The 1153433-nt window shown below is 42.2% G+C and overlaps 5 protein-coding genes and 5 pseudogenes across 14 annotated transcripts; 4 read left to right on the top strand and 6 right to left on the bottom strand.

Annotated features, from left to right (window-relative positions):
- The first annotated feature begins 81310 nt into the window (after nt 1-81310).
- On the top strand, nt 81311-81464 carry LOC123925323 (annotated as a pseudogene).
- Nucleotides 81465-128621: 47157 nt separating this feature from the next.
- UBL3 (ubiquitin like 3) lies at nt 128622-196230 on the top strand. The gene is made up of 5 exons (XM_045978196.1): nt 128622-128766; nt 185118-185226; nt 189199-189285; nt 192902-192979; nt 193291-196230. Exons 1-5 carry the CDS (start codon nt 128740-128742, stop codon nt 193341-193343), a joined length of 354 nt encoding a protein of 117 aa, XP_045834152.1. The 5' UTR covers nt 128622-128739; the 3' UTR covers nt 193344-196230.
- On the bottom strand, nt 157994-158462 carry LOC123925075 (annotated as a pseudogene).
- A 116254-nt stretch (nt 196231-312484) lies between the features above and the next one.
- On the top strand, nt 312485-388429 carry SLC7A1 (solute carrier family 7 member 1). Of its 8 annotated transcripts, XR_006814909.1 has the most exons (14): nt 312485-312777; nt 349826-349890; nt 364236-364619; nt 367704-367862; nt 369870-370044; nt 376166-376287; nt 376913-377135; nt 378118-378257; nt 380820-380922; nt 382694-382911; nt 383172-383338; nt 383936-384044; nt 384508-385093; nt 386756-388429. XR_006814909.1 is itself a non-coding variant. In XM_045978198.1 (13 exons), the coding sequence occupies exons 3-13, from the start codon at nt 364250-364252 to the stop codon at nt 384609-384611; spliced, it is 1890 nt and encodes a 629-aa protein (XP_045834154.1). In that variant the 5' UTR covers nt 312485-312777; nt 349826-349890; nt 364236-364249; the 3' UTR covers nt 384612-388429. The 8 variants fall into 8 exon arrangements, 7 of the variants coding, with proteins under 7 accessions (XP_045834154.1, XP_045834155.1, XP_045834157.1 ...); XM_045978198.1 differs by having other exon boundaries at nt 384508-388429; XM_045978199.1 differs by having other exon boundaries at nt 364233-364619; nt 384508-388429.
- Nucleotides 388430-395889: 7460 nt separating this feature from the next.
- On the bottom strand, nt 395890-1006366 carry MTUS2 (microtubule associated scaffold protein 2). 3 transcript variants are annotated; one of them, XM_045978371.1, is made up of 16 exons: nt 1006193-1006366; nt 983006-983078; nt 783597-786059; nt 778005-778245; nt 734592-734789; nt 581268-581429; nt 553780-553878; nt 538312-538523; nt 455382-455448; nt 419407-419621; nt 412068-412173; nt 408854-408927; nt 404602-404700; nt 403430-403549; nt 400383-400480; nt 395890-396119 (listed from the first exon to the last, which is right to left on the bottom strand). In XM_045978371.1, exons 3-16 carry the CDS (start codon nt 785814-785816, stop codon nt 395906-395908), a joined length of 4125 nt encoding a protein of 1374 aa, XP_045834327.1. In that variant the 5' UTR covers nt 785817-786059; nt 983006-983078; nt 1006193-1006366; the 3' UTR covers nt 395890-395905. The 3 variants fall into 3 exon arrangements, with proteins under 3 accessions (XP_045834327.1, XP_045834328.1, XP_045834329.1); XM_045978372.1 differs by lacking the exons at nt 983006-983078; nt 1006193-1006366 and adding an exon at nt 791016-791066; XM_045978373.1 differs by lacking the exons at nt 538312-538523; nt 553780-553878; nt 581268-581429; ... (3 more) ...; nt 983006-983078; nt 1006193-1006366 and adding an exon at nt 466865-467252.
- Nucleotides 457742-457842, bottom strand: LOC123925371 (annotated as a pseudogene).
- On the bottom strand, nt 473335-474369 carry LOC123925177 (annotated as a pseudogene).
- On the bottom strand, nt 836637-836746 carry LOC123925343 (annotated as a pseudogene).
- Nucleotides 1006367-1085866: 79500 nt separating the features above from the next.
- Nucleotides 1085867-1102825, top strand: SLC46A3 (solute carrier family 46 member 3). Its single transcript, XM_045978292.1, has 6 exons — nt 1085867-1086216; nt 1086630-1086842; nt 1092418-1093288; nt 1094925-1095008; nt 1097777-1097933; nt 1101480-1102825. Exons 2-6 carry the CDS (start codon nt 1086654-1086656, stop codon nt 1101562-1101564), a joined length of 1386 nt encoding a protein of 461 aa, XP_045834248.1. The 5' UTR covers nt 1085867-1086216; nt 1086630-1086653; the 3' UTR covers nt 1101565-1102825.
- An 11645-nt stretch (nt 1102826-1114470) lies between these two features.
- LOC123925209 (proteasome maturation protein) lies at nt 1114471-1130569 on the bottom strand. Its single transcript, XM_045978421.1, has 6 exons — nt 1130421-1130569; nt 1127796-1127893; nt 1125433-1125493; nt 1122377-1122478; nt 1118743-1118836; nt 1114471-1114641 (listed from the first exon to the last, which is right to left on the bottom strand). Exons 1-6 carry the CDS (start codon nt 1130421-1130423, stop codon nt 1114574-1114576), a joined length of 426 nt encoding a protein of 141 aa, XP_045834377.1. The 5' UTR covers nt 1130424-1130569; the 3' UTR covers nt 1114471-1114573.
- Nucleotides 1130570-1153433: the final 22864 nt, after the last annotated feature.

Genomic DNA, 1153433 nt, shown 5'->3' with positions numbered 1-1153433 from the left:
TCATTATCATCGTCCCTGATTTCCCGATGAGGACAGAGGCCATGGCCAGTGGAGCTGGGCTCAGAGTCAGGGCTCCCTTAAACATCACACTGCAACACTCTAGACAGGCTTATTCCCAAAGAGTTTGTGATGTGGCGTCGCTGTCCGTGTTGGCTCTCCTAGAAGTGCGTGCAGAGAGGACCAATCACCTCACGCCACCAGCAGGTAATTTGATGGAATGGGTTCCATAGTGTGGGCTGTGGACAGACACTGCACCTCACGAAGCTGCGTGACCATGGCTGGAGCTATGCCCAGGCTGGCTGAGCGGTGGAAATCACACCATTGCTGCATCTGCAGACCACTCATGACCGCTAGGACCTCCAGAACTCAGGCTTCTGTGCCCGCTTTCCAGAAGCTTCCTTCTGTTCCCCCGGGAATGATGTCTGTGGCTTCCATGTCTCAAGAATGTTGTTTGTACAAATGATTTTGAAAGTACTGCCCCCTGGGTCGAATCCCCAGAGATTCCGATTTAGCTGACCTGGGGTATGGCCTGGGCATCAACATTTTTTCAAAGTTCCCCAAATGATTCTAATGGGCAGTGCAGTTTGAGAACCACTGGCCTCAGGAGTCCTCTGAGACTGCAGCCGTGACTGTGACCCCAGTCCCCCTTCTCTCCTTCCTGGAGAGAAGGCTCATGGAGCCTAGCCATTAAATAGTACACTCTCAGCACCCCCTGACAGCAAGATAGGGCTGTGTGGTTTCTTCTGTGAGGGGAGACTTGCCTCCCCCAGGTCGTTGCTACCTCTCTCGCAATCCCCCTTCCCCAGGCTGAAGAATAGTGGCTCTCTCTGGGTGATAGAGCAATGCTGTAGATGAACCTGCATCCCAGGACAGCCCGAAGAAGGGTCACCTGCCTGGCCTGGATTGCCCACCTAGCTTTGGGCTATGAAATGAGAGAAAAATGCAGTTCCATCTGTTTGAGCCTTTGTAATTTTAGGTCTCTTTCTTAAAGCAGAGAAGCCTATTTTCCAGGCACTTTTCCTGCCGGATGGCTTTAAAGGAGGGATGAATGCCAAGTCACCTGAGAAGCTTTTCGGTATCTGTCCAGGACCCCCGTCAGATCTAGCAAATCAACATGGCCAGCAATAGGACGAGGCATCTGCTGTTTCGGGGACAGGCTTTGCTGGTTTGTTTGCTTGCTTTTAAGTTCATTGCTAATGACAAATGGAATTAAATACCTTTGACCAAGTAGATTTGATGGAGATGCAAAGAACCAATTAGCCACACGCATAGCGACTGAAATGCCAACAGGCTGATCGGGAAGAGAGATCAGGAGGAAAGGCAAGTGTTATCTGCTCACTGTCTGCCTTCCTGATGTCCTTCTTAAAATTATTTATTGAGCACATACTATGTGGTCCTCTTTTCTTTTTTTTTTATTAAGACTTTTTTTTTTTTTAGGACAATTTTAGCTTTATAGAAAACTTGAAAGGGAAGCACAGAGATTTCCAGCTAGCCCTGCCACCCACATAGGCAAAGCCTCCCCATTATCCGCATGCCCCACCTCAGGCGTATATTTGTTATCGTTGATGAATCTGCATTTGACATGCCATCATTACCCACGCTCTAGAGTTGACATTAGGGTTCACTCCTGCTGTGGCACATTCTACGGGTTGGGACAAATGTGTGATGGCATGTTTCCACCATGGGAACATTAGACCGAGTATTCTCACTGCCCTAAAAATCCTCTCTGCTCCACCTCTTCCTCCCTCCCCATCTTCTACAACCCTTGGCAACCACGGATGTTTTTCCTGTCTCCGTAGCTGTGCCTTTTCCAGAATGTCATATAATTGAAATCACACAGCGTGTAGGTTTCTCAGACTGGCTTCTTTCACTTGGCAAGGGGCATGTAAGTTTCCTCCATGTCTTTCTGTGGCTTGATAGCTCATTTCTTTTTATTGCTAAATAATACTCTGTGGTATAGAGGTACCATAGCTTATCCATTTGGCTACCGAAGAACATTGGATGGCTTCTAAGTTTTTGGCAATTATGAGTACGCTGCTATCAACATCCTTGTGCGGGTTTTTGTGTGGACAGAACTTTCCAACTCATTTGGGTAAATAGCAAGGAGTAGGATTTCTGGATTGCACATTTGTAGCCTTTAAAGCCCCACAGGTGAGTCGATTACCCATCCTGGGGAGGACGGGATAAGGGCAACAGCCAAGACAGTTGGCTGTGCTGATCAGACACCCCAGAGCCCAGGTCTCTGATCAGGTGGGAGAGACACGATGTGCTGAGTAGACCCTGGGCTGGGAACACCCTTTTTCCCTGCCCTGTCCCCAACATCACCTTCCATGGCCCTGGACCCAGGAAGGGAGCTCAGGGGCATTTACCAATTGATTTGAGTGAGCCACAAGCAAAGAGAGGGGGGCAAGTGAGAGGCCTCCCTGTCCTCACTCTTCCAGCCGCAGAACATGCTGGCAAAGCATCTTGTTCTCAAAAGGTTGATATTTTAAATCAAAAAGGGGGGCTTGCAACATGCATATTTACAAATGTCCTTTTTGTGTGAAAGGTTGCCATGGAGACCTGCAACTGTGACACCAATTTATGGCTTAAGAGCACCATCAGCCTCCTTGTGTGAAGCCAGGTAGCCCGCTGGGCCCGTGCTGCTGCACCTCCTGGTTCTGGGTGACACCTGTGGGTGTCTGGGGACAACAGAGGAGGGTCTCTTCAACAGGGAAAGGCTTCCAGGACGAAAGATGCTGCGTTCTCTTCCAGAACAGCTAATTAGGCAAGGCGAGCAGCATCTGTCTCCCTGAGACCAAATTATTTCCATTTCAAAGCCTTCACATATGTGAGCTCCCTGCAACCCTTCTCCACTGCCCCAACCACCAAGTAATCTGGCTTTGGCTGGCAGGACTTGGCCTTCAGAATGCACAAACTCAGTTCACCCTCCAGACTCCAGACGAGTGAGAGGAGCTCCCAGAGCCTTCCTCCAGTGCCCAGGCCTGTTCCTAAAAGCAACCCGGTTCACAAGACCCTTGCATGCTAATACTGTGCCTCTAACTAAACGGAGCTCTTTTCCAAACCATGAAGACTCACACCAAGCTCCTCCTGGCCTGCAACTTCTGGAACTCAGATGCCCAAAACAGAAACAGTAGTAAAACGTTAACGGTGCAGAAACAGTATCAAGTATCGCCCTGTACTCTATGAGAATGTTTCCTACACTTGGAAGTCCAGGCTATCTGCTTTCCAGGGGGAAGGGGGAGTTCTTCTGAGTCCTGACTGGGGATGCAGAAGTGACCCTTGCCTTGTGGTTCTTGAGGAAGAGGACTTGACTTCCATTTTGCTCCTGAGGACTACTGCAAACCGGGAACTGACTGGTTGATATAGTCAGAGACATGGGGCTTGGCCTCTGGGTCAACTTCTTCCCTTCTGAGATTGCGACCTGGTGTCTCCGTTCCCTAGAAGACTTGCCTTCTCTCCGTCCACAGAGGGTCTCCTCTGCTCTCAGAGTGTGGACTGTTCTCAGGACACAGCGCCAAACAGCAGGCCGCCCCAGGGTCTTTCAACGCCTGTTTTCTGAAGTGTTGTGCCAAAGCTCTTTCTGCCCTCTTTTCAAAACAGAAATTAGATTCCGAGGTGTGTGGGTTGACAACTCGCATGAAACACTGAATTTATCCAAAGAGAACTGGCGAATGAGTACCTGGAAAGACTCCTTCACTCCACCCCTGCTGCCCCCTACCCTTCCCTACTTGATATTCGAATCTGGCCCAAGTGTTTTATTTGACAAAGCCCTCCACTGTCCCTGAGGAGGCCTCAGGAAAGCTCACTGAATCTTCCTCAAAGGCACTTCCCTCCTGTGGATGAGAAATGCAGACCAGTCGAGAACCTTCTCGGTTAATGAAGACCAGAAAGGAGAGAGTCCCCGAGGTGAGCTTGAATGCCGAGAGCCGCCCGACAGCCGCCGCTTAATTCTTCTACCTAATTCAACCTAATTCAACTGAAAAAGGACAAGGGCCCTTTGGAAGCGTCTTTGAGTGGTGGTCCATGGTTTTCAGGCCTCGGCCCCAGGAACTGAGTGAAAAGGGTTTGCCATCACTAATTCTCTGCACCTCGTTTTCTGCTTCCTAGAAAGCTTCTCTGTCCCCACAGCAGTCTCTAATTATGTCACTGAATTAGCCCATGATTCATTGCCATTTTCATTTCCCAAACGAAGAGCCATTCTTTTTGAGTTTGTGCAAAACCCTGCCAGGAAATCCTCAATGTTCTGTGTCCGTGGCTAACCCAGATCCCACTAATGGTATCCTGCTCAGGGGCCCGCTGGGCCCGGGCAAGTCTGAGCCTCTGTCTTGTGCGGAGGATCGGAGGGGTGATGGGGGGTCAGGAGAGAGTAAAGCAACCACAAGGCCTCTGGGGTCTGACTGGCAGGGAATCGTATCTAGGTTCCACTCCTTGCCACTTGTGTGACCTCTCTAAATCTCAGTTTCCTAGCTGTGAAGTGAACTATCAGCTGATAGTTCCTATGCCATAGGGGTCTGTTGAGGATTCCGTAAGAGAGCAATCAGACCGATAGTGACTAACACAGTTCCAGGGGTAGTATAATGCTATGATTGTTCATTAATTGCTAATAGCATCCAGGGCCACAGAATTTGTCATTCTCGATATACTATTACCATTGAGCCTCAGTATCCCTCTCCCCTTGCTTCCCCACCCCCAAGCTCCCATTTTTATCTACCATATTGATCCATTCCCTCATTTTGTTTTCTACTGCTGTTGTTTTATCCCAGGCGTATGCACCTAAATAATAGATTGCTTAGTTCGACTTTGTTTTTGGACTTTATAAAAAGAATTGTGGGCTTTCTATAGTTTCTGGGTCTTGCTTTTATCACTTAAGGTCATCATCCAATGTTACGCCAATGCGTAACAGTCGCCCATACGGATGCATCTGTGGTTCATTCATTCTTTTATTGTTGTGCAATATTCTGTCCTCTAAATCTACATATTTATTACTATATACATTACTATACATAGTCATTCTCCTATTCCGGACATTTGGGGGGGGGTGGAAAACAGCTTTACTGAGATAATAATTCATGCATCACACAAGTCACCTACTTGGAATACACACTTTAATGGTTTAATCACAGAGTTCCATAACCATCACAATCATCAATTTTAGAACATTGACATGACACCAGAAAGAAACTTTGTATAGCCATTAGCAGCTGCTTACTAGTCTCTGCAATCCTCCCAGCCACAGGCAAACCCCCAATCTACTTTGTGTTTCTAGACATCGGCCTACTCTGATCATAGCGTGTACAAGGAGTCGTACAATATGCGGCCTTTTGTGTCTGGCTCCTTTCATTTAGCAAAATATTTTCAGGGTTCAGTTATGTTGTTGCCTGTATCAGTACTTCCTTTCATTGTCAAATAATATTCCCTGTTTTATTTATCTATTCATTAGTTTGTGGGCATTTGGGCTGTTTATAGCTTTTTGCTCTTACGAAGTGTTTTTATGAACATCATGCCACATTATTTCCTGGGCACACGTGCAAGAGTCTCTCTAGGGTAAATTCTGGAGCTGGAGCTGTTGAAATACAAGGAAGGCAAATGTTCAACCCTGAGAGATGATGCCAAATAGCTTCCCATATATTGTAACAGCAAACCCCTCACCAGCAAAACAAAAGAGACCATTAACCTACATCCTTGCTGACATTTGGCATCAACAGAATTTCTAGTTTTCAAGAGGACCATTTTATTCTATTTGATTTTTAGCAAACCACCACTCTGCATTTGACTCATTGCCTGATAATAAGATACTAATGGAGATTCAGACCGAAACCACCACCTACCCATATCTCCTTCCATAATTAGCAGTACTGTTCTGTAATAGTTCTAGCTTTTACTCGCTGACCCCGCATTCTGATGTTATTGTGCATACTAATGTTCTTCCTTCCCAGATGGGCTCTCAGAGTCCCTCTCTACCTCTCCCCATGCAGAGAGCAGACACAGGCTGTCCTGTGTCTTTAGTCCTGGTAACAACCACGCTCGCACCCTGCCCCACACACAATACAAACAGACACATTCATACCCTAGACCTCTGGCTGCATCCAGACAGAAGGATGATAGTGCAGGAAGCCGACTCAATGGCTTCTGACCCAAAGAGGAGAACCCTGCTCTTCATCGGCAAAGGCTCATGCCATGAATGCTGGGAAAGGCGGGAACCCTAGGCTTTGCTTTCCACAAGTTACTCATCACTGTCTTTTGTCCGGTTCATCCAATCCAAGGTACAGAATGTCACTATCATTCCCCTGCACGGAATTCTCTCCAGATGCTCATTTATTTATACTCTTTCCCATTAATTTAATTTCGATAATGTTTTGCTCCAGAGGGCTCTACAAAACACTTTTAAAATAAGTAAATACTTCACAGAGAGACCAACTCTAAAAGCGGGGGAAAAAAGAAGTGGAAGCAGAGCCTTAGAATAAAAGAAGCAGGGAGGGAAACCTTTTGGGATGGTGATGGACAGGGAGATCCTTGCTGTCCAAGGCCCCTGGAGGAAGGATGTACAGTCAGCGGAGCCCCTCCAGTTCTTGGCTCCTTCAGGGAGGCCTCTGCGGCAGAGGGCCCTCGGGCCGGCCATCTTGCTCACGTCCAGTGACTGACCCAGGACTGCTTCTAACAGCCTGGCTGTTTTGGCCTGAGCTCCTTCAGGTCAGTCAAAACTTTGCTGGGCCTGCATCACCGTTCTCTTGACTAATCCCTGCCATCTCTGGCTCCCTCTCATGTCCGCACCCCCCAACCATTTCCATGTCTGCTTCTGGAGAGCCTCTTTTTGTGTGACCATATTATTCACTATTTAGCCAACTTCAAGTTGTTTGACATATGGTTATTTATAATTTTTTTTGCAAATATAAGCGGGGCTGAAATTAATATCCTTGAAACTATGTTTTTCTCGTGTTCTAAGACAGGCAATATCCTCAGAGTTAATGCCTAAAATGGACTGGCACATTTTAAAAGGTTAGGCACACTTTATGACTTTAAATACTCATTGTCAAATTGCCCTCAGACATGTTGAGCCAATTACTACTCCCACCAGTAGTGTATGAGGCTTGTAATATTGTAATATAATAAGAGATATATATTTTGGGGACACCTTGGGTGGCTCAGTCAGGTAAGCATCTGCCTTTGGCTCAGGTCATGATCCCAGGGTCCTGGGATTGAGTTTCGCATCAGGCTCCCTGCTCTGTGAGGATCCTGCTTCTCCCTCTTTCTCTGCCGCTCCCCCTGCTTGTGCTCTGTCTCTCTCTTTCTCTCACAAATAAATAAAATTTTAAATTAAAATTGTTAAATTAAATTAAAATATATATTTTTAAATTATGTATATATAATGTGTGTGTGTGTATATATATATCTATATATATATATATCTTCATCCATAGTTTCTGACACATGGCATCTGAAACCCCTATAATTTTCTGTATAAGAACTATGGTGATATCTTTTGTTATAGTATTTAGTTTTATCCCCAGTTCCTGTAATAGCTTCAAAGGGTAAAGGTGAAATGGATGTATTTTGTTATTTATAACAAATTTCAGCAACACTTGGGTTTATGTTAATGAAGTGACTTTTGGGAAGACCAAGGGTTGGGGCTGGTTGCAAGGGGAACCAACCTTATGATTAGAGGGTTGGAACTTTGAACCTCACCCCTTGACCTTAGGAGAGAGGAGGGGACGTTGGAAAAGGAATCAGTCACCAATGGACAATAATGTCATTAATCATGCCAGATTACAGGCAATTGGTCAGAAGCCTGGGTGACAGCCTGGACTTGAGATTAGTCTGAAGTGGGGGATGGGCAGTTACAGGGGACTGAGCCTTACCCTGAGGTGTGTACATGTAGATAGCTTCCGAATCGAGTTAGACCATAGAACACCCAGCAGGTGTCGCAGAATTGCCTGGAGTGGGAGATCTCCCACCTTAGGTGAACCAGTAACGAAATATTCAGTGTGTAGCAGGTGAAGGAAATACACTTCTCCTTTATAAGGGTATAGGAGACAGTCTGTTTCTAAGTCCATGTTTTATGTTTGTAAAAGTTTTTTCCATATATTTTTTGTTTTAATTTTTGTTTCTTTGATTACTTAGGAAATTGAACATTTATTTGTTTGATTGTTTACTTATTTACTTATTTGTTTACTTATTTACTTATTTAAGCCCCAATGTGGGGCTCAAATGCATGACCCCGAGATCAAGAGTCAAATGCTCTACCAACTGAGCCAGACATGCACCCATGAACATTTTTTTAAGGAGGATAGCAGCAAAAGTTAATGTGGAATAAGAACAGATTTTTATTTATTTTTTATTTTTTAAAAAGATTTTATTTATTTGACAGACAGAGATCACAAGTAGGCAGAGAGGCAGGCAGAGAGAGGGGGGAAGCAGACTCCCTGCTGAGCAGAGAGCCCCATGTGGGGCTTGATCCCAGGACCCTGAGATAATGACCTGAGCCTAAGGCAGAGCCTTAACCCCCCGAGCCACCCAGGTGCCCAAGAACAGATTTTTAAACAGTTCCGTTGATTTAGTATAAAGTTTATATATTTAAAGTGCAAAATTAGGTGAGTTTTGAATATGGATACATCTCGGAAACCACCACTGTACTCAAGGAAATGAACATATCTATAACCCGCTAAAGTTTCCCCCAGCCTTTTGTAATCCTACCCTGTCATTTCCCCACTCCCACCCCACCCACAACTCCCCAGATAACCACCAATCTGTCACTATAGACTAGTTTACATTTTCATATATTTTATGTAAGAGAAATCTAGTATGACCTCTACTCTTGTCTTGCTTCCTTCACTACATATAAGTGTTTTGAAATTCATCCATTTGTTGCATAGATCAATAATTCTATTCTTTTTTTACTTTTACATATATTCCATGATATAGATGCACCACGATTTCTGTATCCATTTATCTCCTGATGAACATTTGGTTTGTTTCCATTTTTTGGCTATTAACTAATAAAGCTAATACAAAAGTTCATGTTCCAGAATGTGTATGGACATAGGATTTCATTCCTCTTGGGTACATAGTGTGACATCGCTGTGTCACATGGCTTTAGTTATTTCAGGTGGTAAGTTAAATCTGGTCCCCATGATTCTATCTTGGGTAGAAGCCAACTTGATCATTTTTCAGAATACTTTTTTTTTTTTTTTAAAGAGATAGAGAGTGGGAGTTGGGAGGGGGGAGGAGGGAGAAGCTGAGGAAGACCGAGAACCTCAAGCAGGCTTCATGTCCAGCAGAGAGCATGATGTGGGGCTTGATCTCATAACCCTGAGATCACGACCTGAGCCGAAAGCAAATGTCAGGTACTTAACCAGCTGAGCCACCCAGGCACCCATCAGAATACATGTCTTTAAGACAGGTGAATTGTAGGTGGGGTATCTTGACTCTGATGCTGAACACGTAAAAATGTTTACATTTGTATTCCATCTTTTTCTTTACATCCACCAGGAATTTGACTCCTCTCTCTGAATATCTTTCAGATATTCAGCTATGGCTCTTGCAGAGGACTGGTAAGGTTGTTCCCCTTGGAGTAGCAGCCATTGGCTTCAGGGATTTTATAGCCTAGGGGTGGGAGCTGAGGTATGCCAGGCTGGAAGCTTTGGGCAGGCCTCCCAGGATCTCCGTGCTAGACTGCATTAGAACATTGTTGGACATGGAGCTGCAGCCTTGACTTAAACCAGCTCTGAGACTGTGGTGGGGTAGCCTGGCTTCTGCCCTCATAAATTTTTTTTTCTGTGATACTGTTTTAGATACACAAGTCCATAAGAGAAGCTAAAGAAAATGTCTGGGGTCTACCAGGGGGCCTGGCCCCTGACTGGGGCAATTCCAAGATGTCTGGATTCCAAGAAGAACTATCAATTCTGCTATCACTTTGGGCTTTTGTCATTCCCTTCCCCATCGATGAATTTTTAATTGATATGGGGAGACATGAGTGACTTCCACAAACCAACCAGGGACTTTGTCTTTTGGGCTTGATTTCCAAGGTTTATCAACTGGATTTAGGTGACATCTTACAATACTTCATCTAACAGTCTCAGAATATGCATTCTTCTCAAGCTCATGTGGAACATTTTTCAAGGTAGACCGCCTTCAAGGCCATAAAACACATCTTAACAAATTGTAAAGAATGTAAATCATACAAAGCACGCTCTTAGGACACAGTGGAATTAAACTAGAAATCAATAACGTACGAATAGCTGGAAAATCCCCAAATCGCTGGTGATTAAACAACACACATCTAGATATCACAGGGATCAAAGAAGAACGCTAAAGAGAAATTTTAAAATCTACCAAAATGTGTAGGATACAGCGAGAGCAGTGTATATAAGGAAACTTATATTATTGAAAGCCTATACTGGAAAAGAAGAAAGATCTAAATTAATAATCTAAGTTTCCACCTTAGAAAACTAGAGGAAGAAGAGCAATATGTACTTAAAGCAGAAGAAGAGAAAAAATAAAAATTAGAGCAGATTTATTGAAATTGAAAACAAGAATTAATGAAAATAAAAGCTGGTTCTTTGAAAAATCAATAAAAGTACTAATACCAGAGATAAAATAGAGGTCATCACTACTAATCCATCCTAATAGGCAACTATGAGAACAGCAAAAATCCAAAAGTCTGACAATACCAATTGCTGGTGAAGATATGGAGAAAAAAGGAATTCTCATTCATTGCTGGTGGGAATGCAGAATGTTATAGCCTCTTTGGAAGTGTAAATACAAAGCAAAATGTAGTCTTACTGTACAATCCGGTAATCACTCCCCTTGGTATTTACCCAATATGGTTGAAGACATAACCATTAAAAATTGATACACAAATGTTTATAGCAGATTTATTCATAATTATCAAAAACTAGAGGCAATCAAGGTACCCTTCAATAAATGAATGGATAAACAAACTGCCACATACTTATGGTGGAATAGTACTCAGTGATTAAAAAAAATGGAGAAGCAACATGGGGGGGTAGGGGGATAGGAGAAGAATAAATGAAACAAGATGGGATTGGGAGGGAGACAAACCATAAATGACTCTTAATCTCACAAAACAAACTGGGGGTTGCTGGGGGGAGGTGGGATTGGGAGAGGGGGAGCGGGCTATGGACATTGGGGAGGGGAGGCGAACCATAAGAGACTATGGACTCTGAAAAACAACCTGAGGGTTTTGAAGGGTCAGGGGTGGGAGGTTGGGGGAACAGGTGGTGGGTGATGGGGAGGGCACGTTTTGCATGGAGCACTGGGTGTTGTGCAAAAAGAATGAATACTGTTACGCTGAAAAAATTAATAAAAAGGGAAAAAAAAAATGAATGATCAAGTCATGAAGAGACATGGAAAAAACTTATATGTATATTGCTAAGTGAAAGAAGCCCATCTAGAAAGGCTATATTTTGTGTGATTCCAACTATATACAGCATTCTGGAAAAGACCAAAATATAGAGAGAGTAAAAAGATCAGTGGTTGCCAGGGATTGGAGGGAGGGAGAAGGGGTGAGTAGGTGAAGCATAGAGGATTTTTAGGGCCGTGAAACTATTCTGCATGATGCTATATTCATGAATACATGAGATTATGCATTTGTCAAAACCTACAGAATGTGTAACACCAAGAGTAAGCCTTAATGTAAACTATGGAGTTTAGTTAAAAATAATCTATTGATACTGGTTTGTTAATTATAACTATTAGGTACGATTAGTGTATCAGAGTAACGCATGTTGTTACTAATAGCAGAAACTGTGTTGGGGAGGAAGAGTACGGGGTCCTCTATACTACCTGCTCAATTGTTCTATAAATATAACACTGTTCTTAAAAATAAATTCTACTAATTTTTTTAAAGTACAAAAAAAAATCCAGGTGAAAATCATAAAAGCATTCAAGAAAATCAAAATACACATACACATACCAAAGAAAAGCCTACCTGCTTTCAAATGCTTAATCATGATCTGAACAAATGATCTCAAATCTCACACTCACGACTAGAGTCTGGCTATCCAACCTAACTCAGGCCAGAATCCCATCTTGAAGAAAGTGAGTCCTATTTCCATTTTACTCAGAGGTTCTCCAAACACCGTTGGCATAAATCTTGTTAAAAATACAGAGCCCTGGACCTCAGGCCCAGATATTCTGATTCAACAGGTCTTGGGAGGACTCATTAATCTGCATTTTTAAAATGATTTTATTTATTTATTTGAGAGAGAGAGAGAGCAAGAGAGAGAGAGCGAGAAATTGCTCATGAGCAGGAGGGAGTGGGAGAAGCAGACTCCCTGCTGAGCAGGGAGCCTGCCGTGGGTCTCAATCATGACCTGAGCAGAAGGCAGACACTTAACTAACTGAGCCACCCAGGTGCCCCTCTAATCTGCATTTTAATTAGATCCCTTTGCCCAATTGCTAAAGTTGCAGAAAATGCTTTGTTGTGGTGGGGTGCCCCCTCACCAGAGGGGTGTTCCTCTCTTCTTGGTTTCAAGAAGAGAGATTTTGAAAGCTCCTTGCCATGTTCCCCCACCAAAAGACTGGCTTACCACGCTGACCTGAAAAGTCAGCAGATCTTTGTCTTTTGAGGAACTAAACCCCAGCCTTGCCCAACTGCTGGCTTTATTATGGTCCCATCCTGCTTTGTGTCCAAGCCTATGCAAATGATGATATCTTGTGATGAGACTGATGGTGATAAGATGGCCAAAGAGGGTCAGGCAGGCTCTGGACCCCAAACATTCACTCATTGATTCCACAAATATTTACCAACTACCTGCTATGGACTTGGGACCGTAAGCTAACTAGGTCCTGGGCATGTAGCAATGAACAGGACATAGCTCTTCCCCTCGTGGAATCTCATCTATGGTGTAAAGCAGATAATTAAGCACTAAAATGTGAGGCGTGTCTGGCAATGGACATGCAGAGCTCTGTGGGCGTGTGTGCAGGGCACTCACTGATTCTATGGAGCAGATGTTCTGGAGGGAATCTAGTGGCAGGTGGCGGGCAGTATCTGTGCCAGGGGCGGGCAGACAGCACATTGGGGGGAAGCTGTGACAGGTGGTATGGAGGGGCTTAGACAGTGGCATGCAGAGGGCCAGCAGGAGAAAGCCAGCGGTGCCCCCAGAACAGGATCGAGAATAGCGACAGACAGGTTGCCGAGGATGAGTGTAGACAGGCACCAGGATGATTGGCATCCAAGGGACTTGACAGCTGGTGATACAGCCTCTCACCCTCCAGGGAGAAAGAGATGGGACTACTTTCCCCAGGAGAACTAGGAAATGGGGCATGAGGGAGCCACAGAAAATGTCTCATCACTGGGATGCAAGGCACGCGGTCATCCCAAGGCCAAGGCTGAGCCCGCTTAAAACGAAAAAGGGCAGAGCAAGGCTGATGGCAGCAGGGCTAACTTACTGCTAAACAGAGTGGCTGGCTTAGAACCCCTAAAGCCATTCTTGACAGTGACTGAAATGGTCACAGAGCCTGGGCCTGGCTGAGTTTGCAGATGGAAAACAACTATCATCTCTGTGTGGATGGTGGCAGAAGGGGAGAGGCTCTGGTTCACAGTCCTGCACATATGCTGAAGAGAACTCAGGGGCAATGGAGAAAGAATGCCCAGGCCTGGCAGATCCTGGCTGAACTGGCCTGGATCGGGGCCTGGGCACTGATATTTTCTTAATGAATTCTTTATAATTGATTCTGAAGTCATTTCAGTTTACAGAAAAGATGCAAGAGCATGAAGGACAGCCTCACCCTCTTCACCCAGACACCTTCAGCTATTAACATTCATCTTATTTGCTCTTATGTGAGCATGTGTATGTCTGTACCCTTTTTAAAAAAAAAGATTTTGTTTATTCATTTGAGAGACAGAGATAGCATGTGAGTGAGCCAGGAGGGGCAGAGGGAGAGGGAGAGAGAATCTGAAGCAGACACCATGCTGAGAGTAGAGCCCAATGCAGGGCTCAATCCTGAAACCGAGTTTGATGCTTAACTGAATTAGACACCCAGGAACCCCTGTCTGTACCTTTAACTAATTTTCATTTCTTTCCTAACTATTGAAAGCCTTCCAATGTGTATTTTCCAAAGCATAGTTATCTCTCTACACAACTAGTGTACAACCTCCCAGCAGCAAAGTCAACATTGTTTCAAAACTATGATCCATTCCATAGACCTATTTGAATCTTCCCAATGGGTCTCACAGTGTTTCTTTTTTCTTCCTGGTCAAGAATCTAATTCAGAATCATGTTACATTTGATGGTCATATCTCTTTAATCTCCTTCGATCTGAAACATTTCCTCAGTCTTTCCTTATCTTTTATGAGCTTCATGATTTTATTCAGTGGAGACCCAAACTGGGTCCATGAATGTTTCCTCATGACCATACATGCTTGATGGGAATACCACAGAAGTGACGCTTCACGCCTCTTGCACATCACAGGACACATGATGTCAACCCGTCCCACAACTGGTAACATTAACTTTGATCACCTGGTCAAGTTGAGGTCTCTCAACCTCCTCCATTATAAAGACACCATTTACCCTTTATGCTTAATAAGTAATTTGTGAGAAAATAATCCAAGACTTATGCCAGTATCATGTTTCTCATCAGAGTTTAAACCTCCACTGACCACCCACTGATGCTTCTCACCTGAATTGACACCCCCAATCATGATTCTGGGTTAGCTAGGGCTCTCTGAGAAGCAAACACCAACACAAGGTTAGAAGGGCAAGAGATGCCCTGGGGACACTCCTGTGAGGGTGAGTGGGGAAGGTGGGAACCAGAGGAGAGACGGAGAGAAGTCAGATCCAAATGGTTTAAACACACTGGAGAAGAGTGGGAAGGAAGGAAGGCTGGGGAGAAAAACAACCTGTCATTCAGTTCTAAGACAATTTTGGTAAAGCTACGGGACTCCTTGAGTCAAAGTTACTCTTCAGTAGATTCCCATGTGTCCCAGAGGAAGAGCTTGCCTGAGTATTCCCACTTCTCACAGCCATTGACCAAAAACACATGCCTTGGGAGAACTCGGCAATGGGTGTCAGAACACAGCACCTGGGGCCATAGGTTAGTTATGTTCTCTGCAGTGGAAAATCTGAGAGGAATATTCATGGCCACCAGTGTTGCCAAGTGGTGATTTTCTAATTCTATTATTTCTTCTATATTTCTTGGTTGGGATTCTACTACAAGAATTTTCCCTTGGGGCGCCTGGGTGGCTCAGTGGGTTAAGCCTCTGCCTTAATTAGGCTCAAGTCATGATCCCAGGGTCCTGGGATCGAGTCCCGTGTCAGGCTCTCTGCTCCGCAGGGAGCTTGCTTCCCCCTCTCTTTCTGCCTGCCTCTCTGCCTACCTGTGATCTCTCTCTGTCAAACAAACAAAATCTTTAAAAAAAAAAAAAAGAATTTTTCCTTTACCTCATTTATTTACTTATTTATTTTTGTCCACATAGACTCATGTTTTCTATTTTATTTGAAGAGTTGTAATCCATCTCTATCATTATATATTGTGGTGATCAGATTTTTTTAGATTTGGCAAGTGAGAACCCCTTCAGGCTGGCTTCTATATTCTCTTGACATATTCTCATATTCTCTTTACTTTCTAAACAAAATGTTTCAGATGCTCCTAATTTTTGTATGCCCCAGGCCTGGAATCAATCATTTCTCTAAAGATCTTGGATCTCTTTTAGTATTTGGAAACCCAGATCTGGGTGGCTCATTGTGCTCATCGTTACTAAGATGTTATCGTGTCATTGCTTCTAGGCTCACTTACTGTTCAGAGTTAGAAAACACACACAGGCACACACACATCCATGGATATATAATTTAAAACATACCTCTAATTTCCACTCAACACCTCAAAGTTCTTTCTAGCCTTCCTTCTCTCCATATTTGTGGGTGCTTTTTCCAACAGTGAGAGTGGTAAACCTAGCTTCTGTAATCCTCAATCTATTCAATATTTGCCCAGTCCTTCACTATATAACCCATCTCTTGACCACACTGACCACCTTTTAGTCTTGACACTTCCTCAGCCCTAAACCCTAACACTTGTTCGTCAACCCCTGCCTTTTTGTCCTTGGCCATGCCATTCTCCAAGGGAAGAAAAAGGAAGGGGAAAGGAAGGGAGAGGAACAGAGGAGAGGGGAAGAAAGAAAGACCAAAGGTAGTCACTAAAATGTCCCAGGTGATGCTAATGAGTAGTCAGGACAAAGAAGCAAAGTAGAAGAGAACGGGTAAGATATTAAACTTCAATAGAAACACTTCACATCTGAGGAAGGATTTAGAATTTACAAAGGGTTTTTTTTGTATATTTTATCTTACTAAATTTTGGTAATTATTCTGAGGTAAGAAGTATACCCAGCTGAGGAAAGAAAGGAAACAGAGAATTACTCTAAGTAGAATAATTCTGAAAGTTACCTAAAGAGAGAGTCAGACAACTTTGGGATCAGAAGACCTAGATTTAAGCCCATAATGTTTTCTATTATGCTTTAACGACATTTTCTTTAAATTGGGTGTGTGAAGCCTTTGTGAGCTGAGAAAAGAAAGATCTTTTTCAAAAAAGTAGAATCTTTATCAGATTTCTAAAAATCACATCAAAGAGGAAGTCATCTATTCTATTGAGTGTAAAGACCAAGTTCACTCCAGACACTGGTTAATGATGTAACAGGAGTGAGGGTCTAGGCAACATGCTTACCGGCAGACTGACCAACTTCAAATACAATAATTCATAGGTTACATGGAAGGGAAAACGTCCCACCCTTGATACAGTTGAATAGTAGGGCTTCAAACACACTGTAATATCAAATAGTTAGGACACATCATAGGAAAGCAAGTTCTATATCTAGTTCTCACAGAAATGATGTGACTTGATTAATGCCCTCTAAGACTGTTGACTTCTGTTTCTGCCAAACAAATAAACTCTTTTTGGTTTTATGGGTCACTTACCTCTTGACCATCCCAGGTCATATCCCTTAAGGTTAGAAGATAAGTTAGAAAGAAAATCATTTTAGAAAATTGATGTTAGAAATAAAAAGGTACGAATATAGCTTATGTGTCACAAGCAAGTATTCTTGCCTTTGGTTCTTCTAATTTATAGACTTCATGAAGCCCTTTGGAAAACCCCAGCAGAAGCGCCCATTCTGAGTGCTGATTCCCTAAGGAGTCTTGCTGCTGCTACATATATTTTAAAATGGCATCTCCTACACTTATCTTTTATCTCACTGGATTAAAGACTCAGTAATTAGGCCCCCTTTAAGATGCTGTGAATGAAACTAAAATATGGACATTTTAGGATGATAACTAACTCTGTGAAAATGAAATTACAGTTTAATAAAAACAATGTCTATACCCAGCCTATGCTATTCTTATCTCAAGCAATATTACAGAGCTAAACTCTAGCAAAACAAAAAGTATTTGGACAGCTTTCTCAATTATTCATTTATTTTTAATTATTTTTTCTTCTCAATTTTTTAAATTCATTTTTATTTTGAGATAATTATAGATTCACAGAGTTATAAGAAAGAGGACAGAGAACTTCCATTTATTCTTCACTCAGTTCCCCCAACAGAAACATCTCGCAAACCTATATGACAGCCAGTATGATATTATAAGCAGTATATTGACATTGATACAGTCAAGGTATAGAAGAGTTCCATTACCACAAGGATCCCTGGTGTTACTTTTTCATAGCTACACCCACTTCCCATTCCCTCCAACCCCCCAACCCCTAGATACCACCAATCCATTCTCCATTTCTATAATTTTGTCATTTCAAGAATGTTATATAAATGGAATCATATAATCCATAAACTTTTAGAATTGGCTTTTTCACTCAGTGTAATTCTCTGGATATTTATCTAAATACACAGTTGATTGTATAAATAGTTCTTTTTTAATATATAACTGAATGGTATTCCAGACACGTTGTCTGATCATCCACTCATTGAAGGACATTTGGATTGATTCTAATTTGATGTTATCATTGTTTTTATTTTAGCCATTCTGATATGTATGTAGCAATATTTCACTGCAGTTTTAATTTGCACTTCCCTAATTATTGATGAGATAGATCGATCAATCAACCTGTATCCTCTTGGTAAGATATTTCTTCAGGTCTTTTGCCCATGTTCGAATTGGATTGTTTACTTCTTTACTATTGAGTTTGAAGTGTTTTTTATATATTCTAGATATTAGCCCTTTGTCTGATATGTGATTTACAAATATTTTCTCACACTCTGTACTGTATCTTTTCATCCTCTGACAGCCTTTCAAAGAGCAAAACCTTTTAATTTTGGTGAAGTTTATCAATTTTTCCTTTTATGTATTGTGTTTTTGGTGTCAAGTCTAAAAAATCTTTGCCTAGCTTTAGACTGCATAGATTTTCTCTCTTTTTTTTTAAGTTTTACACTTTTACATTTTACATTTACGTCTATGATTTATTTTTAGCTAATTTTTTGAGCAATTTTTAATTGAATATAAATTTATTTTAATTAAATTTAATTTTTAGATAAGTAATACATTCATAAGTAGAATAAAATAAAATTCTATAAATTGAGAAGTTTCACATCTAACTATAACCTTGTTCACCACTTCACTGCCTGTTTCCATAGAGCACTCTTTCTTATGTGTCCATCCAGGTTTTTTAATGCAAAGATCAACAATGCAAATATGTCATCTTATTTGACCAGTTTGAATTAATTTTTGTATAAAGTGTAAGATGTAAGTTACTCCCTCATTCACTCATTCATTCATTAAGTTAGTAACTTGGTTATCGATGGATTTCCAGTTGCTTCATTTGTTGAAAATGCTATCTTTTTACATTGAATTGCTTGTGCACCTTTGTGAAAATCCAGTTGGACATATTTTGGTGAGTCTGTTTATGAGTTGTCTATTCTGTACTGTTTGATTTATGTGATTATCTCTCTGCTAAATATGCACAGTCTTAAATATTATATTTATAATAAACCTTGAATTTGGGTAGATGATTCTTGCTACTGTATTCTTCCTTTTCAAAATGGTCTCAGCTATTATAATTCTTTTGCATGCCTTTATAAATCTTAGAAAACCCTCATTTATATCCATAAAAACTTTTGCTGGGCTTTTGAAAGGAATTGCATTAAATCTGTATATCAATTTGAAGATAATTGGTGTCTTTACTATGTTGAGTCTTCCAACCCATGAGCGTAATATGTCTCTTGATTTATTTAGGTCTTCTTTGACTTCTTTCATCAGTGCATGTAGGTTTCATCATATAAACTAAAGATATTTAGAGTTATATTTTTTAACTATTTCATATTTTGAGTAGTTACAAAAGGTATTATATTCTGAAGTTTTGTGTGCATATATTCATTGCTAATGCATAGAAATATAATTGATTCTTGTTAAGTTATTCTTCAATCTTCCAACCTTACTGTGCCCAGTTATGGGTTTTAGGAAGTTTTTAAATGTATTTCTTGGAACCTTCTATGTAGACATTTATGCCACCTGCAAAAAGGGACAGTTTTGCTTCTTCCTTTCTGATCTACATCTTTTTTCCCCTTTTTTTGGTGGGGGTTGGTCTTATTGTACTGGCTAGAACTTCCAATACTACACTAAATACATCTTGAATAAGAGAGATGAAAACAGACATCCTTTCCTCACCTTGTTCCCAGTCTTAGGGGGAAAACATTCTGTTTCCTTATTAATAAGTCTCTCATTGTCAAGTATAATGTTAGCTGTAGTTTTTCTTTTTTCTTTTTTCTTTTCTTTTTTTTTTTTTTGACAGACAGAGATCACAAGTACGTAGAGAGGCAGGCAGAGAGAGGGGAGGAACCAGGCTCCCTGCTGAGCAGAGAGCCCGATGCTGACCCCCTGAGCCACCCAGGTGCCCCAGCTGTAGGTTTTCTTCAGATGCTCTTTAGCAAGTTGCAGAAGTTCCTCCTTACTACAATTTTTCTAAAGTCTTTTTTTAAAAATGAATGTATACTGAATTTTATCAAATGCTTTATCTTTAATGATTGATATTATTATGTGATTTTTATTTCCTAACCTGTTATTATGGTAGATTACACTGATTGATTTTTTAATATTGAACCAGACAAGCACATTCTCCCTTGGTCATGGGATATAATTCTTTTTATGTATTACTGAGTTCTGTTGTTGTTGTTCTTTTTTTTTTTTTCTTTTTTTTTTTTTTTTTTGAGAAAGAGAGAGAAAGCACACTCGTGCGAGAGGTGTAATAGAAAGACAGAGGGAAAGACAGAATCCTGAGTAGACTCCATGTCCAATGGAGCTCGATGCAGTGCCTGATCTCACAACCTTGAGATCATGACCCAAGCTGAAATCAACAATAGGATCCTTAGCCACCAGGCATCCTTGTATTAGTGAATTCTATTTGAAATATTTTAGCAAGGGTTTTTGCATCTATACTCACAAAGGATATTGATCTATTGTTTTCTTTTTCAGTACTGTTTTTGTCTGGTTTTGGTATCAGAGTAATACTAGCTTGAAAAAGTTAATTGAGAAATCCTTCACCATGTTCTATATCTAGAAGATATTGTGTAGAATTGGGCCTAATTCTTTAAATGCTCAGTAGAATTCTCCAGTGAAAGCATCTGGACCTTTATATTCTTTTGAGGGGAAATTTTAACCTATTAATTCAATTTTCTTAATAGTTTTAAGGCTATGCAAATTATTTTATATTGAATGAGTTGTGATAGTTTGTCTTCTTCAAGGAATTGGTCCATTTCATCTAAGCTGTCAAATTTTGGTGTCTTTAGAATTGTTTGTAGTATTCCCTTATCTTTTTGAAATCTGCAAGGTTTGTAGCATTATCCCTTTATTCCTGTTATTACTAACTTGCATATTCTCTTGTTTTTCTTTATTATTCTTGCTACAGTTTCACCAATTTTATTGATCTTTTCAAAGAATTAACTTTTTGCTTTATCAAATTGTTCCATTACTTCTCTTTTTGTAACATTGATTTCTATTTTTTATTGTTTTCTTTCTTCTGCCTGCTTTAGGTTTCTTTTATTCTTCTTTACCTAGATTCTTGAGATAGAAGTTAGATTATTAATTTGAGACATTCTTCTTTTCTAAAGTATGTATTTAGTGCTAAGTTTTCCTCTCAGTACTGCTTTATCTGTGTCCCACAAATTTTTATAAGTTTTATTTTCAATTCATTTAGTTCAATATATTTTTAAATTTTCTTTGAGGCTTCCTCTTTGACTCATGGATTATTTAGAAGGGTGTGGTTTAGTTTCCAAGTGTTTGTGGTTGTTCTATCATCTTTCTGTTATTGACTTCTAGTTGAGTTGATCGAGGTCAAAGAACACACTCTGTATGATTTCAGTTCCTTTATATTTGTTGAGATTTGTATTATGACCCAGAATATTGTCTATCTTGGTATATATTTTGTAAGCATTTGCAATAAATGTGTATTGTGCTGATGTTGGGTGAAGTGTTTTATAACTCACCTATTGGCTGATGACGTTGTTAGTTCTTATACATCCCTGCTGATTTTCTGCCAAATTGCTTTATCAATTGTTACAAGATAGGTGTTGAAGTCTCTAACTGTAATTCTGGATTTACCTACTATGCCATTCAGTTCCATCAGTTACTACTTTGTATGTTTTGCAGCTCTGTTGTTTAGTGCATACACCTTAAAGATTGTTATGTTTTCTTGATGGATAGATGCTTTTTGCCACCATATTCTTCTCTGTTTCTGAAATTTTTTTTACTCTTAATTCTACTTTGTATATTAGTATAGTCATTTCTGCTTTCTTTTGATTGCATAATATATCTTTTTTCTCTGTTTACTCTAACCTATATTGTTATATTTCAAGTAACTTAGAATAGATAACATATGGTTGGGTCATGTGTATTAATCCACTCAGCCAATATCTGTCTTTTAATTGGTGTATTTAAACCCTTTACATTTAATGTAATCATTGATCTATTGTTAGAGCTTAAATCTGCCGGTTACAATCTCTTCTAGAGCAATATTTTTATTTGCTCTTTTGCAAATGTAGATATTTTTGTAGTTCTATGAAGGGATACATTCTAACTTGTATCAATCGGAGTTCTAGGAAGATTTCTTATGGTTAGGAAATTTATTTTAAGGGATTGGTTCATGTGATTATGGGGACTGGCAGGTGTGAAGTCTGTGATGCAGACCAGAAGACTGGAAACTCAAGCAGGAATTAATGCTTTTGTCTTGAACAGATTTCTTTTCCTTCAGGAAATGTTAGATTTTGCTTTCAAACCTTCAGCTGATTAGATGAGGTGCCACCTACATTATCAAGGGTAATCAACTTTACTTAAAGAGAACTAATTATAGATATTAACCATATCTACAAAGTACCTTTGCAACCAACACTTGGATTAGTGTTTGATTAAATAACTTGATACTATAGCCTAGCCAAGTTGATACATAAAACTAAATATCACATGCTTTATTCCCTCTACACCCACCTCCCTTTTTTTTTTTTCTACTTAGCTAAGTGTGAAAGCTTTTTAAGAGATGAAATTACATTCTTGTTGGTTGTTTTTCTGTTCAACTAAAACATAGCAAGCTATTGAATCATGGCAGTCCTTGACAGTCTTTGATGTGTTGACCTAATATTCCATAAACTGATGGGTTGGGGGCAGTTGTTAAAACTTATAATGTGAAGCATAATTGAATGGTAATTTGGAATCTCAATCTTGCATTTGACATGTCTCAAGCATTTGAAATTACTTGTTTTTTTTTTTTTTTTTTCCATCCAAGCTTTTTAAATACAATTGCTTTTTGAAGAAAACTGCTCCCTGATTTTGGCTCTCCTAGTCAAAATCAAATGCTATCTGTGATATCTTTTGTAGAAGGACAGTAATGCTTTTCCAACAACTTTGTTAGTTTACCATAACAAATCGGAGACTTGTAAGTATATGACATGCATCATTTTGAAATTGTGAATTAGTGGGACCTTAGAGTAAACCATTTGTGAATATTTGAAAGTGCTGGTTATTAGTAGCCTCTTTTTAAGGAAAATTTTCCTCCAAACTTAAGCTGGAAAACAAGGGAGGTAGTTGTTTGGAAAAGTATTACAACTCCGTGGCTGGTGGGACGCTGGTGCTGGCAGTATGAATGACGTGCATATTGTTCGCAAGGTATTCATACCAATAGGCAGACAAAACAAAAACAAAAACAAAAACCCTCTCATTATAAAAGAAGAAAATGCTCCTATAAGTTAATAATTTCACTAGGGGAGGGAAGCCCTTCCCATTGGAAGCGGTTAAAGAATACAAGAAAAGTAAGTGACTAAGTACAAAATGTAGGCTCTGAAAGTAAGAGAAGCTACAAGACTGTGTGTAGCTGAGAGGAGATTTGGGAAACCTGAAGGTGAGAAAGAGACACACACCGGTCCTATTGCCAGAGACTCAGAGGAGGTGGAGCCTGAGTGAGCATTTGAAGAAAGGGTAACAGGCTTTGTGTGGGCTGACAGTGGAAGGAAGGCATCTGAGCACGGTTGACAGCACAGCAAAGGCATGAAGGAAGAGTGGTGGGTGGGCAGTGAGGGGCTGTGGAGCAGAAGGTATGGACGGACAGAGACACAGGGGTTGCTGGAAGAGAGGGACACCACCCAGGTGACCTGATGTGGGACTCTGGGGAGGCCTGATCCCACCCCAGGTTCTTCCACCCGCATTCCGCCAGGCTGCAGGGTCGCCGGTAGAGATGCGCTCCTCACCCAGTGAGGATTCTCCGTTCTTCCCAATATCCCAGTCAGACTGCAATAGTCCTTGCAGAAGAAACATGGCTGATATCTCACCTGGGTAATTTCTAACAGAAGCCTCAAGGCGTTCATGGATGGAGGTGGAGCCAGGACGAGAGTGGGAAATTTCTATCTCCTGGAGTCAGCTCTTGCTCCACAGCCTTGGCAAGGAGAAGCACTGAGACCCTAGCGTGGAGAGACAGCAACAGGTCAGTTGTGAGGAAGCAGCGTGACCTACGTGCAGTTAGAGCTAAGACTAGGGGTAGGAACCTATGTGCGTGGAGTATTCTACGAGGAGCTAAGCGCCTGAGTGTAGGAGGGCTGCCATGAACACTGGCTGACCGATCGAATAGTGACCAATTCTGGGCAGGTGGACTGGAAGGCAAGCAATTTGCCCTAAACGACCTTGTCATTCTACTACCTGGGCATGTGAATTTTTTTTTTTTTTTTTGAGGTTCAGCCCCTTTTGAGGATCTGATCAAGTTTATCAGTTTCCCAACTCAGAAAAAAATGTCCATTTGCAAATACAATCAATTTCAGAGGATTCAGATCTTCCCTTCTCCCCCCAGCGAACCACAGACTGTGAAACACTCCCAATCATCTTCAAGGAGCAGAAGGAACATTATGAGGAAGAGGGACTTTTCTCTACCACTCCCCCAGGGAAATGCTGGGAAAAGGAGATGGATTTGGGCCCTATATGTATGTTCAGATGGCAATTGCTCCATCACACTTAGGGAAAGCTAGATATCTGGCCTCCTTCCCTTCCCAAGGGGATAGAAGATTCCAGGGGTTTAAGGGTGCTTCTGTTGTACCCGAGTTTTTGCGTCCGAGAGAGCACCAAGGAGCCAACACTGATGCAGTCACATGAGGGTTTATTTAACAAGCTTAAGCTTGGGCCCAAGTATACCCGACACAGTGGAGTAGGGACTTGGACCCCGAATTTAGTTAAGGCAGGGGTATTTATGAGTTCCTGTTACTAAAGCAGGGTGGGGCTTCCTGTCACTAAAGTAGGGTGGGGGTCTCTAGAACCAAATCACGGTGGGTGTTCTTGTTACTAAAGCAGGGTGGGGGTCCTTAGAACAAAAGTAAAGTAGGGGAAAGTTCAGCCCTTGGGCACAGGGGTCTGAGATGGCTGCCGGAGCTAAGATGGCTGTAATTATGCTAAGGCGAAACCTGAGGTGGGATGGCCTTAATTTTTCTCGGCCTCCACACTTCATCCTCCCACATCTCTTAGAATTCATCTAGGGTGTCCATGGAGCTGGGCCTGCATTGCCTGCCTGGCCCTCTGGCTCTAGTTGGAGCTATACACCTATCTGGCTTCCAGCCAGGCCAGAGTGGTTCCTCAAAAGCTCTCTGCTTGCCCCGCAGCTCCACCCATCTTGGGCCAGGCTCTGCCCTAGGGGATCCTAACCTGGACCCATGGACCATGGCACTCTCTGCCCAGCTCTCCACAGCCATCCCCACCTGAGGATGTGCTGCCGCAGAGCCCTGGTTTACCCCTGAGGGGGTCAGGTGTCTGAAGAACCTACAGCCCACCATCCCATCTCTGAATCTCCAACTACTGCCTTCCAAGTTGGAGATGCCTTCTTTAACTTCCTCTACCCCATTCCTTTCTCTTCTGGAAAAATCCAGTTCACTCCTCTATCAGTCGGGGTTCTCCAGAGAAAGAGAACCAAATATATCACATATATATTTATTTACTCATTTTAAAGAATTGGCTCCTGTGGTTATGGAGGCTGACAAGTCCTGAGATCTGCAGTCTGCAAGCTGGAGGCCCAGGAGAGCTGGTGTTAGTTCTAGTCCAAGTTCAGATCTGAAGGCAGGCGAGGGCTGATGTCCCAACTCAACGGTAGTCAGGCAGACAGTGAATTTTCCCTTACACAGCTTTTTGTTCTACTTAGGCATTCTTTGGGTTAGAGGACTAGGGAAGGCCATCTGCTTTACTCAGACTACCAATTCAAATGTTAATTTCCAGAAACACCCTCACAGACACACCCTGAATAATTAAATAACTGGGCCCCCTGGGGCCTAGTCAAGTTGACACAGACAGAGCCATCACACAGGGCTGTGGGGGTGAATTACAAGGAAGCGGAAATAGTCGCTCTGGTTACAAAAGTCAAAAGCAGTCTGAACCAAGCTCAGGGTCATTTCTCAATGGGCTGTTGTGCCACATTGGATTGTTAACAAATCACTTGCTACTTATCAAAAGAGCCTGGGTCACAAGAGAGGTCCCTCAGGGGGAAATGGAGCTGTCGGAAGGAAGAAAAAAAGGGAGAGGGGGGTCGGAAACACGACTTTTGAGAGTGACAACACAGACCCAGACTTCCTCTGCTCCTCACTTGTGCATGGGCCGGTTTGCTCTGCCATGTCCCAGTGAACTGGAAAACCTAATCCGGGTCACCAACCTCCTCTCTGCCTCCTCCAGGAACCAAGGTCCTGGGGGGAGTTTTGGTGATGCCACTGCTTCTCACACTCAGCTGCACGTGGAACTCACCTGGAGTGTGAAAAAACAGACTGATTGCAAAATCATTGTAACAATGTTAAATTTATTAAAGTTAATGGTACTGTAATTGTAAGGAAGAATGTCCCCATTCTTAGGAAGTACATATCAAGGTATTTAGGGGCAAAAGTCCAGAAAAAAATTTTAAGTGTGTGTGTGTGTGTGTGTGTGTGTGTGTGTGTGTAGAAAGAGAGAGAAATGATAAAGCAAATAGATTAAAATGTTCACAGTAGATATAAAGGGCATATGGGTATTTTTGTTATTATTATCTTGCAACTTGTCCATAAGTTTGAAGTTATTTCCCAATAAAATGTAAAAACATTTTTTAAATAATCCTAATTCCCCAGTTCCACCCTACCCCCTCACTCTAGAAGTTCTGGTGTAATTGGTCTGGGTTTTTTTTTTTAAGTCCCAAAGTGACTCCACAGTATTCTCAGGCCGGGTGGCTGAGAGGCGCTTCCCTCCCTCTCTCTGCAGGCACCTGGGCTCAGGGTGTCCTGAACCTGTCTTTAGCCTGGCCAGTCAGCGTTTTAGCTCAAGGTAGCTAGGGACCCACTGGGGAAAGGGGCCCATTGGTAAGTAAGCATGCTCTTTAAAGTCCTTGCTGCGTCGGGGGGGGGGGGGGGGGCAGGAGTAGCTGCTGAATATTTATTACCCTCTCATTTCCTGCAGAGCTGACATTGTGTGGCGGCCCTCGCTTTCTAACCCTTCAGCTGTTTGGGCTGCATTCGTAAGTGGTGGCCTGTTTGCTGGAAAGCCCTACCAGAGGGCCCAGGGATTATTTAAGCCTTTGTGACACCATTGGGTGAGGCCTGCAGGTTGGGGGAGGGGAAGTGGCAAGGGTATGGAGGGATCTCCCTTTCTCCTCTTGGACAGCAGTTGGAAAGAGCTGGGGGACAGGAGACTGAGCTCAGGTGGTGACTTGAGAAGAAGCCCCAGGGGGACCCATGTTCCACGTACACTTTAGCTGAGAGCTGACTTGTCCTTCTTTCCGCTTTCAATTATCAGAAGTGCAGCCTTGTCTAGTCTATCCATCACTTCCTTTCACCTGTCCCTGGAGACCAGCGACATGCATTTGTGAGGTGAGAAAGGCAGTCTGGGGCTGCATAATGGAGCCTTCTTCTGGGCACCATTAGAAGTCCTTAGAGGTGGCACACCTGGCTCTCATTAACACCTCTTAAAAGCATGCTACAAGCCATAGCTGACTCAAGTTCCATGCGTGGTCCACTAAGGGCTGCTGGATCTTTGTCGGCCATATGTCTTCCTCATCTCCTCAATGCCGTATTTGCATGATTTGATTTGTGTGCCCGTGCAGACTGGAAGGCGTTGTCTTTATAGGACTGATTCTCTCTGCTCTGTACCCTACAGCCGTTTCCAGGAGCCGGCAGGTAGCAGGCCAGGATCTAAGTGGGGAGGGGGGCAGTTTCTATTTCATCTTTGTATATGCCTCCCCTCCATGAAATAGGCATCCGGTAATAAATCACATTGGGACCAGGGCCAACCTGAGGGCAGAGCAATCATATCAACCAGATATCAGGAGAGAATCGAGAGGTCAGGGGAGACTCAGGAGCAGAGCAGCAAGTCGGGGTGGGGTGTGCAAAACGGCTGTAGGAACGCATGGGTCCAAACAGCTTGAGGCTGAGCATTGCATCCTCACTACTCAAGCAACCGCCAAAGGTTCCCAGCACCACCTCCAGCCAAGCAGGGTTTGGCACTGTGAGGAACGCAAAGACAAATCGAACATCAAGGCACTCACCCAGGACTGGGCAGCAGTAAGCTAGGAATGGGCCCCGATTAAATGAGATATGGGGGTGGGGCAGTGGTTCTCCAGCTTCGATGGCATCTCCGAGGAGGTGACCTTGGGGTTGGGCTGCAAGAGTGGGGCAGGATCTTGACTGTTGCAGGAGAAAAGTTCTAGACTCTATGAAGGAGACGTGGACCGAATATCCTGGACTAGTTGTAGAACTGGCATAAGGCGCTTCTGCCTCTTTACCTAGAAAGCGACTCTCGAGGATGAGAGCTTTAACAGATCTGGGGCTCTTGCCACTACTAAGCACCTTCTTTTGACCCGTCTTCAGGCTCCACTGGAATGCAAACCCTCAAGTGCTTGATGCGCGGAAGGCAAGAGTTGCCCCAGGTCCCTAACACATTGCAAGGACATACTACAGGCCAGGGGATGGGGAGCTGTTTAGCAGCCTGTTTTTTTGGAGATTATCTCAGATCTGGCTCTCATGAGCAAAGCAGCTTCTGGGTTGCTTTGGCTCTGGACAGGCAGAGGATAAACAAAATTGTCCCAAAGCTCAGGAGGCCACGGTTATCCCAAAGTAAATCTTTGAAGACCTCATTTTTCTTTTCCAAATTTTCCTTTGACATTCTCTTTACGTTAGAGATGCACTGGAAAGCCCTCTTAACTCAAAACACGTTAGCCTCTTCGTTCCTATTTTGGGTCTATAGCTCATACTTTTTGTTGCTTGCATTTCCTAGAGGATTGAATCTGACCTTAACGTCTCATGTCCATCCTATCATTGTATCAGATTGATCTGTTTTGTGAAAATGAAACCATGAGCCAAACACACTCTGGGAGCAGAAGCTGGGACAAGTCAGCCTTCTGAAACTTTACCCATGAGGGAGAGAAGAGGTCTGCACACGCCCCTAACAGAAGACGGGATGGGACAGGACTGGGTGCTGCAGTGGTGGGGGAATGGAGCAAAGGTTTGCAGGCTGGGTACACACTTCCTATCTCCAGCCCAGTTGCTAAGAACGGAGGTGGAAACATCCAAGCAACTGGGGGGGGGCGGGCACCAGACCTAGTGGGATACCTGGGACCATGACAAAGGAAGGGAGAGGGCAGTTAGGGAGACTTATCAGTGTGAAGAATGTTTTTCAAGACTAGAGAAGCAATAGTTATTCTATGTTTCATGCATTTGAGCACTGGATTATTATTCCCCTGTGCTATAGTTTATAACAACTTTCTCAGTGGCAAGTGGGGAAGCTCCTTCAGGACAAGGGCAAAGAGGTTGTTTTTTGTTTGTTTGTTTTGTTTGCTTTTTCCTGAACGCCATAGTGCTCAGGGAAGCATAGAGCTTGTTTCAGGCACCCGATCAAATAATTAAAAAATTACTGGATTGGATCGCCTGAATATCATACACCTCTGACAATTTTTCAAGCATTGCAGTGAAGTGTCAGAGCAAATGAGGGAGAGGCTGACAGCTGTCCAAAGCTTGCAAAGACTGAAACGAAGAAGAGAAAGACCAGAAGAGAAAAATGGTTTGTTTTCTCACTCTGGGGTTAGTACTGAGAAGTTACAGCGCCATTTGTTTGCGATTTATTTAAAGACAGTATATAGGGGGAAAAAATCCCCGTCTTGCATCATTCCTCTAAGTCACAGATGACACTTCTTCCTTTCTTCTGATGTGTTCCTGTTGTGCTATGAAGAATATTCTAGCTTCTTCTCAGTCATGGAAGCAGCACGGTGAGTCCTGGGCCTGCCCATAGGGTGGGAGCTGAGTTAAAGGAGCTCCCCTCTCACATGCTTCCTCGGGAAAATCTATCTCTTGTTACACATCTTATATCCAACTAAATGTCCACTTAGTGCCAGATTAATGTCTCCACTCTCCAAAATGGACTGGAATATTTAAAGCAGAGGTGCCTCAAAGGAATGGGTAGGGTTGACGGAATGGTCTTAATAAAGTTTCCTTCTCCTTGTTATTTCCCCAGGGCACTGAAACCCAGGCATGAGTTGATCCTGTTTCTCCTGCTATTGATTTTGTTGCTCAGCGATATCTTGCTTAGAGAGAATCCTGACTCAGTGGAGACAAAGCTCATTGTGGGTCTGATTTCCACCTCACTGCCTGGACTGTCCCATCACTGTCCCATCTGGGCCAATATCACCAGGGCAATACAGCTGTTCTTATCGAACCTTCTCTGCTCCATCATTCTCCTCTGATGCATTAGAGTGGCCGGTCATGAAGGCACTAATTTCTCAGATGTCGGAACCGAAGCTGCCAGTCCCCAACTCAGGAGCAGGGAGGAGAGGAGTGAAATTACAACCCGCAGGCAGTTTGCATCTGACTTCTCCAACGGGAAGCAAATGCCGTGTGATGAATAATAAAATCATATCCTTGTAACGTTCTTTCTCTCGGGAGCATGAAGTGGTTTGCCAACACAATTATATCACACTTTACAATATTTACGGAAGGCAGGCACAAGTCTCCGGCATCCCTTCTGGACTCCTTCAGGCCCCTGTGGCGAGAACCCGTGGGTCGCTCTGGTCTTCAGCCCTCCTGCATCAACAGCACTGGGCCGACCTTGCCCTTGCCCAGTTCATTGTTAACGCTGCCTTTATGTAAAATAGCCTATGCAGGTGGGAACAATGAGGTAATATTAAAATGTCTTGCTTGCCCAATTGAGAAAGAGGAAACAAAGTATTTCCCAGGGACACAACTCAGAGGGATTAAAGAGTTGCAGATGCTGAGTGTGTCTCTGCCATCTGCTCCTGTACTCGGGTCTCCTCCGCCCTCAGGCTACACTGGCATCCATGTCCGCCATGTTCTGGGCAGAATCCAGCTGGGGACATTCAATGCATCGCTGGCCTCCAACGTCAGGGGACCCTTCCTGGGAACATAGGCAGCTGACAGCAGTGGCCTCGCGGGTCAACGGCAAGGAAATGCCTATTTTCCATCGAGTTCAAACTAGAGCTTAGTGGTTCTGAAACATTTTAGTTCCTCTTTTTCTTCATTTCTCGCTTCCTCCTTTTCTTGCCCAGTGTCCTTTTGTTCCCAGCCCTTTGTGTTTTAATTGGCCTTCAAGCTCAGCTGGATCTGCCCTCCTTTACCCTCTCTCTCTCTTTTCTTCTTTCCATTTCTCTATCATCATTTTGCCATTCTTGTCTGAGGATAAGAGAGGAGAACCAACTCCTTTAGTAACAAGATGACCCAATTTACATTCAGATTTTCAATAGCGTGGTTGCCGTGGCCTTTTCAGATCTTTCTTTACTTGCTGACCCGTTCGAAATCACTGATGAGCAAGCAGGTGGCGGGTATAGAGAAAGTGATCCTCGAAACATCTGATAGTCAGAACAATTTCTATTTATAACAACGGCTTTGGTCAAGTCGAATGTGAATGGTGTTTGATTGTAATCATTTTACTTTTCTGCCTTAAAAAAGGTGGGCAAACCTTGGATCAAATCCTCTTAGGATTGTTCAGCCTTCCTGGCCAAGCTGTTTGTTTGCATTTAGACTTGTTACCTGGATATATTTTTGGATCAAAGAAACGCCAAATCACAGAGGTTCTAGAATGGAGTTCTTTTTAAAGTTGCTTTCATTTGCTATGTCAATATATCTCAAGCAGTCATTTAAAAAAGAAACGTTTTCCTTCTATTTTATTGTTGCTAGCTACTCAACCCTTGATGTTATTACTTCCCTCCAACCACAAGCTCCGGAGGAGAGTTTCAGGAAGCAGGTATCTTTTTGGCCTTGTTTATCTGGAATCCAGCCCTAGCATGGTGCCTGGTACAGTCAGGGCTCAATAAACATTGTTGAGTGAATGAGTGAGCAAGTCAACTGAGGTGGCCATGGAAGGTGCTAGAGGACCGTATGTTGGAATCAAGTGCTTCAGAGCATAATTCTCTGCCTAGAGCAGAGGAAGGTTTTGCTGAGACAACAGAAGACCAGAGGAAGCTGGAATCATTGGTCTCTTGGCCAGATACTTCACCCTAGATACCATCTGAAAAACACATTTCCGATTAGTATACTATATATTTATTGCAACATTTACTATGTGCCAAATACTATGCACAACGACAGGGATATCCAAAAGAAAAAAAAAAAAAAAAAAAAGAATATTGTCTCAACCCCAAAGATTTCTTGGCATAGTAAGGAAAGAATACTTTTTTGAACCAAATGTTATATGCCCATGTATTAAATTTTAGACTGAACCAAATAAATGCTTTATTTAAAAAAGAAAACTGATGAAGCAGTGAGTTTGAATTACCATTCTGTGTGTCTGTATTCTCTCCGTCTTTGCACTGAAATAGCACGAGAAAGGCAGACCATTTCTCACCGACAGCACCTGGAGGAAGCCCTCTATTCGGACTGAGTCCATATTTCCTTCTTCTCTTTGACTATTTGTTCTTTGCCCTTTGCCTATCTCAGCATCCTTTCTCCACAGGCACACCTAGAATTTTTGATGGAAGCTGTCACCAGTGACCAAGTGACTCTTTTCATTTGTGTTTGTCACAGAAGGAGCATATCTCATGAGGACTTTGCCAGTCACACTCCCTGGCCTTGCCGTTACGGTAGGGAAAGTTCTCTTTTCTAGAATTATCCTTGAAAAACAGGCAGGGGCTTTAATCTGTCTAGAGGAGTCTGTCTACTCTGTGAAAGGGAGGTATATATAAAACGACCTCAAAAGGCCAAAGGTGCCATCAGACCAGACAAAAAAGACTGACAAGTTCAGCTTGTTGAGAAATGGTTTATAGAGGGGACTTAGGGACAAAAGCATGCCTTGGACACCCTGAAGACCATTAGATCTCCCCAACCCCACATTCCTTAAGGTCTGCCTTTGTTGTCCTAGAGGCTGGGAGTATAGCTGAGGAGCCACCCAGAAGGAGTATATTTAAGAATAGGTACGTGTCATAGTCATATCTCCAGGGCAAATCAAGAACATTGTGCCCTGAGGGTGTAGTTAAGGGTGTGGTTAAACAAAAGGAAAGAATGTGGGAGCTGGGGTCACAGAAGGTCATCATGGTGGATTTGTTCAAGAGGGATGTCTGGTTCACATACCATCCGTTTAAAAGCATTCTGATCCATGAGCTCATGTACTGTGCTCTGTTTCCTGCCATGACTACCAATGGTTCTTAGTGGGACCATTTCAGATTTGGCCCATCACAGAAACCCAGAATCTTGGAGATGAATAAGACCTTAGACGGCTAACATCCTGCCTGATGCCGGAACTCTCTCCTCAAAGTTCTGACAGATGGCCAGAGTTTACGTTCTGGTGCACGACAAAGAGCTCTCTATCCCTGGAGAGTGCTATTTCCACTACTGAGCACTTTGGTTTGTGAGAAAGCTGTTTTTAGAAATTTGATTCCTTGAACTGAGCTGGAAATCACCTCCTTGCCACTTCCTTCCTTATTTACTTCCTCTGCTCTCCCCTCAACATTTACTCTTTGCTTCTAATCTGTCTTTTCTAAAATAAAACCTATTCATTCCTTCTTTCTCACAACAGCTCCTCCTATATTTGAAGACAATTATGTTTCTTAGTTCTCTTCCTCCCAAGCTAAGCACTCAACCTCTCACCATTTTATGTCTGGCATTATTTCTAGGATCCTCAGCCCCTATACACCCCTTCTCTGGGTACATTATTGTATGTTCAGTCATGCCTCGAGTTGAATATATCTTTCAGTTGTCTTTGGACCAACACACTTTGTTACTGTTACTTATTACCTGTACACTATATTTCTTTTTTTTTTTTTTTTAAGATTTTATTTATTTATCTGAGAGAGAGAAAGTGAGAGAGAGCATGAGCAGGGGGAGGGGCAAAAGGAGAGGGAGGCGGAGAATCTCAAGCAGACTCCATGCCGGGTGCAGAACCCAATGTGGGGGGCTCGATCTCACCACCCTGCGATTATCACCTGAGCCGAAATCAAGAGTCCAACACTTTACCGACTGAGTCACTCAGGTGCCCCTCTGGATACTATATTTCTTTTCTTTTTTTAAGATTTTATTTATTTATTTATTTGTCAGAGAGAGAGACAGAGAACACAAGCAGGCAGAATGGCAGGCAGAGGCAGAGAGAGAAGCAGGCTCCCCACTGAGCAAGGAGCCCAATGCGGGACTCAATCCCAGGATCCTGGGATCATGACCCGAGCCAAAGGCAGTGGCAAAACCGACTGAGCCACCCAGACATCCCACTGTATTTCTATTTAATGGAGCTATTATATTAGCTGTTTAAAGCAACCACATCATTGTATTGTATCACATTAAGCTTTTGGCCAAAGAAAAACTCCAGGTATTTTGAAAAGAGGGAAATGCAGTTAAGCCAATTCCCACCATTATGCTGCTGTGCAGTCAGTTTCTGAACCAATTGTGCTGGTACAACACCACTATATTAATACAAGAGTATCATTTTCTTCAAATGTGTCCCAAGCTTGTTTCTGGCTTGTTTCTTGATCCCAGCCTCTCCTTTCCACCCTATCTGCTGACTGGAATGCAAGGTTTCCAGCCTCAGTGGTCCCCCTTGGACTAAGACAATATCTCTGTCCTTTTAAAATTCTACCAAGTACACCCACAGCCTGTGGGAAAAGCCAATTCCCAGGTAATATTTATTGGATGGCTAAATGAATGCATTTTATGAAGCATTCCTATCAACAGTTTCTTCCCAGAATAATTCAAGGGTATCACCTAAAGCATAAACTCCTTGCCTGTTTTATGTTCTATTTCTTTAGATGAATTCAGCCCAGTCATGGAAAATTCTCCCTAGTTTCCCAAGGATTTGAGGAATTTTCTCTTTATAAAGAAAGGGGCTGGGTGACAATGCTTATCATTGTAATTTAGTTTTTAAAACTACTCTGTAGCATGAAGGTAGAACATTATCGCTCTAATATTTTGACATAAAAAAAGGATGTAGAGAAAAACCCATAGAGCATAATGATAGCCCATGGCACCAGCAATTTATATCAGTATGGCAAAAGCCATTTCTTTGAGTGCTTTTGTCCTGCTTGAGACCAAATGGGCCTTGGGAAAACACTTGCACATCACCTAAATCAGCAAATATTTGCTCCTAAAGAGAGGAGGAGGGGCAGATTTTACTGTCCATTCTGTATCTGTAATTATCAAACCATTTCTGTTTTAAAGGCCATGTAGCCTCTAACATCACCACCCCATGCCAGCACCAGAGAGTGAGCTGCTGTTACTGATTTTTCAGTGAGTCTTGGATTCTGCCCCAGCCATTGGTGACTCTGAACCCAAATAGTTTTCAAGGAAATCATGGTAATTGCTGGGTGGAGTAATGTTTGGGCTAACACAATCCTTGCCAGGTTAGAATTGGGTTGCCCGTTATTCCCTTTCAATGTCTGGAACTAACGTGATGGTTTATACAATGAGGCCACTTGTCTTTAGAAGTCTGTAAGGCTGTGCCTTATCTAGTAACTGTAGGGGAGCAAAATTTGCCACCCAAAAAATGTGTCTCTTTTTGGCATATGGATTATTTTAGGCTGATTATTTTTTAAGAAAGGGAAGACTTGAGGAACTTCTTTTTTTTAATCTCCCTGCTAACTGCCTAAAAGAATTTAGATAGAGGACCTGCTCTAGGAAGGGAGCTATCATCATAGTTATATGATGATAGTTATATCATCGTATCTTATAATATGAACTGGGTGTGACAGACAGCAGGGAACCTAGCAGAACCTGTTTAATCCAGTCCTCTCAATGTCCCACTGTTTCTGGATGGCCCAGAAAACATTTGTTTACCAAACATGTATTCTTTCTATTTTTCCTGGGAATTGCCTTCCTTCCTTTTGGAGCCCCAGATACCTACCCTCTTCTCTTTAGTCCAGAATGACATACATACTTTATTTTGCTTGGTTGTCTTTGGAATACCTCATATTTGTGTGGCTTCCTCATATGTACATAATTAAATCTGATTCCCTCCTATCCATCTGTTTCATGTCAATTTCACTCTTAGACCAGCCAGAAGACTCTTGAAGGATAGAGTAAAAGATTTCCTCCCCAACAAAATGAAAAGGCATGTGGGTATTGTCTTAAATAAATAGAAGAGAGGAAACCTTCAGAGAGCAAGAAAATGGATATGTCTAACTCTCAGAAGAAATGAAAATGGTAAACAAGAAATGAGTTTTCATTTTACTTTCCTTTAGCTATCCAGGCTATTTTAAACCATGGAATGGGAATTTTCAACATCTTGCCCACTTGGGATGGACAAAGGGAGCTTAATTTCCTCATCTATGAAATTTTCCTAAACCTTAGAGCCAAGAAGACATTTATAACACCAAGAGATACTGAATCACTAATGCAGAGAAAGGCTTACACTGGGTGTGGCTTACCATCATTTATTAAGAAGAAAGCAATGACTTCAGTAAAAATGTAACTCAGTCTCCTGTCCTTCAGTTCCCCTTAGATACTATAGAAATGATTGGGGTATAGAAAGGGAAGCTGAGGGAGGGTGTTTGGACCCCTCTGCTTTGAAATAACTATCCAGACCTCCATGCATTGGATTGCCACTCTGTCAACTCTAGGTATCCAATGTTCTGGCAAGACAATGCTTATAGAAGTTAAAAGTACACACTTGGAGTCAGTTAGACATGGGGTCAGATCTCAGCTGTGCCACTTACTAGCTATAAAATAGTGAGCAAGACACTTAAGCCTTCCCAGCCTCGTTTTTTCCTATTGTAAAAATGATAATAATAATGATATTCTCCAAGTCTGCTGTGTGGAATATATCAACTGATGGCTGTTAAGTGCTTATCACAGAGCCTGGCAATGATAAAATGCTTTTTTTAAAAGCGTTAGCTATCATTTTCAAAGTAGGACCATAGATAAAATATACTTTTGACAGTGTGAAGGTATTCCCAAAAGACTTGAACGCATTTAGTGAGATGCTACTATGTGCCTATGCCTGTACCATACATCACACAATACACAAAGGAAAGAAGCTTTTCAGCCTCAACCCCTTTGCTCTGGATTTTCTGTGCTTGCAGTGTTCTGCTCATTAGGAAATTGAAGGTATAAACAGATGCTCCTTTTCTGGACCATGATGATATATTCTTAGAAAGGGTAATTGGAATCTATAAATGAACTTACAATGGCATATTTGTGTTATTAATTTCAAAACCCTCTAATATGTATATATTAGAGAGAACACTTACATACATATATATATATGTGTGTAAGTGTTCTCTTCTTTCCCTGATCTTGTCCACTTTCTGGAGAGATACTAAGCTGACCAAGAAAATGGCATGCTGTGGGGCAGCAGTGAGTATAAGGAGAGGAAAGGCCCTAAATATTCCACATGCCAAATGTTCCCCTCTGGGAGGATGGAGAGTCTGAGGCTATAAGAAACAACAGGACCGGGGCGCCTGGGTGGCTCAGTGGATTAAGCCGCTGCCTTTGGCTCAGGTCATGATCTCAGGGTCCTGGGATCGAGCCCCGCATCGGGCTCTCCGCTCTGCGGGGAGACTGCTTCCTCCTCTCTCTCTGCCTGCCTCTCTGCCTAACTTGTGATCTCTGTCTGTCAAATAAATAAATAAAATCTTTAAAAAAAAAAAAAAAAAAAAAAAGAACCAACAGGACCATGACGCAGATTCCTGAAGGCTCTTGTATCTGTTTGAGAGCTAAAGAAGTCTGGAAGCTTGCTGCAAATTGTGGGTGTTATTTTCAGTTGCTGAGTAAATTATTAAGAGGAACTGAGAAGAGAATTACACATGAGAGTGGAAGGGAGTGGGTGTGCATCCATGCAGGGATGAGAGAGAGAGAGAGAGAGAAAGAGATGGAGAGAACCCTGCCAGGTACTTGGGCCCTTTAGGACATCAGGTCAAAGTAGTTATAGGAGGGACAAGAGAACAAAGGGAGGCAATCCAAGATCTCACCTTCTTTAATACTTCAAGTCTTTTTCTGTATATCTGGGATACCCTGAAATAGGTTCACGTGGAGCTCTAGACACCCCTGTTTTCTGTGGTCATAAACCACTAACCATGAGGATTGCAGGGCGAGGTGGGGTGGACACACGCCCTTACCATCGTGGGTCTGTCAGGCTGGGGGACAACTCAGCGGCTTATTGCTCTAAGGGAATGTTTGGAGCCCTCAGTGACCACAGGACCCTCCTTGCCTGTGCCTGGTCAGTTGGGCGGGGACACATATCTTTGTGAGACCAAGGCTATAACTTCTGTGCTCAGGATAACAGCTAAGCAGAGAACACTAATAATTTAACCCAGCAACTGAAAATAACACCCATAATTTACTTCCAGCTCTCAGACTTCACTCAGTTCTCAAAACAGTTTCTAGAGCCTCGGGGAATTTCTGAACGCCACAGTCTTGGTGTTGACCCCTTCCTGCCTGTGAGTTTTCCCTCTGAGCTCTCCTCCTGACGGGACCAGGAGGGCTAAGGACATAGAAGCCCTGCTTTCCCCCAACAGCTGCCTCCAGCTGCTGCATGAGATTTGGGAGACAGTCTCTTTGAGGGTAATGCCTGTTTCTTTTCAAGGCGAGCTTCATTTGGAACGAACATTGAGTCCAGATTCAGTGTCAGGACTCCCCCATCAAGACCACGGAGGTGGGAAAATGTAGGGGAAGCCATGGGCCCAGGAGGGAGAACACGGTTTGTCAGTCTTCTCTCCAAATGGGAGCTGACCACAGTTTTGGCTGGGAGGACGGAGAGGAGAAGTACTCTGAGTCAATATTCATGTTGTTTCCTAGGCTGACCGATCCTCACTGAGTACTTGGTTTACATGCGGGAGTGAGGAGTCTGCAGAGAGTAAACGCAGCTCTCCTGGATTCAGACAGGTAGAGGAGCCCCTTCCTCACTGCTCCCCAGACTGGTACAGAAGACTTGGAGAAATAAGATATGGGTAGAATGACAAAGGTGGTGGCCAGAGCACATGCAGGGGTCCTGACCACAGCAAGGGGAAAAAAAAAAAAAAAAAAAGCCAAACCAATCTTAAGGGGACAGAGATACCCCCCAAAAAATTTTGATGAATTCCCTTGCCTCTCCTTAGTCCTATGACAGGCTCCAGGCTAGACTCACAGTGGCTACTGCCCACTACAGGGACCCAGTTCCTCCTCCTCATGTCCTTGGTCCCCACACCAGAGTGACCTATATAGAACATACCCAAGTCACCACCATTTATACAGTGGGTCATTTAATATAGAAACAAACTCTTGATTGGTCTCTGATCTGGCTGACCTGTCCTGGCTCCCTGGGGGTGGGAAAAACAAGTTTCAGCCCGAAGCACATGCTCTGTCAAATCCAGCAGGGACCACCAACACTGCTTGTTCTCTGGACCCTGGGCCCTTTCTCACTTGGATAAGGATGGGTGGTCACAAATGTCTCTTTAAAATGAGCTCACTGGGGGCACCTGGGTGGCTCAGTGGGTTAAGCCTCTGCCTTTGGCTCAGGTCATGATCTCAGGGTCCCACATTGGACTCTCTGCTCAGTGGGTAACCTGCTTTCCCTTCTCTCTCTGCCTGCCTCTCTGCCTACTTGTGATCTCTGTCAAATAAATAAATAAATAAATAAAATGAGCTCACTGACTTCCTGTGCAAGAACATGATTTTAATATAAGACAAACAGTCTGTTGTTCAGCAGGTGTTTCCAGAGAAAGCATGAGCTCTCCTGAGCACCAAATACGAAGAGGACGTGCCCCTAGACTTGACACCACTCAGGAACGGCCGAGAAGACGGTTGTGGAAAAATATTAACCCAGACACACTAGGAGACGTGCCCAGGGTGTTCCTTTCCTGAGCACCAGACTTTCCAAGGAGAGGGAGAAGGGCATGGATAATTCTGGAGCCTGAGTGGCAGGGCTCCAGCCCAGTCCACTCTCCTGACTCCTTGCACAGATGTCTCCTGGGCCAGTTGTGCCGCTGCCCATAAAGATACCCATAGATTCCCCCCCGATGAGACATCCTTTCAAGCCTGTCGGAATGGCTAGTATCAGAAGACAAGAGATAACAAGTGTCAGTGAGGATATGGAGAAAAGTGAAACCTTGTGCTCTGTTGACGTCACCTTCTGAGAAAGTAAATCAATATACCAAATACATAGCTGCACCCCCTTGTTCACTGCAACATTATTCACTGTTGCCAAGACATGGAAACAACTTAAGCATCCATCACCAGATGAATGGATAAAGAAAATGTGGCATGTATGAATAGATAGATTGACAGAATACATACAAATGGATAAAGAAAATGTACGTATATTGACACAATGGAATATTATTCATCCATAAAAAAGAAGGAAGTCCTGCCATTTGCAACAACATGGATGGACCTTGAGGGCATTATGTGAAGCGAAATAAGTCGGAGAGAGACAAATGCTGTATGATCTCACTTGTACGGGGAATCTAAAGAAAATAAACTCATAGGAACAGAATAATTGGTGAATTGCCAAAGGTAGGGTGTTTGGGGTGGGGGAAGTGGAGGAAGTGGGTCAGAAGGCACAAATTTCCAGTTATTAAAGTAAATAAGTCCAGGGGATGTAACGTGCAGCAGGGTGACTATAACTAATGACACCATAGCGTCTATTTGGAAGTTGCTAAGAAAGAACTTAATAGTTCTCCTTACAAGCAAAATTGCAACCATGTGTGGGGATGGATGTTAACTAAGCTTGTTGTGGCCATCATTTTACAATATATCATATATCAAATCGTTATGTTGTATACCTTAAACTTATACAATGCTATATGTCCATTATATCTCAATAAAACGGAGGGGGTGACATGAGGAGTTTTCCTAAATACGGTCCCTCAAAACATCTTAACACACGGGCTAGCTTAAGGGCTTTTCAAAGGTAATTCTGTCTGTGACACCTTTGCCCCCTTCACTGATTCTGAAACCTAGCCATTACGGTAGACAGCACTCCCGCACAATCAAGATACTGTACAAAGAGTACAAAGTGCTCTGGGCGCATCTCTAGAACCGACTTGATCCTGAAATGTACATGTGTCTGCTCAGACCCACGTGTGGGCAGAAGAACCGAGTTTGGAAGGGTCTCCAAGAGACGGTATTGGAGCTGGGCCTTGCAGCAAAGATCGGGCTATCCCAGTCAGGAAAGAGAGGAGTTGGAAGCATGTTCTGAAGCTGAGGGCCCCCGGCAGGGTTGTCAGGAGGAATGGGGCGGCCTTGCTTTGACTCCACAGGGGTCCTGCTCGGGGACACATCTTCAGTGTGGGAGCTTAGTTAGACTGGGAGGCTCTCGGGAACACACTTGGTTCTTTTCACAGACAAGCCAGCTGAAGACCGGAGAAGGTCAATGAATTTCTTTTTTTTTTTTTTTTAGATTTTATTTATTTATTTGTCAGAGAGAGAGAGAGAGTGAGCACAGGCAGACAGAGAGGCAGGCAGAGACAGAGAAGCAGGCTCCCCGCCCAGCACGGAGCCTGACGCGGGACTCGATCCCAGGATGCCGGGATCATGACCTGAGCCGAAGGCAGCCGCCCAACCAACTGAGCCACCCAGGCATCCCGGTCAATGAATTTCTTAAGGACGGATGGACTCTGATTGATGGAGAGAGGTAGGAAAGTATACAAAGCCCTCATAAGAACGCGATGGGCACAAACTAACACCTCTTGCTTAACACCAGTAGTGTTTTGCCTGCCTAAAGCATCACAATCGCTATTGTATTTTTATGAAATAAAAGAAGCCGTTAGGGCAAAATGATTTCAGGAGAACTTTCAGAGACCTGGAGGTGGTCATTTTCGGGGTAATTTACCTGGAACCAACAACACAGAAAGTAGAGAGAAGACATTTCTGGTGGTTAGAAAAAGCTGTCTCCTGAATTTTTATGCTAAGCACCTTTGATTAGAGAAGTAAGTTATGTCAGAAAAAAAAATGGGAAAACAGCTAGATCTATAACTAATTTTTAAAAAGTTTGACCAATAAGCACCTCTTTTCCTACAACCAAGGGACAGCTCATTACTTTTGTTAAAAGGCATCCCAAGGGGTGCCTGGGTGGCTCAGTGGGTTAAAGCCTCTGCCTTCGGCTCAGGTCATGATCCCAGGGTCCTGGAATCAAGCCCCACATTGGGCTCTCTGCTCAGCAGGGAGCCTGCTTCCTCCTCTCTCTCTGCCTGCCCCTCTGCCTACTTGTGATCTCTGTCTGTCAAATAAATAAATAAAATCTTTAAAAAAAAAAAAAAGGCATCCCAAAAGAGTGTCTGGATGGCTCAGTTGGTTGAGTGGTGGACTCAGGTCATGATCTCAAGGTCGTGAGCCACGTGTCTGGCTCCACACTCAGTAGGGAGTTGGCATGAGATTCTTTCTCTGCTCCTCCCCCTACTGTGCCTGAATCTTTCTTAAAAATAAACAAATCTTTTTTTTTTTTTTTTTAGGTATCCTGGAAAACTTTCCTCTGGGATGTGCACTGAGCATTGATCATCTGCCCCCACATGGCCTGTGATTTGCGTTGTTGGGAGATTTTCCTTTCCTTGTTTTAGACCTAACTTCTAGAGTAGAAAGTGGGGTCCTAGTCTCAACCCAACCAACAGGACTTCAGAGGTCTTCCAATGTTTCTGCCACCCTTTCTATACGTTGGTAAAAATAAATGGCATCGGCCTTCCTATAGTTTGCCTGAGACCGGAGCCTGGACATTGGAAGCTGAGACATCAGCAAGGTATGCCTTGAAAATGGCATCCTTTGGTCCAGATTATTACATTATTTTCTAAGAGGTTGCTGTTTCCATTGATGGCCTTTGTAACTTACTGGCTATGCTCTTTTTTTTTTTTTTTTAAAGATTTTTTTGTTTAGGTATTTGAGATAGAGAGAGAATGAGCAGGGGAGGGAGAGGATGAGAGGGAGAAGCAGATTCCCCACTGAGAAGGGAGCCCAGAGCAGGACTCGATCCCAGGACCCGGAGATCATGACCTAAGCCCAAGGCAGATGCTTAACCAACTGAGCCACCCTGCTGCCCCTCACTGGAACCTTTGACCTCTGTGGCATATAGGGGATCCAACCGCTGACAATAATGATGTATGACTTCCTGGTGAAGGTAAGGGGAAGAACTAGCTAAAGAAATCCTTAACATCTCTGAGAGGACATTAAAGGGCTTTAAGAGTGTGAGAGAGAAAGGGGACCAGGAAAGGACAGCTCATCAATCACCGCAGGAGTTCAGAGCTTCCCACTGGTGGGATCACATGTGGGAAGGATTTGATGTTGGTAGGGGCTAGAACATGGCCAGAGGCGGCCCCAAACAAAGGGCCCAGTGAGAGGCACTTTGTTTTATTACCACCTTATTTCTTTCTGAAGACTTCTCTTGTGAAGTCACAGCCCTTCTTCAGCACTCCTCCACAGCAACCAGTCTGTCATGCACCCATCCCCAACAGCCTCCTCTCCGTCCCCCACGGCTACACTCAGTCAGCTCAGGGGACCAGAGCATCCTGCTGCACGTGGAGGCCCTGGGCAGAGACTCCCCTCAGCAAGTTCATGACCAGAGAGGTTCATTCAGAAAGCCTTCTTCTCCTTCGACAGGGAAAGGGTGTTTTATTCATCTCTATTTATCTTCTCCTTCCCCCACAGACCGGAGGAGAGTATCCTCTCTATCCTGACGTACACACATGTACGCACTCTGCCGAGGGTAATCAGTATGTATCTGTAGAAAACATTTTGTTGAACAAAGGAATGAAGAAACACAAACTGCGTAGGTTGTTCACAGTTTCCGAGTGGTGACTCACATGTACCTCTTCCACTGGGCTTGAGGACGCTTCTGTCTTCTCTCAGACCTGAGGCCCTGAGACCCGTGGTAGAACCACTGTTCCCTCAACCACCTAATCACTGACACGGCAGCTCCCCTGGACCCCCGCCTCAGAACTTTCCTGCACCCACTCTTCTCTGGAGGTACTCTGGGAACCTGTTTCTGCCTCCCTCTCATCTGCTTCTCTGTTCCCCATCATCTTTCCGTCTCACGGTTCACTATTTTTTCTGCTCCTAAGAGTAACACATAGTCACCACTGAAGTTTGGAAAATAGAATGAAACAAACGAAAACCCTCACTGCTTCCAAAAGGCCCGTTTCCTCCCCGACTTCTCAGCCCACGGGGCTCCCCTCCTCTCTGCTCCTCCCTCAACCTAGTCCTCCTTCCTGGAGGGGCTCTCCCTCCAGCATTTTCAGGTCTCTTCACGGACAAATATTAGCATACGGATTACCATTGTACAGCCCAATTGCTTCTCAATCACGAGCAACCCCAACCAGATTGGGGTTATTCTTAATTTGCATAATTTTGGCAAAGGGGTAAGAGGCACAGTAGGAAACTGGTGTTCTCATGTGTCTTAAAGTAAACACAGCAGAGGCTTGTTCTGGAAAGGAATGTGGTTTGGAAACAAATAAAAAGATAAAATGCAATAGGGGCATGTGGAGGTTTAATAGAGAAAGAAAACCGGCCAGGTTTCCGCAGTGAGTGAGCTCTGTTCTGCCCAGACAGACAGGTACTACCTCAATGAATTCTTGCCATCCCTTCCGGCCTCATATAATGCAGGAATGGTCTCATAGAAGGGCTTCAGGAAAATGGCAGAGTTTGACACAAGAGTTCTCTGAGCGGCCACTTGCTGCTACTATATTTCCTGTACTTCTTCGTGAAGTTTACCAGGCAGCCTGCCTAGGTCCAGTGGAAATGCCGAGTTGCTCCAGAAGACTCTCCATCCACATCCTTCCGGGACACTGTGTGGCTCCCAGGACAATGTGTTCTAAATGGCAATTCTGCACAGAATGGGCCTATGTGGACTGACACAAGGAGGGTCAACGTAACAGAATAATTGAATTGCTACCTCCCCAGAATGGACATGGTGTTGAATCGCCATACAATCCCAAGACTTTGTTCTAGACCCACCATATCAAAAGAGCTACACAACTAGGTACATGAACTCTTTTTAGGATCAGTGAGAAAACAGACCAAGAAAAGTCCTACTGAGGGATTAGAATCTAGAGGATCAGCCAAATTTCCTGAGACTAAATAAATTTTCCAGCATTACACAGGTGTTGGGTATCCACAGATTTTGACTCCCTAATGACCCTGAAGCAGAATTATACCCTGAACTATACACCCAAAGAAAAACCTACACAGAAAGGTTTGGTGAGCAGTGTAGACTTCACTAAAGACTGGGTTAGCAGGGTGAAGAGGGGTTCATAGAACACAGCACACAGTATTTCATGCCCTAATTCCTCATTAGACATCTTTCTCCTAGTCTTTGTTCTTGGCACTAAGTATTTCCTCTCGAAATTGTTCATTGATTTGACAACCTTCCATGGGGTTCAAACTTAGATCTAGTGCTGTTGCTGGGAGCTTCTGCCATTGGGGAAACCAGAAACATGAGTGGATATAGCCCAGAGGAGATGCAAAGTTGTCGGTCAGGCTAGTAGAGACAAGAGGGCGTGTGGGTGTGGAAGGCAAGAGGAAGCAGAGGGAGAGGGGTAGCAGAGGGCATGGCTTTGCGGCCGAGTGGTGGCAGTGATAAGAAAGAGGCAAGGGCCGCAGAGGAGCTTTGCCTTGGTCTGGAGGAGATAGAGAGCCACCAGAGGACTTATTTATTGTTCTTATTTCCATCTGTATTATTTGTCCTGTCCTCTATATGCTCAAGAACTATACAATCGGCCTCCTTCTGCCAAAAACCTGTCATATGTTTGAAAACAATTATATTTCACCACTTGATTTTTACTTTTTTAGGTTAAATAGTCCTGATGCTTTAACCTTTCCTCGTGGGACCTCTTATCCATCACGCATGCTCTCCTTTCATTTGTGTCGTTCTTTCTGGATTGTCTCGAGTTTTTCATATCTTTTGAAAAGTGCCATAATCAAGATGGCATGTGGTTTTCTAAAAGTCTACTGGGAAACATAATAAAATGACTATTTTTCTTTCCTTTGCATGCAACTTTCTTTCTAATGCATTCTAGAATCATGGTGGGTTGTTATCCCTCCTCAACAATAATGCAATAAACTTGGCCTGTTTCCCAGCTTGGGATCAGTGATGAATTCCAGGCCTCTTTCCCCTTATCCTACCTACTAGTCTGCGGCCAACCTTCACTTGAATCAGCACATTTGGTTCACAGCATGCCCATTTGCATTGACCTGCAATCATTACAAACAAAATGATCCATTTTGTTCTATTCATCTTCACTTACATTTTGCCTCAAGTCTCTCATAAGTTCGGGATCCCTTCCCTTCCACTCCCCCAAAATCTGGTTCTAGAAAATAAGGTGCTGGGTGTCTTCTTTTCATGATTTGAAAAAAAACATTGACCAATAAAAGTCTTTGAAATAGCTTAAAGACAAGTTCCAGGTATTCTTGATTTAATTCACCTGAATTACCTGGTTTCTGATTATGATAGAATTCTCTCTTCTCAGGCTCCCAATCAATACTTTTTTCATGTCTTAAGGAATGCCTTGCCTCTTGGGTCTTTTCTGATTTGTTGGGATTTCTGGAGTTGTTTTGAAACCTATCAAGGACAGAAACCTCCCAGTCTCTTGGGAGACTGAGGGAGTTTCCATGATCCCCTACTACCACAACTGTTAAAACGCTGCTTTAGCAAGCTTTTCTTTTTTTGTCAATTGAGAAAAATTAATTTCCTTCCTTCCTGGTGTATATTTAGTTTATCTCATTCATCCATGTTGGGAAACTGTAATGGCATGATTAAATTAAGGTTTTCACAACGATTTGGAGGTGCTTACTGTGGGGCGGAGTTGTCGAGAGATTTTCCCAGAGACTGATAAGCAAGCTCAGGAGAAGTGGAAAGTTGACAGTGATGTGAAGACAGAAATCTGAAGCTTTTTTTTTTTTAACGTATAAGCCATCATTAAGTTACGAAAATTGGTTTACATGCAAATTTTCACTCTGAATTGAGAATTTCCTATCTTATGAAGTTTAGTTGTTGAGAAACTCAGAAAATAATGTTGCCCTTTTTTTAATCCTAAGGAGAGAAAGGTGGAAGAGGAAATAGCACACGGGATTTTTCTCTTATTTGGGGGAGGGAGGAAGGCTTAAGGAGTGAGAGAGCATTATAAGAAAAGCTCAAAGATGTGCCCCTAGGAAAATTTCATTCTCTGGAGAGCATATCTAAATAGAACATTAAATTTTCCAAAGAGCTTCTCCATCTGTCTCTCTCATGAGAAACCCGGCATAGCCGCCCCATCCTATCATGGAGGGACTGGAGCAGAGAGGGCCGGGGAAGGCTTGTCTAAGGGCCCAGAGTGAGGTATTGTCCCTACCACCTTCACTTGGTGCCATTACCCAACCTGTCCCACCCTCTCCAAGGCCCTCCAACCCAGAAGTTACCTCAGTGGAATCCAAGCTGGAGATCCAAAGATCCATAATGGGGCAGGGAAGACACTCTATAATGCCCTCAAGTGGGGAAACCACTCTTTGGAGGCTCCTTCTCCTCTAGAGCCTCGACAGCTGATGACACACGGAAGAATGCAGTGAGCGAGGCCAGGGGTACGCCACCGTTAGTGATGCCAGGAGTGAGGCCATGCCCAGAGCTCTAGGCAATGTCATGAAGGACGAGGGAGAGATTGGCAAGACCAGTGGGGGAAGTAGATGGCAGATAAGGAAGTGGCTGTTCAGGTTTCAAACACCTGACTGACTCATCACCACGTTCATTCATTCATATTTTCCCCCCATCAAGGGTAGACTGAGCACCAGCTATATGCCGGGAGCTGTAGCTAGAGATTAGGGCGCCAAGGGGGATGGGCATGGTCCTGCTCTCCGATGATGCCCACAGCATCTTGGAAGGAGAGTGGAGACAATGACCGTGAGGGTTTGGGCTAAGTCTGTCTTGGTGACATCCTAGCTCTGCCCTTCTGAGTCCTCTCTCAAAGCCACATGTCATTCTATTGCCCTCACCCCTCATAGATTTGGTTGGTGCCCCTCGAAACTCCCATGGCACCATGCCCTGTAGTATGGGCTCCTTTGCGATTCAGCTCTTAAAGATTTCTTTTGTGAGAGAACATCCTTCTGAGATATTGTAAGGGCAGGAATGATGCTTCCTCCATTGTGGGGAGTTTGCAGATATTTTAATTTTTTGCCCCAAGCTAACTCATAGTCACAGATCTATCTTGCTTTTAATTACTTTCCCCCACAATTTTAGTTGACCCTCAAATCCCTAAAGATGGATCCTTTCTTTTTGGAGACTTGGCATATAGCATTTCCATAATGATTATAAAAACACTAAATGATTCCAGGGGTCTGGGTCTTCCTTAAACAAGGTCAGAAACCAGACGTAAGTCTGCCCGCCTATCTGAGGTTAGTAGGACACAGCAAAGCAACCTAATAACGAGCATCTCCCCCACTGGAGATTTCTACGTCATCCACATCTCCACTATCAGTTTCACTTTCTACAGTCACTGCGTGAGCAAGCCTATAATTAGAATAAAAATTTTATAATGGAAAAGAGAAAATAAAAGGGGGAAAGGAAAACACCATAATCAGAATTCCACCACCCGAAACTTAAACAATTATTTCCATGTAGTATGTATTTTTACATAGTTTCAGGTTTACTTTTAAGGACCTGCATGTTCTCGAGTCAGATTCTGAGTCAGCATCACGGGTTCGAATTTCTTCTCTGCTAATTTCTTGCTGTGTGACTTGGGACCAGTGACTGAACCTCCCTGTGCATTCTCTTGCTTCATCTGTAAAACGAGGGTAACAATAATACCTGCCTCATAGGGTGGTTGTGAGGATTAAATGAGTTAATATGGACAATGAGTTACTACGTAGTGAGCACTGGCACGTGGTGAGCTCTCAAAAAATGTCAGCTGTTATGACAAGGAAAGGTGGGAAACATGGGCAGCGTTGAAAAATGAATGTAGCAGCTCAACACGCAGATTTCTGTCATTTATCTACGCAGTAACTGCTGCTTACAAGCAGTCCTCTGGCTGAGCATTGTCTTGTGGACCTGGCGCACTCGTGAGGAAAGCCAGTTGAAGGGAGGATGTGGGAAGGAGGGCCAGGGCGCCTGGAGGGGTGTCTCTCCACAAGAAGCCTCCAGGCAGTGGGTGGGAGGGGAGATGATGGGGAAAGAGGAATGAAAAGGAAGTGGGGATCATGAAAAAGGACGAGGGTAGAGGGGGCTGGCTCAGCCCGCTAGGCACCTCTCTGTCCATTGGCCCTAACTGGTTCCCATTCCTATTATTGTTCCCATTTAGGGGGTTTGGAAGGGTGGGGGAGGTCTGAGCACAGGCAGGATGAGACAGGGAAATAGTCCCTGGCTGAGTTGGGCTGAGTCATTAAGGAGGAAAGGAACTCTGGAACCCACTGGACAGATGTGCTTGCTGTGCTGAGAGAAATTCACAGAACATTCGGTGCCATCTGCGTGGAGAGCTGGCTGTTTGCATGATGCAGTCCTCACCTGAGGAGGTGAAGTATCGGGCTCCCCAGGGTCCCACGCATCTCCTCCATGTCTGGTTAGCTCTAGGGAAGGGCACAGGGGGAACCCCCAAATAGAGCCACGGGCACTTTCAGGAGGCTGGTGAGGAAGCAATCAACCTTCTTCATTCTCTACCTAAGGAAAAAGGGTCAAAACAAAGCGTGCCTGGACTGGGTTTGTAGACAATGCTGGAAATAAAAATAGAAATAAAAAAGAAATATATATGGAAAATATTTAAATTTCTGGCACAAGGAATCATTGTCAATCTCACATATATAAGGAAGGTCTAGTAGGCAGACTTAACCAGATGCCCCTGGGAGAGTTCCCCATCTCCAAATGTGCCCCTCCATCTGTCTCTGTCCCTCCAGACAGGAGGGAGTTGGAGAACTTTCCTGACAGCCTAGAAGGTCTGTCTTAGCACATGATCCTCTTACAGAAGTAACCTGGATCTAGGCAATGTCATCACTGTAGTCCATTTTCAGGATGTCTCCTGAGCTGGTGCCATATGTTTAGATCGCAAGGGCTTGTTTGGGGGAAAGCTTCAGGACATGGTTGGGAAAGAGAAAGGGAGAAAAAGAAACACTCTGGGATAGGATGAGGGGAGGTGGGGGAGTTTGGGCAGCTCTGATTTTCTAGCCTCGGAAGAAAAAAGGGAAAGGGAAAAAATACAGACTTACAGCTTATCTGAAGCAAGCCAAACTGGATTCTAAATCACAGCACTTAAAGCATTAAGGACTGTATAATTCAAACAGTTCTCGACACAGAAGTAAAACGATGACGTTCGAGGCAGAACATAATTGGGCTAGAATGTGCCACTGTCCATTCGGGGTTAACAAGCTTATGTGGGAGTGAAGGTAGGAAGGCTTGTCACTGCACTCAGAAAGCTAGAGGATTAAAATACTCTGCCCCCCTCCCCAAAGGAAAAAAGTCAGAGGAGAAATGAAACAAGATTGGGAAAATTCTAATAACTGTTGGAAACCAGGTGAGGAGTATATGGTGGGGGAGAGAGTCTTATCCTAGTCTTTCCAGTTTCTTGTACATGTGGAAATACCCATGATAAGAGTATTAAAATGATCGGGAGAATAGAGGAAGGAGAAGAAAAGCTTCATTTTATCTGAGAAATTTTGACCTTGTCAGTAATGTTATCTTAAGTAGATTAGGGAAGGGCTAATTCTGTTGGTTAGAGACCAATAATTAATTGGAAATGGGACAGAATGAAAGCCAACATGTTAAGCAGGGGAGATTCTGGAGTAGATAGTTGGGGGGCCTTGAAGACCCACTAGCATACAAACCACTAGAAGGATACCAGAATCACTCATTCTTTGAGCAAATATTCGCTAAGCACTTCCGTGCAGGGGATACAGCACGAGCCAAACAGACATTCCACTGAGCCTCTGGGCTGGGGCTGGGGGATCCCAGCTCCTTAATTCAGCCCCCATTGCTGCTTCTGGTCCCTTCTGGAACCTTCTTTCCAGATACCATTAGTGGACCAGGCAGCTACCACAGGACGGAGGAGCAGAGTACCAACCACCAACATCATCTAGCTTCTACTGAGAATCTGAGCTCTTACCCCGCCCCTGCTCCCTTCCTCTTTAAAGGTTCATTACAGCCAACCCACTCAACCTGCCCTGAAAGAACTAACCCAACCCAGTTCCTGGCCCAGAAAGTCTGGTCACAAGCACAGTATGGGAGGGAACAACGTCTGCAGGCAAGACATACTGAGTTTAGCACCAATCAGAGAGCTACACACTTTCTGGTAACATTTCGCAGGGACCAAGAAGCTGCCAAAGCAGTGGGCAAGCCCCACCGCACTCCACACATTGACCTTCACTTGGTAAGGGCTCTCTGCTGGGCTGGGAAGGCTGCCTGTACCTGCCCAGCCCCCCGCCCCAACCTTACTGTGTCCACAGCCCGCCCAGCCCAATAGCTCTTCTGACTTGGCCGTGCTTCTGTCAATCCTACCTGTGGCTTCCCTATTCAGGAAGGCTGTGCTAGAACGGAAACGTGATCAGCTCCCCAAACAGGCAGTTGCAAGAAGGCATCTGCTCCCTGTCTGTTCCCGCTGTGCAAAGGTCCAGCCGAAACGCTCAAATTAGAGCTTGTTAGCCAATTGTTGAAACACTGCAGCAGCACTCATTTGTAAGCACGATAATGAGAAATCCCAGTATGGAAAGCGTGGGTTTACTTTTAACCCTTCCAAGGCAACACCTCCAAACACCTATGCAATCAGCTGTGGGTTGGGAGAGGAAACGAGGGCACATGCACTCACGTGAAGCAGGAGGACATGACATAGAGGGACAGTGGTTTGGGGACAAATGGCACAGCATGGGCAGAAGTCTCAGTTCCCACTGCTCTGTCTCCGACCTCAAGAAGAGCTGCGGCACAGTGAGCGCGTCCGAACACCACGACCTGTTCCAAGGTTTTGTGAAAGACGCCAAGGGACGCTCCTGCCCTCGCACCTTGAGTGACATCACTGCATGATGGGACCCCCCTTCCCCCTGCAGCGTCCTGTTGTGCTTCTGAACTCTTGTCCGTGACGCTGAGCTCAGCAGGTGCAATGTGCTCTGCGATATTTGATCTCCTGGCTCCGTTTGTGGCTCGGCCGTCTGCGACCGTGTGCATGTGGGCTTCACAGCTCCACCCCAGCCTGGCTGGCCCACGCCTCACGTGTCACCCAGGCCCACACAGCTGCCCCACCTCCGCACACCAGCAACTTCCCGTCCTCTCCTCCCTCTGGGTCGTTTGCTCCTCCCAGGCAGACACTGAAGAGACATCCTGCTCTCCAGCAGGACGGGCGCACTCCTCTAGAGAGCCACAAGGCGTAACATGTGACAAGAATGCTTTGCACTCAGGGGACATCTTCTATCAGAGGAACTCCATGTGCTCCACAAACATTCCCCAGCATAGCACGGCGGTGGGGGTGGGGTGGGGGGATGGGGGACGGTGGGGGACGGAGGGAGGGATGTACCAAGTATGACGATCTCAAGTTTTTAGCTGGAGAGACTGAGGCCCAGGGAGGTAGAATGTGGCCATGGTCTCTTAATGAGTGAGGGGCCAGAAAAGGACAGTGGGCTCCTCCCCTGAGGTTTTCATCAGATTCGCCCCTTTCTGAGCTGTGAGAGCCCGCAGCTTCCCAGACCTGGTCCTTCCTCCCTGGTACAGGAACATTCCTCTGCTTGCACAGATGTCCCTATGCCTGGGCATGCTGGAAACCACACATCCAGCTCAGTAGAAACCCAGAAATGTCGGCTGCGCTGTGGCCAGCATTTGCGTCATGAGGGTACCTCAGTGCTCAGGAGAGATCTACACCCAAATCTACACCTGGGCTGACTTGGGCTGTACGGGTGGGAAAGTGCTGCGGAACTCTGTGGAAAAGAGTTTAGCCTGCAAGTCCCTCTCTCCGATGACACTGAGCGGCTAATCAGAGAGCCTGGGTCAGGAAAGTGGCTGGACACAGCCAGTCCTGAGGTGCGAGGCAGAAGACTGTGGGGGCTAGGGCACCTCCAGGGTGCTCAGGGGTTTGTCAGGCAAAAGCAGGATCTATCTCTTCAGAAAGAGCAAACCATATCATATGTTAGAACCTCAATACCAGGGGCGCCTGGGTGGCTCAGTGGGTTGGGCCGCTGCCTTCGGCTCAGGTCATGATCTCGGGGTCCTGGGATCGAGTCCCGCATCGGGCTCTCTGCTCGGCAGGGAGCCTGCTTCCCTCTCTCTCTCTCTCTGCCTGCCTCTCTGTCTACTTGTGATCTCTCTCTGTCAAATAAATAAAAAATAAAAAATAAAAATCTTTAAGAACCTCAATACCAATTGCTTTCTTTTCCTTCTACTGTCACTGGTACCAATGCTCCATTGCAGAAGACACAGTGGATGGGCCCCAGTTTTCATGGCTCGGTGAAGGCAGCATTGATAGGAAGCAATGCTAACTAGAAGTCACTTGGGTGTGGAATGTTCCATAGGCTGGGGGGGGGGGAGCAGAGGGCGCGGAATAAGTGGGATATAGGATAGTTCTATGACTAAAGACACAGGCTTTGTGTTTCCCAAAGATGACCACAATAGGTCGCCCATTCCACAAGTGACATTATTTCATAGAGAGGTGGGATCTGAGGTTTCTCCCCTCAAACCTGGACAGATACTTGCAACTTCCTCAGCCACTAGAATAGGGTGGACATGATGGGATGTGACTTCCAAGGCTAGGCATGAGGAGCAATGCGGCTTCCATCTTGGTGCCTTGGACTGCTCCGTCGGGGGGATGCCAGCCTCCATCTCCAGAGGCCACCCAACAGCCATGCAGAGGAGGCCCCCTGCCTATAACCACTGCCAGCTTGTCTGGCATGTGAGTGGGCCATCTTAGGAGCAGACTGAATGGCCTGATCCATTCAGCGTACAACTTCAGCCAACTCATGACAGCAACCACACAAGGGACCCCAAGGGAGAACTGCCAGGCTGAGTCCTTCCCGAATGCCTGATCAACAGAAGCAGAAACTATTTTTTTTTTAAGCACAATATTTTGGGTGATTTGTTGTGTAGCATTAGATAACTAAAAACACCATGGGAAGATTCTAAACAGAAGGGTGCTACAATAAGATTTATGTGGGAAGAATCAAGGAAGCCACTATTTATACAGTGGCTTGGAGTGCAGTAAGATTTGGGATAGGATGACCCAGTTATGGAAAATGGCCATAATGGCACCAATCATTCCTCCCTCACAGAGGTGTCATAGGCATTCTCTGGGATACCAGATGTCAAGTGCCTACCAGTGCCTGAGTCAGGTAGAGGCTCAGTAAGGAGCAATTCTTAACTGTCATCACAAGGCAGCCCTAGGCAAAAATGAGAAGGGGGGATAGGCAAGTGAAAGCCATTTTTTCAAGTGAATATAGATGCTTCTCTTCCATTTATATCCTCCTTCCTTTGGACGCCATATCGTTTAGAATTAATCCTGGCCAAAAGAACAGAAAACCCCAAATAGCAGTGGCTTAAGTAAGACATAATATTTTGATCTCTCTATCACCAGAAGTCTAGGGGTAAGCAGTACAGGGATTGTGTGGGGGTGACCCTATGGTGACAGAAACCCAGGCTTCTTACGATCTTTGCTTTGACACATGCAGCTTTCATTCCTAAGGTCATCTCTTGGTCCAAAATGGCTACTGGAGTACCAATCATTACATCTGAATTCCAGCCAATAGGAATGCTCCCTCCATTTAATGGCACTTACTGGAAGTTGCACATACCAGTTCCACTTGAATCCCACTGAACAGAACTAAGTCACAGGGTCACTATCTGCAAGGGAGCCCAGGAAATGTACATAGTCTTTATCCTGTGTGGCTATGGGTGCAGTTAAAAACTAGGGGTTCTGTTACTAAGAAGAGGAAGATGGATATTGGGGAAAGAATAAGCAGTTGGCCAAGGATGTCAAATCCCCTCCGTATATCTATGTATCATTGTAGATACATCTATTTCAATGACTGAAACGCCAGATTTCCAAAGGGGATCTAGGTAGAGATTTGTATTCATCAGATTCTCTCTTTCTCGTGTCTCTGAGATCTCCGACCACTTTTTCCATTCCAGTTACTGCTGTTCCGACCAATTCTGCACAAGCCATGACCAGCTTCTCAAGAACTAGAGCACACATCCCATCCTTGGACATGCATGAGCAATTTCATAGTTCCTCACCTCCAGCCTGGGGCTTCTTTACTGGGTTCTCTCCTGAGATGCCTCGGGACCACATAACATCTACCAGATGCATACCACTGGAAGCCAGGGGGTGGTTACTGCTTGTGGTGCCAACTTCGGACCAGTGGGAGAGAGGAGTCAATGGGTAAACTCTCTCCATCTCTCCTCCCTATGGAAGGTCTGTCCTGAGATGCTGTGATTCAAAGGGCATATCAGAAGATGGTCCCTTAGGATCCAACAACCAGTTGAGTTGGACCACAAGCATGGGCCAGCTCAGATAGGTGTCCTCTTATTGGCTCTCCCTCTTTTGTGCCTCTTCTTCCGGTTCCCTCTCTCTTGTCTCTTGGGGATGGCACTCCCTAGCAGAACAATAGCACCCAGGCTCTGCCGTCTAGGGAAGCCAGGTTAAGGAAAATCTAGCAGGCCAGTGGGTCTCTCCCCTCCATCCAGACTCCCTCCCCTTCTCTTCCCTGTTTCCACATGGCCAGCCAAGCCTGAGTGCATCTCTTAGGGATATATAAGATCCTATTACAGAACAGAAATCAGTCTTCTGGCAGGTTCAAGTGAAGCCCTGTTTTGTCTACTTTTTCCCAATCTTTTCGTCCCAGACAAACTTAGCACCCCCAGTTTGATAAGGTTTCTGGTTATATCAGGTTCAAAGAAAAAAAAAATACACCTTGAGAATTAAAAAATTGGTTGTCTCTGATCAGCTTTTTTATAAAGAAAATTCATTTGCAGAGCTCCTTTTTAATAGACTGAATTGAAAACGTGAAGAATTATAGGCAGAGAATCCAGTTTTCCCAAGAACTTCATTCCAGTTTCCCTGCCCCACCCCCTCCCATGCACTTGGGGTCTGTCCTTTGCTGGGTTCTTCATGGGCACCCCAGTTGCATTTGGGTTTTCTCGCCTCTGAAACACAGCTTAGGGTAACAACTTAGCACTTTTCATTGTGCGCCAATTCTTTTTTTTTTTTTAAAGATTTTATTTATTTATTTGACAGACAGAGATCACAAGTAGGCACAGAGGCAGGCAGAGAGAGAGAGGAGGAAGCAGGCTCCCCGCTGAGCAGAGAGCCCGATGCGGGGCTCGATCCCAGGACCCTGAGATCATGACCTGAGCCGAAGGCAGCGGCTTAACCCACTGAGCCACCCAGGCGCCCCGCATTGTGCGCCAATTCTCGAGGCAACTTCAATTCCCAGGAAGGTAGGTAATGTTCTTCTTTCTTGAAGGGGAAAACCATAAGCATTGAGAATAATCGGGCACTGCTTCCTTCCCCCATTTTCATTCATCAAACTACTTGGATTTTAAAGCATTTGGGGGACATCTGGCTAAAAGAAAATGAGTTTAATAACCAAATGGTGTTATTTTACAGGAATTACAGTAAATGAGATCTTTTGTCTCAAGAGTAGTCCAACCTAATGGGACTTGAGGAGCCAACTACCTCTAATTTCTATGACCACCACCTGCAGAGAGGAGTCCCCACCCTCAGAGTAGCTGAAGTGGGACAGCAAATTCAGATCCGCTGGAAAGTCAAAATCCACCCCAGCGGTGACCATACTTCTGGGACTTACAACACCCACCATCAGTTTGATGTTGTAATCACTCTCTCTCTCGTCTACAAGGGTATCACGGCATCTTACCAAAAACGTTTAAAGGATTTAATGTCATTTTAACTCACCAGTAAAATTGAAGCAACTTTAGGGGCTTGTAAATACGGATCCGGGGTCATAGAACTCTGTTTTCAAAAGTACCACCTTCCCCTCCAGCTTTGATTATGAGACTGACGCGCTACCTACTGTGCTAACGAGGCACCTTCCATCTTTCATTATGTGTCTGATTGACACAACTCCAATTTCACAATGAAATGAAGCCAATACAACTTTTTCTCTCAATCGTGTTTTCGTTCAGGTCTGAGGCCAAATGCAGCTTGGGGTTCCTTCTGTGGTTCCACTTCAACTGGCCAACTGAGCAGGAATTTAACAAGCCATTTTCTTTGGCAATGCCCTTGGTTACACTTCTTGGATTAAAGCTGCAGTAAAATCTAAGGAAATTTTGAAACCTTTGAAGGAAGCATTAACTTGAGGCACCTGGATGGCTCAGTGGGTTAAGCATCTGACTTTGGCTCAGGTCGTGATCTCGGGATTCCGGGATGGAGCTCTTCGCTCAGCAGGGAGTCTGCTTCTCCCTCCTTCTCCCCCTCTGTTCCTCTCCCCACCTCACACCCTTGCCCCCACTCTCTCTCAAATAAATAAAGAAAAAAAAAAAAACAGCATTAACTTTACTTCTTCCTTCTAGATCTAGGGACCCCTGGATAGTTCCTGAATTATTCCCATTAGCTGGAACTTGCCATCTACTGATTATGAATCTTTTTTTTTTTTTTTTTAAGATTTTATTTATTTATTTGACAGAGAGACACAGCGAGAGAGGGAACACGAGCAGGGGGAGTGGGAGAGGGAGAAGCAGGCTTCCTGCTGAGCAGGAAGCCCGATGCGAGGCTCGATCTCGGGACCCTGGGATCATGACCTGAGCCAAAGGCAGATGTTTAATGACTGAGCCACCCAGCTGCCCCTGATTACATATCATTTAAGGCAAGCTCAGTTATTCCAAAAAGTTATGAACCAGCCCTAAGATAACTTTAGCATGGCTTTCCTAAATATTCTCGATATTATGATGACAGCCAGGTGAGAGATTTTTGCTCTCTACCCAGTCGTGCTGGGTCAGTCACGGCGTAGGCAGAACGTGTGTTGTAAAGAGAAAGTTCTCTCACAGAAAGTGTGCCCCCCAGGGTTCACTTCAGGCATAGGGCATTGAGAAAGAGCTGGGCCAAGCAACATCAACAAGGTTAGTAGGCGACATTCAGCTCTGACTTTCAAAAATATTATTAGAAAAAAATATTTTCTCTCGTCCTCCCTTGGCTCCCCTCTGCTGGCGTTTTCCTGAACCTGAAAAATGTATTTGCTCTTTGTAGCGCCCACCCTCAAAGCAGTCTGGCAACTCAGCCAAATTTTCTGCTGAGCCAGCCAGTGGGAACAGACACCAGGGTCCATGGCAACCGCAGGCGTGTATGTGTGCATGTGTGCATGCGTGAGTGTGTGCGTGCCTGCGTTTTCTCTCAGTCTCCTCCTCAGCCAACGCAATGCACACTTCCCAAAACAGAACCCACACCTCCGCCCCAGCACAAGGAAGTAGAGCCTAAACAAATCCTCACGCCAAGTTCTCTCTCCACAGTCAGAACCCAAGAAGAGCCATTAGTTCTAGATGGAAATCTGCCTTCCCAGGTCTTCATTCCTTGAGAAAGAGGGAAGGTCACCTTTGTTTTGAGTATCATGCCCCAGCCTTCTGTGTGTGATGCCTCTATTATTCCAGTCGTCCTACTCTGTGGGGAGAAAATGCTTCTCTATGTTTACTTACTGCCAGAGATTTGGGAATTCCGGAGAGACAGGTCCTAATTAGTCTATCAGGGTCTCAACTACACAGATCTCTTGAAAGGAAGTGTTTTGGCTATTCTCATATCAGAAGCCAGAAGCCTGAGAAAACGCAGAATGCGGAGGCGGAGATATGTTGCTGGCCAGAGAAAGAACCAGAGAAAGAAATGCAAAATGTGAGCCAAATCCCCAAGCAGAAACCACTGTGGTCTCGGCTCTGCCAGTCTCTCACTCAGACGGGCAGCACCACTTCCTGCACTGTAAAATCAGGGTGTCAGACCTGGGTTCTAGATCTTCACAGACTCAAGAAGGGGGGGTGGGGGCTGAACTTCACCCATTCCTGGTCGGTATCAGGAAGTCCCCCTGAAAATCTGGGTCAATAGCCAACGTGGAGGTTTGGTATTGAGAAGGCCTTGTGGCACCTGGCTAAGGAAGATATAGAAAGTCCAGAGAGGAGAGGAAAAAAATCTACCCATGTCAATGGAGTACAAAGATTGTTGTTTTTTTTTTTATATTTTTTATTTATTTGACAGAGAGAAATCACAACTAGGCAGAGAGGCAGGCAGAGAGAGAGGAGGAAGCAGGCTCCCTGCAGAGCAGAGAGCCCGACGTGGGGCTCGATCCCAGGACTCTGGGATCATGACCTGAGCCGAAGGCAGAGGCTTTAACCCACTGAGCCACCCAGGCGCCCCACAAAGATTGTTTTTAATGCAAGAAGGCCAAGCCTCAGGCAAAATTGTGAAGTAACCAGAGTTTCTGTCCAGCTCCTGCATAATCCTTTTTCTCTATCAGACTGACTAAAGGATTTAAAATCAGTGATTTCTAATTGAGATGGGTTTGAGAGTCATTGGTTCTTTTGAATCAGAGGGTTAAGGGCACTTAAGTGTTATTTTCAGTTGTGGAGCCAAAGCCCCCTCCCACTGCCCAGCCTCCAGCAGGAATTTCAGGCTTGAATGAATGGCCCAGGGAAGTGTGTGTGTGTGTGTGTGTACAGCAGTAACTTCAAGGTTCTCAAACCTGATTTCCTTATTTCTGGTGCTGCGGCTTTGTAGGTCCTAGAGGCCAATTCCCCTCCCCCACCTTCTGTTTCTCCCTCCCCCATCTCTCCCTCTCCTTCCCTCCTTCTTTGTTCCCTATGTTCTAGGCTGACAGCCTACAGGATTCCTCAAGAAGCACATTCACACTTCCTGAAGCCCACCTTGTTGTGAGTAGAACTCGTCACCCGGATGACCCAAGCCCCTCAGTGAGAAGACCCCTTCCGAGGAAGGCTCTTCCTCCCTGAAAACAAGTGTCAGAGAGCTCTGCGGGGTAGAGGGGGCTTCCTTCCTTCCCCGCAGCTCTCCTGAGGAGCCCTGGAGCCTGAGGAGCTGGAAGAGCCCAGAACATTCTGGGCAAGCCAAGCTCTCCCGTCTCTGTTTGCATTCCATCTGATGAGACAACTGGCAAACCTCTCCAACGTCTCGGCGGCGTGGTGAGCATGCTGGCCACAGGCTCGGAAGTGCTCAGAGATGACGGCGGCATGGAGCTCAAGGGAGCATCACCTGCCTCCAGCCAGAGATTCCTCTGTCTCTCAGCATCCAGGATATGAGAGAAGGATTTCAGAATCCACCTCCAGCCACTCCCAAATGAATTGCCGAAGAGAGAGGGGAGCAAAAAAGACATGACATCACCAGGCAATGGGCATTTTAAGCAGACAGAGTTCTCTTGTGCAAGCGGGAATTCTTTGAATCCCTGTTGGATGCGACCGCCCAGGATCATCATGAACCGGCAGAGGAGGAACGAGCCGTGGTCACCAGCAGGGGGCGCTGGACCACTCCCAGCCCCAGAGACCGGGAGTAAATGTGAGGGCTGGGTTCCTAGACCGGGAAGTACATCCGCCCAGTTCCCACTCAGGGGCATCCTTGTTGAAAGATGTTGATTGGGGGAGTGGCTAGGAGAAACCCTGAATCACGACGGGTCACTTAGCTGGGACATCAGCTGGCCACGTGCGGCCATAATCATGCACTTAGTGAGCTCGCGCCTGTGCCCTGAGCCGTTTCCTGATACAAAACAAATATTTGAGTATGAAGAGCTGAGTACAGCTGCAGAATGTTTTGTCGACTGCACGTTTTCTCTGCTGCAACTGCAAACCTTGGAAAGCCTTCTTCGTGGCAGTCCGCACGAGAACCTTGTTGCCGTGGGTAGTTTGCGCTGAGTACCAGTGACGTCACATATTAAGACTGTCCTCCCCGGCTGTCTCACTCGCTCCGTTTCCACTTGCTCCTCTGTGTCATTTGTACAATTAGCGCCTAGACAAAATTTTCAAAAGTATCCCTCCCTAAATCAAAGGGCCAAGGGGTTTGGGCTCAGGAGCCACCTCCTTCTCCAGCCCCAGGCCATTCCGATGCTAGCCTGGTGTTCTCAGACTCAGAGAGGGGAGCAAGCCAAGGCCAGGCCATTGGAAGTTTCAGCTGTTCATTCTGTCTCTGCCACAGACAGGCATGCTGTGTGACCTGGGTAACTTACTCAACCTCTCTGGACATGAGTTTCCTGAACAGTAAAACTTCGCCCAAGATCCCATCCATCTAAACCTGTAGGCTTGAATGTGCCTGGACTAGGCCCTGGGGTATTTGGGGTTGTGGGATATGCTCCCAGTCTGACCTGGAGTGTGAATTCCCTGGGGAATGGGTGGGCGAGGTCCTCTACCTAAGCCAGAACTCAGGCTGATAAATGGAGCCGGTCCTCAGGATCACCTGAACATTTCTTGGGCCTTTCATGCAGGCTTTAAGTCACACTCCAGGGTCTATTAGAAAAAAACAGCCACCACCAGAGACCATCCAGACCTAGCATCCAAGGGGCAGGGAGAGAGTGGGAATTCCTCAGGGCAATTGCTCCATAGCCCTTATCTTACTCTGGGGCCTCTATGTTTCCAATACCCATATCTCCAAACACACGCATTCTCTCTCCCTCTTCAGAGATCACATTTCCTCTGCCTTTTGGCATTATCTACCATGTCTCAAATTTAATCAGCTTTTTTTTTTCCCCTCCTTCTTGGCAATACAACCACTGAGCTTGACTCTTATACTAAAGTTACATAAGCCCTACAGTTCAAAGAGAGAATTGAGTCAGCAGGACAGGTCTGACTAAGCATTCCCAGGTTGGCCACAGTGGGGCCAAGTTCTCCAGTCCTTCTTTTGGCCTCATTCCCATGGAAATTCAATGCCCTGTAAGAGCTACAAGCTTTATACATATAATTATGAACAAAGTATTTGAAAAGGCTAGAGGGCAAGAAATAGGAATCTGCATCTCTATATCAGCAATTACCCTCTGCTTATTACTATAATAGCCCATTGTCCTTGTGTCCTCTGCACACACTGGTACAGGCAGGCGGGCCGTTCCCACCCGACCCTCTCCCCGGCCCAGCCCACCTACTGCTGATGGGACCAAGCCTACCTCTCCCAATGGGCTTGAGAAGACAAGTGAGAGATTGGAGGCAAGTGAGGGGGTTGGAAGGATTTCGTGGGCTCATCATCCCCTGCCACTTGTCACCACTTTGTGTTTTATCACTTAGCATTCTATGCTGTAACTTCTCTTGAGTAAATACTTGACTATCCGGGGAATAAAAAGAAGCACCAAGAGGTATTAAAAAGCTGAGTCATTACAGGAGCTTAGAGGGAAGGACAGATGGTGAATTTGGAGAACAAGGGGAAATGAATGTCTCTGGGTGTTAACACTGGGATATTCTGGAGACTGGTTCCCCCAAGATCACAGTTCTTTGCTCAGGAAATAAGGGCTGAAAGGACATGTGGTAGAAACGGTGAACTCTCTAATGATTTTCCGGTGTTCTCAACTCTGGCTCTACATAAGAAACACCTGGGGAATAGAAATTAGTGATAAATGGGCACCACCAACTGAAGTAGAATTTCTGGAAGGTAGGTAGAGTCCAGGCATCAGTATTTCTAAAAGGCTTTTGGGGTCATTTTGATACACAGGGAGGTCAAGAACACCAAAATGTAGTCAGCACTGTTATCTTTACTATATAAGGAAGTTGGGAGAGGCGCCAAACCCTGAAAAGTGACCATTTTTATATTAAATGAATAAGGTACAACAGATATAATATTCACAGTAGTAACAACTCACACTAGGCCAAGCTAGGCACTAAGCTCTTTCCTTGCATAGGCATACTTCATGCCAATACTAATTGCTGTGAAGGACACACTATTATTAGTCTCATTTTGTAGATAAAGCACCAAGGCTTGGGGACATGTTGTAACTTGCCCAAGGCCATAGCATAGTGAGATCTAGTCTATGAAAGGCACGTGGTGAAAGGTAGCATGGCGAATGAAACCTGGGTCTGATCCTCAAGTTGCTACCATCGAGTGGAGCCAATGACTAAAAGTCTGGAGCAGAAGGTGCCCGCTGTCCCGGCGCCATGATGTGTGATGGAACCATGTGATGAAATGGTGGGAGCGAGGGGATTTGTAAAGGCTTCATAGAGGAGTTACGCTGAGTTCTGAAGAAGAAGCCCTGGATGCTGATTTACAGGCCTGGCTGGGGAGTCACAGCAGGAAGAAGGGATCCCAGGGAGGAAGCCCAGTGTACAGAAATCCAGGAAAGCAGATCAGGACTGTCAGGTAGCTAGGGCTGGTTACGATTTGAAAAAGAAGCAATGTAAGGCTAAGAAGGTGAGTGGCTCTACACTGTGTGATCTTTAATGGGATCTAGGAGGCAACTGCCCCCCCCCCAAGAGGTAGGTATGATCAGGGTATGTGATGGCATGGTGTGGCAGAAGGAGCCAGACAACCTGGGAGCCCTCAGGAGCTTCAGAGGGACCCCATACAGGGTTAGGAAGCAGGCTGAGACACTGGGCTCTCTCGACAGAAGAAAGAATGCCAAAGGCACCTGGGAAGATAGTTAGCATACAACCCTATGAGTTTTTTGTTTGTTTGTTTAAGTTCAGGACAAGAGGGCATGAAGTTACAGAAGTCAACTATCTCCTCGGGAAGTCCCTAGATGCCTTGGCGTGGAGCCCTGTTTTATCTCGCCAGCACTGAGCGACTCTGTACTCTTCCACAAACCCCACCTTATTGTCGGGAACCACATCCCTGGCCAGGTCAGACCCTATCAGGGGGACCAAGGTGTCACTTACTCTTTGTTAGCTCCAGTTGTTGTTATAGGTATTTCAGGGGGAAAGACAGGGACAGCGGACTCTACACAGTTTGGGTTGCTATTCATGAATCTATTTAGATACTGTATGTTTTCTCAGTGCCTATGATGGTATATAATATTTGATTTTTCCTACCAAAGAAGAAGTGAGGAAAATGAGAACATAGGATGCTGGGCTAGGTATAACTTTCTTATATTTCCAGAAGACAGAGTTTTTCAATCTTTCCACTGGAGAACTTGTGTTGAGACTTAGGATTTGGGGGTGTGGTCAGTTGTAGCCAACTAAAAAACATACATTTCTTTGCAGTTTTGCGTTTTATCTTAAAATTTCATGTAAATATTACATTCCCATAACACATCCATCCTTCCCTGTTATGAGGTACTGGGGTTATCATGGGGCTTTGCAGACCTCTGGCTCAACATACAGGCCTCCTTTGTACAAGAGACCATCGTCATTGTGCGGCCTAGGACTGGATTATTGATTTACACATGAGTCACTTGAAAGACAGCTTTAAGCTTATCTATTTCACCATGATCAAAGAAAACAGCTTGTAAATCTTCCTTGGTTTAAAAAAAAATTTTTTTTCCTGCATAGGTTAGCAGTTGGAAGATTTTAACATATGTCATGGTAAACACTTTGTGGGAAAATGCTCTTTAATGAAAGATTCTTTTGTTTACAGCAAGTTCTATAGAGATAAATCATACTAAAGTATAATCGCCAACTTCTCCATAGGGCAAAACCTACACAGGGGACTCTCAGGAAGGATGGGACGTTGAAGAGAGGGCCTGGTTATTTGACTGGTACAGGTTGACAGCGGGAAACTACCATTGGCTGAATATCTTTGTGGAAAACGGGGTTTTGTTTTTAGAGCTACTCCCTTATACACAATAGTACCTCTTGCTCCCAAGACTGCGATCTCCAGCTATGCTCTCAATCGCTCCCCTTCTTCCCAGGGTTCTGGTTTCTTCTCCATCTTCAGCTTCTGATCTCTAGCACATTCTTTTCAGCTCATCCCAAAGAAGGAGTTAAGAGATTCTGTCTTCCGTCCCATCTGTCACTTCCTGGTTTTCTCCAGAGATGTTGCATCTTTAATGGAGTATCGATGTCAGGTTTTCCCTGAAGTCCTGACTCTTTGTTCACTTGGACTGAATGAGGGCCTTTCTCCTCACCCATTCTTGGCAGCCGGCTCGCCCCTCCGTAGCAAGGTTATGTTTGGCAGGGCTAACCTTACCTGGGCAACAGTGACGTTCCTCTCCCCCATTCCTCTGCCCTCTGGCGGGAGAGCAATCCCCAGGCTCTTCCTGCCTCAGAATCTGCTCTGATCCCAGCACTGCTCTTCCCAGGGCCAAATGGCATGGAACCACCATGGCTGGATTGGTTTAGGATTTAGAATGGTTTCAGTGCCGGTAATGGTTCATTCTTCATGTTCTAATGGCCAGCCCTTCCATTTTCTTTCCTGGTCAGCCCAAGTTACAGCAGATAAAATATGTTAGTCACTTGTTAAATATTTGTTGATTTTGCTATGCCTCTGTTGGAGCACTGTAGTCGCAGAAATACTCAAACATGAGCCAAGAGGAAAAAATTGTGTGGCGAGCACCCAACTTTAATATCCTGTCGTCTACTTCCTGTTTACTGCCTAAGACTTGATGAACCTGTATGTGCTGCTGCCCGGGGCACATTGCAGTTACCAAAACCCCTGCCAGATGGCTACTTGGTTATAGAGAAGCAGGACTGCTCCTCTCAGACCTTGGGGACAAATTTCAGACCCTTACCTGCCAAAGTTATGTCCTGCCTGAGGGATTTGGGAACTGGCTAGGAGGAAGGCAAACACAAGCAGTCTCTTAACACAGAAGTTTACAGCAAAGGAAGTATGGCTGATGAGAAGGGCCATCGGCTGGAATTTCCTGAGCATAATAAACTGTCCTGAAGGGGATACCTTCAGGGGTCACTTTGGAGACCGTGGAAGCCAAAGCTGGATCTGTTGCCTAACGTTGGGGTCAGGGATGGGAGAATGGTTGGGGGAGGAGATGGAAGCAAGAGGGAAAACACTGGTGTCCCATGAGAGGAGCTCAGGTTATGGGGAGAATGGAACGAGAAACAAGCTAGGTCAACTCAAAGTCCCAAGTCTTAGGGCGTATGGGTGGCTCAGTGGGTTAAAGCCTCTGCTTTCGGCCCTGGTCATGATCCCAGGGTCCTGGGATCGAGTCCCAGGACTCTCTGCTCAGCAGGGAGCCTGCTTCCCCCTCTCTTTCTGCCTGCCTCTCTGCCTACTTGTGACCTCTGTCTGTCAAATAAATACATAAAAATCTTAAAAAAAAAAAAAAAAGTCCCAAGTCTTAGGTAGGTGGGTTGAGGTCCCATGCTGTATTCTGGCCAAGCCCTGATGCCCTGTGGGAAGTAAGGGTTGGGGGAGCCATTCAGGCAGGAGCTTCTCACCCACCAGCCCAGCTTCGAACTCAAACAACAGCAGGGAGTTTGCAGAGCGCGCATGACGACAGTGGCAGACCATCAGGGCAGCCTCATTGAGGAGAGAGAAGTAACCGGAGAGAGAAGGTGGTCCTGGCTAGTAGAACTTTCCCTAGACTCCTTTTCCCACCAGCTCTGAGCTTCTGCTAACAACAGTTGAAAACAGTTACCAAAGATATGATGGGGAGGAGGCTGTGTTATTTATACTGCAACTGCCCACGGTCAGCTTTTCTAGAAAGCAACTTCAAAGCTTTCTATCCAACCATGAAAAATTGTGAATGGTCGTTTCTTTCCAAAAATAAATGTAATTTCAAGAGGAGTGTATCCAAACTAACGAAGCTTTGTATCTGAGTCCCATGCCTTCACTGGATGGACCAGTTAAATGAATCGCATAGGGAGAGCCATTTAGAACTGGCCCCGTTGACAAATGCTCTTCATGAAAGGGGGCCTGGAGTGACATTGTACAAAGATGGTCTTGGGAAGCCAGGCCTTCACTGACGCTGGTCAGAATGACTCACCGTTCTCTACATGTGAATGGGATTTGTTGTCTTGGTTACAGCTAACAGTAATTCATTTCAATGTAATGACATATATATATATATACATCAATGGTGACATCAGACTTGACCCCTTTATGTCTGAAATGCACTGATGCCTCCCGTTGGAGGTCCCATTAGGGCATTATGAAGCACTAGCCTGCTTCGGGCTTTCATACAACCATCTGATTCATAGTTTTTGAAATCTGCTATGTGGCAGACACTAGGCTGTCACTAAAGACACTGAAATGAAAAACTCCGTCCCTGCCCTTAGGGCGTTTAAAATCTGGTGGGAAAGTGAGACCATCCAGTCTACCGAACAGGTCAGGGCATCTGGAATTGGAAGTCACTACAAAGGCAAACCTTGAAAGGCTACACTGTTTAAAGAAGCAGGTCTGGCTTGACTTACAGAAAATGGAGTGGCTTGTTTCCTATGGCCGTTGTAACAAATGTCCCCCACATCAGTGGCTTAAAACAATACAAATGTGTTATTTTACAGTTTTATATATTAGAATTCCAACATGGGTCTCAATGGGCAAAAATCAAGGTGTTGGCAGGACTTTTCTGGAGGCTCAAGAGAGAATCCATTTCCTTACCTCACCAGCTTCTAGAGGCTGCCCACATTCCTTGGCTTGTGGCCCCTTTCTGCCATCTTCAAAGCCAACATCACAAAGACAACAATGCATGTCTCTGACCATTCTTTCATAGTCATATCTCTCTCTGACGGTTGCTGGGAGAGAACCCATAGGATTAGACTAAGCACACCTGGATAATCCAGCCTAATCTCAAAACCAGGAAGGTAATCACCTCTGCCCTCTAAAGTAATATATTCACAAATTCTAAGGATTAGGACTTGCATGTCTTTGGAGGACCATTATTCTACCTACTACCCTGAGGAAAGACTTGTCACCATACATCTCCTACGTGTTTATTTTGTTTTGAGTTGTTTTTTGTTTCTGTTTTTTTTCCAAGCATTATCCCTTGGAGATGCTGTTTGTTATCAAAAGAGCATTTTCTGTGATGGTAGATTCAGGGATAGGCTGGGTGGAGCCAAGGCAAGGGTTGTTTCAAAATTTCCTGGTAGAATGCACAGTTTGGAAAAGATAACTCAGTTTTAGAATTGATATTTGAAAAGTAAAGTCATAATCCCCTTATACAAAGTACATATACAAAGTGCTAACACAGAGGACAGAAGGTAATGCTCAGCCCCATTTTCTTGGCCAATAGCGCTATGTAGAGGGAGTGCATTGCCTCTGTTATCCAGGATCGGGAGCAGGGCCAGGAGGGGTGGGGTAGACACTTCCCTGGGGGTTTTATTAGACTGTTTCAAAAGAAGATTGAAAAGCACTGAATTAGGCCAGGATAAAGGGCTTCTCACTAGTCTCTCCACCTCCACGCTTTCTTCAGTCAAGCCCATTTTCCATTTTGTCCCCACCCAGATGGGCCCTCCTATGAAGAGCTCTTTGCTGAGGCCTCTAATTCACAGTGCAGCTCCCAGGGTGTTCCTGGCAATGCCTGGGATGAGGCAGATCCTCAGGAAATGTTTGCTGAATGAATCAAATAAAGGGAATGACTGCTGTTCAGGTCATTCATTCCTCCTCACAAACCTGCCATGTCTCCCCATTATCTGCTGACTAAAACCTGGTTGTTTGAAACAGTCCCTCCCCTGCCCCCAATGCCTGTTCTTCAGTCTTTCCCCATGTCCAGTTCCTTTCTTTTTAAAGAGTGGTTTGCATTCATTTGGTAAGGGGGCCAAAACAAAGTGCCACAGACAGGGTAGCTTCAGCAATAGAGATTTAGTTTCTCAATAGTTCTGGAAGCTGGAAACTGGATATCATGGCGTCAGCAGACATGGTTTCTGCTGAGTCCCCTCCTTGGCTTACAGGTGGGCGTCTTCTGCCTGAGTCTTCACGCGGTGGTCTCTCTGTGTTTCTGTCCAGATTTTGTTCTTAGAAGCTCACCAGCCATATTGGATCAGGGCCCACCTGAGTAGCCTCATAGGAACTTGATTACCTCTCTCGAGGCCCTATCTCCAAACATAGCCACGTCATAAAGTGCTGGAATGGGGGACTACAACATGTGAATTTTTCGGAGACAGAATTCAGTCCCTATCAAAGTCCAGTTTCTTCACTTTCTTCATAAAACGTTCCATCTCTCTCCTTTCCTCCACTTCCCCCTTCCATCTTCTCTCTACCAACTTTTCCACCTTGTATAACACACCCACACATACTTTCTAAACTCATTTCTCTTCTGAACAGCCATAGCAATAAATGTATTTCTAGTGATGGCACTTACTACTTTTGACCTTGAATCAGATCACCTTACATCATATTTTCTCTTGTCTTATACTACAGGTTTCTGGGTTACTTTCTCATCTGGAATGGAAACGCCTCCTGGACAGACTCAATTTCTAACTAATGTATGTCTCCCCTCACATGGCTTAATACAGTGCCTTGAACATAGTGGATGCTCAAGAAATATCTGATGAGCGAATGAAGACAGTGGAAGATAACCATGAGGTCGTCACTTGAATATGAGATAAGTTCCATATATTATAGATGAATTTGTTTCTTGCTTGAAAAATAGTTCTTAGAGGGCAAGGAACCAGAATCACGTTTAAGTTTGTGGCGAATAAATACTTTCTGACAAGACTAACGAAGCATACCAGAAAAGCTGAGTGGTCCCAATGGCAGCGTAACTCAGAATGGCCGAGAGACAAGGCATGTGAGTACAGCTGTTGAGAGCACCAGTTCAAGAGCTAGCCTGCTTGGCTTTGACCTTGACTCTATGACCCTGAAAAGCTTGTGGAAACTCTCTGTGCCTCGGTTTCTTCACCCACTAATTGAGGATTATATAACAATATGTATATATATATATATATATATATATATTTGTTTAATAGATATTAACAGATATATTTATTATATAAAATATATTATTATTATTATTATATACATAAATCTTCCCCTTGTAGACTCCTCTGGTACTTGGACTAGCATCTGGCATGTGGTAAACACTTGTAAATGTTAGCTATTATTGTCAGTGATTTCAGATGTTTTGAAAGTGTCAACCCCCTCCCCACCCCTGCCACTCACATCCACCCCTTAAATGAGGATCATTATATTTTGGTGCATGAATAAAGAGTTCTTCAAAACTATCACACTTCTACCCAAGGACCTGCAAAATTAGCCCTGGGTATAATTCTCCGTTACGTGTGTCTGGACATTGGGGAAAGCAGGTAGATCTTGTTCACGTCGCGGATGGGCCTTTGTGAAATGTGACAGCCAAGTTCTTAATTATTCTTAGAAATGTCAGAACTCACTGGAAGCAATTGGGCTTGACAGTTCAAGGGCTAATTAACGCCAAATGCTGCTTCTTGGGTTGCCTCATTTGCAATTCTTGGTCACTTATTTTCTTCTATCTTTTTAGAAATTCCTTTCACAGTTTTGTAGAAGCTGAGGATGCCGTGTGCAACAGATTTGTGGGTGGGGGGCGTGTCTGCAACACTGGGGCTCTGTGAAGCTGCCGGGGAGCTGCTGGTATGCGGGGGTGTCCCTGTTCACGTCCGACCCCAGAAATGAAGAGGGGGGCCACAGTACATGCAGGACCACAAAATCACTCTGGCCAAGAACTGACTTCTTCTGGTTCAAGAGCAGGCTTCCTTAACCCCTCTCCCCTGACTCTCAAATGAGAGCATTTTCTTGGGGCCCGCTTCTTAACCCAAAGCCCTCATTCAACACAAAGCAAAAATATGCTAAGTGAAGTAAGTCAGACATAAGGACAACTCTTTTTTTTTTTTTAAGATTTTATTTATTTATTTGACAGAGAGAGAGACAGATCACAGGTAGGCAGGGAGGCAGACAGAGAGAGGAGGAAGCAGGCTGTCCAAGGAGCAGAGAGCCAGATGTGGGGCTCGATCCCAGGACCCTGGGATCATGACCTGAGCCGAAGGCAGAGGCTTTAACCCACTGAGCCACCCAGGTGCCCCCAAAAGGACAACTCTTACATGATTTCACTTACATGAAATATCTAGAATAAGTAAACTCAAAAAGACAGAAAATAGATTAGAGTTTACCAGGGACAGGGGTGGGATGGGAGAAGAGGGGTATGCAGCAGAGCGTAGAGAATTAGTGCTCCATGGACGGGGGCTTTCTGCTTGGGGTGATATGATGGAAGGGTTTTGAAAATAGACACTGGCGCCCGTAGCTTAATGCCGTGAATGAAATTAATGCCACTGACTTATACACTGGAAAATGGTTAAAATGGCAAATTCTGTGTTCTGTGTATTTTAACACAATAAGAATATGTTGAAAGGCAGAAGAAAAAGTCGCCACTGTCCCCAGCCCTGAGCCCGGCGTATAGAGCTGCTCGGACTCCCCCTGATGCTCCAGTAGCACCAAACGACGAGCAGCCCACAGGACACAAGGTACTTGTGCTCCAGCCTCCATACCTTCACACATGCTGTTCCCGTGCCCGAAATATCCCCACCATTCTGTATCTCTGGCAAACTGGCTCCATCTTTCGAAACAAGTCAGCCACTCCCTTCTCTGTCTAGGGTGCTTGACCTCCTCCCTGCTCCCCTTCCAGAAAGAGCTGGTTACTTCCTCCTTTGTGTCATTTTGCACATCAGACTGTTGCTGGACACTACCGCATTCTATCGAGCTTCATTTTCTCTTTCTGAATATCAAGTTATAATGCATACAGGGAAATTCACCCTTTTTAGTGGACATTTAAGGAAGTTTTAGCCAATGCAGTTAGTAGCATAACCAGTACCAGCATGGTTTTATCACCACCCCCACCCCCGCCAAAAGCCCCCCATCACACCCTTCCCCCAGCCCCTGACGACAACTATAACGTCTTGGGTCTCTCTAGTTTGGCCTTTTCCAAAATGTCGTATAAATGAAATCATGCAGAACATACATATCATGGTCTGTTGTGATTTTTTTTTTATATCTGTCCCTTGTTTTAGACTTGAACTCCTACCATCAGGAACCTCGCCTGGTGCATCTTTGCCAAGCCCAGTGTGGGGTCTGTGGTAGGGCCTTGTCCTGGTTGGTGAAATGAATGAGAACGTGATGTTATCAACTGTTTCTAGTAGAAACAACCCCAGTATAGTATCCTTTGTTTGGGGAAGAAGTGGGAGGTTCCAGGCAGTAGTAGGAGCAGCTGGTAACAAGACAGTCCCAAGCAGAAACCTCGGGGAGAGGTGAAGTTTTCCCCGCCCTTCCTTCCAGGTGGCTGATTGGGAGAAGAATGAGTGAGGTGAGGCGATTGGCAACTAGCCGACTGGTCAGTACTGGTCACCTCTGAGCCAGCCCCAGGAAGCCACACCCATCAGCAGAGGCTCTACACTGGGCCGTCCTGGTCCCCACCCAGGACACTTCCTGTTGCTGGCCCCTCTGGGACTCCAGGTCAGCCAGCCTCGGGGTAGCCTAGAAGGTCATTCAGGCGGTACTGAACAGCATCCTGGTGAGGGAAGAGAAACCAGGAAGCTGGGGGGAGTGCGGTCCTGAGAAGCAGCTAAGCTTTGCCCTCGCCTACACCAGCCCCAACCCTCCCCTTTGTCAAACACACACACAGTCACACTCATTCAGAGGATCCTTTTCCTGCTCTAATACTAGGCTGAAGTGGAGGGAATAAGGCATGACAAGTAGCCATGGGAGTTGCTAATTTTCACAATGGTTCTCAGTTTTACCCTTCCTAGAAGACCCTGGGGAAATCCTCAGCCCCACACTCTGATCTTGTAACTGTGACCTAGAAGCAAGAGCCGGCGTTCTTACATTTCTCTTTCCTTCCATGCTTTATTAAATCTTTTATTAGTCCCTCAATGGGAGCTCCTCGAAGGCCAGGGGCATAACCAGTTCCCTGGGTCATTTTGCAAGCACATCCATTATTAAAGACATGCCATAACAGAGTCAGGCCTACATGGCAAACACTAAATAAATATCTGTTAAATAAGAGGATTCACTAATTCATGATCGACTAGTATAGATTATTGAAGCTTCCTACCTACATCTTTCTAAGACCTCAGTTTGGAGTGGCCACTGCCCCTAGAACATATTCCAGGATATAGAAGGAAACAATTCACTCCTTATGGTATTTGTATTATGGTCCTGGAGAAAATGGCATGGGGCTAAGTCTATTACTTCTTATTGCAACAATTGAGAATCAGCCTTAAGAATCACTTCAGTATTTTGTTTTCCTGTGGAAATGAAATTTCAAAAAAATTCCTATCATGGATCAGAAGCTTAAGAATATTTAAAAAAAAAAAAAAAAAGAATATTTTCCAGACTTTTCACATTGGAAGTGACATTTCTTTTTAAATTTGTAGCCCTTGCATCACCAAGCTCACAGATGTGTTTTCACTTTCTCTTTTTAACACTCAAGGCTGTCTAGCCTACAGAAATGAGGAAGCGAATTGGCCCTCAAGTCAAGCCGGTATTCCAGGTCCGGCGGTGCTGTTCAGACAGAGCCCGGTCACGTGTCCAGTGCTGTGATGGAATGGAGCCCAGTCTTCTTCCGGTGACGAGGCCTCTGATCCAGGTCCTCTGCCCCAAATCACCCGCACGTGCCAGGGCATTTCAGAGCAATGCATCATCCCCATTAGATTTGATTGATTGATTTCTCAAGCATGTGCCAGGCACTAGGGGCGGACGTGCCACACTCATGATACGTGAAGGCTTCCTGGAGGGAGAAAAGGCATCTACCAGTCATCACTTGAAGGAACCAGAGGAAGACTCTGGGCCAGGGGCTTCACGGCCTCCCCAGGGACCTGGGACTGTGCCACTATGTCATTAGGCACCCCAGGGTGTCAAATAGGGAGCTGCAAAGGACCCTCTGGGCCAGCTATGACCCCTCTGGCCTGAGGCTCTCCCCATCAGAGGCGACAGGAAGTTGGAAAAGAGCACAGATTTCTTCTGAGCCAAATGAGCTAGCATCCCCGTTCCACTCTGGACTGACTGTGAGATTTTCAGCCGGCTTCTTAAACTCTGTGAGTCTTTTCTGGAGTAAGGGGCTAACATCCTCTGCCGCCCAGGAGGCTCAAAACTTCTCCGTGATGTCTTATATATAAAGAGCTCACAAAGCACACAGAAGGCAGAATGCCCTTCTCACCCCATGCCCACCTCCCAAGGACCAAGAGCCGTACAAAGCATGCCTACGTTATAGGGCGGGGACAACCCAAAACCTTACTATCAGACAGCAGAGGAAGCACCTTTTAAGAGGGACAGGAAATCGGGCAAAATCTGGAATGTGAAACCCTGCAAGGATTTATGCTGAGGTTTGGAGATAACCAAACTGGGGGTAGCCCAAGGGCAATGGTTGTAGTGAAGGGGTTCACTCAGACAGAGGAGGGGGACAGGAAGAAATGAGGGTGTTACAAATAAATATGGTTCCCACACCTTGGCCTATAGCGAGCCCGCTTCCCTCTCTCTCTCTCTCTGCCTGCCTCTCTATCTACTTGTGATCTCTCTGTCAAATAAATAAATAAAATCTTTAAAAAAAAAAAATATGGTTCCCACACCTTGGCCTATAGCTAGCCCTACGTCTGACAACAGTCCCTAAAGCCACAGCATGTGTGATGCTCCACTTGGGGACAAAGCTTCTCTCCCCTGTCAGTCCTGCACCAGCAGGACACAGGGGCTTGACTTCTCCCCTCACTCCTCGCTCCTCTCCGAGACCGCTGATGTCCCCAGGGGTTCACCGAGAGCAGATCTGTGGCAAGCATAAAGAAGTTACAGGAATATACTTGTACGGCAGTCTAAGGAAGTGGTCATTCATCAAGCCACAGAATCTAATTTGAAAAGCCATCTGCCTCTCCCCTCCATCAGGATGCTGTCCTGGAAGACAGAGCTGCCCCCACAACCGCATCTCCTCCTCATGGGCCTAGAGAAGCCAGCCATATGGTGACCTGGGGGTAGGTGGCATGAGCAGTGGGAAGGGACAGGCCCCCCCCCCGCCCTCCCCCCCCCCCCCCCGCTCCTGTGTCACGTGGTGAGGGGTGCGGCTCTGACTCCGAAACCACTACAACCCCCCTCTCCTGGTGGGGACTCACTTCTCCACACTGAGCCAACTGAACATTTTCACTCTGCCCCTCCCTACTCATTCTTTGCTTTGTGCTCTTGGCTGCTCAACTTTTAAAGGCCAGGCCAACCACTTAAATGTCTGTATATTCCCGGCATTCTTCCAGGGGAGCATGCGTTCCTCTGATGGTATACAGGATACCTCCCCAACCCAGTTTCATGGAGGAGACTCGAAAATCACCCAAAGATGGGGGTGACTTGATCATATCAATCATGGAATTCTGGGGGGCATGATGTCACTTTGATTTACCCCAAACTCTAGACTTGATCGTGATAAGCCAAACAAATAAATGATTGATAGTCTCGCTACATAATTCAATCACACTCATCCCCATAGCAGGGAGCATTTGGACAAGGTTGGCAGTTTTTGCTAATTTAACAATTCTGACCCGCTCAGAGGTAGTAGCAATAAGATACTGATTTCCCAGGGGAAATTTTCTTCTGATCATGCATACTGAGCTTGAAGCCTTTAGGCATATGCAGATTCTGAGAATTTTTTTTTCACCTGAAGCCATTTTTTGTTTGTTTGTTTTACTCTGACATTTCAGAGTGTTTATTATATTAGCCTGAGGAGATCACTCCCCACTCTTTACTCTTAGGTCCTCACTCATTTTGTCCCAAGAGTGGGTGTGTTTTTTCCACTACCTTTGACCAGATCTCTAGAAGCAAAAGATGGCAGCTGCCAGGGCTCTTCTTGCCCACAGTTCAGACTCAAGAAGACAGGCAGGTATCTTTACCAGCAGAAAAGCAGGTGATTCGGTTTCATGCCACAAGCTTATGGAAAGGACATCTTTAAAGGATCACAGCTATAATTTTTCCAATAAATCTCAATCAGAAGCTAATTACTAAGCCTCTACCCACCATCTCCAAGGCACACATAGTTATATTAGATAACCTGTAGCTAGTTAGATAAGACTCAGACCAAGATATACTCTTCATTCTACACACCAAGAATAAATCAGTGGGGCGCCTGGGTGGCTCAGTGGGTTAAGCCGCTGCCTTCGGCTCGGGTCATGATCTCGGGATCCTGGGATCGAGTCCCACATCGGGCTCTCTGCTCAGCGGAGAGCCTGCTTCCCTTCCTCTCTCTCTGCCTGCCTCTCTTGTGATTTCTCTCTGTCAAATAAATAAATAAAATCTTTAAAAAAAAAAAAAAAATAAATAAATCAGTGAAGTATCATAAGAGATTCCCAAAAATTTAAGAAATCTAAATGTAAAGTGGATTCAGTCAATATGAGCTTCTTGAGTCTTTTAGCTATTGGTCTAGGATAAAGTCAAAGTGTAGGACTAATGTAAATCAGTCCCATTTGGACTGCTAGGGGAATGTTGCCTTATCTCTGTCATATGGTTTGATTTGTGTTGTGCCACTCCCAGGGAAGCTGGAATATGTGTGGAATCTGTTTGGGAACAGCAAGCAGTGTTTGGAAACAGTTTCCAGCCCAATGGGGGTGAAGGTCTAAGTTTTGAGGAGCAACCAGTTGGCATTAAAGAGAAATCAAAATAAAGACAGATAGGTGAGTATGGTGAAGTTGTTTGCTTACAGTTTTGAACAGGTACATTGTTGGTTTTCTTCTTCTTCTTTCTCATAGCACTAATAGCACCGCTTCAGCCTTGGCTTAAAGAATGGGGAAAGCAGCAGGACGCACTGGGAATGTTTTGGGTAAAGGGCGAGCACTGCGTGTGCTTGTCCTGGTCTCCTCCCCCATTCCAGGCTGCCCACCCCCTCTCCCCCGGCACGTGTCTGTTAGCTTATGATTCTAAGTTTTCATCCATCACATGCTTAAAAATAAGCTTTGCAGGGGCCCCTAGGTGGTTCAGTTTGTTAAGCATCTGAATCTTGATTTCAGCTCAGGTCATGAGCTGAAATGGGCCCCACACTGTGCAGAAGTCTTCTTGAGACTCTCTCTAGGTCTCTCTCTGCCCCTCCTTTTGCTCACACACTCTCTATCTGTCCCTAAAATAAACAAAATAAAAGCTTTTTTAAAAAACTTAGCTTTGGGGCACCTGGGTGGCTCAGTGGGTTGGGGCCTCTGCTTTCGGCTCAGGTCATGATCCCGGGGTCCTGGGATCGAGTCCCACATCGGGCTCTTTGCTTTGGCGGGGAGCCTGCTTCTCTCTCTCTCTCTCTCTCTCTGCCTGCCTCTCTGCCTACTTGTGATCTCTGTCTGTCAAATAAAGAGATAAAATCTTTAAAAAAAAATACTTAGTTTTGCAGATGAACTTGCTCCAAAGCATTTGTGATAGCCTTTGGTGGTGGGGTATGGTAAGTTGTCCTTTGAGGTTGAAATATATCCACCAAAATGATATGCTCAAGTTCTAACCCCAGGTATCTGTGATGCATTTTAGAATGAGGGTCTTTGCAAGTATAATAAACTTAAGGTGAGGTCATACTGCATTAGTGTGGATCTTTAGCTGATAGCTGGCACCCTTCTAAGACAAGGGAAATCTAGTCACTGACACAGGCAGAGGAGAGGCCATTGTAAAGGTGAAGGCAGATGAGGCAGAGGTCAGAGTGATGCATCTCTAAGCTGAGGAAGACCAAAGATTGTTGGCAACTGCCAGAAGCTAGAAGACAGGCAAGGAATTAATTCCTTCTCAGAGCTTCCAGAAGGATCCAAACCTGCCGTTCCTGTTGAAGGGAACCCTGTGTCATCCCAGAAGCAACACCTTGATTTCAGACTTCTGGCCTCCAGAACTGTGAGAGAATAGATTTCTGTTGTGTAAGCCACGCAATTTGTGGTACCGTGTGACATTATCCCGAGCGACTAATACGGCGGTCATCTAGCACAAAGGCCAACATAACTGGAACAAGCTTTATTAGAGCCTTTCCATGTCAAGGGAACACATTTTGGTCTTGATGGAAACTGTATTTTGAAAGGATTGCTCTCCTTGACATTCTTTCCTAGGTGTTTTGGGGAGTTACATGCCTCTGTGCTCTTAAAAATATTAAGCGTGCATGTCCATACCCACATACATTCACTACTCAGTTGTATTTCATCTAAAAAATACATATACCGGAGTGCCTGGGTGGCTCAGTGGGTTAAAGCCTCTGCCTTCAGCTCAGGTCACGATCCCAGGGTCCTGGAATCGAGCCCTGAATTAGACTCTCTGCTCAGCAGGGAGCCTGCTTCCCCCTCTCTCTCTGCCTGCCTCTCTGCCTACTTGTGATCTCTGTCTGTCAAGTAAATAATTTTTTTTAATCTTAAAAAAAATACATATACCTAGGGGGTTTCTTGTTCTAAGGAAATTAATGAATTAATTAATACATTTTCTCAGAAGGTGACCCATGTTACATTTTTGAAAAAAGATTTTATTTATTTATTTGTCAGAGAGAGAGCAGAAGCACAGAGAGCTGCAGGCAGAACAGACAGAGGGAGAAGCAGGCTCCCTGCTGCAGTCCCCGTTCAATGCAGGACTCGATACCAGGACCCTGGGATCATGACCTGAGACAGAGGCAGATGCCCAACCTACTGAGCCACCCAGATGTCCTCTATGTTACATTTTTAACATCATATTTAATAGCTCTGGTACAGTGTTATCCCATTCTCAAGAGCACCAGCCAACCTCCAGCCAGTGGGGGCCCACACTCTTCAAGGCAGTTTGAGGAAGAGTGATCATCCCTTGTGTGGGAGACTTAAGACTTAGAATCAGATCCACTGGAAACTGCACATGTCCACCCAAACCAGAGGCCACATTCACCCATCTTGGTTTCTGCTACCCAAAAACATACAGACATCTAATGACGATTCGGTGATTTGCATAAATGAAAACTCACCCAACGACCACCTGGACCTGAAAGTTAATTTTGTTAAACTTAATGATCAGGCTCAAGGATTAATTTTTTACTGTTCAGTCTGATTTTCTATCATGATGTCATTTTTCACTGGCTCACTGAAACAGCCATAGACTTGTGTACTCAATAGAATTCAATCCTGCTTCCCACACATTCTGTCCTATCATTGCTTTATTTTTGGCTTCTTGGGGTTTTTTGTTTGTTTTTCTGGCTATAACTGATCTAAATAAGAAGAGTAATAGGGAGCTTTTAAAAGTCATTCTATGATAGATCATATTATCACTGGGAAATACATACAATATTCCTTTAAATGAAACAAGAATACAAATCAGTTTATGATTCTAAAAAAACACATTTTAAAATCAGCTTTTTAAAATGGGGAAGTTTCATATAAACTTTTAAAATCTTTTTGAACTAGACAGAGAGAACTTCTGGCATTTTCACAGTTGAGAACTTTATGCGCCCTGGAATTAGCAAGAGAGACTAACTATCCATTACTGGTCAGTTGGCCTGGCAGAATGAAAAAGACAGCCTTTAAAAACAAAACGGCTTCCTTTTTCTGTAGAAAGTGCGTTTTGCCGAAGATGGAATACATATTCATCATATATCTGTATGAAATAATCCTGAGCATACAAACTGACATGTATTCAATGTCAATGTCATAATGTCAAAGTCAACAGGGTTATTTTAGGATGCTGGGAATAAGAGTGACTTCTCCCTTTTAGCTACTCTTCTGTATTTTCTACAGAAATATGTCATTGTATTATAATCGCAAAATATAATATAATTAATTATTAAAATGATCTAAGAGCAAACCTGATGCTATGAAACATGTTCACAGACAGCCAGGAAACAACCACAGTTGACAGAACCTGCTGTTCCACTGTTTTCAAGGATGAGGAGTGGCCCAATTTGGGTGAAAAATGCTCACACCAGGGCCAACAGACAGGCCAGCAGCAGCAGGCTCTCCAGGTGAAGCCCCAGCCGGCCAATGGCCTAAGACCAGCCTTCCCCAGGCTGGAGTGTCGTGGTGTCCAGTTGGCACCATTTTTGTGGCGTCAAGCTCATTTCGTCTTTAATCCCAGCCTGCTTTGATGTGTTCAGATGAAATGCTGAGAATTTTTAGAGCAGAGAAAGCAATGAAGAGTCTGGCTCCCCAGTCTGTCCATCTGGATAGACACACTTTGAATCCAGAGAACTTCTGGCACCTTCACAGTTGAGAACTTCATGTGCCCTGGTATTAGCAAGAGAGACTAAACTATTTATCATAGGGTATTTGGCCTGGCAGGATGAAAAAGATGGTCTTCAAATAGAAAAAAAAAATAGCCTTCCTTTACTGTAGGAAGTATATTTTGCAGAGGATATACCTATGGGCAGAAACATTAATCCTAAGGATATTAAAGATGCTGCTGGGGTGCTGGGGTGGCTCAGTGGGTTAAGCATCTGACTCTTGACTTTGGCAAGGGTCATGATTTCAGAGTCCCGGGATCGAGCCCCATGTCCGGCTCCCTGCTCAACGGGAAGTCTGCTTGTTTCCCTCTCCCTAGGGTCTCCTGTCCCCACCCCCCGCCTCTCTTTGAAACAAGTAAGACTTTTTTTAAAAATTTAGAAACAAATAAAGATGCTGCTAAGGAGGACTTTTATTCATTCATTCTCTACTCACGCACTCACCCATTCATGCCACGAAGCATTAACACGAGCTCTGTGCACTCGCCCTTAAAGCAGAGATTGTCCAAGTGTGGATCCGGCAGCATCAGCCTCACCTGAGAACGTGTTAGAAACTCAAATTCTCCAGACCCAACCCCAGAACTACTGGAGTACAGTCATGGGGGTGGGGCCCAGCACTCAGTGCTGTAACAAGCCCTCCCCACGATCCCCATGGACACTCAAGGTTGAGGACCCCCGGTCTTGGGCATGGGTGTGTTACAGTAGTGTGGGGAGGAGTCAAGTATTTCAAGTAAAAGGAACGTGAATAGGACATGGAGGGAGCTCACTGTTCTAGACAAGCACAGTGTGTGGGGCTGTCCTTTGCCCGATGGACGGGGCTTCCCAAAAGTCATCTTGTTGCCCTGAATGCCTGGTTCGGTGGCAGCTGCGGTATTTATTTCTGTGAAATTCAGTAAAATCACTCTCTTAAAATGTCAGACAATATGCGATCTTCTCAATCCAATATGATACTGATTTGAAGTATTCTTTCAATTTACTTCTAGAATGAAGTCAAAGGACCCAAATTAAAAATACCTGTACTCTTTCTTGCTGATGTTCTCCGATCAGAATGTCTTCGTGCTTTTATGGAATGGCTGCAGTCCGGCCTCCACGGCCCAGTGGTAGTCGGCCAAAAGGTATTCTGGGAACTCGAAGTGGCTCTTAAAGATGTCACCTGATAGGTGGCTAGAGCAACACGGCTCCCTCGGAACAAACACTTTCCACTTACAATGACATACACTTATTTTCTCTTTTCATCTTGTCTTCTTTCTTCCTTATGGCTCCATCCTTAGTTGGGAAAGCAGTAATTCTACCAACTGGCCCTCCTATCCCAGTTAACAGGCCTGGGCCCAGCTGTGTGGGAAGCAAAGCTGCCTGTGATGTGAGCCATGTTGGTCTCCTGCGTCGAAAGGACTTGCTCTGCGGACAATCTGTTGTGTCTCCCATGTTGTCTCTCTCTTGGCCAGAGGGGGCGTGGCTGCGAGGTTAACATGGCCATGCAGAGGCAGCTGGCCGCTTCCTTTCTCACCTCCTAAGGGCTTCATTTTGGATCCTGTCCAAATAGCCACGTTTTGGACAGAATGTGCAAAACAATCCAACTGAAAATTGCTTTCGTTGGCTATACTGTAGATATCATCCTCGTAGGTTTCGACAGGAGGGCTGAGGTTATGACTCCCTTTCCTATTGCGTGTCTTTAGCTTTGCGCAGTGGCAGTATCGTAGCCAATGAGGTTTATCCGAGGCGCGATTATTGCTAATTGAAAACTTTTCCTATTGCGTGTCTTTATTTAAATTCCATTGCAGAACTTCATACCTACAGCTAGTCACAGCCATTGAAAATAATCTAATCACGACCGCTTATTGAGTGCTCGTAACATGTAAGGCATGATAATAGTGTTTTCTGATCTAACCCCAGGACAACTCTCTGAGGTGGGTTTTTTTAGCCCATTTTGCAGTTATGGAAGCTAAAGTTCAGAGAAGTTAAATGATCTGCGGAAGGTTACACAACAGGGAAGATGTGCGACTGGGATTGGAATTCATGTCTGACTCCCTCGTGCTATGGTGCGTCTCTGATACGCCTACAGCGAAGGGGTAGAACGTGACAAGTCATTTGGCTGAACACATGATTCTGTGTTCTCTAAATGTGCTTTGGCCAGGGCTCAGACAAAGCAGTCTAAACTAATGACTACATCTCTGAGGTTTCTTACCAGCTTGAGTTTAATCAAAGAGGAATTTGCCAATGAACGATAGATTCCAGAGCTGGCCAATAAGTTCATCTCACTGATTATGATTATTTGTTAGTTGGTACCTGGCCTGCTGTATCGAGAAGGAGTCGGAGGCCATATGTGAGCCCAGGGGGTAAGGAATGCTGTAATGCATGAGGGATATCTGTCCTAGCCTCAAGAGAAGCAATTCCAATGAACCAGCTACCACATACGTCCTATCTTTGATGTATCCTGCTGGGTGCCAGGATCTAAAAATGTAGGCTCAGCCCCTGAATTTAGATGATACAATGAGACAATAATATTTCATTCATAATGAGGTATGGTGAGGATAAGCTCAATAAAATGTGGTGTTCACCAATTCTGTGGGACTTGGGGACAATGAAACACCACAGTAGGTCAGATTGGAATTAATGATACAGGCATGCCTCATTTCAAGGAAACCTAATTTTGAAGGCCTGAATTCAACATGATAAACGATAAGGTTCTCAATTTTACAAAAGGATGGCTAGGATGTTTTAAATAATAGCATCGCACCACCTTCCCCACACTTGCAAGAGGTTTTTCACAATCCCCAGGACGGGGAGTCGGGCTGAGAAGCTTAACTGTTGGAAGACATTCCTTATTGGAGAGAGGTCGAGAATAGCACTTATAAAGCTGAGACCAGAGTGTTAGAGAAGGGGAACCATGATTCAGTGCATCAAAATTTAATGTACATGACTTTTCAAGAACAGATCTGTCAAAGAAAGTCTTAGGTATCAATATTCTTGAAGAGAAGGAAAATATCAGTGGATGAGGAAAGATCTTGATACCAAATCCTCATAGTCCGTTCAGTTAGGCTGATCTTCACAACACGAGCTCAGAAAGGATGCTGCTGTCTTTGGTGTAATCCAGCATCTCCAGGAAACTTTGGCACATGTGCAGCTAACTTGCCTCTGGAAACAAATCAGAGCCCCAGGGGCTTTGGGACTGCAGGTGACTCAGGGTGGAAGGCTTGCCCAACACCACCAGGGCCTCCCCAACCCATCTGTGGCCATCACCTGAGACAAACTCTCAGGGACCAGACTGGAATTGGACACTATCTACGTAAGCATGCTGGAATTTACAAGAGTTTTATATAACTTTGCTCAGTATACTGTGAAAAGTTGCTTCATTTTCTGTTTCTTTATCTATTGGATACTTTCAACTGTTACAACTCTGCAGGAGTTACTGTTCACTGATTAAAGAAATAATTTCATATTGAGAACATCTTGTACATTCAAAATAATTGGGGGTCTGTTTATATTTAATGAACTTTCAAAGTACATCTGCAATGTACTTTTTACTACCAGAAGAAGGGGTGACCAAATGGCATACAATTGGAGTTTGAAAGCCTGCAAAGCTTATTTGACATTTCGTTGATCATTAATATTGACTTTCCGGAGGCAGTTCTCTTCTGGGTAACGGATCTTGCAGAACATCCCAGATGTACCCAGTGGATCACAGAAGTAACCTCTGAACTGGTTCCATGCAGGGCCAGGAAGCTCTCTATGAGCGAGTAGATAACATTTTCCACATGGATGTGGAAAACTGGAAACATCAACAACTGTACAGCGCTGGTTTCTCCTCCTTATTGAGAGGAATAAACCTGCAGGACAGCTGTATGCACCTATAGAAACTAATATGGGCTCTCTGCAGTCTTGCACAAAATACTAAGAAGCATTAGGTTTGCAAAAATCCCATTTTGGTCCACAAAAGGACTGACCTATCCTTCCTCTAACAATCTCTGCTTCCCTCTTCTGCTCTCCACATCTCTAGCCAAAGAAAAGAACCCGTCTTTTTCAGAGGCCTTTTCATGATATATGGTGAGAAATACATTTCATACTATGACCACGTACACATATTCATATATGTATTATGGAAACAAAAGACCCATGAAAAAGTGGTTATCCTTACTCTGTGGAATGTACTCTGACACTTTCTATTTGATTTCTTTTTTTTTTTTTTAAATCCTGGCAGTTTGGAACATCCGAGTAAGAACATGATGGAAATTTTATAGATCTGGGCTGTCCGTATGGTGGTCACTAGCCACACAGGGCTATTGAGCACTTGGGATGGCTGGTGTGACTGAAGGGTTGGATTTTACATTTTATTTCAAGTAAAATTTAAATAGCCACATTTAAATTTAAATAGCCCCTGAGGGTGGTCTCTGCCTAGGGACAGCATTCTCCCTGCTTGGTAGCATTTTACTCAAGCTAAACATTTACTAAAGCAATTCCAGTCCTAGGAACATACCCAAGGAAAGTGCCTATATCCACCAAAGGACATATAATGAACACGTAAAATAACGGCACAAAACCCAGAATAAGCCCAAGGTTCATCCCCGATAAAATTAAAAATTTTAAGTATAGTATACTCATACAATAAAATATTATAAAGCTACCTCCAAAAAAGAAAGAAAGAAAGAAAGAACTGCTATCATATGGGTATAATGTCTGGGTGAAAGAAACCAGACAGAAGAGCAAAGCTGTATGTATGATTCTGCTTACATGATGATTGAGAGTAGTCAAGATCAACCTCTGGTTATCAAAGTCAGACAGTGGCTGTCTCTGGAGCGGGTGAATTTTTTTTTTCATTGAAGGGTATTTTATTTTTTAATTTAATTTAATTTTGTTTTCAGTGTTCCAAGATTCATTGTTTATGCATTACACCCAGTGCTCCATGCAATACGTGCCCTCCTTAATACCCACCACCAGGCTCACCCACCTCTCAGTCCCTGCCCCTCCAAAACCCTCAGTTTGTTTCTCAGAGTCCAGGGTCTCTCATGGTTTGTCTCGCCCTCTGATTTCCCTCAACTCACTTCTCCTCTCCAATTCCCAGTGTTGGAGGGGGGTGAATATTGACCAGGAAGTCACCTGGAGGAAATTCCTGGGGTGCTGGAAATATTTTCTATCTTGATGCAGGTACTGGTTTTATGGATATATACCTATGTAAATGACTTACTAAGCCATACGTGTAAGATCTGTGTACTTTACCATATATATTATACTTCAATAAAAAAGTTTTAAAGAACGTTGGTCCCAACCACTGAACTGAATGCATGATCCTCTCATGGGTTGGGAACTGCGGTTTGAAGAACAGAGCTAAACAGACAGAGCTCAACATCCCTCCCAAGAGCGCCGTTCCCTCCTGGAAAGGAAGTTCGCGGAGTTTTAAATGGTGTTTTCTTATTCCAGCCTGGATTTCTTTAAATTTGCTGCATGGCTCTCATTGCTGTTCTGCCTTTGCATAGAAGAGCTGATATAAACGTATATAAAATCAAATCAACTCACTCATTACCCCAGTTTGTTTTTCTTTATTTTATATGGTTCCCTCTGTTCTGCTTCTCCCGCCTTTACCTGCTTTGCGTGGTCACAGTATGAAGGTACTCTGTAAGCATGAGCTGGCACTTTAGTTTACCTTCTCCACGTGCTGCTGCCTCAAGACCTCTTACACAGAGACAGTGGACTCATCTAGATGCCCCCAGGAACAGACCACTGAGTGGCAGGAAGTGCTGTCCTCCCTGCCTGGCCAGAAGGGCTTTGGGTCGGCACCACACTTCCTTAATGGCTGACGTCCCGCCTAGCACTGCCCACTTGCTTACAGAGGACCCACAGGGCTGGAAATGCCAGTGCCTCAGGAGGCTCACTGGACACCTGAAGGAAAGAGCAGAAACATCACAGAATGTTTGCCCATAAAAACACTGTGGTGGGAAGTGCCTAGGAGGAGAGAGAAACTAGCAAAGAGCACCTCAAGACCCAAGGGGCAAAGAAGCAGGATAGAGTGACAAGGTGGGGAACGCAAGCCTTGCCAGCATGGAGCTCAGGGAAAATGGGAGTGAACTGTGAATGAGAAGGCAATTTGGGCAGATGCACACGGTGTGAGACCACCGAGGGAAAAAGTGGGGGAGCTACTTAGGGCAACAGTGAAGACAACTGAGAGTTATTAAATGCCTATTATGTGTAGATTCTTTAATTCTTGTGATCTCATTTAATTTTCATAATAACCCTGTGGGATAAGTGACATTCTACCCATTATACAGATGATGAAGTTGAGGCATATTTATGTTGAAGACCTTGGTCGAGGTGCATGACAATTCCTTGAGTGACCCTCTGCCAAGGCAGTAACAATCTGCACCCAGACCATCCACTTCCAGGCCCGCCTTCCCAGATCTCAAATGGGCCTTTGGACTAAGGAAGCGGTAACTTACTAAGGAGTAAGAAGCATGCTCCCTGATGTCTGGCAAGCAAGAGGTGATCTTGTGTGATTAAATCCATGCTATTCTAGCAATTTGAGGCCAAAGAAGATTTCTGGGCTATTGGATATTCATTCTGGTCTGAAAACGTTCCAAGAGATTCTAGTTCTCTGTAAAGAGTCCTTGAAGTCCTGCCCAATCCAAAAGGATCTCTGGAAGGGCAGTATGAGGTGTTTCTGGTCCACTCTGAAGGGTATTCTAGAAGGCAGAGGAAATTCTTCTTCTAAGTTTTCCCAGGGACTTCCAAACCAAACTGTGTTACCCTAAAACTTGATGTCTCAGGGCTTTCCACTGGAATTTCCAAAGTAAACCAGGAATCAAGAGAGTCCCTACATTTTTCCAGGATATGGGCATATTCTTTGGTCCAACATTGGCAACAGTGAATTTGGTCACTGTCTGATGATTTTGAGTCTAGATTCAGATTCAATTCACGGTTACTAAGACCTATGAGGTGCCAAATGTAGTCATATATATTATTTCATTCTTTCAATAAGCCCAGAAACAAAGTGTGATTATTTCCATTTTATAGATGGAAATAAGAGAGATGAAGACATCCACCCAATATCAAACTGCTCATGAGGGGGGACTGGTCACCAAGTCCGGGCCTTCCAGGCACGTGATCTGAGGCCATCCCATTGTGTTGCTCATCTTCACATGGTGGGTGTCCAGTTGAGGGACCTTTGCTGTATCATCATGATCCTTACTTACCAGGCACTGAAAAGCTCATGATAGCCTGTTAGAGAGGAGATAAAGAAGGAGATAGAGAAGGAGATACACCCACCTCACTAAGAGTGCTAGCTTACAGATGGCTCATAACCAGCACCAGAGTGTGACCAATGAGTGCCTGTCCTGCACCAGGTCCTCAGCCCTGACAGTCAATCTCTGATGTCGTTTAGCTTTATGATAAGAATACAAATGGTGGCGCGCCTGGGTGGCCCGGTCAGCAGAGCGTCTGCCTTTAGCTCAGGTCATGATTTCAGGGTCCTGGGATCGAGTTCCACCTCAGGCTCCCTGCTCAGACGGGGGTCAGCTTCTCCCTCTCCTTCTGCCCCTACCCTCCTCCCGTGCACACACTCGCTCTTGCTCTCTCTCAAATAAATAAATGAAATCTTAAAAAAAAAAAAAATACAAAATGTTATATACCTAGAGTTCATCCCAGGTTACTCCTCAATATTTTGCTACTTATGATACCTTTGTGATCAGCCCAATAGAATCTTTAAAATTAAAGTGTTATACTAAGAATACTTCATTCCTGGTGATCATCCTAGGGCTGCAAAAGATGGTATCTTGAGTAGTATTCTAGTCCCTTAAAGTCAAAGAAGTTGTATTTTTGAAGAGGGAGTCAGAATATATATATATATCTGATCCCTATCTGAGAAAACTTCATAAAATAATAGAACTAAAAATAGTCAAGTATTAACCAAACCTTGGTGATTTCACCTCAATTTTCTCTAGAGCATCTGGCAACCAGATGACAAGATTTTCCAGTTTTGTTCAAGTATGTATGAGGTAGATTATTAGCCACATAACAAATTAAATCCACCCTGCCAACATGGTTTTCCAGGTTTTGGGTGAAGCCTAACCATCCCTGAACTGTGTTCAAAGTTGGTGAATACCTCCTTTGTAAAATAGCATTGACTCCAATAGACCGTAAATGATCATGCCTTAGCTCATTGGTGGTCATGAGATAGATGACTGACAAAGTTTGGAGTAGGATGCAAATATTATTCCCTTCTACTCAATAAGTAATTTTTCTGTAAGGCTCGGTGATAAACATTTCATTTACCACACTAGAAAGGGAGATTTAAATGGTTTTTCTATTTAAGTACATACAAAATATATATTTTATATAAAATCAATATAATTTGATTATAATATATTTTAATTACAAGAATTGGAGTGGGAAAAGGCTGGACATATACTTATAAATATTTAAAAATAGAATTCTCTTATATTTGTAATATATAATATGTAATTTATTACACAATTGTATAAAATACCAGCCCCTTAATATGCAGAGTGACGTTTCATGAAGATAAAACAATGATCTATTTACAGCAATGGCGGCTAATCTATGCAGAGCAGAGAAAAGTTGAATTAATTTAGGTAAAACAAACAAAATTGTCTTTTGTTCTCTCTTTAAGATTCAGTCAATAAGGACAACATACGAAATGTTGGCAGTAGAATTTTGTGGTGTTTGCCATTTATATAAAAGGCGGATACAGTTAAATTTTTAAAAAACCGTATTCCAGAAAGCTGTCACCTGATTGTGTGAAAGTTCCTGGTTTTCATCATCCACCCTTTGGTACAATTACGTTTTCAATTGTACTGTTGATGCTGCCAGTTCACAGGGATATTTGTGGCGTACGTGGGGAGTGAGAACGCGAGAAAAATAAGGATAATGAGTTTAAATGAAGTTGGCATCAATGATGGCTGTAGATCTTAGAAAAATGTTTCCTTTGCCAAGAAAAAGGAAGCTATTAAAGTGTGAATAGATCTCATAGAGAGTGTTGAAAATCCACTTGAAGTGGGTAGTGCAACTAACCACCAGCATCTGGGAAACCAGAGTGGTTGCTACTCAGAGTCAATGGGAGCAATATGTCATCAGCCAGGTGTGAGGCCACGGTCACAGGCAGAGTTAGGCCCTTGAAGCAGATAACGGACAACGATGCCTTTGGAGGCTTCACATAAATCACATTCGGCAGAGGGTCCAGGACTTAGTTTGAACAATTGCTTCCACAGTTATGGGGCAGCCTGTCCTGATCCAAACACTCCTTTCTTCAATTTATGATTTCCAGCATTATTAAAGCAACCCTGGGAAGAGATAGGTTAGCAATTAATATTGCATCACTTTCTATTGGCATCCTCAAAGGTTTGGTAAAGCCTTTGTCTTTCAAGGATGGAAAAGAGTTCTCAAAAATTAAAGACTTTTAAAAATTCATGTGAAGGTGAAGGATGGACTGGGACAAGGAAGTACTTACCATCCTGGTGAATGACAGACTATGTCTATACAAGACCAACCATATGGTGGAAAAGAAGAAATTATGTCTTCCAGATGTTTTATCTGCATAACATGAAAAAGTGCTTTGATTGAATTTTTCACTTTCATTCATGTGTTTGATGTTCTATGGACAAAGTCACAGATAGGAGAATATGAGAAGAAAATGAAAGGTGTGCAGAAATACATCATCAAAAATGCTTTTTGATGATAATAAAGTTCCCCTTTACTATTTCAGAGTTTTCTTCCAAGCAAGATTTGATGGGTTTGATATTTATATAAGACATACATTAACATGTTTTTTGGCCTTTAGGAACTGTTGATCTCAATGTCTAAAAATCAAAGAGGAGAGAGCCACAGACTGAGTTTTGGAATGTCCTCATCATAAAAAGCTTGCTCCTGGTGGTTATTTTAGAAAATAAGCCATTAAATCAAAGGAGAAGTTAAAGCAGGAAAACAAAGCTTAAGGGGGAGAAAAATCACGAAGTTGGAGGAAATGTGTGTAGCAAAGGCAGCAGAAGCAGAAAAGCAGAGACACACAACTGTGACACACAACCCTGGAAAGGTCCGTGGGTTGGAGGCCTCATCATAGAGAAATTTGGATGTCAGGTTCAGGAGCTCTGGGGAGCCATTCAATATTTACTTTTAATTTTTTGTTTATTGGAGTCGCCAATAATAGAATTCCTTCTGCCTCACCCAAGTTGAAAGAGAATTTATCAAACAATATCAGGTAGCTTATAGAATCTTCGAATGAGCCAAGGAGTCTGGCTCTAAAACTAGGTAACAGGAACTACTGTCATAAAAACACCACCAACACTCGCAAAGATCCAGACACCTCCCGCACCACCTTTGACAGAAGAATGGATCCCAGTATGCAGGTACCTGCTCTTGATGCTGACTTCTGGTTCCACTTCTCTTGCAGGAAACTGAAGCACTTGAGATTCACAGAACAGACATCATAAACCTGAACCTTAGCTGCAAGGGAGTCTGGGATATGAGGTTTCTCCTTGAGGAAGCCATTGACCCAGATGGTGGGAGGATGTTCAGCAATGTTGGGCAGCCACTAATGACAAATGTCCACTATAGAAATGAGATGACCATAGCTGTGCTTTAGAAAAATTAACTTAGCAGGATTTGTGCGGAAGGACTGGAATGGGAAAAGGCTGGACAGGAAGACAAGTTGGGATCCTGTTGGCAATTGTCCAGGGAAGCATTAATACGATCTTTCATATTAATGCTGTTTGTGGTGGGAGCGCAAGAGGAGGGGAAGATTCTGGAATCACTGCAGACATTTAGCAATGTCAACGACATTTAGCAATGATAGCTGAGGTCAGTCGGTAGAAATAGGGACGTCAAGAGGAGGTGCCATTCTGAGGGGGACAGTTGAGAGCAGCCTGGGACACAGCAAAGTACACTTGAGGTGGACGAATCCAACGGGCCATTGTAAAGACCCGGAGTTCCAGAGAGAAGTTATCTAGATACAGGTATTAGAGTCACCTACAGAGGAATGATAGTTGAAAGAAAAGGACTCGGAAGGTACAGTTCAAAGTCAGTGCTTTTATTCCTTTCCAAAACTGGTTTCTTTTTTTGTACCACTGTTTCTGGTTGTCAGCTTTAGTGATTTTAAGAGACCTTAACCCGGAGCCTTTTCTCCCCCAGCAGAAGAGGAATGAGTGAAAGCCTTGTTCTTATCCAAATAACACATTCTTTTCCATTGTGAGGAGCCAGCCTTCAAATGATTTCCATGGTCTTTGTAGAACTATGTCTTGGGGGTGAGAAGACTTAATTGTTTGTGTCCAGGTGACAGGATGGATCATAAATAAGGAAAACAAAGGCTGTTTTTATTGCGGTCATTTTTCACCTGGTCTGACAAAAAGCTAATGATACAGTTGGTAGATCAAAAGAGTCCACATCACAGGAGAGAAAGTTTCTGAATCTCCAACCTGGACAGGGCTCTATGTGAAAGGAGAGGGAGGGGCTTGTTCCCACGTATTTAAAGCACCACCAGAGCTCCCAGCACGGGGCCTCACTGTCCTACATTTCCACTTTCCAGTCTCCTAACAGTGAGGCTTTCTCTGAGGAAAAAGACCCTCTGGGAAGTGAATGGGAAGCTTGTGACCCACAAAGAGTGAACTAAAAAGTTGGGACCAGCATTTTCTTTTAAATCAAGGGACACTTGTTTTGAAGGGTGAAACTGTCTCAGAGCGGCTGAGCTGTGGTGCTGGGAAAGAGTCCCGGCTCCTGCTCTGCTCTGATCCAGGACCCCAGGGTCCCCAGGCATGGGTCAGGGTCAGGGTTGCCCAGAACCTGGAAGGCTCCTGAAGCTGCACCTCCCTGAAAAATGAGGGTCAATCCGTTGTTCTGGGTTGGTGACCCGGACACAATGTCATGGCTACTGACCTCCTGATGGGGAATCTTCTTAGGAGATGCCTTAGAGAGACCGATCTACCCATATAGGGGAACGCCCTGCCCCAGAATCGACTCTCCTAACACGCCATTTATTTAAGACGATCTGCACGTGCCCAACGGGGAGGCGCCACGGAGACCCAGTGGTTGCGTCTAGCCGGACACGACTTCTCTAGGGCAAACCACCCAACCTCTGCATGGTACGTAGTAAAGAGTTGAGTCCATCTTCGGAACTCTGTCTTCCCAGAATATCAGGCAAAGCACGGCATTATTATTTAATATCTTGGAGCATCACAAACGTGCATTATTCCAAACAGTAACGAACATTGTTCCCGAGACAGAAAGTCCTCTGCCCAACTCGAAAGACACAATAGGGATAGCATGGCAGGACGGGGTGGGGGTTTCCTTCAGGAGGCCAGATGGCTGAAGAGGGTCAGGACTGGTATCTCTGCTCTGCTTAAACTCCAATTGTATACTCTTTCTGCAAAGGGGCCTTCTGCTGTCAAAGGTTTCACAGACGGTTCTAGATGTGGTCACAGATGAGTAAAGGGAAAGGCAAAGACTTGCTTGGCAGAGCTTACACTTCTCAAGTGTTGACCTGGGTTTTAGATTTTTGTGACTGTAATTTTAGATGGTGTGGGACACTCACAGAAGCTGCCTTAGAGGTGTCGGGAGGCAAAGAAAGAATTGCTGTGGACACGGTCCTCAACACTGAAGGCAGACAGTAAGACACAGGGCAGAGCACCAGGAAGAAATCAGTTAGTGGGATATGAATAGGCATGGATTCCTTTCCTTCCCAACTGGGGAATATTCTTAGACTTTTGTGGAGGCTTCTAGGTGCCACAGTAATGGCTGCATTACCATGTTGACCCTGACAATGTCCCAAGGCACTTGGGCCGAGACTCACAGTGCTTCCAACCCTCAGAGGCACAGTGGAGGGAAAAAAATGTGATGTTTCCTGCAGAAACCTTCCACATCTCCCACAGTGGCAGTAAATCTGGGGTCCGCTCTTCTTTTCTTTTCTTTTCTTTTTTTTTTTTTTTTAAGATTTTATTTATTCATTAGACAGAGAGAGGTACATCGAGAGAGGAAACACAAGAAAGGGGAGTGAGAAAGGGAGAAGCAGGCTTCCTGCTGAGCAGGGAGCCCGAAGGGGTACTGGAGCCTGATGGGGTGCTTGATCCCAGGGCCTTGGGATCATGACCTGGGCTGAAGGCAGACACTTAATGACTGAGCCACCCAGGCACGCCAGGGTCCACTCTTCTGCCCCCCTAGGCATTAAGCAAAGCTACAGGAAGAGAGTAAGAAAGATTTTAGTTGGCGCTTGGCCCTGCAAATCGTGAAGGTTATCCCCGTGAGCTCGGCGGCAACCCCCAGAGGAAAATCAGGATTACAAAAGGGACAAAGGTGTCAGAAGAGAGGAGTGAGAAGTCTGAGTCCTCAACTTACTCAAGAAAGGTCTAGGACAAAAAAGAAAGGGAGAACTTGGGGGTAGCGGTCAGCATAGGACGGAGCTCCGGGGTGGCAGCCCCCTGCTGCTCCTTGCTTCACATCAGCCAGCCTTATATAAAGATGTCCTTTACCCACCAGCACTGAGCAAATGTCCCTTCATGGGTGGTCTGATCTGGGCCATAAGTGGAGATGGAGAGAAAAAGATAAAGACACTATGACTTCAGCCCACTAACCTTTCACCTTTTCCCCTGCCTGAGGGTGGTCTCCTTCTCCCCAGGGCTTCAGAGAAACCAAAGTGGTCTCCTTCTTGACAGAAGCAGCTGGAAGCCTTGCCTTTATATCTGGCCTCCTTCCTCTGACAGGCTGTTGGCCAAGAGCACCGTTATATCTGGAGATGCGCTTACAGACCACAGAACATGTAGGTACCAGTGACCCTCACCACAGCCCAGTGGGTGGTTATGGTCTTCATGTTCTCCGTGTGGAAGCTGACATCCAGAGGGGTGAAGAGACGTGTTCAACACCACATCATCTGAAGAAAAAATTACTAAAATCTAGATTTCTTTTAGCCCAGAGTGCGGCGGGGGTGTTCTTGTCCCGGTTTGTGGACGGGGAAGCTGAGGCACCCGGGGCACACCCACGTATCTTGCCCTTGGACCCGGCCTTCAGTGGGAGGTATCAGAGGATGGCGTTCTATACTACAGCTACATTGTATTATTATCTGTCTGCCCAAATCCATTTCTTTTTCTCCCGCTGCCAAAGTCTCTTGTCCCCTCGCAAGCACACTACTGCCATGCACACTCCGAAAACGTACCTTTCAGTTCAGATCTGACCTATTCTGTGGTTGCATTCAGTAGAGCAACGGTCCCCCACCAAAAATGAATATAATAATCATCCGGGGAGCTCTTTCAACACAACAACACTCATCTCAATTGGAGATAGTCTGATTCAGTACAGCAGGAACGGGGCTGGGGTAAGCACAGAGTGATGCTTTGCTGTTTCTGGGATAAATCAATGTATCCTTTCAATTTACCCATTACCCAACTGATCTAACAACAGCCAAGAAATGGGTTAGCAGAATCAGAATTCGTGGGCGGTGAATACTCATCCTGAATATTTTTTCTTCCCCCCCTGCACAGGATAGGTCCTTTTCTCTGCCAATCACACAGTGCACGTGGAAAGGATTGACTGTCCTGCTAACACCCCACCCCCAGTGACACAATTTCCTAACCACCGGCTTCATTCTCCTGTCACGTGTCAGCTTAACCAATAAGCATAAATCTGAGCCTTTCTGGAAAGGATCAAAATCACTTCTGATCTAATAAGTCTAAGGCTGAAGGAGCATGGATAGTTTTTCTCTCTCCCTTGGAGCCCTGAGCCCAGTGATCTAGCTGTTCTGAGGCTTGGCCTGAGAAATAACTCTTCAAGAAGAGTCCTCTCTCAAAAAAAAAAAAAAAAAGAAGAGTCCTCTCTTTTTAAGGATTTTCAAAGACCAACCCCTTATGTGCTTATGTTTTCCCCTGACTTTTTTTCCTACAATTCCAAAGAAAGCCTCACATTGAGGAAAGCTAGAAAGGCATGATTCAATGATGCTCTCAGGATTCCTCCTTCCAAAGTCTTTGTTAATTGTGCCCAGCATCTATAGTGATAAATTTAAAGACACCCGAAGCAGTGAAGCAGCGGGATCCCAAAAACACTAGACTATTGTATTGTCCCATTAAGTTGAAACAATGGAGCAGAGTCTTGAGCCTGTCTCCAGGGCAACTGGAAATGCCAGTCACCGTCAGGTGGGTTTTCTGATGAATCTTTTAAAATGGACTTCCACGTACTTGGTTATTTTAAATATGGAAAAGTTAACTCATAACTATTTAGATAAAATTATGAATACTTTGAATCAAAAATAAATCTTTGCTTTAATCCCAATTTGGGGGGGGAGCATTTTGTTGATCTGTGGCAAAATAAAATTTCTCAGATCAGGAGAAAGAAAAGTCCCCATGAAAAACACAAAATCAACATATTAGCAAAAAAGAAAAAAAGAAACAAACCAAAAAAACAAAACAACCAACATGCCTCCTTTTTTTTTAAACTTAAAAATCTATTTTCCTGTTTAAATATGGCAACATCGTATAATGCTGGCATTCTGAGATGTGGTCTTAAAATCTCTATCGCCAAAAAAACTCCACTTTGCTCTGGACATCAGGCTTGGACCTTCCAGGAAGGCTGAAACAATCGGTTGTAAGTGAGGAGCTCTTAAAACACAGCTGTAGGCCAAGAGCCCCTGAGGCCTATGTAGGGGAAAGCACCACGGCATCCTGTCGGACACTCTGCCCCCAGTCTCTCAGTCTGGCCTTGTCTCTCTCTGGTCCCAGCTGGTCCCCTGCACTCAGCTTTGAATCCTTGCCATGACCTCTCGTGCATGACCACGCATTTTGGCAGCATTTTTCTTGGCTGACCTCAGTATTCTCTTTTGGATACAATTTTAAATCCTTGCTCTCCAGACATACTTAGGATGACTAGGAATAAGAACTTCTAGAGCTGTGCTATCCAAGATGGTAGCCACTAGCCCCGTGTGTCTACTTAAAGAACTTAAAATTAAATTAAATATAAAAATCCAGTTCCTCAGTCACACTAGGCACATTTCAAGTGCTCAATAGCCACCTTCCCTTCCATACAGAAACTTCTATGGAACAGTGTGGATTTAAAGATATTCTCATTTTCATTCCAACCCGAAGGGACTGACAAATTTGACTTTAGTTAACATCTTCTCCAAGTTCTCCCAATTCAAGTAATAGGAAGCCAAAATGACTGGAGTCCAGAATAATCTTGTTATTCTCCTCCTGAGATAGTTCCAGCAGCAGTGGCTCAGAGTTCTTTCAGATGACTCCAGAATGACTACAACACCACTTGGTCCATCTAGATAGCTAAAGATTTCAAACACAACATAGCTAGATCGTTAAGTGATCTAGCTCATTCAGAGCAGCATGGAGAAGATGATTCAGAGAACAGCAGAATACCACATTTATCACAACATGTATGGGCAGAGCCAGACCATGTTGGTTTGCTACTTACTTGTCTATTTATTTGGCAGGGTGCCTGATGTTCCACCATTAGAGTTTTATTCCTTTGGGTGTTACAGGTATCATCTTTTGTCTCTAGACTGGGACAGGGCATGTGGACTACGCTGGTGGGGAGGAGAGAAAGAGACAGAACTCTAGGGCAAAAAGGGTAGTTGTTGATGTTCTCTTGACTTACTGCCACCTAGAAACAACCCTACAGGTGAGAGAGAACAAGAATGAGGGCCAAGAATGCCTCCTCATATATCATATATGATAAGAGAGAAATTATGCTTTAATGTTACTTGTTATATACTCTGCATAGTGTTGGGTCCATAGATATTCAACACATATTTGTGTTGATAGATATTCAATTTTTTTTTAAAGATTTTGTTTATTTATTTGACAGAGAGAGATCACAAGTAGGCAGCGAGGCAGGCAGAGAGAGAGAGAGAGAGAAGCAGGCTCCCTGCTGAGCAGAGAGCCCGATGCGAGACTCCATCCCAGGACACTGGGATCATGACCTGAGCCAAAGGCAGAGGCTTAACCCACTGAGTCACCCAGGTGCCCCGATATTCAATTTTAAGAACAGTTTTAAGATTACTTTAGAATTAGAATCATTCTGAAGCACTTTCATCCACCATAAATTTTAAACTAATCTCTGAAGTACCCAGTGCAACTTTTCTCAATACTTTTTTGGCCTAATGAGTGAAAATCTTCTCTTCCGCATCCCCATCCCAAACAAAATTTCATTTTATTCACTCATTTGTTTATTTGTTCATTCAGCCGCTATTTTGTGTACATACTCAAACACTGTCCAGTCTCTGCAGAGAATACAAAGTTGAATGTACCACTCGGTCTAGAAGCTTGGTGGGTGACCATACAATCCCAATTTGGACCTGAATCTTCTAGAAGAGAAGATTCCTAGCTTTGCTATCTCTGTTTTGTAACCTCCATCCCCAGTCCTGAATCTCAATCTAGTAGTTGGAATTCATCTTGGGTGCCTAATTGAGGACAGTCTAAATAGTAGTGGCCCACACCAGATGGAACTTTATTTCTCCTTAGGTAAAAAACCAGAGTTAGACTTCAGGACCAACATGGCGGCTCTTCTGAAATCCAGGTTCCTGTCTTCTTCTCTCATCAACCGTATTCCACCCTTTCATGATCTAAGATCTATATTCCAGGTGACAGAGAGAAAAGAAACAGAAGAGCATCCCTTCACCCTTTGGGGGTTGGCGTCTTCTTAATCTCATTGGGCAGAATTTAATCCCATGGCTGTACCTTGCTACAAAAGAGAATGGGAAATTCCATCTTTTCTCCATCAGGCTTCTGTTCCAAAAGACACATTTACAATGGGTGATGGAGGGAGGGGCTCTTGGCCAGCTCAGTCATTCAGGGGAGCATGCGACTCTTGATCTCCAGGCTGTAAATTCAAGCCCCATGTTGGGTATAGAGTTTACTTAAAAAATAATAATAAGGGCGCCTGGGTGGCTCAGTGGGTTAAAGCCTCTGCCTTCGGCTCAGGTCATGATCTCAGGGTCCTGGGATCGAGCCCCGCATCAGGCTCTCTGCTCGGCAGGGAGCCTGCTTCCTCCTCCCTCTCTGCCTGCCTCTCTGCCTACTTGTGATCTCTCTCTGTCAAATAAATAAATAAATAAATCTTAAAAAAAAAATAATAATAATAAATAAGGATGCGTGATAGAGTAGACTCCAAACAATCTTTGACACCTGTCACACACTGTGCCTAAGGCACTGTCCCATCTAAGCACACTACCTTCGGAGGCAAAGGTAATAATCCATGCCCTCTGCTGATGGAGACAGAAGTCATTAACCTTCAATGATATTATTCACATCACCAACATTCTTTCAATTGTGTATATTGCAAAATTCTAATCTCATCTTCTGCAAGCTTGTTACTCTAACATAGGGATAAAATGGATGTCAGCGGACACAACTACTAAAACCTTCCATAGATATTAAGACAAAACTCTTGCAGAGGCAATAACAAAGTCATAAAACATGAAAAACAATAAAATTAGAACATCTAGGTTTTTGATAAAAAGTAAAACAAAACATTAAATTGGTCATATTGACCATGGTATTTTAAATTTCCAATTATCCTGGTAATTGCAATAGCTTAGAATAGGACACGGAAAATGGAGAAGTAAATTAATGTTACCAAGAGAACCCTAATTTTTTAGACCATAACTTTGAAATAATTCCGTGTCTTTAGTTTTTATGCATAAAGGGAAGAAACGAGCACAGTGGAAAACACTAGCCTGTGGAATACAAAGACAAAGTCCATGGAGGCTTTGATGTTAATATATGACAGAGTTAAAAAAAAAAAAAAAAAGGCAGAGGGGGGAACGAGATCAGACCTCACTTGCTGCTGTTATTCAGCTGAGGATAACTAAACCACTGCCAGGTTTCCAAGCAGAGAAGAAAGGCATTTTCTTATGAGAAGAACAGTGCTTCTCTTAAGTTCTGTTCAAATCATACCCCAAATACACTGAAAGAACTTCTCTTTAAATTGAGATTTATTGGGGTGTCCAGGTGGCTCAGTCAGTTAAGTGTCTGCCTTCAGCTCAGGTCATGATCTCAGGATCTTGGGATCAAGGCCTGCATGGGCCTGGGCTCCCTGCTCAGCAGACAGTCTGCTTTTCCCTCTCCCACTGCCCCCCACCCCAGCTTGTGCTCTCTCTCTTTCTCTCTCCCTCTTGATCACTCTCTCTCTCCCTCAAATAATAAAATCTAAAAAAGAAAGATAAATAAATTGTGATATATTGAGGATTTTAACTGCTTGTAACCCATGCTTCATTTGCTTTTGCCCCAGTGGTTAATGTCAGATTCCTGTCCAAAGGAAAATCCCCTTCTCGTGTCTCCAAATGTTTCTGAGACTTCATGTGTTCCTTGTACTTGTAGAAAAGCCTGGTTGCATTTCAAAAGGCAGCTGTGGCTCCCCAGTATCCTGACTCTCCTTTCCCCTAATAGAGTGCCACACCTATAGGCCAGTGAGTGGTGGTCATGTCCATGAGCGCTGTGACTCCCCAGCACCCTGCCAGCACTGCTGGTCACTTGCAGGCTCTCCAGCCTCCCACCTCACTGATACAAATCATAGATTCCTGGCCAGTTCTACTGGCAAAATCAGGAGAAAGATAAAGCACAACTGAAACTCAGCCATGGGATAAGTACACAAGGGAGTTATAATCCTGTGGCAGAGACTTTTGTCTCGCAGTATCCTTTCCCCCACTTTTTCTGTAGTAACAGAATTTTTGCAGGATAAAGATTATACTTTCTAGCATCTTCTGCACTTAAACATAAGAGAACATGACTATGTTCTGGCCAAAGAGATATAAGTGAACATGAAAGAAAGGGGTCTTGTTCCCTTTTTTACCCCTTTCCCTTTCTATGGGTGAAAATGTAAATGCAATGGCTGGAGCTCCAGCAACAATCTTGAGCCATGAGATGATCTGGAGAATAGCAACTGTATACAAGAAAACAATAAAAAAAAAAAAAAAGAAAAAGAAAAAGAAAAGAAAAAAGGAGTTTAGATTCTCCTGACACCACAAAGTGAATTCTATCTCAGAAGTAACTATCTCTGGACTTACAGAACATATGAGAAAAGCACTCCATTTTGCTGAAGTCACTGTTACTTGTTACCTGCAGGTAATTTAATCCTAACTTTATGCTACAAATAAGAGCTAGCCATAGTCAAAATAGCAGCAAGGTGGATTGGTTTTTCATCTTCTGGGTTCTCTATTATGATTTTTCTCCCCAAGCTCCCTGTTCTCTGATGCCTTCTGTCTGCCTCTGCACAAATGCCCTCCAATGAAGTCATGCTCTGAAATTTTTCCAGTCATTCTTTTTCTATCCAGATTTACCAATCCTACATCCCATTCTTTCGGGATCTGGCAGGTGACTGAGTAGGTAATGTGGTAATTAAACTTATATAAGTTATTCATGTGAAAGAATGAGTGTTTTAATTCTAATATAGGATTCTAATAGGGGATTGGGTGACTAGACTGGAGGAATGACTAAACGTGGATACCCTAGCAGGTAATTATGGTAGGCATTTTCAGACAGGCAGGTTTTTTGACATTTGATATAAGAAATATAGTTCTGCAAACTGTCAGGCAGCTGCAAGATTACATAGCATGTCAGATTCAATCATGGTTCCCAAATGCTTATTTTGTTCCTTGTACAGCTTGCCCATATAAAGAACCACACCGATGGTGTTCAAAACAAGATACATGGAGCCTAGGTACGATGCAATGTGGAAGTTAACAGTTGGAAAACTCTTCAAGTTTTCAGAAATGATATTCTTTTGATTTTCCTACCTTGGAAATTAGAAAGAGTGTTTGAAAACTCCAACGTCCAACACTACGATAGGTGTTGAGAAGCTTTAGGCTCCTCCCATAACCTCCATCAGCTAGCACTCAACCAGCCAAATAAGCAAATGATCTAAGTGCAAACACCACTTCTAGACAAATCCAGGCCTTCCAAGACAACTGTGATTCCCAACACCCTCCCCTTCAGAGAAGCGGGGGCTATGATGGGTCGAGACAGTATCATTATTTCCTGCATCAAAATCAAATCTAATGATTATGTGTAGTGCAGTAGCGATTTACGGTTATCCTTATGTTCGCGGGCTTTTCTCTAGCTTCTTATAACTCGAGCTAGCTCACAGAGAACTGTGTACTGAGGATATGCAGGAGACCCCCTGAGTCTTGGAATGCTGCCTGAGTAACCACCCACTCTTACCTAGACTCCATTGGCCTCACTTCCCACTAGAAATATAGTAATTTGAGCCTGCATCTTAGACCCCACAGCAACAGCTAATGACCAACATGTAATTGTAAACCAGCTTCCTTGAAGATAGCAGTGAAACGTGAAGCAGCCCTTGGAAAGGAGGGAAGCAAGTAACCTCCCGGTGACCTCTTGTCTTTCCTTTCAGCACCCCTTATCTTGCAGTCTCCCCCTCTTTCATCCCACTACTGTTTATAACAATGGACCCCTGGCAGGAAATGAGTTAAAAAAAAAATCTATGAAAATATCATGTTACCCACAATAAAAAAAAAATTGTTTTAGTTACTGTCTCCTCTCATTTTCCACTTTGAGAAATGTTCCCAATTCTAGAATTGCTGTTATTTTTTAGGCACTCACTCCTCGGACCCCAACCCAGAGTATTGCTCTAGAAGCATGCCTTTTGACTGACAGGCACTCTCCTAGGTATTGTGGGGGACGTATGAGTCATCTGGGACACCACCGGCCCCATTAGCCGGTCGCCTTGTGGGAGACAAGACAGGATGGATGAAACGATTATTAAACAATGTCCATTGAAGATAATGAATAATGATGTCATGCTATGAACTCGTCCTTGAAACAATGTACACGTACATGCCTAAAAATAGAGCTCAGGTGAGTCAGGAGCTAGGTGGGTGGAGAGGTATTAGAACGAGAAAGGTCCAGCGAGGGCCGTGTGAGCCATGCCAACTTCAGGGAGAGTTTGAAGCACTGCTGAAGGCCATTGCTTTGGCTAGAACTGGATCCTGTGAAGGTCTTTGTGCATTTTCAGTTTTCTTTCTTTCTTTTTTCATTTTCTTTTTTTTTTTTTTTCCTCAGGAAGTCTAAAGAGAATTTTCAGTTTTGAGGCACTCGGTAGTGGTTAAAAGGAAAAGGATTCTCATGTATGCCCCTTCTTGCTTGTCGACTTGTGGGAAAGCCACTCAGGTTACTGCGTGGGAATGACCCTTCACCCTCTTTTGTGCCCACCTGCAGGAGAGCTTGCTTCTCCTCCTGGGCAAAATCCTTTGGGATGGGAGGAAAGGAAGGAAAGAGAAACGCTTCCACTAAAAAGCTATTAGAGGGAAGGCAGTGAAAATGAAATGAGGTTTTAATCTTACTTCTAAGCCATATCATGCATATATAAGGTTTCATTCTAATCTTTTAGTAAATGAGCGATAATTTGGATGCTCTAAAGTCAATATTTAATTACCCATGAGTTCAACATAATTTGTCCCTTTGAAAATGTAAAATTCTTGCCATTAGGAAGAAAAATCCAGTCTGAAGTATGATTTTGCTTCTGACTCGAGATTTAAATAAGGGTTTCTTTTAAACACGGTTTGAATTATTGACTTCATCAGTTTATGACATTGTGTTAAATGAGATAGAGAGAAAAACGCCCAGCACACTGGCTGACCGTGTTGTGTGGTCTTCAATAAATGTTAAATTTATTAATGTATAACAAAACCATATAAACTATAATCTGCAATGATACAGATTTATTGAGCATTCCAAATTTCTCATTAACCCATCTTCTGTTTTTCCAATTAGATGAGCTTAAAGTGCATAATGGAAAATGTTGGAAAATGTTCATAGTTGTAGATTATCCTGGACTCCTGAAACTACTAGCTTGAGATTCTGCTTTAGAACTAATTATTCTTGGGGCGCCTGGGGGGTCAGTGGGTTAAGCCACTGCCTTCAGCTCGGGTCATGATCTCAGGGTCCTGGGATCGAGCCCCGCATGGGGCTCTCTCTGCTCTGCAGGAAGACTGCTTCCCCCCCACCACCCCCGCTTGCCTCTCTGCCTACTTGTGATTTCTCTCTCTGTCAAATAAATAAATAAAATCTTAAAAAAAAAAAAATCCTCAAGAACTATTCTTTGTATCCTTTTGTAACCAGGCTCTCTCAGCCAAGAACTCAAAGCTGCAACTTATCATTATCACTCCGTGTCAAACAGGTCTTCCCTGATTGACAAAACCATTTTGCTTCTCCAACGTGGGGAGGGTTTTTTTGCAGATATGTATGGGAAGGAGGTGTCTGTGGGCCATTCATATTTAAAGAAACTGCTGTATGTAGATCTGGGTTAACAGCTGTTACCTTCCAGACTTTCTTTAGTGAGTGATTAGCATCTTTGGCCATTTGCAGGACATTGCTGGCTTTACCCAACAGAAGGACTCTTGGTATAACTGAAACATAGGGAAACCAAACTACTTTGCATGCGATAGAGCTTTCAAACAAATCCCCTGGTTGCGTCTTTGCAAAGTGAAAGACTCTTTTACAAAGCCAATAATCACTTCCTAATGCATGGGTTTTGCAAATCTGGAATTTAATCCTTCAGATTTACTTAAAACAGGTAGACCCCTTCTTTATTTGTTACTCTGAGAGTTGGTCTTTTGGCTTGATTGTAATTTAAAGGATAAAAGAATCAAGATCACATAGCTCCAGTCATGCTGTGGTTTTGGCAGGTTGATAATTCCTGTGCAGAGTAGTAATTTGGTGTCAGTGGAAGGAACATAAGGTATAGAGGTGGGCTGGTGGGACGAGGGGGGACTATGCCACAGAACCGTAATGTCAAGGTCTTGGCACAGCCAAAGTTTGAGTATCTTTGATATTCTTTTTCTTTATTTAAAGATTTTATGTATGTATTTGACAGAGAGAGAGAGAGAGATCACAAGTAGGCAGAGAGGCAGGCCGAGGGGGGCGGGGGATGCAGGCTCCTCGCTGAGCAGAGAGCCTGATGCGGGGCTCGATCCCAGCACCCTGGGATCATGACCTGAGCTGAAGGCAGAGGCTTAATCCACTGAGCCACCCAGGCGCCCCATGATTTTCTTTTTAATTTTACCAGGCTATTTGGAAAAATTACATCCTACAAAAACAAACAGATGAACGCAAACCCAATATTCCGCACAGTTGAAAGAGCGGAAATAGGGGCGCCTGGGTGGCTCAGTGGTTTAAGCCGCTGCCTTCGGCTCAGGTCATGATCTCAGGGTCCTGGGATCGAGTCCCACGTCCGGCTTTCTGCTCTGAAGGGAGCCTGCTTCCCTCTCACTCTCTCTGCCTGCCTCTCTGCCTACTTGTGATCTCTCTCTGTCAAATAAATAAATAAAATCTTTAAAAAAAAAAAGATACACTTCTTAAAAGAAAGAGCGGAAATAAACCTTCCACTGATTCTGTTCATGGTGGTAGCAACAAGAGTGGACAAATCCAGCACAAAAAGAGGTGTAGGCAGAGCAAGGAAATATCTAAGTTGATGTTGTGAAACAAAACCAAGGAGATGGAAAAGGACAAAATGAGTTGCAGAAGCATGTTTTCCTAACCTGGAGAATAGAAAACCAAAGAGCCAGACCTTCTGCCCATCGAGAAAGCCTGGACTGTGTCCTTTACATTTCTCCTTTGTGCCCCTCACTCACATGCTCCTGTCTTCTGTTACCGCCCAGCAATCCTCCAGGGAGAAAAAGAATCTTGCTTTGTCCCTGCCAGACCTTCAAAGCAAACGTAGCCCTTTGTTTCAGAGTTCTTTCACCTTCACAAAATGCTGATACAGTTTCTACAAATCAGAGGAAATCTGATGGTGGGAGTGGGGGCAGGTTTTGCAGAAAAAGAATTTCTTTCCTGCCACCAAGACAGGATATATTTAAAGTCATCTCCTCTGGGATAAATTCTGGTGTGTTGGTGGCCTAGACCCTGTATGCTTTAAGGATTCCTTTCTCGGACTCTCTGCCAAGCAATGAAGGAATTAGCAAAAAGAAAAAAAAAAAATCTTTTCCACCTAAATGCTGCTCCTTTCTCTAGCTATCTAAATGTTTCTCAAGATTTTTTAGCTGAATGTTCTTCAAGGTGATGTATTTTCAAAAGGAAACCTCTAATTCTGACTGTTCAGCTCAATCAACCTCTTTGAACTTTCCTTTTGGGTTCTCAAAATCCTCAGTGTGCTTTACTGCTAGAAATTGAGCAAGAGGGCATTTCAGGGGATCAATCAAAGATAATAGGAGGGTTCTGAGCTTTTACAGTTGAAAAGAATGCTGTTTTCAGAAATCGTGAACAAGAGCACTATTATGAGCTTTTAATTATTTCTATGAATATATTACAAACTCCTCCGTCACTAGAATGTAATAACTAAAAACTGCCTTATAATGAAATTTAAATAAATTTCATTCCATGAAATGAGACTTTAAAATCAGCCAGGCAAACAATGGCATTTTTTTTTTCCTGTTGGCTCCTCAAAACTCTTGTTCCATCAAAACACAAGAGGAATGTTGTTCCTGTCATGTAAGCATGCTATTAACATAATTTTCGTCAGAGCTCTGAGACCCTGGTTATGTAATATTTCCAGGGCAACTCCAACTACTAAAGGTTATTGTGAAATCCCTAAAAAAAAGACAGAGAGAGAGAAAAAAATACTAAATAAATTTGAATACACATTGAAAAGATAGACAGGTGGTATGAAGGATTTTTGGAGGTAGAGGCATCGATTATCCACAACATGATTGTCTTTATTCTATTGTGTACATAGTCAAAATATAAATCTGCCAATTACTAAGAGCTCGAAGTCCTGACACCTAAAAGTGTAAGATTGAGCTTGAAATATCAAAAAGTAAGAAAATTAATGAATGTTTGAAATACAGTCGGAGTTGATTATTTAAGAGTTAATTATGCAATTTCTGGACCTTTTGTTTTTCTTCCCAATTATGCCTGGACCTTAGGCCATTTTTCCTTAGGATCTCCCCAAGATGCTGGGTTTGGCAAGAGAGAGGATACGAAGGTTCATATACAGGTAACTGTTCCAGCTCAGATAAAAATGTTAAAGGGAAATATAACTATAAAAACATACATATGTGGTGACATGGCCTTATAATGGGACAATATACAATCTTTCACTATAGTGTTTACAAAGAGTTACGATACTGACAAAGTGTTCATGGGAGTGAAAACAGAGGCAAGAATCCAAATTCCAGGAGTACAAGCCCAAACATTTAAAAGAAATGGGGAAAACAAAACAGATGGAGAGGGAGCAGGGGGGGAGGTTAGGGTGGTGGGGGAATTTGTTTTCCTGGCTTTACGTTTTTTCAAATGTTTCTAAGAAGGGTATATCACATATGTGGGATACTTAAAGTTGTAAAGGATAAATTCGTGTCTGTGCATACTTTTTCTGGACGCAGTTATTCTTAATTAATCCTTTTGTCATTTTTGCAAAGTTTGGATTTAAAGAAGGCCTTTAGTTACCGATACAAACAGAGATTCCAAAGGACCACTATAGGTATGACCCAGTTTCCCAGACAGGGCGGCTCAGAAGGCTAACTTAGGCAGGGTCTATCTAGATGTAGTACACGGTACCATGTATGTATCTGTTACATGGCTGTCATGATTATTAAGGATTACCTTTTAATGGGTAAACAAAAGATACTCTTTTTATTCCTCTAGGAAAAACCAGATGGCTAAGAGTCTAGGGAGCAACAGCTTCAAAGGGAACACAGGCAGAGAACAGAGGATGGTTCCAAAGGAGAGACTTGCTGTTTATCTCAATGGAAGCTGAGAATCAGAAGAGAGACCTCCTTCTCTGGGTCCGAGAAGTTGAAGTAGGAGCCCAGCCAAATCTGGACTGGAATTGAGGGCCTGGCAGAAACCCTGGTTTGGCATTCAGGAAGAACAGCTCGGCCTAAAGAGGTCTTCACTGGATGGACGAAGATGGACAAAGATCAAGACTTTGATGGAGTCAGGCAGACATCAGGATGATGGTGGATGAAGACCGAGTGGACTTCATCACTCCACATCACAGTTTCTGAGTCACCTGAACTGAACTAGGCTCTATTTTATTACCTAGAACCACCCACCCTGGGACAGATTGCACTCTTGTCAATTACCATCTGGAGGAAAGTTGTTTTCATCTCCATGTTCACAAAGACTGGCCTGCGTGTGTGGTTAGCATGAGGGTGACCTCCCCAGGAGAAAAGTACAGGCAGGTCGGGAGACTTCAAGACAGAGGGAGAAGGAAGACCTTCAAGCTCTTCAGGAGATAAAAGCAAGGCCCCAGACGCCTTTGTTATTGTACCGTGCTTCTGGATATTTCTGCCATAAACAGCAATGCTAATTAAATTGGCATTCCTTATAGCCACCGCTGTAGTTTCCTGGGAACTTTCATATTTTGACATATGAGTTTGTCTCTGTAATACTATCATTGCTCTTAAAATATGCCTCTCTGCCTACTTGTGATCTCTCTCTGTCAAATAAATAAATAAAATCTTAAAAAAGAATTCCTTTAAAATATTCCTTTTCCTTCTATGACCACCTGCTGTGGCCGCTAAAGCGGAACAGTTTGGTGGGTCCTATTGACACTACCTTAAAACATCCAGAATCCAGCCACCTGTTCTCCTCGGCTCCCTCCCACCTAGATAGTTCAAGTCATTATCTTTTCTTACCCAGATGATGATTTAAAAAAAAAAAAATCCTCCAGATGGATGTTCCTGCTTCCTCTCATACCCCTCCATAATCCTTTCTCTATATAGTAGTCAGAGCGATTTAAATAAAACCTGAGCCAAGCATTGACACTGTTCCTGCTGAAATCCTCTGTGGTTTCCCTGCGCATGCGCTTTGCTGGGTCTCTGAAAACCTGCGTGAGCTACGGGTGCCGTCGCCCTCTGCCCCCTCCTGCCCTCTCCCACCCTCTGCCAAGCTCCACCTGTCTCCCTATTTCCTGAACTCACCAAGCCTGTCAGGCTTCCTGATGTCTTTCCTTGGACAACTCTCATCTCTACTGGCTCTCTCTCTATTTCTTTCATTTGATTTTATCACAGATATGTTTTTTTAAGATTTTATTTTAAGTAATTTCTATACCCCACCTGGTGCTCAAATTCATACCCAAGATCAAGAGTCCCACTCTCTACCAACTGTGCCAGCCAGGCACCGCGATCACAGATTTTTTTTTTTTTTAACTATGTTTTCAAATACAATTCGCATTTGGAACTAATGTGTAAAATCATAACATTTTGCTATGTGACCACAGTACTTCGCAACCGTGTCCAAGTCGGCCAGAGCGCACAGTGAGGTAGGCGAGGAGGGGGCTGGCCCCCTAAGACATCTCCCTGGTAACTTTACCCAAATCCAGGTTCTGGACTTCAGTTTTCTCTGGGTTCTTCACGTGGCTTTTCTTCTCGCCATCACAGATGTCCCTCCTCAGAGAGAAGCCTCAGTCGCCCAGTCTAAGTTAACCTCCTCCCATCACTTCGTCCTGTCTCCCAATGTCATTTTCTTCAGAGCATGTAAGGCATTCTGAGGTGACCATACTTACTTAGTTACCACGTTTATTTTCAAGGGTTGCCATAATAAACTGCCACAGACAGGGCGGCTTCCGCACAGAAAGCTTTTTCCGTGTTTATTGAGATGTCATTGGCATACAGTGCTGTGTAAGGTTAAGGATACGGCACGATGATTTGACTTATATATATATCACAGACTTATGTGGCAGCTTGCACAAAAACCACGGCTGCCTTTCTCCTGGGGTCACCACACCGTGCATGCATCCCTTCTGTCTTCCTGTGTGCCCTAATCTCCTCATCTCACAAAGTCCCCAGTCAGATTACAATAGGGTCCCAGGCCAACGGCTTCACTTTAACATAATCACCTCTTCAAGGCCCTATGGCCAAATCCAGTCACATTCTGAGGTACTGGTGAGGACTGCAACATAGAATTTTGAGAGGAACACGATTCAGCCCTTAACAATGATTTATTTGCTTTTTCGCTTACCTGTCTACTAGGATCTTCCCATACTAGAGTTTCAGCATTGCAAGGGCAGCGATTTCTCTCTCATTCACAGCTGCAGCCATGATGCTAACACTATGCCATTTCATGAGACGTGTGAATCATTTGTACTAAGGCAGTGAACAGCCAGTGGTTTTGAATAATTTTTTATTGCCTTTCCCCAATGTACCCTATTTTTCTGAAAGCTTTTTGTCTCCTAAAATGCACTCGTAAAGTTTTTATTAATAGATTTTCTCATGATATAATCAACACCATCACGTTCCAGCCCAGACCCAAGAAATCTGACATTTGAGTCCCCTGAGCAGCCTTATCAGTCAGATGTATACAATTTCTATTAACCATTTTAAAGTGTCGAAAGTATCTCAAGGATTCCTCCCTCCTTTCTTCCTCATCACCATCTTTTCAGATCCCTGGCCTGAAGAAATCTGAGCTGGAAACCCAGTGGGTTAACCCTTCTGGGTTTTGCTCTAAATTTCTCTGATTATGGGACAGTAGATTCCTTCTATGACCAAACTGAGCGAAACCTGAAAATGTCACCCTCTGTGAGAACCATGTTTTGCCAGGTCTGCGGTAGTTATAGTGAATTCCAGACCCTTACCCGGTCAGTGTAGCTGAGCTAAAAACAGAGGCTGAAAGGAAATCATCCACTTAGTTTAAAGAATCCGTGGGGAATCATCCTATTAAAAAATGATCCATTTCAAAAACAGTAGGTCCCTATGCTTTGACTGCTTTGTCTTATCTCGCAGTCAGCAAAAAGTTTTTACAGGAATGAAAATAAACACACCCATGGTGCTATAAATAAAGGGTGAATCGGGAGCCAGCTCCAAGGCATACCAACCCACTAAAGCATGGGGGCTCACCAGACAGCTGTTCTGAGAGCCACAGCACACCCCTGACAATGGAGGGTACCGACGGTTATAATGAGACTTTAATTTTATACTTAGACTCACAAGAATCATCACTACAGCAATTTGTTTGTAAACTTGAGTCTTCACACATTTGATTGCCACAGGAACTAGGACAAAAAACACACACCCACGTAGAAAGAACATACACATACTCTCATATAATTGGAGTTTATATTTTTGGGAAAAAGACCAACCTCCAGCAACATAACTGTCTCAACAACAACAACAAAAATGGATTATTATAATTGTGATTTGGCATATTCCAAGGGGATACTTTTAAATCAGAGTAAACTGGTCTCTTAATTTAGTGACCCTACAGTATAAGCCCCAAAGAACCACCCAATAAGGGGTAAATCACACTTAGGCTTCCAACAGAATCATCCTTCACTTTGTTCAATGTGCAGCCTGGAAGAGAACTTGAATTTGAAATTTGACAAAGACTTCTTTAGAATATTCTCTTTTTTTAAAATTTTATTTATTTAACAGAGAGAGAGAGATCACAAGTAGGCAGAGAGGCAGGCAGAGAGAGAGGAGGAAGCAGGCTCCCTGCGGAGCAGAGAGCCGAATGTGGGGCTCCATCCCAGGACCCTGAGACCATGACCTGAGCCGAAGGCAGCGGCTTAATCCACTGAGCCACCCAGGTGCCCCTTCTTTAGAATATTCTAAAAAAAAAAAATGAGCTTTGGGCCACTGGCTTACATATCCTAGCGGGATTGCGCTTACTAGATAAAGAAGGGCAAAAAGTCACAAGATCCATCCGGGCCTTCTGAGCATTTTACAGTGTCAGCAGATGTGTTTAAGCTCGCCATCATTTTATTCTAATAAATGCTACTGGTGTGATTCAGCTTCAAATAAATGGTAAAACTTTATTCTGATCCCATTTATGCTTTATAAAGCAGAGCTACCTGTAATCCTATTTGTAGAAACTCCCTTCCAGGAATAAGACAAACCAAGAAGAGATGTGATGGATAAATTATATCCTTACAAGAAAGTAAACTCAAAGTCCAGCATTTTATTAAGCCAATAACTTATTTCTGGGTCCCTGAGGCTACTTCTCTGTTTTTGCTATTTATGGAAGAGAAGTGTATATGCATGAGCTAAGGAGAGAGAGGTTTATATTCTTCTAGGATTTTAGCTCCGCTCGGCATCAGTGAGTTAGTGCAAACTGTCACACAGAACATTTTCTAATTGTTACCTGCTTTTACCCTTAATCCTGCTCAGAATGGAACAGACCTACATATGAATCCCAGTGACCTTGACAAAGTTATCTAACTTCTGAGCTCTTTTCCTCATCTGTAAAGAATGGGCAGAGTGAAGTGACTTCACAGGGTTGTCATAACGATTGTAAAAACCAAGGTTCTTTAAGTCCTAAATGACACAGAGGTCATGCGGGGAGGGCTGGCGTCAGGCTCTTTTTTAGCTGCTGCTCCCTTTTCTCTCCATTCTCCTCTTGTCTTTTCCTTCTCCTGTTCTTGCTTTCTGGATACTTAAGACAGGCAGAGAAGTGGTAGAATCCAGGAGAGTTTATTGATGAAGTTCTAGAACCTAGGTGAGGTTCGGTGGGCTGAGGTCCGGAGCCGATGACCAAGAAAGAATTCTTGAGCACGGGGACAGGACCCATGGGCAGAAAGAGCTGCTGGGTTGTGAGGGATGGCAGGTTATGTACCCTGCAGTTGGGGGAAGGTGAGGGGAAGGGAGGTTTCAGTGGAGCTTTCATATGCTAAAGAGGGCCTGCGAGGTGCCTGGAGAGGTGCCAGAGTATCCCGGAGGTCTTCGGGGATACCCGGAGGTCTTCCTGGCTTGATCAATGCCGTCTTTTGGCAAGCCATTAACATCAAGATAGTTGGGAGATTCCTGGTGGGATGTCACAATCCTGCTATCAAGGTCTTTGTTAGAGAGATTTAGGTTCAGAAGAGATTGAACTATATTCACATTTCCTTCTACCTCAGCCTCCTTCAGTTTTGTGTGTGGAGGGGAGGGCTTGAGGAACTGAGTTATTTGCCTCTGGAAATTATCAATAGCACAAAGTAACTTCTTTGTTTGTAGATCTCTAGGACATTTGTAAACCAAGGGCAACTATTTCTCGTTTATGGTGGTCAGGGGTGCCTGAGGAATGCTACACAGATTACCAATGGGAGCGGGTGAAGAGGGGGTGCAAGGTGCCAGCTTTTGCTTTGTCCTCAGCCCGCCTCCTGCTCCCTCATCATTTATGAGGGGTTATTCCACATTCTTTGCCCATTCTGCTACTTGATTAAAGCCTCATGCAGTATGAAAAAGGGCAAGTAAAAGAGCTTCACAAATTCATTCATATCCGCGACTTTGTAATCGGTGTGAATCCCCATGCGCAAATTAACGAACAGCCTGGGCGTAATTTACAAATGGAAGTGCTGAGAGCTAGGAGGAGCCGGAGAGGCTCAGGGGAGAAGCAGAACCACTGAAGGCAGTTGCCTCCGCACTTTGCCTCCTGCCTGGGGCATCTGTTCTTGTCGCTCCTGCGTCGCTGTTAACTCGCTCTTTTGCAAACTTTACATCTGGGGGTACAGCTCTGTTTCTTTTATTTCTCTTCTGTTTATGTTTGACTTTAAAAAAAAAAAAGATTGATTTATTTATTTTAGAGAGAAAGAAGGAGAGAGCATGAGCAGGAGGAGGGGCAGAGAAAGGGGGAGACCAGCGGACTCCCTGCTGAGTGCTGAGCACCACCCCCCACCCCCAGATCCTAGGACCCTGAGATCACCACCTGAGCCAAAATCAAATGTATCACGAGTTGGTCGCTTAACTGACTAAGCCAGCCAGGCACCCTTATATTGGACTTTTTTATGCAGCACATAGGAGTATTTGGGGCAAAGTGTGCTCTGAGCTCCTTAGGATTGAGGGGAAAAGATGACTTTGCTAAAAGATAATGAATCACGGGGATTTTCAGTAATGAAAACAGCTGGGGTTCACTATTCAGATCTTCAGACTGTCGTGCACTACGTGAACTGCCTCAAGTACATCTTTGTTCAAATTGCAGCTATGTTTTGAAGTACTCACAAAATAAAGAATTGTAGGGAAATCCCATGTTAGATTGTTGATCAGTAGGCTATAACCTTTTACTTCAACCTTGCAGGTGATTTAAAACCCACGCATGTTTTCATTTTCAAGCTCAATTGGAGCGTTTATGATTTCACTTCTGTTCGAAGACGGCAAGACACAAATTCCACTAAGTAGACTTATGAAATGCTCTTCTGGGACTCTAACGAATGGACGAAATTACTGTGTTTCTCTTCCATGCGATTCGGATCTCACCAAAGTACTTATATTCCTACTTTAAGGTCACTTGGGTAGAAGACCAGGGATGGAAATGTGATGAAGGGAAAAAATGACAGTGGGAAACATACAGTGAAACATTTCATGAAAAACCTACCCTCAAAGACAAAATAGAGATTTCATCTCCAAATCCCCACAGAATTTTGAAACTCTCAGGACTGGCAGTACCCAGGAGCCAGAAGCAGCTTTGCTTACAAGTCAGAAACATCCTAATTCCCCACTGACTCCATTTTCTTTGCCTACCCAAGACAATCCAATGAATCTTGTAAAGCAATATTTTCCCAATCAGAAGGATGCTAGAAGATGCCTAAGAGATGCAGACCCCAGTCACCTAGACTTCCTAACTTCTTCGGCTTCACAATCCAACTCATAGAGTTTATTGAGCAACTACTATGTGCCAGATTATGACAGCATATCAGCTTAAGCTAGGAATTTAGATGCTTCTAATATTTCCTTTATGTGAGGAATACCTGCCACCTTCTGACCCCCAGATCTTCACTTGGCTGATCCCTTGTTTTCATTTAGTTGTCAGATCTTTTCTGAGAACGTCGTCTTTTCTAAGGCCTCTGACCACCCACCCTAGAGCCACCCCTGGTCCCCTGCACCTGTCACTCTTCATTTCACTACTTTATTTTGTTTTTATTTTCTTTAAACACTTATGACTTCTTAAAATTATCTTGTATACTCATGTTTTTACTTTTTGGGTATATTAGTTGTCTCCCCAACTAAAATACAAGCTTTGTAAGAGCTGGGCCTTTTCCGTCCTGTCCAGGTCCTCACCAGGGGCCTGACACTAGTAGGCAAAGGAGAGCCAAAACAGAGTACCTTCCTACGAAGGCAGTATTCAAACGATGCCCTTCGGACAAGGTGGTCCCCAGTGTCTTCTGCTTATTATTTCTGAGGCTGAACCTATGATTGAGATTTGGGAAGTACATGGACTATTTCTGGGAGGCACTGAGTTTCAGAGGATGAGTAGGAATTAGTTGGGTGACGACAGGAGAAAGATACACCGAAGGAACAAGTCACACAAGGGTAGGGACCCCTGAAAGGTTCTCAGATTTGCAAGTTTTTTGTGCAACTGTAAGAGGCATTGAGGGTAAAGATAAGTAAAAAATTAACGAGGGGGAGAGGGAAGAAAATCAAGGAAGCAGAGGCCAGACACAGAGGAAGACAGGCTTGGGAATTTGGGATGTGGTTGAAACATTTTTAAGCGAGGAAGCAAAAAATATAGAGGGGAGACTAACCAGAGGCTCTTGAGTGAGTCAGACCTGGGTCCAAGCCCCAGATGCCTGGCTTCCAGGCCACGTGACCTACTGTCTGTGCAGCTCTAACACGGAATAAGACTAGAACTCACCTCACACACTAACTTTGAAGGTCAATTCATGCAAAGTTACTTTTCCTTGTGGTAAGCACATAAAAATGTGCAATCACTTTATGCCTGGTTGATGATTATTGGCGACAACAAAATTGTTTGTACATTTTAGAAAGAGCTCTCTGGAATCAGTACAGACTAGATGTGATAAGCTTTAAGATCTCATGACATAAAAAACAGTTCACTTGGAGGGGCCTGGGTGGCTCCATCCTTAACCATCTGCCTTTGTCTCAGGCCATGATCCCAGGGTCCTGGGCTCAAGCCCCTCATCAGGCTCCCTGCTCTGTGGAAAGACTTTTCTCCCTCTCCTGCTCTCCCTGCTTGTGTTCCCTTTCTGGCTGTGTCTCTCTCTGTCAATTAAATAAATAAAATTAAAACAACAACAACAGTTCGTTTGTTTGTTTTTTTAAAACTTTATTGAAGCAGAGTGGATGCATAATGAACTGCACATTTTAAGTATATTATCTGACAAAACATTTTAAGAGTATTTGGAGACCAAATAGGAAAGTTAATTCATTTTAAAAAAATACATAACAATGATGACCTACTATCGACCATTTCAAGAGAAATTGTTTTAATGCCAAAGAAAAGTTGGGAGAACATTCTCTACAAACAAATGGCAAATGTTTAAATTGGAATAAATTACTTCATGGAAAAACCTACTGCATTATTTTCAACATTTTCCCACAGATCAGAGAAAGCCCTATCCTGCATTGGTGTTTGCAACCTCTGACATTCAGACTTTATTAAAGGGTGTGAGCCTGGATGCAGGGAGGCAATCTGGGGGCCAGTTGGTCCCAGGAAGAGCTTGCGAAGAAATAGACCCAGGTTATGGGAGTGGGTACGGAGATGAGGGTGATCGGTTGAAGAAATACTAGGAGGAAAGAATCAGTAGGAGTTGAATGTTGGAGGTGAATGATGGAAAAAGTCAAGGATGGGCTAAGGGAAGAAAGAAGGACGTCCAACTCAGGAGAAGGAGGAGGCTTAGTGGAGAAGCGTGTGATGCTTTGATTTGTAATATGTGAATTCTGGAGTCTCTGTGGGCCATCCTAATAGCGAGGTCTGGTAGGCCATTGAGATGCATGGATCTGGAGCCCAGAAGAGAGGTCTGTACTTGTGAAACAAAATTGGACACCGTCAGGTTCAGTGAGGTATTTGAAATCACTGGAGTAGAGGGTGTGCAGAAGGGGGAGGGAAAAGCAGGGGAAGAAGAGCCCGTGGTATTTTCTTAAGCTCCTCTGACCCAGGGAATTTTAATAAGCAGTCAGGAGAGAAAAGCACCATGAAAAGAAGCAGGTGAGATATTAAAGTTTGATAGGAACATCTCATATTTGTAGAGGGATATAAAGTTTATAAAATTCTTTTTCATATATTGTCTTATTGAATATTTGCAACCAAACTCCGAGGGGAGAAGTACACCCACCCAGGTAAGGAAACAAAGACCAAAATCAATATTTAAGGATCAGATCTAGCACAGAAATTGGGGAAGAAGATGGGGAAGGAGCAGAGTAGTAGTCGGAAAACCCGGGAAGGGTGGTATTGTAGCAAACTGTGTGTCGGTTTTTTAAAAGATAACGATAGTGAATGTTTCTAGAGTGCCTTTTATCTTTCAGACATTGTGCTAAGTGCTTTACAAAGGATTTCATTTGACCCTGAGAACAGCCCTCTGAAGAAGATACTATTATTAACCATATTTTACAGTTGAGATGCTCACATTTGGCTCAGATTAAGTAAACTTGTTCACAGTGCTGTGAGTGGCAGGGCTGGACTCCAGTCCCGCCAGGTCTGATGCCAAACCCATCCAAGAGCAAAGGGGCGGCCATTATGTCAAGGACTCAGAGACCTGGTCAAGGATGACCAGGCCTGAAATGCGTCCACGGCATTTGGCGGTTCAGTATCTTAGCTTGAGAGTCTGGGGGAGGGAGGAGGGAAAGCAAAAAGGACGAATGCCACACTGGCATGGATAAGGCTGTCATGTGTCATCTTGAAAAATGTGTGTCACCTTCATTACAAGAGGAGTCACTCTTGTGGGGTTGAGACAGCCCCACACCACAGCCCTGAGTGAGGGTTAGACGGAGTACACGGGACACACTCCCGTATACTTTAGAGAAGCTGATGATAAGGGAAAAAAGATAGTTAAGAGTGGGACGCCTGGGTGGCTCAGTCGGTTAAGCCACTGCCTGCGGCTCAGGTCATGATTCCGGGGTCCTGGGATCGAGTCCCACGTTGGGTTCCTTGTTCAGCGGGGATCCTGCTTCTCTCTCTGCCTCTGCCTGCGACTCTGCCTGCTTGTGCTTTCTCTCTGACAATAAATAATAAGAAATCTTAAAAAAAAACTTAAAAAAAAAGATAGGAGTTAAAAAGAGTACTGAGGAACAAGGAGACTCATTAATTTTATTAATTAATTAATTAATTTTTAAGATGGGAGAGATGTAAGCATATTACCATGGTAAAGGAGACTTTGCCTGGGATAGTCCCAGCCTCCCTGTAAAATTGTCAACAAGGCCCCCCTTTCCTCTAGCTTTTCCTGGTTAGGACAACACACTGTACGGTCATCCTAGGTAGAAGAACCTTGAGAGGGAGAAGCAGAAGAGAGAAGGGCTGTTTGTTGGAACAAAGTTCTGGAGACAGAGGGAGTAGCTCTGGGTAGGTAGGAGGAGGGCCACAGGGCTTCCCCAGCAGCAGGAGCGCCACGAGGTGACAGTAAATGTAGATGTTAATAGGTCATGGGCTGGATATAAGTTTGTGAGATTTCCTGCTTGACCCTTTTCTCTGGGAAGAGAGCAGCCACGGGGTAAGAGGTCAGCGTTCATATTCATGTTCAATTTGCTTTTCAGTCTCTTAGCTCTGAGGCCAGTCTTTTCCCATAGGTGTTTCCACTGGTCTTGTAATAAAAGGCAGACAGTGTGGGTAGATCCGAGCTAAGCATGAACCACTAGCTGAAAACATGTGCCCTAAGAGAAGGGAATTTATTCCTGTTACGATGGCTATGAAAATGTTGGCCCAGCAGCATAATAGTGTGAGACAATTCTACAGCACGACTGATTGAAAGCGTCTATCCTTTTCCATTGTCATTACCACAGCAACTTATTACTGAGAGCTTACTATGGGCTAGGAAGAGTTCTATTTTCAATCTAAATTTTAGTGTAACATTATAAACGTACACACTTCTGTATTTTTACGACTCTCCCTTTTTTTTAATTGATGAGAAAATCCAGTAACTCATCCAAGTTCACTCACCTAGGAAATGGCAGAATCCCTATTTAAGGGGTGCCTGGATGGCTCAGTGGGTTAAGTCTTTGCCTCCTGCTCAGGTCATGATCCCAGGGTCCTGGGATCCAGCCCCGCATCGCATCGCATCGCATCGGGCTCTCTGCTCGGCAGGGGGCCAGCTTTTCCCCCACCCCCCACCCCCCCCCACCTGCCTGCTTCTCTGCCTACCTGTGATCTCTGTCTGTCAAATAAATAAATAAAAAATCTTAAAAAAAAGAAAAGAAAGAACCCCTATTTAAATCCAGGGCTCACACTCATAACCACTAGGTTATCTTCCCCCTGCTCTCTGTCATTACAATTTGTTGATTTAAGTTCATTTCAGGTCTTCTCCTTTTATCTGCGGCATTAACCAAAAGTTGTCATTATGATACAAATCACCACTGAGTCCCCCCAAAAGAGATGAGACAGTAATCTGATGCAAAGTCTGCTGGCACGTGGGACTAGAGCCACTGTTAAAGAGGGAATCGGTGCCTTGATGGTTGCTAGCCCTTTGAGACAGCTAGGCTCTGGCTGCTCTGTGAGGTCTCTGGTGGGCATGCTCCAAGAAGCATTTGAGAACTGGATCATTCAGTTTAGGAAACGTGGTCATAAAATCCAGCCACGTGGGCCTTTGCCCAGTAAGGCCTGATCAAGAAGTGGATCAGCGATGACAGAGGCCGCCCTCTGGCTCTGATCGTTCTCCAGCTATGGTGAGCTCCCTGTTAATGCGGGGCACACTGGAAACACTCAGGAACAAACACAGGGCTTTGGAGAAATCTCTCCGATTCGTTATTCTGCTCTCTTAAATATTAATATAATATGCAACATGTTTGTTGATAGACAATGTCACTGTCTCCCTTGGTAAATAGGAAAACAATTTGAACAGTGTGGGATAATTATGGATCAATCACTCATAAAAGCTAGTATCAAAAAATGACTAATAGGGGCACCTGGGTGGCTCAGTGGATTAAGCCGCTGCCTTCGGCTCAGGTCATGATCTCAGGGTCCTGGGATCGAGGCCCGCATCGGGCTCTCTGCTCTGCAGGGAGCCTGCTTCCTCCTCTCTCTCTGCCTGCCTCTCTGCCTACTTGTGATCTCTCTCTCTCTGTCAAATAAATAAATAAATAAAATCTTAAAAAAAAAAAAAAAAGACTAATAGTAGAGGCTACCGGGATAAAAAAGAAATTGAATTTACAGTTCATGCCACAAGACTAGTGGTAAGGAAAGTTCTCTTGTTAACACTGATGGGAATATAATGCTGATTTAAGATTTTAATTTTTTTTTAAGATTTTATTTATTTAATTGAGAGAGAGCACAAGAGGGAGAGGGAGAAGCTGACTCCTCACTGAACAGGGACCCCAATACTGGACTGCATCCCAGGACCCTGGATCATGACCTGAGCCAAAGGCAGATGCTTAATCGACTGAGCCCCCCCAGGCACCCTGGGAATTTTTTTTAATTGGATAAAGTTTTACAACTTTTGTCATTAAATTTTTTTTCATTGAATAACTCTACGATGACGGGCTGATTTGTATGAGAATGAAAACCAAGAATAATGTGTTTTATGATACAAATTCAATAATACATCTTATACTTACTTGGTGTGTTTGTCATAACCTAACTCAAAATCATAAAATAATTCAACAATTACATAATGTCACTAGGAACCATTTCATCTCTTTGTTTCTTGGAATATCTTGGCGGAAACTCATTCTTATGCATATTTGAAAATTATAGAGAAACTGTGGCTGCTTATCAAGAAGGTTCTATTTCTTCATTTGTTAGAAAAGATGGAGAGGATAACAACTCTAGGTCCTTCTAGCTTTAGCACTGGATCTTTGATAGGTGAGCAAAAGTAGGGTCGGCTCAGGAAGGAAGGCATTGTGGGACATCAGTAAGAGGCAAAACACAAGTACTACTTTTCTGGTGGCTGATGAATTCATAGACTGCCCAATTCATACTGTTGAATGTTGAAAGAAAGAAAGAAAGAAAGAGCTAGAAATATGTTACTGTTAAAAAATACATTTTGTTTTTTGTCAAAAGTGAACTCCAGCCTTCACACAGAAATTTTCTTCTTTTCTGTTGGTCTATACTCTTAGTCATGGAAGAGCAAATGAGCTAAGCCTTTAGTATCATTTCTGTGTGAATCAGACACACTTCTAGGTCTGAAGATAATATGATAAGGTCATTCCTGATTTTACAGAGATGACAGGAGTAGGAAGTTCATCTCTTCAATGTATGCATGGACAAGTTTCGGGGGGTACTATAGATCTCTGTCAGGCTCTGTGCGACAAAGATGAGTACATCCCAGCTCTGGCCCTTCAGGAGTTGGTAGCTGGGGTAGGTGGAGACCCAGGCACAAACAGAGGGAAAGGTGGATGTAGACTATGAGATGAATAACAAAGCTGTGAATCTGTAGCAAAACTTGGTGCTGTCTCCTCCATCCCTGATGCGGTGGCCCAGAGGCTGCGTTATGTCAGTACGTTTTTGTATATTGGAACATAACTTCAGAATTTCATCAAATTGATATTTGTCCTAAGATGACCCTTTAGGGTTGAGACAGTGAGTGTTCAGTCCAAAAGCAAGCTCCCAAATGAGTGGTCTTCTGAGGAACTAGCAGGTGAACGGAAGTCCTGCTGTTGTCCTTGTGTGGCTTCCTGCATCTCTCTCCCAAGTCCAGTGGGATGGAGAGGACACCCATCTCACCCCGTGTCGGGGACGGGTCAGCAGACGCCCCAGCTGTGAAGCAGGCCTTCTGGACCTCGTCCATACCTGCCCCAGACATTACTGCACTTGCTGCTGCTCTGTTTCTGCTTTCTTAAGTCAGTCCTTCAAAAATGTTTATTTCTTAGGCACAGAAAAAATATTGAAGGGACACCTGGGTGGCTCAGTCGGTTGGCTGTCTGCCATGGGCTTGGGTCATGATCCCAGAGGTCCTGGATTGAATTCCCCATGGGGGTCCCCACTGGGCATCAAGTCTGCTTTTCCCTCTCCCTCTGCTCTTCACCCTGTTGTGTTCTCTCTCGGGCACGCACTCTCTTTCCCTCTCTCAAATAAATAAATAAAATCTTAAAAGAAAAAAGACTGAAATCTTTGAAATGCAAAATGAATAACCACAAAGCATAGGGGTTTTTTGTTTGTTTATTTTTGTGGTTTTCTTGTTTGTTTGTTTGTTTATCTGTTTGGCTTAATAAATTAGCAAAGATAGCCAGGGCCAGCTCCCCAGAGTCTAAATATGAGGGGTTTTCTATCTGGTTGGAGTGGGTGTGGGTGTGGGTATAAAGCTGTGTTTGCTATGCAGTTTGTAGTGTTTTTTGTTTTGTTTTGTTTTGTCTTGTTTTGTTTTGTTTTAAATTTGGAGTGTTTATCTTTTTTACTTGGAGTGTACCTTTCCTTGGAGTGGGGAGGAACTGATGACATTATCCAAGAGGGGCTCACACCTCTCCCTGCCACCACTGTGCACCGGGGCTGTGTCAAGGGCATATGTATGCACCAGAAACAGGTAGCTATAGATACATGTAAGGGCTGGAGCTATTAATGTGGTCAGTATTCTCATCCATAGGTAGCTTTCTGAGCAGGGAAAGAACTTGGCTCTGTAGTTTAGGAACCACAGGAAAGCTCACAGACTTTGACTTGGTGATAACAGTTTCTGGACTCTTTCCTGAACAAGTAATTCAAAATGCAGAAAGGTTTATATGCACAGAAACCAAACAACTGGGAACAACTCTTTGTGTGCTCCAAAAAGAAAATGATTTCCTAAATTGTAGCGTACCGATGCAACAGAATAGCACATAGCATTTAAAAGTGAGGAATAGGAAGGTTAGGTAGCCATTTGAAAACATGTACATTTTTTTAATGTTTAAAAAATGAATTTTTATTTAGTATTACAAGAATAATACTTATAAGGTAATATTATAAGAATAATATTTAATATTATTTAGTATTACAAGAAAAATATACGTATGCCATAAAGATAGGAAGTCACATAACCTGAAACCTGGAAGGAAATACATAAAAAGTGAAAATAGTTTTTCTAATTTCCTAAATTTCTGGAAATTAGAATAGTTTTTCTAATTCCCTGAATATTGATATTACTCTTTATTTTAGAAATAGCAGACAACCTGATGGTTTATGTAGAAGTCCTAAAGAAGTAAAACAAACAAACACAACTAGAACTAAAACATAGGTTTAGCAAGGTTTTCAGAACACAAGGTCAACATATGAAAAATCAACTGTATTTCTACATACAGCTAATAACTGGGAATTTTTTTTTAATTCATTTCTAATAGGGTCAGTAATAAATAAAATTCTCAAGAATAAGTTCCATAAAAGACATGTAGAATGTCTGTATTGAGAACTATTAAACACAACTGAGAGCAATTCAAGAAGACCTAAACAAATGGAGAGGGGTATCACGTTCACGGAGCAGAAACTCAATAGTGTTGAGATGTTACTTCTTCCCATATTGACTTGTAGAACCCATGGAACCTTAATAGCAGCAGGCTGCTTTTTAAAAATAGAAATTTACAAGTCTACTCTGAAGTTTATATGGAAATACTAGGCATCTAGAAGGCCAAAACAATCACAGAAGAGAAGAACAGACCTAGAAGACATATACTGCCTGACTTCAAGAGTTGGATAGACAAAGAGTTCAATGGGATAGACCAATACAGCCGAGCCCAGGAATGGACCTATTCTCATAGAGTCAGTTGATTTTAAACAAAGCTACCAAATAAATTCAATGGAAAAAGAAAAGTTAGTTCATCAAACAGTGCTAGAACAACCATAAAAATACATAATAATATAAATATAAGAGCAGAAGCAAAGTAGGGAACACAAGATAATACCTTCATGTCCTGGAGGTAAGCAGGGAGACAGAATACCATTGAAGAAAAATACTGGTAACTAAGATTTCATCAAACTGAAACAAGCATGCGTATCAAAAGATATTGTTAAGAAAATGAGAAGGCAAGCTAAACTGGGGAATATATTTACAAAGGACTTCGTTCTAGAATACCTACAATGGAATAAAAGAAAGTGTCAAGAGAAAGAAAAATACTGTACAATCTCACATTTATGGAATATTAAAAAAAAAAAAAAGCCTAGAGAAAATACATCCTGGGCTGAATATATATCACGTAGTAGGATGACTGAAAGAATTTGTCTTTGTGGAACTTTGTTGGCAGAACAGAGAGTAGTCGAACAAGCACTATTTAAGGAGTCGGTTCTGGTCTCCCATGAAACTAGTGTCTTCCTGATCTGTGAAATGAAGAGCTGGCAGGTTTGACAAGCTCCAAGACCCCTGAAGAGCTTTTAAATTATGTGGATCCAAGATGTCACACAACAGGACAACTAACCCAATACAGACAAAAGTTACCATCAGACTTTAAAGGCTTTTCCCATTTTTCTATGAAAACAAATATTATCATGACACTTCCCATTGGCTCCACTTGCTCACACAGTAAATCGCAACTGCTTAGCCTCAATGGCAAAGGCCTTGGGGATTGGCCTCCAGTTTCTCTCTACAGCCCTTTTCTAGTCCCACCCCCACCCCTACTCCCAAGCAGCACTCTGAACCTCAGTCACCTCCCCTGTCTGCACCCCTCAGCCTCTAGCCCAGGTCCTGACCCATGCGTTCTCTTCCCAACCACCCGGCTTGCTCAATGGGCCTTCACCTGGTTCAACCGCAGATACCTCACTGCTGCATTTGCCTCATTTCCTACGTGCTTACCAAGTGCCTAGTGCTTATTCCTACAGTGGCATTTCTCAGCTCATCACATGATATTTTAATTTCACATTATCTGTCTCTATCTCTTATTGGACTCTGAGCAAAGGAGAGGAATGTATTGAGAGAGAGAGAGACTGGGGCTGTATCAGAGGTAAGGTCAATGCCCTGGTTGCTAATGATTACAAAGAGGTGGGGCAGGGGGTGTGAGAGACAAGTGTGAATGATTATTCCTTAAACCACTATGTCTATGGCCAAAGGCCACCTGGACAAATCACGGTATCTCCAGGTTATCAGTCCTATAAAGGGAACCTGAGTGGGGAGAAGGAGGAAAGCTGGACTGGAAGGTATCTGGCTTACTTTGTGTTTCTATCATGGTTGTACATGAGAATTACTTGGGGGAGCTTTGAAAACGACCAGCTCCAGGTCTAGCCTTGGAAAGTCTGTCTTAGTTGTGCTGGGATAGGGCTCAGGCACTTGTCTTTTTAAATGGGTCCTCGTAACTCTTATGAGGATCATATTGAGAATCACTGGTTAGGGAAGTGTAGGGTTAAAAGAGCGGGCCATTTTTGCAGTGTGTGTAGGGGGGCTCCTGGGAGTAAATTAAGTCAGCCAGAGTGTCCCATCTATTTCCATGATTTACATGATTTAATTCTGTTCTTCAGATCCCAAACTCCTTCAGATCACAATTCTCAAACCAGAGGAATACAGATGTTCATTCTACGCCGGCAAGAGTAAAGACTAAAGACTTACTAAATCAGTAAGCAAACGATTTCTGCTTCTGGAGAAAAGACCTTGGCCAGTTGTGGCAGGGAATTCACATTTCTTGAGACCCTCTTCTACATTAGGGGTCTTTACATTGATATTAGGGGGCTTCCTGTAGATTGTCTCAAGAGAAAAAAAAATGTCTAACTTACAAAATGAACTATTGAAATGATTCCTGCACTGGAAATAAAGAGGACCAGACCAGCCTTGGGCAAAGTTGGACAGAGGTGGCAAAGGTTGTCTTCGGTGCTCTTGCTTCCTTCCATTTCCGGCAGTCCCGTCGTGTCCGTGCCTCCTTGGCCCCAACACCCCCTGCCCCCAAGCATTGTTGCTGACCTTCCTCTGCCTCTTGTGGCATTTTCCTAGTCCCGGATCTTTAATAACAGACTGGACAGAATAATGAGATAATCAGCCACAGTAATACTTGATTAAAGGTTACTAGTCTCACAGAAAGTAATACTTCTGTCTAGTTAAAATTCATGAGTTGCCTTGAGAAGGCCCTTAAGGAATGATCTTAAGACGGGAATCATTTCAGACCCCTTACATGGCAGATGGGGGAGATACAGTTTTAACAGCTTCATTGAGATACAATTTACATATCATAAAATTCATCCATTTTGCAATAGCCAAAAGGTGGAAGCGACTCATATGTCCATCAATGGATGGATGGATAAATACATACAGTGGAATATTTATTCAGTTTTAAAAAGGAAGGAAATTCTGACACATGCTATACACGGATGAACCTTGAAGACATTATGTTAAGCAAAATAAGCCAGTGACAAAAGGACAATTACTGTATGATTCTGCTTACATAAGGTACAAGAGTAGCCAAATTAATAGAGTCGAAAAGTAGAATGGCGTTTGCCAGGGGCTGGAAGGAGGATGGAATGGGAGTTGTTCAGTGGGAATGGAGACTGGATTCTGTAAGATGAAAGAGTTCTGTGCACAGACGGTAGCAATGGCAGTACCGCAGAGTAAATGTATAGAGTGCACTGAACTGTGTACCCAAAGGAGGTTACAATGGTCAATATTAGGTATAGTCTACCACAACTGAAAATTAAAAAAATTAATTCGCCAATTTAAAGTGTACAACTTAATGGTTTTCAGTATACATACAGAGTTGTGCCACCATCACAATAGTCTAATTTTTAAAAGATTTTTTAAAAATTTTTATTTATTTGACAGAGAGAGATCACAAGTAGGCAGAGAGGCAGGCAGAGAGAGAGGGGGAAGCAGGATCCCTGCTGAGCAGAGAGCCCAATGCAGGGCTTGATCCCAGGACCCTGACATCATGACCTGAGCCAAAGGCAGAGGCTTAACCCATTGAGCCACCCAGGTGCCCCACAATAATCTAATTTTAAAACATTTTCATCATCCACCCTACTTCCCCCCAAACCCTCCTCATACTCATGAGCAATCACCTGGGGAAGATATTTTTAACATGCCATAGGTGTCACTCAACACTCATAGACTCTTAGAAGGGACCTGAGAGATTTGGTCTTACCTCCTCAGATGAAGAAATTGAGGGTCAGGTAAGCAGAGTGTCTTGTCAAAGGTCACACAGCTAATTCATGACAGAACCAGGTCTTGATTTTCTGGGAAGTTCTTTGTCCTGCTACAAAAATGCTATCCCTCACTTTCTTCAAATTGATGCTTATGATAGACAAGTAGTATCTGGAGATATTACTGCTCCCCGCCGAGGGCAACTGGGCTCTGTCTTCAGCCTCCCTTCACATCTGCCTGAGCTAGAAAGCAGAGAGGAAAAGAGTATAGTGGGAAAAAATGGAAACTGTGTTCAATAATGTCCCCTGATGCCTTAATTCTGTTGGGGAAGAGTCATAACAAGTTTTATTGAAAATCATGTCTCAGTCCCTCATAGAAGAGTGATTGGAAACACAGCTAGGTGCAGGGATCTTACTTTTGAAGGATGTGGCGTTTTTGTAGTGGAGACAGGGGTAACTGACAGGAAACAGCAACATCATGGGTCAGCAATGCCAAGGTCCTGGGCTGGCCGTGGTGGTCACAATACCCCTTGCTGTCTGGCTTTTGGAGAGCTGCAGAGGAAGTGGGAGCTGCAGCTTCTGTAAGTCTTGCAGTCTTCTGCTTCCTGTAGCATTTAGGCCCAGCACAGGCTTGACTGAGGAAGTCATTGGATAAAAGTTGGGCTTAGGGGAGCAGTGGATAACTAACTTTGTGAGTGAAAGCCTTCCAAATGTGTTCCAGTATTCCTTCGGAACTCATTGTCAACTGAAGCATTTTCAACTGCCCTTATTTCCAGGAGGGCTGGTGGGGAGGGCTCTGTGGTTGCTAATGGTAGGGAATGAGCAACCAAGTACAAGAGGCCATGGAAAATCATGTAGCTGTAGATCTGGAAATTTCTACACCAAGTCCTGAAGCCTAATTGTGAGATTTGCCCCCCCTCCCTCCTCTTTTTTTCTCTCCTCTGGTTTCTCTGAGAATTTGAGCTATCCTCCTCCTTCCTGGTTACCACCCTAACTCACCACAGGCTAATGTAGGTCGCTTGGAACGTCTCCATCTGGGCTACTCAAGAGGCAAATACTCTAAACGTCCTGTGAGTTTCCACCCTAATGAAACAAACCTGACTGGAGAGACTGCCATGGGGAATGACATAGGTTTCTAGACAACAAGTTCCCTCAGGACAGTGTCTGGATTATTCATTTTTACTGGTGCCTAGCAGAGTGCCTGGATCATGTGTTTGCTGAATGAATGAGTAGTAACATTTCCTATCAAATGATGCATTATTACTTACAAAGTGATTTATTTCCCACGCATTAACTCATCCTTGGAACTGCTCCTACCTTACCCCTGGAAGGTAGGCAGCAAGACTGTTTTACATATGAGGTCACATAGCTGTAGGTTGGCTTTCAGAGTCTAAATCCATTGGCATTCTCATACAGGTGTCTTGAGACTGCCCTTGCTAAAATATTCTGCGAGATCTGAATATGGATTCAGATAGACATTGGTGGATTCTGAATTTTGTTCCTAAATTTGGAATAGACATATTCTTCATCTAAATATAGTCTCACTAATGGTATGATTTTGTGCTACTTGCTAATCACTGTGAGTGTGTAAGATTTTTTATTATTATTACATTTTGAGTTACATAGAATTTAGGGGCTAGCCTGGTAAACTGGTGAATCCCCATGTAGTTTGTAGCAGCTGTTTCCTGATATAGATTTGGCCTGATATACTATTGTACCTAATACAGTTTTTGGTAATTTCAATTAACTAGATTGTAGCTTTATGGACCTAGGTCTTCAAGAAACACATGTTCAAACATTCTCCCTCCTTAATGAGATCCTTGTTCCTGTTGAACTTCTATGACCTTATTGGAAATCAATGATTGCTTCTGATCCTCCAAATGTAATGTTGAAAAGACCTAGATGAAATCACTATACAAAATGCTTTGAGATTGCAGGATGTGGAGAGCGTGCTGTCATTAAAATGAATGATTCTGCTTGGAGGTAAACCGTATTTTCAGTCTGTGTGTATATTGCGCATGAGGGAATTTCTCTGTGCAGAATGATTTTCTCCAAATAATTCGCACGCTCACAGCGTTGCTGGTAGCAGGTATCACCTAGCTCCTAGGTGGCAGCTTGGCTAAAGCAAGCTTTCCTTTCCTAGCAACTGTTGCTAAGAGGGGCGTGGCTAGGGAGTCCAGCTAGGGCGCGTTAGGCCGCCCCCCCGCCACGACGTAGACTACACTTCCCATCATGCTCGAGGGTGGTCTCCGTAGTGACGCACTGGGTGTCCGAGCAGTGGGGAGGAGAGGCGGGGGCGGTGGCGGCGGCAGTGAGGAGGGGCCGTGCTCTCCCCGTGTCCCCGACTTGCGCTCGCTTAGGCAGCTGCCGCCGCCGCCGCCATGTTGGCTTGAGAGGCGATGACAGGAGGCGGCTGCGGCGTTTGGGACTGAAAAGTGAAGGAGAAGGAGAGACAAAGCTCCGAGAGGAAACCGTTCCTGGGCTGAGGAGAGGGAGGACCCGGCCTCTTCCGGGGACCAGCCGAAGTCCGCGTCGGAGGGGAGGGGAAGGTGGCGGCGGGGGGGAGGCGGAGGCAAGAGAGGAGCGCCGAGAAACCGGAGATGATGCGCCCCGAGACCCGACGCTGCCCGGAGGCACCCGCGGCCTGAGCCCCAAGGGGCCGTGGGGTCTCCCACCCGGCCCGAACGCCCCGCGCCCCGCGCTCGCCGCCCCGGGCTTTCGCTTCGGCTCCCAAGTAGTTAAATGCCCTTGAGCGCGGGTTTCCGCGGCCCGGCTCCCAGCCCCGGCAGCGCGAGTTAAGCTGTTTCCCCGCGCCGTCCGCCGGCTCCAGCGCGGCCGCCACTCACTGCTCACGCGTCCATGTGTAGCCACATAGTTATCTATGTACATCCACGCTGGGGCATTTTCCTCCTGCTTAATGAGGACTTGACTCGGGAGCAAGTGTGAATCACTGCCGGGCTGGGAAAGGAGGAAGGCGGATTTAACCCCCTCCCACCCCGCTCCATGTCCGTGTGTCACTCGGCTGGGTCTACCTGGTGCGGCCGGTCCTGGGGCTGCTGCTGCCGCTGACGACGACTGGGGCTGCTGCTGCGGCTGCTGCTACCGTCCCGGGAGTTCTCTCCGGCTTCGGCCACACAGCTCCTGGGGATTGTTCTCTTCGCTCGGAACCTCGGGCAGGCCGGCACTTTGGCTCCGAAATAACTTATATTTTGGAAGGCACATCACGAACCAATCAAGATCGTTAAGGTTGATTGCTTTACCTTGAAGAGTTCTCCTTTTGTTTGTTGTTGTTGTTTTTTTGTTTGTTTTTGTTTTTGCCTCCGGTAAACATCTGGGTGTATATCAAACGGCAAGATGTCCAGTAATGTCCCGGCAGATATGGTAAGTGAAGGATAAGTTACGACTTTCTTTGATTTAATTGTGGTTTCCAATCTTATTTAATCAGAAAGTATGCAGGCGTGGGGTGAGGGTTTGCAGGGGACTGACTGTTGAAAAGCCACGGTGCTGGGAGATTTGGAGAAGTTGGAGGAGGTTCTTGTTCCCCCCTCTTAGGAAGTACCGCTTTTAATATGGCTTTTTCATTTGTTTGTGTTTTCTAAATCATCAAAGACAATGGAGAAGTAAGGGGAAATGTGGCAGTGTAGGTCGAAGTGGAGAAAATATCTCCCTCTTTGCCAGAAATCTTTGAACATTTGTAAAGCTTTTGAAAACGTCAGTGACAGGAGGCAGAGCTGAGGACGGGTGTCCCTACTACATACAGAGGTAGGCAGGGAAACCGGGATCTTGTTCTTTGACACTGACCAGATCATTAATGCAGTAGAGACAAACTTGATATTTTCAAGAAAACCGACGTGTATGTCTTCAAGAAAAAGTCTGCTAGAATTTGCTGTGAGCTTTTTGAAATGTCTGGGTGAACAACTATGGCAACAGAAATATTGAGATGTTTTGGAATTTTCAGAAATCTAGACTGACCGTCTATTGGTACTTAGGAATTTCTAGGACTTTAGTACCAGATATTTAGTAGTGTTACATCATTGGACTTTTAAAAGCTAATAAAACACAGTATTGAGCCTTGATCTTTGAATGTTGAGAACTTGAAACAAAAAGTACTTTTGTTTATTGATGCTTTTCTTTCTGTTTCTAAAGGTTAATGTTTGTTAATGTTTTGAGTCTGTTGGCTAACAGAACCCTGTAGGCTTACAGTGAGAGGAGGTGGTGGATTTGTGAGTTGAAATTACACTTTGCAGTCCTAGGGACAAACATAATGCAATTAACAAGAAGATCTCTAAAGAACTGAAGTTAACATTAGCATTTGAGTGTCCGTGTATTCCAGTGAAAAAACAAAATTGAACTTGGCTAATTAAATTTTTAAATGTCAGATAATTTCTGTAGGAGCGAACCTCATTTACAGACTTAAAAACAAACCTAACTGGCTGTAAATGGCATATTTTGACCTTGGTTTAAAGCCATTTTGCTTATGTTTGATTTGCTATGTGATGTACTATTTTAATGTATCGGAACCACAGTGTTCTGTTGTGTGGCCGCACAGCAACTTACACTCTCCTTCCTGAGTCTTAAAACTCGTGAATTGTCCCTTTAGTTTTTCCCTTCCCTCCTGGCGTGCACATGGGAGAATAGTCTCCTGCCCGACTAAGGATAACCTGGACATGGTTTCCTCTACCCCACTCTTGAAGTTGCCTGGAAGGGTGTGTGGGCTGAGTTGGAAAATGTTATTTCCCCTGTCTGATGAGTATTTTGGGGGCTAATCGCTTCCAGCACAGATTTGTTCCCTAAAGTCTCCGTTTTATATTGTCCGTGGTGTAAGATATGTTCACTCTATTCTGTCATAGAAATTGTAATGAAATAGATTTGTGTCTTTAAAACAGTGCCACCACTTCTTTAGGCCCAGTGATAAAGAAAAGCTGGAATGTGCGTAGCATCAGTTACAAATTGAAATGATTTGGGGAATACCATTTCCAAGTCAGAAGAAGGTTCGGAAGCTAATGTTCGGATCAGGGGAATGGGAAGTAGTGGCAAGGTTATATTAATAGGTACAATTATAAAATATAACTATTTCTGTGTTAGACTGTATTTTAAGGCCTTGATTCGGTGGTGCTTTGAGATCCCTTGATTAAAGGTGATATGCAAGGGCAAAGCAGTATTATGTAATAAACATATAATGCCCTGATGATGCTGTTTCAGAGTATGTCTAATCTGCAGCTCAGATTAGATTGTTCTGAGTTTTTTTTATTTTTTATGTCTCATTTTCAAACTGCTCAACTTGTTGGAAGTCTTGAGGTTTTTTTCCTATGTCACAGCCTCTTAAACCTTCATTTGCTCTTATATCGCATTTTTGCTTAAAAAGTACCTTGATTTGATAAGTGCCTGCAATTCTCAACTTTTTGAAATACAACATGATAAATATGGTTAAAAGTTGTTGATTAGATGCTTTTTGTTTTGTTAAAGTCTTCGTATCAATAATTGACAGTTTGCGTTTACATTTATGACTTAAAGTAAACCATTTCACCACTCTGAATCTTGAACAACCTTAGCCTCCCTACCCCCACCTCCTTCCACAAGCTGACATTTCTTCTGCAACATAACTCCTAACTGATAAGGATATGTACTCTTGGAAGTATGAATGCATACATTTTTGCAATGTGCAGTAAAATGTTCAAGTTTCTAATGGTGACAGCAAGTCTGTGCTATGTAGAAACAAATGTTAGGCTCTTTTACATGTTAATGGTGCTTGTCCTTGTATAGGAAAATCCTAGTTGGGAGATGAGGTGGGGCAGTGAAATTATAACCTCTGTCATTTTTTCATTAGAGATAATTCATTGTTGAGCTACAGTAACTGCTAAATCAATTGATGTTTTTGGTAAAGTCTTCATGTGGCAATGATTGTGACTGACTTTAAAACCGATTTTCTGGCATCTTTTTTTGTTTTGTAAATACAACTCCCATCTCAAATTTGTTTCTAAACATTCAGTAAATTTTTGTGTTTACCATAAGGAGTCTCTTTTTTTTTAATAATCTGAAGTTAGCAAGTTGATCTTTTTGGAGGGGAGTGGCACCCCTAGTGAATGGATTGCTGTACTCTTTAAAAAAATTTACAGTTGGTACTTTAGCAATTAACATTCTGTAAATATGTCCTATATATAAGTGTATTTACATAAAATATTGGTTTTTCTTTTGCTAAAAGTGATTGAGTTTGAACTAAAAGATACACTAGCATTCCAGTATAATAACTTACTTGTGGGAAAAAAAAAACCCTAAAAATATCTGAAGAGAATATCATTGTAGTACATTGTATTTAAATGATTCATTCCTTTATTTATTTTTTTTCCAGCCCAAATCATAATTCATGACGGGGCAGTATTCATTGTTAATAATTGTAGGATGAATTATGCTAATGACTGTAGGTTTTCTGAAAGAAAATGTTTACTCTTTCTGTTAATGGTAAGGCCCAAGTCTGCATAGATAAGGTGGTGATTTTGTTTTCTGGACTGGGAAAATTATCAAGAAATAAATTATTTATAGGAGTATTATAGAAAACATCTGAGCTACTATTTAGAGTTTTGGACTAAAATTATATTTTATGATATTTATAAAATTGAAAGCCCTATGTGAAAAAGAAATTGACACTGTGAGAATATTAGCAAAGCAATTTTGGTATTTGAAACATTTGAATTCATACAACAAAGAAAAGCCCTGTATCTTTTTAAGCTATTAATGTAGAAATTGTAATAGATACAACAATTTTTAGTCTGGGGTTAAGTAAGATAATGATAATTTGAGTTTTTTCATTGGTTAATGATTTTTTTTTTTTTTTTGTAATGTTACATCTCTTTTATTTGTGGAGAAATATGGGAGCCCTCTGGTGGACAGGAAATTACTAAAATGAATTTCCTTTCAGATTGAACTTTTATCACTTTTCCAAGTTAAAGTAAAATGACAGATGTAGAGTATGCCAGGGGACGATGTCATGCTAGAAAAAGGTCCAGAGAAAAGAAAATTTTTTTTTTTTTTTTTTTTTTTAGATTTTATTTATTTATTTGACAGACAGAGACCACAAGTAGGCAGAGAGGCAGGCAGAGAGAGAGAGAGAGGAGGAAGCAGGCTGTCCGCAGAGCAGAGAGCCCGATGCGGGGCTCGATCCCAGAACCCTGGGATCATGACCTGAGCCGAAGGCAGAGGCTTTAACCCACTGAGCCACCCAGGCGCCCCGAGAAAAGAAAATTTTTAACTTTGAAGAAGGAATATATTAAGATTTAGTGCCCCAGATATTCTCTTTACTTATAGCTTCTTTTAATTTTTCTTTCTCTTGCTGGAGCTCTTATTTCAAATATAAGTGGGGAAGTTTTATGAAGCTAAAGGGTAGATAAGTATGTTTACCTATGTAAATATGTGACGATGAACAGTGTAATAAATAACATATCTCAAATGGCATGTTCTTCTAAATTGTCTTACTTGAATATGTCTTACATTTGATGTTCTGAATTAAGACATTTTTCATTAAGAAAACAGAAGACAATTTACCTCAGCTTTGAATGCCTTTTGCTTTCTGGCTCTAAATCCTATTCCAGCTCATGTCCCTCTCCTGTGAAGATTGCTTTTAGTTCATTTCTAGCCCTCAAGGGTGAACCATTTTGTGTCAGTGTGTTTGAGATTCTTCTTATACAGTGTCAAATTTATATGGATATCTGTCTTATATTACATCTCCCATGATTTTTTTTTAAAACAGACATTTAAAAGCCAGTAGTGATTTTCTTTTTAACTCATGGAGCATTCTCTTTATGGTAAAAAAGTAAATATTGTTCCCTATTACTACTACTGATTATGGTGTTAAATATGAAGTGTATGATGCCTGCTTCTGTTACTACTTTGAATATGGAAAATGTATTTTTAACATTAAATCTTGAAATTCTTTTAAATTAGTGGTTGGTTACTGATGGCTCTAATTTTCTTAATATGGAACAGTAGATATATTGTAGGAAACTGAAGTATATGCTTCCTAAATATATTCTTTAAGAATTCCTCTCATTCTGGGGGAAAAGCTGAAAATGACTATAGAATTCTTGGTAATTGGAATCCCTGAGGAGTGTCATTCTGAAACAATAAATTTTCTGATTTCATGAAGGTTATTTTGGAAATACCCGAATCTAACAAGTTGGACTACTATCCTATTTACTTGAGCATGATGTACTGCACATAATTCAACTTATTTTTGATGACCTAGAGCCATCATTTGAGTAATATTGATTCAGTTCAATGTATGTTCTTCGTTGAGTACTTCTTTATGTAACATATGATTATTCTATAAGCTACAACTTCAAATCCTGAGCACCTAATATAGATTGTGAAGCTTTATGCCCCTTCACTGGGTCAGTAATTTACAAAGTGACATGAGGCAAGTCAATTGAGATGTGAGAATAAAAATATTACAAGTCCTAATTATTTATTTTATGCTCCAAAAAGTCAGAGGAATTAAGCTTTTGTATTAATATATGGATTGGCTTTGAGGCTTTTCTAGGTCCACATTCAGATGGTTACAACAAGTGTGGTTTGCTGAGGGAACTTGTGTGAGTTCTGTAATGTGGAGGCCAACAGCAGCACATGATTTTCTCCAAGTTTTTGTGGTTTTTCTGTTACAGTATATTATATAGTTACTTTAAAAAATGCTTTTTAAGGGGCGCCTGGGTGGCTCAGTGGGTTAAAGCCTCTGCCTTCAGCTCAGGTCATGATCCCAGAGTCCTGGGATCGAGCCCCACATCGGGCTCTCTGCTCAGCGGAGAGCCTACTTCCTCCTCTCTCTCTCTCTCTCTCTCTCTCTCTCTCTGCCTACTTGTGATCTCTCTCAAATAAATAAATAAAATCTTAAAAAAAAATGCTTTTTAAAAGAATCTATAATACTTTGAATTGAAATGGGGTGCAGAGGTTCACTGTTAGTATTTAAAAGAGTTGCTAAAAAAAAAGTAAAGCTCAAAGCTGTATTACACATTTTTATTTCACAAAAGAGGAATATTATGGACGCTGATATTTTCCATGATGACAAGAAGCTATCAATATTATGCTACCTAGCAGATATTGTTGAGAAAACAAATACTAAGTTGTCTCTATAAGGCAAAATTGACATTTTAATCAGTAAGTGAGAAAGTATCTGCTCTTCAGAAGAGACTAAGGTTATAGAGAACATTTTGAAAACATGTTTAGACATTTTCAGTCTGTTGAAAAATCTTACAGAGAATTTCAGTGGACTTTGGACCCATTTGTTAGAAACCTAGAAACACATTCTATCGAGCTTGCAAAAATATCTGACATCAGGAAAAATAAAATTTTCATAACACTGACATCTGGTAACTGACTTTTAGCAAAAACTTGTGCATATTTGGTGGTAGACTAGAAGAGTGATATAATTTAGTAAACCAGTAAGTGACATATTCTTCTGTAAAGATAGGTGCATCTTTGTGAACTAAGTTTTTCAGTTATGACTTAAACAGCAGTTTTTAAAATGTCAAAGTACGTTGAACTTCACAAATTAGGAAAGCAAGATTTAAAAAAAATAGACATAATGAATAATAGTGCTCTAACTTAAAATGTTAATAGCAGTAGCATTTTTAGTGATTTTAAGATCAAAACAAATTAGTATTTAACATAGTTAATAGTTAAAATAATATTAAAATCTTTTAATTTCTGTTTTAGTATTTGATTTACAAATGAATTTACAAATGAATATACATATATTGGAGGTATATGCTCAAGTATTTTATAGTTGGTATGTTCAATAAAAAAAATTTAAGAGCGCCTGGGTGGCTCAGTCAGTTAAGCGTCTGACTCTTGATTTCAGCTCAGGTCATGATCTCAGGGTCTTGAGATCAAACCCATGTCAAGCTCCCCACTCAGCCCAGTGTCTGCTTGAGATTCTGTCTTTCCCTCTCCCTCTGCGTACTACCCCCCTACATATGTACTTCTCTCTAAATTGTTTTATTGTTTTAAGAAATAATAAAACAAAATTTAGAAGCCATTGTATAAGATGACTTCAGATTTTTGAGCATTTTAAGTTCTTGTGTTTGATATTTAGGTTTAATGTTTCCTGCCTTGTTGAACAGTTGTGTTTTTCTGTGGTCAGTATACCTACCTATTCCTCTCTAGCTATTTACAGTTGCTAATTCTAATTTGCTGTGGGTGTGGAAAGCAGATTTTCAAAGTTCATTAAAGTATATTAAAAATATCAAATGGTGTCCAAGTAGGGTTTTCAGGAGTTGCCTATAGTAAAGTGCATAATCTTTGTTTCATGGACTTAAGCAGGTCTGTTTTGGCTGCTTAGAGTTCTTTTTACTTGAAGGGCTTATTTTCTGGCTCTTAACTGTGTTTTGCAGAAATGTAGATTTTTGATAGAACTATGTAGATGATTTAGAAAATAAAATTAACATGTACAGCTTTATTTTGAGCGCATAGGAGAGAGAAGGTAGTATTTGTTGTGCACTTGCTGCTATACCAGACAGCTGCTTGGCATTTTACACAATAACATTTTATTTAAAACTCACCATGACCCTGGATAAATACAGTTGGTATACAGCGAAAGAAGCTGCAAGTGCCTACCAGGAGGAGACCACCAGGAATGCAGCGGTAGTGAAACAAAGAAGGTTAATGACTTGCTGTAGCAAGGAAGAGTGCACGCCTGAGAAACCATGCCTAGCCTCAGTAACAGGAAATGCGAAAAGTTTGGGGTAGGGTTTGGGTTGTGCTGAATGATTCTAATGAGAAACCAGGTAAAGTAGAAACTAGCTCTGGATTGTGGACTGTGGGCCCTGAAGTGGAGGTGGGTTTAGTAATTGGATCTGTCAGTGGTCTTTGTTCAAGAGGCAGGAGAAATGAAGGGGACTAGGGCAGATCTAAGTCATTTTGGAACTCTAGTGTGGCGATGGGAGAAATTTTTGTTGCCTTTTGGTCATCTGTTGATCTTGTCTGTGTTTTAGAAACACCACAGTGTGATTATCAGCAGAGGTGAGTTTTACTTTCTCACAGTCTAGGTTTAGAGGGGATAAAGAGGTCAAAGAAGCTAGTAAAAAGGAGAGCTAGGATAGGAATTTGGGTCTGATGGCAGTAGTGATAAACATGCGAATGCGAAGTTCTTTCCCCCTACCATACCTGAGCTAAATCCCTGAGGCAGAATACCTTAGATTCCTTACCAACACCTTGCCCCAGGCATTCACCACTGGCTGGTCTGAGCTAGCCTGGTAGAGTAGAGATGACACCTGTTTTGTATACCTTTGCCAAATTCTGTGTAATCTCTGGGTTGGAATGATTTTAATGAGCATGGGTTGTCTTATTAATTGCTAGAATTAAGGGGATTTTTCTTTAAATTTGTTGGAACTCTGAGTCTTATGTATATACAATAAAATACAGTACAATAGGATTTTTTCTATAAAGGTACCACTTTGAATGTAGAAACTATTACTGCTTTATATATCTAACACAGATTTTTAATGGGTTCAGTGCTTTCAGAGTATTTTGTTTTTTGTTTTTATACTCAAGCTACTTATGTATGGTGCAGATTTTTTTTTTTTTTTTTGGTGCAGATTTTCTATTGACTGATTCAAACCCAGTAGCATTTTTTAATGGTCTAAATAAAGTATATATGTGTGCAATTTTCTATGACTAGATTTTGAGAAGAAAATGTTCTCTCTGCTGATGAAAATTGTCTAAGTTAGGCATTATATTTTTTGTTTATGAACTTAAATTAAGATGGCAGTTCATTGTGTCTAGACAAAATGTACTCATGATATATGTTCAGTTTTTTTCACTTTAATATGAAATTAGTGTTTTTGCCTTAGAAATATTCCTACTTCTATATGCTGCTTTTTTCATTTAGTTGTATATTCATGAACAGCTATCCATACAAATAAGTATAGAACCACATTATACTTTTGAACTAATTCTGATAGATGTACATACATTGTTTAGCTAATTCCATACCCATGGGCATTTAAAAGCTATTATAAGCAATGATATAATGCATATTTTATTTATTTATTTATAAAAGATTTTATATATTTATTTGACGGAGAGATCACAAGTAGGCAGAGAGGCAAGCAGAGAGAGAGTGGGAAGCAGACTCCCCACTGAGCAGGGAGCCCAATGTGGGGTTCGGTGATCCCAGGACCCTGAAACCATGACCCAAGCCAAAGGCAGAGGCTTAACACACTGAGCCACCCAGGCGTTCCGATGTAATGCATATTTTAAAACATAACTCTATGCCTTGCTTGATTCTTTTTTTTTTTTTTTTTTTTAAGATTTATTTATTTGAGAGTGGGGCGGGTGGGGGGAGAGAGAGCACCCGCTAGTGTGAGCATGTGTGCCCATTGGGGAGGGGCAGAAGAAGAGGGAGGGGATCCCAAACAGACTTCCGGCTGAGCATGGAGCCCACAGTTCCGCTGGATCTTGCAACTCTGAGATCATGACTGAGCAAAAACCATGGATCTGATGCTTAACCCACTGAACCACCCAGCCACCCCTGATTATTTTCTTAGGATAAAATTCTTAGGAATGTTGTTGCTCTGTGTTAGATATGTGTTAAAATTTGGGGAGGAGGAGAGTTACATCCTTGAACTTTTAAGTTTAAAACATCCTTGAACTTCTGGATAACCTTAAGTTGTTTTTTATGCATTATCCTATTAATACGTTACATTATGTTTTATTTACAGTATGTGCATTTTTGTTCATCAAAAAGATGGACTAGTAAAGATTTAGTTATCAAACATGATGTCTTCATAAAATGGGCTGGGAAATGTTTTTTGTTCTTTGTAATAAAAGATTGTGAAGATTAATTTTATTTCATTCATAAATGTTTGAAAGAATTCACTGGTGAAGCCGTCTGGATTTTTCTTGTGGGGATTGTTGAGTCTATTTCATATATATATATGACTATTCACAGTTTCTATTACTTGTGTGTCGGTTTTGACAAGTTTTGCTTTTCAAGAGATTTGTCCATTTTATCTAAATTTTCCAACTTGGTTTATGATTTTGCATGCTTTTTATTTATTTATTTTGATGTTCATAGTATCTAGTGATACCTGCTTTTTAAATCTGCTTATTGGTAATTTGTGCTTCCTCTTTATCTTGATCAGTTTTCAGAGAGCCAATTTTCAAATTTAAAATGTTCTTTATTTTCTAATTGGTTCTGCTTTTAGCTTTCCTTCTTTCTAGTTCTTTTTTTTTTTTTTTTAATTTGCTGTTCTTTTTCAAGTTTCTTGAGATGGATACTCAAATCATTATCTTTTTTTTAATTTATTTTTTATTTTTAAAAATTTTTTAAAAATATTTTATTTATTTGACAGAGAGAAATCACAACTAGGCAGAGAGGCAGGCAGAGAGAGAGAGGAAGCAGGCTCCCTGTGGAGCAGAGAGCCTGATGTGGGGCTTGATGCGGGGCTCGATCCCAGAACCCTGAGATCATGACCTGAGCCGAAGCAGAGGCTTTAACCCACTGAGCCACCCAGGCACCCCTCTATCTTCTTTTTTAAATGTATGTATTTAAGTCTATGAAATTTCCCTCTAAGCAACTTTTCCAGTAACTTTAGCTGGATCTCACAAGTTTGATATATCATATTTTATTTATCACTCAACTCAGAATATTTTATTTTATTTTTATTATTATTATTTTTTAAAGATTTTATTTATTTATTTGACAGACAGAGATCACAAGTAGGCAGAGAGGCAGGCAGAGAGAGAGGAGGATTGATCCCAGGACCCTGAGCCAAAGGCAGAGGCTTTAACCCACTGAGCCACCCAGGCACCCCAACTCAGAATATTTTAGAATTACCTTTGTGGTTTCTTTTTTGATCCATGGGTTATCCAGAAATATATTACATAATATCTAAACATTTGGAGGATTTTTTTCTAGCTATATTTTTTGTTGTTGATAATCCAGTTTAATACAACTGTGGTCTAGGATTATTCTGTGATTTTGTGTGCAATTAATTGACACTTGCTTTATGGTCAAGTTTTAGAATATTTGAGTGTTCTGTGCTCAGTGTCACTTAAGTCAATTATATTAATCGTGTTTAAATCCACTGTATTGCTACTTTTTTCTTTTTTTCACTCAGTTGAGAGAAGTGCATTAAAATCTCCAACTTTGTCCTCTTCGTTCTCTGAAAGTTTGCCTTATATATTTTGAGACTAAGTTATTGACTGCAAATAAATACACAATTATATCTTCCTGTTACTGTCATTCTCTAGTAATAATCTTTGTTTTAAAACTTCTTATTTTTTTGGATGTAGTGTACTTTGCTTTTGGCTTTTTCCCATCTTTTTACTTAAAACCTTTCTTTGTCCTTAGAGATGAAGATGAATCTCTTCAAGTATCATATAGTTGGGTTTTGTTTTTTATTAAACTTGATAATTTGTGTTGTTCTACATTTAATTGCCTTAATACATTTTGGGGGCTTAAGTTGAGCATTTTACAATTTGTTTTCTACTTGTACTGTCATTCGTTCTAACATCCTCCCTCATTTCTTGCTTTCTTTTGGATTAATCAAACTTTTTTTCCCCTCATATCCTGGCTCTTAGCTTGTTGTTATAAATTCTTTTATTATTTCCTTATGGGTAACCTTAAGTTTGCAACTTACATCTTTGGCTTGAGTTTGCCATCAGTTACTTCCTTTACCATTTCCAGGAAAATGCAAAGGCCTTAAATACTTGAATCTCATTTCTCTCTTCCATGCTTTGTTTTAGTTTAAACCTCCAAAGACATCATTATTGTCGCTGTTGAGATAATAGTAACACTAGTAGTAGTAGTAATAACAATGTTGTTATTAAAATAGCCATTACTCATTTCACTTTATCCTTACATTTACTGCTTCTGGAAGCCTTCATTTCTTCATGTTTTACTGTATTTACTTCTGGGTCATTTTCCTTTGATATAAGGAACTTTAGTATTACTTTGAGTGCAGGTCTTCTGGTGATAAATTCTCTGTCTTCATATGCTTTAAAAATGTATTTGTTTTACCTTCATTTTTAAGGCGTCTCTTCTTTCTGCACCTTCAAGTTATTTTGTGACTTCTGGCTCCCTCTGTTTCTGTTAAGTCAGTTTTTGGTTTTACTGTTGCTTCTTTGAGGTTACCATGTTTTCCTTTGGCTGTGTTTTAGATTTTATCTTTGTCTTTGGTTTTCAGCAATTTTACTATTGTATGCTTATGTATGACTTATTGTAATTATTTGTAGAGTTTGTAGAGCATCTTGAGTCTATGGCTTGTTATCTTTTGTTTCTTTGGGAATTTTCTTAGCTGGTATTCTTTAAATATTGTTTCTACCCAGTTCTCTCCTTTCCTTCTGAGACTATAGTTATATGTATGTTAGGTCATTTCATAGTTTCTACTCCCACCCTACTTTGTGTTAGTTGGATATTTTTTTACTTATTTCAAGTTCACTTACCATATCTTCTCTGTCCAATGTCCAGTTATACCCAATTATTGAGTTCTTGATTTCGGGTTTGTATTTTGTATTTTGTATTTCAGGCCCAAAATTTACAAAGGCTTAAGTTCTCACAACGTTTTCATCAGTTTTCTTGAGTGTATTAATCATTGTAATGTTCCTGTTTGATGACTCTGATACGTAGAGTACCTGTGAGCCTATTTCTCTTGCCTGGTTTTTGATCATTTGATTCTTTTTTGGAGGACACCTGGTAATGTTTTATTAACATTGTGATGAAAAGTTATAGAGGATCTGAATGATGTTATCTTTCTCCAGGCAGGCTTTAATATTCTCTGGCAGTTAGAAAACATAGGTCACTTTGATTCATCAGTGATTGATGTGACATGAGGCTGAATTCTGGGCCATCAGGAAATTCAAATAGCCTTGAAGTACATAGGCCTTCTGTGGTCTCACTTGAAAGTTTGGAGTAATTACCAAGATGCTTCTTTTTTGATAAGCCTTGGCAATTTTAGGTACAGTTGACCCTTGAACAACAAAGATTTGAGCTGCACAGGTCCACTTACACATATGTATTTTTTCTTCCTGTGATTTTCTTAGCAACATTTTCTTTTCTCTAGCTTACTTTATTTGTTTGAATACATATATAATACTGTTAACTTACAAATTATTGGTAAGTCTTCTAGTCAACAGTAGGCTATTAGTAAAGGTTTTGGGAAGTCAGAAGTTATATACAGATTTTTGACTGCTCAGAGATCAGCACCTGACCCCCATGTTGTGCAAGGGTCACCTATATTGCGAGGCTGATGAAAGTCCTGCTTAAGTTTTTAGTCTCTTTCAGTCTTTTTGCTGGGTTTTCCTGTGTTTCAGTCCATGTTGTTTATGATTCAGCACATTTCTGGGAAGCAAAAACTGAGCAGAATGTTGGGCTTGCTCTTTGAAATTCCGTTTTATCTGAGATCCTCAATTCCTGGCTACCTTGGAAGTACAGAATTCCAGTTTCTTTCTTTCCAGTCCACGGAGACGGATGCAAACTCCAGGATGCTGTTTTCTGCTTGGCCTTTATGCCCTGTACTGGTAGTTGGCAAATAACCCAAGGGGAAAAAGTAGAGATCTCAGCGTGTTTTCCTTCTCTCTGGGCTCTTGGTTCGTAATGTCCGGGTTCTCTTGATTGTCTTTCTATGCCTTCAAATAGCTGGGTTTGCTTATTTTGTATTTTACTGTTTTTTATAGTTTCCGTGGGCAATATGATTGATACTGCTGTTCCCTCATAGCTTGACTAATTGCTTTTTTTTTTTTTTTTTTCAATTTTGGCTATATACTCACCAGTTAGCTCTCTCTTTTATTTAGAATAAAAGTGGCAAAGAAGAGCTACAATTAATTAAATACTTAATGTATGTTACTTACTATGCCACCATCAGCTAAGCAGTTGCTTTAAGTCAGACATCTAAGAATCATCTTTGAATCCTCCCTTTCCCTTACCCTCAGATCTAGTCCATCACAAAATATATCTGGAATCCATCAACGCTCTTTGTCTCCATACCACTACTCTGGTGGAAGCATCATCTGTTTGTCCTGGACTACTGCATTAGTCTTAGAACTCATTCTTCCATTTCCATTCACATTCCCCAAATACATTTCCAAAAATAGCTTGAGTGATGTTTATAAGGCATAAATTGCATTATCTTTCCCCCTGAAAAACAGAAAACTTCAGCAGCTTTCCATTGAAGAATAAATTCCCATAAAGTCACAAAACCTTACCATGGTCCTTCAGAGTGATCATCTGGCTCCTTCCTGTCCCTGAGATCTCTCATTTGACTTATGAGGCTTCAGTAATACTGAGTTCCTCTCAGTTCTTCAAATAAGCTCCAAGCTCTTTTCCACAGTTAGGCTGAGTCTTTGTATATTTCAATCCCTGTGCTTGCAACACTTATTAGTATACTTCTGTGCCTTCTCTATATGGCTAATGCCTTCTTATTTTTTAATGTCTACAGATACTTCCTGACCATATCTAAAGTTGAAGTCCCTTGCTGTCTGGGTTTATGCCTCTGGACTCATTAGCATCCTCCATAGAACTTGTCACACTTTGTATTTATTTGTCTTTCCCATTAGGCCATAGATAGAGTCTGTGAGAGTAGATACGTTATCTTTCATTTGTCACTATAGCTATTATCTAGTATGGTGCCTTTTGTATAGTAATTTCTTTGTGAATAGTTATGTATTAAAGGAATACATAGGAATAATATAAGGAATACATATAAAGGAATACATGACTCTTATAGGCACTGTACAAAGCTTATTACTCGAGAGGTTTAATCCTCCAAGAAAACTCTCAGAACAAGCCCATTAGGTAGGTAGGTTCTAGTGTTAGTGGTATTTTATTCATAAGGAAAGTGGGATTTAAGATGTTTGGTAATTTTCCTGAAGCTACCAGCTAGGTGGGCTTTTTGTGTTCTTGGATTGTTTTTTAATTCTCTAACTTTTGGACCATTATTACCTTACTTATAGCATATCCTCTTTACTATGTCTTATTGCTAATTTCTGTGATTATACAGATATTCTGGTATTTTAACTTCAGCTTCTTGCCTTTACTTAACAAAGGATTTTTGCGGCTATCAAGTATGGTGAATGATTTTTCAAGCTATAAAATCTCTCATTATTTTATGACTGTAAATAGACTGTTACAATCAATTACATATATTTGAATATATTGTATATATTAAGCACATATTTAAAGAAAACATTTTGTCTTTTTTACTTAAAGGACTATTCAGTTATACAGATTTTTTTAATACTCAAAATAATAAAATTTCCGTGATAGCTATCATTTTATATCTATATTTATTAGTCTGATGTAATAATCCTGCCCTTTTTATTTCTTTGCATTATTCACTCAATCAGCAAGTATTTGTTGAGCAAATGGTATATGCCAGGCACTGTTTTAGGCTTTGGTGTACAGTGGTGAATGAAACAAAGTTCCTATCCTAATGGAGCTTACATTTAAGTAGTAGGGAGACGACATTAAACAAGTAAGTAAAAAGTGGAGTATAGTAGGTGTTGGTAAGTACTACAGAGAAAAATAAAGCAGGAAAGGGGGTTAGAGAATGCTAGGAGAGTATGCCTATCTTGGCCAGTTTTAAATATTGTGTTCAGGGAAGAGCTCACTAGGATAATGACATTTTTATATGGATCTGAAGGAGATGGAGAACAAGCCATTCAGTTATCTTAAGAAATCATATTCTGGGCTGTGGGAATACTGCCTCATGATTTCTTTGTTATTTTTTTGTTCGTCTCACTGTTTCTTCTGCCAGTTTTTACCTTAAATTTTTGTGTTTCTCACAAAACAAAAAGTGGTTTTTGTTTATTTTCCTTCTGTGTGAACTAAGTGATTATTACCTTCCTCACAATTTTTTTTTTTTTGCAACAAACATTTATTGGAGTCCTTTGTGCCAGATAGATTCTTTCAGTAGTGGGAGCTGATCAATTTTATCTAGTGTCTCCCAAGTCCGTTTCCTCTAAATTATCTTCCACCACCTTCAACCAAGTCTTCATTCAGACATTGGTCCCCTTTATCCACTGCTATCCACCTTTCACTCAGGTTTGTCTTTTGAAAATACAGATCTCGTCCTTGGACTATTCCTCTTAATAATGGCTGGCTGTCACTTATAGGCCAATCCTGGCCAGACTCCTTAGGTGGTAGCATTAAGGCTCTTAGAGGTTGCTTTCCATCCATCCTCATCTCTTGCTTTTACCCCTTTGTGTTGTGATGAACCCCCTGCTTGACACACATCTTTCTGTTAAGCTTTATGCTTCTCTCTCTGAACCTTGCATAGACTTCTCTTTCTTTACAGAATGCACTGCTTCTCCTTTTTGCACCATTTGTACCTGAGACTTGTTCCCAATTGCAGGGCTAATTCTTGGGTGATATCTTGAAACTTTGTCAGCTACTCAGTCACCCTAAGTATAGCACATGCTGGAGGCTCCAAACCAACTAACAGTTGAGGCAAAGCTGCCTTCTAGGAGAGACCAGGGAATTAGAGTAGTAGGATGGATTTTTTTCCGTCAAGCGTTGGCGGCAGTGTAAAGCACCAAGTCCAGAGAGGTGGGGCTTACATCCTGGTTAGGGCTTAGCATCTCTGGTTCTGAGCCCAGAGATTTCTAGGTAATGATGAGTCTTAGCATTTCTTAGAGTACCACCGTAACACCAGACAAACAAGGCCCAGTCTACAGAAGTGCTAGGTGAAAGCATTGGAATCCTAGTTAATTGGTCTGGAATTAATCTTATTACCTATACGCTAGTACTTATAAATATTTTTAGCTGCTTCTTCTGCTAGACGGATGATCTGCTTTTTGAGGGCCAAGAGGAGCCTTATCTTACTCATCTCTCTATACTCCTGTACCTAGCACAGTGCCTGTTATATAGAGAATACTCAGTGAATGTTGAATTAGCACTGCAGCTTTGTCCAGTAGAACTTTCTGCATTGATCAAAATTTTTGTGCTGTCCAGTAAGGTAGCTGCTGGCTGCATGTGGCTTTTGAGCACTTGCAAAATGGCTGGTGTGACTCATGAACTAAATTTTTAAATTTCATTTTAATTAACTTAAATGTAAATAGCTTTGTGTGGCTAATGGGTACTGTATTGGACAGTGCAGTTATATATGGTTTACATAATTAATTCTCTCAGTGGGTTAAAAAGATCACTGGGTTTTTTGGCTTATCTTCCAAATGGTCCCAAATTACTGAGTGTTTTGTTTTATTTTTTGTGATTTTTCTGTTCTCTTGGTGTCAGCATTAATTTTTTGCTGTTCTCGTTATGTATACTGTCACAGCCCCTCTTTTAGTTTTTTGGATTTTAGTCTAAGTGGCATAGAAAGACACGTAAGCAAGCTTATAGCATTCTCTTTAAAAAGAGCAAATAGTGTAGGAACCTAGGAGTTGTTTTTGACCTCTCTTTAACCCCAGTAAGAATGTGAAATTAGCCCTCAGGAAAGAAGAGAGGGCTGAAAATATAAATTAGTGTACACATTCAACTGAAGAAAAAATCCTATCAATATGACATTACATGAATTCATCAAGGGGGATGGGGGACAGCCCAAAAGTACAATGCCTCCACTTAGAGATAGGAGAATTTAAAAATGAGAACAGGAACAGTTAAGGGAAATTTTTTTCTAAGTTTCATTATTGTGAAAGCCATGCAAGGAAAAACTCAAAGAGGAATAGTGGTGGTCTACAGCAGATATTGCAAGGAGGTGAAGAATAAGGACTAATTGAAATCCATTTGGGGTAATGTGGAGAAGGCTAAATGGATCTTAACTCATTGTCAAGCATTTTACTGTGGTTAAAGCAGTGTTTTCCTTGTAATTCTTCCATATTGAAGTGCTAGGCATAGAAGGATTCATTATGATCACTCTTTTTGAAGTCAGTACTATTTTTTAGTTTCTGTGTCCACAGCTACCTTTTCTCAACCTTTTCTGTCAAAATGTTTTGCTTTGCTAGTGTAGAATCTGGATAGGCATTAATAGTACTTTTTGCTCTAAAATTGATTCTTTTTAATCCTGTACAGGTGAATTTCTCTATTACCTAATAGTAGGGCTGTTGTTTCAGCAGTGATCATTCAGTTCATGCTTTGATGCAGGGTTTACTAAGAGATAATGTTTTGTTTTGTTTTGTTTTAAATTTTCCATACCGAGAGAAAGACAGTTTTGCTAAAAATTGGGGCATCTTGCCTCTTAGGGGTGCTTTCACATTCCAGCTGGCATAGGAAGCAAGCAAATGGCTCTTTCATTTCCCAAAGTGTTGTCTACATTACTCCTTTGAGACTTAGGACAGGCAACCAAGGGGGAAAAATGAGGAAAATACTTTTCCTACATATCTTTATTCTAAAGTAGAGACGAATTCACTCTTAGGTTGTGCATAGTGCAGATGTAAGCGTATTGTATTTTTCTTTTCTTTTTTTTTTTTAATATTTTATTTATTTGACAGAGAGAAATCACAACTAGGCAGAGAAGCAGTCAGAGAGAGAGGAGGAAGCAGGCGCCCTGCGAAGCAGAGAGCCCCATGTGGGGCTCGATCCCAGGACGCTGGGATCATGACCTGAGCTGAAGGCAGAGGTTTTAACCCACTGAGCCACCCAGCCGCCCCTGTATTTTTATTTTCAAATTAGGCCAACACATGAGTCATTTTTGAAGTCTTTGTTTCTCAATTAGAACCACTACCTACAGAGCTGAAGTCTTCCTAGAATAGTTCAAGTAGCCATTCCTGTTGGACGCAAGGGAGAGCAGTCTGCCCTGAAATTGTAAAACCATTTTCTTGTTTCCCAGGTGACTTGACTAACTTATGTAAGTTACAGTTTCCTGGGAAATGCACTAGATATAATCACAAGTGCAAAAGAGATGTCTGAGAATGGGTACATCAGATAGCAAAGTGGCAAGAAGAGTAGTGTCCACCACTTCCATTCTATTTGAAAACAACACAGTATATTAATTTTAGCTAAAGAATAACTTTCCTAATTTGACCGCCCTTGTTTTGTTAGTCTTAGCATCTCTTTTTTTAAATAAACTATTTCGAAGGAAAGGTAATCATAATTATGCATTATCAAGTAGGTTAATGAGCTTGTCACTCAGTAGTAAATGAATATAACATCTTACGTAGTAAAATGAAATGGTATTTATCCTTTCTGTGATCTCTTTTTTAATAAGATTTATTTAATTATTTTAAAGAGAGAAGGTGCATGCATGCGTGCATAGGGGAGGAGTGGAGGTAGGGGGGAGAGAGCATCCCAAGCAGACTTCCTGCTGAGGGCACTGAGCACAACTCAGAGCCCAGTCTCGAGCTCTATCCCAGGGCCTTGAGATCCTGACTTGAGCGGAAATCAAGAGTCTGACACATAACTGACTGAGCCACCCAGGCACCCCCTTTCTGTGATCTCTTCATTTACCTGACCAGTGTTTTCTAAATGTCTTATCTTGCCATTTTTGGGCCATAATTATTTACTTTGTGTGTTTTCATTTACAAATCTGAATTTCATGGACGCCTGGGTGGCTCAGTGGGTTAAAGCCTCTGCCTTCAGTTCAGGTCATGATCCCAGGGTCCTGGGATCAAGCCCCGCATCGGGCTCTGTGCGCAGCAGGGAGCCTGCTTCCCTTCCTCTCACTCACTGCCTGCCTCTCTGTCTATTTGTAATCTCTGTCTGTCAAATAAATAAATAAAAAAATTAAAAAAATAAAATAAAAAGCAAATCTGAATTTCATTGTTTTATTCTAATTTTTTACCTAATTAGAAAGCTGGAGAATTATTGTAAAACTTGTAAAAAAGAAAATATTTTAAAGAAAATAATGCCATTTATAAACCATTACTTAGTACAAATGCTTAATGTTTTTGCTTTCTACCCTCTAGCCTTTTTAGGGCATGTGGTGTGTGTGTGTATGCAATTGATGATTCATTTTAGAGTGTTCTGATTTGGAGAGGTCTTAAAGATCAAATTTAACTATGTGTAGGCAGTTTACATTGACTCATTAAAAAACCTGTAAGTCTTTGAGTTTGTCCAAAGAATAAAGTAAGTTTCTTTTTAACACATCATATATGTACCATTACTTTCTTTTAAGATGCAGTCTTTCTGGGCATTCTGTACAGTCTAATATGAATGTGTCTGAAAACATTTTGCTAATTTTAATTCGTTAATTTCCATAACATCAAATCAAAGCAAAACTTCACCTAAACCAGAGGACTTTAGTAGAATCAGGAGGAGGAATTCGAGTTTATTTATAGTTGAGATTTGCAGAAATGCTTATTTAATGGCTTTCTGATCTCACCAAAGAACTCAACTTTCTTTCTTTTTTTTTTTTTTCTAAACCCCCTCCAGTTAGTACTTTGCTTTATCCTATTTCTAGTTTGGAAATACATATATGGTATATGATAAGATCTATATATATCTTTATAGTACACAAGTTTTTTTTAAACAATTTATACTTTGAATTTTGTTGTAATTTATTTACTCCCCTGTCCACTTGTCAAAAATAAAGTGAAAACAAATTTCCAAATGTATGTTTTATAAAATTTATACATTGTATTTACTTTTTAGAAATCACATTTGTGTAAAGATTATGACTTACTGAGTTTAGTTCCTGCCAGTTATGAGCTACTTTACTTGCCAGATATATTCAGCCAAGGCAGTGTATTCCAGTGGTGGTATTGTTAGTTAGATCAAAATCAGTAACAGCAGCACTGGTTCTCAGTAGTCCTGAGTGAGGGATTTCTACATCTTCTAACTGAAGTAATTTAACAAAGGGCTTTAAAAAGACCATTTGCAGTCACCTGGTGATTACTTAAAAAATACTTTTGGTTACATCTAAATTCCTAAAGAGCATGTTTGTTAATGATTCTGTTTGGGGAATTTATGTGCAATCAGGTAATTCAGATTATGTATTTCTTTATCATGTCAGTATAGTACCATTAACCAAAAGCAAGTTTAAAGAAAGTTAAAGTTTTTATGTGGCCTTGTACTAGAGAAATATTAAGGAAGTAAAATTGACATACCAACCTTACTATCTGTGGAATATATATTCAGTAAATAAGGGATACATTCAATGATTAAAGAATGAACAAGAAAGGTGGTAGAAAATTCAGTCAAAGAAGTTAGCACGTTTTTTTGGAAAGAACAGAATCTTTGAGTTCCAGGTGACATTTAAGATCTGCAAAGAAGTAATAGCACAATATTTATTTGAAAGGTTTTAAAGTTAGGTCTACCTAATAAACTTTTGCAGAATGGCTTTCTAAGCAATTTGATTAGTTACCGCAAAATTGTGATTACTGTGAAATGGCATAGTAGAGCTGTAAATAGGAAACATAAACTCAGTCCTGATATGTGTACAGCTTTGCTATGTCACGAGGAAAGTATTTTCTTCTTCTCTGTGATGAATTTAGTGAAATAAATCAGATATGTCATCTGCAAATAATAGGTTTAAAAAGCACACAAGCCTCAGATATATTGAAACATTGCTCAGATTTCAGTCTTTTGGAGCTTAAGTCATTAAGCCTTCTTGTCTGATTTATGTTATTTTCAATATGTAAAGACAGTTTAGATTAGCACGTATTGAGTGGCCAGATGGGCACTGTTCTAAGTGCATCACACATATTAATTCAATAACATTTCCCTAACAGTGCCATGAGCGGGGTATTGCTGTTATCCCCATTTTACAGGTAAGGAAACTGAAACATGGAGAAATTATGTAATTTACTGGCATCTGGAGGAGTCAGGATTCAGACCCAGTCCTTCTGTTTCTAGAGCCTATTATGTGACAATGTAACACCTCTGGGTTTCTGGGAAGTTGTGCTGTATTATTAAATACTACATATATTAGAAATGAAGCAGTTCATTTTATGTATGCATGTGGTAATATTACAGAGCAATATGGCAGCATTGATTCAGTGAATAATAGCAAAAAAGCTAAAAGGTTGACTTTAATATCTGTAGTATGCAGTTAAATTTACAAAGTTAAAGAGCTGACTTTATTATCTTTAGCATGCAGTTTATTGTTTCTAGCATGGTTGCAGCCTAACATGTTGATTTGAACAATGTCCATAGTTGATTTTTTTAGGTTGGAAGAACAAAAGTAACTTGGAAAAAACTCAAGAAAAAAACAAACAAACCCTTTAATATAATGTTTTAAAATGTCTAATACCACTTCAAATATAGGAACCATGATTGTACAATAAACTCCAGGACTGCAAGGAATCTGGGAGTAGCCTAAAATTCATTTTATGTTACTATAAAAAGTCTGAGGACCTCTCAGATGCTGCTGGTCTCTGGTACATCTTTGTTGCTGAGTCCCTACACTAACACAAGGATCTTTATTAAAGAAGCTACTTCCATGTGTTCAAAGTATTGTAAGTTAAGAGACATTGTTAGGCTTATCCAAACACCATAAATCATTCTATTAAGTTTATTCGTCAAATCTTTCATATTTCCAAAGTGGTTGATATTTCATCCTTGCAGTTGTCTATAGGAAAATCTGGGGGGAAGAGGGTAGGGGAAGGGGATCATTGTCCTTCCTTGTAATGGAAGTCTCTGGTCTTTTAATTAGCCTTTAACATTAATGAATGTTGCTCCTTCTTTTGAGGAGTTTGGATTCTTTCTAAATTGTTTCTCTCTAAATTGTTAATACATTTCTTTCCTAACTCCCTCTCCCCTTTTTTAAAATGATGTCTGTTCTGTTGGAACGAAGAGCACATTTTACTTTAGAAAACCGCTCTAAAACAAGGAATTACTTAATTTGCAGTACCCTAGTATTTTAATTTATTATTATAAGTAAGCAGTAGGTATCTGGGATTGGTTATAGAAAATGTAACTACTTTATTATATCAGGGCTTCTAATTCCATGAATAGGTGGCTTAATTTTTTCCAAATTCTTGGTCCTATTAAAACCATCTCCTTAGTTTATGGACTTGGCAGAAACTTGTGTTCACAGGTGGCTGTGTTTCTTTTGAACTCTATAACCATGTTTCTTTATTCCAGGACTTCTGGAATGGATACATATTGCAACAAAATAGTCTTGCTTGGCCTTTCCTCTTCAATCTTACACTGACTGCCCGTTTTCTGTCCCAAAGCTAAGTGATCAGCTGTACAGTTTGACCCAACTGTTTAAGATTATAACGTTGAGAAAAATGGAGAAAATAGCATGATGAAACCACCTGTATCCATGTCCCAACTTCAACAATTAGCAACTCATGGTCAATAATGTATTATCTGTAAACCTACTCTACTTGCTCCTCCTGGATTATTTGGAAACAAATACCAAAATTATGTGTGATTATATACACACACACACACACACACACACACACACACACACACACACACGTAGGATAGGATATGATATGAGGATAATATGATAAGAGGATAATGACTCTTTAGAAACTACCACAGGGGCGCCTGGGTGGCTCAGTGGTTTAAGCCGCTGCCTTCGGCTCAGGTCATGATCTCAGAGTCCTGGGATCGAGTCCCGCATCGGGCTCTCTGCTTGGCAGGGAGCCTGCTTCCCTCTCACTCTCTCTGCCTGCCTCTCTGCCTGCTTGTGATCTCTCTCTGTCAAATAAATAAATAAAATCTTTAAAAAAAAAATAAAATAAAAATCAAGGTTCTATTAAAAAAAAAAAAGAAACTACCACAATACTTATCACAGGTTTAGAATTAGCAGTAATTACCTAATATTATTAAATATTACAGATATAAAACATAAAGATAAATTTTTATGCTACCTTTTACCTGAAAATGCTGAAAAATTAACATTGCAAACCGTGTTTAGCATTAAAGTGGTTTTTGTCTTATGAACATTGAGAAATAGAAAATCCGTAGGAAAGTTCTTTTTTAATCCCACTTTAGATGATATTCTTAAGAGTTCTCAGTTTTTCTATCGTACATCAGAAAGAAGTAAAAGAAAAGTATTTTGACTTTACTGTCAGAATATATACATTGGCAGTAATGTCAAGCACATACAATCTTGTGATATACGTATTTTGTAAAGTAGGATTTTTTATTTTTTATTTTATTTATTTATTTTTTTTAAGTAACAAGCTTTTTGAAAAGCTAAAGAAATTGCCACAAGATTTAGAAATAGTTCTGGAACAGAGAAATTTCTTTCTGATGATTGATTGGCTTTAATTTGGGAAATCATTAGGTTGCTGTCTTCCTTTTTTATTGAGAGGAAAAGGAAGAAAATAAGTAGTATTTTTACCTCTGGTCAAGTGACCTAAATAGTTTGTTCTCTTTTTCCTTTGCTCTCTAATAGATTAGTATTTATTTAAATAATTGATGTTAAGTGTCCCTGAATTCCTGTGGTTTGAAGGCTTTCCAGATACTATTAACTTTCTCTTCCTGAGTGGAGGATGTGCATGATAGTATCTTTTTTACTTTTAGTCAGTCTAAAATTAGACTTCTTAATCATGAATTAAAAAGCTTGTGAATGTATGTGAACTAGAGGTAGAATATGACTGTATTCTTAATTCTTCGCTTTTTCTGCTTAACTTCCTTTTTTCACTCTTTGATGCAGTTAAGGGTTAATGGAGAGCTAAATATAAATGTTTATAAACAGCTCAAATTAGAAGTTACTTTTTGTGTAACTTTAAACTGAATAAAAGCAAGTGTTTAAAAAATTCCCTGAATCAAATTTAATTTGGAATTCTTGGCTTACAGAGAAAGCAGTTCTTTATGTCTGGTTGCCATTTACCAGGCTCCTGCTTTCCCATCTCTCAAAACCTTGACCCATTTCTGGACTGGAGTAGGAATTAGCCGCATGTACTTGTGAATTTAACAAAATTGGTCTTCTGTTGACCAGAGATTATTTTTTTCTCTGATTATTTTCCGCTTTTAGAGTTGTACCACAGATTGACATTTAAAAAATTAAAAACCTCTAGAAACCTTGTCCTAATACATTTGAACTATTTTGTTTATGGCCCCTTCTTGTGCCTCCCTTGGCTCTGTTCTCTTGTTCCCATCACTGCAACTAGCCTTTTCATCATAGCCCTATATCTCTACCCCCAAGGTGGGTAAGGGACTAAAACAGTGATTAAAATGTGAGAACAAGCCCAAAATGGCTTAACTCATATTTTTAAAAATTTAGGGTTTCTGCTGCCTCTACATGCCTGCCACACAGGAAGCAAAGTAAACAGGGACGCTGAAATTTAATTATTACAATTTATATTTTCTTTTTTTTTTTTTTTTAAAGATTTTATTTATTTATTTGACAGAGAGAGATCACAAGTAGGCAGAGAGGCAGGCAGAGAGAATGAGAGGGAAGCAGGCTCCCTTTAGAGCAGAGAGCCGGACGTGGGACTCGATCCCAGGACCCTGAGATGATGACCTGAGCCGAAGGCAGCGGCCCAAACCACTGAGCCACTCAGGCGCCCCTACAATTTATATTTTCATTCTAAGCATTTAGCATACTACGTTGGTTACTAGTAGTCTTTCCTTATTGACCTTCAAAATCTAAACTAGAAAACACTTTTGTCCCTTTATTCCAGAATGCATGCAGTATAGCAGACAGATTAAATTTATGTTTTCACCTTCTATTCATGATTTTAAAGATGGGAGTGGCTTAGCATTTGGCACTGTAGCTTGGAATCAAGCAGTCCTCAGCACAGAATGTCCACAGGATAGCAGCATTACCACAGGCTTTATCTTGCTCTTGAGGATGTTGCATGCCCTCTAGGTAACTTGTGTTCCATATCTTGAATCAAGAAATGAAGCAACATAGGATAGATAATCCTTAATTTGCGTAGTGTTCATCTATATAGCAATCCCCGCTACCTACAGCTTAGTCAGGACCAACAGAAGAGCAGCAGAGGTCTCAAACAGCAAAAAAATCACACCATTTCTTGTAACCAAATTGATGAAGTTTATTACTAGAAGATTTCAGAGTTCAGCGTTGATGGCACTGTTCTAGACCCTTTTAAGTCTGTGTTGGTACTGTCATTTTAGAAACAGCTTAAAACTGATTATCTCAGTTTTAAGATTAAGATTTTCATTATCTTGATTATCATCAAGAGATCCACTCTCTAGGTAAGACAGAAATGCTGCCCAACGGGCATCTTCTCTGAAAAAACTCCTTACTATTATTAATTGGTTCCAAAAGTAAATTCCCTAAATTCTATGATTATAGTTCCTAATCTAGTCAGTTTCTTCTGTACCACATTGCTTTAGCCAAGAGGAAGAAGGGACCTTATGCAAAATAACATAGTAACAGTAACATTAATATTATTAACTAATACCAAAAAATTGTAGTATATTTACAGAGTACTTTACAATTTACAAAATGCTTTCATTTATATTCTTTTTATTTTTTTTTAAGATTTTATTTATTTATTTGACAGAGAGAGAGAGATCACAAGTAGTCAGAGAGGCAGGCAGAGAGAGGGGAGGAAGCAGGCTCCTTGTGGAGCAGAGAGCCTGATGTGGGGCTCCATCCCAGGACCCTGAGATCATGACCCGAGCCAAAGTCAGAGGCTTAACCCACTGAGCCACCCAGGTGCCCCTATATTCTTTTTAAAAATAGATTTAGATCTCTTCTAAGTCTGAGAAAGGAAATCCTAAAAAGTGGCAGAATTCCTAGCATAGTGTCCCTGCAAGTTTAGGAAAAATATCCCTGAACGTCTTAATTGGTCCAAAAGGCATCATTGTATGATAAATATATCTACAGTGGCTATGCAGACTGATTATTTGATAGTTATTGAATGATGCTAAGCTTATCTGCATTAGAAATGTGTAAATTATGCAACTGTTCACAACTTGAGTTGGCTTCAGAAGATAAAGCTGAGATAAGAATGTATGGGTTGTTTTCTTCATTGCATTAGAGTTCTTCAGACATCTTCCACTGAGTGCTTTTCTGTTTGGATTGGAGTCCATTTAATCAACCTTTGAATGATAAAGTCAGTTGTTTGCCCATGCATCGAACTTATCTTGTAACTTAGAGATAGATCTCATTGTGGTTCGGGAAGCACAATTGTGAATTTCCACAAGCTGCCAGGAATGTTGCCTGAAAAAAAAATTTTTTTTTAAAGAGTGCGCATGCGCACGAGGGGGTTGGGAGGCACAGAGAGGGAGAAAGAGTCTTAAGCAAGCTTCACAGCCAGCACGGAGCTTGAGATCTCAAGACCCTGAGCTCCTGACCTGAGCCAAAATGGAGAGTTGGACTTTCAACCAACTGAGCCACACAGGCACCCCAACTGGAATTTTTGTCCTGTGGTTCTCATTTGAGAAGATAATTCATATTTGGGGCATTCAGAAGACTGAAAATAAAGTGATATTTTTAGTTTTGTTGTAGGTTGTGTACATTCCATGGCTTCTGACCCTCTCACATTTATTTGTTCAGGACGTTTCTAACTTAGTGAAGTAGTTTTAATGTTAATATCTTTTGATTCATGGCAGATTGGTAATTCATGGCAATTTTGTGGGGTATGTGTATTTATAATTTCATAGCATTCAGACTTAGAGGATTTCAGAAGTTTGAAGCAGGTTTATTTTAAGAGGTATCCCAGCCCATCTCTCCCCCACTGTCCACCCCAACCTACTTCCCACTTGACTAACTCCTAGGTCTCAGCTTTAGGAGTCTCTTTCTTTGGGGGTACTGTTGTAGACCCTTTTAAGTCTGTGTTGGTGCTTTTTCTCTGTGCCTGATGACACAAGATTTCTGTTGTAGTGTTGAGTTACATTTCAGTTTCTACTTTTTTTGCCCAGAGTTAGGCCAATTTATGTGGATTGGGAACTAATAACATTCTTTAAATATTTGCTCAACATATGTTTAATGGAAAAGGATAAATTTTTTGTAATGTTTTTGTGTAGGAACAAATACCTTATTCATTTCTACTGGTTGAAGCAAGATCAATTTTATAAAAATACTTAGACAAAACATTTCCCAAATCTTGGTAGTTTTAATTTATGATTTTTCTGAACCAGACAACTTTCTAGAGGGCATTTAAAATTTAGAAAAAATCTCTAACTGTCCACTTGTGGAACTTGAGCTGACTGCAGCCAAAAAACGGCCAGTATTGCTTTAGTGGCCCCTGTAGATCTGAATTCCTAGACAACAAACAGCCTACCTAGGCCATGCTTTCATCAGACTCTGGTCTCTCCAGTGAGAGCATGGGACATGTCCAGCTTAGAAAAGTGGGTGTTCAATAAATATGGGATTAACTGTTGAAAGAGTATTAGTTTTTCTCTCTGTTACCCTGTCCAAAATTTGGCTTGGAATTTCAGAAATACAATTTTTTTTTTAAAAAGATTTTATTTATTTATTTGACAGCGAGAGAGAGAGATCACAAGTAGGCAGAGAGGCAGGCAGAGAGAGAGAGAGAGAGAGAGACGGAAGCAGGCTCCCTGCCGAGCAGAGAGCCGGATGTGGGACTCGATCCCAGGAATTTTACCATTGTTTCTTATTACATATTAGTGTGTATCTCTGTATATTAAGTGATTTATTTATGTGAAGAATAGGAAACTTTGAGCAAACTTTCAGGTTGTTATCAAGAGTTTCATTTCTGGATTAAGTTTTCTTTTTCTTTTTTTTTTTTTTTAAGATTTATTTATTTGACAGATAGAGATTACAAGTAGGCAGAGAGGCAGGCAGAGAGAGAGAGAGAGAGAGGAGGAAGCAGGCTCCCAACCAAGCAGAGAGCCCGACGCGGGGCTCGATCCCAGGACCCCGGGACCATGACCTGAGCCGAAGGCAGAGGCTTTAACCCGCTGAGCCACCCAGGCGCCCCTCTGGATTAAGTTTTCTTTTTGGTTCAATAGAAATTTGTTTTTTCTTTTTCTTTTCTTTTTTTTCATTCTTTTTTTTTTTTTTTTTTTTTTTTTGAGATTTTATTTATTTGAGAGAGAGTGGAGAGATAGCACAAGTGGAAGGGAGGAGCAGGCTCCTCTCCATCCCAGAACCCTGGGATCATGACCTGAGTGGAAGGCAGACGCTTACCCAACTGACCTAAGTGCCCCAGAAATTTGTTTTCTTTGTAAGCCAGAAGGTGGGCTGTTTTAGTTAAGGACTGAAGAGTAAAATATGTGAATATGTAAAGATTTTGTTGCTATGTATGATACTTGAGGTAATTAGATCAACCTATATCTATTCATATTGGCTGTAAAATAAATAATTTCACAAGCTCTATATCCGAATAACAGTACATAATTTTTTTTCCCCTTAAAGCTTCTAAGTTAGACCCAAAACTCATCTTTCCTCTTAGGTTGGTTGTATTCATTCAGAATAGGAATGAATTCCCATGAATAAATTGAGGAGCCTGATTTGGATTATTTCTTTTGTTACGGTAAACATTATTTCATTAGATAGGCAGAACAGTATCACTAATATTCACTGATGACACCTTTTCCTCCAAGGATTTTCATCTTATTTCAAAATGATTTTGGTTTTCCTTCTCCAAAATATATGAGTGTTGTGGTATGTTGATTAAAGTTGCTTTATTTTCACTGAAATAAATGAACTGTGCATAGTGCATTAGAAAATGAGAAATAAATGAGAAATAGCATTTTGAAGCATTGAATACAATTTTTTATATTTTCCTTAACTGAGTTTGCCTTTGTCTTGAGTTGTTTTAGTGTTTATCCAGGCTTTGATTCTTTTTTTTTTTCTGGAACATTCTTAGTTTATTAATCCACTCATGAAAAATCTGCCAGTCATCACAGATAAAGCCACTGCAGCATCTTTACTCCTTCTGTTGTCCAATCTCCAGCTCACTTCTTTTTGCCAGCACCAACACTGGCTTTCACAGTCCCCCTGACTTTCTTCATTCTGTTCTTGCACTCTTTCGCTGTTTTCTTGAGGTCTTTTTTCTTCTCATACAGACCATGTCTTGCAAGTCTATGTTTGGGTTCATTTTTCTTTGCATAATCCAAGGAATCATGCCAAAGCCAGTTGTCTTGCCACCACCAAAATGGGGTCTGAATCCAAATACAAATATGACATCTGGTGTGGTCTTGTACATTTTGGCTAGTTTTTCCTGAATTTCTGTCTTAGGTACTGTTGCCTTTCCAGGATGAAGGACATCAGTAACCATTTGTTTGCGCTGAAGTAGTCTGTTGGTCATGAACTTCCTGGTCCAGATAGTTACTGTGTCGTTCATGATGGCGGCCGAGCTTCAAGCAGCCGGAGAGGAAAAGAGACTCCAGGCTTTGATTCTTATTCAAGGTTACTTCTGAACTCATGACAACAAAAAAAGATGTGTGTCTTTTAAAAAGAAAAATAAAATCTGAGCAAAGAAAAAAGTAAGAGAGAAAACTAAGTAAGGGTGGGTAGAGTCTTGTTCCTGTAGACTCTTTAAAATTATTACAGTTTGGCTTTTATTTGGCTCTGAGCTTCCTGTGGGCAAAGCAAAAATGGATACCTCATTTATAGTAAGATTAACATTGTAAAGCAGAACTTTACCAGTTGCTTAGGAAAAGGAAATTGTTTTTGTTGGCACTAAGTGTGAGATTTCTGACATAGATCTTTATAAAACAGACATCAAGTAATGTAGTAAGTAGCTCTCTCCAAGTAGATATAATAGGGAGTTTTGAATGTCATAAATCCTATTCACAATTTGTTTAAAAGTGATTATTTAAAGAACAGCACTGTCAGTAAAAATATAATGTAACCAAATATATGTAATTTTAAACTTTCTGGTAGCCGCACTAAAAAGTAAATGGGTGAAATTAATAATATTTTTAACTCAATATATAAAATATTATTATTTCAACAGGTAATTAAAATAAAATTAATGGTATATTACAGGTTTTTTTCATACCAAGTCTTTGAAGTCTGTTTATAGCATATCTCAATTTAGATGTTAAATATTCATCAGAAATAACTCAATCTGTATTTAGATTTCATTAAATTTACATTGATAATTATAATTGAATATAATATGAGATATATTAAATATTATTAAGAAATGCAGCCCCACAGTAGGAAAAAAAGAAGTTATTATAGTAAAGCCTAAAACTGCTTCATTGACAGAGAAGCTACTGAATAAAGCATTACCAATCATAAAACAAAAAAATGAATTATGAGTATGCACATGTATCACTGAGTCAGGAGAGATGACAAAGCCAAGGACAATATATCTTTTCAGACAATGGCCATGTATACACAGAAGCAAATTTTAGAATGGAGGAAGTGTTTTTTAATACCTTTTTTACATACAGTTGGTATTAAAGCTAAAGAACTCCTCACTTAGTATTTATAATGAAGCAAATATTTTGGTACAATTAAAAAAGGCATTAGACTGGGATCAGTAAATATATGGCACCCTTACATTTTAGCTTTGCCCACCCCTATGGTCCCCTAGCCATATACTTTGTCTATGACAGATGTGGGGTAATCAGTCACAACTCATGTTATACTGAGCCCAGAGATGTCTTCAGAATCCTTCTTAATGGAGGAGTTTTAGCATCTGCTGTACATGGGTAGGAATTGGCCAGAGTTCTAAACCCCATTTTCCAGCCTGGCGTTAGATATTTTCTGGTTATTTTCTTTTCTAAAGTAGACTAATGTAAAGATTAGTATGTCATCAATAACCACGAAAGAGGAAATAACATCTCACTAACTGAGTAAAAGGCTTTTTCCCCTCCATGACACAGTTTTATCTAATTGAATGACTTCCATGTAATTTACTAACATGGGTACAAGATGCTACTTAGGATGCCCACCAGTTCATTTGAGAAAGGGATTTCTAATGTCCCTAGTTTTTTTGTAAACCCTTCATAGTTTTCTTTAAAAAGTAGAGGGGCACCTGGGTGGCTCAGTGGATTAAGCCGCTGCCTTCGGCTCAGGTCATGATCTCAGGGTCCTGGGATCGAGCCCCGCATTGGGCTCTCTGCTCCGCAGGGAGCCTGCTTCCTCCTCTCTCTCTGCCTGCCTCTCTGCCTACTTGTGATCTCTCTCTCTGTCAATTAAATAAATAAAATCTTTAAAAAAAAAAATAAAAAAAATAAAAAGTAGACTTACTTATTAAGAATGTATTTTTAAATTGAGCCTGTGTGTAATTTAATGTTGGATTAATTGAATGAAAATGGCATACAACGAGTATTTAAAATCATGCCCTATCATTTCAACTTCTTGAATGTTGCGAGGGTTCAAACATTCATTCAGAACAAACTATGGCAGGACAAATTATGTGGAAATTCATAATATTTCTTTCAGTTGTACTTTCTCATTGAAAGAGACTGATTTCTATGAAAAGATGCAAAGCATATGTAGCCATGTATCTCAAAAAGAAGGCAGTATTTAAGGTCCCTTTTCAAAGTAGAAATGACCAGGATTTCATCCAAGAGGACACATGAGAATTTCTCAAGAGGGGGTCCAGCCTATAAATATAATTTGAAAAGTCTCCCTACATGATTTTAAATCTCTACTGCCCGAGGGACTCCTGAGATTTGGGAATTTTAAAAATCTAGCTGGAAAATTAAAATTTGAGTTTATTTTTCAGACAGAATTTTAAGGTGAGAATTACTGTGGAAAGCTAATTGTTCTGTTGTCATGAAATAGCATACATGTGTTTAGTTTGACATTTGTGTTTTTCATAAATATTAGTGTTTCTGAGATTATAAATATTCTTCAATCGTTTGTAGACTCTCTGGAGGGTTTTTTAAATTTTAATTGTTAGTTTAGCTTAATTGAAATGGTCCTGTGCTTCTGAATCAGATGACAGTTTTCATATTTAACTTTCTGATTCTTTTGAGTTAATTGTGATGCTTGCAATTCAAGATTATATGTTATCAAGTTGTTATGTATGTACATACATATATTTGTGGGGCCAGATGCACTTATATTTTGTACGTCAGGTCAATGCAATGTAGAATGATTGAATATATCTTAAACTCTGTTTTCTTAATTTTTGTTGTTTATATAAGTGTATCCATGCTTATTTTAGAAGTTTGGGAAAATGCCGAAAAGGATAAAGTAGAATTTCAAAATCACTAATTATCCTATCACAGATATCCATAGTCCGCAAATATTCATAGTATCCCAGAAATAAGAGCTATTAATATTTTACATGTTCCCTTATTTGTCTCTCTGTCATGCTATAAATACAGTTTCATGTTTTGCTTTTTAAAATTTGCATTTTGGAATGTTCATTTTTTTCAGGATACTAAATATTCTTTAAAAACTATTGTTGAGTTACTCAACTATTGTTGAGTTACTTTCATAAAAAAATATATATATAAAATGTCTAGCATAGTGTTGACACATTAATAAACATGAAACAAATATAAGTTCTCTTAGGGTTGGAAAGGTCTACAGATTATCTTGAGTCTAGTTTAGTATTCTAGCTAGTACATCAAACAGGTAGTTATTATATTGCCCTCTGCAAGCATACTTACCAGGAAGGGAAACTCCTTTCTTTCTTTCTTTCTTTTTTTTTTTCTTTTTAAGATTTTACTTATTTATTTGACAGAGATTACAAGTGGACAGAGGGGCAGGCAGAGAGAGAGAAAGGGAAGCAGGCTCCCTGCTGAGCAGAGAGCCAGATGTGGGGCTCGATCCCAGGATCCTGGGATCATGACCTGAGCCAAAGGCAGAGGCTTTAATCCACTGAGCCACCCAGGCGCCCCAGGGAAACTCATTTCTTCATAAGCTAGCCTGTTTCTTTTATTTCTGGTGCTGATGATTTGCTTTCCTATAATCACCTCCCGTTGGTCCCAGGAATGCCCTGAGAACTACCAAGTATTAGCCCATATACATTCTTAAGTGAGAGACGTTCAAGTCCCTCTGAAGGTAACTTTCATGTCTACTTTCCCCAGTTTTTGCATCTCTGTTTCCCCACCTTCTAACTTTTATTTACAAACATAATTTTTAAAAAATCAGAGTAACGTCAGTTAACCCAGTCTCCCTTTTTCCACACAGATCTTTTCTTTTATAGGTTCAGGTTTATTCTTACATAATTTAAATCATAGCTTAATTTAATATTCTGCTTGATCCCAATTCTGATTAGTTGTGGGGTTTCCCCTTCTATTCTACCATTCTTTCTGTGCAGAATACATATTTTTAAAATCATAATTAAGTTTTACTTTATTTTTTTTTAATTTTTATTTATTTATTTGAGAGCGAGAGATCACAAGTAGGCAGAGAGGCAGGCAGAGAGAGAGAGAGGGAAGCAGGCTCCCTGCTGAGCAGAGAGCCCGATGTGGGACTCGATCCCAGGACCCTGAGATCATGACCTGAGCCGAAGGCAGCGGCTTAACCCACTGAGCCACCCAGGCGCCCCTTACTTTATTTTTTTAAAAAGATTTTATTTATTTATTTGACAGACAGAGATCACAAGAAGGCAGAGAGGCAGACGGGGGGGAGGGGGGAGGCAGGCTCCCTGCTGAGCAGAGAGCCTGATGTGGGACTTGATCCCAGGACCCCGAGACCATGACCTGAGCCAAAGGCAGAGGCTTAACCCACTGAGCCACCCAGGCGCCCTTAACTTTTATTACTTTAAAAGATATAAGTGTTTAATATCAATAGGTGTTTATTAGCTTTTACTTTTAAAGAACTAATTAAAACATACCAGAATTCAATTTTTAATATAAATTTTGCAGTTTAAGCATTTTCTTTTCTAATATCAGATGAATCTGAGACAGTTGTAGCCTTTTCATTCATGGAAAGTTAAAAAAAAATGTTTTCAACTCTTTTTTCCCCCGTATATGGGAGTAACTCATAATAATAAACTAGTCACTGAATTTTTAACATTCAAATTTTTAAAAATTGTGCCACCTAGACATAAACAATATAACCATCCAGTTCAGGTGGCATTTGGTCACAGGTTTATTTAGGTTGATTTCTGACTGCTCATCTGTTACAATTTCTAACACATGCTCATTACCCAGATAGCTAATGCCAGTTAACTATGGTCATAAGCTAAAGCAAAAAAACTAAAAAGAAGCTTAGTTTTATAACTGAAATATATCATATCATATGATATATCATATAAAATAAATGATAATCTTTCTTTGGTAGTGGTTCTTTGGTGTCTGCCTAAAGATTGATGTGTGAGCTTTTTTCCTCAGCCTCTCAGTGTGCCAATTAAAAGAACATCATTTATTTGAATGAACGCGTGTCAGTAGGGCACTGTTGCTAAGTAAGTTGACAGGGCTTGTATTAGCATACCAAAAGATTGGCTTGACTTTTTCCATCCATATTTTCCCATGTTTTAGAAATTTTTATGGCTGTATAATGTTCCATCAAGCTGGTCTGCCATATTTTTCTTTATCTTTTTTTTTTTTTTAATATATTAAACCCATACTTTCCTTTTCATTTTTAAGGTTTTTTAGAGGTAAAGATTTTTATGTCATAACTTTCTTTCTTCTGCTTTTGTTTCGTAATGCCTTATATCAAATGAATTTATAGGAGTGGAATCGATGAGTAAAAGAGGAAGAACATTTTTTACAGATTATGATATTAATCACCAAATTACTTTCCAGAAGTGTTTACACTGTCTGAGCTCCTCTCTCTCCTGAAATTTGTCCAGCCATCAGCCATCGGAGCTCATTCATTCATGTATAAGGACAGAAGGGACAGAAGAAGAAGTTCTTATTTGAAGCTGAAACGTAAACCTCTTCTCATTCATGCAGTTAGAGTGAGAAGGGGAAATAAGCTGAAATTTAAACCTGTTAGTCGTAATATTTTTTTGGTATCTCTTGTCAAATATAGAGGAAGATGTCAAAACTAGTATTTCAAACACATTTTAAAAATTGTTTGTGAAATTCAAGGCATCTGGGTGGCTCAGTGGGTTAAGAGGCTGCTTTGGGCTCAGGTCATGATCTCAGGGTCCTGAAATGAGTCCTGCATCAGGCTCCCCGCTCAGCAAGGAGTGTGCTTCTCCCTCTCCCTCTGCCTGTTTGTACTCTCTCTCTCTGCTTGAACTCTCTATCTCTCTGTGTCAAATAAATAAATAAAATCTTTAAAAAAATAAAATTGTTTGTGAAATTCAGTGACTTATTTGTTTGAATTGACTGTAGAGTATTTGGAGAAGTAAAACCCTTAGATGATCATAAATATAAACATGACAAGGAATGACTGCTCAGCAATTGGACTTTGAAATAAGCTCTTGAAACCATTTGGTTAAAATCATTGGATACTAGTATAGTCATTACTTCCTTTCCCCTTCATCCCAGAATCATTGTAGGAAATTTTATCCTCAATCCATTTATTCTGCCACTGTATTAAATACTTTTACTCTTTGGACTTTTTCTTTCAGTATCCGTATTTGTGGCAAGCCTTGTCCTTTAAGATCTGGGTTTATTTTGAAAGCAAGCAAAAGTCATTCAAAACAAGGTCTGAAATGAAATGATAATGTTAAATGGTGTAATATTTTTCTAGGCTAAAAGAAAAAGCCAAACATGATAGGTAAAACAATAGAGCAAAATTTATGTATATGATATGGAAAGGAGATGATAAAGAACAAAAAAAGTAAAGTAGTCCTTAACTGGGTCTGAAAATACTTTCAAAATGCAAATTTTGATTCCTCCCCACAATGGCAGCAATGGCCTATATTCAATCTAATGGATTACTTGACACTCATCTGCATGTAAAAAGTTCTTTTTTTTTTTGGTTACAGAGTCATAATTTTATGGTCTTTCTATATGGAGCAAAGAAAAAATACAATAGTGTAATTTGTTGAATTTAAATACCATTAAAACATTTTTACTTAACCATAGAATATCTTCAGTTAGTTTTTTTTTTTTTCAGTTGATCTTATTTCAAATGATTTGAAATAGCCTTTTTTGCTGTGTAGTTTAAAAGATGAAGTTACTCCATTGCCCTGGATTTCTCCAAGAATGTGGTTTTGATGATTCAGCAAGTTGAAGTGGTTAGTCCAGTGTTCCTTAACGGAAGTGATATTGCCCCCTAGGAGACATTTGGCAATGTCTGGGGACTCTTTTTGTATTGGCCTTACTTCAGGGAAGGCCAGGTCCCACTGGCATCCAGTAGGGAGACTAGTGGTAATACTACACAGCTTTTAATGCACAAAACAGCCCCTCACAATAAAGAGTTCATTCTAAAATGCCATTCATGGTGAGGTTAAGAAGTCCTGTCTTAGCCTAAGATCTTGGGCTCAGAGGTCGTCAGAGCTGTATTCAGCCTTCCACGTTACATTGGCAAGGTGTTGAAGCTCAGTTAAGCCTCAGTTTTTCTCGTCTGGAAAATAAAGCTAATAATATCTGTTTAATGTAATTGCAGTTAGCATGGTTTCTGACATACGGTAAGCAGTCAGTAAATCTAATAATTGTTGTGAGCACCACCAACAGTAATATCAAACATGTCAAAAATTACTAAAATGGTAAATTTTGATGAGTATTTAATGAGGATCATAACAGTTCAATTTCTTTGCTGAATTCCCTCTTTTGAAAAGTAATTCATTTATATATTCTCTGTGTAATAGCTGTGCTATAGCATACTTAACAGTTTTTGTTTTCTGTGTATCTTATTATATGTGTTTCAAGCTACCTTATTCAGATTTAAATTTTCGGAATAACCATTGTTTAAAGACTGAAAAATTTATAGAATGATTGTAGATGTTCCGAGGATCTTGAGTCTTTGGAGGAATAAGGATTGTTAGTAAGCATATGGACTGTAGCTGCTTCTTTTTAGAGCTACCTCTTCTGTGGTTGCAATAGAGACTGCATTGGTGATCATGGTAATCATGCTATTTTTCTCTTTCTCTCTAATGGCCCCCTGATGATTTTATTGACGTATGTTGGGGAAGATAATCAGCTGGTTCAGTACTTGTACCATGCCTTCATTAAGGATATTTAATAGTGCTGCCACAAATACCCACTCTGTGAAACACTGACTAATGGTGAGAGGAAGTAGAAGGAAGACACAAATGCAACAGATGGGATTGTGATTCTTGCCCTTGAGAAGTTTATAATCTAATTGAGGAGATAGAACTTACATGTTTAATTAATATTCAAAGGATTTATAGGCCTAAATGTATGTCAGCCTCACTTATAAGGTAGGAAGTAACTGAGCAAGATTAGGAAAAGGATAAATCAAGGATTGCCATTTTATTTTATATAAGCTGATTATTTCTTTGATATAAATATGAGTCTAACAGCACTTTAAGGTCTTAGAATTTACAGCAAGTGTTCATACTTATTTTATTCAATCTTTGCAGTAGCCATAAAAGGTAAAGTAATAGTTCTTAAAGTGCTTCCCTAATATGCATGTAATGTGAATGAAATTGTGGATTTGAACATGTATTGGGGAATGTCTTTGTGGAATAGAAGAGTATTAGTCTGTCTCCAGCCCTGCCCTGGCCAGTGGACATAAATGTGTTAGGAGACCTTAAAGAAGATTAGCAGTGTTCACCAGGTAACAGTATCTTTTTTTTTTTCCTTAAGATTTATTTATTTGAGAGAGAGTGTGCCTGAGCGTGAGTGTGTAAGTAGGGGGAGAGGCAGAAGGAGAGAGAGAGAATCTCAAGCAGACTACTCACTGAGCACAGAGCCAGAAGGGGGACCTGATCCCATGACCTGAACCAAAACCAAGAGTCAGGCACTTAACTGACTGATTTCAAAAACCAAAACTTGGGGCGCCTGGGTGGCTCAGTGGGTTAAGCAGCTACCTTCGGCTCAGGTCATGATCTCAGGGTCCTGGGATCGAGTCCCGCATCAGGCTCTCTGCTCAGCAGGGAGCCTGCTTCCCTCCCTCTCTCTCTCTGCCTGCCTCTCTATCTACTTGTGATCTCTCTCTGTCAAATAAATAAAATCTTTAAAAAAAAAAAAAACTTAAGTAAAATTTAAAAAGAATTTTCTGTGTATAAAAATTTTCTGCCACAGAAATTACCTCTGAGGGTTCCAGAAGCCGCTCAAATCTTAGCCTTTTAGCACATGGCTTAATTTTTATCATCTAATTATTTCTATTAGGCCAGCTCTAACATGCCTCTTCCTTTGCAATGGATTTTTTTTTAAAGATTTTATTTATTAATTTGACAGAGAGAGAGAGAGATCATAAGTAGGCAGAGAGAGAGAGAGAGAGGGGAAGCAGGCTCCCTGCTGAGCAGAGAGCCCGATGTGGGGCTCGATCCCAGGACCCTGAGATCATGACCTGAGCCTAAGGCAGAGGCTTAACCCACTGAGCCACCCAGGCGCCCCTGCAATGGATTTTTTTTAAGCTTTATCTTCTGTTTTCTGTTTTCTTGTCATTAAGAATTGAACAGTAGAACTAAATTATTTTTGATGTCATTGAAAATAAAGACTTTAAAAACAAAACAAAACAAAACCCAAACACCTACTACTGCTACTGCAGTTTAAAAAATTGTCCTCAGTATTAATTTTATAGCTAAATGGAAACTTTGACTTGATAGAGAGTTTGGAGTTTTAGTTTAACTTGTGATTGACCCAATTACTTTGCTTGGAGCGATATTGAATAGGTTGCATTTGACCCTTGAACAACACAGGTTTGAACTGCACGAGTCCACTTATATGCAGATTTTTAAAAAGTAAATATATTGAGGGTGATGGGTAGCTCAGTTGGTTAAGCATCTGCCTTAGGCTCAGGTCATGATCTCAGGGTCCTAGGATCAAGCCCTGCATGGGTCGGCGTTCCCTGGTCAGTGGGGAATCTGCTTCTCCTCCTCCCTCTGCCCCTCTCCCTGCTTGCATGCTCTCTATCTCTCAAATACATAAAATCTTTTTTTAAAAAGTAAATATATTGGAAAACTTTTTGGAGATTTGTGACAGTTTGAAAAAAGACTTGCAGATGAATTGCATAGCCTAGAAATATTTTTAAAAATATGCTTTGCCATAAATATATAGAATATATATAGATACTATTCTGTTTTATCACTTACTACCAGAAAATATACAAAAATCTATTACAAAAAGTTAAAATTTATCAAAACTTACGCACACAAATGCAGACCATATGTAGTGCCATTCACAGTTAAGAGAAATGTAAACAAAAATAAAGGTGCACTATTAAATCATAACTTTATAAAATTAACTATAGTCTATACTGTGCTACTATAATAATTTTATAGCCACCTCCTGTTTCACATTATCTTTCCATTTTTGATACCTATTGTTAGTAATATATATAACATCTATAGTGTTTTGTATCCTATAAGATAGTAGTGATGTAGGTACTGACAGATGATTCATCATGTAAATAGATGACATAAACTTACAGTATTGAGAAATATAATACTCTAAATGTATTTTTTCTTATGATTTTATTAATAACTCTTTTCTCTAGCTTACTTTATTGTAAGGATACAGTAATACATATAACATGCAAAATATGTGTTCATTGTTTATGTTATTAGTAAGGCTCCTGGTCAACAGCAGGCTATTAGTAAAGTTTTAGGGGCAGTCAGAAGTTATGTATGGATTTTTTACCATGTTGGGGTGAGGAGATTGGTGCCCCTAACCCCTGCGTTGTTCAAGGATCACAACTGTATATACTTAAAAGAAGCAATTTCAAGAACACCAGCATGGGCGCCTGGGTGGCTCAGTTGGTTGAGCGACTGCCTTCAGCTCAGGTCATGATCCCAGAGTCCTGGGATCGAGTCCCACATCGGGCTCCCTGCTCCTTGGAGAGTCTGTTTCTCCCTCTGACTTTTTCCCCTCTCATGCTCCCTCTCAAATAAATAAAATCTTTTAAAAAAAAAAGAACACCAGCATGATTTCCCAAGGAATTACATACTGTTTTTAGATAGATTTGATTACTCTGAAGTTAAGTTTCAAGGCAAGAGAGAAAGAGGCATTGTAACTAATTTGAGGGTTCACATAGTGTGATCCGTCATGTGTCCACTCCTCTTCCACCTGGAGGGAAATTTCCCACTGGTCTGTTCACTTATACCTGGGTTGAGAACAGGATTTTTATTTCACACTTGTGTCCCCACACAAGGTGGCCCAGGGATCCAGGACTGTTGACCTCAATTGTCCATGAGTTACGAGACCAATAAATAGTCCATACACCCCTCGTCTTTGAGTCAGCGATTTCTTTTCCCTCTCATTTGGGGACTCTGTCTCTTCATTTCTTTCTCTCTTGTTTGAATCATCACTGAGCTTTCTCTCCATTTTCCAGCCCTTCACACCTGCCCCAGTCTTTTTGTCTTCATGGAAAAACTAGTCCAGAACCATCCCACGTGCATAGTAATACATTTTTCTGGTTTGAACTTATGTTAGTACTTTGTTTGAATCTCTGTTTCTTGGGGTGAGGAGATGATGCTACCAAGATTTGTATTACCAAGAGCAGTCAGTTGTGGAGGGAAATTTACAGAAAATGAACAAATGAAAATATCAAGCTATAACCCTGCCTCCAGTAACTATAACATACAAGACAACACTAAGAATTGGAATCAAATGTTAATTCAGTATATTTCTAGAGTGATTTTATAGAAGTTGTGGCAATATTTGCCCTTACAGTTAACTTCCTAACAGGTGTTTTGTTTTTTAAAGCCAGAACAAGTCAGATTTTTTTATTTAGGAAGCATATGTTTTGGAGATGAATGGGGCAGTCCAAGAGCTTCAGCTTACCCAGAGGCTTTGACATATAGTCATTCTGAAGTAAATTTGTATATATGTATTCAGTAAGTAACAGTTCAGTAAATAACAGTGAGGGAAATAATAAAACCATTGAACTTCAGAAGAACCTGAAATATCAAATGAGTCATTTAAAGTAAAACCATGATGTACTCTAAAAAATTTGAATGCTCTGCAGGTTAAACTACTTAAATAACTTTTTAATAGTTATAGATAATTTAATGTAGTGGCTAAAAGCAGGGTTGAGTTGAAACCCAGTTCTGGTACTTCGTAGCTCTTGGACCTTGGGCAGGCTCTTGAGTCTCTGCTTCAGTTTCCTCCTCTGTTAAACATGGGCATATTGATAGTTTTCCTACAGGGTTGCTATGAAGAGTAAATGCTAGATTTAGGTAAAATATCTAGAAGAGGAGCAAGTGCACATAGTAAGTTATATGTGTTTGCGATTATTTTCACTGCACATTAGGTATATTTTAGTCATATTATTAGATAAAATAGACTCTTAGGAATTCTCTGGGAAATTGACAAGGCGTATATAGACTTTTTCTAGAGAAATGTAATCTAGGTTACAAACAGTGGATTTACAAATGAAACCTTGGGACATAAAAGTTTATAAATTAGAATTGTTTAGGATCCAAATTATTTAGTATTTGCTAAATTAAAGCCATTAATAGTAGTTGTTCCCTGAAGGCAGGAGGTCCTGTATACATAAAAGCTTATGTATAAGTGATCAAAATCACTAACTCCATTCATGAGCGAATAGCCTGAATACTTGAATGTGAAAAGAATTGTTTCTAGTATTCAAAGTTTAAGAGCGGCCAAGAAGAAATTATTTTGGCTTCAATAAGTAAGAACTGTAACAGTAACTTTGGGTAGAATTGTACCTTTGTTATTTTGTAGGCCTGATGCATTTAGTTTTTCCCCAAAACTGCTGTCAGAAAACATAATTACATGCATAAGCCAATTTCATGATCTTAGAAGCACAAACTAAAGTGTACCTGCTAAATTCTCTTGCTTTTGGAGGTCTTGAATATTTAAAGATTCACATAGTAGGCCTATGATAAGTGCCCAGTAAATATTTGTTGTATGGATGAGTTATCATACACAGTTAATCCTGTAAGCATGGGAGAAGGGGACATAGAATACCCAGGATGACCAGTGAGTAGATAACTCTTGATAATGGTCCAAAGTAGGATGTTGACAGAGGGAATGGGGGTGAGGGATAGGGAAAGAATAGATGCAGTAAACACTGCAGAAGAAAAATTAATAAAACCTGGTAACTGAGTAGCTATGGAAAAAATAATTGTGATCAAAATAACATTTAAAATCATGTTCACTAGCAGCCTCCTTTGTTAAGGCATCATATGTTCTTCATATCTTCTTCTAACTTCTAGATTCATTAGCTTATTCTCTACATTAACCTTTACCTGAGTACTTACTTTTCACCTAGCAAACAAAACTAAGCTAGACCAGAAAAGGTCAATATACACGTGGGCATGTGCATGATTTTGTGTGTGTGTGTGTGTGTGTGATGGGGGAGTTGGGGGAGTGGTGTTAATAGGGAGTGCCTCTTAGCCTTGTTGAATTGCTTCTGCATAAAATTGGGAAAAATTATTTTATTATATTACCTAAGACAGCAGCTTTTATGCCAATAGTCATACTTTATACAACTTTGAAGATGAATTAAGGACAGTACCTTAGGGATTGGTAATTATTCAAACATGCACGTCATGAATATTCTGAAAATAAAAGAAAATCTAATTTAGGAAATGAAAGTGATAGGAATACTGTCATTAGTTCTTATAATAAGAGGTCCAGAGACTCATTAAATATCTTTCCCAGACTTTTATATCTGTTTTATGGTGTTACTTACTCAGAGTTATTGTTGATATAACTTAGCAACTGCTGAAATTTCTCACATATTCTTTAGATGGTGTTTAATAGACAGGAACATAGGCTATTCACTGGTTTTAAAAAAAACCCAAACATTGCTCAGCATCTAGTCCAAATCCGAGGGTTAACTGAACTGCATCAATTGAAGATTTCTGTCTCCTGGTTTCTTCAAAACCTTACAAGAATCTTCTTTATCTCTGAACCTAAGTTTCTAAATTTGCAATAAGTATAATGTATTTTCAGCTCAGTGCCAGGAGTCCTTTAGTTCTTGAATTAATTCTCTGGCAACGATACTTCCTGCTCTTTCCTTGTCCATGTATTCAGGTAATTATCTAATCTGCTTATAACAATCTTTCCTGTTTATAAATATTTCTTCTCTGGCTGTTAGTCATTTACTTTTTCCCAGGAGCTCACCTGACCCTTTCCTAAACTATTTCTTTGTGAACATTTCCCTTTTAGTTGTAATTTGTACTTTATTACCCTGTAGTTCTCTTTTTCCCTTCTTTGAAATTACCTGCTGTCATTCGTTTTGCTTTCTATATTGTAATACTAAATATTTTTGATATTGCTGGCTTTATATTTTATAACAACTTTTTATGAACTTTCAGGGCTTTCGTGTGTGTGGGGTTTTTTTAATGAATAGTATGCATTCACCTCTAATGACTAGCACTCAATGATTGTGTTAATTAACATTCTTAGATAGTATATCCTACATAGATCTTATGCTATATTTTACTGATTATTGTATCTAATGTTATTTGCTGATGTGGATGCATTTATCATACTCGCTTGTTTCGTTCCCTGTTTGTTATGTAGAGCTCTGCTGCTGAATAATTTGTCAGCCTAATCCTAAGTAAACCGATACACTATTTGTTAAAAGTTCAGAATTTAATAAATAAATAATTAAGGCACGCTTGTATTCAAGTAAGAATCCACGAGTATTCCAGAGGCATTAATTTATAAGTGAGAGCCTCCATATTAAGAGCACATGAGGTCATGGCTATCTGGGGCACCACTAAGTGACAGTATCACTAGTCACAGGTTGAAGCAAATTGTCTGTGCGGGCTGAATAGGACTGCAAAGCACAGGCAGCCTGGAACAATTGTTTTCTTCATGGACAGACAAAATGTATTCTTCTTAAATAGGAGAGCCTGCTATCACTTTTGAATAATGAGTTGACTGACAAACATATTGTAAAGAATAGGATGATTTTTTAAATGTCTTTTTCTTTCTGCCCTCTTCAGAGCAACTGTTTTTCATTATCACTGTGGTCTGTTTCAGGGCTTATGTTCCGTAATAGTTGTGTATGGAAAATGGTGAGTCTGTCGTCACCTTACTGTGTAACAGTAAAAAATACTAAAGTAAATTTTGTCTTGGTAATTATTGGTAGATCTGCTTCCTGGTTATACTACTGTAGATACATTATCAAAATAAATTTTAAGAATATTGTCTGTAGTCTGGCATATTCTGGTGCATTATTCATTCATCTTCTAGCATATGAAGTACCTACTATTTTCAGGCAAAGTAAATCATATGAGGTTAACTCTATGAGTTAATTTAATATGCATTTTTCTTCTTTTGATCTAAAATGAAGATCCAGTTGGGAAACAAAAAACAGCCAAAGGCGTCTCATCTCCACAACTGTTCTTGTTGATATTAGTTAGCAACTTCTGAAGGAAGAGAACTATAAAGAAGTTTCAAGATTGATTTACCACCCTCAAAGACCATGATTTAATTGGAGAGTTAAGACATAAAATGTATCTTGCTATAATAAATGATATGATATATGTAGGATGACCTTATAATTTATTATGTAGGTTGTGATAGTTTTGAGAGTAAAAGGGAGCACTGTTCATCAGAACAGTAATACCACAAGTGTAAATCAGAGTTGTCCCAGGCAAAAATGAATATATAGGACTGCTTCAGCACATGCCCGTGATTGGATAGAAACACTGAGTGAGGAAGGGGCAGTGCAGTCTAGAGTGGTCTCAGGCTTCAAAAAGAGGCTATAGAACTGAGTGAGCAGAATCAGGAATTCATTCCTGTGATTCTTGGCAGGATAGGATTTATAATGAATTTATCAATTTGGCTGGAATAGAAATTTGTTAGGGAAATAGTAGTTGGATTGGACTGAGAAGTTTGGACTATGAACGATGAGATCTTAAGTTACTTAACGTCAGCATCCCTGCTACAACAGGGAGCTGGTAGTACCTAGCTCCTAGGGTTGTATAACAATTAACTGTATACCTTATACAACGTGCTATATACTGCTTGTAAGTGATCAGTAAATGTTAGCTACCTGTAGCACAATGACAAAATTTTAAAGTGTCAAAATTGTCTGGCAGTGTGCACGATGAAGTTTGGGGGTGAGAAAGGCAGCAAAGAGACCTTGAAAGAATCTAGTAACCCAGTAAAGGGGAAAAAAGAGTAAATGATGGCGCTGAGCCTTCAGGCCTGAGTAACCGAGAGACCAGAATTTAGCAGAAATAAATAAGTCAGGAGGGATACCTCTTATTTAGGAAGAAAGAATTTTAAACAGATCAATTTTGAAGGGACAGCAGGCAGTTGGAGAAATGAAATTTGTGCCCCATGGAGAATTGGTTTGGGAATGTTCCACATAGGTGGCCGTTGAATGAAGGGGGTTAGGTGGGATCTCTGATAGAGTGTTGGGGAAGAAAAGATTGAGGAGGGAACCTTGGAAAGCCCATACGTGGAGTACAAGAGGAAAAAGAACAACCAGAAGAGAGGGTCAGAAACAGGAATAGTAGTATTCCCAAAGCATGTTTTACCAAAACCTAGATCTGTGGGATGGTAACAGGTACTATGGGAAAGAAAAATTGGGTCTATGGTTAAATACTGCAACTTTGTTAAAGTTAAATGAATTTGTTCACTGCAAGAATTCTCTTGGTTTTTAATATGTTAACTTATATGGCAAATTTCCAAAACAGGAATATATGAAGCAGTGTTTTGCAAATTCACCTGACCAATGAACTGTTTTCTCTCCCAGATTACTTCATGGAGTGTAGTGTTTCAGAAAATACATTTGGGAAATTACAAAATCCTAATGAGGAAAGACTTTCAAGAAGGAAGGAATAAATTGTGTCAAATGTTACAGAGAGATTAAGGAAGATGAGAAAGGAAAAGAAGCTATTTCATATCTTTTATTAGATGGTCATAAGTGACCTTCAAGAGTATGGTTCAGTAAGTGTGGTTTCCATAGGCAGATTTATAGGGAATTAAAGATCAGAATTAGTGATGAGGAAATGAAGGCACTGGGTTTGCATCATTCCGCCTCTATTAATTCAAATAAAAAATGACTGATTGGAATAACCTGGTCATTGCTGAATGCTTATGTATTCTGCACATATTTTTTTATCATATATAGTAGAATTGTTATATTTCTAAATAACATGCCTATTTTATATTAGAGCTGGGAGGGACTTTCAACAATCATCTAGGACAGTCCCTCAGAGAACCATTAGTTTCACTTTTATAGGGCAAAGGCACACATTAAAATTATTTTGTTTTCTAGCCACAGCTAGGGGGAAAAAAAAAAAAGTCTAAGCCATTTTCCAAAAAAAGGTTCTGGAAAAATATGGCTTTCAAATGTGTGTTTTCAAGATGTCCATCTTAATGTGAGTTTTAGTCAAATATTAAAGACCATCTCTGGAAATACCTTATCCTTTCATACAGCAGTGATGCAGGTATTTAATTCACAGTCATAACTACAAAAAAAAAGTCACTTTGGTGTCCTCTAACAATAGGTCTAAATAGTTTATTTTAATTTAAAACTGTTTCAGCATTTTTTATGATAAAATATTATGCCATAAGACTGATGACTGATTTTTCATTATACTCAAATGAGGCTCCACATCAACATATTATGCCCAACAAATTTGAAATTCAGTAAAGAAACTTTTTCAGTGGCCTGCCTGTGTTGTTAGCCCCACTGCCTGCTGAGGCAGTTGAATGCTTTATAGCAAATTCTGTACTGATTATGTTTTGGTTATCTTTGTTTCTTCTAAGGCATCTAGCGTAGTACCTTGTTTAGTAAATATTTGTGTATTCCATCATTTGAAGCGTCATCTGAAAATAGAATCTTAGGTCCCTCTTCCCCTTATAGATTCACAAAGTCATCTTGGCATATGAAAGATTTTGAGAAGTTTTGCAGTGAAGAAACTTGGAATTTTTTTGTAAATAGTTTTTGGCTTTCAAATTGTAAAATACACATAATATTTATCATCTTAACTATTTTTATACTTTATATAAAGTGAAATACTTTATTATATCAGAATTACTTAGATGAGATTTCTCTCCAACTGTTTTATTATATTTCAGTAATTTAAAACATCAGAGGATCAAGATTTATTATTAATGGGAAATGATTTTTTCAACAAACCGTTGTCTTTGTGATCTTAGCCATTTTTAAATGTACAGTTCAGTGTATATTTGTAATGCACAACCATCACTGCCATCCCATTTCCAGAACTCTTTTCATCTGGCAAAACTGAAAGTCTGTAATCATTAAACATTAACTCTCCATTTCCCTTCCCCCCAGCTCTTGGCAGACATCTTGTTTGAATTTTTTAAACTGGCATTTCCAGATTTATTTTACAGTATATAAGAATGCTTTTTCCTCTTAACATTTACTTATATGCCCTAGAAGTTCTGTCACTCAGAGAAATAGAATTAGTTTTCAGCTAGTGTGTAGCAGATTAAGGAGTATTTTGTCTCAAAAGTTGTGTGAATCCTAAGAGAAAAGCAAGACCTTCTGGAGTGGCTATTTGAATAAGACATAAGTCCAGTATTTAGGAGGATGTAGGGGGAGCTTGGGAGGGTGTTTGGGGAGACACTGAAGTGTGCTAGAACAAACCCAGACCTCAGAGAGGAAACCTGGGCTGTACTATGCTGCTTCGCCAATAACTAGCTAGTCTCCTGGGGCCTCTTTTCCCTTGTCTATTCGCTGTCTGCAAACTGGATGAATTCTGAGACTCCTTCTAGTCTTAAGTATTAAAAGCTGAATGAGTGGGGAAAATTGTAAGAGGCATGAGATTTAAAATAGTACTGAGAATTTGATAATAGCATAGAAGTATGAGGGAAAGAATCTGGGAATTGATACCCCCAGCAAAAGGGCAAGCACTCACCTCAAGGGGAATACGGTGCAAGACTCATATGATGACAAGCCCAGACAAATATAAGAGATATAGAAATGTAAAAGATTGATCCTCTGTCCTACCCTGTTTGATTATAGTTCTAGGTGACTAGAGGCAAGAGAAAGAACTATATAGTAGGTACTAAAATAGGATGTGTGCTAGAACTACTCAGATGAGATACTATCTGTAAGGAAAACTTCTGGTGCATAGTTGATATTCAATAAATACTAATTTCCTTCCCATGATTTTAGGTTTTTAGCCAAAAAATGTACACCATCCTATTTCTACTAACAACAGGAGATGGACGGAGAAAAGAAAATTGTCATCCTCCTGAAATAATGTGAACATAATGTTAGGAATATAGGAAAAGGTACTCTCTCCCTTCCCCAACGTCCTCTTTATTGCTTTGTCTTTGCCAGTTCTCTTTCTCCTATCTATAATTTAATATCTTCAGTGCTTGGTTGACAGAAACAGTAGTACTGAACTGTTGTTCTTAATTAAGTGAGTCATAAGACCTGAAAGTCTTTCTCAAAACAAAGGTTTCCCTAGATACAGATCCAGTGTCCCAGAGAGACTGCTTTGGTTTCATTCAAATTCACTATTTAGTTGATAGTATGTATATAGGAGATTACACAACTACACTTGCATATTGAAATGTGGTTAAAGCAGCTAGTTTGAATCCTACAGTCAGGTTTTAAAATGATATAGAACTGTAATTCAATTTCAGAACCCACATGTTTTCTATTTATAGGATTTGGAACTTGAAAAATTGTAATTTTAAGAATAATTTGCAGGGTTTCTCAAGAAAATACATTGTTCAGTCTTCACATGAAATTTTAATTATAAAAAAGTCTCCCAAACTTATTTTAAAATAAATGTATATTATAAAGTATTTAAAGAGAGAGCATTGTATTGTTAGTATAATGTGATAACTAATGATGGTTATGATGATGACAATGATTGATAACTTGTGATAAGAGCTAATTAGGCACTGACTGTGTGCCAGGCACCAAATGCCTTATAAATTTTGAGTTACATTATTTGATTCTGAACTGTACTTATAAGACCCCAGTGGTTTCTTTGCTTCTTCAGTGATGAGGGAAAAAAAAAAATCAATCTACATTTTCTAGCTGGCAAGTAGGCTAATTTTAATATTGTTGTTAATTCATTTGCATAACTCAACAGTTTCTTGTTTGTGTTCAGTGCTCAAAAAATAATTTAATGAAGAAATAGTTGACAGGGTCATAAAATTTAAAAAGCATTAAATGTTGCATTGGAATGTTGTTCTCTACCTATATTTTTAAAATGAGTTAAATATTCTGGAAATTCACATTCCAACTAACATGAGATGTCATAAAAGTTTTACTTGGGAACTTAAACTGGAGAACTGTCTAGCCTCCCCTTTGCCTATTGTTCAGGTTAGGTAAGTGTTTTTACAAATAAAAAGGAATTCCACTGAGTTTCTACTTATAAAGATTTCTTATTTCATGTATATTAGAATCAACATCATGCTGAGTACTAAAAAGAATGTAAAAAAGATCCTGTAGTTTAGCAAATCCCGGTGTACCTTAGTTTATGACTCTATAATACAAGTAAATTCATAGACAAGAATTCAGGTGTACTTTCTTAGAAGTTAAAATCTGTTTCCGTGGATGCTTTATATAACTTCTTCATAAATAGGATTGCTGCTATTCCAGTGGGGAATAGGAATGCTTCTTAGCTTCTCTAATTCTATTTTGAAATTCTTTTTCTGTTTCTTCAAAAATTTAGTTTCATTATTTCAGCCAGGAGGATGAGGCTCAGGAGGATTTATTTGTGCTGTCCTGTCTCAAACACATGTAAGCCAGAGTGTGTGTGGATTGGGGTGGGGAGTGTGGGGCACCAAGCATTCCATGCACAAGAAACCACCTGTGTAAAGGCCTTAAGACAAGTAAGAACTTGACACTTTTCAGGAACTGAGAGAAGGTACCTGTGGTTGGACCATAGTGAGGGCAAGAGTGGTTGAGATGTTGATGGAGAATAATATGGAGACATTGGTAAGGAATTTGCTGGGACCACCTGGTTCACTTGACCTGAGTGGTTAACATCAAATATTGTGTTGTTAGCACATTCAGGTTCAAATCTTAGCTTATCCACCTACTAAAGTCTCTAAATTCATTCCTACAACTCTAAAATGGGGTAGTAATACCTGCTTCAGAAATGGGCTAGGTGAGTCGTAACTAAGGGCAATACCCGAAATACAGTAAAACCACACAGTAAATGACAGGTGTTAGCATTTCTCCTTCTTTGTTCACTGTGCCATGTAGACCTTACTCTGGATTGTCAGACTCACAGGTCTTCCTTTTGTTGTTTTAAAAATTAATTCAGCTAATTTTGAGCACTTAAAATTTTATATTCTAGCTACCCTCTCCCCCATAATTATGTTTTTATGTCTCTCTCACAGCTTCAAGGTTACAAAATCCTTAAGGCACCAAGCACAGTGTCTGTTTCAGAAAATGTTTGGATAAATGAACAACTAAAAGAAAGTTTATGAAATATATGATTACCATATTTTAGCACTGCCTTTGTTTGAATAATTTGTTTTAAAACAGTCCTATGGGGTCGCCTGGGTGGCTCAGTGGATTAAGCCACTGCCTTCGGCTCAGGTCATGATCTCAGGGTCCTGGGATCGAGCCCCGCATTGGGCTCTCTGCTCCGCAGGGAGCCTGCTTCCTCCTCTCTCTCTCTCTGCCTGCCTCTCTGCCTACTTGTGATCTGTCTGTCAAATAAATAAAATCTTTAAAAAAAAAAAAAAAGCTTTAAAACAGTCCTATGTAAAAAAAGGGGGGGGCACATTTCTCCCTCATTCCATTTTTCTGTAATGTTTAACAAAAATTCAAAATATGCCATTTACAAATCTGTAACTCTAAGAACAAGAAAACATGCTTATCTATTTTAAAATTTATACATTATCTTAAAATAAGTCACTGGTAGAGTTATATCCTTTTTTTCTAGATCAAGTAGCTATTTTCATACAGTGTTATTTTTTAAAAAGCATTATTCATCTTCAAATGCAAATAAGAATAAGACAGACATATAATACCACATAAATCATCAGCCAGCTGAGTGCCAGTTTTTAAAAACATCTTATTTGGAGATATTTATAGATTCACATGCACTTGTTACAAGAAATAGTACAGAGAAATCCCATATACCCTTCACCTGGGTTTCCTTGCTGGTACTGTCATCTTACATAACTGTAGTACAGTCTCAGAGTCCACAGACTTCATTCAGATTTCTCAGTTCTTCGTGCACTTGTTTCTGTGTGTGCATTTAGTCCTGTGCGGTTTTATCACATGTGCAGGTTCATATGACCACTCACCACAGTAAGAGACAGAACAGTTCATCCCAAGTGTCCCTTGTGCTTCCCTTTTATAGATAGAGCCACCTCTCCCCCTTCCCCTCTTCCTAAAACCTCGCTACCACTAACCTCTTCTCCATTCCATAGTTTTGTCATTTCAAAAATATTATATATTTGGAGTCGTATAGTATGTAACCTTTTGGGGTGGTATAATCCCCTTGAGATAAGTTGAGAGCTTTTAAAAAGTGACTTGCAAAGAAAGTGTGACCTCTTAATACTGGCCACTTGCGCTTGCCTTTTAGCAAAAAGCAGGAATAAGCACTACAAAGGCAAAAAAGTTCTTCATTTGAATGTTGGGAATTCCTTCCCTCCCTCCATTTCTCCCTGCCTTCCCTCCTTCCTTCTTTTTCTTTCTTTTTAAGATTTTATTTATTTGATAGAACATACAAGGGGAGGGCAGAATTCCTTTTCTCATCAACCTGTTGATCACTTGGTAGAAAGCAGTCATATTTCTTTTACAGGGCATGGTCTATCTCCATACTTGTCTGTTTCATTTCCAAAGACCACTCCAGTTCATCTTCCACTTTCCCTGTTTACTTCCTCTTTTTTCAGCCTGACGAGTTGAAAACAGATTGTTATGTGAATTAAGTTCTAGAGATTTCTCTAGATTGTTATAACGTGACAAATAGAGATGACAATTTGACCAAAACCTTTTTTTTTTTTTTTTTTTAACTGAAATACATGCATAGGAGAGTTCTTGTCATTTCCATTGGCCTCACAGGAAATGATTAAGGTTGCTACCTCACTAAAAGTCTTGTTTGGATTTTTTTTTTTTTTTTTTTTTTTTGCTTCAGAAGTAACTATGAAATGTATCATTCATTTGGATAATCTGAACACCATCCCTTGGAAATTTTATTACATAATAGGAGCTCCATCTCATATCAAGTCATTTGGAGTTTTGATTAACAGTTTTATTTTTAGACAAGTATGTACATGTAGTATATCACATTTTAAGCTGTAAATAAGAGTTCTTTTTAATCCATTGTCAATGTGTCAAGAATTCTAGGACCCCACAAGCAAAAGTTCTTTGAAGGTATTTTATTGACTTAGCATGGCTTCACAGAAGTAAAAAATATTCATTCATAAATATTTAAATAAATGCAACATAATCTTTTAAGGGAAACTAGCTCACATTTATAGGAATTGCCGTACATTTACTGAGAGGAACTATAATTGACATTTATCTGAATAAGCTTGAGAAAGTTCTTACTATTATATAGGAGTAATTAAGTACTGACCACCCTGGGTATCCAGATGTTTATCTGGGTGATTGCTTTCAAGATTTTTTCTAAAGAAAGCATGGAAATTTAGTGTTTTCCTCCTTTGGTGTTACAGCCCTAGCCTATGTACTGGGGCAGATGTATACTTCTAGTCTCAGAGCAAGGTTGTCACCCAGACATAAACATAGGAACAAGTCTAGACTCATCCAGTAATCTTCCATATCAATAATCCTATCTTTAGCTTCATTTAAAAATTAGGAACAATCAGAATTAATTTTGCTTTTGAAAATGCCTTACTAAATTATAGTATTTTTTATAAACATGTTACTGACAATGAAGATCCAGAGCCTAACAAATTAAGCACTGAGGTGTTTACATGTTGGAACTATCCCTATGTCCATACAACTATCAAAAAAATGATTATTAACCATTCCCATTCTTTTTTTTTTTTTTAAAGATTTATTTTATTTATTATTTTAAGAGCGAGGGTTGGGAGAGGGAGAGAGAATCTCAAGCAGAATCCCTTATGAGCATGGAACTTGATGCTGGGCTCCATCTCACCACCCCTGAATTCACGACCTGAGCTGAAATCAAGAGTCAAGACCCTTAACCAACTGAGCCACCCAGGTGCCCCCTCCCATTCCCATTCTATATAACATAGCATTTGATAAAATGCCCAGAATGCTGAAACCTTCATTTGAATCTTAGTGCTGACCTTTCCAGTCTACATTTCCACTTGCTTATTGAAACTAAAGAAACTAAAATATTAGTCAACAAATATTGAACGCCTACTATATATCACCCATTGTACTAGGCAGCAGAAGTGTTTCAGGCAGTGTATGACTTCACTCAGCAATTTTGATTTGTGGGTTTATTGCTGTTATTTTCAATTTGGGACATAAACTTCCTTCCTGAAGCAGTCTTTAACAGTTATTGTCAGTTTTAGATTGTTTTAAATGTAATATTTGATGATTTCTTAGATTTATGTATTTATAGACTTAGAGTTTTCATATTATCTTTTTTCCCTACCCAAAGGGGTAATTGGGTTCTCAGTAGGTTTTGAAATCTTACCTTGCATCTTGTTTTGAATTTATAGCCCAGAGCTCTACTATGAGTTACAAACTTTAATGTTTTCTGGGGCCAGGCAGGTATCATAAGTGTATGAAGCAGGCCACTGTGAATAAGTAGCGCTCAGTAGAGTCTGTGTCAAACTAAAACATTTATGTCCCCCTGTAAACATTAAAAAAATGTTTTTAAACCTGTCAAACACAGCTAGAGGCCCAAAGTTTCCAACATTCTGAAAATCTAGATGCACATGAGTTCTTTAAACCATTGATTTTGAAATACAAAAATGAAATAATCAGTTTACTGGTAACAGTGATACATATTAGTTTTAAAATAAATGCTGGGAATTTTGCTGCATGAACCATTTATGGTGTGGGTGATGTGTATTATTTAGTTTAATATATTGTGGACACCTTTCCATGTCAAATAATGTAGATCTATACCTCATGTTGTTTAACAACTACAGATTTCCATAGTAAGGATATACCATCAGCTATTTTCCCGTTTCCATATTGATGGATAATAGGGAAAGTCTGAAGTATGCTTTGGCGTTGTCTTTGCAGATTCTAAGAATTAAGTCCTTTTCCTCCCCTTTTTCTTTGTTACTTTTAAACATTACAATTTGAATAAAAGCCCAATAGAAATTAGTTTTAAACTTAAAAGACGATTCTGAGAAAAAGTAGATTTATATCATTTACATAACTCTTAGGAAGCTTGAATTTAATTATTTTTTTTTCTAGTTTAACACATGGCTGAACCATTATGAGGGGCATAATTTCTTGGACATTAATGGCTGGCTAAAGGACCCTTATATAATAGTGTGATTCCATTAAAAGATTCCATATAAATTCATAGTATATTGTATATACTTATCAATATCACATATAAAGAGACAGCTATAAGTAGTGTATCTCTTGAGAACTGAAATTCATATTGTAGAGATCTTACGTTCCTTGCTTTAAGAATCACTCATTACTTTTGTTTGTTTTACAAAATAAATAAGTGGTGCTTAAAATTTAATCATTCTTATAAACTTACTTGAATTTTGTTCAGATGGAACTTTAAAAGTTTCTGGATTGTATTACTGTATTACTGATTGTATTACTTCCTGTATTTATGCTGTTTGGCCTAATTTCAAATTTCATTCTGGTTTAAAAAGGCAGCAAGAAGTTCTTACTGGACATATAGAAAGAGCTTTTCACCTGGAATATAGATTTCTTTTTCTGTTATCTTCTAAAAAACTTTTTATGGAAATAGAATGCACATATAGTTAGAATATAATTTCTAGTATAGAATCTGGTTCTCCTCCATCTAACATGGGATCCAGTCACATCCCAGTAAATGAGGAATTGTTTGTGCTTAGCACTTTTCTAGGGGAGGTATTTTATAACTTACAGTACATTTGAGGCACTGGGAATGGCATTGGCCATGTTGGTGGTAGATAGTAAATCAGTGACCTGGCCTCTAAATGACTCTGTGGTAGGCACCAATTTATTCATTGTAGACTTGGCCATCTTAAAGATCTTCTGGTATTTTTTTAGAAGGAAAAAGTATTGGTAACTGAAGAAGAGAAGCTTGGCTAACCTGGGACCAGGCACAATTCAAACTGGTACAATGACATTCTCTGTTCTTTATATATAAAGAAGCTGGGCTAGTCCCAGGACTCAGCTCTGGACTAGACCCAACTTTTGGGAAGGCCTTATTTCTTCTCTTAACAGAGGCCCAGAAGTATATAAAATCCCACTTGCATTTCTGTAACTTATAGGGAAATGAGTGATGTCATGGTTTTAAAAAATAACATCAAGTTAATTATGGATAGAGAAAAAAATTTTTAAATGAACATTTAGAAATTTTTACAAAAGGTATAAACAAACGTATTTACTTGAAAGTGTAAATTCAGTGGACCACAAAAATTTTAATTCCACTATTTACCTTAGGTTATTCCCTGAGGATGGATCTCTGTCCTTTGTCACTCATAGCTTCTCTGCCGTCCCACAATAAACGATCGGGCATTTGGGTTTAACATATTATTGATTCCTCGTTTAACCATTGTAAAGTTCTTTACTGTTTCTGGTTAATTTGTTTACATTTGAATAATCTTTGTAGGATTAAAAAGTTATATTCATTGTTTCCCCTTTATATTTTCTAAGTAGATTATCAACTAAATTTTTCTTCTGTTTAGTGATGTGACCTGAAGCGTCACCACTTTTGTGAGTTTTTCCATGGAAAATATGTATGCTAAAGTAATAGTGATAACCTACAGAAGCTCAACTCTGAACATTGTTGGAGTAGTTAAAATATAAAAGCATAATGAATTTTGGTTTTCCTTTATTTATTATGACAAACATATATCTGCCCCCCCATATATTTAAACAATGGAAATGAAATCATATGCCAAATTGTCATTCTTTAAGAAGTCTTTACAGAATTTAAATAGATAAAACCAGAAAATAGCATTAGTCATAGTTTAGAATGTGATTGAAATGAAAAGCCTAGGAGTCATTTTTACTTACTTTCAAAATTTCAAGATTTGTATTAAAAGAATCCTTGTCTTCTTTCAGATAAATTTGCGCCTCATCTTGGTAAGCGGGAAAACAAAAGAGTTCCTGTTTTCTCCTAATGATTCTGCTTCTGACATTGCAAAGCATGTATATGACAATTGGCCAATGGGTGAGTGGTGTTTTTTCTCTTGAGAATGAATAATATTAATTCTCTATGCCCTACCTTGTTTCACAAACATTTTGAAAAAGTTATAAAGATTTTTAAAAAAGCAAATAATTGAGAGATTAGTCTTCAGAGTTAAAGGGGAAGGAACACTGTATCTGTCACTTTGTTCTTCAGCTACTTCATTGCAAAATGGAGGGGAGCCAGTATGCAAAATCTGTTTTTGCCTTAGAACCATTTTAATGTGAATGAAAATTATTTTTAAAAAGAAAAACACAAAGTAGCTAACAGATGCCCATAACTTTCATATCAGTAAATCTGTTTATACCAAAACACAAAGCAAAAGATAATAAAAACTGTTTTTAACAAGTTAAAATATTTTCTCATTGGTCTATCCTATCTATAATCTATTTAAAATTGAGTTTGACATAAAGTTAATTTCTAATTCATGTCACTTCCTGTGTCCTCTGAACTACAAGGGCAGGAAGGTATAAAATCCATTTATGCATTGTATTTTCACGTCAGTATCCATGACAAACAAAATTTGAGGGAGTCAGGGAGTGGTATTCTTCCTTTCTCTGATTCTTTTCCATGTGATAAGACTTTGCCTTGCCATCCTACAGTGAGTCTTCAGCTAGTTTTTTTCCTTTGAATTTTCCCTAAGTCAGCTTGGTCCTTTTTAGGGCATGTATTACAGTGATATCAATGTTTCAGCTGATTTAACTTAATTTTACTGGCCAAAGCAGTTTGGACTTTTAAGGGACAAGACTCATTTCAACAAAGAACACAGTATATTCAAAATGAATCATCAGATCAGTGTTTCTCAACCTTAAATAATATATGGAACTCCTTTAGAGGAAAAAAATTCATATAGATTCCCTAGTGCTGACTTAAATTATTTTTATTACAATTTTTTTTAAAGATAGAAACATAAAACCCATTTAAGATGCTTTATTCTTATTAACGCATACACAACCATAAGACTAAAACAGATCTAAAAAGAAAATGCAAATATAATTCTAAAACCAATAATGTTCAAACTAACAATATTAATGATATATTTTTGCTAAAACCAACTCACTGCTTATGCCATGAATATAGTACTGTTGAGTTTGGCATGCCTCTGCTCCTGCTTGCTGTCCGAGGACCCAGTTATCTTCAAATTCACCACAAAACCTTCATTTACAGTGTGCCCAATTGTCATTTAGCCTTCACTTAGCAAGAATGCATTGTTTATGTGTTTAGTCAACCTCTGTTCTTTTCTTACTAGCCTCTTGACAATTAAAGAAGTACTGCTTGGCGCCATAAACTGCATATTTGGGCAATAAATCCCAAGACTGTAGTTGGTTATAAAGTGATTATTTGAATTATCTAGATAATCTCTTCCAGATTATCATTAAAATGAAAACATGGTTTCAGACTTCTTGAGGAGGACTTTCAGAACCATGCCTCTGTTGTTCTTGAACTCAGGATTCATAGACATACATTTAGGAAAAACTGATTTGGACAAATACTTTCAATTGACTGGCTCTTTCTTCCCTTGAAAATTGAGGGACTAGTCAATGTTAGTTCCTAAATCAGGTTAGAGGTAAGAAAGGAATTCAGAAAAGCTGAAATAGGCTAAACTTGGGGCTCTTAGGATATGGGAGTTTCCTCATAGCCAGGCACAACAGTAACTAGGAAAAGCATTTCTTTTTTTTTAATATTTTATTTATTTGACAGAAATCACAACTAGGCAGAGAGGCAGGCGGAGAGAGAGGAGGAAGCAGTCTCCCTGTGGAGCAGAGTCCTATGCGGGGCTCGATCCCAGGACCCTGGGATCATGACCTGAGCCGAAGGCAGAGGCTTCAACCCACTGAGCCACCCAGACGCCCCTAGGAAAAGCATTTTTAAATACTTGTCTAAAAGTGATGTTATACTAAATGTGATGTAGAAGATTACTTTTGTGATATGGGGAGGAGAGGGTGAAGATCAGTTTCGACATCTATGGTATTGTAGAAAAGATTACACAAGACAAAAACGGGCAGTTCCTCTAAAAAAATTTATGTTTAGGGAGCAGCATTATAACTTGTGGTTAAAAAAAAAAGTACTTTTACCTTCATAATTGTTTGACTTAGATATTAGAATTACTTTTAATTCCTTAAGAATCCTGATTAATAGTAACCAAAGGCAGGACTCAAGTGCAGGTGTTTGTGATAAATAGTGTCCTAAATCAGTGAGCCAGCCATCTACCAGCATTGGAAATTGATTGTATCAATCCCACCTTACTTATTGTCACACAGAAATTTTTGAGCCCGGCCTTTCCTAAGTTTGCCGCTTCACCCAGCGACTTTAGGCAATGCAAGGGAAAAAAAATTTTATTTTACCTAAAACATTTAGATTGACAATCTAGTTCTACATTTTATCTCATAATACGTCAGCAAATGTAAATATTTGTTGGCCCTAATAATGAAAGTATAGTAAATATTAAATCAGTAGAAGAAAACACTTGGTGCCATATATTTTTGGAAAGAGTTTTTCTTGGTCTGCTCTTAGGCAGTTTAGTGGAATATAGTTAATAGGTAGGATAGCTCTTACCAGCTCAGAAGTCCAAAAAAAAAAATCTGCTAAATATATGTTACTAGTTGCTAAAATTCCTCCTTAAAACATTGTTCTATAGGTCTCTCTAAATTACAGATCCTGAGAGGAAAAGGTAGATAGCATATTAAACCCAATGAAGTATGTGAAAATCACAACACTCTATATAAAATAATGAAGTATGTAGCTTCAAGTTTTGCATCTCAAAAAAACACTTATAGATTTTTAGAGTATTTTTTTTCTAATGAATTAGACACTGTCATTTGTCTTTATATGTATAGACACTTCCATCTTGACCAGGAATAGTCTGTTAAATGGTAATTTTGGGAGCAGTGAATTCAGAGTAATCCATACTAAGGCTTAGTTGATCTTTCTTCTAGAAGAAGAGTTACCTGGGAGCACTTGTGTCAAATGGCAACAGAGGCATACAAGTTGGGGAGGAAGGACCAGGAGAAAAAGCACCAGGGCGGGGGGAGGTAGAGAAGAAAGGACTCCGATTATTTCTCCTGCTCCATTTCTGTTGTGCTGAGTCAGTGGGAGGCACACTTTTATCAAATTCATATTCATCATTTTGAACACTCAAAAGGAAAAGTGCTCTACTTACCTCTATTCTGTCACTTCTCTTTAGGATATTTTAAACTCATCCTTGTGTTGACAGCTCCTTCCTTAGGAAACAAACACATCATACAAGAATTCTTGAGAAAGATGATAATGGAATTCTCAAATCTTTGTCACAATCAGAGCTTAAATTATTAAATCTACCAGCTAGGGAAATCACTAACCCTGTGCCCTATCACAATATCAGTGTCCTTAACTCATTATTTTAACAGAGTAGTATTCCATATTTCACTATAACAGAAGTTGTACACAAAATGAAATATTCTGCTACCCATCCTACTTACCAGTTTGTTTTTTGATTTTCTTTATAAGCATATTTGTGTATACCTGTAATACTTTTCAAGTTTCTTCTGAATATTTTCGGTAAAGTGAACTTAAAGTTGTATCTTCTATGATGTTTATCATTTGGTTTCAGAAGACAAAATAATAATATTATCCAAAAATAAGCATTGTTAATTTTTTATTTTTAAAATTTGTGTTCTCTAGCTTTATTGAGGTACTTTTTTTTGTTACTCTCTATATCAGTATATTAAAATCTTTGTTAAACTTATTGTCTCTAGCTTCAAATATATATTTTAACAGGTACAAAAATTAGAACATTATAGTATTTTCTGTTAATTACTGGTAATAGTAATTCATTTTCAAATGACATTTCTCTTTTCCTAGGATTAGATTTTTCCCAACTCATTCATTTTAATCTTTAAACTTCAGGACTATAAACAATGCAGTAATACCTTAACACTGTCTCGAAATACACCTAATGAGTTCACTGCTTCTTTTCAGACTGGGAAGAAGAGCAGGTCAGCAGTCCAAATATTCTACGACTTATTTATCAAGGACGATTTCTGCATGGAAATGTCACATTAGGAGGTAATGGTCACCTTTGTAATAAGATTTAATGTCTGTCTCATGGCAGTGGCATTCATTGGTTTGTTTCAATGCTGTTGGCTGATTTTACAAAAAAATAATTTCAAACTCGAATTCTGCCTATTTTGGTAACTCTACTTCTTTACATTTTGCATTCTTTTAAATTTCATTTTAGCACTGAGAAATGTTTACTCCCTTATGAAATAAACTCTCTCATTAGACGTAGGAATCCATACCAGTTATTTTGTAATTTTATTGTACTTCTGGATAATATATGTTAGATGTAATAGTTTAAGTTAAAGCCAGACACACAGAGTAGGCAAAGTTTATGATAATGGATTTTCAGTCTGACTCTGTTATAATTGCCCATCTAGCAGAAATGAAGGTAAATGAGTTTCGCTAGAGAGATCTTGTAGTGCGAGGATTCAAAGAGCAGATTTAGAACCTAGTTACTGGAGTTGTGCCTTGGCTCCGCTGCTTCCTGCTGTGGAATCTGGGGAAGATATGTAGCTTTCTTCATTGATAAAATGGGCTAACAATAGTGCCTACCTCCTAGGTTAAGAGAGTTAAATGATAAATTCAAAGCACTTGAAACAGTACTTGGCACACAGTAAACACTTCCTTGGTATCACTGCTCTTTCTATGTGATTGGAGAAACATGGCTCAATAGTGCCGCCTTATGGGGTACATTCTCTACCATCAGCAGGTTTATTTTGTTTTTAGTTCCTGTATTTCAAATATACTCTGATAATTAGAAAGTTGTAGGTAAATGAAGTGATCCACTTTAATATTTATGTTTCAATATAGTCTGACTTTTTTTCTCTAAACCTATCAATGAAATTGATCAATATAGCTGGGTGTTTGGTAAAGGTTGAATAACATCCAACTATGTGGTTTTTCTGGTCACAATTTTTCTTTTTAGTTTCCCGTGTTCTTGAATGTGAATAATAAAGGAGAGAGTACACAGAGTCATGGTAATTATCTTGAAATACTGGAATGGCTAGTGTGGCAGAGTAGGCTAGCATTGTGTGGCTTGAGACTTGTTCTGTATAACCTTGAATTAGACTTAAGACCAACAGCTGGGAATCAGAAGCAGACAGCTACTATTCAATACAAGATAGAATTATTTGAGTATGTCAAGCTGCCTCAAGAAAGAATAGACCACTAAGGGAAAAGAGTGAAATCCTTGTTACTGGTTACATATAAGCAGTAGGTACAGCCATGGGTGGGGTTTAGTCATTTTGTGGATGGTTAAACCAGGAGACCTGGGCATTCTTTGCCACTCTTGGGATTTTACGGTTCCAGTAAGTTTCAGGTTTAATTTCTTTGTTACCAGGTTTCTTAAAACATAGCCCTGAATCCCCTTTTTTGAGATACAACTTTTTAGTTCCATAGAATTTCAGTCTACTAAAGAAAAGGTGTGATCTTACTAAGGATAAAGAAGATCAGCTACAAGTTTGACACTCAATACATTGCTGTTCATTCTTTCCCAAAATGTGATGGAGAGATGGAGACTGGGGCATTCAGTCAGGAATCAACTGGGATACTTACTTCGAAATGCAGATTTCTACATGCTGGCTAGTTGGAGGAGAGCTCTCTCTGTCTCTCCCCCTTTCTTTTCCCCACCACCCAGTGTACTGCTGAATTGAAATCCTGGGTGATTTTTATGTGAGGTTGAAAACTCCTGTTCTGGGAACACCTGGGTGGCTCAGTCGGTTAAGCCTCTGCCTTCTGTTAGGTCATGATCCCAGGGTCCTGGGAGTCTGCTTCTCCCCTCCTCCCTCTGCCTCTCCCCCACAACTCATACTCTCTGCTGTTTCTCTCTCTCTCTCTCTCTCTCTCTCTCTCTCTCTCTCAAATGAATAAATAAAGTATTTAAAAGAAGAAAAAAGTCCTGTTCTAGATATTGTACAGAGTCATAGTAGAAGCAGAAGCATCCACAGTGAAGGAAAGAGAAAACCTTTTAAATTCTTCCTTTCCCTTCTTTGAAACTGTTATCATCCATATCCACTAATTCTAGTTAAAATTCAAATGGAAAGGAAAAATAATAATCCCCATCAATCAAATCTGTAGCTTCAAATGGTAAGCCACTCAGCAGCTTCCCAGGCCTGTCCACACTTCTCTAAATGTACTTCTCCTTTCACTTACCTGTTTTCTGAGATCTATCTTCCTTGCTTTCTCAAAATGATGATGATGATGAGGGTAATATTTACTGCATGCTTTCTTTGTCCAACGCCCTGAACTAAGCAGTGATCCTTGATTATTTCATTTAGTCAATACAGCTGTAAAGGACAGGTGATAGAATTACTGTCTCTGTTTGCATAGAGGAAACTGAGGCCAGGGGAGCAGGTAGATGACTCGCTCATGACTCATCTCACATTGACAAGTAGTGGAGATGTGATTTTTCAACCCAGATACAGCTTACTAGAGTCCAGGAGATGATAGGAGACTGATAGGCAACTTGAAGTTCAGTCTTTCCCAGTACATTTGATGAAAAATTTTATAATCCAAAGCTCTATTATTTGCATTTTAATGTTAAATCAGCCCTAGGGGATGATCCAAAAAAGGCCCTCCTCTTATTTCATCAAAGTGTGTATTTATGGACCATCATAACTTCAGTTGAACTTGAGAACTTAATAGACCAAATAATGGCTGGCCAACTTGAAGTGAGCTGGAAACTCACCTTGATTATGAATAATATTGAAGATATTTAGGAGCCTTTTTCAATCTAATTGTTAACCACCATCCTATGGAGCAAGACTTAAGAAGCAGGTAGCAGGAGGGTCGTACTTGCTAAGTGATGATGGATGTCAGAACTAAATCATCTCAACTATGGAAATAACTTTTAAAAAGTTAGATATACTGGCTGCTTCTAATTTTACACACAGAATAACAAAGAGATTCACCATGAAACTTAACGTCTGTATTTGCTTAAGTGGTTCGTGGATACATGGTGCGTGTTATCATTCTATGTCTGAAGCATTTCATAATAAATTTTCTTGTTATGAATGAAAAAACCTTTTAAGTTAAGACTTGATTAGAGAACAGCAATCATTAATAATGCCAAGATAGTGGTTCTCTTAAAGTAACCGTTTAAAGAAAATTATTTTCTCATTGAAAAATACAGGGTTGAGAATAAATACTTAAAAATGAGTTTGTTGTTTGTTCTATTTCTACATTATAGTGGCCTGTTCAGTGCAGTAATTTTATTAGGTGCTGCATATTAGACAGATAATTAGATTCAGAAACAAATGTCTCTTAATCTAAACTTTTCCCTAATCAAGAAAAGGTATTCTCTGAAACTTTTTTTTAGCTCCTTTTCTCCTCTGAAGGTTATCTCCGATATTAATTAGTGACGTATTTTCTCTCGTCCCCTTCCTTCAACAGTATGATTATTGGTGTCAAACTAAGGGCCATAGCTGGGCAGAATAATTTCTGAATTGTTTCTGATATTATTAACCCAATTTCATTTTGTAGGAGATGCTCTAACTGGTAAGAAGTTCAGTCTGCTGAGGAGGTCCTGCAAAGAGCAATCGGTTCTTTAAATGGTTTCAGTTCTGATTAGTGATTTCAGTAGGTCAGTATATATGTAACAGACTATCTTCTGCTTTTCCCATAGCATTAAAACTTCCTTTTGGCAAAACAACGGTGATGCATTTGGTGGCCAGAGAGACATTGCCAGAGCCAAACTCTCAAGGTAATCCTCACACTGCAGAGGCTTCTCACTCAAGCCGCGGAGACCGGCACTCAAAAATGGTTCCGTGTTTTTGGACCTTCTGGAGAGAAAGGAAGTTTTCATTGTTTATGATCAGAGCTTGTTAAGCAAATAACCAGACATCCTGGAAACGGGCTATAATTAAAACAGCTATAATTATCATTTTAGCTTTTTAATTAAAAAAAAATTGCAAACGTTAAAAAAAAAATTCTTACTATGTTTGGATGCCCCCACCCCCCCCACCCCTTAATTTAAGCATTTTGATAAACCAGGCTTTTCTGCATTTTCTCCAGGTCAGAGGAATCGTGAAAAGACTGGAGAGAGTAATTGTTGTGTAATCCTGTAAACACTGTCTGCTACGTGTGCTGTGATGTAGTCTTTGTCTTTCATGCTGCTGGGACGGAAGAGACCCAGCGTTGCTTCAGAATCCCTTAGGAAGAGTCTGCCTGTAAACCCATGGAACTGAATGATCTCATGAACACTGTCATCTTCTCGCATCAGAGTAAAAAGAACCAAGAACATTTTTCACTACGATTTTTTATTTCTAGTATCTTTGTTTATGTTGAGCAGTTTTAAAATATGTTGGTTTGTGAATGCTGTCAATCTCCGGGGGCAGAGTTAACAAGTTATCTTTCCTAGCGGAAGCCATTTTGCTGCCACAGAAACGTTCATCACAGAACTAACAAAATCAATATAGTTTGCACTAAAAAAGATTGACATTATTTTCTTCATCAGCAGAATTTGCAACATGGTTTATGGCACCTAGAAATGCTCAGAAATACAATATTCCACACTGGAAAACACTCAGCAATTAATGAAGTTAATTAGTGGGCCAACTGGAGAGGGTGAAATGGAAAAGAAACTGAAATGTCAGGGCGTTCTATCAGAGTCAGCCCCGGTGGCCGCACTGGCACAGAACACACAACTGAGTGTGACTGTTTTCACCACAACACATGGAAAAACAAAATGTGCCTGCTGTTTAAAGCACTCAGCGGAGAGCTGATGAAACAAATTGCTTTTCCTTTCACACACGCACTCCTCAGTCACGCGGTCACCGAGTGCTTGTCCACACAGCACAAAAGGGGTGCGAGTGCGCTTCCTAGCCTTAACGTGAGAGGGTCAATTCCATTCTCGTAGACTTGCATTGCCGCGCAGAGATAATAGAAAACCTCATTTACTCATCAGTTTAATGTATTTGAAGATCTGCAAATTGAAGTTTTCCACAAGTACTGCTCATCTGTAACTGCCCAGTGTCACACTCACCCATTAGAGCTCAAATGAATTCTTAGAATTAAAATAGTTCTCCATAGTAACTAACTCTGTTTCTTTATGTAGTTTGCCTTTGGTATTAGTGCTTGCAATTGTATTAAAACCAAAAGCTGACTTTTAAGGCATACTACATGATTAAGGATGCCATTCTTTTGTTTTGTACCAATAATTTAAAAATTGATATGCTAAACCAATTTGCACAGCACTAAAGCATGAGCTAGTTTCATCTAAACCTGTAAAAATATAAAAGATTTTATATTTTTTCACTGGGAAGAAATTCTTCCTGGATGAAATTACAAATATGTGTAGAATATATTTAATAAAAAACTTATAAAATACCTAACTATAGAACTTAAATATAGATTGGCGTGTAGTATATAGAACAATATTCCATATAAATAACTTTAGCCTTTATAAAAATGAAGTTGCAGGCTGACATTATGTTCTGTACTTAAGTGTCCATGGCCCTTAAAAACATGCAGTGTAAATGGTTTCAAACGGTCAGCTTTGTCTAAAGGTAATCAGGTTATTTTGTTCATTGTCAATGCTTTGATGAAAAGGCTTTATATGCGGTAGATCTACGAAAATATTGTTCATACTGATCAGAATTAAATTTGTATAGAGCAGAGTTTTAAAACGAATGTAAATAGCACTAAACATTTTCTTTCTGCAACCTGTACTTATAGATTCTTTCTGTAAACAAAAAAATATATCGTAGTGCATTTCAGTGCTAATTTTAAAGGTCTTGGTTAAGTCAATTATTGTTTAAGCACCGTCTCATCCATGTTAAAATTTGTTTTCTACTTTTGTTTCTGAATCTTTAAGAAATTTGTTTAATATTCTCTTGTTAGTTTCAGGAGTATTCACAGTGTATCTTTGATATTTAACCTGGTTAATTTGCGCACAGAGCAACAATGGATAGCATTATGCAGTTTCTGATATTACTAAAATGTTGTATTCGGATGTTAAATATTTATATGCTTTGTTGACTAGCTCAAATGTGAATTCCCTTAGTGTTGACTAAAGAGGAAACTGATAGTTACTTAATTGGGCAATTAAGCCATTTATGGCTCTGTTCTTCTTTTGTAAAACAAACTACTGGTAATTATTTTTAATACCTATTTTAATTCTAATTACTCTTCTGTCTTTCCAAAGTTAAAGACTATTAGTTAATTATGATTGAATTTTTATGATGGTTTAAAAATAATTCTCTTTTGGTTTTCAATATATCTTTCTGTGTGTTCTCATGTTATAAATTTCCCTTTTACAAGACCTCAATTTAAAGTTTGCAAAATGGATAAACCGGTTCATTAGTAGAGAAGGAATTATGTCACTTAATTCCTGATAACATTAACATTGTTGTGCAAAATGGAGAACAAAATAAAATAGCAGTAAAATTATATACTGAAAACACCAAAAATTTAGATGCCTTAATAGTATATCCATGAAAATACTCAACTATCCCTTTGAAAATAGTTCCTTGGACTGCCTGAGGTTAAAATATGATTAATCATATCCAAGGCTACTATTTGAAGATCCCTCTGCCAAAAATAACAGCTCACTTACCGAGAGGTAAAGGCTGCATAGATCCGTAATGTAAATAAAGCCTGAATTATGGGCCTGTGACCCTGCCCAGCGCTTGGTATCTAACTCACCTCTTTTACCTAAATTATCCTAGACTTTGTTAAGTGTTCTGGACAAGGCAAAGCTTTTCTTCTTTATTAAAACCTCAGCATGTCTCCTTGATCTGAATTATTTGCTTTCTGTTCAAGATAGGTAGTATCTTATCCTATCATGAAAAATCGAGTATCTAACATCGTCAGTCACATTAAATGAGGTTTTCTCATAACAAACATTTATCCTTAGTTTTATGTCATCTTGACCAATGTTGCAGTAATTTCTGTTCGCTGATTGTGGTAAACAATGTTTAATGTGAAAACAAATTAAAACTTTCATCTGTTGTAGAACATTTTCTTCTTTTAAATGACTTCTGTTTGCAGTTTTGGTGTATTTCCCTGTTCTTTGTTTCTGTTGCTTTTCTCTTCAATTTATTTTTATTACATTCTCTAGTAAAATCACCCTGCACCAGCCTTTATTCTTTCATTTTAACCAAAATCAAAAAGAAATGATCAATCAAAATTTAGCATACCTTCACACCATGGCATGTCTTCAGTTTTTTTCCATTACCATTTTGTAATACAGTCGCTTGTTAGCTGAACAGCAAACAGGTAGGAGGAGGGCTTGAGAGAAGAGTATATAACCTAGAATCATGCCTGAAACAGCTGTAGGCAGCTGGCTGCTAAGTATGGTCTCCCTAGCCCGGGGGCAGTGGGCTTCTTGGCCAGGGCAACAGGTGACCACTGTGCCTGCCCCCCAGCCTCCTGGTGCGCTTTCTTCCCAAGACTGTAAACACATGAAGCTCTTTGAGGGACTTGCTGGGAGGGGCATGTCTTCTGGAAGAGTTCACCAGCAAAATTAATGAGAAACATAGAATCCTTGGAGAGTCAAATTTAAACCAGCACTAGAATATGAAAATCTTTCACTTACTGTTTGGTGGTTTTGACCATTCTATGTCAAATATTCATCCTTTAATATTATTTTGTGTGTTCTGCCTCTTTTTCAAAATCACAACTTTCAAGAAATACTGCATAGTGACACCTGGGTGGTTCAGTGGGTTAAGCATCTGTCTTCGGCTCAGGTCATGATCCCAGGGTCCTGGGATCAAGCCCCTAGTCAGGCTCGGCACAGTGGGGAGCCTGCTTCTCCGTCTCCCTCCCCCTGCTGCTTACCCTGCTTGTGCTTTCTCTCTCTCTCCCTCTCAAATAAAGAAATAAAATAATAATAATAAAGTAAGGCAGACAGTGAGGAGTGCTTCAACATCATCCCCTCTTGCACACTAGCTGGATTCTGATTTTTACACTGTTTGCCCCTACCCCTTCATGCGGCCCGGTGAAGTGTGCCCTTCTCCCATCACCAGGGCTTTAAAAAGCCCATTCCCTTTGGTGCGGTGGGTTCAGGAGTGGGCATGGGACCAATCCTGGCAAATGAAACTGGAAGGGAACTCTGCTGATGGTTTCTGGAGAAAGTTCTCACACTCAAGGCGGCCTTCCAAGAGACTTTTGCCTCTGTACGTGATTCTGTCTGGATGACCTGAAGAAGCCACTGTGGTCTGGGGGCAAAGCCGGTACCCTGAAGTTGCAGGGAGAGAAAAACACCTGGTCCCTGAGGACATGGCAGAGCTGCGTGGTTTGCCCGCTGTGGAGCCCGAGGCTGTCTCATAAATTTATTAGGGTTTCTCCCCACTTCCACTCAAAGACATTCCTAATGATACATAGAAAGGAATGCTAGACAGCAACATATACTCCAACTTTATGAAATTAGCTTGCAAAAGGAGAAAAAAAACTGATTCCGTGCTCACATCTCTCAAAAGTAAATCATTATCCAATTATCCCGAAGGTGAAGGAAAACAATTTTTAAGACACCATCATGGCCACAGCCCAGCTCCACAATCATTTTTTTTTAAACGGCACAAGCAGAAAATGAGAGTTCGGACATACAGATCAAAGATGGAGATAGTAAGTGTCAAACACCCCTGTGCATTGTGTCAGAAAGCCCTGGAATGAAATGAAGTTGACCGAAAATAATGAAAAGTACATGTTCACTGTGCTCGAAAGAAGAACAAAGCAGGAATACACCACCGCTTGTCACTGGCTGTGCCTTAGAATCATTGAGGGAATTTTCATTTATATATATATATGTATATATATGTATATATATATATTTTTTTAATATTGATGTCTAGGCCTCTCACATCAGCCAAATTAAATCTGCCTACTTGTGGCTTGGAGCTGTCGCCTGAATTTCTGCCAATGACCGAAAACAACGACTTCCATACCAAGAATACGAGGGAACACAGCAGAGGGGTGGGAGTCAGTACATTTCAAGTGGGACTAGAAACCCAGCGAGATGGTGGACATGGGAAGCAGGGGCCAGCTATCGTGGGCTCAAGCCCCCAGACCCAGACCACTAGCATTTCCCAATTCTAAGGGAAAATGGGCGAAGGCCGATCCTGTTCGGTTGTCAGGAGCAGAGGGGAAGCCCCAGGCCCTCCACTCCTAATGGCCTTGGCACATGCTGGGACCACAAGAAGGCCCAGACAGTCCTTTCGGTATCCTCACCGCGATCCCCAACCCCCATGTGCCTAGAATGCTGCTTTGTGTTCCCCACTTCCTCTCCTCATTCCAGAAACCCTGTCACCTGACCCTGCGGAATCCAGAATCCAGCAAAAGTCTGCCATATTGCCGCAACCTGGAAGTTCTTGTTCATCTTCGAACCCTTCCTTGAGGGTAGGGTACTACCCCTCGCCTGTAGTCCTAGAAGTACTGTGCTTTCAAAAGTGGCCATTGACTGAGTGCTTGCTTGGTGACAGACACCACTCTATGCTCCTGACCCGGGCTCGTGCAACAGGAGACAGAACAGGCCCAGAGAAGTATAGTTTTTTTTTGAACATCAAGGTTCACTTTCCCCGGGCAGAGACTATTCCTGAAAATATTCTTTGTTGTTCTCTTTTGTTTCTAGAATTAATCTTTGCCCATTGTAGATCATCTCATGACTACAGATGAGTATGAGGAGAAAGAAACTAACCCCCTCATCCAGAACCAATTACTAGGATCTTGGTGAATTTCTTCTAGTCCTCTTTATTAATATGTACACATTAAAATAAAAACAACAGACACCATATACCAAATTTATATACTATATAACAGACACCGTATTCCGAGTTTATATACTATTTTTCTTCTTTGACATAAGTATATCCCAGAATATTAAATCTCCTTTGAAAACATTTGTTGCTAGCTATGTAATACTCCGCTTATAGGCATATCATTTTCATGCATGCATTTAATAAATGTATACTGTTAAAATTACAATGGATTAACACTACACCCTCACCAGAATGGCTAAGGTTAAAAGGAATGACCATATCAAGAGTTGGCAAGGATTTAAAGCAATGCTCATATATTCTTGGTGAGAATGCAATTTAGAACAACTGTTATACAAAACTATTTTGTGGTATCTACCAAAGCTAAAAATATGTATATCTTGTGACCTAAAAATTCTACTCCTAGATGAATACCCAATGGAAAAGAACATGTTTGTCCATAAAATACATATACAAGGATCTTTATAGCCACTTTATACATAAACAAGAAGCAACCAAGTGTCCATCCACAGTAGAATGGATTTTTAAATTATGGAATATTCTTACAATGAAATATTACTAAGCAGCATAAAACAACAAACCACTGCTCCACTATGTGCAATATTATTAAAGGAAGAAGCCAGACATGAAAGAATACATGCTGTATGAGCTCATTTAGGGGCACCTGGGTGGCTCAGTTGGTTGGGCAGCTGCCTTCAGCTCAGGTCATGATCCTGGAATCCTGGGATCGAGTCCCGCATCGGGCTCCCAGCTCTGTGGGGAGTCTGCTTCTTCCTCTGACCTTCTCCCCTCCTATGCTCTCTCTCACTCTCTCTCTCTCAAATAAATAAATAAAATCTTAAAAAAAAAAAAAAAGAAATATTGAACATGTATTGGAAAGACTCACCCCAGGAAACACACAGGCCTGAGCTTCGTGCCCCTCACCCAGGCATCTAATTATGGACACGTAGGCAATTTCAAACATTTCTACACATAAACCAAAAAAAGAAAGTATGAAGAGGGTGCCCAGATGGCTCAGTCGGTTTAAGTGTCCAACTCTTGATTTCAGCTCAGGTCATGATCTTCAGGTCCTGGGATCAAGCCCCATGTGGAGCTCCATGCCAGGCTCCACGCTGGGTGTGGAGTCTACTTGAGATTCTCTCTCTCTCCCCCGTCCTTTGCCCCTCCCTGCAATGCCCCTCCCCCCTCCTCTCCCCCTCCCTTTGCGCCTCCCCTGCAAGTGTCCCAGGGGGGCACTCTCTTTTCTCAAACAAAAAAAGAATAAAGAAAAACGGAATTACTAAGAAAATGTCAAATGCTTGACTATATGAAGAATGAAAAATTTAAAAATCTCCCCAACTTTGTATTTGAAAAATTCCAAACCTACAGAAAAGTTGCGAAAATGGTCCAGTGAAGATGTGTATATCCCTCATCAATGTATCCATCGTTTGTTACCATTTTGCCACGTTTGCTTTCTCTATATATAACTGTATAGAGAAAGAGGTACTTGGAATACAAAGATACAAAGAGTTAAGGGTGAGTCCTGAGTCTTTGAAAGTGCAGATCACGTGTCTCTTTACTCGGAAATCCTATGGCATCTATTTTCTAAGAAATATTTGGGAAATTCCTTTCATATTCAGGAAATTTAAAGTATACTACTTGTAAGACAGCTGATATTGAAATTTCCACAATTCTCCCAGTAACATCCGTTAAGCTGCACCTTCCGCTCCCCCAACCCGTGTCAATCAAGTGTCTCACATGTCATTTGTCACGTCACCTGATCTTTCTCCCAGGGGAATTCCCTGTGCCTTTTGTCTTCCAAGACATTGATGTTATTGAAGGGTCCGGGCTAGTTGTGCAGCCTCTCGAGAGACTTTGGAATGTTTTTACCCCTGCCTCCCTGTCCCTCTTGCTCCTGAGGGACCACTGTCCCTCCCCAACTGTGACTCTCCTGCCATCAGGCAAGGGTATCCACTAGCCTTTCTCTGTAGTCCTCAACCGCACTGCAGGGAAGTGGACTTCTGCCCTCTGGAGGTGGAGAGAGCCGCTCAGAAGTCTTCAGTCTGCGCTCATGGCCGTGAACACAGGCCACCCATCACACTCCGGGGCTGGCACCCATGAGCACAGCTGCCTAGGAAAGCACATCTAAACCTAAGAAACAAACTACCCCGAGCACTATTATTGCTTTGAAATCTTATTCTGGGAACATTATATTCTAAAATTGAGTTAAGCGAAACTGGAGAAAAGGGAGAGGAAAGTAAAGCCACGAAATGTAAGGACCCCAGCCTCTTGTACAGAGCCTGGTTCATACGTGTTTTCTTTCCAGATCATTTCCCCATCGCTGGCTCCAGGCAGCAGGGTGCAGAACATCTGTGTTGTACAAATATACCGCAATTAAAAATCAATCCTACTGTTGATGAGCATTTGGGTGGCTTCTTATTTATGAATAAAGAGGCCGTGAAGATTCCTGTACATGTATTTTAAGGACAAACATATTCTTCTAATATATCCCTGTTTCACCCCAGTGTTGGATCAGAAAATTGGGCACATGTACGACTTGGTAAGCTGTGTGTGATGACTAATTTTGTGTGTCAACTTGACCAGACTGTGGGGTTACCAGATATTATGCTGGGTATTTCTGTGAGGATCGTTTTGGATGAGATTAACATTTAGATCAATAAACTGAGTCAAGAAAATTGCTCTCTGTGATATAGGTGGGCCTGGTCCAATCAGTTGAAAGTCTTAATAGAACAAAAAGCTGCCTGTCCCCCGAATGAGGGAGAATTCTTCCTGCCTGATGGCCTTCAAACTGGACATCAGCTTTTCTTCCTGCCTTTGGACTATGACTGAAAACCATACTTCCTACATTTCAAATCTGCCGGCTTTTGGACTGGAGCTATACCACCAGCTTCTCTGGGTCTCCAGTTTGCCAACTTCTGATCTTAGGACTTTCCAGCCTCCCTAACTGCATGAATCAGTTCCTTATAATAAAGCCCTGTCTCTACATGTACATGCATTCTATTGGTTTTATCCCCCAGGAGAACTCCAACATACTATGCAGCTGATAATTCTTAAAAGGGTTAAAGATTCAGCCACGTGGGGGTGGGTCTGCTACCATAATAGCTCCCAGGCATGTGACATCTTTAGAGATTCCTATCTCACTATTTCTTTTTTGTTCAGCTCTTTATTTTTGTTCCCCCCCTTTCTGTAGCAGGTTTGAACTCTGGTAGGTCTGCATGTTAGAATGTGTGGGATTCTTATATTCTCTGACACAGTGGTCCAGCTGTGTTACTAGAATATGCTGCACCCTTGGGCAAGAAATCTCTTTCCTAAATATAATCAAGCATTGCCTGTGTCCTAAGCATTTGGTAAGCCACCAGGGATCCTGAGTGGAATGGAATGACTACTGCTCTAAAGAAGCCAATTGTCTAGTGGAGAAAGATGCCGAGCAGAACTTACATGTCAGCAATTGTGGTACAACTTGAGAGATACGAGGGTATTGGCACAAGATCTCATGAGGACACAATGGGCAGGTACAATTCAGGGATGGCTTCTTGGGGGAAGATAATGTCCAAGCAGGATCTTTATTATTTTTATTTTTTTAAAGATTTTATTTATTTATTTAACAGAGAGAGATCACACAGAGAGGCAGGCAGAGAGATGGGGGGAGGCAGGCTCCCCGCTGAGCAGGGAGCCCAATGCGGGGCTCGATCCCAGGACCCTGAGATCACGACCTGAGCTGAAGGCAGAGGTTTAACCCACTGAGCCACCCAGGCGCCCCCAAGTAGAATCTTTAATGAGCATGATTTGTACATCATTGTTCAGTGTTCAGCCTTGTTCACAATACCGCAAAGGTGGAAACTATCCAGATGTCCATCAACAGAAGAATGGAAGAGCAAAAGGTGGTACTTTCATCCAATGGAATACCACTCAGCCTTGCAAATGAAGGACATTCTTTTTTTTAAAATTCATTTGACAGACAGAGATCACAAGCAGGCAGAGAGGCAGGCAGAGAGAGAGGAAGGGAAGCAGGCTCCCTGCTGAGCAGAGAGCCCGATGCGGGGCTCGATCCCAGGACCCTGAGATCATGACCTGAGCCGAAGGCAGAGGCTTTAACCCACTGAGCCATCCAGGCGCCCCAAGGAAAGACATTCTGACACGTGCTATAGTGTGGATGAGCGTAGAAGGGAAGTAAGCAGACATAGAAGGACAAATGCTACATGATTCCGCCTACATGAATGACATTGAGGAGGCAAATACGTGGAGACAAATAGTAGAACAAAGGTTGCCAGATGCTGAGGGGAGGGGGGAAAAGGGTGTTAGGGCTTAGAGGGGACAGAAATTCAATTTGGGAAGATGGAAAGCGCCCGGCGATGGACGGTGGTGATGGTGGCACAATGGTGTGAATGTCCATGATGCCCCTTAATGGCACACTTAAAAATGGTTAAAAAGATAAATTTCGTGTTCTTATAATTTTACCACCATAAAAAATAATAACAAAGGATTTTCAAAAAGAGGAGTAAGCATAATCTAGGAAAAGGAGCATGGCAGAGTGCCCAAGAGGGAAGGCAGAAGGGGGTGCACAATCAGAAATGAAGAGGCCATGTGAGCGGGCCACCTAGCTGGGAAGTTATGGCTCAATATGCCTTCAGCATGGAAGGCATGACCTTGATGGAGGAATGAAAAAAGTCGGGGGGGGGGGTGCAAAGGTCTGCAAGGAGTGTGACCTGGGGTACCTGGGGAGCCCTGCCAATGACTTTGGACCTTTCTGGAGATGGTTGCTCAATTAGGTATCATCCACATTTGCATCACCCGGAATGAACTCTGGTCATCATCTTGGCACAATTCCCGCCAGCCTTTCCATCATAATAAATTATAAATTATTGTTTTGGCTTTAAAAATGCTTATTATCCAATCTCAGACCTATAAATACAGAGAACAAATGGGTGGTTGCCAGAAGGGAGGAGGGATGGACAAAACGGGTGCAGGAGAGTGAGAGACACAGGCTTCCCGTTGTGGAATGAATAAGACGGGGATGAAAGGCACCACACAGGGAATGCAGTCAATGGTGGTGTGATGGCGCTGTGTGGTGACAGAGGGGAGCTAAGTCCGGCATCACACAGAGTTGTCTAATCGCTCTGTTGTGCGCCTCAAAGTAGCATTATGCGTCATCTCTATTCAAACTTAAAGATTTTAAAAACAAAATAAATCAAAAAATGCTTTGTTATGAAGATTTCAAACAGTCCAAATGCAGAGACAACCTCAAGCCCCTCACTCACAAATAAGAATATGATCTGAGTATTTTCTATTTATACAGCTGGTGGAGATAGTTCATGGGCACGATCACTTTTATACACTTGGGATCAGATCACAGAAGCTCTCTTTAATTTTTTTTTTCTCTTTAATTTTTTAGGTATTTAGTATCAGTTGATAAAATAAAGCAAAGTGGAGGTGGAAGAATGACTAAGGTCACGTAAACGTTTTTCAGCACAAGAGGGCTCTTTCCCGAAGATCCCTGAAGGGTTAAAAAGAAAGTGATTACGAAGGAGAAAGAAGAGGCTGGGTTATTGTTTATTTCTGTAACTTTCTGTGTCGGTTTCAGATAATCCTGATTGACTCCCTTCTCTAACCGATGAGAATGTTCACACTTCTTCCGTTCGACACTCTCTGAATTTTGTAGGTTGTGGGAGAATTTCAGTATTTTCCAGATTCCTAAGGCGTACACTGTGCTCTATAATTACATGTTCTCATAATTATTTCGTTTTGAGTCTATATTTAAGTGAATTCCATATTCACTTGTCAGTCTTTTATCAGAGCTTCCTGACCCTTGATGGGTTTTGTTTGTTTTTTTTTGTTTGTTTGTTTGTTTGTTTTTTTAAAGATTTTATTTATTTATTTGAGAGATAGAGATCACAAGTAGGCAGAGAGGCAGGCAGAGAGAGAGAGAGGGAAGCAGGCTCCCTGCGGAGCAGAGAGCCCGATGCGGGACTCGATCCCAGGACCCTGAGATCATGACCCGAGGCGAAGGCAGCGGCTTAACCCACTGAGCCACCCAGGTGCCCGGTTTTGTTTGTTTTGAAACCATGATTTATGTTATCAGTTAGTAAGGTTTTCATGCAAATTTTTAAAAAGAAGACTCGTGATACTGTCTAAAGATGTCTGTAGCCTGTACATTTGAATGGCATCTGGACAGGTTATAATAATCTTAGGTCACACTTTCTTCCAGAGCTTGGCAGACATTGATCCGTTGTGTGAGGCTTTGGCGGCTGTGAGGCATTCTGAGGTCAGTCTCATTTGTTTGTTATAGTTGATGGTGATCTTCTGGATGCCCAGAGTTTTCCTCATGTGTGCCTACAGTTCAAAAGCTTCTCCAGGGTAAGCCTTGGAATAGAGCCTAGAGTGTGGAAATCTCCAGGAACGTGGAGTTTGCTTTTAACCTGCACAATCAGTTCTATCTGGGAAGTTTTTCCATATCTTCAAGTACGTTTTTTACTTCATTTGTCAATCCTGTATTTCAGGGACACCAATTATTCTTATGTTGGATTATCTTCATGTCTGCGCCACGGCTATTATCTTCCCTGTTTGCTTTAAGATTTGTGTCTTTTCCGTTTACACTCACTGAGATTACTGCAAGACTTCCTTCCGTATCAGCATTTCGATTTCCAGCTATGTCTGGTCCTTTGGTTTTTAAATGTATACCTTAGCTCTCTAATTATGATGCTCCAGAGTTTGGGGGAGGAGGCAAGAAGGGGGGGGGAATGGAAAGAAAGAAAGCTCAGCTGCGGTGGCATGCGGTCCCTGTGGAGAAGTTCCAACCCTGCCCTCTCCGCCGGCATGTCGCTGAGTGTCTGGAGTCAGGGTTCCCTCCGTCTGGCTGGGGGCACTGTACACCTCCATTTGGGGCTACCCTTAGTGTTCAGGCTGCTCTCCCAATGTAGACATAGTCCTGAAATTCTCATTTCTGCTGCAGAATCAGCTCCATTGGTTACTTTCTCCTCTTTCTCTACCCCTCAAGCTCCTCAGTCTCCCCCCTGACTCTTTGTAAAGTGCTCTTTCTGTTTGCTTCTCAGGCTACTGACTCATTGCTTCAAGTAGTTATTTGCTCACCTGCCTTTTGACAATCATGCCCCATCTTTGACTTATCCTTCTCGCTCACTCATAAATCATATATTGAACACCTACGACAAGCCACTCATTGGGAGAGACACTGAGAGTTCAAGGACAGACGTTACAGTCTCTGTATGCAGTTTAGGATTCACTTGGCTACCCATCTCGTCAGTCACCACCTATTCTCAACTTGCTTTTAGTTACTATTCTCCTCCTCTATCACTCCCCCATCACTCCCACTCTGTGCCATCAATATCTTTGACTTTAGAATATTACAGCAACAGGGGCACCTGGGTGGCTCAGTGGGTTAAGCCTCTGCCTTCACCTCAGGTCATGATCCCAAGGTCCTGGGATTGAGCCCTGCATCGGGCTCCCTGCTTAGTGGGGAGCCTGCTTTCCCCCTCTCTCTGCCTGCCTCTCTACCTACTTGTGATCTCTCTCTCTGTCAAATTAATAAATAAAATATTTTAAAAAAAAGAATATTACAGCAACAATCTCCTGCACGGTCCTTTTTACCCAAGACTTATTGGAGACAAATCTAGACTGAAGAATGTTTTTAGATAAGTCTTTTCAAGATCACTGGCTTCCTAAAATACAGATTCGAAAGGGTACATGCATCCTGATGTTTATAGCAACATTAGTAATAATAGTCGAAGTATGGAAAGAGCCCAATTGTACCTCAATTAAAAAAGTCCATGGCTAAAGAAGATGTGTATGTGTAGACACACACACACACACACACACACACACACACACACACAAGAATATTACTCAGCCTTCAAAAAGAATGAAATCTTGCCATTTGTAACAACATGGATAAAACTAGAGTGCATTGGGGCGCCTGGGTGGCTCAGTGGGTTAAAGCCTCTGCCTTCAGCTCAGGTCATGATCCCAGAGTCCTCGGATCAAGCCCCGCATCAGGCTCTCTGCTCCGCGGGGAGCCTGCTTCCTCCCTCTCTCTCTCTGCCTGCCTCTCTGCCTACTTGTGATCTCTGTCTGTCAAATAAATGAGTAAAAAAAAAAACAAAAACTAGAGTGCATTATGCTAAGTGAAATAAGTCAGTCAGAGAAAGACAAATATCATATGACCCCACTCATATGTGGAATTTAAGAAAGAAAAGAGATGAACATATGGGAAAGGAGGAAACAAAAAAGGAGAGAGGGAAACAAACCATAAGAGACTCTTTTTTTTTTTTTAAATATTTTATTTACTCATTTGACAGAGAGAGAGGTCACAAGTAGGCAGAGAGGCAGGCAGAGAGAGAGGGAAAAACAGGCTCCCCACCGAGCAGAGAGCCCGACGCGGGGCTCGATCCCAAGACCCTGAGATCATGACCTGAGCCGAAGGCAGATACCTAAACCACTGAGCCACCCAGGCGCCCCCCATAAGAGACTCTTATTGATAGAAAATAATCTGAGGGTTGATGGAGGGAGGTTGGTGGGGGATGGGTGATACCATTAAGGAGGGCACTTGTTCTGATAAACACTGGGTGTTTTAAGTGATGAATCCTAAATTCTGCTCCAGAAGTCAATATGGTTCCGTGTGTTCACTAACTAAAATTTAAATTTAAAAAAATCACTGTCTTCCTGACTCCCCTCTGGGCAAGCGCTCATCAGCAACTGCTGACTTCGGACCACATAAATCCAAGCTCCCAGGAACAGCTCTCTGTCCTGGGACTCCAGGCCTTCCATCTGGAGTCAACACTGTGGACTGGCTTCTCCAACATCCATCCCAAACCCTCCTAGCATTCCTCCCTCAGCTGAACGAGTGAAGGCTAAAACCACATTTTCCAGACTCCCACACAGCTGGTTCCAGCTCTGATTTAGGCACCCCCTGTTGGAGGAGGAGGCACCCCATGGATTTCCATGCAGAAGTGAGGTAGGAGGAAAGAGAAACAGGGCCCAGAGCATCCACTCCACTGGCACGGGTTGAGGCAGGGGTGTGTGCTGGGGGTGAGGGTGGGTTCTGGTTTGGAAACAGGGACAGCCGGCTGTGTGGTAGCGTCTTGTCTGGCAGCTTTCTGATCCTGACAGAGGCCTCAGCTCTCCTGGAGCCCACAGTCGCCGCGAGGCTGCAGGAGTCATTCTCGAAGGCTCAGCTCAGAAACAATGGGCTTCTCCTTTCCAATCCCTAAGTCGGACCTGCGGCTGCGTCCTCTCTGCTTACCCAGCTAGCATGGACCCTGGCTTCTGCAGTCATGACCTCTGACTAACGTACTCAGTTTGACTTCTCCCTTCTCCTCAGGCTGGCCTCCCCTCTGGCCAGGGGAGCACTCTATGTGCTCCTGCCCCATGCCTGGGGCTAACCCTCTCCCCAGGGCCTCCAATTCCAGATCCCGAGCTAGCCATGTCTCCTCTGAAGCTTTGCCCCTTACCACCCCCACCCCTGCCCTGTTGGTCCCCACTGGTCCTCTTCACTGGTGGGGAGCACCTCACCGACACAGCAGGCTGCCGAGTCACCTCTTCTGTTCCAGTTGTGATCCCAGAAAAGCTAGTCCTCCCTCTCCTCTGCCGTGAAATGGAGGCCTGACCATGTGAGCAATGCCTTCTCTTCCAGTTCCAAAGTCGTTGAGACTCTAAACCTCGCAGAAAAGCCACTTCCCAAGTCAAGCCGGGCCAAGCTGCTCTTAAACACGTTTCATGTCAGATTCTGTGGCATCTTGATTTCCCGACACCTTTTCCCCCAGGTCGGCTGTGCACACGTGGGATTGTTTATTTTAATTGGCGGGACGAAATCCCTGCAGCTGGCAGAGCCAGGCACCGAGGGATGAGGAGCAGAACTCTTCCTTAAGGCCACTTCCCCTCAGCGCGGTCACCGCGTTCTGGACGAAGTGAGCAGCGCGCATGCGTCCCGTTACCCAGCTCGTCCGCCCAGCTCCCCCGACCCCAGGCCGGGCCTGGCCGGGGAGGGTCCCGGACAAGCTCTCAGTACATGTTCCACGGGACACGGGCGACCAGGCCCAGACGACAGGCTCTGGCCACCGCGGCTCCGCGAAGATCAGCGCTGGGGAGCACCCCTGAGTGAGCTGGGGGGACCGACCTGGAGAGCCACGAGGCCAGTGTGACGCCATCGGTCGCCCTTCTGCTTCAGAAGCACAGGCTGCTCCGATTCCCTGGCTCCCGCGGGGGCTCCGCGGTCACCGGGAGGACGGGCTGCCACAGAGGAATAACCTCGGAGCCCGTCTGCAGGCACGTCCAGCAGGTCGTCCAAGGACACCGGACCCCGCACAGGCGCAGCTGCTTCCATACCCGTTTGTCCCGGCTCTTTTTAGACGGCTCTACACCCAGGGGCCACATCCCAGGACTCGGGCCACATCCCAGGACTCGCGCCACCGCAGGAAGGGCTTCCTAGAACTAGACTGGGGTAAAGCCATGTAAAAAGTGGCCAGTTGGAGAACGCCGGTGCCTGCTTATTTGTGCGTCTTTATATATGTACCCCAAAGCGGCTACTTAAAATGAACAAAACACATAAGCAGATGACCTTTGGGTCAGGGATGACTCCAGATTTGCCCTGTTTCCATCGGCTTTGACCTTTCCAAGAACTGGTTCCTGCGTTTAGGCGCGCGATTGCGCACAACTCGTGCCGCGGCCCCAAACCCACGTGACGTGGAGACCCAGCACGGGCCTGGTCATTCTGGTTCTGGCCTGGCATCGCCTTGGCACCCTGCTTCCGGGGCTTGCCACCCACCTGCCTACACTGCCCACACTCCCTGGTCACCTCCTACAACTGAACCCACTCCGTCCTGGCCCCCACTTTATGAGGGAGGGAGATCAGATCAGTTCCTGAGCGGTGGGGGATGTCGGACATAATTGTATCTGCGCCATAATTACCAAAGATGTTGAGTGAATTTGTCTCTTTTTCTTAATGAATTGCGTTGGCCTATTTATCAGACGAGAGCCCAGCAAGCAATCTGTTCCTTGGTTGCCTGGAAACTCTCAGCTCTGTTTTATACCCATTTACAGCAACGATCTCCAGCCTGCTTTTCTCCTCTTCATCTGCACGGCTGCCCAGCCTTTGTGTAACCTGTTGGTAATGTGGAAAAGGCACAGGCCCCACCGTCAGGCAGATGCGGTTTTTGAATCCCTGGCTTACCATAAACGAGTCAGATGAATGTGGGCACGCAATTTAACTTCTCTAAACATCAATTTCTCCAGGCGAAAATAGAGACGCAGTACCTATCTCCAAGTGGGTTTTATCTTCCCAAAGAGTCAATGAGCTAACGTCTGCACAGAAGCCCACACCTGGTGCGTGCCCAAAAGATGTGAATTCCCTTTCTGTTTTCTTTTCTAAATGAACCCATCCTAGCTGTGTTTTGCTTACCGGTGCATTTGCAGATACCTGTGAGGCATCCATCGTGAACAAAAAAATCACCATTAACATCAGGACTTTGTGGCCCCTGGCCCATAGCTGCTAAGATACCTGACTTGTAAGCAAGAGAACATTCAGAAGCTAGCCCTCAACCAGATGGGGGAAGTGCATGAGACACAAATGCAAATTGGGTCTCTAGCTCAGTTCCCCAAAACTGCTATGGGGATCCCCAAGGCCAGCTCCAAGGAAGAAATGTAGCTGTGGCTGCAAAGCGTCCAGAATGGTCTCTGAGCTGATAAACAAGCATGAGAGACAGAAGGACTCCAGGCTGGCCTGGGAACACATGCTGCGCTCTTTGAAAATCAGTGCCTGCAAGTAGGTCTGTGTGGCTAAGTTTGAGGTATAAAGCACGTGTCTCCTCGTCTGAAGCCTTCTTCCGATTAGGCATGACTTGGAGCAAATGACAACTTCAGCAGCACTCAAACACAAATGTTTGATTCCGCAGAGGTAGAATGAGGCATTCTGGGAGCCACTAGAAATAGGCCTTTCCCCTGTCGCCCAGAAGCCTCCACCATCTTGCCAGGAAGAGAGACAGCCCCCGGGGGACAAGCCACTGAGAAGAATCCCATTCAACAGTTACTTAGAGGAGGGGGAGCCACGTGGCCCCGGGTGCCTGCTTCCTGAGGACGCTTTCCATAAGGCTTTTTTTTTTTTTTTATTCTGTTTATTGATACACACCGTGTCAGTTTCCCTGGGTTGCCAGAAAGTACCACAGACTGGGTGCCTTACACACAGAAACCTGCTTGTCTCCCAGTTCTGGGGGCCAGAAGTCCAAGATCAAGGCACTGGTAGGACTGGTTCCTTCTGAGGCGATGAGGGAGAATTTATTCCATGCCTCTCTCCCAGCTTCTGGTGTTGGCTGGTCATCTTTGACACTCCATGGCTTATAGAAGGATCACCCTGATGGAGGTCTTCGTGGTCACGTGGGTTTCTCCCCGTCTGCAGGCCTGGGTCCAAATCTTCCCTTTTTTTAAGGACACCAGTCATTTTGAATTAGGGGCCCCCTAAGTTGCATGTTAGTGAAGCTGAGGGGGACTGAAGTGTCTGAGATTTTATTTACCAGAACACATGTTTAAAGTGCTCTTTGGCAGAACTTTTGGCCTCTCTATAGAGTAAAACTACATCGTCACCAGGAAAGCTGATAGGCTATGGAACCCACACAGTCCGGTCTGGAATTCAAAATGAAAATGCTGGAAGTTTCAAATAATCACTCATAGTAAGAGTACAATTTTAATTTAAATTGTTTTGGAAATGTCTAGAAGTAAGGCTGTAATCAGCATTCAGATGTTCATGAAAGATTGCTCTCCTAGTGAGGTTTATTAAAATTGTGTGGCATTTGATAGAAGCAGCCTGAATTCCCATAAAATAAATAAGATAAAAGGAACATCCTGTGGTACGGGGCTGAATGGTGTCCCTGTGCCAAATTCATCCGTTCAAGTCCTCACCCCTAGGGCCCCAGGACGTACGTAGACAGATAGGATCTTCAGAGAGGGGATTCAAGTGACAAGGCAGCCTATAGGCCAGGCCCCAGTCCCATAGGACAGGCTTCTTGTAAGAGGACATTAGTGCTCACAGGGGGAGCCCCGGAGACGAGCACCCACACAGAGAAAAGGCCACATGAAGACAAAGGGAAGAAATGCTGCCAATGAGAGAGGCGAGAGAGGCTCAGGAGAAACCACGCCTGCCCACACCCTGCTCTCCTGACTCCTAGCCTCCAGAACTGTGAGAAACCCAATCTCTGTTGTTCAAGCCTCGGGCCGCCGTTTTGTTGGGGCAACAGTAGGGAGCTACTACATTCTTTACTAGTTCAGGAGACTCAGGGTTTTTTCTTGTTTGCTTGTTGGTTTGCACTTGGTTTTGCTTTGCTTCTTAATAGCTAACTTCAAAATAATACCCGAATCCTCACCTTTTCGCCCCCTCCCCCCACCATTTCCTCCCCCCCCCCCCGTGGAGCCCTTGTTACAGTTTGGAGTCTGTGAATCTGCGCATCTAGAAGAGTCTTTTTTTTTTTTTTTATAAATCTTAAGGCATTATATATATATTGCTCTGCACAATTTTTTACTTAATTATATGTCTCTGGGATATGTTGTATTTTGACATTTTCCTTATTGATATATTTTTACATTGTTTCCAGTGTTTGCTAAGAAAGACTTTATTTAAAAAAAAAAAATAGCTCTTTGGGTCGAGCTGGTAGTTTATACAGTCCGGTTTCTTTAAACTTGTAAGGGAACAGGAACAGTATTATCAGCTCGAATAAGCGGTCATGCCTTTGACAAATGCAAACATAACCAAATGTCCAAACCAACCATAACCGAAGTCCTCAGTTTAAGAATTCAACAGAGCCATATTCTTTAATGTCGTGGTTTCAGTGATAAAAACCAAAACACCGAAACTCCGGTTGCACAATGCTCCTTTTTTTCAGCACATACAACTTACACCCAAATCCAAATTGGTTTCTGGTTTATTGGTGCTTAATTCCTTAAAATGTTGATTGAGGGTGGCCAGTAAGGCCCGGTGGGACTCCACTTCTTTAGTCTTCAGCTACAATCTTGGAAAGGTACAAGGCCGGATGACCATTTGCATTTTATTGTTAAGTTGGTGTGGAGCCGAAATGTTTTGCATTAAAATCAACTCGTAGGTTAAGAAAGGCTGATGTCATTTATTTCAGACATCGAGTGACATAGGAGATGTGACAGCCCCTCTGATTTGCCTTTACCTTGGAGAGATTTAACCGTGTTTTACAACACTTTCGGTGCATACCATTGTTTGATTCTGTTTCCAAAGGGCTATTACTTTAACGAGTCATGAATGTTTTGTCAATTATTATTTGCACATTCTACCGGTTCAATTGAGCAGCGACTAGCTTTTATTGGAAGCCTGCAACAAAAGCCAGCACAGGAATCTGAAAGAATGGGTGCCGATTAAAACAGATCTATGAGTTTTTGGGGTTTTTTTAATCAATTTGAGGCAAGCAGGGTGCCGCAGTTCCTAGAGCGAGCTGGTAGTACATTCCTACTAGGTTGTCGTTTAATACACGGCTTCAACTAAATACAGTGATAATTTAGACTCAATTATTTTAAATATTTAGAGGATCAATGAAAACGTGACTTCTGTGGTGCTAAACACTGAAAGCAAGAAAAGCTTTCGTTTTCGGTGGTCATCCACGATCCCATATCAGCTCTCTCCAAAGCGTCACCATGTTCTCAGCAGAGTCTGAATCTACCACGAAGCTGCGGTCGAAGACCATTGAGTCAGGCATCTGAAGACCTTCACCGGTGGTAGCGGTGACAGTGATATTGGCAGTAGGAGCAGGAGTACTCGTGACTCAACTTAACAACGGGAACAGCTGCCGTTAAAATTTTACGGGAATTTGAACTTGAGGTAAGCCTCTGTAGGTGTTCCCGTAGATGAGGTTCTTGTCCCACCAACCAGGGGCTTAACCATCCTAGGAGGCAAGCGTGAGAAGGAGCAGACCTTTCTCCATTTTATACTGGGCTAAGAGCAAGCTGCAGGTGGGAGGGTGCCTCGGCGAGGGGTAACCAGTTCCGTTGTTGAGATCACTCTTCTCCGTCTGCAGCCCAGGACTTGGCTCTGAAGTTCCATCATGGTTCTAGGACAACACAAAACAAATTTGGCCCTTCTTCCTTTTCTCTTAGGAAGGCTGGGGCTGTGTTCTTGCAAAAGCACAATTTTGGGTGATTCCTGCCACGAACTAGGGAGGCAGAGCCAAAAAAGCTTCAATGTCAGACTAGCAGGGGCTCAGTTCCTGGTTCCTATACTCAGTAGCTGTGGGATCTTGGGGGAAACTACTTGACTTCCGTGAGGCCCGATGACACCCACCACCATAGGGTAAGTAGTGATTGAGACACCTGCCATATGTTGCATGAAGGTCTAGCCTCTTCCTCTGGTTGAAAAGTCACATGACCTCAGTTTGGATCAGACATACCAGCCCAGTCAAGATCAGAGCAGGTGAGCTATGAACACCTTCATCAACAAGCCCGATCAAGGTCAAACTTTCTAATCAGCATGAAGTGTCATGTCATAAACAGGGTACCCAGTGGCTGGCCAGTCTCTCCCTCTCACTGCTGTGGGCTGCTGGGGCCAGGCAAGAATAGTGATCACAGAACTGAAACAAAACAACAATGTGGGCATGTTGTCAATAACACTTTAGATTTATAATAAAGTATTAACATTAACACTGATAATATTTTAGAAGATGTTATTTATTTGAGATAGAGTGGGAGAGAGAGCGTGAGGGCATGAGCAGGGGGAGGGGCAGAGGGAGAGGGAGAAGTCAACTTCCCACTGAGAAGGGAGCTCTACACAGGGCTCAATCCCAGGACCCTGAGGTCATGACCTGAGCCGAAGGTAAATGCTTAACCAACTGAGCCAGTCTGGTGCCCCAGCATTAACGCTGATGTTTTCATGACTGCGAAATTTATTAAATAAAAAAATCAGTGAAAGCAAGTATTTTACATCTTACACACAGAGAAATTATAAACATATTACAAGTAGCAATAAAAGCACATATAATTGTTGTTTTATTATTCAAACATTAAATTATTAGGCAACCTCAATGAACACTGAAGTGTTTAGAAATACGCAAAATCTGCATAAAAGGAAGAACACTTAATTATCAATAATTGTTCTTTCTTTTCAGCGCTCAATCTTAAACAAATGGTCTAATGATATCACTGTTGATGATGAACATATTTTTGTTGAAATTTGTGCAGCTACTAGGAAAGCTCATTTTTTCAACTTATGCTTATTCTAAGAAATTGTCAGAAGATAGCGAGGAACCAAATTCCATCTTCAAACAGTCTTGTCCCCTGTTTGATAACTCAAACCCCTGTTTGATCCTTTGAAAATAACTTTTTGGGTTTTGTGGGGAGGATGGCCATCAGCAACTGAAAGTTTTTGCTAACGGCAAGTCGTAGTTTTATTCCCCCAAAGACCATCTTGGTTTTATCTTTACCCTTTTCCTTTTGTTACCTGTAGAGATTCTAATTCAGTTTGCATATTAATTTCAAAGCGATTCCACAGATATGCTACTTACTAGAAACTTTTGTTATTGGAGTATGAATCTTCCCATAGAAATGTTCCTGCTCTAATGTCGTCTACAGAACTTTAGCTTTGTTCTACTTGAAAATTAATCCAGCATGGAATTCTCTGAGTATATCTTAAGACAGTGCACGATCCCAATTCCAGACTATTTAAATATTTTCCCAAAAAGGTCCACCAACACAAGTATCTATAAGCTCAGTCGTCAAAACTAGAGCCCTCAGTGACATACTATTAGCTCCCATTAATGCTATTTTTATGCATTCATGCAAAAACCATTCCTTGAGCCCATATGATCCACCCGGTGTTCTGTTAGCCATTAAGGATAAGTGACAGATGTTATTACCCCTGTCCTTGTGATGCTTCTGGTCTAATGTGAGGTGCAATAAACAATTAAATGAACAAATAATTGCAAATGGTGATTTTTTTAAAAGATTTTTATTTATTTATTTGATAGAGATTACAAGTAGTCAGAGAGGCAAGCAGGGAGAGAGGAGGAAGCAGGCTCCCCGCTGAGCAGAGAGCCTGATGCAGGACTCGATCCCAGGACCCTGAGACGAAGGCAGAGGCTTTAACCCACTGAGCCACCCAGGTGCCCTGCAAATGGTGATTTGTACATGAAAAGCAACAACTGAGTGCTGGGGCAGAGGATAATTTGATCAGCAAATGTGTTTCTGAGGACGTGACATTTTGGCTGAGTCACAACTCCAAGATGGCAACAAACAGGCAATAGAGGAAAATGGTCCAGGCAGAGGTAAAAGTGAGTGCAAAGGCCCTGGGGCAGGAAAGAGCTTTGTGTATTCTAAGAACTTAGGGATGGCCTGTGTGCCTGGGATGGAGTGAGAGAGCAAGAGGCAGGCAGGGATGGGGTCATACATTTAAAAGGAGATACAAGAGAAAGCACCTGGGGGATTTGGAGATGATACTGACCGTATCTTCAGGGCAATGGACAATCACTGAAGGATTTTAAGTCATGAAGTGACATAATTTGTCTTTCAAAGAATACTATGTGGAAAAGTGGTTGAAAGAGGCAAGAGAGGAAGTAGTGAGACCAGTAAGGAGACCACTCAATTAACCACAGGAGACATGACAGTAGCTTTGACCCAGATGGTTGTGGTGGAGACCACAGGGAGACAGGCTCATAGCAGATCTGTTTGAAGGACAGCCAACAGGACTTGCTTTTGGGTTGGATAGAGAAGAATGGAAATGCAAGGGGTGAAGGATGGTCCCCAGAAACTTGGGGACATTAGTAGTCAGGTGGATGATGGCAGATGCTTCATCCTGAGGAGTGGGAGAGAGCCAGATGTAGACTGAGGGGGATGCATCAAGGGTTCTGTAGGCCTGTTTTATCCATCAAGTTCGAGATGCTAAGGAACAATCGAAGTGTTGGTAAAGAGACTCACTTAAAAAGCAAGCATAGAGTGATGGGGTCCGTGATCAAAGGAGAGAGACTGATACAAAGCAAAGGTCAAGCAAAGCTTTATTTCGCACCAGCACCAAGAATCAAACCGACCGGCTGGGGCCATCTCCTACGGAGAGAGCGACCACCCCCTGCCTCACAGACTAGTTTTATAGAGCAAAGGCCATGTGGTTGAGCCTGGCCAATGAGATTGTAACACAAAGAGAAAGTTGCATAGTCATGCTAGGTCATGTGCAGGTGGTCAATTGAATTACAATTTACCCTATAGTAGCTGTTTGAACTAGCCTATCACTCTGGTCAGAATTGGTGCCCTAGTTTGGCACCCAAAAGGCGGGGTTTACATTCTTTGGTGGTTAGGGAGATAGTATGTGCGCTTTACTGATTGGATGTCTCCACCTGGCCTGACTTGTCCTTGCATTCCGGGCTCTGTTACCTCCCCCTGACCTGGCCCGTCCTTGTATTTGGGCTCCGCTATCAGGAACTGGTCGACCATATTTTACTGGTTTCCCAGACTTGCTTTTAAGTAAATTCCCCTGGGGGAGGGGGGGGTTGGGGGTTGGGCAGGGTCAGTTTAAGTTTTACTGCATAAACAACAAAATGGCTGTTTAACCAAGATGGAGTCACTCTGGCTAAGTAGGCCCCTACACAGGGAAAGACTGGAAGAGGGCCCAGACCAAGGCTTGACAGAGCCCAATATTGAGGGAACAAAAGGAGGAGAGAAGCCAGCAGAAGAGAGCCGCAGGTGGGTCAGTGCCGTGGAAGAAGAATGAGGACAGTGGTGTGCCCTCGATGCCAAGGGAATGGTGCTTCAAGAAGGAAGAGGTGGTCGAGTGTGTCGGATAGAGCGACATAAAGGCTAAAAAGTACACTAGATTGGGCAAAATGGAGGTTGTCGGTAACCTAACGCAGTAGTTTCAGAGTAAAGGCAGATATGGGCAGTGGCTAGAAACTCTGGGCAGTGGGTTGGTGCAGCCTGTGTGAACAGCTCTTTCGAAAGCTTGTCCTTCTTGCCAAGCAGGGGGGCCCAACACGGAGCCTCGTACCACTGGGCAAGAGGACAGCCATTTCCCCAGTTAACCACTCTCAGTCCCCCAGCCCAGACACCTCTCCCAAGCCTCAAAGCCTCTTTGTCCCCCTTCATTGCCATCATCCTCATAATTGCACTGGTGAGGGCAGGCATGAGACGGAACCACTTGCTTTTGACCGCTAAGGTAGACATCTCTTGTTTTGTTGGCCCAGATCTCGTCTCGCAGTTGCTCTCACATGTTTCTTTTTCAAATTGTGTTTTGTTAAACTAACCACATTACCGGAAATTGCCAGTGGAGGAATATTGATTTTTCAAAGCAACGCAACGCCTTAGGAAGAGATGACATGCTGTTACCGCCATCACAGAATGGCTTTACTTTGTCTGTGCCCTCTGTGGTGGCCTGGGGGAAAGGATGCGTACTACATTTAAGAAAAGGGATGGAAGGAATTTCATTAAGGGTACGATGCTAGAACACGAAGATTCCAGCTCTTACATAACTGAAGGAGGATAGAAATTGCCTTTCAGGAACAAAAGGAAAGAAATGAAATAAGATGCCGCGAACTTAACTGATGCTTGTCACCAGCCAGTTAAACCTTCCTTTGCAGATCAGGCATCTTTTCTCTGTTTGCACCAAAACTTCAAAGCCGCAGGCTGGCGTCCTGCCACGAGAGTCACTCAAACCACAATGATGACATTTCTTGGAGTTCAGCATCCAACCCTCGTCCCTCTCTCCCTTCATTGTCCCCATCCTGTCACCAAAATGAAGAAAGATAGGAAAGGAGAAAGCTGTGTCCTTTCCCCTTTAAAGCTCCCTGGGCCTCCCAGGAATGTAATATATCCCCCAACTTTCCCTAAATCTCCATGTCCCAACACTTCCAGACAGTTATAAGCCATGAGAATCGGAAGACTCAGAAGAACATATGTCTTTTGCTCTAAAAGCTCTTGTGGAAAGTCCCCCCTATTCTACGGGGGAGGAACACTATCTGCTTTGTTCATTGTCTGTTTCCAATACCTAGTACAGTGCTGGCTCCAGGATCGACAACAGTGTTTCTTTAATGAAGAAACAGGCAAATGAGCGAAGCTTTCTAAGTGGACATATTCAAATGCTAAACACCTGGTCTCTATGTCCATGTGCTTCCACTGGCTCCTAAAGAACTTTCCTCTATTTGTTTTTGTATCTTTATTCCTGGGAAGCAAGAAAGTCAAAACAGCAAAATGACTTTTTGCTGGATCACGAAGCATGAAAGTAAAAGCGTCAGAGCTTGGCAGGTCTGTGGGGCTGATGACAGCTTTGATGGGCTGACTTCTCTCCCAGGGTCTGGTTCGCAATCTCTTCATCCCTCCCCACCTCTCCGTTTCTTTGACTCCCTTCTGCCCCGCACTCCCCCTGATCTCTGGGGCTCAGCTGTGAATCCAGCTGCCTAACGTATAGTTCATGAAGACTAAATTCTTTTAGGATTATGTGAATTTCCTAAAAGATTAGGAAGATAAAAGATAGAAGATCCTTGAGCTCAAAGGAATACCACTGAGTGTGACAATTTCCAAAGGGTGGGAGCAGGTGATTTACAGGGACTTAATTGTCCCACCTCAAATTATTCCAAAATGGTCTCTATATATTCTGGCCATTCATAAGGCCCAGTCTGCTCATTGCTCACTCTGATGGACCAAATTGGGTTAGGACCCAGAGTTGCAAGATCATTTTTAAAAAGATTTATTCATTTATCTTAGAGAGGAGAAAGAGAGTGCATGAGAGGGAAGGGCAGAGGGAGAGAGAGAATTTCAAGAAGACTCCGTGCTGAGCACAGAACCTGATGTGGGAACCCTGAGATCATGACTTGAGTCGAAACCAAGGGTTGGGCACTCAGCTGACTGCACCACCCAGGCACCCTGCAAGATCACCTTTAATGAATAACTACCATCCCTGCATCCATCCATTCATCCATTTATCTCATTCATTCATTCATTCATTCTCTGAAGGCCAGTGGTGAGAAAAACAAGGACATATCAGATCACTAGCAACTTACAGACTCGGGGAGAGAGAGAGTAACCAAATAATCCAGCAACTGAAAGCAGCCCCTCAGATGAAAGGAGTTTATACAGAAGAATCACGGAGGCTGGGTGGGTCTAGAGGTGCCTCCCAGAGGGGTGGGAGTCAAGGGTGGGTAGAAGGCAGGCCCGATTGGAGAAGGAGCTCCTTGAAGGTAGAGAAAGCAGCTGGACTGACTGCCAATCAGTCCTCTGGGTAGACAATCAGCTGGAGATGAAGGCAGAAGCCAGACCATTTAGGCTCTTGGGGACCATATTTAAGAGTGTATTCTTTATCTTCAGATCGATAGGAAGCTGCTGAAGGGTTTTAAGTGGGAGAAGAACAGGGGCATTATCCTGCCTTGATACATTTTAAAATATATTCATGGATTCCTGTGCTTTTCTTCTTTTGCATTTCTAAATCAGCACCTCTATCCCAGGGAGAATTAAGACTGTGCTCTTCTGGATAACAACAGCAAAGACAGTGTCAAGGCTCAGGCACTGACTTTCACTTCGGAGATAATAGTTGTAAAAGCCAAAGTTTTGATTTGTAAGAGCAGAGCTTTTAGTGAATCAAAAGGCAACGTCCAGAAGAGATTGGGGGAGGGGGAGGGGGATACAGTTTACTTAAATGAATAGATAATAAACTGGACTCTCGGCGGGAGGAGGGGAGTGATGAGAAGCAGAAGCCAGAAGGCCTTCGTGGCCGGCAGAAACCACACAGAGGGAAGTGTCAGCATGGAGACCCCGCCCCACATCTGCCTGGGCAAGCGTCAGGGAGCCAGGTGGGAACCTAGCAACACCTGCCAACTGTCTACCTGTTGGAGAGAGAGCAGGGTCTGAAGGTGGCGGGGGCTGAGGAGCTCTCTTTCTCGCTGCCTGCACTTCACCCATCATTAGCCCCACAGAAGTGATTACCGTCTTTCGACTCACACAAACTCTCCCCACCAGCTCAATGGCTCATGACACACGTTGGTCCCCTGCCCTGAGAGAGAACGGTGAAACAGTAACCTGGCTCTTGTCAAATGGGGTACAGCCATGCTGTGGTTGGGAAAGCCCCTCGTTATCTCGCCCGGGGTGAGAATAACAGAATCACTCACTCAGATCGAGATAGTGGTGAAACCCAGCCCCGTTATAAATGAGATTGGCCATTTTCAAAGGTTAACCTGGTTGCTGGCTGGAGAGCAGAAGGCCAAGGAGCCAGTGCTGAGTGCCCGTGTGACCAGACTGCAGCTTATTACGGTGGTCCACACAAAAAATGGCCATAGTTTGGGCTAAGATGGCCGCATTAGGGTTGGAGAGAAGTCACTGGATTCCAGAGATGTACCTGAGGTGAGCAGACAGGATTGAAGGAGCAAGTGAGGAAGCACAAGGCAACTGCCTTTTTAGGTTCCTGCCACAATGGAACAACAGTTGTGATGGTTTCCACTGTGATGTGAGTGAAAAACAGCTCCACATTCTCAGTGGCTTACAGTGATCCTTTATGTTTCTTGTCAGAGGTCTGTAGATTGGTTGGGCATCTCTGCTTCGGGTCTCAGTTGGTCCATGTGTCTCTTATCCTCGGATCTACAGTGACCTGGGGTTAAGTTTTTCCATGCGAGATGGCAGAAGGGCAAGAAGCTGAGTGAAAACACGCAGTATATTCCAAGCCTCTAGCTGGACAAGGCCTAGAAAGTGTCCACTCAGCCAAGTGACAGAGCTCAAAGACAGTGGGGCAGGGAATTAAACTGTCCCAGAGAAGCCATGCAAGAATGAATCGTGAACAAATAATGCTATCTACCTTAAGAATCAAGGAGGCGTCCTAGGTCTCTGGCTTGCCCAGCTAGGTAGAGTGTGGTGCCCTTTCTTTAGAAAGGAAACACGACATGGAAAAGGCTTGGGAGAGACTATGTGCTCAGTCTTGGATATTTGGTTTGAGGTGTCCTTGGATACAAAAGCAGCAGGAGCTACAGAGAAGCCTGATCTGGAGGGATGCATTTGGGAGACGATAGCAAAGACTGCCATCTACTTACTCCTTCTTCTTTAGTATTAAAACATCTCATTTCTACCTGGAGCTGGGATAGTCACCTGGCTAAATTTTAACCAGTGAAATATAGGAAGTGTCAAGCATGACTTTCATGAAGTATCCTAACAGGATAGGGTGTGTCTTTCCTCCTGCTTTATTTCTCGCTGCTGGCAAAAATGTGGTTGTGGTGGTTTAAACCCAAGACGCCATCTTGGAGCATGAGGTAAAAGTCCAATGTCAGAGCAATGAGACAGAAAGAGCCTAGTTCCCTGAAAAGAAATACACTTTAATAGTATTTTGAGTTACTGTCACCTCTAGTCAAACCCCATCCTAATAATCATCCTAACAAGTCGTGGGAGCAAGGAAGTGCTGGAAACCACTGAATTTAATATCAAGATTCCAAGAAGAGAGTATGGAATGAGAAGTGAGGAGAGCCTAGGACAGAGCTCCCAGTTGCTCCAACATGTCACCGCCAAGTAGAGGAGGGAACTACCTATGACAGAGACAGAAAGACACAGACTGAGAGATAGAAGGAAAGTGAGACTGGTTGTCATGAGCATGAAAGGATGAGAGTGTTTTGAGGAGGAAGTAGTTGAAAGTTGGAATCCAGCCGATAATTCAATGGCCGAGGGTATGAACAAAGTTCAGAATATGACAAGGACATGAAGGCATCATGGTTTTTTGATCTGCAAGAATATCCTCTGAAAGATTTAGGAGTAAAATAAGACTCCATTAGGGCTATTAAAACATATTCCTAAAAAAAAAAAAACAAAACCCAACACATAATTCTAAATATTCTTAAACCACCAACTGCCCAGAATACTCATGGTCAGGATATGTTAAGATACTTTCTGAAAGAAGATGAGCAGAAGTGATGGGAAAAAACCGACGAGACTCAACATGACTGTTTTTCCTGACACATCAAGTTTTCCTCTTCACTCCCTCCTCTGCCCCCACCTCCGCCATCATTAGGTCTTCAAACAAGCTTCCACCTTGCCTACCCCTTGTCTTGGGCCCACACTGCTTCTCAGGTTATTGTCTTATGAAAGATAAGAGAACTTCACTCTTTAGCTCAAAATCCTTCCAGGACTCCCCACTGACAATGTTGCCAAGTTTCAGTTTCTTCATCAGGCGTATCTTTCAAGATTCAACCCTGACTTTCTGCTCTCACCTCTCTTACACATGCTGCCTCGGTCACATCAGAATATGAACCCTAGTCACATGAGAAAACCCCCAGGGAGCACTACTCATCTGTGACTAGTCAGAATGAAAAAACGTAAAACAGTGCTGCTTTAAGACACTAAGTTTTGGGATGGTTTGCTCCACAGAAGTAGATAACCAGAACAGAAATGGCTACCAGGAGGGGGATGTTGACATTAAAAACTTGAACCAGATGACATTGGCTTTGGAATGGGCCATGGCCTCTGGAGTTTGGGAGAGAAGGTTATTGGGGCTCATAAGAACAGTGAGAAAATTATTGGCAGTGAGAAAACCGTTATTGGAAACTGGAGAAAAGACCTGAGAGGCGTGGCGGTAGAAAGTTAGCAAGACTGTCACCTGTAGTGAGTGGAAAAGAAAATATATAACGAATGGATAGTGAAACTGACTAAGGAGATTTCAGGCAGGCTGTTGAAAGTGTCAGCTGACTCTTCTCAGCCATGATTGACAAAGGGCGATAGAAATGAACAAAAAGAGGAAATTGTTAGGTTTCAGATATAATTTAGAGAAAATGAAGAGAATCCAGGACTTTCTAGGTTCAAAATTAAACAGCTTGACACTTCCATCCTCCCCAGAGAGTAAGTTATTCCCAAAGTAGGACGACTGAAGATTCTTTCAAGGATGTGGCTCTATTTTAAGACTTCAGAAATACTTAAGGGTGTGCCTCCTAGACCTCTAAGCTAGTCAAAAGATTTCTGAGAATTTTAACAGTGCCGTACAGAATCCTAACTTTAAGCCTAAACCAGACAGGGTTTTGTCCTCAAAAATATTTCTGAGTGTGGGTTTTGTAAACTCCACAAGATTCCTAGGAAACCCACAATGTGTTTGTGAGTTTGAACTAATGACGGCACCATCAGCCTGGACCAGAAGGGGTAGAGATGACTGAAAAATGAAAAGAAGCCTCTAGAGCCTCAAACTTATATGGACAGGAAGCAGGCTAAGGAAGCTCTTCAGTGGCAAACATGAGCCACTTCTTGTAGCAAAGAAAGGGTGATTCAGAGGACAGAACCATGGGAAGTAACTCACTGAAGGTAGGACTTGACCCAAGATAGAACAGGAGGCATACTGCCATCGGCCCAGGTCATGATCTCAGGGTCCTGGGATCGAGCCCCACATTGGGCTCTCTGCTCAGCAGGGAGCCTGCTTCCTCCCCTCTCTCTGCCAAATAAATAAATAAAATCTTAAAAAAAGAAAAAAAAAAGAATAGGAGGCATATATCTAGCTGGATTTCTGAATTACTACAGACCAGTGACTGCTATATGCCTCCCATTTCCCCCTACTCTTTATGAGCAAGAGTGTCTCCTACGGATATCTTGTACACCCCATTGTTTATTGGTGTGTGTGTGTGTGTGTGTGTGTGTAGGGGGCAGATAGCCTGTCTTCAGCTCACAGTATTCCTGTTGACAGGAAACCATTCGAGGAATCCCACCCGAGGAGGGAGCCATTTGCGCCTGCATTGTATTTAGATGACAAAATCTTGACCTTCCCAACAGATCCTTGTGAGTTTTGGGAGCACAGCAAAAGGGTTTGGGTATTTTTGCATGTGGCAAGGATGTGAACTATTGTGCCCTGAGGGCAGCTGGGATTTTCCAAAGACTGTCACAATGGTATCTCCATCCCACAAACTCTTCTGCATTGGGAACTTGCCACTCCCTCATCAAGGGATGAAGATTATTTCTCTCTGCCTGCTTCTACTAGGAAGGCCCTGGGTCAGCTTGACCAATAGAATGCGGCAGAAATGGTGCTGGGCCTCTTCCGGGCATGGCAGCTTCCACTCCCTCTTGAGAGCCTCCATGCTCTGAGGGGCCCACAGAGCCCTCCACGGAGGGGCCACAGCCAGCAGCCCGCATGGACCGTCAGCCACATGAATGCGCCATCTTGGATGTCCTGCTCTGGCCGACCCCTCTAGGGACTGCAGCCCCAGCTGACATCTGACCAAAACTCCATGTGAGAACTACTCATTGAGCCCAGTCAACCCCCGGAGGCAGGAGAGATAATAATAAATCGTTATTTTTACGATACTAGGTCTTGCAGTGGTTTGTTCGGTCCTTAATACTTGTTCATTGAATTTGCCACACAATTCACTGCAACTTGGAATTTCTTTTTTTTTTTTTTTTTTTAAGATTTTATTTATTTATTTGACAGAGAGAGATCACAAGTAGACAGAGAGGCAGGCAGAGAGAGAGAGAGGGAAGCAGGCTCGCTGCTGAGCAGAGAGCCCGATGCGGGACTTGATCCCAGGACCCTTAGATCATGACCCGAGCCGAAGGCAGCGGCTCAACCCACTGAGCCACCCAGGCGCCCCAACAACTTGGAATTTCTGAAGCAAGTAATGAAACTGGGAACAAACACAAATATTTAGACCATGTGCCAACGTGCAAGCTTATCAGCTTTCTGGCTTTAGGTGATAGATGACCCACCTGTAAATGACTTAAATTCGGGGTTGGCAGACATTTTTTTTTTAAAATTCATTTGACAGACAGAGATCACAAGTAGACAGAGAGGCAGGCAGAGAGAGAGGAGGAAGCAGGCTCCCTGTGGAGCAGAGAGCCCGATGCAGGGCTCGATTCCAGGACCCTGAGATCATGACCTGAGCCGAAGGCAGAGGCTTTAACCCCCTGAGCCACCCAGGCGCCCCAGACATTTTTGTAAAGGGCTAGAAAGAAAGTATTTTAGGTTTTGTCCCTGTCACAGCTATGCAACCCCACCATCACAGCGAAGACTGCTGTGGTCAGTAAGTGAACGAAGAAGTGTACCTGTTGCCCAAGAAGGTTTCACTTATAGAAACAAGCCACAGGTGATGTGTCCCACGGGCCATAGTTTGCTGACTCCTGCCTTTAAAAAGAACAGGGATTTCTTATTTTGTAACAAGAACTGAGATTGGTTAATTCAAACAGATCAACAATATAAGCATGAACGTGGGTTCTCTCCACCTTTCTGCTCTGTCATCCCCGATTTTGTGGGTTTAGTTCTCAGGCTGGTCCCCTCACGCGGTCGTGAGGTGGCCGCTCCAAGTCCAGGCATCACGTCCAAACACTCACATCCCCAGTGGGAAGGGAAGACGGCTTCTCTGCGTCCTGTTTAAGAACCACGAGAACTTTCCCAGAGGTCCTCTGGCACACTTTCACACCTCGTTGGCCAGAAGCACAGGAGCTGCCATGGGCTTAGCCTCAGACGGACTCCTCAGGCTTCACCCCATTGGAAGCTTTGCCTGATACAAGAACAAGGTGGGGTTCCCTTAGCAAGGAGTCTAGCTACGGGGTGTGTGAGGGGGACCAGCAATGGCCGCCAGCCACTCAGCAGGGCAAGTAGGGAAGGAAGAGACACAGAAGTCGTATCAGGTTTCAGACAGAGCAGAGGCTGGAAGATAAAAGTACAACAAGCCTTGGGCAACCTGGAAAAGAAAACAGTGAAGCAAAATAAAAATATTCACTTCTGGGCAAGCATCCAAAAAGAAAACCGCCCTGGTGTGGGCTATTGCTGGGTGGAGTGGAGAACTTCGCCCCTGCATAGCTGCCCTTCCCTGGCTGGGGACCAGCCACATGGAGCCCCAGGGTGAACAGGGCTGGGGAAACATGCGGCTGACACAGAACACTACTACGTTTCCAGCTGCATGTGCCCAACCCCGCAGCCGGTCAATAAAAAATAAGCCACACCACCCTGGGGCTCTGGATGGGCCTGGCGGTGTCCCGGTAGGCCCGCGGCTCAGCAGCCCAGGCTCGCACTGGGGACCTTGGTCACTGCGGAACCCACCGGGCGGGGGGAACCGCAGGCGCTAGGAGTTTGAGGAGGGATGGCCTCTGTGGAGCCTGGAGAAGTTTCCTTGTTTACCGAAGGGCAGGCAGGGGCCTGGCGTGTTTGACGCGAATTCCACCAAGCGGCAACCTGCGGATTGCAGGGGGCAAGAGGCACGTGGTTCTCTGGGAAACCCGGGCAGCTGGGCCCAGTCAAGGCCACATAGACAAAAAGCTTCAGCCCTTCGGTGGTGGCAAACAGTGCCGTGTCGGCTGCCTGAGGTGCACTTGAATCCCCACACAGATTCTCCTGCGCCTTCCCTCAGGGGACGCTGCCGGCTCCCCCCTTTGGTCCTGGCACCCTCAGCCCCAGGCCCCACATGGTGAGCCTTCGGCCTGCTTGTCTGTGCACTGCGCAACCCCCCCCCCCCCCCCCACCTGGGACTTCTTTATCTGGACTTTACCCGGGGCTGCGGCCATTCCCGGCCCACGGAAGGCTGTCATCCATGTGTCCACCAGCGGTGATGGGTGGCCTAGGCCGTCAGCTCTGCCAATCCCCTGGGTCGTTAGCGCCGTGGACGTCGTCTCTCCCTCACTCTCCTGTGCTGAGCTGTGGCCTCAAGCTCGCAGGTTCGTGCATGTGAGCTAGGGGCCCGTCAAGCTGAGAAATCCACGATGCTTGTTTTCCCTTCAGTTCTGGCCAGAAAAGTTCAGCAGGGCTTTACCACACAGCAGTGCACACACACACACACACACACACACACACACACACCCCACAGCCTTTATTTGTGCCGACATCGGCCTCGGCCTCCCCATGCCCACCGCGTACAGGGACTGCGCTAGGCCGCCCGAAACTCGCAGTCAGACCCAGTTTCCCCGTCTCCCACCTTGAGCACCGCCTGGGGGAATCCCAGGGGAATTCTGCTGCTCAAAAAAAGTCAATCCCAAAAGGCAACGACCTCGTGATTGCATCGATTTAACACTATGGACTCGAGCAAACAGAAACCAGGGTTGTGGTTTGCGGGGGTTAAGAGTGAGTGAGGGCTGTGGAAAGACAACCTGGGTGACCCCCGTGGGGGCTGAAGTGTTCTGTGTCTTGACTGCACCAGCGTCAATATTCCAGTTGTGATCTGGTTTTTTAGAATGCCACTGGGGAAAACTGAGTCATCTCTCTGAATGATTTCTTGCAGCTGCACGTGAACCTATAATTATCTAAAAATTAAAACTTTAATAAAAATACGCATAATGCTTATCTAGTTGGATCTGAAGTTTATAAAACAGCAACCGTGTTTACCGATTGCTTGCAGCTGTTTATCTGTTTTGCTCATTTACTCGTGCAATGTACCTATTGACCTATTTTACAGATAATAAAACTGGGTACTGGAAAAATTAAGGCCATAAAATGGTACAGAGTCACCGCACCCAGGTCTCCTCTGATAAGGACATATGGTACATTCAGGATTTGAACCAAGTAGGGTTTACTCCTCAAACCAATTCTAGGTACACTTAGTTAAGTGCAAGGATCACCGGCCAAGAGAAGACTAATTCAAAATTATTATTTAGGATTCCTTTGGGGGATGATGGCAATGTTCTGGATTAGATGGTTATGATTGTACATATCTGAGGATGTATTAAAATCCATACACAGAATTGCACACATTAAAAAAGTAAATTTCGGGGTGCCTGGGTGGCTCAGTGGATTAAGCCGCTGCCTTCGGCTCAGGTCATGATCTCAGGGTCCTGGGATCGAGCCCCGCATCGGGCTCTCTGCTCTGCAGGGAGCCTGCTTCCTCCTCTCTCTCTCTGCCTGCCTCTCTGCCTACTTGTGATCTCTCTCTCTCTCACTGTCAAATAAATAAAATAAAATCTTAAAAAAAAAAAAAGGTAAATTTCATGGTGTGTGAATTTTCTCTCAGTTTTTAAAATCTATACCCTCAACAAAAAAAGTTCTTACTGTCTGGAAATAAAGAAGCTGATCTTTGGTGGTAGTGGCGGTGGTAAGAAAATCTCCGAGAAAGAATTCACTTATTAATTAAAGTAGGGACCATGACAAAGACAAAGAAGACATCTGAGGTCCTGCCTCTGGTGATAAGAAGAAGGGGAAGGAGGAACAGGAGGTCACGAAAGGGTGTGGAACTTGAGACAACAGCAGAGGACCTCTAGTAGACCATTAGAAGCCCGCATTCGGAAGTGAGGGCACAGAGGTTCGGGACCCAAAAGCAGGTGAAATATCTCAGGGAGAAAGGATCAAGATGGTAGAACATTTATTAGGAGGAGACAGGGTGGAAGGCATTAATAATCTCCACCAGAAAAATAGAGCTCAGCGTGTAAAATCTGTCACTGAACACAACTGTTCTTTCCTCCTACAAAAGGCTAAACCAGATCCGTTGAGAGAACAGAACTCAGAAAAGCAGAGTAAGAAAAATCACATTCCCTGGGGAAGGACGTCACCTGGTTGCCCTCATCTGCCTTTGTTATTGGAAGGTTTTGGTTGTCCCAGAGGAGACTCTGAGCACAGAAAAGGCAGCTTTGGTGTGGAAAATAAATATTTCTTTTTTTTTTTTAAGGTAAAATATTCTAAAACCCAGATTTTCTTGAGCTTTCAAGTTAAACTTAACGAATCTTATTACTTTACTTACAAATCTATTTAAAGTCACTTGACTATTTACAAGAAGACTTCAGAACATAGTTAAATTCCCTTGACCATTTTGGTGTATCTTTATAATCTAAATATGTTTAATTTTCCTTTAAAATACATCAATTGTCAAATAAACTTTCCCAAATATTTCAATAATGCCTTTATACATATGGTGAGAATTAGCTGCTTCTTTTTTTTTTTTTTAAGATTTTATTTATTTATTTGGCAGAGAGAGAGAGAGAGCACAAGTAGGCCAAGAGGCAGGCAGAGAGAGAGGGGGAAGCAGGCTCCCCACTGAGCAGAAATCCCGATGCAGGGCTTGATCTCAGCCATAGGCTGACCATGATCTGAGCCATAGGCAGGGGGCTTAACCCACTGAGCCACACAGGCGCCCTTATAATTCACTTTAAAACAGTTTGATATAAACTGCGGATATCATGCTGTTTTTGGTTAGTTCAAGCTTCAATTCTACGGAAATCAGTTTTCATTTTTGGGAATTCACGTTCCAGGAATATTGGATTGATCCCAAAGCTCTGATACCCAAATCTTGAGCAATATCTTGGGCTTTAGGAACATGTAGGGTGAATGTCTGAAAAGCATATTATTAGAAAAATTAGTCACTAACAAATTAACATCATGAATATGAGAATGGACTTGTTGATACATGTGATCCTAGACAAAAGGTCCAGAAGCGATGGACCTCAATGATGCAAATAGAGGTGTTCAGAACTAGGAGTTGGCAACAATATTTGAAGGACACACTCCCACCCTGAACAGAGGGTGTAAGCCTCGTGGTACCCGTGGCCTGCGCTGCTCAGCACAACATTCAAGCCTTGATCTGTGAACAGCCCTGTGTCCAGCCATGGCTTTAGGAGCATTCCTGGGCCTGATGCTGACCACGAATGTGACAGAGCCTGCATTAGAATGCTTGTGTGTGTGTGTGTGTGTGTGTGTGTGTGTGTGTGTGTGTGTGTTGGGGGGGGTCAGATGGGATGGGGGGGACCAGAACACCTAAAATATGGGGACCTGGGACACCTGCAAAACTTACAAAATAGATTGGATATACTATTTTGTAACTTTTGTTAATTTTTTTTTAAATGAATGTGGCTGCTTTTAATTATAAGCTGGTAGGAAGGTTGTGGGGAGGGCTCTCTCCCAACAGCATCTACCAGAAAAGACCCTAAGAGCTGGGCCTGTGCATGGCTGTTTCCAGGAGTCCATTGGTGGAAGGGTCAGACCAATGAAGGGGGTTCTGTGTTAAAAAAAAAAAAAAAAATTCCCATTTTTCCTCTTTATTTTCTGCAAGGGTCCTGGCATATCTCTGAGGAGCTGAGGCTCAGCCCTGGGTTACGGTCCCCTCTAAATCTGGCAGAACTCCACGTGAACACAAATGCCTTTTGGGTCAAACTGCCTTCAAATGGTACCCATTACACTGCTCTAGGAAACCAACTCTTGGTGACAGACTTCAAAATGGATTTCCCTTTTTCCACATTCAAATCAGTAGTAAATAGCAAGAGTCCAGATCCTAGGAACATTTACCAAATACCTAATATGCATAAGGCAATTGCATTTATGGTTTCTCCTTTGTTCCTCAGAGAAGTGTTATGAGAAATTTCATATTGTCCCCAGTTTGCATCCAAGGAAACAGAGGACTGAACAAAGACATTTTCTTTGCAGCAATTTCCATGTCTGATGCCCATTCGATGACAAGCCTCCTCCCTCCCTGTCATCTCTGAGCAATGACACAGAATATTCATTTGTCTGGCAATCCAAGGAAACCCAGATGCAATCCCTCAAACGTATGCATTTGGTCGGAGCCATGGGACAGTGTTCGCGATCCAGTCCAGAGGGTTCTGTATTCTTTGGGGGAACAGCTGGGAGGTCAGGAGGAGGCCACCAGTGTGCGCAGATGGTCAAGGCCCAAAAGCAGCAGCTCCAAGGCCAATAGGGAACCCCTCTGCCCGCCAGCTCGCCACTCACACTTCCACCGATTATTCACGCTTAATTTGATCGCTCTTCAGGGAGGTGCCCAAAACTCATGCACACTTTATTCTGGATGAAATATTGGACCAGAAGTCTGGGATACTGTCATCGCAGCTCCGCCGATGACCGAATCCTGAGTGCTCGGCCCACGCCAGCCGTGAGCCCCCAGCAGAAAGCTGCCGGCGTTTGGAGCAGGGCACACAGCGTGATCCATGAGCACTCCCGCTGTCCCGGCCCTCCTCACGGACAAGGCCCTCCCCGTAGTGTCAGCCAGGGCAGACCTTATGGTTCTAGGGCTGGGGATCTGCGGGCATCGATTTAATAAGAGGATAGACTTGGCCATTTAAAAAATAGATCTCTAAGACTATACTTCACTGGATTCTTATCATGAGGGGGAAAAGGAGCAAAGCCTAGTTCCTAGTGGGCTGACCGCCTCGGGGAAGACAGAAAGCTGGGACACTCAACGCCTTCTCCCAGGGAGACCCGGAGGATGCAGGCACACAGAGTTAGAGAGGCTGCGTCTAGTGGGACAGGTCAGGGAGGTGGTGGGAGGCCTTGGGGTCAGTCTAGGAACTCCAGTCCCCGAGAAAGAGCCCCAAAGATTGCCCTTGAATAATTCCCTGAACTCTTGACGCCACTTCAGCCAAGTCCAGGCAGTGGGGGCAGAACCATCATCCATCCTGGCTTCTCCACTGTGGCCAAAGCCTGAAAATACAGAGGCCACTCCCAAGCGGCTCTTGCTAGGAAGCAGAGAAGTTTATACGGTAAAGGCTGACGAAACTGAGATGTATATACTCTCACAATTGGTGGGACACAGAGGGAAGCCAAAGGCTTATGCCCCAAGACTGCATTAGGTAGCAACTATGGGTTGTCATGAACAGTCATGGCCATGACTATGGGTCTAGTCTGGGTAGTAACGTGGATCAGGGAGTAGCTGAGGTCTTAAAGCCCTTTTATCAACATGAACCCAGGCTGACTATTAGGGGTGAGAGGCTGAGCAGTGTGCCCATGATTTTTAAAGCCTTCCCTTGAGCAGTCAGGGTGACTTGGCTAAAAGGACATGAGGGCAATCCCTTCCGATTTGCTGGAAGAGTCAGTGTTTGCTTGCAATAGCTTCCCCTTTCCGTTGGAGCCCAGGGATGTGAGGTCACTCTGCCTACAGGAATCGCTTATTTGGAAGCCATTTATTAATAGGAATCTGCACTCCTAGCTTTAAAAGGAAAAACAAAGGTGTGTGCTGATGCCCATGTATTTGTTCAGACGAAAACCGTAAAGGTATTACTAACGGTGAGATGCAGGCAAGTTATTTACCTTTTTGGAGCCTCTGTGAAAACTAGCTTGCAGGGGCTTGATTGGGTGGAGCAGGGCAGTGCCTCTCAATCTTTAATGCATTTACAAATCACCTGGAGATCCGGGTAAAGTGCAGAATCTGTTCCAGGAGGTCTGGGGGCCTGAGAGCCTGCATTTCTAACATGCTCCCAGGTGATGCTGCCGCTGCTTCCTGTTGGTCTGAGGAGCTGCCTACCAGAACACTGGCCTGTGCACGGTCTTCCCAAACGCTGCTCCCTCCCACAGGAAGGATCCCTACCTGTGGCCCGAGTACATGGTCATTACACAATATCAAATGGATTTTATATATACACACATATATGAACTATAAGGTAGTTTAGGGTAATGTTGACGCTTGATAAATGAGAGCTAGTTTTATTTCACCAATAGCATTGGGGCAGGGGCAGGTAATACTTGATTCTTCTCTTTTCCTTAGACTCTTGGGCTAGTGGCCCCCGTGACTTGGGTCAGGGTGAGACTCTTTCTTCGCCCTCAGATTTGATCAGGGGCTTCTCAGGCAGCCTGTATGCTGCATAGGGAGTGCTCCCTCTGGGTCCCATGTGCAATGACTCCTCCCTCTGCTCCAAGCCTCTGGACCCATCCCACCGGGGTGCCAGGTGGAACATTCAGCCGACAGCTGTGGGGGGCCATGAAGAACTCCGTTTGAAGCTAAGAATTCTGGGAGATAACACAAGGCAGTGCACCCTGCCGTTGGTGACTCCTTGCCTCAAATTCACCCAGAGGCTCATTTAAAATGCTGATTCCTGGGCCTCACCTCAAACCCATCAAATGAGGTTCCTGGAAGTCAACTGGAGGGTGATTTGTATGCTGGATTCCGAGACTTGCTTCTCTGCCAGCAGCCAGGTGTGGGGCAGGGGCGCAGGAAGCATTTATGTGAGTGTGGGAGCTGTGGATGGTTCTCCTTGGAGCAAGGAATTCTGGAACACCTTTATGTTTTCCCCGGGGACAGGAACACCAGTTCTGAGCCCAGCTAAGGAATCCATTTCCTTCCCCGGTGGTACAGAGGTAAAACTTTCTCTCCTTGGAATGCCACACCCATTTCAGAGCAAACCCCTTCCTGGAGCTTTAGGATGATGCTAGAGATGTTGGCGTTATCTTACACATGCAAGTTCCCTTGGGAATACGGAGGAATCTGGACATGAGCAAGAAAGTGAGGAATCTCGTGCTGACGAGAAAACCCCAGCTTGCCAGCCTTGAGTGATCAGGTGGACAATCGCTATGAGACCCCTCTGCAGGGGCTTGCCTTTCCTAGCAGGTGTGGGCAAGGACTATCACACCAGGAAAGAAGAGCCCCCTGGTCTACGCCAGGCCTGCTGGCCATGTCTGAGGCGGGGTGCTCTGACCAACAAACATTTAAGATGTTTTCCACACTCGTATGAAATTGATGTCTCCCCCCCACCCCATGAATGAATTTGGAGATTGTGCCAGAATCAGAAAAGTTTCTGTGGATTTCGCCTAGAATATCAAGGGTCTGTAAATCCTACAGCTGGCTGGGAGCCTACTTTGATGATTTTTAATGCAGAAGAGGATGTATTTGAGCATCTGGCCCCCAAATCGACTACATCTGTCTGCAGCGTTAATTGGTTCGGAAAGAGCTGGAAGACACATGGAGGCTGGTGGATGTAAATAGGAGAAAAGGTGGCAGAAGGGGAGCCAGATGGGTGAGCTCAGACATAAAACACATACAAACAAAAGCTGCCCGAGAGAGCAGAGGGGCACATTTGCATCTGGGGTCCAGAGTGGACCGGCATGCAGGGCCGCCCTGGCTTGGAAGCATCTAGACCCAACGTCTGGCTCCCAGAACAGAGCCTGCACCTGAAGAGCAGGAGTCAAGGTCAGCTTCTGTCCGGGGCCACCCTAGACTGCACTGTGACAGGGAGTCCCACAGGGGCCTTGTTGGCGAATTCACAACACAAACAAATCACAGACGAATCATTCAGTTCCTTAGAGAGCTTAGGCTCAAGGCTGAGACAGGGGTGTGGTCGGAGCCAAAGATGAGGGGCAATGACTTTTTTGGTGACTTTATGTAATTGTCCCTTTTATGTGGTGACATTCCGAAGCAGCATGTAGCAGAGCGTCTTGCACGTGGTGGGACATCACCGCGTATTCGAAGATAGCGATGCTTCTGTTCGGCGATAAAGAGACGTCCTTGTTCTACAAAGCCTTGTTGTGGCAAGGAGGGAATTATAGTTAGAAACATATCCCCTGATCTGTATCCCCTGTTCATCTGTTGAGAGTGTATCATCCAACAGACACAACTTATAGCTCTACCCAACAGAGACGTATAATTAAAAAATAAGACATTTATTGTTCGCTTACAAATACCGAAAACCCTTTCCAGGAGGATCACGAAGAACCTGGGAGGGAGGGTGGAAGTGAGAGTTGACATTGAGCGAGGCACCCGGTTAGCAGCAGCAGAAATAATGACCACGGCCCTTTCAGAGCCATGACCATGACCCAGCCCACGAAGCTCCCGCCAGCCCCATTCTGATACCCTCTAGTTCACGACAGCCCCTTCACGCTTGTCATAACAGCATTGTTTTCTGAGGCTGCTCCTTTTGGAGCTCCCACTGCACGCAGGCAAATTTCATGCTTCCAGGATGAAAAATAAAAATGCCAGTTCTCATCTCTTTAGGGGAAATTAGTCTTATTTCTCCCATAAATCACAAGCATGCTTCAGCTGTAAACAGCATTAGCAATTGTAGAGGTAAATGAACTGCGGTTCCCGGGGAGACCCGAGGTTCCAGATGGATTTGGTAGTTTCGATTTAGGGAAGGGGTGAAGTGGGGTTATTTCACCACTCTCCGCTGAAGGCGGGGTGCACGCCTCTGCCAGGACGGCCCCGGTTTATGCCTTTGCTGCAGTGTAGGAATTAGGGACACCACCCCCGCCCCCCCCGCCACGGAAACGAGTCCCAGTTTGGTTGATAAATTATCACTCCAGCAAAGCACAGATGAAGTAAGGAGCAAAAGCTTGTTTTGTGCAAGCAGCCAGACACAGAAGGCCCCGTGTCACATGTTTCCATGCATACGTGGGCATTAATATACATTCCCTGCGAATTGTGAGGCTAAGCAAATCCATACAGATGGAAAGGAGATTAGCAGCGGCCAGGGCCTGGGGTGTTGGGGGAAATGGGGTGTGACTGCTAATGGGTAAGGGATTTCTTTTGGGGATGAGGAAAACGTTCTCAAGCCGATGATGGTGGCGGTTGCAAGGCTCTGGGAATAGACTAAAAACCACTGAATCGTACTCTTCCAATGGGAGAACTATATCATGTATGAATTATATAGCTCAGTAAAGCTGCCATATTAAATGGAAAGTTACTAAAGAGTTAACCCATAGAAATGCTAGGGGGGAAGAGCAAAAAAACTTGTGCTCTGTCTTTCTGCCAGCGGGCAAGCACTCCGTCCTCAAGGGCCTGTGTCTCCACCAGAGAGGCCAGTCAGTCATTCTGAGAGGATGTGGTAACCCTTGTTGGCCTCTGGAGGGCCCTTCGCACACAACTCCTGCATTTTTATGAGGCTCATAGGAACCAGAAAAGGAGGGTGAGTTTCCCCATGGTTGGTCACTGCTGAGCAGTAGCGTGTGTGGGTTGACCTTGAAATGGTGGAAGGTCTCAGTGAGGACCAGCATCCTGAGGGTGGAGATGAGCAGATACATTAAGAGCCTAATAACAGTGTGTGGCCGGAGGGAAAGTGGCAGGAGATTCCGACTGGGACTTACCCTTCTTCAGTCTTGTCCCTTGCCAGTGGGCTCCCACTGAGGAAGGGGGAAGGAGGAGTTACAGCTGATGGCGGCAGTAGGTGTGGGGAAAGGAGTTTGTCTCCCCAGGGAACTAAACCTATTATTTCCTACGCAGCACAGGGTTGGAGTGGAGACAGATCTGCCCACTTTGGTCAGGAACTCTAGGAAGCAAAGGACAGCAACGAAGAATCTACTTGGCAGGACGACCCCTCAGCCCCAGGTTCTTTGAAAGAGATTACAGGATCTAGAATACACCCAATTCCCAATCCGTCTACCAGCATGGAGATCCTCGTTCAAGGGGAGGGAGTTGAAACTGAAACCTGGAAGAAGACTGAAATTTTACCTTGTACTCTTCTCTATCCTCAGCCCCCGGACACAGAGCCTGGCCCTTTGCAGTGGCTGTTTGGGGGAGGTGTGGACGACGCACACAGGGTTCGCATGAGCAAAAACAGCTACCTAGGTCTAAGACCAGGGTGTTGGGTCGAGACCTCCAACAGAGGGTGCTATACGCCTGGAAGAGCAAGCCTGGGTCCAGCGCCAGAAGGCTGGTTGGCATGGACAGATGATGGAGCTCTTGGCTCAGGGCAGACCCAAGGCAGAGATGTGGTATTGAGCACAGAGCTGGGGCAGCCGGTGAACTCACTGAACACACACACGGGGCAGGGAGAAGACAGGCCCCTTCTCCTGCCTGGGCCTTTCCTCAGCAGTAGGGAAGGAAAGTCAACCCTTTGGGTGGTGGAGAGGATCCACATGGGTTTTGCTCATCAGTCAATCCATAAGTGTCCAGCGTGATGCCTGGTACAGAGAAGGCACACAGTACATATTTCTCCAACGGACTGAATGAACACATGAGTTGGGAAAACGAATCTCGGCTGGCCATATTATTCTCGGACTAGATCTCCATACATATGTTCTTAGGCTATAGCTGTGGCCTTTGCTTGTCTGTCTCAGAAACCAGAGTTATACCTAGGCCTACCCTAGGCCACAAGTGGGGTCTGTCCCTGGGCTGGTCTTTCCACTGGATAGAGCTGAACACTGATAAGACCAATGGCTTTGCAAAGAGGGACATTTCAGGGAGACCAATCCCTACTCGCCCATCCTCCCCACTCCCCAAACCACATGCAAAAACACAGGGTGGCCAGACCAAGGAGGGGCAGCAGGGAATTAGAGCAAAGCCCTCCCACTGGGGCCACAATGTCTTCAGGGGAGGGTGTCCATCTGACCTTGGAGATGCACCCAGGGAATCCAGGAGCCACCGAGGTGGGGCTGAGTATGTCTGCTAGAAAGTACCTCCCCCTGTTGGCTCCTGCTTTTTCACATCCTGGTCCGCTTCTGCCTTTGTTGCACGTCCTCGATTTTCCAGTCTGTCTTTGCCATGGTCAAGGAGATCTGCAAAGAAGAGTGCAGTCAGGAATGGATGGGAGGCTCCAGAATGAGGAGGCAGAGGCGCTACACCAGGCCACTCTCCACGCACCCTGGGCCAGCGGCAAAGACAGCTATCCCCAGGCATCCCCTCCTGGCTACAGTCTTGTCTCTGGGAAGGTCACTCAGGGACAAACTTCCTGAAAACGAACCCGGTGAGTCCCTCATAACCAGCACATTCTACCTGAAAGTGTTGGTTGCTGTGGACAGTGAGAAAGAGGATCCGAATGGTTTCTTTTTTCTTGCAGGTTTGGAGTCCTCTGTAAGCTTGAGTTGTTGAAAGCTCCTGTGAACTCGTTATTTCTTCTCTTTCCTGGAATGAGCTCCACTGAATCCTTTTTTTTTTAAAGACTTTATTTATTTATTTGACAGAGATCACAAGTAGACAGACAGGTGGCAGAGAGAGGTGGGGGAAGCAGGCTTCCTGCCGAGCAGAGAGCCCCATGCCGGGCTTGATCCCAGGACCCTGAGATCATGACCTGAACTGGAGGCAAAGGCTTAACCCAGTGAGCCACCCAGACGCCCCTGAGCTCCGCTGAATCTTAAGATGTCAGCACTAAAGAGGAAAAAGAGTAAGACTTTCCAAGTCTCTCCCTTTATTTACAGTTAGAGAAAGCCAACAACTTTGGTGGCCAGTGACTGACTCCCACCTCAATGCACACACATTCACCGCCCCCCTTCTCGAGGGCACATGTGCACACACACACACACACACACACACACACACACACATGCGCGAAAGGGGAAAAAAAGAATAGTAAGAATGATTCTTCTGTATGTTAAACACCAACTCAAGATCATCACTTTGCGGGGCACCTGGGTGGCTCAGTGTGTTAAAGCCTCTGCCTTCAGCTCAGGTCATGGTCCCATCGGGCTCTCTGCTTGGCAGGGAACCTGCTTCCTCCTCTCTCTGCCTGCCTCTCTGCCTACTTGTGATCTCTGTCAAACAAATAAATAAAATCTTAAAAAAAAAAAAAAAGATCATCACTTTGGCTCCTTGCTTATGGCTATCCTGCTCACATCAGGGGGCCCTGTTGTAACCCTTGGTTTCACGCGCCGGTGGAGCCTTGTCGGCCATCTCACCAACGAATGTGGAGTTCGAACCACCCGGTTCCTCCTCTACTCCTCGAGAACTTGGAAATTGTTCTTAAGTGAAACTGGAAAGTCCCCCTGTAAAGGATGGGATTAGCCACCTGTGGAAATGGTTGGTGAACATGACCGAAGACATTGGAATCATCCAAAACTCAAGGTGACCCCAGGAGGAAAACTGTCCCGTGCTGATAATGCAGTAAGTGGGGGTGCTGCTCATGCCTGTTTAGAGGAGGGTGTTGAGCATCGTGGGAGTGACCCTGTGGGCCTAAGTGCGGCACAAAAAGAGGAAGTCAGTGAAGCCCAATTGGCCATAACATCCCAGCAGAAAGGAAGTGTGCTGGCTAGATCTCTGCACCCTGCCTGGTAAGGTTGACCCCTCCCACCAGAGCTGGGCTGGGAGAAGGGGGCCCGTTCCCAAGGCCTAAGCTGGGAAGCCTTTCTTTCTTTCCTTTTTTTTTTTTTTAAGATTTTATTTATTTATTTGACAGAGAGAGATCACAAGTAGGCAGAGAGGCAAGCAGAGAGAGAGAGAGAGAGGAGGAAGCAAGCTCCCCACCAAGCAGAGAGCCTGATACGGGACTCAATCCCAGGACCCTGGGATCATGACCTGAGCCGAAGGCAGAGGCTTAAACCACTGAGCCACCCAGGCGCCCCGGGAAGCCTTTCTTTCTAAAGATGAACTGCAGCCAGCCTTTGATGTTCTGCCCTGGGCTCTGCCTGCAGAAGGAGAAGGCACTGGGCAGATGGTGGCCTTCTTGTCTCTGTGGTAGTCCTCACCGTAAGTAGGTAACCCCTGATTCTCAGAGTGTGTGGGGATGGCGTGACTGGTGAATCAGGCCCCGAGACAAGGAATAGTAGTCTCCTATGTGAGTTTCCTAGGGATAGCTTCACAAATGGACACAAACTTGGTGGCTTAAGACAATGGAAATGAATCCTCTCACACTTCTGGAAGCCAAGCGTCCAATATCAAGGTGTCAGCAAGGCCAACACACCCTCTGAAGGCTCTCGAGGAAAATCCTTGTTCTCTTCTTCTGGCTTCTGGTGGTTCCAGGCATTTCCTGCCTCGTGGCTGCCCCCCTCCATCTCTGCATCTGTCTTCATGTAGCTCCCTCCCTTGTGTCTGTGTCTCGAACCTTCCTCTGCTTTTATTTTCTGAGGACATCTGTTATTGGATTTATGACCTGTCTGAAATTCAAGGTGATTTCATCTCAAGATCCTAATACTCATTACATCTACGAAGACACTTTTGCCAAATAAGGTCACACCCACAGGTTCTGGGAGTAAGGATTTGGGCGTATATTTTGGGGGACACAGCTGAACCAATAATCACACCGATGCACACCAGAGACCCCTCCCCAGGCCTGTCAAGCAGTGCCAGACTCTGAAAGGTGCAGACTTTCTGAGGGAGAGCCAACTCATGGGACTTTCTGGGGGGCGAACTGCTTTCACTGAGGATGACCATCAATGTTGCGTCTTGCCCTTCCATTAAACTGATTTTGCCACTGGATCTGAAAATGCCATCTGTGAGGACCTGGCTGGCCCACGGCCTCTTCTTAGACTAAATGTTCAGCCTTGAGGATTACATCGCAGGAGACAGGACCTACTTCAACAAAAGGTGAGAGGAATTTTTTCCTCTGCAGTTAATTTCTCAGCAACTACCTAGAAAGAATCTTCTAGAGAAAGCTGGGCATGGAGTCCACAAGAAGCCCAGTTAAACTCGTTCATAAAACATAATTTCCTCATCTTTTCCCCTAAGGGGATCATAAAAAGAATTTGGGCTGACTCTGCCAATCCTAGGTTGTCCTTTTGCTTTGGCTCTCGGCCCTGACAGTGCAGCCCAGTGCCTCCGGGATGGTAGCTCCTGCTTGGACAGGCCCCAGCATGAGAGCAGCTGCCAGGAGCAAGGAGAAGTACTGAGAGGACACGTGCTGCCGCTGAGTGCCTGGGACAGACATAAAGGGGCACAACCTTTACTTACAGGCCGTGGATAAGTCCCTAGTCTCCAGAATCAGTCTGGGTTTGAATCCCAGATCTGCCACTAAACAACAACTAAGTGATCCTGGGCCAACTCCTCAGCGTCCCCAAGCTTCCTCTGAAGAATGGGTGGTTGAGAACATTGTTAATTTTCCAGGTAGACTGCTCAAAGTGTGCCTAGCTCTCAGTGTGTGTGCTCAGTAAGGGCCTGTTTTTACAGTTATTACTACTCAGAGGAAGGAAGCTGGTCACACCCCTTTATCTGACCCCCCCAAAGCTCAGGGCTAATGGATTGGAAACAGAACCAGGAACCAGTGCCCTCCACCCCACAAATCCCTCCACTTTCAGGCCTGTCATTACAAATGTTTTTTCAAACACACAGAGACATTAAGACATTCTCTTCATGATGAAATTTATGTAAAACACAAGGTTGGTTCTAGATAACAGGGAGCCAGGGAAAGGAAGTTTTTAGAAAATGCTCTGCCTTGTCTCCTGACCATTTGTCCTCGATATCTGGAAGAGTCTCTGCTGCCTTCTCAATCTGCAGCTCTCTCATTATGTTCTCTGAGCAGGAACTAATTTCTCTCCAACAAAAGAGCCCAGCATGGCATGTGGAACATTTGACAGAAGGCCTGGCAAGTAGAACTCTGCTCTAGTCTGTGAAAGAAAGGACCAAATGCCTCCCACAGGCAGGGTCCCGACCACATAGCATGACAGGGCCCAAGACACACGGCACTTGGTCCTATGTCTGCTCCCCAACTGGGAAGAAATCAGGATGAAACCTGCCTCTCCTCACTTCCCACACAACACTGCAGGTATTGACATGTTCCACTCACTCCTCACTTACCACCCCCTAATCATGCTGCTTTTCTTTCTTTTCCTTAAATGCCCAAGTTGTTCTCATCTCAGGGCCTTTCCATGGCTTGTGCCTCCTGCTAAATATACTCTTCCTGGGACCTTTGCAAGGCTGGTTCCACTTCATCAATTAGGTCTCAACTCAGAGGTTGAGTAGATGGCATCAGATGATGCCATCTAAATGCCAAATGCCCAATAAATATCTGCCATCCTTCATTTGCAAGTCAAGTAGCTTGTTTTATTTTTCTTCTGTTGGGGAGCAAGATTTTCCTCTCTCTTTGAAGGTCCCTCCAGCAGGATGAAGTATCAAATAGACATGAGACAGCTTAATAGGAGAAAATCAAATTTAATTTTGTACCTACAGGGAATCTCCACAGGCCTGGGAATTCCAAAGACAGTCAGGCAAAATGAGGTATATGTGTCCTCCTGAACAAAGGAGAAGTGGGTAGGGGAGTTCAAAGGGAAAGAATGCAATTCACAGGGAGATGAAAAAGAACAAATGTTTGGTCAAGAAATGTTTGCTGGGCCACTTGGAAACAATGGGACAAAGAGGACTTTGATCAAACAGGCCTTTCTAGGTTCCTCCCTGTCCACCATACCTAGTTCACAGTATAACATAGTTATCTGCGGGGCTAGCTCTCTTCCTGAAGCAAGTCCTCTGTCTAAATTCTTTTTAGGTGCTTGTTAGGAAGGGCCCTGAATCTGCTGGGATTTGATTGCTTTTTAACCCAACATAATCTTCATGACAAAGTGGCCCATCTCAGGGCGGACTGCCCTTGGCCCCTACACTTCATAGTGCTCTGTATTTTATGTTGTCTTTCTGTATCTTTGCAAGTTTACTGTCTGTCTTCCCCTCCAAGATATACTTCCTGGGGATAGGATATACTTCCTGGCAAGTGGTACGTACTGTAGAGTTTCCTGAGTGCTGAGGGTAAAGAAGAGAGGGGATACAAGGACAATTTCGTGGGTGTGGTAGTTACTGAACAGTGAATATCGTCTGGAGAGCTGAAGAAGAATGGAACACCTTTCCAAGTGAGGGTAACCAGCAGAAATGAAAGCTCTGAGCCCGGGATGATGGTGCAAGTTTTGTAAGCTAGGTGGGTTCATACTGAGGTTTAGTGAACAACATCTACTACTATTGCTCTGGAACAACAAGTGCTCCCCAGGGCCTGGATTGGAAGAACAGTGAGGAATGCACCTAGGAGGGTTTTGGTGGAGTCCCGGAAGCCAGGGGAGTAGCGGCTGAGGAGCAGAGCAGGAGACACAGGACAGTGGGGTCCTTGCTGTGTGCTGGAGCAAGCCCGGGAGCCGGAAGTGAGTCACTAGAGGCCTCCAGGGCAAGGATAAGCGGCACCTCCAAAGTGAGAGCCCACAGTCAAGCTACAAGCCCTGACTCTCACCGGGAGGGAGGCGTTCTTTAATAGCTATCTGCTGAGTGAATGGCGGGTGAGTCAATCAGAAAGGGTGGGAGAGGCGAGCTCCTGCAGTGCGGATCCCTGGCTCATCTCATGGAGTGCATCTGCCTCTTTGCCAGGAGCCAAGGTCGCTGCAGCTCGGTAACAAGCGGCCGTGGTTCTCTTGCTCTTTGTGGGATTAAGCTGAACAGTTCACTCCCCATCTGTCTCTTAAGGAAACGGGGAGGATTATCTGGTTAATCTTTCCAAAGCTCTTTGTAGACCTTTTATACAGAATGTACCAAAGATTTCTGGGAGAGTGATACTGTGTTTTGGATGCATGTGGCTATTTTCTTCAGGAAAACTTGGATGGCCTTATTGGTGATGGAGAGGGTTTTCTCACAGTATGGTTCCATTTCTGTTTCTTCACATCTAGAGACTTATAAGGTGAACCGTGTCTTCACGATCTTAATCAGGATCACTTACTCACTTATTGGATTGTAAGCCTTTTTTATTATTGCGTTGTAACAGTTCCTGCCATGTTCTAAATATAAACCCTTTATCAGATATAGATATAGTAGAGATATATAATACAGATAGAGCAATTTTCCCCCAAATCTATGGTTTCCCAATTTTCCCAATTTTCTCAATGGTGTTTTTTTCATGGGCAAAACATTTTATTATTATCAAGTCCAATTTATTCATCTTTTCTTTTATGTTTAGTGTTCTCTGTGTCTTAACTAAGTCATCTTTTCCTCCTTTGAACTTGCAAAGATAATCTCCTATGCCTACTTCTGGGAGCTTTATAGTTTTGGCTATTACATTTAGGTTTATAATCTATCCAGAATTAATTTTGGGGTAGGGTTAAGGTGCGGTCAAGATTGATTTTTTCCTGTATGGACATCCAACTGTTCCAGCACCATTTGTTGAAAATCTTTTGCTTTTCTCCACTGAATTGCTTTGGCCGTCATATCAAATACAAACTCATGATTTAATTGTAGTTCTGTTTCTGGACTCCACTGGTGTATAGATATATCCTTATGCCAATACCGTATTTTCTTGGTTAGTGTACCTTTGTTGTAACTTTGACATTTTATTTAAAATTGTTATTTTACCATTTATAGTTATTTTAGGTAACTTTTGAATCTTGTTCAAAATTGAGTATTCTAAGTCCTTTTTGCTTGCTTATAAATTTTAGAATCAGCTTGCAAATTTCTACAGTAAAAGCCTTCTTGGATTTGATTGGGATTGCACTGAATCCATTCATCAATACAGAGAAAAACAACATCATAACGATATTGCTTTCCAAACTATAGACATGACATACCTCCCTATTTATTTGTGTCTTCCTTAATTTCTCTCAGAAGTGTTTGTATTTTCCAGTGTATACATCTTGAACATATTTGTTAAATTTATCTCTAAATATTTTGTTTCTGGTACAATTGTAGTGTTCCTGTATTAAATTTCATTTTCAACTGTTCATTGTTATATCTAATATATATCTAATTTTCATATGTTAACTTTGTATCTTGCAACCTTACTAAATTTGCTTATTATTCCTAACATTTTTTCGTGAGGTAGGGGGTAGATTCTTTGAGATTTTCTACGTATGCAACCATGTCAAATGTGAACAAAGACATTTCTCCTTCTTTATGTTTTCCTTTATTGCACTGTTTAAGCCCTTCGGTACTCTGCTGTACTGAAGTGGTAATAGTGGAAGTCCTTGCTTTATCCCCTATTTTAAGGGGAAACACTCAATTTTGCAACAATATGATGTTAGTTGTAAATTTTCACATATGTCTTTTCTTAGACATATTATGAGCTGGACAGTGTTTCCTCACCTCAATGCGTGTATCACAGTAACCCCCTGTGCCTCAGTGGGACCATATGGAATGGAAGGCCTCCAGAGTATTTGGAGACAGGGTCTTTACAGAAGTGATACAGCTAAAATGAATCAGTAGAGTGTACCCTAATTCAACAGGACTGGTGTCTCTATAAGAAGAGGAAATTAGGGCTCAGGTGGATAGAGTGAATACCACGTGAGGACACAAAGAGAAGACAGCCATTTACAAGCTAGAGAGAGGCCTCAGAAGAAACCAAACCTGGTGACACTTTCATCTTGGACTTCTGGCCTCCAGACTTGTGAGAAAGTAAGTCTCTACTGAGGAGGCCACTCAGTCTGTGGTACTTGGTTGTGGCAGCTCGAGCAAATAGAGACATTGAGGATGTATCTCTTATTCCAAGTTCACTGAGAATTTGTATTTTCTAAACTTACAAACAAGTGTTGGATTTTGTCAATGCTTTTTTTGTTTTGGCTTCAACTGAAATGATTCTTTAAAAAATTTTGTTGGGGGAGCTTGGGTGGCTCAGTGGGTTAAAGCCTCTGCCTCCGGCTCGGGTCATGATCTCAGGGTCCTGGGATCGAGCCCCTCATCGGGCTCTCTGCTCAGCAGGGAGCCTGCTTCTTCCCCTCTCCTCTCTCTGCCTGCCTCTCTGCCTACTTGTGATCTCTGTCTGTCAAATAAATAAATAAAATCTTAAAAAAAATTTTTTTGTTAATGAGGCAAATTACATTGATTAATTAAATTAATTAAAATAACTAATTTGCATTCATGGGATAAATTCTAATTGATCATGTTATGTTGTCCTTTTATATATTGCTGAATTTGACTTGCTAATGTTTTGTCAAGGATTTTTGTGTCTATGTTAATGAGGAATATTGGTCTGTAATTTATTTATTTTTGGTAATTTTTTTTTTTAAGATTTTATTTATTTGACAGAGAGAGGTCATAAGTAGGCAGAGAGGCAGGCAGAAAGAGAGGGGGAAGCAGGCTCCCTGCTGAGCAGAGAGCCGAATGCAGGGCTCTATCCCAGGACCCTGGGATCATGACCTGAGCCGAAATCAGAGGCTTTAACCCACTGAGCCACCCAGAAAACCCCTGTTTTCTGGTTTTGATGTCCGTATCACTCAAGGTTGGTTTTGATATCAGCATCATTCAAGGTCGAATCAGAGAAACAGAACCAGTAGGAGATGCATGTAAGATTTATTGCAAGGAAGATGAGATTGTGGGGGCAGATGAGGCAAGTCTGAAGTCCATAAGGCCAACAGGAAGGCAGACTAGGACTCCAAGGCATGAACTGAAACTGCAGTCCACAGGTAGAATTTCTTCTGGAAATTTTGTTTCCTGGAAATTTTGTTTCCTGGAATTTTTTCCAGGAAACAAAAGCTCTGCTCTGAGGGTCTTTCAACTGATCAGATTAGGCTCACCCAGAGTATCTGGAATAATCTTCGTTGCCTAAAGTCAACTGATTATGGACTTTACTCACATCTACAAAATACCTTTGTAGCAAACTTAGTGTTTCATTGAATGAACATGTCTAGTCAAGTTAGTGTGTCAAAAATGCCATCATGGTGTTATGCTGGCCTCATTAAATGAGTTGGAAAGGATTTCCTCTTTCTATACCTTTTTTTTTTTTTTGAGATATAATTCATATACCACAAATTCACTATTCGAAGTGTACAATTCTGTGGTTTACTGAAGATTTACAGAAGATTATACAATGATCACCACCATTTAGTTCCAGAAAAGAAACTCTGTGTTCACAAGCAGTCATGAGCATTTACTCCTTCCCTCAGCCCCCTGGCAACCACTAAACTACTCTCTGTCTCCAGGGATTTGCCTATTTGGGACATCTCATGTTAATGGAATCTTACAAATAGGTGGTCTTTTGTGCTGGGTTTCATTCACTGAGAATAATATTTCCCAGGTTCATTCATGCTGCAGCAAGTATGAGTACTTCTTTCCTTTTTAAGTCTAAACAATATTCCATTGTATGAATGTACCGATTTTGTTTATTCATTCATCAGGTGATGGACATTTGGGAGAGGGAGAGGGAGAAGCAGACTCCCTACTGAACAGGGAACCCAACATGGGTGTGATCCCAGGACCCTGAGATCATAACCTGAGCAGAAGGCAGACGTTTAACCAACTGAGCCATGCAGGCACCCCTAAAATGCAATTTATTTAAATTAAAAACAAGAACATTTCACTAATTTGTCCCACCCCTTCCCCCCCACCATCTCTGGCACACCAATCTGCTCTCTGTATCTATGAGCTTCATTTCTTGGATTCATTTATAAGATTCCACATATAAGAGAGATCATGTGGTATTTGTCTTTCTCTGACTTATGTAGCGTAATGCCCTTGAAGCCCATCCATGTTGTCACAAATTGCAAGATTTCATTCTTGATGTTAATCACTTCTTCTTCTTCTTCTTCTTTTTTTTTTTTTTGCCTTTCCTGACTCTTGTGATTACCTCAGTATATCTTGGTATTCATTTTTCTTCTTTTATTGTCATTTTAACTCTACTTTTGTTTCATTTTATTCATTTATTTGTAATATTTTAATAGAGCAATTGATGTCTTCATTGGGAATCTATTTCTTGAGTCTCACACCAACCATTAAATTTCCTGAAGTGGCATGAGCAAAATTAGTACAGGGAAGTTCCCTAACTCTAGGGAACTGGACCACAATAAGATGAGAAGCTTAGAGGAAAAAAAAGAGATTAAAAGGTGAACAGAGGGTTGGAGGGGAGAACGAGAGGAAGACAGGGCGTTGGCAGACAAGAGTTTCAAGAAAGAAGTAATGGTCAAGAGGTGACTTGAATAGACAATTGTCCAAAAAAGACACACAAATGGCCAATAAGTACATGAACAGATATGTTCAACAACACTGATCATTAAGGAAATACAAATCAAAATCACAATAAGATACCAGGTCACACTAATTAGAATTGCTATTATCCACCCTCCCCCCCAAAAGGCCAGCAAGTAAATATTGGCAAGAATGTGGAGAAACTGGAAACTCTGCATTGTGGGTGGCAATAATAAAATGGTTCAACCACTGTGGAAGAGAGTATGGCCTTTTCCCCCAAAATTTAACACAACGTTACCATATGATCCAACACCCCCACTTCCAGGTGTGTACCCCAAAGAACTGAAAGCAGGGACTCAAAACAGAAATTTAAACACCAACGTTCATAGCAGCATTATTCACAATAGCCAAAAGGTGGAAACAAATCAAAAAGGCCATTGTCAGAAGACTGGATAAGCAGAATGTGGTATATACTTACAAGGGAATATTATTCAGCCTCAAAAAGGAATGAAATTGGGGCGCCTGGGTGGCTCAGTGGGTTAAAGCCTCTGCCTTTCGCTCAGGTCATGATCCCAGGGTCCTGGGATTGAGCCCCGCATCGGGCTCTCTGCTTGGCAGGGAGCCTGCTTCCTCCTCTCTCTCTCTGCCTGCCTCTCTGCCTACTTGTGATCTCTCTGTCATATAAATAAATAAAATCTTTAAAAAAAAAAAAAGGAATGAAATTTGGATACATGCTACAACACAGATGAACCCTGAAGACATGCTAAGTAAAACAAGCTGGACACAAAAGGACAAATATTGTACCTAGAATAGTCGAATCCACGGAGACAGTGGAACAGTGGTGAGCGGAGCCTACCAGCACTCCGTGCTGAGTGAATGAATGCAGAGTTTCAGTTTAGGATAATAAGCAGGTTCTGGAGCTGGATGGTAGTGAGGACTGCCACAGTGTGAATGCACTTAATACCCAAAAGTGGTTAAAATGGTAACTTTTATGTTATGTACATCCAAAGGAAGAAGTGCCAGCAAAGGCACTGCTTTTCTTATTTTCCAGATAAAGGAAACAAAGCAGAGACATGGAGGAAACTACTCAAAGTTGCACTAGGGAAGGGCAGAACTCAAATCTGCGCACACAGAGTGAGTTTACAGACTGTGGTCTTGATGATTCACTGTATCATTTCTTTCTAAGGCATTTACTATGGTAATGTCTATAATAGCAGAAATATGGAAACAACTTAAATGTCCAAAAATACAGCTCAGTTGTGAACTATCCATTTAGTATGAGTTTATAAAACCCTTAAATTTATGTTTGTAAAGAATTTTCTAATGACATGGATATTTATTTACACGTTTAGAGAAATGGTGGCACACTAAAATGAATTTACATTGTGAACCAAGTTATAGATTTTTAAATATTCACACTTTGTTTAAGGATGTTGAGCACAAAAAGAAGGAATCCTATCCAAGTTATGAGAAAGTTATTTTAGACTTGTGTTTGCAATGTTTAGATAAGCTATCGAGCTGATCTCCTGCTACCTGATGTAGTCTCAGCCTGCTACTTCTCCGCCATCTTGACTCCTCCCCCTCGAATTGTAAGATTTGAAGTGATTTCTTTTCCATCCTTTCCCTAGTGTTTTCTGTATTAGTTACCCAACTGCTGTGTAACAAATTACCCCCCAACTCAGTAATTTAAATACACAATGAGTATATATTTTCTCTCCCAGTTTCTTTGGGTCAAGAATTTGGGAGCAGCCTGACTGGGTAGTTTTGACTTGCAATTTCTCATTGGGATCAGTCAGAGGTCAGCAGACGCTGTGGTCACTTAAAGCTTGACTGGGTTTGGAGGATTTGCTTCCAGTGTGCCTCATTGCCATGGCTTGCTAGTGGGCTCCTCTCCACAATTATCCTTGAGTGTCTTCACAACATAGCAGCTGACTTCCCCAGAGTCGGGCCTACCCTTGAAATCCAGCAGAATGGCTGCAATGGTAATGCCTTTTATGACCTAGCCTCAGATGTCACATACGGTTCCTTCTACAATATTTTATTAGCCACACAGACTCATTCTGGGTCCTGGAAGGGGACAACACAGGGGAATGAATTCCAGATGGTGAGCATCATTTTGGAGGCTGGCTCCCCCAGTTTCACCCTTTGTAAATGAACGGATGGGAAACGGATGGGAAAGATGGGAATCTTTAAAAATCATGATTAGAGGTCTGGGCTCTGGAGCCACACTGGGTAGGGCACATCCTAACTCATCCACATAAAATGGTTGAATAGAATATCAAAATGTATATAATCCTGAGCAAGATACTTAACCCATATGCTCCTCACTTTCTTCATCTGTAAAATGAGAATGAATATAATAACCAGCTTACAGGATTGTTGTGAGGATTTAATGAGTTAATATATGTAAAGCCCTAGAATCCCACATGACCCATAGTAAGTGCTACGTAAGTATTAGCTATTATTATTATTACTATTATTTTAAAATGTATTTATTTATTTATTTGAGAGAGTTTGTGGGGGAGGGAGAAAGAGAATCCTAAAACCGACCCCCTTCTGAACATGGAGCCCCAGGAAGGGCTCAATCCCAGGCCCCTGAGATCGTGACCTAGCCAAAATCAAGAGCTGGCCACTAAACAAAGTAAGTTACCCAGGCGTCCCCTAGCTATTGTTATTTATTACTTTTAACACCAGAAAATTAACGAACAATCATTTTAAAGTTCTTTGTAGAGTATGATTCTAATTGTGTAAAAAATCTATATATGCATAAAATGGAACTTCACCATTATATTAATGTTACCTGTCTCTGGGTTGTGGGATTATGCAGGAGGTGGGACTTTTACTGTTTTTTCCCCCACCTATGTGATATCTGTGTCTTCTACAGAGGGAATTATTTTTATAATGAGAAAAAATTATTTTATAAACATTCGTATAACATTCAGGACTCATTCAATTGTTTCATTTGTTTGTATCAACAAACATGGAATAGGTGCACTGGAAACGATCTAGTTAAAAATTACTAGTTTCCCTCAACCCGGACTTAAAGGCCCGAAAGCCAACATCAGCAAAAAGAGCTGAGCTTCCTATACACTTGGGATGTATTTTTTCTTCCCATCAAAGTAAGTGGGCAACTCCAAACTGGGTAATAGTAACATGAAGCCTAGCAACTGCTTATATGAGCTAAGTACTGTGGTAGGCACTTGAAGGGACTAGGTCTTTGTGTTTATTTTAATATTCATTCGCAGAAAGGGATTGGATGCTGTGATTTTGTGATTCTCTATACCTCTAGCTTTACAGACTCAACCCCAAAGAAGAATCTTACCCTTCCCCCAAAGCTGATTTTACACCATAGCTAGCCATCTATCCTTCAACAAAGCCATGTAGATTAACCACGTTTAAACGAGATTCTAGCCAAAGAGCTGGTAGGAAGCATGGGGCCAAGTGGTCAGGATCAGGCCCTGCCTGATGCAGGTGGTTCTCCTTGGCACACATGACTTACCTTTAAGTTTTCAACCTTATTATGGTCAAAAGAAGATTCCTCTTGATTGCTACCATAAATCCAAATGGATTTACGTTATTTTACCTTTATTACCAAATACTTACCTTATTTTAAAATGTATTTCTTTTTTAAATAAACTCTTTATTTTAGAATCATGAGAGTTACACAGAAAAATGACAAATACAGAGTTTCCAGATATCCTTCAGCCACTTTCTACTAATGTTACATCTTTATCACCACGGTACACTTGTCAAAACTAAAAAATATACATCAGTACAGTACCATCAATGGAACTCCTAGACACATCTGGATTTTATCCATTTTTTTCACTGATGTCCTTTTTCTGTTCTGAGATCTCACCCAGGATCCTGCTCTGCACTTAGCAGGTCTCTTCAGCCTCCTTTGATTTTTTTTTTTTTTAAGATTTTATTTATTTATTTGATGGAGAGAGAGAGATCACAAATAGGCAGGGTTGGGGGGGATGTAGGCTCCCCGCTGAGCAGAGAGCCTGATGCCGGGCTCGATCCTAGGACCCTGAGACCATGACCTGAGCCAAAGGCAGAGGCTTAACCCATTGAGCCACCCAAGCGCCCTAGGCTCCTTTGATCTTGAGAGAAACTTTCTCCATCTTTCCTTGTTTATTCATGAATTTGAGAGTTTTGAAGGATGTTGGCCAGATATTTATAAAACGTTACTTTTTTTTATTTTAACAAGATGTATTTATTTGAGAGAGACAGGGTGTGCATGTGAGCAGGAGGAGGGGCAGAGGATACAAAGCTTGACACTGGGCTCAAATCCCAGGACCCCAAGATCATGACCTGAGCTGGCTGCTTAACCAACTGAGGTACCCAGGTGTTCCCGGAAAATGTTGCTTAATTTGAGTTTGAGTGATGTTTTCTCTTGATTAGACTAAGGCCACAGGTTTGAGGAAGAGTCCCCAGAGGTAAAGTGCCTGAGGGGAAATTTATATTTTCCAAGATTATTCAAGACTTTAACACTAATGGGATGTTAGGTACGAATTCTCAAGAGGGAAAGCTATTTCTTAGGTAATAAATTTCAAGGAAAAATACCGAAAGGTAACTTTCTCGTGTCTCCTTTGTTTTCCTATATGTTTTCACCCCGGTGACATTTGCTCATCAGAAGTCTGAGTTTGTCCTCAATGTGTGAAAGCTGGCTCAGCAATAAGGGTCTTGTAGCTCCTTCCATACTGAGCGTCTTCAGTTGGGTCAGCTATAGGGGAAGGGACTGGAGTCAACGATGATTAACATAGGTCCCTACTCTTCAGCTCACCGTTAGTTGGAGAGACGAAGTGTTGCAAACTGATCTAAACCAATTTGGTTTCATGATCATCAAGTCCCTTTTGGGAGATGACAGTAGCTTCCAATGATTAGGGTATAAGGAAGGATACAGCTGTCCACGGTCCCACCCCCTCCTTACTAGGTCACTTTCTTTTTTTTTTTTTTTTAAGATTTTATTTATTTATTTGACAGAGAGAGATCACAAGTAGGCAGAGAGGCAGGCAGAGAGAGAGGGGGAAGCAGGCTACCTGATGAGCAGAGAGCCGATGTGGGGCTCCATCAGGACCTGAGCTAAAGGCAGAAGTTTTAGTATATGTGCTGCCGAAGCGAGCACTAAAGGCAGAAGTTTTAACCCACTGAGCCACCCAGGTGTCCTCTTAGGTCACTTTCCACAAGGTGAACCAACTTTTATTAGCAAGCAAGTAAAAAAAGATTTCTTAACCTATTCTGTAATTTAGGTGAAGTCCTTGGTCTCTGTTCTTTCATACCCTCCGACACCTTGCATGAAATTTCCACTAGAGACAAAGGCAACCGTATCCCGACAATAGATCAACTCCATCAAATCAGATGGCAGAAGCCTCCAGTAAGTGCAGGACCCAGGGCCGAGTGGCGTGTAGATTTCAGGTTCTCTCTGTTCTGCCCACAAGAGGACAACAGATGGTATACAGCTCCTTCTGGTCCACTGTATAACCTGACCACCACCCCTTGTATAAGCTAAAAATTATTTCTACATTCTGTACTCAAAAAGCACCTCATCTGGTGCAGACTTAAATAAGAACATTTGAAATTGGGCAACTTTTTCAAAGTTTATCTACCACCCTTGATATACTAACAAGAAGCACCAGGTTGTGGATGAATATTAATTCAGACACATATATTTCACTGTTAAAAAATATAACACAAAAGTTGAAACAAGTTGACCATAGTGTGACAGGAAGAGATGAAGGTCTCTATAAAGTGGTGTAAAAGTCCAAGCATGGAGCTGGAAGGGGTCCTGTTGGGGGCTCAGTAGGAGCGTAGAAAAGTCTACTGAGGGTTGGTCTTCAGCAGAGTGGCTTTTATCAGGGGGCGCAGGAGAAAGGGATTCTGGATAAAGGGAGCCGCCAAGAAAGGGCACAGAGGCTAGACAGTGTTTGGTGTAGGCATGATATGGGACTGCAGAGGGAGGGTGGTGGTAATGGGCACTGGAAAGAAAAGGAAGGTGCAAGTCTTGAAAGTTCCCCCAAACTGAGGAATATGGATTTTATCCAATGGGTAACAGGGAGCCCTTAGATTTTAAGTAGTGTTTTTAAGTACATGACCAAATTTCTATTTTCAAGACACACTTGAGGACAGTGGGAAGCAGAAGGAACTGGAATTACAGTGACCAGTTAGAACTTAAGTAATGGTTCTGTCAGGAGACGCAGACAACACGGCCAGTAAGGGAGAAATCATAAAGTCACCTTACTGAGCGAGCACTGACTCTGAGCTGGGCCCGATTCCAAGTACTCGCCATATATTACATCATTTCAACCTCACAACCTGAAGAAGCTGGTACCATTCTCATCTCATTTGAGAAATAAAGCGAGGCCCAGATCATTTTGCCAGATAAAATAATGGATGCCCAATTTTATGGAACCTTAGATAAACAAGGAATCCTTCTTCAGGATAACTAGGTCCATGCAATATTGGGTTTGTTAAAGCTAGCACTCCTGGGTCCAGAAAGGTGAAGTAAGTTGCTCAAGGACTCACAGCTGCCAAGGGGCAGTGCCAGAGTTGGAATGTGGGGGGGGGGGCAGGTGGGAGCGAGTGCTGGGCTGTGCCCTCCCCGCCCCCGCTGCCCCCGCAGGTAGAGGCAGCCCAGCCAGGCTGTTAGTCATCAGGCAGTCCTTCATTTGCCCTTTCAATCTTCCTCAGAGGGCCTATTTTCTTAGAACAGGTCTACAAACCTCCCATAAGCCACCTTAATGCTTAGAGCAAAATCCATGCCCTGTGACTAAGTAACTAAAATCCCCTGGATCTCCAAAGCTCTCTCTGCCCTAAGGGTTCTGAACCTTTTTAAAGGTTTCCAGTTCCTTTCTCCAGCTAAGCACTGTAATTAGGAACTTATTCAGACCGGATCTGTACACGATATGCATTTACTGCTCTACCTACCTGTTGCTACTGGCCTGGGATATAAAACGCAGAAACAGTTGAACAGATTTAATAAGGTTTCACCAGAGGTGCACTAGAAAATTGTACTTTCAACGTTGGACTGTTTCAAGTATTCAGCAAGTGAATGCTGGGTGCTGGCAATGCAGTGAGGCCCGGGGCAGGATTACTGCCCGTAAGACATTACTTTTCAGAGACTGATGAAAAAAGACAGGTATAAAAAACAGACCCAGCACAATGCAATGGATATTGTGATAAGAGGACGCAGAGGAGGGGGCAGAAATCCACAGCTGGGAGCTTCCAGCTTGGCCCAAGGAAAAGATCTGGAGGGCCTGGCTACTCATTCTGCGATCCTCAGACCTACACCACCATTGGCATCACAATGGATGTTAGCAAGGGAGAGTGGGGACTCCACCTGAACCTACAGAGTCAGAACCTGCATTTTAACAGGATCTAGGGCTGACTCCCAAGCACACTGAAGTTCGAGAAGCATTTTCTTGGCAAACACCAAAGACGGAGGAATACATGAAACTGATGTGGAAGGATGAACAGTTTTCCGGGTGGGGTCCAGAAGTGAAGACCTTAAAGGAAGGGAACAGTGTAAGCAAAAGCATGCAGCTGTGACAAGTAAGATATTCAGAAAATGACTAGAAAACTGTGGTCTATCTAGAGCCCAGTAGTACATGGGAGTGATGGACAGGGAGACTGGAAAGACTGGCAGACCACAGCAGAGGGGGCAAGATTGGGGGATGGCTTTGTTGCCATGGTGAAGGGCTTGAGTTTTTAAATAGTTTTCCAAGCATATAAAGATGTGTAACTAAAAAGTACAAAATAAAAGAATGAGTGTAAGGTATAACGAAGACATTACAGACAGAGCCATCTGTCATTCTCACCCTCCTCCATTTCATTCACCTCCGTCCTTCTTAGACCTAACTACTCTTCTGAATTTGGTGCTTAGCATTTTCTGATACGCTTTTATAATTTTCATACATATGTTTGTATATGCAAAAACTATGTACTTGACTACAACTTGATTTTTTGCTTCAACGTTATGTTCATCGTTGAGGTTTATCTGCGTTCATACACAAGGCTCTGGTTAACTCATTGTTACCTACCTATCACACGGTACTTGTTTGGATGACTATGTCACTATTTCTTTGTCCAGTCTCATAATGATGGATATTTTGTTTCCACTACAAACACTGCTTGAATAAAGGTATTAGGGGTCTCCTTGCACACATGCCTGAGTTTCTCTAGGAAACTTTTCCAGGAATGGAGTTGCAAGTCCTCAAGTATCCTCTCCAGCTTTGCTAGATATCATCAGATTCTTCTCTAAAATGCTTGTACCAGTTTACACTCCTACCAGGAAAGTATGAAGGTACCTTTTTCTCTACATCCTCTCCAACCCCTGGTATTGTCACATTTTAAAACTGTGGCCACTTTGATGAGAGTGGGATGGTAAAGCACTTTCCTTTTCATTTTCTCAATGACCGGTGAAGTAGAACATGACATTTTAAGTTGCTGGTTGCTCAGGCTTTCTCTTCAATGAATTGCCAGTCAGTATCCATTGCCTGCTTACCCACTGGCTTGGTTGACTCATACCGATACATAGGATTATTAACATATCCTGGATGTTCCCCCTTATTAGTTAACTGTACTTAAAATTTTTCTCCTAGACTTCGTTTACTTTCTCATGTTGTTTATGGTGTCTTTGGCCGCACTCATGTTTTTAAATTTTGGCATAATCGAATGAATCTATGTTTTCCTTTGTTGTGTGCGCAAATCTTCGACTTTATTTCCGTCCTTGATGTTAAAAGATAATTGTACTAGATTTTTTTTTTTTTAAGATTTTATTTATTTATTTGACAGTGAGAGAGAGAGATCACAAGTAGGCAGAGAGGCAGGCAGAGAGAAAGAGAGAGGGAAGCAGGCTCCCTGCCGAGCAGAGAGCAGAGAGCCCGATGTGGGACTCGATCCCAGAACCCCGAGACCATGACCTGAGCCGAAGGCAGTGGCTTAACCCACTGAGCCACCCAGGCGCCCCTAGATTTTTTTTTTTTAAAGATTTTATTTATTTATTTGACAGACAGAGATCACAAGTAGGCAGAGAGGCAGGCAGAGAGAGAAAGGGGGAAGCAGGCTCCCTGCTGAGCAGAGAGCCTGATGCGGTGCTCGATCCCAGGACCCTGAGATCATGACCTAAGCTGAAGGCAGAGGCTTTAACCCACTGAGCCACCTAGGCGCCCCTAGATTTTTCTTCTAAAAGTTTTAAGGTTTGCTTTCCACATCTGAGTCCAATTTTTAGGTTTTTGCTTATTGATAATCGTTTGTCTCATGGCCATTTATTGAGTCTTCCGTCCTTTCCCTCTGAGTTGCGCTGTCCCTCTGTCACTGACCACAGTTACATGGGTGCACCATCAGCTGCTGTTCTGTCCACCAGACTGTGTGTCTTTTCTTGCTCCCATGCCACATGGTCCTACTGACAGAGCCTCATAACAAGGGATGGCATCGGAGAGGCAAAATTTTCAAAAGCCCCAGTGATTCCTTTTTTTTTTTTTTTTAAATATTTTATTTATTTGCCAGAGAAGAGAGACAGTGAGAGAGGGAGCACAAGCAGGGGGAATGGGAGAGGGAGAAGCAGGCTTCCTGCTGAGCAGGGAGCCTGATGTGGGGCTTGATCCCAGGACCCTGGGATCATGACCTGTGCTGAAAGCAGACACCCAATGACCGAGCCACCCAGGCACCCCTCTTTTTTATTTTTTAAGATTTAATTTATTTATTTGACAGAGAGAGAGAGTGATCACAAGTAGGCAGAACAGCAGGCAGAGAGAGGGGAGGAAGCAGGCTCCCTGATGAACAGACAGCCCAGTGTGGGGCTCGATCCCAGGACCCTGAGGATCATGACCTGAGTCAAAGGCAGAGGCTTAACCCACTGAGCTGCCAGGCGCCCCAGGCCCAGTGATTCTTGACACTTTGCTCTTACACATGTGCTTTAGAGTTACCTTGTTGAGTTCCACAAACACAGATGTGGGCACAGATGCAAGCATGTGGACACACACATGGAATCACTGAAGTAATGACTTACGGCACTGAGCTTATAGAATAATTTGGGAGAGATCTGGTGTGTTTGAGAAAGTCATGCCATCCATAAACACGGAGTAGCTTTTCCTTTGTTACGACTTGTTACGTTTTACTATATAATGTTTTATAATCTTGTATGTAAAGGTATTGCTCAGCTTCCAATTTTTTTAGATGCCTTACTTTTATTTTCTCTTGCTATTGTAAATGATTTATTTTAAATTATGCTTTCTCGTTTTTGTTATTTTTTTGATGGTTTGTGCTTTCAGAGCAAGTAACTTACAAATATGAACTGATCATTATAAATATAAGTGGATTATTACCAGGTCCTGTTGCTGACTTACCTGTCCAGTGTTCAACTATTGATACAACCCTCTTGTACAAACTCATTTGGTCGTCTGCCCATTTACAAACCCTTCATGTCCCAGTCCCACCATGCAGCTGATGGCCTCTTCCATTCAAGAGCAGTTTCATCTTCCATTTCCAGAAAAAGCAACATTATTTGCTTGGCTCTGTGAGTTCTAGATACATCCAAGAGTCATCTGTAAGAGCAGTGTTAGTTCAGGTAACCTCTTCAAGCAGCAAGGACTAAAGGAACCATCCAGGAGGCTCTTTCCACCTTCCAGATCAGCTCACAGGTTGAGAGCACATTCTATCGAGCTACCCTGAACCCCTAGAGTCATGTCACTAAAATGAAGTGTTTCAAAAGAGATTTTTTTGCCCCTCTAAGTCTTCAATATTCATTTTAACTCTCCTGCAAATGTAAAACACTAGAGGCAGGAAAACTGTGATCTGCCTTGCAGCCCTCCACCCTAAGGGATAACCCGGACCCCACATCTCTCAAAAGGAAAATTCGTACTGGAATATCAAGTCCCCTCGTCTCCATCCATCCCCACACGAACATTGCCTCGTTCCAGCTCCCCTTACCTGCTTCTGTGTACTAGTTTCCTATTGTTGCTGTAATGAATTGTCACAAACTCTACAGCTGAAAACACTGTAGAGTTATCTCATGGCTCTGGAGGTCAGAAGTCCCATGGATTTCACTGCGGAAAATGAATCAACAAGACTACATTCTTTGAGGCCCCCAGGGGAGAATCCTACTCCTTACCTTTCTACGTTGGAGAGGAATATGTTGCTTGGCTCAGGGTCCCCTTCCTGCATCTTCAAAGCCAGCAATGGCCAGCTGTAGTACTCTGACACTGCTTCCTTCAACATCCCTTTCTCTTCCCTTTTTCCCTCATAAGGACCCTTGTGGTTACGGTGGGCTCACCTGGATAATCCAGGCTAACCTCCCATCTCAGGGTCCTCTGTGTAATCACTTCTGCTAAACCCCTCTTGCTAGCGAGGTTCCATATTCCCCGGGCCTGGGGATCAGGATACAAACATCTTTGGGGGTTATTACTCTACCTAGATGCACTTAGGCCCATGCTTTTTAAGCTAAAATTTGTGACTCTTAATCCATTTCATGGTTTGGAAGCTGTCTCTTTTTTTTTCCCCCAGTTTCATTAAAAAATAATTGACATATATCGCATAAAAGTTTAAGGCAACCGGTAAGCCAGTTTGATTTACATCTATTGTGAGTTGATTACTGCAATATGGAACCAGAATTCAATGAACAGGGTGCTTTGTTTCTAGTAAGGTTTCATTGACTAAGGTTTTATATTGTTTCATGGACTTCGGGTTTCACATAGATACATGCATATGTATATATCTCTGTTTATGTGTGTTTGTTACTTGGTCAGTCTTATAAAATCTATTTCTTCCTGGAGTTTTGATGTAAAAAAAAAAAAAAAGAAAAGAAAAGCAACTCTGAAACTTACATAATAGCCTTCTAATTGGTCTTTCTGCCTCCAGGCTCTCCAATCCATCCTCCACACTGCTGCCAAAAAGTTTTTCCTACCAACTAATTGGACATGTCACTCTGCTGAAAAATCTCTAATGGCTCTCATAGCTGAGCTAGATACTCTCTACTTCCAGATCCACGCTATCCACTGTTTCCCACAGGGCTGACCATTATGGACTGCCTCCCCCAGGCACCTTGGCTTTGACCTCCATTTGGGTGTGAACAGTGGGAGGCACTGGAAAAGGTCAGAGGGCTGGAGGAGAGAAGGTTAGGGCACTCTTCCTCAGTTGCTTCTCTGCTGGGCAAGACCAGCTTCATGGGGCCTGTACAGTTGCACAGGGTCCCATGATCGGTTCAACGCTCTGCTGGCATCATCTTGGAACCCTTACTAATTTTTGAACAAGTGGTCTTTTTCTTTTTTTCATTTTGCACTGGGCCCTGCAAGTTACATCACCAGTTCCGCTTTCAGGCCACACATCGTGGAGACGATGTCCCTTTACCAAAGGCACTGCTCCTGTCTGCGACCCCTTTCCTACAGATACAACCACTGGGTTCCAGCACCTGCTTACCCGCTTGCCTCAGCGGTCCTGGCGGTCACAATGACAGCTTCCTGCAGTTGCTGGCCCTGGGCTGCGCGGCTATCCCATGTGTGTTCTCTTTAGCCCTGCCCACCCTGGACACAGTCTCTCTCTCTTTTTTTTTTTTTTTGTTAAAGATTTTAATTATTTATCCGACAGACAGAGATTTCAAGTAGGCAGAGAGGCAGGCAGAGAGAGAGGAGGAAGCAGGCTCCCTGCTGAGCAGAGAACCCGATGCAGGGCTCGATCCCAGGACCCTGGGATCATGACCTGAGCCGAAGGCAGAGGCTTTAACCCACTGAGCCACCCAGGCGCCCCTGGACACAGTCTCTTCATTAAACTTATTACCTCCCTTTCAAGAGTGTTACCCATTTCCTCTTGGAACCTTCACTGATGGTCTGCAGGATTACATCTGCCATCTTGGCATCACTAAGAAGACTTCATGAAGTAGGCCCTCCTTATCTTGTAACTGATCTACCAACTTATCTCATTCACATGGTGACTCAGCTCCTACCTTCTCGTGCTTTCCACAAGTATGTTATGCCTTCTTAGGTCTTTAGTGTTCTTCCATAGAATAAAATTTTAGTTGGGCACATAGCTACACAGATTAAGACAACATATCTCAGCTTCTCTTGCAGTAAGTGTGGCCATGGGACTAAATGCTGGTGAATGTTAAGTAAGTAGAAGTTCTTGTGTGTGTGGCAGATTCCAGGAATCTTTCCTAACAGTCTCCTAGAATACTCTCCTGGCTGGTTCTTCTTTGTCCTTTCTTCCATCTTGAGGTCGGAAACGGTTTTTTTTTACTTAGTCATTTAAAGATTAGGCAGATTAAAAAATAATTTTGGGGGCACCCAGCTGACTCAGTTGGTTAAGCATCTGCCTTTGGCTCAGGTCATGTCTCAGGGTCCAGGATGGAGCCCCACATTGGGCTCCCTACTCAGCGGGGAGTTTGCTTCTCCCTCTGCCTCTGCTCCTCCTCCACTTGCCCATATGCTCGCTCTCTCTCTCTCTCAAATAAATAAATAAAGTCTTTATAAATAATAATAATAATTTTGGATATAAAAGATGTGACTATTTTTTAAATGACATAATGCAACCTCTATACCATAAAACAGATTTTAAAGCTTTTGAAAATACCCATGTGGTATGTATATGAAAGGTTAGAGGGTATATGGGAAATCTCTGTACCTGTCCCTCAATTTTGCTGTGAATCTAAAACTGCTATAAAAAAGAATTAATTTTTTAAAAGCAACTATTTTGAATATCTTCAAACTTTAAATTACAAGTAAGGCCTTAAGAAGTATATAAAGAACAGGTTCAAATAACACAATCTAATCATTATATTTTAAAACCAGAAATCACTACCACAAAATATCTCTAATTCTCTTAAATAATACACACATACCCATATATACACATCATACATAATTCTGGGGTTAAAGAGAAAACCAAAATGGCATCAACATAATATTAAGAATATAATCATAAAGAGGGTTAACTGGATGGCTCAGCTGGTTAAGCATCCAACTCTTGATTTCAGTTCAGGTCCTGATCTCAGGGTCATGGGATTGAGCCCTGCATCAGGCTCCTCCTTGAGTGGGAGGTTCTCTCTCTCCGTCTCTCCCTCTGACTCTCCACTTCCTGACTCCACCCCATGCACACATGTGCTCACTCTCTCTCTCATAAATAAATCTTTTTTTAAAAAAAGGAATATAATCATAAAGAGACCATTACAGACCAAGGGATGAGGATTCCCGTTCTGTTTAGAGGTACCAAGCTACAAGAGAATGTTGCTTCTACCCCTAACAATGACAGAAAGGCTTGACAATCTATAAAATCCTAGCTCTCTCTGGGATCATTTGAGAGTTAAAGTTGGAAGGTAAAAAATTGAATTAAATTCCAGTGGGTTATAAGCCTTCCAAGTTCTTGGATTACCTGGTGTATCCGTAGTCTTAGGAAGGCCCTATGCCCTTGAACCTTGGAGGTAGGGCTTCTCAGTATTCTCGTCCCCATCCCCAAGGGCAGACAACTCTGCAGTGTATTTGTGGGTGGTCTTGGGTGGGTGAGAGCTCCCTCTCCCTCTCCCAGGGGTGGCAGACCTCTGCTTTGTGTCAATACAAGAACCTTGGCTTGAATAGTTTTACGACCCTTCCCCTGGGAAATTGGCTCTTACTTCCACTCAGTCCTCAGTACCTTTGTCTGGGATGGGGTTGGAGTGGTAGGAAACCCTCCTCTAACAGCAGTGAGTTTCTGCTTCTGTTTCCAAGATCAACTGCCTGGACAGAGTTCTGCCCCAACCCCAGCATCAGACAGCTTTTGCTTCTATTCCTTCCCTAGAAACTCTGATTCTTCTCTTTGGTCTTTAGGGCATGATAGAAATGTCACGCAAGTGGGCAGGATTTTGTGGCTGCATGTCACTGAAGGGAACACCCTCAGGTCCCCTGCTCTGCCCCAGTCTTTCTTGTGAACATCTGACAGAGACCTACAGAAAAGAATTGATGAGTAAGTTTGAATGCCCCTTGCATTTAGGGCTCTCAGGGACTCTAAACTGTCGTGTCTAGTCTACATTTGGCCTTGAAGAATGCATTACATTTGAGCTGTTTTCTTCTTCCTGTACTCTGACAAAGGCAAAATAGTCCATGTGTCCCATAGTTGTGAGACTGAGCTCTGTGTCAGGCTCTGTGCTCATTGTGGAGTCTGCTTCAGATTCTCTCTCCCTCTGCCCTTCCCACTCATTTTCTCTCTCTCTCTGTTTCTAAAATAAATAAATCTATGAAAAATTTAATTAAAATAGAATACTAAAAAATGTTTATGTAATCCAGAATAAGACAGGGAAAAAAGGCATAGAGGAACAAAAATCAGAACGACAAATAATAAAATGGCATATGTAAATCCAATTATATTAACACATTAAAATACTGAAGATAAGCCATCTAAGAATGCCAATTAAAAACCAGTGTCGGGTTGGATTAAAAACAACTGCATGGCATCTTATAAGAAATATACTGTGAATATAATGATAACGACAGATTAAAAATAGAAAAATGGGAAGAGTTATTCCATGTAAACACCATTATGAAATGTTGAAATGACTGTATTAATATCAGACAAAAGAAACTCAGAACAATGAAAATTACCTAAGATAAAGAAAGACATTACAGGGGTACCTGGGTGGCTTAGTAAGTGTCTGCCTTTGGCTCAGGTCATGATCCCAGGATCCTGGGATGGAGCCTGGTCTGGTGTCAGGCTCCCGGCTCAGTGGGGGAGTCTGCTTCTCCCTCTGCCCCTCCCCCTGCTTGTGCTTTCTCTCTCTCTTTCTCAAACAAATAAATAAAATCTTTTAAAAAAGAGAGAGACATTACATAATAATAAAAGTTAACTCTCTAAGGCAATGTAACAACCCCATATATGTATGAACTAAAAAACAAATAGTTTTATTGTTGGAACAAATAGTTCCAAAATAAATGAGGCTTAAAGAAGAAATAGCCCGGTCCGCAATTACAGTTGGAGACTCAATACTTTCCTTTGTTCTACTTGATAGAACAAACAGGCAGACCATCAATATGCATAGAGAAGACCTGAACAATGAATGCAACGTATCTGACATCTCCAAGTACTCTACCCAAAAACAGAACACATATACTTTACAAGTTCACATGGAAATTTCACGGAGACAGACCATGTTCTGTGCTCCAAAACATACCTTAAATTTAAAGAAATTGAAATTATACAAAGTATGTTCTCTGACCGTAATGTAATAGCTGAAAAATCCCCACATATTCTGAAATTAAACAACTTACTGCTAAAAAAAATACATAGATCAAGGAATATATTTCAAGAGAATTTCAACAAATCTTTGAACCAAATGAAACTTAAAATACAACATATCAAAATTTGTGGGATACAGCCAAACCAATGTTTAAAGAGAAATGTATAGCATTAAGTGCTCACATTAGGAAAGTCAAATTAAACCTAATCCTGGCATAAGAAAGGAAATAATAAAATGCACAAATCGATGGAATTGAAAGCGAAAAATACTAGAGAAAATCAGTGAAATAAGAAATGGATTCTTTGAAAATAATATTAAAGTTGATAAATGCCTAGACACACTAAGAAAAAAGGGAAGATACAAATTAGTGATATCAGGAATGAAAGAGGTGACATCATTATGTATCTTACAGATATTAAAAGAATAGTAACAAAATTAGGAACAATGTTATTCTAATACATTTCATGACTTACATGAAATGGACAAATTCCTTGAAAAGACGTAAACTCTCAAAAGTCACTCAAAAAGAAACATCACTGAATAGCCCTATAGCTAGTAAACAAATTAAATTTATAGTTAACATTCTTTGTGTGTGTGTGTGTGTGTGTTGAATTTTAATTTTTTTTCAGCATAACAGTATTTATTGTTTTTGCATGACACCCAGTGCTCCATGCAATACGTGCCCTCCAATTACCCACCACCTGGTTCCCCCAACCTCCCACCCCCCGCCCCTTCAAAACCCTCAGGTTCTTTTTCAGAGTCCATAGTCTCTCATGGTTCACCTCCCCTTCCAATTTCCCTCAACTTCCTTCTCCTCTCCATCTCCCCATGTCCTCCGTGTTATTTTTTATGCTCCACAAATAAGAGAAACCATATGATACTTGACTCTCTCTGCCTGACCTATTTCACTCAGCATAATCTCTTCCAGTCCCGTCCATGTTGCTACAAATGTTGGGTATTCATCCTTTCTGAGGGAGGCATAATACTCCATCGTGTATATGGACCACATCTTCCTTATCCATTCATCCGTGGAAGGGCATCTTGATTCTTTCCACAGTTTGGCGACCGTGGCCATTGCTGCTATAAACATTGGGGTATAGATGGCTCTTCTTTTCACTATGTCTGTATCTTTGGGGTAAATACCCAGTAGTGCAATTGCAGGGTCATAGGGAAGCTCTGTTTTTAATTTCTTCAGGAATCTCCACACTGTTTTCCAAAGTGGCTGCCCAACTTGCATTCCCACCAATAGTGTAAGAGGGTCCCCCTTTCTCCACATCCTCTCCAACACTTGTTGTTTACTGTCTTGTTAATTTTGGCTAATGTAACTGGTGTAAGGTGGTATCTCAATGTGGTTTTAATTTGAATCTCCCTGATGGCTAGTGATGATGAACATTTTTTCATGTGTCTGATAGCCATTTGTATGTCTTCATTGGAGAAGTGTCTGTTCGTATCTTCTGCCCATTTTTTGATATGATTATCTGTTTTGTGTGTGTTGAGTTTGAGTTCTTTATAGATCCTGGATATCAACCTTTTGTCTGTACTGTCATTTGCAAATAACTTCTCCCATTCCGTGGGTTGCCTTTTTGTTTTGTTGAGTGTTTCCTTTGCTGTGCAGAAGCTTTTGATCTTGATAAAGTCCCAAAAGTTCATTTTTGCTTTTGTTTCCTTTGCCTTTGGAGACATATCTTGAAAGAAGTTGCTGTGGCTGATATCGGAGAGGTTACTGCCTATGTTCTCCTCTAGGATTCTGATGGATTCCTGTCTCACGTTGAGGTCTTTTATCCATTTCGAGTTTATCTTTTTGTACGGTGTAAGAGAATGGTCAAGTTTCATTCTTCTACATATAGCTGTCCAGTTTTCCCAGCACCATTTATTGAAGAGACTTTTTTCCACTGTATCTTTTTTCTGGTTTTGTCGAGGATTATTTGACCATAGAGTTGAGGGTCCATATCTGGGCTCTCTACTCTGTTCCACTGGTCTATGTGTCTGTTTTTATGCCAGTACCATGCTGTCTTGGCGATCACAGCTTTGTAGTAAAGCTTGAAATCAGGTAATGTGATGCCACCAGTTCTGTTTTTGTTTTTCAACATTTCCTTAGCAATTTGGGGTCTCTTCTGATTCCATACAAATTTTAGGATTATTTGCTCCAGCTCTTTGAAAAATACCGGTGGAATTTTGATTCGGAATGGCATTAAAAGTATAGATTGCTCTAGGCAGTATAGACATTTTAACAATGTTTATTCTTCTGATCCAAGAGCATGGAATGGTCTTCCATCTTTTCGTGTCTTCTTCAATTTCTTTCATGAATGTTCTGTAGTTCCTCGAGTACAGATCCTTTACCTCTTTGGTTAGGTTTTTCAAACCAACTCCACACATAAGAAGGGAAATAATCAAGATTAGAACAGAGATCAATGAGGTAGAAACCAGAGATACAGTAGAACGTATCAATGAAACTAGAAGCTGGTTTTTTGAAAGAATCAATAAGATCGATAAACCATTGGCCACACTAATCCAAAAGAAAAAGAGAAAGCCCAAATTAATAAAATTGTGAATGAAAAGGGAGAGATCACAACTAACACCAAGGAGGTAGAAACAATAATCAGAAATTATTACCAACAGTTATATGCCAATAAGCTAAGCAACCTAGATGAAATGGATGCATTCCTGGAAAACTATAAACTCCCAAAACTGAACCAGGAAGAAACTGACAACCTGAATAGACCTATATCCAGCAACAAGATTGAAGCAGTGATCAAAAACCTCCCAAAAAACAAGAGCCCAGGACCTGACGGATTCCCTGGGAAATTCTACCAAACTTTCAAAGAAGAAATAACACCTATTCTCCTGAAGCTGTTTCAAAAAATTGAAGCAGAAGGAAAACTTCCAGACTCTTTATGAAGCCAGCATTACCCTGATCCCCAAACCAGGCAAAAACCCTACCAAAAAGGAGACTTTCAGACCAGTATCATTGATGAATATGGATGCTAAGATTCTCAACAAGATCTTAGCAAACAGGATCCAACAGCACATTAAAAAGATTATCTACCATGACCAGGTGGGATTCATCCCTGGGTTACAAGGATGGTTCAACATTCTCAAATGAATCAATGTGATAGAACAAATCAATAAGAGAAGAGAGAAGAACCACATGGTCCTCTCAATTGATGCAGAAAAAGCATCTGACAAAATCCAGCATCCATTCCTGATTAAAACGCTTCAAAGTATAGGGATAGAGGGAACATTCCTGAACTTCATAAAATCTATCTATGAAAGACCCACAGCAAATATCATCCTCAATGGGAAAAAGCTTGCAGCCTTCCCGTTGAGATCAGGAATATGACAAGGATGCCCACTCTCACCACTCTTGTTCAACATAGTATTAGAAGTCCTAGCAACGGCAATCAGACAACAAAGAGAAATAAGTTATCCAAATTGGCAATGAAGAAGTCAAACTCTCTCTCTTCGCCGATGACATGATTCTTTATATGGAAAACCCAAAAGACTCCACCCCCAAACTACGAGAACTCATACGGCAATTCAGTAACGTGGCAGGATACAAAGTCAATGTACAGAAATCAGTGGCTTTCTTATACACTAACAATGAAAATACAGAAAGGGAAATTAGAGAATCGATTCCATTTACTATAGCACCAAGAACCATAAGATACTGGGAATAAACCTAACCAAAGAGGTAAAGGATTTTTTTTTTTTAATTGACAGAGAGCACAAGTAAGCAGAGCAGCAGGCAGAGGGAGAGAGGGAGAAGCAGGCCCTCTGCTTGAAGCAGGCTCAATCCCAGGACCCTGGAATCATGACCTGAGCTGAAGACAGCCGCTTAACCAACTCAGCCACCCACGTGCCCCTATAGTTCACCTTCTTCCTACAAAAACCATTCCAACCCCAGATAACTTCCCTGATGACTTCCACCAAATATTTAAGGAAGAAATAATACCAATTCTACACAAGTTCTTTCCTAAAGACAGAGGAGGAGGGATCACTTCTCAATTCATATAATAAGGACACTATTCTGATACCAAAACATGAAAAGAAAATCACAAGGAAACTACAAACCAATATCCCTCATGAACGTTGGCACAAAAATCTTGAGCAAAATACTAGCAAATGAAATCCAGAAAGAAAGGATGTCTTACACTGTTACAGACAAGGAAGTATTTTAAGACTACAGGAGATGTTTGAAACAGGCACAGGAAGTGCCTTGAAGGAGTTCCCACTGGGCAAAGTTGGGACAGGTTTGAACATCAAAAAGAATAATAACAGTAATGTTTTATTGTGTATGGAATAAGAGAGAACATGTGAGTTTAATACTGACACTAAAATAAAAGTACAGGAATAAAAGGGCTTCTTTACAAAAGCACACTAGCCGGTCAGTGTAGATAGAATCCCAGCAAGTCTCAGTGTAGTAACTGCTCCAGGCAGGATCATGAATGGCTGATGAAATAATTGAGCAAAATGTTCTTGGATACTGGATATTCACAGGATGTTGAGGTATCATCCTGCAGATTAATTATAAATTACAAAGATTAAAAAGAATTTTTACAATGGAGAGTTCTGGCAGATGACAACACAAAACAAGTGACCAAATTTATCAGTCATTGCTTCCAAAATACTGTATCATGCACCATCCCCAAACTCAATGACTTACAAATGACAGTCATTTATTTTGCTAATTCACATATCTGTAAGTTGGCTAGCTTTTGGCTGATCTAGGCTGGGTTTGGCGAGGTAGTTCTGCTGATCTTGGCTGGGCTCATTCAATTATAGCAGAGCAGACAGGGAGCTCTGCTCTAGGCTTGGCTGAGGCAGTTCTGATCACACGTGTCTTTTCCTACTCCTGGACCCAGCAGCCTGGTCCAGACATATTCTCATAGCAATGGCAGATGTACAAGAGAGCAGGCCCAACCACATTAACACTTCCAAAGTTTTTGTGTCATATCTGTTAACATCCCACTGGCCAGAGCAAGTCACATGGCAGAGACTAGGAGCGGAACATTAATTACACCTTACGTCTCCATGGGATGGTGCTGGAAAATTATGTTTGACTTTGGTTTAATTAAAAGTTGAGGAGAAAGGAGGGGATGGAATTCAGAGATGCTAAGATCTCTTTGGGAGCTGACATTTTAGAATTGAACCATATGGCTCTTCTCCCAGGAATGGGGCAAACAAGAAGGGAGATGGACATAGAGCATGGGTTTTTTGCCTGCTTCAGGTCACTGGGGTGGCTGGAGTGGTTTTGTCAATAATGCATCAGAAGTGCCCCTACCTGGAGCCTTAATCCCACTTAAGTTATCAGAGAAAAAAATATTCATTACATTTTATAAATACATAACCACTCACAACATATTCATTCAGTATGTCATTTACAATTCAGAGTAATCATAGTGGCGCATTTTAAATCAAGCAGAGGAAGATACATAATAAATGCATGTATTTTTAGAAGCCTGGTTCAGTTTCATGGAAAAAAATAACATATAGCTGAGGAACATAATTGGAAAAGAGATGTAATTCATAGTCTAGGCCAGAAAATTTAATTCATTCTAATATGTGTAAAAGAACAACATGGTGGCTAGAGATTTCTAACTTCATTTCAAGTGATTCATAGACTGACTCATTTCAGTGTGTTGCCAGTTACATCAGGGATGGATTCTGAGGCGGCAAGGTGCTACCCCGTAATATCAGAATGAATAAAAATTCACATCACAGGTTCTATTATGAGGCTGCTGGTCTCTGTGGAACTGCGTATGCAATCTCCGAGGAGACATTTGAGCAGCAGGGAAGGGAGAGGTAGCCTACTTAAAATGAAGACTCACAGGGTGCCTGGGTGGCTCAGTGGGTTAAGCCTCTGCCTTCACCTCAGTTCCTGATCTCAGGAATTGGGCTAAGCCCTGAATTTGGCTCTCTGCTTGGCAGGGAGCCTGCTTCCCTACCTCTCTGCCTACTTGCGATCTCTCTCTCTCTCTCTCTGTCAAATATATAAAGAAAATCTGAAAAAAAAAAAAAAAAAAAAGAATGAAGCCTCATGGGTCTGAAATGGAATATTATGGACTCTAAAAATAGGTGCTAAGTAACCACTCTGTCAGGAAATGATGTATCACAAAGTTAAGCTTTCCACTTATGGAATGTAAAAGGACTTTTCTTTTTCTCCATCATGTTCTGTCTTACAGGGGGAAAAAGTGCCTCTCAGAAAGAGAACGCAAAATCTGTACATGGGGATTCTGTACCTTCTTCATTCATTGGATTTTATTATTATTTTTTTAATGAGATATTTTTGAATCCTTGGGCTAACAGTAGAGTCTCTGTTATATTCTTGGACCAGGGTTCTGGGGACTGGATGCTATGAAGCCAAGGTCTTCACAAAATACCCACACCCCATCCTCACCCTCACCTTCAACCGGTACTTTTATCAAGTAAGTATTGCTCAATTATTCCTTTGAATTACAGATCGTCCAAACATAAGCCATGGCCAACGCTGACAGGAAAGGGAAGGAGTGTGGGTAAAAAAGATTGGGCAAAGGGAAGCATTATGGACTGAAGTATGTACCCTCCCCCGCAAAATGCATATGTGACACCTTAAGCCCCCATGTGATTATATTTGAAGATGGAGCCTTTAAAGAAGTAATTAAGGCTAAATGAGGTATAAAAGTAGGGCCCTAACTCAACAGAACTGATGTCCTTCTAAGAAGGGACACCAGGACACTGGGATAGAGAAGAAGCCATGTGAGGACTTAGCAAGAAGGTGCCATCTGTGAGCCAAGGAGAGAAGCCTCCAGAGAACCAAACCACCAACACCTTGATCTTGGATCTCCAACCTCAGAACTGGGAGAAAATACATGCCTGTGGTTTAAGCCCCCCAGTATGTGACAGTTTGCTATGGCAGCCAGAGCAGACTAACGTAGGAAGTAGCACTTCTTATTCATACACTGGGTGGTGAACCCTAGGATAAACACTCAATACATGTCATTAACTTAATCCTCCCTGTAACAGCCCTGCAAGCTGGGTAAAAGTAGCTCAGAGGGCAGGAGCTTGCTCAGGGTCACAGAATGGCAGACTCTCTATTGGACCTCATGTCTACTCGATTTCAAAGCTCAAACTGTTTTTACTGCGTTGGAGGTTCTCAAATATTGGTATGCTTCAGGATCATTTGGGAGCTTGTTAAAAAGTTCAGAGGCCTCTATCCCACCCAAGATTACTGAATGAGCTTGAGGCAGGGGACCCAGGCTTCTGTATTTTTTTTTCTTAAAGATTTTATTTATTTGGGGGCGCCTGGGTGGCTCAGTGGGTTAAGCCGCTGCCTTCGGCTCAGGTCATAATCTCAGGGTCCTGGGATCGAGTCCCACATCGGGCTCTCTGCTCAGCGGGGAGCCTGCTTCCCTCTCTCTCTCTCTGCCTGCCTCTCTGCCTACTTGTGATCTCTGTCTGTTATTTGACAGACAGAGATCACAAGTAGGCAGAGAGGCAGGCAGAGAGAGGGGGGAGGCAGAGAGAGAGGGGGAGGCAGGCCTTCTACTGAGCAGAAAGCCCGATGCGGGGCTCGATCCCAAGACCCTGGGATCATGACCTGAGCCGAAGGCAGAGGCTTTAACCCACTGAGTCACCCGGGAGCCCTGGGCTTCTGTATTTTTAATAAGTTCCTCAGGAGAGGCTGACACCACCCCCATTCCCCATCCCCCCGCCTAGTTCATGTGGCTGTGTGAGGAAGTTTGCTGTCTGGTGGTTTTTCAATGCTGCATGGGGAGACCAGCAGCTAAGACCAATAAAGCTAGTTTAGCATCTTTCTCAACCTCTCAACTTCACAGGAACTCCAGAAGCTATAATTTTCATGAGCTTTTATTGGGGGGTGGGGCGGTTTCCAGCAATGTCAATTTAAAATGCAAAAATCCACTCTGAATTGACACATGATCTTGGGTAATCACCTAACACTGATGGTCCTTGATTTGCTGAGGCTGTCTTACTCTACAGTCTGGGCTCTTCATGCTATGACTCAGAATTTTTAACATGGCCATTCCTGTGTTCTCTAACCTATTTGCTGCTGTCAGCCACATCCAGTGCAACAAAGTTTCAGCAGGACAAAAATGCCAAATTGTTCTGGAAAGCTAATAACTGCTCCTTAATTCTTCATGTTTTATGAATTTGGAATTCTGTTTACTGTATTCTCATAAAATTTTGTGTGCCCATGGTTATTTCAGGCCACTGAATTATTATTTTGTGCAGGGAACCAGGCAAATACCAGATATTCCTTCCCTGACAAGGCTTCCTGAACTGTCTAATTAGTTTCAAGGAGAAAGATACTCACTTGTACAAGCCAGCCCATTATTTTCTTAACATCAAGGAATATCCTTTCTCAGCATATGTCATCCCTGAAGCTATGGATTTGCAGGGCTGCCTCACCATCAGACAGGAACATAATTTGCTTCTGCGTGGTATTTCCAAGGCCCGATTTCTTATTTCTTGTCCACTATTTTAAGAATGCAATGAATTCAGAAACTCAGTTTGGCTTCAAGGGTTGTTAGCTATTTCCTAACTGTCCCTCTAGGGAAAGGGGAAGTAAGAAGAACGGAGAAGGCAAAAATCAATAGAGTCTTCGTGAATTAGCTCTCTCCCTCCATCACACCATGAACCTGAGTGAAGTGCGATCTTGGCGTAGCAGAAGCCAGTGGGCATCAAAGTGCCAATCAAGCGCAGGTGGGAGACTATGCGGGGGCTCAGGCAGAGGCAGCCATAGGGAAGAGCCGACTTCCCGCTTTCTCTCAGCTCTTCTTTGCCAGGGGGAAACAAATACAGAAAGAACGTTGCTCTCCAAAGAGTCTCTACAGAGAACAGCCTGCAGCACCTGGAAGAAAAATGGGCTCTGCTAAAGGAATCTATGCTAAGGGCACGGAACTGTGCACCTTAAAACGTTGAACGTTACGGTATGTAGATTATTATACCCCGTCTAAAAGAAAGGCTATACCTGGGGCGCCTGGGTGGCTCAGTGGGTTAAAGCCTCTGCCTTCGGCTCAGGTCATGATCTCAGGGTCCTGGGATGGAGCCCTGCATCTGGCTCTCTGCTCAGCAGGGAGCCTGCTTCCCCCTCTCTCTCTCTGCCTGCCTCTGCCTACTTGTGATCTCTGTCAAATAAATAAATAAAATCTTAAAAAAAAAAAGTGTACCAGAAAAGAAAATACACTAAGGGATTTTGTTTTATATACACAAAACAGGAAGAGAGAAGTGTGAGGGAAGAGTAAGGGAACATACACACACACACACACACACACACACAGAGACACGCATGTGCACGCACGCACAAAGAACCCGGAAGTGCCAGGAGACTGGACACCTGGCTCTCCACTCACTGTTTGCATATAGTGTGTGTTTACACATCCCCTGTCACGCGTGGCAACTCTTATGTCAGGGGATTCTCATTCCTATGGAGTCAAAGGACAAAGAGTTTTGTCCCAAAGGCGGCCACAAAATGACAGGCTTTCCAGGATTTGACTAGTATTATCTATTGATTTGACTTATATTATCACTAATTTGACCTATATCTTCTGTTAGTGCCCATAGGATAAAACGGGACCCCTCCTTAGGCTGGATCATGGGACCGCAGCCTTGCTCTCTTCCTCTGTGACCCATGCTTCCCCCAGCAGTGGCTCACCAAACTCATGACCCTTATGAAAAGCTACTTCACCTTAATTATAAACTACTCACATTCACAGCACCTTTGGGCTCAGCTTCGGTCATAAAACCAGCCTCTTTGCTCAGCTTTGTCCTGTGTATGCCTGGGTCATTCAGGTTCCACTTCTCAGCCACCAGCCCTCGAGCCAAGGCACATGCTGGTCCTTCAGGCACAAGTGACCAAAAAGGTTCTAAGGACCCCACCTTGGGACCATTGCCTACCTTGCTCCCTCACTTTCAATGTCCTGGCAAATCTCTGGGCACACAGTCTACGGCAAGTTTAACCAGTCACGGTTCTCTTCAAATATTTTCCCACTAGGATCATAGCTGTCTCCCTCTCTCATGCAAGTTTTCCTTGCAGACATTCCTGTCTCTTCTAACCCAGGGCATCAGTCTTTTCTTCTTGCTGAACATAAGTGATCAATGCCCAGGATGCATAAGTGAAAACTGACATTACACTTAACATTAAATTACATTTATACATATGTAAATGTATGCATATACATATGAAATGGCCTGGAAGGAGATATACAGAGCCAGAGAGAGTGGGTATCTCTGAGAAGGAGAGTGAAGCTAGAACAGGGGCCCAAGAGGAACTACTACTTTGCCTTTGCTATTTGTTTCTATGTATATCTTTATAATTTTTAAAATAGCATGAAATGTTTGATGAGTGGAAAAAATTTTTAAATGCATGGAATAATTCTTGCCTGAAGCTAAGAAAAGGGGACACAGACATAAATAACTCAAGAGGATCAAATTAGCTCCCCAAGCCCTCATATTTGAGTCTTTTCCTAAAAATAATACACTGTGCAATAGTAAGGATATGCAAAAAAAAAACAACAAAAAACCATAAAGAAGAAGGTAATGATCCCAAGTCCTCCTCAGCTAACTTAAGAAAACAAACACTGCCAATACAATGAAAGTGTCCCCCCTAGAACCTCTTCCTTGTCACCACTACTCAACAATTCCAAGAGAAGCGAGAACTACTTGTCATTCCATGACCAACATAGTAACTGATGTAGGAGCTGCTAAGTTTTGCAGATGGGAATTCCAGAAAATGCCTCTCAGGAAGCAGAGAGAAGGGATTTGAGCAAAGCCCTGGGCTGATTTGTTATCGTTTTGTGTTATCTGCATAATGCTCTCTTCCTTTGGCAAGAAGATACTAGTTGGGAGGATGTCTGAATCAAAGTCAGCAACAAGCTCTGTGGGCAGCAGCCCCCGCACCATGACTGGCCCTGCTCCCTGGGAACATGTTTTCCATGATCACTGTGTCCGCCGTGCCCATGGTAATGAGGAGTTGGCTGTCATCCACTCATTTTGCGTGTACGTCACGGCAGGCCACCTAATCAACATTCCACCGGAAGGCGGCTCTGTGACCCTGCAGTTGAATGACACTGTTGCTTTCCGAAAACTGTAAATCAGAGGAAATAGAGATTGCTGGTGAATGAAACCTTTTATGTTCTTTTTTTATTAGCACTTGACGTTGGGTTTTCTCCAGTATCTTTTTATATTCTGCAAGCTCAAGTGTGATGGATATGTCTTTGGAAATTCGTGACGTAATTAAAGACTCTGTCTCCTCTGGATCACTTGCTGGTGGTTACAGGTGTTTTTCATCTTTTTTTTCTTTCAGCAGAGTTGATGAAGCCCAAGCTGATTTTACATAAAGGATGCTCGCAAAGAATGGATGTAAATGAGAACGACTTTTAAGAGTGAAGATTCTGTTTTTGATCATTCTAACCACCACCTCCTCATTTTTGGGGCCACTTATTATTTCCAGCTTTCTTTGTTGTTCGTTTTCCTAAAAGAAATATAATTTAAATAATGCTAAGTACATTACTTTATGGCATGCAAGTGCCTGGTGATAAGGCTTTTAGTTCCCCTCAATTTTATAACTGTATCTAGGCCATAACACATAAATTGTCTAAAAAAGTACCTAGTGCTCTGCCAATTGGCAGCATCGGCTCTACATGTCAATTTGAAAAGGTTTAGATGTAAAGCAATAACATACTGATCCCTGTTATGTTCCCATAATTAAAGAGAGGTGTTCACTAGGTCTGTCTTATCTATCCATCATGGAGTCAGAATGGGGAATGGAGTGGTTCATTGATCAAAATATCAGAATTAGATTGATCTTGGTTCAGATCTCTTCCCTTAACACCATCCAGAGAGTTACTAACTTGGAAAATTAAAAAGACACACACAAAAATCAGCTGAACAACTGAAACATTATTCTTTCTATCTACCATCTATCTATCTATCTATCTACCTATTTATCTATCTATCATCTATCTATCTCTATCTGGAATCATAATACATGACATGAATAATCATATACATCACAATGTGTTATGTAATTTACTAAAAGTTAACTTAAATATAGCCAAATAGCCAGATATACCACAATTTCAAATAATGGTTATGAAGAATGGTCCTGACCCCCACCGCCCCTGTTCCTGGCACAGGGAAGCCCTTGCCGGGGCACAAGACAATGGGGTCCGACTGCAATCATCCTCGTCCTTCACCTTCCTAATTAAGTGTGTCTGATCCGCTTCTTAGTCTCATCCAAATTTTATGCTGATGTGGTCATGACATTTGTCCTAACAAATCAGATAATATTAATGAGCTGTAATTATTTTACCCTCATTTTATAGAAAAAAATAGGCCAGAGATGCTCTGACTTGCCCAAGATCCTGTTAGTCAGTGGTGAAGTCAGAGGTAGAATTCCAAATTCTTAGCCCCTAGTGCACTATGCTTCACCCCAGAATACTCTTGTCTTATAAGACTGAAAGATGCTAATTAAGAAAACACTAATTAATGCTGCACTATGGGAACTCCCGACAGTACATTAAGGAACATCAAGAGAAAACATATCCTTGAGTAGACCTCATCTTTGACACCACGGATCTTCTTTGAGACAGTAAAATCACAGTCTTAGGATGTTTTTAGTGAGGATCGACACTTGCTAAAAAACTGTTTCAGAGAATTCCAGAAACTCTGAAGTCCTGTGGATTTTGTACCATGTTTGGATTTGCCATCAATTTCTCAGTGACTGTGTTAGCATTCCAAGCCAGCTGGGGATAGGCCAGAAAATGAGAAAATTAGCTAGAAGCATCCAATGCCCTTGATTTAATAGCTGCTTTCATGGAGCTAACATCAGGCTCGTTTTGACCAGTCACGATTAATTCTTGCAATGATTCAGTTCTCCTTTGTCACGGCTTGTCTAAAATACTTTGCTTGCATAATCATCTGTCAGAACTTTACTGGTTAAAAAAGAAAAAGACTGGGCGCCTGGGTGGCTCAATGGGTTGGGCCGCTGCCTTCGGCTCAGGTCATGATCTCAGGGTCCTGGGATCGAGTCCCGCATCGGGCTCTCTGCTCAGCGGGGAGCCTGCTTCCCTCTCTCTCTCTCTGCCTGCCTCTCTGCCTACTTGTGATCTCTCTCTGTCAAATAAATAAATAAATAAATCTTTAAAAAAAAAAAAGAAAAAGACTAAGACAACTAACTAATGTAAAGGAAAACGGTATGAAGTTAAGCTCAGGACCCCGCTTCACCTTCACCCTGAACTGGACTAGTGCCCATGAGGTTCAACTGTGCAAGCAGAGCAGAGACATGTGATCCTATCCAACTGAAGCTAACTGTCCTTTTCCCGTTGAGAGACGGTACCCCAGAAGCAGTTACGGTAGGCTGAACTGGCCATTGCTCCAGAGGCAATGGGTTGATCGAGCCCCATAACCAGCAGATCCACAGCTCACACTTGTATAAATTCTCTCAAAGCTGCACTTTGCAAGACGATTCATGAGAGGGAGAGGTTATACCTCTACTTTCACATAATAAGGTTTTCGAGGGGACGGAGTAAGTATACCCTCTTTGGGTTTATTCCTACTGCATCGAAAGCTGGTCCTAATTCTATCTAGATCCAGGGAGTGATCAGAGCTAGACCCCCTGTCCCTTGCAGGCTAACAGGGCTCCGGAAGATTTGTGAGGTGCCGTCTCCTGGGCTGCATGGCTGGGTCCCTGGGATACAGTGTGGAGCATGGCGTTGGCATTTTCCACAGCACTGAAGCCGAAGTCTACAGATCTTCTGAAGAGGACTGAGGGCTGACCAGAAAAGAGGGCTCAAGTTTACAGATTCCTATTCGAAGCCCACAGCCTTCCTGTAGATGAAGGGATTTAAATATACAGTGTGCATGAGACAGGCCATACTGTCCTGCGGCCTCAAAAATAAATCCAGTCATCTTCAACCCCCAAGAGATAGCTCCCTCTCACACTTCACGTGAATCCAAGGTTGGCTGCCGCTCTGCTGCACTGGTCCTCCCCTGCAAATCCCAGCTGCCATGGGGCCCCTTCTTATGACATTGCTGGTTATCAATGCAGAGGGTAAAGAGGACACAAAGTCATGCATTGGCTCTCTGCTTTTGCTCGCATTTCCTGGGCCAAAGCAAGGTTCATGCCCATGCCTACATAAGCCTCCCCAAGCAGGCTAGTGGATATTTATGAACAATAAAACAATCTGTAATACTAATTAAAATGCTCGATTCATAGTTTTCAGCATCTTCCATTCACAGACCTTTTGGTATACCGGAGACTGCCAAGCCTGCCCATTCTTAGCTGTCATTAAAGCCACTATCTACTTGGTGCTTGATGTCTTTTGAACTCTGCTTACCTAAACTTTTTTCCTTTACCTTTATTTACATAAATAATACGCAACTATGTTCTTGTGAAATATTTAGGTGATAAAAATAAAACAAGACAAAAAAAAAATAAAACAAGACAGTATGGTGGTTCCTCAAAAAAATTAAAACTCGAACTACCGAATGGTTCTGTAATCCCACTTCTGGGTACATATTCAGAAGAAAAGAGCAGGGTCTCAAAAAGATATTTGTACATCTGTGTTCATAGCAGGACTATTCACAATAGTCAAAAGACAGAAGCAACCCAAGTGTCCATCTATGAACAAAGGAATACACGAAATGTGGTACGTACATATGATAGAATATGATTCAGCCTTAAAAAGGAAGGAAATTCTGACATGTGCTACGACATGGATGAACCTTGAAGACACGATGCTAAGCGAAATCAGCCAATCACAAAAAGACAAAGACTTTATGATTTCTCCTACATGAGGTATCTAAAGTAGCCAAATTCATAGCAACAGAAAGCAAAATGTAGTTGCCAGGGGGTGGGGGTAGGGGAAGTGCAGAGCTGATGTTTACGGGGGACAGAGTTTCAACTTTAAAAGATGAAACACTTCTGGGGATGTACAACAGCATGAATGTGCTTCATTCACAATATTGAACTCTATACTTGAAAATGGTTAGGATGATAAATTTTGCTATTTTCATTACAATGAAACTTTAAATATTAAAAATAAAGTCTCTTGGATGACCACTTTCAATCTCATTCACCTCCCTCGAGGTGCCATCTGCTTATTAATTTTGATGCAACTATTTCTATGTGTTTACATACACACTTATATAAATAAAAAGGAATAAACAATTTGTGTGGATTTTTAAATTTAACATATTACATTGCATGGCATATATATTCATCAATATGCTTTTTTCATAATGCTGGTATATATTGATCCAGCTATCTTTTAAAAAAATTGCTACACTGACCCAGTGTAGGAATATAATAATATATTTAACCACACTACTTTTAATGGACATTAATGGTTTCTAATTTTCGTACTGTAACAATATCTCTTTGAGCTTATGTGAGAATATTTCTTTATATTAGATAGCTAGAAATGCATTTTTGGATCACTGGGGTGTATTTAACATTTTAATTTATACCACTATGTTGCTAACCAAAACAGCTGAACCATCCACAGTTCAGGAAAATCCATTTCCCCACTTCCTCATTAACGCTTGCTATTATCAGTTTCTCCAATTTTTGCCAAACTGATGGTTGGAAACAATAGCTCATTCCTGTTTGATTTTCGTTTTTCTGACTGCTATTGAAATTGAGGATTTTCATTTAGTTGTTGGTCATTTGTGTGTGTTTCTCGCAATTGTCCTCCCACATCCTTTGCCCACTGCCCATTTTTCTTTTGTGCTTTCTCTTACCAATTTGTAGGAATCACTCATATATTCATCTCTTGTCTTTTAGAATATGGGTTGCAGATACCTTGTGCACCATTTATTTTCCAAAATCATTTATTGAATTTTTTTACTTAGTGGTTCAAAATTTTTTGAAATGACCTTTGTCATTTACTAAACTCTTGTATATACATAGGTCTGATTCTGGACTCTGGCTTCTGGACTCCATATTTAAGAGATCTGTTTATCCCTCACCCTTATGCCACATTTGGAAAGTTACTATAGCTTATAATTGTACTTTGATGCCTTCAATACTCTTCTTTTTCAAAGGAGCCTTTGCTGGTCTGGTGCATACTCTCTTCCAAATGAATTTTTGAAAATACTTGAGATGGGCTGGAAGATTTGGGCTGGGGAAAGGAGTTTTGGCTGATATTGCAATGGATTTACAGGTTAATTTGGGGACAACTGACATTTTAAATATATTGAGTCATCCAAATTAGGAACATGATTTAACTCTCCATTTTCTCAGATGCTCCTTTTGGTCATTTAATAAAATGTAACAAGTATTATATTTTGCTTGCTGGGCTTATTCCTAAGAGTTGTAGAAGCTTTGTTGGTGTTGTGAATGGAATTTTTTTTCAATTACACTTTCTAATTGCTTTTGGTTAGCATACAGGGAAGCTATTACTTTTGATATGCTGATTTTATATCCATCCACACAGATATATTTTTATTGGCTAAATGGGTTTTAATGTATTCTTTTGGATTTTATGTGTGTATAATCTGTCAAACTATGTCAAAGACATTTTTGTCTTCCCTTCTTTTGGATTTTATGTGTGTATAATCTGTCAAACTATGTCAAAGACATTTTTGTCTTCCCTTCCCAATATTTCTATTTCTTATCAAATTGGCTAAAGTTTTCCAGCACAATGAGTGGTATAGCAGCCTTTTGTAGTTGTTGTTCTTTTATACTTCTAATTTTTTACCATTTGATATGGCATTTTCTGTAGATCTCTGGCACATATGCTTATGCAGTCAGACTTCCAATAAGAAACTAATGGCATTCTGAAATAGCATAATCTGAGAAGAATTTGTTTATAAAGGGAATAGAATTAATCTTCATCATTCACGATTCCATATCTGCAAATTCACCTGCTTGTTAAAATTTACTTGTAACTATAAAGTCAATACTTTTAGTGCTACCACACTAATTCAGACACCTGTAGAGTGGCAAAAGAAATTTTGTAACTGACATGCACCCTCCCAGATGAAGCAGAACAAGGCGGCATTCTCCATTCTTGTTTCTGCTCTCCTGCTGCAAACAAACGTCTTTTCACAGTCAACTCAGTGACACCTTTTTTGGATGTCTGAACTTTTGTTGACAATTTTGCTCTTTAAAAGGGCCCCCAAGCATAGTGCTGAAGTGCTGTCTAGTGTCCCTAAACACAGAACAGCTGCAATGTTCTGAGAAAATGTGTGTGTTCATTCAGGCATGAGCTATAACGTTGTTGGCCATGAGCTCAATGTTCATAAACCAACAGCATATATTAAATAAGGTGTCTTTAAAAAGAAAACAGATGTAAAACACGGTTCTGTATTGATCAGCTGACAAAAATGTTGTGACCAAAGTCTTGCAGGACTCTAACCCTATGTTTCCAGGAGGGGCAGTGGTTTAGTACTCCTAATTCAGTGTTCTCGGTGACTTTATAGAACAAGGCTACTGTAAATAAAGAGAATCTGTATTTATAAAGATTTGGGTGCAGAGTGCCCTAAAGGCTAGTGCAGCAACCCAGGTCTTAGAAGCAGCGGCATTTTCATCAACTCTAAGTCAAAGAAAAGATGGAGGGAATGATTACCAGAACCCTGAGGGCAAGAGTCCTGGGTAGTCAGATGTCCTGAGAGGTATAGTGACAGCTCAGGTGGACCTTGCAGGGATGGAAAGAGAGGAACACATCCCTTGACCTCACTCCTCTCCTTCCCTCAGACTTCTTGCTGACGTTCCTCTGAGTCAATTTCAGCAGGAAAGCAGCAGATGCAGCAAGAGGCCGGAAGCGCCCATCTTCTCTATACAGATGAGTGAGGGCTGGACTTTAGGGCACAGGAAATACAGCAGATGATGTATCAACTGAAAGTGAGATCCTTATATTCTTTTTTTTTTAATTTTTTTTTTCTTTTTTACAGATTGAGAGAGAGAGAGATCACAAGTAGGCAGAGCAGCAGCCAGAGAGGGGAGGAAGCAGGCTCCCTGCCAAGCAGAGAGCCCGATACGGGGCTCGATCCCAGGACCCTGAGATCATGACCTGAGCTGAAGGCAGAGGCTTAACCCACTGAGCCACCCAGGCGCCCCAGATCCTTATATTCTTAATTGGCTACTGAGCTTTAAAAAAAAATTACAGGGGTACCTGGACAGCACAATTGTTTAAGGGTCTGCCTTGGGTTCAGGTCATGATCTCAGGATCCTGGGATCAAGCCTTGCACTGGGGCTCCCAGCTCAGCGGGGAGTCTGCTTCTCTCTCCCTCTGCCCCTCCTCCCTGCTCCTGCTGTCTGCTGTCTCTCATCTCTCTCAAACAAATAAAACTCTTAAAAAAAATTAGGATTACTGCTGAATTTTATCAAATTATTTTTCAGCATCTATAGTTTCTTCCATTACTCTGTTAAGATTGTCAGTTATATTAACACATTTTCTAATGTTAAGCTACCTTGTATTACTAGGATAATTCAACTTGATCATCTTGCCTTATCTTTTAAATATACTGATTCAATTTGCTAATGTTTTAGATTTTTTGCATGAATAATCAGTCTAATTTTCCTTTTCAGTTTTGTTATCTTAGTAAATCTAGCCTCCAAAAATTAAATTGGAAGGTTTCCATTTTTCCTAGGCTCTGCAGTAGCTTTTATTACATAGGAATTATCTCTTCCTTGAAGATTTTTTAGAACTCATAACATTTTCTGGGTTTTTTTTTTTCTTATAGCTTTATCAGTTTCTTCTTCCCACTTCACTTTCTTCCCTTGTTTTTCTTTATAACATTATTCTTTAATTGCCAGAATACATGCAATTGCTATAATATGCACAAAATTTCACAATATATCTTCAAAATGATGAAGCTCCCCCAACGCTTGCTGTCATTATCACCCACTAAGATGACCATTATTGATTAACGTGGGTTTGTCCTACCCCATCCTCACAACACTCACATACATACAGAAATAGTGTTTCTTCAAAAATAGAACACACTATTGCAACGTCCTTTATACCCCACAAAAATATATAATATATATCCCTTCAGCTAACAAAGTATAAGCCTCCTGTATATCTCATGAACTAAATATAATATACATCCTTCAGCTACCAGATAAAATATAACTCATTTTTAATGGATACATAATATTCCATCGCACATACATACCATGATTTGATCAAACATTTCTCCCAGATGAAGAATTTTACAGATGAAGAATTAGGTTCTCTTTCTTTATCCTCCCTCCCTTTTTTCTTCCACCACAAATATTGCTCCTATAAATATCTTCATAGGCCAGTACTTCAGTTTCTATAGAATAGATCCCCAAAAAGGGCAAATTCAGAGAGAATACAAATTAACGAGATGTACAACAGGACTCAGTTTTCATCAGAGGTCCCAAGAATCTGAGAAAAAGCTTTCACATTCCACATGCCAATGGATATGCAGGGCTTGCAAAGATGATGGTGAAAGCTGGTTTGGAAGCCTTTTGGCCGACACCCCCACGTAAGAGTTGGAAGTTGGAGTAGAAGAGGCAGGGGCTGAGAGACAGTTTCTCTGGAGAGAGTTCTTGGACAGCAGTGGCACCATCCTTCTCCTCACCCCAAGGGAAGTAGTGCTGGCGTGTCCTTCTCACTTCAAGCTAGTGATGGCTTTCGGGAGCCCACTGTAAGAACTCTGTGTGTGTCCTCTGGACTATAAGGTCATGATGAACTGGTTTCTGACTCTTGCCCCCAAATAATTCTGCAACGAAGAGGCTGACTGCCATCTGCCCTGTGCCTTGTTTCCACTGATGGAGAGGACAAGAAAAATGTGGGTGCTTCCTGAGGACCAGATTTGGTGTGCTAGGACAAGGGCAGCCTAGAGCACGTTTACACCCTGCTCAAAAGGTGCCTGTGAAGCCAGGGGAATCTGCAAACAGGATGTGGAAGGCACCAGCCAGGCTGAGGTAGATATTAAATATGGCCCACTCAAGTGGCCCTCTGCATATTGTAGAAGTAGTGACTGGAGGTTCCTGGTGGCCAAACACTGAGAAAGCGCTCCGTGGGAAAAGAAACGTCAGCTCTAAGGCTCTACCAAGTCCAAAGTGCATCCATCCCTCCTTTTTAACAGCAAGTACCCAGACCAGCAATACCTCTCCTGACCTCCTCATCTTTACCTCCCCCTCCCTAACTTCTGCCTAGGCCAGGAGTGGAGACATGCAGGGAAGCAGAGGAGAAGCCGGCCGGCCCTTCCTTTCCCTCTGCAACACCTGCTGGGCGCAGGGAGGAGCTTTGCACAAAATCCAGGGTTTTGACTTATCTGCAGGACTGAACATTTTAAAAGTTGTTAATAAAAGTGACCAGAGAGGCCTTTTTTTTTTAAGTGGGAGAAAAGGTTATTATGTAAACTACCTAAAATTTTAGCTAGAGAGAAGGAAAAAAAAAAATCATAGCAGAGGTCTGAGGGGCCACGGAGGGGAGAGAAACAAGTTGCTCTTTCTTGCTTCCTTTGGTGGCCTGCTTCTTTACTATTAGGGGCAGATGAGTTATCTAGTGGAAGAGACATTGCCACACTGCGTAAGTTGTATCAAACCACACACCTAGTGGCAAATCATGAGAACGCTTCTTTCCCTGAACCTTTGCCGAGGCTACTTATCTACTCTATCGCAACCCAGATGAAAAAAAAAATTCTGGGGGCGCCTGGGTGGCTCAGTGTTTTGGGCTGCTGCCTTCAGCTAGGGTTGTGATCTCGGGGTCCTGGGATCGAGTCCCGCATCGGGCTCTCTGCTCGGCGGAAAGCCTGCTTCCCTCTCACTCTCTCTGCCTGCCTCTCTGCCTACTTGTGATCTCTCTCTGTCAAAAAAAAAAAAAAAAATCTTTAAAAAAAAAATTCTGTTGTGTTAATTTGCTGCCCTCAGCTCACAGAGATGATCAAGTTCATCACAAAAGGACAGCATCTGGAGGCTGGACTGGACATTAGAAATTACAAAACTGAGAGGGACAGGGGGCCTCTCAAAGCCTTGAAGTGAATTGTTAGTTCCGCTTATTTAGTAGAAGAATTCTCAGATCCATGCCATTCACTAGACTCAAAATTCTTCCTGAAAATTCACCTTTTAAAAGGAAAGATAATCTGCTATGACCCTAAAATTTCTGGCAATATGGTCTCATCATATCAAGATCACTGATTATAGTTACTGGTTCCTACAGGATGCATCTCAAATATTTGGTGTTTTGATGTGCATTAACATCCAGATATATTTAATGAAATCTCACTGACTTCTTCTCATTTCAGTTTTATTCTGTAGCTTTCCCTATTTTAAAACCTCAAATTGTTTGCTTTGAGAATCAAGGTAGGGCTGTTTGTGGTTGGACAGATGACAAGTGTGAGGGCAAAAGGGTCCCCAAAGCGCACAGCTTTGTATAAAAGCCAGTTGCATAAGAGGCTGTCATTACATACATATTTTCGGAAAAATGTATCCAGCTTAGTGAGTTTTATGACTTCATTGTGCATAATCTCAAAACCATTCACCTGTGCCTAAGAGGCAGAAGGAGAAGACTTCCCCTACAACCTCCCGCCCATGCCTTCCTCTTTCTGTGGATCAGAACATGCCAGCCAATTGAACCAGAAAAAAAAAAGAGCAACCAGGGAATATTTTTGAAGAGTAAGACGTATAATTATTTACTCTTACTTAGAGGAAATAAGAACCGACACACCACAATACATAGCGTGTGTTTCTCCTTCAGCAAGACCCTGACTCTTCTTAAGCCCGTGGTATATTACTTCTCTCTCCCCACAAACACAAATTCATCCCAGTATAGCTGGTCTTAACTCAGCACGCTTTCTTAGGATCTCTTTATGTATGACATCCAGGGAGACTGTATAGATTTTGTATGAATTTTAAAGATATTTTACACAATGAGCATGTTTACTATGCAATCTTCTCAGGTCAGCCTCCTTCCAATTAATAGCATATTAATATCACCGTTGAATTTGTCACATACACATTTTTCTAATATTATCTACTCTGTCCTATGGCCAAAAGTTAAATCTCAAGTCCTGCTGCAGAAATATAAAATAAATAAAGCGATCCAATTGCTTCTGAGGGTCATTCATTAATGAATCACATTAGCTGAGGCACAGGTGGCCCATGATGGGGTTTAAAGGACTTTTCTAACTGAAGAAAACCATCTTAGTTTTCACAGAAATACAATCACTGATAGAGCTTAAGAGTATACACCCATAAATGAGAACACCTTCCCCTCCCAAGGGTATTTATTCAATACCTGCTCCATGTTCTTCCAGCTGGAAGCCAACCTTCGTCTCCTCACAGCCAGTCATACACGCTCTGTCTCTTGGATGACGACCGTCCCCTCACTTCCGCCCTCCACTGTGGTAGGGCGCACACCGTACCTAGAGCGCATGCCCTGCCAGCCGCTCCCAGACACGGCTCGGGCGCCACGCACGTACCCACGTGCCCACGTCTGTCTGCACGTCATTCACGTCACCACGCTTGGCAGTCTATCGCCTTGGCAGTCACTGCTGCCTGCTCACGCTTTCCTGATCTTGATCTTGAAATCACCTCCTTGTCTTCCGAGCTTGAAGGCGACTACCATTCCCTCCCCTTCACTTTACTGGTATGTGTTTACTCCTTTATTCGTTTGTTTTGAATTTCAGCAATGTAATAACAGCTTGTAAGAATGTCCACTGGAACCGTGGCGTCTGTGTGCAAAGCCCTCCACTGCATCTCTTACCTACTCCCTGTCACTCCCAGGAGCCACTGCTAACAGTTGTGCATTTTTATCAGTCATACTATGCAAACAAACGTCTGCTTTTGTAGAGGTCTTTTACCCCGATGGGAAGCTTTACACAGTTCTGTGGCTTGCTTGTTTCTTTTTTGTTGTTGTTTTCAAATCATTCGAAAAATGGAAATAATATAGAAGCATATGCTATACAACATAAAAGCCTCCCTTGTGGTATATTTTCCCATGAAGCCGAGTTATGTCATCATTCTGGGTCACACACACACACACAAAGTGATAGTGAAAAAAAGTTCATCATCCAAAAAAGCCCATAAAGCTGTTTGAATCTTTATTGAAGTCTCTTTTTTTTGTCTCTGCAACTCCTTCCCTCTTTACACATGTGTGTATCTGTGTGCATGTGCCCCCCCCCGACATACACAGAGTACTGATGGACATTCAGGTTCCTAGCTGGTGACTGTTGAAAACAGCCCTACAATAAACAGCTTCATGAATATCCACCTTTGTGACATGTGACTACTCGCAGCACAGATTTTCAGAAGTGAAAATGCTGTATTAGCATTTAAGTGACATGCATTTAAAATTATATTAGATCTTGCCAAATTGCTTCCCAAAACAATTTGGTGTCTCACTAGCAGTGAAGGTGACTATCTTCACATCCACATGAACACGGTGCTACCAATCTTTGTGAAGTTTTTTCTTTTGCCAATCTCATACATTAAAAGTAGGATACAGTTATTTAATTTGAATTTTTTTTCTTTCCTTTTCTTTTTTTTTTAAGGTTTTAATTTATTTGACAGAGAGCACAAGGAGGCAGAGCGGCAGGCATAGGGAGAGGGAGAAGCAGGCTCTCCACTGAGCAGGAGGCCCAATGTGGGGCCTGATCTCGGGACCCTGGGATCATGACTTGAGCCAAAGGCATCTGCTTAACCGACTGAGCCTCCCAGGTGCCCTTGAAATTTTTTTCTGTTCCATGTTTTACAAGTATTGTCAATCAGCCTATTGTTTGCCTTTAATTTCACTTGTGATGCCCTTCACTATAAGGAAGTCCTTAACTTTAATGTCGTCAAACTTGTCAAGATTTGCCTTTATGTTTTCTTGTTCTCCTTTTGTTCTAAAAAATTCCTTCCCCAGGCTAAGCTTACTAAAACCTTTATTGTTTTATATAAATACTAATTTAAAATGTGCAAAATGGATGTGTGTGTGTGTGCATGTGTATGTATTTCTGGACTTTTCCCCCATAATGCTATGAATTTCAGCAACAATGCCACTGTATTGTAGTTACCATAGTTTTATAGTTTGTCTTGATATCTGATGTAGAAAAATTCCACTTTATCGTTCTTCTTGGCCAATTTCAGGAAACAACTTGTCAAAATCCATATTTAAAGTCCCAGAAATTTTTAGTTAAATCTCTTTGAATAAAAATTATTTAGAATCAAGTCCATAGTGGGGCAGTGAGCATCTCCTACATGTTTCTGTGAATCTGAAAGACTATGTGTACATGTAAAGTTGTGTGAATGCCTGGGGTTGTGCACATTCCCAGGAATACCTGAAAGAGCCATACGTTCCTTCCTCTGGCTGATCTTCAACCTCTTTGTAAGCAAGAAGTGAGAACTAGGGCAGAGTTCTTGCAGGAGCTTTGAAGATGTGTTTCCACACACACACACACACACACACACACACACACACACTCACACACACACACACACACAACCAAAGGATGAGAAATGTATTGGCTCAAGGCCTGTTAGCTTTAAAGGCGTAAAGGTTAAGGTAGCTTTCCCAGAAATCCAACCCAGTGACTTCCATTGAAATCCCAGTGGTCTGATCTAGGTCTTAATGCCCACATTTAACTATAAAGACATCTGGGAGAGTGAGTGTCTTAGCTCCACACACTGCTGTTACCCAGGAAGTCAGCGTTCTGTGCATAGGAATGGGAGGCTGATCATTGGTGAGGCGAAAAGCAGTACCCTTCACAATGTATTCAATTTCTACCTCTTGGAATTATCTTATAAACCAACAAACAGATTTTTCTCAAAGTCTATGTGGTATGAGTTAGATGGTTACAGATTTTTAAAATGAGTCAATTAAAACAAGATTCTCAATAGTATATTTATGTTCTTGATTATCGTTATCAGAAGAGATGTGTGAGGGGTGCCTGAGTGGCTCAGTCATTTAAGCACCTATCTTCACCTTGGGTTATGATTCCAGGGTTCTGGAATCGAGCCCCACATCTGCTCCTTGCTCACTGGGGAGTCTGCTTCTCCCTTTGCCTCTGCCCATCCCCCCACTGGTGTGCACTTGCTCGTGTTCTCTCTCCCTCTCCTGGGCGAATAAATAAATAAAATATTTTTTAAAAGAAGAGGTGTTTTAGTCTCTTGTCATGATTGTGTTTTTTAGCTGGCAGTACAAGTCCCTTAGAATGCTTTTACTGAGCATCATAGTTAACACTCCTAAAATACTTGCTGTATATCAAGTACTGTTTTCAGTGGCTGACATACATATTAACTAATTTAAGTATCACAATAGCCCTATGAGCTCGATACTGTTACCGTCTTCATATTAAGGGACTTATAGAGACATACAGAGATGTTGTTTAAGTTGTTCAAAGCAAATTAGTAAGTACTAGATAATAAGTACCAGAGTCAAGATTGCAACCAAGGCAATCTGGCTCTGCTATCTGTTGACTAATCCACTAAGCACCACTCAAACCTGACCACCCATCAGTTCTTCAGTATTTTAGGTTCTAGTCTGTTACCTTCATCCGCAAATTGACATTACTTTCTTTTACTGTATACCATCTATATTTATTTATATTTAGCAATATCTCTGCTCACAATTTCTGGTCTCAGACATTCTAATTCCATCTGGTGTATTTTCTCCATATTTCCTTAGAAGTTTCCTTTGTGGGTACTTCTTAATTTTCTCTTAATACATTGAAAATAATTCACTGACTGTGTTATTGTCACTGAAAAATAAGATTTTACCCTTAGGACAGTTCTTGGTACGTAATCTGTTTTTTTTTCCTTGTTGTTTTCCAAGTCTTCTTTTTATCTTTTAAGACCTACAGTGTCTCTGTGTTTTATCTAGCAGTGGACTTTTTTTTTTTTTTAAACTACTTGAGGTTCATTTGGCTTTCCTGTATTTGAGAATTTAGATCTAGAAATACTTAGAAAAAATCTTAGTCATATATCTTTGAAAAATTGTCTCTTTGTACACGCTAGAACTTATAACTGTCATTTCCTTGTTGTTTGGTAGAGTTTCATATTTTACATGTCTTTTATTTTTATTTTTTAAAATTTTTAATTTTTTTATAAACTCATAATGTATTAGCCCCAGGGGTACAGGTCTGTGAATCTCCAGGTTTACACACTTCACAGCACTCACCACATCACATACCCTCCCCAATGTCCATAACCCCACCACCCTCTCCCTAACCCCCTCCCCCCGGCCACCCTCAGTTTGTTTTGTGACATTAAGAGTCTCTTATGGTTTGTCTCCCTCCCAATCCCATCTTGTTTCATTTATTCTTTTCCTACCCCCCAAACCCCCCACGTTGCATCTCCACTTCTTCATATCAGGGAGATCATATGATAGTTGTCTTTCTCTGACTTATTTTGCTAAGCATAATACCCTCTAGTTCCATCCATGTTGCCGCAAATGGCAAGATTTCATTTTTTTGATGGCTGCATAGTATTCCATTATATCTATATACCACTCTTCTTTATCCACTCATCTGTTGATGGACATCTAGGTTCTTTCCATAGTTTGGCTATTGTAGACATTGTTGCTATAAATATTCGGGTACACGTGCCCCTTCGGATCACTGCGTTTGTATCTTTAGGGTAAATACCCAGTAGTGCAATTGCTGGGTCATAGGGTAGTTCTATTTTCAACATTTTGAGGAAACTCCATGCTGTTTTCCAGAGTGGTTGCCCCAGCTTGCATTCCCACCAACAGTGTAGGACCCCTTGCCAGCATCTGTCATTTCCTGACTTGTTAATTTTAGCCATTCTGACTGGTGTGAGGTGATATCTCATTGTGGTTTTGATTTGTATTTCCCTGACGCCGAGTGATGTGGAGCACTTTTCATGTCTGTTGGCCATCTGGATGTCTTCTTTGCAGAAATGTCTGCTTATTTACATGTCTTTTAGATGGTATTCCAAATAATTCCTTTAGTTCACTAATTTTTTATTCAGCTGTATCTAACCTGCTCTTAAATCTTACTGCTTTGTGGCACGTTTTTGTCAGTTGTATGTGTTACAAATACCGTCTTCCATTTTTTGGCTTCCATTTATATTCCCTATCTTTTAGTTTAATATTATCATCCTAATCAGGAGACAGTGGTAAAGCTTCACAGAGATGATGCTCTCCCTTACTATGAGTGTAACTTCCAGAATAGGGAAGTAAGAACCTCTGAAAATTTACTTCTCCAGAAAATCAATGAAAACACTGACAAAAACTGGCAAAAAAACCAACTTTTTTTCCCAAAACCCTGGTTAGTAAGATCTTCAGCAAATTTATGAGTGCTTATTCAAGAAAAACAGCTGACTCTCAGTAAATGGAGTGGACTTGTGACATTTCAACTTGTGCTCATCTCCCTAGTTTTTCAGTAGCCTTGAAAACTAAATACAGTAGCTCTGAACACCAGCAGCCTAACAGATACCAGAGGGGACAAAACGAGTGTGGAGCTTCCAAAAGGACCATCCCCTAAGAATTGTCACTATTCGACCTGTCTCTCAGCCTGCTGAAAAGTTCAACTCTAGGACTTCTTTTTCTTTGTCTTGTTCCTGATGTTAGAAGAGAAGCTTTCAGCTTTTCATCAAGTATGATGGTAGCTGTGGATTTATCGCTTATGCCCTTTATTATGTTGAAGTATGTTTTCTCTAAACCTGCTTTATTGAGAGTTTTTGTCATAAATAGATGTTGAAATTTGTCAAATGATTTTTCTGCATCTATTGAGATCATAAGATTTTTATTTTTCAATTTGTTAATATGTTTTATCATGTTGATTGATTTGCAAATATTGAACCATCCATGCATCCCTGGAATAATCCCACTTGATTATGGTATATGATCTTTTATGTATTTCTGAATTTGATTTGCTAATATTCTGTTGCAGATTTTTGCATCTATATTCATCAAGGATGTTGACCTGTAATTTTATTTTACTTTATTGTGGTGTCTTTGTCTAGTCTTAGACAAACTGGTCCTGGACTTTTGTTTGTTGGGAGTTTTTAAAATTACTGATTTAATTTCATTGCTAATAACAGACTGATTATTATCAGTGTTCAAATTGTCTTTCTTCCTTATTTAATCTTGGAAGGCTATGTTTCTAAGAATTCATCTATTTCTTGTAGGGTGTCCAATTTGTTGACATATAATTATTCATAGTAGTCTCTTAAGATCTTTTACATTTCTGTGGTATTGATTGTAACTTCTCTTTCATTTCTGATTTATTTACTTTGGCTCTCTCTCTCTCTTTTTTTGGGATATAAAATTCTGATTTATTAACATGACACAATAAATTCTTATTTATTTATCATGCTGAAGATAATGTTTTTTTCTCATCTACTGTTCTTTTGATTAGAGGGTCATATACATGGTTTAACAGTTACAGATTATTTTTTCCTGATAAACAAGATATAAAACAAATACGTTTTAACAGAAATAATTTAAGGCTATTTTATCTACATAGACCCTGAAAAAAATGTAAATCATATTATATATTAAGTGCCACAAATAGGTTAAAAATAAAAGTCCCATATTTTCTTCCCAGGGTACAATGGAGCTCATTGCTTAAAAAAATAATTTAAAAAAAGACTATTTCTTTTTTGTTTTTATCTTTAATTATTTTATTTGAATTCAGTTAGTTAATGTATAGTGCATCACAAGTGTCAGATGTAGAGCTCAGTCATTCATCTGTTGCATATCACACCGGATATTCATTACATTACATGCCCTCCTTAGTGCCCATCACCCAGTTACCTCATTCTCCCACCTACCACCCCTCCAACAACCCTCAGTTTCTTTCTTGTAGTTAAGAGTCTTTTACGGTATGTCTCCCTCTCTGATTTCATCTTATTTTATTTTTCCTCTCTCTTCCCCTATGATTCTGTTTTGTTTCTTAAATTCTACATATGAGTGAAACCCTGTGATAATTGTCTTTCTCCGATTGACTTATTTTGCACCAAAAGAGGAGAAAAAGAGCAATGAAACGAAGAGTCGTTTCTTCAAAAAGAAACGACTCTTCGTTTCATTGCTCTTTTTCTCTTTTAGTCTCTATTTCATATATTTCTATGTTGATCTTTTTTATTTCCTTCTTTCTACTGACTTAAGCTTTGTTTTTCTTTTTCTAGTTCCTTTAGGTGTAAGGAACTTAGATCATTTGAGATGTTTCTTGTTTCTTGAGGTGAGTCTGTATCGCTATAAACTTCCCTCTTAGAGCTGCTTTTGCCAGGCCCCATAGCTTTTGAACTGTTGTGTTTTCATTTTCATTTGTCTAAAAGTATTTTTTTATTTCTTCTTCGATTTCTTCATTGACTTATTCATTGTCTAGTATCAAATTTTCTTCCTCTTTATGACTGATCGATATTCCATTGTATGGACATATTGCATTTTATTTATCCACTTATCCATCAGTGGACACTTGGGTTGTTTCTCCTTTTAGCAACTGTTAACGGTGCTGTTATGAATGTTGATGTATGAATATGTGTTTGAGTTCCCGTTTTTCATTTTTGGGGGATATATACCCAGAAATGAAATTGCTGGATCGTACAGTAGTTCTGTCTCGTATTTTGAGGAATTGTCAATCTGTTTTCTAGAGCAGCTGCACCATTTTACCTTCCTACCAACAGTACGCAAGGGTTTCGATTTCTCTGTCTTTGCCAACACTTGTTATTTGCTGCTTGTTTGTTCTTAAAAATAGTCATCCTGGGGCGCCTGGGTGGCTCAGTGGGTTAAAGCCTCTGCCTTCAGCTCAGGTCATGATCCCAGGGTCCTGGGTCCAGCCCCACATCGGGCTCTCTGCTCTGCAGGGAGCCTGCTTCCTCCTCTCTCTGCCTGCCTCTCTGCCTACTTGTGATCTCTCTCTGTCTGTCAAATAAATAAATAAAATCTTAAAAAAAAATAGTCATCCTGATGGATACGATCAATTGAGTTTTTAGTTTCAGTGATTATATTTTTCATTTTTAAAGTATTCATGTTTTTCGAACTCCTATTTTATTTTATTAAGTAATACTAAATATAATTCTGAATGCTGTATTTCTCTATTTAAAGTTTTTGTGTATCAGTTTCTATTGTCTTTTTTACTTCTCATTTCACTCATGGTGTGTGTTTCTTCTCTGTTTAGTTTTTAAATTATTATTATGAATTTCTCATTTCCTTATGCATTTATCTGTGGGAATTCTTTGAGCTTTCAGTTGAAGGTGAGTTCCTCAGAAAGGCTTTGGGTTTACTTTTATAAGTACCTGAGAGGACTTGATAATTTGGGCCTACTTTAAATTTAATTCTGGCTTGAGGTTGTTTAGATTCATAAGTAGTATAAACTTGTACTAAAATTTATGTGGGGAGCAGACTGAGATTATAAATTCTTGAGACTTTTACCCCTTCAATGAACAGCAAGGTCAAGGTTTCTCCATTGTTTCTTTCTGCATGTTAGTTTTTATTTCTTTTTCACCCTAACAGAGAATATCACTCTTGTGTCCCATTTGAATGCAGGAAGGAGTGTCTCCTATTATATTTGCTACTTTTAGAAGGCTTTCAGCTTTTTTTCCCCCTTGCCTGAACCTTAATTAAGATGAGAGATATTTTACATTCCTAGTGGTAAAATGAACCACAGCAAAGGTACAAATTCTTCTCAAATTATTTTGTACTTTAAAGGAAATTCCATTCAACATTCCAGAGTTATGTGTGTGGCAGGAAAGAAATATGGTAAAAGAATTCTAAGAATAAATTCAAGTGAAGGGGAAGAACTTGAGAAAGAATAAATAGGAAGAGGGAAGAATTTCCCTACTTGATATTGAGCTATATCATAACGTGCTCCAAAGGAAATAGTGTAATACATTACTAATAACAACTCAGCCTAGGGGCACCTGGGAGGCTCAGTCGGTTAAAGCAGCTGCCTTTGGCTCATGTCATAATCCCGGGTCCTGGGATCAAGCCCCATGTCTGGCTGCCTGCTCAGTGGAGAGTCTGCTTCTCCCTCTCCCTTTGCCTGCCCCTCCCCTGCTTGTACACACTCTCTCTGTCAAATAAATAAAAATTTAAAGAAAAAAAAATCAGCCTATGCCTTCGGCTCAGGTCATGATCTCAGGGTGCTGGGATAGAGCCCCGCATCGGGCTCTCTGCTCCGCAGGGAGCCTGCTTCCTCCTCTCTCTCTGCCTGCCTCTCTGCCTACTTGTGATCTCTCTCTCTGTCAAATAAATAAATAAAAAATCTTAAAAAAAATAAAATAAAAAAAAATCAGCCTAAATAGCTTAGAAGTAGACCCCGTAAAACATAAGCTTAATGCATAAAGGAGAACTTATCACAAGTCAATGAGAAAAAGGTAGATTATTCAACAAATGCTGTTGGCCAACAGGCTATGTGGTGGAGGAGGTCTATATCCTCACTTTATTGTACATATTAGATAAACTACAATTGACAAATATAATTGACTATAGAAGCATCTGTAAAGTCATATATTGTATGAGTGACTCAATCTCTGGTCAAGAGAAGTTTCTGAAAACAAAAGAAACTGGAGACATAAGGAAAAATAACTAGATAAAAATAGAAAGTTTATATGGCAAAAGTCATAGAATTAAAGAACTATCACCTAAGGAAAAATCTTCAACAGTATAAAAAAGAGAAAACAATTTCTCTGTCCTTATGACATGTGACATTGCTTTGTTAAGCTAAAATATTTTAGTTTCTGCTTTTTTCCCCAAACTCATTTATTCCCCACTCAAAATGTTGCCTCCAGGTATCAAAAGTGTGTCTACTAACCTGGTAAAAGCATTATGATATGATGCTTTCCTTTACTTCCTGTAAATTCAAGTCTCAATCCATTATAATGTCCCTTCAGCCCAAAGAACATCTTTAGTTTTAGGAAACACTAGTGCCAATCTGCTGGCAACAAATTCTTTAAATTCTCATTTATTTGAAAATGTCTTTATTTCGACTTTAAGATTTTTTTTTTGCTGAGCACAAAATTATGGGTTCACTGTTTTTTGCATTTTGTTTATTTGTTTTCTAAAATGTCACCCACTGTGGTCTGATCAGAATCCATATTTTTTTTTCCCATTTGTGGTATGTTCCTGCACTCCCCCACCTTAAAGAATATCTCCAAATTTCTGCAGTTTGACTAGGTAGGGTATTTTTACTTTGTATTTGTACTGTTTCTGGTTTGCTGAGCTTCTTGGATTTATAAATAAGTACTTTGCATCAAATTTGGATTTTTTTGGCCATTATTTCTTCAAATACCTTTTACTGTTAAGTGTGTGATTGCAGGCAGCAACAAGTTTATCTTAGGGCTGCATAGTATGGTGAAGGGGCTGGGATTGGGCTGTGAGGCCCTTTGTACAAATCATTTAGACATTTAATTTCCTCTTCTATAAGACAGAGAATTGTAATCTTCACCTTGTGGGATTTCTTTGAGACTTAAATAGAATGGTGCTTTATAAATGGCACTTTGAAGGTATGAGTAAATGAAGTGCCTTATTCTGTTTAAAGCATTTCTCCAGGAGGAGAAATACACACATATCAATACACATATATCAATTCACATATAATCGGTTATCTTCTATGAATATCCTAAAAGACTCATTTGTTGAATTACCTGGAAAAAAGCAAGGAATATATATACATATTCTTCTGTAGTTTTCAGAGGGGGAAACACAGGAGTTCCCAGCATGGGCCCTAGAGCTCTGGGAGACTTTGCAAAGGCAAATGGGCACACACATTCCAGCTTGTGTTCATCAGCAACCTGCCTTTCCCCAGCTAGGAGAACTGGTCCATTCATCCTAGTGTACTGCAGATGAAGGAATGTGCAAATGTGTACTGCACATGAAGGAATGTGCAAAACCAGAGATGTCTGTGTTGTATTCTCTGCTACCACAAACAAAGCAGTAGGACAGATTTACTGTCGGAATTAATGTGTTCCAGGTCTCTCAGTTATCATTGGTTTAATCTGACAATTGTTTGCTTTAGAGTTTGATGCTTTGTCTCTGTGTAATTTTCAGTACCAGAAAAACAACAGGGTTGTAACTGCAAGAGACAAATAAGGTTTCTAAATTACCTATTTCACTTCTCTATGTTGCCTAGGATGCTAATGTCAGGTTGGAAAGTTTGGCTCATTGTGAGGGAATGTGTGTGTCGGTTGGAGGGAAGGGCTCCTAAATTGCTGTTTCCTGAGTGATTATTTGTGTTGGGCAGATGGAAATCAATGCTAGAGATGAGTGGAACTGAATGAAGTCTACCGGGAGGAAAGATGTGCAGATTAGGGGATAGTGATGACATGTGTTGGAAGGCAGGGGAAGAGAATTCATGTTAGGTGAGAGGGAGAATGGGAATCTGGCCACAACATGAGCCTGCATGCTCATTTGCTCATTCTGGGTGAACGAGTGTAAAAATGTATTGAAATGGTGCCCATGGTCTCTGCCAACATCTATTTGCATATTATTGTTCCTTTTGATTGGCAATATGTCCCATGAATGGGAAGAAAGTTTTGGTATGGACAGAAGGTCAGGCACCACTGCAAATATACTTGGGTCACTGTAGATTCAGTTAAGATGTTTATCCTTCACTTGAAAAAAATTCTACCCACAGTCAATTAGTAAGTCAACACTTATATTGACTGTACGTCAGTGTTTTACGTACAGGGCTTTAAAAACTTAAGATTATTACATGGGAACTGAGATAAACAATCAAAGCATCTCTGCCCCCAAAGAAAGAAAATTCTGAGAAGAGACATTTGTACTTTTTGATTCTGTGACAACCAATTAGAATAACCACTCAGCCAACCTGATAGATGATCAATGGCAGAGTAATAAGCTATTCAGGACAACTAAAAAATAAATCTGTCTGGTGACAGTTAAATAGGAAATCTATTCAGAATAAAATATTCTTCTGAAAATTCTTTAAAACAAAACAAGATGGAAATTGGGACGCCGGGCTGACTCATCCGGTTGAGTGTCCAGCTCTTGACCCTTTTCTAGCTCAGGTCATGATCTCAGGGTCTTGGGATCGAGTCCCGAGTAGGGCTCTGCATTCAGCAAGGGGAGTTTGTTAGAGATTCTCTCTCTCGCTTTCCCTCGGCCTCTCCCTCTGCCCCACCCGCTCGCCTGCGTGCACACTCTCACAGTCTCTCTCTCTCTAAAATAAATAAATAAATCTTTAAAATAAACAAATTAAAAAAAAAAAGGAAAAGAAAACCCAAAAGTACAGCAGTGATCTCAACATTATGGTATGCTGAGTTACCCAGTTTGATCTAGTAGGAGTGTGGGGTTGGCCTGCCTGAAGCTTACTGGCATGAGAGACAAAAGAAGGTTCTGGAATGGCACTCAGCCTAAGGAGAGAGAGTTCACGTCCGCAAGTTTGGTTCAAAGCCAGTATGAAAGAAAGAGGATGTTTCTCATAATAGCCAGGTTGCTCACATTGCATCCTTCAGCTTTGTTTCCAGGATTTCGTGGGAGAGGAGACTAATTAAAAGAAGGGGTAAGACATAACAAGTCTCCAGGCAGTGGGAGCACAGAGCAGCACTGGTGTGTGGTTTGTCCAAGTGTGTATCAGGACTAGCACAACTGAATATCAGGCATCTTTTCTCTACCTGGTATGAGCTTGGAGCACAGGACAGATGTGACTGGGGAGACCCCTGAGGCCAGATGGGAGAATGCCCATGCAATCTATAGATCCTTCTGGGCGCACTGGGAATGGTTTGGGACACATCTGAGCAAGTAGAGGAATGGGAATAGGTGGTGGACAGCACTTTCTATTTTGTCTGCTCACATTGCTTCCATTTGGGAACTACCCCTGCCTCTATGTCCAAGATACGGTGGAACCACCATTCAACCTAGTCCCCACATTGCCGCCATGTCCCACAGAGGTACACATGTGACCCAAGCAAGCCCACAAGAGAATGCCATTGTGCTGGAATCAGGGAAAGGTGCATGTGCTTGGGCTTATGACCCAAATAGAGCATATCAGAGTGTTTCTGCAGGGTTGAAATAGATCCCATGCTGTGCTTCAAGGAGCATCATTTCTATCCCTGGAGAGATTTGGCAGAATATAGCTTTTAGAAAAACTGTAAGATGGAGGGAACAAGACAGACTTTGAAGACCTGACTTCAGCCTTAAGGCAGATCCTAAACTTTTCAGTTATATAACAATGAACTTTCAAAATTTCCCACAGTTGCCTAAATCAGGTGCTATCGAGTGATTCTTGACTAACATGGAAAAGTGATCATTTTTTTCTGGTTTTGACTATTTCAAACTATGGTCGGCTGTGACCAACAAAAACACGAATCTCAAAGAAAGAGGTCAGGGACAGATTGTCCTTTCCTCAGTTTTGTGCCCAATGTCTCCTAGGGAAATTGTTAGTGAGAACAGCACTAACATACAGGGACAACTGGGTGGCTTAGTCGGTTAAGCCGCTGCCATCGGCTTGGGTCATGATCCCAGGGTCCTGGGACAGAGTCCCTCATCAGGCTCTTTGGTCAGTGGGGAGCCTGCTTCTCCCTCTGCCTGCTGCTCCCCCTGCTTGTGTCCTTGAGCAGTGTGCACTCTCTCTCTCTGACGAACACATAAAACCTTAAAAAAAAATGAACAGCAATATTTATCTTTGGGCTTTTTCAAAAACTTGATGGTTTAATGTGATAATTGCTAAATATGATATGCCCAAGAATATTTCCTCTGAAGCATCCACATTTCCCCTTTCCTTAATAGAATCTCATAACTTGGAACTGGGGACACTGATCTCAAACAGACCACAATGTTCTCATTGCCTCTGTTTCCTTGAGAAATGGGGAGAAGGGGTAAAAAGAAGTGGAAGATGTCTTTTGGGGAGAATAAGATTTCTAATTTGTATTCAGCTAGAGAGGAGTTGAGAAAAGACAGTGGGGCTTTATCCTTTCCATCATTACTTCGGGTAGGATCTATGATTCTTTTCTGAAATCCCCTCAAGTAATTCATCATTCATGACTTAACAGATGTTTACAGGCCTCTTCTGGGCAGGCACTCTGCTTAGCACACAACCATGGATGGGTAGGACAGGGCCTTGCCTTTATGAAATTTCAGCTTAGCTGGGGGAAGATAGATAATTAAACAATTACTTTAAATGAAATGTAATGTGTGTTATGAATGGGGAAGTATGGCATGCTAATCAAAACCCTTAATAACAAGTGAGAGATACCAAATTCAAGCTAGTGTAGGTAAACGACAGTGTAACAACCCTGGGTACCACCTGTCTTCAGGCTTGGCTGCATCCAGGGTCCCAACAATGTAATCCAGTCTCTCTGTCCCCATTATCCTCATTCCCTTACCTCTATCTCTGTCTGACTTTTGCTTTTCTTCTGTATCTTCTTCATTCTCAGGCAGGCTTTCTTGCTGGCAGAGATAGCCTTTGTTAACTCTAGAAAAAATCACCTTTAGTACCTGAGATCTCCTAAAAAGAGAGATCCTTTTTCTTCCAGTCCCCATAGCAATCTCCTCAAATATTCAAAAAGTTTTTTGGGGGGTCTACGCTTACTACTGTGTCAATAATTGTGCCCCGAACTTTGAGGTTTTAGTCCTGGCGGGTCCTGTTTGTGGGTCTTTCTTGAGGCTGCTCTAACAATCTGTGAGGTGTACTCTTGAACACTTTTTGGCAATCCCTGCAGATAACATGTGTACCTGGTTAAGAGCATCAAGAAAGGTTTATTGGAGGAAACTGACGTGGGAAGGATGAGTAACAATTCTTGTAACAATAGCTAACATGTATCGCCGGCTTGCTGGGTGCCAGACACTGTGCGGAGCACTTTATGTATATATTCCCATTAATATTCACCACAACTTCTGAAGGAAGAGCGATTATTTTGTCCATTTCAGAGAAATGGAAATTGAGGCACAGGGAAGTTAAGTAACATCCTCAAAACCCCACAGGTAGTAAATGAACAGAGCATTAGATAAGTGAACTGGGGGGGGGGGGATGTTCCAGGTGGGGAGCTGCATGGGGGCAGACCCAGAAGCACCTCTAAGAAGCAGGCTTGGTGATAGATGTGAGCATACTGGGGATTTTAGCATCCCTGTTTCTCCACAGCCCTTCACTTTCTTTCAGAGCTTTGTTTCCAGAGACTGATAAGCCCATTCAATGACTAAGGACCAGGATGATAAATGGCATTAAATTCCCTACCTATATCCAGAACCTTGGCTCAGTGTTCTTACCAAACATCATGCCTCTAACTAAATTGGTCTTTTTGGGAAGGATCACCATGGGTGGCCCGTTATTCCAGTGGTCTTAACAGCAACTACTACATGGTTGCCTATGGCAGTTGTGAGATTCTATTTGGCAGATGGGCTAATCTTAGAGAGTAACTCAACCTAATTAATCTTTAATTCTTCCCTGGGTCCTGAATTTGTTGGTACTGCCATTCTCCGGTTGTTCCCCATTCCCCTTTCCCCATGTTGGAGAACTGTTCCAGACATGGATCAAAACCAGTAGCCACATTTCTGGATGTCTTTCATTTTGTAATAAATAGGTCCCCATCTCCACTGCAAGCACTCTGGGACCCAAAGTCTGAAACCATCCTTTGGAGAAACATGGTGTGCATGTTTCTAGAGCCTGAGGATACGCCATCAGAAGTGGTATATTTCTATTTACAGAGACATTTGGAGAAGAGTCAGCTCTTAACACCTGTTCGGCACAAGTCCAGAACCAGGTAAGTAGCTTGTGGTCATCATTAAGGACAAGCAGTCTGAAATCCTGTGATTGGGAAAGATGAGGAAGAAGGTAACAGTGAGTGAAAAGACCATATTGAGGCATTGTCGGAAGCCTTTGAGGTAGAATGACAACCATCTGACTCTTAGCCACCATGATACTCTTTGGATGAACTTCGCCTTCAGTACACGAAAAACTAAGATCTGCTTTAACCTTGGCTTCTTGAGAGAAACCTTAGCCTATGGTTCACTGTGATGCAGGAATTATATTAAGCATATTTACCCCGACTAGTACGGCACAGGCACCAATCCATTGGAATAGGTACGGGACCATAAACAGTGGTTTGGTTGGACCAGTGCCAGCCAGCTGAATCCCAGCCCCACCCGCGGTGATCACATATTCCCTTTTCACCTAAGAGACAGTACTCAATACCCAATACAAGACAGTCAGATGCCCCTCAATGCCAGTGGCTCTTAAAGGTGGGTGATTTTGCCTTCCAGAGGCCACTTGGCAATGTCTGGAAACATTTCTGGTTGTCGGAGGGTGCAGCCGTCACCTAGTGGTAGAGGCCAGGCATCCTGTTGACTTTTGTACAATACACAAGGCAATGAAGAATTCTCTGGCCTCGGACATCAATAGTGGAGAGAGTGGGAAACCCTGCTCTGGGTAACAACCTCAGCTACCCCGTAGCTGCCCATGGCCTGCATTAGGACCAGTCTTCTCTAGGCAGCCTTGTTGCTTTCTGCTTCTCAACTTGGGGATGTGCCCTTTATTCATATTCAAAAGCCCTTCATAAATACTATGCCCCTGTGGCTTTTTTATCCACTAAGCCTCTTAGCAGTCAGGGGATAAAATGATGAGGCATTAATGAAGGTATTCTGCTGCTATTTCCTTTTATGTGAAGCTTGCATTGGCTGAAAAATATTGATGATAGTAATAATGATGGGTAGCCTTCATGGAGTCATTATTATTATGGTCCAGGCACTGCACACAGGGCCTTTCAGGCTTTTTCTCAACTCTTACAGCAGCTCATTAGCTCATTAGCTCTCCTCTATTTTTTTAGATGAGGGAACAAAGGCCTGAAGAGGTCAATTACCTACTGAAAGTCCCCCAAGTAACTGTCTCTACCACCCGTGTTCTCAGCCACTGCATGGGGCTTGCGGCGTTGATGGCCCATTCTCGTAGAGGAGGAATGTTCAGTGTAAGAAGCAAATGCAGAGACCTCATCCCGAGGCTGTGAGGTGAACGTAGTCGAGGTAGGCATGGCTAGGGATATGGGCGCACTGCTGAGAAAGCCAAAATGTCTTTGCATAAAAGTTCTACTTTTGTTTTGCCAAGTAGAAACTTCTGGGATGTTTGTGTGAGCTAAGATCTCATATATATATATATTTTTTTATCTTAATGCAGCAAGAAAATTTTATGAGCAATGAACATTTCCAGAGTACAGGAGCCACTGTGCTAGGCTTGGCTGAAGTTGGTATCTCCCCCCAAGTGACATGCCTTTCTAGAAATCCAAAGAAAGAGATGGCTTCTGCCAGATCAAATTTCTGCCGAAATTAGCTAAACCCCACAAAAGGTGATGCTGGTGAGCTGTCTCCAGGGGCCACGCGGAAACCTAAGGTCTATAGGCAGACCTTGCCTGGTTGAGTCAGACAGGTAGAAAGGGCAGTGGAAGAGAGTTACAAGTCTGGGTGTCAGGGACCATGACGTTTTCTTTGATTCCTCGTCTTAGTCAGAATGGGAGTAGGAGAAAGAGTAGGAGGATAGAGGAAAGAACACAGAGTAAGAGGAAGCTAGTTTTTGTTGATACCTCCTCTTTCACACATTATCTCATTTTATCCTCTCAACAGTCAGTCAAGGGTAGATAGTGTTGCCCTCTTTTAAGGAGACCGTAAGAGGTTAAATAACTTGATCAAAATCACAAGCTGATGAGCAATGGAGTCCAGAGTCATGCCCATGTCTATCTGATGCCAAAGTCTGCTTTTCCCCACTCTGCCACTCTGCTCGCAGTGGGAAGTAACAGCTTTTTGAGGCTCATAGCAGAGGGCTCCCATCAGCTGAGACAATGGGCTGCCTGTGAGGGCAGCACAGCTAGGAGACTGCAAATGCTATAGACAAGGAGGATGTGGAGAATCTCGAAGGTTCTCCTATCATCCGCACTGGGCACAGGCGTTGAGTGGAAGAGAGCAGCTGTGGGAAGCACCTTGACAGCAACATATTGAGCGATCTGGTTTTAGGTGTTGAAGAGCCCCACACTGCCAGTCCGATGCCCTGACTATGCCTCCACTTGGTCCCATGACCAGCATGGGCCCGTCCCACCCTGATTCTGCACAACCAGAGGTTTGCGCTGCTGGTGCTTAGGTCCTGATGTCTGCAGCTCTGACAGACCTTTGAAAATACGATTTCTACCATATATTAACTTGCTAGGGCTGCCGTAATAAGGCGGTGGCCTTTAAACAGCAGAGATGTCTTTTCTCCCACTTCTGGAGTTGGGGCGTCTAAGATCAAGGTGCCAGCAGGCTTAGGTTCTTTTTTTTTTCCACACACTACAATTTTATTTTTATGGACACATTTGTCTAACAGTTACCGAATTTCTAGGCCAGGTCCAGGTGACAGAAGAGCCTTTATAATTAGTTTATATTGTTTAGATCCGAGGTATGCCGCAAACACATTCTGGAGTGCAATGGGAAATAACATCTTTCTAAAGACAGACTTAGAAATTCTAATCCAGGGGCGCCTGGGCGGCTCAGTGGGTTAAAGCCTCTGCCTTCGGCTCAGGTCATGATCCCAGAGTCCTGGGATCGAGTCCCGCATCGGGCTCTCTGCTCTGTGGGGAGCCTGCTTCCTCCTCTCTCTCTGCCTGCTTCTCTGCCTACTTGTGATCTCTGTCTGTCAAATAAATAAATAAAATCTTTGAAAAAAAAAAAAGAAAAGCTCTATCTCCAAATATAGTCACATTCTGAGTTCTGGGGATTAGGGCTTCAACATTAGAGTTTTAGGGGGACACAATTCAGTCCTTAACACACTCTATAATCCAGAACGTTCTCATATGTTTCCTAAATTTATATGTCAATGGATATAGTATTTGTGTGTTAAAGGACACAGTAAAAGTATGGGAAATTAGTTAAAAACCTTTTCATGGAGCACAGAAAACACTGTGGGAACTCAATAGGAAATATGTACCATTGGCCTTCACATTTGAAGCAATTTTAAACTGGAAAGATGAGTGAGGATGATTCCTCTGTCCGTGCTGACTCTTGCCAGGGCTCAGTTTAGAGCTAACTTATCCTTAGTACCGGAGGGCTGGCCGGGCAAAGCAAGTCCAAGTCCAGGGCTCTAGTTACACAGGGGCCCCAAAAGGTTTTCTTATGAAGAAAACATAATGTTAAAGAAAGAAAAAACATTGAAAGGGGGCGGGGCACCTGGGTGGCTCAGTGGGTTAAAGCCTCTGCCTTCCGCTCGGGTCATGATCCCAGGGTCCTGGGATCCAGCCCTGCATCGGGCCCTCTGCTCAGGGGAGATCCTGCTTCCTCCTCTCTCTCTGCTTACTTCTCTGCCTACTTGTGATCTCTGTCTGTCAAATAAATAAATAAATCTTTAAAAAAAAAAAAGGCATCGAAGGGAATTGGAGCAGCAAGGGAAAAAATGGAAATGATTAAACTTCTTTATATTTGTTTATATATATGTATATTTTAGAGAGAGCAGGCTTGTGGGGGGGGGGGATGGGGAGAGGAGTGGAGAGAGAGGAGGGGGAGGGGCAGAGGGAGAGAGTCTTAAGGAGAATTCACACACATATGGTGCAGCCCAATGTGGAATTCAGTCTCAGGCCCCTAAGATCACCACCAGAGCTCAAATCAGGAATTGATCCTTTAAATGACTGAGCCACCGAGGCACCCTATTATTTTAATATTTTTATGTGTATGCAGGAGACAGTGTATCCTCAACTTCTCAGAGCTCATGCTCTGGATCCCTGGTTATCTGGCACTAAATGCTTGAAAAGCTTGGCGATAGTTGAACAGCAGGCCTGAGCTTGTTTCTTGACAAACCACAAAGGCCAGTAAGAGTTAAGAAGAAATCAGTATTCTTTTACTACATAGATTTTGGGGAGAGGAGGGGACTGGAGGCAGAATTTTATCTTTTGTTTAGACTACAGTCCTGATTTTTAGTAACATCTATTGAGTTTGTTGTAAATTTTCAATGTAGAGTATTGAGGTGAGTATACAAAACAACTAAAACTCCTTCTAGGGACAACATTTTTAGTTTCCATCTTGTTTATATATAGTGTGTGTATAGAATATCTGCTTATCTACATGGATGTAAGTGCATGTGTATATATAGAAAATTTTGCAGAATTATCCCATTCTTACAATCTGAGTACTTCCCACAGCATTAAATATTATTTGAAAACAAGAAATGTAATGGCAGCTTAATATTCTGTTCCATTTTATGAGTGGATCTGGATGTATTTAATCAACTCTTCATATTTGTACACTTACGAACTTTCCTCTTTTGCTATAACGCTGTGATAAATTTATGTGGACATAAATCTTTCTGGGCATCTCTCACATTTTCTTACAGCTATATATTCTGACAAAGATATACATTGTAAGAAAGGCCCTTTTGCTCAAGGGTAGGCACACTGTCTTTGTGGTGAAGAAAAAGCACTTTCTACCATAACACAGTCGTGCATACAGCTGGCTTCAAAGGTCTCCTAAAAATCGGGCAGAGATCCGATTTCATTCTCTGTCAGCTAAAGAGAGTCTAATCCCCTAAACCCAAGGGCTGTACTTTTCAATGCTAATGGATGCCAGGCATGTCACTGTCTCTTCCAGAGGGGCGATGTTTTGTCAAGGTAATTCTTCCCAGTTTGGCCCAGGGGAGAAAGTCCCTAGGATAGAAAAGCTGTATTAATCAGGATTCTTTTGGATATGATTGACAGAGACCCAACACAAATGGCTTTGGCAGAAAGGAGTATCTCTCTGACTCTTGCCCAGGTGGACAGCCACAGTGAGCACTGGAATGGGGACTTGGGGACTATTAACACTCTCTGCATCTCTCACCTTAGACTTCACTGTGTCCACTTCATTCTCTCGGGCTGGCTAATTCCACACAGCTGCAACTATGGCTACTGGTGGCACCTGGCTGACACCTGTCCAGCTCTGCAATCAGGGAGGAAAGAGACTTCTCTTCTTTCCAATATTTCCTGTAGCCAGGAAATAATTGGCTTGGATCAGGGGCCTTCCACCCCCAACAAAATTTCTATGCTGACAGTGATGGGGTTCTGTGACCTGGTCATTCCTGTTGAAGATGCAAGAGTAGGGGAGGTTGGGAGGGACAAGAGCAGAATCTCCCAAAAAAGGGGATAGTGCTTGTTCCAGAAGAACAGAAAGGAGCTGGCCAGGTAAAAGCAGAGGTCTTCTGAAGAATGCAGTGATAACTATGTTCTTTTCCTCCCCACCTGGACCCCCAGGGAATTAGGGGAGTGATGGTTTAACTACTCAGTCCTTACAGGGTCAACTCCTGACAGCCTTTTCCCGCAAAGTTTCTGGTTGTAAGAACACTCCTTTATTATGGATGGTGAAATGCTCCAATTTAGCATTTTGCATGACCCCACAAATCAGTCTAGTTGTTGAACATTAATAGTAATGTTCTCTGCGCATTCGTTATGGTTCCAGCTAGGATGCTAAAGGCTTTCCATGAATATCGTCATTCATTCATCACCAGCACCATAATCCTCATTTTAGAAATGAGGAGAGCAAAACTTGGAGGAAATGAAGTAATTTGTCTAACTATATGTAGCTTAGCAGTAGCAACGTCAGGATCTAAAGCCATATTCTTTAACTCCAGAGTCCACTTGCTTAACCAATCCAGGAAGGACACAGTCTTCAAACAGCAGAAAATGAAGCAACTCTGTTTCTTTGATCTGCTTAATAACAACTACTACTAAATGAATACTTTCAATATGTAGACCTATACCAAGTGCTTTACGTATATATGTGTGTATACATATTCATTATGCACACATATATGCACAAGCATATACATATATACATATTCATTATATTACATATAAATGTAGATAATATACAATAGTTGATCCTTCAGCAACACAGGTTTGAACAGTGTAGGTCCACATATATGTGGATTTTTTACAGTATAGCACTGTAAATGTATTTCTTCTTCATGATTTTTAAGAACATTTTTTCTCTAGCTTACTTTATTATAGGAATGTAGTATATAATACATGTAACATAAAAAATATATGTTAATTGACTGTTTATGTTGCCCATAAGACCTCCAGTAAATTGTAGGCTATTAGTAGTTAAGTTTTGGGAGCACCAAAAGTTATACACAGATTTTTAACTGCCTGGGGGTGGGGTGGGTGGTGGCGGAGGGAGTTTGGTGGCCTAGCCCCATTTTGTTCAAGGGTCAACTGGGTAGTCATATATATATATACATATATGTATATATATATAAAATATATAGTTTTATATATAATATGTAGTATATATGTCAATATATTTTATATATACATGGTATATACTATATACTATAATACAACAGTTTTAGGTTTATAAAAAAATTGAAGGTTATATAAGGAGAGTTTCCATATACTCCCTTTGCTCCACTCAGTTTCCCTTATTGTCACCATCTTGAATTAGTGTAGTACACTTGCTACAGTTGATGAGCCAACATTCAATCTTATTATCTAAATTCTATAGTTTTTAAAAAAGATTTTATTTATTTATTCCTGAGAGAGAGAAAGAGAGAGACAGAGGGAGAAACAGACTCCCTGATGTGAGACTTGATCCCAGGACCCCAGGATCACAACCTGAGCTGAAGGCAGATGCTTAACACACTGATCCACCCAGGCACCCAATTTTATAGTTTATATTAAGGTTTACCCTTTGTGTTGTAAACTCTGTGGGTTTTGACAAATGTATAATAACATGTATGCACCATTACAGTATCATTTGAAGTAGTTTCACTGTCCTAAAAATACCCTGTGCTCCACCTGATTCATCCCTCCCTCCACTTCCACCCATAAGTCTTTGGCAACTACTGATCTTTTTATTTCCCTATAATTTTGCTTTTTTCCAGAAGTTTGAATCATATAGTGTGCTGCTTCTTCATACTGGCTTCTTTCACTTAGCAATATACATGTAACTTTCCTCCATGTCTTTTCATGGGTTGATAACTCCTTTCTTTTCATCAAGAAACAGTATTTCATTGACTGGATGTACTGTGGTTTATTTGTTCAGTCACTTATTGGAGGACATCTTGGTTGTTTCCAAGTTTTGGCAATTATGCATAAAGCTGCTATAAACATTTGTATTTAAGTTTTTGTGTGGACGCAGCTCATTTGGGTAAATACCAAGGAATGCAGTTGCTGGTCTCTATGGTGGGATTGTGTTTTGTTTTGTGAGAAATTGCTAAAGTGTTTTCCAAAGTAGCCATACCATTTTGCATTCCCATCGGCAATGAACGAGAGTTCCATTGCTTCATATCCTTGCCAGCATTTGGTGGTATGTGTGTTTTGGGTTTTAGCTATTTAGTGGGTATGCAGTGGTATCTCTCCATTTTAATTTCCTGTTCCCTAATAACATATGATGTTAAATAACTTTTTATGTGCTTATTTGCCATCTGTATATCTTCTTCAGTGAGGTGTCTGTTCAGGTCTTTTGCCCATTTAAAAAAATGTTTTGTTTTTTTCCTTGTTGGGTTTTAAGAGTTCTTTGTATCTTTGTATATTTTCTCATTGTTGGGTTTTAAGAGTTCTTTGTATATTTGTATACCAGTACTTTATCAGGTATGTGTTTTGTGAAGATTTTCTCCCAGTCCACGACTTGTCTCTTCATTCTCTTAACAGTGTCTTTTATAGAGCAGAGGATTTTAATTTTAATGAAGTCCAACTTAATTTTTTCTTTTGTGCAATGTGCTCTTGGTGTTGTATTTTATAAAAAGTCATCACTAAACAAAAAAAAAACACTTAGGTTTTCTCCTTTGTTATCAACTTCTGCCATTTTTTTCATTTTGTATTTTACACTTAGGTCTACGATTTATTTTGAGTTAGCTTTTGTGAAAGTTATAAGATCTGTGTCTAGATTTTTGTTTTTTGCATGTGGAAGTCCAGTTGTTCCAGCACCCTTTGTTGAAGAGACTATCCTTTCTCCATTGAATTGCTTTTGCTCCTTTGTCAACGATCAGTTGGCTATTTTGTAGATATGTATCTGGTGTCTCTTTTTCTGTTACAGCTTTACGCATATTTTTCTTTTTTTCTCCTCAGCTTTACCAGCTACATATTTTTCATTGTCACCATGAAGTTATGCCCATCTAGCTGGTAGTTCCTTATTTTGCAGATGAGGAAACTGAGGCTGAGAGAGGACAAACATAATTTCCCCAGGCCAGCGGCTAGCCAGAAGTACAGGTAGGGTTGAAAACCACATCTGTCTGACTCTGATTCTCTGCACATTTGTACTCCCTGTGCTGCCTGATGGTGCTAGGCTGGGACTTGGTGTGTCAAGCTTAACCTTACAAGGTACTTTCCAGGGCCTGAATGCCAGCGTCTCCTTTCTGTAGTGGTCTTTGAAATAATGGTTCATTTGCTCCTTGATTCTAATCAAGGTTGCCTGTTGCTCATGGTCCTTCTGGACCTGCCATGAGAATCGTAATCGGCCTGAAATTTAGCTTTATTAAAAACATTCAGCCAGTTTATTATTTTGAACTTTCCCCCTAATTTTTTGCTGAGATCTTGACCATAATTGTTTTTTTCTCTGGCTCACACTGAATCCTTTCTGCCGTGATGTTTCTTGCTTAAGTTTCTTATCACTGAGGTTCTTCTAATATCTTCCTGAAGACAAAGCCTGCTGGGTTGGATTGCTAAACTGAGCATATAGCTAAAAATCCTCTTGGTTAAGTTCTCCCCATATACCCATCAGCGCCTGGAACACTTGCTCTCAGAATTTACACGTTAACTCTACATTCCCTCTCTGTGTTGCCCAAACAGGGCATCTCTACAACCTACTAAATTCTATTTTACTGCCAAAAGTCTTTAAAAAAAATCCCACAATCATATTTTAAACACTAAGGGATAGGCTTCTGATAAGAACATAAGGTTAAAAAAATAATAATACAAGGTTTATCACTCCCAAACAGAGATGAAATTGCTTGCAGAAGATCACACAGCAAATGGGATGGTGGAATTGAGATTCTAATCCAGATCTGGCACAAAGGCAAAGAGGATGGTCCTCAAATTACACCAGGCTTCCTTCTGTGGATGGCTATGTCAGCGGGTGTGTGGGATTCAGGAAAATTTCCAGAACAGGAGACCTCCATAATGCAACTCAAGGGCATCACTTCACCACCTCATAATTGGAACTGTGTTTTTTTTTTTAAAGATTTATTTATTTGACAGATAGAGACCACAAGTAGGCAGAGAGGCAGGCAGAGAGAGGAGGAAGCAGGCTCCCCGCTAAGCAGAGAGCCCGATGCGGGGCTTGATCCCAGGACTCTGGGATCATTACCGGAGCCGAAGGCAGAGGCTTTAAACCGCTGAGCCACGCAGGCACCCCATAATTGGAACTGTTTTAAAATAGCACATACCTAGTTGCTTATTATGATTCCAAACTGTTCATTTTGACACTGTTCAAAGTGCTTTACCAATATTATCTCATTTTTCTGTGTTCATTAATATATTTCTGAAGCCAACACCATGGAGCTATGTATTTTATAAACTGCTAGTGTAGTTCTAAGACAGTTTCATATCCAGTAGCTGACAGTGAGCCTCAATTACTGACAAAGGACACTGTATGTGGGGGGTGGAGGAGGGAGGGGGTTCGAAGGTGTGGAGAAGACTCAGAGGCCATGAACATTGTGCTGTCATTTTTCTGTGCTTTTTGTTTTGTTGTGTGTGTTTGTTATTCACAAAGTTAGAAGGAGGCTGGCAGGATTAATCTATGACTCGCTCACGTCTCCCATGGTACAGATTACTGGATCTCTATAGGTCGTAGTTCTTGTGTGGGGTTTTTGCAGCAAAGAGAGACAACAAAGAAGCAGCTTGTGCAGTGAGCACTGTGGGATTCGGTTCTAAAGTTTTTGCTATCTAGGGGAGAGTAACTCTGGAAGTAAGCCGCTTTGACTAGCCAGCCGGTCAGGTGTGCTTGTGACACAGGCCGATTCAGGCTTCAGGGCCCTTCCTGACAAGGGGCAAGAGTAAGTTATTTATTAAAAACAAAGGAATAGCAATAATAAAATAATCCAATGACAAGTGAAGATTTACTTAAAAAACAACTTTTGAAGAGCCTCCCAGATGTTTTATCTCTGGAAAAGGAGCACTAGCGGCGAGTTCGGTGTCAGCTCCCTGGGGCCCGCCGCTCTGGGCAGCACTGCCCTGCGGCACTAGTCCGACCCGCGAGGTCCCGGCTGTCAGAGGCCCCGAGGATGCGGTCGCGCCGTGAGCTCCGATTGGCGGAAAAATGGCAACAAAAGGGCGGAGCCGAAGCGAAGGCGCGGTGAGGAGCCGCCCGCCCGGGGAACCCCAGATTTGGGCGCCGGGCGCGGACACGCCCCGCCCCCCGCCCCGCCTCGGCCACCGCCTTGGGCCTGCCGTCCCGCCGCGCCGCGCTCCCATTGGTACCCGGCGGTTGAAGCGCGCGATTGGACGGGGCCTGCCAGGGCCGCGGGGCGGGAGCGAGGGGCGGGGGCCCGGCGCGCGGCTGATGAAACCCGGCGCCGGAGCCCGCCCGCTCTCCACGCTCCATTCAGTCGGCGCGGGCAGGTGTGAGTCGCGGGTTAACTGCCGGACGGGGCGCGAGGCCAGCCGGCGTCCCTAACCGCAGCCCCAGCTCCCGCTCCCTGCGCGCCGCGCCTCCGTCCGAGCGGCCGTCCTCCCAGCGGCGCGTGCCGAGCCCCTCCGCGGACTAGCCCGCATCCTGCCACCCGCCGCCCGCCCGCCGCCTCGGTGAGTGCCCGGCCCCCGCCGGCGCCAGGGCAGCTGCTCGGCTCCGGGTCACCTTGGAGGGGTCCCCGGCGCCGCGTGGGGCCGCGGGAGGGCGGCGCGGGGAGCGGCTTGGGTCCGGCGCCGGGGCTGCTGGCATCCTTCGGGGTGGGCAAGGGCAGGACGGGCGCGGGCTGTGAGCGCGGGGCCGGTGCCCATGCGGCTGTCTCCTCCACCGGAGTCCATTTTGGTTCCCTAAGGCGCGCGGCGTGGTGCATGATGCAACACCGAGTGAGTAAGCGTGGACGACCTGGCGCCGCCGTGATGCCGGCCGCGCGCGCCCGCCAGCGACCCCGCGCCGGGACCGTCCGGGTGGTCGCGGTGGGCAGGGGGCGGGAGTGGCAGCAGCAGCGGGTACGTGGGCCCGGCCGGGAGGCATCCGGAGGCCTGCCCTTACATGGCGCGGAGCAGAGCACCCCGCCCCGCCACGAGGTCCGCGATGTGTCATCGTCGTGGTGGGAACCCGCCCTGTGGCCGCGGGGGTGGTCCCGCGGCAGGTGGCCGGCCTGGGGACAGCGGTGCACCCCCGCACCCTGCCTGCAGCGCCCACCTCTCTGCCCTAGAGCTCGGGTCGCGCCCAGGCCCGCCTACACCTCTTGTCTGAGTTTCCAGGGTAATTTTGGGGAAGTTCCCCCCCGGGTGGGCTTCCTTGTGACCCGATTTGACACGTGAAGGCTGAGTTCTTCAAGCCTTCCAGATGGTTTGGAGGGAGAGGAAGTTCTTCCGGCGTAATAAAGACAACCTTTTCCCAGTGTGTTCCTTTCTGCGTAGTAGAAAACTTCCCAAACTGGGCAGGTCGAGTAGGCATTCTAAACCCGTGTGTACACAGAGCAGTCCTTGTGCTGAGTACTACTACGGAATGCTATTTTAGCTCCTTCCCCTTTTCAGTGGGTGTGGGAACCAGATACCAGTGGTGTTTGACTGGTGAGATTAGGATAGTAGAGACATGTGCCTCCAGGAAGAAAACTGCACGTCCCAATACACGTGGTGGGGCTCTCCTAGGGAAGAAACCTAGACTTGTGTTCTATTCCAGGTGTAGTTATGGGAGGAAAGGGTTGGGATTTCAGTCCCTGGTATATTTCCTTTAAAATGTGCTCTTTAAAATTTGGTCAGCAGATAACTGTTTGTTGGCTTGTGGCTGAATTTTCTAATAGTCTTTAATTTGAATTATAATTTACTTGGGAGTTAATAGTAACATTTCTTGCCCTTTATGTTTGGTACAGATAGTAGGAAACCATGATACATTTATTCCCCCGATATTTTTAGTTGGTCTCGGTGGAAATTATCATTATTTTTATATGAACACACCCTTCTGTCATTAAAACAAAAGGTCTTATTTAAGCCACACAATCAAAATAGAAGTTAGAGGACAAAGTCAACAATGGATTAACATAGTTTTCAAAGGTTTAGCATATTATGATCATGTTAATCATTATAGATAAATTTAAAGAGTGTCAAAGGAGTTCTAAGCAAACAGGACAAAACTTAATAGAGATCAGAAATATATGCAGTTGGTTGAATCTGGATTTGGGCCAAACGAGTGCTCTTATCTATATAATTATTTGCTTTAGAAGGAAAAAGGATTGGAAGGCAAGATTGGCAACCCTGGGGAGCTTGTATTCTAAGACACATGTTAATTATATTTGGTATAAGTACATGTTTATTGATTGTTCTAGTCTGGAGTTTTTTTTCTACTAAGATCAGTAAAAATGTGTAATTATGTTGGAGGGCCAAGTATTATGTCTAATTGGATTAATCCTTTTTCATTATTAACCATATATTTGGAGGTATTGGTTTATTAATCCTATGGAGGAATTTGAAGTAAGAATAAGTAATGGAGAGAAACATTTTCCTATATCCCAGATGCATCTTGTAGCTGTTTATCATTTTATCTGGTTCAGGTCCAAGCAGGACCTGTGGATGGGACCCTAGTGTTTTTCTGTGTGATTGGTCTCTTCACGCCTGGGGCCCATCTCTATCACTGCCCTCTTCCAGTCGAGGGCAGATCGCATGAACCATGAGGATTTTGCTTTTGCTCTGGATGAGCTGGAGAACCCTCAGAGGATTACTTGAAATGCTGCATGAAGATTATGTGGAGGTACGGGAAGTGGGCAGGCATAGAAGCAGGGAGACGTGTAACTTCAGTCTGGAATAAAATCCAACTCCAGGTTGTATGTGCACAAGAGAGAGTGACCATATGTCATTTCCATGAGCTGCGATGGCTTGGGCTGGGGTGGTAATGGTAGAGATGGGGGGGGGGGGCTTGAGTTCTGCTCCAACTGTAGATTTTAAAGGGAGACTGAACAGGCTTGGCCCGGGGAGTCCACGTGAGGTGTGAAGGAGGTCAAATACGATTCCAAGAAGTAGAGCTGCAATGGTATTAATGAGATGGGAACGTGGAAAAATGAGCATGTTGGGAAGGACTCTTCTAAAAGTCACAACTGACTTTTTTTTAGACATTTCTGTTCTCAAGGCTAAACTCGCTCTGTCTGCTCAGGGGCCCCTCTCAGGTGCATGCCTGCATTGTAGCCACCTGCCCCAGTATGGTGGCTTCCTTTTTCACCGAGCTGTCTTGCTTCCTCACACCTAACTTAGGGATCTTTTGGTGCTTGCAGACTCCCTGTGCCCCCCGCCACCTTCCAGTAAGCACGTTGGCTGTGGGTTTGTCCCATGGCCAGGATGGGGACCCTCTGCCACACGAGGTGTACCTCCTTTTTCATTCTTGGGCCTTCAGGGCACCTGCTTCCAGGGGTTTCTTGTGCCTTGGGGCAGTGGCATTGGTTCCCAGGCCAAGGTTGTGTCTACCACAAGGGTTCAGGTCTCTTCCAGCCGCAGAATAGAGGTGTACCATCTCTCATGGCAAATTAACAGCCCTGTAGTACGCTTGAGGGACATCTCTCTCCTCTTTCTCCATCATCTTTCTCCCCTGACTCCAAAGCAGCTTTGAAAAGAAACATCCCTGCGGTTGTTCATACTGCATCGGAATCTGTCATGGGAGGTTTAGTGCATTTGCCACCTGTGAGTCAGAAGAACGGGTGACAGATTGGTAAAACAGTTTGGTGGATTGCTAAATATGTTCATCCCACTCGAAAGGCATTCCTTCAGATCTATAGCATTGGCAGAGCTGTGAGGAAGGCTGGTTATTTTACCCTTGGTCCGGAGCCCTTCCTTCTAGGGACACCGGCTCTAGGAAAGACATTTCTGGACACTGGAATAGATTCTGGCATAGGGTTGACCCATCCTGCCACACCCAGTCTTTCCTTTGGCTTTTCCCCTCTGTTGATTATCAGTAAGGGTTCAGACTGCCAGACGGTACATTTGGTGACTGAATGGCGTGAACGAGTTTGAGTCATGTGTGGTTAGGGGCCTTTCCAGCTTCAGTGCAGGCTGAGGTGAGGTGCCTTTAGAGGAAAGAGGCTGCTTTGGGGAGCTGAGGACAAGTAGTGGGCATGCCAGGAACAGCGCCCCTGTAGGCTTCTGGTGTCTGGCTTGGCCACTCTGTGTGCAGCCCGCCAGAGTGGCGTTCAGACTCTCAACCCCGTGGACTTGCTCTCCATAGATGGGGGAAGCCTTCCCTCTCAGCCTCTGGATACTGAAGCTCACAAACTACGAATTCCATAGTATTCTTTGGATGAATAAAGGTCCCGGAATCAATATTGAGAATTCTTTCATGAAGTAAGTTCTTTCTGTTACCAGTCTACTGTTCTGACTATGGCAACCAGAAATCAAGCTCAGGGAAGCCTTCAAAGGCTGCTGCCAGGGGGACGTATCCAAAGGTGGAAGACAGGATATCCCACAGCTTCCCTGGGCTGTGCATATTTCTCTGTCCTCTCTCCCTTTCTCCTGAGTGGATCATGAGCTTGTTCTTCCCTTTTCTGGAGGCACAGAGGGCATGGACAGCTTTGTTTCCTTAACATCCTGTATTTCTCCTCTAGTGCTTTCTCCAGACTGTTTGTTCAGATCACTTGACTGTGAGAACGAACACATCCTTTCCCATTTGTTCAGGAGTGGATCCTACCCTCTCAGTGCTCCATGTGCCACGAATTCTCTATTGTAGCGACCAGCTCCCAGTATTGACTCCGGGCTGCAGGGGAGTGGCCTCTCTGCTCGGCGTGGCCAGCCTGAGTTCTCCAGGGATCATGGGCTGTGGGGGTCACAGGAGAGGCTAGGGCCCCTAATGCAGAAGGGGCTGGGTCCCCATGTGAGGTCTACTGACAGGTAAGTGCCTTTTCTAATGTAGTTCTCACATGTAACTTCTTCGTCATATTGTTTGCCTAATAATGAGCTTCTCCTGCCTATCTTATAGGATTGAGAGGATTTAAGTGAGGTATAATCTAAGTTATGTTCTTGACACAGCTTCTGGCACATATCAACAGCTTAAAATAAGTGTTAACTACTGTACTGGAGAGAAAACTCAGTTCTTTGGTTTAGGTGTGGATGAAATAATTCTCTTTTTTTTTTTAAAAAAAAGATTTTATCCATTCATTTGACAGACAGAGATCACAAGTAGGCAGAGGAAGGGAAGCAGGCTCCCTGCTGAGGAGAGAGCCCGATGCGATGCAGGGCTTGATCCCAGGACCCTGGGATCATGACCTGAGCCGAAAGCAGAGGCTTTAACCCCCTGAGCCACCCAGGCGCTCCTGGAGGAAATAATTCTTGTAACAAGTTTGTTTTGCTCTCTCATCCTGCCAAGGGGTTAAAATATAGTCCCTTTTCCTTGGAATTAGATTGCTGGGGGTGGATGGGGTGCCAGGGTGTTGGGGGGACATTGAGCCTCTGAGGCATCTGCTGACCCAGGTCCAGGATCAGTGAATGTGACCTTAGTTCCTGTACCATTGTCCCCTCTAGCTCTTGGGGGCTCTCTTCACCACTGACCTTTTACAATTGGGGTCATGGGGAGCATTCTGCAGCCTTTTTGCCACAATGGTGAAGGGAGACATGAGGGGAAGTAGTCTCTGGGCCTGTGCTGGCTCTGACTGCTTTGATGACCTTGAAGCCTTAAACTCTTTGGGGACCAGGGACCTCCTGGCTGTGTGGGGAGTCAGATTCCTTTCGGTCTCAGATCCATACACTTTGGGTTTAGCCACTCCTCTGGAAAGCTGAGCTCATGGCTCCATTCCTAGTGCTTGCTTGTCAGTGTGTGTGTGTGTGTGTGTGTGTGTGTGCGTGTGCGTGCGCATATAACACTGAGAATGTGTGTGTGTGTGTGTGTGTGTGTGTGTGTGTGTGTGTGTGTGTGTGTGTTTGGGGGGTTTAATCTGCCCTCATCATAGTCATCCTGACACATTTTGTCCAAATTACCCTGAGGGCTTTGGGTATAGAAACCAAAGCCGAACACTTCACCTCTGTTTTCCACCTTATTTCATCCCTTCCTGAAGGTTACAACAGAAGGTGCCCTAGGGCCTTGGGGTAGGGGTGCTGGGCACCTCCCCGGGGCAGCAGTGGGAAGGCAAGGGAGCAAACCCACTCTTACCTGTTGCTTCCTCACAGTGTTGTAACTGCTGTCTTCCTATCTTTAGGTCTCTTGGAAGTGTATCTTCTTATGTCTATGAAATGCCATTAACCAGAGTCTATTGCATCAAATAGGAAGGCAGGGAGAGGCCCGGGGCTGGGTATGATCAGGACTCACCAGTGCTTACTGAGTGCTCACTGTGTGTGTGGCAGTTCACGTGTTCGGGTAATCCTCACAGCTGCCCAGTAAGGTTGGTAATATTGTTTTGAGTGACATGAAGCAGAAGCTCTGAGAAGCGACGCAAGTTGCCCGGAGGTATGCACTTGGGCAGTAAGTGGCAGAGCGAGGACTTGAACCCTAGGGGCCTGTCTCCGAGTCCCAACCATCAGTGTGCCTTGGGTGTGCAGGTGGCAGCCTGTGCCGGGTGCCCGCCTCCCCTGGGACTGTGTCCTGGCACGCCATGTGCAGCAGGTAGTACCCGGCGGGAGATACAGCATGCACACTCGCCGCTGCTCAGCCCCTCGCCCCCCCTTGCTTCTAGTGAGCCCTGGAGCCGCGCCGCTGGACATGACCCTACTTTCCTTCCGCTCCTGCCGGCCTCGAACGCAGCGCAGAGCTTTAGTGCCCACGGACAGCCATGCAGGGCGCCAGCCAGACCTGGAGCTGCTGGTGTGTGTGGCGGACACTGGCGGGGTGGCAGGCTTCCTGGGTTGCGGTCTGGCATCCTGGTCAGAGCGGAATCGGATGTGGTATTTGCTGCCCAGGCCACGGGGGAGCCCTGTTCACTCCTGCATGTCAGGCCATCTGGGCTCCGGGAGAGCCCTCTGCAGGACGTCCTGCGGGAACTGGGAACTTCACAGAGGAGCAGTCAGCCTCCTTCTGGGGACCACGTCTTGACTGCTGACTTCCCTAGTGTGCTGTGGTGGGCTGCTCCAGCCAGGGTAGCCAGGGCCCTCAAGCTGGCAGGTGGAGCAGGGACAACTTTCTTACTTCTCCTGCCTTTCTCTTCCTTTTCTCCTGGGCTATTCCTGCCTTGTTTGCAAACATTGCAAACTTAAAGAGAAGTGGCAGGAGCAGTGCAAGGCGCTTCAGTCTACCCTTCCTCAAATTCACCCCAATAGTTGTATTTTGCTCCTTCTACCCTTTCTATGTAGGTATCTACGGCTCCATCAGTCGGTCTGTACACACCCATATGCGTTTTTTTCCTGAATGATTTGAGACGAAGCTGAAGACATCATGCCCTTTTATTGACCCCTACAGACTTCGGTGTGTGTTTCCTAAGAATAAGGATGTTCTCTTGCATAACCAGAGTATGATACCCAAATGAGGAAGTTGAACATTGATTCACATTATTATCTAGTCCACGGTCTGTATTTGACTTCCAGTTGTCCAAATAATGTCCTTTATGGTCATATATATGCATAAATACAAATTTTGTGTGTTGGGAGGGGATCTTTCAAAGGAACTATGGTCTAAATTTCTATCTCATAAGCCTCTTTAAGAAAAAATGTTTATGAAAGTTTGAATGCTCATTGTGAAAAATTTGGAAACTACAGAAAAATGAGAGAAGGGGAGAATAAAAATAATGTGTAATTCTAGCAAGGAGGCTTAGCGCCAGGCTGGGTGAAGGGCTTGCACCAAGGTAGGTGTGGACAGCTTTTGCACAGGGTGACCTGGTCACCCAGGCCTACACCCCAGACACTCAAGGCAGGAGCCCATGGTGTCCTTGGGCTCTGGGGAGGAACAGGCTTCCTGTCTGGAGCGTAGCGGAGGGGAGCGTTTTTCCTGTTCCTGCCCACCTCTTGGGCGGTTGCCCACCTGAGCAGGTGAACTTAACCACCTCGGGGTAGGGGAGGGTGGAGATCATTAGTGAACACTCAGAACTTGTTCAAGACGTGAAAAGAAATGTTGCATGTCCTCTCTTGTCCTAGACCTAGCGGAGGGGGAGGATGGGCACGGGCTTCAATCCAGAGAAGTGGCGCTACCCTCTTGGCAAATACCTTGTTGTTATTTAACGTGCTTGTTAGGCTTGCCTCTTGTTGAACCTCTTGGGCCTCTGTGAGCGGGCCAGTGGAGAAATAGGAGGTGAAATTCTAAATTGTGAATTTTGCTCTTTGTCCATGACTGTGTTTCCCAAAAGTTCCTGGGGAAGGTTTCAAAACTTTTCCATGAAGTGTGGATCTTGCTCCTGCATTTCATTTATCCAGGCTGCCCTCTGTGTCATCACGAGCGATAACGGAAAGGGACTCACTTCTTTGGGGCCTGGAAGGGGTCTTCACTGAGTAAATCTGGACTCTGGAATGGTTTTGTTCCAAGAAGCTGCTATCGACTTGTCCGTGGCTCCCCATCCTTTTGTACCTCAGTTTCCCTGAGCTGTAAACCTACATTATGTGTGAAAAAGAGCGTCTGCAGGGTGGGATCAAAAGCCTCAAGTATTTTTCCATGTGTTTATTTTTTCTTCTCCTGCACCAGACCCTCTCCTTGAAGGAGCTGGCCTTGAGAGTGACAGGGTGGGCAGCCGCCCAGACTGTGGACACCCTGCTGAGGCCACGGAACTCCTAACTTGGATGGGCCAGGACCGGAGAGCTGCTCTTCAAAGAAACCCTTTGAAGTGCAAACATTTCCTTTCCTGAAAAGAAGGGAAATTGAAATGAAAACCTATTGTTCTGTGCAGACAATGTTCTCTTGGATCAAAGAGAGAGTGAGGCTTATAAAGGGAGATTCACAAATTAGACCTTAATGTGGTGCATGGTGACGAAGGTGTGACTGTATTGGTGTCCACTGCCCACGCTCCGTGAGTTGGTAAGATTGTGTTTTCCTCCCCTACCTTAGGTCCTAAATCTAGGTTTTTCATGCTGTATTTAACTATGTCTCTTGTTTGTGCTTTCGTCTTATGGTAAGTGTTTAGAAATGTCTTTTCGTAAATTGACACCATAATATTCCAGAATGGAATATTATGTTGCCAATGAAAATGGCATTTTCTTTTTCATTTTAGGGGGGCTGAGGGGCAGATGGTGAGGGAGACAATACCAAGCAGACTCCCCGCCGAGCATAGAGCCCAAGGTGGAACTCGATCCCACAACCCGAGATCACGACCCAAGCTCCAAGAGTTAGACGCTTAACGGACCGAGCCACCCAGGTGCCCCGAAAATGGCATTTTCAAAGAATACTTGATCTTATGGGAAAAACTTTGCCTTTAAAAGTGAAAGTAAGGTCTGGATGCAGTATTCTGTGTTCAATATTATGTTATCTGAGATATATATTTGCACAGAAAGGAAACACTGTTAAAATTGGACTTTGGTTTGTTCAGTGATCTGTGTGTAGCCCTTAAAATAGTGCTCAGCAAGTCCTTGTTGAGTGAATATTTACATAATTAGTAAAATAATATTTTTTACTTTATTTATTTTTTTTAGAGAGAGTGCGTGCGCTTGGGGAAGGGAGGGAGGAGCACGGGGAGAGGGAGAGAGAGAATCTTAAGCAGGCTCCATGTTCAGTATGGAGCCTGACTTGGAGCTCCATCTCACAACCTTGAGATCAGGACTAGGCCAAAATCAAGAGTTGGACACTTAACCGACTGAGCCACCCAAGCACCCCAATAAAACAGTATTTTAAAGGTGGAAGTTTTTGGACTAAATAGTAACATTTTGGCAGGTGGAAAGAACAATAAATTATTTTAAGTTTCTTTTGTACTGCTGCCCTGACATCTCAATTTAGGGTTTATTTTGTTTTTCGGTACAAATATGTTCCACATTTTGTACTTTGGTACAAATCGTATTGTGAATGAGTGGCTTTGACATTTCTAGTTTTGGAATAATCATCTCCTGTTGAAATTAGACTATCAGAATGTTAAAGTTTTTCCTGGGTTGGCTATAAGGTACTTTCACAGATGGGGTAAAATCATATGTTTTCATATACTCTGTAGCCGATGTACCATTGGAACAGCTTATCTTGTCCTGTTGTTTTTGCCTGGTTTGTCCAGGATGTCTTATCTTTGAGTATTAATATTACCATGAGACATTGGATGTACGTTGTCCTGGTTTTGTTTATAAGTTCTTTAAAAAACACAGCATCTCACTTTTACCTGCAATGTAAGTTAGCTTTTGAAAATGGCCCTAGCATTGGTGGGTTTTTGCAGGGCAGGTGAATGGTACAGCCACCCGTACCTGGCCTAGGTGAGATCATTTCATTCCTGTCAGAAGGACAGACGTTCTTAGTTTTCAGAGCTGCATTGGCAGCCTTTCCACCATGCCGTCCACACAGGGTTCTGGAAGCCCGGTCTTTGGGGAAGGCTTCCTTGGGGCCGTTTGGGATAAACTGGTGGCATCCACACACTGGTTCTCCTGTGGGCGGCAGCTTTCAGACTCCTGCGGCTGCAGTCCACAGCAACAAATCAGCTTACACTGTGATCGAGTACTCATATTGGGGCACACCATGTCTAGAGATTAAAATGGAAGTTTTCATGAAGCATCCCTCATTGTTGTACCTGCCGTACACCCTGATAATTTTCCTCTTCTATTGCATGTTAAAAAAAATCCTGCTGGCAACTTGCAGTTTGCAAACTCTGTTAGGCTTGGGCATGCTAACCTGCAAATCCACCTGCCCCCTCCTCCCACCCCCTTGGTGGCCTGAGTTTCAGGTTTGCTGGGCTGGGGAATGGGAGGAATTATCTGTCCAGGCCGGTTTGGACAAAGGCATTCAGGGGGTAGAGGTTTCCTTTCGTGGTGATTTGAGGGTTTCTAACTGAAGTGGATATTCTTTTTGGTGATGATTCCCAAGAAGGTGAACAGGGACACAGGGCAAGACCTGTTTGAGTCCCCGGTGTGGTTTCCTGCTGATGCAAACTGTGGGCTCTGTCTTTTGCTCCCCTCACGTGCTGGTGCTTTTGAAATTGGCCTGGTCAGGCTATGTGTAGTTTTTTCAGAGATGGCCTGAACGTTTGTTAATTTCAGCACTTTGAAAAGTCTTTTTTGAGTATATTTTATTTATTGTGATTTGAAGAAGAACATATCTGAATGATAAGCCTTTCAGAGTTAAAGATTTGTGGGAAGATGAGGGAGAAAATATACTCTAATAGAAATACTGGTTTTTGGACTTTCAAGACAGAGTATTGAATATATAATATTAGTAATAGTGGTCATATCATTAAATAGTTTGCCTTGAAAACTTTGAATGGATTTTACATAAACAAATCTTGCTTGAGAGTTGTTTGAATTTTTTTTTTTTTTTGCTTAGAAAATAAATATTTTTAGGTAAGAAGTCTGTGTATATTATTCTTTTTATTTATTTATTTATTTATTTGGGGGAATTAGTGAGGGGCAGAGGGAGAGAATCTCAGGCAGACTCCCTGCTCAGTGTGGAGCCCCATTTAGGGCTCCGTCCCAGGACCTGTGAAATCATGGCTTGAGCCAAAACCAAGAATTAGATGCTTAACTAACTGAGCCACCCAGGTGCCCCGTGTATATAATTCTTAAAACAATTGTAAATCAAGGGAATTGATTCTGTGAACTAGAGCACAGTAACAGAACAGAATCAGCACGAGATAAGTTGCCTGCTTTGTTGAAACATTGTACAAAAGTCTGTCCTTGTTTCTTGTAAACTTCTCTTATTTATTATGCTTCTCAATAATAATAAATTTATTGTAAGGATTCAGAATACTTAGCTTATAGTCTTTCAAAAATTCATCTGTAAGAAACAAATATTACTACCGCTACTGATACTATTAGGGAAGAATCCTCATGAACTTGATTTTATGCTATTATATATGTTAATATTATGTGACATATGGGATAATCTGTTATTCTAATTGCATAACGCGTCCCTTGTAAATCTATAACCCCAATTTGTAGCAGCTGGTTTTGTTAAAAAAGAAAGAAACAAAGCACTTTTGTCAGGAGACATTTCTTTCTTTCTAGAGGGCAATCTTGGGTGATATTTGGCAAGAACATTCATTAGTTCTTTGAGTAGTCTGAATTAACTGGGAAGAATGTCTCACTAGTCTCAGAGTTGGATACAGTTGAAATTTTGGAAATTATTAGGTGTCGTTCGTGGCCGGATTCAGTCCTAATTACTGAAGGACTCTCTGAGGTCTGTGGGCTGATGAGTCAGGCAAGGGAATTGCCACCCTGGATTTTTTGGGTGATTTTGAGTGAGGGCAAGAGGCTGGGGAGGAGAACATACTCTGCACAAAGACATTCCTGTTGCTTCTGGCTGGCTTCTGTATTGCCTTGACAATCTACAAGGGAGTTCTTGCTGAATCACCTCAGAGAGCCTTTGAGCTGGTGAGAGGTTTGGAGCCTCTTAGGAGTGTTGGCTCCCCAGCAGGGGTCTTTTTCCAGTGAGGTGTGTGACTGTGTGCATGAAGGAAATACCATTTGCCTTGGAGAGATGGTGTGAACAAGGATAGAGAGAAGGGGGGTGATCCCTCCATCCTGATGCTTTGTGGGAACAAGCAGCACTGCCCCAAGTTCAGATAAGTAACAACTCAGAAACCGTCGTTCTCTCCCTTTCTAGAACTGCTCTAGACAGAAGCTGCTCTTGAGCTAACAGGACTTTATGGCTCACTTGATTCTGTGTGCGGGCATGGATATAGGCTCCTCTAAAATTCTGTGGCCTGAAACGATAGTCCTGCTAGGTCTAGACATCACAGGAGGCCCGCACTTACAGATGCACTTGTACACTAATCAGATAAAAACTTAAACCTAGGGACGAGACTAACCGTGTCGTATTTTGTAGTGCACAAAGCAAGAGACTTCTACTATATTGTGTCTGTTGGATGGATTTTGCGGTATGTCCCTTACTTATTACTTTTATTCTTCCGTCACTGTCTAGAAATCATGGAGGTAGGCACCTACGAGGATTAGGCAGATGTAATAGGGCAGGTGTTAAGGAGAGAGCAAAGGGATGCATTTCAATAAGTATGTAAGTTAAATAACTCGCATAATGAAATAGTGCCTTTCGTAGCCTAAGGTCAAACTTCAGGAGGCTCTAAACTACCTAGACCAGTACACACGCACACAGATCCTTCCCTGGGGATCTCCCTGAAATGCAGATCTGATTCAGCAGGTCTGGGGTGGGCGTTTTTAACTGACTCGTGGGACCTCTTGGATGAGCAGGCATCTGCCCGCTGCTAGAGCCTGGAACTAATCAAGGAGATGTAAGCTCCCAAAGACAGTGCTTGGGCACATTTGTCTTTGTGGCTGCAGTACCTGGGGGCAGTCCTTGGTATTGAGTAGAGGTTCAAAAGGTAACCTTTTCAAGAGCTCAAGCAGTTGTTGTCCCAGAGCCCACAGGCTTCAGGGCGCCTAGGATGGAAAGGGTGTGGGGACCCACTGGTATACTCATATCTGACCAGCCCGATTATCTGTTTACAGCCAACTGCAGATAGGAAGTGGTAAGTCGGATCATAGAGGTGGGGCTTCTAACCCTGGAGACAAGTGATAGCTGGGGCCCTAGCAGTAGGAAGGCAGCAGAACAACATAAAAGGAGATGCAAGGAGTAAATAACCAGTGTGGTTTGGGATACTTTAGCACAGCGGCTCCCAGCCCTCCCCATTTCAGGACGTCTATGTGCGCAGTCAGTTTCCCTGTCTGAGAACTGGGGAAAGTTACAGTCCCTCACACTGTAGACTGTGTTGAGGTTTAAATACACCAAGTGAGTTGAGACTGTTGCCCGGTATTCAATAAAGGTAAGCTGTATATTTTATATCAGGGTTGATATAGAAAGGGTTAAGCCTCAGCCATCAGGAGGTTTCTGCCAAGTGAGAAATCCGGTTCCAGAGGCTGCACATACATGTGTTATTACTTGGCTGGTGAAGGAGTAGGTGTAAATTAACATGTGAAGCGATTCCTCCAGAAGGCTGGGGAGTGGTGCAGTGGGCTCAGGAGAGGTTCCTGCTTGTTCTCTCTTAGTCAGGAAATTCTTCATGCAAGAGGTGAATGTCAGGAACTTTCTAATTAAGGGGCAGGGGGAGATGTGCCAAGGGATGGGGCATGGCGGTGCCAGAGTGGGTATGGGAGGCGAGGTTCCACAGCCTCTGCTCAGAAGATATTGATCCAGGATGCCACTTAGCAAAGAGGGCATGCATTTGGGTGGATGCTCAGATATTTAATCTTGCATTTCCTTGTGGTTGGTTCGGAGCATTTGCAGAGATGGATGGCTGAAGGTCAAAGGGATGCTCAGGCATAGATCCCATCCACCTCCTAGAGGCACTAGGCTTAGCCAAGGGGAGAGACTTGCCTTTGAATAGTGGGGGAAGAACTTGGCTGCTTTTGATAGCCATTCAGTTAGAGGCTCTGTGCCTAGTACACATATTGGCATTGGGGCATTTAAAGTTTAAGAAAGAAGGCAAGGCAGAACAGTTTCTTAAAAAGCTTTGATACAGTCCTGTTCCTCCATGTTTCACTGCAAATGCTGTGAAAATGTCCAGAAGTCCTCCAAAGTCCTTGATCTGAATGGTATTCTTGCACCTGCTCACGGGGCAGAAAAAAGGGTGTGTGGGGAGGGGAGAAGCCACGGGAATGTTATTAAATTCAGTGTGTATGATTTTTATTTTTATTTTTTTAAAAAGATTTTATTTATTTGATAGATCACAAGCAGGCAGAGAGGCAGAGAGGCTGGGGGGAAGCAGGCTCCCCGCTGAGCAGAGAGCCCGACACAGGGCTCGATCCCAGGACCTGGGATCATGACCCGAGCCGAAGGCAGAGGCTTTAACCCACTGAGTCACCCAGGCACCCCTAAGAGTTTTATTTTTGCTGTGTTTCCTGGGTTCCTTAATTCATATGCTTATAAGAAGTCTTTCTGTCAAACGGCATGTAGAAACATCCTTTACATTTTTATATGAGATTTGACACTCGACATCACTTCTATAAACACCTGTGAGCCATGACTGGACCGTCTTGGGAGCTCTGGGGATGGCAGTGGTGACGGTGGGGTCAGGGTGTGGGATTGGGAACTGACCCATGCCCTGTCCTCCATGCCCTTTGGTAGTTTCTGTCTCTTGCTTTCCATATGTGTTGCCTTTATGATATCCCATGATGGCCTCTTTTCTTTGGGGCAATCAGGTTTTATTTATGGCGCCTTGTACAGGAATGTGGAGGGTGGTTTGCGATCAGCCTTTTTACACTTTTCAGTCTCAAGAAACCTGCACATTCTTTATTTGTCTCACCAGGCGGTAAGATGAGCAACTTATATTGGGTGAAACTTTGCAATCTGGTCTGTGAATAATCACTTTGCTTTTTAGCACTCATCTTGTTGGCAGAGATAGGTCTCTAGTTAAGCAGAGTGGCCAGGTAAGGAAATGAAGGCATGTTCTAAGGTGTAAAAAATGCCTCGTAAAGAAGAAGGTGCAAGAAGAAGGTGCAAGACTTCATGCACGTCTGTGTATTGTCTGAACACCACAAGGGGTAACTTCTGGAGTAGGGGATGTTTTTATGAACGTGCAAGGAAGTCATATGTGGTAGAAGGGCAGCAGGGGCCCTTGACACAGCCTGGGGAAAGGTGGTTAGCTCCTGGAGCCCTTTGTCCTTTGTTGTCTAGACACAAGGTCCCCCTTGGGACTCATCACATCATCCTCTCCAAGTACCCCCTGATTTGCGCTCCCCCATCAGCTAGACGTGGCCTAGGAGTCCGGAGACCTCCATGCCACTGGCCTAGCCATGGACTAGCGTGATTCTGGGCAAGACTGAGCACTCAGGGCCCCATTTTCTGCTTTTGAATTTAGAAGAGATTGGGTTAGGATACTGTCTTTGGGGGTTCCCCGTCCTTAGCAGGAAGTTGGTGACATTGCACAATTATGGAGCCACTAAAGAGCTCCACGTGGCTTGATGTCTATACTATAAAAGTAGGTGTGGAGTGGGCATAGTGGTGATCTGTTATAGCAGAAAACAGGTGTGGTGTTAGGTCGGCGTGAAGATCTTGACTCAGAAGGGTCACCTTGCCTGTATTAGCTCAGAAACGATGAGCTAGGCTACTCGTGCAGCCAGGGGAGCACAGTGGCTCCTGTTAAAAAAAAAAAGTACCAGGTAACCAGCACCCACATGGTCTGTCTGACTCCCACTGGTTCCCCTCGGGAATGCTCCAGAAGAACCATGCTGGTCACAATTGTGTGTTTCCTAAGCTCATTTCTGGAAAGAGCAAGCAGTCCTAGATGCATGTTCGTGGTCCCATGCCGGGCTGGTGGCTGTTTACCTGTAGACAAGGGCAAGAACTTCCTAGCAGGGGCGGCCAGTTGCCAGGGTCAGGCGCTTGGCAGCAGTGTCCAGTTGTGTGGGGCGTCTCCCGCGGAGGTTTTGGAATGTCGGGATAGGCCATGAGAAGCTTTAGTCCCAAAGGGTCTCTCCAGGGAAGGAGCTTGAGAGAGGTGACTTTTCAAAGGACAGCATGAAGACAGACACAGGGCCCATCATGGGAGAAAGTAAGCAAGCTGGCCCATGTTAACCCGCCCAGCTTGAGTTGGGCATGGGCTCCCAGCAGCAGCAGCAGCAGCAGCAGCGAGAGTGGTCCTCTGCTGGAAACTGGATTTCTGGAAAACGCTTGCCAGTGTTCTTGCTTCTGCTTCGCCTCTACCTCCTCTGAGAGACCTGTTTCTCCTCAGTGGAATGAAGAAAGAGGTCTGATAGAGAAGGGGCAAGTCCTTGCCTGCTACCAGGAACCGTGTGCAGAGAAAAGGGAATATGGGACTTTTTAAAGTTTGCTGCTTTTGACGGGTTGTGACAGAGAACCCGTGTGGGAAGTATTGAAGGGTCATGGCTTTGCCAGTGGTGGTGCATCTTTCTGGGGCATGGAGCGCCTGACTTCCAGGAGGAAGTGGCAGCTGAGGGCTGATGGTCCCAGCCTCACATTGGTCTCTGCTGGGAAGAAGCCTTCCCTTTCTCGCTGCTCCTCAGCCCTCGCTACGTCCTGGGGTAGACTAGCTGAGGGACAGACGGTGGGACACCTGGCTCCTTTCACGGGCTTAACTGCAAGGACCCCCCCTTTTTTTTTTATTTCATTTATTTTTTATTATTTATTTATTTATTTGACAGAGAGAGATCACAAGTAGACAGAGAGGCAGGCAGAGAGAGAGAGGGAAGCAGGCTCCCTGCAGAGCAGAGAGCCCGATGCGGGGCTCGATCCCAGGACCCTGAGATCATGACCTGAGCCGAAGGCAGCGGCTTAACCCACTGAGCCACCCAGGCGCCCCAAGGACCCCCTTCTTAACGGCGTTCTGCCCAAGGTCCTTTAGATTCACCTTAGTGGATGCGACCGGCTGATGACAGAGCTTTCTCAGATGTGCAGATGTGTGTGTATAAAAATAACATGCCGGTGGATTGAACTGCGTACACTCAGCTGTGCCACTGAGTTCACGTAAGGTTCAGAAGAGGACAAAGGAGGGCAGATAGTCAAGTTTGCAAAAAAGAAAAGACTTCGCTTGTACAGCTGAAGTTCAGATGTCTTAAATATCTGCTCTCTGGACAGAAATCCGATAAGGGTTGTATTACAGAAGAAGGGAAATTCCTAGTCTGTAAGTCCCAAAGAAGGCTTTGCTTCTGTTTCGGAATGGAGGGGAGTTTATAAGACGGTTTGCTGGAAGATTTGGGACTGCCTGGTGTGGCAATGCCAAGGGAAGGGAGTTTGATCAGAGTCTGAAACTCCCCGCAGGCCATGGCCAGGTGAGCCGCAGATTCCTCAGCCAGCTCTGGAAGTTAGATTGTCCTTTGTCCGGACTTTCAGTTGTCTTAGAATACGAAGCAAATCGTGCTTTCTGCCTCTGGTAACAAATTGACAGAAGCAGAGGGAGTAGAGGCCAGAAGGGAGGTGGACTCAAGAAGAATGTCGTTATTGATAGTTGGATGGAGCCAGGGGTGTTTGGAGTTTATCACCAATCTTTTGCAAATGCTATCATGGGACATGCCTGCTCACAAAGCAAGCTTTGTGGCCAAAGACAGGACTCTTGGCCGGAGTACACCAAGTCTGACTGAGATATTATTTCTTACGTTCTTGGCTCTCCAAAGCTGGGCTGCGTGGCATTTCGGACAGGAGCAGGACAAACTCGGGGCCTAGGATGCCCATCCGAGTTGTCTTATTTACATTCTGTGGTCCTTATAAAGTGAGTTGCAGCCGCAAGATGGACACAACCCCCTCTTGGAACTGAATTCCCGCACATTCCCCAGCCCTATCTGGGTGTTCGCTTCCACCCTGTCCTCCCTTACCTGGGACCTGAGAGGGCCGTGCCCACACAGGCACGGCAGCCCTGCCCTGGTCCTCACCTCTCCGGCTGCTCTGTGTCTTCTGCACCCACTTCCACCCCCAGTGCAGTGCTTGTAACTGGCTGGTGCATTTGGCTGCGAACGTGGGAGCCCACTGAGTGAGTCTCCCTGCTCCAGCTGACCCTGACCAAGCTGGGTGGGAGTATGGAGTTAAGAGCTGGAGTCCGGCCAGATCGCTGGCCAGAGCTATGGAGAAAGCTCGGGATGCCATCAGGCGCAGTTCCCATTGGAGGGAAGGTGGCCTCAGAGAAGAGGCCCAGGAAAGGGGAGCCTTCAGCCCCCTTTCTTCAGCCCCATCTGACTGTCAAGTTCACTGCCCCTTTAACCAAAGCAGACCCATATGTTACGTATAGAACTTTATTTGAATTCTAGAATTGACCTTGTGTTTCACTGTTGATAATTTGTAAAGTTTCATACTGGCATTTAAATGTAGGTCATTGGGGCGCCTGGGTGGCTCAGTAGATTAAAGCCTCTGCCTTCGGCTCAGGTCATGATCCCGGGGTCCTGGGATCTGAGCCCCGCATCGGGCTCTCCGCTCAGCAGGGAGCCTGCTTCCTCCTCTCTCTCTGCCTGTCTCTCTGCCTACTTGGGATCTCTGTCTGTCAAAAAAATAAATATAGGTCATTAATTTAAAAGATCAGCAATGGACATGACAAGACAGGGCTAAGGCCTCCTCCAACTTAGAGCTACCTGGATGGACTGTGGTGCCAGACAGGCCTGGGTTTTGGCTCTGGCTCTAGTGCTGACTGTGCACAGGGACCTGCTCCAAGCCTTGCTCTGCTCATCGTTCAGGCAGATGCAGGCTTTTGGGGCATCGGAGAACCCAGGGAGCGGCCGACCGGTGCTCTCAGCTCGCAGCTACATCCCTAGCAGTCAGGCAGTGGATGTCCCCAGTTTTCTGTTTACCTTCTAGTGGTGGTGGGGATGGTGCATTTGTTGTCCAGAAACACACATCACAATATATGCTCCTCCCCCAGGGTTCCTCAGCCGATGAAAGGTAAGAACCATCAGTGCAGGTCCGGCGGACAGCCCCAAGCATCTCAGCTCCCTTGCAGCTCGGGTATTCTGCAGTGCCACAAAGGATACACATGAAGGCGTATTGGTGTCAGCCTTTGGAAAGCGGGGAGAGTTGGGGATGCTAAGAAACATGTCAGTTACATTAGCTTATTCCTAGCTGTGAGAAAACTGGTCAGTCTTATGAATCTGAGGTAGCTGATGGTTCTTTTTTTTTTTTTTTAATTTTTTTTTTTTTTTTTTTTTTAAGATTTTACTTATTTGACAGAGAGAGAGATCACAAGTAGGCAGAGAGGCAGGCAGAGAGAGGAGGAAGCAAGCAGGCTCCCTGCTGAGCAGAGAGCCCGATGTGGGGCTCGATCCCAGGACCCTGGGATCATGACCGGAGCTGAAGGCAGAGGCTTTAACCCACTGAGCCACCCAGGTGCCCCCTGATGGTTCTTTCTACCTGTAGAATGCGTTTTATTTCTTGCTTCTGCCCGTCTCATGAGTTGATGCTCTTATTCACAGAAGCAGTAGGCAACATTAAGCATTAATGATGTTTGTTGTAGGTTAATAGTAGAAGGTGTATCTTCAGCTCTGCATAAGGAGCTGTGGGGCCTTTTTCTGGAAGTTGCAAGGCAGGCAGATGGCTCCTCCATGTCAGGACAGAGATCTTCCCTTTGGACCAGCTTTGAAAAAATTATTACTAAGAATATAGACTCCATTTGGAATTTAAACCTTTCAGGCATTGGTATGAAAAGCCTTTGATTTTAATTTGCACATCAACTCCCTTTCAGCTTAAGTCTTTTAACTCGGTAATAAAATACCTAGAAGTCTAGCGGAGGCCTAGAGTGTTTGTTTTATGCCAAGAATTAGCATATCCATAAGCTAAATACAGCTTTCACTTTGTCCAGGCACGAGTTTGTTTGTAATTTCTAAATTTGGGGCCTTGTAGCAGAGTGGAAAGTTCCACAGTAGCAAAGCAAATAAAGGGTTGGTTCTTTTTAAAAATTACAAATATACTGTGGACTTCTCCTAAGTTAGAAAAAGTATACAGTACTCTTTATAAAAATATATGTCCCCCCCCCTTTTTTTTTCTTTTTCTGAAGTTTATTGTTTTGTTAAGGCGTCCCTGGGATTTCTTCCAGCACAGATCAAGGGAAATTGGTGCAGGGTTGAAAATACTTTTATGTTTAAATAAGAAAATCGTGTTGTTCTTAGATGTTTGTTTGATTAAGCGCTCCCATAACTAAGGAACAGTTACAACAGTTACATAAAGGGGCATAGGAAAAAAATGGCATTCTGAGCTAGATTCACTTTAGTTTGGAGGTGGTGGCCTTTCTTCTCTGCTCTATTCGTGTGAATCTTAACATGTGCTTCATCAGGCGGCGTTGCAGGTGTTTTTGTTTGTTTGGTTTAGGTTCTGCCCAGACACTTGTGATTCCTACCGCAAACAATCCTCCACTGACAAACTAAAGAGCAAAGACTATTAGCTCCTGTGGTGATGGCCACAAAGTGTTAGGATTCACCCCAGGCTTGTGTTTTCAATAATCATATGAGATTTCAAATATTTAAAACAAACTCTTCGTGAAGTGTAGAATCCATTCATCCGTTGAGCAGATATTGCTTGTGTGTGGAAGGTGCCAGCCCTGTGTTACCAAAGTGCTTGCCCTTTATGGGGCGGAACTCCTGGGGTTCTCTGCAGATACCGCAAAGATGCAAGCAATTGGCTGAGAACCCTGTTTTGTTTTGTTTTTTAAATATCTGATAAATGGATTTTTAAATTTTTTAATTATTTTTCAATTTTATTTTAATTTTCAGTGTTCCGAGATTCATTGTTAGAACCCTGTTTTTTCAATGATGAAACCAAGGAGAATAAATGCTGTGCTCTCCCCACCAACTTTGATCTGAAAACTAAGCTCTTACTACTGTCCTAAAACTGCCCACAGTTGCCTCTCTTTCTAATGTGATTCAGTGATCTGTCATCCTTCCTCATCCGTTGTCTCTCGGAAATAGTTAATATGGTCGGTTGTTCCCTTTTCCTGCAGATGCTCTCCTTTTCTGGGTCTGTGGCAGGAGGCTCCCTCCAGCCCGCGTGTGAGGAGGAGTCACCACTCAGCTGCTGGGACCAGGGAAGAGCCTTTGTGGAGAGGCAGTCTGTGGACATTGGGGCTGATGGCTGTGGGCAAGGAGGGCATGTGGTGGGGCTGAGATGATCAGGCCTGAGCCATCAGCACCAAGCTAGGGTTATCAGATTTCGCAGATGGAAGTACTGAGTGCCCCATTAAATTTAAATTATAGATAAGCAATGGTTGATTTTCTAGCATAACTTTTTTTTTTTTTCTCTAAGAAAAGTGTTTTTTGGCATGCTTGGGTCACAATTGTGATACATTGGAAAGATACTTACACTAAAGCTTTATTCTTTGCGTGAAATTCAGATTCATTAGGTTTCCTATATTTGGTCTGGTAGCTCTCTGCCAAGCTAGCACAAAGACCTTCCGTGTCGTGGCTCCTGGCACCTTCAAAGGGTGAGGGTGTGGCCGGCCAGGAGACGCATGGAGCCACACTCCTTCCTTCAGAGAGTCCATCTGCTTGTGGACTTTTCCTAGAGTTGCTCTCTTCTTCTCCACTCCCTTCTTAGCCTCCCAGAATGCAAATGTTCCCCACAGTCTCTTACCTGCCTTACTGTCTCCCAGGGAGCTCTGTCCCGTGAGCATGCCCCTCTCTCTGGGAAGCCCTGTCCGGAGCCGTCATGTCAGACTCTCACGCGCCCAACTGCTCATGGGCAGACCCGGGGGCTCTGCTAGACACACTGTTTTGATCTGAGGATATTTTGACTATGTGAATATACACGTTTTCTTAGCAATATCGTCACAGATAAATTGTTGATGAAACTATTTCCCTGAGTGAATTTCAGTTTTATTAAGTCAGTTTTTTTGGAGCACCACTTAAATATTGTATTTTTTCCTGAAAGCGTTCTCATCAGGGTAGATGATTTTCCATTTACATTTTCAGGAAAGGTCTTCTGCATCGGTCAGCCATTCTCCATGGCCGACTCTATTTGGTGTAGCTTCTGCCGCTGTGTGTTCTGTGCCTCTTGTTCCTTCCAAGTCTGGTTTTATTCTGGATCACATTTTGCAGAGTTGGGTTTTACCTACTGAGCTGTCCTCTCTTGGTTGTGTGTATGAGTTAATTGTCTCTAGATGGTCCGTTTGGTCTACTGTGTTGCTGATTCTCTTCTCTCATAGCTTCTAGCCCGTCGGTGTATTACGAACGGACGCAGAGAGAGACTGGTGGGCTCAAACGGTCAGGGCCTCGGTACCTCGGGCCAGCCTCACTCTTGCCTCAGTTCCGGTGCTTCCAATCCCAGACTTAGGATTCGCCTCCCAAATGTGTTTTTCTTGACATCACTTCTTGAGGAACTCTCTGTGTCCCCGTCAAGCAGGCTTGGGGTTTTAGAGTTCACTTTGACTTGCTGTCATCCCCTGCCTCTAATATCCAGTCATTTATTGCATCCTGCTGACCCTCCCATCTCCACATTCCTCTTCCTTTCGAGTCCCACTCCTATGGTAGTGACCTCGGCAGTGGTGGCTTTCGGCCTCCCAGCCCTCCATCCTTCGGAAATCCTCCTGTGTGTTCTCTTGGTACGTTTTTCCATACTTCCTTTTTGCTCTGTTAAATGATAGGCCCCCCTGGGACAGGAACCCCGGAGCTTCCTCCACGCCCTTCAGTTCCTCATGGAGTGCATGAGCTGTGGAATGCTCAGGAAAGGCCTCCTAGATGAAGGATCATGTGCTGCCAGAGGGCCCGGGGCTGGGCTGCAGGACGGGGCTTCTGAGGGCGTGGGTGTGCCCAGGCGTGAGAGCAGGCGGTCTGCTGTGGGCCTCCTCACCTGCCTTTGGCACCTCGTCACCCCGCCCACAGGTAACCTCAGCGCTGGGAGCCAGGTGCTGCTTGGCCAGTGGCCATCTGGCATCCTTCCCAGCGACATTTCATTTGACCTTTCCTTTGAAGAAGGGTTTTGAAGCAACACTGTACACAGAAAGGTCAACAAAGAAGAGTGGATGATATGCCGACAGAATGTGAGTTAAAAGGCAGGAAATGAGGCTGCTTGATATGACCAGGTTGGAGGGGATGAGCGGAAAAAAATGCCCCCGAAATAATTCTTTAATCATTTGTCTTTAGAGACGTAAAGTGGGACATAGAAAACAAACATTTCCATTCAATGTATACACAGTTCGGCAAAACAAATAACTGGGCTTTGTGAGCGTCCAGACCTCCCGGCAGGAGGAAAGGGGCCTCTTGACTGGGCATTCTTTCCCCGCCGGAGTTCAGAGTGGAAGAAGTCAGAGGAGCCGCCCCTGGGGTAGAGCAGGTAAAGCAGAGCATTTTATTTTTCTAAATGAAAGCGAAAACTTCCAGATTTGTCCCAAAAGCCAAACCAGCGAAGGGGTCTCTGGGTGGCAGGGTGTCATCCAGGGGAGGACCCGCTGCCTGTGCCAGATGACCTGCTCACTTTTAAAGGAGTTCTTGCTGATTGTTTCCTGGCACCCGAATGACATGGGGAGATCTAGGATGGCCGGCTGTGGTCCCTGCCAATCCCCAGCAATGCACACATCAGAGGACATGTGTCTGTGCTAAAGAAACCAGGATGTTTCAGTCTTTTAAAATAAAAATCAGTGGCCAAAAAGTCAGTTATTGTTAATTATACCATTTATATAAAATTCATGTGTCTTACATCCATTGGTCTTGTTTATCTTTTTGATAGTTTTAAGCCAACTTACAGATTTCTAGGCAACAGCCCTGAAGTCTTTTACCATATGAATTAGGGAAGTTAGAAATAAACCAATCAACTTATTTTTATGTTTTCAGCTATGTATTTGAATAGTGCCTTGTCAATTACCGAATACCTTCGTATTATGAAAGCGCAGTTATTTTGAGTACGTGATCTTCACATCACTTTGCAGGTTGGCTGGTAGTAAGATCTCTTGTAAATTAAGAAGCTAATAAAACCAACAGCAAACATCTAGCACTTACTGTGTGCCCAGTGCTCTTCAGTGCTAATGTTAATTCATTTGGGCCCCTCCCAAACTCTCAAGTGTCACTTAGTACTATTGTCCTCATCTTGCAGAGGGAAAAAAAGGAATCCAGTCTTAGCTGAGACTTTAATTTCTGTCTCGCCTCTCTGTTCCTTGGTTCTCGCAGACGGGAGAAGGCAGGGGTGGGCTGAGGTGTAGGTGAGGTAAGTAGTATCCTTATCCCAGTTTTCAGGTGAAACAGAGAACTCCGGTGACTTGCCTGTGATTGCACAGCCGGGGTCAGGCAGGGCTTCTGATTTCCTCAGATCAGTGAGCAGGTATAAAATGGGACAGAGGAAAAATCTTTACTCTCTCAGTATGCCTTAAAGTCAATAATATAGCTTGCTGGGAATTGCCAGGCCTTCCCACCCAGGCGCAGGGAGCCCTGGTGTTCTCTCCCACGCCAGGCTCCTAGACAGATAACGTTCACAAGAGGGACCACTGCTCGCAGCTGCCATTTCATTTTATGCCGTAAAGACATGGTGAATGCGCCTGCCTAGGGATTCGCACTCAAGCAGGAGGTACTGGGTTGTGGCTTTGTTGGCCGGTCCAGGTGATGGGCTGATGTACAGGAGGCTGCGGGACAGGAGGCCTTCTGCGCCCGACCCTGGCCTTCTCTGTATCGTGCGACTGGGCCGGCTGTGGACAGACTTGAGGGTGGCCTTGCCATGTTGTTGGTGAGGGCGCCGTGGGGGTGGTATGGGGGGTGTTGCTGGCCAGCCACAGGGGTGACAGAGGGGGCTTGAGGTTGGGGGGGACCTGGCTGAGTAAAGAGCATTTGGGGCGACTCCCACACAACCGCTTAGAGCTCCGATGAGCACCACAGCCTCTCTCGGAGGTTCAGTTTTCTCATTGTTGATCGGCTGTGCGTCTGAAACACCGAGCACAGAGTCTGCGACATACCAACTGCTCAGATATTATTAAGTTGAAGACTTAGGGAAAAAAGCCTTTTTAAAATGCGGTGTCTTGTTAAAACTCATCACTCGACTCTCTCTGGGCATTTTTGAGACCACGCTAGGTCTTAGGGCAGCTCGGGGGCAGCTCACTTTGGAGGAAGAGGGCGAATCATCAGGTGGTCCAAGGCCCCGTCCAGCTGTGCAGGTCTATAATAGAGGCATTGTGCTCCGAGTAGGCCCAGACGGCCCACATTCCCAAGGTGGCAGAAGTAGCTGCAGACATCCAGAACTTGCTGCCCCTAAGGCCGGAGTCATCAGGGCCCCCACAGGGAACAGATGGTGCTCTCAAGCTGGGTAATTGGTGGTGAATTTAGTAAAGCGACTGTTTACAAAGTCAGGGCCAAGGTTAGGGGTGGTCCAACTGTGTTAGTGGCGTGGCCTGGCCTTGCCAGGGGACCCTCAGTGGCCCCGTACCCTAGGCCGGGACAGACGGTGGAAGGTTTGGTGACCACAGCTGGCTGTGTTAGGGAGTGTCTTCCTTCACAGAGTCTCTCCTCCTGCTGGCCCTGGAGAGCTCAGGGTGCACACAGGTGGGCTCCCGGTATGTATTGGAGACGGGTGGAGGGTCCCTGACTCTGGGGCACACAGAAGAGGAGGTGATTTCAGGTGTTGGAGGACGAAAATCATTTAGGTGAGTTGTGTATCCTGACATTTTGGTTTGCTTTAGATAAGACTCAATTCTTAAAATGTGGTTCAGATGATTGGACAGAGGTCCATTTTGAAAACATTTAAACTGATGGCTTCTTTGGTAACATTCCTTCAGTTACATCGGATCCTGAACCTGCATGCAGATGCTTCTCGGTCATTCAGTGTGTCTGGATTTGGGTTGTCTCACTGGTCAACTTAAAGGGATGGGTTAGGTCAGGGCTTAGCAAACTGGTCTATAAAGGGCAGATAGCAAATGTGTTAGGCTTTTGGGGCCAGATGTTTTGAATGAGAATCTTTCTCTTCCTCTTTTTTGGAAAAAGAAAAAGGAAAGAAAATTAAACTGAAAACTTTTAACTTGGGTCGGTAACAAAAGTGAGCCACACGCTATAGTTTGGCAACTCACAGACTGGGTCTCTGTTTCCCTAAGTGCAGTGTGTGTGCCCTGTGTGCAGTTTGAGGGAGGGCACAAGCGAACATTTTTATCTTAATAGTATGTTAAGTAGCAATGGATGTTAGAAAAAATAGAGACCTGATACGTCTGGTGCTCACTCCCTGTACAACTGTAGCCATCAGGGTCCCTGCAGGAAACAGAAGGCCCTTCTGCTGGGCAATATGGAGCTGAGCTGAATATTTGAGTTCAGGTCATTTTGGTGGTACTCCATTTGAGAGTAATACAAAGCTTTCTACAAAAAATATTTAAATTACGGAAGAGGTGGATACCTTTAAGGAAGGATATTATAAAGAAGAGTATGCACGCTACAAAGATAACTGCAAAAACTCACGAAGATTGTCTTGTGACTCTTTCCTGCTACTGGTTTTTCTTGATGGTTTTTTATTTGGGAACTGTTTTACACAGATGAAAATGTTCTCAAGAAATGCCTCAAGAAGAGACTTTGTGTAAGTTAATGGGAGAAAACAAGAGGACAGAGCCGTTTCTCAATTGAGTCCGGGCTGTCTGGTGCCCCTCCTGCCTTGTTCCCCTCTCTCCCAGGGAGAATGGTTCCCTGGGTGGGAGCCCTTTGGAGTCCTAAATCACTCCCTGCCCCTTAGGTTTCCCTAAGCGTTCCTGTATAGAATTGCACCAACACAGCCTGCTATTTCGCCGCAGGAGAACAAATTAAGTCTATCAAAGTACAGAAATTCAGAGGGCAAGGCTTGCAAGTGCTTGCTTAATTCCCTCTGGTAATCACTGGGCTGGCGCAGGCAGGCTCCTCTTTCCTGGACCTGTGCCCCTCCCCTGGCCACATGCAAGACTCATTTGTCTCCATCAGCTTCTTTAGAGCTGCCGCAGGGTCAGGGACACGTCCGTGGGAGGGCAGGGGCGGGCTGACACCTGCCTGCGGTGAGTTGTACCCAGGGCTTGTAAATGCCCAGGAGAGTAGTATGAACTCACTTGTCGGGTGTGCCTGGGCAGACAAAGGACTGCCTCCAAGCCTCCTGAGCATGCCGAACATTCAGTACAGGAAGTATCCCGAAATTTGTTTCCCATACATTTTTCCTTCTAGCTCCCCAAGTTGGACATGTCTTTTCCCTGCGTCACTGGTGATTTATCTGTCCTGGTAGCGCACCTTGATGATCTTTGGAAATTCTGTGCTAGTGCAGAGAGACCTTATTGGATTTTTTTTACTGCTTGATGATCTTTTACTTCCGATCACCTATGAAAACCTTCCCATTTTCTCTGAGATCCGGGCCATGTATGGACAGAGTGAGGGGTGTTTCCTTTGTATCCCGTTGGAGCTCAAAGCTTAACAAAGTATATTATTTAACGGACTGCACTCTTCTTCAGTTTTATTATCCTGTGTCCTGTCACAACGAAGTATCTAGGCCATGTTTTAGGCCTGGAGCTCATGTTGGCAGTGAAACAGAGTGAGAAAAGACCTAGTGCTTGCAGGAAAGGTGTATTACGCCAGAGATAATAGCCCATTGGTAAAACGCCCAAAACAAAATGACTGTTACGTACCATAAAACCCTTGTGTAGGGAGGTGGAGCTCCTTTTACCAACTGCCACCAGCACTGTAATTATTGATTTCTGGGTCGGGTGGGGGCAGAGGTAGAATCAAAACTTGAGGTGGAATTGAAGTACATGGAGAAAGTGCTGCTGTTGCACAGAACTTGGGTGGAAATCCTGGGATCTGCCCAGGTGCCCTTCGTAGGAAACCATGCCGCTGTCTTTGGTGGATTGGGCTCCTCCTAGCTTTTATTTTTTTTTTTAACAGCGCTATTGAATACAATTTAGTACCATAAAGTTAGTCCCATTTAAAGTATAAATTTCGTGGTTTTTTGTTATAGCCACAGTCAGGCAACTATTAGCACAATTTTAGAACATTTTCATCACCCCTAAAAGGAAGCCTATATTCACTAACAGTCACTCCCTATCCCTCTTCCATCCCCTCCCCAGCCCTAGGCAACCATTAATCCACCTTCCGTCTTTATTTGAGACATTTCGTATAAACGTATTAACGGAGTAACACAACATGTGGCCTCTCGTGACTGGTGTCTTTCCCTTAGCGTGGTGTTTTCAGGGTTCATCCACATGGTGGCGTTGGTGTCAGTGTTTCACTCCTTTGTAAGGCTGAATAATGCTTCATTGTATAGGTATTTTGCGTTTTATTTATTCATCATTTGATGGACATTAGGGTTATTTAACTTCTTGGCTATTTTCAGTCATGGTGCTGGGAACAATTGTGTACAGGTTTTTGTGTGGATAAATGCTTTCATTTATCTTGGTTGTATATCTAGGAGTAAGTTGTTGGGTCATATGGTAAGTATGTTTATTTTTTTTTAAGGAATTTTCTTAGTTTTGTTTTTTTTTTAAAGCAGCTCTATTTTTTGTTGTATATTTTGAAGTGTATATTTCAGTGGCATTAAGTACACTCGCATTGTTGTGCAGCCATCACCGTGTTACTCCCCATAGGTCTTTATGAAACAGTCAGCACATCTCTTGGCCCCCAGAAAAGAGAAGTAACTTTGACTTTGACTTGGCAAAGGGGCGGGTTAATAAAATGCCAAATCACTGCCTTTTGAGAGCTAGAACAGGTGAAGGGTCCTTGGCTCAAAACCACAGGATCTGTCTGCATGGATGCTACTGCTTTCTTCTTTCTTTCTTTTAAACATTTATTTATTTATTTTAGAGAGAGTGTGTGGTGTGGGGGCAGAGAAAAAGAGAAACCCAAGCAGGGTCTGTGCTGAGCGCAGAGCGCAACCTGGGGCTCTGTCCCACGATGCTGAGATCAGGACCTCAGCGGAAACCAAGAATCAGAAGCTTGAGTGACTGTGCCATCCAGGTGCCCCTGGTTTGAAAAAAAAATGTTGGTTAAGAGCAGCACTAGGGAGGAGGTGGGTGACTTGAAGAGGCTGCCTGAGAACTGGGAGTAGGGGAACTAGAGAGGTCGCTACTGCCTGTATTCTCTGGGGGAGCCCACTGGGTGTGTTGGAGTGATGACGCTGTCCTTCCCAGGCACCTCTCCAGGGCACACAGCATGAGTTCAAGAGCCTTATTTTCCTGCCTGGGCCCTTACAGGTGGCCTAAGAGAATCCTGAATAGAAGGGATCATTTGTAGCATTTACTGAGTCTCAAGAGAATGTATCAGTGTAGGGCCAAAATACGTGTGTGTGTGTGTGTGTGTGTGTGTGTTTTAGGGGAAACTAACATAGAGCTAGAAGAGATCTTGGAGAAGGTTTGTGTGGACCATGGACAGGAGAGCCTTGACTTCCTTCTGTCCATGGTGGGCTGGCCCCTTGTGCTATCCCACACCTCCACATTTCCCTGCTGCTCAGCCCTGTCTGGGGAGTGCCTACCTTCTTCCCTCAGCCTCGCCAAACCTTCACCTTGGCCTCTATCTCCCCTGACCGCTCTATCCTCGGTCTGTTGCTCTGAAATTCCCCCATGTCTCCTTTCTCTGCTGCTCATTTGGAGAACACCCTGTGGTTTTTGTATTGTATGTGTATGTTTCGTGAGTACCTCTTTTTTTCAATAATATGTCACTTCCTTACTGGCAATGATTGTATTTTATTAAACTCTTTGGGTTCAGTTACTGGTGGAGAGAAACAGAGGGTAGGTGCCACAGTCTACCCCCGCAGCGTGTAGTGAGATAATTCTTTTAAAATATTGACAAACCATGTAATTAAGAACTGATTATTCACACATCAATCAATTGTTCCCTTCAACTGGAGAATTTCTTAAAATAGCAACTCCCCCTGGCTGCATTTATCTATTTGTATCACTCATTAGCTATTTGGCGGAGAAATTTCAAAACGCCAAACAGGAGCCAGTGCATTTGCAGAACGGGATGAAATGAAGGCAGAGTATTTCTGAAATGATATCACTGATTCAGGAACAGTCTCCCAGGAATGTAAGTACTTTTAAAAATACAGATTTTATTTATATGCATAATCTCAATTTATTGCTATTTTTAAACAATTCCATGAGCTGTGCAGTAGTTTCCTCTTTGGACAAGTGAGGAAACAGTTTCAGAATAATTTGCGCGAGCTCACTGAGCCGGTCAGTGGTTGAGCAGAGTTTGAAACCAAAGTCACCTTGAAGACCTATCTTTGCCTCCTTGCTCCCTCGCATCTCATTGCATTTGCTAAGTGGGAAGATCCTCCTTATGTCTGATTAAAGTTTTACTGTAATTATATCATGGCCCACTGCCCTGGGGGACTGATTATACGCTCATGTAGATTTTCAGTAGCATTAAAGGTAATGGGGCATCTGAGTGGCTTTGGAGTCAGATGCATGCAGCTTTGAACCAAGGCTCGGCTTTGAAACTACTTTACATGGCTGGCTTGCCCTAAGTAAGATGGGTGCAACAGCTGCGTAAACAGTCAAGGCCTGGTTTGAGTGTTAGATGAGGTCATGTACATACAGGCCTTAGAGGGGGCTGGCGCCCAATAGCCATGTCGTTGGAATGTGAGCCATTCTTACTGTTCTTGCCTTGAGGGGCATGGCTGGCTTTAGATGGAGTCAGAAGTCAGAGGCTGGTTGGTGAGAGTTCTGAAGGGGGAGGGAGGCAAGTGGCAGCTTGGAGAGTCACTTCTCTGTACCTGCCCTCCCACAACACCTGTCCTCCCTCCCTCCCTCCTTCCTCCCCTCTCTCTTCTGTCAAATCCATGACAGCTTGGGGGAACTTCTGCATTAGGTGGTGAGTTGGTTACTTCCAAATCTTTGAATTTATGATTTCATTTTTCAGATCTCAGGCATTAAGAAATAGAGGTTCATGGCTCCTTGGCGGGCAGAACATGTCAGGGAGAGAAGTGGCCATCCTCCTATGCTGAACACTGCCTCATCTCTGTGCTTTCTCAGAGCTGCAGAGTGGAGATGTCTTTCCACTCCCACACTGAAACCGTGTTTTGCAGAACAAGAGGACTGTTGAATGAAGCAGCAGTGGGATATTTCCGTCACAGTGGGGTCCTTCCCTGAGCTCCTGCACCTCACCTGTGAAGTGGGATGAGGCATTCTTTCTGCAGCCCTTGTGAGCGCAGTGGGACTCAGCCTGCTGGTTCCTTTCTCTCTCAGGGTCCTGCCCTGGCCATCCCAGCACTTCCAGGTTTGACCTTCACCTTCCAAGCAGAGTCATGCAGAGTGCCTGGGTCTCTAGCCTTCTACAAGATACCAGCTCGCCCTCCGAAATGAGAACTCATCAAAAAGTGAAGCATGGCTTAGTCACACCGTGTTTTCTCATTGTTTACTCTTCCCTGTTTTCTTGCCTCTTCGTTATTCTCAGCCCTGGTTTCGGCACGGTGGAGGGTTCTCCAGCAATGCTGTGACAAACTTTCACTTTCTAGTCAATACGCTTGTTTGCAGACGTTATTGGAAGCTTTAAGAAAAAAAAAATCTTAAACCAGTTCACTTTAAAAAGTCCATAGAACACTCTGCAGTGGACCATTTCACACAGTACAAGGCACGCTTTGACTCACTCAGTGCCCTGCTGACACTGCTCTGCTGCAGACGCCGCCCCGAGCGCCATCCGATATTGAGTGGCGTTCCTGGCCTCTGAGCACTAGATGACAATAACGCCTGCCTGCCCCCGACTTGTAGCAACCACAGGTATCTCCAGGCATTGCCAGATGATCCTTGGCGGGAGCAGAAGCAACCTTGGTTGAGAACCGTTGCCCTGTAACCTTAGACCTGACCCTTCGCACCTTCTCTTGCCACCCTCCCTCTGCCCTTGGCATCGCCAGGAGACATAGGTCGAGGGGGAAGAACGGCCTTCACTGGCCTGTTGTAGTACACAGCAAAGAGGATTTGGGGGTGCTTTTTGTGGAGTATTTTGCATCTCGGAGGAAGGTTGAGTCATCAAATTGTGAGTCCAGTGACCTTTACCTTGGTGTAGAATGGCTGGAGTAGTTTTAATTATTGAAGGATTGTGGGGAGGATAAATATTGGCTCTTATTTCCTTGACCACATTTCCTTTAGTATATGTAATTTTTTCCCCTCATAAATTTTATAGAACCACAGATGTCTATATGGAGTCTGTGGTCTTTCAAACAGCATTTAGGCTGCAGTGTTATTGCTGTCTCAGGGAGGGGACAGAACTGGTGTAGGTCTCCAGTACAGGTAGGATTCGGGTGGGCATTGGAAAATGGAAAAAGAGGTAAGGCATTCACATTCTCAGGTGGACGCTGGAATCCGGTGTGTGAGTTTTCCTGGGAAACCACTGAGTAGCAGCTGTGAAGCCCACGGTCAGGGGGTAAGCCTGGGAAGCAAGCACATGTTAGGTGGTCATGGAGCTGTGGAAGTCCCAAATGTGGGTCCAACTGAAGCATAGGGGAACGTGATCTGTCAGACTATTGTGGATTCTGGCACCCTGCAGGTCTGCTCCTTGGGAGTGAATTATTTCATTTAATAAGGGTCTGGTCATTTCTGGGTAGACCTAAAATGCAGTTTTAAGACTGGGAGGCTGAAGGAGAGAGCAGGGATGGCTCCCATGTTCCTGTGGTCCCCTTTGCGGGGTGCAGGCGCAGTCACTGGGGGGTTCCCTGCTTGATGTGGTTCCTGCAGTACCCGCACAGCAGGCTCCTGTGGGGCAGGGGATGAGAGTCTGAAAGTCTCTGGCACAGGGGTGGATCCTTCCCAGATGCCCGGAGGCCTGCCCTGCTGGCTCTGGGGACATTGCAGGTTCCTTTCTAGACTTCAGGCTTTCGTTCCATTCTCCACCTCTTACCCTGAACAGAAAACTGATATCTGTTTAACTACTTGGCAGCCTCTTAGCCTATGCTCCCTTTTACTTTTTTAAAGTTAAAAAAAAATTTCACAGATTATTTATTTATTTATTTGACAGAGAGAGAGATCACAATTAGAGCAGCAGGCAGAAGGAGAGGGGGAAGCAGGCTCTCTGCTGAGCAGGGAGCCCAATGTGGGGCTCAATCCCTGGACCCTGAGATCATGACCTGAGCCGAAGGCAGCTGCTTACTGACTGAGCCACCCAGCAGCACCCCTGTTCTCTTTTAACCAAGAAAAATCTTAGGCTGAAATTTGAAAACTCTTCATGCCAAAGAAAAGAATTAATCAGGGTTTGCTTTTTTAAACTACAAATGCTCCCCTGCCAGGATTCTGACATCCTCCGTGCCCCCTCGGGGACTGGCATGGCCTTTCCATAGGCACTCAGCCATTCTGAGGGAGCTCTGTTCTTGCCAGAGATCTTGGTTCGAGTCAGTAGACATGACAGAGATCGCCTAGTTGCCTTCCACTGTGCTCCCTGTAGCTTTGTTCCTTACCACAGCCCTAGCATCTGCCCTTCTCGTGGGGGGAGCACATACTTGGGTCCCTGGAGCTCCTCCTGTATCTGAAACTCTCATGGAATTGCTTTAGGAGAGCAGAAGCATGCTTCTTCTAGTTAATATTTCATCCATTCTCATTTTTCAAAGAGGGGCTTCTAGTCATAGAACCTAAGCTTCAGGAAGTCAGGGGTTTGGGTCCGATCAGGTCCCTGCTGCATCTCTGGTTTCTAGAACCATATCTGGCACCCAGAACATTTGTGGAATGAAGAACACGCATAAAAACACACTCATAGACAAAGCAGCTGTTTAAGTTGCCAGAAAGTTGGGCATTATGTTTAAAAAATGGCCAAACATTTTTTGGTGCTTCATCAGTGTACCTAATGAAAAGATCTGATTCCTTCTGATATCTAAAGTGTTCCATGGAAATACGCCTCCTGCTGTTTTCATGTTGCTGTGCATACATACGCCCTGTCCAGGTGCCAGGTGCCCCCCATTACACAGAGCCCCGGCGTCATGGCCTCACCTTTACAGCCCAGCTCGTCCGGTGTGCTTGCTGCTGGACGTGTTTATGAAATACAGGAGATCAAATCCTTCAAGTGTGAAGTGTACGTAGCATTCTCATTACTCTGTTTTTTAAAAAAGTGAGTTGTCAAATCTGTTGAAATAGAATAAATCAGCTAGAACATTCTTGGATTAAAGAAAAGCAGTATTAATGAATGTATTTGCTATGCATTCCAATCCTATTAATCCTGATGAGTTCAGCCTGGATTAATGTATGGCATGCTTCTCTTCAGGACCTCTGAGTTGGGCATTAACTACTTGTATACCAGGACAGGAAAGTGTGAGCAGAGTTTTGTGACATGAGCTTGGATCCAGCATGGCCGTGTTCACTTGACTGGACAGCCCAGAAAGCAGCAGTTCTCAAACCGCTTGGTCTTGGAACCCCCTTGTGCTCTGTAATTACAGACTATGGAGGACTTGAAGGAGCTTTGCTTATGTGGGTTGTATGTATAAATGTTTACCATGTTACAAATTAGAATTTAGAACAACTTCAAGTGTTTATGTACTAATCCATCTAAAAACAACAACAATAAATCATTTTATGTTAACATAACATTTTTATGGAAAATATCTAGTTTCCAGAACAACAACAACAAAAAATTAGTAAGAGTAGCGTCGTTTTACATACTTATCAATCTCTTTAATGTTCAACTTAATTGAAGACAACTTGATTCTTATGTCTGATTATGCATCAGTCGGTTTTGATGTGTTGTTTTAGTTGTAATATATAAAGAAAATGTGGCCATGGATAGGTACTTGGAAAAGGAAGAGGACTTCAGGAGTCTTTTTGGACAATTATGGGTATTCTTTTTTGATACTGCACGAAAACTTGAAAGGAGATAGTTGGTTCCACAGTAGAATCTGAAACCATATTGACGGACTTTGTATACTGGAAAATGGGTCTGTTTTGTACTTTAAAAAAAAATCCATTTTCTCCTTTGAATCAGTCATTTGTCCATGTATGATTTTGTTTCAGTGAATTACTGTCTTACTGAATTACACAGATCTTCTGGAGGTGGACACATTTTATCACGTAATTGTTTTCTAAAAACCACATTTGTTAGTGTCGCCGCCAGTATCATCAGAAAACTCTCTAAGTTTTGAGAAACTTTCGAGTTCTGGGTGATGGATGCAGGTTTCCCCAAATTTTAAGTTGTTTGTTTGAAAGCTCAAATTTATCAATGGCAACCAACATTATCGGTTGTTTTTCTTCTAGATTCTGCTCCTTTTATTCCAGACAGAGACCCGATCATGGCTCTTGGCTCTCTCCCTTCCCCAGAGAACAAAGTGTAGTTTTCTTGGCTTGGCCACAAGGGCTTGGATGACTTTGCCCCCATCTCCCAGCGCTTTGACAGTTTCCAGCCTCCACAGTTTTTTCTTTTGTTTTCTCATTCGCTTAAAACCACACACATTTATTGCCTTCCAGTTCTGGATGGAGATCAGAAGTCCGAAATAGGTCTCACCAGGCTCAGGTCCGGGTGTTGGCAGGGATGTGCTCCATTCCTAACACTCTGGAGAGAATCTGGCTCCTTGTCCTTCCCAGCTTCCAGAGGCTGCCTGCCTGCCTTGACTCCTGGTCCCCTGACATGTTCAGAAGCAGGGCGGCTGACGGGGTCTCTCACATTGCATCCCCCGACACTGACTCTCCTGCTTTCTCTTCCATCTTGTAGGGACCCTCACTGATTCTATCAGAAAGTCTTCCTATCTCAAGGTCAGCTGATTAGCATCTTTATTCCTCTTGCAACCTTAATTCCTCCTTGCCATGTAACCTAACACAGTCACAAGTTCCTGGATTGGGGATTTGGACTTTGCGGGGGGCAGGCAGTATTCTTCTGGCTGTCACATTCAAGCGGCTCCATTTTTACGTTCAGCTCCTGCTCTGTATGTGTTGGCTAGACTCATCCTCTAAACATTACTTCATCCCATAAGCCTCTTCTCAGCTCTCCAGGTGGAGCCCATGGACGTAGAGACCCCCATGTGAGCCACACCATCTTGGTGTCCTTGTCGCAGAAATGCATCTGTGTGTCGGTCTCCCTTGCTGGACCGTGGCCCTCTCAGGGTCCTGTGGTGCTTGGCGCATGAGAGGGAACAAGCCGTGTGTTGTTGGTTCCGGGCTGTGTTTGAGATGCTACCGAATGAATATCAGTTTCTTTGCTATGATAATGGCATTACACTTGGGTAGGAGAGTGCCGTTCTCAGGAGTTACCAAAGTGCTTAGAGGTCAAGTGTCATGGTAGCTATCATAGCTCACTCTCAGGTGGCTTCTGAGAACAGTTTATATTTACATAAGGATAAAGCAGATAACAGCAAATGTTAAATATTGGTAAATGTAGGTGAAGACTCTGTAAATGTTCATTTAACTTTTCTGAGGGTTTGGACATTTTCAGAACGGAAGGGGAGGAGAATGGAGTATTGGTGTGGAATGAGCGCAGGTGAGGATGGAGTCGGATTTCGGTTGTGGGAAATCCGTGTGCTGCTGCGGAGGTTCTGGAACTATCCGCGTTGATTCACACCTTCGTGTGCCTCTTTGGCATACTGATAATCCTCTCTGGGTTCACAGTGGTGCAGATTGTATTCGGGAGGCTTCATTAGACCTCTCCAGCTCCTGGGCGAGCACGTGAGTGTGCGAAGTAGAAATGGTAAGATGGAGGAAACGAAGGACTTTATGTGCTGCTCCTCGACGAGCCTCTTCCTAGGACGCCCCCTGCGAAGGTGACTGGTCCCACTTGCAGACGGTGATGACTCCAATCACTCGATCGCATTTGTTGTGGGACTGTAGGGCACTCTGCCAGCTTGTCACAAGAGCACACATCCTACGTTTAGAGCATCCCAGCCCACTTGAGCCCATTGGGCAGCTGCTCCGGGAGAGTCTGCTGCAAAATGCCATTCATGGATGGTGTCCCCCTGTTTCCTGAAGGACCCAGCTGAGGCTGTCTGCCTCTGCTGGTCTCGGTGCTCAATGCCATTGTCAGAGAGGGGATTCACTCCCCTCCCAGCTCCTGGCGAGAGCCTCAGAGCTTGTACTCACCTGCCTCTGTGTCCTAGATGTGTGGAGGTGGCCTGTCTGGGGGATGATTGATACCATCCTTGTTTGAGATAGGATCCTCACTGATGGAGGCCACGTGATGGGATCACTGGTTTGGAAGCCACCTTGTCCATTTTCCTGTCTTGTTCCCCACCTGGTGGTGCTTCACTCCGACCCTCACCTTCCCAGCCACCATGCCATTCATCTTTGTAAGGTGGGATGTCCTTCCTGTTGCTGAGCAGGATGGAGTCATCCCTCCCTGTCGCAGCCACAGGTGTGGCGGTTCTGGAAACCAGCGTGATGGGGCATAATGACTCTTCTTTGCTTTCCAGGAGCCAGAAGCTCCCATCTCATCCCTCCTGAGACGTCTTTGCTCCAGGACCCAGGTGATCCTCAGGTACGAGGTGACGAGTTCTTACATCCTATTTCAGGTACAGTCTGCCCACCTGCATCCCAGCAGGACGGTCTCTTGGGTGCTAGAATATATTATCCCTTTAGTCCTTCTGTTGGCTGTTGACTTTACAGGTTAAGGGACAGCTACTCTATGTCATCGTCTTTTTAAAGCTTATGACTACTCTGCCTTTTCAGAGTCCTCTAGGTCTTCAGGCCCATCCACTCAACAGAAGACAGGCGTGTCTCCTCGCTTTCATGGTTTTATTGAATTCCTACATTTCCTTCAAACAGAACTCGCAATACCCTGCAGATGGCAAGGCTTCTGAACAGAGGCCACCAAGGCGTGCTGTGGAGAGATCTGCCAGAGCCTGCCCCTCCATCCTGGTGTAGATGCTGGTGTGCGGTGTGGTGTGTGGGACTTGGTGGGACCTGCTCTGGGCCAGGGCCCCTGTGCAGTAGTCCTGTTGCACTGTGCTGTGGTTCTGCCTTTGACTCTTGGAGCCTTTGCTTCGCAAGGTCAAGGGCTGGCTCCAGTTGCCTTCCTGCTCTCAAGCTTTTCCTCTTGCTTCTACCCCTCATTCCTCAGATTTTCCCTCTTTTACTTAGGGATCTTCCTGTAGCTTGTTCTTGGGTTCAGGTGCTGTAGTGATCTGCCATAGATCAGTGTATTTCAGGCGGGTCCTTGGAGCCCCAGGGTCCTGAGGGGGCCAAGGAGCCAGGCAGGGAGGGTGGGGGAAGGTCAGGGCTAGCCAGCGGGGCACAGTGTCTCCTGTCTGTGTCAGAGTGGTTCCAGTTTTTTCTGATTCTCACAGTTGGGTTCAGCAGAGGAGGTGGTTTGGGAAAGAAGGGTTCTTCTATTAAAATAGTTAAAAGCTATCACTCCGGTTATTTTTTGATTGAAGTAACAAGTTCACTGAGTATGGGCACTTCAATGTTATTGTCACTATTTTGTGCATTAAAAAAAATGGAGGTAAAGTTTTTTCAGGCATGTGTGTTTATAAAAGAACCTCACCTGATACTTCTCTCTCTGTGTCACATTCTTACAATCCTTTGGACCATTCAGACTCTTAATTCCAAATATAGCTTTATCAAGAATGCACCCATAATCAAGGTCATTCATCCTTCATCAGAGGGACTTTGCAGGGGATATGGCCCATGACCTTTGCCAGAGGGAAGCATCTTCAAGCAGGTGGCCTTGAAATTAGGAGGGCTCTCCATGGCTTCTATGTCCCTGGGAGACTCACCCCTTATTAATGAGGCTATTGCAACTTGTCAATGTCAGAACAAAGGTGTAGGTTACCTTTATTTTTTTTGCAAAGACAGTCAGGAAAGCTGGATCCTTGCCAGCAGGGTCATGGGAGGCTATCCCGCGTTGTGCCAGAAGCCATTGTAGACCTCGGATGTCCTTTTCTTTCCTTCTCCTTTCAGGTCTTATTTAGTAAAAGTGCTTAGAGTGAGTTCATTCTGCTCTCTTCCTCCTCTTCCTGCGGTAGGCAGATGTGTCTGTGCTGTCTTAACAGACTATTTTAGAACCTCTTCCTGTTACCCAATCCCAGAGCTTGGCCTGTGGGTGGGGGGGGGGTGGTGCTGAGTGTTCACCTTGGGGTGAAAAATCTACATCAGATCTGTTTCTCGGATCAGGACACTGTGACAGAATGCGTGGGGAAGCCATCCTTGGTTCTCAGGCCCTTGGGCATGTGTCGTGAACTGCACCTAAATCAGGGGAATTCACAACCTACTAGAAACCACCAGGAGGTAGGCCCTTCTTGAGTGAAGAGAGTCCTACTAGGTGCCAGATGGTGACCGAGGTGGTACGCCCCCTGGAGGCTTTTTGGTCTCTGCCACACTTGTTTGTGCTCCTGGGTTTATCATAACCGTCTTCCTGCCCAGAGGGCAGGCCACCAGGTCGCTTGGTTCCCTTCCATGCCGTTTCCTCAGCACCTAGAAGGGTGGGGAGGCATAGAGTAGGCCTAAGGCAAATATTTGCCGAATGGTTAGATGGTTGCTTTCGTCTTCCTTCCCAGACTGTGTGTACTCTGAGCCCAGGGACGGTGTATTGCTTACCTTTGTCTCTCCTATAACTCCCAGGAGAGTGGCCCCGGGCAGACACACAATTCTGTGAAAAATGACATAATAGTCATTTAATGCATGCCATTTTTCCAGAGGAGGAAAGGGCTTTCAGATCACTTAGACTTAAAGAAAAAATAGTTGCAGGTCAAGGAAACGTTAACTCCACCATTAAAACAGAGAAAGTTAAAAAAATGTTGGGCTCTGGTTTTTAGCTTCTTGAAGATTTAAAGAGAGAACGGACGCCAACTCACTCCCTGCCTCATGACTGGACCGTGGGAGGAGTGCTCTGTCACTGCGTAACAAACCACCAACCGGGAGGCCTGAAACAACACCCATCTGTTGTTTCATTGTTCCTGTGGTCAGAAGTCAGGGCACGGCTTGGCTCACAAGGCTGGAGTCAAGGTGTTGACTAGGGTTTGGTTTTCATCTGGAGGCGCGGCCGGGGTAGAAGCCGCTTCTAAGCTCCCTTAGGTTGTTGGGCAAATCCATGTCCTCAAGGTTGTAGGACCCCAGAGCCCTGGCCTTTTGCTGGCTGACATTCATGGCCATGTGGCTTTTCCACGCGTGGCTCCTTGGTTCATTAAGCTGGCAAGGAGAGGCTGCTAGCAAGATGGAGCCCGATGTCAATGTCACATCATCGCCGAGTGACGTCAGCACCGTTGCCACGTTCTGCTGACTAAAAGCAAGTCCCAGTTCCCCCACACACTCAGGGAAACACAGGAGTGGATCGTGAGGCCACCTTAGAGACTGCTGACCGCAGATCACCTTTACTTGCTCCTTGAAAAGTGATTGCCATCTACTGTCCATCTTTGTGGAAAGTTATTTTAAAATGCTCCTTTGTTTTCTCCAAAATGACCCATGATTTAAATCCTTTAAAGGATCACAACTCTATGGGGTCCATTCATTCTTCTAACCCTTTCGGATGTCCTCTGTGCCGTCCTGACCCTGCTGGGTGGGGGTTGCCCCCACAGCACTCCACTCCACAGCAGGAATGTCAGGTGAAGTAGCCGTTTGTGGAACCCGGCTTTGGATTCCACAGTCCAAGCTGCTTTGGAACGCAGCTGCATTTTGTCACAGTGTTTGTGTAGGGAATGTGGTCCTGAGTCTCAAGTGTGACTGACTGGCTGTGAACTTTTAGAAGGCAAGACGCCCTCCCAGTAATTTTTTTCTGTGGCAGTGTCTATGTAGATAGCGTTATTTGGGGCCTAAGTTGTGATGTCTGTGGGTTACCCTTTAAAAATTCCTTAAAAATAACAGGAGTCTGTGCTGTGTTTCCTCGTTCTCTGGAGATGTGGACCCTGATTATTATAAAGCAGTCGCCAAAGAATGGAGAATTTCATGAACCGCAGTCTGGATGATTGACTGTTGTTACATGGAGAGGCTGTGGGGTCACATTCGGGTAGCATTCCGCAGGGAACAGGGTGATCGGATTGCCCTGGAGTCTCCCGTGAAACACCGCAGGCGGCGCTGCCCGGGACAGAGGACGCGTGGGCGCGCCGTCCCGCACCCTGCAGGAGGCCCACACACCGAATGCTGCTCTCTCGGCCCGTGCAAGGAGTGATACTTGTCCAACTTCCTGGGCTGCCTTGTCCACCTGATGGCAGCCTGACCCGCTGGCAGTCCTCCGCCAGCTTTTGGTGGTGCACGGACCCCTGTGGAACTGGCCATTTGCTTCCGGGGCCTCAGAGTCATTTCTCACCCAGAGAACGGAGACCGTTCTGGCCCCACATACTGGGGGTTTCCTCCCAGTATATTCCTGACGGTAGGTGAGTGCAGCAGGTCATCGCCGGACTTCAGCAGGGAAGGCGGCCGGCCGCCCAAGGAGGCTGTGACGTCTCTTCCAACATTTCAACATTTACACGCTTTTCTTTTGGGGGTGATGGCTTGCGATTTTGGCTACCGGTAAAGTGTCATTACAGGAAGACCAACCATAAAATGCGGCATTTCCTGCTGAGGGGTTATTCATGCATGACATATGCCACATAGATAATTCCCATGGTAACTGTGGGTGTCTGGAGTCTGTGTATCTCCGGGCTCTTTGAGGAGAAAGCCCAGAAAGGGAGCAAATGGCAGGTGAACGTGAAAGATTAGAGCCTTTGCCTGTGCAGAAGTGCTTTATTAGTCGGATTAAAATATGCTCAAAGGCAAACATAATTGATTTGCTCCCCAGAGAAAGAAGGCTGAGCCACGAGCAGTCAGCTGTCCCAGTGCTGTTTCCCCCTCCACTCTGTCCTTCATGATAAGACCAGAGCAATCCTTCCAAGAGAAGGTTTTTGAGATGCTCTTCCTTCGCTTAAAAATTTCACGTTGTCACTTTCTCAGCTGGCCATTCAAGACTCTGGTAAATGTATGGTCCTGCCCCACACGCCTGTCCACCATGGTCACCCCACTTCACCCGGGTCGTCTGATGTGTGTCACGGGCAGTTCAGTGGGCCTGTGCCTTCCCTCCCCGGTCACCTCAGCAGTGACATGTAACCCACAAGACGAACTCGTATCCCTCATGGGTTCACAGAACATGCACAAAACACACATGCCTATGAGTGTCTCTCTTTCAGCCACTACAAGCTCTGAAGAACCTTCGAATCACTCCCTTTTCCCCCCCTTAAATCTCTTCGTTGGAACCCATGTTGCCTTTTCTGGCTTTAGTCTGCTTCCCCAAATTTGATACAGACTTAGGCTCAGAGGATGTGTAGGAACAAGGCTGGTAACAGGTACGACCAGGTCTGCCTATGATGAATCCTTTACTCATGGCTGTTTTTCTAGGTTAAAAAAAAATAGCTGAATATTGATAATTTCCTATGGTTCAACCTAATCCTGGTTAAAGACTATTTAGTTTGGCTCCATGGCTTATAGCACTGGGGGACTCTTCTGGTCCGGAGGGAGGGGTTGATAAAGGTTGTGGAAGAATTTCTTCTTTGTTTTCTGGGTCAGCCCTGAGTGGGTTCCTTTCTTTTCACATTCACTTTTGGAAATTTCCAAACATGCACAAATGTAGGGAGAAAGCATAATGAAATCCCATGCACTCAATTATTCACATCTCCCAGGTAGAATTTTGACATGGATTTAACTTGTCTTTGGATGCTTATGCCTTCCTTTTTTTCCACTTATTTGTTTGTTGGTTTTATTAGAATATTTCCTTCCCCTTAACTCAGAAGCAGTCCACACTCATAGAAATATTATCCATATGCAGAAAATGAAAAATGTCCTTAATCACCTGTTGAGAGACAACTACTTCAGTTTCCCTTCCAGTCCATTCTTTATATAAACTCATATTCAATATGTTATTATTATTTCCCAGCAGTGCTATTTCATGTTTCTCTCTCTCTCTTTTTTTTTTTTTTTGACACTTTATCCCTGCTTTTTTCAGGGATGTAGTATCTCCAACATAATATCTAATCCATCTGCTTTGGCCTGCTCTTTCTAACACATACTTTTCTAAGCCTTGCTGTCTGTATGCTTTCCAGAACTTTCCCTGAAGCCTTGGTTGGGCGCTGGAACCCAAACCACCTACCTTTCCTCACTCCCAAATAAAGTTCCTATTGCCTCAAAGCCCATGGGTCTTGCCCAGCAGCAGGGAAGTAGGTGGATTATGTTAATTTATTCTACCATGTGAATAACTAATTGACTTAATTTTTACAGAGGAGTTATCATTCAAGAAGAGGCTGTCACTTAACCCTTGTGAATCTATTATTTGTAGGATCGGTGACACATTAAGAATTGTCAGCAGCATGGAGAATAAGTTTGGTCAAAGTTGAGTCCGTTGGCACCTGGCGTAGATAGGATTTCTGGAATCCAATGCATATGTATGTGTGTATACACACACACACACATGTGCACACGCATGTGTATAAATTGCCGTCTAACTCCATTCTTACTCTCCTGAGAGGAGTAACAGTTGCTACTGTTGGTCTCTGGTGGGGATTAAATGAATTTGCAATGTGTTTCTGTTGAGGAGCTGGTGTAGAATGTTCCTTGTTTCCCAAGAACCTTAGCCCCTTTGTGAGTCTGTTCTCCAGCTCAGTTCAAGGAGCTGGACCTGATTTTTCACAGCTGCTTTGTCTACCTTGGAACCAGTGCATTTCTAGAAATTCCAGGTTTTTTCACAGAGTTGCTTATAACCATGGGAAGATGGGGAAGCGTGGAAATTTACTGGAGCTTGGCATCTAAGTCTGTGAACTGCCCGGGTTTGTTGAGTGAATGCATTAGTAAATGTAAAAATAGTGGGATTGTGAGTGTGCAGTGAAAGTTAGATCGGTTTTGTGTGGAATCATCTGCTTTGCCCCAGGTCTAGATGCCAGTTCTCCTTGTGTTTTTTTGTAAGAGGACAGTTCTGGAAGGAGCAGCAGAAAACTCTTTCAGGATACCTTGGAGGCCTAGAGAATTAAAGAAGCAATGTTGTGGTAGTAAGTTTGAATTCTGATATTAGGGGAACTTTATTTAAGACATTGCTTTTCCACTTGAGAGACAAACATATAACAGTTTTTAAGGCCCAAGTGAAGTGCTTAACAGTTCATATAAAGCTGACTTAATGAAATCCCCCACTCTGCAGGACCAGGCTCCTGTTCAGTTCTGGTTAATCAGCGTTGTACTAGAGATGCCCACAGAGTTTGTAGATCACTTGGCTTCAGATTCCAGATACGGAACATTTTTGTCACATACTGCAAAAGTAGGTATGATTAAAGGCATGTGTCAGAGGAGCTCTGAGCTCCTGATGGAATGCGTGTTTTTGTCATAATGCATTTCTGTACACGGGGCCAGGGCTTCTGCCCTGATAAAGGACAGCCTTCCCTAGTGATGGAAATGCCATCCAGAGACATAGCTACTGTCTAATCACATCCTGCTGGCTTGAGGAGGAACATTTCTAGATTGTATCTGGGTATCTGGTTTTTGTGAAACCGTGCTTAGTAGCCCTTCCCCTGACTTCTTGTTTTTTATATCATTCTTCAAATTGAGTAGATAATATTGAAAAGATTTGACTATAGCTAAGTTAGGCAAATATCTGTGGCAAAGCCTTGCTTAAAGACAGCCCTGGCAACGGGAACCCTTCACTAATGGGGATTGCCTGCCTTCTGCTACTGGGAGCAGAGACAGCCAACAGATTGCAAACTGAGATTTTGAAGAAAGAAATGAGAATGAGGAATGCCTACTGGTGCGGCAATACTAGCAGCTCTTTGCATTGGAAGAATACTGGATTTGGCTTTTCAGTGAGCTCCTTAATGCATCGTCTCATTTGACCCTCATGTGTACCTGCAACAGTGGGACAGCAGTGCTGTCTCATCTTTAGATCTGGAAACCGAGGGGCGCCTCTGCCTTCAGCCCAGTTCATAATCTCAGCATCCTGGGATCCAAACCCACATCGGGCTCTCAGCTCAGCAGGAAGCCTGCATGCCTCTCTCTCTGTCTGCCTTCCTCTCTGCCTAGTTGTGATCTCTCTCTCTCTCTCTCTCTGCCAAATAAATAAATAAAATCTTTAAAAAAAATCTTTAAAAAAGATAGATTTGGAAACTGAGAACCCCAAACACTGACTTAAAGATAATGAAAGCCTAGGCTGAGGGTGTGACAGGTACTCAAGGTACCATGGAATGGAGCGGGGAAGCTGTCCCTCAAGGCGAGACGGGAGGTGGGGATAGAGCACACCCCATGACATTTTCCTGTGAGGAAAATGGGAATTGTTTCAAGGCTTCGTAGACAAGACTATGTTGCTTAGGTTGGATTTAAACCAAACTGACAACTTTTTACATTTTTATTTGTTTGGAGAAAGAGAAACATACTCTTTGGTAACTCAGACCATTAACTAGTCAGCTAACAAAATCTCTTTTGATAGAGAGACCCTCCTGAGTTGTTGGAGAGTAATGGCGGTGATTACCTAAGATGACGGTCAGTTTCCTGTCTGCTTCCTAACACCGAGCGTCTGCTGTGGGTGGTATGTGTGATGTGGTCCTGTGAATGCTGCTCCGTGCATCCTGTGTGCTGGGGGATGGAGGAGCATTTGGGTGCCGCTCTGCTGGTGGGACACACAGAGACCTTTCCCTCCACCAGTCAGCCTTGCCTCCTGTCCCTGCTTCTCTCCTATACCAGCTCTCCACACCCTCCATGCCTGTTCTCCAAACCTGCAGATCCTGCTTCAGAGGATGGGGCAAGACTTTGGGGCAGAAAGACTTGGGCTTGAGCCCTGATTCCACTGTTCACTGGCTACATGCTCTTCGGCAGGTTACCTGGGAGAAAGTCACAGGAATGACTTGGTCTACGGTGGGCTGGGCATCATTAATTTAAAAAATCTTACCATGTGATTCTCTTGCACACCTAGGGTTGTGAGTGACTGCATTCTGGTAATGCTGGGTTTCCTTATTTCTGGAATGCAGAGTATTGCCAGATAGATACGGTGGTGTGAAGATTAAATGAAATAATTTATCTAAGGGATCTTTCATTTGGCTGATGTCCCAAAATGTTAGTTGTTATTAACTAGTGCTATTTATTTTCCACTTTAAATAGCACATCTCATCACACGTATTAGGACAAATACAGAAACGTAGAAAACGACCCATAATCTGAAAGATAATCTCAGTGTTTTGTTCCTTTACACACCCCTCCCCCTCACCTACATGCTTCTGGCATAATAAAATGGGCTTTTTTACTTGATATTTTCCCAGAACATTAAAGCTGTTGGAAACGCTTGTCTGCCTGCATACCATTTCAGCCACAGATTTGCCCATGACAGATCTTGTTCTGGTTCTTCGGTTAGTATGGCACTGTCCACTCAGCCCCATAGGTGGGTGATCTGCTTGGGTCTCTGTGCTTCGTGAACTCACGGGGCGGTGGCACCACTCACAGCTACCATGGAGCCTGGTTCCCTGCGCCTTTGTGTTCCGAGGGGCCGTCTCATGGTCAGTGTCTGCATTCCTGTTCGCCTTGCTCTTTGCCATTTCTGCTTTGGAAGCTCTTTTGAGTACTTTGCTGTTCCCTGGCTGACTTCCCGACCTGTGCCCAGAAGCTATGCTGCCCTGGTGGGCATGCACCCGAGGTAGGTCCCCATGGCCTCCTCCAGGCCTGTCCCCCTGTGGCTTGGAAGTGAAAACTGAGAGGCGAAACCTCTACTTTGCTGCCTCCTCCTGCTTCCCTCCGTCCAGCAGCTCTGCTCCACTGTGCAGACAGACTCAGAGCTTATGGCCACGTGTAGGGCTGTCCACACTGCTGCTGGCAGCTTTCTGCATTTAGCTCTGCGGAATCAGTAGAAGGAGGCAAGGCATGGATGGCTGGGCTGGGCTCCTGAGGCTTTTTCTAATATGGCCGGAGTGTTAAAGTCACCGAGATTTGGAGGACGGGTAGGCGCTGTGAGGGCGTGTGATCACACTGGATCTAGTGCCTGCCCATGCCAGTTATCTGCGAAGCCACGTTATCTGTGGCCTGTGATAGAAAAGCATAAAGCATCTTTATTACCGAGGCTTCTGATGGAAGCAAGGAAATGCACAGGTGGACTTATGGACTGTACGCCTCTGTCCTTGCCTGATGAAATCACGCCTCTTTTCCTCAGGAAAGGATAGGTGTCCCACACTCTTCAAAGGTTTGCATTATGCCACTCTGCTATTAACAAAGTGCTACTTGTTTTTTATTAATTGAAGGAAATCAGAAGATTTTCACTTTTACAAAATAAAGTCAAAAAGCGAAAATGGCATTCAGCATTTGTTCTGCAGCAAGCTGTTACAGAGGCTGCCCAGATCCGGAGAGCCCAGAGCCATGCTCCTTCCCCGGAGACTGTACTCAGCATCTCAGCATCAAGCCGCCAGAGCTCTGAACTGTATCTGTTGAGTAGCTCTGGTCTATCTCAATTTTCTTGGTGTATCCATTAGCAAGATGTGTCCTAAGGTGTCAGAAAAGCCTAGTGGAGGTGATTTTTTGGGGGTCTGGGAATGCTCAACAAATTTTCCGTGTAAATTAATGGTTGTTTCTTTGCTTTACACCATTTCACTCATGAAGGGTTCCATAACAACACGCTACTTTCAGATAGCAAGGGGGGAGGCCTGAAGTGGCCTTTGAGATGGACAGTTAGACCTTCTCCTTTGGAGTTCCATCACCCGATGGGCCCAGCTCCTGGAGCTGTCATGTTGGCTTACCTCTTGACCTCTTCCCACCCCGACACTCAGCTTCCTGGGATGGGACCATGGGTTTATGCATTTCCATAAATCCTGGCTGTGTTGAGCTTAGGGCATCAAAATGCGGCGAGATTGGTGAGATATGGTAGAATTTAGTGTAGCTGTTGATTGTTGTACAGATTCCTCCCCACAAGAAAGGATGACCTAATCTTCAGGTAACACTTTCAAAACCTCTGTGGCAACTTTCTGCGTAAACCCCAGCAGCAAGAAGTCCGTAACGACCCACCATTGTGGGAATTTGAACGGTTAGATTAGGTTTACGCAGATGTGTGTTCTTTCGTCTCCCTATTGGTTGAATGACCACCTTTGGGGTTTCAACATGAATAGAAATAGTGGCATAATGTGTACAAAATCCTGACAGTTGATGCCACGTGGAGAATATAGTTTTATGCTACTTCTAGGGAGATGGAAAGGATATTCCTTAAACTTGAACCCAGGATATGGCAAATCTCTAATTTTCAGCTACCCTGCTGGAAAGTAGAAACCTGCTACTTGGAGGCCCGTGCCTTCCGTGGGCTGTCCGCGCCCGCCCTCCCAGGGACATTTCGCTGCATTGTTTTTCCAGCGTCTTCCAAGGGAACTGAGCCTGCCCTTCCCCCCGATGGCAGGTAGTACTTCAGCAGTAACCAAGACACGAGCATCACTTTTATGCCAACTGCACTGCAGTAGTAAAAACTAAATAAGAAAAGAACGAAAAGAAAAGTAACCAAGGTAAAAGTAGTGGGAAGTCTCCTGTCACGGTCCATTCTGTGCTCCCCATGCCGTGGTTCACAGAGCAGTTCCCCCGGGCTGCTGGGGACAAGGAAGGGGCCCAGAACTGTCCCCAGAGAAGAGAGCTGCTGTGTGCCCATTTAGGAGAAATGAATTACGCCTGTCTAGTCACGTTTTGTACTCAACAAAGACTTCCCTTTCCACATTACGCTTGAAAACCAGTATCTATATCTAAAGTTAAAGCAATCCAGTAAACTGCCCCCTTAAGTCGAAGAACGTGCTGTGCCCCCAGCATTAGGAAGTGAGTTCCTTGAGCAGGTTTTTGGCTGACAGACGCGTGCCTACCCACTGCTGGTGGTTCATGGGCATTTGTGGTCTCCCTCCCCCCACAGCTCTGCGCGTCCTGGGGGCTCGTTTCGGCCTGGCGCGATCGTGGCACTCTTGTTCGCCTTCTCTTCTGAGGAAGCTCAGAAGTCTGTCCCCAGCATATGTCTGGGCTCCGGTAGCTTTTGCTTCTGCTCCAGACAACAACGGACTTTGGAGAACGGAGTGTAAGTTATGAACCAGCTCTTCCCAGAGCCCAAGACAGAATGGGTCTTGTCTTTTAGAGGATGGCAGATGGCTCATCCCACCTAACCTCCTGCCCCCCCCCCTCCCCGTCACTCTGTGAAAGCCCAGGAAGGAGGATGCTATTTAATTGCCCTGTCTTTGCCTTGTACTGGCTTTTATTGTTTGGGGCGGGGGTGGGGGGGGGGTGCGGTTACTTTAGGCAGAGGACATCTAGGAGGGGCAGTAGGCACTCTCTAAAGGTCAGTGGCATTTACCAGTCAAGGTCAGAACCGGTGTGCGTCACAAGGAGCTTCCCCACTCCGCTTCTCTTCCCTATGAGATTCCTGCCTACCTACAACACTCCCCTCCCTGCCAAAAAGGATGTCCAGGAGTGATTTTACAGGGATTCTGCACACAGCCTAGCGCAGCCTCTTCTGCCAAGGGTTGGGTTGAAATGTGGCCTCTTTAACTCATTATTCAAGCCTTTGTTTCCTGAGAGCTTTGTTAGGATTTACAATCTGACTTGAATAAATCCAGTTAATCCCCCAAGGAAAAAATGGAGAAAAGAAAAGGCAGTTCCAGGAGGAATTACACCCTGAGCTCTCTCACCAGTGCTGGGACCTTCCCCAGGCCCTGGGGCCCCAGCAGGTCTTGACTCTCTGGGAGACTTGCTCGCCCCAGGTGTCCCTCGGAAGCCGGCCAGCATGTGGTCTGCCGGGCTCTGTGCTTGTTCTTCCCTTGCTCACCGCGCCTGCCCTTTGCTGCTCCTGGCACAGCCTCGTGTCTGGGGCCTTCCTGCTGCACTACGCTCCACAAATAATGTCGTCTTTCCTCATTTCCTCCCCACTTCCTCCCCACCTTACAGCACAGTGACGTCATTTCCTTCCCACCTGGAATGCCAGGGCCCTCGATGAGCACTTGGGGCCCAGCGCCTTCCGAGCTCCGCGACCGGGTTTGACCCTTGGCTCTCAGAGTTATTTTTCCTCGTCTTTATAATGAGATCAGAACATAGGACTGTTATTCCTAGCTGAAAACTTCTGGGTCTTGAAGAAGCTTTTTTTTTTTTTTGTCTTCTCTTGGCCAGTCAGATGAAGTAGAGAGAGAGGCCTGTTCCCATTCCTGTGACCGCATGGAGCGCCATGGCCAGGGGCTGGGGGTGGGGGGGGGGGGTACCAGGCCACTCTGCGCCCGGTAGCTGCGGCCACAAGGTGTGGGCGGGCGGGCGGGTTGTGGGCGGTTAGGTATGGACTTTGCTAGATCTGTCAGTCGCCATTCAGGTCAAGGTCAGGTCATTCTGTTTTCTGGTATCTTGATTGTAGCAAGGTGAGGTCCGTGCCCGTCCATGGATGATCAAAATGAAAAAGCAATGATGTTTTTTTCCACTCCAGTAGCTAGATAGCTTCTCTCTGCACACGCTGTTGTTGTTGTTTTTTAAATAAACTCTTTAGTTCAGCACAGTTTTAGATTTATAGAAAAATTGTGGCGCTAGTACAGAGTTCCCATACTCTTCACACCAGCTTCCTCCATTGTTAGCACCGTACGTTAGCATGGGACCCTGATCTAACGAATATCCCTACTTCATTTAGATTTCCGTAGTCTTTCCCGAGATTCTTTTTCTGTTCCAGGACCCCATCCAGGATCCCACATGACATTCAGTGGTCATGTCTCCCCAGGCTCCTCTTGCTTGTGACAGTTTCTCGGACTTCCCTTGTTCCTATGGTCCTGATGGTTTTGAAGAGCACTGGTTAGGTGTTTTATAGGATGTTCTCCATCTGCCATTTGTCTGATATTTTTCTCATAATTAGATGGTTTGGGGAGGAAGATCACAGAGGTCAAGTGCCCTTCTTGGCACATCCCATAATCAAACGTTTGTCGTGGTTGACCATGGCCCCCTGGTCTAGGCAGTGTAGGTAGAAACCTAGTTAGGTCTCTCCACTCTTTTCTGCCCTTTTCAGACTGGCCTCTGTGGAAGGAAGTCACTTGTGCAGGCTACTTGAGGCTGGGGAGCTCTGTTGCATGTCTCTGAGGTGGGCGCTGGCATCCTGGCCCCCTTGGGACGAGCTGCCCAGGCAGGATTGGCCTGTGTGTTAGCGGACTGGGAGTGGTATGTTGGCCCAGGGTGCGGTCTGTGGTCTGCACTCATCCTGGGACTGCGCTCGGCTTGTTCCGGGTGACACGGGTTGGCTGACAGCGGCCGTTGGTGAATGTGTGCCCTCTTGTGATTCATGCTCAGAAGTGGATCCTCTAGCACATTCTCCTAACATTTTAGTCCCCAAGAAAAGGGCTTCCTGGAGTAGTAACAGTTACTCCTAACTTAAAATAATTCAGCATTTTTTCTGTTCTGGACCTAACTCTGTTAACCTGGTTCTTGCTCTCAGGGGATCCTAGGAAGGTTTAAAAAAGCATTGCCATTACTATTCAAGGCATCTGGGTTTTAATAATTAAAATATGGTTGGGTTTGTCTTCCATAACCTCATATTTGGAATAACATCTTGCTTTTCCGGGGGACTTGTGTGATTATTGAGGGCAAGAACAAGGTCATTAATTTGTGTTTCTCATACTGTGCAATTTCTGCCTATAGAAGTCTCTCCCTTAAGAGCTGCAATAAATGTGGAAGTTCAGAGACCTCAAAGTCAAGGCCGCTGGAGGAATTGGCCTCCTGGGCATTTCTGTCCATGCTGGTTAGGCCTGAGATGGGTAGAAGTTGTAGGTGGATGTTCTGATGACCAGTTATAGACTTCTGAGATGTAAAATATTTTAGCCGTCAATGATGATAGAGGACACGGTGGCTGTCTGTATTGCAATAGGAGGAGGTTAATGCGTGGGATAAAAGGCAATAGTAAACGCTTATATTCTTTTTCTCTAGCAGAATTGAACAACACGATGGGGTGCAAAGTTCTGCTCAACATCGGGCATCAGATGCTGCGGAGGAAGGTGGTGGACTGTGGCCGGGAGGAGAGCCGGCTGTCCCGCTGCTTGAACACCTTCGACCTGGTGGCGCTGGGGGTGGGCAGCACGCTGGGCGCCGGTGTGTATGTCCTGGCCGGAGCTGTGGCCCGTGAGGACGCGGGCCCTGCCATTGTCATCTCCTTCCTGATCGCAGCGCTGGCCTCAGTGCTGGCCGGCCTCTGCTACGGCGAGTTTGGTGCTCGGGTCCCCAAGACAGGCTCGGCCTACCTCTACAGCTACGTCACCGTCGGGGAGCTCTGGGCCTTCATCACTGGTTGGAACTTAATCCTCTCCTACATCATCGGTATGTCCCAGGAGGCCTGGACCCGCCCCCTCCCCCGTGCTGTTCTCACCTCCACACCACAGCCACGCTCTCCTCTGCTCCCGAGTGGACCGGGACGAGCTCCTCCCTACGACTGTCCTCCTCCCTTAACTGTGGTACACGCTCCCTTTCCCTTTTGTGGGGGGGCCTGCCTCGAGGGTATCACTCCTCCTCCTGGTCTGTGCCTTGGACTGTTAGTGGAGATGAGCCAGGCCAGCAAGGAGGTCAGTCCTGTGAACACAAGAGATGGAGATTCAGTGGGATGTCCTTACTGCTTAAAAGGAGTGTAGTCCCTTTCAGTATTTTTGATTATTGATTACTAGAGTAAACATATCACTGATAAAGAAAAATTTAGGAAATACAGAAAAACGCAACACAGAAAATAGACTGCCGAATCTGACAACCCAGAGAAATTGTTATTCATTCACTCATTCTTTCAGCAGCTATTTCTTGAGCCCCTCCTCTGTGCCAGGCATTATGCTGGATATTAGGAACACCATGGAAGGAGAAGACAATTTCTATTCAGAAGAGTTTAGGGATCTATTAATATTTTTGTCAACTTAAACGTGTATTTTTTGTCCAGTATGTCTCTTTATTTCTAAAACAACATATAATAAACATTTCTCATGGTATTAATGGTTTTTCCATAGTAATATTCCAAATGATTGCATATCATTATGTAGCTTTATATATGTAGCATAATTTTTTAGGTGTTCTCCTAGAGTACTTAGATTGTTTCCAGTTGTGTAATTATTGTTATAAATAGTTTAATGTCATTTAATGTCTTTGGGCATGGCGATGATTTTTTTCCTTTAAAATAGTCTAAGAAGCAGAATGTGTAGATCAGTGGGCCTGCGATCTCCCGACAGCCCCAGGCTCTCTTCCTCACATTCTTGCTGACCCTGAGCACTGGCATTAAAAACAACCAACAAACAAAAACACTCAAAATACAAAGTCGTCTTAGTTTGGTAGGTGAGAAGATACTGTTTCTCTTGATGTTGTTTGTATTTTGGTTACAACCGAGGTTGAACACATCAACTTAAAAGAGACAAACACCTGAATACAAGAATAATAAGCAAAGGATATGAATGGCCAATTCCTACAAGTAGAAGTATAAATAGGCTCTAAACATTCCATTTATATTTCAGCAAACTTCTTGTAATATTTTCAAAACACAATAAGACGTGGTGGGAATGGCTTAAGGGGCTATGTGCTGCCTGCTGGGATGTGGGCCCCGGGGGCTGTGTGGGGCACCTGCTGCCGCTTGCCCAGGCCAGCTGGCAGAGGGTTCCCGCCAAGCTCTCTGAGCAGCACCTTCCGTCTCTTTTCTGGAGCTCGTGGTACCCAATGACAGCCAGTATAGCTTATGCTTCTAAGTTTGAAAATAAAATTCATAATTTTTTTTTTCAGTACAGCACTAGAATTTATAACCACAAATGCTCATGCAAGCTCAAGTGTCTGAGTGGGAATATAGCTGTTTTACTTTTTTTTAAATTTTTTATTTATGTGACAGAGAGAGAGGCAGGCAGAGAGAGAGGAGGAAGCAGGCTCCCTGCGGAGCAGAGAGCCCGGTATGGGGCTCGATCCCAGGACCCTGGGGTCATGATCTGAGCGGAAGGCAGAGGCTTTAACCCACTGAGCCACCCAGGTGCCCCGAATATAGCTGTTTTAAATGGGCTGTTACGTTCCCAGCGGATTTACCTGAGCATAAAACAAAACCTGAGCAGGAATCGCCCTCTGCTTCCAGACCAACAAAGGAAAGACTCTTTGCCAGCGTGCGGTTTGGATATTGACTCATGCATGTGTTACTGTGGGTGATTCTCAGCCTCAGCTTTTGGGAAGGGTAGTTTTTCTCAGCAAACGTGGTTTTTTTTAAAGCTATGTTTCAAAGATGGGGAGTGAGGAGGCCAGGAAGGCCGGGTAGCCCCTCTTACCCCTCACGGTAGGTTTCAGAGCCTGATCAGCTGTGAGCCGGCCTCCCCTCTGTTGGGGAGAGGGAGAGACCATTTTTTCCACTGGGCTGGTGATGAACAGAACTCATAACAGCCTGGATGCTGAGGATGAAGACACATGGTTAAATTTTTGAGTTGTCAGACACATACTCAGTATCAGACCCACTCGCAACATTGACTCTCGTTCCCCCAGCCATATTCTGTGGATGATCCAGACCACAGTAACTGGCGAGGTCCCTTTTGAAAGGAAAGGAAAGTGCTGTATGTGAATATTGGAACTGTAGTGATGTTCCCTGGAAAAGCAGTGATTTGTTTCAGGTTGAAAGAGCATGCAGCCAACAGTTGTTGGCATTTGGGGTGCTGTGTCCGTTTGTGATCCTCAGGGCGGGGACTGTGGGATGGAGAGGAGGAAGGCTGGGCTGTGGCTGTGGTCAGGCACTTGGGGACCTGTGGACAGGTAGTGGGAGCCCAGGCTTGGGCACAGAGCTGCTGAGGGGGCCGGCACCAACTCCGGGGTGAGCAGGGACTGCTGCTGAGGGGGGTGTTCAGCACACACATGGATCTCCTTGTTCCCTTCTTACTGGGAGAACAGCATTCCCTGCGGGTGGGCACCCTCAGCTCTGCTGTCACGACGATCTTGGAAGAGAAGCTTTCTGAGCCAGATGTCTCAAGCTGCCCACCATAGCCCCTGAGTGGATCATGAGATCAGCTTTGTGGTTTGCCACCAGTATTTCTTTTAATAATGAAATAAAATAAGTAGAGTTGAATAAATACCACCAGTGCGCTCCTCAGGTGGTAAGGGTAAATAGCACTGTTCTGCGAACTGTTGATTATCCATTTGTCTATTGGAAACACAGTACCCGTGCCCATACTGGGTTGTGGTGGGAAGTGTGTTTCTCTCCCGGCCTGTGAGGCTTCCCCAGCCCCATCACTTTGCTGCAGGCGCTAAGTGAGCCTCACTTCCGAGCTAGCACAGACCAGGGTCTGCCTGCCACCACCGGGTCCCAGTGCATCGTCCACCACCCCTGACATGGTAGCTGTGAAGTGGAGCCTGATGACAAATGCTGTTCATTGTTTTCCATCAGTTTCCTCTGGTGCATCTGTTTCATGACAGGTACTTCAAGTGTAGCGAGAGCCTGGAGTGCGACGTTTGATGAGCTGATTGGCAAACCCATTGCGGAGTTCTCACGGACGCACATGGCTCTGAACGCCCCCGGAGTGCTGGCCGAAAACCCAGACATATTTGCCGTGATCATCATTCTCATCTTAACAGGTAAAGCCACACAGTGAGACATGTCAGTTGGGGTAAGGGGCCTCCAGTGCAGGGCAGGCTCCCATGAGGCCCCTTTCTAACTTTTCCTCATCCTCCTTTCCCTTCCTTTTGTTTCTTTCTGTGACGAATGCAGGCATCTTTTTGGTCTTAACAGCTTCTTGTACACACAGGGTGGACCCATTGACTAGCTGTCGAAGCTGCTTGTCATTTAATTAAGAAAAAACTCTCAGGTGTTTGTGTAGCTGTCTGTAGAGTGGGATTTTGTTAGTATGGTGGGCTTTATTGTATAAGTGACCCAGGAATACAAATTCCCTTGACTTAGTGGAAGAGCATTTGTAAAGGGAAGTGGCATTCTTTCACAGGGAACAGAAAGGGGAAGAGGCCGGTCTGGGCACCAGTGTGTGCCTTGGGTACTCGAGAAGTCTTGGATGGTTTTACACCTAACAGCCAACAAAGTGCCCATTAAAGATATGTTTCACGGGACATCGTGGTGACTCAGCCAGTTGAGCGTCTGCCTTCTGCTCACATTATGATCCCAGGGCCCTGGGATCGAGTCCCGCATCGGGCTCCCTATTTGGCAGGGAACCTGCGTCTCCCTCTGTGTCTGCCTGTGCTCCCCTGCTTGCGCGCTCTCTCTCTCTCTCTCTCTCTCTGTCAAATAAATGAGTAAAATCTTTAAAAAAAAATGTTAATGACAGAGTCACAGGTACAGAATTTTAAAATTCCAGATAGTGCTTGAAGATGACTGAAGGCAGCTTCCTCTTAGTGATGTTTATCTGTGTCCCGGCCTCGAGGATGGGAGTTTTGCTCCATGTGGCACTTAACTGTATAAGCATTAAGCTGAATGCAGATAAATCCCCCTTTGAGACTCGAAGATCTTGGATGGGTTCTAAAAACAACATGCCTTATTTTACGCACCATGTAATTGAAATCATCTTGCATAGGACAGTCTCAGCAGTATTTCTGGTCCAGCTGGCAGGAACGTGTATCAGAAATTAAGTTTGCACTGGGAGATTTTCATAAACACGAGAGGGAGGGACGCCAGAGAGAAACAGAGCACAGCACGAGGAGGTGTTCCCTGTGATTAATTGCTCACTTCCCTTCTAGCACCTTCATTTCAGAATCGAATCTTTTATTGTGAAATGCATTTTTTAATTTTAAGTGTGTAAAAGGTGCGCATGGCAGGGCAGCAGTCTCAAGTCATAAGTGGTGGCACCTGGACATGGACACCTTTCCGTGTCTCTTTTCTTCCCCAGCCAGGAGTTTAGCCACAGAAGTCCCCAAATGGTGTGTTTACCCCCAGGTGATCGTGGCCTAAGCCTCCGAGACAGTGTTGTCATGTGGTTTCCATGTGCTTTTATATCACTTGGGCTTTTTTAGTTTTTTATGTGAGGTTATGATCCGTAACTCGTCTAGCTTAGACGTTGCTTTACGTGCATTGAGTCCGATGACAAACCTCATGGGTTGTGGTGCCTTAATCACAGAAAGTTGCCGTTGCTCATACTGCTAACGTTGCACGCGAATCTGAATAATTTTCATATCCGAAAAACCCTCACTCTACCCACAAACTCAGCCAGATGTCTCCTCCTTGGAGAAAAAAAAATTCCGCTATGCCCTCAGGGGAGTCCCAGGAAGTTATGTCAGTGAGTGGAGAGGGTGCCAGGAGAGGCCTTCTCTTCATCCCTGGGAGGGGCTTGCGCTCCTGAGGGGGGGGGGGTGTTCCCCATCGCTGCAGTCCTTGGGTGCCTGCCAGGTGGCATCCTCAGCTCCAGAGGGGGCCTGCGAGACCAACTTTGATGGCTTTGTGAACCACTGTGTGGACTTTGGTTAGTTTGATCCCTGCCTCTAGAAAAATGATTAATTCAGCCCCATTCCCAGAGGCTCACAGAAATCTTAGGAGGTTTGGTGTCGCTTGGATTCTTCTTAACGTCCCTGTCCCAGGAAGGACTCATCAGGCACAGAGTTCACACCATCAGGCAAAATTTTCTTGTTTATGCGCTTTTTCAGGACTTTTAACTCTCGGTGTGAAAGAGTCGGCCATGGTCAACAAAATATTCACTTGTGTCAATGTTCTGGTCTTGGGCTTCATAATGGTGTCAGGATTTGTGAAAGGATCGATTAAAAACTGGCAGCTCACAGAGGAGGATTTCCAGAACACATCCAGTCATCGCTGCTTGAGCAAGTGAGTTGTTTCTCCTTCCTCTCGACATGTGACCATTGATTCGTACTTGGTACTTAAAACAGACACGCACATTGGGGGCATGCAATTGGCCAGAACACTACATGCCTTTTTAAAAAACATAATTTGAATTTGAATTGACTTTTTTGTGCAGTAAAATAGCCGAGGGTGTTTCTTTGGTTTGAAATTTTGTCGAGTTTCATTTCCCTGAACTCGACAATGTATTGTCTGATAAAGGAAGGTATTCAGGAAAACAAAATCTTCATTCTAATTCTGAAATTGTACATAGTTGAAGATCGTTGTCAGACTCACTAAGTAATCTGTTCCTCAAATTCTGTTTCTTGGCCAACCTCTGAATTTGGTTTCAGAAAAGCTTTTCTCTGCAAAGCCATGGTGCTATCACTTGATTATGATTTCTTCCTATTAGTAACATAGACAGAAGAAGAAATCTGGAGGACTCTTATCACAGGCTTTTATCAGAGGTTTTCAGAGTTACTGACGTATGAAAATGTGATTATAATAGTCTTTCTCCCACCCTCAACTTGGGGTGTGTCAGCCCTGAAAACCAGTGACCCCAACACCCTTATATCCTTATACTCAGGATAACCAGGATGAGGGGCAGGTGACAGGCCAGCTCTTAGACCTGTGCTTTTTTAGGACCCTTAGGGAAGTCTCATCGACAAGGTCCAGCTATCTAGAAAATAAGAGCCAACCAAATTAGGATGTATCTTTTGGATCTTTTTAGGTCAGATTTTTCAGGGAATCTGAGGGTCCTAGGATAGAGAATAGAGAATGGGGAGTGAGATTTTTGTCTATGATTCTGTTGTAATTACAACCAAGGGTTACACAGCTCTGATAAGGAGACCCTCCTAAAATGCAGTGTCTTTTTTTTTTTTTTTAAAGATTTTATTTATTTATTAGACAGACAGAGATCACAGGTAGGCAGAGAGGCAGGCAGAGAGAGAGGAAGGGAAGCAGGCTCCCCGCCGAGCAGAGAGCCTGATGCGGGGCTCGATCCCAGGACCCTGGGATCATGACCTGAGCCGAAGGCAGAGGCTTTAACCCACTGAGCCACCCAGGCGCCCCAAATGCAGTGTCTTTAAAATGATGTCTCAAGCCCTGACATGAGTGGCCCAGGTTGACTGGCCCACGAGGCTGCACACAGGCTTGCAGGGATTCACCGGGTTGCTCCGTCCTACCCTAGGATGGGGTCCTCCTCTCTGTGGTCAGAGCTGGGCTCTCCTCGAGGTGAAGAGGGTATGGGAGAGAGTGTGCCCATGCTTTGGAGGGCAGATCCGGAAGACACAGGTATGTCCCTTCTGCCAACATTCCGCTGGTGAGAATCCAGTAGGTGGCCACATCTAGCTGCAAGGGAGACTGAGAAATGAGGTCGTCCCACACTGGAGATCTCAGCGGTCACACGTGAACTTGGTCTCTGGTTCGGGCCCAGCTGTATCTTCCAGTGATCTGGCCACTGGTCAGGCATCGATGTGTGATGAGTGCACTACTAGAACACAAGCAGGAAACTGTTGAATGCGCGACGTATTATATGGTTAACAGTTCAAATAAAAAAGAGCCTTCCTTTGGGAGACTAAATGGTTACAGAGAAATGAGGATTTAAAATTTTTTTTTGAAGATTTTATTTATTTATTTGACAGAGAGAGAGAGATGTCACAAGTAGGCAGAGAGGCAGGCAGGGAGAGAGGGGGACGCAGGCTCCCCCCTAAGCAGAGAGCCCGATGCAGGGCTTGATCCCAGGACCCTGAGATCATGACCTGAGCTGAAGGCAGAGGTTTAACCCACTGAGCCTCCCAGGCGCCCCTTTAAATTTTCTTTTTAAAAGTAAGTTCTATGTCCAAGTGGGGCTGGAACTCCCAACCCCAAGATCAAGGGTCCCATGCTCTACTGACTGAGCCAGCTGGGCCCCGCTGAGAAACGGGAATTTTTAATGTAGCGTTCCTAAGCTTTCCTGAATCCTATGTATGCCAGATTTATTGGTGCTCAGTATCTCAGGGTAGAATAAAGCCAGTTCAAACTAAGCTTGGGAGTAACAGTAGATTTTGAAAACTTGGGGTGGTGATTGTTCATAGGTCAGGAATTAAATCTAGATGGCATGTCTTTTTCCTGGTGGTCGATGGAGATTGAGTATTATTATTTTCATGAAGAGCTTGTTTGTGCTCGCTGATAGTCTTTCCTATCTTGGGTTGTCCTCGCACTCTGGTTCCCGGTGACGAAGGACTGTGCTGTCCCCAGCCCCCAGAGCACTGCCCTGAGGTAGAAGGCTGCCAGTCTGGGGCACGGCTTGCTCTGATTTTGTCAAAACCTAGAAACTTCTTTCTTCCCCTTTTTTTGCAGCCTTAGATTTGTATTTCCGAGCATGGCCATGTAGTCTTGCATGAAATTGCTTGTCTCTCTGAAATAATAGAGCATTTCCCAGCCAAACCACGCAGTGTGGAGAGCTTCAGCCATAGCTGGTGGCCGTTCTCACCCCACTGGGTTGTGATTTTGTGATCTGGTCTCCATGACTGGCTGTGGACGCCCCCGTGAACCTAGAGTCTGTCTGTGGCTTGGTCTGGACTGGGAGTGTGACCCGACAGCCTGGTGGGTTCCCTGCGGCCTTCATCTCCTGCTACTTCTGGCTTTCTTAGCCAGAGTCCCGCAGATGGGCCACAAATGTGGCAAAGTGTAAAGCCACAGCGCGACATGGAACCCCGCTGGGAAGGTTTTGTTGCATATGGTTTCTTGTCAGGGAGGATGGAAACCCAAAAATAACCTTGGCTTCCACGAGATAAAGGTTTTGTTCTCTTAAGTCAGCACCTGCAGGTGTCAGTCCGGTGTATGGCTTCGGTGGCCGGAACTCCAATTCTTGCATCTGATGGCTCTGTCCGTGGCCCCATTCCCAGCATCACTCCGCAAGATGGCACCCAGCAGCTGGAAGGAAGTGAGAAAAGGAGAGGAGCAGCCTCCCTCTCCACTCCATTCCCCTGATGTTTCTCAGGAGATGTGTACCTCGTGTCTGCTTAAATCAAGGGGCTATAGCTCGCAGCTGGAGAGTCAGAGAAACACGCTGTCTTTATTCTTAGTGTTCCTGTGTGTAGCTATAATAATTAAGTTCTATTACTGTGAGGAAGAAGGGGGTATGGCTTTTGGGAACAACTGGCAGTGTATGTTAGGGTGGCAGATGGAAGTCAGAAGAACAGAGTCTTGGCGCTGGATGCTTTCCACGGGTGCTGTGGGAAAAGGTCACGCAGGGGAGAGGACCTCCCGCATCCACACCGTGGAGGCTGCCTGTCAAGGCCTCACCCCAGGCTTGGAGATGTGGTGGCCACAAGACAGCTTTTTCTTCCTTCCTGTGCCAGGTCCCCTCTTTGCTATCCTGGGTGACTGGCTGGGTGGCAGGTGGAAGAGTTGGGCAGCCCAGCTGCAGGTGTGGGGGCACCGGGCTGAGGTCTGGCTTTAACCTGCTCTGCCAGCTGATGGTGGCCGGGTGTGGGCCACGGCAGCCCCCGAGAGCCTGCTTCCCCATGTCTTGGTGCGTCAGTCGCTAGATACGGAGATTCACATAAAGAGCCTTCACAAAACGTTTGTAAATGCTTTGGTTTGAGGCCACATAGAACAGGTTCTGTGACTATTTTATTGCGAGCCGCTTCCCTGGGAGCAGAATACCCAAGTTAAATGTCGAATTTAATTTTTTGAGTAGGTAATGTTTTCTCCTGGTTCATTTGTCATGATGTTATGAAAAGGTTTGTTTTGAGAATTTCTGTTCCCATTCCTTTCTTCATTTGCCTCATTCTCCCACCCTGCCATGGGTAATCGTTTTTATCATTTCTGTGTGTAAGCTTACAGCTTTTATTTGTATAAAAATACAAGTATGTATTTCTATTTATTTTGTATATTACATATATAACTTACATACATACTTTATGTGTATAGTCCCTCTCTTCTTACATAAAAAGTAACATTCTGTCTCCACTTTTCTGCACCTTGCACGTTTCCCTTACTAGCGCATTCCACAGGGCTCTTTGAATGGGGACTGTGTCCTTCGTTGCGGTGCGTGGTCTGAGCACCACGGGGCGCTGGAGGAGCACCCCACAGCTGGTTTCACGGTCGGTGGCTGCGGGAGCTTACATAGGAACAGCCCTTTCTCTGTGGCTCCCCTTCCATGGGATTCCTTCCCCCATCACTTTCTGAGGAGCCGGGAAGGATGCCCTTGTCTTGTTCCAGCTCTCCATAGCTCCATGCTTTCACTGTTACTCCTGCTTCCCCTGGCTGCGTGACGGAGGCGTGTTCCAGCCCTCGTCGTCTCCTGCAGGGCGTCTTTCTGGGGTTGGACGTGTGTAACAGCAGTCCTGACACTCATTATTCTTCGAGACTGTTCCGTAGCCCTTGGTGTTAGAGGGCTTGTGGAGGCAGGCGGGCACCAGGAGGCCTTCCGCACCTGTCTGTCTGTCCCGGCAGGGACAGGGGAGCTGGGCCCAATTCCAGGTCCTGGCAAAGACCTTCCCATGTTCTAGTTGGGGTCAGAAGTTGGAAGGGTCTGCCAGGAGCCCCTCTGATTAAGAGTCCCCCTTTCTTTTCGTCTTCTTATCCCCCTCTCCTGAGCTATTTGACTGTCAACTGTTTTGTTTGGGGCTTTGGCCTCAAACTTTTTATTATAGGAGTCAGCTCACCGGGGCATTCTGTGTTCTTTATGATTTATGGATGTGGTGGGCACGCCCTGTGCCTTGCCGACTTACTTGTCCTGGGCCTCCATTTTTGTACTTGGGGTGTGGGTCACTTCCCTTTGAGTCTGTTAACAGTTTTTCCTACATCTCTCACTTGTGGGCTTCTTGGGGTTTCCCTCATGTTGCTACTTACTGAACTGCCGTGAACCCAGATTGAGGACCTTCCTCATGCTCTGACTTTCAGATTGTGAAATCAAGGATCCTCTAGAAATCAGTACAGGGCTCAACCCCGTTACGCAATAATTGGGATCAAAGTGGCTGTCTGTTTTATTAGTCAGTTGATGAATCCCTCTGAAAGCAAATTGGGCCAATGAGTTGCTAACCCAGTTGACATCTGTTTATAGGACTAGAATATTCTGTATGGCTCTTCTAATGTTAGGAAGCCAGGTGGTCTGGGGCAGGTTGCCCTACAGAGCTGGACAGTCATCAGCCTGCTGAGTTCGGACGGGTGATGGGGAGGTGGTGACCGTTCTCTGGAAACTGCGACAGGAAGCCTGTAGCCCAGTGGCCAGCAAAAGGCATGGCTGGTGAGGGAGGAGCCAGGCCATCCTCCTGGGACTGGGAATTGGGCTGTTTTTCAGGTGGCGGCAGCGGACCAGGGTGGACGCGGCCTAGAGCCACTTCGTGATGGGCAGGGCCTGGAGTGGCCATCCAAAGTACGAGTGGTGGCCGGCCGCGGGCTCATGTGGCTCTTCTTGCCATGGTGCACAGTTTCAAGTCAAGGTTCCACTTCGTTGGAACTGTTTTCTGAACCTTAAAGGATTTCTGGGACTGAAAACCCATACACGGCCATATATTCATTACTTTAGCAATTCTGTCCTGAGCCCCATCCATGTGCCCTTGCCATACTGGGCACTGGTCCCCACCCATGTAGACATCCCTGTTTACCATGTGCATGTGAGTGCTTGTGGGCAGGAACCATTCACTTTCCTTCCCTGCAGTGTCTCTGAAGGTGTTTGAGACTGCAGTTACAGGTAAATATGGGAGACTTTTTAGCATTGTGTCCCTGGGGTGGGGGCCACACACCCATTTGGCAGCTCTGTGTTCCAGAGTATATGTTCTTCATTTGACAGTCCTGGGAGAGAGGCCTCGCTTGTTGGTTTCTTCCCTCTTAACTGTTGGACACCCTGTGTCACAGTCTCTCCCCTGTCCCCAAAGCCAGTATTCAGGGATACTTCTGGAAAGAGCTCAGTGGGTGCCCTTGTGGCTCTGGGCTATGTAAAGGAGGGAGGCCTGTGGCCCGTGGGGTCTGGGGACAGCTGCCTCGGGGATCATTTACTAGGCGTCTGGGAGCCCCAGACCAGCAGTGGCCGGGGGTGGAGGGGACACATGACTATTGGGAACAGCTTTTCTTCAGGACTGTGAAGTGGGTGTTAGGATCTTTGGCTCTTTTTTCCCAGTGACACAAAACAAGGGACGCTTGGCGCTGGTGGATTCATGCCGTTTGGATTCTCCGGTGTCCTGTCTGGGGCAGCGACGTGCTTCTATGCCTTTGTGGGCTTTGACTGCATCGCCACGACAGGTACGGCTCCCGCCCGCCTGCTGGACGGGTCCTCCTCCCTCGTCAGACAGGCTGGGCTAATTTTACCCAGGGGTGCTGTTTTCCTTCCTGTGGGGCTGTGCCGGCTGCGGCTCCTTCACACGTGAGTAACGTGTAGATTTGTAGCTTCCTGCTAATCTTTCCCCCCTTTTATCACTTCCCCAAGTGGCAGCGCCTGGCAGGAAAGCCTGCATCACGAACGTGACTAACTGGTGTGCTGCTAGGCCAGGATAATGACAGCGTTGCTCAGCCCAATTTCATATCTGGGCGTCATCCGGGAGAAACGAGGCCATTAAAAATATTGTTATCCGGGTGATTGAATAGGCCGGGCTCAGTCGGGCCTCCTGAATTTTCTCTGCCAAAGGAAACAAGTCTTTTCCTTGGCTGAACCAGGGCCTAGAGGCCGAGAACACCCTCCCTGGGCATTACGGGTCCTCTGATCCATGTGCGGAGGGCCACCCATGGTTCCCAGAAGCCGAAGACCCCGGTTCCCATGGAGCTGAGCATGTCAGGGGCGTCATTTGTGGGTGGCATGGGCATCTTGTGGGGCTGGGGGGTTGCCCCTCACTGTCTTGCCCTCCTGGGCCCGATTCCTTGCTGCTTCTAGGTGAAGAAGTCAAGAACCCTCAGAAGGCGATCCCCGTAGGGATTGTCGCGTCGCTCCTAATTTGCTTCATCGCTTACTTCGGGGTGTCGGCCGCCCTCACGCTCATGATGCCATACTTCTGTCTGGACAAGGACAGTCCCCTGCCCGACGCCTTCAAGTATGTGGGCTGGGAAGGTGCCAAGTATGCGGTGGCCGTCGGCTCCCTCTGCGCTCTTTCCACCAGGTGAGGCCTCCGAAGCTCTCGGGAGGGTGAGAGGTGGTGGGCTGTGTGAGGCCTGATACACAGGCGTGCCGCGAGTCTCGCTCTTTCCCCCCAAAGAGCCAGCACCCCAACCCTGACGAGGTGGTTTCTCCTCCTGCTGTTAGCAACCATCCCGCAAGTTGTTCTTGGTGTTTTCACCCTGAAGACTCTGAGTCCTACTTTCTGACATCTGCTCAGCAAGGGTCTGGCTTGCTGTCCCCAGCCTTGGCCCCTACAGCAGGCCACCTCTTTGAACACTGTATTTTGGCCCTTAGTTTGGTCATAAAGCAGAGGCTGCCTTAAAAAAGGGAATTAATGCCATTTTTTTAAAAAGATTTTATTTATTTATTTGAGAGAGGGATTGAGCGTGAGAAAGCACGAGCAGAGCGGGAGGGGCAGAGAGAGAAGGAGAAGCAGGCTCCCCACTGAGCAGGGAGCCCAGATCGGGGCTCGATCCCAGGATCCTGGGATCCTGACCTGAGGCGAAGGCAGACGCTTAGCCGACTGAGCCCCCCAGGTGGCCAAGATAAAGTGGCTTTGAATAAGAAACATTTTGCCCCTGATGTTTGCTATTAGCCTGTACATACAGGAAATGCTTGCTAATCGTTGATTTACCACAGAGAAATCCTCATGAGCCCAGTGAGGCTTTTATTTTCTGTTTGATGTAGCTAGAAATACTGTGGGAATAAATACAAAATTTCCTTTTCCCAAGAACTATGACAGATCCCACGCGTGTTTGTTAGGTTAAGCTGTTCTTTCACTGAGCACATACAGTAAGTGCTTTTTCTGGGGTTGATGCAATGAATTTTGTCTGCCAGTCGTGGGCTTCCCCTAGTTTGGAGGGTGGCAGTTCTCGGTGAGGAGTTCAGGGCAGCATGGTTTACCACATAATGATCACGTTAGGACACCTTTCTTCCCGATGGGATAGTGTTACATGTGCATTTTGCCTTTCCCTCCCATCCAGTCTTTTAGGTTCCATGTTTCCCATGCCTCGAGTCATCTATGCCATGGCTGAAGATGGACTGCTATTTAAATTTTTGGCCAAAATCAACGATAGAACCAAAACACCAATAATTGCCACGTTGACCTCAGGTGCCATTGCTGGTAAGAACTGGAACTGATCCCACCTGCCAGTACTTTAACTCTTGAGTTACTGCTAGTCCCTAGGGAAATGCCTTGACTTGTGCTGGTCTGTGAGAAGTTAGAACTGGTCTTCTTAACTTTTGGTTTTCACCCTTGGAGCCTGATTTCCTGCAAGATAACCACCCTTTTGACTAAAGGCAGAGGCCAGTTTTACAGAGGATGTGATGGAATTCTCAGAAATGTTTGAATCCTTTTATTATGATTATCCCCTCATTGGACAGAGCTTGGAACGCACACTATCCCTACAGAGCCACTTGTGTTTCCCGTTTTCTGAACGTTCCTCAGTAGACTTTGGTGGGATGACATCTTCTTGCATGGTAACAAGTCGAAAGACTAGTTAGTACTGGAAGTTCATTCTCCGTGTCTCTTAGCCTGTGGACCCTGAGGGTAATGAGAAGCCCTTAAGATCAGTGTTTTAGGAAATGTGCTACCTGTTCTCCAGGAGACATCGGGGGTGTTGCTGGGGAGGCCGATTGCTGTAAGTTTATAAATAATGACAGGCTTAGAGGAGATTTATCTTATCAAGTATCAGGTTCCTCACTAAGAGGACAGTTTTGACAGCTGAAATCCATACACAAAGAACCTTGGGGCTATGTGATAGTGCAGGGGCCCCTGGTTAAGAAAAGGGGAACATCGAAGGACTGTGCTATTGGTTTTCTATGTTTTCTCCTCCAATAATTGCTTCTCCCAGCCCCAAGAGACAGTCATTATCCAGCCTGTTGTACAGAGAGGTGAAGTGAGGGGGTATACCCACAACGCAAGAGACCTGGCTCTCGGTTCCTGATTTGTTTTTATGCCAAAGTGGCTGACTCCTTCCAGGGTCTTTTTTGGGATATTAGGACATATGATACCAGTTCACCCTCTGTACCACAGGGATTAGTCAAATAGCCACTGGTAAGACATTTGACCATCTTAAATGAATGGATTGTTGTTAATAGTATCTACTCCCTCAGCAAAGTGTGTTTAGTATTGTGGATTAATGTCACATAATGAAAGAAAGCTAGTTTTTCATTATTTAACAAATTTGTTGTATAATTTTACATTCTTGACCATGATCTCAATAGTCAGGTTAAGGGACACCATATGTCAGAATATGACCAATATATTTTAAGAGATGAAGAATGGGAATTAGTTAATATTCTTTCAGGATTTCAGGATTTACATGTAATTTGATCATATTGAAGACTGGCCTTTAATTCCCTTCCTGTGCTGGCCAGGGAGCTCAATATAATCTTTGAAGTGACTGCAAAGTACATGCATTCACCAAACCAGGGTTTACTCTTTCTTTTCATTTGGCACGAGTTGTCAATGGGTATTTGGTTTTCTGAAATCGCCACATGGAAAAAGTCTGGCTGGAGTTTCTTTGTGGGTGGGGACGTAGGCATCCACAGCCTGCACAGCTGGGTGCTGTTCTGACTATCCAGAAGGCCCAGCGTTACTCTTTGATCCTGCTATCTACCCTCAACGTAAATTTGTTTTAGTTGGAGTAGTCCATAGGGACTTGAGAAATATTTGTGGAAAAGGAATGGTTTTGTGTTTCCCAAGTTTTAACTTGTGTTGATTGATGTGATTTGAAAATATCCCAAAGTAGAGCTATCCAAGTTATTGTTTAAATGGGAAACTGGACAAGTATACCCATATAAATAGAGAGATAGACTGTCACAAAAATTACAAAAGATTTTCAAATAAGCATACGTGTTGTAGATTTTTGTAAGTGGGGTCGTGGTAGAGGTACCTGTATTGTTTGGAAATAGCACTGCCTTCCACACTCAGCTGTCTGGGTTAGGAGCCCCTGTGGATCTTCCCAGAGCCCTGGACTTGACCTCATCCACCTGCTCGTCACTGTTGCCTACTGATGCCTGTGTTGGATGATATACTGAGGGAAGCCGGAGACTCTCTGGTCTGCCCACTTTGATGGTGTACATCTTTGCTGGGGTGCACTGACCAGCATATTCTCAGGGAGTGCCAGATGGATGATGAATGAGTGGGTAGGTGATGGCCGAATGGATGGATGGGCAATGGGTGATGGATGGACAGAGGATGGATTGATCCATGGATGATGGGTGGATGGTGTGTGGGTAGATTGATAGATACACGTAACTGTCTATGAGTCTGTGCAGTGCAGAGAAAGATGCTCTGGGCTCTGCCACAAGAACCTAGTTGAGATCCTGACGTTTCCACTTCCTAGCTGCGTGACCTTCGATAAGTCTTCCAACATGTCTGACTTCAGTTTCTCTATCATAGTGTAGTGATAGCTTGCAGAGTTGCCATGACGATCAAGAAAGGTCATGTTCATGGAAGTGCTCTTCATATAAATGTTAATTATTGTTACTCTGTGATTTAATCCTGAGCATTCCTTCTCTTTAAGCAATGTCATCACAATGTCTTTCCAGGGAAAGGGCTGGGGTGAGGAAGCAAGTAAAAGCAGCTCCCCCTGTATACCCTGGATCATGGGTGGGTGGTGGTTCTGGCTATCTGTGACCGTGGGCCATCCATGGATCCTGACGCTTGTCTCCTCCTCAGCTGTGATGGCCTTTCTCTTTGACCTGAAGGACTTGGTGGACCTCATGTCGATTGGCACTCTCCTGGCTTACTCTTTGGTGGCTGCCTGTGTGTTGGTTTTACGGTATGTATGGCTTTTCTGGATTCCATGATAGATAGTGAAGATGTACCCTGTTAGCCTTTTAAAAGTTCAAGTTAATGATTTATAAGGTGTAATTTCAGGTTCCTGGTAGTTCCTTTGGGAACTGCCCTGGAGAGTGTGGGATTTGGTGGTTGAGAGTCTAGTCACAGAAAACATCAGTGAAAAGAGTCAGGGGGCTCACCTTTCACTATCACATGCCCTCATTTTTCTGGCGGGATGTTAGGAGGAGGGAGGTGACAGGTTCTCAGCCCAACTGTTGGGCCTGGTCCAGGAAACAGAATTTTTGAGGGCTTAGGGTAATGATTTCAGTTTGGTCCAGGTTCTTAGCTTGGAGGGTACTGGGGACTAATCCTGGTGGGAATTGGGAGAATCCTTGTATGATTCTTAGGGCAGTGCTATCCTATAGCAACACCGCAAGCTGCCCTGAGAGGAGTCAGTCCCAGGACGTGGCATTGAGTGGCCGAGGTGGGTGTTGAGTAAGACTTCCCAGCTCTGGCCATGCCAGCCTTGTGGACACCGGGCCAGCCCCCTGGAGAGCTGAGGTAAAGCAGTTCAGGGCCCAGGGGTGGTGCCCTGTGTTCTCAGCTCCCTCAGTGTCCTCCTTCCCAGGCACAGCCCTGGGCTCCAGTTGTCCTTTGCTCTGAAAGGACAGGATTCTGCTTCCTCACTACCAGGAAAGGCTTAAGGGAGCATTTATCATGAGAATATGGAGTCATGGAGACTCAGTGTTGGTCACCTGGGAAAAGCCTCATTACTTCTTTTCGGGCATTTATATTGGCAAGGTCATTTATTCCATTTGTCCCATTTCAAGTATGCTTAGCACCTACTCTGTGTAAAACTTGGGCTGAACCTCAGCCGTGGCCATGTAGCATTGGCTAAAACTAGTTTGCTAGCTCTGTGACCGTTTATTCCGTCCTCAGGGCTCGGCCCTGGAGCCTTCTCTGAGGTTCTCCTTATACTCTCATTTGACCAAATGGTGTTGACATAAGCAAATCAGTAAAAAAGGGTTAAATATCTTTATGCTCACACTTAGATTAGATGCAAAATAATTCAGAAAGCACTCTGGTTTTCGTCGCTGGTAGAAAAGATGGGAGCTCTGTTCATTTTGGGTGGGAAGATAAGGAGCCTCGTTTAAAATGAATGCTTTACTTGCAGGAAGCTTATGTCTTGGAAATCATCCACAGGCCCAGTCTTTCGGCCAGCTCTGTAAAGTTGTTTATTCTAAGCCATTTGGAGTTTTAAAATAAATTGATCCAATTAAGTCTCACAAAGAGAATTTCTCAAATCCATCAGCTTGCCGACACATTTTTCTGGCTCTTGGCACCAAACCGGATCCTAATGTCACTGCTTTCTATTTCTGTTTGTACTTTTAGCTCCCTTCAGCCGTAGTTTTGTTGGAAGTGGCCAAATATTGGAAGCATCCAAGGGCCAGTACTACTACTCAGAGCAAGGGAAACCATCTCAGGATATTCCTTTGGTCTGGATCATGGGGAAGGTCAAGTTGCCTCAAATCAGAGGCCCTAAGGAGGAGGGTATTGCCCAGAAGCAGAAACAGAAAGAAGCTGAGGACTCAGATCTCCTCCTCTGTATCTACTTTGCCAGAGAATGCATTGTTCTGACCATCTTCTTCCCATTTTATGCCTTATGTCCTGGGCAACTTACCTTTGAAAGCTTACTGAGAACTTGAGTCAGTGTGTATCTTTTTGCCCAATGAAAGCACATTTTGATGGTCATACAATACCTTTCTTTACAGGTATCAGCCAGAGCAACCTAACATGGTGTACCAGATGGCCAGAACTACCGACGAGCTCGATCAAGTGGACCAGAATGAATTGGTGAGCACCAGTGATTCCCAGACAGGCTTTTTACCAGAAGCAGAACGGTTTTCTTTGAAAACCATCCTCTCACCCAAAAATATGGAGCCTTCCAAATTCTCCGGGCTAATTGTGAACATTTCAACCAGCCTCATAGGTAAGAGCCTGCCCTTCCCTGTAAGGTGTGTGGGGTCCTGCTTGTTGGTATTGCAGGGTTTCTTGTCCGGGGTGGTGGAGGCACGTGCTGGAAGGGATAGAGATAAGCATCTGTCTTGCGGCTGGACTGTGATGTCAGCTACTCTGCCCTTACCGCCAGGGATGGCTGCAGAAACGGAGCCTCCCTCTCCGCGGGTTTGGGGGCTCTCTGTGGGGATCTGAAAGAAGATTGAATTGCACCCCTCTCTCCCTCCCTCTTAGCAATTCTTATCCTCACCTTCTGCATTGTTGCTGTGCTCGGAAAGGAGGCCCTGACAAAAGTGGAGCTGTGGGCCATCTTTCTGCTCGCTGGGTCTGCCCTTCTCTGCTCCCTGGTTACCATCATCATCTGGAGGCAGCCTGAGAGCAAGACCAAGCTTTCATTTAAGGTGAGCAGTTCTGCCTGCAGGGAACCTCCTGGTAGGCCCGGTGGTAGGTGCCGCCGACCCCAGGGACAATGAGTGGGGACCCGACCCTGGAAGAAGGCACCGCTCCCTGCCCTAGCTCTTAGGTGTCAATGGCACAGCTCACTGCCGGGGTAGCTCACGTGTGTCCATCTAATGTATGTGTCTGGCGCATCGCATTACCAAGCCTTAGAGGTGACCAAGGCATCTGCATTTTAGCTTACACAAGTAATAAAGTAGTTCAGTGTTGGAGATAAAGGAGAAGTCCCTCTTCTAGTCCCTTCTTCAACAGGAGATTAGCAAGAGGGGAAAATTAGAGTAGAGTGCACGTTGGCACTTGGTAGCCTCAAACCAAACTCCCACCTATTAGAGTTTGCCAGTGCAGGGGTGTGGCTGTGCGTATGTGTGTGGGTTGGGGTGCACTCACCTTCTCCTCCCCATGTAAAGAGCACAGTCCATCTGTCTCGGGGGTGGGGGCTTTTCTTAGGGCGTTTTTGCTAAATGACTCAAAGGCACCGTCCCCCTGCACTCCACCCCCTACAGACTTGACAACCTGCCCCCCTCACCCCGCTCTCTTTGCAGGTGCCCTTCCTGCCGCTACTTCCCATCCTGAGCATCTTCGTGAACATCTATCTCATGATGCAGCTGGACCGAGGCACGTGGGTCCGGTTTGCAGTGTGGATGCTGATAGGTACGTGAGGTCACGGGTTTCACTGTGATGGCGTCTCTCGGAGGCTCCTCTGCCCCAGGCCCTGAGCCTGTCCATGCTGGTCATTTGTCTTTTCTACAATTTGTGCCTCTTGTCACTGAGCCTCTCTCATTTCCAATCTCAAAGCATAATGAAAACACACGTAGTCGGGTTTTCCCTCAATGAGGAGCTCTTGTGCATTGTGGGTCTCCCCTCCCTTTCAGATACTTTTCATTTTAATTGCTCTTGCCTGAGCTAGTTATGTCATGGCAAGAGTTGAAGGTAACAAGAACAAGGCGATGGGCTGCTGTTGACAGAGCACCAGTCTATATCCGAGGGCAGAAAGTTTGCCCACGAGGGCTGCTTGTGCTGGGTTTGGGCCCAGGACAGGCAGCGTGGAGGGGCTTTCTTGGGTGGGCTTCTCCGCCGGCTGTGTTCACATGCACGCTCTGCTCTCGGCCTGCAGGCTTCGTCATCTATTTTGGTTATGGTTTGTGGCACAGCGAGGAGGCGTCCCTGGCCGCCGACCAAGCAAGGACTCCTGACAGCAATTTGGACCATTGCAAGTGACACGCAGCCCCTCTCCCAGAGGTGGCCACAACCCCGAGGGATGCCCACAGAGGTCCTGGGAGCACCTCACTCTGTCCACCAGTGCGTCGGGACCCACCCACATCTACACAGCCCCAATGCAGCAAACGCTGCAGCTACCTGAAACGCAGCCTCAGCCTGCAGCCTGTGTGTCCTGCTTAGACTCGCTCCGCAGCAGGTGCACGAGGGCCCGTCACCTCAGACAGCTCCCCAGCAGGGGCCGGTTGGCCACAGCTAGCCACCGCGACTCCTAACATCCCTCTGAACATGGAAAGCGGCCCCCGTCTTCTCCAGCTCCGTGTGCATGCTGCTGTGTGCTCAGGCAGAATGGAGGTCACTGTTTCTCGTCACCTTGGGAATCCGGGCCTCCCTCCCTGGGGACCATTCTGGTATTAAACGTGCACACTCCAGACTCTCCATAGCTATCTCCCCACATGGTCCCCAAGGCCGGCCGCAGAGGCAAGGTGAGTACTCCAAAACATACGTCCCCAGCAGTCTCGCCCCCGGAGCCGAAGGACAGCAGTTTACTTTAAAAAAAGGAAAAGCAGGACTGGTTTCCTTCTCCCACTCCTGTTTCCTGCGTTGCTTCAGAAGAGGTCGTGAGGACTGTGAGCTCTCCCCTCCTTCCCCTTCTAGGCAGGGGTTTCGCTGCTTCACCGGACGGCCCCGCCCACTCCCGCGGTGCTGAGGGCAGGCGTTTCCATCACTGACAAGGAGGAAGGGAGCGCCCCTGTGGGGACAGGCAGCAGGACCAAGGCAGGGCCGCCTCTACTCCTGGTGCCCGAGTGTGGGGACGTCCCCCAGCCACACTCTTTCTCTCTCCAGCCCCCAGGCCGGTTCTGGCTGCTTCTGGTATCTCTCGCCAACAGCTGTGTGTCCCAAGCAACTGGAGTGTGGCACTGCATTCCTGTGGGACTGGCCTTAGATTAGTAGAGCTTAGACCGCTGTATGCTGTGGGTCTTTGCCATTCACTAAATCCTGCCCTCTGATGCTTGTGGGTCAGCATCTCAAGTCTTGTAAGGTTCTCAAGGCAGGTGTCCACTCATTCTGACTGACAGTGGCCGGCCCCCTTCGCTGCTTCTGGCCCTGACATCTGTTTGGCCCCTCCTTAGATCGAATCAAACTGAGTCCTCCGTTAGCCTCTGCGAATCACTCCAAATTAAGTTGGCACTTAGTGTTAACTTGGAAAATGACCAAATATTTCCTCGGTGTGTTGTTGGGAGCGTGGGGTCCGCACATGAGAATGTGGGGTCATACTGCTGTCCCTGTCATGTACATGCTGTCCAAGTGTTGTGGGTTTGTATCTGGATTGTAACCTGGCCCTGACCCCCTGCCTCCATCACAGTCACAGTCACAGAGCCAGCTTGGGTCCCTGCACATGGTGTGCTCCCTCCTCGGACCCTGCAGCACCCCACGCTCTCACCCACTCTGCAGAGAGGAGCCCAAGGAAACGAGAACACTGATGCGGTCTTCCTTCCCATGAGAACGTGATTTGGGAGATAGACGGGCCTCCCGTGAACGGGACGGGAGGGAGGAAGGCATGCGGACACCCCAGAAAATGTAAATGCTGCTCTGAAGCTCAGACTCCCACTTCTTCCCCCCTTGTCTGACCTTTGACACAAATCTGGTAGAAATAAGCCTGGTAAATCGACGGCACTTGTCTGATCTCCCTCAGTAGGTTCAGAGAGAATTGCAAGAATTTGTGGGCCAGCCAAATGGCAGGGTCGGTCAGTGGAGGGCTGGTGGCCGGTGGCCAAGAGTTTGGCCTCTGCCCCAGGCCCTGATCACCTGCCTGGAAGCTTTATTCTAAATATCATTTGTGAATGTTACAGAGGGAGGAGCATAAGGGCTCAGAGCATGGGTTTCCAAAGAAAGGTATTTACATTTATGTAGATTGGTGCTGTATAATATTTTGATAAATATTAACTTATTTCATGGGGTTTTGGTTGTCTGCTGTCTTCTTAGAATTTGTTAGCTGTTTGCTTGATTTGTCTGTTACTTTCCCACATAGGCAAAGAGAACTTGAGGGAAAGGTAATATCTGAGAAAAGTGTAAGGGAGAGAGAGAAAAAAAAATTTTTTTTTTTTTACTTTAATATCTCTTTCTGGCTGGAATTTCTGTGCAAGAAAGCAGGCAATAGACTGTATACAGATGACATTTCAGCTGGCAACGTGTCTCCTGCCGACTGCCAAGGTGTGTTTCCCTGACGCCATCCCATGGAACGCGAAGCTCCTGGAGTGGGAGGGTCCTCCTCCCTCACCCCAAAGTGGGAAGTGCCTCCAGAAGGTTCGGAAAAGGACACCTGAAGCTTCCGCAGAGAAATAGTTGTCGTGGTCACTGTGCTTTGATGGAGACTAACTTCCGTTCAGTTGCCAGGGGTTTTTTTCTTCTGTGTATGAGGGTGGTGACGTAAGGACTGATGTTTGGGGTCAGTCTCCGCAGTGCTAGTTAGGCTTTTTCTTAACCCATCCTTCATTCCTTCCCCAGAAATAAACACACACGCACGCCGGGGCATGCACACACAGAGGCAAGAAATAACCACCAGAAATGCCCAACCATTGGCCTCCCTACCCCTCCTAGCAAAAATATGATTATCAGTTTCATGGCTTGGCCAGTATTTTCTACACCATCAGAAATTCCACACTTCTAGAGACGTGGCCTTTGGAAATGCCGTGTCCTCTTTTATCTGTGGCCAGTCGCAAATAGCCACATTGGAAAGACCCATTTGTGGCAAGTAAGCACCCCTTCCTGTCTCCCGAAGTGCCCTCTGCCTTCCCTGTTTTTGTGACCCCATGAAGCCACAGAGAAGCCAACATCGGGGCCCCAGGACCTCTGCTGAAGAGCCGGAGTGTGAGGGGTCTCCAGGGAAGCAGTCAGACTCCGTGGGCCAGTGAGGCTGAGCCTGCTTGCTGGAGGGGACCTTGGGCAGGAGATCGGGCCTCTGCACTCCCCTCACCCCACCCCACCGGCTCACACCCCTTCCACCCAACTTGGGGCCCGATTTGTTTTTCCAAACAGGCCCCAAGTTTTTCCAAACCTATAAGAGTAGATAGGGCCATTTTTCCTAGGGTGTTTTGGAAAGACTCTAAATCGATACTGTTGTCAGAACCCCTCCCCCTCGCACTCCCCCACCTGTGGTTTTGTTCCACTGAGTCAGCTCTCTCAAGAGATGGGCCTCCTGGTCCTGTGTGCTGGCGCTGTGGTTTGGCTGTCACAGGCTGCCTGCCTGCCGTGTGTGCACTCTGGGGGCTTCAGCCGCCCCCAGCTCTCGAGGCTCTGACACACCCCCTTCTGTACCTTTGGCACAGCCTGCGTGTGCACCTGGCTGAGGCCCCGGCCCTTGCTTGTTAGGCTTATTGTACGGCGGTGGGCACGAACTGGGTTACATACCCTCTTCGCGCCACCGAGCGGGTGTTCAGAGCTGAGTGAGTTCTGCAGTCTGTGCGGGATGGTCTCTAGCCTAACACCAGCCATGGCTGCGAGTCCAGGGTCCGAGGGTGGGTTCCTTAGGGGAGTGTGGACATGCCTCAGAACGGCCCCAGCCAGAGTGTAGACAGAGTCACAGGCATTTTGGGGCCATCACCGGGAGAGGACACCTGCTGGCTCTGTGCCGGAACTGTCTTCTGATCTGCGTGTCTCACTTGTACACATCTCATCAAAGCTGATTGTCCTGTCGGCACCCAAAAGCCACGATCACCAAGATGGGAGTGAGGCATCTTCGTGCCAGGCCCCGTCGCCGATGTGTTCTAGCGCGGACAGAGATGTGTGTCTGCAGGCCTGTCTGCGCTCTGCTGGCCATAGATGTGTGTCTGCAGGCCTGTCTGCGCTCTGCTGGCCATAGGTGTGCGACGTTTGTGTGCCTGTGTGCGGAACTGTTACAAAGTTCCTGGCAGATGGAACTAAATATATGCTATGTATGGTTGTTCTGTATAACTTAAGATATGTTTGACATCATAATGAGAGTATCGTATGTAAGGCTCCTCAGGGAGAGAGAGAGAGACATTTTGTCAGACTCCTAGGGACTTTTTTTTGGTGATGAAATGATTTATTGATCCAGTGGTGCAAGAAGCTACACTCCGTATTTCATCATCAGAGTTATGATGCCTGCTGGGTTTTTATGGCAAAAGAAAAAGAATGTCAACTGACTTTGATATTCGTCACTATAATCCAGAGTCTTTCCATGCCCGTTGCTTCATTGAGCATCAGTGCTCTTTTGAGTGGGACATGGACTGGCCAAGGGCCTCAGGGCACAGTTATCAAGGAACCCCCTCCCCCTGACCCCGATGGCCCTGTAAGTGTGTGGAACTGCCGGCTGAAAAACCCCCATGAGATCAAGACCTTGGCTGTCAAGTCCAGCAAATTGATCTTCTCAGGGTAGGAGCAGGGTCCGGAAGCAGGGCTGGGAAGATGCGCTTTGACTTTGTTAATTAATTAACAAGGTATATGATGTTGTGTTTCTCGATGACAAACTTTTTTAAGTTTGGGACTTATTTTCGATTTGAGAAGTTGTAATATATATTTAAAGTAAGTTTCCTGCTTAAGTTGTGCCTTCCAGCGTCGATGGGTCTGAAGCATGGGGTGATGATCCCAGTGAGGGCTGGTTTATTATCAAACCTGCAGAGCTGTGGTTTCTCCAGCAAACTTTTTCTTCTACTGAACATGGAGCCATTATTAAAAGAATTGTGTTTCTTATTATGTAAATTGTATAATATTTTTTGCTTGTTTGATGTTCTATTTTTCTAATAGTTTTCTTATAGTTTCTTATAATTGTAATACTAGATTTAGAATCTGATGCCCACTGCAAACCAGGCTGTCTCTGCTGGCCTCTCCTGTTTTTATTTTAAGGATAAGCATCAATGTCCATCACCTTAAAAAAATGTGAAACTCTGCTCTGTATCCCATTTTTGCTGACAACACTGTATGTTGACAACTTCCTACTATGTGTTGTAAAATCGAATTATTTTGTGGTACAGTATCTCATGCTTCTGCCAACTCTAATAAATTCTATGGCTTCAGCATACACAGTGTGATCTCAAGACTCCCCCCGGTAGGGTCCCCAAGCTTGGCAGCGCCTCACAGAGAGTTCCAGATCCCGCCCTTCGCTTCTTTAGCATCCTCTGCTTCCCCACAGCCCGATGTTGTAATGTTTCATTGGCCATGGGGCATTTGGTGCAAATGCTCTTTCCAAGGTCCAGTCCCTCAACCAGGGAATCCCCCAGCCCTCAGTTTAGGATCCTCTCATGCCATCTCCCCACCTCCCACTCCTTCCAGACTTGGCTTTGGTTTGAGCCGGGCTGTCTTCGCACCCAGATTGCTGCCCCCAGGGGCATAAAGCCGCTCATCCGCCGAAGCCCTTGGGTGCCCATGCGCCAGCCGCCTCGCACCACGCACACCTCAGCCCTGCACTGTCCTCTGCGCACACAGTCTATCCGGGAGGATGGGGTGGGGGGAGGGTTGCAGCTGTCCCTGGGACTGCCTCTCTCCCGCATCCCTCCACCTCCCACGAAGGCAGCCTTTTCTTGGACAGGAGGCCAACTCCGTCCGGGGGTCTTAACTCTCAAGACACTACCAAGCAGCGATTCAATGACCACAAGGGGAAGTTGGTTACCAGGGGAAGTTGTTTGCCAGCGGAAGGCATGGCCCAACCTGGGCGTGTTCTCAGCAGACACCGGGGCCCTAAGAGAGCAGGGCAGGGGGAGTTGCGGCCGGTTCACACCAGGTTTACAGGAGAATCGGTCTGCAAGCCAGCCGCACCCCCCCCCGCCCCCCACCAGCGCCGTCCTCCACTTGGCATCAGGCCACAAAGCTTGGACTGTGCCGCTTCCCTGCTCCGCAGCAGCCAGAGTGTGCCCTGTGGCTGGGGCCACGGCCTGGCAGGAGGCGGACCCCCGCGAGCGATCGCTCCGTGAGAGGTCCTGCTGACAGCTTGCCGGCTCCGCTGGGCCGAGGGCGGTGGGGGCCGGGCCTCGGGGAGTGGCCACGCCGGCAAGTAGCGTCTGGCTCCCGGCGCTCGGTTCCCGCGGCGCCGCAGCGCTACCTAGTGGCCAGCGTGGGTCGGGCAGCCCGAGAAGTAGCCCAGCCCCCGGGCCCCATCTCAGCCATCCATTTGGGAGCCCTGAGCCCCTACTCGGGATTCCAGGCGGGAGACCTGATGGGGAACCACCTGGAGCAAGCTTTCCCTGGCAGTGTGGTTATGAATCACTTCTGGGGAGTCAAAAGCTGCCTCCAAACAGCTTGGCATCGGCAGCACCGAGGAATCCTCCCGAGCTCCTCACTAGGCTGCGTATTCCTGCCCAGCCTTGCACAACCACCAGACAGAGCCGGCAGGGAGGGTTGGGACGCCAACTGTAGGTAACCCCGTCCGCCCTTCTTCAAAAGGGAACAGTTTCATTTTACCAAACTCTGGCTGCCCACTGAGCCGTAAATGCTGCTGTTGAATAAAATGCAATGTGAGTAAAGGCTCAGTGAATAGAAACAGGAGCCGCCGTTGCTAATGAAGGCAGCTCTCTGGCCAACCCGGTCGGCTCTGGATCCTGGTGGCTCTGGACTGAGTTGGGGAAGAGAGACCTGCAGGTTGGACTTTGCCATGGATGCTTGGAGGTTTTGCTCCTTGAAACGATGCAGTTACCGAGTGCCTGCGCTTTACAGTGTGGCAGGGGAGGGCAGACGGCACCACGGCTCCACTACGTTAATTTCCGTGTAGTTAAAACAAGAACCCACTGTGCAGACAGCAGCAGCTGTGCGGGGCTCTGGGAGTGGGTGCCGCAGGACTGCTGCCCTGGGCGGGAGGCGCAGAGCCCCAGGTGGGGCCCCTGGTCACATGCAGCAGGCTGGTCCCAACTCAGGGCTGCACACCATCTGATCCCCGCTCGGTGCTGGCACTGATGAAACTGGGAGATGTGGTGAGTGAGGCAAAGGAGCCCGTCCCTCCTGAGTGCATCTTCCCTCTCCGCTGAGGCGGAGAACCGAGCTCGGTGCCGTGCTCAGGACACCCTGGGTGGCCCTGTTTTTGCTTCAGGAAGTTAAGAGGTTTCACCAACTTAAGTGAATGAATACCCAGGACAGGCTCCCAGCCTTTGGCGGTGGTTTTGTTTTTTTAAGTCTGGGGGCCCAAACTCTCCAACAGGCAGGACTCTGACCCTTGAGGACCACAGACGCAATGACAGGGTGTGGTCCCCGAGTTGCTGCTTGACAGCGGGACACGGATGCTGCATCATGGGGCACCAGCCATGAGAACAGCTCTCAACTCCAGCAGCAGGCGGCAAGTGTCCGGCTTTGAGGTTTCGACCCACACTTACCTCCTCCACCACTCCCCTCCTGATGCGCCGGTCCACATCGCCCGTGTGGGGGTGGCGGGCTCTATACGGGGTCCTGGGCACAGAGGAGGGCACTGAGTGAGCTGTCTTCAAAGATCTCCTCTGCCTGCTGCAGGTGACTTGCGGGAGGGGAAGGGGTTCTCTACAGGCAGGAGGAAGCCAGCGCCGACCTCTTTTCCTACATGTGCCAGCAGGCAAGTCACTTCACTTTGGTGAAGTGGAGGTGTTGCCGGGAGCCTTGTTTCCCTCGTGTGTAGGGGCAAGGACAGTGGAAAGTAATGACTATAAAAGTGGAAGGCACAAGACATCCCGAAAGAGAAAAAACCAGTTTGGGACAGGTTGACAAGGTTTGACAGGTCGATGAGGATTAAGATCGTTAATCAATAGGTAGTCAGCATCAACCATCTGGAGGCGTGGGTGGTTCAGAGGGGAACTGTGGTGGTCCTCTCACGTCCTAAGTGACTTGACATGATTTATCGCCTGTAAGAGGTCCCTTGTTCGGCAGCTGTTCCGGAGGGCGGACTTGCTGGGTTCTCTGTAGAGTAGCTGTCTCTCCCACGTCCCTGCAAAACCCGGGGGTCTCCCTTGGAACCTCAGGAAGGGGCAGGCCCACGTGGACACTGCAGGTGCCAACCCGAGGTGGGGGAGGGGTGGGGGCAAGTGCTTTCCGGTAGAAAGAGGTGTCCCGCCCGCATTTGGGGGAACTACTCAAGAGCTCCCCAGGGTTCTATGTTCCCCCCACCCCAGGCCCTAGCCCCTCGGCTTGGGGAAAGAGCTCACGATAAGGAACTGCAGGACAGTGGCCATTGTCACTGGAGAGACAGATCTGTGATGATCCAGATAAAACTGACAGGATTTAGAACACATCATACTCTCTTTGGGGCAGAACCATAGATCTGTTTAGGTCTGATTTTGAAATCAGTGGTGAGGGGACCGTACTCAGTCTTTTGTGTCCTTTTCCAGCCCCATTCCCGTGGGAACATGCCCCAGCCCATGAAGATGGCCTTGCCAAGCAGAGCCTCTGAGCTCTCCCCGAGTACAGGGCAGGGCTGCTGGGGGTCTTTGCTGGAAGACAGCTGCAGGGCCCCTGGACCTGCTGTGTCTGGGGAGAGGGGTTCTTGGTGACCATCAGCTGCCCCTGACACACGCAGAAAGGGAACGCAGCCTGCCAAACATCTCCCTGCCTGGGGTCCCCAGCCTCAGTTTCCTGGAGCCCAAGAGGGCCGGGCTGACAGGTACATCAAGTGCATATCACAGAAGGTCCCTCAAGTTCATTTTAATATGCTTCAGACACAAATATGCAACACAGAAACTGTAGGGGCCCGATAAATAAGGTGTGACCCCCATTCCAATAATCACCAAGTGGGCCAGCCCGTCAGCCCCCTCCCCTCCGCTGACATCCCCCCACCCTCGCCCCGGAACCTCATCCAGTGTGTGGAGGGCGGGGGTGGGTGCAGGGCTCAGACATGTCTCCCAAACATTAGGAAGAGGCTGGTGAGGTTTGGTGGGTCCTAGGCAGGTGGGGAGGCTACAGCATCGGTCTGTGGAAACCACTGCAGCCCAGGAGGAGGACGGCCAGGAGATTTCCATGTTGAGAGCGGTCCGGGTCCTAATGGTGTGTGGGGCGGGGTGGGGGGCAGGGGCTATGAGGACGGGACACGGTGTCTGCCATCCCCCCGTGTTTGAGGCACGTCATGGGTGCCACGACGAAGGAACGAAGCCAGGGCAATGTGGGAATTAGCTCAAGTACCCAAGGGCGGGGCTGGTGAGGGCAACACTTTAGTTCACCCAGGGAGGGGTTACTTAGTTCTAACATCACTATGACTTTGACTGCAATAGGCTAACACACGGTAGCACATTCTAACATAACACTGACTTCTGTATTGCTGTGTAACTGCGTTTAGCAGGTGTCCAAGTGGTTCCTCCTGGGCGAGCCCAGCGACCGCCAAGTGACGTTTTCGAAGGCGGTGCCTGCTCATAGAATCATAATTGTGTATTTAGTCAACGTGGCGTGATCTACTCTAGCGGAACGCCCAACTCAACATCACAACACCATGCAGAGCTGCTAAAGGAAAAGAGACATGTTTCTTCAATGGGGATCCACTGTGTAGGTCCCGAGGATGGGCAAAGGCCCTTGGAGGCTTGCTAGAAATGAGATGTCCCTGAGGCCGGCAAGCCCAACCTTGACTCACACGAGGAACACAGACCGGGCCTGTCTTCTGGAGGGTCGCGTGCGAGCCGAGCAGGCAGGGCCCCGGGCAAGGTGGCCACTCCCGTGGGGCCATTGCCTCCTGGCTCCCGGACCCTGGCACAGGGGCCATCCCTGCATGAGTCTGCTTGCCTCAGGCAGGCTCAGAAGCAGCCCTGTGCTCGGGACCCTTCTGAGGGGCCGTCGGGAGAAGGTGCAGGGTCTTTGTCGCAAACAGGAAACAAAGGCATCTTTATCGTCACCATATCAACTGTTAAAACTACGTCTTTCTCTGTGTGTCATGCTCCTACCATACCACAGCACTACGGGGAGAGCGTTCGTTCACATTCTACGACTACCTTTTCCAAGACAAATGCCAGTCCAGGAGCCAGGGAGCGCCGGCTGGCCTTTCCGTCGGGCTCCTCTGTTGGGAAGAACCTCCTGGGCCTAAGAAGGGACCTCTGTCAGCTGTGGTACTGCTTGGTCATGGGGCAGAAAATATGCCTGGCTTTTGCGGGAGGTCATGTGATGGTCGAGCACTGCTTGGACCGGATCCGGGATGGAAGGGTCGGTGTTCGGGAAGCCCCTGCTAGAACCCCTGAGCCATCTCAGAGTACAGTGATGGGGTTGGGTTATAGAACCAAACTGATGGGGGGCTGATTGCCTATGAAATGGGGGCCTTCAGGTCATCTTATGGTGGGCTGACCATTTAGAGAATCACAATCGGAGCACCCCAAGGGGGATCCCAGAGGACACTTTCCTACTCTGTGCTCCGTCCGAATACAGATCCTATCAGCAATTTCCCTTCTGGAGGATGGAGTGTGGACTTGGCCAACTCCAAGGTCATCCTCACCCTCACTCCAGAAGGTCATGCTCCTCCATATTTTCCGGAGGGTGCAGTAGCTTCGTGATGGATTCCAAGATGACACTTAGGAAAAAAGCAAAACTTGTGTTGTATTACAAGACTATGGGTGATTCGCTGTCGTGAGTATCATCGGCAAAACTGCTAAACCCTTCCGGGCTTCCTGCTGCTGTCCCTTAGGCACTCACGACAGGAGTATTAATAATTAAAACTCGCGAATGGAATAGGAGTGACCTCACATCATGTTGACTAAGAAGCAGACTGTTCCAAAGGCAGTTACCGTTCACAAATCGCTGGTGTTTGTGTTAGAGTACCACTTCGTGGTAGGCGGAAAGGCGCTTCTTCTTTGTATCTTTTTTTTTTTTTCCTTTTTCTATTTTGGGTAGAAATATTCCTGGGAAGCTAGATAGAAATGCATTTTCATATCCCAATAATTCTTAGGCACAAGTTAGAAAACTGCTGACCTTCACCAAAATATGTCAGCACATCATGTTATAAAAAATGCAATTCAGAACCTCTGCATGTGTATATACGTGTATCTCAATATACACACAGATCGGTGCAGTACACATGATTATTCAATGTATATTCAAAACTGAGCTATTTGTAACTAACCTGAAATTCTGCAGTGAGAGTTCATTGCTCGAGAACAGCTGGGAGTTTCTTTCTTTTGGCTCTAACTACGGTCAAACGTTTGCACATCGGACACTACTGTTTACGCTTTCCTAAGTGCCAACACCAGGACAGTCTTACATGAGGATCAGAAGAGGACTTGGCTTAGGACGCAGCTGTGCAGCTACTGAGCATGCGCGCAGGGCCCGCCGTGGGCCGGCCCCGGGTCCTGACTCCCTCGGGGTGGAAGCTCTGGGTGCGCCGGAGCCAGGGCTCCCGCAGGCTGCGTGGTGTGGCGTCATCTGGGCGTCGTGCTGACTCTGGCGGGAGAGGAGGGCCCCGAGGAGGAGCCACGGTAAACGGGGGACGTGGGGGAGAGTTTCACCGGGCTCGTTGGATCCCCCGTTTGGAGCTTCCAAAGCAGCTCTTCGTTGGTTCGGCTCAATCTCTTCTTCTCCTGGGTTTCTTTCTCCACGTATTCCTGGAGATTAGCATTTTCCTCCGACAGTTGTCTGCGTGAGGAGAACAAGAAGGAGTCAGGTAGCAATCCTGCCGGTGGGCACTGATGGTGAGATTCACCAGGCCGGTGGGCTCGGGGCAAGGGAGGAGGCGGTAGGCACCTGCGGGAGGACAGGGACAAGTGGGACTGCGGTAACCAAGAGCCATGGGCTGAAACGTGATTTCCACTGGTCCCAGGAACACATCTGCTCCCAATAGACTCCCCGTCCCTCTGCCCCATCAGGGGAGGAGCCAGCTGTCCACTGGACAGAGCAAATGCTGAAGGCAGAAGAGGAAAGTAGGGAGGTGGGGAGCTGGTGTGGGTGTGAACCAGGAGGCTGGGAGAGAGTGGCAGTCAACACTGAGGACAGCACGGGGACAGTGCCGTCGGCCTCGGGGCCCCTCCCGGCCTCCCTGCCCCTGGCTGGGGTCTCCATGACAGCACTGCCTTCCCTGGCTGCAAAGGCTGATCTGTGCGCATGCCCGCCTGCTGGACCGGGAGCCCACGGGAACAGGGACCAGAGCCGCCTTCTTTGAATCCCCAGCGTCCAGCCGGGTGTCTGGCACAGAACAGATGCTCGGTTGATGTTTGTTGAGAAAGGGATGTGCTCAGTGAAAAACGAATCAAGGTATCTGTGCCGTCTGTCATGAAGTGGGAGTTGCTCGCTTTGTCATATTTTTTATAAACGACAGCACCTGTGAGGAACTGAGAAAGAGAAGCCCACGTGCGTTTTGCAGCTGGGTGGACTTAGCCCTGGCAGCCAGCTCACTTGGATCAAGCCTGGACTGGCTCTTTGAACCAGGGTGCCTTTGTGATTTCCTGGGGAGGCACAGTGGCTCAGGTAGAGCAGAGGCTCCGGCCCTCCTGCCAAAGTGGGGGGAAAGACCTGCTCCCCTTATATGGTCTCCCCTGTGACCCTCTGGCATGGGAATGGGTCGCCAGCACCCCGAGTTCGGCTGTAGGGCAATGTGTGTGAATGTGTGTAAGCATATGCGTGGGAGCTGGGAGGGGGGCGCACACAAGAGCGTGCGTGCATTCGAGGGAGCATGACCATGCAAGTCCAGGAGCATGCATACGAGTGTGCATGTGTGTGACAGGAAGCACAAGATTGTGTGTGAGTGTGTGCACAAGTGTGTGCTTCCCCTGGTGACCCACGTGGATCCAGTAAGGAGTATAGCTGAGGAGTGGGCCAGGGCTTGGGCGCGGGGCTCGCGGAGAGAGCTCCGTCCTACTGGACAAAATGCAGGCACACCTCATTGTACCAGGCTTCACTTTACTGCAACTTGGCAGACACTGTGTGGTTTTCTAAGTTGAAGGTTTGTGGCAGCCCTCGGGAGAGCATGGCTGTCGGCGCCGAGCTTCAGCAGCGCTGGCTCACTTCACGTCTCTGTCACATTTTGGTAATTGTTGCCGTAGTTCAAACTTTTTCATTCTTGTTATATTTGTTAGGCTGATCTGTGGTCAGTGATCTTTGAGGTTACTACTGCAACTGTTTTGGGGTGCCACGGACTGCACATGTACGAGATCACAAACTAAACCAATGAATGTGTGTGTTCTGACCGCTCGGTCGACCCGGCTCTCCCCATGGCTCTCCCCTCTCCTTGAGTGTCGCCCTGTCCGAGACACAACAATATTGAAGTTAAGCCAGCGAGTAACCTGACGGTGGCCTCTAAGGGTTCAAGTAAAAGGAAGCGTGGCACGTCTCTCCCTTTAAACCAGGGTTTAGTAAGGAAGGCATGTTGCGAGCGTTGCTAGGCTGAGAGCTGGGGCCTCTTGTGCCAAAGAGGCAGCCCAGTCAGGAGTGCAAAGGAAATGTTCTTGAAGGGCATTAAAAGTGCTGCTTCAGTGAACACACAAATGATAAGAAAGAGAAACAGCCTTTCTGCTGATACGGAGAAAGTTCGAGTGGTCTGGAGAGAAGAGAAAACCCCAGCATTCCCTTAAGCCAAAGCCCGACCCCGAGCAAGGCCCTAGGTCTCTGCGATTCTGGGAGGGCTGAGAGAGGTGAGGAAGCTGCAGAGGAAAGTCTGAAGCTGCAGAGGCTGGTCCATGAGGTTGAAGGAAAGAACCAGCTCCGTAACAGAAAGTACGAGGGGAAGCAGCGGGGGCTGGGGGAGAAGCTGCAGCGAGTTCTCCAGAAGGTCCAGCTATGACAGCGATGAAAGCGGCTACACACCACAGCAGGTTTCCAGTGTAGACAAGACAGCCTTCTACTGGAAGAAGATGCCGTCGAGCACTTTCAGAGCTAGAGAGGAGAAGTCAATGCTGGCTCCACAGCTTCAGAGGACAGGCTGACTCTCACGTTAGAGGGATAACACAGCTGGTGACTTGAAGCTGACACCAATGCTTACTGACCTTTCCAAAAATCCTACGGCCCTTAAGAATGACGCTCAACCTACTCTGCCTGTGCTCTAGGAATGGGACAACGAAGCCTGGGTGACAGGACATCTGTTTACAACATGGTTTACCGAATACGTGGAGGCCCCTGTTGAGACCTGCTGCTGAGAAAAACGATCCCTATCAGAATGCGACTGCTCACTGACAATCAGCCAGTCATCCAAGAGCTCTGATGGGGACATACAAGATGAACGTTGTTGTCATGCCCCCTGACACAATGGCCATCCTGCAGCTCCTGGATCACGGAGTAACTTTGACTTTCAGGTCTTATTCTCTAAGAAACACATTCTGTAAGCCTATAGCCATAGACAGTGATTCCTCTGATGGATCTGGACAACAGAAAACCTTCTGGAAAAGATTCACCATTCAAGTTGCCATTAAGAACATTCATGATTGATGGGAAGAGGTCAAAATATCCACATTCACCGGAGCTTGGGAGAGGTTGGTTCCCACCGTCCTGGAGGACTTGGAGGGGTTCAGGGCGTCCACGGAGACAGTCACCACAGAGGTGGTGGAAACAGCAAGAGAGCTGGAGTTAGAAGTGGGGCGAAAAGATGGGACCACACTGTTGCCGTCTCGTGATCAGACTTGAATGGATGAGGAGCTGCTTCTCATGGATGAGCCAGGAAAGTGGATTCTTGAGCTGGAATCTGCTCCTGGTGGAGATGCCATGAAGACTGGTGCGGTGACCAAAACGATTTAGAATCTTACATCAACTTAGCTGAGAAAGCAGCAGCAGGATTTCAAAGATTGACCCCAGTTTGGAAAGAAGTTCTGCTGTGAGTTAAATGCTACCAAACAGCATCCCACACTACAGAGGAATGGTTTGTGAAAGGAAGAGTCAGTCAATGGAGCAAACCTCACTGTTTTAAGAAACTGGCACAGACACACACACCCCCCCCCCCCACAGCCTTCAGCAGCCCCCACTCTGATCACTCAGCAGCCGTCCTCCGTGAGCCAAGACCCTCCACCTGCAATGACAACTCGCTGGAAGTGTAGATGACGGCTTGCCTTTTTTAGCAATGAAGTATTTTTAAATGAAGGTGTGTCCATTGCTTCTTTAGACATAACGGTATTTCACACTTAGTAGACCCTAGGATAGTGTAAATGTGACTGTTCGCTGTACCGGGAAACCATTCATTTGGGGAAAAGTCATTGGATGGCTTCACTGCAATACTTGCTTGACTGCGGTGGTCTGGAACCGGAACCACAGAAGCTTTGAAGCCTGTCTGGAAGCGGCAGCTGGCTGATCAAGCCCAGACTCTGCTTGACTTCGCTCTGACAGCAGAGGGGAGGACCCCCGCATCCTTCCTCGAAGGTTACAGCCCCGCAGAGCAGGGGATGGAGATGGGAACGGGGTTACTCACAGCAGCTGCGTTCGGCTGCAGGCTTCACTGGCTTGGTCACTCCCTGCCGTCCTCACTCCCATGGCCAGGCTGCCCCAGGACAGCCGAGGCTTCCACCCTGCTCTGCGCCAGGGACCTTACGGAGTGTGGTTTCGGCTCATGTGGTTTTTCTCTTTCATATGGGAGCACCCAGCGGGCAGCCCTCTCCAAACTCTCCAGAAATAACCCCTCCGCCTTTCAGCTGTACTGGAGACCCCTGCCGCACGCTTCTGCCAAGTTCACTCATTTTTCCCAAGGTGGGGACCCCTGATATGGAGAGCCAAGACACAGGCTGTGTGGTCCCCGTGGGGTGTTTTCTTCTCGTCTTCCTATGCAACATGCCCAGAACCTGTGTGGGGGGAAGCCTCCCAGCTCAGAGGAACGAGACACAGCGGATGTCAGAATAAGCACAGAGCCCTCCCGGGAGCTCAAGAGCAAAGCCACGTTGTAGGTGATACATGCTTGGTTAAGCTCAGACACCCAGGCCCACCTACCTTGTGACAACAGTGTTCTGGTCAATCCTCGCTTTGAGGTCTTCATTCTGCTGCTGGAGAACTTGGATCTTTTCTTCTAGGATAATGTTCTTTTCTGCCTACAAAGAAAGCAATGATAAGAGGTTCTCCCGAGGCGGTGACAAAGATAAAAGACCAGTGCCCTTGGCTTCTGACCTTTGGAGGATTATCAAGAATAGTGCTTTGTGGGGCACCTGGGTGGCTCAGTGGGTTGGGTGTCCAGCTCTTGATTTTGGCTCAGGTCATGATCTTGGTTGGGGTCATGAGATGGAGCCCCATGTCAGGCTCTCTGCGGAGCACAGAGTCTGCTTGCCCCTCCCCCTCCGCTCCTCCCCCTGCTCACACACGTGCTCTCTCTCTCAAATAAATAAAATCTTCCAAAAAAAAAAAAAAAGGAACAGTGCTTTGCAAACTGCAGTTTGCAATGTATTAGTAGGTTGTAAAATCAAGTTAGAGAGACGTGAGTAGCATTTCTTTTTTAAGCAAAATAAAACAGAAAATATCAGAGTGCACTCTATATAGTAAAAGTATTTGTTATTCATATTTTAGCTATGCATGTTTTTTACATATATGTGTCTGTATATCCATCAGGTTCCTGTGTAGAATACATTTTTTTAGAGATTTTATTTATTTGAAAAAAAGAGTGAGTGAGAGAGCACAAGCAGGGGGAGTGGCAGGCAGAGGGAGAGGGAAAAGCAGACTCCCCGCTGAGCAGGGAGCCTGATTCGGGCCTCCATCCCAGGACCCTGGGATCATGACCTGAGCTGAAAGCAGACGCTTAACTGACTAAGCCACCCAGGTGCCCCTAGAATATGTTTCTTACACTGTGTGCTCCTGCAGTCAGAGACAAGCTGTCAGAGGTAAGTGGACACCATCAGGACCTAGCGTGGCTGATGGCCCCTGGTTCTTCCTGACAGTCAACCGCAGCATCGGCCTCCCTGGCCCCAGCGTGTATGCTCGATATGACATTCTAAATTAACGGAGGGCTAGAAATATAAATAACGTGGACACATTTTTGTCCTTCTGAGGGTATGGGCAGCCAGGAACCTGAAACCTGAGACGGGCTTGGTATATGATCTAAAATCATTATTCTCCTGCAATTTATGCCTTTTTTTCTGTCTGTTTGTCCCTTAGGGGCTTGCGGAAGTACAGTTCCATTCTAAAATAAATTCAGAAATAAATAATAAATAATTTATTTTAAAGATTTTATTTATTTATTTTATGAGACAGAGAGAGAGAGAGAGAGAGAATGAGAGAGAGCATGAGAGGGGAGAGTTCAGAGGAAGAAGCAGACTCCCCCACTGAGCAGGGAGCCTGGTGTAGGACTTGATCCCGGGACTCCGAGATCATGACTTGAGCCGAAGGCAGTTCCTTAACCAACTGAGCCACCCAGCCACCCAGAAATAAATTATTTCTTGAAGAGAAAATGACAAATTCACTGTTCGGTCTTAATCTTTGAGGAGAACTGTCGCCCTTCCAGGACCAGGACTAGGGGTCAGAGCCAAAGGGCTGGGCTCTGTCCCACAAACTTCCCTACAGACTTCATCTTTGCTCCCAGGAAATGGGAAGTGATCACACTGCTTCTTTCTTTATGCCTAGAAAGGCTTCTGGAAGGAGAAGTCATGCATGGTTCCAGAATGCCTGGGACATGGCTAAAAACAGCCAGATAAACCCTAAAGTTTGTGGGGGACTAGACAACTGAATGCAGATGGCTCAGTCTGGAAGAGGAGGGTCATCAGTCCCTGTGTGGGCCTGGCTGGGAAGGACAGGGATCTGACCTTGCTGGGAAACTCTGGGCTGTTGGGAGGCACCACAGGGTCACCACGGCCCAGGATGCTGGTTACTGACAGTCATACAGCTGTCTGCCCCCATCCTACCTGATAAGCACCTGCGGTCTGAGAGGTCTGCAAGGAGCGGGGGAGCTAGATTAAAAGGGGACACGACAACCGAATTCAACAGGTGCATCTAGACAGGCTCCAGGGTTGAGAAATCCAGCTTCAAGGGATATTTCAGACACAAGCAGGGAACTTTACAAGGTAGATGAGATGACCCGTGACCGAGATGGCAAGTTAAGATCTGCTGGCTGGGAGAAAGCAGGATACAAAGGTCTCCCTGTGTGGGGCATGTCCGTAGTACCAAGGAAAAGTTCTGGGAAGTACTAACAGCACTTGGAAATATATTCTAATTTTCTTATTTCTGTTTATCTTCTAATTTTCATAATGCACATCTTTTCTTTTTATAGCATCAACTTATATTTAAATCTAACAGTAAAAAAGGGGTGGAAAAGCCTATCTGAGACCCTTAGGCCAACCTCCCCATCAAGATGGTGTCTCCTTGCAAGCTCGATGCTCTGCTACCAACTTCGAATGACCTGTCTCCAGCTCTAGCCTTTGCACCACCCTTGTGCCTGCCGGGGAGGGGAGTGAGCTCAGGGGGGCTATTTCCCCAAAGGGGCGCCTTTGCTAGTTCTGCAGAAGCCGGGTTGAAGGGGAGGCAGAGGATTATGAGACCAGGCACCGGGAGTCCTGGGCCTGGACTCCCATCCTCTGGGTGAGATACGCCCTCTGCCTGGACCCCCATCTGCATCTGAATCTATGAAAGAAGCCTCTGGATGGTCCCTGCTCCAGTGGATTGCTGTCTGGGGTTAAAGAACAAAGACATAAAGTGCTTTGCACAGTGCCTGGCCTACATCTCCGTGACGCTGCACTTACGCTGGCTCACCACCCATCCCTCGCAGGGAGGAGGGAGGAAGCAGCAGTCCTCCAGGGGAGGAGGGATGGATGGGGATGGAGGCGGCAGTTAGGAGGGCTGCTCGGTTGTGCAGTCCGAGGCCACCTCGAATTCCTTATCAGAATTCCTCGCTTCCTAAGAAAGGTCTTGAGACTTGGCCATGGCATTTTCTGCTCAGGTGTAAGGGATGGACAGGGAAGGGCCCAGCCTCTGCAGACAGTGAGTGAGGACATCTGTGATGCCCACAGGGCCTACCACTCAGGTTACTGGGGCTCTCCCAAGGAGGCAGGCTGACTCACCAGTTTTTCCAGCTCAATAATCTTCTTTTCCTGCTGGTGTATTTGCTGATTCTTCATCTCTAATACCTGCTTCAGACTCTTCATGTCTTCTTCCAAGTGCTGATAGGGAGCCAATGCAATCTACAACAGCGGAGAGCGAGAGCTATTTACCAGGGAGCCCAGCAGAAGCCCAGTATCCCCAGTGCCAGGAATGCAGCAAAATCTAGCCTCCCGTAGCAAGCTTCCCGGTAGGCGCTGGACTGTGAATGTGAGCCCACTCACAGCCTTCCCTGATGAAGATGCTCACTGGTTTCCCACTGGAGATGCTAGGAGAAGTCCAGCTCCCTGGGGAATGAGAGAGGTAAAGCCATCATCCACCAAAAAGTCTGGATGCGGGGAGGGCTGGATGTTACCAAGGGGAGCCCCTGGGGTCAAAAGAGTAAATTCATCACTAGCTTTTAACATGGACCCAAACTGCTTGATTCACCAGACAAGTTGTGATTTGCAGGTCTCCCCTGGGCCCATGCAGAGTGGGGGTGGGGGCATCCTTGCAGGGGAAAGGAGCAAAGTAGTTTAAAAAGCAGAAAAGGCACTTTAGAAAAAGAAATGCTACAGTGAGGTTGCCGGGTATAACGACAAGAACAACTACAACAAAATATAGGGCATTGAGTCAAGAGTTCCCAACAAACCACCTTTTTTTTTTTTTTAAGTATAAATATTACATGGGATATACTTATGCTAAAAACATTCACCTTTTTAATAATTCAAGTTTAACTGGGTGTCACGCATTTTATCTGGCAACCCTCCATCAGTGGGAGGGAGGTTTGCCCGCTTTTCCGGAAACCACTCCACTCCCCCCACTAAGGCAGGTGTGAGTGGTGCCCCTGTACCAGCGCAACCAAAGCTGGGGGAGAATGGAGCAGAAGGGGGGTCCAGGCTGGGGTGCAGAGCTCCCAGGAGCTCAGGGACAGCAGCTGGGGGGCAGTGTGCCATCTGGCAGGGATACCATGTCACTGGAGAAACCCACAGCTGTCTTGTGTGTCAGGAGAGAGGTACTGACAGGGACCTCTGCTGGCCCGCTGTCACTCCAGCCACAGAGCCTCACAGAGGTCCGGTCTCCGGGGGAGACTGCTGAGGGGTCTCCCGGGCTGAGGCCCCTCCTGGGAGCTGCGAGGCCTGGGGAGCGTGACTACCTCCAGCTGCTCTTCCGTGTTCTTCCTCAGAGCCTCCTCAAAGCGTCTGGCTCTGTCCCGCAGAGACTGGCTCTGGAAGGTCAGCGTGTCTACCTGGTCCTGCAGGGAATGACAAGAAGCCCAGCTCAGTCCACCACAGACACAGTGGCCTGGGCAGCTGTGAGGGGAGGGCTGCCCAGCCCGGCGCACTCTTTGCGGGGTCAAGAGATCAGAGGCTGCCTGGATCGCCTGTCCCACAGGCGTCCCCAAGAGGGCGTCACGTGGCATTGAGGCTGCGCACGAAGCGTCCTGACCCTGGGGTGTGGGAGAACTCAGAGCAGGCGGCTCGACTTCAAGGTGCCTCCCCACATGAGTGTGCTGGCCTTCCTCTCCAAACCGGCAGCTTGTGGGAGGGAGGCATCGAAAACGTAATCCCTGACCTCACAGAGGCAGACTCCCAGCAGAGAGACGCATCTAGTCCCCGACTTGAGGACAAACAATCTGTCCATCTCAAAGAAGAACTGTCCTCATTTATAAAGCATTGAACCAACCTTGACTTCCCTTCTGCCTGAGACCCCTCCTCCCACCACCAGACACACTGATTTGGGGTCAAGGATCGAGCCCTTCCAGTTCCACCTGCTGAATGCCCATGGAGTCCACGAACTCTCCCGGTCCCTCTCCCTCTACCTGAAGTTTAGCCCCACTGCTGCCCTTTCCCGGACCTGGGTTATAACTCTTCCTCACGCTGGAGGCAGGGGGACCTTTCTACAGTGCAAACCCGAACCCGTCGCCCCCCCCCCCCCCCATGGAAAACCCCTCCGGCATCCAGATAAAGTGCGTATTTAACACAATGTTCACGTAGCTCCTGCTCGGCCTCTCTTGCCTCCCAGCTCCGTTCTCACTGCAACCCCCGCCCACCCGACTTTCCAGCTCCCTCACAAGCCCTGCCTCCACTGGCCAGGTCTCTGTCCTTCTCCGCTCACTTCTGGCCTCCCTTGTCCTTTCTGGGACTCGGGGCTGGACTGCATGTCCCTGGTGTGAGCCACCATGGGAGCAGAGTCTTTCCTCCCATGTAGACCGTCTGCCCAGTCACACCAGCACTGCTGGCCGCTGGCACACACCAGCCATGGGGCAGCTCTCTGTATGCAGGCTGAGAAGATGATGGTGAGTCGGAGGAGGAACCATTTCCGGCCCTGGCTGCCGGGGCAGGTGCAACTGCCCTCAGCCTCCCTTGCAACCCCAGCAATGCCTGATCACCGCCAGGCAGTGAAGGATGCCGGGCACTGGGCTTTCTCGCAATGCTAGATGGTGCCTGGATTGCACAGAGTATCCCAAAGTTCTCCGCCCCACGACACCGTTTCTGTGACATTAAAATGAAGGGACTTAGGGTCTCCCCAGGAACTCTTCTGACAACAGAAACGGCCTCAGCCCCCTCATTTTAAGAGCGAGGTGTTGTGGGCGCCTGGGTGGCTCAATGGGTTAAGCCGCTGCCTTCGGCTCAGGTCATGATCTCGGGGTCCTGGGATCGAGTCCCGCATTGGGCTCTCCGCTTGGCGGGGCGCCTGCTTCCCTCTCTCTCTCTCTGCCTGCCTCTCTGTCTGTTTGTGATCTCTCTCTGTCAAATAAATAAATAAAATCTTTAAAAAAAAAAAAAGAGCGAGGTGTTGTAATTTATGTAATCCTACATAAAACCCCATCCTGGAGGAAGCCCTGGCTTGCCTGCTTTCTCCATCTCGCCAGAGGACCCTGTTCTGCAAACCATCTTTGGCAGGTGCTTTTTCCTCTTTTTTTCTTTTTCCTTCCTTCCTTCTTTCTTTCTTTCTTTCTTTCTTTTTTTTTTTTTTTTTTTGTTTCCAGTTACTTCCAATTTCATTTTTAAGAAAAAGAAAAGCCCCGCAGTGTCATTAAACACAAAGGCTGGTGCATTAGGGCGACAGAGTTGTCACGGGCAGTCTGCACACACAGGAGCTGGGGACGTAGATCCCAGCCCAGTGCAACCCCGGCTGGGGTCTAGCACAGTCCCTGGGTGGTGCGGTCACCTTCTAGAACGGGACTACACGTACAGCTACGGCTGTACCACTACCCGGCTCCCACACCAGACTCATCCACGCTGTCAAAACAATGATAGACGCATCTGGCCAACGCCCCCTGGGATGGATCTAAAATGTCAAACTGTGTTTTTTCTGCCTTATTCACCATGACTGAAAATAGATCCACAGGCACACAATGGTGCCTCCCAGCAATCAGGCAGAAGAGACTGTTTTCCAGCTTGGGGTGGCTCCTTTGAGTCAAGCGGAGAGGCAGCAAGGCCCAGCTGGTGACCCGGCACAACAAGGGCCACTCAGGAATTAGCCGGTGGCGCGACAGTAACAGCAGTAAATGCAACAGTGCTGGAACTATTATGACTGCGGCGGCAGCTCCTTACTAACATCTGCTGTGAGCCAACCTAATGCTCTGCGCTTCACCTCCGTTATTTCCCTTAATCTGCTCATACCTTGAGGAATGTACTGTTCTCGCCCCCATTTTACAGATGAGTAAAGCAAGGTTCACAAGAGCTTATGTGACTGCCCATGATTTCAAAGCTACTAAGAGGAGGTACACTGGGCATTTAAACTCAAAGCTCACATCTCTTATCCCCAGACCTGTTTCCCTACCCACCAGGAGCCCAGAAAGTTCGGCTTCAACAATCCCGTCCTCTCGGTACCAAACAGCCTCCAGCCCAGATCCATTCTGCCCATGGAGCATTACAACCAAACGGTGTACAGTTCATGACAATTTAATGTTAGTGGCAGAGTGAAGGCTCACATGTGATTCTTTTGGTTTTGGGACTGGAGGGGTTTCTGCTACATCATGGTGTGGTCCTGGTTTATGTCCTGGGGGGGAGTGCATCTGATGGCATGGGATGTGGGACACACGAAGGCAGTTTGGGGTTAGGTGCTGTGGCTGAGCCATGTGAGGACTGCACGGGCATAGTGCAGAAATTGCTGATAGGATCTGTATTCGGACGGAGCACAGAGTAGGAAAGCGTCCTCTGGGATCCCCCCTGAGGTGCTCCGATTGTGATTCTCTAAATGGTCAGTCCACCATAAGATGACCTGCAGGCCCCCATTTCATAGGCAACCAGCCCCCCCATCAGTTTGGTAGGGGGTTGGGGGGGGCTCACAGCAGGTTGTCGCCCATTTTAAAACTTCTGCATAGTACAGGGACGCCTGGGTGGCTCAGTTGGTTAAGCGGCTGCCTTCGGCTCAGGTCATGATCCCAGCGTCCTGGGATCAAGTCCCACATCGGGCTCCTTGCTTGGCAGGGAGCCTGCTTCTCCCTCTGCCTCTGCCTGCCACTCTGTCTGCCTGTGCTTGCTCTCTTGCTCTCTCTCTCTCTCTGACAACTAAATAAATAAAAAAATCTTAAAAACAAACAAACAACAAACTTCTGCATAGTACATTCAGTAGCTGTGACACTGGTTAGCTACACAATCCTGGGTTCCTTTCTTGGAACGCAGGCTCTGTGCAACGAACATTGCCAGGGGAAAGTGTGCCCTCAAAAAAGCAAAATTCCTACCTTTGTCTTACAGTTTTAGTCATCACCTTCCATAATTTCCAGATGTGAGTGCTCCTAATATTTAACAAATAATCTTGTTATAATTGAGGCAACCTTAGTTGGGAACGGAAGCCAGGCCACTGACCTTGCCCTTGCTTCCCAGGCAGCTCTGCCCTATGGATGGGCATGGCCTGGGTCTCCAGAAGGAAGGAGGGAGAAGCATGTGACTGGGGAGAGGCATCATTCTCCCCGTAGAGGTCAGAAGGAAGCCAGGCAGCTCCCTGGCCTCTGAGACCCACGTTTTCTGCAGGTGGGCAGTGGAAGGCAAAGAAGGTTCTTTTCATCTCACCCACCTTCAGGGGATTAAAGCCCCTTTTCTAATTCCCAGAATATATGCTATGAACAACCCCTTTATTCCCCCTGCCTGGAATGTTCTCCTCCTCAAGTCCTCCCTTTCATTCAGACACAACTCAGGTGTCCCTCTGAGCATGGCAAGTGGGGAGCAGTGTCTTGGAACTCCTGTGTGCTCACTAATGGTATCATTCATGGGGTGTATGCCTGTGTTACCTTTTGTGTTGTCTGTCACTGTTCGGGTCACAGCTGCCTGAGCGGACAGTAATTTCTCAAAGAGCAGGGAGTCTGTCCCATTTACCTCTATATTCCAGCGTTTAGTATGGGATCCAATACACAGCAGATGCTGGCTCAAGGTATCAGAGTTAAGAGAATGAATATTAACCTGTAAGGACAGCCGCAGCTTTTCAAAATTTTCTTCCAATTCTTTCTTTTCAAGCTCATGGGTAGACATCAGTTCTGGAGAGAAGAGATCAGATAGTCAAGTTGGTCTTTTGAAAAGGATCAAACAAGACTCTGCCAGACTTAGGATGTAGGTAAATAAGGGACACTGGCCAATAGCTCCATACTTGGAAATTAAATGCAAGGACTAGGACGAAGAAGGAAAAGAAGGGAAAGAAGAAAGAAATGAGGGAGGGAAGCAGAAAGAACACAATCGTGTAGGGGCACCTTGGTGGCTCAGTAGGTTAAGCGTCCAACTCTTGATTTCCGCTCAGGTCATCATCTCAGGATCATGAGATCCTGACCCACATTGGGTTTTATGCTGAGCATGGAGCCTGCTTAAAATTCTCTCTCTCCCTCCACCCTGTCCCCACTCCCTCTAAAAAAAATTTTTAAAAATAGCCACAATCATCTCACGAGCACATGCACACCCATGTGTGCGTGCGTGCACGCGCGCGCACACACACACACATTCTTTCAACCTGCTATACCACCACTCCATATCTATCTGTATCTATTTCCACAGTACTTGTCGATTCTCCAAGTTTCCCTCATGGTAGAACAGCGGGGTCATCAATGTTCAATCACTCCCCTTTCCACCATGATGCAGCAATCTGGGGCTGAAGAAGGTGGCCTTCCAGGGAGCGTGTTGCTGTGAGCGGCCATGCTGCCAGCCTGGGCTTGCTGGGGAATAGCTGTGTGAAGGGAGCCAGGGCTGCACCTGCAAGGACACCTTCGTGGCCTCTGGGCCACACTTGGGAAACCAGAGATCTCAAAGATTTGCTTGAGCAAAAAATTGATATTAAGACACTCGGAGAGAAGGAAGGACTAATTGGACTGGTTCCTCTTGGAGAGTTGGGAACAATTCTATGCTATGAAAAATGTCATTCCAGTAATAATTTGCAAGTTAGGCAGAAAGAGATGTCATGTAAGAGTTATTAGTGAATGGATTCTATTTTCCTCCAGATGGAAAGAGTCTTATTAGCCGGGTGAAGCGCATCTCATTCTAGCTACACAAGCAATTTGTTTTCATCTCATAACTGCATGCAGGAAAGGTCCCATTAATCAGCCAGGATCACATGCTTAGAACAGGAGAGCACTGGAGGGCTGCAATTATCATTCTGGCTGGCATGAGCAGCAATTAGGAAAGACTGTGGTTTCCACTGACCCAAATCTTTTAAGTAAGGATGGCAAAAGTCTCTAAGAAATCCAGTTGTTTATAGCTGAAATTTACATTTGGGGAAAAAAAAATTTGTGCTGATTTCATTGACATAAAGCCATGTAGGCTTCTGGTCCACTTGGCTCTGTCTATGTGATTAGTTTTAATAGTCATTGAAAGCATGGCCCTGATCATAGTAATAAATTTCTTACCTATCATTAAATATGCCTACATTCCCTTGACACTTAAATGCCTTGGATGTGGTATCTAAGTGAGATTTCGTTCACCAGAAAACTCTACCAGGTCTATTTTTATAAAAATACAGAAGCGAAGGGCAACAAACACTGTGGCTCATTGCACTATTTCCATTCAAATTCCCTTCCCAGAGACCATTTTCCTACAGTGCAGTGATGGATTTTAGGACACTTTCAGATGATCCCAAAAACCCAAGATAAAAACTAGTACCTACTCTGGAGATGGTATGAACCATCACTAGTATCTATAATAAGTTTCATTATTTTAAGGTCATGACATTTTGTCCCATGCTTAATACTGTGCTCTAAGACAACGGTTCTCAAATTTGGCTGGATGTTAGAATCACCTTGGGAGATTTTAAAAATCCTGATGGCTAGCCTGCACCCCAAAGAAATTAAATTAGAATCTCTGCAGTGGGATTTATACATCGGTATTTAAAAAAAAAAAAAATCCCCAGGTAGTTCCAATGTACAGCCAAGGGTGGGGATTGGTACTCTAAGTGGGAGACATGCTCTCAGGACATAGGTAATATATTTAAGTAGTTCTCAGGGTAGTACTCTTCCTTGCCTCCAGCCTGGACTTTTTCATTTACTAATAAATCCCAGAGATGGTGGGGCTGATGCTTGAGGGAAGCAAAACTTGAGTATTGATTGTCACACAGTGGGCTTTGTGGTTTACAAAGAACATTTTAAAAATAATTTTTTAAAAATCTGATATTGGGCCACCGGGGTAGCACAGTTGGTTAAGCATCTGACTTTTGGTTTTGGCTCAGGTCGTGATCTCAGAGTTGTGAGATAGATCCCTGCATCAGGCTCTGTGCTTAGCGTGGAGTCTGCCTGAGATCCTCTCTCCCTCTCCCTCTGTCCCTCCCACTCATGCGCTCTCTCTCTAAAATAAATAAATACATCTTAAAAAAAAAACACCTTGATGTTAACTTTCAAATTATTAAAAATCATTAATCTATTTATTGAATTTTATTGCTTTTAATATGCTTTAACAACCAGTTAACTAGGGGAAAAGGTGAAGTGGGGAGAGAAATTGAAAAATAAATCATATATACTAATGGAAATGCATGTTGAAGGTGTAAAAAAGCTTCTTTCACAAAGTAATAATCTTAGTAAGACATGGTAGATGTTGTTACTGTTGTCATGACCCACAAAAACCTCTACGTATTGAAAGATCATTCAAAGTTACAAAAAATGTAAAAAGAAAGATTTGGAACTCCATGGGGAACGTGATGTCTGAGTATGAGGTATGGGGACCTAGATCCAGCTGGACTCTGCTGCGGCCCTAAATACACCACAAGTGTGGGGAAAGTCCACCCATCTCAGGGTTGCCATTTTGTTTTAAAAGGCTACAAGACAAGGTACAACCCAGGATTTCCAGGCCTACTTTGAAAGAGTAGTTCTCCAGCTTTGAAACCCATTAGAATGATCTCAGGAAGCCCACAGCAGCTACATGGGATTGCCAGGTGGGACCCGGGCTGGTGTCCGTCCCCTGGCACAGCTCCTCGGGGTTCCATATCTGGGCAAGTTTGACGGTAAATGCTTCTGAGGAAAGGAATAGTTACCTGGATGGATCCTGGAATTTTCATCTCTTCTTTCCATAAGAAGCAACACAAAAGACACACCAGGATGGAGAGGAAGGGAAACCGGGAAGAGGAGCAAGACAGGAAGGGTGGCAGCAACGTCTTGGCTTGCACAGCCCACCACAAACGGCCGCCCACATCGAGGCTGGTAGCTACCTTGGACTTTGTGGTGGTGGTCATCCTGTAGGATTGCAATGGCAACCGTGTGGTTATTTTCCATCTCTAGAAGAGCAGCCTCATGGCTGGCCGTGAGATCTTCTACCTGGAGGAGAACACAGCTATGGTTACACACAGAGATGGAGGAATGGGTGGCAGGAGTGTCCTCGCTGCTTGGAGAACGCAGTTGGTATTCAACTAGTAGAGCGATCTGTGACCGAAAGGTCAAGGACAAGCCATTTTGCTGAGATGATAGCCATCTTGGTCTTGCACCAAGGCAGGGGAGCCAGGATTTGGTGATGATGTGGTAGCCCCTTAAGTCAGGGGGAGGTCACAGGGAAGTCACCGCCTCAGCCCAGCTGTCTGTAGGAGGCTGGCAGCTCCCAGTGGGGGACAGCTGCCTGAACCCGCTCTTCACTGCCCAAGGCCTGGCTTCTGGCCCACCCCCTTCCCACTCCCATTCCTTCTCCCGCACCCATCATGGAGAAAATGGGGGATAAGGAAAAGAAGAGGGCCCTCTGCTGGATGGTTGGCTCTCTGTTGCCCAGTGGCAAGTGGGAGCATCAGCGCGCAAGACAAATGGAGGGAACTAATGGTCATTAAGCCACCTGCTATTGGTTCCTGCGCTTAACTCTCACAGTGACATCATGAAGTAGGTATTTTTATGCCCATTTCATAGACAAGGAGACCAAGGCTTAGAGGTGTTTGAAATGTTTTGCCAAGGGCTTGTAAATGGCAGAGCTGGCCATCCCGCCTAGGTCTGTCTGACCCCGCTGGTGAAACTCTCTCAAACACACCGTTGTGGCCTACCCCAGCAAGACCCCCACCGGAGATTCAGGATGCTCTCCCCAGCGCCAGGACAGGCCGACAGATCTGTGTGCTCTTGGTGTCCCTGCTTTGCTGTAACCTTACCCTCCAGATCGCAATTTGGACTCCCTCTTCCCCCTGCCCTGGCAACATGGAACTACCCCTCTTTCTCGGGCTGAAGGCACATTTCTAGAATGTAATCACAGGCAGTGCAGTCACTCCAGGATTTTGATTTTGACCCCTCCCAATCTCTGCAAACCACCCCACCCCCAGTGTGTTTACTGGTTTTGTTATTGTTGTGGCTGTTGCTTTAACCTCCAATGGCTGACTTTAAGGAGTAATTTCAACCCCCGCACCCCACAGTAGCAAACCAGAACAGCATTTTCCCAAATTTTTTGTCAGTGAACCAGTGTTAAAAAACACCACCGTACCTTGCACTGTGCATGGGCACACGCACAAAACCAAAGTTCCACGATACAGCTGGTTCCCTTCCTCCTTGAAACCACCTGGTCTTAAAATTTCTATCTCACTTTGTTTTTCAAAATGCCAGTTGCAAGCCATGAAATTTATTTCGTGGCCTACCAGTGTATCAAAGTCTGGCATTTGAGAAACACTGAACCAGGAAAAGGGCCTAGGGCCTGAAGCTCTTGGACGGACCAGGTGAGAACACATTGCCTCTGGCAGGTAATAGCCAGCCATTTCTTAGAGTCCTTCCTTTTTCTGGGGCTAAGTCACAGGCTGACCTTTGACTCGAAGGGAGGAAGGGCTCTCCCCAAGAAAGAATGCCCACTCGGGAAGTGGATGCACCAGAGTTTTTTTATTTTAAAATGGGGAGGATTCGCATTCTGGATAGTGTAATTGCGTAGGAGAATTTGTCGGACTTCTCTCTTCTATGGAAAATGAGAACTTTTCACTGGCAAAACCAACAATGAACTCTACCACGTGAGGAAAGCTGCCCAATCATATGCAAACGGACGTGGTATGCAACGATTTGCTTTTATTTGCCAGTCACTCTTGATTAAACAATCTTTTACTTAAGGCTCAGAGCTATGAATGCACTCGGCAGAAAGGCTGATTACCACAGCACTTAATTGTCCAATTCCTGGTTATATGAGGTTTTCATAGCATCTTTGTCCGGAGCCTTTTAGTCTCCTGGAAAAATAAATCACTGATTTAAAAAAATGAAAAAAATGGAAATATCTTTTCTTTCTGCTTTATGACTGATGTCAGTTAAGCCCATAGGACACTGTAGAAACAAGTAACCCCACATTATTTGGAGTTACGTTACCCAGTTTGGAATAAAGAAACATCTTTCATCAGTCCTTGGTATGGTTCTAATTTATTGGGTTCTTATATAAATTGCCATGGTTGGTTTCAGGAAAGACCGATGAATGCAAGGGCTAGGTTCCAGAAGAGTCCCGCGTGCCCCTGGAGCTGAATATACCTTGACCGGCTATTCTACGTTATGTTTGTGGCTAAACACATGCCCTTCTGGTTTGTTTGAAGGCGGGTTTTTGACTTACTGGTGATAAAATACTGCCCCCAATACGTGAAGGGTAATGTAAGGGCACGAGCTCTCTGCTACGGCCTCTCGAGGTGCTTTTATGAATGAAATACTAAGTCCCTAACCGGAAAGGGCATATGCAAGGAATGGAACACCCAGTACGTTTCGAAGGGAACCAGCGAGAGCCAATAAGCCAAAAATTGGGCACAATAATCCTTACTCTTCAGTATTTAGTAATTTCAGTAAGTTCTATACATCTTTATGGTTTTTAAGGCATAGAGAAAAGAAGGGGCTATCCACTCTTGGCATGCCCTTTTTCGTCATGGTATTAATCCCCACGACATTTCCCATGGCTCCTGGCTTCTTTCTGGAGCACGGGCTCCCCCTCTGAAGCGGCCAGTAAGGTCTCTCAGCCTGAGAAGACTGGAAACCTTCTGAAGGCAGGTGAGAAGATTCAGACAAGTTGAACCAAGGGAAATACAAAGTCATTTTGGGCACACAGATCACCCAGTCAGAGGCAAAAGGCACTAAATTAGGTCAGTCCACAGCAGACTTACGCTGGGTGAAGCATCCTTCTTTTCCGTCTAGAACCCTGGGTAGGGCCCTTGAACCACACCTGGGCCACCCTCCTCCCTCCAGCAGGCAGAGGGAGCTGTGGGCTGTGCCACAGAAGAGGCTATGGATGTGCCCTTGGAAGAGCTCTGGGGGGCCTGCCCTGAGGCAGCTGTTCCCTGCAGCTGGCTCCACTCCCCGAGCCGCTTGCTGCTCAGCGGGGCTGAATTACAGCAAAGCAAAAGCTTGGAAAAACCACCCTCAGATGGGTAAGACTGCAGCTGTGGGGCCATTTGCAAAATACAGTTGTCTGAGGTTTTGGCAATTCACCTCAAAAAGACTGACCTTTAGAATGAGGAAGCCTCAGTTTCACTCATTAAACCCAAACCACACTCAAGTCCCATCTGCGCCCACCCCAGACTCTGCGTTCATAGCTGGTCAGACAGAGGAGCCGGCCCATGTTTACTCTGCCCAGGGCTCTCTTGACGTTCCTTTCTAGGTAAGGACAAGACCCTCCTTCCCTTCCGACCCTGGTATAGCCTCCCGGGCCCTGACTTGGAGCAGGCAGCCAGCCATGCCAGACTGCCCAGTGTGACTTCATCGCATCCCCGGGTTCGCTGTCCCCTCTGCAGCCCAGCACGTGGGCAGCGCTGCCCGGAAGGACCTATCTTCTCTGCACCGCCTCCCCACTGCATGTAGGGGCTCTGGTGCTGGAAGACAGCAGGCCCCTGGGGACGTCATTTGGTTTGATTAGGGACAGTGTGGTTTCTGCTGCTGGCCACTGAACGCCAACCGCACACGACCGCCGTAATGCAACATGATGGACAAAGTGGCCTCTGTTGGTCCTAATTAAGCGCAGGGAGGCTGAGCCTGCCAGCTAGTCTAAAAGGGTGATTTTTTTTTTCCAGGAAAGAGTAGAAGTATGTCCTGGAGAGGAGACAAGGCTGGTGGAAACTCTGAAGAACCAGCACAGTCGCTCAAGAAAAGGCTCCACTTAGACTTTACTGAGCGGAATCCATAATGCATCCAGGAACCCAGTGGTCCCGGAGGAGAGTGACTTCAGGGACAGGTCAGGGAGTAAGACAAACTGAGGAAGGGTCTGGGAGCACTGGGGTCAAAGGTCACAAATCTGGTTACTGGCTACCAGTACCATGGGGGACAGCCGTAGGCAGCCCAGAAGGGAGGGTGGCAAGCTGGACAGAGAAACCGTGATGCTTGGGGCACACGGGGAAAAGCATGTGTGTTGATAGTGAAAATCTGTCCCACGTGCTCTATGTGCTTTGAGAAAGGGGAGCTTTGGCGATCTGACTTTTATTAATGTGAAGCAAGCTAGAAAATGAGAGCTGATTTTAATGAAACACCTTTTAGTCCTGCTTTTAAAATCAAAGTCCTACTCTATCTTGGAGGTCACCAAGGAAAGCCAAGAGGCTTTCCCCATGCCCCCCGATCGTGCCCCTAACCAGAGACTGCAGGACGGGCCCTGCTTTTACAGACCAATGACGCCAGGCCCCCCTCAGCAATTCTGATTTAACTCATGTGGGGTGAAGATGAAGAGGGATGTTTTGTCAGAAGTTCAGGTGTAGGCAGAGACAGACAGTCTTTGATCCTCCAGGTGAGCAGATGGCTGGATCTGTCCTACAGGATGAAACTGCAGTGAACCCAGAGGTCAGCCTGCCCTAGCAGTGAATTCCTAAGTTGAGTTAAAGCCCCTCCAAATCCCACATGTTGAAATTGACACTGCTTCCCCATTGCCAGCCTGGGGTGCTGGGGCACGAGGAGAAGCCAGATTGGTTAACTTGGTTTTTAAGGCTCTAGGAACACAGACATGCTGCTACCTGCAGAGTTAGCATTGCCAAGTGTAGCTGCACCTGCTAAGGAAGACCCACAGGATGTGGAGATCCCTACGTGGGTAATTTACACCCCAGAGCATCCAAATCTCCATGGTGGTCATGCACTTGAGGCTTCTGCTGCACTAGACCAACGGGCATTGATTCTGTCTGCAAATTGGGAATGCAGGACTGACATGCATTTCACCTTCCTCTCCACTGCCTGTGTGCTCTCTGCTGAAGAAGGGGAGGGTCAGGATAGCAGCAGAACAATTCATAGATTTAAATCGCCATCCCCTGCCCACCCCCAAACCAACGGGTTTCCAGAGGTCAGGTTTACCCACATAGAAAGTCTTCAGAAGCTATTTCCCTCATAAAGCTTTCCCCTCTCCTTATAGCTGGAAGTAATCTAAATGTGTCCTCTGTAATTCTCACCCAGTATTATGGTTTCTTGGGTCCTTGTCTCAGAACTGCCCCCAATTAACCTGCAAGTCCATACATTCTGTATCTTGGTATCTCTCCCAGTCGCCTGCCATAATGTCTTGAGTGCAGTGGCTAAATATTCTTTGCACCAATGAATGAATAAATGAATCACTAGCTCTTACAAAGAATTGAGAAAAAGAGAACTCAGAGCCTTCCTAAGGTAAATCACCTCTTAAATGTACACAGGTAGCTTCTGTAACTCATTCTCAAGGGGAAAGTCGGGGCCTTCTTTCTTTCCAATCCCTCCCAGTATCAAATCTCTACAAGGCTGCTCTGGCCCAGCCCAGAGGCCAGGCGAGAGCACATCTCCCAGCGAAACTCCATGAGGTCCCCGCAGTGCCCCACCAGTGGACAGGCTCCACTCAGCTGTGTCTTCAGCTCTTTGGTTCCCATACACAGCATGAGCTCTGCTCGGAGGACTCCCTCCAGGCGCCTTCTCCTGCTGGTGACCACCTCCCTGCCTCCTGGAATCTTCTCAACCAACCCCTAACTGCAGATCAGAAATCTTTTAGTGACTATGGCGGAAAACACGTTCTGTGTAAAACGGGGAATGAACAGCCCAGGGGTACAGAGGCACAGAACAAGTTGGTCTCTGCACGCATCTGAGAGGTACCGAGGGGCCAGGAAATCGGGACGGCTGTGGACGGCAGCAGGTGCGAACGCCTGCTCCGGGGAGCACTTCTCCACAAGCTTAGGAGGCAAGACGCTGGGGCTCAGTTTCTGATCTTTGCCGCAGCGGGTAACCCTAGCTGCCAGCTGCTCTGTTTCCTGGGCTCGGGGTTTAACGCACCTCAAGCAGGCAGGTGTGTCTGGTTTCCACAGGCTTCTAGAAAAGGAGATCGCTAACCCGAGAAAACGAATGAAGGGCCGTCCAGTGGGAGATTTCAAATTACAACCGTAGTGCTTATTATACTCTGAAATGACACTTGTGCCTTCTGCGTTCACAAGCCTCCGGGGACTGCCGTGCAGGCTGTCTGTCTGGAAGCTGTCCAAGGAGGGCAGCCTGGACACGGGCCGCTCAGCGCGCGCCCCGACGTACAAAGAGCACTCTTCACAAATGCCAGTCTACTTTAGCGATGTCGCCCGCAGACACCGTGAAATAACACACCTGTTAGAAGCGGGCATTAGGGCATCAGGGCCTTGGGGGGCTTGGAAGGAAGAGCAGAGGCAGGAGCCAAACTAGCTCTCAGGGGACCCACTGTCTCGCTGCCCGAGCCGCAGTCCTGGAGGGGAGCTGGCTTGAGAGGGTGGCCATGACCCCGGGAACCCTCTCCATTTGCTCCAGGGTGCGCTGCCCTCTTCAAGAAGACTGGCCCGCCGAGGTTAACCAGAGGAATTCATCCCTCATTCAGCAGGTGCGAGCCGAGGGCAGGCACAGCACAGGGCATCATGCACTGGTAGACCTGGCCAAGAATTCGAAGTTCGTGCTGGACGGCATGGGACCCTGGAGCCAGACTGGGTTCCACCCTGACTTTTCCGTGCCCTGCCCTGTGAGTTCTGGCCGGTTATTTAACCTCTCGGTCTTGGTCTTCTCACCAGTAAGATGGGGGTGATCATGGTACCCACCTCCCAGGGCTGTTGCGAGGACTAGGTGAGTTAGTATATGAAGAGAGTTAAGAGCAGTCCCCTGGCACATCACAAGTGCTAGGGACATTTGCTTATGATTATCACTGCCCTCCGTGGAATATACAGATGAGAAATGGGGGACCTGAGTCAAATGTATAGTTCGTTCAACAGCGATAAGTGGCTAGAGTAGGGAGGAGGCAGGAAAAGCATGTATGTGGTGGGGGACGGGCTGTAAGTTTTGAGAAACAAAGAGCCTCACGGAGAAAGTGACTTTGGAGAACAGTCTGGATGAGAGGGAAAAAGGGAGCCATGGAATGTCTGGAGGGAGAGCATTCCAGGCAGAGGGAAAAGTACTCCCCGCCCCCCCCTACTGCTCTCCCCCGCCCCCCACCGTGGGAGTGTGCCTGGGACGTAGGGAGCTGGAGGCCAGGGTGTCTGTGGGGGAGAAAGAGAGGGGACAGCAGGAAGAAAGGAGGTCGGAGAGTGAACTTTCCAGAAGCTCCCCTCCTAGAGCAGGGCTTCTTGCTAAAGCAGCACTGGCCCCCCTCCACCTTGCACCCGTGTGTCCTGACAGCAGAGCCGGAGCCCCAGGCGGACCGACCTGCTCCTGGTGCTGACCGCGGAGGCGCAGCAGCTGGGCGTGGTGCTCCTCCTGCAGCCGCACCAGCTCCGCCTCAAACTGCAGCTGCAGCCGCTCCTCCAGGTCCTGCAGCTCCGCCTGCTGCCGCCAGCCCAGCTTCCGCACCTCCTCCTCCAGCCGCCTCTCCAGGTCCTCTTTCTCCTTCTGCAGTTTCTCGCACTTGGCTGTGTGGAAGGCTGGGGGAGGAGGGGAAGAATAACCCCTTTTAAACAATGGGTTACAGGACCAAAGGCATCACACCCAAGTGTCTTTAATCCCCACCGGTGGATCACCCAGGTCACCGTACAACCAGGGCGAGATCCTCTTACTCCTGCTTCTGGGGAGCTTCACCGTTTGCAAAGCGCTTTACCCTCTACCACATTTGATCCTTACAACAGACCCTGGATGTTGAGGTCGAACCTGAGCCCCAGGGAGCACGTGGACTTGCCCAAGGTCGTCTGGTGTGCGGAGAGAGAGCTGCGAAGGCAAACTTGGGCTTTCTGACCGCAAGCCCTGTGCTCCTGCACTACAGCAGGGCGTCTCCGCGAGCCCACAGACCACAGCCATCAAGACATGGGGTATTTGTTAAAATTGCCCGCTCCTAGGCGTGCTCTGAGTGGGTCAGAGCCCCTGGGGCAGGAACTCAGGATTTACTTTTCACAAGGTCCATGGTGACTCATGTCCATTGAGGTTGGGGACCTGAGTGTCCTTGGAAGCTGGAGACAGGATGGGGAGAGGGTGGGGAAGTGGGGACAGAGGGGAGGGAGGACACGTAGATACTGAAGGCTGTTCCCTCTGGCTGAAATGCCAGGTGGGATGATCTCAGAGAAAGTGCAGGGGTGAGGGAGCTTGGGATGATCTCAGAGAAAGTGCAGGGGTGAGGGAGGTTCACAAACCACCATTCTTCTCCCCCAGAAGGACCAACCGCTCAATGCCCCTTGGCGTAGGCATGACACCCGGCAGAGCCGTGGTGTGTTTTCTGTGCAGGGAATGGGGACAATGGCACAGCCCATACCCTGTCGCCCCACCCCTGCCCCTGCTCTGCTTAGCATGTGTGCTTCCCTAAGGCTGCAGGCAGGAGTGACTGACGGCTTCCATTTTAAAGATCGCTGCCTCCACTGCTGACTGTTTTCAAGAAGGAAAAAAACAGCCTGACCGTCTGCTCAGCTTAGGCCACACGGAGTTGCTTACACCCAGCACACGCACACAGAAAGGTGCTCACACACACCGTGTACGTTCCACAAACGCCCTCCGCTCTGCACGACACGCTGGGGAAACATGGTCACGTACTTCGTAATGGAGTAAGCGCCGGCTAAATGGGATCTGCACCGTGTGTGTGTGTGTGTGGGGGGGGGTAATCAGGAACACACACCCGGGGGAAGCGAGACCGCATTTGAAACATCCTAATCAGGAGTCCCACCCTAAAGAGGCAGCTAGTTCAAGGGCTCCTTTGTCACACTCTGTTCTAAAAACGTTCTTATTCAGCATAGGGATGTTTAAAAACATTCTTTCCCTGGTAAGATGAGTAGTGGATTGGCTGGACACCACGCAGACCCATCGCCCTATGAGAACAGTGTGTAAGCAGCTGGCCAGCCCAGCAGCCGAAGACCGACCCCAGCAGCCTTCCTGCTCTCCTGCTTCACGTGGCCGAGGGTCCCAGGTCCTGGCATTGGCTGGAGGATTCCAATGCGCAGTCTGGAGAAGCTGTTTGTGGGATCTGCCAAGGTAATCGGGGGAACCCAGGGTAGGATGGCGGGTGCTGTCCCTTTCAGGTGTGGGAAATCAGAAAGCGTACCGTCTTAGAGAATTTAAAAGCAATAACCAAACGGACTTGGAGAACTCTCTGCCTCTTAATGTTACCTGGTACCAGCAATTTTGAAAAACGTTAGTGAAAAGTAATCCTCCCCAACAAAAGTTGGCCCAAGTTCCAAACAATTGCTATAGTTACTGTTGAGGTTTTTAAAAATAATTTTTGTGCTTCCAAAAAAAAATCACAGAGAAAACTTGTATGTACAGGACAAATGATTATATAAATGACATTTGTCCCCTGAACCATTTGAAAATAAGATGCTTACCTGTTGTCCCACTAACCCTGAATTCCTTAGTGTATATTCCCTGCAAACAAGGACATTCTCCCACATGACCACGATATACTCATTAAGATCAGGACATTGACCCGACCCAGTAGTACCAGCCAATGCTCAGGCCCACTGAAACTTCACCAATTGCCCCAGTAATATCCTTTCTAGAGAAAGGATCCAGTTCTGAATCGTTAGGTTGCCTTTAGGTGCATGGTCTCCTCACTCTCCTCCAGTCTGGGACGACTGGCACTTATTTTAAAAAAGATTTTATTTATTTATTTATTTATTTATTTATTTATTTATTTACTTGAAAGAGGGAGAGAGCACACAAGCAGGGCAAGCAGCAGAGGGAGAAGCAGGCTCCCCACTGAGCAGGGAGCCTGATGTGGGACTCGATCCTAGCACCCCAGGATCATGACCCGAGCAGAAGGCAGACGCTTCACTGACTGAGCCAGCCAGACACCCTGAACTTGGCACTTTTAAAGACTAAAGGCCGTTATTTCATAGAACGTCTATCAGTTTGGTTTGTCTAATGATTCCTCATGACTAGATTCGGGTCACGTGTGTTTGGCAGAAACATCTCCGAAGCGGCATTGCATTCTCATTTGAACGTTAACCCATAGAAATGAAATTTCTTTTTCAACTGGGTGTGTAGGGAGTCGGGAAGATAATGCTTATTACTGATTATTGCAAGGTTATATGGGAAGTGATCTGTGGTATAAAGGAGCAATGTACGAACGGTCCCTCTAGAGCATCACGTAGGCTGGGGATGCCCCTGCATATTGTTGTCATCTCCGATGAAAGTCAATCTTTTGAGCAAGGTTTACCTAGGGGACAGATTTCTGGGACTGCTAACAAATACTGGCATGAATAACAGACTCAGTCCGAGGCTTTCTGGTGCCTGGCAGTGAGGTCGTGATGGAAAAGGTTGCGGGTTCTCCCTTACGCCTGATCGCTGGAGGCTATGGTCCCTCTAAAAAGGACCTGACCGTAACTAACAGCCAAAGGGGCTCTGGTCTGGAAGTAGCAGCGGGGAAACACTTGCTCTCAGAAGTTCTGGCTCACAGGCTTTAGCCTAGTTCTGGCTTTTCCCAAAGACCCTCCAGCCAGGGAAAGTTATTAGCGGTTTCACCAGGGAATTTAGCTGGTTTAAAAAAAAAAAAAAAAAAAAAGGCTCTCAGGATCCAGAGACCAGGTGAGAGGTGTGTATACAAAGACAGGTTTATCCTGGGGTGACTGGATTTTATTTTTAAATTTAAAAAAAGTTTTTAAAGGATTTTATTTATTTGAGAGAGAGCCAGAGAGCATGAGTTGAGAGGAGAGGGGCAGAGGGAGTGGGAGAGGGAGAAGCAGACTCCCTGATGACCGCAGAGCCTGACACGGGACTTGACCCCGGGACTCTGGGATCAGGACCTGAGCAGAAGCCAGACACTTAACTGACTGAGCCACCCAGTTGCCTCCTGGGCTGACTAGATTTTTTTAATAGCACAGAACAAAGAACACAGAATGTGCATTTAAAAAATAGTGGTTGGAAAAGAAAATAGTGGTTGATGGACTGAGACAAAGTCAAATTGAGTCAAACAGAGGGGCACCTGGGTGGTTCAACTGGTTCAGAGTCGGGATCTTGATTTTTTTTTTTTTTAAAGATTTTATTTATTTATTTGACAGAGAGAGAGATCACAAGTAGGCAGAGAGGCAGGCAGAGAGAGAGGAGGAAGCAGGCTCCCCGTGGAGCAGAGAGCCTGATGCGGGGCTCGATCCCAGGACCCTGAGATCATGACCCGAGCCGAAGGCAGCGGCTTAATCCACTGAGCCACCCAGGCGCCCCGGGATCTTGATTTTGACTTGGGTCATGGTCTCAGGGTTATGAGACTGAGCCTCATATGATGCTCTGTCCTCAGCACAGAGTCTGTTTGAGTTTCTCTCTCCATCTGCCCTTCCCCCAGGTTGTGTGTGCTCTCTCTCTAAAATAAATTTAAAAATCTTTAAAAAACAATGGAGGCAAAAAGAGGAGCAATAATTGTACCTACACTGGGGAAAGATGAGAGTCATCTGACAGAAGGAACAAGGATGCCACTAGATGACGCCTGGGGACACACAGGTAGCCTCAGGGCAGTTTCTGGATTCCGAGGCCCGTTCGGAGGACGCTCTTTATCCTGTAATTTGGGTGGATTCACTTCATAGTGGTCTTTACCCCACGTAGCATGCACCAGTGGATGGGGACAAAGTAGTGACAATATGTTTGCTTTTATTTAAAATAGGTCTACAAAGCACTGCACAGACAGGTGACACAGATGGCCAAAAGGTCACGATGGTCAGCACCATTCCTGAATAAGCACACGCAAACCAAAGTAAGAAACGTTCTTTCATCTCTAAGGCTACTAAAGATATTCTGATAACACAGGAAAGATCTGAGAAAGTAGAATCCAATGGACCATTTGTGGGAATATGATGGGTAAGGCACTTCGGAGGGCAAGAATATCTTCTAACATTGACATGCGAGGGATGGGAGCATGTGGGGAGTGTCAGCTACAGAGCACGGGTGCTGTGCGGCTACAGAGCACAGGTGTTGTGCGGGGGTGATGAAAATGTTCTGAGCAGACTGTGGTGACAGTTGCACGATTGCAGATACACTGAAAACCTCGGAATTGTACACTTTCAATGGCATGACTGGGAAAATACCTCCAAGGATTAATGTAGATGTTTTTACAGAAGGAAAGGTCACACTCTGATTGGAAAACATCTGTATAACAAGGACGAGGATACATGCTGGCAAAATGAAACAGAAATGCAAACCCCACCAATACACTGTCTTACACACACTCACACACACACCGATACCTGCAGAACAGGACGGAACTTGGGGGGGAGGGCAGAGGGAGAGAGAAACTCAATTCTTACTGCCTCTGAACTAGAGATAGAGTGAGCATATAAAGCTCAAATGAAAATAACAAAACGTGCTAATCATGTATTTTGGTTTTGGTAAGTGCTCTTTTGTATGGGAAAGAATTTACTCATTATATAGTCCTCCTATCAGTGTCGTTAATTCTAGGAAATTTAGGCAGTAAGCTGACGCTACAGATTGTGTAGTTGGAAAGAAACAGGTAGAAAGGTAAAGAAACAAATGAAAACCAATCAGTTCACTGGAGGAAGAAATGGCATGACGCATGTCCTTGAAGCCAACAATTTTGCGAGGGCACAAAGTAGCTCTCGGATGGTGACTACAGCAGGATTTGATTTAGGGAAGCAGTCTGGGCTAGTTATAGAAATGATCAGTGCAATACACATGTAGGACAAATCCGGTATATAAAGCGATATGGGTAACCAGTAAAAGAAAATAAATAAATAAGGTAAATCTTTTTTGTGCCATTATGGACCGATATCTGTAACATATCATTAAACAAAAAAGGTACGATGCAGAAACAGTGTGATGATGTAATTCTATTTGAAATGAAATATATCTGTATTTCCACTTGCCTTTTTCAGGAAGTTGTGTGCTTAATTATAGGACTCCAGGTCCAATGAACACCAGCAACAGCATACATTTAATTAAAAAAACCCAAAAACCTATTATTTCTTTACGTTTCAAAAGTTAAAAAAAATTAAAAATTACTATCATAATTGGGACACCTGGTTGGCTCAGTCAGTTAAGGGTCTGCCTTCAGCTCAGGTCATGATTCCAGGGTCCTGGGATCGAGCCCCGCATCGGGCTCCCTGCTCAACAGGGAGTCTGCTTCTCCCTCTCCCTCTGCCCTTCATATGCGCTCCCCCTCCCTCTGACAAATAAACTTAAAAAAACGTTTTTTTAAGAATTACTACCATAACTAAGAAGACAGGGTTTGAAAAGGTTATGGTATCCAGTGGTCAGAACCAACAAGACTCTTCTAACTTACTTGTTATTTTATTTATATTAGTGGCAGGATGATTCATGGGACTGGAAGTCAGAAACGATTGGTTTTCATCCAAGAGCTGTCCCTGAACTACACTGTTGCCTTAAATAAATCATGAGCTGTGAAGCCTCCGTTTTGCTGTCTATAAGGTGGCAAAGTAATCATTTTTTTCACATAGAGCTCCAATGCCCACATTCCCAGTTGCTAGTAGGTACAAGTGAGGGGACCCCTCTAATCTTCCCAGGCCGCCGTGTTGCAAGCCCGGAGCCCGCAGAAGACACTAGATAGAAGAGCAGCTGGGACCCCGGGAGGACAGCTCCAATGAGGGAGTCCCCAGAGAAAGAAAAGTCACGTCATGTCTTTCTTCTGGTCAGTCTTCAAAAATATATCTATTCGGGCATTTTGCAGACAGAGATTAAGGCAGGCTAATTTAGTAGCCTTCCACAGCATCTGGAGTCTTACTTTCATTCATTCTTTCTCTTTTTCTATTCTCGTGAAAGCATTTGGTACTTTATAGTGAGAGACACACACCATGATAATACATCCTTGGAACCTAGGAAGCTGAGACAATAATTTTGAGAATAACAGGATTTTGATTGGCTAAGAATATAGAACACTTGTGATTCACAAGCAGGAGTTTGAAAAGCAAAAGCAGGATTAGAATCTATGGTGCAGTTAAAGCCGAACACATAGGGTGGTGTGTGTAAGAATGTATACGGTGGTGTGTATGTGTGCATATATGCTATAAGACTACATGATATTATTAAAGCTGCATTTAGCACAGATATACGTAATACCACGACACCAACCCATCAGCTCATGAGTGGGACCATGAAGATGCAGGGATCCTTGGGACACCGGCAGAGAAAACTGCTGTGGCGCCATTTGTAAAAAAAAAAAAAAAAGTACTGTGTTAACCACAGCTCATAAATCAACTGAAAGGGGCAGAATTCAGTGAGTAAGATCAATTTTCTGTAAACAAACGGCCGACGCTCTTTCAAATAATTACAACTTTTTATCAGTTTGCCAAAGAGGTAGCAAAGATGGGTAAATACCACGCAGGCTCTACAGCTCAGGACAAAGGTGTAAGTTACACTGCCTTCTGTATCATAGCAAGGGCTTTAGCGGACACAATTATAAAATCATCTAAATATAAAGAAAGGAGGGCCACCTGGGGGGCTTAGGGCCTGCCTTGGACTCAAGTCAGGATCCCAGAGGAGTCCCACATGGGGCTCCTTGCTCAGTGGGGAGTCTGCTTCTCCCTCTGCCCCTTCCCTGCTTGTGCTCTGTCTCTCTCTCTCTCTGACAAATAAATAAATAAATAAAATCTTTAAAATAAATAAAAAATAATGAGAGATGATACTCTGTTTATAAGTATTTATACAGTATGTAAGTATTATAATAGTATAAGTATTAATAGTAACCTTATTACTTACTAATATACTTAATAAGGATATAATAAGTATATAAATAATAAGCACATAAAAATTATGTAAGAATTCTAGTATACCCCATGTCAGTATCTAAGTATTATAAGACTCACTGAATTCCTACACTGAGCTGTTACCCCCAGTACCTCAGGATGTGGCCGTGTTTGGAGACAGGATTCTCACAGAGGTAGTGAAGTTAAAATGAGGGCGTTAAGGTTGGCTCTAATCTAATCTGACTGGTGTCTTTACAGGACCCAGATGCCTATGGAAGGAAGATGATGTGACAGAAGGTGTCCATCTATAAAACCCAAGAGGAGAGAGGCCTCAGAAGAATTAGCACTCTGCCAACACCTGGGTCTTGCGCTGCCAGCCTCCACGACTGTGAGAAAGTGCCTTTCTGTTGTTTAAATCCCCCAGCCTGCGGGACCTAGTAAGTGGAGCCCTAGAAAACTGAAGTAGTCACCACCATCACATACAGATGGAGTGAGATCCCACAGTTACAGAGAAGATTAAGTACTTCTTTGCGGGGGGGGGGGGGGTGGTGGTGGTAATTAAACAGACATAACAACTTTCAAGGAAAAAAATTAAAAATTAACCATAATCTCCCTACATAGAAAAGATGAAATTTTCAATTGCAGGCTCCCTTCGTAGCTGTTGCAGTGGTGTGAATTCTTAATATTCTATTAGGAAATGTCCGTGTCCTGATGCTTAACATTTTCACGGCTTCCTTCGATTCCCCTGTTGATGTACCACAATTTATACTTCCTTATTGCTGGAAATAAGGTCTATGCCACTCATATATTATTTCGCTTTTTCCATTAGGATAACTCCCCAGGAGTGGAAATTACACGGGGTTAATTTTTTTTTAAAGATTTTATTTATTTATTTGACAGAGAGAGATCACAAGTAGGCAGAGAGGCAGGCAGAGAGAGAGGAGGAAGCAGGCTCCCTGCCGAGCAGAGAGCCCAATGTGGGGCTTGATCCCAAGACCCTAGGATCATGACCTGAGCCGAAGGCAGAGGCCTTAACCCACTGAGCCACCCAGCCACCCCTACACGGGGTTAAATTTTATGAGTGTCTTTACACTGTGAAGTTTTTCGTTTTGGGTTTTTGTTTTTTTGTGTTATTTGTTTTGTTTTGTTTTTATGGCAGTGATTCTATAACCAACGAGTGCCCACTAGGGGGAGCCATACTGCCTTTTCATTTTTTTCAAATGCCCTCTGGTGGCGAATGCCTTTGTCTGCAGTTGTCAGATCCCAGGGACGGGCAGAAGGCTATAGGGGTTGGTCTGCAAACAAGCTGTTTGAGTTCTGGCCGCAGTGTCCTTCACAGCCCTACCCTCAGTTCTCTGTAAGACCTTCGTTTTGATGAAAATGTCAAGGAGAGAGAAAAGGACATGAAAGGTCCAGTACTGAACAGAAAAGAGACAGAAGGAGTCAGGGAGAGGGTCCTTTACCTGACTCTTTACCTGCCTGTGTTGCTACCGGTGGGACAGGGTCACACCCACAGGCAGGCTGACAGTCAGTAGACAGTGACTGAACTTACTGAGCACCTGCCCTGTGCCAGCCCCCCCGCGCCCCCCATTCCGTGGCACAGTGTAAGACACAGTCATGGGTGTCACAAATAAGTGAGCAAAACTTTTAAACAGCAACGTTTTAGCTAGCTAAAGCTTTTAATAACTGCAGAGAAGTAAAAGAAGGATGACACTAACAAAGGGCCAGAGAAAAGGCGGGTTAGGCTGAGGCGGGATGGACCAGGGAGGTCCCTCTGGGAAGACAACATCCAGTTAGTTGTGAATGACGAGAGAGGCGGCGCCCAGAGAGCTGGAGGGAGGGAGGCTCACGTGCAAGGAACAGCAAGTACAGAGGTCCTGAGCCCGGAATGTCCAAAAGGAACAGAAAGACTGCCATGGGGCTCGAGTGTCCGTGACAGGGAGAGTGGAGGGAAGTGAAGTTCAAGAGACAGGCAGAGTCAGGTTGTGCAGAGCCCGTGGTGTCTGAGGAGGAGTTGGGGCTCTGCCTTTTCATATTTTTTCAAATGCCCTCTGGTGGCGAATGCCTTTGTCTGCCCAGACAGTCTCAAACGGGGGATAACAAGGGCTAAGTAAGCTTTTACAAGATCCCTCTGGCGGCCGCAGACTACAGGAGCCAAGGATGGGCACAAGAACAGCAATGAGAAGATGCGTGTAGAGTCCCGGCGGAGTTCATGGTCAGGGGAACTACTCTACAGCAGGCTGAGGACTGGATGGACGTGCGCTGGATGTGGGAGGCAAAGCCACCTTGACGTGCTCAAGGATTGGAGGAAAGAGATGAGGGAAGTGAGGAAGCATGAATCAGGTGACTGGCCTGAGCAGTGGGGGACAGTGGTGCCATTTCAGGAGACAGGAACATGGCGGGAGGGGTCCCGCCAGAGAGAAACACCTGGCATTAGGCATCAGACAAAGCTCTCCTGGACTCATAGATGAATGCACACACACCAGAGAGCCCACATTTCCCAGATGCTGGGGGCTTCTCCTCTAGTCCATGGTACCCGGGAAGGGCTTTCCCTTTAGGACCCTGAATTCTGACAAGCCACTTTAATGATGAACGAGGATAAGCTGTATTCAGTGATTTGCAGGCTGTGGTCCATTTTACAAAAGCGTTGAGGTGTTCAAAGTCTGACACCTCAGGAGAGACTCCAGTTAGTAAATCTCTCCCAGGGAAGCCGGGGCAATTGGCAGCTGTGCTTTCCTCCCTGTGGGGGTGGACATGGTTTCTGAAAGAATCCACACGATCTGGCCATGACAAGAGAAAGAGCATTTTCCAGATGTTAGGCGTTTTGACTGCTATGGGACAGATACAGAAAGGTATCTTCCTGAGGTGTGTTTGAAAGCCCCTGAACATTTCACTTACCCATGGGTCAAACTTTGGGAACACAGCCCCAAGAGTGGATGACCATATACAAGACACCTCAAGATTCCCGAACACACGTCATGATGCACCGAAGCCCGCTCCTCACCACTGACATGGTCACCCAGGACTGAGAGTGAACAAGTCTTCCTGTGCTCTGGACCCTGAGGAGCACATCCCCACAACCAGAAGGTGAGGATGTGGGTGTTGTGGGGAGAAGGGCAAGTCCAGGGGGAAGGAGTTGGATGGCGCCTGGGAAGGAGAGGGGACACAGGCAGCAAGCAGCCTGCAGGTGAGGCAAGGCAGGGGGGAGGAGGGAAGGAATGGGGCTGGGCTCCAGCCTCTGCTGACACCCGCTGTGGGAGTTTTAGCACATCGTTCAACCTCTCTGGGTTTCAACATTCTCATCTATAAAATGAGGAGTTAGGGCACGGCACTGTTCTGGGCTGACTATGTCCCTGATCCCCCAGATCATATGCTGAAATCCTAACCCCCAGAACACCTCAGGATGTAACTGCTTTTGGAGATAGGGACCTTGGAGAGGTGATTAAGTGAAAATAAGGCCCTAATTTAGAGGGACAGCTGTCCTTCCAAGAAGAGGAAGAGACAGCAGGGATGTACATGTTCAGAGGGCAGGTGAGGACACAGGGAAAAGGCATCCACCTGCAAGCCAAGGAGAGGGGCCTCAGCAGAAAACAACCAGGGATGTCCAGCCTCCAGAAGCATGGGGAAAGAAATTTCTGTGGTTTAAGCCCCCCTGTCTGTGGTGTTTTGCTAGAGCAGTCCTTGCAGACTGATTCCTATGGGCACTTGGAGTGCTAAGCCCCCTTCCTCTCCTAGCCTTCTAGAATTCTATGGATATTATAATGGTGACCCAGATCCTCAAGAAGAGTCTTCCTTGAAGAAGACAGGGAAGAGTATATGATTTTTTATTATGGCCCTCCCCCAATGGTCCCCTAAAGAAATAACGTTCATCTGCCGGGAAAATGTACACAATCACTCATCTCCATGACATGAGACATTAAGAGGGTAACAGTGCTTGGCATTTGTATGTGTTTTCATTATAAAGTTCTTTAACACACAACACTACCTTGTTTAATCTTCCCAGCAAATTTTCAAGTTGGGCAAAGCAGCCATTTCTGTTCTGATTTTATACAAGAGGAAACAGAGGCTCAGAGGGGTGAAGTCACTTGTCCAAGCTGACACAGCTCGAAAGGGACAGCCAGGATTCGATCCATGGGAATCTCGGAAGTGCTCTTTCTAGCAATAACTGGACTGCTATTCTGCCTTACATTTTGGAAGAAGGGAAACAAAGAGATATAAGGGGAAAAGATAGAGAAATCCCAATTGGTAAGGCTCTTTCACAGTAAGAAACGCCTTGTGCCATTTTGATGTGTTCTCTAAGACAAAGGATGAGCATTTCAACAAATGGATAATGACTGACCTCATAGGTAAAGATAATGTGCAATCGTATAGATAATCTTCTTGGTCTGAGAGGAGAAAAACACAAGGATGATTTATGGAGGCAAAGAACGAAATGGAATTAAGAGGGTCGTTATAATCATATGTTTTGAAAAGCAAAACAATGTTGTCCACATGAGAACTAATAACATTACTGCCCATCAAGAGGAAATGGCTTGATGTGGAAAATGGTTTTGCACAGAGCTGGCTCTTCCTTTCCTCCAGGTTAATTTGGGCTTGTGGAGTTTTAAAGGCCTCTCCAGGCCACACGCTCATCTAATACACTCCATAGGGACCGTTCTGAAGGCCCAGCTTTAGATGGGACAGGTAATGGCTTCATGTGGTTGTTGAGAATATTTATTGCTTTTAATTTTTTTTTTCTCTTTGCAAAATGGCATTGAAAAGATGACCCTTTAATTTTATCTCTAATTAGTCCTTGTTACATAAATTGTACGAGTAACATTCTCTCCATGTAAAACATCCCTTTTAGAAGGAACTTTTAATAATGTCCTGGAAAATGTTTAAACAGTATAAGCTGAAGTTCTGGGCTGCTCTTTACTATGGAGAGAACTTGCCCTACAGAGAGGTCTAGAAAATGAGCTCCCAGGACCCTATCATGTAAGAAGCCCCACAGCTTGGAGTGACCCTATTCTAGAGCAAGTTGCTAACTTCAATCTTCTGTCCCAGAGTTTGGCTGGCCCCTGGCCCTTATTTACTCCTAGGTGAGTATGAGGGTCAAATGTAGATAATACATTTTAATGCATTTGGTGGTAATCGGCTTAACTATCTTCCTTCCTTCCTTCAGGTTGTCAAATGCAGGTACCACCTGGCCTTGGATATTCTGTGTTCTCCACGGGATTTGGGAGATGGCTCTCTGAGGTTTTTCCGGACCTGTGATCATCTTTATTTTCTGTCCGAGGCTTTACTGCCTTAATTTTTTCACAGGAATGGAAGATTAATGTTTTCAATCTTCAGGAGCTAATTTTTTCAAACATGGGCATTCCCCTATTAACTCATCTCAGCCTCTCTTCATTACTATCAAATACAACGGATCCATTCTAAGGAACAAAATGGACCACCTCAAATTCTTCCTACCCACACATTTTTAGATACAGACACAGAAGGAACAGTTTTCACGCAATCGGCCATAGCCCAAAAGTGTGCTTAGCATTAATGGAAACACCTGCCCAATGCCCGGGCTAGACCCACTGCCTTGACCAGTGGACTCCCACGCCACTTAGCACACCACCAGGCAGCTTTCTGTAAACACATGCTTTCTGGAACAAGGCTGAGAGATCGCTGCCTGCAGAGTCAGTCGGCGTGGGAGAAGGCAGCCTGGGAAGCCACTCCTCTTTCAGGATGCCTGGAGTGTTCTCGCCTTCAGACTCCAGGTGATCCCAGTTCCTGGGTTGGTGTCTCTACGGTAGGGGCAAACCCCATTTAATTGGCAACAGTGTCTCGAATAGAACAGCCACTTTTACCGCATCCAAGGGAATCATGACCTACTCGGTGGTGGCTTCCTGTCAACCTGCATACTGTTCCAATTTACACAGTCACCAAAACTGAGGGAACGTTCAGAAAAATGGCCTTCAACTAAAAAAATGAAGACAGCTGTACCTCACTGAACGGAGCCGGGATGAAATAGGGTTTGTGTGTGTGGAGCAGCCGGCATGGTGTCTGCCTGGCTCAAGGCTTGCCCTCACTGGGCAGTGTGCTGATGCCTTCCTGCTCCGAGTGTGGTCCCCTTACCTGGGGGCTTATTAGACATGCAGAAGCTCAGACCCAGTCAGACGGACTGAATCAGAACCTGCATGTGACCAAGATTCTGGGAGACTCCCATGAGAAGCATTGTCTGAGGTCCATGGGGTACCTGAGGGCAGGTGAGGGGGGTGAGATGTCACCCTTAGTGGTGGTCCTCTCTCTGAGTACACAGCTGCCAGGCAGGTAAGGAACTGGCTTCAAGACTATGGATAAAGCAAAAATTCTCAGTGCTGAAAACCCACAAGTACGTCCTTTGTCCACAGTTCATGTTTGGTGAGGCTGTGTGTCACCGAAGCAGCCAGCCTAGACCAAGACCTGCCCGGGGGCTGCAGGCGGGGGGTGGCAGTCAGCATGGAGGGTGGGGGTGGATCTGGCTTCATGAGCTGGTCAAGTAAGAGGAGGAGGGTCTGATGAGCTTTAGAATACAAGCATGGAAAGAACAGCAAGTTAGAGAAAATAAGATAAAATCAAAGTGAGACCAGATGATGAACCACACCAGTCTCTTCTCCTGGTAGGAAATAGGGGCTGGGTGTGTGATCCCAAACAAAACCCAGCAATACCATGAAAAGGTTACAATGTTAAGGGTAGCCTTCCTGACGATGAAGTATAAAGTATACAGAGACACCTGCCCCTGTGGCATTTCATAGAATAGTGCAGAAAATACCAAGACAACCGTGTATGATACAGTCGGAAAGTATGATGTGAAGGGGGGTACTTTTATTTTGGTTCTTTTTCCTGCCACCCTCTGCTGCTCAGAGATTGTGGAGAACCTTGGCTCACGAGCACAGGCCCTCCTGTTAGAGAAAGACAGAAGATCCCTTGAGGTGGAGGTACGAAGGGGTTACTATCTCTGGCAATAAATAAGAAGTGGGTCAGGTGGTGGTAGCCCGTGCAGTGCCTACTATATCCGACAAGCCTCGGTGGAATTCACCTGCTAGGTGTAGGGGGTTCTTAAAGTGACTTCGAGCAAAGTCAAACTCAGCACTGGGAGAGATGAGGAATCTTAGCACACACTGGCCTGGGGATGGACGGAAGGGAGCTTAGCACTAGGATCCCGGCTGGGTTGGAGGAGCCATCCAGCTGGACTCAATAAGGGTACAGGTATCCTCAGTAGGGGACATCTGGAGATTCAGATCAAATCCACCTTGTATCTCTTAAGGCAAGTTATGATGTATTTGCAATTAGGCAAGTTCCTCAGTCATTCTTGGTTCATCCTGTTATTGTCTTCACACAGCGCTAGGTTAGAGACCTCCTCCAAGTGCTGTGGCAGGAGCATGGACTGTAGCGTCCAACAGACTGGGGCGTGAGCTTATTAGTTGATGCTTGTGTGGGGGGGATTAACCCACTGAGCCTCAATTTCCTCTTCTGTAAAATGGGGGTCACACAGAGACTGCCTCTTAGGGTTAGTGTGAGGTTTACATGGAATAATTGAGCGTAGGTGCTTAGGATCTTGTTTGGTTTCTACTAATCATTGGATAAATGATTAGTGATAAATATCAGCTGTTGATTATTTTTTGGGGTCAAAGAATCATTATAACCTTATAAATTGGACTATTTTCCACACTTCATGAATGTTTGGCAGGGACAAAGGATAAAAAACACACATTCCATGCATATATCTAGATGGAGCGGGCCCAACTTGACTTCTGAAGGTAAGGCTCTGGTACTCAATGAGGGTGTAGGAGGTCAGTGCTGCCCTAGCTAAAAATTATTTTCACAGTGTTTGTTCTTACTGCTTTAGATTGCTGCACATCCGTACCTACATGTTGTTTGAGGACACAGTTATCAGATAAGGACCTGACAGCCCCGTCCTGTGTCTCATGAGAGGCTGGGGAGTGGCTGCCTGTATCAAAGCCAAAGCCCGAGATGATCGTGTCCACCTTACCTAATGGATTTGAGGGTGGCTGGAGGCGGTCCTCATTAGTAGAGACCTGCGTGATAATGACCTTCTTAGAATCCCCAAGAAGATAAGTTCCCCATTTTGTTACTGGCTAGTTAAAATATTCATGTCTATTTTAAAAAACAGAATCACAGAGAAGCAGGAGGGGCTTTTCATCACATGAGGTCCCAGAAAATGCAAACATTTCCTTCTCTTCCAGCTTCCCAGAAAAAGGTCTTGGGGAGAAAGGAAGGAAAAGTACATCTGACCAGGAAAGGCACACCATGGATGGCATCACAGCTAACAGGTACTGAGCCCTCTCCACGGGCTGGAGGAGCTCCTGACTGCTCTACGTGCACAGGTTACTGACCTGCCCAAAATCCCTACGAAGTGGGCAAGATCTCTACTCTGTGATCCCGTTTCATAGAAGAGGAACCGGAGCAGCAGAACCAAGTTGGTCCACATTTGTGGCAGTCTCAAGTCCATGCTACCACAGGGTTCTGGCACCCAAAGCCAGAGGCTGTCAGACTCGAGTGGACATCAGAATCACACGGGGGGCTTGCAATTTAGTGGGTCTGGGCAGGGGGCGAGGGGAGGGCCTGAGAACCTGCATCTCTAACGCGTTCCCCGGTGATACGTCAGCTGCTGCTGGTCCAAGCAGCAGGTTGAGAACCACTGCTATAAACATACAGCGCTTCTGTATTAAACTGTAATGCAGACCATCTGAGGATCTTCTAGACATGCACACACTGATTCAGAGGTTGGGGTGGAGCGTGAGAGTTTGCATTTCAAACATGCCACTGGCTGGCGGAGGATGCTGCTGGTCTAGGGACCACCCTCTGAGTAGCGAGGCCCTAGACCCAGTGCTCAGTACTCAGGCCTGTAGAGCGCTGCCTCTGCTGGGGGGTGTAGAAGACCCACAGTCTTGACCACCAGTCTGGTATCTATCCCAGGCTATTGAACATGCTCATCGCTACCATTCTGAGCCATCTGTCTGTCTGACCACACACCTATCTGTTCTCTCCTACCTGGCCTGAGATTCCCTTGCTGACCTTGAGCTGGTGTGTTCAGACTTAGCTCTGAGGCTATGCCCTCTTAGCTAGTTTGAGTCTAAGGATATTGACTTTCCTTCAAAGTTCCTGCCAGTGGCTTCCCATCTTCCTCCCCTCACAGTTGGTGTCACTGGCCCTCACCACCATCATGCATCCTGGGCAGGATGGAGGCCGGCACCTGCTTGTAGCCTCCTCTCCACACCTATTTTCAGCCTCCCAGCCTGTGCCTATGACATACCCATGAATGGTCTGTCCCGGACCATGGCCTTCAGACTGTTCTCAGAGCTGGCAACCATAGACTTCTCCAGTACTCGACAATGGTGGTCATTGCCACTGGGCCTCGGAGTCCCAGAGATGGCTCCAACTTAGCCTTCACCACCACTCAATGTTGATCCCTTCAAATGCTCTCATTTCGTTGCTCAGAAGCAGCTATTTGGAGAAGTGGTCAAGAGGGTGCACTCTAGGGTCAGACTGCCTCGGTTTGAACCCATTGTTATTTTTGGCTGTGTGATCTCAGGCAAGTTAGCTACCTCTCCGCTTGCTTCAGCTTCCTCACCCATAAAAGACCCTCACTGGGCACACAGCCTTGACTTCTACTTCGCTGAGAAAACTGAAGTCAACAGGTGTGGAACCCTACAGTTTCCTATCCTGAAACTTAAAAAATGAATCTTTACTCTGGAAGATTATGTCTTGTCAGAGGTAACCCTCCTTGTTGATTAGTTCTCTCACTCTTCTGTCTCCAACCCCCGCCTTCATTTCTTGCGGCTGCTGTAACACCTCTATAAAATCAATGGCTTAAAACAACTCAAATTTATTGTCTTAACAGTTCTGTGAATACAAAATGGGTCTCATCGGGATAACAACCAAGGTGTTGGTAGGGCTGGGTTCCTTTCTGGAGAAAGAAACCATGGCCTTGCCTCTCCCAGCTTCTCGAGGCTGCCTGCATTCCTTGGCTCATGGCCCCTTCCTCTGTACCACTGAGTCTCAAGGCGGCAGCCAGAGAGAATCCTCGAAGACTGTATCAGCCCTTGCTCCTCTGCACAAAGCCCTCCCCTCGCTCAGGGTAGAGGCCATGTCACCATGATGGCTTGCCAGGTCTGCCAGCATCTGGGCCCCGTGGCCTTCGGACCTCGGCTCTCACTCCTATGTCTCTGTTCACTCTGCTCCAGCTACGCTTGCCTCTTTGCTACTCCCTGAATGCTTTGAGGACTGCGGTTCTCAAAGTATGATCCCCAGGCCAGCAGCTTCAGCAGCACCTGATCCCTTCTTGAAATGCTAATTCTTGGGCTCCACCCCCTGAGGGCTGACTCAGAAACGCTCAGTATTGGGGGTGGGGGGGCTACAATCTGTTTCTCTAGCCCTCTAGGTGGTTCTGATGCCAGAGGGAGGACTGCTGGTCCAGGCACATTCCCACCCCAGGACTTTTGCACTGGCAGTTTCCTTTGCATGGAAACCTCTTCTCCCAGCTCCTCCCCAAACACCCAGCTCTCTCTCTTTGGCCTGGCTCTCAGCCCATGAGCTCCTCCTCCAACTCAGTGACCAGCACCCCCCATCAGAGGTCTAAGGCTTAGTTCTGTGAAGGGCCTTAACCAATCTCCTAAATTTCAATCATTTTAACCTCAATCATTTCACCAGAGTATCTGCACCTTCGTCCTACACCTGCTCCCTTCATGATACATCAGAGTTCTTGTTTTGCCTTTTGGTTGCCAATTTAACAATCATTTATGTTAAATTCTCACTGGTAAAATAACTGGCATGGCTTCTGCCTGCTGGCTGTGTCCTGACTGGCCGTCTGGTGAACTCAGGGATCTATACACAACTCCTTACAAACGTGCCAAACACAATTGTCCTGCTCTCCCCATAGTGAACAGTGAGGGGAATGAAGGGAAGACCCCTGTCATTCCAATAGGTCTCTGCCAAATGTGTTTTGATGTACACTTTCTTTATGTCTGGATGTGTGTGTGTATTTGTGTGGGGTGTGTGTGTGTGTGTGTGTGTACACTGTGGGGTTGTTTCCTTAGTAAATGATTTATTATCTAAAGTCAAGTCCTTTAAAATTTCCCCTATGAAGCCTTCTGAGTTAGAACATCACTGAAGAGAATAGTCTTACAGAAAACTAGGAAACTTTTTTCTGTACAGAAAACTTTCATGTTTTTTTTTTTTTCCCCAGATTGTTGACTTGGAGAAAAGGTAGTGGAATTACATTAAATATGATGAATGTTTTTGTGAACATTTTTTATGAAGAAAAAAAAATCAGTTTATCCCCTGATCTGACTAAATAAATGTCGAATAAATGTCAAGAGGGAGTCCACACTTTTAGCTTTTCCTGGACACCAAGCATCTCGGTCTGTGGCCCCTTCCGGTCCCTCCCCCACCCAAGTCCACCATGATGTCACATCAATGGGATAGGGGAAGCCTTTCATGAACTCACCCCTGCCGTGAACAGCTGAAGAAGAAGAAACAGGGTTTGGGTGGAAAAGGGGAATAAAGCGGATGGCAGAGCAGAAGCAGATCCTGTGCACGGAAGCTCTGATGGGAAGAAGAAAAGTAAACTCAGACCTAAACATTGACTGCGCAGCCTGTTAGGGGCAGGGAGTGGGGCAGGAAGCCCCAGGAGCTGGTGTCTGTGTGTTTGGACTGTCTTGGAGTGAAGGGGTGCCCAGTCCTAGCCTGGGAAACAATACATTTGAGTGGAGAGGCAGACAGTAAAACAGGACAAAAGCATTGTCTCTGAGCTGATGGGAGAGGTAGAACACTAGGGGAAAAGCAGGCATGGGTTTGGAGCCTGGGAACCCCAGTTCAAATCCCTGCTGTAGAACATATAAGCCGGGGCAACTTGATGCTTGTTGCTCTGAGCCTCTGTACTCTCATCTGTAAAGTGGGTGTACCTCGCAGGCTATTTTGATTATTAGAAATCATGCATTTACCCTCCTGGACATTTCACAGGCATACGATAAATGGCAGCTCTGATTATGTAGGACGCATGCCTTATCTGTAAGCATCTGCCACAAATCACAGGGAAAGACAGCCTGGAGTGCGTCTGGTAAGAGATGCAAATGGGAATCAATGTAAATGTGCAGAACGGCATAAACGTTATTCTTATTTAATCCACTGTACTATTTTATTTAGTGATGAGTTTTTCTCGTAAACTCCATCTCCCCACATAATTTCCCCATGTGACCTTAAGCTCCTGGAATACCAGATCTCTTGCACAAGGTATTCAGAAACTAAACACAGTGCTAAACACAGCCCCTTTCCTTGGGTGGCCCTGGTCTAGCGACAGGAAGTGAGAATCGGATGGATGATCAGTGACAGCAATGTGACAGTAATACCATGAGCTAGGGCCACAGAGAATTTGCCACTGAGGAGGAAGGCCCCAATAGGGTGCTGTGGTGGTGACGGTTTCCCGGCAAGCCTGAGGAGGTGGGTGGGTGAAGAGAAGGAGACCAGTTCAGGAAGAAGCAACAGAAGCTGGCAGGACTGGGACGGGGAGCAGCAGGAGTTGTGTGTGGGAGGGCAGACAGTAGTCCTGGTACGCATGCTAGAAAGTCTGAATTCTATTTATTCCATCTAGGATATAAACCTACCAAAGGATCTTTCTTTATCATAGTGTTTTGATTTTCTGGATGAGACAAGAAAATTCAAATAACATGGAAGGAATATGGTGAAGAGTAATTGATTTTCCCACCAAGACCCTCTAGCTAGAGGCAACCACTTTCTTCTCACAGGCAAACATGGTCCTGGTGACTGATGGAGTTTAATCAGGGAAGGAACAGAGAATGGACTCTAGGGGTAGGAAGGGAGGCAAGGGGACTTGTGAGGAGGTTTTTGCAAAAGGAGAGACTACATCACTATAGGAATTCGAATGAGGACATACTTTAAAAGTATAGTTAAGAGGAGCTAGTGACTTGATTATCAAGTATGAGGAGGGGGAGAGATGGTGAGGACTCCCAGCCTTCTGTATTAGTGTACGCTATGAATATGCTGTCAAGAACGGAGACAAAAAGTTATGGTTGAGCCTAACTGTCCCCTGTCTCCTTTTCTTTCTCTTATTCCTGTACTTTCCAAGTTTTTTTTTTTTTTTAATTAAAAGGGCTGACGTGCCAGTCTCCCTGGCAGGTCTGTGTAGCCACGTGACTGCTTGGGCCAAAGGGATGTGAAGAAGTGATACAGCAATGTCTAGATCATATTTTCAGAAGGGAGCTGTTTGCCCTCTACTTTCTCTCCTTCATTTTCCCTCAGACCCAAATGTTCTCCTTCACGCATCAGCTCCAAACATTCAGAGACCACGGCTTTGAGGACAGTGGAACAGACTGTCTGGATGCATGGCCACCCCTGGGTCTCTCCATCTTTAGACCGCTTTGTGAGAGGAAAAATAGCCCTCCGTCTGAGGAAGGCTTGATGAGTATCTCGCAAAACAGTACATCCATTCATGTGGGTGCTTCATTAGCTTAGCTTGTACCTGAATGAAATCAAGAATATAGAAGGAGAAGTAGAGATTTCATATTGTTTTGCTTGGATGTGGGGAGTCGGGGGTGGGTGGAGATGAAGCTATTTGGCTCTGAAGAGTGGTATTGCCTGCGATTCACCGAGAGATGACCTCAAGAGAGACCAGGGCTGGGGACCTGGACCTGGGAGGGAACAGCTTAGGTGGTCGTTGAAGCCGCGGGAGTGGATGAGATCACTCCAGAGCTTGCAGAGACTGAAAAGGACAGAGGGCCTGGAAAAGCATCGGGAGCAAACAGATACTGCAAGAGAAAGCCACTTCCTTCCTTTTATGTTACAATCATCTGCTGCCATGCCCGTTTTTCCCAACTGATTATAAACTCTTTGGGTTCATGGATTATAACTTACCGATCGCTGAGTGAAACACCTAGAATACTTTTACACAGAGTAGGCATTCAAAATTATCTTAAGAACAGCACTTCAAAATGTTTGCTATTAGCAATAGATTTGCTTTCTGGTTTTCCTATTCATGACTGTAGACCATTCTAAGTCAGTCTGTAAGTGCTGCAGTTTAGAAGACTGGTCACAAACACAAATGAGTGGGGCGCCAGGAAGGCTCTTGGCAGCCTTGTGGGAGTCTGTGTGCCCAGGTGAAGGGGGTGGCAGCTGTCCAGTAAAAAGACAAAGAACTCTCCAAAACATGGGCATCCAACACTTCACAAAAGATATTCAAATTGCCATTTAGCACATAAAAAATCTTCAACATCATTAGTGAACAGGGAAATGCGAATAAATACCACAACAAGATAGCCTTCACACCCACTAGAATGGCTAAACCAGTAACGACAGAATTACTAACAATACCAAATATTGACAGGATAGGGAGGAACTGGAACTCTCATTGTTGAGCGTCTCGCAAAATGGTACAAATATTTCAAGAACTGTTTGGGAGTTTCTCCTAAAGTGACGTGCACATCTATCCTATGACCCAGTAATTTATAATGTGGGAACTTAGCTGAGAGAAAGAAAACACAAGATTGTGCAAGGATATTCCTAACAGCCTTATTTATGAGAGCAAAAAAGTAACAATCCAAATGTCCATCCGCAGACACACGGACAGATTGATTTTGGCATGCTCATGCAAATGGAACATACTAAGCAATAAAAAGGAACACACTGTTGATTTACTCAGCTATGTGGATGAACCTCTCATGTGGAAGAAAAGCATGAAGGTATAAAACGTCTGATCCCATTTATAGGAGTTCCCAGAACAGGCAAAAACTAATCTATGTTGACAGAAATGAGAAAGTGCTTGCTTTAGAGGTAGGGGGGGATGGAACTGACTGGAAAGAGGCGTGAAGAAACTTTCTGGAGGGCGGCAAATGTCATAAATCTTATTTGGGGCGGTGATAGACATAAATGTATTCACAGCAAGAGACCATCAAACTGAACACTTAAAAGTAAACAGGGTAAGAACAACAAAACGAACAGACTTTTATATTTATCCACGTGTTTATCCTTTTGATAATCTAAGTTTAGCCCTGTACATCCAAATTCCTATCATTTTCAAAGGATCTTTTTCTCTTGGTATAGAATTCTGTGTGGTTTTTTTTTTTTTTCTGTTTTCTCAGCACTTTAAAAATGTCATTCCAGTGCCTTCTGGCCTGTTTTGTTTCTGATGAGGTTACCTGCCATTCATCCCCTCATTCTCCTGTATATAATGTGTGTCTTTAACTAGTTGCCTTGAACATTTCCTTTTTATCACTGGTTTTCAGTAGTTGATGAGAATGAGCTGACGTGTGATTTTTATGTTTGTATTTATCCTGTTTGAGGTTCATTAGCTTCTTGGGTCTGTGGATTGCTCTTTTAGTTATTTTTTTAATTTTTTTAAAAAAGGTTTACTTTTCTATTTGAGAGAGAGAGAGAGAATGGGGGGCAGAGGAAGAGGGAGAGAGAAACCTAAGCAGACTCTGCACTAAGCGCACAGCCTAACATGGGGCTCAATCTCGCAACCCAAGATCATGACCAAAACCAAGAGTCAGATGATCAACTGACTGTACCACAAAGGTGTCCCTTGGGGATTGCTCTTTTTAAACCAAATTTAGGGTGTCTATGCCCACCATTTTTCAAGTATTTTTTCCCTCCAATTTTTCTCTCTCCCTCCTCCTTTTGCCAATCCAATTACACACCTGCTTCAGACTGGATAATATCTGCTGATTCTCTCCAATTCACTGACCCTTTTACCTTCAGTCTCCAGTCTGCTTTAAGACCTATCCAATGGATTTTTCATTTCAGAGCCTCTACTTTGGGGTTCTAATGTTTCCATTTGGCTCTTTTTTATAGTTTTCATTTCTCTCTTGTGCTTTCCCACCAGTTTACTCATTGTTTTCTTACTTTTCTAAAAGTGCTTGAATATGTTTATAATAGGTTTTACTGTTATAAAATAATAAAATTTCCAACATCTGTGTTATTTCAATATGCATTTCTACCATCTTTTTCCTTGATTATGGGTCCTGCTTCTTTGTATGTCTAATTTTCAAAAAAGAAAATTATATGTTCAGCATTGTGGGTGATAGATCATGGGGAGTTTCCTTAACGAGAGTTGTGTTTTGCTTCCAGGCAGGTAAATTACTAGACTCTTTTGATTCTACCAGGCTTGGTTTCACTCTTTTTAGGGTGGGTCAGTTTTAGTCTGTCTTTAGGCTTGGAGAGAGGTCTTACTCCAACCAGGTCATGGCCCTTATTCCTAAAGCCTAGGCTTTCTCAGAGCTTGATGGATTGCTAAAGAGATCTCTCCACCTCGGCTGGGCTGGAATTCCAATGTCTTCCAGCATGACACAGCCTTTAACACCACCATTCAGCTCCCAGCCCTGCAGCAGCCGCTCTCTGCCAGGCTTCCCAGTGCACACACAACCTACCCTTCATTCAAGAACACATGGGAAACCCCTCTGCAAAGTTCTGGGGCCCTCCTCTACTCAGCTTACTCCTTGCCAGGCTCAGTCCCACAATTTCTAGCCATTTTAATCAGCTCGAACTCTGCTCTCTGCTTCTTCTGCTAAGATGGTGGTCACCACCTGAAGCCCCTCTCTGTCCCAGGGTCTGGGAAGTGGCCCCAGGCAGACAGCTGGGGCGAACATGGGACTCACTTCATGTGTTTCCTTTTTCTCAAGGACAGCAGGTCTATGGTGCTCCCAGTGCTTGGGAACAGGTCCCTCATATACTTTGTCTGTTTTATGGCTGCGTACAGTGGGAAGTTAAGTCCAGTACTGTACTGCTGGAAGCAGAAGTCTGGACATGGGATTTGGTAAAAGCCCCCAAGTGATGCTGGCATGCTTCTATCACCTTCCATGGGATCCCTGGCTAAGAACTGAGGTCCTAAGAAAGAATACGTCATGGAGATGACTGCCCAAGGCTATGTCAGCAAGACGCCATTATTATTTCCAGTAAATTTTTGACTTTGGTCCACTCAGCAGTCTTTTGATTAGAGTTTTAGCTTTCTAGAGACCTGCCTGTGAGGGATATATTTGCCATTGTAAACTAGTAAACTGCTATTTTTTGTTTTCATATCACTCTCTAGTGAACTTAGTTAAAAGCGTTTCCTTGAAAGTCAGAGTCCTTCCTGGTATACTTGCAACACCCCCCCCAAAAAAAGCTGGATTGATTACAGCAGACCCGCCATAGTAAATTCCCTGGGCTCAGCTGCTGGCCTGGTCTCTCCACCTGGAGCCATCATTCTGATTAGCTGAACTCTGACCACATTGGTCATCACAGCTTTTGGTTTATTTTAATTTTGTTTTGTTTGGCTTTTAAGAAGATAGTCATGCTAAGGAGCCCTGAGCTCGTGATCAGGTTTGTTATTACTGAAACCTAGGAAGTCAGTCCTTACTTCGTTACTTGCAACACAGAAATAGTCTGTTTTTCATCTTCTTCATCAGAATTAACTTCCCCAAAACCTAGGTGAAGAAGTACAATTTTGATCAAAAAGAGTGACCTGAATCACAAGGATATAATATACTGTAATTCATGGTACTTTGTTCAAATAAACTGCCAAATTAAGCAAATAGATTAATAGTACTCTTGGACACCTGAATATGGCCCTGGTGATTTTTGTGGCTATTTGAATGCACGAGAATAACTCATCATGACATTAGACAAGAAAAATCAAATGTTAAAAAACTCTGTGAAAAGCAAATCATTGGAGTCTTATATCCCAAACACTGCCCTTGCTTTTTATGCAAATAATTTAATGAGTTTCATAAACATAACTCATCTCATAAATCCAAACTCCTTCCTCTTCTTAGGAATGGCCACATGGAAAATCTGTCTTCACTGCTTTTCCCATTTCCCAATGGAGAGACCAAATAAATGACATCATTAATGCTGTTCTGTAATTGATCTGGTGTATGGAAGAATCACTTCTTTATTCCTTCATTTCCTGTAAGCTCAGCTGTTTTACCCCGAAAAGCTTTTGCTGGATCCCTGCCTAGGTTACAACCCCTGCTCTGAGCTCCCAGACCTCTAGCACTGGGTTTTAATTATCTGCTTATGTCTGTCTCTCCAATGCATAAGGGCTCCACGAAATCAGAGATCACATCACATTCCCCTTCTACTCTTGGAACACTGAGGAGTACCTCTTCTGGGTTCAGTTAAGTTTATCAAGTGATGCAGTGAATGATCCACATTCACTGTGCTAAGCTCCGAGCCAGAGTACCCCACATAAAGAAAAAGAAGAGGGAGGGCACCTGGGTGGCTCAGTGGGTTACAGCCTCTGCCTTCCGCTCAGGTCATGATCCCAGGGTCCTGGGATAGAGTCCCACATCGGGCTCTCTGCTCCGCAGGGAGCCTGCTTCCTCCTCTCTCTCTGCCTGCCTCTCTGCCTAGTTGTGATTTCTCTCTGTCAAATAAATAAAATATTAAAAAAAAAAGAAGAAGAAGAAGAGGGGATCCACATATGAGAAATTCACAAGTGGAAGCAATTACGCTTGAATAATTTGTATGTCATTTAAAATACATATTTTGCAAAATGCTCTTCAGCAATTTTCAGGTTAAGTCGATAGCATGTCATGTCTTTCTCTTATTTTTTTAATTATCTTCCCTCGCTATCAGTTGAGATCTTATAACACAAAGGCAGCATGCTATGGGCATGGTGGAATGAGAGAAGGACCCAGCCCTGTCATTCCTACAGTTACGTCAGTGGGGGGTTGCTTCTACTTTTTATGGGTAACATTTACTCACTGTTAAAACAGAGGTGGTATTATCTATCTTACCTATTTCTTAGGGTTACTGTTAGGATCAAATGAAATAATATAGGAAAGGGCTTTGTAAGCCATATGCCACTTTAAATATCAGATTTATAAAGTCACAACTTTTATCAAAGCAGTTAGTTCTGAGTTTCAAGAAGTTACTTATCCTCGGGGTAATCCAGGGCAGCACTTGGTATCTCCAGCTATTCTAGTCAGTCAATTCAGGTTAGTTAAGGATTAAACTGACAGATTTAAAAATATTAACATGTATCAGAAGAGAAAATTATCATTATTCATAGTATATATTTTAGGGAATTACCAAATGGACATCTCCACAAAAAATAACTAGGATGTTCTGTGTGTATTGACTTAAAAGTCCTTTATAACTATCAAAAAAACATGTTGCTGCCAATTGGAATAAATCATTGTCTCAGAGAAAGTAGCAGTTTGGTAAAATTGTAGCCGATCATGTATTTTCCATGGCAACGAAACCCAGCCTTTGGCATATTTAAGGGAGTCTGCAGTTTTGGTATTACTATGCACTGGTAAGCACCATTTGGGATAGAAACTAAAATGACTTTATAAAATTACATTTACTGGAATAAAATCTAATCATGTCAGTTGACATCACTGGTTTGAATTTTTCCCAGCTCAGAACTAATATCATTTCCCTATAGAGGGGCACGCATTTCCAGAACCCAGCCATGCTGAGTGGTCCATCTTGCAAAGAAAACAGTATATTTGAGGCTCTACCGTCATGCTCCGGTTTCTGACAGGAGACTAAACCTGTTCGATCAAACCCTCTTTCAAATAACACTACTCACCTCTGCGTCAGAGAGCCTAGGTCAGTGATAGTACATACTGGGTCTCTCCCACTTTGTTCAGCAAATTTAATAAGATATCAACTCCGCAATTCAGAGAGAGTTTTGCATCCCAAAGATTTTGAAATATCGTGTTTTTATTTTCATTCAGTTCAATATATTTTCTAATTGACCTTGTGGTTTCCTCTTTGACCTGTGTGTTATTTAGAAGTCTACTGTTTAATTTCTTAATGCTTGGAGTTTTCCCAGATATTTTCATGTTACGGATTTATCGTCTAATTCTGTTATAGTCCAAAACATTTAGTATGATTTCAATTCTTTTATATTTGTTGATGTTTCTTTTATGGCCCAGAATATATTCTATGTTGCTTAATGTTCCATGTGCATCTGAAAAGAATGTGTGTTCTGCTTGTTGGATGGAATGTTGTATCAAGGTCAATTAGGTCAAGTTGGTTGATAGTGTTGTTCAGGTCTTCTGTACCTCTACTGATTTTCTTCCTGCTTGTTCTATCGATACTGAGAGAAGAGGGAAGTCTCCAAACTTAATTGTGGATTTGTCTATTTCTCCTTTCAGTTCTATCCGTTTTTTGTTGCATGTAATTTGAAACTCTACGGTTAATTATATCGGTATTAAGTACTGTTATGTTTTCTTGGTGAGCTGACTCTTTTGTCACTATCTTTTGGTAATTTACTGGTCTGACAGTTTCGTTGCATGATATTAACACAGACACTCCGATTCTTGATTGGTGTTAGCACAGCGTATCTTTTCCCCATCCTTTTAGTTTTAGGTTATTTATGTCTTTATATTTGAAATGGGTTTCTTTGAAGCAGTACATAGCTGTGCCTTACTTTTTTTTTTTTTAAAATCCAATCTGACAAAACTGTCTTTTAATTGGTGTGCTTAGAAGAGATATTTTTATAAATCAGAAAATGTGCATTATATTTTTGTGATCCCAAGATTCATTATTTTTTCTGAGATATCTTCTTGGTTTTGCATCTTGACTCAGGTTTTTTAAAGCTGTGAAAGAAGGAAGACAGAATCCAATCTGACATTTAAGGGAATTATAGCACACTGAGCCCCCACTATTCTGCCAAACACTCTGCTAGATACTTTGCTCTCAATCACCTGGTGTGACAGGACTGTTCCCTCCATCTCACTAATGGAGGCAATGGGGGCCCCTAGCACAGGCTGATCACCGCCCCCAATACACATTCTCCCCTTCTTCTTAGTAACAAAATAATTCACCAAGGTCACCAAGAAAAAAAAGCACATTTCCCAGTCTGTTGTGGCAAGGTTTACCTTGGAACTTAGTTCTGGCCAATGAGATACAAACTGCAGTATAGATCCTGGAAACTTTCCCCCAAACACAGCTGACCCACGTGCTCTGTTTCTTTGTTCCTTCCTTCCTCCATCCTATTACCTGGAATATAAATATAACGACTGTATCACCAACTGTCACACTGGGCTGTAGGAAAATGGGCACAGTCTTGGCGTGGTACAACAGTGAGCTGTAAGAGAACTGAGTCCCCTGGGGACTTTGTAGTGTAAAACCATGGGTAAGCCCATGGGTGCTTACCTCCTGACTTTCACATGAGAGGGAAAAAAAAAGAAAAACCATTTATCTTGAGGAAGCTACCATTTTGGGAAGAGTCTGTTATTTGTCCTGAACTCAATCTTAATGGATATAGCCTCAGGCTAATTACTATCACAGTGTTATATAATTACACTGTAATTCATAGTTTGACAGATTCATACTAACATCTCTTACAGTTTTGTGGGAAAGTTGTATAGAAGCGGGAGAAGCAGCTATTTACTTTGTTTATTTGATTTTTCAATTTGCTAAATTAAAAATGACCGAAAACCAAAATGGTGGTGGGGGTGGGGAAGCCACAGTAAGCTTAGAATTCCAGAACCTGACTCAGCCCAAACCAGCTGTATACACTTAGGGAAGTCACTTAATCCTTCTGAACCCCAAGTTCCTATAAAATAAAAATACCAACACCTACTCCATTGAGTTGTCTGAAGAAGTAAATAAGATGTATCATGAAAGTCAATTATCATATGTTTTCACTTATTTGTGAAACATAAGGAATAACACAGAGGACATTAGGAGACGAAGGGACAAATGAAGGCAGGGAATCGGAGGGGGAGATGAACCATGAGAGACTATGGACTCTGAGAAAAAAAACTAAGGTTTTTAGAGGGGAGGGGGTGGGGAGATAGGTGAGCCCCGTGACGGGTATTAATGAGGGCACGTATTACAGGAGCACTGGGTGTTACACGCAAACAATGAATCTTGGAACACTACATCAAAACTAATGATGTACGGTACAGTGACTGACATAACATAATTTTTAAAAGTCTATTTTGTCCAATATACACAAACACACACACAAAAGACATATCATGTAATAGAGCTTGCCAAGTACAAGCACTACGTAAAGACAAGGTCTTGAGATCATAAAACTAGAAGACATTTCATATATAAAATCATCTCACAAATATACTTCCAGCAGTGGGTAGATGTAGGTGTGTGTTGCTAGTTATAAATGAAAATAAACTGAAAAACCTACTCTAGTTAGGAACTTAAGAGCATAATAAATAACACCTCTGTGCTTACTGCCACAAACTTAGATTTCTATATACCTTTATAGCAAAACTCTCACAATTCTTTAATATCTCCTTTTTTATATCATAAAAAACATTTAAGTATTTTTTGCTTTGTTTCAATAAGCTGACTTGAATCAAAATGTGTATTTAATAATTTAGCTTTCTCTATAATACCTTAGAGACTTAGCCAGAATTATTGCTTTGTTAAACATTGCATGCTTTTTTAAAACTATATTTCATGTTAAGTGTTTTTAAAGTGTTCAAGAGAGATAGAAAGGCAAAGTCTATCTTAAGTCTGAAGCAGGCAGAAAAATAAAACCTGTGTGCCTGACTTGGGATGGGAACAGCTAGAACAGACCTTGCTTGTAATAAGGTCAAGAGAGGAGGGTCTAAGAGATGGTGACGGAAGACGCACCGGAAGCAAGAAGGTGGCTCTGTCCACCAGCATTAGGACTTGGGGGCAGTGGCGGGTAAATAAAGCCAGAACGAGGGCTACTGGGATGATTGAGAGCTTTGAAGACGTGAGGCAATTGCACACCAAATCAGAGAGTAATAGCTTTGCACACATTTGAGGCAGGAATCCAGAGGAAGGCGTACAGTGGGGTTAGTGTTGGTCTACCTTGAACCTTCAGGACTCTGGACTGGCTGAGTGAGCATCAGTGCACCTGGGAGTGTGAGCCAGAGGCTCAGTTTAAAGGCAGCTGTGCACGTCATATGTTTTTTCTATTTGGTGGAGTTCATCTAATTCATAGATATGTTTTTAAGCAATTCATACTTTTTTAAGGTTCAGGTTTCCTAATAAGGCAGACTTGCAGGAAAGAGGACCATAAATACCCACCCGCTGGTGGTCAACAACTTGAAGCATAAGATCTCGAAAGAAGATAATCTGCGTCTAAGAAGAACAGCTTATAAATCTATTTCAGCATTTACAAATATAAGCATGACCCTTCAATTATTCATTATTTGACTTCCCAATTTGGAGAGCACCACTCTGTCTAAAAATTGAGGCTTATATCTTAAGAACTACATTTTCTGGGAATTTAAAAAAAGTGATTAAAAAGTCAAATATCTATTTCTAGCCTCTTTGCTCCTTCTTCCCTTGATGTGGTGGATTCTGGTCCCCTGGAGATCTAAAATGCCCTTCATCCCACAATCACTACTGCTTGGCTCTTCCAAGGACAGCCCCAGTTAAGGTCAACTCCAAACACAAGGTAAGACCCCTAGTCCCTGAAGGGTGACTTGAGGATGAGAAGCTTTCAAGAGGAGGATGACCTCAGAGCCTTGTCTCCACATCCACAGGAGACATGACATAACACAGATGATAGCAATTTTAGCTACTCTGCAGGGACTCAACTCCTAGACCACAAAATGCGCCACCCCCAACTTCACCCTGGTACATTATCGGGGATTCTGGTTTCTTCTCAGGTGTGTGTGTGTGTGTGTGTGTGTGTGTGTGTGAGAGAGAGAGAGAGAGAGAGAGAGAGAGAGAAGAGAAGACACGAGATGAGATGAGACAGAGGGCGAGAGAGGAGAAGGAAAGGAGGAAGGGAGAGGGCAGAGAGAAATACTGATGGAATTTCCTCTTTATAAGGCAATCTTGCTACACGGAGACTAAATCCACCATAATCTTTTATCTTGATTTATAGAAAAAATATCAAGGATCTGTCACATACAGATGAGTTTAGAACAAACGTGAAATCTATCCAAATGATTGGTCCACACTTTGAGAATATATTCCCAAGAAAATGACATGAGGAAAACAGTAATTTACATAACACCGCAAATAATAGCAAAAAATGGGGAAAATCTAAGGGCTCCAAGGAGAGATGTAACTTCTTCTAGTTTGGCAGCATGATTAAATGTTTCATATAACTATTAAATGGTAACTATGGAAAGTCTTTCTCCTCCCTTTCTTTTCTCTTTCTTTCTTTCATTCTTTTTTTCCATGAAAAGAGGAAACAAGCAGACTTTCTTTCCATAGGTGTGCAGAATGGGCCAGGCCTGTGCTCTGGTCATTCCTGGGGCAGCAGGGTAGTTGGCGTTCAGGAATCGTGTTCTTTCCTTTCCTACAGGCATCTATCCAGATCCTAGTCGTCCTGCAAAGTCCATCTCAGACAGCCGCTCCTCCACGGAGCTTCGACTGTAAGCTCCCTGAGGACACGAGTGAGTTGGGGTCACCACTGACCAGTATATAGCTCTAGGTCACAGCTAGCACTCATGTTTCCTTTGTGCAAATCTGAAAGAAGTGCTCCTTCCTCTGGTGGGAGTGGCCCCACACCTGGGCACAGGGCTTGGTGAGTGGCTGAAATGTGGATGCATGTCATTCTCTACTAAGAGAGGGATGCCCCGTTGCAGGGTACAAACGACCCCACCATCCATGGTGACCCTGCCTGGCCTGTGCTTTATCTATCCTAGGTGTTCAGTAACCCAGCCAGGGAGAAGAGAAGCTGGAGACTGGGTCATGAACACCCTTCCAGGCTGGCCAATGCATCACAGAGCCGGCAGAGTAAGCCATCTGGAGAGGATGTAGAAGCTCCTGGACCCCCTAGCCCCGGGCCCCAAATACACATCCTACGCAACTGTGCAAGTCTTACATTTGGCTGTTCCTGAGTTGTGTCCTTTCTAATGCATGCAAGTCAAGTGTTTTTCTGAGCTCTGTAAGTCATTCTGGTGAATTACTGGACCTGCGAAGGGGGTGGTGGAAACCCCTGGATTTGAAGCCAGTTGTTAGAAGCACAGGTGGCCCCTGGAGCGTGTGACCAGCATCCAAAGTGGGGTGGGTCTTGTGAGAGGGGTCCTTAGCCTGTGGGGATGCCCTAACCCTGGACAGTTAGTGTTAGAATTGGATTCAGTTGTTGGACACCAAGTCAGTATGGAAAAATCTCCCACACACCTCATGTCAGAAAACATCACTCATTAGGAGATGTTCTTGAAGTTTATGTAAATCAAGTGCCTACTTAAAAAAAAAAAAACTATTATAATCAGGATTCTCCATCAGTGTGGGATAACACACATCAAAACCTCTAACTGGAGCACTAGTCAAAATGTCTACCTTCTAGAAGATTCTGTGGTAGCTCCACCAGACATGTCACAACTGGGAATGTATTGTAAATATGAAGTGTGCCAGCAGACACACCAGGGGATTCGTTTCTGTGGCTGGTTTCTGAAAGCCCATCTAACCTAGCTGGGAGGGGACTCAGAGATGGACAGCCCTAGCCTGACAGGCCAAGGTGAAGAAAGGAGGAGGATATTCTTTTCCTTTTTCTGGGACTTGGGCCAACTCTATGCATAATTTCAGAGCAGGTGGAATTTGTCCTCTGCATCTTTCCTTTCTGTACCCTTTCCTCTCCCACCTGGGCTTCTCTCCCTAGGCTCTCTAGCTGTCCAAGGCGCTCCACTGGGGGAACCCCAGCCTCCCAGGACTCCCAGCCCACTCCTTGTTTCTGATCAGAAATCCCCGTTCCTTCAATGTAGTTCATTTGTTCTCAAATTTCACTGTACTTTATAAACAGCTGGGAATTAAAGGAAAACAAAACAAAAAAACCCAAGCCCCATTCTCAAATATTTTGATTCCATTGCTCTAGAGGTTTTGGGAACGGTTATTTTAAAAAGCATTGCAGGTGATTCTAATATGCCCCGGGCTGAGACCCACCTCCCCCTACCGCCCCCTCCCCACCAGCTAAGGGGATTCTATCTAGACACCAAAACCCTTTGATTGCATTTATTCCCACCAAGGATGTAAACAACTGATGTGTGCTTATGAGGAGAGACTGGTGGAATTCAGGGTGTTCAAATACGACAGGTTTGAGCAGAATGTTTAGATCTGGGGCACAGGTGAGCCCTGTTCTGGGATCTGCAGTAAAGTCTTCTAAACCATTCTGATTGCTTGCTGCTTCTTCCTCTTCCATGTCTGATTTCAAAACACGTGGAAATTCCAGCTCCCCCCAGCCTCCCCCCTGCTGCCCCTCATGACCCCCATGATGCCCTACTCCAGCCGCCCCCATCGGATTCTGCTGACAGGGCTTCTGGTAAGGAGACAGGATTGCCCATCTCTCTTTCTAGATGACCATTCTAAAATCAACTTTATAAGCTTAGTTCCCCTTTTCCTTCGGGGATATGCCCTGCTGGCCAAGATCTGAGAACTCTCGGACTTTAGAGTTCACAGTAGCTCCCCACACTGCACCGTCTGTCTTCTCTCACGAATGCAGGCTCTGCATTGGCTACGGAAGTTGCTGCTGAAGCATCCACTGGGCTGAGTGAGGGGTAGAATGGTCCAGGCCCGGCTGTTGCCAAGGCCTTCTGCACCCCCATCTCACCCCACCGTTGATTCATTTGGCAGATGATTTCTGGTTCTATTCTTAGCGCCAGGGCAGACATCAAAGAAGACTGAAATACAAAAACTCAGTGTACTCCTTGCGTGGTTCCTGCTGACTTCAGGAGCTTCAGGAAAGGGCAGAGGGAATCGGCACTGGATTGGACACATCCCATCTGGCAGGATCAGGGTACACAGGGTGCACAGCCCTGTGCACAGCCCAGAACCAAAGCCTATCCGTGGGGGTGCCGGCATCGCTCTGGGGAGAAACTCAAATGACTGTGGAAGATTTTGTCCTCTATTTTTAGATTCAAGGTGCTACCAACTAATAGGGAATCTCCTTCACAGACTGCTTCATCAGCATTACCCTCTTTAATCGACTTTCCTTTTTAAGAAGGGGAACCTGAGAGACAGAGAGGTTAGCCAACTTGCTTGACCTGAACTTGGGTCATGGGCCTGCAAAGTCCATGCTCAGAACCACTAAGTCTCAGACAACCTAAAAACTCATTCGAGAAACACACTCACTCGTGGCCCTGGGCTTCCCGGGAGCCCCTCTCACAACCTCCACTCTGCTCCGCAGGCCTTCCTTGGGAAACCTGCTGTATAGGGGCTCAGGCACTGGGGCTCCTGGTCAGGGGATGGTCAGGGGCGGAGTACCCTGTAGCTGGGTAGGGATCACACACAGGCAAGGCTAGGAAGGAGGAATGGTTCTTTATGGCTTTCCTACAGGGGCCTGCTCTCCCCAGAGGGGAGAAAAGCCCATCGTTGACCTAGCTCAATGACAAAATAAGCAGGAAGAAGAAATCCTCCATTAAAAAAAAAAAAAAAGGGAAAAAATAAAGGGGAGGGGAGAAGGGGAAACTGTGTTTGGAAATCACTGTGGGGTCCACTGCACATCTCCGGCCCACGTTCCCCAGGGAAGTCTGGGCTTCAGAGTCAAGGCCTGTTTGCCTGGCTGGCCTGAAGGAAAAGGTGTGGTGCCACCTGCCCAGGATGGCTGGGACTGTTCAGGTCCCTTCACTCGTGAAGGGAGCCACACCTGTGCTTGGCAGGCTGCCCGCACGACCGCATGGGTTGGAGGTGAATTGTTCTCTGTAAAGAGAAGAGAGCAGGCCAAGGGGAAAAGGCCACCCTAATTTCGCCTTTGCTGACTGGTTCCTGGGGAGGCAGACGAACACATCCCCAAGAGACAAATGGGATCAGGAAATTGGAACACAGAGGGCCGCCTCGGTGGCTCAGTCAGTTAAGCAGCTGCCTTTGGCTCAGGTCATGATCCCAGGGTCCTGGGATTGAGTCCCACATCTGAGCCCACACCAGCTGCTCAGCAGGGAGTCTGCTTCTCCCTCTGTATGCTGCTCTGCCTACTTGTGCTTTCTCTCTCTGTCAAATAAATAAATAGAATCTTGAGGAAAAAAAAAAGAAATTGGAACTTGGAAAATACTTGGTCTGCTCTTTGGGTTAGAGGTGAAAGCCCATCCATGTCTCAGACACCCCCAGTCTGGGGATCATCCTGTCACCTGCAAGGTCTCTTCTGGTTCAGAGTGAGCTACACTATAAGCTAGCCAAAGACTAGGAGTTTCGACATGAACCCTAGTGTGTTTAATCCGTCCAGGCTCAGGTTTCTGATCTCGTTCTGTATCATAGCGTGTTTCATGGCTACGGTAGCAGGAAGCCTTGGGATATCCGCAGAGATAGACTGCAGAGAGTACCTCGTTTACCCAGCAAAGCTCTGCGGCTCCCTTTGGAGCTCTGCCGGCGCCGCGGGTACCAAGACGGAGGGTACTGCTCCCAGCACACCACACAGACGGATGTGTGTGCTGCCATCTGCAAAGAGTGCAGTCGAGGCCAGAGTACTTCCCCCGTGAACTGTTTATGAAGCTGTCCTTGTAACAACAGAGATGTACAAATTACGGCTCCCTGCAAGGCTTCCCTAACCCGCCGCTGTGCTGGGGAAGAGGCTTCATTTTTCCAGGCAGTCCTGCCCTGGCTGATCACAGGAGACATAATTGCTTTGTTAACACACATTCACAGGTATCAGGAAAAGACAGTCTTCAGGCTCCTCATTGTCAATGCCCTACTTACCAACTTCATCCCTGATGTTTGCAAGCTCGATTGACAGCTCTTTTTCTTTCACAAGGGCACTTTCATTCTGCGAAGACAAAATGGATACCGAGAGTCCCCTAGTTTTATGCTAGATAAGCACTTTCACATGTTTCATCAATGCATCATATTAAGCAAATATTTCTAAGTGTAGCCCATAGGGAGGCAATTTTCTCATTATATGAGCATAGAAAAAAATCACAAAGCAGAGTCTGACTCGTTCATTTGTATCACATTCAAATCGCAAAGCTTGCAATATAATAATAATAACCCTGGTTGTGCTTTTCTCTGTATTGTTCTCTTGTCTACATCGTCCTACAATACTTTGAGAGCCTACGCCCCGCACAGTAATCACCTGGTAGGTGTTATGATACCCTGTTAATTGTTATCACTAGTAGGAGATTTTTGACCATGAAGACATCCATGCCGTACCTCTCCAAAGGAAAAATGCTTATTTTACCATCTGTCCCCTTACACTTACCCTTTTGTCCATACATACATGGTCGGCTACCTAATAATGAACAGAAAACTTAACATGAAACAGTTTTCTTTGTAAGGAGCCCAACACCAACATTCAAGGTTTCCAAGTTTTTTGTTGCATTTGTCTGCAGCACTAGAAGGAACAAGAGGAAAAGTCCCACTTGAAATGCTTTTCAGTGCAAAGGGCGCCATATGTAATTAAATGACTGCTAAGTTGTTTTCAGATCATATGTCTTCCCTGACATAAAACAGGAGTCCCTGAAGAAATGCTGAATTTGTAATCTGGGTTACGGAGCCACCAGAAATAGTGACATGTGTTATACTTTCATTGTTACTAATAATAACGAGGCAAGGTGAACTATATAAATCTTCTTCACGTTAGAGATACCAAAAATGTAGGCCTTCACACAAAGTCTCTTCCTTCTGTAGAATGTGCTCCCAGAGCAAACATTTCCCAAAAGGGAAATGAAGCTAAAATGTGTACCATATATCTAGCATGAATATTATCAGGGTTGTTTTTTTTTTTTCCTTAACCTCCTTTGACTCCGACCACAGCCCCTGCAAAGAACCGGTATCCAATGGAAATCAGCAGCACGTGCCATCTCATGTCTGTGGCTGTGGTGTCTACACCCAGGTAACACGTGTGCTGCGCTGGGTTGATGGGATGCACGGTCCCATCAGGTTACCCAAAGGATGTTTGCTATGCATCAGGTTACCCAAAGGATGTTTGCTACGCAACGTCATAATGTCACAATACCTAAGTAAAACTCCATTTGCATAATAAACTGAGAGCTATTACAGTCGCAGCCATCAACCATTCTTAGCTTATGTTTTCTTTTTTAAAGAATAATGTAGCAAAAATAAATCCTTTGAAGGACAGAAGACTTCCATTTTATTCATGAAGCCTCATTCCTTCCATCTCAGCCCACAGTATCTTTGTCTTTCCTGAATTTGAAGGCTAGCAAACACGCCTGAGAGTCGATGTTTTCCTAATCACTAAGCAATGCTGCCTCTATGTCATGCCCGCCGCCCAGGGTCATTATGAGGGTTGAAGAAATTAATATGTGCAAAGTAGTTAGAAGGTTGCGTGACACTTAGCAAGCTCTATATAAATGTGAGTTGTTATTCTCTGTTGTTTTCCTTTCATTTCATTTGCAACTGGATAATATCCTACAGATACTAGGGGCTTCTCCATATTAAGAATCTAAATGTGTTTAGAACGGGCATATTCTTATGTTCTGTTTTTTGTTTTGTTTTGCCTTTTAAAATACCTTTTTGGGGGCGCCTGGGTGGCTCAGTTGGTTGAGCAACTGTCTTCAGCTCAGGTCATGATCCTGGAGTCCTGGGATCGAGTCCCATATCGGGCTCCCTGCACAACGGGGGGTCTGCTTCTCCCTCTGACCTCCCTCCTCTCATGCTTGCTCTCTCTCTCAAATAAATAAGTAAAATCTTTAATACCTTCTTGGTGGGGGGGGGGGGTTGGTGGCTCATTTGGTTAAGCATCCGACTCTTGATTTCAGCTTAGGTCATGACCTCAGGGTCCTGGGATCAAGCCCTATGTGGGGCTCCACACTCAGCACAGAGTCTTCTTGTCCCTCTCCCTTTTACTTCTCCCCCAACTCATGCTCTCTGTCTCAAAAAAAAAAGGCTTCTTGGCTCTGACCTGATTCTATTCTAAGTTTGAAGTCTGGTTAACAGGGAAAGAGTTCAATCAGGCAGATCACAGGGATTTTCTATGCTTGTTCTAACACAGCATAATGTGGCCAACTGACATTCAACTTGTTACTACAAATTAAGAAAATGTGGTATTCCAGAGAGGGTAAATTTCAGTATCTACCCTGAAATAACCTTTTTTTTTTTTTCCAAATATGGAATGCCTCATGGATTTGCATGTCATCCTTGCTCAGGGGCCATGTTAATCTTCTCTGTACTTGAAATAATCTTAAACTAGTGAAAAAATTAACTTGTTTCTACTATCAAGAATAATTTTGGGGGCGCCTGGGTGGCTCAGTGGTTTAAGCCTCTGCCTTCAGCTCAGGTCATGATCTCAGGGTCCTGGGATGGAGCCCCGCATCGGGCTCTCTGCTCAGTGGGGGGCCTGTTTCTCCCTCTCTCTCTGCCTGCCTCTCTGCCTACTTGTGACCTCTCTCTCTGTCAAATAAATAAATAAAATATATTTTAAAAAAAAGAATAATTTTTTGGGATGCCTAGATGGCTCAGTCAGTATAGCATGCGACTCTTGATCTTGGGATTGCGAGTTCAAGCCCCATGCTGGGTGAAGAATTACTTAAAAATAAAATCTTAAAACAAAAAAGAATAATTTTTAATCCTTAGTTCCTAAGCACAGCCAGAGAACAGAAATAAAGCTGACCATTGAACAACACAGGTTTGAACTTCCTCGTGATTTTTTTAAATAATATTTTCTTTCCCCCAATTTATTGTACGAATACCATTATCTAATACATATAGTATACATGGGGTGCCTGGGTGGCTTAGTGGGTTAAAGCCTCTGCCTTCGGCTCAGGTCATGATCCCAGGGTCCTGGGATCGAGCCCCGCATTGGGCTCTCTGCTCAGCAGGCAGCCTGCTTCTTCCTCTCTCTCTCTGCCTGCCTCTCTGCCTACTTGAAATCTCTGTCTGTCAAATAAATAAATAAAATCTCTAATACATATAGTATACAAAATATGTGTTAATCAACCATTATCAGTAAGGCTTCTGGTCGACAGTGGGTTATCACTCATTCAGTTTTTGGGAGTCAAGAGTTAATACACAGATTTTTGGCTGTGCAGGGGGTCAGGGACCCTAATCCCTGTGTTCTTCAAGGGTTAACTGCTCTATACTTATCAGTCCCAAAATAGCATTATTAAAGTATTCACAGTGAGACTGCTCAAAGATACAGACTTAGATGAGCTTAGGCAGTGAACAACCAGAACGTAAAACACAACAAACCAACTCTAATTTCTAATGCTCTCATGCGAGCCAACACTTGCTTCAGCTCGAACAGCAGCACCGTCCCCCAACCTGGCCCCAGGGAAAGAAGCCCTAAGTGGATGTTAGTCCTGCCAAGCCATCTCCCAAATGACCATAGATCCCTCTCTACTTTCCAGCCACAGGAAAAGAAGACATTTGAGGAAGGAGTGGCTTAGAGGTCCAGTAAGGAGGACAGGCCTCAGCGGGAGACGGTGCTGATGATGGTAGAGGTTGTGGGTGACCTTCAGACTTGAACCACTTTGATGAAAAGCTAAGGCCTATACTTCCCACCAGGCCTACCCCTCCCATCTTTGCTTTAGGAAAAACACACCGAGAGAATATAAGAAGCAAAAAAAGAAAGGGAGCGGATGGGAAGAGAAGAGAGATGGAAGGGGAAATAGGCAGGGGTCAGGGGAGACTACAGGTCCAGCACCCTCTCCATTTTGGGAGGCAGCGAGGGGGAAAGACTGAAGGAAGATTACCCGACCCCACCCGCATTGCCAAAGTTTTGCAAGCATAGCCTGTAAGCTGTAATACCAACCAGTTTCAAACTAGAGTCCTCAAGTGGCGTACTAAGGAAGGACCGATCAGCTGCCAAAGATTAGCAACCAACCCGAAGATGTCAATGTCAAGAACAACGAAACTCTCGTAAGGTCTGGCTAGTTACTACACTTTTATTAGTGTGAACCTTTCCAAACACTTCACTATGCCCGGCACAGAGCTGGGTAAGCCCGTGACCTCGCTTAGTCCTCCAAATGCTGTCAGGTGGGCCCTGGGTTCTATTTCCCTGGGGGAGGACAGAACTGAGGCTCCATGGCTAAGCAACCAGCCCCTGCATGTCTGGCTAGGAAAAGGTGAAGCCAGAGTCCATACTCTTTGCCGACCACTAACACAGTGGGAGGGCCTCCTCCTCCCCATGCTTATACAGACTCAGCATCAAGATCCAAACCCCACGGATCCTCAGATGGGATCTGAGCACAGAGCTTCGTTCCTAACTCTGAGTGAGTCGGTGCCAGCGCCCGACTACTTAAAAAAAAAAAATCCTTGGTTGGATTCACACCCATCCTACCACTAGAACTACCATCCCATCTCCATGGTATTGATTTATGGGTCGCAAGCCAGTACCTGTCTGGTAGAGCGTACTGGGGCTGTAAGACCTGCTAGGGTGGCCATTCTGCTTTCCCCATCAGCTGTCCCTAACCCCTTCTGGGGGCCTGCTAATTCATTCCTCCTGAAGATGCTGGCTCAGCCCAGCGCCGCTTGCTCAGGCCAGCCTGTGCGGATTGGCGACAGTCCTTCCTCCTTTAAGTGCTTGTTTTTGAAATGATACCAACTCTTCTAATTTACGAATTTTCTGCATCAGTGAAGTCACTTTTTGTTTCCTGCAGAATGACATAAGGCTGCCCTGCAATGGAGTGAGTCAACAATGAGCACTGTAGGAACTCCCTTCCTTAAGGCAAGAAGGGAACCTCAAGAAACCTTCCATTTTCTCCACCTGCCTCTAAGTTAACCCTCCTACCCATCATGGCTCAACAGATTCCAGCAGTGATCTTGCGAGACCCCTAGGTTCTGTCGAGTACCCAGGCGGAAGGCCGCCCCAAAGGCTCCCTTCAAAAGGATGTCATGCCACTGTTCCCCTTCGCTCCCCAACCCAAGCCGGTCCAGCGTGATGCCATGGTGGGATGAAATTTGAGCAAGGCCTCCTCCGAGGGCCCAGTGTGAGATCAGTGCTTCCCTACATGGGGAATGAGTGGAAAATTCCTTACTGGTGCCAAGCACATGAGCTCCTGCTTTCACTCCAAAGGCCTAAAAATAGAACTCAGTATTAACCATCCAAACTAGCCCGGTGATACTGTCCAGAAGTCGCCAAGTCTAAAAGACCATTCCTCTGCAATTACTGTTTACTCCAGGACAGGCTTCACTGGAAATGGACCCTTGGGGAACATTCATCTAAGCCCCATACAACAGCTGTGTCTTCTTAGCCACCTCTTTTATTTATTTGGTCACGCACGTACCCCTCTGTTGCACACTGAGTTCTCTATTCTCTTTAGCGCGATAGGCTGTATTCACAGATGGAATCTGAGATGAGCTAGCCCCATAAAACATCCAACTCTCCCCCTCTACCTCTAGCCTGGAACAGACCACTGCAAGTCGGCTACGGCGACGCCTACGTTTCTTCTCACGTTCGGCTCTCCGTGCTAAGGTGCTCACAGACCATGGGGGGGGAACTGCTTTCAATCTTTCCTAGTGACAGACACAAGCCTGGCAAAGCATACAACCTGCTAATCGTTCCACCAGCTTCAGGTAACTGGGTGCGTGGCCAAGCCCCAAGCCAGCCTGCCACATGCTGTTACCGTAACGTGCTCGGTGGACGGGAGTTATCTGTTCAGGTGGCTGATGTTACCCCGTGAACTTGGTGGGAACAGAAAGTGAAAACGTCCCTCCTTGTTAGCCTCGCCCATGCGATTCTAGCCTTGGGCATCGGCCACCTAAGCTCCTCCTTGAATCAGAAACCAACAGAACACTCCGCTTCTTATTAAAGCTGAGCGTTGGGGGAACGGAGGTATCTTCACCCCCAACCCGTCAATCCAGAAATAGGGAATCCATACAAAACAGCACCGCTCTACTCAGTGCCTACTATGTGCCAGGCAGACAGACCAGGCAGGATATTTCTGCCTTCAAGGAGTTGAAGAGTCTCCCAGAGAGTCAGTAAGTGAAAATACAATTATAAAACAATGCGTCAGAACTCAAGCCCGCGGGGCCGTCTCTGGAGAATTCCTGAGCGGAGGATGAACATGCAGGAGGAATGTGGGAGCCCCCAGGTGAAAGCCGGGAGGATCCTGACACAAAACAGTACCGCAGGCTATTTCTGGGAACCTGTGTCTCCTCTATCATAGGGGTCCTTCTCTTTCTCTCACCTGTTCCTGCCTCTGCTCCGTGATTCTCCCCAAAGGAGTTCTTGATCAGCTACAAGGGCGCTGATGACAATTTCATAAAATTCACTACAGTTCTGAGTGTTTTAACCAGCTGTCCTCTCCCCCCATTAAAAATATATACATGTAAGTCCACAGACTCCCAACTAATATCTCATTTTTTCTATCCTTATAGCCTGCCCTGGAGTCAATGCAGGTAAAACCAATTCAACTAGGCAAGTTGGGCCACCTTCTCAGGTTAAACACAAGACCCACACAGGGAATTAAATAAGACATCTATAGAATTCTGCTGTTTGAAGAAACTTCCAGATCTTTTTTTATTGTGAATTCTGAAATTCAAAGTGGACATACACACACATGACGTTACAAAGAGGTTAAGTTTTTCATTCTTTCCAGAAATAATACTGCTTTTCACCCATGGCTCCATGAGTTGAGGTTAGGCTTTAATTCTACGTGGCAGAACTTTGTCTTCCTAGGGAAATATTTTCTTTTGTATTTCAAAATGAATTACACTAGGAGACATCAACAGAACGCTTAAGTCTTCAGTGTGGTTTTCGTACCACCTTTTGTGAACGCTGCATTCATTTTTAATATGAATACTGGGAAGATTGGCCAGAGTCATAACTCGGCTCTGTGGAAAATTCCTTTGGGAGGTGGACTGACCTTTTGTTTTTCATTTCAGTTATTATGGCTTTAAGGCAGCACCAATGCCCTGCTTTGACTCAGTCAATAAATATTATTTTTTTCACCCATAATTAATATAAGGCACTGTATTTTTGTGTCTGCTCTTCTACTCTGCAATAAAATTTAATATAGACCGGTCAAGAGAAAGTATCCCTCACATTTAATATTCTTAATTACGTGTCAGTGTCTACTTGTGTGCAAAATGAACAAAACCACATCTTGCTTTAAAAGAAATCAGAAAGACTAAACTTAGGGTGCATCACCCAGGCTTTTTCCTGTATATTGGTGATTACAAAATATCTAGCTTCCTAAGATGCTGTACTTAATAAGGCAAGGCCAGACCCCACCTGGATGACTAATCGACAACTAGAAAGGACAGAGTCTTAGGGGCTGCAAGCTGAAGGAATGTGAATCCACAGAAGCAATGCTGGGACATTCTGGATCGCAGGGAAAGCAAAAGAAAGGAAAATGAGCCAGGGCCACGATTTTTAATTCCTTTATGCGGCACCCCTACAGAAGTTTCTTGATCTTCCGGGATGTTATCTTATCACCGTCCCAAATTTATTACTGTCAGGTACCAGATGCCTGGGAAGAACAGTGAGGTGTCTTCTCCCAACCCACACCCCTCCCAACAATGTAGATAAAAGGTAAAGTAGACCAGCCTTTGCGATTATCATCAACACATGTAAGATTAGGGTGAAGATATGCAAAGTAACCCCCCAAGGGTATAGAACAGTACCTAAGCCAGCAAGACAAAGTGATCTGTGGAGGGAGCAAAAGGAGCTTAGAAAAGGCCATCATCAAGGCAGGGGACAATCACGGAGCCTTCTCAAGTTTCCGGCTGGAGGGGCGATGGGACACAGACACATAGGCTCTGAGGCCACTGAATGCCTAAAGACCATAACTTGCTGGCTCAGATTCCATTCTCATCAAAGCTTCTTATGAAGCTGGACTTTTGACTCTGAAAAGAAATACATGTTTCTCAGGCTTGTTATTGTTTGTTTGCTTGTCAGTGACATTTCTTATTGTTAAAAAAAAAACAAGTTGGCACTCTAGTTTACATCCAGTTTATTTCTCTCAATAACTCAATGCTCCTAAGAAGGATCAGCTCTGGAGGGCTAAGGGTAAAGAGTTTCTGTGTGTGCAGAGGTGCTGGCTGGATCCTGCACCCAGACTTTGAAATCCATCTGTGTGTCCCAACTGCCTTCCCTGGTCACACCTTTCCTTTCAAAATACTTAAAGAATGAGTCTTTCTATAGATTGCCTCTCTGTTCGAAATCCCAAGATGGATTTCTACTGCTTATAACTCAAGTTAAAAAACTTGGGTCTGGCTTTCAGCCTGGAAAATATTTCCCCAACACTCCCTATGTGCCTTCCCCCTGTGTTTAGTCTCATCTTTCATCAAACGGGACTAACACACCTTGACTCATGCACTTCTTGCTTAGAATTACATTCCTGTTCCTCACACAGTTCATTAAAACTCCACCCCATTCCTCAAAGTGTAGTTCATGTTCCATTTTTTTCCAGGAAACCTTGCCTAAGATTCCAGCATAGATTTCTCCTTTCCCTAGATTCCAGAAACAGGCATGGTCAGTATCACACGACTTTCACACTCAGTCTTCTGCTAATGCATTAATTGGTCCACATGTGCTATTGTTGCTTCTCCAGCTTGTAATTTCTCTGGGCAAGATGGAAGTACGACCCACCAAATAACTGGTCAACGCCACAGGGCAGGCTGTGCCCTTCTGAGACTTCTCTGACAGCCCTCATAATAACTAGGCAATAAATCTTGTAGATACTGTAAACCAGTGATAAATATTGTCCATGAAGAGGTTTTTTGAAAAGCTGAAAATACATAAAGCACAATCAGCTTTAAAAAACCATTTGTTCATTTAACACATTTTTTTTTGAAAGATTTTATTTATTTATTCATGAGGGATAGAGAGAGAGAGGTAGATGTGAGGGAGAAGCAGGTTTCCCATTGACAGGGAGCCTGATGCGGGACCCGATCCCAGGACCCCAGGATCATGACCTGAGCGAAGGCAGACGCCTACCCATCTGAGCCACCCAGGTGCCCCATAACACCTTTTTATTTATTTTATACTTCAGGCAAGATTCTATACTTTGTCCCAGTAAATGAAGGCAAAAGCAGCATCTTCGGGTTTACATTTCTTAGCCTCATCTCTGAAACTATTACTTAAAAATATCTTTAATTGTCCCACGACTCTTTATAGAACATATTGAAGCTACACTGTAATTAGAACTTGTTCTAACATTTCAAAAATTGAGTTCTCAAAATTAAGTTGTTTTTTTTTTTTAAATTTTGTGCCCATATAAAGTTCTGGGGAAATGTTTCTTTCTTTTTTCTTTTTTCTTTTTTCTTTCTTTTTTTTTTTTTTGTGGTTGATTAGGCTGATCTAAAGGAAGCAATATTTATCAATTATTTCATCAGGCCTCTTTGAAATGTTGATGCTGGGATTGTTAGAGCTAATGAACAGACTGGTAGACTTCACCTTGGGATTTAAAGAAGCTGGAGACTGGAGAGGAATCCCATAATACCCTCAGCATCCAAGGGCTGGTCCTGTAGGTAACCCCTGAATAAACAAATGATTTTGGCATCCTGCCTGTGAAGGTATCCTTAAAAGCAGTCAACGAAATAAAACAATGACTTTTTTTAATTTTAAAAAAGAAAATCCTCAATTCCTAAGATGAGCACCTATGACTATGTAGTTTCAAAACCTCCCTAGGGATATGCTCTGAACTATGGCCAAGGAAATTCAAGACATATGGTTTATACCTAATGAGAAAGTTGACAGATGGCAGTTTTTAAGTTTTCATCCGGAAAGAATAATTTGCAATAAGTTTGAAGTTGCAAAGTAGAAACATTTAAAAGTTAACTTAAACATCACATTGCTGAAGAGAAGACATACTATTTGATTTCCAAAATCTCCAAATTAAAGAATGACACAGGGATGATTATTTTCCAGAACTTGACTTGAAACCCAAAAGGAGGACGGAGTCACTTTAAACTATATTTTCTCAAAGAAGGCCTGAGGATGTCAGCTTCTATTTCTAAAACTTTTGAACTATGACTTAGTAATCTGGACATTATAATATTGTTGTACATTCAACAAATCCTTCCCTTTTATTACAACTACCGTGACAAAGCTTCTTTCAACACCTTTTGGTGACCACTTCTCTTGAAAAAGGGCTTAATCATTTCAATATCGAATTTGCAGATAATTGAGTGCAAATGTCTTTTATTTCTATTTGTTAAAAGCTCATGAATGTGTATATAAATATTTTAGTTCATACTCATGGTAGTAAAAGCAAAACCCATTGAAATAGTTACCCCTACTGGAACAAAAGTACGGGTAACTTTTAAAATATCAGTGTAATTGTCCTAGGTCAAAGTTCATAAACAGAACTGATAACGAAGATGTTCCCAAGTGACCTCCTTGTAATGAGTTTTATTTTAAGCTATTTATTTTCCTTCACCTGGTCACACACTATACCTCAAGCTATCTATATAGCCAATGCCCATGTGGGTAGAGAAGAGGCAATTTCAACCCTTTATTAGGTCCCATTTCATGCATCTTGGAGAAATCCAAATGTATGTGAGAAGAAAATAATCACAGAGACAAGATTTCGTGCTAACATAATTTCTAGTAGTGAAATTAACAGCATCTCCCAACCTCTCTGTAAGCCCAGAAGCAAATGTCAAAAGCAAAGAAAGGCTTTGTGTTGGAATTGTCATACAGTTCTCACTTGCTCCTGCTCTATTCTCAGGTCCCTGGCTGTGAATTTTCGTGAAGACTCGAATACACCCTCGGACTCCGGCGCTGCTTAAGGTTTTACCTCTATGTTATTCACCCCTATGTGATGCAAAGAAGTACAGCGAGGAAAACAGCGCCCTGCTTTCTTTTCTGACCTTAAGAATATAAATTACAAGGATGGATGTGGTTTATAAAAAAGAGTGGCAAACTTTCAAAGTTAGCAGTTGGCCAAGAGAAGTATGTCTAGCTCATCTAAATTCCCCACCGGAGCGTCTAGGGTTTCACAGGTACATTAAAATGCATTAGGAATATTCCAAGGATTTCTTGGCAGTCTGGATTTCAAGATGTTTGAGCGGAGCCCTGCTGTTTCGGGCAAATGCAACAGCTGCATTTAAGACTGTAGGAACAGAGAATTATGTAACGCACTGCAGAGTAGGTGAGACCAAATGTTTCTGCAAACGGCCCTCACAATCCAGCACACTGGAACCCGTAAGGGCAGCCTCGGGCTCACCAACAAAGCGCACACACATAGGAGGGGAAAGAGACAGAGGTGGCTGGCTCAGGCTTTCTCTCTGCTCTTTCAAAGGAGGGAGGGGAGAGGAGGGAGGAGGAAGGCAAGTACCGTCTTGTCCAGGCACTGAAGGCAGTTATAAGGCTTGGAGCAGCAGTGGCCCATCCCGGCAGGCTGGCTGGCAAGGGGCCCTCCTTCATTCAACGTGTCAGCGGGTAATTCCTAAGGCGAGGTAATGGCTCAGGCGAGAGGGGTGCGCCGCCGGGAGCTGTCACAACTTCCATGTGGTCCCCTCGGCTACCTTATTTCTCCTAATAACTTCAGGAATCCGGAGCCGGAGGAACGGGAGGAGGAGCGCAGCGCGGCGGCCGCGTTAGGCTCCCGCTGCTGGGAGGGGCAGGGCGGGAGCTGGGAAGGGAGGGACAGGCGGCTGGGAGGGTCACTTTGCCCCTGGAATCCTCCGAGGGAGGCAAACCGATAGTCGCAGAACCAGCGAGCATTTCCCAGCGCCTGCTCCCAGGGAGGCCAGCAGCCTGCCCTTCCCGGGCGCCGCGGCCGCTCCCACCCTCCCCTGAGCGCGCGGGTGCGCCTCTGCGCGCCGCAGACACGCCTGGAGAGGACGCAGGAAACACAAAAGAAGAGCCTAGTCTTCCAGGGGTGCTCTGGGGTGAGCCCTGCGGGAGGCGCCGAGAGGCGCCGGGAGGGACTGGGCTCTGCTTGAATACAGGCTTGCTGTGTTCCTGAGAAGTACAGATACCTACAGGCGTGAAGTAAATGGTCTTTCCTGCATAGAGCTCCTCCTCTGAGTACTGCTTGCTGCTGGGAACCACCAATGGCTCATTTTCAAATCGGTGTGCCTTGAACAAATTTGCCTTATTTGATGGTATCTTTGTAATTGAGATATCATTGTGGAATCGCTTGCGGAGGCAGACATGCACGGACCATTCAAGTGGTTTAAGTAATTAAAATTGGGGTTTGGGACAAATCTTTCTGCTGGGCATATTAGCATAAAAGCCCTAGAGGGCTTAATCTTTCTAGGCAATGAGTAATTTTTCAAAACAGTTAAAAATCAGAAAGATAAGGGGATGGAGGCAAAAGTCTCCCCCCCAAAAAGAGATGTGGTATTGAAAACATATAAGTTTATGTAATCTTAAAAATAAAAGAGGCAAATAAAATAAAATAAAAGAGGCAAATGTTTACGAGGTCAACTTGATAATTCCTGATAACTCAAAGAAGAAACCCTGCAATGTACCACATGAAGAAATGTACAATTACCTCTTGGCCCACTAAATTTGTAAGATTATGAGCAGGCAATAGTTGTAAAAATTAGATAATTTTACTAACTTGAGATCTTCCAAGGAGGTTTGAATTAAGGAGTACAGGCTATTTCAATTTGCTTGGAGAGAGGACAAGGATATTTGGTGATCAAATACAAACAGACTGAAAAGTGTGCCCTAAACTTGAAAAAATAAGTTCAAACCTTTCTTCAAATCTCACGGGTAAACACTTGGGTAACAATTATACTCAAAACAAAAACAAAAACAAAAACAAAAACAAACAAAACAAACCACCAAAAAACTAACAGGTAACTTAGTAGAGTTGTTTAGGAAGGAAACGTGGCTGTATCTACCAAAATTGTATGTACGTATTTAAATTAAATTCCTATCAAAATTTTAAATGTATATCTCCTACATTAATACTCATGTAAATATGCAAGGATATATGCATAAGGATATTCCATTTAGCACTATTTCTAATAGCATAAAAATGGGAAACATCCTAGATATCCAGCACTTTTCCACCATATGGAAACATTGTTGAATGAGGAAATAAACTTTTATAAAACACAAGCCAAACTGTACACATAAACCCACTTGTAAATGTCCAGAAGAAAGCTTCTGGGAAAATGCACACTGTGCAGAGAAGAACATCTTACGCTTGGGGAAGGGGAAATGGAGCAAGGGAGCAAATTTCCACTTTTTTTTTTACCCTCTTGCCAGCACGTGTGTGTTTGTTTTTTTAAATTAATTAATTAATTTTTATTGTTTGAAAATAGAGAGCGCTGGTGGAAGACAGTGAGCACAGCCCAGGCTAGGTAGGTCCTGTCAGAGGCACAAGCTTCCCTCCCTCTCACACAATCTTGGTCTCTGAAGCAGGAAGCCTGGACACACCTCTCAGAGGGAGAGAAGCTCATGCCACCCTGAGCTGAAACCTGCACGGAGAGCTGTTCCTGGGACTTTGGAAACTTTGGGAGAAGACCTTTCTATTGCAAGAAGCAGTGCCTCGGTGCACCCATGTTCACAGCAGCCCAAAGGCAGGAACAACCCAAGTGTCCACTGACTGATGAATGGACAAGATGTGATTTATCCATACAGTGAAATATGGCTCAGCCTTAAAAAGGAAGGGAATTCTTCTACCTTCCTTTGCCACGCATGCCTCTATGCGGATGTAACTTGGGGACATTAAGTGAAGTAAGCCAGTCACAAAAAGACAAAGAGACTGTATGATTCCACTTATAGGAGGTACCCAGAGCAGTCAAATCGGTAGAGACAGAAAGTAGAAAGGTGGTTGCTAAGGACTAGGGGGTGGGTATTTGCAAGATAAAAAGAATCCTAGAGATTGGTTGCATAAAATGCAAATGTGTGGCATGCCCCTGAGCTCATGTTCACTGAAATGGTTAAAATGGTAAATTTTTTGTCATGTGTATTTTAACCACAACTATCTATCTGTCTGTCTCTATCTATCTATTTTAAAGTGGTGGTTTGCATTCTACCTGGAGACAGTCCTTGCCCAAGAAGTACCTATCTGATCAAGTCACGGATAGAGCAAAGCCCCTGCTGTAGAAGGAACCAGCAGGACCTGGGGAGGTGCTAAGAAGAACCACCGTAATGTACTTCTCCCCACAGTAACGTAAAGCATGCCTTCTTTGGCACAACTGTCTTTCTGCACCTTAGGAAACTGTTTCTTTCTCCATTAGAATGTAAATTGCTCCATACTAGAAAATTACTTCTTGTTCTTGGATGATGCATGGGAGCGCTTGCCCACCCAGTGGCCCATGGGAGATTAGGGTGGGATTCAGGAGGCTGCACAAGAAAGCCAGGATTCAGCCCCCCCCCCCCCCCGCGCCCTTTTATTCACAGCTTATTATTTTTAACACTTACTAATAGGAGATATTTAAAACCACTGTACTTTTTAATTTGCATTTCTTTGCACAAGTAATTTGTTCCTTAGCAATACGCATTTTCTCTTTTGTGAATTATGTATCTATAGTCTTTGCCTGTTGGTATCCTAGGGTTTTTAAAGTTATTTCTGTAAAGCTGCCTGAATTTTCTTTTTTATCAGTTTCAGAGGTAGAATTTAGTGATCATCAGTTGCCTAAAACACCCAGTGCTCATGACATCAAGTGCCCTCCAGCTTCCCTTCTTGTGCAGAAGGCAGTAAGGGCAGGCAGCTGGGTTAGCCCAGCCCACCCTACGGTTAAGATCTCAGCACAAATAACCGGGATTTCGAGAGACGCACTAATGTCCTAGAGTTGTGCCATGTTTCTTTCCTTAAATGTTAAAAAGCTTGAAATCTACTAAAAAATGGAGGGATAACTACAAAGGACCTTCATGTATATCCATTTCTAGTTTCAACAGTGGTCAAGATTTTGGCGCATTTCCTCTATTCCCCTTTTTTCCTTGTTTTTTTTTTCCATGCCTCCAACCCCCAGATTCAGCAATTACAGAGATTTTTCTTACTTTATTTCCATGTGTCCCTTTGATTTTCTTGAAGTATGTTGAAGCAAAACCTGGCACACTTTATTTTTTTTATTTTTATTTTTTTAAGATTATTTATTTATTTATTTGACAGAGAGAGATCACAAGTAGATAGAGAGGCAGGCAGAGAGAGAGAGAGGGAAGCAGGTTCCCTGCTGAGCAGAGAGCCCGAAGCGGGACTCGATCCCAGGACCCTGAGATCATGACCTGAGCCGAAGGCAGCAGCCCAACCCACTGAGCCACTCAGGCGCCCCCCTGGCACACTTTATTATGCACTGGTAAAAATTATGAACATTTTTATATAATCACAATGTCATTAAAACACCAAACAAACACCAAACAATACATCCTCGGCATCTAATGGCTACTTCATAACAAATTTTTCCTGATTTCTCAAATTATTTTGCTGGTTTAGCTGGTTTTCTTGAGAAACTAGGTCCACAAACTACACTTGGTGTTGTCTCTTAGACCGAGTTTGTCAGCCCCAGTGTCCTCCTCCCACCGCCCTCCCTTTTTTTTTTTTTTTTAAGATTTTATTTATTTATTTGACAGAGAGAGATCACAAGCAGGCAGAGAGGCAGGCAGAGAGAGAGAGAGAGAGGAGGAAGCAGGCTCCCCGCCGAGCAGAGAGCCCGATGGGGGCTTGATCCCAGGACCCTGAGATCATGAGCTGAGCTGAAGGCAGAGGCTTTAACCACTGAGCCACCCAGCTTCCCCCGCACCCTCACCCCCTTCTAACCAACCCCCAGCCCCGCCCTGGGAGTTGACTTGCTCAGAAACTGGGTTGACGGGGCGCCTGGGTGGCTCAGTGGTTTAAGCTACTGCCTTCAGCTCAGGTCATGATCTCAGGGTCCTGGGATCGAGTCCCGCATCGGGCTCTCTGCTTGGCGGGGAGCCTGCTTCCTCCTCTCTCTCTCTCTCTCTCTCTCTGCCTGCCTCTCTCCCTACTTGTGATCTCTATCTGTCAAATAAATAAATAAAAATCTTAAAAAAAAAAAAAAAAAGAAACTGGGTTGACTGGCCTGTAGATCGTCCCACATTCTGGTTTTTCCTCTTTGCTTCCTTTGTCATGCCATTTCCCTTGTACCTACATCCCTGAAATGAAATGCTCTTGCGGCTGGATGAGATTCAGGTTTCATTTACTTGGGCAACCACATCTCAGCTGTGATGCTGTGTGTGTACTATACTATATCCCTCCAGGAGGCACATGATGTCCGGCTGGCCCATTTTTAGTGAGGCTACAGTGGGTCAGATGTGACAGCTTCACCTCCTCCTTGTAAAATTCCCCATCAACATTTCCTCTGACGGTGTCATCTGTTGGTGATGATTCCTGAATCAATTATTTCACTGGGACTTAGAATAGGATGTTCTGATCCCATCACACTTCTGCATTTACTAGCTGGAATTTTTTATGTAAGAAAAAATTTTTCATCATCGACTAGGGTGACTTCAGTTCCCTGCAATACAGTTTATTACAGGAAAGATGGGATCAGTGCTTAATCCTTTCAAGTTGCCAATTTTTTGAAGGAAGACTTGGTGCTGTGATGGTACCCAATGAGGTTGTTTTCTTTCTCTCACTCTTTCTAATATCATTATAAACATATTTTTATGTTAATACACAAATGTGTCTTAGTCAGTTGCATTTATTATCCTTTTTAGATGTTCAGTTAATTTCATCCCTGGCCAATCAGAGCACCTTCTTGTTGGTCTCTGTGCTCTTTTAACACAACTCTACTCTCCTCGCCTTCTGTATCCTAGGCTCTTCTCGGATATTTCCTGCTTCAGGTCTGGGAGTAGCCATCCCGACTCCATGAGCCCTGGCTCCTTCTAGTTGGGAATGAGAATTAGATATTAAAATCCAGTGCCTGTTTTTTGTCTCTTGAGGGCCACCTGGTAGGAGTAAGATTTTCCTTGCAGGAAGTGACGTCCCCCCCTCCCTTCCCACCCCCAGACAAAATGTCCTTAGAAGAGGTCACTGAGGAAATCAGGATGGGGCCCTGGGCTGGGGATAGGAAATGACAGCTCCTTCCCTTGGGCCTTTAGAAGAGGAAAAATGCTCAGTGAAACTTCCTTTGAGGGAGATAAACTGGACATATAACACGGTAGCAAGCCCAGGGCTAGGGAGGGAGGTACCCTCCACCATAAAATTTTCTAAGGAGTCTCCAAAGTGTCTGAATATCTGAAAAAAAGACTGAACTTCTTGAAGACATACAGAATGGGGGTTTAGACTACTGTAATTTGGCATAAAAGGAAGCTGTGACCTCATAGGCTGGTGAAATCTGGGACATTTTGGTTCTCAATATTTTAAAAAGTTTGAGATAGTTTTAATTCTTTGCATATTTTCATACACTGGAACAGTGTAGAGTGAGACTTTAGAAAAGTTAGAAGGTCTGTTGGTATATATCTTCAGAGAAAACCTTATAAATGCTCTATGTTTTAGAACAGTAACTAATTTATTTTAATTTTTAAATTGTATTTATTTTTATTTTTTATTTTTAACCAAAGATTTTTTTTTTTAAAAGACACATTTATTCAGCGTCATGATCAGACTATTACATTTAGCAATCAACAGCATGGGTGCAAAAAAAAAAAATCTACATTAAAACCCTTTGTTGGAATGCTTTACACTTTCCACAGAACAGAAACTAAAATAACCTGTTACACAATTAGTCAGTCACAAATACAGTCCTCGAGTTTTTTTGCCCATACACATGAGTATTGTCTAAAACATGTCTTCTTTGTAGCAGCTGGGCCCTGCCACCACTGTGCTCAGCTGAGTTCACAAATCTGTTGTAACCTGTAGCTTCCCTGTCCCTTCTCTGGCTCTCCTCTCCTGCTAAGCTTTGTTTCCTGACAGCAATTAAAACCTTCTGCCACTGCCGTAGCTACTGCTGCTGCTGGAACCACCATAGCCACCTTGGTTTCTTGGTTTGGCGAAGTATTGGCCTCCACCACCATAAGGGCCAGAGCGTTTGCCTCCAAAATTGCCTCCTTTCATGGGTCCAAACTTTGAGGATTGATTGTTGTAATTGCCAAAATCATTATAGCTTCCACCACCTCCAAAGTTGCTTCCATCATCACCAAATCCGTTCTAGCCGTCCCCACTGCCACCGTATCCACCCCCACCTCGACTGCCACCAAAGCCACCTCGACCACTGAAGTTTCCTCCGCGACCAAAGTTGTCATTCCCACCAAAACCACCTCCACGACCACCACCAAAGTTTCCAGAACCACTTCGACCTCTTTGGCTGGATGAAGCACTAGCCATCTCTTGCTTAGAGAGCGCTTTCCTTACTTCACAGTTGTGGCCATTCACAGTATGGTATTTTTGAATGACAGTCTTGTCTACAGAATCATGGTCATCAAATGTTACGAAAGCAAAACCCCTCTTTTTGCCACTGCCTCGGCCAGTCATGATCTCAATCACTTCGATTTTCCCATAGTGTTCGAAATAATCTCTTAGATGATGTTCTTCAGTGTCTTCTTTAATGCCACCAACAAAAATCTTATCCACAGTTAAGTGGGCACCAGGTCTTTGAGAATCTTCTCTTGAGACGGCCCTCTTTGGTTCCACAACTCTTCCATCCACCTTGTGTGGCCTTGCGTTCATGGCTGCATCCCCCTCCTCCACAGTGGCATATGGGACAAACCCCAAGCCTCTGGAGCGCTTGGTGTTTGGATCTCTCATGACCACACAGTCCGTAAGTGCTCCCCATGGCTCAAAATGGCTCCTCAGACTCGCATCGGTTGTTTCAAAGCTCAGACCTCCGATGAAGAGCTTCCGCAGCTGTTCAGGCTCTTTGGGAGACTCTGACTTAGACATGACGGCGGTGGGAGGGGAGACTTTAACGATGCTTACTCGGCAGCGTCCATGGGAGAAAGGAGTAATCTAACCTAACCAAAGATTTTTATTTGACTATATTGTTTCAATTTTTATAATAGTCATACACTATCCTTAAAATTAAAAATAAATTTGAAAACTTTTGAAAAATATTGTTACTATGTACTATAACAAAGCCTTATAAAAATTGGGAAAATGTATGTTTTTCACTCATTTTTAGAGCTTTTGCAGTTTGAATTTTAAATTTTCTCTCTCTCTCTCTTTTTTTTTTTTTTTTTTTTTTTGCCAATGATGAATCTTCATTGATTATTAACAGATACCAAGCACTGTGCTCAGGGCTTGCAAAAACCCCTCCTGGAACCCTCATAAAACAGTATGAGATAAGCCCTATTATCCTCTGCATTTTGCAGACAAGAAAATGGAGGCTCAAAATTGCGCAACCTAATCTGCCAGGTGAACATAAAGCTCGGAAACAATAGAGTGCGGTCTTCAACCCAGATCTGACTCCAAAGCTTACGCCCTCAGCCACTGTGTTTTACTTACTGCATTGCACTTGTTGAGTTCAAGGCATTTTTTTTTTAATCTGTAAGCCATACACAATTGCCAGTTTGTGTTATGTTTTAATCTAGATAAGGGATCTGAGCATATGAAAATATAAAAGGAAATTCAAACACATTTATGAAATAAATATTTTCAGAACTTGGAACAAGTGTCTCTACTACAGTTGTTTTTTTTTTAACATACATTTACAAACCCATGCGCACATCACTTTAAATTGACATAGCAGAAACCATGTGTATGAGTCAGTGTTAAAATGTTCAATTTTATTATTTCTGTTTGTCTTCCCTAAAGTTGGACTTCCTTACCCCTCTCCCACCCATGATCACCCCAGTCAGGTTCAAATCTCCTTCCAGTCCAGTCCAGTCAGACTGGACTCCCCAGCCCAGACAGACTGGACTGTCCAGCCCAGCCACTTCCCCTCCTCTGCCTTGATCCTCCCATTTAGAGGGAATTTTCTCCTCTCTGTGACATCATGACATTCTGTAACCTTGCTCTTGCTAATGACATTCTGCTTCATGTGGTAGTAATTGTTCCTATCTGTCTTCCCCTAAATATCACAGCCCCCTTGCTGTGCCTCACTTGTGTTCACACCCGTCACACCCACAACACTAGCAAGCTGCCTGGACAACAGGTCCCAGAGACATTTCCTGGGTGATGTGGGATGGGACTTCCAAGGAGTCAAACCAGATAAAGGTGGCTTCCCGGCAGAGGCATTTTCATATTTTGTGCAGTTTGTAAGCCATGGGGTCGCTTGCAGGAGGTCGACGAGGTAGAAACTGTATCACTGTCTCACTGTTTATTTCAAAAGAAAACCATGAAAAATCCTTATGAAAGAGCCCTTTACAGATTGTCAAGGGAACCATCTGTTTATTTTGGTTCCACGGTCTCTGCCCCTCCTTTTCCCATGCATCTAAAATACAAGCTGCAGTTCTCGCACTGGATTATAGCAAAGGGGACCGCCAGGAAAATATGCGTATCTTTTACCAGGCACAATCCACCTAGAGATTTAATGCAGTGGGACTGGGCCGAAAAGGGAAAATACAAAACAGAAATCTTGAACTGGAAATGATAGGGGCTTACGATCATCCGCATATAGAGAAAAGATGCTCTCAATTACCTTTGATGTAATACCCAGGATTTAGAATATTAAAGCGATACTATGAAAAAAGAAACAAATGACATATGTACTGTTCTGTTCTGAGAGACTTGTAAAAACAGAGTCATAAAAATGGCATTTCTCTGTGATATCCAAGTAGGAAGGTTGCTACTTCTATAGGACAATCTTTTTCCTAGTCTGCTGGTTTTTGGCAGTAACTATTATTTTTTTTTTCTGTTAAGTCAGTGAGCAGGATGACTACAAGAGACGCATCCTCCTTAAGTTTCTGCATTATATTCAGAAGAAGTTACAAGTCTTCGAAGAGAAGTGAAATTCAAAATGAGGGGCGCCTGGGTGGCTCAGTGGGTTAAAGCCTCTGCCTTCGGCTTGGATCGTGATCCCAGGGTCCTGGGATCGAGCCCCGCATCGGGCTCTCTGCTCAGCAGGGAGGCTGCTTCCTCCTTTCTCTCTGCCTACCTCTCTGCCTACTTGTGATCTGTCAAATAAATAAATAAAATCGTAAAAAAAATTCAAAATGATCTTTACTAGCTGGATAAATAAGATGGACATGATTAGAAAACTGATGGGCAGAGTCAGATACAGAGGTGGGAAATAGCTGGCAAAGCCCAAACCTGCTTCCGTTCATCTGAACCATATTAGATGAGAAGGCAGATCCCAGAGGACATAGAGCTGAACCAACAACCTAGCTGCCATTATTAAAAAAAAAAAAAAAAAGGATGAAAGAATACGGGCATTAGAGTGGTATCCATTCCAGCACCCTCATCCTCCTTATTCTATTGTAGGGCAGCAGCAATCTCCCCACGAGACTGGGGCCACTGTAGGAGAGGGAGAATGTGTCACTGGTTTCAGCATATGGCTTCTGGCCTTTGGTTAAGATTATTCTTCCACCCCTCAACCAGGTTAGGGTCCTTAGAGAAACCTCTATTTTTCCTTTGTAGCATTCCTCATTAAGGCAATTAAATGTAGTTATCCCATATGTTAAATGTCTGTCTTCCTAGTTGGTCACCAGCTTCATGAGAGCAGTGACCCCATCTGCCTGTAAAGATACAACTCTATCCTTAGCACTTAGCACAGTGCCAGAGACAGAGTAAGTACCACTAAATGCTGAATAAATACATTAAAGGTTGAGTGGATTTACTCTAGTTAAATTGAAGAACTTCAGGATAGCAAGACCTGCTGATAAACAACAACACAGCTGTTGCTTTAACATCTGGAGGGTATTTAAACCCTTTGAAGAACCGTAATCCTCAGGCCCAATGGCCTTAAAGCTAGATCAACAATCTGACCATCTCCTACCCCTCTGCTGTAAGTATCCTGGTCCAAGCCACCATCCTGTCTCTTGGATCATGGCAATAGTCTCCCAACTGGTGTTCCTGTTCCTACGTCCAGTCTATACTTAACAAATTTGACTAAAAGATATATTAGAAGTGAAAGTCAGAGTATGTCCCTTCCCTACCCTCTATCCTCCGATGTCTTCTCTTCTCACTCAGAATGAAAGTTAAAATCTTTTCAATGGCCCTTCAGAAATTGGCCTTCTCTTACCTCTCTGACCTCATTATCTAGCCCTCTCCCCCATCAGTTAGCACAGGCCATGCAGTGCCAGCAGAAGGCCATGCTGGCCTTCTTACAGTACCAGCAACACAGCAAGTCTTTTAACATGCTGGCATCCTGCTCCCATTGGTCCTTATGCCTGGAAAACCCTTTCCCAGATGCCCATACCTTGTTCCCTAACCACTGTCACCTTCTCAGTAAGCCTTTTCTTAACTATCTATGTACATTTACAACACACCCTCATCTACTCCAGTACTCCCTACACCTTTTTTCCCTGATTTTTTTCTTCTCTGTGGCACCTACCACAACATGTTTATTTGTTTGTTTTTTCTTTAATTCACTGGGACTTGGGCAGTCTGTCACTGTTGCATTCACCACTTCGAATGGTGCCTATTAGGAGTACTACCGAATAAATACTTATTGGGTTAATGAATAAATGAATAAAGGCTGAAAAGTGAAAAAAGGTAAAGGGTACGAATAATGTCTTTAAGAAAAAGAAGAAGGAACATTCTACTGATACGGTAGAGATACAAAAAAGAGAAAGAATATAAAGACAATAGAGCTACGTCCAAAGCCCCAAACATTTCTTCAAAATTGACAAGGCATAACAAGAAGGAAAAAATAGGATACATAAAAACCACATTCTCGACATAATTTAAGAATACAGGATGTTTAGATCCAAGTGTGGTCTAACAAATAAAAACTTGTAGGTGTGTGCGATCTCAAACGGCAGTCTTTGCAATGAAGAGCTGCTGGGGAAGCAGAGAGGCACAAATGAAAGGAGAAATACCCTATGGCAATTGGGTGGTGATGGGAAAAGAAATTTAGAGGGAAGTTTAGGGCCCTGCCAGATAAAGAACATTAAAAAATCAGAGGAGACAGATCCCTGGCTCCACTCACTCCCCCCAAACCATTCAAGAATCCGCACTTTGCTATACGGATGGAAGAGGGCATTACTACAAGAAGAGCCCAATACTACAAAAATGGGCAGAAAGCAATGAATAAGCAAATACAGACTTCTTACAAATAATCCTCGCAAGATCAAAACTACCTCCACTGACTAAAATTGCCTCCAAGAAAACAACCATGAAGCAGAAGAAAACTATAAAAGAACACTCAAAACTGAATTCAACATATAAAAAATAGCATTTGGAGAGATGAAAGAAAAGATTTTCCATGAGAAATACATGCACTAAGAACAGAAATGGACAAAACCAGGAAATAATAAAAAGACAGTGAATTTCAAAAATGGAAGAAAAGATAATTATCTTAGAAATGAAGATTAAATTACAAGGTGCCCATGAAAATAAAATTATTTAACAAGGATGCTTAGGTGGATTATTTGGTTAAGTGCCCCACTCTTGATTTTGGTTTAGGTCTTGATTTAAGGGTTATGAGATCCAGCCCCGTGTCGGGCTTCACACAGGGCTTGGAGCCTGCTTAAGCTCTCTCTCTCTCTGTCTCTTTTCCTCTGCACCCACCTCCCCTGCCCACACCTGCTAATGTGTGCCTGTGACTGTGCTATCCTTTCCCTCTGTCTCAAAACTTACAAATAAATAAATAAGGAATAAAAAAACACAAAACAACTTAATTTTTAAAAATGTGTAACGAGGATTTTTTACAAAGTCAAGCTATCCAAGTATCAAGGCCATAGGAAAAGTTGGGAACACATAGGACGTGACTCTTTCTTTAGAATAACATAGAGCCTAGAGTCTGAGGTGCATCAGACTAAGAGGTGACTGGAAAACTTGCAGCAGAAGAACTGATGTGAACATTTATAAAGAGGATTGTCAATCTAAGCCAAAAACAAATGTAAGAACAAGGGTAGAAGACTGATGTACAAATGCTATACATCATAACAAATAGAAATAATACAACTAAAAACTGGTAAAGGATGAAAGAATAAAGAAAGTAAAATAATCTCATTAGTTATCATGTGGACAACATGATAGGACATGTGGACAACATGATAACTGGTGGGAGTTAAGGATCTAGTTTTAAATGACAAACCAGATGGTCAAACGTTACCTAAGAAAACGAGGGACTATGGACTATGGACATTCTAAAAGGTGTAAGTACTCATGTAACAATGTGAACAAAAATATAATGCTCCTAAATTCTGTTCTTTAAAATTACAGAACCACAGGGGCACCTGGGTGGCTCAGTCAGTTAAGCATCAAACTCTTGGTTTCAGCACAGATAATAATCTTGGGGTCATGGGATTGGGCTCTGAGTTGGGCTCCATGCTCAGCATAGAGTCTGGTTGCGATTCTCTCTCTCCCTCTCCCGTCTTCTTCCCCATCACCTGCTCACACAGTTGCATGCATTCTCTCTCTCTCAAATAAACAAATATCTTTAAAAAATTAAAGAAGCAACAACATGAGTGGACCTTATGTTAAATGAAATAAGTCAGACAGAAGAGACAAATATTGTATGATTATACTTATATGTGGAATCTATAAAACAAAATAAAATAGAAACAGACTCAGAGGTACAGGAAACAAATTGGTGGTTACCAGAGGGTGGAGGGGTTGGGTGTGGGCCACCAACACCCATTTACAAATGGTATAAACTTTCATTTACGAAATAAATAACTCATGGGGATGCAATATACAGCATATGGGATATAGTCAACAATATTATAATAACTTTGTATGGTTATAGATGACAACTAAACTAATTGTGGAGGCCATAAATTAAAGAGCAAAGAACACAAATTTTTAGAAAAAGAAGCAGAAAATATAATATAATACATGCAATTATAAAACATTATAATAGAAATGAGATCTAACATATCAGCTATATTGATAATATATATTGATATATGATAACATATCAGCTATATTGAAGGACTAAATTTACTAATTAAAAGCAAAAAGATCCTAAATTTTGCTTAAAATGTGAAACACAATTATATGCTATATCCTCCAAATGTATAAAACAAAATGATTCAGAAGAGTAAAATATAAGTAGATGGATAAAGGTATTCCAGGAAAGTGGACACAATAACAAATAGTAGTAGCAATCCTGGTGTTCAACAAATAAGAATTCAAGCCTGAAAGTGTTAAAGATAATGAAGAAGGGTACCTTTTATTGCTGAAAGCCAAGTATACAATGAAGATGTAATACTTATGAATATCTACGCTCCAAAGAACATGGCAACAAGATTTATGTAGGAGATTCACCACGCTTAGTTCAAGACAGATTAAGTGGACAAACAAAACAAAACAAAACAAAATCAGTTAGGTAGGTCTTATAGATATATATTGCACTTCGTATTTTGATAATGTAAGTAAACATACCTTTTAATCAACGGCTTTTGAGCCATTCATAAAAACTGATCACTAGGAAAATATCAGAAGGTTCCATGAATCAAAAATGTTACAAACAAAACACTCTGATCACAATGTACCAAAGTAGGAATTATTTTTTTAAAGATTTTATGTATTTATTTGACAGAGAGAGAGAGATCACAAGTAGGAAGAGAGGCAGGCAGAGTGGGAGGGAGAAGCAAGCTCCTGGCTGAGCAGAGAGCCCAACGCACAGCTCGATCCCAGGACCCTGAGATCATGACCTGAGCAGAAGGCAGAGGCTTAACTCACTGAGCCACCCAGGTGCCCCTAAAGTAGGAATCCTTAACCAATGAAATAAAAACAGAAATCTTAAACAAAACTAAAAACCAAAAGGTCATCCATTTGAAAAATTTAAAAAGCCTCCTATGTGACCACTCTTAAATAATAGTAAAACACAAAGTGAAATCAGAGTTGTTTTTTTAAAGCACAAAAACCAAAAACACTAACTCGTGGGATACACTAAAAGCAGTTTTTGGAGAAAAACTAATAGCAGGAAATGCTTTCATAAGTAAAAAATAAAAAGGTGTAAATAAAAAGATATAAATACTTAGCTGAAAAAAAACTAGCAAATAACAACAACAAACTAGACCAAAAGAAGGAAATAATAAAGACAAAAGCAGAAAGTAATGAAATAGAAAACAGGAAACCAGTAGACTTAATTGAAAAAAAGTGAACAAAATAGCAAACCACTAGCTAACCTGAACAATAAAAATAGAGGGAAAGCACAAATAAAATAAGAAATAACAAAGAGTGACTGGAAATAAGAATTAAAATCATAAGAGGCTTTGTTGCAGACCTCTATACAAATACACTTGTAATCCTACCTTAAATCTATTATTTTTTTTTTAAGATTTTATTTGTCAGAGAGAGAGAGAGAGAGAGAGTGCATAAGCAGAGGGAGTGGCAAGCAGAGGGAGAAGCAGGCTCCCTGCTGAGTAAAGAGCCTGATACGGGACTTGATCCCAGAACCCTGGGATCATGACCTGAGCTGAAGGCAGATGCTTAACTGACTGAGCTACCCAGGCCATGACCTGAGCTGAAGGCAGATGCTTAACTGACTGAGCTACCCAGGCATCCCTAAATCTATACCTTTTAAAAGAAATTTAGGTTACCAATGTTGAACCTATCAGAGAGAGAAAAGATTTAAATGGAAGACATTTCCACAGAGGTACAGAAACAATTAAAGAAGTGTCACACACAAAAAAAGCATTAGGCCACTGGTCTTCTACCAAACTTTCAACAGGCAGATAGTTCTAGTGTTCTATATATTGCTCTAGAACATCGAAGATTATGGCAGGCAGACTATTGCCTCTCTTCCCCCAAAAGATGTCTGTATTTAAATCCCTAAGACCAATGACTATGTCATAAACATGGCAAAGAAGGATTAAGGTTGCAGGTAGAATTAAGATCGCTTATCATCTAACCTTAAAGCAGGGAGATTATCCTGAATTATCCAGAAGGGCCAATGTAATTACAAGAGTCCTTAAATGTGGAAGAGGGAGGCAGGACAGTCTGCATCAGAGAGATGTGATGAGAGAAAAACCAGATCTCCATTGGCTTTGATAATGGAAGGAAGCCATGAACCAAGGAACATGAGTGGTCTCCAGAGGCAGGCAAAGGCAACAAAACAGATTTTCCCTGAGAGCGTACAGAAATGAATGCAAACTGCCAATATCTCAGTTTTAGGTCAGTGAGACCCACTTTGGACTTGTGACCTCTGGACTGTTAGATAAGTTTGTATTGTTTTAAACCATGGAGTTTGTGATGATTTGTTATAGCATTAAATAGGAAACTAGTACAAAATATTAACACAAAAATAAAGGAAAACTTTCTCATTCTTTTTATAAATTGAGTATAATCTAATTTTGATACCTAAACCTGATGAAGACTCTACCAAAAAAGTAGAAGAAAAAGTAAACCGCAGACTGTTATCACTTATGAATATTGATATAAAAGGATTCACTAAAATATTAGCAAATAGGATCCAATACCACATAAAGAAAATAATATACCATGACTAACTGGGATATATTCTAATAATGTAAAGTTGTTTGAATATTAGTAAATCTATATTGCTAGACCTAAGGGCAAAAATACGATTATCTCCATAGATGTTCGAAAAGACTTTGACAGGGGCACCTGGGTAGCTCAGTTAGTTAAGCATCCAATTCTTGATTTTGGCTCAGGTCATGACCTCAGGGTCATGAGATCGAGCCCTGTGTTGTGCTCCACACTCCATTGGAATCTATCTGCTTGAGATTCTCTCTCTCCCTCTGCCTCTGTCCCTCCCCCTGCTCTTTCTCAATAAAATCTTAAAAAAAAAAGTGCAGTGACGATAATCTAATACCCATTTCAGGTAATAGCATTGAAGGAAGTAAGAATTGAAGGAGGCTTTCTTAACATGATAAAACACCTTAACATGATTAAAAAAAATAATAGTCCTAAAGCCATTATCTTACTTAAATGTGGAAATGTATAAGAATTTCCATATAAATCAGGAAAAAGGCAAGGATATGCACTACTTCCACTTTCTTTTCAACACTGTACTAGTGTTATTAGTCAATGCAATAAAGAAGAGAAATTAATCCTAGGCAAAGATTCAGGAAAGAAGGCAAACTGTCTCCATCTTTACACTGTATAGCAGTATAACTGGAAAGCTCTAGAAAATCAGTGGTCAATGAAAAAACTGACTCAAACAGTGAAAACATTCAGTAAGGTAGCAAAATATGAAATTAACAGACAACCCATGTAACTTCGTTTCTTTTTTTAAGATTATTTATTCATTTATTTGACAGATGAAGATCACAAGCAGGCATAGAGGCAGGCAGAGAGAGAGAGGGAAGAAGGCTCACCGCGGAGCAGAGAGCCCGATGTGGGGCTCAATCCCAGGACCCTGGCTGGGATCATGACCTGAGCGAACACAGAGACTTTAACTCACTGAGCCACCCAGGTGCCCCACCATGTAACTTTCATATAAACAAATGGTATCTAGAGAAAATATAGAAGAGAAACTCCAATTTACATTAACAAGAAAGAAGGTTGAATATATAGGAATAAAGTTATCAAAAATATGTAAAACTTAGAGGAAGAAAACTTAAAATTACTCTAGAAAGACATAAAAATAGGCAAATGGAAAGCATCTCCCATGACTGAAGGGTGCTTCAGCATTCTAAACATGTCAGTTCTCAGTTAATTGATGCAATCCCATTAAAGATACCAACAAGCCTTTGTATTACAGAGTGAGACATATTGATACGAAAGATTATGTGGCAAAAGAAACATGTAAGAATATCCAGGAAAATATTAAAAAAGAAAATCTATGCCAGGGGACTAGACCTATCAGACATTGAAACATACTACAAACCTTGTATAATTAAATAGTGTGGCATGGGCCTATGAATAGACCATAGATCACAGAGCAGTAGGAGAGAATAGGAAGCCTAGAAATAGAAGTGAGGATGGAAGGAAATTTAGTATAAAATAAAGATGGCATCTCAACTCATTGGGACCAAGATAAACTTTTAGTAAAGGAGGTTGGGTAGCCATTTGGAAAAAGATACAATTAGATCTATACCTCATGTCATATCCAAGAATAAACTTCAGATGAATCAGAGGTCTAAATTTAAAAGAAAAGCCAACCACACAAGTTCTGAAGAAAAAAAAAAAAAAAGAACGGATTTCTCTATAACAGTAATGTGGGAAAGACTCTAACTATGACTAAAAATACGGAGGCAATAAAAAGTTTGTATAAATTTTTTTGTAAGTTTGAATGGTAAAAACTACCATAGACATCATCAAAAAGCAACTATCAAACCAGGAGAAAATATTTGTGCATGTGTCACAGATAAAAGGTAATATCGCTAGTATGTAAAGAACTCTTTGAAAATGCAGAATCATAGATCAAAAACCCAGCAGAAATATGGGACGTAGATAATTTACAAAAAATAGAAAAATAGCTCTTATACATAGGAAAATTGTTCAAAATTTCTTGTAATTAGAGGAATGCAAACTAAAACAACCTTGAGATACCATATTTTACCCATTGGATTGCTAAAATGAAAAATATGACAATATATTTGACTGGTAAACTTTGGGAAATACTCTCTCACATTGCTGGTGGGAATACAAACTACAAATCTTTCGTAGGAGGGTTTGGTAAAATCTAACAAAAGTATAGATGTTCTTACTTTTTGACCTAGAAATTGTACATCTGGGATTTTACCTTGAAGATACACTTTTAACGACACACAACCTTGTTCATTACAACATTGTTTGTAGTCAAAAAATATTAAAGAACAACCTAAATGCCCATTTATGCAAGAATAGTTTCCTAAGTTATGATACATTCATGCAATGGAGTTCTATGCAGTTTTTCATTTAAAATGGAATGAAGATTATACACGCCTATTTGAAATGAGTTCTAAAAATATTGCTAAATGGCAAAACAAAAAACAAAAAACAAGGAGCAAAAGAATATCGATACTGGTAGTATGTTATCCTCCAAGTAAGAAAGAACAAAAGGAAATAAACATATATCTTTTCCTTCCTAACAAGGATAATGGACAAAACACTAATCTCACCCCTCTAGGGTGTTGATGGGAATGAAGTAGAAAGAATGAGGAAAGGGAGTAGGATAGAAGGGATGAAGAGAGCGACACCTCTTTAAGTATACTTTCTCATGTGTTCTGACGGTTCAAGTCATGTCAATACATCACATACTCATTAAAACAAAGAAATAATGAAAGTCAACTGGGATATGTGGGCAACTCAAAATGGAATACATTTTTGTTTTTGTTTTGTGAATGAATAACATGCCCACACTGAAGCAAAGGGGGAAGAAGAAAATACAGTAACTTTGGAGCACATTATCTTGACTACATGTTATAAGGCTAAAAACAACAAGTGGGTGAACAACTGAAACTACTTTGTGTTTATTCTAAGAAAGTGTACAAAAAATAAGTATATTGCAGACAATGAGAGCCATGTTTCTCACTGTTGAGGACAGACTAGAATAAACTCTGGAGTGTTGGGTTGGAATTGGAGGTCTCAGAACAAACCTATGTGTTAAATAAACATAAGTACATAGATGCATAGAAACTTGGTAAACGACATTGATTTCATTACACGCAAGTGAGAAAAGGATGGATTTTGGGGGGAGGATGGTGTACCGTTTAGTTTTGTTCTTTCCCAAAACACAACAAAATACAAGCAATAAAGAAAAATGATAAGTGGACTCCCATTAAAACTAGAAATTTGATCATCAAAAGACAATAAAGACAAAGTGATAATCAGGTCAGAAACTGGAAGAAAATTATTGTAATACATAAAAATTATAAATGATGAGTATCCAGAATATGTAAAAATTATATCTAATCAGTAAGAATAAGACAGCATAATGGAAAACAGAACAAAGAATCTGAAGAAGCAATACTTAGAAGAGGAAACCCAAATGATTCAGAAATATAAAAAACATACTCAATCCATAAATAATCAATGAACACAAATAAAAACTACCATGAGATAACAATTCACATCAGCAGACTGGTAAAAATTCGAGTCTGATATGTTTCTCTTGGTCAGGATGTGAAGTAAAGTGCACACTCATCATAGCTGGTAGAATAAATAGTATAACACTTTGGACAACAATGTGATTGATTATATAAGAAAGTTGAAGATATATACACACTTTGACTCAGTCATTTCACTTCTAAACATATACCTTAGGGAGAAATTTTTGTATATGTACACAAGTTGACATATTTAAGAATGTTTAGTTCATTCTTAATAGTGAAAAATGAAAACAATCTTAATTAAATACTGGATATCTTAATATGATATAGTCACACAGTGGAATTCCATACAGCAGAGAAAACAGATGAATAAGATAACATGAATCAACATGGAAACATATCAAAATCATGAGTTTGTGTGTAGGATGATATATACAGTACAATGTTTCTGTGATCAAAAACATGCAAAAAGCAATGTCACATATTGATTATGTTATAAATATTTATGTGGTAAGAATATAAAAAACTTTTTGGGGTTGTAATACCAGCTTTCAAGATGGCCCCCAGTGATTGCCCCTTCCGGTATTCATAGCATTGTGAAGTCCTGTCCCACACTGTATTAGGGCTGGTCTCTGTCGTCAACAGTACATGGCAGAAATGATGGTAAGTCACCTCCAAATCGGGTTATAAAAAACTGTGGTTTCCATCTTTAGCATCCCATTTTCAATTTCTCTCCGATTTGTTGCTGGAGAGGGAAGCAAGTTGCCATGTTGTGAGCAGCCCCAGGGAAATGCCCACAGGGTGAGGACTGAAGTCTCCCACAAGCGAGGAACCGAGGCCTGCCAACGTGTGAATGAGCGTGAGAAGTATTCTTAGCCCCAGTTGAACAGTGAGAAGTCTCGGACAACAGCCTGACAGCAGCCTCATGAGAGAGCCTGAGCCAGAACCACCAGTCTCGACCAGCTGAGTCTCTCCTGCACACCTGACCCTCCTCCTTTGCTCCTCCCCAACCTCCCACTCTCTCTGTCTCTGTCTCTCTAAAATAAATAAAATCTTTAAAAAATTGTGATGCTTATAAACTTTCTAAAAAGCCCTCATATCTGGATAATAAATACATCAAGAACAGGTTGTCAATATGCTTTATTATTTTTTTTAAAGATTTTATTTATTTATTTGACAGACAAAGATCACAAGTAGGCAGAGAGGCAGGCAGACAGAGGAGGAAGCAGGCTCCCCCGGGAGCAGAGAGCCCGATGTGGGGCTCGATCCCAGGACCCTGGGATCATGACCCGAGTCGAAGGCAGAGGCCTTAACCCACTGAGCCACCCAGGTGCCCCTGTCAATAAGCTTTAAAGCTGAAAAATTTTATATGGGTTCTGGTAAAATTATTTAATTAGGAAGCAGATCAAAATGCTTAAGCCATAGCTACTTAACATGATTATAATGTGCTGATTATTCAAATGAAATCAATTAGTCACAAATTCCCCCAAGAACATAAAATTACTCCCTAGTGGCAGAAAAACTGGCAATTTACTCTTTCATTAAATATATGCTGGGCTATTTTCTTTTCCTGAAAACATGGCAAGCAACTGAATATTTACTAGTCAGTTTATACAGAAAGATCAGAAGCCGTTTAGCTCTACAACCAATATAGGAAAGGTGAACAACAAGAAAAACTTCTTGGGACCTTAATAACTCCATGTAAATTTTTTTTTAAAAAATAAAAAACAAAACAAAACAAATGTCCTGTCATTAGTGAGATTGTCTCCAGTGGCCCCTCACCTGGAGTTAAAGATTCCAGGAGAATGGGCTATCAGGAATGCAGAAGGAAAGGTGGCTTCCCTGCTTATTAGAAGTTTAGCTTAAAACACAATTTTGAGCATATCTACTTTTTGGTCATTGCCCAGCAATTTTTCCTTGCCTTCTGTTTTGTTACAAGGACAAGCACTAAGGGGAAGAGGAGAAAGCACATCTGGTCTCTACCCAATCTTCATCCGTTCTTTGTTATGTTCATAATGGAAGTCTACCCTCCAGAAATAGTTCTGGAAAGCTGAGATGACATGGCGCTGACACGGGGGATGGTGAAGAACTGAGACTCCCAGTTAGGTGGCCTCAGTCTGGGGAAAACAAGCCATGAAAGCCTTCTGTGGTTCTAAGGGCCATGTTCAAGTGGTGTCTCCGTAGAAAGAAATGAAGCTTGGATCTCGAGTCAAGGAGCTTGCCCTTTATTTTGTTGACCCTCTGACCCTGGAGAGCATCTAGAAGATTTTTTAATAGGGAAGGGACATAAGACTGGTGTTTTAGGCAGCTCCCTCTGTGAAGCAATCAGAACTTGAGACAGTTGACATGGATGGAATGTCCTAAAAAGATAAATATAGATGTAAGAATATATATTTATGAGAAAAAATTGGAGAGGAAAAAAGGCAAGGAGGGTGTACTAGTCCAGTATATGCAAACCCAGTTATGTATATAATGTATGGTGTATAATTTTACAAAGTAAAAAATACTGTTCATGTAAAGAGATTTATTATGAGGAATTGGTTAATGAAAGCATGCAGGTTGAAATGCTCCACGATCAGCTCTGTGATAGCTGGAGACTCGAGAGGGCTGATGCTCTGGTTTCCATCTGAGCCTGGAGGCCCTGAGAACCAGGAGGGCTAGTGTTTCCATGGAGTCCAAGGGCAGGAGAGGAGAGTGGACAGTGTCCCAGCTGAAGGCAGTTAGACAGAAGGAATTCTCTCTTACTCAGCCTTTTTTGAGTAAAAGGCTGTTTTGGATCAACTGACTGGGTGAAGCCCACCTACACTGGAAACCACATTCTGTTTTAGGCAGTCAGCTCTCTCAAATGTTAACCTTATCCAGAAACATCCTCACACATACACCAGAATTACATCAGAGCAAATATCTGGGTACTAGATGGCCTAGTCAGGTTGACATAAAATGAACCCTCACAGAAGGTTTTGATGACTATGGTGCCAAAATGAAACAGAATAAACAAGGTTAGGAGAACTGATGAGCGCTGTCTGGGTCAGGGCTAGAGTTTGAGGTCACACATGTAGTGACCAGATAAGGATTACCCAGGGATGAGGTGAGAAAGAGTAAACCAATTAAAAAAGAGAGTGAGAGGAAAGGTAGAAAACAAGGAAAATCAGAAGAGTGTTGTATCAGAGGCTAAGGAAGTAGTTTCCACAATTCTGGGGTGACCACAGTGGTCAGCGAAGAGATTCAAGTTAGGGAATGAAAAATATCCTTCAGTTCTGGCAGTCAGGCTCTTGCTGAAGATGCCATCCTTCAGTGAAACCAGTGCCCACAGGGAGGTGGGAATGGAAACTGACAATGGGTGGGAAGCAGAGGGGGGACGTGGAGAGCAGGCGCTGTATTTTTGGGAAGTGAGCATGTTTGGAACATGAGACCAGTTGGGAAGGAAGGAGAAGCTAAAAAATAAGTGACCAGGGACGGTGAGTGGAGCAGGGCCCCAAAGCAGTGGCCAAGGACTCTGATGAAGAGGACAAGCATGCATGTAGTGTCAAGGGGCAGGGGGAGAGGAATTAAATTAGAATCACAGGAATGTGCTACTCATCCTCTGAGACTGATGAGAAACAAACAAGGATTCATAGAGATGTATATGATTTTGTAGGGGAGCCAGGGTGGGAGAAACTGGGGGAGATCATGCTTAATAGTCTTATTCTTCATGAGGAGGTAGAGGGCAAGACCCTTTTGCTGAGAGAGAGGTGAACCTTTAATTTAAGAGGGTGGGTGGAGGATATGTCTTTAACTCCCCTTCTTCCCTTCAAAGTTCAGGTTTAAGTTTGTAAGTATTTATTGGAAGGAAATACAGAGAAGTGAAAAGACAGTATCACAGACCCACTTCCCAGAGGACTGGAATATATAGAAGACTTAACAGCTCTGAATGGCTCAATAATATAAATTATTCCACAGGCTGTCCTGGCGATCTTATCATCCCTCAGTAACAGGTGTTCCTTGCTTCCCTCTTGCTACTGTGCTATATGAGCAATTCAGCATTTTCCTACACTTTCTATTTGTTTTCCTGCAACTGCTATATTTCCTTTCTCTTTCATGTTTTATACTTACTCATGAATTGTACTCCTTGCTGCTTTCTCTTTTTCAACTTTGGGTTCTACTATCATCTGCTGACTTGATTATTATACCTCAGAAACAAAGTCCTTATGAGGGAGGCTCCTTTGGTTCAGACAGACATTCTCTAGTACAGCACATGCCATTGGATAGAATTCTTGTCTCAGGCAATGGTCAAATTTGTTGGGGCTTTGGGGCGGTTTCGGTATGAACCATGGTGACCTAATAAAAAGGCACTCAAATATCATAGGTAACTCTTACAGAGGTGGTTGTGAGCAGAATTTGAAAGGAGTAACAAATCCATGCATGGATCTCATATTCAGAAATGTGCAGAACTAAATGAAAAAGATATGGATAATATCTGCTGTGCATATTATAGGTAAAATGCTAATATTTCTAATATGTTATTTATCATAAATCAAAAAAGCAAAAGACAGCCAGAGGGGGACAAAGAGAAACAGAGGATGTGGACATGCCCTATCTCCTTTGAAAAATAGCAAAGAGCACATGATTTGAAATTTTAAAAAGGTATACCCATGCCTACTCTGACAATGCACCATGTGTACCTCTAAATTACTAAGCATGCTATTTTCTGGGGAGAGAGTATGCTTAATACTCTCTTATAGGAATGAAAGCAGTTTAGCCTAAATCCTGGCTATTGTTGACAAAGGGACATCTTATGACCCCTCATTCAGTACATGAAAGAAAAAAAGACCAGATTTCAGATTCCAGAGTAAATGATAATCTGCTCTGATTAGATATTGTCTTTTCAGTTTATTAAACAAATGTCACAGCAATAACATCACAAGATCTACTCTTTCCCACAACCTTGGGTTTTTACCTCTTCACATAATTTCTGTGCTGCCCAGAGATGTTCTTAAGGTCTCCAACACATTCATGAGTCCCTCAGATGCAAAGTCCACATCATTCTGTCTTCTTTACTGCTGCCCCCTCCATTGTCTTACTGGAGTTCCCCATTCATACTTCATACTTGCTGGCCACTTGTTCATATACACATCCATTTCCAGATACAACATTCCTTCTTCCAAGTCAGACCTGCTTTCTGAGATTATTTTTTTCTCATTTGGAAGTTCATTTATTGAGAGCCAGTAGATGGGTGACATCTAAAGTTTGTCTAAAAATGTCCCCCCCCAACCCAGTTATTGAAAGACAGTTTCACTTGGGAGTCCTGTAGTAGGCAGTTGGGTAATTTTTCCCCGTTGTTTATTCCACTGTTCTCTGGTCTCCATCATCTCCAAAGAGATAACTCTCAGTCTGTGTTGCTCTTTTTTTTTAAATTTTTTATTTTTCAAATTTCTTTCCAGTGTGCCAGAATTCACTGTTTATGTACCACACCCAGTGCTCCATGCAATATGTGCCCTCCATAATACCCACCACCAGGCTCACCCAACCTCCCACCCCCCACCGCTTCAAAACCCTCAGATTGTTTTTTGGAGTCCATAGTCTCTCATGGTTCATCTCCCCTTCCAATTTCCCCCAACTCCTTTCTCCTCTCCATCTCCCCATATCATCTGTGTTATTTCTTCTGCTCCACAAATAAGTGAAACCATATGATAACTGACTCTCTGCTTGACTTATTTCACTCAGCATAATCTCTTCCAGTCCCGTCCATGTTGATACAGAAGTTGGGTATTCATCCTTTCTGATGGAGGCATAATACTCCATAGTGTATATGGACCACTTCTTCCTTACCCATTCGTCCATTGAAAGGCATCTTGGTTCTTTCCACAGTTGCTGACCGTGGCCATTGCCGCTATGAACATTGGGGTACAGATGGCCCTTCTTTTCACTACATCTGTATCTTTGGGGTAAATACCCAGTAGTGCAATTTCAGGGTCTAGGGAACCTCTATTTTTAATTTCTTAAGGACTCTCCACACTGTTTTCCCAAAGTGGCTGCACCAACTTGCATTCCCCCCAAACAGTGTAAGAGAGTTCCCCTTTCTCCACATCCTCTCCAACACACATTGTTTATTTTGTTAATTTTGGCCATTCTAACTGGTGTAAGGTGGTATCTCAATGTAGTTTTGATTTGAATCTCCCTGATGGCTAGTGATGATGAACATTTTTTTCATGTGTCTGATAGTCATTTGTATGTCATCATTGGAGAAGTGTCTGTTCATGTCTTCTGCCCATTTTTTGACAAGGTTATCTGTTTTGTGTATGTTGAGTTTGAGAAGTTCTTTATATTGATGCAGAAAAAACATTTGACAAAATCCTGCATCTGTTCCTGATTAAAATACTTCAAAGTATAGGGATAGAGGAACATTCCTCAACTTCATAAAGTCTATCTATGAAAAACCCACAACAAATATCATCCTCAGTGGGAAAAAGCTCACGGCCTTCCCGTTGAGATCAGGAACATGACAAGGATGCCCACTCTCACCACTCTTGTTCAACATAGTATTAGAAGTCCTAGCAACAGCCATCAGACAACAAAGAGAAATAAAATGTATCCAAATTGGCAATGAAGAAGTCAAACTCTCTCTCTTTGCAGATGACATGATTCTTTATATGGAAAACCCCAAAGAATCCACCCCCAAACTACTAGAACTCATATAGCAATTCAGTGACGTGGCAGGATACAAAGTCAATGTACCGAAATCAGTGAATTTCTTATACACTAAAGATGAAAATACAGAAAGGGAAATTAGAGAATCGATTCCATTTACTACAGCACCAAGAACCATAAAAGATACCTGGGAATAAACCTAACCAAAGAGGTAAAGGAGCTGTACTCGAGGAACTACAGAACACTCATGAAAGAAATCGAAGAAGACACAAAAAGATGGAAGACCATTCCATGCTCATGGATCGGAAAAATAAACATTGTTAAAATGTCTATACTGCCTAGAGCAATCTATACTTTTAATGCCATTCCGATCAAAATTCCACTGGTATTTTTCAAAGAGCTGGAGCAAACAATCCTAAAATTTGTATAGAATCAGAAGAGACCCCGAATTGCTAAGGAAATGTTGAAAAAGAAAAACAAAACTGGGGGCATCATGTTGCCTGATTTCAAGCTTTACTACAAAGCTGTGATCACCAAGATAGCATAGTACTGGCATAAAAACAGACACATAGACCACTGGAACAGAGTAGAGAGCCCAGATATGGTGATCAACCATATGGTTGCCTGGATCAATTCTATGGTCAAATAATCTTCGACAAAGCAGGAAAAAATATACAGTGGAAAAAAGACAGTCTCTTCAATAAATGGTGCTGGGAAAATTGGACAACTATGTGTAGAAGAATGAAACTTGACCACTCTCTTACACCATACACAAAGATAAACTCAAAATGGATAAAAGAGCTCAATGTGTTGCTCTTTTCATAGATACTCTCCCCCTGCAATCCCCATGATTGCTACAACAGTCTTCTGTTTGTTTTCTGTGTTCAACAATTACACCACACAGTACTTAGGGAATGGATTTATTTTATTTACTTTGATTCATTTTTTTTTTCAGTCGGAGGATTCATGCCACTTATTAATTCTGAAAAATTCTTGGTCATTATCATTTTCAGTAATGCCTCCCCCAATTCCCTCTATTCCTTTTTTCCTGGAATTCTCATGACATACGTTTGTCTATTTCATTCTGTTTTCCAAATCTCTTAATCTCTTTGATATTTTCCATTTTTTTGTTCTTTTGGGCTACATCTTGCGTAATTTCTTCAAATCTGTAGTCCATGAATTATCTGTTCTGTAGAACTCCCCTATTAAGTTTCAATTATTATGTTTTCAAGTTTGAGAATTTATACTTGATTCTTTGATCATTTTTTACAGTCTCTGAATCATATTTTGGATTCTGTCTCTTTAAAAAACCCATAATATGCATATTTTTGGGGAACACTGTTTATGATCATTTTAATACTGGAAATCTTCTGGACGTGGCTCTGTTGTTTGTTATTTCTGCTGACTTTAACATGAGACTCCTTGTGGATGTGTTTTGTGATTTTAAAAAATATTATGTGCTCCTCTTTTTGGAAATCTATCCACAAGAATTCTTTGAGGCCTCATTTGAGAATGAATTCCTCTTGCGAGGTTTTGCTTTTCCCCAGACCCCAGGTCATTTCAAATTTGAATTCTTGGCTTACAGTTTTTTAAGATTAGGCAAATAGTATAACGAGGAACATGTGGGCTGGCCAGTGGTTCGAAATTATTAGGAAAATTTTCCCAATTTTTCTTTGTACCAATGTGATCTTTAAATTTCACTTTAAAATTATACAGTACAACATATCAAACATGCAGAGAAGTATGGCAATTAATACAAGAGAGATGTGGACATATAATAATACCAAGATCAAATCAATGGTTTTTGTTTGTTTGTTCCATTTTTTTTCTTTCAAATTTAAAATTGTTTCACAATTCTCTTTCTTTCTTGGAAAAACGTGTCAATTTACATTAGCAAAATATAAAAATTATGTTTAAAGAGATTGAATACATGAGCCAAGGTAATGATTTTATTTGAATACATATGAACTGAAACTCAGTTTTTTTTGTTTGTTTGTTTGTTTTTTCTTTTGAAACTCAGTTTTTATGAGTGGGATTAGGGGTTTTCATTAGGGCTTGAAGGGAGTGGTACACATTTGAAATATTTGAGGGGAAATGGAGGAGAGGATAAAAACAAGTAAAAGGGTTGATAAGCAACAGCCCCGAGAGCACCACTGTGGTTGAAAGCTCACAACCACAAGGACCCATGGGGCACTGCCCACATATGACTGTGGAGTTCCGCTTGGTGTGTCTGTCAGAAGGACAAAGAGCTAGGGAACCCATAGGCAGAGTAGTTTCCGGAAGTGCTTCTGAGATTTAAGGTAAATACAAATCCCGGTATCTTGTTAAAATGTTGTATTTTGTAGGAAGGGAAATACCCAGACGTTCTGACGGATGTTGGCTGCAAGGCCATGGTAGACACTGATACCAACTTTCCAGGTGCACCCCTATTAGATTAGGAGCATATGGGAGTCAGATAATTAATGGCATTGTGAACCAGGTTCAAATAAAAGTGGGTCCCCTGAGTCCCTGGAACTCCGTGATTATTTCCTTAATTCATAAACGTATGATCAGAATGGATGTACTAACAGTTAACAGACCCCTCAAATTGCTTCTTTTGCATGCAGAGTAAGAACTAGTGAAGGAGCAGTCCATAAATTGTCTCACCCTGAGTAAGGTAGCAAATTACAAACAGGATTGTATCCTAGAAGGAAGGGCAGAGGTTAGTGCCACTCTCAAAGACTTAAAGGATGCAAGGCCAGTGTTCCTCATCATAACCCCCGTTTATTTTTTTTTTAAGATTTTATTTATTTATTTGTCAGAGAGAGAGAAAGCGCACAAGCAGGGGGAGCTGCAGGCAGAGGGAGAAGCAGACTCCCTGCTGAGCAAGGAGCCCGATGCGGGACTCGATCCCAGAACTCTGGGATCATGACCTGAGCTGAAGGCAGATGCTTAACTGACTGAGCCACCCAAGTGTTCCTCATGTGCCCCATTTAATTCATCAGTCTTGCCCCTGGGGAAAAAAAACAAAAACAAAAACAGATGGATCATGGTGAAACACACTGCCCCACCACAAACCTAACCAAAGAGCAGGCTGACTACGCCTGGTGTGGTAATATTTACTAGAGTGGATGAGCATAGATTCTGGTGTGTTGTATGTGGCCAATCAGAGCAAAGCATCTGAAGCAGTTAACTCTCTATGGGATGAACAACATTATTGAGTAAAACCGTGCCCCAGGGTCCTGATGGTTCTTCTGTTCACTGTCATAGTAAGGTCTGTGGACTTAGGCCATGGAAACATCTGCAGAATTGGGCCACTGAATTGATGAACTCATATTAATCCAACCAGATGGGCAAAAAGTGGCAAGTGCAGTGAAGTTCTTGTTAAGATACATGTGGTCCAGAAGGAAGTGATAAACTTTTCAAAGATACAGGGGGCCAAACATTGATAATGTTTTGAGGGGCCCAGTGGTCTATGGCAAGACCCAACATTTCCTCCAAAGTAAAGGATCATTTATTGTACCTTGTACTTCCTAATGTTAGGAAAGAAATCAAATCCTTGGTTTTTGGAGTTTTAGAGGCAGCATATTCCTCACCTGGAATTACTGCTGTGGCCCATTCATTAGGTGACATTCAAAGAGTTCTGGAGTTGGTCTCGGCCATCAGAGTTCCTAAGAGCCCCACCATTTTCCTAGCTGGCTTTGTTTTCCTGGCACACAATTCACTCATAATTCATGTGCTCTCAGATCTGTGTCTCAGACTGCTTTTGGAGCACTCAACCTAAGGCCAGTTCATGGAAGGAATGAGGTCTTACAGGTAGGTGGGGGAGGGCTGGGTTTTATTTGATGGTCAAGGATTACGGCAATGAAAACAAACCACTGTTATATGTAACTGGCCTCAAGTATCCTAACTGGATACAGATCCTGGACAGGGGCTGCCCCATGGGCCTGGGTAAAGACTGCCTTCGAGTGAGCGGAACAGTCTGAAAACCTCTTTCCGTTCCCTGGATGCCAGCTTGTCATCTCCACAGTAGTGTTTGGTTTTGGGAACTGCATACATGCCATACACATATTTGGAGAAAATAGTTCTGAACAGAGGTGCCGCAGTCCTTCCTGCAGTCCCATATGCTGACTTGGATTTCTTCCTTGGATTCTATGTAGGCATGATGGTAGCTATATAATAAATCCTTCTGGATTTAATTTCATTTAAAAACTCTATCTAGTGCAGTACCAAGCACTGTGATAGTCACAATCTTCATTCCCAATATTACATTTTAAAAATGTATGTTACAAATTGTGTGGTGTTTTGTAATAATTATTTTCATGTCATTAATTCATTCAACAAATATTACTCTATGTTTTCTATACATCAGGCACTATTCTAGGCTAAGCTAATAGTGACTCTGGGATTTTTGCCACACAGCGTTTTTCTATACAGATTTAAATGCCAGCGAACCAGAGTTATTATAGATTGATGGTATATTCTCTGTGCTTGTGTTTTTGAGTGTTTTGGGAGGTGGTACTCTTTCCTTCTTTGGATTATCTGCTTCTAGATAATGCAAACCATGTGACTGTGCTTTTAAAAAGTCTTTCATCATGTCTGGCACTGTTCTTTCCCCAGTGGGTGACTGAGTGACATCATAACCACAACTGAGGACAAACACATAAAAATGCAAGTTCCCGAGTCGGCAAACAATTATGATTAGTTTCATGAGGCTTGTAGAAACAAGACCCCGAGACTGTGTCAGTGCAGTTGGGCGCCACTTAATCCATTTCAAATCTGACAGCATGAGAGACAGACAAGGACTTTTCTCTCCTCTTCTCAGCTTTCCACTGATGAATTTTGCAGGGCCCCAATTTTAAAAAGATCTGAAAGACACCATATTTTGAAAGCACAACATGACAATGTTTCCCCTACATAATGAATATATTAATGAATTCTGACAGAAAGAGTTATGTCCCTGTCTTCTTAAAACAGCCATTTAAGCAAAACAAGTAGCATCCCCTGAAGGGGTTGTTAAGTTGCAGTACAGCAGAGCCTAGCGGACTGATGATAAATATGGATTTCAGGCAATCTGATTCATAATCCTGGTCCTGCCATGCATAAATGCTGTGGATTTTCTTAATAAAGCAAAACTCAGCTGGGACTCCATAAGTACCTCTCCAGCGAGGACACCTCGCCTTCTCAAGTGGCCCCATCCCCCAGTTTTCTCGTCTCACTAAACAGCACCACAAATCACTCGCCCTCCGACCAGGAACCAAGAAGACATCTCTGATTTCTCTCTTTGCCTTCACTGCCTCCCTGAAATCTAATCCACCCACACTGTTTGCTCCACCTTCAAAATATATCCAAATTTACTTTTCATCCCCTGCACCGTCATCCTGGTCTGACCCACCAGACCTCCTACTTGGGTTATGTTCACCATCTCTAAACTGATCTCCCTGCCTCCCCTCTAGCCTCTCCCCCATCGTTCTCTGCAGAGTGGCCTGGGTGTTCTCTCAAACACATAAATCAGTTCATGCACTATCTATGTGAAAACCACCCAGCGGCACTTACCGCAACAAATAAGCCACTTGATGGATGATCTGAGTCCTCCTTAATGCTTGAGCTTTATTTCCTTCTATTTGCCCCCTTATTACTGGCATTCCAGCCACAACTTCTTGTTATTTCTCGAACACCTCAAACCCATTATTGTCTCAGGATCTGTGCATTTCATGCTTCCTCTGGTTGGAACATTCTTCCCTCCATGTTTTCACAAGGTTGACTCCTTCATAGCATTCAAATCACCTCTTCTCTGATTACTGCCAAGTAACCCACCCAATCCTCAGATACTCCTTATGCCATCACCCTGGCATTATTGTCTTGGTGGTATTTATAATCACATGAAATTATGTTATATGAAATTACATTATGTTATATGAAATTATACCTGTGTTTATGTCTTTCCCACTAGAATACAATGTCATGAGGACGGAAACTCCACCTTGGCTTTCCAGAGCCTAGAACAGTGCCTGGTATCTTGTATGCATTCAGAAATATTTGTTGAATGAATTAATGATATGAAAGGAATCATTGTAAAATGCTATACAATTTATAACATACTTTAAAAAATGTAACATTAAAAATAAGATTGTGACTCTCACAGTGCTTAACAGAGATCTCTTTTTTAAATTCTATTTAATTCAGGAAGGATTGGTGGCACCGTTACGTGTGCTCATCACAGTACTGACCTTGTGGACAAAATCTAATGGGAAAACAACCCGAGTCCCATCTTCAGTGTCACCCAAGAACTGTGTCCTCAATCCAGGTAGGGTCTGGGTCTTGGTGACTGGTTGGCAACATGACAAAGGAGGGAAGAACTCGACATCTCACTGAGATGCTGCACAATAGATCACAGGGAGACCTGCAGGCCCACCAGTAATAATTAGGAAGTTACGAGTTAATGGTGAGTATCCATTTTGGGAGAGAAGGCTAAGCTAAAAGTTTTCCAAGGTGATAGTTCTACCTGGTCTCTAGGAAACACAGCAATAGGTTTGCTCAAGGTCATTCCAGGGATTACTGTCAGAAAAGGAAAAAACAGAGGGCTACGGGCTTTCGACTCTGTGCCATTTTCCAGATCGAAGTTTGCCAAACTGGGCAATATTTTGGACAGGCCTAGGGATGACTAGAAACTGCAACATATCAAGACAATAATAAAGGAATCTAGAAGTTTTGGTTGACTACAAGTTGTTATCCTGCATTCTTTGTGACTTTGCCTCCAGCTGGCCCTGGAAAGAAGACGTGTGCAGTTACGTTACCTTCGCTCACACTTCATTGAGGAATCCTGCAAATATGTTATGTATGGATTTCTCCAGTTCAGTCCATGAAAAGGGACAGACATTTTTTCTTTTTTTGACTACAACCATTCTGGATTCCCAAATATCTGCTATCACTGCACAGATGATACACTTAAAACCATTTTTAAGTGTACAGTTCAGTGGCACTAAGGACATTCATATTGTCATACAACCACCACCATCATCTCCAGAACTTTTTAGTCTTCCTGAAATGAAACTCTGTCCCGGTCACACACTAACTCCCCAGCTCCTGGCCACCACCAGCCTACATTCTGTCTCTGTGAATGGGACTACTCCAAGCACCTCACACACACCCACTTCCCAGTTTTATCAATTGCTGAGCTAGGAATGTTTTAAAATGTTACTGCGCCAAAACTCAGATAAACGGAGGTACCTGGGTGGCTCAGTGGGCTAAGCCTCTGCCTTCAGCTCAGGTCATGGTGTTGGGGTCCTGGGATCGAGCCCTGCATCAGGCTCTCTGCTCAGCAGGGAGCCTGCTTCCCCTTCTCTCTCTCTGCCTGCCTCTCAGCCTACTTGTGCTCTCTTTCTCTCTCTCTCTCTGTCAAATAAATAAATAAATAAATAAAAATCTTTTAAAAAAAAACTCACATAAATGTACAGCAAAAGTGAAATTTACAGTATGTAAAGGATTCCCCAATATATACCTGACTTAATGAAAATTCTTGCTTAATTTCCCCAGGACCAGATTAGTCCAGAGAGGATGTGACGGGAGTTGAGGACTCTTGTCTCAGCTGAATGTCCCTATGGTGTGGGGACTTGACTGTTTTCCCAGTGCTCTGCAGAGATCTCAAAGACCAGAAGTGCACGTGTGACAACAAGGATGAACTTGGAGGACATCACGCTGAATGAAAAGTGCCGGATGAAAAAGGACAAAGACTGTGACTGCACTCGTCTGAGGTATGAGCAGTAGTCAAATTCACAGGGACAGAGAGGAGCATGGTGGTTGCCAGGGGCTTGGGGGAGGGGAAACTGGGAGTCAGAGTTTAATGATAACACAGTTTCAGCTGGAGAAAATGAAACAGTTCTAGAGCTGGATGGTGGTGAAGATTGCACAACAGTGTACTTAACACAACTGAATTATGTGCTTAAAAATGGTCAAAGGGTAAATTTTGTTTCATATTTTATTTTTTTATTTACTATATTTATATTTCACAATAAAAAAAACTGAAAACATTTGAAAAAGGATGGAGAGTGTTAAGAAGGTCCCTAAACCTCTCAAGGGTACTCCCAATCTAGGATATTCCCCCACCCCCAAAGTTGTCTAAAGATTAGACCTACCTAACTTAACCCTCCTGCTCACTACACGTTGTATGTGACCACAGTAGACTTCCTGTCACAACATCACCATAGCAGAGGGCTGGGGAGGGAGTAACCCTGGTATTGTGACACTTGTTTCAGGTGTAACCAAAGCCCTTGGTTTCACCTTGAGGTCCATTGGGCCTCAAACCAACCGTAACTATGAACAGCTCTTCAGGGATATCTCAAAAGTAATATGGTAGAACCATCTGTAGTGGCTCTGCTCCTAGCCAACACCTATTTCAGCCCAATAGGAACCCCAAAACATCTTTTCAGGCTCAGTGTAAGAGCATCTCACAAACCCACTGTTTGATTAATTGATTTCACTCACAAGCTACTCTTGATGCTCTCATAAACCCCTAATCCTACACATGATTCCCTATACATTTTTCCTTCCAGAAGTTTCTATTTAAAAAAAAAAAAAGACTATGGTCAAAACCACCTTTGGTTTCTCCTTTCTATTGGTAAAAGGAAACTATGATTAAAGCTTAGATCAAATTTCAATGAGAACAGAAGCATCGAGTATGTAACCATGTGCATGAGATCTTAATAAGCTTAATTTAGAGGTTGTTACTGTTATGAGAAAAAAAGGGGGTGGGTAGATGCAGGTGGCCCTTTGTAACGGCAGTATGAAATACTGCTGGGGGTGAGACAATAGCCTTGAGCAAGTTATATACAGTAAGACATAAAATATGGGCCTATCTTTTTCAGTTCAAATGGATACAAGAGCTGAGGATGTGTCCATCAAAAATTATACACCAATGGAGTCAAACTCAAATTCACTCAGAGGTGCTAATCCAATATAAGTCATTCATAAATCTAAATGTCCTAAGACATTTCCCCTATTTGCAATGCCAGCAAAGGTGGTTTAATTACTTTTCAGTTTTAAAATAAAATGACCTGTAATGGGAAAGTCAGAATTGACTTTGATGATTATAAAAACAACCTTTGGGAAAATGTCTATTCATGTCTTCTGCCCATTTTTTAATTGAAGTATTCATTTTTGGGGTGTTGAGTTTTATAACATTTTCATATATTTTGCACACTAACCTTATATCAGATGTTATTTGAAAATATCTTTTCCCATTCCATAGGTTGCCTTTTAGATTTATTGTTTCCTTCACTGTGCAGAAGATTTTAACTTGATGAAGTCCCACAGTTTATTTTTGCTTTTGTTTCCCTTGCCTCTGAAGACGCATCTAGTCAGAAGTTTCTATGGTTGATGTCAAAGAGGTTACTGCCTATGTTGTCCTCTAGGATTTTAATGGTTTCCTGTCTCACATTTAGGTCTTTATTCAACTTTGCATTTATTTTTGTGTGTGGTGTAAGAAGCGGTCCAGGTTCATTCTTCTGCATGCTGCTGTCCAGTTTTCCCCACACCATCTGCTGAAGAGACTGTCATTTTGTCATTACATTGTCTTTCTTCCTTTGTCAAAGATTAATTGACCACATAGCTGTGCGTTCATTTCTGGGTTTACTTATGGCTTTCTACTCTGTTCCATTGACCCATGTGTCTCTTGTGTCAATTCCATGCTATTTTGACCACTACAGCTTTGTAATATAACTTGAAGTCTAGAATGTCTCCAGCTTTGCTTTGCTTTTTCTTTGCCTTGGCTATATGAGATCTTTTGTGGTTCCATACAAATTTAGGACTGTTTGTTCTGGCTCTGTGAAAAATGCTGTTGGTATTTTTTTTTAATTTAAATTCAATTAGCCAACTATAGTACATCATTAGTTTTTGATGTAGTGTTCAATGATTCATTAGCAGCTGTTGGTATTTTGATAGGGGTTGCAATAAATGTGTAGATTGCTCTGGGTAGTATAGACATTTTAACAATATTTGTTCTTCTGATCCATGAGCATGGAATGTCTTTCCATTTGTTTGGGTCTTCTTCAATTTCTTTCATCAGTGTTTTATAGTTTTCATGGTAGAGATCTTTTACCTCATGGTTAGGTTATTCCTAGGGTATCTTATGGTTTTTTGGTGCAATTGTAAAATGAGACTGATTCCTTAATTTCTCTTTCTCTACCTCATTATTGGTGTATAGAAATGCAAGATTTCTGTACATTGGTTTTGGATGCTGCGACTTTGGTGAATTCATTTATCAGTTCTAGCAATGTTTTATGAAAGTACTGAATCGCTAAACTGTACACCTGAAACTAATATTAACACTGTATGTTAACTAACTAGAATTTAAATAAACACTTAAAAAATAAACAAAAACCTGTTTTTAGCTGTTTTGATAACTCAGAAGCCAAAATAAAATAAGAAATTCAAGCTCTGTGTGTGTAGACAGAGGCAGACTTTAGATCCTAGAGAATGAAGATTATTCTCAGTAATCTCTTTGCCTCAGTCGATTAACAAGGAAGGGATCTAGTTGATGTTTTGTTGGCCTCCTATCTGTAGACGTGCTGCATTTTACTAAATGGTCCTTCATTTTACCCACAAAATTAATCTCATAAACTACAAAAAAAAAATAAGAGAACAAAGCCAACCTTCCTGATTTTTTCTATTCATGATATTAGCAAATTCACAGTAGCCTGTCACAGTGCTAAACGAAGGTCAACTAAGGGAAATACGCTGGGGTTGAGAATAGACCTGGAATGACTTAGAACCTCCCCATCCTGGCCATCTGCCCAGCCAGTGGGTTAATTTCACGTAGGCTGGTCGAGTTGTGCAACAAACCATTTGGGCTTTGGGTCCACAGGGCTGCAATTTCATCGGGCAGTATGACAAGGTTCTGTGCCCCAGTAAATACATGCGCAGAGAAGCATCGACACCATCATATGGATGTGACATGTATGTGCTGTACATTTAGGTGTGACAGATGCAGAGAGTTCTCGGTTTTTATGTTAATCGGTGTAAATTCCTCTAACAGGATTTTAAAATGCTGACTGTGCTGATAGGACCTCAGTTCCCTAGACTGTGGATTGTACCATTTCAGTCTCAGTAAATGGCATCATCATCAGCCACCCAGCTAAGCAATCGGAAGCCAAGCTCTCTCTAAACACCTCTCCTAAGCAGCCCCAATGCCAATGCTGCAACCAGTCCTACTGACTCCTGCCACCCAGGTATCTCTTCATGTTATCGGCTTCTCCCCACACCACCGTTATCCAGGATGCTGTCATCTCTTGGATCCTCATTCTAACAGCCCCCTCCCCACTGCCCTCCCTGAATTCACTCTGTCCCCTCCAACCTCTGCTCACCCTCTGGAGAGTAATCTCCGTGGGCACACAAAGCTGATTGTTAAACATCATCTCTAAAGCCCATCCTGCTCTCTACTGTTCTTAGGATGGTACACCATGCATTAACCAGCTCTACCATCCCCACCAGGAGCCTCTTTCCAGAGCCTCGTGGTCTCTTCTCCATCCATTCTTCATGCTACGGTCCTACCATCCTTCTCCCATCACAGGGGCTTTATGCTGACCCTCCTGCTGCTTGGGATATTCATCCTTTTCCCTCCTCATCTACAAAAAGGATCCTTCGGTTCTCAGCTCAGTCGTTACTTCCTTAGATGTAATTCTCTCCCTCTCCCTCCTAGGAGAGGTAAGCTCTGCTCTTACGTGTTCTCACTGTACCCTGTGCCACCCCACTGGCCCACCCATTATAGTTCTGATCTTACACATACCTGTAAATTCAATGAGTTTACTTATAACCTGTTACCCCTACCCACCAGCTCCATCCCCAGTGTCTACCATCCTGCCGAGCACACAGCAGGCTCTCAATAAATACCTGTGGAATGGAGAAATGAAAACGTCAAGATTCTGGGGCTTTAAATGTTTAAATCTTTGGAGTGGAAGGTCTACCAAGACACATGGCAAGACTATTGGCAAAAGGAGCTGGTCCAGAGACACTTCCCTTGGTGTATGGTGGGAATAGTCCTATCAGGAACAGTGAGACTGCTTTCCATAGAGCTCTAAGCTCTGTCACGCATTCAGGAAAGAGCTGCTATGACTTTTCTATTTTTAAAACCTTTATTTAGAATGCAGGCTTACTAGAGTTACTCTCTTCTATGGGAGAATTGGGCAGCAGGACTCAGTTGCTCAAGGATATGTTTATATGTACATATACCTGAAACGAATATAACACTGTATGTTAATTATATTTGAATAAGAAAATGTAGAAAAAATTCAACTTCTCGTTAAAATTTGCTGACAAACACAACATGACGAAAACTCTGTCCTTGACCAAATTTTAGTCCAGCTCTCGTGAGTCCTCTTTATGACTAGGCTTCTGTGGACCTTCTTTTCAGCATTCCTAGCACCCTTTGGCCATCAAGAATCATGCTTTATTAGTTTCCCAAGAATCCCCCCCTTCCCTGATATCCTATCACCTTCCACATCTGATCAAATTGCTCATCACACCCTTGATACCTGATGGCCTTGGGCTGCCTTCAGCAAGAATCTAGTCAAGTCCTTTTAGCAAGAATCCTCCTGCCCTTGAGGTCTTCTCTTAGAAGTTTTCAGTCCCTTCCTCCCTCACTCTGCTCCTAGACTGTTATTCCCAAGCTATCTTTGTTGTATTTGGAGTCAGTCCAGTCTCTTTCCTCTGTAGTGATAGTCATGATTTCTGTCATGGAAGTCCTGAATAAAATCGTCCTTACCATTTTCACAAGTAGCAGAACAAGAGTTTTGTTTTGACAAAAGGAAAGCTTTACCTGGTGAGGGTCTTACACTTGGTGTGTTCTCTCATTTGTTCATTCCACCCACTCGTTTATTCAAAGCATTCTAAGTAGGTAATTCTTTCATCCTTCTCACAATCAGTGAGGGCCCCTTGCAATACCAGGCTTCTTTTGAAATGAGCTCTATGTAGTGAAGCAGGGTGCCCTGTTTGAGACCGAGTCTACCTTTCCCAGTGTGGAAAAGTGCTGGGAAGGACTTGATCCAAAAGCTAAAACAACCATGATTTTCTCTGAACTGGTGGGAGTCTTTCTTCTCTTGTGGCAAATCAGGAAATGCCTCACTTTGCCTCATGTCTGGATGAGATGTGGTTGGTGATTTTATCACGGACGGCTCTGTCTTGTAGTCCATCTGTCTCCAAGATGGTGTGAATGGACAGACCAGTAAAGGGAGGACTCCAGCAATGGCCGGCAATAGGCAACCAGCCCTGAAGACTTGAGTACAGGGGATAATGGGACCCACTGCCAAGTGTGGCTGTGATGGGGTAGGGAGCTAGAGGAACTCTCTATCCCCCCTTTTCTGAAGGGTAGAGGAAGACAAGTAAACCCTCTTGATTATCCCCGACATCTCTACCTACTGCCCATTCTCTACCTGGGAACTTGGGCAACTAGATCAGGACAACTCAGTCATCTGTGAGTGTGGCAGGTCCCGCACCTAGGGCTGTCCCACCATCATTCCTCAGAGGACAGGGTCAGGCCCAAAGAGTTACCCTATAGGCCAGAGGGACACTGAAACCAGAAATGATCTTCTGGTTGGACCATAAAAGAACACGTTTTGAGAAAGCATTCTGATTGAATGACCTTGTGTTTCTTAAAAAATGTTGACTTTATTTTCAGCCTGCCTTATGGGGCTCCTAAGACTTTATCTCATCTTGACAAACTGTACTCCGGAAGCTAGTGTGGTCTTGTTCCCTGCTGGACACTGCGGCCCCAACACCACGCCTGGCACACCTTTGACACAGAAGAACAAAGTAAGGAATGGATGAATCTAATGGGTTGGGGTTAAAATCCAGTCCTAAAACAGGTGTTACAAACTGATACGGTGGTTCCCCCTGCCCCCCAGTTGTATTTTTAAAAGTACAGCTAAATGCTTTTAGGCCACTAGACTATTTAAGCAGGGATTGGAATCTGTTTTCAGTTGGAAATAAGTAAGGTTAGATGGCTTCAATGAAGACAGGCTGGTCATAGGAACAGGGCCATGAGCATTGTTGGCTGCGGTCCAAGCCTGGGGCTGCCTTGTTTGACTGGTTTGCAAACTGAGCAGTGGAGGCTGTGTCTTGTGGAGGTATTGGCTCTCTGCAGTATGTGTCCCTGGAGTGATGTCAGCAGCTGTGGCTGGACAGGCCTCATGTACCCAAGCTGTTGTCAGGACTGAGATAAGGAAAAATCCACAGAGAACATGATGCTCAGCAATCACAAGCGGCAGAGGCCTTGATTTTCATGCTGCAGCTCTCAAGGAACACAGACGAGTAATGGACATGGGAATTCTTCCGAGCTCTTCTCATCGACACTTTGGATTCCCTCTCTCCGGACTGGAACAGTCCCCAGAGTCTGAATGCACATGCAAAGTTCTGCATCCCCAGCAGAACTTGGATTACAAAAATATGGTGATTTTACTGAGTGCGGACAAAAATCATGGTTATATCAGAAAGGTCAGATAATATCAGGAGTCTGATGAACATAAGATTTCCTCTGGGCTTGGATAAGTAAATGGAACCCATCATTACTTTGTTTTGTTATTAAAAAAAAAAGTATCTTCCAGGAGAAGAGATGATTATTCTTTTGGCTGTCACATTTCCCTTGCTGTTTTCCTCTCACAAAATATATTCATGCAAAGAGATGTTTTATAAATACACACAGATTATTTTTTTCTCCTTCTTTGGGAATTTTGCTGTGGTGCACTGAAAAATATTCCTTAGCTCAAAAGCATTTTTCAAAATGCAACCCGTACTTGAGGTTTCATTATACACAATATAGGTCAACTTATTTTAAATGGGCCCCAAAGTGGCTGTCCCTGAACTAGTTTTATGCTCCGCACCAGTGAGTTTCCCTATTACTGAGACAGAGTGGACAGTTAGAAATTAAAGACAAATGCTTCCTCTCTGCACGTGGCCTGTAGATGATTTCCAAGACAGTGTTAAGCTGAGGGAACTGAAAATGCTGATCTGCTGGGTGTTAGGGCTCCTCTGCTAGCAGACTGGGAAGCAAGTCCTCCTTCAGCATAGACCATGCCCGTGGCTGCTCTCCCACTCTCTTCCCACACACACGCCTTCTGAGGGGCTCGAAACCCACAGGGACCACACCGCTTCTGACCCCTGCAAGACGGGATGAAGACAGCAGGGCTGATGAGACAGGAGTGCAAAGCTGAGAGCCCCAGAATGAGAAATATTCTTTACACGGACATAATTTTTATTCAAATCAGAAGACATTTTTCCACGTGTCTGAAAATTTGAGAAGGGCCACTTACTCAGTCTTTCCTTAGAAGCACATTTCTGCCTTGGTTCTGTATGTTCCTTCACATGCAGGGTCTCCAGGTGAGATCACAGAGTCACCCCCAGCAGGCCCCCCCCATAGTCCCATAGCTGGGACTGCGTGGAAATGGACATCATCTCCATTAGGCCCTCACATCTATTTTTTTTTTTAAGATTTATTTATTTGACAGATAGAGATTACAAGTAGGCAGAGAGGCAGGCAGAGAGAGAGAGAGGAGGAAGCAGGCTCCCAGCCAAGCAGAGAGTCCGATGCGGGGCTCGATCCCAGGACCCTGGGATCATGACCTGAGCCGAAGGCAGAGGCCTTAACCCGCTGAGCCACCCAGGCGCCCCCCTCACATCTATTTTTAAGTTTCATTTTTGCCAACTGCTTAAAGCCTTGCATGAGGAAAAAAAAAAAAAAATATATATATAAATACATACACACACTTAATTTTCATGTCATTTGAACTTGTGTTTGCCATTTTCAGTGAGTGACCTGTCCTTTCCCAAGACCAGAAACCAGTGAAATAGAAAGCCAATTCTAAGAATACACATCTTGTCTTTAGATACATCTCTGAGTTAAGAGGCTGGGCTCTGTGACCCAAAGGCATCTCATGTCCACAGTGCCCATGGTTTTAAGAGTGCTGGTTCTATTTAGCCTACTTGACATCTTTGCCTGATGTCTCAGAGCCACTTCAGACTCTCTGTGTCTGACAGCCCAAATCATGAACCTTTGCGGAGACCTCTTGTCTCTTCATTTCTACCTCAGCGAATGGTACCCCCATTCACCTGGCTCCCCAGCCAGACACCTAGACCTCAGCCCTGATAGCTACCTTTTCATGACCCTATTCCCTTTTTTTTTTTACAGTGGCAGGAAAGGCAGAGGGAGAGGGAGAGAGAGAATCTTTTTTTTTTTTTAAAGATTTTATTGATTTTATTTGACAGAGATCACAAGTAGACAGAGAGGCAGGCAGAGAGAGAGAGAAGAGGAAGCAGGCTCCCTGCAGAGCAGAGAGCCCGATGCGAGGCTCGATCCCAGGATCCTGGGATCATAACCTGAGCTGAAGGAAGAGGCTTTAATCCACTGAGCCACCCAGGCGCCCCGGAGAGAGAGAATCTTAAGCATACTCCACACCCAGTGCAGAGCCTGATGGAGGGCTCGATCTCACAACCTGAGAGCATGACCTGAACCAAAATCAAGAGTTGGATGCTTAACCAACTAAGCCACCCAGGGACCACTACCCGTATTCCAACTCATCACCACCCTCTACTCAACTTTCCTCCTAAACATCTCTCCAATCATCCATAAACTTCTGTCCCCACACCCATCATGTTGGTCCCAGCCACTACCAGCCTCTCCCATCGAGACTACTTCCACAGCCTCCTGGATGGTCTCTCTGAACATCTGTTCTTGAAATATGAGACTTCTCAGTTCACTATGTGGAGACTTCTTTTCACTTTTAGAAAAGGACCAGGATCTCCATCATTGGTTAGACTCTGGACGATTGTGGCCTGTCCACCACCTTCCCAGCCCCAGGCTCTACTGGCCAACACTCACCTCCTTCCACTCTATAAAACAACCCCCCTTCCCCTCTGGGGTGATTTTTGCACACAGCCGCACCACCCCACCCCAATGTTGCCAATTTGTTCCCTGACCTCCTCCTTTAATCTCAGAGCTCACATCCCTGATCTCCCAGACTAGGTCATAGACACCACTACTGCTTTGTGTATTAATTACTGTGGCGACTGGACCCATCCTTCTACCAGAATCTGAGCTCTACAAGACCATAGACCTTGTCTGCTTTGTGCCCTATTGTATTCTTCTGGGCACAGTTTCGGCCCAGAGCAGATCACTTGATGAGTATTGTTTGAATGGACAGTCGTTGTCATGAAGTGGTAGTGTATCTGAGCCACGTTCACATATATGGTCTCAATTCACCCTCATGAGAGTCTCATTGTACAGATGAGGAAACAGAGAGAGGTTCTGTGACTCTCCCAGGTCACAGTGCTGATAAGGATCGGGGATGAACCCTGTTTTCTGATCCCTAATTCTGTGCTTCCTCTGCTGTGTTCTCTCGCTTTCATCATGCTAAGTATCATGCTAAAGGTAAGCTACTAGGAAGCAGCAGAAGGCAGCAATGAACAGAGGCTTTACCTTGAGGGCAAACTCGCTCCCGATTTCAGCTCTGTCCTGACTTACTTATGTGACTTCATGCAAAGCACTTCACCTCTTGCTAATGACAGTGCCCACCACAGGGTTGGGGAAAGGACTAAACAGGACTAGGGGCAGGGAGCCCATACCCAAGTGCTCAGCACATGGTAAGCATAGATAAATGTTAGCTCATGAGAATGATAGGGAAATAGTACAAGAGTCCCTCTTAGTTCCAATGCCTATAAGTAATTCCTAGTATTCTGGCAGGTTATTTTCCATCCTTAACTATGCTATATGCTATGAACACTATAGCTTCTGATTACATAGTATCCAACCCCTTTGTTTCATTGCCCTAGAAATCTTAGCCATTTTTCTTTGTTGGCCACAGTTGCAAACTTTCTCCTTGCTCAGTCTAGTCTACTTTATGTGCTCCAGATTTTTTCCTGGCACAGAGCTTCCACTCTGTTTCTCAACTCCAACACCCCCTGCATCTGGGCAGAAGCCCAGAAATCCACCTCTTCAGGACCCTTGTTATAGATTTCCAGCAGCAGCAGAAAGGATTCTAGCCAGATGCAGATTCTAATTTGGGCTGTTCCACTTCTTTCTTTCCTCACTATGTTCAATCCTCCTAAAGTCAAGGTAGATTTTCCTAGAAGGGAATGTGAAAGCAGTTAGTCACAGCTATTCCCAGCATGGGATTTATTCTTTAGCAGCCTAAACTGACCTCTGTTTTTTCTTTGCTGATAAAGGGGAGCGCCCCATAAGCCATCTTGGATCCATACTTGGATGCAAACTATTACAAGTAGAGGTTTATGGCACATCCAACACTCTACAACCACCTGCTTATGCCAGAGAAATGAGTATGTTGGGGGAATCCCCCTTCCTCTTGGGAACTCCTCTCTTCACAATCTGTTGCTTTTAAAGTTAAAGCAGATGTTAATATATGTCATTTCAAATTACAAAACAGCTTCCTGGGATACCAATAAGGTCAAGGTTTGGGATTTTTCTCCAGTATCAACTCAGACTTACAGCCGCCCTGTGGCAGGACCAGCTGACCACGCTGATGCCAGTGTTACTGTGTCCTTCTCAGGCTCTTGACCTCCCCTGCTGTGGGATAGGGGTCCCATGAGAACCGAGTGACTGGCGATCTTCTTGCTGTGTGAGAGTGGTGTGGAACAGAGGGGAAGAACCCAGGTTGAGGGCCAGATGCCTTCAATTCCTGGCTCTGCTGGAAGCCTTGGCTAACTTAGCCTCTCTGAGCTCTGTTTTTCCAACTGAGGAAAGAGATTATCTCATGTACATGGCCCTCTACCCCCTCTCCCCACCTCCCTGCTTGTGCTCTCTTCCTTTTCTTGTGCTCTCTCAAATAAATAAAATATTTTAAAAATAAATAAACAAAAATAAAACCCCCCTCCTGGGGTTTTCCCCCCTCCACTCCCTCCTGGGTTGATCCCAGGGGACTCATGTCACTGATCATGGTGAAGCAAGGACTTGCTGGCTTCTGGTTCTCCTCCCATCTCCTTTCTGGGCTGGCACCCTTTGAGCTATGACTCTTCTGGAAGGATCCTGAGAGTGTGACCAACATCACACCTGCTGCTGGGTAAAATTATATCTAAAGGTCTGTGGTCCCTGGCTCTGTACTCACAGCATCCTAGAAGGACTGAGACCTCTATTTGTTGGGTTCATGCAGGTCCCTTCTCCATCTTGTATTGGAAGCTTCTCTATTTCCTGAAGCTTGCAGGATACTTGTTCTGCCCTTACAACCACTCTCTAGCAACCTCTGTTCCTACACTGTGGCTGCAGACAAGTCAGTAAGGTTTGTAACTACCAGGAGTCCAAGTGGGGTGCAAAGTAAAAGTCCCCACCACTCTGGGATCCCCCAAATTATGGTGGGGCTTCCACTAAGTTTCAGTCCCTCCTCTAGGACTCAGCCCTGAGGCAGGTGCAAACAGAAAAAGGCTGAATCTTTAGATTCTTTTGGAACCTTATTTCTCCTTTCCAGCATGGATAATTGCACTCTAATTGAGGAAGAATGGGAATTCTCCCCTTGGAAGACTTTATGGTCTCTCAGGTTTTTCAGGATGAAGCTGTGAATATGTGTGCTCGTTGAGCTCTGTGGCATGCTATGGGAAAGGTGCCTGTGTGCCCAGATGCCCAAATCAGTGGCAATAAATGCTCTGAATTGTACTTACCACAAATGAACATTTCACACCATGCCCTACTACAGATGCAACCTATTTCCATACAGAAGTGAAAAAATCACCCCCACCAAGCACCAAATACATTTGCCTTTCCTGTAATTTTCAGATGAGTAAGACTTAAAAGACAATCAGAAAATGATGCAAATTGTCCTTTTTCTTTTTAAAAATTTTTATTTTAAAAATTAACAGAGTAAAACTATGTTGTGTGTGCATGTGGGGTGTGTGTGTGTGTGTGTGTGTGTGTGTGTGTGTGTATGGTTCCATACATTTTAAAACATTTCTAGATTTATGAAACTACCATTGCAACCAGGACACAGAAGGTTCATCAGTCATTAAAAAGTCCTCTTTGCAACCCGCCCCCCAACTGACCCTTGGCAACTACTGATCTACGTTCTACCACTATAGCTTTATCTTTTAGAAAATGTCATATATACGGAATCAAAGAACATGTAGTTTTTTGAGATTACCTTAGTTCACTCAGCAGATGTCTGAGATTCATCCAAGTTGCCCATGTATTAATAAATTATTCCTTTTAAATATTTGTTTAGTCTGTGGGAGTCTGTGGGAATATCCCCTCTTCATTCCTAAAGCTGGTAAGTCTCTCTCTCTTTTTTCTTTTCTTTCCTTCTCTTTCTTTCTTTTCTTTTTCTTTCTTCCTTTCTTAGGCTTATGATAGGTTTATCAACTTTATTAACTGTCTCAAAGAACCAGTTTTTGTTTTCATTGAATCTCTATTATTTTTCTGTTCCCAATTTCATTGATTTCTCTCCCTACCTTTATTATTTACCTTAATTTGCTTACTTTGAAGTATTTTTGTGCTATAATTATGCTATATGCTATGAACATATATTCTTTTTCATTAAGTGTCTTGAGGTGGAAACTTAGATTATTGATTTGAGACCTTTTTTCTTTTCTGAGAATTTAATGCTATAAATATCCTTCTAAGCACTATGTTAGCCATGATCCACCAATTTCTGAATGTTGCATTTTTATTTTTCCTCAATTTAAAATATTATCCAATTTCCCTACAAAAAAGACTGGGTTTTGGTCCACAGGTTATTTACAAGTATGTTATTTAATTGCTAGATGTTTTAATATTCTCCTGTTATCTTTCCCTTACTGATTTGTGTCTAATTTCATCAAAGTCAGACAACATACTTCACATCGTTACAATTATTTTTAATTAATTCATTTTATGACCCAGAATATGGTCTATCATTGGCAAATGTTCCTTTCTTGTCCACTTGAAAAGAATGTGTATTCTGCTACTGTTGAGTAGAATATTTTATAAACAACAGTAAGATCCTGTTGGTTGATGGTGTTATTCAGTTCTTCCATATCCATGTTAATTTTCTCTCTACTGCTTCTGTTTACCATTGAGAGAGGGATGTTAAAATCTCCAAACATAATTTTGGATTTCTCTTTTTTCTCCTTTCAGTTTGCTCTATTTTTGCTCAATGTATTTCAAAGGTCTGTTGTTAGCTACACAGGCATTGAGGATTGTTATGTCTTCTTGGTGAGTTGACCTTTTTATCATTATGTAAGAGCCCTTTCCACCCTGGTAATTTTTCTCTGCTCTGTCGTCTACTTGTTATCCGTGTCTCATATCAATACAGCCACTCCAGTTTACTTCTGATCTGTGGTTCCATGTTATATCCTTTTACTATATATATATATATACACACACATATATATATAGTAAACTGTGTGTATATATATATATATATATATATATAGTGTAGTATACTATATATATAGTAAGCTGTATATATATATATATATATACATATATATATCTATGTATATATAGTTAACTATATATACATATATATATTAGAGTGAGTGTCTTATTGACAGCATATAACTGGGTTATGTTTCCATACATACTCTGACAATCTTGATCTTTTAGTTGGCGGGTTTAGAGCCAAGGTCAGCAAGCTTACTATAAAAGCCAGATAATAAATATTTTGGACCTTGTGGCCTATATAGTCTCCTGCACTACTCAGCTCTGCTACTGAAGTGAGAAAGCAGCTGTAGTGACTATAGAAAGGAGTGAGTTTGGCCATGTTCCAAGAAAACCTTATTTACAAAAACAGATTTGACCCATAGGCTGTAGTTTGCTGAAATCATTACATTATATTTAATATAGTTATTGGTATGTTTAAATTCAGAGCTACCATTTTATTGCTTCTGTTTCTTCCTTCTGGTTTTGTTCTTCTTTTTCTACCTCCATGCCTTTTTAAAGATTATTTGAACTTTTTTTGTACCCAATTTTAACTTATTCATTGAATTTTTGGCCACACCTCTTTGCATAATTTTTTAGTTGTTGATTTCAGAACTATAATACACAAATTTAACTTCTCACAGACCAATTAAAATCAATATTTTACTATCACGAGTGGAATGAAGAAAACTTACTGCCACATAGATCTCTCTGCCCAATTTCCTCTACGTGGTAATCGTGTGAATCACATCTATGTATGCCAGAAACCCCAGTAGATCATTTTTGTTTCCAACTTTTACTGTATTTTATTTTTAAAATAATATGTAAAATATTTCATTTATTTGAGAAAGAGAGAGCTTGAGCATAGGGGAGAGCCAGAGGGAGAAGCAGACTCCCCGCTGAATGGGAAGCCTCATGTGGGGCTTGATCTTGGAATTTTGGGATCATGACTTGAGCCAAAGGTGGATGCTGAGCCAGCTGAACTAGCCAGGTACCCTGATTTTACTGCATTTTTTGAGACTGACGCGCTACCTACTGCGCTAACGAGGCACCTTTTACTGCATTTTAAAGAACTCAATAGGAAAAGAATAGTCCATGGTACACCCAGCTATTTGTTATCTCTGTTGCTCCTCATTCCTATTGCTCTAATTCCTTCTGGAACTTGGATGGGTGTCATTTCCCATCTGTCTGGAGACACGTCTTTTAGATTGGATCTGCAGACAAAAGATTCTTTTAGGTGTCCTTCATCTAAGACTGTCTTTCTTTCAGCTTATTTCTAAAGGATAGTTTCCCTGGCTATTGAATTCTAGGTTGATGGTTGTTTCTTCCAGCACTATGAAATGTTCCACTGTCACCTGGCCTCCATGATTTATGATGAGAAGTCTGCAGTCATCTGAATTGCTGTTCCTTACAGATAATATTCAATAAGGAATATGAAATTCCTTACAGGTAATAAATTTTTCTCTGATTGCTTTCAATAGATTTTTCTTTGTCTTTAATTTTCAGCAGTTTGATTATGGTATGTCTGGGCATGGATTTCTTGGAACCTGTTTGAGTTTTACAGAACTTCTTGAATCTGTAGGCTTATGTCTTTCACCAATTTGGGCGGTTTGGGCCATTATTTCTTCAAATATTTTTTCTGCACATACTCTGTCCCTCTGGTACTCCTATGACGAAATACTAGGCCTTCTAATATTTTCTCACAGTTCCCTGAGCCCATTTTTAAAATCTGTTCTCTTTCTATTGTTCATGTTGGATGATTTCTAATGATCTATAATTTCACTGACTCTTTTTCCTCTGTCTTCTCTATCTACTGAGTTTTTATTTTGGTTCTTGTATCTTTCAGTTCTAAAATTTTCATTTGATTCTTCTTTATATCCTCTATTTCTTTGATAAGACTTTCTATCTTTCAATTCATTTTATGTATACTTGGCTTTACTTCTTGAAGCATTTTTAAAAAAATGTTTGAATTTAATGTCTTTGACAAATAAATTTGATATCTGTATCATCCTGCCTGTGTGCTGACTTTTCTCATACAAGTTGACATTTTCCTGGTTCTTTATATGTTGACTAATTTTAGATGGTGTCCTGGGCACTTTGAATATTATAATATATGACTCTGGGTCCTGTTTGAATCCTATGGAGACTTGATGTTAGGCAACTGAACAAGAAGTTTTCAGGCTACTAGTTCCATCCAGCCTTCTGTGGGTTGTGCTTCTAGCATCAGTTTAGCGTTCAAAGCCTTTGAAGTGCCATTAGAATCTGCCTCACATGTGCACAAACAATGACCAGTCTGGCAGGTGGGTGGTGGCCTATCCTGGAATCCAGTTCTCAAAGTCTACGTATGGTATTAGGGTGAGATTCACGCATATATAGCTCAGGGGTCAGCTCAGGGGTTTATAAACCAATGTTAAAGGGTCATTTTCCCAAGTTCCTTCTTCTTCCCAATGCCTCAGTTGTTTCCAGTTCTCTGGGGCTGCCCATTTTCATTCTGCAGCCAGAAAACTGGGACTTTAGTTATCCCACTGTGCTGTGTACCTCTCACCTTATGCTTGTATCTGTGGTTAAATGACAGATGCATAAAGAGGGAATAAAAGCAATGGGGATTTGCCTCACCTCTTGGAATACAGCTCCTCCAAGCAGAGAGGAAAGCTCCCCAGCCTCAGGGTCTGGCTTTGGCAGGTTCCTCCTGCCACCACTGCTGCAGTCATGACCACAGGCCATGTGTAGGTAAGGGGTAGGAGCAAATGAAGAAAGAATGATTTACTTAATTCTCCCTGAATACTAGGCGTTCTTTTTCTCACTTTTCCTGAAGCCCCCTCTGCTCATGTCCAGTCTGTTTCCAGGTAGACTACACTGAGTGTAGTCCAGGAGATATTGGAGAGAAAAACTTGTAAACTCACACCAGTTCTGTGACACTTCAAATTCTGGTCTTCTTTCCAGTCTGCCTGCACATATTACTTCTCAGAGTTCTCAAATAGTTACTCCATGCATTCTGCTCAGGTTATACAGCTGCCTTCAGTGGGAGAGATGGGTTGGAATGTGTGTTCTTCATCTTGCTCAGAACCAGAACTCAATTTCGGATCTTTTGGATCACTTGATTAGTCTTACCATTGTGTTTTCACACAAGAAATGGTCATTCTGAAGGTTAGCTTATTGTCAAAAGTATAAATGAGGATCTGAAGAAGAAAAAAATTCTGACCATATAAAAAAGAAAAAATTCTGAACATCTCGGTCTGAAAAATTGCTCAGGTCTTTACTTTTGGGGGGGAAATATAGCATCTCATTGATCTTATTTAATAGCCATCTGGGGCACCTGGGTGGCTCAGTGGTTAAGCCTCTGCCTTTGGCTCAGGTCATGATCTCAGGATCCTGGGATCAAGCCCCACATCAGGTTCTCAGCTAGGTGGGGAGCCTGCTTCCCCCTCTCTTTCTGCCTGCTGCTCTGCCTACTTGTGATCTCTCTCTCTCTCTGTTAAATAAATAAATAAAATCTTTAAAAAAAATAGCCATCTGAGGCGGAGAAGTAGCAGCCTGAGACTACATCAGGTAACAGGAGATCAGCTCGATAGCTTATCTAAACATTGCAAACACCTACAAATCCAACGGGAGAGCGAAGAGAAGAAGAATAGCAACTCTAGAAACAGAAAATCAACCACTTTCTGAAAGGTAGGACTGGCGGAGAAGTGAATCTAAAACGACGGGAAGATAGACCGCGGGGGGAGGGGCCGGCTCCCGGCAAGCGGCGGAGGAACGGAGCACAAAATCAGGACTTTTAAAAGTCTGTTCCACTGAGGGACATTGCTCCAGGGGCTAAACCGGGGTGAAGCCCACGCGGGGCCAGCGTGGCCCCAGGCCCCGCAAGGTCACAGAAGGATCGGGGGTGTCAGAGTGTCGGAGAGCTCGCAGGTATTAGAACGGAGAAACCGGCTGCAAAGACAGAGCCGAGGACTGAACTCTCAGCTCGGGGTTACCTTGAACTGGTCGCGGGCTGGGTGAGCTCGGAGCGCGGCTAGAGGCTGGGGATACGGGAGTGATTGGGTGCTGTCCTCTGGGGGCGCACTGAGGAGTGGGGCCCCAGGCTCTCGGCTCCTCCGGGCCGGAGACTGGGAGGCCGCCATTTTCATTCCCGTCCTCCGGAACTCTACGGAAAGCGTTCAGGGAACAGAAGCTCCCAAAAGCGAACCCGAGCCGATTACTTAGTCCGGCCGCCGGTAAGGGCGGTGCAATCCCGCCTCGGGCAAAGACACTTCAGAGTCACTACAACAGGCCCCTCCCCCAGAAGATCAACAAAATATCCAGCCAGGACGAAGTTCATCTATCAAGGAGAAAGCAGATTCAATTCCTAAGACAGCAGAGCAATTCCAGAGGAGGAGAAAGCAAAGCACGGAACTCATGGCTTTCTCCCCATGATTCTTTAGTCTTGCGGCTACTTCAATTTTTTTTTTCTTTTTTCAATTTTTTTTTTCTTTTTTCAATTTTTTTTTCTTTTTTCTTTTTTCTTCTTCTGCTAAATTTTTTTAAAACTTTTACCCTTTTCTTTTTTAACGTTTTTTGACTAGTTCATCTAAATATATATATTTTTTCTTTCTTTTTTATATTTTTTTATTTGTTTTATTTTTTAAATTTTTTTCTTTTCTTTTCTTTTCTTTTTTTTTTTTTTTCCTTTTTTTTTCAGAACCTGTTTTTTATCCCCTTTCTCCCCCCCACAATTTGGGGTCTCTTCTGATTTGGTTACAGCGCATTTTTCCGGGGTCTTTGCCACCCTATTAGTAGTTTATTTGCTCCTTCATATCCTCTTATCTGGACAAAATGACAAGGCGGAAAAAATCACCACAAACAAAAGAACAAGAGACAGTACCGAAGGCTAGGGACCTAATCAACACAGACATTGGTAATATGTCAGATCAAGAGTTCAGAATGACGATTCTGAACATTCTAGCCGGGCTCGAAAAAGGCATGGAAGATATTAGAGAAACCCTTTCTGGAGATATTAAAGCCCTTTCTGGAGAAATTAAAGAACTAAAATCTAACCAAGTTGAAATCAAAAAAGCTATTAATGAGGTGCAATCAAAAATGGAGGCTCTCACTGCTAGGATCAATGAGGCAGAAGAAAGAATTAGTGATATAGAAGACCAAATGACAGAGAATAAGGAAGCCGAGCAAAAGAGGGACAAACAGCTACTGGACCATGAGGGGAGAATTCGAGAGATAAGTGACACCATAAGACGAAACAACATTAGAATAATTGGGATTCCAGAAGAAGAAGAAACAGAGAGGGGAGCAGAAGGTCTATTGGAGAGAATCATTGGAGAGAATTTCCCTAATATGGCAAAGGGAACAAGCATCAAAATCCAGGAGATGCAGAGAACCCCCCTCAAAGTCAACAAGAATAGGTCCACACCCCGTCACCTAATAGTAAAATTGACAAGTCTTAGTGACAAAGAGAAAATCCTGAAAGCAGCCCGAGAAAAGAAGTCTGTAACATACAATGGTAAAAATATTAGATTGGCAGCAGACTTATCCACAGAGACCTGGCAGGCCAGGAAGAGCTGGCATGATATATTCAGAGCACTCAACGAGAAAAACATGCAGCCAAGAATACTCTATCCAGCTAGGCTATCATTGAAAATAGAAGGAGAGATCAAAATCTTCCAGGACAAACAAAAACTGAAAGAATTTGCAAACACCAAACCAGGTCTCCAGGAAATATCGAAAGGGGTCCTCTAAGCAAAGAGAGAGCCTAAAAGTAGTAGATCAGAAAGGTACAGAGACAATATACAGTAACAGTCACCTTACAGGCTAATAATGGCACTAAATTCATATCTCTCAATAGTTACCCTGAATGTTAATGGGCTAAATGCCCCAATCAAAAGACACAGGGTATCAGAATGGATAAAAAAACAAAACCCATCAGTATGTTGCCTACAAGAAACTCATTTTAGACGCGAAGACACCTCCAGATTTAAAGTGAGGGGGTGGAAAACCATTTACCATGCTAATGGGCATCAGAAGAAAGCTGGGGTGGCAATCCTTATATCAGATCAATTAGATTTTAAGCCAAAGACTATAATAAGAGATGAGGAAGGACACGATATCCTACTCAAAGGGTCTGTCCAACAAGAAGATCTAACAATTTTAAATATCTATGCCCCTAACGTGGGAGCAGCCAACTATATCAACCAATTAATAACAAAATCAAAGAAACACATCAATAATAATACAATAATAGTAGGGGACTTTAACACTCCCCTCACTGAAATGGACAGATCATCCAAGCAAAAGATCAACAAGGAAATAAAGGCCTTAAATGACACACTGGACCAGATGGACATCACAGATATATTCAGAACATTTCATCCCAAAGCAACAGAATACACATTCTTCTCTAGTGCACACGGAACCTTCTCCAGAATAGATCACATCCTGGGTCACAAATCAGGTCTCAACCGGTATCAAAAGATTAGGATTATTCCCTGCATATTTTCAGACCACAATGCTCTGATGCTAGAACTCAATCACAAGACGAAAGCTGGAAAGAACCCAAATACATGGAGACTAAACAGCATCCTTCTAAAGAATGAATGGGCTAACCAGGAAATTAAAGAAGAATTGAAAAAATTCATGGAAACAAATGATAATGAAAACACAACAGTTCAAAATCTGTGGGACACAGCAAAGGCAGTCCTGAGAGGAAAATATATAGCGGTACAAGCCTTTCTCAAGAAACAAGAAAGGTCTCAAGTACACAACCTAACCCTACACGTAAAGGAGCTGGAGAAAGAACAAGAAAGAAACCCTAAACCCAGCAGGAGAAGAGAAATCATAAAGATCAGAGCAGAAATCAATGAAATAGAAACCAAAAAAACAATAGAAAAAATCAATGAAACTAGGAGCTGGTTCTTTGAAAGAATCAATAGGATTGATAAACCCCTGGCCAGACTCATCAAAAAGAAAAGAGAAAGGACCCAAATCAATAAAATCATGAATGAAAGAGGAGAGATCACAACTAACACCAAAGAAATACAGACAATTATAAGAACATACTATGAGCAACTCTACGCCAACAAATTGGACAATCTGGAAGAAATGGATGCATTCCTAGAGACATATAAACTACCACAACTGAACCAGGAAGAAATAGAAAACCTGAACAGGCCCATAACCAGTAAGGAGATTGAAACAGTCATCAAAAATCTCCAAACAAACAAAAGCCCAGGGCCAGATGGCTTCCCAGGGGAATTCTACCAAACATTTAAAGAAGAACTCATTCCTATTCTCCTGAAACTGTTCCAAAAAATAGAAATGGAAGGAAAACTTCCAAACTCATTCTACGAGGCCAGCATCACCTTGATCCCAAAACCAGACAAGGATCCCACCAAAAAAGAGAACTACAGACCAATATCCTTGATGAACACAGATGCAAAAATTCTCGCCAAAATACTAGCCAATAGGATTCAACAGTACATTAAAAGGATTATTCACCACGATCAAGTGGGATTTATTCCAGGGCTGCAGGGTTGGTTCAACATCCGCAAATCAATCAATGTGATAGAACACATTAATAAAAGAAAGAACAAGAACCATATGATACTCTAAATAGATGCTGAAAAAGCATTTGACAAAGTACAGCATCCCTTCCTGATCAAAACTCTTCAAAGTGTAGGGATAGAGGGCACATACCTCAATATTATCAAAGCCATCTATGAAAAACCCACCGCAAATATCATTCTCAATGGAGAAAAACTGAAAGCTTTTCCATTAAGGTCAGGAACACGGCAGGGATGTCCATTATCACCACTGCTATTCAACATAGTATTAGAAGTCCTAGCCTCAGCAATCAGACAACAAAAAGAAATTAAAGGCATCCAAATTGGTAAAGAAGAAGTCAAACTATCACTCTTCGCAGATGATATGATACTATATGTGGAAAACCCAAAAGACTCCACTCCAAAACTGCTAGAACTTGTACAGGAATTCAGTAAAGTGTCAGGATATAAAATCAATGCACAGAAATCAGTTGCATTTCTGTACACCAACAACAAGACTGAAGAAAGAGAAATTAAGGAGTCAATCCCATTCACAATTGTACCCAAAACTATAAGATACCTAGGAATAAACCTAACCAAAGAGACTAAGAATCTATACACAGAAAATTATAAAGTACTCATGAAAGAAATTGAGGAAGACACAAAAAAATGGAAAAATGTTCCATGCTCCTGGATTGGAAGAATAAATATTGTGAAAATGTCTATGCTACCTAAAGCAATCTACACATTTAATGCAATCCCTATCAAAATACCATCCATTTTTTTCAAAGAAATGGAACAAATAATCCTAAAATTTATATGGAACCAGAAAAGACCTCGAATAGCCAAAGGAATATTGAAGAACAAAGCCAAAGTTGGTGGCATCACAATTCCGGACTTCAAGCTCTATTACAAAGCTGTCATCATCAAGACAGCATGGTACTGGCACAAAAACAGACACATAGATCAGTGGAACAGAATAGAGAGCCCAGAAATCGACCCTCAACTCTATGGCCAACTCATCTTCGACAAAGCAGGAAAGAATGTCCAATGGAAAAAAGACAGCCTCTTCAATAAATGGTGCTGGGAAAATTGGACAGCCACATGCAGAAAAATGAAATTGGACCACTTCCTTACACCACACACGAAAATAGACTCCAAATGGATGAAGGACCTCAATGTGAGAAAGGAATCCATCAAAATCCTTGAGGAGAATGCAGGCGGCAACCTCTTCGACCTCAGCCGCAGCAACATCTTCCTAGGAACAACGGCAAAGGCAAGGGAAGCAAGGGCAAAAATGAACTATTGGGATTTCATCAAGATCAAAAGCTTTTGCACAGCAAAGGAAACAGTTAACAAAACCAAAAGACAGCTGACAGAATGGGAGAAGATATTTGCAAACGACATATCAGATAAAGGGCTAGTATCCAAAATCTATAAGGAACTTAGCAAACTCAACACCCAAAGAACAAACAATCCAATCAAGAAATGGGCAGAGGACATGAACAGACATTTCTGCAAAGAAGACATCCAGATGGCCAACAGACACATGAAAAAGTGCTCCACGTCACTCGGCATCAGGGAAATACAAATCAAAACCACAATGAGATATCACCTCACACCAGTCAGAATGGCTAAAATTAACAAGTCAGGAAATGACAGATGCTGGAGAGGATGTGGAGAAAGGGGAACCCTCCTCCACTGTTGGTGGGAATGCAAGCTGGTCCAACCACTCTGGAAAATAGCATGGAGGTTCCTCAAAATGTTGAAAATAGAACTACCCTATGACCCAGCAATTGCACTACTGGGTATTTACCCTAAAGATACAAACATAGTGATCCGAAGGGGCACGTGTACCCGAATGTTTATAGCAGCAATGTCTACAATAGCCAGACTATGGAAAGAACCTAGATGTCCATCAACAGATGAATGGATCAAGAAGAGGTGGTATATATACACAATGGAATACTATGCAGCCATCAAAAGAAATGAAATCTTGCCATTTGCGACGACGTGGATGGAACTAGAGCGTATCATGCTTAGTGAAATAAGTCAATCGGAGAAAGACAACTATCATATGATCTCCCTGATATGAGGACATGGAGAAGCAACATGGGGGGGTAGGGGGATAGGAGAAGAATAAATGAAACAAGATGGGATTGGGAGGGAAACAAACCATAAATGACTCTTAATCTCACAAAACAAACTGGGGGTTGCTGGGGGGAGGTGGGATTGGGAGAGGGGGAGCGGGCTATGGACATTGGGGAGGGGAGGCGAACCATAAGAGACTATGGACTCTGAAAAACAACCTGAGGGTTTTGAAGGGTCAGGGGTGGGAGGTTGGGGGAACAGGTGGTGGGTAATGGGGAGGGCACGTTTTGCATGGAGCACTGGGTGTTGTGCAAAAAGAATGAATACTGTTACGCTGAAAAAATAAATAAAATGGAAAAAAAAATAGCCATCTGAATCTATTTCATGACTTGTCCTGAGCATGGCAGAAAGTCTTCCAGGGATGGGATGTCTTGAGGCATGGAGCAGAGTCCTGACCCTCACAGTTAATCTCAGTATAGCCAGCCTCACAGTTAATCTCAGTATAGCTACAGTTGTTACTTAATTTAGGGCAATGAGAAACCAGTAAGATACAAGTGCTCCTTCACTCACAGTGCCAAATTACTGAACGAAGCATGTCTTATCATTGCAGCCACTGAACACTGTCCTTCATTGATTGTCAGAAGTGTGACATCCCAGCATGAAATCAAGATGCTGTTTTGCCCTGCGATTTTGTTCTGTTGGCATTGCCAGACATGCAGAGATAAGGAAAATCAAAGCAGAAATGCTCTCACCTCTGCCTGAGAAAAGGTTGTGTGTTAATACCCCAGTGATCTTGAGGAGAACTGCCACTTTCCATGCACCCCTGGTCAGAGGCAAGGGCTGCATTAAATGTCCCACCTGGTTTCTTCTTGCTATAATGCTGATCGGCAAAATGCCTTTCTGTGTTATTTTGACCACGATAAATCAATTTGATGTTTTTGTCAATAAAATATCATGGTTAAAAAAGTGGAAGGAGCACGGAAATTGGAGGCATGAGACCTTAATTCTATGCTTACTGGCCATCAGACCTTGTGCCAGAAACAACTTCTTTTTCTCTGTTTCTTTATCTGGAAAATGGGAGTACTCCCTTGAGCTCTCCCACCTGTCTTTCTGCTAAGAGAACAAAATGAGGTGCTCTGAAACTCTGCTGTGGGATATCTGGGATTTTAAAAAAATATTTTACTTATTTATTTGACAGCCAGAGATCACAGCAGGCAGAGAGGCAGGTGGGGGTGGGGAGAAGCAGGCTCTCTGCTGAGCAGAGAGCCCAATGTGGGGCTCAATCCCAGGTCCTGAGATCATGACCTGAGCTAAAGGAAGAGGCTTAACTTAGTGAGCCACCCAGGCACCCTGGGATATCTGGGATTTTCTTGAGGGAATACCCTGTATCATATCCCCTTCTTTATTCTGAGACTTACCAGGTGTGTGTTAAATACTTGACATATGAAATAAAAAACAATGGTATGTGATAAAAGCAAGCTCAATTATCTATAAAATGGGCATCAAAACATCTACATTAGAAGGTTAATGTGAAAATTAAATGAAACAATGTAAGACATAAAAAGGTCCAAGCGGCACCCAGGACACATTTGATGTTTATAATTCCTACCCCCCTCCCCCAATCCTGAAAGCTTTACAGAAGATTTTTGAGATGAAAGCAATGAGGTTCTCAGGATTGCAACAAGTGAACATTATCTAAATGCAAAAGTCACTAGACCCAAACAGAGTCAGCCTAAAATACCAACAACTACCTTAACGCCTTCCTTGTCTTTGGAGAATTGACCCCTTCGTCATTATGTAGTGCCCCTCTTTACTGCCAATAAACTTCCTTGTTCTGAAGTCTGTGTCTCAAATTAATATAGCTATTCCCTATTTCTTTTTTTTTTTATTTATTTTCAGCGTAACAGTATTCATTGTTTTTGCACCACACCCAGTGCTCCATGCAATATATGCCCTCCCTATTACCCACCACCTGGTTCCCCAACCTCCCACCCCCCCGCCCCTTCAAAACCCTCAGGTTGTTTTTCAGAGTCCATAGTCTCTCATGAGAGACTCCCCTTCCAATTTCCTTCAACTCCCTTCTGCTCTCCATCTCTCCATGTCCTCCATGTTATTTGTTATGCTCCACAAATAAGTGAAACCATATGATACTTGATTCTCTCCGCTTGACTTATTTTACTCAGCATAATCTCTTCCAGTCCCGTTTGCTACAAAAGTTGGGTATTCATCCTTTCTGATGGAGATATAATACTCCATCGTGTATATGGACCACATCTTCCTTATCCATTCGTCCGTTGAAGGGCATCTTGGTTCTTTCCACAGTTTGGCGACCATGGCCATTGTTGCTATAAACATTGGGGTACAGATGGCCCTTCTTTTCACTACACTTGTATCTTTGGGGTAAATACCCAGTAGTGCAATTGCAGGGTCATAGGGAAGCTCTATTTTTAATTTCTTAAGGACTCTCCACACTATTTTCCCAAAGTGGCTGCACCAACTTGCATTCCCACCAACAGTGTAAGAGGGTTCCCCTTCCTCCACATCCTCTCCAACACATGTTGTTTCCTGTCTTGCTAATTTTAGCCATTCTAACTGGTGTAAGGTGGTATCTCAATGTGGTTTTAATTTGAATCTCCCTGATGGCTAGTGATGATGAACATTTTTTCATGTGTCTGACAGTCATTTGTATGTCTTCATTGGAGAAGTGTCTGTTCATATCTTCTGCCCATTTTTTGATATGTTTATCTGTTTTGTGTGTGTTGAGTTTGAGAAGTTCTTTATAGATCCTGGATATCAACCTTTTGTCTGTACTGTCATTTGCAAATATCTTCTCCCATTCTGGGGGTTGTCTCTTTGTTTTGTTGACTGTTTCTTTTGCTGTGCAGAAGCTTTTGATCTTGATGAAGTCCCAAAAGTTCATTTTTGCTTTTGTTTCCTTTGCCTTTGGAGACATATCTTGAAAGAAGTTGCTGTGGCTGATATCGAAGAGGTTACTGCCTATGTTCTCCTCTAGGATTCTGATGGATTCCTGTCTCACATTGAGGTCTTTTATCCATTTTGAGTTTATCTTTGTGTACGGTGTAAGAGAATGGTCGAGTTTCATTCTATTCCTTATTTCTTTTGATTAGTGTTAGCATGGTATATCTTTCTCTATTCCTTTACCTATAATCTGGGTCATTATATGTCAATTCAGTTTCTTGTGAGTGGGTGAGCCTCAGCGGGCTAATGCCACCCCACACTGCTGCTGGCTACAAGCAAGCTCCTCAGAAGTGGGGGGAAGAGGGCAAGTGCTTTCACACCAGCCTCAGCGCCACTTAACATTCCTGGTCACCTGCTGGAAGGGACCTCCATACTGCCCAGCAATGCCCTGTTTCTTGGACACCCATGAAAGTCCTTCTTCCCCACTAGCTCTGCCCACTACCCCAACTCTGCACCGCATGGCCTGCCCACCTCAGCACACCTACAGTGGCCACCTCACCACTGAAAAAGCAGAAACAGCAAGTGGCGCACCTCATCTTAACCCCCTGCCATTAAATCCACAAACAGAAAAATAATAATAATAAAAAATAAATTTAGGTTTCTTGTGGATATTTAAGTTTAAAAACATCATTTTTTACTATCTTTTTTTTTTTTTTTTGAGAGGGAGAGAGCATGAGCAGGAGAGAGAGACTCTTAAGCAGGCACCACACCCAGCATGGAGCCTGATGGGGGGCTTGATCTCACAATGGTGAGATCATGACCTGAGCTGAAATCAAGAATCAGACTCTTAACCAACTGAACCACCCAGGTGCCCCAGTATCTCTGTCTTTTAATTGGTGTGTTTAGACCACTCATATTTGATGTGATTATTGATAGACTTGGATTAATATCTAACTATCTTTTCCATTTGCTTTTCTAGGTACTTTTCTATTAATTGCATTTATTCTTTCTCTTCCCCAACCCTTTTCTTGGGCTTCCTTTATGCTTATAACATAAATATATCATTCTGTATCTGTGTTTCTTTTAAACAGAAACAAGAGGCAAAGTCAGTTAAGCATCTGACTCTTGATTTCAGCTTGGGTCATGATCTTAAGGTCATGGCTCTGTGCTGAGCATTGAGCCTGCTTGAGAGTCTCCCTCTCCCTCTGCTCCTTCCCCTGTTTTCTCTCTCTTTCAAAAAAACATACATTTAAACTGAAACCAAAATTGGGGACCTACTTTGAGCAGTTATATCACCTCCTGTCTGTTGTGTTAGTGCAGACAGTATTTATGATGATAAGTCTCTGTTTCCAAGACAACACTGTAATGTAATAAAGTCTCAACACTTTTGAATTTCAAATGTTTCTCTTTCTGTTCCTGGTAGAGCAAAAGTGGTGGGCTTTCACTCTCCAGGGACTGAATTACAGATACAGACTGTTTGACTCTTGGGTTTGTGTGAAATGTAATTGCTTTTATGAATTATCTCATAGGCAACCTGCTTGCAGTGTACAACATTTGTTTTATTTTTGCAGTCTCAGTAATTTGTCAGGAATAAAATGAAAAATAAAAGTGGTTGTGTGTTTTTGGTTTCAAACCCAGTTTCAATTAAGTTTGTGGAATAGGTCTGTAGTTCACGTGTTCGTGAACAGGAGGAGGGCAGCGCTTGCTTTTTGTAAGATTTCCTGGAATTTGCAGTAGTGTTTGGCATGTGCTCTTCTCTCTGGGCACAGACTTTCACTTCCAGACAATGCCCTGTAGATGTCACCATTGCCACTTCTCCCAGGGTAAAGTGCCTGCCTTCAAAGTATAAGGAAGAAAGCCCAAACTCCGAAACCAGCTGATTGTGGAGAAACCAGGACAGTCTGCTTGTCCTTGCCTGTTCACAGGTTCTCCTCTGAAACTGTCAAACTCCTTCTGTATCACTTTCATCCACTGTATGGTACCTGGTATTATAAATCACTCTCCCCCTTGCACAAATTCCTCCCTCATTTGCCTCTGTGAGGTAGGATTCTGATGTTTTCACCACTCTTTTCTTTCTTTTCCTCTGGACCCCACAGGACCGCTGTTGTCTTTTCCCCTCTGTGTACACTCTCTTGTCACTCTCATTCCTTTCTATGTTGCTACTATATAAATGGATCCCAAGTTTTCTAGAGCTTCTTTTTTCTCTCTTGATATCTAAACCCATGTTTATCTCCCTAACAAGACTCCAGGATCAGAAGACAGAAAGAATCTTGAAAATCAACAGCCAGGGGCTGTATCAGGCATAGAGGGATGCTGCAGGCAACACAGTCAGCACAGACAGAATGACAGTCATCCATAAATTGAAGTAATTTAGAAGCAGAAATTCTGAACCATAGTTAACTATATAAAAAATAGAAGCTCCTCCCACCAGAAATTCCTAAGAGATTAAGAGAGACCTAGGATGCTCCTGAAATGAGGAGTGGGACTCTAGACAACTTCTTCTGAACCTCAAAGAGACATGTGATATTTGAGTTAAAAGCCTATTTTGGGGGAAAAAAATGCCCATCCCTATGAGTCCTTTGGAGCTGAATCTTAAGAGTTCCTGGATACAGAGTATGCAGTTCCAAAGACACTTAAAAGAGAACCCATGACGTCTTTAAACATTTCTGAGTTAAAAACACAGAATACCTCCAAAGTTCTTAACACTTTCCATGTCACAGTGTTGTGATTTTTTGCTTGGGTGTTGTTGGGGTTGGGGTGGGGAGGGTTTATCACTCATCCTCTAGAACATCTTGTCCTAGTTCAAGCCTCAATGAGCTCCCCAATTGGCCCACCACCTTCGTCCTTGGTCCTCTATCTACTGTCTCCTTCCCACCAGACCCTGATCCTCATTCTGTCCCTTCTCACCTCTTGCCTGGATTATTAGCAATACTAGCAGAGCCCCCTAATCATTTCCTTTGCCTGGAATTTTCTTTCTACTGTCCATCCCATATGCTGCTACCATAATGATCTTCCTAAAATTCAGCTTCAAACACTTTAGTCGTCTGTCCAAAACTCTCAGTGCCTCCTGACTGCCCCAAAGAGAGTCCCCTCTCTTCACTTTGCTGTTCAAGTCCCCAAACCCTTCTGCCTCATTCCTGCATGTCATCAGTCCCACATTCCAAGCTTTAGGCAAAAGACTCTCCCCCCTCTACAGAACTGTCCTGTCCTTTCCCAGGGCTATACCACCTGCAGCATGGGATCCCCCCAGCTCCACCTGCTGAAATCGTATTGCTGTCGGAGGCCACTTCATAAGCACCTGTCCTCTCTGAGGGACCCCAGTGATCCTGGCTGGAGGAATAGCTCCTTCCTGTGGCTCCCTTAGTGCCCTAAGACGTCCATGCATCATGATCTGAACAAGTGTATCTCCTCGGAAATTAGAAGTCAGGGTTTGACACGTAGTTTTTAAATGTTCCATTTAACAAACAGGTGTTGGGTTAAAAAGTATGGTCAGGGTGGACAGGGAAGTGTCCTTGGAATCGGGCATAATTCGGACTGTATGTGGGTTGAGGAAGAGGCGGAATGCGAACCATAGAGGGAGGCTCTCAGCATTACTTTCTGCAGGCAACAGGTGTCTCACGCAAGTCCATGCTCCCCACTCTTGCCCCTGGTAGAAACGCACAGAACAATCCACCATGACACCTGCCCCTTTCAGGAAGCAGATGTCAAAAGGAAGAAAGGAGGGGGCTCAACCTCATTAGGCAGCTTTCTCTCTCTCTCTCTCAAGTAAGTAAATGAACAAATCTTAAAACAATTAACAATAACTGAGATTTAGAAAAGTTAACAAACTCCTCTCTCACAGGAAAAAGAGTCTGGAGCTGAGGCACCCATATCTCCCATCTCCCAAGCTAGTATTGCTCCATTAAAGTTATCATTCCAGGGTGCCTGGGTGGCTCAGTCATTAAGCTAGCCTGCCTTCTGCTCAGGTCATGATCCCAGGGTCCTGGGATTGAGCCCTGCTCCCTGCTCAGCGGGAAAACTGCTTCTCCCTCTCCCTCCACCTGCAGCTCCCCCTGCTTGTGTTCCCTCTCTCGCTGTCTCTGTCAAACAAATAAATAAAACCTTAAAAAAATAAAGTTATCATTCCTTTGACTCGCTTTTACTTGGAGGGATGCTTATAGGAATTCATTTATTTCAAAATAAATTTCCAGTGATGTGGAAGCAGAGACCATCAGAGGGCGTGGGTCTAGATCGGGTGAGTGGCATGGCCTTGTGGCGTGCCGTTTCCACTCGGCTCTGCTGCCTCCCCAGCCTAGAGGACAACGACACCAAACTCTGGATCTCAGCATATTTTAAAGGCATGCACTTTTACGACAGAACACTTTTAACCAACTGCTGACCAGGCACTGGGGAAAACCTCTTCCTTTCAAAAGCAGCAAATGAAACTCATCTTTCTTCTCCCTTGGCATCCATCTGTATTCGAAAGGGGTATCGTTTAATTTAAAAAAGGAAACTACTTATGACAAAGTGTAAAAGATGAACTGAATGGGGACAATTTCTGCCTTAGTCAAGTATCTATTGTTACCTTTTTATTTATTTACTTACTTATTTTTTATTCTGTCCAGTTAGCCAAGATATAGTACATCATTAATTTTTGATGCAGTGTTCAACAATTCATTCAGTGCTCATCACAACACGTGCCCCCCTTAATACCCATTATCCGGATGCCCCATCCCCCCAGCCCCCTCCCTTCTGTAACCCTCAGTGAGAAAGTGGAGCCCTCTTACATTGTTGCTGGGAATGCAAGCTATTATTTCCTTATTATGAAAGTTAGCTCTTATCAGGGACCAGTACTGGGTATCTTCCATAAAAGCTGAGAAGACTTTGCAATTTTAAATTTTATTTTCTACCTACCATGATGCTTTCCAAGAACCCCATCAACCAGGGGTTCTTATGACTTCAAAGAGCTACTTGGCTTGGTTGGGAGTTCTACTTTTTGATACTGGGAATATATTGAAGTTTGGGGGCTGTGCTAAGAATTTCTTAACCTAGAACCATAAAAGTAAAAGCAAACATTGTCCCAGCAAAGTACTGTAGCCACATTTACTTTGGTGACACATAACATTCTTCCAGAACAGCAATCACTGAACCGTCCTTGTACTACTTTACTAGCATATCCCACTAGTTACATGCTGAAGAATCATCAGAAATGCTTGCAGTCTCTCTAAGCCTTCTTTAGTCAAGGTAAAATTAAGGGAATAGAAGATAATCACAGAGCATTATCTATAAGGAGAGGGACACCAAACACTGTATTTAAATGGTCATTTTTTTAGGATTTAGGGAGCAACAGAGAGCTTACTGCTTTCAAATTTTGATTCAGCTCTGAGAGCTCCACTCAATGGGAAAGTCTCTGAAATACAAAATCCTTTGGCTGGAGGATATAATGGCTTCTCGGCTGCGTTTGGAGCTCTAGGGCAGACATTTATCCTGATAAATCCCCGGGTTTTAAAATCTGAATGTAGCAAATGGCCAAAGCCAGCAAGCATTTATTTTACGGAGGGATTCTCTGCCTGTCTTCTCTCTCCTCCCCTTTAGCCCACACCCTACTCCGACCAAACAACAAAGCCAAGCGCTCTGGAGCATGAAGATGAATCTGGGTAGTCTTCCTGATGAGGAGCTTTCAACCTGTTACAGAGTATTCGCTGCATTTTGGAAGCGACTCCTGAGTGCCTAGGTCTCTATTCATAAATCATTAATATACCAACAGCTTAAAGAGAGGCAGGACAAGAGACTTTGAGTGTCCCCTTCCCTCTCATGCATACGCTTTTCCATCATCTTTACTCATCTAGAATCCCACCAGTATCCACCGTGGCTCTTCCAAGTCCGCTTCTTAGACCCCTTACAGTGGCCTTCCCATGCACAATAATTGGGCTTGCGCCTGCGCACATAACCCCCTTTTTATGGCAACAGGTTAAATATTGCCGTAGACAGTTTTCTGGTATCATCCTGTCCAAGTGTTAACTTTGTGATAACTGTCTCGCTTTCTGTTTCTTCCAATTATGTCTTTTTCTCCTCAGTTACAATAAAGGCGTCTTGAAGGTGAGCGAGGCAGAGGAAGAGATAGCACGTAATCTTGTGGGAAAACATGGGAATTGAATATGGAACAACCGGTCTTGGTATCGTGGCTCCCATCCCTTTCTAATTATGTGGTCTTTATTTATTTATTTTTAAAGATCTTATTTATTCATTTCACAGAGAGACACACAGCGAGAGAGGGAACACAAGCAGGGGGAGTGGGAGAGGGAGAAGCAGGCTCCCTGCTGAGCAGATAGCCCGATGCTGGGCCCGATCCCTGGACTCTGGGATCATGACCCAAGCTGAAGGCAGACACTTAACAACTGAGCCACTCAGGGGTCCCTAATTATGTGGTCTTTGGAAGGGCTACATAATCTCCCTAGGCTCAGTTTCCTCACCTGTCATATGAGGAAATATCTAGACCAGGTAGGGTTGTTGTGAGGGTTATAATAATATGAATATTATAACTATATACTATATACAATTATATATTATATCTTTTTTCAAAAGATTTTATTTATTTATTTGACAGAGAGAGAAAGAGAGAACAAGCACGGGGAATGGCAGGCAGAGGGAGAGGGGGAGGGAGAGGGAGAAGCAGGCTCTCCACTGAGCAGGGAGCCTGATGCAGGGCTTGATCCCAGGACCCGAAGGCAGACACTTGACTGACTGAGCCACCCAGGCACTTCTATATCCTATGTATCTTATGTATACCATAGTATATATATTGTCATATTTACAATATATACTATATTATGTATATGTATATATACACATAAAATATATCTAAAGTGTGTAGGACATTAGAGATGGTCAATAACCAGGAGTGATATTGTTTTTAAGGAGTTCTGCCTTTCACTTTTTTTTTTTTTTTTTTAAGATTTATGTATTTGAAAGAGAGAGAGACACAGTGAGAGAGGGAACACAAGCAGGGGGAGTGGAAGAGAGAGAGGCAGGCTACCTGTTGAGCAGGGAGCCGGATGCATGGCTCGATCACAGAACCCTGGGATCATCACCTGAGCCGAAGGCAGATGCTTAACGACTGAGCCACCCAGGCACCCCTGCCTTTTACTTTGTTGAGTCCTCCATGGAAACATTCATAGGGTATAAACAGCATTAATAAAGATCTACTAACAAAAGTGAGTTGAAATGCTGAAGTTGAAATATATAAACTATATTTAAAAATATACACCCTAACTAACAACAGAAACACAGATGCAGTGCATAGTGAATACAGCAAAATATTAATAAGTATTAAATATAGATGATGGGAGTTCAGATGTGCTTTCTACTCTTCTGAATTTAAAATTATTGTTTGATATAAGGTCAAACAGTAAAAGCAATAGATATATATGTGTATATATATATATATATGTACAGGGGGAAAAGAAGGCTGATGCATTATTAGTTTTATTATAAGCTTATATAGTACACAAATGTTTGACATTAGTTTTCAACTCTTTTCTGCCTAAACTATTTAATACTAAATTTAAAAAAAAATTAAAACCCATCATCTACTACCACAGTTATAAAGCCAAAGATAAAAATGATGCAAGTCAATGTGAAAAATACTGAATAAGTATAATAAATCTTTCTAACAATAAGATAAAATAAACGCACCTTCAGATGTAACTTGTATAAAACTTGATGGTACGGGGCAAGGCACACCACTTAACAAGGGACCGTCATCTGAATTATTTCCCAGATCGGCCACCAGGGGCTGCTCAAGTAGCATTCCTGGGACCCAGGCAGCAAGAAAAAGATAAAAATCATTCAACCTGACCCCAAGAAGTGCAGAGTCGGAGAGTGAGGCTCATTACTACACCACCCGGAGGCCTGACACCACAGATTTCAGCAGATCTGTCTGGCCTATGGTGAGGACGATGCCTTGCCGCAGGGGCGGAGCTGCCTGGAACCAGAGCAAGCCTGAGGCGGCTGTTAGCACCTCAATGTGGCAACTTGGAATCCCCGGACCCTGGGCTCGGGCTGTTCCCGGCTGACAATTTTCACAGCTGCTCTGCAGGAGCTGTAAAGCATGGGGCCGGAATGCAAAAGTCTTATCTAGGCTTCTAACTCCTTTTTTCTAGGGACTTCACATACACTGAGACATACTCTCAATACTTCCTTAATGGTATCAGCACATTCTGGAAAAACATTCATAGCAGCAGCTGAATAGCTAGACTCGGAAATTATTTCCATCCTAAAGTACACGCCAGGCCAAACTCTTTATGAACAAGTATAGAGAAAGAAGAAGAGCTTTGTAGGTCTACTTTAGGTCTTATTCATCTCAACTGAGAGTAAAATATTTGAGGGCAGGGCCTTGTCAGATTTCCTCGTACTCAAAAAGAAGGTTTTGCTCAATAACTATTTGAAGTAACTTCACTCATTCATTTATGACATTCTCACAATAACCTTGTGAAGCATTATTAACTGTATTTGAAGTTAAGGAAACAGAGACTTAAGGATGACCAGTCAGAGGGGACTCGGCTAATGGAACCAGAGCAAGGGCAAGGATATTACTCCTTTTGGTGATGTGACGAGGCTCAGAGAGGGGCAGTAACTTGCTCAAGGTCTCACCCGTAGATGGAAGTGAAGACAGAGCTGACTCCTTGCTGGTCCCATGCCCTCTCTACCGCACCATGCTTTATCGACAAATCTGCTACAGTATAGAAACAATACAGGCGTAGACTTCCAAAGACACACGGTTGAGCCTTCTAACCACAAAAGAAGAGAGATACTGCCTTTTCAAGCTGGCTATGGAGGTGTACCTCTGCTTTCCTAGGTGCTCCACCCCACCTCCCACCTCCTGGTCTAATCTGGTACTACCGGCAAACTCTCAAATCAACCATCTTAACCACGTAGGACACATGGCAGCCTCTGTGGAAACCACTTCTGTTCAATTACGGACTTTTTTTTTTTTTTTTAACACGCCCATTTTTAGTTCTGGAGTTTATCTGGGGAGAGAGTTGAGATCAGAAAGACAGAAAAGCACACGCTGTGTGGGAGGTGAAATGCCATGGTGGTTTGGGAGGCCTGTCTGGGGTTGCTGGTTGTGATTTACTGAAAAGAATATGAAATTCATGTCTGCCATCCGTCTTGCTGAAATGTCACGCTGAGTGCAACTGGAGTAGTAGCGAGGTCTGAAGGCGATGCCTACAAATCACGTGCTAGACCTTTGTGGTCTCTGATTTAAGAGCCGTATGTATGCTGTGGAGAAATAAAACTCTTGGTCCGTGGGCAGCAACGAATATTCCGGGTCACAGAACTACTTAACTATGGGGAACCAACCCTTGATTTCTGCCCAGGAACTCCCTTCTCTGCCATAATGCCATAAATGGGGTCCAAAAGTTCCAACTTGGGAACACAGCATGTATTACCAATATGTTATATCAATGTCTGTTGATATGTGTAGCCATAGAAACATCTCTCAAGGATTGGTTACATGATGAGTACTGGGTGATGTATGGAAGAGTTGAATCATTATATTTTACACCTGAAACTAATGTAACACTGTGTGTTAATTATAGTGGCATTAAAATTTTTTAAAAAAGGATTTGTTGGGGCACCTGGGTGGCTCAGTGGGTTAAAGCCTCTGCCTTCGGCTCAGGTCATGATCTCAGGGTCCTGGGATCGAGCCCCACTTTGGGTTCTCTGCTCAGCAGGGAGCCTGCTTCCTCCTCTCTCTCTGCCTGCCTCTCTGCCTACTTGTTATCTTTGTCTTTCAAAAAATAAAAGTAAAAAAATATTTTAAAAAAAGGAGTTGTTAAGACAAGAGTAGAAGTAACAGAAGAGCAGAGTAACGAATCAATGTTATCATTGACCCTCGATGGACAACCCCATTCTTTTCTCTTTATTAAAGATGTGACAGTCAGAGGAAAATACATACCAAGCTAAAGAACAGAAGACAGGCCTCTCTTTCTCTCATAAGAAAACTGCTCAATATGTACCATAGCAAGTTAGGCCCATTGGCCCCTCCAAAATGTGCCTGTAATTTTAATTCTTACAGGGTTGGGTGTAGAGTGACCCGAGCTGTTCAAGGCTGACAGCCGTGGTGTACCTGCCAGAAAGGAAGGTAAGCAATTCAAAGTGGTCATTCATTGTGAACATCGTGGTTGGGAAAGAGGCTGAAACTATGGATAAAACTGAATTCTGTTCTTCTTGTCTTTCACTACACCAACAAATTGCTAACTGGGTCTTTCTGCTGAAAGTTTCAAGTGAAATAGAAAACCATCACCACAACAAGGCAGGCTTCTACGCTGGGAGGGGGTGGGTGTAGGATGTCTTCCACACTTTAATGTTCAGGTGGTAAACGACACCAGGGATGTAGAGCTATTTAACATTCTTCTGCTTTTCTTCTTTAAAGTAGCCAGACACTTAGCTAGCTCATTTTCTTATTTGGAGACAAGCATTTGCAAAGTATTTTTACTTCCTCCCATTTATAGTTACCAGAAGGTCCATATATGAAACTCAGAATGCCTTATGGGTTCTTAACATGCTGATTCATAATGTTTAAACCTCGAAGGTAAATGTTCATCTTCTCCCCCAAACATGCCTTGGCTATTTCTTGCTGGAACACAAATGCATTCCTTTAGACACCAGGCTCCCGTTAACCTCTGCTCCGCGACGAGTGGCGGGAAAGCTGAGCTACATCACGGCTAATAACAGACTCAGTGTGTGGATGGCTCCAGGAGCCTCTGGACAACTCTGCTGAGAAGGAACCAGCTGTCTGCATTTTCAGAGAAACCAAAGGAGCAGAGAGGATGCCGTCCGCCCCATGCTGCTCCGTGAACACCATGAGCACGGCCCCAACTCCTCCGTCACGATGCCCCCAGACCTGGCACATCCCATCTCCCTTCAACAGCTATGGTGGAACAGCACAGTGGTCCTGCCTCCCTTTTGTTTGAAATGTGAGGAAATTTTAGAATTTGGCCATTTCGTCCCTAAAATGACAATCTCCTGTTCTGTTTTCTTCCAAGATCTCACCTTCAAAACGTTCATTTATATCTTCTTTGTTTTTTTAAAGATTAACAAAACTTTCCCTTTTGAAATAACGGTTACTCAGTCATTCTTCCCAGAACGATTTCTCTCACACATCCATATAAACTTGGCTTCCAGGACGTTAGATACTGCTGCTGGAGATTTTGTATGACCTTCTGAAAATCAGATCGATCTCTAACCCTAAACCCAAACTAAGACTCCCCCCCTTCGCCCCCCAACACAACTACCACCATCACCACCCTCTTCTCCAGCAAAAAGCCCCTCGACCTTCCCCGAACACAGCCTCACCTTTCTGGAGAAATACTGAGTGGACACGGCGAGTGCCTGGAAGCCACACACGGCTCTCCGCAGCTCCCCCTGCACGAGGCCCAGCTGCCGGGCCTGCTGCTGGCACCTCTCCTTTAGCCGCTGGACCAGCTGCCGCTCAGCTTCGCGGTTCTGCAGGTCTGGCTTGGGGGAAAACCCATTTCGGGGAGCTGTAGTCCTCTGCTTAGGGTATCCTGTAGAGAAAAAACAAAAACAAAAACAAAAAGAGTTGCTTTGTGAAAAAACATTCATCCCAAACGTGACAAAAGCTCTCGGGTACCGAAGGGTTTCACTCAGAGCAAGTGGCTGAGAAGGTTGGTCATTTTGGGTACTGACAAGAAAAAACAGAAAGGGACTTCCAATGTGTCCTCTGTTTATGTGGTTCTCAGTGCAGAGTTTCACGCTTAGGAAAAGATTAACAGAAAAAGTGGTCAGCTTCCTTCCAGCTCACTGCATTTTTTCTAGGTCTGCTTAGAGAGACTGATGCAAGTTCTTGTTTTCTGCTTTTTGGGCTTTTGGGGTTTTTTGCTTTTCTCCTTCAAGGGGATTACTCTGTGAAAATGTCTATGGGAAATAAATCAGTCAATCCAGCTTGAAGTCAGAATTAGAACCTAGCAACCTTTGAATTGGGCATCCAGGAGTAATGCCTACATGTCCCCCACCCCTTCCCTCTCTTGCTAGCATTGCTCTATAGACCCTCTCTTTGTTATGAGAGTCAAGCCACATCTCTTATGACTGCTCCAGCGATTTCTAGCTTTAAATTCCTACAGCCTCGGTGTCCTCCAAGATATTCCCCCCACATGCTCACTCATGCCACCCCAGGGCTAAAGGTCCAGTCCAAGCCCCCATAACCTCCACCTTCTACTGGGAAGCCCTGCTTCTTCTCATCTCTCCCTGCACCATAGCCAGAATGATCTCTATGAAAAAGTACTGTATGGTGACTAACATAATAAAAAAAGTAATTAATTTTAAAAAAGAAAACAAGATCTAACCTTTCGTCAAAAGGAAAATAAATAAATAAATAAATAATCCTTGACCTGCATGGACCCCTTCCCGCCGTTGTGCTCCACTGAGGTAAAAAATGAAGTGCTCCTTCCTTCCCATGGCCCACAGGCCCTCTGAAGTCCAGCTCCTGCCAGCCAAACAGTAGGTGTGGGGAGGCCACAGAGGAAGGAACCAGAAACTCCACCTGGGGCTGGGGATAGGGTAAGGGATGTTTCAAAGAGAATGACTATTATTTAGGTGGAAGGTTGGGGGGGGCAGGTAAAGGCAAGGCCCCTAGGAAGATCTCACTGATAAGCAGTCCATCATGGTCAAAGATGGGGGGGTGAGTGAGAGTCTCCCTCAGAACCCCCGTGCTTCCAGTGTGAGGCTCAGACCCAGCCTGGCACCCACAGAAAGCCTCAGTGGGGGACGGAGGACCTCTATTCCCCAAGAACATTCCTTCCCTTCCTCAAGTAGAGAACATGACATGGACACTGAGCACACAGTCATAAACAAACTTTAATATTTCAAAAGCTCTTTTGTCTCTCCAGTCCCTCCAAAATATCAGGGAGTAACACAGAAAATAAATCAGAAAAGGGTCCTGCCATTTTCTAGATGGATCAGCGAGAAGTCTGTCTAGAACGAATAATCATTTCACTGTCAGTAGCACATTCTGGGGCCTCACCAAAACCAGTATTCTTTCTCGTGCTGTCAATGTGTGCTAAGTACTTCTATAGTTAACTCCCTGAAGTACCGTTCTGTCACTTACTTTCCTGTCCACCCGCATGTCATACTGTTCCCAGGACGGTACGTGAGGACAGTTGCATGGCCTCATCGACCATCTTGGAGACAGAGAACTTATGTCAAAAGAAAAATGACTGACACACAGCCAGCTTCACCTGTTTCACTAAAGATTAAGGAGAATTTTGTTTTTTTCTACTGTCTTCTCCTAAAAGCCAGCACGTAATGGAGCTAAAATGCTAACTGGCTTCAGAAGTGAGGCTAAGTTAAGGGAACATGATGGAAAACTTGCAGAGGGCAGGGGTCCCATGGAGTTCATGGAGCATGTGCTTGGCCCTGCGATGGGATGTGCTGATGGTGACTTACTTTTGACCTCCTACACCCATGTTTCTCTGGAAGAGCCAGAGAAATGCTTTAACTGAGGGGTATGCTGTGCCGCCTGAGCACACTTCAGGTGCTGGGAGGTTTTGTTATCCTCTCCTTCGGTTCCTTGCAGTGTTTACATTACTTCTGGGGTGGTCGAAGGTTCGAAGCAGGCAGGCACGCCTCTGACCTCTCACCACAGTCAGACAGAGCCTGTTTCCGGGTGTTTGGTCTCTTTCCCAAGAATTGGTCTCCTACAATAGCCTTCCGATTTCCACTCAGTTGAACAAGGAAGCTGATTTAATGAATAAAGACCTTCCACATAAGGCTTATTGATGGTTTTGGAGTCTTTAAATGAAGTGATAAAGATTGGAAATAACCAGTTTTTTAATGACTGGTTCTGGTAGTCTTCCTAACTCTTTTTTTTTTTTTTTTAAATGTTTATTCGAGAGAGAGATATCACAAGTAGGCAGAGAGGCAGGCAGAGAGAGAGGAAAGCAGGCTGCTCGCTGAGCAAAGAGCCCGATGCAGGGCTTGATCCCAGCACCCTGGGATCATGACCTGAGCTGAAGACAGAGGCTTTAACCCACTGAGCCACCCAGGCGCCCAGTCTTCCTAACTCTTAATGAGGCTTATCCCCATAGCAACTCTTTGACATGAACTATATGAACTGAAACACCTAGACCAGTGTCTTGCCATGACCTACACATGAGAGCTGATTTCATATGCACACTTCATGTCTGTGTTTTGTGGGGAAGCAAAATATTTGACTGCTTTTATTGAACACCTACTCTGTGGATGACCTGTGTAGTAAGCTCCAGGGGGAGGGCACAGCAATGAGGCCCCATCCCTGACCTGAAGTCATCCATGGTCAGAGCGGACCCAGCTGGGTCTGGAGTCCACATTTCTAACTCCTTGCCCTCAGCTCTTCCCACATCAGCACAGTGTTTAGCTCACTCTGCAGCATCTCTGACAGATCTCACAGGTTTGGGGCATACTCTAAATCCAAAACATCCTCCCCTTATCTATCTCAATCTCGCCCCAATCCCAGCTCCTCTTCAGAGATCCTACTGGCTGCATAACTCTGATTAGGGGCAGATAGAATCTGTGATGATCCCAGCGACAACTGGCAGCTCAGAGGAAAAAGCCAGTAACCTTAAATTCTCACAAAGGTGAATGCAAGCTGTTTGCGTGCAAAGGCAGAGCACTGGGGAGAACGCAGCCCTTGAAAATGGAAAGAGAATATTAAAAATTCATCCGCAGCCACCCACTCACTATCTAGAGGATTCTAATGGATGGAAAGTGTGGTTTAATCTTAAAGCTGGAGGCTTAACTGGCATGATAAACAAACAGGCAACATTGGAATCTGCCTATTTACAACATCTGAGAAGGCCCTTGACCTTAACCCTTGTAAATAAGAATGATAGGACGCAACTTGGATAGATAGCCTCCTGGCTTAAGGAAAAAGCACTTCATGAGTTTGGCCAATGTCCTAGCAGAATGGAAATCGGATTCTTGCAAACTGGCACCAGCGGACCCCTTAGGAAGCACCGGCGCCCAGTTTTTCATGCTCTTGGACAGGCTTTATTTTTCTTAAATGGATCTAAATTTATTCCGGAAAATTTTGCCAGGTAGCACACTCTTTTTCCCACTTAGTTCTGGCATTTGTTTCCGTGAGGTTGGCTAGTGGAGGGGGAGGTGGGCAGCAAATGGCGTGAGGGTAGGAAATTTCCTTCCAGTCAGTCCTGAGCATGGGTGAGGGTAGGAATGACTAAAATGGATATCAACCGGCAATGCTCTAGGAAGGAGACATTCTCATTTCCCTTTCCACAGAAGGTGTAGATTCTTTGCTATACTGATATATAAATGGACTAAAAAAAAAAAAAAAAAAAAAAACCCAGGAAGTTATAATCAGGGTTTCCAAAGCCAACTATGAAAACTTTGTCACTATCATCCACTCTCTAGGCAAAATAAAAATTGACATAAAAATATTCTCATTTCCAGGAAATTTCTTATTATTTATAAGAAGTACAAATATCATGGTAAATCTGAGTTTTTCTCCAAAGGTTAAAAATCATGGTTTAATAATATTATAACATTGCTAGAATTTTACATTAAAATAGAGAACTGCTTTTAGCCAAGATGGAGTGAGAAGGATCAAACTTAGCCTCTGATCTGAAATTAACCCAAAAAACTCAGTCAAAATAGATAAGACCATGGTTTTCAAGGTATCAACATTAGGCAATGAAGCACGGGATACCTGAGCTGTAAAGCTAAGGAGATGATCAGCCAATTTCCTGGAGTGACTGTCAAGACCAGGGAATGAGGCTGGGACCTTGTGGTTTCCCTAACTTGAGAAAATGGAGTTGAGGGCTCAGGGAGCCGAGGGCTCAGAGGTTACAAGGCAGTATGGCAGGGAGAACATCACTTCACCGAGAGAGCACTCTGGACACGTGCAGAGGCTCCCCTGGAGTTTTCGGACAAGGGCATGACTGAGAAGGGAGTATCCAAGGCAAGGGAAAAAAAATTCACAAAGGACTACAGGGAATAATTCCTGTGAGCTCATGGCGGTTCAGAATCTGTTCCTGTTTTCATCAGCCAGAGTGGAAAACCTCATAATTCATGAGGCAATAGGTTGAACACCTAGAAGAGTCTTGACTTGGTAGTTGGTAAAATTAGCTCTGGACTGATCCCTCGTTGGGACCTGCCTAACAGAACTGACAAACAAAACTCCTTCCAAGGAACATAGTTTTATTTAAGAATAAAAGCTTAAGAATAGTTACAGGAATATAAAAAATCCACTAGCCAACAAGGAAAATTTTAGAATGTCTGGCATCTAAAAGAATTCTCAGGCATGTAAATAAGTAAGGATATATAACCCATAATAAGGAGAGATGTGATCAATTGAAGCCCACAAGAAATGACACAGATGATTAACAGTTATTCATAACTACATTCCATATGTTCATGAAGCCAGCAGAACTGCTGAATATGTCAAGTATAGACAAACCAGATTTTTTTAAAAAGGCCTAAATAAAAATTCTAGAGATTGAAAGCTCAAATGTCTAAAATGAAAAACACAGAGAATGGGATTAAGAGTAGATTTAGATTTAGACATGACCTAAGGAAAGATTTTAACATGAGTGTTCAAAGCAGCATTACTCAGAGTAGCCCCAAACTGGACACAGCCCCAATATCCATCCATTGATGAATGCAAACCAAATGTGATATATCCACATAATGGAATATTATTCAGCCCAAACCAGGAATAAAATACTGATTTGTGCTTTGACATGAATGAACTTCAAAAACATTATGCAACATTGAAGAAAAATATAAAAGGCCCCATACTATACAATTCAGTGTATATGTAATGTCTAGAATAAACAAATCCATTAAACAGAAAGTAGAATCGTGGCTGTCAGGGGCCCTGTGAGCTGAAAATGGTCTCTAACTGACAGCCAGCAAGGAGGCAGACACCTCGGTCCTTCAACTGTAATGAAGTGGTTCTATCAATAACCTGAATGCATTTGAAAGTGGATTTTTTCCCTAGAGCCTCCAGTCAAGAACTTATCCCAAATGACATCATGATTTCACCCTTGTGATACTCTCAACAGAAAATCCACCTACACCAGATCTGGGTGTCTAATCTACAGAACTGTGACCAGTAGAAGAAACAAATAGGTGTTATTATCTTCAAAAAGAAGGAGAGGAAAATTAGCAAGTATACTATAAGAAAAACTCTCCAAAATGCAACGCACAGAGAAAAATGAACAGTGTTGGAGTTCCTGTCAGTTAAAGATCTGCCTTCAGCTCAGGTGGAGATCCCAGGGTCCTGGGATCAAGTCCCGTGTCAGGCTCCCTGCTCAGCAGGAAGCTGGCTTCTCCCTCTCTCTCTCTACCCCTTCTCCTGGCTCATACTCTCTCTCTTTCCCTAGGTTTCTCTCTCTCAAATAAATAAATTAATAAAACCTTAAAAAAAATGAACAGTGTTATCTTTGGAGAAACTGTGGTCAACTTCAAGTGGCCTAAAGTTTGTACAATTGGAGTCCCTGAAGAGGAGGGCTTAGGCCTGAACATTTCTGAAGAAATAATGGGCAACAATTTTCAAATTTTATGAAAACTGTATATTCACAGATCTAAGAATCACAACAAACCTCAAGCACAAAACCAGGAAAAAGAAGATACCAAGGTGTAGTGTAATCACATTGCTCAAAACCAGTGATTAAGAGAATAGCTTTAGAAAAGCCAGCGTAGAAAAAGACAATCATGTACAGAGAAACAGTGATAAGGATGACAGTGTGTTTTCACTGGACACCATTCAAACCAGGAGACAGCAAAACAACATCTTTAAATACTTCGGGGCGGGGGGAGGCTGACCTGAATTCTGAACAAAGTGACAGTACTTATGAGAAAAGAAGGTAAAAAAAACCAGAAAGATTCCACCACCAGAAAACCTCCGCCACCAAGGAAGTCAAAGAAAATTCTTTAGGTAGAAGAAAAATGATACCAGATGGAAATCTGGATCTGCATAAAGGAACAAAAAGTACTAGAAAAGAGAACTACGTGAGTAAATCTAAAATAACATTTTTCTTTTTCTTTTTTTGAACTTCCCCAGATGAAAACTTATTAAATAAAACAAATCTTACTTAAATTAGTAAGTAAAATAAATTAGTAATACAATTTAATATGTATGTTAAATCTGTTTCCCTTTGAGATACTTTTTTGTTATTGTTTTCTCTTTTCATATTTAAAATTTAAACTTTATTTAACTATGTCCAATTTCATTTTTTGTTTTTTTCTGGATATTCTGATATTTTTTATTTGCTTTTAACTTAATCTAAGTGTTGCTTAACAAATTTTTAAAACTTTTTTTGCTGGAATATTTTAAAAAATATTTCAGCTATTAATTTCTACAAGTAGTGTACCACAGTTAAATAATCTCTACTATTTCTGTTTATAATAAATATTAAGTCTCTTTTTAGCTTGATAACTAGCTATTTTTTCTTTTTTTAAACAGCAATGGTTTATTAGTTACTGGTTAGATACAATTTTTTGTTCTTTTGAAATTTAGTTATGATTCTTTTATTTTATTTAAATTCAAGTTAGTTAACATATAGAGTGTATTAGTTTCAGAGGTAGAATTTCATGATTCATTAGTTGCACATAATACCCAGTTCTCATTACTTCAAATGCCCTTCTTAATGCCTATCACCAGTTACCCCATCCTCTCACCCCCCCCAGAAACCCTCAGTTTGTTCCCCATAATTAAGAGTCTCTGGGGAGCCTGCATCTTCCGTCAGTTAAGCTTCAGCTCAGGTCATGATCTCAGGGTCCTGGGATCAAGCCCCGAGTTGGGTTCCCCACTGACTGGGGAGTCTGCTTGTTCCTCTCCCACTCCCTCTGCCCCTCCCCCCCACTCACGCTCGTGCTCTCTCTCCCATACAAATAAATAAGATTTTTTTTTAAGCGTCTCTTATGGTTTCCCCATCCCTTTTTTATCTTATTTTATTTTTCCTTCCCTTCCCCTATATTCATGTTTTGTTTCTTAAATTCTGCATATGAGTGAAATTATATGGTATTTGTCTTTCTCTGACTTATTTCACTTAGCATTGTACATGCTAGTTCTACCTGTGTCATTGCAAATAACAAGATTCCATTCTTTTTGTTGGCTGAGTAGTATTCCATCATATATATATACCACCATATCTTCTTTATCCATTCATCTGTCAATGGACATCTGGGCTATTACCATATTTTAGCTATTGGGGTAATTGTTGCTATAAACATTGGGAAGCAAGTGCCTCTTTGAATCACTATTTTTGTATCCTTTGGATAAATAACAGTGCAATTGCTGGGGCATAGGGTAACTCTACTTTTAACTTTTTGAGGAAACCCCATACTGTTTTCCAGAGTGGCTGCACCAGTTTGCATTCCCACCAACAGTGTAAGAGGGTTCCCCTTTCTCCACATCCTCACCAATATCTCTTATTTTCTGAGTTGTTAATTTTAGCCATTCTGACCAGTGTGAGGTGGTATCTCATTGTGGTTTTGATTTGTATTTCCCTGCTGATGAGTGATGTCGAGCATTTTTTCGGGTGTCTCTTAGCCATTTGTATGTCTTCTTTGGGAAAATGTTCATATCTTCTACCTCTTTCTTGACTGAATTTTTTGGGTTTTGGGTGTTGAGTTTGATGAGTTCTTTATAGATTTTGGATATTAGCCTTTTGTCTGATGTGTCATTTGCAAATATCTTCTCCCATTTGGTAAGTTGCCTTTTAGTTTTGTTGATTATTTCCTTTGCTGTGCAGAAGCTCTTTATCTTGACGAAGTCCCAAAAATTAATTTCTGCTTTCCTTTCCTTTGCCTCCAGAGATGTGTCTAGTAAGAAGTTGCTGTGACTGAGATCAGAGAGGTTGCTGCCTATGTTCTCCTATAGGATTTTGATGGAATCCTGTCTCACATTTAGCTCTTTCATCCATTTTGAATTTATTTTTGTGTATGGTGTAAGAAAGTGGTCCAGTTTCATTCTTCTGCATGCTGCTGTCCAGTTTTTCCAACATCATTTGTTGAAGGGACTCTCTTTTTTTCCCTGGGATGTTTCCTGCTTTGTTGAAGAATAGTTGACCATAGAGTTGAAGGTCCATTTCTGGGCTCTTTACTCTGTTCCACTGATCTATGTGTCTGTTTTTGTGTCAGTAGCATACTGTCTTGATGATTACAGCTTTGTAATAAAGCTTAAAGTCAGGGATCGTGATGATGCCTCCAGGTCTGGTTTTCTTTTTCAACACTACTTTGGCTATTTGGGATCTTTTCTGGTTCTGTAAAAACTTTAGAATTGTTTGTTCCAGCTCTGTGAAAAAATGCTGGTGTTATTTGATAAGGATTGCAGTGATTGTGTAGACTTCTTCAGGTAGTATAGACATTTTAATAATCTTTTTAAGTTTTTTTTTTTTTTTTTTTTTGACAGATAGAGATCACAAGTAGGCAGAGAGGGAGGCAGAGAGAGAAAGAGGAGGAAGCAGGCTCCCTGCTGAGTGGGGCTTGATCCCAAGACTCTGGGATCATGACCTGAGCCAAAGGTAGAGGCTTTAACCCACTGAGCTATCCAAGTGCCCCAACAATATTTTTTCTTTCAATCCATGAGCATGGGATGTTCTTCCATTTCTTTGTGTCTTCCTCAATTCTTTCATAAATGTTCTGTAGTTTTTAGAGTATAGATCTTTTACTTCTTTGGTTCGGTTTATTCCTAGGTATCTTATGGTTTTTGGTATAATTGTAAATGGAATTGATTCCTCAATTTCACTTTTTGTTGATTCATTATTGGTGTAAAGAAATGCAACAGACTTCTGTGCTTTGATTGTATATGCTGCGACTTTGCTGGATTGTTATATCAGTTCTAGCAATTTTTTAGAGGAGCCTTTTGGGTTTTCTACATAGAGTATCATATCATCTGTGAAGACTGAAAGTTTGACTTTTTCTTTGCCAATTTGGATGTCTTTTATTTCTTTTTGTTGTCTGATGGCTGAGACTAAGACTTCCAGTATTATGCTGAACAGCAGTGGTAAGAATGGACATCATATGGTTTCACTTACTTGTAGAGCATAAGGAATAACATGGAGGACATTAGGATAAGGAAAGGAAAAATGAATTGGAAGAAATCAGAGGGGGAGATGACCATAAGAGACTATAGACTCTGAGAAACAAACTGAGGGTTTTGGAAGGGAGAGGGGTAGGAAGTTGGGTGAGCCTGGTGGTGGGTATTAAGGAGGGCACATATTGCATGGAGCACTGGGTGTGATGCATAAACAATGAATCTTGGAACACTGAAAAAAAATAAAATTAAGATGTTAAAAAAAGATAAAAAGATAACTTAAAAAAAAAAAAAAGAATGGATATCGCTGTCATGTTCTTGACCTTAGAGGAAAAACACTCAGTTTTTCTACACTGAGGATGATATTAGCTGAGGGTCTTTTGCATATGATCTTTATTATGTTGAGGTATATTCCCTCCACCCCAGCTTTGTTGAGGGTTTTATTATGTTAAGGATGCTGTATTTTCTCAAATGCTTTTTCTGCCTCTATTGAGAGGATCATCTGGTTCTTATCCTTTCTTCTATTAATACAGTGTATCATGTTGATTGATTTGTGGATGTTGAATTACCCCTGCAGCCCAGGAGTAAATCCCACTTGGTCGTGGTGAATAATCTTTTTAATGTACTGTTGGATCCAATTAGCTAGTATCTTGTTGAGAATTTTGCATCCATGTTCATCAAGGATATTGGTAAAAGACATTTTTCTTATTTAAATCTCCTTGAAAGAAAACAGCACTGATAACCAACAATGTAGTATAGGTTTATGGTGCATGTGGAAGGAAAGGGTTTGGTAGCAGCACGAATGCCAGGAGAGAGATGGAAGCATACAGTTAGAAGATTCTTACAGTTGACCCTTGAACAACATGGGGATTAGGGGTAACGATCCCACATGCAGTTGAAAATCCATATATAACTTCTGGTGATTCCCCCAAAACGGAACTACTAATAGCCTACTGTTGACTAGAACCCTAACCGATGACATTGATTAATACATATTGATTGATTAACACATATTTTGTATGTTATATGTAGTAGATACTATAATCTTACAATTAAGCAAGGTAGAGGAAAGAAAATGAGAGTAAGAAAATCATAAGAAGGAGAAAATACATTTACAGTACTGTACTGTATTTACTGAGGAAAAAAAATCAGCATGTAAGTGGACCCATTCAGTTTAAGCCTATGTTGTTCAAGAGTCAACTGTACTATATGTGAAGTGATACAATATCACTTCAAGCCAGAATGTGAAAAGTTAAAGATAGAAACTATGAAGCCTAAAGCAACTATTAAAATAACCCAATAAGATACAGAGAGCTAATACATCAATAAAGGGAACAAATGGAATAATAAATATTCAGTTAATATGAAAGAAGGCAGTAAAATAAGGAAAAAAAGAAAAAAGAACATGTGAATTGGATAGAAAATAATAGGAAGGTGGTGGACTTCATCCCAGTCAAATCAATAGCATGATATGTACATCAAAGGCAGAGCTTTCAGATGGGAGAAAAAAGAGCCATTTACATGCTGTAAGAAACCACCCTAAATATAAAGAAACAAACAGATGAAAAGGAGAAGCATGGAAGGAGGTACGCCAAGCTGAACTAATGGAAAACTGGAGTGCACAACTAATACAGAATAAAGTAGATTCCAGGGAAAACAATATTACCAGGAATAAAGAGTGTCATTTCCTAATGATAAAGAGGACAATTCATCAAAATGATAAGCAATCCTAAATGCTATGTACCTAGTAGCAGAGCTTCAGAGCACAGGAGGCAGATAATGATAGAATTGAAACGAGAAACAGACAAGCCCACAATTACACTCGGAGATTTCAACAGCTTTTTTCAGTTATGAATAGAACCTGAAGACAGAAAATCAGTAAGGATATAGAATACTTGAACTATGCCATCAGCCAACTTGACCTATGGCATCTGTAGAACACTTCACACAGATACAGCAGAATAGACATTTTTCTTAAGTGTGTATGAATCATTTACCAAGACAGACTTTGTTGTGACTCATAAAACATGTCTCAATAAATTTAAAAGGATTCAAGTCCTCCAAAGTATGTCCTCTAACAACAGTGGAATTAAATTAGAAATAAAATCAGAAAGGTCTCTGCCAAGTCCCAGATATCTGCAAACACAATTCGAAATAATCTTGAGCAAAGAAGAAATCATAAAAGAAAATTTGAAAACAGTTTGAATCCAATGAAGATGGAATCCAACATATCAAAGTTTGTGGACTATAGCTAAAGCAGTGAATAAAGGGAAATTTTTTGGTACTAAATGTACCAAAATTTTCTTAAAAAATGTATTAGAAAAGAAGAAAGATTTTGAACTAATGATATCAGCTAGCTAAACCCAGTTGAAGCCCAGTAAAAGAAATCAGGAGCCCAATGTGGAGCTCAATCCCAGGACCATGAGATCGTGACCTGAGCCGAAGGCAGATGCTTAACCAACTGAGCCACCTGGGTGCCCCAACTCTAAATCTTTCAGAAAGAAATGTTGAAGAAAATCTTTGTGATCTAGGGTGACACAAAGATTTTTTAGGTAACTTCGAAAATATGGTCTATAAAAGAAAAAAAAATCAATTGGACTTCAGGAAACTTAAGAATGTGTACTCCTCAAAAGCACGGCTGGGAGAATGCAAAACAAGCCACAGATTGTGGGGCGAGATTGCAAATCATGTAGCTGAAAAAATTTGTATCCAAAACACATAAAAACTCAAAATTCAACACGATGGGAAAACAGCCCAAGTAAAAATGCAAAATACTTGAATAGATATATATTTTTTAAGAGAGCAGGAGGGGAGGGGCTGGAGGGAGAGGGAGAGAGGAGAATCCTAAGCAGGATCCTTGCCCAGCACAGTCTGAAGCAGGGCTCAATCTCACAACACTGAGCTGAAGTCAATTAAGTAGACGCTTAACTGACTGAGTCACCCAGGTGTCCCTTGAATAGATATTTTATCCAAGAACATATACAGATGTCAAATAAACATAAAAAGATGTTCAACATCATAAGACCATTAGTTATTAGGAAAATGCTGGTTAAAACCACAGGCAATACCACTTCATACCTCTTACGATGCCTTTAATTAATTTGGCCAAACCAAATACTGGCAAAAATGTGGAGGACCTAGATCTCCCACACACTACTGTTGGGGTATAAAATGGTATAACCACCTTGGAAAACAGTTTGGAAAACCTTTTAACATTTTTAAACGTTTAAACAAATAACTGCCAAATGACTTGGGCATTCCTTTCCTAGAGGTTTACCTAGAGAAGCGAAAGCAGATGTCCCGATCAAGACTTGTACAAACATGCAGAGCAGCTTTATTTACAATAGCCAAATCCTTGGGGTAGAAACCCAAAGGTGCCCTGATGGGTCAATGGATAAATTGTGGTATCTGCACACTGAAATTTTATTCACCAATAAAAAGGAATGGCCTACTCCAAGTAATCATGCTAAATAAAGGAAGCCAGAGAAAAGCAGAGCACGTACTACATGATTCCACTTATAGGAAATTTTAGAAAATGTAAACTAACGTATAGAGATAGAATGCACCTCCCTTTGGGGGGTGCAGAGGGATGAGAGGGTGGGATTACATAAGGGCACAAGGATACGTTCTGAGATGACAGATATGTTTGCTATCTGGATTGTGGTGATGGTCTATGTGTATTCGTGTGAGAATGTATCAAATTGCATGCTTTACAAATGTGCGGTTTATTAATTATACCACAAGAAATATTCTTTGAAACTGTAACACTGCACACTTCCCCTTGTTCAATATTTACTTGGTATAAATATCTTTCATGTTTAACCTTTCAATATTCTTCTATTTTAGGTGTGTACTTTGTAGGCAGCCTAAAGCTAGATTTCATAGCATATACCATGCATTTAATAAATACTTTTTGACTGTTCAATAAGTGAATCCAGGCTGGTAATCTAAATCTTTGATTTAGCCTAGAGAATGTAGTTCATGGACCTTCATTATGACCTCTCTAAACTCATTTCTAAGGTCTTATTCTATTCTTTCAACTTCTCCCCTCTCCCTCCTTTCCTTCTATCCTTTTTTTTTTCTTTTTCCTTTCTCCCCTTTTTGCCTTCACTTTCATTGACTGAAATTTTTTTTTTAATATTTTATTTATTTGACAGAGAGAAATCACAACTAGGCAGAGAGAGAGGAGGAAGCAGGCTCCCCGCGGAGCAGAGAGCCCGATGTGGGGCTCGATCCCAGGACCCTGAGATCATGACCTGAGCCAAAGGCAGAGGCTTTAACCCACTGAGCCACCCAGGCGCCCCATTGACTGAAATATTTTTTACCCCTCATTCTAACCTTCCCCCCTACTGGTTCAGAACTACATGCTCTCTTTTATTGATTATCCTAGAAATGTTAGCACATATAGTTTGACTTAACAATGTTAAAAATTACCCAATACCTTTACTCTCTTCCCCCAGAACTGAAGGACCTTACTCAGTGGCTTATTTCCTTGAGTGTGTAATGATGTTACATTTTATTCTGCTGTGTGCACACAAGTGCTACAGTGTGTTAAACTGAATTTTCAGACCACAGCGGCAGCATGGATTCTGGCTCTTAAGTTGAGGCAGGGCGGATTGGGGGTGAGGAATCCCTAATGGAGAATTTGTCTCTCTTCCCTAACTTCTCTCAGAGCCAAAGATACAAGAGGCTAGGCTCGTCTTACGGGTGAATTTTCTTTTTCTTCCTAATTCATTCAGTGAGGGTTGGCCCTTTGGAAATTCCAGATGTATACACGGTCCTCCTCTCCGCCGACCTCTGGCCCTATTTAGGCACACAGTTTTGTCTCCTGACCCTCTCATGTGGGGCTTGGCTTCTTTCCTGTACATTTTCAATTAACCAGAAATATTAGCTAGTTCTCTATTCTCCAAGCTTTCTGGTTAATAGAGTAGTGACTAAGAATGCAGCTGTGGGATTCAGAGTGGCTGGGATCTAACTGAGTCTCTACTATTTATTTTCTGTGACTTTGGGCAAATTAATGAAAATCTCTGCACCTCCATTTCCTTGCATGTCAAGGGAGAGGCAATAATCATGCCTGTCCCAGGCCTTACAGGCACTGAATAAATTAAAACACTTAAAGAGCTTAGAACAGTGCCCAGTGTCCTGGGCTACAGTAAGAACTCAAACAGTAGCTGCTATTATTGCTACAATTTTTGTGCTTACAGAACACATTCTGATGTTAGACTGCATTCTGTTCTACAAAGGGGTTAATGCCTCACGATATGAATTTTCGTGATATGAATGATCTTCAACTCTCAAATGATGTTACCTAGTTTATTCATATCTAAAGGTAAATAAATGATTTCCTCGTTGATGAAATCGCAAGTATTTGATATCTGTTGTTTCTCAATTTTTCTTCTTTTTAGAAAATATGATTATCTCTGGAGGTTAGATCTTCAAAGTCTGTTTTTCGATTATAAACTATTTCTACATGCTGTCGGAATAGCAGATACTCCTACACGAGAAGATTCTACCACTTAAAAGTAGCACGGTAATATTTCTTTTCTTTTTTCTTTTTTTTTTTTTTTTTCCAACATGAACCAGATGATGATGCCAACAGCTGGTTCATTTCATCTCGAGTCAGAACATACCAGTGCAGTTACGTCAAGCTCTGGAACCCATCACACACATGTCATGGACTGGCGCTGCTCTATTAATGACACGTGAACCAAAGAAATTACAAGTCCAAGCCTTCTCCCCAGATGGCACCGATCACATTTCTTAAATACCTGGTGAATGAAGCTTGGTGGCTGAAGTCACGGCTCTCTTAGGAGATGAAACAGCAGGTTTGTTAACATCTTGATCTTTCTGTACTTCTTTCTTTGATCCTAGACGAGTTGAAAAAGAGAAAAAGAAGGAAAAGAGCTAGTTATAATTGAAACGGTAACACGAGTTGTTTGTGGCAAGGGAGGCTTCACAAAAGGCAAAGGAAACAAAGTAATATTTGGCTGATTTGTTGCTATGGTCACCACCCCCTGTGCTCCAGGGAGGACACACACATTAGAGCAAAGGGAATTTCCTTGCAGTGGTCAGGGGAATCAGCACACTGCTGCCACCTCTGACTTGATGAAAAACACCCCTGTCTCTGGGGGTCACTGCGCCCCAATGACTCTGACAAACTATCTGGGAATTAAACGTGTAGCGTCCTCAGCCACCAACTCAGCCTGCCCGCCTCTTCCTGCCCCAACACATTTTTCAGAAGACACAGATGGAAGCCGGAGCCAAACTCAGCTGCTAATGACTTCAGCATCCCTGAGACCCGAGCCACGGGGGACGTGGTCTGCTTCTAATTAATTTCCATGCAGCTGGGCCACAGAGGTGACCTGAAGAGCCTCTGAGCTCTCTTGGCTGCAGCTGAGCCTTCGTGGGACCTGCTGGCAGAGCTGGCCCCGGCAGAATGGGGTAACCTGAGCACAGCGATATAAGGACAGCATGTTCTTCTGCCCGGGAGCACAGCACCATTTCCCTGTGTATGCCGGCCACGGACCCTCACCTTCACATCACCTTCGTCAGAAAGGCCAAGGACCGTGGATGGAGGAGTAGAGAAATAGCCCAGACCTGGACGTACCCAGTCCTGCCTCCACAATTTATTATGTCATTTTAACAGTAAAGCTTGGGGATGGTTCCTGACAAAGAGAACACGTCCCAGTTCCCACTCCCCAAAGCCTGAGACCTCATTCCTCTTCCAGAGCTAACTGCTGGTGGCAATTTGGTGGTTATTCTTCCAGATATCTTTCTAGGTACTCACAAATATTATCTACACATATACAAACACAGGTGTTGGCTAGCTAAATGAATCATATATGGTAATTTCTTTTTACATATCTATACTTTGAAAGCTCTTTTTCCTATCAGTGTTTATAGATCTTTTGAAAGTGCCACATATGAGTAGGCAAAAAATGCACTGTAATTTATTTCCCCACCGTCCTACTGATGAACATTTCGATTGTTTGCAAGTTTGAGCTATTTAGATAGCAACGTGTGCTGTAACGTACTTTCTTCTACTTGTTTCTTTGCACAGAGGGACCAGTATCCTTACAGGAAAAATACATACGAATGTTTTTGCTGGATTAAGAGTCTGCTCATTTGCTGTATTGCTAGACACAGTCCGGCTGTCTTCCACAAGGAGCTACAAATTTATGCTCCCAGCCAGGAGTGCATGAAGCTAACTCTTTCTGCATGCCTCATACCCTACTGACTCAAAGCCTCAATCATTTTCACTTTTGCCAGACACTTAGAGTCTTTTCATATGGGTCATGTGCATTTCTTTGTTTGAAAATAGCCTAATTAAATCCTCTGCCTGTTTTTCTTACTGATGTATTAGGAACCCTTCGAGTATTCTGGATATTAATCCTTTCTTCGTCTGCTATATAAATTACAATTTCTAGCCTTTCACTATTTGAAATTTATCTATAGTATATTTCATTGTACTGTGATTTTAAATTTTAATATGTTCAAATATATCAATTTTCCCCTTTCTATAAGAGCACCATTATAGCTGATTTATCTGTGTGTGTGCATATGGATATATGATGGTGGGGAGAGATTATTCCAGGAGTTTGGAGAGAGGGGCTGGTATGTGGATCCAACCTCCCCATCTTTCACTCTTTTCTGGCCTGACTGGGCTCCCACTCCCCCTACACCATCAGACCTGCCTCACTGCCCCTTCATCCTTGCTCCCTGGCTTTCTACTCAGCCACCCACAAGCCTATCACCATCTCTGCTTTACTGCTTTTCGACAGACTCTTTTCATCCCGTTGATTGAACCCTTCTAAAGCCTGAATTCTCTCTTGTATTCTCCCCCATTGCTTTTTTCCTTCCTACTCTCAATACGCTTCGCGGCATTTAGTTAACATCCTCCCAGCATTTCACATCCCAGTAAGTGGCACCATCATTCACTCACTGTGCTCAGACCCCAACACTAGGAGTCATCCTGGTATGTGTCTTTTCTCCCTACCCCTATACAGCCCATTAGCAAAGCTTGTTGTTTCTTCTCTGCGTACATCCCAGGGCTGCCCTCTTCCCTCCCCTCTGCTGCCTCTGCAGAGCCCAATGCCTCCACTTCCTTGTCCTCCCCCACAAGAGGCTCCTTCCTGATTTGCTGTTCCCACTCCTGTCCTCTGCAGCTCATTCTCCCATAGCAGCAGAATAATTATTTCAAATCTAAGTTAGAACAAGTGATTCCCAATCTTGAAATCCTCCGATCACCTCCCAAGATACTCAGAATGAACTGTAAACTCCTTGTCACATCTATGAGGCCCTGGAGACCGGCTCTAGCCAACAGAAATAGAAAAGGAGCAGCTTGTGTCATGTAAAATTTCCTAGTAACAACATTTAAAAAGTAAAAAAGCGTAGTGAAATGGACTGTAATAACATTTTTATTTCACCCAACATATTCAGTGTCACTCTAACATCTGCCACTGACCGCATTTTGAGTTCTCAACAATGGCCCACGAACCACCAGCCACCATACCATGCAGCTCAGCCCCAGATGAGCTGGTCTCCTGCCTACGCCACAGACACTGTGGTAGCTAACTTTATGTGCCCACTGGACTGGGCCACGGGGGGACCAGGCGTTTGGTCAAACATTACTCTGGGTGTTTAGATTAGATTAGATTAAATTTAAATGGTAGACTGAAGAAAGCAGACTGCCCTATCCAATGGGAGTAGGCATCGTATGATCCGCTGAAGGTCTGAGCAGAACAAAAGGCTGGCTAAGAAGGAACGTTGCATGCCTGACTGGTTGAGCTGGGACATCAGTCTTCTGCCCTCGGACTGGAACTTACATCACCAGCTGTCTCTGGATGTCTGGCTTGCGCGCTACAGACCTGGGGACTTTTCAACCTCCATAAACATGTGAGCCAATGCCTCATAAGAAATCTCTTTTTATATATAAAGTATTTACTTATGGGTGCCTGGGTGGCTCAGTGGGTTAAAGCCTCTGCCTTTGGCTCAGGTCATGGTCCCAGGGTCCTGGGATCAAGCCCCACATGGGGCTCTCTGCTCCGCAGGGAGCCTGCTTCCTCCTCTCTCTCTGCCTGCCTCTCTGCCTAGTTGTGATTTCTCTCTGTCAAATAAATAAAATATTAAAAAAAAGTATTTACTTATAATAACAGATTTTATATTACACAATACATAAATTATATATATTATAACATACATATTTTCTATATAGTCTGTCTCTCTATAAAATGTATTTCACGCACATGTACACATATCCTACAGGTTCTGTTTCTCTGGAGGGCTCTAACACACATGTGGCATCACACTGTCCCTGCTCAGTACCTCCGGCCATGATATAGTGCTGAAGCCACGCCTCCTCCCATTCTCCACTCAGCTCTGTTTAACTAGAATTCCCTCTGCACAGAATATGCTCCCCTGAGACCTTGAGCACAGTTCATGCATCCATTCATTCAGGTCTCTGTACAAATGATAATCCTCAGAGAGGCCATGCCTGATACTACAGGTTAAACAGCCTCCTGCCACCTGCCACTCTCCCCTATACTCGCTTCATTATTCTTCATGGCGTGTATCATACCCGTAACACATGATACCCTCCTCTCTTTGTTTATGGTCTGCCTTCCCCACTGGATCACGAGTGTCAACCCCAGGATCACACTCATCCCGGCCCAGTGTGGTCATTCAGTCAATTCTGCCTCCTATCCCCTCCTTCCCACTGGGCTTCTTTCAAGATGTCCTGTCCAGGCACATGGGGGCTTACAGAAGGCAGGAACCTGGGTCCTGAAAGCCATCACCTCACTCCACTGAAGCCAGACCCAGCCTTCAGAGGACCCCATCTATGGCTCACTTTACTCTTTGCATCCCACCTTCTGCTCAGATTTTAGGTATCAGCAAATACGGAAAACTACTGAGACTCATGGGAGTTGAAATGTTAAAAGCCAAAAGTATGCATTAAACACATTACTTCAAAAGAAAATTAAACATGAATATTTATTCAGTGTTTCAGTATTTTTTATTCATCCTTCATGGAGTGCAATTTGGCTGCTTCCATCAAAAATTTAAATACTGACATACTTGACCTAGCAATTCTGCTCCTAGAGATCTCTCTTTGGAACCTCTGAGCGTTACCTTCCATGGCTGTTGGGGTTTTGCTGCTGTGCTTAAGGGAAAAGGTTGTGTGCAACGAGACTTCATACGTTATTCACAATAATAAAGGAGAGTAAATCATCAAAATGCACACTGGGAAATGGTTAAATAAATGGTGGTATAGCCATACCATGTACTTTTATGCAGCCATTAAAAAGAATGAAGTAGTTCTATATTATACCAGCATGGGAGATGTCCATGATGAATAAAAGAGCTAGCTGCTGAACTCTATGCATGGTATTATCCCATTTTTATAACACAAAATATTATCTGTATTATACTTTATATAAGAAGATTTGAAACAAGGCACCAACTTGTTAATAATGGTTACCTCTGAGCAGCGGGATTGAGGAGATATTACTTTCTATTTGACCCTTTTTTATAATGACCACATATTACTTTTATAATGAGAAATAAACAATAAAAGGAGTGAAACCAAAACCAAAATGAAAATAATTTGTCTGATCCATGAAAAGATGAGGAGAGAAAATGAGCCTAGTGCAACCAATTCTATAAGAACAACTTTGATGGAAGTCTTCACGGTCCCTCCCCCAGGAACACAGTGCTGCCTAGAAAACTCCTGCGTGGTTCTGGGAAGTTTTGATGGCACAGAAAATTACAGCAATTAGTCAATGCTTTCTGTACTTTTTCCAGTTTTCTTGCAAACCAGACTCAGCCTTAGTGATTCTGAAGTGTACCATGAGCTTTCACCTAACTGTAAGATATCTGAGCATCTGGGAATGCCAGAGGGGGTTGAGGTCTCATGGTTTTCCTCCTGCCCCTCAGGACAGTCTCTCTGTCCTTCATTGCGGCTTCCTCCTTTGTCTGCACTGGAGGAAAGCTGCCCCAGCGTCTCAGCTTTCTCCCATCCACGCTTCTGGATGTTCTTGACTGCTCAGTAGTCTTGCATCCCCACGTTGCACACGCTGTCAGGCATCAACTCTGTCATTTCCAATCCAGATGGGCCCAAACATCTTTCCTGAGATCCAGACTTGTTTTTAGCTGCCAACTAGATATTACCACAAGCTACTAGAAGACCAGGTCACCATGCCCCGCCTGGAATGAATTTTCTTCTTTTCAAATAACTCCTCTTCCTAGATTTTCTTTCCTGGTCAGTCATCCCCCTGGTCACCGAAACCAAAAGCCAGCAAGTCTTCTTCTCTGAGCTCCATCAGTCACTACTTCTCTCTCCCGTAAAGCAGCTCCTGAATCAGGCCTGGTCCCCATTCCCCCTTTTTACCCTAGCTCAGTTCTCATCCTTCCTCACTGGGACAGCTGGAAATATCTAAGTGATTTCTCAGTCCCTCTCTCCATCTTCATATTTACCTGGCTCATCCTTCCTACCAGCTCCAGGATGATCTTTCTTAATCGTTACCCAGCCCACATGATTTTCATTTTAAAGCCTTTCTAAAGCTTTCTGTGGGCTTTGGTAGCAAGTCCCAACTCAGCGGCATGGGGTACGCAAGCTCCGGAGTCCTGCTTCCTCTGCCATGGGCCCCTGCAGTGGCAGTAATTTACATGGGACATCCTGTCTTCACCTGGGCTGTTGTCACAGGATGGAGGACCAGATATCTCCTTTGGCAGCTTTGGCGCATTCCTGATCATCCTCAGATTCAGCTCATCTCTCTTCACTGAAGGCTTCTGTATTATTCCCTGTTGCCACTGGGACAGATGACCACAAATGAGTCCCTATCACTTCTTTATGAAGCTTTCCTTAATTTCCTCAACTCCTCTTGAATATTTGTCTTTCCTTAACCCCTGTTCAGCTTTCCTTGCTTTCTTTCCCCTAGTGCAGACTACATACCTCTAGTGACATCTCCTGTTTGGCCTGATCAGCTTCTTTTAAAGCACCCATGCTCACATAAGGGGGACTAAATGGGGGGGACTAACACTTCCCTCCTCATGGGCCATGTGATGTATGTGTTGAGCCGGGGGGGTGGAGTGTGCTGAGACACCTGGATCTGGAAGGGTGCCTGTGACCCAGGCCTGCCCAGTCAGAGCTCTGCATCATGTTGGCATGACAGACCGTCCTGGTTTGAGAGGAAAAACAAAACCCATATTGAGATAATGAGAGCCTTTAACTTAGAAATTTTGCTGGAGGGGCACCTGGGTGGCTCAGTGGGTTAAAGCCTCTGCCTTCGGCTCAGGTCATGATCTCAGGGTCCTGGGAGCGAGCCCCACGTCGGGTTCTCTGCTCAGCGGGGAGCCTGCTTCTCCATCTCCCTCTGCCTGCCTCTCTGCCTGCTTGTGATCTCTGTCTGTCAAATAAATAAATAAAATCTTTAAAAAAAGAAAAAGAAATTTTGCTGGAATTACTAGAAAAGGATTCTTTTTCTGATAGATGCCTGAACTGGTAGGACGTAAGCCTGAGCTTCCCTTGACCATCTCTGACTCCGTTTAGGAAGAGCCTTTGTGAGGCACCAGCAAAGAGAGGGGAACGTAGGGACAGGAGACAAAAAAAACAACAAAAAACTAAAAAAATAAAAAAATTCACGATGTCATTGTTTAAAGATATGGGTACAGCCGCATCTCACATTAGTAATATCACCTGAACTTTTCAGTTACGTGACCCCAAATCCTTCTGACCTTTTGCATTCATCTTTGGCTAAGCCAGTTTGATTAGGTTTTGGGGACTTGCAACCAGGCAAGGCCTGAGAAGGTCCATTGGAGAAAATAGCTCCTTAACAGATCTATATATGCTCATTCTTATGGGCTCATAATTGCTCAAAGCTAATTCTTGTGTACCTCAGGCACCTGGAGACTCAAGAGCTATATAAAAGAACATATGTATACAAAATCCAGAGCCCTCTCGTGCTTTTGGGGAGGAAGGAAGAAGGTGCCAGGAGGGGAAAGAAATGCCAGCCTCACTGGAATCAAAGGATAAGATCACAGTTTTGATTTGAAACCCTGTTACTGATCATATCCACCCCAGACAGTGACTGTACATTCAAATGGTCTTAAAGTATTAATGCTATACATAAAAAGCAGCAAAAAGCCTCCCAAAGGTCAAAGTTGAAGGCTTCTGCCTGGCAATCCATATACAGTTGCTCAGGGGAAAAAAAAAGAAAAATAGTGTAAAAGCTCAGTTTCTCATGTGGACAAGACCCTCCACAGTGACATGAGTGACTATTGCAGCTGCAGGGAGAAGACCCATTTGGTGTTTTATTCCTGAGATGGACATCATAAAAATAACTAACACCCCATTCATCATGGGTGCTTAAGGCAGAGACCACTAGCCAGGCTGCCTGGGAGTCATGAGAATACGAGGAAGGCTGCCCAGTGGAGAATGATGGGTTTGCTTTGAGAATGAGGTTGGCATCTTAGAAACAAAATATGATGACAAATGACAGTGGGTCTTTCAGGGTTCTGACTGAGCACCTTGAAATGGGGAAAAAAGAGATTTAAGATAGTGGTTAGAAGAATGCTATACACGTTTTCATAAAACTCAATAAGCACGCTGAAAAAACTCAAAGGGGATTTTTACAGGCTCTGAACCTCAGACAACAAGAGGCCACAAGTGCATGTGAGTCAATCTAGTATAAGGAAGGAAAGACAGGAAACCAAAAAGGATAAAGAAATATACACCGCAATAGACTTTATCTCCCACCCGTCTGACAGTCACACATTACGCACCTGTCAAAGCTAACCCACTCCCAGACAAGGAACATGAAAAACCATGGGAGGAAGGTGGAGAGGAGCCAGAAGAAAATGGAAATGCGAATGTGCCAACAATGCAAGTAATTATTTCAGAGCCAGTGTACCTGAAAAGAGGTAAATAGGAAAAAAACCGAAGAATGCAATCATGGAGCAGGGATTCTGATGTCACTTACAAGACAAATGGAAGGTGGGAACATTTCAAGGGAAGATTTATAGAGTTTGAATAGAATCAAGCATAAAAACATTAGATAAGAATGTATCACATGATATATTCCTCTGTCCCGTCCACAACATACACTAACTCATTCATTATTAAGCACCAGATACGCATCAGGCACTGTTCCAGTGAAAGCCAGTGGGATGAGCTGTCGTGGAGGTCATACTTCCGGTGAATGTACATACTCGTGCTCATCAATGCTGGGAACTCACTGGCAGTTGCTTCCACGTATGTTGTCTCGCTTTACCCCATTTCTAAACTCTGTTGCTGTTGCTGCTGGTATTATTACTTTGCAAATGAAGAAAGTGAAGCTATGGAGGTTGTAACCTGTCCCCATTTACCAGTCCATGGCTGAACCAAGCTCTGGACCTGTGACTTCCTGCTGTCATTTTATCCTGCATTTCCTTGCAATGGCCCCAGTGAGTCCTGAGACATAATGAATCCTATGGCCTGCCTGCCCACCTGTACTCAGAAGGACAATGAATCCAGATGAGTCTGACCCCATGTGAGAGTCTAAAGGATGGTAGGATGGGGCCCAGGAGAGAATATTCAGAGCGGAGTCAGGGGAGAGGGCAGGAGCACGTAGATGCTGAAGATCTTCTATTTTGGGCAGGGACTAAGAGATCTAAGAACAGCTCAAGACATTTGTTTTCTAAAGCTGGAGGCCAGTAAATCCCTACCTCCTTTTGACCCCATGACCCAGCCTGGTGTGGGTCTTTTTGTGTTCATAGAACTGGGCACATGGTAGTTTTAGTCTGCAAACCCTCATCTTCTGAGTTCTGGGAAATTTCTTGAAGTGGTACTTGGGCAATTTCCTCCCCTCTGACTTCTCTGTTTCCCTTTTTATGGAACTCATATTATTTGTACTCCAAATTTATATCTGTCATTCAATCAATCGATAGAATTAAGTACACACACACACACACATATATCCATCCTATACATAAATGTCTCTTTTGCGTTATCTCCCATGCACAGGGCACTTAGTACACTCAAAATTGAACTTGTTACCTAACAAAATGTGTCAGTCCTGCCTTCTCTCAGTAAATGTGTTTTAGGGTTAAACCAAAAATGTCACTTTCATCCTCATTTCCTCCCTTTTCCTCACTTCTTCACATGTAATAAAATGCCAAATCCTGGAAATATAATCACATCTCTCTCTTAAATTTAGTCCACTCTGTTTTCATAGTTACCACAACTTCATTCAGACCGGTGTCACTTCTCTTGTGGAATTCTGAAGCAGCCCCCTTCAGCCTCTGGTCTCCAGTTAGCTCTGCTCCTCCTTGTCCTTCAGATCTCAACCTAGAGGTCTCTAGATGCTGCGGTCATGCTCTGTGGCCACACCTTTATTATACTCTAGACCCTCTACCTGTCTACATTCCCCATTAGACAACACGTTACAAGAGAATTGCCCACTCAATAAACATTCATAAACAAATGAGTTGGTATTATTCCTAACTAATTATATTCTTCCTCTGGGGGAAATGAAATCAACCTTCAGATCTGACGGATTCCTGACATTCTGAAATCTCTCGTTTTCTTCTTATTTCTTCTCCTGTACTTCTCTCTCCCTACCTAGTAAACAGGCATGTCCTAAGTGAGTAATGAGAAATCCCTTTACACACTGTTAGAAACAAAATGGGTGAAGCTTTGAATGTGACGGATGGAAACAACCAGCTCTCCTGGGGCATCACAACACCGCATGATCTCTTAGGTCCTGAGGAAATGTGAGTCAGTCAGTTGTGGTGGGAAAAATACTTTGTATTTTTGAAACTATACAAACAGAGATTAGGGTTTTTTACTCATTGTGGCACTTTCAGTGAGGTGAGGCTAAATGAAAGAAATGGTCTGGATTATTTGTCTCATTTGACCTAAAGATTTACTTTCACGTTAATTTGAAAGCATAATAAAATTGTGCTTTTCAGAGCTAACATTTTCTGCAAATAAATAAAAGTCCCTAGCATGGTCTACTTAGAATTAAATAAGGACCCTCATGTTAGAATTCTGCTGTTTTACTCCACAGGCTCCAGCAGCCCTTTCTCATTTTCTGAACTATTTATTCCTTAAAAGATCCTTCACATTCCTTTATTCATTCATTCATCATATATTTATTGGGTGGCCCCACTGTACTTTATATACTAGCTGCTGTAGATTCCAAGGTGAAAAGACAAAATCCTTTGTCTGAAAGTCACCAATTAGTGGGACATGTAAATAAGTACTGACATGAGAATGTAGCAAGTGCCAGCCTAGAGGCCTGACTCAAGATTTCTCTCTGGGAGCTCCAAGGAGAAGCTGGGTAGCGTTTCCCCAAAGAAAGTTACTCTTGAGCTGAGATGGGAAGTATGCAGAAGAATTGCCAAGAAAGAAAGGGTACAGTCAGGACGGGGATCGTGTGCAAAGATATAAGGGGGTATGGGCCAGCCCACGCAGGGCCAGTGGGGTGGAGTCTGAGACTGGAAGCTTTAATTCTTGGGTCCAACCTACCTTGTCTCTGGCCCTGCCAGCATCTCCCACTTCACTAGCAAGATGAACATACTGTTTCCCTCCAGCATTTCTGAATTCCCCTGAAAATCCAATGCAAGGCTAAAAAATACCATGCTTCAGTTACATACTTAATATGCTACATATGTACTTGGGTCCTTTTTTAAAAATGTGAAATTATAAACGAGATTGAGGTTGCCAACGAATGGAATGATGACTAATGAAAAAAAAAAAAACAACGGAAACAGGAAGTTAAACTGTTACTGGCTGCTGCTGCATGGAGTTTAAGTTTTCTGACTAAGGAGACAGATCAAGACTCAGTCATCGCATGTCAATAAATATTTAAATACGTTACTTCCATTTTTATAAAATGTTACATGTTCATTGTAGAAAAATGAGCAAATACACTTTTTCTTCATTTCTGCCATTCCTCACCTAACAACAGCCACTATGAACCCACTGAAATGCATTATTTCAGACCACGTTATGTGTGTATATATATTTTTCTTAATATTATAATAGTTTCAAGCATTTTCTACTGTGAAACATACTACTTAGAACTTAGTCCTACTGTTTAATAAGTAATTGAAAGCAACCACTCAGGAAGTCGTCACACAGGTCAAGAACTGGAACGTTCAGACATTACTGGCATCCAAAGCTCATCGCGTCTCAAGCTTCTTTCTTCTCACTCGAAGAAGCCACTGTCATGCTGGTTTTGGTCATGATTCCTTGCTCTTCTTCATCGTTTTGCTACTCCACATGCACCCTTAAGCAATATCCTAAGTCTGCTAAGTCTTAAACTTTTTATCAATGAGACCATACTGTAAATATTTTGCTGTCTTGCACTTTGTACTGAACTTTGAACATTGTAACATTCATACAGCCCTATTCATGATCACTGCAAAACAGTGATGCGTGGTGTGCATATATCACAGGGTAGCTGTTTGTTCTGATGGAAGTTTGAGTTATAAGCAGCGCTCCTTTGAACATATTTGCATGTGTCTCCTGATACGTGTGTGCACACGTGTGTGTGTGTGTGTGTGTGTGTGTGTGCACGCATCTCTCATAGACGTACACACAGAATTCTTAAGTCAGGTACAAACATCGTAGGGCAATGCCACAGTTACCAAAGTGGCTACATCTGTTTCCCTGTTTCCTGGCAAGACTGAAGAGGAGCTTGTCACATACTACATCTTCACCAACCCTAGGGAAGGTCAGATTTTAAAAGGTTGCCGTTCTGATGTGTGTACATCCCACTGTGATTTGAACTGCATTCTCCTGGTTACCGATGCAGTTCAACACCCTTTTCAGATATGTATGGAACATTTGCTTTTTTTCTTTTGTGGAATATTGGTCAAGTCCTTTGTTCCTTTTTTGCCTGCTTTGTTTTGCACTGACTTATACGAGTTCCAATATAATTTTGTAACCTTTAAAAAAGAACTTAATATGTTATGATCATCTTTCATGAGAATATTCATCTACAAAATTTTTCAAATGGAAACTATTACTAATTTGGTAGCTTAACTCATAATTGAGACGTAGACATTCTAAAAACCAGGAAATGTGGTTAAAAATACCAGTTATTTTAGGGGCATCTGGGTGGCTCAGTGGGTTAAACCTCTGCCTTCGGCTTGGGTCATGATCTCAGGATCCTGGGATGGAGCCCTGCATCATCGGGCTCTCTGCTCAGCAGGGAGCCTGCTTCCCCTCCTCTCTCTGCCTGACTCTGCCTGCTTGTGATTTCTCTCTCTGTCAAATAAATTTAAAAATCTTACAACAAATTATTTTGAAGTTGGAAAAAAAAAAGAAGTTGGAGTTGGAAGTAGGAAGAAGACATAATGGGGAGGAGGTTGTTTTTTATATTAGCATATCTTGTTTAGGGCCCTGATGCTCAGCTCTACTGTTTGCTTAGTTGTGTGACCTCAGGCAAGTTTCTTAAACTCTCTGAGCTTTGTTTCCTCAGGTGTAAAATGGGAAGTAATAACCGTAGCCTCCAACATTAGGGAAGAATACAATGGTAGAGTGCATTAAAAGTGTTTACCATAATGCCAGGCACTTTTAAGCACCCCAAAAAACAGTACTTACTAACAGTACTAACAAGTTAATCCTTAATTATTACAGATATTTGTCTAGAACCTATAGATTATAAGCACTGTACTGGTGTATGAAATCATTAGTGAATGAGGTTGCCATTATTCCCTTTTCTCCAGTGAGATATCCAAGGTCAGAAGGGTTCAATCATTAAGTCAAGGTCACATAGCTATTAGAAGTGTGACCACAACCGGAATGTGCATCTAACTCCAGAGCTTATTCCCTAGTTCCTCCGCTGTCCAAATTCTACATGATAGAAATTTACTGCAGTTTATTAATAAAGTTGTTCCATTCACTGGAAAAATTACATGGATAAAGAAATGTCCAAGGTAGCTTTCATCTTTTTAAAACCTAAAGAGGTATAGCCAGTTAAAAAAAAAAAAGATCAAATTTTAAAATGTCAAATAAAGGTCCTAGAATTCCACCCCCAGCCCCAGGTCATGTGCGAAAACGTGCTGCATGCTGGCAGCCAGAGCAGGCTTGTCCTCTGGTGGTTGGTGTTGGTCACAGCTGCCATGTGAGGGGGCCCATGCACTGTCAGAATTACCTAGAGCCAGGGCTACAAAAATGGGCACCAGATGCAAGTGAGAGCTTTGCAGTCTGCTGTCCAGGCTTGAATTCAACCCTGACCTATGGTTTTGTTGCTTTGGGCAAATTACTTGATTTCTCTATTCTAGCTTCCTAATCTAGAAAATAGGATTAAGAAGAGTACCTGTGTATCATAGGTTATATATGAGAAATGAGATGACGGGTATGGCTAAGTATACAGTAAGTACTCAACAAGTGCTGATGGTTATTATCATCGTTGCTCATCATTGAGCCTCACCTCGGTTTGGCCTGTATGATATTGAACCCATTGTCCCAGCTCGGATCCACAGCATGACTTTGTGATGTTGGTTTAAGTTGCACATATTGAATAATCAGGAATTCAACTCTATCCTTTCCCCAGTTCTCTCCTGCCATGTAGACTGCTCAAGAGGCAGAGTTTCTTCTGGGGCAGAGGACTCTGTATTTCAGAGTCCTGTCTCCGGTGGCCATTACTGGCTTCTCACTTACAATGTGGGGCCCAGGTAACCTCAGGGAAGCCATAAATAAATGAGATGACACATGGTTGCCAGCAAATTACTTTTCTTTTATCTGACACAAGCATAGTTCTAACCACATGTAGGCTTCTTGGGGTCTCATCTTTCCTCTAAGCCCTTATATAACAAATATGGCTTCCTTCATAAGAGAAATTCCACTTGATCTTCTTGTGATATTATATATTCTAAAGTCCTACATCTTAATCAAGGTCATATTTAACCAACCAATCTTCCAATAGATAAATGAACGTAGGATGTTAGAAAAAGAAGAGGCTTTGGAGGAAGACCTCAACTAAAATCTTGAGTTGGCTACATAGTAACTCTGATACCGGGAAAGTCACCTTTCATCATTTGTAAGAAATGAGGAAAGAGACTCCACAGCACTGCTCCTGTGTTCAGGAAGAGCATGAGTTTAAAGCAATTAGGGCAGAGTCTCTTAATACTAGGCAATAAATTGTAGAGATCATGTTCATGATGATGGTGGTGGTCATCAAGATGGTCAAGACTTAGGCTAGTGAAGGACTCATCATAGCTAAGCAATCAATACATGGTCATCTTGAATGAGAATCAGGTGTCTGGAAAGTGATTGGGAGAAGCAGGGCAAGGAGAAAGGCATCATAGAGAGAACAGTTTGCATGAGCAAAAGCACAGAGATATAAAGGACTTTGGCTTATTACAGCAGTGTAATGTGGTGTCATGGAAGAAAGAAGGCTGAAGTGTTAGGCAGGCACACTCAGGAAGGGCCCGTGCCAAGCCCAGTGACACCATACCCCATAGGATTAATGAGGTTAAAATGGTCACCAGTAAGACCTCCATGGACCTCCCCCTTCTTCTTCAGAGGAACATTAACCCTATCTTTTAGAGGAATGGGAATGAATGGGAAGAGCTCTGGCTGGCCTACACCCATGGCCTCAACCACTGGTGGCCAGATGGACCACAGGGTGTCTGACAGTTACCTCTGCCTCATTATAATATTAAAATCTCCACCCAAGAAAGAGTATAAGCCTCATTAACATAACATGATGCACGTATAGATGTGTTTCCTAAGTATGCATGTACCACCTTATGGCTACCTCTACATGCAAGAACAAGACTCCCCTTTCTAAATATTTATCCTAACCCTAAACAAAAGAAACACACTCACCCCACTTGGGTCATGGGTTTGTAAGTTATTCCCCTCAACCTCATTTGCTGCAAGTAAAATTTACTTTGTGCCCCAACTCCACCTGGGGTAGTCTCTGCCTATAGCTCACCGAGGAGCAAAGTCAAGTTAGTTGGGTTACACACAGAGTCTGGATCTGTGCCTGGAAGTAGGGGGGACCCACTCAAAGGTCCTAAGCAGGGGAGAAACAGGATAAACTCTGTGTTTAGAAAGGTGAAAAGCTACTGGGGAGAGTGATAAGGAGGGATTTAGATGCCTATGGGCCAGGCTGATTGGTGATTACTGACTAGTAAAGTGTGGGGCCCCAAGCAGTTTCAATACAAATATGCTGATTAATGGATTAAAAATGAACACTTTCTAATGTCCAAGAAGTATGCCATTTTTCTTTAGTTATATTAGAAAATGATGACTGGCATTTGTCTCTTTCTTATATTTGCATTTTTTTCTACTCCCCATGAAGATCATAATTAGTATGAGGCAGTTCACCAATGTAAGCTAGCCAGTAGAATACACAAATCTAGAGAGAAATGGAAAGTCTTAAACACTGACATGGAATTAAAAGTTCCACGTTCATCATGCTAAGAGATGGCACGACATCATGGTACCGATTTGCATAACAACGCATTTAAAGCACAGAAGGCAGAGTTGTGAAACACATAAATGTCAGAAATCACAATGGAAAACACAGCTCTGAAAGACCATTTGCATTCATTACTGCTGGACCAGCTCCCGCAGCTCTTCGAGGCTGACAAGCAGAGTGGCCAAAATACCAGGTGCGTAACCTTTTAGATACGTGTGTATACTCTTAAACGAAAGTTGGGTTTTTGTGCCCTACTTTTGAGCATCCACCACAAAACAAAAGGTTTCACACCAGCCCGCAGGGTGGCTTAATAGCGAGGTGAGTCGTGGCATTTTATAAAGTCTCCTCTGGGACTATGGGTTGTCCCCTAATGCTTCCCAAATCGCCTATAATAGTCTTGTTTTAATGAAGGAATTTGAAAGACAGCCAAGGAAGACAAATATTTCTTTCCCCTTATGGGATCATTCTATGGCATTTAATCAATTATAATTGGTAAACAACACTCTAGCCCACTAAACTGTCAATAGTGGGTGAGGTCATCAAGAGTTCTAAACCCAAGTGCCCTAACAACAACAACAACAACAAAAATGAAACCATCCCAAGGAACCGCTTAAGGGACAATTTTTGCATAATGATTAAATCCAAGGTGACCTCAGCAATTAAATCAGAGATTTTGAAGCAGTTACGAATTTGCTGTGTCATTTTTTCTTCATGTGGTCTTTTGACTATACCACAGCCAGCAAATTCCTCCATAAGAGGTGTGCAGGGGGAAAGGTGCGTGTATAGCTTTTCAATTTCAGTTCTAATTGTTAGCAGCCCTAGTCCATGATTCTGAGGGGAGTGCGCCTCAGGAACCCTAACACTGACAAAGATGAAATTGCTATGCTTCACCTGCATGGAATGCTGTTCCCCACCACTGCTGTCTGGCACCTTCTACTGATCCTTTAGGTGTGTGTCTGTGTGTTTTCAGCACACTACGTTATCCATATAATATATGCCTTCATTGTACACTCATTCCCCTTTCACAGCATAAGTATAATTAAATAATTTAGCATGGAAGTACAGATTCTATGTTTTTTTCTTACACCCTCAGATCCACAGGGACAAAGACTGCCTGTCTCATACATCATGATTTCCCCAAGTATCCAACACAGCACTCAACTCAAAGAAAGGGCTCAGTAAATATTTGTTGAGAGAGCAGATGCTCACCAACCAAATTCCGCCTGTCCTCACCCCCCAGATGACTGAGTTGACGCCACTGTCAGGACTTGTGATTAACAGCACTTCTTGGCCGGCTGTGAGGGGCTAGGAACCTCCCACTGCCAGCAGGAAGAGCAGCAAACAGGCCTCCTAGGACACCCAGCAATGATGAAGCGGACAGCTCCTCTTTCCAGACATTCCGTGCATCATCCCCAAGGTGTTTTTCTGTCTCTGTGACCTCATGCAAAGGAATGGCCTCAAATTTATTGTCTTTATTTTTCTCCATTAAAGAGTCTTTATAAACACTTCTACTCTGCTCTATTCTCCTCTATCCCCAACCTACTGCAGCTCCCCCGTTGGCTTCACAATGACAAATATGTTGAAGCTGTATTTGCAACGGAGACTCAGCCTCAGGGAGAACAGTCAACACAATACAATAACATGGTCTATACTGAAGAGCCCAACACAGCTTAATTGCTTTGAACTTGCCTCCTTCAGGGGCCACTCCTGGGAGGTTTCTGAATAGTCCTGAGTCAACATGAGCTTCCATATTGTGAGGTGCCATGACTCGTTCACTATCAGAAAAATAACATGTTCTTGGAGCTACTTCTTTTAAAAGAGCATATATTACAGGCTACGGTAAGAACAATCCTCAAATCTTCTAGAACTAAGATTCCAGTAGCAGCTAAAGTGATCCTTTCACCTGCCCTGTTTTTTTTCCTAAAGCAGAATATCTTATTTCAGCAAGCTCTTCCTCAACCTCTTCATTTAAGATGTGCTCAGAAAAGAGAAGTAATATTTGGCCAGACTGGAGGGATGGCGGGAGCACCTGGGTGAGTAGCTCTCTCTGGTCCACATGCACGTCAAAGGCTCAGTAAACACACACTATAAGAATGTGGACCAAATACTTAGATTTTTAAATGATAGTCTACCTGGAAATACTTAAACTTGTGGAATTTAATTAAGAAATAACAATCTGTTTTTAAAATCATAAAATGGGATTTTCATAATACAAGTGGAGTTTCTGTAGCTTGCAGAGTAACAGCCTCAGTATTCCCAGACTTTTTTTCCCTCAGACAACAAGCTACCAACTGTTCCTTTTCTGCGTAACAACAGGAAATCCTTCCATACCTTAGGCTGAATAAAGTAATTTTATTTTCTATAATATATCATGTCAACAACAGAATCAGAATGCATATTGACCAAGAAATAATCGATCTTCAGATCAATATTTTCAACTGGAAGTATTTTCCTCTTTGCTACAACAATTGCAAACCAGTTTGAAGAGTCAACGAGTGAAGTTATTGATGTAAAATTATAGGGATCAAGGCACTGTTGAGTTTCGTATTTGAAATGAACCACAGAAAAACATTTCATGAGAATTTTGAGGAAAAAAGGACTATTGAAAGACCAAGGCTACATTTCTAAAACTCTCAGGAACCTTCCTTTTGCACACCCATTGACAGGATATTCAGTACTTTTTTTTTTTTTTTAAATCATGAGCATTCAATCTACAACTTGCTGTTGTCATTGCACTGATGTCTATGAGGTAATGATCATGATTAACTTAACAGGAAGACAATATTATGGGAGTGGGTCATATTTTACAGCTCCAACCATATTTAATACAGCGCACTAGCTCACAGCCTGTGTCTGAAAACCCAGGGAAGGAAGGGCATGGGTAGACCATAGAATTACTGGAGCAGGGTTGCCTAGGTGGCTCAGTTGTTAAGTGTCTGCCTTCAGTTCAGGTCATGATCCCAAGGTCCTCAGGTCGAGCCCCGCATCGGGCTCCCTGCTCGACAGAAGCCTGCTTCTCGCTCTCCCAATCCCCCTGCTTGTGTTCCCTCTCTCACTGTCTCTCTCTGTCAAATAAATAAAATCTTAAGAAAAAAAAAAAGAATTATTGTAGCAGGTCTGAGAAACTCTGTGGGAGGTCACTAGCATTGTCCTACAAAGAAGAACTCAAGTCTCTATGATGTAATTTTCAATGGTAGTTATTTCAATAAATGTGATTAACTGGCCTCCACTGGAGTAAGACTATGTAAGGAGCATGGCACAGAGGTTAAGTATGCAGGTTTCAAAGTCAGACAGACCTAGCCTGATTCCCACTCTACTATACAGAAGCTATATGACCGTGGGTGGGAGGTGGCTATTTAATGTTTCAAACCTCAGTTACCTCTAGAATTAAGTGAGGCAGAGTATATCCACCCCTAACCATCCTGCATGGTACATAGAGGATGCTTGATAAATAGATCTTTAAAAAGGAACAAAAGGAAAAAAAAAAGGACTTAAAAAAACAATTTTGTTACTTATATGCTTGGTATCTGAAACATTCTGCATCCTTCCAATCAGCAACAGAATACTGCACTTAAAACCAATGTCCATTTCCTTGCCCTCATAAATTAAACCGAGACAACTCTCCCTTGGGAGAGCCAGATTATGCATATGCTAACCATTTCCTTCTATGGCTTCTCCAAACTCTTGCTTATTGAGGAAGATTCCATAAAGGCACTCCTAGATCATATTATTTTAGCTTCAATTTAAAAAATCGCTTCAAACAATTCCTATTTAATATTGTATCATTGATTTAATTGACTTATGGCTATAAGAAATAGCTACTAGTCAAAATATGTCATGTGTAAAGCCATATTCCAGTGTGACTCAGTATTCCCACTTTTAGGAACCTATCATAAGAACACGCATGCAAGGGAATGGGTTCATGTAGCAGGCTTGGACTGCTCAAACACTGTCCATTCTCAGGAAGGGCCTGTTTTTTGTTGTTTTTTTTTTTAATTGTTTATTTACAGCGTAACAGTGTTCATTATTTTGGCATCACACCCAGTGCTCCATGCAGTACGTGCCCTCCCTATTACCCACCACCGGTTTGTCAACCTCCCACCCCCCCGCCCCTTCAAAACCCTCTGGTTGTTTTTCAGAGTCCATAGTCTCTCATGGTTCATCTCCCCTTCCAGTTTCCCTCAACTCCCTCTCCTCTCCATCTCCCCATGTCCTCCATGTTCTTTGTTATGCTCCACAAATAAGTGAGACCATATGATACTTGACTCTCTCTGCTTGACGTATTTCGCTCAGCATAATCTCTTCCAGTCCCGTCCATGTTGCTACAAAAGTTGGGTATTCATCCTTTCTGATGGAGGCATAATACTCCATAGTGTATATGGACCACATCTTCCTTATCCATTCATCCGTTGAAGGGCATCTTGGTTCTTTCCACAGTTTGGCGACCGTAGCCATTGCTGCAATAAACATTGGGGTACAGATGGCCAGGAAGGGCCTGTTTTAATAGACTGGCCCCTGGCCAGCTCCTGCAAGCTGAGCCTTTGGAATGTTCTGACTGATAAAGTGTTCTCTAAGCCTTCATGAAGACTTGAGTCACACTCTACCAGTTTGCCTAGATGGTTTATACATTCAGCAGGTGGCACATCTCTGTGACTGACCCATAATAAAAACCCTGTACAATCAGGCTCAGGTGTTATGCTATTACACATCACTGTGGGAGCAATTAAACACATCTGTGATATGCCACTGAAAGGATTCTTGGAAGCTTGTGTCTGGTTTCTTCTGAACTTTGCCCCATGAATTTTCTCCCTTTGCTTTTTCTTCTCTCCTTTCCCCACCCCTCCCCTCCCTTCTTTTCTTTCCTTCCTTCCTTCCTTCCTTCCTTCCTTCCTTGCTTCCTTCCTTCTGTCTTTCTTTCTTCTCTGGATCCTTTCACTGCTACAAATTGTAACAAGAAATAAAGCAAACTCTGGGTCCAGTGAGTACGTCTAGGAAATCATCAAGCCCGCGGGGCTCCTGACAAACCCAACAAAATGTGTTTTTGCAAAATCAGTTTATTGCAATTAATTGTTTCATGATACTGAAACACTGAAAACAATTTAAATGAACAGGAGATAAAAGTTCTACAAATTAGGGTAAATCAATATAAAGTTTTTGTAATATCACTAAAAGCAGCATTTTCATATATTTGTCATGACATTGCAAAATGCTTGGGATATAAAGTTACCTGAAAAAAAGCAAGATCCAGAACTATATATAAAGCTTCAATCTAAGTATGAAAAATTTCCCTACCTGTACAGAAAAAGACTAGAAGGAACTATGCTCATATATATTAGAAGCTATTCATGGACAATGAAGTTATGAAATAGTTTATTGCTTCCTTTTTCTGTATTCTTCATGCTTTCTCCTCAGAGCAAATTATTATCCTATTTTTACTGAGTTATTTTTATATATTTCAGTGCCAAATGAAACACATGTATGGAAAAGTTCTAACAATATGGAAAGAAGATTAAAACCGAAAAATGAAAATTTTCTTATTACAACTTCTCCTTTGTTGGATACCACTCTGTTAATAGCTGTTAACTACTTAAATGATATTTTCTACACCTTTTCTATAAATACGCAAAAAAGGCATAGATGAAAAAGATCTATTTTTAGTTTGGGTTTGGCAAAAAAGGGATTTTCTGCAGCTTTTTTTCCTTTAACAATGTACTATGGACATCTTTCCATATAGAACTATCTCATTCTGTCGAAAGATTACATAACAATGTAGTGAGTTTATGTATCATAGCTTATTTAAATATTTTGATACTGACAAATATTTAGATTGTTTCCAATTTTTTAGTATTATAATCGAAATTGCAAAAAAAGTGCCTATACTTACATCATTGCTGCCTAAGCAAGAATTTCCATGTGAGAGATTCCCAGAAGTATAAGCATTGGGTTACACATTACATACACTTAAATCTTCATGGATGACAAACTGCCCTTTAAAAGCTTATACAAATTTATATTCCTATTAATGCTACTATAGTGTTCATTTGCCATATTTTTATTAATGCTGGTTATAATAAACCTTTTTAATTTTTTCTAATCCAAATGAAAATGATGGTATGTCACTAAAAAAAAAAACCCACTAAATGTATTTAGTTACTAATGCTTTTGAACATCGTTTGATATGTTAATGGCTATTATTTTGTACTTCTACTATGTGAACGGCCCTTCATATCTTCTACCTATTTTTTCCAATTGAGTAGTATTTTTCCTATTTGTTTTCAAGTAACACTTTCTTGCAACATTTTCATTCAGTTTCTCTTAATTCCATGATGCCTTTCATTGTAGAAGTAATTATTGAAATAATTTTACAAACAATTAAGTTTTTACATAGTTAAATCTTTAAGTTTTTAAACATTTCTAGGTTTGTTTTCTTTCTTTCTTTCTTTTTTTAAGATTTTACTTATTTGTCAGAGACAGCAAGTGTGTAGTGAGCACAAGTAGGGGGAGCAGTGGGTAGAGGGAGAAGCAGCCTCCGCTCTGAGCAAGGCGCTCAATGAGGGACTTGATTCCAGGACCCTGGGATCATGACCCAAGCTGAAGGCTGACACTTAACCAAATGAGCCACACAGGTCTCCCTCCAGGTTTCATATCATGTTTAGAAACGCTTTCCCTATTCCAAAATTTTAAAACTACTTTTTAATTATTTTATTGTCAGAATAACTATGTTTAAGACAAAGTTGTCACTATGTTGTTCAACATATACATTTTTTAATTCACAGAAAGAACTCTGAAAATCTTAAAAATCTGAACCAAGAAATAAGTTTCTCTCTTCTGAAGAAGTGACATGATCCCCCCACCCTGTATTTTTTCATCCCATACTGTTTCTTCTTTTGCTCTTGTAGTCAGGAAATTCTAGGCCTAGTTTTATCAGGACTTTCTTTTTTAATTAATTGGAGTTTCATCCTTGAATCTGTGTTATTCTGTGCCCTTTACTGAATGCTACATTGGATCTTTTCTGAAGTTAGAAAGCAGTTAAATTATAAGTAAATTAGAAAATGATTAAAGAAATAACAAATGGAAAGTGATTACATGAATAAATAATAAAAATCTATTATATTTAATTTAAACTTTTTCAGGTCATGGTTCTTAATCCATTTTACTATGAATTCTTGGTCTGCTAGAATTAACTGGAATCCTACTGATAAGATTATGATCTCTTGCTGTCACTCTATTTATTAGTTCATAATTGTTTACCTTATTGAGAGCTTCTTAAAAACTAGAACCATTTTAATTATCCCTGAATCTGAGTCACCCTACGGCTTAAAATAAGCACTTTGATGTTTCTTGAATGAAAGAACCAGAAAAAAGTCACTCACAAAAAAAAGCTCACATCAGAAATCTAGGTTGAAGACTACAGCCCAGGTACTCTCCGGGTATGTTCTATTGTGGGTACGGGTTGTATCTACAATTGTGGGTGACAGTAATTAAGCAGATGCCCTAAAGATAGAAGAGCTCTGCCATCATTAGCCTGGAATCACCAAGGGAAAGAAGCAAAACACTGTAGGTTAGAAATGTTTCCAATAACATGGGTTAAAACAAGGGTTGGCATTATCTAAGTAATTAAGAAACCCAAACCCCTTGCAGTCCCAACAAATCCAATTATTTGGGATTTAATTGTAATCTGTATGCCCACCTTCTGCTTTTTAAGGAGCCTATGACACAAGGCAATGTGAAAGCTGATTTTGTTTCCAAAACTAGATTTTATTTAACTTAGACATCCAAACCAATGCAATAAATGCAAAGCTAAAATTCAGCGATAAAATTTTTCTTTTACCAATTTATTGTTTCATGTCCTGAGTCTTGGTTTGCTTATCTGTAACTTGTAAAATAATACTTTTCTTCCTACCTCTCAGAGTTTTAAGGACAAAATTAGATTTAGTACATTAAAGTGTATTTATAAAGTAATACAAAGTAAAAGAGAATTCCTGTTATCAAAATCACATGGCTTTCAAAAATCTCTCATGTGGCTGAAATATTTAAAAAATTAATGAAATTTTATGGGCCTCAATGCTGTCGCTTCCTTTCTTTCTCTCCTCCACACCTGACATATCTGATTTCCATGTAATTGGACTTCAGCTAAAACAACCACTCTTTCAACACATTTTGCTATATTATTACATAATACCTTCAGTATATACTAAAGTAGAGATGCTAGTCTAGTCAGTTTCATGTATTTATTGATCAGCTTCAACAATGTGTAATATACAGTGTTGTTTCATGTTCTGTAAACACGCTCACTCCACCTGCCATCACCCTGAATTACTTCAGAGTAAATCTCAGGGAGCCTACCATTTCATGTGTGAATGTCTAAAATACGACTTAAAAAAAAACAAAACACAATTACTATATCATGCTTAAAATACTAGCCGTAGATTTACATTTCCTCAGTTATCTTCAAACAAAGTTTTTTGGGCGTGTTTATTTGAACTGGGATGCAAAATAAGATCCATACTTTGCATTCCCCCTCCGACTCTTTTTACCCCCCAACTCGTTTCTTGCTTCTTGTTTTTTACAATTTTTGTTGTTGGGTAAATCAGTTGTTTTGTCCTATCACATTTTCCACCGTCAGGGGCTGCTAATTCGATTTCCATGGTGCTAATTAATATGCTTCTCTGCCCTCGTTTTTTCCAGTAAATTAGTATTTAGACCTAGAAGTTAGTTCAGATTCATTTTGCCCCCAAAACTAATTCACAATGTATAGATTTTCATCAGTACAGTTTATAACACCCAGTTGTATCTTTCAATTGTATCTTTAATTGCCTTCACCCCTGATTCACTAGCAGCTGTGAAAAGATATGCAATCCCATCTTGTTAACCAGAATACTTTTATAAGAGAAACTTCCCTTCATTAACTATTTGGTTGTCTTGAGGTACAGACCGAGCAGAAATTGAAATGTTCTATTATTTTCCTCATCTACCAGCTTTCAAAAATAACAGGTGGTTTCTAAGCATTCTCCAAAGTGACGAGTTTCTGCCTATCTTTTGTATCATTATGCCCTGTGGATATACATATATCTTGGTGAATATTAATCTGCTGCAGCTGTTATCTTATTGCTACTCAAACTTTTTTTTTTAAAAACTGGTAGGAGCTTATTCGGTTTAACACTTGAGTCCTTTTGATAGAACTCTAGCAGTCTTTGAATTCTTCTTGGCTTTCTGGAAAGGAGAGATGCTCTACAGGTCCCCGCAGAAGCAGGCATTTCTTCAAGGACCCCTGTCTCCCTCTACTGGGAAATGTATTTAGAGATCACAGTCGAGGCACTGTTTGTGCCCTTTATTTTTCCTAGTCTACTTTTGGAAAAGATTCCTAGAGGTGGGACTGCTAAGTCAAAGAACAAAAATGCTCATGCAATTTTATTAGATAATGCCAAATTCCCTGCACAAGCTGCATCTTAGGTTGTATCCCACCCGTGATGTATGAGGGTGCCTCTTTCCCTGCAGCTTCCCAACAGCAGATGTTTTCAATCCTCTGGAATTTTGCTCTACTAGGTGACATATTATAGCCCACTGTAGATTTACTTTACGTTGTTCTTATTATGAGTGAAGTAGATTACCTTTTCTATTTTTTTTAAGTTTCATTTATTTGAGAGGAGAGAGAAAGAGCACAGGCAGGGGAGGGGGCAGAAAGGCTGGGAGAAGCAGACTTCCCGCTGAGCAGGGAGCCCAACATGGGGCTCGATCCCAGGACTCTGAGATCATGACCAGAATGGAAGGCAGATGCTTAGCTGACTGAGCCACCCAGGCATCCCTACATTATCTTTTCACGTGGCTTTTTCTAAGAACAACTGCCCAAATTCCTAGCCTATTTTTCTACAACAGTGGTTCACAAAATATGACCCCTAGATCAGTAGGAGTAGCATCACCTGGGAATTCATTTAGAAATGCAAATTCTCGGGCTCCATCCCAGATCTACTGAATGGGAAAATGTGTACTACTAGAAGGTGATTTTTGAGGGCCTATCATTACTTGATAAAAGCAAGGTAAAGAAAAGTATGTACAGTAGACTACCTTTTTCCTAAACAATAGGGACATTATGTATATATATATAATATTAATTATTATTATTAATTACTGAATGAGATACTCTGGGGATAAGGCCCACTAATCCATGGTCTAACAAGCCTGACAGATGATTCTAAAACACGAAAATTAGAGAAACTTGCCTATAGGGTTGATTCCACATCTTATTTTAACTTCCCTTAAACTTGCCTAATTGTTTTCTATTGAAACTAAGGCCAAACTGTTAGTACCCTGGAACTGAAAGATTCAAACGCCATGTGGCATTCATACATGCATTGGTTGGTGTATTCAACCCTTAACGAGTAGATGTTAAGGATCACTATAGATCACTGTGGCAGGCAGCGGGGATACGGGGCTAAAGCAACACAGACATGGTCCCTGGCCTCCAGAAGCTTTCCTTCCGCAGAGAGAGAACAAATTAAGCAATTTAAGTCTTACCTAAGAGGGTTCCAAGGTGTTACTGCATCCTAGAGCAAGGGGCTCCAGAGAGTCTCGTGGTCAGGGAAATGCAAATTAAATGAACATTGAGGTAGTATTCTATTCCCATCAGATGGACAAAGGGATCACAACTATTCCTTACAGGGAGATGGGTGGACATGTAAACCACTGCAACAACTCTGAGAAAGAATCTAGCGATACCTATCAATGCATCAAACACAGCCATCCATTCCCAGGAATCAGTCCCGCAGAAAGAACGCCTCTCGTTCAAGGCCGTTTGCTGCAGCATGTTCACAGGGGCAAAGCAAGCTAGTTACAGAGTTACATTCCGCAGTGGGGAATGGTTGAAACATCATGTTATATCCACACCAGGCAGCCACTGAAAAGAATGAGCCATGCCATGATTTGAAGGGGTTTCTATAATGTACTCTTTGAATAAGGAAAGCAACATGTAGAAAAGTGGGGATAATAAATCCTCAGTTTTAGAACCTCCCATAAGCCCGTATGTGTATGCTGTATGTGAATATTTGAGGATAGAAGAAAAATATGGAAGACTAGATACCAATAGGGATAGGCCTTTTACAGTGGATTAGGGCTCAGCATACGTCTTCCCTTCTTCTTTGTGTACTTTCTTACCGTGCAAGAAGGTGGATGGCTCAGAATTGTAAGCTCGGGCACCCCCCGAGATGGGTGAGATGGGGGCCACATGTAGGCTGCCTCGACAAGCACCTTCACTGGTTACGCCTTGGCACCAGCTGACGGCCCTGCTTCAGGTCACTAGCTTCATGGGTGTGGAGGGGCAGGGCATCCCTTCTGCTGGCCTGGATCCAGCAGAAACAGCTTGTTTCTGGAGTCTTTCTCGGGTAGCTGCTGCTCCTTGGATCCCAGCTCTGGGGGTATGAGCCTGGAGCCAGAGGTGTGGAACAGAACTCCCAGATCCCTGTAGAGCCCGCAGCTCGTGTGGGGTTCCATGACTCACCCCTGGAGGTGAAGTTGGAAGCTTGGTCCTTAGTCCTTCCAGTGATTTCATCAACGTGGGACTCCAGAACCAAATGCCAACCTGCCCTAAAATAGTTTCTTTTTTTTTTCCCTTGCAATCAAACTACATGATTCAATGGGTTACCAGCTGGGGAGGAGTGACAGTTGCGTAAGAAAGTACCTTGAAAATCGTGGTATATTGTTGTTATTAATTTAAATGACATTTAACACTCATCTGTCATACCATCTAAGTAACTGATGTACAGGGGGTGGGGGTGCTTTGAAAAGACTCTTTTATGTAGAAAAGGCACTCCACTGTGGAGCTTCTCCAGGTCACACAGTCTTACCAGCGGGTGTAGATGTGGATTTTGGTGCCGGAAGCAAACTCCTGCGGGGTGTTGTCACACTGGGGGTTGCTGGAGGGGCCGCCCGGCTGGCCCCCTTGGGTGTGTCTTTGGAAGGCAGAGCTGCCTTCAGAACCGGCTGGTCTTCATTCCCAAAGGTTGACCCTGTGGGAGGCAGACAGTGTGTTAATTATAACCTCATGAAAAATGGATGGACCCTTCTTGCCATTTCCAATTGCCAGCCAATCCCAATGCTGTCATCTGCTTTAGAGCTTGATCTGACTCTTAGTGAGTGGCCTTGAAAAACATTTCTCTGGGACCAGAAGTGGAGAAGAGCTCCCTTTAATCACCACAGCAAAGTCTGTCATTCAAGTCCTCTGTGCAAGGGACACCGCAAAAGACAAAAGCAGCCTCTGAAGTTTTATACGTGTGTGTGTGCGCACATACTCACACACACACAATTTGCTTATGTGGATGTGTAACTGTACATACGTACAATGTGCATTTATTTGATAACTCACAGAGGATGAACAATCCTATTTTTGAAAACCAGTGTGTGTGACCCAGGAGAGGTGAGAGTAAGAAAAAAGACTCGTGCATGGGCTGCTGTTCCTAGAAGCTTATGGAGAACACCCTGACACGTGAGTGATTTGACCTTCAGAACGAGAGGCTTGGGGTAAAGGTAGAAGGGTATGGAACATGGGGACAGAGAATCTCTCTGACACCCACGAAGTTTTTTGCCCGAAAAGCTGAGGTGTCACCAAACTGTGAAGCCCTGAATTAGAGCCTAGCTGATTGCAAAGGCAGACGATGCCTACTGATATTTCAGGTTACTATTCAGTATAGAAACCGACTCTGTGTCTAAGGACAGTTTGTTTACGAAGGACTGCTCTGACACTCTGAACATATGGCACACTGGGATAGGTGTCAGGTTTAAATGCACGAGGCCCCAAGTTTTCTTCCAGATCTTTCCAAACCTGCTGTGGCTTATACATCTGTCCTCTCTTAAAGACAATGACACCACCATCTATTCCCTGTTAAAGGATCAGTCTTTTAAGTATACTTCTGAGTACAGCTGCAAGGCCTAATCCACGAAATTAAGCTTGAATGTATTGGAACCACGGCTTGTTTGGAATTAAACTATCTAGTTAGAAACGTGACCATCTACCATGGAAACTATGCAATGACAGCTGGAAGAGGTATACAGAATTTTAGTGAAAGATTAAATTTTTTGTTTTCATCATTTAAAAGGATAGGCATAACATTTTATTTAGATAGGGCCTGCATTAAATGATAACATTATTCAAATGGCTTTAATATCCAAAACATCCAGGAATTTCATTCAATCACTTAGAGTAAGAGATTGCTGATTTCCTCCCTCTGAAGACCTGAAAGTCTGTTTAAAATCGGTGCGATTTGTTTCGTTTCTACAGAAAAGTGTATTTAGGAAAGAAAAAATAAAGAATGCCCTATTTCCCAGCCCAGAGCCTATGTCCTACAGTTCTTTTCAGGTCTATGCAAGTTTTTCCATAGTTCTAAACAGGGCTCGAGAACACATTTGATCTAAGCCAACAGAACAAATGCATCGAAACTTCACTGAAAGGATCTGCACTGTATCCTGAATGTCGAATAAAGAAGTAAGCACCTGTTTGATCGAAAAACTTCTTCAGGAAAATGGACACCATGCACCCGAAAACAGTAAGTCTTAGCTTCTGAATCATCCACTGGGCTCACCAGTCCAATCCCAGAATCTAGAGGCTCTCTGGAGGTTTGCAGGACATTACAGACAGAAGGAAGGGGCCCAGCCACTGGACGGATTTCACATGGAACTATGCGCTGTTTAGCTTACCACTGACATACTGCTGGAATAATCTACTCACTAAAATGTGTAGTGGAAGCTGAATTGAACATAAAAAGTTTCACACAGAATCTTTCACTTAATTATTAAAGTTTCTTAAGAGGGAACTGTTTTGTATAATTTGTAAAGTTCAAATGCCCTTTTATCAAATCCTCTTGCACCTGGCATCATCCTCAGAGGTGAAATTTATTATTCAGAGAACATGTCAATTTAGAGATTTGGCAGCTTTCCAGGCTGGGAAGGCATTCATCTATTTGAAGTACGAAGTGTCAAGGAAGCTATGTGGGTGAGGTACGCTCCTCTGAGAGTGGTCTTGAATTAACAAAAAAGAAAATAAAGTAAAATAAAATAAAATAAAATGGAACTCCTTTCTTGTCTATCATTGGGGGACCCAGCTGGCAGTTCACAGTATCGCTCTTTGAAAACCAGCTTAAGTCAGCCAGTAATTAAAGACTCATTTTTTAGTAAATGGAAAGTACTCAGAATGGCTGCTGAATTCTAGAACGTTCCGGCTACCTCACAACCATGCAGGCAGCATTAAACCGTCACTTGATAAGAGGAAGAAAATAACTGGAAATAAACAACTATTTGTGTGAGCCAGAAAAAGAGTGGCCGTGGTTCATGAGTCTAATCCAGTCCCCGAATCTGGCCTGAATGATCCAGGTTTTCCCCTGGATGAAGGGTGGAGTCTGAGGAGAAGGACAACTGGGGTTGTTTCTCCACCTCCCGCATCTCTGCCCCTGCATTTCTTCATCTGCAAGTGGGGATGCTGGGCACGGACCTCACAGAGCCACTGTGGGAAGTAGAAGAGCTAAGACAAGGGGATTTTTAAATGTCAAGGCAAGAGTTAGTACAAGGAAAGAGTGGTGTCTGGTGCACAGTGAGCTCTTCCGTGTTAGTTATGAGCACACGCAGGCTAGTTTTCAGTTCAGCGGTTGGTCATTACAGCAAATCAGTTTTTCGTGGGGACTTGGAACGAATCCAGGGACTAATATCAGGTGCGCTGCTCCAAGTGAGAAGAAAGGAAACACTGAAATAAATCTGACAGCAACTGCAGGATGTGAGGAGATACAGTAGGATAGTCCTTAAAAACCTATGGTGAACTACTGGAGACACACGAAAAGGGGAGAAGCAGGACATTAGGGACCACCGGGCTTGAGAGTATTGGACGCTGCAGGTTCCACTATGAGTGATACTGTTGGGACCCAGGGCATGAGCGTGGTATCAAAATGGCTTTCCAAACCGCCTGCTGCAATTTGCACCCACCACAGGTAGTGACTGTCAGACTTCAATGAATGAATGAAATTGGTTTTAATTTACAGGTCTCTGACAGGCAGTGAGGTGGAGCACTTTTTTCAAATCCAAGTACTTTCTTCCATAAGATACCCACTCATAACCTCTGCGCATTTTTCTATTAAAGTATTTTATTTTCCTTATTGACATATAAGAGGTGTTGTTTTTTTTTTAATATCCTGGATATAGATCCTTTCTAGGTATATATTTCAAATATCCTCTCAGTCTTTGACTAGCCTCCACAGTGATGGTGCCTTTATTCAGAAGTCTTTCATTTTATTTATTTATTTATTTAAGATTTTATTTACTTATATGACACAGAGAGACAGCGAGAGAGGAAATACAAGCAAGGGAAGTGGGAGAGGGAAAAGCAGGCTTCCCGCAGAACAGGGAGCCCTACGCTGGGCTCTGATCCCAGGACCATGAGATCATGACCTGAGCCAAAGGCAGATGCTTAACTGACTGAGCCACCCAGGCGCCCCAGAGGTCTTTCATTTTAATGTAGTTGATTTTTCTCAGTCTTTCTCCCACTTGATTTGTACCTTATGTGTCTTAACTGAGATAATAAAGATTTCTCCTATGTATTCTTCTAAACGGTTTAAAACTTTGTTTTGCACATTAGGTCACTAATTCACCTGGAACGGAGCATGGAGTAGGGACTGGATGTGTGGTTGCTATTTTCTATATAGACAGCCTATCCCAGCCCTGTACATTAGACAGTCCATCTCTTCCACAATATCTGCACCGTCCTCTGCTGTGTGTCAAGATTCATACAGGCCTGATTTTTAGAATAAGCTAACAGCAGCCAAATTTAGGTAAGTTAACAGGGTGCCTGGGTGGCTCAGTTGGTTAAGCATCTGCCTTTGGCTCTGGTCATGATCCAAAGATCCCATCCAGGAATCGAGCCTCAGGATCGAGCTGAGTGGGGAGCCTGCTTCTCTCTCTCCCTCTGCCCCTCCCCTTCCACCTTGCTCATCCTCTCAAATAAATAAAATCTTTGAATTTTTTTTCAGTAATATAACATAACAAAAATTTCTCTCTCAATCATGAATCATCTCACACCGGCAATCTGGATGACATGCCATCCCGGGGAGCTTTAATCCAGGCAGGAGCTCAGGGACTCTGGCTCCTTCCATCTTGTGTTTTTCCCCTGCTCTGGGTTTCTCAGGAGACATTAATATGCAGCTGGTATATGGGGAGGAAATGAATCATGCACAGAAGGATTTTTTGAGGTCAGGCCTGGAAGCAGAGTGTATCACTTCTACCATGAGTCTAATGGCTGGGAAATGTAGTTTAGTTTATGCCCAGGAGATAAAGGGAATCATTTCATAAACACAGAACCTGTTCTGCCACATGAGGCTCCATTTCTGAACTCTATATTCTGTCTCATTGATCTCTTTCTCTATTACTATACCAATACCATAGCATATATATTTATTGTCATGCAAGACTAGTACTGGCATATTGAACCAGTATAAGACAAGTACCTCCAACTTGGTTCCTTTATTTTGCAATTGTCTTGACCCAAATATTCTTGACCTTTCTCTTACATATAAATTCTAGTATCTACTTGTCAAGCTCTAGGAAAAGTGGCCAGAACTTCCAATTAGATACGGTTAAATCTTCTTTCTGAACTATAACATGCTTGAAGGAAGAGCAAGCCAGACCCCATGAAGAACAGCAAACCTGTGCTGAGCATTCAATTATACTCTAGGAGCCATGTTAGATGAAAGAAATACAAAGAACATGGAGATCCATGAAAAAGCAAACACCAAATAAGTTGTTCTAAAAAGATGCAGCACTAAACGACACAATAAAATAATGATAACAGATAAATAAAATAAAAATAGGCAGCACTGCTCCTTAAGGGATCAAAAGCTGGATTTCAACTTTGGGTTGAAGTGAGTCTAGTGGGTACTGGCATGTAGTGGGTAGGGCTGTCAATACCCTTGTTCAGAAGACATGCAGAAATATAAGAGACCATGGAGAACAAGGGCTAATAATTGTTAGCTGAGGGGTATGAGGGCAGGGAGAAAAGATAACATCTTTTGTCAACAGTCACATGTCATAAAGGGAATTTCTCTACACCATTCTTAACTCTGTGAGTTGCCAGCTTATTCTCCTTCTTTCCTTTTTCGATGCCAGTGATGCACCCTGGACTTGTTACATTATTGCCACTGAAACATGAAGGTATTCCTCTGATCATAGAAACTAAAAGATGATAGCCTCCTCTTTCACTGCTGGACCCTGGCCATCTTTTTGTAAATACCCAAATCATCATATCATCAACTTACTGCTTGGAAGACAAGCTCTCCTTCATTAGAGGTATATGCAAGGTATATGCTCTGCATGGTTACAGACTCCAGCCGGGTCCAGGTGAATATATAAACCGAATTGTGCTATATTTTTCTCTTTAAACCACCAGGCTTGTTCAACACTAAGAGTCCTAGGATCAAGTAATTTCTCTTTTCTCTTTCCAGTACCACTCCTAGAGTTCCTTCCCTGCAATGCTTACATCCCTGAACTCATGGATCAATTCTATCAAAATCTCATGGAGTTGAACCCCTACCTCACACCATATGCAAAAACTAGGATCAAAGACCTAATATAAGCACTAAAATTATAAAACTCTTAGAAGAAAACACAAATGGGGGTGCCTGGGTGGCTCAGTGGGTTAAGCCTCTGCCTTCAGCTCAGGTCATGATCTCAGGATCCTGGGATCGAGCCCCACATTGGGCTCTCTGCTCAGCGGGGTGCCTGCTTCCTCCTCTCTCTACGCCTGCCTCTCTGCCTACCTATGATCTCTCTCTGTCCAATAAAAAAAAAAAAAGAAAACACAAATGTAAGTCTTAATGACACTGGAAGTAGATAATCATTTCTTAGATATGACACCAAAAACACAGATAACTAAAGAAAAAATAGATAAGTTAGACTTCATCAAAATAAAAGCTTCTGTGCTTCTGAGGGTGCTATTAATAAAGTGAAAAGACAGCTTACAGAACTGAAGAAAATATTTCCAAATCACTTATCTGATAAGGGTCTAGTATCCAGAATATATAAAGAAGATTTATAACTCAACAATAGAGATAAGTAATTCAATAAAAAGTGAACATAGAATTTGAATAGACATTTTTCTTAAGAATATATACACATGGTCAATAAGCACATGAAAAGATGGCCAATGTCATCTTTTAGGTGACAACAGGGAAATACAAATCAAAGAAACCATGGTAAACCCACTAGGATGGCTATAATAAAAAAGACAGACAATAGCAAGTGTTGGTGGAGATGTGGAGAAACTGGAACTTCATACACGCTGGTGGGACTGTAAAGTGGTGCAGGTACCTCAGATGACATAAGACAGAAAAGAATATTCCTCTGACCCACTACTGCAGTCCATCCATTATAGCAAAACAGCAAGTTCTGACACGAGGAGGATGATACTCAACTCCTCCCTGAACCCCTTCACCCTCATCTACTCTCACAAAATTAGGTGTAAATCTGAGCTTCTCTGTCTGACACCACATAGGGAGGAAGACACATGCAAATTCAGGCCACAAAAGGTGGTCCTAGAGGCAGGCACTAGGGGGAGGATGTGTGAAGGGCACTGATATTCCCCTGCGAAGAAAGGAGAGATGTCTACTCCACCGCCTCAGAAGGGTAATTCTGGCTATGGCTGAGGTCAAGGTGAAAAGTTGGGTTTTGAGATCCATATTCCAATGTGCTCTTTCACTTCTTCATATATTGGAATACCAAGAAGTTAGCTTGATTCTTAAAAAGAAGAAAGAATGGCAATGAGGGACAGATGCTAACCAGACCAGAATGAGGTTCTTAAGAGGAAGGTTGTGGAAGAAAAGCAAAATCATTATTAATAATATGAAAGCATTACAGCCAAACCTTAAGAAACATGTTTCATTGATTTTGAATATTTATACATATTATAATGATTAAACTCCTCTCTTCACTGATTTTTTTAACAATTCTCAGCAATCAAGTTGTATAATGTTCTGGCTGCATGATTGCCTAATTGATGCATATCTCATGGATTTAGTAGTAGTTATCACTCAGTGGCAAAATTTAGTTTAATTATTAGAGTAACAACTGAATATTTCATTTCCCACCTTGTGCATATTTTAACCTAGGTGTTTATTTTATTCTCACATTAAAGAGCTAAAGGGAACCCCCTATCTTAGCATTTCACCAAAGTTAGTTCTTTGTGAAAAATGAAGTAGACTAAGCCTCCTAGGTTCCAGGCTCTACACTAGGCAGGGGGCTCAGGGCAGACATGGTCCTGACCTCACACAATGTACCTTTTCCAAAAAGGGGACACCCACACCACAGACAAGTACACAGACTGAAAGAAACACAAGATGCAGAGCTAAAGGGAGACTCAGGGGTGAAGATCAAGCACTTGGAGAAGGCGTCCTGGAGGAGGAGACGCCGAAAGGAAACATCACTCTCAGCTGCACCCTAGCACTGGAACTATTTTATTCTTTAATATTAATGATATCATTATCGTTCTAGAACCTTAGGATCAGAATGCCAAAGTCATCCTTGAATCTCTCTTTCCCTTTCTTCAACCAATGCAAGTCAATGTGCTTCCATTTCCAGGCCGGACTTCATATTTCTATTCCGTCTCTGCTCCTGTGGCTAGCCTCTAGGCAGTCCCTTGGCACCTCTTGCAGAGACAATGGTGTCGACACCTCTCCTCCACCCCCGCCCCCGTTCAGTTCACCCTCTTCACTGTGCCTTGTTGTTCTTCCCAAATAGAAGTGGCTCAACATAGTCTTCCAAAGTACCTCACAAACTGTTTTCTGCTGTTCAAATCTTCCATTATGTGGTCCCAGCTGTCTTTCCTGCCTTACTTCCTGCTCCCACATCAAGGGCAGTATAAACTGGAGGCAGGATTCCCCCGACACTTACTGCTCTGCTAGAATTGACGCTGTGCTTGGGCCCTGCTGCATGAACGAAGAAAGCACTCAGTGCCACTGTGTCCTGGGGCGAGTGCTTCCTGTCACAGATACCTCTTTTTCTCAACTTCTGAGCCCACAGGATCTCGAAAAGCTTCGCATGTTCCCCAACGGCACCCGTGAATGTAGTCACATGGAATGAGCACAGCCAAGGTGGGTATTTTGTTGTTTCAAAGGTGGGGATCGCCTATGGTGTGGTACGGTGGGGTTTGAGCACTTCTGAAGACAATAAGCAGAAAGGCAAACATCAGCACTTAGGCAAAAATGCGTGAAGGGGAGAGGAGGTAGAGGCTTCCAGGGGCAGAAAAAATAAGTCCGGGGGATGAAAGGCACATCCTAGGGGATAAGTCAGTGGTACTGTAGTGTGTTGGGTCGGTGGGCTCCTGGAGTGCAGGAGGAACAGTAGAAATGACTGCCAGTCCAGGCAGTCTTCCAGCCTCCTCCCCTCCCTTTTCCTTAACCCTTGACTCTCCCGCCAAAAGGATGTATGCCCAGGTCACAGCTCTATAGGTAACCCAATACCTATGCAGGAAACAGAAGTATCAGGACACCCCACCCCATACCCTCCAATCACCAAATACCCTACCATATATGGATGTGAGCCCATGCCCTGCCTTGGCCCGAAAAAAGACCCCGCCAACTCCCTCCCAGTGCGACTTCCCCCACTCCCCTTTCCAGAGTCTCGGAACCTTGCCCAAGGGTGCCCACCTCCTCCCGGCACAACTTTCCTGGCTCCCCTTCTCCTGATCCCTGAAACTTCGCTGGAGAGTACCTTTAATAAATCTTGCCTTGCGCCTGCCCCGCCTGGTGTTGTGTTTATCTAGCCTATAAAACTTTACATAGTGATGTGGTCTGGTGACAGAGGGGAGCTCCGCTCGCAGGGAGCAACGCATAGCGTATAGACCTGTGGACTCACTGTAACATAATGTAACATTGTGTGTCTACCATATCTAAATAAAAAATTTTCTTCAATGTTTTTTGTCTTTCTGCCCAAGCACTATGATCTTTCTCCCCGAGAGGGTCCCATTTACCTAATAGTTTTCTTCTCTATCACATTTCAAATTTTGTTTTGGTCTCACTTAAGCATGAATCTCTGGGTTTTTTTAAAGTTTGAAAGGCTAATAGTTAAGTGGTTAAACTGCCTGGGTTCCAACCCTGGAGCGACTTCTTACTAGTTGTCTGATCTGGACAAGTTGTTTAATTTCCCTGTGCCTCATTTCATCATCTTCCAAGGGGGGATAGTAGCGGTACCTACCAATTAGAGTTGTTGCATTGTAAAAGTTATTACATGTTCAGAATAAAGTGTTCAGAACAGCGAATGGCACACATAAGCGCTCAGCAAATGGTAACATTGACATCTGTCCACTAACCCGACACGGAGCCCTCATGTGAAGCCCATCAGCCCCATCAGCCTATCCTCCCTCTTCTTCCAGCCCCCCATCTCTCATCTCATCTCTCATCTCTCATGGCTTTATATCTTTCCAAGGCATTAACTGGGATCCCTTCTAGGGGTCTGGTTCTGAACAGGCAGCTCTAGAGAACTGTGGTTCTTTTGATAGCCACCTTTCCTCAGTAGCCTAAGTCCTAATGAAAGAAAGAGAAACATATTGTCTGTTTCCCTACTTCCTCTCGACCTAGAGCAAATGGTGACTTCTCACTAAGCCAGGAGAGGGCCTCAGAGTCTTTCTTAACACACACTTCAGGAAGCCAGTAAATGATCCCAGCCCTGGACCAGAGAACATACATATCTTCATACGATATCTTTGTATGCTTACCACCCTTACTGGGTGGGACATATCCTCATACACTCAGCATTCTTACTAGGTAGCAGGGCACACTTCTACAGGTCAGGGGCTGTCAGGGAGAGGATTCCTCTAGGGCCGAACAAACTTCCTGGACTCCTGCGGCAAGGCCTCAGCTCTTAAACTCTTCTGGCTGGGCCGTGACAGTAAGATTAACGGTAATAATAATAAAAGTACCATATAGCACAGTCATGAACACTAGAGGCTCTGTCCAAATTCAATGCCAGATTAGAAAGTTACTAGTAACATTCTCTTTAAAAAGAGCGTGTGTTGTGATGAGTCTGGGTGTTATGCACAACTAATGAATCGCTGAACGCTACATCAAAAAATAATGGTGTACTATATGTTGGCTAACTGAACATTTAAAAAAGCTAATTAAGCCTCTTTTATGAACTGGCGTCTTAGGTACCCTCCATCTTTAGGTTACTGTAAGAATAAAAGGAGAAAGTGAAGATTAAGCACTTCTGCCGCATGTCTTGTACTCGATAAATGGGAGCTCTCATCGGCAGTGGGAGCCCCGGCATCTGCAGGTAAAGCTCTCTTCTCAGCCGGTTTCTTCAAGCCCCGTCTATCTCAATGACACCAAATGGCACCACATTTTATGAGATCCTATTCCCTGCATCCCTATGGAAGTACCCTCAAGACATCCCCAACCCCACCGGATCCCCAGCAGAAGCCGACGGTTCCAGCGAGTAGCGAATGCTGCCTTCAGCAGCACGTCCACCTTGGCAGGTTCCCACTGCCCCAACAGGCAGTCTTCCCAGTGCCCCCTAGCCCAGGCATAATCCCCCGTGATTTCTACTTTTGACCATGATCACAACTACGGCATCACAGAGGAGAAAAATACCTTTGTCCCCACAGTTGTCTATCCTCTCGCTGCCCCCAGGCACCCAAGAAGAGCTTCCACTTTTCCCTCCAGAGTCCATACTAATAGCAAAGAGGGTCTCTTTCCTATTTCTTTGCAGGAAATTGGGGGAATTGGGGTGCAGGTGAACTGATAAAGTGAGATTCAGAATGCAGGGACACAAACATCGAGGGAAAGCAGGCCTGGAGGATGGTCTCCCCGAGTCCCCCATCTGAGAGACCTGTCATATTCTGTCACTTGGGCAAGTCCATAAGGCCTTCACAGCCTGATTATTTATTTATTTAAGATTTTATTTATTTGACAGAGAGAGAGAGCACAAGTGGGCAGAGTAGCAGGCAGAAGGAGAGGGAGAAGCAGGCTCTCTGAGCAGGAAGCCCAATGTGGGGCTCGATCCTAGGATCCCGGGATCATGACCTGAGCCAAAGGCAGTGGCTTAGCCAACTGAGCCACCCAGGTACCTCCCTTCACAGTCTGTTTTAAATGCCTCCTTCAGGATAGCATCTTCTCTCCGTTCCCTTCTAGGTAACAGAGCTAGTCTAAGGAAGACCCAGCTGGTTAACAAAGAAAACAAAAGCCCGGGGTAATAAAAGCATCTCTCTTAAAATCCGCAGAAGTGGAGGAGTCAAGATGGCGGAGAAGTAGCAGGCTGAGACGACATCAGGTAGCAGGAGATCAGCTCGATAGCTTATCTAAACATTGCAAACACCTACAAATCCAATGGGAGATCGAAGAGAAGAAGAACAGCAACTCTAGAAACAGAAAATCAACCACTTTCTGAAAGGTAGGACTGGCGGAGAAGTGAATCTAAAACGACAGGAAGATAGACCGCGGGGGGAGGGGCCGGCTCCTGGCAAGCGGCGGAGCAACGGAGCACAAAATCAGGACTTTTAAAAGTCTGTTCCACTGACGGACATTGCTCCAGAGGCTAAACCGGGGTGAAGCCCACGCGGGGTCAGCGTGGCCCCAGGCCCCCCAGGGTCACAGAAGGATCGGGGGTGTCAGAGTGTCGGAGAGCTCGCAGGTATTAGAACGGAGAAGCCGGCTGCAGAGACAGAGCCGAGAACTGAACTCTCAGCTCGGGGTTACCTTGAACTGGTCGCGGGCTGGGTGAGCTCGGAGCGCGGCTAGAGGCTGGGGATACGGGAGTGATTGGGTGCTGTCCTCTGGGGGCGCACTGAGGAGTGGGGCCCCAGGCTCTCGGCTCCTCCGGGCCGGAGACTGGGAGGCCGCCATTTTCATTCCCGTCCTCCGGAACTCTACGGAACGCGTTCAGAGAACAGAAGCTCCCAAAAGGGAACCTGAGCGGATTCCTTAGTCCAGCCCGCGGTAAGGGCGGTGCAATCCCGCCTCAGGCAAAGACACTTGGGAGTCACTACAACAGGCCCCTCCCCCAGAAGATCAACAAAACATCCAGCCAGGACGAAGTTCATCTATCAAGGAAAGCAGGTTCAATTCCTAAGACAGCAGCGCAATTCCAGAGGAGGAGAAAGCAAAGCACGGAACTCATGGCTTTCTCCCCATGATTCTTTGGTCTTGCGGTTAATTCAATTTTTTTTTTCTTTTTTCAATTTTTTTTTCTTTTTTCTTCTTCTGCTAAATTTTTTAAAACTTTTACCCTTTTCTTTTTTAATATTTTTTGACTAGTTTATCTAAATATATATTTTTTTTCTTTCTTTTTTGTATTTTTTCTTTATTTGTTTTAGTTTTTAAATTTTTTTCTTTTTTTTTCTGAACCTCTTTTAATCCCCTTTCTCCCCCCCCCCCCCCACAATTTGGGGTCTCTTCTGATTTGGTTACAGCACATTTTTCTGGGGTCTTTGCCACCCTTTTAGTATTTTATTTGATCCTTCATATCCTCTTATCTGGACAAAATGACAAGGCAGAAAAAGTCACCACAAACAAAAGAACAAGAGGCAGTAGCGAAGGCTAGGGACCTAATCAACACAGACATTGGTAATATGACAGATCAAGAGTTCAGAATGACGATTCTGAACGTTCTAGCCAGGCTCGAAAAAGTCATGGAAGATATTAGAGAAACCTTCTCTGGAGATATAAAAGCCCTTTCTGGAGAAATTAAAGAACTAAAATCTAACCAAGTAGAAATCAAAAAAGCTATTAATGAGGTGCAATCAAAAATGGAGGCTCTCGCTGCTAGGATAAATGAGGCAGAAGAAAGAATTAGTGATATAGAAGACCAAATGACAGAGAATAAGGAAGCCGAGCAAAAGAGGGACAAACAGCTACTGGACCACGAGGGAAGAATTCGAGAGATAAGTGACACCATAAGACGAAACAACATTAGAATAATTGGGATTCCAGAAGAAGAAGAAACAGAGAGGGGAGCAGAAGGTCTATTGGAGAGAATTATTGGAGAGAATTTCCCTAATATGGCAAAGGGAACAAGCATCAAAATCCAGGAGATGCAGAGAACTCCCCTCAAAGTCAACAAGAATAGGTCCACACCCCGTCACCTAATAGTAAAATTTACAAGTCTTAGTGACAAAGAGAAAATCCTGAAAGCAGTCCGGGAAAAGAAGTCTATAACATACATTGGTAAAAATATTAGATTGGCAGCAGACTTATCCACAGAGACCTGGCAGGCCAGAAAGAGCTGGCATGACATATTCAGAGCACTAAACGAGAAAAACATGCAGCCAAGAATACTCTACCCAGCGAGGCTATCATTGAAAATAGAAGGAGAGATAAAAAGCTTCCAGGACAAACAAAAACTGAAAGAATTTGCAAACACCAAACCAGCTCTATAAGAAATATTGAAAGGGGTCCTCTAAGCAAAGAGAGAGCCTAAAAGTAGTAGATTAGAAAGGTACAGAGACAATATACAGTAACAGTCACCTTACAGGCTAATAATGGCACTAAATTCATATCTCTCAATAGTTCCCTGAATGTTAATGGGCTAAACGCCCCAATCAAAAGATACAGGGTATCAGAATGGATAAAAAAACAAAACCCATCAGTATGTTGCCTACAAGAAACTCATTTTAGACGCGAAGACACCTCCAGATTTAAAGTGAGGGGGTAGAAAACAATTTATCATGCTAATGGGCATCAGAAGAAAGCTGGGGTGGCAATCCTTATATCAGATCAATTAGATTTTAAGCCAAAGACTATAATAAGAGATGAGGAAGGACACGATATCCTACTCAAAGGGTCTGTCCAACAAGAAGATCTAACAATTTTAAATATCTATGCCCCTAACGTGGGAGCAGCCAACTATATCAACCAGTTAATAACAAAATCAAAGAAACACATCAATAATAATACAATAATAGTAGGGGACTTGAACACTCCCCTCACTGAAATGGACAGATCATCCAAGCCAAAGATCAACAAGGAAATAAAGGCCTTAAATGACACACTGGACCAGATGGACATCACAGATATATTCAGAACATTTCATCCCAAAGCAACAGAATACACATTCTTCTCTAGTGCACATGGAACCTTCTCCAGAATAAATCACATCCTGGGTCACAAATCAGGTCTCAACTGGTATCAAAAGATTAGGATCATTCCCTGCATATTTTCAGACCACAACGCTCTGAAGCTAGAACTCAATCACAAGAGGAAATTTGGAAAGAATCCAAATACATGGAGACTAAACAGCATCCTTCTAAAGAATGAATGGGTCAACCAGGAAATTAATGAAGAATTGAAAATATTCATGGAAACAAATGATAATGAAAACACAACGGTTCAAAATCTGTGGGACACAGCAAAGGCAGTCCTGAGAGGAAAATATACAGCGGTACAAGCCTTTCTCAAGAAACAAGAAAGGTCTCAAGTACACAACCTAACCCTACACGTAAAGGAGCTGGAGAAAGAACAAGAAAGAAACCCTAAACCCAGCAGGAGAAGAGAAATCATAAAGATCAGAGCAGAAATCAATGAAATAGAAACCAAAAAAACAATAGAAAAAATCAATGAAACTAGGAGCTGGTTCTTTGAAAGAATCAATAAGATTGATAAACCCCTGGCCAGACTCATCAAAAAGAAAAGAGAAAGGACCCAAATAAATAAAATCATGAATGAAAGAGGAGAGATCACAACTAACACCAAAGAAATACAGACAATTATAAGAACATACTATGAGCAACTCTACGCCAACAAATTTGACAATCTGGAAGAAATGGATGCATTCCTAGAGACATATAAACTGCCACAACTGAACCAGGAAGAAATAGGAAACCTGAACAGGCCCATAACCAGTAAGGAGATTGAAACAGTCATCAAAAATCTCCAAACAAACAAAAGCCCAGGGCCAGACGGCTTCCCAGGGGAATTCTACCAAACATTTAAAGAAGAACTAATTCCTATTCTCCTGAAACTGTTCCAAAAAATAGAAATGGAAGGAAAACTTCCAAACTCATTTTATGAGGCCAGCATCACCTTGATCCCAAAACCAGACAAGGATCCCACCAAAAAAGAGAACTACAGACCAATATCCTTGATGAACACAGATGCAAAAATTCTCACCAAAATACTAGCCAATAGGATTCAATAGAATTCAATAGGATTCATTAAAAGGATTATTCACCACGATCAAGTGGGATTTATTCCAGGGCTGCAGGGTTGGTTCAACATCCGCAAATCAATCAATGGGATACAACACATTAATAAAAGAAAGAACAAGAACCATATGATACTCTGAATAGATGCTGAAAAAGCATTTGATAAAGTACAGCATCCCTTCCTGATCAAAGCTCTTCAAAGTGTAGGGATAGAGGGCACATAGCTCAATATTATCAAAGCCATCTATGAAAAACCCACCGCAAATATCATTCTCAATGGAGAAAAACTGAAAGCTTTTCCGCTAAGGTCAGGAACACGGCAGGGATGTCCATTATTACCACTGCTATTTAACATAGTACTAGAAGTCCTACGCTCAGCAATCAGACAACAAAAAGAAATTAAAGGCATCCAAATTGGCAAAGAAGAAGTCAAACTATCACTCTTCACAGATGATATGATACTATATGTGGAAAACCCAAAAGACTCCACTCCAAAACTGCTAGAACTTGTACAGGAATTCAGTAAAGTATCAGGATATAAAATCAATGCACAGAAATCAGTTGCATTTCTGTACACCAACAACAAGACAGAAGAAAGAGAAATTAAGGAGTCAATCCCATTTACAATTGCACCCAAAACTATAAGATACCTAGGAATAAACTTAACCAAAGAGGCTAAGAATCTATACACAGAAAACTATAAAGTACTCATGAAAGAAATTGAGGAAGACACAAAGAAATGGAAAAATGTTCCATGTTCCTGGATTGGAAGAATAAATATTGTGAAAATGTCTATGCTACCTAAAGCAATCCACACATTTAATGCAATCCCTATCAAAATACCATCCATTTTTTTCAAAGAAATGGAACAAATAATCCTAAAATTTATATGGAACCAGAAAAGACCTTGAATAGGCAAAGGAATATTGAAAAAGAAAGCCAAAGTGGGTGGCATCACAATTCCAGACTTCAAGCTCTATTACAAAGCTGTCATCATCAAGACAGCATGGTACTGGCACAAAAACAGACACATAGATCAGTGGAACAGAATAGAGAGCCCAGAAATCGACCCTCAACTCTATGGTCAACTAATCTTCGACAAAGCAGGAAAGAATGTCCAATGGAAAAAAGACAGCCTCTTCAATAAGTGGTGCTGGGAAAATTGGACAGCCACACGCAGAAAAATGAAATTGGACCACTTCCTTACACCACACACGAAAATAGACTCCAAATGGATGAAGGACCTCAATGTGAGAAAGGAATCCATCAAAATCCTTGAGGAGAACACAGGCAGCAACCTCTTCGACCTCAGCCGCAGCAACATCTTCCTAGGAACAACGGCAAAGGCAAGGGAAGCAAGGGCAAAAATGAACTATTGGGATTTCATCAAGATCAAAAGCTTTTGCACAGCAAAGGAAACAGTTAACAAAACCAAAAGACAACTGACAGAATGGGAGAAGATATTTGCAAACGACATATCAGATAAAGGGCTAGTATCCAAAATCTATAAGGAACTTAGCAAACGCAACACCCAAAGAACAAACAATCCAATCAAGAAATGAGCAGAGGACATGAACAGACATTTCTGCAAAGAAGACATCCAGATGGCCAACAGACACATGAAAAAGTGCTCCACGTCACTCGGCATCAGGGAAATACAAATCAAAACCACAATGAGATATCACCTCACACCAGTCAGAATGGCTAAAATTAACAAGTCAGGAAATGACAGATGCTGGCGAAGTTGCAGAGAAAGGGGAAACCTCCTACACTGTTGGTGGGAATGCAAGCTGGTGCAACCACTCTGGAAAACAGCATGGAGGTTCCTCAAAATAGAACTACCCTATGACCCAGCAATTGCACTACTGGGTATTTACCCTAAAGATACAAACACAGTGATACGAAGGGGCACGTGTACCCGAATGTTTATAGCAGCAATGTCTACAATAGCCAGACTATGGAAAGAACCTAGATGTCCATCAACAGATGAATGGATAAAGAAGAGGTGGTATATATACACAATGGAATACTATGCAGCCATCAAAAGAAATGAAATCATGCCATTTGCGATGACGTGGATGGAACTAGAGGGTATCATGCTTAGTGAAATAAGTCAATCGGAGAAAGACAACTATCATATGATCTCCCTGATATGAGGACATGGAGAAGCAACATGAGGGGTTAGGGGGATAGGAGAAGAATAAATGAAACAAGATGGGATTGGGAGGGAGACAAACCATAAATGACTCTTAATCTCACAAAACAAACTGGGGGTTGCTGGGGGGAGGTGGGATTGGGAGGGGGGAGGGGTTATGGACATTGGGGAGGGTATGTGCTATCATGAGTGCTGTGAAGTGTGTAAACCTGGCGATTCACAGAACTGTACCCCTGGGGATAAAAATACATTTTATGTTTATAAAAAAAAAATTGGAAGGGGTGCGAACCATAAGAGACTATGGACTCTGAAAAACAACCTGAGGGTTTTGAAGGGTCGGGGGTGGGAAGTTGGGGGAACAGGTAGTGGGTAATAGGGAGGGCACGTATTGCATGGAGCACTGGGTGTTGTGCAAAAACAATGAATACTGTTACGCTGAAAAAATAAATAAATTTAAATACTGGGAAAAAAAAATCCATAGAAGTAACCAAGGAAGATGAAAGCTGGCATCACCCAGCCCAAGACTTCTGAACTCTCAGCACACAAATCACTTAAAACTTAATCTTAATTTGAGACATTCTCTTTAATATTTACCAAGTCACATTTGCAAAGGAGAGGACATAGTCAAATATTGATGGGGGTTAGTTACTTTAAAGACCGAGGGCTAATATGGCACATCAGGAGACTTTTGGGTAATTAAAAGCAACTTTTCACCATTCCCCTTTTATATCAATTAGACCAGTTGTAACAAATCCCTTTTCCCTATCTGAAGTGCTTAAAAGCTTGAGCCGTCATCCATGAACACCCTGGTTCATCACTGTGTGAGTCTTTTAGTAGTTAATACCTTGGGGAAAATATTTAAACTGGAGCATTTTAATTATACGCTTAATATGGGAGTTGTTAAAAGATAAGAGCATCTGATTTGAACTCAATTTAAATTCTGCTAAAGTTATTAATATGGTATAAGAAATTATAGGAATGATCAAGAGCTTCTGTACTAGCTTTTATTAATAGAGCAACAAGAAAGTTTAGCTGCTCCATTTCTAGAGCTCGGATCTAGTGCTCTATTATAGTCTCCTTTTTTGTGTCACAGATTTAATTAGCTGTTTCCAGGTACCTGGGGGACTCGTGGATTATTCCATGTCAAACACGGCTTTAGTGAGCCACAGTATGGTAGCCGACCAAGATCAAACCCTGAGAAAACAAGTCAAATGTTGAAAAGTGGCTCATTGCAACTGAGCCCCAACCCCCTTTCCCATATATTTATTAACACTAGAGGGACTGCGAGAAGCAGTCAGATTGTACCATCTAGCAAGAAGTTGTGGCACTCTTAAAAAGGGAGGGCACGTACTGCATGGACCACTGGGTGTGATGCCAAAACAATGAACACTGTTATGCTGTAAATAAACAAAAAAAAAAAAAGAAGAAAGAAAGAAAAAAAAAAGAATAAAGGTGTTGAGCAGGATTGCCTAGTTTCAAATCTTGATTCTGCTACATTTTTGCTGTGTGACCTTGGGCAGCTCATTTAACCTTTCTGTGCCTCAGCTTTTTTATATGTAAAATGTGACTAGTCATACAGCTTATCTCATATGTCGTAGTGCAAATAAAATAAACTAACAGAAAAAAAAAAAAGAACCTTTCTACTTAGTAGTTTCTGGGGAATACGAAACCTTTAAGGAGCAGAGTCTCTTAGGAGATGAATAGCATATTGGCTTTAAGATGTGTGCCAACTTGTAAAGCAAAATAATACTCATCCCTTGGTCTCTGCGAATTTTCTGCTTAGCGACATCACTGTTCTCGATCCACTAGATACCAATAGCACTCTCTCCCTGCCCATCCCCAGACTGTGACAATCAAAAAATGTCTCCAGACATTGCCAAATATCCTTTGGGGACAAAAACCATTCCCAGTTGAGAACCACTGCTCAGGTAGAAAGACTAAAACATTTAGGCAAAATAGAGTACTTACTTGTCTTGGTGGAAAATGAGACAAGTGATATCTAACATCTTGCTGAGATGCCTTGATAACGAATTTTTTAATAATTCTCAATAGTGAATTTTTGGTTGGCCCTTTGGATGAATGAGGACTGTATAAATATGCTGCTTTGATACTTAAAGATGTTTTAATAAAGCTTCCCTGCTTTTCGTATGTGCACTCAGCTCCATCTCAGTCAAGACTGGGAAGCTGGGCTGCAATCTTCGTATTTCTGATGGCCCCAGTCCAAAACTTTGAACCCCCAGAAGCTGCACTAAAGTCCAAATAAAAATATCTTGAGAACATACATAGCAACTGATGTCAACTGAGATTGCACTGGTGGGGGGGACCCCAACAGGAGACAAATGGTGATGCTCTTTGATGGGTTTAAATCATCATGGTTTAACAGAGAAGTGTCACTCCTTGGAAGCATCCCACTGAGAAATAAACAGTTTTTAAAGCCCTAAGATTGGTGGACTTACAAGTCAAACCAAAAGAAAGTGAGTTCACTTTGCTTTCCTCTGGCTGTATTTCTGGCTATCGGCTCAGATGAAAGGGGACCATGGTCTTGGAACCCCATGAGAACATGGTGGCCCTGAGACAACCATTTGTCATCCATGTCCTCAAAAGGAGCAAGCACGACTGGGATCAGCAGATCATGCATTTCGTATCTCATACAGGTAAGCACTAAATAAATCGTCGTCTCCCCTCTCCAGGGTTCTGAAAAACATTATGCTCATTTCTTAGCTTATGAACACAGTCCTTTTCTTGAAAGTCTTTTCTAATACAAAGTTTCAAAAACTGAAAGTCCTATTTCCATTCTTTTTTATGGGCTTAGCTATGTCTAGGACGTGCTCTCCCCGCCATCAGTCGTGTCAAATAAAATCTCCACTATTTAAAGTCTATCACAAAATCATTCAAGCATCATTCAAACTGTTTTTGCAAATTACGATAACCTAGTAAATGGACTTTACAACCCCTTTAAAGCCTTCCAGATTTGTGAGATATAAGCAAAGGCTCTAGTTGGCCACTTCACACAGGGAATTTCCTCAGGGAAGGTGCCAGCAGCCTCCACCTTAAGCCTAAGGCAGTGAAGCCAGGCCTTCCAGATTTTTTGAACCTCTGAAACCAAGCTTGTGCCCCACCCCCACCCCCGGGGAGCTTCGACTCTTGCGCACACTCCTCTCTCTCCACATCCTGCAACAGAGCCAGTCTTCGGCCAGATAATGGTGAGGGGGCACACCAGGCCAGGCAAACACCTCGGTCTCCCCGAGTCTCTGAGGGGCAGGGCATCCCACCATCTGCACTGCGTCTGGGTGTCACTATGCAATCACGCCTTCTCTCCATGTCAGCCCCCAACCTGAGCAAGGACCAGCAGATGAGTTCCCTTAACCTTTTTGGTTTTGTTGTTGAAAAAAAAAAAATCTAAAAGACTGGAGAATATTTGTAAATAGAAAACAATATAAATATCTATTATTCATAGAGCACAAAATTCATAAATCAAGGTTTATAAGAGGAAGTGTTTTAATTCAGAGTAAAATCTGGATTCACCATTAGTTATAACATATGGCTGAAAAAAACAGAATCGTGAGAAAGCTTTGCCTTAATTAAGGGGCAGTAGCCGTGGGCCTGGTAGGTGTGGGTAATAATGCCCAGAACCTTCTTTGTGTTCCACCCTGAACAGTAACACCCCAAAGGCTGTGTGTACAGAAAGGAAAGAATGGGACAGTCTGCAGCCTTGGGGCTCAAGCAGTCTTGGAATAAATTGTTTCCTAAAATATGTATGAAATGCAGCACCTGCCAAGGTCTCTTCCCTACGGAGGCTTCTGGTGATGTAGTAGACAGCAGATAGAAATGAAATGCTGGGCTACTCCAGCGGGGAAATTTTTTATTTTAAATAGTGGCAAATTCTGACCATAAATGTGATCAAGGCATGTGTGGTAAGCAGGATTCTAAGAGCTTTCTCAAGATGCCTGGTCCCTGAAGTACACCCCTTGCATAATTCCCAGGGTGGTGAATATGACAGGTGCTACTCCCATGACTAGGTCATGTTACATGACACATTTGCCATCAAGAAACGGAGAATACCTGGGTGGGCCTGACCTAATCACATGTGTCCTTTAAAAGCACAGCATCTTCTCCAGTGGAAGGCAGGAGAGAAAGTCAGAGATTCGAAGCACGACAAGGACTCAATACACTGTTGATGTCTTGGAGATATAGGGAACCAGTAACAAGGAAGGAGGGCAGCCTCTGGTTGCTGACGGTAGTTCCTGACTGATGGCTGGCAGGAAGAGGGGGACCTGAGACCTGGACCTGCAAAGAATAAATTCTGTCAACTGCATGAGCTGGCAGGTGGATTCTTCCCCAGAGGCCTGGAGAAGAGATTTCAGCCTTTGAGGTCTTAGGCAGTGAGCTCCATTCTGCCATATGGGAGCTAATAAGCAGGCGCTGTTTCAAATGGCTTGATTGGGGGTGCCTCTGTTGGTTAAGTGTCTGTCTTCGGCTCAGGTCATAATCTCAGGGTCCTGGGATCAAGCCCCATATTGGGCTCCCTGCTCTGTAGGGAGTCTGCCTCTCCCTCGCCTCTACCTCTCTCCTGGCTTCTGTGCTCTCCCACCACCCCCTTGAATAAATAAAATCTTTTAAAAAGTTACTAGGTTGTGGTAAGGCGACAATAGCAAACCTCTGAAGGTTCCTAGTGCACTGGCCAGGTACATGTGACCAGAGTTAGTCCAGCCTGGTAAGAGGAGAGTGGGGTTCAGAGGAAGGCGGGGACAGACTGGGACCCACCCTGGGCACAGTGTCTCACATGGACTTGCAGAGGCAACGCTGACCCCCTGAAGACGGCGACCCTAATAGAAAGTGCACCTATGCTAGACAGTCTCAGAGAAACCGCTCAATCTTCCCAAATCCAAGCTTCCTCACCTGTAAAATGGGTTCTGGTACAGATTTAAAGAAATAAGCCAGATCAAGCCCCATCAGAGTTCCTGGGGCAGCAGATACTCACTGAAGGCTACCTTCTCTCTCCCTTCTAGTCTCTTTGCCACCCTTCTCGTTCCAAAACACAAAGCTAATCATTTCCCAGTTGCCAACCATTCAATGATTCCTCACCTCTAATGTAGTAAAATCCAAGCTCCTCAGGAGCTCCGAGACCAACTCCCTCCTTGAACTTTATGGGCCAACCATACTGGACTAGTTACCATGCTGTGAGTCAGCCATGCTGACTTGGTGGCTTTGTTGCCTTTAAACAAGTGGTTCTTTCCATCCTGAGCACATTTCCCACTTCTCTCCTACCAGATGAACTTTGTTTCATTCTTTAAAACCCGAGTCAGGTATCACAACTGGAGTCAACCGTTACGAGAAGGCTGCAAACAATGGTCCTTCCACCATGCTCTGACGTACCAAAGTCCTCCGCACACTTTTCTACACGTGGACTTGCCACATGGTTGTGTTACCAAGTTCAGGCTCAATCCTGAAGGAAACAGGAAGCCACTGGAGGGTTTATTCAAAGCAATGACAGAGGTGCTCATTTTGGGAAGGTCGCCACAGTCATGGAGTGGGAACGTGGATCTGACTGGGACGAGACAGGAGACAAGGGAATCATCTGATGCTGTTTCATTACACTGGTGAGACAAGGTCAGGATCCAAATGAAGTAAGCCCCATCGTAAAGAGTACTGGGGTACATGAACTGCTTTGGAATAATGACGGGAAGAAGACAACTTGAGGGAAGAAACATTTAGAAGCAGGTGAGAGGGGCCCACAGAGTCCCCACATAGCATCACTGGTTTGAGAAGACCAGCTGGTCTAAGTCTTTAAGGGGCTATGATGTGCTCATGAGCCCTAATTTGGACTGGCTCCAAGCTGTGACAGGATCCTGAATGAGGCGTGAGGGAAGTTCATTTCCCTATAGAGAAAACCGGTTCAGGATCAATTAAGATTGGAGCAAATCTCGGCAATTGTAAATGACTTACTTGTCCTTCAGTAGTGGAGATGTTGTTTGCTTTTTGCAAAGCGTCACCCATTTTGAAACACTGGTATTAAGTCTCCTCCTTCTTTCTTTCTCTGGTTTCAGCGAATGAAATACCGGTCTACTCTGTTCAAGATAGTCTCAGAGCCATATATACAGAGATCTGATAAACACCTCGGTAGTGAGAATATAATGAGATGATCAAAGGCACCACCCTCTATAGCCCCTGCCCAGGCTCAGCCTGAGCCCCTCCCTGGGCCCCCTTGTGCCCTGAGCTGTCAGCACTGGGGCTCAGGCTCACCCACCTCCCCCCACAGGAGCTGGCACCAAGGCCCACTTCAATGCCTTAGTCCTGACCACTATGCCTTCCTGGGGAGCTGGCTCAGGGCCAGATGTCCCAGCGCTGGCCACCAGATTCCTAATCCGGAGTTGCTCTCTGGCAGATACAAAGACACAGCCCTGTTATCAACTGGCTCTCCCTTGCTCTCCACCACCGACTGTCATTTTGATAAACTCTGCACACAGCTAGGACACCCACCAAGTACCTTTCATTTCTGATTTATTGCTTGATGCTATACTAATACTCCAGTCCCCTTCTAAGGGAAAGCCTGCCACTGCTCTGATGTCAAGGCCTGGGAGAAACAGGAGCCCATACTGACCAAAGGGCTAATGCTGGTCAAATATTTTTATTAAGTACCCATGTAGATAAACTCAATCTCTAATCTTCTGCTCATTTTGCAAAAACCAAAACTAAGGCCGGGTCATTTGAACCACAGCAGATTACAAAGACAGTAAATGCAAACTTCATATTGAAATCTGTCTGACTCCAAAATCCCAGTCCTTTCCACAATTCAAGCCAGCATGTACGGAAACCGAAGGTGGCTGGGCCTGGCATCTATGGGTTCACCATCAAGACATCCCTCTCCCCACACCCGAAGTTCCCACTCCCTCCAGCCAGCTCCCAGGCTGGGGCTGACAGCTGCCACACAGCTCTGCCTTATGGGTAAAAGTTTTGATTCCACAAACCAGAGAACAGCGCTCTCCTGTCTTCTTCAAATCTCAAAAGCTGAATCCTAGGATTTTAAAGATTTGGTCCTTTGGAGAGGTCTTTAATTCCTCACAGTGTTACTTAGTCTTTGATTTGATCTTCGAGACAAATGTATCACCATCACAGAACCACACCATCAAATGAACGGAGGAGAAATTTAGAACCGGTATTGAATATGAGTGCGTTCTTTTACCTTTGTGTGTAAACAGTCAGAATTTCAATTCTGGGATGACAGTTTGACAGATGGACTCCAGGGAGCTGCAAGCAATCAGCTCCTCCACCACAGGAGGAAATCCTTACTTAAGCTTGTCGCAATGAAAAAGCCCCAGGATTGATCCCCAAAACAAAGGCCAAGGTTTATCCCCATCCTTGCCCTAACCCAACTCTTCATCTCCACTCCAGCGAGGCAGCTTCCCTTCCCAGTCCTGCTTACACCTGCCTCCAGCTCTGGGGGCGGATGGGGCTGGGGGGTGGGGGGTGCAGTTAAAGTGGTGCATTCAGAGAATATTAAACTAGGAACAGCTTAATGCTGGGGCAAGGTTGCGCTGGGGGCAAAAATTATTTTGCTGGTAAGCTAGGGGATACTCAGAATTTGGCATCTCTCAGGGGGAAAAAAATCAAAGAACATTTGATTCAAGTAAGCAATTCTGTGCAAGAAAAAAAAAACCTTTTAAAGTGGTGGCATGGGTCTTATAACTTTAATTTTTTTTTTATTTGACAGAGAGAAATCACAACTAGGCAGAGAGGCAGGCAGAGAGAGAGGAGGAAGCAGGCTCCCCGCGGAGCAGAGAGCCTGATGCGGGGCTCGATCCCAGGACCCCGGGATCATGACCTGAGCCGAAGGCAGAGGTTCCAACCCACTGAGCCACCCAGGCGCCCCAGGTCTTATAACTTTAAAATGACTGAACAGGGGAGAGAGAGGGGAGAAGGAAGGAAGGCCTATGAGTACCTGGGTTGACTCCTGGCTCAACAGGCCGCTTTCTAGCTCGGGATCAACAGCACAGAAAGCGGAAAGCATGCAGAAGGAGGTGAGGTAGAGGTAATCTGAGCTGGCAGTGTTTGCACATTCTGGGAAGTGCTACCCTATTTTCTTGTCACAAGGAAGGAATCACTGGGGCAAACATGGAAAGCTAAATGGATTGGAGGGTTAGAGGAGGTAAGCGGCACTTACTTTTAAACTGAGGTGGGAGTGGGAAAGTCATTTCAGAAGGGAAATCCCACTGCCTATACCTGTGAAATGCGGAGAATTAAGAGTGAGCCTCTGCGAAGCTGCAGCCAATGGGTAAGTGCCTCCATATTCCAGATAAGAAACCTCAGTGTCATGAAGGCTTAACTTGCACTGCAGTCTAAGTCAAGGTCGCTAGACAGCCAAATACTGCCACCTGGTCCTGCCTTAAACAGTTCTCGAATCCATTCTTCCATTCCATCCTGCAGCCTGGGTCTGGGTCCAGGCCATCTATCTCTGTCTTCCTATCTGTTGCTTGTTTGTTCGCTTATTTCACTCATTCACTCATTTATCTCATTCGATAGGCCCCTCTGTGCCAGGGGAAGTCCACAAAATGCAAGTCCCAGTGGAACCAAATACAGCACAAGGAAGACATTATTACACACGTAATAACAGCAACTGCCCCCCCACAACTTTGTCTCCATTCAGATTCCCTACTTGATTTAGTTCTTTTTTCTAGTTCTTTTCCACAACTTTCCCTGCCTCATGTTTATGTATTTATTTATTTTGAGAGGGTTTCACCCTGTTAGAATGGAAATCTGGGAGATGTTGTCTGTTTTGTTCACTGATACAGCTCAAGCACCTTAGAACCTTGCCTGGCTCATAGAAGACATCTGTTAAATACCTCTTGAATGGATGAATGAACATGGTAAAGCCTATGGAGGAAAAGTATAAGAGATTTTGGAAAAGAGTAACTACAAATTCTAACCTAATATGGGGATTCAGAAGGTCTGGAAAGACTCTTCAAAAGTCACATGGAGACTGAAACTGAAGAATGAAGTTAGCTAAGAAAATAGGGTGGGAAGCGTTTGGGGAGGTGGGGAGCACGTGCAAAGGCCCTGTGATGGGAAGGAAGGATGACAATATCACGAAATGGTGACACGAGGGATGGGGGTGTTGATTCTGGCTGAACCTGAGTCTGGTAAGGCAGGGCCTGGACCACAGAGGCCTGTAGATTATGGTAACATATCTGGCTTTCAACCTAAGAGCTATGAGAAGCCACTGAAAGGTTCTCCCAGAGGAGTGACAATCTCATGTGCATTTTCCAATCATTTTTCACTCTGGTTTGGTGAGGAGACAGCAGGGCGGTTATGGAGAGAGGGGTACGTTTTTGTGGTAGTCCAGTTCTGGATGTGACAGTCATGGTGGGAGAGACAGACAGGAGGACAGATTCAGGAAACACCCGGCAGGTAAAATGGACCGGAATTGGTGGTGAATGGATGTGGTGGAGGAGAAAGTTCTGGCAAATGTCTCCCAGGTGTTTGCTCTCAACAGCCTGGAGGATGGTCTCATCACTTACTTAGATAACATGTCTTAGAGCAGGGGCCGATTGCTGGGAAAGGGGGCAAGTCATAGATTCAGCCTTGGGCAAATGGGAGTTTCAGATGCTTGGCATCATTCAGATAGAATTTTGAGAGAAATACTCCGTTTCTGTTCAGACCTTCCACCCTCAGGGAAGTCTTCCTGAACCATCCTCAGAAACACCCTCCCCTAATTGTCAGGAGCCTCTACTACCATGGCAGCTCCCCCAGCAAGGACTGTATCTGCTTTGGTTGCTGCCATATCCCAGCATCTAGAACTGTGCCTGGAATACAGTGAGGACTCAGTAAAATGTATCAAATGAATAAAGGAGCTCAGGACTGGGCTGGAGGTAGAGAGTGGGAGTGGGCAGTGAACAGAGATCCTCCGAGGAGCCAGTGGATGGATAAGATTATTGGAAGAAGGTCAAGGATCCAGGATAAAACCCTCAGGAGAAATGGGGGTGGGGGGAAGATACCCAAAATGTAAAATGAGGTGTTAACAATAAAAGTACCAGGGAGGCATATTTCGTATATGTATTTCTCTCTCTCCAGATTACCCTTCTGGTTAAATGTTCTTTCTGCTCTAGCTCATCAAGAAATTTTCTTGCAACACCTAAAATCTTACTTCCATTTCAAACCAATGTGTCCTCTCTGGTCACTCACCTTTTCTCAACATGCAATTCCTGTGGTGTATCTCACTCAGTGTGGCCAGGACACTCTGCGTAGAAAAGGTTAATTCCTGGGGTGAGTCCCAAAGGTTTATGTTTATGTATTAGTATTATTGTTTGGTTATGTGACATTTTAACTAGACCTGGTTTAAGAACTCAATTAGAAAATACAATGTTTTCAAGTAAATAAGTATTTTTTTATTGTGTTATGTTGGCCACCATAAAAATAAGTATTTTTAGAAAGATTTTATTTATTTATATGAGAGAGAGTAGAGGGAGGGTCAGAGGGAGAAGCAGACTCCCCGCTGCACACAGGGCCCAAACTGGGGCCTGACCCCAGCACCCTGAAATCACGACCTGAGTCAAAATCAGATTCTTAACCTACTAAGTCACCCAGGCACCCCATAAACAAATATTTCATGCTCCAACTAGAGCCATGCCTTAGAAGTACTTCTCCACCAGTCCGGAGAAAAGGGATTATTATAAGTGCAAAATTAGTTTAGTCAAGAGCTAAGGATGAATGGACAAACAAAATGTGATATTTACAGCCAATGGAATATTATTCTGCCTTAAAAAGGGGTGAAATTCTGATCCATGCTACAACATGGATGAATTTTGAAGACATGCTAAGTGAAATAAGCCAGTTGTAAAACACAGATACTCTATGATTCCAGTTAGAGGAGGAACCAAGAATAGCCAAATTCACTGAGACTGAAAGCAGGAAGCCTGGTGGTTGTTAGGGGCTGGGAGGGAGGGGAAGGGGACAGGTAGTGTTTAATGGAGACAGAGTTTCAGTCTGGGAAGATGAAAGAGTTCTAGAGACAGATGGTGGTGATGGCTGTTGAACAGTGTGTGAACGTACTCAATTCTACGGAACTGTACATTGAAAAATGGCTAAAATGGCAGGTTTTATGTTATGCCTATTTTACTACAACTGAAAACGTACAAGCAAGCAAACAAGCCAAAAACCTCATAACACTCCAGATGAGAGGCATTACTAGCCTGATTTCACAGGTAAGAAAGCCAAGGCTAAGTGATAGTAAGAAACTCACCTGAGTTAGGTGCCGAGCTCTGGTGTTCATTTCATGGTGAATTTTGTTGTTCGTACTAACGTGGCCAAGAGATCTGGTGTTCCCTCTGCAATTTCTGACCAAGCCTCACACACAGCTTTAAACTGTAAAGCACATACAGTCACCTACTTCTTGTCCTTCACTTCGAAATGTCAGTGAAAACAGGGAGCATCGCATGAAATCTGAAAGACCTGGTGACTGAATGTCTGATGAATACTCGCCCCGAGACATAGGCCGATGCTATCGGCAGGGGAGTAGAGCTCCATCGATATAGGCTGTCTGCTCAGGTCTATGGGGATCTCACACCTTCTCAGCACTGAACATTATTTTTTTTCATGGGTAAGTGTTAAACTGGAATTCATGGACGATAAAAAAAAAAAATTAGAATTTCTTGGTACTTAACTAAGAAATTTTCCAATGTATATTCAACTTGTAATTTATCTGAAGAGACTAGAGGATGACGCTGATCAACATTTTTTCAAACCGAGAAGATATATTTAAATGAAATATAAACTCAAATTTCCAAAAGCCTTCAATCAACATCATTCCCTGCCCTCTGAAAAGGAGGGGGAGGAGAGAAAAGTGAGCGCCTCCACGTTCCGTGGACCCCAGTGTCTTCAGGCCCTCCCGCTAGTGAGGCGCAGTGCCTCCGTGGGGAGTGGAACGCAGCGAGAAGCGCACAGGTGATCTGGGGGCAAAATTCGGCCATGTGGGAGAGAGAAAATAATTCTGTTGTTTCCAAAGACAGATGAAGACAATGGGGCAACTCTGAACTTTAAGTAAACGAGAAGCACATTGTTCTGGACAGCTGTGATCAATAGCCCTGTTCTGAGGCCTTTAGGAAAGTGTGCGGGTAGTGAAGCTCATTGATTTTCCTGTTCGAAATCTACAGCCAAACTCTCTGGGGTTTTGATAACAGAACAAAATGCTCTCTGGACAGATCAGGAGTTTAAGAGTCACTGCAATCACAACATAATGCAAACATTTCTCCGTAAGCATTTTTTCCCCTCTTTCTCTGTTGAGAATACTATTTTGCCACCTGTTTGCCCCTACCCATTCCTATAAAAACCTCAATATTTCTCTTGCTTAATTTCATTGCTTACAAACCCAAGGGCCCTTCAGCAACAGTTACTCAGAAACTTGTTCCTAATGGCGTGAGTGTTGGGAGGGAAGAAAACCACAGCCGGGTGCTGGGTGGTTTCAGCACGGTGAGGTCTGCGGTTGTCTCTCTCTTAAGAACCTTCATTAGGGGGGCGCCTGGGTGGCTCAGTGGGTTAAAGCCTCTGCCTTCGGCTCAGGTCATGATCCCAGGGTCCTGGGATCCAGCCGTCCTGGGATTGAGCCCCACGTCGGGCTCTCTGCTTCGCAGGGAGCCTGCTTCCCCTCTCTCTCTGCCTGCCTCTCTGCCTAGTTGTGATTTCTCTCTGTCAAATAAATAAAATATTAAAAAAAAAAAAAGAACCTTCATTAGTGGGGCGCCTGGGTGGTTCAGTGTGTTAAATCCTCTGCCTTCAGCTCAGGTCATGATCCCAGGGTCCTGGGATGGAGGCCCACATAGGACTCTCTGCTCAGCGGGGAGCCTGCTTCCTCCTCTCTCTCTCTCTGCCTCCTCTCTGCCTGCTTGTGATCTCTGTCAAATAAATAAATAAAATCTTAAAAAAAAAAAAAAAGAACCTTCATAAGTGACCACGAGAGAGCTGCTCACTCCCTGCTCGGCAGCACACCCTGGAGAAGCCCTAGATTAGCCGGCTCTTGCCTTGTCTCTGAGTTCCAAGTCTTGGGCACTGTGAGATCTGAGCCAAGGGGTTCTGGGAGCTTCTGGCTCTTGACATTCTCTTTTGGGGGACACTGGAGGATCTGGATGACCCAGGGCCAAGGAAGGCTAGTCTCAGGGCACTCCCAGGTAAGTCCTTTCTCTTCTCACAATTTCCATTCTGAGTCTCTGGTCCTGCCACTATATCTGTTTCCCTGCTTGCCAGAAATTTCCCTGCATCTTGTCCTCGGTAAACCATCCCCTGGGTCAATACTTCCAAAACCTCAGTTGCTCCTGCAGCACCGGTGCTGGTTTTGGCACCCCTTTTTGCTGCTCGGCCATTATTTACTAAATATTCAGAAAATAAACTCATGTTGTAAAAACTTAAAATACATTTTTATAATAGGTCTTAGCATAAGCACACCACTATCATTTTCCACAAATTCAAGGTAACTGTTCAGTGACATGCTAACAAGACCGTATTAAAATCAAGCTCTATCCCTGAGGCTTATTCTCTCTTCTCTGCTGGGGGGGGGGGGAGACGATTATGCGTTGGAGGGGATCTTTAAAGAATGGCAGCAGAAATGAGGACTTTCTCCTTATTTGGCGGTAAGGATAGAAAGAAAACTGAAGCAGGATTCGAGTTCTCACACTTAACGGTCCCTGTGACCTAATGCAGTTCCCAGTTACCCAGCGCCAAGCTGTGAGGATCACTTCCCTTCCACACCAGCTCTGCCTAGAATACACTGTGGACTTCCTTGCTTACCCAACACCGATCTCTTCGAAGGATTCCTTTTTCCTCTGCAGCCTTCTCCCACCTAAGTGTCTATTCTTCCACGGGCCACAGCCTCTAGGGAGTTGTGTTGGGGACAGATGTGCCATCTCTGCTCCCCTCATTCCAACCCGACCCATCGAGGAGCCACCACCTTCCTGTGAAATTCTCCACTCACCTGAGGACACACCTTTCCTTGTCTCAATAATCCTGTCCCGCTACGACGACTGTTCCCGCTTATTCCTCAAAAACAATGGCATCGGGCTCTTTTTTTTTTTTTTTTTTGTCAGAGAGTGAGCAGAGGCAGGCAGAGTGTCAGGCAGAGGCAGAGGGAGAAGCAGGCTCCCCGCTGAGCAAGGAACCTGATGTGGGCTCATCTTTCAACATCCCAAGTGAAGCCCCTAACAGGATACTTTCAATATCCAAATGAATTATCCATCTAATACTCCAACCTAGTAGTTCTTTTACTTCTCTAATCCAACAGACTTTTACTTTTAATCCACCTCGTTCAAAGTTACCACAGCCAAGCACGCTCACCTTGGACCAGATCCATATTAGACTGTAAATCCCAATATGCCACACCCGGAAGTTTCCATCCTTCCAGTGTTCCCTTGCCCCTAACCTCACAATCATTTTACTGGATGGAATCTCAGGGCCCATTCAGTCTCCATACCCTTCATGTTCTCCCAATCAGCCTCTCCTGCTTTCACTTGTTTCTCTGCTTATCCTAGAATCCGTGGCTGAAAACCAAACTGTTCCATCAGTAGGGTCTTTCACTTCACCGTCCCATCCTTACTGAGTCTCTCTTTGGCAAAATCAGGCCCTGGATCATGAATACTAAGTGTTTTCCCTCCCTGCTCCTGGGCGGCGGGAGGAAATGGCCCGCCCATGTCCATATATCTGTGTTAGAGCTGCCGTAACGCTTGTGTCTCTGACTGCAGAAGGGCTGCGAGCACCTGTGGGCCACCGCTCATCTGCCTGTCCGCTCCCTTCGGCATGTATTCCAAAGTTTTGCCTCTTTTCCAAAGCCATCTAACCTCAACACCCCACCCTTTGCGATTCGCCTCACCCTTCCATTGAGAAAGTGGAGCTAAACAGGCCCCTACCTCTTCATCTACTTCTGCAACCGTAAGCCTGTCTGCGAACACAGTCACCCTCACCTCTGGTCTCAGATTCAGACACCCTCCTCTGAGTGGAGGCCGACCCCTCCACATTGTTATTAGTCCCATCTGCTACCATCTCCTTTAGAATATCATCCCATCAATTATCCCAGGGCTTTTCAACCCTGCTGCGAACTAGGATCACCTGCGGAGCTGCACAAATTGTATGAACATCTGAGCCCTACTACCAGACCAGCTGCGTGTGAGTTTCTGTTTTCCTTAAGCAGCAAACCCGTTACTGCTCCCAGCCAAGTGGTTCCAATAGGCGGCTGGGGCTGAGAACGCCTGATCAGTCCTTCCCTCTTCTGTCTGCAACCCTCTTCCTTCCCTGGCTTTCTGCTCCAAGCTTATAAACACTCTCAAGTTGGTTACATCGAAAAGAAAAATCTTTTCTTGATGTTCAGAGACTTCAAGGCTTTAATCCATAGAGCTCTTGAAAGAGTGGCCCCTACTTGAGATCCTATGAATCACAACCCTGCAATTTCTAAAGCCACTACAAAATGGTTTCCCACATCTCCAAAGCTCTGAAAACATATGTAATCAATAGCCTCCACATTCCCATACCCAGGAGACATGTTTGATCTCATCCTCCTGGGCTTTCCTTTTTGTTTGTTGTTGTCCCCCACCTTGACAGTCTGCCCAGGGGCTTCTGTGCCTCCCCTCTGAGGGACAGAAAAAATAATTCTTCGAAGGCAGGGATGATGACATACTCCTTTATGCATCTGTAGGGCCTAGCACAAAGATGCTCAAAAAATGTTGATATGAACAGAAATAGAACCAGCAGGGCTTCCCAAGGGTTTTCTACCTTGGAAAACACCAGGGGACAGGTTGGATGATAACCAGGGTAGTGATATCAACCAAAGAGGTAATTCAGAGAGGGAAAGGGACACTGAAATAAATATACAGTGTTTTTGAAATATTTATTACCAAATAATCAGTTTTAAATTATAATATAGTCCTATTAGCTGCATAGATAAAATGTGATATATCCATAAATTTGAATGCTACTTAGCGGAAAAAAAAAAGGAATGAACTACCAATACATGTTATGACAAACCTCAAAAACATTATCCTTGGTGAAAGAAGTCAGACACAAGAGATGATATACGGCATTGTTTCACTGAGCTGAAATTTTCAGAAAAGGAAAACTTACAGAGATAAAAAGCAGGTACCTGGTTGACAGCATAAATGGGCATCAGGGATCTTAACAGGGTGATGAAAATGTGATAAAAGTAGATATGGTATAAAACTGAGTAAATTTACTAAAAGATCATTGAACTGTGCACTTGAACTGGGGAATTTTATGATATGCAAAACATACCCTAATAAAGCTGTTAAAATTAGACAAATATAAATTTTTTTCTATTTATAAAAAATATAATCCAGTTTTAATAAACACTACTTTCAAAAGTAAAATTATTTCTTAAATTTCAAAATAACATATATCTGAGATGACCACTATACCGAATGGGACCATGAGGTGAGCAGAGATGAACGGCAGAACACCTCACAGACCAACAACTCCCTGCCAGCACAGAAATGGGCTGGTCTCTGGGATTAACGGGACAGAGCACCAGGGAATAAGTCAATTTACCTACTGTGTTAGCCCAACACCCACAATTTTTCCTTCACTTAAAAATTAAGTATCTATTATATCCTAGCCATCATCCTAGAGGTTAGGGATAGAAGATGAGTAAGGAAGGGTCCTTGCCCTATAGACACTTGGCAGCTTACAGGACAAAAAAGACTTAAATGCAATCCCATGCAAGATGTGCTTTTTCAGAAATATGCACTGAGTAGGTAGGGGTTTGAAGACAGACCAAAGTGTCAATTCTACCTATGAGGAGGAGGAAGGCAGATCATAAGGCTTCCAAGGGGATGTGACCCCTGGAAGGTGAGGGCAGGCTAGCATATGGCAGGCACTTATTAGGCACTGGGCATGGAAATCCCTGTCCCTTTTAAGTGAAAAGGCAACAAATGAATACGCCTTTACAAAATGAGCTGATTGCTGAGAAAAGACAAGAGTAAGGTGTTGGGTGGCCTGATTTTCATTTAAAGTTGCTACAGGAGTATGTCAATTACAGAGTTAGGAAAAGAGAAAGTGACAGAGGGAAGTGGATAGCTCTAGGTCACACAGAAGGTGGCAAAGCTCAGAGCTGAGAACAGCCTCTCTGGATGTTCTAACCCAGGTCTAGGGCGCTTTCTTGTTGAATGATCTCCTTTTCATAATTACAGATTAGGACAACTCCATTTGATTTATGTTAAGTTTAAAATTATATTAACTTTTTTTTCTCTTTTGTCAATATAATTTAAAAACAAATATTTTAACGTCTTTTAAAAAGCTAGCAAGAAAGAGAATGGAGGAATGAGGCATCTCTTGCCATTTAAAAATATTATAATTTTTCTTTTCTGGAAGGTTCGCTTTTATGTATAAAAGTTCTCATGAAACTATCACACCTACTGACTCTTAACCAAAAACCAAAAAAAGCAAATCAAAGGTAAAAGGACAGATTAGAGGTACAAACAAAGTTCATCGAAAAGACTTTCTAAGATGAAAATCCCAAGGAAGGTAAAAATTGCATTTGTTTGCTGAGAATACTCATCCCATAATCAGAACCTCACCAGGTGGGAATTTTAATCACACGAGATAGCTCGGCACTCAATCACTTACAGAGGACAATACACTGAAATTTTTAGAGTGCATTGAGAATCCAATTAAAGAAAAAAATTAATCTTTTATTTATTTTTGCCTTACACTGACAAAAGCTTAGTTCTTAGGGTTACAATTGTGATTCATGCTGTGCAAAGGCAATTAAAACAACAAAAGTGGGAGCAAACTCACTGGGCACTGGAAGCAAAGATCAGATATTCACTGTCATGCTAAGATTCCTTCCATCATCATTACAATGGCATCAAGCCTGCAGATGGCTTCTACAGCAGCACATCAGGTAGCTGGGATTTCATAGGCTAGAATTCTTCGTGTTGACAAGAGTCCTGCTAATTAGACCAGAGTTGTCAGCACACTCTGCCTGTGGGGCTTGAGGGGAGGCTGGGTTTACAAACACCTCTGCAGTAAGTAATGCTGGGAACCGGATTTAGACAGCGCTAGGAAGAATAAAATGTATCTTGATGAAACACTGGTCATGTTGACTGCAATTCTCAAGGCACCCGTGGAGTCTGTTCACTGACTGGGCCACTGAAACAAAATTACTTCTCTTTCCAGAAGGACTTGGAATCCAAACCTGATGGGTTTATCTTGCTTTGACTTCAGACTTTCCTAACCCTGGGAGGTCTAGACAGGGGCTTCAGAAATCCAGAAACCATGTGCACAGTGAATGAGTATTTTTCTGAGAATCAGTTCCATAGGTTTTTGTTTGTTTGTTTTTTAAGATTTTCAAAGGAGTCTGGGAGCTTCCCAAAATTTGAGAATCTCTGGGAATGCACCCACATCTCTCTAGTCTGGTGAGTTCAATCCCAAGAATCCAACAAATGGCCTGACCCCTAGTTACCCCAAGTAGCACAGAAGGAAATGCATACTCTAGGTATTCTAAGCTCGCTCTGTCCCTCCCACTAGATCATGAATCCACTGGCGATTAAACCGATTCTGTATAGCCTCCAGTGCAGTAACAGCCCTGTGATGGGTTCTCAATAAGAATCAGTTCGATTTAACTGAAGCCAATTAGTAGAAGGAGCTATGTCATGTATAGATCATACAGCGATATATTTATAGAAGCCCCAAACCAAACCATTAACCATGGGATGAATGTGATCATTAATCCAGGCTCCCAGACAAGGGTGTGCATGGGCCTAGAAGGTAGGGATGCTCTTCCCTTTGTTTCTTAAATGTGAAAAATGTGGATAAAATAGAGCAAAATAATTCTTAAGACACATATTTGAGCTGAAACCAAGAAAGGGAAATTTCCAGCTATAAAACATCAAGAAAGAATCAATATCCCAGAAGCAAGCAGGAGTGGAAGCCGAATGACTCATCTACCTGACATGCCTTTTGTGGGGTCCTGACAGCTCTGTGGGAGCTGAGTCCAGACCACAGACCACAGACCACAGACCACAGGGGCCTGGACTGAGCTACTCACCTAAAACAAGGCACTCAAGAACCAGAGGATTCTACCTTCAACTTAGAGAAGCAGCAAAGAAGCTTGCCATGTGCATGAGGCCTGGGTAGCTGGGTCACCAGAGAAATCGGAGCCCCCTTGGCCTGGGATGGGTTGGATACTGAGGCACAGGAAACCTGGACTGAGAAATGATCATAAAAATGGATCCAGAACTAGCCAAAGTCCCAGGGGCCCTACTGGAGACACAAAATCATCTCTAAGGTTGTTTCTATGACCCAGAGAACACAGGACTGTTCTGGAAAGCCACTACATAGAACATGAGCTCACAGTCAATAAATTAAAATTAAATTAAAAACTGTTAAAATCCTTTTAAATCACTTTCAATGTTCGCTGTTTTATACAAGGACAGAAATACCTAAAAGAAACATGAACTAGATCTACTGGAAAGTTTTTATTTTTTTTATTTTTAATATTTTTAAATTGCCTATTTTTTTTAAAGATTTTATTTATTTATTTGACAGATAGAGAGATCACAAGTAGGCAGAGAGGCAGGCAGAGAGAGGGGGGAAGCAGGCTCCCTGCTGAGCAGAGAGCCCGATCCAATGCGGGCTCCATCCCAGGATCATGACCTGAGCCATCATGACCTGAGCTGAAGGCAGAGGCTTTAACCCATTGAGTCACGCAGGCACCCATCTATTGGAAAGTTTTTAAATGGTTTTCGAAACAACTCTTAGATTAAGTAATCATCAAAACCACATGAAGACAGCGGACTTCTAGGAATAAACTATGTTTTTTTCTCTATTCATCTTTTTATCTGTTTCCTGCTCTTCCCAAAACAGTAAGAATTGGCGATTTTCTTGCTTGACAATACCTTTCTCTGTTTCTATTTTTCATAGTGCTGGGACTAGACTTTTCTAATATTGTATGGGATTTGGGTTTGCATTTTGAAAGGAGTAACACGGGCCTTACTACTGTCATTTATTAGAAAATAGTTAAGTCTATTCTGGCTAGGAAAATTGGTGTTTTACACTATTCATCCTAGCTTTCTAAGTTCTTTATACTGGGGCTTGAGTCCTCAGGAACCTTATGGGAAAAGGTGATTGGCTGAGGTCAGGATTCTGTGTCTATACACAGTTCTAGACAATAATATGATTAAATAGCACAATCTCACCCTAATTGTTTAATAAAACCTACAGAATACCCTCAAAGATATATCCAGGATGAAATATACCTTCTGTGCTGAGAGAATGAAATAAATGAAGTAAACAATGAACAGAAGAGGCTATAAAAAGTGTAAGGAAATATGCCCATGGAAAGCCAAAAGGCTGATTTAAAGATTGGAAGAAAGTAATTAACTAGGAAAAATGAAAAAAAAAAGATTGATTAATAAATTAGAGATTTTTTTGAGAAAACAATCTCATATGCCCTACAAACCTCTAGCTAGCCAAAAACAAAGCAAAGCAAAACAAAACAAAACAAAAAAACAAACGCAAAACAAAGAAAATACCCCAAAAACAAACCAAACAAGTATAAAACATTGGCTATATGAAGGGAAGATGGAGAAAGAACTCTGTTCATGTGTTAGGGAATTTGAGTGACGTGGGTAATTTTGTAGGAAAATGTGTTATAGATAAGTGGGATACTTACATAAGCCAAAAAACAAAGGAATCACTAAAGAAGCTGGAAATTACTGATTTGTGATAAACTCCAGGCCAAGACAGTTTCATGAGCGAATTAGAAAGAATCAGTATGCCAATTAGTTCCAGAATACAGAGAAAAATAACTCAGTATTAGAAAATCTTAAAAAAAAAAAAATGGACTACATCAAAAATCAAGGAGAAAAATTACAGGAATCTGTTGATTATTGACCAAAGCAAATACCTGACAAAATTCAACATGTATTCCTGATTAAAAAAAAAAAAAGACTGAGTAAAAATGGAATAGGGATAATTGGTTAAAATGGCAAAAGTATGTATTTCACACCATTAGCTTGAACCATTACGATTTACACTAGAAGCATTCCCGACAAAGCCCAAAAATGTGATAAAAATATTCATTTACATCATTATTTAATATGATTTAAAAACTGCAGCCAAGTTTTGAATATTAGAAATGAAAATTATTTATTATTTGCACATGATATACTAACATACCTAGAGAGTCCAAAAATAACCAACTGAAAATATAATCAGTAAGCATTCAGTTAAATCATGAGCTAAAAATTCAAATAACATAGTTTTCTTAGTTCAGGGAATAATGTAAAAGATTTCCTTCAAACTATTTACAAATAAATTTTTAAAAATTATATACACATTTACGAAAATGAGACTAATAATAAAAAGAAGTACTAACTCCTCTTTTTGGGAGAAGTGGCCTTGAAAAAGTGGTTGTGACAGCCCTTCTTGAAGAAGAAATTTGTGAGAGTAGCTGGGGGCATGAGGAATAGAAGAGGAAGAGCAGGGGGTGTACTGCCACGGGGATAAATGTTACAGTATTATACGGCAAGAAATGGGCAAATCCTTAAAATGGAGAGCTCAGAAGGAGAGCCCAGCAGGTGATAACAGTGGCATTACAAACTGATGAAATAAGGACCTATTCCCTAAATATGCAATTGGCTAGTTATTTGACTCCAGGTCAAGTTTGACCCCATTCTCAGGCTTTCTACCAAAACAAATTCTGGCTGAACCAAAGAGTTCTATTTTAAAGACTAGAAGGAAACTTGGCTGAGCAAAAACCAAGATCTGAACCAAAATAAATAACTGAATATGCCAGGAATGGGAAAATCTTTGTTAGCAACATTAAACAACAACAAAAACAGAATTAAAGATGTATACATTTTACTACAAAAAATAAAAACATAAAACTCCTACTGTGAATGAAATTAAAAATATAAACAACATACATGTAGGAAAAACACTTATAAAATATAATACACAATTTTACTAATCCTAAAATAAACTTTCTATAAATTAATAGGAAAAAGATGAACATGCAAATAGAGAAATAGGTGAAATATACATAGGTAATTTATAAAAGAAGAAATACAAAAGGGCAATAAATGTGAAAAGACAGACTCATGGTTAATCAAAAACACACAGGTAAAATTATGTGATGTCATTTTCTGCTCATCTGACTGGCAAAGATACAAGTCTGACAATAGTGAGTGTTGTTGTGGGTGTGGAAATAGGCAAACTTGTCTATGCTGGTGTATGTATAGTGACCTTAGCATAAGGAAATTTGGCTAATTATATCAATTAGCATTTTGCATAATCCTTGATCCATTTAGAAGAATCAATCTACAGAAGGCAACTGGTCATATACAAAGTTGTGGTGTTGTTAATAACAGTGCAAAGCCCCCCAACAACCTACCCCCTACACAAAATCAAAGACATGCATTAACAGAGATTTCAGTTTCCAGTTCAGAATGTGAGGAACTTGGAAGTCATCACTCCCACCCACACAGCAAGAAAAAACTGAACTTCAGATCAGCAATTCTTCTTAGATTCGTCAGAAAACTGAAGTCATAGGGCAAACAACTTCCCCCCAAATTGGAGAGATGACAAGCAGATACAGAGAATCACAATGTCCCAGAGCGGAAGCCCACAACCAGGTATCTCTGTAGAAACCAGTGCAGTGGTATGAAGACCTATAATGTAATTGGGGGGGGGGGGGTGTTACTGGAAGCTTAGTGGGGACATGTTTGAAAGTTAAAAACTCCAGTGATATTCAGTCTTAAGGGAGCGCATACACTTCTGTGAGTTTCATTTACCTCCAGGAGTCCTAGCAAGTTTTCACACTGATGATCAGAGGAAGAGCCCGTTGTCCTTCTGGCAGTGGGAGAGGAGAAGCAGGCATTTTTAAAATAAGCCCAGGGCGGGGCGCCTGGGTGGCTCAGTGGGTTAAGCCACTGCCTTCGGCTCAGGTCATGATCTCAGGGTCCTGGGTTCGAGCCCCGCATCCGACTCTCTGCTCAGCAGGAAGCCTGCTGCCTGCTTCCTCCTCTCTCTCTCTGCCTGCCTCTCTGCCTACTTGTGATCTCTATGTGTCAAATAAATAAATAAAATCTAAAAAAAATAAAATAAAATAAGCCCAGGGCATTGTATTCTTCTTTTTTTTTTTTTTTAAAGATTTTTTTTATTAATTTTGACAGAGAGAGATCACAAGTAGGCAGAGAGGCAGGCAGAGAGAGTGAGAGGGAAGCAGGCTCCCTTCAGTGCAGAGAGCCCGACGCGGGACTCGATCCCAGGACCCTGAGATCATGACCTGAGCCGAAGGCAGCGGCTTAAACCACTGAGCCACCCAGGCGCCCCGCATTGTATTCTTCTTAACAAGGCCTGCCTACAAGAGAAATACTTGACCAGAGCCTAACCAACTGTTTGCTAGAAACATGGATGTTAAAGGTTCATATGGGAGGTCTAAGAAAGAAATGAGGAACATGTTACTGGAAATTGGGGGGAAAGTGATTGTTGTTATAAAGTGGCATAGAACTTGGCTTAATTGTGTTGTGCTATGTTGTGGAAAGTAGAGATTGTAAGTGATGCATCTGGATGTTTAGCTGAGATGAGTTTGAAGCAGTGTTGAAGGGGAGGGCTGGTTTCTCTTTGCTGTTTATAGCAAACTACAAGAGGAGAGAGATATATTTAAGAAAGAAGTGTTATGCAAAAAGGAACCAGAACTTGAAGATTTGGAACATTCTCAACCTATCTGTATTGCAAACAATGAGGAAGCATGAGCCAGAGAGAACACGAAAGTGGCAGCTAGACAAGCACTGGTTAAGGGAAGTAGGCATCCAATTTGTGGGGCCAACCAAGCTTCTGAGGAGAAGTCTATTAGTCTAAAAAATAGCAAAAGTAATTAAATAAATAAAAATTAACTCTAGAAACAATCTACATGTTTTCCAGTAGGAAACAATGGTAGAATCACACAACTGAACACTGCGTTGTCATTAGAGTGTGATATGTGGTTATATTCATCAGTAAAGAATCTCCTGTCGGATCATATTATGTTGTAAAACTGCTCATGTATTGTGACACAATCTTTTACAAAATTAACTATCCATCAGTTTATGTGCGTATGTCAATATAGAGCAATGTCTGGAAGAACCAGGCAGTGGTCAGAGGGGGCAAGAAGCATGCTTGTCTGTACACCACTGAATCCCCAACACTGCACGGAGTAGGTACTCAATAGATGTGTCTGAAGGGAAAAATTGAAATAAATTCCTTTGTATAGTTGTATATACTGTTTGACTTTTTTTTTTTTTTTTTAACATGAAACCATATTATCACTGTAGTGGAACAGGGACTGGAAGCTATTTTCACTCTAGAAAAGTCAATCTACATACTTTAGGGCAAAACTGGTGATTGGCTCTTGACACTGTTTGAAATTCATTGAGTAACTGTTCAATTCCCCATTTTATCTTTGAATGTAGGTCCAGCCCTATGTAGCTTTTCTTTCCAGAAGCACCTTACAAAAATAATTGCCTATTACTTCTCTTCACCATGTGAGGTACAGCGGTGCAATATTCCATTTCAACCGTTCAAATATCTTTTTTTCAGATGAGAATAACCTTCTGAAATGGGATTGACTAAAATGGCTCTTTTTGTTTTTCCTCCCAAAGCATTCAAAGCAGTTGTTTTCCTTCTTTTTCTGTCCACCTCCAGGCGATATGGTAGCTTTACCTCTCCCTTTCCAGATGATGGCAGAAACGCTTCCCTGGAAATAGCAACTTCTTAGCATTAAAACGCTGAGATGGGATCACCACAAATACAGAATGTCTGTGTGCGACTGAAAATACAAAGTCACATTTCTGCCAGCACACACTTTGAATTACAGCTTGTCACGGCATCTCCAGCAGACTATTCGTGGTAATAAAATTGCTTATCTTTGTGCTTCAGCTTATCAGATTGATAAAAATCTATCATAAATTGATAAAAATCTATAATGACATCAACATTGACTACAATATTATCTACTTTATTTATTATCTATTTATTTTTATAATCTCTATTTTTATTTTATTTATTTAATTAATTTATTTACTTTATTATCTATTTATTTTTATAACCTCTATTTTAAATTTATAATCTCTATTTATTATTATTATCTACTTTATATCTGGGAAAATTTACGTTGGGTGCATTGTCTGACTCAGTCCCAAGAAGCCAGTGGGGTCAAGGGTCACCATCTCCACTGGCGGCATCATGTCTGTTCTCCCTTCAGGACTCTGCCTGGGCCAACTCCACCCCTTGCTCACCTACTCCCCACCATGCCAGGCTCAGGATGCTTCCACATCACCAACAACTTTTTTAAAAAAGTGCAAAAACCAAAACCCTCGATAAATGGCACTGGACAGTAATAGTTGAACCATCTCCCAGTTGGAAGGAACAGCGTGGAAAGAAAGGTTAAACCTTATTTACCTAATTTCTAAAAAGGTTAACAGCAAGGCCAACATGACTGTGCACACACCTTTCCCAGGATATTCGTCAGCTCTGCTGTGAAACAACCTCAGAGTCAGTCCAGCCCAATGCCTTCAAATCCCTCCGGAAAGGACACTCTGAAAGTTTAGGACACTCACTGTCAAGTCCCTCTGGGTTCAGCTGAACCACAACATTAAAAACAATAAAAACAAAAAGTAATTCTAAATTCAAACACTCTAACTCTTGTGAGGAATGCTGTACTCCCAGAACAGGTCATGTGGACATTTCTCTTGGAATAGTGTTATAAAATAAAAAAAAATCAAAACAAAACCAAACAAAAACTAGCTACTTGAAAGAAAGCAGAAAGTGGATGGTAATTATTCTGCTTAATTCTAGTTCTGATAATGTGGGAAACCCAGATAATACTAACTCCATCTTGTCTCCCATAGTCGTATCACTTGGGGTAAAAATGAGAAAACATGGCTAGAACTCCTCAGTTAATTCAGGTAAAAAGCTGGGCATTTACAACCGCCAATCACCAGACCTTAAACATTTTTGCTTTGACTATCTGGTTATAGCAGGGTTTTGCGTTAATGGTACAGATCAAAAATATTTTCTACTAGGGGCGCCTGGGTGGCTCAGCAGGTTAAAGCCTCTGCATTCAGCTCAGGTCATGATCCCAGGGTCCTGGGATCAAGCCCCGCATCGGGCTCTCTGCTTGGCTGGGAGCCTGCTTCCTCCTCTCTCTCTCTGCCTGCCTCTCTGCCTACTTGTAATCTCTGTCAAAAAAATAAATCTAAAAAAAAAAAAAAAAAAATATATATATATATATATATATATATATATATATTTTCTACTAAACCTGTAATGTCCTGAAATGGGAGTCAAGAGTCTAATTTCTGGTCTGAATTATTTCCCTCATCTGCTGTTTATTTTTGATAAGCTTTAAGGTTCCTTCCAGCTCCAACATTCTTGGAGTCTATGATCACTCAATACTAAGATTCCAAAAGGACACCTGCAAGCCAAATCAACCCAACAGACACATTCTGTTTGGCCCACCCATTGTTTTTGGAAATCACCAAATTGATTAACAATATTCAAAATTGAGGGATTTCACCCCAAATCTGAATTTCTGGTTTTTCTTGTTGTTGTTGTTGTTTTAAATCACAAGATCTGGAAACACTAAATGATCCCCGGCTGGAGCTGGGCGATGGCTTCCATCCTTAAACAAGACACTACTTCTTCAGTTTGCCACAGTCCCACTGCTCTTTACTGTCCACACAACTCAGAGGTCAAAGTCAGTTCCCATCGGTTGTCATGCTATGATGCTTCTCTTACACTTGAATGAAAAGAAGTGAAAAATTTCTTGTATCCATATTAAAAGCAGAAAAATGACAGATTCAAAGAGCTGAATGTGCCATAAAAAAATGTGAGAAAGTAATATTCTTCACTTCCGCATAAAAATATGGTGGGAGTTTAATATTCAAATAAGCCTGTCTGCACTGGAAGAACACAACATAAGCTGCCACTTTGAAATGAACCACAATAAATGCTGGCATTTGTGACGAAAATCAGTAAAATGAGAAAGCAACCTATTTTATTTGTTTCTATTAGGAACCATGAGATGGGTTTCTGAAAGTGAAGGAAATGTCTGCTGCAACTCTGAAGGAATGGATTGAGTGAAAAAGTGTCTGGGCATTCAGCCTCTTAGGGGTGGTGGGTTTACAAAAATGTGTATTGAGTGTAGCTATAGTTATGTATTCTGAACAGGCAGGAATAACCTTGTATAAATGTAAGGGCAATCTGAAACAGGTGTTCAGGATATTGATGAATTAATAGAAACTTAAAAGTTACATGAAAAAGACAAATCACTTGTGATATTTTCTAGTGCAACTGATGAGAGCATTGTAAGCCACATTTATTTGTGGGGCAAAGAAACTTTGGTGTGACTGAATTCTTAGACATGGTGCTCATGAAACAGCAGCAGGAAATTATTTATTTTGGTAGGTTGAAAAAATTTTAATGATTTTTTTTTTTAGAAGTTTAGCATAGTAAGCATATCTAAAGATAGTCTTTTCTGTGGGTGGTAATTTCATGCCATCAAACAACATATTCACGTTATGTAACATTCAACAATATATTTTTTTAATATTTTATTTATTTATTTGAGGAAGAGGGGGAGAGAGAGAGAGCAGGGGAAGAAGCAAAGGGAGAGGGAGAAGCAGACTCTACAGTGAGCATGGGGCCAGACATGAGGCTCAATTTCAGGATCCTGAGGTCATGACCTGAGCTGAAACCAACAGTCAGACACTTAACTCAGAGGTACCCCTCAACAAAATTTTGAAGAAAAATTTAAGTCAATTTATTGAATAATTCACCAAGAAAGGCTTTGCCCTGAAGAGTTAAGAACAGAGCATAATAAAATTCTAAGTTAGAAACAGTCCTATGGCTTGAACCATAGCAATTCAGTTCTTGGCTGGATGAACTGGATATATGATACAGTATTTAGCTGTGCTATATAAAGTCAGGTGGTAGTGCTGGAAATTTTTTTTCAGTGTTGAAAGGAATAAATTTATTTTCATCAGGCAAGCAAAACTGTGATGGTGAAAAAGTAGATCAAAGACGTGGCATTCTTGGTGATGCTCCGACTCATCTAAAATACTTTGAATGCTCTTCTGTTTAGATACTCACAAGCAATACATGAATATAGGGACTGATGGGTAAAGTCATCCAATATGAATGATTTAGTTCATCTTCCTATTCTCTAATCAGTCTCCAGAAATGAAAATGAGGGCCTGAACTCTAGTCCCCAAACTGTAAAGTTGAAAACAATTCCTCCAAATTGTTATCTGACTTCAAAACTTAGGAGAATAAATTACCAATGTGTAATTGACATTTTTCATTATTATATGTGTTCAGTCTGCTTCTGATTATGAAGCAGTGGCTTGTATCAGGTCAACTTTCCAAATGAAAATATCAACAACCATAAAAATTATACAAAATACATAATTTAGCTTCTTGAAAGCATTAGAGAGCAATTAAAGTAGCCAGGATTTGAACAGACAACATACCAGCATGAAGAAAAACACAGAAGATGTTTTTCTTAGATATTTCCTGCTGCTTTCCCCTCTTGGAGCCTTTGCTGATCTGTAGTACAGAGCAGCAACCTAAGCTTCCAGCAGTCTCACAAGGTGATATTGTCTGTTTTTTTGTTTTTTGTTTTCCTTCTCAGTTTTCGGTTATTTGGTCCCCTTTTCTGGAATTCCCCGTAATTTTTAAACATAATGCTACTTTTTGTATATGAAACATCTTAGAGACAATGTTGTCTCATCAAGAAAGGATCCAGTTTTTCCTGGCTGCCAATAAGAGAACAGGCAGATAAACGATCAGATTTAGACAATACAAATAAAGAAGAAATGTACACAGATGAAAATGAGCCACTTCTGGAGATAGTGAGTTTCTTATGGTGATAGGCCAATGTTCAGAAATTTGACCAAGCACTCTGTGGAAGTGTCTCATAAAGGATTATGGTGTGTGAAGTATGATTGGATTAAATAATCCTTGAGCTTCCCTTACAAAAATGATTCTGTGGGTTTTGGAGGCAAAAAACTAACATCCTAAAATGAGACAAAGTATAACCCAAACATCCCAATTCAGCTAGATTTCATGCTTCTAAAGCAACATAAAACAGGGAACAGATTCATCTATATCTCTGTTGTTAGCAATTATATAGCTATTGCAGAAAGGTCAAGGGGAAAGGAAATTGGATTTAATATAGCGCATATATTTTTTTTAAAGATTTATTTATTTAACAGACAGAGATCACAAGCAGGCAGAGAGGCAGGCAGAGAGAGAGGAGGAAGCAGGCTCCCTGCCGAGCAGAGAGCCCAATGTGGGGCTCGATCCCAGGACCCTGGGATCATGACCTGAGCCAAAGGCAGAGGCTTTAACCCACTGAGCCACCCAGGTGCCCCTAATATAGTGCATATTAAAAGTATCCTTGATTCTGGACCATGGCAAAGCAGATCAAGAAGACAGACTGTTCTTATTCATGGCCAAGAAGAGAATAAAATAAAAGATGAGAGACTAACGTACTTTACAACAACAACAAAAGAATGTCTCAGATGCAGAAGTTACATAAAAGCCAGAGGTCAAGACAAGATTAAAGCCAATGACCAAGATGGAACTGAAGAAAAAACCAGGATTCACTGCCAAAAGCTAGAGGTCAAATCAAGTGATGCATCAAAAGTAGGAGAGCCAGCAGAAACTGAGCCTTAGAACCAACGTACCAAAGTCTAGTGAGCCTTAAAAATGACCACAGCCGGGATGCCTGGGTGGCTCAGTGGGTTAAACCTCTGCCTTAGGCTCAGGTCATGGTCCCAGGGTCCTGGGATCGAGCCCCACGTCAGGCTCCCTGCTCAGCGGGGAGCCTGCTTCCTCCTCTCTCTCTGCCCGCCTCTCTGCCTACTTGTGATCTCTGCCTGTCAAATAAATAAATAAAAATTAAAAAAAAAATGACCACAGCCTATCTCCGTCAAGAAGCCCCTTTATGTTCACATTGTGGCAGAAGCAAAAGAACCTCCCAAGAGTGCAGGTGTGTTAGCAACTGGAGGCAGTGTCATGGCTTACAGCCTTTACATCTTTACAGTATGCATGCTGCCATGCCCGTGTACAAGGCAATGCCCAGCAGCTCACAGGGCCATGCTGTAATGGGGTAATGTATTCTATCACTTTCTTGTTGAATGCCATTCATTAGTCCAGTTTTTGCCATGTCATAAATATTGTTGGGTCGGTGGCTCCGGGAATGCAGGAGGAACAACAGAAATGACTGCCGGGGCCGCCATCTTCCAGCCCCCACCCCCTTCCTCAACCCTTGACTCTTCAGCCAAAAGGATGTATGCCCAGGTCATGTCTCCATGGGTAACCTGATACCTATCCATACCTTCCGATCACCAAATACCCTACCATATATGGATGTGAGCCTATGCCCTGCCTTGGCCTGATAAAAGACCCCCGCCAACTCCCTCCCAGCGTGACTTCCCTGACTCCTCTTTCCGGAGTCACCCAACCTTGCCCGAGGGTGTCCACCTCCTCCGGCGCGACTTTCCTGGCTCCCCTTCTCCTGAGCCCTGAAACTTCGCCTGCGTGTGCCTTTAATAAATCTTGCCTTGCGCCTGCCCCGCCTGGTGTTGTGTTTACCTCGCCTGGGAAACTACAAATGTCACTATACGTATATTTTACATAGCAATGCTTTTACTTCTAGGAGACAATTCCCAGGAGTAAGACTGCCAGGTGAAAGGGCACATATATTTTTAATGTTAACAGGTACTGCCAAATTGTAATTCTTTTAATATAAAACTGGATATATTTGGGGAAAAAAGGCAAATTTCACATTATTTTTTGGAAACCATATAAACCTTCAATGAGCCATGGGACTTCGAGCCATCCACACCATAATATTCTCTAGGAAGTGGGTTTTCCCTTCTCTGGTATGTTTGAGAAGTCCCAGATTACATGAGAGAAACAAGTGCGTTAACCTGTAGGAATGGTATGTAACTCTTGTTTGGTGGCATGTACAACAGCAAGCCTGACACCACTCCACTTGGGGGACAAAATAACTTCTCCCTTAGAGACTAGAGTAATAACAGCCCCTCCTGTGATTTTATCCTCTTGTCTTTCACAGAAGAGAAGACTCACAGCCCAAGGAGCAGAAGTGTCCTCAAACTCTCCTCAGCACGTCGGAGAGAAAGATGTCAAGGGACAACTTCTTAGCTCCTCCCTGGCTGGAAGAGAAGCCAAAAGGCTCCAGTCTCTCTCTGCAGTCACGGGAAACAGGGTCTTTGGTCATCTGCCTTAACATTACAGATACATCCTCCGTGAAAACGACAGGTTCAGAAGATGGCTGGATCTATTGAGATCTCAATGTTTCCTGAGATAACAGGGACTTTTCTGTTTGCGATAGAGCCAACTCTGTTACCTCCAGATCAGGATCCCAGGACTGAGTGAGGAAAAGAGAGAACTCAAGGATTTCTGCTACCATTCAAAAAACTGTCACTGGGGGCGCCTGGGTGGCTCAGTGGATTGGGCCGCTGCCTTCGGCTCGGGTCATGATCTCGGGGTCCTGGGATCGAGCCCCGCGTCGGGCTCTCTGCTCCGCGGGGAGCCTGCTTCCTCCTCTCTCTCTGCCTGCCTCTCTGCCTACTTGTGATCTCTCTCTCTGTCGAGTAAATAAATAAAATCTTTAAAAAAAAAAAAAAAAAAAAAAAAAAAAAAAAAAAAAACTGTCACTGCTTGCCTTGAAAGGATTCTAAGATCAAACATCATCTTTACAATGCCTTAGTTTTAGCATTGAAGTAAAGCTTTACAAGTCACAGGGCTTATCCGTGTGGTTGTTGATTTTCTCTATATATTCAAATGACTTTCTTTGGCTATGCAAAGACAGAGAGAGATCCCTTTTCCTCAGCAAAGATTTTAATATTAAAGAGGCCTCAGGTGTAAATAAAAGCAATTCAAGCTTTTAAGAACTTATTTCCACATTCTATGAATCCTGATGATCTCTACTGAATCCTATAGTCTTGGAAGCTTTGGAGAAAAAAAAAAATGTTTATTTCATGTTTAAAATTTAAAAAACATTAAAAAAGGAGAAAAGAATCTAGACCCTGTTTTGGGAATTCACACGGAGCTACCTTGAAGTATCAAGTGATGGTGCCCTTTGACAGTGTGTCTAGCTCTCTGAATTCTTCATATGAAAAGCTTTGATATTTTAATATTAAAAATCTAACGGTGTCATCTTTTCCTCTCCATGGTATAAATGGGAACCTGAAAAGCAACTTAGAAGTTTAGTAGTTAACTTTGGCCATCATGTCAAATACTATTTGGCAGAACCCACAACGAATTATCCCCAAGTATTTTACACCACTTTCATCATTTAAACGTGCAACTTTTTATTGAGCTAAAAGTGAACATAAATCTGAGAGATCTGTGAAGAACCTGTACTGTTATCTTTTTTTAATCTGAGAGGGGTTGTTTCATTAGCATGTTCTAGGATAGGCTGACATGATGATGATGAGACACAGGCTAATATTAACTCAGCAAAACGCCACAAAAGTGCAGCCAGCACTAACTTAAATTTAATATAGCATTTTGGGAGACACAGCCTTAATTCTAACAGACATACCAATTACAGGTTGATTCTATTGTTACACTAGAATCGTGGAGTAATAAAAACAGGGAGTTTATTAAAGAGAAGCACAACTTATTGACTCCGACTGTTGACAAGTTGTTTAAAAACAATTACACAGGGGGCGCCTGGGTGGCTCGGTGGGTTGGGGCCTCTGCCTTCGGCTCAGGTCATGATCCCAGTGTCCTGGGATCGAGCCCCGCATCGGGCTCTCTGCTCCGCGGGGAGCCTGCTTCCTTCTCTCTCTCTGCCTGCCTCTCTGCCTACTTGTGATCTCTCTCTGTCAAATAAATAAATAAAATCTTTAAAAAAAAAAACAAAAAACAAAACAAAACAAAAAAAAAAACAATTACACAGGATTTAGTATATCCTGGATATGAATCACTCTTCATTATAAATGCCATCTTATTGTTCTTGTTCCAAAAGGCAAACCAGGTATTTAGTAACAGAAAGTATTCTTTCCATCAGCAGATGAACACAGTGATAATTTATCACCAGCAAAGCCGTTAGACTTTCTGACACCACCTTACCTAAACTGGTAAAAACACTTTGATGCTAATTTGGTAAGACAAGAGAACTAAAGAGAATTCATCTCGGTTATTTAAATCCTGTCACTGATGTCCATGCCTTATGGCCCAGATAAACTATTCAGATGTCTCTTTCTAATCATGTTTCCTGAATTAATCTTTCAGCTGCTGGATCATGATATGATTCACTGAAAGAATGCCACCCTCCATTCTACGACCATAAAGACAGATGGAAGCAAGGGTTGAAAGGATACAGAATTGTACTGTGGTGATAGACAAATGTTAGGATAACACCATACAACTTTGAAAATTATTATTTTTTTAAAATCGGGTTTGGGGACAAGTCAGGAAAGCAAAATATAATCACACTTTGATGTATATGCTCTGCTCCCAACATATGCCAACGACAGATTTAAAATATAAATAGAAGTAACCATGGTCATCTTCCAAATGAAGACAGAATTGTGAATCAGAATTTGAAAAGAACAGGAAGCTGTGGGAAGGATCCACAAGGCTCCCAGTCTGAAAGAAGCTCCTATGGGATGAGGGACACACACGGCTGCACTGTCTGAGGCAGTCAGCAGAGAAGCAGCTAGCCTTGTAAAGAATGCTGAACAAATCTGCTCACCGCAGACGTAGAGAAGTTGGAAGAAGCAGATAGAGCCTGATGACCCAGAACCACAGCAGCCCCCTCACTTTCCACAATGTCCAGGTACGGTCACTCGATCAGGGATAATAGATAGCATCATGGCACAGGGACTCAAATCCCTTGGGAAGACCTCATTCTGGATTGGAGAACCCAGAGTTTGGCAGGCAGACACAACCATAAATAAGGAAGGTAAACATGGTGAGAAAAAGAAAAACCACTGTAACAACTAAATGAGCCTGTGAACAAAAGCTGCAAAACACAGTAACACCTTTAATGCTAAGAAAGACAGCCACCAAAATCCACAGGAGTTTACAGTGAATGAGTTCATTTTACGGACTAGTCTGACAAAGATTTAATATAAATATGTTCAGAGAAATAAGTCAAAACATACCCATTAAAAAAAATTGACAATAAGACATTATGGGATGAGAAGAGGCAAAAATGAAACACATTGGATACAGAAGAGGACTGACTGGAATTTTTGCAAGTGGAAAATTTAGCCATTTAAATAAATAAAACCAGTCCATGTGGGATTAACTCTAGTCTGGATAGTGGAAATGAGATCTGGTGAATCAGAAGAGTTCTGGGAAATCCATCACACCACAAAAAGACAAAGAGGTAAAGGGAATAATTAAGCAATCTGAGATGAAATTAGGAGAAATATTTGAAGAGATAGCAGTAGGGAAATTATAAGTCACCACAGACAGTCATACAAAGGCTGTGAAGAACCTTTCTGAAGTAAATTACAAAATGTTACCAGAAGACATAAAAGTACATTTGAATATAGGCAAGGATATACCATCTTCGGGGAAAAGAAAACTTAATAGCATAAACATCAGTTCTCCTAAAATCATTCTATTAGCTCTAAGAACGACTGGACAAAAAGCCTAATGCTTTTATTTTTTAGCTGAACAAGTTAATCCTGGATTTCATATATAAGAACAAAGGCCCAAACATAGGCAAGATGATAAGAAAGAGGAGTGAAAGAAATTTCCTTGCCAGACCTAAAAACTTAGCACAAAGCTATAGTAATTAAGACAGTGTGGTGTTGGCATAAGGGTAGGAGAATGCATCCCAGTAAAGGGCTCAGAAACAATCCTACACACAAGTGAAAACTGGTGCTGTGGCAGTGAACCATGGACATGTGTAAAGACAGACTCCTCAAGAAACAGTTCCTGGATCGCAGGCTATTTCAAAAGAGAAAAGTGAGGGGTGCCTGGGTGGCTCAGTGGGAAGTCTCTGCCTTTGGTTCTGGTCATGATCTGAGGGTCCTGGGATAGAGCTCCTCATCGGGCTCTCTGCTCAGCAGGGATCCTGCTCCTCCCCCCCACCCACCTCTCTGCCTACTTGGGATATCTCTCTCTCTCTCTGTCAAATAAATAAATAAAATTTTTTAAAAAAGAGAGAGAGAAAAGTGAGTGAAGTCTCTGCCTCACCAACTGATCATTTGTAGGAAAAAAAACCCTGTAATATGAAACGTAGAACTTCAAACTTTATAGAAAAACATACTGGGGAAAAGAAAAACATGGCCAGAGAAGAATTTCTAAAGAAACACAAAAAGCACAGGCCATAAAGGAAAAGATTGATAAAGCTGATTAGCATTAAAATTTGAAACTTCTATCCAAAAAAGATGCCCTAAGACACTTAAAATATATTTGATATCCATATAACCAACATAGGATTAGCAACCAGAATACATAAAGAAGCCTACAATAAGAAAGAAAAAGACAAAATCTGAACAGAAAAATGGAAGTATATCAATTGGCAGTGTAGAGCAGAAATCCCGACCACAAAAAGTATGTATGAAAAAGATGTTCACATAAGCATTCCTGACTAAAAATCAGGAAAATGAAAATTAAAATAATAAGATACTATTTTCCCTCAGTTGGGCAAAACAGAAAAATCTAACAATAGCAACTCTCAGCAAAAATGGGGAACAAACCCTTTATACAGTGCCAGGAAATGTGAACTAACTAGAATATCTCTATGAATGGCATTTGGTCATAGCTGGTAGAAAGAACTATGCATGTACCCTACTGATCCAGCAATTCTATGCAGGAACTTTCTTAACAAGTGGTTCTCATCTGAACCATGAAACAGAAGATAATTTGCAGGATTATCTTCTCAAATCTCCCAAGGATGGTGCATAACTAGCACCATCCTTGCACAGGTGAGAAGCTAATTCATATGTAAAATGAGAAGCTAATTCATATGTAAAATGGGCATAGGGTTAACTCTCCAGGAAACCCTGGGTGAGCAGCACTCAAGCTCCCTTGCCGCAAATAGTCTAAGTGAAATAGACTATGTGTCCGGGGCACTTGGGTGGCTCAGTGGGTTAAGCCTCTCCCTTCGCCTCAGGTCATGATCTCAGGGTTCTGGGATCAAGCCCCACATCGACTCTCTGCTCAGTGGGCAGGCTGCTTCCCCATCTCTCTCTGCCTGTCTCCTGGCCTACTTGTGATCTCTCTCTCTATCAAATAAATAAATAAAATCTTTAAAAAAAAATAGACTACGTGTCCATCAGCAGAAGAACGGATATACATACTGGACGAACAACATAATGCCCATCAGGAAAACCTCAAGCTATATATCAATACGGATATATTTCACAAATAATGAAGAATTTTTAAAAAGTAAGCTGTGAGTATTACATTTAGTCTGATACCACTGGTGTAAAAGTTTAAGACACGTAAAAAATACATATTTTAAGTATAGGTACAAGTATGTGTGGCAAAATAGGAAACACAAGCGAGGGGATGATAAGCAGCACATTCACGATGGGAGAGGAGCGTGGGGTTGACAAGACGTTCACAGGAAAATCCACTGAACTAAAACACTTTATCTCCTTAAAAATCAAATTACGGAAAGTATTAATATCTGTTAAACCTTTCTGGTTGGAACATGGGCGTTTGCATTATTCTTTATGCTCTTCCACATATTTAAAATAGCTCTTACTTAAAAAAAAAAAAAAGATTAAAGAAATCCAAAAATGTAAGTCTTCACATTTTCTGATCTGTCACAGCTGCAATAGTTCAGTTTGTGTAATGTCGCCTTGATTATTCTGACAGCCTCTGTGATTCTGGGCTTGTAGCTCTCAAATTCGTCTTCCTCCCTTCCCTGTTGCCAGAGTGAGCTCTTTAAAACATAAATCTGATCACATTGCACAGGTCAGCCTGCAGAGGCATGGTCTTTACGATTCTCTGTAAGCACGCAGCCTTTGATGCAGCCCAGATATCCACGTCCAGCACCATCTCCCAGTTCCCCCTCATCTGGTGTTTCCAAAATGTCAATTTCTTTTAGTCCCTTTGAACACATTACAGTGTTTTGCTACTGTCCTTTTGTTTCACTGTCCTGAAACACAGCTCTGCCTTTGCCTTCCTCGGCATGAACGGTTGATTGGTTCACGCTGGGTTGGGTACCTTCCTCCAGCCTCCATGGAGCTTTGGACGTGCCTCTCTTTTGGAATTTGACACTTTGAATATTTTTAACACCAATCTGAAGGATGCTGACTTATTGGTTATTGCAGTTCTTCAGACTTATACAGTGCCTGGCCCAGAAGTACTTAACTGAATCGAATGGCATGTTCTATATTTACTGCTACTTTGCTCTTTTCTGGTTCTCCATGATTCAGTACACTGTCTCACTGCACAAGAACACAAGAAATACACTAAGGGACTGGGGTGGTCACTCTCCTATCAGCTCCTATGTTGGTTAGAAACGAAAGAGAGACTGTCAAGGTATATTTTAATAGGATTTCTACAGGTAGAAGACTGGAAATGACCCCTTTCCAATGTGCTATTCATTGGCCTACAATGTAAACTTATGCTATTGACTCAGTCTCCCCGAAGACTTCATCTTGGAAGAAAATGTGGAATGTGTTGTTTGATTAGCTCCTCCCTTCCAGCACTTCCCACAGCATCCTCTTCCCACCGCTTCCCTTCACACCCAGCATGCCCTATTGCCACTCTCTTACCTTTTAATTGACCTTCCCTGCGCTTCATCTACTCTGTTCCTTACGTAATGAATTGAACTGGAGGCAGCTTGACAGACTATGGCCACAGAGATAATGTACCATTTAGGTCTGGAAATAAATGCCTGAAATGTAATGTATGGGAAATGTGACATGCTTAGCATTTTTATGGGGCAGGTTTTGTGTCCTGAGCAGAATCACACACCGATTATTCTGTCTACTTACTAATTCAGATCTTTTCCAAAACAAACGTCTCACTAAATCTCAAATGTTTTAGAAAATTTGACCCAAATATTTAAGATCTAGATGAAGTTTATGAGCATACACACAAACTTAATTACTTAATTTGACTGATTTACCACTCAATAAACTTTGCCCAAGTACCATCAGTGCTATAATAAAATACTACAGCACAAAGTAAAATTTGAGATTTATGTTCATCCTTATGGACTTCTATGCTATTAACATCCCCTCCCAGCTTATTTACCACTTGGGAAATAACTCACTGCATTATACTCACTGCTTCCCTGACAAATATGTTTTTATAGAGGCCATGCACAGTCTTATTCTCGTTATATTGGAGACCTCACTATGGTGAGAGGGAAGGTATAGAAATTGATGATAATGCAAGTTCATAGTCACGACCAGCTACCACACAACCATAGCCATCCAGAAAAATCAGGAAGGACACTCAGGGAAAATATACCCTGGAGTATTTATCCGTTTTTCTAGGTTTTAATGGAAGGTTCTTGTGAGCAGGGAATGGTGGGCTGATAATTAGATATATCTCCAGAATTTCCCAGGCTCATCATGCGGTGAGAAGTCTGGGGGTTCAGCATCTCCTTGATCCAGCTGTGGGCTCTTGGGCATAACAGCCCAGTCATCCTATAGCCCGAGCCCATCAACTGCACTCCAGGTAGCCCACCTTCACAAGTGCCACAAAAGAGTCTCCAGAAGCACAGAGAACACAGACATATGTCCCAGCTGCCAAGATATCAAAATCTCAGTTATGCTGGTACCCAGGGTGATAGGCTTTAATTATCACCTTCTACCTTAACAACTACTGCTCATCGCTGTTTTTATACCTGTAATTCTCTTCCTAAATCAGATTCCCTGTGAGTCAATTATGTAAAAAAAGACAAGAAAGAAAGAAAGACAAACAACATTTATATATTGGAGATGTTAGTGGCGGCGATGGAATGTGAAGCCACTGAGACACTGACATTTTTCTGACATTTTCCCATTTTTCTTCAGCTTATTGTTGTCTAAAGAGATGCCCTCAAACTCCAACTGGATTTCTGAACTCCCAACAATGACATGACTCATAACGAATACAACTTGGGCAAGCTGAAACACTAGGAGATTGTGGAAGGAATATTCGAGAACGCCTTTGACCATGATCTTCTGGGCTTCTCCACTTGCAGCCATGCAGCAGCTGTAAGGTGGTGTTACTGGCTTCTGCACAGGACTCCCAGCAGTTCTTCCTGAGTGAGCACACCGATGTTAGCAAGCCAACAGTATAGAGTCTTCTTAGGGTTAATCTCTTAAATTTGATTGTCTGTATTAAAAGGGAAAAATGTGGAATGACAAAAGTCTACTATGATGAGGATATAGATCATGGTAAATGTCCCCCAGCCAACCAGTAGTCAAGGTTTCACAGCCCAGGAATGCCTGGAAAGCAGCCCTTTGCTGACAGATTGCCACAACACTGTCTCCCTGGAATGACAATAAACTAAGTTATATATGTGCAATGCTCTGGCCTGAGAATGGCAGTGTGGCAATTAGGAAAATAATGCCAAGGGAGTACACCTCTCCCCAGGCAGCACTGAACTACTGCATCAGAAACTAATATAGTGCATTTCCCTGTGCTCACCCATGCCTACCACCCACAGATATCTCCTGGGAGTCTTTGCCACGGCCATAGTGAGGCCAAACCAATTCCAAGACAGGCAAGTTCACCAATCAGCTCTTTGGCATGGACTTAGCAAAGGTGACAGAGCATGAGGACCATGGATTCTGGAGCTGTGTGACCTGGTTTGAATCCCAGCACCACCACTTGCTAGCTTCATGAATGTGACAGGTTACTTAAGCTTAATTTGCCTCAGTTTTTCCATCTGATTAATGGGTTTAAAATACCATGTAACCCATGGATGGCAGAGGGATTGAGTCAATATATGAAAAGCACTTGGTATTAAAAATGCCATGTAAGTGTCAGGTATCACTGTGTTATTTTTCTTATGACTAGAGCATATCAGAGCAGAGCAAATAGGTGGGTCCTTTGAGGGTTAATCACTGAAGAAACCTTCTCCTCCATGAGCCTAACTGCCTAGGGTTCAACTCAGTTGTGAAATAGAGCCTCCCACCTTAACTCAAAGAGCAATAAATTATGGCTTAAGTAAAACAAAGTAAAATAAACCAAAAGCTATGTGGTTGAGTTACATAAAAGAGCAAAAGATTAGTCAAGTAAATTGGTAAATTAAATAATTAGAAGGGAAGTATCTCTTTTTTCTCCAGTGAATTCTTTTTTTAACTGCCCCCTTGACAGGACTAGAGAAAATTATTTTCATGTTAGGTGGATATTACCAGCTTTAATGGTTTAACTAAAACAAAGATAGCTTTATCGTTTTATAGCCTTCATATTATGAGAACACGAAAAGTTATTATGATAGTTTAACTCATGGGACCATGGTGTAACATAAATATTAAAAATCATAATTGTTTCTTTCCTGAGGAACAAAAAAGATCTCTATGACAAAAAATTTACTTTTGGTTTTCTATCCTCTTTAGACATTTCTAAAAGTTCCCAACAACGAATTCTGGGACCTAACGTTTCTGAAAATCCTGAACATTCTTTCCCATGGTCCTGTGTGCCACACCTTCTAGAGATGAGATAAACACATAATTTATAGACGTAGCCCAACAGCCCAGGCTCTTGTGGGGGTTCCTGGGGACCCTCTGCATAGTGACCAAACACTGGTGTTTCTCATTTTGATGTTTTCTGAATTCCAGAATCTGTGCATGGTCTGTTTACCCCTGTGGTGCCTTAGCAGGGGGTTGAGGAATTTCAAGGCTGAGCAAGGAGAAAGATGTGACATGAGAGGGGAGTAGCACACACATGCATTACTGGATGGTGCTCTGACAGCCTTGCATGCAGGGTAGGCCTCTCGCAGAGGAGACTGTCCAGAGGCTATTATGCAGGGTTGCTACTTAAAGGGGAAAGAAGGCAAAGGAACTCCTTGGGAAGAGAGGGATGGGAGAGGGCCCTTGTGTCACGTTGCTCCGAGGCACATTAGGAGTCTCAGTGTCAGAGTGCTCTGCAGGGCAGCAGCTGCTAGGAATCCTTACAGCCCACAGCTTATCTGTGGTTTGTAGATGTTGGGCACAGTTTTGCTGGGTATGCAAAGCAGGCAGGCTCTAAATGGCTAAAATTCTGCTTATTTGGGTTTTCAAAACAATTAGATGTGTAAAAATTTATGTTTGGTGCTAGTGGGCTTTTGATCTAATAAGTCTCAGCCTGCTGTAAAGAAATAAACAGCTTGGGGGCCAAAATACAAAGGCCATTTTTGGCTCATTCACAGAACATGCCTATTTGGTCAAAGGAACTACAAGACATATATCTTTGAAGATAATTGCAAATGACACTACAGATAAAGGGCTATATAAAGAACTTCTCAAGCTCAACACCCAAAAAACAAATAGTCAGGTAAAAAAAATGAGAAGAAGACATGAACAGACACTTCTCCAAAAAAGACATATGAATGGTTAACAGACACATGAAAAAATATTCAACATCATTAGCCATCAGGGAAATTAGAATCAAAACCACATTGAGATACCACCTTACAGGGTACCTAGGTAGCTCAGTTGTTAAGCATCTGCCTTCTGCTCGGGTCATGATCCGAGGGTCCTGGGATTGAGCCCTGCATTTGGCTCCCTGCTCAGCGGGAAGCCTGCTTTTCCCTCTCCCACTCTCCCTGCTTGTGTTCCCTCTCTTGCTGTGTCTCTCTTTGTCAAATAAATAAAAATCTTTAAGAGAGAGAGATCACCTTACACCAGTTAGAATGGCAAAAATTAACAAGGCAGGAAACAACAAATGTTGGGGTTGATGTGGAGAGAGGGGAACCCTCTTGAACTGTTGGTGGGAATGCAAGTTGGTACAGCCACTTTGGAAAACAGTATGGAGGTTCCTCAAAAAGTTCAAAATAGAGCTACCCTATGACCCAGCAATTGAACTACTGGGTATTTACCCCAAAGATACAGATGTAGTGAAAAGAAGGGCTACATGCACCCCAATGTTCATAGCATCAATGTCCACAATAGCCAAACTGTGGAAGGTGCTGAGATGCCCTTCAACAGATGAATGGATAAAGAAGATGTGGTGCATATATACAATGGACTGTTACTCAGCCATCAGAAAGGATAAATACCCACCATTTGCATCAACATGGATTGGGCTGGAGGCTCGAGGAGATTATGCTGAGTGAAATAAATCAAACAGAGAAAGTCAATTATCATATGGTTTCACTTATTTGTGGAACATAAGGAATAGCAGGGAGGACATTAGGAGAAGGAAGGGAAACATGAAGGAGGGAAACCAGAGGAGACAAACCATGAGAGACTATGGACTCCAGGAAACAAACCAAGGGTGTTAAAGAGGAGGGGGTTGGGGGATGGGTTAGCCCAGTAATGGATATTAAGGAGGGCACGTACTGCATGGAGCATTGGGTGTTATATGCAATGAAACATGGAACACTAACTCAAAAGCTAATGATGTACTCTATGGTTACTAACATAACATAATAATAATAATAATAGTAATAATAATAATAATAAAAAGACATACATTTCCTGACCAGTATAATTTATATTGAATGGCTAAGTCATTAAACCTAGGGACTTACTGGTAATTTCTGGTTCTTTTGCTATTCCAACACTTCACTCCTCTGAATAAAGCCATAGTTCCTGTGTGAGAAATTCATGTTTACTCCACTTCTCCTTGATGCCTTGCAATTGAATCAAGTCTTACAGAAGACCCATGAAAAACACCTGAGTTCCTTGATAAAAATAAAGATTCTTGGATCCCAGCTGCCCGATCAAATCTGTATTCCTGGGAGGAGAAAAATCAGTAATGTCTAATTTTTTTAAGTTCTCCAGGTGATGGGAAGCCAGGCTGTAAGCCAAGATTCTAAAAACTTCCATGGGGAAATGCAAGATGTGATTTCTGCCCTGAAGGAATTTTCTTGTTGTTTTATTGAAACAAGACAGATGCACTTTGGAAACAGAAGAGCAAGGGAAAATCTTCCATTTAGGCAACAGAAAATCATGAATGAAACTACAGAAGTCAGCACAGAAAGTCACCACAGAATGGGCCATTGAGAAAAGCACCATAACCTCTATCAGGGGTGTGTACTGAGAGGTAATGAAATATTTAGGCTGAGTAAGTAGGCTGGACTGGAGTCATACTATAGAGTTGACCAGAAAAGAGAATACTGACCAAGTGTGGCAGGAATAAGAAAACATCAAAAGATAGGAGAGTGTCATCAACAAAATACCAGTCTGGATATAAAGCCTCTTACCATGACCAACGGGTGCACAGAAATGAAATGAAAGACTTGCTGGAACTTTGCTATTAGGAGAGGTTTCCTTTTGTCGTGAAATACATACTTTTAAGATGCTGTACATTTGAAAGAAAAATAAAGAAAACACCTATAGAAGTAATGTACTATGTGCATGATTAGAATATAAACTGTATCTGAAATATTGGAAGTACATTTATAATAAGTAAACACATTGTTCAGTACTTGAAATGGGGCTAATGAGGGGAAAATACATAGTATGGAACAAAAAGATATATATAACATGTCATATTAATAATTTTTATATTGATCACATGTCACAATGATAATATTTTAGACCTACTGACTTACATAAAATATATTACTAAATTAACTGCACCTGTTCCTTTTTACTTTTTTTTAATGTGACTACCAGAAAATTAAAAATTACCTATGGGGCACACATATGTCTACTGGGAAGTGCTATCCTAGAAGTCCTCCAGTTGGATTCTATGCCACCCCTGAGTATACTGGAAATTTCCTACTGAAACATCTTTTAGATGGTAAGACTATAAACCTGTAAATAAGATGTTGTGGTAGCAACTTTGGCTCACGCAGTCTTACCTCTGGATATTTTAAGAAACATTAGGCATTGATGCTCCACTTGTCCTGTTCACATTTTTTACTGACTAAGCAATGCATATAGAATAATTAAGGAGATGGTGTAAAGGATGCACAGTGCATCAGCCTCCTATGTTCCCAGGAGCTATTATAATTATACTCTTCCTACCTGGATAGTATTCAAAACATACACAATTAAAGAATGTCCGTTACTGTTGTTTGGTGAATGCAAATAAGAATATTTATCTTTTAACATCTAGCAGCCAACTGGGGAGTGTTTTCCTTTAAAACTAAATTCTGCAGGGGCGCCTGGGTGGCTCAGTGGGTTAAAGCCTCTGCCTTCAGCTCAGGTCATGATCCCAGGATCCTGGGTTCGAGCCCTGCATCGGGCTCTCTGCTTGGCAGGGAGCCTGCTTCCTCCTATCTCTCTGTCTGCCTCTCTGCCTGCTTGTGATCTCTGTCTGTCAAATAAATAAATAAAATCTTAAAAAAAAAAACAAAACAAAACAAAAAAAACTAAGTTCTGCAAAATGTATTATCAGTTTATATCTTAACAAATCATTGTTTGCTTGACTCCATTATTTTGCTTTTTCATCCTTGCTGCAAAAGATTTTTTTAAAAAAATCACACTGAGTGAATGAAAAGTTCTTTCACTTTCTCAGAATGGCATAATCAGCTTTCTTACCTTGCAATGCTTTGTTCAGTTGAGGATGTTATTTTAAGGACAAAGCACTTAATTCCAATTTTGTGTACTATATATACTCAAGACTTCTAGTCAAATGTTAAAATGTAAGTTTAAACAGAAGCATTACAATGTCTGGAGGATAGATGCTCTGAAATTCTTTTCTTACCCTTCACCCAGTGGAATAAGGAATTGCATTATTAAAGATACTGACCTAAAATGAGTATCTAAATCTCTCTGAATAAAACTACATTACAAGGTCAAACTATCAACAAATAAGACATTTTAACAACTAAAAAGGGAATAATTATATCTTACATTGGCAGGGTACCTCAATTATTTCTAATATTTCATCTTTTCAAACGCTGTGAGGTAATTTTATTGATGAAACATTAATTGATTTCCTCAAGGAAAGAAGGGAAATAAACACTTGTTGAAACTCTATATGAGAATATGGATTAAGCACTTTCATAAAATTACTTCATTTAATCATATCTAATTCCAACAGCTTTGAGACAGGTGAAATTGCCAATTTCTAGTTGACCATACAGAATCTCAGATGGCTAACCACATAATAGTGAGGAAGAAATTACAGATATCAACTCAGCTCTCTTTGTTCCAAATCCAGTATTATTTCCAGTGCTATGAAACTGAAAGCATACAAGAATTACATTAACTCTTTTAAGTACAATGAAATTACTATGAAAAGGAAAGAAATCAAAGCTAGAAGACAGAAATGCACCAATTTGGAAATGAATCTATATATGCATATCAGGGTTCTTAAACCCTTCTTTTGAGGGATAACAGTAAGATTATTCATTCTGTGATTCACTGGTTACTAAAGGAATAAAATGATAAGAAAAAAAAGGGAAGCAGATGTGGCAGGAAAGCATAAAGAAGAAAAATGCATAATAAAACCTTGGAGGGGTGTCAATACATTCAGAATAAGGCATACAGAAATGGGGACCATTTCTCTTCCAGTTTGTTCTAGCCCAGACGGGAATAATACCAACAAGGTTGAGATGTCAAATGCAACCTTGAAATGGGGTAGAAGGAGGGAGCTAAGTTCTTGTTTCTTCTGGTTATTAGTAAGCCTATCATTGAAGATTTTAGGGCAAAAGAATTTCAACATAGATTTTTAGTCTTTGTACAACCAGGTTCAGAAGTTAAACCAAATTAAATTAATTCTGCTAATAGGTAAAGCAAACTGGAATGGGAACTGAAGTACCATCATGGAAATGTGTTGTAGCATGAAGACGGCCAGGAATGAGTAAGTTTCAGTGTAATACTAGCTAACATTTTTTTTTTTTCCCTTTTTATTTATTTATTTTTTTCAGCGTAACAGTATTCATTCTTTTTGCACAACACCCAGTGCTCCATGCAAAACGTGCCCTCCCCATCACCCACCACCTGTTCCCCCAACCTCCCACCCCTGACCCTTCAAAACCCTCAGGTTGTTTTTCAGAGTCCATAGTCTCTTATGGTTCGCCTCCCCTCCCCAATGTCCATAGCCCGCTCCCCCTCTCCCAATCCCACCTCCCCCCAGCAACCCCCAGTTTGTTTTGTGAGATTAAGAGTCATTTATGGTTTGTCTCCCTCCCAATCCCATCTTGTTTCATTTATTCTTCTCCTATCCCCCTAACCCCCCATGTTGCTTCTCCATGTCCTCATATCAGGGAGATCATATGATAGTTGTCTTTCTCCGATTGACTTATTTCACTAAGCATGATACGCTCTAGTTCCATCCACGTCGTCGCAAATGGCAAGATTTCATTTCTTTTGATGGCTGCATAGTATTCCATTGTGTATATATACCACATCTTCTTGATCCATTCATCTGTTGATGGACATCTAGGTTCTTTCCATAGTCTGGAATTCATTTAGTCATAAGCCTGGGTCAGTACCTATAATAATAGCTTTATAAACATCTCATTTAATGCTCAAGGCATTTTTGTTTCTAGGAATTTGTCCATTTTACCTACATGATCTAATTCTTGGTAAACCATTGGTTATAGGATGCCCTTATAATCCTTTTTATTTCTCTAAGGTTGGTAGTAATGTTACTCCCCTCTTCCATAGCTGATTTTAGTAACTTAAATCTTCTTTTTCTCTCTCTCTTTTTTTTCTGTTTGTCAGTTTTGTTGTCTTTTTTCTAAGAATCCACTTTTGGTTTCATTGATTTTCTCTATTTTTTCTGTACTCCGTTTCATTTACTTTGTCATTAAGGCTTAATTATGCCCTTCCTTATGCTTGCTTTTTATCTTTGTCTGCTCTTCTTTTTCTAAGCATAGAAGGCTAAAGATTTGAGATCTTTCTCATACTTTAATATAGGCATCCACAGCTACAAATTTCCATCTAATTATTGCTTTGGCTGTATGCCATAAGTTTTGGCTTGTTTTATTTCTATTCATCTCAAAGTATTTCCTAACTTTTCCTTTGTGATCCCCCCCCCTTTTTTTTTAACTCATTGGTTATTTAGGAGTGTTTGGTTTTTTAATTACCCAAATTTCTTTCAGCTATTTATTCCTAATTTTATTCCATTGTGATTCAATAACATGCTTTGTATAATTTCAAATTTTAATCAATTTGAAATTATACAAAGCATGTTATTGAATGTTTCCATGGCTAAATTAATTTATGAAATAAGTTTAACCTTATAATTAAAAAAATTAATTTTAAATTGATTAAGGCTTGTTTTATAGCTAAACATATGGTTTGTCCTGAAGAATGTTCCAAGTGCTCTTGAGAAAAATGTATGTTCTTCTACTGTTTAAGAGAATGTCCTGCAGAAGTCTATTAGGTCTAGATGATTTACAGTGTTAACAGTTTTCCATTTCCTTGTTGAACTCTCCAGGTGCTCCATCTATTATTGAAATATGAGTATTGACATTTTCAACTATTATTGTTAAATTTTCTATTTCTCTCTCCAATTCTGTCAGTTTTTATTTCATGTTTTCCAGGGTTCACATTATTTGGTGCATATATGTTTGTAATTGTTATTTATCCTTGATAGATTGACCTTTTTTATCATTTTATTCTTCTCTCTAGTAACAACTTTTATCTTAAAGTCCATTTTGTCTGATATTAGTGTAGACACTCCAGTTCTCTTTTAGGTACTGTTTGTACCTTTTTCCATCCTTTTATTTTCACCTATTTGTGCCAAAATTAAATGTCAAGTTCTTCTTTTATAGACGACATACACTTGGATTACATTTTGTTTTGTTTTTAAATCCAGTGTTCAATTTCTTGTAATTAGAGTGTTTACTCCATTTACACTTAGTATAATTATTGATAAGATAGAATTTGTTTGCTGTTGCTATGTTTTCTATAAAATTATATCTTTTTTTTTCTCTCCTCCATTATTGATAGCTTTCTTTTGTGTTAAATAGGTATTTTCTAGTTTACCATATTAATTCCCTTTTCTTTTATTGAAGGACTCTTTTTAGTACTGTAGGGAAGGTATAAGAGTGACAAATTGAGTTTTTGTCAATGTGGGAATATTTAGTTTCTCCTTTATTACTGAATAGTAGTTTTGCTGAATTTTGGTTTATAGTTTTTTCTTTGAGCATTCTATTTCATCTACTGCCTTCTAGCTTCCATGGTTTTTGATGAGAAATGAGCTATTAATATATCTGAGGATCCCTTGAACTTGTGATGAATTGTTTCTCCTTTTAAGATTCTTTCCCTTTGTTTTTGTTTTTGTTTTTTTTTTAAAGATTTTTTAAAGAGAGAGGGGCAAGTGAGTACATGTGATAGGGGAGGGGCAGAAGGAGAGGGGGTGAAAGAGAATCTCAAGCAGACCCCCCACTGAGCATGGTGCTTGACATGGGGCTTGATCTCATGACCCTGAGATCATAACCTGAGCTGAAATCAAGGGTTAGAAGGATACGGAAACAGGGCAAGTAAAAATGCCATAAAACTCATTGATCTTACTGAGATCTGGCTGTTTTCTTTCTTCTTTTAAAAATATTTAATTTATTTATTTATTTGAGAGAGACAGTGTGCATGAGCAATGGTGGGGCATGGGGGCAGAGGGAGTCTCAGACAGGGCTCAATCCCAGGACCACGAGATCATGACCTGAGCTGAAGGCAGACACTTAACCAACTGAGCCATCCAGGTGCCCCGATTTGGTTGTTTTTCTTGAATGGACACTCCCCAGGTTGTTGTAAGCCTTTGGTCAATTTACAGAACTCTGAAAATGTTGACTGTGATCATTTTGCCAGTGTTTTCGTTGCTTTTATGAAGGGGAATATTTTCAGTAATCTCTCTCCACTCTTTTTGCTAACATTACCCAGCCAAGTTTTCACAAAAGTATCAAAGCAATTCAATGGGAAAGGGAAAGCATTTCCAAATATATTATATTTGGCTAAGTTAATAAACTGGGTATTTCTTTTTAAAAATGAACCTTGGGGTACCTGGGTTGGCTCAGATGGTTAAGCATCTGCCTTCAGCTCAGGTCATGATCCCAAGGTCCTAGGGCCGAGCCCCATATCAGGCTCTCTGCTCAGCAGGGAGCCTGCTACCCTCCCTCTCTGCATGTCTCTCTGCCTACTTGTCATCTCTCTCTGTCAAATTAACAAATAAAATCTTTAGAAAGAAAGAAAGAACAAACCTTAACCCTTAATATTTACTGTAGACAAAAATTAATTTTAAACTGAAAAGTTTAAAATATAAAATTTTTTTAAAGATTTCATTTATTTATTTGACACAGAGACCAAGTGAGAGAGAGAGAGCACAAGCAGGGAGAGTAGGAGAGGGAGAAGCAGGCTCCCTCCTGAGCAGGGAACCCCATGTGGGGCTTAATCCTAGGACCCTGGGATCATAACCCAAGCTGAAGGCAGCTAGTTAACTGACTGAGTCACCCAGGTGCCCCTAAAATATAAAGTTTATAAGGAAAACATTAGAGAACATCTTTACCACTGAAAATAGCACAGGTTTCTTCGACTCAATACAGAGAAGAAAACTATATGGGTTTCCCCATAAAAGAAAAAAGCATATATTTTAAAATAAAAGAAACCATAAAAGAAAAAAGCATATATTTCACTTTTAAAATTCTGTCATCAAAAGACACTGGTCATAAAGTGAAGAGACAAACCACCAATTACAAGAAAATATTTGTAAAACATTTATCTGACAAAGAATTTGTATCTAGAATATATAAAGAACTCTTACAACTCAGTAATAAAGTCAAACAACCAAAGAACAATGGAGAAGTGTTCTGAACAGATATTTCACAAAGGACCATAAATGAAAAGTCAATACCCACAAGAAAAAGTGCTCAACATTAGCCACAGGGAAATGTAAATTGAAACTGGAAGAAAATAATATAACCTCACCAAAATGGCCAACACTAAAAAGACTGACAGCAACAAATGTTGGCAAGAGTCTGGAACTACCAGAACACTCATACATTGTCACTTTGAGTATAATATGATACAATGACTTTGCAAAAAGTCAGAAAGTTTCTTCTAAAACTAAGTACATACCTACCTAGCAATTCTACTCTCATGGATTTACTCAAAAGAGATGAAAACAAGTGTCTATCAAAAGGCTGAACATCCTTAAAACCACTAAATTCTAATGCCAAAGCAAGTAAACTAAGGACTTCTTGCCCCAAAGTCATTTGTTTGGGGATTAAAAATAGCAACACTTTGCCTAGAAGAGCTATGGAGCTTTGGCATTAAGACCCCAACTTCCTACAATTACAGGCTGTTCACACCTGGGCTGGGGCCCAATGTGGTTAATGGGCAGGCTCAGGGGTCCCTAGGAACTCAGGTGTGATAAGGCACATGCAGCAGCTGGCCTCCCTGACCATCACATCATTGCAGCCAGGGTGTCAGTTTAGAACGCCTGAAGAAAATTACACTTGTCCCCTGTGGAGATGATGGACCTATCAGTGGGGCACTCTTTGCCACCTGGGGCTGACAGGACACACAGTAGTGAGGACCAACGTGTGGATATAGTAACCACCGGGCTGGTCAGGAGAATGAGGTTGTGGTTGTTGTCATGGCATCCATGCCTCGCTCTCTGACGCTAGGTCTCCACAGTTTTTGAAATGGTGAAAAGGGACAGAATTGCATGTTCACTTTTTTGGGAGGATTTTAACACTTTTCAGATCTAGCCTACGAAAGAGAGGAGAGAGTGTTGTATGGTGAGATAAGGATTTTTTGAGGCGATACTAAAATGGGCAGACTTAAAATTGAGTGGATATACATAAAATCACTTTTCAATCAGGCTCTTAAGACTTATCATGAATATCTATGTAATAGAGGAGAACATGATTTATGGAAAATTACCCTGTCATTAGAAGACAAGGGCACAAGTGTACTAATGAGGTCAGAAGGCCTACCGGGAGACATCCCCTCTTACCTGGCACTGTCCTACCATCAGTAGCCAAATCTGATAACACATGACCAACCCTGTCTCCTTGTTCCTAACAGACTGGACCAGAGGTGACTGCAGCACTCAAGGGAAGCCAGTCTATAAGCTGGTTGGTGACCTGTGACCTGGAACTAAATGATGAGTTGGGATAATTGGAAGCTTGAAGAAAACAGATAATAGATCAGGACCACTGTGTCAAGTGCTGCAGATTTGTCCAAAGATATAAACATGCGTCCACAGATACCCATGAAAGTTCAGTCTCTCAGGAGAAAGATAAGGCACTTAGTTTCCAAAATTTGTGAACTTAACTTACGATTTGCCAATGTAGGTCTGCGATTTAATTTAACCACAGCTTCTATCTTTGCCCTACATCACATTTTCCTTTTTTTTTTCTTTTTTAATCTTAGGGATGTTTGCTTTTTTACAATAGTTGTGTTGAGTGATTAAAATCAATATTGCGTATATGTGTTCTGTGGCCTACTTCCTATGTGCTTGGAGGTCCTAAGGGTCAGTGACCCACTAAGCATGTGCTTCATGAGGCATCTCATTATGAGTGGAAAGATCAATCAGCTGTGGCAAAGTGGTTATGAAAAGCTAGCCTTTGAGGAATAACTTCTCTCTCCAATATTAAAGATGCATAAATTATTCAACCCTATAGAAGAAGGTTTTGCAGAGAAATATTCAAAGTTATTACAAATCACTTTTCCTTTTGAAAGAACATCTTCATTTGGAAACCAACCAAAGACAAAATGTTAATCAACCAAACTTAGGACTGAAAAAACTTTCTTGTCACTTAACACATTTTATGTTCCGATTTCTGGATAAAGTTTGTTCACCTCAAACGCCTACATGGTATTGATGCCCAAGAACACAGCAACTGTTACTAGTTTTTAAAGAATTTATTTATAGCTCATCCGTAAAATTTCTCCTCAGTCTGAGAAAAAAATTCCAACCGATGTTTTTAAATGAAAGAACCTGTTTTTATACACCAAGTGATATAAACCAAAAAATGTGTAAATCTAAATAACCTGGTCAAAAAACCATAGGCCCAGAGGTGCCTGGATGGTTCACTCAGTTAAGCATCCTGGGATCGAGTCCTGCGTTGGGGCCGGTGGGGGCACGGGGGGGGGGGGGGGGGGGAGTGCCTGCTCAGCGGGGAGCCTGCTTTTCCCTCTCACTCTGCCACTCCCCATGCTCACTCTTTCTTTCTCTCAAATAAATAGGTAAAATCTTAAAAAAAAAATCACAGGTACAAATTTTAAGCAACATTTTATCTACTGGAATCAAAGTGCAAATCAAAGGTATTTTCAGATTTTCCAAATAAATTAAATTAAATTTATATAATTATATATATTAGTATATATAATTATATTAGATAATTATATATATTAGATAATTATGTATATTATATAAATTAAAAAATCACTAATTTTTCAGTTTTTTCTTTTTTTTTTTTTCAGTTTGTTTTTAATTGATTAAGAAAAATATTTACTGTGGCGCCTGGGTGGCTCAGTTGGTTAAGTGTCTGCCTTCAGCTCAGGTCATGATTGCAGGGTCCTGGGATCGAGTCCTACCTCAGGCTTCCTGCTCAGCAGGGAGTCTGCTTCTTTCTTTCTCTCTCCCTCTTCCCCACCCCACTGCTTGTTCTCTCTCTCAAATAAATAAATTAAATTTTTTAAATTTAAAAAAAAAAGATATTCACTTCCTTTTTTTTTTTTTTTAGAAAAATCCCATGGGTTGAGGATGCATTGTGTCATTGTACAATATTTAGTTCGCTGAGACTAGGGATAGGAATTTCGGAGTCCCTAACTGAAAACCCCTCCTCAGTCATCCAGAGGGATGCTTTCCCTCTCTCCTCTAAGGAGGAACTTCTCCGTGGTTAGATCATAGCTGTTGCTAAATATTTCCAATGTCGCCCGAAATAATTTTTTTTCTTTCTTTTTTTTTTTTTTTTTACAAAATGTAGTCCAGTAATCAGGACTGATCTGTTAAAATCTTAACTACATTTATATTTAAGTTTGCTTATTTCTTTTCAGTCCCATACAACTACTTCGCATCAAACTACACTAATCCACGTTCATCAATCCCTTGTGTTTAATGTAGAAGTAACTTTGGATAGTAATAAGAGGCTTATGCTTTCTAAATTCTTGGGCCTTTTCTTTTGGTTCATCAATACCCATGTGTTATTTCCCATTTTGACCTTTGGCCAATGTTCTATTAAACCAATGAATGCAAATAAAGTTACACTACAGAAGTTTCAGAATGTGTGAGTAAAGATTCCCAGTCAATAGCACGGATCTCCGAAAAAAACAAGACAAAACCAAATCAAACCCAAAAAACCCAGAAAACAGTGATGTAGGAAAGCCAGGGCAGACATCCACTCGGAGAGTTTACACTTCTCTGGCTTTGTATCACATCCAGCTCAGAATCCACTCTTGTGCCTGATACCCAGTTTGTTTACATTCTGGTGCTCCTGCCTGATTTACTAACCTCATTAAATCTTATTCCATGAGTACAAACCCCTGCTACATAGTGCTAAGAGGACACCAGATTTTCCTATATTATTGTGTCAAATGTGATTTAGTCAATTAGACTCTCTAGTCCCCAGTGCTTCCCACATAGCAAGGAAAAGAAAAAGCATTTGAGAGACTTAAAATCTATACATAGAAATGAGAATGTCTTAAGTCTATCTCCTAGAGAGATAAGAAGTACTTTATGTTCCATTAAACCAATGGTTTTCCTTCAGAAATGATTTTGCCTTGCAAGGCAATGCCTAGAGATATTGTCTATCATCACATCTGGGGTAAGAGTGACATTGGCACCTAGAGGGTGCCAGCCGGGATGTTGTTAACCATTCTATAATGTACAGGACAATACCCCACAGAAATATGTTCATAGTACTTGGTACCTAGTACCAAGTAGTATGAAGTACTAAGGACTTCAGAAAGCTTGCTTTTACAGAATAATTCTTAACTCCAGTTTTGCAATTCTTTGAGTATCTCTGAGCATTCAGGAATTTTTAATTTTTAAAACTAATTACAATTTATTTTAATTTGGAAAACAATATAAGCAATATGGTCATCTGAGTAGGGCTCACCAAACAATGCTGGCAAGGCAACAAAACTTAACAAGTTTCAATTTCACGGATATAAATATTTTAGCCAAATTAAACAATTAAAAAATTGATGTGATTGATGCTGCTCAGTATTCAATGTGGCTTGACTCATAAGCCAAATGTCCAATAGTTCACTGTAAAGTTCTATAAATATAAAGCAAATCAGGTGATTAGAATGAGCTCTTATGAAGGATCACAGGCCAGTGTCTGGACTCTCCAGATAAGAATACAGCTCTAAGACTCAGACCTTTTATGTGTTGCCAAGACTCCTGGATCCTAGAGGGATTTACTGTCATCATATATTCAAGGCTTTGGATCTCTTTTATTCTCAGAAAGAATGGAAATAAAGCAGTGTATAAGAAGACTTAAAAGATTCTGGGAGATAACGGTTGAAGGTCTCCTTGCGTCTGGGTTCCCCCAGTGATGTAACTCAGGGTCCTCTTCTGAGCACACTTTGGGGATTCTCTCTGATGTCGCAGGCAGTCCCCTGGCCAGAGCTGTGCTGACTCAGACTAAGAAGGACCCATTCCGGTCTGTGGAACATGGTTGGGTATTTTCAAGCGTTTTAGGACCAGAAACCTCCAGGAAGGAAATAGGTTTACATTTTAATTTAAACCAATTGCTGTTCTTCCTACTCTAAAATCTATTTCAGAGTTGGCAAACAAGTTTCATTATAAGTGCCAATTTCAATCTGTTGAAAGCAGTGTGTAGAGTAGTGTAAGATTTCAGGCCCTGGAGGAAAGAGTTCTGAGGTCAGTCAGTGAAGGCTGGACAAGAAGTGGCTGCCCTTTTAGATCAATTTCCTGTAACTTTCAGGAATGAGAATTTAACATCCCACCCAGCCCTACAGCCTATAATGATTTTCTTTAAGTTATGATTATTATGTATAGTAGCCTCTTCTCAGTTGTTTTCCTCCTCTAAATGAATTCATTTGTCTCTTCCCTTTTCTATCTACACTTACTCTCCTTGTGATCTTATCCAGTCTCCTGGCTGGAAGGATGGCTTAAAGGCTAATGACTTCCGAAATCTTATCTCCAGCCCACACCTCTCCCCACTAAACTCTAGACTTGTGTATTCAATTGCCTCCTCTACCGGTATGTCTAATAGGCATCCCAAATGTAAGATGTTTAAAAGTGAACTTCTGATTTCCCCCTCAAACCTCTTCCTTTCTCCAATATGGTGGCCATAAGTAGAGTAAGGATGGTATTCAGATAAATCATGGGGTGAGACGACCCACAGCCAAATGCCCAAGTATTGGGGCATGGAAGAGGTCCAAAAATCTTTTCACAGTCTCTCTAAAGTAAACCGAAGACAGTTGAGGGTAAAAAGTCACCATGCCTGCTAACAGCCATGATATAGGGCATGGGAAGGGAGGGTCTCAGGGCAGCTGAGGTGCCAATGAAAGCCACAATACAGAGATGGCCCAGCTAACCCAGAGAGCTAGTTAAGCCCTGGGAGCAGTTGCATATGCCGCCTGCACCAAGAGAAGAGACAATGGAAACCACAGTGTGGGGGGTGTTGTGATCATAAACGCTGATATGAAAGGCCAACCAGGATGAGACCACTCACTGTGATAGGACCGTATGTGAACCAGACATGTTTGCCCTCCACCATGATGTCACCTAACCTGCTCTCTGTAACTGACCACCAGTGGGGCAGGGGGAGGTAGAAGAAAAACTTCTAGAGGAAAAAGCAGTGTAGTTAGAGTTTTAAATCTGTACTGCAAAAATAAATAAATAAAAAGGGGGGAAAAAACCCTGAATGAATTGACTATTATCCAAAAGACATTTTTGACCCTCCAAAAAGAGCTATCTGAAGCAGCAAAATTGTATTCTCTGTTATCAGCAGAAACGGCTCATGACTAAGTTGAGTTCAGCTATAGAGAAATGAAGGAAAATACGACTATCTTTATGACCAAGTTGGGATTGCAGATTTCAAACCCATTAAACATATAAAGAGAACATAAAACTACACGTGGCTTTGGGTGAAAAGGCCAATCTGTCTCTTCACACTTGTACTTCAATGTTTACACAAGTTATAAATTGAAAATATGTGTGAAATTTAAATAAATGCTCACCAGCCACCACAGGATGCAACCAAGTCTCTGTTTTAAGTTTCAAGAAAAAAGATACATAAAGCATGTTACTGAGAGACTGTATAATCGAGCTTTGTACTTCCAGAAAGCATTTGTTGGTCACATGCGCATGAGGCGAAAGGTGTATTTCTGTTAGCAATACCCTATTGTCTTGCTCAGAGGCAATCATTAGTGTGTTCAATACACACAGTGATCTCACAAAACATGGGAAATATTGTAACCCTCTAATGCCACAATGCCTCCCCAAGTCATCAATGTCTGCACAAAGCAGCGAAGACAGATATCTACACAGGCTGCTTTCTTTGTTACCACCCTAAAGCAATTTTTTTTTCCAGCATACATATCAAGTGGAGACTATACACTGTCTAATGGCTATTGCAACAGAGCATTGTCATTTTCTCTTCTGTTAATGGCTGTGCAAGTTTCAAATGGAAATGGACTATCATCATGAAGGGAGGGCCAGCAAATCCACCTCCCTGGGGAAGAGCAGAATCAAACCTCTCTCCTTTATAATTATCCATAAATATTTATGTTTTACTGTCCATTAATCTTTACATTCCAAAATAAGAGACATATTCTTATAATATGCCTTTCATTATTCAAAGAAAAAAAATTAAGCTTCATGTTTGTAATGTACAAATAACATTGGATTTCAGTGTCAATGTTTCTGTTTTAAATTATTTTCAGCTTGTAATAAAAGAAGGGGAATTTTCTAAAAACAGAATTAAACCAGGATATGGTAAGAATCTAAAAAATATGATTCTCAGTTCCTGGATATGTATAAGACTTGCATATTCCACCAAGATTCAAACTACCCATTTGATTTATGAACATGTTATTGACTGAAAATATAACTGAGGCATAAAGAGGCTGAATGATTGTCAGCCAAAGGAATAGTGGGCTGTTCTAATTTAAGGGCTGGAAAGATGCTGGCCAGTCCCAGTGCAGCATTTTACATCTACTCTGCAAATAGTTAATCCTTATAAAACATAAATCTTAGGGAACTTAATTTTCATGAAACACTGGCCATAAATAATCATCATTGTCCCACTGAAACAAAGGAATGAGCCCTTCAATTTATTCCACCCAAGTTCTGCAATACTATGCAGAAGGGGAATTCTTGTCCACATCATCACTGGGTGTTAGAAGGAAACTATAATTTGCTGCAAACCAAATTAGGTGATAAAGTCATAATCAACGGAGGGCAAATATATTTATTAGGCAAATGTGGGGTAATTTTAGAATGCAGTACAGAATGAAGTTTGGCTGATCTTTGATTCACAGATCACTCATTTTTACAGTTCAAATCCAACCCTGTTTCCATGGAATAAAGTACTCCCAGATTCCATAATTCAATATGGACAACCATGACAAAACTAATGAACAGAGCATGCAAGGTACTGTTCTCGTTCTGATGGCTCACTGGTTTTTGGTTTTTTTGTTTGTTTGTTTGTTTGTTTTAAATGTCAAGGCTTTAACAGTGTGAAGGATTTCTCAAGGGTAAAACAGTAAATAGAAAAGTGCCAACTACCATGGGACCTTCCTTCTATTGTCATCAAGAAATTGGTTTCTTGATCATCTCAGAGGTAAACAGCATACATTAAGAGTGCACCCAAACAATATGTCCCATTATGCAAAATAAATGGGCGAGGCATATCATTACATGTCCAGGTAGCACAGAAACATCTGGGATCAATGAAGCATAGTTTCCCATAAAGTAAAGAAAAGCTGATTTAAGGGGGAATGAGCATGAAATTACTATTAACTTATAGGCATGTTGTTTCAAATTAATATGAAATCAAATGAAATCAGACCACCTTTGCTGATATAGTCTGTATTCCCCGAAGAAAACAGGGAAATACTGTCTAAATACTCACATAGGAAGGTGAGACTAAAAACAATTAAAACCTGAGTTTAGGTCTAAGAGGCTATCAGAAGGTAATATATATAAAAGATATGCTTTTGCCATGTTAATTTCATGAAATAAACAAAGGGGTATCTTCTTAAAACATAAGTTTATTTGAGGCACAAAATAAAAGTCAGAAGAGCAATATAATCTCTTTGAATGCAGTACCAATGCACTCATAATTTTCTCAGAAGGTTTCGAATAATTCATCATCTTGACCTTCCCTGGGTGGGAATCGATATGCTATTTCCATCCTAATCATTCACCCTGAGTTATATCTTTTTTTCCTAATGAAATGGGAGATGTTTAACACAGTACCAAAGGTCTCAATATCTCAGATTACTAAGCCACATTTCCACTCATGGATGAAAAGCATAAATAGCCAGGAAGTAACCCAAAATCTGGAGATTTATAAACCAATATGTAAATTACAATGTGAGGTAGAACCAATTCTCAAATATTCAATGTCACACAGATTTCAGAAATTTAGTTTATTTCCTTAAGACCATTAACATGGAGACCTAAAAAGAAAACAAAATAAACTCTAGAACTGAAGCAAGTTGCTGGAGAATTGAAACCAACAAGCCCTTTAGCCTTAGTTACTTAGTTACTACTCTGGGACGTGAAATGGCCAAGTATCCCATCCTTTCTCATTTTCTATTTGCAAATCGAGAAATCTTCAGAGTGGAACGTCTCACTCCAAGAGAAGATTGAGGATACAGAGATATTGATTTTAATCTCTTTTACCAAATATCAACAAAGAAAATTAAGCTACTGAAAAAGAATTGTAATTAAAAAAAAATGAACAGGTGCAATTATTTTTAACCAAAACAAACAAGTCCCAGAGAAAAGAACGGTCTAGAAGGGTGCCTGGCATATACGAGGCAGGCGGAGACAGGACCGGACGAATGGGAGAATGTCATTCAATGATTCCTATGCTCTGTAACTGTGATGTAATCTATAAGCTCCATCCAAAATGAAAATGCAAGCTCCCTTGTTTAAACATTATTGCCAATTTCAAGATGGTGAGAGCAGAACACTAAACCAAGCAGGGGGCCCTTCTGAATTCAGGCCTCAGTGTAGCTGCCAGGGGCATACACCCGCCAGCCTGGTCCTGTTCCTACCTGGATCATCTGAGCTGTCTCCTGGGGCTCTCTCAGGCTTCCAGACCACCCCGGGTCTGAGGGCAGACACAGTTCTTCCCTCTTCCTTCCCCAAAGTTTCTGAACACACACAAGGCTTCATCTTAATGTGCTCCTTTGGGTTTGGTCCTCAAATCTCCTGCCTTCCTTTCTCATTGCAGAATAGTACAATCATGCTATCTCCACTCTATACCCTAGCCACTTCTCACCTACCCCCAGATGGCTTCTGCCCCCTCCACAACTTCAGCACCTTGCAATTTCTAAATCCAATGGACACTGTTTATTTCTTACTCATATTTATATACATTTGTTTACCACACATGCATTCATTTATTCAACATATACTTAAGGGCTCCTGTGACTCAGTTATGATGCTATCTATTTGACAGTGTTGACAGTAGTCAAAAACAATAGTGCAGATGCGGGCAAACACACACAGACTGCTCCCAGTGGAGAGACTGTACCCTGACTTCCATGAAGCGTTCTTCTCCTGAATTCCCTCCTCCCTGTTTCCTCCCTCCTCAACTCCCTACATTAATTCTTCTCCCCCCTTAATGTTGCCATCATCCGGATTCCCCAGTTTATGCCCTCTTCCTGGGGCTCTGACATTCCCACCACTTACACACCATGGGTTTTTATGGCTACATATTTACTGAACTTGACCTAGTTCTCTGCCTACATATCCACTTGCCTGCTGTCTATTTTCATCTAGATGGCCCACATACACTCCAAACAGAGCCTGTCCTGATCTGAACTTATTTGTTTGAGCTTCGTTTTCTTTCTCTTTGTAGAAGAGATCCGCTGCATGGATCACACCTTAACGTGATTTTGTGTGCTTGTCTGTGATCCCATACTAGCCTGGAAATGTCTCTTTGTCCCTAATACAGTGCCTGGGACTTGGTAGATGCTCCAATTTTTTGTTGAGATAAACACTCTCCCTGCCTAGGGCTCTTTTTGTAATTTTATCTCCTTGAACGATTTCAAGCTTGAGTGTGCAATTGAATCTTATTATAATAAATTATAATGCTAATTTCAGTCAGAGCCAAGAATCCTAAATCGGAGAAGACACTGAAGTGGACATTGCCAACATTTAATTCCCCATGAAATATCAGGCCTGACTAATCCTTTAATTCATTACACCATTTTATTCAGTTTATTAAATGCTTCAATTTACTGGGTGACTTTTCTTTTCACAGGCCAAAGTGCATTTACATGGACAATAGTAAGTCCTTGATGTACTGGATCCTAAATAACTAAAATCATGAATTGTTTTGGCCCCGTTTTGACAAACCACTTTCAGGGGGGAGTTTGAGGGGGGAGTGACCTCAGAGATCATGGAGTACTGCACCAATACTTTTTTTGTTGTTGTTGTTGTTTATTTACAGCATAACAGTGTTCATTGTTTTGGCATCATGCACCAATACTTTAAAAATGACAGGACTGAGGCTCAGTACAGTGAAATGACCTGTCAGTGTCTCAGGGAGTTAGTAGCAAAGCAGTCATGAGATTCCAGACATAGATTCCTAATAATAGGTGTTGTTTTCATGACCCCTGTGACCCCCAAATCACCCTTTGTCTTCAAACCTGATGGCAGAGACTGCTGGCTCTTTCTCTATTTGCACGTTCTCCTTTCACAGAGTAATATAACCCCATAATTTTAGTGCGGTACGTGGCCAGCTAGAAGAAAAAGGACACTTCTCAGCCTCCCCTGAGGCTTGGTAGGACCACATGGCTACATTCTGATCCAGGAAATGTTAAGTGGAATCGTGTTGAGCATCTTTCGGATACCACTACTCACTGGAATGCTGCCATAAGGATCAGAGTTCAGGCAGCCATCCTGGACCATGCGCTAGAGGCACTGACCTGAAGCTGGCAGAGAAATATAATAGGAGGAACTTGGCTCTCTAACGCCAAACCAGTAGAGCCTTCCAGATTCTCTAGGTCCCTTTCGCATTAGAGAAAAATGAATTCTATCTTGTTTAAGCCCTAGTTGTTATGGATTTTGTGTTACAGGCAGACATCCCTAATCCTGACTTAACCCACATGCCCTACCTTTTCCTCATTTCACCTCCTCTACCCGTGGATCTCCCCTCTGCCACTACAATCAGGTCCATTTAATCTTCCAATGGTTCCCAGCAGCTCCGTGTCTGCCCCTCCCACCACATAAGTCTGTCGCTGCTCACTCGAAAGAGGAAGTTGTCATACAGATTCTGTTTCAGCCTCATCACCTGGGCCTTCTACATCAACAGCACACGAAGTCTGCTGGTGTTGAGAATGAGTATCCTCCGGTCAGGCAGGATTCCTATTCACTAAGTCAGGATTTAATTGTACTCAATATTCTATTTTTGTAGGACAAAGAGAACAATGAAACATTGCAGAAAGGTTTTTGACTAGAACCCAAACGATAAAAAATTCTTATCAGCTCTACATTAACTAGGAAGTCTAATTCACTAGAATCCCTCCCCGATCCCCATTCACCAAGCCTTCCAACAAAATCAAAATCCTGTATTTAAAAAAAAAAAATCCTGTGTTTCCAAATCATCCTGATTAAAATATGTGCAATATCCACAGTTTACAGATGAAAAAGAGAAAAATGGAAAAGGTATAGCATATTTCTAAAAGCCAAACCCACCAGGCAGTGAACTTCTTATCTCTTGATGTAGACTGATGGGATTTTTGTTCCCTTTCAGTTCAAGCCTGGAACAGCTGCCACACTTTGGAAAGATGGTTGGTTGGTTGGTTTGTTTTTTAATCAATGGCCTCTCAATATAGAATTACTTTACTGCTACAACAACAAAAGACACACACTTAATGAGGAAGAGAACAACCAACATCATCTGGGGCTGGGGGTAAAACTGGGGTCCTTAGCATTTCTCCAAGCTGCCTGTTAGCCCTAATGTGAGCTGAGAGCCTCACCAGACACTCCAGAACCTGAGAACAAATGCCCAGCCCCATTCAGAGTGTAGGGGCAGTAAGGAAACCAGATAGGTGAGCTCTGTGGGAAATGGACATAAAATTACTAATATTTGTCCTCAGTTTTATAGACAAGGCATTTCTATATCCATCCTGTCACTTTTTTTTTTTTTTTAAGATTTTATTTATTTGAGAGACAAAGAGGGAGAAGGAGAGGGAGAAGCAGACTCCTTGTTGAGCAGGGAGCCCAACTCGGTACTCAATCCCAGGACCCCAGGATCATGACCTGAGCCAAAGGCAGACACTCAGCTGACTGAGCCACCCAAGCAGCCCTCATCCTGTCAATTGATTAAAGAAATTCAGCCTCAGTGTTTCTTTCTGGAATGATGACTAGGAGCATAGGGTTGATGAACCGCGAGTAGAAATTGACCTCTAATGCGTAGTGCTCAGTTTTGTGTAAGGGTGTCAGTCTCATGGGGGCAAAGTTAATATAATAGTCACAGCGATAACAGTAAGAAGGTTATCGTGCAAGCTCCACATTGAGTGGAGCACGCAGTCATACTTATATGTATAAAATATACACACATGTCTAATTATCTATCTACCTACCTACCTAATCGATCTATAATTTGCCCCCAGCCCCAGCACAGTCCCATGTATACAATGCAGATATTCCACTAACACTTCTGACATACATGCAAATTACAAGCCTGTCTCATCTTTCTGATAGAAGCTTACTGCAGCAAATACTGTCTCTTATATTATTAGTTTTTTAAGATTTTATTTATTTATTCGACAGAGAGAGGCAGGCAGAGAGAGGGGTGAAGCAGGATCCCCGCCAAGCAGAGAGCCTGATGTGGGTCTTGATCCCAGGACCCTGAGACCATGACCTGTAAGGAAGGCAGAGGCTTAACCCACTGAGCCACCCAGGTGCACCGTGCCTCTTACATTCTAACATCCAATATAAAAGGATGAATCACATACTCAAGACCATTTGATTTCTAAACAACCATTTTTATTTTACATTTAAATGCTAAGAATCTGTTACCTAGAGATCCACACCCTTTCTGTGTGCTTCACTTTTGTTCCTGTGAAATAGAAGGACATTTTACTAGTGGACTTATGGAACATCCCATCCTGGGGTTAATTTTCCACTTTATGATCAAAGCTCACTTTTATGAAATGCCAGGTGGTGATCTATCCTCTTGTCTTTGCCATCTATGCAGTTTCAGGAGAATTAGCGAGGTCTACTTTGGATTTCATTTGCTGTTTTCCTCCCAACAAGCCCGGGGCACAGATATCAGAGCTGAGGCAGCTGTCCTGTCAAAAGCTTTGGGCAGACAGATCACAAGCCTAACAGGAAAGTCACCTCTTTGGTGAGGACTATCTACATACGATTGAGCTGCCGGTATCAGGGCCGGATTGACAAGCACATGACCTAGAAATGATACCGACGGTACATATTTTTTTCACATGCACACATGGATTAATCAAGTGAGAGGAGCCAAATTTGATGGTGTATGCAAAACATCAGCATTCTCCACCCCTGGGGGCAAAGCTTCAATCGCAGAATCAGGGTTTCCCAGCTTGAATTCTTCCTCCTGCTCTGAACTGTAATGAGTGATCCAGGAATAAAGATGAAGGGAGGAATGAAGAAGGGGCAATTTGTTCACAAGCCTGGAAATAAAATATTTTGGCTGTCAGACCTGTCATATTTGAATGCCTAGCCCAGCTTCCTGCCTGAAAATGAGGGCTTCCTTGTTTGTTCTGGAAATTACCAGATGAACGTGGGTAAGATTAAGTAAGCGAAGGTACAGGCAGAGATTTTTGAATTGTGAATTCTGACCCTGGCTTTCACACTGCCTATGTATTGATAGGTTATTTCATCTCTTCAACTAGAAGATGAAAAGCGAAAGGCAATTGTGTTTCTTGAAAGAGTGCTGAGGGAGAGAATTCACAAAAGAACACTGGCTTGGACTGTCAAAGCCAAAGTTTTTGATAAGAACAGAGTATTATCGGGGCGCCTGGGTGGCTCAGTGGGTTAAGCCGCTGCCTTCGGCTCAGGTCATGATCTCAGGGTCCTGGGATCGAGCCCCGCATCGGGCTCTCTGCTTAGCGGGGAGCCTGCTTCCTCCTCTCTCTCTCTGCCTGCCTCTCTGCCTACTTGTGATCTCTCTCTGTGTGTCAAATAAATAAATAAAATCTTAAAAAAAAAAAAAAAAAAGAACAGAGTATTATCTCATATTATTTATTGAGAGGCTGCAGAACAACGTGCTTTCCTAAGCGCCCAGACGTGCAGCGCTCAGCTGAAGTCTAAAATGTCATCAACGTCCATAATAAACACAAATCATATTCAAGGGCTGTGAGGTTTGGAAAGTCAGCAGTTTCTTGTTTAGTGGCCTAAAGCCAAAGGCAGTCATTTGCGTAACAAAAATATTCAGATAATGTTCTGAATAAACTCTCCTCTTCATTTTCTGGGATTTAGTAGGTTGTTTTGGATTGTTTCAATGTTAGCTCATTAATTTAAATATCAAATAAATTTGTCATAATAGGTATACTATGTGTCAGCTGGTATAAATGAAAATGATAGTAGCTCAACAAAATAATTTTTTGCTATTTAATTTTTTTAATTTATTATTTTGTTTTTTCAGTGTTCCAAGATTCATTGTTTATGCATCACACCCAGTGCTCCATACAATACGTGCCCTCCTTAATACCCACCACCAGGCTCACCCACCTCTCACCCCCATCCCTCCAAAATAATATTTTTTACCATGTGACTTTTAATTGAAGTGTAATTAACATATAATGTTGTACTAGTTTCAGCTGTGCAATGTAGTGACTCAAAATTCTATAGGGGAGCCTGGGTGGCTCAGTGGGTTAAAGCCTCTGCCTTCGGCTCGGGTTATGATCCCAGAGTTCTGGGATCAAGCCCTACATCGGGCTCTCTGCTCAGCAGGGAGCCTGCTTCCTCCTCTCTCTCTGCCTGCCTGTCTACTTGTGATCTCTACCTGTCAAATAAATATTTAAAAAAAAAATTCTATATATTTCTCAGGGCTCATCTTGATAAATGTTCTCTTAATCCCCTTTATCTATTTCACCATCCCCCCCACCTACCTTCCCTCTGGTCATATTCAACTGGTAACCACCAGTTTGTTCTCTGTATTTAGGAGTCTGATTTTTTTCTCTTTTTCTTTGATTTGTGTTGTTTCTTAAAACACACACGAGTGAAATCACACTGTATTTGTCTTTCTCTGACTTATTTCACTTAACGTTATACTCTCTAGATTCATCCATGTTGCGGTAAATGGCAAGATTTCATTTTTTAAGGCTGACTAATATTCCATTGCATGTATATACCACACCTTCTTTACCCATCTATCTATCGATGGTTGCTTCCATATCTTGGCAATTGTAAATAGTGTTGCAATAAACATATGGTGCATGTATCTTTTTCATTTTCATTTTCTTTGGATAAAGACCTGGTAATAGAATTACTGGATCACATGGCAATTCTATTTCTGATTTTTTTTTATTTTTTTTATTTTTTATTTTTTTCTATTTCTGATTTTTTGAGGAAACTGCATACTGTTTTCCACAGTGGCTGCACCAGTTTGCATTCCCACCACCAATACACAAGAGTTCCTTTTTCTCCATCTCTTTGCTGATACTTGTAATTTCCTGTGTTTTTGATTTTAGTCATTCTGATAGGATTGAAGTGATATCTTACTGTGTTTTTAATTTGCATCTCCCTGATAATTAGTGATGTTGAATATCTTTTCCCATTTTTCTGTTGGCCATCTGTATGTCTTCTTTTAAAAAATGCCTATTTAGGTCCTCTGCCCATTTTTAATTGAATTATTAGGGGTTTTGGTCTTGAACTGCATAAGTTCATTGTATGTTTTGTATATTAACCCTTTATCAGAAATATCATTTGCAAATATCTTCTCCCATTCAGTAGGCTGCTATTTTGTTTTGTTGATGGCTTCCTTCACTGTGCAAAACTTTTATTTTGGTGCTGTCCTAACAGTTTAATTTTGCTTTTGTTTTCTTTGCCTGAGGGGACATATCTAGAAAAATGTTTCTATGGCTGGTGTCAAAGAAATTACTGCCTATGTTTTGTTCCAGGAGTTTCATGGTTTCAGGTCTCACATTTAGGTCTTTAATCCATTTGAGTTTATTTTTGTGTATGGTGTAAGAAAGTGGCCCAGTTTCATTTTTTTGCATCTAGCTGTCCAGTTGTCCCAGCATCACTTATTAAAGCGACTATCTTTTCCCCATCATATATTCTTTTTTGTCATAGATTAGTTGACCACACATCACCATGTCCCTTTTGTACTTTGGTAAAAAGGAAACAAAAGCAGTGATTTTTGCTTCCCTCTTTTCTCTCTGTGCATATACCCCTTCTACTTCTTTTAGTATTATACATGCATGAATTTGAGAAGGTAATGTAATTTTAGTTAGGTCCTTTATTGTGGCTTATTCTTAAAATATACTCTAATTTTAACTTGTCTGGTTGAAATAAGACAATTCAGAAGATTGAATTATTTTCTAATGGTCAAATTTAGAAGCCATGTAGATGTTCTTAGTTACGAATATTGGGAGAAAATGCAGTACAATTCAACTTCCTTAAAGCACTAAGCTAGTTTCATTTAGAAAGCAGTTTCTTAAAAAGAGAGGGAGAGAGACTGCATTATTAGAAGTACTTTGTTTTATCCTAGAAGAGAACATATGTAGTAACCTCTTCAACACCGGCCACAAGACATGTCTCCAAAGACAAAGGAAACAAAAGCGAAGATGAACTTTTGGAACTTCATCAAGATCAAAAGCTTCTGCACAACAAAGGGAACAGTCAACAAAACAAAGAGGCAACCCACGGAATGGGAGAAGATATTTGCAAATGACAGTACAGACAAAAGGTTGATATCCAGGATCTATAAGGAACTTCTCAAACTCAACACACACAAAACAGATAATCATATCAAAAAATGGGCAGAACGCATCCGGCTCTCTGCTCGCCAGTGAGCCTGCTTCCCTCCCTCTCTCTCTGCCTGCCTCTCTGTCTACTTGTGATCTCTCTCTGTCAAATAAATAAATAAAAAATTAAAAAAAAATTTAAAAAAAAAAAATGGGCAGAAGACTTGAAGAGACATCTCTCCAAATGGCTAACAGACACATGAAGAAAGGTTCATCATCATTAGCCATCAGGGAAATTCAAATCAAAATCACATTGAGATACCACCTTACACCAGTTACATTGGCCAAAATTTATAAGACAGTAAACAACAAGTGTTGGAGAGGATGTGGAGAAAGGGGAACCCTCTTAACTGTTGGTGGGAATGCAAGTTGGTGCAGCCACTTTGGAAAACTGTGGAGATTCCTTAAGAAATTAAAAATAGAGCTTCCCTATGACCCTGCAATTGCATTACTGGGTATTTACCCCAAAGATACAGATGTAGTGAAAAGAAGGGCCATCTGTAACCCAATATTCATAGCAGCAATGGCCACAGTCGCCAAACTGTGGAAAGAGTCAAGATGCCTTTCAACAGACGACTGGATAAAGAAGATATGGTCCGTATATACTATGGAGTATTATGCTTCCATCAGAAAGGATGAATACCCAACTTTTGTATCAACATGCACAGGACTAAAGGAGATTATGCTGAGTGAAATTAGTCAAGCAGAGAAAATCAATTATCATATGGTTTTACTTACTTGTGGAGTGTAACAAATAACATGGAGGACATTGGGAGAAGGAAAGGAGAAGGGTGTTGGGGGAAATAGGAGGGGGAGACGAACCATGAGATACTGTGGACTCTGAGAAACAAACCGAGGGTTTTGGAGGGGAGGGGGGTAGGGGGTTCAGTGAGCCTCGTGGTGGGTATTAAGGAGGGCATGTATTGCATGGAGCACTGGGTGTGATGCATAAACAATGAATCTTGGAACACTGAAAAAATAAAATTAAGTTAAAAAAAAAGTACTTTGTTAAAAAAAAAAAAAGTGTTCGGTAAAGGTTTTTGTTACCACTGCATCAACTTTGTGGAAATTCAATTTCTCATGGTACTTAACTTTTCCCTGCTGTCCTTAGTAGGAAAAAAAAAAAAAATGTGTAAGAGCAGTAGGAATGGCTTCTTAAATATTTTGCTTTCACCCAGAACGCAGTGTTGTTAATGTTGCATGGATAGCAGCCAATTTCTAATCCACAAAGTTGATGCAGTGGTAACAAAAACTTTCATCGAACACTTTTTTTTTTTTTTTTTTTTAAGCCAAAACACTTATGTCAAGGTACAGCTACTGGGGAAAATCGAATGCTGCTGTGAGTGTCAAAAGAATGGCCTGGACACTCATCCTACTTAGAATAAGGATGCAGAGTTTTAAGTTTTGTGCAATATCTGTTTTTCTAGGACTAGGATTTTATGTTAAATAACGATACTTCTGGATTAAAAGCAGCCAATGTAATGGCAGCCAACTAAATAAAGAGAAGATTCTACAGTGAGAAGATGAGAGAGGGGCGCCTGGGTGGCTCAGCGGGTTGAAGCCTCTGCCTTCAGCTTGGGTCATGATCCCAGGGTCCTGGGATCGAGCCCCACGTCGGGCTCTCTGCTCGGCAGGGAGCCTGCTTCCTCCTCTCTCTCTGCCTGCCTCTCTGCCTACTTGTGATTTCTGCCTGTCAAATAAATAAATAAAATCTTTAAAAAAAAGTGTTAAAGTAAAAAAGAAGATGAGAGAGACCTAATGTACAGCACAATGATTATAGTCAACAATACTGTATTATGTACTTTAAGTTGGTAAGAGACTAGATCTTAAATGTTCTCACCACAAAAAAGAAAACTCTATCACGTGCTCAAGGTGGTAGGTGTATTGAATTAACATGCTATATGCCTTAAACATTCACGTATGTGTCGGATAGATCTCAAAAAACTGTCTCTGCTACAGGGTCTTCTCATCAAAACACAAACATTTTATCTGAAACATAAAAAGAGTTCTAAAAGAAATGTCTTTATATCGATGAATTAGCCACTAAAAAAAGGACTGGTCTCACATTGCCTGTCTTCACTTCCTTCCAAAATTTTTATTAAAGCCTCAGTATAGACAAAAAAGAGTATCATGATAAGCAATTCTTAAGTGACACTTGGACTATATACAGGTTGAGAGAGATTATTAAACAATCTCAAATGTTCTAAAAGTGCAGCCCTGATAAAAGCTATGAAGGAAAGAATGCAAAAGGGGATATCCTGTGTGTGGCTGGGGTTGTGTGTCTGAGGGTTAATCTGGCTGGGGTTGTGCGTCTGAGGGTTAATCTAGTGGAGAAGGTCAGGGCAGCCTTTCCTGAAGATGAGATGCTTGATCTGAGATCTGTTAACTTTATGAAGAACGAAAAGAAATATAAGTCTGGGGGTGGGTGCCGAATATGCAAAGGCCCTGGGTCAGCAGGGAGCAGGTAAGCACCTGAAGAATGGTCAGGACTGCCCTGGTGGACAGAGTGAGGGCAGCCTGGCGCTAGAGAGCAGAGAGGAAACAGAACTCATGGTACCTCAGAGATCCTGCTGCTCGGAATAGTTTGTATTCTAAGAGCCATGGCAAGCCACTTAGGTTCAAGCTTTTCAAAATTTTCCTGATTACAGAGAAATATTCAACTCTGTTCTTAAATATATAAACCTTTAAGAAGTTTTTCAGTACTTTGTAATAATACATTTCTACCTCAAATGAAACTTCTTTTCCATAATTTCAAGGGTTACATAGAAAAAATATATATGATATTATCTTTTCATTGATCATTACTAGTAGAGCACCCTAATTTTAAATTATTTTTACGTAAGGTGGACAAAAATTATTTCCTACTTGAAACTGATTCATAAGACTAATACATAATTACTTGTGGTGTTAGGATTTCCTCAGGGAAATTTTTTTTTCATGAAAGTACTATTTTAAATATTTAGTGATATTTATCATTAGTCTTATCATTAGTCATTTTCTCTTTGCGGTTACGTCACCAAAATGCTGTGAATTAAATTCTCATGCATATTACCCGTAGACAAAGGATGGGAATTCCTCAAACCATATTACATGATAGATTGACACTAGAAAGGGTTTTCTCCAAAAACGCTATCAATAACCAATTTTGAGTCCAACATCCTCGAGTACCACAGTAGTTGACAATCACTGAAATCATTAAGATTTATTTAAAACACCTGTCTTCCCACCACAGTTCACATTAGCCAAAACTGCTGTCAAAAGTGTAAGCTCAGTGCATAGTGCTGCTAAATTTAGGACAGAAATAACAACGCAAACCCTATGAGCAAATAAGACGCCACCAGGTAAAAACGGTGCGGAGGAAGCCTGGAAGGCAAAGGAAGAAGGGACCCTGCAGCTGATCGGGGGCATAGGGTCCCTTCTGGTTGGGATTCCCAGGGCAGTGTGTCTTGTGTATGCTGTTAAACCCTGCTGTCCCGTTTCATCCTCCAGTCATCTTGCCCAACCACCCATAAGCCGGTTTGGGTAGATCTTGTGGTGTCAGGGAAGAGAAATGCCACATAACAATTAATTTATCTTCCCCCATTCTCGTGGGGATGGGGTTTGGGTGGGGGGGGGGAACCTGCACTACAGACTTGCTCTGGCTTCTCAGAGTTGTTTTCAAGGCAGTCGAAAAAGAGCCAGAACTGGAGGAATCAGCAACATTCAACAAAAGGGTGCTTGAGCTCTGGGCACAAGGATGTCCTCATCCACATAAGGATTGAGGACTCATGATTCCTGGTGTGGAGGGAAAGATCACAGAGATCATTCTCAAGCCCTTTCCCTCCTAGGTATGACTGCCTTCATCATGAAGTCCAAACAAGTCGCACATGAGGATTGCAATACCGGTTATAAGAGCTACAGAGAATGGGCTGCACATCCCTACGTGGGCCTGTTCTGGACACCTGGGCCACCTGGGGCCATCCAGGATGGACTGGCCCTTCTAGAGGTGCTGAAATGAAGTCAAACCCTGGGGGTCCTCTTCACTTCATCTGCCCAACCTCCATGTGACCGTTCGAAGAGGCCCCAGAGCCAAACTCAGAAGGGGAAGTGAACTCACAAATGCGTGTATGGGCACACGTGCAGGAACATATGTGTACACTGGCGTGCTGACCCATCTGCAGTGTGGGGCGAAAGGAAAACTGGGTGCTCCTTTAGAGCCTCACTAAAACAGCCTCCTGTATTGTGAACCAAGTAGAAAAAGTAAATAAAAACTGACAACAACAACAAAAGTTAATAAAACTCGATACCCGCTTGCCTCAATCTGTTCCTACATTATTGTCAGCCTCATGAACCTCCCCAAAGGGGGATGCAATGCCTGGCCATGGACCAGGAATAGTTGGCTGTTTCCCATGTACAGTAATAGCGGGTCATAAACCAAACTAATGGCTTGTTTTAATTAAACATTTGGTATTGTTTGTTGGGACATTTTTAACATTATTTTTGATTGTTAAACATATTGCATTAGGAGATTATTTACTTGATTACCCCTGGTGCCCAAGGTGAAGGCTTACTCACACCACCCCAGTCCTGGCCCTGTGACACGCACCCCAGGCACACACATCACCATGCATACAACCACAGGCACGAACACAAATAACCCCCACGTACACAAAGGCTGGACTGGACAAGATCTCACTTTTAGGGAGCGGAAGAGACAAGACACAAAGTGTATTTTCTTTTTTTTTAATTTTTTATTTTTTGACAGAGAGAAATCACAACTAGGCAGAGAGGCAGGCAGAGAGAGAGGAGGAAGCAGGCTCCCTGCCAAGCAGAGAGCCCGATGCGGGGCTCGATCCCAGGACCCTGGGACCATGACCTGAGCTGAAGGCAGAGGCTTTAACCCACTGAGCCACCCAGGCGCCCCCAAAGTGTATTTTCTAAGGCCTTCAGAATCCATTTGGCTCTCTGCTCCTTCATAGCCCCCAGCAGACAAGAATCAAAGCCTTCAGCTGTGTTAAGGACCAACAGCCAGCCTCAAGCACGCTGAGTTTTACTGAGATCCTCCCGGGTTTGATGTGCTCCAGTAACTCAACAGTCCACCAGAAAGCTGGACATGAGGAAGCTCTCATTTGCCATTTGCCATTTGCAATGGCATGGATGGAACTAGAGGTTATCATGCTAAGTGAACTAAGTCAATCTGAGAGACAATTATCATATGATCTCTCTGGTAAGAGGAATTTGAAAGGCAGGGCAGGGGACCATGGGGGGTAGGGAGGGAAAAAAATGAAACAAGATGGGATCAGGAGGGAGACAAACCATAAAAGACTCTTAACCTCATGAAACCAACTGAGGGGTGCTGGTGGGTAGGGCATAGGGATAGGGTGGCTGGGTTATGGACATTGGGGTGGTTATGTGCTATGGTGAGTGCTGTGAAATGTGTAAGCTTGATGATTCACAAACCTGTACCCCTGGGGCAAATAGTACATTACATGTCAATAAAAAAAAATAAAAATAAATAAAAATAAACATTTAGCTTTAGAAAATAAATAAATAAATAAAAATAAAAATCCTTTGCTGACCATACCTGTACACTCTGACTTAGACTTATGCTGTCCCTTATCACCAAGAACCTTATCAAGTTAACAGTGACATTTTCACTTAAAAAGAGCCAGAATAATATGATTCTTTTTTTAAAAGATTTTATTTATCTATTTGACAGACAGAGATCACAAGTAGGCAGAGAGGCAGGCAGAGAGAGAGAGGAGGAAGCAGGCTCCCTGCTGAGCAGAGAGCCTGATGCAGGTCTCCATCCCAGGACCCTGGGATCATGACCTGAGCCAAACGCAGAGGCTTTAACCCACTGAGCCACCCAGGTCCCCCCAGAATAATATGATTTAGAAAACATTTTTTTTCAGTGGACAGATGAGGTCTCTGTTTTAACTTGATCACGGTGGTTTGTATTTGCCTATTTGTTCAATAAACATTTTCAAAGGAACTGACTGTCCACACATAGACCACCGTTGAAGGGTGTCAATAAGCCCCTTAAATTCATTATATATGAGGGTGCTGTTTAATATGATTCTACTCTTTGCTAGGAACAGACACCCCCCCCCCCCCCCCCCCCCCCGCCGAATGCGGGATACATTCAGGCCCAAGCAGAAAAAATTCCTGCCTCTAAGAAAATTAAATTCTGTTCCATGCAATAACAAAATAAATCAATTATAGAGTTATATGGTATGTGGACAGGTGGCATAGTGCCCTCCCAAAATTTATGACCATTGGGAAACTGTGAACATGACATTATTTGGGTATAGGGTCTTGGCAGATGTAATCAAGTTAAGCTGAGGTCATACTGGTTCAGTGTGGACCCTAAATCCAGTAAGACTGATATGCATATGAGAAGAGGGAATTCTGTACACAGAGAGAGACACACAGAGGGAAGACAAATGATGCTGTTGGGCCAAAAGAGGTGGGGGTTGTGTTGACCTCATGTAGCTCACCGGTGGTTTCAGGATCTTTGGGTAAAATCCTTATTAAAGTGGGTTTGAAAGAGAATGGAAGAATTTGGTACGAGTATGGACAAAACTATCATAAAGTTTTGCTGAAAAGAGGAACAAATTATTAATGTTACCTTATAACAAAATACTGGAATATATCAAATTGGTCAAGTTCTTCAAGTGACCATATTAGTAATTAACCTATTTCTTATAAATACCAAGCCATAACAGAATACATATACTGTGTGTCATATATAAATAATAGATGCTAAATAATTATCCAAATATATGCTACATCATTTATGCAAACATAAGAATTATGTAGCTTTTTAAATCGAACTTTTTATTTTGTGATCACTGTGCACTCATATGATGTCATCAGGAAGAATACAGAGAGGTCCTGTTACCATACACACAGCTTCTCCTTGTGGTAATGTCTTGGAAAACTGCAGTATAATATCACAACCAGAATATCACCATTGATACACTGCCCTAAAGCTCAAATTTCCCTAGTTTTATCTATACTCTCATTCATATGTGTGTGTGTTTGTACCTAATTTTATCACCACCATAATTAAGATACAGAAGGATTGCTTTAGCTGTCTGGATAAGTGTGCGAAGTGGCATTGTTGCTTTAATCTGCATTTTCCTAATAGCTAATGAACTTGAACATTTTCTCACATGCTCATACACCATCTGTGTGCCTTCTTCAGTAAGATGGATATTTGTGATTTTTGCCGGTGTCCTGTTTGGATTTTTCTTACTGTGGAGTTGTAAGAGCTCTTTATGTATACTAGTCCCCTGTTAGATGTATGGTTTGCAAATATCTCCTACCAGTCTGTAGCGTGTCTTTTCATCCTCTTTACAGTGTCTTTTGCAAAGTAAAAATTTTGCATTTTGATGAAGTCTAATTTATCAATTTTTTCCTTAATGGATTGTGCTTCTGAAGTCTAATCTAAAAGTTATTTTCTTAGTCCTAGATCCTAAAGATTTTTCCCCATTTTTTTCTTAGAAGTCTAATGGTTTTATGTTTTAAGTCTGGAGTATGTATGTGCCCATGCATGTACATATGTATACACACACATGTATACACACATCATTCATGGGAGACCAAAACTTATTATAAAACTACCCACTGTTTTTTGGCATATGTCCTTCTACTCTTGTATTTGTGTTATAAATTTTATACTTCTATGTGTTTTCTAAAAGTTTACACACACACACACATATTCATCGATGTATGTGTATGTAAACTTTAAAAACACAAAATTAAGATTATATCACCTGACTTTAAAAAAATTTTTATTTATTCATTCATTTATTTATATATTTAGGCAGCATGAGCAGGGGGGAGGAACGGAGGGAGAGGGAAAATCTCAAGCAGACTCCACGCTGAGTGTGGAGCCCAACACAGGGCTCGATTTCATGACCCTGAGATCACGACCTGAACCCAAATCAAGAGTTGACCACTTAACCAAGCCAGTCAGGTGCGCCTCACCTGAGTTTTTCAATAACAATCATGAACATCCTCTGTAACAACATTTTCAAAGCTTCACAGCGTCCCACCATACAACTGTTCCAATCTGTTTACTATATATTCCATGGTCAGTTTCCAAAGTGTTTCCAAAGTGAGGTTGTTTCCAAAGTGCTGCTCTACCAAACTGAGCTTCTACATTTTCTACATGTTCAGGGCTCTGCTGATTTCTGCCAGGGTCCTCTGGTGATATGCCTACTCTGGAGGTGGGAGCTTGGAGGACAGGCCAGGTGTGCTGAAGAAGAGACCCTGGTCTCTCCCCTTGCTTCTCATTACTGACATCCTGGGACAATGGGTTCCCTGAGCATCTTGAAATTTAAAGAATTCAAAACTCCAGGGGGTAGTGAGGAAGGCTGGGGACAAGGACACCAGAGCAGATTTGGAAGCCAGCCAGCTGCAAGGAGTTGTTTGTCTTTTTTCCCCACACTTTGTCCCTTCTTGAGAGGCAGGCACAGTGTGTGGCTGAATCAGTGGACCGAGGCAGAAGTGACAGAAACGTGTGTCCTCCTTATTTCTTTCAGACTTCCTGAATGTGACAAAAGCAAGGAGGTGCTTCTTTTCTTCTGTGGCTTCCTTGTTTGACAGAAAATAGCTCTCCTGAATTGTTAGGCTCTTCTCTCCCAGTCCAGCCCCCTCTGTACTCCTGTACTGCCAAGATCTGAGAAGACAGCAGTGATTTCCAGCTTTCCAGACTAACCTGGAGTGAGCCTGGATCTGCCATTTCCTACCTTTTAACTGGCAAAAATGAAGTAATAACTCACCTTATGGCATCATCCTGAGGATTAAATAAGAAAATAAGTGAAAAGAACCCAGTGTCCAGCATTTAGCAGGTCTTCTAGAATTGGCAATGTTTTGATCGCTCTTGTTGGGGATTCCTCCCAGGGATCGAAGTATTCAACCTCTTGGGAGCAGAGACACTTAGGGGAGACCCAGAGGGCCAGCCCCCCTGAAGGGAAGCATTTTGATTGTGCCTGTGTGACTGCATTTGCTGTAGTCACTAAGACTGTGATGTTAAAATCCACCTTGAGGAGGCGCTCATGCCACGAGTCAGTGTTGAGTTTTAAAGTCCTTCAACCTGGCTTTCATGTTTCCTTAGAACTTCTTCTATTTTTATTGTCTTTAAGAACCCTTTTTAATAAACTTGTTACAATGTTAATTGGTGTTATGTCGAACACCGATCTTTCCTACCTCGTTTTGAGAGCAGTGATTTACACGTGCTCACCTAAGTGTGAAGATTCACCCTTAGGGTGTGTGTTGGAGATGCAGACTTCTGGTTTAGCTTTGCTGATTCTGACCAGTGGCCACACACAGTATTTCCTGTTTCGCCCCTGATTTAGGGAAGTAAGTCTCTCTAGGACAGAGAGAGATGTCTGAAGTCTGTAGAGGTCGTGGTCAGGAAAGGCAGTGTTGGAACTCAGTGTCATGGGTACTCTTTACTCCTTCAGGGTACGTACTGAGTTTGGTTACCATGGTTCAATGCTGAAACAAAAATATTACCATTTTCTACATTATGTAAAATCCGCATATTTATTTGTGGGTCCGTTTTTCATGTAAAGATATTAAAAAGTCAAAAACACCAAGTGTGGGTGATTATGTGGAGAAACTGGAACTCCCGTACACAGATGGAGGGAGTAGGGCGCATTGTCAGAGCTCCTTAGAGAGCATTTTGCTAAATTAAGAAAGAGTGGAGATGTGGAGATGTGCAGGTGACCAAACAATTCCACTTCTAGACTCACAGAAACAGTCACACGTGCAAGGAGACGAACGCAGGTAAGCTCATTAGAGCACAGTTTGTAACAGCCCCACACTGGGATCAAACCTCAATGCCTAGGAGCATGAGGTGAAACAGACACTATGGAGTTTGTCAGCGTCATTGCAGTAAGAAAAATTAGAGCTTGTGGGTATGATGAACAGGGATGAATATCACAAATGATGGACAAAGAACAGAATACAGACCCCTCTGATATCTCTATCTAGTATTTAAAGACAGGATACTCTTTGTTACGCGCTGATACACGTTATTTCCATGATGTGCCCAGGAAGTATACACAGCAGTGTCAGACTCCAGGGTGCCTTGGGGACGGGCGCTGGGGAGTGTGACTGGGAGAACCCACGGGGCTTCCCCTCTGTCTGCATTGCTTATTTCAAAGGAGATTTGAAATAAATTTGGCAAAAGTGAAGATTTACTCATTATGAGTGCCAAGTATATGGATGTTTGCTATTCTCTAGTTTTCTTGGTTTGGAAAACCTTAGAATAATTTTTTAAAAGTGATTAATACAGATGTTTTTCAATACTAGGTACTACACTACGTAATGCAATTACCTAGGTAATGCACTAAGTATTGCACTAGGTAACTGCACTAGGTGATAATTCTTCCCATTCCAAAGGGCTTTGGAGCTTATGAGGCTTTCCCCCAGGATGCTCAGGGTAGCCCAAAAGTAATCAAAGGGAAATGGCTCTCTTTGAAGCTCCAAGCAGCCAGTGACCCGCTCTAGATCACACATCCAGCAAGAGGAAAGGCAAGGATTCAGACCCAGGTTCCAAACCTGCACCTCTGCTCCCTCTTCATCCAACACCCTTCTAGACCCCTTCATTAGTAATGCGCACTTCTGTGCCTTGTAGCGCATAACCTGAGATAACCTGAGAGTCTTCTGTCAATGGCAGGTAGAATTTTCATTTGATATATTCAAGCAATATATTCAGGGTCATATAGTAAAGCAGTGCTGGGACCTGTAACTGCCACCCATGAAACACTTTCGTGATTTATTCTTTTTTAACCACTGTCAACCTGTCAGTTTTTAGAACTAAAAACTAGGTTTATAAACATTTGTAATCCAATTCTTAAAAACACTTTAACATAATTTGTTGGTTACATGATTATTCATGGTCCTGAAAAATGGCAGCATCCTAGATTAATTAACAGTAGGGCAAGGGCTAGGTAATGAACTGTGCCATTAACGTTTTAGTCTTGGAAGTTGTAGCAATGGGTGAGAGTAGTAGTTAGCCAGTGTGCCTGTGCACTCTTTGTGGCTAGTGTCCATTTTGATTAGTTTCTGCCCATGCCTCCCAAGTCAGCATCTGTGGTCTACCAGTTGTTAAGTATCTTAATATCACCCCACTGTGATGCAACACCAAGGGGGAAAAACACAGAAGTCAAATTTTATTACATTATGATTACAGTCATAGGAGATATGTATACATATAAGAAATATCTGTACACGCACAATTGAGTTAGGTGGTAAGAAAACTGGACAGATACGTGAAAAGAATGAAACTGGACCACTTTCTTATCCTATACACAAAAATAAACTCAAATGGATCAAAGGTCTAAATGTGAGCCCTGAAGCCATAAAACTCATAAAAGAAAATACAGGCAGTAATCTCTTGCAACATATTTATAGATATGGCTCCTCAGGCAAGGGAAACCAAAGTAAAAATAAACTACTGAGACTACACTAAAAAAAAAAAAAAAAAAAAAGCAAAAGCTTTTCCACCGCAAAGGTAGAGGTAAACCTACTGAAATGTGAGAAGGTGTTTACAAGTGATATATCTGATAAGGGCTCAATATCCAAGTTATATAAAAAGCTTATAAAACTCAACACCAAAAAAAGCACCCACAAAAACAAAAACAAAAAATCATCTGATCAAAAAATAGACAGAAAACCTGAATAGACAATTCTCCAAAGAAGACATGCAAAAGGCTAACAGACATATGAGAAAACAGTCAGCATCACTGACCATCAAGGAAATGCAAATCAGTAGCACACTGAGACATCACCTGTCAGAGTGGCTAGTATCAAAAAGACAAAAACAAAACAAAACAAAACAAAACAAGTGATGACAAAGACGTGGAGAAATGGGAACCCTTGTGCACTACTGGTGGGAATGCAAACGGGTACAGCCATTGTGGAAAACAGCCATGGATTTTCCTCAAAAAATTAAATACAGAAATACCATATGATCCAGTAATTCCACTAATGGATATTTGCCCCCCGCAAACACTAATTCAAAAAGGTACAGGCACCCCTATGCTTATTGAAGCATTATTTACAATGGCGAAGATAGAGGAGCAACCAAAGTATCCATCAATAGATGAAAAGATAAAAAAAGATGTTTGATTTATATTTATTTATACTTTTAAATATATGTATGAAAAATGTGTGTGTGTGTGTGTGTGTGTGTATATAATATTACTCAGCCATAAAAAGAATGAGATCTTGCCATTTGCAATAACATGGATGGACCTAGAGGGTATTATGTTAAGTGAAGTTAAGTCAAAGGAAAAAGACAGGGGAGCCTGGGTGGCTCAGTGGGTTAAAACCTCTGCCTTCGGCTCAGGTCAGGATCCCAGGGTCCTGGGATGGAGCCCCACATCGGGCTCTCTGCTCAGTGGGGAGCCTGCTTCCTCCTCTCTCTCTCTGCCTGCCGCTCTGCCTACTTGTGAACTCTGTCTGTCAAATAAATAAATCTTAAAAAAAAAAAAAAGGAAAAGACAAATACCATATGATTTCACTTACATGTAGCATCTAAAAAATAAAACAAATGGACAAACAGCCAGACTCATAAATAAGAGAAGTAGGGGTTGTCAGAGGGTGAGGGACCCATGAAGTAGGTGAAGGGGATGAAGAGGGACAAAATTTCAGTTATAAAATGTGTAAGTCTCAGAGAAGAAAAGTGCAGCATAGGGAATATGGTACATAATATTGTCATAGAGCTGTATGGTGACAGATGGTGACGACACTTACTGTGACGAGCACTGAGTACTCATTGTGTTGGATACCCAGAACACGCGCTGGATTCCCGGATTGTGTTGGATTGTGTTGGATACCAGAAACATGCAACATTGTATGTCAAATGTACTTCAGTAAGAAAAAAGAGCAATGTTCTGAAAGAAAAATATGTCTACACACATAGCTGAGTTAGGGTGTTAGAATTCCTGGTGGCTTTCCCTCGACAATGCAAATTTTCTACAGTCTTACACTGATTTTGTAATTTGAAGATGAAGTATTGGAATCCTTTTTGGGACGGTATCTAAGTTCTGAGTCTGCCGCTTTATGATCCTGTCCTTCACTTTTCACCCCATTCTGCTTGTCCCGCGAGGGCACAGTGTGTGTGCTGAGGCACTGAAGCCTGGTGTGTCCCCGGAAGCTGGCAGACAATGGGTCTACTTTGTTTCCAGTGATAAGATCAAAGTCACTGGACTTACTTTATGCGTTTCTATTTTGCCAAGGGCACTACAAATTATATAGAGATATGGAAAGACCAAATGCTATCAGTCCCTTTTAATGAAATTCTGATCCTCTTAAGCTCCCCCCCCCCCCATTCACTCGAGTCTTATTTTCTTATTTTCCCTATTGGGGTGTGAAACTCACACAGCTCTTCAAGACTAAAAAAGCACATGGAAGAAAATACAGTTTCACCCAGTATAGGTAAACCTTTCAAATCTTCTAAACCCTTGTGATGGTATTATATTTTATCTTTATCAACCTTCCTAACCATGAGAATGCATCTTACAATTTGGAGAAATGAAATGGGAACTTTCAAGCACAGGTCCAGTCTTCCTGTTACAGATCCCTGTGTTCAGGATGCCTTGCTCATCTCATGGCGTTTTATTCCATCAGCAGGAGCCGGCATCAGTGAAACTCACATTCTTTTCCACTTACAATGTCGACGGGGGCTATTTTAATGTGACTTAATCTTCGTACCAATGATTTTTCTTCTCTTCTGGAAATAATCAGTTTCATAAAAATTATAGATTCCATATATACAGTTATGAATTGTTAATAGGTAATACATAAAACCCAATCCAGCTCAGCCATATTAAATAATTTCAAGTGGGATAAATCTATCAGACAATTAACTGTATAAGCAAAAGCTGTAGCATATGGCATAATGACAGGTCATTTGAATTCGTTTCATGCGTTGCTTTTCCTGCAGAAGTATCTAGTAACGTCCCGATACTTGGCCTTTTATCTGGCGTTCTAATATTAGCTGTGCAGAAATCCCATTCTACACTATCACTGCAAAAGTATATTATTTATGAAATTGATTCCTGGTACATTGTGTTGGGAGAAGGTTAACGGTTAATTGATTTAGCTAGTGGAAGGATTTGCTATGTTTAATAATGCATAAGATGATGGCCTTTTAATTCACTTATATTTCTAGAAAGACCATAAACTTCTGCAAAATTATAAGAAAGATAAGTAAAATGATTATATAGATTAGTTCACGTTGCTTTTAAATATTTAAAAAGCATCTGCAAATTGAAAAGTAACCAAACAAATGAATTCAGATATTAAACAATGATACAGTTGATGATGAAATTCCATAGTTTAAAACTTGTTTTCCCACAAATCTTAGATGTCCTCAAAGAAGAATTTATTTTCTACTAAATTGGTCTACAAAACACAGTATTTGTGTGTAATTTTCATCCTTAGAACCAGTAAGTACTGTGACAGGAAGTGACCATCATAATGCACAGACCTCCAACATCTGAATACTTTAATTTGCCACCCACCCTTCAAAACCTTTTGAATGAGGAAGATTAGAATCCTTTCCGAGACTAAGTCTGGCTTTTCTTCCAGCCATGTGGCTACACTTAGGACTCTTAAAAAAAACCCTACAGGGGCGCCTGGGTGGCTCAGTGGGTTAAGCCGCTGCCTTCGGCTCAGGTCATGATCTCAGGATCCTGGGATCGAGTCCCGCATCGGGCTCTCTGCTCCGCAGGGAGCCTGCTTCTCTCTCTCTCTCTGCCTGCCTCTCTGTCTACTTGTGATCTCTCTCTGTCAAATAAATAAATAAAATCTTTAAAAAAAAAAAAAAAAAAAAACAACCCTACAGCTGTATCTATGTTTCTTCCAACCAAATAAAACTCAGAGACTCTGAAATGTTACAAGATAAAATATCACCTAATCTTTTTTCAACCAAAGTGAAACACTGTTAAATAAAATGGAAAGGGAGGAAAATTGGAGAGAATAAGGGAGGGGCATACCATACTCATTCAGCAAGAGCCAAGCCGGAGAACAGGCAGAATGGGGTCAAGTCCATGGCATGCGGGCAGCCAGAAGCCGAGTGGGGTTGTCCCAGAGCTGGAGGCAATGCTGAGAAAGGGGGAGCCACCAAGTGCCGGGCACCCTTCTCCTCTAGGAGATGGAGGCACACAGTGGGAAAGTGTTATGGGCCAGGAGTCTCTGGGCAGCCTTTTCAAGCATTTGTAGTTTTAATACTAGATCAGGAGAGGTTCCCCATGATGGTAGAGAGATGTTGGCAGAGTGGCAGCCAGAATGTGTGTGTGAGGGTGGGAGGGGCAGAGTGGAATGGGCTAATTTGTTCCCAAAGGAAATAAAATATGTGTGCTTGAGCGTGGTTAGTTAAATTTGATCTACCATGCAGAGCTGGAAAACGTGTTTTTTAACTAGGTACTGAGATGTCTTTAGGCTCTTCATGGGTTAACAGTAATGACAGGGCAATTGTCCTGTCCTGTCCAACCAGAACATTTAGCTTCTGTTTGAATGTACCACTACAGTTCACCCAAGTGTCAAGACCCACCAGCCAATTTACAAAGAACTCTGGACGCTTAAGTGGAAAGAATTATGGAATTCATCTGGAACAACTCAAATGTTGTGTGTGTAAATTTGAAATTCACAGGGTTAGGGGAGTCTTCCAAGGTCACACAAAAGATCAGTCTCTTAAACCCATCAAGCACTTTCCGTTCACACATTAAGCCTCCCAAATAAGAAAAATGAAAGCATCTCAATCATACTTTCAGGAAATTCCTCTCTATCCTAAAGGCTCTTAAAATATTTATTATGGTGATTACTTAGTCGCATTCTTTAAAGAAAATTCATTGGAAACAATCGATTCAAAGTGAGTATTAGCATTGTGCGTATACAATCCTCTTTTCGCATGCTCTATGGTCTGGAATCCAGGAAGAATCTGGTTGCAGATTGGGACTCTGACAGACCCTTGGGACTACAGAAATCATACAAGATCAGTTAGCTAGTGGTTCCCATTTTATCGGCTACAGGAGTTTTCCAAGGGGAGGGTTGGTATGTGGATATCATAAGGTGCCAACCACGAATTTAATGTAAAGAATGTTCCTAGGCTCATCAGATGAACATTACTTCCCCCTGAATGTACTTCACTTATGGTTAATGAGTGTGGCTTTGAATCACCTGAGTAGCAGATTCTGCTTTGACCTCGTGATATAGAGGCTGTATCTGAATTTCTTTTACAATGGGTATCATTACAGCCACCTTGCTAAAGTAACCAGAGTATCTGCAACCACTGTTGCTACCTTTTAGAACTTCCTCTGATAGCTCATTGGTGTTTCCATCCTGACTGGATGGACTGCCACCCAATAATAATTCCCCAATGTATTTGTTCTTATTCATTCATTCATTCATTCAACAACCACGTATTGCATACTTAATATATCCTACACTACACTAGGCATTCTGCACAAATTATCATTCATCCTCAAAACAATCCCGCGGGGCGCCTGGGTGGCTCAGTGGGTTAAGCCGCTGCCTTCGGCTCAGGTCATGATCTCGGGGTCCTGGGATCGAGTCCTGCATCGGGCTCTCTGCTCAGCAGGGAGCCTGCTTCCCTCTCTCTCTCTGCCTGCCTCTCTGCCTACTTGTGATCTGTGTCTGTCAAATAAATAAATAAAATGTTTAAAAAAAAAAAAAAAAAAACAATCCCGCAACATCGATTCCATTGTGCTTCCCATGTTAACGATGGGAGACCAACGAATGCAGGTCTATGTACAACAGTGCACCCCAGTCTGCTTCACCAAGAAATGTGAAGATTACAAGCCAAATGTCATTAGTCTTCATACTGGCCCTCAGTCACACTTGCATAGGTACGAAGTAGCCTTTCTTGTTGGATAATTTATCCCAGTTGCCAAGCAAACATTTTACTCCTGGAATGTTTACCCAACATTAAAAAGGAGGTCTGATGTGGAGTTCAGAGCGGCAAACATTGTGCAATTCTAACATAATGATGGCAGCTGCTAATTTGGTTGCGTGATTACCTAGAATATGAATTGTTTAGTAATTTTTGTTTTAAAAACATCTGTAAAGAGCTGACATCTTTGGATCAAGAAACAGGAGTGTGAATCTGTTTTGAATTATAGTAAGTGCTTCTCAAAGATTTAATTCCCAGATTCGTTCTTAAAATGATCTTGTTTCAAACTGAATAAGAAAGCCAGGCATTGATATGAGTATTAGCAATGAAATGCCTGATACCCCAGTTGCAAAAGTAGTAATATGTCAAGAATATTTGCGCCTCATGTTGTGGCTGCACACTTTGGCCAAGGCAAAGGGGAGACCCTCAGAGATCATGATTCTCTCTTGATTGCAAAGGCACTGGTATTCTTTGAGTAGGGGAAGGATTTATTTGACACTTTATTTTAACATGAATTTTTATGAAGTGAGTTAAGTAATGAAATGAGAGAGCTAGAGACCAAAAACAACAACGAGGGTTTACAGCAAATCCAGAGGCAACACTTCATATGACAGTGGGAGACAGAATAGGTTATGGCATCACCCCCCTGGGTCAGGGGGACCAGGCTGCCACTTAGGGACAGACGTTTTGCCCTGGAGTCTGAACCAACCATGCGAAGGTGTATGTTTTGTGTTACCGTGAATCGGTTAACGTTTGCTTCTAAAATGATTTAGGCTGACTGTATTTGCTATTGTAGCTGAAATACAAGCACACACAGAGAGATTTCTATGCAGACATTGAGTGTTTTGACAAAAATTACAGAGGTGGGTTCCCTAAAAATTTTATAGGATTCTTAGAAGGCGATGAGAGGGCAGGGTGGGGGACAGTAGGCGATGTAACACTCTAGAAGCATTCTCCGCTGGGCTTACTTCAAACCTGTTCTTAAGAGCTCGTTCTGCTGAAAAGAAAACTAAACTGAAAATTCACTTGTATCAAAGTTCATAAATAAAAGCAATGAGATTAAGTGGCGATAGTAATTACCATAGTAATTGTTCTCATTGCTCTTATTTGTGAACTTTGATACACGGTAACAGCAGGACAGCAAAGTACATGAGGAAGACAGTCCTACCAGGTCCAACAATGAAGCCATCCAGTAACTTACATTTGAGGCTGTAACCAAAAGTGCCAAAGAGGAAGATGAGTAACATATCTGATAACCTCCTGAATTTGTTTCCGATAGACTCTTTGTGGGGAACCTCTGATACATGACAGGGCAGACAGATCGTGAGGTGTGACCATGCCCTGTAAGTCTTCCTCATGCTGTTTACGAGCTGTGTAGTCTCTAAGATTGCAGGTGGCCTCTAGACACCAGCAAACAGCCAAAACCTTCAGTTATATAGCCTCAAGAAGGTAAATCCTGTCAACGACCTAAGTCAGCATGCAAATGAATTCTCCAGTTGAGCGTCAGGTGAGGAGAGAGCCAGTCAACACCGTGACCACAGCCCTCTGAGACGCTAAGCAGGGAACCTGGCTGAGCTGGGCTGACACTCTTGACCATGGAAACTGAGAAATAAAGTTAGTTGTTTGAAGCCATATTACATAGTAATAGAAAACTAATACGATTACTTACTCGAGGGGTATATAGCCATATCTGTTTACTTTTCTATCCCTGTCACTGGACTATGAGCTATTTTAAAAAATAGGGGCTGTGTCTGGGTTTACTTGTATTCCTTACTCCCCTTGGTGTCTGACACACAGACAGTAGGGGTGTGCTGAATGAATAACCCAGTGAACAGACGAATGGACGCATGAAGGAACGGCCAGGGCGCTGTGGCATTCCAGGGCGTGCGCCGGCTACCATGACACACTGCTCTTCCCTCTCATATCTCTTGGTTAGTCAACATGCTGAGGAGACTGAGCCTATTTCCTTTTCTCAGCAAGTCATTTATCTTCATTAAAATGGAGCTGCTGTCCTATTTTCTGGTCATACTGTTTGATCAGATCCTTCTGGAATATTTTTGTAGAATTCTCTGTGGCTTTTCCCAGCCTACATAATTTTATGTCATCAGCTACTTCAATGAGCTAGCTACTTTTCTTCAACTAATTATTTCAAATGTTAGGCACCAATTCCTGAGGCACCCCATTAACTTCTTTCTGTGAGGGGAATTTGCACAAATTTCCTTTCTCTGAACCAATTTAAATCCACACGAGAGCTTGATTTCTCATTCCGTCATTAGCAGTCATAATTGTATTCAGATTTTGGATGATGAAAATAACTTAAGCCAATTATTTTGTTTATTTGTGTCAGACCCAGTGATAGACTTGCTATGTAATCCCCATTTTTTAGATAAGACAAGAGAGGCAGAAAATGTTTTGGAAGTTAACGTGTAAGTCACGTATTTGTTCAGCGAATAATTTAAGCACTGACAATATATGGAGCACCATACTTCAAAAGGAAGGAAGGAAGCCTGACAGATCTCTCTTGTCTGCCTTATTAAATTATAAACTCTCCTGTTTTACTAGTGCTTTACCTGTGTCTTCATTTTATTTTTTCTATTAATAGTTCCACACAAAAAGCTAGACAGAAGCCTTCATCCCCTTATCCCTAGAAAAATACAACATCTTTCTGTTTGTGCTTCTGGTTTATCCTGGCCTTTGTTTATCCAACTCAGGACTTAGAGACTATCTTGCTAAGCCCAATTGTAATGCTTCTGAGGACCTTATGAGGGACTTTCTTATGCCTATTATTCAAAACACAGGTATTTTGGTTCTGTAAAAGACCCTTTCAGACATGTCATTCACCATTCCGTCCCAATCTAAGATTCTCTGTTAATTTTTTCCTTTATTTCATAATCACAAATTCTCTAGATCAGCCAAGATAACGAGCCTACTGCGTCTTGGAGCAAAACTCCTTGCCTACTTGCATTTTGTGCCGTCCCTTCAAGCTAACGTGGCCTCCCAGCTTGTGCTTAACAATCTGACTTTTCTGTCCTCCCCTAAAAGTATGTACAACATTCACCTGCGAACCACCTTATCCTACTCTCATTTGGCCTTAACTCTTTTTCTCTCCTACATCTGAACTTTCAAAATGTGCCGACATTGTTATCAGCGGTCCCTGGGCCGGCAGCACTAGCATCGCCCGGGAACTTCTTGCCGGAAGCACAGCATTTGGACTCCACTTCAAAAGCACTGAATCAGGGGCGCCTGGGTGGCTCAGTGGGTTAAGCCGCTGCCTTCGGCTCAGGTCATGATCCCAGGGTCCTGGGATCGAGCCCCGCATCGGGCTCTCTGCTCAGCAGCAAGCCTGCTTCCTTCTCTCTCTCTCTGCCTGCCTCTCTGTCTACTTGTGATCTCTGTCAAATAAATAAAATCTTAAAAAAAAAAAAAAAAAAAGCACTGAATCAGAAACACCAAGGGGAAGTCCCAGAAAACTGTTTTTGCAAGCCCTCCACAGGATACTGACGCACTTTAAAGTTTGAGGACCACGGACTGATACATGCATGCAAAAATATAAGGAAAAATATATATATGAACACATACACATACAATTTCCAAATGGTTTGTCAATGTACATAAAGCTAGATGCCCATTTATATTGTAAGCTGTTTCAGATGGCAGGAAACATATCATAAAATTTAACTAGTATTATGATTGTTTTTTGAATACCCATTGCAGCTAGAACAGTTTCTTGCACAAATTCAATGCTCATTACATATTTGGCCAAATACCACTTGACTCTTTATCTTGGTTCATGAACATTTAAGCATCTTTGACCAAAAGGGTGCACAGGAAAGAAAATAAATGAAGCACATTACTCCTATTAAATATGTATTTGCAACTCTGATTAAGGCTGGCAAGACCCAAATTAGTCCTACACACATAGCTCTTTGTCACGGGGTTCCTACACGATTGTGTAATTACATCTTCCCAAGGCTCTTGTCACACTGAGCTGTTTGGTTCCTCCCCCAACAGCATCTCTAGGTGTAACTTCTACCTGGAATGTCCCTCTCTTTTGTTCCCTGTTTGCCTGGGTAATTCCTCAGTACCCTCCAAAGCCCATGTCAGGAAGCTTCTCTGCTCCCCATTCCATCAGAGAGGGACACCCCTCCCTTGTGCTTCTGAAGTACCCTGTATTTAGTCCTATTCTGCCACTAACCACACTCTATTGTGAAAACATTTCCACCCATCTGCCTGTTCCACTACATCTCAAAGCCAGGGCTCCCATAGTTGCACTCCAGGGTGTGTCTTGTAATTGGTGCTCCACATTTATGATCAAGAAGAAAAAAAAAAAAACCGGTTAAGATTTATTTCAGGTGTAATTAAATTGGCTACGCTTTAATTTCCTCAAGAACCAAACATGAATATATTTCATTCTACCAACAAATTTAGGTTCAGAATTAGAATGGAATTTATTTCCTCAGGTCCCTGAAGGGGCTGGGGAACCCCAAGGCTGTCTCTGTCCCACTCCTGATACCTAGTGCGTGCAGACACTGACTCACTCCAGCAGGCAATACCAGTGGTCCAGAAGCATGACGTCAGACTTGGGATAAGCAAGTTCACAGAACTTCGCTGTACTTTCAAGTACAAACTGCCGCCACCATGGAGATGTTTGCATATGGCTGGTTCCCGCTAGTAAACCCCCTTTACTGTCCACCACATGGGTTTTACTTAAAATTGTGCAGACCATGGGTCGTCATGCCCAGCAGAGCATTCTCTATTGACTGGGAGTTTCTCATCCCCTCACAGGGCACACAGGCAGGCAGAAGTGAACGAACAAATGAAGACACCTTTGGGTGATCATCTCCCATGCCAGGAAACCCTCGGTCTATCGCTTGGGACGGAGAACAAATTGTTCAGAACACCACCAGGCACTAGCGAGCCATTCCAAATTTAGCTGCAGCACTGAGGAGTAATTCCTGTTCTCCTTCACTGTCTCTGGCAGGCTGTCTGACAGGACACGGGACTGCAGAGAGGTCAACCTCACAGCAAAGTCATGTTTTCCTTGGCTCACCACAGTCTGTGAGCAGTGCCAGAAAACATAGGGGCGCTCGGAGCAGCCCAGAGAGTCTCTGGGGCCGGTACCCCTGTGGGAAGATTACCTTCACCTTCAGTGGGCACTGGTCTCTTGGCTTTTTCCTAAAAGTCTGAAGACTCCAAATGTAACGTTTTTCCTCATTTATTCTTAAGTGAGGGTATTTCCCACCTTTAAGAAACTGCTCATTTTGATGAAATCAGGAAAGATGTGATGCATATATTCATAAATAAACCCCATCTCTATTTTGATGGAAAAGAGTTAAAATGAGTTTTTAAAATGGCCTCTGGCTAGCAGCCCCAGGGTTGTGTCTCATCTGTGAAACTCAGAGAAAGAAGAAAACCCTCTACAAGGACAACCATTACTGCAGAGAACCTAGCATTTCAACTGAGTGTTTAGAAAAACAGTTGCTAATTACAGAGCAGGTGATGCTTGACAGAGAACATCCAGCCTGGGAAAGGCTGGCTGATGGACAGAGGGCCCAAGGTAAGGGGAGGAAAGTTATTCCTCTGCCTTCATCCACCCACTGTCTCAGACATCCACGACCTGCACCAGTCAGAGGCGGAGGGGTGCAGGAATGAGGAAATCATGATGCATAAAATACCAGAGCTAAGTGTAGAAACCAATGCAAACAGACACAACTCTAAATAATTTGCAACATGGGACAGTTTTTCTTTAAATGTAATTGGTCCCTAGATCTGAAGCCACAGAGGCCAAGAAGTGGAGTGAAGAGAAGAAAATAGAAGAGTACAAAACTCTTTGTCTCAAGTAGGGCTGATTTGGTAAGAACAGGGTAGTCAGAGGGGAGGAGGGCAGGGGATGGGTGAAGCGGGGGATGGGAATTAAGGAGGGCATGTGTCGGTGATGAGTACCTGGTGACGTATGGCAGTGTTGAGTCACTATACTGTACACCTGAAACTCATATTACACTGAATATTAACTATCTGGAATGAAGATAAAAATAAAACAAACACTGCCACCTTATCTGGTAGTAAAATTTAAACTAAAATAAACACCATCAGGACTAATGTGAAATACAATATTAATAAAGTTACCCACCTCTTCCTATTTCTAAGAAATAAAAAGTAGGTTAAAAAAAAAGAACACCAGGGGCGCCTGGGTGGCTCAGTGGGTTAAAGCCTCTGCCTTCAGCTCAGGTCATGATCCCAGGGTCCTGGGTTCAAGCCCCGCATTAGGCTCTCTGCTCTGCGGGGAGCGTGCTTCCTCCTCTCTCTCTCTGCCTGCCTCTCTGCCTACTTGGGATCTCTGTCTGTCAAATAAATAAATAAAATCTTTTTTTTTTTTTTTTAAAGATTTTATTTTATTTATTTGACAGAGAGAGATCACAAGTAGATAGAGAGGCAGGCAGAGAGAGAGAGAGAGAGAGAGAGGGAAGCAGGCTCCCTGCTGAGCAGAGAGCCCGATGCGGGACTCGATCCCAGGACCCCGAGATCATGACCTGAGCCAAAGGCAGCGGCTTAACCCACTGAGCCACCCAGGCGCCCCAATAAATAAAATCTTTAAAAAAAAAAAAGAACACCATAGCCAATAAATATATATTAATTGATATAAGAATATAGTTATAACAATGGTAATACACATCTTGAATCAGTAGAGAAGGAAATGGATCATTTTACATGCTGTTTTAGAGTCCCCCAACCCCGGCCAATCATTTACTATGAATTAAAACTAGAGTCTTGCCTAGATCCTCAAATTAACTGTAGAGAGCTAAAAATGTGAAACATAAAGCATGCAAAGTGCCAGAAGGACACAGAAGTGAACGATGTAGAAAAGAGCTTTCTGAGTGTTACTCCACCATGAACTCCAAGAAAGAAAAAATATTCATGTATGGTCGTGGGCCTCGTGTTTTGGGTTTTCTTACCTGCAAGATGGGGTATAATAAAAGAACCTCTCTCCTTAGGGCTGTACACGTGTGAACACATACAAGGATGCAGCTTCCATGACACAATACGTGTTAGTACCAGCATAAGACCAGGCACAGAGGAGCTGCTCAATAAATACAAGCCAAAAAAGTGACGGGAAGAAATTGGATATGGCCTAAATATCTACAGCCAGAATTTGGCTCCATCTATTTGGGGAACATAATGCATCTGTTAAAAGTCATGTGGTACAAAAACAGACACATAGATCAGTGGAACAGAATAGAGAGCCCAGAAATCGACCCTCAACTCTATGGTCAACTAATCTTCGACAAAGCAGGAAAGAATGTCCAATGGAAAAAAGACAGCCTCTTCAATAAATGGTGCTGGGAAAATTGGACAGCCACATGCAGAAAAATGAAATTGGACCACTTCCTTACACCACACACGAAAATAGACTCCAAATGGATGAAGGACCTCAATGTGAGAAAGGAATCCATCAAAATCCTTGAGGAGAATGCAGGCGGCAACCTCTTCGACCTCAGCCGTAGCAACATCTTCCTAGGAACAACGGCAAAGGCAAGGGAAGCAAGGGCAAAAATGAACTATTGGGATTTCATCAAGATCAAAAGCTTTTGCACAGCAAAGGAAACAGTTAACAAAACCAAAAGACAACTGACAGAATGGGAGAAGATATTTGCAAACGACATATCAGATAAAGGGCTAGTATCCAAAATCTATAAGGAACTTAGCAAACTCAACACCCAAAGAACAAACAATCCAATCAAGAAATGGGCAGAGGACATGAACAGACATTTCTGCAAAGAAGACATCCAGATGGCCAACAGACACATGAAAAAGTGCTCCACGTCACTCGGCATCAGGGAAATACAAATCAAAACCACAATGAGATATCACCTCACACCAGTCAGGATGGCTAAAATTAACAAGTCAGGAAATGACAGATGCTGGCGAGGATGTGGAGAAAGGGGAACCCTCCTCCACTGTTGGTGGGAATGCAAGCTGGTCCAACCACTCTGGAAAACAGCATGGAGGTTCCTCAAAATGTTGAAAATAGAACTAACCTATGACCCAGCAATTGCACTACTGGGTATTTACCCTAAAGATACAGACGTAGTGATCCGAAGGGGCACGTGTACCCGAATGTTTATAGCAGCAATGTCTACAATAGCCAAACTATGGAAAGAACCTAGATGTCCATCAACAGATGAATGGATAAAGAAGAGGTGGTATATATACACAATGGAATACTATGCAGCCATCAAAAGAAATGAAATCTTGCCATTTGCGACGACGTGGATGGAACTAGAGCGTATCATGCTTAGTGAAATAAGTCAATCGGAGAAAGACAACTATCATATGATCTCCCTGATATGAGGACATGGAGAAGCAACATGGGGGGTTAGGGGGATAGGAGAAGAATAAATGAAACAAGATGGGATTGGGAGGGAGACAAACCATAAATGACTCTTAATCTCACAAAACAAACTGGGGGTTGCTGGGGGGAGGTGGGATTGGGAGAGGGGGAGGGGGCTATGGACATTGGGGAGGGGAGGCGAACCATAAGAGACTATGGACTCTGAAAAACAACCTGAGGGTTTTGAAGGGTCAGGGAGGTTGGGGGAACAGGTGGTGGGTAATAGGGAGGGCACGTTTTGCATGGAGCACTGGGTGTTGTGCAAAAACAATGAATACTGTTATGCTGAAAAAAATAAATAAAATGGGGAAAAAAAAGTCATGTGGTAGATATATATTTACTAATATGGACAAATATTTACTATGTATCACTGGGGATGGAAGGAAGGTGAAAATCAGTTTTCAAAACAGTTGGGTGATCCTTTTTCTATTTTAAAAAATTAAATGACTCATGACACTTATTATCACCGTCTTAATATCACCATAATCTTGACTTTTTACGTGACTTTGATCATTTTAACTCTTATTCCAAAATATTATTCATGCATTTTGGCTTAGTTGTAGCAAAACTGCTTACACGTTTAGCTTTTAAGGGATTTGTGTTGACTTTGGCTGAATTTTTGTGGTTTAAGATTTATTTATTGAGGGAGGGGGAGAGAGGGAGCGAGAAACTCAAGCAGACTCCTTGCTGTGTGAGGAGCCCTGCGTGGGGCTTGATCTCACAACCCTGAGATCACAACCTAAGCCGAAAGTAAGAATAGAAGACAACCAACTGCACCACCCAGGTGACCCTTAGTGGAGTTATCTTAAACCCTATATTGAGATACAATTTATATACCATAAACTTCACCCACTTAAACAGTACAATTCAATAGTTTTTTAAGTATATTTACAGAGTTGTGAGGGCTATCACTTCACATGATGTAATATTAGAATATTTCATGGTCCCTAAAAGAAACCCTGTATTCATTCGTCACTCCCCACAGCCACACCCTACTTTCTAGTCTTGTCTTTGAATTAGGAAGTTTACATTTATAGATTTGTATTTTAAAAGCATCCACACACATGTATATCTAAAATACATGTTCTAGAGTCACTTTAATGTTTGGGTTGAAACCTGCATGTATGAGTCATGCAGGCGTAGTCTTGGGAGGTCATCTAATTGCCCCGTGACTCATTTTTCTCATCAGTGCAATGCAGAAAATGATGTCCCACCTCATAGGCTCATGGTGAGGGTCTTCGAAATGAGAAAAACTGCACTAAGTGCTCAGCATAGCATTTAGAACACAGGAAGCGCTCCATAAATATTAGTTGTAATCATTCTACTCATCATCCCCGTCTCTGGAGAATTGAATGAGGGAGGATTTTATTTTGCACTAGGCACACACTGATATTTTCCAAATTCTCTCCAGCGAACATGTATGGTTTTTGTGGTGAAATAAGAAAAATAAATTCTGTCTAATGTCATGTAGGGGAATGGTCAAGTAAGTGGAAAGTGAGTGGGGTACCAGACTTATTGAGCTGGAAGTGCAGTGGGGCATGTTTCAGAGCCCTTGGCCCCAGGAGCTCCTGGTGACCTGGAACCAGCCCTTGATGCTGTGTCTGCACCAGAGGCCTCAGGATGGCCTGTGTCCCTCTGAAAGACACCGCTCTGCCCTGCCATGGCCGTGGAGGCAGTTGGCCCAACACCATCAGTGTCCTGATTGGAGCATCTGTGCCCCTACCCTGCTGTTTGGCTCTACCAGCAGCCCTGCCTGTATGACCCAGGTGTAACACCAACCCAGGGCAGGAGGCACACAAAACTGGGCTTCTGAGTCCATGTGACTTGGGTTCAAAACCGTACTGTTATTTTCCAAAATGTATAGGCCTCAGCTTCCCTTACCATCAGCTACCTCCGTGACTGGAAAGAACTTAGCTCAATGCCTGGGATGGAATAAGAAGCCAATGTTATCATTAATTATGCTGTTACTGTTACTATTACTTAATCTACGAAATTCTTACCTGGGGCCTCAAGGACTCCAAAGCATCACCATGCTTTTCTGTTCATGGCATCCCCATGACACACACAAGGAATATCATAAAAGCAGATGGGTAACTGAAATATTGAGTGCTTCACACATTCCAATCACCACCTACTTGAGGGCCTACTATGTGCCACGCACTGTCGCAGGCACTTGGGATACACTGACGAAGAAAAGAGACAAGGACAATCAGTACACATTAAAAGAAGTAAATTAAAGGTTTATGTTAGATGGTGCAAAATGCTTGAGCTAAAGCAACGACAAGAGGTTAGGGTGTGCTGGGGGGCGAAGGCTATCATTAATGGGGGTTGATTGGAGCAGGCCTCTTTGGGAATGGGCACTGTGACAAAGGGTGGAAAAGCAGACTTGAAGGTCTGGGGGAAGAAAGAGCTTGAGAGGTTTCAACCGGGAGTGAGCCTGCTGTGCGGCAGAGTGAACAGCAAGGAGGCTGCTTTGGCCAGAGCAGAGTGAGCGAGGGAGACATTCAGGGAGGAGGAGGGCCCCATAACATTGCAGCCATTTCAATAGGGTCTCTGGTTGCTGAAGGTGAGGTGGGCAGGGAGATGGGGTAACTGGGTGATGGGCATGGAGGAGGATACCTGATGTCATGAGCAACTGACAAATCACTAAATCCTACCTCTGAAACTAATAATACATTATATGTTAATTAAATTGAATTTAAATTGAAAATTTAAAAAAAAAACAACATGCAACTCCGGTGTGTGAGGCTGACTTGATCTTGGGGCTCTGAGTTCAAGTCCCATGTTGGGGGTAGAGATTACTTAAAAAAATAATAAAAATTTTAACATCCCCCCAGAAAAAGGATTCTGGCTTGATTCTAATGAAATGGGATATCTGAGAATGGAGTAGAACTTGATCTGACTCAAATGTATTAAAAATGATCACTCTGGCTGCTATATTCCTTGCCTAAGAACTTTACATCTGCCTTTTTACTGAAAAATAAAACTGCAGCTTCTCTGCTAGAGGGGACTGCGATCTATCTCCTTACCGCAGCTATTCGGGGATGAGAGACTGTGGAAAAATTAATTACAGACAGACATGCTTCATTTTATTGCACCTTTTAAAAAAATTGTGCTTTGAAGAATTTTTTGCAAATTAAAGGTCTGTCATAACCCTGCACTGAGCAAGCCCATTACTGCCATTTTTCCAAACACATTTGCTCACTTTGTGTCTCCATGTCACATTTTGGCAATTCTTGCAGTTTCAAACTTTTCTGTTATTATTTGTAATGGTGATTGGTGATTAGTAATCTTTGATGTTACTCTAAGTGTTTGGGGGCACCCTAAAACACCAATATAAGATGGTGAAATTAAGCAATAAATGTTGTATGTGTTTTGACTGCTCTATCGACTGACTATTCCCCCATTTCTCTCCTCCTTGGGCCTCCTGTTCCCTGAGACACAATACTGAAATCAGAAGTGAATAACTCTACAATGGCCTCTAAGTGTTCAAGTGAAAAAAAGAGTTGCATGCTCTTTGGGACGCCTGGGTGGCTCAGTTGGTTAAGCAGCTGCCTTTGGCTCAGGTCATGATCCCAGTGTCCTGGGATCGAGTCCCATATCGGGCTCCTTGCTCGGCAGGGAGCCTGCTTCTCCCTCTGCCTCTGCCTACCTCTCTGCCTACTTGTGATCTTTCTCTCTCTGTCTCTCTCTCTCTGACAAATAAATAAATAAAATCTTAAAAAAAAAAAGAGTTGCATGTTCCTCACTTTAAATGAAAAGCTAGAAATGATTCAGCTTAGCGTTAAAAGTCTGGACAGGCCAAAAGCTAGACTTCTTGCACCAAACAGATAGTCAAGTTATAAATGGAAGAAGAAGTTACTGGAGGAAATTAAAAGTCCTACTCCAGTGAACACACAAATTAGAAAGTGAAATACCCTTACCACTGATAAGGAGAAAGTTCGAGTGGTCTGGAGAGAAGAGCAAACCAGCCCCAGTATTCCCTTAAGCCAAAGCCTGATCCAGAGCAAGGCCTTAGGTCTCTGAGATTCTGGGAGGGCTGAGAGAGGTGAGGAAGCTGCAGAGGAAAGTCTGAAGCTGCAGAGGCTGGTCCATGAGGTTGAAGGAAAGAACCAGCTCCGTAACAGAAAGTACGAGGGGAAGCAGCGAGGGCTGGGGGAGAAGCTGCAGCGAGTTCTCCAGAAGGTCCAGCTATGACAGCGATGAAAGTGGCTACACACCACAGCAGGTTTCCAGTGTAGACAAGACAGCCTTCTACTGGAAGAAGATGCTGTCGAGCACTTTCAGAGCTAGAGAGGAGAAGTCAATGCTGGCTCCACAGCTTCAGAGGACAGGCTGACTTACGTTCGGAGCTAATGCAGCTGGTGACTTCAGCTGAAGCCGGGGCTCACTGACCGTTCCGAAAACCCTAGGGCCCTTCAGAATGACGCTCAACCTACTCTGCCTGTGCTCTAGGAATGGGACGACGAAGCCTGGTGACGGGACGACGAAGCCTGGTGACAGGACGTCTGTTTACAACATGGTTTATCAAATATGTGGAGGCCCCTGTTGAGACCTGCTGCTGAGAAAAACGATTCCTATCCGAATGCGACTGCTCACTGACAATCAGCCGGTCATCCAAGAGCTCTGACGGGGACATACAAGATGAACGTTGTTGTCATGCCCCCTGACACAACATTCATCTAGGAGTAACTTTGAGTTTCAAGTCTTATTCTCTAAGAAACATTCTATAAGCCTATAGCTGCCATAGACAACAATTCCTCTGATGGATCTGGACAACTGAAAACCTTCTGGAAAAGATTCACCATTCGAATTGCCATTAAGAACATTCATGATTGAAGGGAAGAGGTCAGAATACCCACATTCACCGAAGCTTGGGAGAGGTTGGTTCCCACCGTCCTGGAGGACTTGGAGGGGTTCAGGGTGTCCACGGAGGCAGTCACCACAGAGGTGGTGGAAACAGCAAGAGAGCTGGAGTTAGAAGTGGGGCGAGAAGATGGGAGCGCACTGTAGCCGTCTCATGGTCAGACTTGAACGGACGAGGAGCTGCTTCTCATGGATGAACCAGGAAAGTAGATTCTTGAGCTGGAATCTGCTCCTGGTGGAGATGCCGTGAAGACTGTTGCAGTGACCACAAAGGATTTAGAATCTTACAACAACTTAGCTGAGAAAGCAGCAGAAGGGTTTGAGGAGATTGGCTCCAGTTCTGAAAGTTCTATTATGAGTGAAATGCTACCAAACAGCATCACATTCATGAGAGGAAGAGTCGATTGATGTGGCAAACTTCAGTGTTGTCTTATTTTAAGAAACTGGCACAGCCACCCAACCTTCAGCAACCAACCCCTGATCACCATCAAGGTAGGACCCTCCACTGGCAAAAAGTTTATGACTCACTGGAAGCTCAGATAATGGTCAGTATTTTTTAGCAATAAAGTATTTTTAATTGATGGTGTGCACATTTTTTAGACATAATTGTATTTACTGCACACTTAATAGACCACGGTATCATGTAAACACAACTTCCAAATGCAATGGGAAACCAACAAAATTCATCTCTTTTTTGTGATATTCGCTTGTTGCAGAACAAAACCTGCAATATCTTCGAGGTATGCCCATATTCAAAATCTAAGCGTGTTCCCGCTTCCTTCAATAGGGGCTTCCAGGGAATGCTCAAATCCTGCTCTCTTCTTGGACATTATTTTGCCCACCTTATGACAGGAGCAAAGACTATCTTGATCCTCTTGCTATGGCTAAACAAAACTCATGGTCACAGAGCACTGTGAAAAGATGAACAGCAAAGGTTCCATGATAGCAGTGATTAACCAACAAGCCGAAAGGGCTACTCCAGTATTGACAAGTGTCCTGGGGTTTCATCTAAATGTAAAAATAAAATCAACCCTCTTATGTAACAGGAGTACTGGCCCATGACTTCCCCTATTCCCGACCTCCATTTTCTTTCCTTTTCTAAAAATTACATGCCCAGAAGTTATTTATAACTGGAATTTTATATACCCTTTGATCACTTTCACCCATTTTTCCATCCCCTCTGCTCTGTCTTTGACAACTACACCAACCTATTCCTTGTTTCTACAAGCAATTTTTTAAGATTCCATATACAAATGAGATCATACAGTATTTGTCTTTCTTGTCTGACTTATTTCACTTAAAACGGTGTTCATCCACATTGTCATAAATAGCAAGATTTCATTCTTTTTATGGCTGAATAATATTCCTGTGTGTGTGTGTGTGTGTGTGTGTGTGTGTGTGTGTGTGTGTGTATCTCATATTTTCTTTATTGATTCACCTATCAATGAATACTTAGGTTGCTTGCCTGTCTTGGCTACTTAAATAATGTTGAAATGAACAGGGGAGTGTAGAGATCTTTCTGAGATAGTGATTTCATTTCCTTCAGATTTATACCCCAAAATGGAATTGCTGGATCATAGGGCAGTTCTATTTTATATTTTTTGAGGAACCCCCATAGTATTTTCCACAGTGGCTGCACCAATCTATATTCCCACCGAAAGTGCATTAGGGTTCCCTTTTCTCAGCATCCTCACCAACACGTTATCTCTTGTCTTTTTGATGAAAGTCATTCGAACAAGTATGAGGCGAATTATCTCTGTGTTGTTTTGATGTGCCTTTCCCAAATGACTAATGATGTTGGGCACCTTTTCATGTACCTGTTGGCTATTTGTATGTCTTCATTGGGAAAATGTCCATTTAATTCCTCTACCCATTTTTTAATCAAACTGTTGCTTTCTGTTGTATGTGTTCTTTACATACTTTGGGTATTAACCCCTTATCAGGTGTATACTTCGCAAATATTTTCTCCCATTCTGTAGGATGCCTTTTCATTTTGTTGTTAGCTTACTTGGCTGCACAGCTTCTCAGTTTGATGTAGTCTCACTTTTTTCCCCCTTTTGTTGCCTTTGCTCTTAGCATCAAATTAAAGACAAAATCATTGCCAAGACCAATGTGAAGGAGCTTACCTCCTATGTTTTCTTCCAGAAGTTTAATGGGTTCAGGTTTTATATTCAAGTCTTTTAATCCACTTTGGGTTGATTTTTTTGTGTAGTGCAAAACTGCATTCTTTTGCATGTGACTATCCAGTTTCGCTATCATTTATTAAAGAGATTATCCTTTCCCCATTGTATATTCTTGGCTCCATCATCATAATTTAAATGACCACATATAACTCTATTGTGTTCTGAAGAGAGTATTTTCTACTTCACAAAATTAGCACCCCACACCAAACATAAGCAAAAGGGGCTGCCAAAACCATCATCCTAGACACAAAATAACTTCCTTTACTAGCCATGGCTCATTTTGTCCTCCTGTCACTCACAGTCACCTTCCGCCAGCTGCTGAAATAACATACTTTCCCAACCAGGTGGATTCTCATTGTTTAAATAACGATGATATGCAGAACACCGGGAAAATGCATTCTAAATAGATGATCACCTGCATTCTGTTGCATAGGGAAATCGGTCTTCAGAAAAGATTGCCATCATGAACCAAAATTTTTGGCTTATAACTCCAATTGTGAAAAGAATAACAGGGTACTATCCTACAAAGTCTGGGCCCTGGTCCAATGCCAGAAAAAGAGAACTATAGTTCTCCCCAATAACACATCTAAATGACAGCCAGTCCTTTCTGAATCTTAATGTCATTCCAGGTGAAAAAACAGACTGCCAGAGAAAAATGGTTCCATGACAATCCCTGGGTTTATGAGTAACCACAGTACTAAATATTTACAAACCAGAGAAAGTGTACAGAGGGTCCATCATTCTGTAAAATTGTGCTTGCCACAACATTTGGAATAAAGAAATGCTCTACAAGGCCCCATGTTTAGGGCAATGGTTTGAACAAAGCCTTTGTTTTATCATTTCCAATCTCCTTTCAAATTGGAGCCATCTTTTGATTTAGAATGTAAAAGCATCAACGAGGAAACGTTTCTTCTTTCTTAAATTTCTCATTTAATCACGAATATATATATATATATATTTATTTATTTTAAAGGTTTTATTTATTTATTTGACAGGGAAAGAGAGCACAAGCAGGGGGAGTGGCAGGCAGAGGCAGAATTCTGCAGGCTCCTCGCTGAGCAAGCAGTCTGACATGGGACTCAATCCAAGGATCATGACCCGAGCTGAAGGGAGATCCTTAACTGACTGAGCCACCCATGTGTCCCAACCACTGAACATATGTGTATGTGATCATTTTTACATATGAGTGAGACACAGGAGAATCAAAGCTGTAAAATGGTCCTTTCTGATAAACACAGATGAAGGCAGTATGGCATTCTTTTATATGTGTACCAATTGCACATGTATTACATGCTGTCATCAAAAGTTTTAAATAATGGTAAGAAAAAATTAAAATTGCCACAGATTAAAGATATTCACTATCTGATTTAGGGAAGTGACATTTTTCTTCATCTTTGCTTATGCAGACATTGACAGGATTTTTCTTTCCTTTTTATTGAGATATAATTCACATTCCATAAGGTAGTGCTCTTAAATAAAAAAACAGTATTGAGATTTCATTTATATTCAACGAAATCTATTTTTATCCCTACATCCTAGGGTACTTTACAATTTAGAAAAGGTGATAATCCCGAAGATCTCTTATACCCAGCCCTTCCTCCCCATATGGCCACTGTCCAGTTATGGCACCTGACACCTGTCCTTGGGCCACTTTCTTGTCTCCTCTCCTTTAGTTTCACCTTCCCCAATCCACTCTCCATACTGTCATTCATGTGGTCTTTTAAATTCACAAATCTGTGTCATTCCTTGCTGAACCTTCTTTCATAGGGTTCCGTCCACTGAATTGTTGCATTACCTCTAGTACTGAATGTCTTGCGTGGCCGTGCACCCTTTAGGGTCTAATCCTTTTGGCTTCCCACACATCAAGCCTCTGTGAATTCACATTGCTATTTTGTCTGTTCCATCTGATAAATTCTGCTTTTCTTTCAAGCTAGTCTCGTCTTCTTCCATCACCTTTCCAATGTCCCAAGCAAACTACACACTTCTCCCATAGGCTCACTTTCTCAGTACACACTTCCCTTATAGCATCTTACAAACGTCTGCTTCATTGTTGCTCGCCCCAGCTGACTGCAGCTCTCATAAACTGGAGATGAGGTCTTTTCAGATTGCTATGTACAGTTGTACTAAGCATGTGGCATACAGCAGAGAGCCGATAAAAGCATTTGTTGAATAGGTTAATGTTTTCTCTCCGGTTTTACTGAGGAGTAATTGACAAGTATAATTATCTATATATATTTAAAGTGTACAACATGAGGATTTGATATATGTATACATCCTGGAATGATTACCAAGGTCAAGATCATTAGCACAACTGTTACCTCATACAGTTAACTCTTTTGTTTTTTTGTGGTGAGAATGCTTAGGATCTAGTCTCAGCAACTTTCAAATATATAATACCATTATTAATAACTATTAGATTCTCAGAACTTATTTTTCTTACAACTGATAATTTTTACCTTTTGGCCTGCATCTTCCCATTTTGCCCCCATCCCCAGTGTCTAGCAACCACCATTCTCTTTGTTTTTATGAAATTGACATCCCCCCACCCCACTTAGATTCCACATATAAGTGAGATCATACAATATTTTCTTTCTCTGTATGGCTTATTTCACTTAGCATAATGCCAGCCAGGTTTATCTATATTGTCAAAAATGGCAGAATTTCTCTCTTTTTTATGGATAAAATATTCCGGTGTGTGTGTTAGAGAGAGAGAGAGAGAGAGTGTGTGTGTGTGTGTGTGTGTGTGTATCACCTTTTCTTTATCCATTCATCTGTTCATGGACACTGAGGTTGCTTCCATATCTTGGAATTTTCATATTACTTCCTATTATTTCATATTATTGTAAATAATGCTACAGTGAACATGGGAGTGCAGATATCTCTCGGAGAGTCTGTTTTCCTTTCCTTTAGATATATATCCAGAAGTAGAATTGTTAAATCGTATGATAGTTCTATTTTTCATTTCTTGAGGAACACCCCTACTTTTTCCTTAGTGGTTGTGCCAGTTTACATTCCCACCAAAAGATCACAGGGATCCCTTTTTTCCACATGTTCACCAGCATTTTTCATCTTATCTCTTGTCTTTTTGATAATAGCCATTCTAATAGGCATGAGGTGATACCTTGCTGTGGTTTTGATTTGTATTTCCCAACTAAAGATGTTGACCACCTTTTCATGTACTTGTTTGTCATATGTATGTTTTCTTTAGAAAAATATTTGTTCAGATTTTTTGTCCATTTTTAAATTGAGTTATTTGTTTTGTTTTGTTTTGTTTGCTCTTGTTGTTTGAATTCCATAAATATTTGGATATTAACCTCTCATCAAACATGTGGTTGCAAATATCTTCCATAGGATAACTTTTCATTTTGTTGACACTTTTCCTCTGCTGTGCAGAAGCATTTTAGTTTGATGTAGAATGCCTTTTTTCTTTGTGTTGTCTTAAGTTTAAGACATAAAACTTACATCTTTAATCCTTTTGAGTTTTGTGTATGGTGTAAGATAGGGGTTCAGTTTCTCCAACACCATTTCCGGAATATTCCCATTGTATATTCTTGGCTCCTACATCCTAAATAATTGATCATATACACATGAGTGTCTGTTTTATGCCACTAACATACTGTTTCGATTAGTGCTATAGCTTTGTACTATAGCTTGAAATCAGGAAGTGTAATGTCCTCACCTTTGTCCTTAGTTCTCAATATTGTTTTGGCTATTCAGGATCTTTTGTGGTTCCATGCAAATTTTAAGATAGTTTTTTCTACTTTGGACAAAATATCATTGGATTTTGATAGAGATTTGATTACATCTACAGATCATTTTGGGTAACATGTACATTTTCACAATATTAAATTCTTCCAATCCATGAGCATGGAATATCTTTCCATTTATTTGGGTCTTCTTCAATATTTTTCATCAGTGTCTTGTAAGTTTTCAGTGTACAGGTCTTTCACCTCCTTGGTTAAATTTACCAGTTAAATGAATTAGTTAAATTTAATTTAAAGAGTATTTTATTATTTTTATGGTGTTGTAAATGGGATTATTTTCTTAATTTCTCTTTGAGGAACAGTTCATTGCTAAAATATAAAAATGCAACATTTTTGTTTGTTTGTTTGTTTTTAAAGTAGGCTCCACATCCAGCCTAGACTCCAATGTGGGGCTTAGAACTCATGACCCTGAAATCAAGAACTGAGCTGAGATCAAGAGATACTGAACTGACTGAGCCATCCAGGCACCCCTGCAACTAGTTTTTGTATATTGATTTTGCATCTGGCAATTTTGCTAAATTCATTAGTTACTTCTAGCAATTTTTTGGTGGAGTCTTCAGGGCTTTCTATATAATATCATATCAATATTTCTTCCTTTCTAATTTGGATACCTTTCTTCTTCTTGCCTAATTACTATGGTTAGAATTTTCAGTACTAAGTTGAATGGAAATAACAAGAGTGGTCATCCTTATCTTGTTCGTGATCTTAAAGGAAAGGCTTTTAACTTTTCATCATTGAGTACGAGATTAGCTCTGGACTTGCCAAACATGGCCTTTATTTTTTTTTTATTTTTTTTTTTTGCACTGTTTCCCTTTTTATTTATTTTTTTTTCAGCGTAACAGTATTCATTCTTTTTGCACAACACCCAGTGCTCCATGCAAAACGTGCCCTCCCCATCACCCACCACCTGTTCCCCCAACCTCCCACCCCTGACCCTTCAAAACCCTCAGGTTGTTTTTCAGAGTCCATAGTCTCTTATGGTTCGCCTCCCCTCCCCAATGTCCATAGCCCCCTCCCCCTCTCCCAATCCCACCTCCCCCCAGCAACCCCCAGTTTGTTTTGTGAGATTAAGAGTCATTTATGGTTTGTCTCCCTCCCAATCCCATCTTGTTTCATTTATTCTTCTCCTATCCCCCTAACCCCCATGTTGCTTCTCCATGTCCTCATATCAGGGAGATCATATGATAGTTGTCTTTCTCCGATTGACTTATTTCACTAAGCATGATACGCTCTAGTTCCATCCACGTCGTCGCAAATGGCAAGATTTCATTTCTTTTGATGGCTGCATAGTATTCCATTGTGTATATATACCACATCTTCTTGATCCATTCATCTGTTGATGGACATCTAGGTTCTTTCCATAGTCTGGCTATTGTAGACATTGCTGCTATAAACATTCGGGTACACGTGCCCCTTCGGATCACTATGTTTGTATCTTTAGGGTAAATACCCAGTAGTGCAATTGCTGGGTCATAGGGTAGTTCTATTTTCAACATTTTGAGGAACCTCCATGCTGTTTTCCAGAGTGGTTGGACCAGCTTGCATTCCCACAAAAACAGACACATAGACCAGTGGAACAGAATAGAGAGCCCAGAAATCGACCCTCAACTCTATGGTCAACTCATCTTTGACAAAGCAGGAAAGAATGTCCAATGGAAAAAAGACAGCCTCTTCAATAAATGGTGCTGGGAAAATTGGACAGCCACATGCAGAAAAATGAAATTGGACCACTTCCTTACACCACACACGAGAATAGACTCCAAATGGATGAAGGACCTCAATGTGAGAAAGGAATCCATCAAAATCCTTGAGGAGAACGCAGGCAGCAACCTCTTCGACCTCAGCCGCAGCAACATCTTCCTAGGAACAACGGCAAAGGCAAGGGAAGCAAGGGCAAAAATGAACTATTGGGATTTCATCAAGATCAAAAGCTTTTGCACAGCAAAGGAAACAGTTAACAAAACCAAAAGACAGCTGACAGAATGGGAGAAGATATTTGCAAACGACATATCAGATAAAGGGCTAGTATCCAAAATCTATAAGGAACTTAGCAAACTCAACACCCAAAGAACAAACAATCCAATCAAGAAATGGGCAGAGGACATGAACAGACATTTCTGCAAAGAAGACATCCAGATGGCCAACAGACACATGAAAAAGTGCTCCACGTCACTCGGCATCAGGGAAATACAAATCAAAACCACAATGAGATATCACCTCACACCAGTCAGAATGGCTAAAATTAACAAGTCAGGAAATGACAGATGCTGGAGAGGATGTGGAGAAAGGGGAACCCTCCTCCACTGTTGGTGGGAATGCAAACATGGCCTTTATTATGTTGAGGTACCTTCCTTCCATAATTTGTTGAGAATTTTTAATCATGAATGAATTTTTCAAATGCTTCTTCAGCATCGACTGAAATAGTTTTATAATTTTTAATCCTTCATTATGTTAATGTGGCAGATCACATTTGCTGATTTGTGTATGTTGAAACATTTTTGCATTCCAGGGATTAATCTCACTTGATCTTGGTGTATGACCTTTTTAATATGCTCTTGAGTTCCATTTACTAGTATTCTGTTGATGATTTTTGCATCTAACATCATCAGGGATATTGGCCTATAATTTCATCTTCTTGTGGTTCCCATCTTCTTTTCCTTTTTTATTCAACTATAATTAACATAGCGTTATATTAGTTTCAGGTGTACAATGCTCATCATGATAAATGTACTCTTAATCCTTTCACCTATTTCACCCATCTCCCCCCACCCAATCACCTCCCTGCTGACAACCACCAGTTTGTGCTCTATATTTAAATCTGTATTTAAATTTTTAAATTTTTTAATTTAAATATTTAAATTTTGTCTCTTTTTAATTTGTTTATTTTATTTCTTAAATTCCACATATGAGTGAAATCATATGGCATTTTTCTTCTGACAGACGTGTTCCACTTTGCATGATATCCTCCAGGTTCACCTATGTCATTGCAAATGGAAGATTTTATTCTTTTTACAGCTGAGCAACATTCCACTGTATATATGTATATGTATATTATATGTATGATACTTTCTTTATCCATTTATCTATTGAGGGACCCTTGGGTTGCTTCCATATTTTAGCTATTATAAATAATGTTGCAATAAACATTTTCAAATCAGTGTTTTGTTGTTGCTGTTGCTGTTTTTTACAATTATCTGGTGCACTTTATCAATGGTGGGAATTTATGTGGATAACTGACAGTTTAACAAGTGTTTAATATTTAACAAAAAAGCCTTTATATATATTTACTTTACTTTGTCCATCCAGAGGAAGCTTTCAAAGATAGTACCTGTGGAAAAAAAACCTTTTTATATTATTCTATTTTATGTCCATGAAAACTTGAGAACTCAAGTTTATAGAGTTTGGCAATATTTTAAAGACATAGTTATCTCCTATTTTATTTTCTTTGGATAAATACCTAGTACTGGCGTTACTGGCCTATGGTAATTCTGTTTTTTTGTTTTTTGAGGCACCTCCATACTGTTTTCCACAGTAGCTGTAAGAGCTTCATTCCCACCAACAGTACACAAGGGTTCCTTTTTTCCCACATCCTCACTAACACTTGTTGTTTCTTGTATTTTAGGTTTTGGCCATTCTGACAGGTGTGAGGGTGATACCTCATTGTGGTTTTGGCTTGCATCTGCCTGATGATTAGTGACGTTGATCATCTTTTCATGTGTCTGTTGGTTACCTGTATAACTTCCTTTGAAAAATGCCTACTCAAGGCCTCTGCCCATTTTTTAGTTGGACTATTATTTGGTGTTGAGTTGTATAAGCTTTTTTTTAATATATTCTGGATATTAATCCTCACCATATATATCATTTGCCAATATCTTCTCCCATTCAGTGGGTTGTCTTTTAGCTTTACTGATGGTTTCTTCCACTGTACAAAGTTTTTCATTTTGGTATAGTCCCAAGAGTTCGATTTTGTAGTGTGCATCTTTAAAACCATACCATGTCACAGACAGGATGAAATTATTACTCCCATTTTCCACATGGAAAAACTAAAGTACAAGGTGATTTCATAACTTTTATTTTACAAAGTTAGGATTCACACTTAGAGCTTAGCTCTAAGTTCAAATTCTTTCTGTGGGACCAAAGCCAGCCTAAGCTGCTGTGAGGATGGGGAAACTCAATCTAATATCCTGGCTCTCTTCCAAGCATTGTGTGGCAATTACATCTATGCCTTGTCAATCTGTATGGGGCCACCACACGCAAAGCTTGCATTCTGGTGGGTATAGCATTGCTTAATGTCCTATTAAATGACTAAAGTTCAAACCCAGATCACTTCCATATCCTAAGTTTCTCTTTGCCCTCATCTATGTAGTACAACCCCACCTCCTGCTTTCTCAGTCCTTAGTTGAGGATATCACGCTAAAGCTCTAATGATCCCCTTTGGTTCAGCCCCCATACCTCTTTTTGGTGCTGAGCCCTTCCTTTTCTCTCAGGGCCAGAGAGGCACAAAGACTGGATAGGATCCTTGGAAGACACAAAACACTGGCCTCCACTATCTGATCACACTGGCCTTCCCTTGGACTAGAACCAAAGACATTATTTCCCAAAAATCAGGAGGCAGAATGAATAGAGTTCCTTCCAAAAGGAGAAATGCCCAATACATTTCTCTCCCTGTGAGGTTATTTTTAGTTCTTCAAGTGTCTCTGAATCCAAACATTTCAAGGAACTGCCCAAGCTCATAGTTTCAACATGTTCCAACTTTGACAAAATACATTACCTCATGCAGAAATAGATCCAACCAGTCCTAATTGTCTTGTGGACCCACAAAGCCAGCTCAGAAATAGGATCTTTATCAGTCCTGGCAGTGTCTAACGATGATTTCTAAGTACTGGTGGCTCACTCAGCAGGGTTTGGCTTTGTACTAGACGGATAATCAATGAAGAAATAGCCGAAACAATTGTCAGTGCAATATGACTTCCAAATGGAAAATAAAGATGAAACATTACAGAGAAATCTGAACCTTCAAGTAAGTACACATCACAAATCTACACAAGCATCCTCAAGAGCTTATCTGGCCTCAGCCTGGGTTTCAAAACAAACTTCCTGCCAAAATTTTCAAAGAATCCTATTATAGGAAGAAAAAAATTCTTATAAAGGATCAAGTAGGAAAAAGAGTCATCCGGCTTTTAACAGCTGCTTTATAAACTGTTCTTATCCAAAAGATACACATGTAGGAAAATTAAAACGCTAAATCCCGCCATGAGTCATAGAGAAGTGAAAAGGGTAAATCATGACCTCAGGTATCTCTGAAGCCAGTGGGCAAAGGGGAAGGCGAAGGTAACAACTTCAACCCCTAATGGCCAAGACCAGGAGTGAGAGAGAGACGGTTCTGCATGGACTCCATCTGTATGGGTAATGAGAAATCATCTGACAACGAGGAGAGCTCCTCTCTATACATAATCCTTTTTATTATGCTCAAGGATATGGCATTATACATTCTGACTTGCCCCAGCATTCATTTATTCAATATAAATTGAGTTGTGGGACAGGAATGTGGAGGGACGTGGCTCCTGCCTGTAGACAGCTGTCGGAGCAGAGGAGATTCAAAAAAACAAAAAGGGTACAATGCAGCATGTGCCTGCTAGGAGAGGCTGAATCAGTGAGCCCTCTCCCAGGGAACAGAACCAGTAGAAAATGAACACATGTCTACATGTGTGTTCATGCATACATACATTTTCATATAAGTGCATATATCTATGTCTACATATACACATACACACAGAGATACACACAGACATACAGAGAGAGAGATTTATTTCCAGGAACTGACTGACACAATCATGGGCTGGCAAGTCCAAAATCCCTACTGCAGGCCTGTAGGGCAGAAACTCTGAGGCAGGAGTCCACGTTGTAGCCTTGGGGCAGAACTTCTTCTTCCTCAGGGAACCCTCAGTTTTGTTCTTATGGCTAGTGAAATGATTTGATGAGGCCCATCCAGATTTTAGGGGATAATCTCCTTTCCCTTAAGTCAACCGATTATAGATGTTAACCACATCTATAAAATACGTCCACCGTAACACCTGGAGCAGTGTTTGAGGGACTCACTCGTACCTAGTCATGTTGATGCAGAAACCTACCACAGGGTGGGGGGGGGGGGGAGTCTGGGGAGCTACAGGAGAATAAGGATGAACTCTCACACTTGAACTGGTGTGTGTGTTGGGAGGGGATGTAAAATCAAGTAAGGCTTGTCTGAAGGAAGAGCTATTGGAGACTGAGAGGTTGGAAAGCAAGTAAAGAAGTGGTGTGGGAAGGGCCAACTGCTAAGGTCATAGGCAGGAAGCAAGGGGGCATGTGAATGGGACCCCCATGGGCCCAGAGCCAGCCCCAGAGGCAGAAAAGTGAAGGTGTTGAAGCTGAGCACCACAGCGTTGAAGATGGATTGAGAACTATGTGCCAGGCACCACTCAGTGTAGTTTACATGCATTCTTTCTTTGACTCATAATATAGGAGGGAGGTACGCTACTAACCACATTTTGCTGATGAGAAGCTGGTGTACAGAGAGGCCAGATAATTCCAGAGGTCACATAGCATCTAAGCATATAGGTAGAATCCTAACCCAGGCCTTCTAATTAAGAAAGACTCGCTGGGTCATAGAAGGAACTAGGTACAGATGGAGAAAGTACTTTAGATTTGGACAGAAACAGGAAAAAAACAGCTAAAGATGAATACACAGAGAGGTGGAGAGCAGTCAGAGAGGCTTTCCAGAGAGTGGTGGAGGCTTGGGGTAGTCACTGTGGCTAAAATGGGATGAGGGAGGAAAGGAGGAGAACTACAGCCACAGATAAGCATAGAGAGCAAAGATTTCAGAGGCCGGCCCCTTCCTGGTGTGCCCATAGGTGGGAGATGTTAGTGTGGAATTGAAATTTACTGGAATCACATAGGCAAGGAACCGAGAGACAGGGGCTGCATGGATCGACTACATGGGCTCCTAGGAAAGGGCAGAATTTAGGTTGAGGAAGTCCCAGTGCTAAGACTTCCCACCAACCCAACTTTGGGCATTTGGAGAGAGAGAGAGAGAGAGAAAAAAAAAGCAAGTGTCAAAATCAGTCACATTCTTAACTATACTCCCCCCTCCCCTGCCCCATTCTGCTCTAGATACCTTCATTTAAATACAGTGAAGACTGTAGTCACAGCAAAACACACAGCTCTTGCTCTGAAAGGAAAAAGAATCCCCTTTCTTATTTAGGTATCCCTTTGCCAATCCAGTTGAGGGACGTCAATGTTGTACATTTCCCACAGGCTCTATTTTTGTGGCTCACAGGCATTAGTAAGGGAAAGTTCGCTCATTTTAGTCTATTCTGTTGCTCTGCACAGGAAGTACAATGAGTAATCTAAGTACTGCCCCCCCCCCCAAGCTTAACCAAAAAGAAGCCCTCTGGATTTAAAAATCCATGCTTAAAGAAGGTTTGCCATTTAGTGGCTTTATTTCGCTGGGTGATTTTAGAGCTTCCCATATAAAGCTAATAGTCCTCATAGTGTCAGTTCCCATGTTACCTCCAGTCTCCTGAAAGACCTAGTGTGCTTTAGCAGAGAAAACAAAACATGGGGGCAACCTCATGAAACACTCTTCTCGTAGAAACAGCATAGCACTGTTCTCAACAATCCAAGTGTTTGTATTTTTAAATAGAGTAGGTAAAAATGAAAACATTTAGATTCAACACTTCTTCTAGCACCTTAAGAGCTATAAAATTAATGTCAGATTTGTTCTTCTTGTCAGCAGTGATAAGTTGCTTGGCAACCCCAAGTGTTTCTTGGGTTGAGATGCAAACTACTGGAACAGCTACTCATGTTTAAACCAATGAAGCTGCTCAAGAAGCTGAATGAGATGCTTATCACAGACCCACATCTCATATTAAACAGAATATTTATCCGTTAAGATGCTCCCACTATTAGATGTAATAACGATGCCCCATTGACCCTACAAGCTCTTCCAAAGTCATCAAAATAACATACTGGCCCAGCTGATCAAGTTTTCTACTTCCTCAGTAGCTACTACATCACTGGCTCTCCCCAGATCATTTTGTTAATTGTGGTAAAATACACATAAAATTTACCATCTTGACCATATTTTAAGGGCGCTGTTCAGCAGTATTAAATATATGCACATTGTTGTGCGACCATCACCATCATCCATGCGCAGAACTCTTCTCATCTTGCAAAACTGAAATGCTGTATCCCTTCAACAACAACTCCCCCAACCTCCTCCCCCACCCCCTGGCAGCCACCACTCTACTTTCTGTCTCCATGAATTTGACTACTCTAAGTACTTCATATATGTGGAATCACACAGTATCTGTCCTTTTTTTTTTTTGGTCTGGCTTTCATTTAGTATTTCCTCAAGATTCACCCATGTTGTAGCATATTGCAGAACTTCCTTCCTTCTGAAGGCTGAAAAATATTTCACTGTATGTATATGCAACATTTTGTGCATCTCTTCCATCATCAATGGACATTTGAGTTGCTTCCACTTTTTGGGTGCTATGAATAATGGTACTCTGAGCAGAAATATGCAAATATACAAGTATCTGCATACAAGTATACAAATATACAAATATCTGCTTTCAGTTCTCTGGGATATATACCTAGAACTGGAATTACTGGATTATAGGGTTATTCTGTTATTATGGGGGGAACTGCCATATTGTTTTCAATACTGGCTGCACAATTTGACATTCCTACCAGCAAAGCAATCTTTCCATATCCTCACCAACACTTCTTTTCTGTTTATTTTTTTTTAAAGTAGCCATCCTAATGGGCGGAAGGTGGCTACTGGATTTTATGTAACCTTTTTCTTTTCCTTTCTCTACCTCTGCAGGCACTGCACTCTATTTTAAGAATTCACATTAAATGGAATATCTATCCCCTCCTCCACTAATCTATGACCTCCTCAATCACAGGAACCAAGTCACATTTATTCTAAATACCCCTCACTCAAAACAGAAAGCCAACAATATGACTGGTTCTGAAATAAAAATTTCCTGAATATCTCCCCCATTGCTTATTACCAGTGGAACATAGTTTTCAAATATAAATTCACAGGATATTGAGAAAGATCTTGAATTCCAGGCTAAGATGCTTACTCCATCAATAAGTACAAACAATTATTGTTATTTCTGCAAGAGGTTGCTATAATCAAACCATTGTGACCAGAGCACCTAAAGTCAAGGAGTCTAATTACCTGGCTATGCAGTCACATCTCAGGTGGGGGCAGTGTGTGTCTGGATGTGGATGGCAGCTTAGGGAATGAAGCAGAAGCATCCAGGGGAGAACCAGGACTGTGCTCTGAGAAACTACAGTTTTATTCTGGAGGGGAAACGTCCAGTTTAACATAGAGGGTCTCAATTTCTGATTCAAAATATTTTTTTCCTATTTTTAGTCTGTGAATATTAAAAGTAGAAATAATAATTTGGGAATTTAATAAACGATTAAACCTCAAAGTGAGAAGAAACAATGGAAATTGAAATTAAGTACGTGATGTATCACAATGCAGTTAAAAATCCATGAAAAACAAGAACATAGAATTGGTAAATGATACAAACAAGAAACAATCATTAAATATTAAGTACAGTGAAAGGAAATGAAAAAGATACTCATTAGAGAAACAAAATCAATGAATGCTGATTATAAACTTAAATGTTTCAAGTATTGATAGAATATTAACATAAAATAGACATTAAACAACTGAGCCATATGAGAATCAAAGATAAGCAAATAGGTCAGAAATGATCATTTTGATCCTTAACCACGGTTTTTAAAAATTACTTCCAACTTTTAAACATTTACTTAGCACCTAGAATACAGCAGGGATGGAATGACCCACTGGGGACACGGCCGAGCCAGTGACTGGGAAGCTCATAGTCCAGTCAGAGGACCATCAAGTACTGGCCACAAAAGCTCCATGTGATCAAATCCCTGTGACAGAGCTTAAAGGGACTAATGGAAAGAAACGACGATATGAGTGAGGAGGTGAATTTGTTTTATCTCAACAAAGTGTCATCATTTAATTTCTTTTCTCTGTTTCTGATGGTTAGGCAGATGGAAGTTTCAACTCCTATCAGCACCTCTAAGAGATCATTAAAGAGCTGTGTTTAGAGCCTGATTCTTTACTAAATTACCTCTCTCCCTTCTTCAGCTAGGCACCGAGATTAATAGAAGTGGAAATCTATGAAGTGGATTCTAGACATTATAAAAACATGATGTCTTGTTTCAATGAACAGATGCCGCTGAGACGGGAAATAGAAGGAAGCTAGATCTTTCCAAAGTAGCTACAAATATGGATGTGAAAATTATGTCTTGCACTAAATAACAGGAAAACATATTCTCAGTTTAGTGATCAGCAAGTGAGAGGAAATGTGGCCGTAGGCAGTGACAACCCAGAAGGGTGAAGGCCGACCTAGACACCCTTCCTCACTAACTACTCTCCCCGTTCCACCAATCCAAAGACCACTGTCCTCTAAGACAAAGATAGCTCAGTGCCTTCTGCCTCCAAAAAGCCTCAACTGCTTAGCTAGGATAGTTGCCACGTACTATTGAGTCCTTGCCCCCACAAGGCAAGGCCCCTTGTGGGGGCAAGGACGCAATTCAGGAGAAACTGTGGCATTAAATGAGTACAAATTTCTGCTCAGAATATATTTGTACAATTTAGTCATATTTGCACTACAATTTATAGCTTCTGGCCCCCAAAGAGCCCCCAGTTCATGCTGTCCTTCCCACAGCATGATGGAGAATGAGGTCAAGGGCAGGTTTGTGGAGTGGGGTCTTCTCCATGGAACTTCTGTGCTGTCTCCATGCTGTTGTATTAGCAGGAACTACACCATGTGTGGATTTATGATTATTACTACAGTTCTTTATAAAATTTCCCATATTTACCTATATGTCATGCCTGTACAAAATCAATCTATATATAATTCCTTACCTAAAATTCATTTTATACAAGCAAGTCTTTTCTTAAAAAAAAAAAATAATGCAACATAAATACAATCTCTTTAATACCTAGCCCTCAACTACATGTATTTCTGCCCCATTGCTCAAGGACCCAGCACAGGATGAAAGCAGTATTTAATATTTCTCAATATTTCTAGAGTATTTTTTTTTTCATCTGAGAGCAATCAGAGACATTTTCAGGGATCATGCCTGACAATATCTGTCAAACCTGTACTGAGGTAGTTTTCTTAGGGATAAGTGCTAGTTATTTCTTATCGATGTCTCATAAAATATCTATATTGTTACCTCTTGAAAAGTAATAAGGAATTATGGGGAATTTTATCGTCACTGAAATAATATTCCCTTGAGAAATAGAGAATGATGGAAAAACCTCAAATACTCTTACTTTTCCTTAGGGAAGTGATGTGGCATTTTGTTCCATGCACCGTCTGTTCCAGAAGACGACATAACTTATAAAAGAGGCTTTTATCAAAGTCTTCTCGGAACATACGCAGCTTCTGCTTTTTTCTTGCTAAATTAATTATTTTATACAGCCTTCTTTCATCTTTTAATTTTTCAGAATGTTGTAGAGATTATTTCTGCCTCACTTTGATCTCTGCTGCCAGAAGCACCTGAATTCTATCATAGAAGGAATTATAATGCACAGCAGGCCCCTGGGGGGCATCAGGCCGACCTTAGGTGACAAACACCCCCTCACCTCACACTGTAATGTGAACTCCCTCTCAAGTCCCATGTATTGACGTGAGTTATTTCACACGTTAGGGAAGGGGTTTTCTTTATGTCCTTCTTTTAAAGATGCGATATATTTCTCTCTTTTCTTTTTTTTTCTTCTCACTTCACTCACCATGTTTAGAAAATACAAGTGAACAAACATTTTTAAAAGTTTCTAGTAATCCTATTAACATTAAAGTTGAAATGAATCTAGGCATTTAAATTTTTTATTGAGATAGAATTGACATGTAACATTGTATTCGTTTTTGGAGTATAATATACTGGTTTCATAAATGGATGTATCATGAAATGGTCACCACAAGAAGCCTAGTTAACATCCATCACCTCACATAATGAAATTTTTTTCTTGTGATGACAACTTTTAACATTTACTCTTTTAGCAACTTGCAAATATACAACATAGTACTGTTAATTATCATCGCCATGCTGTATACTTACCTTTGTTTTATTAATAAAATAGGTCATGCATACTTATTGATTTGATTTTTTCCATTTAAATTATCTTGAATATTTATGAATAAATATGCATTTATAACAACACTTTCAAAGTTTTCATGGTATTCAACCATAGGTATGTATATGCTTTGTTTAGCCAAATATTCTTTAGTTGTTATAATATTTTGCTGCTATAACAAGAATGAATGAATATGAAATACATATATATATCTGTTGGATTACGTCCTTAAGATAAATGCCTTAAGTGGAATTGCTTGAAACAAGGTATCCATGATATTATTATTCATGATATTAAATATTTTAAATATTATGAAAGTACCTTTCTTAACTACTACACCAACTTGTGAATTCAACATCAAGCTTATACCATTTCCCACAAACTTATTATTATTCTTGTCATTCTTTTCAATCATCATCAGCCTAATAATAGGAAAATGATATTGTTTAACTTGTTTTATCATGTCAAAAAATTAAAAGTTTGTTGGTTATTAGCTTCACTTTTTTATGAATGTCCACTTATGTTCTCTGCCCTCTTTGCTACTGAACATGATTTACTTATGTTTATTTATTACTAATTTACAAGAGTTCTTTAAATATTAGGGATAATAATCATTCTTCACAATGGTTTATAAGCGTTTTCCACATTTTTGCTTGTCCCATAATATTTTTTATCATCTATAGAGGTTCTTAATTTTATTTGGACTAAAGAATTGAAAAGAACTCTCTTTTTATATAGATTGAAGTGACTCAAATATTCTTTTAATCTTTTCCTGTATGGCTTCTGTTATTGGTGTGTCGTGATTGAAAGAACTTTCTCCACCCTTGGGATTACACAAGCAGTCACCTGCGTTCTCTTCCGGTGTTCTACTTTTGTTTTTATGTTTACACTTAGGATTCATCTTGAAGTTTTTTGTTGTGATATGATAGGTATAGAGATCTAACTTCTTTCCCCAATTCTACTTATTCAAAAACCCACCTTTTCCATACTAAATATATAGCATATATAAGGGGTATAGATACTGTATATAAACTACATCTAACTGAAGAGACTGACTGAGTGACTGACCTGGGTTTATTTCTGGATCTGCTATTCCACTCCTCTGAGATGACTATTTATATTTTAATAATTTCAAATCTTTCAAAACATTTTTTATTTTTTAAAGATTTTATTTTATTTATTTATTTTAATTTATTTAACTTAATTTGCTTATTTAAATTTATTTAAGTTTTATTTATTTATTTGTTTATCTGACAGAGAGAGCACAAGCAGGAGGAGGATCAGAGAAGAGAAAGAACCAAACTCCCCGCTGAGCAGGGAGCCCAATGTGGGGCTTGATCCCAGGACCCTGGGATCATGACCTGAGCTGAAGGCTGCCACTTAACCAACTGGGCCACCCTGGTGCCCCACTTTCAAAATATTTTGAAGATTTTACTTATTTATTTATTTTATTTAGAGAGAGAGAGAGAGAGCATGCAAGCAGGGGAGGGGCAGAGGGAGAGGGAGAGAATCTCAAGCAGACTCTACACTGAGCGCGGAGCCTGATGCAGGGCTGGATCAACCTCATGACTCCGAGATAATGATCTGACTCCTAACCCACTGAGCCAGCCAGGCTGCTCACTATCAAAAAAACTGGAAGGGCAAGTGCCTCTTCATTACTTTTCTGTTTTAAATGTTTTCTGGTAATGTTCGTTCACTTTTTCTTAGAGGTGAGTATTAGAATGCGTTTGTTCAGTCCTACCGGGAGTTATCATTGCCACTGTGGGTAACACACCCTTTAGGTGAGCAGAGGGGGAAGGTTTTCTCAATCTCCTGACAGAACAAAGTTTTGCCATCCTGGAACAAGACGTGGGCTTCCATTTATTCAAATCTTCTTTTCTATCCCTCGGCACCATTGTAGAGTTGTAGAGTTTCCTTCACATATCCGATCGTTTAGTTTACTTTCTGGATTTTTGTCTCTTTGTTATGATAATTCAGAGCTCTTTTTTCCACCTTATACTTTTGGCAGTTACAGAGGAACGTTATTACTTTTTTTATCCTGAATGCCGCAACTGATCTCTTTACTAATCGGTTCTGAAAATGTTTCAGTTCCTTTGACTTTCCATGAACAAGATTATTACCATCAAAATGACTGTCTTCTCCTCAGCAGTATTTACATAATGTGGCTTTTCTTTGAATAATTGGCTTTGGCTAACATTTTTAAAAACAATAGAAACTAACAGTGGTAATGGTAGATTTCCTTGCCTCACTCTTAACCTTCTATAGGAATGATCTGGCCCTCCTCTTTTTTTTTTTTTTTAAAGATTTTATTTATTTATTTGACAGAGAGATCACAAGTAGGCAGAGAGGCAGGCAGAGAGAGAGAGGGAAGCAGGTTCCCCACTGAGCAGAGAGCCCGATGTGGGGCTCGATCCCAGGACCCTGAGATCATGATCTGAGCAGAAGGCCGAGACTTACCCACTGAGTCACCCAGGTGTCCTGATCTGGCCCTCTTCTGACATTTGCTAATTGCATATCTTTATGAAATTGTACCATCTCTTGGGGCTATAACTATAGACTGATACTTTGGATAAAATGTTACACAACTATATGCTTATAAACCAGACAACACACCACAGTGGCAAACCCGAGGGTACTTTACAGTATCAGACGCTGGTCTATCAGCAGTCGCAGAAGCAAGTAAGGGCTCTCGAGGAGAGAACACTGAATTAGAAATAAGGAAAGTTCTTTTTGTTTCTGATTTTCCTACAGAGTTTACTTAACTTTTCACATTCACAAGATCATAATATAATTTCTATTTGTCAGACATGTAAGTTTATAAAACTTAAGGAAATAAATTTTTAAAGTTACTATCACAAAAGATGTATTTCCAAAATAGCACATAAAAGAATATGTGAAAACTTTTTGTCATATGTGCTTCTGGAATTCAAAACTTATACCATTAGCTCTGTAATTATATCACAGTATACACTAGACTATAGCCCCCACACCATTTTTTAATGAAATATATGTAAGATACAGCAAGAAAGAAAACTCTCAGTATAATCCTACCACTATTAAGATTTTTTTTAAGTTGGTTTTTGAGCTGTGTTTTCTTCAGTTAAAGTGGCCTGCTGTATATTCATGCACTGAGACTTGGCACTTTATCCTCTAAGCAATGTTACTGAAAGAACTTGGGTTTTCTTATGTGGGAAAATGTAACATTAGTGTTTTAGAGATAGATATAGCTCTGTAATTATTAATTTTTACTGACAGTACTGTGTAGAGACAACACAACTTGTACTTTCTGAAAATGTGATAAAGGAAAAAGTATGGGAAACATCAAGGTCTTTCCTTACAGTTCTTGAATGAAAATGAGCAAAGGAATAAACTCATGTTCTAGGGGCACAGGAATCTCGAGAACCTTCTGCTCTGGGTCTTAGGGCCAGAGACGCAGAACCCATAAGGTATTTCAGAAACCATGTCCCAGCTCTCACTTTATAGGCAGGACACGGGACACCCACACGGGTCATGTTGTTTGTCCAAGGGGACAGTCCAGCTCCATACTTAGATCTGTGTTCTCCGAGTCACTGTTCCTTCCACCTCGCTGCCTTCCCAGAAGTCCTTGAGGAGCACAGAGCTCCCCGATTTCTGTACTTAGCTTTCTGTACACACTTAGATTTCTGTACACGTGCTCATACTCCCACCCTCACTGGCCTCTGGGAATTGCTCCCAGGGAACGACTCTGTCAATGGGCTCCCATGCACTGGGGCCAGCTGCACTCAGCTTCCTGTTGGTACTCAGCCAAGGGAACATCATGGGAAAGGTAGATTCTAGTCACTGCCAATTCCTGTCACTGGACCTCAACGATGGCCTCTCCCGATCCTTAGACTCAAGCTACTCCTGGACCTAGGGCACCTTTCTCCAGGAGATCCCAGAGCAACATTTAGTGCCTTTCGCCCTCATGTGCATCATGGGAGGAGGACATCAGAGCTAATTTCTAGCCCTGGGTCCATAACTAACTCACCCTGGGATGGTGACAAAAGTCATCTCTCTTCTCCCGACATTCGTCTCCTCCTCCAAATAGTGATCGTGATCACCTGGAGGATATCTAAGGTGCTAGTGTGGACATTCTGGGCTTCTGTGATGGTAAACAAGGGAGAGACAGCAGAGGACGTGCGGAGAAGGGAGCCGGTGCTGTGTACCAAGGTGCCCAAGGGATATAAAGGACTGTCTGAAAGGCACACACATTTCCTGCAGAAGTAACCAGTCTCTAGCCACTGAGGACACCTTTCCTCGACTGCAGCAACTGCTGGAAACACTGCTTCTTGACCTCTGGCTTAATTAGCATATCTAGTCAGTGAAACCCATCTGACAGGCTCCATCTGGGCTCATTTGCCTCCCATAACAAACCTTACCAGTGGCAACAGAGGTCTCCTATGTCAGCACCGACGTTAGAGGCCCACCTTGGGGCTGCCAGCTCCCGAGACGTGCTGGGCTTTTTCATTCTCTCATCAAACGGGTCAGAGGAAATAGGTGTTGGCAGCTGAGAGCTGAGGCTGTGTGAGGTGCCAACTCCTCACCACACACGGTTCCTAACAGAGTGTTGGGGAAAAGATCTAAGCCTCCGATTTCTGTCTCAGTGGCTGTGGTAAGAGATTCCGGGGTGGTTGCTTTCCTGTCACACTCACACGTGGCCAGGGCCAGAGGTGGGGTGGGGAGCCTTCACGGGGCCTTTGGGCAAACCCGCAGTGAGGGTGCATACAGACACACAGACACACCTACGTGTACAGGAATCTGAGTGAGGATCCCTGGATTAGCGCTGTCACAGTTAACCAGCCTTAACCGGGGAGAGTGTGTAGGGGCAGGGCATGGAATACTTAGCCACACCCCCCACCCTTAGCACACCAGCAGGGCAGTTACCAGCAGATGCGGAAGGAGAGCAAGGCAGCCCTTCCCTCCACTCTTGGAGCTGCTGGTGGCCGTCCGCTGCCACACAGGGGTGCTTAGAGGGATGGGCCCTAGGCAGGCTCAGGCCAGGGAAGAGCATGCTTACCCAGCAGTCCTCCTGAGTGGCAGCAGGGAGATGTAAAATGCTGTGGCCACAGCCTCCACGTTTCTGTCAGACAAATCCATCCATCTTTACCTCCGACCCACATTAAGAAGCTACGTAAGGAAAAGATTGTAAAATACTTCATTCTTTGCCCACAGAAATGCCAATACATGGAAAGAGGAAAAAAACACTCAAATTAGAGAAAACGTCATGGACACGGTAAAGAAATGCTTTCATGTGGAAGAGAAGAGGGGGATTTTCAGAACTTATTGGAGAAGTAACCCCCTTAACAGTACTGCACCAGAACCCTTTGCTTTGAGTCAACTTTGAATAGGTACATAAATAAACCACAGATTATGGGCCCTGATACAAGAAACCGAAATTGTAATGTCTTAGCTATACTGGGAGAAGGATCTTACCAGTTCCTTGGGGAGGAAGAACTAGACATTTATATCAAAACCTACCACATATAATCTAAATTTATTGCAAAAATTTAGGGTGAAGAGAATACATAGAAAATGCATCTAATCCAATCTTATACATTTAATTATTCTCAGCACATCTCTGTTAATCTTCACAAAGTTCTGAATTGCTTAAAAAGTGAATATCAGAACTAAACCCCACAGAGCAGAGATGCTGGGGGTCGGCCAGCAGGCGTGGAAGCGGACTTATGGGAGGCTGGCTCACATTTCCTTTATGCCTCGATGTACTCCAAGTTCAAAATAGCACATTATTCACAGATACCCATACATTAAAACAGCAATGACTCATCAACGACGCTATAAAACCTGCTTGAGCTAGTTGAGATCATATACTGTTATGGCCTCACGACTATTCACTAGAATACATACATACATCCTGTTGTTCAGCTTAACTTTATGAGACTTTTTTAAAGTCATTTGGAGAGAGGGTCACATATCACCAAGCACAAATGCCTCATCTTAATGCTGAAGCACCTGAGACCAAACAGGAGAAGTGGCTTGCATAAGGCCACAGAGTTCCTTAGTAAGAGAGCTGCGGTTAGGGCCCAGTGTCCCCAGGGACCCATTGGGGTCTCTTTACATATCAGTACCTTGCTCAGGGGAGGAGAAAACCACAGTGAAATAAATTTTCATATATAATTATGAAAGATAGATTTGATAGAAAGCTACCAAAGATACATTATCTTCAGTGTGTATACAAACAATCTTTCCAACATTTCAACCAGTTTTCCGTGTGTGTGTGTGTGTGTGTGTGTGTGTGTGTGTGTGTGTGGTTTTTGACAAGCCCAACTAAACTTAAAGGAAAATGAAGAACACTGCTTCTTATGACTTATGGTCTTATGACTTGGTCTTATGACTTATGACTCTGACTATGGTCTTGTGACTCTGACTATTGGTTATCCTGAAGCATGTGGCTGGGAGGCACGCAGCCTGGTCAAAACCATGCTTACATAACACAGTCAGGAAGGAACTTTCAATGCCAATGACAAATTCACAAGTGCATACGCTGCACAATGACATTCAAACCCCAGCTGGTGAATCTATTTTATTGAAATCACCAAAGGAACCAAAACTGTCTCATATAAAACCTACGTATATTCAACTGTGTAAGAACATTCAACAAAATATGTCAGCTTAGCACCCAAAGTTATCACAGCCACCAGAGAGAAATTTTGATGTCTACTGGTTGAAGAGACACATAATAACAGCAGTAATAGCATTAATGGGATCTAGACACTCTTGATAATGTCTACAGTATTCCATTTTAGCTGGTGGCACTTGCTAGCAGATAAAAAATCTATACTTCATTTACACGGTATGTTTCTCTCATATTCCATCTTATTTTCAATTCAGACTGCTCTTGTTCAAGAATGTACAATGCAAGGTGCCTAACGCGATTTAATAGTTCTATTATCTGCCCAGAAAATTCCACAGGGGGAGATCTGCATTTCACAGAAATGAAGTTCTCTTTTTATCTTTAAGCACCCACTTAAGAATATTTTCTGAAAGGCTGAACAATATTTCATTACTAGTCCAGCACCTCTCTTACTTGAAAAATACAAATGTCTGCATCTCAAGAGATCCAAAAAGCTACCTGAACCCTGGGCTTTTGCTTTAGCTCTCATTGTGTCCCCGCCTGGCAGGGAGCAAGGGCAGGGGAGTTGTTGAACCGGAAGTCTTCAAGACAACCAGAAGGAGATGGATGGGGCACTGACAGCTCCGTATCTCTTTCTTGATTACTCCCCACCACGGATATATTACCTCTGCGCCTCATTCCCTGCACTTTCCTCCCTTCCCCTCCCCCTCCAGCTTTCTTTTGACCGAATATGTTATCTTTCCCATGCCCCCTTTCCCTTCTAGTTTGGATCCTATCTAACTCTTCCGAGATATAGTGGGATTAAGTTAATATATTTACATTCCATGAAGGTATTCTAAACAAAATGTTAAATTACACATACACTGCTGTTTTTGTATGTTAAGACAATGGCTCTGACCCCATCATTATGGACCACGGATTCCATCTTCTATGACCTGGTTTTATGATCAGTGGTATGAACTTATGAAACAATTAGTTAGGGGTACAGGTAACATTTGTGGTTTCAGAAAGGTCTCCTCAGCCCTAACTTCTACACAAGACTAAAGGGATCAAGTAGGAGATCTTTTTCAGTCATTCCAAATCTCAAAGATGTTAGGATCAGAAATATTATTATATCTTTTAGAAAATCCGAAGTGATTGGATGGTGCTGTCCAATAGGATAGTCACTGGCCATGTGGCTATTTAAAGTCATTAGAATTAAAGGAAATTTAGAAGTCAGTTTCTCAGTTCCCCCAGCCATATTTCAATGGCTCAGCAGTCCCATATGACAAGCAGCTACTGTACCGGGAGCACAGATACTGAGCACGTCATCTTCCTAGAAAGCTCTACTAGGCAGAAATGTTCTGGAGACACGTGAGGATCCTATTACAAATGTGCAAGTATGAAAATTCCTTTATTGGCAATAATAATTAGGACCTAATTTTAGAAGATAATTTTACCCTTTTGACCACAGCAGTGAATTTTGTCTCCAGTTCTTGAGCCAACTACACAGACTTGCCATAAAACCAGGGATTTCTGATGGTCATCCATGGAATCTCTTAGGGCTTGGAACAGCAGGACTGGACAGGGAAGGGGAGAGGCAGAGATGGCTTGAGGCCCTGTACTACCCTTGTCAACAAGCATCTGTTTCCAAGGAGTTATATTTAAATACCAGTTTATGACTCAAAGCTTCTGAGAATCATTATATATTCCCTCTGGAATTTGAATTGCTCTTACTTGAAAAATACAAATTTCTGCATCTCAAGAGATCCAAATTAACTTACAGTATAACAGGGACAACACATGGGAGAGAAGTGTGGTCCACCACGTCACTGGAGACAGTCGTAAAATCTGATAGATTGTTTCCAGTACACAATCGTGTTCTCCAGCCTCAAGCTAGCCTTTGGCAGCCCCACAATTCTCCCTCCATTTCTTATCGATGCATACTGTATTAATCCAGGTGACCATTATATGCTTTCCTACTTTATGAAATCCCAACTGCACCATGTTTGCTCTTTGCAAAAACCCTACTTTGTAATTACCTGGGACACATGAAGCTATCTAATGTGAAACTCCCTGGTGCTCTTTCTTCCTGTCCAGCTTTCCTCTCCATTCATCCTTCACCTCTTTCTTTCTCTCTTAATGGTTACCTTTCTGAACTTGTATTTGATGTTATCCCCTCCTGTATGCTCCAGGCATTACTCCATCCGTCATCCTCATGGGCTTATATCTTTCATGGCTTCTTCATCACGGGAACCTTCCTCTTGGATCGTAAACATTCTTATCTTTGCTTTTAAAAAAATGAGGGGGGGGGCGCCTGGGCGGCTCAGCCGGTTAAAGCCTCTGCCTTAGGCTTAGGTCATGATCCCAGGGTCCTGGGATTGAGCTCCGCATCGGGCTCTCTGCTCAGCAGCGAGCCTGTTTCCCTTCCTCTTTCTCTGCCTGCCTCTCTGCCTATTTGTGATCTCTGTCTGTCAAGTAAATAAATAAAATCTTAAAAAAAAAAAAAAGTAAAAAAACGAGGGGGGGCGGTTAAACCAACCACAAGACAACTTTCTCTGCTCCTCCACTGGGTCTTCATTTTTCTCCACCAAACATCCTAACATTCACATGTTTTCTCCATCCTCACCTGCCTTACCCCCTTGTAACGTGATTCCTGCCTTCATATGTCTGTTCAAACTAACATCAAAGCTCCCAGTGATTCCTAATCACTAAATCTGTATTCCCACTCTTCTCCACGTTGAGATGGTCAGTCTGCGCAGCACAGACTGCAATGGCTGACCATCTCTTTTCCATGAATGTCTCTCCTCCCTGGGCTCTCCTGATGCCCCACCCACTCGCTGGCCGTGCCTTCTCTGGTTGTTCCCTGCTCCTGATCTAGACGGTCATGCCCTGCATGTGTCCCATCCCTCTTCCCACCTAAGGGCAGTCATGGCTGCTCTCTTTAATGTCATTCCAGTATGTCTGTAAATCTGGATGAATTTATATGAATGCTTTTCTGGGACCCTGACATGATGAGAGCCTCTCAGACCCCGCTCCGGAGCTCACAGTTCTGCAAGTGGTGCCCTCATCCTCATCCTTCCTGCCACTCACCCTCACAGTTGCTCTTGACCTGTCAGGTCTGACTCTATCACATTCAACCCTTTCTTTTCATCCCTACCACTGACCCTTATTTCAGGTTCCCACTAATCTTCGCCTCCCAACTGCTGCCTGTTATGGGACCAGAGAACCCACTGACATCATGAAATTTATTCTCTTTCTCACTGAAAGCAGAAGGAATTATCAATCTGTGACCCCTGTCTACCGCCTCGAGGAAGGTATTATTACAAGGATCTTTATGAACCTTCCCAGAAGACAGTCGCACATGTTATGGCAATACAAGAAAGCATGTACTGTTGGCAAAGTTCCTGTAAGAAGTCAATATGAGTCTAAAAGTTATGCTCAATTGCTTTTTATTATTTCTTCTCTGTCAATGCCCCTAGTGGTGTTAAGTTGTGATGGAATGTTACCTCTGACCTATCCTTTCTGTGAAAGCTAAAAGCAATCAAAGGCATGAAAACCCCTGCCTCCACACTTTCCATCTCTTGTAGTCCTTGACGAATAATCCAAGAGGCGCCATATTAGGGAGAATGCAGGGGCAAAAAGGGGACTTCCAAGAACCTCATAGCCCTGCATCTCATAGATTAAAAAGCAGGGCAGTAAAAGCTTTGGGCTGCTGTTTGTTAGTGTTCTGAAATTTCTATCTCATATGACAGGGAAAAAATAACAAAAGGAAGGTCTGGTCAGAAGGAAAGCATCCCTAATTTTGGCAGTGCTAAGACCACTCACACCCGGTCTCTCTTGTCCAAATGCCTTGGCTCACAATTATCACAGTAATTGTTCTCAAATACTCTTCTGATTATTCGCCACTTAAGAATTGTAAATGGTTCCATAATTTTAATAGAATAAAATCACAGGATCCTAGCTATTGAGAGCCAAAAGTGGCCAATTTGTTTAATTCAATCTCTTCCAAATTTATAATAAAAATTCTGAGTCCTCTGGGGTTAACTGAATTTCCCCCCAAATTATTCTATTATCATAAGTGCTGATTTTGATGCATATTATGTACACAAGTGTGGCATATTTCTTACCTTGACCACTTTTCCATAGTTCAAAGTATCCACTTTTTATTAAATACCTTGAAGAAGCTAGAACATGCTAGACTACAGCACTTATAAACCTTTGAGGGACAATATGACTTCTAACATTGTTGCTCACATATCTGAATCTAGGTAGATAAACTAGGTGTTACTTAAGCAGTAAAGAAAATACTTTCATTCACAGGCAATGCTGCATAGAACTCAGAAGAACGATGTCTTCCTGTGTAAATGAGCGTGAAGGACGAAAAGAAAGAAGAAAACTGAACGTGTGGGAAGAATCCGGAAAAATAACAGCAAGATTCAGTGAAAATATTCTATTTTTTCCTTATCAAGAATACTTTAAATTACATAATTACAGATTCCAGGGAAATAGATATTTAAATCCATCAGTGACATGTGTTTGACTTCCTCATTTCCAGAAAAAATCAGAGGCTTATTTCGGTTTTTGTTCTCAACTCTTCTCTTTTCCCCACCCACCTACACCAGACTGAGATCTCCGACAAAGTAAAACCCTAGTACAATGGAAATTAGACTCTAGCAAAATGAGAAGCTGAAGCTGCGTGAGGCTCTTTACGCACGACGGAATCAAATGCTCCCACTTTTTCCTACAGACATTAGAATGGCGCAGAAATAAAATCAGATCCAACTCTCAGTTTCTATTTCGAGCAGAGGTTCTAAATGCCATCAGCTTCAATTAATGGGCTATGTCTTAGTCACCTTGCATAAATATGTTTCATTTAAAGGGAACCCAAGTGAAGGTATTTCCTTAAATGATCACATGCTAAATAAGGGCTTGGCAGAACCCCTTTAGATAAAGAAAACAAAACATGACTTTCTTTGTCTATATTTCATTAATTTCTGAACAGCCTGAAGCTTACAGCCCAAAAGAGACCCCCATGAAAATCGATTTCTAGAACTGTCACCTTCATGCCGCATAAGTAACAGAGGTTTCATCTTAATGTTCAGAGAGGTATTCGCCACACATGGCAGAGGGGAGTATAAAAATTTAGAAATGAAATAGACATCATCTCCCTGAATTCTATATACGCATTAACACGTTCTTTACCCCATGTCAGACACAGTTAATCCATCATGGTCATTTTTCCAACTGAGCTTTTAAAATCCTTCTCCACATAGAATTTTAGGCACGTGGCCAAGGAATGGAAATGATGTTGAGCCACTGTCATTATGGCTATACTAGGCTCTTTTCTGAACGCTGTGCATTCATTAATTTCATTTAATATTCCCAATCCTACGGTGTTTTGTTACACTTCCTTTTATTTATTCTTATTTTACAATGAGAAAACAGAGGCATGGAGAGATTAAGTAACTTGCCTGAAGTCACAGAGCTACCAAACGGCAAAGGCAAGATGCAAACCCAGGCAGCCTACCTCCAGAGACCACATCCTTCACCACTATGCTACACGGTGTTTTTTTTTAAGATTTTATTTATTTATTTGACAGACAGAGATCACAAGTGGGCAGAAAGGCAGGCAGAGAGATGGGGAAGCAGGCTCCCCGGTAAGCAGAGAGAGCCCGATGCGGGACTCGATCTCAGGACCCTGAGATCATGACCTGAGCCGAAGGCAGAGGCTTTAACCCACTGAGCCACCCAGGCACCCCACTACATGGTTTCTTAAGATATTAAAGCCAATACAGAGAGAAGATGGGATTTTAATCTTTTATGGAAATTTTCAAATATACAAAAAAGGTAAATAGTACATGAAACCCTCATAGTTCCATCATCTAGCTTCAAGGATCATAAAAAATTTACCTATATTTTTTCATCTTTTTAGGGGGAGGAAGTGGTGCCTGATTATTTTAGCAAAGCCAGAACACTGTCATTACTTAAAATGTGGAATAATTAAGTCTGAAGATACAATGCAGTAGCGCTGAGATAGCCAGGATAGGATCTGAAGGGGGTGAGGACTTTCCTCACCTCCAACTCAGGAAGGTTAGGTGCTCTCCTCTTCATATATCTCCCTTTTTTTCCCCACTCACCAAATGCTGTGCAATCTTTAGCCATAGCAAGACTCACAGTTCCCTATATGGATTTCTTTTCATGCTTCTATCTCCCCATTGGATTCTAACTTTGCAAGAGTAAGATCTTGGTGTCCTGATCACAACAGCTGCAGCACTGAGCTCTGTGCTCACCCTACAACAGATGCTGAAAGAGGGCTGGACTGGGGAAGGGAAATGGACAGTCCTGATAATCACAAAACCAGAGAGCCAAGAAAAATGAGGCAGTTCAACGAGACATGGTTTCTACCAGAATCCCCCTACCATAATCCTACCTATCACTCCCCAAATTTCACTTTATCTTACTTTCAACCAAAAATGGTCAATTTAAAAACAAAACACTCTAATCCCATCTCTGGGTGGACATGATCATTATCTGGAGTGTTTTGAAATGGAATGTACAATGTCAACGAGGCTTAATCTCAAATACGCAAAAGCTTCTCTGAAATCTGACCTCACAGGTCCCTTTAGGTTCCTTTTATCATGAATAAAAAATGACTCCCTCTTTGCCAGTGGAACATGAGACAGATTAATGATTGTTTTGGTAAGAGTTATTTATGATACTTCTTGCCAACCCTGAACTTACTTAAAATTCATGTTAGATACAGAAAATCAAATGTATTATTTATGTAAATGCATTTTATGATATTCATGAGCATGAATGCTGAAGTTAACATTACAAAAAGCTTTCATATTAACCCTTATTTTCATTGATTAACCTTCCAAAAGGGCTAGTGATTTTCCATTTCAGATTATTATCCCTAGAGTCCAAATCCTATTTGATAATCAAAAGAACATCTACTTACTTAAGTATTAAAATAAGAAATAAAACTCGAGGATTTAATGAAAATATCTAATCTCTCCAATTGAGAGGTCTAATTTTCACAACTCTGAAACTCTCTCATGAAAAGTCTCAATGGTAGGGTTTTGGGCCAATTCTCTGGGAGTAGCTGCAAGGAGATACTTAGGTTATTAGATATCTGAGAGACTATTAGGTCAATCTACATGATGATTCACCTCTAAATATACTTGAAATGACCTATTATCTTTTCTACTCTTCGAGTAGCATAAAATATCTCTAAGTATACCACAGTCAAGAGAAGCAACGTTTTAGAGATTCTAGAAAACTTTGACAACCGCAATGATGATGAACTCCACCAACTATCAAGACCCGTGAAACTCTTGATTAAAGTGAAAATAAGTTCCCACCGTAAAATATTTCTGAAAGCTGCTCGACTGACATTCAGGGGTCTCTCTTGTTCCATACTCTTATATAAGAGAAGAGGTAAGAAAATTTCTATTGGCAGAGAATTTCTCCTGAAATTCTTCTACTGTAAAGGTCATGCTAGGTAGCATGAAGGATACTAAAATTATTAAAAGACATAGCCCCTATCTTCAAAGAGCTTATAATCCACAGGGTAGACAGCCCAGAGAAACAAATAAGTACAATGAAACAGCATGTGGTAATCCACAAAAGGGATGCAAGCAAGGAGCCATAGGAGTTCCCAAGAGAAAAGATGGCTTCAAGTTCACAGATGAAGGAAGATTTTTTTTTTTTTTTTTAGAGGAAGTGGCATTTGAATTGCACAAGAAAATGGAAGAATCTACAGAAAAATTTGGTTGGGTGAAGAGGGAGAGCATTCTGGAGATGGTTTACACCAACACCACAAAGGCAGGAAAGCACAAAGCCCTCAGAGAAAAAAATGAACAATTCTGGTTGGCCTGTTGAGGGAGTACGTGAGGGGATGGTATGTGGGAGAGGTGAGAAGGAAACCCAGCAGGTCAGGGAGGACCTGAAACATCCAACAAGGAATGGAAGAAAGCACAGGGGCACCATGGAGCCATCAAAACAGGGTGAAAGGGAAAATTATCTAGGACCATGTGCCTTACAAATTACAGTGTGATGATTTACGAGGAATGCTTTAGGTGAGAGGTACTACAGATTTAAACTAAGATAAGGAGAAGAACAAGGACGGATTACATGACAGAATGAGACCTGACCAGATTTGATCACTGAATAGAAAGGAAGGCAAAAAGAAGGTGAGAAGCAATGCTGGTCCTAAAATTTCCAGGCTCAGTAGTCGAATCACAGATATCATTAACAGGCAGAACAATGGTGAAAGGGGGTGCCAGTTTGTAAAAGATAACAAAAGATTCATTTGGGGGAAATGTTCACTTTGGGGCAACCTGGGTCAGCCTTCTTGGAGATGTCTGGCATCATATGAAATGGGGGAGGGTAGTTCTAGAAAGAGGTCAGGGTGCAGATATGGAGTTGGTAGTGTGGCCAAAGTTCTGAGAGCTGAAAGCATGGATAAGATGAGCAAGGGGAAGCCTAAAGAACTGGAAGAGGATGCATCACGAAATGTGCATGAGATGCTCAAACATGTTGGCCTCAGTGTACAGAAGACAGGCGATGCCACAATGAACTGGCAAGTTGCACAAGAAATGGAAAGCCCTCTAATTCAGGAGGCTTTCTGGATGCACCAACAGCTCCCTTACAAAAGATCTCTCAGAGCCCATCTCTACTTCCCAAAATGCAACCCCTCTGAGAAACTCCCCAGTCACCCTAATCAGAACCTAACCCTCTATCCCAACCCAGGAATGTCGATCCAGGTTTACATCATTTTAAAGCTGTGGACATATACCCTTGTGCCACGATCATTTATACAATGTCAGTCTCTCTGTCCCCCTCTCCAGCTGCATTTCTACCTCCCCCACACTCTACTACCTCCCTGCATCCAGGGTGGTAGAGGATGGATTCTACATGGCTGAGACTCTGGTCCAGGGGGCCCATGCTCTCTCCATGATCCACGTTCATTGTCACCCGCCCCTCAGGACCCAGGAAAAGGAGAGAGAGAGTTGAAGCTAAGCCAAAGTCATCCAGGAAACACTAAGTTCTTAAAGAATCATTGAAAAGTGTCCTAAATACACCATGTTTTTGTCAGTGTGGACACCATTCGGATATTTCATACACACATGAGTATCTAAAAATACAAGCCATAACTTCCAAGGAGCTCCTTATTATAGTCATGCTTCAGATTTTGAGACATCTACTGTACCACATTATAATTCCTAATGACTGTGGTATTCCTAAAATGACCCCTATGTTCATGTATTGTTTGAAGAAAGGCCAATGTTCCAAGAAGGAAAAAGGAACAAATTCTGATATCAGGGTAGCTGTTTTGATGAGCTAATAAACCCACAAAGCTTTGCTCCTAGGGTTTCATTTAAGGACTTTCAGCTCTTTCAAAGGCTTCATATTTTACTTAATCCTCATCGTCAAAGCAGCATCCCTCCACTAAAGAACAGAAACAAAAATTTTTTGACATTAAATCTAATAGCAAGTATAAGCAGAGTGTTAACAGTACTAAGATATCAATTCCAATAAATGAGAAGGTTTTCCAAGGTCTATTGGTGAAGTACAAATTTTACATATAGTGAGGTGGTAAATAATTTCAAGTCAATTCTAAATTAAATAAAAAATAGAATTCTGAATACATATTACCTTTATTTTTTTTCTTTTCAAATTTTTATTTAAGTTCTAATTAGTTAATACACACAGCAATATTGGTTTCTGCAGTAGAAACCAATTCAGTAATTCATCACTTACAAGCAATACCCAGTGCTCATCACAAATGCCCTCCTTAATGCCCATCCCCCATCTAGCCCATCCCCCACCCACCTCCCTCCATCAACCTTCAGTTTGTTCTCTATCATTAAGAACCTCTTATAGGTTTCCTCTCTCTCTTCCCCCCTCCCATATGTTCATCTGTTTTGTTTCTTAAATTCCACATATATCATACAGTATCTGTCTTTCTCTGACTAACTTCCCTTATCATACTATATACTAACTCCATTCATATCTTGCAAATGGCAAGATTTTATTCTTTTTGATGGCTGAGTAATATTCGTGTAAGAGAGAGAGAGTGTGTGTGTGTGTGTACATGTGCATGTGCCTGTATACCCCATCTTCTTTATCCATTCTTCAGTTGATGGACATTTCATTTCTCTCCATAGTTTGGCTATGGTTGATAATGTGGCCATAAACAGCAGGGTGCATGTGCCCCTTCAAATCTGTATTTTTTATTCTTTTGGAAAATACCTAGTAATGGAGTCACTGGGTCATAGGGTAGCTAGCTCTATTTTTAACTTTCTGAAGAACCTCCATGCTGTTCTCCAGAGTGGCTGCACCAGTTTGTGTTCCCACCAACAGTGCAAGAACATTTCCCCTTTCTCCACGTCCTCACCAACACCTGTTATTTCTTGCGTTCTTAATTTGAGCCATTCTGTTGGGTGTGAGGTGGCATCTCATTGTGGTTTTGATTTGTATTTCTCTGATGACGAGCGTTGTTGAGTATCTTTTCATGCTGTCTTTCAACCATCTGGATGTTTTCTTTGAAAATGGTCTATTCATGTCTCCTGCCCATTTCCTAACTGGATTATTTGTTTTTTGGGTGTTGAGTTTGAGAAGTTCTTAAAAGATTTTGGATACTAGGGTGCCTGTATTGGGGTAGCTCACTTGGTTGAGCCTGTCCTCAGCTCAGGTCATGATCCCAGGGTGCTGGGTTCCAGCCCCACATCAGGATCCCAGTTCAGCAGGGAGCCTGCTTCTCCCTCTGCCTCTCCCTTTGCCCCTCCCCCTGCTCATGTGCTCCCTCTCTCTCAAATAAATAAATAAAATCTTAAAAAAAAAAAGATTTTGGATACTAACCCTTTATCAGATAAGTCATCTGCAAATATTTTCTCTCATTCTGTAGACTGCCTTTTAGTTTTTTTTATTGTTTCCTTCACTGTGCTGAAGCTTTTTATCTTGAGGAAGTCTCAATAGTTCAGTTTTGCTTCTGTTTCCCTTGCCTCTAGAGATCTGTCTAGTAAGAAGTTGCTATGGCTGAAGTCAAAGAGGTTGCTGCCTGTGTTATCCTCTAGGATTTTGATGGCTTCTTGTCTCACATTTAAATCTCTTAACTATCTTGAATTTATTTTTGTGGATGGTGTAAGAAAGTGGTCCAGTTTCATCCTTCTGCATGTGGCTGTCCAATATTCTCAGCATTATTTATTGAAGAGACTGTCTTTTTTTCATTGGATAGTCTTTTCTGCTTTGTTAAAGATTCGTTGACCATATAGGCGAGGGTCCATTTCTGGGTTTTCTATTCTGTTCCACTGATCTCTGTGTCTATTTTGGTGCCAGTACCATGCTGTCTTGATAAGTAACAGCTTTGTAATGTAGCTTGAAGTCTGGAACCATGATGCCTCCAGCCTTGTCATTTTTTTTTTTTAAGATTTATTTATTTATTTTAGAGGGAACATGAGCAGGGGGATGGGCAGAGAGAAGGGGACAGAAGCAGATCCTGCAACTGAGCACAGAGCCTGACATGGGGCTCAATCCCACAAGCCTGAGATCATAACCTAGCCGAAATCAAGAGTCAGATGCTTAACTGACTGCGCCATCCAGGTGTCCCTGCTTTTCTTTTTCAAGATTTCTTTGGCTATTCGGGTTTTTTTGTGGTTCATACAAATTTTAGGATTGTTTGCTCTAGCTCTGTGAAATATTCTGGTGATATTTTGATAGGGATTGCATTAAAAGTGTAGATTGCTCTGGGTAGTATAGACATTTTAACAATGTTTGCTCTTCCAATCCCTGAGCACGGAATGCTTTTTCCAATTCTTTGTGTCCTCTTCAATTTCTCTCATAAGTGCTTTATCGTTTTCAGGGTATAGATCTTTTATGTCTTTGGTTAGGCTGATTCCTAGATATCTTACACGTTTTTGGTGTCAATACATATTACTTTTATTTTTTTTAATACATATTACTTTTAATATGAAGTCTTTAAAGTAGGAGTTGTTTTCCCTGGCACATTATGGCTCTTGTCTCTCAGGGTGCTCGGCATCCCTCTCTGGTGTCCTCTGAAGCAGAGGTGAGAGAAATGCCCTAAGTACACCTGGAATTATTCTGTCCACACCTGTCAGCTCTTCTTTAGCAAAAGCTGCTGCCAAGGGAACAAAGCTCAATTCATCTTGAAATTATTATTTTTTTAAGAAATCAAGATGTTAGCATCTTCCTTGGAAAGATATATACCATGTGAGGTTTTTCTGCTTGTTTTTTTTTTTTTAATATTTTATTTATTTGACAGAGAGAAACCACAAGTAGGCAGAAAGGCAGGCAGAGAGAGAGGAGGAAGCAGGCTCCCTGTGGAGCAGAGAGCCCGATGTGGGGCTCGATCCCAGGGTCCTGGGATCATGACCTGAGCCGAAGGCAGAGGCTTTAACCCACTGAGCCACCCAGGCACCCCTGTTTGTTTTGTTTTATTTTGTTTTGTTTTAAATCACTCATGGTCCCTCTAAAAGAGCAATATGCCACTGGGAATTTTACTACTAAAAACTATGACAGATAGTTGCTCCTCTACTTAAAAATCTCCAGACTGTCAATATACACACACATCTAAAAATAGGAGTTCCACATTTGTAAAAAGTTCTTTATTGTAGTCGCATTTCAGATTTTGAGACATCAACTGTGCCATGATGGAATCTCTAATAACAAGGGTATTCCTAATATGAACCCCGTGTGAAAGCAGGTCAGAGACGCAGAATATTGAGGAAACCAAGTGAGCAAAAAACCTCTCAGAAACTGCCTACAAACACATCCAGATGTCATGTAATGTACTGCTTTGAGGAGTAACTAGGCAGACCAAAATTTAGAACCGCAAAAGTACAAATGTGGCGTACATCAGCTCTCTAAACCCAAGAAACACTAAAAAGCAAGCTCAGAGAAAGGAAATTAAAAAATCAACCTCAGTCTCAAATTCTACCCTCACATCCCATCCTGCTCTCTGTCTCTTTCCATTACTACTTCAGCCTGATTCAGCTACTGTAATCCCTCCCAAACAGCCCTGAACATGAAAACCTCTAAGACTTCCCCAGCCTTCCGGCAAGTTCTTGCTAACCAGCATCTGAGATGTCATGGCTTCAGATCCAATAACAATGACTTTGAAGTTGACAGGCTGAGATGGGCTTTGGTCATCAAAGGCTCAGCTGAATGGGGCAGCCTCCAGATCTTCTTTAGAAACAGTGCTGTTTGTGATTTAGTATGAGACTATTAATTCATATAACTTACAATATCAGTCTCAGGAACCAGGCCTAGAGTAGCTTCTTTCAGCTAAGGGGGACCTTTCTGGGCACAGAGTGAAGAAGTTCAGCTGCACCTTTTTAAAATTTTCAACATCATTTGGTTAACTTTTAGAAATCAAGCCAAGTATTCCACAAAATGAAGGCATTACAGGTAATCCCAGGTAACTAAAAGGATTCTCACCACCACTAATTAATACAAGTTTCTTCTAACACCTGATTTGGATCTTTCTTTGACTTATGTAGAATCCATGGAGCAAAGGGCTCCTGGAATCAGTCCCTGGATAAGTCATTTTCTATATTTAAACGTCCTTTTCTAGCACGTCAACTCCTTGTAACTGAAAAAGGATAGGGCCAAACAGGCTTTTTTTCTTCAGTAGATTATTTTCTAAAATCCCAACAATGGTAGATTAAAATAGCTAAATCAAATCTTTCATACACAAAGAAATGAAAGTATTACACCCACATGCCAATCCACCTGCACCAGGACGGCCAGAGGGGCGTATCCCACAGGGGAGCAGCAGCGCCCCGCCCACTTACGGTTGGCCAGCCGGCTCTGCTCCGGCTGTGCGCTGTCCACGGACTGGGTGCTGGAGACTGAGGACACGCTGGAGCTCCGCACAAAGCCAAACGCCGCCAGCTTGGCTGCTGGGAGACGTGAGTATCCGGGAGGACGAAGTCCAGATTTGGGTAGATTGGATTTTGCAGCATTTGAACCGGAGGCTTTCTTTAAATCCGCTATAGTGAACGAAAACCAAGCCAAACAAACAAAATCAGTTGACAATAAGATAGAGAATACATGGACAGTGAACATTAATCTAGCTCTATCATAAACAGGCCACAATTAATCTTGTAGGATGTGCTTCAATACATTCACAAACACACCTTTATGAGAAAGGCCCCTCACAGTGGGAGCTTCACGGAACTCAAATAGAAGGAGAGGCAGCAGGCAGGTGAGACAAGAACAGACAGCTAGTTCTATGATATGACCATAAATAAAGGTATACAGTGCTTAGGAAGCTGAATGGAATGAACACTTACTGTTTCACGTTACCCCAGAATTGTGAAATTGACATACTCTTGAAATCTGGCATGCAGTGGGCAAAGAGCACCTTCGTGGCAAATATTCATCAGCAATTTTAAATAGTATGTGATAATTCATGACAAAGAGTCTTTTGCTAACATTCTGTTGGTTGTAGGAATGAGGTGGGCACAGACTGCAGAGCTGGTCGGGTGTAATTCAGTCTCTGTCATTTACTAGCCATATAACCTTGGAGTTGATCCAACACTTTAGAACTATAGTCTCCTCCCACAGAAGGACTGGAGGAGATAAAACTGGCCTCAAAGGTGAAATATAAATATTATTGCTTGTAACAGAACTTCAGAGATGCTCCAATTAATATTGTTTTTTTCTCTTTTCTCCATGATTTGTTTTCGTGTAAAACTAAAATTCAAAAAATAAGCTAAACTTTAAAATAAGTTCCCAGATATGTGCAAAGCCAGCTAATTTTGAAATTATAAAACATCATGCTATAAATCCACCATCTCGGCATGATGGTATCCAAACTGGGCTCTGTTCATGGCCATTACAATGATCATCTCCACAATATAAGAAGCCTTTCAATAGGGGCACCTGGGTGGCTCAGTGGGTTAAAGCCTCTGCCTTCGGCTCAGGTCATGATCTCAGGGTCCTGGGATCAAGCCCCGCATCGGGCTCTCTGCTCAGCAGGGAGCCTGCATCCTCCTCTCTCTCTCTGCCTGCCTCTCTGCCTACTTATGATCTCTGTCTGTCAAATAAATAAATAAAAATCTTTTAAAAATAAAAAAAGTCTTTCAGTATCAGACAGAACCAGTATGTTATCACACACAAATGCTCTTTAATATTCCTTAAAAGGAAAAAGAGTCAAACGTCCTAATATTCTGTATAATTGTCCCAGTCAAGCCATTTAGCAACTTTCACCTGCACTATTTACTATGAGTGCTGATATACAGATCCTTCAGGAATGTTCCTCATTCTTTACTGTCTACTGAAAGATTAACCAGGTTGCAGACTAATAATTAAAAAAACCATTGCTTTTAAAAAATTGATGTCTAAAAATCAAAAAGGAATCTACATTAGAAATAAATCTATGTATGGAAATCTGTGGAGAACCAATAGAGGCCAGTCTGGTCCAATAGTGCCTCTTCCTCTACAGGAGCTCCCCCTGGGAGTGAGGCTGTAGCCAGTTGTATACCCAGATGAAAGCAGAATATGCACAACTATGGTTTCCTGACTTCTGGGTCAGGACTAGGAAGAGGAGGAATCAGATGAGTGCAGAGGGAAGAGGGAACAGGGATCTGGGGCTAAAATATTCCCAATTCAGTTCTGTTCTTCCGCTTGTGAAAAATGTTCAAATATGATGAGAAATAACCACTGTTTAATAAGAGTAATGGCCCTTCTGTAGCAGCAACTAAATGTCAGGTCAATGCCTTCAATTGCTGTTCTATCATTTTGCATACTCTGAGATGATATCCCTAGGACAATGAAAGTGTCCCCATATATCAGATACCTTTTTACAAAAAATTTATACCAATGCAATTTTGGATAACACTGTATATCAGCAAAACAGATGTTATACAGTCATGTGTGATTTCAATAATCGTGTATAATAATCATTTCATCATGTTTTGATACTAATTTCAGTTATAGAGGAAAAGAGTATAACTTCTTTCCAAACTCAATTAATCAATAACTGATTTAAGATGACACAAAATCAAGTGAGAAGAGTATGAATAAATGTTTTTTTTCTAGAAAACTCGTATTTCAGAATGAAGGAAAGGTCAGAATTTCCAATAGGATACCTTGGCCTATAATAAACATTCATTTACTATTTATTTAAGAATGAAAGCTAGACACTACTGGGTGGCTCAGTCAGTTGAGCATCCAACGCTTGATTTTGGCTCAGGACATGCTTTCAGGGATGTGGGATCAAGCTCTGCATAGGGCTTCATGCTCAATGAGGATTCTGCTTAAGATTCTTTCCCTTTCCCTCTACCCCTACCCCAGCTTAGGCACTTGTACATGTAGAGTCTCTCTCAAAAATAAATAAACAAATAAATAAATAAATAAATTCCTTAAAACATGAAAACTAAGATTATTAAATCATTACTTAAGACAATAAAGGCACTGATAATGTTCAAAGAGGAATTTATTCTATCCTACCCTTACTTATATTTATTGATTGCTCATGTCATCGGTAGAAAGGTAACCTGAACATGTAGAGAGGAATCTCGACAACACAAGATCTCAAGTAGACATGAAGAAGGTGTCTAAGGGAGTTCTGGGCTTTCACTTTCCCTAGTCCATCTTTCCCTTTTTTAAAAAAGTATTTTATTTATTTGACAGAGAGAGAGATCACAAGTAGACAGAGAGGGAGGGGGAAGCAGGCTCTCTGCTGAGCAGAGAGCCCAACGTCGGCTCGATCTCAGGACCCCAAGATCATGACCCGAGCCGAAGGCAGAGGCTTAACCCACTGAGCCACCCAGGCACCCCCATCTTTCCATTTTATTTATTTATTTTTAAAGATTTTATTTATTTATTTGACAGAGAGAGAGATCACAAGTAGGCAGAGAGACAGGCAGAGAGAGAGAGAGAGGAGGAAGCAGGCTCCCTGCTGAGCAGAGAGCCTGATGCGGGGCTTGATCCCAGGACCCCGGGATCATGACCTGAGCCGAAGGCAGAGGCTTAACCCACTGAGCCACCCAGGTGCCCCCATCTTTTCCTTTTATTAAAGGCACATATTGTGAGTGTGTGTTTGCGTGTGTGTGTGTGTGTGTAGGCTACTTGTAGGAGTATGTCTTACCCCAACTGCCTACATAATTTTTCTAAATTGAATGTAATCCATACATCAAGTTGCCATCCGGTGGTCTCTCATTCTACCAGATACATCTCACAAATAGTTTACATACCTTCAGGGTTTGGAAGAACAGGTCTCAGTCTTTGGAAATCACCAGTGGTTTTGACAAATTATTCCATCAAATTTAGCTGAAATCTGCAGTAGCCAAGCTTGCATGACACTAATATAGCCTGCTATGTGAGTTGAATACCTCCACTGGTCTCTCCCGCATGAGAACCAGGCTGGAACGGGGCTCTAAACTTCGCTTTCTAAACAAGCACTTCCATCACTCTCCTTGAGGGAACCTACGGAGCTCACTTAGGGGTGACGACGTCAACAGAAGATGCCATATCAGCCTGGGAGATGTGCCCTTCATTACATAGGGCTGCTCTGACTGAATGTGCCTTAATTTAATCTTAGTTTCTCACAGAAGGAATTTACTTCTAAAAATGTGTACTTTACTATTTTCTCAAGAGCAGCATGTGAGAATAATATATTTTTTCAAGTATGTAGTGTCCTTGGACTATTCAAGAATACCGCCTTTGATGGAAATAGCATATCAAAGTGCACAATAAGCCCTCAATAAACAAATGATAATAATTAATGTTTAATAAAACTGAGCAGACACTTAAGAGAGACATCTTCCACGATGGTGGCATGAGAAGCTGAGAAACTTCATGGACACTTTCTCCAGTGAAACAATCATAATTAGTAAAAAAAATTATTTTAAAAAAACCACCACCATTTAAAGGTTCTAGAAATTGTTCTAAGGGTGTATAGCAAATAAAGAAACACGTATATATGAAAATCTACTAAATCACAGAATGAACAGCCAGATTGGTTGACCCTTGAGCCTGACCCGCTCCTTTCCTCCTCTGTAACCCTGTCCATCTCAGCATGAGGAAAGTTCTGCTCTGAGTGGCTGGGACCAAGGCAACATTATTCCTCTCCTCCTGGTTAAGAACTACCATATCTCACTGGGAGATTTCCCTTTCCTCCCTCCCGCCAGGTCCACGTTGCAGAGACTAAATGACATGCAAGCAAGAGGCTAAGACGTTGGGGGCCCTCCCTTCACCCAGCCCCAAGTAAAAGGACAGAGGCACTAATTCAGGCACAGCAACCCCAAAACACTGGGGCCCTAAGCACTGTTGCCCTGGCTCATTTGCAGGCTAGGGGTTCAATATCAGGAGAGGTAAAGGGAGAAGGACAGAAGCTAGTGCCCCAGCCTACCACTGACCTGTAAATCAGGACTGGCACTCCTAGAGCAGCAGACCACTGTCCCCACCACAGTCCCCCAGCAGAGTCATAACTAAGTGATTTGCCCAAAGGCAGAGATAGGCCATAAGAGCAAAAATCACTGCAGCGCTCTATAATGTCTATATTAAAAAAGAAGAAAGATATCACATCAATAAAACAATCTTCCATCTAAAGACACTGAAGAAAAAAGAGCAAACTAAATGCAAGCAGAAGGAAGGAAATAGTAAATATTACAGTGGTAATAAACATAACAAAATAGAAAAGTAAAAGAGAAATTCAACAAAATCTAATTTGGCTTTTAGAATGATCAACAATGTTGACAAACCTTTAGTTACACTGATCAAGTAAAAAGGAAAGAAGACTCAACTTGTTAAATGAGGAATGAAAGAGGGGACACACTACTAATCTTACAAAACTAAAAAGAATTATAAGCGAATATTATGAACAACCTAGTGAAATGAACATGCTCCAGAAAAAACACAAAGGAAAAACGGGTATAGAAAATCTGAATACACTTACAACAAAGAAATTGAATTAGTAATCTAAAAACTTCCTCCAAAAAAAACCCTAGACCCAAATGTCGTCAATAGAGAATTTTATCAAGCATTTAAGGAATTTGTACCCATTCTTCACAAATTATTCCAGGGAGGATGGGGAAGGTAGAGAGAGAAACACTTCCAAACTCATTCTGAGACCACTTTTACTTGATAACCAAAACAGACAAAAATATAATGAAATAAAGAAAATGCTTACAGATGTAAAATTCTCACCAATATATAGCAAACTGAAATCAGTTACATATAAAAAGTATTACGTACCATAACCAAGTGAGATTTATCCCTGGAATGAAAGATTGGTTTAAGATGGAAATCAGTGTACTATGTCATATGAAGAAAACAAAGAAAAATCACATGATTATCTCAATAGATGCAGACAAATCACTTGAAAACTTCCAAGAACATTTCATGACAAAATGTTTAACAAACTAGGAATAATAGAAAAATGTCCTCAACTTGATAAGGGGTTGGGGAAAAAATCCATAGCTAACATCATAGTCAATGGAAAAAGAATGAATGCTTCCCCCATAGATCAGGAACAAGCCAAGGATGTCTGCTCTCATCACTTCTACTCAGAATTTTATGGAAGGTTTTAATCAAGACAATTGGGCAAGAAAATTAAAAGGCATGCAGGCTGGAAACAAGAAGCAAAACTTTATCTGTAGATCACACGATCTTGTATACAGAAAACCCTATGAAATCTACTAAAAGCTGACGCAAAAGCCCAGGGCTGCCTCCTTTGGCTCTGGCACACAAGTCAAACTACACAATCCCCTTCCCACACCCTTGAGAATTCCATCTTGATAACAATAAAGTAAGCTCAGTCAGTGTCCTTCCGTTGCTCTCTCAAGTCATTTCATATGTGAGAGGCCTGCACTGCTCTCCCCAGACACCTCAGTTATGTGAGTAGTAACTCCCTCTTAAGCCGCTTTGTGTATGGCATCATCACTCTTGACATCCAAACCAAACTTTGGGTGGAGGTCCACCCTATCTCCTCAGGGTGACTGCAACAACAGCTGGTATGACCAGGGTGCTGAGACAATGACCCCCACCACTGGGAACCTTTCTTCATGTTTTGCTTGCTAGCTGACCCTGCTGCCTATAGAAAACACACACTGGGGCACCTGGGTGGTGCAGTTGGTTAAGCACCTGACAATCGGTTTTGACTCAGGTTTTGACCTCAGGGTCATGAGATCGAGTTACATGTTGGGCTCTGTGCCGTGTGCAGAATCTGCCTGGGTTCTCTTTCCCTCTCCCTTTGCCCCTTCTGCTCGTGTGGCTCTGTGTCTCTCTCTAAAATAAATAAATAAATCTAAACACACACACACACACACACACACACACACACAAGAAAGCATGCATTTGGAGCTGCTGCTCGATTTCTAGCCCGAGCTTTGAGCTGTACTGCTCTGACCTGCATTGAGTCCTACAAAGCTTCCGTCACAGATTAACCTGACCTTCATTGGAAGTTTCAATAATTATTTGGTTTTTCAGAGACAGGAATGTGATTGGGATGGGGTCCTTTGTGTGGCCTTGGGTCATGTATCTTGGCCTGCACCTATGTTTTAGAATGCGGTTGTTAACTGATGCCAGGCTTGGGAGAAAGACTACCTTTTGCTGCATACAGGTCCACTGGGTGATCACTCATGAAAAAGCAGTCCTTAGAGGGAAAAACCACGCACAAAAGAGAAAAAGCAGTATGTGAAGTGCTGTGGTCTGCACTCCTGAAAGCAAATGGCTCCACAGGCCCCTTAATTACCTCTGTTGCTGCTGCTGCCCATGTGTCTGTCCCAGCAAAAGTCCTGATCCTCAGGGTTAGATAGAAAAACATCCAGGCCATCTCTGTAGCACAGGGTTAACTCAAACCCTCCTTAAGCTTGGGATCCTTAAATCCCATAAAATAACACTGTCATGGGAGAGGCCTCCAACCCTGATGATACTAATCAGAAGCTCTCGGCTGGGTGGTGGTGGGGGCGGGGGGGAGATCTACAAATATAAGGGGAGTAAAGAGAAGCCACAGTAAAAACAAGGGAGAAAGGAATACAGGGGTGGAGGAAGCAGGGAAGAAGCCTGGTTTTGGCAGAATTAAAAACAAAACAAAACTGAAAAAGACCTCTACATATGGACCCAACTGGAAATTGAAATTTACTAAAAGAGTTTATACTCCAAAAGATAAAAGGGCACTGACTTTTGTACATCTATTACATAGCTTCTGAATTAATCTTAACATCTCCTTAAATGTACTAATTGGCAAAACTTTATGACTTTAATCAATACTGGGGCTCAAACTATAGTTGTACCTGGGGATCTCATTAAACTTAAATAATATATCCCCTATAATATTCTTTAATCTTAAGGTAGTTAATGAATGAGAAATAAAGGAAACATAGATATGCTTCATCTTAACTATGAGAATTATCATCTTGCCTCAATTTCCCAGAGTCAGAGCATTCACTGCCCTGAAATATCCCATAGTGGGCATGAACACTCTGTGATTAATAAATTAAGAGAAAATTAAAGTTTTGACCCATAAAAACTTGGCTTGACAAAAATGGAACCCTACAGACCATACCTCCAGTTAAAGCAGTTAATAGGACTTGCTATAAATTAAAGCAAGGCCTGCAAGAATTGAAACACGTTATATAAGACCCTTACTGCTCATTTAACAAGACAATCTGGCCCATTCTTAGTCCCTCAGTCCCAGTTTTCCTTCACTTCTGAAAGGACACAACATACCTTTACATAGCGGCTACCCCCGCAGGACCTCCACAGCCTTGTCATCGCACACAATCTTTACGGGCTAGATCTTAACTGAATCCACTTTCTCCAGGAGCATAGGTCTGATATTACAATGATGACATCTTCCCTTGAGGACATTTATATGACACACTCATTCAAGACATATAAATACAAAGACACTCATCAAAAAGAGATAGGCCACTGTCTAACACTGTGTGCAAGGCCCTGCCACCTTAATTAAATTCTTACAAATTATTTGGTAAACTGGGGGGTACTCATCCCTGACACTGTCATGAAACTGCTAGTGGTTCTTTCAACACCCAAAATATTGAAAGAACCCTGGGGTCTTTTAGACTCCTTTGGGTTTGGGAGGTAAAATATTCTTCATTTGCAAATTTTACTTAAGCCCATTTATGCTGTTACTTGCAAAGAGGCTCACTTTGGGTGGGATCCCTTCCAACAAAAGGCTCTAGAATCTGTCCAAAGTGCAATCAGCACATACTTTGATTAGTGCCCTCAGAGACACTCTCAGAGTAGAGGCTTTAGCAACCTCTCTCATGCCTTCTGGTGCTCCTAGACCAGTAATTGTTATAAGTTGCTCATGGGTTTCTGGTCTAAGAAACTGACCTTCTTGGCCCTGCAATATAGAATGTTAGAGTGGCACTGGCTGGGCACCTACTGGTCTCTCCTGAAAAGTAAAGCTCTCATCTGCCCTGAACCTGTGACCCTCCATACCAAGGTCCCCAGTATGTCTTAGGTTCTAAAAGTAGCATCCCATAAACTCAGCATAGGTAGCCTGGACTTCTTGCTACAGGATGGAACCAAACTTGGGCCCTATGGCATAGCCCACCTGCAGAAGGCACTAGCCTCCTTATCCTTAGTCCCTTGCCTGATGTCACGGTGTTAGAGGACATCGCTCTTCTCCCCAGACCCACTGGCTACCTGTAGAGTCTCTTAGAATCAACTGATGAACAGCAGTGGGAGTTGGTACACTTTATACAGGTGGACCCCTAACTGTCACACATGACATGAGCTGCTGCTTTTCATCCTGTAACCAAGGTGTTTCTGAAAAGGATGCAACCCAAGCGTACCACAATTAGACAAACTCCAAATCATCTAACACTGGATGCTCTGGTCAAAGTCAGATCCATCTGCACGTTTGTACACTCTTGGGCCATTGTCATTGGTCTGACTGTTTGGTCCAGCCAGTGGCAGCAGCAATTCCTTATTCAGAGTTGTGCTCTTTAGGGTTAAAAATTTTTTTAAATAAATGAGAATCTTTTTATGTTACAGAGACCCAAACAATAAAATTAAGGTCACACATATTTCTACGCTCCCTACAGCCACAATGCAAACTCTCACCATGACAGTCCTTATCCACTTCTGGATTTCCAAAAATTACTGATAGTGAACATGGCAATCATTTTGCTTCTCAGAATAATTAACACTGGGCTCTTGGACAAGACATTCAATGGACGTTTTACCTTCCTTAATGGCCTTAGACTGCAAGCCTCATAGAGCACTATAATGGCATACTAAATAACTTCAAATTCAATTAAATACAGCACATTTCAATCACCAAACATCAGGGCTCTCTGGCTCCTCCCATCTGAGAAGGCTCACAGCCAAGCATAGTATTCCCCTCTTGGCACCTATGGGAAGTCAAACCACTCAAATGCTGGCCTGAGTACGGAGCACTCACCACACCCCACTCCCTAACCACTAAAAAACTCCAAATGAATCTCCTTTCTTTGCTCTCTTTCAAGCCATTTGGACCTCCTTGGTAGATGTGCTCTGCTCTCCCTGGAAACATGAATATGTACCTATGTTACATAGGTAATAAAGCTTTTTACATCCTCTCGAGGTATGTTTGTGGCATTACCAATCTCCACTGTGAAAGAGAAGCAAATTGAGGGCACTCCATCTCATCGTCTAGGGTAGCTATGCAATCACCTCACTGGTAAAGTTCCAGTTCCAGTTGGACTTTGAACAGTACAGGTTTGAACTGTATGGGTTCACCTATATGTGTTTTCTTTTTTTCAATAAATACTGTACAGTATTGCAAAAGTATTTTCTCTTCCTTATGATTTTCTTAATAACATTTTCTTTTCTCTAGCTTATTCTATTGTAAGAATAAGTATATAATATGTATAAAATACAAAATACGTGTTAATCAACTGTATGTTGGCTTCTGGTCAACATCTAACAGTAGTAAAGTATTTGGGGAGACAAAATTAACACACATATTTTTTATTGCACTGGGGAATTGGTGCTCTTAACCCCCACATTCTTGAAGTGTCAACTGTGTGTGAGAACCAAGGTGGAGGTTTTTAGGGTTTTGGTCTGTATGAATTTTACTTATACCAGCATGGTTGAAAGTACGAAATGCGCTGCTTCTAGACTATTAAGCTATTTAATGAAAAAGCTACTCTGTGATATTTCATTTTGCTTTACTATAAATCAAAACTACCTGAGTATTTTCCTAATACTAAATGAGAATCTGAGCAAATGTGGGGGTTTATCTGTATTTTTAAGGTGCTGCACCAGGAATAAACTCAACAAACAAAGTGTAAAATGAATTCTCTGAAAACTAAAACATTATTAAAATAGAGAATACACAAACGGAAAACATTCTATGTCCATGCATTAGAACTTTCACTGTTGTTAAAATGGCACTACTCCTCAAACTGATCTACAGATCAATGCGATCCCTACCAAAATCCTAGCTGGCTTCTTTGCATTAACTGAAAAGCTGGTCCTAAAATTCATGTGGAAATTCAAAAAACACCGAGTAGTCCAAATACTCTTGAAAAATAAAAACAAAGCTAGAGGGTTTATACATCTAATTTCCCAAATCTCAGGACAAAGCTAGAGTAATCAAGGCTGTGTGGTACTAGCATAAGAACAGACACTCAATGTGAGAGAATGGAGTTTCTAAAAATAATCCAATATTAATGGTCAATTGCATTCCAATAAGGCTGCTGTGTCCATTCAATGGGGAAAAGAAATGGTTTGTCAACAAATGGTGCTGGGACAACTGGATGTACATATATGTAACAAGAACTGTAGCCCACTACATCTCGTCATCTTAAAAACAACCTCAAAAATGGGTTAGAGACTTCAATAGAGATGCTAAAACTATAAAATTCTTAAAGCAAAACATAGTTCTATATCTTCGTGACCTCAATTAGGCAATTAAATATAAATAAAATAAATATTTATAATATTTATAAATATTTATATTTATAATAGATATATTTATATTTATATAAATGTATATTTATATAAATATAATATTTATATATAATATATAAATATAAATATATTATATATTATAATATAAATTATAAATATAAATATATATTTATAATTTAAATATTATTTATATAATAAATATATTTATTATAAATAAATATAAATATAATATAATATATATTTATATATAAATATATATTATATATTATATATAAATATATAATATATATTTAAATATTTATAAATAATTATTAAAATAATATTTATAAATAAATAAATAATCAGGCAATAATTTCTTATGTGTGAGACGAAAAGCATAGGCAACAAAAGAAAAAAATAAACTGAATTTCAACCAAAGTAAAAGCTTTCAAAATTAAAAGCACCGTGAGACAGCACGTCATGCCTGTTAGAATGGCCATCACCGAAAAGATAAGAGACAAATTCCGGTGTGGAAGCAGAGAAGAAGGAAAGCTTGTGCACTGCTGGCGGGTTTGGAAACTGGTACAGCAACTACGGAAAACGGCATAGAAAGCTTGCAAACACTAAAATGATCCAGCAATTCCACTTCTGGGAATATACCCAAAGGCAAGGAACATTAGAAAAGATAACTGCGCCCCCATGTTCAGAGTAGTGTCATTTACAATGGTCAAGACACGGAAACAACCTGAGTGTCTGTCAATAGATGATGGATAAAGAAGTCATTTTACACAGACACACACACGGGAATATTATTCAGCCATTAAAAACGAGAAAATCTGCAACAACATGGATGGAATTTGAAGGCATTATGCTAAGTGAAATAAACAGAGAAAGACAAATACTGTATGATTTCACTTGAATTTTAAAACAAACAAAACAACAACAACAACAAAAACAAAATGAATTCACAGAAAAAAGATCAGACTTGTGGTTACCAGAAGCAGGAGGCTGCCGGAGGGGGGAGCTGGAGAAAGACGGTCAAAAAGACAAACTTCCAGGGGCGCCTGGGTGGCTCAGTGGGTTAAAGCCTCTGCTTTCGGCTCAGGTCATGATCCCAGGGTTCTGGCATTGAGCCCCACATCAGGGTCTCTGCTCCGCGGGGAGCCTGCTTCCCCCCCCTCTCTCTGCCTGCCTCTCTGCCTACTTGTGATCTGTCTGTCAAGTAAATAAATAAAATCTTAAAAAAAAAAAAAGACAAACTTCAGTTATACGATAAATAAGTACTGGGAGATGTCATGTACACCGTGAGGACTACAGCTAACACTGCTGCATGATATACAGAGAAATCATCTAGATCCTAAAAGTTCTCACCCCAAGGAGATAATATTTCCCTTTATTCTTCTTTCTTTTTGTTGAACCTGTACGAGAAGATGGATGTTAACTGAACCTCTTACAGCAACCCTTTCATAATATATGTAAACCATACCATCATGCTGTATGTGTCAAAGTTGTACAGTAATATACATCAATTCTCAGTAAAACTGAGAAAAAAATGTGAAAGTTTTATATTCAAAAGACACTATCCGGGGCGCCTGGGTGGCTCAGTGGGTTAAAGCCTCTGCCTTCGGCTCAGGTCATGATCCCAGGGTTCTGGGATTGAGCCCCACATCGGGCTCTCTGCCTGCTTCCTCCTCTCTCTCTCTGCCTGCCTCTCTGCCTACTTGTGATCTCTGTCTGTTGAATAAATAAATAAAATCTTTAAAAAAAAAAACAAAAAAAAAAAACCAAAAAACAAAAGACACTATCCAAGAAGTGGGGGGTAAGGACCAACCTAAGAATGGGAGAAAATGTTTGTAAAATATATATCTGATGGCTTTCTAGTACCCAAAATATATGAATAACTATGTAACTTGACCATGAAAAAAAAATAACTGAATTTTTTTTTAAAAATTTGACAGACAGAGAACACAAGTAGGCAGAGAGGCAGGCAGAGAGAGAGGGGAAAGCAGGCTCCCCGCCAAGCAGAGAGCCCGATGTAGGGCTCGATCCCAGGACTCTGGGATCATGACCTGAGCTGAAGGCAGAGGCTTAACCCACTGAGCCATCCAGGCACCCAAAAAATAACTGAATTTTAAAATGAGGTCATCATTTGAGTACATATTTCTCCAAAGAAAATATGCAGAGTGCCAATAAGCCTATGGCAAGATGCATAATATCCTTGGCCATCAGGAAAATGCAAATCAAAACTATAATGAGAAACCGCCTCATGCTCACTAGAATAACTGTAATCAAAAAGACAGACATTAACAAGTGTCACAAGAATATGGAGAGAGTGGGACCTCATACACTGATGGTAGGAATGCAAAATGGTGCACCCTTTCTGGAAAACAATCTAGCAGTTCCTCAAAACGTTAAACATACAGGTAGCTTGTGCTCGATCAATTCTACTTCCAGGTTTATTCCTCAGAAAAATGGAAACCCCAGTCCCCACATGAATAGTCGCACATGAATAGTTCATAGTGGCATTGTGCATAACAGACAAAAGATAGAAAAATACAAATGTACATCAACTAAGGGATGCATAACCAAAATGTGGAATGCCGATGCCAATACACTAGAATATATATTTTTTTGCCAATAAAGGGAATTAATTAAATACTGATTCATGCCATAGTACAGATGAGCTTGAAAACATTAATGAAAGTGAAAGCAGCCACACAAAAGGCCACACACTGTATGATTCTGTTATATGAAATGTCCAGAATAGGCAGATCTGTAGAGATAGAAAGATCAGTGGTTCAGGGGCTGGGGTTTGGGGAAAACGAGGAGTGCCTGATTATGGGTACAGGGTTTCTTTCTTTTTAGGTTCATGTAGATGTTCTAAAATTGATTGTGGTAATGGTTGCACAATTCTGTGGATATGCTAAAATCCACTGAATCGTATCATTTAAAAGGGTGTGTTCTATGTAGCATATGAGTACATCTCAATAAAGCTGTTTTACAAAACAAAAGTTGTGTGTTTTTTTTTTTAAATGAAAAAACATCCTGTATTTATGGATTGGAAGGCTTAATACTGTAAAGATGCCCAAACTACACAAAGTAATCTATAGATTCAATGCAATTTGTCAAAATCCTAAACGCATTACAAAACAAAAGTTTTTAAAGAAGAATAGAGAATTCCTGTCTTTGGTTCAATAATAGGCTCACACTACGGTAGAGCAATGGCTATTCCAATCTCTACCAGTATCTTCACTGTCAAGGGGCCTGTATCAGATAAAGAATTTGGCCTATCATTGTGAATCCTCCCCAGAAAAACAGGTAAGTGAATGTTATATTTGGAATAGCAGATCAGAAACCCTCCTAAATGGATATAACCTTAACGGAGAAATTAATTAAAATAACTACAGGGGCGCCTGGGTGGCTCAGTGGGTTAAGGCCTCTGCCTTTGGCTCAGGTCATGATCCCAGGGTTCTGGGATCGAGCCTCGCATCAGGCTCTCTGCTCAGCAGGGAGCCTGCTTCCCTTCCTCTCTCTCTGGCTGCCTCTCTGCCTACCTGTGATCTCTGTCTGTCAAATAAATAAATAAGATCTTTAAAAAAAAAAACTACAAAATTCATAAGCATCTAAAAAAGTCTTTTCTAGGATCCAATATCAAAATCCCATGCACTGAAGCCAAGATATATTCACTTAGGTTTATCAAGTCTTTATATTCTTGCAACATTTTGTCAAGAAAAAGGATAAAAATTCCTGTTTGAACAACAAAAGAGATTTTGCTGTCACTGAATGTTCAAATGATGTGTTGCTCTTTCAAAGTAATACTGTTTTTCTTTTGAAAGATAAATCTTTGGAAGAATGCAAACCTTCACATTTCAATAAAAACCGAAGCAAGCACTAGATTTGTTCTTACCTTTTTTCCTTTTTGTGATTCTACTTTGAGTATATATTTAAACAAATTATCTCTGCAGAAATATCTTAATCAGCTAGAACCAGATCATAGTGCTTTTATGATTCAATATTCTATTGATAAACGTCCATCCATCATTGTCCAACATTCTTAATATCCCAGGCAGGAAAGCAGACTTTAAAAAAGTAAATGCAGGGGTGCCTGGGTGGCTCAGTGGGTTAAAGCCTCTGTCTTCTGCTCGGGTCATGATCTCAGGTTCCTGGGATCGAGCCCCACATTGGGCTCCTTGCTCGACAGAGAGCCTGCTTCTCTCTCTCTCTCTGCCACTCTGCTTATTTGTGCTCTCTGTCTCTCTGTCAATTAAATACACAAAATCTTTAAAAAAAAAAGTAAATGCATATTAATCCAATTTGATATGTATTCAGAGACTCCTACCGTGAACAAGCACTTCACGAGGTGCTGGGGAAATTCAGAAACAAAGAAGGAGTGCTCCCCAAGTGGGGCTTACAACCCCACTGAAGTGGAGGCCCTCGCTCGCAAGTCCCCACAGCCTGAGAGAAAGGGGAGAGTAAGACCGGAACAGAGGTGGGCCCTAGTGCTACAGGAATGAAAGAATTAAATGAAGGTAAAATCAAGTAGAATGATTCAGGGTTTGTCTTCGAGGCCCATTTTTTCCTTATAATTTTATATGGGAAAAGTTTTTTTTTTTTTTCTGGCACATTAATAACCTATACTTAGTGTAGGGCAAGGTATTATTTGAACCAAACTATTTTATTTTTTTTAGATCTTACTAGATCTTCCTAGTTGCTTTCATACACAGCTTCTTTTTTCTCAGATCTTCTGTAGAGAGGTGATTTGCTTTGTTCACAGGGCTAAGGAACAATTCCTCTCTCACCTTGCTGGGAACCAAGCACAAAGAGCAGCTGTTTTTGCTAAGTTTCCTTCACAGGGGGAAGCTGTCAACAGAACTCTTTAGTATGAAGTCTGCAACTCTCCCACAGGAGAAAAGAAGGACAGAATTAAACAAAGCAAGGGAAGTGGCATGTTTTAGGACTGTACTCCAGATCTGGGTTTGATACAATTGCCCATCAAGTGTATAATCTCAGGCCAGCCTCAAACTCTTTGATCCCCTCAAGATGGCTGTCCTCTACAATGATCTTCACCTCCTAGCATCCCTCCTTACATAGTCCCCTTCCACAGTGAGTCCCCTCCTACTGACCTGTGTGACTCAGAGAACACTGAGGGCGTGAAACCCCTTGGGCTATATTGTAAGCAGCTTGCTCCTCAGGTCCCGGGCTGCTCACCTTGGGGGAAGCCAACCACCATATCATAACCCTCAAGCAGCCTTGTGTAGAGACCCATATGGGGGGAACTGAGACCTTCTGCCAGTAGCTAGCACCCACTTTCCAGCTGTGTGAGTGAGCCACTTTGGAAAAGGGTCCTCTAAGCCTCCAGGTTTCAGACGACTGCAGATTAGCTGACATCTGACTCTCTGGATTTGAGGACAAGGCTCAGCTCAGTGGAGCATTCTCTCTACCAGCTCAGGGATGCCTCAGCTTTACCCAGGGATGGTCCCAGTTTTAGCCGTTAGAGTCCCACATCTTGGGAAACACCTGAACACCACCAGGCAGACCAGGATGGCTGATCGCCCTAGATTTATAGCTCCCGGGCTTAAGTAGCAACTTCAACATTCACAGCATGGCTGTGAATCCGGATATAAGTGGAAGCCCAGAGTCTGAAGAATGATGAAAATAAGGGAGATATGCCAATAAGAATGATATGGAATGAGCTGCCAGCCAGAGGGAAGGGTATATTCTCTGCTCTGATGATGATCTCCTCATCTCAGGAAAACCAAATCATTAACACTGAAAAGAAGAGTGCCAGTTCTGGGAAAACTTACGAGCCACATACAAAAGGATGTAGCTGGACCCTCACTCCCCACCAAATGCAAAACTTAACTCGAAATGGATGACCGATCTAAATTTAAGAGACAAATCTCTAAAACTCTCAGAAGGAAAAACAGACCTAAATCTTCATGAACTTGAGTTAGGCAGCGCCTTCTTAGATATAATAACAAAGGCATAAGCAACAAAAGGAAAAAAATACACAGAAACTGGACATTATCAAGGATTAACACTTTTTTAATCCAAGGGATTCAATCAAGAAAGTCAAAACACACCCACAGAATGGGGAAAAACATTGCAAATCATATATATAAAAAGGGACTTGTATTGAAAATATGCAAAGAACTCTTGAAACTCAATCCAATTGAAAAATGGGCAAAGGTTCCAAGTAGACAATTCTCCAAAGAAGATACACAAATAGCCAATACACATGTGAATTTTCCAACAAACACATAATCCCATGCTCAACATCACTAGTCATTAAGGAAATGTAAGTGAAAACTGCAATGAGATATACTTCACATCAAGAGGCTGATGATAACAAATGTAGGAGACGCTGTAGAGAGATCAGAATCAGGCACTGACGATAGGAATGTAAAATGTAAAATGGTATAACAGTCTTGGAAAACAGTCTGGCCATCCCTGAAAATGTTAAGTATGGAGTTACCTACAATATCTCAGAAATCCTACTCTTAAGGACACACCCAAGAGAAGCAAAGACAAATATCTACACAAAAACTTGTATAGACATGTTTACAGTGGCATTATTAATAACAGCCAAAAGTGGCTAGAAGAATTCAAATATCCACCAGCTAATGCGTTTACAGATAAACTGGGGCCTATTCATACAATGAAATATTATTCAGCAATGAAAAGGAATTGTTACGAATGGAATTATGTTCCCCCAAAATGCGTACGTTGAAGCCCTAATGCTCAGTGTGACTGCATTTGGAGACAGGCCTTTAAGGAGCTCAAATAAGGTCACAGGGATGGGGCCCCAATCCAATAGGACTGGGGTCCTTACACAAACAGGAAGAGACACTTAGAGCTCTCTCTCTGTACATTGGCAGAGAGAAAAGATTGTGCAAGGACAGAAAGAGAAGGCGGCCATCTGCAAACCAAGAAAAGAGGTCTCACCAGAAACTAATCCTGCTGGCACCACGGTCTTGGACTTCCAGCCTCCCAAATTGTGAGAAAATAAATTTCTGCTGTTTCAGCCACCCAGTCAGTGATACTCTATTATGACAGCTGAAGCAGACCAATACAGGACTCAAGTACTTATATATGCTACAAATCAGATGAACCTTGAAAACATGAGGGCAAGTGAAAGAAACCAGACCACAAAAGGCCACATCTTATAGACTCCATTATGTGAAATGTCCAGAATAGACAGATCTACAGAGACAGAAGGCAGATTAATGGTTACCAGGGGCTGGAGTTTGGGGAAAAGTGAGGAGGACCTACTAATGAATATAGGGTTTCTTTCTTTTGAAAGTCACAAAAATGTTCTAAAATTGACTGCACAACTCTGTGAACAGACTTGAAACCACTGAATTTACAGTTTCCATGGGTGAATTGTATGGTATGTGAATTATATTGCAATAAAGCTGTTACTTAAGTTGTTATCAAGAGAAGCAGAGAGACAGAGACAGATAGCATGAGAGCTAGCCAGCTAGTTAACTAGCTTCTGGAAAGGAGATTAAAGAGGCAAGACAGAGACAGGGAATGAGGGAGAAGATGGATGACTAGATGAGACATTTGCAACCCAGAGGAGAGATGAGTGACCAGAGGTATCTGTACCATCAGCCAGCAGCATGGACACTGGACAGCAGCAGGAAGAGCCATGCGATGAAAATTGCTTCAAGGAGGGTAAAACTGGGGAAGTAGGAATAAGAAAAGAAAGAGGAGAGAGCTGCGTTGCCTCTGGCATCCTCAGTGCAGCTGAGCTCAAGAAACACCCAATGAACCTACACTAGGTGTCCTGCGAGCTCTCGCAAAATAAAAATAAATAAGATCTAGTCACCGTTCACATGGACGCGAAACTCGTACCAGAAAATCCCAATGAAATATGCTCAGCGCAAGAGAGGCAGGAGCCCAGAACTGTGGGAACACAAAGGGGACGAGGTGCTGAGTCCAGCCTGGGCTCAGATCGAGCTGTTGGAAGAGGTAAGCTTGAGCCAGCTCACAAAGGGTACACAAGGAGCAAGTCGAGTGAGGTACAGGAAGAGGGAAGAGGGCATTTCAGGGAGGAGGCTGCTGAGCAAGGCGGGGAGAGCCAGGTCTGATGGTGGAGAGGGAGGCTGGAGGAACGTAACTGACATTAAGGTGCTTGGGGCTTGGTCTCTCTCCTGACCAATCCTGAGCAATGGAGGGCCAGTAAAGAATTTTAAAGGAAGGAGAACGGGTTTGATCTGCTGTATGGAGGATGGGTTAGAGATGGGCAAAACTGGATATAGGAACTCAGCTGGGAGACAGTAGAGAAGGCCTGGCATTCTGAAGGCAGGAAGGGAGTCGAGCAGATATATTCAAGTTACAAACCCAGCAGGTTGTGGTGATAGATTAGCTGGAGGGCCGTGGGAAGGGTGAGGAGAAAGTGATCGTCTTTGTTACAGGAACAAGAAAAGACCTACTACCTGCAAAATCTTGAAGGGAACCCTAGTAGTGAGGCCATGCCCCACTGAGATCATGCACACCTGAAAATACAGTAATTTATAGGACTTTAGGAAAATCCTTCTCACTTCAAAAAGAATCTAAGGGAGCTTTGGCCAAAAGAGTCCAATGGAAGGCTCTCCTGCAGACAGCCCATGGGGTTACGGCCTGTGCTCAGCAAAGCAAACCCCAGAAAGGTCCACAATGAAGAACATGTGGACACATGACGCCTGAACAGGCAAGGATGTGGACATATTGGTGGGGGGAAGAGGGGTCCGATCTTACACCTTACACAAAAACTCTCTCTAGCCAGAGGTAAAGGGCAAAAACCCAAGAAGAGCTTTGGCTAGCCTCATTACAGATGTGTCCATGATCTGAGAACAGTGAAAAGAAAAATGTAACCGATAGCGGTGACTCACTGTATTACTGTTACTCAGGGCAGAAAGTGCAACGACTCCAAGTGCCTGCTCGGGCGGGTTAATGTGTTTGGAGCTATGAAGAGATTGGTCAAAGGTGAAAACAGAACATTGTGCTAAATGAGCAATAGATCTGCAAAACCAAATGACCTATCCTAGTTATTCAGTGTGTCTTTAACTGAGGTCCAATCTCAAGATTTAATATCTTATAATAATCTAAGAAGCCAGGGCTAAGCATTTTTGGATGGTTCAGATAACGAGGATCTGAAGATCTGCATTTGCATGTCTAGATGTTGTTCAGTCATCTCAAGTGGCTGCATTTAAGAGAGTCACAAATATCCAGTGGCGTATTTTCCATTGCATTAGACTAAAACAGCCACTAGGGAGAGTTAACCTATGGCATTTGGTCTGCGTGTAAATGAATCAGAGTTTCCGCGTAGGAAAAGGGACTCAGAAAGGGGTAGGGTCAGGAACAGGCATAAAAGAGTGCTGCAAACAGGAAGGAAATCAGCAGAAGGGACAAGGACTGTAAATGCTACAAATGTCAGAGTTTTGCTGCTGGACAGATCTGCTTATAAATAGAAGCTGTCTGAAAAGAGAGGTCAAACACCGGTGACCTTGTACGAGGCACACCTCACCGAGGGAGAAGGCTTCATTATGTTTAACTGACTCTAAATCTAATGCTCAACTGCTGGGGACACATGCGGGTTGATAATGTCCTTGGATCCTGTTTCTGGGAGTGATTCTCAGGGAACTCAGCAGAGACTCAAAGCTAATTGAAAGGAACAATATTTTTATGAGCAAATGCTGTCGAATCATCGGTTTCTTTTTTTTTTTTTTTTTTTTTTAAAGATTTTATTTATTTATTTGACAGACAGAGATCACAAGTAGGCACAGAGGCAGGCAGAGAGAGAGAGGAGGAAGCAGGCTCCCCGCTGAGCAGAGAGCCTGACGCGGGGCCCGATCCCAGGACCCTGAGATCATGACCTGAGCTGAAGGCAGAGGCCTTAACCCACTGAGCCACCCAGGCGCCCCGAATCATCGGTTTCTGACGAAAGGCTTTAGCATTTGAAAAAAGAGGCAAAATTAAAGCGCTTGCTCTATCGGCTAAGGAAAAAAACTCAGAAAATGATAACGTGATGACATAACACGTCTTTTCTATGGAGTGCATTTAAAAACACAGTTCTCATAAGGCTTTTACCATCCTGACGAAACAGATTTATTTTGTGGTCCTGAACGGCACCCTGGGAGGGGCTACTCATCCACACTGACTAGATTTAAGGAGACTGCCAGCTCGGGGTGGTAGACAGAACACAGCAATGCTTATCCCCTTTTATCAAAGATGTCTTGCACTGAAAGTCATTCGATTTTAAGAGGTACAAGTAAGAAGAACAGCCAACATTTACTGAGTTCTTTCTGCTGAGCACTTTACCTATTTTGACCTAGCATGACAGAGAGAGAAAACAGAAAGGTACTTACTAAGCCAGCTGTTTCAACAATTCTGAGACCCGGAGTGCAGACGGAGGCCCCTGGCTGCCGGGCGAGGAGGAGAAGCAGAGCCTGCAGCAGACTGGAGAGCGGTGCTGCAGTGGAGCAAGCAGCCTGCTGACCTCCCAGCTGGGACTGCCAGGGGCACAGAGATGCAGATCCCGGTGCAGGGGTGGGGGGGGGGGGTGAGGGGGGAGATCTTGGAAGTGAGTGAGGGAGCAGCCTTAGGGAGGCATGCAGTGTCCAAGACCCAGGTACTTAGCCCCCAACCCCCTCCTCCGCCCCAACCCCCCGAAGAAGAGGAAAAACACCTCTAAAGAGTTTGAGCAAATGAAATTCAAGTTCATCCAATTCCACAAGAGAATGATCACGAATAATTTCAGGAAACCTTCCAGCATAAAACAAACCACAAAAATTAACAAAACAGAAAGAAACGGCCCTAAAGATAGAGAATTGAAGCAACAAAATCTATCTTTTAAGAAAGGTTTAATGAGTATCTTCAGAGAAATCTGGGAAGATATTACAACAATAAAACAAAGAACAATATACTATGAAAGCAGCAATCAGAAATCGTGAAAGCGTTCTTGGAAATTGGAAATACCAGAACAATTCAATAGCAGGATTAGAAAAGAAATCCAGAAAGGTTTTCTAAAATGAAGGACAGCATGAGGCAAGAGAAAACAGGTAAGGAAAAGCAGACACAAGTTATCACTTTGGGAGGTCCCCAGACTAAGTAGTAGAAAATCCAGGAAGAAAGAGAAAACAGGGCTATAGAAATCAGTAACACAAGATGATTGCCCAAAGCTGAAGGGAGACCCAGGTCTTCTAACAGTTTAAATACTTTGCAAGATAAATCAATCACTCCCTTCTTTTTCCCTCCCTTTCTCAGCCCCAGTCTCTCCATCTGTCTCTGTCTCGCTCTCTTACTCCTCCTCTCTGGTGGACACATGAGCACACACATGTGCATACAGACTTGAGCGCACACATGGAAATTTCTAAAACACTAAGGATAAGAAAAGACGCTAAATTTTTCAGAAAGGAAAAAACAAATCAGGCCTCCGTCAAAAAAGTATTTCTCAGACTGGCATTAGGTTTCCTTTGAGCAGCTCTGGAAGTCTTTACATTTTGAAAGAAAATAATTTTCTACCTAGAAAATAATTTTTAATCTAGCAAACGCAAACTAAAGATCATTTCAGAAATGCAAAAACTCAGCTAGTTTGCTTTCCATCAACTTTCTTTTTGGATATTACTGAGGATGTTTTCCAGCAAAACAAAAAAGAAAACCAAAAAGGTGGGGCACACGGATCCATCCAAGGAAAAACAAAAACGACAAGAAGTTCCAGAAGAACAACATGTCGCTGAGAGGGCCAGCAGAGCCGCAGGACTTAAAGTCCCAGAAAGGGGGATGAGGAGAAACAGAAAAAGACATTCTGAAATAGAAAGACCAGGACACAGTGGCTGTCCAGAAAATATTGATTACATGATTCCTTCTCTCACTCCAGTTTGAGACTCTACCCACACATACCACTCAAAACTCTCCAACTTCAGAACCTGTGCTTTGAAGTCATGTTTCTACATGGGTTTGGACTGAAGAGAAGAATGTATAAAGATGGGGACATGGGCCCTTGCCATACTATATAAAATCTAGGAAGACGAACTTTGCGCTAGGGGCTCATACAAAATGATAAATCAGTCATGTGTCTTGAGATTCCACATCAACAGAGGTCAAAGGTGGTCAAACAATAAAATCTAGATCATGCGTCTTCATCTTCACCATCATTTTAAAAAAGCAAATAGTAATGGACCAAGAAATCACAAGGGCCATACCCTCAGCTGGGTCTCATTAGAATCAGTAGTGGATTTTTTTTTTTGCCTGTACAGGTGGGCTACAGCTGGCATGCTCTTCCTTGCTTTTTGTTCTTTAATTATTTCCCCTTCCAGTCTATTCTAGTGAGAAGTTCACTCACAGGTCATGAGTTAGTCAAATTCACCTCCTAAAACCCATCTACTACTCTCCATCTCCCACCTACCACCACCTGATATGGGCTACCATTTCTGGTGCAACAGCTTCCTTAAATGGTCTGTGTCTCTAATCCCTCTTAACCCACTCCACCCCATTCCTGTCCCTCAGTCCATTCTCCAAACCTCAGTCTAAGTGATATTTTACAAAATGATATAGGGTCCTGTCAAGACATTGGTTAATACTCTTTATGGCACCACCTTGCTCTTAGATGAAAAGCACATTCCTTGGGCCACTTAGGTGGCTTAGCTAGTTAAGCATCTGACTCTTGATTTCCACTCAGGTCATGATCTCAGGGTTGTGAAGGGTTGTGAGATCAAGCCCTGTGTCTGGCTCCACACCCAGCATGGAGCCTGCTTAAGATTCTCTCTCTCCCTCTAAAATAAATAAATAAATAAAATAAAAGGGGCCCTGGGTGGCTCAGTTGGTTAAGCATCTGACTCTTGGTTTCAGCTCAGGTCATGATCTCAGAGTCATCGGATCCAGCCCCACCCACACTGGGTTTCTTGCTCAGTAGGGAATCTGCTCAAGGATTCTCTCTCTCTCGCTCTACCCTTCCCCCTGCTCATGTGTGCACAAACTCATGTGCATACTCTCTCTCTCTCTCTCTCTCTCTCTCAAATAAATAAATAAATAAAACTTTTAAAAATAAAAAAATTTTAAAAATTATTTAAAAAGACAAATTCCTTAACACAGTCTGCCAGGTCTGCAGCAACATCTTTTTTCTCATCTTTCCCTGATGCTCTGCATTCCAGTCATTCCCATCTTCACACATAACCATTCCTTCAGCCTCAAATATCCTCTCACTCCCACTACTGCCTCAGCGTCCCTCACTCCACACCTTAGATCCTTCACCCTTTACACCTTACTACATCCGAGTAACTTTCTTCGACCCACTCAGGGTTAGATTCCCCTCCTGCATTCTGAGCTCAGACCATCATCAGCATTCATTCGCACTGTATCATTACTGCCTGAGGGATCTCTTCTGTCTTGTTCAGGGTTGTATCCTCAGTGCCTAAAACAACTTAACACACAGTAAGTACTCAGTAAATGTTTATTAAATATACAAACAGTGTTTGTCCAAGTAAATAGAAAAAAACAGTTGTTATGCTGCCACAACCACTGAAGTTGACCTTTTAGGTCTGGGCTTTCTAGGTCTAGGTCTTGAATTTTGAATAAATGTCTCCAGGGCATTATCAAGCTTGCTCAGTTGCAATGAAAGTAAGCCAAAGCTAGGACAGCTTTGTTTGCTGAATGCACAATGAAAATACACTCACTGTCAACGTCCGTTTCAATAGTAGGTAGAAATGGATAACGTTGAGAGATATATGAAGACAAACAGCAGAACAAACTGAATGGTTCCAACCAAATCGTCTTCAGCAGTCTCCAAGATAAGTCCCAGGGTCATCTAGTCTCACTAAGACACCAAAGGAATTGTATTTAGGCCACGTCCTCTTTTACCATCTCAGTAATTCACCAGTATGTCTTGTCGGGATGTTTTCCCATCTGACATAAAACTTCCTTGCTAAAAACTATAGTGCCTATGAAATTAAGTAAAGCCCAGTGGTAAAAATAGTGAAATGGCACTTAGGTGATGTTGATAAACTGTTCTCATTCTTAACATGGGAATCAACTCTTTGCCCACTCTGTTCTTCACCTATTCCTCTCCTTTGTCTTAGAAGAATAGATGTCCTACTTCTCTTCCAAGGTTTACCCATATGCATGAGACCCTGATCTCATTATTTAGCACCTTCTGGGGATCCCGTTCTAACAGTTATCACCACCTCTCTCCAACTTCTCCCCATAGGCCATGCCCTTGCATTTCAAACTAGCTCCAATCTCTTCAACCATGCTCTACAAAATAAAACAAAACCCTCCCTGGCTTCCCCCTCCAGCTAGCACCCATGGCTCTGTTATTCATCAGCACATTTTTAGAAACAGCAGAATTTATCCTCATTGCTTCCACTTCCTCAATTTTCATTCACTTCTCAGCCTACGAATAGGTGACTTCCACACCCACATTTTACTAAAATTGCTATTCAAAACTGGGTCACCAACTGCTTCCTAATTTCCAATCCCAACAGCCTCTTTGCATTTTTCCTAGCCTTCTTGTGTGAGACAGTTTTGACCATTTTCTCTTTGGGAAATTCCCTCTTCCTTAGATTCAAACACTACATTTTCCTGGAGCCCCCCCATGACCTTCTCTTCATTTTACTCTCCCTCTCGGTTTCCCTGAATCCTCATCCATTGTCATAGCTTCCACCCATATCTAGAGGTAATGATCCCCAACATTTATCTTTAGTTCAGGTTTCTCTCCAGTCCACACCCCCCCCCAAAAAAAGATATCCCCCAGTGCTAATTACTGAGTAACTGGTCCCTATAAGGGATCTGAATCACCCCAACAAAAACAGGTACACATACTATTTTTACCCCTTAGCCTGGCAACCTCCTATTTTCCTTCAAAATTCAGCTCAACTCATCTAATTTAGAAAATCTTTCCAGAGCCCCTATCTGCATGGACAGAGTTGGGTCCCCTTCCTCATGTGTATTCTCTATCTCTCCATCAAGCATTCCTCACCTCCTATTATAATTACAAATTCATCTCTCATCCCCACAAAGTCATGGACTATACCTTTAATCCCTACAGCCTGATACACACAAACCAGCAGCCCACATTCCATAATAGGTCCTCCAAAAAATCTTTAAATAATTGAATAGTTGAGTAAATAATATAGTGAATAAAGGAATGAATCTGATCATCTCAAAGATTGGCAGTTCTCTAGAACAGCTGTCTATCGGTCAGCAAACTAGCCCACCACAACTACTACCATAGGCTAGTCATTTGTTTTTGCAAAGAGTTTTATTGGAATATAGCTATGCTCATTCATTCACATATTGTCCATGGCTGGTTTTGCATTACAAAGGCAGAATTCAGTACTAACAGAGACTGGATGGCATACAAAGCTTAAAATAGTGACTATCAACATTCTACTTCTATTAGTGCTGGAGTGCTAATGATACTGGAACATGTTTGCTCAATGAATTCATGCTTCACCAGGCCTCATTCTTTTTATTACTAATTCTGCTAGAATGAGAAGAGGCACAGAAGATTCTGCTGTTCTCTGGGGTATCCAAAGAACTTCACGCCAATAATCCTTCACAGACACTAAATTTGTTAAAAATTAAAACTAGTCTTCTAGCACAAATAAGAAGATTAAGAATTATTATGTCTTGGCACCAAAAAGGCAAAAATCATAAGGGAAGAATAATGCCATGACCTTAGAATTCTTAACTTCAAAATACTGAGCATAAGCCTAAATTTTGCTAAATAACTGATATTACATGATGACCATGTAGACTTCTGAACAAATATTAACTGTGCTTGTGTTTTTAATTGCTCTGATCAAATTTACTTGTTCTTTATGATATGTTATATTAGCTTCATTATCTGCATTTTAAAATGTGGCATGATTCATCCTGCCTTTAAAAAAAATTAAAGAGGGGGTGCCTGGGTGTCTCAGTTGTTAAGAATCTGCCTTTAGCTCAGGTAATAATCCCAGGGTCCTGAGACTGAGCCCTGCATCAGGCTCCCTGCTCAGCAGGATGCCTGCTTCTCCCTTTCCCACTCCCCCTGCTTGTATTCTCTCTCTCCCTGTCAAATAAATAAATAAAAATCTTTTTAAAAAATTAAAGAGGAAAGCTTACACAGTATGTCAATTTCTAAAATGAAATTTGTTTTAATAAGCAGAATTCATAACAAATCTGTCTGTAAGTTGAGGAAACTTGCCCCAAGTTCTCTTATCTGATTGAACTCCTCTGGTTACTTACAGAATGGAGTAACACACAAAAAAGTCCCCTTCTCAGCAACACTGGGTGTATTTCTTTCCATGAGCACAAATTACATCCTGGCATGCTGTACACTGTATAGGTTAACATAGTTTACATAATGCTTTAGGTCAAAAGAGATTTTTTTTTTTCTGGGAAAGAACATAAAATACGTAAGTCTACTTCAAAGGCAGTGCAGAAAAGTACTGTCCTTTTAGTCCCTAGAAGTGAGGGACCTAATAACAAATTTTTTTATACATGATCTTGGGTTACTAACACAGATTTTATGTTCACCTGAAGGGAGATAAGAGTTCTGCTATACTCTGAGCACTAAAACAGCATGTTCAGTTTCATACCCAGGCCTGATGACAGTAAAATTTCATAGACTTATGTATGACTGTGAAACCAGAAAGCACTGCATATAAAAACACAGAAATGATGTAAGAGGTAAGGAAGGGCTTAGGTTCATTTATCCCTCCGTGGACAGTCATATCAAGATCTGTAAGACTAAAGAGTCTTAGGAGATAACATTAACTTATGACATTGACACTCTGGAAGAATCTGTACTGGGGGTAGTATGTACTTAATGCATGTCCCAATTCTCGGGCCCCTTTAAAGCCACGATGCACCTGATGGTACCCACCGAGTCAACACAGGAGTGGAAACATCAGGAATTCTTCCTGAAGTCTAAGTCACAGCTTACTTGCCTGTTAAAGACCTATGAGTTTTCCTGAGGATTGAATAAATGTAAAATATGCAATTTCTGTATCAAACCAGGTCTTAGAATCCAGAATACGGGAAATCACTTAAGTTTGGAAAAGTACAAATGCTGAATTGCAGGGTGCAGCAGAAGGGTTGTTTCTAGCTCTGGTTCTCATCTGCCAGTGTGATGGTGAGTGACTATGTGAAATAACGATATGAGAATAACCAAAGTAAGAATGACAAGAGAATCCTGACCTGTTGAATATGTGATATCAGGTAAAGACAAAATACAACCACATATAGACATTTTAAAAGTATTCTCGAAATAATAACAAAAAGAGCCCCTATAACCACTACATAAACAGCCTGGAACTGAAAGAGTAAACACAAAAAGAAAAAGGCTTTATTAGATAAAACAAACACTATCCGATGTTAACAATCTTTGAAGAATATGTAAAAAAATAGTTCCACCTGTGAAATTTTAATTGATACGGAAATTGCCATAAACAACTAGAAAACAAAACATACGCAACTAATGTTTTCAGAAATCATACAACAGCTGGCACAGGACTATGATCCCTTAGAAATGGAAAACAATGAGGTGAGCCCCATCATTGCTGACCTTGCCGCCTAGGAACACTTTCCACACCACAGCACAGGAAAGAGAGACTCAGAGAGTCCATCCACCACAGTGATTAAAGACACAGAGATCAAAGTTTGGAAACTCCAAGGCAGTGAGAATGTGCAGAGGGAAATAAGCAAACAAAATGTTCCAAAAATCTGCATTAGAGCCTCCCCTTGAGTTTTTGGATAAATATCAACTGTGCATGTGTAAAGCCAAAATCCTATAAGACTAAGAACAAATTTTGAGGAAAGAACAATTATTAAGGAGCTATGTGAAAAACAATTCCCAGAATTTACACAGCTAGAAATTTTTCCACTTCCTTACAGGCAAAGTGGAGAGACCTTGTTGAATGATGAGAACTCAACAGAGACTCCAGAACTTAGCTCAGATTAAAGATGACTTTATACCACCCCCAAAAAATTTAAACAAGCCTTCCTGGATCAAACTAACCAGTGAGTAACCAAACTGCCTGCCAGAAAAAGTTCAATACTCTAAGAAAATAGGACAAAATGCAGCATCAAACAAGGTAAGATCCAAATGTCCAGAATTACTAGAAATTGCTAGAAATAATAAGATAGAAATAAGATATAATAAGAAATAAGATAGAAAAGAGGTAAATATAAAGCTGAACATCACAGGGGGAGAACTGAATTATATTTAAAAGACCTAAAGGTGCCTGGGTGGCTCAGTGGGTTAAAGCCTCTGCCTTTAGCTCAGGTCATGATCTCAGGGTCCTGGGATCGAGCCCCACATCGGGCTCTCTACTCAGCCGGGAGCCTGCTTCCTCCTCTCTCTGCCTGCCTCTCTGCCTACTTGTGATCTCTATCTGTCAAATAAATAAATAAAATCATAAAAAAAGACCTAAATGGAATGTCTAAAGGAGAAATTAAAAAATATATGAAATGAAAAGACAGACTGGAAGAAATCAGAAGCAATTAGACACTGCAGAAGAAAAGATAAGTAAACTTGAAAACATAGCAATAAAAAGTATCAGAAATGAAACACAGAGAGAAAAGGAATGACAAAAAATTAACAGAGCCTCAATGACTTAACAGGCCAAAATACACATATATATGTATTTATATATATTTATATATACTATTTAGAATTACATACAGATAAAAATATACAAAAATACATACACATATAAATAAATATATACACCTATATGTACCTACATATATCTACTATATATCTATATATATCTACTTAGAAATACATATTTATATAAATATATAGAAATATATACATATATAAATACATAATATGTCTATACATGTGTATATATATGCATTCTGTATACATCTATAGAGATATACACACATGTATATATACATATATACATATACATTGATACATATATAGTTATGTATATTGTGTATATATTATATACAGATATATATGCAGAAATACATATACATATGTATATACAGACATATATACACACAGAAATAACACATACATAGACACATATATGGCTACATTTAAATATAAAATATAACAATATAGTATATAATATATAATATAACAGTATAAGATATGTAATATATCTAATATGTTTACACTATATATTTTATTTTATACATGTTATATATAATATTAATACTTACATAATTTGTAATATTGTATATATTCAACATTTGATAACTAGAAATACACATATCAAAGAAACTTGATAAATACCAAACAGAATAAACAAAGGAAACAAGCCCAATGCACATGCTAAGCAAACTGCTGGAAACCAGTGATAAAGAGAACCAGAGACAAAGAAATATAGAAGACTTCTTCTCTGAAACTATGAAAACCAAAAGACAATGAAATAAAATCTTCAAAGTATTGAGAAAACATTTTCAATCTAGATTTCAATACATAGTGACATGTTTTAAAAAAGAGGATGGAAAAAAAAAAGAGGATGGAAGACTTCTATGGACTTATAAACAATGGAAGAACTAATTACCAGAAGCCCACACAAGAAATGCTAAAGGAAGCTCTTAAGGTAGATAAAAAATGATACCAGATAGAAATGTGGATCAAACAAATGAAAAGCAACAGAGGGGTGCCTGAGTGGCTCAGTGGGTTATGCCTCTGGCTTCAGCTCAGGTCATGATCCCAGGATCCTGGGATCTAGCCCCACATTGGGCTCTCTTCTCAGCAGGGAGCCTGCTTCCCCCTCCCTCTCTGCCTGCTGCTCTGCCTACTTGTGATCTCTCTCTCTCTGTCAAATAAATAAAATCTTTAAAAAAAGAAAAACAATAAAAATAGTAAAATATATAGCTAAAAAAATGATATTTTTCACATTGTGAAACCTTTTAAAATATAATAACTGCTTAAATCAAAATTAATAACAATATATGTTAGGGATAATAATTTAAGTAGAAATAAAATGTATGAAAATAGTAACAAAGAACAGGAGGGTTCAGAAATGGAAGTATATTGTATTGAGATTCTTATACTATCCATGAAATGGCATCTACGGTAAGTTAAAGATGTATATCGAACTTGTAGAGTATGGATTGATAAACTTTTTCTGTAAATGGCAAGGCTGTAAATATTTTAGGCTTTTTAAGTCAAACATCTGTGTTGCAACCACTAAAATCTGTCATTGTTGTATACAAACAACCATGGACAATATGCAAAGGAAAAAAGCTTGGTTATGTTCCAAAAAATCTTTATTTACCAGAAAATAAAGCCGAATAACAAGTAACAAGGTAACAGGTAAACAGGTGGAAGCCTGATCTTACCCATCAAACAGTATGTCAACCAGTGGCATAGGGCAGTCACTAAAAGAAAATAAGATAGAACCATAAAGCCAATAATGGAGACAAAAATGGAGTCTAAAGAATGGTTAACCTAGGGGCGCCTGGGTGGCTCAGTGGGTTAAGCCTCTGCCTTTGGCTCAGGTCCTGATCTCAGGGTCCTGGGATCGAGTCCCGCATCGGGCTCTCTGCTCAGCGGGGAGCCTGCTTCCCTCTCTCTCTCTCTCTGCCTGCCTCTCTGCCTTGTTGTGATTTCTCTCTGTCAAAAAATAAATAAAATCTTTAAAGAAAAAAAAAAAATGGTTAACCTAAATGAAGGTAGTAAAAGTAGAAAAACCAAATGGTGAAGATATGGATCAAATAAAAAACAAATAACAAGATGGTATATTTAAACAACCATATTGATAATTTCAATAATTATAAGTGATCTAAAGACTCCAATTAAAGAGCAGAGATCAGTACATTGGATTTTAAAAGCCCACTTTAAATAAAAAAACATAAATATATTAAAAGTAAAATAATGGGAAAAGATTTACCAGGTAAATACTAATCAAAAGAAACTAGAATGGTGCTATACTATTATCAGACAAAGTAGACTTCAGAACAAGGAATGTTACCTGGATAAAGATGTATAATTCATAATGAAAGCAGTGATTTTAAGAAAAAGCCATGAAAATCCCAAATGAGTTTATACAAATAATAACAGATCTTTAAAATATTAAGCAAAAATTAGTATAACTGAATTTTTAGAATGCATGATTATCTTTATTAATTTCACCACTCCTAAGTAATTGATAGAATAAAATATAGTAAAAATAAAAGGTCTTAAATAATACTACCAATCAACTAGACCTTCTTAACATTTATAGAAAATACACCAACATAAGCCTATTTTTGGTCATTAAAGTAACCTCAATGAGTTAATAAGGACTCAAATCAAACAAAGGATGCCCCCTGACCACAATGGAACTAAATCAATAATCAGTAAAAGGGTATCTGAAAAATGCCTAAATTGGGGGGAATTATCAACACAAACTAAAAAGTCATAAGAGTCAAAAAAAAAAAAAGTCACAAGAGAAATTAGAAAATCTTTTTAACTGAGTGATAACAAATACAAATACTCCAAAGCCACAGGATATAACTAGAAATTAAAACCATAAAAACAAAAACACCTTGGCAATAATGTAAAAGAACATAAAGTGTATTGAGGATTTTACTTGTAGTAAAATGCACATAACCTAAATTTTATCATCTTACCCATTTTTAAGTGTACAGTTTATAGTGTTAAGTATTGGTGCCATTGTTGTGGCACCAATCTCCAGAAATTTTTAAACTTATAAAACTGAAATTCTATACCCAATAAACAACAACACCCCATTTCCTCCTTCTCCTCAGCCCCTGAGAACTACCATTTTACTTTCTGTCTCAATGAATTTGACTATTCTAGGTATCTCATGTAATTGGAATCATATACTAATTTTCTTTTAATGATTGCCTTATTTTATTTGATATAATATCTTCAAGGCTCATTCATGTGTCAAAAATTCCTTCATTTAAAAAAAATTTCCGGGGCGCCTGGGTGGCTCAGTGGGTTAAGTTGCTGCCTTTGGCTCAGGTCATGATCTCAGGGTCCTGGGATCACATCCTGCATCCGGCTCTCTGCTCAGCAGGGAGCCTGCTTCCCTCTCTCTCGCTCTGCCTGTCTCTCTGTCTACTTGTGATCTCTCTCTGTCAAATAAATAAATAAAATCTTTAAAAAAAAAATTTCCTTCATTTTTAAGGTTGAATAATATTCTATTATATGCATATATCACATTTTGTTTATCCAGTCATACATGGTTACAGGGACACGGGGCTGCTTTTACTTCTTAGATATTGTGAATAATGTTGCTATGAATACATAGGGATTTTTTAAATGTCTAAAATGTTAATAAACTAAAAAGTCATGCTGAGAGAAATTAAAGAAGGTCCAAATAATTAAGAGCTAGACTATGTTCAAGGATTGGAAATCTTAATGTTGTTAAAAATCTCAATTCTTGGGGCGCCTGGGTGGCTCAGTGGGTTAAGCCGGCTGCCTTCAGCTCAGGTCATGATCTCAGGGTCCTGGGATCGAGTCCCGCATCTGGCTTTCTGCTCAGCAGAGAGCCTGCTTCCCTTCCTCTCTCTCTGCCTGCCTCTCTTGTGATTTCTCTCTGTCAAATAAATAAATAAAATCTTTAAAAAAAAAAAAATCTCAATTCTTCCCAAATCAATCTCTAGATCTTACACAGTCTCAATCAAAACCACAGCAAGTGTGTGTGTGTGCCTGTATACATACATATATAGATATATATATGTAAACACACACACATATATACCCACACACACTTATTTATTTATTTATTTATTTTAGACATTGACAAGCTGACTTAAATTATGACTGGAAACTTAGATAATCTACAATAGTCAAACAATTATTATGAAAAGAAATAACAAGCTGTGAAATTTATACAGCCTGATTTCAAGATTGCTTACAAATCCATAATATCCAGAAGAGTGTGCTACTGGCATAAGGAGAGACATATAGATCAATGGAACAGAATGTAGGGTCTAGAAATAGACTTAAATTTACATGGCCAGTTTATTTCTCAATGGAAAAAGGGTAATACTTTTAAGAAATGGTGTTGGAAAAACTGAACATCTATATGACAAAAAAATTAACCTTAATCCATATTTCACACCACACATAAAATTAACTCAAAATGGATCACAGCCCTAAAACTATGGAACTTCTATAAAATACAGGAAAAAAAATCTTTGAGACCCTGGGTTAGGCAAAATTAACTAGATAAGAAACAAAAATCATAAATCACTGAAGAAAAATCTTATACTAGAATTTATCAAAATTAAAAGCCTATTTTTTAAAGCTGTGAAGAAAATTAAAAGAAGCAAATATTTTTGAAATACATATGTAAAAGAGTATCTATATTTGGAATATATAAAGACATTTTACAACTGAATAATAAGAAAAACAATCAGATTTTTTAAATGGTCACAGGATTTGAACAAATACTTCACCAAAAAAGATATATGAATGCAAATAAACAGATAAAAACATGGCCAACACCATTAGCTTTAGTGAAATGCAAATTAAAAATAAACAGTCTTTGGAGTGCCTGGGTGGCTCAGTGGGTTAAAGTCTCTGCCTTTGGCTCAGGTCATGGCCCAGGGTCCTGGGATCGAGCCCCACATCAGGTTCTCTGCTCAGCAGGGAGCCTACTTCCCCCTCTCTCTCTGCCTGCCTCTCTGTCTACTTGTGATCTCTGTCTGTCAAATAAATAAATAAATAATCTTAAAAAAAACCCAACAACTTAACAGTCTTTACAACTGATGCCCATTAGAATGGGAAATATTAAAAAGACTAACAATACTAGATATTGGTGAGGATATGAAGCAACTGGAGCTCTGCAGACTCTTCATGGCTTTGTAAGATAGGAAAGCCACTTTGGAAGACAGTTTGACGTCATTTAAAATTGGACATACTATAAAAAACAGCAATTCCACTTCTAGGTATTTGCCCAAGAGAAATGAAGCCCTATGTCCACAAAAAAAAAATCTGTATTTTCATTTGTTAGCCAATAACTGACAAAGTCCGTCAGTAAGTGAAGAGATAATCAAATTGGGGCACCCCCATCCATTCAATACTCAGTGATAAAGGGAATGAACTACAGAGAAAGGCAGCATCATGGGTGGATGTCAAAAATCTGAGTGACAGAAGCAAAAATAGGACATACGGTGTGATTCCACTTATTTGAAAATCTAAAAATGTAATTTACAATAACAGAAAGCAGACCAGTATTTGTGTGGGGTGCGGCAGTAGGAGTGGGGATTATCTGGTAAGGGGCAAAAGAGAAATTTGGGGGAGAGTGGAAAGACTCCTGTGTCACCACTGTGGTTACAGAAGTACACAGAAGGTATATAAAGGTATATTAACTTTGACAGGCAACCCTCCGAAAACTGGATCCTGGCATTTGCCCCTGGGGAAGGACTGAAAGGGTCTGTCTAGCTGCAGCTGAATGGCAAGGCTCTGTGATCCTGTAGATTAATAATGTGAACTGCTCACCATACAGATCTCAGTTTGGGTACAATTTCTCTGAATTACTAGATTTTGACTAATAATGTTACTTTTTGACTAGATTTTGACTGGAATGTTACTTAATCACCCAAGTCTTATCTGTGTAAAACAAAAAGGAAATAAAAAAAAAAACCCTCATAGCAAGCAACCTCCTAAGTTTGCACACTAAATATTGTTTTACATAATAATCACTCTGCAGTTGTAATTATCATGTGCGTCATCATTATGCATAAGTTGTCAAAATAATTCTGTCTACAAGCTCAGCCTTAAAACAAGCCATTCTTTTCACTATGGCATGACATGGTAACTTTTCTCCCCACAGCCTTGCACGAGACATCTTTCCCTGTTCAGACAACAGCTTTCTTAAGTTCTTTTTTTTAAGATATATTTTTATTTACTTGTTATATCTTTTTTTAAAGATATATTTTATTTACTTGTTAGAGAAAGGGAGAGAGTGCGCACAAGCAGGGGCAGTGGAAGGGAGAGGGAGAAGCAGGCTCTCCACTGAGCAGAGAGCCCGTTAGGGAACTCCATCCCAGGACCCTGGGACCATGACCTGAGCCAAAGGCAGACGCTTAACCAACTGAGCCACCCAGACATCCCACTTTCTTAGCTTTTATTTATCTTCTGAAATGCTGTAGCAGTACGGCATTCGGATGCTTTATTCATTTGTGTGGACCATTTTCATTTAACTTTCTTATCTAGGCCGTTCTTTCCAGGCTTGTTGATTTTCTTAAAGCTGAGGAAACAGACCTTAGAAAATAACCCTAGATGCTATTCAGTGTACTGACAGCAATAAAAGTATCAATTACCTGCAAAGTTAATGGATTTTTATTGTGACCCATAACACATTTGAGGTCAGCTGATAGTGTTGTCTCTGGGTCATATGCAACAGAGAGGCAGTTTTATGGGAAATTCTGTGCATTAGTGCACAGTCATTCCAAATTATCACAAATATTTTTTCAGAAGCTCTGAACAAAACAAAATTATTCTCATTCTCATTGATAACTGTAAGCATCATCTAGCATTTCTGCTATTTGCCTCTTACATTCCATTCTTACATTAATTTACATTACATTACACTTGAGTGGGCTACACTTGAGGGTCAACTTCCTTTTGTCTCTCCGGCTGATCAGCCTTTTTGTCCCCATGATTCCATTTATATCGCTCTTGTAAAGATAGTCAATGACTTCCACATTGTCTCCCTTTTCTGTCCTTTTACTACCCAGTTCCTCAGTGGCTATCAAAATCACTGACCATTCCTTGCTTCTTTGATACACTGTCTTCTCCTGGCTTTCAGGACAAAACACTCTCCTGGATTTCCACTTTCTACCCTGGCTGCTGATTCCACTCTTCTTTCCTAGAACTCTCTGAGTTCCCACTTCAACCGGTTTCTCTCCAAAGAAGGTTGGAAGCTGTAGAGCTGCTTGTATTGTAGTGTCTCCTGACATCCAACCTTGCAGACTGATTGTAAAGATGTCTATCTTCTCATTTAGCCCTCCCTCTCTGCTGTCCTGTGGTGAAAACTGAGGCCATGGACACTCCTGACTTCTGCACGCGTATCCCACCCCATTGTTCCAAGCACAGATTCCCCAGGGTGAGTCCCAGCTCTATGAGCTCCACTGACCTGTCCCCCACCTGCAGCTAAAGGCATCCTCTTCAGGGGCTTTCCCTACTTGACAGCCCCTCCTCAATTATTATGGTTTAGATACACAGATAGTTCTACATTTGTTAAAGACAGTATCTACATTATCCTTCTGGTGTTTGAGGGAGAGACTTGTGAAAAAAGAAAATGGTGAAACTTCTTAACTCCACCATCTTTATTAAGGTCATCTCAAGAAAACTAGAAGTGTTGAAAAGAGATAGGAGAGGAAAGAAAGAAGAGAAGAGAGAGGAGAATAGCCCTAGAGACTCCTCTAACGGTTCTTTCATTAGACTCTTTGCCAAGCATCTCCACCAAAGCATGTTTAAGACTGACATCTACACAGATTTGATCCTAGGGCTCTCCAGAGGTGCATGAACACCAGACTCTAAAGTTTACAGTCCCCGCAACCCCACTTTGCCTTCTTGGGGCCTCCCCAGCATCAGTACTCCACCATAGCCCCTGTTGCCTTGTGCAAGGTCAGCTAAATTCTCCAGGGAGAAAAAAAATAAGCAAACAAACAAACAAACACACACCACAATGGATGTCCTTGGAAAATAGATTAATTTTGATTAAATGCATTACTAAAATTTAAATTCACCATGCCTCCCAGACATAGACTTCCATTGTGCCAAGAGTTTCAAAACCTTATAGACTTTTTCACATACTACTTCAGTCTAAAGGGTATCACTGTAAATGGTAACTGGCATTATAATGAGGCAGGTGTTGACAAACTTTTTTCTTAAAGGGCCAGAGAGTAAATATTTTAGGCTTCTGGGCAATATCTTATGTCTATTACAATGACTCAACTCCAAAAGCAGCCAGAAGCAAAAGGAGAGATAAGTGGGTGAGGCTGTGTTCCATTAAAATAGATTTACAAAAATAGTTGTCTAGCCTAAGGACCGTGGTTTGCCAGAAAATCCACAAACACTGGTCTTATTCTTGATCTTATTCTAGATCCTGCAGTGTAGTAAGATTTAACACAGGCAGTTCGATGATGTAGTCTAGTGTGGGGGTTAAGAACATGAACACAGAGACAGTCTTGAGTCAAACCTCTGCTCTAGTTTATAAGCTGCATGGTTTAAATTATTTCACCTAAATTCCTCTCCCTTCACTTCTAATACAAAAATGACAGTCATACCTAGCTCAACCTAACATGTGTTATATAACCCTCCAGCAGCACCCCTTGACCCCATTAACACTTCTGCAGCAAGACGCACAGATATTCACACGAAGCAGTATGAATGAACATACAAAAATTGAGAATGGTTATGGTTATGGTCAGGTAATGCCAATGAATCAATGAATGAAAGCCTTTTGTTTTCACAGGTTTTTAAATTTCAGAATTATATATTTGGGATCTTTAAACTTGTGTTTATCAGTTATATCTTCTTATTTTAAAACTCATTGTGGGTTTTTTTTTTTAAAAAGACTTACTTATTGGAGAGAGAGAGAGAGAGAGTACACACATGCACAAGCAGGGAGAGGGGCACAGGAGAGCGAATCCTGAAGCAGATTCCCCACTGAGCACGGAGCCTGACACAGGGCTCCATCCCAGGACCTGAGATCATGATATGAACCAAAACCTAGAGCTGGCCACCTAACAGACTGAGCTACCCAGGCACCCCTAAGTTCATTGTTTATGCCCTTTCATTGTCAGTCATTGGAATCTTGATGTTTTTCTTCCTGATTTAATTGTATCGCTAAAGAGAAGTCCATTTTAATGTAGCCCAATCTGCCCACATTTACTTCTGTGATTTGGGCTAACTCACAGTAAATGTGCAATCAGGGATTACTGAGCAAAAGAATGAGTTTTTCTTTTCCTCCACAGCTCTGTGAATCCTCGTTTCTCCCCGGCTGGAAGATTTCTTTCAGGGAAGAAACAAAATGAGAGATTCCTTCCAGAGGTGGCCAAGAAGAGCACATGACAAGAGGTGAGCTTTCAGACTGTTTTACCATGGAATCCTAGCTGTCTGGCTTTTCCTTGACATTTTTGCTTCCAGAAGGTTGGTATGTAGCTATTTCCCTTCATTTCCTGGGAGAGTCAGAAAGTTAAGTCCTCCTACCTCTCAGGTTAAGAGACACTATTAGTAGTTTTTTTAGCAGATAATGACTTTGGCTCTGCATTTAATGGATCTTCATGAAATAATTTTTAAAAAAACGATAATGTTGGAGGGGAAGAGACTATCTCCTCAGAAAACATGAAGAAAAACAGAAGGATTTCTACAGAGAGAAAAGAGTTAAGTGAATCAGGCATATTGCCAGAGCAGGTCCTGGTAGCCTGTGGGACTCGAGCAAAGTTGCCCAAGAAGGGAAAAGACCTGCTGCCTGGAATATACCAAGCAGGCCAAGCAAACGGCCACTGGCCTGGTTCCAGGGCCCAAGGGCTAGTGGGAGCACAGTCATCCCACCCAAGCCCCCAGTCTCTGGAGTAAGAACTTCTCTGTCTCCGTATCCAGTATCTGACAAGATTGTCTCAGAGCCTATGCCAGGTGATCCTTCCAACAGCAGGAAGAAAGGTTTTCACATTCTCAGTGTCCTGCAGGAGTGATAGCCATCATCGTCACAAGGCTTTGTTAGGTCCCTAGCGATGACCCATGTGGACACATATCTCTCTAGGTATCTGAGATGGTTGGGAGTCTTGAAGGAGCAGGGGTGGAGGAGCCCCTTCTATGTGTACTTCTGGGGTGACCTGAACTCTGAAGCACTGTCACCCTCATCACAAATGTGTGAACACAAATAAGTCACCCTCAGGAAGAGCTCCAGCTGCCCGTGTCTTCTGGGCAGTGGAATTTTTATGCAAATGGTATATGCGTAAAGACTTCTCATTTCCCAAAACTTGACTAGTGTTAAATAAATCTCAACTAAGTGGGGCGCCTGGGTGGCTCAGTGAGTTAAGCCTCTGCCTTCGGCTCAGGTCATGATCTCAGGGTCCTGGGATCGAGCCCTGCATCGGGCTCTCTGCTCAGTGGGGAGCCTGCTTCCCCTCCTCTCTCTCTGCCTGCCTCTCTGCCTACTTGTGATCTCTGACTATCAAATAAATAAATAAAATTTTAAAAAGAAAATCTTAACTAAGTTTATTTTTAGTGGTTTTAAATTTTTCCAAATTTTATGCATAAAGTAAAACTATTAACCTTGGGTATATCATGCTATTCAGAGCTCATAATTCAAACCCATATCAAATTTATCAGTTACTGGTGAAGGTGAAATCATACTGGAGAGAATGGCGGCCCAGTGAAGAGGAGCACCATAGCTTTAAAGACCAGCCATCTGCTGACAACTTATGCTTTCGGATCTCCAGCCAGCCCTGTCCTCTCAACGCGGGCCTCCTAGATGCAATGCTTTATCCTATAGGATGGCTAAGGGCATTTCAATGGCAACATGTCCTGAGTTAGCTCCTATCCTCCCCTTCTAAACCAGCTTCTCTCCCTCTAAGTGGCAACTCCATTCCCAGGGAGTCATTTTCCACTGCCGTTTTTCTCTCAGAGCCCACATGCAGTCAGTCAGGAGACCTGATGTGCTCTACCTTCTCACTGTGTCCCATCACTGCCTGCATGACCTCTTGCCTGCTCCCCCCGCTTCATGCTCTGTCCTCATAGACTCAGAGGGATCCTGTGTCCACAAAGGCCAGATCACGCTGTCCCAGGCCCAAAGCCTCCAGTGGTTTTCTCACTCAGAAAAAGTCGAATCCTTGGAATGGTTCTTGGGCCTTATGTAATTCCCCCCTCCCTGACACACAAATGCACCCTGCCAACCTCCTCATTTCCCACCTCCCCTACTCACTACCTACTATTCCCCTGCTCCAGTCTCTAGGCCATCCTGCCACCTCAGGAGCTGTACCCTGGCTCCTCCCTCTGCCTGGACACCACCCCTGATACGCATGTGGTTCCCTCCCTCACCTCCTCTGGGGACTGGTTTAAAAGTGAAGTCTCAAACACCCTATTGAAAATTGTAGTCTCCCTCCTTCTTTCCCAAACCTCCCATATCCCTCCTCTATGTTTCATTTCCTTCAATACTAGTTACCTCTCCCAACACACCAGGTAATTTATTTGCTCATTAAAAAACAAAAAAGGCTGTCCCCATACCAAAATTCAAGCTCCACGGGGGCAGGGATTTTTGTCTGTTGTCACTGCTTTATCCCCCACACCTAGAACAGAGCTAACATTTAACAGTCCCTCAGTAATAATTCTTGAATGAGGGACTGAATCACATAATTAACTTACAGCACCTCTGGTAACAACAGGTAGGCCCATCACAATATACATATGTCATGAGAACCATCAAAAATAATTTGATTTTTATGGAAGTGCTTGTCAAAAAAAACTATTAAGAAAATCTACTTAAAAGTTATTCTTGGTCAATAATTACCTCAGTAAATGACAAATTTATGAAGTAATATAATGGAAAATAGGTTAAAAAAAGTTCCCTTCCATTGACAATAAAAGAAATGCAATAATAATAATAATAATAACAACAACAACAGGAGGAGGAGGAGGAGAAGGAGGAGGAGGAGGAGGGAGAGGTGGAGGAGTGGTAATACTCAACACTGGCAAGGTATGGCAAGAAGAAGAACTTCCAAGAAACACTCGTATGAAAATAGTTGTTTCAAGTTTTCTAGAAAATTCCTTGGCCTTAAAAAAAGGTTTGGATATGCTTTTATCCAATCATTACACTTCAAATGACTGAGCCTAAGAAAACAATAGGAAAGAAGACAAATAAGTATACACAAAGACTCAAATCACAAAACCACTGAAAATAGTGTAGACTAAGCAGAACTCAAGTGCCAGTAATTGGGCAATGACTCAGTCAATTCGGACACAATTCCCCAACTTCTCCCATTCTTCCCATTCCTCAATCATGCTGCCCCTGAATGCCTGCATCCCATCCACATAATTCTTTTGGCTGTGATTTCTTAAAATACTGTGCTTCTTGCTTTCATATTTATAATTACATATTATAATAAATTATAAATTTAATTATAAAATTAAAAAATTATAAATAATTTCATATTTATAATTTGGCATTTTTGATCTGTTTCATCGATTAGACTGTAAAACGCATAAAAGCAGGAGCTCTCTGGTTTGTTTATTGCTGGAGTGAACTTAATTGACCACTTCTGGCCCATCATAAGCACCCCAAATTTATTGAATAAATGAACACAACAGAATATTATGCTGCCATTTAGTATTTTTGGAATACTGATGACCTAGGAAATGTCTACAACGTATTAATAGAAAAAAATACAAAATTCACATTCAGCATTATTTTCATTATAGAAAAATGCACAGAAAACAATCACACTGGAAGGAAAAGCTCATAATAATAACTCTGGCTGGGTGCTAAAAATATGTTAAGTATTATTACTACCTTTGCCATATTTCTCTATGTTCAAAGTGTTTTACATTGGGGATGTATTAGGTCATAATAATACCTAAAGCCTAGAGGGAACCTCAGGAGAAGATGACTGGAGGCAGGCAGCAAGTCAGTGCAGACAGGCTCAGGAGGGGACACTGGCCAGCCATGGCAGAGCAGGAAGACAGGGCTGGGAGAGGCAGCAGAGCCTTTCCGTAAGTAATTATGGATGGTCCAGACTTGTGAACAGACGAAGGGTGAGAGGGTCAGTGCCGGGCTCTAGGAAGATCTCTCTGGCAAATTACAGCCCCCTCTCTGTTTCTGTGAATTAAGTTGTATTGAAACCCAGCCACACGCATTCGCTGATGTGCTGTCTGTGGCTGCTTTTGTGTTCAGTAGTTACAACACGGACCATTATAGCCCAGAAAGCCTAAAATATTTACCATCTGACCCCTTACAGACAAGCTTTGCTGGCCCCTGGCCTACAGGCTGTAGCAGAGAAAGAAGAAATCACAGGAAGTGAGGAGGTGGTTACAAAGGGCACCTTTTTTTCTTTTGAAAGATTTTATTTATTTATTTGACAGAGATCACAAGTAGGCAGAGAGTCGGACAGAGCAAGAGATGGGGAAGCAGGGTTCCTGCTGAGCAGAGAGCCCGATGCAGGGCTCGATCCCAGGACCCTGAGATCATGACCTGAGCCGAAGGCAGCAGCTTAACCCACTGAGCCACCCAGGTGCCCCCACAAAGGCCTCCTTTTTAAAGGTGATGTGGAGGATGACTGGTGCAGACAGAGGAGTCTTGGCAAATTATCTGCATCGAGAGGCAGATGGAAGAGCAGAAAAGGGCTCCTCTCAGAGGGTGAGAGGCACTCGTATATCAGAGAGCTCCCGCCCTTTTAGAGAGTTACTATTTACAACTGCAGCTGGGAAAAGCAGTAAAGGCTGGATCACTTACCCGCAGGATCAGAGCTGTAGAGGCTGGCGGCTGCCGCGATGGGTCCCGGTGGGTGGATGGCACTCGCTGAGGACCTCTGACTCGCAATCAGGATCCTGCTCTTTGCAGATGGTAAACGGGACATTGCGCCCAATCCCAACTGGGGCTTAAGGAGCATGGCTGACCGATAGAAAGTTGGCGGAACTTCATAATGAGTGTAGGAAGGAGAGCAAAATTCTTCTTTTCCGGGGCGTTCTGTAACCTATGATAAATGAGCAGAAGCTTAATCAGAGAAGCTCCCGTCCCAGGACAAGGATGGAACATGGTCTGGGGACCGAGGCGCCAGCAGTGGCCGTTCCAGCACTGCTGAGTTGCTCCGCCACTGACCACTTACCTTCTCTGGCCTTTGGGGTTCTCAGCTCTAAGTTAACAATACAATTGGACGACCTTGCAGCTCTCTTCCCGTTCTAACGCACTATGAATCCACACTTCACCGGGAAAACAACTCACTGTACAAGATTTTTAAATCTGACTGCTACAAAATCATTGCAATTTGACTAAGTAGTCAGTCTATAAATACACAATTTCAGTGAAGCAGGGAAATAGTTCAGCCAATGTCCATAGATTATGAAAGTCTAAGGAGCAAGGGCACAATGTTTACAGTAACCTACTCTTAAGATAAGCAGGTGAAACTTACCAATTTCTGTTAGGTCTTTACTGGGCTATTTAGGAAATAAAATATGCATTGTGAATGTGGGAGGCAAGGCTGTTTGGAAGAATAAAGCAGTTGATGGAAAAATATGTTTTCAGGCCTCTATAATCTGTTTACCCAATTAAAAATGAAAGACTGGGGGCACCTGGGTGGCTCATCGGGTTAAGCCGCTGCGTTCGGCTCGGGTCATGATCCTAGGGTCCTGGGATCGAGCCCCACATCAGGCTCTCTGCTCAGCAGGGAGCCTGCTTTCCTTCCTCTCTCTGCCTGCCTCTCTGCCTACTTGTGATCTCTGTCTGTCAAATGAACAAATAAAATCTTTAAAAAAAAAAAAAAAGAAAGACTGTTGATCACCTCATCTGTCCTCCCTAGGAAGGTGGGGTGTCCATGAATGTTTGGTAAGTTTCACTACAGTGGAAGTCCCAGGATAGAATCGTGTTGACTGCTAAATGAGTAGCACCTAGAATGGTGCCTCGTACATAAAGTCAATAAATACTTATTCAACAAAGGAATCATGTTTCCATTCCTACCTAAATTTAATAGGGCAACAATCCCATTACTTTTCCCTATAGTTAACAGTCTGGGCTAGAACACAACCTATATGCCTTTTATATGTACGTAATTCTATATTCACAGAGACTGTTCATATTATCAGTGTCTCTTCATATTAAAAATGAAAAAAAATAAGGCAACAAAATGATTTTTATTTCCTTTAAGTTTAAAAAAAAATAGTGCCAGAGGCTATGCACGAAAAGATAAATCTGTGAACTCTGCTCTACATCGTAATATATCTTATGGGTCCAACATTTATCCATTCAGGAATCACAAGCATTTAACAATATTCTTTAATAGGCGCTATAAAGCTTCGATCTAAGCTGTTGAAGAGAAAAACTCCTAATTTGATACTCTTCTAATGTTGAAACAGATACAAAGTTTTCCCCTTAAACTGACATTATTGAAACAAAAGATTAGACCTTTAAAGTTTTATCATAATGACAGTGTAACACATGCATGATTGCTCTAGTAGATAGGCTGAATTCAAGCCACAGCAAATTATATTCCTGTGAAAGACATTCTATTTCTCCTCTCTGGTAAGACTTTCACCATTCCCTGCTTACCCACTTATTATCAACCTTTGGCTTTTTTATTGTACTTATGTTCCTCTATTTTTTGGTTGTAGTTTCTAAAATTCTGGTGCCACTGCTCATTGCTTCTCGTACATGCTCTCAGGAAGAAAGGATTTCTACCCCACATCTGTCAGGTTCCCAGGACTGCAATGTGCTGATGTCAGTAATTACTCAGATCTTGGAAACTGGGGAGTAAAAAAAAAAAACCATCTTGCTGTATCACTCAAAATGACCTCAATGATTTCAGCCACTTCGGTGCCTGTCACTTTGTTGGGTAGTTTGTCTCTGATGAGATGTAACAAGTTCTTCATGAACTTGTTCATGCCTAATTTGTGTGTTTTTGACAAGACAAGGGAATCTACCAAAAAACTTCACACTCATTTCTTTCATCTTTACTGACAGAATATAACAGGTGTCACAGCATACCTATGAATACATAGCACTTCACCCCAAATGATTTTTTTCCCTCCTTCCCTAATGGAGTATTTTTAGAGAAATAATTTTGAAAGCAAGCTAAAAGACCTTGTAATTTCAAACTCCTAAAATCAATCAAGGTACACAAACAAGTTCTTAGCAGAACCAAGAACTTAGTTCTTAAGTAGATTAAGATCTTAGTAGACTGCCCTAGTTCATATGTGTCCTGTCCTGCTTTCAGTGTGTTGGGCTGGACTGGGCAGACACACGGTAAATGAGAAGGCTTATTTGAGAAGCCACAGAGAACCCATTGGGAGATCTACTGGGAGAGGACTTGTGACAATCTGGCTAGGTCACGGTACGCAGATATTTGGTCAAAGATTATTCTAGATGTTTATGTTTTAAAGAAGAGATGAGCATTTAAATCAGCAAGCCCTGAATAAAGCCAATTATTCTTCATCATGTGGGCGGGTCTCACCTAATCAGTTGAATGCTTTAACGGAAAAAGACAGACCTCCCTTAAAGAAGACAGAAATCTGCCAGAAGGTGGCCTTTGAACTTGAACTGCACCTCTTCCCTACCCACCCTGCATACTTTGGACTGGCCAGCCTCCACAACTGCACAGGTCAATTCTTTCAAGCCTGGATAGATACTTACATGATACATACATATGTCTCTGTATTATGGGAGTAGGAAAGGAGATCAGCCCTAATCAGACATCTGTATGTTGCAAGTACACAAACTCACCCCTGTCCTCTCACCCCTTTTCCCTTCTTCCCACCTCTTACACCAAAAATGCAAAGGGATTATTGAAGGCATCAGTAGGAAAAAATGCCCCAGAGACCTCAGGATAGGTGCAAGCAGAAAACAGTCTAAACCAGGACCACACCTCGCCTTCCCTGAGACACATATTTTAGCATCCTGCCACAAGCAGGTCCAAGACGATCTTCAAAGCCACTTCCGGAAGCTCTAAATGTCTGTATTTTTCCTGTCAATGGAGAAAGGACACCCTCTCTTACAAGAGCCTTTCCTCTGACTTCATTTCTACTAATGCTAACCAGCAAGAATCTGTCAATAGTGACCGAAGAGTCTGGAGCCAGTTTGGGTTTGTACTGTTAAGACTTTCTCATTTATTAAAAATATACATGACTTCTACAGTTAAAAAATACTTCTGTTGCAACTAGTCAGAAATGTATTCTTTGCCCTGAGACTGGGTGAAGCCATCCTGTGGTGAGGTGGGGTTCACTGGCAGGGAGAGTGGCTTTGGGACCTCCCTGCATCAAGCCTGAACACAGGAAGGGGACCCACTGGGTTTCCTCAAGTTGCAGCTCTAGGAGCAAAGGCCAAGGGCCAGTCTATTGATTAAAAGAGGATTACAACAGAAATTGGTGGATAGGGTTTTAGAAATTTGAGAAAGACTCACATTAACCAAGCTCAGAGACTGATGTATAAGAGCAAAGTGGAAATCTGTCCACTGTTGGTGAGAGGCCACGGCCTAGGGCCAGACTCTTTATGTCCTTTGGCTAGAACATCCTCTCACTACAGACCTCTGTGTGAGAAGCTCAACTAAAACAGGATAGCATGTAGCCCTGAACAGCAAAATGAGCCCTTACTGCAAAGACTGACCCCTAGCCTCTCTAGCTGGCCTTCCCTCTGCAGAGATGTGTGGTGGGAAGCCTCTCCCGCAGGCCCAGAGTCAGAAGACAGTGAGTGAGCTGTGTGATTCAGAGCTAGCAGCCTGCCCCAGGGCAGAACAGACGGTCAGCTGCTGGGACACCTGGTCAGTGCTAGCCTTGGTCTAGATCAGCTGCGTAGAACAGATTCACCTCTTTCGTTGTGCCAGAGCTGACAACTGCCACTCTGAGCAGTACATTCTGTAAATATGTCAATATATTCAATCAACCTGAGGTCCAATTTTGGATTGAGCCTTACTATTTCTAAGAAGCTCTGATCGACTTTTGTTTGGACCCAACATACAGGAGTTCGTAATTCAGCCATTATTCAACCTTTTCTGACCACATTTTCATTATGTCAAGCAGTGTTCTAAACTCTGGGGATCCAGCAAAGAACAGCAACAACAACCAAAATAAAACAAACAAAAAATCCCAGAAAGACATCCCTCTTCTCATGGATTTTACATTCTAGCTGATGCAGCAAAAACAGGGAAAGTATACATGCCTGATGGAGATAAGCACTAAGAAACTAAACCAGAGAAAGGCGTCTCAGGGAAGGCAAGGTGTCTCTCCAAGGAAGTGACATTTGAACAGAGAGAAAAAGTAAGGAGTTAGCCACTGGGATGTCTGGAAGTAGAACTGCAGGCAGAGGGAAGTGCAAAGACCCCGAGGCAGCAGAGGGAGAGAAGGTGAGCGGAGGAAGGAGAGGAGTTGGGGAGGTTAGGAGACAGACTGAGTCCATCCTAAAAGCTGAGCCAGACTACATACTTAAGCCTGTGTTCTGAGTTGGCCTGGGCAGACCTCAAGGATGTTAGGGAGAGAAGTGATCTGACCCAGCTTTTACCTGATCACTCTGGCTGCCATGAGGAGATTGGTTCAGGAGACAAATGTGCTTTCTGAGCTCTGGGAGGAACTCACCACTGCACACAGAAATGAGAGGGACAGCACAGTGACGGAACTGGGAGGGCGAGAAGAGCCCCTCAGCACTGCCCTTGTTTTCTGTGGCTTCAGCTGAGTTACTCAAATCCCTCCAAAGTTGCTTCTTCATGTATACAACGATAAAAACTGTAATCCTCACCTCCAGAAAATCACTATAAGGACTAGTGAAGATTGATAAAGATGAAATGTTATGTGATGTAGGCTCAAGGCATAGCTGGTGCTCAACTAAATGTTAGTTGTAATTATCATTTTGACTCAAAACAAAGAGCCCAGGCCTAACACATTATTTGCTACTCACTGTGGTTTTCCCATGTACAAATGTGAGATTCTCCCATAAGGAAAATATTCCCCCTGAGAGGATGAAGTCAGACCAATTTGAACAATATATTTATTTTGGCCTTGTCCTCCCCTTGATCTGGCTTATAAAAGACTTACATTGACTTGTTTAAACATGGAAGCCAATTGAAATGCATACTTATCTAATCTCGCATGTATTGGGCTGAGCGGAATTCAAATGAGGCTGCTTAGATGTTAGCTACATCCCATCAGGACCGTCAAGCTCTTCTGGTCAAAAATGCCCACTTGGCTACAAACTCCTCTAAGTTAAAACATCCAGTTCTGTGCACGTGTCCATCAAAATCCGCAGTTTGCTAAGAGAGGATATTCTGTTTTCACAGTTCACACTGAAAATGGGAAACAAACTTTACAGTGTTTGACTGAAAGTCACATCACAATGACATTCTCTTACCTCCTGCAAAAACTTTTCACTCATTTGACTGAAGTGGTGTCCTGGGGGCTTGATCCCGGACACCATCAACCCAGAACTGAAGACCCGCGGCTTTTGCAAGTCCGGCTTGTACTTCTCATAGAGGCTGGCAGGTGGTTTCAGCTCACCGCCCACTGCCTTCTCCTCTTTGGGAAGAGGCATGGTACATGTGGGCGGAGCGTAAGGAAGCCCCACTGGAAGCAGCGAAGTGTCCACCTGGCCAAGGGCCTGAGGACTCCTCCTGATGTAGGTGATGATCTTGGGCCTCACGTGCTTGGGCTTGGGAAGAACGATGGGCTTGGGTTCTGTCCTTTCTTCTGTTTTTTCAACCTGGTGGTTCTCCATCCCTTCCCGTGAGGAAGGGGTGTCCTCAGAATGTGGGAAGACAGGCTCAGGGATCCCAGGGGCGCAGGTGCTCTTGTCAGGCACTTTCGGGGGGGTGTTCAAAGACCACGCATTCTCAGTGGGGGGCGCAGCCACCGAGGGTGACCGGGCATCCGCACCTAATGCGCCTAAGTCCTGAACACTGCTACTAGGTGGTGGAGGCTGGTGGGTCACATTCACAGTTGTCTCTGGGTGGAGGGGTACCGGGCCACTGAGAAGAGCACCTGCTCCCCCTGGGGTACGTTCAGTCTTTGCTGCATTTTCTAGGAGGTTCCTATCTTCTGCAACAGATGTAGTGGTCTCTTTGCTGTCCCCTACTTCTGAGCTGCTGCTCTGAGGGCCAAGGGGTTCAGGGACCCCCGTGTTGCTCTGTCCAATGGAAGGATGTGAAGTACAAACTGCTGTACTGTCCATGTCCCCACTGACCTGTGCGCCGTCCTCACTGACGCCTGAGGGCCTGCTGTCAGGTGGCTCATGAGGAATAAAATGTACACGCACATCGCCTGCTGAAATGCCAGGAGATGCCACTTCGCCCAGCTTCCTGGCTGCCCCTGATGACATTTTGCCAGTGGGCTGCTTCTCGGCTCCCCAGGAAGCAGGGCCTTGTGCAGGGGTGGTCGGAAGAGAAGCCTCCTCGCCAAGGTGGACTGCTCTCTTGTCCTGCTCGCTGCTGCCTCTTCCCACACCAGTGTGGTGGCCACTGCCCTGGGACAGGCCAAGGGCCCTGGGGACGGCCTCCTGCTGTGCTTTCCCAACTGGCTCCTTCCTCTCGAGGGGTAACATGCTCCCTTCCTTGAGGCATCCCAGACTGGCCTGGAGTGACTTGAGCTCCTGCCCAGCCTTGGGCTGGACCAATGTCAGCTCTGGCTTGAGTTCTCCTTTTCCTGGACCTAACTGTGCTTCTGGCTTACTCAAGACTCCCTTCAGGGATGAAGCTGAATCTGGCCCGGGATCTGGAGGGGCGGAATGTGATGCGCTCCCGTTGCTAACTTCCGGTCCATGCCCTCCCTGCATCTGGGTCTCTGAGGGGGCAGTCTCCTTGGCTGCTGAGGTAGATGGTTTAGGATGACGTGCGCTCTTTCCCTCTGAGGTGCTGTCTGCTCGAGGAACAGATGCCCCTGGAGAGGGGGCAATGCACATCCTCTGCGGCCCCTCCCCGCTCCTGGGCTCAAGACGTGGGGCTTCAGGGGAGTCTAGGGGCATGGGTTGCAGACGTTGCCAGGCCAGGCTCCCGCCACGCTCCCTCGTGGACACGTCCACGACCACAGCAGGGCTGCCTGCTCTTTCCAAAGAATGCCTTCGCAATTCCTCATTGTCAAGGGTCTTTGCCAACTTATCCTTAGGAGCGTGGCGGGGAAGGTCGGCGTCCCTTGTAGCCAAAACCTCGGGACTGGCCTCTGCTATAACGTTCCTCCAACTTGACAGACTTGGTCCCTGAACACTGCGAGGGGTCTGTAGGATATCTGTGCCTCTCTCCACCGTGTGCTCTTCATTGAGTCCTCCGTGGACAGTCGAAGAATATTTAAAGTCTTTCAGGCTGGCAGGGCCAGCCTGCGATCCTTTCCCAAAGCCCTGAAGTTGGTGGAATTCCTTATTGAAATGGGTACTGTTCTCTGGCTCGCTTGAATTTGCATTTCCAATTTCATCTGTCCGGTCACATGTCTCAGACTCATCATGAGAGGAACTGACCTCCAACATGATTTGATTGGCATTTGTATCTCCCAGACTTAGGATACTCTCATTATTATTTTTCACTCCATTTCTGTTGTCCCGCAACTGAGCGTAACATGATTTCTTTGGAGCCACTGGGACACTCATTTTCAGCCCTTCACTGGGGGCTGCTGGCCATGCAGTCCTACTTAATGGAAAGGGGCTTCCTTCAAGCTGCTATTTGATTAACAGGAAATTCTCAAGCTGCTTGTTGCCCCCTGACAATGTCACGTTGCCATACTACTTTAATCATTTTCAGAGCAGTCTTAAAACCAAGCATTGTCTTGACATACAGGGGGATGACTTATCTGTTAGGTTCCTGCCGAATGAGAGCCAATTAGTCCATAAGACCTAGAGAGAAATAAAAATAAAATCGTGTTGTTGGCACTGACAAATAGAGATTCTCAGGAGAAAAAAAGCATGGAAAACACAGATTTATTCATCACTTTCGTATTATTATTTCACTCACTCAGCCCATAAATTTCTCAAAAACTTTTCCGATAGGGTGCCTGCTGGCCAAATATGGGGAAATTAAAACATAAAAATGATTAATGTCAGAAATGTGTTATAAAACATATTAAATCTTAAATTCAAATTTTAAAAATCCACAGGATCATACTGAGACTGATGGAAAAGGCTGGAGGAGAAGAAAAAGCCCTTCCTCACAGAATAATACCAACTAACATGAGAAAAACCATGTAGTTAAGGAAAAAAATCACCATTTTGCAATCACCAAAGTAATCGTTATTTTGCAACCAATGGTCGCTAAAAACATGTGAAAGATTGTTGGGGAACAGGATATTCACAGAACCTTAAGATACCATTCTCCAGATTATTTTTATTTATTTTTGAGAGAGAGAGAGAGAGAGAGAGCGCGAGCAAGCGTGGGTGCATGTGAGCTGGGGGTGGGGAGGAGCAGAGGGAGTGGGAGAGAGAGAATCTGAAACAGGCTCTAAGCTCACCATGCAGCCCAATGCAGCGCTCAATCTTATGATCCTGAGATCATAACCTAAGCCAAAACCAAGAGTCAGACGCTTAAGTGACTGAGCCATCCAGGCACCCCAAGATTACTTTATTTCTTACAAAAATATAATGTTACCTTTATAATGGAGAAATCTGGTAGATCCCTCCCTTAACCAAGTAATCAAGTTTAACACCCATGATGGAAACTGATCTCATGTGCTCCTGATATTAGGTAGTTCTCAGGGCCTCACAACACCTATGTGGTATTCTTGCTATAAAGGTTCAACCTCAATTTAATCATGAGGAAATAATCAGGCAAATTTAAATTGATGGGCATTACAAAATAACTGGCCTGGCCTAAACCTACCTCTAAAATGCCCGTGTGTATCTGCATATAATGTGTGCTCCCTGACTGGATCTTAGATTAAAAAAAAAAAAAAAAGGGGGTGCCTGGGTAGCTTAGTCAGTTAAACATCCAACTCTTGACTCTGGCTCAGGTCATGATCTTGGGGTGGTGAGAGCAAGCCCTGCATCAGGCTCCACACTCAGTATGGAATTCTTAAGATTCTCTGTCTTCCTCTCCCTTTGCCTTCCCCACCCCACCCCTCGCTCTCTTTCCCTCTCTTTCTCAAAAAAAAAAAAGTTAGCAAAGGACATGATTGGGACAATTAGAGGTTTAATATGTATGGTATATTAGGTTAAGGTATTTAATCAGTATTAACTTTCTTAGGTGTATAACAGTATTGTGAAGGTATGAGAGATATTCTTTGTCCCTGGAAGAGCCATGCTTTTAAATACGACATGCCTTTAGACATGGCACATGGTAACTTACTCTCCAATGGTTCAGCAAAGAGAAAAGTATGTGTGTGTGTGTGTGTGTGTGTGTGTGTGTGTGTGTGTGTGTGAGAGAGAGAGAGAGAGAGAGAATGGAACTGTGCCAAAAAATTTGCAAACTTTGGTGCCCCACCAAAGTGGGGCAAAGTTGTAACACCTATAACTGTTCTACAGGTTTGAAAATTTTCAAAGTAAGAATTTGGAGGAAATCTGATCCCAGCCTTCAGGGCCTGCATGATCCAGCCCCTACACATCTTCCCAGCCACACCTCCCACTGCTCATTTTCTTTCTCTCCAGGCTACAGGCACACTGTCTTCATCCTTCACATCACCGGGCACCTCCCTTCCGTCTCTTCCATACTCTTCCATCTACACAGAATATGGACTCTTCTCCCAACATTATCTAACTCCTTTGCGGTCTTCAGTTTACAGTATGAATACCTCTTCCTCCAGGAAGCCTTCCCGACCCACTAGAACAGATTAGGTCCTTCTATGATGAACTGTCACAACATCCCATATTTTTACTTAAAAAAAAAAAAACTTCTACATGTGCTAAACACTGAAGAAAATATTGTTCGATGCCTAGCATATGCATTAGGTACTTCATATGTATTTGTAGCATGAATGAATGAATATATGAATGAATGATGAAGATCAATGTTATTTCTGTCCTCAAAGAGCTTTAAATCTAGTAAGAGTATTTAAGTTTTGATCAAAGTAGATTCATGGATCATCAGTAAATCTCTCAATTCAAGGCCAACATTGCTTTATCTATCACTGTTGAGTGCATTTTATTAGGCACTGGGATGGGAGAGTTGAAAAGCAACAAGGTTCTGCTCCATCCCCAACTCCCCCAGGGGGGATTCAACATTAACATCTCCCATACCTTCCTCTTCATCCACACAAACACACATGAATACATATGTACACCCTACATGGAAGGCTGCTGTTATGTTTCTGCTGAATTAGGTTACATGGCAACCCACTTGTCTCCCTTCATCCCTGTTTACTATGTAAATTCATCTATTCAAAAGATTACATGTGCATGCATACAAACATACATATTCATGTATGTACAGACACATACGTATATATGAATGGATGTGACCCAGAGAATGACATCACAAATACCTGAGAACAGGACTGAAAAATCACAATACACAGCTCCCTCCATGCTCTTCTCCAGCCCAGCCCCCTCATCTGTCTCCTAACGTGATCTTTCATTTGACACCCTACCATTGGCATCCCCCAGAACCTCAGCTGATAAAACGTTTTCTTTCATTTCTTTTGCATCTACTATAGAAGCATATACTTTTTACATAAAAGAGATCATTTCCTATAAGCTGGGGTTTTGTGTGTTTTATATGCCCCCTTCTCCTCTCACCCCAAGACACATTAACATCCTGATGTGGATTTTTCTATTTCTTTCCCCACATCCATCTAATCCTACCCAAAGACACACACGCACACACACACACATGAAGGCGTTTTTGTTGCCTGCCATACTGCTCCCCTGTTCCTTTCCTGGGGCACTGTCTCCATCCTCCTTCTTCTGCCTTCATCCCTGTCTCTCACGTTCCTCTTCTCCTTCTCTGTCTTCTTCCAGGCCTATCGTCAGTAAGCCAGGCATGCCCTGGGTCCAGTCCCACCACCATACAGCCCTCAGGCCTAACAAAGATGCTCATACTCTGATCGCAGCCTCAGTTCCCTGACACAGAGGGATTATCAGTGAACCTATCTTTATTTCTTTATTCAAGTTAAAAAAAGTGTTTTCCTTGAAGATACACATATCCTCTGGGCACAGATATAAAAAGCATGTAGGCAAATCAATAAGACAGCAGTTTAAAAGTATGCTCTCTGGATCAGAAAGTAGGTATCCCAGGAAGCCAGGGAGAGCAAGAAATCCCACCAACATGGGCCATCCTCAGAAAGGTAGTGCCTCTAATTCTCTGTGGGCAGAATTATAAGCATGAGACCAAGAGTCCTCAGGTTTGAATTATCAAGGCTGGGGGGTAAAAAAGAAATGAATTCTTCTCAACAATGATAAACAAAACCAGAGTATGGTACACAACAATCCACAATGTGATTGCTAGATAATAACAAACAGCTGTCGAATCCCTGTCTTGCTAGGAAGAGCTGTATTTTAATTATGGAATTACATAATAGTTACTTTTTTGTCAGTGAGCAACAAACGTTACTGAATGGTAAGGGAATGGAAAGCTAGAACCTCCTAGGGGCCAAGTATTGTTCTCAGTTAGAATATATATTTGTAAATTTTAATTTAAATTTTAAATTATAATTTTGTTTAGTCTTTAATTTTAAGGTAGACTATTTAATCTTTGTAATGGCCTCCAGAGACAGACCTTAACATTCCCTCGCTTTTTCCTTTCTTTCTGGGTAAGGACATGAAAGCACAGAGAGGGTAACATTTCCAAGGTCACTCAGTCAAGAAGTGGCAGGATAGGGACTGAGACAGGAAAAGTAAAATCCATGCAGAAAGTGGAAGCTTTAAAAGGAAAAGCTGGGGTGCCTGGATGGCTCAGTGAGTTAAAGCCTCTGCCTCGGCCTGGGTCATGATCCCAGGGTCCTGGGATTGAGCCCCACATCGAGCCCCACATCAGGCTCTCTGCTCAGCAGGGAGCCTACTTCCTCCTTTCTCTCTCTCTGCCTGACTCTCTGCCTACTTTTGATCTCTACCTGTCAAATAAATAAATAAAATCTTTAAAAAAATGAAAAATAAAAGGAAAAGCTCTCTATTGGTGAAACTATACAGGTTACACAGTAAAAATAAAAGGAAAAGACACTATCATAAAGATAAAGAATAGAAAAGCAAAACCAGAAACAAAAAAAAAAAAAAGAAGAAGAAGAAGAAGAAGAAGAAGAAGAAGAGAAAGCTCACACAAGAAAAAAAAAAAAAGGCATTTAAAACCTTCTCCAGGGCGCCTGGGTGGCTCAGTGGGTTAAAGCCTCTGCCTTCAGCTCGGGTCATGATCCAGGGTCCTGGGATTGAGCCCCGCATCAGGCTCTCTGCTCAGCGGGGAGCCTGCTTTCCCCTCTTTCTGCCTGTCTCTCTGCCTATTTGTGATCTCTCTCTCTCTCTGCCAAATAAATAAAATCTTAAAAAAAAAACAAAAAACAAAAACCTTCTCCAATTACAGAAGGCAAAATTATGTACAGGAGGTAGTTTTCCTGTTTCTTTCCCTTTTTCCCAGGCTTCACACCTTCCTCCTAGAGTTCCATGTCAGGAGATCCATCAGCTTTCTTGACAGCCCATCAGCCCTCCAGAGCCACCATCAAACTAGCCCAGAGTGGAGATCCGCACCTGTAGAGCAGTACGATACATCCTTCCACCAGAAACAACCATTCAGGTATCTGTAAAGAGCTACTGTGTTCCCTTCCTCCTCCAAACTGATTCTCCTTATTAAAAAACTTAGATTCTTCCAACTGTTGGAGCAGGTTTAAGAAACTCCCACCATCTAAATATACACCCCTCCGAAGCCTGGATACTCACAGCTGCACACAGTACTCCAGCTCTAGGGGCAACGTCCAGGGTCTCGGGAAAGCAAGATCTTTGCTCACCTGGTTATACCTCTAACCACGTGATCTAAGAGTGGCCTTTCCATGGCCACATGAATCACCCTGTTAATTACATATCATCAATTAAAATGCCAAAGTACCATATGAGTCACTGATAAACTACAGAGACTCAATCCTAGAAACCTATAACTGGCTTTTTGGATCCATGAGTAGGACCAGAAAAGTGTACCTCTGGAATTTCATCTTGTTGGTCCAGGTCTACTGTTCTGTCCTATTTAAAATTTTGGGGGCCCATCCTTAATTTTTGATCCAAAATATGTGCCATCCATTCTGTTTTCAGACTATCTTTAAAGAAGTCCATGTGCCTTTCTGATTATCATTCATTTCACTGATACCAATGTCAGCAAAATAGGGCAGGGGACAAAGCAGTGGCACCTGGCACCAGGGAGAAGTCATTCCATGATGGTCCTCATCTGTTGATAAGCATTCCATGGGCACGTTCACACAGGCACCGTTCCACCCACTGGGCCCAGCAGTTACTACCCATCCCCATGTTGCCCATGAGATGTTCTAAGAGAAGACATTTTTGTCTAACGTGTTGCTGAAATAATTAAAGCGTTGCCTGTCCTCCAACAGAGGAGAGTAAACACAAGTGAAGAAATCTACTGCAGGCTGTTCTACACATTACCCAGTGTTCTCCCTGAGGATCACTGTTCTTTTTTCTCGGTACTCATAACTCAACAATTACCAGTGCTCTTTAAAATCTAACATGAGCTCCACATCAGGCTCACCAGGATGAGTTTCAAAGTAGTTTCAGCACTACATTGTCCCCTTGCCAACAAACAAAATGTCTTTGCCCGTCTTTATCAATCAGTCATGGCTGTAGCTCTCCCCAGCTCACAGTCTCCCTTGATGGGTTTGACCATCTCATCCAGAACCCTTTTAGTTGATGCATTTACATTTCTGAATCATCAAGTGAACTAATAACATCGTCATGCTCATACGCAATCTCTTCATCCAGCTTGCACTTCAGCTTCCTATTACCGTGTTTGTTCTGCCCGGCACAGCAGGAAAGGCATTCTCAGATAAAGAGAAACTCAGTAGACCCAGCGCCTCTGTGCCACCCACTAATGCGATCGGGAGTGGCTGAATGACAAACTTCCCAGCCTGACATTCAAGGTCTGATGACTGCTGGGCCCATATATGCTTTCAGACTTAATCCCCCTTGCTCTTCTACTTAAAATTACACCCCTACCCAAAAGCTTCACCTTTTGAGCTCAAGGGCCACCTTCTCTTTGAAAACTTTCCTAAATTTTTCCTCTCCCCTCCCAAGAAGACACAATACTGTCTCCATGCCATGAATCCCCAGATCTTTCCTTTTAGCACTATGAAACTATGCCTTTTAAACGATAGTTATGTATATCCTATCTTCTTATAGTTAAGTGTGCCTTTTTATTAGTTACATGTGACTTATTTTTATTATAGTTACATATGTATGTCTAATTTCTTTATTAAACTGTGAGCTCACCAGCTGGAAGGCTAACAGCTCAGACACTTCTGTTTCCCGTGGGGTGTCTGGGACAGGCACACGGGACTCAGGAACTCAGGATGAAGCAATCTCTTCTCAACCAGAGCTCATGTTTAAATCACTTTTAGGAAAGCACAGGCTCTATTTTTTTTTTCCTTTTCAGTCTTCTAAGATGGAGATTCTAAGGCCACCCTTCCCAGCGAGCAACTGATTAGGTACCCTCACCTCAGGAGGGTTGTACCAGAATATTCAAGGGAGATTATGTAGAAAAATACATTCTGATCATCATTATCTGATTTATATTTGTTATAATATTTAATTTGAAAATAAATAAAGTTGAGGGGATTTTCGCGGTATTAAAAAGGGAGCTGGGTTTTAAAGGACTGTAAAACAGTGTTGCGCAGCCTCCTTTAGCTGCCAGGTCGGCCACGGAATGCTGTATCAGTGTGTGAATTTTCATATAAATATTCAAGCGCTGTGCCTTTGAGTATAAATGCAATTCCATCCAACTTAATAAAATGTATCTGCCAAAGAAGCTCCAACTGCAACTCCTACCATGTGATAAATTATCCTTCAGAACTTCAGGACACTGGAAAATATATTAAGATAGGGACCCAATATTCAACAGTAAATATAACAACAAGGCAAAATAGTCAAAATTCCAAATTTCAAATTTCAGTTGACATTTTTTATGGACCAGAGATTTGGGGTCTATAATGTTCCACCCACATTTAGTAGGCTTATATTATGTGAAGTTACTTGCGAATACTTACCTGCAAAGTCAATGTATTCATCTGATTTAGAAAGTTCGTCTGCCTTTTCTGCAGCTGTAATTGCTTAACAGCCAGGTTCTTGGTCCTATCATAAGGCTATGTTTATTTTCAACAGGCACAGTACAGGCATCCTAAAAGGTGATGCACAGCCGACCAAATGTGTTACAAGTTGTTTCACTACAATGTGGTTACAGGTTGAATTACTGGTTGAGGAATGGTAAATATGTGTTCGGGGATGCTGTAGCTATCTGTAGTGCTGAATTCTGTCAAAGCATGTGGAATCATGTAAAAATATAACAGCTCTCCGGAGCCTGCTCTACTCTCCTTAGCTATGTACATCACACGAGTAGTACATCACATTTTATTCTAATACAGAAACAAGACTGTGCTCAAATATATGTATTTGGGAGGGTGGTAGCAGAGGCTATTTTATTTTTATTTGACTTCAGTTAAAAAAGAGTGAAGAAGAAAATACATAGAAGTGAATTGCTGCTATGTGCCCCTTTATAGAGAGCCAAGAAAGGGGGCAACTTGACTTTATGTAGGTTAGATCAATCATATATTTAAGCAAAACATTAAACTGGTACCTAAGGATTCTCCAATAAAAACACTACATCTTGCTCTACAATAAGCCTCATTTGCATTGCCAAAAAAAAAAAAAAAAGTATTTTTTTTTCCCCTTAAAAAATGAATTCTTCCCCTCCAGGACAGAATTTCACCCAGAAAATATAGGGTGTTCATTTCTTGCCTATAAAATAGCTTAATGATTATTTTGCTTTGTTTTTTTTCTTAGATGATTTTTTTTCCAAAATGGAAATGCTTACCTTGCCAATTATCCAAAAAATGGATCTTGTATTTTATCCACTGAGCCACCCAGGCACCCCCTGGATCTTGTATTTTAAAAAAAGTTAAATATATCAAAGCCCCTTACTTCCACCCTAAGGAAAGAGTTTGACATTCAGTGCCCCAGATTTTTTTTTATACTCAGGGAATGAGTTCTCTAGCTCCAATTTTTCATTTTGCATGTCATGGATATATCCTCACTTAAATACATATACTAAATATTCTTTATCATTTTTTAAAATGGTCACTTTTGGGGCACCTGGGTGGCTCAGTGGGTTAGGCCTCTGCCTTCGGCTCAGGTCATGGTCTCAGGGTCCTGGGATCAAGCCCTGCATCGGGCTCTCTGCTCAGCAGGGAGCCTGCTTCCTCCTCTCTCTTTGCCTACTTGTGATTTCTAACTGTCAAATAAATAAATAAATAAAATCTTTTTTTTAAAATGGTGACTTTTACTATAATTTACCCAGCAACCTCCCTGTTGTTTAGACTTTTTCAGCTTTTTCCTCTTAAAATAATTTTTCACAGAAAATTACTAAATGCTTATGTCTATTGAATTCCTTATTTTCCTAGGATCTATCTCTTTTCTTAATTTTTTGAATCCAATTAACCTATACATAGAACAGCATTAGTACAGCATTTTAATACACAACTCTGAGTTCTGTGAGGGGTTTTGTTCTGTTTACAGGTCCATCTCCCGTGCCTAGACTATATGCCACGGCCTGGCCCTTATGGACGCACTGGAATAAAATGAAGACATACGGCTCTCAAGAAAAAACGTCTCAGTGTTCAGTCTATCCCTCCCTTCCTATTTCCTGTTCCACCTCCTCTCTCTCAAAACTTTGTAACTACAATGACCAGATCATTCACCCTTCAAACAGGGTCAATTTTTTTCTTGTTTATGAATTTTTTCTTTTTTTTAAAAATTAAAGTATTATTTATAAAAAGTGAAGTTCACTCTTCTTACCACACAGTTCTGCAATTTTGGCCGACATATACCGTCCTGTGACTGCTAACAGCATAATCTGCGAGCTCTAAAAACTCCCAAAGGCCTTGCGCAAGTCAACCATTCTGTAATCCCCAGCCCCTGGCAACCAGTCAACTTGTTTCTGTTCCTACGGTTTTCCTCTTCCAGAATGTCACTTAAACATAACGACACAGTATGCAGACTTTGTGTCTAGCTCCATCCGTGCATCTGAGATTCAACATGGAGCCTCGTCTGTCAGCAGTCTCTTCCTTTTCAGGGCTAACTAAATTTCCATGCTCTGTACCACAGTTGGATAATCTGTTCTCCAGCTGAGGGACATCTGGGTTATTTCCAGGTTTGGGCAACTACAAATAAAGATGCTAGAATGTTCATGTACAAGCGTTGGTGTGACATTAGACCCCTTTGGAGAACTCAGACATGCTAAACCACACAGAACGCCGTGATACCAGCCATAAGCCGGACACATGGTCACCCTGTGGAGAACACACCTCTTGCCACCCAAGACTACCTGACCCTTGTGTTTATCTGTCTGTTTACTATCTGCCTCCCCTCATCCCACATAAGCTCTGGGAGAGCAGGCCCCTGCTCCTCTGTTCTCTGCTCTACTCTAAAGCCTAGAGCAGTGGCTGGCACACAGGAAGGATTCAAAAGCATTTTTTTTTATTTTATTATTTTTTTATTTGTTTATTTACAGCATAACAGTGTTCATTGTTTTGGTACCACACCCAGTGCTCCATGCAGTACGTGCCCTCCCTATTACCCACCACCGGTTCCTCAACCTCCCAGCCCCCCCCCCCGCCCCCGCCCCTTCAAAACCCTCAGGTTGTTTTTCAGAGTCCATAATCTCTCATGGTTCATCTCCCCTTCCAGTTTCCCTCAACTTCCTCTCCTTTCCATCTCCCCATGTCCTCCATGTTATTTGTTATGCCCCACAAATAAGTGAGACCATATGATACTTGACTCTCTCTGCTTGACTTATTTCGCTCAGCATAATCTCTTCCAGTCCCGTCCATGTTGCTACAAAAGTTGGGTATTCATCCTTTCTGATGGAGGCATAATACTCCATCGTGTATATGGACCACATCTTCCTTATCCATTCATCCGTTTAATTGGATATCATTTGCTCAACATGGGGAATTCATTTTCAACACTTGAACAGCATTTACTGCTACCAGGTGCTGTTCTCAACGTTTTATTGCATTTAGTCCAGAAAGATCCTCTAACTAGATATCATCACCTCATTTTACTGATGGGTAAACTGAGGCAGACTGCGGTGAAATAACTTCTGAAAGTAAGTGGAAGGGTTGAGATCTGAAGCCCCGTCCATGCTCTTAAGCCACCATGCCATGCTTCTGTGGAATCATCAATTTTTGAAGTTGAAAGTCTAAAAAGAAAAGCCTTGTCATTTTATTACTTCGCCTCTGGGAAGGTTACATTCGTATGCCATTTGCATTTCTTCTCTCACACTACATATCTCTGGAGTGAAATTATTATAATTTTTTAAGTAGGCTCCATGTCCAGCATATAGCCCAATGTGGGGCCTGAACTCATGACCCTGGGATCAAGACCTGAGCTGGGATCAAGAGTCAGATGCTTCACTGCCTGAGCCACCAGGCATCCTGAAGTGAAATTATTTTTAACAGTAAGCATGGGAGACAAGCTCTTTCCAGAATTCAGAATTCTAGAAATTCTCCCTAAAGAGAGAACAAGATATTCATGTTTAAGGACATGTTCCAGGGAATGAGGGCCACACAGAAGACCTCCTGGCCACCCCCTGCCTCCCAGGGCCCATCCCCAGCCCTCCCAAGCACCCCCCCTTTCTGGATTATTAATTCCATCATCTACCTCCTTGCCTAAGATGGAAATCTAAAAGCTTCCTTGCCTGTTTCCTTTAACTCACACACCACCCATCACTGAGGGCTATCAGATAGACTTCCCAAGGCCTTTACCAACCCATCCACTTTTTTCCCTCTCTGCCACCACATCATCTCCCGCATATGCCACTTACAAATCTCCTACCAGATCTCCTGTTTTCCAGTCTTGCTTCTCTGATGAGCCATTTCGCCTTCACAAGGCATCCAGAGTGATATGCTGGCATGTGAATGCTCATTTCACTGCCACAAAGCCCTCCCATGTCGTCCTCGCTTGGACTTGTGTGGCCCTACATGGCCCTATGAAACCTACCCCCTCCCCACACTCCTGCCCTGCAGCCTGTCCACAGACTCTGCATGGCTCTTCCCTGATTACACACTCCATGTGTGGCTCTCCACATGGCTGGACCCTTCTTATGTATCAAGCTGGTCCTAAATGTGCCTCCCCAGACAGGCTTTCCGTAAGATTCATCCTCTGCCCCCAGTTATAGTCCCTGCTTCTTCCACAGCCCACCTTAGTTATTCTACACGTTTATTTGTTCAGTGTCTTCCTCTCCCAACAGGACATAAGCTCCACGCAATAAAGATCATATCCACCCTGCTCGCCATGGTTCCACAATGACCGGGACAGTGTCCAACACACCGCAGGCACTCAATAAACACTGTTCGGTTATTAATATGATACCACAATGGAATCTTTTCTAACTTACTTAGCTCCCTGGGCGATGCCTTGCTGAGCATGTATCCATCACAGAGTATCACTGAGTATTTGAGATGGAAAGAAACAGAGACATTAACTAGTTCAAACCTCTCATTTTTACATGAGGAAGCTGCATCCCAGAGAGACTTAGTCCAAGTCCACCAGCTGAGGCCTGTCACAGCCGGGTGGGGGCCGGGCTCCCCACGTCCAGGCTAGCACTCGGCCCCCTTCTACAAACTGCAGCTTCCCAGAAATGGGGGAGAGGAAGGGTAGAGAAAAAAGGCAACATGGACAAGGATTCAAAGGGCTTTGAGACACATCCAACTGACCGAGCACCAGCTGATAAAAAACACAGGACAGGGAACAACAGGAAATAAAAGATAAGTAAAAGAAAGGTCCTAATCCTCAGAGAAACTGCGATGTTCTGAGGGAAAGGGGATACAATGTATACAGAGCTAATAACAGTGGTAATAAAAGCAACGCAGGGTGTAATAAAATACGCTGTTAAAAACAAGACAAATTCTAAGCACCACATAACAGTAAGAAGAAAGCAGAAATTATAATGAGGGGCTGGAGAAAATTAGATCTTTGCCCCTTCTTCCAATTTATGAATGTATGCATGTGGGTGTGTGTGTGTGTGTGTGTGCGTGTGTGTGTAGATGGTTTGACAAAGACTCCAGCCAGCCACCAGACACACACATATACCAGAAGTGTTGTGGCATTCAAGGCCTGGGTTTTGGGTTTGTAGGTGATGCTGGGGTCACATGTCCCCCATTATTCCCCAGTGACCCAGTTCTTTACCATCTCTTTACCTGTTTTCCCCCACTGGTGAAGAGCCAAGAAAAGGAAGGTTTCCAGCAATTGCACTACTAGGTATTTATCTGAAGGATACAAACACAGTGGTTCAAAAGGGCACCCTCACCCCAATGTTCATAGCAGCAATGTCCACAACAGCTAACCTATGGAAAGAGTCCAGATGTCCATCATCAGGTAAATGGATAAAAAAGATGTGGGGTGTGTGTGTGTGTGTGTGTGTGTGTGTGTGTGTGTGTGTATGGAACATTATGCAGCCATCAAAAATGAAATCTTACCACTTGTAACAACATGATGGAACTAGGGGGTATTACACTAAGTGAAATAAGACAAGCAAAGAAAGACAATTATGTGATTTCACTCATAAGTAAAAATTAAGAAAGAAAACAGAGGGTTTTGGAAACGGAGGAAAAGATAAAATAAGATGAAATTGGGGTGGTGGGGGGGGACAAACCACAAGAGACTCTTAACCATAGGAAACAAACTAAGGGTTGCAGGAGGGGAGGGTAAGTGAGAATGGGATGGGGTAACTGGGTGATGGGCATTAAGGAGGGCACGTGATGGAATGAGCACTGGTTGTTACATGCAACTGCTGAATCACTGACCTCTACCTCTAAAACGAGTAATATACCATATGTTAATTAACTGAATTTAAATAAAATAAAAATAAAAATAAAAGAATTCCAATTCTAAAGAAAAAGAAAGAAAAGAAAAAGAAGGCTCTATGAAACTCAAATCTGCTTGCTCCAGAAAGGATTTCATGAGGAAAGGGGACAGAACAACAGCTGAAATGAAGCCAGGGGTTTATCTATGGCTCTCCTCTCTGCTTACTGGAAAAACAAGCTTATCTGTTCTGGTGAAGGAAGAAAATGCTGTCATCTAGTTTAAAAAACTGGCAGTTTCAAAAGGTAGCAAGAACAACTGAATTTGACTGTCCAAGAGCTGGTGATAAATTCTCCACTGTTCTTTGAGACTGCTGAGAAAAGCTGATATCCTGAAGACTAATATTCTATCTACAAAATACTAGGTAGGTTCCAAACTCTTGCAATAACATTATTAGGTGCTTGTGTTTATTAATAGGAGACTAAAAAGAGACAGAGACATTAAATCTAGACATTAAATCAAATACTTTTTGATTTAAGAAAACGGAAATGTATTTACATATAAGCATTTCCACTGACATCCCAAGGGCTCAGTCAGACGAGGGTTTTTGTTATAGTCTTGTTGGAGGAATGTTTCAAATATCGAATTCAAGTGTACGCTTTCAGGGAATATGCTTTCTCCTCCAATGGCTATTTGGCCTTTTAATGCACACCTGGCTGCTTCACTGCCTGACGCCGGAAGGCAACTGAGGACCTACCCTTAGAGGATCTCTTCTTACTTACCTGCCCAAGTACTCATGTAACACTCTGATATTCCTTAATATATTTCTTTCTTCATTTCTAACCACAAATACCTTATGTGACCATTCTCCACAAACCAACTTCCTTCTTTCTTTCCTGCCACTAAGTTTTATGGCCCAGTCTTCTTCTACAAGGTGGATGACGGACCACTGAGTTACAGGAGAATCCTTAAATCTACCTGAGCAGGTAGGATGAGAAGCTGATTCCTGGCAGGGTGTCAGGATGTGGTTTGACTTTATGGACACTGAGAGGTCATGCAGCTATTTCCTCCAACTCCTCTGTTAGGCCCCACTCAAGCCAACTTCTCCAAATGGGTTTATTTCAGATCAGTAAGCATGCTTGAGCTGTATGTCCTAGACTCTCTCCTGTGTATGTGGGTAGGCTCTGAGAACGGACATCAACATTCCTGACAGCGATGGTACATGACCCTCATTTATCTGCAGGACTGCACCCTGTATGCCTCAGATTGTCCGCTATCTGAAAGGAAGCAAGAAATCTTTCCAACTTCATCAGGGATAAAGTGAGAATCACCTCCAGCTCAAAAGCCTGCACCGGGTCACTGAAGATGGAGCTCTTTCAAATCGTTTTCTTTCTGGAAAATGAATTTCTTCTTTCATCAGAAGCACATAACCCATCTTCTGTCATATGAACTAGATAGCTAGAAGGATAACACTAAAAATTTAACACCCTGCTGCAGCCCAAGCAAAAGAAGTCTGCAAACAACCGGAGAGCAGATAAATGAACAGCATGGTGACCTGCAAAAAACTCCAACTGCATGAAAAGGTATTTACTTTCATGCCCCGGGGATTTTTGTTCCATGTCTCTGTATTTTCATTAATTACGCTATGTAACAACAAGGCATTTTGGATCGCCATGCTCGGAATGTCTTTATCTTTAAAGAAGAGATAAAGCAATGAAGATAAGCAGAAAAGGAAAGAGTATATCACTTAGTTTGGAACCAATTTAGCCTAGAAACATGCAAGAGAAATGAATGATATATGCAGGGAAGAATGAGTAGTTTTCCTATACAACTGAGATAAAGGAATGATATTGCTTTAGTTGATGTGATAGAATCCTCCATTTCAGCAGAACTCGAAGAAAAATAGTAAACAACAACAACAACAAAACCAAAAAATCCCACAAAAACAAACTCTTATATTCTCAACAAAATTCAAGATAGCTTTCTCAAAGAGTAACATGTCCGTGTGTATTCAAACAGACCCAACCTATAATCCCAGGGTGGAAAACTGCCTCGCTGGCATTTCCGGGGTAAGGCACAGGCTTCATGCATCCTAATGATCAAAACAGATAAATTTCATAAGCAACAAAAATCAAACATTCCCAGAAAGAACAAACTTGAATAGCAGCATTTTAATGGGCATGTTTTTAAGATCTAAAGTCACAGTTTAGAAATTCACTTTTAAACAACATGAGATACCCCCAAATCTATTTCAATCCAAGACTTTAAAAGAAATGCCATTAAGTCTCATGCTTATCTTTCAAATAAAACTGCCAAGAAGCTACTCATTAATTCACAGTCACATCCTCTTCTATGTATGATCTGTGTGGCATGGAAAAGGGAGCAAAGTGTTAAAATGCCCTCCCTGATGCATGGTTCTGACAGCTTCCAGAAAGGCCCCTGGCCCAGTGTCCCTGGGCATTTCTCCTCTGACCTGGGCAGCTCTCCAAGGCTGCAAAAGCAACCCAGAGAGTCCGTCATCCAATTTCTGGGACTAGCATATTTACACACAGACTAGTCTCCTGAACAGAACAGAAATTTGTTCCAGTTTTACTAGTAGGGGCCCTTCCTAAACTAAAGTGTGGAGAGATCTCTAAAGGGCAGGAGAGAACAAGAAATTGTTTGACACTGCTCTCCATGGAGGTACTCTCTGACCTCAACAGGAGTCGTGGTGCCCTGAGTAAATCAGAAGAAAACTCCTCCCCAGCAGCTTCCTGACCACGCAGACCGGCTGGGCACAGGGCTCCTGAGAGCGGGTGGTGGTGACTGGCCAGACTCCAGGGGAAGGAAGTTAGAGTGGCACTAGCCTGAGAAAGTAAATCTCTGCAGCCTGAGATCCTGTCGGGGAAGAGGGAAAGAGAGTGGTAGCCCTCTACGACAGGTCCTCTCATTAATGAGAAAAGAATAAAATAATACTAGACAATTGATACAAATTTGCCATTCCCTGCCAGATTTTGAGTCCAAGGAGACCAGGGGAGAAAAGACAAGAGAAAAGAAAAGGAAAACCCAAAGGACAATGAAGGTGAAAATGAAAATTTAGGGAGCAGTTTCTTTGCCTGGAATCCCGTGTGTGTCTGTGTGTGTGCATGCACACGCACATACACATTTGTAAATATTTTATAACTTTATAACTTTTCATCCCCATGCTCTCAACACCCCAGCGACAGCAAGGGCATACAATACATAGTGCATGGCTCCAGATGTCCATCTCATTCCTAAATATGAATGAGCAGCTAAGAATTCCCAAACATGTAAGAAAGCAGCTGATAAAAAAGACAAGGAATTTACAAAATACCCAAAACAGAAGAAAACCTTCTAAAATCTCGTTTTAATTTACATAAATAAAATCCACTTTTGGGGTATAGTTCTGAGTTTTCACACCTGCAGAGTAGCCATCAACACAATCAAAATACATTACAGTTGTACCACGCCAAAATTTTCTCATGTCACCCCTTTACATTCAGCCTCTCTGCCACCAATACTGATCTATTCTCCATCCCGGTAGCTTTGACTTTTCCAAAATCTTATACAAATGTCATAAAGCATGTAGCCTTTGAAGTGTGGCTTCCTCACTTTTAATATAGACAAATATAGATAACAGCATCATTACTAATAGTGTTAGTTAATAATAGTGTTTTGTTAATAATAGTGTTTTATCAATATACTTTGTTGTGATTATATGAATATTAATATTCATACAGAATGCATACCGCATTCTAGGTCTCTCCACATTATTACACGTATTAATAGTTTGTTCCTTTTTACTACCGAGTGGTAGTCCCCTGTATGACTGTACCACAGTTTATTTATCCATTCACAAGGTGGAGAACAAAAGAGAACATTTCAAAGTTCTAGTTAATTCCCTTGGAGCTATGAGTGTCTATAAAACAAGAAAGGGACAAGAAAGGGACAAGAAAGAGAAAAAATCAGAGCTCAAAAAAATGAAAAATAAATTAAAGTGTAAAAGTCAATAGAAGGCTTTAAAGATAAAAATCTAGGAAATCTCTCGGAAATTAGAACCTGAAAAGGAAAGACTAACAAAGACAGAATAGTTAGTGCACCCAAGTAGAAGCTATAAATTCTAACAGAAATGCAGAAATAAAGGAAAAAGAAGAAAACACAGGGTGAAAATTACCAAAGAAACAGAACAAATTTAGCACCAGATTCTTGGCACCAAAGAACACAAGTTTAGAAAGGCTCACCAATAGTCTAGAAAATAAAAATTGTCATTTGGCAAGTCACGGTATCATGTAATTTTAGTGCCCCAGGAATTAAACGAAGTTCCAGAGAGATAAGCTACATCACAGATAAAAGGAATTACACTGGCAACAGATTTCCAAACAGTAATAACAAATATCTAATGTCAGGGGAGCAATGTTAACACTCCAGGCAATAATAATTTTACTTAGAATTCTATATCTTGCTAAACTATCAAATCAAGTGTGAGTACTGAATAAATTCATTTTCAAACATGCAATAATTCAAATGCATATATTTCCCAAACCTCTACAGAATATGCTTCTGGAAAACGAATATATGCATGAAGAAGTGAGGGGATCCAGGAGAGGGGGACCAAAAGAAAGCCGCAAGAAGACAAGGGAGCCCAGGTCCAAAGATAAACCCATTTGGACTGGGGCAGAAGGGTATAGGAGGCAGATCATGCGAGAAAAATGCAGCTGGTGGCCCTGTTGTGTTTGGGTATTTGTGTTTACTAAGCATTCTGCAAGTTCTTAGAACTCTCTTCTCTAGCTGACAGGGGAGGCTGTTTCTTCTTTGTCCAAGAAACAACCCCTCCAGGCTCCCCCCTTGGAGGGCAAAGGAAATGGCCCATGGTGACAGGGTTGGCAATATCAGAAATGACTAAGTCAAGTGCAAAGGGGTGGACATCAAAACAAAATCAGGCTCTAGCCAGCAAGGAAGAAGAGGACATGGTTGTTGGACAGCAACTCGCCAAGCCCCCATGGGGCTGGTATTAATCTGAAGGAGCCAAAGTGACACGAGAAAAGAAAGGAATCATCATAGTATACTAATGGGCTCATTAGTCAATTATATGTAATCATGTACAGAGTTACTGCTGATTTATCCAAATTTTGGAGGCTGGGGAAAGGGAAAGCATGGGAGTCTTCAGTAGGGGAGCTGAACTCCCCACTGCTGTAAGGAGAAACCAATGGATGGTACCCAAGAGAAGATCCAGAAGGAGATCACATTTGGACAAGGGTTGGGCTGGAGATCAGAAGAACCACAAAATGATTTGAAGTCTGTTGCCTCTTTGGAGTAGGGTTTGAAATAGAGAAGGCAGGCAGAGGACTGCCCTTTCTTGTTATCTTTTTATCACTATAATAAAAGTTTAAAAATTTTAAACCACAGATTCCTCATGGAATATTTAAAGAAAATGGAAGCCAAGTGTGAAGATTTAGAACATTTTAATAATGAACTAAAGTTACACACTCATTAAAAAGACCCACAGAGTGACTTTTCAGTTTTCATCTAAATTTAAAATTAAGTGATCTAAGGCGATCGCTCTACTGGATGCCCAGAAAGCCACAGATTGGCTGTTCTTACCGAAACAACAAAACAGCTGAAGCTGAAGCTGAGTCAGCAGGAGGAAACACACTCAAAATTCTGGTTTGCTCAGAGAACAGCAGACCCTAGATTCACTAGTGACCTGAACAGGTGAATTGAGACGGTGTTCCTTCTGCCCCTGATCTCAGAGGGCGAATTTTGAAGGAACGCTCACCTTATTTAAGGAAGTCACAATTTCAGAAGAAAGTCATGGATTTGGATCCACCTACACCAAATTTTAACACTGTCCAGCTGCCTGGAGGGGAGTGGCAACTCGGAATATCTCTGAATTACCAGCATGGTCTATCAGATGTCATGCTACCCAGAAGGCCCCTGTATCATCACTTAGAAAGATAATAAATATCTACCTATTGTCAGAACGCCATGCGACCACCACGAACATGAACTCCGGTCCTCCAGAAGCAGGAATAAGGTCCTCTCGAGTATGGCACCCTGTGCTTTGGATCGGCTGCTGTCATCCTCGGGCTATGTCACTGCTTGCCAATCTCAGCCTGTTTCCTCAACGGCATTTTAATGTAGACTAAAATCGCAGCTAGTAGTAGCACGTTCTGGGGAGGCTGGAAGTAAGACATGTAACACGTGGGGTGGGGATTAAATAAATGATGCTATTACTGCACCGCGTGAGAAAAATATGTACAGCTTCATGGCTGATGGTTGACTAGGCAACAGAAAAGGTAATGCCCGCAGGTACAAGAGCAAGTTCAGGTCCTGTGTGTTCTTGCTTGTTCCTATCAGCATCTGAGCAAAGTGCCCTGCATTCACGCCTAACTTTTGCAGCGGCTCTGAGCATCCTCCCTTTTCCCCTTGCTCTTCCCTCTCTGGGCCCATTCCCAGCCTCAGCTCTAGAGCTGCTCTGGCCTCCACCTCCCCTCTGCCTACGTTGTCACTCTGCCCTGCCCTAGAACTTACGCAGCCCATCGACACAGGACGAACATTTAGTTTTGGTTCCAGAGACGAGCTCCCCTGTACAGTAAGGCACTGGTCAACGTGTCCCTTAGGCAGAATCTCATCTTTGAAATGATGGGCTATAATCGGAGAAGACAAGAACTGGCACCATGGGCCATCTGCCTGTTGGCGGTTTCATTTTGAAAGAACAGATTTCATAATACCATTCCTTTTCAACATTCTCTCCACGCCACACGTTTCCTGGAGAGCAGATGCTGTGCCTAGCAGAGTCTTAGTACCTGCAAGCACTCTGATGAATACGAGGTACTCACACTAGGTTAATTTTGGTTAGGGAGAAGCAGGGTGCCAACTGTAACATGGAGACCATAATATGCCCTGTGCACCCCTGCCAAAGCCAAGTTCCCTGCTTGACTGTGGCCAGAGGCCAAGGGCCTACACTTTGCGGCTACGCCTTGCTCACGGCACTTACTTCCTTCAGTCCTGACTGTGCATAGTTATTTCTGTGTGTGCCCAACCTTCCACACCTCCCCACCCTGCTTTGTTCTCAAGAGCTGGTTGCTTGGTAGGGCAGAATCCTTGCCTTTCAGCATCTGAAAATCCCTTTACCAGACCTTCCCAGAAATAGGCATTCCATTAATCTCTGTTGAATCACAGATAAAACTTGTGATTTCTGATGGGGGTAGGGGTGGGCAAGCACTGCCCTCCAGGCTGTGTTTGTGAATTGCAGCCCCACTTTGACTGCTGGGCTTGGTACTCCCCCTCTCCTGTCCCCCAGAACTTCCACATCGCTCTCAGCCACAGGGGCTTGGACCAACCAAAGATGGAAATCCTCACTGCAGGAATGCCCTTCCCCCTCCCTGGTCTGTTAAGTCTGTGGCGTCGCCATGACCTCATCAGCCACACCAAGGTGCACACCAGGTAACAGGGAAATCCCTCTCCCACCTGCTGAACTCCAACTCCTTTGTGTCTCAAAACCTCTATCAAGAACCAGGCACCCGAGTTCCTCAGAAGCCCTAAGCATTTTCTTAATTCCTTTCTCATGACCCGGACTGCTTTCTACCTGGTACAACTATTTTATTTTATTTTTTTTAAGATTTCATTTATTTATTTGACAGAGATCACAGGTAGGCAGAGAGGCAGGCAGAGAGAGAGGAAGGGAAGCAGGCTCCCCGCTGAGCAGAGAGCCCAATGCGGGGCTCGATCCCAGGACCCTGGGATCATGACCTGAGCCGAAGGCAGAGGCCTTAACCCACTGAGCCACCCAGGCGCCCCTGGTACAACTCTTTTCTGCATCCTTGTCTCTTCTTCTCTACTAGAGTTTCATCATCTTGAGACCAAGAGCCCCGCCCAGTTCATCTCTGTCTCCCTCAAACACTGGCAAACGGCCTCATCCAGGGCAGGTTCCCACTCATATTTGTTGAAATGAATATTGCTGTTTAAGAGGCATGAGAAATTGAAACCCTGCTACTTTCTAGCAACGGTCCTGGATTTAAACTTTCCTATAGAGCTATACAAACATTCTGAACTAAGATATTGGGTACTTTCTGATGATACAATTGGATTTCTGTTTGGAAACCACAAAGTGTATCTTTCCATTACACAACAGATGTATACTTTCTTCTTTTTTGCCTATTTTGGTGTCAAGGCAATAAGTATCATTCTTCCAGGATCTACTTGACAGTCATTTAAAGAGCAGAGCTGTAAAAAAGGTCTCGTACATATGTAAGCATTTTGTGCATAAAGCTACTCATTGTAAGTATTCTGAATATACTGCACAGAAAACACGGTAGGGCAAGATTTTCAAAGTGGAGTCAGTGTAGTAAGTCATGACCCACATTTTAAAAAATGCGAATCTAATAGCCATGGGTGAGTATTGTTTCCTGGATACTTTTTCAGCTAAGACTATGTGTATATGTGTGTGTACATGCATATCCTTTCTGGGTTGCAGACAAAAATGTTTGAGCAACACTGTTGCAGGGATATTTGTCATCATTTCTGCCTGCTGGGAACCAGATAAACTTCCTATTTTGGGGTAATTCTCAGTGCTGTCAGTCTTGGTGGAGGTTGGGAATCTCCATCCCATTAAAGAGGCAAAAGGAGGGAACTCCCCATCACGCTTCCTCCAGGAAAGTGAGCCAGCTCTGGTCAAATGGATGCTCTCGCATGGGGCTCTTGAATCTCAGCACAGTGCACAAAGACAGAGATGACGGCGAAGTCAGATGTGAGACAGCCCCGCGAGAAGCTGCGCAGGAGCAGAGGTGGTGCCTGGTACAACAGCAGGAGCAGAATAAACTGTTGGTGCAGACCAGGCAAAGGACAGGGATTTGAATTGGGACAAAGGGCGTTAAAGACAAATCCCATGAACACCTTCTGTGTGGACTTAGGGCAGAAGCAAAGGAGACCGGCAATCCAAAAGCAAGCTGAAAAGGTACAGTGAGACGAGCCCAGAGCAAGGTTAAGAGCAGGAACTCTGGAGCAAGACTCTCTGGATGTGAAGCTGGACTGACCAGCTGGGTGAACCTGAGTTACTTAATCTCTCTGTGCCTCCGTTCTGCCTTCTGTAAAATGGAAACAATGGTAGTACCTAACTTAGAGTTGCTGTTATGAGAATTAAATTAGCAAATCTATGCAAAGGGCTTTTAAAAAGATGCCAGGTACCCAGTAAGCAGAGTAGGATTGTTTGTTGTAGAAATTTAAAGAAAAAAAAAAAGTCCTGTCCAACCCAACCGCTACAACAAAGCTGTTGCTTTGGGTCTAATTTGGGGAATGAACTTCTAGTATGTTGTTCTTCTTGGGCTACCTTCACTCTACTTTTAGTTCTTTGAAATTCTGTAGGGAAAGGCTTTCACAGTAGGATCTATGCACAATTTCGAACCTAATCTTCAAATATCTCACTTACTCACATTATCATTTGTGAATTTAATCCAGAGCCAAAGTTCAGTGATGACCCTTATTACCTGGCATCACTGGGGAACTTAGGGGTTTCACATAAGTTAATTTTCTAGCAATTGAAGCACATCTAAGAGCCAATGCCCATAAAAGTTTGAATTATGTTAATGGCTATATTGTATAATTCCCTACTTTCTTCAAGTAGTGCATCAAAACTAATCTTGTTTTTCCATGTGGATTTCAATGATTTTTTTTTAATTTTTAAATTTTTTTATAAACATGTAATGTATTATTAGCCCCAGGGGTACAGGTCTGTGAATCACCAGGTTTACACACTTCACAGCACTCACCATAGCACATACCCTCCCCAATGTCCATAACCCAACCACCCTCTCCCTGGCAACCCTCAGTTTGTTTTGTGACATTAAGAGTCTCTCATGGTTTGTCTCCTCCCGATCCCATCTTGTTTCGTTTATTCTTTTCCTACCCCCCAAACCCCCCATGTTGCATCTCCACGTCCTCATATCAGGGAGATCATACGATAGTTGTCTTTCTCCGATTGACTTATTTCACTAAGCATGATACGCTCTAGTTCCATCCACGTCGTCGCAAATGGCAAGATTTCATTTCTTTTGATGGCTGCATAGTATTCCATTGTGTATATATACCACCTCTTCTTTATCCATTCATCTGTTGATGGACATCTAGGTTCTTTCCATAGTTTGGCTATTGTAGACATTGCTGCTATAAACGTTCGGGTGCACGTGCCCCTTCGGATCACTACATTTGTATCTCTAGGGTAAATACCCAGTAGTGCCATTGCTGGGTGATAGGGTAGCTCAATTTTCAACTTTTTGAGGAATCTCCATGCTGTTTTCCAGAGTGGTTGCACCAGCTTGCATTCCCACCAACAGTGTAGGAGGGTTCCCCTTTCTCCGCATCCTCACCAGCATCTGTCATTTCCTGTCAGTCGATCATTTTCTAAGAACATCAGTCATTGGGCAAATGTTGTATTACAGTGATGGCGTTAAGGATTAAGCACTGTGGTGTAAAGATCTGTTTGCCCCTGAACTATTATCTCAAACACAACTGTCTCTTTCACTTCAAATTTTTTCTGCATCTTTCCCTGCTAGGACTTAAGAATTATGTCTTGCAGCTCTCACTACTCCTGCCTCATAACATAACTTTTATGTTATGCAACCACATTGCAACAGATATGAAAGTTATGTATTAAGCAAAATGGGTCCACTGTCCATTGACTCTGGTGTGGGCATGAGACTCCAGCAATAGGCAGGAAGTTTACACTGCACATTGTGTCGAATCTATTTAGCCTACACGCTAAAAACCGCACCTGGATTTTTACTGTTCAGGACAGCCGAGGATGCCAAAAGGGCACATGATTTTGACTAGTGACGAGTGGTGGTTGAAGGTGAGGAAGGCAGGCATCAAGCTCCAGATGCATATAGAAGGCTGCCTACTCCACATCTCCGCTGTCGTAATTTCATATTTCTTCTGAAGCAAAAGACCATAACTTAACAGCTTAAAGCAACACAAATTTATTACCCTGCAGTTATAGAGGTCAGGTTCCTACAGGCTAAAATCGAAGTGTCGACAGAGCCATGCTCCTTCCGGAGACTCCAGCAGAGAATCTACTTCCCTGCCTTCTCCAGCTAGAAGCCGGGAAAATGGATTTCAGAGAATGTGCAAAGGTCACCCACAGTGCTTAGCTTGTGGCGCCTTCTTCCACCTTCCAAGCACATCCCCGATCTCTGCTTTGGTCATCACGGCTCCCTCCCTAACTTTGCCGTGCCTGCCTCCCTCCTATAAGGACCCTTGTGATGACATGGGGCCCACCTGCCTCACCCAGGATAGCCTCCCCACCTCAACATTCTTGACTTAATCACATCTGCAAAGTACCTTTTGACACAGGCATCCCCAGGGCCATTATTCTGCCTGACACACCCACACAGGCACTGAACACATCCCCTGCTCAGCACACACAAAATTAAGTTGCTGCTCTTCCCATCCAACCCCACCACGTCTGCCCACATCTGTTCCATCCACAGGCTGCCTGCATTTTTGTTGACAGCATGTTCATTCATCCAGTTGGCTTAGGACAGATAACTTGCAGACTCCTGCATCATCAAGTTCTGCCAATTATTCTTCCAAAAAAACAGCTCCAGCATCTGACCTCCTCTCCCCACCTCCATGGCCACCATCTCCTCTCAATGAGATCGCTGGAACAGCCTCACACAGGGTCTCCCAAATCCTGCCCTACAGTCTAATTTCAACCCTGCAAGCAGAGGGAGACTTTTAAAATACAAATTAAGTCATGTCATCACTCACTTCAAACCCCTCCAATGGCTCTTCATCCCACTCAGAGGAAAAGCCAAAGGCCTTATGACAAGTATCCCAGGAAGAAAGAAAAGCATGGACAAAGGCTCAGAGGTGAGAAAGCACAGTTTTCCAGGAACTGAACACAGTTTAGTGCCCTGAGCAAAGACGAGACAGGGAATGAGAGATGAATGTGTGCATCTGGGCACAGATCTGGTCCACACGTTAAGCAGCCTGACTCTACACTAAGGGCATGGGAAGCTGGTGATGGGTGTTCAGCAGAGCCCTGGCACACCCAGGTCTACCATTTGGGAAGGCAGCTCTGGCTGCAGCTTGAGGTGTGATGGAATGACAAGGAGGGACGCTTTGGGGTGAGCCTGGCAGAGGACAGTGACGGCAGAAGAAAGGGGGCAGGGGCAGCTTCCTGGCCACTTAGGAGGTCAAGGTCAAACACTGGTGAAGCTCAGATCTGAGGTCAGGGATGACCTGTGATTCTTGACATGACTGAATGGGTACACAAGATGGCAGTGTTCATCAGCCTGATGGGAAAATCAGCAGCTGCACTGACTGGGCATGACATGAGGAGACCAAGTGTGGGAGATATTCATGTCAACAAGATGGAAGGTTAATGACCATATGGAATCTGGTGATAAGAAATGCTGGCTGGAAATGTGTATTTGGAGGTCTCTGGTTTGCAGCGGGTTATTTAAATATGGAAATAAATAAAACTATCCCAGATGAGCCTACAGAAGGAAAAGAGAAGAGGACTCAGGACTGAACTCTTGAAGGGGAAGAGAAGTCCACAAGGGAGACAGAGAAAGAATGGCTGGAGGGTTATGGGGGAGACAGCAGAAGCTGGTGTCGCAGGCTGTGTGCAAAGGAAATCAGCATTTGTAAGCGAAGCCTTCACCAGGGTCAGATACTGCCCACAAGCTTAGGAAAAAACTCCTGGAAATGTTCTGCTGGATGCAGCATCAAGTATGTTAGAGACCCTGACAAAAGCAGTTTTCGCAGAGTTCAAGCCAGACTGCAAGATGGAAGGAGAAGGGAAGAAAGCGGGAGAGAAGAACTCGGTGCACCTGGCACGGCCTGGAGGAGAGAGGGAGCATCTGACAACGTCAGGGAAGAATGGGTCTCGGGGGTGGGGACAAGGGGCAGTCCAAGGAGGTTTTCACTTCCTCTATCTTCTTTCTTTCCTTCCTCTCTTCCTCACTTGCTTTTGAGATGTCAGTGCTCCTCCCATTCTGATGGGAGGAAGCTATCAAGGAGACAAACAGGAGATCATCGAAGTGTGAGGTCTCTGAGGAGGGGAGAGAAGATGGGACACAGAACACGGGCAGGCAAAGTCACCTTCAGGCCCCTACCCAAGTGCCACCTTGTCAGAAAGCCGTTCACTGACCTCTCTCTGTGCAAGGCACTGGGTATAAAATGGGAAACGAGATGCACCCCCCCCCCCCACTTTCAAGGAGCTTCCAGCCATTAAGGGGAGAGGAGGCCACTTAACCGAGTAACGCTGGCATGTCACACACTGTGGTGAGTGCTCTGCTGGGGCAGCAGGAGTGTGATCAAAGCAGCCGGGCTAGAGCCTTCCAAAGGCCCAGAGGGGCGCGGGTGGATGTGGGGCTGACAGCTAGACACAGTCTTGGGACCATCCAGGCACAAGCCAAGCTATCAGGGTGGCTATGAACTACCGAAAATACAAATACGAAAGAAATATCCATTAGCACCTTCCTGGAAATGTGACAGGCATAGAATCTGTGTACGGCTTTCAACACCGCTAACGTCCAGTTCTCATCGCTCCCTGCGTATGAGGGAGGCTGTGCCAAGGCCTGCATTCCTCTCCTGTCTCCCATGGGAGCTCACAACCTGTTCTCCCCCTCAAGGAGAGAGCAGGGCAGCACACACAGTGAGGGACACTGTCCTTCAGAGCCGGGCATCCCTCTCCCAGAAGCCCTGTGGGTCAGTGAGTGGGTCAGGGGAGGAAATCTCCTTACTGGGGCAGGCAGCCCAGGACACCAGCACTCCTAATGAGCAACCATGCCCAAGACCAGATCTTCTCTCCATTCCTGTCCCTGAAGAGCAGGTGGAAACCATCTCCTTTCCCCTCTGCCCATTCGCCTCCCCTTCCCTTCCACCTGCTGGCAAAGGCTGCACAGCCAGGCAGGTCCCGAATCCCCCCTCTTCCTCTTCCTCTCCCTCCTTTTCCCCAGTTCTCACATCTGTTCCCTTTTGGATCTGAATCCAAATGATTACATCCATGTGTCACAGAAAATAAAACAGTCAAAATTAGCATTTCTTTCCTTGGTTGTCCCCTGCCGGCCTCCCCTGGGCAGATCACTGGCTCTATCCTTCCCTAGCTCAGGAGAGGTCTGGGACTCAGAAGGAGGAGGGCAGGTGCTGCCTGTAAGACACTTCCCTTCCTGGCTTCTGTTCCCAAATCCTCAACCCATGGAGGCAAGAAGGTTTCAGGCAGAGGAGAAGCCTCCTGTGAGAACTACAGCCAAATGTGTGTATGGGGCAGGTGGGGGGTGGGTGTGTGTGTGTGTGTGTGTGTGTGTGTGTGTGTGTGTCTGTGTGTGTGTGTGTGTGACTGAATGAGTTCCCCAAAGTAAATTTCTCAGGCCTGAGAAGGAAAGAGGGCTGGATTCCTGGAAGAGGCTTGGCTCTGTGCGGGTCTTGCCCCAAAGCCAGCAGAGCCTGGGAAGTGAGGGCTTTGGCAGAGCCCAGGCTGGGCCCATCAGTTGACAGGTTCCTGGGGCAGAAGACAGTGAGCAGAATGGCTAACCCCAAGGGACTCTGCACCATCTGAGAGGTGACTGCTATGAACCCTAATACCCATGACCAGAGGGTTGTCCCTCCTGCTTGGGTGCTGCCTCCAACCCCAAGACATCTGCACAAAGAGGAAGGAGGGAAGAATATGTTTTAAAAAGGGGGGGGCACTAAGATTGAATCTCTGGCTAGCCAGAGCAAGAAAGGCGCTCAGAGTCAAAACAAAATTATAGAGAATGAAGAACCATAGCTGAGTTTCGTAACTGGTATAGCACCTGGAAGGATAAAACCAGAGAAAACGTACTGAGAAGTCAAGTCAAACACCTGCCTGGCTTGTGCTGGTCAGCACAGGCAAGTCTGGTCACACACGAGGCTCTGCTCTATTCCCGACGTCCTCTCCTGCAGGACCACCAGCCCCCCAGAAACCAAATGCGTGTGTCTATAAGTCGAGCCCTTACACTAAGCATGCTCCAGCCCACCTACTGCCTGCTAGCCAGGCCTCGGGTCTCATCTGGCTCCTTCTAGCACAAGCCAGAGGCTTCTTTCGAATACATGACTGTGATCATGTCACTTGTCCATGAGGGGCTCACTTTTGCCCATACAGCACAACCCAAACCATAAAGCCCTTCCCTCTCAAGCCACAGTTGACCTTGCCAGTATCATTCTCTTCCTCCCCATCTCCATTCTCCCATTTGGATTTTCTCTTATCACATAGAAACATGCCACTCTAGGAACATACCAGCTCCTTCCAAAGCCCTAGAACTCTAAAGTCTCCCTGCCTGGAATCCACATGCCTCCTGCGCACCTTGTGGCTGGCACAGGACAGACAGTCAACAAATGTCGAATGAATGAATCATGCAGCGAGCCCCCAAACCACCAGACACTTCCCAGTATGTCTCATGGGCAGAAGATTCTGGTATCCTCCTTCCACACAAGCCCCTAGTGAAGAAGCAGTGCAGAGGCAGAAGGTGCAGACCATGGGCCAATTCTGTCCTAAAGAGGCATTTTATTTGACTCTCCCAGTGGAATGATATGAACTCATTATCGACAAGCATAAATCAAGGAATTCTCCATAAAACTCCATAAATCACCCAGATTCCTGACTTACTGGAAATGAGGCAACAGGGCACAGATGGCCCACTGATCCTGCATAATATTCCCCCAACACCCCACATCCTCACCCTCACACTGCCCCTCAACAGAAGGTGCAAATTGGCAACCGCCCAGCCTCATTCTCCCAGCTAGAATCTGGCATGTAGACCCCGTATGGCCCCTGCGGACACCCATACATGCCTCTGGAGTAGGCGACCCAATCCTTATCACTTGCTGACTCCGATTCACTGACTTCTTCCATTCTCATCACCCATAGCCAAATCTAAGCCTCATCCACATCTTCGAGTTTGCTGTGGGGCTCTTTTCCTGGGTGTGGGAAACTGGTGATGGACTCGACCACTAGGCCTTTTTCTTTTTTTTTAATTTCTTAGCTGTATATATCTGAACTGTATGTGTTTACCTAATATTCCCGCCTACATTTATCCCTTTTCTAAAAGGGTGGCACTATCTTGGCTTCATTTCCATAAGCTTCTTTCCCTGGTTAGGTCTAGGGCGAGATGAGAAATCATCCCCAGGGGCCCTGATTATCAAACAAGGATTTTCCTTTGCTGCAGAGAGTCCCGGACTCCTTCTCAAACCAGCAGTCAACCCCACCCGCAAAATCCCAGCTCTCCGCGCTCTCTGGGCCTCGGGAATTTTATAATGCGTGCCTGACAAAGCATCTTAAATTACAGGGAATCAATATAAGTCTCCCTCGCAGACACATCTAAGCCGATGAAACTGTTGACAAGAAAGCATTTGCATCCCTTGATTAGAATCTGGTCCAAAACCAATTGAATCAAAGCCCTGCAAAGCTGTTCCACAAACAATTGCTTCTGATTACAAGGCAAGCGGAATGAGCAACAGCTTCATGCTGTAAAGGGACTTGTGTCTCATATTAAACTAGTATTTCAGGCATGAGCTTACATCAAAACTACATTCCATTCAGGGGGTAAATGCAACTCCATCCCCCCGAATTATCCACAACCATCTCTAATTTTTAGTATACATAAATATACTCCCCTTTAATAAAAATGCTTTCTCTGAGGAACACCCTGGGTCTTTGTCTACTCCTAATGCATCTCTTTGCATGTGTGATCATTAGTGGACAGTTAACGTTCTTGTACTTAAAGTGATCATTATATTTTTTGAAATAACTGTCCAAATTCAGTGAATATTTTGGACTTGTTCCATTCACTAAGAGCTCTGTTAGTGGCTATGTTTAGACTTTAATCTTTTTCCTGATTCATCTCTTTGCTCACAAATGCTTTTCTCGAATTTTCTCCAAAAGGGATTTGTAGTTGCTTTTTGGTGGGGCCAATAGACCCTGAAAGGTAAAGAGATTCCTAGAATTTTGCTGTGCAGAGCTGGGACACTTGGGCTTTACAACACATTTGTCCAGAATCCGTTTCTGAGGTAGCAGACGGACTTGCAGGAACATGAAGGCACAGGGTGATGGGGCTGGGCAGGGGCCTCTCTCCTCCCACTCTGCTGGAAAAGTGAAGCACGAGCTGAATGCCCACAGTGGACACAGTGGAAGTCTCTAGGCTCTTACGCCAAGAGCCTTTGGCTGCTAATCTACACACGATGTGCACACATCCTCACTTTTGTCCCCACAGTCCCAGAAGCTGAGCCGTTCCTCTCCCTGGGCTCTTAGGCTGTCCCTTCCGGTCTCTTTAGGGTCCTTATCCTCCAATCATTTCAGCTTCTATGACAGAGGCTCTCAAAGATGGTTATACACAAAAACAGAAACCACCTGTTTATTTGAAACAAGGCTGATGCCCGGGTCCCATCCTGAGACGTTCTGACTTACCTGTCCTAGGGTATGGCCCTGGGATTTAGGATTCTATTGTTCAGCCAAGATACAGAGCCATTGCTCTCCAATGACCTATCCCCCAGCCCTAAAGTCACAAACTCCAGCCTATGTGTCAAAATGGCCTAGGGACATGGGGGGGGGGGTGGAGGAAGGGGGAGATGTAAAATTCACACAACAAAAAATTGGCCATTTTAACCATTTTTAGGTATGAAGGTCAGGTCTGGGTCATTAAGTACATTCACGTTTCTCAGCAATGGGATGTATTTTTTATGGAAAAAATTATTATCACATTTTTATGTGCTTATAATTAGGGATGCCGCACATAAAAATCCAGATGTCTGGAGTCTGGCAGCAGAAAGCTACTACAGCGTCCCGGCAATAGTCACCTGGGATAGTGCGACTGCTGCCCCTACAGACACGGCATGTGTCTCAGGGTTGCTGGTGTCCCAACTGATCCCCTTGAAACTACTCCTACCCTGGCTCCCACAGACAGGCTTTTTTTTTTTTTTAAAGATTTTATTTATTTGACAGACAGATATCACAAGTAGGCAGAGAGGCAGGCAGAGAGAGAGGAGGAAGAAGGCTCCCCGTGGAGCAGAGAGCCCGATGCGGGGCTCGATCCCAGGACCCTGAGATCATGACCTGAGCCGAAGGCAGAGGCTTTAACCCACTGAGCCACCCAGGTGCCCCCACAGACAGGCTTTATTTTGGTCTATCAATAGGGTCAGACCTCCTAGGCCCTAAAAATGCCCTGTGTCCTTTGATCCCATGTCTGTCTCCAGCTACCCCTGTCTCTTTCTCCTCTCTCCTTTACCTCCCCTTCATCTCTCAGAGCCCTGAGATCCAGCTTGTCTCCCTTCCACTTCAATGAACCCACCCTGGCAAAGATCAATGATCTCACGTCACCAAACCCCCAGGACACTGCAGTCGTCCCTAATTCCCTGTGCTGCGCTGGACAGTCTCAGATACTGTATCCTTCTGGAACTCCGATGTCCTCCTCCTCCCTCTCTCTCCCCTCTTCTCCACATTGTCACCCAGGCTTCCACCCTTGGCCCCCAGCACAGGAAGACTCCTTCCATGCTTGTAGTTCACCGCAACTCAAAGGACAATGAATCCCAACACAGTGGATTACTCAGGCGCTCCGGGAGAGTCTGAGACCAGGGGTGAGTTCCCAGCGCAGCTCTGTCACTTCTGAGCTGTCACTTTGAGACAGTTATTCCGCTCAAGCCCCAACCAAAAAAAAAAAAGGATAATAATTCCCACACCAGGACACATGAAAGAATGTGTACAAAGCTCTGGATTAGAACCATGACTATCCACAGAACTTTCTGTGATGAAGGAAATGTCCCCTATCTATGTCCAGCATGGAAGCCACCTGCTACGTGTGTCTACTGCACCCTGGAAATGTGGACAATGTAGCTGAGGAATTAAATTTTATGTAGTGTGAAATTTTATGTAGTTTTAATTTTATGTAGTGTGAATTCATTTTAAATTCCATAGTTCCCTGGGGCCAGCGATTTTCTATTAGACAGTGCAACTCCGTAGTGATGAACACCAAATAGGCATCAATAAGCACAGCTATTATTATTGCCGCTATTAACAAAGGGAAAGATCATAGCAAAGCTCTCCCTCAGCCCTCCCAGCTTGAGTGTCAGCCTCTGCAGGAGCAGACCTCAGGCCACTTGAAGCTAGTCCTGTTTGAGGAGCCTACGCTCCCGTGACCGACATTCATCAGGGGCCACAGTAAACATGCAGGAATTGTTCTGTCCTGGTTATTCCCGTCTGGTGAAGAGGCAGGCCTGTGGACACAGTCTCCAGGACCCTTGGGATGGCATCTTCACTACGACCCACCAGGAAGGGGCCCCAGCAGCTGGGCTCCCCTCTGGGGCCATAGGCCGGCGACTGGCTCCGCCCATCTGGCATGTGCAAGAGGGGCTATGCTCTATGCAGCAGAGGAAGGTTCTAGGTCCTGTGTCAGTTAACATCACTCTGTGACTCCCCATCACCCTGTGATAACCACAATCCAGGTGTCCTTTGGATACTTTCCTGTGTATGCCCTTCAGGCCAGCACTAACTCTAAACTGATAACCACAATCCAGGTGTCCTTTGGATACTTCCCTGTGTATGCCCTTCAGGCCAGCACTAACTCTAAACTGATAACCACAATCCAGGTGTCCTTTGGATACTTCCCTGTGTATGCCCTTCAGGCCAGCACTAACTCTAAACTGAGGCCAGAGTTTCTGTCCCCTGGCTAAGGCCCACTCCCTCTCCTGACCCATCCTCCCAGCTGATGGTCTAAGCCATCTTGGACATTTCCAAACACCAAATCCAGATGCATTAGATCCAAATATCTTGTAGCACTATTAAAGGAAACCTTGGAGTTCATCTTCTATCCTTTGATTGTGCAAATTAAGAACCCAAATGAGGTTAAGAGAGGGTGTATTCAACAGGGTTCTCTTGAGAAACTGAACCAACAGGACAATGGAGTGCATGGGTGTGTGCTTGCGCAGGGGGAGGCAAGTAGAGAAGGACAGCAAGAGAGATTGTGGATTAATTTTAATAAATTGGTTCATGCATTGATGGAGGCTGGTTAAGTCCAAATCTGCAGGGTAGACCAGCAGGCTGGAGACCCCGGGAAGAGGCAGTGTTGCAACAGAAGTCCAAAAGTCAGCTGCTAGAATTCCATCTTGCCAGGGCCAGGAGTGTTGGGGCTGTGGGGGGTGGGGTGGGGGAAATGCAGGGTAGGGCAGGGATGAGACAGAGCAGTCTTTTGTTCCATCCAGGCCTTCATCCGACTGAATGAGGCCCACTCACATTAGGGAAGGCAATCTGCTCCACTCCAAGTCCACTAATTTAAATGTTAATCTCATCTCGAAGACACCCTTCCAGAAACGTCCAGAATGATGTCTGACCAAGTATTTGGGCACCAAGGCTCAGCCAAGTTGGCACACAAAATTAACCATCATTTATGCTGATCCATAAAATTACCAAGGTCACGGAGTTAAAATCCAGGGAAAATCTAAGATAAGCTTTAAGAAATACAAGAATATAATTTCCTCCTCGCTAAAAGTCTTCTAAAACATAAGAAGCAAAATCTGATAAAAAAAAAAACAACCTGATTTGACATAAGCAGCAGCAGTATAACTTATGAACATCTATTACAATAGTAACAAAATAATACACGGTTACCATTTATTGAGTTACTAAGGACCACACACTTTACACACAGCGGATGATATTCAATCATCACAGCAAACCTATAACGTCGTTGTGGGTTTTTTGTACTAACTCTGGGTTACATTTTCCTAGAAGTAAAACTTTGCATAGTATGCATGTCTAGCCAGATTCAAGGATGCATTCAAGTGATTTTTTTTTTCTGTCTAAAAATGGAAACCACAACATTAGGCACCGATATCTAGGAACGTCCGTATATCCTTCTGCACACTAAAATACAGTATCCTTAGGTTGCTGGCATCAGTATCAATCACTAAAGGCTGCCATATGCCTCAGCTCTTTGGAATCCCCTCCCAATCGAGGGCATTCCTCAACCATTCCAAAATAAACCGAAGCTGTACATTTGCTAATCTGAGTATATTCCATTATTTCAGACAACACAGTCACTACCAAAGTCCACAATCCCTTATCCGCAATCCTGAACACCAAGGGATCGGAAAAATGAAATGTTTTTATAAATCATTTGAAGGCAAACATTACCTAAACTGATAGGAAGCTATAGATAGTCTTTTCTTCAATCCCACTTAGCGAAGATGTCCAGAGTTTTTATTTCAGAACTATTAATGCATCTGATTGCAGGATGTTGCCCGAGGCCCTACTGGAATGTCAAGTTCTATATAGCAGAGACACAATCCAGAAATCTGAAAAAATACAAATTCCAGCACATCTTTGGCCACAGGGATTTTATACAAAGTATTAGGGACCCACATTATCCCCATTTCACAAATGAGATCAACAAGGTTCAGAAAGAACCCAAATGGAACTTCCTTAGAGGTCAAAGGCAGTCCCGACATTCTTTTTTTTTTTTTTTAAGATTTCATTTATTTATTTGACAGAGATCACAAGTAGGCAGAGAGGCAGGCAGAGAGAGAGAGGAAGGGAAGCAGGCTCCCCATGGAGCAGAGAACCTGATGCGGGGCTCGATCCCAGGACCCTGGGATCATGACCTGAGCCAAAGGCAGAGGCTTTAACCCACTGAGCCACCCAGGTGCCCCAGTCCCGATATTCCTAACACCACTGTAGCCTACCTATGATGCCCTTCTACATACGACCCAGAAGTGAGCTGCAAGCTATGTGCATCTGTTTGGGTGACTGGGAGTTAGAAGCACTGAAACAGTAAATGATTTGCTCAAATACATGTGGTTCTCAAATACATGGGAGAACTCTCGTGAACACCTCTTTTATTGGGAAGAAACCAATTTTCCCCACAAGAAACGAAGGGAGGAAGGAACATTTTGGTTGGGGAGGGGTCTGATTTTCCCCAAGAGACCCAACTACGTAAGATTTCAAGAATCACTGCAGACTCCTACCCTTCCCCAAAGATCTCGAAAGTCTTCTCTTCTCTCTGAGTGGAAGGAAGGCACCATTCAGAATCCAGCAAATTCCCACGATTCCTCAACAATCATTAACTCAAGGGCATCACGTAGCAGCAAGAGCCAGGGAGGCATGGAAGGCTTGTCTCGGGGAACAATGAAAAGGGAAAGCCAGACTCTGTCGTCAAGTTCCCCTGAACACGGGGCTGGATACAGAGAAGAAACAAAGTGGGTCAGAGGCCAGATGGGTAAAAGAGCAGAGAGATGGAGCGAGCCCAGAGCAAAGCAGGAAGAGTCCAAGCCACAGCTGCCATTCTAGGGACAGTCGTCAGGCTCACCCTGGAATGAGCTGTGATTCAAGGTCAATGTGTTTAGCAGCACTGATAAAGCAGTCACCCCCTTACCGTAGTTCCACAAACACCCCAGCATCGTTCACTGACTGGGATTGGCTCTTCCTTCTTACTCACTTCCTTCTATTGTAAATGCTTTCGGTAAAACAGCTGGTGACCTAGGAATGCACAGAGGGAGAGTGGCTTCAGAGCCAAAGATCTCAAACTTGCACCTGAATCACCTGGGAAGTGAGGCTCAGCTTCCTGGGCCCCACCCCATGGTTTGATTGCCCGGGCCTGGTGTGGGGCGGAAGAACTTTCTCACAGGCTTCCGGGTGCTGCTGCTGCTCTAGAAAAGTGCCGACCAATGAAATGACAGTGTGAGCCAAGCACGTAATTTTAGATTTTCTAGTAGCCACATTTGGAAGAGTAAAATCCAACCAGTGAAATGAATTTTAATAATGTATTTTACTTCACCCGATATGCCCCAAATGCTATCGTTTCAACATACCAAGATAAAATAATAAAAGGAGGCATTTTATATGCTGTTTTTCATAGTAAGTCTTCAAAATCTGGTATGCATTTTATATGTGCAGCAAACCTCGTTTGGACTAGCCACCTTTAAAGTACTTAATAACCACACGTGGCTTCTGGCTATAGGTACCGGACAGCATAGAAGATGGACACTGCCTGGGAATGACAATGGACACAGTGGGGGGATTAGCTTGAGCCCAGGTAACAGTCACACGATGTATGGGAGACGTTAGACATCTGGGAAGGGCTGGAGAGGTGGACGGGATCTCCTAGGGAAATAGATCCTGAAGGACACAAGAGTGGGGCCTCACACTTCACTCAGTGAGACAGGAGAGGACGACACCCTGGGTCCTCATGAAGTCTACAACTCAGAGTGTTCTCTAGCCCAACCATGGCCTCTGCCTAAGTCCTAGGTGGAAAGAGCCTTATGCTAGAGAGTGAGTAAACCCTAGAACAGGGGCTTTGTTAAATACAGCAGTAGGAGCTCAAGGAAGCCCCTTGAGGTAATCCATGTAGCCAAGAGAGGCCCAACCCTGCTGCTGCCTCCTCCCTCCCGATGAAGTCAAGGGGGATGTCCTGTACTAGATGGCTCTGGGGTGGGCCCAGGGCTCCTCCCCTGCACTTCCAGCCTTAGACCAGAGAGAGTGCATAGGTGGTAGGACCCAGGCCACCACCACCAGCCAGGACCAGCCTAAATACAGGAAAGAAAGCAGGAAAGCCCCCAGAACCATCTGCAATTCATAAGACCCTCCCTGGGAGGGCACAGGATTAAGAGGGTTTGAGAAGGACCAAGTGACCACTCACTCACGGCTCTCTAGAGAAACAGGAAAGGACAGAGGTAGCAGCAGACGCTGACTGCTGAGCCTGTCCTCTGGCTCCAGGTCTCTCAGCACACCGGCTTTACCTTCATTTGTAGGACAGCACGCAGGGTACTAAGGACACCCAGCTTCACAGAACCACAGTGCATTTGCCTTTAGTGACCAAGACTCTCTATGAAGTGAGCGATGATCCTCACAGGTGTGGAGCCGGCCCTCATCACGGCGCTGATGGCCTCCTCGAGACCGCCTGAGGGAGACTAGACACCCACCTGCTTCAGCTTCCTCCTCTAGGCCTTGTTTCTCTAAGATTCTCTTTATGGGAAAATATACATAACATAAAACTTACCATTTGAAGCATTTTTAAGTGTACACCTCAGTGGTATTGAGTACACACACATCGTTATACAACCATCACCACAATCCATCTCCAGAAAACTCTCATCTTCCCAGGTGGAGACCCTGTCCCCATGACATACTAAGTCCTAAGTCCTCATTCCCCTCTTCCACACTGACCATCAACAAGCATCCTCTGTGACAGCCTAGACTGATCCACTGCACAAGAATCCTTTCCCAACCCCAAGAAGAAATGAGATAGAATCCTCAGATCATTAAAAAAAAAAAAAAAAAAAAAAGGCTGAGCACTGGAAAGGAGTCCTCTGAGTTCCTCATTCCCTCCAGGTAGAGCAGAGAACAAGACCTGTTAGTATCCACGTGAGCCTCGCAATAGCACTCTCCCGGGCCAGGCCAGCCCTGGACTCCCGACACTGGCATGTGCGAGATCCCTGAGCAGACCAGACAAATCCGCACAGAGCCAGGCTTTCTTGAGGCTGCAGGGCCACCACCAACCAGAAGAATGCAAGTAACACAAGTGGCCACTGGGCAAGAGGCCCAGTGACAGATGCCACTCAGGTCACGCTACCCTTGCCCAGAAAAGAACGCCCAAATCAGGCATGACATCTTTGCCAGAGCTCAAGGGACACAATACTGAGTAGCTTTACTTTTAAAATTCCATTTCTTTTTTCATTTGCTTTTATTAAGGTATAATTTGCATACAGTAAAATGTACCCCTTAGAGCATACAGTGGAGTGGTTTTGGCAAACACGTACACAGCATACATGTGATGACCACTACAATCAAGATATGGAACAGTTCCTTCACCCTCCAAGATTTGCCTCTTTACAGTCAAAGCTCCTTATGCCCCCAGCTCCTGGAAACCACTGGTCTATTTTCTGTTTCTAGTGTTTCACATTTTCCAGAATATCTTAGGAGTCCAATCATATGACAGGTAGACTTTTGAAACTGCCTTCTTTCATTATGTGTAACTGCTCAAGATTGACCCACGGGGCCTCATGAATCAGTATCTTTTTCATTTGTATTGTTTTACTGCAGTAAAATATACATAACATACAACTTACCATTCCACATTTCAGTGCACAGTTCAACAGCATGTTGCCCAGCCATCGTTGGTAAGTTTACTTTTAAAGGCTGGTCTCAATAAATGATTGTTTTTGAATTTTAATTCCATCCAAGTTCCCTGGAGAAAAATGTGAACGATTCATAGCACATTCTGTTGGCAACACTATGAGTAAGTCAAGATATGTCCCAGGTGGCTAGAGAAGTCCTGGCTCATGCCTGTTGGCCCAGTGTGATTATTCATAGAGTCACTTTCACTCTTAAAAGTTTGGATGATAAGCTACATGGCCAGACAGGCCACAGGGAAATAATTTCCCCCAGACATTCCTGGTAAGAGACTAAAAGAAAAAAATTTTGAATGACAATGTTATAGTCTATCAAATTGCAACTGTCAAAATTACAAATACATTTACCTTCAATCCAACAATCACATTCCTGAGATTTTATCCTACAGATACACACTGCAATATTATAGGAGTGTTTGTAATGAAAAACACTGAAAACGATCCAAGTAGCCATCCATAGAAAGCTGATCACATTAACTATTGCGAATCTACCCCAACCCCAGAAGAAATACTATACAAAATGCAGAAACCCTCTATGCTCTCATCCGGGAAAAGCTCTAGAATATACCCTTACATGGGGAAAACAAGGAAGAACAGTGTGTATAGTGTGCTACCTGCAGTGTGGAGGGGAGGGGTGGAAATATGTTTGTATATGTTTGCATACACGTAAAGAAATCCCCCTAAAGACACTGGGAGTATATACAGACAGACACTGACCCAGCTACCTACAGGATGGAGTGCAAGAACAGGATACACGTAGCAGTAAGTCTCCTAATAGCTCTTTTTTTTTTTAAAGATTTTTTTTTTTTTTTATTTATTTGACAGTGAGAGAGAGAGATCACAAGTAGGCAGAGACGCAGGCAGAGAGAGAGAGAGGGAAGCAGGTTCCCTGCCGAGCAGAGAGCCCGATGTGGGGCTAGATCCCAGGACCCTGAGATCATGACCTGAGCCGAAGGCAGCGGCTTAACCCACTGAGCCACCCAGGCGCCCTCCTAATAGCTCTTTAAATTTTTTCAATTCTAAGTGTAGTATTAGTTTAAATAATTAAAAGGAAAAATGCTGGAAAAAAAATGAAAACAACAGAAGGTAAAATGTCCCTTAGGTACTGTTACGCTGAAAAGAAATTAAAAAAAAAAAAAGTGAAAAAAAAATTTCCCTTAGGAAAAGAACTAAATTTGATGGCCTGGACTGATTGTTATAATCAACGTATATCCAACATTCACAAAATTAGTAAGTTAACCTGTTAAACACTGAATGTACCCCCAAAGCCTCAAAGAACCTAAAAAATGACTTTCTTTTCAAAATCCATCATGTAGTTGAGCTAAACACAAGAAAGTTCCTTCCGATGATACGCTTGAAATTTAAACACGTCCCCCCAAAAGAAACAGTATGTCTCCCTAATCTTCTTCTGGATGCCGTGTTCAATTCTTTTGAGGGAACAATGTTTCTTGACACTGGAATCAGCGTAAAGCCTCTCAACAGGTTGCTCCAAACTTAAAAACATTTCCTTAATTTGTTTCAGTTTGTGCATTAAATGTTATCATGAAAACAATTTCCAGCATCACGAATGTTCTATGAAGTGACGAGTACAAAAGACTGCTTGATATTTGATAAGACCTAAACGAATTTTTAAGTATGCTTGGGTGTAAAACATAAATGTATTAATTTTCTATGGCTATTTTAACAACAACCTCCCCCCAAACTTAGATATGTAACACACACATACACACACACAGGTTTATTATCTCACAGTTCTGTAGGACTGTGTACCGGCTGAAGTCCACGTATACCATAGTCCAAAGAGGTCCTCTGCTTAGAATCTCACAAAGCCTAAATAAAGGGCTGAGTTCCTTAATGGAAACCCTGGAGAAGAATTAGCTTCCAAGTCCATCTGCTTGATTACCGGCCAAATTAATCTCCTTACAGTTATAGGACTGAGGTCCTGTTTCCTTGCTGGCTCTCAGCAGGGGGTTGGCTTCTGCTCCAACATGCTACTCATACTCCTCATCTTTTCCATGTGGCGGGCCAGTCCCTCGTTTGCATTAAGTCTCTGATTTCTCTTCCTTCTGCATCTCTGAACCCACCCACAGGAAGTTCTCTGCTTTTAAGAGTTTATGTGATTGGCCTGGGCCCACCTTGATAATCTCCCTAATTTAAACGTCCATAATCTAAATCACACCTGTAAAGTCTTTGTGCCATGTAGCACAGAATACTCGCAGGTACCTCTCTGAGGGGCCATGACACTTCCCGCAAAGAATTTTTTGAAATGCAAATGTGATGAAAACCTGTAAATATAATAAATAATAGAAGGTAGGACATAGGTTGTCACTAATGCACTCTAAATGTGTGTGGCCTATACGTGTGTCAACCATATATAAATGGGTATAGACAGACATGTGAATACTTATATACAGTTTACACTTTTTTCTGGTATTTTGTTAAAACCCTCTGGCAAGTCTACAGGTGACCCCAGCTCAGCAGAGAGAATTGAAGAAGAGACTTCACAAACCAAGCTAAACCAAGTCAACTGGTCAAGACAGTAGTTATGGGATAGAAATGAATGCCAAGAGATAAGTCACCACGACTATCTACCGTAAAAGTAGGTCAAGGGAATCAAGAAAAGAATTGTAAAACTGAAGCCAAAATCAAAGCCCACACTTCAAAACCAACGTACTAACAAGGCCACTAGAAGACATCGTTGTGTCCAGGAGGCCTCTCATCTTTCTGGCAGTTATGCTACCGGGGATCTTGAGAAATTGGGCATTTCCTAAGGTATTAAACTCAGAGCCTTACCCAAGCCTGCTACTTTTCCAGATTCCTTTTCCATTTTGAATCCAGGAATCACTTTGGACCCAACAGAGCTGACTCTAAGATCACCACAAAAAACTAAACTGATGGTGACTATATGTTTTATCATTAGACACTTCTCTTAACTTCCCAATTTTATTTCTAAATCTTGTCCTCAAGACAATAGAACTAAATGTTCTTTCAAAAAAAATTAAAGGACTGTTTCCTTAGAAGAAACAATATACCTTTAAAAATCCAGTGTATTATTTAATTTTCATAATTTATTCTTTAAAATGGAAAGGGCCTGATAGTGTTTCCAGGATGAAAAGACACCATTAATTTTCAATGATAATTCTTGCTTATAACAGTGATTCTTGGAAAAGGACAGGGCAACTCTAATTAGACAGCTTTCTGGTTGAAATATGACCATGGAAGTCATACCTCTCAATTTAGAGTACTTAACAAAGGTTTTAAGTCCTCAACTACGGTTAGTCATGCTACCTACCTTAAAAAGTCTCTCTCAATTAAGCTATATTTTTTCATTATGTTCAATTAGCCAATGTACAGTACATCATTAGTTTTTGAGATAGAGTTTAACGATTCATTAGTTGCATATAACATCTCTAACCTCAGTTCTTAGGATCTGGAGTCATCCTAAATGCCCACTGGTACTCTTGGCAAAGTCTGATCCAGCATCTACAGAAGCTCTGGGGAGTAGGGGAAGAAGGGACTTGCCACCTTCCTGAATGATTCATGGACTAATGAGCAGGTTGCTTTCTACAGCCCAAAGGAAAAGCGGTCACATTGGAAAGGTCATATTGAGGCGGTAGATCCCAGGAACGGTGCCGCCCTGGCTGGCTGGCCTCCAGTGATCTCAGCTGTCAGAGCCCAACAGATTTTTCTAGTGTCCCTGGCAAAGATTTTGGCAGATGGTGCAGAGTCCATGTGGCCAGTCAAGGGGAGTGGAAGGGGGGTGCTGGTGAACAAGGCTGGAGAACCAGGAATGGAGCCCATTAGGTCACTGGGGCCAGAGGATGTGCTGCTGCCTTCCAACGAAAGAATATTATCGTGAGTAATCACACTCCACAGGACATACATTCCTACAATGAATCTGAGTTTCCATTTTAAAATAGACTGTAATCATAAACTTCCTGTCACAGTAATTTCCAAGAGGCGAGAGTGATAATTCTCCATCAAGTTCCAAAGTAAGAAATTCATGCCTGCTGAGAGCAGACAAGAATGCCATAAGGATTCATACAAGGCCAGGAATATTATTTCTACATTTTAAGGAGGAAACAAAGGCATAAATGATGCTCCCCTTCCCATTCTTTCTTCCTGCAAATAATGTTAAGCTCTTTGTTTTATGTTGCTTAATCCCATAGTCAAAGCTTGTATTCCTCTGTCCTCTTCCTTGGATATTCTACTTTGTTATTAATCAAACTGTGTCTCCAAAGTGAGGGGTCAGGGCTCAGTCTAGATCATCTTTTTCCAAACTGTTTTGTGGAACTAGGAAAATCCTCTTTTCACTAGTACATTAGCTAAGACATTTGCCTATTTCACTAAACTTTCTATGTTCTTAATATACTCTAATGAATGTCAAGTGTCAGAGGAATGCTTAAAGAAAGAAAGAGCAGATGCGGGAAGAGAAATGCAGTAGAGAAAATACAGTTCTTGAATTTGGCAAAGAAATTCTACATTATGAAGGAATGTCGCCATGCTTTGCGCAGTGTTGAAGTTCAGAAGTCATCTTTCTACCAGCATGTCCACTGTTCACCCATGAGTCTCTCAGAGGGCACATGGCAGCCCCAGAAAGAGGTAGCAGACATATTATGACTGGCATTCAAGTTGTGATGCTGAGAGGTTAGGTTTATAAATTCGTATTTGTAAACTAAAAACAGTACACAAAGATGATACTTTTCTGGATGTGTAATGGTTGAATTTACCATTAGTAAGAAAAAATGCATCCTGAACTTCACCCACTCATCAACTGAATCAGCAAAGTAGCTGTTCTAATGATCTTTTTCTCTGTCTGCAACCCAATGAAGGGAAATAAGCATTTATTTATCATTTTGATTGCAGTAAATGTTTTCATTTCCACCTGATATGATAGTAAAATAACATGATGTTCATGTGAATCTATGAAAGGTCTGTAAATAGCTGTTACTCACAAAATCTGTTATGCCAAGTAAACACTTAACAGAAAGCAAGTAAAGATAGTCACCATCTTGCCAAATGGGTTAAACTCTAAAATTTTGGGTAGAAGATGTTAGGAACTAAGAAAATGATCTCCCATAAAAAACAGAATAGATGGTGTTTAAGTTTCCGGATTAACTTCCCAGAGTCAATTTAACTCATTAATAGCTGATTGATCGTAACGACTGCTTGAGTTCCAGTCGTTAAAATTTTCCTTCTCTTCTCCTGAAAAGTATTAACCTTGGACAAAATTTTTAGAAACGCATCAGGTGTCTTTGCTTTCCTCTGAGCTCACTTTTAAGTGCGCCTCCTCACCCTCCATTCCTGGCACTGTCCTCCACCACCCACGGCGGCCCTCCCACTGATGGCAGTCCAACTTCCCTAAACTGGTCCATGGAGCAAATGGCGGATTTCTCAAACTTCTTGATCCCAACCTCAGGAACCTGATTCACAGAACCCTGGAGCTGGGGGCACGTAGAGAACCTCTGATCCAGTCTTTCCCCCAAACTTACTCCCCTGGAAGTAATCCACACCAATGTAAGCATGCTAATCAATCCATAATGTATCCGAAGACAACTACATTTTTTTTAAAAAATTGATTATTAACCTAAAGGATTATGTAATTTATGGAATTCCAGGAAGTATAAGCAACAAAAAATAAAATAATCTAAGCCATCTATAGTGAGACATTTTGAACTCTGAAACCCCACAACAGCAGGCTGCCCCAGCATCAGCCCTTCTCAGGAAGCACCGTTACTCACACCTACCACCCCTCTCCACCTGTGAACTCACAGACCAGTTAAGAACTTCCACGGGTTCCACAAGAGCTGACAAGGAGGCACACAATCTCTGGAAGGAGGGGGTGAAAGAGGGAAGATGGGGAGAGGGGCTTCTAATTCTGGAGTTTACAAGCGGGTAGGGGAGGAGAGGAGAGGGGAAGATGCTGGTTCTGTTACTGCAGCTGAAAGAGCAGCCCTCCTAGCTGTCTTCTGTCCTGCAAGACAAGGAATCTCACTTAACTAAAACTCCTACTTTCATAAAACTGGTGTGACTCAAGGTCAACTTATTGGGTTGAAATAGCTGAAAATAGTACATTGCATGATTTTCAATGAAAAAGACACAGTAGTGAGATTTTTTTCATCATAAATTTCTTAAACCTAGTGGGACTCACTGTCTCCTCACCCTTCCTTATGATAAACCTGCTTCCTCACCTGCATTCAGGAATCCAGGATTGTATTTAACTTCTTCCTCTCTCTCTCTCACGTCTCAGACCCCTTTCACAACCAGAGATTTGTTAAGAATAGGAAATCTAGGGTTTCCTGGGTGGCTCAGTCAGTTAAGCGTCTGACTTCGGCTCAGGTCATGATCTCAGGGTCCTGGGATGGCGCCCCGCTTGGTCTCCCTGCTCAGTGGGGAGTCTGCTTCTCCTTCTTCCTCTCACACTGCCCCAACCCTAATTGTGCTTTATTAAATAAATACATCTTAAAAAAAAAAAAAGAAGAAGAATAGGAAATCTATGCCTATGGCACAAAATTCAAACATGGGGGGATCGAAGTCCCTAATTGTGCTTTATTAAATAAATACATCTTAAAAAAAAAAAAAGAAGAAGAATAGGAAATCTATGCCTATGGCACAAAATTCAAAACATGGGGGGATCGAAGTCCCTCTCCTCCTTCCCTTCCCCCAACCACGTATTTGTCCTGAAAGAGGCAGCTACTTCCTTCCAGAGTTAGTCCATGCATAATCTTTCTACACAATCAGGAGTAGCATAATATGCACATAGTTTCTGTATCTTTCTCCTCATACCCTCTGATCTGTCCCAGTCCACGTAAAGCTGCCTTTTTCTTCATAACAGCCTTTGTAAACTATTGTGGATATGTAACAAAATCTAATCACTCATTCACCAATAATCATTCTGATTATTTCCAATAATGTGCTGGTGTTATTAACATGCCCTGCAGACTTTAAGTTTTAAATGTTTCTCATAACCACTCTTTCTTGTATCATCTTACCAGGTGTATTTCCACTGACTTTATTCTGTACCTCACCAATCCCCTGCGCCCACCCCACTATGGCAACCATGTCACTGATGCCCCCTAATTCTTACCTTCCGCAGCCACCGTTCCTTCTCCAAAACGAACTACAAGCCACGGAACTACAGCGCTGTGCATTTCTGTCCCAAGCTTTAATTCTTCAACAGCCATCGCTACATACTCGGTGAAGACCCAGCTAATCAGCACTGTCCTCTGTCCCAACCACCGTAGTCATATCAAATTAGTAACACCAGACTGTTTCTGATATGTACAACATCCAACATGTACAACATCCAACATCAGGCTGCTTCATACTTCCCTGCCTTTGCCTGTTCTGTGCCCTCATGCTGGAACATGCTCCCATCTTATCTCATGAACCTTCAGGACCACACGCGCACCACCTCCCAGGAATACATTTCTGAACAGTCAGGATGGCAGATGAGCTTCCGTAGCTGCCTGCGCCATCCTCGATCTTCTGCTGCGTGACGTCACAGTGAAATCACTACCCAACCACCTTTTCTTCCACTGTCCGATGCAGGAAGGAAGGAACCCTGCACCTTAACATTGAACAGCAACAGGCGCTGAAATGTCTACTGCAATGAGTTGGTAGGGAAAGGAGAGAAGCTGAGTTTCCAAATGGCAGAGGTGATCAAGATGTCACTGAGCCTCAGTTTTCTCATTGCAACAACTGGAGATAATGACATTTTCCACAAAGAGTAGTGACAGAAATTAAAGAAAGTAATACGCATCAATCCCTTGGAAGAGTCCCTGGCATACTGAAAGCCCTTGACAGATGTTGTTTGGTGTCAAGAAGAAGAAGGACGATTGGAAAAAGACCTTCGGGTTGGTTGGCCAAACTGTGACCATGGTCCTCTCAAGAATTTTCCCAGCCTAAAGCAAGCCTGCAGGGATGGCCATGGTGCTGGGCACGTGACTGGAAACTCCCGCTGTAGGACGGCTTTCAGAAATCACCACGGAGCACCGGGGAAGGAGCCAGGAGGAGACCGACAGTATGGCTGCACAGTGATGGCAAGGGTCCTGCTGGACACGTGGGTGCCTCTGTGACCCAGGCCAGCAGGAAATTGAGTTAACAGGAGGAAAAGCTGGAGGCTGCTGCAGAGGAGGGTCAGGTCCCAGGGGGTGGTGGGCGGGCAGCGGGAGGGGATCCAGGGAATGGGAGGGAAAAGAACTATAAATGGCTCTGAATTCATTTTAGAATCAGGACACTTAAACATGTTATATTTTGGTGCCTCTCACTGCTAGGGTTTGGAAAGGGCTGTGGTGAAAACTCCAAACTCAACACTAACAATTTCAGTGACATCCTGCTGCCACCAATCCAGTTGGGCTGCCTACTGAGTTAAGTGCGGAAGAGTGTTAATTGTTCTAGAATTTCCTCGGCAGTGCAATTTCCTGGGCTTGATCAAATACCCCATATGGAACCTCATTTTCTTCTTTTATGACTGAAGGATTATCACTCAGGCCTCTCGTTTCCCCCAGGGAAGCAAAGGCTCCAGATGGGCCAACCCCCGTTATATGATTTTCCAAGAGCTATGCATATTTTCTTTGTATACAGAGCTTTGCCATTTATTATTCATTCTACTGACTATCTAATCTATTAATGTGCTGAGCTTTCTTTATAAATCATGAATTAGCTATGTGGCATTTTGGTGAACAGTAAAACTGTCAGGGTGTGACATGTGGAGAGTCTTATGTGGCAGAAATTTCCCTTTGCTGTTAGACCTCAGAAAACAACACAAAACTGACAAACGTGACTACATCTTCTTCTAACTCTAAGATCCTTAGTTTTAAGAGAACATAGGAGCTGTATGTTTTCATTATTCATGTATTCATTCATTCAACAAACATTTATGACAAACCTACCACAAGAAGACTGTGTTAGCTATTAAAGAACAAAAACAAAAGTAATTCAGTATTTCACACATCTTTCAACACCCATCTATCCAGCTACAAACAAGGAGAATGACAAATTAGGCCACAAGCAATCAACCTTCCTTTTCATGAATTTTTTAAAAATTTTAAGCCATTTCACAATTCTGCTCACCTAACACAGAAACTGCAAATCAGTAACTCACAGACTAATTCAGATAGAGTCTGGTTGGCCTAATTTTTTAAAACTTGGGTCAGTGGGGACACCTGGGTGACTGGGTCAGTGAAGCATCCAGCTCTTGATTTCAGCTCAGGTCATGATCTCAGAGTCATGAGACTGAACCTGAATTTGGTCTCCATGCTCAACAGAGTCTGCTCAAGATTCTCTTCCTCACCCTCTGCCCCTCCAAAACTCTCTCTCTCGCTGGAGATATATAGATAGATAGATAGATAGATAGATAGATAGATAGATAGATAGATACACATACATACACACACACACACACACACATATGTATGTATACATACATACATACATTGTGTGTATATATATATATATATATATATACACACAGTGGAGATATATATATATTCATTCCAACCACACACACACACACAGACACACACACACACATCGATTCCAACCAAAACAAAAATACGTGTGTCAGTATTTTAAAATCAAAATGAAGATACTTCACAAGATTCTTACAAACATTTTCACTTTTGAGGAATTTGAGAGACAGAGTAGGGGGTTGGGGGGAAGGGAAGGAAAAAATGAAACAAGCTGGGATTGGGAGGGAGACAAACTATAAGAGATTCTTAATCTCACAGAGCAAACCAAGGGTTGCTGGGGGTAGGGAGAGGGGGGTGGGGTTATAGACATTTGGGAGGGTGTGTGCTATGGTGAGTGCTGTGAAATGTGTAAGCCTGATGATTCACAGACCTGTACCCCTGGGGAAAATAATACATTATATGTTAATAAGAATAATGAATAATAAAAAATACTCCGCTTTCTCTTAGAAACACATGAAAAGATCTAGTAACACTGGGTTCCCATTGCCACAAAACAAAAATCCCCTCCAACAGACACAGAGCTGTCCCTTTAGGTCAGCACTGCCCTCTCCAGAACCCACCACTGCTCATCACCTCTGAGTCGGGGAACCCGTCAGCCACCATTCACCACCCCTGCTAGTTCCCTGCATTCACACAGGTGTCACAGGTGGAAATAAAGCATAGACAGAGAGGGCAGTCTGACTCAAGGAAACCGAATCACTTCACTTTCCACCAGTGAAGAACTGTCCTACATGTAATATGTGCAAATACACCCAGCACGCTTTACTCGGTTATACAGAGCTGTAGGCTCCTGAGAGCATCTATTTTCAGCAAGGGTAACCAGTGCTTATAAAAACAGTCCCATCAGATGCTAGACAGCAGCGAGCACCATGATTCTAGTCCTTTTCTAAGACTAAAGTCCTTCACATCAGATAAAATATTAGATATTCCTCACCTTCCTTCTTCCTTATCAAACTAGTAAGGACCCCAACCTCCACTCTGCACTTGCCTTGATTATTTTTTCCATGGCTATACAATACTGGGCTAAAATAAAAAATATATACCTGCTCCCTGTTCACTTACAACACTCAGAAACGACTTGTCCTCAGTCTCACTGGTAACCAGGAAAAGCAAGGTAAAATTACAATTAGAAATCGTGTCACAAAAATCCAGGGATAGAATGTAGTAAAACACGAAGGAACACTGAAAATAAAAGTCACTTTCAAGAGTAATTTGGCAACAAACAGTAAAGTTGAAAATACATACACCCCATGACCCAGCACTGAGACTTGTCCCATACGCCTGAGAATGGTGGGTTTCAACCTTCTCTTACCATTGTCCTCAGTAAGAAATACAACTGACATCATAACCCAGTGCACCTGCATACATACACACCGGCCTAAAAATTTCATCAGATAACTTACCCTTATAATAATGTATAGTGAAATTTTTATTTTATGTAATATGTAATTTATAACTCACCTTTCTTGTATTAATATTCAATGTTGGTTGCAATCCATTCCATTGATTTCATGACCCCTTAATATATGTTAGTTTGAAAAACACTGGCCTAGAGGCTCCTTATCATATGTGCCCATGGAATTCCTATGTTTATCAGAAATCCTGTCATATTATTTTTGCTAAAAGTGAAAAATTAGTTTCAGTGTTCATCAGAGCAGATAGGAAAAATAAAATTCTATATTCGTATCATATCCATATCGCAGAGCAGTGGAAATGAATAAACTACACCCAGGTATCCACTTCAATAAAGCTTCAAATAAGTATTAAGTTTTCTTCTGGAAAAAAAAAAAAAAAAAAGGCAAATGACCTAAGCAGAGTGCAGGTTGACTTTATAATTTTTTTCAAAAATTTTATTTATTTATTGGACAGAGAGAGAGATTACAAGTAGGCAGAGAGGCAGGCAGATAGAGAGGGGGAAGCAGGCTCCCTGCTGAGCAGAGAGCCAGATGTGGGACTCTATCCCAGGACCCCAAGATCATGCCCTGAGCTGAAGGCAGAGGCTTAACCCACTGAGCCACCAGGTGCCTGCAGGTTGACTTTAAACACAAAAAAGAGAACTATATATTTCTTTGAATACATGTGTATCAGTATAAGGATACCTACTTCTGAATAGCAGTTTTCATGTGGAGAGGGGTAGAGGGAAGGGACTAAGGTAAGAATTTGAGACTGTAGCTATATCTGAAACGTTTCTTTTAAAACCTTCAGCAGATGCAACCACAACAACAAAAATCCAGCAGCTCTTTATTTGAGGGTGCATACAAGAGGAATTATTGTCTGTATTAATAGATGTTTAAAATCTTTCATAAAATAAAATTTAAGAAATAAGATTTACAGAATCACCTTTTCAAGGTACATATGTCTCCCATAAGACAGGAGGCAAACCTCTAAGGATGAGAAGGTCACCCTCTAACACACTGCAGTGTTCAAAATTTGGGATGTCAATAAAAGGTTCTGACTTTAAGATTTAGGTCCGACTGCATCATGAAGAAGGTAGAACTAACCAACGTCGTTGTGCTTTTAGAATTATTTACAATTAGACCCTGTAAGCCTAAGATCATTTGGGAGTTTTGAACATTCAAGGTTCCGCTCCCAAATGCATGCTGCTTATTCTAAGGCTTCGGTGGTTGAAATGCTGCCTGGTGCTGAATAGGCATGATTTTAGCTGACTCCTCGCAAGGCCACCTGCTGAAATAACGTAGAAGGACTTTGTGGGGACCAATTACTTTGTAGATTAATAATGCTGACTGTTTTCTGTGGCGGAGGATCACTTCATCGCAGAAGCCATTCGTGACTGTACCTGTGACTGCTGTGATTCCAAGGGCGGGCATCTCCCCGCACATCCTCACCTGCAGACAACATTCCCCTGCCCTCTGAAGACAGCTTTGTCTGTGCAGATCTAAGATGTGCTGAGCTGACCAATTCAATTAGCAATAATCACGCCTCGGATAAACCTCATTGGCTACGATACTGCCACTGCGCAAAGCTGAGCTGACCAATTCAAAATTGGTTTGATCGAAGCAAAGATTTCTTTCTTCCCAATAGTCGGTCTGTATGTAAAGTCTTAATACCCTGCCCCCAGACTCAACCCTATCTACATCTTGTGAAATTTAGAAGTTCTCCTTAATATTAAAATCACAATTCATATGCTGGACCTGACCTTGGCTATTAACACTTGGGATCAAGCGTTACCACGAATTATCTAGCATAGCTGGTTGCATGCAGCACATGAATTTCATCCGTGACTTGATTTACAAAGGAAGCTTTGGTTATCACAGAAAGAATGTGAAAAATGGGATAAGAACACCTAAATGCATGTCCTGTTTTGGCTGTATGGAGGCTTTCTTACTTTGGTCAGTCCCTTCATTGTTTAGGACCTCAGTTTCTTTGTCTACACTTTCTTGTATGTTTAATGAGAGCTAAATGAGCCCGTCAGTATGGGGGAAGTTCTGGGGAAAATAGAAAGCATTATAAAAACATAAGGTGGTGTTCTTATTAGTGCTAACAGCAGTATATGTAATGTCTGTACCCCATTATATAATGCAAATAAACATCTGAGATTGCTGTATTTGCACATAATGGCTCATTCAATTTTTCTAAAGTTCCTCTTGCTAAAATGCTAATGGGTTTAACATTTCTCTCCACTATTAATTTGAATTTATTAAAATGTCTTTTTCAGCTAGGGAGAACATGCACTCAGTTTCTTTCTTTCTTTCTATTTCTTTTCAGCGTAACAGTATTCATTGTTTTTGCACCACACCCAGTGCTCCATGCAATATGTGCCCTCCCTATTACCCACCACCTGGTTCCCCCAGCCTCCCACCCCCGCCCCTTCAAAACCCTCAAGTTGTTTTTCAGAGTCCATAATCTCTCATGGTTCACCTCCCCTTCCAATTTCCCTCAACAACATTCTCTTCTCCATCTCCCCATGTCCTCCATGTTATTTGTTATGCTCCACAAATAAGTGAAACCATATGATACTTGACTCTCTCTGCTTGACTTATTTCGCTCAGCATAATCTCTTCCAGTCTCATCCATGTTGCTACAAAAGTTGGGTATTCATCCTTTCTGATGGAGGCATAATACTCCATCGTGTTTATGGACCACATCTTCCTTATCCAACGGATATCCTTATCCGTTGAAGGGCATCTTGGTTCTTTCCACAGTTTGGCGACCGTGGTCATTGCTGCTATAAACATTAGGGTACAGATGGCCCTTCTTTTCACCACATCTGGCGGCATCACGTTACCTGATTTCAAGCTTTACTACAAAGCTGTGATCACCAAGACAGCATGGTACTGGCATAAAAACAGACACATAGACCAGTGGAAAATTAGAATAGAGTAGAAAAAGTAGAGTAGAAAGTCCAGATATGGACCCTCAACTCTATGGTCAAATAATCTTTGACAAAACAGGAAAAAATATACAGTGGAAAAAAGACATTCTCTTCAATAAATGCTACTGGGAAAACTGGACAGCTATATGTAGAAGAATGAAACTCGACCATTCTTTTACACCGTACACAAAGATAAACTCGAAATGGATAAAAGACCTCAACATAAGACAGGAATCCATGAGAATCCTAGAGGAGAACATAGGCAGTAACTTCTTCGATATCAGCCACAGCAACTTCTTTCAAGATATGTCTCCAAAGGCCAAGGAAACCAAAGCGAATATGAACTTTTGGGACTTCATCAAGATCAAAAGCTTCTGCACAGCAAAGGAAACAGTCAACAAAACAAAGAGGCAACCCATGGAATGGGAGAAGATATTTGCAAATGACAGTACAGACAAAAGGTTGATATCCAGGATCTATAAGGAACTTCTAAAACTCAACACACACAAAACAGATAATCATATCAAAAAATGGGCAGAAGATATGAACAGACACTTCTCCAATGAAGACATACAAATGGCTATCAGACACATGAAAAAATGTTCATCAGCACTAGCCATCAGGGAGATTCAAATTAAAACCACATTGAGATATCACCTGACACCAGTTAGAATGGCCAAAATGAGCAAGACAGGAAACAACATGTGTTGGAGAGGATATGGAGCAAGAGGAACCCTCTTACACTGTTGGTGGGAATGCAAGTTGGTGCAGCCACTTTGGAGAAGAGTGTGGAGATTCCTCAAGAAATTAAAAATAGAGCTTCCCTATGACCCTGCAATTGCACTCAGTTTATTTCTTAAAACAAAACTCTGAGGATTCCTTTGAAGGTTTCTATGTCCCTTGACAGCAAAGATGATACATGGATTTCCATGCCAAAACCGTGGGGCTTGTTTTCCTCAAGAAACAGCTTATTCTGGTGTGTTTCAGTGGCCCTGAGCCATGTGTCTGACCTCAATTCACCAATATTAAAGAAAAGGACTACAGACAATGAGTCAGTATAATGTTATTACTTAAAAAAATAACCCTAAATCCAGATAGCTTTAAAATGTTTTCGAATGATTGAAACAATGGCCATGGTCGCCAAACTGTGGAAAGAACCAAGATGCCCTTCAACGGATGAATGGATAAGGAAGATGTGGTCCATATACACGATGGAGTATTATGCCTCCATCAGAAAGGATGAATACCCAACTTTCATATCAACATGGACAGGACTGGAGGAGATTATGTTGAGTGAAATAAGTCAAGCAGAAAGAGTCAATTATCATATGGTTTCACTTACTTGTGGAGAATAAGCAATAACATGGAGGACACTGGGAGATGGAGAAGAAGTGACCTGGGGGAAATCGGAGGGGGAGACAAACCATGAGAGATTGTGGACTCTGAGAAACAAACTGAGGGTTTTGGAGAGGGAGGGTAGGAGGGTGGGTGAGCCTGGCGGTGGGTATTATGGAAGGAACATATTGCATGGAGCACTGGGTGTGGGGCATAAACAATGAATTTTGGAACACTGAAAAGAAATAAAATAAAAATGAAAAAAAAAATCAAAACAAAATTCTCCCAAAGCATTTTTAAAATTCTAAATCCAGCGCTAATTTCTACTTTCGGGGGGCAGGGGGAACAGGTTTGGTAAGAATATGCAGTACTGATTCGTGTGTAAATTCTAAATAAAAAGACTGGTGATTTAACAACGTGAATCCCTAGTATTGTTCTTACCCCTTTTGTATTAGCTACCCTTGCTAATCACAGATCCCGCATGATAAAATGCCTCACAGGTGCCGTCACTCTGGGCCCTGCCCTCAGCATGAGCACAGGAGGGCCCATAACCGTAGCATCTCCCAGTCACTAGCACCCATCAGGCCCCAGAGAAATGCGTGTGGCCCCATCTCTGGCCTCATGGCCTCATATAAAAAGCGCTAGAATACAATCAGATTTGGGGGCTATGCTGCCCACCTGGGACTAGGTGCTGTGTCAGAGAGTAGGGATACTTCCAAGGCAGGGACACTGAGGTAGAGCAAAGACTCCGTTTTCAAATCTTTCCTCTGAGCTAACACAAACAGAATCACTCCATGAAGAAAAGATTTCCCAGTGCGGTCAAGCCTCCAGTGTCTTGCATCTCTTCCCGTTCTAATTCATCGCGCTGAAGCAGAGGCAGGCAAATCGTCCCGGAAAGTATGGAGAGTTGGGTGCTATTTTATAGTAATATATTTACTTAGAGTAAGTATTGTAGGTTTTGCAGGCCACGTGGTCTCTGTCATGACTACTCTGCTGCTTTAGCGAAGAATAATTGTATTGACAAATTTGATTTCGTGAACTACACTCTCCAGTGTTTTTTTTCTCCCACCCCAGCTTTACTGAACCACAAGTGGCACAAGCCATTGTGTAAGTTTAAGGTGTACAATAGGGTGACTTGATACACCAGTGTACTGTGAAACAATTACGGTAAGGTTAACATGAATATCTCGTGAATTAATGTGAATTACCTCAGTGTGCGTGCATGTGTGTGCGCGCGCATGCGCACGTGTAGTTAAGAATATTTAAGATCTACGCTCTCAGCAACTTGCAAGTACATCATGCAGCATTAACTATAATCACCCTGCTGTACATTAGATCCCCCCAAACTTGCTCATCCTAGAACTGGAAGTTTGTATCCTTTGACCAACATCTCCCCATTTCCCCCAGCCCAACCCCAGCCCCTGGCAACCACCACTCAACTCTGTTTCTGTAAGTTTGGCTTTTTTAGAATCCACATGTAAGTGGGAACATACAGTATTTGTCTTTGTCCCACTTATTTCATTTAGCATAATGTTCTCAAGGTCCATCGATGTTGCCAAAAATACAAGATTTCTTTCCTCCTCATAGCTGATTAATTTTCAGATACACCACACTTTCCTGATCCAGTCATGCACAGATGAGAACTTAGGTAGCCTTCATGTCTCAACTATAGTGAAAAACGCTGCAATGAACAGGGCGGTGCAATATCTCCTTGAGATAGTGATTTCACTTCCTCTATTTATTTTTAAAGATTTTATTTATTCAACAGAGAGAGTGAGAGAGCGAGCACAAGCAGGGAGAGTGGCAGGCAGAGGGAGAGGGAGCAGCAGGCTTCCCACTGAGCAGAGAACCCATTGCGGGGGCTCAATCCCAGGACTCTGGGATGATGACTGAGCCAAAGGCAGATGCCTAACCAACTTAGCCACCCAGGCACCCCGTGATTTCATTTCCTTTAGATGTAGTCCTAGAAATGAGGTTGCTGGATCACATGGTAGTTCTATTTTTAATCTTTTGAGGAACCTCTGTACTGTTTTCCATAGGGCTGCACCAATTGACATTCCCACCAATGCACAAGGGCTTCTTTTCTGTACATTTTCTTCAACACTTGTTTTCTCTAGTCTTTTTTGGTAAGAACCAATCAAACAGGTGTGATATCTCATTGTGGTTTTGATTTGCATTTCAATGATGTTGAGCCTTTTTGCATGTACCTGTTGGCCATCTGTATGTCTTCTCTGGAAAAATGTCTATTTATATTGTCTGCCCATTTATAATTGAATTACTATTATTATATTGCTATTAAGTTACAGGAATCCCTTATATATTTTGGATAGTAATCCCTTCTCAGATATATGGCGTGCAAATATTTCCTCCCATTCTCTAGGCTTCCTTTTCATTTTGCTTCTTTTGCTATGTAGATGTTTTTAGTTTGATATAATTCCACTTGTCTCTTTTTGCTTTTTCTTGTTTGTGATTTTGAATTTTACTGCATAATTTGAATCTTTTAGAAAAGAAGGTAATTTAAAAAAATTTTAATTTTGAATTTTTACATTTACTTTTGTTTACCTTTTGATGAAATATATTTACATTTCCTATGCTTTGGATACAATTACATTTTATTTTTTAATCCTTTAGATGATTGGTAATGGGCATAAGTGAAGACTGTTTTAGAAACAAATCTTGAAAGTGGAATTCAGAGAAGAAAAAGATTAAAAGTCTTCAAAGCAACAATCTGTCTAAATTTTTTGAATGTTAAAACATAGTGACTTGGCTTCTAGAAGTACATTACTCACATAAAATTCATGAACAGCACATTACAAATTCTTTAGTTAATGAAAATCTAAAGTCTGAGTTCTGAACTGGTAAGAAGAAATCTCAGGAATTTTATGTTCTTTATTAAATCAAGATTTAATTCAATCACTGGCCCATTGTTATGCATGTACTAGTAATAGTACAAAATAATAAATTCAGTCAAATTTGATAATTTTCTGACATTCATTCATGTAAAAAAATCATGTTACACGTCTTTCTTTTGTCATTGCAACAACATATTTGTCAAAGTAGGGTAGTGAAACATTTTATTAAACAGGTTATTACCTCAAATTTTAAATAAGTGAATGGTATGAAGTCTCCATGTGAACTTTGTCCCAGCCTCATGGTATAAAATATACTTTGGTTCATCCAAATAATGAAAAATATATAAACATTAAAAGTTAATTTTTGAATACTATTTTTTGTGGAGAAATATATTTGAGATGTAGTGTTAGCTAAACATGTTAAGAATCACACTCTAGAAACTTTACATGTAACTAGGCCACAAGAAGATACTTGAGGAGACTTGAAGGAATTATGCCTTAAATGTTATTAGAAGGGATATTCTTGTGTGGTGGCATCATCATTAATTTTTATTTACCACATATTCCACCTGTGTAAACAGTAAGCCATTGTTTAGATAACCAAAAAAAGCAACAAATTTTATTAAAATAAGCAACAAAGCTTAGTTCTTCCCATGTCTTCAACATTATCATGTTCATACATGTTTTTATATAATGCTGTATCCTTAGAATAAAATAAGCTAGAAAAAAGAAGATGTTATTAAGAAAATCAAAGGAAGAGAAAATATACTTATAATACTACATTGTATTTATCGAAAAATTCTGCATATAAGCAGAAATAAGCAGTTCAAACCTGTGTTGTTCAAGGAACAACTGAACTTCCTTTGCAACAAATTGTTCTCTCCATATACATAGATTCCTGATTCCCAGAACATGTGCTGAGATACTCTTTCCAGGGATGGTTAAAGTTTTGCACAGACATGTCATCTGGGCGTCAAGGGAAAATGTGCGTGAAATGGGTAGCTTGGGCAAAGGAAAATGAAAATGTCCTCGGGGCTCTAACTCAGGATCCCACCTCCATTTTCACCAATTTTTAATGCTATGAGCCAACTAACTAGCCATGGTAGTGCTTTTGGTCAAGAAGAGCTAGAATGTCACTCAAAACACAAAAGAAGCTTTTTCATGATAACGACAGTGATGATGACAAGGATGATATAAACAGTGATGCTTTGATTCCTCCATCCTGCCTTCTATTGGGTAAAATCAAGAGTTTCTTAATACACCAGCAAGACTACGAAGATAAAAGTGGGATAGAGTGCAGACAATAAACCGTAATTATACAACAGTTGCTTTAACCTTCCTGGAAGATTCCTGATTATGAATAGACAATTTCAGCAAATGCCTCCCCTGCCCCATTCTAAACAGGAGCTTGCTGAAGATGTGGTATTAATATAGGAATCAGGTGCAGGGGGAGTTACATGTTGAAAGCAAAAGAAGCTAAATTTGTTTGCATAAAATCATCTTAATGACTAATGACACCACTGATTCCTGCCCGTGATAGGATTAATGCAGTAGCAACTTACTTGAAGTATATTATCCACACATTGTAAATACAGTGCCTGGTATGTCTACACGGAGTTTCATGATGCAGTTAATGATTTGTAGCATACAGAACTGTTATTCAATGCTATTGTTGCCAACCCATGGCAGTAAGTATTCAGGATTTACTCATATTTACCACATCTAATCAAGGAGAATTTTGTCACTGTTCTCAATAAATTCAGCTTGTTTAGGTTTACCCTAAGGAAGATTACCCCCACATCAAGAAACACTGCATAATTTGTAAACCTCTAAAATATTTCAGAATGCGTATTATTTCCATAGGGTATAGCAGGTTTGTGATGCCAAGCACCGAGCAACTTCAAAGTTTGGGAAATGTTTAAAACAGGGTAATCAATTCTTGAGTTAAGGTGGTGGGTACTAAGGAGGGCACGTATTGCATGGAACACTGGGTGTGGTACATAAACAATGAATCTTGGAACACTGAAAAAAAATTTTAAAAATGAATTAATTAAGGGGCGCCTGGGTGGCTCAGTGGGTTAAAACCTCTGCCTTTCGCTCAGGTCATGATCCCAGGGTCCTGGGATCGAGCCCCGCATCAGGCTCTCTGCTTGGCAGGGAGCCTGCTTCCTCCTCTCTCTCTCTCTCTGCCTGCCTCTCTCCCTACTTATGATCTCTATCTGTCAAATAAATAATAAAAATAAAAATCTTTTAAAAAATAATAAAAAAAGAATTAATTAAAACACCAAAAACAATATTATCTAAAAGTTTTTTTTTTAAATCTAGTAATTTCCAAATCAAAGATGTGGAGGTAAACTGAACATCTTCAAGCAAGCCTCTCAAATAAGAGTTTGTGACCATTAGAATCCACTCTTCTAAGCACCTACAGAATTTTCTAGGAATTAAGAACTTTTCACTATTTTGGTGAGGTCATCTCTTTAATTGACTAAACACTATTTGTAGGTTATCATAAATATAACTAAATGACTGAAGGCTCTTGCTTTTAATTATTACCCTATTTCATTATTATTATTTGGTTAACAATGCTAGGATAAGTATAAACCTTTTTTTTTTTTTTAATTTTCAGCGTAACAGTATTGTTTTTGCACCACACCCAGTGCTCCATGCAGTACGTGTCCTCCCTATTACCCACCACCTGGTTCCCCAACCTCCCACCCCCCCCCCACCCCTTCAAAACTCTCTGGTTTTTTTTTTTTTTTTTTTATTCATTTGACAGAGAGAAACCACAACTAGGCAGAGAGGCAGGCAGAGAGAGAGGAGAAAGCAGGCTCCCCGCGGAGCAGAGAGCCTGATGCAGGGCTCGATCCCAGAACCCTGGGACCATGACCTGAGCCGAAGGCAGAGGCCCCAACCCACTGAGCCACCCAGGTGCCTCCCTCTGGTTGTTTTTCAGAGTCCATAGTCTCTCATGGTTCATCTCCCCTTCCAGTTTCCCTCAACTCCCTCTCCTCTCCATCTCCCCATGTCCTCCATGTTATTTGTTATGCTCCACAAATAAGTGAGACCATATGATACTTGACTCGCTCTGCTTGACTTATTTCGCTCAGCATAATCTCTTCCAGTCCCGTCCATGTTGCTACAAATGTTGGGTATTCATCCTTTCTGATGGAGGCATAATACTCCATAGTGTATATGGACCACATCTTCCTTATCCATTCGTCCGTTGAAGGGCATCTTGGTTCTTTCCACAGTTTGGAGACCATGGCCATTGCTGCAATAAACACTGGGGTACAGATGGCTCTTCTTTTCACTACATCTGTATCTTTGGGGTAAATACCCAGCAGTGCAATTGCAGGGTCATAGGGAAGCTCTATTTTTAATTTCTTGAGGAATCTCCACACTCTTCTCCAAAGTGGCTGCACTAACTTGCATTCCCACCAACAGTGGAAGAGGGTTCCCCTTTCTCCACATCCTCTCCAACACACGTTGTTTCCTGTCTTGCTCATTTTGGCCATTCTAACTGGTGTCAGGTGATATCTCAATGTGGTTTTAATTTGAATCTCCCTGATGGCTAGTGCTGATGAACATTTTTTCATGTGTCTGATAGCCATTTGTATGTCTTCATTGGAGAAGTGTCTGTTCATATCTTCTGCCCATTTTTTGATATGATTATCTGTTTTGTGTGTGTTGAGTTTGAGGAGTTCTTTATAGATCCTGGATATCAACCTTTTGTCTGTACTGTCATTTGTAAATATCTTCTCCCATTCCACAGGTTACCTCTTTGTTTTGTTGACTGTTTCCTTTGCTGTGCAGAAGCTTTTGATCTTGATGAAGTCCCAAAAGTTCATTTTCACTTTGGTTTCCTTTGCCTTTGGAGACATATCTTGGAAGAAGTTGCTGTGGCTGATATCGAAGAGGTTACTGCCTATGTTCTCCTCTAGGATTCCTGGAAAACTATAAACTCCCAAAATTGAACCAGGAAGAAATTGACAACCTGAATAGACCGATATCTAGTAATGAGATTGAAGCAGTGATCAAAAACCTCCCAAAAAACAAGAGCCCAGGACCTGACGGATTCCCTGGGGAATTCTATCAAACTTTCAAAGAAGAAATAACACCAATTCTCCTGAAGCTGTTTCAAAAAATTGAAGCAGAAGGAAAACTTCCAGACTCTTTTTATGAAGCCAGCATTACCCTGATCCCCAAACCAGGCAAAGGCCCTACCAAAAAGGAGAATTTCAGACCAATATTACTGATGAATATGGATGCTAAGATTCTCAACCAGATCCTAGCAAACAGGATCCAGCAGCACATTAAAAAGATTATCTACCATGACCAGGTGGGATTCATCCCGGTTACAAGATTGGTTCAACATTCTCAAATCAATCAATGTGATAGAACAAATCAATAAGAGAAGAGAGAAGAACCACATGGTCCTCTCAATTGATGCAGAAAAAGCATTTGACAAAATCCACCATCCGTTTCTGGTGAAAACACTTCAAAGTATAGGGATAGAGGCAACATTCCTGAACTTCATAAAATCTATCTATGAAAGATCCACAGCAAATATCATCCTCAATGGGATAAAGCTTGCAGCCTTCCCGTTGAGATCAGGAACACGACAAGGATGCCCACTCTCACCACTCTCGTTCAACATAGTATTAGAAGTCCTAGCAATGGCAATAAGACAACAAAGAGAAATAAAAGGTATCCAAATTGGCAATGAAGAAGTCAAACTCTCTCTCTTTGCAGATGACATGATTCTTTATATGGAAAACCCCAAAGACTCCACCCCCAAACTACTAGAACTCATACAGCAATTCAGTAACGTGGCAGGATACAAAGTCAATGTACAGAAATCAGTGGCTTTCTTATACACTAACAATGAAAATACAGAAAGGGAACTTAGAGAATCGATTCCATTTACTATAGCACCAAGAACCATAAGATACCTGGGAATAAACCTAACCAAAGAGGTAAAGGACCTGTACTTGAGGAACTACAGAACACTCATGAAAGAAATTGAAGAAGACACAAAAAGATGGAAGACCGTTCCATGCTCTTGGATTGGAAGAATAAACATTGGTAAAATGTCTATACTGCCTAGAGCAATCTATACTTTTAATGCCATTCTGAAGTATAAACCTTTTGTTTTTACCAAACATACTAGAATTCTCTTTGTAATGATATCAACTTTGGGCACTGTCTGGTTAGTCAATGTAATGGTTAATTTTATGTGTCAACTAGGCTGAGTTATGGTACCCACATTTGGCCAAATACTAGTCTAGATGTTTCTATAAAGATATTTTTAGATAAGATTATTCCTGAAATCATTGAAAGTTGAGTAAAGCAGATTATCCTCCATAATGTGGTGAGCCTCATCCAATCAGTTGAAAGCCTTTAGGGAAAAGACAGGCTTCCTAGGGAAGACATTATTCTATCCTTAGTCTGCCTTCAGAATCAGGCTGTAACATCAGTTCTTCCTTGCGTCTACAGCATGCTGGCCTGCCTGTGGATTTTAGACTTGTTCACTTATGGAGATGAGCCAATTCTCCTTTATTCCCCCCTCTGCCCCCCATATCTATATCTGTATCTATATCTATATCTATATCATGTGTGTATGTATGTATATATATGTATATGTATATATACAGTACACATACTATATATATACACACACACATACACATATATACACATATCTATATACATTCATACACACATCCTATTGATTCTGTTTTTCTGGAAACCCAACTAATACTACTAATCACAAAGGCATGGAATCACAGTGGCATTGAATTATGGACATTCAATGCAAAGAAGCTTCCAAGTGTCCTCTTTCATAACCAATGTATGACCCATTACATACCACAGATGGGAATCACTGCACACTTAAGACAGGTGGACGGGAGCAGAAACTCACTTTAAAGTCCAAACATGGAGACTCAAGATCTAAGCCCATAGATTACAAATGACAGAACATGAACAAGTGATTTCACTGCCACATTACAGTTTCCTCGTGCACTGAATGGGGCACCTGCTACCACTCCTGTCTACCTCTGGAGGCTCTAAAGAGGATTAGGTTTACTAAAAGAACTTTGTAAACTCTAAGGAAATGTAACATTGACAGGAAGTGCTAGAAGAATACAGATGATAAATCACAACCACCCCTTGAACCTCATTATGATGATGTGGTTATAACAAGAGACTCTTCCCACTTTGTTACTAAAATGGAAAGTGACACACATATGCCATAGGGTGACTGTAATTGCTTTGCTGTTCATCAGCTAAAGGGAGCAATCACACACAGACCACATGTTTCTAAAATGGGAGCCACATCAAAACTGAGAGAACATATGGGACTATCAGATATACATGCACAGCACGAGACCCTGCCAAGATGAAGTGGGTTTGAGCTTAGGGATATAGTGATTCTGATCAGATACGTACAATCAAGAAAAGCCAGCCATTACTACAAGACATGGGACTTTGGGCACTTGGGTTCTTGAAACCCCAGAACAGGTGTTAAAAACACATAAAACCTTCCTATACGTCATTAAAGCTCAGGCAGACTAGAATACTAAACCCTATTCACTTGGGGTCCCTCAAAGCAATGCAGAAAGTGGCAACAGAATTATTTCTCTCCAATAACAACTGTAACTCTGTAGACACACCTGCAGTGACTGTCCTTTATAATTCATTTGAAAACTATTTGAGTACCTCCTAGATGCCAAGAACATCTTAGGGACTGTAGCCTCAACAGCAACAAGACAAGACTGGTAGGTTTGAGGACGTTTCTCCAAAGATGAACAAAAGGCCAACAGATATGGGGAAATATGCTCATCAATAATCATCAGGGAAATTCAAATCAAAACCACAATAAGATATCACCTCACACCTGTTAAGATGGGTATTACTTAAAAAAAGAGAGAGAAAAGTATTGGCAAGGATGTGGCAAAACTGGAACATTTGTACACTATTGGTAAGATTGTAAAATCGTACAACCACCATGGAAAACAGTACAGAGGCTCCTCCAAAGATTCAAAATAGAACTTCCATATGATCCAACAAGCCCACTTCTTGGTATTTACCAAAAGAACTGGAAGCAGGATCTCACAGAGCAATCTGTTCTCCAATGTTAACTGCATGGCTATGCACAATAGCCAAGATATAGAAGCAACTAAATGTCCACCAGTGGACAGGTGGTTAAAGAACATGTGGTATACACATGCAATGAAATGTTTTTCAGCCTTGGAGCTGGTTCTTTGAAAGAATTAATAAGATTGATAAACCCCTGGCCAGACTCATCAAAAAGAAAAGAGAAAGGACCCAAATAACTAAAATCATGAATGAAAGAGGAGAGATCACAACTAACACCAAAGAAATACAGACAATTATAAGAACATACTATGAGTAACTCTACGCCAACAAATTGGACAATCTGGAAGAAATGGATGCATTCCTAGAGACATATAAACTACCACAACTGAACCAGGAAGAAATAGAAAACCTGAACAGGCCCATCACCAGTAAGGAGATTGAAACAGTCATCAAAAATCTCCAAACAAACAAAAGCCCAGGGCCAGACGGCTTCCCAGGGGAATTCTACCAAACATTTAAAGAAGAACTCATTCCTATTCTCCTGAAACTGTTCCAAAAAATAGAAATGGAAGGAAAACTTCCAAAGTCATTTTATGAAGCCAGCATCACCTTGATCCCAAAACCAGACAAGGATCCCACCAAAAAAGAGAACTACAGACCAATATCCTTGATGAACACAGATGCAAAAATTCTCACCAAAATACTAGCCAATAGGATTTAACAGTACATTAAAAGGATTATTCACCACGATCAAGTGGGATTTATTCCAGGGCTGCAAGTTTGGTTCAACATCCACAAATCAGTCAGTGTGATACAACACATTAATAAAAGAAAGAACAGGAACCATATGATACTCTCAATAGATGCTGAAAAAGCATTTGATAAAGTACAGCATCCCTTCCTGATCAAAACTCTTCAAAGTGTAGGGATAGAGGGCACATACCTCAATATTATCAAAGCCATCTATGAAAAACCCACCACAAACATCATTCTTAATGGAGAAAAACTGAAAGCTTTTCTGTTAAGGTCAGGAACACGGCAGGGATGTCCATTATCACCACTGCTATTCAACATAGTACTAAAAGTCTTAGCCTCAAAAATGTTTTTCAGCCTCTAAGAGAAAGGACATCCCACCATATGTGACAACATAGAGGAACCTTAAGGACATATTGCTAAATGAAATAAGCCAGTCACAGAAAGATAAACACTACATGATTCCATTTATACTAGATATCTAAAAACAGACAAACTCATAGAAGCAGAGAGTAGAGTGTGATACCCAGGGTCAGGGGGAATAGGAAATGAGAAGTTTCTAATCAATGGGTACAAAATTTCAGTTAGGGATTTCAGTTTCTGATTTGATATGTAAGGAGTTTGGAAGTCCCTACTCTATCCTAACAATAAGTAAAACTGAAAAGACTGAAACATCCACAACTCTTCTTGGATCCAAAAGACTGGAGAGGACCCAGGGAAAACCTAAGCCCCCAAGAATGGAGAGATAGGCAAACACCACTTTCTTGAGCAGGGATTCAAGAGCAGAAACTGCTTCAGGAACAAGTGCTTGGGTAGGAAAACTTGGTAGCTGATGGCTGCTGGAGGCTCAATGGAGACAACTCTAAGAGTTAAAGACTATAGGAGGACCCATTCCTGGGGGATCCCACAAACACTGTGAGATTTACCTCCAGGAACTCGACCAGGTTCCCACAGAAAGTATCAGAAAAACAAACCCTCTTTTTTCTCGCAGGGGGAGAGGAAAAGCTTCTGTTCTTAAGAAGACTTGTCCTCAGGGGGAACGTTAACTAGTTTCTGTGGGAAACTAGTTTCTATGGGAAACTAACTGGAGCCTAATCTACTGTGGCATTCTAGAGGCTGAACTGACCCCTAGGGGAAGGGACATACCCAACCCCAGCCAACCTGTCTCACCTAAGAGGGTAAAAATAACTTAAGAAACACTTGTAAAGCTCACAGTGCACAGGGACAGGCTTGCTAAGAGACTGAGACCTAAGGACGGGATGACAGAATGCTCCCCTTCCCACACACCTCACCACCACCTCACCAGAGGCCTATTTACAGCAGAACATCAAGTCTGGCTGTGAAGGAAAAAATCACAAGGCACACCAAAAGGCAAAAAAGACAATTTGAAGAAACAAAGCAAGCATCAGAACCAGACATGGCAGGGATGTTGGAATGATCCCACCAGGCATTTGAAACAACTATGATTAATATGCTAAGGCCTCTACGGATAAAGCTGCAGCATGCAAGAACAGATGGGCATCGTAAGCCGAGAGATGGAAATCCGAAGGAAAAAAAAAAAAACGAAGAGAAATGCTAGAGATCAAAAACACTGGAACAGAAATGAAGGATGCCTTTGATGGGCTCATTAATAGACTGGACATGGCTGAGGAAAGAATCCCTGAGCTTAACATCTCAATCAGTAAGTTCAAAAACTGAAAAGTGAAGAGAAAAAGTTTCAGTGGCACAAGATGAATAAATTCTAGAGATGCGCTGTAGGACATCACACCTATTGTAGACAATGCTGGGTTGTATGCTGGATTACCTTGGGTTGATCTTATTTAGGATTCACTCAGCTTTTTGAATCTGTACATTTACGTCTTTTGACAAATTGACGAAGTTTTCAGCCATTATTTCTTTAAGTGCTTTTTCAGCCCATTCTCTTTTCTCCTGTTTTTGGAACTCCAGTGACATGAATATTACATCTTTTGTTAAGAGTCCCACAGGTTCCTGAGCCTCAGCTAATTTATGTATTTTCTCTCGGTTGTTTAGATTGGTTAATTCCTATTATTCTATCTTCAAATTTACTGGTTTGTTTTTTTTTTCTCTGTCACCTCCATTCTTTTGTTGAGCCCATCCATTGAGTTTGTTTTTTTAAACTTCAGGTGTATTTTTTTTTTTCAGGTGTATTTTTCAGTTCTAAAACCTCCATCTGGTTCTTCTTTATAGCTTCTGTTTCTTTTTTTTTTTTCTTTCTATTTTTTCTTTTTTTTTTCATTTAAGTATTTTTAATTGTTCTTTGAAACACAGTGCTTACTGAGATTTAATTCTCATACCATAAAATTCACCCTTTTAAAGTAGAAAAATCAGTAGTTCTACTATGTTCACCAAGTCGTGCAACCGTCCCTACTACCTAATTCCAGAACATCTGTATCACTCCAAAATGAAACTTCATACCCATTAGCAACCATTCTTCTTTCCCTTCTTTCTCGTCTCCAGAAATTATTAACCTACTTTCTGTCTCTACAGATTTGCCTATTCTATACAGTTCATATAAACGGAATCAAACAATGTGTGAATTCTGTGATGGGTTTCTTTCACTTAGCTTAATGTTTTCAAAGTTCAACCATGTTGTAACATGTATAGTAGCTTTTGCAATTTTATGGTTGATAATTTTCTATTATATGGATATATGACACTGTTTATGCATTCAAGTGTTTCTAAATATGTAGCCAAATTCTTTCAGTTTTTGGCTATTATGAATAACGCTGAATATCCATGTACAATTTTACGTGTGGACATTATGTTCTCAAATCTCTTGGGTACATACCTATGAGTGGCATTACTGGGTCATATGATGACTGTTCCACTTCTCGAAGAACTGCCAAACTGCTTTCTAAAGTGCCTGCTCCATTTCCTATTCCTACCAGCAATGCATGAGGGTTCTAATCTCTTTACATCTGTGCCAACAATTCTTAATGTCTTTTTGACTACTGCAATCTCAGTGGGTATAAAGGGGTATCTCACTTCAGTTTTGATTTACCTTCCCCTAATAGTATTGAACATCTTTTCATGTGTTGTTGAGGTATTTTTATATCGGCCTCTTTAAAGTCTTTCTCAGAAAATTCTAGCATCTTTCTCATCTTAATAGTGGCATCTACTGTTTCTTTTTTCTCTCAGTTTGAGATCTTCCTAGTTCTTGGTGGGACAAGAGCTTTTTATTGAAACCTGGACATTCAGAGTTTTATGTTATGAGAACCCCTTATTTAAAAACCTACTGACAGTGCCCTGGCAGAAGAAAGTGAGGGTGAGGATACTTGCTACTTTACTGATGGGATGGGCTATAAGTCAGGCTTCCCATGTGTCCTCCAATGAACCATGCAAGGATGTGAGGCCTCACTACCACTAGGAGATCTGGACTTTCCACTACGTCTCCACTGACACCACCGTAGTTGGGAAGCAAACGTGGGACTTATTACTGGCAGGTGGGGTGGACTCCAGGCTCCTTACAGAGTCTTCTCCGACACCCTGGCAGTGTTGGGGAACACCACTGCGGCCCTACCAAGGGTGAAAGTCTAAGCTCCCCACTGGGCCTTTGCCGGTGTGGATGGGTGGGAGGACACACTTTCCTCTGTGGCATCTGACTTGAGTACGGGGGTCATTGTCTATTGGTTTTCCGTCTTGCTGATGTGCTCCTTTCCTGGCCCACTGGCTAGAGAAAGCAGGCTTTTTTGAGACTTTTTAATCTGTGCCCACTGACCATTGTGGTTTGCTGGCTTCTTCTGCTCCAAGTCTGGGATACAGGAGTAAATTAAGAAAACCCAGGAAATTCACTCTCATTCTTCAACACCCATAGCTGGCTTGCTGCTTTTTTCCCACCTCTGGCGCCTTTCTCCTGTTTGTTTTTTACATAAAGCACAGTTTTTAGATGTGTTTGGGAAGAACATGGAAAAGCAAGCCTATGACATCTTTTCAGAAGCAGAAGTCTTTTAAAAGTTCCAGCCTATTTTTTTAGACCAAATTTTTTTTTTAAAATAGGGGGTTAAATCTTTTTTTTTTTTTTTTTTCTCATTTTATTTATTTTTTCAGCGTAACAGTATTCATTCTTTTTGCACAACACCCAGTGCTCCATGCAAAACGTGCCCTCTCCATTACCCACCACCTGTTCCCCCAACCTCCCACCCCTGACCCTTCAAAACCCTCAGGTTGCCCCAACCTCCCACCCCTGACCCTTCAAAACCCTATCTTAAACATAGAAATAGCTTTAAAGTGAACTATGTATTCCCTTATCCTTTTGCAACAAAGGCCACTAAAATTAATTTAACCTTCCTGACAAGGCTCAACAACACAAATATCCATGGCCATATAGTTACTCCTCTAGACCCACTTTAAGTTTACTGTGCAATAAGCACTTTTCTGTCACATTAGATAGGACCTGTTGACCCAATTTTCGAAGTTCCTGTGATTGCCTGTGCCTTTTTCTATTTCTCGCTCTTGTCAGTGTGACTGCCTCCAGAGAATCCCCACACCTTTTAATCTGCTACTTTTAACAGTGTGCAGGCTGAGAAACCAGACAGCCAAATCCTTTAGAGATATTTTTAAACAATAGTAAACAGATGAAGAATATCAGACTCTCCCCCTCATGCACATATTTCCCAACATCTGTTTGGGCTACTCAGATGTCCTTTTGGTTTATCTACAGCTACCTCATTATATCCCAGTGAACTGAAGTCAGACAATAAATTACTCCAAATAACACAAAGTGCTATGGTAAGAAGCTTCAGGTCACCTTCATTGAGATCAGACCATCACGCCGTAAGCTTTGGAAAACCAGGACACCCATGTCAACTACAGACTGAGGGGGAAAGGTTCTCCTGGTGCCATCATCCTGGGCAGGCGACCTGAAAGCATAGACAAACTGGAAACTGGGGATTCTAAACTACTATGCTAATCAAGCAGGGGGAACAAGTCATATGTGGATACCTAATGAGCACTTGAATATTTTTGTTCTTCCTTTATTACTGTTAGGGTATAACCAAAGCTGACAATTCCAGCACAATGGGTCAGACGGCCTGTTAGCTTCCAGAAATGTGCTCTTATCAGAAAACATGTCCCAGAGGCACAGTTTTTCAGGCTACCAAGGCAACCAATTTGTTAAAGGCTGAAGGTATGGCTTAGCCTCATGCCTTGTACCACATGCATATCACTAAGCATAATACTATGTTTCTGAGTTCCACAACACACACACTCAGTCCTGACATCAGACTGCAGACAACATGCCCACCCATGCTCCTGTGAGAGAATACTGGGTCACCAAGAGAGTATGAGGGCTAAAGTCAGAGGTCAACATTCACTTCTTAGCCCTAGCAAGTTATCTAATATAAGGAAAATACCCCAGTTTTACTGAGCTTTGGTGAACTTTAAAGAAAAAAACCACCATGCAAAAGTGACATGGATATTCAATGAGTGGCAAATACCACTGATGTCACTGATTTTTCTTTGTGCAATGTGGTGCCATCTTTTAGCACACATGGAAAGGCAGATGCAAAACTCCAGATCATGGAAATCATCACATCTTCTCTAAGATGGCCTTCTTCCCACAAATTCATCTAACCAGTTTCCATGACTTCATCCCACACTCTGTCACCCATTCCCTGTCCTGCCCTTTAATCTTCCAACTTACGGTATCTTGTTTGATGGTGTTCTTGGTGTTGTTGTTGTTGTTGTTTTCTAGTCATGCATACTCTTCCTAGAGTTTGGGTCTCTATTCCTAGTTTCTAAACACTAGTCCCTCTAATCTCAGGGCAATAATCCTGCCTTTCAAGTCTCCAATTCTATTAGATCCCATTTTCTTTGGAAAGAAAGACTTTGATGGAAAGACCTACCAAGTCCTGGTGGGATGCTCCACACAAAGGTGGGAAACCAACATAGAGTGGGGGTGGGGTAGGGAGAAGACCAGAAGGAGCACTGGGTTGCTGCAACCAATCTGAACTCACATTACCAATAACTGAGGTTATTGGTAAGGACCAATAACCTGTGCAGAGAGAAGAACCTCAAGCAAAATTACTACCTGGGAGCTGAGGATAAGAGTAGGCAAAGCCTGGTAAGAATTATAACAGGGTGATCCAGTGATTAAATAAAGAAAATTCATAATGTCTATTAACAAGTAAAAAGGTAAAAACCATGATCAACTCAAGACATTCAGAAAAAGTATTTGACAAAGAAAACACCCATTCATGATAAAATTCTCAACAAAGTAAATTTAGAGGCATACCTCATTATAATAGAGACCATTTATGAAAAACCCACAGCTAACATCATACTCAATGGTGGAAAAAAAATGAGAACTTTTCCTCCAAGATTAGAAACAGAAAAGGATGGGGTGCCTGGGTGGCTCAGTGGGTTAAGCCTCTGCCTTCGGCTCAGGTCATGATCTCAGGGTCCTGGGATCAAGCCCCGCATCGGGCTCTCTGCTACTCCCTCCCTCTCTCTGCCTGCCTCTCTGCCTACTTGTGATCTCTGTCAAATAAATAAATAAAATCTTAAAGAAACAGAAAAGGATGTCCACTCTCACCACTGTTATTCAACACAGTACTGGAAGTCCTAGCTACAGAAATCAGACAAGAAATAGAAATAAAAAGCATCCAAATTGGTAAGGAAGAAGTAAAACTTCCTCTATTTGCAGACAACATGATCCTATACATATAGAATACCCTACAGATTTTACCAAAAAACTACAAGAGCTGATATATAAACTCAGTAAAGTTGCAGATGCAAAAACAATGTACAGAAATCTGTTGCATTTCTATACACTAATAATGAAGTAACAGAAAAAGAAAGAAATCCTTTTTTTAAAAAAAAGATTTTGTTTACTTATTTGAGAGAGATAGAGAGTCCAAGCAGTGGGAGCAGCAAGCAGAGAGAGAGAGGGAGATACAGGCTCCCCTCTGAGCAGAGAGCCTGACATGGGGTTGGATCCCAGGACCCTGGGATGGTGACCTGAGCCGAAAGCAGATGCTCAACCAACTAAGCCACCCAGGTGCTTCAGAAATTAAGAAATCTTATGTATAACTGCACCAAAAGGAATAAAATACTGAGGAATAAATTTAACTGAGGAGGAAAAAGACCTGTTCTCTGAAAACTACACACTGATGGAAGAAATTGAAGATGAAACAAGTAAATGGAAAGTTACTCTATGATCAAGGCTTGGAAGAACCAATATCTCCTTTTTTGGTGGGGGGGATGGATTTTTTTTTAATTTTTTATTTATTTATTTTTTTTTATAAACATATAATGTATTTTATCCCCAGGGGTACAGGTCTGTGAATCGCCAGGTTTACACACTTCACAGCACTCTACATAGAACATACCCTCCCCAATGTCCATAACCCCCCTCCCCCTCTCCCAACCCCACCTCCCCCCAGCAACCCTCAGTTTGTTTTGTGAGATTAAGAGTCACTTATGGTTTGTCTCCCTCCCAATCCCATCTCATTTCATTTATTCTTCTCCTATCCCCTAACCCCCCACGTTGCATCTCCACGTTCCTCATATCAGGGAGAGCATATGATAGTTGTCTTTCTCCGATTGACTTATTTCACTAAGCGTGATACCCTCTAGTTCCATCCATGTTGTCGCAAATGGCAAGATTTCATTTCTTTTGATGGCTGCATAGTATTCCATTGTGTATATATACCACCTCTTCTTTATCCATTTATCTGTTGATGGACATCTAGGTTCTTTCCATAGTTTGGCTATTGTGGACATTGCTGCTATAAACATTCAGATGCACGTGCCCCTCTTGATCACCACGTTTGTATCTTTAGGGTAAATACCCAGTAGTGCAATTGCTGGGTCATAGGTTAGTTCTATTTTCAACATTTTGAGGAACCTCCATGCTGTTTTCCAGAGTGGTTGCACCAGCTTGCATTCCCACCAACAGTGGAGGAGGGTTCCCCTTTCTCTGCATCCTCCCCAGCATCTCTCATTTCCTGACTTGTTAATTTTAGCCATTCTGACTGGTGTGAGGTGATATCTCATTGTGGTTTTGATTTGTATTTCCCTGATGCCGAGTGATGTGGAGCACTTTTTCATGTGTCTGTTGGCTATCCGGATGTCTTCTTTGCAGAAATGTCTGTTCATGTCCTCTGCCCATTTCTTGATTGGATTGTTTGTTCTTTGGGTGTTGAGTTTGCTAAGTTCCTTATAGATTTTGGACACTAGCCCATTAGAACCAATATCTCTTAAATGTCCACACTACCCAAAGCAATCTATGTATTTAACGCAATCCCTATCAAAATACCGAAAACATTTTTCATAAAACTAGAACAAAAAAATTCCTAAAAATTATGTGGAACCATGAAAAACCCAAATAGCCAAAGTAATCTTGAAAAAGAACAAAACTAGAGGTATCATAATCCCAGATTTCAAAGCTGTAGTAATCAGAACAGTATGGTACTAGCACTAAAGCAGACACATAGATCAACAGACAGAGAGTCCAGAAATAAACCCATGCATTTATGGTCAATTGATCTATGACAAAAGAGGCAAGAATATACAATGGGAAGAAGTCTCCTCAACAAATGATATTAGGAAAACTGAACAGGTATATACAAAAGAATGAAACTGGACCACATTTTTATACCATACACAAAAACAAAATAAAAACAGATTAGAGATCTAAATGTGAGACTTGAAACCAGAAAATTCCTGGAAGAAAACAAAGGCAGTAATTTCTTTGACATCACTGTATAAACATTTTTCTAGCTATGTCTCCTCTGGCAAGGGAAACAAAACCAAAATTAAACTATTAGGACTACAACAAAATAAAAAGTTTTTGCACAATGAAGGAAACCCTCAACAAAATAATAAGGCAACATACTGAATGGGAGGGGATACTTGCAAAGCATATATTCAAGAAAGGGTTAGTATCCAAAATATATAAAGAACTTAACTGGCACACAAAAATAATCCTATCAAAAAAAGGGCAGAGGTTTTAATTTGTATTTCCCTGATGACTAATGATGTTGAACATTTTTCATGTACTACATACATGTTGGCCAACTGAACATAATAATAAAAAAAAAAATGGGCAGAGGACCTGAATAGACGTTTTTCCAAAGAAGACATAGAGATGGCCAACAGACACATTGAAAAGATGGTCAACATCATCATCATCATCATGGCGATGCAAACTAAAACCACAATGAGATATCACTTCACATCTGTCAGAATGGCTGAAATCAAACACAAGAAATAACAAATGTTAGAAGGTTGTGGAGAAAAGGGAACGCTTGTGCACTGTCGGTAGGAATGTAAATTGGTACAGACACTGTATAAAACAGAATGGAGTTTCCCCAAAAAATTAAAAATAGAATTACCTTAGGATCCGGTAATTCTACTATTGGGTATTTACCCAAAGAAAATGAAAACACTAATTTGAATATATATAGATATAGATAATGTGTATATATTGTGTATATATACATAATGATATATACACATACATACATACATACCTACACACACCCCTACGTTTATTGTAGCATTATTTACAATAGGCAAGATATGGAAGCAACCCAAGTGCCATTGACAGGAAGAGATAAAGAAGGTGTGATATATACATACAATGGAATATAACTCAGCCATCAAAAGGAATTAGATTTTGCCATTTGCAACAACATGGACAGACCTAGAGGGTATAACGCTGAGTGAGATAAGTCAGTTGGAGAAAGATACCATATGGTTTCACTCATGTGTGGAATTTAAGAAACAAGGAAAACAAAGAAAAAAAAGACAAACAAAAAAACAGATTCTTGGGGCACCTGGGTGGCTCAGTGGGTTAAGCCTCTGCCTTCAGCTCAGGTCATGATCTCAGGGTCCTGGGATCGAGCCCCACATCAGGTTCTCTGCTCAGCAGGGAGCCTGCTTCCTCCTCTCTCTCTGCCTGCCTCTCTGCCTACTCGTGATCTCTCTCTTTCAAATAAATAAATAAATAAATCTTTAAAAAAAACAAACAAACAGATTCTTAAGGAGAGAGAACTGGTTACCAGAGGGGAGGAGAAAAGGGGATGGGTAAAATACACAGAAGGGATGAAGAGTACACTGGGAAATGTACAGAACTGCTGAATCATTATTTCGTACACCTGAAACTAATATAACACCGTAGATTATACTTGAATTTTTTTTTTTTTTTTTAAGAACAAAGCAAGGTGTCCAGGTTCCCATGACTGGCAGAATGGAGAGGGAGCATGTCATAAAGGCCTGCAGGAATCCTCTTACAGGCAACAGACTGGGGGCTGGCAGACACTTCTCTTCCTGCGCTGGGTCAAGTGGGTGCTGGAATTGTGGCTGAGATGTGAGAGAGCGAGTGTCAACTATAACCTCACCACAGATGAGGACAAAAAAGAATGATGGAGACAGTGGAGTGTGAAGGGAGGTGTGGGTAAGAAATGACGGGCATGGAAGTTAAGCCTTCATTCCAGCAGCGAAACCCATCTCCTCCATGAGCATTAGTTTTCCCAGACAGGGACACCCAGAAAACCTCATAAATATGGGTCACTCTGAGCTCCTCAGTTACATCAGAATCTTTTTATGGCAGCATCATTAAGCTATTTCTAGGGAACAATTAAAGATAGCCTAAGTGGGCCACCACATTGCTGTCCGGCTGGCTCCGGCCTGTGTTAGTGTAACTCTAACAAGACAAACGCCTTCCATAAATGCCATGCTACATGAAAGCCTACTCTGCATCCCTCTAAATCTGTCTTTAATTTGTATTTATATTTTTAAGTCAATTTAATTGTTCATGGGCTGCATTATCCATGAGGTAAACTACATTACGCGGAACTTCACAAAAACCGTTCAAAGCCAGGCAGCTGGCGGGCACGCAGAGGTAACACGCATGGAGGGGATGGTGTGGGAGGGCATGGAGGGCACAGCCTTTGGACCTGAGCAGACCAGAGTCTGAATCCTACCTCTGCAAATAAACATGACCCTGGGAGAATCACTCTCTCGAACTTCCGTTTCCTCACGTGTAAAACCAGGACCTAGTCACTGAACTTCCAGACCTTTTGCATATAAAATGCCTAATGGATCTTGGCAGCTGGCCTTGCTCAGTGAGTGACAGCTGTTTTAGAATCAATCAGGAGAGCACACGACAGATGAAGTCAGGGTTATGAAGGGACTTCTGGGCATCTTCCTCTTCAACCACCCTCAAGGAGAACTTTCAGACATGAACTCGGGGCGCCTGGGTGGCTCAGTGGGTTAAGCCTCTGCTTTCAGCTCAAGTCATGATCTCAGGGTCCTGGGATCAAGCTCCACATCGGGCTCTCTGCTCAGCGGGGAGCCTGCCTCCCCCTCTCTCTCTGTCTGCCTCTCTGCCTATTTGTGATTTCTCTCTCCCTCAGTCAAATAATTAAATAAAATTTTAAAAAAAGAAAGAAATGAACTCAGCCTCATGGATCAGTCCCCAATTCTGACCACTTCTTCCTAACCTGATCACTCCCTCCCTCTCCTCATGCACCTGCTAACACCCAATGATCCCACATACACACCTGCTTCCAGCATTCATGTTCCTGGAAGGGCGCCTTCCCTCATGCTCCAAATGATTACCAGCTCAAAATCAGACCTGTGCTTCATGGCCCCACTCAGATGAGATCTACAGGGAGAGGCCCACCATGATACGCTCACAGCCCAGAAACTCAGAAGTGACCACACCCTCCAGAGTGGTCACTTAGGAATACATTAATAAATGAACGAATCATTCCTCTTTTCAAATTTAGTCTAATTGTGCTCACTTAGAATATACTACCAGAGGCTCTGGGAGCACGGCATAAGAGGTGGAGAAACTAATGGAAGCTGACAATGTTGTTTTGTTTTTAGCCCGGAAAACCTGAGCAGTCTGTATCATCTGCAACACTTTGAAATTGAGAAGTGACACACTGGGATCTTAACTCAGACTTGTCAGCACTCAGGGTGTGAAGCCAGATTCTCACTACCAAACTCCCTGACATACACTTAAGCCACTGAGAACTTCTTGAATAAAGATTCTATATTTTCCTGTGGAAATGACTGGAAATGACACAAACATTCATCTGGGTAATTAGTAAAAATGAATGTACTTTGAAAACCCCTTTTTCCCTGAAATTTTAAGGTAATGGGTAAAACCTAAATATAACACTCTCTACCAATAGAATTTAAATATCACTTTGTCATTATATTAAAATTTTATTCATACTGGCATATCTCAGGAGTCTCTATTCTGTCCCACTGATAGATTTGTCTATCATATTGATTTTATTATAATAGCCTTTATAGTATGTTTTAATATCTGATTAGAGAAGTCTCAACTTTCCTTTCAGTATTTTTTTTGGACTTTAATAAATGCTGCTGGCACTTTCAACTGTCTATTTGGAACAAAATAAATTTCTTACACCACATGTAAAAATAAATCACAGATAAAGGAAAGGCTAGCTGCCAAAAATGAAGCTATAAACTCTTAAAAGAAAATCTAGGAGACTGTGTATATAACCTAAAGATGCATGGAGATCTTTTTATTAAGAAAATAAAGAAATATAAAACAAGAGATATATTTTACTACATAAAAATTTAAAATTCCTGTTTAGCAAAAGTTATCACAAGCAAGGTCTAGGTACAAACAATAGGTTTGGGGAAAATATTTGCAATAAACATTTTAAAATGCTACTATCAATAATATGTAAAGCCCTCCTAGAAAGAGATACAAAAAAGAAAAATAACCCAATAGAAAAATGTGCAAAAAGATATGAATAGGCAATTTTCAGAGAAGCAAAGATCTAAAAGACCAAATATATGGAAAACCACTCAGATTTTTCCACCCAGACTAGCAAAAGTTACAAGGAAGATTTAACACCTACTGCTTACAGAAATGTCAAGGAAAGGACATGCTCCTAAATTGCTGGTGGCAGTATAAATTGCTATAGAACTCTTCGAAGCAATCTGGCAGTATCTGGGGCTAAAAATACACTTTGATGAGATTCCAACTACTGTATCATTTTCTTAAAAATAAAAACAGTACAAAAGGATAGATATACAAATAGTGTTTACTGTACCATGATTCCTAATGCCAAAAGAAGGAAACAAAAGGAACGTTTATTAATAGGGTAAAAGTTAAATAAGTAATTTTGGTTCTGTACCATGGAATATTATACAGCCATAAAAGAATGAATTAGAGCTATACTAGTTAAATTATAGGTACTTCTATGAGGTTTTGTTAAATAAGAAAATGAAGATACAGAAAAGTATGTCAAATATGATACTGGTTAATAAAGGAAATAATTATTCCCAAATCCTCAGATATTTACAGGTTTTTATGTTCATTTGTGGTTATCTGGGCATAGAGGAGAGCACAGGAGGATACATACCAGGTAATTAACAAGGTTACCTAGGGTGATGAAGAGAAAGTAAGTGCAAACAGAAAAAAAAAAAAAGCGCCAAAGAACACCTAATGTGTCTATGATCATATGTACATATACACATACAAGCTGTTCTCATAATCTAAAAAATTTTTTAACATATATATCCTACTACCTATATCTGTGCTCTTTTATAGCCTATAAAATCCACACATGCACGTGCGCATACGCACACACACACTCTGCAAGGTAAAAGAAAACTGAAGCTCAGAGATATTAAGCAGCTTCTAAGATTTACAAGTTAGTAGCCCAACAAGGTAGTGGGGAGCAGCCCAACCTATACTTGGGTTCAGCACTGAGCTTATTATATATACACACTCCAAGGAGAGTAGTGGGGAGAGGACATCTGTTACAAAAGAGAGAGCTGTATGCAGGTCCAGGAAAAGTTGGTTACTTTCCTCCCCCCAACACCTGTGAAACGAGCAACAGCTGACATTATCATAATGAAAGCTATGTGTTACATGTCCAGCACAGTGCTCTAAAGTATGTTGCCAACAAAGTTATAAAGCCTCTTCTGACATTTAAACAGATTGGAAGCAGTGATTTTATGAGATTTATAGAAATAAGCAATATTGAAATGAGGAAAAAAGCCTTAGAAGCCAACAAGACTAATTTTCTACCTAATAGTGAATCCCGCCCACAGATTCTCTGGCAGGTAGGTGCCTGCCATCTGCTTGAGCACTTCTAATTGAAGGGAATGTCACTATCTAACAAGACAGCCCCTTCTGTTATTGAACAGCCCTGAAGAGTTATAAAGTTCCCTCCTATATAGAAACAAAAATTGCCTCCCTGTGACTTCCACCTCGTGACCTCAGCCTTATCTTCTTAAAACAGAGAGATTATTTAAAATGATTCAGGTTATTTAGAATCGTTTGAAAACACTCTTAACCGCCATGAGGTAACATTATTTGCTTGGAGGTTATGCGTAAGTCACACGAATCAGTAAATAGTCTTTTAGTGAAGTACCTGGGCACGAAGTTCCCACTCTGAAGAAGGTCAGAGTCCAGGAAAATTAGTTTGCTAATGAAAAGGAGTTAACATCATGCTCAATAATTTTGACTGCATTTTGACTGCATTAGCCTTTTCACAGGCTAACTATCAAAATGAACCGTTATCGCTGAACAGGAAAAAGACAGTCTGTAAATTCGGTTTGAATTTCTTTTTTTTCAGATGTTATTTATTTCAGGGAGAGTGAGGAAGAGAGAGAACACAAGCAGGGACAGAGGGAGAAACGGACTCACTGCTGAGCAGGAAGCCCGATACAGGACTCCATCCCAGGACCCTGGGACCATGACCTGAGCTGAAGGCAGATGCTTAACTGACCTACGGAGCCATCCAGGCGCCTGTCAGTTTGATTTCTAAAGAAAATCTCCCTGAAGGTATAAACAATATCTTATAACAAGTTATAGTTTCAATGGGCTCACTGAAATGTACAACTTCCAAGAATAATAAATTGTTTCTTTCTCCCACTACCCCCAAGAAATTACCATTGGGAAGGTGTCTTTAATTCCTGTGTGAAAATTTAACCATGCAACCAATTCCTTCCCATTTTAAAAAAAAGATTTGGAAAGTTCCCTACCAAATCCTTTCTCAAAGAAAAAGTGGCCAATATGTCAATTTTATATATATATATATAATTATGTTTTTTTCCTCAGCGGTACCTTTCCATAAAATCAACACTGGCTACAGTGTGTTCCAAAGCAATGGTCCAGCCTCCATCTTTCAGGTTGTTTAACCATCACATGGCACCCAGGAGCAGAAAGCCAGGCCTTCAACACACCCATGCATTCAAGAAGCAGATATTCCTTTCAGCTGCATGGCTTAATACCCAAAACACTAAATTGTGGCAAAACTTTAATTAACAAATTCAAGACTCACATTAGGATGCTCATATAAAGTAACGTTAAGCCATATGTAAGCCATGGAGATGAGAGTGAACTCAATCACAATAAAGAAACATATTTAGTTAAGCATTTTAATTATTGTTTATTCAGAGGTGCACACACGTGGCATCGAAGGCAATTAAAATTCTCCACAAATGGAAAAATAGCCCTAGCATATTTCTTCACTTACCATCTTATAGCCTCCAATTAATTTTATTTCCCCAAATACCTGCTCACAACCTACTCGCATACTTTTTGCTCCCTCTTGAAAGAAGTCTGCTCCTCTGGCTGTACTAACATCCCAGGAAAAACGGACCAAGTGAGCACACTGTGCAAGAGCATCAGATGTGCGCGCTTGATACAAGACTCCATCCAGGAGCCTATTCGAAATGCAGACCCTTGGGCTCCACCCCAGGCTTCATGAATCAAAATCTGCATTTTAATAAGATCGCCAAGTGGTTCCCAAACATATTAAAGTTTCAACAGCACCTGCTTTGGACCAGTAGGTCTCAGAGGGGGGTCCCAGGACCACCACCACCACCAGCAGCAGCAGCATCACCGTGGAATTGCTAGAAAGGCACATTTTTGAGCCCTGCCCTACTGAATTAAAATCTCTTGCCCATCTTGGGTGGTTTTTTTTTAATTTTTTTTTAAAGATTTTATTTATTTATTTGACAGACAGAGACCACAAGTAGGCAGAGAGGCAGGCAGAGAGAGAGAGAGAGGAGGAAGCAGGCTCCCTGCAGAGCAGAGAGCCCAATGCGGGGCTCGATCCCAGGACCCTGGGATCATGACCTGAGCCGAAGGCAGAGGCTTTAACCCACTGAGCCACCCAGGCGCCCCCATCTTGGGTGTTTTGACAGACTCACCAGGTGACCCTGGTGTACTGGAAGGTTTCTAAGAAGCACTGCTTCTTAGAAAGACAAGGAAAATCTGTATTTCCTTAGACAAAGAAAAAACTATTTCTGTGACCCACCACATAGTAAATTTAGTACTGAATGATGTGGTTATAGCATGAAAGCAGGACTAGACAATATGTAAGAAAATGGCTTTGGCTGGGTTCCAATAAAGCTTTACTTAGAGACACTGGAACTCAAATTGTATATAATTTTCATGTGTCATGAAATACTGCTTTTGATTTTTTTTCCCAATCATTTCCAAATGTAAAAACCATTCTTAGTCAACAGGGCACACAGAGAGACCAGGGGTGAGCCAGACTGGCCTGTGGGCCCTAGGTCACCTATCCTTGCTGTAGACCATGTGATGATTGTCCCTAGTTCCCACTGACCAAAGTCCTTAGGTCATCCCACAAGATGGATGCAAAGCAGACGGTAAAGCAACCTTGCCTCTCAGCAAAACATTAACATTTAAAACATACACACACACACACACACACACACACACACACACACACAGATTAAATTAAATTAAAAATATAAAATAAAACACATTTGTGATTTGGTGGAAACCTTGCTGAGAACATTATCCCAATCCCCCATACTAATAATGCTCAGGAAATAAAGTGAGAGTCTGTTAAGGAAGTGTAATAATACTTGTGAGCTTTTCAAAACTTAATTACAAATGTTCACAGGGCTAAAAAAGCAAATGAAAGAACCCAACCGATTCAGACAATCTGAGTCCAGCCCATCTTTCTAATCTCATCTCTATGTCCTAAGCTCCAACTGAAGGCAAACCTCTCTACCCAAACCACAGTCCAAGTAGGCCCATGGATCTCTCCAGCCCCTGCCTCCACCTGAAAAGTGCTGCTCCCCTAGCCCCATGGCCAAATTCAAATCCTACTCATTCCTTAATGTCTGGCATAAATACAGCTCCTCCACAAAGCTCTCCCAATCCCCCGGCTAAAAAATAATCCCTCTAGAGTCTTGCATCTCTATGATTCTGATTACCATATCCTATGCTTCATTTGTAGGCTTTATTTATTCACTAAATTATAAGCTCCCTGAGGGCAGGGATATCAAATTCATGTTATATTTCATTAAGCACATTAGGCCCCTAGCAGAGACACACAGTAGTAGTTGCTTACCTATTTACTGACATGGTGGGTATTTAGTGGAAGCGTTAAAAATTATCACAGAAACAGAACCAGCTACTCTCATTGTATCCCCACACCTGACACTTTATCTCCAAATTGTAAAAAAAACTTCCTTGCAAAGTGGGGAATTGTGTGCATACCCACAAAGCTGACACTTGCAAACTGAGAGCTTAGGTAGGCTGCCCCATTCAGAAGTTCTCAAGGCTCCAACCCCTGCAGAGCATCAGCTGGACACTTGCCAGGAATACAATTCACAAAGCCCACACCCCACTCAGGTGTTTCTTTTTACTTAGAGAAGGATACTGAACTTGGAAAGTTCTTACCATGCCCTTTGAGTGAAAATACAGATAGATGATTCTTTGATGTTGTTTCTTTCAGACACTCTATGGTCCCACAAATCCTTCTAAGATTTTGAGTTCACCCAGTGCTTACCCCTCACCCCAACTCAACCTGACTATCCAAGCACAGGCACTGAATGTGGGCAATTCAGCTACTTCCACCAGGTAAATGGCTGGAATGAGCAGGGGCGTTCTGGAGGCATTTCATTATCTCAGAATGTCGTGATGGAATGAAATGTCTGTAATGTACAGAAAGCAAAAAGAAAAGACAAAAAGATCACAGAATTATTGATTCCAGTGGTGCTAGCTGGGCAGCCATTATTGGGAGAGCAGAGGTATTTCCCAAGTCCTGCTTGGGGGAGGGGGGTTTAATTAGGCTAAGAGTAAAATGGCAGGCTTGAAAATCAAGAAGATTTTCACCACAAAGCTATTCAACTGGGATGGGCTGTTCTGCCACATTGGGGAGGGGGGATGCTTACTGTGTATTTATTAGACTTGCTTTGTTTCCTGCTTGTCACAATGAGACTAAACTAACTTATGCCCAACGGAAGATACTAGTAAGAAAAATAAGAATTTCCTTCTGATAAAGAAGATGTGGTACATATATACAATGGAATACTATGCAGCCATCAAAAGAAATGAAATCTTGTCATTTGCAACGACGTGGATGGAACTAGAGGGTATTATGCTTAGCAAAATAAGTCAATCAGAGAAATACAATTATCACAATCTCCCTGATATGAGGAAGTTGAGAGGCAACGTATGGGGGTTTGGGGAGTAGGAAAGGAAAAAATGATACAAGATGGGATGGGAGGGAGACAAACCATAAGAGACTCTTAATCTCACGACACAAACTGAGGGTTGCCGGGGGGCGGGGGGAGAGAGAGGGGTGTGTGGTTATGGACATTGGGGAGGGTATGTGCTGTGGTAAGTGCTGTGAAGTGTGTAAACCTGGCGATTCACAGACCTATACCCCTGAGGCTAATAATACATTATATGTTAATAAAAAATTTAAAAATTAAAAAAAAAGCATTTCCTTCTGAGAGAAATTTTACCATGTGTTTTGATTCTTTCCCTTTGCCATACATTTTCCTTCACAGTGGTGTGTATGTGTTTTTCAGGTTAACTTTAAGAATTGTCTAAACTATTTAAGTCAATATTTGCCAAAGATATGAAAGAAACATGTCCACATTCATGGACTCTGAGAGATCTCAATTGAGGCCTACTTTGCAAGTCCAAAAGCAAAGCCTACCATTACACAAGAGCATCAAAGAGGAAATTCTGGCACCAAGAGGAGCACTCATGCAAGCCACATACTGAAGGCAGCCCCACTAAGGAGAAATTCAGTGAGAAGTGTTAATACCAAGTGGTGAGAGCCTTAAATCTTCCAAAAGTGGAAAATGGAGAAGACTGATCTATAAAATCATGTGTTCCCTTTAGTGCAACTGATTCAAGTGGGTGCAGGGTTCCTCTTCCATGGCCATCTGTAATAACAGATGACCTAACGCATGGGCAGACAGCACTAGGAAAAATGTATATGGCAAACTCACAGGCTGGCCCCAGGATAGAACCTAAGGGAAAGATCATCAATATAAATAAAACGTCCGAAGTAGTCTTCACTACAGTTGTGTATTTGTAATGCATTTATAATAATAATTAATTAAAATAAATATGGTCCTCAAAAGAGCAATTTTAAACACAGATAAATCACCAATTTTTATAAACAGGAATAATACCAACAGATGGATCACCATTATAATTACAGTGATTCTGCTTGTTTTCATTTTATAGAAAACCATGAGGAATAGCTCTGGGAGAACTCTGACAAACCTGAGACACATGGTAGTGAGAAAGGGACATCACTCTTGCTTGGGGATGCTTCTTACTCTTTCTAAACCTGGGCTTCCTCATTTGTAAAAGGTAGTTAATTTTAATACCTAGCTCACAGGTATGCTGCAAGCATCAAATGGGTTAGGAGATGAGAAAAGTGCTCTGAGAACGCTAAAGCTCTCTACGAATGAGCAACTTCCACATGGGCATACTTCATGTCAAATGAATGAGGGGCGACAATTAAAAACAGTTGACTAATTTCTGTAACTGCTATTCCATTTAAACGAAGTGATAATATCTGAATTTCTAATTGAAAAAATAGCTAATTATTCTTAATAGCACCCTCCAAAACACTGAACATTTTCTAGTTATGTAAAAATCTGCCCAAAAGCAGAGAGCAGACACATGATACAACACAGATGGGGCTACTGGCCATATTTAAAGTAGGCTTAAAATGCTGATCAAGCAATCTCCCTCAAGACACAGGCCATGACACCCTTAAGATCTACTGAAGAGTTAGATTGGTGAAATGCACCGCTTACAGCAGTCCTATTCCTCTGCACCCCTGAATGCCACTCCTTAGCGTGCACTTATGTGCACACCCCTGTACCCACGTGCACACATGCACACAAGCACACCAACACACACATACATACAAGGGAAAATAAAAGCATGCTGACAACTCTAGCTGGGTTAGTTAACTCAAAGCATCCTCGACTGCCGGTTGTTTTTAACTGAGTCTTCCAATCGATAAAATGTCAATAACAGAACTTTTTCTGCATAGAAGATACTTTGGCTTAACCTGGCAATATTAAACGATAAAAACATGAATCTCAAAGGAGGACCTGCTACGGAAGATCCCTTTCGCTTTCTGTTCTTGGGCACTAAATAAACGCATGACTGAATGAATCACCATCCATAAGACACAAGCCAGCTCTGTCTCATGAGACCAGCACATACATTTTTTTTTTAAAGACAGAGATATCGTACGTTAATACAGTTTATAGTAAATACCATGCCAGCCTGGATTTCAGTGACAAGCTGTAGGATTTAGCCAGCTCAGACCATTCAAAGGACGATGTAATCATGAGTTTCAATTTTTTTTTTTTACTGAGGTATAATTGACATACAATATTAGTTGCAGGTGTCCAACACAGTGATTTGACATTTATACACATTACAGAATGAGCACTGTATATCTAGTTACCATCTGTCACCACACAAACTTAATATACTGTCCATAGTCCCCACGTTGTGCATTACATCCCCATGGCTTATTTATATAACTGAAACTTTGTGCCTCTTGATCCCCTTTACCTATTTTGCCCACCCCTCACCCCACCTCTCCTCTGACAATCATCAACCTATTCTCTGAATCAATGAGTCTGGTTTTATTTTGTTTGGTTCTTCTGTTTCTTAGGCTCCACATGAGTGAAGTCATCTGGCATTTGTCTTTCTATAATCTATTTCATTTAACAAAAGAGCCTCAAGGTCCATCCTGTTGTCGCAAATGACTCGAGTTCATTTTTTTTTTTTTTAAGATTTTATTTATTTATTTGACACATGGAGAGAGATCACAAGTAGGCAGAGAGGCAGGCAGAGAGAGGAGGAAGCAGGCTCCCTGCAGAGCAGAGAGCCCGATACGGGGCTTGATCCCAGGACCCTGAGATCATGACCTGAGCCGAAGGCAGCAGCTTAATCCACTGAGCCACCCAGGCGCCCCACGAGTTCATTTTTTATGGCTAAGTATTATTCCATTGTGTATATAGAGAAAATGTGTACATACCACACCTGTGTTCTCCATTCACCTATCAACGGACACTCAAGTTACTTCCGTATCTTGTAAACAATTGTAAATAATGTTGTGATAAATGGGATGCATCTATCTTTACAAGTTAGCGTTTCTGTTTTCTTCAGATAAATACCCAGAAGTGGAATTACTGGTCATACAGTAGCTGTATTTTTAATTTTCTGAAGAACTTTCATACTGTTTTCCATAGTGGCCATACCAATCCACATCCCCACTAACAGTGCACAATGGCTCCTTTTTCTCCACATCCTCACCAACACTTACTTCTTGTGTTTTTTATTGAAGCCATTCTGACAGGAGTGAGGTGACCCCTCATCAGAGTTTCGATTCGCATATCCCTGATGACTAATTTCTTAAAGATTTTATGTATTCATTTGAGAGAGAGAGAGACACAGAGAGAGCACAAACGGTGCGGGTGGCGGAGGCGGAGAAGCAGAGGGAGCCCGGCCTGGGGCTCGATGTGGGGCTCAACGCAGGGCTTGATTCCAGGACCCACCAATCACCATCTTAACCCTCTGAGCTGCCAGGTGCCCCTCCCTGATGATTATTAATACTGATCACCTTTTCATGTGTCTGTTGGTCATCTGGATGTCTTCTTTGGAAAAATGTCTATTCAGATCTCGTGCCCATTTTTTAACTGGATTATTTGTTGTTTTGCTATTGATTTGTATGAGCCCTTTATATATGTTCAATATTAGCCCCTGATCAGATACATGATTTGCAAATATTTCCTCCCATTCAGTAGGCTGCCTCTTCGTTTTATGAACAGTTTCCTTTGCTATGCAAAAGCTCTTTAATTTGATGTCGTGCCATTGGTTTATCTGTGCGTTTGTTGCCTTTGCCTGGGAGACTGGTCCAAAAAGATACTACTAAAACCAATGTCAAGAAGCTTACTACCTATGTATTCTTCTAAGAGTTTCATGGTTTCAGTTCTTACATTCAAGTCTTTAATGCATTTGAGATAAGTTTCAACTTTTAAACAAAGAAAGAGAAACTAAATGATCACAATTTTTCATTTATACCCACAGATACTTAATAAATTTTGTGGCAAAAACAATGTTACATTGACACAAGAAAGAGTAATAGAACAGAATAACTCAGAAATAAACCTCATTATATATAAAAATGTAATATGTGACAAAGAATCTATCATCAGGAAGGGAAACATTGTTTAATAAATGGTTTAAGGAGTACTAGCTAGAAATTTGCGTTATATATATATATATATATATATATATATATATATGTCTATAAAATTCAGGCACCCCGTTCCAGATATACAAAATTAATCTGACACCATTTCATATTTAAAACCATAAAAAAAAACCTTGGGAAAACAAAAATAAAACACAATTAAAAATATCTCAGCCTCTAGAGGTGACACTTTCTTTGCTTGGAAACTGCAGAGAAAAAGCAGCACAGACTTGCTACATAAAAATTTACCACCACTGTGTTTTTTTAAAAAGCAAAAAAAAAAAAAAAAAAAAAAAAAAAAGACTACAAAAAGTAACTTTATTAAATAATACAGTTTTATTTTTGTTAGATAAACTGATTTTTTTTAAAAAAGCATTTACCCTCAAGAGTTAAGCAAAGTAAAGGATAAAAAGCACTCTGATGTGTCCTATAGAAAAAAGCTCCTTAACTGGGCCCCCATCTTTCAGAACTCAAGCTCCACCTTCCCTTCCTATCATATCTCTAGCCTCCAAACCCTGCATTCTGTGTTCCTGACACACTGAACTATCTGTGGTCTCCAGATCAGCCAAAGGTCTCTCAAAGCCCTGCCTTTGTGCGTTCACTGTATGGAGTGGCCATCTTCCCATTCCTGCATCTAAAAATCATCTTTCAAAACGTTCATCTTGGGGCACCTGGGTGGCTCAGTCAGTTGAACGTACAGCTCTTGATTTCAGCTCAAGACACGATATCGGGAACATGGGACTATAGCCCTGAATCAAGCTCCATGCTCAGTGGGGAACGTGCTTCTGATTTTCTCTCGCCTTCTCTAAAAAAATAAAGCAAAATAGCTCAACTGACCTCTACCAGAACACCTGTCAGTATCCACCCCTATCACCACACGCTAACCTGTCCTGCCCAATACCATTCAGAAGAACTTTCTGCGATGGTGGAAATGTTCCTATCTGTGGCAGCCACGAGCCACATGTGGCTATGAAGCACTCGAAATGTAGCTAGTGCAAGTGAGAAACTGATCTTTTAATTTAATTTGAATTTGAACTGCCATATGTCAATAGTGACTCTCACACAGCACGTATATCTAGACTGAGGTCTTCAGGAGTTCCCTGACTTTGTCTTATTTATGTCTGTGTCCCCATCACTAGACCGATGCCAGGCATACAAGTGAGAAGGTGGCCTTCTCCAAGAAGAGAGCCCTCACCAGGGAACTGAAACTACCGGCACGTTAATCTTAGACTTCTTAACCACCGGACTGTGGGAAAATAGATGTTTAATTTTTAGGCCACCCAGTCTTTGGTATTTTGTTGTGACAGCCCAAGCTAAAACAAGCAACTTGCCCCAGATCATACAGCTAGTAAATGTTTGGGAAGGGATTCTAGACAATATCCCAGAAGAATGTGGGTATCATGTTTTAACTATCTTTGTAAGCTTTTTGTGATATGCATATGGTTAAATTTCTAATTTATGCTTCTTCCCTAACAATGTATCTTTACATAAAATATTTTATTAAAGTATAACATACATACACAAAAAAATGAGTAAACAATTATGTCAACCCAAAGAGAACATCCCAATGCAAATACAATCCAAATCCTAAAATCAAATATTCCCAGCACTCAAGAAGTCTCATTATGTGCCTTCTCACACTCTTTCCTGACTCTTACACTGCCTTCCTTATAAGCAACAACTACTCTGACATGTTACACAGTGTTATTAGTTTTGCCTATTTTTGACCTTGATAAACAGTGAACTCATACATTATGTACTCTTGCGTGCCTGGCTTTATTCACTCAACACTGCTGTTGAGATACATCCATATCATTGTATCTAACAATAGTTCTGATTGCTACAAGATTCCACTGTAAGAATATCCCACAGATTGCTGCTGGTTTATTCTTTACTGAAGGATATCTGAGTTGTTTCCAGTTTGGAGCTGGTAGGAATAAAGGTGCCATGAACATTCTTGTATAGGTCTTTTGATGCACAAACAGGAGTCCCCCACCTTACCCACAGTTTTACTTTCCAGAATTTCAGTTTCCCTTGGTCAATCACTGTCTGGAAGCAGATGGTCCTCCTTCTAACATAGGATCAGAAGGCCAGGAGTAGCCTAACACTGTTATGATGTTTGTGTCATTCACCTCACCTCATCTCATAACATAGGCACTCACAAGAAGGGTGAATACAGTAAAATATTTTGAAAGACCATATTCACATAATTTTTATTATGATATATTATAATGGTCCTATTATTATTATTAAGATCTTACTGTGCCTAATTTCTGAATTAAAATTTATCATAGATATACAGGTATAAGAAAAACATAGCATACATAGGGTTCAGTACCGTCTGCAGGTTCAAGCATCCACTGAAGATCTGGAACATATCCCCCAGGGATAAGTGGGGGAAATGCTGTATATGACACATTTCTCTTGGCTATATTCCTAGGAATGAAATTGCTGGACTATAGGGGATTCAAATATTCAGCTTCTAACAGTTTTACATATTGGTGTACCAATTTATACTCCCACCAGCAAAGTATAAGAGTTCTAATATTCTCTCATGCTATCAGTATTGATATTTTCATCTTTATAACTCTAGTAATTCTGGTGTGTGTGTGTGTGTGTGTGTGTGTGTATCTCATTGTGGCTTTGCTGCATTGTCCTGATGACTAATGAAGTTGAGCATCTTTTCTTTCTTTACTGACCATTGAGATATCCTATTTTGTGAAGTGTGTGTCAAATCTTTTGCCTACATTTCTATTGAGTTGTTGGTGTTATAAAAGGAGTTTTTTAAATATTGTGAATATTATACCTTTGTCAGTTGCATGTATTACAAATATCTTCTCCTCTTGGCTTTCCATTTCAAACTCAATGATCTTTTTCTGATAAATAGAATTTCCTCATTTTAATGCAGTCCAGTTATTTTCTGATGAGACTGTTGGTAGTGAAAGTGTCAATATTTGAAAACTCTGCATGATTCAGTGGATATTTCTCAAGTAACCAAATGCAAGATATTAAAAAATCATGCATGAATAAAAGAACATTCAAAATATAAGATGAATGAATTTTAACATATTATGAAAGGTTCACTGAAATGATTTCAGATTCCACTTTGCAACAAAGCTTTACCATTTGTCAATGTGGTACATATAAGAATACTCACAATTATGGGAAAAGCCATTAAAATAGTCCTCCCTTTCCTAACTATATATTTTTATAAGCTGGATTTTCTTTATATGTTCAGCCAAAACAACATATCAAAACTATCAGATATGCTGTCTTTTGTTTCTGTATCTTCTATTCGTCTATGAAGCCAGACATTAATACAATTTGTAAAAATATAAAGTAATGATACTCTTCACATTATATTTTTGCTTGAAAAATAGTTATTTTCCACAAAAATGTGTTATTTGTATGAACGTGCATTTTGTTTATTGTTGTTTTAAATATACTTATATATGTTCATAAATATTTTAAATGTTTTAATGTCTACATACACACCCATATACATTATAATACTATAAAATTTATATTTTATATTAAAAAAAAGCTTTTTGGAGTTCTCAATAATTTTTAAGAGTGTAAAAGGTACCTAAGACCAAAATATTGGGGAAGTGCTGGTATAGCTGTTCTGTCAATTATTGAGAGAGGAATGTTAAAATTTTCAACCATGATGAAGTATTTATCAACTTCTGTTTTTTTCTTTATAACTATTAGTTACCTGTTTATTTACAATAACGTTCATTCTTTTTTTATCTCCAGCAATGATCCTTATCTTAAAGTCTATTTAGATGACAGTAATTTAGTTACACTAGCTTTCTTTTCCCTCTCTATGATTTTAGCCATTATTGTTCAAATATTGCAACTCCCTCTCTTTCTCTCCCCCTCCCTTTCTCCCTCCCTCTCCCCCTTCATTTTCTAGGACTACAGATATATCTATAAGAGATCTTTTTACCATGTTCTATATAGCTTATGCTCTTTTCTGTTTGGTACTTTTTCCCCCTAATTGTTTTTCATCTCCATGCTTTAGCCTGTACATTATTTTAATCTGTTTTGCAATGTACCATTTCTCTCTTCAGCTGTATCTAACGTGCACTTAAGTCCACTGCTGAGTTGTTAATTTAATTTATTTAAACCCAGATTTTTACACTTTCAACTTTCAGTTCTATTCTCTGATAGTCTTAGGTCTAGTCCAATTTTCCATCTTATTTAATTGCCTGAATATGGTAATCATAGTTAAAGCCTGGGTTTGATAAAACCAGTAACAGTGTAACCCCCAAATAGGGTCTGTTTCTTTTGTCTGTTTTATCTCTCAGTTTTCAGTCAATTCTTACATTTTCCATACTTAATTATTTTTTATTGGAGGCTAGAAATTGTGCATGAAAACTGTTAAAGATAATTTGAGACTCTGAGGAACTACTATATTTCCCCAGAGGGGAATTTACTTTTGCTTCTGGCAGGCAATCAGGGTAGAGAAGATTGCTGGATTGAATAAGAGATTATGCTAAGCTTCATTCTTGCAAGGGTTGGCCTATTTCCTGCTCACCCATACTTCTAGATTATAATCTTTTAGGTCCCCCAAATAAAAGCATGTATTTATCAGAACCTCTCATTTTTGGTGGGCTCTGAATTGTCTTTTTGTGCCCTGCCTACCCATAAATCTTCTAGAAGCTTTACTGAGTTTAAAAGGAATACGCCCCATAAGGAAACATGGTGCCAATAATCAAGCTCATTCCTCTGGGATCTTGACTCCACTGCCCTTATTACACTGCTAGCTCTCTGGTGCACTTCAAAAAAGCATGGTTTCTTTAAATTATTACCGAGGTAAAATTCAATAAAATGAACCATTTTAAATAAACAACTTAGTGACATGTAGTACATTCATAATGTAAAACCACCACTTCTATGAGTTCTAAAATATTTCTTTCACTGCAAAAGAAAACCTCATACTTAAACAGTTACCTCTTAGTACCCCCTCTCCTCAGCTCCTGAAAACATCAATCTGCTGTCTCTATGGATTTACCTATTATAACTATTTCATATAAATGAAATCACACAACATGTGACCTCTTATGTATCTGGCTTCTTCCACTTAGAAGAATGTTTCTGAGGTTCACCCCCACTATAGTATGTATCAGTACTTCATTCCTTGTCATGGCTGAGTAATATTTCATATTGTGTGGGTGTGTATGTGCATGTGTGTGTATACATATATACACACATGTGTATGTGTGCATATGTATCACAATTTGTTTATCCTTTCATGCACTGAGGGACATTTGAATGTTTTCACCTTTTGGCTACTGTTAATAGCACCATGAACATGGATATACATACATATGTTTTATTTAAATTTGGCCTATTTTTTTTTTTTAGCTTTTCTAGTTCTCAGCAGGTGAATTATTTTGCAGGAAATTAGTCTGCCATTGACAGAAGCATAAATCAAATTTAAATCTTATTTTTAATAGTTACAATATAAAAAAAATTGATCTTCGGAGGAGGAGTCAAGATGGCGGAGAAGTAGCAGGCTGAGACTACATCAGGTAGCAGGAGATCAGCTTGATAGCTTATCTAAACATTGCAAACACCTACAAATCCAACGAGAGAGCGAAGAGAAGAAGAACAGCAACTCTAGAAACAGAAAATCAACCACTTTCTGAAAGGTAGGACTGGCGGAGAAGTGAATCTAAAACGACGGGAAGATAGACCGCAGGGGGAGGGGCCGGCTCCCGGCAAGCGGCGGAGCAACGGAGCACAAAATCAGGACTTTTAAAAGTCTGTTCCACTGAGGGACTTTGCTCCAGAGGCTAAACCAGGGTGAAGCCCACGCGGGGTCAGCGTGGCCCCAGGCCCCACAGGGTCACAGAAGGATCGGGGGTGTCGGAGTGTCGGAGAGCTCACAGGTATTAGAACGGAGAAGCCGGCTGCAGAGACAGAGCCGAGGACTGAACTCTCAGCTCGGGGTTACCTTGAACTGGTCGCGGGCTGGGTGAGCTCGGAGCGCGGCTGGAGGCTGGGGATGCGGGAGTGATTGGGTGCTGTCCTCTGGGGGCGCACTGAGGAGTGGGGCCCCAGGCTCTCGGCTCCTCCGGGCCGGAGACTAGGAGGCCACCATTTTCATTCCCGTCCTCCGGAACTCTACGGAAAGCGTTCAGGGAACAGAAGCTCCCAAAAGCGAACCCAAGCCGATTACTTACTCCAGCGCCGGTAAGGGCGGTGCAATCCCACCTCGGGCAAAGACACTTGAGAGTCACTACAACAGGCCCCTCCCCCAGAAGATCAACAAAATATCCAGCCAGGACGAAGTTCATCTATCAAGGAGAAAGCAGGTTCAATTCCTAAGACAGCAGAGCAATTCCAGAGGAGGAGAAAGCAAAGCACGGAACTCATGGCTTTCTCCCCATGATTCTTTAGTCTTGCGGCTACTTCAATTTTTTTTTTCTTTTTTCAATTTTTTTTTCTTTTTTCTTTTTTCTTCTTCTGCTAAATTTTTTAAAACTTTACCCTTTTCTTTTTTTAACGTTTTTTGACTAGTTCATCTAAATATATATATTTTTTCTTTCTTTTTTATATTTTTTAATTTGTTTTATTTTTTTAATTTTTTTCTTTTTTTTTTCCTTTTTTTTTTCTTTTTTTTTTCAGAACCTGTTTTTATCCCCTTTCTCCCCCCCACAATTTGGGGTCTCTTCTGATTTGGTTACAGCGCATTTTTCTGGGGTCTTTGCCACCCTTTTAGTAGTTTATTTGCTCCTTCATATCCTCTTATCTGGACAAAATGACAAGGCAGAAAAAATCACCACAAACAAAAGAACAAGAGACAGTACCGAAGGCTAGGGACCTAATCAACACAGACATTGGTAATATGTCAGATCAAGCATTCAGAATGACGATTCAGAACATTCTAGCCGGACTCGAAAAAGGCATGGAAGATATTAGAGAAACCCTCTCTGGAGATATTAAAACCCTTTCTGGAGAAATTAAAGAACTAAAATCTAACCAAGTTGAAATCAAAAAAGCTATTAATGAGGTGCAATCAAAAATGGAGGCTCTCACTGCTAGGATCAATGAGGCAGAAGAAAGAATTAGTGATATAGAAGACCAAATGACAGAGAATAAGGAAGCCGAGCAAAAGAGGGACAAACAGCTACTGGACCATGAGGGGAGAATTCGAGAGATAAGTGACACCATAAGACGAAACAACATTAGAATAATTGGGATTCCAGAAGAAGAAGAAACAGAGAGGGGAGCAGAAGGTCTATTGGAGAGAATCATTGGAGAGAATTTCCCTAATATGGCAAAGGGAACAAGCATCAAAATCCAGGAGATGCAGAGAACCCCCCTCAAAGTCAACAAGAATAGGTCCACACCCCGTCACCTAATAGTAAAATTTACAAGTCTTAGTGACAAAGAGAAAATCCTGAAAGCAGCCCGGGAAAAGAAGTCTATAACATACAATAGTAAAAATATTAGATTGGCGGCAGACTTATCCACAGAGACCTGGCAGGCCAAAAAGAGCTGGCATGATATATTCAGAGCACTAAAAGAGAAAAACATGCAGCCAAGAATACTCTATCCAGCTAGGCTATCATTGAAAATAGAAGGAGAGATAAAAAGCTTCCAGGACAAACAAAAACTGAAAGAATTTGCAAACACCAAACCAGCTCTACAGGAAATATTGAAAGGGGTCCTCTAAGCAAAGAGAGAGCCTAAAAGTAGTAGATCAGAAAGGTACAGAGACAATATACAGTAACAGTCACCTTACAGGCTAATAATGGCACTAAATTCATATCTCTCAATAGTTACCCTGAATGTTAATGGGCTAAATGCCCCAATCAAAAGACACAGGGTATCAGAATGGATAAAAAAACAAAACCCATCAGTATGTTGCCTACAAGAAACTCATTTTAGATGCGAAGACACCTCCAGATTTAAAGTGAGGGGGTGGAAAACAATTTACCATGCTAATGGGCATCAGAAGAAAGCTGGGGTGGCGATCCTTATATCAGATCAATTAGATTTCAAGCCAAAGACTATAATAAGAGATGAGGAAGGACACTATATCCTACTCAAAGGGTCTATCCAACAAGAAGATCTAACAATTTTAAATATCTATGCCCCTAACGTGGGAGCAGCCAACTATATCAACCAATTAATAACAAAATCAAAGAAACACATCAATAATAATACAATAATAGTAGGGGACTTTAACACTCCCCTCACTGAAATGGACAGATCATCCAAGCCAAAGATCAACAAGGAAATAAAGGCCTTAAATGACACACTGGACCAGATGGACATCACAGATATATTCAGAACATTTCATCCCAAAGCAACAGAATACACATTCTTCTCTAGTGCACATGGAACCTTCTCCAGAATAGATCACATCCTGGGTCACAAATCAGGTCTCAACCGGTATCAAAAGATTAGGATTATTCCCTGCATATTTTCAGACCACAATGCTCTGAAGCTAGAACTCAATCACAAGAGGAAAGCTGGAAAGAACCCAAATACATGGAGACTAAACAGCATCCTTCTAAAGAATGAATGGGTTAACCAGGAAATTAAAGAAGAATTGAAAAAATTCATGGAAACAAATGATAATGAAAACACAACAGTTCAAAATCTGTGGGACACAGCAAAGGCAGTCGTGAGAGGAAAATATATAGCGGTACAAGCCTTTCTCAAGAAACAAGAAAGGTCTCAAGTACACAACCTAACCCTACACGTAAAGGAGCTGGAGAAAGAACAAGAAAGAAACCCTAAACCCAGCAGGAGAAGAGAAATCATAAAGATCAGAGCAGAAATCAATGAAATAGAAACCAAAAAAAAAAAAAAAAACAATAGAAAAAATCAATGAAACTAGGAGCTGGTTCTTTGAAAGAATCAATAGGATTGATAAACCCCTGGCCAGACTCATCAAAAAGAAAAGAGAAAGGACCCAAATCAATAAAATCATGAATGAAAGAGGAGAGATCACAACTAACACCAAAGAATTACAGACAATTATAAGAACATACTATGAGCAACTCTACGCCAACAAATTGGACAATCTGGAAGAAATGGATGCATTCCTAGAGACATATAAACTACCACAACTGAACCAGGAAGAAATAGAAAACCTGAACAGGCCCATAACCAGTAAGGAGATTGAAACAGTCATCAAAAATCTCCAAACAAACAAAAGCCCAGGGCCAGACGGCTTCCCAGGGGAATTCTACCAAACATTTAAAGAAGAACTCATTCCTATTCTCCTGAAACTGTTCCAAAAAATAGAAATGGAAGGAAAACTTCCAAAGTCATTTTATGAGGCCAGCATCACCTTGATCCCAAAACCAGACAAGGATCCCACCAAAAAAGAGAACTACAGACCAATATCCTTGATGAACACAGACGCAAAAATTCTCGCCAAAATACTAGCCAATAGGATTTAACAGTACATTAAAAGGATTATTCACCACGATCAAGTGGGATTTATTCCAGGGCTGCAGGGTTGGTTCAACATCCGCAAATCAATCAATGTGATAGAACACATTAATAAAAGAAAGAACAAGAACCATATGATACTCTCAATAGATGCTGAAAAAGCATTTGACAAAGTACAGCATCCCTTCCTGATCAAAACTCTTCAAAGTGTGGGGATAGAGGGCACATACCTCAATATTATCAAAGCCATCTATGAAAAACCCACCGCAAATATCATTCTCAATGGAGAAAAACTGAAAGCTTTTCCGTTAAGGTCAGGAACACGGCAGGGATGTCCATTATCACCACTGCTATTCAACATAGTACTAGAAGTCCTAGCCGCAGCAATCAGACAACAAAAAGAAATTAAAGGCATCCAAATTGGTAAAGAAGAAGTCAAACTATCACTCTTCGCAGATGATATGATACTATATGTGGAAAACCCAAAAGACTCCACTCCAAAACTGCTAGAACTTGTACAGGAATTCAGTAAAGTGTCAGGATATAAAATCAATGCACAGAAATCAGTTGCATTTCTGTACACCAACAACAAGACTGAAGAAAGAGAAATTAAGGAGTCAATCCCATTTACAATTGTACCCAAAACTATAAGATACCTAGGAATAAACCTAACCAAAGAGGCTAAGAATCTATACACAGAAAATTATAAAGTACTCATGAAAGAAATTGAGGAAGACACAAAAAAATGGAAAAATGTTCCATGCTCCTGGATTGGAAGAATAAATATTGTGAAAATGTCTATGCTACCTAAAGCAATCTACACATTTAATGCAATCCCTATCAAAATACCATCCATTTTTTTCAAAGAAATGGAACAAATAATCCTAAAATTTATATGGAACCAGAAAAGACCTCAAATAGGCAAAGGAATATTGAAAAAGAAAGCCAAAGTTGGTGGCATCACAATTCCGGACTTCAAGCTCTATTACAAAGCTGTCATCATCAAGACAGCATGGTACTGGCACAAAAACAGACACATAGATCAGTGGAACAGAATAGAGAGCCCAGAAATCGACCCTCAACTCTATGGTCAACTAATCTTCGACAAAGCAGGAAAGAATGTCCAATGGAAAAAAGACAGCCTCTTCAATAAACGGTGCTGGGAAAATTGGACAGCCACATGCAGAAAAATGAAATTGGACCACTTCCTTACACCACACACGAAAATAGACTCCAAATGGATGAAGGACCTCAATGTGAGAAAGGAATCCATCCAAATCCTTGAGGAGAATGCAAGCGGCAACCTCTTCGACCTCAGCCGTAGCAACATCTTCCTAGGAACAACGGCAAAGGCAAGGGAAGCAAGGGCAAAAATGAACTATTGGGATTTCATCAAGATCAAAAGCTTTTGCACAGCAAAGGAAACAGTTAACAAAACCAAAAGACCACTGACAGAATGGGAGAAGATATTTGCAAACGACATATCAGATAAAGGGCTAGTATCCAAAATCTATAAGGAACTTAGCAAACTCAACACCCAAAGAACAAACAATCCAATCAAGAAATGGGCAGAGGACATGAACAGACATTTCTGCAAAGAAGACCTCCAGATGGCCAACAGACACATGAAAAAGTGCTCCACGTCACTCGGCATCAGGGAAATACAAATCAAAACCACAATGAGATATCACCTCACACCAGTCAGAATGGCTAAAATTAACAAGTCAGGAAATGACAGATGCTGGAGAGGATGCAGAGAAAGGGGAACCCTCCTCCACTGTTGGTGGGAATGCAAGCTGGTGCAACCACTCTGGAAAACAGCATGGAGGTTCCTCAAAATGTTGAAAATAGAACTACCCTATGACCCAGCAATTGCACTACTGGGTATTTACCCTAAAGATACAAACATAGTGATCCGAAGGGGCACGTGTACCCGAATGTTTATAGCAGCAATGTCTACAATAGCCAGACTATGGAAAGAACCTAGATGTCCATCAACAGATGAATGGATCAAGAAGAGGTGGTATATATACACAATGGAATACTATGCAGCCATCAAAAGAAATGAAATCTTGCCATTTGCGACGACGTGGATGGAACTAGAGCGTATCATGCTTAGTGAAATAAGTCAATCGGAGAAAGACAACTGTCATATGATCTCCCTGATATGAGGACATGGAGAAGCAACATGGGGGGGTAGGGGGATAGGAGAAGAGTAAATGAAACAAGATGGGATTGGGAGGGAGACAAACCATAAATGACTCTTAATCTCACAAAACAAACTGGGGGTTGCTGGGGGGAGGTGGGATTGGGAGGGGGGAGGGGGCTATGGACATTGGGGAGGGTAAGTGCTATCGTGAGTGCTGTGAAGTGTGTAAACCTGGCGATTCACAGACCTGTTCCCCTGGGGATAAAAATACATTATATGTTTATTAAAAAAAAAAAAATTTGGAAGGGGAGGCGAACCATAAGAGACTATGGACTCTGAAAAACAACCTGAGGGTTTTGAAGGGTCAGGGGTGGGAGGTTGGGGGAACAGGTGGTGGGTAATGGGGAGGGCACGTTTTGCATGGAGCACTGGGTGTTGTGCAAAAAGAATGAATACTGTTACACTGAAAAAATAAATAAAATGGAAAAAAAATTGATCTTCAACTAGTCATTAATAAAAAGGCATTCTTTGGAGTATAAAACAAATACTCAATTTTAAATAATTTGATAAACATTTGGAAACTCTTTGTTGATGGTCTTTAAGGACTATCTAAACTTTCCTTAAACCTAAATACAGAAACAATTAGTAGTGTAAAAAGCACTCAGCCCCAGAGACATAAGCTACATGAATTAAAATACAAAAACGCCCTTTCATACAAAAAAGAGATATCCTTGAGTATTTCACAGGGGGAGGAGGGAAAAAGAGAGGGAAGCAAAACATTTAGACTCATAACTACAGAGAACAAACTGAGGGCTGCTGGAGGGTGGTATTTGGGGGAGGGGGGTAAAAAGATGTTGGAGATTAAGGAGGGCACTTGTGATGAGACCTGGGTGTTACATGTAAGGGATGAATCACTAAATTCTACTCTGAAACCAATAGTATACTACATGTTAACTAGCTAGAATTTACATAAAAACTTGAAACAAACAAACAAAAAGAAAGTAAAAAAAACCAAACAAGAAATTTCCAACTATCTGTTGCTCCCACATGAAAAAAGTACAACAGTGGCTACAAGATATTGACATTTAATAATTTAACATTTGACAGAAAAGAAATGATGCAATAACATACAGAACAGTAACTGGACGCAAGCAAGTCAGACTCTCAGCCCAGTTGAGAAGAGTAGGTTTCAAGACAGAGAAAGCCAAAGGTACAGGGTGACAGACACTTTGAGGGTTGCGAGGAAGATGAAATGCAAATACAGAAACAGACTTGGCTTGACAAAAAAGACAGAGATGGGTAAGTGCTGTCCCTGATTACTTTGGTTAGTTCCTCATGAGTCTAGAAATGTCAAATAGAAGGAAAAAAATCACAAATGTGGAAAACTGATTTCATGCTTTCTTTCTTATTACTGTACACCTACACTATTGAAATAAATGAAGGGTTAATTTGACAAGCACAGCATTAAACTAAGTGTTCACTTTTAGGATTCCCATTTTTTTTTCATTCACATATCTTATTAACTAGTTTATAAAATAAAAAATAAATGGATAATAAAAAATCTAATTTTATTCAATGGTAAACAATGAAAAATAAGTCACCTTACCATTCCACAGGATTCCCATTTTAAAGTAAATAAAATTATCTCACTTGTCTTTCAGTGTCCAAAATGGAAAGTCCTAGTAGCCCAAAGCCCTTAGCCCATTGGCTTATTTAATTAGTCTCTGGTGATATAGGTAACTGGCACGGTTAAGCAAAAACACTTGGCCTTTTTGTGGCTTTCTGCACCTCAATTTCCCCAATAACAAAATCCGTTCTATTTCTAGAACTGAAGGTCCCATGTAGGATGTTTGGGAGAATCTCATAGTTCTGTACTCTATATGCTAGTAAGAAAAGAAAATGAGGAAAAGTATTTTTTTTTTTTTTTTTTTTAGTAGAGAGGCAGGCAGAGAGAGAGAGAGGGAAGAGAGAGCAGAGAGCCGGATGTGGGACTCGATCCCAGGACCCCGGGATCATGACCTGAGCTGAAGGCAGCGGCTTAACCCCCTGAGCCACCCAGGCGCCCCAAGGAAAAGTATTTTTAATATAAAATTTTTAATGTTTTTATTTCCTCCAGATTACAACCCCTATAAACTCTAACCCTCTTTGTGTTAAAGAGGGCAAGAAAACATTCTCACTTTATCATAATAATCAAAAGAACAGAGAAATCCTTCTCTTGCTAAATCCTTTAGGGAAACACAATATATTTTTACTGAATTCAGTCATGTTTAACAACAAATTAAACTTTAATTTTCCTATTTTTAGTGGCATCCATGCCCACGGGGTTGGATTAGGGAAACATCTTTATTCCTGGGCATATAAAACCAGTGGATAAACATGGATATTTGGGTCAGTGGTTGGCCATCTATAAAACTGCCCTTTTGTAAAAGGATTCAGGTGGCTGAGGTCCCTGGTCTATTCCCAACTTGGTATATTCTCCCCAAAACATATTCCAAGCCCCTGCCTTTTGTCCTAGTGACTAGCAGTCCTAAGTACTGGAATCTCTGGTCACAGCAGCCTCCACTGCCCAACCCAGAAACCATATCCTACAGCCACAGGGAAAGCAATCGGCTCCTGCACCCAAGGTCACTCTAGGCCATGTTCCCAGGGCACACACAGGGGTCCACCTTCCCTGGCCCAAAACAGCCAGAAAATTTGGCTTAGTGCCAGGATGATGTCAGCGGTGGAGAGTTAGGGAGTCTATCTTATGGCTTTCTTCTCCTGGGTACCCACTTCATTTTTTTGACCTGAAATCATAAAAAAACTGCTCCCTTCAATTCTCCTTCGACTGAAACTATTCCTTCCACAACTGTAACAGCTTCCTTAAGAAGAAAAAACTCATAGAAAAAAGGACATAGAAACTCATGTCATATTCTTATAGCACATAGGAACAAAGTGAACTACCAAGAAAGTGAAGTTAATAACATTAGAAAATATTAACAGATGCGCTCCCCTTGTCCCCCACTACCCACACTTTCTCCAGCGCACAGTCCCACTCAAACATCCAGGCACTCTGCACCATCTCGTCAGGATCGAGCTCTCAGAGGAAAACAGAGACAGCCCAGTCCATTCTTGGTCTTTGGGTTTGCAAAGCCTCAGGTGACAGAAGAGAACACCTGCTGAGGAAGAGACTGGCCCACCATACCCACACACTCCTTCCACCAGTGCTGCAAGACAGGAGAGATTCTCTGGGCTGACTGAGTTGGAGGCGAGACCAGGAGCGGGTATATACCTGGCTCCTGAGGAAGGTGCTCTGCACTCTTCCTCCCCACAGTCCACACTGGGCCCTCGAGGCCTCCAGCAAGTGAGCTCACCAGAAGGCCCAAGTGCATGAGGAAAGGAAAAGTCTGCAGCACCACCCCTCCTTAGTTGTGAGCCACAGACATCCCTAAAGACTCCTGGCAACAGGCGCCATTGGAGGCAAAAAGTAGGTCAGAAGAAAAATTAGAGAAATCAATTTTATCTCCAAGGAAAATATGCAGCCGAGGGTGACCTGCATTACAATAGTAAAAAGAAAAAAAAGAGTTCCAGGTCAAGTTGACTTGCAGGCTTGTCAGAGGGTCTGGGGTGGGGAAGGTGTCAGAACGCTGGTGCGCTCCCCCTACTTCCCTGTTAACATCACAGAACCCCGTGAGCATTACCACGTCACATCTCGCAAAATCTCCATAGCGACTACAAAGGAGCACAGTGGGAAGTAAGATCTAAGATCAAGTCAGAGTCACTCTCTTTATTTCCCTAATACAAAATCTGGCCTAAAAAATAATCATGTCTGGTCTTGGGGCATTTCCCAGAAACCAAGCAAAAGCAATGATAAGCATGTTAACTCCACCTCAGCATCCAAACCTTTGGAACATTATAGGAGAAGATCGTCAGAAAGCAATCTGTGGAAACTTAAGGAAAGGACTTGCCAGGAACAGCATAAAACTCAAGAACTTAATCAGAAAGGGACAGCATGTGATAATTATTGCTGTCAGTAGAGTAACTTCTACAACTCCATAAATGTCTTCGAGAGAACTTATCTACAGAATTTTTAAACCCAATCGAAAACAAGTGTTGGGGAGGATGCCGAACTACTTAGAACTATCACACAGTGCTGACGAGGGTATAAATTGGAATAACCACTTTTAAAAACGGTTTGTCAGTATCTCCTACAACTAAACATATGTGCACCCTACAACGAAGCCATCTCACTCCTGAGTGTATTCAAAGAGATGTTAGTACTTACATTCACCAAAAAAATACGTACGAAAATGTTTATAATGCATTATGCAAAACAGCCAAAAGACTGGAAACAATCCAAATGTCCCTCAACAGCAGAATGGATAAAGTGCAGACTATTCATCCTTCACAGTAATGAAGAAAAAAACAATGCCATATGCTGCCAACACAATGTTCAGCAAAAGAAGCCAGACATGCAAGAGCGTATACTCTATGATTCCACTAGTATGAAGTTCAAGCACAGGGAAGATAATTCTATAGCAATAGAACAGTGGTTACCTTGAAGCGGGGAAAGGACGGGCACGGGGGAGCTGCTGGAGTGCTGGAAATATTGTGCATCTTGATGTGGATACTAGTTACACAGATTTATGCATATGTCAAAATTCACTATGCCATGCCCTCAAGCTCCATGCATTTATTGTATGCTTTGTTTAATCGTATGTTTTTTAAGACTCAATACAAAAGTAAACTTTTTTTTTTAATTTTATTTATTTGACAGAGAGAGATCACAAGTAGACAGAGAGGCAGGCAGAGAGAGAGAGAGGGAAGCAGGCTCGCTGCTGAGCAGAGAGACAGATGCGGGACTCAATCCCAGGACCCTGAGATCATGACCTGAGCTGAAGGCAGCGGCTTAACCCACTGAGCCACCCAGGCGCCCCTAAAAGTAAACTTTTAAAAACACCAATCACATAACATATTCACCACGAAGATGGCCTGCTATCAGCAACATTAAACAGTTCTTGTGACCTAACAGTATGATGGTGAGGGAATCAGAAAGGGCCCTTCTCTCTAGAAATACAAACTAGAAAACACAAACATGAACATGCAGAACCACTTAAGGAGTACACAAGAGGGAGAGAACATGTGAAAACAGGATGCAATGGAGGGGATAAACTTTTAGCAATCAATGTATCTCCATTATGTACATTAGGCTGACTTTCGTACCACAGTGCACAATTAATCTATTGTTTACAGGCACGTGTAATAGATTTATTTCCTTTCCTGGCAAGAACCTTAACTTAATTATGGTATATGGTAGAAGAGTGAGGTCTAGTTCGGTTAACGCCACTCCTGGGAAATGTCATCTGATAACATAAAATGCACGTACATAAAAGCCTTCAGCATTTGTTGCATTTAAAATTTATATCAATAATTTCCCATTTCATTAATCTAATTGACTAACAGCTACCCAGGCATGAAGTCAAGACATCATGAGTCAATTTCTGCCTGAGAATCCCATATAAACTGCATCTCACAGAACAGCGGTCACCATCATCTGGGAAACATTTCCCTGAAGGCGCAGCACAGGGAGCAGAAATCATAAAAAGATCTCTGGATCAGACAAGTGTGTGGCCTCAGTGAAATGACTTATTACCCTGAACCTTGGTTTTCTCCTTTGCTAAACGGTGGGAAATAAGACACATCTTTAAAGAGTTATTGTACAAATGAAACAAGGTAGCAGTCCCAGGACTCTAAACTCCATGCCAGCAGGCCCCAGGTCTGTTTCGCTTCACCTCAGTGTGTCCAGTCCAGTCACACAGCAGAAATCCCATAAAGGTGTGTCACAATGGTTAATTTTGTGTGTCAACCTGGCTAGGCTATGGCATCCTGTTGTCTGGTCAAACACCAGTCTAGATGTGGCTGTGAAAGAACGTTTTTTAGTATGGTTAACATCTGTGATCAGTTGAGTTAAGGAAAGCAGCTTACCCATAACATGGGTGGGCTTCCTCCAATCACTTGAAGGCCTTAAGGCAAAGACAGGTTTCTCAGCATGGAAGGAATTCCATCCCCCGACTGCAAGAGAAACCCTGCCCTAGAGATTGCAGACTTGCCAGTCCCCATGGTCTAGAGCCAATTTCTTAAAACAAATAAACCAGAGGATAGAGACAAGATGGCAGAGGGGTAGGGAACCTCACTGCCACTGGCCCCCTGAATTGAGCTGGATATCTACCAAACCATCCTGAACACCCACGAAAACAGCGTGAGACTGGCAGCTTCCAATGCTCCAGATTTTCCTTGGGTTCATCTTGCCTGAGTCATGGTTGATATTTTGGACTCAACCATCCCTCAAGAGAATGACTGGAAGGAGGAACTCCCAACAAAGGAAAGAACCAGAGACAATGGCCTCTGCCACAGACTTAATGGATATGGATCCAAGGAAGATGTCAGAAAAAGACTTCAGAGTAACATTTATAAAGTTGCTATTTAGGCTGAGAAAAGTATTAGCAACAGTATAGAATCTCTAAGGGCAGAATGTAGAGCTGCTGTCGCCAAAATTAAAAATGCTGTGAAGGAGACACCGTCTAAACTGGATACTCTGAATGCCAGGGTAAATGAGAAGGAAGAACAAATTAGTGATCTAGAAGACAAGCTGGTAGAAAGGAAGGAAGTCAAGAATGATAGAGATAAAACAACTAAAACTCATGAGATCAGAAGTAGAGAGATCAATGACACCATGAAACATTTAAAGTCAGAATTATTGGGATCCCTGAGGGGGTGGAGAGAGAGAGAGGATAAGGACGTATACTAGAGCAGACCATGGCTGAGAACTTACCTAATCAGGAAAGAAAAGAAGGATCAGTGTCCAAGAGGCAGAGACGACCCCTCCCAAGATAAATAAAAACAGACCAACTACCCAGTATGTAATAGTAAAACTTGCTAATCTTAGAGCCAAGGCAGCTATCCTGAGAGCAGCTAGGGGGAAGAGATGTCTTACCTATGGAGTGAGGAATATCAGAATAACACTAGACCTGTCCACAGAGACCTGGCAAGCCAGAAGGGGCTGGCAAGACATAATCAGAGTACTAAATGATATGAACATGCAACTAAGAATACTTTATCAAGCAGGACTCTTATTCAGAATGGATGGAGAGAAAAATAGCTTCCAGGACAGGTATAAAGTGAAAGGATATGTGACCACCCAAGCCAGCTGGGGTGGGGGTGGGGGGTTCTATAAAAGAAAAAGACCCCAAGAGTAATATAGACTGGTAAGTAACAGAGATAATCTACAGAAACAGGGACTTCACAGGCAATATGATGTCACTAGATTCATAGCTTTCAATAGTTACTCTCAACGTGAACAGCCTGAAAAATGAAATGGTACAGGGTTTCAGATTGGATAAAAAGACAGGACCCATCCATATACTGCCTACAAGACTCATTCTGAACCTAAAGACACCTCCAGATTGAAAGTAAGGGGATGGAGAACCATTTATCATGCAAATGGACCTCAAAAGAAACCTGGGGTAGCAATTCTCATATCAGACAAATTGGATTTTTAAACCAAAGAGATGTAAAGGAACACTATTATCAAACTTAAAGGGTCTATCCCACAGGAAAATCTAACAATTTTAAGTATCTATGCCCCCAGTATGACAGTAGCCAACTACATAAGCCAACTGTTAACCAAAATAAAGAATCATATTGATAATACTACATTAATAGTAGGAGACCTCTCAGCACTGGACAGGTCATCTAAGCAGAAGATTAACAAAGAAACAAGAGCTTTGAATGACAAATTGGACCAGATGGACTTTGTAGATATAAAACATTACACCCCAAAACAACATAATACTCACTCTTCTTGAATGCACATGGAACTTCCTCCAGAATAGTTAACATACTTGGTCACAAATTAGGTCTCAACCAATACCAAAAGATTTAGATTATTCCCTGCATGTTATCAGACCAAAATGCCTTGAAACTGGAAATCAATCACAAGAAAAAATTTGGAAGGAATTCAAACATGTGGAAGTTAAAGAACATCCTACTAAAGAATGACTGGGTCAACCAGGAAATTAAGGAAGAACTTGAACACGTCATGGAAACTAATGAGAATGAAAGCATTCTCTCCAGAACCTATGGAATACTGCAAAGTCTGTCCTTTCAACAATGTGGCAGGATACAAATCAAAACCACAATGAGATACCACCCTACACCAGTTAAAATGGCAAAAATTAACAAGACAGGAAACAACAAGTGTTGGCGAGGGTGTGGAGAAAGGGGAGCCCTCTTACACTGTTGGTGGGAATGCAAGCTGGTACAACCACTCCAGAAAACAGGATGGAGGTTCCTCAAGACATTAAAAAGAGAGCTACCCTATGACCCAGGATTTGCACTACTAGGTATTTACCCCAAAGATACAGGTGTAGTGAGAAGGAGCGCATGCACTCCAGTGTTCATAGCAGCAACATCCACAATAGCCAAACTGTGGAAAAAGTGGAGAGGCCCTTCAACAGATGAATGGATAAAAAAAAGATGTGATTCATATATATAATGGAATATTACTCAGCCATCAGAAAGAATGAATACCTCCCATTTGCATCAACATGGATGGAACTGGAGGGGATTATGCTAAGTCAAATAAGTCAAGCAGAGAAACAATTACATGGTTTCGCTCATATGTGGACTATAAGGACTAGTGTAGAGAACCATAGGGGAAGGGATGGAAAACTGAAAGGGGAGAAACTGGAGAGAGAAATGAACAATGAGAGTCTATGGACTCTAGGAAACAAACTGAAGGTTTCGGGGGGGGCGGGGATGGGGTCACCGAATGATGGGCACTAAGGAAGGCACATTTTGTGATGAACACTGGGTGTTATACACAACTAGTGATTCATTGAACACTACATCACAAACTAATGATATACTATACAGTGGCTAACTGAACATAATAAAAAAATAAACAATTAAAAAAACAACAAATAAACCAATCAATCAATCATGAGAGAGAGAAAGGGGAGATACTGCTATCTCTTGACTCTGCTTCTCTGAAGAACCATGACCAGGACACACACTGAATGAACATAAAGCACCTAGAACCAAAGTGAGTCTGCAGCATAAAAACAATACATTGTTAAAGTCTTACCTTTCTATCACTTCATTGGGTTAATTCTCCACTGTGCAGAAAGTGTGCCCTTATTTTGCATGTGTATCTCATGTTTTAATTATTAAAAACAGCCGTAACGTACTGATTGCCTGCTGACTAGGAGGTGAGTACCATACTGTCAAGAATGTTTTATTTTGGGCACAGAACAACAGTGTGAAAGGCAGGTAATTCTAGTCTTGTTTTACGGACACGGACACAAGCACGGAGTGTTAGCTCTCAACTGCCAAGGTAATACCACAGCATAAGTCCCCAGATCTCAGTGGCTTAGGACCCCCATTTGTTTTCTCATCCATGTGCCCATGGCTTTAGTGGCTCCTGCGGGCCCCAGGTTCAGGTGGGTGGGTCCACTGCATTTCTCACCCCACGTCATGTTCTTCTCAGCACTCATCACCCAAACACGAGCCCAGGTACACATGTGCATTCAAGTCTCTATCTGCTTTCCACTTGCTGATGCTTCACTAGCCAAGGCAAGTCATGTTGGCTGGGCCCAAGGTCAAGGACAAGGGAGGGCTATGTTCCAACAACACGCAGCCACAGTCCAAAAGTATAATGCAGCAACAGCAGGTGAAATGTTGGGCTCAATTGTCCCATCTACCATCATTACCTTGTCCAAAGTCATAGGGAAGCCAGTTAAAAAGGACACTGGCCCATCAGACTCTAGATCTGCCTGCCTGATGGTTGGAATTCTTCTAGGACAAATGGCTCTAGAAAGGCAGTGATTCTTAACTTCACTAACAGGAGCTGTTGCAATTACCTGTATACGGTTTTCAGCCAGCAATGGCCCATCAGCCATCCTCCATCCGCAATCCCATGGGTGCCTTATGGTCATTAATAGGTGTGCCATCCCTCAAGTGTGCTGGCACTAATACTAACCACCATTTACTGTACCCAACCAATTAAAAATGTTCACACTCTACTCCACTCCAGTCCATGATCCAGGTAGAATTCTCCTCGGGAAACAAGGCAGGTAGTCAAAAAATCAATGACTCCTCTAACCTAAAGGTCCCTTGTCTTATTCAAATATATCAGTGCCCCAAGAAGTTTAAAAAAAAATCCCTTAGATACATATTATGTTCTTCTTCGTCAAGTTAACAACCATTTCCCTATACACTTCTTCCATAGTAACCTTCAGTTCATACCCAAACAGAAGGACCCCAAACTCTGAATCTGCCCAGTAAGGACACAGAAGTGCTCCTTCTGAAAGAAGGAAGAAAATCGATGCTGGAACTGTTCAGTCGTGCCCGGACAACCACATTTTAGTGGATAAGACACAATACTGGTTTTCTCAAAGACAATCTTCTCTTTAACAGATGATGTGTTACAAACACACCTACTTTTACTACATCAGACTAAAAAGAAGTTATCCTGAAGAAGGGAAAATTGAAGACCACAGCTAACAAACCTCTTTTTCCTAGAAAGTTTCTCATATAAAAAAGAGATGACTCATGACTGACGTAGACCTTCCAGAACTCAGTGCCATCTGGGATTATGCTCTCTCCCCTCCACTCCCTGCCCTGCCCCCTCACCCCTTCATCTCAGACTTCTTGTTCTGTTCTCCCTGCCTCTCTTTCCTCCTCATCCATCCAACTCTCCCCTGCCCAGCTCACCAGACCTTTCTTCATGAAGCCCTATCCAGATCATGAAACTGTCACCCTCAAAAGCACATGATGGCTCCCTAATCCTTATACAGGCCTCCCTCTAGACCCCGTGTTCCTCCAGAATCAGCTGCCCAAAGAGTAGGGGTTGTGTCCACCGTGACCACCACCAGGGCCCACACAGCCAGCACATACACCACACCCAGAAGGTGATGAGAAGTGTTACAGTGACCAAGCCTGGGTTTCCAGACTCAGTTCCTACTAAATAAAGCTCCCTCTCATACACCCTGTATTATAACCAAGTTCTGCTGCTCCCTAAATGCAGCACACCCCCACCCCTTTGCTTACCCTGGGCACTCAGCCTAGAAGGATATTTCCACCTATTTTCTATGCATCGAAATCCTTATTTCAGGTCAAGCTCATATGTCAAGTTTCTGGACTTCTCAGATTTTCCCACTGAAATCATTTTATCTCTGTTTGGAACTAATTTCCTAGTGCTTTGTACTATTGTTTATCTGTCTGTCTCTTCCATTATAGAGAACTTAAAGGCAGCACGTTAAAAAAAAAATACATCTTTGTATCTTCTTTGTGTTTAGCACAGCAATTCAAAGACAGTAACACATACAAAATTTTATTAAAACTTAGGCTGCAGCAAAACTCATAAATTAAGCTTCTATGTACATCAACCAAAAAAAATTCATATGCTATACATGCTGTACGTTTAAGTTAGAGAAAAATTCATGACTGTAAACACCATTACACCTAGTTATATCCCACAAGTATAACAAAATCTTGATTATCTGGTATCTCCTAGTCCCCAATATCCTAGTAAAACAAGAATCTAACGAACTAACAAAGATCAGAATCCCATTTATACCCACACTGCAACAACAAACAAATGAACAACAGTACACATTAAACTAAAAAAGCTCAAATGGTCTACAGAAATCATATTCTAGAATAAATACACTGTTGTTACTTCAGCAACTGAACGATTTCACTGATATAAATCCCTTACATCAGATTTCACATTTTGCATTGCAAATTGTACCATAAAATTTTCAGTACGTTTTTGTAAAGATGATTTGTGGGGATTTCTTAGCAAAATTTTGAATATTTAATAGATGGCTGAGAAAAACTATTTTCATTAAAGAGGTTAATTCAGAATGCATAATCAAGTACAAAATTAATTCTACGTTTTTAAAAATAACTTGGAAAAAGAAACCACCATTAGACAATAAGATGGCTGGCTGCTAGCTTCTACACCATCCGTGACTAAGTTTATGGGATTAAAACGTGAAGGGGAATTTACCTAATTAAAATTAAGTACAACTTATCTTATTTGATTAGCTGTCCTTCACACTCTTGGGCCCCATAACTAAATGCCCTGGTGACGGCTCTTATACACAGCTGTCATTTTAATGGAAATATACTTCAGTAAATTCAGCATATTTCTGTCCACTTCCAATTGTTACTCCATGTCAATCTCATTTAACAACCAGAAAAGCCATTATGAACTTGTCAGCACTTTAATTTCCCTAAATGAATTTAATTGATTTTTTATTACTCATTTAGCATTAACATCATCTTCTCCGAATAATGAAGTACAACAAAATTAGCTGTCATAAATGCCCACTATGTTTAAACCATACCTTTTAGAAACACATTAGATAGGGATTTGTGTTTTCAACAACTTGCCTCCACCTTGACTGTTAGGAAGAAGAACATAATGATGAGAATCTGAGAATGTCTGCCCTTGGGAAGGAAGCGGGAAGGCAGGGTATCAGATGTGGGAAAGACAGCAACCAAAACAAGGCACTGTCAACTCAGGCAGGACAACATGCAACAAGCTAAATATTAGTACGCAGCATTTGTATCCAGCATCCAGAGTATCAAGATCTTGGTGATGAATAACAATGTCAAGGTGGCTTTCTCTTCATTTTAATTCCCACAATCCTATCTACTTTCTTTTGGTTTCATAACACTAATAACCATGCACCACAAGAAAAACACCTAGTATATGTTTGCTATTAGCAATATCTTATTCTAAGAGCTTTGCATACATTGTTCCATTTCATGCTCTTAACACCTTTATATATTTCTGCAGTGAGTATACAGAAAAGTGAGGAATCAGAGGTGAAGTACCTTGCCCAAGGCCTGAAATTTGTAAACAGTGGAACCAGGATTCAATGCTATGCCATGGACTCAGATCTGGGTCCTTAACAGCAAAGTAAAACTGCCTTCACCAGTGTGAGAGGTCCTTGGTGTGGGGAGAACAAGATCCACCACAGAGAGATGGAATCCCACAAAGCTGCCAGATGGCCATTAGGATTTAGAAAACATAGTACTAAGTACTTAATAAATGTTCAAATACCTTAAAAGTAGCCTACAACTAGTATTTCTTCCTAAAGTACAATCAACTGTCACTTCTTAAATTATTTTAAATGGCATTATATGTTCATACACATTAGCATCAAACTCATTTTCATTTATTCAATGAAAATATCAGTCTTACATAAAACAGAAAATACAGGACCTTAATCCAGAATTCATCAACTATTCCATTGTTAAATGAGTAGAGGCAGAATCGTTGTATTTCAAATTCTCTTCTTGAGGGAATTTCAATCCTATTGACTTCTGCAAGGTTAGGGATGGTCAACAGCTTTCTGTGTCAGAATAATTAAGCACAACATTCTGATTCTGGGTAAAAAACAAAAGTGATCCAGAATTGCCTTGTTTGATCAAATCGTGCTATGGCCGAAAGGCAGCCAAGGCATCTCTCATCTCCTTCTCATCTCAGCATTAAAAGGAGGATCTAAGATAATTAACAGAAATAAAATTCCTTCCTTTGAATTAAAGTGTATAATGAAATCAATCTTACTAATGGAGCACATCTTGCCTAATAAGACAAATTTGATGCTGGTTTATCTTTCCAAGTAGCAGGCAATGTATGTGCCCTTTTTTATAGGAAAAATGGTCATCAGATAAAGATCTCATCTGCTCCTCTACTAATTCCAACTAATCTTAAAGTGATTTCTATACTTTTTCCACTCCTTTTCAGTGCCCAAAGTACAAGAATTATCTCAAAATAATCTAAAGATTCTCCCTTGACAGAGGGCTACTGGGCACTGCTTCAAGTGACTGAAACTGGGAGACCAGATGGCCACCATACTCCCCTTCCGCCAGGACAAGCACTGACCACAAGCCTAGTACCAGAGAGGAAAGGGCAGTGCCAGCCCAGCCCACCATCCCCACAGAGGGGCAGCAGACCTCCCTCTCCTTTATTCCCAATACATATGGACTCAAACTTTTGTCTTTATATTTTTCCAATGAAATGGCGACACCAGCAAAAGAAACTCAGTCTACTGGAGCTGTTACCTTGGTCCAATGCAGCCAGCCTCCATACGTTTGTACTGTTTGACTGCAGGATTGCTCTCACAGTTTTTCAAACAAAAAGAAGGAAAAACAAAATGGAAAAAAAATGAAAGCTAAACAACAAAAAAAAAATACATGAGTCTGGACAAGATGGCACAGTCTCATTTCTCCTTGCCTCTCCCCATTAAATATGAGCTATGTTTGTAAGGACGTTATAACTCTCAAGAATTAAAAAAGGCGAAAAAAGGAGGAGTCAAGATGGCGGAGAAGTAGCAGGCTGAGACTACATCAGGTAGCAGGAGATCAGCTCGATAGCTTATCTAAACATAGCAAACACCTACAAATCCAACAGGAGAGCGAAGAGAAGAAGAACAGCAACTCTAGAAACAGAAAATCAACCACTTTCTGAAAGGTAGGACTGGCGGAGAAGTGAATCTAAAACGACGGGAAGATAGACCGCGGGGGGAGGGGCCGGCTCCCGGCAAGCGGCGGAGCAACGGAGCACAAAATCAGGACTTTTAAAAGTCTGTTCCACTGAGGGACATTGCTCCAGAGGCTAAACCGGGGTGAAGCTCACGCGGGGTCAGTGTGGCCCCAGGTCCCGCAGGGTCACAGAAGGATCGGGGGTGTCAGAGTGTCAGAGAGCTCGCAGGTATTAGAACGGAGAAGCCGGCTGCAAAGACAGAGCCGAGGACTGAACTCTCAGCTCGGGGTTACCTTGAACTGGTCGCGGGCTGGGTGAGCTCGGAGCGCGGCTAGAGGCTGGGGATACGGGAGTGATTGGGTGCTGTCCTCTGGGGGCGCACTGAGGAGTGGGGCCCCAGGCTCTCGGCTCCTCCGGGCCGGAGACTGGGAGGCCGCCATTTTCATTCCCGTCCTCCGGAACTCTACGGAAAGCGTTCAGGGAACAGAAGCTCCCAAAAGCGAACCCGAGCCGATTACTTAGTCCGGCCGGCGGTAAGGGCGGTGCAATCCCGCCTCGGGCAAAGACACTTGAGAATCACTACAACAGGCCCCTCCCCCAGAAGATCAACAAAATATCCAGCCAGGACGAAGTTCATCTACCAAGGAGAAAGCAGATTCAATTCCTAAGACAGCAGAGCAATTCCAGAGGAGGAGAAAGCAAAGCACGGAACTCATGGCTTACTCCCCATGATTCTTTAGTCTTGCGGCTACTTCAATTTTTTTTTCTTTTTTCAATTTTTTTTTCTTTTTTCAATTTTTTTTTCTTTTTTCTTTTTTCTTCTTCTGCTAAATTTTTTTAAAACTTTTACCCTTTCCTTTTTTAACGTTTTTTGACTAGTTCATCTAAATATATATATTTTTTCTTTCTTTTTTATATTTTTTTATTTGTTTTATTTTTTAAATTTTTTTCTTTTCTTTTTTTTTTTTTCTTTTTTTTTCAGAAACTGTTTTTTATCCCCTTTCTCCCCCCCACAATTTGGGGTCTCTTCTGATTTGGTTACAGCGCATTTTTCCGGGGTCTTTGCCACCCTATTAGTAGTTTATTTGCTCCTTCATATCCTCTTATCTGGACAAAATGACAAGGCGGAAAAAATCACCACAAACAAAAGAACAAGAGACAGTACCGAAGGCTAGGGACCTAATCAACACAGACATTGGTACTATGTCAGATCAAGAGTTCAGAATAACGATTCTGAACATTCTAGCCGGGCTCGAAAAAGGCATGGAAGATATTAGAGAAACCCTCTCTGGAGATATTAAAGCCCTTTCTGGAGAAATTAAAGAACTAAAATCTAACCAAGTTGAAATCAAAAAAGCTATTAATGAGGTGCAATCAAAAATGGAGGCTCTCACTGCTAGGATCAATGAGGCAGAAGAAAGAATTAGTGATATAGAAGACCAAATGACAGAGAATAAGGAAGCCGAGCAAAAGAGGGACAAACAGCTACTGGACCATGAGGGGAGAATTCGAGAGATAAGTGACACCATAAGACGAAACAACATTAGAATAATTGGGATTCCAGAAGAAGAAGAAACAGAGAGGGGAGCAGAAGGTCTATTGGAGAGAATCATTGGAGAGAATTTCCCTAATATGGCAAAGGGAACAAGCATCAAAATCCAGGAGATGCAGAGAACCCCCCTCAAAGTCAACAAGAATAGGTCCACACCCCGTCACCTAATAGTAAAATTGACAAGTCTTAGTGACAAAGAGAAAATCCTGAAAGCAGCCCGAGAAAAGAAGTCTGTAACATACAATGGTAAAAATATTAGATTGGCAGCAGACTTATCCACAGAGACCTGGCAGGCCAGGAAGAGCTGGCATGATATATTCAGAGCACTCAACGAGAAAAACATGCAGCCAAGAATACTCTATCCAGCTAGGCTATCATTGAAAATAGAAGGAGAGATAAAAAGCTTCCAGGACAAACAAAAACTGAAAGAATTTGCAAACACCAAACCAGCTCTACAGGAAATATTGAAAGGGGTCCTCTAAGCAAAGAGAGAGCCTAAAAGTAGTAGATCAGAAAGGTACAGAGACAATATACAGTAACAGTCACCTTACAGGCTAATAATGGCACTAAATTCATATCTCTCAATAGTTACCCTGAATGTTAATGGGCTAAATGCCCCAATCAAAAGACACAGGGTATCAGAATGGATAAAAAAACAAAACCCATCAGTATGTTGCCTACAAGAAACTCATTTTAGACGCGAAGACACCTCCAGATTGAAAGTGAGGGGGTGGAAAACAATTTACCATGCTAATGGGCATCAGAAGAAAGCTGGGGTGGCAATCCTTATATCAGATCAATTAGATTTTAAGCCAAAGACTATAATAAAAGATGAGGAAGGACACTATATCCTACTCAAAGGGTCTGTCCAACAAGAAGATCTAACAATTTTAAATATCTATGCCCCTAACGTGGGAGCAGCCAACTATATCAACCAATTAATAACAAAATCAAAGAAACACATCAATAATAATACAATAATAGTAGGGGACTTTAACACTCCCCTCACTGAAATGGACAGATCATCCAAGCAAAAGATCAACAAGGAAATAAAGGCCTTAAATGACACACTGGACCAGATGGACATCACAGATATATTCAGAACATTTCATCCCAAAGCAACAGAATACACATTCTTCTCTAGTGCACATGGAACCTTCTCCAGAATAGATCACATCCTGGGTCACAAATCAGGTCTCAACCGGTATCAAAAGATTAGGATTATTCCCTGCATATTTTCAGACCACAATGCTCTGATGCTAGAACTCAATCACAAGACGAAAGCTGGAAAGAACCCAAATACATGGAGACTAAACAGCATCCTTCTAAAGAATGAATGGGCTAACCAGGAAATTAAAGAAGAATTGAAAAAATTCATGGAAACAAATGATAATGAAAACACAACAGTTCAAAATCTGTGGGACACAGCAAAGGCAGTCCTGAGAGGAAAATATATAGCAGTACAAGCCTTTCTCAAGAAACAAGAAAGGTCTCAAGTATACAACCTAACCCTACGCGTAAAGGAGCTGGAGAAAGAACAAGAAAGAAACCCTAAACCCAGCAGGAGAAGAGAAATCATAAAGATCAGAGCAGAAATCAATGAAATAGAAACCAAAAAAACAATAGAACAAATCAATGAGACTAGGAGCTGGTTCTTTGAAAGAATCAATAAGATTGATAAACCCCTGGCCAGACTCATCAAAAAGAAAAGAGAAAGGACCCAAATCAATAAAATCATGAATGAAAGAGGAGAGATCACAACTAACACCAAAGAAATACAGACAATTATAAGAACATACTATGAGCAACTCTACGCCAACAAATTGGACAATCTGGAAGAAATGGATGCATTCCTAGAGACATATAAACTACCACAACTGAACCAGGAAGAAATAGAAAACCTGAACAGGCCCATAACCAGTAAGGAGATTGAAACAGTCATCAAAAATCTCCAAACAAACAAAAGCCCAGGGCCAGATGGCTTCCCAGGGGAATTCTACCAAACATTTAAAGAAGAACTCATTCCTATTCTCCTGAAACTGTTCCAAAAAATAGAAATGGAAGGAAAACTTCCAAACTCATTCTATGAGGCCAGCATCACCTTGATCCCAAAACCAGACAAGGATCCTACCAAAAAAGAGAACTACAGACCAATATCCTTGATGAACACAGACGCAAAAATTCTCGCCAAAATACTAGCCAATAGGATTCAACAGTACATTAAAAGGATTATTCACCACGATCAAGTGGGATTTATTCCAGGGCTGCAGGGTTGGTTCAACATCCGCAAATCAATCAATGTGATAGAACACATTAATAAAAGAAAGAACAAGAACCATATGATACTCTCAATAGATGCTGAAAAAGCATTTGACAAAGTACAGCATCCCTTCCTGATCAAAACTCTTCAAAGTGTAGGGATAGAGGGCACATACCTCAATATTATCAAAGCCATCTATGAAAAACCCACCGCAAATATCATTCTCAATGGAGAAAAACTGAAAGCTTTTCCATTAAGGTCAGGAACACGGCAGGGATGTCCATTATCACCACTGCTATTCAACATAGTATTAGAAGTCCTAGCCTCAGCAATCAGACAACAAAAAGAAATTAAAGGCATCCAAATTCGTAAAGAGGAAGTCAAACTATCACTCTTCGCAGATGATATGATACTATATGTGGAAAACCCAAAAGACTCCACTCCAAAACTGCTAGAACTTGTACAGGAATTCAGTAAAGTGTCAGGATATAAAATCAATGCACAGAAATCAGTTGCATTTCTGTACACCAACAACAAGACTGAAGAAAGAGAAATTAAGGAGTCAATCCCATTCACAATTGTACCCAAAACTATAAGATACCTAGGAATAAACCTAACCAAAGAGACTAAGAATCTATACACAGAAAATTATAAAGTACTCATGAAAGAAATTGAGGAAGACACAAAAAAATGGAAAAATGTTCCATGCTCCTGGATTGGAAGAATAAATATTGTGAAAATGTCTATGCTACCTAAAGCAATCTACACATTTAATGCAATCCCTATCAAAATACCATCCATTTTTTTCAAAGAAATGGAACAAATAATCCTAAAATTTATATGGAACCAGAAAAGACCTCGAATAGCCAAAGGAATATTGAAGAACAAAGCCAAAGTTGGTGGCATCACAATTCCGGACTTCAAGCTCTATTACAAAGCTGTCATCATCAAGACAGCATGGTACTGGCACAAAAACAGACACATAGATCAGTGGAACAGAATAGAGAGCCCAGAAATCGACCCTCAACTCTATGGCCAACTCATCTTCGACAAAGCAGGAAAGAATGTCCAATGGAAAAAAGACAGCCTCTTCAATAAATGGTGCTGGGAAAATTGGACAGCCACATGCAGAAAAATGAAATTGGACCACTTCCTTACACCACACACGAAAATAGACTCCAAATGGATGAAGGACCTCAATGTGAGAAAGGAATCCATCAAAATCCTTGAGGAGAATGCAGGCAGCAACCTCTTCGACCTCAGCCGCAGCAACATCTTCCTGGGAACAACGGCAAAGGCAAGGGAAGCAAGGGCAAAAATGAACTATTGGGATTTCATCAAGATCAAAAGCTTTTGCACAGCAAAGGAAACAGTTAACAAAACCAAAAGACAACTGACAGAATGGGAGAAGATATTTGCAAACGACATATCAGATAAAGGGCTAGTATCCAAAATCTATAAGGAACTTAGCAAACTCAACACCCAAAGAACAAACAATCCAATCAAGAAATGGGCAGAGGACATGAACAGACATTTCTGCAAAGAAGACATCCAGATGGCCAACAGACACATGAAAAAGTGCTCCACGTCACTCGGCATCAGGGAAATACAAATCAAAACCACAATGAGATATCACCTCACACCAGTCAGAATGGCTAAAATGAACAAGTCAGGAAATGACAGATGCTGGAGAGGATGTGGAGAAAGGGGAACCCTCCTCCACTGTTGGTGGGAATGCAAGCTGGTCCAACCACTCTGGAAAACAGCATGGAGGTTCCTCAAAATGTTGAAAATAGAACTACCCTATGACCCAGCAATTGCACTACTGGGTATTTACCCTAAAGATACAAACATAGTGATCCGAAGGGGCACGTGTACCCGAATGTTTATAGCAGCAATGTCTACAATAGCCAGACTATGGAAAGAACCTAGATGTCCATCAACAGATGAATGGATAAAGAAGATGTGGTATATATACACAATGGAATACTGTGCAGCCATCAAAAGAAATGAAATCTTGCCATTTGCGACGACGTGGATGGAACTAGAGCGTATCATGCTTAGTGAAATAAGTCAATCGGAGAAAGACAACTATCATATGATCTCCCTGATATGAGGACATGGAGAAGCAACATGGGGGGGTAGGGGGATAGGAGAAGAATAAATGAAACGAGATGGGATTGGGAGGGAGACAAACCATAAATGACTCTTAATCTCACAAAACAAACTGGGGGTTGCTGGGGGGAGGTGGGATTGGGAGAGGGGGAGCGGGCTATGGACATTGGGGAGGGGAGGCGAACCATAAGAGACTATGGACTCTGAAAAACAACCTGAGGGTTTTGAAGGGTCAGGGGTGGGAGGTTGGGGGAACAGGTGGTGGGTGATGGGGAGGGCACGTTTTACATGGAGCACTGGGTGTTGTGCAAAAAGAATGAATACTGTTACGCTGAAAAAATTAATAAAAAGGGAAAAAAAATAAAAAAAATAGGAAAATAGGGCTAGGAAGCTCCTGCACAATAAAGTAATTATTGGTAAAAAAAAAAAAAAAAAAAAAAGGCGAAAAAATTTCATTTGATCAACTTAATTCCTTTTCCTTTTCTTCCCTCTCTTGCTCCCCTTCCCTTCCACCCTCTTTTCTAAGCTGTTTTGCTTTCAGTGTGTTACTGGTAATGAAACCTAGAAATGAAGCAAAGGTCACCCAAAGCAGAATGTTGAAAGGTGTACAAAAGGAGGCAGATGCTTAGGGACCTTAGGACTGAAGGAACAACAGAGTGGCAGAGTGCCTTAGGATCCCCCATCCAAAAGCAGAAGGCAGCCCAGACCTGGCATTTCCTGATTTTCAACCTAACAACAGAGGGCAACCTATGTAGATTTATTCCTCCCCTGAATCACAAGGGAATCCTACTGACAACACCATGTGAGCCAGGCAAGGGGGACAGATAGAGACCCCTGCGAACTGTAAATGGCCTGGGGAAGCATTCTTCTCCCAGTTAGGCAAGAATAGAACCTCCACTGAGGAATATGGAGGGGATGGGGTGATACCTTCAATAACGGTGATTCTACTACAGAAGGTGCCTAGGAAGCATCTTTTCCCCTGAGGGCCTAAGATTCCCCTCTCCCCCTAGTGGGACAGGGGGCCAGGAACCAGGGGCAAGAAGGATCCCTCCACAACAATATCAAGCCTGGGAAGTACTCTACATCTCCACAGGCAGGGGATCCTACCACCACAAGTCATCTAGCATGAAAGGCTACTTTGTTCCCATGGGCTGGAGACTCCCTTCCTTGCTGAGAGACACAGTGCATCTGGAAAGCAGCAGTAAAAGGGATCTCAAGACAATAAACAGCCAGGCAGAGGAAACATCACTGTCCCCATGAACCAGAAACACTCTTCTTCCATCTAGAGGCACAAAGTGGGCTGATCAGACTAAGCAACTTCCACCTCCTCAGGCAGCACCAGCAGGGACCAGTGGGAGTCCCAGTGGCACTAGATACACCAAGCATGCTTAAGAATTAAATTACCATTCGGGCGCCTGGGTGGCTCAGTGGGTTAAGCCGCTGCCTTCAGCTCAGGTCATAATCTCGGGGTCCTGGGATCGAGTCCCACATCGGGCTCTCTGCTCAGCGGAGAGCCTACTTCCCTTCCTCTCTCTGCCTGCCTCTCTTGTGATTTCTCTCTGTCAAATAAATAAATCTTTAAAAAAAAAAAAAAAGAATTAAATTACCATTGGAACAGAGCCCACAGAAGTAGACCAGGATCTGTGTACTAAACCTAAAAAGCATGACTGCCTTCCAAAATAAAATATTTAAATAGAATTTTAACAAAATAGCCCAAACATCCAAAATACAATTGAGAATCACTCATCACTCCAAGGATCAGGAAAACTGCAACTTGATTTGAGAAAGTACAACCAACTGGCGTAAACAGTGAGATAAATAATATGCTGGAATTATCTGTCAAGGATTATAAAGCAGCAATGATAAAAAATGCTTTGGCTAGCTATTACGCATTTTCTTTAAAAGAAATGAAAAAAATAGAATTGAAAAATGTAATAACAGAAATAAAAAACCCAATAGGTGGGGTCAATAATAAAGTGGGATGACAGAAAAAAGAAACAGCGAACTTGAGGATGAACAAAAAAATCTACCCAGTCATAACATAGAGAAAGTAATCTGAAAAAAAATTATCAGAGCCTCAGACACCTATGGGACAATACGAAAAGATCCACCAATCCTATCTTTTGGAGTTCCAGAAGGAAAAGAGAAAGAGAGCAAACTGAAAGAGTATTTGAAGAAATAATGACTAACAACATCCCACATTTGGAATCTACAGAATCAAAGAAACTGATTAATTCCAAATAGGGTAAACACAAAGGAATCCTCACCAAAACATATCACAAATTTCTCAAAACTAAATATTAAAGAAAAATCTTGAAAGCAACCAGAGATAAACATTAGAGCACCTATAGGGAAATACCAATTCAGTTTTATTCATCTGAAACCAGGGAGGTCAGAAGGAAATGGCACAATGTTTTTAAGTGCTGAAAGAAAGGAACCCTCAATAACAAATTCTTACACCACATCCAGTGGTCCATTCAATATGTGCCCTCCTTAATACCCACCACCTGGCTCAAAAAAACAATGAATTCTGTTACACTGAAAAGAAATTTAAAAAATTTAAAAAATTTTTAAAAAATAACAAATTCTTTATCCAGAAAAACTCTCCTTCAGGAATGAAAGATAAATAGACATTCTCACATGAAGGGAAATTAAAACAATTCATTGCTAAAAGACCTACCCTTAAAGAATAACTAAAGCAGGTTCTTCATACAAAGGAAATCATGAAGTCATAAAAGAAGATATCTTAGATGAAATGGATCCAGTTTCCAAAAACCACAAACTACCACAACTCACCCAATATGAAAGAGATTATTTGGAGAATGCTATAACTATTGAAGGGTTTAATTCATAATGGCAAGACCTCCCAAAAGGAATCATCAGGCTCAGGTGGTTTCATTGGAGAATTCTATCAAATGTTTAAAGAATTAACACAAATTTTATACAATCTCTTTCAGAAAGTAGAAAATAAGAGAACACTTTCTAGCTCGTTTTAAGAAATCAGTCTTACCTGATACCAAAACCAGACAGTATAAAAGAAAAAAGAAAAAAAAAAAAGCAATCAAACCCCAAAACTACAGACCAATATCTCTCATAAATATAAGACTCCTCAACAAAATGCTGGCACATTTAATACAACAGTATACAAAAGAATTCACACCATGACAAAGTTGGATTTATTCCAAGTATGAAAAACTGACTGAACATTTGAAAAATCAATCAATGTAATCCACTACATATACAGCCTACAGCCTAAGGAAGAAAAGCCATACCAATTGATGTTAAAAAAAAAAAAAAAAAAAAGCATTTGACAAAGTCCATTCATGATAAAAGCTCTCAGAAAATTAGGAGTAAGGGGCACTTCCACAACTTGAATAATAAGAATGTACAAAAAACCTAGAGCAAATATGCTTAACAGTAAAAGTCTGGATACTTTCTTCCTAAGATCAGGAGGAAGTCAAGGCAGTCCATTCTTCTCACCACTTTTATTCAACATAATTCTTGAAGTTCTATCCAGCACAATATGACAAGAAAAGGAAATAAATTTGGATGGAAAAAGAAGCAACAAAACTGGGGCGCCTGGGTGGCTCAGTGGGTTAAACCACTGCCTTCGGCTCAGGTCATGATCTCAGGGTCCTGGGATCGAGTCCCGCATCGGGCTCTCTGCTCAGCAGGGAGCCTGCTTCCCTCTCTCTCTCTCTCTCTCTGTCTGCCTCTCTGCCTACTTGTGATCTCTCTCTGTCAAATAAATAAATAAAATCTTAAAAAAAAAAAAAAAAAGAAGCAACAAAACTACCCAAATTTTCATATGACATGATTTACTATGTAGAAATTCCCAAGGAAACTACAAAAAAAATCTCTTGGAAATATAAAATGAATTCAGCAAAATTGCAAGTATAAGATCAACAGATAAGTATCAATTTTATACCTACATACTAACAAAAAGCATGTAGTAACTAAAATTAAAAATACAATACTACTTATAATTTTTCCAGAATAAATGAAACACTTAGGTAGGCACTTAACAAAACATATACAGGATCTTTTTGGTGAAAACTATAAAATGCTGATGAAAGAAATCAAAGAAGATCTAAGCAAGTAGAGAGATATATCATTTTCATGAATTTGCAGAATCAACATGGTAAAGATGTCAATTCTCCCCAAATTGATCTGCTGCAATTACTATCAAAATCTCAGTGAGGGTTTTATTTTTTTGTAGACATAAAAAAGCTTATTCTAAAATTATACAAAAAGTCATAGGCTCTAACCATAGTTAAAACAATCTTGGGGGGGGGGAAGATAATAGAAGGAATCACACTACCCATTACCAAGATTTACTATCCTGTTACAATAATCAAGACAGTTTCATACTAGCAGAAGAGACACATTGATCAATGGAACAGACTAGAGAACCCAGAAACAGACATGAAAATATGTCTAATACATACTTGACAATGGGGCAAAAGCAACTTGATGGAGGAAGAATAGCCTTTTCAACAAATGATACTGGAACACTTGCACATCCATAGCCAGATTTAACCTCAACCTAAAGCTCACATCTTATACCAACAATTAAGTCAATATGGACCACAGAGGTAAATGTTTAAAAAAAAACTGTAAAATTTTAATTTAAAAAACACAGAAGAAAATCTTTGGGGATCTGAGGCTAGGCAGAGCTCTTAGTCTTGAACCAAAAGCACAATCACATAACAGAAAAAACTGATAAATCGAACTTCATCACAATTTAAATATCTGTTCTGTGAAAGATCTTGTTAAGAGGATGAAAAGATAAGCTACACATCTGTGATTTGCAAACCACATATTTGAAAAGGAATTCATATATAGAATATATAAAGAACTCTCAAAAGTCAACAGCAAGAAAACAATCTCCAATTCAAAAATGGGCAAAAGACATGAACAGACTTTTCTCCAAAGAGGATATACAGATGGCAAATATACACATGAAAAGAAGTTCAACATCACTCACCAAAAGAGAAATGCAAGTTAAATCTGCAATGAGATGTCATTACACATTTATCACAATGACTAAAATAATAAAATGCTGCTGAGTACGCAGAAACTAGATCACTCATCCATTGCTGGTGGGAATGTAAACCAGTTTAACCGCTCTGTGTCACTCCTTGGCAGCTTAAAACAATAAAAACAACCACAAAACTAAACTTTCAAATACCATACAGCCCAGCAATTGTACTCTTGGGCATTTATTTGAGCAAAATAAAAATTATATTCACAGAAAAACCATACATGAATGTTATGAGCTGAACTGAGTTCTGTCTACCTCCAAATTCATATGTTGAGTTTGTTAACCTCCAATATCTTAGTATATGACTGTATTTGGAAACAGTGTCTGTAGAGAGGTAATAAAGGTTCCAGGAGGTCATTGGGGTGGATTCCATCTAATATGACTGATGTTCTTATAAGAAGAGAAATTTGGACACAGGCACACATGATGACACAGGGAGCTGGTGACCATCTATAAGTCAAGCAGAGAGCCCTCAGAAGAAACCAAGCCTACCAACATCTCAATCTTGAATTTCTAACTGCCAGAAGTATAAGAAAATACATTAAGACATTCAGTCTGAATGTCTGAGGTACTCTGATACAGTATCCTGGCAATCTGATCTAATGAATGTTCATTTTTGTTTGTAATAACCCCCAAAAGGAAACTACCTAGGTAACTTTTAAACAAATGTGGTACATCCATACCATGGGATACTGCTCAGTGATACAAGGAAAAAATTATTAATCCACACAACAATGTGGATTAATAATCAGGGAATTAAGCTGAGGGAAAAAAGAGACAATACTAAAAGGTTACATAGTGTAGGACTACAATTATTTTGTCTTCTTTTTTTAAGATTTTATTTCTTTATTTTAGAGAAAGAGAGAGAGAACAAGCAGAGGGAGCAGCAGAGAGAGAAGCAGACTCTCCACTAAGTAGGGAGCCCAATGTGAGGCTCGATCCCAGGACCCTGGGATCATGACCTGAGCTGAAGGAAGAGGCTTTAACCCATTGAGTCACCCAGGTGCCCCTAAATAAATATCTTTTAAAAAAAATTATGAAGAATGCCCAGATGGTGACAGCAGCGCATTAGGCCACACATGGGGCGCTGGACAGGATGCCTGCCTGTGAAGCTGGCCCTGGAGTGAGGGATGGTGGATAAGCTGAGCTGATGGGACTCTAATGAGCTCCACAGATGAGTATTAAGAAATGTTACCAGAAGCTCTGTTAGAGCTTAAAACTCCCCTTTGTCTCAGCTTTGCCATCCCACAGTGTGGAATATTCCTCAAGGGTTGTTGAAGCCAGAACCCTGCTCTTCACCCAGTGGTTCCTCCTCCCGTCCTGAGCACAACACTGAAGACCGTGTTATTATTTTGGACACGATGAAAAGCATAGCTACGTGACCAACCCCTTCCTCTCTACTGACTGCAAACATTATCTCTTCAAAGAAAATGAATGATGGCGTCTAGAAAGAACCAGCTTACTGCCGTGTTAGCTGGGGGCTTGGCACCCATGAGGGAGTTCGGTGACAGTTGTACCAAAACTTCCCTCGTAGGTTTAAATGCCTCAAAGCAATGTATCACTTCAAGTATAAAAAGCAAAATAGAAATCACTGTGGAGGCAACATATTTTTATTTTAGACATACTTAAAAAATAATACTATGCAGTAGACTGAAAATTCTGGGCACTCGAGTCTGACTTCGCATGAGCGGCGATGTGTGGTGTCATCTTTGGTTGAATGTCTCATCTGTCAGTGCGTAGCCTTTCCCTGTGAAGTAATGATGAGTTCAAATATTTGCCTACCCTCTGGGTGGTTAAGGAGAATACTGGAATAGTGCAGACTTGACGAAGATGTAAACCTTTTATTTAGCAAAGAATTCAGATTCTCTTTATTCCTCCCTTTTCTTCAGAGCCTACCACATCCACTCCGGCCCAGCAAAGGTGGTGTCTCAGTTTTACTTCTTTAGGCAATAAACACATTTCCCCATGGCATTGTTTAACTTTTTATTTTGAGATAATTGTACATTTACACACAGTTATAAGAAGTAATAGACATATAGCATATTATCCTTCACCTAGTTTTCCCCAATGATAATATCTTGCAAAACTGGAGTACACGATCACAAACGGGGTATTGGCATTGATAAAGCCACCAGTCTTATTCAGATTTCTACAGTTCCGCCTGTATTCATTCGTGGCCTTATGTTTAATTCTTTGTAATTTTATCAGCTGTATAGATTCACATGCGACTACCATCATCAAGATTTGGAAGTCCCATCACCACAGGGATCCCTCATGTTATAACCACACTCACTAAAATATCTCTCCCATTATCTGTAACCCCTGGCAACCTCTTACATGTTCTTCATGTCCATAATTGTGTTATTTAAAGACAAAGTAATTGTTGGGGCACCTGGATGGCTTGGTGGGTTGAGCCTCTGCCTTCAGTTCAGGCTCTCTGCTCAGCAGGAAGCCTGCTTCCTTCTCTCTCTCTGCCTGCCTCTCTGCCTACTTGTGATCTCTGTCTGTCAAATAAATAAATAAATAAAATCTTTTTTAAAAATGGGTTAAAGATACTATTTATTTGTTTATTTGACAGAAAGAGCAAGAGAGCACAAGCAGGGGGAGCAGCAGAGAGAGAGGGAGAAGCAGGCTTCCTGCTGAGCAGGGAGCCAGATGCAGGACTTGATTCCAGGATCCTGAGATCATGACCTGAGCCGAACTGGGTGCTTAACCAACTGGGCCACCCAAGTGCCTCTGGAAATTCTTTTTTTTTTTTTTTTTAAGATTTTATTTATTTATTTGACAGAGAGAGCAAGAGAGCACAAGCAGGGGAGCAACAGAGGGAGAGGGAGAAGCAGGCTCCCCACCAAGCAGGGAGCTTGATGTGGGGCTCAATGTCAGGACCCTGAGATCATCACCTGGGCCAAAGGCAGAGGCTTAATCCACTGAGCCACCCAGGCACCTCTGGAAATTCTTGAGAAGTTTTTTACAAGACAACCCCACATATTCATTCTGCCCTTAGTCCTACAAAGTATACAACTGTTCCTGACTCAAACATGTCTTAGAGTGTCACCCCTCGCCCCTTCCCCACAAGACTTCCAATCCATTCTCCTAGAATGCCTTCCACTTCACTGCCTGCCAGAATCTAACCTCTTCCTTTAACCTCCAATAAAAATCCCAATTTCTTCCCTGACCACCTCTGTCTCACGTCCTGTATCATCTATTACCTATAAAACTATTTTAATAATCAATCACAGCCTGCACCAAGACACAGCTGATAAAATGTTAATTACATTTTCTTTTGTCGTCTCGTTTTCACATTTTTTTTTGTCCCAGATCTCAACTCGATTAAAATTCAGTGAAGGCAGAGAAAATTGTCTCGCACAGCACTGTCAGAACTTACTGAGACGATGAGAAATGTTCCCTACCCCTGCTGTCTCTGAGAGCTGAGCTACTACACCAAATGAGGACTTGAAATGTGTGTCGTGCAACTAAGCAACAGAATTTTGTTACTTCAGTTCACTTTAATGAATTAAGCTTAAATTTACATGTGCACTGGTGGCTAGTGTCTTGGATAGAACAGGTCAGACGCTTCTCTGTAGCTTCTCTAAGGCCTAGTGTGGAGATGTGCACAGAGGGAACAACTCAGCCATTCTGATGTGATTTCTCAAGAATTTAACACTCACTATCATGGAAAGTATATAGAAGTTTTTCAGGAAACAAGTGTTCAATAAGTTATATTCTAACTCTTCCCATGGCTTCAAATACTCCTGGTAGTTATAGACTATCTATTAATATTAGTTAATCTAAAAAATGAATGCAACTCTCTAACTTGCTCAAGTTAATACTGGAAAATTGTGTGGCTTCAAATTAAGGATACTTAATGTATCATTTTCTTTTGATTACAGAATTCCTCAAAATATCATCCTATATCCTAAAATTCCAAAAGAAGCCCAGCTCATTCTTGCGCAAATTAAAAAAAAAAAAAGTCAAATAAAACTCATGAAATACTGCCTAGTCCTCTAAGAGTCTAGGACAGTGAAAAGTTGATGATACATTCTCTTCCAACAGGGCTGTAGCCTCAGAGATCTGTGAAACCACTCCCTAAAGACTCCCCCTCTTTTTCACATCTGCGAGGTTCAAGAACCCAGCTAGGACCCCCTCCGCATACTTCCTCCTTTCCCCTTTGTTGTGCTACACAGAACTTGGTACACACGAGGCTGGCCTTCAGACATGGAACAGATGATTTTTTAGGAGAGCTAAAACTGACAGGTGGATTTCCATCTTTTTGAAATGCTTTCATGCTTCTCTTGACCTTTACTGTTTCAAATTGTTATATCTTAGGTACTACTTCTACTGCTCCAGGACCTCCAACACTGATTAATAATCAGAAAATAACCAATTCATCAGTCTTCTGGTATATCCAAGAACTTTTGTATTTAGACATTATGCCAGTTAAGTTGGTTAAGTAAAAAGTTAAGTTAGTTAAACACCCAAAAGGCTGCAAGTTTCCATACCTAAAGCAGTCAGTGCCCCAGGTTCCAAGGAATTTTTTTTTATTCTTAAGCAAAGTATCTTCTCTCTTTTACTAGAATTTGTCTCACACACACAGACCCAGTTTTCGTCCTCAGCCTGTCTCTAATATTTATATGCCAAAAATGCATTATTAACACAACCTCAATAAGAAAAGGTGGAACATTTCTATGTGCTAAACACGTGATTTCTAACCTTCCATTGTACTTTTTGCAAGTCCTGCTTGTGGTGGGGCCATATTCGTCAGTTTAGGCTGCCATAACAAACTATCCACAGACAGACTGGCTTAAACATCAGAAATGTATTTTCTCACAATTCTGGAGTCTGGAAGTCCAAGCCCAAGGTGCCAGCTGCACTGGTTTCTGGCGAGAACTCTCATCCTGACTTGCAGATGACTTCCATCTCCCTGTGTCCTCATGTGGCACACAGAGCAAGAGCAAACTCCGCTGCCTCTTGTTATAAGGGCACTGATGCCATCATAAGGGCCCCATCCCCATGACCTCATCTAAACCTAAGCACCTCTAAAAGGCTCCATCTCCAAATGCCATCCACTGGGAGGCTGGGGCTTCGATTGATGAATTGGGAGATACGATTCAGCACACACAAAGGACAGTAATGAGGACGAAAGTTAAACGCTAAGTAGTGACCTCCCCCCAAATAAATGATACTATCCTAAAAGTTCTCAACAACATCTTATTCTATGTGCCTTTTGCCCATCTCAGAAAAAGAAAGTGTGACTTGCTGTACGTGCAAAATCCCAAGTCTTTAACAAACACAAATGATGTGTGCCTGGATCCTAGCTCTACTATATATTTCTTTGAGTCATAAAAATTTGCAAATCTGCACATGGCAGAAACTAAGCCTCATAACTCAAGGATATAAATAATTATAATCATGTTCTATTCATATGGAAAGCCTATTTAACCTGTCTTCTCATTCAGCCAGCTGTAGCTTTAAAAGCCATTTGGAGGGTATCTCAATACTCATGCAATCTCTCTTGGATGTTTCTGAAATCCGAGCTCCTCCAAGGAACCAACAAGACAGTGTCTTGGGAAGCCCTGTGATTCATGGGGTACTCTTATATTTCAGAAAGAGTCTCAGAACTACTTGCTATCCAAACCACAGAAAAATTACCAGGCATAGTGAAGCTACAAGAGATGTATATAATGATTCAACCCACACCCAGCAGCAATAAGACTCTTCTAACCACAGAGCAGATCAGTGGACCAATGGCTTTGCCTTTAAGTCTTAGGAAATGATTACCATTCTTACTTGTCTTGGTTGTCTTGGTCCTTTCCCATCAATACCTGCCCTGTGCCACTTTCTACATTGAACTGGGCACAGAAAGAATCCTGAAAGATCTCAAAGCATCATGTGGTCAGGACTAAGTTCCTTCCTGCCTCTCTGGGTTCTTACCTCTTGCCAGTTCACTTACTGAGCATCTTTCCAAAGTAGTTTTGTTTCTGGTTTTTTGTTTTTGGGGGTTTTTGTCTAGTTAGGATACTTGACTCTGACTACAGCTCTGATACAACAAAGGCATGCTAAATGTCTGCAGTGGCTTCCCACTGCCTGAAGAAGAAAGTGCAAACTTCATTCAAGAAGCTCATACCAGGGGCACCTGGGTGGCTCAGTGGGTTGAGCCGCTGCCTTCAGCTCAGGTCGTGATCTCAGGGTCCTGGGATCGAGCCCCGCGTCGGGCTCTCTCTCAGCGGAGAGCCTGCTTCCTTTCCTCTCTCTCTGCCTGCCTCTCTTGTGATTTCTCTCTGTCAAATAAATAAATAAAATCTTTAAAAAAAAAAAAAAAAAAAAAGAAGCTCATACCACCCATTATTTAACCCTCCAAGGTTATTTGCTGCTACTCACTCTCTTGTCCAGCCACACGGAATGCTGTTGGTTCTTCATGACATTCCAGGCTATCCTGCTTTCAGACACTGGCTTATGCTGTTCCCTGTCCTGGGAATGCCCACCACCCTCACCCACCTACTTCCCAGCCATCAACATCACTACACACCTACCTAAACTCCACATGCGGAATAAAAATGATCCGCGCTCTGGAGCCATCGCTGGTTTCCTCCACATGGAAGTTCTCCTCCCTGTGAATCCTCCTAGAACCAAGCAAGTGTTCTCCTACACATTTCAGCACCCTCTGCATTGCAGTCCTGAACATGAGGTTCATCTCCAGACCCTAAGCTCCTTAGTTGAGTCCCCCAAATGTCTGGACAATGTCTTTTACACGTAGGATCTTACAGAAATAAGGAGAAAAGGAAGGTGAGAAAGGGGGAAAGAGGTGGGTCAGGAAGGAGAAAATGCCCAACCCCATGAATCTCTTATCCACGCACATCAGACAATTCAAAATGTAACAGCAAATACATGAACTAAAGAATGAACTCAGAGTAAGACATTAGGTATGTTCTGCAAAAAAGATATGTTTTTGCCTGGTTTGGGGATCAGGGTAATGCTGGCCTCATAAAAAGAGTCTGAAAGTTTTCCTTCTGCTTCAGTTTTTTTAAACAGCTTCAGGAGAATAGGTATTATTTCTTCTTTGGAAGTTTGGCAGAATTCCCCAGGGAATCCGTCAGGTCCGAGGCTCTTGTTTTTCAGGAGGTTGTGATCACTGCTTCAATCTCATTACTAGATATTGGTCTATTCAGGTTGCAATTTCTTCCTGATTCACTTTTGAAAGTTTATAGGTTTCCAGGAATACATCCATTTCTTCTAGGTTGCTTAATTTATTGGCATATAACTGTTGATAATAATTTCTGATTATTGTTTCTATTTCCTTGGTGTTAGTCATGATCTCTCTGTCTTTTCATTAATAATTTTATTAATTTGGGTCCTCTCTCATTTCTTTTAGATGAGTTTGGCCAATGGTTTATCTACCTTATTGATTCTTTCAAAATACCAGCTTCTAGTTTCATTGATGCGTTCTACTGTATCTCTAGTCTCTGTCTCATTGATCACTGCTCTAATCTTGATTATTTCCCTTCTTATGCATGGGATTGGCTTAATTTGTTGTTGATTCTCCAGTTCTTTAATGTGTAAAGAGAGCTGGTGTATTGTGGATTTTTCAATTTTTTTGAGGGAGGCTTGGATGGCAGTGTATTTCCCCCTTAGGACTGCCTTTGCTGCAACACATAGGTTTTGGACCGAAGTGTCTTCATTCTCATTGGTTTCCATGAATTGCTGAAGTTCTTCTTTGATTTCCTGGTTAATCCAAAGCCCACCAAAAAGGAGAATTTCAGACCAGTATCCCGATGAACATGGATGCTAAGCTTCTCAACAAGATCCTAGCTAATAGGATCCAACAGTACATTAAAAAGATTATCCACCATTGGGGTGCCTGGGTGGCTCAGTGGGTTAAAGCCTCTGCCTTCGACTCAGGTCATGAACTCAGGGTCCTGGGATCAAGCCCCACATCGGGCTCTCTGCTCAGCAGGGAGCCTGCTTCCTCCTCTCTCTCTGCCTGCCTCTCTGCCTACTTGCGATCTCACTTTCTGTCAAATAAATAAATAAAATCTTAAAAAAAAAAAGATTATCCACCATGACCAGGTGAGGTTTATCCCTGGGAGGCAAGGATGGTTCAGCATTCACAAATCAATCAATGTAATAGAACAAATCAATAAGAGAAGAGAGAAGAACGACATGGTCCTCTCAATGCAGAAAAAGCATTTGACAAGATACAGCATCCATTCCTGATTAAAATGCTTCAAAGTACAGGGATAGAGGGAACATTCCCCAACTTCTATCTATCGATCAAAATCTATCTATGAAAAACCCACAGCAAATATCATCCTCAATGGGGAAAGGTTGACACCTTCCCTTTGGGATCAAGAACACGACAAGGATGCCCACTCTCGCCACTCTTATTCAACATAGTATTAGAAGTCCCAGCAACAGCCATCAGACAACAAAGAAAAATAAAAGGTATTCAAATTGGCAAGGAAGAAGTCAAACTCTCTCTCTTCGCAGATGATATGACTTTATATGGAAAACCCAAAAGATTCCACCCCCAAATTACTAGAACTCATATAGCAATTCAGTCATGTGGCAGGATACAAAATCAATGTACAGAAATCAGATGCTTTCTTACACACTAACAATGAAAATACAGAAAGGGAAATTAGAGAATTGATTCCATTAACTACAGCACCAAGAACCATAAGATACCTGGGAATAAACCTAACCAATGAGGTAAAGGGGCTGTACTCAAGGAACTACAAAACACTCATGAAAGAAATTGAAGAAACAAAAAGATGGAAGACCATTCCATGCTCATGGATCAGAAGAATAAACATTGTTAAAATGTCTATACTGCTTAAAGCAATCTATGCTTTCAGTGCCATTCTGATCAAAATTCCACCAGCATTTTTCAAAGAGCTGGAGCAAACAATCCTGAAATTTTTAAGGAACCAGAAGAGAGCCCAAATTGCTAAGGAAATATTTGAAAAAGAAAAACAAAACCAGGGGCATCCTGTTGCCTGATTTCAAGCTTTACTACAAAGCTGTGATCACCAAGACAGCATGGTACTGGCATAAAAACAGACACACAGACCAGTAGAACAGAGTGGAGAGCCCAGATACGGACCCTCAACTTTATGGTCAAATAATCTTCGACAAAGCAGGAAAAAATATACAGTGGACAAAAGACAGTCTCTTCAATAAATGGTGCTGGGAAAATTGAACAGCTATGTGAAGAAGAATGAAACCAGACCATTCTCTTATACCACACACAAAGATAAACTTGAAATGGATAAAAGACCTCAACATGAGGCAGGAATTCATCAGAATCCTGGAGGAGAACATAGGCAGTAACCTCTTTGACATTGGCCACAGCAACTTCTTTCAAGATATGTCTCCAAAGGCAGAGGAAACAAAAGCTAAAATGAACTTTTGGGACTTCATCAAGATCAAAAGCTTCTGTACAGCAAAGGAAATAGTCAACAAAACAAAGAGGCAACCCACAGAATGGGAGAAGATATTCATAAATGACAGTACAGACTGTACAGGGCTGATATCCAAGATCTATAAAGAACTCCTCAAACTCAACACACACAAAACAGATAAGCACATCAAAAAATGGGCAGAAGACATGAACAGACACTTCTCCAAAGCATACATACCAATGGCTAACAGACACATGAAAAAATGTTCATCATCACTAGTCACTGGGGAGATTCAAATCAAAACCACATTGAGATACCATCTTACACCAGTTACATTAGCCAAAATTAACAAGACAGTCAACAACAAGTGCTGGAGAGGTTGTGGAGAAAGGGGGACCCTCTTACACTATTGGTGGGAATGCAAGTTGGTGCAGCCACTTTGGAAGACAGTGTGGAGATTCCTGAAGAAATTAAAAACAGAGCTTCCCTATGACCCTGCAATTGCACTACTGGGTATTTACCCCAAAGATACAGACATAGTGAAGAGAAGAGCCATCTATACCCCAATGTTCATAACAGCAATAGCCACAGTTGCCAAACTGTGGAAAGAACCAAGATGCCCTTCAACAGACGAATGGATAAAGAAGATATGGTCCATATATACTATGGAGTATTATGCCTCCATCACAATGGATGAATACCCAACTTTGGCATCAACATGGATGGGACTGGAAGAGATTATGCTCAGTGAAATACGCCAAGCAGAGAGACTCAATTATCATATGGTTTCACTTACTTGCAGAGCATAAGGAATAACACAGAGGACATGGGGAGATGGAGAGGAGAAGTGAATTGGGGGAAATCAGAGGGGGAGACAAACCATGAGAGACAGTGGACTCTGAGAAACAAACTGAGGGTTTTGGAAGGAGGAGGGTGAGGGGTTGGGTGAGCCTGGTGGTAGGTATTATGGAGGGCACGTATTGTATGGAGCACTGGGTGTGGCACATAAACAATGAATTCTGGAACACTGAAAAGAAATTTTTAAAAAATGGTATGTTTTGGGTTAAATATATTTTTTTAGAGTTGGTGGTTGTTCTAAAAGAGTAACCTCAGCCATGCCTCAGGGCCCTTGCGTTTGCCTAGAGGGTTGCCCCTTTCCTCTCAGCTTGGCATATGTTCAATGAGACCTCCGTATGACTCAAGCACCAGCTTCCCCATGAAGCCTTCACAATACATCATATGACAGCCTCAAACTCCACCCTGCCGAATGTACTCATTCATCAATGAATATCCCATGCATTCTCTATGCTGGGTAACATACGGATTATGGTAGATATTAGGTAGTTCTTGGGAACAGAAATACTAATGAGACAGCCACTGCCTCAGGGAGTTTGGGGTAAAGAGTTTGAGGGGTAGAGATGATTATAACAGGCTACGATTCATGAATCTGGAAGTCCATACAGGATGCTCAGGAAACAGGATGGGAAAACTTGGCCCCAGCCTGGTGGAAAGGGTCAGTGGTTAAGGAAGGTTTTCCAGGGGAAAATAACACCTAAGCTGGGTCTTAAAGAAAAAGTAAGACTCTGACAGACACAATGGGATATGTGGGTGTCTGAGGGAGGGTAGCTGCTAGAGATGAGACTTTCTTGTTATTTTTACTTGTTTTCTCCTTTCAGAAGGGCTGTTCATAACAGCCCTTTTTTGTTCCCTTAGTCAGGAGTTTAGCATTTACAAAACGCCTTTATATTTTTTAAAGATACCTCCCAGGCTAATAGTCTATGATTCTGCTCTTTCGTACGTGCACATGAGGTTTTTTAATAGGTAACACACTGGATCTATAACGCTAGGAAGATGAAAGAGTATACAGTACAAAGTAAGTTGGCCAGCCCTGCCCTTCACAGAGGCACCACAGGTAGTTTTCCACTTCTTTAAATTCATGTGCCTGCCTCGTAATGGAAACATTGGCTCCTTCCACTTCTCACCTGCAACTCTGGCATCTGAAAAGGCACTGGAGGCTTCCAGGCACCAGGTGCTCACAAAATTTACGAACACTAATTAGTAGCAGCAAAATGTGTGCCAGGTGTCCTAGGACAAATCTCTGCTCCCACAGCTTCTTCGCATGTAAAGAGATCGTGTTGCGCTGAGCAAGTCAGGGCTAGTTCGGAGGAAAAGCTGACAGTTTGTAGGAATGAGAAAGAGAATGCTCCGAGAGATATGGGGCAGCTCCCTCCAATTATGTATGAGGCTATACTGGAGAAGAGAGATTAGAGTTGGCCTCCACGACATCAAAAGATAAACTGGAGAGGAGGGGAGGCAGTTATGGGGCCCCATGGAGGCTAAGATGGGGTGGAATCCCCAAGTGGTCCCATTCCAGCCAGGGTCACAAGGGAGAGAATCAAGCACAAAAAAAAAAAAAGTATGAGACTGGATGACAAGATCAGTGCTTCTCAAAGCAAAATACATATCCCATTAGTAGAGCATGATCTAATTCTAGCAGGTATAAAAGTGATTTTTTTAAAAAAAATATGTTCATGGTTGTTACAAAAACAGAATAATAATAGCTAGGATTGTGTGCACTTCATATGTGCAAGGTACTATGGTAACTGCTTTACAACCTTATTTTTTCACTGAATCTTCATAAAAACCCAATAAAACCAATCATATTATTGTCCCCGTTTTACACTTGGGAAACAGAGACACTAAGAGATGGAGCAACTTGCTCCAAGTCAGTATGACCGGACAGAGGTGGCGTGAGAATTTTGGCCTCTAGGCAGTCCAGCTCCAGAGTGCAAGCAGCAGCAGCACCAAATCCAGACATCGTGCTTAGGATGAAACTAAGCCAAACATAGGATACAATCTAGAGTAAAAACTATTAAGTAACTAATAGTGCAAGTAGTTCTCAGAAGTAACAAAAATCGTGAAGATAGTCTCATCACCGATGTTTGAAATGCACTTATCTAGATGTTTCAATAAGGTCTCTTCCCATCCATCTTCTAGAATTGTAATATAACTACTAAAAACTCATAATTTAGGCCATTCTGTGGTTACAGAATGCAAATCATTAGACGTGAAGCTGTGTGGCAGAAATAGACGCTGTTCCAGGGACACTACTGGGCTTTAGTGTCCAGTAAAAAGTCACTACATCATGCACAAACAGTCCTAATAAGCTGCCCGCTGGAATGCAGGTATGGTCCCCAGCCAAGTGTCATTGGAGAATCCTTAGCATCCTGCATCCCCTCACCCCAGCCTCACGCACCCCACTATATATATGGAACATACATGCCCTCTCATGTTCAAACTCTACTTAAGAGCAGAAAACACACACACATACTAAAGCGGGAGCTTTAATGAGTTCATGCCAGGTTTCCATTTGCTACTCTTTGAGACGGACCCATTTTGCTACTGGTTATGGAAACACTTAGAATGACAAATTTGAGCATTTTTGAGTATCATGCTTTTCCCATGACTCCCCAGGCATGAGTACCCTTCTCTCCAAAAGGGGGGAAAGAACCCTCACCCTTTCTTTTGAAATACAAATCCCAGTGCACAGCATAAAGCACTGCTCTGTGTTTAACATATGTTTGCAGTACATACATAAACAGGAAAAACATGGAAGCCTTAAAAACAAGACACAACCATATTCAATGCACATTTCAGCTTCATTGCAACTTCATAAGCCCTGCAACAGAGTGAGAGTAATTATCTAATAACTAGGCAGCTCACCCAAATCTGTGATGACTTAGCTGTAATTAGAAAGTCGGAAATAATGATCATGTACCTGCAAGCCCAACGCGAGCGTAGAGGAGAAAACACCAGTGTGCGAATGAGTCTAAGTTCTCCGGGGCAGGAAATGCATGTGTTAATTCAACCATCTCCTCCAGTCAAGTGAAGCCCTCAATGCCTCTTTTCCCCCACCTGAATGGAAAAACCACCAACATGAGATCCTTTCTGTTTTTTCTGAAGCCTGTCCCAGAATGGGGAGCATGTGAGAAGCTACCCTCCTGGGAAGAGCTGAGAACAAGTGAACAATGAGCCTGTCACCTCCATCATCACAAAGATTTAAAAGGAAATTGAAATAAATGGACTACATGAATGCACCCTCCTTAAAAACTAATTACTTCCATGTAGATTCTTGGTTATCAGACTTCACAATCAATTACTATTTTTATTGGGGAGGGGCAATCAATCCAGCATATAATTTTATATTTTTTCTTTAATGAACCTTTTCAAATGAAGCACTTTATCCCTTACCCTTTGCCCTAGACATTGACAACACAATATTAAATGTAAAGGATGAGACCCAGAGGTTGATTGTAATAGCTCAACGGAACAATTTTCTCTTGAAATATCTCTTGCTTTTCAGATGTCATAAGATCTATGCAGGGCCTCCAACCAGAGTAATAATCGACAACATCTCTGATTAAGATGCCAAAGGGGAAATGAGATGGGTTTTCTTCATCTGATATGCTCTCATTCTGTATCAGGCACCACTCTTGCCTTTCTCTCTGCTTTCACTGTCCTATTTAGAGCATTTTCATCAGTGTTTCAATATCTATTTTTGTTCTGCTCATAAAAGTCATTTAGTGCAATGATACATCCAAATATCCTGCAAACACCAGGGAATTAAGCTCTAGAAAGACTCAATCCACTCAGAGCACAAACATACAATGGTCAATAGTACAAACCAATGGCGTTGACAGAGAAATGGACTGTGTTTTGTAGGGTCACAGGATTAATTTGTTCTGCCACAGAAGACAGGGGTAGAATTAAACGGGTAGGGAAGGTTTTCAAGAAGAGGAGCACATGAGCTGTGTTTTGGTAGGAAAGAGAGGGTGGAAAGTTTTGTAGTACCAGAAGAAAAACTTGAAGATAAGCAGAGCCCCAATGTATATTTTGTCCTGGAGAAACAGCCAAGTGAGCAGATACTTCACAGAGTTTGGGACATGCTAGGTTAATCATGCCTTTAGCATATGCAGGTTGGGGGCCTGGGGAGGAAGTCTGGAGGTTATGAGAGAAGGAAGAGGTGGAAATCACTGCCCAGATGACAGCTCTGAGAGGGAGTGCCATGAGAGAAGAGGTCAAGAACAGACCTCACACTTCTGTGGTCACACTAGACATTGATTCTCTCTCCTAGTGCATGAAGCACATTCCCATCATGGGGCCTCGGCACACACACCCTTGGTCTAGAATGCTTCCCCCTTCCTTTCACCCAGTATTGCTCAGGTCTCACGAGGCTTACTCTGAACCCTCTTCTCATTGCTCTGTAGATTTCCTTCACAGGGCTTAACAAACTGTGTGTGTGGGATTATTTATTTCCTGTCTGCTCCCCACTAGACCCGCCTGGCTTTGTCTTCCATGTCCAGCATGAGCTCAGGCACACAGCAGGTGCTCAATAAATATTTCTTGAGTAAAAGAGAAAAGAACTGTGGTCAGAGAGACTGGAGATAAATCAGGAATTAGTAGCCTCCAGGGGGCAAGAGGGAACCATGTATTAGGGAGAAGATAGTCAACAATGAGGAAGTTACCCAGAGAATAAACATGGTTAAAACAACAAAGAGGCTTACCTCTAGAAAACCTGATGGGCATGATTAAATTTCCCAAGGCAATAGTCCAACCATAAATCAAATCCCTTCGGTCATGTCATATTATCTACAAAATTAAGGCCAAACTCCCTAGCGGGAACCCAAGGCCTTTCTCAACCCACCAACCTCCGACTCAAACCTTCATGTTGGCCAACATGAGTTATTCCCTGGCTCAAACATTCTGACTTCTATCCTTAGGCCCCCTGGCTCTCTGACCTGCCAAATCCTGCAGAGATTTCAGAAAGCCATGGGAAATGCCAGTTCCTCACCTAAGTTAGCCTACTCCTCAACTGTTCCAGCCCATTGTGATCGTGCATCTAAAGTCCTAAAACAGCTTTGGTCTACATCATTCACATACTTGATATATTTTTTAAGTCTGTACATGCTTTATCTCTGGGCAAGTTCCCTGAGCAAGAACCACATCTTATACTCACTTCTATCTGCTCAAAAGTGCCACATTGAGGATCTGCACACAGGTAACACTTCCCTGCGGAAGGTCACCCCAAACTGAGCTCCCCCTCTGTCCCCCCCCCACACTCTGCCCCACCTCAGCCAAGGACATCCACAGCTCCATCTCTTTCCCTTTGGGAGTCTTTTTTGATACCTCTTATTCTCGTCCACCTTGTCTCTAATCCATCAGCAAGTCCTGTGGGCCCAGTGTGGAAATATATGGCCAGAACCTGAGCACTCACCTCTGTAAAATATATGACCAGAACCTGAGCCAACCCTCTGTAATCTCCTGCCTGCATTACTGCCACAGCCTTCTACCCAGCTCCCTGCTCCCTTCCCAGGTCCCTTCAGCCTCTTCTCCACAAAGCCTCCAGTGATCCTTTCAAAATTAAATCAGATGATAATTCTTCTCTACTTGAAACCCTGTAATCTCCTCTAACCTCAAGCAGTCAAGCAAAAATTCTAACAACAGCTTACAAGGTCCTTCCAATGTGGCCTCTATATTCTTGTGACCTCATTCCTGATTGTCTCCAGCCTCCACTCAGTCACTGTGCTCCAGATGCACTGGCTGCTTAGATGTTCCATGCACACAGCCCATCCCTGGGCTGGAAGACCTGTCGTTCCCTCTATCTGGAATGCCCTTCCTCAACACGTCTGCAAGCCCCACTCTTCACCACATTCAGATGACTCTATGAGGCTCTCTTTAGTGACCGGATTCAAAACACCAACCTGTCCAAACACATCCTATCACCTTTCCCTTCTAAATGGGTTTCTGTAACCCTTATCAGTATCTAGCAAACATATAGTTTACGTATTTTCCTTGATTTTGGTCTGGTTTATCCACAGCTATATCCCCACTACCCAAAATATAGTCTGGGACCAATTAAGAACTCAAAAAATATTTATTGAATGTATATAGAATCAATATTCATCTGCTCTCTGAAATACAGTATTTACTATTCATCTTTAAGACAGATCCATGTAAATATGTACTGTACATACTTCCTGCTTATAAATCAGGGCTGTCCAGAGCTAAAGAGGAATAAAGATGATGAAGACTGTCATACTCCTAAGCTTGACCCAAAGCCTGCTCATAGTACACACTTTGCTGCCTCTCCCAAACACGTCTGGATCCCAGTTCAGGTGTATATGAGCTGTCTAACCTTGGGAAAAGCATTACATGTGCCTGGGCCTCAATTTCTTCTTTTGGAGGACACCTCACCCCCAGGAAGAGGACATGTATAAGAGTATCTGGCACAGTGGCTAGAGCACAGGCTTCAATGCAATGTTGATAGTCAGTGTTAGCTCCTTGCTCTTCCCTTTATCCACAGAGGTAAATACTACAAATATTCTCCTTGTTGGCCTCGTGGCATCATTCAGTTGCCAAGAACATTTTTCAATCTAGTTGAACACAAAAGTCTGTATTCTCATCAAATTTTCTCACTAATATTTACCAGATGAGATGTGTGTGTGTGTGTGTGTGTGTGTAGTCATTGCAAAACAAGTTAAAAAACAATATGTGAGGGGCATCTGGATGGCTCAGTGGGTTAAGCCTCTGCCTTCGGCTCAGGTCATGATCTCAGGACCCTGGGATCGAGCCCCGCATTGGGCTCTCTGTTCAGCAGGAAGCCTGCTTCCTTCCTCTCTCTGTCTCTGCATCTCTGCCTACTTGTGATCTCTCTGTCAAATAAATAAATAAAATCTTTTTTAAAAATGTGAATGAAGCTTTTATTTCTTTAAAGATTTTATTTGTTTATTTGATAGAGAGAGAGTGACCACAAGTAGGCAGAGAGGCAGGCAGAGAGAGGGGGAAACAGGCTCCCTGTTGAGCAGAGAGCCCGATGAGGGGCTCAATCCCAGGACCCTGAGATCATGACCTGAGCCGAAGGCAGAGGCTTAACCCACTGAGCCACCCAGGTGCTCCGAATGAAGCTTTTATTAAAACAAACCTGTATAGCTGTACTCTTCCACATTCTGAACCCCAGGCAATCACTAATCTATTCTCCATCTCCATACTTTTATTAAGAATGTTGTAATACCGTGGCTAACTGAGCATAATTTTAAAAAAAAAAAAGAATGTTGTATTAATGGAATATTTAACCTCTGGAGATCCTGCCAAGTTGTTGCAAGTATTAAGCATTTGTTCCTTTTCACTGATGTGTATTAGTCCATGGTGTGGTCATACTACTACGCAGTCCACCCACAGAAAGGACATCTGGGCAGTTTTCATTTTTTTGCTATTCTGAATAAAACTACTATGAACATACGTGGACAGGTTTATGTGTGAATGTAGGATTTCATTTCTCTAGGATAAATACCCAATAACACAATCACTGAGCTGTACCATGAATACATGTTGTGTTACAGGAAACTGTCAAACTGGATTCTGGAGTGGCTACACCAGTTTACATTGCTACTAGGACTATATCTGTGATCCAGTTTTTGTGCATTCTCAGAAGCATTGGATATTGTTGCTATGTCTGTTTTAGGAATTCTGGTAGGTGTATAGAGATGTCTCATTGTAGTTTTTTTTTTTTTAAGATTTTTTATTTATTTATTTATTTGACAGAGAGAGATCACAAGTAGGCAGAGAGGCAGGCAGAGAGAGTGAGAGGGAAGCAGGCTCCCTGCCGAGCAGAGAGCCCGATGCGGGACTCGATCCCAGGACCCTGAGATCATGACCTGAGCCGAAGGCAGTGGCCTAAACCACTGAGCCACCCAGGCGCCCCTCTCATTGTAGTTTTAATGTGCACTTCCCTCATGGCTAATGATTTGAACATCTTTTCATGTGCTTATTTGCCATCTGTATATTCTCTTCAATGAAATGTCTATACAGTCTGTTCAGGTATTTGTCCTTTGCCCATTTTCAAACTGGATTATGTGTTCATTATTGTTGAGTTTTGAGAGTTCTTTATATATTCTAGACATTGTCCATTTTTTGGTATGTTTAGAAATATTTTTTCTCCTAGTCTGCAGTTTGTCTTTTTATCCTCTTAAAAAAATATTTTGCTGAGCAAAAGATTTTTATTGTGGTTTGTCTTTGCATTTTCTCATGTTGTCTTTTGAAAAGCTGAAGCTTTTAATTTCAGTGAAGTCTGATATATTAATGTTTTCTTTTATGGGTTACACTTTTTATGTAGTATCTAAGAAACCTTTTCTAGTGCAAGGTCACACATAAAAGGAAACTTCTAGGAGCTTCACAGCTTTAACTCTTACATTTAGATCCGTGATTCACCCTGAGATAATTTATGTGGTTGGTATGAGGTACAAGTCTAAGTTCCCTGTTTTGCATATGGATATCCAATTGTTCAAGCAATGTTCGTTGAAAAGATTTTCTTCCTTCATTGAAATACTCTGGCCCTCTGTCAAAACTCCATTGACCACAAATGTATAAGCTTATCTCTAGACTGTATTTTTCTCTTCCATTGATCTTTATGTCCATCCTTAAGCCAATACCAAATTTGGTAGTATAAGTCCTTAAACTATATTCTTCTTCAAAATCAACTTGGCTTTTCTAGATCCTTACCTTTTCCATAAGCACTCCATTTTTATAGACTTAGTTTCATCAAAAATATTTAATCATAAAAACAAATATGTAACTATAATCTATTCTAGAACTCAACCTTTTTTGTAAGATTTCTCTCAACAATAAACCATACTGTACTATTAACCACGTGAAACTGTCATCCTTCCTTAAACTGTCTGCCTACATTTTCAACTAATACAAATGGTTGAAACTTACTAATACTTAGTCCCATAATAAAAGTGCGGGGGGGGGGGAATCTATGCACAGGAAAAACAGAATCTGGAATGAAATACTCAAAGCATAATCTGATTACTGTAGAGTAGTATAACCAATGGCAACGAGTTTTTCTTTTCCTTTTTACATATTTTCCCAAATATGCATATGTTACATTAAAGTTTATTTTTTCTATCATAAAATACATAGATCTTTAATATTTAATTTCCCTTTTCTTCTAACCTTTGCTTTTTGGTGGATAAATACAGTGTTACCCTTTGAGCTGTTAGCATAAATATGTTGGAGTGTTTACCGTGAGTCCTGGACTTTGCTTTACCATTTCACAAAATCCAAGATAGGACAACCAACTTTATTAATGCTCTACTCTATTCATTTACTGCTGTGTTCCATAAATATTCAGGGATCATCATCGCTAGATTTATTCTGATCTTGACAAAATATGTTTTATATTTTCTCATTGGCCTAGAGTAATATGCAAATAGGAAATAATAATAAGCAGAAAGGAGGGAAACAAGACTTCCATTTCACCAATGGTAAGTGCTTTTTTCTTATTTTTCAGAGTTGGTGTGAATTAAACACAATGAATACGGATTTAAACACAATGAATTAAACACAGTGAATACAGATTTCTTCCTTAACTCATATTATTAACCAAAATGTGTTCAACAGAAATGTTAAGACCAAATGTTGGTGAAATAAAATTTCAGCAAAAGGTGCCTATCTGATGAAAATGGTGGAGTTTTTCAGTAGCTGAAACTCTCTCTTCTTTCAGTGTATCCTGTCCCTCCTAAATTCATTTGTTTGCCTCAACCCCATGATCTATCACTTCATATGTTATTAGTACAAATATCTTCACCTTCTTGCCCCCTTGCCTCTCTCACCTGCATCAATTCATCCACCTCTACCTTCTCTGTCTTCCTCTCATGGGTTTTGAGCACTGAGCCTGAAAACCACAAAGCTATGCAGCAGTGCTTACATACATCCCTACTGTCAATGGCCTTTGGACACTCAACACTAAAAGGAAATTCTTCCATTTCACTTCAGAGAGTTCTCACTCCAATCAATTTTCAACACCTAGATCATCAAGGGGTTCTATTATTCAATGAAGATGGCTGAAAACTCTCTTAAAGCATATGGGGCAATATACCCTGTCTAGGAGACATCTGCTCTCTTGGATTTGTAGCAACATTTCAAGAATGTATTCAAATATGGAGAGCCCCCAGGTCAAGTTTTCAACATCAAGGTTTCATATCGCTGTACATGAAATAACGGTCCACGAGAAGTCCAATGGCAACCAATGAAACGTGCATTCTTAGAAGTAAAATGATACCTCATAGACCCTGCCCCAACTTTTTATAAAGATTTTATTTTTATTCATTTGAGAGAGAGAGAGCACATGTTGCGGGCACAGGGAGAGGGAAAAGCAGACTCCCCACTGAGCAGGGAGCCCGGTGCAGGGCTCGATCACAGGACCCTGAGATCATATCCTGAGCAAAAGACAGACACTTAACCAACTGAGCCACCCAGATACCCAGACCCTGCCCCACCTTTAATACTATGTACGATCCTACATTTAGGTTCTAAAATTTGAACATCCTTTTTGGGTTTAGCAATACAGAGGAACATCAAAGTTGGGGGAAGAAAAGTAGGTTTTAAATAGTAATTAAACTTTATTTCCCACTGGTTCCTGAGGTAATCTGGGGAAAAGGTCATCCCACCTAAGTTTTCCTGCCTGCCACCAGGGACATCAAGAAAATGTATTATTTTTCAAGCCACAACCTCAATGTTTGAAAATGTCCTGGGCCATTATGCAAAAGGCCACTAAAAAGTAGGGTTGATCCTCACATTTATCAATTGAATTCTTTCAGACCAACAAAGCATGCACCCTAATCCACCAGCCATTACTGGAAGGATCAAGTGCAAATCCTACACCATAAACAGAGAAAACACAGAGGCCATGGTCTATACACAGAAGGCCAGTAGTTTCATTTCAAACGCAAGGGAAACACAGTTTGACAGTGGTGAAACAGAGAAGCCAGCACCTCTTAGGCCTGTGCTGCCTGCAAAAATTCTACTATATGAATATATTTATTTTAAGTAACCCAACAATGGCGTCAGCAGTATTCGAATTTAATCATAGTGTATGACATTGGGAAGTAAAATATGCATGTGCCCAATATTACTACAGATCAGTGGGAAGCTTCTGTGTATCTTCTTACAGATCCGTTTACTAAAGCAACCTCATCACTACATTAGTTACAGGATTTACAGTAATCTCACACTAAATTCACTTCTTTTAACTGAGCAAGTGTCGACAAGTGATGTGAGATTTTATGGTTCCTACCATATGCCATCATTATAATATGACATTCTCTGTTATACTTCCACTGGCTTACAAATTATAAATGATGGATCCGGTTCATTTTCTTAGTTTTACTAAAAATAAGCCCTTGGTGTGCCTGGGTGGCTCAGTGGGTTAACGCCTCTGCCTTCGGCTCAGGTCATGATCCCAGGGTCCTGGGATCAAGCCCCGCATCGGGCTCTCTGCTCCATGGGGAGCCTGCTTCCTCCTCTCTCTCTCTGCCTGCCTCTCTGCCTACTTGTGATCTCTGTCTGTCAAATAAATAAATTAAAAATAAAATAAAATAAAAATAAGCCCTTAGCCTGGGATATGCTAGTCAAATTATCTAAACACTTACCTATCAAATTGTTTTAATCATAAGTTATTTTTAATGATTCTATTAATTATGAAATAGCAAGAGTCTATTTTTTCAAAGGTTTTTAAAATAGCATTTAAAAGTAAGAGGATGGGGAGACGGGGAACCTTCTTAACACTGCTGGTGGGAATGCAAGTTGGTGCAGTCATTTCGGAAAACAGTGTGGAGATTCCTCAAAAAATTAAAAATAGAGCTACCTTATGACCTGGGAATTGCAATACTCAGCATTTACCCCAAAGATACAGATATAGTGAAAAGAAGGGCCATATCTACCCTAATGTTCATAGCAGTAATGTCCATAATAGCCAAACTGTGGAAAGAGCCAAAATGCCCTTCAACAGACGAATGGGTAAAAAAGATGTGGTCCGTACATACAATAGAATATTACTCAGCCATCGGAAAGGATGAATACCCAACTTTTGTATCAACATGGAAGGGACTGGAGAGGGTTATGCTGAGTGAAAAAAGTCAAGCAGAGAAAGCCAATTATCATATGGTTTCACTTACTTGTGGAACATAAGGAATAGCATGGAGGACATTAGAAGGAAGGAAAAAATGAGGGGGGAAATCAGAGGAGGAGACAAACCATGAGAGACTGTAGACTCCAAGAAACAAACTCAGGGTTTTAGAAGGGAGGGGATGGGGAAATGGGTTCACCCGGTGATGGGTATTAAGGAGGGCACACATTGCATGGAGCACTGGGTGTTATATGTAAACAACGAATCTTGGAATACTACATCAAAAACTAATGATGTACAGTATGGTGACTAACGACATCACAAAAAATAAAATTAAAATTAAAAAGATAAGACAAAACAAATTAAAAAAAAAAGATAAGACAGTAACAAGCAATGTATAACTGTTTGTTCCCAAGAAACAAAAGCAAATATATGTGTCAAATATACTTCAATAAAGAATTAATATATTAGTTTTATTTTTTAAATATTTTTTTAAATTTTATTTGACAGAGAACACAAGTAGGTAGAGAGGCAGGTGGAGAGAAAGGGGGGGCAGCAGGCTTCCTGCTGAGCAGAGAGCCTGATGTAGGACTCGATCTCAGGACGCTGAGATCATGACCCCAGCCGAAGACAGAAGCTTTAACCCACTGAGCCACCCAGGCGCCCAATATTAATTAGTTTTAAAAAGCAAACATAGAGTTTGAGAGATAAAACCAGAAGATAAAAAATAAATTCATTTAATAAATGTTTATTAACAACCTATTATGTGCCAGGCATTGTTTCAGGTACTGGGGACATAACAGGAAGTGTAGGGGATACTGTTTTGGTCATTCACCTCTTTCCTAATAAAACCTTGATTTGTTCCAATGCATCCCCCTCAGAAGCTGGTCCCACTCCACGTTCCACTGGTGGTCCTGACTGACCCAAAGATAATCCCACTCCTATCACCAAAGATGGGTTCAGGAATGAACCTATGACTCAACGTAGACCAAAGACACACAGAGAGTGCTGCTTTCCTGGGGATTTCTGAAAAAGACTTTCCTTGATCTTGTGGGGCCTCCAGGAAGTAACTCTCTTTTCATCTGGACAATATGTTGAGATGAGAGGCTAGGAACTGCTGCAGCCATCCCTAGGATGGCTAGAAGATCTGGAGGATATCCACATGGCAACGTGGCTGGAACCTCTGGATGATGTCACACTCAATCCTACCCTACCCTACCTTTAGGCTGCCATATTTATGTGGGCCAATAAATCTCATTATTTAACTAACTGAACTAGATGTTCTTATGAACACATATGAAGGCAATTCTTGAAGGGAAGACATAGCCTCTTTGCTTCAGAATGTATAATCTAGGGGAGAACACAGACACTGATCCAATATTCAAAACTGGGCTCCTTAATTCTGAAGGAAGGCAGAGATGGGGGTGAAAGATAAGAAGTGCAAAAATCCTCCTGAGAGAGAGTCATGTTTCAGCTGTTAGCTAAAAGATTTCAATACAGCATCTCAGAGTAACAGTACACAGGCAGCTGTAGGAACCGGGGCCTTTCTGGCATTCTGCCACCCATCCAAGTCTCATCAATTTTTAAATTAAAAAATATTTTAAACAGGTTTTAGTAGACAAAACAAGTAATGAATAAAACATTCTAGAACATTACAATAAACATACCTACAAAATAATCACTTAAAAAATAACTGTAAATCCTTACTGGTATAGTCTTAATCTCAATAAACAGAAACATATTTTTTTTTTATTTAAAGATACAGTTTTATCATTCTTACTAACCCCAAGTTGTCGAAATGGTCATCAGTATTCTTGAGTCACACCAAGTGATCAATTACAGAGTTCAGCTGAACAATTTTCTCCCAGGGAAGATGCTAAATCCATTATCAATCCAAGAGCACATATTTACCTACAGCATATATTTTCCTTCCACAGTAGCACAGACAAAGTTAATACTTTAAAAATTAAACAGTAATATGAATATAGAACGCTTAGCACATAAGCTTAGTAGAACAGCAATGAAAGGACATACTCTGGATACTAAAACAAAACAAAAACTGAATCTATTTAATCTAAATTTTGAGTTCCTCCAACAAAGAACAAGTTCAATTGGACTCATGTATTCATTTATTTAATACATTTTTACTGAGCACCTATTATGTGCTAGGTATTGTGTTACTTTGCTGGTTGACAGGGGTACGCTGAATCTTTCCTTCATAAAACAATGTCTTGAGGGGGCAGATCATAAAATAATGACATAAACCTGTGTAAATTACAACTATGATAAGAATTTCTACAAAAGAACAGTTTGGGAGATCCTATTTATCTCAGAATAATTGATACCAAACCAAGAGCCTTCAGAGTGAACCCACTTACAACAAAGTTCTCACAATAAGTTGAAAAAAGAAAGGATAATTTATGTGATATCCAATGCCCAAAATTACCTACAAGGACCTATCACTCCTAGCATTCTTGTCCTTGTATGTTTCCACTCCACAAAGAACCAGAGTTGGTCTCATGTGACTAACAGTCAGTGGAAGTCACAGTTTGGTGACTTTTGATGTTTGGTCATAAAGGGCATTATAGCTTCTGCTTGGGCTTCCTGGAACACTTGCTCTTGAGAGGACTGGGCGCTGTGCCATGAAAACATTCAAGGACCCTCACAGAAGGACCCATATGGGGAGCAACTGAGGCCTGAGATAAACAGCCAGGAGTACAAATGAGCCATTCCAGCCTATTCATGGCTACCGATGACTGCAGCCTCAGCTAATATAGGACCACAGCCATCTAAGAGACTCCAAAAAAGAACTACCTAGCCAAGCCCTTCCTTTATTTGACAGGAGTAAATATTCCCTGGTAGCATGTTCAAGAATCTCAAAGATGAGTCATTGAAATATATAGTTCCTCCCTCTACTTCCATTCCTCCATTTTGGTCTGCTGGTAATGCATTTTCTAAAATTTTCATTCATTTAAAAATGTCTTCATTTTGTCTTTGAAGGGTGTTTTCATTAGATCTAGAATTTTAGGTTGGCATTTATTTCCCTTTAGTTTTTTAAGCACATCGGTGCATTTTCTTCTGGCTTTTACTGAGTCTCTCAAAGTCACATGTCAGTTTCACTTCTACTTGTCAAAGGGAGGGGTATTTGGGGTTTATGGAGTCTCTTGAATCTATGATGTCTTTCATCAGACTTGGAAAATTCACAGCCATTAACTCTTCAAGTATTGCTTATGCCCCTCAAGTGTCCTGTTGGATGGCTAACATGGTTCTCAAACTTAACATATTCAAAACAAAACTTTTGGTTTTCTCTCCAAAACCTACTATTCTCCAAATCTTCCCCAACCAAGTCAAGAACATCACTTCTACACAACCACTCAGGACAAAAACCTAAGTATGCTCCTCAATTCCTCTTTTTCCTCTAACCTCCCCCCACCCATTGAATCCACCAACACACATCTCTCAAAACATATTTTAAACTTACCCGGTCTCCCTCAGCTTCCTGCCATCACCCATCTCATATTAGACTTTGCCCAAGGGCTCCTCACAGGACTTTCTATAGTCCACTGTCCACATATAACCATGGTTGTCTTTCTAGAGTATGAATCAGGTCACATCCTTCCTTGCCTTCCAGACAGTCCCCATGCCTTGTCCCCTACAATCTCTCTCATGGGCTGCCTGGACAAACTCCTATATCTTTCTAGGCACCATCCTTGACCAACTGCAAATTAAACCAAATTGGATAAATCCCAACTAACCGACAAGCTGATTCACTACCAGAGGCATGGTTACCGATAACTGAGGATCACCCATGCAAGGAGATGGTGAACAGCGCAGCAGGAAACTTGAGCGGAGAAGGGGCCAGAGGCTGTGATGTGCAGTTCCACTCTAGCGGGCCTTCTTTCCTCCTCCCACATTTGTCATCTGTCTGCTTCTCCCAGGGAGGCCATTTGTCCAACCATTTGGATAATGGAAGTAATTTCAAGACTTTTTATTACTCCAACAATAACAAGATTTGGATTCTTCTTTAAGACCAAAGTTTCTTTTTAAAGTCAAAATTTCAATCTAATAATATTCCACATACCATTTTACTACTGTATAAAGAAATCAGAGTCCACATCGGCCCACAAGTGAACATTTGAAAGTAATTCAGATACCTGAAGTAATTGACAGTTCCTATGTGGTACAGAAAACAGTCAAATAAACAGTCAAATAAAATACAGGGATCTGCTCTGTTCGTTTTTGGTTTTACTACTGTTTGTTAACAAAACCCTGTGAATATTACTGAAAGAGAAAAGAGTCCTTCTTAGTGCTAATAATTGATTTACAAATGGACCAATGAAAGTCTGGCGATTGTAAAAGCACATTAAGGACCAATTAACATGAACTGGAATTTAAGAGCTTTTTAAGGGCCCTATGAGCAACGCCAATTTGAAGTCATCTGAAGAATGAGCTATCAAACTAAGCTCAGTGGAAGTTAGGAGAATCAGCTTTAATTACTTAGCTTTGTGGACTGAAAAACCTGGAGCAAGTTAAGAGAGTGAGGTCCAACTGGGGTAGGAGTTGGAGCCAGGGTCAATTCTGAAGAGCTCTTCAAGAGCTCTAAATGTGCCTTTCCTTGGAGGAGGATTTACAACTGATTTGTAGACAATCAAATCAACCTTGTGTAAACACGACATCTGTGTGGTTTTGAAAGAGAGGTTTCTCATGAGAGACTGTGGACTCTGAGAAACAAACTGAGGGTTTGGGAGGGGAAGGGGGAGAGGGTTGGGTGAGCCTGGTAGTGGGTATTAAGGAGGGCATGGATTGCATGGAACACTGGGTGTGGTGCATAAACAATGAATCTTAAAACACTGAAAAATAAAATTAAATTTAAAAAAAAAAGAGGGCTTTCTGGCAATAGTCCTGTACTGCACTTGCGTTCACCAACTTTCTCTTTCCTGCCTGCACCCAGGAGCTAACAGAGCCAAGGAGCACCGAGCACACATGGACGCCACTGAGAGGAGCCTGAGAGATCATGCTGCCCAGTGCTTCCTGAACTCTGGTCTGAAATAAAGTTTTTATTAATCAGCCTATGGTGATTAAAAAAAAAAAAAAAAGACATACTGTGAACTCCTTCTAAAGCTCCATCTCTCCAGGACTGACAGTCTGGGATTATAGCTTTCCTACTTTTCTGAGGTTAAAATGTCCTTTCTTTTATGAACTCTCCACAGGCAATAAAAGCAAGGAGACCATGACTTTAGTGATGGTGGTGGATGAGGAGGAGTCTTTTTTTTTTTTTTTAAAGAAAGGTTATTGGCAAAAGAACCCCTGGACCACCTAGTCCCTAAAATTTAAAAAAAAAAAAAAAAAAAAAAAAAAAACTTTTTTAAAGTTAAAGATGCACTGAACTATTCCAATCTTCCCTCTCTAAGGTCCGAGTCCTACTAATGAATGGAAGTCTAGCACCAGGAATGATATAAGCAGTAGCAAACCGCAGCAAACTGAATGGAAGGAACACCCTGGGCGGATGGAATCCAGGGCCAAGAGCGTAACAACTGGGGGTGAGTCACCCCGTTCTTCCCCTGCAGATCCAAGTCCGAAAGACGAGAGAAAAGCTTACTAGATCTCCAGCGTAAGCAAAAAGGAAACCGTCAGTGCTGTCATTGATTAAGGTATCTCTTGATGACCCGGGTGAACGTTAAACCACCACAAAAATGTAAGTTCCAGTGAAAGAAACAGATGAATCTGTCATACACGATAACATGGCTATAAGTTAATAAGTTACCCATTATCATAGTGCAGTGTGACTTTCCACCTGAGTAAGCTAAAATGAACATCTAAAACTGACTTGGTTCTTAAATTGGGAGAAAACACTGTTTTTCTGACATCCATTTCTTCCTCCTTTTTTCCTTAAAGTAGCCCTGGGGTCCCTTCATCTCTTTTAGAGGCAACGATGAACAATATGAATAGAAAGTTCTTTGAATTTCTGAGAAGTAGGTACAAAAACTACGCAGTTGACCACGTGTTGGTGTTTCTGGGGTGTCCTTCCAAGCATCATAAATGTCCCAGGACATCAAACCACCAGGGCCCTGGCGTCTGAGCCAACAGCACCTATCGTGGTGACGAGAGCGGTTCAGAAAAGGCTTGGCACTTCCAATTGCTCCCCTGGGCCCTTCTACTAGAATTTCAGGAAAAAGAAAAGAAGCTGATCACTGTGACAAAACAGTAAACATGGGACATAGGTACAATGGTGGCCTGCATCCTCATGACAGCTGAACAGAACCGCTCTGCTGGAATCACAGCCATCGGCTTATGAGAAAACCACACTCCCTGCCCCCCAGTAACTTCCAATATTCTTCACCTCATTATTGAAGGAAACCCACACACATGGAGTAAGAGGTACAAGAGAATTTAAATATCATAGAACTGAAAGACAACATGAGTATTCTAGTATGAAAAACACTAACACTTCCTCCCACTGGATTTTTCATAAGCAATACAAAGTGATTCTCTGGCAGAAAAGATAAGAAAATCATTGGTGAAACTTTCTCTAAGAGATTATTAAAGTTCTGAATGACACTTCTTCTCCAGAAGCACCTGGCTACATTTAGCAGGTCTAGAACTTTCACTTTGTATTGTGGGTCAAGGTAGTGCCTCCCCTTTTTTTTTCTTATAATTGTCTCTTAAACTTTTAAATCCATGATAAATCAAATATAAAGGGGCAAATAGAAAGAAAAGGAAAAGAACTTCGGTTACATACCTTAAAGGGTTCAAGACATAAGCAAGTTTTATTTAGTAGTAGCAAAGATACACATCATTGCCTAATATAAAGAACAAAGGTCTTTTAGAAGCTAAACATCTGGCCATTCTTGGTAACTGCCTTATAGGAGATCATACTGACATATTCTCTCACTCCCCATCTGCCCTCCTACACATACCGTCTGCCACTAAAGTACAATAAGCATGATTTAAGACTTTTACCTATGTTTCCTGGGCTTACAGGGATTTAGGGATAATTTATGTAACTTGAACATTCACTCAGATTGCAGGTATAAGATACTGCATTTTGATGCATTCCTGATCCTGTTACTATCCTTAAAAATTTTACTAGCATTTAAAAATTAATTCTACAATTTCAATCAGTCCTCAACTGTACATATGTTTTAAAAGGAGGATGCAGAAACTTTTAGATGCAGCCATGGAAGTCATAGACAGAAGGATAGCCAATAATCCTTCTATCAATCCTTGTGTCAATTAATACAAGACAGAAAAACATGTCTAGCACTCAACCAAAAATAAAGCCTAAATTAAAACTATAAGTTAAAATGAAAATTACACAGTTTGTCCAAAAACATTCTTTGCGGCCATTCTCTCAATCTTATAATAAAAAAACTCTCTTTAGAATGAAAAATACGTGAAGAGAGTTTAAAATTAAGTGGCTCCTTTGAACCATTTAAAAATTAAATTTAAAACTGAGCTGAGAACTAGAATCATTTTAGGATTTTAATACAGCACATTTCCAAGCCCTAGTTTCTAACAGTCAAGAAGCACGGAGGCCACGGGGAATCCATAATAAAACCCAGAACAAGCCCTGTGCCAAGAAGCAGGAGGCAGCCCACCGCTCTTTGTTCCTATCACGCCCTTACCTGCCACTGCGATCATCATTTGTGCTTCCAACTGTTCGAAGTTCAGGAAGATGATGCTCCAAACATCTGAACTGCACCAGCAGCAGAAGAAAAAAAGTCACTTGCCTTAAGATGAGCTGTGGTCAGTTTCACATTTAAGCTCAAAGGAGATCAAAACGGGAACTGGAGCTGTAAACGGCACCAGGGACAGCAGCCACCCTCTCATCCACAGGCACAAAATGCTGTGCACACATGGGCTCCCGTGCAGATAGTGAGCATCTTCTCGCTAATTAGCATCAGAACCACCTAGCTGGGGAAGCACTAAAATGCAGTCCTCATGAAAAATTAAATGCACAGTCAGTGGATGCCCGTCCCCCTGCATTTACACTTGTAAGAAACAATGACAACAACAACAATAACAACAACAACAACACACATTTTTATTGGCTTTTGAAATGAAGAAAAGTGAGAATCCAAACTCCAAGCAGAATTTCTCAACAACCTCCGATGGTTTGTTCCCAGTTTTGTTTTCAAGAAAAAGGTTTGGCTCATTTGTCAAGGAAATCACGAGAGAAAAATCATTAGGAAGAGCTGCAGCAGCTGAGCTCCTAAGAGACCATCGCTCTAGTGCACCCTGTCCCTCTAGAATGTCACCCTGGGGAAAACCCGAGGGGCTGTTCCCGTTGACACTGCTCTTTCTGCGCCAGCCCAGTCAATGGGCTCGTTTGAAGTGCAGTACCCTCGAAATACCACGGTCCCTCCCATGGTATAGAAGATCCCCCCATGGGCCACAATCTTGAATGTTACGTAGCACAGGTTACATTTTCTCCCCATTGAAAATGGGCAGCCCACGGTGGCCACTTCGTGCTAAAACATTTTACATAACTAGGCTCAGCCGCTCATTATCAAGCACTTACAGAGGCGCCGTAAAGTCATGCCTGGAAGCACAAATGGCTGAGTGCGGCGTGCCAGTCTGCCAACTTAATACGAAGATCTCGTACTTTCTGAGAGTTTCGTCCCTTTAATTTGGTTCTGACGCATGAGTGAGATTCTCACCCAGTGGACTAGGGAAAGGGCTAGAACCAGAATGAAAATCAAAAGGACTCCATTAGTTCAGCGTTCAAGGCTCTAAAGCAATGTCTCTTTAAATCAGGGGACTTCATGTCACCAGCAGCCGAATCTTTAACAGTAGTTATTAGAAATGTAGATTCCTGAACCCCAACCCAGAGCTACTGAACCAGAATCTCAGCAGACAGACCCTGGAAGCTGTACTTATATTTCTCATGGACATTCAGATTTGTTCCATGAATGACCAACTGCTTCAGAGACAGTGTGAGCTCCTGAACACACACACACGCACACGCACGCACACACATTCACTCCCTTGCAACTTTGCGGTTATATTCGCTTGAAAGATTTTATATTTTATTTCAAACTTGAAGTCAAGTGAACAAATAGGGTTTCATATTCTTTATAAGAGAGGAAAAGATAGCAAGTGAGCAGGAGCAGGGAGCAGAGGGAGAGGCAGAGCAGGCTCCCTGCTGAGCACGAAGCCCAAAGTGGGGCTCGATCCCAGAACCCTGAGATCATGACCTGAGACGAAGGCAGAAGCGCAACTGACTGAGTCATCCAGGTGTCCCTGGTTTCATATCCTTAAAGAGTTGCTGTGTCTAGACTGACCAAAAGTTCAATTACTGGCAGCTGTAAACTATGTGCATGGGGACAAAAATTGGTGGGTAACAGGGAGGGCACGTACTGCATGGAGCACTGGGTGTGGTGCGAAAACAATGGATACTGTTACGCTGAAAAGAAATTTTAAAAAAATAATAAAAGAACTGTGTACAATGAAAAGACACAGATTCAGTCAATTGCTTCCCCCAGGGGAGGACTACAGTGAAAATGCCTGATACAGAAGTAACCGGCAAACCCCTCATGTGGGAGCAATCTAAGTGAGGTATTCTTGTTCATTGTTTTTTAAACCCCACAATCCTTTTTCCCCCCCGTATTTTTTTTTCCATTTTATTTTATTTCTTTTCAGTGTTCCAAAATTCATTGTTTATGCACCACACCCAGTGCTCCATGCAATACGTACCCTACATAATACCCACCGCCAGGCTCACCCAACCCCCACCAAAACCCTCAGTTTGTTTCTCAGAGTCCACTGTCTCTCATGGTTCGTCTCCCTGTCCGATTTCCCCCATCTCACTTCTCCTCTCCTTCTCCCCATGTCCTCCATGTTATTACTTATGTTCCACAAGTAAGTGAAAACATAAGATAATTGACTTTCTCTGCTTGACTTATCTCACTCAGCAAAATCTCTTCCAGTCAAGTCCATGTTGATACAAAAGTTGGGTATTCATCCTTTCTGATGGAGGCATAATACTCCATTGTATATATGGACCACATCTTTATCCATTCGTCCATTGAAGGGCCACGACTCTTGATCAAGTACAATTTCAGACCCACGCCTTTGAAATCTGCTTTTCATTTAATTTGGTCATTGCCACTACCATCACTGGTTTTTGAAATTCATGGTCTTTAGCTATTGATTTAATGAATATTAGCTTTTGTTTTATCAGTTTAGGACCTGTTTGACATATATTCAGTGGGAAAAAAATACACCAGAAAAGCCTTTTGAAAGTTTTTGTTTGGTAGGTTTTTCTCCACAGCTCATTATAAAGCATTTCACATACCACTGAGAAGGAAAGTCCCCTAACTCTTTACAGGTAACAAATAAATTGGATTATAAATTATAGAACAGTCCAAGCTTTATTCAAAGAAACTGGATTCAGGATTCCACACAGCAAATCCTAAAACAGCAGTTGAGCCCCTCCCTCCTCCCCCACCAAAACTTTCTCACCTCCTCTCCTTTGCCCAAACTCTTCCTAGAAACCTAGAGGACGTAGTATGCTCATTTTGACACACTTACATCCTGAAATTGTCATCTTCGATATTCATTTATTTTTATCTATCTCATTCCAAAATGAGAACGGAGGCAGTCTATATAAGATCATTATAAATACTGCCACTTCAAATAGACAATTGGCGCAAACAATGCCCAGAGGTCTCACATTTATTTTGACTCAAAATATTTTATCGAACCCCTAGATATTCTGTTCCTTCTAATTCTTGTCCTCCTACACACACACGGCATCGCGGGAAACAGGGTTTTATTTTTAGAAGCTATTTTAAAAAGAAATGAACACCTTTCCCCGTGTCCTTTTCTGTTTTGAAGACCTCTGCTGTGTTGATGGTTGGCACTCTCAAGTTGTTTTGTTGGGTTCTGAGGATATGACAAAGGACTGCTTACTCCTTTCAATGCTTTCATGGAACACTCCATAAGGCAGTTTGGCTTTCAATCACTCAGATGATAAATTCTTACAGAAATGAACCCAACAGAACATAAAGCCCTTATTCCATTATATTATTCTGAAATGGAATACTAAATCAAGTGGCTACCTTTCTTGGCAAAAAAAAAAAAAAAAGTACCAGAAATATCACATACATCACATATACCATCCAGAGATGGTGATTAATTGAACTCCCACAGAACCACCCACAGTCTAACTTGGGCCTCTTGGTGACCAACGGTATTCAATGGTAAGACATCTAGCTGGAGTTAGGGGTACTGCGTGGGAGCGTGTCACTCCCAGTGTCTTTAAAATAGTCCATATGAGGACTGGATATAGTTCCAAGTCAACCAATCCCCCTGTCTAATTAATTGGATTGGCCTTTTATAGCTAGGTTCAAGACATTGACAAGTAAACACAAGGTCAGTGAGGACAAATAACGGGAACTCAGTAAAAGTGTGTAATGAAGAAGGAAGTCAGTGTCTCAGACACCTGAGGACCTTCAGTTACCTCCTGTCCCCCCATCTATCTGCTCAGTTTTTCAGGGCCACTAAACCACCCAGGTGCTGAGTAGGACCTTGTTAGCAGTGACAAGAGTAGAAGCCTGGTTAAGTTACAACAGATGCTCCTCGCCTCACCCACCTGAACAGCCCGATGAGCCTGGGAAGGCCAATAGCTACAGGTCTCACACACTTGCTGTGATACCTTTTTTTTTTTTTTAAGATTTTATTTACTTTTTTGACAGACAGAGATCACAAGTAGGCAGAGAGGCAGGCAGAGAGAGAGGAAGGGAAGCAGGATCCCTGCTGAGCAGAGAGCCTGATGCGGGGCTTGATCCCAGGACCCTGAGATCATGACCTGAGCCGAAGACAGAGGCTTTAACCCACTGAGCCACCCAGGCACCCCTCTGTGATACCTTCTTAAAGCACGGACTCTCCTGTCTAGATGTGAGGATAGCTCAAATTTTGACTTAGGCGGGTAAATCTGATAAAAATCTGAAATCAGGTTAACCTTTCTTTCCCCATAAAATACTCTAGAAAACAAACCCTGTCCTGTTCCCCTTCATGGACCCTTATACTTGCAGTGGTTAAGCTGAAAATCAACTTTATGTTAAAACACATCTGTTTTCAGCACAGCCAACAAAGCCTGTGGCACCTGCAAAACATCTTTCTGTTAAAATGAGTTCTCCTTCCCTCCCTGGAAGGCCTACTCCAGGCAAGCAGAAGCAGGTGCACACACGTCTTGCTGGACCCACCGAGGAGGAGCAGAAATGGCTGCCCGTTAATACTAACCTTTTTCTGTCTAAGGTCAAAGTCCTCTGGCTCTGCTGGAACGCTTGCAAGGCTGGGTACTAGAATGCCTGAAGTCATGCCTCTATGGGTTTCTAAGTGATGGCTCATGGAGGGAACCTCGGCTCAAGGATGATTTGTGTCCATCTCACCAGTTTTCCAGTTGCCTGGCTGTGTCCCTCAGACCAGCGCACTGTATGAGTGGGAGACTGCAGATGACCAGAACCTTTTGAATCGGGAAGGGAGTGAATTTTAATAAATTATCTGCCTGTCTGTGAGACAAAGCAGTCAGCAGGACAGCTCCTGAAAGAGGAAGCCAACTGCTCAGGAGACAGAGGAAGGATGGAAAAGGGGGAAAAAGAGCAAAACACTAAATGTGTTGAGCTTGGGACCCCTCTCCCTGGATAAAGATGAAGTTTGTGACCAGAATGCTCTCCTGCACGATACTGGGTTGTTTAGGAACAGAGAGGAGACAGCATGTGAAGGACAGTTTGTCTTTCCTGTAATTTCTTCTTTCTGATATCCCTTGGTAATGATAATCACCTAAATATATGCCATTTGAAATTATGAAACGAATAACAAAATGTTAGCATCATCCCTCTAATACGAAATATTTATCATTATGTATTTCTTTTTTATTCATACACATTTTGTATATAGTAATTTTACACATAGTAATTACACATAGTAATTTTGTATATAAGATTTTTTTTTCAAATATTTTATTGATTTGACAGAGAAAAATCACAGCTAGGCAGAGAGAGAGGAGAAAGCAGGCTCCCCACGGAGCAGAGAGCCCGATGCGGGGCTCGATCCCAGGATCCTGAGATCACGACCCGAGCCGAAGGCAGAGGCTCTAACCCACTGAGCCACCCAGGCGCCCTGTATACAAGATTTTTACTCCTAGTTTTCAGTTCATAGCACATGAAATTTTCCACATTACAATGCTGTTTAGAATCACTTTTAATGACATCATATTCATCCAGGGGATGTGTTCCACGCCCTTAGCTTTTAAGACATTTCCAATTTCCCACTGTTACAAATTAAACTGCAACAAACATCCCATGGGTAGATGGGTTTCCTTTCTGGGACCAGCTCTTTAGACAAATTCCCAGAAGTGGGACACCAAATCACTAGATATTCACACACTGACTGACCTACGGATTGCCTGTCAAACCGCTTTCCAAAAGTTTTACACTAACTTATGGTGCAACCGAGAAATGTACAAGAGTTTATCTTTGCCAGTCCAAGTATTGTTTTCATTGATTTTCTTCAAGTTTAGTACATAAAAATAGTAGCTTCTCTCTAGTTGCATTTATTTGCCCCTACTGAGACTGACCTATTTTCAGACATTTATCAGCTCCACTTCTTCCAAACTATTCTCTTTTTTTTTTTTTGCCATTTATCTATTTATCAACTTGGATAAGCTCTTTGCATAAGACACATATTAATAACTGATTATATTGGCTGCAAGTATGTTTTCTACCTCTGGCCACTTTGTTTTCACATGAGATTATTTTATGTGCTCAGTACCTTGGTCTCTCCTAGTCCTTGAAAGTCACCTGTCCTCCAGGGAGTTCATAAATATTACATTCTATTTTCTTCTAGTCTTTCTAGTGTTGGAGTGTGTTGTTGTTGTTCCTTATTATTTAAGCACGTGGAATTTGGGTATATTCTATCAGGTACCACCCTCAATAAGTATTTTGCAAATTTCAAACCAGCTATGTTACCAATATTGTTGAATAACCCAGTACAGGCTGATTTCTGTTCAGACTGATTTGTCAGACTGATTTATGAAGTCCCCTTTCATACACATAGATTAAAATCATGTGTGGGGTGAGGAGGGTGTGTATGTGTGTGTGTGTGTGTTGGAGTCTATTTCTGATGAAATTCTTTTGGAAATATTAGCTTCTCCTATGTTAAGAACAAAAATAGAAAGAGTTTTGTTTACCACATAGTTTTGGAAGTTGGGTGTATATGGGGAAGAGAGTTGCAGCAAAAATCTAAGTGTAGAGAACCTATGGGGAGTTCTCTGGGAATCTCCAGGAACTAGGTCTGGGAAAACAAGCCCGGGCATTCCAAGTGGCCACACCTCCATTCAAACCACTAGAGCCATTCCCTTCCAAACATGTGTCCCTCAGGTTATTGAACGAGGAGAATATTTGCCTTCTAGGTTTCCCCTAATCCTTCCATTCACCAGTAAGTGCCAAGTGTCTATTATGTGCCAGGCACTGTTCTAGGCTCAGCAAAAACTCCTAATTTGTGAAGAGTATTCCCAAAGTTCGTATTTTGGCCTTAATACAATAGCAGACACTGCCCGCTGATTGCCTATTAAGTGCTATTATAAATGCACACAATCATCTCATTTAATCTTGAAAGCAACTCTTGGGCTGCTTGTTCTCACCATTTTAGATAAAAGAAACTGAGCCTTGGAAGAGCTAAATGCCTACACAGAACTAGGAAGCAATGGAACTGTACCCACACCCGGCCTGTCTGGCCTCCCAGCCTCCCAACTCCATGCAGAGCACTAATTGTGCAGGGCTCCACGTGGATGGGGAGGCTACCTGCAGTTAGTTCTCTGACACAATGCTGGCAATCACTTATTAAGCAGGCAATTAATCTACATAATCTCACATGCATATTTTAAAAGTACAAATGCACTCCGCTCCACCACATATCACTTTCCATTTTATGCCTCATCCTCACTCCTGGGGAATACTTGCTCTGTTTATGCTGGGCACTAGGAGGACATCCCCCTGTGAAGGCTGATGGAGACACTCCCCAGCATGGAGCATGGCCCTTGACTGGCCCTGGCCCCGTGCAGCAGAGGTTCACCTGTCTGTATCTCCCCAGCTCTTTGAGACTGATAAGGTTCTTTAACAGACTGCTCACCTGGTAAGAGCAGCATTTGTTACTGATGGAACTAGCAAAGGACCATCTGCATGCCGCTGGCGGGAGGACTCCTAGAACCCAGTCACACTACGGCTGTCCAGCAGAGCCATCATGGGCATGACACCTTACACGAGATGTGCGGGCTGCATAACCGTCCCATCTGTCCCCATGGGGAACAAAAATGTCTGCAAAGACTGCCCAGGATGAGATTTCACAGGCACATGAGAAGCTCTCCCTGAAAGCAGTACAAGAATGGCCTGTCCCAATTCCTCCAGGATCTGCACACGCAGAGAAACATGGAGGAGAATGGAGGGAGCTAGCAGACTCCAGCAGCAACTTAGGGCTAAAGGAATGAGCCTATAGATGTCTGGGTGGCTCAGTCCATTAAGTGGTTAAAAATGTCCGACTCTTGATTTGGGCTCAGGTCCTGGTCTCGGGGTCATGGGATCGAGCCCCAAGTCGGGCTCCGAGCTCCAGACGTGTCTGCTTCTCTCCTACTGCTCCTCTCCCCAGCCCCCCTTCCACTCATGCACTCTCTCTAAAAGAAATAAATAAAATCTTTTAAAAAATAAAAATAAAGGGATCAGCCTAGCACACACCCCATTTTATGCCAAAATGAACAAGACACAGTAATGTTTTACTAAGATGCTCTCTACCTCTTGCTTTCTCCTTAGGACTGAAGGCAACATAACCCATCCCCAGTCGGGGTTTCCATGCTCTAACAATTACTCTGGTTTCTCCATCAGTCTCATGTGGCATGTCTGAAATTGTCAAGACCTGGGCCCCTATTCCAAATCTCTCCTTCTAACCTCTCAGCTGAAATGATGATCCATAAATCCTCAGGTGTTCCCTGCTCTTATCTTCTCAGACACAATCTTTTTAGAAGGAAGAAAGTCAGATCCCCCAATTCCTGTGAAAAGCTGGCAAGAGGGGTGACTGCCAGGAGTGCTGATTCAGTTCTCTTCCAACAAATGAGGTGTCTGCTTGTTTTCACAGAAAATGAAAAGAGTTACCTGGAAAGAAGCAACCGTGCTTGCTTAAGGGAGGAGGACCCTCAGTAAAACCTAGAGATATTACTTTGATGATCTCTCCAAATGGAAGTTTTCCGTGAGGATGGCAGAACACCCCAGCAAATAGCATTGAAGCCAATTCTAAACCCATCTTGTCAAAGACCTCTACCACTTTGTCTAACTGATCACAGCTAAATGCAAGCTAAACCCCTCCCCCTGACTCAGCCTTCCCCAGGTTCAAAGTGTTGCAGCACAAATAGGCAGAATGGAGTTTATTGATCAGCAAGATTAATTCTGAAATAAAAGCCAGCGGTCTGCCTCTTACTGAGCTTCAAGCAAGCTGAGCTTTGGGGGAAACATGTTACAAGAAAGGCTTGTGCCCCTCTCCCCACCTGATCAGCAGGCTATGTCCACGAATCTTGATCATCCCACAGAAACATTTTCTTGAAGCAACACGCACATTGTCCACACTATGTCTTTTCTCTTTGTGTTCTGGTTATCCGTGTGCTCCGTAAGTAAACACAGTCTTTCTTAAATCAGTTACAGGATGATTACCCCATGCCTTTAAAAATTCAGGACGTTTTACCTCAGTAGTTAAGTTTAATAGTAGCTACTTGTGATCCACATTACATTTGAGTGTTGCTAACTCATAAAAGCCTTAATTACTAGAGTTTAGAAAGCTGGCAGACATCCACACGCATCGGGCCTCCAGAAGCCAGCATATGCCTAATGAACACCGAGTCCTAGAAAGCAAAACACCACCCAGACAGGCCCAGCTTACAAATGGGTCTGTAAACACGTTTCTCCATAGAAGTGACTAGATTGGAGGAATGAAGTCCCCTAGCTGTCCCCAATGTGTGTTTGTTCATGATGTCTGCGAAGAATCCAGCCATGCTAAAAAACTGTGGGGACTGTCTGCAGAAGTGACCCAGGACAGAGCCTGTGGCAGCCCACGGTCCTCACACACCGGACCCGGGTCTGAGGCGCAGATGACCCCTCGGGGCACTGCAGGGAAGTCCAACTGGTGTCCAACCCCTTGGCTCAGTTTCTCCCTTGGTAAAATGGAAGCAGCAACACCTAATTCAGAGCTACAATGGGCACGACACCAAACGTGAGATGTGCGGGCTGTGTGAACAGCAAATGTGATGACTGCACAGGGCTTAGCTCTGCACCTGGGCTTGAGAAAGGCTCCAAGAATGACAACTTAGAAATCACATACCATCTACGTTCCCACTTTCCCCAAAAGGCAACCTCTTGATATCAGTTTAAAGCCCTCTTGCACCCTGGTTTCCTCCTCTACGTGTGGTGGTCTTTACCTTCTCCCACCTTCTCCGCTCCCCCTGCCCACCTGAATGCAGCCTGGTTCAGGAAATGAGCACAGAAGACAGATCAGAAGATCTGGTTTCAATTCTAGCTTTCCCACCTCCTCATCCAGCAAATGTTACCCGGTCTGAGCTTGCCCCCCTCCCATCCTGCCCATTTTCCATCTAAATCTTAAACATTGTTCAAAATTTTGCAGAAAGCCGCCCCCACCACATGCACACACATTCCAAGTTAGGGCCTCTTACCTCATACTCTGACAATCCTCATGCATGGCTCAAGAGAAATTAACATCTTATATTTGAAAGTATTGTTCCCCCCTCTATAGGTGGTGGGCACACATTATAATTTGGTTTCTAATGTCCAATGCAGCAAAGTACTCAAAATGCATTTTGATAATAATGCATAGTGATAATAATAATAATGGCTAATGATAATGTATTATGATAAATAATGGATAATGGTAATATTGTCCTGCCTGTCCTACCTACCTGGGATACTCAGGGTAGATATACACATTGGAATAACTACATGAAAGTGGTTGGCCGACTATTAATTGCTCTGTAAATGTTAGTGTTGATATTATTTTATACAACAGGTCAGTGAAAAAGAAAATTTGCAATTCAGTGTTCCTGCCTTTGGCCACAACCGTGGTATAACTGACCTGTTATAAATATAGTGGGGGAATATGATGTGAGGCAGAAATGCCTTTGGATCCCTGCACAGCTTCATTCAAGAATCCTTCCTATAAGAGAGTTCCAACCTCAGGGCAGATGTACACTTCCTTACACTCCTAAACAAATGAGGACCTTGCTTCCCAGGGAAATGGCATACCCTCACCCACTGGCTTCTTTCTTCTCATTCTTTGATCAGCTGGATCCCCCCATCACCCATCCAGAGCACCACTCAGTGCTGCTGTGACAGCAAACTGGCTCCTGTCGTGGGATTAGGACAGCAGGGGCCACGAGTGGCTTTGTGCGCCACGGTGTCCTTGGTGCCCAGCCCAGGGCCTGGCACACAACAGGGTCTCGAAGGTATTTATGGAAGAAATGGGTAGACAGGTGCTGACTACTAACATTGCAAGTACCAAAGTGAAACTCTAAGGTTGGAATCTGGGCAGAAGCAAACTTGGACTTGAGTAAGCCTCTCCCCTGAACTTCATTTGTCTTTGTTCTCTCATTCCATACATACTTTACCTACTGATCATCAAAGTTCCACTAACAAGATCTTCACACTTGTTGCTTTCACAGCACTGTATCAAATGTATTTTTGTTCCTTTTTTATTTGTTTAAAAAAAAAAACTTGAAAAGGGCAGCTCTGAAAGGGCAGCTCTGTAGTTTGACTTTCAAAACTAATATCTATTTCCCTCTTTCCCCAAAAGACAGCCCGGGTACTTGCCGCCTCCTGGTGTTAGTTTAAAACCTTCTGGCTTCCTCTCTACCCTACTCTATCCGTTTGATATCTTTACTTCTCTTTAAGAGCCAACTTTGTTCCTGTCCAGTCACTACTCCAATTCCCCCATGACCTTTTCCTGAAAACTAATCTCTGATCTTTAGTCCCACCAGAAAGCTCACAGACGGTATGACTTCAATCTTTTGGATTTTTAAAAAGGATCATTAGTTGGAAGGTGAAATTTCTAAGTTGAAGAAACTTGTCTTTGTCATTCAGAGCTATTATCCTCCAAAATTTTCTCACTGGTTCAACACTCCCTGGGAGAAAGCCCTAATTTTATACCAAAGGTGGCTCTCTTTCACAGTATTAATCGCTATAAATTAAAGTTAACCTTGTCTCAATACATCCAACACCAAGGTCCTAACCTCCCAGCTGAGCCAGGCAAATGGGTGACCAGCCTCCTTGGCAACATCAATACCTCCTTAAAGAGTTAGTGGCCAGGGGCACCTGGGTGGCTCAGTCGGTTAAGCATCTGGCTCTTGATCTCAGCTCAGGTCTTAATATCAAGGTCATGAGTTTAAGCCCCATGATGGGCTCCACACTAAGCATGGAGCCTACTAATTAATGAATATGAGTGAAATCATACGATATGGTTTTTATTTAGTGGCTGAGAAGTTGTGTTCTGACCTGTCAGAATGGCTAAAATTAACAACTTGGGAAACAACAGATGTTGGCAAGGATGTGGAGAAAGGAGAACACTTTTATGCTGTTGGTGGGAATGCAAACTGGTGCGACCACTCTGGAAAACAGTATGGAGGTTCCTCAAAAAGTTAAAAATAGAACTACCCTAGGACCTAGCAATTGCACTACTAGATATTTATTCAAAGGATACAAACATAGTAATTCAAAGAGGCACATGGACTCCCAGTGTTTATAGCAGCAAAGTCCACCATAGCTGAAATATGGAAAGAGCCCAGATACCTACCGACAGATGAATGGATAAAGAAGGTGTGGGGTGTGTATACACACACACACACACACACACACTCACACACACACACACATGCTGGAATATTACTCGGCCATCAAAAAGAATGAAATCTTGCCATTTTCAACAACATGGATGAAACTAGAGGATATCATGCAAAGTGAAATAAGTCTGTCAAAGAAAGACAAATTCCATATGATTTCACTCATATGTGGAATTTAAGAAACAAAACGGATTAACATAGGGGAACAAAGGAAAAATAGAATAAGATGAAAATTGAAAGGGGGGCAAACCATAAGAAACACAACTCTAGGAAACAAATTGAGGGTTGCTGGGGAGAGGGGCTGGGGGATGGAGGAACTGAGTGATGGGCATTAAGGAAGGCACTTGATGTAATGAGCATTGGGTGTGATATGTAACTGATGAATCCCTGAATTCTACCTCTGAAACTACAATAAGTAACAAGTTACAATTGTAACTTATTGTTACAATAAGTAACAACAAAAAGAAGTTGTGTTCTGGAGCCAGGTGGCCTGGCTGAATGACAGGCAGGCCTCCTATGGCTGTGTGGTTAAACGAGTTTACATGAGTCTCGGCTTCCCCATCAGCAAAATGCTCTCAGTAACAGCATCCACAGGATAAATGTGTGGTGAGAATTAAGTGTGCTGGAGAACGTGGCACTGGGCAGAGTGTCCGGCCCGCCCTGGCCCAGCCCAGCCAGCTCTCCAGAAACGACAGGAGTCTCCTTCTCCACAAGCGTTGTTTGGATTTGGGGTCGGTTTCTGTTTTGTTCCCCTTCACCTATTTTGTGTTGTTTGGGTACTTTAAACTCCCTCGTTCTGCTTCAGCAGGGATTAAAGTTCAGGATATGCGTGCAACCTAACAAAACCGCAGAGAAAGCAATCAAAGATGCTCTGTGGTACTCATAGGGAGGAACTCTGTTCTCTGAGTAATGAAAGTAGTCCTTTTATAAATCCTCCTCAGGCTATTTTCAGATTAGTCAGCTAGCCAATAAATGCACGATTTGATATTCTGTAAACAAATTTGTCAAAGAGATTTCCCCAGATCAGCGGCAGAGCTCCCAAAGCAGGCGCAGATGCACACAAGTGCAAACATCAGCAGTGGCCCGGCTGCTGGCGGAGTGCGGAGAGCAGCTGCTCGCAGCCGATGGATGTTAGCGCTCGCCCAGCCTACCCGCCACCAGCTCTTCTGAGGCTGGACCTGCTCTGCCGACTGCCGGCCCTGGGAGATGCCCTGTCCAGGAACCAGGAGCTACCGCCCTGAGATGCCTCCGATTCGGTACAGACCCCACTTAACTGGGTTTTCCAGATGTACACAGTCCCCATGTGCTCAAACAGTGTCGTGTGCCAGCTAGATGCAAAGGGTCTGACTTGGCAAGGCAGCAAGTTCCAACCTGGGGCTCACGATGACTTCTCAAGGGTACTCACTGAGAAGGCATTGGTTCACACATCCTTTTCTTCTCTTTGTACTTTTCTCCCAAATTGTACTGCCTGGGGCCATTTTTCCTCCACACAAACTCCCTTCTTCTGTTTTTGTTTTTGTTTTTTAAGAGTTTATTTATTGATTTGACAGACAGAGATCACAAAGAGGCAGAGAGGCAGGCAGAGAAAGGAGGAAGGAGGCTCCCACTGAGCAGAGAGCCTGATGTGGGGCTTGATCCCAGGACCCTGAAACCATGACCTGAGCCCAAGGCTGAGGCTTAACCCACTGAGCCACCAGACACCCCTTGTTTTTGCTTTTTAAAGAAAAGCACACCCTTCACACACCCTGAATCTTTCTACAGTGCACTGATTTGGGCTTTAAAATCTCCCAGGGACAAGGGACAATTCCAAATATTGGCCTATCGATAAAGACTGGAGTATCAGCACCAGCAAGACAGAACACACTTGAAGTATCTGCAGCAGAGGGAATCAACTCTGGGAACTGGTCACACAGATACAGGAGGAGCTGAGTGACTAAGGGAACTGTGGGGCAGGACGGGGAAGCCACTGCGGGGAGCCGCCACCAGCCATCGGACCACAGCCTGGGGCCAGCACCCCCAGGAGGGAGCCAGAACCATGAGGCCATTCAGTGGAAGAAGGAACCACCAGGGGATACCACCAAAGTCTGTGAGGGAGAGAAGCAGAGGGATGGCGGGGGTGGGGGGTGGGGGAGGAAGGAAGGAGAAGAAATGATCTCTGGCTCTTCCCATTCACCAACCCCCACTGAGAATCTACCAAATTACCTGGTAATTTTATTCCAGTAGCTAGATTAAAAAGAGTCAGAGTGACATAACCAGTTTTATTTTAAAACATCAATATTTACAAGAACCTAGGGATTACTTCACAACTTTTTAAACTTATGATCAAATTTCCTTATATTCACTTTTTTAAAAATTTAAATTCAATTAGCCAGCATACGGTACAACATTAGCTTCAGACGTAGTGTTCAGTGAGTCATCAGTTTTGTGTAAAACCCAGAGCTCATCACATTTAAAAATGTGAGGGTACATGAGATTTTTCCAAATTCTTTTTTTTTTTTTTTGAGGATTTCATTTTATTTATTTTTTCAGTGTAACAGTATTCATTCTTTTTGCACAACACCCAGGGCTCCATGCAAAACTTGCCCTCCCCATTACCCACCACCTGTTCCCCCAACCTCCCACCCCTGACCCTTCAAAACCCTCAGGTTGCCCCAACCTCCCACCCCTGACCCTTCAAAACCCTCAGGTTGTTTTTCAGAGTCCATAGTCTCTTATGGTTCGCCTCCCCTCCCCAATGTCCATAGCCCGCTCCCCCTCTCCCAATCCCACCTCCCCCCAGCAACCCCCAGTTTGTTTTGTGAGATTGAGTCATTTATGGTTTGTCTCCCTCCCAATCCCATCTTGTTTCATTTACTCTTCTCCTATCCCCCTACCCCCCCATGTTGCTTCTCCATGTCCTCATATCAGGGAGATCATATGATAGTTGTCTTTCTCCGATTGACTTATTTCACTAAGCATGATACCCTCTAGTTCCATCCACGTCGTCGCAAATGGCATGATTTCATTTCTTTTGATGGCTGCATAGTATTCCATTGTGTATATATACCACCTCTTCTTTATCCATTCATCTGTTGATGGACATCTAGGTTCTTTCCATAGTCTGGCTATTGTAGACATTGCTGCTATAAACATTCGGGTACACGTGCCCCTTCGGATCACTATGTTTGTATCTTTAGGGTAAATACCCAGTAGTGCAATTACTGGGTCATAGGGTAGTTCTATTTTCAACATTTTGAGGAACCTCCATGCTGTTTTCCAGAGTGGTTGCACCAGCTTGCATTCCCACCAACAGTGGAGGAGGGTTCCCCTTTCTCCACATCCTCGCCAGCATCTGTCATTTCCTGACTTGTTAATTTTAGCCATTCTGACTGGTGTGAGGTGATATCTCATTGTGGTTTTGATTTGTATTTCCCTGATGCCGAGTGACGTGGAGCACTTTTTCATGTGTCTGTTGGCCATCTGGATGTCTTCTTTGCAGAAATGTCTGTTCATGTCCTCTGCCCATTTCTTGATTGGATTGTTTGTTCTTTGGGTGTTGAGTTTGCTAAGTTCCTTATAGATTTTGGATACTAGCCCTTTATCTGATATGTCATTTGCAAATATCTTCTCCCATTCTGTCAGTGGTCTTTTGGTTTTGTTAACTGTTTCCTTTGCTGTGCAAAAGCTTTTGATCTTGATGAAATCCCAATAGTTCATTTTTGCCCTTGCTTCCCTTGCCTTTGCCGTTGTTCCTAGGAAGATGTTGCTACGGCTGAGGTCGAAGAGGTTGCCGCCTGCATTCTCCTCAAGGATTTTGATGGATTCCTTTCTCACATTGAGGTCCTTCATCCATTTGGAGTCTATTTTCGTGTGTGGTGTAAGGAAGTGGTCCAATTTCATTTTTCTGCATGTGGCTGTCCAATTTTCCCAGCACCATTTATTGAAGAGGCTGTCTTTTTTCCATTGGACATTCTTTCCTGCTTTGTCGAAGATTAGTTGACCATAGAGTTGAGGGTCGATTTCTGGGCTCTCTACTCTGTTCCACTGATCTATGTGTCTGTTTTTGTGCCAGTACCATGCTGTCTTGATGATGACAGCTTTGTAATAGAGCTTGAAGTCCGGAATTGTGATGCCACCAACTTTGGCTTTGTTCTTCAATATTCCTTTGGCTATTCGAGGTCTTTTCTGGTTCCATATAAATTTTAGGATTATTTGTTCCATTTCTTTGAAAAAAATGGATGGTATTTTGATAGGGATTGCATTAAATGTGTAGATTGCTTTAGGTAGCATAGACATTTTCACAATATTTATTCTTCCAATCCAGGAGCATGGAACATTTTTCCATTTTTTTGTGTCTTCCTCAATTTCTTTCATGAGTACTTTATAATTTTCTGTGTATAGATTCTTAGTCTCTTTGGTTAGGTTTATTCCTAGGTATCTTATAGTTTTGGGTACAATTGTAAATGGGATTGACTCCTTAATTTCTCTTTCTTCAGTCTTGTTGTTGGTGTACAGAAATGCAACTGATTTCTGTGCATTGATTTTATATCCTGACACTTTACTGAATTCCTGTACAAGTTCTAGCAGTTTTGGAGTGGAGTCTTTTGGGTTTTCCACATATAGTATCATATCATCTGCGAAGAGTGATAGTTTGACTTCTTCTTTACCAATTTGGATGCCTTTAATTTCTTTTTGTTGTCTGATTGCTGCGGCTAGGACTTCTAGTACTATGTTGAATAGCAGTGGTGATAATGGACATCCCTGCCGTGTTCCTGACCTTAACGGAAAAGCTTTCAGTTTTTCTCCATTGAGAATGATATTTGCGGTGGGTTTTTCATAGATGGCTTTGATAATATTGAGGTATGTGCCCTCTATCCCCACACTTTAAAGAGTTTTGATCAGGAAGGGATGCTGTACTTTGTCAAATGCTTTTTCAGCATCTATTGAGAGTATCATATGGTTCTTGTTCTTTCTTTTATTAATGTGTTCTATCACATTGATTGATTTGCGGATGTTGAACCAACCCTGCAGCCCTGGAATAAATCCCACTTGATCGTGGTGAATAATCCTTTTAATGTACTGTTGAATCCTATTGGCTAGTATTTTGGCAAGAATTTTTGCGTCTGTGTTCATCAAGGATATTGGTCTGTAGTTCTCTTTTTTGGTGGGGTCCTTGTCTGGTTTGGGGATCAAGGTGATGCTGGCCTCATAAAATGAGTTTGGAAGTTTTCCTTCCGTTTCTATTTTTTGGAACAGTTTCAAGAGAATAGGAATTAGTTCTTCTTTAAATGTTTGGTAGAATTCTCCTGGGAAGCCGTCTGGCCCTGGGCTTTTGTTTGTTTGGAGATTTTTGATGACTGTTTCAATCTCCTTACTGGTTATGGGCCTGTTCAGGTTTTCTGTTTCTTCCTGGTTCAGTTGTGGTAGTTTATATGTCTCTAGGAATGCATCCATTTCTTCCAGATTGTCCAATTTGTTGGCATAGAGTTGCTCATAGTATGTTCTTATAATTGTCTGTATTTCTTTGGTGTTAGTTGTGATCTCTCCTCTTTCATTCATGATTTTATTGATTTGGGTCCTTTCTCTTTTCTTTTTGATGAGTCTGGCCAGGGGTTTACCAATCTTATTGATTCTTTCAAAGAACCAGCTCCTAGTGCACATGGAACCTTCTCCAGAATAGATCACATCCTGGGTCACAAATCAGGTCTCAACCGGTATCAAAAGATTAGGATTATTCCCTGCATATTTTCAGACCACAATGCTCTGAAGCTAGAACTCAATCACAAGAGGAAAGCTGGAAAGAACCCAAATACATGGAGACTAAACAGCATCCTACTAAAGAATGAATGGGTTAACCAGGAAATTAAAGAAGAATTGAAAAAATTCATGGAAACAAATGATAATGAAAACACAACAGTTCAAAATCTGTGGGACACAGCAAAGGCAGTCCTGAGAGGAAAATATATAGCGGTACAAGCCTTTCTCAAGAAACAAGAAAGGTCTCAAGTACACAACCTAACCCTACACGTAAAGGAGCTGGAGAAAGAACAAGAAAGAAACCCCAAACCCAGCAGGAGAAGAGAAATCATAAAGATCAGAGCAGAAATCAATGAAATAGAAATACAAATTCTTTAAGGAGGTACATGAGCAAGAAGTTTATAAAGACCTCTGTGCTACAAAATATAAAGATAAGCTTTCCCTCCTTCAGTGGGTTTCCCAGACTAAGGAGAAGGAGGAGAAGAAGGAGGGCCTGAAGCAATCCTAACTGGGCTCCTCCTCTCCACTTCTCCTCTCCACGTGATCCTGACAAATACCCAGGAGGCACATCTACTTTACAGACCGGGACACAGGGCCTGAGAGGTTCAACAAGCTGCCTAACGTCACATTTGTACGTGACAGAACAAAGATTAAAACCAGACTGTGGGCTCTCACTCATCATCAGGAACATGCACATCAAAACCATAATGAGACAGCCCCTCACTTCTGTTAGAGTAGCTGTTATCAAAAAGACACAAAAATAACAAGTGTTGGTGAGGACATGGAGAAAAGGGAACCCTCACGTACCGCTAGTGGCACAGCCACTACAGAACAGCATGGAAGTTCCTCCAATAGTTAAAAAGAGTCAGCTGTACCTCAATCTTTAAAAAAAAGAAATTAAAAATAGAACTACCATATGATCTAGCAATTCCATTTCTGGGTATTTAAGCAAAGGAAACAAAAACACTAAACCCAGAAAGATTAATGAGCCCCCATGCCCACTGCAGCATTATTTACAAGAGCCAAAACACAGAAGTTCCTAAGTGTCCACTGATGGGAGTAATGGATAAAGGAGATGTGACGTGAGGATGCCTGGGTGGTTCAGCTGGTTAAGCGTCAGATTCTTGATTTAGGCTCAGGTCATGATCTTAGGGTCATGAGATCAAGCCCTGCATCAGGCTCCATGCTCGGCAGGGAGTGTGCTTAAGACTCTCTCTCTCCTCGTACCCCTCCCCCACACTCACACATGCACATATGAGCATGTGTGCTCGCTCTCTCTCTCAAATGAATAAATCTTAAAAAAAAAAAAGACACACACACCAAAATATTTTTCAGCCATTATAAAGGGAGGAAATCTTGCTGTCTGCAACATCATGGGCAAATCTTGAGGACGTTAGGCTAAGTGAAATAAGTCAGAGAAAGACAAATATCATATGATGTCACTTACACAGGGAATGTTTTCAAAAGCTTCACAAATACAGAGAACATACTGGTGGTCGCCAGGAGCAAGGGGAGGGGAGGAAGGCAAAATGGGTAAAGATGGTCAGAAGTTACAAACTTCCCGTTAAGTAAGTCTTGGTAATGTAATGTATAGCATAATGACTATAGTTAATAACACTGTGTTATATATTGAAAATTTCTAAGACAAATCTTAAAAGTTCTGATCGACAGCATGGTACTGGCACAAAAACAGACACATACACCAGTGGAACAGAGCAGAGAGTCCAGATATGGACCTGCACCTCTGTGGTCAACTAATCTTCGACAAAGCAGGGAAAAATATCCAGCGGAAAAAAGAGTCTCTTCAATAAATGGTGCTGGGAAAATTGGACAGCTATATACAGAAGAATGAAACTCAACCATTCTCTCATACCATACACTGAGATAAACTTAAAAGGGATGAAAGACCTCAATGTGAGGCAGGAGTCCATCAAAATTCTAGAGGAGAACGTAGGCAGTAACCTCTTTGACATCGGCCACAGCGACTTCTTTCAAGACAAATCTCCACAGGCAAGGAAAACAAAAGTGAAAATGAACTTTTGGGACTTCATCAAGACAAAAGCTTCTGCACGGCAAAGGACAGGTGAGCCTGGTGGTGGGTATTCAGGAGGGCACGTACTGCATACATCAACAATGAATCTTGGAACACTACATTAAAAACTAATGATGTATGGTGACAAATATAACACAATAAAAAAATTCTATTTTGGGGCACCTGGGGGGCTCAGTCTTTAAGAGTCTGCCTTTGGCTCAGGTCATTATCCTGGGATCCTGGGATCAAGCCCCACAACAGGCTCGCTGCTTGGTGGGAAGCCTGCTTCTCCCTCTCCTGCTCCCCCTGCTTGTGTTCCCTCTCTCGCTGTATTTCTCTCTGCCAATAAATAAATAAAATCTTTTTAAAAATTCTATTCACACATTTTAAAAAATTCTGATTACAGGGAAAAAATTATAATTATGTGTGATGATGGATATTAAACAGACTTGTTGTGGTGATCATTTCACAACATATATAAATATGAAACCATTATGTTATACACCTGAAAGCAATATAATGTTATATGTTAATTATATCTCAATTTTTTAAAAAAAACCCAGACTTTCCTAATTCTACAGTTACTTATGTGGGGGGAAATCACTCCCTGATTTCAAAAGCACAGAAGGAGTATGATATAAAATATGCCCTTCACCAGCATTTCCCAAACTATAATGTAGACACAAATCACCTAAGAATCTTGTTGAAATGCATATTCTCATTCTGGAGGTCTGATATGGAATCCTAAGATTCTGCATTTCTAAAATGTTCCCATGCTTGGGGACCACATTTTAAATAGTGCACCCCTTGAACTGTGGGCAGGAAGTTTTCTTGGGTAGACACCCCTAACAGAAAGATACTTTGAGCATGCATCCCGCAACAGTGTATACTTATTTATAAAGTGCCTGTATATACACATACATATATAATTATGTACATGTATAAATTGTATACATGTTTTCTGACCTGTAACTAAAATGACAAGACATACTATCCAATTAGGACAAGCAAGCTACATTGTTGCAGTAACAGACATAAATCCTCATCTGAATAATCTTCTTGATGATTTTGAATTTTTGGCCAGTCTTGTCCAATAGGATTAGGTTATCATTACTTCTTAGTTGGTTAAGCAAATGCTCATGCAAGGAGTAGAAACAGTGTCAGTTCTGCCATTTCTTGATGTTCATTTCCACTTTCACTTGTTAGTATCATGGTATATTTCTGTTCTTTAAGCCACTTACCTATTTTGTGAAGGTTAATTTAATTAAAACTAGATAATGTAATTTGTAAATCTACTTAACCCTGCACACACAGTCTGCAAAAGGGACAAAGATCTGCAAAAGGGACAAGGATGTCTCTTCCAGACAGACATGACCTCCCAGCTGCTCCCCCTGCATATCTCAGTTCAGATCACTACAGATGACCAAGTGAAGCTGTGTGTGTCCACCCTTAAAGCAAAATATAAAGAAGTTTAGTTTCTATCTCATCCCCCATCCCCAAAGGAATTTTACGGCCTCCCCACGGCACCCACTCTGGACCCAGCCCACAAGAGATGAGGCTCTGTGTATTCCTGCAAGAACACAAAAAATGAGATCATTTTCACAGTCAATGTGCTGCTGCCTTCATGATCAAATGCATGTTCAACAGTTTAACAAATGCATAATTAATAGAAGAAAGTATTTCATATGGAATTTTTCTTTAGGTACCTGCATTTTTAAATTTTTTTATTTTTTTATTATTTTTTGTTATGTTAAGTTAGTCGCCATACAGTACATCATTAGTTTTTGATGTAGTGTTCCAGGATTCATTGTTTACATAGAACACCCAGTGCTCCATGCAATACCTGCCCTCCTTAATACCGACCACCAAGCCAACCCATCGGATTTTTTTCACCCTTTTAAATCGTGCTCCACACATACACACACACTTTGAACTTCTCCTTCCCTCTCCTACTTTTAAAACTTCCAACTAAATCCAAAGTATTTGAAACAACAAAACATTTTATTTAGGTGTTAATTCCAACACAAAATCAGATCTACTTCAGATAATCTGCCATTTCCTTGCCATACATATGTGTGTGGCACACATATGTGGCAAGGAAATTTTTTCTAAGGAATTTTTTCAAAGGAATTTAGAAATCTTCTAAATTTTTGTTGCTGGGAAACAAATATACTTAGAGCCTTTTGAAATACTTGGAAGCCCACATTTTAATTTCATTTTTCACAAGCCACTGAAGACAAACCTCCCAACTACCATTCCCAAACCATGTTTCTCCCTTACCCTCATTCACTTTCTCATCTAACAGATACTCATTCTCTCCTGTGAGCCAGATCCCACGCTAGGTGCTGCAAACAGAACAGAGGACAAGACTTGCTCCTAGAGCTTACACTGCAGTTGAGGCAGACAAACAAAGGGCTCTGTAATGGAGGAACAGTGTTCAGAGGAGAAGTCAGACTACAGAGAGCAGAGAGTATGAGGGTGCTACAGATCAGGGCCCTTCCGAGGCCCCCCTTCGAAGCCAGCTGCATACTATACATGGGCAAGGGATCCTGCAGGCAGAGGGGGACCACACAGGCAAACTAAGACAGGAAAGTGACTGTTATGCTTGAAGAACATCGAGGAGGCCACTAGGTGGACCATTCGGAGCATGGGGGTGAAGCCCTGGGTAGCTGCCAAGCCAGTGGAGAGTTAGAAGCAGAGCAATGATGTCTGAATGAAGTTCCAAAGGCTCACTCTGGCTTCGGTGTGGAGAAGACACTTAGAGGAGCAGAGTACAAATGACAGACACCCACAGTTTGGCTCCTTGGGGAAGCAGGGCCCATGGCTCTAAGACAGGCACAGGGTCCTCTGCAAGAGCTTCCAAGGGGAAGCATCAGGGGCTCCTCACCTGCACTCGCCCCTTCCAAATAAACATGCATTTCCTTACCAAATCCTCCTCCTGTGATGAACAATTTTAAGAAGCATCCCCAGAATTAAATACACTTCAGGTCCCTGGTTAGAGCCCTTTTCACCTGTACCACAGTTGCTGCGCCTTACATCTCCTCCTAGACTCTAAGCTCCTGGAAGGCAAGGACCATATCACCTATAACATAATTACGTTTGTATCCATGATATACACATAGTACCTAATACACAATAATCAATAAATATTTTCCAAATTGTTGTTTTAATATTTTATTTACTTTTTTGAGAGGGAGAGAGCGAACACAAGTGGGTAAGGGGCAGAAGGAGAAGCAGGCTCCCTGTTGAGCAGGGAGCCCAACATGGGGCTCTATCCCAGGACTCTGGGATCATGACCCAAGCCAAAGGCAGACACTTAACCAAGGGAGCCACCCAAGTGCCCCGATATTTTCAAAACTATTACACACAAAACACACACGTTGGGGGTGGGGGGCTGTTAACAATGTTTTTGAAACAAGTAGTCTGATTTCCTTTCTTGTAAGTCAGAATCAACCCAAGGGCTTCCAGCACACTTGGTTATCTAAGATGAATTCCATCAATATCAGTATCCAAATGCATGTGTTTGCATGATGGTATTTAAATATACAGTTTAGAATCTTTCAGAATCACTAGTCCTGCAGGTAAATTACACAAGCATTGTGCGTTTATTTCTCATAGGTCCACTCCAGATACATGTCCTCACCTTTCTCTACTTCCTACACCAACATAAATAAAGGCTTTTGCTGGAACAGGAATATACTTTACTGCTAAGAGACAGGAAAAAACACAGCATTGAAACAACCCTCAGAGATACCTCGCAGCTCTTGCAGAACAAACAAGCTTCAGGCAAGAATAAGCTTTCATCCTTTTCAGAATATGTTTTAACTTGCAAATAAATGATCATTGCATTTAATAGCGATATTTCTCTCCTCTTTGGCAAATGAGAGATACACTCAGCTGCACACAAAAGGGGGAAATTTACATCCAGAAATAAACGAAACCATGGTAAACGGGCAACTGAATATTCTGAATACAAAAATCAAGGTAAATTTTCTCTACCCAGTGGTCTCATATGAATGGAAAACATGTACTTGTAATAAGGACAGGTTTGATAATGAAATTTTAACACCCAGCATGAGGTTTAATTTTAATGTATCTGTCTGAGATTTTGCTGTAAAATGAATCAACTGTCTAAAGACCGACCTCAGGGATGGTTTAGACATCCCTAAGAAATGCTGCACAAAGAATGAAAGTTCTCTGTAGCAAAATTAAACTTCATTTTTACAAGTCTCTTCTTCTACTTCTGCTTCACATTTTAATGTTAAGCATACCCTCCGGGCAATTTATGTTCTTAATATCGCTCTTCTAAATAGAGGTGATCAAACCCACTGCTGTTGGGAATTTTTTCCAATACCACTAAATTCCCAGCTAAATTTGCTGGGGAGAGAGGGTCCCTGGTGATTCTGACAGGAGTACTGAGCCCAGTGGGGTTGGCTCCAGCCAATTAGCAAAGCGTGGCCTCACTGCCTGAGCTTACACCAAGACCAGGGCAAAGAAGGAGCTGTCCCTGCCTTCCATGTTGTACATGGACCCTGAGGAAACAAGAACTGGCTGATCTCCACCTGTATCCAAAAGCTAGAATGGGGTCCTGTCCATAGGGAAATTACCTCTGCCTAATATTAGGATAGCCATTTTCATTTCTGTCTGGAGTTTGCAAGACAAGCTAAAAGCACTTGGCACTACTTCTTTGTCCAGGTAGGTTCTGTCAAAATCAGATCTTAAGCAAGCGGGCAGGGTGCTGAGCACAGACTCTGGCCAAAAGTCCCTTGCCTGGCAGGCATTCATCCAATGGGTCCCTGCTGGACAGAAGGGCAATGCTTTCCTGTTCTTAACTGCCTGCTTCAGTAATCATAACAAGATGAATTTCTCTCCAGTTCATGTTTTTCTAAACACCTGAGGTTTCTATAGAATGGAGTCCTCCTGATGCTCTCCTTATCTCTACCCACCTCCTCGCTCTGGGATTCACATCCCAAATGCAATGTGCTGGCAACTGTCCCCTGTAAGTTCTGATCACAGCGATGACTGCAAGTTATTGCCTGGATTCAGAGGAATGAGGGGATATAGGACTCACTTTAACTCAAATGGTTAAAAATTTATGATGCAGACACACTAAGAAAGGATTCCATAAAAGACACAGAACTTGGGCTGAGTCTTGAAAAAAAAAGGGAGGGGATGGGGGGAGCATGAAAGTGGCATTCTGGACAGAAGACCGTGGGGAGCAGAACCAGGTACAGGTAGCGCGAAGCATGTTTGGACAGTGAGCAGGGAAATGGCTGGAGCAGAGGGTTCCTATAGGAAAACAAGCAAGAGAGACACTTGGAAAAAGCTTTTCCCAGCAGAACCAGCACAGATGGCGGCCATGAGGCAGGGCAGGGATCCTCTGAGCTTGTGCTCATTTGATCAGTCTGCGTCCCTGGCCAACAGTAGCACTACCATTAAGCTGAGTTTCTACTTCCTCCAGGGACTCTGTATTATGCCCACTTGTTTTCCTACCATAGGTCTGTGTTGAGTTGGCTTTTTGGTACAGCTGTTTACTTGTACCATACATATTCCTCTGTGGCTCCAGACCGAGTGGGCTTTTGTGAACTTCGGCTGTGCCTTCTGCCTGTTCAGCTTTCCAAACAAGCTGATATTACAGTCAGTGACTTTCTACCTTCTCCCTTTGCGAGAGCCAGGTGTCTTATTTTACTGACTTAACACTCGCTTTGAATCTTTGAAATGACTTTGTCAACCTTGGCAGTACACTTTTCATTTTGCCACCCGTGAAAGTACAAAAAGAGTATTTGGAAAACAAATAAAATGCTATTATCTCTAGGAATATATGCAATAATGCATTCATACATTCATCCAACAAATGCATGTTAATTGTATACTATGTTACAGGGTCTGTCCTAGACACAAGAGATATATTTCTAATGTTCTCCAGAATATGCTAAGCAATAAACAATGTATCTTATGAACTAATGTAATAAAAGCGAGCTTGTTAAGGCCTTAAGTGACACATCAGAACAGATGGACATAATAATAGTGTAATATTCCATCCTAAAGCAGCAAAATATAAATTCTTCTCAAGTGCACATGGGATATTCTCCGGATAGATCATGTTAGGCAACAAAACAAGTCTCAACAAATTCAAGAATACTGAAATCATATAAAGCTTCTTTACCAGCCACATGGTATGGAACTAGAAATCAGTTACAAGAAAAACTGGAAAAACTATGAATACATGGGAATTAAGCAACATGTTACAGAACAACTACTGGATCATAGAATAAACCAAAGAAGAAATCATGAAACACCTAGAGACAAATGAAAACAGAAATACAGTATACTAAAATCTGTGGGATGCAGCAAAAGTCATTCTAAGAAGGAAGCTCATAGCACTAGAGGCCTACCTCAAGAAACAAGAGAAATCACAAACAATTTAACTGTATACCTACAGGAACTAAAAAAAGGAAAAAATCTGAAAGTTAGCAGAAGCAAGATTAGAGCAGAAATAAATGAAATAGAGACTAAAAAGACAAGAGAAAAGAACAATGAAACTAAGACCTGATTCATCGAAAAGATACATAAAAGTAAGCAAAATTGGGGTGCCTGGGTGGCTCAGTGGGTTAAGCCTCTGCCTTTGGCTCATGTTCTTAGGGTCCTGGAATCGAGTCCCACATCGGGCTCTCTGCTCAGCAGGGATCCTGCTTCCCCCTCTCTTTCTGCCTGCCTCTCTGCCTACTTGTGATCTCTCTCTTTCTGTCAAATAAAAAAATAAAATAAAATAAAGTAAGCAAAATTTTTTGTTAGTTTCAACAAGCAGAAAAGAGAGAGGGCTGAAATAAAGCAATTCAGAATGAAAGAGAAGTTATAACGAATACCACAGATATACAAAGAATTATAAGAGACTGCTAAGAAAAATTACACATCAATAAACTGGACAATCTATAAGAAATGGATAAATTCCTAGAAATTTATAATCGTCCAAGACTGAATCAGGAAGAAAAAGAAAATCTGAGTAGACTGATTATACATAAGGAGATTGAATCAGTAATCAAAACCTCTCAGTGGGGCACCTGGGTGGCTCAGTGGGTTAAGCCTCTGCCTTCGGCTCAGGTCATGATCTCAGGATCCTGGGATCAAGCCCCACATGGGGCTCTCTGCTCGGCGGGGAACCCACATCCCCCTTTATCTCTGCCTGCTGCTCTGCCTTCTTGTGATCTCTCTCTCTCTGTCAAATAAATAAATAAAATCTAAAAAAAAAAACAAAACCTCTCAGCAAACAAAAGTCCAGGACAAGATGACTTCACTCATGAATTCAAACATTCAAAGAAGATTTAATACCTATCTTTCCAAACTCTTCAAAAACAAACAAACAAACAAACAAAAGAAGAGGGAAAGCATCCAAACTCACTTTATGAAGCCAGCACTGCCCGGATACCAACATCAGATAAGGACACCACAAAAAAAGAAAATTTCAGACCAATGTCCCTGATAAACATAGATGCAAAATCCTCAATGAAATATTAGCAAACCAAATTTAACATCCTAAACATTTAAATGTATTAAAAAGGATGCCATGATTGAGTTTTATTCCAGGGATGGAAGAATGGCTCAAAATCTGCAAATAAATCAATATGATACACCACCTTAACAAAATAAAAGTAAAAATAATACGATCACCTCAACAGATGACAAAATTCAACATCCACTCATGATAAAAACTCTCAACAAAGTGAGTATAGAGGAAATGTACCTAAACACAATAAAGGTCATATATGAAAAGCCCACAGCTAATATACTCAAGAGTGAAAAGCTTTTTTTCAACATAGTATCAGAAGCCCTAGCCACAGCAAGTAGGAAGAAAAAGAACTGAAAGGCATCCAAACTGGAAAGGAAGAAATAAAACTGTCACTAATTGCAGATATAATACTATACATAGAATACCTAAAGACTCCACCAAAACCACTGTTAGAGCTACTTAATGAATTCAGTAAAATTGCAAGATACAAAATTAATATGCAAAAATCTACATTTCTACACATGAATAATGAACTACCAGAAAGGAAAATATAGAAAAAAATCTTATTTATAATTGCAGGGAAAAAAATACTTAGGAATAAGTTTAATGAAGGATGTGAAAGACTTATATAATGAAAACTGTAAGATACTGATGAAAAAAATTGAAGAAGACACAAATGAAAGATATTTTGTGTGCATGGATTGGGAGAATTAGTATTGTTCAAATGTCCATAATACTCAAAGCAATCTACAGATCTAATGCAATCAAATTTCAATGGCATTTTTCATAAAAATGAAAATGCAAACTATACTATACTATACTAAACTATACTATAAAGCTATAGTAATCAAAACATATAGCACTGCTATGAAAACTGATACATGGATCAATGGAACAGAATAGACAGCCCAGAAATAAACCGATGTATATATAGTCAACTAATTTGCAACAAAGGAAAAAAAGAATACACAATGGAGAAAAGACAATCTCTTCAATTAATGATATGAGGAAGGGCACCTGGGTGGCTCAGTCAGCTAAGTGTCTACTTTCAGTTCAGGTCATGATCTTGGGGTCCTGGGATCAAGCCAGCAGGGAGTCTGCTTCTCCCTCTCCCTTTAACTCTCCCCCTGTTCATGTGTGCACGCTCCTTCTCTCTCTTTCAAATAAATACTAGAAAAATTTAAAAATAAAAAATAAATGGTATGAAGAAAAATAGACAGCTATATGCAAAAGAAAGACCAGAGCATTATCTTATATCATATGTAAAAATTAACTCAAAATTGATTAGATTAAGGCAGGCACATGTTGTGATGAGCACTAGGTGTTATACACAACTAATGAATCATTGAACACTACATCAAAAACTAATGAGGTACTATATGTTGGCTGACTGAACATAATCATTTTTTTACTTGATTAAACATTTGAATGTAAGACCTGAAACCACAGAACTCCCAAAAGAAAACATAGGCAGTCAGTTCCTTGACATTGATCTTTGTCATTTTTTTTTTCAATCTGATTCCAAAGACAAGGGAAAGAAATGCAAAATTAAAGAAATAGTATTGCATCTAATTAAAGGCATCTTCAGGGTGAGAATGCCACCAACAAAATAAAAAGAAAGCCCACTTACTAGAAGAAGACATATGTAAGTCATATATCCAATAAGGGGTTCATATCCAAAATATTCACAGAACTCATACAACTCAGTAACAGAAAAGCAAACAATCCAATTAAACAATGAGCAAAAGATCTGAATGAACATTTTTCCAAAAAAGATAGTTCAACAGGTACATGAAGAGATGCTCAAAACTAGTAATCATTAGAGAAATCCAAATCAAAAACATTACATACCAACTCACACTGGTCAGAACAGCTATTATCAAAGTGACAAGAAATAACAAGTGTTGGCAAGGATGTGAAGAAAAGGGAACTTTTGTGCATTGATGATAAAAAATGTAAACTGGTGGGAGTGAAGTAGGAGGACCCTAGGGTTATCTCATCCCATGAAAACAACTAGATAACTATCAAATCATCCTAAATACCACAGAAATTGGCCTGGAGACTGATAGAACAAATGCCACAACTAAATGGAGAAAAGAGGCCACACTGAAGAAGGTAGGAAGTGCTGAGATATGGTTTAGGGGAGGAACAGACCACAAGTGCTGCAGAAGGGAGGGAACTGTGGTCCTGGAGAAGGGTGAGAGAGAAAGGAGCACACAGAGGAACACACAAGAAGAACATCTCCCCAAAGGCACTAGCTGGGAAAATGAGGGGGGACTGATTTTCAGAAGTCCTAAAACCGGCAGGATTTAAAGCCTGGAATTTTAAAGGTCAGCAGGCTTGACTGGGATAGAGTCCTGAGGACACTGCCTTACTCCTGGAGAGAGGCAGGCAAACAACCTGAGGTGGGGCCCGGAGGGTGGGCGGTAGGCAGACAGTGTGGAAACCGTGATCTGAAGAACACCAGGGGCAAACAATGAGGAGATTATTTACTCATCTTGGAGAGCATCCCTGAGAAACAACATTCACAGAGATGTCTCTCTAGAACAGGGGAGCTGGCTGGCACCATTTCCCTCCTCGGCCCCTCAGCATAAACCCAGAGCCACCTGCATTAAGCAGCTGATTGTGCATATTTAAGGAAAGGGCTCTAATAAGGAGAGACTAAAATAATTCAGAGGAAACACTGAGCCCCACTGCCTGGCACGCTAGAGGGACTGCCCTTCTCAATCAAGCTTACCTTGGTCCCAGTGTGGCAGGCTCCTTCCCCAGAAGACCAGCACAGGCCTCTGCCCGAACCAGAGAGTTCTACAGGGTCTCAGCTCTGGTGGAGTTGGTGTCAGGTCTCATTTCACAAGAAGACCAGAACACACCTAGTTAAAACTTGCCACATTCAGGCCTGGGACCAAACATTGCCTATAGTGGTCAAGGAGTCTTGCAGACGACTGGCCTGAAGGATAGAGCAACCAAAACACAATAGCACACACCAGAGCCACTCCCTGAAGTGCCAGGCCCTGGGCACTATGCGACCTCGTCTTCATAAAGCCACTACTTTCAATAGTAGGAGACATACTGGCTTCTCTAACATAGAGAAATAGGGAGAGACTTAGACAAAATGCCAAGACAGAGGAATTTATCCCAAATGAAAGAACAAGATAAGGCTATGTCCAGAAATCTAAGCAAAAAGAATATAAGTAACATGCCTGATGGAGAATTTAAGGCAACAATCATAAGGATAATTCACTGGGCTTGAGAAAAGAATAAAAGACATGGGTGAGACCTTTACAACAGAAATAAAAGAGTTAAAAAAGAATCAACCTGAGATGAAGAATACAATAAATGAGATTGGAAACAGGCTCAATGCAATGAACGCAGGCTGGAAGAAACAGAGGAATAAATTAGTGACCAAGAAGACAAAATAATGGAAAATAAAGAAGCTGAACAAAAGAGAGAAAGAATTATGAAACATGAGAATAGAGTTAGAGAATTCAGTGACTCCATCAACCATAATAACATTTGTATTATAGGAGTCCCAGGAAAAGAAGAGAGAAAAATGGGGCAGAAAATTTATTTCAAGGGCGCCTGGGTGGCTCAGATGGTTAAGCCTCTGTCTTTGGCTCAGGTCATGGTCTCAGGGTCCTGGGATTGAACCCTGCATCGGGCTCTCTGCTCAGCGGGGAGCCTGCTTCCCCCCTCTCTCTCTGCCTGCCTCTCTGCCTACTTGTGATCTCTTTCTGTGTCAAATAAATAAATAAAATCTTAGAAAAAAAAAAAAGAAAACTTATTTCAAGAAACAACAGAAAACTTCCCTAATCTGGGGAAGCAAACAGATATCCAAATCCAGGAGGCATAGAGAACTCCCATAAAAATCAACAAAAGCAAACCAATGCCAAGACATATTGTAATTAAATTTGCAAAATACAGTGATGAAGATAAAATCATAAAAACTGCAAGACAAAAGAAGTCCTTAACTTACAAGGGAAACACATAAGGCTAGCTGGAGATTTCTCAACAGAAGCATGATATATTGAACATGCTGAATCGGAAAAATCTGTAGCCAATAATACTCTATCCAGCAATCTATCTCCTATTCAGAATAGGAGAGATAAAGAGTTTCCCAGACAAACAAAGACTAAAGGAGACCATCACCACTAACCCAGCCCTGCAAAAAATACCAAAGGGGATTCTTTGAGTGCAAAAGAGAGACCAAAATTTACAAAGGCAAAAAAGGATCAGAGAAAATCCCCCAAAAAACAACAGAACAAGTAATAAAGTGGCAATAAATACATATCTACCAAAAATTACTTGAATGTAATGGACTAAATACTCCAATCAAAAGCAATACTTATATCGGACAAACTAGATTTTATTGTTCTTATTTTGTTTTTATCTTGCTTTGGTATCAGAGTAGTATTGGTCCCATGGAATGATTTTGAATGTGTTCCCTCTATTCCATTATTTGTAAGATTTTGATAAAGACTGTTATTTATTTTTTTAAATGTCTGGTAGAATTCACCAATGAAATCATGTGGTCTTGTGCTTTTCTGTGCTGGGAGATTGACTCCTAATTCAATTTTCATTCTTATTATTGATCTAAGAAGATTTCCTATTTTTTGCATTCAAGATTCTTGATGCAATCATGGTAACTTGTGTGTTTTTAGGAAATATGTGGATTTTTTCCCTAAGTCATCTGATTTTTTAGCATATGATTGTTTATAGTAATCTGCTATCACATTGTATATTTCTGTGGTTACCTATTATATTACTTTCTCTTCCATTTTTCATTTTGGTTTTTGAGTCTTCTCTCTTTTTTTCTTAGTTAATGTAGTTAAAGCATTGCCAGTTTTGTTTGTTTATCTTTGGAAAAACTTGTCATTACCTTCAATGTTTTGCTATCATTTATTCTGGTCTTTATTTTATATATGTCTGATTTTTCTTTGTTAGTTCCATCCTCCAGTAAATTTCAGCCAAATTTCTTCTTTTTCTATTCCTTGCGATTTAATATTGCTTATTTGAACTTTTTTCTTAAAACAAGCATTTATTGGATAAACTTCATTCTAACACCCACTTTTGCTACATCCCATAGGTTTTAGAATATTGTATTTTTTTTCTTTTGTTTTGAGACATATTTTGATTTGCTGTTTGATTTCTTATTTGGCTCACTGCTTGTGCAGTACTGTGTTGTTTAATAGTTATATATTAAACATTTAATATTTACCAAAAAGCATGAGTTGATGCAGCTATTATGGAGAATGGTGTGGAAGTTCCTCACAAAATTAAAAATATAACTTCCATATGATCCAGCAACACCACTACTGGGTGTCTATCTAAAGAAAATGAGAACACTAATTCAAAAAGATATACGCTCCCCTATGTTCACTGCAGCATTATTTATTAAAGCCAAGGCCTGGAGATAACCCAAATGTCCATCAACAGATGAAAGGATAAAGAAGCTGTGGTATATATACAATGGAATACTACTCAGCCATAAAAAGAATGAAATCTTGCCATTTGTAACAACATGGATGGACCGTGAGGATATTATTTTAAGTGAAATAAATCAGAGAACGACAAATACCATATGATTTCATTAATACATGGAATCTAAAAAACAAAACAAAATGTAGACTCCTAGATATAGGGAACAGACTGGTGGTTGCCAGAGGGGAAAGAGGTTAGTGGAGGGATACAAAATAAGTGAAAGGGATCAAGAAGCACAAACTTTCAGTTATAAAATAAGTAAGTCATGGAGATTAATGAACATCACAGAGAATATGGTCAATAAATGCGTTAACTTGGTAGGGTGACAGGTGGTAACTAGACTTATCAGGGTGATCATTTTGCAATGTATACAATATCAAATCACCATGTTGTATACCTGAAACTCAAAAAATATTATGTCAATTATGCCTCAATTTTTAAGAAAGCTTGTTATTTAAAAAAAAAAAAAGGCCCTTCAAAACCCTCAGGGGTGGGAGGTTGGGGGAACAGGTGGTGGGTAATGGAGAGGGCACGTTTTGCATGGAGCACTGGGTGTTGTGCAAAAAGAATGAATACTGTTACGCTGAAAAAATAAATAAAATGAGAAAAAAAAAAAAAAAAAAAAAAAAAAAAAGGCATCAAAAGCCAAAAAATAAGGGAGGTCACCAGTGAAAAACTGCTACTAATCATCCTACATGCAGTGTAGCCTCCAACCCCCTTTTGTTCAAAATCATCTTTTTAAATATCTTCATGGGAACACTTGATGTGGGATCTTGTAAAATTCTCTAGTGAGTATGAGCAATATAGTCTATTCGTTCAGACCAAAATTTTGCCACATTGGCACAACTGCTATTTTGGGTCAGAAAATCCTTTGTGGGTGACTGTCCTTTGCATTATAGAATGATGAGCAGCCTTCCTGGCATTCCCAGTCATGACAACCAAACATGTCTCCAGACATTGCCAATTGTCCAATGAGAAAGACAGCAAAACTACCCCTATTGAGATCTAGATCATTCAGGCCAAAAATATTCTTTAGTCAATAGCAGAAAGATTGATGGAGAAAAAAGGCTTAGAATATTGTCAAGTGATCATTAATGCAAAGCTTACCAAAAGACTCTTCTATTCAATTTTCTTTAAACTCAACAATCACACCCCCTTTTATTGAAAATATTCCAAAATATAGTTGACCCTTGAACAACATGGGTCTGAACAGGTCGATTATATGTGGATTTTTTTTTTTTACAGCACAGAACTGTAAATGCATTTTCCTTATGATTTCCTCAGAAACACTTTCTTTTCTTAGTTTATTTTATTGTAAGAATATAGGATATAACATATATAACACAAAATATAAGTCAATCGACTGTTTATGTTCCGAGTAAAGCTTCTGGTCAACAGCAGGCTATTAGTAGTTAGGTTTAGGGAAATTAGAAGTTACATGTAGACTTTCAAGTGCACAGGGGGAGTCCCTTCTCTAAACCCCGCATGTTCAAGGATCAACTCTGTTAGTCTCTTGTCCTGCCCCACTAGACACCACTGTGAATAATTTATTTCTTTTGACTCTTCTAGCTCTTATAGTAGCTAAAATTATTTTTCAGGACAGGAACTACTGTCATACAGTAGTACAGATATAAAACACCAATGTAAAATCAATACTGATTGATCCCCAGCCATACTAACTGTAAGAGGCTTCGAAAGAACGGAGGAGAGGTGACCTGTCAGTCTCGGTGCCATGTTTCTGCTTTAAACCATTGTTCACGTATTGGTCTACCCCATCAGACTGTAAATTCTTAGAAAACGGAAACTGAATTTTATTTCTCTTGTGTTTTCAGTATCTAGCATAGTAAGTATCACAAAACAGACATTCAATAAATACTTATATACCTGAACTACAGAAAGAGTAGGGAGCAGGAAATATAGATAAAACATGGAGTGTGCAGAGGGCCCTGCATTTCTGCTGAGGATTTTGACAAGACCCTGTAGGTCTACATATGGGGTGGTCAGATATGAGGGCTGAGCCCCACCAAGGGAGGAGGCTCAGGTAAGTAAATGCCAGCGTCTGCCAGGAGAGAAGGCCTAGCTGTACTTCTTTTTTCTTTTTTCTTTTTTTTAATTTATTTGACAGACAGAGATCACAAGTAGGAAGAGAGACAGGCAGAGAGAGAGAGGAGGAAGCAGGCTCCCCCGATGAGGGGCTCGATCCCAAAACCCTGGAATCATGACCTGAGCTGAAGGCAGAGGCTTAACCCACTGAGCCACCCAGGCGCCCCCTAGCTGTACTTCTCATGCCCACTCTCCCCCCAAGGCTGAGTTTTGCAGACAGTGGACACCCAAATGCTGGAGTGATACGGAGCCCACCTGGCATTAGAGAGTATAACTCCAAAGTAGCATCTATCTTCAGGGAAGCTTCCTGGTTTTCTCAGACGGTGCAGATGGAGGAATTAGGCCAGGGAGGGAAAGAAATGAGGCCTTCCCAGCAAAACCACCCTCCCAACTCCTAACTGATTCCCCAGCATTTGCCAGAGCAATAACAAGACAGAAGACACAGTACAAGTAACAAACAAGAAAGATGGTGACAAATTCAAAGGAGTCTTAAAAGTCTCAAAAGTTACCTTTAATGTCTTCTAGAACCTACCGTACTAGGCCTGATAACCTACTGAGTCCACCTCCTGACTCCTTCCTGCCCACGAGTCTTTTTCTCTTTTCTCTTGAGCCAGTCCCTGTCCTTCTTCCCTTGCAGGCTCTCATGCTCCCGTTTCTTCCCTCTGAGAGGCAAAACTATAAATTCCACACTCATCCCCACCTTCTTCTCTGCACTAGATCCAACCAGGAGAATAAAGATGCCATCAAAAAATTCAAATGACGTTGACTCTATTTACAGAGATTCCAAACTGTCCATGCCTGTTTCAGCATATCCCCACTTACTCAAGAAAGTTACCTTAAGCTGAGTTGCTGGCAGACTTGTCTTACCATCCTAAATACAGGCCACTGCACTGACTCACCCAGGATCTAGGGACGTCAACTCTTCCATGCCATTCCCATCTTAAATGAGGAAGACCACAAACAACGAATCCCGCCCTCTGTGCCTTGCTCAGTGTTTTCATCCACCAAATATTTACTAAGGCCCATTATGTGCAAGGCATTGTGTAAATAAAACTGGAGTGAATGAGCCATGGACCATGCCAGTGAAGAGGCATAGCGTCCAGTAAGGAAATCACGTATCTGTGAATAACTACAGCACAGGGTAGAAGGATGCATCCCACACAAGACACTGATGAGGTGTTACAGAGCTGGGAGCTTCACAGACTGCCATTTCTGTCATGTCTGCCTTTTAGGAACACGATGAGTCCTAATACCCTTTTCCTACCAAAATTCATTGGTTTTGTTAAGTGTGCATTTTCTTAATAAATGAAAGACTGCTTTGTTTTCTGAATGCATAACAAGAACTGCTTCTACGTGAAGTGGAAGAAAACATGAGTTCTTCTGACAAGCAGTCTATTAAAAAGCCACCGTTAAGTGGCATATTGTTTGCACATTTATGATAGTCTGTGGGGATGAACCTGCCCAGATCATTTAATTTCTTTTAAAGAGGAAAAAAAAAGAGTACAGAACTAAAATATTGAAAGGACACATACAGCTTTTGACTTGATGGACTCAGAAGTACATCCGTACATTCTGGCTGATGTTAAAATGCTCCAATGAACTGAAATACGTCTTAGAATTTACAGTTGGCCAAGTGTTTCCAATATAATTCTTTCATGCTTTTTAGTTATTACAGAAAATCACTATTTTTCTAAATTAAACTCTGAGGAGAAAAATGCCCTGGATTAGAGACCTCAAAACTTAGTTTAGATTTCCCCATGGTTTGTTCTCACGTGGCTTCTACTGGCTTCTATGTTTAAGAATGTTGGTTCATTAACAAACTGGTTCAGCACAGTTATATAAATTTATAAACAGGCTCCTTGGTGACAAATCATAAATTAAACAACCCTCCTCCTGTATAGGACTCTTTAATATGTCTTATTTTGAGAAAGGAGCTGGGGAAAAAATATTTTTTTTTTAAATGTAAGTTTAGCAAGTCTAGTAATGTCAGCTTCTCAAAGGAGACTTTTAAACATGATCTTACTTGGAAGGGAATGTAACATTTCCTTTGTGCCCAGCACTGTAACATGACTAGGTGCTCTCACTTGTTAACTCATTGGATCCTTCCCGACCTACAGGACATGTGGTAGCCCATTTTAAGGGAAGAATGCAAGTCAGATCAAATGCTATGATACAACCCAGAACGTCACCAAACTCCACAGCCTCCTTCGTCATGGCTTGCCCATGACCAGTCTAGTTCCGAGTGACAAACACAACAAGCTGTCTATATATAAAAAAACGTGGGGGGCGCCTGGGTGGCTCAGGGGGTTAAAGTCTCTGCCTTCGGCTCAGTTCATGATCCCAGAGTCCTGGGATCAAGCCCCACTTTGGGCTCTCTGCTCTGCAGGGATCCTGCCTCCCCCTCTCTCTGTGCCTGCCTCTCTGCCTACTTGTGATCTCTGTCTGTCAAATAAATAAATAAAATCTTTAAAAAAAAAAAAAAGTGGGAAGAGGAATCCAACTTATCGGGGACCCTCCTGCAAAGCCAGTACTTGAGCTGAGTAAGTTCTATGCCATGAATAAAGGATTGCTTCTCTCCAGTTTCTTAAATGAAGCTTAGGTCTTGCCTTGATCTCTCACTAGGTCTCTGCTGCGGAAAGAATCAGAGGACTATGTGCATCTTCAGTTGAGATGGAAGAAAAAGGACCTCACATCCCAGAGCCACCAGCCTCCAGGCTGCCTTACTCGTTGTGCAAACATTCATTGAACGCCCAGCATGTGTCAGGCATTCAGTGTGGAGGTATGGAAAACAGCAGTGAAAAAGCGAACGCCAGCCCCCCATCAAGTTTACATTCCAGGGATGAGCAGGGCCTACAGGAGCAAGATCAGAAAATGCTGGAGATCCCTGCTCCCTCCACCACCCACAGGCCAAGGCTGCTCCCCAAGTTACGCTGGTTAACAATCACTTCTGAAAAGGCCATTCTGCCTATCCTGGCTTCTAAGGGGAATACCCTCAGCCTGGCAGCTGAACATCTCAGTCACACACACACACACACACACACACACACACACACGGCATTTTAAAAGATCAGGATGCTAAGCACAATGAATAATAACCATAAAAATATGATGAAAAGTCAAATACAAAATCTTTTCAGACAAAAGCAAATCTTAAAAAGCCATTTAAAAAAAAAAAAGTCATTTAATTCATTCTCCTATCATTAGAACCAAACTCAACCTTCAAAAGAAAGACAAGGATATGATCTCCAGCTGATCTCTCTACACAAGATCCCAAGCTGCTGCCCCAGGAAATCCCTGCCAAATGGCTGATGTCAGCTCAGGTTCTCAGTGTTTCCAAGAGGAAAGGGGTAGGAGGAACCCACATTGTACTAAAATGTATTAAAAGTAACTCATAAAACGTGTGAATAGCCCAACCATTTTAAATCCTCCCGTAATTTCTGTGATAATTTTAAATACAATGAACTCATCTGACAGAACATGAGTAGCACAGGAACTCTTCCAGGAACCCCACTGTAAATCATCATCAACTGGACACGTGTTCCCGTATCACCCAGCTCCCTATTATCGGCCTCAAATAGCAGGAGGGAAGCCATTCCGTTTGCCTACTGGTGCGCTTACCCATTTAATTACCAAAGATGCCACAGTGCCAGTGTGATCCAGGCCCCTGTGTGTGTGTGCCCTGATGACCTACTTTCATAAAATCTGGCCTCGCCTCAAACAGAACACAGGTTTAATTCCCAACTAGAGAGGCCAGATAACAGTGTGTACCTAACAGTATGAGCAAGCAGTGCACGGAAAATTGCGCAGTCTTGTGCACGTATAAAAACAGAGAACAAAGAAACCTATGCGGTTTCTATCATCTTAACAGGATCAACCAGGTAATGTTTATTGACTCTGCCTCTCCTCGCCCCAACAACCAATTCCCGAAAACTCTGGGCTCTTGATCTATGAATTTAAACATTAAAAATGTGTCTGGACTTCTCCTGTGTTTTCTAAGAAAAAGATGGATATGGGGAAAATATTAACCCCACCTTCCCTGAAATAAGGGACTTTAAGACCCTGGGGCTTCTAATCTATCCTCAAAATAATGCTAAAGCAGAAAATAAGACACACAAACTGCTGAGTTTCTTCACATCCTCAAACATCTGAGGATATTTCAGTCCTAGTTGACATTTTGATATTTTAGAATCACAGGACCGTCTTTGGTGGGGGGGGAAAAAAAGCCCCAACATATTCTTTAAAAACCTCTGAGGCCTCTGGGAAACAAACTGCAACCGACAATTCCCTCACATCTCATTATGTGGTGCAAATTTATTTTTAGGCTTCCTCTGGCCTTGTTCAGCTGGTGCCCTCTAATGATAGAACTGTTTGCTCAGTTTTAGAGCAATTCTGTGTATGAAGCTATCGGGCTCCATATTACGAGGGCCGAGACAGGCTAGTCTGAAACACATGGAATCTGAGAAAGGGAAAACCCTTTCAGGAGTCTACGGGATCTCATCCAGCATCCAAAGGGGCAGCGCAGCAAATGTCACGGTGAAGGGCATGGCTGGCTGCACACACCGCAGCTGGAAAATGAGGGAGACGGCATCCTCACAGGGTGTTTAAGGGGAAAATGAGGAAAACAAGTGTGGTGGGCTCTGCACAGCACCAGAGCAAGAGAGCGCTCGCTGTGTGTCACACCTTATTAGCATTTAAACACTGTCAAGTGATTTCACTCCATTAAGCAGCCATTAAGTCCACCGCGCTAGATACCTAATAAAACCACCTCCATCACATGAGAACCTGCTAACATTGCTTTTTAAAGAGCTACTCTTTATGTCTAAATCTCTCTCACAGCAGAGTATGTACATCTTTATATAACCAACATAAAGAATCTCTGATTTAAAATAATCGAGACAATCATTTGGGGCATGTAGTGACAACAGTTTTAATCCAAAAATTATGGAGATTAATGAGAATGAGAATGCTGCATTGTTGTTAAATGTCATTCTGTGTCATTTTAACATTTGTTAGGCGAGTGCTTTCACAAAGACTTCTTTAGCACTTTCTAACAGCAAATGTTACCCTCCCTACTGAAGGGTAAGGAAAAGGGAACAACGAATTTATTAGCTTAATATCACAGGTGCCAACTATTAGACCCCAAAACATCTTCCTACTCTCACTCTTCCCTTGGTATTCTAAAGGGAAAGGGAAAAAAACAGACATAAAATCCAGACATCTAACCAATTACCTGGAGGAGGAGGGTACTGATTCATAAAAGCCTCCTTTCCCCACTCACCCATTTTCCTTCTGCTCCTTCCAGTCATTAAAAAAAAAAAAAAAAACTACATAATATCTTTCTTCAAAACACAGATCATGTACATATGACGGGGTAGGGAAGAAAGGTTTCAGATGTAAATAATAACAGGGTTCCTTCCCCCAACATGGTTCTCTGAATGATCATGTGTTCCTCTACTTCTGTATTCAGAGTATCAACCCCCCCACACACACAGAGACACACACACACACACTCAGAGTATCAACCCCCCCCACACACACACTCAGAGTATCAACCCCCCCACACACACACACACTCAGAGTATCAACCCCCCACACACACACAGAGACACACACAGAGGGAAGAAAGGTGGGCCTTGAGCAAGGGTATGGGAAATAAACATTGACGTTCACTGGAATTACAATTCTCTGAAGTCTCGGGGCGCCTGGGTGGCTCAATGGGTTAAAGCCTCTGCCTTCGGCTCAGGTCATGATCCCAGGACCCTGGGATCGAGCCCCACATCGGGCTCTCTGCTCCACAGGGAGCCCGCTTCCTCCTCTCTCTCTGCCTGCCTTTCTGCCTAGTGTGATTTCTCTCTGTCAAATAAATAAAATAAAATAAAATAAAAACAATTCTCTGAAGTCTCTTTATTGTTATTCGTAATGTAAGTAATGTCCTTTAGGGGAAGAAGGGATAGGTAGATGATAAAATAAGAAAACTCGCTTGGCATTCCACGAAAGGGAGCTCCTTGAATTTCCCTCTAATCAATTCTTTCATCAACACCAAGGAAGCAAAAGCTTCTTCTCAGGCCCTGTTGGTTGTTTCCATGACCTGGCATCTTCTCCACCTTCCATTTCCTTCTTCAGAGGAGTCAACATGATGGCGGCCCCCACCATCCCTCCACCAGGTCCCTCGCGGCTGCCACCACCACCCTGAACACTCCCACAACCACTACCATCTATCCATACCACATTAGGTCTTCTCCCCATCTGTTCTTCTTGTCCTCAAGAACATAAGTTATCAGCCACCTTCTCCCCCTGTAGCCCTATCTCTCACCCTAAAATACTGCTGCATCCTCCTTACCCTGTATTTGTCAATCAATATCTACCCATTAACATCAACTTAACAGTATTTTGTCTCACCAGAAGATTAATTTAAAAATCTGTTAAAGGGACACCTCGGTGGCTCAGTCTGTTAAGCGTCTGCCTTCAGCTCCGGTCCTGTTCCCAGGGACTTGCATTGGCCCCTTGCTCAGCGGGGAGCCTGCTTCTCCCTCTGCCTGCTGTTCCCCTGCTTGTGTGCACACTCTGTGTCTCTCTCTGACAAATAAATATATAAAATCTTTTTTTAAATAAATAAATAATAAAAATCTGTTAAGTAGGGAAGACCCATCCATTCTGAACACCCTCAACATTTTGAAACAACTTCCTTTAACTGGGGAGGAAAAAAAAAACACACCCAAGTTTAAGTGGTCTTTGAGAACATGACCACCACAGAAATGGTAATCTACAGAATAAAGCCCACTTGAGTAATGTTGGGACTCAGAAAGTACATATTCTATGTCACTAAATCACAGGAACTCAGTCCTAAATTTGATATAAACATACAAGTTTAGGTTTTCATTTCCTAGTTTTTACCCCTAGAAATCTCAGGTTACCAAAACCACAGAAGCTGCTGTCCCTCTAAGTTTCTTCTATGTCACCCAAGTGTCCAGTGAAAGCTATACCCCACACTGTTGTTTCTCTCCTCTGTCCCCAATGACCACACTTAATAACAAGCTTCCCTTCCTTAGAGTCTACCCTGAATTGAATCCCAATAAAGCAAAGCCAGCCTGGTGGTTGTTCAAGTTGTACACTATGCAAGTCCGCCACATTTAAGGGGCCACCAATCGCATCATTAGCATCTCTACTCTTTCAAAAACTGTATATCTTTGTTACAACATTGAGGATTTAAAGATGGATAATTTGATTATTTATATTATAATTTTCCAGCATATGGCAAGAAAGTGTTTTGTTCTAAAAATCAGTATAGTTCAATGATTTTCCATCAGATGGAAGTAAAATGTTTGTGGAAGGGGTGCCTTTGTCTAATTTGCACAAAATGCCATATGGGCCAGCAGCAGCCCTCAGAAAAGCTTCTCTCAAACATTTTAAACTTTCTCTGGTCTTGGCTGTTCACTAAAGCGTCTGCTCTTGGTTTCATAAACTCTGTTTGCACTGCATTAACTACCCCCCTCCCACCAATCTGGGCTTTCTCTCTCAATAACTTCAGCTATCAACCACATCCTCTCCTCAAAGCAAGCCCCTAAGTATTAACTGCATCCTCTTGTCCTATTTCTGTCAACTGATATTACTAAACACATGTTAACAATAAAATAATAACCTTTTGTCCAAGATTAATTACCGCTAGAAAAGAGATATCCATTATAGACACATTCCACAAATTTAACACTATTAACAACCATGTTGCTTGAACTTGAATTTCATCAATATCTGAATATATTCCTTACATTTTTTAAAGATTTTATTTATACATAGAGAGAGAGCATGCATGTGTGAGCAGGATGTGGAGCAGATGGAGAGGGAGAGAGAGAATCTCAAGCAGACTCCATGCCCAGCACAGCACCTGACACGGGGCTCAATCTCACAACCCTGACATCATGACCTAAGCCAAAATCAAGAGTCAGATGCTTGACTGACTGAGCTACCTAGATGCCCCAGATTCCTCACATTTTTTTAAAAAGCAGAATTAAAGTAAGTTTCCATATTAGAATTTATTTTAATTGACTTTTCTCATTGATAATATTTACCAAAAATTTACGACCAGCTATTTCCTTTGCATGCCAGGAACCCAAGTCAAATGAAATCATAACAGCGAGCCACGTACTCACCTTGACCCCCAGAAAAGGAGTTTTACTGCCATTGGTGACAATTTGCCCTAGTTGACAGTCCAGGTGTGGAAACCTTAAAAAAGCAAAAGACAGAGGAAAACTTAGAAGAAAGGAGACAGATTTAGGAAAATACAACCAGTTACTTCATGGTAATACTGCTTCTCCCTGAAAAAATAAAGTTAGTTCAGGAGTGCCCTCATCTCTGCAGTAACTGCACCACAAACAAACTCTCTATAAGTGCTCTTCATAAGTGAAGTTATTCCACAAACTCACCATTTTTCCATTAGCTGCATCTGGGATTTCAGAGATTCTTCCTCTTATTTTCAGATTAATCCTCAGTGAATACATGACTTCAATTTTCTTTCTTTTTTAATCCCTCAAGTAGTTAATGACCTGAAAGCTGATTCTTAAATACACCATAAAACTGAAGCATCTTAAGAACTTAAGACTTGGCTCTTGTCAGGGGAAGAATAACTCTGATGCATGAATAATTATGTGTGTTTGGTAATTCCTAATTTTCTTAAAGGGCACCAAATTTATACTTTATTATACTTCTTATTCTTATTCAGAAAAAAATAAAGAACTAGAAGAACTATGAGTTCCATAATATTTTTTTAAATGGCTCCATACCCAGCACAGAGCCCTTTGCAGGACTTGAACTCATGAGCCTGAGATCAAGACCCAAGTCAAGACCAAGAATCAGACGTCTAACCAACTGAGCCACCCAGGTCCCATGACTATAGTAATATTAATTAAGTCTATAATAAAATTGTATTTTAAAAAACAGCAAAAAAATACTTTCCTCTCTAACTTGTCAAGTAACTTTAGTTTTAGGTAGTAGAAAAAACACAAATTTTCCACCAAGATGCTACTGCAGTAGATGCCACAGAATGTCTGCTACTATTAACCGAAGTCATATAAAATTGGTGATATCCAACCATCGTTTACCTCAAAAGCTGATAATTTCATCACTTTTCCAAGCTAAAAAAACCCAAAAAACAAACACCACCACCACCAACAAACAAAAACAGAAATAAAAAACAATAGGATTGGACAACAACTTAATCTTGAAAACACCTATTGTTCAGCACGTGTCATTTCCAGTGGTTTGGGCATTAACCGCTTCCATTAGAACCTAGCATCTTTCTGGTACATGAAATATAACAAGTGAATTGCCTCCGGCATTTGGAAGGGCCTGAGTGTATCTCCTCAATTCTTTTTTCCAACCCAGTCTATTCACTGCCAACTCCCTCTCAGCTTCCCCCTTGCAACATTAAGACCTTCTCCAAGACTCTTAATGTGGCAGAGAGAACAGTTGAGGGCTAGAAGGCAAAAGATGATGGTAAGAATGCATCTCTCTAAGAAGGGAAGGCCAAGGGGAAAGCATGTCAGAGTGAGTGAGGAACAAGGGGCATGGGGAGGAAAGCAGAAGGGTTGCCCACTCACTAATGCAGTCCTTACGCGGTGGTGAGCATCACACCACGCTGGGAATTAAACAGGTCCAAGTCCAGATGGGAAGAAGGGAAAGTTTACTTCTGTCTAACGTATTTGGTAACCTATTTTATCCTAGGAGCTACCACAACCAGGCCATCCCACCACTGCTATGAACACGACCACCACCACAAGACCATCACAGCCACCCCTACCACTACAGACGCGATGCAGGCATGCACACCACTATTGGAACTCCAAACCAACAGAATAGAGGCCATGTGAATGCCCTAGATACAAAAATGTACCTCTTGACACAATGTATTTTCTTTTTAAAGATTTTATTTATTTATTTGACAGACAGAGATCACAAGTAGGCAGAGAGGCAGGCAGAGAGAGAGGAGGTAGCAGGCTCCCCGCCAAGCAGAGAGCCCGATGCGGGGCTCGATCCCAGGACCCTGAGATCATGACCTGAGCCGAAGGCAGCGGCTTAGCCCACTGAGCCACCCAGGTGCCCCATACACAATGTATTTTCTTCTGAGGTGGAGTAGAAACGGTCCTAATGATTTCCCTCTACCAGGAAACCCATTAAATGAGCAGCCTACATGAGCTGCTTTGTTTTTTGTTTTGTTTTGTCGCAAGAGTAAGCAGCCAATTGCAAAATAAGCTTTTTGAACTCTTCTTAGTACCATTTATCTAGTTCATGTTCCCTAATTTTATACATTAATTTTTTATTTTTTTAATTTCTTTTCAGTTTACCTGAATTCATTGTTTATGCACCACACCCAGTGCTCCCTATTTTTGAAAATTAATTATCTAAAGAAAAGTTGTGGGGTCAAACTCTGCATTCTGACTGCAGAGCCCCAGCTGACATGCTAGGCGCAGCCTATCGTTTGTTCATATCCAATCAGAATTTTAAAACACGTAAGACCGGGAGAGGAAATGCACAAATAGTAAATCCTACCTTCAGAGGCACTCTTGACTGTTCTAATACCAACCTTCCCTTTAAAACAGAGATATTACCATAAAATGTGGATCACTATAATGCAGAAGATATATGCGTTAATGATGGAAATAGCTAAATGATAGCACTAAGAGTAACAGCTGATGGAAATCATTATTATTATAATAGGTACGCCAAAAATAAAGAGCTACTACAAATATAACAGCCCGGAATTAACAGACCAGTTGGAATTGCACCACCCATTGTGAAAGAGTTGGAAACTGATATTATGTTAATACAGTGATGGACTAAGAGTATGAACACAGTTAAGGAGTGTTAGCTCAGGTATGTGAAGACTATATGCATGCATGTGTGGAAGCTACCAGGTAATAACTAAGCAGAGCCACTCTGTGAAGAGCTAGAGGCTGCCTAAGAACCAACTGGTCAACCTCTTATGGAAGACTCCTGGGTCACTGGTAATTATTACTGAGATTAGAACAGGGTCTGCAGGGGCGCCTGGGTGGCTCAGTGGGTTAAAGCCTCTGCCTTCGGCTCAGGTCATGATCCCAGGGTCCTGGGATGGAGCCCCACATCGGGCTCTCTGCTCCGCGGGGAGCCTGCTTCCTCCTCTCTCTCTGCCTGCCTCTCTGCCTAGTTGTGATTTCTCTCTGTCAAATAAATAAAATATTTAAAAAAAAAAAAAAAGAACAGGGTCTGCAGAACATCAGCAAGCAACAAAACAGGGACGCTGCCATAAAAGGCAAGGAAAGCAGGTGTTACCTAATGCCTTGGAGTCCTATATAAAAAGACTATATAACTCAACACCAAAAACAAAAACAAACAAACAACAAATAATCCAATCAAAAAATGGGCAGAAGACATGAATAGACATTTTTCCAAAGAAGACATAAGGATGGCTAAAAGACACGTAAAGATGCTTAATCACCAGGGAAATGCAAATCAAAGCCACAATGAGATATCACCTCACACATGTCAGAATGACTAAAATTAAAAACACAAGAAACAATGAGTGCTGGTGAGGATATTGAGAAAAAATAACCCTCATGCCCTGTTGGTAAGAATGCAAACTGGTGCAGCCATTGTGATTAACAGTATGGAGGTTCTCCAAAAATTTTTAAAAAGAATTACCATCTGATCCAGTAACTCTACTACTGGATATTTATCCAAGAATATGGGAACACTAATTTGAAAAGACATAAGCACCCCAATAGTTACTACAACATTATTTACAATAGCCAAGATATGGAAGCAACCCAAGGATCCATTGATAGATGAATGGATAAAGAAGATGTGATACACACACACACACACACAATTACTCAGCCATAAAAAGAAATAAAATCTTGCTACTGGCAACAACATGGGTGGAACCAGAGGGTATAATGCTAAGTGAAATGTGTCAAACAGAGAAAGAAATATCACATGATTTCATTCACGTGTGGAATTTAAGAAAAAAACAAATGAGAACTTTAGAAAAGAGACCAAAAAAAGAAAAAGAAAAAAAAAGACGACAACAACAACAAAAAAAACCAGATTCTTAAATATAGAGAACAAACTGGTGGTTGCCAGAGAGGAGGCAGGTGGACAGATGGGTGAAACAGATGAACGGGATTAAGAGTACATTCATCTTGATAAGTACTGAGAAATGTATAGAATTGTTGAATCAATAAATTGTATACTTGCAACTAACATAACACTGTTAATTATACTTGAATAATAATTTTTAAAAAGAGGGAAAGCTAAATTTAGTTAAAATGATAGGTAAATTTAATGACTATTTTTTGAATTTATATAAAAGGACAAAATGAACAGAGAAATTGCAAACAACCATATCTTCCCCACACAGAACGGTTCATTTTTGAAGTGAGCAAAAAACACAAAACCCTAAAGCACGATTTTCAAATTCAGAAATTACATCAATCTGATCTTGGTCTTGAGCTACAGACAATATTTTCAAACAACAGGACATAAAGTCAGGGAATTGGTATGCAGACTGCTTATAAGTTTGGTTTGGTGTTAGAACAGTATTCTTGGAAAAACCAATTGTGTTCAATTTATAACTGATGTAACCAAGTATTTATTAAAGTGCATCGTGGAATACTACATAGCAATGAAAATGTTTGATCCAAACTACATCCAAAACCATGGAAGAACCCATAAAATAACATTAATGTTATTATAAGATAATAAGATATTATAAGATAAGATAATAAGATATTATAAGATAAGATAATAAGATATTATACACCATCCCATCCATTTATGCAAAGTACAAAAACAATCCCAATGAAAGGACTGGGAAAGTGACCCTTGCACATGTGCAAAACTGAAACAGGAGCATCAGCATCACCAAGGGAATCTAGTAAACACAGGGATTCCTGGGCACTACCCTGATGCTTATTCCTGAATTTCAAGAATTTTATTTTTTTGCAATGGGTACTCTGGAGCACGGCCTCATTAAAGAACCAGCGCTGGGCAACAGATGGAAACTACCAGAGAAGCAGTTTCTCCATTCAAGAGTCTGGGCTAGACCAAGAGACGCATCACATATGCTAGTCCACTTACCTAATCGTCACAGCAACTCTCTAGAGATTTCAGTACCCCAGTTTTGCAGGAGGTGACTGAGGCCAGTCTGAAAGGTCAAGTGACTAGCCAAGATGCTAACATGACAAAGAACAAATGTCACCTCGTGACTTCCTTCTTAAGAGTTGGTGCAGCCACTTTGGAAAACAGTGTGGGGATTCCTTAAGAAATTAAAAATAGAGCTTCCGTATGACCCTGCAATTGCACTACTGGGTATTTACCCCGAAGATAGAGGTGTAGTGAAAGAAGGGCCATCTGTACCCCAATGTTCATAGCAGCAATGGCCACAGTTGCCAAACTGTGGAAAGAACCAAGATGCCCTTCAACGGACGAATGGATAAAGAAGATGTGGTCCGTATACACAATGGAATAGGATGCGTCCACCAGAAAGGATGAATACCCAACTTTTGTATCAACATGGATGGGACTGGAAGAGATTATGCTGAGTGAAATAAGTCAAGTAGAGAGAGTCAAGTATCATATACTTGTGGAGCATAAGGAATAACATAGAGGACATTGGGAGAAGGAGAGGAGAAGTAAGTTAGGGGAAATCAGAGGGGGAGATGAGCCATAAGAGATTGTGGACTCTGAGAAACTGAGGGTTTTGGAGGGGAGGGAGTGGGAGGTTGGGTGAGCCTGGTGGTCAGTATTAAGGAGGGCACGTATTGCATGGAGCACTGTGGGGGGGGGCATAAACAATGAATGCTGGAACACTGAAAAGAAATAAAATACTGGGAAAACTGGACAGCGATATGTAGAAGAATGAAACTTGACCGTTCTCTTACACCGTACACAAAGATAAACTCGAAATGGATAAAAGACCTCAACGTAAGACAGGAATCTATCAGAATCCTAGAGGAGAACATAGGCAGTAACCTCTTCGATATCAGCCACAGCAACTTCTTTCAAGATATGTCTCCAAAGGCCAAGGAAACAAAAGCAAAAATGAACTTTTGGGACTTCATCAAGATCAAAAGTTTCTGCACAGCAAAGGAAACAGTCAACAAAACAAAAAGGCAACCCACGGAATGGGAGAAGACATTTGCAAATGACAGTACAGACAAAAGGTTGATATCCAGGATCTATAAAGAACTTCTCAAACTCAACACACACAAAACAGATAATCATATCGAAAAATGGGCAGAAGATATGAACAGACACTTCTCCAATGAAGACATACAAATGGCTATCAGACACATGAAAAAATGTTCATCATCACTAGCCACCAGGGAGATTCAAATTAAAACAACATTGAGATACCACCTGACACCAGTTAGAATGGCCAAAATTAGCAAGACAGGAAACAACGTATGTTGGAGAGGATGTGGAGAAAGGGGAACTCTCTTACACTGTTGGTGGGATTGCAAGTTAGTGCAGCCACTTTGGAGAACAGTGTGGAGACTCCTGAAGAAATTAAGAATAGAGCTTCCCTATGACCCTGCAATTGCACTACTGGGTATTTACCCCAAAGATACAGATGTAGTGAAAAGAAGGGCCATCTGTACCCCAATGTTTATTGCAGCAATGGCTATGGTCGCCAAACTGTGGAAAGAACCAAGATGCCCTTCAACGGATGAATGGATAAGGAAGATGTGGTACATATACACAATGGAGTATTATGCCTCCCTCAGAAAGGATGAATACCCAACTTTTGTAGCAACATGGACGGGACTGGAAGAAATTATGCTGAGCAAAATAAGTCAAGCAGAGAGAGTCAAGTATCATACGGTCTCACTTACCTGTGGAGCATAACAAATAACATGGAGGACATGGGGAGATGGAGAGGAGAGGGAGTTGAGGGAAACTGGAAGGGGAGATGAACCATGAGAGACTATGGACTCTGAAAAACAACCAGAGGGTTTTGAAGGGGCGGGGGGGGGGCGGGGAGGTGTGAGGAACCAGGTGGTGGGTAATAGGGAGGGCACGTACTGCATGGAGCACTGGGTGTGGTGCCAAAACAATGAACACTGTTATGCTGTAAATAAACAAATAAACGAATAAAAAAAATGTAAAATGTAAAAAAAAAAAAAAGAAAGAAATAAAATAAAATAAAAATAAATTAATTAAAGCAAAAATGAACCACATATACATGTAAACATAGTAAATCTATTTTAGAGCAAGGAAAAACAGATAGCAAATTTCAAATAGTTATTACATTAAAAAAAAAGTTCTTTAGTGTTGCCCACTGCCTAACATGTAATATATTCTAAACTCCTTTGCAGGTACCCTCCAAAAACTTGGCCCCCGACCCTACTTCAACCACACCACTCCTTCAGCCACCCATTCATAACCATGCTCTGGCTAAACCAACCTTCTTTTTTTTTTTTCTAAGATTTTATTTATTTATTTGTCAGAGGGCGAGAGAATGAGCCAGCACGCAAGCAGTAGTGAGCAGCAGGCAGAGGTGGAGAGAGAAGCAGGCTCCCTGTTGAGCAAGGAGCCCAATGCGGGACTCAATCCCAGGAGCCTGGGATCATGACCTGAGCCGAAGACAGCGGCTTAACTCACTGAGCCACCCAGGCGCCCCTAAATCAACCTTCTAAGCAGTTTCCTGGGCAGGACTAGTTCAAGCCTCCCTGACTTTGCCTTTGCCCTTTATCTCCTCATGTTCCAGGGGGAGCTCAACCTTCTTCTCTTTATGAAGCCCTTCCTGACCACCACTGATCCCTACCCAGTTAGAACTGACCACTTCCTCTGATGGGCACTATAGTAGTTAGAACAATAAAGTAAGACTTGTCTCCACTATTACCTGTCTGCTCATAGATATGGGCTATATAAATTTTGAGAATAGACATCAGCAAATGTTTTAAAAATAAATGCAGTGTTAGAGCCAAAACCAGAATTTGAACCTGGATCCAACTCAAAACCAGTGTACTACGCTGTGTCTCTTGAATCTGATTTTATAAAAATAACTCCATAACCATCAGTACAGTAGCCACTCAGTCACGTGTCTCTACGGGACGCTTGGGATGTGGCTAGTCTGAACTGGAATGCACTGTAAGTTTAAAATACACACTTTCAAGATTCAGTATGACAAAAGGAATATAAAAGATTTCAATGTGTTAAAATGATAATATTTTGGATATGTTTGGGTAAGTGAAATGTGTTAAAATTAATGTTTCTTTTTGTCTTCTTTTGCTCACATTTTATTTCCATTGAATGGTGTTACTCTATGAAGTATGACCTTTCTCACTGATAAATCTGTTAGGATGACGCTAACTGTTCCTAGCGATTACAGACCACAGACATCCAACCGCACCGCGGTGTCACGTGGCGTGGCCCTGCTGGATATAGAGAGTTTGCACCTACATTCCAAACTCACAGAATATGGCTTTCAGAGTTCTATCAGGTCGCTGAGGTTCTTCTCCACCATCAGCTGTTGGTTCCTCCACACGTAACTCCTAAGGTTTGTAATCCTCCAATATATCTATCTTATGAATTCTGAGGCAAAGACCTGTAGAAAAAAGCAGGGCCAGGACTAGGGGGAGGCCAAGCACTTGCCTCAGGCACAAAATTTATTTACTTTTAAGATTTTATTTGTCAGAGCGAGAGAGAGCGTGAGTGAGTGCATGCGTGGGGGTTAGGAGCAGAGGAGAAGCAGGCTCCACATTGAGCAGGGAGCCCAATGTGGGACTCAGTCCCAGGACCCTGGGATCATAACTGAACCAAAGTGAGATGCCTAACTGACTGAGCCACCCAGGCATCCTTCAGGCACAAAATTTAAAGGAAACCAAAAACTCAGGAATAGAGAAAAACTCAGGAATCAAGATGAATAATAATAACAGCATTGCCATGTAATTCACCTACTGTAAAATTCACCATTTTAAAGGGTATAATCCAGTAGTTTTAATATATTCATAATGTTGTTTAACTATTGCCACTATCAAATTCCAGAACATTTGCATTATCCCCAAAGAAACCCCATCCCAATTAGCAGACACTCTACCGACCTCTCTATGCCCACCGCAGGCAACCACTAATCTGTTTTCCATATAATTTTGCCTAATACGGACATTTGATATAAATGGAATCACATAATATGTGGCCTTTTGGGTTTGTCTTCTGTCAGTTAAAATGTTTTCAAAGTTCACCTATGTTATACCATGAATCAATATTTCATTCCTTTTTATGGATCATAATAGTCTATCAATACACCACATTTTGTTAATCCATTCATAAGTTAATGGATATTGGAATTGTTTCCAGTTTGGAGCTAGTAGGCACACATTGGTGTACATAAATGTTCATTTCTCTTGGGTATAAACTTAGTAATGAAATTGCTGGGTCATCATGTAACTCTATGTTGATAATTTGAGAAACTAGTAACTGTTTTCTAAAGTGGCTGCACCATTTTATGGTCCCACCAGCAATATATAGGGTACCAAGTTCTCCATATCTTTACCAATACTTGTTATTATCTTCATTTTTTATGTTAGCCAGGTTAGTGAGTACGTTAGTAGTATTTCATTGTGCTTTTATTTTCTGTCTTCCTAACAACAAATAATGTTGACTGCCTTTGTATATGCCTTGGCCATTGGTATGACTTCTTGGAGGAACATCATCTCAAGTCCTTTGTTCAATTTTTTAGTTATTTGTCTTTATATACTGAGTTGTAAACATTCTTAAATATTTTGAGTATATGTTCCTTATTTGATACATGATTTGTAAAAAATTTTTTCCAATTCTATGGGTTGTCTTTTTCTTAATGATATACTCTAAAGCACAAAAGTTTTTAATTTTTATGAAGTCCAATTTATTTATTTTTTCTTTCATCATCTTTTTTATTTATTTTCAGCATAACAGTGTTCATTGTTTTTGCACCAAACCCAGTGCTCCATGCAATACATGCCCTCTCTATTACCCTCCACCTGGTTCCCCAACCTCCCATCCCCCACCCCTTCAAAACCCTCTGGTTGTTTTTCAGAGTCCATAGTCTCTCATGGTTCATCTCCCCTCCCAATTTCCCTCAACTCCCTTCTCCTCTCCATCTCCCCATGTCCTCCATGTTCTTTGTTATGCTCCACAAATAAGTGAAACCATAAGATACTTGACTCTCCCTGCTTGACTTATTTCGCTCAGCATAATCTCTTCCAATCCCGTCCATGTTGCTACAAAAGTTGGGTATTCATCCTTTCTGAGGGAGGCATAATACTCCATAGTGTATATGGACCACATCTTTCTTATCCATTGGTCCGTTGAAGGGCATCTTGGTTCTTTCAACAGTTTGGCGACTGTGGCCATTGCTGCTATAAACACTGGGGTACAGATGGCCCTTCTTTTCACTACATCTGTATCTTTGGGGTAAATACCCAGCAGTCATCACTTGTGTTTTTGATGTCCTATCCAAGAAATTACCTAATCCAAGATTGTGAAGATTTACTCCTGTTTTCTTCTAAGAGTTTTTGTTTGTTTTAATTCCTGCTTTAAGGTCAATGATCCATTTTGGATTAACTTTTGTGTATAGTGTAAAGTAAGGCTCAGCTTCATTCTTTTGCATGTGGAAATCTAGTTATTCCAGCACCATTTGTTAAAAGGACTATTCTTTTTCTACCAGATTGTCTCATCACCCTTGCTGATAATCAGTGATCATAAATGTAATGGTTTATTTCTGGACTCTCAATTTAATGCCACATATCCTTAAGACTCTATTTATGCCAGTAACACACGATCTTTATCACTGTAGCTCTGTAGTAACTTTTGAAACCAGGAAATTCAAGTCCTTCAACTTTGTTTTGGTTTCTCAGGATTGCTCTGGCTATTCTGAGTCCCTTGCATTTCCATATAAATTTCAGGATCAGCTTGTCAATTTCTGCCCAAAAGGCAGCTAGAATTTAGATGTGAATTGCACAGACTCTGTAGATAGAGAGCACTGCCATCTTGACAATATTGTCCTCCAATCCATGAGGAGGGAATGTCTTTACACTTATTTAGGTTAACTTTAATTTCTTTTAGTGGTATTTTATAGTTCTTGGTGTACAAGCTTATGTGTTTTGCTAAATTTGTTCCTAAGTATTTTATTCTTTTTGATGCTACTGTAAATGTAATTTTATTTCATTTGCAAATTATTTGCTGTAAACATACAGAATTGATTTTTTGTTTATTGATCTTACATGCTGCAATCTTGCTAAATTTATTAGTTCTGAGTGTGCAGTCCTTAAAGATTATCTACATACAAGATCATGTCATCTGCAAACTGAAATAGTTTTACCTCTTCTTTTATAATCTGAATGTCTTTTATTTCTTTTTCTGGCCGAATTGCCTTGGCTAGAATCTCTGATACAACACTGCATAAATATGAAAAAAATCAGGCATCCTCATCTTTTCCTTATCTCGAGGGGAATGCATTCAGTCTTTCACCATTAAGTATTACATTAGTTACAGGGTTTTAGAAAATGCCCTTCATCGGCTCAAGGAAGTTTCTTTCTATTTCTAGTTTTGCAAATGCATTTATCAGGAAGTGCTGTTGGAACATGTCAGGTGCTTTTCCTATGCCTATTGAGATGATTATGCAGTTTTTGTACCTTATTCTATTAATAAGGTATATTCCAGTGATTTTCATATGTTAAGCCAATCTTGCATTTAGCAGATAAATCCCACTTGGTCATCGTATAGGAAACATTCCGTATGTTGCTGGCTTCAGTTTACGAGTATTCTGCTACAGATTTTTGCATTTATATTCATATCAGTTTATAAAGTTGACCCTTGAACAACAGGGGTTTGAACTGTGTGGGTCCACTTACATACAATTTCTTTCTGTAAATGTATTTTCCTTATGATTTTCATAATAACATTTTCTTTTCTCTAGCTTACTTTATTATATATAACAAGTATGTAGAATACATATGACATACAAAATACATGTTTGACTGTTATCAGTAAGGCTGCTAGTCAATGGTAAGCTATTAGTTAAGTTTTGGGAGAGTCGAAAGTTACACATGGATTTTCAACTGCATGGGAGGTTGGTGCCCTTCACCCCTGCATTGTTCCAGGGTCAACTGTACTTTCCTTGTGATCACTTTGTATGGTTTTGTTACACTGGCCTCAAACAATGATTTGGGAAATGGCCCTTCCTTTTCCATTTTCTGTATGAGATTGTACTATACTATTGTTAAGGCTTCTTTAAACATTTGGTAGAATTTACCAGTGGAGCCATTTGAGCCTGGGCTTGGCCTTGTGGGAGGTTTTTCATAACAGTACTTCAAAGTTTCTATTTCTTCTTGAGTAGTATGGTCATCTATGTCTTCATAAGAATTTGTCCATTTCACCTAGGTTATCATAATTTGTTGACATAAAATTATTCATAATATGATCCTTTTTATTTCTCCAAGGTGGATAGTGATGCTCCTTTTATTTCTGATTTCAGTAATTGCGTCTTTTCCTTTTTTCTATTGGTCAGCCAGATAATGATTTGTCAATTTTGCTGATTTTTTTCCAAGGCACTAATTTTTGGGTTCACTGATTTTTTTTTTCTATTGTTTTCTATTCTCCATTTTATTCTTCTCTAGTCTTTATTATTTCCTCTCTTCTACTTTTTTGGTTTTCTTTTGCTCTTCTTTTTCTACTTCCTTAAGGTAAAAGGTTAAGTTTGATTTGTGATCTCCCCTCTTTTGTTTTTGGGCTTTTTTCCCCCAGTTTAAGCTATAACTGACATACAGCATTTCATAAGTTTAAGGTGTACAACATAATGACTTAGAATATATTGACTTACATATATTGTGAATTATCACAGTAAGTTTAGTTAATATCCATCATCTCATATAGATACCAAAAGAAAAGGTTTTTTCCATCTGATAAGAACTTTTAAGATTTACTCTATTAAGAATTTCATATACTATGTTAACTACAGTCATCATATTGCACATTACATCTGCAATATTTATCTTATAACTGGAAGTGTATCTATTCTGTGTATTTTGACCACCTTCATCCAATTCTTCCACCCCTCATCACCACACTACCTCCAAAAATCACAAATCTAATCTCTTTTTCTATGAGTTTGGGTGATTGGGGTTTGGTTTGGTTTGTTTGTTGTTTGTTTGTTTTTAGGTTCTACACCTATGTGAGATCATACAGCATTTGTCTTTCTCTGACTTATTTCATGCATTTTAATTCCCTCAAGGTCCATCCATGTTGTTGTAAATGGCAGGATGTCCTTCTTTCTATGGCTGAATAATAGTCCCGTGTATCACAACTTCTTTATCCACCTATCCTGACTAATGGGCACTTACATTGTTTCCATGTCTTAAATACTATATATAATGATGTTATGAACATGGAGGTGCAGATATCTCTTCAATATAGTGTTTTCATTTTCTTTGGAATTCTTTCCTTTGGATATATTCCCCAGAGTGGAATCACTAGATCATATGGTAGTTCTATTTTTAATTTTGGGGGTAACCCCCTACTGGTTTTCATAATGGCTATACCAAGATACATTCTCACCAACAGAGCACATGTGTTCCCTTTTCCCCACATTCTTGTGTGTGTGTATTCTTGTATATAACCCCTTGGCAGATATATGGTTTCTAAATTTTTTTCCTATTCCATCAGTTGTCTTTTCATTTTTCTGACGTTTTTGTTAATATAGGCATTCACAGCTCTAAATTTCCCTCTAAGCACCAATTTAGGTGCCCAATTTAGGGCAACCCATAAGTTTTAGTACATTATGTTTTTGTTTTCATTCACCTCAAAATATATTCTAATTTCCCTTATGATTTCTTCTCTGACCCACTGGCTATTTAAGAGCGTTAATTTCCACATTTTGTGTATTTCTGAATTTCTTCTACCATTGATTTTTAAATCATTCCACCATGATCAGAAAACACTTTGTATAATTTCAATACTTTTAAATTCACTGAAACTTTTTCTGTCACCTTATATGACCTAATACAGTCTATTCCTGAGAATTTCTATATGCAGTTAAGAACAATGTGTATTTTACTGTGCTTATGTGTAGTGTTCTTTGATGTCTGTTAGTTCTAGTTTATAATGTTGCTCAAATCTTCTACTCTTTGTTGAACTTCTGCATTGTTTCAATCCATTATTCAAAGAGGGATATTAAAATCTCCAACTGTTATTGTTGAATTTTCTATTTCTCCCTTCAATTGTTTTTGACTCATATATTTTGGAATCTGTTGCTATTTGCACATATATTTGTAAATGTAATGTCTTCCTGATAAATTGACCTTTCTATCAATATGTAATGACTTTCTTTATCCTTTGTAATAATAACTTGCTTAAAGTAAATTTCTCTAATATTAGGATGGCCACTACAGCTCTCTTTTGGTTACTGTTTGCATGGGATAGCTTATTCTGTCCTTTTACTTTCAAACTATTTGTGTTTAAATATAAAGTGATCTGTCGTAGAGAGAATATAGTTAGATCATGCTTATTTAATTCGTCTGCCAATCTTGGCCTTTTTATTGGAGGGTTTAGTTCATTTACACTTAACATAAAAACTGGTAAAATTTAAATCTGCTATATCATTATATTTTCTTTATGTCTTATACCCTTTTGTTCCTCTACTCCTCCATTACTGCCTTCCTTTAAGTTAAATATTTTAGTACACCATTTTAAACCCCTTGTTGTTTTTTTGATTATATATTTTTTAGTTATTTTCTCAATGGCTTATACTACCTTTTATGTTTTCTCATGTACTTACATTTACTTACATTTTTATATTTCTTCTATGAATTTGGGTTATTGCCTAAGTTTCTTTTGTTACAACTAAAAAGATTCCCTTTTATATTTTTTGTAGGGAAGTCTGCTAGTGACAAATTATCTCATTTTTCTGAGATGTCTTAATTTTTTTTTTTCTGAAGGATACTTTTGCTGCATATAGAATTCTTGATTGGTCCTTCCTTCAGAACTTTGACTATGTCATCCTATTACCTTCTGGCCTCTGTGATTTCAGATGAAAAGCTAGCTATTAATCTTATTGAGAATCCCTTGTACACAATGATTCACTTCTTTCTTACTACTTTACTTTTTTAGCTTTTGACAGGTTTGACTGTCTGAGTGTAGATCACTGTGTTTTTCCTCCTTGGAATACACGGAGATTCCTGGGTATGCAGATTAATGTTTTAAATGAAATTTGGCAAGTTTTTGGCCGTTGTTTCTTCAAGGATTCTATCTCTTTCTCACTCTTCTTTCTGGGACTTACATTATGCAAAAAAAAAAAACAAAAAGAAAAACAAAACTGTATAATTTCAGTCAATTTACTTCCAAATTCACTAATTCTTAGTTCTGCCTATTTAAATCTGTTGTTGAGCCCATCTAGTCATTTTTTGTCATTCCAGTCATTGTACTTTTCAACCTCAGAACTTTTGTTTTTAGCAACTCTTCTCTTTATTAATATTCCCTATTAGGTAAGACATCATTTTCATACTTTAATTCTTTAGACATGAATTCCTTTCCCTCTTTGAATACATTTATATTCACTAACTTAAAATGTTTGTCTAACAAGTCCAATATCTGGGCTCTCTCAGGGACACATTTGGCTTTTTTCCCTGTATGTGGACTATATTTTCATGTTTCACTGTATGTGTTATGTGTTTTTAAATAATATGGCACTGGATTTTAAATAATATGGCAATTCTGAAAATCAGATTCCATTCTCCATGAAAGGTTTATCATTAGTGTTTGTTGATTTGTTAATGATGATGCTGTTTGTCCATTTCCTGGACTAATTCTATAAAGTCTGTTACCACATGGAGCTGCTTAAGTCTCTGTTCAGTCTGCTTTAGTGATCAGCTAATGATAAAACAGAAATTTCTTTAAATGCTTTGAACTGATGATTCACAGCCTTTGTTGGGGAGTTCTATGTATGTTTCCACACATGCTTTCTATGCTGTGATACACAGTTTACAACTCTGCCTTAGCTTTTTCTTCTTGTTTGTTATACAGCCTCAGTGTCAGCCAGAGGTAACAGATTAGGGCTTTCTCAAGTCTTTCTTGGGCATATGTATAAACCTGCACATATACAGGGGCCTTCTAGATACCAACAGATATGTCAAAGTTTTTCAAATCCCATGGATACCTCCTATCCCAATTATTCCTTTTTGTGGTCAACCTCTTGTCAACCCCAACTAGTACAGTTGCCTCAGGCACTTGCAATGTTAAACAATTGCTGCTAATTGTTTTTAACAAATGCTCTAAGGCTGTTCACACAGAATGAGTTCTGAGTCCAGTAAAATAAAAAAAAAATAAAATAAAAAAAAAACAAGCTCTGAAAATGGAGGTTTTCAATAGCTACCAGACAGGTCCTATAATGACAATTTTCTGATAATGGGGCTGCTAAAGAGTTGAGAGCCTGTGCTGTCCCTCCACTAGCTTTTAGTTTTCAAGGGTACTGTGCTAGGAAGAGATAATGGGAGTAAGTTTAAATGTTACAAAGTTCGCTGTTCTTTTTTTTTTTTTTTTTTTTTGATATTTTATTTATTTGACAGAGAGAAATCACAACTCGGCAGAGAGGCAGGCAGAGAGAGAGGAGGAAGCAGGCTCCCTGCGGAGCAGAGAGCCCGATGCGGGGCTCGATCCCAGGACCCTGGGATCATGACCTGAGCCGAAGGCAGAGGCTTTAACCCACTGAGCCACTCAGGCGCCCCGAAAGTTCGCTGTTCTGAAAGTCAGTCTATTTTCTTGAATAAATGCTCCTGGAATTTTTGCAACTCTTTGATTCAATTCCAGAGTTCTAAAATCATTTATTTTGACAGTATTTGCCTCAGTGAAATTTTGTTCTCACTGCTATTTTGGAGGAGAAGACTTACAAGAAGTCCTTACTCTAATATTCCAGATGTGACTCCAAGATAAAGATTTTTTTAATAAAAATACAAGATGAATCAAATATCAAAATTTTAAATTCATACATAATCAGTAACAGTGCTGTACCATGCCATACTGGAGACTGACATCAAAGGAAAGATCAATAACACTGATCTTGTCTCTTTAAAAATTTGGCATTTTGCTCATCATGAATTTTTGCACTAATTTTTTTTAAAGATTTTACTTATTTATTTGACAGAGAGAGATCACAAGTAGGCAGAGAGGCAAGCAGAGAGAGGGAGGGAAACAGGCTCCCCACTGAGCAGAGAGCCCGATGCGGGGCTCGATCCCAGGACCCTGATATCATGACCAGACCTGAAGGCAGAGGCTTAACCCACTGAGCCACCCAGGTGCCCCTAATTTTTATTTTTTGATGGCATTAAAATATCATTTCTTTTTATTGCTCAGGTTTTTGATAACTCTTTAAATTTTGCACCTGAGGCAAGTGTCTGACCGGCCTCTCTCTAGTCCCAAACTTAGAGAAAGGCAATTTTCAGACATCTCTGCTTTTTAAAAAAAATTCTCCAAACTGAGGTATCAGCTTTAATTCACTTTTATATTCCATTACAATATCTTGGGCTGTCATCAAAATAATAACCCCAAAATCTAACAGAAAAGTTTCAATGCAAAGTAGGGGTAGAGGACAAAGTAGTTATATTGGACTACTTTCTTAAATCTTTTAGTAGTAGCATATTATCTCACTCCGTATAAAGCTCATTACTAGTTACGAGTTAAACTAAAACAATGTGGATTCTTTTTAAAGAAATACTTGTTGGAGTCTGTAGAATTTATAAGTAATGTTTGGTGTATCTGCCATGCATATTTTGTAAGATATTAATGCAACACTAACATAAAAATTCATCAGACTTACAAATATCAATTTCAACCAAAGTATTCCTTTTATAATTTCAGTTCTCAAATTGGCATCCCCAGAAAATAACTAATGGAGATATAAGCATTAGGGACAAAAAACATGTTTGGCTTAATATGTGGCAACATTTCCAACCTGAGAAGACAATCGTTTGTGGAGAAAGACTGCCTGTCTTGACAAGGTATTTTGAGTGAGTAATTTCAAACAACATAATACAAAATAATTAATTCCGAATGATTTGAGATTACTTCCCCTACATTGGCATTTAAGAGATAGTGTTCATATTAGGTTTTTAGATTAGTACTCTGCTGTAATAGTCTGGTTAAGTGTGGAAATTTAACTTCCCTCTTAAGTGTTCATTATTTGCTTCTGCCGTTTTGTTATTTCTTGTAATCATGACTCCATACTCCATTTTTTCCACTGTGCTTTTGTAAAGCATTTAAAATCACTATATCAATATTAGCCTATTTCTGGACAAATTTATTTCCCTTATTATGGTCTTTAGAGAAGCTAATACACCATGTTGGCTTTTCATTTCTGGGGGTGAGTCAAAGTTCCCAAAATCAATCAATATCAACCTGTCATTAATACTGGCTTGGTCCTAATCACATACACCACTGACAGCTTTAATGACTGTGTGTACACAATGTGTTTTGGTTACTAGCTATCAGGCAGTCATCTGGGCATACAGGAGCCGCATCAGCCAAAGAGAAATTCCCCTCCTCAAAACCTAACCCCAGCTGCCTTTAGGCCACAGGGTTCTCTCCAGCTCAGTTTCACCTCAGAAGTTGCTCTAGGTTTTCAGCATCTCCACATTCCCCAAGAAAGAGTAATGTGGTTCCCTTTGTCAACATCCTTATTCAGGACAGTTCTACTTGTTCCTAGGGAACTGCAGGGAGCCTAGGCAGAAATGCAACTTTCCTGCTGGTCCCTTTCCTGCAACAAGCCAATGGGAACCATCAATGAAAACAGACAACCTCCCTCCAACTCCCAGTTCACGTAATGGTGCAGAATGGATTCCAAGTCCCCGAGAGACCCTCAGTTAGAACCAATGCCAAGTCACCACACCACCCAGAGTCCCCAGAGCAACACCACCACTCTCCTGACACAGCCTTGGGCTGCTGAAGATGAGTGTCCAAGGGTAGGCCCAAGACACCACCACAACATAATTATAGAGATGGGCTGCTGTTACGGGGAGGCACTGGCCATCAGCGGTAGAGTCCCCCACAGCTGTCCGCAACACCAGACCTCCCTGCTGCTCCTCCCATGTGCCAGGGGAGTTTTGGTCTGAGGGCCCTACACAAGCTGTTCCCCAATGAGCAAAATGCTCCTCCTCATATGGCCATATGGCTCATTCTTCCATCTCCTTCAGGGCTCCACTCTATATCCCTTCTCAGAGATGCCTTCCCTGACCACCCTCCTCGACCACAGCAATTCCCTGCCCTGTAGTCCTTCCATGATTTACTTTTCTCTGAAGCACTATCCCTACCTGATATACTGAATATTTATTTAAATTTACCCATTACACTGTGAATTCCTCAGGGGCACAGTTTTCATCTGTTTTGTTCACTGCTCTGTAATACCTAATGCCTAGAACAGCATCAGGCTCATAAAGACACTCTAGACCATGTGGTGGATGCTATTATAGAAAACAAAGCTGTGGGGCACCTGGGTGGCTCAGCCGGTTAGGCATCTGCCTTCGGCTCAGGTCATGATCCCAGGATCCTGGGATCGAGCCCCACATCAGGCTCCCTGCTCTGTGGGAAGTCTGTGTCTCCCTCTCCCTCTGCCTGCTGCTCCCCCTCCTTGTGCTCTCTCTCTGTCTGTCAAATAAATAAAATCTTAAAAAAAAAAGAAAAGAAAAGAAAAACAAAGCTGGACACTAAGGGCAGTAAAGGCGGATTTTATTCAGCATATACTGCAAAGGGGGAAAGAGACTTCAGTACAGAACTGAGCTTACCTTCCATCCAGGTAGAGGTGACTGGGTGTTTTAAAAGAAGAATGGGTGAATAAGGGAGAACGAGCAGAATATATAAGCAGAGTCAAGGAGTGGGGTAGTCAAGGAGTCAGTGTCAAGGCAATTAGGCCATCTGCACCTGCTAACTGGCACTTGTCAAAGTTAGGTTCCCATTGAGACTGGGAGACAGAGGCCCTATCCTCCCTAATGATTACAATTCAAAGGAATGGCTTTTAGGTCTTTGAGAAAGACACTCCTGATTTGTAGGAGATACATCTACATCTCAAAGGGGCAGAGAAAGGATTATGGTTGTGTTTTTCCAATAAATACTCAATGAAAGGGATGTCAAGGGCCCATAGTCAAGTGTTAGCTGGTACAAAGAGTAAATTCTTTTGGCAGCCTTGGGTTTTTTCAAACAGCAACTCAAGGGGGGGATGGGTCATCCCAGAGACATGTCTTAGGCTGCTAGAAGCCATGTTAAGCGTCAAGTGTCTTAGTGTGTGTCTGGGGTGGGGTCTGGGAGGAGTGGGCTATAAGTTGCAGTTCTTACAGACCAAGGCTGGGGTCAAGAGGGGTCCTCGAAGGAGCTTCACTAAAGTTTAGTCAAGGAGAGAGTCTTTGAGCAGGGGAGTGAGGAATGGATGGATGGGGTTTAAGGGTTGGTGGAAAAGGGATCAAGAAGATAAGATCTGAAGGCATCTGAATTCAGACAGGAAGTAGAAATCATGTCAGAGAAAAAGGGACAATCCTCCCCTCTTCTCAACAAGTCCCTTTCAAACATTCCAGCAGTGGACACAATCAGGTTGTTAATGGGGCAAGTCATCAGTGCATGTGAGTTCTCCCATCATGCACTTGTTTCCCACAGAATATTCTCCATCCTTGAGTTTGCTCCCTATTTAAAATTCGTATTAAAGACGGATCCTAAGGAGTTTACAAAAAGATCTCCTAATGGAGCTGATATTATCTGTTCCTATTAACTTTTTATTAATGAAGCTTCTTGTGGTAATTTCTTACTCTTTCCCCTTGGCAGCCTGCCTCTGAGATGTGGAAAGGCTTTAACCCACTTCCTCCCTTCCCCGCTCCCATCTCAGCTTTTCTCCACTTCCAACTCACACCCAGATCCAAAAAAAAACCCATTTGTGCAAAATCACGAGGCAAAGGTTTGGTTCTCCAGGTAACCAGCCCCCAGCCCTGGGTTACAGCACTTCTCTCTTTTTCAGCAGGTCAACTACAACATTGGCCAGAGTTTGGTTTTTGTCTTTGTGTAAGACTGTAGATGTTAAAATAAGAAAAAGCATTTTTATAAGTTAACTTAACATTCAAACATAATTGAGAGCCAGAACAGATTCTGAGTTTGCAGAGCATTACATTTATGTGATGGAAGGTAGGGGGGCGGGGAGAGTGTCGTTCCTATTTAAAAAGCATCCAAAATGCAAATATAAAATTAGGTATGACCATGCGAACACAATGCTCGTAGCCTTCCCAAGGGGCTCAGAAGAAGCCTGCATGAGGGGCCCTGAAGCTTAAGATTCATTAGCTTTCTGGTAAATCCGCCTCTACTGGGAGAAATAAAAGACTACAGTGGTTTATACCGCAGCATTAAAATCTCTAGAAAACTGCTAAGCATAACAGCATTCTATTACATCAATCCTCTAGATGCTATTCTTATCTCTCTTTCACAAACCTCCATCCCTGCCGTTCCCACTAATTTGGCAGCGGCAATTCATTATAAAAGTACATGGGCTGGGTTGGGGTTGTGCATCCTTCCCCTATTTGGGCTCCAACAATCTAGGACTGTGTCAATTATGTAATAGCCAAAACAGGGAGTTTCACAGAGTAGGAAAAGCATAGTCGTAGTTCTTACATAAGCCTTCATAAACCATCCATAAGAACTGAATATTTGGAATTACATAAGGTAGACAGAAAGCACTGAGTCAGCAGCCAGGTCTGTTACCAACCTTAAAAACAATAAAAAGCTTTTTGCACTTCATTTACTAGTCTACATTAAGTTTTTAATTAGATTTTTTATAATAAGACTTGATTATCTTTTCGTGCACACCGAAGGAATACCTTGACGCTACTTCTCAACTTCACTCTTACCTTGGAGCAAGGAAATGTCCCACCTAGGACTTCTTTACGTATTTTACATGAACTTATAGGTCCCTGATAGACAACAATGATTTCTGCAGGTTTAAAAAAAAAATCATCGAGGAAGACCTTTGGCTACAACACAAAAGCGTACATGCTATAATTCTTCGACACATCTTCTTTCCGATACCATTTTCCTCTCCCCCAATTTTCAACCACTTATTTTTTTTTTAATTTATCTTACACCCCTGTAGCCACATGCTGGGCTACAAAATGACAAATTAAAAGAGACAGTGCTATCCCATGGGTCTCAGCCCCGGCTGCACAGGAGAATCACCAAGAGAGCGAACATTACATATGCCTCAGCATCAACCCAAACCATGATATATAAGTTGAAAACAGAAAGGAATACTGAGGTGGGGGCACAAGAGGGGGGTGCCTAGACATCAGAATGTCTGATGTTTTCTATTTTTATCTTCTTCCCTAAAAAAAAAAAAAAGCCATAAATACGAGTAGAGATTTTATTGAGGGGGGGATCTTTAATAACTGAGAGCTTACAATTACTAAGTTTCCATCAGATACAAAAAGAAAACCATTCAATAGTTTGAAAGCCATGAAGGATATCTGTGGGATTTTTTTTTCATCTTTATCAATCAGTAATCAAAAATTTTCACCAAGTTTCTTAATAGCCTTTACAGAATCTATTTTACTTTTTAATGTTTGGCAATTCTGTCTAATAAGTTCAGCGAAAAGGCCCTATAATATCTTAAAGTGTACCTCGAGCTAAGACCGTGCTTCTCTTCAAGCAAAGTTTTGGTCTGAAAATACAGTTCTGACTTATCTTCAACCCTTCTCCTCAGATGCTCTGGTAATCACTTTTATAACTTTACCAATGAGCAAATATTTTTTAAAGCACTTACATAACAGAGAGTACAGGCGCCTTTGGTACCCTGCCAAGAGTACTTCTTTCCATGTTTGTATTTAAAATAGAATGGTAGTAACATCACTTGTGTGCCTGAAATTCCTTCTGTGCACAGGCTCAGAATGGAAGAAAAAAAAAAGAAAAATGGATGTAGCAAACCGCTTCACTGCTTTACCATCATAAAGCTCAGAGGAAATAACACATTCATACTAAATTAAGACGAAGACACAGAACAAATTATCCAAAGCTGGAGGTGGGGGGAAGAACTCGACTCAACGAACCTACCACCCCTGCTGAAACAGAGGATGTTTAACCTGGCAGCGGCGAAGGCGCCCCACGAGCCGCAATACCCCCGCCCGAGCAGGTGATGTGGGCAGGAAAGAAGAAGTGCTAGGAGGACAGAAAAGCCGAATAAACACTGCGCTTGCCCTGAGCCCGGCTGCAATCGCTCCCTAACTCCGTGCACCTGCCTGCCGGCGCGTTCCAGAAGACAGGCTTGGCGACCCAGCCCGACCCCCGCTGCACCGCGCGGAAGAGGATTCGCTCACCTGGGTGGGAAAGAGCCAAGAAAGATGTCCAAGGAGCCGCCCCTGCCCTAAATGGGACTCTCATTCGGGACCCGGTTCCCACACGCTTCCTCCGCCTCCTCCTCCGCCTCCTCCTCCTCCTCCAGCTCGAGTTTTCTACTGACCGACAGGTCTGGACTCCGCGGGCCGGCCACGGAGGTCCGAAAAGGGAGGGGACGCCCGACAAACTTGCCAAGAGGAGCCCGCGGAGGCGGCGCAGCCAGGGACGCCTCCGCACCTGCAGCGCGCCCGCCCGCGCCGCCCCCCGGCCGCCCACGCCCGCCGCGGCTCCCGCAGCGCCAGCTCCGCGCCCCCGCACTCACCTCGCGCAGGCACCGCCCAGGCCGCCGCCCCCGCTCTGGGCGCTCGGAGGCCACCGGCGCCCGCGGCCGGGGCCCGCAGACGGCCCGCCCGGGCGCGCCCCGGCTCGGCTGCCGCGGCTGCCGCTCCTCGGGCCGCCTCGCCCGGACAAAGACGAGCGGCGGGGCGGGCGGCGGCGAAGCCCGAGCCTCGGAGCGCGCCGCGCAAGCCGGGTGCCTCGCTCGCAAGGTGCGGTCCGCGGTGACAGCCGCCGGGCGGCGAGCGGGCCGCGCTGGAGGGCGGTGCGGGGCGGCAGAAGCGCGCACCCCCTCCCGGCCGCCCTGAGACGCACACGCCGGGGCTGGGGCACCTCCTCCCGGCCCGGCGCCCCGCCGAGCGCAGCCGCAGCGCCCTCTGCCGGCCGCCGGGCCTCCGTGCGCGCGCCGTCCCCAGGTCCAGAGCGTCCTGGCGGACCCCGGGGAAGGAAGGAGTAAAACCGAGGGGGCGGGGGCTGCAGGGCAGGGGGCTTCGAAGAACGGGATCTGCTGGTTTTCTCTTAGGACAGAAGAGGGAGGATCTGCGAATTCTGTGCAGCTGGAGGAATTTGGGGTCAGCAGTGGGAAAAACCTGGAGGGCAGTAGGAGTCCTGATTCCCAAGAAGCCCGAAGTTCATCTTTAGAAACGGCTGCAGAAAAGGCAGGCGTTTCCTTCTAGAATCAGGTTTTTCTGTGCCTGACACTGTTCCTGGGGTTCCAGAGAACTTGGCCACTCTTCTGAATAAACACACTGACGTTTCAAAGTCCCTTCCAGTACTACCTGAAATGTTCCCGTTTCCCTAAGTAGTGCACCTAGAAGCTTTGAAAAGGCAATCGAGATCGAGATCAGAGAACTTCTCCCTCTGTGGAGGGAGCGGAATAAACATTTACCACTATGAAAATGAAACGGTGATGCTGGCCTTCGTACTATTTCGGCGGTAAGAGGAGGTCTTTTACAAACTACCATGCTAAGCAGTGTTTTATACAAGTTAACTCTTAAACAAGCTGAACTGCTTGGTAAAGGGAAATCATGAACTCGCACCTTTTTTCCACAGTCCTTTGAAATCATTCTATCAGATCTCCCTTTCCCTCTGGAAGAATCTAGGACAGTTTTCATAGCTTTTCTTGTCACTGTTATGTGTTAATAAACAGATGATTCGCCGGTATTAAAAAGTCCAGTCCAACCCAAATCAAAACTTAGTCTCACTCACTTAAACCTTCCTCCTTCCTCTCCCAGCAACCACCAGCTGGGCATGACCCAAGCTGAGAAGCCTGCATTGGGAAGGGAACATCTTCTTTGTTCTACATCCTTCCAGCCAGCTCTGTGACGGCTGGTTCCACCAGGACGGCATGGTAGGAAAACCCTCCAAGTCAGCTTTTGCTCTGGTGGCCCACCTCACACAGACCTTCTATGTCTTCTAGTCACTGTGCTTGTCAGGCTGACCTAGCTAGCTAGTTTCCACCATGCCCATGCTGACCCACAGAAAACATCTGGCATTTTTTTTGCCCATCAGACTAGAAGTGCAGATCACTGCCCTGCAGTACACCCCCCTCTTTCTCTGGTGGTAAGCTCTGATGAGTCTCTTTCCATGATGATTCTAATGTATGATTCAAGCACCCATCTCTGGGTTCAGGCATGGTCCCGATCCCCAAATGAAACACAAGTTCTCCAGTTAGTTCTCCAGGAGCATACCTTTTTTTTTGCATCAAGTGGCTGAATACTTCCCCCTCGTCCCCCAACAGCAACCTATAATTCTCATTGCCAATTTTCGCCCTGGATCACTGTCCCCTTTCCTTATATTTGGGCCCAAAACAACAGAACCTATACTCAGTAAATCCTACAAGGATGGTCCAATGCCTCTATTTAAAATGTGGAACGTGCCTGCGAGGCTCAATTAAGCATCTGCCTTTAGCTCCTCATGATCTCCAGTTCCTGGGATGGAGCCCCACGTGGGACTCCCTGCTCAGTGGGGAGTCAGCTTGTCCCTCTCCTTCTGCCCCTCCCCCCATCTGTGTCGGCCACGGAGGCACGACACTCTATCTTCAGAGTAGAGCTGATAGCCTTCGGCTAGTACACCTTCTGATCTACCAGAGCGCTCACGCCAAGGTCATACAACCCGCTGCATGGCTGAACACGGTGGGAACACCAGCACCAGGCCATTTCTGTCCAATGGAAGACTGATCTAATGCGCAGCCTCTGTTCCAGAACTCCCCATCACCCTGCCAAGGCTCTCTCAGGATAGCACAACACTCTGAAGCTCCTCCCACCTAATCTTTCCCCTTTCTCTCTCTCCTGCATCTCCAGCCTTGCATGACAGTGTGAAGGCTGTCCTCACTCATATGCCAACCTCCTCCTCCCTCCTGCACAATTTTCTCAACATCTGTTTGCACTTCTACTTCTACTCCTTCTTGGTATCTGTCCCCTCAGAGGTCCCAAACTGGGACAGTTCCCAGCACTTTATTCCAGATAAGTCCCGTTTTAACATCTGGTTATGCTCACCTTGAGGAACTGTGAAGGGGCGCCTGAGTGGCTCCGTCAGTTGGGTGACTGACTCTTGGTTTCAGCTCAGGTCATGATCTCCGGGTCCTGGGATCGAGCCCTGTGTGGGGCTCCCTGCTCAGTGGAGAGTCTGCTTCTCTCCTTCTCCCCCTCCCTCTGCCCTTCCCCACCACATGTGCACGCTATCACGCTCTCTCTCTCTCAAATAAATAAATCTCTAAAAAAAAAAAAAAAAATCTGTGAGCAGAAGAATAGACAGCTCTTTTGAGGAAAAAATATCATCAGCAGATATCTTAGTATATAGGTTTTTTCTGCCCCTCCCCCAAAGAAGAACCTGATAGAAGGACTTGGATGCAGGGAGATTGTTTTGGTAAGTGAGCCAAGGAAGCAGGAGTGTCAACACTGAAACACTGAGACAGGGAAGTATGAAGAATCAATGTGAAGGTGTCTCTTCAAGGCCACTGCTATACACAACAATGCTCAATATCAATGAAATCTCCGAGAAGCTTGCACAGTTCTCTAGAAACTGTCACTCTAAAGACATGGGGCTGACCATCTACCATCTGGCTCCTGTTCTCTGTGAATTGGAACTGTTTTGGGGGCTTTAACTCTCACACATGACCAGGCACCCAGGACATGAGCAGCCGCCTTGAGGCAGAAATACAGAGTGACTCATGCAGCATCTTGGAGGTGGGACACTACCACTTTGAGTCCCAGTTCATAACTGGGGCCATCAGAACTACGGGTCAGGGTGGCCGAGGAGATGTGGGACAGGGCGTCATAAATGTCTGCTCTAGTGGGTCTCAGGAGTACTTTCCCACTCCCTTACCAGACTGGGGAGCATGTAGGTTAGACCAAAGGCAACTGCCTAGTGCAATTCCAAATTACAAAAATGCTAGTGAGAAAAGACAGAAAAAGGGTAGAGTGGTGTCTGCAAATCATGAATGATGCTTGGCCAGACACCGGTGTCTTAGTCTGTCCAGACTACTATAACAAAAATACCAGACACTGGGTAGCTTATATACAACACGCATTTCTTCCTCACAGTTCTGGAGGCTAGGGAGCTCAAGACCAAGCTGACAACAGATTGGATGTCTGGTGAGGGCCTGCTTTCTAGATAGCTGTCCTTCTGCTGTCGCTTCACAGGAAGGGAGGGTAAGGGAGCTCCCTGGAGTCTGTTTCATAAGGTCTCCCAGAATTCCTAGAAATGGAACCGTTTGAGCTTGCAAGCTGGTACACGCAGGCCCTAGCTCATCGCTCTGGATGTGGTCCAGAGTTCTACCCTCATGACCTAACCACCTCCCAAGGGCTCCACCTCCAAATACAATTATGTTGGGGGTTCGGTTTTAACACATGAATGGAGGGGAACACGACCACGGTAACCAGTCTGCCATATGACAGGACCTTATTAAGGGTCAGTGTCTATAAGAAGGAAAGGGAACCAGGATTGGACAAGGAGAGTCATCAGATTATGACTCAAGCCCAACACAGAATCCGCCAGACCCTGGGGGAGCTCTGGAGCTCCTGAGCACAAACTGGTCCATTTCTAGGAATTCTGTGAACCACTTATTACACACAGCCATTATTAGAGATTAAATTACAGGGGCGCTTGAATGGCTCAGTTGTTTAAGCCTCTGACTTAATTTCAGCTCAGGTCATGATCTCAGAGACCTGAGATCCAGCCCCGCAGTGGGCTCTGTGCTGAGCCTGGAGCCTGCTTGGGATTCTCTCTCTCCTCCTTCTGCCCCTCCCCACTCTACCCTCTCTCTCCTCTCAAAAAAAAAAAAAAAAAAAGAAAGAAAGAAAGAAAGAAAAGAAAAGGAAGAGAAGAGAAAAGAAAAGAAAAAAGAATGAAAAGAAAAGAAATGAAATTATATAAACTTACAGGAGCACCTGGGTGGCTGAGTCAGTTAAATGCCTACCTCCTGATTTGGGCTGGGATCACGAGATCACTCCCACCCCACGCTCCGTGCTCAGTGGGAAGTTGGTTTGTCCCTGTCCCTTTGCTGCCTCCCACCCCCACTCATGCTCTATCTCTAAAATAAATAAATAACTTTTAAAAAAGATAAAAAATTATCGAAACTTACAATTTTATATATACAATATTAAAAACAAAGTTAATAAGCGCTCATCACTTCCATGACTTTGCCACCTGTATACCACTCCTGAGTTTACTTACAGCTAGCCTATCTGTAGAGTGGCCACGCTGTGTGACCATGGGCTGCTGGGGATCTCTTTCCAACTTTGCATTTAGTGGAGCTTGAAATCACTGAGGGGGACAGTCACAGCACAGAAATCAGCAAACAAATCTGGGTTTCCCATGTACCCCCCAAGAAGCCAAGTGTTAACCATTGAAGAGCACGCCGCTGTATAAATGACAGGGTCAGAGCTGTCGGAGAGTAGGCTACCTGGCCGGATCTTCATGTCCCCTCCTGCATCAGTCATTGGAGAAGGTGGGCTCTTGGACCAGGGGGCTCTCTGCAGGCGCCAAGGGAGCAGGAGGCAGGCACTCATGGCAGCCCCAGTGGCTGATGCAACAGGTCCCTCACGGAAGGCGATCGGGGCCAACCACCTCTGTATCCTCCACAACTGACATAATAAGGTCAGTTAGCCAACTTTCTTATTAACTTTAAATACTTGCTTCTTCTGGAGGGCATCCATTTTGTTTCCAATGTTGTATCAATGTGCCTTTTTTTCTTAGTTCACTCTGCCCAAGGTCGGCCTCCGTTTTGTCTTTTTCAGGACACCTTTTGACTTTATTGATTCTACTGGATTTTATTTTAAAAACTGCATTAATTTCTGCTCTGATGATTATTACTTCCTCTGCTCTGTGTTCTCTGGGCTTATTCTCTTGCTCTTTTCCTAGCTTCTCAAGCTGAAAGCTTAGTTCATTGATATTTTCAGTCTTTCCTTTTTCAAACAAATTCCGCACACATTTTTCTCTGCTCTGCATTTGAGATCAAGTCATAAGTTCTTAATTTCCACTGGCATTACTTTCTTGACCCTGAATTATTGAGAAGCGTCTTTTTACTTTCCAAATATATGAAGTTTTTCTAGATATCTTTTTCTTATTCATTTCTAACTGACTTGCATTGTGGTCAGAAAACATGTTCTCTTTGATACTGCCTCTTCGGAATTGATGTAGACCTGATTTGTAACCTTTCCATAAATACTTGGTGTTCTTCAGAAAAATGCCTAGCTTCTAATTTTTAGGTTCAAGGTTCTATGTGTGTTCACTGGGTCAAGTTCTTAAATTTGGGGTCCAGATATTTTATATATTTTTCCAATATTTTGTCTCCAAGAGCTCTGAATCTCCAAGAGCTCTCAATCACTGAAGGGGAGTGTTAAAATCCCCTGCTATGATGGTGAATTTGTCCATTTCCCTTTACAGTCCCATCAGCTGCTGCTTTACGTATGCTGAAGCTATGTTATTAGGGGCAAACAAGTTTCAAAACATTAGACAGCCCCAGTAAATCATATATTTTAATAGTATGTAGTGGCTCTCTTTCTCCCTAATACTTTTTACCTTAAAATATATTTTTTCTGATATAAATTGTCTTCTGATGCAAATATTGCTATAGCAGCTTCCTCTGGATTAATAATAGCCATATATCTTTTTCTGTGTTGTTTTGGGTGTGTTTCCTATAAATTTACAATTTCTGGTTATTTCTAGTCAATCTGACAACATCTGTCTTTTTATTCGTAAATACACCGCATTTAAATAATTATTATGCAATTATATCATTATTTATATAGTTGAAACTATTTCTGCCAAAAATTTGTGCCTTCCATTGATTTTGCTTTTCTTTTCTTTTTTTTTCATCTTTTTTTTTCTGCCTCCTTAGACTGATAGAGGGAAATTTTGCATTGGTTTATATTTCCCGTTATAGAAATTATACACTCTATTTGTTTTCTTCCAGTAATTATCCTTAAACTTATAACATGTGTAGCTAACTGGAAATTCTAATTTTTTTAAAGATTTTATTTATTTATTTATTTATTTGACAGACAGAGATCACAAGTAGGCAGAGAGGCAGGCCCAGAGAGAGGAAGGGAAGCAGGCTCCCCACTGAGCAGAGAGCCCCATGCGGGGCTCAATCCCAGGACCCTGGGATCCTGACCTGAGCTGAAGGCAGAGGCTTTAACCCACTGAGCCACCCAGGCGCCCCAGGAAATTCTAATTTTTTACATCTCTGTGCTTCTCCTGAACAATAAAGGACTTTTGAGCACTTAAACTCCATTTATTCCCTGCCCATATGATATCATGCAATATTTCAGTGGATTTTTTTACAATGCAAGTTAGACAATATTATTATTATTTTATAGTGAGACTTTGCTTACCAGTCCTTGAATCTCAGATCTTCCTTCTGGGATCAATTTCCTTCTTTCTGGAGTACATCACCAAGAATTCCTTTGTGAATGCTTACTGGCAATAAACACTTCGCAGTCTGGTTTCCTAAAGACATCTTCATCTCATTTCCATCGTTGCACAGTTGTTATCCATGCCTAGGATTCTAGGTTACCAATTACCTTCTCTCTGGGCTTCTGTTCTGCTACAGGGAAACCGGCTGCCCCTCCAGTTGTTACTCCTTTGAACATGACCTATCTTCTCTCCATCGACTTTTAACATCTTCCCATCGTCTTTGTTGTTCTGTTGCTTCTTTATGTCTAGGTGTTGCTTTTGTATTATTCCTCTTGTTTGTGATTCACTGTATCTCTTGCATGAAAGAATTCTTGTCTTTTACTAATTTTGGAAAACTCCACAATACTATCTTCTAATATGATTTTCCCTATTCTGTCCTTCTGGAATTCCAAATGAATGCATGTTATACTTTCTTATTCTAGGGCCTCTTAGTCTGTTTTTCTTACTACCTATTTCTTTTCCTCTCTGCTGTCTCTTGTCAATTCTTTACAATTCCCTCACACTTCTACTCCAGTTTGCCAATTTCTCATCAGTAGTGTCTGTTCATTAGTTTCATTCTTTAAACTTTTCTTAATGGTCTCTTTGATTCTTCTTCATTTCTTAATGTTTCTGTTTACATTTCTTCAAATCCTAGTCAGTTCTTCTTAAAATGTGTGTGCTTGTTTTATAATCTTTTTTTCTTTTCTCACATTTTCAATTCTCTGCTTATTTTTAGTATACCTGTTAAGAATACTTCAATATTTTTTTACATTTGATTACTCCAAGACCTGAAGTCCTCAGGGATCTAATAATATTATTTGCTTTTTCTGCTTACTCTCACTGATTGTGGGTGATTTCCTCCTATATTTAATATTTTTTTATTTAGAAATTGTATTTGCTTTCCTTCTGGATTTCCTTTATTGTTGGCTGGGTCTTTTTACAATGAGGTAGCCCTCAGAGGCTTTATGCAAGTGGTCTTAGCTCCACATCTCCTCCTGTCTGAAAAAAAACCTACCCGACCCATTCCAAAGGAGTCCAAACCCTAGTTTGCAGGCAGCCTACTCACCTGCTTCTCACTGAATATGTGCTTACTATTCTGGCTTCGGTCTGTCTTTTTCCCTGAGTCCCTGGTCTGTTTCTCTTACTCTCTTACGAGCTTAACTGTACACTAAATTATATGATTACAGCCCAAGTTCTCCTAAACACAGGACATGAGAGTCTTATGCGCAGGTAGTTTATTTAGGAAGTGATGCCAGGGGACAGCAACAAAGAGACCAAGGAAGGAAGAAAACCAACATTAAAGCCCATTATTAGACAATATCAACAATACCAACAACAACAAAATTGCTCATAGAACAGATTGTGGCTGCCAGGGGTAGATGGTGGTGGGGCAGGGGAAATGAGGAAAGGGATCAAAAGTTACAAACTTCTAGTCATAAAATAAATTAGTCCTGGGCATGTAATGCATAGCATGGTGACTACAATCAATAATACTGTATTGCATATTTGAAAGCTGCTAAGAGCATAGATCTTAAAAGTTCTCATCACAAGAAAAACAAGTTGTGTAACTATGTGGTGATGGACATTGGTAGACTTATTGTGGTGATCATTTCACAATATACACAAATATTGAATTTTTTAAAGGCTTTATTTATGTTTTTGACGGAGAGACAGCAAGAGAAGGAACACAAGCAGAGGGAGTGGGAGAGGGAGAAGCAGGCTTCCTACTGAGCAGGGAGCCCCATGCGGGACTCGATCCCAGGACCCTGGGATCATGACCTGAGCCAAAGGCAGACACTTAACAACTCAGCCACCCACAAATATTGAATTTTAAAAGACTCATTACAGAGTTAGTCACTGCCCCAGAGGACTTATGTTCAATCTTTCTGGTTTGTTGTAGAATGCATCTGAGCTATGTCTCGTGGCACCACTCATATCTCAAATGCTTTCCATTAAGTCCAGTCGATCACAGCATTCCCTTCATGGTGGTGGCCAGTAGTAATCTCTATGAAGACTTAATACAAGTGAGTTAGTGGAACAATCTATGGCCTCTTCTGTTGCACACGTTTCCTAGAAGGTCACTGATAATTAGCACCTTTGTCCTCCAATTCCTATTCCAGATTTTCTTTACCCCTGCTGGGACTTTGACCTGGTTAGGTTGCTTAGATAGTAGGGTAACCCTGACCCTCCCTAAAGGTCCTGACCCTTAGTTTGTTCTGCCTGTGTGAAGCCATGACTGCTCAATTTGCCCACTTGCTGTTATTGCTGGGCATGGATGCACCAAAGGATGCCCAGTGGATCTCCTGCATCCCAGGCATACTCCCCTGTGCCCCCACTGGGCAGCAACAGTTCTAGTTCCTCTTGAGAACCATGATCAGCATTTCCTTCTCTTGACTGCTGGGCTATTGCCCTGGGAATCTCAAAGTGACAAGATAGTAGTTGCAGCTTCAAGTACAGTGGCACAATTGCAGTGAATCAGAGCCTCTAATCCTGCAAAGTTCAAGGTTTCACAGGAAGCACGAATGATGAGTGGGTCACGGGGAGTGTTGGTAAGAGGGTCTAGTTCTACTTTTACCATGTGGCTCCTGGACCAATGCACTCTGGCTAGTGATCACGTAATACCACCCATAAACCAATCATTTAGCACATGTACCACTGTGAAAAACTACAAAATAAATGTGTGTGTGTGTGTGAGTGTGTGTATGAGTCTGTGTATGTAAGGTATTTTTCTGTTTCGGCTGAGCTGAGAGCTGACTTTGTACAGCCTGGAGCAGCAGAGAGATGGTGTGCGTGGATCTTAAGGAGTCCAGCATAATTCTGTGAAGCATTTGCCCTTAGGTGAAACTTTTACTGGCAATCAAGTAAGCAGAAACTTCTGTCCTCCAGCAAGAGTGAGAGGGCTGCTTCTACCAATCCAGATGGTTCCAGGAAGTCTGGAGATTCAAAAGACAATCTTGCCCATGCAAATATCTCTATCTGTGATCCAAGACCCCAATTGTTTCTCAGCAGGGCCTACCTGACATGAGAGACCAGTTGAGGCTACGCCTTTAGTTTCCTCTGCAACTCTGCCACAATCTTCGTAGTTATTTTTGTCCCAAACTGCTAAACACATTGCCCATGCTTATCCACTGCAGGACAGAATCCTAACTGTTTTGATGCCACTGCACGCCAGGATTGTCATTCTCAATTTAGACTAGCGATGGAGTCCTTATTGCTCTCTGATGAAAGAGTGACCCAGCCCAAATCCCATCCTAAGGATCTGCTCATTTCTAGAATTGCATGGAATACCCTAAAAGCAGAGCCTGGGGGATGCGGGGAGGGAAGCTGTGTCCAGAGAGTTTACTGGGTAAGTGATTCTAAGAATGAGTTATACGGAGGAGAACTGTAGAACACAAAAGGAGAGGAAACTAATAATGAATGCATTACTGAGTTGGCCAAAAGGTGAATGGTTTTAGATCTTGCCAAAAGGTGAATGGTATTGGATCTTGCCAAATCTTTCTAAAGAATCTGTTATGGAACGTATCTCAGAAATGTCCTCCTGGAAGAAGGATTTATTGATTGACTGGTTGATTAATTGGCGTCCATTGATTTGTTGGCTTCCATTTCCTTTTGGCCAAAGATGGTCCCATGAGTTTTAACTCACCCGCTCTTCCAGAGTACACATGTGTGAGAGATGCACTGTTCCTGTAGGTACCCAGGCCATGATGTGGGCTGCTCCTTCAGGGAGGAAAACAAGAGATACCCAGAACCAAGGTGAGGTGGTGTCTGGTTGTACTGAAGTAGAACGGGTCTAAGCCTCGTGAAGTTGGTTACTGCAATAGCAGCTGGAGCAAATGGTGAGACCAAAAGGACCCATGGAGGCCCACAGCAGATATCAACTCTATATTTCACAGCAGTTTTAAATGTCTGAGCCAGTCCTACCATACATCTGGAAGGGAGAAAATCTAACTTATCTCTGTGAATGCATCTATGGAGGGAGCTAGAGAATTTCCACACTGTGATGGGAAAAGCACGGAATGTGTCAAACATCTGAAGGTGTTGTATCCAGTCCAATGTTGACCATGCAACCTAAGCAGGTCACTTAGCTTCCGGGCGCCCGTTTCTCAATCTAAAAAGGGGAATAACAACACATGCACAATCCCCTTACCGCCCAGGAATCAAAGAGATTATGAGTGCAAAAGCATTTATACTTTGCAAAGTGCAATATAATAGCAATATCATTTATGATGAGGATAAATATTTTTTTTAAAGATTTTATTTATTTATTTGACAGAGAGAAATCACAAGTAGACAGAGAGGCAGGCAGAGAGAGACAGAGAGAGAGAGGGAAGCAGGCTCACTGCTGAGCAGAGAGCCCGATGCAGGACTCGATCCCAGGACCCTGAGATCATGACCTGAGCCGAAGGCAGCGGCTTAACCCACTGAGCCACCCAGGCGCCCCGATGAGGATAAATATTAAGGCTTATTCTTGGTGGCCTGATTGATCCCCGCACCCATCCCCCAAAACCATAACTATGCTGAGTCCTGGATTTTCGGTAAGAAGAAATCGATATAGGATAAATGCTTGAGAGAAGGAAAGAAAAAATAGTAAAGCGGCCGTGATGGTATTCTTTATTTTTTTTTTAATATTTTATTTATTTGACAGAGAGAAATCACAACTAGGCAGAGAGGCAGGCAGAGAGAGAGGGAGGAAACAGGCTCCCCGCGGAGCAGAGAGCCCCATGTGAGGCTCCATGTGGGGCTCGATCCCAGGACCCTGGGATCATGACCTGAGCCGAAGGCAGAGGCTTCAACCCACTGAGCCACCCAGGCGCCCCCGTGATGGTATTCTTTAAAATGAAGCAGGTATGTTGCAGTGGTGTACTCCGTCACAAAATGTAACCAGGGGCCAGGGGTGGGAAAATTGGAACCTTGGGCACTGTTGGTGAGAATGTAAAATGCAGCAACTGCTCTAGAAAATAGTCTGGTAGTTCCTCAAAAAAAAAAAAAAAAAAAATTACCATATGATTTACCATATGATTCAGCAATGCTCCTTCCAGGGATAGACCCAAAGAATTGAAAGCAGGGACTGGAAGAGATATTTGTACATCACTGTTCACAGCAACAAGATTCAAAGGAGCAAAAAGGTTAAGAAAAAAAGAAAAAAGAAAAAAAACCCAAGGCATAATTGACAAATGAATAAACAAAATGTAGCACATACATATCATAGAGTAGTATTCAGGCCTTTAAAAAGGAAGGAGTTTCTGATACATGCCATAGCATGGGAAAACCTGGAAAATATGATAAGTAAAATAAATCAGTTACAAAAGGACAAATAGTGCATGGTTCCACTTACAGGAGGCACCTGGAATAGTCAGACTCACAGGGACAGAGAGTAGAAAGGTGGTGGCCAGGGGCTGGGGTGGGGAAATGAGGCATTGTTATTTAATGGGGACAGAGTTTCTGTTTTGCAAGATGAAAAGAATTCCGGAGGTGGATGGTAGTGATGGTCGAATAACAAGGTGAATGTACTTAGTGACATAAAACTGTACACTTAAAAATGGTTATGACGGTAAATTCTATGTTATGTGTATTTTGCCACCTTTTTTTAATGTAACCAATGAATAGAAGAAGGGATGGTTTTCATAACAAGAGCACCCACTGCATCAAGGATCAGGGGGATCCTCCCTGCCTCCTTCCCAGGCCAGGTGACCTAAGGTCTGCTAGGCACTGGGGCCTGGTCCTGCATTAGGTGTGAGCTGTGCATGCAGCTCCTCCCCATCAGTGACAGGGAGCCCTACCTCCCATTCTGAACATGGCCTCCAGCTCCTAGGCCAGCGGATCACACAAAGCCTAAGGGCAGGCTTCCCATCCCTCCTGGTCGTCACGCAAGAGACTCTGGACCTCCCAGCTGCTCCTCATCCCTCCACCACCTGTTCTGCAATTCCAGCCTGGCTCTGGGAAGAACGGAAAAGCTTTCACTCAGAGCCCGGAAAACAGAGCTGGAGACTAGAGGCAGACTTCTCAGTCTTCTAACAGTCTCCTGAAGTTGGCCTTAACTGTCCATCTTTCTCTTCCTTAGCATGGTTCATTCATCCCTGGCTACAGTTTATAAACACTTAACACCACCTCCCATCGGTATAGATCCCATAATTGGCCGCCGTTCTCGAAACCTGCCTTGATTCCCACGTGGCTGTAACATCCAAGAGTTCAAAGACATCTCACTTCCTTCTAAAATCTGATTAGACTTTACACTCCTACAGGTAATAGCCTAAAAGACAGGGCACAACTGGGTTGACTGGGTTTTGCCCCAACTACGCACCTTCTCTTCTTGTGTTTTCCCTGAGAGTCTGTTTGTCCTCCAATCTGAGACGGCTCCAATGATACAAATGGGACAAAAATAGTAATTTCTGTCCCTAGATTCAAGAGAAATTCCCCCCGGCAGTTATATTTGGAATGGCTAAAACAGCAGTAAAATAAGAATGGTTGCAATCCTGTTAACGCTATGTGGATTTCTAAAGCATTATGAGTCTCTTGAGGATCTGGAGAGAGTAAACAACCTCATGATCTTGAGCACTCCCCTCCAAAAACAAATCATTGCATTTTCTTCAGTGTTCTTTAATGTCTTCCAGGAAGCTCTTACAATATTCTGAATATGGATCTCGAACACCTTTTGTTAGAGTTATTCCTCACGTGGCATGTCGCCCATTGCCTCCAAACCATTGCCTCCTCCTCTTCCTGAGCATAGAGCTGTCCAACAAGTCTATTCATTCCGGAGGAATGGTGCAGCTCCCAGGTAGCTCCTGCTTAAAGAAACATTGCTTATCCCAGACTCAGCTTTTCCTCACATTGTACTGACCATAACAGTGATGTGGGAGTGGCCCAGCTTTGATCATTCAGACGAGTACACGGCTCTCTGGAAGGACCTGACAATGAAGTAGAAGGACCGTAGATCTCTAGGTGACCTGTTGCATTAGTGCTGTCCCGCTAACCTAGATGAGCCTCACATAAAAACCTCTCTTATTAAACCATGATATTTGGGTATTTATTATGGTGTGCTATCTTTCTTATGCATTGTTAGATTCTGTCTAGAATATTTTATTCAGGATTTTTACATCTACGCTTAAAAATGAGAACTGTACGTTCCCTTCATTCTAGTGTTCTTTTCTTGTTTTGATGCCATTGAATACATTAAGACTATTTCCACTCTTCCCATCCTCTGGAAGAATTTATGTCAGATAGAATGATCTGTTTCTGGAAAATTTAGCTGAACTCATCTTTAAAGTCATCTGGATCTCATGTTGCTCTTGTTGGGAAGAATTTTTACTATCAAGTAATTGGATTTATTTAATATTTTTCTTGTTAAAAAATAAAAAGTGCTATTTCAATGCAGTTTTAATTTCTGCTTTTTATGTTACTGAAGAGGTTGATCATCTTCTGGTATTTTGTTAATTGTAGGTTTCCTATTTCGTGATTTACCAGCTCGTTGCCTTTTCCCATTGTGATCATTTAGACTAATTTTACTTTCCCTCTCACTGTGGATAGAATACGATTCCCTACCCCAACAATGTTGTGCTTGGCCATATGACTTGCTTTGCCCAACACAGTGTTAACGGACATGACATAAGCAAAAGGCTTTATGGCTCAGTTGGGAGAGCATGCAACTCTTGATCTCAGGATCATGAGTTTGAGTCCCATGTTGGGTGTAGAGATAACAAAAAAAAATAAAATAAATACACCTCCAAAAATAAAAATAAAAAAAAATACAGGATGAAACGTAAAAGTTAAAAGGGGGCTTGGTGTTAAAAAACAGAAGATGTAAACAACAACATCAAAACAAGGACTCAATTTCAGAAGGTTTTAACTGTGCTTGCTCAGACTGGCTAATAATCTTGCACTTTTATCATCATCATCATCAGAACCAGCCCTGAGAAATCATTGATCTTAGAGTGATGACAGACACCTGGAATAGATCTGTACCCCTACGGCATCCTGGAGCCAAACCCCATGAACTTGCACCCTGAAGCAGAGTCACCTAGCCCCGTCCAACCTAAACCAGTCAAACCAGAGTCTGACTTAGGCTAGCAGACTTACGTGAGAATAAATGTGTCATTAGCCGCTAAGTTTTAAGGGGATTTGTTACTCGGTGTTATTGCAGTAACAGCTAACTGAGACATCTATTTATTGGGATGTCAGAGAATCTCTTATCAATTTTCCGTAATTATTACCTTATATAATCTTTACATACAGTTATAATTAACTTTATATAATTACTAGTTTAACACTATAACTATTCCCCCTGTGTTTGGTATTTTGATGGTGTTTCTTTATTTTACATAAGGAAACTCTCATTTTTAATTAAATTTGTACATCTTTTCCTCTGCTGGCTTATACACTTTTGAACCTAAACAGTCTTTCCCAATTCTGAGATTGAATAAATAATCAATTCCATTTTCTGTTCTTCTAAAACTTAAAAGATACGTAATTCTATAATCTACCTGGAATTAGTGAGGTATATTAATCATTCTTAGATCCTCTTATTTTTTTTTTCCCCTGAGTTCAATGGCATGTATCTGAGAGTCCTAAAGTTAATCCTATTTCTAGTTGGAAAAAATGTTCAAATTGAAAACTCATTAAGATTATATAACAGTCACCCTTTCAGCTAACACGTTTGTTTTTGCCTTCAATTTTTAATTAAATTAGCATACCAATTTAACGATTCCAATTACTCTGTGCTTAACCAAGATGAAATTAAGCTTTCATTTGCTGTTCAATCCCTCTAGACAATTTAAATTTGCCACGATGTTCTAATAATCCACATCTCTGTTCCTTACTAACCAAAATAATTTAATATCTTCCCCAAAATTTTTACTAGTAAATGTTGGTTGACTGATCAATAGACTGGAAGATTGTACTGCATGACACGAACATGACCGTGGGCTGCCCGTTTGATTAGCTTCTTGTCTCTTTCCTTTCTCAGTTAGGCCACAACCAAAATTCAATTCATTCAAAATCTTGTACCAGGTTATTCTCTATCTCTCATTCTAGGTAGTTCCTGGAGGGCCCAAATACCACCACCTAAGAGATAGGAAAGTGGGAATAAAATACATTATCCCCAGTTTCTAAACAAAGTTATTCCAGCAATGTGATAAGAAAGAGCACTGAACTAGGACGAAGGGGCCTTGGGATCTAAGTCCAGTTCTTCCGAACACCCAGCTTGGGGCTGGTCACTTCATTCCTCAGGGCTGTAATTTTGCCCTCTGTAACTTGTAATGGGCCATCACATTACACAATTGTTACGTCCTTCCTGGTAGTCTACTGCAAAACTGATCGGGATTAGAGTCTTTTCTTAGGCAGTCACGTTGCATAGCAATGGACAACGGGGCCTTGGAGTCAGACAGAGCTGGCACGGAGTCCAAACTGTCAGTTACTAGGTTAACAATCTTGGGTAAGTTATTGAACCCCCGGATGCTCAGTTTTCTGCGGGAAGTAGAATGCCTCTCTTGCCAAGTTGCTGTGAACTTTAAATGAGAGGAGTCGGATGGAATTTGTGCTACAGTGTTGCACGGAAGAGTCTACATGAGGCTCTCAGTTGTGTTGATGACACCCAGCCTTACACACAGGACACAGAGGGTGACCACCTTGCATTCATGCTCCACATACATCTCTCCCTCTCTCTCTCTCTCTCTCTCTCTCTCACATACACACACAAACACACAGTAAAGGAACTGAAGAGAACAGGGGTCCACCAATTTTAACTGCGTTCTTTCTTACGGTTTTGGTACCATCATTGCCAAAAAGAGAGTCTATGTTAGAAGCGGTGATTTAATGGCTAAACATTAAATTCTTGACATATTGCAAACATTAAAGAAATATTCCCTAGGTAATTCTCCCTATATCCAATGAAATGAAAAATTGCCAGATATGTTGAACTTGGAAATTGGAGTGATTCAGTTCTTTAAATTCTGAAAAAAAAAAAAAAAAGGTGCTATTAATGTGTAGGTCCATCCATATTTTTTTTAATTGTAAGGAATATTTCATACACAGTAAGTAATATTACGTGATGGCACAATAAAACAGAATCACCCACGGTTCAGAATGTGGTTTCTGCTGTACTTCACATCACACACCAGGAAATTACGGTTTTGTGATAGCTCCTTTCCAAACGAAACTCACCTACCTACAAGGCATCTCACTTAGGAACTGGCTAGTCAAACCTACAACAGCCTTCAAAAGCCCAGAGGGAGAACATCAATGATCATTTCAATTGTAGTTTCGAAGGGGTTTTGAATTTCTGGATTGGAAGCATTTTCTTCAAGATTTTGAGGTAGCGGTAATGTCTAGTTCACCCAGCAGAGGGCAGCAGGACCCACAGGAACGCGGCAAGATGTTCATTGGGTTTTAAAACAAGGTCCTAGCCTAGCGGGATGACACGGTTCCTGACCAAGGAGGGCACCAGGGGTCACTGCAAAATGAAAAGAGGGATCCTTTGTTCAAAGACCAAGAAGAAAGCTTTTCTTTCTTCTGTAGTCTCTCTACCTGTCATGTGTTTCGTTATTTAATATCAGCTCCCTCAGGCCTGGGGATCTTCCCGCCCTTACCCCTACCTGTGACAGGCAGAGGGTGCGGTCTGACCCCTGCTGGCCCTTCTACCACCGGACTTGGGCCCAGGGGAGGAGAGCTGGGTGACCCAGCACGCAGCCTAGGAGCAAGAGGCGGCAAGAGGCAGAAACCCACATGAACAGAGGCTCGAAGCCCCTGGCAGAGGTACCACCGGCCCGTGGGACTTCGCTCAAAGACCACAAACACAAAGATAAAACTATTTAGCATTTCAAGATGACTACCAGGGAGCCTTAAAGCCAAGTAGGGGCCCCTTTGGAGTGTGTGGCCCTGTGGGACTGCCCTGGTCTGGGGCACCGTCCACTCTCTGAGCCCAGCCAATGCTAACAACCTGGGAGCCCCTACATCCAGAGTGTGCTGTTACCTGTGTGCTTTCCAGCAAAGGGGCCACAGCTCCCCCATGATCCTTCCACCATCAGAACAGAAACCACCACCACTGCTCAATCTCTTGGCCTGTTCATTCCAGCCCCACTGGTCTCCTTGATGTTTCTTGAACACCCCAAGCTTCCTCTCAGAAACATTTGTCCTTCATTCCACCCTCCCGTCCCCCCAGACTGCTCTTGCCCCAGACTGGGACACCCTCCCCCCTTCAGAATTCAATTCAGATGTCACCTTATCAGGGAAGGCTTCCCAGCTAAAAGAGCAATCCCCTTCCCCAGGTGGGTCTGATCCCTTCACCAACTCTATTTTTCCTTAGAGCGCTGTCATCAATACCTGATGTATATATATATTGTCCAACGGGAAGGTCCCCAGGAGCAGGATTTTTGTGGGATTTTGGTCCACGACTGTATCTCCAGCTGCCGGCACAGTGCCTCACATATGCATCAACACTCGAATATTGAAATGAGAATAAATGTCTTGACAACCCACTGTCTGCTGGCAGCAATGCCCACCCATGAGACAAAAGGAAAGACCAAACAGCAACCAGGGCAGGTCCTGCGGGATGTACCTGTCAGATCAGCAGATGGCATGGGAAAGAAGATCCCTGCAACTGCGTGCAGATTCGCTCGGAAAGAACAATGCCGACTTTGCGTTGTACCTTTGTATTTTCCCATCACCAAATCTTGACATCTGTACGACGTCCTTGGAGAGTGACTGCTTCATTCCATTTACAGGTGAAATAAAAATAGCCCAGAGAAGTAAAGAATCTTACTTAAAGTCACACAACTCGTAGTGGCAGAGTCAAATCTAGAGACCAGAACCCAGAACCCTTGACTTTTATTCTTGGGCTCTTTTCTGACCTTAAGCTGTCCTATATGTGTGGTCCCCACCTGAGCTTTTCATTTCTATCCCAGAGTCAAGAGGTTAGACTTGCTGCCCCCAAGAACTCTACTCATGGCCCACAGCATCTTGGGGAGCTTCTTCAACCTGTTTGCAGAGAATGGTCTGCTTGGCCTTGGATTCAGTTCAGGGTCAACGTATCAACAATTCTTTTTTTTTTTAATATTTTATTTATTTATTTGGCAGACAGATGTCACAAGTAGGCAGAGAGGCAGGCAGAGGAGGGTTGGGGGAGCAGGCTCCCTGCCAAGCAGAGAGCCCGATGCAGGGCTCCATCCCAGGACCCTGGAATCATGAGCTGAGCCGAAGGCAGAGGCTTTAATCCACTGAGCCACCCAGGCATCCCGATCAACAATTCTTCATTAGCAAGCCCAAGCATATGATGTTTCCAAGCAACTACAAATCTAATGTCAAGAGAAAATACAGGGAAGTGCATTATGTGTTGTGAAATATTGCAAGAGACAGGCACAACCTACGTTTTGTAACTCTTTAAGTGTTTGCTTTCTAAATGATCACTGATCTCTGGGCCCTGGGGAGGTCATTGCCTAGCCCTGAGCAGGGCACTTGTTCCAGGCCCATATACTTCAGCTAATTAGCCACAACTACATTTCACACGAGGGTTCCCTTTGTGGTGATAGTTAATATTCAGCAGGAGAATAGACACTCTTTATTCCTTTAATTGTGTTTTCCTAATTAAATTGCAAATAGCAATTGCTTCTTACCCTTGAACGGAAGATCTTAGATTTCATTATTGGGTTCCTATGCTCACACTTTATCTTAACTATTTTTAAAATCTTGGCACAATTGGGGCGCCTGGGTGGCTCAGTGGGTTAAAGCCTCTGCCTTGGGCTCAGGTCATGATCCCGGGGTCCTGGGATCGAGCCCCGCATCGGGCCCTCTGCTCAGCGGGGAGCCTGCTTCCTTCTCTCTCTCTCTGCCTGCCTCTCTGCCTACTTGTGATCTCTGTTAAATAAATAAATAAAATCTTTAAAAAAAAATATTGGCACAACTAAGTAACCAGATAGACTTTATATCATAGACATATTTTGGATAAATGTAAAATTTCCTGTTTGACAATAATCCTCACAACATGGTTATCTAATAGTGTTTGATGTATTATTATTATAAAAGGGGTGAGAATAATACCCTTCAGTGTAACTACGCAAAATGAAATGTACCATACCCTTATCTATGAACTGCTGTTTCTTGTTTCCTAATCTTTGAAAGGGAAGAAATTTCATTTACTCTTCTCTACCTAAAGAAAGATAATGATTAATTTAATCCTCTTGGAATAAACAAAAATATTATAGAATTCTGGCAAGCAAAGGTATCATATTAATAATATAATTGTTTACAATGTAGCTATCTCATAACAGATCAGTAAAGATGATGAGATTTGTAGCATGTGGAATTTTAAAAATAGAAGAGACCCCCAAGGTGATCTGCCTCAAATTCATTTAATAGAGGGATAAACAAAAATGCAGGAGTAACAGATTACACCTATTTTAAAGTTTTTTTTTTAGAGACTAAGATTTTTTTGTTTTGTTGCTTTTTTATGTTTCAGGGTTTTATTTAAATTTTAATTAATGTAGGGGCGCCTGGGTGGCTCAGATGGCTAAGTGTCTGCCTTCAGCTCTGGTCATGATCTCAGGGTCCTGGGATCAAGTCCCACGTCAACCCCCCACTCAGAGGGGAGTCTGCTTCTAGCTCTGCCTCTCCCCACTGCTTGTGCTCTCTCTCTCTCTCTCTCCAATAAGATACATGGGAATAAACCTAACCGAAGAGGTAAAGGACCTATACTCGAGGAACTACAGAACACTCATGAAAGAAATTGAAGAAGACACAAAAAGATGGAAGACCGTTCCATGCTCTTGGATTGGAAGAATAAACATTGTTAAAATGTCTATACTGTCTAGAGCAATCTATACTTTTAATGCCATTCCGATCAAAATTCCACCAGTATTTTTCAAAGAGCTGGAGCAAATAATCCTAAGATTTGTATGGAATCAGAAGAGACCCCGAATTGCTAAGGAAATGTTGAAAAACAAAAACAAAACTGGCAGCATCACGTTACCCGATTTCAAGCTTGACTACAAAGCTGTGATCACCAAGACAGCGTGGTACTGGCATAAAAACAGACACATAGACCAGTGGAACAGAGTGGAGAGCCCAGATATGGACCCTCAACTCTATGGTGAAATAATCTTCGACAAAACAGGAAAAAATATACAATGGAAAAAAGACAGTCTCTTCAATAAATGGTGCTGGGAAAACTGGACAGCGATATGTAGAAGAATGAAACTCGACCATTCTCTTACACCGTACACAAAGATAAACTCGAAATGGATAAAAGACCTCAACGTGAGACAGGAATCCATCAGAATCCTAGAGGAGAACATAGGCAGTAACCTCTTCGATATCAGCCTCTTTGATATCGATATCGATATCAACTTCTTTCAAGATATGTCTCCAAAGGCCAAGGAACAAAAGCGAAAATGAACTTTTGGGACTTCATCAAGATCAAAAGCTTCTGCACAGCAAAGGAAACAGTCCACAAAACAAAAAGGCAACCCACGGAATGGGGAAGATATTTGCAAATGACAGTACAGACAAAAGGTTGATATCCAGGATCTATAAAGAACTTCTCAAACTCAACACACACAAAACAGATAATCATATCAAAAAATGGGCAGAAGATATGAACAGACACTTCTCCAATGAAGACATACAAATGGCTATCAGACACATGAAAAAATGTTCATCATCTCTAGCCATCAGGGAGATTCAAATTAAAACAACATTGAGGGGCGCCTGGGTGGCTCAGCAGGTTAAAGCCTCTGCCTTCAGCTCAGGTCATGATCCCAGGGTCCTGGGATCGAGCCCCGCATCGGGCTCTCTGCTTGGCTGGGAGCCTGCTTCCTCCTCTCTCTCTGCCTGCCTCTTTGCCTACTTGTAATCTCTATCTGTCAAATAAATAAATCTTTAAAAAACAAACAAACATAAATAAAATGGAAAAAACAAACAAACAAACAAACAAACAAAAACAACATTGAGATACCACCTGACACCAGTTAGAATGGCCAAAATGAGCAAGACAGGAAACAACGTGTGTTGGAGAGGATGTGGAGAAAGGGGAACCCTCTTACACTGTTGGTGGGAATGCAAGTTAGTGCCGCCACTTTGGAGAACAGTGTGGAGATTCCTGAAGAAATTAAGAATAGAGCTTCCCTATGACCCTGCAATTGCACTGCTGGGTATTTACCCCAAAGATACAGATGTAGTGAAAAGAAGGGCCATCTGTACCCCGATGTTTATTGCAGCAATGGCCACGGTCGCCAAACTGTGGAAAGAACCAAGATGCCCTTCAACGGATGAATGGATAAGGAAGATGTGGTACATATACACAATGGATTATGCCTCCATCAGAAAGGATGAATACCCAGCTTTTGTAGCAACATGGACGGGACTGGAAGAGATTATGCTGAGCGAAATAAGTCAAGCAGAGAGAGTCAAGTATCATATGTCTCACTTATTTGTGGAGCATAACAAAGAACATGGAGGACATGGGGAGATGGAGAGGAGAGGGAGTTGAGGGAAACTGGAAGGGGAGATGAACCATGAGAGACTATGGACTCTGAAAAACAACCAGAGGGTTTTGAAGGGGCGGGGGGGTGGGAGGTTGAGAAACCAGGTGGAGGGTAATAGGGAGGGCAGGTACTGCATGGAGCACTGGGTGTGGTACCAAAACAATGAACACTGTTATGCTGTAAATAAACAAATAAAAAAAATTCAACAACAACAAAAAAATTCTAGTTAATGTATAGTGAAATAGTAGTTTCAGGTGTAGGACAAGTAACCTCCTTAATGCCCATCCCCCCCACCCATCAACCCTCAATTTGTTCTCTATAGTTAAGAATCTTGGGTTTGCCTCCCCTTTTTTTTTTCTTTCCTCTCTGTTCATCTGTTTCCTTTCTTAAATTCCACATATGAGTATAATCATATGGTATTTGTCTTTCTCTGACTGACTTACTGTGTCTTCTTTATCCACTCATCAGTCGATGGACACTTGGGCTCTTTCTTTAGTTTGGCTATTGTCGATAATGCTGCTGTAAACATCGGAGTGGAGGTGCCCCTTCAAATCCAGATTTTTGTCTCCTCTGGGTAAATATCTAGTAGTATAATTGCTGGGTCATAGGGTAGCTCAATTTCTAACTTTTGAGGCGCCTCCATGCCGTTTTCCAGAGTGGCTGTGCCAGTTTGCATTCCCAATACACTAAGATTTTATAACAAAGTAGCATTAAAGAGGGAATGTTATTCAACTCATCTAGAACCCATCGCAAGGGTGAGACAACTAACATCTTTTATAGGGGCTCCAGATTGTTACAGAAGCTTCTTTAAGTATTCTTCATAGATCAGTTTTTCCAGATCCTTTGCCATCCTGATTGCCCTTGATAAATTCTTAATTGTCAGTATCCTTCTCAAAATACTAAATTCTCAGTCCCATTTTCACCACTACAGGGACTGTGGGGTTGGCAAACCTTTGAAACCTAGGTAAATCTAAGTAATGCAAATGGAAAGCACGTCCATTTTTGGAACCCCTGCATGAGCTAAAACCCCAGGCCTCAGCGAGGTAAACTGCTTTACAACAAGGAATGTCTCTTCTTTTTGTCTGCACATGTCCATCTCTCCTACTTCTGCAACAGCACCCCAGTTTTCCTTGGCGGAGTTACCACTGTCTTCATTGGAGAGAACCCTGGAGGGACGGTCAAGCCAGATGGCCCGCCCTCCCCTGGCCATGACATGGGCATGTGACTCAAGCTGGACCAGAGAGCCACCTTCTCTCTGGCATTTTGACCCAGCAGAAGCCGACTGTCCTGAGTGGGGATGCGGAAAAGACATTTATGGTGTCCTAGATCCTCCAAGTGATTCTGGTTTGGGGGCTCCCAAACCCTGGTTCTTTAACCTCTCCTTTCATTGTCTGAGTACACCATGTGTTCCCAATAAAATTCTTCTTTTTGCCTTTGGTTAAAACGAAGTCGGTTTCTGTTGCAACGAACCAAAATCTGCACATGGCACACCTGGCCTCTGGGCTACTTCCTGCTTGGTTTCCCTTCGCGTTTCTGTCCTTCATCCTCTCCCATCAGAGAAGGGATTGTGTCTGCCCTGCTCATTGCCAGAGCTCCAGAACGGAGAATTGTGTCCATAACATGGGACGCTCTCAAGAAATAGATGTTAGATGCATGACTGACACACCATTCCCTAAATAATCCTGTTGTTTTGACACCTTTGTCAACATACTTTGACAAGTAGCTTGGGATAAGAAACCGAAAAAACAGGATTTTTTTTAGATAATCTGTTTCTTTATAAACATGAATTCATGAAAGAAAGGGAGGACAGAGTATTTAAGGTTCTGTGAGAGAGCATTTAAGAACTGGTCCTCACTAACTAAATGCAGGTCCTGTTTTCTGCCAAATTAGCCTCAGATCTGAGCAGCTGGGCAAAGGATGGAGAAGACCTTGGGAACGAGTGGGTGGTTCAGCTCATTGCACCTTGGAGGAACTGGGCCCTGTGTGGGGGGCGGGGGGGGGAGGGCGGCTGTAGCCGTTGTGGCCACAAGCACCCTCCCCCAATCCCAACAAGCCAGGGTGAAAGTGGTTCAGCAGAAATGATCCATATAGAAATGGCTTTGTGTTTCTGAACTCGCTTTGTAACCCATGGTGATTTTACTATGGGCCTAAAGCCAGTCGTGGTTTAAAATGAACAAGGAGAAATAGTAAGAAAGGAAAGAGATGTGCGGATGGGATGGTGGTGGCCAGTGTTTGCAGACAAAGATAATTAGGTAAATACAGAAGACATAGGCACAGTAAGGAGATGCTCACAGGCTTCCCAGCCCCTGATACGATACACACAAAATGGGAATCAGTAACACAATGGAGGCCTTTAAAGGACTATCGAGAGGATATAGAGTAAAAGCCCTATATTAAAGAAGAAGGCTCACCCAAAACTATAAGATACCTAGGAATAAACCTAACCAAAGAGACTAAGAATCTATACACAGAAAATTATAAAGTACTCATGAAAGAAATTGAGGAAGACACAAAAAAATGGAAAAATGTTCCATGCTCCTGGATTGGAAGAATAAATATTGTGAAAATGTCTATGCTACCTAAAGCAATCTACACATTTAAAGAAGAAGGCTCAATGAGCTCTTCCACCTCGCAGAGGCCTTACCAGAGACGCCCATTGATAATGACTAATGTGAAGTGAATGTCTGTCGTGTCCCAGACTTGAACACTGCTGGGGAATTTGCATGCATTTTCTTATGTGCCTACACAATCTTCCGGGATGGATACCACCACAATCTCCTACTGTGCAAGTTGGGGAAAGTGGGGTTTAGAGAGGTGCTCAAGGCTACACAGCTAGCAAGATTTCAAACGGATAGAAAGAGATGCTAGTCTGGAGAGAGGGATAAAGGATAGAGGCTAGTAAGTCCATTTATCAGCCCACATTATGGCTGTGAAGGAGAAATTTCTGGAAAAGATTATGCAGGGAGAAAACCAGCTAACAGGTAACAGAGTCTAACAGGATTCAAACTGCCCAGCTTTAGTGGGAAGATGGATGTGTCTTGAGCCCTCGCAAAGGGGCTCATTTACCACCCCTTCGCCTCTCTGTCGGTTCATTTCAAACCATTCCCCATCTACCCTCAACCAATAACACCTGCCATTCCTCTGTAGTGGCTTAATCTAAGAAACTGCCATGAGTTCTGTGGGTGTTTCACTAAAAAAGAACAAGAAGTGTTTATTTCAACCTGTCCTCAGAAAGCAATCATGCCTCTGAGTCTTGGAAACTTGACTTTACCCCTGACCCAGAGAAGCAAGAACAGGTCTTTGGAGGAATCCTAAGTTTTCAGGAAGAGAGGGCATGACCCCTCCAATGCCAAGAAGATCCTCTAAAAAGAGAGTCTCTCAAAATGCTGTCCCTTAGAAAAAATAATTATTTTGACCCTTTCAAGTGAGTCCAGGAGGTCAAATCTATTTTCATAATAATATGATGTTCTTTTTCACTTTCATGCTCTTAATCAACAATGTACATGGAGCTGTCCAGAGGCTACCTCCTGCGGGAAATCACAACACAAAAGCAGAGAGAGATATCAGAATCTAGATATTAAGGTGATTTACAAAAAGGTAAAAATAATTCTTCTTAGTAAGCTTTTTTGCTTTGGAAAATATTAATTTTACACAAAAAAACCTGTTACTTATTTGAATGTATAATAGGCTTGTTAATATTTTTTAATAAATTAATAAAAATTTTGAAACTTTCTCAGTTTTCATTTCTGGCATAGTAAATATTGACCGCCATAACCTCCACAGACAAGAGCTCTTAGGAGTGCTCTGTAACCTGTAAAGCAGATGTGATGAATTCCACGAGGGCTGGAAGCCTGAGCCCTGCTTCCATGCGTCCTGTTGTGGCTGGACCCCCATCAAGGTGAATGGATGTGGAGGCTGGAGTATAAGTCCACAAGGCTCAGGGTCACCAGTGAGTGTCTGCCGTGGTTAAACAGCCACCAGTGGGGAGGCCCAGTGGGGACCAAGGGCACCACTCCAGCCCACCTGAGCAGCCAGCTGGACTGGACATCCACATTGTACAATGGAAGCACAATCTGGGATAATGACAGCCAGTAATCTACACCTCTGAGACCATGTAAACCCTGGAATTCTGTTAGACAACTCAATACAGGAGGGTACCATGAGTCCCACTAATTACCAACATCGGCTATGCCACCAACCAGGAAGTAGGGACTTGGAGCCAGATTTGGTGTGTCATAAAACAAAAAAGCCATGTTTTGTGCACGTGAACATGATGAAACAAATCTGTATCTACTGCCCACTTTCTTTCCACATTGCTGTCATCTTCCAAACTTCCTGTCTTGCTTCATCATTTATTGAAGACTCCACGATCTGGCTCAGTCTTCCTTTCTGCTTCTAGGCTGAGGAAATGAAACATCTTTTAGAATGACCATAAAAACCTAAGTCTTCTATTGTCTTGACCTCCTATCAGCAGCAACCTTCTCCTCGGAGGCCCTTCCACTCCTTCCCTCAGCCATGACCTGGACCTTCCCATTGCCTGGATCTACACATCGCCTGGACCTACCTGTCCCCTAGAATCCTAGTTCCAGCATCCATGTTATGACCACACCTTCATCCTCCCAGCTGGATGACCCAGTTACTTCCTCAGCATCAGTTCCTTCCCTTTGTCTGGCCCTCTAGCCCCTTCACCCTTCTCCCTCACCCCCCTCTCCTGTCAACACTCCCTTCCTAGCTTAGACCCAACATTTCACCCTGTCAAACATCTCTTGGCATTCTCAACAAGCTCACATCATCGTCTCTCCATCACAACCACCTGATAAAACCCAAGCCCCGGATCACTCCCAACTACTGGCCTTCTTGATGCTCTTAAGCGCTGAGGAAGAAAACCATACAACCTTACACACTCTGGTGTCTGTCCCAAACAGGGCTCACAGCCTTTCCAGCCAATTCTGCCATGTTGCTTTCATTGATTCTCCTTCTCCTCTTCCACACTGGCTACCTCAATCTCCCTCCTATTTCCTCAAAGCACTAACTCCACCACTGTCCTCTTCACTCTTGGGTGATGATCTGGCCTCTCGCTTTTCAAAGAAAATAAAAGATAATGGAAAGGAATCTCATAAACTTTCTGCATCACTCCCACAGACTTGGTTCCAATCACATCCCCCTCCTTCCCTCAGTTACAGTAGAGAAGACCATCTATTGTTCAAAATCCCATCTCTTCTTTCCTCACAGACACATATCCATCAATCACCCCCACTCTGTGCTGTATCTTCAGCTTCTATCTCCAGCAACACATAAATCTCAGTATCTGAAAATAAAGGGAAAGGAAACCTCTCCTGATCCACACCCTCCTCCACCCATTTTACCATATTTCCCTTTGTCACTTGTCTGTATTCCTTCTCCTCCTACTATACTCTTCAATAAATCATAATCTGGCTGAAAGTCAACAGATGTGTATATCAATTACAAGTCTTTATGTTCAAGTAAGAGAACTCTAACTGCCTTAGGCCAACAAGGAATCATTAAGAAAGAAATAGAGCAGGAATCATCAAGAATCTGGATGACCAGGACCAAAAGAAATGCAGAAACCAGGACAGCCCTAGGGGGTTGGTAGCAACAACTATTCAACAGCCTGGTCAGAGCCTCACTTTTGAAGTGAATGAACTTTGGACACATTCTTGTACCTCTGCTTTGAGATCCAAAGTCCTAGGAGACTACCCAGAATGCACACAGTGGTGAAGGAAGTTGTCTAAAAGGAAATGAAAGTGCTATAATAAAACTATAAATATTTATAAATAAAACGAAAGGATACTGGGTGGCAAAAACAAAAAGCAAATATCCACTTCAACTATGTTCAAGCTTTTTTAGCGGACATCCTTGCAGCAGCAAACACTGCTTATCTGTGGTTAGGAGACTCAAATGTGAGCTCCATGAGGACAGAATCTCCAGAATCTTGGACAGAACTTACTATACAGAATGCACTTAATAACTACTTGTTGAACGTTGACCACTCATCCTCTTGAAATCCTTTCTTCCTTGGCTTCCGTGATATCATGCTTTCCTGATTTTTCTGAGTTAGTCTCCTGGGACTGGTGTAACAAATTACCACAAACCAGGTGACTTTACAAAACAGATTTATTCTCTCACCGTCTGGAAGCCAGAAATCTGAAATCAAGGTGTCATCAGGGCCACGCTCCCTCTGGGCCCTAGGGAAGAATCTATTCCTGGTCTCTTTCAGCTTCTGGTGGCTCCACGCTTTCCTTGGTTTGTGGCCACATCACTTCCCTCTCTGCCCCCATCTTCACATCATCTTCTCTGCATATATATAATCTTCCTCTGCCTCTATCTTATGAGGACACTTGCAATGACATTTTGCCCTCATGCAGAAAGTCCAGAATAATCTCAGCTCAAAATCTTTAACACCCTCCTACCTCTCTGGCCATTCCTTGCCCTTGTTTCCAAGCTCCTTTGCCTGGATCTGAAATTTTTGTTCTTCCCAGAATTCTGTTGAGCCCCATTTTTTTCTCATTCCACGCATTCTTTCTGGTAAATCTCATTCCCCACCCCCCAAGATCTCAATTTCCAACTACACATTGATAATTTTTAAATCAATATCTTTAGATCAGAACTTTCTCCTGAAAACTAAACCCATATAACCAACTATTAGAAAATTTGGCTTGGATCTTGGGTGTCTCAAAGAAACTCTAAATGTAAACATCCAAAAATGAGCCCATTGTCTTCCCCCAAAACTATTCTGTTCCTGTGTTCCTATGTCAGTTAATGGGACCAATTACTTAAGCCTGAACCTTGATGTCTCCCTCACCTTCAAATCTCTCATGCAGTCAGTCCTAACTCTTGGCATTGCACCTGCGAAATATCTTTCCAATCTGCCCAGACTCCACACTATCATCTTCATTCAGGAAAACCTCCTACCTATCTCTCTGGTTCTAGTCTTAGCTTATTTCAACTAATTCTATCACTATGGCCAGAATGATCTTTCCAAACCAGGAGTCTGATCCTATTACTCCCCTTGCTTAAAAGCTTTCAGTGATCCCCCAGGGCAGACTGTATTTTCCAAAGACGGTTACAGTATCTTCCATCCCACATGATCATTAGTAATATCACCTTGCCTCTCCCTCATCAAGTGGTAGAAGCTACTTCCTCTCCACCTAGAACTGGGCTGGTCTGAGTGACTTGCCTGTAACCCATAGAATGCAGCCGAAGGGATGCTCCAAAGTTAGGGTAGAAGGAGCTTGCAGCCACTGTTCCTGTCAGAACTGCTGACTCACAGAATCTCTGCACATAACAAAACGGTCATTGTTTTAAGCCACTAAATTTAGGGTGCTTTGTTACACAGCGATAGATAACTGAGACATCCTCCAACATCTCCAAGGTAAAATCCGAACTCACTAATCAGTCCTTCATGACTCCCCACCTCCTCCAAGTGCAACTCTTGCCATTTGCCTACTGCAGTGCACCCTCCAACTCTACCCACCCCCATGAATCCGTGAATTCTCTGAACAGCCATGTGCCCCCACCTGCGAGCTTTGTATGCTTACAGTCCCTGATTGGCTAACGCATCCCCTCGCAGTCTCTCTCTTCCATTTCCACTACAGAAGCCAGAGTAGAAAACACCTACACCCAGCCTTCTTGGCAGCCAGAGGTGGTCATGTGTGACCCTGTCTGACTCATGGATAATGAGCCATAATCTGCGGGGAGCCTCTAGGAAGGCTTCTGCTTTCCTGACGGAAAGGATAGACATTGTTAATGACACTTCCTCATTTGTTGTGGCTTCTAACACAGAAATGACGCTAGGGTGGCCACAGGGATCTTGCAACTGTGAGGGAATGCCAAGAGAATGGCAGAGACACGCAGAGATCCTCAAGATGCAGAATCAACGCCAGCAGCTAACTATGCCAACGCCTTGTGATGTGACAAGAAATCAACTTCTGCTGCCTCACGTCAGCCTTAATCATTCCCTCCTCCTTGAAACAAAAGTCATTCCTAACTGACAGCATGTGATTCCTTCTGCCTGGATGCTCTGCCCCTTCCCTTTATGTCTTTTCCAGCTCCTGTCCAAGCTGAGGTTTTGGCTCCTCCAGGCTGTCTTCCTTGTCTGCACCCACACCCTATTACCGTCCCAGGAACATGCCCCACAGCGTCTTGTATTTCCCTTGCTCTAGCATAACACCAAATACATACATATATATATATATATATATATATATATATATATATATATATATATATATATGTATTTGGTGTATCCCACTATGTTATAGGCTGAATTGTGTCTCCCCTCCCCAACCCGAATTCATATGGTGACATTCTAAGCCCTAGAACCTTAGAATGTGACTGTATTTGGAGACAGGACCTCTAAAGAGGTATTTAAGGTTAAAAGAAGTCGTGCTGGTGGGCCTTAATCCAATATGACTGGTGTCCTTAAAGAGGAGAAATTCGGACACAGACACAGAAAAAGAAAAGAGGTTGTGAAAATGCCTTAAGAGAATGACTATCTACCAGCCAAGGAAAGAGGCTGCAGAAGAAACCAACCCTGCTGACACCTTGATCTTGGATTTCAAAATCCAGAATGGGGAGGAAATAAATTTCTGTTATTTAAGGCACCCAGTCTGTGATATTTTGTTATGGAAACCCTAGTAAACTAACAGACTGGCCAATACGGCCAAGTTGATGGGACATCACTGCCTTGATTCGATTGTTATGTAAGACTCCATCAGAGCTGCAGAGAGTCTCCTGGCCTCTAAGACACAAACAGCCATGTTGTGGACTGTCTATGGAGAAAACCAGATGACAGGGAACTATAAGCACCTCTAGCAACTGAAGGTGGCCTTCAACCAAAAGCAAGTAAGAAGCCAGGGGCCTCAGCTCTATAACCATTAGGAAGTTAATTCCATCAACGGCCATGAAAGCCTGGAATACAACTTTGAGCTCCCAATGAGAACAATGCCTGGTTGATTCCTTGATTACAACCTTGGTGGAAAGAAGACCCTGCTAAGCCATATCTGGACTCCTGACCCATGAAGACAGTGAGATAATAAATGAGTGTTACTTATGGGGCACCTGGGTGGTTCAGGTGGTTAGGCATCCAACTCTTGATTTCAGTTCAGGTCATCTCAGGGTCATGAGATCGAGCCCAGCCTCAGGTTCAGCAATCAGTGGGGGGAGTCTGCTAGAGATTCTCTCTCTCCCTCTCCCTCTGCCCCTCCCCCTGCTCATAAGCTCTCTCAATCTCTCTCAAATAAATAAATAAAATTTTTAATATAAATAAATAACTGTTACTTTCAGTGGCTAAGTTTGTGGTAATTTGTTATGCAGCACAGAAAATGAAAAGGTGTCTGATGATGAGATTTCCATTTCCTGGTAGGGGAGATGGGGAGCTGGTGGTATCCATATGAGTTCATGCTAGGAATGTTCACTGGAAACTCAAGAGTCACACTGAGCCCAAGAGAAGAAAGTAGAATGAGAAATATAGTGCAACTCTCTACCATCCCAAAATAGGTTTTCTTCTTGAGGTTCGATGGATAATTAACCTGTATAATATAATTTGAGGAACACTAACAAGCTATCAGCCCCAAAATTTTTGCCCCCACCTACCTGTCCTGACATCTAAGATATCCATCTGCAAGGCAAGGAAATCTTTTTTTTTTTTTATTTGATATATATAGAGAGAGAGATCACAAGTAGATAGAGAGGCAAGTAGAGAGAGAGGGGGAAGCAGGCTCCCCGCCGAGCAGAAAGCCCGATGCGGGGCTTGATCCCAGGACCCTGAGTTCATGACCTGAGCTGAAGGCAGAGGCCCAACCCACTGAGCCACCCAGGCGCCCCGGCAAGGAAATCTTTATGCAATAAGAAGTATTCTGAGTCCTTGTTTAAAATGCACAAGCCTGAGCCTCAGCCCACCTCCAAATCTAAGTTTACATTTTTAACCAAGCATATCGTCTGATGGTACCCCTAATACTTGCATCTAGGAACTATCCTTTAAGGAACACTGCCTTATACACCTTTAGGAGACATGCACATTGCAATTAGAATGATGTGGTCAATCTCTTGGACATGTAGTTTTTTAAAAAGACTTTATTTATTTATTTGAGAGAGAAAGAGAGAACACATGAGTTGGGGGAGGGTCAGGCCAGAGGGAGAGGAAGAGAGAGAATCTCAAGCAGAACCACACAGAGCACAGAGCCCAACTCCAGGCTCCATCCCAGGTCCCTAAGAACATTGCCTGAGCCGAAATCAAAAGCTGGTTGCTCAACTGACTGAGTCACCCAGGCGCCCCTCTTGGACATGTAATTTATTTGAACTGTCTTGAGGAGAAAGCTACTCTCCCCGCTTTGTCTCAGAGCTCATCTGGGAGCCGCATCTCGCTCTATGTCTCCGGTCGGGACTTACTGCCAGGTTTTCTGGCTGCCAAGGACTTCAGAGGAGTGTTGCTGAATCACTCCACCCACACTCCACCTCTTCTTGCCCTCACCTTCCCTGCTGTACCTGGATTTCAGGTGTCTGACCAGTGTTCCATGGAGCTGTAGGACTACCAAAGGGCAGCTGTCCCTTGTGTTTCAAACTAAACACGAGAGAAATGCCATCAACTCCCTCTGGCAAATTAAACCAGCCTGGGCTGAGAATTGTGTAGGCACCCGCTCACAAGTTTGTTCTGCTTTTCACCCAGAAACCTTGAAACTGCTTCCTTCAAATATCATGACTTGGGATTAATCAGCATTTTGAGGAGAGTCCAAACATCTCACTGAAAGATTTTTTTCCCTTGGTTTGAGCTACTTTGTGTAATAATATATGTAGAGTCTCAGGGAAAATGATGTTTGAAAACAGTGGCTGTGAGGGGCACTTGGATGGCTCAGTTGGTTAAACATCCGTCTTCGGGTTCAGGTCACAATCCCAGGATCCTGGGGATCGAGCCCCCTGTGGGGCTCCCTGCTCAGCCCGGAGTCTGCTTCTTCCTCTCCCTCTGCTCCTCCTCCTGTTTGTGCTCTCTCTCTTGCCCACTCTCTCTCAAATAAAAAAAAAAGAAAGAAAGAAAGAAAGAAAAGAAAAAAAACAGTGGCTATGAGATGGGGGTATAGGCTGAGCTTGGTCTCTCCCTGACCCCAAAGGATAGAATTAATTGTGTGCTAAGAGGAAAGAAAGTTTTTGTCTCTGAAAAATAATTTACATCTTGGACAAGTACTAATTTTGCAGATTATGAGACCAAACCATATGGAAAACTTTGTGCTTCTGTCAGTGACTTAAGAAAAAAAAAAAAAAAAAACTTAAACCTTTGCATTTTATTATTAGAACCGGAGTTTTTCTATATGAAATCACCACTGAAATAATAAATTACATATAACATGTAATTCTCATTTATTGCAAAATCCAGGTCTATAGAATATTCTGTACTAACAATAAAAGCAATGGCCATCTTACATTTTTGTTTAACTCTACAGTTCACAAACCCATTTTATGTATCCTCACGGCTGTCCAGTGAGGCAGACAAACAAGGAAGAGAACAAATGAAAATGAGCCTCAAAGACCTCTCTGCTTGCCCCACGTACTTCCACTCTTTTATATCTATTCTTAGGCTCCTGGAAATGACCCTGACGATAGTTTCATCTGGCCCTAACTTTATTTTGTTACAGGAAGAGATAAAAATTTTGAGACAAATCAACACATTAACCTTCAGAAGGAGAATTATTTGCACTCATGTCTTTTTCCAAAAAGGCATTTAATTTATGACTAAGTTACCCTGTTTGTGTTGTTGCTGTTTTGTTTTGCTTTAATCTCTTTTCCTTCCTTCTGAGCCTCCCCAACCCTGCAATCCACGGTACTCTGGGACAGAAGGGATCAATGACATAAAGTTGTCAGGCGGAGTGAGCAGCTGTAGTTAACAACTGCCAACAAGTCAGGAAACTCATTAATTAGTAAGGGTTAACAGTATATTTTATCTTCAAGTATCTCAAAGATCACTGCCCATTCACTTCGCGGCTCATGTAGATTACCTGGTGTCTGGTGATATTCTTCTAGATTGAGAGCAAATTTAAGAGTAAGGCCCATGGCTTAGTCAGCCTTTGGCCCCACACGGCCTAGTGAAGTACGTGGCTACTCGATTAATGTGTGGTAAATCTGATTGGGTTGGATTGCAAAATCCTAGGTCCTGCCAATGCAGCAATAACCAAGGAGACCAGATGTGGTATGACATACTGCTAAGTCAACCAAGCACCCCTGGCTGCTTGGTTCTTCTCGCGGACTCCCAGTCAATTCCTTTGCCTATGGTACTCGTGCTATTGCACTGCCCTACACACTTCTCTCTCCCTGACCAGACTGGGAGAAGGTAAGAGGCCAGAGAGGGGATGAGAATACCCAAAGAGACTTCCTTGCACTTAAAATGGCTCATCCTGGCCTGTTTGTATCCAGAACTGGCCTTCTGGTGTCCAGAACTGAATATTCTTCAGTGACCGTCTATCATTTATAAATATCAAGGTGCATACAATCCTCTTACAGAAAAACAATCTGTGTATCGAAAATGTTTCTATTTCTGGTCAATATTGAAACCTGAATTTTTATACAGCTATAATCAATGATTTATACTATACATTATGAGTGGGTTCATTTTTTACTGACTGTAATCTATACACTTGTGACATTAATGCTTACATAGAACTTTATTATATTGATGTATTATTGTTTGCTTAACATTTGCTATGCACTGCTTACTTAGACTTCTCCAAATTTCACTAGCATGAATTATGCTACGATAAACGTATTTATGCAAACTGCCTTCTTTGTATTTTAGTATTCCTTAGATTTATTTCTGCAGACTATATTCCTAGTAATACGATTAACAGGGCCAAGAAATTAAAGGGCAAGCACACACATACATATAGCCATGTTTTTTTTACAGAGGTTGAGAACAATTTTTGGTTTGTACTGGGCACCTTTTTAAGGCAAGACTTTTAAAAATCTTACTTTTAAAAAGTGGAGATCATGGATATTCCTCAAAAAGTTAAAAATAGAGCTACCCTATGACACGGCAATCATTCTATGTATTTATCCAAAGGATACAAAAATAGTGATTCAAAGGGGCACATGCTCCCCAATGTCTATAGCAGCAATGTCCACAATAGCCAAACTATGGAAAGAGTCCAGATGTCCATCAACAGATGAATGGATAAAGAAGATGCGCACGTGCACACGCACACACACACACACACACACACACACACACACACACACACACAGGAATATTACTCAGCCATTAAAAAGGATAAAATCTTGCTATTTGCAATGAGGTGGATAGAACTAGAGGGTATGATGCTAAGCGAAATAAGTCAGTCAGAGAAAGACAAATACCATATAATTTCACTCATATGTAGAATTTAAGAAACAAAATAGATGAACATAGGGGGAGGGAAGGAAAAATATAAAAACAGAGAGGGAGGCAAACACCATAAGATACTCTTAACTATAGGAAACAAATTGAGGGGTACTAGAAGGGAGGTGGGTGGGAGATAGAGTTACTGGGTGATGGGCATTAAGGAGGGCACTTGAGGTAATGAGCACTGGGTGTTATATGCAATTGATGAATAAATTCTATCCCTGAAACTAATAATATACTGTATGTTAATTAAATTGAATTTAAATAATTTTTTAATTTGATAATTAAAAAGTTGGGGTCTTAGGGATGCCTGGTTGGCTCAGTTGGTTGAGCATCCAACTCTTAATCTCAGTCGAGGTCTTGATCTCAAGGTTGTGGGTTTAAGCCCTGCACTGAGCTCTATGTTGGACGTGGAGATGATTATTTTTTAAAAATTGAGATATTAGAATTTAAGGATTGGAATGGAAGACTTTTAAGAGGTCATGTATACCAGCTTCCCCAAGGATTCAAAAAGATGCCTTCTTCATCACAGTTTTTTGTTGTCACAATCTGTTGTGATATGTAGTTTAGGTTGAAGTATATGAAGAAAATCCAAACACACAAATATATGATTATAAAAATATAAGTATTTTAATCATCTTTTCATATAACTTTTGGTGATACTATAAGAAATTATAACAAATGGGGGCACCTGGGTGGCTCAGTGGGTTAAGCCGCTGCCTTCGGCTCAGGTCATGATCTCAGGGTCCTGGGATCGAGCCCCGCATCGGGCTCTCTGCTCCGCGGGGAGCCTGCTTCCTCCTCTCTCTCTGCCTGCTTCTCTGCCTACTTGTGATCTCTCTCTCTGTCAAATAAATAAATAAAATCTTTAAAAAAAAAAGAAATTATAACAAATGAGTAGTTGCAGTGTAGAGTTTGACTCTATATCAGTGAAATTTTCATTCTCTGTTGTGTTAAAATTAATTGATCTGTCTTGCACTTTGAATGACACTGTTACTTTTACTTGATTTTACAACATCATAAATAGGTCAATTGGAAAATTTTGGTTCACTAGTAATAAGAGATCCTTCAAATGTAGACATATTTTTTATATAATTAAAAAATCACATTGGCCCAGGACCAGATGGCTTCACTGGAGAATTCTATCAAACATTTAAAGAAAATTTAACACCAACCCTTTTCAAACTCTTCCAAAAAAATGGAAAAGGAGGGACACTTTCAAAACTAATTTTATGAGGCCAGCCCTGCCATCATAACAAAGATACTACATCTGACAAAGATACTACTATAAAAGTAAACTACAGATCAATATCTATGATGAATATTGATGCAAAAATCCTCAACAAAATACTCAAAAGGCATATTCAACACACATTCAAAAGATCATATACCATGACCAAATGGTATTTATTCCTGGAATCAAGGATAGTAAAATCAATCACTGTAACACACATTAACAGAATGAAGGACAAAACCACACAATCATCTTAATCAGTGCAGAAAAATCATGTGGCAAAATTCAATAGCCTTTCATCATAAAAACACTCAATAAACTAGGAAAAGAGGAAATTACCCCTACATAATAAAGGCCACTCTATAAAAATCCCATAGGTAATGTCATACTCAATGGTGAAAAACTGAAAGCTTTCTCTCTAAGATAAGGAACAAAGCAAGGATGTGCATTCTTGCCACTTCTATACCACACAATACTAGATGTCCTTGCCAGAGCAATTAGACAAGAAAAAGAAGTAAAATCACCTAAACTAGAAAGGAAGAAGTAAATCATCTGTGTTTGCAGATAATATGACCTTAGGAAACCCTAAAGATTACACACATGCACACACACACACACCTGTAAAACTAATAAACAGATTCAGCAAAGTTGTAGGATACAAAATCAACATGCAAAAATCAGTTGCATTTCTATTAATTTATATACATTAATGAACAAGTGAAAAGGAAATTAAGAAAGCATCCCATTTACAATAGCATCAAAAATTAAATATTTAGGAATAATTTTTTTAGGATTTTATTTCTTTTTCTTTTTCTTTTTTAAAAATTTTTATTTATTTTTTAAATTTCTTTTCAGTGTTCCAGAACTCATTGTTTATGCCCCACACCCAGTGCTCCACGGAATACATGCCCTCAATAATACCAACCACCAGGCTCACCCAACTTCCCACCCCTTACCTCTCCAAAACCCTCAGATTGTTTTTCAGAGTCCACAGTCTCTCATGGTTTGTCTCCCCCTCCAATTTCCCCCAACTCCCTTCTCCTCTCCATCTCCCCATGTTCTCTGTGTTCTTTCTCATGCTCCACAAATAAGCAAAACCATATGATACTTGAGTCTCTCTCCTTGACTTATTTCACTGAGCACAATCTCTTCCAGTCCCGTCCATGTTGATACAAAAGTTGGGTATTCATCCTTTCTGATGGAGACATAATATTCCATAGTATATATGGACCACATCTTCCTTATCCATTCAATATTTAGAAGTAATTTAACCAAGGAGGTAAAAGACTTGTACACTAAAAAATAAAAACAAAATAATGAAAATTTCAATTTAAAAAGAAAATTTAAGGGGCGCCTGGGCGGCTCAGTGGATTAAAAGCCTCTGTCTTCAGCTCAGGTCATGATCTCAGGGTCCTGGGATTGAGCTCTGCATTGGACTCTCTGCTCAGCAGGGAGCCTGCTTCCCTTCCTCTCTCTCTCTCTGCCTGCCTCTCTGTCTACTTGTAATCTCTGTCTGTCAAATAAATAAATAAAATCTTTAAAAAAAAATTTTAAAGACACAAATAAATAGAAGGACATTCCATGTTCCTGGATTGGACATCTTAATATTGTTAAAATGTCTATGCTACCCAAAACAATATATATCTCACTGCAATCCTCATCAAAATCTAAATAGTATTTTTTGAAGAAGCAGAAAAAATGCCTAAAATTCATATGGAATCTCAAAGGACCTCAAATAGCAAAAACAATCTTGAGGGAGAAAAAGAGCAGCAGGCCTCACACTTCCTGATTTCAAAATATTACAAAACTTATTGTTGGATGTCACAAGTTTGCTATTATTTTCTCTGCTTTGTATAATTGAAATTCAGTTATTTAAATTTTTTGTTTTTTACTAAACCTTTGTATAAGGTTATGATGGAAGAGCTTATATCGTTGTGTTAATGCACATTTTTGTAATTAAACCTTAAGCACAGGACAATAGAAAAAAAAAATATTACAAAGATATGGTAATCAAGAGAGTATGGTATTGACATAAAGACAGACCTATAGACCCATGGAATAGAATAGAGAGAGCCCAGAAACAAACCCTCACATATCTGATCTTCAATGATGGGGAAAGGATAATATCTTCAACTAAATGTATTGAGAAAACTGGACACTCTCATGGGAAAAAAAAAAAAAAAGAAGAAGAAGAAGTTGAATCCTTATCTTTTACCATCTGCAAAAATTAACTCAAGATTGATTAAAGAGCTAAATGTAAGCCCTGAAACTATAAAACACCTAGAAGAAAACATAGGAGGAAAACCTCATGACATTGGACTTGGATATGAAACCAAAAGCATAGGCAATAAAAGTAAAAAATAGGTAAATAGGACTACATCAAACTTTAAAACTTCTGTGTGTCCAAGGTAACAATCAATAATCAATAGAGTGGAAAGACAACCTGTGGAGAGGGAGAAAATATTGGCAAACCATATGCCTGATAAGGGGTTAACAACCAGAATACATAAAGAACTCCTACAACTCAACAATAGAAAAACAAAAAATCAAAATTTTAAAATGTGCAAAGGACTTGAGTAGACATTTCTCCCAAGATGATATACAAATGCCCAACAAGCATATGAAAAAATATTCAACATCACTAATCATCAGGGAACGCAAATCAAAACCACAATGAGATATCATCTCACACCCATTAGGATGGTTACTATCAAAAGAATAAATGGAAAACAAGTGTTGGCAAGAATGTGAAGACACTAGAACACTCGTGTACTCTGGCAGGAATGTAAAATGGTGTCACTGTTCTGTGGCTCCTCAAGAAACTAAAAATAGGATTACCATGGGATCCAGCACTTCATTTCTAGGTATATATCCAAAAGAATTGAAAACAAGATTTTTGAAAGATAGGTGTTCATCGCAACACCATTCATGCTGCAAGTCCTGTCAGTTGTTGGCTTTGAAATGACAGGCTCATGTCATTCCTTCTCAAGAATAGGAAATACTCAGGTATTCAATTTGACTGCTAAGCATTCTTTAAATAAAACTGGGGCCCCACAGGAAAAACAGAGCAGCGAGTGCTCACATCGCAAACAACTGAAGCACTCATCCATCATGTCAGTGTACAGCAGAACTGCTTTCGGTGCATTTCCGTTTCAGCACAGAAAATACTAAAAAGACATGGAGTCAAGGGTTGATGTTTAATAAACTCAATTTTGACTGCTTCATCGAGGATGTTCTTAAGTGAAATGCATTTTTTTGAACCAGGAGTCCACGGTAGTGAAGAACACAATGGCTACTGGTACGGCTTGGGGCCACTGCCTCATTTCAGAGGTAATCATCACTGTTCCACAACAGATCACCATAGCCCTTTAGAATTTACAAAGTCAATTTTTCTACGACTCCCATTTAATACTGACCATAACACTTGTCATCATTCATCATTAACAGATCAGGGAGACAGAGCTTGAGAAATTGTCCCCCAAGTCTTCAAGGCTACCAACTGGCAGAGTCAGCTCTTCTGACATAAAATCCCACCGTGTTTTCACTGGGAAACATCAGCTCTCATCCCATGACTTGGCCCCTCAGAGCCACACACGGTGCAACCTTGTGAAGGAAGGTCGTCTGTCTCAGGGCCTCTGCAGTTCTCTTTCCACTCTATTGAGACAGGACGTGCTCCTGCTTCCAGACGTCTGCCCCATCCCACTGCCGTCTTCATTCTCCTCTCCTGAAGCCTGCTTGCCTCTGCCTCCCTCAAAACCGTTTATAGTGCTTGACATTTGTTCCATGCATGTGAGTTTGATAAAGCATGTCCTCATTTATCATCTCCTTTGAATTTTTTTAAATGGTATTAAGTTTTTTATTTGAATTCCAGGGGCGTTAACTTTTTTTTCCCCATCTCCTCTGGATTTTGATCTTCAAACTACTTGTGAAACAGTTTCCCATTCCAACTTTCCACAAGGAAAAAGATACTCTGAGGGAGTCATTTGCCCAAGTTCTTACAGCTCATCTTTCTAGGGTCTAAGGAAAGGGTTCCTTAAGATCGTTCCAATCTCTAATAGACTAATTTATAAGGAGGTTTCAAGGATGGGTAACTCCTTTACATGTTCCTTCCAAGAACATGTATTAGCTCTACAAAAGAGAGGTTTTAAAAAACAAACAAACAAAAAACATTTGTGTCTATGAAATAACTTTCCAGTCTTAAGACTCTTGCCTAACCTTACCATTTATACCTCTCCAGAAGAATAACTACACGGACAACTGCGGCTGAACCATGGAGAAATACAAATGATCATAAATTTGCAAGTAAAGGTTTCATGGCTATACATTTTTGCAAATTTAAATGAAGAAATATAATTTTTTTAATATTTAATGTATTTATTTGACAGATCACAAGTAGGCAGAGAGGCAGGCAGAGAGAGTGAGAGGGAAGCAGGCTCCCTGCCGAGCAGAGAGCCCGATGCGGGGCTCGATCCCAAGACCCTGGGATCATGACCTGAGCTGAAGGCAGAGGCTTAACCCACTGAGCCACCCAGGCAACCCTAAGAAATCTAAATATTTACACTTAAAAGTGACAATATCATCCACTGCCTACCTTCCGCCTCACGATGACATCTGAACGAGGCATGTGTCCTCCTCGGAGGCTCCAAACCCCAAAAATAATACAGTATGTAAGTTTGGTCGGATACCTGCGAGAGCATTGACAGAAACTGGTTGAACAGAATTTAATAATCACGTTCCTTTAATCGCCACAGAACATTCCGTAGGATAACTAAATGCCCAAACTAAACCAAGAAGAGTTCAAAGAAAAAAGCGGAGGAGCCTAAACCTGGAAGGCCGAGCCTTTGAAGTTCTTTTACAAGGCTGTGGCCAGGGGAAGGAGTCCTTTAAACTGAGGAAACAGGAAGTACCTAGATTAAAAAGTTTGTGACATTTCCTAGGAGGGGGGTGATCTTTCTAGAAGCGCTCTTCCAGGAAACCGGTCCTTTCCCACCTAGATGCTGAGGTTTCCTGAGAAAAAGTAAATAACCTCTCCTTGCCACCGTGTGGAGCTGAAGCAGAGCTTGCCCCCTTCTAGATGTTATCAGCACAAAGGAAGGGAGGGGCGAGTTTGAAGGAAGGGTCGGGGAGAGAAAGGCGGCGTGAAGAAGGTGGCAGAGCCGGGCACAGATGGCAGAAAGGGGGCCGGTAGCTGAAGGTACTCACTGCGACACGTGTGCCCTTCAGGGCCGGGCTCCACTCTCCCAAGGAGAGCCTAACTGGGCCCTACGCACACTGCAGGGGATGCCTCCCTCGGGGCCTGGGACAGGACATCCAGTTAAGACACGGAGCACTGGGGGTCTGAGCCCTGGAAATGAAGCCGTTCTCATAGGACTCCAACTGGCTCCTAGCCGCACCAGAAGCAACCGGCCCGAGGGCAGCGATTTTGCGTGGACCACAGTGTCCCCTGGTGGAGGCCTGCTTGAACAGCAACCCTGTGGGCGGTGGGCTGGGCGAGGGGGGAGTGTACCTCCAAGACAGGTGCGAAGATACAACTTGCTTTACACGTAGCCTTAGTCCATCTTCCCAAATATCAGCTTACTTAGTTAAAATATGCTAGCTGCTACTATATATATAGATATACATATACATATATACATAGATATACATATACATATATACATATATATATACACATAGATATGTGTGTGTGTGTGTGTGTGTGTGTACACACATACACACTCTGCTTCCCTTTTAAGATTACTTCCCCCACTCATGTTCCGCTAAAGCAGACTTCCCATGGCATTTAACCGGTTCCACCCTTCCCCTGGATGTAGATCACTCGGACGTCTCTCTTTCTCCATATTTTACCCTTCACGCTCCTTAGATACCCCTTCTCCAGCTTCTCCAGCTTCATCTGTCCCCTGAAGCCCCAGCATGCTTCTCCTATTCTGATCGGGTATAAACCCAGCTTGGCTGATACCTCCTCTTCGCAGGCCCCTTCTGATCAATCCTGCCAGGCCTGGGACAGAGGCAATGTCATGCGGGGAACCCATCAAGATTTCTTAGTGTTGTTTATATTTGCGCAAAGCTTCAGATACATCGCTGGTATGGCCAAGGGGCCCACTTTAGTCACAGGTGAGGCCGTGAATGCTCAGAGGGTCTGTCTACATGGCTTATAAACTTACAAACTGATATGACTCTCTTATAAACTCAGGGCATATGAGGACAGCCAGGCAATGGCTCAGACTCGCAAAAAGTGGAAAAGCCGATGAGAACAAGCGAGCAAACACGTTTCCATGCAGGGTGTTTGTTTCTGAATATATGAGATTCACAAATCAATAAATATATGAGATTCAGCATTATTTCTGAAAAACTGAATAAACAGTATTTTTAGAGAAGCAAGATTAGTACTTGCCTTAAACCAAGAAATCTGATTTTATGTTTGTAATAGTTAAGACATAAAAAGAGACGCTATTTTCCTCGTAGTAAGTCTATTTCCATACCTATAGTTATTTTTAGGGACCTTTTCCATAGAGGAACTGAGATAAATGTGGAGTTTCTCAGAAGTGTGAAGAACAGTTAATAATGTCTGCTGAATCCTGAAACATTTGGAGGTCTCACAAAAGAAGCCTTGTACTATTCTTTTTTTTTTAAGAGGCAGACTTTATTTATTTATTTATTGAATAGAGAAAGAGAGAGAAATCACAAGTAGGCAGAGCAGCAGGCAGAGAGGGGGAGGCAGGCTCCCTGCTGAGCAGAGAGCCAGATATGGGGCTTGATCCCAGGACCCTGAGATCATGACCTGAGCCAAAGGCAGAGGCTTAACTCACTGAGCCACCCAGGCACCCCTAGCCTTGTACTATTCTTTTGATAATTAGAAAAGCAAGTAGGAAACAGACCCGAATAAATATATATAAGATAGAAAAACTAGTCACTGTAAATATAAGAAACAAGGTAATTCTTTTAAACTTCCACTGTAAAATATACCTCAGACAAAAAAAAAAAAGTACTGAATTTAACCCCAAAAATTCTCATCTTAGATATCAGAGGCATGCCCCTTCTGGCAGAGGATCAGGGCATGCAGGAAAATGTGAGCGTCTGAAAGATGGTTATAACGTGTATTAAAGAACTAATGCAAGCCTCAAATTTATTTGGCCCCTGGAAAAAATGTTTGTTTCTTGGAGAATTTCTGGGAAATGACATTAGATCATTCTAAAAAATAATCCCTGGACGTTGGCTTGTTGACAGCCAGCATAAACACTGCATCCCCCTGGATCAAAGCAACGACCCCATCAAAGAAAAATTAGGCAACACCAGGAATTCAATCTTTCAAGTGATTAGATAAATGCCACCGAAAGGAGAGACAAGCATAGGATGTCTGGGAAGGAGGTGGTAAATTTGTTTCTAAAGCTGAGAATTAAAAAGACATTTTTTAAGTTTTTTTGTTGACTTGTTTTGTTTTGTTTTTGAGAGAGGGAGAGACAGCGAGAGAGGGAACACAGGCAGAGGGAGTGGGAGAGGGAGAAGCAGGCTTCCCGCTGAGCAGGGAGCCCAATGCAGGGGCCAACCCCAGGACCCTGGGATTATGAACTGAGCCGAAAGCAGATGCTTAACTACTGAGCCACCCAGACACCCCTTAAAAAGAAATTTTTTAAATAATCATGATAATAGTAGTAAACTAGTCTTTATTGAGCATTTTGGAGGTCCCAGCACTAGCAGCTACGAGCTCCACACATACTATTTCATTTTTTTAATTTATTTACCTATAAGGCAGGTACTAACATTAGCTGCACTTGATAGTTGAGTAAGCTGACGCACAGAAAGGTCACCCCCTTGCTGAAGGCCACAAAGGCAGCCTGCCACGGTCTGACACTCAGCTAGGCTATGTTGCCTCCTTTTGGGGCTGCTGAGGATGCTGACGCTTAGAAGCGCGTGCTAAGTAAGAAGCACTCTTCCAAGTATTTTCCAGGTGTTAACTCACTGAATGCTCACAGTAGCCAAGGAAAGCTACACTGTTGTAAGTCCGTATTACAGATGGGACGTGGGAGCCCAGAGAGACCCAGGACCCCCCAGAGAGTTAAGTGCCACATTGGAACTCAGACACAGGAGATCTGAGCTCAAAAGCCAAAATCTCAGTCACTTCCTAACACTATCGCTCATGTAGAACAAGAAATTGGTTTCGGTGTTCGCAACGGCGCCCTACAGAAATAAGTCAACAATTGAAAGCAACAGGAAGAATGTTTTCTTTATGCACATTCATTTCGAACCCGGGAAGGACTGGAGAAAAACGCGGCAGGGAAGGGCCACAAGATGATTAGATTTTACATTATCAGCTACTGGTGATGTCAGCAGATGTGACACGGTGAGTGGAAGATTCTGGAGAGGGTTTGGTTGGTCATGGAGTCGAAGATGTGGCAGACCACGACAAGGAGGCGGCAAGCAGGACCTGAGATTCTGTGCCGACCACAGGGATCCAAAATTCATTACTAGATGGGACAGAAACAATAAAATAACCAAGTTGTTGTACTAGTTAATTCCTCCCTCACCAAAAAAAAAAAAAAAAAAAAAGCTTACTTCAGTGCACTTGAGTTAATCCTCCTTCTAAAGAAGAGTGTACGTGACCAGATGGTTTACCACATCTGTTTAACAGCTGCACGCAGTATAGCTGTGACCTTGAGAGAGGTGACGGAAGCATGAACAGGAATGCATTATAGACATTTAAAGTTACTTTTGTTAATAAAGACTTATGAAGTCCTCACAATGTACAAGAACTAATTTCAGCTCTTAACTGACCTAGGAGCCAGCCGTTTGAGATGAGGAAGTGATTTCCAGTGGTGGTGGTTATAGTAACAGTTTCCTTCAACTTGAAAGAACTTGCCCCTCCTTCCTACCCCCTACCTCACAACAGAAAATGAAGACCATACCAAAAAGACCAAAAAGTTGTTTTCCTAGCAGTTCTGGGCTTGTGGATGATGGATTACTCCATCAGCTGAATGCCGGTGGATCAGTCAGCAGAGACTAGGTTAGGCTGTGGGAGCAATCCCCCCCACACACACACCACACACACACACACACACACCTCTCAAGGGCTTAACACAACAAAGGTTTATTGTAGTTCATACTACACGTGCAGTGTGGGTTACAAGATGTGGTGATGAGGGCGGTCTTCTTATTGGCACCGTCCAGGGTTCCCGGCTGCTGGCTGCTGGGGAACCCCCCCGCCACCCCACCCCAGGGAAGTGCTTCCATGATACTAGAGGGATGGGAAGACAACTGTGGACAAGCTCTGAAGGTTGCCTCCTGGAATAGCATACAAGTCCCACCCACATGAGTGGCCAACAGAAGTCACATGAGATGCCTAACTTTTTTTTTTTCCAATATTTTATTCATTTGACAGAGAGAAATCACAACTAGGCAGAGAGGCAGGCAGAGAGAGAAGAGGAAGCAGGCTCCCTGCGGAACAGAGAGCCCGATGTGGGGCTTGATCCCAGGACCCTGGGATCGTGACCTGAGCCGAAGGCAGAGGCTTCAACCCACTGAGCCACCCAGGCGCCCTGAGATGCCTAACTTTAAAAGAGATGACAAATTACAAACTTAGCAGGTGCCCAGAAAGGGAGAGAACTGGACTGTTTAATCAGGCACAGCCTAAATGACTATGAGGTTGAGTAAAGGCAATTTGATGTCAGAATCAGGACCTTTTGATTACCAGAAACAGCCGGCGCCCTTTGTGGATCTCAAACTAAAGGCCCGTGTAAAGAGCAATTTGAGAGGATAATAGGTCATGTTTCAGTAGGGTGGTGTTTATACAGGGAATGAACCCAGTGGAGCTGGTAGTTGTCAGTGACTAGAGAGACAAGAACAACAGAAACCCATGGCTGAAGAACTTGCAACTGAATCCTGAAGTTGCCAGATGCGCGTGGGCCGTCGGGTCTCAGAGGGAGTGGCATACAGGGATGTTAGGTAGAGGAGACATCTGAATCCATTTTGCAAACAATCCTCTGACACTGAATAAAACATGATTCTTTAAAAAATTAAAAATTAAAAAAAAACCCAAGCAGGAGTCTTAATGAAAGCAATCAGGTAAAGGGCAAAAACTACTCTGGTACAATCTGGCATGTGGCCGCAACCTCTCCACCCAGGACTTTATGACTTTGGCCTTGACCTTTGACTCACTGAATTTCCAAAATCCCTGGTGATCTCGATGCCAGAATCCTGGGGCAAAGTGAACTTTCATTCCTGATAAAATGTAACTAACACCTTTTGTGAAATACAAAATTCCTGGCAGGACCACGAATATGGGAAGAAAAATGAGAGCTCATCATGAGAGGGACGTATCCATGGTGCCACCCATTCCCCCCCAGAGGAGGCTGTTATCTCTAAGGCCTGGATTTCTCTGTAAATTGGGAACACTGTTGTCTGAGATGAAGCTGTTGAGTTACCCACCATCTATGCCTGTCCCACTGCTTTCTATAATCCCACTAGAAAGCATAAAGCACATCTTTAAATCTCAAAACAAGGATTTAGCTTGATTGATAACAGAGCAAACAGGTGGACGGCTGAGAGGGTGAGGTTATTAGCTTAGGCCGTCTTCTTGCCCCAGAGTAGGGCTTTCTGCTCTCAGGCTAGGAGGGAACGTAAAGCACCAGTTTGCCTCTCTTGCTCTAACTCTACTCCAGGCAGTGCCCCGCCTCCACCCCCTCCCCGCCCCTGTGCGAAATCAGCCTCACCCTCTGAGTTTCTTCCAAATAGAGTCCCAGGCTCCGCCCCAGACATGCTAAACAGCAACCTGCGTTTTAACAATTCCCCAGGTGATATGTAAGCACTCTGAGGTTTGTGAAGCTTTGTTCTCCAGAGTTTTAAGCCACTCCTGAAAGAAGCCTCTGCTACGGTTCTCTATCGGTTCTCTATCGAACAGAAGAAAGAAAGGGGCCAAATTCTTCCGGCCCTTCCTCCTTTCCCATCTTGTTGTCAAGCAGTCAAATTAATACCAACCACCCAGTTAATAAGTCTCCTGCCTCAGAGCCTTTTAAAAAACAGTGAAAGACAAATGCCATATGATTTCACTTACATGTGGAATCAAAAAAAAACCAAAACAAATGAATAAACAAACAAATGAAAAGCAGAATCAGACCTATAAATATAGAAAACAGTTGCCAGATGGAGAGGGGGAGGGGCAAAATGGGTGATGGGGAGAGTGGAAGATAAAGGCTTCCAGTATGGAAGGAATAAGTCACCGGGATAAAAGGTACAGCACAAGGAATCTAGTTAACTATATTGTAACAGCATTACATGGTGACGGGGTGTGTGGGGGGCGGATATGCTTGCGAGCATAGTATAATGTATACAGTTGCTGAATCTCTATGTTGTACGCCTGAAACCAATGTAATGTTACGTGTGAACTGTAATCAAATTGGGAAAAAAAAAAAAAAGGCCTCTACTTGCATGAATGGAACTATACCTACCACAGACAGTTCCATTTCAGTATGTCCCTGTAGAAACTCAAAGTATAACTTTTTCCCAACACTTGGCTCCATATACACATAAAATTACCTCTCCCAGACGATTCATTAGGCACACACATCTGACCGTCTTATTTCTAACTTTATTCTTCCCTCCACCACCATTTGCCAAGTACAAACAAGGATCAGTGACAGTGTACATAACATGTATTTCTATTTACAGGGATTCAATGGAATGTTGTCTTTTTTTTTTTTTTTTTTTAATTGCTTTGTTTGTTTTGCTTGCGACTAGCTGGGCAGTCTGGACCGTGTCCTGCTTCACTGTACCCATCTGGTCTGGTCTTGTGTCCAGGTCTGAATGCCGAGAGACGCCGCTGGGGAAGAAAGCTCAAGTGACCTGTTCTCCTTTTTTAAACAGTTATGAGCTGTCACATTTTACTTTAAAATATTAATGCTTGGTGTCAGAGCAGTTTTGTTTGGAACTAAGGTTTTATTGTGCTAAGGAAAATGCTATGGTAATGTCCGTGTCCATGACATCTCCACCTGCTTTGGGGATTTAAATGACGCAAGAGAAGTAGATGTGATACTCAAACTCAAGGAGCCTGAGTTTAAAAAGATATCTTTGTTTCACTGCCATTTGCTTCTAAATGCAAGACTCCATTTTCTGCCTTCAGAAGCTGAAGTGGGTACCGTCGGCGCACGTGTGTGTTTCAGTAGGTGGCGACCCAGACACTATGTTCTCTGGAGGATTTCCATGACATACTGTTCTCAAAAGCCTTTAAATAATCCCTAGTAAAACCGAGAGACTACTTCCAGGTGACAATAGGACTGGAAGTGATATGACGTTTGTACGTGATGAGCTACTCATTTTTCTAAAATAAAGAATCTTGTGAAAAGAGGAATTGTGACTCGTATTTACAACAACTTTTCGTAAACATCCCCAAATTCCAGGCACAAGACAAAAGGCATGACTCATATCACAGTAGGCATTACAGCCAGGGAAGTGGCCCTCGTGAAGATTGCTTCCCTAACGCCTGAGAATGGCTCTGAGGAGATCTGTAGGAAGCTGATAATAGGTACTTCATCGAGGATCCCCAGTTGAAATCTGGTTTTTGATCAAGAGCATTTCCTTAGCTAAAAATGTCCCGTTTCCAGACCTTAATTTGATTTTTTTTAGTGGATCATGACCGAGCAGACCAAAGCCTTGGCGGGGGGGTGGGGGGGAACAGTTATGAATGACTGTAATTCTTTAACTTGGGTGGTCATTTGAATCCTCGTGAGATGATCTTGACGGGTCTAGTTTGCGTTGTCCCACATGCTGGGGTTTCTCAGGGGGCTGGACGGTGCTCTCCCTCTCAGATCTCCTCAAAGTCTCATCAGCTAGCCCACCACCTCGCCTGCAGGAGGCATTCCTAGGAGTGAAGGCGGCAGCTTACACAGCAGCTTGCTTAAAAAGGTCGCATTCAGAGGGCCCATTCTGTCTGAGTGGGGTGAGGAATCTCCATTTTTACAGACATTCCAGATGGTTCTGAGGAGGTGACCCTCCTATAAGTTTAGAGAAACACGGGCTGCTACCTACTTAATTCCTCATCTTTTAAAAAACTTTACACCAAAACTGAGAAAGGAAGTGTTGACGAGAATGCAGCGAAATTGGAACACGTCAAATAGCACAAGTGTTACGGAAAACAGTGTGACGGCTCCTCAAAAAGTGGAAACTAGGGGCGCCTGGGTGGCTCAGTGGGTTAAAGCCTCTGCCTTCGGCTCAGGTCATGATCTCAGGGTCCTGGGATCGAGCCCCACGTCGGGCTCTCTGCTCAGCGGGGAGCCTGCTTCCTCCTCTCTCTGCCTGCCTCTCTACTTACTCGTGATCTCTGTCTGTCAAATAAATAAATAAATAAATCTTTAAAAAAAAAAAAAAAGTGGAACCTAAAATCACCATATGACCCAGCAATCCCACTTCTGGGTACAGACCTAAGGAATTGAAAGCAGGGTCTCTTAAGAGATATCTGTATGGCATGTTCATGGCATTATTTGCAAGCCAAGAGGAGTACGCTACCCAAGAACCCATGGGCAGAGGAATGAATAAACAAGATATCACATACACACAGGCAGACTGGAATTTTTATTCAGCTTGTAAGAGTTAGGCCATTCTGATCCGTGTGGCACCACAGATAAACCTTAAGGGCATTCTGCTCAATGAAATAAGCCAGACACAAGAGGAAAAATACTATAGGATTCTGCTCATAGAGGTCCCTGGAGTAGTCAAATTCAGAGACAGAAAGTAGAATGGGGCTTTCCAGGGGCTGGGGGAGAACGGGGGAAATCAGGAATTATTGTTTAACTGGGTACAGAGTTTCAGTTTTGCCAAATGGGTGGTGTTAATGCTTGGACAACAATGTGGATGGACTTATTACCACTGAACTGTATACCTGTCGTGGTTAAGATGACAAACTTAATGGGGTATGTGTTTTACCACAATTAAATACTGTAATTAAATATACTCCAAGTCCCTGAAAGGGAAAGAACATTGTGCAAATAACAAATGATGGGCTCTGTGCGTTTGCATTTCAGGTAGGTCAAAGTGCGCTTAAGGAATCCAGGATCCACAGAGCATGAAGAAACTTGTTCCAGGTCAAACAGCTAGTACATGGCAGAGCCAGGATCTGAATCCTCCGTGCCCACCCTGAAGTCTCCACACCCATGCCCTCTGCCCTCTCTGGCTCATTTCTGTTTGGGTGTCAAGGAGGAAAAGATAAGAGTCACCTTTGGGGCCTATGTCTGAGGCCTGTGTTGGGGCCTCTGGAAGATAAGGCATTAGCTGCAAAAGTGGAAACGGGGAGGAGGATGTTATGGGGAAGAGGGTTGTTGGAAATGTTGGCGTGGCATTGGAGAGGGTGGATTTGGAAACTGTTGTTGGGTTAATTAGTAAAAGTGCAAAACAGAAAGTAAACAACAGAGAGAGAAGAAGGAAAAAGGCAGGGGGCACCTGGGTGGCTCAGTGGGTTAAGCCTCTGCCTTCGGCTCAGGTCATGATCTCAGGGTCCTAGGAGAGAGCCCGCATTAGGTTCTCTGCTCAGCAGGGAGCCTGCTTCCTCCTCTCTCTCTCCGCCTGCTTCTCTGCCTACTTATGATCTCTCTCTGTCAAATAAATAAATGAAATATTTTTTTTAAAAAAAGGCGGAAATGGGGAGAGTGAGAGAAGCCAAGAATCAGAACTAGAACCTGTGGAAATGCCCATTCTGTGTTTAGGGAGCAGACTAGGAAGCAGGGTCCAGTGATGGGGAGAGAAAAAAGGTAGGGGGAGCTTCACAGCCAGGCTCTTCCACGGCAAACCACAACTCATGGGTTAGTCATGCAAATTAATATTTGTACAGATATCCCAGGCTCCGCACATGTGAAATCTTCATGAGAGCTCTGTGAGGTCAAGTAGAGGAGTGGCATCGTGTTCATTTTATAGACAAGCAAAGTGAACCACAACAATATTGGCCAGTTTCTCAAGGTCATGCACCAACGCTCAAGTCCAAATCTCCCAAGTTCAGACGGCCTCTCCTTTCCGTTACCAAGGGGGCAGGGGAGCAACAGGCAGCTGCTGGTAATAAGGGGATGCATCACTGATAGGGACAAAAATGTTAATCAATAAAACAAACTATAGATCAGCCTGCTTTTTACATCAACACGCACTGACATTTCTACACACAATTCACCTCTGTAAAAAATCTTTCCGTGGGATAGCACAAACAACTGCTGTGGTTACTGGTGAATTTTACTAATATAAGGAAGCTTCACACAAGCACACCTCAATTACTAATCCTTCCATAATCGCTGTGTTCTATAAGGAAGTTAATTTGGGGAATCCCTTATTATTCTGACTTACACGGATTCATCTACAAGCAGCCATTTGGACGATACCTTGAAAACGGTATGGCCCCACTCAAGTTCGCTTTGGACCCATTTTTGGTCTCCAACCCTGTAATACAGCGTGCTACTGTGTTTCGACTGCAGATCCCAAATAAACAATGACAGGATTGTGAGGATACAAATGAAAAAACAACTTGCGTTACTAAGATGTTATTTTACATAACCATGCAGAATTCTTCTGTGTGTTTGAAATATGAGAGTGATACAGGGCGGCAAAGTGCAATATTTTTGTCTGATACATGCAGATTTTAGTTCATATCTAAAATAGCTTACTAAATTTGGATCGCCTTCCCACCCTCCCCAGCCTCCTGCTGCCCAGGACCTGTATCCACACCTTGAGAAGGGTCAGGGATGGATGCCTGGCTGCACAGAGAGCACAGAGAGGTGGGGGCCACCGCCAGGCTCCACCCCTTTTCCCTCTGCTCCTCAGTTTGGCCTGCAAAGACCCCCCCCCACCAGCAAGGAGAGCCTCCAGCTGCCAAAGCTCCCAGGCATCTGCCCGTGGCCTGTCAGGATTTTCTCTGTCACCTCTCCCCCTTTACCTGGAGAACAGAGTGCAGAAGGCTTTGGGAAGTGCGAAACAGCTTCTCTCAAACAGGCTAGAGCTCCATATTCTAGAATGGCTAAAAATAATCTCAAGGTCTAGGGGAAGAAGTGGATCCCAGAAAAGCATTTGTCCCAGGGAGCTCACACAAATAGCAGTCCATTTCCTCAAATGTGGCTTAAAATAGAAATTGAGCAAGCTAAGCATTTTGAATTCATCATTAAGAGATTTCCATATTCTGTCACAAACACATTTTTTTTGGTCTTGGACAAAATTGACATGTATGTTCCCATGCTAAAGTTTTATGATTACATATAGCTCACAAACACTTACATATCCTCACTCATGTACATATATACATCCACATACACAAAATTGATACTACATTATTCACATATATAAACATGTATTTAATAACTATATCTTTCTTTTCTCTTTTTTTTAAAAAGATTTTATTTATTTGAAAGAGAGAGACAAACGGAGATAGTGAGATAGAGCACAAGCAGGGAGGAGAGGGAGAACCAGGCTCCTGCCGGGCAGAGAGCCTGACATGGGACTCGAGCCCAAGACCCTGGGATCATGACCTGAACCAAGGCAGATGCTTAACCGACTGAGCCACCCAGGCACCTCAATAACTATATCTTTCTATGTGTATATTAGTCTGGTCTCATGTGTATCTATATACGTGTCTATTTATGTCTACGAAAATCAAGCAGATGCTGGTTGGGAGTAGTCTTTGGAAGAATATCTGATATAGGAATGCAATGTATTTTCAAGACACATCATTAGATGAATAGATTGTACATATTCTTCCTCACAGAGCTTACTGCAAAATGCAGAAAAGGGTTCAGTTTCCCCTAGAAGTTAAAAAAAAAGGTTTACTTCACCCCCAAAAAAATTAAAAGAAAATAATTCCTAATAAAAGAAGACTTACAGATGAATGTAAATTATGAAAAAGAACTATATGAAATTATCTTCAACTGAGTATTAAACTGTCAAGGGTCTGAGGTAAGTACAGTTAAGCAAATATCCAAATACTATCACCTAGGGAATTCTCTAGTAGTGCACATGGATTAAAAGGCTCTAGATAAGTCCCGCATGCCCAAGGAGGGCTCTGAACCTGGTAATACCTGATCCACCAGCCGGTCTTGGAGTTTCAAGACAAATCTAGTTCAGACTTTGAATCCCAAATCAGGATTGGAGTTGCTTTAGAGAATCCTTGAGAGAGGGCAATTTAGTTTCTGTGAAATCTCTTTATGTTTTTATATTGATTTCTGAGCATATATCCCAAATCTGCCCTGGTCCCCATCAGAAGCCCCCAGTGAACGTCTAGAACCTCCCCATGTCCCAAAGCCTTGAAACTTGACCAAAACCAGAGAATATGGTAGTGGGTTCTGCAGCCTGGTCCTGAGCGAGTTCCAGAGCACTGGCTTCAGAGCAATCTCAGAATTCATGTCAAGGCTCCCTGCAGTCTTTCACTGGACTTAGTACCAAGGTCTGCAGGATCCTTCATTCTTCTGTAACATCTTCCTGCAGATAATCCCAGCAAAGGTGGGGGAAATGCACACTGTTCTGCTGGGGCTCCACTGTGAGGCGACAGAAGACAGGGGATGGATCTAATAGTGAAATTCTGCTGCTTTCTCCCAAATTCTGAAAAGGTTTTCCTCCAAATCTTTGAGTTTCCTGTGCTTATTACGTAGGTTACGTATTTGGCTCAATGTGATTTTTTTCTTAGGCACATATATAGGACTCCTAGAGGAAACAGGACAGACATAAATATACTAACTTCTTGTTGAGGCTATAGGTTCTGTGAACAATAGCAGCTGCCAGTATGAACAGAACAACTGAGAAATGTTACTCTTTTTGTATTAATATTACAAACATAATCGTTATGTTTACTTCATAGCTGTTTCCAAAGAGTTCAAAAGGATTTTCAGATAATTTGCAAGAGGTTCTCAAACCACTGGTTGTACCAAGATCAGTTTGGGAAGCCCTGGTCCTGGGCAGCTGACGATTTAGTCCCCTGCATCTGCCTCCAAGGTCACTATTTTGCAGAGTAAGGACAATTAAGCATAAATCTTTAACTGGTGCCTGTTGAAAGGTATGCTGCATTTGATGACCAGATAAACAGAGATAAATAGATTCCCATGGCTGGGGTGACCCTTGGTAGCAGGACCTAGATTTTCCCTGATGTCTGGGAGCAAGGCCTCCATCACCAGGTCCTCCCTAATGTGATCAATGGCCTCCTTCCCTGACACATCTTCCATGATAAGTTTCAATCTGAATATAACTTCTGCATATCACTTCTCCATCTGCTTCGTAGAACTTTAGAGCCAGATTTTTTTTTCCCCTTTACTTCTTTCCTATTCCCCATGGTAGAGTGCTCTACTTAGAACAGATGTTCAATAAAGAATAAAGTCTCGGGGTGCCTGGGTGGCTCAGTGGGTTAAGCCTCTGCCTTCGACTCGGGTTGTGATCTCAGGGTCCTAGGATCAAGCCCCACATCGGGTTCTCTGCTCAGCAGGGAGCCTGCTTCCCTCTCTCTCTCTGCTTGCCTCTCTATCTACTTGTGATCTCTCTATATATATCAAATAAATAAAATCTTTAAAAAAAAAAGAGTAAAGTCTCGATTAAATTCACTCCCTTGTAATTTTTCATTGCTGTGATTTTGATGACCTGAAATCATTTCTTGGTTTGTACAAGGGTAGGCCGAGAGAAAGGGAAACTGTATTGGATCTCTGGGAGCTGTGGCAAGGAGCTAACTGTGGCCTAAGAACAGCAAAATCAAGCACATGATGTGTAACTTTCACTTTTATTTGAGCCCCTGCACCCTTTGACTATGTCAGGTAACTATTAGTCCAGGCAAGTCCTATAAAAGGGACCTCAGAGACCACCTAGTGAAACTATTCACCTCCACTGAAGGCCCTCCAGCAGTAAGTCCTGTGAAGTGTAGAACTCTATGCATTTTGAGAAAGCTTTACTTAAAGATCACATGTTAGGCCACAAAACAATCTCAACAAATTCAGGAAGATTAAAATCGTATCAAGCATCTTTTCTGACCACAGTGGCGTGGAACCAGAAATTAATTTTAAGAAGAAAACTGGAAAAACACAAATATGTGGAGACTGAACAACATGCTACTAAAAATCAATGGGTAAATAAAGAAATCAAACAGGAAATCAAAAAATAACTTGAGACAAATGAAAATGGAAACACAATTTTCCAAAATCTATGGGACATGACAAAAGCAGTTCTAAGAGGAAAGTTCAAAGTGGTACAGGCCTACCTCAAAAAACAAGAAAAATCCAAATAAACAATTTAACTTTGCACCTAAAGGAACTACAAGAAGAACAAATAAAGCCCAAAGTTAGTAGAAGGAAGGAAATAATAAAGATAAGAGCGGAAATAAATGAAATAGAAACCAAAAACAAAAAAAGAAAGCCCAACAATAGACAAGATCAATGAATCTAAAAACTGGTTCTTAAAAAGATAAACAAAATTGATAAACCTCTGCCCAGACTCATAAAAAGAGAGAGAGGCCAAATAAAACCAGAAATTAAAAGAAGAAGTTATAACTGAAACCACAGAAATACAAAGGATCATAAGAGACTATTATGAATAATGCATACCAAAAACTTGGAAAAACCTAGAAGGGATAAATTCCTGGAAAATACAACCTTCCAAGACTGAGTCATGAAGAAATAGAAAATTTTAAAGAGACTGGTTGTAAGTAATAAAATTGAATTCATTTTAATTTTTAAATTCCCCAAAAACAACAGTCCAGGACCAGACAGCTTCACAGATTAATTCTACCAAACATTTAAAGAAGAGTTAACACCTATCTTTCTCAAATTATTCCAAAAAATTGAAGAGGAAGGGACATTCTGAAACTCATTTTATAAGGCCAGCATTACCCTCATACCAGAAGCAGACAGACAGCACACAGAAAAAAAAAAAAAAAATTAAAGGCCAAAACTGTTGATAAACGAGATGCAAAAATCCTCAACAAAATATTAACCAAATTTGGGGCACCTGGGTGGCTCAGTGGGTTGGGCCGCTGCCTTCGGCTCAGGTCATGATCTCAGGGTCCTGGGATCAAGTCCCGCATCGGGCTCTCTGCTCAGCGGGGAGCCTGCTTCCCTTCCTCTCTCTGCCTGCCTCTCTGCCTACTTGTGATCTCTCTCTCTCTGTCAAATAAATAAATAAAATCTTTTTTAAAAAAATTAACCAAATTTAACAATACATTAAAAGGATCATACACCATGATCAAATGGGATTTGTTCCAGGGAAGCAAGAATGGTTCAACATCTGCAAATCAATCAACATGATACATCACATTAACAAAATGAAGGATAAAAATAATATGATCACCTCAATAGATGCAGAAAAAGCATTTGACAAAATTCAACATCCATTTATGATAAAAACTCTCAACAAAGTATACACAGAAGGAACATACCTCAACATAATGAAGGCTATATGTGACAAGCCCACAGCTAACATCATACTCAACAGTAAAAAGCTGAAATCTTTTCCTCTAAAATCAGGAACAGACAAGGGTTTCCACTCTCACACTTTTATTTAACATAGTACTGGAAGTTCTAGCTACACCAATTAGGCAAGAAAAAGAAATAGAAATCATTCAAATCGGAAAAGAAGTAGTAAAACTGTCATTATTTGCAGATGCATAATATTATCCATAGAAAACCCTAAGGACCTCACCAAAAAACTGTTAGAACTAATAAATGAATTCAATAAAATCACAAGATGCAAAATTAACATACAGAAATATTCATTTTTCTATATACTTATAATGAGCTATCAGAAAGAAAAATCAAGGCAATAATCCCATTTACAATTGCATCAAAAAGAATAAAATACCTAGGAATAAAGTTAACCAAGATCAAAGACCTGTACTATGAAAACTATAAGACACTGATGAAAGAAATTGAGAATGACACAAATAAATGGAAAGATATTCCATACTCATGGATTGAAAGAATTAGTATTGTTAACATGTCCATACTACCCAAAGAAATCTACAGATTCAATGCAATCCTTAATCAAAATTCCAATGGCATTTTTCACAGAACTAGAACACAGAATCCTAAAATTTGTACAGAAACACAAAAGACCCCAAGTTAGCCAAAACAATCTTGAAAAATAAAGCTAGAGCTATCATTCTCCCTGATTTCAAACTATACTACAAAGCTATAACAATCAAAACTGTATGGTACTGGCATGAAAACAGACATATAGATCAGTGGAATAGAATAGAGTGCCCAGATATACTCCTCTCTCTATATATATGGCCAATTAATCTATAACAAGTGGCAAAAATACACAGTGGAGAAAGAGAGTCTTTTCAATGAATGGTATGGGGAAAACTGGACATCTACATGCAAAAGAATGAAACTGGACCAGTATCTTGCACAATATACAAAAATAAATGCAAAGTGGATTAAAGACTTGATATAAGACCTGAAACCATAAAACTCCAAAAGAAAAATAAGCTCTTTGACATCCATCCTAGCAATATTTTCTTGGACCAGTCTCCTCAGACAAGGGCAACAAAAGCTAAAATAAATGAATAACATTCCATCAAGCTAAAAAGTTTTGCACAGCAAAGGAAACCATCAACAAATTGAAAAGACACACATCTGAAAAAGGGTTAATGTTCAGAATATATTAAAAAAAAACCTTACACAACTCTTACCATGATGAGCACTGAGCAATGCTGAGTTGTTGAATCACTATATTGTACACCTGAAACTAACATAACACTGTGTGTTAACCATATTGGAATTTAAATTAAAAAAAAAACAAAACACTAAGCTGAGAAATCTATGGCCAATTATTGTGACATTTCTCTTCAGCCAAGTAACCAAGTAACTAATAAGAGACTGAACAAACACCTAGGTGAAAAGATGTCTAATAATTAACAAGCCACTCTGCCGTATTAGAATTAAATTATTGGGGCAACTGGGTGGCTCAGTGGGTTAAAGCCTCTGCCTTTGGCTCAGGTCATGATCTCAGGGTCCTGGGATCCAGCCTCATCAGGCTCTCTGCTCAGCAGGGAGCATCCTTCCCTCCCCCTTTCTCTGCCTGCCTCTCTGCCTACTTGTGATCTCTGTCCATCAAATAAATAAATAAAATCTTAAAAAAAAAAAAGAATTAAATTATGGCAACTGATTAAAAATACTATCATTTTGTAAAATCAAATAAAACTAAGGCAAACATCTTTGGAATTTTCAAAATTGCCATAAATTAAAAATTGTGACCCCCCCAAAAAAGATACAACTTAATATCAAAAAAGCAAACAACCTGATTATAAAATGGGCAGCAAATTTGAATAGACATTTTTTTCAAAGAAAACATACAGATCACCAACAGGCACATGAAAAGATGCTCAACATTACTAATTGTCAGGGAAATGCACATCAAAACCACAATGAGTGGGCGCTGGGTGGCTCAGTGGGTTGAGTCTCTGCCTTCTGCTCAGGTCATGGTCTCAGGGTCCGGGGATCGAGCCCCGCATCGGGCTCTCTGCTCAGCAGGGAGCCTGCTTCTGCCTGCCTCTCTGCCTGCTTGTGATCTCTGTCGGTCAAATAAATAAATGAAATCTTAAAAACTATATATATATATATATATATATATGTATGTATACACGTACATATATATAAAACCACAATATATATAAAATCACCTCATACTTGTCAGGTGGGCTAATATCAAAAAGACAAAAAATAACAAGTGTTGGTGAGCATGAGGAGAAAAGGCAACTGTTGTGCACTGTTGGTGGGAATTCAAACTGGTGCAGCCACTGTGGAAAACAGTATGGCGATTCCTCAAAAAATTAAATATAGAACTGCCAGCAATTTCGCTTCTGAGTATTTATCTAAAAAAGCCAAAAACACCAATTTGAAGAGATCTATCCACACCTATCCCCATTGCAGCATTATTTACAAGACTTGTAGCCAAGATTTGGAAGCAACCTAAGTGTCTATCAACAGGTAAATGGAGAAAGAAGATGTGGTATATATAGACAGATAGATATAGATATAGATATAGATATAGATATAGATATAGATATGGATATAGATATAGATATGGATCTTACTTACCCATTAAAATAAATGAAATCTTTCCATTTGCAACAACATGGATGGACCTAGAGGGTATTATGCTAAGTTGAATAAGCCAGACAGAGAAAGACAAATACCATATGATTTTGCTTATATATTTTATATATATATAATATATATTATATATATGAGTCTAAAAAACAAAACAAATGAATAAACAAAACAAAAGAGAAGCAGATTTGCAGATACAAGTAACGGACTATTGACTACAGAAGGGGTAGTGGTTGGAGGCGGGCAAAATAGGTGAAGCAGATTAAGAGGGACAAACTTCCAGTTATAAAATAAATAAGTCATGGGGATATGATGTACAGCATGGAGTAACATTGTGATAACATTGTATGGTGATACATGGTAGCTAGACTTATTGTGGGGATCATATTATAATGTATACAAATATCAAATCACTACGATATTCACCTGAAATTAATAGGATACTGTGTGTCAATTATACTCTGTAGGATGCCCAGCTGGCTCCGGGTCACGAGTTCAGGCCTCACGTTGGTGGGGCTACTTAATTAAAAAAAAAATTATACTCCAATTAATAAAAGAAATTCCTTACAAAATTGAAAAAAGGACTTTAACTCTCTCCATTCTGACCTCTCTATCTGTATTTTCTAACTAAGTTCTCCTTTCCAGTTTATCTCAACTCAGGCAAAAGACCCATCCAGCGGGTAAAGCATCTTGTGACGGGAACTGAAACCACCCCCTCAAGCAGTAAGGACTGCCCTGAGCCAGCAAGACCCTGCGTGACTAACTCCAGGACAATGACTGACCCAACTTTACTGGCCACCTGCACGCACCCAGTGACCTTTGTGCCACACTTTCTTTACACAAACCTGGAAGCGTTTTCAGCACTTTGGAGAGTCTTTGAGATGGGAGTCCCCTGTCTTCCCAGTGTTGGCCTCACTGAACTAAATTCCTTCCTTGTGTCACCCCCACTACTAGCCTCTGCCCTTGCATTTCGTCAGCAGTGCCTGGATGAACCTGGCCTGTCTAGCCCTCCCCAGAGCCAGGGCCTCTTGCCTGTTATAAAACAACAACTAGAACAGAGGCTCTGAGAGCCTGGCCCCCGTCTCTCCATTTCCACACTGCTGCGTCCCTAAGGCCTGGCACAGTTCTCAGCACAGAGTAGGGGCTCAATAAACACTTAAAAAAAAAAAAAAAGGCAGAGAAAGAGACTCCAGGGATGGGCAATTAGAGAAAAGGCCATGTGAGGACATAGGGAGAAGACATCCATCTACAAGCCATAAACACGGGTCTCAGAAGAAACCAACCCCGCGGGCACCTTGATCTTGGACTTCTAGCCTCAAAACTGTGAGAAAATAAATGTCTGTTGTTTAAGCCTCCCAGTTTGTGGTATTTTGTTACGGCCACTGAACAAACTATACACACCCTCCAGGCCATTTTTCTGGATATGTGAGTTGTCCTCTGGGAAGGGACATCCTGACGGGTGAGGCAGTTCCCCTCATCTGAGGCACTGATTTCCCAGGCAGGGTCTGGATCAGCTGCCGAGAGAACAAGGCTGGGTCCCGCGGGGTCTGGGCTGTACCCCACGGCACCTTCTGCAGCAAAGCGCCCCGAGAGGGCGATGAGCCACGAGGACTGAGATGGTTATAAGGAAAATACAACAAGGATGAGGACAGTATTATGGGAATCAATTCAGTGATTTGCCATCAAAGCCAGGCTCAATCTTAAATAGATCTGCATTCACAAAGCAGCAAGTCAGAATCTGGAGGAATCTTAAAGACCATCTCAGCAAACCCCTTATTTAAAAGCTGGGGGCAAAGAGGCTCAAAGAAGTCGAGATTCTCTCACGACCCAGAAGGAACATGAAAATCAAGGTGGACCCAAGATTCCGGCTTCCCAAGGTTCTCTCCAAGATACCCTGTCTAGCTAAAACTGATTTGGCAGTCACCACACCACACCACACTGGCTGTAAATACAATATAAAGTTTCCGGCTTAAAAACAAAGCCAAATATAAATTGCACTGTGTGTAAATTTGGTGGAGTTAGTCATCTATGACTCTGTCCCGGTGGGGAAAATTTGGAAGAGCTCAGTATTCATTTCACAATATGCGCTGACTGACCCAAAACAGCAGGAAACATGGAGCGAGCCATTTTTTGTGAATTTGTTCCAGGTGGAAACAAGATAGAACAGATCTCTCTCTCTCTGCCTTCTCTCGCCTTATTTCCTCTCCCTTCCCTGTCCCCCCACTCCTCCTCCCCTCCCCCTTCCCTTTGCTTTCCCTCTCTATTCTGTCACATTATCCGGACGTCTTAGGTCAACAGAATCTCATTGTTTAATATAAGCCAACAGAGTTTCAGTCAGTTCAGAGGTGATAAAAAGCTAAAACGCCGAATAGCTACCAGCCCTCAGTAAATGTTAATTTTCTTTTTTGCTGTAATATTTGTGCAACATCTACTTTATAAATCCTTTTTTTCCCCTCTTATATAGATTTTCCCAGAATAACTAAGAAGTCCTTACTGAATCAGTGCATTGCAAATCCTGCTATTAAAGGCTTCGGACTTCTTTCAGACGCCCTGACAGAACTCTCTCCGGAATGTGACAGGGTATCAACAACTGACTCAGTTGCCTAAAAGTTGCAGAAACTCCAGACACAAGTGACTTCAACAGTAATGAATGTATTTTCTCACATAAAAATAACTGCCGAAGGAGAGTAACCCTCCCAATGTAAACAGCATTTTGCTAGATGTAATATGAAGGGCATTGGCTGAAAAAGGAAAGAACTGGTAAGTTGGCAGCAAATGCTCAGACCAAAGTGGAGAGAAAGTCTGAATCCAGAAAGGGAAAGGAATCCCCAGTCACTCTGCCCAGGACCTTTGCTGCATTCAGCACAAGGACTTCTCAGATTTGTGTTCCGAGGCCTTCCTTCTCTGAGGGAGAAATCAATGCCCAGGCAGGAGTCTGATTGGAGTGCCTCCTATAGGCTGATACTCCAAAAGGTCCCCTGTCAAGGTAAGTGTGAACCAGAAACAAAACTTCCCTTTCCCCCAAGATCCTTGGGGACCTCGCAGAAAGTTGTTGGACACTGATTACAACTAGAAGAAAAAGAAAGAGAAAAAGAATGGTCCTGCCTAGAGGGGTCCCGACTGCAGCCCCACCCTCATTGCCTTGAGCAGATTTGCAGGCCTAGTTTCTTTCTGGAATTTCAAGCCAAGTATTGGGTTTAAAGAGTCACTGATGGGTAGAGCCCCAGGCATCTCTGGCAGAGGCAAAAGCAAACCCTTTGTGGAGGAAGCACCTCCATCCCGACCTCTCAGAAGCCCTAGATATTTTTCTAGGGCCATGGCCTCTGCACAAAGATAAATGGCAAATCAGGAAACAAGGCTCCATGAGAAAAAGCCAGCAAAAACAAGAAAGAGCAGGGGTGCCTGGGTGGCTCAGATGGTTAAGCGTCTGCCTTTGGCTCAGGTCATGATCTCTGGGTCCTGGAAAGGTCATGATCTCCTGGTCCTGGGATGGAGCCCTTCATCGGGCTTCCTGCTCAGCAGGGAGTCTGCTTCTCCCTCTGCCTCTCCCCCACAGCTGATGCTCTTTCTCTCCCTATCTCTGTATCAGATGAATAAATAAAATCTTCAAAAACAAAAACGAGCAGAAATAAATAGACCTACACAAACTTTTAGAACTGTTATCAGACACAAATTGTAAACCAACTCTATTGCTGTGTTTCAAGAAAGAAACAAAGTCCACAGGAAAGGTTGCACCACTGTTGCACGGTTCAGCAACTCAATAATTCATTCAGCGGTCTAAATACTTCTTTTCTACATTGGCTGCCATCCTCAGCCACTTGTTTCTCCTCCACTAGCTCTCCTCATGGTCATAAGATGGCTGCAGCTGCTCCAGGTTTCACAACCACAGAACTTCCAGAGGCAAAAAAGAGAGGGTATGTTTCCACAAAGCCTCTTTTAATAGTGAAGCATCCCAGCTGACTGGGAACACTTCATGGGCCAGGATTATATCCCACGCCCATAGCTAAGGTAATTACAGAGGAGGGAAGTGACTGAATGAGATCAATAATGATTCAGCTGCTGGGACTAGGGATGGAGGTCCTATGCTAGGGCATTTGTAGAGGAGGTTAAATATATAAACGAAACTCAAGCTCTAACAGCAAGGTTAAAAAAAAAAAAAGTATATGTGATGGGGAGGGATGGAGACAGGAGGAGGAACCCCTCTGCAACAGCCTCCCTTTTCCCAGGTTTTCAGTTGCTGATAACATTTTCTAAGGCTATGACCTTTGGCCTCCCCTCATCTGACAGTTGCTCCCAGTTGAGTTTTACCTCTGTTATCCCCTGCCAAGGAAGCTATTTCAACACCTGTGGGATGTGCCTGTGGCTTTTGTTACTCTTGTGCTGATTATTAACAGTTAACAGGAGGGGCGCCTGGGGGGCTCAGTCAGCCGAGTGTGTGACTCTTGATCTCCGGGTCATGAATTCGAGCCCCATGTTGGGTGTAGAGATTATTTTTTAAAAATTGTTAAACATTTAATATGATAGTCTTCCAGTTCTGTTTTCCGGGTCCTATTTTATGGCTTGTGAGGAATGACACTTTGTATAATCTACTTTCAAGGCAAAGAATTTGCTGACAAGTTTCAATTCTACATGAATCAATAATAAGACTGAATTTTGACTACTGAGCGGTTCAAATATACACCTGAAAGCTTGGGAAGAATCAAAACTCAGTGTGTGGAAGTTGAAGGAGGGGAACGGGTACTGGTAGCCTTTCTGGGGCTGCCAGAGTAAGATAGAGACTGACATTTCAAGGGTGTGTCTCATCAACTTCCTCCCCCTCTGGGCCCCAGCTTGGCCCAGGAGAAGGATGGTGGAATTCCTCGAAGAATGTCACTTCTCAGAGGTCAGGAGGATCATACCTCCCCAGGGCCCACACCCAGGCTTATTCACTAAGCTGTCCCTGGCAATAAAGCCATAAATATCAGAGTGACCCTACATCCTTGTTTCCTGGTATGCACCTGTTGTCTTGGCACAGTTATGAGCATCCTTGTCACTCTAAGAAATGTCCATGTCTGGAAAAGAAAATATGTGGTCACCTTCCCCAGAGTCATGAAATTGTCCATATCCTAGGACTCTGCTCATTCAATTCCTGATCCACCCCTCAACTACTGAATTACCCCACACCTTTCCTATGGGTGGTGGGCACCTTCCCCGGGAAGTCAGGGTATAGACTTTAGACAGCCCTCAAGATCCTGGCCCCAACCTTAGGGCTATGCTTACCTTTCTGGGCCCTGCTTTTAACGTGTCATTTCTACTTCTATTGTCATTGCTTCACCCTTTTATTATTACAGGTAAATTTTGTCTTGGAATTTAATATTCTTGCCTAAACAGTCCCCCGGCTCCTCTCCCTGTACTTTGATCTGATATACATTATTAATCCTATGTTTCAGACTTGCCAACCAGAAAAATTCAGTTCCCCAGTCAATCAATAACTGTTTGCCAGGGATTTTGACTTTGAGAGAAAATTAAATTTGAGTATTTCTAATAACCCTCTTAGCTCCCAAATGTTATGGCATTAAATGCTAACATTTAATGTTAGAACATTAAAATTAGAATTTTAGAACATTAAAATTAAAATTAGAACACAAGGAAATATGATAGTTAGGGACTGAATTGTGTACCCCCCAAATTTATACGGTGAAGCCCTAACCCCAAATGTGACGATTGGGGAGTAGGGCCTTTAAGGGATAGCGAAGGTTAAGCAAAGTCATGAGGATGGGGCCCTAATCCATATGACTGGTGTCCTTGTACGAAGAGGAAGAGACACTAACGATGCTGCCACTCAGAGGAAAGACCACATGAGGACACAATGAGGCGATGGTATCTACAAGCCACGGAGAAGGGTCTTAGCAGAAACTAAACCCACCGACACCTTGATCTTGGACTTGCAGCCTTCAGAACTGCGGGAAAATAAATGTCTGCCATGTCATCCTCCCAGTCTATAGTATTTTGTTATGGCAGCCCGAGCAGACAAGTGTAAGATCCACTTCTTTCTCACTAATTGTTTACCATCCACTCATGGTTTTCAGACACAGAAATAAAAGGGTAGCCAGGAAATACTCTGGGCCTTTTGTAGCTTTCTTGGTGCACGACTTTCACCTTCTTTAATGTCATCTTTAGTCCCTGTCCTGGACTGATCTACGCAAAACTGCTGTATGTGAATTTTGTGTCTTTGTGTTCTGTTGCTATTGGTCAACCAAGAGCCTTGGAATTACATGGACAGCTCCCAGTATGCTAACCTAGGATTCCCCGTTAACTCCCTGTCCACATGAAATCACTCAAGCCCCACAAATCCCGCTCTGTGGGGCTGCTGGGAGTCCTGCCCGGGGCCCCTGCAGGTCTGAAGCCCTTGTTCCCCAGCTGCTGGCATGTTGGCAGTTCAGGCTTTCTCCAGAAGACAGTAGCCTCACTCAAGGTACACCCCACGCCAAGGGCAGCCTCTGCTCCCTTCTTGTCTCCTCCTATAGTCTCAATGTCTCCCCTGCAACAGGCTAGGGACACATCTACACAGGGCCTTGTATTAGCTGGTCCCTCCGTGGGAATGTTCTCCAGCTACCTACATGGCAAACTTCCCCCCTTCCTCCAAGTCTCTGCTCCCATCTGTCTTCTCAGTGAGACCGTCCCCATCCCCCAGCACAATCCTATAACCTGCCCCACTCCACTTTACCCCAGTGTGCCTGGCTCTCCTTCCTCCCCCATTGTTTCCCCCCAGAACACCCACTTCTAATCTATGGTGTAGTCTTCATGTGTGCTGTCTCCTCTGCTAGCAAGGTAAGAGTCTGTTTGGTTCACAGATGTCTTCCAAGCACACAGTGGGTACACGAGAAACCTTTGTTGAATTTGTGTGACAAATTTTTCGTCAGCTTACGCAGGGATATGACTTCATTCTTCATGGGATCTAACTGCCTAACATCAGAAAAAGCCATGAAGAAGAATATGTTGTCTTCTTTACACATTGGAGACCTTATGCTGCCTCAGAAAAATCTGAGTCTCAAGGTCAAATGCCATAAAAGCAGTGCCATAATCCCTAGCATATTTGACAACTATGACCAGTCATTTTTTTCATACTCCCTTAACTATAAACAACAAAGTTATTTTCAGTTATTACCAAAACTAATTCTATGTTTGTACTTAATTTGGTATTTGTCTGCTTATTCCTTCTTTAGTTTTAAAAAAACTAACAATAAAAAAAAGAATAAATTTTCATTTAAAGACAGAATTCAAACTCTGTGAATACATCATGTGGGAACCAAATAAAAACATTAAGTCCAGCCCACACTCAGGAGGAAGAAAGTGGGATCCACATATTGAAGGGAGGAATATTGAAAAATTTATGGACGTATCTTTTCTACATATGGAAATTATTTAGAAGCAACACACAGATTCTGGAGAGAGAAGAATTTTATCACTGATGTTGTTTAGAACTGCTTGGCCGAAGTGGGTAACAAAAGGCAACCATCTTTTATTCATTTTTATTATGTTTTCACATCACATCCTTCACAATGGACCCCTTGCCTCTACTCAGGTAAGAGTAAACCACGTGGTAAACCACGGAACAGAAGGAAAACATAGATGTAGAAGATGTTAAGACGTTATGGGTTGAACTGTGTCCTCCTCCAAAAAGGCATGTTGAAATCCTAACACTCAGTACCTCAGAATGTAACCTTATTTGGAAACAGGGTCATTGCAGAAGTAGTAAGTTAAGACGAGGTCATGTTGGAGTAGATCGCCCCCTAACCCAATATGGCTGGTGTCCGTGCAAGAAGAGGCGACACAGAAACACAGACACGCAGTGGGAGCACTCCTTGGTGTTCTTACGATGAAGCATCTGGAGGCCAAATGATGCCAAGAATTGCCGGTAACCACCAGAAGCCAAGAGAAAGGAATTTTTTTTTTTTAAGATTTTATTTATTTGACAGACAGAGATCACAAGTAGGCAGAGAGGCAGGCAGAGAGAGAGGAGGAAGCAGGCTCCCCGCTGGGCAGAGAGCCCGATGCGGGGCTCTATCCCAGGACCCTGGGATCATGACCTGAGCCAAAGGCAGAGGCTTTAACCCACTGAGCCACCCAGGCGCCCCAGAGAAAGGCATTCTTCAAAAGAAACCAACCCTGCCAACACCTTGATTTCCGACTTCTAGCCTCCAGAATTGTGAGGTTAAATAATTTTCTGTTAGTGTAAGCCATCCAGTTTGTAGTCCTTTGTTATGACAGCCCTACCTTTGCTATGACATGTAGCTCTCCAGGAAAATCTGCAGTCGCCATTTTGTCACTTGAGCTACTCAGCATGGGAACACCATTCCTATGAAACTGAAGAGAAGCTATTCCCCTTTTTCCATCCCCAAAAACTGCATTACGGACACCTCACCCAAGCGTGACAAGTCAGATTCTCCCTCTGAGACTCTGAATCTTGAAAGAGGTACTAAGTCATCAGTTTGTGACTGTTGGTAGAGGCTGTAGAGAAACACTGCAGCCAATGTGCCAAGACAGCTACGCCAGCCTCAGTTCTCAGCGGACCATGCCTGTGCCAAGTTCTTGGCTTGGTTTTTCCATGACTCTCCAGGCTTCCTATTGATTCTGTGAGCTCATATCCCTCTAGAAAATTCCATCTCTGCTTAAGGGAACCAGAGTCAACTTGTATTATTTGTAACCAGGAATCCTCACTGAAACACCTTAGAAGTGGGTTGTTAAGCCAAATGCCTATTGTAGTTTGGCGTCTTGTATTTACCTAGTTCTTTCCTGCTGTCAAACCTTCTGCATTCATTCATTCATCCATCAGATGTTTACTGGTTGCCTTTACAGCCCCAAATAGTAGGTGTTTGGAAAACATGGCCTATTAAGACATGACCCCTATCCTTAAAGAACTACAGCCTAGTCCAGGGTAGAACAGTCAAGAAAACAGAGGATTATGATACAGAGTGGTAAGTGCTATGGTAAACAGAAAAGGTACCTAACTGATACATGGGGAGAGGAAGGAAAGTTTCCTTGTGGCCACTGATTCCTGAACTGGATCTTGAAAGATAAATGAGATGCCTTGGCAAAGCAGAAAAGGGAAGAGGAGGGACATTCCACTAAGTGGAGGGAACTTTGCAGATCAGAACATTACATTAAATACATGAAACTCTAGGTATGGAGTGGCAAAAGCTGAAGCTGTATTTGGATTTTATCCCAACAGCAACCTATAACCACCACACTAGAGAGAAAGCAGCCAGTTTTATATTTGAGACTGATTTTTTTTCTGGTGACAGGGCCAATAATTAATAGGAATGGAGCAGGACTGAAAGATAAGAAGACCAAATGTGAAAGTCCAAGTCATCTAGGAGATTTCAAAAAGACAAAGGCCAGAATGGGGAGGGTAGCAGATGGCAAAGATGGGAAGGATAGGACAGACTTGAGATGAATGGAGGTATTCTGAACTCTCTGCTTGCAGTAAGCAGGGCACCTCTAGAAGGACACAGACCACTTGTCTTGTTCATCACTGCCCAACGGAGTATCTAACACAGAGAGGCAATCAGTACATTTGGATCTGCCTTTAAGTGCAATGGTTCTTTTCTTGGCCATGTTCAGTCTATTGTGGAGTCCATCAAAGTCACTCTTCATTTCTGTTACAGTGTTCTTTATTTCTAGCATTTCCTTCCAGTGCTTTCTTAGAGTTTCCATCTTGCTGCTTTCTTGACTCACCTGTTCTTGCAAGTTGTCTACTTTTCCCCAAATAGCTCTTAAAATATTTATCGTAAGTATTTTAAATTGCTGGCCCAATAATTCCAAAATCTCTGCCATACTTGCATCTGGTTCTGATGTGCTTCAGATTGTGTTTTTGCTTGCCTTTTAACATGCTTTGCAATTTTTTTTGCTGAAAATCATATGTGATGTGTCAGGTAATAGGAACTGACATCAACAGAACTTTGGTAAGAGTTTTTCTGTTAATCCAGCTAGGGTTTTAGGCGGTCTTTAATCTCTGTTATAGCTGCAGGCGCCAGAGGCCTCAAAGTATATAGGGTCTGTGCCTTACAGCTCTTTCAGTTACGATCCACTTCTGTTTTACCGGAGCTCTGCTGGTGCTGGTCAAGTGTGGGCAAAGGGAAATGTTCTTATGTAATCTTGCAATTAAATATCATCAGTCCTTTAGTGGACCTGCGTTCCTAGGCTGTGACCATCGCAAGTATTAAGGTTTTTTTTTTTTTTTTTTTCCTTTCCTCAGGTGAGACAGGAAGGCTAGAGGGGGCTGGAGGCATGGAAATGCCCTTCTCCAGGTAGGACGGTCCCTTCCCTTATAAAGTAGGCCTTTGTTATAAGAATGCTCTGGACATATTTTTTTTTATTTACATATTTGAGAGAGAGAAAGAGAGCACGAGTGGAGGGAGGGATAGAGGGAGAGGGAAAAGGAGAGGGAGAAGCAGACTCCCTGCTGAGTGTGCTGATGCTGGGCTCTGGTCCCAGGAGCCAGGAGCTGAAATCAGGCACTTAACCCACTGAGCCACCCAAGAGCCCCTAGGCATAATTTTAAATGGTAAATATTCCCCTTCCTCTGCCAGAGCCATATGGGGATCATTTTTGGCTCTTCATCCTGAAAACCTGGTGAGGTTTTTGGAGATAACCACCCTCCCCCCCCTCCCCAAAATGGGGCAGATACCAGGAATTTCTTACTCTCAGGCTAGACTATATCGGGCCTCCAGGAATTTATCGGAACGGTCAGTTAAGTGTTCCCACCAGTTTATGGCTCTAGTGTCTTCCTTACAGATAAGATCTTGGTTGCAGCTCGGGACTGGCCTGTGGCTCCAGACTGTGGGATGCAGCTCCGCCCTCTGATCTCCATCTCTGCGGGGGTCAAGAGAAGACATTTTCAGCTTGTTCAGCAGTTCTTGCTCTAAGGATGGGAGTGATGACTTGCAAGCTCTTCACACATCGGGGCTGAAACCAGAACTCCCTTAGTACATTCCTGTTGAACGAATAAAGCACAGTAAAAGGTGTGAATAAGCATTTGTGGAGGGAATGTATTAGAGAGAGGAGTCAGGATGAAGCCTGGGTCTGGCTGGTGTGAGAAGTGGAACACTAGATAGGGAATATAGTGGGATAGCAGATACTTGCGAAAAGGAAATTAAGAAGAAAACACAAAAACAAAACCCTTAACAGAGATTTCTGCAGAGCACCTAGGTGGCTCAGTCGGTTAAGCGTCTGCCTTGGGCTCAGATTATGATCCCACAGTCCCGGGGGGAAGCCCTGACTCACACTGGGCTTCCTACTCAGTGGAAAATCCACTTCTCCCTCTCCCTCTGCTCTTTCTCCCTGCCACCCCTGCTCGTGCTCTCTCTCTCTCCCCCCCTCTCTCAAATAAATAAATACAATCTTAAAAAACAACAACAGAGAGTTCTGCTTAGTTCTGCATACTTGCTCCAATTACCTTTCCACACTTTACAAATCTATTATCAGAGTTATGGGGGGAAGAAAGAAAGTAAACCATAATCCAGGAGTCCAGGATTGGTGTGAATGCTGGTAAGACAACTTCTATCTCCTTCCGTTGAAGATACCCATGGGGGCGGCCCCCATCAGTGTCAGCCACGGTGGTGTGACTGCCCTGTTTTTGTAACCTCTGGAGTGCAGCGGCATGGAGGCCACTGTGCTAAGACCTGAGGGACCTGGAAGCAACCTCGGACTGGAAAGACAAGATAGTACAGTTAACCTCCTGGAGCACCGGCATGGGTGGGAGGCTCTCCTGCGGGGCCCTCCTTCTTAAACTTCTTAACTGCCTTCTACACTCCTCCTTAAAAACTCCATTCATTTTCTGTTTAAAAAAATAATGGAGGAAGGACCTTCAGCAGCAGGGTGCGAATTCCCAGGAGGATCCTTCCCACCTCTCTGTGAGCACAGCGCTACCAAACAGCAAATACAGTGTGGGAAGAATAACACAGTCACTCACTTTGGCTTCGGTTGTCTTATGGGTAGAGTTAAAATGTGGACTAGAGGGGCGCCTGGGTGGCTCAGTGGGTTAAAGCCTCTGCCTTCAGCTCAGGTCGTGGTCCCGGGGTCCTGGGATCGAGCCCCGCATCGGGCTCTCTGCTTGGCAGGGAGCCTGCTTCCTCTTCTCTCTCTGCCTGCCTCTCTGCCTAGTTGTGATTTCTCTCTGTCGAAGAAATTAAAAAAAAAAAAAAAATGTGGACTAGAGGGTTTCACGTTCTTTGAGTCTCCACTGTTGTGTGCTTCTGGTTTTCAGGAGGTTGACCTAGGCAACCTGATAGTTCACCCTGGCTGCTCCATTCATTTCCCAATAGGTAGTTCTCATTCTCGAGGAGCTTTTCCGGAGAAAGAACTCTTGATTGTCTGTCAGGAGTTGGCTTCCATCCTGTCTTATCTTGGGTCACCAGCGACAGGCCCGGGATGTCAGTTTGCCCTGTGGTTGTTGATTCAACTGTGAAGCTATAGCACTTCTTGGAAAGGAATCAACTTTTGAGAGTCCTGAGGGCTTTTTTTTTCATCAAGCTTTGTAACAAATGTAGGTGATTTTTGCATGTTTTGTTTTTTTTAAATAATTTCCCTCTCTCATTTCTTTTTCAGTAAATTCTTAAAAAAAATTCTGATTACAAAACAGTATGTGCTCGTTGTTGAAAACGTGGAGAACACAGAAAATTATACCATCTGTGATACTGAATACATAATAAAAATTGTTAGTAATCCTATCATTCAGAGATAATTGCTATAAACACTTGGCATGTTATGTTATGGGATTTTTTTCTCTATATTCACATGTATACTTACATTTTTTATGGAAAATTGTAATATACTCCCTTTAATTTCCTTTTTGTCTCAATGCTATAGTATAAAAAAATTTCCATGTAATTAAATATATAAAAATATATATTCCATGTAAATAAATAAATATATAAATATATAAATTAAATTTATATATGTAATAAATATGTATTAAATATATATATACTTATACACACATATATATACACACTGTACTAGCCTTTCTATATATACTGTTATATATATGCAGTATTCCTCTATTATTTTATTCATACAACACAGTTATAGTTGCATAGTGTTATATATTTGGGACTTTTCAAATTATCAACAACCTTGTAAAAATCCAAGAAGCTAAATTTCTCTATCAATTTATTATTATTTTATGAATAGAACTTGCTGGGGCAGATAATGTGGATCTAAAACAATGATTTTAATGCATTTTGTTACATTATTTTTCTGGAAAAAAAAAACTTTAGCCATTGACTTTTCACCAACAGTGTACAACAGTGTACACACCAACAGTGTGTTCCATTTGCCTCAGACTGGTCAAATGAATTTTATCTTAAAAATAATACCTTTGCCTATTTTGAATGTGGAAGATGACATTTTAATTGTTATCCTAAGATGAGTATATTTGATTACTGATGGGAATGAACATTTTTCCCCCTCTTTTTCTGGTAAAGAATAACATTTCAGATAGAATTACAATTAGTTTTGAAGTTACACATTTTAGACTGGTTTTATTAATAAAACCTTTTCATTTCTGTCATTATTACATAATATGTTTGAATAGTGTTTGTAACCACAGTTTGCTGAGTACTCTGGTACATATTTCTTTTAAGTGATTCAGCAAGAAAGCATGTAGTCATAAACTCAGTCCCTTAGAAAAATAAATATATCAGATAATTATTCTCTGATTCAAGGGCAGATTCTGTGTACAGTTCCACAACTTGGGAGCACTGAACAAAATCATCTCGTTTCATTCATTTGACAAAGATTTACTGAGTTCCCACCGTTGCTGTAGATGTGGACAGTCTTGCATGAGTCAGTCATGGTTCTGTGCTTACAATTCTAGTGCAAGGAATAGATGACCAAAAAGGGAAACATACAAATAAATAAAGTAATACAGAATGTGAAGTCTTAAACAAGAATCTGTTGAATTGGAGCATAGCAGAAGAGAACACACTTTACTAGTTTGGCAGGATGCTCAGAGAGGACTTCCCTAGGATGACATTCAGGTTAACACCTAAAGGAGACGTATGATAACCCTGATGGTAGGAAGGAGTTCAAGGGCACAGAGATGGATAGTGGCCAGATCATTTGGGGCCTTGCAGGGTATAGCAAGGAGGGTGAGCTTTGTTCAGAATTCAATGGGGAAGCCACTGAAGGGTTTCAGGCAAGAAGATGGTGTGATCCTTCATCTCTCTTAAGATGATTGTGCTTTGTTGCTGTATGTAGAATAAAGAGTAGAGGTGGAGTGCTTGAGTAAGAATCTGTTGCAGCAATGTAGATGAGAAACTATGGGGGCCTGGGGGAAGGAGCTGGACACAGGAGGAGGAATAATCTTAGAAACATGGAGTCACACATGCATGAATTTAACTGACTCTGCTGACTCCAAATCCTTCCCATATCCAACCTCATTAAAAATGGGACTGACTCCTCTTTTTTTTTTTTTTAAGATTTTTATTTTTTATTTATTTGACAGAGAGAGACCACAAGTAGATAGAGAGGCAGGCAGAGAGAGAGAGAGAGGGAAGCAGGCTCCCTGCTGAGCAGAGAGCCCGATGTGGGACTCGATCCCAGGACCCCGAGATCATGACCTGAGCCGAAGGCAGCGGCTTAACCCACTGAGCCACCCAGGCGCCCCGGGACTGACTCCTCTTAAGAGAGGAAGATGGCAGTTGCTCTGTGGGGTCACAAAAGGAAATGCCAACTGGAAGCAGTCACCGGGTTCTTCCCTATAATTTCTCAAACATGGTAGGATGTGTGTCTTATTAAACAAGATTTAGATTCAAATCCAAACATCACTGAATACCCACCAACTGTCAGACTGTGTTCTAGAAGCTTTCACATATACCCTATTTCACCTGCTATGACTGAAAATAAAGCCATGCTTAAGTTGCCACACAAATAAAGGAAATTTGATTTATGAGAAACCCATTCATTATTCTCTGGGCGCTCCCCTCCTTGGAAAGTAAGACCCTTTGCATGCATACTTTGTCCAAATGAGTCAGTCTTGTTTACTTCTTTTATGCTGAAAAAAAAATTGAGAAGTCTGATCTGACTGCCTAAGTTTCTCACTTCTGTTTTTGTGAGGCTGGTACAGAAAACAGTACAACCAGCTGTCACATCTAAGGACCTCTAGCCACTGCACAGACCCAATTACAACTCAAGTGACAAATATTTTCACGTACAGAAAAACAACCATTTTTCTTAAGGAACCCCAAGGTCCAAGATGGTGAGTCAGAACAGGATATAACACCATTACTTTGTTCCCAATTGACCTTCCCCTAAGATGAGACAGGCCCTGGCACTGGCCTGGCTTTCCAGCCCATCCCTTTCCCTCCACCTCTATCAACACTACCACCATTATGGTGGATTTCTTCTTGAGGGCCATTATTGTCCATTTCTGACACTTAGCTTATTCTGAACCATCCCAGCACATCAAAAGTGTTACCATAACTTGAACCACCAAAAGGAAAGAGCCAGGATTTCTGACTGATTAAAGAAATCCTTAGTCCCTTTGTTAAGATTTACAAGAAGAGAATATCTGTTTTGGACATTTAAATTGATGCAGTGGCTCTTTAAAATAGCAGGTGGAAACTCTGGGTGTCAAGTTCAAGAGCAGCGAATGAGCTTGAGATTTGGCAGTGATGGCTGTCTTGGTAGTTGAGTCCCAAGTGAGGATGTGATTGAATGTGGAGAAGATCTGAGGAACTGGACATATAGTACAGTTTGAGAAGCAAGCCCGCCAAGGAACTGAGAAGGAGCTCTTAGGGTGGTAGAAAGATACAAATGTGTCATGGACCCCAACAGGAGAAAAGATTTCAAAAAGGAATTTGTTCTACAGCATCCAAGATAACAGAGGTCAAGAAGCCAAGGACTGAAGTCAGGTTATTAATCTCTCAGATATATAAAACTTATTCAGGTCTGTTTTGGCATGTTATTGATCAAGATTATATGATCGGATTACATTCCCTTTCAATAATTTGTGCTTGTAGTTGTATGATTAGACTTTTATCAGCACAGTACTGACAATCACCTGCTAAGTGGTAATCGGTATAAGGAAGGTCATTTCATCACATCTTACTCTGCTGATTTTACCAGAAGTGAAAAAGCCACTTTCCACTTGAAATATTCTGTTTTGGTTTTGCCACTTTTCTATGGCACTGCCTGTACAGCATGGGTTCTTCTGAGTTTGGTATATCTATTCACCGATCAGGTAATAACCCAATTCTCCCACACTTGTCCCCAGAATACTATGAAAACATTTTGAACAACATGATAGGGCATAGTCTGGTCTCTACTTAGCTTGGGCATATCATTTATATATTTAGTTCACTTCTTTTCTCTTGAGTCTGACATTATTAAAGTACTTTTTGTTGGACCCAGTGTGATCATAAGCAGAAATACAAATACACAAGATATCAAGTGTCAATTTCAGAATATGCTTACATTAAAATTTCTAGGTTCACTGAACAGAAAACACAAAAATTCAAAATCCTCCTGGAGACCAGGTGACTCATGTTTCAGAAACACGGCCAGGGAGATTATGCCCAATCAATGGACACTCCTCCTTTCGTGCCTAGACTTTATTTTTGATTTCTGTCTTTAAGGGAAGAAGGCTTGAGTGGGAACCCATGAGGGGCAACAACAGCAGTAGGTGAATAACAATTACTGGTCTGTGATGATATCCATAGACTTCATTTTGAATCATTATTACTCCTTTCATATATTTTCATCTTTCCTAAAAAATAAATGAGTATTTCTTTGGTAATTAACTAGGGTGTGCTAACTTTTTTTGTTTCATCCTCAGCACCTAGTAGAGTGACAGATTCCAACTGAGAGTTAAGGTTTTATAGCTTCGTACACACTCAAGTCCTTTATATTATTTGGGGGGAGGAGGAAAAAGGCTCGCATAACAAAAATTATCACATTGAGATATGCAGTGGAGAGTAAATTAAGAAGGCCTGGCTCTCTCCATGTGTAAGAACAGGGACAGCAAAGTATGGAAGTACTTTGACGGTAATTGTTCCTGCCCATAAGACAGAGCATCTCTTAAATGCCTTTTCCTTTCTCTTGATTTTCATGAGAAATCACGGCCTTGGGGACAAGGACAGCATTAGAGCTAACTGCTGACATTACTTCCTCTTTCTGTGTCTATGGTAGGATTTCACTTTTTCACATGGCCCTGTGGCTTGCTTGGGCCAATCAAATGTGAGCAGAAGTGGTATATATCATTTCTAGGGGGAAATCTGTAAAAGCTGGTATCAGATTCACCATATTCTGTTTTCTCTGCCTTGATGTCAGTGATGATATTAAGATGATGGCTTCATCAATCTGTGTCCATGAGTAAAAGTGATCAGGAGTGAAGTTTTCCAGTGACTGAAGATGGACAGGAAGATCAAGAGATATACCTTTGTTGTTTTAAGATACTGAGACTTGGGGCATGTCCTTGACCTTGATTTTATAGGCCAATCACCTGAAGTGGTCATTTTCCTCCTATTCCAACAAGAAGGTCTCAGTGGGCTAAAACCATTAGGAAGTGGATATGGCTAGCATGAAAAATAGATATTATTTTAGTGGGAGAATGAGATTATGCTGCACTTTACAATTCACAACAGCATTTTTGCATAGGTTATTTCATTTCTTCTCTCTTGTGATCTTGGCAAGTCGTCAGATCTCTCTACCTCTCCCTTCTGGACCAACACTCCTTGGTCAATCAGCTGCTCTCCCTGCCCACCCCACTTCTAATGTGCCCCTAATTTAGCACTTAGTACAGTGTACTGCAATTTTAAAATCTGATCTGTCTTCCTAGGAAACTGTGTCCTCTTCATTATTGTGTACCTTCTCTCCAACCAACACCCATGCCCCCCTGTTTCATACTCATGATAAGAGCTTCATAAATGCTCACTTGCAGAAGCTGAGAAGTGGCAGGTAGTTACAAGTAGCAATCAGGATTCAAATCTAAGACTTCCGACTCAACATTCTAGTGACTTAACTATCATTTACTGAGCACCAAGGAAGAGAAAGCCCCTCTGACCTCTGGATACTGACCTTGATGTTGCTATGAGCTCCTCGGGACCACCACAATCTGTGGACTAAAAAAAAAGATTTCACAGAATAACATCAAAGCCATTCAATCACCATGGTCAAGACAAAAACAAGACCACTCCACAATCTTGTCTGAACACAGATCAGGAACATTGCTTAAACTACAAAAATGACCAAAACTGCCTACTACAAGCTGCTTCTTCATCAGTTGTGGCTTTAACCTCCAACTAGCGTTCACTACTTCTTACTAAGGATTAAAGATACCCAATCATAGAATCATCCACACTTCTTGACAGCATTCAATACAGTGCCAGGCTTTGCCTTCCTGAACTCTTTCCACAGTCGCATATGCCCAAATTCCGTAACCAATTCTAACACCGTTACTGAGATACCCCATTGTTGCCCATTGTGCCTGCCTCCTCCTCACCAGAACTATCGAACTTCAGGTGCGTTCTGGTGGGCTTGTTGGAAGACATGTCCAGTCCCTCCTTTGCTCCAGGGCTATTCTGTACACACACACACATGTTGAGGGTTTCATCAGAAACCCTCATTAGGTGTGGGATTGTGATGCCCACTTGATAAAGAAATGGAGGTTCAAGGACATGAAATAATTTGCGCCAGGTCACACCACCAGGAAGAGCCAGAGACCATATTTCAGACTTGCGAGGAGCACTCTCTTTCCCCCACTCACACGGGAGCTAGCCATCTTCTGCGTTTCTTAGGGTACTTGCCCTGCGACCCGGATGCTACGGGGAGCTGCACCCCAAACATGTTACTTTTGCAACCGATCTCCTGTGTGAAAAAACGATATCCTGGCCCAGAGACGTTTTCCACCGCAGAGCCCTGGAACGAGCCCCCGGCGCGGCCCAGCTTGCGAGCAGCCGGGAGCCGGCAGCGGGGAGACGCGGGGTCAGCCTGGGCCTCTGGGGGCGGGCTCACGAGAGTGACGTTGAAAGGACCAATCCCCGCGAGGGCGCCAGCCACGGGGCCCAATAGCAGGAGAGCCTGGCGTGACAGTGACAGCAACGCCGGAGGCAACACCGGCGTCCCAGCGGCCCCGCCTTCTCGGCGGGCGGTGGTGCTCGGCGGGAGGGGGCAAGTCTCTGCGGAGCACGGGACCGGCGGCGGACCCACAGACCCACCCACCGGCCCCCAGACAGACTGCGGACGGGGCAGAGAGCAACCGCGGTTGCCTCCCGCAGCTCGCGGGGACCGAGTCCGCAGGGCCACCGAGGAACCGAGCGACGGCTGCGCAGAGATCTGTCGCCGAGGCCACTCTGGACGCAGGAGTGCGCTTTCAGTGGTTTGCTTTAGAATGAAAGCTTGAGTTTCCCCGACAGGTGCATTTGGTCGAATTCAACGGAAACTCCCCTCCCCGTCCCTGCGCGGCGGTGCCGATCCGGCCCCCGACCCAGACGGCGGTCAGGGTCCCCAAGGCGTCCCGGGCCGCCTCGGCCTCGGGAGCGTTTGCTGCTGGGGGGTGCCCAGGGAGCACAGGACACCCCCCAAAGAGAAGACAGTCCCCAGAGAGCCCGAGCCCCCAAAATGACCGGACCCGCTTCTAGCCTGGCAGGAAGACTGTAACCGTGGGGTGAGTTTTAAAATGAGAGAAAAAAAATCCCTTTATGATTGAGAGCTGCTTTTTTAAGGCCCCCCCTCCTGTCCTGTTAAGGAGCCGCAAAATAACAATAACAGTTGCGCAACTGTCGTGATCTCAGAGGAACCTCGCTGTTTCCCTTATGAAAACCGGCTGGCACTATACAATGTGGGGACTGTAGTGAGATTATTCCAAACGAAAATGACTGACAACTTATTAAAACTACTTTAAGGTGGCATGAGTCCTGAAAGGTCATAACTCTTAAAAATAGTGCGACAGTCTGAGGTTTACTGCTACCCTATTCCAAAGTAAAAATTAATCTCTTAGGAAGTGCTTACTGCTTTCTGCTCACTAGTTTGCCTGTTTACTCCACAGAATTCCTCTAACATCCCCATTCTTTTTCATAGAATTCAGCTACCTACCCAGGCAATATGAAGATTTTCTTTGTAGAACCTGCCATTTGCCTTAGTGCATTTGCTATGACTCTGACCTCTCCACTGACAACACAGTATGTGTATAGGAGACTATGGGAAGATACAGGCAACTACAGTTTTGTATCTGACAGCAATACTTCTGCGTGTGGAAAAAACAAAAGCAGCCCCATTTTCGCATTCCAGGAGGTAAGAAATTAAGCTATCCCTAAAGTGTAATAAAAGGGGAATGTGTAATGGGGTTTTCAGTGAAAGAGGGCATTGCGCTCATCATTCGTTGATCTCTCAAGAGTCATCTCAAAACTCTTAAATCCCAAGAGCCTTTATTCAGTTCCCCTGTTCGAAGTTTCATGACACTTTGAATCTGCTTCTTCTAAGTAAAACCCCCTTCTTCTGTGACATTTTCTGAGAAAATTTCACCCTACTCTCATCTCCCCAGTGGCTGTCCCCTTCCTCCCTCCACATCCCCGCACTGCCCCTGAAAAGCCTGAAGGTTGGACCAAGGCCAGCTGGAAGGAGTACTGCGTGGCCTCAGTGGAGTCAAACAGGGTACTTCTGCCTTTCCTCTTCTACTGCATGTACATGACCCAGTTTTCAATGACCCCCAGAATGTAACCCGTCACTGAACACTGGGGCCAGTGTCCATCATGGGCTGGTCAGGAGGTAGCATGTGTCATTCCTCATTTACTGTTACCAGATCAGCTCTGACTCTCAAATGTTGAGGAGGAGGTTATCTGTGGAGGAGAGCACTCGCTTTGGTGCTGAGGGCACTGAAAATATTTAGCCAGACATTACAGAGCCTTTCCTTCTGCCTCTCTAGCCTCCTCCCTCCAATTTTTATTTAAAACAGGAGGTACATCGCCATTCTCCTGCTCCCTCAGAGAGTTCTTATCAAAGTCTGCCAGTGTCCAGATGCAAAGGCGATGCATTCAGATTTGGAATCCCCCCCCCCACCAGAAAGCCTTAAAAGCACACCACACTTACAAACGTTGAACTGTTCCCCTAGAGGATATTTAGTAATGGCAAAAGAGAGCCTTCCCAAATCAAAGGACAAGAAGAGTTTAAGGGAATTCAGATCACCTGCCAGCTGGCCCTAAGATTTTCTCCTCAGCAGAAGAGAATTCAGGTGTGACTGGAAGGTGAGTCTGAGGCCTGGAAAAAATGGCAAAGGGCCCAGAAGGAAGGCTCTAGCATTTCCGGAGGTGTTCCCCAAGGTGTCAGGTATAACCTCACTGGGCTGAGGCCTGGCCGTTTGGCACAGCTTCTGCTGTTCCTCATTTTCTCCTTTCCACGGAAGAAATTTTCTTGGAACTGATAATTACTGGGAAGCCATGCAGACATCAAGGTTCTGACCTAAAGTGAGGTCATAGAAATAGAAGGGCCAAGGGTCGTACCTCATGGTTTTGTCTCCGGACTTCAAGAATGTTTCCTTTTATATATATGTGTGTGTCATTCCCAGGGAGTGAAAAGGTTCTAAAGGCTCATCAGTTTCTATATTGGATTCTGTGCTTTCCTTCAACAGATACCCGGGAGCAATGGGAGGGACAAAGGGGAAGAGGACATGAATGTCTGGAAAAAATCTTCCACCCTTGCCCTCCTAGAGTAAAGCGAGACAGGCTGTGGTTCAGTCACCTTGGTGGCCTCTGTGACTGTCCAGGTGATGACTATTGGGCCCCACTGGCCTTATCTAGTTGCTGAGAGCCCCCCCCCCCATTGTCCAAGCAGTGGTCTCATCTTGAAGATTTTTGCTGAACATTTAAGTTGATGATTGTTTTATTAATTAGATTAATATTCAAGAGAACATACTGCCCTAGATCCCTTCCCTTAAAGTCAGTGTTCTAGAGCTACAAGTGCTTCTTCTTAGACTGGGGAGCTAGAAAGCACCACCGTCTCAACCCATAACCAAGACAGGTCAGGTGGGCCACTCACCGTTAGTTCCTCGGGAAGGAGGAACTCTTCTGGTTCCCAGGAGGCATCACCATCACCTTCAGTACTTCCTTCTGGCCCCTTTTCTGGACACTGCTCCTGCTCAGTATAAGAATATTCTCTTACCTCAGGTGGCTGGGTGGCTCAGTCAGTTAAGGGTCTGCTTTGGGCTCAGATCATGATCTCAGGGTCATGGGGTTGAGCCCTTGCTCAGCAGGAAGTCTGCTTCTCCCTCTGCCTCTGCCCCCCACTTGTGTTCTCTCTCTCTCAAATAAATAAAATCTTAAAAGAGAGCAGGGTCAGTCCCTAATAAATAAATGATTTTTGGGGGGAGTTCAGGTTTTTCTTTGCCACTCCCCCAAAAGACCAATTACTTATAAGAAGAGTGCATAACACAATAATGTATTGAACTTCTTACTGTTATACCGTATTTATTTATCCTTCTATAAAACAAATATACACATGGACACATGTACTGGAATGCAAGATAATGATACACATTTCAGGGTTCAGATATAAGAATAAACTGAGCTATTTCACTTATACTTAACATTTTGAAAGTCTGTATGAATAGAAGTTTTATTTTTCAATCCACTGGGATTGAGATATAGATAGATAGATAGATTCACACACACACACACACCCACATATCCATATAAATATTGATCTACACTGTTGAACCTTCTCGGATGGCAATTACCATTTCCCAAGTCAAGAGCCTTTATTCAGTTCTCCTACTTTTCAAAACTTTGAGTTTTCTGAGTCTTGTGGCTAGAAGGTACACCCATATACTTCTCCTGGGTAAGATTAGTCTCTAAAGGATGTCTTAACAAAATGGCAAGGCTCTGGGAAGGAAATTCTTGGCTGAGGGAGAAGAGGTAAGGATTCTAGGCATGTTTGTTGACTTTTGCAGAGGAAGGAATTTTTAAGCCCCTTCCCAGATTAACTGACTGGTTCTGAGGTATTAAATTAACCATTGTGTTCTGTTCTCTTCAGGTACTTTCAAGATAGGGACCCCTATTTGAGGGGACAAGTTGGCATTAACCAGATCATGAAGTTGTTCTTGTTCAGTAATTTTTTTATAAACCTTTTAATAACGAACACAATCCCTTATTACCAGCAGATAGGGAATATTTTCTACTCAATTATAATTACACATTTTAGCCTATGAACTTGTGACTTTTTAAAAACTGATACTCCTTTCCTTAAGTATACCTGTCTCTTATCTTGTCATTCCATTCAGTCTTCACAGGAAATAGCACTTCTTACTCTGATTTCCCTCATTTACCCTTATCTAATATATAATTATTGTTCTCCAGAGTTTAAAAGGTATAGTTTGCAGACAGGAGACAGAAGCCAGGATGTGGGGGAAGGGTGGAAATGGGAGGAGATGTTCCAAACTGGAACATCTTGTTGACAAGTTAATTAAAAAATAACCGTTTCATTTACTTCTTTATTCAGTAAGTATTTACTTGATGGCTTTTATATCCGTAGATGGCTTTTATATCCGTAGAGATACAGAGATGTGCTCAGGAAGGCTGACCTAGTAAAAATGAAAACAGCCAAAGTTGATGAAGCACTAACCTGCAATAGATCTGGGCCATGTGCCTTATACTGACATAGTGACTCGAAGTGTAACTCTCAGGAGAGCCTGCAAGATAGGGACTCTTGTCAGATGAAGCTATCGGGACGAATGATTTGGTCAGGATCACACACAGCTAGCAAATCGCAAGACCCATTTTACTTGCTTATTCATGCATGCACCCAGTATCTAGGGCACGCTCTGTGAAACACTGTTGTTGGAATGGTGATACTGTGGTGAAGAAGACAGGGTTCCAGCCCTCCTGGAGCTGAGATTGCAGTGGAAAGGGCACCCAGTGAGCAGTTCAATTAAAAGAACCCATCCTGTTGAGGGGTGGCAAGTCTCTAAAAAAATACAGCCAGACGAGCTCACGGAGCGCTGGGTGAGGGTTAGTGTGGTTGCTCCGAATTGTGTGATTAGTCAGAAGGCTTCTGAGGAGGTGGCATTTGAATTGAGGAAGTGAGCTGTGTGACCAGCAGGCAGAGGGAACACAGCAGGCACAAAGGCAAATAGCATGGGAGGTTTGAGGGATGGCATGTGGCTCAGGGAAGCGAGGAAGTGGAGATGAAATCAGAGAAGTCATGATGTCTGGCCACCCACACCATGGCAAGGAATTCGGATTTATTCTTGCATGAGGAAAGCCACTGGGGGATTTTGAGCAGAGGAGTGACATGGGCTGATGGTGTTTAAGGATCACTCTAAAGTGATCTATGTGAAGAACTGATGACATCTGAATCTAGACTGATCTGACTCCAGAGCTCTTAATCCTTATGCCAAAGAGTGTAATTGGGAAATGGTAATTGCCATCCGAGAAGATTCAACAGAAGGAGAGATTACATCTGTTTGGGCATTTCAGGGAAATCCAAGTGGGACTTGACTATGGACTGTGCCTGTAACATAGGGTACTGGGGGAGTGAGTGGAGATAATGCAAAAGAGTGGGGTTGGACCGCATCTCGGTGGTCTAACGTAACAGACGAGGAGTGTGAACTTTCTCCAGCAGGCTGTGGGCTGAGCAGCTCAGAGACATGCCGCTGGTGTGTTTTGGCAAGACCCTCCCACCATTAGCGTGTATGATGTGCGAAGTGAGGAGGCTGGCATCATAGACTGCACTGAGGAGAGCACCAGCTAGATGCTGGGGCAGTCCAGGTGAAAACTATGAGCCCTGTCCTTCCAGGGGCAGCTCTCGGACTGTGAAGAGGTAAAGGATATCAGAAGCACTGGGTGTTGGTGGGCCTGGGTGAAGGGAAAGGCCAGAAACAATGATGACTGAAGTTTTGAGTCTGAGTGACCAGAACATTCCCTGACCATATGAAATTGCTTGCATTGTTTGACTATATAAAAATAAACATAGGCTCACTCTTTAAAAAAAAATCATTAATTTTAGTATTTGATATTTTTGTGGTTCATCAGCTGTTTTAGGTGCTTTCTAAATATTACATGAATCTATTTTTAAAAATGAGTTTAGTAATCCCTAGTAGAAAAATAACATACTCTTTATATAAAATTTGGAGGACACAGAGAGAAGTGGCAAACAGGACATGCTTTTAAACCACCCAAAATTCTTCCCACCAAATAACTAGCGTAATGATTGTAATGTCTTTCAGTCTGTGTGTGTAGCTGGTGGCTTTGGTCTTCGGCAGAGTCAGGGTTATCTTACTCCTCAGTTCAGTTCATGGCATGCTGCCATCTTTAGTGCAAAGCTGCTCTTTGGGTTTTATCTTATTTTTTAGTAAGTAAAGAAATAGATTAGAAACTTATTTGTGGAGACACATAAGAACAAAGCAACCGAGTGCTTCCTAAATAAAGGTCTATCAAATAGGATATTTATATGTGACACTCATTCACCTTTAAGTAGACAGAAAAATCTATCACAGGAAAGGGTATCACTCTTGCTTTCAGCAGTGGGCATGATCTCAGTGCTAACTGTTTAGAGAAGACAGAAAAATCATTATATGACTAGTCCCAGATGTATTAGGGTCTGTGGATCTCCTATATAAGACAGACACACACCAATACACAATTTTCTGTTTGTGAGTTCAAGTTCCCACCATGGTACTTGCATATGACGCCTGAGCTTTGATTACTGTATTGTCTCTTGATATTTGCTTTGTGAACTGGATGAAGATTCAGGCTGTATCAAACCCACACTCCTTATTGGGGACCTACTGGAAATGTAAAGAAAAATATGCACTGTAATATTTCTGTGAATTTGTCTATATTTCTGTAAACACATTGTCTTTTTTGTCTCTTTGCAGGAAGTTCAGAAGAAAGTGTCTCTTTTCAATCTGCAGATGGACATAAGTGGATTACTTCCTGGTCTGGTGTCTACGTTCATACTTCTGTCTCATAGTGATCATCGAGGACGAAAATTCCCTTTGATTTTGTCTTCTGTGGGTGCTCTGGCAACCAGTGTTTGGCTCTGTTTGCTTTCCTACTTTGCTTTTCCATTCCAGCTTTTGATTGCATCTACCTTCATTGGTGCCCTTTGTGGCAATTATACCACATTTTTAGGAGCCTGTTTTGCCTACATAGTTGATCAATGTACAGAACAGAAACAAAGAACAATTCGAATAGCTATAATCGACTTCATACTTGGACTTGTCACTGGATTGACAGGACTGTCTTCTGGCTATTTTATCAGAGAATTAGGTTTTGTGTGGTCCTTTTTAATCATTGCTATGGCTCTTACTGTTAACTTGATTTATATTTCATTTTTTCTTGGTGATTCAGTGAAAGAATCTTCATCTCAGAATGTTTCCATGTCATGTAGCGAAGGCTTTAAAAACCTATTTTACCGAACTTCCATGCTTTTTAAAAATGCTTCTGGTAAGCGACGATATTTTCTCTGTTTGTTACTTTTTACAATGATGACTTACTTTTTTGTGGTAATTGGCGTTTCCCCCATCTTTATCCTTTATGAATTGGATTCACCACTCTGCTGGAATGAAGTTTTTATAGGTTATGGATCAGCTTTGGGTAGCGTCACATTTTTTAGTAGTTTCCTAGGAATATGGCTTTTTTCTTACTGTATGGAAGACATTCACATGACCTTCATTGGGATCTTTACCACCATGGGAGGAATGGTTATGACTGCTTTTGCCAAAACAACATTGATGATGTTTTTAGGTAAGTCACAAATGGAGCCTTAGAACTTACCATGTATTTATGTTTATACCAAATGAATTTAATCTGTTGGGTGATACACTTTCAATATAAAATTCTCTAACACAATCTAGTTCAAGTAAGGCATTTTGTTAAAAGCCAGTTATCCTGAAAGTGAAAGCCAATTTGCTTTTAAAAAAAGCAACTCACTGAATAACCACAGTTTCCCAAATTTGCATACTTGCCAAAAAATTGTTTTGAGGAACATTCTTCTTTAAAAGAGCTTTCGCCAACTTGAATATTTCTTGAAATGCTGAAGGTTGGGGCACTTGGGTGGCTCAGACGGTTGAGTATCCAACTCTTGATTTTGGCCCAGGTCATTATCTCAGATTTATGAGATGGAGCCCTGCACCAGGCTGTCCACTAAGCAGGGAGTCTGCTTGAGATTATCTCTTTCCCTCCCCACACCCGCCCCTCTCTCTCTCTTAAAAAAAAGAAAAATGCTGCTAAAAAAGCTACTTTCCATAAAATTTTTAAAGAGCATTACATAAAGTAGATTCAAAAGATTTGTAAAATTCATATGTATTGAATATATTCAAGAAGATTCTTTAAAGACAAGATTTTGCAAATTGGTCATTTCATGAACTGGCTTTTGATAAATCCCTTTTTGCCAAATTAGACTGCTTCCTTAACTAACTGTTCCATAAGTGACTTCTGTAGGCCTTGAGTGAGATGCTGCATTTGAAAGAGCTAAGGGATCTATAGAGTGGGCATAGAGAAAGGTCCAATTCCATCTTTTTCTACAAAGACACTATCAACCTCTTACTACCTTGCAGGGAAGCAGGGCGACCAAATAGATTTGGGCTTAATATCCATTTATAGTACCAGGTGATTTGGGCAAGTTACTTAACTACTCCAGGCCCTCATTTACTCATCTGTAATATGGGCACAGTAACAGAATTCACCGGGTTATAATGAATATTAGAAGAGATCACTGTAAAGCACTTAGCACAATGCCTTGTATTCAGTAAATGTCAGTTCTCCCTGTCTCCTTTAGAGTTTCCAAGACCAAGTAAGTTGATCTATGTGAAAGCACGTTGAAATTTTAGAGTCATCAGCAAAAATAATATATTGCTATTTTAGCATATAACTAGAGATGCTATTGACTATTAGGGGCCCATAATGTAAGAGGAGAGGCAATCTGTGTTCATGAAATTATTCCACACAAAGATGAAGAAGCAGAAAGATAAAGAACAAATTTATCAATACGTGCATCAAACTAATAAAGAATGCGGAGGAATGCCAAGTCTGAAAAAGGACAAACAGAAAACAAATGTGAAAAACTAAGTCACACCTCGCTAAATGAGAGTTTGCTACAATAATCAGGGAAATAGCAGATCAGTCCCAGCTGGCGATTATATAGATCTGGACCTCAAACCTCCCTGAACTCTTGTTCTGAGCACTGAAGTAAGAAAGTAAACGAAACTTGAACTGGCCTGTCTACAGGGTACCTGTGTATTCATTAAACAGAAGTCTATAATTAGTTACTTCAGTCCTTAGGTGCAGTGAGTTAGGATGCTTAGAGAGAAAACATTTCACATCGAAAATTGACCACTGGTTTTCGGATTTAGCCTGTGATTTCCCACCATTTCTCTTACAGTGAGGCTGCCATTCCTTTTCATTATTGTGCCACTCTCTGTTCTGCGCTCCATGGTATCGAAAGCAGTTCGTTCCACTGAACAAGGTGAGTTTAATTTGCCGAAGGAAAATCATGAATTTACAATCTGTACCAACTCAAATCTATGTATGACCTTTGTTTGGTTCTTCAGAATATTCTACAGCCCTTTTCCTGCTCAGAACTCCTTTAGAACTAAGTGGTAAGTTCTGTGTTTGGAAGAGGCTTATATTCAAGCAGGGCTGCCCCTGGCCCAGGTCTCCTGCTTTGGAGGGCTTGCTGTGGCCAGACCCTGCACCAAGAAGAGAGGAGTGCTCAGAGCTAGGCAGATGCTGACTGGGAGCCCACCACACCTACCCCTTCTAGACTACGCTTTGGGTACCAGGACCCCTGTAATTCCTAGCCAGATAGCTCTGGGTTCATGTCCATGAGGGCCTGGATGGTGCTCTTCCTGACTCTTTTGCCTGAAGGTTGAGTGACCCCATTGTGCTCCCCCTTTAGACCATAGGGGTTGCCTCTATGGGTTTGCTCGATCCCAGGACCCTGTGAGATCATGACCTGGGCCGAAGGCAGAGGCTTAACCCACTGAGCCACCTAGGCGCTCCCCAAAATGGGATATTTTCGTGAAATGTTATGCACTTTAAAGTAATCAGGGAGGGGAAATACTGCATAGGGTTTCACTAGCCTCTCACTATCCCTATTACCTTGAATAAGAAAGGAGAGAAAACTAGATTTGGGTAATTATTTTGCAATCTCTGTGCTCTGTACAGCTGTGAAGCTCCAAGATAAAGCCACCCTGGATGACCTCTTATCTGGTCACTACCTGCACGCTCCTTGTGATTATAAATTGGAACACCATAAAAACAGACTTGACTTTAGAGATCTATTGAATTAAAAAAAAAAGTATAGAAAATAAACTAACCTGCACTTATTATTTAATCCAGTTTATCTATGGCGACTATTAGACAAGTTGAACTGCTTGTAGAAGTTAAGCAACAAGGAAACCCTACTTTGTAATAGTGTGGCTGTTTATGCCAGACAGACATACACCGCATGATCAACTTCTGTCAAGAATGGATTTAAGCCATTGCATAATAGGACTAGAACAATCCAGTCTGTCTTCCGTGGCACTGTGCCTAGCTGCAGCAAGGGATCAGAAATATAAGAAAATAATAACACAGTTAGATAGGGAGGAGTATTTCCTCCCTATTAAACTGAACTTCATGTCTTATCATAAAACATGGAGATAGTATTGCCTTTATGCTACTTGCTGATTGGTAACTGGGCTCTTGAATTAAGCCTTTATTCATTCACTTGACAAATATGGATTAAACAGATCTACCATGTGCCAGGACAGATTGTTTACTGCTGTGTACAACAGTAAACACAGTAGATGCACACTTGACATGAACAGAGCTTTCATTTTAGTTATGAGAAGACACATATATGAAAATACAGTGTTCTTCAGAGCTGTTTGTTTTTTGAACATGTGACCTGTCATTCAAAGAAGAATGAGGAACAACTTATGAGAATATATACTAGGGTAAAAAAAGCTTAAACAGATAAAAATCAATACACAGCACAGTCTACTAGACTAAGACCATGGGGAAAATAAGAACATAGACACATGAACCATAATCCAGTTATGAAAGGTGATCCTCAAGCTTGCCTTTTCCTTCTTCTCTGTCCAATCAAATACAAGTATTTACATGATTTGCATTGTTTGTAAGAAAAATACATTACCATTTACCATAGAGAGGTAAACTTGGCAAAGTGAGGAAGAAGCACAATGGCTTAATCCAACAGTCTGCCGAAGCTCCACAGAAACGTATCCTGGGGACATCATGGAGAGTGGAAAACTGTCACAGAACTTTGTATCTGGTGATGCTAAATTTCACAAAGAGGAAGAAAGGTACATCCTGTCTAGAGGTTTAACTGCTTGGTCAATGTGGTCTTGGATTCCAGACAAAACTAAAAATCGGTAGAATGAATGAGCCCTTTTCTATTATGAGCCTGGACTAGCCATGCAGCCACATTGTGCTTCTCGAATAATGTTCCACAGCCTATTGCCCTCTCCCAAACGTGGGTAGAGCAAGCGTGACAGACAGCAGCGGTCTCCCCACTCAGTCTTGCCAGCTACTTCCGAATGGAGGCGGTTTCAAGCAGGGAAGGCAGAACAGAATCATGCAGCATCAAACCCTGGCATAACGAGAGCACAGACGCGTACTTGAGTCATGCAGAGGAATCTTGTGGACTGGATTTGTTGTCACTTTGAAGGGCTCAAATTCAAACTGCAGAACCTATATGCAATCATCTGTCTTTGTCTGCAGCTGTCACTTTTGCCAGATCTGAGAAGCAGATGAAAAGAATTGCTCTAACTTTCAAAAGGCCCCAGGGTGGGACCTTTGCTGGTAGGAGCCACCTGAGCATACCTATACGGAGCGTGTCACAGATGTCCCCAGCTTAGGGAAAGAGTGGGAGATAATCTTGAAGGACAATGGTAGCTGTGGCTATGTGTGAGGCTGTGTAGGGAGAGGAGACTGGATTTCAAATGGGTCAGCGGCTGTTGCCTCTTACCTTTGCCCTACTAACTCCAAACCGTTGTGTTTTCAATATCCTCACATCCTCTATTAGGTCAGGGAGTACTGGTGTCCTTAGTTCCTTCACCTGCAGAATGGGTTACCGGCTTCTCAGGGATTTAGAAAGTATAGCTTTAGCTCGCCGAGCAGTGCCCCACGTTTGCTTTTTTCAAGGAGGAACGATTTTCTCCCTCGTTTTGTTTATTGTTTTGTTACTCAGTCATTTCCCTTTCTCCCTCCACACCCAACCCCAAACAGGCACCCTGTTTGCTTGCATTGCTTTCTTGGAAACACTTGGTGGAGTTGCTGCAGTTTCTGCTTTTAATGGAATTTATTCAGCCACCGTTGCTTGGTACCCAGGCTTCACCTTTCTACTGTCTGCTGTTCTGTTACTAATTCCAGCCATCAGTCTATGGTATGTAATTATTTCTAATCATTTTATCAAAGGATAGGCGGATTAAGTGAATTCCCTAACCTCAAATTACATAAACTGTTAAAGTTGTTAAAAAACAAAATTCAACTGAGTAACTTTTTTTTTTTCTAATTTATTTTTGTTTTAGAGAGAGAGTGAGTGGGTGGGGAGGGCAGAGGGAGAGAGAGGCTTAAGCAGGCTCCATGCTCAACATGGAGCTGGATGTGGGGCTGACTCTCACAACCCTGAGATCATGACCTGAGCAAGAACAAGGGTTGGATGCTTAACCGACTGAGCCAGCCAGGCTCTCCTCAACTGAGTAACTTTTAAAGATCTAATTGGCTCTACTAATTGATTCATGAATTAGGCAGCATCCCATTTAGCAAGCAGAGGGAAGCTCTGCGGAGCTATGCTGAGCAGAAAGTTTTCACAGAATGGAGGGTGGATCAAGAAGTTATTAGCAAAAGAGCAGAAATAATTGGTTCAGGCAAAGTCACCTTCCCTTAAGGAGAAGAGCAGGGAGTCTTATCAGATGGATGACCCAGTCTTCCTTTGGGGAATGGAGAGGGCTTATGTGGCAGGGTCATTGGTGCTGATCAGAAAACTCTTGCCTGAGTAGTGAAGATTCTGTGTCTGGGGGAGGCTGGAACTGCAGTTAAGTTACATTTTCAGTCCAGGTTTGATAACTTGGCCTACCTGACGCCATTTTGGACCTGTGGTTTTCTTTTTAACAAAGTTTTACCTCAGAATGTACTTTTCTCAATAACTTTTAGACATGAAGACATCTAATGATAATGTTGGAAACCTAAGAATAAAGAGACAAATGAGAAGGCTGACCAGAACTAGGAAAAAGAAAGATTGGGTCAAACTATAAATAGCTATTCCATCTCTTTAAATATCAACAACTGATTAAATTAGCAACCAAGAATACATATATATATAGAGAGAGAGAGAGAGAGATTCAAACTATGATTTCCTAGCGTATAATATCCTCTGAGGGTCAAAGATTACTATAAGACAGACTTTAATATGGAGTCTTGGGTTGATGACAAGAGCAACGTACGCTGAATATCAGGAATTTTCTTTCCAGAGAGTTGGCTTATTTAATGACTCCCTTTTTAAAGGTAAATACCCAAATAAATACAAAATACTAAATTCTATTTGTGACTAGTACATAGAATAAGAAGACCAAAGTCATACACGTAAGAGTATAATATTTCTCCCTTTGCCTTTTGGTTAATGAGAAGTATGATCTAACTAGGTTAAGTGTTTGCTAAAATGCCCAGGTATCAGAGTCAACACATTCTGTGGGGCCAGCACATTGAGCTGAGAGCACACTACCCTCTCTTTGCTGGGCTTTGACCATTCCACATGGCTAAGAGCACCGTGTGGTGATGGGGGTCAGTAGCAAGTGGGGCACAAAAGGCATCTCTGCTTTCTCCTGAGCACTGGGATGGGCTGGGGTGGGGTGAATAAGGGTGAAAATTACCAGTGTACCCAGGCCTTACACATTCTGCCAAGACTGTGAACTCCTTAACGGACTGCCCTACATTTACTCATAGTAGGACCGCAATACATATTTCTACAGAATTTTGACCCCTAGATCTGTGTAAGAGTATAATAGTATTTACAGTTCCTCTGTAATTTTGATGAAAAGTTATTTTTACTGGGTATCCTTTTTAAAAAAGACTATTCACCTATTGAACTGGCGAAATTAAAAATACTTGCTGTGCTAATGAGTACACGATGAGACAATCTTACACATTACTGGTAGTGATATTATTTGGCACTATCATTTTTGGAAGACAATTCGTAAATGTATATCAAAAGCTTTTTTAAAAGTTCAAAGTATTTGGCCCAGTGATTCCTTTTAGAAATATATCCTAAGGAAATGGTCAGTAATGTCTAAAACTTATAGTTGACCCCTGAACAACAACGCAGGTCTGAACTATATGGATTCACTTAACATGCAGATTTTTTTCAATATATATAGTATTGTAATGGATTTTTCTCTTACAATTTTCTTTTTTTTTTTTTTTAAGATTTTATTTATTTATTTGACAGAGAGAGATCACAAGTAGACAGAGAGGCAGGCAGAGAGAGAGAGAGGGAAGCAGGCTCGCTGCTGAGCAGAGAGCCCGATGCGGGACTTGATCCCAGGACCCTGAGATCATGACCCGAGCCGAAGGCAGCGGCTCAACCCACTGAGCCACCCAGGCGCCCCTCTCTTACAATTTTCTTAATAACATTTCTCTAGTTTTATTATAAAAATACAGCAATATATATTATGTTACATAATATATATATTATTACATATATATATATCGACATACCATATATGCATATATATAGACATACCAAATACATGTTAATAGACTGTTTTATGTTACTGGTAAAGTTCCCAGTCAATAGTAGGCTATTAGTAGTTAAGTTTTTAGGGCATCAACAGTGATATGAACTGCATGGTCACCCCAACCCCTGCATTGTGCAAGGGTCAACTGGTATAAAGGTGTTTATTAAGACAAAAAAAATTTTTTAATGACCAAAATGTCCAACAAGAGAATGATTAAATAAATCATGATGCATCCACAGCATGAAAAAAACATTAGTAAGAATTGGGGAGTATAAAATGGGTAATTTTAATTTTATTCTTCATATATTTGTACATATCTGTTATGAACACATATGCAGCTAGCTAAAAGATAGCTATCCTTTTAATATTGTTTCTAAAGTAAATGTAGATGGTCTTCCGAGATTTTTTTAATCCTATACTGTTCAATATTTTTAAAAATAAAATTACATGTAAATAAAATCTTAAAAAAAAAATAAAATTACACGCAGGGGTCTGGGTGGCTCAGTCAGTTGGGCATCTGTCTTCAGCTCTAGTCATGATCTCAGGGGATAGAGCCCTGCATCAGGCTCCTCACTCAGCAGGAAGTTGCCTTGTCCCTTGGCCCCTTCAGCCCTCTGCTCATGCTCTCTCACAAATAAATAAAATCTTTAAAATAAAATAATATGCCTTTTTTTTTTTTTAAAGATTTTACTTATTTACTTGAGGGGGAAGGGAGGGCAGAGGAACAGGGAGAGAGAATCCTAAGCAGGCTCTGCACTGAGCACCAAGCCCCGACACAGGGCTCCATCTCACCACCCTGCGATCATGACCAAGATCACGACCTAAGCCAAAACCAAGGGTCAGTCGCTTAACTGAGTCACCCATTCTAGATGTCTTCTTGTCCCAGCTCAGTTACGGGTACTGAATGTGAATTTCAGCCATATCTATAGTCATAACTACTTTTTGTGGACTACAGGATAAACAATGGGACAGATGGACATTTTAGGTACCTAAAAAAGAAAAAAACTGTATATTTTTTATTTTCAGAACGCTATGCATAGTGAAGTCAGCTGGACTCAAAATGCCATTATGTTCCGTCTACATATAATTTGCATAATTTATTGGAACCCATATAATCAGGGGAAAGATAGAATATAGATTATTTATTTATGTACCGCCTTCATCACAATTTTAAAATGTCTTGTTTGCTTTTGCAGTGTGGTCAAATGCACCAGCTGGAATGAAGGAAGCTATGTACTTCTTACAGAAGAGGAATCCAGTGAAGACACTTCAGAGAGATGATTAATTGAGATTAAAAAAAAAAAAACAACTGAAAGTACACATCATATACTCTGACTTCTGAGGAATGTAAACTGGTTCCATAATCAATATTTCGTGACTAATCAATGTTACATGTCCTTTCTTCTAAACTGAAAAGTGAGAGAACTAGCTCCTGGCTCTAGCTCCTTACAGTATCATGCACTTTGAGCACTCTACGAGTATCATGTGATAGATTTCCATAGACAGAAGAACAAATCTCAAAACACTTCCCACTTTTGGATTTAGGAAAGAAACTGAAACTTCACAGTATAAAGAGGGATTAAGAAACTTGACACAATCAAAAGCAATAATCTCCTGACATACTCCAGTCTCATGCTGAGACCAAGGAAGGAGAACTAACTCTATACCTCAGTTTCTTCATCTGCAAAATGGGTTTGTGACCTCTTGAAGATTTCAAAGGCTTAACTGTTCAAAATTATGATGAATGATTCACTGACAGGAAAATAATGATAAAACATTCAAATATTTCTAGTACAATCGTACCTCTGCTTGGATAATGCTTTGTTTTCTAGAGCCCATCAGGTTGACAGTGAAAGCTTTTAATAGATTCAAAACCTTAAAATGGAATCACTTTAAATGATACATATTTTCACTTTTCCTAATATGTTTCATCAGTGACAGGCATGATAATAATTAGATAGGTAACACAGGGGTCACTGGAAAAAAAATCATAAAAAATTGTTTATAAAGAAATATAAAAGCTGAGTGAACAACCAATCAGGAACTAATATTATAGAGCCAATATTCATTCCTTACTTTTTATCAAAGAATAGCCATTTCTTACTGCCTTAAACTCATCCTGAGACCCACCCTAGTCCATGAAAACACATTCTTTCAGGCCTTCTGTCTTTCTATATGCTGTTCATTTGCCCTTCCTCCCTCGGGACAATGAAACTTGATTTTCAGCCAAAACACTGCTTCCTCTGCAAGGTCTTCTTGACACTTCTTCCCTACTCCTGTAGTCCCCCCCAACCCCTGCAGGGTGCCCACAGCACTTTCTGTATTCTTCATCCTAGCATCTTCCATTGTCTCATAATATTTGTTTTCCCTACTTGACAATGAGCACCTTGAGGACAGGGACAATCTTTGATTCCTCATTTTATCCTCAATAAATGTTTGTTGAACTAAATACAAAATTTTGTTTTTGCTTGTAAAAATAATTTAAAACTCCATATTTAGTAATGTGTCATGTGACATATTTAATAATGTGTCATGAGAGTAACCACTGGTATCATGCCACAGCCATTAAGCCAGCCTGAAAAATGTGCTAGCCTGTACACTTTTTAAATTGGTTTATAGTATTTTTACCAGTCCTTCAATGTCTTTTATGTTATAAGTTACCATATGTAGTAACGCAAGTGCCTTGAAGTACAACTAGATGATTCTTCGTAATCTCTCTTGAACACAGAGTTTTCCATTCGACACACTGTTTACAAATTTTTCCTGTAGGGTAATCATGATTGCTGGACTAACCAAGAGCACTCAGTGTAAAATATTATAAATGTTTATTTCCAAGACTATTCCTTTTAAGTCTACCTAATGTCTTCTGGAAGCCCAGGTAAGAACTGAGTGCTTTCTATATATATATATTTTTTTTTTTTTTTCCTTCCTTTCAATGCTCTTTCCACACTAAAAAATACTTTATGGCTTGCAAAGTGTTCCTCTGTATCAACTTATTATATACTCTCTTAATAACTCTGACAAAGTAGATATTCATTTTCCTCATTTTACAGACAAGGCAGGTAAGTCTCCGAGAGACCTGACCATAGTTACTCAACTACTACTAAGTAGGAGCATCACTCGGAGATGGTGTTGGCCCTACCAAGATTCTTCATAGCTAAGGTATACATGTTACAGATTGTAAATCCAACCCAACGTGGAGTATGAAATGCCCCCCAACACATCAGCACTACTGTACCCAACTAAACTGCCTACAATATTGCCTTTTTTGTGGTTAGACATGATGGTCTATAAAGTCCCTAGCTCAACCTTCCATGATTTTACACTCTTCATCCAAACTGAAGAGAGTATGGATGGTATTATTTCATACAGTTAAGAGATAAAGAGATGGGTTTGTATTTGGGCAAAAACTATTTGAGATGCGGTAAATCAGGGCATTGGACCGAGATGGCCCAGGGTAAAAATGGAGCATGAAGGAGTTTAGTCATTTCCAAAATACATATCCCAAGATACGATTAGTAAATGTGATGAAGACTAGAGAAACACATAAGCTGATCAGGGTATATAATCAAGCCAGAAATGAAAAAGAAAAAAATACCGCCACCTAATCTCCCATAATGTGACCTAATTACCTGATTGTCTGAAGGAAGAATTAATTAAATGATCTGTCTCTGTAGAGTCCATATAAAGGGAAAAAAAAGGAAAGTCATGTTCCTTTTTATCCAGCACTGTACAAGGGGTGTTAGATATATCTAATAGAAATGAGTACTCCTGGGCGCCTGGGTGGCTCAGTGGGTTAAGCCACTGCCTTCGGCTCAGGTCGTGATCTCAGGGTCCTGGGATCGAGTCCCGCATCGGGCTCTCTGCTCAGCAGGGATCAGCAGGGAGCCTGCTTCCCTCTCTCTCTCTCTCTGCCTGCCTCTCTATCTACTTGTGATCTCTCTCTGTCAAATAAATAAATAAAATATAAAAAAAAAAAAAAAAGAAATGAGTACTCCTATCACTACAGAGTGGGTATTTCTGAGGTTAGACTATTCAGTAGGTTCATTTATACCCTGTATTGCACAGCGTCAAGAAATCCCTTTTAAGGAATCGATCTCATTTACAATTGCACCAAAAAATTTGTAAGATACCTAGGAATACACCTAACCAAAAGGTAGAGGATCTGTGCACTAAAAACTACAGAACACTTACAAAAGAGATGTGTCTTAAAGACACAAAGAAATGGGAAAACGTTCCATGCACATGGACTGTAAGAACAAATATTGTTAAAATATCTATGCTACCCAAAACATTCTACACAGTCAATGCAATCCCTATCAAAATACCATCAACATTTTTCACAGAGCTGGAACAAATAATCCTAAAATTTATATGGAACCAGAAAAGGCCCTGAACAGCCAGAGGAATGTTGGAAAAAAAAAAAAAACAGAGCTGGTGACATCACAATTCCAGACTTTAAGCTTTATTACAAAGCTGTAATAATCAAGACACTATGGTACTGGCACTAAAACAGACACATAGATCAATGGAACAGAGTAGAGAACTCAGAAACTGACCCTCAACTCTATGGGCAACTAATCTTCGACAAAGCAGGAAAGAATATCCAACGGAAAAATGGGAAAATTGGACAACCACATGTAGAAAAATGAAACTGAACCATTTTCTCACACCATACAAAAAGATAAACACACAATGGATGAAAGACCTAAATGTGAAACAGGAATCCATCAAAATCCTAGAGAACACAGGCAGCAACCTCTGGGACCTCGGCTGCATTAACTTCTTGCTAGACATGTCTCCGAAGGCAAGGGAAACAAAAGCAAAAAGGAACTATTGGGACTTCATCAAGATAAAAAGCTTTTGCATAGCAAAGAAAACAGTTAACAAAACTAAAAGGCAACCTTCGGAAAGGGAGAAGATATATGCAAATGACATATCAGATAAAAGGTTGGTATCCAAGATATATAAAAAACTTATCAAACTCAACACCTAAAGACAAATAATCCAACCAAAGAAGACACAAAATGGCCAACAGACACATGAAAAAGTGCTCAACATCACTTGGCACCAGGGAGATACAAATCAAAACCACAATAAGATACCACCTCACACCAGAATGGCCAAAATTAACAGGTCAGAATTGTTGTTGAGGATCCAGAGAAAGGGGAACCCTCTTACACTGTTGGTGGGAAGACAAGCTGGTGTAGCCACTCTGGAAAACAGCATGGAGGCTCCTCAAAAAGTTGAAAATAGAGCTACCTTACAACCCAGCAATTATTCTACTGGGTATTTACCCCAAAGATATAAAAGTAGTGATCTGAGGGGCATCAGCACCCCAATGTTTATAGCAGGAATGTCCACAATAGCCAAACTATGGAAAGAGCCCAGATGTCCATCGACAGATGAATGGATACAGAAGATGTGGTGTGAGTGGAACAGAGTAGAGAGCCCAGATATGGACCCTCAACTCTATGGTCAAATAATCTTCGACAAAGCAGGAAAAAATATACAGTGGAGAAAAGACAGCCTCTTCAATAAATGGTGCTGGGAAAATTGGACAGCTATGTGTAGAAGAATGAAACTTGACCATTCTCTTACACCATACACAAAGATAAACTCGAAATGGATAAAAGACCTCAACATGAGGCAGGAATCCATCAGAATCCTAGAGAAGAACATAGGCAGTAACGTCTTCGATATCAGCCACAGCCACTTCTCTCAAGATATGTCTTCAAAGGCAAAGGAAACAAAAGCGAAAATGAATTTTTCATCAAGATGAAAAGCTTCTGCACAGCAAAGGAAACAGTCAACAAAACAAAGAGGCAACCCACCGAATGGGAGAAGATATTTGCAAATGACAGTACAGACAAAGGTTGATATCCAGGATCTATAAAGAACTTCTCAAACTCAACACACACAAAACAGATAGTCATATCAAAAAATGGGCAGAAGATATGAACAGACACTTCTCCAATGAAGACATACAAATGGCTATCAGACACATGAAAAAATATTCATCACTAGCCATCAGGGAGATTCAAATCAAAACCACATTGAGATACCACCTTACACCAGTTAGAATGGCCAGCATTAGCAAGACAGGAAACAACGCGTGGTGTGGGTGTGGTGCAAAAACAATGAATTCTGTTATGCTGAAAAGAAATTAAAAAAAAAAAAAAGATGTGTGTGTGTATACACACACACACACACACACACACACACACACAAACAATGGAATATTACTCAGCCATCAAAAAAATGAAATCTTGCCATATACATTGACATGGATGGAACTAGAGAGTATTATATTGAACTAAATAAGTCAATCAGAGAAAATAATTATCATATGGTTTCACTCACATGTGGAATATAAGAAATAGTGCAGAGATCAAAGAGGAAGGGAGGGAAAACTGAATGGGAAGAAATTAGAGAGGGAGACGAACCAAGAGATACTATAAGAAACAAACTGATGGTTCCTAAAGAGGAGGTGGGTGGAGGGATGGGCATTAAGGAGGGCATGGGATGTGATAAGCACTGGGTGTTATATGCAACTGATGAATTACTAAACTCTACATCTGAAACTAATGATGTACTATATGTTGGCTAATTGGATTTAAATTTAATCCTCTGGTTATTCAACTTCCAAAAATCCTGCTGATGAGAAGAGGGTATCCTAGGTTCAATTCTCTTTTAATAAAATGCCTGCATTATCAGAATCACCCCAAGGATTTTTTTGTTGTTGTTTTTTAAATCCCTGGAAATTCTGATTCAGTCAGTCTGGAGTGAGGTCTTAGAATCTATTTTTAAAATTGTGCCAGGTGACTGATATACATCCAGATCTGGAAACTACTGCCCTAGATGAGTGCTGCTCAGCCCTATTCTAAATGTACATTAGAATAATCAATGTGGGATGGGCAGTAAAATAAATATAAATAACAACCCTTTACAGGGACCAGTGGTTTTTCAGTCTTGGCTGCCACAGAGAATCACCTAGGGAGCTTTTAATACTGCCAGTGCCCAGATCCCAGTCCAGGGCAACTAAACTGGAATTTCTAGGAGTGGAGGGAAGACATCAGTATTTTTTCGAATGTTATCCATGTGATTCCAAGATGGGGCCAGGGTTGAGAATCATTGCTCTAGATGAAGGGTCAGCACACTTTTCATGTAAATGGCCAGAGAACAGAGAATAAGTATTTTAGGTTTTATGGGTTATATAGTCCATCACATTACCTACCTGCCACTGTAGCACAAAGCAATCACAGACCATACATTAATGAATGTGCATAGCTGTACTCCAATAAACAAAATAAGCAGCCTGCTGAACTGGGCAGTGGTTTGCAGAATCTCTGTTCTAGATGGAGAACACACATATTCTGGTTACTGGAAACTGGACAGATATGTCCTTCATTGTAAATATTGGCATTTGAAATCACAGAATGAATAAAATAAATATATATCTCTTGGTATAGTTCCTGACTCAACAGGGGCTTGAAAAAGCAGTCTCATTTGATAAGCTCAAGACAGTCTCATGATCCAGATGGACTCCGGTTGTGCTGACAGAAGTAAGTTTGTGGACGTACATAGCCTCAAATCATTACTTAGGGACTGCTTTCTTGGGGATGATATGTAGCTAGAATATGATCAAGATGGGACCTAGCCCAAGTGGTTTCATTGCCAAACATTTAAGGAATAAACAAAGCAATTCTACACAAGCATTTCCAGAAAACAGACGCAAGGAACACTTCCCAACTCATTTTATGAGGTCAGCATTATCCTGATGCAAAACCAGAAAAAGAAATTACAGAACTTCCTTGACTTATGATGGGGTTATATCCCAAGGAAGCCATCATAAGTTGAAAATACCCTAAGTCAAAAATGCATTTAATACACCTAACCTAAAATTATAGTTTAGCCTAGTCTACTTAACCATTCTCAGAACTCCTATATTAGCTTAGAGTTGGACAAAAATCATCTAACACAAAGCCTATTTTATAATAAAGTGTTGAATATCTCATGTAATGTATTGAATATTGTACTGAAAGGGAAAAACAAAATGGCTGTCAGTGTGCTGGTTGTTTACTCTCATATTCACGTGGCTGACTGGGAGCTGCTGCTGCCCAGCATGGCGACAGGATCCTACCATGTACTGCTAGCCTGGGAAAAGATCAAAATTCAAAATTCCAAGTGCAGTTTCTACTGAATGCGTATCTCTTTCACATTATTGTAAAGTCAAAAAATCATTAAGTCTAACATTCCAAATCGAGGGCTGTCTGACGTGAAAAGTGAACTATTGTTAAAAGAATAAAGAAGTCAGGTTAGGTGACAACACTTTAACACTTCATGAAGGCAGGTCTCCATCTGGAGAGTGACAAAACGGTGGGGAAGGCAGAAAGGTTTCACAGAAAAAAAAGTAAGGAATGAGGAAATAAATAGAGAGCCTAGAGTCAGCCTGGGGATTGGCTGCCTGGATATACGGCATTTCCGGTAAGCAGGGCATTTACAGTGATACATTTCAATACTACAGACTAGTATCTCCCATGAACATAAACAAAAAATTCACAACAAAATATTAACAGATCAAGCAATATATGAAAAAGATAATACATCTGACCAAGTGGAATTTATTTGGAAAATACAAGGCTGGCTCAACCTTTGAAAATCACTTAATGCACCATACTAACAGACTAAAGGAAATTTAAAAAACAAAAACAAAACAAAACAAAACAAAAAAACACCACTCACAACTATATCAATAGATGCAAAATTTTTAAAAATTCACAGTCCATTCATGATAAAAAAAATTTCAAGAAACTAGGATCGAGCTGATAAAGGGCATTAACAGTAAAAATCTTCCATAAGATTGGGAATAAAGCAAGGATATCCATCAATTTTATATAAATTATACCTCAATAACCTTAAATTAAAAAGCCTAAATTGATGCCTTGAAGCCAGCACTAATATATGTTTGACGCCCTTGGTAAAGATATCATTCATTACCTAGCTTATCTTGGGAAAGCCGGTTAGGTAGCCAGTGAATAGGGAATTTACATAAGGAAACAAAAAATCCAAAGTTTCTGTCTCTCAAAGTATTTGACTTCCTCTTTCTATACCAGTTGTTCTCAGAGTGTGGTCCCTGGATTAGCAACATCACCACCACCTAAGAATTTGTTAGAGATGCAAATCCTCAGGCTTCAACTCAAACCTCCTGAATCACAAGCTCTGGTAGGGGGAGAGGGGCTCAATCTGTGTTTTTAAAAGTCCTCCCATGATCCTGATGCACAGAAAGTTTGAGAACCACTGTTCTACACGATACTAAGGACCTCCGGCATCTCAGCTTTACTTAGCGTGGCCTGTGTTGAATCCGATTTTGCAAACTATTAAAACTACATCTATCTTCTTGAGTTAAATGTATCTAAAATTATCTTGTATAAGGGGATCATACTGATATTAAAAAAGCACATTCGAAAATCCATTCTTTCACCTGTTCCGGAAATTTCTGAAGATGTAAATTAACAGTCTCGGAACTCTTCCTACATGTTAGATTTCTTCGGATTTGGCCTCCAGGGGGCATGCTGGGCTCTTAACCCTAGCTATGGGTTTGGGAATAGAGTGCCATAGAATGCCATGGCAACAGAGTAATTGTTTTTTTCTGGTAAATGGACACCCTCAAGTGAAAATTTCTTAAAAAAGAAACACCCTCCTTCTAAGTGAAGAAATTGCTTCCTTCCTCAATCATATACCCACTTAATTCTCAGGGTCCTAATCTGTGCTCCAATTTTCATACATCTGATCCCGAAAGGCAGTGACTTCAACAGCTGTGCTAATTCTGGAGCCTCAGATTTGTTCTGGCTAAGTACTATACCTGTAAGAAATGGCATTCTTTAGGCTTCTCTAGGTTGCTATGTGGATTTGAAATTGTTACTTATTTACTCCAAACTTTTCAATACAGCCAGAAGCAGCCACTCCGCCATCCTGACTTTTTCACATTCTTGTTGCCTAGAACCTTGCTGTAAATTGGGCATATGATTTCAAGTGGCCAGACAGGATAGCTATCTTACAACTGCCAGCTGAAGATGGCTAGATTTCCCACCTAGATTCACTGCCTAATCTAGCTTGGGTAACCAATTCCTACTTTCCACAATTCTCTGGGGATGTGTTCCCCATAACTCCAACTATCTGATGCCTATTACTGTAGCATTCAGAGATCCTGACCAGAAGCAACAAAATGTACTGTTTATCTTAAGCACACTGGATTCACTGGCATGCCAACACAGGCTCACAGCTTCAATAAAAAGCCAAAGAACGGGTAAGAAGGCAATCAGGAGCCAAAGAAAGCTACAGAGATAAAGCAAAGCAACACAGCAATAATCAAGCAGCACAAAAGGGCACTGCTTCTGCCAGGGATGACTCACCTCACTGTCATCCTCATGCCCTTGTGGAGTCCAAGTCCAAGGATTTTGACTGGGCGACTCAGGTCACATACCTGGTCCACAGGGCACCAGGAGCAGAAAGGCATGCCCTCTTAGAATTATAGAGAAGGAGGCACGCAGGATCTTTCCTCAAGACAATGCGCAGTGGAGGAAAGGTGATCCCCCTCAATAACTGCGATATACAGAACTAATGAATTGTTGAACACTACATCAGAAGCTAATGATGTACTATATGCTGGCTAACTGAACATAATTTAAAAAAATAAACAAAAACAAAAAACAAAAAAGAACTCAAGAGTGTTCAGAAAGTGAGAGTGAATAGACATATGAATTCTACAAAATGGAAGATGAAATAAAGGGTAATGGAATGCGGAATAAAGCTAGCCTTACCTATCTTTCCTCAAAGCTAAACCGTTACAGAATATTTAAAAAACAAACCAAGAAAGTCACCTTATTTTCAAAATGGCTAAAAAACAAAGGAAGTGTTATTTTTCCTGTCTTTCCTGTATCATATAAATCCACTCCTGAGTAACCAAATGGTAGATGGCAGTAAGTTTCCTTCTAAGTAAATATTTTGGCTAGAAAAGTGAAGAGGGAATGACAGTTTTAGAATCACCATTTTGCAATCCCTAATAAAGAAATGGATGTATGCACTGGGCATGGCTGCCCTTGCGTGTCCGGATCTCGTGACTTTCTCATGTGATCAGGCAAAACATCAGTAGTATCAAGTTTAGCAATGTTCCTTTCCCCCTGTAACTAACGTATTTCTTTGATCATAACTTCTTTGATAACTATAATTACGGTAACACTGAAACTAAAGTATCTTAAGTCTATTCAATACCCTGTGAAATAACAAATTAGGAATGCTAAAAATTACATCTAGTACTATAACCTCCATATAATTCTCTTTTCAAATTAAAGGTCTGCGTATTCATCAAAATGGTTAGGTTTAGGGGCACCTGGGTGGCAGTTGGTTAAGTGTCCGACTCTTGGTTTTGGTTCAGGTTGTGATCTTGGGTTCCTGAGACTGAGCCCCACACAGGGCTCTGTGCCGAGTGCAGCGTCTGCTAGTTTCTCTTCCCTCTCCCTCTGCCCCTCCCCACCTCATGCACTCTCTCTCTCTAAAATAAATAAAATCTTTTTTTTTTAAGATTTTATTTATTCATTTGACAGAGAGAGAGATCACAAGTAGGCAGAGAGGCAGGCAGAGAGGGGGGAAGCAGGCTCCCCACTGAGCAGAGAGCCCCATGCAGGGCTTGATCCCAAGACCCTGAGACCATGAACTGAGCCGAAGGAAGAGGCTTAACCCACTGAGCCACCCAGGTGCCCCAATAAATAAACTTTAAAAAAAAAAAAAAATGGTTCCGTTTAGGGCATCAAAGACAGATAGGGATTTTAAACTTTTGGAATCTCCTCCATAAAGATAGAAAAATAAATGGGGGGAAACTTGGTTTTAGAAAAATTTGTCAGTCCATAATCTAGATGAAATACTGACACAGTTTCTCAAGACTCCTGTCCCCAAAAACCAGATTAAGTAATTGAGGCAAAGATTTTTCACAGATGCTCGAACCCTGGATGAGAGGTTCTTAGGGAACAAGACATACACAAGGTCCCAAATTACTATTTCACCGATTATTTATTAGTTGTAAAAAGGAAAACTGTACTCATACAATAGAAAGTTCTGGCAGCCACCACCTGTTAACCAAGTGATCATACTGAGCAACAGCAATCAATGAGACAACCTAACATTTTATGGCTCCTGATGTGATGCAGTTTTAAGTACCTACCACTACATTTGTAGACTGCTTCTATTTTAGACTGAATCTCTACAGGAGAAAATAAGGCAATCTGATAATAGGTGAATCTCCATGATTATGTTGGATGTTTTGTATTGTTTGTTCAGTTTTTCTCTAAGTTTGAAAGTTTTCAAAATAAAAAGCTGGTGAGAATATAAGTTATGTTTGTAACATTTCCACATAAATACAGAAAACAAACAAAAAGGGTGGTGTAAGTCTTAGGTTAAAATCAATCCATCTCTCCAAAAATAATAAAGCCCAAGCAGAGTTGAACCAGAATTCTGCCTGGTCCTTCACTGACCCAGAGCCATATCCTCTGTGACCTCTATTTTGTCACAGAGATGAACAATATAGCTTCTTCCTGTCTCTGCTAGGTCAAGACACAGAAAAGAAGCAAAAACACAAAGTACAACTGACAAAGCACGTCTACCAGCTCCAGAAATAAATTCGAGATCTGGAAGTAAACTCTAAATTTTCAAAACTTGATTTATCTTTAAAAGAAAAAACATGTTAAAGTTCCTTTTACTTTTTCAATCAGGAAATAAAACAAACCCTGCTGAAATTTGATTCAAAAACTAATGAATGGTATGTTCATATTCTTTAATATGACTTTAAGGATCTACAATAAAATAAACAAAGTACAGGTTTAAGTAAGCATTTATTGCACATGAAGGAATCTAAATTTGTTTTGAAATCATGAGCTAAATTCTAAGTTCCATGAAGTCACACCATTTTTGTCTTCTTTTAATTGAAATAGCAAGTCAAAATTTAGTTTATACTTAGATTTTATGTGTTTGATAAAAAAACATTTAACCAATTATAAATTCCAGTGGAAGATTATACACAACACAGTCTGTTTTTCAAAAATAATCTACTTGTTCAGATCATCTTTAACATTCTTGAAATGTCTGCACTCAAAGGAATAACAAAATATAGGGGAGCTCTGGGTTATACTTATGTGTACTCCTGAAAGAGGCTTAACACTCAATGCAAAAGACAAAATTATGAAAAATGGCCACCCTTTCATCTTTATTTTGTACAAATGGTAGGAGAGAAAAGGTCTGTTCATAGTGAAAGCCATCCCACAGTGTGTGTATGCCAAATGGTGCTTACTTTTTTGCCAGCCCCCCAACACTTCCGGACAATAAAAGCTACAAATTCCTTTATTCTCATACGTACTGGAAGGCTTAATACAGAATTAGATGGCACCCTCATTAGGTATGTTTCTATCCTTTAGTGTGAATTTTGTCATTTTAATCTTAATAAAATGAATTTTAACCAGCCACCAATCTATGAAGTTCCTCATGAATCCAAAGCTGTTTTGCATTCAAAACAGAAACAAGGAAAATAGTAAACTAATTCTTTAATAAAACCACAGCATCTGAAAGAAAAAAAAAAAAAACCTAGAGTTTGACACCTAGGCACATAACTCAGATCTGTAGCTCTTACAAAGGAACCCAAGTAACACCAACTTCAAGCACAGAAAGACTGAAGAGATTAAGAAATAGCAAACTTTTCAGCACAGAAATTAACTGATGCTAATGACTATTGCTAATATAGAGGCAAAAGCAAGCAAAGAGGAAAGCAAGCATAAGAATCGTAGGTTCTGAGGCCTGGAAAGCTTTTCAGAAGTAATCCTGGGATCCACCCCAGACCACTCCTGTTGGAATTTCCAGGATTCAGACCCAATACCAACATTTTTTCTACAAGATTCCCAGGTGATTTTGTATGGATCCAGGGATAAGGGTCACTGGTATAAATACAAAGAAAGTATAAAAGAGGAAAAGGAAAGAAAAAGCAAAAAGACCTTCAGAAAGCACTAATCACAATTACCAACTTCTGTTTAAAGGAACAGCTTTTCTCCTTAAAGCATGCTCATTAATTTCACAGTACCCTCTACTGGTAAGGAAGGATACACAGTAAATTCCAAATGATCACAGATAATATTTAGGCAAAAATTTTCATGTGTCAGTACTTTTAATGTTGTGTACATCAAGTTATAGTAAAAAGATGACTATAAACAACATGCAGGCCCTCTATTTTCATGAACAGCACAAGAGATTACAGTAAACCGAGTTTATATTCCACCATCAAGTGTGGTTCTCCCATTAGTTCACTTTGTGACGGGTCTGAAAACAAACAAAAACAAACATATTAAAGATTCTCAAAAAAAAAAAAAAAAGATAAATTCAATGATACTACTCACATGAAAATCTAGAGTAGGCAAAACTGACAGAAAAGAGACTAGTGGCTGCCTAGTGGGGCCAAAGGTAGGTAAGTGACTGCAAAGGGACCAAGGAAACTTCTGGGGTGATAAGCATTTTATATCTTGACTGGGGACACTTACACAGCAGTACACATTTGCTAATATTCACAGAACCGTACACTTAAAACGAGTACCTTCTATTATGTCAATTATATCTCAATACAGTTGTTAAAAAAAAGCCAACAACAGATTGAAAAAATTCTCCTTTTTCAAAATTCAAGCCTTCCAGTGGCTTCCCAGATGACTCTAGGAAATAATCTCTAATTAAAAGATTGAGCAAAAGTCTCTTAATCTAGTTTGCAAAAACATTTTATTTCTATTGTTTTGTGCTCTGTTACATATTATATACACATACACAAACATTAATCAGAATTCAAGACCAAGAAAATCTTTAAAATCTTCACTATCTTGTTTTTAGAGAGCAATCAGACAAAGTCTATTCTAACTGAACAGTACACATAAGGGAGCTTTTAAAATTAATGGCAACAGTAAGCTTCCAAAAAACAAACAAAGCCTTTTTCTGTTTCTGCCCCCATTTGGATAAAAAGCCAATGAACTGTAAAATCAGTTTGTAAAAATAAATAACCATCCATATTAAAAATTACAGGTCTGGATGATTCCTCACTGATCTCCTCAGAGACTAGAGATTCTTGTGTCACATCAGTTCAGCAATCTACACACTCACTTTCTACACTCATCACACAACAAAGTAGCCTTAGCAACAACTGCCCCTGCTATCCTCATTAACAGCAGAGTAACTGCTATATAAAAGGCATTCAAAATCTAAACTTATTAAAAAAAAGTCTCTACCATGAGTACAAAGAATAGGCAAAGATGTTTGCTTATAGCACTGTTTTGTGTTAAGTGAAAAAAGACGGGCACCCGAGTGGCTCAGTTGGTTGAGCGTCCAATTCTTGATCCAGTTCAAGTCATGATCTCAGGGTCATGAGATTGAGCCCAAGTCAGTCTCCGCACGGAGCCTGCTTAAGGTTCCTTCTCTCCCTCTCCCTCCCCCAACCCACTCACACACACCTCTTTCAAAAATTAAATTTAAAAAAAAAAAAAAAAGTGAAAAAAGCGTCCAGCAATAAATGCACTGATGTATAATACATACTTTAAGATACACACAGTACGCCAGTCGCATTAAAAAAAAAAAAAACCACTAAGCAATGCCGAATATTTCTGACTATATATATTAGTATATATGTATATATGTATATACTGACTATATACATTAGTATATATGTATATATATATACATATATATAGTATATATGTATATATATACTATATATATACTATATAGTATATATATAGTATATATATAGTATATATATATAGTATATATATAGTATATATATGAAATATATATATATTTATATATATATAAATATAAATATATATATAAATATATATAAATATAATATAATATATAATAAATATAAATATAAATATATATATAGTATATATATATATGAAAACACAAAGAAAAAAGTCTGGAAGGAAATATACCAAATGAAAACAGCAAGTAACTGAAGAATAGGGAAGACAAATGGGTGTGGGGGGAATCATGGAAGACCCGAGTTTCAAATATAATGTTTTAAAGTGTTAAACAAAGAATACATTAATTTTTATGACAACTTTCTTTTAAACTCTACTTTAAGCTCTGACTTTAATGCACTGCATGCTTATTAAATAAATCACTTACACCAGAAAACAACACACCACATCAGCAAGGCAATGGCCTATGGTTCCAGCACCTGCTCTGCCGCTACCTTGCTGTGAGAGACCAAGAGGGAGGACTGAGCCTCTCCATCAGTCTGTTTAACCACCTTAAAGTGAGGGAACTCAAGTAAACAGAAGACCCCTTTCAGCATTAAACGTCTAGTTTTGACTTTACTATTGTCCCTTCTCCTTATAAAATGTGCAGATTTTTCTTGGTCAAGTACTTCCCGGATGAGTAAGCAAAACCCTATCACTTCCAACACTTACCTCAAAACCCCTCTGCCATATGGGCCTTCTTAACACACTCTTATTGTGTGCTGGGAGATAATTCTCTATGGGTCTCTCAAAATTCTGTCTTAGATACACTGCCTGCCTTTGTTCTAGACTCTCTCTCCAAAATTGTTTCTGAAGTGAACCCCCTAAGAAGACAAAGATCACGACTCTTCTGGAGCACAGAACAGAAAGACTTAATGCCTATTATAAAAGATTCAGATGTCCTGATCTGGGGGTTCCTCTACCTGTAATAAAATACACCGTATAGGTGGTATCACCTGACCCTCTTCTTGCTACTCTGTGGGAGCTAGAGCTCAGGGAACCAACAGGAAAGCTGATACCCCAGCTACTGCTGCTGCTGTGAGTAATAAACTGTCCTTTGACTCCAGGAGTCTTGTCTTCTGCCAGGATCTATGAAACCAAGGCAAGCTAACTAGTTAGCTTATAAATAAGAAAACATCTTAAAACCCTTCAGAGTTCTTCAGCTGTTCTCTCAGGTTATAGACCTTTAACATATTGGTTGCTTCTTCTGCCTAAAATATTCTTCCCTTTACTTTCTGATTAACTAATTCACACATTTTTTAGGAAATCAAGTTATCTGTCATATTCGGAGAAGTGCCTGCCTCTCCCATCCAACAACAAACTCTACCACTATCCCTTTTTATTCCTAGAATTTATCAAAATTCATAATTATATATTTAATTTATCTGTGTAGTGTTTACCTCCCCACATAGAAAGCACAGTTTGTCTTGTCACAATTGTATATTTAGAGCCTAGTCCAGTGCCTGACACATAATAAATGTTTGACTGAGTAAATACTTAACAAGCACCTCTCGCTTTCTTTATACAAAATTACAGGAGTTGATTTTTAAATGAATGTATTTTTATAACTAATTTAAAGACAAAAATATAGCGACAAGAACTATCACCTTGCTAATTTAAAATGAAATGTAAGTTCAATGTAAAAAGTTTAGGAATTCCAGATTTCCCTGCATCCAAAAAGCTCCCTCAGGAACGATTCTCAAAGGGGAGGATCACCAGACTTCTGCTGTGTCCACAGCATTTCCTTACTGGACACCAGCAGCCAAGCAAAGCTACTATAATTTAATCCTGTTGGGTTTTCTGTTTCTCCTGAACTGCTGGGGCATAATGAACAGATGCAATACTTAACAGAGTTATATTTGTTTATCTTCCCCAGAACCAGAAAAAACAGAGGATGCTGTTTGGATTGTTCTTACTTAAAAATTATTTATCTCATCTATAATAAAATTATTCAAGGAATTTTGTTTAAAATGACAGATTCTGGGCGCCTGGGTGGCTCAGTGGGTTAAGCCTTTGCCTTTGGCTCAGGTCACAGTCTCAGGGTCCTGGGATTGAGGCCCGCATCGGGCTCTCTGCTCGGCGGGAAGCCTGCTTCCCCCTCTCTCTCTGCCTACTTGTGATCTCTCTCTCTCTCTATGTCAAATAAATAAATAAAATCTTTAAAAAAAATTTTTAAAAAAATGACAGATTCTTCTTTCCTGTTCACCACCTATAGAAAGCACAAAAACTCTCTGAGGGTGGGAGCTATTTTTTAAAGAAAACATTTCTGACTTTTCCTAGTCATTTTAAAAACTCGTCATATCCCACAAATATTTTGAATACTGAAACAAAAACCATTGTTTAAGCTACCCTTGTAATACTGAATTAGATTCACACATCAGACTATAATTGCAGGACATGAAATGAAGGACTATCATCAACTGACTGATAAAGACTACAACCTCAAAACTCCATAAATTTCACCTTTAAAACCAGTTAAAGAACAGTTATTACCATTGAATTTTGTCTTATAGCAATGAATAAACATAAGGGATCAATCCAATGAGCTATAAGCTCCATAAGGGTGAGGATGCTATCGGTTTTGTTTGCTTCCATTGCCCTGTACATTATTAGGGCTCCATAAAAGGTGCTGAATGACACTTACCATTAAGAATATCTTCAAATCCAATAGTCTCATCATTACCCCTCAAAATATCCAGTGAAAGGTTTGAGCTTGGAAGAAATGGAAGACGCTGAACCTTCATGAAAAATATGAAAGGGCAAAATAAGAGAAAACCAAGGGGAGAAAGAAAACAATATATAATCTAATTTCATGCTCCTCGTTCTTTACATATAAAATTCGCAAAGCTACAAATAAAACACCAATATTACCAGTGGTAAAAACACCAATTCGTATTTTAGACCCAAATCAATTTTTTAAAATTCCTTAAAACTTTATTCAAAATATATAAAGACACTGAAAATTAGTTTATTAACACTTAATAATCCCATCAACTTTGCATATATTTTGGGGCTTGGCTTCTGTCCCAAGAAAACCACAGTATACACGTGATGAAATGCAAAACCCCAGATCTAACGTCGTATCTATTTCCTAATAAAAGTGGGATAATCAAACTCCTGAAGAAATTCCAACTCAGTAAAAGCATTATTCTTAGTAAACTGATTACTTCACTTTGTATGTTATTTTGTATTGTCATTATAAAAAATGTAAGTTATGACCCTTAAAACAGTTTGGCTAACCAGAAAGGAAGACCAAAGTCACTTGTGGGGCCTTTAAAAAACACAGTACCATTCTGAACTAGTGTTATCTACCTTTCTCAAGTGTTAAATATATACAGTGCAGACCAAAATGTAAGTACACAGTGGAGCAAACACAGGCTGCGGAGTCAGAGACCTGGAATCAAACTGTTCTACTACTTAAAACACTAGTTACCTGATCTGTCTCACCGTCAGCTTCCTCACCTGGGAAACAGGTTAATACCACCTTCCTCTCAAACATGCCAGATGATATGGTGTAAAGGATGTTTATAGTATAGTCATGGGCATATACTTAGTATTCAATAAACTTTTATACAGCCAAATGAAATTTTCAGTTTTTGTGTTGTTAGCTGTCTAGCAGTCATAATCGGAAACAATGCAGATTACTTTGGATATTGACAAAAGAATGCCAAGAGTAATACGCGGTCCATACTACAAGATACTAGTATTTTAAAATAATCATAACTCTGAAATCTAAGGGTGCTGTTAAGATAATTTCCCCAAGAAAATATATCCAGACTAAAAATATTTTTAGTTACTAATGGCCTATAGTGTTTGGGATGAAAAAAATTCTCTAGGTTGTCAAAATTTTAAAAAATATTATTTAAAATATACATATATATTTTTATTTATATTTACTTATAAATATATATACACACACATACACACACATCTCTCTTTCTTTCTTTAAAAGGAAAGTAGGGATGACAGAGGAAGAAACAAAAATGAAGCTTTTAAGTTAAACCAGAGAGTAAGGGCCTGGCAGGTACAGTTTGATCAGATATAGCCCTGAGAAAGGACCAAAAGCAGGGATGAGCAGACAGCTGTTACACATTCCCATAAGCAAGAACTGCAGTAGTACAGGGATAAGGGAAAAAAGGGAGGGAACAGAATTTTGGGCAAAGATTTCTGAATTAAATGGGATTAAAATTTTAGGGCTGATACATGAGTCATTAAGTAGCTGGAATGTGAGCAGCAGAAAATCAAAGCGAAGCTAGCGATTCTGTGCCACATTTGTGTCATTTCAATCTTCGAGGAACCCTAATAACCACACATTGTTGTTATGGTTAACTCCATTTCACATTAAAAACAAACAAATGGGGGCACCTGGGTGGCTCAGTGGGTTAAAGCCTCCGCCTTCGGCTCAGATCATGATCTCAGGGTCCTGGGATCGAGCCCGGCATTGGGCTCTCTGCTCAGCAGGGAGCCTGCTTCCTCCTCTCTCTCTCTGCCTGTCTCTCTGCCTACTTGTGATCTCTGTCAAATAAATAAAATCTTAAAACAAACAAACAAATTATCTGAGGCTCACTAACTTATTTAAGTTCTTAAGACTAATAGATGGTGGAGCCAAGATTCACATCTAGATTATTCTGACTTAGAGCCACACACGCTCTTTTAGAACTTGATCTTTGGAAAAAAGTTTTGAAACAGCTTCCACAATGACTTAGCTAACATAGTTGATGACATTAGTAGAATGTACTGAAAAAAACACAGTAGTAGGAAGGACACATATAAAAGCCAAAAGGTGAGAGAAAAACTGAATCAGGATATGCAAGTAGTTTTAGGAGGCTACGAAGTATGGTGGAGAACAAGGAGAGACCAGTTCATGGACAGAGCCATGTTAAGGAGCTGAGTTTTAATTTGAGGGCAAAGTGAGGGGAATGACATGGTCAAATCTGTGTTTTATAAAGATTATTGTGGCTAGAGCATCTACAATGGTGGGAGGACAGCAGTGATCCAGACGAAACACAGTAGGCAATCAAAACCAATGTAGTAGCAGTGGTGAGAACATGTAATTGACTAGATGAAGGGAGGTATGGGTGGAGGGTAGGGATGTGGTGCAGGATGAGATAACCACAGCTCATGCTCCAATCTCTGCCTCAGGAAGCAACCTATTCATATGTGATACAGAGTATGTGAAAAATAATGAGTTGTTCTGTACTTAGACATGCGAAATTTGAAGTGCCTGTGGGACTTCCAATGGAGAAGTCTATAGGTTTATAGCTCATGAGAATTAAAACTTGGGAGTCATCAACATATAAATGATACTTGAAGTTATAGGAATAGAGAGGAAATAACAGGATGAAAATAGGACTGGAGATGGGAACAAAAAAAACAGAATTTCAGGGTGAGAAAAAAGCAAAAGGAATCTATGTGGCAACCCCAGAGAACAAGGTTTCAGAGATGAAGGGGATATGTCCCTTTCACATAGGAAAGTGTGGTGTCCTAAAAGCCAAGGAAGGGAAGGAGTCACTGGTGTAACATACCACAGGGCGATCAAACAAAAGGAGGGCATACAGATATCCACATTGTTTAGGAGCAGCTTCACTGGTGCGATGGGAGCCAGAAACCAGTGGGTTGAGTGAAATAGTAGGTAAAGGAGTATACAAATGGAGGCAACTTTAAGGCGCTCAACCTGCAAAAGCACAATTAGTGAGAGAGAAGGTGCTATAAAGGGACTGATAGAAGTTTTGTTTTAAGAGATAAAAAAGGTTAGAATGAATGTAAACACTGCTGATGAGTCTGAGCAAGTAGACAAAGAGGATGAAGCTATCAGCTATAGGAAGAATCCATGAAAAGGGAGTTCCCTGACGTAGTGTGAGATGACAGAATCCAGAGCACAGGTCAAGGCAGGTCTTACATACTTGGAAGGACATTTTTGAAGATCTTATTCCTGAGCAACAGGTGCACTCGGCTACATACAAACTGCCTACATATAAACATACAACCACATGCATACTCCTAGAAGCATTTCAAATTCAATGTAGCCCTCCCAAAAAGAGAAAACCATGAAAGTAGATGCAGAGAAGTTTTGGCACCAAGCTCATAATCTGAAGTTTTCCACGTAATGTCTTCTTTTTTCTCTATAAAGTAGAAATCAAGGTCATATCCTGGAAAGGGGCAAAGTAAAATCGACTGCAGAAAAAGTAAGGGTTATGGGGCTAGTCCTGGAGAAGAGTCCTTCCAATCCACAGCAACACACATGTGGAAAGCGTCATAACTGACATCCATAAACTCACCTGCTGCACTGCCTTGAATTCCATTTGCAATTTTAGTGGAGCAAACAGACCCTGGATGTTTCTTAGTGTAGAAAAATTCATTTTATCTTGGTTGAGCTGAAACTACAAAGGCAAACAATGTAATTTTGAATGTTACATGCAACATTCTGCTTTCAAAACAGCACAAATACGTATGTAGCACAACACTTAAAGAATTTTAATATCCATAAATGAAATTAAAACGAAGTACTTTTATTAATTTTGTCAATAAATTTTAGAACATAAATGTCTGTTTTATCCAGCATGCACATGTACTTCACCAATGTAAAATTATCACCTAAAATTTGGATTTATAAAACTGATAAATGAAGGAATGTTTTTCATATTGAAAAAACATTTACAAAATATTTCAGTGTTTTTTATTAGAATTACCACAAAACTGTACAACAAAGGAAAGGTATAAATGAGATCTAGAAACAGTTACATACAAGTGACAAAAATAGTGAGTTTCTAAGTATGCAAGTATGTAATTCAAAAGATTTCACAAAGGAAATAGTCTAACCCATGATACCACCCTGTTAATTAAGTACAATGTTTAAACTCCACTTGTTGGGGTAATAGATTCCCAAGTGGCAGGGAGACCTAAAACTCTAAAGTTTGTCCAGTTTGTATTGGGTGCTACTAAGCAATTTTTTTTCTAGAATCATACTTTTACTAAACACTAATATTACTTCTAAAAAACTGACTGCAATCTAATGTACTTTAGGCAAAATGAATCAACTTGACCCATGAATCCTAATCTAGTTTCCCAAAATGGGTAGTGGATATGATTTGCAGACTGCTACAAAGGTCTGTCCAAGTTAAAGTACTTACAGTAAGATAAAGTGACCTCTGTGATCAATTTTTATTATACTACATTCTCTTGATAAGATTTTAGGTCACGGGCAGGGGAAATAATTTTGATCAAAAACCTACTAAGAGATTAGTGCCCACTTAAGACATGACCAGGGGCCATATACATTAAGTCTAAGATAAGGTACCCCGTTACATGGTTTTTAATTACTTTAGCTAGAGTACAAAATTTTAACGGACAGTCCTTATTATGGGTATATAATCTGAAGTTCTCACTGAAGGATTTCTGTTAAATATTGAGCTATCCTCATAAGTAAATACAGTTTTATGTAAAAAAATCAATTTTATAAACTTTGATGAATATGCCCATCTTTTAACATGATGTCAAACTATAATTATCAATCAACATGTATTTAATTATTAGCAACCACAGGCAAAATGAGAATTCAGCTTGGTGGCAACATACCACAAAACAGTCTGCCATAGAGGAGGTAATATAATCGAATTGGGAAGACATTACATATAGATCAGGGCTTCTCAACCCTTGGCACTACTGACATGGTGGGCTACACAATTATTTGTTGTGGTGGATGGGAACTATCCATTACATTGCAAGATGTTTAGCAGTGTCCCTGGCCTCCATCCAATTGATGTCAGGGGACCAAAGACCCTTCTCTCCCAATACTACTTGTGACCGTCAGACATTCCAAATGTCCCCTGGAGGAGGTAAAATCATCCCTAGCTGAGAACCACTGGTATAAATAAGGATGGTCATCTTCCACCACTGTCACTACTACAGCTCCCGACCATGGAGAGCTACTGTAAGCCAGCATATGCCAAGGCATGGGCTATCACTAACTCCATTTTACAGATGAGGAAACTAAAACTTAAACAGAGATGAAGGAATTTGCCCAAGTTCACTTAGCTGCTAAGTATGGTGTCAAGAATCTACACCTACATAGTTCAATTACACAACCCATGCCAAAGGACTTATAATAGTAAGTGGCACAGAATTTCAAGAGACTGCCATTAGCTGGTTAAGTGATTAAGAGACTACACAGAAGCAGCTGATGTAAACTGAGTCTCAAATGATCTATGCAATTTTTAACTCTTCATCACCATTTGGGCCAGTGTCACATGTAACTGCTCAGAACTGAATCAATATTCCAAATCTAATGGCCAGGCTAATACTTGCGAAAATGAGAATGTAATCTCCCTTGATTTGAGCCCCATATTACTAGTAACAACACTGCACCATCTTCCTGAAGTAGTAAGATACTTCTTTCTTCCTGCTCTGAATGTGTATTTAGCAAGTCTTTGTCTTCAGAACATGTATACAGGATATACCCTCTTTGGGTATATACTTCCCTAAGTATTAACCTGGTTAATACTGGTCCACAGCTATTCAAATGTCTGCTCCTCTACAAAGCCTCCCAGCAGCTCTCTGCACAGGTGGCTGCTCCACCTTGGTCCTCTATACCATTTTATGAAGCCCCTATCCACTGCTTGTCCTCCCATTAAATTTTCAGCCCCTCAAGGGTGGGGATTATGTCACACTCATCTGTGTACCTACTGTGCCTAGCAAGAGAATACGACCCTCAGTAACTTGGAGATGCAGGGCTTGAGAAAGAGGTCAAGGCTAGAGATATGGACCGGCAGTCAACAGCAAAAATGGCAGAGGAAAATTATAAAGGAAAACAGGGTCATCAAATGAGGAAATATTATGAGAGGAATGGAAAGGGGGATTGGTCTTTAGAAATGTCCATATAGGGGTGCCTGACTGGCTCAGTCGGTAGAGCATGGGACTCTTAATCTCAAGGTCTTGAGTTTAATCCCCATGTTGGGAGTAGAGCCTAATTAAAATAGTCCATAAAAAAGACAAAAGAAGAATGTGTAGAAAAGAAGCCTTAGTGAAGCAGTTTAATGATAATTCAAAGCCTGCTCTATAAGGATACTATAAGGACTCTTAATCTCAAGGTCTTGAGTTTAATCCCCATGTTGGGAGTAGAGCCTAATTAAAATAGTCCATAGAAAAGACAAAAGAAGAATGTGTAGAAAAGAAGCCTTAGTGAAGCAGTTTAATGATAATTCAAAGCCTGCTCTATAAGGATACTGACTTCATGGTCAAATGCTCAACATTAAAATTATCTTAATAAATGAAATTATGTATTACTAAAAGTATATTCTTCTACTAGAGGATAAAAATAAAAACATGGATAACATACATTTTTTTCTGATAATTCAAGAGGATGACTGGGCAAAAGTTCATTTTTCACACAAGGAAGGCTGAAAAAAATATTTAAAAGTAAGATTATAAATCACTCAATTGCATCTATCAACAGGTATAACTGGTATATCAATAGGTAAAACGGAATGGCACAAGGGAGTTTTTAGGAACAATGACACTTCTGTATCTTGATTATGGCAGTGGTTGCAGATTGATATATTTATTAAAATTCGTATTACTGTGAATTATAATGAATTATATAACACTTTTTAAAAGGTCAAATTTACTATATATGATAAATGTTTTAAAACCTATCAATTAGGGACACCTGAGTGGCTCAGTTGATTAAGTGTCTGCCTTCAGCTTAGGTCAGGATCCCAGAGTACTGGGATCAAGTCCAGAATCCGGATCCTTGCTCAGCAGGGAGCCTGCATCTCCCTCTGCTTGTGCTCTCTCTCTCTCAGACAAATAAATAAAATCTTTTTAAAAAGTAGCAATTATATATACTAGTGGTCAATTCAGTAGGGTGAACCCTTCGAAAAACAGTGTTAAATGATGACCTACGTCTGGAAGAAATTTAACAAAGTATGTTTAAAATTACTGTTATTTGATGACATGCTTCCTATATTATATAAAAAAATCCAGCGGCACCTGGATGGCTCAGTCAGTTGAGTGTCCAACTCTTGGTTTTAGCTCAGGTCAAGATCTTGGGGTCGTGGGATTGTGCCCCACATCAAGCTCTGCACACAGTGAGGAGTCTACTTGAGGATTTGCTCCCTTCCTCTCTCCCTCCCCACACTCACATGCCCTACCCTGGAATAAATAAATGAATGGAATCTTAAAAACAACTACACCTGGGCGCCTGGGTGGCTCAGTGGGTTAAAGCCTCTGCCTTCAGCTCAGGTCATGATCCCAGGGTATTGGGATAGAGCCCCGCATCGGGCTCTCTGCTCAGCGGGGAGCCTGCTTCCTCCTCTCTCTCTGCCTGCTTCTCTGCCTACTTGTGATCTTTGTCCGTCAAATAAATAAAATCTTAAAAAAAAACAAAAAACTACACCTCTTTTGTTCAGGTCTATGCATATTCAATATTTAATGTATTTTTAATAAATACATGCTGAACAGTATGTTTGACATTTACTAAGTACCTACTATATAAGGTAATACATTATTAGAACCAAGTCACTGGTCTTTAACACTCTAGATACATAAAGAGGACTATGCTTATTGCCAAAATGGGATTTGAGAGCTGAAAAGAACCTGCAACAATCATTTATTGCACACTGTCTTTGTACAGAACATTATCCTAGAAGCAGAATTTGAAAATGGTCGTGTTCACAGCAATCTTAAAGTCTAACCGGGAAGAAAAAGGAGCATTTTATGTGGAAAAAATATATATACGTATAAGAAATCATCAGAACCTGGTTACTGACTAGTTTTATGAATTTGATTATACCATACCATAAATCAAATTATATCTCCAATTCCAAAGACTATAAACTGCATCTTTCACTAGAAAATGGAAAGACAATAATGAAGCATTAGGTCTGTCCCCAGACACCACCATCAGAATGACATTTTATTATAGTAAGACCAAAACACCTTAAAGTTACATATAAAATTCAAAACTTTAAAACAGATGTTTACAGGGGTAGGCACTATCCTTATATGATTGAGTAGAAAAGCAACCTGTCAATAAGTACCAGAAATTGAGACCTAAACATATAGAAACATGGAGAAAATCAAAGGAAGGGGTACAACTGTGTGCTGAAGCTAGAAAAGTAAAGTAACGGCAATTAACACTTACTGCGGGCTTACTAATGTCAGGGACTGTTCTAAATATTTTTCATGTATTAACTCTTTTATTTCTCAAAATGCAATTTATACTATTAACAGCCCTATTTTACAGATATAGCTATTAACACATAGAGAATTAAGTTAACCTGCCTGAAGTCACACATCTAGTGAAGAGAAGAGCCAGAATCAAAACCCAGGCATTCTACTCCTGAGTAGGCTCTTAACTACTGTGTTCTAGTTTCTCGCAGAGAAATTACTCCAGTAGTTAACAAGGACACAAATGGCTCTCCAAGTTAGCAGTAGCAAAAAGAAGAACCCTACCAAGTCATGCTACTGGGTAACAGCTCCTTGAAGCATGCCCTATCCTGGCAACCTACTACTGTTAAGACTTTCTCTATTACAAAAAGCATCCACTCCCACCCTCCCCAAGTCTAAGGTATACTATTTGCTATGTCCCAAATTAAATATATATTTATGGTATATCAAAATAGTTAAAGAATACTGTCAAAAAGAATTCACAGAAACATTTTATTGTAACAAAGTCAAAGTCACAATTCCCCCATATACCCTTTTCGAAGAAGATCATGACTTTCAAAAGGTCCACTTGCTGAAAGTTCAGTAACCGGAATACTGTCCTTTAACTGAGATCCAAGTCCTCTGGCATTCTACAACACAAATAAAAACACTATTAAATACAAAAAATGTTTTAAAACTCACACTGAACATCTACATAAAAAACACTGTATAAGCACTAGACAAAAAAAATAAAGTCTCTGCCCTCAAAGGGCCCACAGTCTAGACAATTATGATGAGCCTTTACATTATGGTAGAATGATTATACACTGCACATTAAATAATATCAAATTTGGGGGTAGGAAGGAGTCCTGATTGATCTCTGAATACTGTCATACTGAAAGGCATTCCAGGAAAAAAGAACATGGGTAAAGGTACAAAAATATAAATAAACAAGCTATAAGCAGTTTGACATGACCAGCTAACTACATATCAAGTAAACCAAAGCTGGCAAAATGAAAAAAACAAAAAGACTTAAACATGCAAAGAAATTCAGGTTTTATTCTGAAATTGATAGAGAGCCTCTGAGGGTTATGAGAGGATCAGATTTACTTTCAATGGAAAGATCCCTTGCTTAGGTTGGAATGACTAGCACAGAATGAAAAGAGTCGAGGATAGAATCCTGGGGAATACAATTCCTTAATGAAGAACAAGAAAGTAGGATTAAGAACAGGCTAGCTAGAAAATGTGGTCACAGAAGCCAGGGGAAAAAAGAGAGACATTCAAAAGTATTTGGTCTTTAGAACAGGGTACTACCAATGAAAAATCAATCTAGTCAGTACATTATAAACAAAACCAAAGAAGAACAAAGACTCCCAGTATATCTGGTATTGGTTTATTATCACCCTACGCATCTATACCATAAAACATTTGATCACCAAATATTTATTAAACATCTACTATGTGGCAGGTACTCTGGTAGCTGCTGAAGATATACACCTACCTTCCAGGGTTTAGTCTAATGAAGATAAATTAAACAAGCAAATAAATGCAATAAACATTACAACAGGTAAAACACAAAAGCTGATTTCTAATCACTTGTTGCTCAAGTACAACATTGCTGTAATTCTGCAAAAAATGTAAAACAGCTACAGGTAGTTTGGTATCCCCTTACACTATTATAGGAGAAACTACTCTGAGAAACCAGCATTTTAAATTGATTTCTTAATTTATCTGTGTATTTTATGTTGTCAGGTACTTTATCCTGTTCAGAGTTTCTTCCATCTACCATTCTACTTCAGGATCTCACACCTGGATAACTTTAATAGCACTTGATGGGGTCTTGCTGTCTCCAGACTTTTCCATTTTCTACTTCCGCAAATCAAGGTTTTCCTAAAACGTACAATATCTACCACCAAGCTGTTACAAAACCTTTCACTGATTTGCCAATGTCTTCTTTGAAAAATAAGTCCAACATCCTTAGCCTGGAAATCAAGAACCTACAAAACAGACTCCCTTACAGAGAAGTCAAGGTTGATCAGGAAAAGAATGTGGAACCTAGAGCAACTGTCTCTAACCCACTATGTGACTATGATCAAGGCATACAATCTCTCTGGCCCCTTTTACTCATCCCTCCAGGTGCCTGAACTCTTTCCACATCTAGAGTTATATGACTGTACCTTCCAAATATATCTCCTGGTACTTTCCCACATAAACATTCTCCTCTCAGACTGCTTTGTTATAAAGCAAGAGAAGAAAAGTTTCTTCTACACACAAAGAAAAGGAGAATTCGGATTTCTGGGCTTTACTGTTATGATTTCACCCAGTTTCCTTCTGTAAAATATCAGGATTGGTACCTGATGTTTCTACTAACGCAGCAGAGGAAAACAAATCTACGAAAAGTTAAGTACCACTAGACCTCAAAGTGTTTATAAAACCTCTTCACAATGACCAGCAATATTACCAACAGAAACTTTCCAGATTTAGATGGCCTAATATCAGAGTCAGGGGCCGCGGCCATTCAGGAGTCTTTCCCACGCATCCCAATTTTAAACTTAGAAAGATAGAAAGTGGGTGGGAGTGGGGAGGATGCACTAACAATACTGACAAACGGGGAGTAACAACCGTCTCGATTTTCCCCCCTCCAACTTCTGGCATACTACAGGTTCCCCAAAATGTCTGTAAAAGTGAGAGATAAAAAGGAGACTTTATAGCTGGGTTTGTTAGCAAAGCAGTTCCGCGGTCTGGGGTGAGTGAGGAATTCGAGGGCTCTGGGACCCCAAGGTTTGCCCCTCATGGGAAGGGTAGTCAGTCGGCGCCGCCGCAGCACACACCACAGAACAAGGCTGCCCTTTCCGATTTGTCCTTGCCAGCTCGGCGCCAACTATGGGGAAGGGACCGGGGCGTGCTGGGGGTCTCCGGGTTGAGAGGGCGCACATCGAAAGAAACAAGTGAAGGAAATGAAGCCGAAGCGCTCCTCGCGCTTCGTGCCGGAGCCCAGCCCGGACGACAGCCCCGAAACCCCCAACCCCGTGACTCGACAGATCATGGCGCCCGAGGCCGGCCTCATCCTCCCGCCGCCGCCGCCACCCCGGGACGAGATAGGAGGAGGAGGCCCATTTCTCCCGGGCCAGGGTCCCGAGCCCGCCGGGAAATCAGGTCGTGCAGGGTCTCACTCACCATCTTCCCTTGCTCTGTGAACAGCCTCTCAGCCCCGTTACCGTCAGCCGGCCCCGCCGCTCACTTCCGTTTCCGGGGTCCCCCCCCCATCCGCCGGAAGTGCGTCCGTCCGGGCGAGGAAGGAAGGAGGGCGCGGGGCGCTCGTAGGGAGCCGCGCGGGGCCGGAGCTCCCACGCTTGAAATCCCGAGGGACCCGGGGCCAAGGGCGCAGTAAGGGTGTGGGCTGGGAGGAAGGCGGGGTCGGGACGAGACGGGCCGGAGGGGAGGGAAGACGAGGACCTCCGCTTGATTAATAAGCATCTGCCGTTGGTACAGTATTTGGAGATGGGCAATGTGCTTTGGTAGATGCGTCCCCTTATTTAATACAAAAGCTCGTTAAAGTGGGTACTACATTTTTCGTGGGGGTAAACCAAGCATAGGTGGAATGAATACTTTGCAGTCTTTGAGCTAATAAGGCAAACGTAGAACACGAGGCTTTGCCAGTTTATTTTTACACATCATATATTCAAGACCTGCTATGTTCAAAATCCTGTCCCAAGGCCAAGAATACAGAAATGAATCTGGCTGCTGTGGTTCCTGGGCTAGAGGAGCAGCGAAGTTGGTGGGGGTGGGGGGAGGGGTGACATCGAATGAAGTATGGTTGATAATTACAGACATATATTGGGATTTTATTTATAGCAACACAGTTCTAAGTGCTTTACATGAACGATCTCCTTTAATCCCTTCAATCATCTTATGAAGTATGTACCACTGTAGTCTAATTTTACGGTCAAGGAAAGCAAGACAAAAGAGGTTAAATATACTGAAGAACCCATAATCCATATATATAATGTGGTAAAACACTCTGTCACCGTATAATGGAGGTGACTTAAGGAATTCTTGGGCTGATAGTGAAAGGATAGAAAGAACTCATTTGGGATAGGAGAATATATGAAAACATCACTGGCATTTGCTTAGGTAAAAAAAAAAGTGGGAAAGGAGGTATGTAAGGCTGAAGTTCAGAAAGTAAGGTAGAGAGTAGTGGGAGATGAGGCTGTAAGTAGATGGAGGCAAGTTTATTATGGAGGCCTCTGTGCCAGTTAAGGATGAGGCTTTAAGAAGCCATTGAAGATTTTCTAAGGAGGGAGGCTATGGTCAGATATGTTCTGTATATCTACAACTATGGTCCTACAACCTTGAAGTACCAGGGTAGTCCAGATTTCGAATATTCTGCACTGTTGTCCTTATCTTCTGTCTCTGCATATCTACCTTGAGATGTGAGTTTGAATGTTTTATTTGCATCTTATTCCTTACACTCAGTTCCATCTAAGGAGCAATTTTAAAACTGCAACTCTTAAAAACAAATCACTTTAATGTTGATTCCTCATGATTGAGTTATTAAATTTTTGTTGAGCTTATAATTCTGGAGCTAAAGAGAAGAAATAGCCATTTCCCTATACTTGAGATGCTTTTATTTTCCTTAGGGAGTAGACATGGTAAGTAAATGTGGTAAATGCTTAATAGAGAAAGGGAGTTGGATCAGGAAGTGGTTGGGAACAGGGAAAACAGGCTTTTGAGGAAGAGGAAATGTGGAAAGGCAGAGATTTGCCAAACAGCATGTTGTAATGTGGACAATGAAGTTTTCCATGTGTTTGGAGTTCTGGGGGAGGAGGGGAACAAGATGAAACAAGATTGGAGGGATTGGTGGGGGTAAAATAAAGGGCCTGTATGGTATGCTGAAGTTTGGGTCTCTTTCTTTCTTTCTTTCTTTCTTTCTTTTTTTCTTTTTTCTTTCTTTCCTTCTTTTTTTTTTTTTTTTTTTTTGAGAAAATAGGCAGTGATGGAGGCCTTTTCACAAACATTTGACATAAAAAACAAAATTCTGGCGGCAGCATGAAGAATATACTGGAAGTGGGAGAAACTAGGAACCAGGATACCATTTAGAGTATTGCAGTAGTCCACAGAAGAGATAGGGTAGAAAGGTATCACAGCACATTGCAGAGACTTTGAGAAGCAGTGAAAAGTAGTGATGGACCTTAAGAAATACTAGAATTCATGAGGCAACCATTGGGAGGAGATCTTGCTGTGGAGACAAAAAAGAGATGGTCAGAGAGGTAGAAAGAAAATCAAAGTGCCATCAAAGAATCCAAAGGGGAAGAGAGCATTGAGAGGTTGAAAAGTAGTTCAAAAGAGAGGTTAGAAAGTAGTTTTAAATAGCTTTTAAAAGTTCATAAAGTCTTGAAAATAGATCTTTAATGACTGATGTGAAGGTAATTTCTGTAGAAACGCAAGGAGAAAAATTGCTTTCTTTTGAACCATATACACACACCCATGTTTATATCCTTCTAAAAAGGTTTATTACAGCATTAACTAATACAAGTCAGTGTTGAGTGTGCTAGTTTAAAGAATTAAGTTAGATTGGATATTAGAATGGTTTAATATGTTTGCTTAGGCTCTATGGAGAATAGACTATTAGTAATTGTTAACATCCGCTATATGTCAAGCCCTATCCTTAGTTCTTGACATACTTCTTATCACTTAATCTTCAGTTATTCTGTGAGGTAGGTACTACTATCATCCACATTTTATGTAAGAAGCAAGCTCATGTGCATTGTAGCCCAACAAGTACTCTATTTTACTTTACTTTTTGTTGTCTTCCTTGACTTTACTCTTAAGCTCTTCTGGTAAAAATATTTGTTGAATGCCTGTTGTTGAACATAGCAGAAGAAACCCATCTAGAATGCAGGATGAGAGCAGGTGAATGAAGACAGCCAGGCAACAGCTCAGGCTGGTATAAAAGCATGCTGAGTTGAAAAATGCCCGTGGCATTGGTTGAGTCTTCATCCACTCAAAAGTAAAGAAAGGGTGGGGTAAAGCAAATGTATGCATTTCACTGTTTTAAAAGATTTTATTTATCAAAAGAGCCTGAGCAGGGGAATGAGGGAGAGGAAACCCAGTGTGGGGTCTGATTCCAGGACCCTGAGATCATGACCTGAGCCAAAGGCAGATGCTTAACTGATTGGGCCGCCTGGGTACCCCACCAATGGATGCATTTCAAAGAAGAGGTAGTTGAGTGATAAATGATCAAGCAGTAAAGTGGGGAGCAAGAAGTCGTGTTGACATTTTTCTTGCTCTGTAAATTAGGGAAATTTGAGATTTGTACTACTTTGGGTGAAAGAGTAGACACCACTGGACAGGCTTTTGAGGAAAGTAGCATCGTTTATGAGAAACCTAGCTTTCTTAGTTAGGGCTAAGATGTGGGAAGAGAACTTGTGGCAAATTTTAAAAATACTGGGAAATCTAGTTGCAATAAACTAGGGAAGTGTAGTTGAATGATCCAGGGGACTTAGTGATGGGCTTTCTGAAAGGAAGACCAGTGAGTTGCAGGTTGAAGGGATAAGCATTTAATGGTACCAGAGGAGTACAGGGAGTAGAGAAGTCAAGGCCCTCTCCTTTATGCATTGGATGTGACCCGTACACTACCATAACCTTTAGCACTTAGTTGTGTTGATCTATTTCCACATCTATTTCTTTTCAACAAGCTTCTGCACTCAGGGGCCATGTCTTACATATTATTGTATCTGTATCTGGCACACAGAAAGAACCAGTAAATGTTTATTGAATGAAAAATGTGGGAAAGAGCAGATAAATGGAAAGTTGTGGCTAAGAGGCAAGACTAGGCTGGCTCATATGGTTGGGAAATGGGTTGAGGTAGACATTGGTGATCCAAGAAGACTTATTTGAAGAACTTTCCAGAAGCATCTTCCTGGGCCTGGAGCCCAACCTTAAAGCTCAGCACTATAAGCTAAGGCCCTAAATCCTTATCTGGTTCCAATTATCCCCTTTCCCTCAGGACTAGACTCAACAAAAACTGGCACCTTACCAAAAAGTCTGCAATTCTGACATCCACTAGCAGTAAGAGCCACAGGGGTGTGTGTGTGTGTGTGTGTGTGTGTGTGTGTGTGTGTGTGTGTGATGTGATCCCACCTCCCTCTCCCCCTCGCAGCTACAAATTCTGGCCAGTCCTGCGTGTGTGTGTGTGTGTGTGTGTGTGTGTGTGTGTGTGTGATGTGATCCCACCTCCCTCTCCCCCTCGCAGCTACAAATTCTGGCCAGTCCTGCGTCGTCTTTTTTCTTCCTGGACTCTGACAGTTCTTAGCCAGATGGATTCTTTTGAGCTCTGAAAGCAGGATGGGGGGATTTGGAGAGGGTCAGGCAACAAGGGTTGGTGACAGTGGTTTTCCCTCAAGAGTTTGGTATAAAAGCATGAGAGCTCCATTTTTTGAGAAAGATGGAAGGGAGAATTAATTAGTGTAAAAACTTTGTAAAACATATTCTCTAAGGTACCTATTGTATGGCTGTGTAAGTTTCAGATACTATGTTCCCCTATGAGGTTGGGGAGGGAATTTTTGTGAAGAGGTGGTACAAATCTCGACTAATAAGAAAGTTACTATGTCTCAGAGGACCTGAAAAGAATATATAAATTATAAATAGTACACCCAACCCTTCTTTAAATTATCTAAATTCTTGTAGTGTTGGGAAAGGCTCAATGTTCTTAATTTCAGAGAAATCATATTTACACATCTGTCTTTGCAAGTCCCTTCATAAGTGTTAAGGGATGGAGAAATACTTTACACCCAGTTTATTTGACAGACCCTTTTCTTTAACCCTAAGAGATGAGTGTTTCATATTTCTCTTGAAATACTTGCTGACTATGATTTCAGATGGAGTTGCTTTTAAAAGAGTGTCCTCTGAATATGAAAAGCTGGGTTTTGAGAATAAGTGCTAAAGACTCTTGAATCCAGGTGTTTTGTTTTACTATTTTACATCTGCATTGCATCAGACACAGCAGAAGTTAGCATTCCATTTTCCCTGCTTTCGTAGCCCCATTTCAGGTCTGTGCTTTTGAAAAAGTGGTTTATACTTTCATCTAAAGAGTCTTTATTTATTCATCTGTGGAGAGCATACAATTTTAGATTAGATGCAACAAAATTTAAATTTGAGCCCCATTTCTATTACCCTTCATTTACCGGCAGCCCACATGTAGAATCATAGAGTCATGTTAATACCAGCTAAAGAAAAATTTACTTCGGAAGGCTGATCTGTGAAAAACATCATATAGTTGCATATAGAGCCAAGTATGATATACATGTACACTGGATATTTTTGATTCAGATGCTGTTTTTGGATACTAGGGTCAGTCTTCTCCCCTGGCATGAGTAATTGAGGGGAAGCTTTTGTATTTTTGAAAATACAAAATTTTGTCCCTTGAAGACAGTTAAAAACTGGAGGAGAGAAAGTTTACCTATGTTCAAAGCATACTAGGAGGTTACCTCAAAAGCAGCTTACACTAATCTTTTTCAGAATCAGAAAGCTGATTTAGAATCTAAAAACTAAGAAAGACAGCCCGAGTCATTCTGATCGTATGGTTGGTCTATTTGAGGGTTTTTTGTTTTGTTTGTTTGTTTTTCCTTATGGGAGCAATACGTGCTCATTGTAGAAGATTAGAAGACACCAAAAGGCAAAAAGAATGAAATCCAGAGCAGAAAGAACCACTGGGAATGGTGTGGCTTGGAGATGTCCTTTTATATGACAGAATATATCTGTTTAAAAAAAAAAAAAAAAAAAAGATTGACTCTGTTTTCTAAGTGAGTTGGGAAGTTTTCTCTTGGCTTTTTTCATGACCATGTTTTTATTTAATGAAATATGTCATTCTGCAGCCTTGGAAAACATCCTTCCTTTACTCCTTCAAGAATGGTGAATTACACGTAGGCTGTTTACTTGACATTTTTCATTCTGTCAGCATGGTAGGATGCCAAATGACTGTTCTGAATAATTTTCAAAGGTATGTTTTTTTGATACATTGCCAGGGAAATCATAACTCTTAAGTGCTCTGTAACCCTAACCATACAATTGGATTTATGGATAGATATTATGTTCCCTGTTTTGTTGTTTTCTCACTATTTTGGTATCAGGGATTGTTGCCAAAGTTTATTCAGCCTCACTCCATCTATTAAATTAGAATGTACAACTAAGTTTACGCAATAGAGTATGGAAGAAAAAAGAAGACCTGCTTGTTTATTGTTCTAGTTAGGTGTTTTTACATCAGCAAGAAAGAAAAGTATTACTTCTCAGTGAAATTGCCTAACAAATAGGGTATCATGGTTAACAGAATAATTGCCTGATGCCTGGGTCATTAGGAAGAGCTCCCTGCCTTATTCCAAAGCATCTTCCATAGTGCTACCAAAGATGTTTTGGCCCCTAAAATTCAAATCTATTACTTAAAGCTCTTCAATAGCTTCTTGTTGCCCACCCTACAGCGTTAATTTCAGATTCTTTAGCAAGCAGGCCTTTTGTGATCTGATTGCCAACTTCATCTCATTCTTAAATCCTTTACTCTGCTCATATTAAATCCCTTGGAATTCTCTGAAGATGTTGTGAATTTCTCGTCCCTGTAGTTTTACTCCAGTCCTCCCCTTTTTCCTGGAAGGCTCTAGTAGCAGTGTCTCGGGGCAGGCATCACTTCCTCTAATGAAGCCTTCCCTGGCTTCCTCTACAGTCCTGCTTTTCCCCTTCCAGGGAGACGAGATTTGTGCCCCATTGCATATATAGTACAGAAATCCTATCACAGCATCTGTAACACATTGTTGCCCTTCTTGGTTTCGCATATACCTCTCCTTGTTAGACTTGTAAAACTTGTAAACTCTATTCACCATCTTTGTTGGAGCTGATTGTATCCTTTGGTCGCTCTCATCTTTCATTAGGAACATTGTAATCGCCTTTCAGCTGGCCTGCCTGCCTCTCCTGGCTCACCTGTTCCCTAATCCATTCAACACATCATCACCACAGTCGGTAGACTCAATGAACAATGGCTGCATGTTTCAAAGGCCTGGTGGTTGAGCCTGGGTGAGATTAGCTCAGGGCACAGCTAGCACTGGGTCTGATTTGTTTCCTATAGTAAGTATTAAGGCTGCTGAGAGATTTCAGAAAGCAGTGGGGGAAGAGTCAGGAGTTCAGTAGGAAAGTACCTGTGAGAAACTAATGAATCATGCAAGTCATAGATCCAAAAAGGCAATAAAGTATAAAAAAACCAAAAACACAGTCCAGGGGATGGAGGAGGGAGGGATGGGTTAACTAGGTGATGGGAGTACACTTGTCATGATGAGCCCAGGGTGGTATACAGAAGTGTTGAATTACTAGATTGTAAACCTAAGATTAATATAACACTGTATGTTGACTAACTGGAATTAAAAATTAAAACAAAAACAATAAAAACACTGTCCAGTGACCTTAAGTAATTGCAAAATTCTTTGGAGCTCAGAGGGACCTACAGTGTGAAGATACAAAGAGCAACAGAAGTCAAAGTCTTGTCAAAATACATTCCATGAGAACCTGAAATTACAAAATAGTGTAGTTTGTGTATGACTAATTACAATACAAAATAATTTCTTCCTTTACCACTATATTTATTAAAGGATTGTTCTGAGACATCCTTTTCTTAAACAGATGTAAAAAGTGATTCAGAATGTGTAAATGCACATTTCTATCAACAATTAAAAATTTTTTTTAAAATCTGACGAGTGAGAAGTGATGGCTTATTGTTATTTCAGTGTGATTCTTCCTGATTGCTGGTAAGATAAAGTAGCTTTTCATATTTATTTATTGTTTAGATTTGCGTTCCTGGAAATGCCTATTCACACATCCTTTGCTCATTTTTCTATGGAGTTTTTCATCTTCCTCCTATAAATTTGTAGGTGCTCATATACTATAAATGTTAACCTTTGTCTTATGCGTCTCAAATATTTTTTATAATCTGTTGTAATATTTTTCTTTCAGTTTGGTATATTCCAGCTATACTTTTTTTTTTTTTAAGATTATTTATTTGTGAGAGAGAGGGTATGTGTGCAAGCATGAGTGGGAGGGGCCAAGGAAGAGGAAGAGAGAGAATCTCAAGCAGACTCCCTGCTGAGCTTGGAGCACAATGAGGGCTTGATCCTGTGACCCTGAGATCAGGACCTGAGCCAAAACCAAGAGTCAGATGCTTAACAGCCTATGCCACCCACGTGCCCCATACATTTTTTGATAAACGTTTCTTGTCCTTTACAACTTCCTGGCTAACTGTTTCAGTTGAAAATATTTCCCTAACTCCTAGTGTGTGAATTTATTCTCGAATTTTATTCTAAAATACTATTTTTCATACTTTGTTTTTAATTCATATGGAATTTATTTTTCAATATGGATTAAGAGAGGAGTCTAATTTTATTTTCCTCCAGAGGCTATATTAAAATCCTATTTACACTAAGAGACATTTTGAGATTCTCCTTGCTAATGATCTAAATAGATTTCCAAACAACAAAAGTAGCTAAGACTTACTATGCCTGTCTGTGCCGAATACTGTCCTAAGCACTTTACGTATTTTAGCCCATTTAATCTTGGCAGCAACATCATAGGGCAATTCTGTTATTCCACATGAACTTCAAAATGCTTTTACCAAATTAGAAAGAAACCATTAGGATTATGATTGGGATTTCATAAAATTTAATACATCGATTTGGGGAAGATTCACATGCTATCTATCCTTCAATAATATTTTACAATTTTCTTCATATGTCTTAAACCTGCCTTGTCAAATTTAGCCTTAAGTATTCTGTACTTTTACCACTATTACAAATGGAATATATGTCTTAACATTTTTATTTCAGTCTGGCTACTCCTATCAGCATTCTTCGGGGTGCCATAAGGATGGTGGGCATATTAGTCGGGTTAGGGTAAATTATGCTGCAGCGTTAACCCGAAGGTCTCAGGGGCTTGTGATGACAGTCTCCTCAAATTACATGTCCTTCACAAGCCCACAGAAGTTTGGTTTCACACCATCTTCACTCTGGGACCCAGGCTAATGGAGTAACTGCTCCGCATGTTGCAACCTTGTAGCAGAGGGAAGGAAGTCAAGGTATAGCATCTCCTGGCTCTTAAAGCTTCTACAAAGAAGTGCAACATCCCCTACCCTCACATTCATGATCCAAAGCAAGACATATATATGCTCATTTCTGATACTGAAATGTCAGAGACCCAGAATACTTTTACAGGAAAGGCCCCTTCAAGTCACAATGCCAGTGGGATGGAAATAATACTCCAGAAGGAAGGACAGCAAATATTTTTGATCAGTAATACAACCATCACAGTGTTTTGTTTTTAAGTTGGCAAGATTGAGAAATCCTAGAAAATAATTGTGTGATAGACATCACTGTTCAATAATCATCTCCTCTCTACTTCTAAGTATGTAAAAAATTACCCTTTCTTATCTCTTAAAATTAGATAGAGCTATGTGACTAATCCTGGACAATGAAAATGTGAGCCAAAGTGATATTTTTCTTTTCTGCATGGGAACATTAAGGAGTTGGAGTATATATCAAATATCTTCCCTGTCTTGGTGGTTATGGAAGTATGCGTTGGTATGGAAGTACCAAAAGACTAAAGTAGCTAGAATGCTGGGCCATAATGTAGAAGATAGTTGTCCTGGGTGCTATCCAGGTGGAGGGCCTTTGCTGTTTTTAAATCACCGAGATTTAAGGGTTTGGGGGGGTTGGGGTTTTTTGTTTTGTTTTGTTTTACTTCAGCATAACCTAACCTATCGTGACAAATACAGCATATGGATTTTAAACTTTTTAACATATATTGTATATATATATATATATATATATGTATACACACACACATTTATGTATTTTGTTATATAGGACAAAGTCCTTTTGTTTAAGTAGGGGTCCACTGCTTTCAAATACCATGATATTTTTCTTGCATAAACCCCATTCATAATGCATCCTATATTGGATGCCTGGGTGGCTCAGTTTGATAAGCATCTATCTGCTTTTGGCCCAGGTCATGATCTCAGGGTCCTGGGATCAAGTCCCAAGTTGGGCTCCCTGCCCAGCAAGAAGTCAGCTTCTTCCTCTCCTTATGCCCCTCCCCCTGCTTGTGTTCTCTCTCTCTCTCAAATAAATAAATAAAATCTTTTTTAAAAAATATAATGCATCCTATACAATTTGCAGTTTAGATTTCTCTACCATGGGTCCAGAACTGTACTTGCAGTAAAATGTAAATACAGAATCTTACAACTTCTCCCTCCTGTTTTATAATTTCACACCCAAAACAACAGCATCGTTTGTAACTTGCCTTTATTGGCTCTTTCTAACGTTTTTGGTTTTTTGTTTTTTTTTTTAAGATTTATTTATTAGAGAGTACAAGGTGGAGCAGGGGAGGAAGAAGGAAAGGGAGAGGGAGAGAGAGTACTAAGCAGACTCCATGCTGAGTGCAGCACCTGATGTGGGACTTGAACTCAAGACCCTGAGATCAGGACCTGAGCCAAAACCGAGATAGACGCTTAGGTGACTGTGCCACCCAGGCACCCCTTGAATCTTCCTAAAGCAGACAACTTAGTTTTCATAAAAACAATTCATTCTTTTCACATTATTGTTTGTTGGATTCAGTAATATTTATTTAAATTACTTAGTTTTAATAGCAGTACACCTGTCCTAAAAAAAAGTTTAGGAGAATACACAACTGGGTATCAGTAAGCATATGGCTCAACTGGTGAAGTAGAATACATGTTTATCTCACAAGGTGAGGGCGTTTTTCCTGCCATAGGTGATATGCAAGTTCTACAAATGAAACTGAGAACTTGTGTAAATCCCACATTTGTGCAGACGTGAATCAAGAGAGCTTCTACCATAGAGAGAACAATGCACACACACACATTTGTATGCATATTTGTATATGTATGTGTGTCCCTCTATTATATTTATCTTGTTTCTAGCTACATTACTCAATTATCTTGTTAATTCTAGTAGGCCCTTTTTGAAAGCATATCATGGGAGTTATAAATACGTAATTATATTAGCAACAAAAAGATAATTTAATTTCTTCTTCACCAAATTAGTATTATTTCCCTTCCTTATCTCACTGCACTGGCTATAACCTCCAAAATAATGTTGAATAAATAATAGTGATAGTGGGTATGCCTTTTTCTTGATTCAGTAAATATAATATTCTACATGAACTTTCTTAAATATTTTTGGTAGATTTATTAATAAACATTTTGTGCTATTGTAACAGGTATCCTTTAAAATTAAAATTTATAGCTGCTTTTTGCTGGTATATGGAAATGCAATTAACTTTCATTTATTGATCCTATATCTAGTAATCTTGATAAATTTTTGTTATTTTTTTATAAATATTTTTTATTTATTTATTTGACAGAGAGAGAGGTCACAAGTAGGCAGAGAGGTAGGCAGAGAGAGAGGGAGAAACAGGCTCTGAGCAGAGAGCCTGATGCGGGGCTCGATCCCAGGACCCTGACATCATGACCCGAGCCGAAGGCAGAGGCTTAAACCACTGAGCCACCCAGGTGCCCCTTATTTCTTATTTTTTATAAACATATAATGTATTTTTATCCCTAGGGGTACAGGTCTGTGAATCGCCAGGTTTACACACTTCACAGCACTCACCGTAGCACTTATGTCCATAACCTCCCTCCCCCTCTCTCAAACTCACACCTCCCCCCAGCAACCCCGTTTGTTTTGTGCGAGTAAGAGTCACTTATGGTTTGTCTCCTTCCCAATCCCGTCTTGTTTCATTTATTCTTCTCCTATCCCCCTAGCCCTCCAGATAAATTTTTTTATTATAATTTGTGGTAGATTCTTTGAGTTTTTTACATAGCTATTTAATTTGTAACTAATGACACTTTAGTCTCTTCCTCTCCAATTCTTATCCCTTTGCTATTTTTCTTGATGCTCTGCAATGGCTAAAACTCCAGGATAAAGGAATTGGGAATGATAATAGCTTATCTCCTTATCTTTGGCTTTATTTTTATTTTATTTATTTTTTAAGATTTTATTTATCTATTTATTTATTTGACAGCGAGAGAGAGAGATCACAAGTAGGCAGAGAGGCAGGCAAAGAGAGAGATTGAGAGAGAGAGAGGGAAGCAGGCTCCCCGCTGAGCAGAGAGCCCGATGCGGGACTCGATCCCAGGACCCCTGAGATCATGACCTGAGCCGAAGGCAACGGCTTAACCCACTGAACCACCCAGGCACCCCATCTTTGGCTTTATTTTTAAAGGAAATGCTTTTAACTGTTTTACTGTGGAGTAGTATACTTGCTGGAGTTGTTTTTGCAGATAGCTTTTATTAGGTAAGTTAAGGATGTTCTTTTCTATTCCTTTTTTGCTACAAGTTTTTTGTTTGTTTTTATTATAAATGGCTTGTGGAATCTTTTTTAAAATGTTTTTCTATGTCTTTTGAAATGACTATATGATATTTCTCTTTTAATCTGTTAATGGGGTAAATTGCATTAATAAAACTCTAATAGTATAACAATCATTTCCTCCTGGAGTAGACACAATTGGTCATTATCTTTGTGTGTGTGTGTGTGTATACACACATATACATATATATATATAATGTGTGTGTGTATATATATATATCACTTGATACATTTGCTTATATATATATTTTTTTTAAAGGTTTTCTTTATTTAACAGAGAGAGAGATCACAAGTAGGCAGAGAGGCAGGCAGAGAGAGAGAGAAGGAAGCAGGCTCCCTGCTGAGCAGAGAGCCCGATGTGGGACTCGATCCCAGGACCCCGAGATCATGACCTGAGCCGAAGGCAGAGGCTTTAACCCACTGAGCCACCCAGGCGCCCTGCTTATATTTTATTGAAGATTTTTGCATCCATGATGAAGAGTGAGGTTGGATTGTGAATTTTTTCATGTCCGGTTTTGTGTATATAGTTATACTAGTCTCTTAAAGTCAGTTAGGGGATGTTCATCCTTTTGTATGCTCTAAAAAATTTAAGATTAGAATGATCTCTTTCTTGAATCTTGGTAAACTTGCTTATAAAACTGCATGGATCTGGTGTTTTCTTTGTGGGAAAATTTTTGTTAATGGTTATAGTTTGGGGGATAACCAAATTATTGAACAATCGATTATAATGGTCACACTAATAATCAGAACTGACCCTGGCCCTAACCAAACAGTATAGCTGTATGACAGCATACAAACTAAATATCAGACTTATTTACAACTTTAAATTTCTTTTTTTAATATATATTTTATTTATTAATTTGACAGAGAAAGACACAGCGAGAGAGGGAACACAAGCAGGGGGAGTGGGAGAGGGAGAAGCAGGCTTCCCGCTGATCAGGGAGCCCAATGAGGGGGTGATCCTAGGACCCTGGGATCATGACCTGAGCTAAAGGCAGGTGCTTGATAACTGAACCACCCAGGTGCCCCGATAATTTTAAATTTCTTAAGTCGGCTTTATAAATTTAGTATTTTCAGAAATTTGCTTTAAGTTTACTTATTTTTAAATTTATTTAAAAATTGCTTGTAATATTTTACCTGTGAATTGCTATTGTATTTGCTATTTCCTTTTCCATTCTTAAAATTGTATCTGCTCTCTCTTTTCATCAGGTTGCTAAGGGTTTGTCAATTTTATTCATTTCTTCTCAATGAATCCACATTTTCATTATTGATCCTTTCTATTGAATGTTTAATTTCATTAATTTTTGCTCTTTTTATTATTTCCTTTATTCTATTTTTTATTCTTTCTGTAATCTCAACTTTTCCTTTTTTATTAATACAAGTCCTATAAGGTTATCACTTCCTCCATCTACCACTTTAGCTGTTTCTCACAGGCTTTCCTATAGAATTGCTATCGTTGGTTCTAATTTTCTTATTTCATTTTGCTTTCTTTTTTGACCCATGAACAATTTAGAATTATACTTTTAAATTTCCAAGATTTGGGGATTATTTTTTGTTATTAATTTCACTGTGGTCAGAGAATGTGTTCTACATGATAGTGATTTTTTGGCCTTGTGGAGATTTACTTTATAAGCTAGTACCTAGTCAATTATTATAACTGTTCCCGGGAACAGAAAGTATATTCTCCAGTTTATTGGATATAGACATCTATATACGTTTATTAGACCTGGTTTGTTTATTGTAATGGTCAAATCATCCCTATTAATACAGATATTGTTATCTTGTCAATTTCTGGCAGAGATTTATTAAAGTTTACCTCCATCATAGTGTATTTGTCAATTTCTTTTTCTTGTTTTGTCATCTTTTACTTAAAGTTTTTTGAAGCTATCTTATTAGAAGTATGTGGGTTTAGAATTGCTTACATTTTTCTAAAGAATTTGACATCCTTAGTAGGTAACAAACCTCTAGCATTAGTAATGTTTATTTTTACTTGTAACTTTTCTGTGAACTTGTTTTACGGTGTCTCATGTAAACAACATGTAGCAAGATTTTACTTTCTATCTAATCTGATAAAAAGTTTGGCTCACTTACCCTTATTATTATTTTAATTATTTGAGTTTCATTTCTACTGTTTTATTTTATGCATTCTATTATTCTGCCTTCCCTATATTCTTTTTTCATTTTCTTGGCTTTTTTGGGGGGGGGATTGTTTTGTGTTTTGGCTTTTTTCTTAATCTATTTTCCCCTTTATTAGTTTGGAACTTATACCTTTGTTTCTTAATATTTTATAAAGTGTTCTATGATTTGAACATACATATGTATATGTGTAATTTAATAAAGTATGTAACTAGTAAAGTGTGTAATTTAATACGTTTTGAAATTAGTGTTTTACCCTCCTGAACAAAGTACAGAGCTTTGAATGCCTTATTCCTGATTATCTCTTCCCAACTTACATGCTGTTTTTACCAGCATTTTAGTTGTGTATAATTTTTTAACCTTATAATTAAGACATTACTGTTGTTGTTTACTAAACTGATTGTCTAGTATACCCATGTGTTTATTATTTTCTTTGCTATCTGCTTTGGATCTGAGACCTTTCTGGGATGAGTGTTCTTCGTCCTGGAGTATAGCCTGTAGAAATTCCTCTAGTGAGTGATAGTAAACTTTCATTTTGTGTTTGCTGGAAAATGTTTTTATTTCGCCTTCATAGAACATAGTTTTAATGGCTATAGAAAGCTAGCCTGTCAATTATTTTCTCTCTGCGTTTTGAAATTATTGTTCCACTGCCTTCTGGCACCCATTGTTGCTGTTGATAAGTATACCATAAGTCTGTTTTCCCCTTGTGGGTAATCTGTATTTTTCTCCCTGACTGCTTTAAGATTTTCTTTTTGTCTGTGTTTGCCTACAATGTGTCCTGATGTGAATGCCTTTTTATTTCTCCTGCCTTGAATTTTTGGGGCCTGTGATAAATTTCGTGATAAAACAGGAGGTCCACTCTAAAATGGTCATGTTTTACCCTTGCCCGTCACCTGCTTTGAATGCAATTGTGAGCTCATGAAGTGACAAAAACAATCATGGAGAAATGGAACCCATGTCCTTGATAACCGTACTGAACACAGATTGCCTACCTCTAGACTTCATGCTAGAGGAGAAAAATACTTGTCTTTTTTGCTTAATGTCTACTCTTTAGTCTGATAGTCTGTGGCCCAAAAATAATCTTAAAACATAATGATTTATTTTTTCCTGTGAAATGCAACAGAACATTGTAACAGAGTAAGTACTCAATAATGTTTTTCAAATAATCACTGATCATTTTGTATCATGTACTTGAAGAAATCTGTTTTGTTTCTATGCATATGTATACCTAATTAAGGACTAGTAAGAAAAGATTAATCACATATTAAAAACAGCTTGTAGGGTTTCTCCTTCCATTGAAAATTTATTTGGAAATCTGTGTATATTGAGATTACTTTTTAAACTTGGTGTTGTGGCTTATGTTGTCATTTAAACAGAAGTCTTAGGTCTTACAAGTAAAAGGAGGATCATTTTAAAGTTATTTCTGCTGTTGACATTTCCATATCATGCCGTTAATTCTTAAGGAGATTTGTTTTAAGTGGGGAACACTCTGAAAATGTATTTGTCTCATTAGGACAAAAGTCATGCAAGTGCAGGAAAATAATTTTATTAGTTAAAATAAATGAAGAGTCTGGTTTATGGATATGTATAAAAACTGCTCTTTTGTTTGAATGCCCTGCTATAGCAACCTTTAAAAGATTGGAAATTCTGGGATTCCTGGGTGGCTCAGTCTGCTAAGTGTCTGCCTTTGGCTCAGGTCATGATCCCAGAGTCCTGGGATTGAGTCTCACATCAGCCTTCTTTTTTTTTTTTTAAAGATTTTATTTATTTATTTGACAGAGATCACAAATCACAAGCAGACAGAGAGGAAGGCAGAGAGAGAGAGCCCGATGCAGGCTCGATCCCAGGACCCTGGGATCATGACCTGAGCCGAAGGCAGAGGCTTAACCCACTGAGCCACCCAGGTGCCCCTCACATCAGCCTTCTTGCTCAGTGGAGAGCCTGCTTCTCCCTCTGCCTGATGCTCCTCCTGCTTGTACGCACACGTTCTCTCTCTCTGACAAAGAAATAAATAAAACCTTTAAAAAAATTGGAAATTCTGTTAAAAGATCTAAGTGCTTGACTCCAAATGCTTTTTTGCCTTTTGTCTTTATAAAACTGCACATTATCTTTCAAATAATCAGCACTTGATGTTTGAAAGATAACATCCCAACTAATCACTCCAAACAGAATTTAATAATTGAATAGTTTAGAATCCCGAAATTCTTCCATGTGTATTAACTCATTGTTATTGATGGTATTTATCCATACTTCCCATTCTTATGCCAGTGAATAACTATTTCATTCATTCACCAAATATTTATTTATGAAAGTATCTACTGTTAAAGTAACTACTGGCAGGGGGCGCCTGGGTGGCTCACTTGGTTAAGCAGATGCCTTTGGCTCAGGTCATGATCCCAGGGTCCTGAGATGGAGTCCCACATCGGGCTTCCTGCTCAATGGACAGCCTGCTTCTCCCTCTACCTCTGCCTGCTGCTCTGCCTACTTGTGCTCTCTATCTCTCTGTCAAATAAATAAATAATTTTTTTTTTGAAATTATGGAGTCATAATGCCTGCCTGATATGATTCTGGTCCTCATGGAATTTCAGCCTTGGAGGGAAGCCCCTATGAATCAAATAATCAAATAAACAAAAAAATGTGGCTTCAGCAAGTACCACAAAAGAGAAATAAGTGGTTCTAATAAAGGAGATTTTAACTAGGCAGCAAGGTCAGAAAAGTCTTCTTGGGTCTGATGAGTAGAAGTTAACTGAGTGAAGCAAGGAGAAAGTGAAAATAGACATAGGCAGGGTACTGTGAGAAAAGATATAAGAGGAAATAAGAGAAGACCAGTGTGGCTAGAGCAGAAGTGAAGAAGTTACAGGTGGGTACAGGCAGGAACATGCAGGGTCTCACACACAGAGGGGGCACAATAGGATGTGGAGTAATGACGCTAAAACAAGGGGTGAGAGTGACTTGAAGATGGAGAGAAGGTGTATTTGAGAGCTATTTAGAAATCAATAATTACAAGTTTGGGTGATAGATTGGTTGTAGGAAATAAGGCAGCAGCAGATGTCAAGAATGACACAAGTTACCAACTTGTACACCTTAATGGGTGTAGTAGCCTACTCAGATATGGAACATTGGAAGGGTACCAGGTTTGGGGGGAAATTCATGAGTCCTGCATTAGACATTTTGGGTTTGAGATACCCAGAAGGAAATCCCAAGTAGACACCTGGATATACAGGATTTTGGAGCCCAGGAGAGACATCTAAATGAGAGAGATATCCTCATGTAAGTGGTAGCTTAAGCCTAGTGCCCAGGGGAGATCTTTCAAGGAGATAGCACTTTAAGATCAGGAAAAGAAACAGGAGCTAGAGTCTACGGCCATACCACCCTGAACGCGCCCGATCTTGTCTGATCTCGGAAGCTAAGCAGGGTCGGGCCTGGTTAGTACTTGGATAGGAGAAACAGGAGCTAGAAGAGAGAGTACCTACCACCTGAGAGGACTTCTCAGAGTTCTCCACGGAAGAACTTTTAAAAGCAGAAGAAACTGAATATGAATCAAAAGTAATCTGTGGTCAAGACCCAAAACTGTTGGCAGCCGGTGTGAAATTTGGGCACACTTGACATTTCAGGAGTATCTAATATATCTTTGGTTTCATGTAACAACAGGAAACAAAACTGAAGTGAAATTGATAACTCTGGAAAGGTATTTCTCTTCTGGCTATGTACATCCTCTGATACAATCCTGAACTCCTCTGTCTGGATGGCCCATTTCAAGAATCATGAAAGTACAATTCCTTTTTAGAAAGCCAGGAAATTGCAAACCCAGAGAGGATGGGAGACTGTCAAAGGTTATACATCAAATTAGTAGCAGAATGCTGACAGAGCCTGGCTCTCATGATTCTTAACGATTGTTCAACCCATCAGCAAATATCAAATGTCAAACAAAAATTAATAGTTATCAAACACTTTCTAAGATCGAGGTAGTGTTCCTTCCATTACACCATAACCATGGCAGAATTTGCTGTCATTTTAGGACCCAGCAACGCAGGCTTGTGATGTGAAATACACAACCCTTGGTCATTAGGTTTGATCTGTACTCAGAGACTAATCATTTATTTAGGGAGAAGGAGACAAAACAGATGAAAATCAAGATGAACTGAATGATCCGGCTTGAGGGAGTTGTAGATGTAAGTGGGAAAGAGAAGGGGAGAGTGGGATAGAAGGAGAGAGAGAAAGAAAATACAAAATGGGAAGGAGATAAAAATAATCAGTCCTCATTATTCTTTTTCTTCTCTCTCCCAATCAGCTCCAATGTCTTTTTGAAAGTAGTCATATCTTTCTAAGAAGCACCAATCTGCAAGTGAGCTCAGAGGCAGACACGCCATTGGTTGACCTGTGGGAAACCCTCATGGTCAACCAGTGCTAACTGCATTCTGGAAATACCAAATGCAGTTCATGATCCCAGGTCCTGAGATTGAGTCCCACATCGGGCTTCCTGCTCAATGGACAGCCTGCTTCTCCCTCTACCTCTGCCTGCTGCTCTGCCTACTTGTGCTCTCTATCTCTCTGTCAAATAAATAAATTTTTTTTTTTTTTTTTTTTTGCGGGGACTGAACGCGATTGTGTCCTGCAGTGGGACAGATAGTGCCAGCATGCCAGGGAAGCCCTGAACTCATATTAACCTCCTTCTTTCCCTAACACGTAGACATAAGAAATTGAGGATCTGGGCTACTGCAGGGGGTTTCTAAAGCCAAAATATACTTGAGAAGTTTGTTTCACTGCTGGATTTTCCCCTCATTCAGTGTAGGAAATCCCACTTTAAGTGTCTGCATAAACAGAAATGTTGCAAGGGCCAGGGCAGTCACTGAAGACTCAGTAGTGTTACTATAACAGACACATGGAGCTAGAGAAACATGCAGTCTTGCTTGGGCTTTAAAAGCTTATTCTACCATTTACCAGGTTCCTACAATCCCCATGACGGACGTGTAAGTAAGAGGATTCCACTGGTCCATATACCTCATGAGCCTTGATTGATGTAGCCCAGCCTTCTCATGAGGTCAAAATGTCACACACATTTTTAAACAATTAAAGTCGTCATATCTTAAAATAGGAGAAGCAGGAGCCTCGTTGAACATTCCCCCAGCAGCCATTTCTGTCATGAGGAAGATTGCAGCTTGACCTGCCGGTGAGGAGAATGGCTGCAGTGGGGAGTTTGGATTTCCTTCTCTTTCCACTATGTCCCTGATCATTAAAATGGGGGATCTCCACAGAGTTAAAGGTTATTTTACACAGGAAGCACATTCAGTATTAGTACAACAAATGTTTTCCTTTCTCCAGCTATGGAAGAGCTCTACTCACAGAGTCGTGATAAAGGAGAGCATCAGCCCTTTCCGCTCGGATGCCAATAAGTCTTGCACTTCAAAATTGCTGACCTAAAAAGGATACTTGAGAAGGAGCCCATCTTTTTTTTTTCTTTTAAAGAAAGCAACACCAGAAGCAGTCTGATTTCCTTGTACACTGGGATGCGTACAAAAAAGAAAAGTGAGTCACTCTGCGTTTCTAACTTTAGTTTATAGAAACAAAGCACTGAATCATGTAACTTGTCAAAGAGGACCTAGATATAGTTTTATCTAGATAACACTCATATTAAAAGAACCTGAAAATCTATTTTGGTGGCAGAGTTATGGGATTGCAACTACAACGGTCTTCTCACTATCAATTTTGCAGATCAGGATGTTGCTATAAGAAACTTCCAATAGAGGTATTATGGGGCCATCTTATAGCAGAGCCTATGTTCATTCAGAATCAGCCATCATCAGGTCTAAACTTCCTCACATCCAGAACTGAAAACAGATATGAAATTGACATTGGGAAAAACATTGTAGACTCAGTCCCAATACTAATGTTAATCATGCTGTGGGTGAAGTAAAGGGTTTTTAAAACTCACTTATTCAGTCAATTGAAAGGTAAATAAAAATATATGTGAGAGGGGCCTGGGTGGCTCAGTTGGTTAAGCATCGACTTTGGCTCAGGTCATGATCTCAGGGTCCTGGGATTGAGCCTGGAGGTTGGGTTCTGGGCTCAATGGGGAGTCTGCTTCTCCCTCTTCCTCAGCCCTTCCCCCTGCTTGTGCTCTCTCTCTCTCTCTCTCTCAAATAAATAAATATTTTCATTATTACTCTTTTATTTATTAAAAAATGTGGATGTAAAATATATCGAATAGATATAATCCAAACTCAAGTCTTTCTGCAAACCAGAACAACTCTCTTAGACACCTGAAATAACAGAATTAGTCTACTCAAAATAATTAGTCTTATTTCCCGAATCCTTCCTTATAAAACTCATCCCCTATCATATCTTTGATACTTTTAAACTTCCTTTTATTATCTCTAATACATATGAAGTGCCATTCTAGCTCTTCTAATGGGTATATTAAAATGTCAGCCAACAATCACAAACAATTATGGATAACAATCTTGTGAAATAATTTGTAAAATAGTGATAGCAGTGGAGTGGAGTTGCCTCATTTCACCACTCTGCCCTCCTGCCTCCCATTAAAGTACACTTAGCAAAACAAAGTACATTTGCTGATTCAACGCATTCCAAAGTCACAATTTAGGGAGTACCTGGTGTTTGGAATATTTGCATTACTGTCCTCCCATCCATGAGAGGTTTTTTTGTGTTTGTGTTCTGTAAGATTTCCTGAAGTCATGGTCTATCATTTATCACACACATTGCAATTAAATCCAGTCCCACGTAGAGATTTTTTAAATGACTGGTTCAACGAAACCCTTTTCAGCATGACTTCTGTCTTGCCTATGTTTATCAGGGTCATTCTTCTTGCTTTGTGACCTTCCTCCTCACAGCATGAGCCTGTAGACTGCCTACAGATGAGCATTCTGCTAAGAACTTCCATACCATTCCATGAGACTATCACAGAAAGGACCTGAGGTCAAGGAAGAGGTAGCGTTAGACTTCCCTCCACTACTGCCGAACATCTGTTAGGTTCTTTGTAACTGATTTAAGGTCTTGGACACATGTCCTTACTTATCATGAGAAGAGTTGCCACTTACTGCCAGGTCCTGTGCTGAGCCTGTTTTGTTACCTGCGTTCAATCCTCACAACAACTTTTGAGGTTAAATACTATTACTACTTGCCATTTTGCAAATTAGCAAAGTTGGTGCCCATTGACTTGCCCAGATCTTGCCGAGTAAGTGACAAAATCCCTGTGTGGGATTCTCGAGTTCAAGCTCTTAGCCATTTTACTCTGCTAACTGGGTGGAAAATTCAGCAACACCTTCATAAAAACAAAAAAATCATTGTGTAGCCACACACAAAAGAAATACTTATTGAGAGCTTTCATAAAAATTAGCAAATGTATTTTGAAGCTGTTTGCCGGCAACACATAAAGGATAAAGAAAAAGAATCGTTGTTTCTCTTTGAACAGCATTTTTGTAGCACTTGATAGGGCCCCTAAGATAGCTGCAGATGGGGGAGGACCAGATATTACACTATCCAAAAGTGCTTTGGCTGATTACAATGGTCCCGTAAAGAAAGGGACCACCACTATTCAAGACTCATGCTTTACAAGCCATCACAAACTCAACTGAGAATGTATTTCTACTTTGTCCTATTCTGACATGTTAGCCCATAACTGACTTAACTAATCAGACTTAAAGAAACCCCAAATCTGTAGGTACTTAGAGCAAAAAGGCTTTCTTTCTTGAAATGCCCATATCTTCCCTTCTTTATCAAAGGTTGCCCAGAAATCAGCTCAACATGAAAAGTGAATGGAATTTAGAAATATTTACATACAATGAGACAGCAACCCATTCAATTAGTTCCCACTCTGTGCTGCACTGATTACTGACTTCCCATACACAAAATAAGGCAAGCCCAAGGTATTGTCTCTCTCTACCCCATAATTTTTTTTTCCATTTTATTTATTTTTTCAGCGTAACAGTATTCATTCTTTTTGCACAACACCCAGTGCTCCATGCAAAACGTGCCCTCCCCATTACCCACCACCTGTTCCCCCAACCTCCCACCCCTGACCCTTCAAAACCCTCAGGTTGTTTTTCAGAGTTCTACCCCATAATTTTAAATATGATTGAAAGCATACTCAAGAAAGCCATTGGCTTGATCCATGTTCTGTCTTCCATCAAATCCCAGCATCCCACTCTAAACACCCAGTATATCTATTTTAGTGTCAATAAGTATTCAACGCTGTAAATATGAGGGGTAGGAAGACTTTGTCTTGGTGGGGGTGGGGAACACAAGCCTCTCCTCCCCTCCTTCCTTACCCATCAGAATCCCTTAAAGTGAAAGTACTTGTTATTTGCCTTTAGCAAATAAAACAAACAACAGTCCTTTGATTCCTAGGAAGCTCTTTCTTGTTAAGGTAACATTCTGTCTGACTTTTATGTTTCAGCATTCATTGTATATTTAATTATTTTTAAAAAGTTTTGTTTTAAACCATTACACTTTTTCATAACTTAAGATAAACATGGGCAGGCTTTGTTAAGGATTAAAAATAAATTTCACACAAAACTGCAAAATGTGACAAAGATAATACCACGTGGGGTCTGTGTGTTCCAAAACACGATTCTCAGGGGGCCCCTCTAAACACGCTGCTTCATTAGAATTCTTGTT

The sequence above is a fragment of the Meles meles genome, chromosome 14 (genome assembly GCF_922984935.1).
Source record: "Meles meles chromosome 14, mMelMel3.1 paternal haplotype, whole genome shotgun sequence".
Lineage (NCBI taxonomy): Eukaryota > Metazoa > Chordata > Mammalia > Carnivora > Mustelidae > Meles > Meles meles.
Note: the sequence above shows the minus strand (reverse complement) of the source record. Positions and strands in the feature narration are given on the sequence as shown.

Coding starts and splice junctions, on each gene's coding strand:
- MTUS2 (XM_045978371.1), bottom strand. CDS start 785,816: ATGAGTGTCCCAGTGGCTCCAAAGAAATCATGTTACGCTCAGTTGCGG. Junction 778,246..783,596: donor GTGAAAAGTTTTTGCAGGAG/GTAAGAGAATGT, acceptor CATTTATCATAG/GTTACAGAACGCCCCGGAAA. Junction 400,481..403,429: donor TTATTGAGCTGGAAAAACTG/GTGAGTCAGCCT, acceptor CTTTCTTTGTAG/GCAGAAAAGAACATTATCCT.
- LOC123925209 (XM_045978421.1), bottom strand. Junction 1,125,494..1,127,795: donor CATGATCTTCTTCGAAAAGG/GTATATGGGGGA, acceptor TATTTTTTTCAG/CCTTCCTTGTGTGAAAAATG. Junction 1,114,642..1,118,742: donor ATTTGAAGATATTCTTAATG/GTAAGTGTCATT, acceptor GTTTGTTTTCAG/ACCCGTCACAAAGTGAACTA.
- SLC7A1 (XM_045978205.1), top strand. CDS start 364,250: ATGGGGTGCAAAGTTCTGCTCAACATCGGGCATCAGATGCTGCGGAGG. Junction 380,923..382,693: donor GCCTGTGTGTTGGTTTTACG/GTATGTATGGCT, acceptor CTTTCTTTACAG/GTATCAGCCAGAGCAACCTA. Junction 384,045..384,507: donor TGCAGTGTGGATGCTGATAG/GTACGTGAGGTC, acceptor CTCGGCCTGCAG/GCTTCGTCATCTATTTTGGT.
- SLC46A3 (XM_045978292.1), top strand. CDS start 1,086,654: ATGAAGATTTTCTTTGTAGAACCTGCCATTTGCCTTAGTGCATTTGCT. Junction 1,093,289..1,094,924: donor AACATTGATGATGTTTTTAG/GTAAGTCACAAA, acceptor TTTCTCTTACAG/TGAGGCTGCCATTCCTTTTC. Junction 1,097,934..1,101,479: donor ATTCCAGCCATCAGTCTATG/GTATGTAATTAT, acceptor TTGCTTTTGCAG/TGTGGTCAAATGCACCAGCT.
- UBL3 (XM_045978196.1), top strand. CDS start 128,740: ATGTCCAGTAATGTCCCGGCAGATATG. Junction 128,767..185,117: donor GTAATGTCCCGGCAGATATG/GTAAGTGAAGGA, acceptor GTCTTCTTTCAG/ATAAATTTGCGCCTCATCTT. Junction 189,286..192,901: donor TGGAAATGTCACATTAGGAG/GTAATGGTCACC, acceptor CTTTTCCCATAG/CATTAAAACTTCCTTTTGGC.